The 1,071,703-nt window shown below is 43.1% G+C and overlaps 3 protein-coding genes, 4 long non-coding RNA genes, 1 other non-coding gene and 1 pseudogene across 26 annotated transcripts; 5 read left to right on the top strand and 4 right to left on the bottom strand.

The window, feature by feature from the left end:
• The first annotated feature begins 214,036 nt into the window (after positions 1 to 214,036).
• Positions 214,037 to 457,198, top strand: ASPH (aspartate beta-hydroxylase). Of its 7 annotated transcripts, none has more exons than XM_060287666.1 (26): positions 214,037 to 214,403; positions 248,486 to 248,635; positions 250,066 to 250,110; positions 251,777 to 251,845; positions 276,702 to 276,794; positions 279,680 to 279,754; positions 283,717 to 283,839; positions 287,455 to 287,487; positions 289,052 to 289,108; positions 289,598 to 289,648; positions 291,232 to 291,264; positions 295,810 to 295,848; positions 296,416 to 296,451; positions 303,748 to 303,792; positions 317,054 to 317,095; positions 355,955 to 356,040; positions 362,990 to 363,076; positions 370,612 to 370,762; positions 373,467 to 373,603; positions 376,119 to 376,217; positions 378,238 to 378,327; positions 383,162 to 383,299; positions 401,424 to 401,559; positions 407,604 to 407,695; positions 408,062 to 408,195; positions 457,168 to 457,198. In XM_060287666.1, exons 1-26 carry the CDS (start codon positions 214,289 to 214,291, stop codon positions 457,181 to 457,183), a joined length of 2,172 nt encoding a protein of 723 aa, XP_060143649.1. In that variant the 5' UTR covers positions 214,037 to 214,288; the 3' UTR covers positions 457,184 to 457,198. The 7 variants fall into 7 exon arrangements, with proteins under 7 accessions (XP_060143649.1, XP_060143646.1, XP_030715535.2 ...); XM_060287663.1 differs by lacking the exon at positions 457,168 to 457,198 and adding an exon at positions 420,161 to 423,083; XM_060287668.1 differs by lacking the exons at positions 214,037 to 214,403; positions 457,168 to 457,198 and adding exons at positions 214,718 to 214,862; positions 420,161 to 423,083.
• Positions 421,820 to 837,399, bottom strand: CLVS1 (clavesin 1). 5 transcript variants are annotated; one of them, XM_060287672.1, is made up of 12 exons: positions 837,079 to 837,226; positions 772,244 to 772,434; positions 753,180 to 753,293; positions 728,796 to 728,874; positions 727,903 to 727,975; positions 642,542 to 643,042; positions 638,417 to 638,510; positions 557,093 to 557,722; positions 502,975 to 503,149; positions 447,388 to 447,498; positions 442,752 to 442,987; positions 421,820 to 424,185 (listed from the first exon to the last, which is right to left on the bottom strand). In XM_060287672.1, exons 8-12 carry the CDS (start codon positions 557,545 to 557,547, stop codon positions 424,098 to 424,100), a joined length of 1,065 nt encoding a protein of 354 aa, XP_060143655.1. In that variant the 5' UTR covers positions 557,548 to 557,722; positions 638,417 to 638,510; positions 642,542 to 643,042; positions 727,903 to 727,975; positions 728,796 to 728,874; positions 753,180 to 753,293; positions 772,244 to 772,434; positions 837,079 to 837,226; the 3' UTR covers positions 421,820 to 424,097. The 5 variants fall into 5 exon arrangements, with proteins under 5 accessions (XP_060143655.1, XP_060143656.1, XP_060143657.1 ...); XM_060287675.1 differs by lacking the exons at positions 421,820 to 424,185; positions 442,752 to 442,987; positions 447,388 to 447,498; positions 502,975 to 503,149; positions 557,093 to 557,722 and adding exons at positions 621,426 to 622,854; positions 642,082 to 642,146 and having other exon boundaries at positions 837,079 to 837,399; XM_060287673.1 differs by lacking the exons at positions 642,542 to 643,042; positions 727,903 to 727,975; positions 728,796 to 728,874; ... (1 more) ...; positions 772,244 to 772,434; positions 837,079 to 837,226 and adding exons at positions 640,911 to 640,948; positions 642,082 to 642,146.
• Positions 474,321 to 599,205, top strand: LOC132593806 (uncharacterized). Its single transcript, XR_009559662.2, has 4 exons — positions 474,321 to 474,428; positions 476,755 to 476,874; positions 585,083 to 585,153; positions 595,361 to 599,205. It is a non-coding gene; the product is annotated as an uncharacterized lncRNA (long non-coding RNA).
• LOC115854989 (uncharacterized) lies at positions 585,213 to 610,160 on the bottom strand. 2 transcript variants are annotated; one of them, XR_009559661.1, is made up of 5 exons: positions 609,997 to 610,160; positions 599,068 to 599,171; positions 596,072 to 598,951; positions 595,459 to 595,563; positions 585,213 to 589,265 (listed from the first exon to the last, which is right to left on the bottom strand). It is a non-coding gene; the product is annotated as an uncharacterized lncRNA (long non-coding RNA). The 2 variants fall into 2 exon arrangements; XR_004040197.2 differs by having other exon boundaries at positions 596,072 to 599,171.
• On the top strand, positions 674,094 to 699,177 carry LOC115854903 (PC4 and SFRS1-interacting protein-like; annotated as a pseudogene).
• A 21,897-nt stretch (positions 837,400 to 859,296) lies between the features above and the next one.
• Positions 859,297 to 1,038,524, bottom strand: CHD7 (chromodomain helicase DNA binding protein 7). 7 transcript variants are annotated; one of them, XM_030859684.3, is made up of 38 exons: positions 1,038,222 to 1,038,523; positions 977,847 to 979,710; positions 940,376 to 940,806; positions 926,373 to 926,514; positions 921,184 to 921,321; positions 919,846 to 919,911; positions 913,774 to 913,829; positions 907,398 to 907,512; positions 904,093 to 904,176; positions 902,516 to 902,653; positions 902,312 to 902,433; positions 901,717 to 901,960; positions 900,286 to 900,462; positions 895,980 to 896,123; positions 894,516 to 894,771; positions 888,591 to 888,801; positions 887,739 to 887,934; positions 887,285 to 887,452; positions 886,893 to 887,072; positions 883,861 to 883,971; positions 883,569 to 883,774; positions 881,028 to 881,227; positions 880,693 to 880,852; positions 876,355 to 876,444; positions 875,785 to 875,888; positions 874,320 to 874,449; positions 873,790 to 873,862; positions 873,573 to 873,630; positions 872,655 to 872,883; positions 872,216 to 872,424; positions 871,472 to 872,137; positions 870,550 to 870,710; positions 868,158 to 868,385; positions 867,487 to 867,930; positions 864,241 to 864,462; positions 862,831 to 862,971; positions 862,508 to 862,612; positions 859,297 to 861,216 (listed from the first exon to the last, which is right to left on the bottom strand). In XM_030859684.3, exons 2-38 carry the CDS (start codon positions 979,536 to 979,538, stop codon positions 860,269 to 860,271), a joined length of 9,045 nt encoding a protein of 3,014 aa, XP_030715544.2. In that variant the 5' UTR covers positions 979,539 to 979,710; positions 1,038,222 to 1,038,523; the 3' UTR covers positions 859,297 to 860,268. The 7 variants fall into 7 exon arrangements, with proteins under 7 accessions (XP_030715544.2, XP_060143172.1, XP_030715541.2 ...); XM_060287189.2 differs by having other exon boundaries at positions 870,550 to 870,707; XM_030859681.2 differs by having other exon boundaries at positions 871,472 to 872,424; positions 1,038,222 to 1,038,524.
• On the top strand, positions 1,030,878 to 1,030,964 carry LOC115855086 (small nucleolar RNA SNORD35). Its single transcript, XR_004040275.1, has one exon. It is a non-coding gene; the product is annotated as a small nucleolar RNA SNORD35 (small nucleolar RNA).
• Positions 1,037,031 to 1,050,362, top strand: LOC132593731 (uncharacterized). Of its 2 annotated transcripts, XR_009559510.1 has the most exons (4): positions 1,037,031 to 1,037,298; positions 1,043,159 to 1,045,111; positions 1,045,824 to 1,046,138; positions 1,046,757 to 1,050,362. It is a non-coding gene; the product is annotated as an uncharacterized lncRNA (long non-coding RNA). The 2 variants fall into 2 exon arrangements; XR_009559509.1 differs by lacking the exon at positions 1,037,031 to 1,037,298 and having other exon boundaries at positions 1,040,958 to 1,045,111.
• A 14,031-nt stretch (positions 1,050,363 to 1,064,393) lies between these two features.
• LOC132593700 (uncharacterized) lies at positions 1,064,394 to 1,069,519 on the bottom strand. The gene is made up of 2 exons (XR_009559438.1): positions 1,069,378 to 1,069,519; positions 1,064,394 to 1,066,022 (listed from the first exon to the last, which is right to left on the bottom strand). It is a non-coding gene; the product is annotated as an uncharacterized lncRNA (long non-coding RNA).
• Between the last annotated feature and the right edge of the window lie 2,184 nt (positions 1,069,520 to 1,071,703).

The following is a 1,071,703-nucleotide window of genomic DNA, read 5'->3' as shown; positions in this document are numbered from 1 at the left end:
GCAGGAGCCTAGCTATGGGATGGTCCCGAGTTGCCTGGTACCTGGCCCTGGGATAATTGAGGCAGGGACTCATTGCCTCCTGGGGTGCAGGGGCCCACAGAGGAAGGCAGGCTCTGAGTCGAACAAACTTCCTGCAGCTCATACTTCAAGGACAAATGGTGGGAAAACGAACAGCCAAGTCCAAGGTCGCAGGTACCTTCTCCACCCTCGCATGGACCCCGAATACCAGGATTAGAATGGGACTGAAACCTATTGCAATCAATAATAATAATCATAAAAGGTGCGTCCCTATAATTCCATGGAACTACTTTCCATAAATTTTCACTTAATGGAATTGAACTGAAAGTGGTTCCAAGGCATTTATAGCATTCTTATTGTCATGTGGGGACACAGTGCAAGAAGCCCCCTTAAATATCAGATCTCAAGGTCAGGGAGAGGAGAAAGACCGCCTTTGTGTTCCCTCCAGTCCTGAAACGTGGCAGTGTGCTAAGTGGCCACACTGATGGAAGACAAGAAACAAAAATATAAAACAGCAGACACTGTCGCCAGGAAAAGCAGACAGAACATTCAATAGAACAAATAACAAATGTATCTAAATGAAAAGGAAAAAAAGTTCTTTTCACTTGCTATAAATAAATAGAATAGCCAGGAAAAGAAAAGTGTACACACAGTGGAAGACACTCTATAATGTGTAACATTATTCATGTATTTTCATCAGTGATACACTTCTATTTGACTCCGTATGTCAGACAATTGTTACCCAATTAAAAATAAGAGAGTGTATAAAAAGAAAGGTGAAAACAAATATTAGTAGAATGATCACACTGCTTTGGTGGAAGTAGAAGGGCCCCAATGATTGCTTTAAATCACCGTCTCAGACCTTATGAGAGGTTAAGCTTTGAAGCTCCCATTTCCTTTTCTACCTCATAAACTGATTTGAGGAATAATGAACTACTGTTTGTGAAGCACTTATATCTTTAAATAATGACTGTAATAGGAAGGCAGATGAGGGTCGAAGGAGGAAATATTCTTTTCAGAGCGGAACAGGTTTTATCCAGTGACATCATCTCTGAGACTCTGGCTGCTTAGGCTGGGACGCTATTCTGATACCTGGACCTCATCTCTTGAGAAGCAGCGAAGAGTTGTCCACCGTAACTGTCAGTCACTGTGTACTTGATCTCTCTATCAGATCAAAGCCACCACTCAGGTCTCTTTTGGGAGACAAAGTCAAGGGTCATTTGTGCAGCCTCACACCAAAAATTGAAAATTAGGTAACTCTATCACTCCACCTGGAAGAAGAAAACGCATGGGATTTAATTTGTAGCCATGGGATAGGATGTTGAAGAAATAAAACCTCTCTGGCTCCTTGGTTACCAGAAAGAAAAAACAGATAAAGTGCAACTCACTAATACAGGAGTGTCAGAGGTCTCAAAACCGCCAGGGTGTTTATATTTTCTTCAATGCTCTTAACGTTAAATTAGAAAAGATACTAAAGAGCATTGGAACTGATAGAGTATAGAAAGTGATATCAACAAAACTGCTCAGAAATAGAAGGAAGTCTTAGCTTTAAACGTCAAGTCCAAATTGATCTGTAGACAGAGAAAGACTCTCTCCTGGAAAACAAAATTGCAGCCCAATGCTCATCAATAGAGACAAAAGATGAGCCTGGCAAACTCATCACAGTGCCAGTGAGGCTGATAGACCACAGGCCAGAGACAAAGCTCTCTGTTAAAAGCGCAGTCTGAGGCTCTCTACTCAACCTGCCAACTGCAGCCAACATGAACATCTCTTAACAAGAAATGTGCAGGGGGTGGGAAAATGAAGGAGTGATTCACTGAATGAGACAGAAAGCTCCAGACCATTAAAGGCATTTCCTGAAACACCTGGAGTTAGTTATATGCCAAAGCCCAATGATGCAGCAAAAAAGTCTGCAACCAACTGCTCAGAAGAGATCAACATTCAGCAGACCTAAAATTTAGCTAACTATTTATTTAAAATCCTACACACCTGGGGCAGGGCAAGAGGGACTGGGCTGAGGCAAATGTCATTCATGAGAGAGATAATGAGTGCTGAAGAGATCGACCATCTCTTCCTGCCACACTCACACGCCCTTGCGGATGAAGCCTTGTTCAGAGGACTTGGCGTTTTGCATGGGATCTAGATGTGCTGGCTTAACACGCTTAGCTCTGACTGAGTCCGAGTCTGCTGGTCTGGACAAATTTACTCCAAGCTCTTGAGAGAATCTGGGCCAGAAATCATATATGCCCAAAGAGTCAACAGGATAGTGCCGCTGGAAGAGAAAAATCTTTGTGAGAACCGTGGAGATGCTTCGCTAATGCCTCTCATCAAGAGAACTTTCTGTGGAAGACTCACAGCCCCCAGCTGCTGCTTCCGAGCGCTCTCAGGTGCCCATGCTGAGGCCCCGCTTCCCCCTGCTGCCTCCCATCAATGACTGAGGATGGCGGGGCAGCTTGGGCTGAGTCTGCATGTGCCAGACGTGGGGCTCGTCTCACAAGCCACCCTGGCTTGGGGACTTCCTATCAGCTTGGTGAGCCCATCCCAGAACCGCACAGTGGTCTGAGGCTCCTTTTTCTCAGTCCTTCCTTTGCCCTCTGCTGTCACAGGAGCCACCACCCCTGCAGGGCAGTCTAAGTCTAAAGACTCCTTTCTCCTATTCCTATCCACTCCCTCTTTATCCTTCAGGGCACTTCCTCAGTAAATTGCCCGTGTGTCTAACCCTGCCTGGTCTGCATAGATTCCACTCATGGAAGAGACGAGAGTGATTTATCAAGATGTTTGTTTAGCATTAGAAAAGCACAGCATGGATTTCGTACAAGTCGTGTGAGATTTAAATGATTTTCTTTCTCAGTAGGGTTACTAAAGTGACACATGGGGGGAAGTACAGAAGACATTTGTATTTTCACAAGGCATCTGGCGATGGCTCACTTATGACTACATTTGGTCTACGAACGCCGTGCTATGACTGACCCTGACTGCACTCGTCCAGGACACTTCTGAGGGAGGGCTGTAAAGGATGCGGTGTGTGGGAGAGGTGCACTCGGGGAAGATGGAGAAGACCACGCAAAGACCCAGCAGGCTAACAGCTGCCACGCACTGGGATACTTCCAGAACATTTACAGTGCATTTATACACTTTTACAGTGTATAAAACAAAATGCATACTATGTATACAAACACAGAAAACCCAAATGTCATCCTTTTGATGAGCCCATGAAAGAGATGATTTCCTCTTGTTAAAGGATGAAGAGCATGGGAAGCTGGTTTAACTTGACAAAGAATGCACCGTTGGTTAAGAAACAGGAACTAAACCTGGACTGTCACCCTCAGGCCCGGTGCTAACCACAACCCCTGCCTCCTGTCTCTGGGGAAGGATTTCAAGTTCAGTGTGGCCAGACTTTGATATGCACTGTGATAAACACTATGGTGGGAGAGAAGGGTCCCCTCTAAACAATGCAAGGTCACAGTTTGCAAAGAAAAAACAAAAAACAAAAAAACCTTCTGGGCCTTTTTTAACATGCAACCAGCATCATCTGCAGGGCAGTAGGTGAAAGTGCAGGAGAGTGTGCTCTGGGTCTCTGGCTGCTCTCCAGGTACACATACAGATGCCTCTTTGATGGGGTGGAATCTGGGCAGAGTGGCTAACAGGACAAGGTTGGGCTTGGGGAGGGTGTGGGTTAGGTCAGGCGATGAGATTACTCCTTCGTAATGCCACATCGCAGCACACGTGTCACATGTTCCCTTCCCAGCAACTTGGCCCACTCCTGAATTGACTTTTAATTGTGGTGGACAGTTCCACTGAGGCTCAGCCTGCTTCTGTGCTGCCAGCACCCCGACGAATCAAACACCTGCGTCTTTTGCCATTATCTCGTGAGATCTTATCCAACTTAGCAGGCTCTCGTTTCAGCCTAGGCTTGTACGCAGCCTAGAGATACAGAAAGTTAGCAGCTCCATTAGGGAAAGGGAGCCATTGGCTAATTCTGGGAGCATTCTCTCTGCTCTGAGCAGTCATGGCAAAATTGAGCTACTGTTGATTACAGTAGCATCCTGGATAATGCATGCTTATACTGGCTTTTCACCTTTCCTTGTCTCAATAACCCTGCTTCCTCATTCCCCTATGATCACCTCTCAAAACATAGAGGTGCTCTAATCCTTGCCACAGGCTGTTCTGTCAGGGGAACTTGAGCCAAGACAGTTGGCATAAGAAGTGATTCTAGAAAGTACTCAGAATGAGATCCTAGAGCCGGGTCTATCACAGACCATCAGCCCATTTCTGACGATTAGAGGAGGGGGCACTAATCCCTGGCGTGTTTAGCAGCACAGTTACTGAGCCATCTGTGAGGTGACTGGGATGAGGGAGAGGAGAGAAAGGTAAGCCAGCACTGGGTCCTTCAGTCGCTCTAGCAAAGGAACAGCACGGGGCAGTGGTAAATATGGTGGTGATGGAGTGGGCTGGCTTTCCCTACCTGCCCGAGAAGGCTTGAGCAAAAAAGAGAATCGGGCTCAGCTTAGTCAGCTATCAACCCAGTGCAGGCAGCTGGCGACAGCCAAAAGGTCTCATGGCAACACTTAGATACCTCCTCCAGACATACAGTAAAATGTGCTAAACATGCAGCCCAGAATTAGCTTAAAAGGGTGAGAACTCAATGGAAACTGAATGTATCATCTGAAGAGGTATCCTCTGCTAAAATAAGGGCCACATTGGAAATAACGGCATCTTGAGGCCTGGGTTGGGGACTGTTCTATGTCTGCATCAAACCAAGGTACAAGTGGAATTGCCTCGCCCCCCCATCTCCTCCAGCAACACTCCTGCAGGATGTGTGCTGTACAGGTCGTATATCCCACAGAATTAGCAGTCCAGGGGAAAAAGAAACAGAAAACATTCCACCAAGGGACAGTTTACCCTGAAACTTATTGGGCATTTTAGACTCCTAGTTTCAGCACAGGAAGGCTTGTAGTTTTTAGCGTAATCCACTCTGCCATCAGGAGCTAAAGGGGGAATATGGCTGCGACCTGGGGACCCCCGGATGTTCTCTGGCACTTCTATGCCTGATGCTTACTGAACAGACAATTGGAACAAACACTGCCACAAAAAGGCAAGGCAATCAAGAATGCAGACCCCTCTGGAATGAAGGTCTGCGGCTCTGTACCAGGTGAGCAACGTAGTTCTACCAGAGTGCCGGATGCGGGTGAGCGATACGTAGAAGCCATGGATGCAGAGAGAAATGATAAATTCCAACTGTCGTCTGGATACCACTTGCAGCAGGGAGGACTGTAGCTTGTTCTACTAAACCTGCCTGTATAAAACTTTTTGATAGAAATTGTAGCCAGTTCCCACCTTGAAAATGTGGTGGCAGAGTGGACTTAGTGAGGGACATGACACAATCTGAAGAGTGCAGCAGGCTGGACTGTAACACATGCCACGTGGCTCATCTCAGTTTTAGCCTCGCCTGCAGTGTGGCACCTGAGCTCTGACTCACCTGGCTGTACCTCAGACACGCACAGCCTGGATCAGTGCATCATACTCCAGGGCTTTCTGAGATGCCAACAGAGCTCTTTTGACCAGCCACAGGCACAGCCTGAAGCCAATACCCTTGGCGGTGACCTTAAACCAATGGGTGATGAGTGTCAGTGGATAAAGACTGCAGCCTCCCGACTTTCGCAAGGACATTTCTGAGAAATGTTCTGTTCATTTCCCAGAGGTTCTGAACGAATCGCCCAATCGCCTTTAGCAGTGGCAACAATAAGGCACGCTTATGTTGGCTTTCCTCCTTCTGTGTCTTTCTGTCTCCCTCCCTTCCTTTCCTCTGCTTCTTGAGTTCATCTGTCAGACAAATTACCTGTCCTAAAACCCCCTTTCAAGCTCTACTTTTAGAGGAAACCAAACTAAAACACACAAAATGTCTCCAAAATCGTCACGTTTTCTGCTTTATGACAAATGTGTTCACTCCGGCTGGAGGTGTAGCTGCGCTGAATACTGGATAAGGAATATTTATTATTTAGAGCCCAACAGCAGTATGAGTCTGGGGTATGTGCCAGGTTTCAGATTTCTACTGCTTTGCAGAATCTTCACCTTAAAACTTGGAGATGCTGAAAACTCACAGTCCAGCCAGATGAGTTATTGCTACTGGAAGTTTTAAGTTGCTCAGATAACATATTTTTAGAGAAAATCTACCGCAGAGCAAAATTGGAGGCATTGGAGGGAACATACGTTACAAGCCCATCAGTTTTCACCTTTCAGATTCCCTTACGCACCCAGTTCAAGCTATCATTGATATTGCTTTGGGTCATTCCAAGTCGTCCCCAGCGAGCAGTCAGCTACTAGCTCCAACCACTCTCTAAGAAACATGTAGTTCAAGCGTAGTCTAAGAGCTTAGATCAATGAGTCATGAAGAAGCTAAACGGGGTGGCTCACCTTCAAGCTCCCAGACCCCGAGTGCATCCCTGAGCAACGCTGATGGATGCTCTCCAAGGCACAGCAGTTAAAATAATACTTAGCATTTAGTGGCTTCCAGTTGCAAATTATTTACTGAAATCTGGGATATTCCATCGCCATGCCTTTGAAAAATGTGATATTACACTCCTTATTCTAAATAGAGGAAAATAGGTTAAAAGTGACTTATTTAATAGTATAGTGGGCAAAAATTGTAATTCAGTAGTTCCTAAATTCAGAATTATCTCCTTTGGTTGTATAAGCTTGAAGAATTCAAACCAGACTGATATTCCATTTTTTTTTTTCTATTGTGCTATTTCCTACTGTGTTCCAGAAGCAAGTGATGTCAATAGCTCTTTGAATGGGAAGCTTAGGCTTCAAGCTCTTGAGAGTGAAGGATGTTTTGTTACACTCAACAGGCCATGGAGGTTCTGGAGAATTCAAAAACCATTGTTGAAGACAGTGAAAGAATATTTACTAACCCTTACTTATCTCAAATAGACGAAAGTGGAGGTGTGGAGTAGAAGGTGCGGATTGATACGACTTGTTGTTTGCCCACGAGTAATCCAAAGCTAGGGCGCCATTCCTTTACTCTGCTGAGTTGACTAGCTTTCCATTCAGAGTGCTCATTGCAGAATGTGAGCAAAAGGAATTCCTTTGTTCTATATTACAAAATTTCCTTTGCAAGATGACTAAAATTGTATGGTTGTTAGCATACGTGACACCATCTTGGGCCCCCAGAGTTCCTCCTGTCCTTATGCTGACCCTGCCCAGGACTGTACTGAATGGCAAATCACTTCTCTGTCTTCAGGGGCTTTGTAGGTAATGGACATTGTTTAATAATCATTAGGACCACATGGCCTCTATGCTCTGTTAGTCCCCAAACAATGAAGAGGACCGTAGTCCCAGTGCCCACAAGACTAGGTTCCCATTCATAAATCTTGACTTAGGAATGTACACCCTGTTTCCAAGCACGCACCCCCATACCGTAGGTTAACTCTAAACTTTATCCCAATGGCCCCTCAGCAGTGCAGCTGTGAATGCTTCTGAATGGTTGTCCACCAGATCCGATCCCACCCTATGAGTAACATACCCTATAATAAACTGATTCATCGATTATATACAGCTGCCCACCTCAGTTTTCAGTCTCAAGATAACTTCTCAGTTTGGTGGGTACTTTTCGTTCCCTCCATCCTCCAACAAAAATGAATATATTAATTAAATTATTTTCATTTATCTTTTCACATAATTTCTGAAATTCTGGGCATAGCTACATCCCAGGAAAAGTAACCGTTTTTTCAACAGAGACAAATCTAATGAGAACTGAAGAGTTTAGAAGGAAAGAATTACACTAATATAAATTATTATAATGTTCACAACTAAACACTGACATCTATATGCCATTTTCTTAAAAGTCTCTGGGATGCTTATTAAAAAGGCAGGTTTCTGGACCTCATCCAGGACCACCAAATCAGAGTGTTCTAGGGTAGAGTTCAGGTACGTAAACTTCCAAACAAACTCCACTCCCACTTTCCCCTGCACCACACATGACTGAGTCCTAGGAAGTTTGGAGAAGCAGAACCCTGCACACTGTACTCTGGATCTCCATGTTTGGAAAGCAGCAAGTTACATGAAGTCTGATTTATAAAAGCATACTCGCGTTGGGATTTTTCTCACATACCAACAAGTCCGCACATAGGTGCCTGCTGGCTTCATTCCAACAGTGCCGTGATGCCAGGGCCAGTGTCTGCAGACCCTCTGGGCCCCTTCCTCATAACTGTCCCCCAACACCAGGAACTACTGCTCAGCTCACACTTAAACCCGTGTTGTGGCCCCTCAGAGGCTGTAGCCTAGGGCACGCACACAGTCATCTGGGGATGACAGCTGTATTATCAGGGTTCTCTTTGAATGTCTCTATCTCTAATAAATCTGTGAAGCTGTCTGCCTCTCATTGTATCATCTGTAGCTTTTAGGCTGCGCTAATAGCTGACTAATCGCTCTATTGTTTTCAATAACAAACTGGAGCATAAATTTCTCCAAGGTCTGATATCCTTTGCAGGGATAGTTCTTGAAGTCAGTATCTGAGTTTTGTTCTGACCTCAGGAAGACTTTTTTTCTTTCTCTGGTAGTGTAGCCGGCCTTCAAGTTAGCCTGCTGTTTTCATGGAGCTACCCATCTCCTCTTAACAGCTTTCCATAAAAATCTCCATTGGTGTTGAAAGCAATCGCAGGCTTGAACACACCCGCATTCAGTTCTAAGTAAAGCCAGTGTGTGGGGCGAGGCGCCTCAGAGCTCTGACCCGCCTTTCTCTCTGAGCAAACTCTCCGAGCCACTCTTCTCCAGCTGGAGGTGCGGCAGTGACCCCCTTCTTTCTGAGTGACACTCCTGATTTATGACCAGGATGCTTGGCTGGGGGTGTCTCTCTCAGCTTTGAACCCCCAGGAATGAGTGATCCAGGGGGAAGGTGATTAGGACCTGCCATGCCTACAGTAGAGGTTCTGCCCTGTAAGTGGGGGCCAGGGGAGGAAGAGCCCTAACATCTTAGGCTCACTTGGAATTTAGCCTGTGCAACATGGAGCTGGGAGATAATTAGAAATCCTGGCAGCCTATGCCTCCCGGAAAGATACCATAGCCCTGGACTAGGGACTGTGAGGAAAGGGAGCTCTATTTTCTTACCACATCCTTCTGGGGAGTGGAACTTCCTTCTTGCAGAGTTGAGTGGGGAGGGAGGGAGCGGGTCATGGTCAAGTGATGCCAACTCTGTTCTAACCAACATTTAGTAGACTTTTTTTATTAAAAAAATTTCTTCATTTTTTTGTATAACCTTAGCACAGTTTCCAGAGACTTTACCTCTTTTTAAAATTAATATTTGCCAGTTATGGTTGTGTTGCTGGGGAACCAGTCTGTGGAGTTTCTTACACTACTGTTCTGGAAGTCATTCCTTTTCTTGATTTCTTTAGACCTGTTAACACATTACAGAATTGACGTCTCTAAATGTGATATCAGTTACAAGTATTTTATCCCAGTTTGTCATTTGCCTTTTTACATCACTTGGGGGTATACTGTTTTGGCATGGTATTTAGAAATAAAATTTTATGGATAAAGAAGATGTGATACACACACACACACACACACACACACACACACACACACACACACACACGATGGAATATTACCCAGCCATTAAAAAGAATGAAATAATGCCATTTGCAGCAACATGGATGGACCTAGAGATTATCATACTAACGAAGTAAATCAGAAAGAGAAAGATAAATACCATATGATATCACTTATATGTGGAATCTAAAATACAACACAAATGAACATATTTATGAAACAGAAACAGACTCACAGACATAGAGAACAGACTTGTGGTTGCCAAAGGGGAGAGGGAGTTGGCGAGGGAGGTATTGGGAGTTTAGGGTTAGCAAATGCAAACTATTACATATAGGAAGGATAAAAAACAAGTTCCTACTGTAGAGCACAGGGAACTTTATTCAATATCCTGTGATAAACTGTAATGGAAAAGAATATGAAAAAGTATATAAAAAGTATATATATATATATACTTCTAGTTTAATATAACATGATCGGAAAATATTACTTACATTATTCTTTTAAAATATTTATCCTATTTTTACATGTTGGAGTCTATGTATCTTTACCCTGTTAATTTTTCATTCCAATTACTTGTCTTAGCTTGCCAATATTTTGTTCAAATCTCTTATTACTGGTGGGATACTGTTTTTTAAGTTTATTTCGCATAGTTTTATAAAAGTAATTTCTAAGTTATTTTTTCATTTCTATTCACAAATGCTTTATATATTCACTGCAAAATTATGGCCTTATTTATTATAAACTACCATTATGCAACATTTCATACAATCTGAAACTACAGAGAAGAGTATAATTAACCCTCACATACCTATCACCTAAGTTTAATACTTCTCCAGTCAAGACCAGTTTTATCTGTATTTCTAACCACCCCCTTGCTTCCCTGCATTATTTTGAAGCAAATCATAAAATGAAACTGGAAAACTTCCTTTTTCTTTCTATGCTCTCAAATAGTTTAAGTACCGTTCAGATTATCAAATCTTTCAAAGTTTGTCAAAATTCCTCCTCAGAATCATCTGGATCAGGTGCTACTTTTGTAATCTACACCTTCTATCAGTATTTCTACTTTGGTAATTGTCCTGACCTCTACTGAGGTCAATTTTAGTGAACTGCAGTTTTCCTAGAAGATCATGCATTTCATCTAGTATTTCAAAGGTATTCAGACAGCTTTAGAAAACGTTGTTTCTTGTGATTTCAAATGCTTTCTCTATTTTATAGTTAATTCCCTTTTTAGTATCTCAATATTATAAACTTCTGCTCTTTAAAAAGCACTGCTAAGAGATTCAAAACACAAGCTTCAGAGTAGAAGAAACATTTGTAAGTAACATATATGACAAGGGAACTTTTTCCAAATATAAAATGTCAAAATAATAATAAAACAAGCAGTCCAGTAAAGGGGAAAAAAAAAAAGGACAGTAATTTTGGACAGGTCCACAAAGAAGATACGTGAATGGCAAATAAGCACATGAAAAGAGGCTCAACATCAATTAGTCATCAAGAATTGCAGATTTAAATCACAGTGAGATACCACTTTACAGATACTAGAATGGACAGACAAAAAAACAAAACAAAACAAAAATTAAAAACTCTGGTAAGGACTTGAAGCAAGCTAAGCTCAAATATTGCTCATATGAATGCAAAATGTCACAGTCACTTTGTAAAGTAAACCATCACTTACTATACGACCCAGAATCTCACTCCCAGGTGAGATTCACACAAAACCTGTACATAGGGCTTCCCTGGTGGTGCAGTGGTTGAGAGTCCGCCTGCCGATGCAAGGGACACGGGTTCGTGCCCCGGTCCGGGAAGATCCCACACGCCACAGAGCGGCTGGGCCCGTGAGCCATGGCCGCTGAGCCTGCGCGTCCGGAGCCTGTGCTCCGCAACGGGAGAGGCCACAACAGTGAGAGGCCCGCGTACCGCAAAAAAAACAAAAAAACCAAAAAAACACACCTGTACATAAAAGTTTATAGCCACTTATTCATAACCATCCCAAACTAGAACTACCCCTCATGTCCTTCAACAAGTGAGTGGATTTTATAAAAGGTGGTACATTAATACAATGAAATACTTCTCAGCAGTTCAAAACAAATGAACTACTGAGACACACAACAACATGGATGAATCCCAAAAAGACTTTGGTAAGCAACAGAAGCCAGACTTAAAAGGTTATATACTGTACGATTCCATTTGTATGATACTCTGGGAGAGATAAAACTATAAGAAAGGAGAGTGTTTCATTGGTGGCCAGGTTAGGAGACGGGAGAAGGGTTGACTGCATAGAGCTGAGTGAGGGCTCCTGGGGGGGTGATGGAATGGTTTGTATCTTGATTGTGATAGGAGTTGCACAAGTCTATGTAAGCACTTGTCAAGACTCATAACACCACACACCAAAAAGTGTATTCATTGTATGTAAATATAAAAAATAAAAATAAAGTGGGTAGGAAGCAGGAAGGAGTAAAGGTAAAAACAAGCACAAGGAAAAGAAAATAAACATGTTGGATGTCTTCTGTTTTTGCAACCAAATCATTCTAACACCTTCTTCAAGGCTCTCTGTGTGCCAGCAGGCTGACCTTTTTAGGCTACACCAACATGTCCCCTCACCATCAGTGTTTTGGTGGGTGTGGCCACATGGAGCCACCATCATGGGATCAGAGGCGGGAGGAAGCTGATGCTAGGGTACAGATACATCGATTCTCCTGGCTCCTTCCCTGTGGGGTCCTCCACCAATCCTCAGGACTCCTCTAGTCATCCTGTCAACGTGAATCTCCCCTTGCACTTTCCAGCATTTACTTTTTCCTCTGATCCCTTTTTATCTAGAAATAGCAATAATTCCCACTCATACTAGCTCTAGGGAATCATGCTATCTTTGGTGGTTTCCATCCCTCTTGTGCATAGTTTTGTTAGTATTCCTACATTAAAGTCTCTCACGTCATCCAGTGTTACTTTGCCATCCATTGCATGCAGAGACCCTAACGCAGTGACTAAAGACTCAGGAGAATGAGTCCAGCGTGTACTTGGACAGTGAGAAGGGCAGCTGGACTGGAATAAGAAGCCTGAATAAGTGAGAAATAAGATAGAAAACGTAGAGTGAGGCCATGATCAGCAAGGTCACAATATCTAAAACTAGGTTAATCTTAATTATATAGGGAAAAATGAAACCATTGGAAACTTTTGAACAGAAACTGATATTATTAAAATATTACATAATAAAGATTGACTGTAGTATGCTAGATGGATTGTAACGGGAAATGGACTTTTGATGAACAATTAAAAGAATGATATATGACATATAAGGTGAGCTACACAATAATCATGCAGTGGAAATGACAAGCATAGAAAAATAGATCTTGGAAATGAAGTAGATACAAGACAGGAAAGAATAAGATGAGCCAAAGATGACTTTGAAATTTGGAGTCTAGGTGACTGGAAGAAGGATGATGTTATTAAAATGTGACAGTTGGGGGGAGGGCAGAGTGATCTGTAAACAAAGATGGTGTTTGAAAGATAAGGAACTCACGCCCTCATATTACCATTTCAGGAATTAGCTCTGGGGTGGGCATGATTTCAGCTTTAAAAAATAATTTTTCTCCCTATGTTAAAGCCAAGTCTAAAGTTAATAATCCACCTTAAGACCAGCAGATGGTTCAATGTGCAGTATTCAAGGAGTTTGATTCCAGGGATCATTGAGAACAGAAGCTACAATCCCAGGATCAAGATAAAATAATAATTTCTGTGACTCGACTCAGTGTAACAGGTCAGACAGATTGGTTGTTGAAGTCAGGGGAATGTTACTTGCACTGGATATGGAAAATAGAGAAACCATCCAAACTGAAAGAAATACAGACAATGAGAGCTTTTCTAGCAGAAGCTGTACCACAAAGTGGTAAGGGCAATGGGAATCATTATACAAGACAATTAATTTACTCAGTAGTTTACAGAACAGACTAAGGCTAATCAGACTAAGGCTAAGGCTAGCCTGGGAAGGAGATGGCATCTAGATTCAAAGACCACAGAAGTATGTGGTGTCACTGCTCCAATTCTTGCCTCTACTTAGTAGTGATCTATATTTGGTGCAGTGTGTGGGAACCCAGCCATTGTGGGCGGACTACTGAATCTGACCTTTGGGGTACATGGTTTAATAGTAAGCTTAGGTTACTTTTGTAGTTATTAATATTCTTGCTGCAAATGTGTAATTTGGCTTGAGATTGGGGCAGAAGAGAAGATGCAGAGGGAGGAGTTTTTTGAACTCAGGTGAGTGAAAGGAAGCTGCAGAGGGAATATACCCCAAACTCAGACATGTGAGGATTCCTAGGTTTTTTCCTCTTTTTTGGTCTCATACAGACCCTACCACAATATTGGATTTAGAGAAGATGCTCACTAAATAAATGTTGAATTGAACAGGTTACTAACCCAGAATAAAGGCAGTCCTACATCAAAAGGAGAATACTATTGCTTGAAAAAGGCAAAAAGTTGTAAGACTCAGGGACCCCAGAAAGATGTTTAAGTTCTAAAAAATCTGATATGCTTTAGGAAGCATGAAGTGGGAGCCTCAAACATGTAAGGGCAAATAAGTGTCTTTTAGATAAGCGGAGCTTATACGACAAGACAATATATGTATAGCTCAATAACCACTGAAGGAATAAGAAAGGGTAGGCAAACTGAAGTTACTTCCCTGCAGTTTTCAAAGAAATCCCAGTGGCGATGAAGATTAGAGTTAGAAAAGACATATCAGAGAAGGCTCAGCAAATCAGTGATTTCTTTAAGTTGAAACTGAAACAAGTACAGTGCAGTAGATCTGTTCATACACATACCTCATAAGTTTCTTTTATCATAAAATATTAAGAGTAGATATTAAAGGAGGCATTTTAATGACTGACTTAAATTCCACCATCCACAATCACTTGTTAGTTTATTAGCAAATATATATACCTGTGATGCTGGATTTTTCGATTATAAAAGATATCACAGTTGTGATGTTGTGTCCTTAGGTTTTCTTCATTGTCTTTGTCCTGGAGGATTTAAGTAACAGTACATAGGGCAGTTTATTGGGGGTAACCCCCCCCAGAAAAATTAATAAAATAATACTCTACTCTTTAAAATATATTTACTAATATATCACAAATGAATGCATAAGTATTCCTAACAATAGGTTTTATTATTGATGTTTTAACTGTGGTGGAAAATATGAATTTGTCCAGAATACATGTTGTATACATGTTATTTGTTCTTAATTTTACTGATATAAGAACTGATGCCTAAGCCACTATGGAGGTTCCTTAAAAAACTAAAAATAGAGTTACCATATGACCCAGGAATTCCACTCTTGGGTATATATCCAGAAAAGAGAAAAACCCTAATTAGAAAAGATACATGCACCTCAATGTTCATAGCAGCACTATTTACAATAGCCAAGATATGGAAGCCACCTAGATGACCACTGACAGATGAATGGATAAAGAAGATGTGATATATCTACACAATGGAATATTACTCAGCCATAAAAAAGAATGAAATTCTGCCATTTGCAGCAACATGGATGGACCTAGATATTATCATACAAAGTGAAGGAAGTCAGACAAAGACAAATATCACTTATATGTGGAATCTAAAAACATGGTACAAGTGAACTGATTTACAAAATAAAAATAGATTCTGATTTACAAAATAGAAATAGATTTACAAAGACATTCCCCTTTGGTAAACTTATAGTTACCAAAGGGGAAAGGGGAGGAGGGATAAATTAGGAGTTTAAGATTAATAGATCAGACTACTATATAGAAAATAGGTAAGCAACAAGGATTTACTGTATAGCACAGGGCCCACAATGGAAAAGAGTCTGAAAAAGAACATATATATATATATATATATACACATATATATGTGTATATATATGTATATATATATAAGTGAATCACGTTGCTATACACCTGAAACTAACACAACATTGTAAATTAACTATACTTCAATTAGAAAAAAATTAAAAAAACTGATGCCTAGCTATAAAGAGAAGCTCCCAAAGTCACAGAACAAGGTAGTTTCCATACTACTGCAGGCAATAAACTCACCCAACAAATACTCAAACTCATTTTTGACAAAATATAGATCAAGAAATAATAGTTTTTATTTTTACCCCATCAATAAGAGTAAACAATTTAGCTATATTAATGTATTTATAAGCTCACTATAAAATGTAATGGAGCAACACCTCTCGGTATCAATATATTATAGCAGATAATAAGAGAAATTTTAAGTGGATGCATAGACAGGTATATATTCAGTTCTCTATATTTCACTAAATTATTCGTCACAAAAGCTTTAATAAGTGCTTCCCCCCAGAGATGGAATAAACAAGGAAACCTAACTGAAGGGGTATTTCTTTTAAAAAATAATATACATTATATTATTTAAAGTTTATTGATAAAAATCTGAATTTGTTCTTTTCTTTAGCCTTAGAGTAGAAATTCCCTTGGGAAATTTTCTCAGCTTTCCTCAGGGCTGGAAAACTTGGTTTTATATAGATTAATAACCTTAGAATCTTATCCTCAAAGAAATGTTTAATAGCCTGATGGATTGTGGTATAGCGCAAGTGATTTCTATGAAGTATTATCTTTTACTTGTTTTCAGCACAGCAAAAAGGGACTTCAGATAATTGTAGTCTCCCTTCCTCAATGCAGTTTCCATTACTCTCTGAGTTTATCATGAAGAATAATGATGTTTTGATTAAAAAAGGAGTATCATTGCTGCTGCAGTCGGACCTCACCAAGGACAGGACTGCACATCTTCCTCTTACTCTTTTCCCCATAAACATGACAGAGCAATGGTACGATACATCAGATTATGACAATTGTGCAAGGACTGCTATATGTCTTTCAGTTCCTCATGAAATATTCACAAAATGTTTCTAACCATTGCAATGCGTATACTCATTAATCTTCAGTTTCTCTCCTTTGTAAAAAGGTAGAAATATGCTAAAAGAGGCAAAGTCTATCAGCCTTTAGCCCATCAGCCCAGAGTTATTAACCCATTAGCATGACTCTAATACATAAGTAGAAAAGGCAACATAAAAATTTAATATATTCTATATTTCCTTCTCATACTTTTCCATCCTCACTATAACTCTGGTTCATTTTCTTATGCCTAAGCGGACTGATGTGCAATGGTCTTCCAGCCAGTTTGCCTGCTTCTCATGTCTTGCATTTCAATCTACTCTTCACGTGCTCCAGGTAGCACTTCAGGTCTGCAATCTGCTTTCTCACTGCCCAGGGTTCCAAGCCTTTTCGGTTGTTGACCGTCTCTACCCCACCATAGGGAATATCCTCTGCCCCCCATTCTGCTTTCGGTCTCCTTAGATTTTCAGGCCATCTGGGTTTGGCTTCTTTTGTCTTTCCCATTATTCTGGGCTTTATGTTGTTTATTGTCCAAATTATGTGATTGTGATTTGATGAGAGCCTTTCACTGATAAAACTTGATGAGTTTCCACTGGGTTCAAGCGAATTCATCTTGCAGAAATATTTATACGAATCTGTTTAAAAATACTGGGATTTCTCATCTCTCTTTCTTTAGTGTTTGATGGTATTTCTTTCACAGTATTCCAATGAGACAATTTCTGGTACTTTTAAAGGCTAGCATTTTATATATCTTTAATCACTTTAAGCATATAAAAGGCAATTTAACTATTCATAACATATTGTCAGAGTATTGCTGGGACACTGGAAACATTTCTGGGCAAAGTAAAGCCCATCGTTCCCTAAATTGATATTGATCTTCCTTTTAAGGTTATTAGTAATGTAAAGGGTTGTGAATATCTTCCATATGTGGGGTTCTACATAAAACCACGACAAGTTATGTAAGTGCTGACTTAGTCATACAGTCCTGTTGTTGAGTATCTACATTTGTAAATTGTCCATATATGACGGATCAGTCCTGCCCTTTGTGGAGAAAACAATGGGGTGATATAAATCCAAAGATATAATTTTGGTTCTGACTTTACATAAACTAAGGGTACAAAACCAAGTCTGAGCAGAAACTGGCTTTTCTACTCCCTTAACCCTTTTTTCTCATCAAGCATAATTTTGAAAGCCACATAGGCACATTCATTCAACAATGTAGAATCTGCTGTTGAAAGCTACTCTGTCCCAGAGTATATACCATGCTAGATGGTATCTGTACACAGCCGTTTTATTCAGACTCTTAGGACTAGATATGCTTCTGAATGAAGAATTTTTCAAGTTTTAGGAAAGTGAAACAGTTCATGTATCTTCTGTTACAAAATACTCCCAGGGGATCCCTAAATAGTATCCTATAATCAAACACATTAATGTGTCAGCAGTGAAAATCATGACTATTCACTTAGGAATAATGAAGTTTATAAAAGGTCTCACATCAAGGCAGACAAGGTTCTGCAGCCAAATGAGTTATAGAGACGATTTTTATCTTTTAGAGCTTTTTTGGATTTTAGAGTTGTAAAGGCTTGCGGACCTGTGGTGTTTAATGAAAACTAGAACATAGTTTCTGCCCTCAAGGAAGCCAACAAGTGTTAATATTTAGCTAGTTCGTACTCGTAGGCTTATACTGAAATTAAAATATTGAAAAGTTTTTTCCAGTTATTAAGTGGCCATTGTCCCAAGCCATTCGAGGACTCTTCCCTCCAACCCATCCATCTCCTGGACCTGGTACCTTCCTTGCACCTACCATAACCCAATAACTGAAGGGGTAACTCCACAGCCAGCCTCGGTGGTTGCTGGGTGCCTGAGCCACACCTCTTGCTCACAATTTTGAATACCATTCCTGAAATCACAGGATAGTGAATTTCTTCCAGGATTTTGGCAGAATGAGGAGAGGTTGGGGGAACTATGGAGGTCCACTTCCTTTCATTTTTAACTTTAATAGATCAGAGTTTAGGTAAGCAGAAAGCCAATGAAATTATCTGTGACCCTAAGTCTCTACTGCTCCAAGAAGGATAACAGTCCACAAGAGGGACAGCCAGGGAAGAGTGACCCTGGGAAAGAGTGTCCACCATGATCCCTTATCAGTGGCTTTTGTAGTTATATTCAATAGATTTACCTCAGATGTAGGAAATTCCATACACAATTTTTTTTTCAACAGATGTTAATTTTCAGCATGGCATAACTGAAAGAGAACATGACTTGATGAAAGACCTGTTGTTGAGAACTTTTCCTTTTTAGAAATAACATCCCTGAGCAAATTCCAACCTCACTAGCTTATATTTTTCACCTTAAAAACAAGTGTCATAATTCCTACTTGATGCCAGCCTGTCTGCGAAAACTGAGATGTCATATACTGCAAAACTAACACAAGACGTTATCATTTGTTTTTTATAAGATTAAAAATGACTCTTAGAGATTCCTTTTGTTATATATTTTCCATTGAATTTGATCAGCACTGACGGCTGGTACTTATAAATGAAATGCATTGATCTGTCACCACCCTATCCAGCTGGCCAGAGGCCAGTGACTTAAGCGGATACTAATTGGGACTTCCATTAAAAAATTGCTCCCTATTCTAATTTAGTATGACAGGCAGTAAAACACAGTAGTTAAGAGAGTGGGTTCTGGCATATGACTGCCTCATTTTAAATCCCAGCTCTGGTACTTACTAGCTGGAGCAAGTTTACTTAATCTCTTTATTCTTCAATTTCCTCACTGATAAAATAAGGATAGTAATTGTACCTATATCATAATACTGTTGTAATTATTAAAAGATTTAATGAATTCATAAGGCCTAGTACACTTCCTAGCAGAGATTAAGCTTCTCCAAGTATTAACCATTACTGGAAGGATGCTTGCCACCAGGGAGGGCCCTTGTCCCAAGCTGCTACTTCTCCGTTTCTGCCATGGTCTTAACTGTGCTGCTCAGTCTGCTGCCTTAGAAGCTGATATGCATTCGGTTTCTCCAGGGCCCTGCAATTAAGGCAGCTCAGCTTGTTATCAGGGCTTCCTTTTTGTTGTCACTGCCATTGCTGCTACTGCAGCTGTTCTTCTCTTTCTGCTTCTCCTTCCCTTTTTCCTCCTTCTCTTCCCCATTGTCCTACCCTCCTCCTCCTGAAATTCATCTGAATGCGTATCTGTTAGAACAAAAACGTATGTAATCTGTTATTATTTTGTGCTCTTCCAACTCTAAATTCTCATGCCTATATTCTCCCAGTTTGTCTTGGTAATACGGAAATAGCTTATCGCACAAGAAAGAAAGGTCTCCATTCTCTTGTTATCGCCTCTTCAGATTTTGACTTCTCCTTTTCAGACATTTCTGTTCTTATCCCCTCACGTGTCTTATACTGTGACTATTATACAACTTACTATAATCTCCACTACAATCTGAGGTATACTCCACCAAACAAATGTCTCCCTTCCCCCATTTCCCTACCTCCCACAAATTTAGTCATGTTTCTTAGTCTATGTCCCAGCTTGCCGACAAGCAGTCTTCAATTTGCTTTCCTATTTTCTAATGCCTATTTCGATATATACCATTTTGAAGAAATATTGTTAAGGCCACAATATTTAAATGGCCAAGCATGAACAATCTAAGTTTATGGAGTAAAGATACTGGTACTGTAATTTTTCACATGTTAGAGAAGGTTAAGCTGGTAAGACATTCCCTACAGAGGTTTTTCCTGTATCTATGTTTTAAGTCAAAACCTTTGATAATTAGCTGAATTTTAGGATAACACAAACTCAATAGCAATGTCAATTACCCTTGCTAACTTGACTTTGCCTTAGAAAGCTCGGCCTTTTTAACACCACTTCTTTGATGACCTGAAATTTGAGAGAAGAATAATGAAACATATAAAGAATAACAACTCAAGGTTTTTGTTTTCTTCTTCTTCTTTTCTTATTTGTCCTGTAGCTTTCAAGTAACAGTGGTTGCTTTTTCTTAGGCTGCCCAGCAAAGAGAGATCAGGATAAAAGCATACAAATATACGCTAACGTTGGGCTGACTTCACAATCATAAGGCAATGTGATGATGGTGGCAGAAACGAGTGTAAATCATCCAGGAGCCAAGAGATGCCACAGCTTCTGGAAGCTGGTAGAAGCGAGGGACTGATTCTCCCCTAGAGCCTGCAGAAGGCACTATCTCCAACGATTCCTTGAGTTTAGCCCAGTGAAACTGACTTGATCCTCTGACTTCCACAAATGCAGAAGAATAAATATGTGTTAAGCCATTAAGTTTGTGGTAATTTGTTATGGCAGCAATAGGAAACTAATACATATTTTGGTGCCAGAAGTGGGGTGCTGCTATAACAAATACTTAAAACATCATGAACTGGGGCTTCCCTGGTGGCGCAGTGGTTGAGAGTCCGCCTGCCGATGCAGGGGACGCGGGTTCGTGCCCCGGTCCAGGAGGATCCCACATGCCGCAGAGCGGCTGGGCCCGTGAGCCATGGCCGCTGAGCCTGCGCGTCCGGAGCCTGTGCTCCGCAACGGGAGAGGCCACAACAGTGAGAGGCCTGCGTACCGCAAAAAAAAAAAAAAAAAAAAAACCCCAAAAAAAACCATCATAAACAGAATCTTGAGCATGGGTGAAAGGAATATACTTGAAAGGAAGAGTGAAACCCTCCTCATTAGAGATCGATGATTCTATAACTCATCTGTAGAGATGCTTAAACATAGTACAGAGTAAGGCTTGGTGTCACTCTCCTTTAAGGTGGACAGCTGAACCAGCAAAAAGGATATTGAGAAGTGCTAATAATATGCGATATTCAGAAGATAAATGAGGCAAATGGTATTTGTGCTAGTCCAAAAACCAGACAAAATTTCAATATTCCTTTTATCCTACCTTTTTCACCTTCATTATCTAAAAATTTTCTATTTCTCCCTTCTGCCCCCTAAACTATGTATATGACCCTTTATCTCTACTTTTCTCAATCTCTATATATGTTGCATGATAACGACTTTTAAAATTTGTTTTGTTTTGTTTTGTTTTGCGGTACGCGGGCCTCTCACTGTTGTGGCCTCTCCCGTTGCGGAGCACAGGCTCCGGAAGCGCAGGCTCAGCGGCCATGGCTCATGGGCCCAGCCGCTCCACGGCATGTGGGACCTTCCCGGACCGGGGCACAAACCCGTATCCCCTGCATCGGCAGGCGGACTCTCAACCACTGCGCCACCAGGGAAGCCCCTTAGAATGTTTTGATAAATATTGATTGGAAAATATTTATTGAGTACCTACATTGTGCTCAACGGGCCTTACATCTCTTCTTAAAATGACTGAAATTGGGAACTTTCTCTAATTCACTCTTGATTCCATCAAAGGGTCTGAACCAGGGTGTTTTACTCATGCAGATGATAGGCAAATGTTTGCTGAATTAAAAATAAGTGAAGTTATTTTAATGTTAGCTTGCTCATGCTTGTATTTATTAATTGACAGAGATAACAGTTAAAAGTACTAAGCTTTTCTCATGAATTATATCACTTAATCTTCATGCAAATGTGTGATGTATATACCGTTATTTTTATTTTACTGTTGAAAAAACCTTAGCTTTAAAAAAGTTAAATAATTTACTCAAAGTTACACAAATAACAAGGACTCGGATCCATACTCAGCCAACTCCAGGAGCTTATTTTTTAACCACCATCTTCTCCAATCCATAAACCATGCTGCTTGTTCACATAAACTCCTGACCTTCCACCATCAGAACCTATCAGAAATGCCAAGGTCAAACATTAACCAAAAGAACCCAGAGGACAAGCCAAAAAAGGAAGGTCTTCACCTAGGAATACCCAAATTGTGTAATCACAGATAATACAGGGGTATTATGATTTTAAAAAAACCTCCTGAAAAGACAGTCTCTGTTGGTGATGTCCCCTTTTGTTCTCAAGACACCAACGCGCACAGGAACTTAGGCTCAACCTGTCATCATCTGCTCAGGCATAGTGTGTCTGCTGAGATCAGCTTGGAATGCCTGTCTGTGTATATAACCTATCACCCATAAAGCCTGACCACAATTTGTCTGACTTCTTGTCATGGTTCATCTTTTGCTTTCAATTTTGGCCATGGTGCTTAGACTACTCGAAAGTGTCCTGAAGGGCTTTGCCAACACTATTTGATGACGATCACCCAGCTTACTGAAGCACAAGCATTTTGTGGAGTTGGGGGCACTTGATTGAAAATCTCCTCTCCATCCCTGAGAAGTAATATTTTCAGTCTATTTTACTCAGACAACACTTTTTCAAATCAGAGTGAAAGTCTGTTTCCATAGCACAGGTAATTTATTCCAGTTACTTAAGACTGAACTCTGAATCCATGTGCCATTGGTAATTTAGGATGGATATAAGGAAGAATTTCCTGAGAGTCTTATGGGTTATTAAACACTGACATGTGCTACAGAAGAAAACTGAAGGACCCTCTTCCTTCAAAGGGCTTTAACAATGGAATCAATGAACATTATCCAGTGTGGGCTAGGGAGGACCCATACGAAAGCAAGGCTGTGGAATAGACGGCTTCTCAAGGTAATTTACAGGGCTGGCATTCTATGATTCATGCTTTAAAATAAATGATCTGTGTTGAGGAAAATTATATCTTATCAGTATGTAAAGAAAGCAAACATAAAATATTCTAGAGGGAATGATAAGCATTTATAGTGCACTAAACCAATACTGCTGCCTTACAAGATATTTACCAAGTTTGACTGATTGCAAACATGGCAGTGATACTATAATCTTGGGAGGGAAACCTACAGTTTTTAATGTAGCACTTAAAACTCATGCAGTGAGAATGCAGAAACTCTTTCAAAAATACATTTATTTACTGTCTACATTCAATAAACAGGAGAGAGGTTAGAAACCTTCCAAAATGCTGTCCCTGCATTCATATTATAAAAGAAACTAAAGATATAAATGGCTCTCAAAGATTGTACCATGCTATTTTTTTTAAAGTTACTCTTTTTAAAAAATAATTAATTTTTTGGCTGCATTGGGTCTTCATTGCTGTGTGCGGGCCTTCTCTACTTACGGTGAGCAGGGGCTACTCTTCGTTGTGGTGCACAGGCTTCTCATTACGGTGGCTTCTCTTGTTGCAGAGCATGGGCTCTAGGTGCATGGGCTTCAGTAGCTGTGCCCCGCGGGCTTTAGAGCGCAGGCTCACTAGTTGTGGCGCACGGGCTTAGTTGCTCCGCGGCATGTGGGATTTTCCCAGACCAAGGCTCAAACGCATGGCCCCTGCATTGGCAGGCTGATTCTTAACCACTGTGCCACCAGGGAAATCCCTGTACCATGCTATTTTTAAATGGCATATAACCTATTTATTTTTCTATACTCATAGATTATTTAGGCAGTTCTCCATTTAGCTTGGTTGTGCCGCAAATTTTCATGCTTTGAGAAATGAGAAGGCATTTTACTTTTTTTCTTTTTTTTAACATCTTTATTGGAGTATAATTGCTTTACAATGGTGTGTTAGTTTCTGCTTTATAACAAAGTGAATCAGTTATACATAACATATGTCCACACATCCCTTCCCTCTTGCATCTCCCTCCTTTCCACCCTCCCTATCCCACCCCTCTAGGTGGTCACAAAGCACCGAGCTGATCTCCCTGTGCTATGCGGCTGCTTCCCACTAGCTAGCTATTTTACGTTTGGTAGTGTATATATGTCCATGCCACTCTCTCACTTGGTCACAGCTTACCCTTCCCCCTCCCCATATCCTCAAGTCCATGCTCTAGTAGGTCTGTGTCTTTATTCCCGTCTCACCCCAAGGTACTTCATGACCTTCTTGTTTTTTTCTTAGATTCCATATATATTTGTTAGCATACGGTATTAGTTTTTCTCTTTCTGACTTATTTCACTCTGTATGATAAACTCTAGCTCCATCCACCTCACTGCAAGTAACTCAGTTTCATTTCTTTTTATGGCTGAGTAATATTCCATTGTATATATGTGCCACATCTTCTTTATCCATTCATCTGTCAATGAACATTTAGGTTGCTTCCATGTCCTGGCTATTGTAAACAGAGCTGCAATGAACATTTTGGTGCATGACTCTTTTTGAATTATGGTTTTCTCAGGGTATATGCCCAGTAGTGGGATTGCTAGGTCGTATGGAAGTTCTATTTTTAGTTTTTTAAGGAACCGTCATAATGTTCTCCATTGTGGCTGAACCAATTCACATTCCCACCACCAGTGCAAGAGGGTTCCCTTTTCTCCACACCCTCTCCAGCATTTATTGTTTCTAGATTTTTTGATGATGGCCATTCTGACTGGTGTGAGATGATATCTCATTGGAGTTTTGATTTGCATTTCTCTAATGATGAATGATGTTGAGCATTCTTTCATGTGTTTGTTGGCAGTCTGTGTATCTTCTTTGAAGAAATGTCTATTTAGGTCTTCTGCCCATTTTTGGATTGGGTTGTTTGCTTTTCTGATATTGAGCTGCATGAGCTGCTTGTAAATTCTGGAGATTAATCCTTTGTCAGTTGCTCCATTTGCAAATACTTTCTCCCATTCTGAGGGTTGTCTTTACGTCTTGTTTATGGTTTCCTTTGCTGTGCAAAAGCCTTTAAGTTTCATTAGGTCCCATTTGTTTATTTTTGTTTTTAGTTCCATTTCTGTAGGAGGTGAGTCAAAAGGACCTTGCTGTGATGTATGTCATAGAGTGTTCTGCCTATGTTTTCCTCTAAGAGTTTGATAATGTCCGGCCTTACATTTAGGTCTTTAATCCATTTTGAGTTTATTTTTGTGTATGGTGTTAGGGTGTGCTCTAATTTCATATTTTTACATGTACCTGTTCAGTTTTCTCAGCACCACATATTGAAGAGACTGTCTTTTCTCCATTGTATATTCTTGCCTCCTTTATCAAAGATAAGGTGACCATATGTGCGTGTTTATCTATGGGCTTTCTATCCTGTTCCATTGATCTATATTTCTGTTTTTGTGCCAGTACCATACTGTCTTGATTACTGTAGCTTTGTAGTATAGTCTGAAGTCAGGAAGCCTGATTCCTCCAGCTCTGTTTCTCTTTCTCAAGATTGCTTTGGCTATTCGGGGTCTTTTGTGTTTCCAAACAAATTGTGAACTTTTTTGTTCTAGTTCTGTGAAAAATGCCAGTGGTCGTTTGATAGGGATTGCACTGAATCTGTAGATTGCTTTGGGTAGTAGAGTCATTTTCACAATGTTGATTCTTCCAATCCAAGAACATGGTATATCTCTCCATCTATTTGTATCATCTTTAATTTCTTTCATCAGTGTCTTATAATTTTCTGCATACAGGTCTTTTGTCTCCTTAGGTGGGTGTATTCCTAGGTATTTTATTCTTTTTGTTGCAGTGGTAAATGGGAGTGTTTTCTTAATTTCACTTTCAGATTTTTCATCATTAGTGTATAGGAATGCAAGAGATTTCTGTGCATTAATTTTGTATCCTGCTACTTTACCAAATTCATTGATTAGCTCTAGTAGTTTTCTGGTTGCATCTTTAGGATTCTCTATGTATAGTAAGTATCATGTCATCTGCAAACAGCGACAGCTTTACTTTTTCTTTTCCAATATGGATTCCTTTTATTTCTTTTTCATCTCTGATTGCTGTGGCTAAAACTTCCAAAACTATGTTGAATAATAGTGGTGAGAGTGGGCAACCTTGTCTTTTTCCTGATCTTAGTGGAAATGGTTTCAGTTTTTCACCACTGAGGATGATGTTGGCTGTGGGTTTGTCATATATGGCCTCTATTATGTTGAGGGAAGTTCCCTCAATGCCTACTTTCTGGAACATTTTTATCATAAATGGGTGTTATGTTTTTATCATAAATGGGTGAATTTTGTCGAAAGCTTTCTCTACATCTATTGAGATGATCATATGGTTTTTATCCTTCAGTTTGTTAATATGGTGTATCACATTGATTGATTTGCGTATATTGAAGAATACTTGCATTCCTGGGATAAACCCCACTTGATCATGGTGTATGATCCTTTTAATGTGCTGTTGGATTCTGTTTGCTAGTATTTTGTTGAGGATTTTTGCATCTATGTTCATCAGTGATATTGGCCTGTAGTTTTCTTTCTTTGTGACATCTTTGTCTGGTTTTGGTATCAGGGTGATGGTGGCCTCATAGAATGAGTTTGGGACTGTTCCTCCCTCTGCTATATTTTGGAAGAGTTTGAGAAGGATAGGTATTAGCTCTTCTCTAAATGTTTGATAGAATTTGCCTGTGAAGCCATCTGGTCCTGGGCTTTGTTTGTTGGAAGATTTTTAATCACAGTTTCAATTTCAGTGCTCATGATTGGTCTGTTCATATTTTCTATTTCTTCCTGGTTCAGTCTCAGCAGGTTGTACATTTCTAAAAATTTGTCCATTTCTTCCAGGTTGTCCATTTTATTGGCATAGAGTTGCTTGTAGTAATCTCTCATGATCTTTTGTATTTCTGCAGGGTCTGTTGTTACTTCTCCTTTCTCATTTCTAATTCTATTGATTTGAGTCTTCTCCCTTTTTTTCTTGATGAGTCTGGCTAATGGTTTATCAATTTTGTTTATCTTCTCAAAGAACCAGCTTTTAGTTTTACTGATCTTTGCTATCATTTCCTTCATTTCTTTTTCATTTATTTCTGATCCGATCTTTACGATTTCTTTCCTTCTGCTAACTTTGGGGGTTTTTTGTTCTTCTTTCTCTAATTGCTTTAGGTGTAAGGTTAGGTTGTTTATTTGTGATGTTTCTTGTTTCTTAAGGTAGGATTGTATTGCTATAAACTTCCCTCTTAGAACTGCTTTTGCTGCATCCCATAGGTTTTGGGTCGTCGTGCTTTCATTGTCATTTGTTTCTAGGTATTTTTTTATTTCCTCTTTGATTTCTTCAGTGATCTCTTAGTTGTTAAGTAATGTATTGTTTAGCCTCCATGTGTTTGTATTTTTTACAGATTTTTTCCTGTAATTGATATCTAGTCTCAACAGCATTGTGGTCAGAAAAGATACTTGATACGATTTCAATTTTCTGATATTTACCAAGGCTTGATTTGTGACCCAAGATATGATCTATCCTGAAGAATGTTCCATGAGCACTTGAGAAGAATGTGTATTCTGTTGTTTTTGGATGGAATGTCCTATAAATATCAATTAAGTCCATCTTGTTTAATGTATCATTTAAAGCTTGTGTTTCCTTATTTATTTTCATTTTGGATGATCTGTCCATTGGTGAAAGTGGGGTGTTAAAGTCCCCTACTATGATTGTGTTACTGTCGATTTCCCCTTTTATGGCTGTTAGTATTTGCCTTATGCATTGAGGTGCTTCTATGTTGGGTCCATAAATATTTACAATTGTTATATCTTCTTCTTGGATCGATCCCTTGATCATTATATAGTGTCCTTCTTTGTCTCTTGAGAATGCATTTTTCTTGATCAACAACATTGATTTATTTATTTGCCTGTTTAGCTTCCAGAAGATATTTAGCCCAATGAATACTGGTAATGTTGCTTTAATCTTAATAAAAAATGAATGAATGGGAAATAGATGCTTTGCATTCCATTAATCATCTTGAATATTTGAACTGAAGGAGGCAGAAGGACATTTATGTAGAAATACTGCAAAGAATTTCTGGGCGTTTTCATAGGCTTTGGTACTTGGTATGACACTAAGTACCATTTGTAATTTCATTAACATTTTTTACTCTTTTTTATTTCCTGTGGATAAGTATATCATTATTACTAATTTTTCATTTCACTTTGATGGTATTCCTATTTCCATTTATTTATTAAGCAAATATGTATCAGGCACTGTGCTGGTTACTGGCATATAATAGCGATAGAAAAGATGAGGTTCTGGCTTCATGCGTTTTACAATTCACTAGAAGAGATACAGTGACAAGAAAAAGGAAGCCTAGTTACTTAGTATCAGAAAGTTTGGCAACACTTAAGAGCTGCAGGAATGTAGAAGATAAGCAATGTAGCTAAGTAATGAACTCATTGATTTAGCTAAGGGGATTTCCAGGCAGAATGCTGAAACGCTGACTATCCTCACTATGATAAAATAGTCTAGTATATTATAAAACATAAAAAGAGAAGTGGAAGTTGTTCAGTTTTTAATCAGAATTTAGAGAACATATAGAGTACCCAGGACAGTCTTTCTAGCCAGGAGAAGATTCTCAAAGTAAGAAATGGCCATAGGGCAAAAGTCAAATCCCAGACGGAAAGACTAGGTCTCTGAGAAAGACTGAAGTCAGGATGAGGCTGAAAGACTCCTTTCTTAATACTCCATAAAGATATAAGGGTGTGCCTTACAGATCCTCTTTGTTAAGAAATAGCATTTTTAAAAATTTTAAGAATTAAAAATTTTTTTTCCAAAACCTCACAGATTGCTGAAGGTGGTAAGTGGCTTTTGTCTAATGATGTGAAATATAAATCTGATGTATTAAACAACTACAAAACTTTAGGAGATATGTACTGGCTGAAAGACTGTTAATTAAAACATACAAAGACAGCACAAAATGAAAAAGAAGAAAACTTTGGTATTTGGTCTCCTAACAATTTATAGACAGGAAGTTGGCTGAGAAGACTACACAGCTGCAAACCTGGTACGTTTTTTATGGAAAAGGAACAGTGATTCAAATCCATGAAGGGTGCATCCAAATACCACTGAGAATGTGTTCCAGGAATTAGGACAGAGTGCTACCCAAGAAACCAGCAACATGTACCCGTCCAGTTGCAGAATTGTTATGAATCATTTATGTGCCTAGAATTTTCCCGCGTTTTGAAGACAGGTGTCTATTGTGGTTGCCCTAACCCTGTCTCGTATTGTATACTGAGTGTGTTGGTGTGCAGATTGCTTGTCTCTTTAGTTCACAGACCTTCAGATCAAAAGAAACAATACTCAGGGAACCGCTCTTGAGGAGCCTCAGCCAAGGCTGGTCCTGATATAAATTATAAGGTTCTGGACTTTGAGATGATGTTATAATGGGATGAGACTTTGGGCATCTTGCAAGAAGTGGATCTAGTTTGCATTTTGGAGAACCACAAATAAGGTTTTGGTTTGGGCTGCAGGAGAGATGGTAGCAGAGTCTTTGGCTTTTATCTCTTTGAGAGGTTGGATCTATTTCCCTTCCCACTGAATCTACACTGGACTGAGATTCCCTTGAGCATTATGGCATGAAGGAGTGGAATGACACTATGCCTGTCCCAGGCCTAGTGAGGACTGTAAACTTCTGCTTTGATCTCTTAAAGTTCTGAGCTGCCATTCAAAACTGATTTCTCAGGTAGAGATACCACATGGAGAAGACCTAAGGCTACATGGGCAAGGTGAGGAGCCCAGCTGAGGTCAGCTTTCCAGACATCCTCCTTCAACTGGCACAGGCATGTGAATGAAGCTATATGGACCTTCCAGAACATTTCAGCTGAATATCACTGTGAGATGCCACTCCATGTCAAATAGAGAAGAACTACCCAGCCAAGTCTGCCCAATCTCTGATCCATGAAACCATTAGTTCCTATGAAATGTTTTTTGTTTCAAGCTACTATATTCTGAAGTAGTTTTGCAGTACAGCCCCCAAGAAACTGAGTTAGGAAGAACTGAGAAGTCTGAGCGGAGGGTATACATTTACAACAGTGGAAGCAGCAACTGAATTAAAGATAGAAGCTTTGAGAATAAGGATAGACCTTTGGTGAGAGGGCTCAACGACCCCAAGGCAACAAGGAATATTTATAGATTTATAATCCACATAAACAAATGGATGACGACTTAGGTCTCAAGTGGACCATAGGAGTAATGAATATTGTTGCATATAAATTATGAGTGTATCCATCCTTTTAAGAACTTTGAAGTGGCCATGTTCCTGGATGAATTTGAGGGATGGACCAGGTGGGTCTTCGGAAGCTCAGATCCTAAAGGGTGACCTTTTCCCTGAGATTCAGACTTCTCTCAGAGGTTTTCTGACACTTGCTAAAAGTTCTTACTTAATTAATTATATCCATTCATTCAGCAGTATTTGTTATACTACCTTCCTGTGCAAGTTCCGTGCAAGGTTCTGTTAGGGATACAAAGAAGGAGATTCTGTCCTTGTGCTTGAGGGACTAAAAATAGGGTAAAAAGGATCAGACAAGGATTGAAATAACTCTAATGCAGCAAAGAAAGTAATGATTGCTAGCATAAGACAGGGTTGACTGACCAGAGAATTTGGGAACCTAGTCAAGGAGCTCCCTAAGTTTAAGAGGCAATATCTCAGTTCCTGAATAGACTAGGGTATTCTTGGATATTCAAGGGGACTAAATAATTCCAGCACTATTTCTGAAGCTGAAGGTGAGCCTCTAGTCTAAGAATCTAGAGTATATAATCTTAATATGAATCTCTGGACTCCAGGTAGACCTGGAGCCCTGGCAGATACCTGACCTTTTAAATTAGCATTAGCGGGTGGACAAGGTATGCTGGACTCAAGGGCTACAAGTATGAGTGCATGGCACTCAACCCTGTGCGACCAGTGGAAAGGAAAAGAGAACCCTATGTTCTGGAAAAAATCACATCTCAGCTAGGTTTTAGGTCTTAACTGTGCTGAAGCACTGCTGGGCTGGGAAAAAGTGGGGCAGGGAAAAATGTCCAGGTCAGACCTAGACTTGCAGGTGAGACGATAGATAGATGGAGGTAGATTTGAGGAGCCAGAGAAGCAAAGAAGTGCCTGTATAAAATGTCTTTTTGTTCTGCTTTTGGCTTCTATCCTAGATTCCCCTTTCCTTGTTGTATACTAGGGAATTTGTTGCCTGATGCAATTATAGCCATCTCTGTCTGAAATTTAAAAATTTTCTCCATTCACGTTTCTTTGAACTCATTAAAAAGATGCTCTGCCTCTTTTCTCTGGTGGCACTACTGCTCAGTTCCTGAAGAGGTTGGTCATGGAGCATCTCTCAACCCAGTGAGGACTATGCAGAGTGCTGTGGGAAATGGGGGTAAATTCTATAAGACAAGGTTCCTCAAGGAGCTTAAATAGAGTCAAGTAGATGAAACATTGGCATGTGTAACTCTAGTACAAAGCAGAATGTAAAAACATTCCACAAAAACAAAAACATTTTAATTTCCCTTGAAAAAAGACTGGTTGCTCTTTGGCCATGGTAACAAGTAACTCTCAGACCTGGTATTAAAAAATCCCAATTGATCAAAGATAACTTTGAATCAGTAGTCACACTTCTGGATGCCAGGCATTTTGGGACAGTCCCATACTCCTGAAAGTATCAGCAATAGCTACGCTCCAAGAACCAACTATTCACAGCTAGAGATTAATGCATCCCTAAAAGATTTTGCTTCTGTACATCATCACTCCTGAACCCCATGCTTCTCCAAATCCTATATGAGATCAGCAATTGCTTTATTCAGAGAGATTGCATCTTGCAAGCACAATTTTTCTTTGTCTAATAAACAACAAATTCACCTTTCTGTTTTAGATTTTGAGTGATGATTTTCTTCTTTGACATCCCTGGTAAAACTCAATCATTATCTTTGGTTGGTGTGTTTTCCCTGGAGTCACAGGCTATCAGAAACTGAGCATCCCATGGAAACAACCTTCCCAGTCTAGACTCACTAATCGTAAGTCTTTGATAATGCCATTACCAAGTATGGTGCTCTGATCTTGGGAAATAATTATGCCAGTCATCAGGATATAGATGGTACCACGGACAGAGCTTTCTTTGTAAAAGCAAGATCACAGACAATTTTGGCAGGAGGGCTATAAGTGATAGGGCATGCCGTCTCTCACTACGGAATGTCAGAGTCAAAATGGGGAAAGTATAAAATGTTTACCTGAGCCTGTGAGGTGGGTGATAATCTGCCACACTCCCACCTGCCATTAATTAGAATCAGGATAGCTAGACCTCTTACCTCTACTATATATTTTTTTCCTGTACAGCCAGAGAAGAAAGAGTCAAAATTCCTAACGAATGGGGATTCATGTTTTTAAAATCTAGGCATCTAAGGAAGGAAGAATATTAAAGAGGAAAGTTAAAAGATATGAACTATTGTAATTATAATGTTAACCACTGGGAAGTATAGTCCGGGAATCTTTCTAGTATAAAAATAACGGGAATTCCCTGGCAATCCAGTGGTTAGAACTCCGTGCTTAAGATCCCACATGTGGAGCAGCATGGCCAAAAACACTCAACCAACCAACCAACCAACCAAACAACAACAACAAAACCTACCTGTGCTCTAGAGATATCTGGAAAGAGAGAGTAGGGCTGGCCAAAAAGTTCGTTTGCGTTTTTCCGTAACATCTTATAGCAAAACCTAAATGAACTTTTTGGCCAGCCCAGCATGTGACTTGATAGACATCACCATGCACTGGATATGGCCGGCCTAATACAGATAAGATGTATCATGTTTAACCAATTCTCTAATCGGTTTAATTCGATCTCATGAGAACAAAACATTTTAATTTCCCTGGAAAAAGACTGATTGTTTTCTGGCCATAGTAACAAGTAACTCTCAGATCTGGTCTTAAGTTTCAGATCTGGAAAAGTCCTCCAGTTTCTAGATTCTATTTTATGTGGAGGTTCACGGCAAACTGAGAAGTCAGCTGAGAAGAATGACCATATACAGCTCTCACATTTGGGGAATGTGGATAATGAACAATGCAGGTAACTGTAAGGACCTATAATGCTGCAGGAGAGGGGGTTTGGAGGGGCAGTTACACTGTGAGGGAGAGTGGAAAATACCACCCTGTAATGAGGAAGGAGGCTGGGTGGAATTGACTGAAGGAAAAGTGTTCCCTTAGAGCGGGACCCAGAATCAGATGATAAAATGGTCAGTTATCCATGCTAGGTCACTGAGACCTGTGTCCTGCAACCTTTCCACTTAGCTTTGCAAAGACAGAAAAGTCTTGTAAGAAAATAGTTCTTTCTAAAGTCACCAGCATAACTATTAAGAAGTATACTTTTCTTTTAAGACAGCTGAGGGTTAAAGTAAAAGATGAGGCAAGAATTCTTCTTGCTCTGAAATATCAAAGTCATGTTGACTTTGGGGGGGATGCTTTTTGTCTGTTAGGTGATCCCACAAAGAAGAAACTGTCTTCATTCCGAAATTATATAAGGAAAATTCTTGGCCCTAGCCAACCTCTCCCTAATTGGCATATAGCAGTGTCAGAGAAATCCCCCAAATCTCATGAACACTTAGTGTTTGATGAAACTAACCCAGAAGGGAGGCACTTTCCTGGAATAGAACGATCAGCTGACTTCTCTCTTCTGTTAAAACTGTTGCACAACTTGTTGTATGACTCGTGATTGCACAAGCAAAGGCCATGGATTTTTATTACATATTTTGCTACAAAAAGGACTGCAAAGAGCCAAAAATCCATTGAAGACTGAATGAAGGAATAAAAGTGTTCAAACTAGGGTGGGAATTATTTAAATACCTGCTGCTAATATATTTTCTTTTTTTTAGCTTTTTAAAAAAATTTTATTAGAGTTTAGTTGATTTATAATGTTGTGTTAGTTTTTGCCGTACAGCAAAGTGAATCAGTTATACATATACGTATATCCACTCTTTTTTAGAAAAGAATCTAAAAAAGAGTATTGAGTAGAGTTCCCCGTGCTATACAGTAGGTCCTTTTTAGTTATCTATTTTGTATTTTCTACTAGTCAAATTAAGAAAAGCTAAAAATAAATTTAGCAAAAATAAATATGTGAAAGAAATTAAAGACAATAATAAAAATAAACAAGGTAAGAGAAATTTTAAAAATTCAGAAGAACCTAAAACTTGCTAAAATACACAATAAATAAAGTATAAAAAAACAAGAAACAAACCAAGACAATTTCAAGTGAGTAATTGAAAATATACATTAGAACATTTAACAAAAGTGCTGTTTAAAAGAAGACAACAATATAATTAGATAAAAATAATGCAAAATTAATATTATTCAAAAGACTAAAGAAGAAAAATAAATGGAACAAAGTTAAATGATGCAATAATAATATTCTAAGATTTAATACCATGACACAGTGGCATATGTCCTTATAACAGAAAGCCAGTTAACACAGCACAAAATACTTTACCTTTATATATGTGCAAAAAGCCTTTATTTTCTTATTTTTTTAATTAAGAGTTTCCATTTTTGGAAAGTGAAAATGATCCGATATAGAAATACAATTTTATTTAATTAAAATATTCATCACATTTATAATAATAAGATAACAGAAACACTTAGGTAAAGGTTTAAGTTGCCTCCAATATAGTCACAATGGCCAGCTCCTCCCACTGGATGGGTCCTACCCTCTACTGCTCATGCAAGGGTTTCTCTCCTACATTTTTCCTTCTGTATCTTGAATCGATAAATAATTCCTATCAATATTCAAACATACTTTAACATTTTTCATATCTTAAAATAGCCTTCAACCAGTAAAGCACTCATATCCAGACTGTGGAAACAATATCTACAAATCAATGAGGAAAAGGGAGCTAACCAAAGAGAAAAAAAATGTGCAAAAATGTGTGAACTTCTGTGATACAGAGTGAAGTCAGTCGGAAAGAGAAAAACAAATACCGTACGCTAACGCATATATATGGAATCTAAGAAAAAGAAAAAGTTCATGAAGAACCTAGGGGCAAGACGGGAATAAAGACACAGATCTACTAGAGAATGGCCTTGAGCATATGGGGAGGGGGAAGGGTGAGCTGGGACGCAGTGAGAGAGTGGCATGGACATATATACACTACCAAATGTAAAATAGATAGCTAGTGGGAAGCAGCCACCTAGCACAGGGAGATCAGCTCGGTGATGTGTGACCACCTAGAGGGGTGGGATAGGGAGGGTGGGAGGGAGACGCAAGAGGGAGGAGATATGGGGATACATGTATACGTATAGCTGATTCACTTTGTTATACAGCAGGAACTAACACACCTTTGTAAAGCAATTATACTCCAATAAAGATGTTGAAAAAAGAAAAGAATCAGCAGCCTCAGAAAGAGGGAGGGGATGTCTGCTTTGTTCTTAGTCCTTCACCTCCAAGCTCCATCTGTGAGGAGGCATCATTTTCTGTACACGAAGAGGCATCCTACTTATCTAGTCCTGAAAAGATGCCCTGGAGAAAACAAAACATTGATGTGGAATTTAAAGGGCAGTGGAAACATAAAAGGTCAATGGATCCACAGTCTAGCAGCCAGAGCTTGCTGACCCCTCCTCGTTGGCAGGGCGAGGAGACCCTTACAAAGCACACTGGGTCAGGGCACTGACAGGAAAACGGTCCTTCTTCCTTGAGCACAGTGATTTGTCTCAACCAAAGATCCTCACTTACGAAAAGCTTTCCTGCGCTCTGCACAGTGTCTTCACTTTTTTATCAAATCATTCTTCAGGTAAAAGCTGGCACATGGAGAATGTTTGATTCCGTTGGTTCTTTGAAAAAAGAATAGTTTCTTGAAGCACATGCTCTGTTAGTGGATACAAATGTCTTTAAGATTCACAGGCACCAGCTTACACTGGCTAAAATCAAAAGACAGTTGCTACTTTCCTGGCACGTAGGAGCTAAATGAATGAAAGTGATACGCACACACACACATACAGACACACACGAGCCTTTTTTTTTTTTTCTTTCTGCAGAGTAGAGGTTCTTTTCATGGAATGCAATTTATCTGTTTATATTTTCTTAGAGACCACTTCTACTTGTACAGCCCATGAAGCCCTAGCTAATATTTGCCGACCTTCTCTTTTGAGCTCTAACCACATCTTCATTCCCTTCCTTGCTCTACTTTGGATTACCCACATGAGGTGAAATAATTCACTAATTCTATGTAAAATCACATTGCATCTATTTCTGCACTTGTGTGTGAGACCAGTTGTGTTTAAGGTGCATCTATACTCAGTAAGTTAAACATAAAAAACTAGAACCTTAAAAATGTCAAAATGATGTTAAAGTCCGTTAAAACTAACTTTAAAGTGGATGCTATTAATTTCCCATCTTTGTGATTGCATTTGTTTGATTTTCAATGTTACTCTGGGTCTGTGGCAAATTGTTGCTTTTGTCAAAGTACCTGTAATTCCACAGGGGAGAAAAAGAAAAGGAGAAAGAAATCGGGAGAGTTAGGAAAATGTACATAACAATGGTATATTTAGGAAAAGATGATGTAGATTGCTAACTATTATGCACGTGCTTGTAAGATTTACTTTTGAAACACCTGTTAGATTTTGATTGTAATATTGGCATTGGAAACATTAGAAGCATACTTTTATTTCCTTAATTGATTAGTTTGTAGGGAATATCTCTTATTTAGTTTATTATATTTATTGTTGAAAAAGTGTGAATGAGTAATCTAACAATACATAATGGAAATTCAGAAGACATAACAAAAATCTAAATATCTTGGGTATCTATAATATCTGACATGGCTCATGACGGCATAGAAAACAGGACTATTCTTAGCCTGACCCCTAGTGTTAAGAGCAAATAAGTGTGGATTCCGACAATATTAAACAAAAGAATTTGTTTCAAAAGAAACACATACCCATAGTTTTTGTCATTATAAAACAGTTCATCCTTAGTGAGTAAATACCAAGCACAGAAGCATCAACCCAGAAGAAGTTCAGAGATCAACACCTTCATTTGATAGAAGAGAAAACCGAGCCTGACAATTTTTAGGATCACAGAATTAGTCTAAATCAGTTTATGCAGTTGCATTTCAATCTTTGCACCCACTCCACTGGCCATAAATCTATTTTACAACCATGGAAAAACAATCATTGGCTTTTAACCCCTGTCTTCCCTGCCTCCTGAGCCCTGCCATGACTAAGATGCAGGTACACTCACTCCTTGCCTGACTGGAAGTTGGTAGGCAAGTTCAAGTTAGTCCAAGGGCACAGCAGAAAAGGGCCAGAGAAAGAATTAATTCTTTATTAATCCAGTTCTGAGTTTAGAGTTGTATGACTTTTCTCCAGGCAACAGAGACAATCTTAGTAATTATCCACTTATTTACAAGACATTCCCAAATACAGCTCCTTAATTCACCCAACTCCCTCTTTTCTCTGGTAGGAAGAAATCTCTTCTTACAACAGAAGCCCTCTGAAGTTTTCATCCATGACTTCAGGTGATCATGTTCTTGGCAGACAAAGAAGAGGAGAATTGTGAATTGTGAAAATTGCTTATTTTCCTTAAGATCTGAACATCCAGCTCTTCTGATCTCCTTTGTGCTTTTATATACTGTATATACCCCCAAATCTGCATTTTTTTTAATTTATTAATTTTCCACTTCTTTGGATCCTGAATTCAGTCAAATTATAAAAGTTTCCCAATGGTGACTGGTTAGCTTTCAATGTTGGATAAGTCAACTTTGTTTCCTATATCCAAACTAATGAAGACATTTGCTTCCTAAACAAGGAGATTGTCACCAGGGTATTCTAAGATACTTTTGACAAGATGTAACCTATCAAGTTAATTTTTCAGCACAAGTCTGAGCAGCTAATGTTCTAGTTAACACTCAATTTCCTACCTTGGGAATATTTATAAGATGATTAAAGAAAGTCATGCTTAGAGGTTGCTTAATTATTATTGGTCTTAAAATGACACAATTCTCATTGTCTAAACTGTTAATTCTCGTCTCTAAGGGTACTGATGGAAACATTTGAATAAAAAAAGCATTTTGGGAGATATTGTTAAAATAAACTTGCAATAAAACTTTGCAAAATTTTTGATGGAGCAGTTGCCAATGATGAGTGCTGTGTATACATTTGAATGTTTGCAGTGTTTAGAAAGTTTGCCAAGATCAAAGAGGAAACATACATGATAAAGATAATATTTGAGTGAATACTAACTCTCCGATGTAAACAATGGTGATTAGAATCCCCCTGTCCCTGAATCAGCTTAACTGCTGTCCCTTTACCCACCCCTCCAGAGCTTCTTGATTCCTGTCTGATTTCCAAATATAGGGCCCAGCATCCTAACCATTCTATGAGCTCCTCCACTAGCATTCTGATAAATCTCCTTTGATTTTCAACATTGGTTTCTGTTGCTTGTATCCAAAATTAATCCAGGTTAGCAACATTACGGGTTAACAAGCAAAAGCTGAATTTAGTTCCAGGCAAAATAAGGCTGGTAGCAATGACAATTCCTATCCATAAACCCAGAGAGGAACGTAGCACTCTATGGAATGAAGTGGCTAGATTAGTTAATTGCACTGCCACTGTGCTCATCAAAATCAAATTCATATGAATATATATATGTATACACAAGATACCTCTGCTCATCCGAGATCTAATTCCTATCTGTATTATAGCAAGACTACTCTGGGAGATTCACTGCTTCTGCCATGAAAAATAAGAGCTATTGTAGACCCTAGGGTCACAAATGCCAGGCCAGAGCACTCTCTGAGGAAAACATGTTTATCATAAGCAGCAGCAGGACTGGTACAATAAACCCATTCGATTCACAATGTTACCAAGGTCAACTGAACATGAATTTCCTGGAAGAAAATCAAAAATCAAAATAAAAATTGAGTTCTGGGACAAAAGTCTGTCTTGGGCCACCGTAATAAATAGAGCTGGTCCTCTCTTGATTCCCAGGCCTGAAAGAGTTCACAGACAACATGCATAAAAGAAGGCAGGAGGGACATGGGGCTTCCCTGGTGGTGCAGTGGTTGAGAGTCTGCCTGCCGATGCAGGGGACACAGGTTTGTGCCCCGGTCCGGGAGGATCCCACATGCCGCGGAGCGGCTGGTCCCGTGAGCCATGGCCGCTGAGCCTATGTGTCCGGAGCCTGTGCTCCGCAACGGGAGAGACCACAACGGTGACAGGCCCGCGTACCGCAAAAAAAAAAAAAAAAAAAAAAAAAGGCGGCAGGAGGGACTTCAAAATGAACCTTGCAATGTATCCTTTATGTATACCCTGTGAAACTGGTCCTAACCATAATCAAATGGTCCTAAAGCGACTTACCAGGGTAATTCTTTAATGGAATGGAGATACCGAATCTTTCAAGGGTTATCAGGCACTGTCTCAGAGCTAATTCCTGGGAACTCAAAACACTGCTGATCTATTTTCAGTGTAGCTTTATTTTGAGGTGTAGACTTTCAGAGTTCTCGGCACTTGCCAGGCACCTTTATGGATCTTGAATTTCAACTTTTGTCCCAGCAGTCTGTGAACTGATTGAAGAATTTTTTTCAACCTCTTAGGCTTTCAGGATCTAGGAGGAAATTGTTCCCTCCTAAAAGCCAGAATTACCTCTTGGGAGTATTTTTGTTTTCTTAGATATCACTCCCTTAGTTCTCCATAGACTTGATAGCTCCTAAATACATTCAAAGGATTGAAAAAAACTCTTGTTCATCTTCTATAGTTTCCTCTTATGTGTGTGTTGTCCAAAAGACTCTTCTGCTTTACTGTAAAACAAAACTTCTCAGGTACTATGTTGGAGTGAAAATCTTCAAGAATTTTGAGAAAAGACGGAGAAGAGGTATTTTTTTCTCAATTTTGTTTGTAAAATATGAAGAATATGAAGCAAGGTGACTATAAAGAGAAATATTTAAGGAAACTGGAGTTTATCGGGTCCTTTCTTAACTTCAATTTAACATTTCTCATTCTTAATTTCCTGTGAAATTTTTAAGTGAATATAATAAGTTTGTTTTCCCCTAAACTATTATTTTTGTCCTATTTGCTATAATTTATATTCCCACACACACAAACTGGCTGTAATTCAGAAAGAAAATACAGCCTCTATTATAACTAAATAATTTTAATGTAAATAAGTGTGAAGAAAGCCCCACATCATTCAGGGACCTGACCGATTCATCTGTAGGAGAAGGAAACAGCAAATGGTGCTGTAAGAAACTGGTAAGAAAAAACTGGATAGTAACACTGGAATCTCAGTTCCCTGAACTTTGAAATGATTTAGCTTTTAATATTTTTCTCTTGTCCGGGATAGATCAGATGCCTCCAGGAATTTCTGATTAGTTATGTAGTTTTAATTTTCAGTGTGATGACCCTGTGCTACCCATGTCTTCTAAGCACTGGATTAGGAGTCAGATTTCTCTGTAATTAACTGTGATGCCGCTGAAAATATGTTGATCTTTTGGACCAAGAAACTCAGTATTTGAATGACAGTGATTTTCATGGGGTAAGCAGTGTTTTCCTGAGCTGTTAAAAAAACAATGCTTGAAAAAAATAAAAAATAAACAAACAAACAAAACAATGTTTGATATGTCACACTGTACTTTCTTTTGAAACAGGATAAAAGAATTTGGATGACAGATCCCAAAGAAACATTAATTCCATCAGTATTTGAAATATTAATCAGGATATCTCTATAGATTAAAAGATGTGTTCAGAATGCAAAGAAAATATTGGCAGTTGATACATAAGTTGTTTATATTTAATTTAGCTTTCCTCCCCTACTTAAACTTACAGAGAATTGAGAATATAAAGGCAAAAGAAGCAGAACACAGAAAAGTGGACTTTTATCATTCCTAACTGATCAGCTAAATATTTATATGAAGTTATCAAACAACTGATTCAGAATAGCGATTTCTAAAAACAGCTTTTCTAGAAACTGAGATTCTTTACAGCAAATTAATAATACAGAAAAACTACTTTAATACTACAGGTTTAGAATGTAATAATCTGGTGAGTCAGATATCTTTTATTGATTTTTATATTGCTATCTCGACTTTTAACTGCTTAAAAATCACTCAGAAGGTCCAGGGGACATAGTAATATCAGAAACTGGTATATCCATGCTTTTAATCATCTGTAAAGGTAAACTGGATTGAATTTGCACACTACTGTCTCTCGAAAGTTGTGTATTTGGGGATAAAATCCAACCTAAATAGTACCTTTTGTTTTGTATTGTAGAAAAACGAAAAATCACAGGTCATTAATGTAATAAACATAACTTATTTCCTCTAATTCGTAATTCTCTTCCAAATTATACTCAGTTTACATTCTATGTTTGAATTCTGCCAGCAAAGAAAGACCAGTAAAAATTATAATATTTTAAGCAATATATCCTATCACAGGAAACATGGAATTTCTGCAAAAAGGGAACCACAAGGAATTGTGAACTTCAGCAATGCAGTTACCTTGATGCCTCAGGCATATACACAGCAGTCAGGGCTTTATGTGCATCATTTTAAACATACAGATTAGTGTCCAATGTCACCCTGAGAAAAATCCTTCATAAGCGAAGTTCAAAACCTACTGTCCAGGGGTTTCCCTGGTGGCGCAGTGGTTGAGAGTCCGCCTGCCGATGCAGGGGACACGGGTTCACACCCTGGTCCGGGAGGATCCCACATGCCGCGCAGCAGCTGGGCGCGTGAGCCATGGCCGCTGAGCCTGTGCATCCAGAGCCTGTGATCCGCAACACGAGAGGCCACAACAGTGAAAGGCCTGTGTACCACAAAAAAAACAAAAACGAAACAAAACAAAAAAACCCTACTGTCTAATGCAGGGGTCCCCAACCCCCGGGCCATGGACCGCTACCAATCTGCGGCCTGTTAGGAACAGGGCCTCATAGCAGGAAGTGAGTGGCGGGCGAGCGAGACAAGCTTCGAGACAAGCTTCACCTGCCGCTCCCCATGGCTCCCATTACTGCCTGACCATCCCCCCTCCACCACCTCGCTCGCGTCCGTGGAAAAATTGTCTTCCATGAAACTGGTCCCTGGTGCCAAAAAGTTGGGACCGCTGGTCTAAAGAGATGTAGTCTCTACTGCAGGAGTGCTGATTCTCTAATGTGCTTCTCACTGCTAGGGAGATTGAAAGAGAGAATTCAGAAGACTTGCTTCAAGTACAGTTCCTACAGTAACCCTATTTCACATTCCTTCGTCAGCCGTTAAGTCCCCCCAAAGAACACCTTAACCACATGTTAATATTGTTCATGTAATACTGTTAAGTATTTTGTGAAAAAATGCTTGAAATATGGATAAATTCTATATTCTAAGTCTCAAAACACTATTGATTTAAAAGTTTTAGTTCATGAGATAAATAATCTGCATATTTTCTGGTCTAAAACTATGTTTAAAGTGATTAAAGCCATAATAATTTAGAAGCCAACAGAAACCTAAAAAAAAACCTCAAAAAAAAAGATTAAGAATTAAGATATCTGAGTTATAATTCTGACTTGTTCATTAACTTTTAGCAAGACATTATCCGAGATATTTAATCCTTTTCAGTCTCAATTTTCTCATTTGTAGAATGAAAAGGGTTGAACTTGAATATTTCTTAGGTCCCTTACACCTCTATTAATGAATTTAAGGAGAGACCATTGAAGGAATTCCCCATATTCTGGAGAATTAAGGCAGTATTGAGTAGTGTCACAGTATCTGGAGTGGACCAGGGCACTGGGTCATGCCTACTTATACCTTTGTCATCAGAAGTAAAAACTGGGCCTACTTGTTCGGTGGTAGGTGTCTTCAAAAGTCTCAGTTTCATCAAGGAGGGTGCAACCAAAGCACACATGCTCCAAGAGCACTTCCTGCTCCCCCAGCAGGAATCGAGTGGCACGCTGGGACTAACAGCATGATGCCCCTAGGGCTTTTACACTCTTGTCAGGGGTGAAGAGGGAGCCCCAGGACCACTCCTCTCCACTGCCCACACTCAGCGCTTCTACCACCACCTACTTTGAAACAACAGAAACTAACTTCGTTCTGCTTGATTCTTCTGTCTTCAGTCACCGTAAGAAGTTCCAGACCGAGGACATCAGTCACTCTCCAGTCTCTGATGGCCTCTTTTCTCTCCCCTTTTTTCCACCTCTAACTTCTGAAAAACTTCCTGTGCCCTCTGTACCTCACCTTCGATCATCAGCACATCTCCCTGCATTCTTAACCTCTTCTCTAAATGCTCCTTTCATGTTTTGTTTTTTTAAGGAATTTATTAAATTTATTTATTTTTGGCTGCGTTGGGTCTTTGTTGATGTGCACGAGCTTTCTCTAGTTGTGGCGAGCGGGGGCTACTCTTGGTTGCGGTGCGCGGGCTTCTCATTGCGGTGGCTTCTCTTGTTGCGGAGCACAGGCTCTAGGCGCGCGGGCTTCAGCAGTTGTGGCATGTGGGCTCTAGAGTGCAGGCTCAGTAGATGTGGTGCACGGGCTTAGTTGCTCCGCGGCATGTGGGATCTTCCCGGACCAGGGCTCGAACCCGTGTCCCCTGCATTAGCAGGCGGATTCTTAACCACGGCGCCACCAGGGAAGTCTGTCCTTTCATGTTCTTGATATAACAAAACCTGACTCTCTCCTGAGAACCTTATCTCCTCTCAACCCTCTCAAATGGTGGCTGCATTTCCTTCTACCTTGTATGTTGTGCTAGAGGGTGGGGCAGGAAGTTGAATTGCTCTTCTTACTTGTTATTTTCAAACTATTCTCCTTCCCTTCCTTCTAAAGACCTCTCAAGCTTTGAATTTCATAAATCAGATAATTATTTTTATAACTTTGTTTGTTTTCTTTTATTTATTTATTTGGTTGTACCAGGTCTTAGTTGCAACAGGCGTGCTCCTTAGCTGCGGCTCGCCAGCTCCTTAGTTGCGGCATGCATGTGGGATCTAGTTCCCCCACCAGGGAATGAACCCAGGCCCCCTGCATTGGGAGCACTGAGTTTCACCCACTGTACCACCAGAGAAGTCCTGGTTTGCTTTCTCATTTCCATTCATTTCTATTGATTCTAGACCCTAGCTCCCATCATGGACTTTCTCCTGTTTTAATTCTTGGCAATTTTGGGATACATGTATTAATCCTTCCCACACTCTGGCCTCTCAGTTACTTGATCTCCTTTCCACAATGACTTTATGTGTCTCCTCTTCTCAGGCACTCTCATGGTCACACCCAAGATCTCATCATTACCAGTAACAATACAACAAAATGGCAACCTCTGTTCAGATCCTAATCTGTGACACTAAATAAAAGGACAATCAGGTGCCCTGCTCAACAACAGACAGGGCTAATTGTCCTGAGACACTGAGGATTCAGACTGGCCCAAACTCCTCCCCCTGCTGAAACATAAAACATGGAGCTACTGGGCATCTCTTGTTCTTGATAGAAGGAACCAAACAAAGATGTGCATTAAGACTATTTGTACGATTTACACCTGTGCTGTTTTAACACTAAACTATAAAAGCCATAAATGTTCTAATACAATCTGCAAGCACTGAAAAAAAAAAAAGAAAAGAGAAAAAGGGTGACGGAAGGAGTAGAAGACTCCTATGTCACCAAAAATTAAAAAATAAATAAATAAAGCACACAAAATAATAGCTCTAAGTTAAATCCACTCATGGAAATAGTGATTTGAATTTACCCTTTGAAAGCAACTTAAATGAGATTGACCAGGTTAGTGTGTTCAGATTAGGGCTATGATTATCTAGGTTGTTCAAATTCAAATTTCAAATGCAAGTTATTGTCAAAATGCAAGGGATTTAGTTTACCCTAGCAAAAGAGTTCTATTTTCTAATTACAGGCTTAATGTTAAATTAGGTCCTATTTCTCTGTAGCAGCAAAGTAATCAGAGGAGAATCCCATGCCTCTATTAAACGTTTACATTAGAACTGCCTAATTATGCCAGGATTTGTTTGGGTAGCAGTGGCAGATGTTCTGAAAGGCTGAGGAAAACACAGTCACTGTTTCATAGGAGTTGGGCATCAACTTATGACCAACTTGACATCAGAGCAGGATATGTGAGTGTATGAAATCAAGAAATGTACTGGATGCTTCTCAATGTAACTCATTACAATAGATCATCTGAGCACCTGTAATGAAGGTATTTGTTGTCATCTGCCTCAGGAAAATATTGCAATAATTCACAAAAAGAAGCCCAGAAAACTTGAAGCATTTCAAAATTCAGTGTTGTAGAAACAGAAAGCTATTTAAATTATTGTAATCAGAAATTTAATGTTGAAAAAAAAATCCACATAGGCTACTTTTGTGCCAACTGGCCACACACTTCCTAAGCCCTTTTTATCTTCACTTATACATGATATCTGTAATGCTATGAGATTTTACTGGTATAAGCCCTGGTGGTTCACAGTTGAATAGAAGGCACTAAGTCAGTCACTGCCCTCAAGAAGAAGTGCAGCTGGCTCTATTTCCTCTATTTCATCTCATGATACAATGCTCGAAGGGCTAATCGTGGGTCAGAGAAGCCAAAGAGGAAAGAATCAGGACTGTGCAGGTGACCCGGTTCATGCACAAAGAAATAAGCTCTGGATCCAGGTTTACTCCATGTCTTCTCCTGCCCCCCTGCTTGAGGCCCAAGATTCCTCTATAATAAGCTCCTTTCTCAGGTGGGGACATTCCCTCAGGCTCTCTGAACTTCCTCTGCTCAGAATATGCTTGTTCTCATCCATTTTCCTAAGAGTTTGCTCAAACCTGGATCTTCCCTCTCTGTCTCTCTGACAAATTGGTTGGATGGTCTGCCTGATTTTCATTTGAAATTCTTCCCCATGAACCTACTCCCCATGAACCCCGGGTTCCACACAGTGCAGCTCACGGACCACTGACCCCCTCAACATGCCCCCACTTCCCATTGAATCTGGCCACATTCCCGGGGCGCACAGCACACAGGGCCCTGCATTCTCAGGAAGGGGGTTCAGATAATATTTATTTGTAGAAATATTTTAATGTGGGACATGTGGAGGCAAAAAGTTGGTCGTCAATAAGTCGTTAGTTGGACTAACAGTATGCAGCATTGCTTTGAGCAGAAAGTTCCTTTTCTTCTCTTAGCCCCATTAGGGTGTTTCCTACAATCTGCAGAATTCATTCTTAGCCTTTCCATCTGAAAGTACTCAGAGAGGACATCAAGGAAAATCCTTACCGTTGATTTGTGTTGTTGTTGTCTTAATTTATCATCCTATGAACGGCCTCCTGTGTTTGCTTGGTTCTGTCATCATCTTTATAATCAGAGAGCTCTTTGAGAGCTACACATGTTTTTCTGGATGGTATTTTTCTGCTCCCACTAATTTTCTAGATGGTATGGAATTAACAACCACTTCAAGTTCTTTTTAGCAAGAAGAACAGTTTTCTGTTTGGGATCTAAGTCCCAGAGTCACCACAATCAACTCCCTCAGGGCAGCTGTAGCTGAAGTGGATTCCTGCCTGGTCCATTTCACAACTCTCTCATCTACAGATGCACACTGAGCTGTGACACCTGTGGCCACTTGTTCATTCCACCTGCCCTTCTCTGGTCATCTGCATTCCCTCTGAGCCATGGGTTCTCTCCTGAATGTTCAATCATATAAGGAGATTTTAATGCAAGTTCTGACACCGCCCCCCACCGCCTCACATTTTCACGTGACCTCAGTGACTGACTGTTTCTCTACTAAAGGCTGAGATGCTTTCCTGGAGAAAATGAATGTGGCAACGATCTAACTTAACTGTCAAGAAACCACCCCTCCATGCCACTGACAGAGGAGAGACATGGAAGGGATGTGGCTTAATTTCCACTATGCACACGTATATCAGGCACTCTTAATTTTGTATTAATTTCCCATCCTTTTACCAATATATGCAATGATTCTCAGGAAGAAGCCAACAGACGTATTCAGTAAAGATGGCTTAAATATAAACATTATATTTTCCTGACTCTGGAATTCTGTTGTATTCTATGAAGACAGTATTTCTTATCAAGTTCTAAACAAGGGTCATGACTATAGATTAAACTGAGTTTTAGGAAGTATGGAAGAGAAAAATAAGAGAAGCAAGTTTCTCTCTGTTACGAGTTGAATGATGTCCCATAAAAAATGATACATTGACATCCTAACTCTCTTTACTTCAGCATGTGACCTTATTTGGAAATAGGATGATTGCAGATGTAATTAGGTAAGTTAACATGCAGTCATGCGGGAGCAGGGTGGGGCCCTAATCCCATATGACTGATGTTCTTATAAGACGATGGCCACGTGAAGACAGAGGCACAGGGAGAATGCCTTGTGATGATGAAGGAAGAGATTAGAGGGAGGCAGCTGCAAGCCAAGGAATGCCAAAGTTGACAGCAAACCACTAGATGCCAGGAAGAGGCAAGGAAGGATTCCCCTGTAGGTTTCAGAAAACAATTTGATGTCAGGCTTCTAGCCTCCAGAACTGTGACACAATTTCCCTTGTTTTAAATGAACCAGTTTGAAGTACTTGTTATGGCAGCACTGGGGAACTAATACACTTTCCTTCTGCCTAATTCCAAAGCTGGGCCACAGCAGATGCTGTAGCAATCTGTGGTCACTGATGCAGCCTCCCTGGACTGATCTCAGGGAGGCAGCGTTGGGGGACAGAGCACCACAGAAACTGCAGGAAATAGTCAGGAGTGTGACTGCCGCTAACACTGGAGCTCCCATCCCAGTATGGTGTTCAGGATTCGCTGAGAACCCAATGTCAGGGGAGAATAAAAGAGCAGCATTTTAGAGGCAGACAAATCTGGGTTCTAATCTGAGCTCTGCTGACTTCTGACTTCGGATTTTGGAAATGCTCCCTAATCATTCTGGTCTTTTGTGTCTTAAAGTTTGAGATGTAGTTAATAATGTCTGCCTTAAAAGGTTTCTATATGGTTTGGGAAATAAATATATATAAATTACCCAGAAATTGCTATTAGAGTGACCATAGAGAGTTCAAAATATTTATAATGCACAAAAGAAAATGTATCAATTAACGTTGACCGACAGCTTTGTTGAAATGATTTTCTCTAGGCCTCTATGCAGGGGACCTGGTTTCGTGGCCAGGGAGATTAGTCTCTGCTCTGTGCTAAAGCCACATACGAGGGTTGTGATTAACTCTAGAAGACTGAGAACCATTCCAGCCCTTTCTGGATTTTCCTATTTATAAAAGACTAGTGACAGTAACTACTGCCGCTGGGCGCAGACTGTGTGTCAGGCATTAGCGTAAGTTTTAAGTTCATTATCCTCTTTTGTTCTCATAACAAGCTCATGAAATATCATTATCCCAATTTTTAGATGACTGATTTGAAGCTGAGTTAGGTTAGGTTGCTCACGTACAGTCCAGTCGAAAGTGGTAGAGCCGTGATTCTAATCCAGTTCACTCTGGCTTTTAATTACTACATTAGTTGCTCTAAAATGTTTTTTAGCCAGAACATCCCTTTTTATCAAAATACTATCCATGCTCTTTTTATCAAAATGTTTCCCAATTTCATTTCTCATAATATTACCTAGATCCCTAATAAACAGAACAGACAAATCTAGCTGGTGAGGTGCAAGCCCAGAACTCCAGGGCCTACAGAAAATGAAAAGCACTCACTTTAGTGCAAAAGCTGCTTCTCAGAAACTTCTTTGAGAAGTATAAACTACCTGAGAAATATAAACAGGCTACATACCTGTGACATTTAACGTAAGGGAAACGGCAGCACTGCCCTGTCAGGGTGCCCAGTAGCCCGGACACTTCTCCCACTCTTGAGTTTAGACAGTTTAGACAAGATAATGGTGCCATTTCCAATGACAGCAGGCACCCTCTTCTCCCAGCTTCCACAGAAAAAGGCAACGGGGATCACTCATTATCCAACCTGATGAGCTAACAGCAAAGGGACTGGAAGAAGCAGAATGCAGAGGAGAGTTTTCAAAGCATTCTTTAAAAATGTTAGGCTCCGTTCTCTTAATCACGTCACTACACCCACATGCACTGAGAATTCCACAAATAATTTGAGGCAACGCAGACACTGCCCAGAAGGAGTTCCCCACCCAGGGCACCAATCAACAGATGGATTACTGCAGATTTCCAGTTGTCTGTACTAATGCACCCTATGCAGCAAAGTCCTTAGACTGATGTTACTTAGCAAGACCTACTTAGGTATTTCTCACTTTTTGTACAGTTTTTCTCCTCACTGTGTTGTTTCTTAGAAATCTATTTCATTTTCATTTTCATTTCACTTGATTTTCATTTTTTCACTCGATTTCATTTCATTTCACTTGATTTTCATTTTCACTTCTTTTACTCAACTTCAGCTTTGCTAACATTTGATGAAACGGCCTTTTTATCAACGTGGAATTTACTGATTATCCTTTGAGAATTGGAAGCAGCTACATTCAAGGCATCCAGTCCTCTGATTCTTGGTGAAGGCCAAGATGATCCAGTACTGTTCCTTCGGTGATTACATAAAGAGGTCCTTCTTTGACATCTGATAATTATAGCTGTTTCGGTGATTACTTTCTAGAACTGTGTTGGTACTTGTAGTCAAAACTCTGAACTTCCATCCTGAATGTCACTATTTGGCAGAGAATGTCAAATGATGTGAACAATTCACATGCACATTCACTTCATCTTTTTCTCTGTAATTGGTTTAATTTAAAGTGATATAAGTAGACCAGAGGTTAAAAAAAAACGTGCAAACGTGGCTGAGAATGTAACTAAGAAATGAGTCAAAATTATAATCCATATGAGACACAGCTTGGAACCCCTTCCTGGGATTCAGCTGTCCAAACATTGCTGATGCTGATAACAGCCACACGAAGCACAGTGAAGATGTGTTAAAGCTGGAGGAAACAGAGGGAAATATCCGCCAACTGTGCATAGTAAAAACGTCTGTGTTTTAACAGCTTTAGAGCTGCAGTTACTTGATTAATTTTAAACTTTTAACCTAAATCTCTTAAGAAATATCAGGAGTTGCTTAAATATCATTTTCATGTACCTTGAGTGGGAATTATTCCAAAATGTTCTGCTCTACTTATTTATAATCCACATCTGCTCTGTAAACAATCATGGCTGCTTTCTTGAAAAATAAGCACCAACATGGATTCTAAAGTAACTAAATGATTTTTTTATGAGAAAATGTTACAACATGATGCAAAATGGCAAGCCTGGTTAAAGTGTTCTTAGGCCTTTTTAATTATTCTTTTACCCATGTGGAAAATTTTTTTTTAACTCAGAAGGTTATTTTAATGAAATTTAAATATACTTGCTTTTTATGAAAAAAGAATTATTAAACCCAAATTCCCAATGATTAATTCAGAAAGAATATTAATATCTGAAAGTGTAACAGCTTTACTTCAGGTTTATACTATATTTTATATAGCTTTTTATGATATAAAAAATACTTCTAGGTTATAAAAATTAAAGATCCACATTATTTTTCAGGACTATACTTATTGTTTACGCCATCTGTATTCAATATTGAAAATGAGACATGGTATTTATATCATTTTATTTGTATTTACAACTATATTTCTATTATTGAATATTAGCATTCTCATACGATTCACCCTCATAGAATGGCCATCAGAATGACAAGAATAATCAGGAAAATTGCAGTATCAGGATGACAAAATTCCCCATGATGTAGGTCTTCTGTGGTGGATACACACCAATGTTTTAGATTTATGTTCATCTAAATATATTTCTGCATATATTATGCAGAAAACAATCTATTTGCTTTGGAAGCAGGTCAATTGACATCTTTCTCTACTCTCTTAACACCTCGAGCTTTTAATTTAACTTAAAAAATATGTTTCTTTTCTTCCAAGAAAACCTTTGATTCCAAAACATTTGCCAGTAAAGGAGTTTCTTAAAGCACCCAAATGGAAGCATTTGTTAATTAGTCATTTTAAATTTGCTACCTGATAACATTTACGCCTACATATGTTCTCTTATTGTTATGACCCTGAGATTATTTAAACCCTCTGTCAACCTTTTCTCCACGCACAGGTAGAGTCCACTGAGCAAACAGTAAGTGAGATATTCAATTATAAATGGATTGCTTTCTGCCTTTAGACCTTGGCATGCATTGGGCTTCAAAGTTTGATTCTGATTCCTGTGATAATACAGTTGTCCCTTGGAGACTGGTTCCAGGCCCAAAGTCAGGGGATGCTCAAGTCCCTTATATAAAATGGCATAGTATCTGCATATAACCTACAGACATCCTTCCATATATTTTAAATCATCTCTAGATTACTTATAATACCTAATACAATGTAAGTGCTATTTAAATAGTTGCTGAAGCATGGCAAATTCGAGTTTTGCTTTTTGCAACTTTCTGAAAAAAATTTTCTCTGAATATTTTCAATCCTCAGTTGGTTGAATTCACAGATGAGGAAACTGTGGGTTCAGAGGGCTGACTGTATCTCAGATTATTTTCTTGGCTGTGTTATTAAATGTTTAAATAGCACTCTGAGGACACTTCTCCAACCACTAGGAATATAAACAACTATACGATTATTATTTATTTATTTATTTATTGCGGTATACGGGCCTCTCACTGTTGTGGCCTCTCCCATTGCGGAGCACAGGCTCCGGACGCACAGGCTCAGCGGCCATGGCTCACGGGCCCAGCCGCTCCGCGGCACATGGGATCCTCCTAGACCGGGGCACGAACCCACGTCCCCTGCATCGGCAGGTGAACTCTCAACCACTGTGCCACCAGGGAAGCCCTATACGATTATTTTTGAAATATTTCCAGAGACTAGATATTTTGAGTGCATTTTAAGTATTCTTCCTTTTTGTTGGACACACAAAATTGTTCTCACTGGCTTTAGTTGAAATCTATGATTTTTTAAAGTACACAAATGAAAAGAAGTACTTTAAATTTAAACAGGCCTCTAGACAAGCTAATAAATGGCTGTAATTACTTCTATTTCCCAATGGGAAAGCAGGGTCCAGAAAACATACTGAGCAGGGAAATGTGGAACCTCTCATTCTGAACCCCAGTGCTTTCCTTCCTAACTTCTGCTTTCCCCAAGTATGTTCTATGCCTGGTAGCCTAGTCAATTCTTTTGGGAGGAGAAGTTGATTTTTGCTTTGGTTGCTTGTGCTACTGGTGTCATATCCAAAAAATTGTAGCCAAACCTATGTCGAGGAGCTTTTTCCTTATGTTTTCTTCTGGGAATTTTATGGTTTCAGGTCTTATGTTTAAGTCTTTAATTTATCTTGAATTAATTTTTGTAACTGGCCTAAGATAGGGATTGAATTTCATTCTTTTACATATGATTATCTAGTTTTCCCAACACCATTTATTGAAGAGACTTGCCTTTCCCCACTGAGTATTCTTGGCTCCCTTGTCACGTATTAATTCATGGTATATGTGAAGGTTTATTTTTAGACTTTCAGTTCTGTTCCATTGGACTATATGTCTGTTTTCATGCCACTAACATACTGTTTTGATTACTATAGCTTTGTAATATAATTTGATATAAAGAGGTGTGATATCTCCAGCTTTGTTCTTCTTTCTCAGAATTGCTTTGGCTATTTGGGGTCATCTGTGATTCCACACAAATTTTAAGGTAGCTTTTCTATTTCTGTGAAAAGTGCTGTTATAATTTTGACAGGGATTGCATTGAGTCTATAGATAGCTTTGTGTAGTATGGACATTTTCAAAGTTTAAGTTCTTCCAATCTTTGCACATGATCGTTTCATATATTTGTGTCTTCTTCAGTTTCTTTCATCAAAGTCTTATAGTTTTAATGTAGAGATCTTTCACCTCCTTGGTTAAATTTATTCCTAAGTATTTTATTGCTTTTTCTCCCAATTTTATTGAGATATAATTGACATAATAGTATTTCATTGTTTTTGATGCTATTGTAAATGGGATTTTAAAATTTCTTTTTCAGATCTTTTGTTGTTAGCGTATAGAAACACACTGATTTCTGTATGCAGGTATTATATCCTGCAACTTTACTGAATTTGTTTACTAGTTCTAATTTGTTTTCTAGTTTTTTTTGTGGAGTTTTTGGAATTTTCCCTATATATAAAATCATATCATATGCAAAAAGACAATTTTACTTCTATCTTTCTAATCTGGGTGCATTTTATTGCCTAACTGCTCCAGTAATTGTGTTCAGTACCTAGTATTGCTTTCAATAATATATTGTATAGGAGAGGTGAGAGTGGGTACCCTTGTCTCATTCCTGATCTTAGGGGAAAAACTTTCAACCTTTCACTGTTTAGTATAATGTTAGCTGTGGGCTTGTCATAATTGGCCTTTATTACATTGAGTTACATTCCTTTTATATAGCATTTGTTGAGAGTTTTTATCGTGAAAGTATGTTTAATTTTGTCAAACGCTTTTTTGCACCTATTGAGATGATTATGATTTTTATCTTTCATCCTATTACTGTGGTGTATCACTTTGATTGATTTGTGTATGTTGGACCATCCTTGCATCCCATGGATAAATCCCACTTGATTGTGGTGTATGATCCTTTCAAAGGGCTTTGAATTTTATTTGTTAATATCTTGTTGAGAAATTTTTCCTTTCTATTCATCAGGGATGCTAGCTTGTAGTTTTATTGCAGTGTCCTTATCTGGCTTTGGTATCAGGGTAATGCTGGAGTCATAAAATGGTGTCATTTTCAAATGACAAAATGAAATAATAATAATATGAATATATTTACATAGATGATAAATTGAAATCATGATCAAACCGTACTCACAATGATAACCCCAGGCTCAGATACTTTTCTCAGTGAATTCTATCAAATATTTAAGAAAGAAATAATCCAAACTGTGCTTAAAATTTATAAAGAAATGCAAATAACCTAGAATATTCTAAATAAATTTTTCTTTAGAAACAAAAATGGTGGAGGACCTACACTCTCAGATTTCAAGCCGACTATAAATACAAAATAAAGATAAAGTAAAAATACCAGCATACCAGAATAAAGATAAAGAATAAAGATAAAGAATAGATCAATGAAACATAATAGAGTTCTCAGAAATACACCCACACCTATACAGCTTGCCAATTTTCTATGACACCAAAACAATCTCATGAAGAAAGGAAAGAATTTTCAAAACAGGCTTTTTGAACAACTGGATGTACATTCAGAAAAGCAAATTATAAAGTATTTTTTACTGAAAATGGAAACACAACACTTCAAAATTTATGAGATGCAACTAAATAAGCACTTACAGAGGGAAATGTCACAGTAAAGTTTATATTAGAAAAAACTAGAACATTAAATCAATGATCTAAACTTTCATTTCAAATATCCTCATGAAAACCACCTGTGCAATCTTTTGGTCAAGAAGTTGAGACCAGTCATTCAGTTGGCGTGGAAGGCAGTGTCCCAGTGACCCAAGGTCCTCAGTGAGGGAGACGGCACCTGTCCACGTGGCCAAGAATGGGGGCTCCAGAGGCAGACTGATCTGGGTCTGCATCCTGGCTCTGCTGCATCAGCCCTGTCACCCTGGGCACATGAGCTCACCTCTCTAAGCTCCAAGTCTCTTGTCTATGCAACGGGGCAGCAATATAACCAAAATCCTAATGTGTATGTGAGTATTAAATACAATAAAATATGTGTTGATTTGCAATCTTGGGAGCTTCCCCAGGTGAAAGTCAAAACTGGTCACTGTACACGGAGGGCAAGGAGAAACAGAAGAAAGAGACAGAGAACTCCAGATTTGTAGGAGGCAGTTATAAGTAAGGGAACTTACATATGAGGCTTGTCTACGACAGGTGGCCGCAAGGTTAGTAATCTCCATCCTTACCCCGCAGAATCTTAAGAGTTTATAGAGCCGCCTTAATGAGTCAGTCACATACACTGTCCACATGATCTCACAAAGCATTGCTATCTCAAGGCTGTATCTGCTGGGATACTGAGGATGCCTGGAATTCCAGGTGAGCCTGAGCCAGTGAGGGCTGCTTTCTGAACTCAACTGAAAACGTTTTTTGTGAAGAAAAACTAAATTGCTCTACTTAAGGTTTCTGTGGCCTAGGTAAGTAGATAGTGGAAACAATTTCTTTTATAAAAATGAAAATCACTTTTCAAAAATATTCCCAAAGGCTACACTGTTCATTGGTATATTTAACTCATGCATCCTATTACTTAACAGAGAAAATTATAACCTGTTAGCACAGAATTCTGAAATGTTAATTCGTTTTCCCTACGTATTTTCCAAGAACTATGTAGAGTTTTTGTACTGGCTTAGTTCTAGAAAAAAAAATGTGATGTCTATTTGCTACAACAATTTTTCCAAATGGAATGCTAAAGTTTTTTCCTATGAGTTACTTTGGAACATTGAAAGTGACTTTTCAGAATAATAATTTTTATCTTTTTATCTTTGATATATAAAAGCTGTAACTTTTTAAACCTTCATACTATCTCCATCTTTAATAGTTGGAGATTTCCTTTGGAACCAGGGTTTATTTCATGATTTGGACATTTTATTTTCTTTTTCCAAGTAAATTTTTGTTCTTAAGACTTCTTCCCTGGCTATTCAAGTCCTAATGAGTATGGTAAATGATCACAAACAAGCCAAACTAGAAGACCAATTTTTTTTCCCCATATTTAACATATTATTATTTTATTCAGTCCCAACATCTTGGGATTGGAGTTCTCTTTAAAGATTTTTCGATGTGGACCATTGAAGAAGACTAATTTTTATTCACACCTAATCAGCTGCTCTTATCAAGCCCTCAATCTATATATTGCTCATAAAGTGTTATTCTAAGCACTTTACACTTTATTATGTATAACTTTCAAACAACTGCTACAGTTAAGTTGCCCTAACTTAAAATTAAGAACCCAGGACTCAGTGAACTTAAATAAATTTCTCAGTTATGTAGTCTCTGAATTGGGATTCAACCCAGTTCTGTCTGTACCTGAAGTACATAAGCTTTATCCGCCATATGACTATACTGGACTTAACATGGTCCAGTCACCTACTAGCAAAGAACTCTGTGGCCAAGTGAGAAGCCAGCTTCTCAGTTTTACTAACGGGCCACAGAAATTCCCTAAACCCACAAAGTATATGGCTCTTTGATAAAGCCAGAAAAAAGGCTTCCGTAGACCTTCTAAGACAAGCCTGAAGTGAACTGATTCCCTTAGATGCTGGTGGAAAAGCTGTGGCATGGCTGACCTGTCCTCTGAGAGGGTCCCAGCTGGGGGAAGAGGGCTTTCTCCCTGGAGAGTGTAAACACAAAGTCACGGAACCTGAAGCCAGTTGGGGCCACAGGGAAACAAAACCGCACTGTCACAACATGCCATGACATGACTGCCTTCATGCCTTAACTCCACTCATCAGAGAAACATGGCCCAGAGAATGCTTGACGCTCACAACTCTTAACAGCAAGGGTAAGATTGAACTGTCCTGTGAGAACGCATAAAAATAGAAACTAAAGATGGAAGTTTCGTCTATCTGAAACTAACTTTTGTCAGCTGGGTAGAAAATGAGAAAAGCAAGGCAATGGTTTCCTTACCCTTTCCAAGTTTACTCTCAAACAGCATCTTAATTTGGATAACCTCTGCCACACGCATGAGAAATCACACATTATTCACTTTAGGATACAAGAAGGGCTCAATGTTGGTGAAAAAGTAACCCATCCCTTGACTTAATATTTCATGAATAAACATTTTTATTAAGAGGTAAATTAGAAATGCCTTTCTATATCTGCATTCCTTGAATGGACACAGGGATGCATAACAGAAGAAAATTATTCAATGTCTTTGCTCTTCCAAAGAGCAAAATACCTTGCTTATTGAGTTGTTTCCTGATACCATTTCATAATTGCATGGAATCCAATTAAGTTTTCAGGCCCGTTGGGGATCACTTAAAGCAACACAAAAGTGCACTATCTTGGAGAATTAATGTTATTTTTCAAATGCTTTTTCTATGAATAAAATGGATATTCAGTTCCATCTAAGAGGAGCAATTGCCTTTATAACCCCTGTAGGGATAAACACCTAGGAGCAATAGTTATCTGCCCAGTTCCATATACCTTTTGCTTTTGGGAGCAGACAAGGAGGATCATTGCTGCCACCTCTAGGAAAGGCATTGAGAGCCCTGGCATCGTGATACTTTCCTGGAAAGTTATGGGGAGGCCATTTGGATGGATGTTCTTTACACTCTGACTGTTAAAGGTATATTAGCTGAAGATATTAGTAGACAAAGGGATCGTTCATTTACATAGTTCTTATGAAAGGAGTTAATTGAAATCACTAACTTGGTGATAGAAATAGGGATATAATCCAGGCTGTGAAATAAGAATCACAGAGAGAAGGCAAAATTAAGATGATACCTGGAATCGGAGAACAGGTGAAGATGAGAACAAAGCAATAAGCATAGGAAGGAGGAACTTCAATGTGAAGAAAATTTATCTGAACATAATGAAGGAGGAAGAGGAAACATTGACCATGGAGTAAAAGCAAAAGTTATGAAATCCTTTGGATAAGAAAGAAAAATACATGTGAAAGTAGGATTTCTAAAGAGACATGGAAAAATAATTTATAAAAAGAAAAACTACTAACTTTGAGGTACAATTCCCCATTTTAGTTCCCCTTTTCCCTTTATAAATGAAATTTTTAAAAATACAACAGGAGGGCTTCCCTGGTGGCGCAGTGGTTGAGAGTCCGCCTGCCGATGCAGGGGACGCGGGTTCGTGCCCCGATCCGCGAGAATCCCACATGCTGTGGAGCAGCTGCGCCCGTGAGCCATGGCCGCTGAGCCTGTGCGTCCGGAGCCTGTGCTCCGCAACGGGAGAGGCCACGGCAGTGAGAGGCCCGTGTACCGCCAAAAAAAAAAAAAAAAAAAAAAAAACAGGAATATTATTAAGGATCTAACATTTTACTACCAAATTAGAAAGAGCATCTAAAAATCTGAGATGTCACTACCTATGTGCATTTATACATATATATATATATATATATATATATATATATTTTTTTTTTTTTTGCGGTACGTGGGCCTCTCACTGCCGTGGCCTCTCCCGTTGCGGAGCACAGGCTCCGGACGCGCAGGCTCAGCGGCCATGGCTCACGGGCCCAGCCGCTCCGCGGCATGTGGGATCCTCCCAGACCGGGGCACGAACCCGTATGCCCTACATCGGCAGGCGGACTCTCAACCACTACGCCACCAGGGAAGCCCTATATTATTTTTTGCATGTACTTTGGGTGCTGAGACAAATCAGACTTCACAATTCATTATTTTTGTAAATCTCTTTATGAAACTCAACATCAATCCTGAGCAATACATAATATACTATATTATATACTATCATATACATTATAGCATAATAAATCCAATAAATCTTAAATAGGTATCATAGCTGTTGTCTTGTTAATATCCCCATGATATAACTCTTTAAACACAGCTTCAAATAAGTTATTTCTCATTCAATTATTTGGAGAAATAAATGAAGAAAATGCATAAGCATTTTGTTGAGTTTGGAATTTTGGAAAGTTTCACTTTATTTTCTTCTCTTTCAATATGACTGATTTATTTTTCACATCTGCTTAATCTAAAATCTAAACCTTACTTCAATGTTTAAAATTTGTTAAGTATATAGTCGCAGCAAAAGTTTTTTTATAAGCTATTAAAATCCTGACCTTATCATATGTTCAAGTTGAATCCTTGGAGAATGATATTTATATTTCCACATTCATTTGACAATGGAAGAACAGTTTGCATAAGAGCTTCATTAATGCAAAACAAACTTCTTAGTTTCACATTATTTTAATATTAATAATGATATGCCTTAAAGTGTCCATATTTCAGTAAATTTTAGTAAAATTGATAGGTGGAAGAAGATGTGAATGTATATTGTTCATGTACAAACAAATCATTCATGTTTTTACAGAAGCTAATCTTTGGGGAACCACAGGTATCCGTATGATAAAAATGACTTAAAAGGATACATATGCAAGGGGAAAAATGACAGTAAGCTTGATTTTGGAAGTACCAAATGTTGCCAGCTGAAGTGATGACATAATTAATTTTCAATATGAGATTTCATAGACAATTTGAAAAACTGCCCACTAGTCAGATTTAACAGCCAAATGATTTGCAGGGAAAAAAAAAAAAAGACAATTTTTCCCACGCTATTTTTTATGCAACAAAAAATATTTTGCATCTACTCTGTGTCCAGCTCTGTGCTAGATACAGAGATTACAAAGGTAAGTGAGATTCAGTTTCTGATTACAAAGAAATTACAGTTACAGGAACTCATGGACTAAGTTTAAACCACTTTCTAAAACATGCACAAATAATTTTTCCTAAATTTTGGTCTACAAATTAAAAATAAGAAGAAAATTATGTATAAATATTTTTGTGAAGGTGGTCATCCCAGATTGCACATTCCCCCCAAAATTCACATTGGGCCCTGAAATATTTTTCATAGACATCCAAATTACTGTTTAGCTTTGTGTTTTCTAAACAATCACAATGATCCTTCTGCTTCATGTGCCTAGAGCAACAGCACCTTACCCACAGTAGGACGTGTATCAATACTGTTAAACAAACGAAATACTTAATGACTACCGAATGCTGATATTTTAACATATTCCTCCTGAGACCTTGGGAAGTGATACAAAATAATTTCATTATGTAAATGTAAGGCAAATTAAAATTATCTCATATAAAAAGTAATTACTGAGAGCCCTGGCTGGTATGAATGGTCTGATTAAATCTGACCACTTTTCTTTCTGTGAAACATAATTTAGCAGATCTGCATATGAATAGAAGAGGAAAATTAAATCAATTTATTTAAAATGGAAAATTCTGGAAGAGTTCACAACTGAAATAATCTCACTAGTCAAAAAACATGTCTTCTGCAATTTGTGAAATATTTAATATATTGCAGGAGAGGGTGTCATTTGAACCAGGATTTGACTGGCACTGAGCCATTTTGTCATTCACCTGGCATGAGTCCTGAGTGTTGGATTATAAACATTCTCAGGAACATTCACCACCGACTCTCCTATGTACCCAAATTCTGATCTTCGTGCTTATGCAAATGTAGTTTAGTTGAAGCCTTGATAAACTCAGGTCCTGTGCTCTGATTACTGTGTAATATGGTACTATTATCTACTATTTTAAAAACCCTTCTAGAGCCCTCCAGTGCCCCATGATAAAGTCCACACTCACAATGTCTATATGGCCCTTGTGATCTGCCTTCCTATCCTCCAGCCTCAGCTCTGCTTCCTCTGTGCCTGTCTCCAGAACAGCCATGCAGCTCCTCTTTCAGTTCCTTCACGGCTCAGCCCCCCTCTTACCTCTGCGCCTCAGTGTTTCATAGTCCATTTACAAGGAAAGCTCTTCTCATTCTCCACCATCCTCCAAGAGCAGGATAACACATTCCTGCTCTTCTCTTTTTGTTGTTAGAACAACTCAGCAAAATGAAATTCTGGTTTATTGTTGGAAAACATTGTTTCACACATACATCAAACAGGACAAATAAATAAACAGCAACTTCATAGACAAGAAAAGGGAAAAAAAGAAACGTTTTATCTTTGGCCTTTTTAACCATCTCATACAAACCAACTGCTTATCGTACAGCTAAGTACATACACAAAAAAAGTTACTGGAATGCTCAGAGTAAGACTGCTTTTTGGTTGTTGTTTTTGCTTTTTTTACAAGTTTTTTTTCATCCTTTGAGATTATAATGAACATGGTCACACCACAAGTCAAGTCAGATGTAGGACTGAGAACGCTCCGAAGGCTGGTTTGGTCATCCGAGATCATTAAAAATGCCTGACCCCCCTAACAATTGTGTGCAAAAATATAAAATGCAAATTAAAAATACAAACAAAATTCCCTCTTCAAAGTACTTTAAGAAAAAAAAGCAGGGCCTTGGAAGTTGTGGTTCTCTTTTCCTCCCCTGTTGCAAGTTCGCGTTGTGGTTCTGGCTGGGTGGCAGGGACCGCGTGTCACCTGCGGGTGGCGCTGCCCGCATGGGCGGGCGGGCAGGCGGGACCCTCCTCGGAGGGGACCACGTTTAGATCCTGAGACGGGAAGTGGAGGATGACTAGGTCACGGTAGCCTCTAAGTTTAACTTTTCCTTTTTGCTGTCCAGTCCTCCTCATCGGTCTCCTGCTTCTTGGTGTCAACATCGTCATCCGCCTCATCGTCACGTCCATCCTCCTCCGCACCGTCACCCTCCCCCTGCCATCTACCTCGTTGTCGGCCTCCTGCTCCCCATGTCCCTCGCTAGCATTCCCACGAGCAGGTGCCTCTCCCCACTCTCCGCCTCCTCCACAACTTCCTTCTTAAGTCCTTAGTGGTGATTTCGGAGCCGGTGTCTGCGGCCGCATCTGACATGATGGGGCAGGCCGGTGATCCGACGCAGCGGGTTAAGAAGAAAGCAGGAGTGAAGTAAGTCAGAAAGAGAAAAACAAATGCCGTATGCTAACACATATATGTGGAATCTACAGAAAAAAAGGTCATGAAGAACCTAGGGGCAGGATGGGAATGAAGACACAGACTACTAGAGCATGGACTTGAGGATATGGGGAGTGGGGAGGGTAAGCTGTGACAAAACGAGAGAGAGGCATGGACATATATACACTACCAAACGTAAGGTAGATAGCTAGTGGGAAGCAGCCGCATAGCAGAGGGAGATCAGCTCGGTTCTTTGTGACCACCTAGAGGGGTGGGATAGGGAGGGTGGGAGGGAGACGCAAGAGGGAGGAGATATGGGAACATATGTATATGTGTAACTGATTCACTTTGTTATAAAGCAGAAACTAACACACCATTGTAAAGCAATTATACTCCAATAAAGATGTTTAAAAAAAAAAAAAGAAAGCAGGAGTTCGACGACGCTGGCGGTAAAGCTGCCGGCATCCGGCGGAGGTGACTGCGGCAGGCGGGTAGCCAGACGCGGGAACAATGCAAACACGGCTCTTCAGAGCAGCCAGTCCATTCCTGACCTTGGAGTGGCATCTTACACTTTACTTCCCTCAGGAGAAAATGACCTTATCCTAAGATTAGAGAATACATACTGTGTCTACCTTGTTGAATCCACAGCATTAAGCAAATTACTAGCCTTTAGATATCAATCATCCTTTCAATCATTCACTCATTATTCGATAAATATTTACTGATCATCTGATACATGGCAGGCATTGTTCTAGACATGAGGGATGCAATAGCAATGTAGGACCAAGTCCCTTCTTCCTGAGGCTCAGGTTCTTGTCATTAATATAGACAACTGAGACATGAAAACAGAAGAACATTTCAGAAAGTCATAAATACTATGAGGAAAATCAATCATGGGTCAGGGATAGGGTCTCTTGGAGAAAGTTTCATTTGAGCGGGGTCTTAAATTTTGAAAAAGAAAAGCCACATCAAACTCAGGAAAAAGAACATTCTAGTCAGAGGAAATGTAAGTGCAGAGCCCTGAGAGGGGATGAGCTTGGCATATTTGTGGGGAATGGAAAGAGCAGTGCCTGGAAAAGAGTGGAAAATGAAGGATCACGGGTAACAGGCACCTTAGACAGCCTCCAAGTCCTGTGGCACACCGCAGGTCCTGGTGTGCAGATTGGACTTGATTTTAAATCATAAAGGAAGCCACTGGAGGCTGTGGAGCAGAGGAGGGCCATGTTCTCACAGGCTTTAGAAAAATTACACTGCTGCTAATGAAATGTAGGAGGAACAAGAATGGAAGCAGACGTGATGATGGCTTGACCTAAGGTTTAGAGGAATAATTGGCAAGATTCAGGATCTAATTTGGGAAATAGAGTTTTGAAGCATCTGATAATTTAAATGCCGAAGGTAGAAGAAAGAGAGAAATCAGTTAAATACTTATTGAAATTAATCCTCTTATTTCATTTTAAGAATAATGCAGAAAGAAGAGTTTTAGAGCACATCATGTTTTTTCAACCTCAGCACTACTGATATTTTGACCTGGATAATTCTTTGCTGTGGGGAACTTTCCAGCACTTTGTAGGATGTTTAGCAACATTCCAGAAGACAGTAGCAACCCTTGATTTTGATAACCAACAAAGTCTCCAGACATTGCCAGCATGACGTGTGCATCTCTTCCCAGCTCTGTGTTCAGTGGCACCACATCTGAGGGTCGATATTGGGCATGGTGGGAATATTTACACCTAGGAAACTGACCATGACGACAGATAATTTTTTTTGAGAATCAGTTATTTACCAGCCCAGTACTAATTCCATGTCACTGTTTCTGTAGTCAACAGTACTGTAAAAGGATCAAACAGTACATCTGTCCACTATGATCCCAATACTTTATCTTGTCTTGTTCCATTTTCCTTGCCAGACTCCACTGCCCTTCACCAGCCTCAGGTAAATTAGGATATGTCCATTCATTTCAAGTCACATTTTCAAGTCCTCCATGATTTATGAGCTACCCAGTGTTAATACAGGTTAAAGTGCAAATATAAGTGCACTTATATTCATATTTAATATAATTAAACTCTGATTTAATTAAACTATTTCCTCAACTACTCTAAATATCCATCTTGTTGCCTTGCACATATGGTAATCTCCACCTTCAAACCATTGTTCTTACATGCTCTTCCTTACAGAACCCTTCACCCTCTCCTTTGTACTAAACACAGTTTTGCTCATGTTGAAGGCTCATTTCAAGTGTTTCCACTGAAGCCTTCCTATTTTTAAAATTCACAGTAATTCCTCTAGTCTAACAAATGAAGCATTAATAATTTATAGCACTACACAAGATGTCACTTGACTGAAAATTATGATGTACTAATTACTAATTGTTTTTACTTTATAAGCCTCATTTCCTCCATAAGATCGTGAGATCTTCAATCAATGGAGCCTGCTGGAGTATAACTAAAGAAAGTTTATCTTAATTATCACAGATGATAAAGAAAATGCCTTTTTGATGTCTTTTTTAGGAAAGATATAGTTATCCTTACTCTGTCCCTTAGTGCCTAAGACTTGAATGGGTACATACAAGGTATCCAATAAATACTTGTTGATTTGATATGGCAAATATGTAAATAACTTCATTGCTTATATTTTTATAACATAAAAGAATGATACCCTTCACTAAAGATTGCATTCGCCTGTAATATATAAAATGTGTATGTTATGTGAGTTCTTAGGAAGAAGAGCTCTGTATAACTTTTTAAAAAACATAACATTGAATTGATGCTAAATATTTTCCCTCCAATCTAGGAAATAAAGATATAAGTTGCTCAAGGCCGAATTTAAGCAGTGGTTCTCAAACTTTAGCAGAATCAGCATCTCCTAGAGAGGATGTTAAACATGAAACAAGCTGCTGAGCCTCAGGGTCCCACACTTTCCCAATGACAATCCTCAATTTCACATGAAAAACTTGACGAGACTATGAATCCATTCTATGTTGTAGTTCTGCAAACTTCACAACTAAAGCCTTTGTTAGTTTTTCAGAAAATTTTTTCTGATGGCTTCATAAGTAAGAGGTTCTTCTAGGGCCACTATAGAAGCTCTTTGTTCTCTGATCATGACTTGACTTGAGAGTTTACAGAATTGAGTTTGTAAGTGTTTTTGTAAGAACCCCAGTGCAGTCAGAAAAATCCATCCCATGCCAACACATGCTGGAAATGGCTTATATCAGCCAGCATGATGTGTGCATCTCTTCCCAGCTCTGTGTTCAGTGGCACCACATTTGAGGGTCGATATTGGGCATGGTGGGAATATTTACACCTAGGAAACTGACCGTGACGACAGATAATTTTTTTTCGGAATCAGTTATTAAACATTTCCAGCGCAGTACTAATTCCATGTCACTGTTGCTGTAGTCAACAGTACTGTAAAATTCAGTGCAGAAACCTCATGGTCCCCAAGACAATTTCTTGAGAAGGCACTTCATCAAAATCAACCAAAGGTGATTACTCATAATTCTGCAGTATCCTAGGACTAATTAGCATCTCATTTCCCATTGGCAAGGAGCCTGGGATTGTGTTCAAGCTCTGAGACATGAGCCAGCCAACTCCCAAATCCCGACTTTCAGGTACTATTTCCTGGGACGACTCCTGATAAAAACTTCTATGTCAGTCTATTGCCTACTCAGGAGACAAACTGCAGTAGTTATTTTAACAGAGAATTTAATACCAAGAATCGTTAATTTGTACAGAATTGTAAACTAGGTAACAATGCAAAAAAAAATCCACATTAAGGTATCATGGCAATATATTTTATATTAGGTATACTGTATACCTAAACCTATATATAGAGGAAATATCTACAGCATTATCATGGGGAAAGGTAAGCTGGGGGAGAAGTTGAGATTATTAACATTCAGAAGCTTGGAAAATGAGCTCCATCAAGCTGAAACGCAGACCCCAGAGAAGGGATTTGATTCTCTTTGGCTAGTTCTGGTGTTTTTGAGCTTGGAGGAGGGAACCTGTGTTCTAGTACCCTAATGACCGAGGACAGGATCATGTGGACTGATGCTGGTGTCCACGTCAGGATGTCTCAGGAGAACAGGAAAATAGGTAATACAACAATGGCATTGCAAACACATAGATAACTATGCCTGGGAGTTGATTCTAGGGTACTAGACAAAGGAGAATACAATATAACATGGGGTCAGACCAAAATGATTGATGTGCGTGCACTTACTAGAACTTTCGGATTTACTATGTTAGTGAGTGAATTTGAAAGCTTAGGTGATTATATGACTAAAACTTGGACTCAAGCATGGTCTACCTCTAAAGATGTTGAGATTCAAAACTTTCCTAGCAAAAATAGAGAGAAAGAAATGCAAAGGTTTAGACAATAGGAATATTAGAAACAAGAAACCTGTTTCTCCAAATGTTGGAAAAACTGAACACCGTAATCAAAGAACAGGCTTTGCATATGAGTAGAACTGAATCTTTAATATTTGCAGATTGAATTCTTACACAGTGAATAATTATAAAAGTGTCATCAACTCCCAGTGTGAATATCAATTTATAATTGGGTCCAAAGCTATGACTTCTATTTCCTAAATGAGTATTTTTCTATAAAAGTGTAATTTTAATAGCCAAGTTCCAGAATTTTATTTAATTTTGTCAAAATGAGTATTTTCTAACATTGCTCTGTTTTTCCCTGTAGAATGGGTATAACACCCGACTTTCAATTATCATATGCTGTATTCTTTACTTGGAAGGTGTCTCTGTCCCTCATCACTACTTCATCTAGCATCCTGTCATTCCCAGTTTTAATATCACTCCTTCAGCAAAGTCCTCCCATGTCACTTGAATTTATCCTTTATGGTTTTGACCACAATGGAAATTGATTAATGGTGATGAGTTCTTAATGTCTGTCCTCTTTTTAGTCTGGTTATGAGAGCAGTGGTCATTTTTGTACTGTTAATGGCATCCCCTCAGAAGATGCTCAATATATACCTGTAGAATGGATGCATGTATATCACATAAAGCACCTGACACAAGTAGACAGGCAATAAATGATAGTTAATGCTATATTCATCATTTGTATTTTTATATTATAATTTTTATAATTTACTGTGAAGTCTTTAATAAAAATATGCCATGGTGTTATCTTGTGAGTGACCTTTTTTTTTGTCCTACAGAGATTAGAGACTATAGCATAAAAATCAAAGGGCAAATTTTATCACTTCATTAGATGAATATGTTGGGTCTTATTTATCTGCAGAATTTTATAGATATGAAACTTTTCAGAATAGGAAGTTTTCCCTTTGTCCTGATGCTAGAAAAAAAATGCTGATATTCTCTTTAGTTTATACTCACAGTTAAATATTTTTTTAAACAATTCACTTTGACTGTGGGCCAAAGCATTAAAACATAGTGAATGATCCACTTAGCATGTTCAGACATACTCGCTGTCTATATGGCTAGCAAACCTACCACAGAGAGTCAGAGGTCATAACTCAAAGCATACAGGTAGCCAAGAATCATCTTTCCTCTAAACAGGAACTTTGCTACCAGCTCCCTGATCCCAGGCAGGCCATTGTCAATTTGTTTGTGCCTATGGAAACTCATCTGGTATCTACCTGGCCAGATCAGTATTTGCAAAAGGTGAGGTAATTCTTGTAGGGATAACTCCCTTAGAATCTTTGACTCCTACTCCAAAGGACTCATACAAAGGTGCCATGAAAGAAACTGATAGCCCATGACTTTGCTCTTTGGAAGAGTAAGGGCATTTGGGTAACACTGCCCCCATATACTCTGAGGCAGAGTTAATTTTCTGGAGCAAATAAAAGAGCTCCCAGAAGGTTTTCTCTCCATGGGTGCCTTTTCCTCTCTCTAAATTCGCCTGTGGATATGGCTATGCAGAATTTCTTTACTTAATAGCTAATGTGTAGTGAATGCATACACTGTGCTTTATTCTTATATAAAACTTAATGTTTACAGTTACCTTATAACGTAACTACTATATCCCCAATTTCCAAAATAGCTACTGTTATCCCCAATTTCTAAATGAGAAAACTGAGGCACAGCAAAGTTAAATAAATTATAACTCATATGTTCTGCAACTAGTAACTGATGAAACTGAGATTTAAATGAAGCTAGTCCAACCCAGAACGTCCACTCTTCACTGGTATGTAACATGGCTGGAGAAAAGAGTGGTGATGAGTGGGAATTTACCTTTCCTCTGATGTGTATATTTATATAAATAGAAAATATATGAATTTATTTGACTAGTCAAAGACATATGCCATGCTCTCACCATGCAGATCAAACAACAACAACAACAGAATGGCCTGAGATGAGGGATGCTCAGGGAGGACTTAATGAATGAGGTGAGCTTGAACAGTGAATGTGCTTACGAGGCAGAGGTGATGTGGTGCAGAGAGACTGACAAAGACCCGCCAAGTGGAGGAACAGTTGGGCAAAGGCATGAAGGTGTGAAGCAGCACGTGCTCCCACCGAACAGCCAGTGCCAGGACACTGACTGTGAATAGTTCTCTAGCTGTCGGCTTCACTTCTCTTCTTCAGGCGCACCTTCTGCTTCCCGTGCCTAGATTTTAAAGGCTGGGGCACAGGCATCATCCACCATGTGTCACTTTTTTTAATCAAAATTTCCCAGTGAGGGACAGATTACTCTAGACAAGTGACAAGTGTCTGTTGAATGAATAAACGGTTGCATTCAAGTGTAGGGATTGCCAGGTTAAATAAGAAAGAAGAAAAATGGGGAATTAAAAAGTCTGTTCTTGATCTGGTTTAGAGACAGCTAAAGAGACATTTCTACTTTGTTTAAATGTTTTCGTATTCCCGATTATAAAAATTTCTTCTAAATATGCTGACATTTTTATTCAATCAGCTAGAATGCTCACTAGAAATAAGATCATGAATTAATATAAATGCATCAAATAGTCCACTCCTGTAGTTAAATGCAGCTTGTACATAATTCAAAATAAAAATATTAATAAACACTTTTTTTCTGTGGCAACCATATTCTTTTCTATGTCTGGAGCTCGGGCCAAACTAATTTGTGCTGAATTTATTGAGACATAAAATTTACAGTAATCAATATTTTGTTTAAACACATAAGTGAAACACTCTTAATTTCATGTATGTAAGCTGATTGACAGACTTAAACAGAACAAATTAAAACAAGTGGCATCTTTGTGTTTGCTCTAATTCCAGCTTGTGTCTGAAAGCATTCTTGCTATAGTAATTGATTTTTTCATACTCAAAAATAACAGATTTTCAAAAATATTCTATTAACCTGAAAAGATTAAATTACTTTCTGCTGTCTTATTAGCAATCAGTGGTAATAAGGACTGTGAAAGTGCCTTAGAGAATGCTTAATTATCTTTTTTGAGATCCTCTGAGAACAAATGAAAGAGAGGCATATAAAAACAAAAGTTAATTAACTTGTCCTAAGGACTATACACATCCAATTAAAGTATAAATATTGTTAACTTACCATAGGTTGTTTATGATAGATAGTTTATGCAAGAATAAGAATAAGCAATAAAAAACATTTTAGAACCAGTTATCTTACTCAACCTGGTTCCCTTAAAAGGTATGTCTTCTAGTTTGATAATTTCTCTTTATTTTCCCCTTAAATTATTCCTCCTTAGAAGATGGCCAAAGGACCCAAAATAATCCACAGGAATGCACAGAAATGGTCTCTGACCTTGCAAAGGTGTTCAGGGAAAACAGAATCATTATGACAGTTATTTGCAAGTCTGAAGTCTTCACAACCTGCTGGGTATGTATCCCTCTAGACATTTTATTTCATTTCCCAACTCAGTCTTACCTTCTGGGTAGAAGAAGAACTCAGCCAAGGTCCTCTTCAATCATTTCGAGGTCCTTAAACAAGAAATTTGGGAGTATTTTAAAAAATTACCCATTACTATAGAATTATTTAGTGAACTACTACGTAAGATGAAAGGGTTGTCACCTAAAATACTCTCCATGACACTGATGTGAATTAAGGAAGGGCCTATACTTCAAAGTAACCTAGAAAAGACACCACACATTAGCAAACATTTTATGCCTTATTACAGTATATTTTGTCCTGTTGTCTCTGATCTTTTCATGGGGAATAGCCTAACTGAAGTGTACTGCATTTTTTAAATTACTTGCTTTTCCTAGACCATGGGATTTGAATATGGAGTTTATATCATCATCAAAGATTAGATTACATCTCAACATCAGCATGCAGCAATGATCTAAGAAATGGTGTATTGATGGCCCTTGATGTTGCTATCTAGAAGACTACACTGCATTCCAGACTTCCTCAGCACTCACATGCCCACCATGCTTTCATACTTCATCAGGGCTCAGTACTAACCACTACTCTAGGCCTCAAGTCTCATTTGATGACTTGGTCCATGTTGAACTGGGGAATTAAATCCCTCTCACTCAAAGACATGCAAGAGACCACTTACCACTCTTACAGCAGAGTGGTACAACGCCAAGTGGAATAATACTTAATTTACAATTCCATAGAACCTTTTATATTTGCAAGAGTTTAACAAATATTGTAGTCCTGATTTCTACATCTAGCTAGAAGGCAAAAAACACTCACAAGTTCTGATTGTAATAATGAGAACAAGCCGGAGAAGCTGTAAAATCACAGGAAGCCGTGTTGGAGGAACCAGTATCAGAATTTGCCTCCTGGCGTAAACAACCAGGAAAACAATTCGACACAATACATGAAACAGTTGACTGTACACAGGCAGTGCAGGGCTGTGATCCTTGGAAAATTAAAATTAACAAAGAAGCTTATGTGTTGCATCAAGATTCTTCATGGAGGCACCTTCAAAATCAGCTTATAAGAGCAGACCATGGAGATTCTGATGAATTAAGAGACAGACATCGCATTTTGATGAGGCCCTAGCAGCCAAAATTTTAAGGACAGAGTACTGGAGAGGAGGGAGACAAGAGTGAACTCAAGTGAACAAAAGCTTCAACCCATAACAGATCCATTTACAATAAGAGCTTAGATCAGGACTCACAGAGGAAGGGGTATCTCCTGTTCTGAAATTAACTACTACTGATTTCCTGACTACTACTTTATTTTATATAGAAGATTCAATATACAATAAGACATTATATGATGTGTGAAAATAAATCAAAATTCAGAAAACTATGACCAAAAAAAAGGAAAAAATTGTTACAAAGAATAGAAAGCACTGGTTTTAACAAGAAAGAACACTGAAATAACTACAGTATGTTAAAGAAACTAAGAAAAATATTGTACTAATAACAAAAAATTAATAAAAATTTCAGAAGAATTATCTAAAACATAATGGCCGAGAATTATGCAAGATGTTTAAGTTTTGTAGATTTATTGTACAACATACAGCTTATAGCTAATAATACTGTACTGTACACTTAAAAATTTGCTAAGAGGAGAGCTCTTATGTTAAGTGCTCCTATGACACCCAAAAAGAAATACTAAAAATACAAATCAACAAACAGAGCAGAAGGAAATTTTGCAACTGAAGGATAAGTTTGTGACTCATGATTGTGGTGATAGTTTAATGGGTGTATACCCATCTTCAAACTCATCAGGTTGTATACATTATTAAATATGTTCAACCTTTTTGATGTCAAAAACCCACAAATAAACAAAAATCAATTTTACTCTTACATACCAAACATAAAAAATGGTTCTTTATTTAAAAAACAATACTGTATAAACTGGTGCCAAAACATAATGTGGCACTTCTGTATTATTATAACAAAATATATGCAAGATGTGTATGCTCAAAAGTACAAAACATTTATAAAAGAATTCAAAAACTTAAATAATTGGAGAGATATTCCATGTTCATGAATTGGAAGACTCAATATTGTTAGGATGTCAATTTTCCACAATTTGATCTATATTCCTACCACAAACTCAGTAAAAATTCCCACAAAATTTTTGGAGATATTTTGAATCTAAAATTACGTGGAAAGGCAAAGAAACTAGAATAGCTGAGATAAATATGAAAAGCAAGAATAAAATTAGAGTACCTACACTACACAGTTTCAAAACTTACCATAAATCTACAGTAATCAAGATAGTGTGATACTGGCAAAAAAACAGACATGTAAATCAACGGAACAGAATGGAAAATCCCGAAACAGACCAACACAGATACTGACAAAGATGTAAAGACAATTCAATGAAGAAATTATAGTCATTTCAAAAAATGGTGCTGGAACCATTGGATATCCACGTGCAAAAGTATAAACATTGACATGTATCTCACACCTCGTACAAAAATTCACTCAAAATTGATCACAGACCTAAATGCAAAACATAAAACTACGAAATTTCTTGAAGATGGCATAGGAAAAACATCTGCCTGACTTGGAGTTTGGCAATGAGTTCTTGGATACAATAAAAGTTCTACCAATAAAAGAAAATATTGCTAAATTGCACTTTATCCAAATTAAGAACTTTTGCTTTTTGAAAGACATTGTTAAGAAATTTTTTAAAAAACAAGCCACAGAATAGGAGAAAATACATGTACATCACATGTCTGTGATGATGGATCTGTACATAGAATACATAAAGAACTCTTTAAAATTCAAAAATATTAAATGAATAAAGTACAAACTATATAAACAGACATGTCACTAAATAATTTAATACATTTATTAGTTAATATTAAATTTGTTAATAAACTAATCAAATAAGTTAATAAATACTCAACATCATTTACCATTAGGGAAATGCAAATTAAAACTTCAATGAAATATCATCATGGGCCTATGAGGACTGATAGAAGTAATAAGAAAATAAAAAACAGTGCAAACTACTGGGGAGGTTGTAAGGCAACAGGAACTCTCACTCATTGCTGGTGGGAATACAAAATAGTACAGCTCTTTTGGGAGACACTTTGATAGTTTCTGAAAAAAGTAAACATCGTCTTATCATATAATCTAACAATTCTACTCCTACATATTTACCCAAGTTAATTGAAAATTTCGGTTCACACAAAAGCCTGTACTCCAATATTTGTATAGCACCTTTATTTATAGTCAGCAAAAAAAAGGAAATAATCCTATTACTTCCTTCAGTAGGTGAATGGATAAACAAATTGTGGCATATCCATTCAATGGAACATTATTCAGCAATAAAAAGAAGTAGACTGCTGATTCATGCAACAATGTAGATTAATCTTAAATGCATTTTGCTAAGTGAAAAAAGTCAGGCCTAGAAGGCTACATGTTATATAATTCCATTTATATGATATTCTGGAAAAGGCAGAACTATAGGTATAGATAACAGATAGTTTCCAGGGTTGGAAATACATCATATTCCAACTATATAATGTTCTGGAAAAGGCAAAACCGTGGAGAATAAAAATATCAGTGGTTGTTAAGGGCTAGGAAGGAGGGAGAGATGAACAGGGGATTTTTTAGGGCAGTGAATCTATTCTGTAAGATACTTCTGTGGTGGGTACATGTCATATATTTGTAGAAATCCATAGAAAGTACAACACCAAGAGTGAACCCTAATGTAAAGTATGGACTCTGGGTGATAGTAATGTGTCAACGTAGGTTCATGGATGGAAACAAATGTACTATCGGGTGGAGGCTGATGATGGGAGAGGCTGTGCATGTGTGAGGCTGGGAGGACATGGGAACTCTGTACTTTCTGCTGAATTTTCTGTGAACCTAAAACTGCTCTAAAAAATACAGTCTATTTTCACACAAATTACATATATGTATACATATATACACTAGTTTGTTTATATGTGTATACATATTTACTTATGCTTATATTTGTATTAGTATATGCCTGTAAAAAGTCTATAACACCACACACCAAACTGTTAGCAACTGCTGTTCTGGTTGGCAGAGAGGGGTGGATAATCAAAGGGATCTTACAGTTTCCACCTTATGTATTTTATACTTCTATAATGAGGATAGATTTTGAATAAAACAATAAAGGCATCAACATTTTTTAAATAGATGAATAAAAACCAAGGCTAGAGGGACTTCCCTGGTGGCACGGTGGTTAAGCAGGGGACATGGGTTCATTTAATCCCATGGTCCGGGAAGATCCCACGTCATGAAGCAACTAAGCACGTGCACCACAACTACTGAAGCCCACGTGCCACAACTACTGAGCCCGGGTGCCACAACTACTGAAGCCTGCATGCCTAGAGCCCATGCTCCACAACAAGAGAAGCCACCGCAATAAGAAGCCACCGCAATGAGAAGCCCGCACACTGCAACAAAGAGTAGCCCCTGCTCGCCGCAGCTAGAGAAAGCCCGCGCGCAGCAATGAAGACCCAATGTGGCCAAAAATTTTAAAAAAAGACTCTATAAAAAACCAAGTCTAGATACTAAGCTTGCTTTACCCACAGTCCATTAAATACAGGCCTGATTTCCTGAACTACTGTTCCAGGCAACCTGCTATATTCCAATTGTGTCTGTGTTTGACTGGAAACATTCACAGGTAGGGAAGGTATAAAATATTTAAAGCTCATGGAGCACTTAGGACAGCCAGAATGATATGTTTCGCACAAACAGACCTACGCTATGGCTTTTAGGTCAGAACTGCCCATTTATGTTAGCTGTAGCTACAGCTTATATTCATTTGGTTGTATCATGAAAGTAACAATAAACTTTTACACATATTAAAGTTCCTTTTATTTCCTATCCTTCAGGTCATGTGCAAGTGATTTATAGTGGCAGATTATGTTCTCTGCAGGAGTAATTTTTTTTTTTTCCACACCCTTTAGCACCAGCTGCCTGGGTTTTCTTCCCCACCTTTCTTTTTCGATGGTAAGCTGTCTAGAGGTCCTGACTGCAGGAGTAATTTTTAAGTATTAAAAACACCTAAAAAGTACATTTCTATTGAAGTAGAAAATTTCCTTCACACTACCTCCCCACCTCCTAGCCCATTTAATTCTTGCTGATGCTGTGTCTTGCTGTGAGATCAGAGTGAACTAAACTTGTGTTGCTTCACATTTCTAATGAGCCACATCAAGGTTAATCAGTTTCTGCATGGACCACAAGTAAAATTATCATCACTATCCATACGGTCCTTGCATGCTGGGGCTGCCCCATGTCAATGATGCATTCACATGACTGGCTAAGTGCATCTGAAAAAGGAAATGAATGGGTATGAGTCTCTTAAAACAGGATCTCTGGGAGATCCAAGTTAATGTAATTTTTACTTCAATATTCTTTGAGTTTAGATTTCTGGTGAGTTTTTGTCTATGTGGTTTTTCATGTGGCAATTATATCCTACTTTGGGGATCTATATTTTTCAGTCCTTCGTTTACAGTTACATATCACCATCACCACTCTTCTGCCCCAGAGCCCCAGTACAATTTGGTAATTCGTAGAGAACGTCATGGTCTTTCAAGTCAAAAACTAAAGCTATAAAATGATATGAGGATAATGTAGTAATTTGTACCTTACAATTTTATTTACTCTGTAAAATCTCTTTCTTAATGAATCACAGAAACCAGGAAAGTTTCGTATTTTTATGCATTACTGTCCTCAGTTTGAAGAGAGTTCTTTTGTTGTTGTTACTGTGATTAATTTGACCCACTGATGGTTTTGGTGCTCATGGAAAGACCTAGATAGTTTTCACACCTTATGAAGAGTAATGCATAGATTAGGAGAAGCATGAGAAAAATGATGTGATAAAGACAAATTGTCTGGATAACTTCAATAAGTCACCAGAAGTGTCATTTAAAGTTAGGGACAAACTTAATCTGTATCCCAGGGCTCCATACTCCTCCCCACTACAATGACATACTTTAAAGACGTTTATTAATGTAAATTTACTTTTGAAAACTGATTAAGGATTTGAGAAACTTCTTGAGGTACCTAGATTCAACCAGAGGTATTTCAATCTAAGGATAAGAATTTCTGAAGATTTTTACTTTCATTTTTGGGTTTGACTTCCTTTGTTCTAAAATAGGGATATGCGAACTTTTTTTTTTTTTTGTAGAAAGCCAGAAAGTAAATATTTGAGGTTTTGTAGTGCTAAGATTTCTGTCTCAACCACTCACCCCTGCCACTGCAGTGCAAGAGCAGTCATAGACTATATATAAACTGACATGTGCGCCTGTGTGCCAATAAAACTTCACGGACCAAAAGAGAAAGCAGCCTGGATCGAGCCCACAGAATACCACTCTGTATCAATGTATTAATGCGTTCTTGATAAAGGACAGTTAAATCAAATTTGTGATAAACAGAACAAAAGTTTTATTTTTATGGACACTCATGGAAAATCATATAAATAGAAAATCTATTTGCAGATGGAAAAAAACTTATGTGCATTTTTTAAAAAACAGTCTTTGAAGTCATATAAAATTCAAACTGGCTGATACAGCACTGAAAGAAATAGGGTATTCTATAGCTTGTAATTAGAAACGATCTGCTCTGACACATGTACTTTATATACAAGTAGTTGGCATCTCAGGGAAATGCTGTACCCTGCACAGATTCTAATAGCTGTAGGTGCCAAGCTAAAATCCAAATATTATGTCCTCTGCTTTTGTCCTCTTCGTATATTACGTTACCATTTAAATATTAAACTAAAGCTTTATGGTATTTATAATATCTATAATTTCTGGCCTTTAAAGGTTAATATCCAGGAAAATGTAAATTAAATTGGAAGGTGTGCACAAGTGAATTACCAAAGCCTTTTGGGACTTAAGTAATGCTGGCACTTTCCCTTTCACATGTCTTTCCTCCAAGTACATGAAAAGTACTCTCTGAAGATTAAGTGTCATTATTAAAGAGGACTGTCATTGAAGGTTAAGTATAATGATTAAAGAGAAGTGATAAGCCTAAGGCAGGAAAGAATCATGCCTTTCGGGTAATGTTTGTGTCCAAAGGCAAGGTATACAGTAGAAAATCTAATCCTCTTGAATAAAGCAGGGCCAACTTCTTGATAAAAATATGAACGTCACAGAAATGAACGATTATAAAATAAGGAAAAGCCAGCTGAGGCGGTACTGGGGTTAGTGGCAACATTGGCTTCTCACAGTTTCATTTGGCAACACAGGAGTTTGATTTATGCAGCTGCTGGAAAGTGAGCAGAGAAAGGCCAGCCCTTGTCAATTTAGATGAAGCTGCGTTGCCTCTCACACAGGTCGAGGGGGTACTGTCAGCCCCACTCACAAGGGGCAGCCTGGAGCACGGAAAGAAATTCCACTCCTTCTACTATTTTCTGTGTCTCTCAATGAACTCTATGAACTCTAAGGGTGAAATCAGTGTCCCCAATACAGCAAATGTTTATTAAGTGTTCTTCGATTTTTATGTAAAATTTCCTGGGGAACCAGACCTAAGACAAAATGCTTAGTCCCTTTCCATGTAATTTCTAACATTATGGCAAATAGTATTTTCCATAAGGCTACAACGAGTTCCCCATCTCACAAGCTTTTCCTACAACGTGCCATTAACATTTTCCTCACCAGGCAGCGGGTCCTCGGTTCCTTCTCCCAGGATCTGGGTGGGCCTCTGACTGTGGCAGAAATGACACAAGTGACTCCCACGCTAGGTCATAAAAAGGATACAACTCTCCCCTCCCCAACCCTAATGCCTACATTACAGCCTCCTGGGCAGCCCTAAACTCCACTCTCTGTCCCATCAGCTCCACCATTTTTCTCAAGAGTTTTTATCCATCTACACTGGGATTTATATACAGCACTCCCAGGCAGAAAGCCAAGGCAGATGTTGCACTCACCTCATGGGTTTCCCTTCTCTCACAATTCATAGTCCTGTACTGCCTGCTGTCCAATGATGAGGTAAGTCTGATCCCAGTTACCTCGTCATGGCCAAAGTGGAAGTTGGCTTTCCTGCTGTATATACAAAATATTTTTATGTTGTATCCCCTGTTAAAAAGTAGAGCTCGTTTCCTTAATGTTGGTGAACTTATTGTTAAGTTAGCAATTACATTTTTATAGAAACTGACCAATTCATACCTCTACTTAATGTTACATCACTTATGTCTGTCAGGATTTCATGCATATCAGGATAAAGAGAAAAATAAATCCCTCCTTCTGAGGCTCAACTCATTTCTCTATTGAATGTAAAAGGGAAAGAAGTTGGGTTCAACTGACTCCATCCTTGGAAAGTTAGCTGGTCTTTGAGAGTCTCAGCCTCACCTATTATCAGAGGGCGATGCTTCAGGAAACCAGTGGCTCAACCCAGTCCTGGAGGCTGCACTGACTCTGGTTCTTCAGACTAGGCAGACTGTGATTTCATGAAACCCCAGGTGGAATTTTTCCCTTCCAGGCATAATTTCACTGATTCAACAAATATGTACTGACTACCTGCCGTGTACCAGGGATTCGGCATTGAAAAGCAGATTACATTTTTTTGGAGGGAGCCAAATAGTAAACGAATATATAATTGATTAAATATGTAATCTGTAAGGTAATCATAAATGCTATGTGGAGGAAATAACTCAAAGTAAGACAGTAGATTCCAAGATTGAGCATTCCAAAAAGCAGGAAGTAGCAATTGCCAGGCTAGAAAAGGCCAGTGCCCTTTCCTGATGCACAGCAACACTTGCACCATATTCTTATTGGTTCAAGCAATCACAGGCCTGCCCAGGTTCAAGGAGAAAGAGGAATAGATTCCACCTCTTGATGGGGAGTGGCCAGGCCACATGCAGAAGAGCACATGGGGTGAAGCCACCTTTGGAAAATGCACTCAACTACAGTTTACACGCCTAAATATACAAATTAATCATTGCCACATGGTAATAGAGATAAATTTGTGAATTATCTACCACAACACTACTGAACAGTGAAAATCAAAATTTGCATAAATATCTGAGGCAATCATTCTCATTTGAAAATGCAATGAGAATGTTTTAGCATACTGATTTCATCATTTAAAGGGAATTTTTGGCTTCTATTTTAATTTTTAAAATTACACTGTACCCATTTGAAAAACAAAAAATATAGTATATTCAAAGAGTTAAGTGAGAAATTATTACTCTACAGCTTTTATTTTTGAGAACAGTTGAGCTCAAATCAATAGTACTTAACATTCCAAATTTATAATACCTTATTAAATTGTCACTATCCCATCTATTGTTACACATTTAACATCATCATATTTATCTTATAATTGTATGTTACAAACATGTAATTAAAATAATTTAACCTCTCTATAAAGATGTAATTTAATAAATTGTCCTTGCAATTTAAATGCATGCTAATCAGCAAGAGATTACTTAAGTTTAATAAGAAAATTACCACCAAGAAATAGAGAATGAACAAACTTCTGGAGAAGGATAATTTCAGGGACTAATTACATTTTCAACAATAAATCATAAATGCATATTAATGTGAAGACTTATTCCTTTCCATTCAGATTTTAGATGTGGCCAGAATTGGTCCAATATGTGTCTTTAATCCTATCCATATTAATACTTCTTTTCTCATGTTCGATTATTTATTCAGAAATGCATTCCTTTTTCATTCTTTTGTGTATTCGACAAACATTCACTCCTGGTCATAATTCTATTATGAGTAGTGTATTAGGGTTCTCCAGAGAAACAGAACCAATAGAATATGGGTGTGTGTGTATATATTATTGGCTCATTGGATTATGGTGGTGAGAAGTCCACACCTAGAAGAGCCAATGGTAAAGTTTCAGTTCTAGTCCGAGTCCAAGGCAGGAGAAAATTAATGTCTCAGCTCAAAGACAGTTAGAGAGAGCCTAGTCCATTCTGGCCTTCAATGGATTGAATGAGGCCCAAACATGTTGGGAAGAAAATCTGCATTAGCAGTTCACTAATTCATATCTTGATCTCATCCAGAAACACCCTCACAAACACACCTAGAAATAATGTTTAGGCAAATATCTGGGCACCCTATAGCCAAGTCAAGTTGACACATAAAATTAACAAGTAGTTATGAGTGGAAGAGAAGGCAATTAATCAAAACCTGTTCCTGTCATTTGCTTTTAGTTTACTTTTTTCATAGTTGCTCCATTGTGTTTTTGTCAGGCAGAGATTGCCATCCCAGTATCTCTTTGCCATGCTACCAGTTGAAGATATCCACATCCCGTCAAAGGATTCTTTTTACACTTGCCTTTCCAGTTTTATATTTGATCTCAAAAGCAGCTGTGTGTTATTTGTGTTAACCCACTTAATCAACTGTAGACATATTTTTACATATGTCTACATATGTCGACTGTAGACACAGGTTTGATAATTGCTATCAAATGACTTATCAAACATCCTTATGTTTAAAACACAGTTAGTTGTCAGATACTATGCAAAAATCAGAGAGAAAAAGAGAGAGAGAGAGAGAGAGAGAGAGAGAGATCCTGTCCTTGTCCTGGAGAAATGAGATTAGGAAAAGATAAGAGACACAACCAAAGTAAGTTTATACCCAAAATATATAAGGAGCTCACATAACTCATTATCAAAAAAACAAAAAAATCCAACTAAAAAAATGGGCAGAGGACCTGAATAGGCATCTTTCCAAAGAAGATATACAGACAGGAAGAGGCACATGAAAGGTGCTCAATGTTGCTAATCATCAGGGAATGTAAATCAAAACCAGAATGAGATATCACCTCCCACCTGTTGGAATGACTATTGCCAAAATGACAAGAAATAACAAGTGTTGGCAAACATGTGAAGAAAAAGGGAGCCCTCGTGCACTATTGGGGAAAATGTAAATTGGTAGAGTCACTACAGAAAACAGTATGGAGGTGCCTCAAAAAAATTAAAAATAGAAATACCATATGATCCAGCAATTCCACTCCTGGGTATTACTGAAGAAAACACTAATTCAAAAAGATATATGCACTCCAATGTTCACAGTAGCCAAGATATGGAAGCATTATTCACAGTAGCCAAGATATGGAAGCACCCCAAGTGTCCATCAACAGGTGAATGGATAAGAAAATTTTAGTATATATACAATGGAATATTACTCAGCCACAAAGAAGAACGAAATTTTGCCACTTGTGACAACATGGATGGACCTGGAGGGTATTATGCTTAGTAAAGTAAGTCAGGCAAAGGAAGACAAATACTGTATATTTTCACTTGTATGTGGAATCTAAAAAATAAAGCAAATGATCACATATAACAAAGCAGAAAAGGACTCACGGATACAGAGAACAAACTAGTGGCTACCAGCAGGGGGAGGGGAAATTAAGTGAAGGGATTAAGTGGTACAAACTACTAGGTATAAAATAAATAAGTTACAAGAATGTAATATGGAACACAAGGAATACAGTCAATATTTTATAATAACTTTGTATGGAGTGTAATCTATAAAAATACAGAATGACTTATGTTGTACACTTAAAACCAATATAATATTGCACTTCGATTAATAAAAAAACTTGCTCCTAACCTTGAGCTGCTTACTGGCCAGTTTGCAAGGAAGTTATTTACCAAAATAGCAGTAATTCAAAGTTAAAAGGGAGATGATCATTTTAAAAGATGTCAGGTTATGTCACTTCACCACTTAAAACTCAACCATGGCTTCCCAACATATTTATATTAAAATCCAAATTCCTAGCCTTGGCCTGGACAACCTTCTGTAGCTCTCTGACTGTACCAACTTTCCTCGTCCTCTGCTACTGCCAGGGCAAAATTGTTCATTCCAAAAGATGTCAAACTCTCTCTTGCCTCAGGACCTTTGCCCTTGCTTTCTTCCCTCTGCCTGGAAGGCTGCCTCTTGCTCCTCCATCCCCGAGCCCCACTCAGGTCAGAGACATAGACAACACTTTCTCTGTACAACTTCCATATACATCTAGACGCCACATCACAAATAGATATTTTTTCACAGGAAAATAACTGAGGCAGCTATGACCAAGAATTTCACAGCAAGTAAATCAATTATGAATAAAATGTTTAGCAAGGATGTATCTACCATAAACCCCTATAAGCATTTAAATGTATAATGAAACAATACGAAGTTGCAACTCCTTGTTGAATCAATGTATTAATTAAGCACCTGATATAAAAATACATTTTTTCGGGCTTCCCTGGTGGCGCAGTGATTGAAAGTCCGCCTGCCGATGTAGGGGACACGGGTTCCTGCCCCAGTCCGGGAAGATCCCACATGCCGCGGAGCGGCTGGGCCCGTGAGCCATGGCCGCTGAGCCTGCACGTCCGGAGCCTGTGCTCCGCAACGGGACAGGCCACAGCAGTGAGAGGCCCACGTACCGCAAAAAAAAAAAATACATTTTCTCCATAATAAATCTGATCCAAATTCAAGTAGGAAGCTAAAATCAGCACTTAATGCTAATTGTCTTATTATTTTGTTGCTTCAGATTCACAAGAGTTTGGCAAAAATGATTTGGAATGTCCATCTCTCTCTAAAAAGCTGCTAATGATGGCTTCTACTTGTCTATTTTTCAGTAACTTTCTTGCATCAACAAAAGATAATGAAGTTCCTCAAATGTTGTGCTTCTTCCACTGAGAAGCATTTTTGAAAACAAAACTAACCCCAAAATTTCTTTTTTATACTTGCTTATATAGGTAACTAATTCAAAATCACAAGTACAGCTGCTTAGTGTTTGACTAGGGTCTTGACTTACTAATAATTAGTTATGTGACTTCAGGAAAATTGTTATTTTTTTCCACTGTTTTACACTAACATTTTTCTTACTGACATTTGAGATAGCTTCTAACAACAAAGTTAATTGAATAAGCATAGAAATAGAGATGAGATTCACAAAAAGAGCAGGGGAATATACTAACTGGGAGAAGTACGAGTGGACTCTGAGATTTTAGGGGGAAAGAGGTTTTGTTTGTTGAAGTCTTGTTTTTCTTGTGTAAACACAGAGTGGTAGATTTAGATCAGGAATGCAAGTGGTCCTTTCTTATATGCCAAACCCGACTGGTTGGACGAGGCTGCTGCAGAGTGATGAAGATCTTCCTGAGGGCACCTCATCTACGTGCTCACCAAGGCAGAATGCCCAGCTCACTCGGCGAGGTCTGCCAAAGTCGCAGCACTGGGAAGTAGCAGCAGTTGTGCCATGTATTGGTCCTTTCTGGACAAGATTATGGTTGTCAGTGACTCAAGCGTCTTCACTGTTTTTGCATAATTTCTCACTGTGCAGTGCCAACTCTTTGCAAATCATGAAAAAACTGTCTGATCTGTTGTGCATATTGATTGACAACACTGGTGTGAATTATTTTAGTAAATGTATTCCTCTCCTTCCCTCTTCTGGTATCTTGGAAATCCTGAGCATGATCCCTGACCCCATCCAGCTGAGTGTCCAGTAGGTGAGAAAAGAACCTTAATTGTATAAATTATTTAAACTACGCAATTGCTGTTGTGATGAGCTCTATCAAGCAAGAGTATAGCACAGAGTGAGGCAGACCTGGCCTGTGCCAGCAGGTCTGAGAATGACTGCTGTGCTCACACAGGTATTTGCTTCCCATGTGAGGTTTATCTGAATATCTATTCATTAACATACGTCAAGCTACCATTACCTTATCAGATCTCTGCTCTGTTGAAATACTGAGCAATATTGTTTTATTGAGTGTGTAGCATATGGGAACTGTTCTTGGAAATTTAAAAAAGTTTTTTGTTTTAAAGTGTATTTTTAAAACTGAGGTATAGTTGATTTAGTGTTGTGTTAATTACTGCTGTACAGCAAAGTGACCCAGTTATACACATATATACGTTCTTTTTTTATATCCTTTTCCATTATGGTTTATCACAGGATATTGTGTACAGTTCCCTGTGCTATATGTTAGGACCTTGTTGTTTATCCATTCCAAATGTAATAGTTTGCATCTACCAACCCCCAAAAGTTCTTTTATCTTTACTTTTCTTGGTAACGTCAATAACAAGAGCTGAATGAGGTCTGGCTAATATGTTAACCTATTAAAATGTCAAAATCCGGCACCCTTCAGCTGACTTAAACACAAGATCCAACACATAAACTACAGGATATGCATATATTCAGAAAGAGAAAATGGTGATAACACCAAGAGTGTTTCTGAATAAAGTTATTCAAATTTTATATTATCAAGGAAGTGATATTTTAAAAAGAGAATTTTAAGATATCATTTTATATACATCACCCTTTTGGTTTAAGTTTTCTTTTTCAACCCTAAATTCGGAACATCTTATCCATCTATTTTAGCTGCGAGGCAGTATTCCATTTAACTGATAAAACATTTTTCATTTATATTAACCCCACTGTGGGATGATTAGCTTGTTTACAAATTTTTCCACTCTTACAGACAGGACTGTGGTATAAATTTTTATACAGATATTATGCACAACTAATTTCTCTAGGGTGGACACCAAGGAAGAATCAGGAAAAAATATTGCAAAAGAATGGGCATGGTAGGGCACAAGTGACATAAATTTTTTAACACTAATTTTTTTATAGTTACAGTTTTTATTAAAGAAAGGCACAAAAGTTCACGGGAATAATTTATTCTCACTTCAGGAAGGTAGTTTCCTTTGGGGAATGAAGGTTAAAAGGGATGGAGGTCAGGTGTAGTTGTATCTTTACATTTTCTTCCTTAAAACTAAACAAAAACAAGAAAAAGTGATAACGTTGATTAGTCAAGGTGATAGTTATGTGTCTGTTTATTGTTTCCCATACTTTTCTCTATGCCTGAAATATTTCATAATCTACAAAATTATGAGCCATTATGAAATCATAAATGAGCCAGGGATGAGACACAAAGAAAATCAGAGCAGATCTGGCAAGAAACACAGTTCTAGGAAGCTGTGTCATGAGGTGGAACGCCGATGCAGTTGTGTTGGAGTTGCCTGACCTGGCTTTGAAGTTTTCTTGGGACACAGAGTCTTTATCTCAAATATACTCTCATGGGAGTTCAATGAAATAACATGTAAAGATCTTGGCACCACAATAAAATCTATGTTCCTCCTCAGCTAGAAAAGACAATAAAATTGCAGATGAGATGGACCTGTCCCAAGCCATTATCTGAAGCTCTCTCTCAGAAGATACTGTGGACAAAAAAATGTTGCCTGACATTTCAGTAAACAGAGAACGTGCCCACCATCAAGTTATCAGCCACTGCAGCCGCCCCAGACAGATGCAGTGCACCCTGAAGGGAATTCAGGATGGAGGGAAAAGGGATACTGGCCCTAGATAGTTAAGATGCATATCTAAGGAATAATTTCAATGAGCCCAGACGCTTACATCTTCCCACACACAGAAAAGCACTAAAAGTATTAACTTGAGATGTCTGTTTTTTGTGATTAGCAGTAATCTTTTGATGTCCCACTACTTTTTTGTTTGTTGGTTGGTTGCTTTTTTCAGCAGAAACTCCTAAGTAGCCTGGCGCCTCCCTTGCCTCTTTGGGACAGTTCCTCAGAGCTATCTAAGAGGCTGTCTCCCTAGCTATAGTTCTCAGTAAGGGCCCCGGATAAAACATAACTGGCAACTTTCAGTTTGTGCTTTTTTTTCAGTCAACAGTTTTACGGTTAATTTTGTGTGTCAACTTGGCTAGGCCACAATACTCAGATATTTGGTCAAACATACTCTATATATTTCTAAAGGTATTTTTAAGAGGAGATTGACATACAAACTAAAGCATGTTGTGGATAGACCTCATCCAGTCGGTTGAAGGCCCGAAAAAAGAAAAGATTGCTATCCCTTGAAAAATAAGGAATTCTGCCTACACCTGGGCTTCAGACCTGAACTGTAAAATTAACCCTTTCTTGGGTCTCCATCCTGCTGGACTTTCCTGCTGAAAATCCTGGACTTGCTAGCTTCTACAATTTCATAAGCCAATTCCTTAAAATAAATCTCTCTGTATGTCCTTTCTCTCTGTACGTCTCTATCTCTAAGGAAGGCCTATAGCCTAAAATTTATTCTTACTGCTACTTACACCTGCAAAGTGGTCAAATTTGAAGAATTTACTGAAAAAGCCTTCTTACTGTCTTTTGACAGTAAAATAAAGTTCATTATTTTAATATTTATACTGACAGTCAAGAGCTTCAATAGTTTTTGAACTTGGCAGGTGGATTTCTCTGATAATTTTCCCCCTACTTTCCTATGTATGCATTAAATGACCATGAAATAGGATATTCGGGTTTTTTCCAAGTTATTTTCATCCTTTACAGCTCAACTCAATTTTTGTCTCCTTTCTGACCCTTTCTGGACTTACCACTGTTTTTTTAAAATCCTCTGAAGTCCTCTGATGCATAGCATCTCTACTTGTCACTTGTCACCTCTTATTTTCAAGCAAGTTTAGTGTTATATCCTCAGGAGCCTTATCAGCATATTCTGGGACTAGAAATCATGTCTTCTTGTCTTCGGAACGTGATGTTTTATTTTCATGAATAAGGAAACAATCCTGTTGTTCCCAAACCCACCTTTCTCTGTAAAGTCAGAAGACCTTTTCTAAAAAACAGTGTCTTTAATATTTTCTTGGACTTTCCATCTAACCGTAGGTAGTCCAACTCAATTTTCCATAGAAAAATGTGACAAATTGGAATCGAAAATAAAATCATATTTTAGTTCTCTGTGTCGTCTAAGTGTCTTCTAGTCACACTGGGAGGCAGAGATACTAACTCTGAGTATGGCCACCTTCCAGAGAAGCCAGGTCAAGGCACAGTGATCAGAGGGAGAGCTGGTGTCCAGAGGGTTAGTGGGCCTGACATATTGGGTGAAGGATCGAAGTAAGAGAATCAACAGGAACTGTCCTGGTCAGGGAGGCCTCCTGCAACAGATGGGGAGGAGGGTATCAGGAACCAAGAACCTCAACTACATCAGCCACTGGTCAGGGTACAGTGTAGGCTGGAATTCAAGTCATAGCCCAAAAGTAGTAAGAGCAGAATAATCTAAAAAATGCTGGCTAAGAGGGTATTAACACCATAGCCCAGTCCTGGGATGTGACTCAAGCCAAAACATCAAGGAAACTATAATCTGTGGAGCCCACCTGAGCTACAAATATGGAGGCTGGTTGGCAGCGAAGTTGCTGGAGATGAAGCTGTTGATTTACTTTCTGCTGGTAATGCAGCACCAGTGACTGTGGGAGAGCAAGTGTGGAAAACAGGAAACAGAGCACATCCTTAAGGTTGATAGCAATGGAGCAGACAGAGGAGAGGGAAATAACAGCACTTTCCTCTCCTGTTCCCTCCCCGACAAACCACAGCATTGCTTGTCCGTTCAGGGGACTGCCTGTGTCAATAGTACCGTAAATCCTTGTTAATCTTCCCACCAACCGTGAACACTGCGTGTTGCCCTCAGCAACCTGCATGTTTGACTAGAGTTGGAGAAGCATTGCATTAATTCTTCTCTTCTGACCAGAATTTCATTTCCTTTTACTTGTTTATTAGACTAGCCATTCAGAAGTATGATGACAAGAACATGGAAATTTCATGACGTGCTGAAGATGCTACTGCCATCCACCTCCTAGGCCCATCATTCACATGGCATTGAGGTGTGGTGTCCTCTATTTTGGTACAATGCGTTTGCCCCGTGTAAACTCAGGTTGATTCAGACAGAAAATGTCAACAGATGGTGCAGTTTATTAAAGAGCTGCATAAAAGTGTGGTCAAGAGCAATAGCTCTGTGGTTCGAGTCCCTGCAGGTAAATCACGGTTATGTCAAGTGTCTTACTGAAGACCTCGGACAAATTGCTCAGACTCTCTGTGCCTCAGTTCGCTCAACTGTAATAAGACATACAAAGCTGAAAGAAGACTTCAGGGGAACAAAGCAGGTGATGTGTTTAGAAGTATGCCTGATACATGGTAAGCCCTCCATAAACATTTGTTATTATTATCATTGTAGGTTACAGTTATGAATTTGCCAATTAGATTTACCCTAGTATCAGCTTAAAGCATTCTGCTGCTCTGTTCCAGGATCAAATGAGAAGGCTTAACTTATTAGAGCCAGTACAATGATACTTATTTCGTATGAGTATTGGGCCCCTGAGAAATATATGTATGAAAACATACGGAAACATAAGAGAGTAACTTACTTTTTCTTTCAGATGGGATTTAGGCCAGAGAAGTCTGCACATCTGAAGACTTATGTGGTGGAAGTAGTGAATGACTCCTATATTTTTATTGTGCAAACACTGTTATGTGTGTTCACATTTTCATAGTAGGTGAATGTTTCTCTAGTAGCTCTACAAGGACATGAAATACTTCTCATTTCCCCCATTTTTTCTTTTTGGTAATTTATATGTTACTTTCCTCTCTTTGTCCCTGTCTTCTTTCACCTCTTTCAAAAATAATATACAGCTTTTTTCTGTCATTCTAAAGGGGTCATGGGGACTTTAAACTAAATTAATATAGCTATAAAGGAGAAAATGAGAGGCAAGGGAATACCCTGTGACTTTAGGATGGACAGATATGTGGTTTGACTGCAAATGTAGAGGCAGCTTTGATTGAGGTGAAACATGGGAAAGGTCCAAGAACAATCAGAGACAACTTACAGACCTCCTGGGCAGAGGGAAAAGTCAGTGGGAGAAGTGTGCCTTCAGAGAGGTGGGGAGGAAACAGCTGGCTAAAAAGTTAGAGTGTCCATCATGTGGGGAAATACACAGGAGCTGAGCTAAGCTCCTTGCCAGGGCTGGAATGAAGGCAACGATGCACAGAGATTTACACACTCACATCCACCCACCCAGGCATGCAGGCACACATGCACAAGAACACACACACTTTTTAAGTGTCCTCTGACAGGGACAGGGCCAACAGCACACCTATGCTCCCCTGGCAGTGAAAAAAATGTGAACTTGGTGAATGGGATAAATGATCTGTCTCTGTGCAGATCACCACAGGGGCAACTGAGGGAAGGAGCAGCAGAAGCTGTTGTTTTCAAGGTTCCCATGAGTCAGGCTCTGATGGATTTGCCCTGAGCCCTCTTTTTGCCCCATCGCGGCACGTACTGTGACTCTCCTGCTCATGACCTCTGAGGGTGAGGAAACTCAGCCTGGGTCCTGCTATCAGCACTTGGACTGATTCTTTGTTCGCTGTTGCTCAGATACTGGCTGTGAACCAAGGAAGCAATTTCCATGTGGATGGTAATTTAAGGCTATTGTTTTCACACTCCCAAAACTCTAGTATGTTGGGTATTAGAAACAGCATTACACACAGAGAGGGGTGTAGGCTTCACAGGTAACCATGAGAGCTGCAGAAGGGCATCTTGGAAGTGTTCTTGCAGGTTTCAGGAAGCACCACAGAGAAGCAGAAGGTGCTGGGAAGTTGGAGATGAGTGAATGCAATGCAGGAACTTAGTGGAGAAGAAAGAAGAATAGTTGTGACACCTGATATGGGGGGGGAAGTTATAAAACCAACTGTGGGTAATTCAAAAACTGGGGAATAAGAGAAATGGCTTATGGGAACTGGGGAAGGAGAATATCTCTCTAGTAAATCAGGGATTGAGCAACCACTAAAGAAAAGCTGTTTGTTTTAGTCATTGAACATGAATCCAATCTAGGGGGATGAACTAGCATTTATGAACTAAAAAGAAAAACACGATTCATTTTTATTTTAACAGAAAGGTCTAAAGAGGAACACTATAAAATACCAGTGGTATGCACTGCGCCACACTGACGGAATATGAACACTAACAAGAATAATTGGTAAAAGGCGGGAGTCTATGTTTCACTGTAGCTTATGTGTAATATAATATGACAAAAGATGGAGAATAATCTGGCTTTAGTGGATATAAAATATTATTATAGGGCTTTCCTGGCAGCGCAGTGGTTGGGAGTCCACCTGCAGATGCAGGGGACTCGTGTTCGTGCCCCGGTCCGGGAGGATCCTGCATGCTGCGGAGCGGCTGGGCCTGTGAGCCATGGCCGCTGGGCCTGCGCATCCGGAGCCTGTGCTCCGCAACGGGAGAGGCCACAGCAGTGAGAGGCCCACGTACCGCAAAAAAAAAAAAAAAAATATATATATATATATATATATATTATTATATCTGAGATTCTCTTGTGAACTGCAAGAGAAATTGCTGCACAGGAAACAAGATTTGGGAAGGAATAGCTTACAAAATGTGTGTACATGCTACGTCTTTTGGGGGAAAATTAAGCAAAAATGAACTCACGTTAGAGGTAGTAAGTGAAAGGGCAGTCTAAGACCAGAATAATAAATGATACTAATTTAAAAATTCATAGAATAAACATTTCTCCAAGGAAGGTATAAAAAGAGCAATAAACACACGGAAATATTCTCAGTGTCCTAAGTCTTCAGGGAAATATAAATCAAAATCACAATGAGATACTATTTGACACCCACTAGGATGGCTAGAATCAAATAGATAATACCAAGTGTTGGTGAGGATGTGGAAAATTGGAACCCTTGTACATTGCTGGTAGAATATAAAATGGTGCAGTCATTTAAGAAAAAAGTTTGGCCATTTTTCAAAAGAATAAACATAGTGTTACCATTTGATCCAATTATTCCATTCCTAGGTATGTACCCAAGAGAAATGAAAACACACGTCCACATGAAACCTTGTATACAAATATTTATAGAACAACACTATTCATTATAGTCAAAGGTAGAAACAACCCAACCGTTGTCACAAGTTTGGGGTGATGACAGAAACCTTAGAGAAAGGTGTTGGTAACAGTGGGAGAGAGGTCCCAATAATTAACTCTAAACCACAGTGTTTTCAAGTTTATATTTTAGGAGGTACTGGAAAACTGCATGGAGTCTATGGAAAGGATTTAATGTCAAATGGGTTAAGCTCTTGTGCTTCGCTTTTACCATAGGAGAGATAAATATTAGGTGTGTATATTAGTCTCAAATTTTTAAGGACTTCATATTGCACCAAAAATTTGGACTTTATTCTGAGACTAGGGAGCCAATATCTCAGGGAACAGACACAGTAATATATCATAAAGATGATCCTGGAAGCAGCATTTAGAATGGGCAGGAAAGAGATGGGAGTCAGTGAGGTCAGTATATGCCTTAGCTTTTGGCTTTCAGAATAAACTCAGGGTGAAGAAACCAAAACCTAAGCCTGGACGATGATCACTGGAAAGCAAGACAGGGAATGGGGTTTGAAATACATTTTGGAGGACAATCTGACAACTGATTAGTAACAAATCAATTTTGATGTATATGGAAAAGTTTTCTAAATTGAATGACCAGGTGATTATAATGCATTAATTGATTTATGAAATATAAGGAGGAATGAAGGGTTGAGGGCGGCAATAACCCCATATCTATGCTATTTAGCTAAAGTATGTGATTGCGTTTGGGACTCTCGCTACAGTGAGAGGTCAGAAATGGAGATCAAATTAGATTTGAGAACTTTCTGATGCATAACCAAAGCTATATGAAAGGAGTATGTCACACAAGTTGAGAGCAGAAGAGAAACAGAAAAGAGCTGAGGACAAAGTCGTAGGGACAAACGCTATTTAAGAGGCAAGATAAAGAAAACGAGTAAGCAAAGGAGGTTGAGAAAGCCAGACAGGTGGACAAGCAGGTGAGAGGTGCAGTGGAGGCTAGGGGAGGGGTCTCAGGAAATGGAGGTGGTGGACAGGGTCAAAAGGAAAGCAGGCTTCCCTAAGCTGGCACCTGGCTAATGATGCAGTCACGTAAGGAAGGTGAGTCATTGCACTCTTAACTCAGGGTCAAAATGTTTCTTAAACTACATTAAAAAAAACTCTTGTAGATAATTTAATGTAAAAATGATGCTCAAACAGTATATCAAATATTTGGAACAGGGTACCAGGGCCACCTGAAATATTTTCAAAGTAAACTCAGGAGCAAGTTTTACTTCTTCCACTACTAACCAGAATGGGGCATCTTGATGACTTTCATTAGATTTCTGACATGGTATCCCTGACCTATACTAGTGAGGAAAAGAAATATTCATTACAGCTTGACAGACGCACAAAGAGAAAGCTTCCCGGACCACATAAACGGAAGAGTGAGAGAGACGCTGTCCACCTTCACGGGCGATTCCGCGGCTCTTCCTGCCCCTGCTCCCCTTGCTGTCAAGGCTCGGAACACGGGGATGGGCCGCAACTCCATCCCACAGCCTTCCCTGAGGAAAGGCTGTGCACTGGAAGAGGGAAAGAACTGGAGGGAGCATTTACCCAGAGTTGGTAATTCTGAAAGTTATTCTGCTGTTATTTAGGTATCTGAGGGTGTGCAGTGATACTCTCTTAGATGATAGGACACGCTGGAAAAAGCCAGTCCCCTCGCACAGACCCAGACTGAGTCTCAGGAGCACTAACGTCTTCTGTTTCCTCTTCCAGTTGAACCACTAACCAGGATACTCCATTCCCCAGCCCTGCCACGTAAGAGAATTCTCTGTAATGAATTATAATAAGAGCCTAACTATTTAAAATGTCTTAAAAGGTAACAGTTATCTTCGTTACACTGAGGACCCACCTGCATTTCTGACAAGCACAGGGCATTGGGTGCTCTACTTGGGGCAGGGCTGTAGCATTTGATGAGCTTGAGATGGGAGAGTGGGATTTCTGATACACACATTTGGTTTCCAAGGTGACACAGGATGTGCTAAGGAATTGAAAAGGCCTAGGCGTTCTTTTTTAAACAGCACAAACTCAGAACTACGAGGGTCAGTCCAGGAAATAAAGGACAGTATTGGGTCACTTAGAGATGACAGGGTGGAGAAGGCTTGATGAGGTGTTGCACATTGAGGCAACATATCTGATGTACAGTTGTCCCATCCATTTCTTTAAGGGACATTTCTATAGGCAAATTCATCTTTTAAAAAATGTTTAAGATGGTATATACTTTCAGAGGATACAACAGTATTTTCTGTTTTGTGAAAAATAGTGTCGCAAATATGAAGAATCATGGGAAAATTTCCACATGGCTTAATGACTACATTATTACTTTAAGGTTTTGCTGTTAACCTCATTAAAGTTGACTTTTTCCCAAGAAGATGAGATATCTGCATTTTCAAAGGCGATGACAAACAAATACATTTATAACTCACTGACTGACAAAGAGCTAGCGAGATGTGGCTTATTCTATAGCTGTTAATGTGTATATCATTCTCAGTCTTATTATTACCATATGTCTCATAGAACAATCACTTTCTCTTGATACGTACAGCACATCACTCTCTATAAAAGTTGCACTTAACCCATATGTAGTTCTTGATCACCAACCATAGACTACCCATGAGAGTAGAACTGGGGGGTCAACCAGGAGAATGACAAAGTAACCTAATAGCAATAAATCTCTTAGGGTCTTGGTAACATTAAAAAATGTGAGAAATTAACTTTTGTAACTTATTACGTTTCTAGGAAGACAGCTGGCTCACTGAGGGATTTGTTGGTCCATTCCATTCTTAGCAATGTTTTATGATAATTTTCATTTGTTTTTGTGACAGAGCATTGTATCTTTAAATTGGGACTTTATAAAATTTAAAACATTTTAGCTGCACTAGAACACAATGATGTCATTATTTGGCAATAACCCATCCAGGCGTAAGTCCAAACTCTCCAGAGTCAGACATCATCTCTAAGTCATCCAAAAACGTCATCATGTACTGCTGTCTTTCTTTCATTAATATATAGAGAGCATCTACTGGTCAGAACACATACTTTTTGATGTGCTTTGAAGTTATACCTTTATTATTCCCTCTAATTCTATTCCATCCTTCACAGATAAGCTCAACTAACACCCACCCAGGAAAGAAGCCTTTCTAGATTCCCTCCAGCATTATTATTCTGTAGCACCTGCCTCTAATCTCCCATATCATGTATGGATGCCTTTATTACAACACTTGTTTATTGGTTTACATAATCGTCTGCTCCCCAGCACAGTAACCAGACATCAAGCTCTTTGAGAGTAGAGTTTCCTTATAATCCATCTTCATGTCCCCAGCGTCTGCGTGACTATGGCACATTAAGTCAATCATGAATATGCGAGTTAATGACTTAAGAATGCTATTTACTGGGAGTTCTGTTCTTTTTGAAATTTCATGGAGAGTCTTTGGGAGAAGTTCTTAGAACACAGACCTATCTTAACATGGAGGAAGTTGAGTAGATAAAAAGTGCATGAAGAGCGGCAAGGATTGCTAGTAGTAGCAATGCAAGAATATTGGGCTACCACGAGCAAAAGAGAATCTTTGTACAACTTGAGTTTTTAAAAGAAGTATATGTAAGGAAAGTTAGTCAAAGAGGGAGTATGGCCAGTAAAGCTAAGAACATTGGTCCTGGAGTCAACTGAATTCTTTGTTTAAACTGAGGCTTTTCCACTTAGCAGCAGAGTGAGGTTCTAACCTATGTCTCAGTTTCTTCTCCTGTAAAACTATCTGAGGGCTGTCTTAGTCCATTTGGGCTGCTGTAATAAGATATCACAGATTGGGCGGCTTATGAACAACACAAATTTATTTCTCACAGGTCTGGAGGCAGGAAGACTGAGACCAGGATGCTGTCATGGCTGGGTGATGACTCTCTTCCAGGCCACAGACTTCATGTATCCTCGTGGCAGAAAGGGCTAGGGAGCTCTTTGGGGTCACTTTTTTAAGAACACTAATCCCATTCATGAGGACTCCATCCTCACGACCAATCACTTCCCAAAGGCCCCACCTTCTAACACCATCACATTAGGTGTTAGGATTCCAGCATGTGAATTTGGTGGGGGAAGAGGGATAGAGGACAGAAACATTCAGACCATAGCAGGGGGTGGTTAATAAGGTAAATATCATACGAAATGCTTGTCCAAGTGCCTGGCACATGCTACAGGCTAAATTGTAGCTATTATTATTATTCCTTTTGTGTATAATTTTATTTTCCATCCTATTTGAATATATAAAACAATGTAAAGGTGAACATTTTAGCAATATTCATCAATCTGCAAGAGCATCAATCATTTTTCTAAAGATAAGTACCAAATAAAAATGATATTAAGTGGAATCCAAAACCAATTATTTGAAGCAGGACTTTTTTTTCCCTCGGGCATTGGTGAACAAAGAATATTTTATACTTATCTTTATGTTTGTTGAAATTAGCAATAATAGCACCAATCAACATACTCAGAGGAAGAAATAATCCAATGATAAAAAAGTCAATTAAGTAGCAATACATGTAGATGTTATCTTCAAAATTAGGTTGCGGGACTTCGCTGGTGGCGCAGTGGTTAAGAATCCACCTGCCAATGCAGGGGACACGGGTTCGAGCTCTGGTCGGGGAAGATCCCACATGCCGCGGAGCAACTAAGCCCGTGCGCCACAACTACTGAACCTGCGCTGTAGAGCCCGTGGTCCGCAACAAAAGAAGCCACCGCAATGAGAAGCCCACGCACCATGACAAAGAGTAGCCTCCTCTCGCAGCAACTAGAGAAAGCCCATGCACAGCAACGAAGATGCAACACAGCCAACAATAAATAAATAAGTAAAACAAAAACAAAATTCAGTTGCGTATCTACCTAAATGTTAAGTTAAAAAATAAGCAAGATAAGGCAGAGCACAGAGGTATTTTAGGGCAGTGAAAATACTCTGTATGATATTATAACAAAGAGTATATGTTATTATACATTTGTCCAAACCCATAGAATGCACAATGCTGAGTGAACCCTATGGTGAACTATGGACTTTGGGTGATCATGATGTGTCAATGTAGGTTTGTCTTTGGTAAAAAATGCAGCACTGTGGTGAGCGACGTCAATAAGGGGGATGTGCGCAGGGGTATATGGGAAATCTCTGTACCTCCCTTTCAATTTTGTTGTAGATCTAAACTTGCTTGAAAAAGTTGATTTTAAAAATAAAATAAATTAAAAAGTGAGAAAATAAGCAAACTATTTATACTGACTTTTTAAAACATAAGATTTAGAAAACAATTTATGACAAGAAAATATAACAGTGCTACTTGAGGCAATATTTCCTCTTTGTTCTTTGGTGAACAGATATCATTGCATTTATTTGAATTCTGAGGTTTATTGCATTGGTTTACTCATCGTTATGATAATCTTTCAAATGGGCCTATTGGGCCTTAACCATTGTATATAATCCTAGAAGGACTCCATTGTTCATGAAATAGTCAATTTGAAATGTATTTAATTTCTGTCTAGCATAAGCATTTGCTTTTACCATGTTAATTACCCAATTACTGCTTGTGTCCTGTACTTGAATTGCAAAAGTGATTTTGTGTGAACCTTAACAGTGGCTCTAGGATTATACTGTACTTACACCAATAGAATCAACTGCTGAATTCATAATAGTGATCCATCCATTAAATGTTGCCTGTAAAAATGGCGTGTATTTAATTCTTATGGAAATCTTATGCTTTGTGGCAAATAAAAATTAAAACTCAATCTGCTATTAAAAAAGAAAAGATTGAAAAGAGTAATAACAGAATTGAACACATCTGTCTTCTTTGTAGAGAAAGCAATGATGGAAAAACCCAGATGCAAACAGGATGAGATAAAGGGTTATGAATAGCTAACTGAAACTCCCTGAGAAGTTACAGTGAGAGGGATGTAATAGAAGATAACAAACATGAGCAACATTCCATAGTTTAGTCACGTGGTGCTGGGCCTAATCACTAGAGAAGAGACACTCATAAATGTTTATGAAATGACCCTAGAAGCTGGAGGAAGGCTCCGTCTGCCAACCAAGTCACAAGGCTGGTGTCATTGTCCAGGCATGGAAAGAGCAAGAGCTTGAAGGCAGGCAGGGCTGGCTAGGAATCCTGCTTTGGTGAATCACTATCAATACTATCCGTCTGTCGTTGCTAATTCTCAATATCTTTTTAAGTAAATTGAGGATAATAATATTTATCTTATGGGAGGCTGTGAGAACCAAAGGAGACAATGCATGTTTAGTGATTAACCTACACTAAGCACTCTCTAAACAAAGCTAGTGGTTAATCCCTTGGAACTGGGTATTCTCCACGCCCTATCCTTTTCCTCATGGTTTGTACTTCTTACAGGAAACTGTACAGATCACCAAGCTTCTTTAGCAGAGCTCAGCATTTTCATTTATTATCAGTCACATATTCCCTGTCTATTTTGTCACAAGAAAAGGAGATATGTTAAATGTCTGAGAATTTAAGAGGATTAACTTCTTCAAATTGGTAGGACAATGTATTATAAATCCATTGACCGGGCTTCCCTGGTGGTGCAGTGGTTGAGAATCCGCCTGCTGATGCAGGGGACACGGGTTCGTGCCCTGGTCCGGGAAGATCCCACATGCCGCGGAGCTGCTGGGCCCGTGAGCCATGGCCGCTGAGCCTGCGCATCCGGAGCCTGTGCTCCGCAACGGGTGAGGTCACAGCAGTGAGAGGCCCGCATACAGCAAAAATTAAACATAAAAAATAAATAAATATAAATCTATTGACCTAATCCCTGACCATGTAGACATCATCATTATTGCTTGTATCTTTCACCACTTTTCAGTTACTATATCCTACTAGCAAAGTGTTTTGAAAATAATGGAAGAAAGGGAGCCTTCCCTGCCTTTTTCTCTAAAACTAGCCACTTCAAATCTGAAAACTCTGCTGTTCTATATTCTTAGCAGGGTACATTGTGGGCTTACTTTCTTGGCATGTATTGAAATGTATTTATGATAATATTAGGAATACCATTAAAAAAACACCATCCTTTAACTTGAATGGCAGAGTTCTACTTAATTTATATAACTTGTGAAAAACACACTCATATTTTCAAATTGAGATTTGTGAAAAAATAATCACGTATATTAAAAAAAATCTAGGAAGAATCTAAGTAATTTTCAGGGTTTACTATTTTGTATACATAAAGTCTTGGCATAAAAATGTAATTTTTATTTAATTTAAAATTAAATTTATGAGGGTTAATGAAGAATGCTTTGTTTATATAAAGCTATAACTTGGGGACAAAGTAGAGTTTCCTCTTCCTATAGCAAACACTTAGTAGTTTTGTGACTACTGAGCATCTTTACTCCTGTCTTGTGCTAAAGCATCTCCATTGCCATTTTCCTTTTGAAGAATTATTTTTCGTAGAGACTGAAAAAGTAATGCAGTGTGGCGGGCGTGTCAGTTGAGCTGGCCTGCCTTTCACAAGCCTAGGCATGAACGTGAAGCCTAAAGCAAACCAACTGAACTCTGTCTCTTGTGATCTGGAAACATGAGTAAAATAACACTAATACAGGAAAAAGAAAACAATTGGAGCCAATTCATCTAACTGTCAGTACCCGGGTTCGGTAAATCCAGTGACTCAGTTATGCCACTAAAGACCCAGAATCTTTCTGATTTATCTCTGCTTTCACAGATTCATCTTTTTTAGCGTAGTCCTTCCTTGGTCTCAAGATGCCTGCTTTGCCCCAGGTCTCACAAGACATTGCGATTCTGTAGAATGGCAATTTGATCAGGGCTCAGCTGGACAGCTCACCTCTGTAGCAACGGTGCCAGCTAAGCTTGGTCATGTGGCGCAATAAATAAATACACACCAACTATAACTTTATTGCTCTAGATTTGCAAATATTCTGATTTTGCAAATCGCTGAAAATATCCTAAATACGATATTCGACCAATTTGTATTATGTCTTTTGAAGTTGTACTTCAAAAGAATACTTTTCAGTGACTTTTTTGTTAACAGTTTTGCAGGTAAGAGAAAAACATCTTTTCTCGTCTCCATTGCTCAGAAATCCCACACTCTATCTTATTTTATGTTTATCTCTGTACAGAATCCCCCCCAGCAAGAGTAGCTGTAACTAAAATTGTCTGCTTGATGCTGCACTGGGATTTTGCTTTTTCACTGGTGCCCACTTATGGGGATCTTCATTAAGTGTTTTTTGAATTAATAATTAAAAACAGATTAAATGAGGAAAGGCAATTACTACAATATGAGCACTAGACAGTGCTTACTATAAACAACAACAACGTGGACATGATTCCCACAAAAGTAAAGGATGTCTATAGCTGAGATTTAGAAAAATGAGCAACAGCAGAGTAAGAGCTACATTAAAAATACCGCTACCTTGGAATTCATAAGATTTGGTTCTGAGTTATGAGAGTCACTCAGGCACACGTTCCTGACAGTGAACAATTGACATTCTTGGCTGTATATTTTTGCTTGCTACAAAGTCATTCGGTCAACACTATCCCTGGTGAGAATACAAAGGCAGAAACTGTCTCTACTCTTGGTGTACAATATAGTAGGCAGTATATCAAATTTATAGACTCATAGGATTAAAAGGACCTAAATTTATTTTTCAGTCTAACGTATTCATTTTATAAATGAAAAGACTGAAGTATGCAAAGGTACTATTTTAACCCATACTATTTTAATAGCATGTTAACCACTTATTCTGTGTTGTCTTAAATTATTTACACACATTATCTTATTTAATGGACCCAACAATTCTACGAAATAAGAGCCCCAATTTAAGGATCAGGGAACCGAAATTCAGCAAAGTTATGTAACTTGTCCAAGGTCACACAGCTGTGCTTCTCATTAGCTATGGGACTGACCTCTGTTGACTCCCAGCTGAGTGCTCACTCCACAGCACCAGCGGCCAGTGCCTGGGCTTGTGAAACAGCCTAAGTGGGGAATCAACCCAGGTATTGGGCAGAGAAGTTTAGGTGGCTTTTATGTGCAGGGTGTGGTGTCTGATTATCATCACGCCCGATTCATCTAACAGCTTTTACAAGTATGCTTCCTGTTTACAAACGTAAACTTAAATGAAAAGGCCGAAAATCATGAAACTGTACCTGATGAAATAAACTATTGTAAGCTAGACCACTAAGTTCATTCTAATCAGAATGAAAAACAGCTGACATTCCTAATGTAGCATCACCAGATTGTCTAGGGAGGAAGCACGTGATATCATGGTTAGTAACTCCAATGATACCATTTTTTCTTTCTGTCCAAATGATGCTGAGAGCACAGCTTGCCCTTCTGAGGTCATGAGACACACACAGGGCTCCTGCAAAAGAGCCAGAACTGTGCAGGAAAGAATGCCAGCCGTTAGCTGTCATCCTACCCACGGATTCTGGTTAATACATTAAATATCTGCATTGAGTTCAGCAGGAAGCCTCTCTAGCGTTCCATGTTCAAAGCGAGGACAATTCATTAATTCACTGACGCATGCATTTATTCAATGTGTCATCATGATTGAGCTCATATGATTGGTAGGTTGAAATTATGGCAGGAAATATGGGAAGAGTTCTAAAGATCCCCTTTCAAAGAAGCAGAGTTAAAATACGCTGGATAATATAATCAGAGTAGATGAGACTAATTTGAGCTCCTCCTCTTTCTAGAGGTAGAAGCTTCATTTTTCTGTATCATTTTATGTAATTAGTTTCCTAGCCAGAAATGTTTTATGTTTGTTCAACAGTCTCTCGTGTACCTGCCTCTTTTCTCAGGAGAGTGTTTTCTAGAATCTTAGTAACTACAATGGAGTGGCCATGCTCTGCTTAATGGGCGTGAGCTTTAGAGAACAATGTTATTTCTGGACACTTAACAAGTTACACAATTAAGAAGGTACTGAAGTTCAAAGTCTTATTTTTAAAAAGTCATTTTTCTAATTATAACATAGCCATCTGATTTAGTAATCCAAGTAGTCTTTTCTTCTAATTTAGGGCATTAATTTATTCCTATTTCTTCCTGACCTTGAGATAATATAAAATGTGAAATGCTATTTGATTACCATCACAGAAAACTACTATATGTGTGTGTATGCGTGTGCACGTGTGTGTATATACCTAGATAAAATAAATACAGCATAACATGAAATATATGATACAGATAAGTAATCTGTATCTATACACACATACATACATGGCGGTTTGTCTGGGTTGTCAAATAGCCATTTCACATATTGAATTTTGCCACTTATAAGCTATCTATATGTACTATTCTATATAGAGTATACTATCTATATCTACTATGATATGTGATATATGTTATATTGTATATAGGTATGTGTTAATATATATAATCATCTTTTTAATTATTAATAAAATATAACAAGAAAGAAAAAAGTCACAATTTTTAAAGAATGAACAAATACACATAGGAATTCTGTTTTCAGTATATGCTAGAAGATTAGTAATCATGAAAAAGCTTATTATATATATTTTCTGTTTGAGAAATAAAGAGAACTGAAGCAATCATTTTAAAATTATTCTCAGTGGGATGCTTGGTACTTGGACAATTTCCATGAGTGTACTCTGAGTTTTCTTCTCAAGCACCTCATAGAGATTGCTGAGGTCTGTCTCCAAGTGGCCCGATTAGAATAGACTCTCACTATGGGAAAAATCTGTTCTGCTAATCCTAAACTTACTTCGTGCCTCCAAGACCCTGTGTAGTACTGGACCTGTTTCAATGGAGAGTCCTGTCTCCAGGAATTGTCTTTCTATTCTACTCTAAGAGAACTTTTCTAATTTGTAGAGGATTCTAAATATCTAGTCCAGGCCAAATGTCATTCCTATCAAAATATCTGAGAGATGCATTTGAATGTGAGCTAAAGTCTAGCTGTTCTCCACAGTAGACTTGGGACTTAATCCTTATGTCCTTGGACTTCTGTCCAGGTTCTCAGCCCACGTGGGCTTATTATCTACAAAAGGCTTAATATTAACCTTGCTAACTCTTTGGCACACACTTCTTGAAGCAGCTGGTTGTGTGATTAACATGATAAATGGCTAGTGCCTTTTACTTGGTGCAGTCAGTTCAAATTCTCTATTGTTTTTTGGTTACTTTTATTTAGTTTTTAGAATGGTGCCAGACACTAACTGTGCTACTTAACAAATACATATTGATGATGATTGTAACTATCATCACTATTAAGGGATGCTGGGCTGTCATTAGACTTGTGGATTCAACTGAATGAGAGTAACATTTAGCCAGGGTCATTTCCGGAATAATACAGGGAATACATGCCATAATACAGGACCGCTGGGTTTTGCCAAAGAGAGATAGTGAGTTACAGTCCTTCTTCTCAAGTATTGCAGTATTCTTTAAAAAATATTTTACTTCTGCAGCCTCTAGCTTCTGACCTCATCTTACACAGCTCCATTTTAAACACAATGTTTCTGTCATTTCATTCTTTTCTCCACAGACTTCCCCAATGAAATATAAACTTTGCAGCCTTGTATTCTCAGTTGCTCTGCTCTTGCCCCACCCCTTACTCTCCAACACACCCATGCACACACATGCGGTGTCAAAATGCTTCAACTTCGTTATATTCCTTCTCTTAAATATCTCATCAGTTTTCACAGTTAATCTATTCCTTATTACATACATGTGGAATCTGTCAGTTCCTGCCACGTAACAAATAACCTTGAAATTTCAGTAGGATACAACAATGAGCATTGGTGTTTCCCTCCTGAGGTAGTGGGTTGGCAGCAGGGACTGACCTTCAAGCTGCAGTCACTGGAGTGGGTCATTTCCACCTGGCTCTTATCCTGGCCCTGGGGCCATCAGGCCAGCTGACATATTTCTCTCATAAAAATGGCCAAAGTATAAGAGGACAAGCCCCACTGTGTGAGCTCATTTCAAGTTCCTGCTTATCACAACTGCAATCAACACATTGCCCAAAGAAAGTCACACGGCCACGCCAAAGTTGAAGAGATGGGAAAGTATTTTCTGATATTTATGGACAGAACTGCAAAGTTACACGGTAAAGGGTGGATACAGAGAGGGATGAAGAATGTGGTCCAAAACTCAATCTATCACTGTCATGAGACAATTCGTGTCTTTTCATGTTCCCAGCCTGTATTTTTTGTCCTCTGTCATCTCCTAGTACTTAGAGTTGCAGTTATAAACAAAAATGAGTTCAGAGAATATAACATGCAGAATGTGCATCCTGGATTTGACTCAGATGTGATCACAAGGGAGGAATTATGGTTTGCTACGCCTAAACTAATGATGCAGTAAAGGGGAAGGTGAGCACTGCAATAAATTTTGAGAAAAATCAAGAATGAACAGTAACCTAAATAAAAATCAGTTGTTCTTTTATGTTACTAATTAATACAAATGAACAAATGCCATGGGTTTTCTTTGAAAAACTAGATTATAATTGTGAGATTGTACAGAGTCAATCATTTCTGCTTTATCTTTCATTATCTCTAAATCACCCAGTGTTGTGTTGTAAATACAATATTAAAAACACCGAATTAGGGGCTTCCCTGGTGGCGCGGTGGTTGAGAGTCCGCCTGCCGATGCAGGGGACGTGGGTTCATGCCCCGGTCCGGGAGGATCCCGCGTGCCGCAGAGCGGCTGGGCCCGTGAGCCATGGCCGCTGAGCCTGCGGGTCCGGAGCCTGTGCTCCGCAACGGGAGAGGCCACAGCGGTGAGAGGTCCACGTACCAAAAAAAAAAAACAAAAACAAAAAAACCCACTGAATCCACTTAACACATATTAGAATGGCTAAATTTTATAAATCCTAAATATTCCAAAACTGGTGAGGATGCAGAGTAAATGGAACTCTCCTGCATTGCTGGTGGGAATACAAAAGTGGTCAGCCACTTTGGAAAACAGTTTGTGATTTCTTATGAAGTAAAACACGTACCATAAGAAACAGCAATCCCATTTCTAGGAATCCTTTGCATCTTTTGTCTAGGATGCAACGGTGTTTTCTTTTCCTTTGGGGCTTCTCTTTAGGGACGCCATGTTTGTTTTGCTATCTTTTACTTTCTTTTCAATTCTCCCCAAATTACTAGGCTTTCTATTTACTCACTTTTTTTTCTGTTCTCCTCATTTCTCATGATTTCAAAGATGCCGATTACAAAGCTATCCTTATAGATCTTCCAAAGTCAAACTATACTCTATTCTCTCTGTTCTCTCTGTCACTATGCAAAATGTGAGTTACTCTTGTGTGTATTACTTGCCATCAACTAGACAAAAGCCTGTGACCCTTACAGATAGTCTTCTTATGATCATGGTCCTTAATTCTTTTATCACCCTAATACATTTGCACTGATTTAAAAGGTAAAATATAGAGATTTCTGTAGCAAACATAAGCTATGGGTCTCCACTCATTGATATCCAAATAAGTGCTGTTATATGTGTGCATAATAGAATCCTCTGCTTGAGGAAACATCTTTAATATCTCCTCATGATATAAATATGCTAAATGGTGAGTTATGCCTGACATACATCATTTCTCACAGTGGATGCATTTCACATGCCAGGAAACTTAATTAGATGTGATGTTTAAGTAAAAGAGGGTTAACGTTGTTTCAATTTGCTGGGTTCGCTGTCGAGCTGCCACACAGTTCTGCCAGCAGCCCACCATGTCAGAGACCACAGCTAGAGCACAGGGGGTAGCACGTCTTCCCTCACTTCCTCTCTTTCTCCTGTTTTTGATGTCTTTCTCACCACTGCCTCCTTGCACTGTAATAAGTCTTCATTATAGTCAATAAAAAGGGAAAACAAAAACCAAAACAATCAATAACAATGAAAAAACCTCCTTTGGTTGTGCCTTGCCCCCAGTCCTTTTTCTATCTCTGTTCTTTGATCACTGCCAAAAATTACAAGTAAAAAGGCTTCAGTTACTTATCATCTTCGTCCCTCAATACTCTGAAGACCTATACTTCAGTTTAACAATCTATGATACCTAAATGATGCTGCTCTTCCAGAGTCTATGATGAATCCCCACTTGCAAAATCCACGTGCCTCTTCTAGACTTCACCCTCATGTAATTTTCTGCAGTACTTGACATTACTGATCACTGATTCCTCCTTGTTGGGCTCCCTCTTGGCTTCTTTTTAATCTCCTCATTCTCATTCTACTACTGGACAGCTTCTTCTTTGGTCTTTGGACTCAGACTAATCTGGCTTAAACTTCTGTCTTGGTCACTTATCCACTGTGTGCCTATGGAAAAGATACTTTAATGGTATATACAGTTATAATTTGGGGTAAAATACCCAACTTTACAGAGTTACTGTGAGGATTAAATATCTAACACACTGCCTGAAATATGGTGGACTCACTACCCGGGAGATGTTCTGTGTTATTATCTTCTCTTCAATGTCTCTTTCTCTTATTGGAACTCTATCCTTTAATAGCATCATTTCAACCCATAGCAATTTCTTCTCACTCTCTATCTTCATATCCCATTAGTGGCCAAGTCATGTTGATTTTGTTTTTCTTTTCACTTTTCCTTGCATCTATACCTAACTTTCTCTGTATAGGCTCTTATTATCTATAACTTAGATCATTGCAAAACTTTCCAATTGTTTTGCTGCGTTCAGTATCTTATTCCTCCAAATCATCCTTCATACTGCCATCTAAGTTGTTTTCCTAAGGAACAGCAATAATGCCTTTACATTTTCCCTCAGATTGCTTCAGTGGCTCCTAATTGCCTGGAGTATAATGAGAAAACTTCTTAACTAAGCATTCACAGTCCTTCTCAGTCTGATTTTTAGTTGCCTTTTCAGTTTTATCTCCTCCTACTACTCTTTATGAGTTCTTTGCTCTAGCCAGATTGAATAACTAACTGTTCTTCAAGGAAGCTCAATAAAGCATGCTCAATACATTTCCAATCTTTGCAAGGTCTCTCTTTCCTTAATAAATTCCAGTTAGACACAGCAGCTTCTGCCTCAGGCTTCATGTAGTATGTTGCTTGTATCTCTGTTAAGTGTTTTATTTCTTCCTTTCTCTCTTATATTGGTATTAGGTATGTGGGTGTCTTTCTTCACCACAAGTTGAGCCCATTAGAAGGAGAAATTACAATACAATAAAGCCAGTAAAATAGAAATGAAAGTAGAAAAACAGGACTGAAAAAAATAAAGCAGACCAATATTATAGCCCAAGACAACTGCTGTGATTATTACCAAACTGTGCTCTGAATTTCTGAGTACACTGAACTTCTGAATTCAATAATTCATTTCCCAAATATAATTTGAATGCCTTCCTTAAGTCTTGCACTGTGCTAAATTCTTGGGATAGAAATGCAAACTTCACAGGGAACTTTAAATGGCAAGTTACATATCTCAAATTTTCCAAGAAAAAGAGACAACATGCTTTGCAAGAAGCAAAGTTTCTTTTAGTACTAATGTTTGAGAAATGATTGGGATCTTATGAGGAAGTCATTGAAAAAATAATGAACAGGAGCCTCAACTATTCTCTCACAAAGACATAGAAGCGAATATCCATATGACTGTTAAAAAGCAATTTGTATCACTACATTATATGTAATATCCAAAAGTACTAGTGCCTCTGTTCATCAAAGTATTTTTGGTATTTTCATTAAACAGAGCCAAATTCATTGATAACAGCATCTTTGACACATTAGTTAAATTTGTTCTATGCATTTATTTTACATTTAGCAGTAAGTAATCCTTAACTGACAGTCCTTATTACTGGCATTTCCCAATTTATTGTGTAAATTGTGACTATAGCCACTAGTTAACTATTCAAATAAGCAAACTGTATGAAATAAATCTGCACCCACCTCTTGAAACAAATAAATCTTACTTTCCCTTAAGTTCATAAATAATTGCATGTGTATGTATGTGTGTGTGTATCTTTAATGTAGGTCCTGCAATTTTCTCTGACTTGCGATGTTAGTCTTTGGAATCAGAACACAGTAAGCTGATATGAGCTTGCAGGTTTCTCCCCTGCCTGTCTGTCAAGGTTCTGTTTCCTTCTCAGGGATTATTTCCACTCCCTTCACCACGCTTTCTAGTTTTCTGCATTTCCTCACCTAATACATAATGAACAATGGGTTGAAACCATCTATTCTATTTCTTCAACTGAAGCAAAGTGAAACAATAAAATAGTATCTACAGACAGTGGTTAGCTCTTAAACAACTGATTTTTTATTCTTATGGTAAGATGTTTTTAGTTGTGAACATGCTGCTTATGTGATCTGCCAAAAAAAGATGATTCTGCACTGTGTGAACAATTTTCCATTGTTTACCAACGCATAAGAGTGGTTAGAAGACACATTCCTACTACGAGTCTACCGGTTTCACTTTACAAAATTTTAACAACCTTGGATAGTGTGGATAAAAATCCAGATGCATGAAGATTTTTGATTTGAGTCTTGAATGTGATCAAAGCATAATACGCTTCTTCTAGGTTATGAGTTACTCACTGGGACTTATTTAAAACCCAGGCAAGCACCCTCTAGGTTTGGGAACACAGCAGGAATTCAATAAATGCTGAATTATCAGTAATAGAAGCATCTTTCACTCTTCTTTTCCCTAGTAATCTTTATATTCTTGCCAAGTCACGTAGAACTTAAAATCAGATAGAAATAATTGATGCTGATGATAACATGTGTCACTAGTCACAAAATGCCATCTCTGGAGGTGATGCTTACACTAAAACATCAGTTATTGTTCTACAGAATATAGCATACTAGATATTTTTCTGAATGAGAAATATGTATATATATATATACACACACATATATTTAATAGTATGGCTTATGTAATTGGCATATATAATGCATACATTATATTTATTTTTATATGTAATATATAATATTTGCATGGCATATCTTTTTTCACTCTTTCAATTACCTACGCTATTGAGTTTGCAATGAGTTTTTGTAAACGATGTATAGTCAGGTTGTGTTTTTCTCCACTCTTTCAATCTCAGTCTTTTTACAGGTGTACATCCATCAATCATATTTAAGATAATTACTGGGCTTCCCTGGTGGCGCAGTGGTTGAGAGTCCGCCTGTCGATGCAGGGGACACGGGTTCGTGCCCCGGTCCGGGAAGATCCCACATGCCGCGGAGCGGCTGCGCCCGTGAGCCATGGCCGCTGAGCCTGCGCGTCCGGAGCCATTGCTCCGCAATGGGAGAGGCCACAACAGTGAGAGGCCCGCGTACCACAAAAAAAATAAATAAATAAATAAAATAAAATAAATAAATAAACAAAAAAAGATAATTACTGATATGTCTAAATTTAAGTCTTCCATTTCATTATTTTTGTGTTGCTTTCTTCTTGTTCTTACTCCTGTTTCCTTTTTTTCTTTTTTGACTTCCTGTGAATTACTTGAAAATATTTTTAGGATTCTATTTTGATTTATTTACAATGTTTTGAGTGTGTCTCTTTTAAATTGGTTACACTGATATTATAGTATTATATGTGATATCACATCATACTAGTACCAATATTTTACCATTTACAGTTCAATGTGGAAACCTTATTTTCATTTAGGTCCCTTTACTGTCCTCACATTTAAATATAATTATGTAAATATAATTATCTTAATAACAGATGAAGTTAGAATTTTTGTTTCAATTATAAGATTTATAAAACTCATGAGTTAAAGGATAGTCTATTGTATGCACTCAATCTGCTCCTTCCACTGTTCTTCTACATTCCTTATGCTCCAAGATTCTTTCCTTTGGAAGATTCCTTCTGTTTTAATAATTTCTGTGGCCAGTATTGAGAGTAGGTCTGTAGTGACTAAACCTTAATTTTTCTTGGTCTGAGAAAGTCTTTATTACCCTTTCATTCCTTGAGGATAGTTTCCTGTGTATAGAATTCACTGTTGACTGTTTTTTTCTCAGTGATTGAAAAATACGTCACTTCCATCTGGCCTCCATGGTTTCATAAAAGAAATCCACTATCACTGAATCGTTTCATTGGCGTTCCCCTATGGGTAGTGTGCCATTTCACTCTGGCGACATTCAGGATTTTTTCTTTGTCTTTTGTTTTCAAAAGTTTAATTACACTGTCTCTTGGCATAGATTTCTTTGGGCTTATCCGTTTTGGGGATCACTCAATTTCTTGAATCTGTAGGTTTGTGTCTTTTGCCAAGTTTGGACGTTTTCAGTGATTATTTCTTTGAATACTCTTCCAGCCTCACCAGTTCACTTTTTCCTCTTTCATGGGATAGCGATAATAAGAATATTAGATCTTTAGTTAACATTAGGGGAGAGGGCTGGTTTTTAGGTGTGTGCTTTTCAGACTGAGTAAATTCTATTAATTCAATCTAAAATTCACTGGTTCTATCCTCTGTCATCTCCACTCTTCTAATGAGTCCACCCCACAAGTTTGTTTTGATTTCAGTTATTATATTTTTTAATTCTATAATTTCCATTTGGCTCTTTTCATGACTTTTATTTCTTTGCCAAGATTTTCCATTTTTCATTTCTTTCAAGAAAATTTGTAACTGATTGTTGAAGCATTTTGATGATGGTCTGCTTTAAAACTCATGTCAGACAATTCCAGCATATGGTTCCTCTAGGTGTTGGTGTCAGCTGTCTTTTCTCATTCAAATTTAATTTTCCTGATTCTTAGTATGATGTATGCTTTTCTGTTTTATCTTGGGCATTCTGTCTGTTATGCCAGGAGATTCAGAGTTTTATTTTAATCTTTTATTTTAGCTAGAAGTCACCGGTTTAGACTTTATATGTGGGTCTAGAACAACTTTTGTGGATTGCAGTTCCGATGGCAATTTAAATTTTCAAAGCTTTGTGATGTTACTTTGGCCTACTTGAATTATCTGGTGTTGCTGGGGATACTACTGGTCCTGCCGATACTGCCTCGTGGGACAGGAGGGGATTTTCTGGGCCAGACAGCCTAGTATCTCTCAGTGGGGTAGAGGAGTCTCCAGCCTCAGGCTTGGCCCACAGGAACCAAGAAGCTTCCCTGGTCTGAGCCCTTGTTGGGGTGAAATCCTCTTGACACTGTTGCCTGCCCCATTCCCATCTCTCTCCTTGGGGAGGGGAGTGGAGTACATTTCCTGATGCTTATTATTAACAGGGCTCCAATGGTCCCCCTTTCTGGTGATGCTGGGCTCTTGTGATGTTGTAGGAGAGACTTCTGCTCAACCTGACGTAAGAGTGAGCCTACCTGGACTGCCTTCTGTTGCTAGGCTGGAGTGCGAAAATGCTGTGCCTGGGTCATGTTTTTCTGATGGGTGGGCCATCATAAGATGCCCTACTGCTGCTTTCTTCCTTCAGTCCCATGATCCCAAACCAGTTCTTCCTCTTATCACCTTTCAGGGTCTCCTTTTTTTGTCTCTTGTACTCTTTCCAGTGTTTGTAGCTGTACTTACCAAGGAAGATCAAGAAGAAATAAGTCTATGCCACCTTGTTGGGTCAAGATGGTCCCATCAAGACCATATTATGTCAAAGTTGAATCAGGTAATCAGATAAGATTTTTGAAAAGGATGTCTTTATAATTCATTCAATTTATCGCTCAAAACCCTTGTACTGTTTACTGATAGTATGCAGAGTCTACATTAGGTTTTAAAAGAATGGGACTTTCTACACAATGATGAAGTTCCTACCCCTAGTTGGCCTGAAATCTTAATGATAAGGATAATTAAAACAAGAAACAAGTAAAGAAAACAAGTAAAAGGCAACTACAGGGAATAAATATATGTGTGTAAGATCGTTCTGTACATGACAAACCGTGTATGTAGGGAATAAAACTTTGATCAAAGACAATAGGAGATGGAATGGAATGGGAAGATTTAAGGAGGTTTGGCCATAACATTGAAATTAGAAGAAAGACATCCAGTGAGAGTTTTCGTAAGTACATTGTCGCTTATGCCTCAAGTTCTGCTTCACTTCACTAAGGTAACCTTGAGTATGTATCACACCATCTGTCCAGGAGAATGTTTCCATTCAGTGAGATCTGTGACCCTTATTCTTCTGGTCCTTTTATCTGTCACTTTGACTATTGCTGTGTTCCATATGCTCTCTTCCTTTATGGTCTATACTGTGTGTCCCTGACTGCACAAAAATAGTTGTGTGTTTGGTATTTTTGATCTATGGGCTCTTAGTGAAATGCAGCAATCGTTGCAGTTTCATACCGAAGCAGTTTAAGCATCCAAGGAACAGAGACATAATATAATCACCAGGTTGCCATGAGGCACAGGCCACAATTGCAAAGACATGTCATGTACCTTGACCTGGGTCTTCTAATTTGGGTTTATTTTATAGTAATTTCTTCCTTATTGTAATTTTCCTAAATATCATATTATCTATTTTTCCTCTATTACTAGCCTTTTCATATAGAGACATTTCGAGCCATATCATCTTGGGCGTTTTAGTCATTCGCTAACTAAATCAGTATTTATGGAGCAACTGCAATGGGGAAAGCAGTATGTTAGACACTGGAAATATGCACATAATTTATACATGGATTCTGCCTTCATTTGTCTTACTGTCTAACAATAGGAGTCAGGACATTTACATAAATGCCTTTGTTTTAAGTATGCAAAAGATTTACGAAGAAGAGATACAGATATTCAGAAAAGGAATAGATTCTTTTGGATTGGATGAAGGAAAAACTTCATAATGGGACTGACATTTAAAATAGGCGTTCTAATGTTGCTTTGAAATTAGACACTGAAGTTTAAGGAAAAGAACACTTTGGGCACACAAAACAGTATGAATAAAGGGAAAGATGGACTTACAATGGAGTTCGTAGAGGGAACAGTAAATAGATTACAAGATAGAAATACTTTTAGCTATAAGGAACAGGAAACCTTTCTAAACAGTGATTTAAACATAAGAATATTTATAGAATACTTATAGAGAGCCTTAAGACAGAACAGCTCAAGATAAGTTTCTTGATTCAGGCATATCCTGAAAGACCCAGACCATTTCCATCCTTCCATTCTTGCATCATTACCATGTTAGCCTTTATCCTTGAACTTCCCCCTTTATCTCATTTTTTAGAATTAAACTGCACGTCCACGTCTAGACCATGGGGAGGAAGGAGTAGAAATGACAAATGCCATTCTGATTCCTTCTCTGAAGGACTGTTGTTTCCCCAGAAAAAGACAGAGTTGGAAAAATAAAAGAGGCCATGGTGGTGGACAGGTAATCTGATAAGCAGCTGGCAGTGTCTGCCAGACTTCCTTTGGCTTCACTTTGGGTTTTCAATGTTTACAGGGATACACTGGGCGAAAACTTAGGAATTGTGCTTTGAGACCAATCCATATTGTTCAGTCCAGTGGTCACAGTTCAGCCCTCCACTCACCTGACCTCTTTTGACATTTGACCCTTTTAACTCTCCTTCCTTCTTAAGCTCTCGTGTCACCCCCTTTTCCCACTGTTTCCCTTCTTCCTCTTTAGTTGCTCCTTCTCAATGTACTTTGCTGCTGCTCTTCTGCTCCTCACAGAAATGTCAAGGTTCCTGGTTTCTCTCCCAGGTCCTTGCCTCTTCTCACTGTTCCAAATGAAATTCATATGCCATCTTATATGTGTTTGCTGCTATATTGCTTCTAAATCTCTAGCACAAGCCTCAAACTGTTCTTCCAGCTTTTATACTTAGTTTTTTTAAAGAGAGAGATTGTTAACTTTGTTTATTTATTTATTTGGCTGCGCCAGGTCTTAGTTGCCGCATGCGAGATCTTCATTGCGGCATGCGGGATCTTTTCGTTGCATCCTGCGAGCTCTTAGCTGCGGCATGTGGGATCTAGTTCCCCGACCAGGGATCAAATCTGGGCCCCCCTTGCTCGGAGTTCCAACTGCTGGACCACCAGGGTAGTCCCTGTATTTATTTTTGACTTTGGGGTCCCTCCAATCCGTTTTACACCTTCTGCTTTCACTCACATTGCCGCTACCTGGTATACTATGTTCCTTCGCATTTTTGTGTGGTAAATTAATTCTCATTCAGGCTATAGTTCAAGTGACATTCCTTTCAAGATGTTCTCTTGTATTCTCATGTTGATTCTCCTCCTCTGTGCTATCTGATACTTATTTTTTCGCTGTAGCCATTCTTTTAGAGACAACTTATCTTTCTCCCCAAGAGAAAAATAGGTAATTTATTGCAACCAATTGTATTCCAGATTTCTTTAACACTTCTACAAAATTACATTCTATCACATCAGCTCACATAGCATCAAACTTACCAGAGGAAGGAAACAACTATATTTACATTTAAAATGAATTATTTTTAGTGCACTTGTGGGTATAAGATGTGGTGTACATCCATTTGAACTTCTCTATTCTGTACTTTTAAGGTACTGTCTTTTCTCTATTAGACTTTAGCTAAAGGTACACATAGTTTGCTCCAGAGATTACTCAATTTATTTGTATAATGAGACTGGGTAGAGCCACGTTATCCAATTAAACTAATAACTTACATTCTATCCTGTCTCATAGATCCACCTGTATTAACAGATTAAGTTGTTTGCAGAGTACATCCATTAAAATACAAGCTCTTGAAGGGCGAGTATCTGTGTATCTTATATGCCTAGGCACCAAATAGGGATTTAATAAATTTTTAATTAATTAAAATGCTTAGTATTGATTGACTGGTAAATTTTAATTCACTGAGAACAATAACTTGAGTGATCTTTAATAGTGCACTAATATTTGTATTGAGTGTATTAAGGTAAAATAGAAACAGGAGGTCTGGCAGTATTAGTGATTATCATTTGTACTACTCTTATGCTAACATACTGATCAATTGTGTTGTTTATCGCTCTTTGCTAATTATTTATTGACCGTACTACCAGCCTTTGTTCTCACTTAACAAACTGCATGATGGTGCACTTTGTGTCTGAAATATTGTACATTGTCTGAGTCTTGTCCTCCTGCAAAACAGATGGCTAAGAAATCTCTCTACCTCTTTATGTCCCTTGAAACAACTAACCACAAAGAAGCACTCTGCTCTCCTTTACTCAGAGGTAACACCCATCTCCAACCCGCCTCGTGACTCCCGTAAGACTCATTGGCCAGCCTTCTTCACGATCACCTTGTTTAGTTGCCTCTGTAAGACCCCAAGTTTTCTCCTTCCTCCAGACATTCTACATTAAGAAATATATTTCCTAATGCAATAGCCTGAATAAAATTTTCCCCTTAATTGTGTAATACAGTCTGTCTTTCATGTGAGAGATGCCTTGGGATAGAAATACATGATTAGGATAAAATAAACAAGTAAAATTAAAATATTTACTACTATATTAACAGATAGAATTCTATTTTAAATTACACACACACACACACACACACACAATGCAGGTATTCGATAACATATCTTAGAGAGAAAAGTGAAATTCAGCAAGTTGTTGGGTTAAAATAATCTCTGTAATAGAATATTGTTTTCTGTGTTTTTACATAGTTCATTATTGCAATGAGGATGAATACAATAACAACCAGTTATTTAAATGTAGGGAAATACTTTAAACTGTTTGGGTAGTGTTTTCGTTTCCTAGTGCTGCTCTAACAAAGTATCGCAAAATTAGTGGTTAAAAACCCACAAATTTTCTATCTAACAGTTCTATACATCAGAAGTCCAAAATGGGTCTTACTGAACTAAAATCAAGGAGTCAGTAGGGGTGTATTTCTTAATCTGTCTTCTCGCCCTTTCCAGCTTCTAGGGGATGCCCCTCTCCTTGGCTTATGACCCCCTTCTGCCATTTTTAAAATCAGCAACACTGCAGCACTATTTACAGTAGCCAGGACATGGAAGCAACCTAAATGTCCATCAACAGAAGAATGGATAAAGAAGGTGTACATATGTACAATCGAGTATTACTCAGCCATAAAAAATAACAAAATAATGCCATTTACAGCAACATGGATGGACATAGAGATTGTCATACTGAGTGAAGTATGTCAGACAGAGAAAGACAAATATCATATATTACGGCTTATATGTAGAATCTTAAAAAATGGTACAAATGAACCTATTTACAAAAAATAAATTGAGTCACAGTTGTAGAAAACAACCTTATGGTTACCAAGGGGGAAGGCGGGGGATGGATAAATTGGGAGACTGGGACTGACATATACACACTACTATATATAAAATGGATAACTAATAAGAACCTACTGTATAGCACAGGGAACTCTATTCAATACTTTGTAATGACCTATACGGGAATAGAACCTAAAAAAGAGTGGATATATGTATATGTATAAGTGATTCATTTTGCTGTACAGTAGAAACTAACACAACATTGTAAATCAACTATACTCCAATTTTAAAAATTAATTTAAAAAAATAAAATAAAAACACTAATTCAAAAATAAAATAAAATAAAATCAGCAACAGTGAGTTGAGTTCTTATCATGTCACACGAGTCTGACCTCCTCCTCCACTTTCTTTTTTCACTTTAAAAGATCCCTGTGATTATACTGGGCCGAACTGTACAATCAAAGATAATATCTCCTTCTTAAGGTCAGCTCATGAACAACCTTAATTCCCCTTCATCATACATAACATATTCGCAGGGTGTAGAGATTAGCACTTGAACATCTTCAGGCAGCTATTATTCAGCCAACCACAGATAATATGTTCGTTTTACCCTAAGTAGAAATAAATTCTTCTGGCAGAAGCAGTCTTAGGAAAATTGTGCTGTAGATGAGGTTTCTCTGCTCGTGTCTGAGATCTTTTTCTTTCCTTTACCCAGGCTTGCTCCTGCCCCATCTATGCCTTTTGCCCAGCCACTATCTCTTTGCCCCATTATTCCTCTGCACAAACCTGCTCTCAGGAAAGGTTCTAATGAATTCAGTCCTAGGACAGGACTGAAGCCATTAGTCCAATTCATTACAGATCTTCATATTTTTATAGTTTAACAGATGCTAACATGTCTAATTTCAGAGGAAGCATTTTGCTGGTGGAGGTGCATTTCAGAACTGTGAGACTGTGCTGTGTACAAAGCCATCCAATCACAAGGACTGTGCTCCTGTTAAAGTTCCACTAGGAAAGACAGATTTCAATTTTGGAACTCAGTAACAGCATAAACAACTGACTGTCTTAGCTGCTTACCTTAATCTAGTCCCCAAATCTCCACGAGGCACAGAAAACAAAATAAAATAAAACAAAAACTCTTTAAAAATGCACAGGCAATGAAGTCACTCCTCCTCACATAGGTCTTCTTAAAATTAGGTCACCTAGAAAGAAGATAAAAATTATTAACCACAGAAATAAAAGAGAACATTATTATGGATCCTAAATATCAAAAGGATAATAAACGAGTACTATGAACTAAATGATATTTTATTAAATTCAACAACTTAAATGAAATACATTTTAGAAAGATACAAGTTTTCAAGCTCATTAATGAGGAAATAAAGAAATATGAGTAGCCAAATGTCTACTAAATAATGAATTCATAATTGTAAACAGTCCCATACAGAAAATTTCCAGACCAGAGAGGTTTCTTGGTGAACGTTCCCAAGAAAGAAGAAAGAATACCAATAATACATAAAACCTTTCAAAAAAAGTAGAAAAACTCTTTCCTACTCATTTTAAGAGTAGCATTATCCTGATATCAAAGCATTGAGGTATTACAAGAAAAAAACACAACAACTATAGACAGTATCTTTCAAGAATGTAGATGCAAAATTCCATAATGAAATGTTAGCAAATCGTATCTATTACTATTATAGATGATAATGATGCCGAAATGATGGATATCCACATGTAAAATAATGAAATTGGACCCTTATCTCACAACATATACAAAAATTAACTTAAAATTGATTAAATATCTAAATGCAATGGATAAAACTATAAAACTCTCAGAAGAAAGCAAAGGACTAAATCTGCATAACATCAGATTTAGCAATAGATTCTTAGACACGATGCTAAAGCATAAACAACAAAGAAAAAATAGACAAATTAGACTTCATCAAAATTTAAAACTTTTGTGCTTCAAAGGACATGATCCAACAAATGAAATGCCAACCAATAATAAAAAATACTTGCAAATCATTATATATCTAATGAGGAATTTATTTCTTGAATATATAAAGAACTCTTACAAATGCAAATCAAAATTACAATGAGGTATGACATCACAACCACTAAAATGGCTATAATCCAAAAGAGATAATTACAGATTTTGGTGAGGAGGTGGAGAAATCAGAACTGTCATACACTGTTGGTCAGAATATAAAATGGTGCAGCCATTTTGAAAAAGAGCCTGGCCATTTTTCAAATTGCAAACATGGAATTAAATATGATCCAGCAATTCCACTCCTAGCAATATACCTAGAGTAATGAAAACATATGTCCACACAAGAACTTGTGCATGAATATTTATAGCAGCATTATTATTCATGATAGCCAAAAGGTGGAATAATCCAAATGTCCATCAACTGATTAATGAATAAACAAAATGTGGTATATTAATATCATGGAACATTCTTTGCTTATATGGATGAATCCTGAAATCATCACGCTTGGTGAAAGAAGCCAGTCACAAAACATGAAAATTTTATAATTTATTTATATAAAATATTCAGAATAGGCAAATCTACAGAAACAAAAAGTAGATTAGTGGTTGCTTAGGTATGGAAAGATAGAAGGATAGGAGAGTAACAGCTAAAGTTTGCAGGTTTCTTTTTGAGATGATAGAAATGCATTGATGTGGTGATTGTTGCACACTTCTGTGACTATAAAAAGATTGACCTGTATACTTTAAAACAGATGATTTGTATGATATGTGAATTACATCTAAATAAAGCTGGTGACTGCATGCTTTCCCAGCTGCTGTCTGAGGATCCAGCTTATAATCAGCCTGCAATTTAAAGCTGACTGGGATCCTGCCTGGAGCCCAGAAGAGCCAGTGGGCACTTCCTCAACTGTCTCCCTCTTGCTTGCTCCAGCAATAAGACCAAGTCTCCAGCTTCTCCCTAGAAAGAGCTTGTCCACACATCTAGCACCCTAAGTATAATGGCTGCCAGCTGAGCAACTGTCACCGAGCTCTTGGTTCTGACAGGGCTCAGCACTGATGTGTCCCCTGAGACCACATGAAAAAAAAGGCAATTCTAGTTGGATGTAAAAGTGGTCCCAGCAACTATACCTGCTGGATCAGCACAGATTAAGTGGGCAGAAATACCCAGCACCTAGGTTTCTCCCTGATAGGGGCTAGACTGCTTAGCTAACCTCCTGACTTTGCCAGCTGTTACCTGAAGATTGGACTTTAAATTAGCCTGCACTGGGGAGCTGAAGGGGAAGGCAAGTATTAATCTTTCAGGAGCCAGAAGAGGCATATGGGCAATGTACCACTGGAACACCTATGGGTTCTGGCACACTCTCAATTATTGGGAGCCACTAAAAACAAAGATAGCTGCTTTCAAAACCACCAAGGTTTGAGGGGCAACCAGGAGTTTGGGCCATGCTGATTGACAAGGTTCATCTCATACAGGAGGCCAGTCTGTCAATACTGAGAGAGGTAACTCTTTGATCTAATGCAGATAAACCAACCCAAAGAGTCAAGGAATATGAATAAACATGGGGAGTATGTTCCAAATAAAAGAACAAGATAAATCTTCAGAAACTGACAATAATGAAGTGGAGATGTGATTTACCTGATAGAGAATTTAAAACAATGGTCATAAAGATGCTTGCTAAGGTCAGGGTAGCAAGGCATGAACAAAGTGAGAATACACCAGTCAGAATGGCCATCATCAAAAAATCTACAAACAATAAATGCTGGAGAGGGAGTGGACAAAAGGAAACACTCTTGCACTGTTGGTGGGAATGTAAATTGATACAGCCACTGTGGAGAACAGTATGGAGGTTCCTTAAAAAGCTAAAATAGAATTACCATATGACTCAGCAATCCCACTACTGGTCATATACCCAGAGAAAACCATAACTCAAAAAGACACATGCACCCCAATGTTCACTGCAGCACTATTTACAATAGTCAGGTCATGGAAGCAACCTAGATGCCCACTGACAGATGTATGGTTAAAGAAGATGTGGTACATATATACAATGGAATATTACTCAGCCATAAAAAGGAACAAAATTGGGTTATTTGTAGAGACATGGATGGACCTGGAGACTGTCATACAGAGTGAAGTAAGTCAGAAAAACAAATAGCACACATTAGCGTATATATGTGGAATCTAGAAAAATGGTACAGATGAACCTGTTTGCAAGGCAGAAATAGAGACACAGACGTAGAGAACAAATGTATGGACACCATGGGGGGAAAAGGGTGGGATTGATTGGGAGACTGGGATTGACATATAAACAGTAACTAATATGTATAAAATAGATAGCAAATAAAAACTTGCTGTATAGTACAGGGAACTCTACTTCACCTCGCCGTACAGTAGAAACTAACACAACATTATAAAACAACTACATCCCAATTAAAAAAAAAGTCCCAAGTAGAAATTATAGAGCTGAAAAATAAAATTAAAAATTCAATAGAGATATTCAACAGTAGACTAGAACAGCAGAAGAAAGGATCAGTGAACTTGAATACAGGCCAGTAGAAATCATCTAATCAGATGAGGAAAAAAGGAAGGAAGGAAGAAAGAAAGAAAAAAAAAGAAAGAAAGAAAGAAAGAGAAAGAAAGAAGAGAAAGAAAGAAAGAAAAACAGTGAAGATAGTTTAAGGGACTTATGGGACCCCATCGAATGGAACAATAAACATATTTTAGGTGTCGCAAAAAGAGAAGAGAAAGAGATAGGAACAGAAAGATTTTTCAGAGAAATAATGGCTGAAAACTTCCTTAACCTGGGGAAAGAAACAGCCATCAGATCCAGGAAATCCAAAAAGTATGAAGAAACCCACACCAAGACTGCTCTCTTCATTTATCTTATTGTTTTGTCTTTTATTATGCATGAATTATTTTAGGTGACCTTTTATTTTTGTTTTTATTTCAATTCACATCAAATGTATCTTTGAGGTATTTATGGAATAGATTTTTGGATGATAGATGAGAGAGAGAGAGAGATTTCCTCGGTAAAGAATACAGACCTCCTAATAGGTTTCATTATTTAGAGTCTTTTTCACTATGTACTTTTGGTCTAATATTCTAAAATGGAATGTTACCCACACATTTTCTAACAGAACAGGAAATTGTTCTTACTTGTTTGAAAATTTTACCTTGACTGTTTTGTCCTACATGACAGCTTTAAAATAATGTTGCTTTCAGACCTTAAAATAATGTTGTTTTCATACTGTATTACCTGTAACTGCCCTTCTGGGATCTATTTTTCTGAGCACAGCACTTGTGTTAGTACCTTCAGGCTACACATGTATCAAGAAGTAAATGGCTGCATTTTTAGTGCGCTGTTCATGGCAACTAATTAGGGTCAGAGATAAATAGGGAAATGGAAGGCTGCCCATTTATTTATATTACTCTGATCATTTTGCTTTTTGGCCATTTCTATGTATCTTTCAATATGTGGATGCAGGAGACTGTGACAAGTCACTTAATAATTAGGAGAGATACCCATGAAATGAATGTGGCTCTGCTGTGGTTGTCTTCAGGCACTTGCTCTTTTCTTTTCTCCTCCACAGCTTACTAAAGGTGCTTACTTAACCAAGAGAGATTCGGCTTCCTGGATAGACATTTCTTTTTGTCAGTGGAGATTAAAGCTAACCAATCCAAACAGCTGCCATGAATATCTGGTGATATCCTTCAGGTGCCATTTTTATTTCTAATCTGTTGCTTCTACTGTTATCAGTATAACTAATCATTGCCTTACTTTGTTGGAATTATTATTTCATCGGTGGAAATCTAGGAAGGGGGGGAAATGCCTGAAATATATCAGCTAGTATCCTAATATAGCAGGTGGCACTATAAAAAACTATAAAAATTATACAGATAAAGAATATAAAACTTATACATAATAATGATCCTGGTAGTCACTGAAATTCATGAAATTCAGTTGCATCATCGTAAATTATATATATGCATATTTTAGTACACCTTAAAATTACTTAACAATGTTATATATATAGCAAAAATGGACTAATACTGACAATACAGCCAAAACGCTCATGGCTCCGTAATTTGCATTTGACTATTCCAAAATAGTTTTTTACTTTTTAAGAGAAATTAGGACCTACTGAATAGAACACGGAACTCTACTCAACACTCTGGAATGCGCTATATAGGAAAAGAATCTTAAAAAAGAGTGGATATATGTATATGTAGAACTGATTCAATTTGCTGTACACCTGAAACTACACAATATTGTAAATCAACTACACTCCACAAATTTTTTTTTTAAAAAGAGAGAAAGCACCTTGTAAAGGTTAGGTCTCCACAAAATGTATTTCAAAGGGATTACTTTCCTCCAGTTTGAACCATAGTTTGAGGACATAGTAAGTAATAAGGAAGCTTTGTAGTTTTGTTTTTTTCACACGCACACACTGTATTTTATTTTTACAAGAGAGAAATAAACTGACACCAAGCATTGTAAATGGATGACCACAACAAAAGCAAAAAAGACTGCAATTACCAAACACGAAACACACTCACACTATGTCATAATACTGACATTCAGTCCGGTAATCCTCCACTGTAACAGGAAGCTTTGTTTTTAACAAGTGGTTAGCTCTCATCAAAACTGCCATTCTTTTGAGAAAAAAAGAAATGTATATTTGCGCACAGGGAGGTGATAACGTGCAATAATTTCCTCCACATAGCCTTAGCTCTGTTACTGTAAGCCTGAAATTGTTGTGCAGAAAGTATAATAAGCCAATCATTTTATCAAGCATGGTAGGAAATTTATATCATAAGTCTTCCCAGATTCTGCTAGTGTGGACAACTTACATATATATTTCTCCACATAGCTCTAACATCTATTTAACACTTGAAATCATAATCCTCACAAGATCCTCAGCACATCCTGAGAGAAGCTGCATAAAACTGTTTATGAATTTGGTAACAAACATCTATTAATATGGTGCCATAACATGAAACTGAACATTCAGACCTCACTAGCTGCTCCAGTTATTATGATCGGGAAATTTAGGGGCTTAAGCAACCATTTATTATGCTCACGAATTTGGCTGTAAGACATTCAGTCAGGGCCCTGTGGAGACGGCTCTCCTCTCTGCTCTGCGGTGTCTGGGGTCTCAGCTGGAAGACGCAAAGGCCTGGAAAACAGGGCTTCCGAAGGCTCACTTACACGTACATCTGCCAGCTGATGCAGGCTGCTGGCCGAGACCTTAGCTGGTGCTGTCAATCAGAACTCGTGTAAGTCCCCCTGTGTGGCCTGGTTTCTTCACAACATTGTGGTGGGCCCACGGGAAAACATCCGACGACCGGGAGGAGCCAGGTGGAAGTTATGTGACCAGCTGTGACCTAGCCTCTAGTTCCTGAATTCTGTCATTTTCTCCTTGTCGAGGCAGCCATAGCTCTAATTTCAAGGGGAGGGGAATCTGAAGCCACCTCTTGATGGGGGGCGGCAAGGTTCTGGAAAAAGATATGGGACAAGCAATACTCTGTGATCATTTTTGGAAACTGTAATCTGCCACTTTAACCATGAAAGAAATATCAAAATAGTGTGAGTGTACATAAATTAAACACTACTAGATTGTTGTGCGTTTTTTGTAAAACTTTCAGCCTCTTTAAGGGGCATATCTTTGATTTCCTTGACTTCCACTGGGCTCCTATTACTGGTAATTTTCTACATGTAATAGTCACTGCATGGGTTTGTTTAGAATAGTCAGAATAGTTCTTAACACATTGTGACTGGAAGTGTCTTAGATTTACCATGTCTTTTTATAAAAACACTGCTAAATTGTTACAGGACGATGAAAGGAGAAAATTGTTATTCACTTTGATATCTTCAGATTACTATTCTAGAACTCAAGTATTAAATTATATTGAGAAAGGACTGTCTGCAAGGAGGATAACAAGGGCTTGCAGACATTGAATAATTCACAGTGAGAACAAAACACAGAACGCCAAGCATATAATGGCACAGTTGATCTCACACCACATCTGAGTTCAAGGTTTGCCCAGGGAATTTAAAATGGAGTCTGGCCAGAATCAGAGGACAGATTTTGGCCATGCAAGAAGAAATGAACATGGTGATGATGAGAATGTAAATTATAAGTGTGAAAACCCTAAAAACCTATTTAAAATCTTCAAAATTCCTGTTTGAAGATTGAAAAGAACAATGTAATTCAAATTATAATTAATTTAGTAAATTACAAATATGTATATTGAATTTATTTTTGACACATCCAGAAAAAATTTCATCCTATACATTATTGGATATTTCTCCAAATCATTAAGTTAATTTGGGGAGAAAAAAAGAAAACACAAAAACTCTGTATTCTAACTCTTCCAAATATGATTGATATATTACCCTACTCTGGGCCAATATAAAGGCTGTGTACTAGAAACCACAATCTAATAAGTTATTTACCATACTTAATTTCATTTTCTATAAAGACAGTTTTTATAATCACTTGCGCAAAAAAATGTACAAAATAGCAAGCGCTATAGGTAAATGTAAATAAATTCTCAATGAACTATTTAACCATACGGTACTCAGTTTGGTTATGGAATTACTGAGTGTTCGCTCTTCTTTCTCTGGTTTCCTAAGGGGAAAGATTAGATGATTGGTTTTAGATCTTTCTTCTTTTCCAATATATGCATTTAATGCTATAAACTTCCTTCTAAGCACTGCTTTTCCTGTACCCCACAAATTTTGATATTTTAAAAAAAATTTTCGTGTGTTTAAAATGTTTAAATTTTTTCTTGAGACTCTGTCTCAACCTATGTGTTATTTAGAAGTGTGTTGTGTTCATTAAACGAGGAGGCCATTAGACCAAGGTGGCTCTTATGCCTTGGTAGCTACATAAGCCAAGGTGGCTCTTATGCCTTGGTAGCTACATAAGCCACAGTCAATGCACTAGGATCTGAGAAAATGAAACTTAAGAACAATCATAAACAGCCAACCAGGCTTTCCCAAATAAAGAAATGTCTTACGCTACAGCCAATCAAAATTTTCCTTGCTTTGCTTCCTTGTCTTCTCTATAAAAATCTCTCCTCTAGTTCTGTGGGTGGAGGGCTCCTAAAAACTTTGGGCTTGACACTGCCCAATTGGAATCAATGTATGCTCAAATAAACTCTTGGAAATTTTAATGTGCCTCAGTTTATCTTTTAAGAGTTGCTTAATTTCCAAATATTGGTGGGGGGTTGGTTAATCGCTACCTTTCTATTACTGATTTCTAGAGTAATTCCATTGTGGTTTAAAAATACACTAAGTATGATTTTTTGTTCATTTAAATTTGTTAAGTGTATTTCATGGTCCAGAATATGGACTATTTTGGTGAATGTTCTATGCAAGCTTGGGGAAAATGTATATTCTCCTACTACTGGACAGGGTATTCTAGAAATGTTCATTAGACCAAGTTGATTTGAGGATACTGTTCAGGTCATCTATATCTTTACACATTTTCAGCCTCTTAATATATCAATTACTGACAGGTGTTAAAATATCCAACAATAAAATATAATTGTGCATTTCTCCCTTCAGTTCTATCAGTTTTTGCCTTATGAATTTTGGTGTTCTTCTGTTGTTCGCATACACATTTAGCATTGTAATGTGTTCCTGGAGAATTTACCCCTTTGTCCTTATATAGTGGCCATCTTTAATCCCGATGATCTCCTTGTTTTGTTCTTTTTTTTTTTTTTTTTTTTTTTTTGCGGTACGCAGGCCTCTCACTGCTGTGGCCTCTCTCGTTGTGGAGCACAGGCTCCGACGCACAGGCTCAGCGGCCATGGCTTACGGGCCTAGCCGCTCCGCGGCATGTGGGATCTTCCCGAACCGGGGCACGAACCCGCGTGCCCTGCATCGGCAGGCGGACTCTCAACCACTGCGCCACCAGGGAAGCCCGATCTCCTTGTTTTGAAGTCTGCTTTGTCTGAAATTAATGCAGTTACTCCAGCTTTCTTTTGATTAGTATTACCATGGTATGTATTTCTCAATCCTTTCACATGAAACCTGTCTTTATATTTAAAATGAGTTTCTTTTAGAAAACATTGTTGGGTCTTATTATCCACTCTGAAAATCTTTGTCTTTTAATTGTTATTTAAACCATTCAGATTGAAAATAGTTGTTGATACAGCTAGATTAATAGCTACCATGTTTGTAACTGCTTTCTATTTATTGCATTTGTCTTTTTGTTATGTCTCCCTTTCTCTTCTTTTTAAATTTTTACTTTATATTGGAGTATAGTTGATTTACAATGTTGTATTAATTTCAGCAAAGTGATTCAGCTATACATATACCTATTCTTTTTCAAATTTTTTTCCCATTTAGGTTATTACAGAATATTGAGTAGAGTTTCCTGTGATATACAGTAGGTCCTTGTTGATTATCTATTTTAAATATAGTAGTGTGTATATATTAATCCCAAAATTGTGTTTTTCTTTTTTCTCCTTATTTACTGCCTTTCATTGTTTTAACTGATCATTTTTAATGATGCCATTTTATCTTCTGTTAGCATATCAACTGTATTTATTTTTAAAATATTTTATTGGTTTCCCTAGTTTAAAATATACATTTTTAATTAGTATAATTCCACCCTGAACTACAACTATACACCTTCACATTTCACTTAATAACAAAATCTTCCCAATTTCTCCTTCCTGTCCCTTGTGATACTGCTGATATTCATTTTACTTCTCCATATACGAATTACTTTGTTGTTATTATTGCTTTAAACAGTGAGATATTCTTACCTTCATGTATTTTTTCTCTTTATGTAAATCTTTCCTTTCTTTATGTAAATCCAGGTTTCTGACCTATATATTCCCCTCCTGCCTAAAGAAGTTTAGCATTTCTGGTGGGTCATATCTGTCACCAGTGATTTCCCTCAGTTTTTGTTTATCTGAGAAAGTATTTATCCTTCATTTTCCAAAGATAATTTTGCTGGCTACAGAATTCAAGTTTAGTGCTTTCTCCTTCAACACTTTAAACATTTCGTGTCTCTCTCCTTTTCTTCCATGTGTCCTGATGAGAAACATTTGTTTTCTATAGGAAACATCGTTTTCTTTTTTTTTTCCTTCTCTGGCTTCTTTCAAGATTTTGTCTTTAATTAATTTTCTGCAGTTTGAATGTGATATGAGTAGGTATTTGTGTGTTTGTGGGTCTGTGTGTGTATGCATTTTTATCCTATTGGTGTTCTCTGAGTTTCCTGGGTTTGTGATTTTCTGTCTGTCTTTAATTTGGGAAGTTCTTAGCCATCTTTATTTCAAATGTATCTTATGCTCTGTTCTCTTCTCCACTTATTCCAGTTACATTTATGCTATACCTTTCCAGTGTCCCACAGTTTCTGGATATTCTGTTCTTATTTTTGGTTGTGTTTTAGTTTTCCATTTTCTTTTCTCTTTGAATTTCATTGTAGGAAGTTTCTATTGACCTAGATTAATTCTTTTTCAGCTGTTTCAAGCTTCCTGATGAATTCATTGAAGGCATTCTTCATTTCTGTCACAGTGTTGCTTTTTCTAGCATTTCCTTTTGATTCCTTCTTTAAGTTTGCATCTTTCTGTCAACATTACACATCTGTTCTTGTATGCTACTTTTACTATTGTAGCCCTGAACACATTAACTACGCTATTTTAAATTATCTGTTTGCCAATGCCTGCATCTATGTCATATCTGAGTCTGATTCTGATGCTTGCTGCGTCTCTTTAGGGGGTACTTTTCTTGGCTGTTGCATGCCTTGTGTTTTGTTTGTTTTTTTTTTGGAAGCCAGACGTGGTGCTATCAGCTAATAGAAACTGAGGTAAATAAACCTCTCATTTGAAGATTTATATTAATCTGGCTAGCAGTTGAGCTGTGTTTAACACTTGTAGCTTATAGTTACCAAAGACTTCAAATTCCTTCAGTGTGCTTGTGTCTCCTCTCTCAACTTCAGGTCCGCTTTATAATTCATGTCTGAGAGCCTGTGTCTTGCAGCTCATTCGGCTGTAATCCACTGTTAATCTCCTGGAGAGCTAACGGTGTGATGGTAAGGTGGGAAGTGGGGGGGGGGGGGCTTGTACAGTTGTCCAACTGAGCCTCAGTCTTTCAGTGAGCCTGTGTCTCAGGACTGGGACCTCACAAAGTATCTGTCCAGTTGTATAGCTCCCACACCATGTCCCCCTATTGCCCACTCCCTTCTCTGATTTCCAGTTTGTTTTTGTGAAGCCCTGACCCCTGCTGACTATGTTTCCCCCCTCTGTTGAGATCTGAAGTCTAGAGAGGAGGAATCCTCTTCCCTAAGCAGGGATAAGGCTCTGGTGAAGTCCTTTTCCCCAGAGCAGGCTTTGTTACAGAGAAGACTGAGGGCATAGTTCACAGCGCTTCCTCTTCCCCACTCCCTACTCCCTGATGAAGCCCTAAGGGGACCATTCTCAGATCTTCACAGGAAAACCTGGTGGGGTTCCTGGGGGAAAAGTCCATGGAAGTGTGGGAGCCCACCGAAACTCTGGCACTGTGGAGTTTCCCTCTGTCATGCTGGTCCACGCTCAGCCTCCAACAGTTCATCAAAATCACCATTTAAGTGCTGCTGCCAGTTTATGGTGCCAGCATCTGCTGCTCCAGGCGGATCTCAGCTCTCTCTCTGGATGTGCCTGTCCCCCCAAATTTCAGGGGAGCAGTTTTCCCTGAAATCTCAGTTCTCTTATTGGTCCAATGAAAGTCTTAATATTCAGTTTGTTCAGCTTTTTCTGTTGTACTGTGAAAGCTTAACTGGGAATTTTTCTCAATGTATTTTTAACTATTTACATTATCCAACTTCTCCAAATCTCCAGAGTCAAGAGCCTAGGTCATCTCTACAGTTTTATGGTCCTTTAAAAATAAGTTACACTAGGAAAACCTCCACCTCAAAGACAAAATGAGTGACAGGATATCAAACTTAACCAATTTGGGAAATACTACACTTTTATAAAAAAATCAAAAACAAAAAGCAGAGAGAATGTAAATTAAATTTTGTGGCTATGATGAGCCTCTGAGAAGACTAAACTATTCACTGACACTGCTGAAAATGCATAGTTCTAATAAGGGATGGAGTATAAAATAACAAGAAATAATATAATAAAACAAATATAACATTCTTCATAATTTTAGATCACTTAAGTCATTCATTATCTTAACTGATAGAAAACTATCACTAGTTGCCTATATAATGAAAATTAAGGAAAGGAACTATTCGTGGGCTTTTCTGATAAAGTAAAATGAATGGGAAAACTATTGTTTTTGGTGCGTCATGACTTTTCCCCAAGGAAATCATCATTCTTATTCACTCAAGCTGTTTTATGATGAAGTTCTCTAGGGCATAGTTTCTTTATCTGAATCTAGAAAGTGGCTGGTTAGATCTCCATCTCGCACTAGCCAGTTAAGTTAAAGATAACCAATGCTCTCTAGTAATTAAGATATTCTCTAATATAAAAAGAGCCATTAATAAAAACCAATTAATGGGTCACAACAGATTTATAGGTTTGATTGGAAGGCTTTCCTTCATTATGGAAATCGGTCATTAATTTATTCATTCTCATCCTATTCATTAAAGTTTCATGGCATTTTTTTAGTTAATATTTTCACCATATGATCCACAGAAAGTATATTTTCTACTTTCATAAAAATGGATTGAGAAAATAACCTTTACTTACTTAAGTCTGAATATCTGTTTTTAGAACTAGCTTTCTGTCAGGACTCTGAAAGTGCTGTCACTGTCTCTAGTCCTGACAATTTATTAGTGTAATTTATTGTAATATTATGGGTGGCCTCGCAAAAAATTTGCATGTTATTTGTTACGAAATGAGAATACTTAGAAAACAGTAATGAAGTCAGCATTAAGGATAACGTTATATTTTCAGGCCAGCAAGACAATTTAAAAATTAATTTTACTGGCAGGTACTGAAAGTGGTAGAAACTACTGGACTCTGAAATTTGAAATATCTTAGTGGACCTTTAAAGACCATGGTTTTCTGAGTGTTCCTTGTCTTTCTTCCCAGAAGATTTAAACTTACTGACACTTTTGTTATTGACCTATTTTGTATATATGCCTTCCATCCCCACATTTTTCTTCTCTCTTTTAATGTTATTTTTGTCTTGTGTACAATCACCAGGAATGTTATTATCTAATTTGATCGGGAAGTATGTAGTCTCTCTACGGCAAGTTTATTATGCTGTTTATCATACTACTGGTATGAAAAAGTACACTTACAAATTATTATGACACACATTATTGTTAATGTAACAATCAAGATAATATTTTAAAGGAAATGCTGATTTAAATAGTAAATAATGACTTTGGAAATATGTAAACATAACAAAACTTCAAAACAACAGCCTTATGTTTTTGTTTTTCACGCTGAAGTGGGACTTGGCTTCCAGTGTATCTTCATGTACATTTTTAGATAAGTAACATCAGCATGAACACAACTCCAAATGATTAAGTGAAACATTGTTTTAAACATTCTTGTTGTAAAAGCAGAAAAGGGGTTGACTAAGCATGTTAATGCAACAACATACAGAGCAAATCGGTTTCACAGTTTGAATAAATCCTGAAAAGTATATATATCACAATGGATGGCATCTCTGCATGTCTAAGTGGAAGACTTATTTATAAATAACTGAATGTTTTATTGTGGTGATTCATATTTTGAATTCCTGATCAGATAGCAGACAGTCGCCCAGAGTCTGACCCTTATGTCACTGGTAAAGTCCATTAACAATTCCTGGGAAATAAAAACAGAACCTAATAAAATAAAGTCTAAGCTTTCCTTTTGTCTCCTTTGTGCTTAGTCTGGTTTCACTTGCTCATAGGGCGCCACATGCATGGCCCTGCACCTGGTGCTTAGGACCAGAGTTCCTAGTATGAAATGGCTGCACCCAACACCTCAACTAGGAGGACCACGTGCAAAGATGCTGCACCCAACACTTGGATCCGGAGTGCTGTGAGCAGCACATCTGTACTGGACCCGCAAGAACTCTGTCCCCCTCCCCACTGACAAGAGCCGTAGAAAGTAACCCTCACCCCAAAGGCCTTTTGGAGAGTGCTACCTACTAGGCTTCATTCTCACAGAAGGTCAGAAAAGGCTACCCCGGGAAAGGAAAGAAGCCATCTGCAGCCTTGCCCCTCCTCAAACGAGAAGACAGCTTAGGTGTTTCCTGGGGAGGGCCGGGTTTTGCCACATCTGGAGGCATAACTAAATAGTTAGACCTCCGTATGAGAAGTTGAAAGGAAAGGATGATAGTACTTTTGAATGGAATTCCGAATGCAAAGGAGCCGTTCGAGAATGAAAGAATTACTTCAGGCTCCTGCCCTTGCCCTCCCAGATTTGGCTAAACTCTTTGATCTTCACATTCATGAAAGAAGGGAAATCGCCCTTGGGTATTAGCTCAAAAACTAGGGCCCCTTACTGGGGCCGCTGCTTATTTCTCTAAATAATTAGATCAAACAGCTAGGGGGTGGCCTCCTTGCCTGTGGGCAGTAGCAGCTACCCCCCCCCAAAATAACCTGAAAAGTTAACATCTGGTCAGCCAGTCCCTACATGGACCCCACACAGGGTTTAGGCTTTAGTACATTCCAAGGGAAGAGAATGGTTATCCCCCGAAGGGCAGTTCAATTTCAGGCTATGCTTTTAAACAACACAATGGCTACTATAAAAACCTAATGCTAAAAAGCATGCTAAATCCTGCCACCCTGCTACACACAGAAACGGGGCCCCCGGAGCATGACTGTATAGAAACCATACACACCATCTATTCCAGTTGCCCAAACCTAGGAAGTGAGCCTCTCCCAAACACCGAAGAGGAAGGTTCACGGACAGAAGCAGTTTTATGAGACAGGGAAAAGGGCTGGTGGGATAAGCAGTAACCTCCCAGACCCAACTCACAGAAGCAAGAAGCTTCCCCCCAGGGACTTCTGCCCAGAAGTCCCAGCCGATAGCCCTCACCCGAGCCTTAGAGCTCAGGACAGGGAAGATCTTAAATGTTTACACAGACTCTGGTGTGCATACGCTGTCCTAGAGGTACACGCGGCTATCTGGAAGGAAAGAGGGATGCTTACTGCGGGGAACAAACACGCGAAGCACGGCTAAGCATATTGAAGCCCTTAGAAGCAGTGCAGCTTCCAGAAAAGGTGGCAGCAATTCACTGTAAAGGTCGCCAAAAGGGGGGTGCAGAGGTAATAAAGAGAAACAACAAAGGGGACGCAACCGCCAAAAGGGCCGGCCCTAGAACCAGTAACTTGGTAACCACCCCGCAAACCTTGCCGGCCAGAACCCTGCAATCATTCCCCAATCTATACAAAGGAAGCATGAGGCAGAGCCTGAAAACTGGGCTTCAACAGAGATTTAGGAAGCCATGGGTGACTAGTTAATGAACGTGGGCTATCCTTCTTTTCCCAAACTGCAGCTTGTCCAGCCATCAGGGAGGCTCATCAAGGAACTCACTGCGGAAGGGAAACCCTATGTAGTTGGTCAGTTGAGGTCACGGCAACTCCTGGCATGAAAAGTATAATCCGTTGGACAGTTGAGGGATGACGCTGCATCTGCACAATGAACCACCGCAACACCAGACCCTCCAGGGGTCCCCAGATAAGGTCCATTCAAACCAGAGGGACATATCCTGGGGAAGACTGGCAGACTGATTTCACTGTCATGCAGAGCAGTACACATTTTCTGGGTGGACAGAAGCATTTCCTGCTAGAACTGAAATGGCAGGTGAAGTGGCTAAGGCATTACTAAAAGACACAACCCCCAGGTTTGGGCTCCCAGGATCCCGAGAAAGCGATAATAGTCCAGCATTTGTGTCTCAAGTGGTAAGGGAGATAATGAGTGAGTGCCCCGGGCATAAAATGGAACTTGCACTCCGCCTGGAGACCCCAATCACTGGGGAAAGTAGAGAGGTCCAATCAGACCCTGAAATGGGCCTTAGCTGAGCTATGTCAGAAAACTCAAGACAACTGGATTAAGTTAGCTCTGAATGCCCTACGCTGCATGCGGTTACCCCAAGGGATAAGTTAAAGTGAAGTGCATTTGAACTCCTGTACGGTACGCCCACTCCCCAAGCCTGAGCACAGGGACATCTTAACCCCTTTGAGATGGAACAACTCAAGTCGCCCTCCAGGTAGGAGAAATCACGAAAGCCCTCACTGCATAGGGTAACCAGGTCTGCCCACACCCATCAACCCGGCCCTGAGCCCCTCCAGCCAGGAGACTGGGTGCACCTAACAACCTGGAAAACCCACAGCCCGCAGGCCCCGCTCCCTCCTAAGTGGGGCGGACCCCACCCAGTGATCCTACCCACCCGTTCCGCTCTGAAGTCGCGGGGCTCACTCCATGGGTGCTTCGCACTTGAGGGAAGAGGCGCCCCCACCCCGAGCCCCAACCTCCGGTGAGACAACTTGGGGCCAACAGCCCCCATGACTGCTCCCTCTGACCTGAAGCTTCTCTTCTGAAAAACAAGCAGAGTGTGAGCAGGGCACACTCAGACCACATCAGGGCACACTCGCCTACAGGCCGAAGACCTAGAGACCTGCATTTTTAGGAAAAGTTTGACACGTGACCACTATTGTCTTGTTGATATTTGGGCCACGCATCCTACATTGTCCCGGGTCCCTTGTCTCCAAAAGTTAAACAAGTAACTGGTGGTCGCTCAGAGAGATGAAGAGTCAGGGCCGAGCCCTGGTGACAACCAGACACCCCTAAAGGCGGCTGGGAGAAGTCCTGCACCTCCACTCAGGGTTCCAACAATGCCTGAAATCAGCAAGAAGCAGTCACAGAAGACGGACCTGCGCCCTCACTGCCCCTCAGGAATGAAGAGCAGGCCAAAAGGCATTGGAGCGACACGTCACCAGCCTAACCCATGAACAATTCCCAGGAAATAAAAACAGAAAGTGGGCAGTAAAATCAAGTCTAACCTTTTTCTTTCTCCTTTGTGCTTTGTCTACTTTCCCTTGCTCAGAGGGTGCCGCGTGCAGAGGCCTCACACCCGGCCCTTCAGACCAGAGTTCCTGGTGCAAAACGGTAGCCCCGACACCTCAGCTCCGCGGGCACCTGCAGAAGCGCTGAAGAAACACCACGATTCAAGATGGCGGCGGCCAGAGCAACTAAGCCCGCGAGGCACGGCTACTGAGCCTGCGCACGGAAAGCCCGCGAGGCACAGCTACTGAGCCTGCGCACGGAAAGCCCGTGAGCCACAGCTACTGAGCCTGCGCGCCTAGAGCCCGTGCTCCGCAGCAAGAGAAGCCACCGCAATGAGAAGCCAGCGCACCGCAATGAAGAGCAGCCCCCACTCGCCGCAACTAGAGAAAGCCGGTGCGCAGTAACGAAGACCCAACACAGCCAAAAATAAATAAATAAATTTATTTATTTATTAAAAAAAAGATGGCGGCAGGCCGTGTCCAGAGAGGCTGCACCCCATGAGAACTCCCCCCACCATGAGATTCTTATAAAGCAGCACCTCCCCAGCCTGGAGGAGGGGCAGCGGGACGCTCTAGAGCCGAGCTGGCATCTCTCCATTCTCTGATCAAAGAATAAAACTTTGCTTCAGAACAAAATTCGGTCTTGTTCTATTGGCCCAAACGCTACTGGGCAGAAGGAGCGACTCGGGAGGGTCAGTAATCCTTTCACAACTGTTATTGTCAGCCTATCCAGTTCAAATGTCAGCGAAGTACAAGCTTCTCATGACTCCTGCAGAAGCAGGGTTTGAGTGCCTTCCAGATATAAGAGCAGCTTGTGCTGAATTTTGATTTAAGTGATTTAAGTATTTTCTTGTACACAGTATAATTTGTCATTGTAACGAACCTAAACGGTATGATTAAATAAAAAGCCATATCTGTTTTAAATTTACTTCCAACTATAGTCTTCAAATGCATGCTGTTGCTTTAAGTCACTCTCGAAGATTTCTGAATACCTTATGGTTTAGATCTTAGAAAATCTGCCTTGACCAGCACAGATTCTTATAGAATAACTCTAACAAAAACTCCAGTGAGGCCCATTTTGTAAAAAAGGCGTTAATTCAGTTAAGCAGTAAGATATCCCCAGAGGATTTCCTCTAAAACCCTCAGAGGTGGTTTCTGTTTGTTCTACATTATAATCACTGTATAGTTAGAACCTGTCACCACATTTCCCATCAATGGATATATCTATGGACCATACAGTGCATTTCCTACACTAAGTTCAATACCTGTAAACTAAATTTCTCTTTTATAATGTGTTGTTATTTTATTAATTGCCCCAGTCTTCTATCATATGCATATTATAAAATAATTTGAACTTTACAAATAAAATCATTATGTACACTGTTTTCTGCTTATTTCAATCCATTTTGCATCTTGTAATTTGAATTTGCTTTATTTCCTTCTACGTAACCTAATTTGAGATAGATTGTAACTTAGACTAGAGAAGGTACATCCTGTGGAATTGGCAGCATGCAGCCTGTTTTTCTGCTAGGATTAAGTTCCTCATGGTCACTCCCATTTCCCTGAGATGTTGTCCCTCTTCCAGTCACTTCCTTTGTTGTATCAGACACCACAAACACAGGACCATTGGGCATAGCAGACACTTACTGAAGACTTGAGATAAAAGAGGGCAGGATAGCGCATTATGAATGAGAATTTGACCCAAACATTAGACATCATGATCTTTGACCTTGATCATGGGAATTTATCATTGGTCATTTTTTCCTCTGTCACCATTTTAGTTGCCCTCTTTCAGCATCTCTTTGATTTCATATTTATAATTGAACTGTACTGAACAGGTCTTTACAAATATAATTGGATAACTACACTAAAATATATTTTCTCTGCCATTTTTATGTCATACTACATTCTCCCTCCAATCAACATTTTGGAATAAACAATTTTTTAAATAAAATGCTTTATCTGTGTAATTAATTTGCTGCATAGTTTCAATTCAGGAGTATAAATATGAAATGATTATATTTTCTCCGATATCTCCTTTCCTAACTCTTCTGTGTTAGATTCCCTGTCTCAGTTTCTTAGTACATCATGCATATTCTGTACCAACTTTAGCCGTTAAAACTTGGTGGTTAAATACTTGTCTCATGTCTGCTCCCTGGCCAAGCAAACCACACTTGTGGCTTGTGGCTTGAGGGTTTCCTCGCCTACCCATACTTCCTCCCCCAGACTCTGCCAGCTGGGCAGGGGACAGGATGGAGCAGTGGGTGCTCATCTGAGCCAGACTGAAGTTGGAGGGAGCTTGGGAGGTGATCCTGCTAGCACTCAGGTTCTCTGGTGTCCCTGGGGCTCTTCTGATGTGATGGTCTCCAAATTTATGCACTTTGCTCACATGCATCAATAAAAACAACATTTCTTTCTTAATAAACCTATAATTATTTCAATCTATGACAGTTAGGTCACTGTTTGCAGAAGTTAAACCATTGAGAGTAGGCTATGGCTGCTAAACATCAAGTGAAGGCCGTGCTGTGCTCCAGAGAAAACCACTTTCCTAGTGTCCAGTGCAATGTGTTCCTGTGCCTTTCGAAAGGCAATTCATACAGGTGGAATTCTTGATGGAGCTTATATAAGGTCATTCTAAAAGAACAATGTGTAGAACAAATAGAACACCAGTAAATGCCTTTAAGATTGTGGATTCTCTTGCTGTGATGTTAATTCATGTATTTAATGGATACACTCCTACTCTTATAGTTGAGAAATTTCAATTAAAAGGAAAATCCAAATGAAGACTTTTAGGCGACATCTGCAATGTCTCATAAGATTACAAAAGGGAACATAATAAACATGTTGATTTGCATGCCACATTGTTTTTCTTAACACAAGGCTATTTATGCCTTCAAGTAGTTTGATACAATAGTAAAGAATACCACCACAAAATTAAATGATAACTGATGAACAGTTAGCCAAAGAGCCTTGTAGGAACAGAGCTTACAATACAAGAATGCAACTCTACTTTCTGAAATATTACAAAGGAAAAAGGAGAGTCACTGAATTGCTATACAAATTTGCCTCCGTAACTCATTTGACAAGAATCACTTATAGGCAGATCTAAAAAATTTCTCTTTGCACAGAGACAGTTTGCTATTGATACATGAGAAATTGTGGGTAAAGGCTTTAGAGTGGCCTTGACCAGGAGAGGCACCAGGGTACCTGTGTATTTGATTTGTGGTTTGACTGGTGTGGCAGTCTCAGAACACCCACAAGAGACTAGGTCTCTCACACTGAAGGAGAAAGGCTGAGAATGCAGGGGAAGCAGAATGATGAGGAAATCAAACCAATTATGTTGGGGAGGATGGAAAAAAGGATTGGCTGAAGCCTGAGCAGCCAGCTTGGACCATAAGGTAACCTGGAGCAGACAAGTCATTGGTTAGGATAACAGAACAGAAAGATAGCAGGAGAGCCTGGGACCTTCTGTCTCTGTGAAGCTGTGACATCGTATCCAGACTGACTCGCTATTGGATTTCTTGTATATGAGACAATGTCTTGTAAGCCATGGTTTTGGGGCTTTTCCGTGGTGCATTTCTATAGAATGGAAAGCATAGACAATTTAGTAAATAATAACGATAGAATGTGAAAGTGTTATAATAAGGGAATTCTCTTGGACTTCTGAGTACATAAAGCAGGAGTGTTAAAACCAAAGATGAGCAAAGGTCTCGCAGAGGAAAACATGATGAGTTTATAAGTTGCTGTGTTTAAGAACCAAGAGAGGGCTTCCCTGGTGGCACAGTGGTTAAGAATCCGCCTGCCAACACAGGGGACATGAGTTTGAGCCCTGGTCAGGCATGATCCCACATGCCGCGGAGCAACTAAGTCCGTGTGCCACAACTACTGAACCTGCGCTCTAGAGCCTGTGAGCCACAACTACTGAGCCCACGTGCCTAGAGCCCGTGCTCCGCAAGAAGAGAAGCCACCGCAATGAGAAGCCCACGCACATCCCCAGTCTCGGCAACTAGAGAAGGCCTGGGCGCAGCAACGAAGACCCAATGCAGGCAAAAATAAATAAATTTATTTTAAAAAAAGAACCAAGAGAATACAGCCTTAATAATCATAGTTAATGCTGATATTCACATATGAGGACAACGTTTATGACCAACCACATGTAGGAAAAGCAGTTTTTTCCTATCCCTTGTGATGGATTTGTGTTGATCTGTCCATCTCCATCCTCCACTCTTTTTCCAGATTCTTCTTTTACCTGTAGTTATACTTGTGACTGCATACGATCATGAATCAGAATGCGGATCACTGTCCTTCCAAGGTGGTCTTGAAGAGAAATGCTCTAAACAAAACTGCAGAGCTACAATGTTATAGACCAGAGCAACTGTGACATGCTTCTTGCGGGGGATCCTTCTAAGGTGCCCTGCAGTTAATCTTGTTGAGCAAATATAGATAAATGTGCTTCTCAAATATAAGACTCCTGTATAGCCCCTCTGTATTATTTAGCTTAGAGCCAGTATTGATCAAAAGCACGTTTCAAGGAAGGGTAAATATGCTTCTGGAAAAATCCCCTTAAAAAAGTATACTGCTAGAAAAAACAGTGTTAAGACGTCTTTTCAGAACAAAGTACTACATCCCTAAACTTATTTTAGGAACAAAATTCTATTTGAGCTATTTGAGCTAATCTAGCCTTGTTCCTAGAACAATGTGCAATGGTATAATAGCACAATTTCCTAATGGGCCATCTGATGTTTTAGGTTGTACATATAATTCATCATTTTATTTTTGCCCTATAATGATACAATTAATGGAGAACAAACTCCTCTGTGTTTGAAACATTAGGAGGCACTGTTAGTCTGAGAAAACAGCCTGCTCTACTTCCGAGCAGCATAGGACAGCAAAAGCCCTGAGGAGTGACTTGTGCTCAACATGAACTGAGATACTGAAACAGGAGGTGTAGTTATTTTCCCTGCTTATGGTTTTAATTTTACATTTGAAGACAATAGAAACAATCGGGTGGAAAATGTCACCTCCGTATAAAAGATAGAATTCCAGGTCCCTAAAATCAATGACTGTCAATCAGAACACAGACACTGGGTGATCTGATGAATAATTTAAGACTGATTTGTTAACTGGGCAGAACTGAAGTTAGCCGTGCAGGGAGACACATTGTCAATTGCCAGCAATTTACTACGTTTTTGAAAACCACAGGCAGCAATTTACAGAAAAGATTAGGCCAGTTACTGTATATGTGTGACATTTTCTTGATTTAAGCTGTCAATCTGGAAAGCTGTTCACTGACAACTGGCGTTGGAATGAGGTTATAACGTTTATGAAGAACTGCTTTTACCTGAGAATGTCTATATTTCTGCCCTGGGGGACTCCTGAATGCACACCTCCTGCAAATGAGCGCTGTCAGAGAGGGTGAGTCACCTGTTCTGGGACCATTAAGCACCTTCGCATCACTCAGTGCTCTAATGCACTTGTCCCCTAGAAAGCATGGTGATGGGTTTGTTTCTTAGAGCTGATACTGTTTCAAAGAAAACACTATTAATGCATTTTATTTAGCTTAAGCTATCTCAATAGATATAACTACTTTAATCCTGCACCAGAATTCTTATTTTTTTTTTAGTTGTTTTCAAAAGAATATGGTATGAGCAAAGTAGAAAATTACCCCCTGGACACCACAGTAATAATTGCTGCAGGTAAGATCCACTGATGTATGATAAAATTAATGGGCAAACCTTTAAGGACAAACAGGTTACCTGCATAGCCTCAAAGTGTCTACCCCCAAACATTTACTAATTACTTTGTAGGTTTTAACCTATGTCCACAAATTTCTTTATATTCCCCTCCACTCCAGGAGGTGAAAGTCAATTTTCCTTCCTATCAGTATGGACTGGATTTAATGACGTGCTTCCAAAGAACAGAACATGAAAAGGGGGAAATGGTAACTTTACAGTGGAGAAATCTTATCAGACAGAACCTTAACCAAATGACTCAGGTTAGTGTCACCAAAGACAAGCCATGTTGGTATAATGTACCTCCTGATATGATGTGATGAGCAGGGCACTTCACCTCTGTGATATCCTTCCCCCAAATTCATAATCCTAGTCTAATTACGAGGAAACATCAGAAAAACCCAAATGAAGGACATTCTACAAAATATCCAATGTTCTTCAAAAGTCTCTATGCCACATTCATAAAATATCAAGTAAAGATTAAAACAACTGTCCCAGATTGGAGGTGCAACTAAGTTAACTAAATAAAACTTGGTATCTTAGGTTGGATCCTGGAACCAAAAACATTTAAACAGGTATTAGTGGAAAAATTGGTTCAATACAAATAAAGTCTCTAGCTTTGTTAATAGAATTTTACCAATATTATTTTAGCTTGATAAAGGTATCATACTTATGAAAGTTGTTAACATCAGTAGAAACTGAGTGAAGGTATATGAGAATCCTCTGTAAAACCTTTGAAACTTGCTCTGTATCTAAAACTATTTCAGTACAAAAAGTGAAAAAAAAAATAAAAAGAAGAAAATGGTCAATGGACTTTATACGTGGCACTAAGTTCCCCAAAAGATAAGTCCTAACACTCAATGCCTCAGAATGTGACCTTATTGGAAATAGGATCCTTACATATGTGATCAGTTAAGATGGGGTTATAGTGAAGTAGGGTGGGGCCTTATTTAATGGGACTAGTGTCCTTTTAAGAAGGCACACAGACATACACACGCAAGGGACAGGGGGCAGAGATGAGAGTGCCGCAGTTTCAAGCCAAGGGACGTGAGGACTACTGACCTCCACAGGAAGCTAGGAAGCTGCAAGGAAGTTTCTTTTTCCTCACAGGTTTCAGCGGGAGCATAGCTCTGCAGACACCTTGATTTTGGACTTTCCAGCCTCCAGAATTGTGAGACTTTTTTATTGTTTTAAAGCATCCAGTTTGTGGTACTTTGTTTCATTAGGAAACTAATACAGCTGCAAACTAGAGTAAACTTCTGATCTCGTTTTTTATTAGCATGAACTATTTTGATCTGTTTCTTATTGATATTAAAGTTTTCCTTGAATTTTAAAGAAGCTACATTGCCAGTAGAAACTGTAAACTACAAGATGTCCTGAAGGTGCTGGCTACTCAAAGAGCATTTATGGGACAAAGATTTCATAATTCAAATGCAATTGGGAGTACAACCTGGTTTTGATCATTTCTCTGTGCTTTAGAATAAAATAAATTTAGTATACATTTCTAAATTTATTCTCAGGGTTTACATTAATTTATTAAATTCTTCAATATTTCCTAGGAAGTTTAAACCTTGTAAACCAGGGTGCTTATTATAATTCCTACGCTGAAATTGCATATGCCAATTCACATTTAAAATACAAGCTGAAGTTTTGTTTTCCATACGAGAAACAAGCCAACATGTCCTTCTTGTTTAGCAGCAAACTATATCTGAACATTGACACTTACAACTTCTGCTGTATTATACCTTTTATCATTCAACTCTGATACTTTGCTTCCATCCTTCTTTTCCTCTGAATTTTTTCTCCAACGGGAAAAGAAAGAAGACTGTTTAAAAATTACTTTTTTATCTTTGATCTCAATTTTCAGAGTTAAATGTAAAATGGTTAGATTTGATGGTAGAAGTTAAACACTGAAGTAATTTGTGAATAGAAATTATTATTCAGCAATTATCCTGAGACTAGTCAGGTTTTTTAATTTGTGATTGCAAAAGACAGTTATTTGTTTAAAACAAATCAGCAGAGTTGACATTACACTGTACAAGGTAAGTGGACAGACAAAACGAATATGAATGGACTGGGGATTTTTGGTCTACTTTTAAAATACTATTTTGAAGACTGACAAATTCAGCTCTAAACTACCTCAGCTGTCATTTTTATTTTGTCCTGTAAGGCTTATCATGACAGAATTCAGATTTTACATTACTGACATACTCTTACATTAGGTAAGAACTCACCATGATTTTGGAATGGCAATTGGCAATTTCATTCAATTTTTCCCTTTAACTTAATAATATAATACCAAGCATCTACAATGATAGCTAACAAAGCTTACATTTCCATTCCCTTAAGTTTTTTTAGTCCCTTACAATAGCAAATATATTCAAAATTATTACAAATAGAAAAGTTTTCTAAAATTCTGTATACATATCTTATTTTGGAGACTAACTGGTTAAATCATATACTTTTATTGTGTATACTTTCCTTAAAAATTTAGAGTAGCCATAATGTAAAAAAAAAAAAGTTATTTCAGAGGGGTAGTGTTGGCTTATTTAGAGACAACCTGAGCCTCTTCCATGCCTAATTTCTTAACCTTCCAAATCCTACTTACGCATCTCACTTTACCTGTGCCTACCTGTATGTTGAATCTGATTATGCTATGCTTTGGCAAAGGTTGGCTCACTGCCTCTGACCAGCTGCTCTGCCTCTGCAGGTAGATTCAATGTCCTATTGGTCTTTATAATCTTGGGACATATCAAGTGGTTGGCACAGAGAGGACATCTAATAAAGTCAGAATCCCATCTTAAAGTTATATGCCAAATGTATAACATGGTTATACAATCATGGGTATAGAAGCATAGAACACGAAAAAGACAAGCACAGTGTCATTCTTAGAACATATTGGAAAAGCTACTTATATTTCACGCCCAGGGGACTGAGGTTCTTCATCAGATGGTCTTTCAGATAATGCTCCTTTTCTCAGACGCAATACCCTTCATCTTAAAAACAAGCCATCATATAAAATTTTTAAATGTACATTTTAGAACATTTAGTCTTCACATTTTATATATATGTATGTTTGTGCACGTGTGTGTACAGTTTAATATATTATTAGCCTTTTTTTTCTAATGAAATTCCTATTACTGATGAACTTTTAGGAAACGTGTGTTCCCGCAAAATCCATTGTAAAGTGCTGAGCCAGGGCCTAAAATGACACCCAGCTTCCTTTTGAGTACACTAAAGTGAATTTTAAACTGCTTTATTCTTTTCAGTTCTGTAAGTCTGAAAATATATTCTATTAGATTGAAACAGAATTTGAAGAGGCAAGTACGCACGAATACAGTTTTGGTGCGAAATTCTTAATTAGGAAATAGGATTTAAATGGCCCGGAAGGATTACGACAGAGAGAATAAATTCACGCTCTTATTGGGATGTAAATTCTACTAAAATTTAATTAAAACACATCCTTGTCAGTTTCTTCCTATCCGAGGGGAAATGTTTCATTTCTTTCTCATCCTGCAGTGGGAGGCCCAGGACCTGAGGCAGAATGGCCCTCAGCCACAGGAGCAGAGCAGGGCAGCTCCTGAAGGATTCTTAGATGGTATGCACCAAGGCTGCAAAATGTAGGGTAGGAGCGCGGCTTGTGAGCCTTCCTCTCCTAATTTCAAATTCTCATTCTGCCACCTAATAGCTGGGTGTCTGAGCAAGTTACCTAACTTCCCTGAGCTTCAGTTTCTGCTTCCGTAAAAATTAGTTCAAACCTCACAGGATTACTGTGGGCACCGCTCTTCGAGGGATAAAGTTTATTATATAGCAAATCTTTGTTGTTCTTGTTTTACAATATTTGAGAAATTAAAAATAAAATCATTTCTGAGTATATACATTCCTACTCTTCCTATTCGCCATGTAATTGTCTCTTTGATTATTTATTCTTTGCTTCTATGACCACTTTCATTTCTCATCATTCCAGGGAAATGAATGCCCTAATCAACGCTAGACTTCTATTTTGAAAACCTCACATTTTTGGATGGGGGTTCCAAGTGTAAAAACATCGAATCTACAGCCATAGTCCTGACTTTTCTGTGAAGTCTCATATTTCTTGCAATGGGAAAAACAGCAATGCTTGAATTCCTTGTCATCAATGAAAATTAAGTGGCCACTTGCATCATCTCTAGCTTTGCTGTTTTCCATCTGCCCTCTGCCTTTGAACAATTCGAACCAGCCGTGAGTTCTTTGGGAACAGGGACTGCTGCTTTCATCTCTGTCCATACAACCTGAGCTCAGTGGTAGGGGTCAATAAATAGTTGTCAAATAAGAGAGTGAATGAATGATTGAAGAATGAAGAGTTTTTCTGGTCAAAAAGGGTAAAGAAGGGAAATAAAACTAATAATCAAAGGTATCACTAATTGTTTTCCTCTTTAGATAAAAATAAAATTGTTTGGGGCTGGGGAATTGTGATTGGGAATGCCAAGTTTTCAATTCTATTAATAATTAACTTATCTCTAGTACCCATTTCTCAATCTGTGACATAGCTATCCCCCAAATATTTTATATCATCACAAGGGTTTCTTGAGATGACCTCAAGAAATAGAAATATAGGGTTTACCTATTTCAAAAATTCCAGACTCAAATAAGTCAGCATCTAAAGGGACATAAGAATACACATGCTCATGCATTGACTCAAACACAAACACACATGAGCCACCATCTTACCCATCGTGATGCTATCCTTCCTTGCCAACCAGTACTAGAGTATTTTCCTGCCTATGAAAGATGAAATATGCAGTAGTTAAGATCAGCTTTTAAAATATAAATCGCTCAGAAATGTTGAAGTCATGTCCTTATAAGTTCTAAGAAAAAAATCTTAGCCTAAATAAAAAGTGCTCTCTTTAAGACCAAGTTTAAGTATATGTAGATCATGACTTCACAGTACACTCCACCCAGCTACTTTCTTTTCAAGTTCATGTAGAATATTCACTGAGAGATTCTATTCTGGACATTCAAAGAAGTCTCAGCAAGTTTAAGAAGGTAAAAGTCAGGGCTTCCCTGGTGGCGCAGTGGTTGAGAGTCCGCCTGCCGATGCAGGGGACATGGGTTCGTGCCCCGGTCCGGGAAGATCCCACATGCCACGAAGCGGCTGGGCCCGTGAGCCATGGCCGCTGAGCCTGCGTGTCCGGAACCTGTGCTCCGCAACGGGAGAGGCCATGACAGTGAGAGGCCCGCGTACCGCGAGAAAAAAAAAAAAAATCATGCCAAGTATGTTTTCTACACAAAAGAGAAATAAACTAGAAATCAGTAACAGAAGTTTATCTGAAAAATCCCAAGTATTTGGAAATTCAACAATATCCTAAATATTATGAGTCAAAGAAGAAATCAGAAGAGAAATAAATATTTTTAAATTAATGAAAATGAAAACACAACATACCACAATTTGTGAAAAGTAGGTAAAGCAATGCTCGAAGGAAATTGAGAGTATTCAGTGCCTATATTGGAATAGAAGAAGTACCTCAAGTCAATAGTCCACTTTAAGAAGCTAGAGGAAAAAAGAAGTCAATTATACCTAACATAAACAGAAGGAAAGAAATCATGAAGATAAGCATGACAATAATTATTCAGTAAAACGTAAGGATGTACCATTTTGCTGTAACTTTTACTGTGACTCTCAGTTTATATGACATGATATGTTACCTGTTGTCTGGGGATATTTTTTCTTCATGTTATTCTTTAGTGTCTTAAATTATTTGATCAATGAAGCAAAATTAAAAACACTTATTGGATAGTTGTGGTCCTTAATACATAAGGAAGATCTCTGTAAACTGAAAAGCACAATAAGATGTGAAGTGATTTTTTTTTTGGCTATCTGTAACAATAGCCTAAGGGTCACCACTAGTAATTGAAGTTCTGTGCATTACAAATTATTCAGAATTCTGCATTCTTTTTAATTATCAATAAATCAATATTTCCATATCAATGTGATGGACGTTATGGAATGAATGTTTGTGTCCCCCCAAAATTCGTACATTGAAGCCCTAACCCCCAGTGTAGCTATATTTGGACATGGGGGTCTCTAAAGAAGTGATTAAGATTAAATGAGGTTATATATATATATATATCTCCATTCTTTTTCAGATTCTTTTCCATGTAGGTTATCACAGAATATTGAGTAGAGTTCCCTGTGCTCTACAGTAAGTCCTTATTAGTTATCTATTTTATAGATAGTCGTGTGTATATGTTAATCCCAGTCTCCTAATTTATCACCTCCCCCCTGGCTGATTCACTTTGCTGTACATGCGAAACCAACACAACATTGTAAAGCAACTATACTCCAACAGAAATTTAAAAAAAAAACAAGATTAAATGAGGCCATAAGGATGGGGCACTAATTCAGAAGAGTCCTTATAAGAAGAAACAATGCAGAGCTCTCTCGCTCTCGCTCTCTCTCTCTCTCTCTCTCTGTGTGTGTGTGTGTGTGTGTGTGTGTGTGTGTGTCTCGCCAGGAAGAGCAGCCTTACCAGAAGCCGACCCTGCCAGAACCTTGATCTTAGACTTTCCAGCCTCCAGACTTTGAGAAAGTAAATTTCCATTGTTTTAAGCCACCCAGTGCATGATGTTTTGCTATGCCAAACCCAGCTAACTAGTAAAAATATTAACAACTAAGTTGAGTTTTTATAGTACACCATAGTTCTAAACATTTTGCTAAGACTCTTCTATTCTAGTGGGACTGGTGTGCAGTGTTTAATCATATTAGGTAAAAAGCATTAAAAAAATTCATCCCAAATCATCGTGGCCTGATTTGTGCAGGCACCAGGAGAAATCAAGTACAAGCAGCCAGGTTGAGGCCATGCTCACCAGCGATGGACCAGATGCCTGTAACATCTCTGTTCCCAAACGTCAAGGTCAGAGATCCTGAAGCTTCACTGGGCTAGAAAGCAAGGGAACCTGGGCCAGCAGCTATTGTCCCCTCCCCTCTCTTGTTCATCGAGGGTTGCCAGGTCCCCTCTCAGGACCACCAGGCATAGGTGTGCTGGTGGGGCAGGTCATGACCAGGCAGGTGGCCTGGTAGGAAGTTCCTGGTGGACGCAGGGAACCTTGTCATCTCAGGCTCATCAAATCCACCTGGCATCAGTTAGCGACCACAGTCAGGCCAACTATGCCTTTTAGCAATTACCCAAACTGCCGTTCCTCTTAGGTGGTTATCTTTCACTCAGTAGATATTTGCTGTGCAAGATGGCGCAGGAAATTAAATTTTGAACAATAAAGTCATCAAACTCAGACCCTCATGTAAAGGTTGTTCTCAGTCTGTCAGGTAATGGTCACGTACACCACAAGTATGATACACCACAGAGGGCGAGCAATGCTTTAGACAGACAGCACAGAGAGGGAAAGCCCAGTGTTTATCTCTTTCTCTGGACCTCTTTGAGGTAATGTCACAGCCACTCTCCTGCTCCCAGAGGCTGGGATAATTCAAGTGTTGAGATGAATTCACAACATGGATGGAGGTAATTAGGCTTTCGCTGTAGTCCGTTTGGTATCGGGTAACTCTGTTCAAGATGCTCAGAGCTGTGAGCCTCAACACTGACTGATGTGAAAAAGCCTCCTACCATCTTAAGAAAAGTGCTCAAATGAGCCCATTTTGTGGCTAATGCATTTCCCGTGTCTCTCAGGTCCCCCGTGCTGACTCAGTGACACTAATGGTAGCTTTTATCCCCTTTTCCACTGTACACCGTGGATTGCCTTGACAGGTGGTAACGCCGAGCACATTTTATTTTCCCTGTAGTTACATTCAGATGTACGTCTGGGCCTTGTTATTCTGGTTTTGTTTTTAAATGAGAGAGGAGACAATTTGTTTGACTTTTTTTCCTTTCGCCTTGAATAACAGCTTTATTTGCTTTAAAGTACCCACACACAAAAAGCACTTTTTCCTGCTGCTCAGGGGAAACTATACTCTGAGAAAGAATCCCATGCAAGAGAGGAGTTTCTCAGATATCCACATGGGGACAGAAGTAGGGAGTTTGCATTTATTAATTGCCTCTTTCATGTTAGCCTCAGTACTTACCACCCGGGCCCCTTGGTTCTTAATCTTCTGCCTACCAGACTTCGGGACTGGGTTCCTAAAACCTGCTGTAGAGCTTCTCCCCAACGGAAGGGCCCATAGTGCTTGCCTGGGTCTCCCTGACAGCTGCACTGGGTCTTTGATTTCCCTGACTCACTATACGCCAGCCTCCTCCTGTCCCATCACATTCTTGGCCATGGTCCCGCAAAGGCTGACCTGTCTATCCAAGCTATAAATTTTGCAAATAAAGCTGCATGATCTCATGCCCTTGAGTTGATTTTATCAGCAATACTGTAATTAAAAGTGGGGTCTAGCCGCTCATCGCTCAAAAGCCAATAAAGAGGCAAGGTTGGTGGAAAGGAAAGTTTGCTTTAATTTGGATGCCGGCAACCAGGGGAAGGGCGGACTCCTGTCCAAAGGCCAACTCCCCCCACTGCCAATCAGGGGGCAAGACAGAGGGAGGGGGCTCCATGCAGAAACAGCACAGGCAGCTCTGACAGTCATCTTGAAATCAGTCACGTGGTGGTCTGATCAGCGTCATCTTGATTGTTTTAGGTACAGTTAATCTTCAGTTCCAGGGTCGGTTTGTTTCCATTTCCTTGAGGCCAGTTCTCAGAATTGTGGCAGCTTGTGTCATGGCTACAGTTTGCTCATCACGTAGTTAACTTCTTCTACCCGGGGAGGGTTTCAATATCCATAAGACAGTTCACAGGATACGGCTCAGAATCTTATCTATAGCCCTTGAGGAGGAATTAAGGGTCCTTGACTTTGCTTAATGACTAAACTGTTATTATTTAGTCTTATTGGACTGTTTTCCTTTGCTTCTGCATTTTCTCACTTCTCTGATTAAACTTATTCTTTGGCTAAAGTTTTTCCGCAGACAAAAGGCAGGCGGAGGACATGGGGGGCAAGGACCACAGGGTCCTGCTCCGTTTCAATACCACCAGTGATTCAGTGAGCATGAGCTTGATATTTCAAGTAGAAAAACATGAGTCAAAGATTTGTTAGTGTCATAGGTCATGCATGTCCCATGGAAACAAGACACTGAGGCAGAGATCTGCTGCAGGAAGTTGACTGGGAAGTGCTTTCAGAATTAACACCCCTGAGGGATGAAGGAAGTAGAACTGATCAGACAGAATGTGTTGGATTTTTATTGCTGCCATAAGAAACTGACTTTAAAATAACTATTTTTTGTTTTTAAAATATAATATATAACATATAAATTATCTACTTAGGACCTCGGAAACAATTGTTGTTAGATAAATTGCAGCTATTATGATAGGACATACTGTGGTATAAGTCCAATTGTTTACTTGGCTCTTCTGCTAAACAACTGTAACTTACAGGACAAGATACTGTATGATCCATCATTTTATGCTTAGCTCCCAGAACAGTACCTGGCATGAAGCAGTCTGCTTAATGCTTGTTGATTGGGTAGTTTTTTGATCAAGTGGCTAACAGAATACATGAATGAATGATTTCATTTCCAGTCCTAATTCTTAACTTAGGTCTCCTCTTATAAGCCTTCTATGATATCTTCTCAATAGGACTCTCAAAACTTACCTGCCCACTACAAGTTCCTCATTCCAGCTGGACTGGTCTCCTCATTTCCTCCAATCTAAAAATATTGTAATTTAATCTCACTCCACACCTTCTTTCATGGCTTCCCTCCTTCCCTCCCCATCCAAATCCAACCCAGGTATCGAGATCCAGGTTGAGTCCCACCTACTCATGAAGACTTCCCAACTCACTGTTCTCGCCAGAAGTTTGTGTATTTTAAATTCTCATTTTCCTACCATCGGCAACACTCATTTTGCACTCTGATATAATAACTTGTGCTGTTTGTGTTTTATGTTGTTAATCATAATGCAATCAGTTGTTTCTAAGCTCTTTTAAGGCAAGAAGTACACCTCATACCCTCTTTCATCTGTTCTGAGTTTTTTCCCCCACATTTCAAAAACTCTGAAATCAGAATGCATTTTACAATCAATGGCAATTAAAATCATCTTAGGCTTAATTGCTGTGTGTTCTCGTAGAGAGTATTTGAGTTTGCTTCTGTCAGAAATTACTAATCTGAAACCACTTTAGATTAAACCTGTAGTGTATTTTCAGACCACGAAGATGCGTGAATACCAGCTTCACATTTTCAAGTGAGATCTGTTTTCCTCCCTTGCCCAGGGCTGAGACTGAGACATGTAACTTCCCCTGTCCTTTTCTGCCTGTCAGGCTCATTTTTTGTTTACTCTTATACCAAGTGTATAACCCTTGTCTCAACTTAATGCAGGATCTCCTACTACTCTTGGTACTCTTTTCCTTAATTGAAAATAAAATAATAATCCACATCACAAACAGTGGCACCTTATGGTGTGCTGACTTGGGCGACTGGGATTGACATGTCTACACTGATGTGTATAAAACTGATGACTAATAAGAACCTGCTGTATAAAAAAAACAAAAACAAACAAACAAAAAAGTGGCACCTTAGAGTCAATTCACTATCATAATATTTTCTCTGCCCCAAGTGCTTGACACAGTATTATTAGACGATAATATGTGTGTGCCAAATCGAATTCCAGTTACTCTGGACGCTCTTGTTCTTACTCCACAACCTACCTCTTTGTCAAATCCACTTCCTCTTGCTTATTTAACAACCCGGGTATGAGGTAATAAACCCGGGTTAGTGTAGAGTAGCACAGGTTACTTCTGCAGTCTTTGAAATCAGGCTGCTGGGTTGGCATCTTGGCCTTTTTTGCTTTCTAGCTCTTATACCTCAGACGTATAACTCAACCTCTTTAAACCTCAATTTGCTCATTTGCAAAAGTGGGGTTACTGTGGTATGGCCAAGGAAAGATGTGAGAATTAATTCAGAAAATCATGTGAAGCATTCAGCCTAGTTCCAGGGTCAATGGAACGTTGGTTGATTCTTAGTGTTAGTATATTTTTAGTCAAGTAAAACATAGAAGTCCTCCATGTATACCAACACAAATAATAATACACATTAAGATCTCACTGTGTCTCACTCAATCATCTGTGCCTCAGTTTCTGCTTCTGAGAGTAGGGATAACAGTAGTTCTGATCTGCTAGGGCTGTTGTGAGGATAACATGGGATAAAACATTGAAAACGCTCAGCATTCCGTGTGGCACGAGCTGTTGGTACCTCCATCGTGATCTCATTTCTTCCCCAACACAATTCTGTAAAATGGGTGCTATCGTTACCCCCAGCTGTAGACCAGGGTTGCAATAGCTTGTTCAAGTGCACACACTTACTGTTGTTTGAGCCAGGAGTCCAGGCCAGGCCTGCCTGACTACAGTCTAAAAAGTCTGAAGCTCCGTCACTTCCAGCTGCCAGTGGAAAGTAACTGTGACATGTGCCCTTTAAGCCATTTCTGCTCAGCACAGATTCTAATTGTATGAACTCTTTATCAAACATGAATATAAAAAGAGGAATTGAAAGTGATGTGGAGTCATCTTTCTAGCTTCGAAATGGTTGTGGTTAAAAATACGGTTGTGGGGTTTCCCTGGTGGCGCAGTAGTTGAGAGTCCGCCTGCCGATTGCAGGGGACAAGGGTTCGTGCCCCGGTCCGGGAAGATCCCACATGCCGCAGAGCGACTGGGCCCGTGAGCCATGGCCGCTGAGCCTGCGTGTCCGGAGCCTGTGCTCCGCAACGGGACAGGCCACAACAGTGAGAGGCCTGCGTACCGCAAAAATAAAAAATATATATATATGGTTGTGGTTTAAACTGAGAACATATGGATATGATTTAAGTGTGAATTTAGCAAGTTGAAGAAAATAAACAAGCAATAAAGGGGAAATTTTAAGCAGGACTTTTTGTATTTCTGAGCTTTTATAACAAGTGACCAGAAATATCTTCACTTTGTCATCTCTGAAGCCGTGTCAGTTGTGTACAATGCCAATTGTCTGCATTCCTCCATTTAAAAGTGTCTTTTTGTATATTAAGAGTCCTGAAAAAGCCTAGCAGCCCTTTTTCAGTGAATGGGTGCTTTTCCTGCATGATTAAATGGTCCCTTTATCTGCCTAGTATCTTCTAACCAGACCAGAGAAGAATAATTGCCTAGAAATTTCTTGTTCATCATGTCTTACCCTTAGGAATAATAATGGAGCATATTGGTAATTACCCTGTTAGAATTTATCAGGCAGTAGGAGGCATTAGTAGATAATTATCGAATTCTCTAATCTCCTGAAATTCAGCATCAGTACAAAGTCTTTAAAAATTCCCATATTTTATAATTATTAATCTTGAAGAATGTTATACCTTCTTACAGATAAATTGATATTTATATTTGAAGAATTAATGGCTTTGAATTTGCATACTATTCCCCATGTAATTATTTAGGAACTTGTAAATATAAGAATGCCCACTCACAGATAATTTGGGAAACTCATTTATCAAAGTTCTTATTAAACATCAAATAAAATTGTTCTAGTGTATGAAGGCACTAACCATTACTTCCTGAAATTACAGGTTTAGGATTTCTGCTTTCATTCACTCAATCATTAATTCACTTAACACATTTTGTTTGAGCACTTGGGATATGCTAGGCAGTGGGACATAGCAGTGAAAAAGACAGACAAAATTCCTACTCAAATGATGTCTACCTTCTGATGGAGGGACACAGCCATTCAACAAAACAATCAATGAGAAAATACAAGATAAACAATAAATGTTCTGCAGAGTTAAAACAGAGAGGGAACCAGATGGCAGCTATCACTTATTACACCCTTACTGACTTTTATTAACGATCATGAAGAACTAACACAGGTAAAGCATAAACTTCGTCCCCTAAAAGCTTATATTCTAGCAGCTTACTAGAGTATAAACAATTTATGAACAATTTAAGAATAATTTATGGGTGTAAGGTGTCCCATGAGACAATTGTGGATAAGGTTTAGAGAGGACAAATGTCAGAGAAATTGCTTCCAAAAATGAGAACAAGGAAAGGAAGCTTTATGGGAATAAAAGAGCCTTGCATGTGAATTTGAAGTACGTGTAGGATTCCATAGGTAGGTAATGATAAGACGATGAGAAGAGATTCAGTAAAATCAATGAGTGTGAGCCCAGTGACAGAAGAGAAGTGTTGAGAAGGGCAGGCAGGGCAGGCAGTCTTGTTGGATGGAGTGTAGGGAGTGACTGGAGATTGGGGGGGATGTGGCAGAACCACAGAGGAAATATCCTGAAATTTTATTTGCATTGTTCCACTTGACTAGATGGTCAGTATAAATTCCCTCTCCCAAGGTCAAATATTTCAAGTTTCAAATTGACTGATGGCTTCAATATACCCAACAATATTTAAGTGTCTAATCTAGAAAAGGCATCTTTCTTAATGCCTGAAATGTCTCTTATTTTCTTCTCAATTTCTTTATGATTTACCTGTGATATTGCTGTTATTTCTGTGACATTATAATAGACCACGTGTCAGTAATCTTTTTCTAAATGGTGAGATATAACTATAAATATTTGAGACTTCATAGGTCATATAGTCTCTGCCACAACTACTGGATTCTGTCCTAGTAGCATGAAAGAAGCCATAGACAGTACATAAATAAATCAGTGTAGCCATGTTCCAATAAAACTTTATTCATAAAAGTAGGCAGCTGGCCTGTCAATCTCTGAAACAGACTGGAAACTTGTGAAGGCAGAATCCATGTCTGTTCTCTTGCAGTGCAGTGATTTTATGCCATGGATACATTACAAATATTTGTAAATTGAAGAAAGTCACATAATACTTCACATCATCTTTTAAGAAACTTTTAGCAGTGTCTTCTGAACGCTTTCATTTAAACATAATAACCAGTCACCAAATGGCTGATTAAATGAGTACACTGTTGACCCAGCTCATTTATTAAAATCACCTAAGTAACTAGACCGACTATTTTGTAGCCCACTCATTTCTGACATGTTAACAGTAATTATTAGTGTAACTGCAAAGTAATTCAACTATTTATTCAAAAAATATTTTATAATTAGTTGACTCAAATGGTGTATGCTTTTGTTTTCCCATTCATTCAGACACGAGAAATTTGGAAAATAATTGAGTTTGTATTATCATATATCATAATATACAAATATTTGCTTAAATTTTATTTAATAAATGTGTCAAAATTCTGCTTAGTAATAGTGGTAATGGATGGGAGACTGGGGCCAGAACCATAGAAACTAAAGTGTAGCTTGAGAAAGCAGGGAGACATCAGAGAAGGAGACCTTCCTGAAAGGCATTTTGGGAGATCCCAGGATGGGGACCATACGTTCAGAAGCCATTCTGACCAACCAGGACTGGGCAAGGACATATATCAGATATGCTAATGTCCAGGCAGACTGTAGGAAAGAGATCAGAACCAGAAGCTAGCAGGCTCTTTTCTACATTTGGATCTTTTATCTCCCTCTTATGAGAAAAGCACAATAGCAACTATTGGCTTTAAAGAAGAAAGAAAAAGGGGGGAAAACAAGGATAAAAAAAATGACATGGTTTAGCATTTCAAAACTATGTCTGCCACTTCATCATGTGGCAAGAAAATAAATGTTCTAATGCAATTTCCTTTGCCCTCTTCTCTATGATACATCCCTGACAAATGGTTAGTCTGGGTCCATTATTTCAGTGATGTTTCCATCACTGCAGTTACCTGTGAGAGAATGGATTCTAGAACAGTCAGACTGCTCAGAAAGTTAGTCCTTGTATTGAGTCATCGTGACGTGACAGGAGGCATATGGACTTTAGGCTTAAATAAACAGAGATTGTTCAAATAAAGGCTCCTGTCTCTTGCCAACTCTGTGCCTTGCAGAGGAATAATGAGAAACTGGGGGCTGTTGATTAAAGATTAAAGAGTGACAGCCTGAAGTTCTCTTTGACAGCCTACAGAGGCTGTGATCCCCAACAGAGATAAGCAACAAGCAGATCTAACAGAATCTACTGCAGAGCTCCAGAGATACATGCTCTGTCATTTGGTAAAGGACCTTGCAGGGAATCGTGGGGTCCTGAAACATGGAATGAGGTCAACGGGTGACTCCTGAAAGCACCGCTCAAGCCTCAGAGTTTTCAGTCATGATCCACTCTTATCTACAGATTAACTTTAAATTAATTAATTAGATCCTTTAATTAACTGAAGAATCCCTATCAAACTCCCAGATGCTTTATGCAGAAATAGACAAACTGATCCTAAAATTCATACGGAAATGCTAGGGATCCAAAAGGATCTTGAAAAGAAAAACAAAGTTGGAGGACTTATACTTTTCAATTTCAAAACTTATTAAAAAGTCACAATAATAGAGACAACATAGTACTGGCATACAGATAGACATTCAGATCAAAAAAATAGAATTGAGAGTCCCGAAACAACTATATTCATGGCCAAGTGACTTCTGGCAAGGGTACCAAGACAATTCAGTGGGAGAAGAATAGCTTTTCAACAAAATCTGCTGTGACAAATGAATCTCCACATGCAGAAGAATGAAGCTGGGCTCTGTATTGATGTCCTAGCGTTGCCATGACAAATTACCACAAACACAGTGGCTTAAATAACAAAAAATTTATTATCTTATGGTTCTTTAAATTAGAAGTCAGGTGGACTTACTGTACAAAAATCAAGGTGCTGGCAGAGCTGCATTTCTTTCTAGAGGCTCTAGGAAAAATAAGTTTTCTTGGCTTTTCCAGCTGCTAGAGACCGCCCGCATCCCTTGGCTCCTGTACCCCTTTCCCCGTCTTCAAAGCCCATAATGTTGCATCACTTTCTCTATTTTTCTGTATTTCACACTTTCTTCTCTCTTTCCTCTTCTGCCTCCTTCTTCTATTTTTAAGGACCCTTGTGATTACATTGGGCCCACTTGGATAATCCAGTATAATCTCACTACTTTAAAGTCATCTGATTAGCAACCTTAACTCCATTTAAAACTTTAATTCCCTGAAACCTTTGCCATGTAAAATAACATATTCACAGGTTTCAGGGATTAGGTTGTAGGCATCCTTACAGTGGCTATCATTCTGTTTACCACAAGTATCTTCCTTATATCATACCAAAAGTTAAATCAAAATGGATGGTAGATTAAAACATAAGAGTTAAAACGATACAACTCTTAGAATAAAGCATAGGTGTGTATATTTATGATCTTAGGTTAGGTAACAGTTTCTTAGATATGACGGGAAAAACAAAAGTAACAGAAGAAAAAAATGAATTTTCACTACATAAAACTACAAACGTTTGTGGCACAAACAATGCTCTCAAACAATGAAAAAGTAACACACAGAATGGGAAAAAGTATTTTCAAATCGTGTACCTGGTAAGGGTTTTATTTCAGAATATATGAACTCTTACAACTCATAAGAAAAATGCAAGCAACCTAATTAAAAGATGGGTGAAGGAATTTAATAGACATTTTCTCAAATAAGATATACAAAGGTTCAATAAGCACATAAAAAGATGTCAAACCATTAGCCATCATGGAAATTCATATAGAAATCACAAGATACTGCCTCCGATTCTCTAAAATGGCTAAAATAAAAAAGACAGACAATAACAAGTGTTACCATGGTGGAGAAATTTGAACCCTTAAACATCGCTGCTGGAAATGTCAGATGGTTCAGCCACTACATGGCTTAGTAATTCTACTCCTAGATATATGTCCAAGCATAATAAAAACATATATCCATACAAAAACTTGTACATGAACACTCAAAGCAGCACTGCTTATAACAGCTGAAAACTGGAAACAAGCCAAATGTCCATGAGTGGATGAATGGATAAAGAAAATGTGGCGTATCCATGCAGTAAAATATTATTCAAAACTTAAAAAGCAAGGAAGTACTAACAATACCTACTATAACACGGATAAATCTTAAAATTATTAATGCTAAGTGAAAGAAGCCAGGTACAAAAGACTACATATTTTATGAGTTCATTTATAGGAAATGTCCAGAATAAGCAAGTCTATAGAGTCAGAAAGTAGATGAGTGCTTTTGTAGGGGGAAAGTGGGGAGGGAGAGCGACTGCTTGTGGATATGGGCTTTCCTTTGCGGGTCATGAAAATGTTCTAGAATTAGATTGTGGCGATGGTCGCACAACTCTGTGAATATAATGGAGTCTAGTGAGTTACATACTTTAAATGGGTGAACTTTATGCTGCGTGAGTTATGGTTACAATAAAGCTATTTAAAAGAAACCCCAAAGAACAAGTACATTAAAATTAAAAAGAAAATAATACAACAAGGGTTTTGGTAGTTGTTAGAAAGAAGTCTCTGGACATTCTTTAACATAACTGCCAATAATTCCAATAACATACATCCGGGAAGAAACTCATTGTATGTGTAGGAAACATATCTGATGAGAAAAACCTAAAAAAATGGAAAATGCTAGCATGAAATGTTACTTTAGTTTTCTAGTCGTTCCAAATAACATTCCTATTGATTACTGTTATTCTAATAACTAAGTAGCAATAAGTACGTATTAGTTAACAATCTTTGAGAAAATGGCTCTGTGGTATGATGTATGGATTAAGAATTCATAGAGTCTGTCGGAGGGAAAAGCCTGGTTCTATGACATACTACTTGCATAATTGTGGGTAAATCAATTTTACCTCACCTCAGTTTCCTCATCTGTGAAGTCGGTATAATAATAGTATGTACTTCATAGGTTTATTTTAAGAATTAAATGAGTAAACTATGTAAAATGTTTAAGAGAGAATCTGGCATATAGTCAGGTTTATGTAAGCAACTAACATTATTTTCTCATCAATTACCTTATTTTATTAGGGTAACAATGATTTTCTAACCAAAACATTAATTTCTGTCCTATATGACAAAGCTACTTTTAATGTTCAGTTGTCATGCTGAACATTCTCCCAATCACCCAACATTTAAGATATGATTTTTGAGGAAGTGGTGTTTTGACAGTGGATGAGAAATCACTGGAGTAGAGAGACCACGTCCTCAGTTTCTTAGAGATGAATGTCAGCACTACAGATGTACAGTTAGAAACCAAATGTTGCTTCCTTTTTAATTTCATGTGATTAATATTAAGAAATTATTTCAGCACGTAGAACGTAAAAGCTAACTGGAAAGGGCATTGCATCGTGACATAAAGTTGCCTTTGGACTCTTAAGAAGCAGATTGTGCAGAGTTTATGCACACCGACATTCAGCAGAGAGCCTGGAGGAGAAGCTTGGGGGGCAACCAACATGTTGCTTGAATTGTGTCTTGATGGACTCTAAACACCAATTTAATAAAACTTGTGAGCTGAAAGGGACATTAAATGCCAACTGCTCCAATCTCCATAGCTGATATTTAGAACAGTTGATATAAAGGGCAAGTGATCTGTACCATGTATTAGGCACTATATTTTCTACTGTCTCAATTTAAAATTATTGTTATCTCAAGAGTGCTCAAACCACAAGTTATTTCAAAGTGCTATATACAAGTGGGAAGAATGCTCTATATACATTAAAAGACATTTGAAAATTAGAACTTTAAAATATCCTCTTCTTAGCCACATTTTGAAATGGAATTTTAACAGTTTTCTGTAAGATTTTAAGAGAGAATTGAGCTTCTCTAAGCTATTGCCTTCCTTTCTGACCTAGCAGGAAGGAGGTGTGAACTGTGAGATCTGATCAGCACTCTACAGTTTTTCTTTTTTTGTTTTTGTGGTACGCGAGTCTCTCACTGTTGTGGCCTCTCCCGTTGCGGAGCACAGGCTCCGGACACGCAGGCTCAGCGGCCATGGCTCACGGGCCCAGCCGCTCCGCGGCATGTGGGATCCTCCCGGACCGGGGCACGAACCCGTGTCCCCTGCATCGGCAGGCGGACTCCCAACCACTGTGCCACCAGGGAAGCCCAGCACTATACAGTTTTTGCACCAGACAGCAGTGCATAGTTTGAGTAGCGCTGGTATAAACAAACACCTCAGCATTTTAGAATTCTCCCACCAAAGGAGAGAGAGAGCTGGGTATTTACCTGCAGCTCCGGAGGGTTACTGGTTATACAGAGACAAGGAGAATCTGGCGGTATTCGTTTCCTGGCACTTCCATTCTGCTGTGCTTATTCAGGGAGCCCAGTCCTCAGGGGCTCCTGAAAAAGTCCTCAGAAGCAGAAGGACAGAGCACACCAGAAGGATGGGATGGTGGGCTTTGAGGAACTTGGGCATCTGTTACACAACTTATTGCTGGGTGTGGGAACTCTCTGTGCCCGCATGCAGATCAAGAGAATTAATGACTCTGGAAACAGTGTTCAATGACAGATGGACAGTTGGGGGATAAATACTCAGCTCCTCACGACGTCACTGTGAGGCATGTTCGCCACCGGCCCCCTTGGGTGAGTGTGTTGCACATCCTCCTCCTAATCTGTCATGACGGTGATTCAGGCTAAAAGCACTGGATTTAGGGCTTCCCTGGTGGCGCAGTGGTTGAGAGTCCGCCTGCCGATGCAGGGGACACGGGTTCGTGCCCCGGTCTGGGAAGATCCCACATGCCGCGGAGTGGCTGGGCCCGTGAGCCATGGCCGCTGAGCCTGCGTGTCCGGAGCCTGTGCTCCGCAACGGGAGAGGCCACAACAGTGAGAGGCCCGCGTACCGCAAAAAAAAAAAAAAAAAAAAAGCACTGTATTTAAATGGTTGGTGAGCAAGAACTCTGAAAGGGCGTGACATAAACACTCTGCTTGCAACTCGAGTTGGACACGTGATCGTGATTTTAAAGGTTTACGTGTGCTGGACAAAGCGCTATAAAGTATCTTCCTTTCCTCCCGGGTTTACTTTTCAACCATAAACCCTAAATAAACAAACTACCTGTTCAGGGGGAAAAAAAGCCCTTAGCAAAATGCGTTACATTTGTGCGTTTTGTATTTAACATGTTTTCTTTATTAGTTAAACATGAAATGTACTACCTACACTTTCTACTTATAATTACATATCTTGCTAGATCTAGAATTAAAAGAAAAAAAATTCTAGATGCAAGAAAGTTTACCCTACCACGTAAACATCATCTAACATATTTGGTTTTTCTTTTTCTTTCTTTCTTTTTCTTTCTTTCTTTCTTTTTCTTTCTTTTCTTCTTTCTTTCTTTCCTTTCTTTTCCCTCCCTTCCTTCCTTCCTTCCTTTCTTTCTTTCTTTCTTGCTGGCTTGCTTGTCTCCTGGAAGGTTATAGTTCTCTCCTTGTTGCTATGGTTCAAGGTGTCCTGGTCACACGCACAAAACAGATCCCTAGTGCTATGGAAAGTTACAAAGACTTTGTTAGCCTAGCCGTACAAACCCAAAGCTTTATGGTGATATCAGTTAACATGAGTTTGAATTAGGAACTTCGTCTCCTTTGCAGCATGTTTAACCATGTTAAGATAGTAAGAGTAGTATCAGAATGCTAACATGAAGAAGAGTGAGTTAACGTTTTTCCGTCGTTGTTTCCAGTGCTTTTCAAGCAACAGTAATCTTCGTGGCCTAGGTTCCCTACAAAACAAAGCCTGAAACACAACTTCATACGCGAACATGTTTTGAGAGGACCTCAATCTCAGGGAAGCAGAGTTCACTGGAGTAAGCCCACGGAGGAAGGAGGGTGAACACAGAGGGCACAGTACTGAATGACAAGGCTTGGTGACAAGGGGATTGTTTACTCTTGTCCTCAGAGAGACTGTACGAAACTACGCCGTTTTCAAATTGTATTCAAGAGGATGTTAGAGGAATTATCCGCTTCTTCCATCTCCTATTGGTCGAGCTCTCCTGGGGAGCGGTAACTTCTCTGCACCTCCTGTCCAATCAGATCCTTCAGAGCCTCCAGCCTCCGCAGCGTCAGGGATGCTCCAGTGGAAGAGCCGAGAGATAAAGCACCGTCAGGGCTCTTTAGAGCGTGAGTGCCGCTGGGTTAGGAGAAGCTGCCCCAGAACACACCTGGGTCTGCAGGGCGATGGCTGCCCCAGTGACAAGGAGGCCACGCCCCTGACAGCAGGACTGGCCACTGCAGTGACCTCTCCGCCCAGAAAGCAAAGCTCATGCCTTAGTTCAGGGTGGCGCACCTACGGATTCGAGCATAGTATAGACTTATCTCCCAGTTATCTTCAAGCACACGCTTACAGCCATTGTCAAGTTCATCTGTAAGGCTCAGTGTATTATTATTGAGACCATGAAGAAATACATTAATTTATAATTTAGTAAAGAAATCAGTAACCCACTCCTGGAAATCAATCTGAAGAAATTCTATGGATCAACCCACTTTTAATATTATCTATATAAAAGCAGGGGAGACGTGTAAAGGTGTAAATGATTGACCATAAGGAATTAGTTAAATAAATGATGATACATCTCCTTGAGGGATTATTATCTCATATTACTTCATTTTTAAAAGGACGAATTATTTTTAAATATTGCAAAATGGAGAAAATACTAATGACATAATGTTAAGTTCGAAAAGCAGAATGCCACACTTTCAAATTGTGATTCAAAATTGTGTTGGTCAGGAGAGGCTAATCGCACAGCAGTAAAAAACAACCTAAACATCTCAATGGTTTGAGACAATAAAAGATTGTTTACTGTTCACAAGTACTCTGCTGCATGTTTGGGAGGTTCTCTTGGCCACTGTCCCATGTATTGCCCATCATTCTTGATCCCATCTTATTCTCCATCTTTGATGGAGTGGGGATGAATGACATCCTTCCCTGAACCACCAGGCTACCCAGTCATTAGAGTTCCTGACTGTTCTGTAAACGCAGGACTATTCTACTGTTTCTGATTCTACAATCAGAAATCATCAGATATGTCAAGGTCAAACATCAGACAAACCAGCATCTAGAGAACAAGCAAAAAGAAAGGAGGTCTTGCCCTGCAATGACTCACAGTAGTTCGGGGAGCCAGGCTCAGGCCGGGCTTGTCTGCTCAGGCACAGAGTGCCTGCTAAGATCGCCTTGGAATGCCTGTCTGTGTGCGTGACCCATCACCGTGACAGCACAACTACAACTTGTCTGACTCTGGGTCATAGTTCATCTTGTGCTGTCAGTTTCAGTCCTGGTGCTGGTATTACTCATGAGAGTCCAAAAGGGTTACATCTCCGATCATTTGATGACAACTGTCCAGCTTACTGCAGCACAAACACTTTGTGGAGTTGGGCACACTTGATTGAAAATCTCTTGCTCCTGCCCAGGAAGGCTATATTTTCAGTTTATTTCACATAGACTGCCCTTCTTCAGATCCTACGTGGATATCTGTTTTGCTTGAAAAGGTCATTTATTCCAGTTATTCAGGATTGCAACTAAAAATCTATGCACCATTGGTAATTTAATATGGATATAAGAAAAATTTTCTGAGAATCTTACGGATTATTAAACACTAAAATGGGCTTCTGAAGAAAATTGTAGGATATCTCCATGCCAAGTTCTTTGGTTCTCTGTGGAGCCAGGGGAACTGCTTCTCAAGGCGCTTCCCAGGCCTGCGATTTTATGATAGGGACCATAAAATCAATATGCTAAGTTGAGGAAAAATTACATCTTACCAGTTGTGAAGAAAAATCTGCAGTATTCTAGATTAGCATTTACCATGCACTAAGCAAGTGTTGCTTCCTTAGCAAAGAAAGAAATGTACCCAGGTTCTTTGATTGCAAAGATTGCAGAAATGCAGCACACTTGGAAAAAAGTTTAATACACGGAGCATTTAGTATAACATTAAATGTGGCAAAGATGGGGAAAGTCTTTCCTTAAAGGAAATCATAGTAAATTCCAAGTGTAATCCTAATTACATCCTTGGTTAACAGAAAAACTATAGTTAAAAAATCATTCAAGGGGGTAGAGTTAAAATACTATAAAAGAGCATGAATATATAAATAGACTGGCAAATATCATGGCATATGGTTTTTGAACATAATTAAATTATACTCAAAATAATTCAGTGATAGGGCAGAATGTCAAACTAATATAAAGGAATCAACAGCCTCTGATACAGAAATCATAACCCGTTAGAAGATATAATATTGGAAAAAGTCCCATTTCCAATAGCAAAATAAAGTATAACATACTTAGGAATAAACTGAACAAGAAACTTGCAAAACCTACGTAAGGCAAACTTTAAAACATCCCTAAAGTAGACAAAAGGAGACCTGAGCAAACAGAAAAGCATCATTTGCTCTTGAGATAGGATAACTTAATACATGGTTAAAATGTTATTTCTCCCTCAATTGATTTATAAAATTAAGGTGATCAAAAAATAAATACATAACAGGCATTTTTTGGAGCTACACAAGCCAATACCAAAGTTCATAATGAAAAATAAAATGCAAGGATAGCTATGATGGCACTGAAAAAGAAAAACTATGATGAAGTATATCCCACATGAAGACATACTTAGAAGCCCCTATAGTTAAAACAGTGTGGTCTTGGCCCCTGAATAAACTGAGGGACCAGTGGAATAGAACACAATCTGAAAACTGACCCAAGAACAAATGGAAAATTAATAAATGATAAAGTCTATCTCAAATCACAAGGGCAAAAAAGTTTTAAAAGCCATTTGAAAGAAGATAAAATCGGATTCTTAACTCACACTATATACAATAATAAATTCCAACTGATCTGAGTTATAGCAGTTGCCTGTGGGAAGAATCAAGGACAGAGCTTCCTGGGAGAGGGGATGGAGAGAACGAAGCGTGCAGACACGAAGCCACATGACTTTGCACGAGGTATTAGTAAGCCCACAAACACCAGCAAATAACCAAGAGCTCTAGGAAGATTGAGGCAACAGAACTGATCATGTGTTCTTCTTGGACTTTAGGTCAATGCCACATCTCTTGTACATCAGCCACATTTCAACCTTGACCCAGAGGTTTGCTTCGATGCACATGCCCTGTTGAGTTAGAAAGAGTGCCGAGGAATATGGTAAGTTCAGGAAAAGGAGATGTATTCTTCATTAGCACAGAAAGAAAATTCTAATTTTGGATAGATTGATGATAGGTAGCTAGGTAGGTAGGTAGTTAGCTAGCTAGATAATGGATGGATGGACGGATAGATAGACAAATACATAAATACATGCAGACATACACACCCACTCACAGAGACACACACAATCAACCACAACACCTTGCAAATATCTTCCAGTCTGTATTTACATGTTTCTGGCTTCTCTTCCACTTTTAGATGCCCCTTCATTTGTATTTAATACAATTTCATTTATATAAGCATTTACAATATAGGAGGATTACACCGTACAATATGACCCAGATCCTGCATTTTGGGATTCTTGGCTCACTTTGAAAGTTCAGTGATATTAGTGGTTCACCTGGGAGACTTAACATCTGGAAAGGAATTTCTTAAACATGTTTCACATTCACTGATGAAATGAAATAACGTCTGGTGATTATTTCAAAATAATCCAGGTGGTGTTATAAATGAAACAAGATTGGCCATGAGCTGGTAGCTGTTGGAACTGGGTGATAGGTACGTGGGACTTCATTTTCCTATTCTTTCTGCTTTAGTATTTGCTTGAGATTTTTAACAATAAAAACCTTTTTAATGAAAAGAAACATGTTTTATAAAATTGAAAAAAATGGTTGTCCCATCTTCCGCTTAGAGACCATCATGTACTGTGTTTTTATCCAAATGCTTCACGGGTTTATGAAGCTCTGGTAGTCCATGATCAAGAGGAAACGTTTCCTCTTGTTACAGAAAACACTCTATTTTTCTTTGATGACAGTGGGTACATTATCCACTTTGACCTCTGCACTGTAAGAGGTAGCACCCTGGTCTATGGGGCTTGGTCCAAACTCCACAGCTCAGTTTTATTTGAAAATTGCAGTTATAGACTATGTATATTCTCTGAGGAAATGAAGTGAATTTTACACGTTGATTGCAAAAGGGGAGCACACCTGTGACATGCTAAATGTGTACTTGGAATGATCTTTCCTGTGTCAAACCTCCTGACATGCTCTGAGAGGCAGAGACTCATCAGAATGTGTTCTTGCTGCTCTCATCATCAATGCCCAGAAGTGGTCCCCGGCTGGGCGTGGAGGGTCAAGCTGACGGTGACGCAGCTGAGCTGGCAGAGTTCTTCTGTGCTGGTCGGCTTTCCAAACACAGCCACCAATTCCCCCGAATGCACAATTAACCTTCCTTCCCTACTCCTGGCCCCACTGATGAAGAAAAGACTTCTCCTTATATTCACGCATCATCTTTTAAATATTTTAAAGAATTTCTATTGATGATGCAACTCTGCCCATTTTGAAAACATTATGATGAAACTGCATCTTCTTTTTAATAAAATGCTCATTGAGTAAGTTTTATCCTGTGTCTGAAAGCCTATTAGAAAAGCTTAAAAGGTAAATATCTTCATTGTGTTGCTATTGACAACAAGATAATTATTTTTAAAAAATTCTCCCAGTCTTCGAGTTGGTGGCAGTAATTCACTTGGAGGCCCACACTGGTTTTCCTGGCCTGTGAGAGTGATGGTTCCCACACTCTGCTCCCAGACTGTGCCCTTTAGAACACTTCTCACCACACTGTTGAAACAATAACAGTGTGTTTGTGCTAAATGACAAAAAAAAAGGACCCTGCCTGTAGGACCTAATGTCCAACCATCAGCTGTTCCCAGCTCCCTAATCCAATATTTCTGCTGTTAAATTTCCCACTTGATGCTAGAAATTTACAACTGAACAAGAATAACTTTTGCTCTGGTCTAGTGGAGTTTTTTCACAGTAAACAGGTCACTTTATTTTTCAAAATTGTGTGATATTCTCATTGATTTAAGTTAAACGAAGTCAAAAGACTTCACTAAAAAAACTCATATCTAAATATCCACAGTACATACAATTTGGCTGATGTTAGAATCTTTACACAAGGTAAGGCAATGGCAACAGAAGTTGGGACTCGACTGGAAAAAATACAGCTATTCTTTGTCTGACCCCTACTGTTTGCCACAAGTAAGTGTAGCGTCAGAAAATACCAAAGGGAAAATTTGACAGTTACTTTTAAAAAATGGTGTTTTGTTTCATTCAGAACAGGAATTTGAAAAGGGTTCCAGAATAATAATTCACCTTCACAAAACTATATACTAAGCACAGAAACATAAACATACAAGGAACCTTAGATATTTTCAAATTCAGCCTTTGCATCTGATAGACAGGAAATCTGAGAAAGACACTTTTCAGCGTCATGAGCACAGTTTGAATTGGTTTTCAGGGCCCCACTTCTTTCTCCCTCACTCCACTTGTCTCTAATCGGTTCTACAAGAGCAGAAAGATAATCTGTGGGTTTTCAAAGCTTCCCATCACCACCTAATCTGCACCTTGAACAGCATCACCATCATCCCCAGGACAAGCGATGACATACACAAGGACCACTCCCCTTCCCGAGAAACCAGTGCTGGCTCCTGCCTGAGGCCGTGAGGACAAACAGATGGTACTCAAGCAAAGTGAAAGACAGAGATGGGCACAGAATTCCATCTATCTTAGCCCAACCCTAGTGCACAATTTTCTGCTTTCCTTATGTTGAACTGAAGTAATCGCCTAGTAATGGTCCACTCCAACCGCGATTTATATGGCCCTCCTTTTTGAGGTAGAGCTTCTTACAATTCAACCAATTATGTTTTCTTTGCCATTTTCTCTGCTTGTGGATAATCTCTTCCTGTAGTTGGAAGGCTTCTAATGATTTGCATGGAATGTCACACTATGTGAAATTACCAACCAGTGGCTTATATTTAATTCTGTACATCTGCTTTCTTAACACATACTTTATTCAAATATTCCTCCTCTTCACGGGATGCTGAACTCAGCCTGTTCATAGATGTTTTCCCAAAGGTGTGTGTCTAGTTTTAGATCTTCAAATAACTCAACTTTGTTTCCAAATTAATAAGAATATTTGTCCTAATTAATTTCTCTAATTCTAAACCAGGAAATTGTCTCTCAGGTGTTTTAAGATACTTTCAACAAGACATGACCTTTCAGATTGGTAGTTTAGCACAAGTCTACATAGCTAGTGGCCCAATTACACTCAGTTCTTTCATTGGGAATATTGCTAAGTGGCTCAAAGAAGGTCACGTTTGAAGATAGGATAATTATTAATCTCTGCTCTCTTACGTCTGTACTAGCCTGAATATTTGGAATAGAAAAAGTCTTTTTAGAAATAATGGAAACTACTTTTACTAAAACCCTTCAAATACTTTGCAGGATATATGTACATTTAAGTTTGTTTGCTGTGTTTGGAAGTCTGTCAGGATCAAAAGCAGTAAATAGATGCTAGGAGTAATCATGTCTAAGAGGAGACCTACTTCTTGACCATACACCATACTGGACCCTGACATCTCCATCCCTGTCTCAGCACCACTGTCACCCCTCTTGCCCAGCCTTTCTGGGTTTCCTGATCTCAGCCTGTGGTCCAGTCCCACATCATTTGTATGAGCTCCTCCAATGGAATTCTGATACATCCCTCTTTTTGTTCAGAGATAATTCTATTGATTACATCCAAAAACCCTACCTGATACAGAAATTATTTTTGAAGAGTGAGTTGTAGACAACAGGTTCTCAAAGAAATAGGGGGAAATGTGGAACTAGTCATCTGTCTAAATATAAGGCAGAAGGCAGTGAAATTCCCAATAATAAACCCACAGGGGAATGTAGAACTTCCTGAAGTGGCTGCAAAAACTACAGTTTCCCCAAATCAAGTTCTTTTGAGAGAAAGGCTTTGGGTGCTGCTGACCTGAAGAGAGCATGAAAAATGTTACAACTTCAGACTGTCAAAAGTCAAGTAGCAGCCATTGAAGTAAAAGAAGCGAAGTGGGCGTGGGCATTCTAGTAAACAGCAGAGAGCCATATGGTAACCACCTGGGCTGAGCCCAGCAATACCGATGATGGTCAGCTGAGGATTTCCTGGAACCAACATACACATAAGCAGCCCAGAAGGGTCCTACTTCGTTTGTAGGACCATAATATATTGGTTTGTTAGTTTAAAGACTCTTTCTGCTCATTTAATAAGAAATTACCTGCTTTGTAATTATGGCAGAGAAAAAACTTATTCCTAGCCTTCCCTGAGTAACCAATCATTATTCCCATCTTGAATACAGAAGAGTTTTATTGCTAGTAATTAAATCATGAGTGCATCTGTACTATGAAGACTAGGAAGGAACTTTCATATTTATTCTGTGACTTTGTAGTTTAGATCAGTTTCATGTGTACATATGTCCATGCATGGTTACTCCTTCACCCAAAATATTTACGTATTGTATAACTTGCTAAAATCTTCTTTGAATGTTTTAAATTTTTAATTTAAAATTACTCTGAGAAACCCAAGCTTATTTCACCTTTGAACAATAACATAAATTCTAAAAGGAATCCAAAGTTTCTTGTGAAAGAATTTGGGGTCCTCTTAAAGAAATGGCTTCTGTGAAAATGAAAAAGGACTTTCCAAGCCAATGAGGCAATGAGTACAAAGTCCACCTTTATCATGTGAAGCAGCTTCCAACACCACAAGGTTCTGTCAACGAGCAGTGCAACACGGTGTATGGTGGGTTACCGGATTATGGTGTGGAACACAGTAAAAGAGATGTGTGTCCACAATACCTGATCTTGAAAAGGTCAGGGGAGAATTAGGTCTATTCTACAATTTCTTCACAGATCAAAAACGTATTTTCTAAAATCTGAACATATTTTCTAAAATTTATAACCAACTTTATTGAGATATAATTCACATTCAATAAAATGCACTCATAATACATGTACAATTCAGACAGTTTAGAAAAATGCCTATGTCTATTTATCAACAAGCATAAACAAGATATAAAACATTTCCAGCACCCCAGAAAGTTTCTTGTGACACTTTGCAGTCACTACCCTCCTATCCCAGGCCTCAGGAAAACACAGATCTGTTTTCTGTTACTAACAGATTGTATTTAAAATTAGAATTTAAATACTGAATGAGAAATAAGTAATCGTATACGGCCAGCTCTGTGAAGGACAGTGGACATTTGTTACCACTCATTTAAGAAACCAAGACTGATATCCTAAAATAACCTTCATAAACACGCCCATCTGAGTGAGTATGCACTGTATTAGTGTTACTACTCAAGGTGCCAGCCCACAGTGTTTGCTACCGCTCCATTTCAAAAGACATACAGGGGGGCTTCCCGGGTGGCGCAGTGGTTGAGAGTCCGCCTGCCGATACGGGGGACACGGGTTCGTGCCCCGGTCCGGGAAGATCCCACATGCCGCGGAGCGGCTGGTCCCGGGAGCCATGGCCACTGAGCCTGCGCGTCCGGAGCCTGTGCTCCGCGGCGGGAGAGGCCACAACAGTGAGAGGCCCGCGTACCGCAAAAAAAAAAAAAAGACATACAGGATTTACAAGTAGGGGCTTAGGAACTTTTATAGCAGTTTGAGACTGCCATGTCATCCAGCTACATGATCACTTTTCATAGAAGTTCCATTTTACTGTATTTTATAGAAGTATTGGTCAGCAGCAAATTTAAAAACAAAACAAAAGCTGGTACTTTACCACAATCAGAGAAGTACTCCTGAGGCTTCCAGTGGTTTGGTTTTCCTCCTTCTGTTCTTTGAGGAATGGCTTTTAGGCTTTTAAAAGATATGCACTGGGGCTTCCCTGGTGGCGCAGTGGTTGAGAGTCCGCCTGCCGATGCAGGGGACGCGGGTTCGTGCCCCGGTCCGGGAGAATCCCACATGCCGCGGAGCGGCTGGGCCCGTGAGCCATGGCCGCTGGGCCTGCGCGTCCGGAGCCTGTGCTTCGCAATGGGAGGGGCCACAGCGGTGAGAGGCCCGTGTACCCCCCCCCAAAAAAAAGATATGCACTGAGGGGGCCTCCCTGGTGGCGCGGTGGTTGAGAGTCCCCCTGCCTATGCAGGGGACACGGGTTCGTGCCCCGGTCCGGGAAGATTCCACACGCCGCGGTGCGGCTGGGCCCGTGAGCCATGGCCGCTGAGCATGCGCGTCCGGAGCCCGTGCTCCGCAATGGGAGAGGCCACAACAGCGAGAGGCCCGCGTACCGCAAAAAAAAAAAAAAAAAGATATGCACTGAATCTAACGATGGAAATATATGAGTATTTGTCAAGATTTTAAAAATATGTAAGTTGAGAAAGAAATCCTCAGTGACTCACCTAGAATTAAACCGAAACAAGCGTCCAAGCAAGGGAAAAGTCATTCATAAGGAAAAGCTGAGGAAATCACTGCTGCCCATTGGTTGATTTAAGCTAATGATGCAAGTAGCCATTACTTCAACTAATGGTAATGAATCTTCCGATGAGCAATTTAGTGAACATATCCCCAATGCTCCCATTCTGCAAAAGGCTCAGAGTTAAAAAAAAAAAAAAAAAAGGTATTTATTTTCTAAATTAATGGTGAAGAGATCATTGAGTAAAAGCAATATATAAGGATATTCTTTAGCGATAATAACTAATAACTTATTCTTAAAATTGCTAATATCTTGTGTCCTATAAAATGAGTTACTAGTACTAGTATTGGCAGACACATATAGCACATTTTATGTCAGGTACTGTTCTAAGTGTTTGACATATATTATTTCAATTAACCTTCATACCAACCCTATGAGGTCATCACTATTATCGCCATTTTGCAGATGAAGAAACTAATGAAGCAGATGAGTGACTTGCCCGTGTTACACAGCTACTTCATAGCCAAGCTGGGTTTTCAACCCAGGTAGGGTGGCTCCCAGAAGCCATTGAATGAGGCAGCTAGAAAAAGAGAAGTACATCCGTGTTCTAACTAAGGCATTTTCCCACAAATTTGTCATATCATTCAGTAACTTAAGGCATTGAGCATTAACTTCTTTTTCTTTCCTAGAAAATTTTCCTGGCGGCATTTGCTAATCATGCCGGGTTTATCTAATGTCATAATAATCAACTGAAAAATAATCAACTGAAAAACTAAAGAAAAAATAAATCACAAACCAATTGGCATTTTTAATGAGGTCAGACAACTATTTATTTTTCCTGCTTAAATAACCACCTATTTTGAGTGCTATCAAGCTGTAATGGCCTAAAGCCTGATCCAAAAAGAAATGCTAATATGAGGCTGCTGATACCATGCTTTCTTTCTGATGAAGCAAGGTGCCAGTCGTGGTTGAATTTCTTCTCTTATTTTATGTCTCTCTGGATCCAAGCACCACACACCCTCTTATACATTTAATATAAATGATGCTGCATTGTGGTCATACTACAGAAATCCTATGGAATTTTTAAGTCTGGAAGACTTTGAGGGAGAACATCTACAGAATTCAGATTTTTTCACGATATTTCCACTAAAATAGGATTGATTACTTCTGCCACTGATCTAAATGAGATGTTTAGCTTTTGATATTGTATATATTGGTGTGTTCATTTCCCATCAATTCAACAACTAGACTCAAAAACAGCATTCAAATATATCAGCACCAAAGAAACTATGTCTTCCCAGAGTCTTCCACAGTGACAAAGGCCTCTTATGAAAATTCCAGGTTAGATTCCCCTTAACGTTAAAGCAGTCGCTTGATAAAAAGAAAAGTATAAAACGTCACCTCACACTTTTCTGAGGTTGATTCACAGGCTAATGTGTAAGTTCTTTTCTATCCAACATGAATGTAATACAGATGCCAGTTTTGAATTAGAAAGAAAGTAAATTTGGGGATTAAAAAGGAAGATTATCTGAAAAATCCATTCATTTCACTTGAAGAGCATCATTAAACATGCATTATGTACTGTAATAAAAGTATATTGTTATTTTCCACACAAGGATTTTTCTATTTGAATAACGGCAAAGCATAAAATGTAAATTTCAAAACATTTACATCTGAAAGCACGATACATGTCCTTGGTAAAAGCAACAAGAGAATTTTTGTACAACAGATTAGTTCCATTAACATTTTAATTCTCTGACAGTTGAAGAGTCCCAATTTATCAGCTGAGATAGTCAAAGCTGGCCAGAAAGCAATTTCTTCCAAAAGGAGCAGAAATATCGCGTGAAAACAATGGATGCTAAAATATAAGAACTGACGTGGGACATGTCAGTAGTGGTTTGGAGTATCACATACACTCCTGTATATTTTAGCTTTGATTTTTTAAATATAGGAATGACAAAAACTGTGATTCTCTCATTGCAGTTACCACCAACGGTGAAAGCATTAAAATGTTTAGACCTTTCTTAAAGAGGCAATCATTCATCAGACATCCTTAAAGAAATTTTCTGTCCTCGAATTTGCCTCTGTGTATTTACTGAGTGATTACTATGTGTCAGCCACTGTACTAGCTTACTGTAGACAGAATGGTAAACAAGATATGGTGCCTGCCTCTCAAGACAAACAAGTAAAAGGCTAATATTTATATGATTTAATTATCTATACATACAAAGTTTGATTAAATGTGTCTATAAAAACAACAGCACATTATTTGAATAGCTTCTGTCTGGGAAAAAATCAAAAAATATTATTTTTTATTATAGAAAAATTATTTTTAAATCATAGTTTTAAAAAGTAAGATTAAAAAGAAGTGCTCCAAAAACTATAAAAGAAGTCTTGAGAATGAAATGTCTACGGTCTTTGAAAAGCTCTGACATATTCGTGGAAATCTAGAAAGCCACATGCATGTGTAAGTCTGTGGACATGTCGAGGAAAGACATGAGGAAACCCTAATACTTCCCCTCTGGCTGACCTTGAGATTATTTGAAAGCAGGAGCAAAAGCTAAGGCACAGTTGTAAACTGCCATTTAAGGCGTGCCTTAACACACATGCAGATTCCCTTGGCAAAGATAGGAAACAGTGATTCAAAGTATTTAAGGAAATTTCTGGCCAGTCCTTAGCTGACCAGTAAGTTAACCAAGCAGAGATTTCAGTGGTTCCATATGACAAAGGTTATGGATTTTACATAATTAGCTCGGAAAAGTCACTAAACAAAGAGCAACAACAAAAAGTGATGGTAAGGCTGGAGTCTAATTTCCGGAAAATACAATGTCCAGTGAATTTCAGCAATAAACTATCCTAATGCTTCAGGGATAAAGAGGAAGCTCCTGAAATCCTAAAATACATACTTTTCTACTCCCCAGCACCACACTATGCCTTGATTAGCCAAGGAACTAAACTCATTATGCCTTTTTTTCCTCCTTGACAGTTACAACTAGAAGCCTGAGACTCCAGCCATCCCTCATCCATCCCCCAGTGGTCCCCAATCCCTGAGAGACTCTGCACGGTTCCTTTTCTTTCTCCTTCTCTCACCTCTCTCCATCTCTAATTCCAGAAACCCTTCCACTGTGCCCTTCAGAACTCACCACCCACCATCAGCAAGATCCTCCGTATTTTCAGCCTTGTCCCTAAATGTTCCTTTCACCTTCTTTATAGAGCAAAAGCCTGGCTCTCCCCAAAGACACCACCTTCCCTGTAATCCTCTCAAGAAATGGCTCTTTTTCTCCCACCGTCCTTGTACAGTTCCACTAAAAGGCAGAGTAGATATCCTTCTTCTTCCTCCTTCCCACTCTTATTCTCCTTCCCTTTACTCCAAAACTTTCCGGCTTTGAAGATCATGTGATAAAAAGAATACTGCTTGTAAGTCCTCATGGATCCCCAGATCATTATCCTACATTTCTTGATGACTTTAGCTCACTTTAGCTCACTATCATTCTCCTGCAAGATTGAAATTCCCTTCTGAAAATTCTTGGAAATTGCGATTTATAGCAGCCTGATCTCTCAGTGTCTTTTTTTTTCTTAACTTTTAATTTTATCTTGGAGTAGAGTTGATTAACAATGTTGTGTTAGTTACAGGGGTACAACAAAGTGATTCAGTTATACATATACATGTATCTATTCTTTTTCAAATTCTTTTCCCATTTAGGTTGTTACATAATACTGAGCAGAGTTCCCTGTGCTCTACAGTAGGTCCTTGTTGGTTATCCATTTTATTATTTTTTTTTTTATTTTTTATTTTTTTGCGGTACGCGGGCCTCTCACTGTTGGGGCCCCTCCCGTTGCGGAGTACAGGCTCCAGACGCGCATGCTCAGCGGCCATGGTTCACGGGTCCAGCCGCTCCGCGGCATGTGGGATCTTCCCAGACCGGGGCGCGAACCCGTGTCCCCTGCATCGGCAGGCGGACTCTCAACCACTGCGCCACCAGGGAAGCCCTGGTTATCCATTTTAGATATAACCGTGCGTACACGTCACTCTCGGTGTCTTGATCTCTTCTCTACAATGATCTCGCCCACTCCCTGAACCTCAGCCTCTCCCTCCTGTGGTGCTGTCCCAGGTCTGTCATTACCAGTAGCTGTAGAACAGGACGGCAGCTCCCGCTCAGGCTCAGCCTGCAGCCCCACATATATGAGAAAAGAGCTTCCCTGGTCATCAACAAAAGCCCCGACAGCAATGCCTCGGAATAAATGACCAGGGACTTGGAGACACTTATCTGGCCAAACCTGCTTCTCCCACTTGAAAAATAAAAGATGAAGGGTCTTTTTGTTCTATACGGAGAGGCCCACATGAAGATGAACATCGGTGCCTGTTTGTATTTGTATCATCATTGCGCTCTTAAGTAAATGAAATACATCAACTGTAGAGCATCCACTCACATTCCCCACAGTGTCATTTAAATAAACCAACCAACCAATCTAAATAAATAAATAAGCCGGAAGGAGTGGGAGATCCCAGTGTAAACAAACAAAAAAATTGCAGTTCCCCCAATAAAGTCAACTCTGGCACCTGGTGATTTAGATTTACTTTTTGTAAACAGTCCACATGAGATGGACTTAGTGTGTTGCCCTAAGGTAGAGTTATGATTTTCTAGCTTAATTTAATTTCAGTTCTGAATATGTCATTATCAAAATGCAAGGGATTGAGTTTGCCCTAGCAGAAGAGCACTGTTCTCTAATTACAGGCTTAATGTTAAATTAGGTCCTATTTCTCTGCAGCAGCAAAGTAATCAGAGGAGAATCCCATGCCTCTGTTAAACATTTACATTAGAACTGCCTAATTATGCCAGGATTTGTTTGGGTAGCAGCGGCAGATGTTCTGAAAGTCTGTGGAAGACGCAGTTGCTGTTTCATAGGAAATGGGCACCCACTTAAGAGCATCCTGATACAATAGCAGGGTACATGAGTGTACATGTAGATGAAAAAAATGTACCAGGTTTTTTTCAATATGATTCAGTAAAGTGCATCATCTGAACACCTGTAAGGAAGCTATTTGTTCTCCATCTGCCTCAGGAAAATATTGCAAGGGTTACCGTGGAAGTCCACTAAACTTGGATATTTCCACAATTGAGTGTTATGGAGGAAGAAGTTGACGTAAATTTTTACAATCAGAGTTTTCATCTTATTTTTAGAAAGTAATAAACCCACTTGAATTTCCATAGTGCCAGCTGACAGTACATTTTCCAAGACTTCTTTATGCAACATAAGGCATGAGATTTGAGAGACAATGAGATGGTGCTTGTTTTAAGCCCTGGTGTTTTGTAGCTGAGTGGGTGGCACCCTGCCAGCCATCTCTGCCGAACAAAGGAGTGAACAGAGCTGGCTCTGTTTTCTGTTTTTCCTCCCATACTGGTGTACTTGGGCGGGGGGATGGTAAACTGTGGGCCAGACAAGTGACAGATGGCATGTGTGCCCCAATGAGACTTGCCAGTGCAGGAGGCTCTTCCTTCCCACCATGCTCAGGAGCTGCCATGGCTCCACATACAAGTAAGATTGCTCCAGGAAAGCTTGCTTGAATGGACAAGCTTGGCACTGACCCTGAGTCTGGCAAATGGCCTGAAGGACCCCGATTTGACTTACCATAGTTCTGGGTCATCACTGGACATTTCCTTTCTCTCGGAGGTATTCCAGAACAATAAAACTACTTCCCACTAGTGCCAAGAACTCCCAGCACGGACTTTTCCTTTCTCTGAAGTCAGATTATTCCTGGAAAAAGAAAAATTAAGTTTAAGAAAAGAATAAAGAAAAATTTAAGTTTAAGGGAAGAATAAAATTCTCCCTTACAGGCAGTTTTGGGAAAAATCCGATGATGTAATCCTGTTTCCCTTCCAACCTACTGTACCTTCCCATGTCACTGGCTTTCTACTGCCATCCTTCCTCTCAAGCTCTGTCCTGCTGTTGTTCTCCCCCATCCTACCCCACCCAGATCCTGTTTCTCTGATTTTATAGGTAAGAAAGAAAAAATTCCTTGAAGACAGTGGCTGATCGGTTCCCAGCAACTAGCACAATGCCAGAATGTAATAGATATGTAATAAATGCTTATTGGATAAGTTTAGAAAGTGCTATATGATATCAAGAAAATAAGGAGAAAGAATCAGGACTGTCTATGTAATATAACGTATGTCCCCCAAAGAAATAAGCCATATTAAAACAAAAGCTCCATGTATTAAATGTCCACCCTCCTCTTCAGTGTTTGTTGTTCTTCCCACTAAAAGATAGAGCCTGTTTCTCCACCCTCCTTGAATCTGGACTGACTTTGTAAGTGTCGTTGACCCATAGAACATAAGGTAAGGTACATCCTATCCATTACAAAACCTAGTCCTTAAAAGATTTTGCAGATTCTGCTCTTGTTCTCTCGGAAGCCTGAAGCCAGTGCATTCTGAAAGGGCTGGGTATAGCCTCCTGGGGGGTGAGAGGCCACGTGGAGGAGAGCCAAGTTGCTCTAGTCAACAGCCAACTGCCAGACGCGTGAGTGAGGCCAGCTTGAGTGAGGCCCCTGTCGAGCCATCCACAATCAGCAGAAGAACCACCCAGACTGCAAACTAGTAGGACCGTGAGAAATAATCAGTCATTGTTGCCTTGTTGGGGGTCAGCTGCCCAGCAAGAGATCCCTGAAACCCTCCGTGCTGTCCGGGTCATCAGTACCTCTCCTCCCACCGCAAGGGTCTGGAGCCTACGGTCCTCGGTAACAAGGCTGCAGCTACTTTCTTGAGTTCAGGGTACTCCTCAGGGTCCCCCAACCAGCCCCTGCTCAGAATCCGCTTGCTCTCATCCATTTTCCTAGGATCCTGTACCTTTGCCTCATACCAGGAGCTTCTCTCCTTATCTCGCTCTCTCCAACAAATAAATCTGTTGAATGGTCTGCTTGGTTTTCATTTGAAATTTTTCCTTGTGAACCTACGACTTGGGTCACCCCACCTGAGTTCCGTGGAAGACCCCAGAGCTCATTGAACCTGACCGGATTCCTGGGACACACAATGCCCAGGACTCAGCTTCTTCAGGGAGGGGGTTCTTCAGATCAATGCTTTAAGTTTTTTATATTTTAATATAAAATATTTCATATTTAATATTTTAAAGAAAAAAAGGCTATGGATAAATGTAACTCACATAATGAAATACTGATTATGAAACATTATCTTGAACACAAAACATTATCTTGAACAAAAACACAAAACCCTCTCTCCATGTTCCGTTAAGGCCTTTATTACTATTTGTATTAAGTTTTTGCCATTATATCAGCAGATGCTCACCGGTAACCTTCAGGAAGCTCTTTACCAACTGGTTTTGTTATCATTTATTATCCCGGGAGTAACCTTGTCTGTTTACTTGGTCTGTAGTGAATGCCCTTTGACCTGGGTCTAGAGTCTTCTTCTATGGTGACATTCGTCTCATGAATTCTCTAGATACTTTGACAATAATAGTAATTTCAAGTTACTTTTAGTGGGAACATTCATTATCTGGTTAGGGTCCCAGCTGAAAAGGACAACAAAACCCTTCCAAAATTCCAGAATTAGTGTGACCACTAACCCGCCCCATGGCTGCTGCTGCCACATAGGGCTGTCTTTCTGCTCCAGTCTTTCACGGTTGCAATCACTGCACCTGCATTCAGCTGCTGTGCCAGTGACAGTTCATCATGGCAGGTGGAAACTCATCATGGCAGGTGGCAGTGGAAACCACTCTTCCGCTCTTCCCTGGTCACCAGCTTTCTCTCCAGGCCATGGGCTCCCGCCTGAATGTTCACTTACAAACTGAGATCAGGAAATAGGCTCTGTTGTACGTAGCAGAGCAGCTCCCTCACTGCGATCTATTGAAAGTCAGCCCTCGACACAAGGGTTTGTAAAAAAATAAATAAATAAATAATAAAATTAAAAAAAAAATTTTTTTTTAATTTAAAAAATTTTAAAAATAAATAAATAAAAGAAAAGTAAAATAAAAAGAAGGAAATAGGCTCTGAACTGGGCAGTAGTCTTTCTATTTAGTCTTACCCATTGACTGCCACCCTCCAGAAGAGTTACAGAGGCTGAAAGCTTTCCTAGGAAAAATGAGTCACTCAGTGGCAATTATCTTCATATAGAGACATCATGCCTCTTTGTCAACAACAAGAGAAAGAGCCTGGCTCAGTGCCCACGCAATCTAAATGCACCTGGCAGAGCGCATATGCCCCCTCCCGTGTACTCTTTCTCAGGTAGACTCCCATCTCCACGTGACTCAGTTGTTCTTCTGGGGCTTTACCTTATTCCTTGGTCTGGAACATTTTTTTCTGCTGTTTCATTTTGTCTAAAATTCTATTTGCATTTTTATGTATGTGGAAGACGTGTTTTGGTGATTACTTTCTAGAACTGTGTTGGCACTGATAGTTCTCAGATTAGGGAAGCTGCAAACCCTCCATCCTGTACCCTGAATGACAGACTTTGGCAAATAGTGACAAATAAGGTAAGATCTAATAGTCCATATGCACACTTTTTATATTTTTTCTGTAGTCATTTATTAAGGTGAGCCAAACAAATTAGAGGTAAAAGATAAACAACTTTGCTGAGAAAGAAACGTAGAAGGAGTTTGCAGTTACTCTCAATGTGAGACACACTTTGCAAATTCCTTGTCGAGATTCAGTTGTTCAGACACTCCTGAAACCAGTAACAGCCAATATTCTGGATTCATTAAAGCTGGAAGATGTAGAGAGGAAACACGTGCATACATGAAGTGCACAAATTTTTAAATTCTACCTCTTCATCAATGTAGTACACGTCTAAGATAGGCCATATAACATATATCTGACCCAGTACTAGAGTATCTTATTTGACTTTGAAGCAACATCTCTTGGGAAATGTCAGAGCTTGTTTAAAAATCTTTTTCATGTACCCTGGCTGGGAATCCTTCCAAAATGCTCTGCTCATCTCTAATCCACACCTGTTCTGTAAACAACCGTGACTGTTCGCCTGGAAAATAAGCACCAACTTGGATGCTAAAGTAACCCCAAGGGATTTCTTCATCAGAAAGAGAAAATGAGAAGGAAAACATCAAGCCTATTAAAATATTAATAGAACTTTTATAAGATCATTTTACTTATGGAAAAGAAAAACACTGCTTTAGAGTAAGAGAACTGTTTTAGTGACAAATACATTTAGTTTAAAAAAAATCAATTTAACAGAATCCTAACGTAGGAATTCAGATGTAATTATTCCTATCAAAAAATCACTATAGGGACTTCCCTGGTGGTCCAGTGGTTAAGAATCCACCTTCCAAAGCAGGGAACATGGGTTCAATCCCTGGTCAGGGAACTAAGATCCCACGTGCTGCAGAGCAACTAAGCCCAGGTGCTGCCACTAGAGAGCCCATGCGCTGTGGAGCCCGTGGGCTGCAACTAAGACTCAATGTGGCCAAAAATAAATAAATAAATACTTAAAAAAAAAAATTGCTATACATTTCACTGAGGATTTTTGCCATAATTTAATAGTTGGGGCTCCTATCACATTTAAAATATTATTTAAGATATAAAATTGAAGGTAAAATGCAATTGCATGTACGTGAATTCGAGAAAGATTAAATCTGATCTATATTGCTGGCAAGCAGGTCAGTGGTTGTCTGGGCTGGGGAATGGGTATAGGGAATAACTGAGGAGGGGCCCAAGTGAAATTTCGGGGGTGATAAACGTGTTCTATATCTTGATTGCAGTGGTAGCTTCCTGAGTGCAAACATTTGTCAAAATTCACTGAATCATTCACTTAAAAGGGGTACATTTTATTGAATGTAAATTATGCTTCCATAAAGATGATCTCTACTCCAAAAAGACAAAAATAAAACAAAACAAAGGTATGCACAATATTCCATATATATATATTTTTTAAACGAAGATATATCTCTAACTTAATTTTGAGATGTAAAAACTTTAATATGTCCCCAAATTATCCATATTTATTGTTTTTATATCTTTTTCTGCCATGCTCCATTACCGACCTCTACTGAGCATTAAGTCGATTTTACAAGAAAACTTAGAAGTCTCATCTTAATAGGTTTCCTTTCTACTAGCTACTATTTCTTCACAAATATATATGCTTATTCAAACTATTGCATATAAGTAGTACATTTCTATTAAAATCCCTAGTAGAGCAGTCTGCAGGGTCAGGATAACCATATGTCCATTAGAGGTGCTCAGTGGACTTCAGACTTATTTGTCTTGGGGTGCAGTCTACTGAAGCCATTCTCATCTCAAGCTTTCACTTTTTTTTTATACTTTTGAAATACATCTCCTGTCTTCAAAAATACTGGATCTGTATTAGTTTCCTATTTCTGTTTTAACAAGTTACCACAAAGTTAGTGGCTGAAAACAAGACAAATTTATAATCTTATAGTTCTGGAGGTCAGAGGTCAGAAATGAATTTTACGGGGTTAAAATCCGCATGTTGGCAAAGCCATAATTTTTTGTGGTAGCTCTAGGGGAGAATCTGGATTTTTGCCTTCTCTGGCTTCTAGAGGCCCCCTAGCTTGTGGCCCCTTCTTGCATTTTCAAAGGGCATCACTCCAGGGAATTCCCTGGCGGTCCCGTGGTTAGGACTCTGCACTTTCACTGCTGGGGGCCTGGGTTCGATCCCTGGTCAGGGAACTAAGACCCCTACATATATATCCAAAATGATGGAGAATAGGTGTTCAAACAAAAACTTATATATTGTTCATAGCGGCACTACTTACAATAGCCAAAAGTTGGAAGCAACCAAAATGTCTATCAATGGATGAATAGATAAACAAAATGTGTATCCATACAATAGAATATTATTCAGTCATCAAAAGGAATGAAGTATTGATACATGCGATGGATGGCTGAACCTTGAAAACATTATGCTAAGTGAAAGAAGCTAGACGCAAAAGACCACATGTTGCATGTACATGTATTTGAAATATTCAGAATAAGCAAATCCAAGAAGACAGAAAGAAGCTTAGTGGTTGCCAGGGGCTTGAGGGACTGGGGATGGAGATTGACTGCTTAATGGGTAAACAATTTCCATTTGGGGCGACAAAAAATTCTGAAACTGGACAGTGGTGATAGTCTCACAACATTGTGAATGTACTTTATGCCACTGAACTATACATGTTAAAATCGTAAAAATGGTAAATTGTATGTTTTGTGTATTTTACCACAATTTGAAAACCTAAGTAGAAATGATTCCTGATTCATGTCTTTCAAAGTTTCTTTTTATACATATGACACACTTGTATCTCATTGTTCTTATACACTTAGACATCTTCAAACCCTAAGTCAATCTCTTCTCCACACCTAAGCAGAGTTTACTCAGCAGCCTGTAGATGGGATATTCAAGTATAAAATGGGCTGTTTTCAGCTTCTAGAAATTCACATGAAGAAGGTTTTAAGTCTGATTTCTGTAATAACACCCACATCATTTTCTTCTACCGTGAGTCATTAAATGATTAAATGATATTCTAACGAAACATCCCAAATCATCCCAAATGTTAATATCTGACTAATCGGCAATTTTTTTAAAGATTAAGAGAGACTGTGTATTTGGAGATTATTTTTAAAGAGTCTTCCTTTACTTAGACACAAGCAGCCGTTCTGAGCTGACCTTGGGAGAGAATTGCCAGTCCAACAATTTGCATATGTAATGTTTGCCACTGCACTTCCTTCAGGCGTAAAGCAGCTCCTTGAAAATCTGGTCTTTTATCTGCTAGCAAAGTTTATAGATTATAAAATTACCATTTTGCTTTTATTAAGATTGGATAAAAAGGGATTCTGTGTAAGATGTACTGCTGAAAAATAATGTTCGATCTTATGTTTATTATAACACAATCTGCGTAAACCCAGTTGGCCCAATAGACCTCTGAAGTATTTAACAAATAGTGTGATTATCTCCGTTTCACCAAGGAGACAGTACAGCCCAGGGGAAGCAGAGAAAGTCCAAATGTCCAGCTTCCAACACCAGGGCTTGAATTCAAAAGAACACTGCTTCCAACATGTATTCTGTGAACATCAGCCTCATCCGGTTTGTTTTTGTAAGTAAAAGTTTCCAGAATAAATTAAACTTAGAAAATACTGAACAGTTGAACCTGCTTTTGAAGCTTTGAAGCTTTAATATGTTCATATGAACATATTAAAGATCCTGAGAATTCCTGCCGTGGAGAAACTTTTAGATGTTGTTTAGCTTAGCACATGTTTGCTTCTAGATTTCATTATTCCATGTAATGCTGTTTGTATCCTACAGAAAACTCTTAATATAAGATACTCTAAAGGACTCATTAGAATTTCATGTACACACTGGTACTTATTTTTATCTTACCCTTGATAATTAGCCCATAGGTAGTAATATGGTCTAGGATATTGTAGAACCCTGAAGCTCATCTTTACACAGCCCCCAAATAATGTGCTATCTTCTGCCAATTATGATTATAAACAGGTGAATTACTTAATATTGAGTATAAGAATCATATTGCCATCATTAAATTCTACCACTACTTATACATTTATTGGAGAGAGCAGGTGTCCATAAAAGCAAGAAAAGGAACAAATGCCCATTCTTCACAGGATCCTCGTGGGTCATATGATAATGATTTGAAGAGCTACTGCCAGAAAGCACGTGCTGGGAGTCATGTTCACTGACCAGGAGTTCTGCTGGGGCATGGGGACAAGGGCAACTCCTACTCTGAGACTGACCTGCAGACACTCAAGGGAAATGGACGGCTCAGGGTATCAAGGGAGAAGAGCAGGTGGCTTAATCCTCTTCTGCAGCGATGGCTCAAATTTTCCCGTGTCTGTGAGATCAAGACCCTACCCTGGATAGAGCAGCATCTCCGTCACGCTGGCAGAGGCTGGCAGCAAAGGGAGAGGTCTGGAGGGCAGTGCATGCGAGGGAGTGTGTGACATAGAGCACACCTCTCACACTACTGGATGCTGACTCCCTATGCCTCTTAATTTGTCTAATTGAAATCTAAAAGTAATCGGTCATGGTAAAAAACAAACAGAAAAACAACGCACTAGACCATCTTTACCAAGGATCACCAACAAATCAACTTTACTGTTTCACAGCTGTCTGCACACAAGGAAGCGTGCATCTTTCTGACCTAACACTCAACAGTAGCAATTGGCTTCCTCCAAGGTTCACGCAGGTAGAGATGAGTATCGTAAGTAAACACAAGCATGTGGACACAGTTGGAATCACATTTAAATTGCATGGCAAACTGCTATGGACTACTAAACAGCAGCGCCAACCAAAATGAATTATTTTTTAAGACTTTTGAAATCATGTATTGATGATAATTTGTTTGTATTTAAAGTAGCCCCAAAAATAAGAAAAAGAAAAATACTAATGCGTGCAATAAAGTGAAATAAAATACCCATAGCTCCCAAAAGTTGCTTTAAGATATCCCAGGGTACCACAGTGAACTCACAGAGATTTTGCAGGATATTTTAAATGTTCAAGGGAAACAGCGCTACTCAAATCTGCCGGTCACCCTGCAAACTATTAGCTAGAGTTCGTTCATATTTTCGGTATTCGATTGTGCCACCTTTCTGTAGACCCTATCATATCTTTGCAAAGCTATGTTTTCTGCAGTTGCTATGACAAAAGGCAAGTGCCTCAACAAAAATCAACGTGGAACAGAAAATGAGGGTGGAGGTGTGCGAGCCGATTCCCAGCTAGTTGTGAACGCTTCTGACTGTGCAGTCACCAGCGAGAACAGGAACCCCTTCTTATCCATCTTTGCACAACGTCCAGCACGAATGCAATGCCTTGCATGAGGCAGGTCCTCCCTAACTGTTTGTGACATGTTACTGTTGGATAAATACAACAGAAAGCAGCACATCACTACAGAGCAAAGTACTTATTACATTGTGTATACAACAGTGGTGAATGTCTTTTTGGAAAGCAGAGCCCGCGCTAAGGAATCTGTGGTAAAACCCATTTTGTTCCTATGGGACGAAGCAAGAAAATCCACGTTATCTTTTCTGACCCATCAGAGATGCCCTTTAGGCCCCAAGGTTCCTCAAACAGCTAGAATAATGTGTGCAAAATAGTTTCATAAGTGAAGGAGGAAAGGCATCACTGAATCAACGTTAAGAATAGGATGGGGACTTCCCTGGTGGCAGAGTGGTTAGGAATCCGCCTGCCAATGCAGGGGACACTGGTTCGATCCCTGGTCACGGAAGATCCCACATGCCGAGGAGCAACTAAGCCCGTGCGCCACAACTACTGAGCCTGCGTGCCTAGAGCCCATGCTCTGCAACAAGAGAAGCCACTGCAATGAGAAGCCTGTGCACTGCAACAAAGAGTAGCCCCTGCTCGCTGCAACTAGAGAAAGCCCGCACGCAACAATGAAGACCCAATGCAGCCAAAAAAAAAAACAAAAAAAAAAAACCAAAGAATAGGATAAAGGAGTCACTAAATGTTCACATGTTCCAAATGTCCTGTGTCCCAGGAAAAAAGAGAGGTGGTGTGAGAGACAGGAAATGAGTAAATGAGAGTCACAGAGACCCCACTGTGAAAGGGGAAGGATAGGAGGGGAAGGGACATTGTTAAAAAGTAAAGCTGTGTGTGTGTGGCTTCAGTAACCACACCAGGGATGGTCTGGGAAGGAAGGGCTGACCGAGAGGAAAACAGCACCTGGGCTGAGACTTGCCGTGGTTCAGAAGGGGAAAGAACTGAACACAGCCCCATTCAGGATGGGAGGGCAGAAGAATCCGGCCATGCTGTCACCATATCGTTGTTCCCCAAATGTGCTAAAAAAAAAGACCACAGTAGGCACTGGAGGGGGTTTAGGCTAGTAGTGGAGGGATGTCTCTTTCATTGTAATGGCTATACACATATTTTTATGCATTTCCTTGTGTTCTAAACATATACCTAGCATCAAACACTTAGTATCACAACATTATTGCTGAGAAGAAGGAGGACAGAGGAAGCTACCTTGTTACCCACCAGACACACACCGCAGGGACCGCAGGCATGCCCCAGAGCTACTAAGTGCATGAGCTGGTGAAGACATTAGGTAAATGTTGGAGAAACACTGTTTACGATGGTTCCCCAAGAAACTGGCTCTGGCCTTTCTCAAATTTTGCAGGACCTTGTTATACAAATTCTTGTAATGTTGCAAAGCCTAACTTTGGGGGAAAAGAACTTGTTTGCTGGTGCATCTAGATAGGAGAGCAGTTGCTTTGAAACATGTGAAGAGAACAAGGTAAACATTTCATGCCCAGGCATGCACAGGTTAGAGCTCCCCAGATGTAAGAGGAAAGAAGAGTCCATAGGTGTGTGTAGTAGCAATATTCTGTATATTACGAATACCTAATGTGGCACAGGTCTAATAGGGAAAAAAACCTTTCTTTAATCATAAATTGTATCATTTTATGCCTGGTTGCTCCTTTTACCACAAGGAAGAAAAGAGTTTGCATTCATTAAAGTAAGTTTACCACTCTAAAGGAAGAATAATATTTTTATCATTTTCTTCCCTAAAGCAGGAGCTTCAGAAAAATTTTTAAAAGAGTAATATTTTCTGTTATTATTGCCCCACACTGATTTTTCGCAATTTTCAAAGTATTTCCTGTTTTTAGTGCTGTAATCCACTTATACTCTCCTCAGGGAAAAACATGATCAAGGAATATTTCTTGGTAAATGCTCTGAATTTATTCCAGCTTGTTTTGTAATAAAAAACATTCTGGAACATATTAGTTGGTAGAAATGAAGCAAAGATGGTAGAAACAAGCTTTTTTAACAAGACCTTATTTCACATGTAGAACATGCTGAAATGCTACTGAGATGGGAAATCAAAACAGAACTGAGTGTTAAGAATTATTGAGAAGAACACTGTGTGTGTGTGTGTGTGTGTGTGTGTGTGTGTGTGTGTGTGTGTGTGTGTTGGGGGGCTCCCTGTGCATCCTCCCTTGACCCCCATACTTCCCTATCAGAGCACTTATCATGCTTGATTAGAATTGCTCATCTGTCTGTCTCTCTCTTAGCTGCACACTCTAGAAAGGCAGGGAGGGAGTTTGTTTGCCTTCCTCATCACACATCCCCAGCACTTGATCACTTGTGAAGGGGAGGGAGGGGAGGGAGGGAGGGAGGGGAGGGAGAAAAAAAAAGAGTGGATGAAATGACAGCTAAGGTCATGTTCTAGAAATCCTGAATGTCAGGTTACAAAGTTAGAAGTTCAATAGATAATGCGGAGTCATTCAAAGTTTCTGAGCCGGAGGCTAGGAGGGGGGAATGGTTGAAATGCTCAAACCACAAGCAGAGGATGACTCATGGTGCAGAGGACGGATTGGGCAGAGTAAGGGAAGCAGGAGAACAGAGAAGTCCTCCAGAGGAAGACAGTGAGAGCCTGAATGGGTTTTACGGGAAAAGGAACAGAACTGGACCAGTGTTACCTGGCTTTGGGTTATCTGACCAGAGCAACCCAGAGGTGACACAACCTGGAAAATGCTGATGATTCAAGCCCAAATGAATAAAAAGGTGGTGACACTATTAGCAAACAAATAATAAGTGTGGAAGTAAACTAAGTTCTGACTGAAAGAATGATGACCTTCGGGGTGGGTCACATTCAAGGTAACTGGTAACTGTGGGTTATCCGGATAGAAAGGTTGGGTGTAAATGTGGAGGTGATGGCCTCAGGGGGAAGAGAAGCCTAAAGAAGCAGCCTTGGGAGGCAGCTGTAGAGAGCTCAGGGTGGAAGCCACAGAGAGCCTGGCGCTGGTGATGGCTAGTGATGTAGGGAAGGTGAAGGAAAGACCTGTTATTTGCGGGATGGGAAGGGGGGCAGACTTCATAAGAATCATTATCAACACACATAAAAGTAAAAAAAAATAAAAATTGTAAACCCACCAATTAAAAAATTCTTTGGAGTAGGTAGTATTTCCTACCTCAGTTTCACTCCCCTGGGTAAATAACACCGACATGCCTACTGGGTATCTTCTCCAGCCTTTTCCTTTGCTTATTCATATGGAGCCTAAGGCTCCCCTTGGGGTACACTCCCATCTCAAAAATCCATACCCTTTCAATTCATTCTCCAGCAACATTTAACAAATACTAGAGGGAAAATGGATTTCTGAACTCAGAAGCATACAAACCCATAGTTATGATTGCATAGAGGGAAATATATATGCACTGAATTTATTAGGACTGAAGTACCTTGTTAAAATGTAGTTTTTTAGGACTTCCCTGGTGGTGCAGTGGTTGAGAGTCCGCCTGCCGATGCAGGGGACACAGGTTCGTGTCCCGGTCCGGGAAGATCCCACATGCTGCGGAGCTTGCGCGTCCAGAGCCTGTGCTCCGCAACGGGAGAGGCCACAACAGTGAGAGGCCCGCGTACCGCAAAAAAAAAAAAAAAAAAAAGTAGCTTTTTAAAATCATGCACTCAAATATTCAAATGCCAGTTTTTAATGGAGGAAAGTAATTATAAGCATTACATTAATTATGCATTTAAATACTTCAGGTGGTTGATTTGATATGCAGTTTGGGTTACTTTACTTTCCTATAAATATTCAAAATAAAAAATAATTACCCTAGAAACCTATAAAAGCTTTTATGAATTTAGCCTGTCCAGTGCAGGTATAGAGTTATCAGTATCCAGTGAGGACACTTTGATCATTGGCGTAGACCCCACTCCAACAATCAGGAGAACTGACTAATAAGTCAGCTTTTTGAACCATATAGACAGAGAAGAACCATAAAGAACATTTTTGACTTATTCTGATCATCTCTAAATCTTTGTAGTCACAACGTAGCATCCATGTGAATAGTAAACTTCAAAAGAAAAGAGTATTTATTGATTCTGCAAGTAAGATGAGTGGCTAATGTCTGTCCTTCTGTTAGGATGTAAGTTCCATGAGGATGGTTTTATGTTGTCTTTTTTCCTATTGTGTCCCTAGACTTTAGTAGCATTATACAGAGTAGATGATCAATAGCAGTGGAAGGAAACAGGGATGGAAAGAGGTAGAAAGGGAGCGGGGGAGGGAGGGAAAAAGGGAAAGAGAGATGGAGGGAGGAAGCCTCCCCATTTGGACCAATTATGAAAAGCAGACCATGTCAGACTACATTCAGGTACATAAGGTACATTTCTTGTGTGTGTGTGTGTGTGTGCGTGTGTGTGTGTGTTAATTTTATTGAATTACAGTTGATTTACAATGTTGTGTTAGTTTCAGGTGTACAGCAATGTGATTCAGTTATACATATACATATATTCATTCTTTTCAGATTCTTTTCTCATGTAGGTTACCCCAGAATATTGAGTAGAGTTCCTGGTGCTATACAGTAGGTCCTTGGTGGTTACTCACCCTCTTCATATTTTCTTTTAAAGATGAGGAAGAAAGAAACTTCTCACTCCCTGGAAGCCTTCCTTCCTGGCCTGGCATCACCAGGGAGTTATGCTTGGTCTGCTCTTTGTAGGGTACCTTCCCAAAAATTATTTTCAAAATTATAAAGTCAGCCACTTCATATTTTTTAAGCATCTGACCAAGGATCTCATTTATTTTTCCACTCTACGATGAACAGACTATCTCAGTTATGAAGATATTTAAAATACTAAAATTTTCCTTAGCAGAGCAAAAGCTGGGTTAAATTTCATATCTACCATACTTATTTTAGGAAGATAAGAATGTTCCCATCTAGATATTATTGAAACTACCTTGGTGAAAACTTTCCTTAATAATCTGAGCCACTTTCCTATAAATGTTATTTTGAAAGATATATGGCCATTTACAAAGCACTTTTAAATATATCTTCCGAACAATCATGGGAGAAAATAGGAAATCCCATTCTACAGATTAGAAAATTGAGGCTGAGAAGTATTTAATAACATACTTAAAGTTACAGAGCTTGGAAGAGGAGGAACAGGTATATGAACTGTGATCTATCTGCTTCTTCCAATCAGCTAGCTGGCTCAGAGAAAAAAGAATTTTTTTCTATTATTCGTATTTAATTCGTAAACCAAGGCAAGCATCTTGCCACTAGCTCTCATTTTCTAATCTCTCACTAGGTTAATATAGAAAACACTAGCTCTGTAGGAATGGCCTAAATTCTCACAGGAGAGATTCCTCAATGTGTTTAAAAACTACATGAACCATCAATACTTGTGCTTCAATTACCTAAGCATCTAAAAAGTCTTTTCTGTGTGTTTCAGAATGCACAGCTGTCAAACTGCTCCATCCATTTTATTCGTCTTGAAATTAGCATTTGTGTATCTTTCCATTGCTGATGCCTCCTCGTGACCTTCTAGACTGAAGTTGCCTTCAGAAGAGACAAAATATAAATGGAAGTAGTAGTATTCAAAGGCAGGAAATGGCCAAAAGCAATCATTTGAAAACACACAACAAAAAGTAGCAGTTGATGATTCTTAGAAAGTCAACTCATTTCAAACATGAGGAACTTTTTTTCAAAATGACCAGGAGTAAGGCAACAAGTGCAGAGTGTTTGAATATCTTGAGGAAAAGGAATCTTTCTTAGTTATTCTTTCAAAGAATAACTTGGTCTTTGTGTAGTGTTAGGGATTTGGCCATTCTAATAGATGCATAGTAATATCTCATTGTTGTTTCAATTTGCATTTCCCTGATGACATATAATGTTGTGCCTCTTTTCATATGCTTATTTGTCATCTGTATATTTTCTTTGGTGAAGTGTCTGCTTTGGCCCATTTTTTAATGAGGTTGTTTGTGTTCTTATTGTTGAGGTTTAAGAGTTCTCTGCATGTTTCAGAAAACAATCTTTTATCAGATATGTATTTGCAAATATTTTTTCTGTCCTAATCTTCAATCTTTCAGCAGTGTCTTTTGAAGAGCAGAAGTTTTTAATTTTAATGAAGTCCAGCTTATCAATGATTTCTGTCATAGATTGTGCCTTTGATGTTGTATCTAAAAAGTCATCACTATACTCAAGGTCATCTAGATTTTTTTCCATAGAGCTGAGGGATAGCAGGATACACCACCCCAAAGCATGCTTCTTTAGTATATGGATTATTTTGAGCTAAAGGCCACTGAAAACTATTAGATGCAAGAAAAGTTCTAAAAATTGGGCGCAAGTTTTCCTTTTGTAAAGTAAATTTACATTTATAAGGAAAATTTCCGTTTGAGAAGCCTTCCTCTCCCTTACTAGGAGGAGGAGAACTCAACAATTCTTTTTTTTTTTTTTTTTTTTGATGAAGACACGAAAAGAGAAAAATCCATTTATTTCTTTGTGCCTTTTAATGGTATTGTCTGTGTCCATTCCAAGACTAAGACAAACCACACCAGGCCAAGCAAACATGGACGCAGAGTTATAATGCTCCTTTATGTGCTAAGTACACAGCAGTAATTTTATGTGGCCTTGAACTTTCATCAAATCTGTTTCCGGGTGCTGTCAATTCCACCTTTAAAAAGCACTACTGTACATCAGCAAAAATACGTGACTCAAAATATGTAACCAGATTGCTTAGTGGAACAAGAGATATCATTCCCTGAAAAGTATAGTAAAAAGTCACAGAAAATCATATGTGATATTTAAATAGCTTATTAATTGTTAAGTAAATAGAACATCTATCTTGGAACTTCATGTTAAATGAAGGTAAGGTTAACGTACCTTTGCCCACGCTCTTCACTAGAAGGAATCAAGAGCAGAATAACTGAGGCAGAAGAACGGATAAGTGACCTGGAAGGCAGAATGGTGGAATTCACTGCTGCAGAACAGAATAAAGAAAAAAGAATGAAAAGAAATGAAGACAGCCTAAGAGACCTCTGGGACAACATTAAACGCAACAACATTCTCTTTATAGGGGTCCCAGAAGGAGAAGAGAGAGAGAAAGGACCAGAGAAAATATTTGAAGAGATTATAGTCGAAAACTTCCCTAACATGGGAAGGGAAATAGCCACCCAAGTCCAGGAAACGCAGCGAGTCCCATACAGGATAAACCCAAGAAGAAACACGCCGAGACACATAGTAATCAAACTGGCAAAAATAAAAGATAAAGAAAAATTATTGAAAACAGCAAGGGAAAAATGAAAAATAACATACAAGGGAACTCCCATAAAGTTAACAGCTGATTTCGCAGCAGAACCTCTACAAGCCAGAAAGGAGTGGCATGATATACTCAGAGTGATGAAAGGGAAGAACCTACAACCAAGATTACTGTACCCAGCAAGGATCTCATTCAGATTCCATGGAGAAGTCAAAAGCTTCACAGACAAGCAAAAGCTAAGAGAATTCAGCACCACCAAACCAGCTCTACAACAAATGCTACAGGAACTGCTCTAAGGGGGAAACAATTCTTATCAATGGAAAAATGGTGCCTACTTAAATCTGCATAACAAACTTTGCTTAAACAACCCTTGTTTCCCATACTTTTCCTGGTCACCTTCCCAGAACCTATCCTGCCCAGATGCCCAAAATGCCTTTTCTTTTGTTTTGGTCTAACTGATATATAAATCCAAGTTCTAACCATCCCTTTGAGCTTCTCATATCTGGATATTCCTATGTGTAAACTCATGCAAATAAACTTCTGTTTTTTTCTTTTATTAATCTGTCTCTGGTCTTTCTCCTTTACAGGAACTCAGCTAGAGAAGCTTAGATGGATAGAAGAAAAGATTTTTTTCCTCCCCTGCAGGGTTTAATTTTGTGGACCTGCTTTCCAATGTACCCGGTGACCAAAAATGAATCACGCAACTTCACTGAAACTCTTCATTTTAAAATGGGGAATATTATTTATATGCATGTGAGACTAAATGAGGTGATGAACATGAGGAGTCTGGTACATTAAAAAGTAAGTACTTTAATATTTAAGGGTTTTAAAGGCACCAAGAATATCATTATGTAACCATGCAGGAACCAACCCTAAAGAGACTTAATACCAAACTCATTTCCACTTCACCCTGTTTTCTGTGTGGCATGAGAAAATGCTAGCTGAAGCTAACTTGGGACTTGCAAACAGGGACCCCGTCCTTAACAGCTGTGAGGCCTTGGGAAAGTAGAGTAATCTCTCATGCCTCAGTTTCCTTGTCTGTATGGGGTAAGCGGTAGTTTCTAGCACCTGGAATTGTGAGTAAAAAATGAATTAACACAGAAGAAGTCCTGGTACATAGCAAGGGGTCATGGAAGGTTAGTAAAAATTATTGTTGCTCTTGTTGTTTTTGTTTGCCAACTGCAGGCCTGGCTAAGCTGTAAGTACTAGAAGCTTCTGGTTGACCTCTCCTGCTGTTCACTTTCTGTCAGCCTTTCTGAATCTGTGTCTTTGCCTCAACTAGACATAATATGAGGCTCAAATGTGAGTGTGGGTGTATTTTGATTTGTACTTTATTTATGCATAAATAACAATTTATTGCACAATTTCTTGCTTCTGTTTCTGCAATGAGTTATAATTCCTTTCTGTTTCTCTCTACTCACTCACGTTCACTTGCCTTTCCTCATCCTTACTTCCCCACCCCTGCCAAAGTCAAACCAAACTTAGCTGAAATGGCTTTTTATTGTGAATTATCTGTGCTGGATCAATAGCTTTCAACGGAACAGAAGCGTTTCCTACCTCCTTGAAAGTTCACTTTGCTTTTGTTCCTATACTCATTGCATTGTTAAGAAAACAATCTCATTTTAAGATAAATTTACTTGCAGAGATATTCAAAACAGCCAAATTTGATTAGTTCTCAAAACCAACATCAATTTGGCATTTCCAGTCATGAAAACAAACAAACAATATTACCAATTCTGTAGTAGTTTATAGTCTTTAACTAAAAAAACAAACAAATAAAAAAACCCCAAAAAACAGACATCACAGACAATATAGAATTGTTAAAAGTGCAGGTCTGAACCCTGACCTGCTACTATTAGCTCTGTGACATTGAGCAAATCACTTGACATCTCTGAGCTTCAGTTACCCTAGCTATAAAGTGAGGATAATAATGGGTACCTTTAGTGCTGTCATGAAGATTAAATGCAGTAATTGCCTTGAAATGCTTACTACACAGGCTGGTCTTATGAAATACTAACAACTAATTTTAAGTCAAATGATTTTAACTTTCAATTGTCACTTCTAAATACATCTGAACTTTGGAATGTACCAAAGCTTTTCTAAAAATCTTTATGTAATTCCTCAGCTATTTGTACAACATAGGTAGTTTTGTTCTAAACTATTTCATGTGAAATAGTCTCTCTTGTTTGTGCACATGACCCATTTGATCTGGGAGCTGGTGTCTCCCTGAACTAGAGCAAGGATTTTGAGCCCTATTTTCATGCATGACCAGTAAGGGATGAAAGTAGCCTTTATTTTTCTTTCTGAAACTTAATACAAACTGACAGACCATAAGCAGCCGTTTCTGCCTCTGTGTCAGCTCCGAGGAGCACACCACACTTCCTGACCTCCCCCTGACCCCAGTTCTTTGCCATCCCTCTGGGCACAAAAGGAAATTCACTCCCCGGCTCACAACCCTTCAGTCTCTTTGCTTTCCCTCCTAGATCTGCTAAATAAAAAGTGGCAAACTTCCAGGTCCCTCTCAAAACATTGTATAGTACTTGCTTGTTAAAAAAAGAAAGAAAGAAAGAAAGAAAGGAAGGAAAGGAAGGAAGGAAGGAAGGAAGGAAGAAAGAAAGAAAGAAAGAAAGAAAGAAAGAAAGAAAGAAAGAAAGAAAGAAAGAAAGAAAGAAAAGAAAGAAAGAAAGAAAGAAAGAAAGAAAGAAAGAAAGAAAGAAAGAAAGAAAGAAAGGAGGCTACACACGCTTCCTGCCTCTGAGAAGTAGCTGTTAAGACCACCACAGGGTGCAGCATGAGGTACATATCTCCTGGAAAGGGGCAGCTGAGGATGACTCCAAATTTGGTTGGGGTGAGTGGATTCCTAAGATGCATCTAATTTTTCCATTGCATGTGGCTACTGACCTGATCATGTGGAAGAGAAACTTTCAGTTCAGTCTTAGATAAACTTCTTGGAAATTGTGTCAACTCGGGCAAATTTTACATGATAGGCAGTAGTGAAGATAGGACCTGCTTCTGATAATGTTTGTAAATATCCTCTGGGAACTTAACGAAAAGATTTATTTTTTCCAAAATTCAGAATATGAAAGACAATTAGATAAAAAGATGAATGTTGAATGTCTCCAAATCTGCTCTAAAATTTGCTCTTTGGTGTTAAATTGTATCTAGCATTTCCAGTGTAACTCTGAATTCCGTATGGAATTAAGCATAACCGATGTTTTGTGTGTGCAGAAGCCATATGCCCTACCTGAAAATTTCTAAAATCCAGTTATTCTTTCTTATTATTAGAAGAATAATTAGAGTAGGGTTGCCAGACTTAGCAAATAAAAATACAGAACTCTTGTATTCTGAAATTCAAATTTAATCAAGGGTCCTGTATTTTACACAGTGACCCTGAGTTAGAGAAAATTTTTAAAAATAAAAAATAAATTAAAAATAAAAATGGTAAGGATCACATAGACAGAGGCTGGGCAGGGGCTGGTATCAGATTCATTGACATCAAGAGATCAGCACACGAGGCAGGCACAGAGATACTGGACCCTGATTCTGCAGATCAGAGATACGCAAATAGAACCAAGAAACTCATTTTAATATAGACAATAAACCTTTATAAACAATAAAGATTTAATACCTATAATTAACAAAATGCTTAAAAATTTACAAGGACCTACCAATGATATATTAGAAAAATTGAAAAGTGTTATGAAATAAAGTTCCCCAAGTCCAAATGGCTTGAGTGAAATAAATGGGAAAATGCAGAAAAGTAATTGATACATTGTTATAACCCTCGCGATGACACTGCAAGGGCCCAACTAGAAAAGCGACAGCATTTTACTCCATTTTAAATGGCTTTCGGTGGATTATGAGGGTCCATACGCAGCCTGAGGCTGTTTGTGTCAAGATTATTTGAGAAGAACCAAGAAGGTATCCTGTTTCAAGCCCAGCTGATATAATGCAGTTCAATTCTAGCACTTAGCGCCTGGAATTAGTGCACACTCCACCAGGTAAAATCTCGGTCCTCCACGTGACTGTCCCACTTCAGACACCAGCCAGAATGTCAAGGGGTCCCCAAGCCACCTGATAGTACTGTAAATAGATCTCTAAAAACCATTGATATTTTTAGGATGTTAATTTTTTTAATTAATGGGCCCACTGGCTACAAATTCAGAGGTTCCTACAACCTCCATCAGTTTCAATTATTCACTAGATTGACTCGCAGAATTCAAGAAAGAGTTATACTTCTCATCACGTTTTTATTATAAAGGACACAACTCACAAACAGCCAAATAATGAATCACAAAGGTCTGGGAAGGTCCCAAATATGAAACTTTGTGCCTTCTTATGAAATCATGGTGTATCAGTTTCCCAGCGCATCCACGTGTTCACCGACTAGGAAGCTTCACTGAGCTTCAGGGTTCAGAGTTGTTACCGGGATTTCATTGATTGATTAAATCATTGGCCACACGACTGAACTCAATCTCCAGCCACCTTCCCTTCCCCAGGGGTCAGGCAGCTGGAAGTCCCAGCCCTCTCATCTGTACTTGGTCTTTTTGGTGACCAGCCCCCATCCTGAAGATACCTAGGGGCCGACCGTGAATTACCTCATTAGCATAAACTCAGGCATGATCCAAGGGCCTCGTGAATAACAAAGACCCTTCTACTACTTGAGAAATTCCAAAGGTTTTACAAGTTACATGCTAGGAAGTCCCGACAAAGACTGGATAAATTCTTTATTATACAGTAAAGGGTGAGCAATCAGAATAAGTGTTTGAAAAGGTAAAGTACTCTAGATAATTGTTTTTCAAAATTGAGGACCCATTCATGAGTAGAAAAAATGATTTACTCTACTGGGAACCAGTATTACTTTCAATAGAATATAGAATAAGATAGGATAGGATAGGATAAAAAATATTAAAACAGCGGTCCCGGGGCTTCCCTGGTGGCGCAGTGGTTGAGAATCTGCCTGCCAATGCAGGGGACACGGGTTTGAGCCCTGGTCCGGGAAGATCCCACATGCTGCGGAGCAACTGGGCCCGTTGCGCATCTAGAGCCTGTGCTCCGCAACAAAGGAGGCCGTGATAGTGAGAATCCCACACACCGCGATGAAGAGTGGCCCCCGCTCTCCGCAACTAGAGAAAGCCCTCGCACAGAAACAAAGGCCCAACACAGCCAAAAATAAGTATACATAAAAAAACTGCGGTCCCCAACATTTTTAGTATCAGAGACTGGTTTCCTGGAAGGCAATTTTTCCTTGGAAGGACGGGCAGTGCAGGAGGATGTTTCGGCCGTTAATGCGAGCGATGGGGCTTCGCTCGCCCTCCGCTCACCTCCTGCTGTGCAACCGGGTTCCCAACAGGCCACGGCCCAGCAGGGGTCTGCGGCCTGGGAGTTGGCGACCCCTGTATTAAAGTATATCATATATAGTAAGGAGAACTGTTATTTTCTGAAATTTTGCTTTAAATAGATATAGATATACAGCTAAATATAGATCGAGTCCATTAGACATATATACACAGACATGCACATACATGTACATTTATATAGACATAAAATGGATTTTTACTGTGGTTTAAGGTCAAAAATATTTAAGACCAGTGCCCCAGATGGACAGATAACATTTCCAGATATTTTTAAGGTGTCAGGTGAGTTGCAGCATCATTTTGCCCATGCTCTATTTTTAGTTTATCAGTTACTTTTAGGACTTCAATAAACATTTTATTTAGCATACAAGCTATTTGAAAATAACTCAGCCCATAGGATGATGAATTGCACTTATTTCTCTTGTTTAAAGCAAACACTTACTACACTATCTATGTTAATTTTTTTTTTTTTAAACTATCCAGTCACCTAGCTGAAAGTTGTAAATTTACCCTGCTCCACGGATATGTGGCCATTCAACCATCAGAATAAGAAAATTGCAGCCAGGAAGTCTTCGAAGAAAGGGTTCCTATTGAATTATGGTGCTGCTGTGAAATACATTTCCATACTTCCTGCATCAACTGAATCCCTTTCACAACTGCTTGGTCCATGGGAACATTACTTCATATACATAAATCTGAGGTTTTCTTTATGGCTGAGTATATGATCAATTTTTATGTTTTATGTTTACAGAGGAAATACACATACTCTTTTTTTTGAATATAGTTGATTTACAATGTTGTGTTAACTTCTGCTGTACAGCAAAGTGATTCAGTTTTATATATATACATATATTTCATATTCTTTTCCATTATGGTTTACCGTAGGATACTGAATTTAGTTCTCTGTGCTACACAGTAGGACCTTGCTGTTTATCCATTCCCTATATAGCATGTATTCTTGTTAGAAGCAGAACTCCGAAAAGTCTACTAGGTCCAACTTATTATTTCTGTTGTTTAGTTCTTCTGTTTACTTGCTTATTTTTGTCTGCTTGGCCTTCAACCATTAGGAGAGGTGAGTTGAAATCTCCCATTATGGTGGTGAATTTCTCAATGTCTTCCTACTGTTGTGTCAGTTTTTGCTTCACATATTTTGAAGGTCTTACTAGGTGTTTAATGGCTTGAACATGTTCTCATTATGCAACTACAGTCTTCATCTCTTTATCCTAATCTCTGTTAATATGAAGCAGCCACTCTCTTTTAGTTAGTATCTTCCGGACAGGTTTTTAACATCCTTTACCTTCAACCTTTGTATCCAATATGCCTAGGTGTGTCTTTTGCAAACAGCATCTGTCAATATTTGTTCTTTAACTGGCATGTTTATTTCATTTGCTTTTATGTAATAACTGACATATATTTCTATCTACCACTTTTATCTATTACTGCAGTTTGTCCCTCACTTTTTCTGTGCTTCATTTTAATCAGCCCCCAAAGACAAGAATTTTAGTGTTCTCACATCCCTCTGCCTATTCTGCCCCCAGCACTCATCAGGTTCATACCATGCACAACTTTGGTGGGTGGTCATAGCTATCTGTAAAGACGACAAGCAGCATCAAAATATTTGTTCATCTTTTCTTTACACTATTTCTTGCAACAGTATCTTCTAGATTTGTCTTTAAATACTTCACACAAAACTCTTCCCAGTGAGGAGTTTTGCACGGCAAGGTGTTCAAAGCCTTTACTTTACATGCCTGAGAATATTTATTTCATGCCCTCAGATTTAAATGACAGTTGCGTCAATATAACATTCATATGTTCTAAGTATTTTTTCCTCAATTCTTCAATGCTTTTAAAACACTACTCCACTCTCTATAGACATCTGATTTTTGTTCTTCTACAGTCTTCTCATTATATATGTGGGTTTTAGAATTTCCTTTGTCTTTGGTGGGATTAAATTTTACTATAAGCTGTAGATGTTTTTCCTTACCTCTTCTCTTTAGTATTCTATGTGTCTTTACAACCTAATGCCTATTTGTTTTTTTAAAATTAATTCTGCAAAATTTATTTATTATTTATAAATACATGAATAAAATAAAAATTTAAAAGGAATTTGTTCGTTTATTATTTCTTCAAATATTTCTTTAAATATTTCTTCCTCTCCATTTTTAATTTTTGTCTCTTTCTGGGACTCCTATTAGTTAGATATTCTACTTCTATCTTCCATATCCCATAACTTTTATTTTATAATATTTATTTCTTTGCTCTTTCATCTCTTCTGGGAGATTTTCCAAGTCTGGTGCTCCAATTCACTAATTCATTCCTTGGCTGTATCCATTCTGTTACTCTTCACACTGATGTGTGCTTTATTAAAAGTAAAATTGTGGAAACAGCAAATATTTCTGCTTGGTTCTCATTTTCTTTTCCTTATTGCTAATAATTTTCCTGATCTCATTTTTCGTGCTTATTAGGCTGCATTTAAATTCTTGGTCCGTCTGTTCTGAGAGTTCTACCTCTTACAGAAACTGTAACAGTATGTTTTTCTTTGAAATGCTCCTCCATAATCTTGTTATGTTGTTGAATGAGCTCTTGTTTGCCCTGAACCTATAGGGCAGTGCATCAGACAAGATCCCAGACAACGTGAACTTCGTGAGCTTGGAGGAGGAGGGTTTGGGCCCTGCATGGAGGGCCACAACCAGGAACCCACATCACCCAATCAGCCCTCCTGCCTCAAAACAACTCAGCTCAGCTTCTTCACCCTTACTAGCCCCACGCATTCCAGCCACTGCCAGTAGTTGGTGCCTGGGACCCTCTCTAGATGATCATTCCCCACCTGGTGGCTTTGGAGGGACAGAGGAGAGCGGGGAGAGCACTGCCCATAGTCAGTCCCCACTTGTTTTTCTCAATTCTTAAGCATGAGACATTCAAGCTGCCCTGATTTTCCTCCAAAAGACCCTTGAACCAGAGCTCTAGGTTTCTGCAGGTGGCCGGGCTGGCACTGTCTGGCCCAAGGCATAGCAAGAAGAACAAAAGCAGAATTCTACGGCGTCCTTCCTATTTTATCCTCACACCACATCAGCATCATCACTGTCTGCTACCGCTCACCCAGCCTCTCCCCACCACACACCACCCCAGTTTTGCCCCAACCTGTGGTCTCTTAGGTTTTTTTGTGGTGTTTTTCTTCCATCATTCCTCCAGGGTTGACCTCTTTTGGGGGATACAGGGAAATCAGCACTTTGTAGAAACCAGAAACTGACCACTCTAGTTCCTTAACACAGCCAAATGAAAGTGTACACATTCTTTTGTGCGCAAGCACAGTGTAACAACCCCCCCGGAGTTGTCTGGCCAGCAGAAGGGGGCAGGGAAAGTAGGGGAGAGAACCCCCAGTGATCCTCAGCCCAGGATACTCAGCAGGAGTTTTTGTTATAAGATTGGAAACTTCAAGGAGCCTTTTGAATGGGGGCGCTGAGAACATGTATTTGAAAAGAATCAGTGTTGGCCCAGTAGAATTTTAAGGGCCTACCATTGTGTTGAGACATTTAACTTTCTCTATGTAAATACTTACTGGGTATACTTCCTTATTTTAGGAGCATATAGAAAGGAAGAGCAAAGCAAATTTTTTTTTTTTTTTCTTATTAGGCAATGCAGATCTTCAGTAGGCATTTGGTTCCACAGGTCTGCAGCTTCTGGGATGCTTGGGTCACGCTTCAGTTTACCAAGGACAGTGGGAGCCATGGCAACAGATGACATTCATGAGAGAATGAGGGAAGAGAAGATGGAGGCTGGAACAGTAGAGGAAGCCACCACGAAAAGCAGATGGGGAGGAAGAACCCCTGAAAGAATTGGGGAGCAGTGAGAGGAAAAAGCAAAACCATGAGCAGGGGGGTTTGAGAAGCCAGGGAAATCAAGTGTTCCACAAAAAACAACCGCAGTGTCTAATACCCTGGTCAGGTCAAGTACAGCCAGGGATGAAGTGTGTCCTTGATTTTAGGAACAAGGAGTTTATGGAATTCAAAATGCTAGAAGCAGAAAGCAAAATTGAATTAGGGATGAACTGATAGTGAAGGAGAGAGCCGGTATGAGCAACTGTTCCAAGAAGTTTGGTTGTAAAGTGGAGGGTATGGGAGGAAATGAGAGACGTTCTCTATATTAAAGAACTGAGCATGTTCAAATGACTAAGACAATAGATCTCAACCATGGCCAGCAAGTAACGCCACCTGGGAAGCTTTGATGCATACCTGTGGCTAGACCCTGCCCACGGATGTTCTGATTTAATTAGTCTGAAGTGAGGCTGAGGCATCCGTTTTTTTGAAAGCAACCTAGGTGAGTTCAATGCAGCCATATTTGGAGCCACTGGTCTAAGGGAAGGACCCAAGTGAGAAGGAAAGAGTGAAAATATAAGTGAGAAAAAAGATGGGAATTCCCTAGTGGTCCAGTGGTTAGGACTTGGTGCTTTCAGTGCCGGGGCCCGGGGAACTAAGATCCCACAAGCCAAGAGGCGTGGCCAAAAAAAAAGAGCGAAGGAAAAATGATAACCACTGGAGTGAACGGGGCTCAGGCAGGGCAGAGGAGTTGGTCTTCAACAGGAGGGACATGTCTTCTGTTGGGGAAAGAGAAAGGGAGGAAAGATGGGTTCAGAAGTTGGCAAGGGCACGGCTGAGATCGGGAAGGGAGCCCAGGCGTTCCTATGTGTCAGGCTGCATTTTCTTTGTGAAGTAGGAAGACAAGCCATCTGCTGAGGGGTCTGGGGAGTAGTTGGAGAGGAGATTGAGGACAGAAGAGAAGGGTTGGAAAGGTCGCTACAGCAGGAGCCTGAAACAGAATTTCTGACCTTGCTGAGGACCCGTAGGAGGATGTGGGGGAAGCAGTCTATGCTCTTAGGTGACTTTCTCTGGCAGTGTTAAGACTCCAGGTTTTTTTAGACTGGCAAAGTGGACATTTATAGTTACATGGTTCATGATTGAGAGGCCAAGGGACACAAAGGAAAAAGTGCAGATAAAGGGAGTTATAGGTGTGGATCTTCCCCAGAATCTGGGGAAGATAGAAAAGGAATTGAAGAGACAAGAGGGCTGGTGGGAAGAAAGTAAAAAGTTCAATAGACTGGAAAGATCAATGAGATTGAAAAGGAAAATAGCAAGAGAAGCTGAGTCATGAAAGGGGAAGATAGCAATGTTGTCATCAGAGTAGATGTTGGAGTTTGAGTCTTCAGACGTGCACAGAGCTGGATGATGACCAGGTCTGGGTACCACCAAGCGTGTGTATGGCTGAGGCAATATAGGAGAAAAAGCACCAGAACTTTCCATTTTCCAGAACACCCACTTTCCCAAATATTTCAATTGTCTTACTTATAATTTATATCTATGGTTTATAATTATACTATAAATGGTATAAATAAATATACACTGTATATAATATATAAATATAGTTATATATTATAACTATAGTTTGCCCAGTATATTTTTGAAAACATAATAGGGAGGGAAAAAAGGAAAAAATGTATATACAGATAAAAAGGACTAGATGATCATAAACCAAAATGTTAACAGTGAATCATGGTTAATTTTTTTTCTTTTCTTTTGTCCAAAAGTCAAATATTTCTATAATTAGAAAAGGCAATACATTTTATATTTTATTTTATTTTATTTTTTTTGTGGTATGTGGGCCTCTCACTGTTGTGGCCTCTCCCGTTGCGGAGAACAGACCCCGGACACACAGGCTCAGCGGCCATGGCTCACGGGCCCAGCCGCTCCGCGGCACATGGGATCCTCCCGGACCAGGGCACGAACCCGTGTCCCCTGCATCGGCAGGCAGACTCTCAACCACTGCGCCACCAGGGAAGCCCCATTTTATATTTTAAAAGGAAATGGTTTACCCTAAACGAACTTTGGTCCTTCAAGATGTATTAGTCTGGAAAGGAAGTAATATTCTGAACTACGGAACATAGTGCCATGTATTGGTACAGAGAACCTAATGCAAAGAGTAACTGCAATGAGTCACTTTCTTTCCTGCGTGTTTTAACCTGTGAGATAGCCATCAGGCCTAATTATTTGGATTTATAAATATTTACTCTCAAGACAAGTTCCTTATGTTGATAATGTTGACTTAGTAAACGCAAGTTGACGTTGATATATAACAAGACTTCCTCTTTTGTAGGTTAGGTAATTCCACTGAAAGAACTTCAGGAAGGACAGCAAGAATAAAACGAGCAAAGAAGAGCTTCTCTGACTACCCAGTTTTAACCTACAACCCCTTCAACAAACACACACACATTTCCTGTTCCCCTTTCAACCTCACTTTCCTCCCTAGCACTTATCTGTGCCACAGGAGTGCGTGAAGTCTGATATACAACATACACACAAGTATTCGTGTATCTTTGGTATAGATTAATTCAGAAATTCTGATTTACCTGGTCTGTGGTAGGATGTGAGTGTTGCTATGTTTTGAGGGTCCCAAGGTGATTCTTCCCTGTAGCCAGGACTCCACATCATCAACTCAGTTAAATCGAAATGGAATTTTGGGAGGCTTACTTCCTTGTTCCACGACTACCAAGACGTTTTCTGGGCTGTTAACATTCCTGTCACTTTTGGTCCCAGCCACCTTGAATACCTGCTTGTTCAATTTCCTGATACACAAATTTTCAGTGTCTGCCTTTTTGTCTCTCCTTGAAGAAATTGAAGTGTACTAACCAAGTAAAAATGAAGAAAATAGATGCCTACGGTCCTTTGAAAAATGATTGAGTAAAGGGCAAATCACATCTCTTAGGTACTTCAAAAAGGTAAAATGAAAGAAATGCCTTTGATGGAAAAGTTACACCTGTAAGAACTTGTCAAGGGCTGCTTGAAAATGTTTAATGGTGCGCACAGGGACACAGCTGGCAAGGGTGCCATAATGAGATTGAACAGAAGCCCAGTAGCCACAGCTGGCAGAGGTCACAGAGGGCCGCTGTAAGGAAGTTCATCAGGGATTATGAAGCAGCAGCTGACAGGGCTACAGGTGAAACCAACTCAGATGACATGAACTTTACATAAAAAATCACTTTCTCAACCGGCATCATCTTTTTTTTTTTTTCAAGTTTTGCTTTTGAAATAATTATGGACTTATAGGAAATTGCAAAGATAATACAGAGAGGTCCCATGTACCTTTCACTCAGTTGCCCTGGATGGCTGCATCTTGTGTAACTACAGTCCAATATCGAACCCAGGAAACTGGCATTGGTACCAGGTGTGTGTACAGTTCTATGCCATTTTTATCATAGGTACACTTTCATGTACCATCACTACAATTGAGATATAGAAATATCCCACCATCTTCATTTCTCCGGGATAAATGCCCAGGAGTGTGGCTGCTAGGTCTTCCCAGTGGATTGATCTTTCTATCCTTATGGCCCTCTCCGTACCTGGTAATTCTCTTTGCTCTCAAGTCGGCTTTATCTGCTTTCTTCTGACTCATGTTTTCTTGATATATCTTTTTCCACTCTTTTACCTTTAGCCTATCTATATTGTTATGGTTGAACTGAATGTATTAGAGACAGCATATAATTGTGTCATTTTTTTAACACAAAGAAAAATTAATAGACTTTATCTTTTTAGAGGTTTTAGTTTGATGGGAAAATCTTACAATTCCCCTGTTATTAACATCCTGTTATTAACATCCTTGCAATTCCCCTGTTATTAACATCCTGCCTTAAATGTTCCAAATTGGAACATTTGTTACAATTGATAAACCAATATTGATACATTATTATTAACAAAAGTTCATCATTTACCTTAGGGGTCACTTTTGTGTTGTACATTCTATGGTTTTGACAAATACACGATGTCATGTCCCCCCCATTCCAGTGTCACGCGAGTAGTTTCACTGCCTGAAAAATCTCCTGTGCTCCACCTACTCATTCCTCCCCCCCCCACCCCAAATCCTCAACAAGCCCTGATCATTTTACTGTCTCTATCATTTTGCCTTTTCCAGGATGTCATATATTTGGAATCATACAGTATGTAGCCTTTTCAGATTGGCTTCCTCTACTTAGCAATATGCATTTAAGATTCCTCCATGTCTTTTTACAGTGTTAGTGGCTCATTTTTTAAACATTGAATAGTATTCCATTATATGACTATATCACAGTTTGTTTATTCATTCACATGTTGAAGCCGTTCACATGAATCACCCCAGCAGGATTATCCCAGTGTCCTGGGACTAATGCCCTGCATGCCATGTCCTGTACTTCCAAGGGGCAAGGAAGCCTCAGGCTGACCCAGGACAAGAAATGGGACTGGAATCTCTAACCAAGCCCACCAGGCTCTTCCACAGATGCTACCTCCTTTCTAGTGTCTGCTTATTCTAAATGACTATGAAAGGCAGGACACACATTATCCAGATACTCATTCATTTATTCCATAAATATTTATTGAGCACCTACTATGTGCCACATGTTGTAGGTGTTGGAGGGACAGCAGAAGTAAAGCAAGTTCTCTGCTCTCCTGGAGCTTATATTCCCATGTTGGGAGATAGATAATGAATAAATACACAAGAAGAAAGATACACACATATATAGTGTAATGTTATGGCAATGAATACCATGGAGAAAAGTAAAGCTGGACAAGAAAGTAGAGATTTTCAGGGTGAAAGGCCACAGATGTGTTGGGGAAGGGCTCTTTGTGGTGGTGACCTCTGAATAGAGACCTAAGAAAGAGAGGAGAGGGGCCTTATAGACCTGCAGGCAAGTGCAAAGGCCCTGGGGTAGGATCATGTTTGTCATTTTTAGAAAAGCCAACCAGAGTGGGTGAGCAGGGGAGGAGAGAAAGTCAGAGGGGAGGCCCAGAACTGGATCACGTGTGGCTTTAGAGGTCATGAACAGGATACTGATTTATTCTAAACCAGGTAGAAACCTCCTGAAGGCTTTTTGTTGTTTGCCTCGATCTGGCTTATACTTTCTGACAGTCACCCCGGAGGCTGCAGGGGGTACTTTCTGTGGAGGGTGGCTGCAGAAACTGGAACACCATCTACCAGGAGATGCTGGTAGTTTGGGAAGGACTAGCTGTGGTAGACTTGGTTGAGAAGGACTGTGATACGGAATCCATGTCCAATTTAGAGCCGGAAGAATTTGCCGATGAATTAAATGAGCAACGTGAGAAAATCAGGAGCACGCAGGTAGGTGCTGAGTTTAGAGCCTGGGCAATTGGATGACCATGGCGCCATTTTCTGAAATGACAGCACTGAGGGAGGAGCAGGTCTCCAATGAGAAATCAAGAAGCCCTGATGTAGCAGATGCTTGACCGTAACATTTTTCTGAGGTAAGTAGAGGACTTCCAGGAATCCTCCAAATTCATAAATACCACCATAACCTATGATTTTTCCCATAAAATACAGTAGAGTGGCCTCTTCCTTTTGGTCCCTTAAAGATCTCTCTCTTGCTTGAGAGCAGTTATGGCCGAGGCCAGAGAACTCTCTTGAAATGTCACAAATGCCCTTTTCTCATTGCTCCGTAAGACCACAAAGTGTACCCATTCAGGGGGTGACTGTTCCACACTAAAATTTGACATTGCACTCTAGTTTATCCAGAAATTTTAATTTTTAGCTAAGGATTTTTTAAGGCATTTCACTTCCATTATCAGCATTAGCAGTAGTTTCTTTTCTGGCCACTTTTCAAAATGAAATAGAATTGGTTTCACCTCACTAGGTGAAAATTGGTTTCTGAATATGAGATGATGACTCAGCATAAGAAAGCCAAGTCACAACAAGATTGCTAAGTGAGCTAGGAGCATCTCTCAGAAGCTAAGTAGATCATTCAGTAACATCAGCTTGCCTACACCTAATATATTCAACTGTATGAATCAGTCAAATTTGAAAGTCTTTCAAGTTACAAACGAGGTTTCCGTTTAAACCTCACAGATGATTAAAACCATGAATTTTAAATCCAAGAATGTTTAAGTTGATCACATCCAGTTTCTGCTAATTTGTTTTACATCCTGTATGCTATCCATGAAATTGTATGCTCTGAGACTTCTCCCCTTATGCCCTGTGGTAATGCAAACCTTCCCCTGCCTACTTTTATTTTGGTTGTTTTTGTTTTTTTTTGTGGTACACAGGCCTTTCACTGTTGTGGCCTCTCCCATTGCAGAGCACAGGCTCTGGACGCACAGGCTCAGTGGCCATGGTTCACGGGCCCAGCCGCTCCGCGGCATGTGGGATCTTCCCAGACCAGGGCACGAACCCGTGTCTCCTGCATCGGCAGCCGGACTCTCAACCACTGCGCCACCAGGGAAGCCCCCCTGCCTACTTTTAAGAATTTGTTAAGACCTCAATAAAGCTTTAGATATCCTAAAGAAAATACGTTTGAACGGAAACAGAAAGACTTTGGTTCAAGTTCTATCTCAACCATTTACAAGCTGTGTGACTTCTGGAAATTTGCTTAGCCTCTCTGAGCATGTTTCTCCATCTTTCAGTGGGGATAATGACACCTACTGTGTGAGGTTCTTGAAAATGGTCTAGAGTAAGTGCCTGTGGTGGTCATGGAGATGCACCATGCAGACTGCCCTTCAAGAGATGCAGCCGTGGGCTTCCCTGGTGGCGCAGTGGTTGAGAGTCCGCCTGCCGATGCAGGGGACACGGGTTCGTGCCCCGGTCCGGGAAGATCCCACATGCCGCGGAGTGGCTGGGCCCGTGAGCCATGGCCGCTGAGCCTGCGCGTCTGGAGCCTGTGCTCCGCAACGGGAGAGGCCACAACAGTGAGAGGCCTGCGTACCACAAAAAAAAAAAAAAAAAAAAAAAAAGAGATGCAGCCATGAGGAGGTCGGTGTGCCAGGGCTCTGGCTGCCACACCTTTGGGTTTGCTGTGGCATTTACATAGAGGCCATTCCTCCCAAGCCAAGACACGGCAGGGGTATTAGCGCTGTGCCATTTGACGTCTAAAGGTCAAAACTCTGCTGCGGATTCCCATTGGCCTGGCTGAGATTTTTCTGAGAGCTGCTCTGAACAACCTATGACTATTTCTACCCAGTCATCTTTCCTTTTCTGTCTCCACGCACAAGAGTCAGACTGCATCACAGGCTGAAGGAGCTCCCTGTCTCCACCTGCTCTCTAGCTCTTCATCCTTCACACGTGTTTCCCTCAATATACCTCTTGCATGTCTGATTGTGTCTTAGTGTCTGTCTCTCGTGGGACCCTAACTGACATGCAACCTTTAATGGAGACAAGTAGGACCTTGGACAGGGGTCCTGAGTGGTCCCGCATTTCTTCTCACCAGGACATAGACCACATGGCTGCTTCTCTGAAAGATTACTTGTGAACAGCTAGTTCAACATTAGCCATGCTTGAAAATTTCTGTTGCTTTACTGCTCTTAACTTATGACCTCCGAAGCACATATATCAACTTCCCAGCATGGTTTTGTCTGTTCTCTTCAGAACTCTTAACTCCACCTTTGTGTCAGGTCCATTATCACCCCACCCGACCCCATCCCATCGCTATTCCAGCTCCTTAAAATTTCCAAGCTCTTGGAAATACATATACAGATAACCTCAGGAACTGGCTCATAATCCCCCTATATTAACATTACCAAGGAAACAAGAACTCAACTGTGCAACTACCCAGACTGCCTCCAAGTTTGGGTCATAATCATTAGTGTAGCATGGAGGGCAAAGCTTGTACTCTAGAGCCAGACTGCCAGGGCGCAGATCTTGAACCTGCCACTTATTAGATATGTGGTCCTGACTATGAGAATGTGACTTTGAGTAATTGGTACCTCAATTCCTTTGTTTTGTAAAAATCAGGTAACAATCTCATAGTGAATGTTCTTTCCTCATTAATGTCTGCTATTATAGGTATAACCATAAAATGTTTTTCCAATAAACTAGGATGCTGTTATGAATTTGGTTTCTAAATATGGATTTTGTTTTAGAGAATAAAGTTAACGTTAAGGGATTGTGTTTCCTACATCTGTTCATTTACATAAGTTTTGCAGTATTAGTTAAGCCATATCACAGTGCATAGTGCCTGAACATAAGTAGTTCACTAACAACAAATTAGCCTTCATAGATTGTAATGGTTGGATGGTAGGAAAAAAGAATTAAAGAGAAAATGGAGAATAAATGGAAAGAAAGAAAGCTAGACAATAAAATAATATCCAGGACCAAGGAGTAAAGATGAGGTTTCAATGTAGCGGGATCTTTATTTCTCAGTTTGTGATGCAAAGTAGCAGAAAGAACAGTAGAAAGGATGTAAGGCAGTGTTTCTCAACATTTTCTAACAGCTTTACTGAAGTGTAAATATGTTAAAACCTGCATTTATTTAATATATATAATTTCATGAGTTTTGACTTACTATCCATGAAACCACCACAGTGAAGTCAACTTTTAAAAATAACGATTGTCCCCTACCCTGTGAGAAACCTTTTTAGATATTTTTCTGTAACCATCCCTCCACCCCATGAAAATTTAATGCCACAGATATGTGTTTATGTAGTATGGCCCTTTGGAGATGACCACTGTAATATCTAAAAATTTTTTGCCCCCAGGAACCAATTTCCCCCCCATTGGAGGCAACACTGCCCTTGCTGAGAAGGGATGCTGTAATGCGCCCTGAGTTCTAGTCCTGTGTTAACTGATTATTCAACCTTTGCAAATCACTCTCACTTTTTGAGACTCAATTTTCTCATTTGTAAAATGAAGAGGTTGAACAATATGCTCTTGAAGACACCTGCAGCCCTGGAGTCCTGACTTCTCTGTGGTTCGCATGGACCCCCGGTAGCTGACCCATCCTGCCCTCCCTGCCTGCTTGTCTACCCATCTTTTCAGGCAGAAGAAGAAGGCAGCACACTCTGTTGTGATTGTCAATGTGTGTGCCACTCTCCCTCCAAAACCACACAAGCTCCTTTAAGACCAAGTCCATGTGCATTTGGTATAGTAACTGGCAGGAACTGGGCACTCGGTTGACTCTGTAGAATGGGCTGCACAGTGTACGTACAGGTGGAAGTACATGAAATCGCCAACGTTAGACCTTTTTGACGTCAAAATACAGGCTAACTCAGGCACTAGGGAATTAAATGACCCCTGCTTTGTACTGTAGCTCCCAGGGTGGTAACTGGCATTTCAAGAGGTCAAGAAATGTTTAAACAAGGAAAGAAAGTCCACAGTGAGACAAAAGCACAGAAGTCATACTGTTACCGATTTTATATTTCTTCAAAAGTGCCTGGTAACATTTAGCTAGAGCAGATGATTTTCCCCTAGATCCAGCAGGTTAGTTAATGAGCTTGGCCAAAGTTGGGCATACAGGGATATTGCTATTGCAAAATTTTATGCTCTTCATCGTATATATCTGTCATAAAAAATGAAAAGGAAACAATTGCTTACATTTGTAAAGCAGTTTCTAGTTTCCAAGGGACTTTCTCATTAAGTATCTCATTGCAGGCTCCAGAAAAGTTTCATCTAGTGCAAAAGGCAGTCGAACTAAGTAAATCCACTGAACCAGTAATTGGATCCTTCCACTGTCAACCACATGTTTATCTTATGTAGATGTCTTAAGCATTATCTTCACAGACTAGTTGAGAGTGTTCACAGTTGCCATGGATACAAGATGCCATTTCGCATCCTCAGCCATCAACCCTGTGAATAGACTAAGAAAATGTAAGAAACCAGTTCTACTAGCAGCTCCCAAGGCTTAACATCATAGAAAGCAAGAGGTAAAAGGATCTTTATCTGTCCGTGCAGTTATTCTTAACCTTAGGTACATCAATCCCTAAAATTGACTAGAAAACTTTATGGCTATGAGAATGTTTCGGATGAAATTCCATAGCTTTCATCAGATGAGGAAGGTGGACAGGCTTCATGATGACAGCCTACCATTTACATATGAGATAATGGAGCCTGGAGAGGCCAAGGGAATTTCTTGGGGTTCCACAGCACTAGTTAGAGGCAGAACTGGACTTGTGGCACTCCTAATTAAATGTTCTTTTCCCTTGTCACTCAAATGTCTTCAGGAGCCATAAATTTTTGACTTCAGTCAGGGAAGAGATATACCTGTGTGTTTCGGAATTAGAATATGAAAGGGTCTTGCGCAAGCCTGTCTCCTTTATCCTAAGGTTCCAGCCTTTAATTGGGATGAGTCAGCATTTCCTTAATTACACAATCGCAGCGGTAAAGTATACAGAAAAGGAGTCATTTCACAAGGTGAAATTTGGTGGGTACACATAAATTTTGAACAGAACTGTTAATATTCTATGATTATAGATGAACACATTCAGTCCCCTTGGAAATGGTTAGGGCCGATGCCATTATTTAAGAATTAAGAAACTGGGAGCAAATCTCATTTGTAACGTGAACAGCCTTAATTCGTACAAAAAGCAGCAATGAAGATGGTGGAAAAGCTTATTCATGTAAATGTCAAGGACAAAATTTTAAAAGGCCACAATGCCAAAGTTACAAGTGAGAAGATAAGAAATGTTAGGAGAATTTGGGAAATAAGATTTCCCTTAGTTTTTGAATGTGGGAAGTTTCTCAAATTATCTGAAGAGTACTTTTAAAAATATATAGTTATCTCATCAATATCCTTAAAACTAGTCATTTAAGTAGTACTTTAAAAATATAGTTATCTTTTATAAGATAACTATATAGTTAACTATATAAGTTTATAACTATAAAATACAGTATAAACTATACCGTTTATAGCTATAAAAATATAACTATATTTTATAACTACATTTTTAAAAAATATAGTTATCTTATAAAAAATATACTTTTCTTAGTCTAAGGACAATCAATTAATTGGATGCCTAACTTATGTAAGAATAGGGAAACAGTTGCTGCTGTTTACAAAAGAATATCATTTTCTACCTCATCTGTCCTTGACCCATTATTCTAGCGCCTTCCTCCACGCAGATCTTCAGATGCCATATTTTGTCCTCCCGTCAAAATTAGCTTTCAAGAAAAAGGTCACAATACTAAAAGATAAAGCCCTGACAATATTGTCAATGTCTATATGGCAAACTGCCAAAATCTCAAAAACTGCAGGGAAATAAAACCCCTGAAGCACGTGTTACCCTATTAGCAAATGTCCAAATCTTTCCTGGCCTGTACAGTTCCGAAAATAGCAGGATGTGGATCTGAGGAACTGAAGCACCCGCTTCAAAATGAAGGACACGATGAGTGCGTTTGCTGCTCGCCAGGCAGACAACTAAGTTCCCCCAAGTGTCGTTGGAAGTCCAGCTCCCCATTCTTCCAAAGCCTGGAGGTCACCCAGGAGGGGACGGCGGAGAGAGGAAGGCCTTGGATGCCAAGATCCCCATCTCCAGGAGAGCGCGCTGGGGATGCAGAGGTGGGCTGGAGGCTCTGGCCTCGGGACTCTCGTGGCTCCGTCCCTGTTATCTTAGAAGAAAAGGACTGATAGTGGCTGTGGCCCAAAGATGGTGAAGACGTGAACCTTAGAGACCCTCTTTAGAGCACTTGTAACTGTAAGGGGCTCTTTGAGTGGGATGGGGAATTAAGCAAATGGTGGGGGAGGGACAGACACCGCGTGGGGAAACCATCCAACAGTCACCGTCACGGGACTGATTCCACAAAGGGTAGGGAAGATGCTACTTCCCTCTCCAGGTTCTGGTCCAGCTTTTGGCCGTCTAGGAGACAACTGAAAACTGTTCAGAGCAGCTGCAGAATTACGGCCTTGGGGGCCGGTAATCCTTTTGGAGCATGGAAGCTTAGAGAAGGTATCACAAAATGCTGTTCCATTAGCCCCCAATGACCCAACGGCCAGACTACTATGTGTAGGGCCCTGTGGTCCAGTGTAGAGCTGGGAACACAACCTGATTACAACCTGCTTATGGTGACGACTGAAAGAAACCCCCCTCCACTCCTGCTAGAATAACTGAAAAGAGGGATCCCTGGCCTGGAGTGAGGGCTTCTAAGTGGGGAGAGCAATGGGCCCCAGAGATGGATTGCATCAGTCGTGCTTCCTGGCACTGCTGACTGCTGCAAGGCTCCGTGCCCCCGACTCCCAGTAGAAAATATTTTTGGCCAGTCTCTGGCATCGTGCCTTATGTATTTGCAGAGCTGTTATTCTATAAGATCTGAGCCAGAGGCACGCCAGTTTTTTGCCAGTCATGCTGAATCTGCCATCCTTCCACCCTTCCACCTTGTATTTTTACTCAGAGTCCCAAGTGTGGGTCCAGGAAGAAGGGCTTTTGGTTGCTCTGTGGAGCAATAAATACATCTGCTTTATGTAGCTAGACTTGATGAAATTGGAGGACCCTAGAAACTAGTTTCAGGATACTTTTCTTTGAATAAGGGACCTGTTTCCAGCTCAAGAGAATGATTTTCATGAAAGACATAGAAATTATTATATTAGTTATACACACACACACACATGCTATTAGATCCTTCAGGCAAATATAGTTTAAGTAAAATTACCTTGCAGAGAAATTGAATCCTTGAGATTCTTCCACTTTCTTTTTCTTTTCTTCACTTCTCCAATGCTTTCTAAAGACTCCTAAATCACATTAATATTTCCTTTTATATACCGTAGAATTGCCATACGTATAATCAGTAGTTATTCTCTAATTATTTGATTTTTCTCCATGCTTAGTTTCTTTCTGGCATTAATTTTGAGATATAAGAAGACTCAATTAGTTCTATGAGTTCCCTAGACTAGGAAACTTAAGACCTAGCAACAGCTATTACTTAAACGCTATTTTTTACGAAGAGAATTTGGCACTAAGTACAACCAATCCTGATAGAAAATGTAAAGAATTGAAATGAAAAAAGGAACTATAAGTTTCTTAGCTAATATGTTTTCAGATTATTTTTCCATATTATAACACAGTATTTCCAATTCTAATCTATTTTTGACTAGATTTTAAAATTACTTCTTCTTATATGAATTCATTCTATGTATTTATGATACAGATACTAGCCAGGTTTATTTTTTCTCTAGTAATATAAAGTCAAGCTGTTTGATGAAAATGCCAGTTCCTTTACTTGTTGAGATACAACTCGTACGGGAATAATTGCTTTGGGAACCCTTTGAGTACAGAATGCTTTAAAAGTGTTCTTGTATTTACCGACATGGCCCTCATTGCAACATATTCTACTAATGTAAAATGAAAACACACAACTGAATCATCAGGATCAGTTGAAATTCACTTTTTCCACTAGAGAAGAATTTACTATGAAAAATAAAAACAGGGAAATACTCATTTTTAGTTTGCAATAATACAATTTCATTTAGGAAGACTGCTTATAAATGAGAGCCACTTTCTAGGAAGCAGGTAAAATGCGACTTTAAAACAGTGTTTTAGTAGGTATACACAAGTCTGGAAATACTTAATTTGGAAAGCATTTAACTGGAGGTTGCGAAGGGTCAACACGAGGGGAAAAAAAGCCAACTAGGACAAATCTTGTCCTCAGGTTCTCACTTGCAAATCCCAGTGGTAAAGCCAATGGAAAGTTTATGGAAATATCTGAAAGGCACATTTGGCCTAGTTCAAAAGCTCTCTTAAATTAGTATTTTAATACATTGTCCTAGTTAAGTCTTGTCTTTATGATCCTTTTAACATTGCTTCACCCAGGGTTCATTCATAGCTGACTCAGAAATCACAAAAATGAGGATAGGCTAACAAGAGACCTTTGACCTTTTGTTTACTTTCGGAGGTAACTTGACTTCCTAATCTTCTCCACCCCAATGCTGAGAAAAGGCCCTATGTAAAGAGATTCATGGATCCAAGGTAAGCTTTGCAGTTTTTTTTTTGTTTTTTTGTGGTACGTGGGCCTCTCACTGCCGTGGCCTCTCCCGTTGCAAAGCACAGGCTCAGCGGCCATGGCTCACGGGCCCAGCCGCTCTGCGGCATGTGGGATCTTCCCGGACCGGGGCACGAACCCGCGTACCCTGCATCGGCAGGCGGACTCCCAACCACTGCGCCACCAGGGAAGCCCAGCTTTGTGTTTTTTAATGCTCATAAAAAGGGAAGTAAAAACAGATGTAAAATGTATAATACTGGCACTTAGCTTGGGAGAGTTTAGTCCCTGAAACTAAATTGTGTGTAACTGACAGTATCTAATGTCATGAATATTGTCATAAGTTTTATTTTATAATACTGAGTATATAAATATCATTGTAACTGTTTCTTGCATTAGAAGGAGGAAGTGAGGAAACCTCTAACTTCCTGTTATCTGTATTTACAAAGCTTCTATTTTGTCCTTGTAAGATACACAGCTATGTATCTTCTCAATGGTACCAAATTTTGTTTCTGGAAATGCAGGAGCAAAACATCACCTCACAACATTGTGGAGTCAGTTACCAATGAAACTTGATTTCCTCAGAGAGGTAGACCTTGTTAAGTACCCACCATCAGGTTTTTTTCAGACCTATCTTTGCAGGTAGGACCAAAGCAGCTTCTGGGAGAAATCTGCTAAGAGAAGAAGGAGCCGGCGAGACATTCTCTGCTCAAAACTAAGCCTTGTCCTGGAAGGATAATTTGGACCATACACTCTGGAGCCAGATGGACCGAGTTCATATCCCTGCTCCATCATTTACGGGCTCTGTGATATCCTTACTTTATGTAACCTCTCTGGGCCTGAGTTACCTCATCCCTAAAAAAGGTACACAACGAAAGGGTTTTGTCAGAATTTGAGTTCAAATATCTTGAGCATTGTTTTCTCAACTTAGTTCTCATTATGATTTTATATTAAGTTCTTTCACTTAGATTTGTCTCTTAGCCCAACTCTCCCCTCCCATTGATAAGGGGGCCTGTAGGGGGAAAAGCTGTGTGAAGGCAGAAGGAGACGGTAAGCTAAAAGCTGAAAGAGCTGCTTTAGTAAAAACTCTGTGAGCTTCCCTGCCCCTGCTCTACCTTGGTAACTATCTAGCATTATTTCACAAAAAGGAGAGAGAGGCCTTCTCCTCATGATGCAACACAACCCTCGGTGGGCTTCTGTGAATCAGAAGAGGCGGATGGAGCCAGGGACCTGCCAATGCGGGGTGGCAGGGCTAGAGAAGAGGAATAAAAGCAGATGCTACTCTGCAACCATGTCTCTAGTTCCTCCGCCCTCTCGAGACACTCCCAGGCGGTGCTCGGAAACATGGTCAAGAATTGGGGCAAGGTGTTAAGCAGTTACCAGAAATGTATCAAATCACCAAGCATGTCTGGCTTCTCTGTTACGCACCAGGCATTGTGCTGGCAACTGGCGACACTAAAAGATGATGACGATGTCCCTGACCTCAAATCCCCGTCTGGCTCATCCAGGGACCCAGATATTTTAAAGACCATGTGTGGAATTCAGAAGCAGCTGAAGGCCCAGGAAATGTGCGACTGCACGGGGGACCCACGGTTGGCGGCCTCAAGGGAAGAGAAACGTAGACGGCAGCTCGGAGGAGAGAGATTTCAGACAGAGGGTGCCCTGCAGGGCAAGAAAATGAATTTTTGCTTTACATTTACATTTGCACCTCTTAACTAAGATCGTCTGAAAATGTTGATGGCACAAACGAAGTCAAGTCCTGCTTTAAAACCGAACAGATCAACTGCTTATGGCTTAAGCATGTAATTAGTCCTAACATCACCATTTCAGAAATGTCCTGACATTAATACTGACGAAATACAATTTTTTTCGCAAGAAGGGTGGGTTGCATCCGTTGGCGTCTGTGTGCACAGAGACGTGGGACATGAACAAAATTCCAGGAGAAAGGCCGGGAGGAGGTGGGCTCCGTCCAGACGTTGCACACGTGTCGCCAGTCCCGCCCCCGGCGCCCCGCCCCCGCGCCCCGCCCCATCCCGATCGTACAGGGTCCGCCAACGCTCGCGAGAGCCCTCTCGCCTTCCACGTCTGCCACGTTCCAAAGGACCGGGACAGACTGGAAAGTCGAAAGCAGCTCGCGCTCGCAGGCGGCTGCGTCGCGCCAGAACAGCCCTAAATCTGTAGGGGGTGGGGGAGCGCGGCCGGGTTCCGTCCCCCTCATAGGAGCCCTTGTGATTGGCTTCATGTCCCGTCACTCAGCTTTCCGCGGGCGGGGAGGGGGCGGGGCTCAGGCGAGAAGGGGCGAGGCCTCGTGCGGGAGAGCGGCGCGCTCTCGCGTCGGGAGGGCAGTCACCGGCTCGGCGCACGCGAGGGTCGGGCGCGCGCAGGTGGCACGCGGGCCAAAGTCCTTAGAGGCGCTGCGGGCGGTGCCGAGACACCCGCGCGGCTGCAGGAGCCGCAGCTCGCACCCGCTGCAGCGCCCGTCGCAGTCAGCGCGCCCCGCGCCGCCCGCGTCCCCCACGCCCTGAGGGAGACCCCCCACCCCTCGCCTGCTCCAGCGGTGCGCGCCATGGCCCCGCGCAAGAATGCCAAGGGCGGCGGCGGCAACAGCAGCAGCAGCAGCAGTTCCAGCAGCCCGAGCAGCTGCACCAGCGGCGGCAGCAGCAGCCCCGGGGCCCGGAAAGGTCAGAGGCGCTTCGGGGCCGGGGGCCGGGGCCGGCCCTGGGGATGGGGCCCGGGCGGCGGGCGCTGCGGGTCCACCGCACGAGATGCCGCGGAGCGTCTCCTCCATCCTCCGCGTCGTTCCTCATTTGGCCGCGGGGCGGAGGCCGCGCTCGGTGGGCCTGGCGGGCGGGTTGGAGGGGCCGGGCCGAGCGGGGTCCGCGGCCTCGGGTTGGTCACGCCGGGGAGCCCCTTCCCGGCCGATCCTTCACCTGCAGTGCGCAGCCGAGATGGAGATCTTTTGATCTACTCTTTCTTGGCTTGCCGTGTAATTGGTGATGGGAGTAAGAGAAACAATTTACCTTTGCCGTGCATATTTTGGGGAGTTTGGAAATGAGCCAAAGTCAGAGAAAATAAGTTCCTGCCAAACCAGCAGCTTTTAAGAGCAACTCAAAGGAGAATATTCTATGAGGGCTGCAGGGGTGAGTGTGTGGGAGTGATCTGAATGTTCTCGAAGATTATCTTAGATACTTTTGCTTTTATGTAGCTTTCTTATGGTGCGAATACTGGGCGAGCTTCTCTGTTTTTTCCCTTTGTCTTTTAAAAGAATCTATTGGATATTCACCTTTCTCTTCCATGTGCTTATCCAGGAAAGTGGGAGAACAGATGTTTTAAATCTGTTTCATCTCATATTTCAGTGGTTCTCGGTTTCTTTTATACGTCCTTTGACTCATATTTAGGATATTGAAACTGCAGTACACATGTGTATTGAATGTGAGCTGTAAACTTTCTTCTTTGAAATGATTTTAGATTCTTTGTTTCCTGAGGTCTACAAGTAATGTATTTATATGTATCAAGAAAGTAAATCAGAATACTATAGTCATACTTTTTTTTTTTTTTACGGTACGCGGGCCTCACTGTTGTGGCCTCTCTCGTTGTGGAGCACAGGCTCCAGACGCGCAGGCTCAGCGGCCATGGCTCACGGGCCCAGCCGCTCCGCGGCATGTGGGATCTTCCCGGACCGGGGCACGAACCCGTGTCCCCTGCATCGGCAGGCGGACTCTCAACCACTGCGCCACCAGGGAAGCCTTATAGTCATACTTTAAAGAACTGTTTTTTAAATGGCACTTACCACTATCCGACATTATTTATTTTCACGTGTATTGCCTTCCTGTCTCACCCACTCCTTGTTCACCCCTATTCCCAGCTCCTAGAGTGCGTCTGGCCCTTAATAGTTGTTCAATAAATTATTTGATTAGTGGATGAATAACTTTAAATGGTAGTGCAATTAAAATCATTGCATAAATTTACACTCTGAGAACTAATATTTGTAGAGAAAAAGTACAGTTTGAATTTCAAAACAGGCATGTTAATTTACCTTTGGCGTAAGTAAAAGTTTGTGTTCCTTTGCCACTTGCCCTTAAATGCCAGTCAGTTGACTTAAACAGGCAGATGGGTAGATAAACTGTCTCAGGCAGCTCTGGCTACCCTTTTTTTTTTGAGTTCAGTTATATTTTATTTTTAATTTTTATTTTTTTTGTGGTATGTGGGCTTCCCACTGTTGTGGCCTCTCCCGTTGTGGAGCACAGGCTCCGGAAGCGCAGGCTCAGCGGCCATGGCTCACGGGCCCAGCGGCTCCGCGGCACGTGGGATCTTCCCGGACAGGGGCACGAACCCGTGTCCCCTGCATAGGCAGGCGGACTCTCAACCACTGCGCCGCCAGGGAAGCCCTGGCTACCCTTTTTAAAGTTTCTAAATGAGAAGAGCCCATTGGGCAGCTTAAGCACCAAGCAGAGAAAGCTGATAAGACTTTAGTGTTAATTGTTTTCAAAAGTTTTCTGTAGCTGTTTACAAGGAAAGCACATCTTTGTTCCATTTTGTCCTTTGCAGTCGTGGGTAGAGTGGGTTAACTATCTGAAGCAGTTGCTTCATTATATGGCCTGTTGTTGGTGGGAATTAGTATTAGGAAGTTGTGTATTATATTCCCACCTCCAGTGGTTCAAGAACTAAACCAGTTTTAAAAGGTAGGTAATACATTTAGGAAATGTTAGGACCTAAATGAATATATTCCAGCTTTCATATTCAGGCATTTTAGAGCAAGTTCTGTCTGTATTTGAGGATCTACAGCCTTTTAAGTATTTTACACATCGATTCTATAATTGTTATGAAACAGACGTAGTGTATAAAAGAGAACATGTAAAAGAGAGAAATATCTGTATTACCAGAAAAATCCCCAAACAGAGAGTTGGTATTGGAGTGTTGCGTGTTACATAATGAGCATTCTTTTTCCGCAGCATTTTTTTGAGTAAATGGTGAGTTCTGACTGTGTGCCAGGCGGAAGGCACTGAAGATGGTGAGGATTCTCTCAGTTGTGAGCAGTTACACTGTAGTGTGAATCTTTTTATATTGGTTTCTTATAGTAGGGTGTACCGGAAAGATCGAGCCACTTCTCTTTCGTTGCTATGTTTATTGGGTCACTGATGTGTAGACATTGATGCCCAAGTCAATCCCATGTGCTGGGGAAATCATAGAAGCTGAAGAAATTTTAGCTGTGGTGTTACGGTGAGGCCCAGAAAGATTGTCTGGCTCATTAAAGGTTATGTACTTCTTGGAAACCGAACTAGTTAATGGGTGACCCAAGACTAAACCCAGGTTTTCTCTTATTCGATCATTATATTATAGTACTGGACTTTAGGTTCTCTAATTTTATAAGATATTATGGAAATCTTAAAGTAGATTATCTTTTAAGTTTCCTTCTGGCTCTCTGTGGCATAGTACACCTAGTTATTTAAGAAAAGTGTTCTTTTTGTCATAACACCGATTAACTTTTCTTTTACTAAAATTATGTGTGAAACAGTATATTTGAAAATCTTAGTTTGAGAAGTACATGGGCTCAAATAGTGTGTTTTTTGAGATGTTTTGCATTGAGAGTTTGAAGTTGATGATGACGTTGGTCACATTAAACATTATTATTTCTTAAATCTGTGCATGAAAGTACAGTGGAAAAAGGACCCAGTCCTTAGAAGCATGCATTTTAGGGAAAATGTGATTATCTGGACTTCTGTTTATCTTGGTGGTCATTTTTTTCAAAAGTGGTGCTTTGAAACTGTGACTTTGGGGATTTACATAACACTTGGATTTTTAAAGCAGGTGTCTGTTTTTTGTTTAACTCTTCAACTTAAATTGAGAACATTAAATATCTAGTTTTTTGCAGAGCTCAGTTTTACCTTTTCCAGTTTTATTCTTTAAAATATAAAACAAACATGAGTAAATTGGACATTTTACCTTTAACTTGCATATAAAATCTTGACTTGCACGGCCAGTTGAGGCCAAGGGAAACCTCTTTCAGATTTATTGATTTGAAAATCTTGGTTAAAAAGGATAATGAGACTTTATTTTGTAGTTACAGACACTGGTATGTATAATGTTTTTGTTTAGCTTTTCCCTTTGGAATATCAATCAGTCTTTCCCTGTAGCTTCTAACTTGCTACAGGAATGGAAACATCTGTTTATTTTGTCTAATAGTGTCGTGCTACTACATCATGCTTTACCAGTAGGTGTCACTGTAGAACAATTTTTCCTCTTTCAATTTGAAGCTTCAGGTTATGTAACACCAACTCGTTTTTAAAATTTAATCAGCCCTGTACATACTCAAACCCATTGATGGACATCTACTTAAAAAAATGCTCAGCCACTGCTGTTTAATTCTCTAAAAATCTCTAACAAAAGGTTTTGGATTTAGTAGTAAGAGTTGGCCGCTAGCAGTCTTATTTCTTTAGGCTTATTGTATTCAGAATTAAGTGCATTGATAGACTGTAAAATTTATACATTTGCAGATATTTGATGGGTGTTAATCACTTAGAATTCTTTTCCTTCCTTTTTACTTTCAGTATTTCTTAGACTACTTAGTAATTAACAGATACAATACATTGCTGATGGTGCCCTTGAATGAGGAGGCCTTAGTGAAATTCCTTCTTTAGCCGAAGAATGTCAGTTAGGGCCAGTTGCTTAATCCTCCACCAGTCATTCTAGAATGAAAACATAGGAGCGCCATAATTCTTCCACTGTAAGAACTGTGTGCTGTTTTGTGTTCAGATGAACAGCGTTTTGACCACCTGGCCAGATTGTGTGAAACCAAGGGCTAAAAAATGTTCTGAGGGAATTCTTGAACACAATTTTAACAACCTGTTTTTGGCTTAAGAAGTAAAAGGAGAGTTCCATACTTTAGCTTTGCTCTAAAATCGTGTGTCTCAGAGAGATTACTAGGAAATGAGAGGTTCTGATTTTCAGCAGATTACCAACAGGGTAAGTTGGATAAAGGGTCATGTGGGCTCTCCACTCTATTTTTAGTTAGTATTGGCAATTTAGCCCCTGCGTTCTCTGGTCCCAGTAGAATAAACCTTATTTTCTCCAGAAAGACAGTGCAGTGTAGTTTGGGAAAGTCTGATGACCTGGATTCGCATCCATTTAAGAATCATGTGGCAGGTCACTCAAAATTTCTAATCCTGGTCTCCAATGGAAAGAATTATTCAGAGCTGTGATAGCCCTAAAATCAATTTTACATGCCTTCCTGTTCCTCACATTTTTCATTAAAGTACCTCTAATGGTAAAGGTGAGTATAAAACTTTGGAGAATATATAAGGCTGTAGAGCGAAGCAGGCTACAGCATGCTTGAAACGTTATGATTTATTTAAAGAAATCATTTTCTGTTATATTGTGTAGCATCTGTTTAAGTGAAGTGGATGTTCTAGAGGTCATGTTTATACTGGGCTCTGAGTATCACTTGACACATTTCTGTCTACCTCTGGGGGTGTACGTATCCCATATGCACATCACCCTTCGAGTTGCTGATTTACCCTCTAACCCCTCCCAGATCTGTGCTATCTTCTGTTACTGGAGCTCAGATATATTTCAATCTTTTGATGCTACTCGTGCCTACTGTTTTAATATCATGAAAATATGCAACTTAGTTTGTGTCTTGGGTACTTCTGCATCTCCCACGTGGTTTGACTTCATTCTGTACTAAGATACAGAACATTTTAAAATTCACTTCCTTTAATAAATCTTGTATGTACATAGAACCCATCTGCAGTTTACCCAGATCTCTGGGGAAAGCCTCAGCCATCTGTCAGGAGACGTGAGTGTGCTCAGGCTGGCTCCTGTGTTTCCTGCCCCAGCGTCCCTGCCTGTTAGGATGTTCATTTCTTCCTGTCTTCATCTCTGTGTGCCGCTGTAGGGGCACCTATTCCAGAGGCGAGCGTTTTAGCCATTTCACTTCCTCCCGGTAGTGCTGGGAGTCAAGGGGGTATTTCCTCGTCAGTCGTTATTATTTTTTAATGAGGGTGCTTCAGGCATTTGGTCTGCATTTAATATTTGTTTTTCAGGGGTTGTCTTGCTTACCTCTGACTGATGTGGATATCTTTTAATGGCAAATCAGTGAGTGTAATTTAGTTCTCATCAGATTGATGACACCTGAGGACAGATTTGCTGTAGATAACCCATTAGACTCAAAGGAAATTTTGAGCTTACTTGGTGAATAAATCTTTTTTTTTTAACATCTTTATTGGAGTATAATTGCTTTACAATGTTGTGTTAGTTTCTGCTGTATTACACAGTGAATCAGCTATGTGTATACATATATCCCCATATCCCCTCCCTCTTGCGTCTCCCTCCCACCCTCCCTATCCCACCCCTCTAGGTGGTCACAAAGCACTGAGCTGATCTCCCTGTGCTATGCGGCTGCTTCCCACTAGCTATCTATTTTACATTTGGTCGTGTATATATGTCCATGCCACTCTCACTTCGTCCCAGCTTACCCTGCCCCCTCCCCGTGTCCTCAAGTCCATTCTCTACGGGTGCGTCTTTATTCCTGTCCTGCCCCTAGGTTCTTCAGAACCAATTTTTTTTTTTTTTAGATTCCATATATATGTGTTAGCATATGGTATTTGTCTTTCTCTTTCTGACTGACTTCACTCTGTATGACAGACTCTAGGTCCATCCATCCACCTCACTACAAATAACTCAATTTCGTTTCTTTTTATGGCTGAGTAATATTCCATTGTATATATGTGCCACATCTTCTTTATCCATTCATCTGTCGATGGACACTTAAGTTGCTTCCATGTCCTGGCTATTGTAAATAGAGCTGCAGTGAACATGGTGGTACATGACTCTTTTTGAATTATGGTTTTCTCAGGTATATGCCCAGTAGTGGGACTGCTGGGTCATATGGTAATTCTATTTTCAGTTTTTTAAGGAACCTCCATACTCTTCTCCATAGTGGCTGTGTCGATTTACGTTCCCACCAACAGTGCAAGAGGGTTCCCTTTTCTCCACACCCTCTCCAGCATTTTTACTTGGTGAATAAATCTTTAGAAAAGATATTTACATAAGATCTTTTGAAGGACTGGGGCTGTTCTTTGGCCCCCTGCGAGTTCCAGGTGGCTTGCCTAGTCGTTCTGGCTGTAGCATGGTCTCATGTGCCATAGAGGCTCTCTGTGCTCTAACGCAGGTGGGACTGGGGGTGGTGGGCGGGAGGGTGTCTGGTTAGAGTGGAAACCATTATTGCTGTACTTGGAGAGGTGCCAGCGTTTCTCTCCTGCATGTGTTCTTACAGATTTAACCCTGTGACTCATTCTGTACGGAAGCCAGCAAGCAACAGTCTTAATTTTGAGTAAGAAAATATGACTTGAGAAAATAATTTTATTCTGTCACCAGTATTGTATAGCTGCCATTTCTCATATCTTATATAGGTTTCACAGCCTTTGCTGTCCTTCCCTAGTGCAGACTCGGTGCTGTCTTGTTCTCTCCTGTCTCTAACTTCTGGTTCTTGTTTATTATATTGCTAATATACAGTTTCTGACACTATCTTTCACACTCTGTTTTAATTCAGTTTTCCTGAATGGATCTCCTGGAAAGTCTTTGATTGGTCTTAGGTTCACAGGTAAATTTTATTTAGAAGTTAATTTCTTTCCCTTACATGAAAATAAAAATCTGTGTTGTGAGTGTTGATTGAAAGAATACCTAACATTTAACTTTTCCATTCTTTGAATCAAATCAATTTGAATAAGATGGCTGTCACTTACTGAATTTTATAAAGTATTTATAAATTGTTTCATGCTTTATGCTTTTTGGTAGCGTGCCATCTCTCTAACTTTCAGAATACAAATATTTCTATGTGCTGCTCTTTAAAACTGTATCTATTTGAAATATTACATATTAAGACGTTTACAGAGATATAAAGAGCAATGCAGTGGTTACCACGTATCCACCATACAGATGAGGAGGTAAAATGTTACCAAATTCTTGGTTTCTCCTGTCCTGTGTTATCCCTTTCCAACCGCTCTTAAATATTTTGTGATAATCATTGTCATGCATTTCTTTGCAATATGTAATATATGTTGTATAATGTTATGTTGCATATTATATATTGTATATCCATTTGCATAAAATATATCTGCTGTTAAATGCCATATATACGAAAATTGCTTAGGAAGTATATTTATATCTCTATGTATAGAAACATAAATATATACATATATATACATACATACATATACACTTGTTTAGTACATGTTAAAAGTTTTATGAATAGGTTCATACTTGGCCCATTAATTCGACACTGTTTGAGATTGTACCAAACTGGCTCTTTGTTTTCATATATATAGTTCTTCACTGTATGAATGTGCTACTTTTTCTTGAGCCATTTTGGAGTCCAAGACCACTTTGTTTTCATTTTTCTTCTTTCAAAAACTGCTGCTCTGAACACTCTTAGAGTTATCCATCCTATAAATGTCTAAGTGTTTTTCTAGAGCAGCGGTCCCCAACCTTTTTGGGGACTGGTTTCATGGAAGACAGTTTTTCCACAGACACGGGGTGCGGGGGCAGGGGGATGGTTTCGGGATGATTCAAGCACATTACATTTATTGTGTACTTTATTTCTATCATTATTACATTGTAACATATAATGAAATAATTATGCAACTCACCATAATGCAGAGTCAGTGGGAGCCCTGAACTTGTTTTCCTGCAACTAGATGGTCCCATCTGGGGTGATGGGAGACAGTGACACCTGAAGTGTGTCGCTTGTGTCTAGTCTACTCCGCGATCTCGTTTTGGTCTCTGTCACTGCAGAAAACCCTGCTTCACGAAGATAGGACACTGGAAACGGAAGCAGGCTTTTCAGTGCTTACGTGGCAATCTCAGGATATTCCGTCTTGACTTTAATCCAGACGTATGGAGATTTGAAGTTGTCTCAAGCATACCTTTAAGGCCACCGTCATTTGTGATCTCAAGCAGTTGATCCTCTTCTAGCACGGAAGTCTGTTCACCTGGCTTATTCACAAAGGGGGTGCGGATCCATTCCTTCCCAGTTCGGGGGTCTTTTGTGGTTGGGAAGTAATGCTCAAAAGTCTTTTTTTTTTTTTTTTTTTTTTTTTTGCGGTACGCGGGCCTCTCACTGTTGTGGCCTCTCCCGTTGCGGGGCACAGGCTCCGGATGCGCAGGCTCAGCGGCCGTGGCTCACGGGCCCTGCCGCTCCGCGGCATGTGGGATCTTCCTGGACCAGGGCATGAACCCGTGTCCCCTGCATCGGCAGGTGGACTCCCAACCACTGCGCCACCAGGGAAGCCCTCAAAAGTCTTTTGAAAGCTGAGATAGGGGATCATACACCAGCTGGGAGAAAGAAGGCCCTGGCTCAGTCTCTTTCAAAATCTCTGCTAATATTTGAAACATGTCAAAAATCCCAACGTTCACTCATCGCCCCCATAATTCCAGTTTGGCTTTGAATGCAGCCACTTTATCTGCCGCCTTGAACACAGTTGTCATTCTCCCCTGAAGTGACAGATTGAGTTCGTTGAGCAGGTGGAATATGTCACACAAGTAAGCAAGTTTTGTGACCCATTCTGTGTCACTGAAATGTGCTGCCAGTGGTGACTGTTTTTCTAAAAGAAATCTCTGGAGGGGCTCTCGTAACTCCGAAACTCCGGCCAGGGATCTGCCTTTAGAAGCCATGTCACTTCTGTGTATAAGAGATGACGTGTGTGCTCTGCACCTATCTCCTCACGGAGCTGCGCAAACAGACGTGCAGTTAAGGGCACGTACTTTAATGGGCTTGATAATTTTAATCACATCCTGCAAACGTTGTTAAGTTCAGATGACATTTTTCAGCCTGCCATCATTTCTCTATGGATGACACAGTGCGTAGACTCACATTCAGAAGCTACTTCTTTGACCCGAGTAGTGAAACCAGAAAGCCGTCCAGTCATGGCAGCCGCCGTCTGTGCATATACCAACACAAAATGACCAATTCAGTTTTCCTGATATGAATGAATGAAATTTTTCATATGAATGAAAATTTCCTGTACCATTAATTGAAGTGTCTTCTTTCTACACTAATCTGCTGTATCACCTCTTGTGTGTAGATACCTGTGGCTCTGTTTTGTTCCTGGCATGTGGAATTGGGCAAGTCCTTCTGCCCTGTCTTTTTCATCATTATCCTGGATGTTTTTGGACATTTCCTTGCCTGTGTCCTTTTAGAATCTGCTCAAGTTAAGTGTCATGAAAAAATTTCAGGATTTTGACTGAGATTGTATTGAATTTATAGAACAGTTTGGGACAAATACACATTTATATAGAGTCTTCCTGTACATGAACACAGTGTAACTTCCTACTTATTTAAGTCTTACAATGAATTGTTATAATTTTATCCAAAAGTGATATGCCTCTTTTATTAGATTTAATCTAAGTACTTTATTACTTTGTGTTTTTTTAAACTAACATTTTATTAGGAAAAATTTAAAATATACACCAAAGCTAAAAGAATTGTATAATGATCCCATCCAGATTTTACAGTGGTTAACATTTCATATATTTGTTTTATATCATACTCATCAATTAATCTATTCTTTTATGCATTTCCAAGTAAGATGTAGACATCAGTATACCTCATTCCTAAACATGTATCCATGCCTGTTATTAGAGCTCAACATTTGTTATGGTCCCCTGCCCCCTTCCCCCACTGAGGTAATATTATCATACAGTAAATTGCACAAATCTTAGTGTATGATTTGAGGAGTCTTTATAAATGTAAACATCTGTGTAACCCAACCTCTGATGGAGAATATTTCCATGGTTCCAGGAAATTCTCTCAACCCTCTTCATTGCTACCACCTCAGCCCTCAGAGGCAACCATTGTGCTCACTTTTCTCACTGTAGATTGGTATTGTCTGTTCTAGAACTTCATTTTGTAAGTACTTTTTGTGTAAGCCTTCTTTTACTCAGCATATGTTGCTGGTATGAGTACCTTGTTCCTTTTCATTGCCAGGTAGTTCATTGTGTGACCATAGCACAATGTGTGATCCATTCTTTTATTGATGGACACTTGACCTTTCCCTAGTTTGGACTAATATGAAGAAAAGTCTATGAATATTGTACTCTTGGAGAAGTAGTTTTTCTTTTTTTTGGTGGACATATTTCTTCATTTCTCTTGAGCAGATACCCAGGAGAGGAATTAGTGGGTTACAGGGTAGGTGTATATTTAGTTTTATTTAAAAAATAGAAATAAAAACCTGCCAAAGTGTTTCCAGAGTGGTTATACAATTTAATTTAACTCTCACCAACACTGTGTGGGAATTTTAGTAGTTCTATATCTACCAGCATTTGGGATTGTCAGCCTTCTTAATTTTAGCCATTCTGGTGGGTGTTCAGTGGCTTCTCATTGTAGTTTAAAATTGTCTTTCCCTCGTGACTCTGATGTCATGTACTTTTTCTTGTGCTTATTGGCCATATACATTGTTAGCTTCCTTTGTGAAGTTTCTGTTTAGGTTTTTTTGACCATTTTTATTGCTTTTCTGTCCTTTTGTTATTGAGCTGGAATTTTTATATATTCTCGATAGAAGTTTTTTCAGGTATATATATTGCAAATATTTTTTCCAGTCTATAGCTTGCCTTTTCATTTTTTAAATAAAATATTTTGAAGAGCGAGTATTTTTAATGTTGATTTTTTTTTTTTTTATGGTTCTGTTTTCTGTATCTTGTCTAATAAGCTTTTCCTATTCCCAGGTCACAAAGCTATCCTCCCATATTTTCTTCTAGAAATTTTGTAGTTTTAGTTTTTGTGTTTAGGTCTATGATCCATCCCAAATCAATTTTGGATTCGTGTTTTGTTTTTCCCTAGGGTATCCCCTTGTTATGGTACCATGTGTCGAAAAGACTTGGCTTTCGTCAGTGGATTGGTTTTGGTGCCTTTGTCAAAAACCATATGACAATATAATTGTAGACCTATGTCTGCACTCTCTATTTTCTGGCACTTTCAGATTTATTTGATTATTTTATGGGTTTTAGCTACTCCGTCTATTTAGTTGTTAACCAGTAAATACACTTGGAGGCCTCGAGGGCTGACATAGATCTAAGATACAGTTACTGATGACCTCTGTGGTACTAGTCGATTTATGTGTGAAACAAAATTACCCTTTTGCTCTGTAAGGTTATGTAGAGTAGGACATTTTTAAGGTGAAATTAATGTATGTGAAGGTGCAAAGCTTATAAGCAACTTATATTTATTTTTTCTTCTAGAGGTAGTGCAGTATTTGTGTTAGTAAGTCAGTTGTTGGAATGGTTTTGTGCTCCATGAGACATTTGAGATGATGAATAAGGATAGAATGAGATTGAGTAAGACAGAGCGCTGCTCACCAGCTTAAGTAAGTACTGATTTGGAATAAATTATGTACATTCAAGACCTTCCGTCTCCCTGGCCCCTCAACAGTGCCCTGCAGGCTCTCCGCGGTTTCTTAGTTGATGTTTACCGGTGTTTTCAGCCCCAGCTATTTAAATCTTCAACTTTCTGAGCTCAGGACCTACTACTTTCCATTCAGTTCTGGCATGTGGCTTCCTCCCATTGTGCAGGGAAACCAGAGGACATCCTGAGGGGAGTACTCATCGCTTCAGTGGTGGGTGGGGTTGGCCTTTGAGTTGCATGGCATTGGGGGGGCAACTGATGTGAGGCTGATAAGGAGGCATGGTCTAGGACCCATGGTGGCTGCAAAAGCCAGACCAGTTGAGAATCTCAGCAAGCTATTGCTCTGATTTGGGCATGGAAGTACCCAGCAACTGAAGTAGGTCTTGAACGCGTAGTTCAGTAAAGCTCCTTTTCTTTCTTCAGACTGAGGCGCAAGCCCAGCGGGGTGGTGGGTGAGTGAAGGTGAGCCAGCACCACAATTAGGATTTAAAATCTTGGCAGTCACAGCTCTCCTGGACCTTCGGCCCCCACCCACCTAAGAGGGAGGCCAAGCCTATGGTCGGAGTCCTGGATCTCTCTCGAGGACCCTTAGTGGGCACCACTTTCTCAGAGACCTGAACCGTCACTTACCTTCTCCCTGAGAACTCTCCTCCACCCCCTCCCACAGCCTGGACCCCCTTCTTTAGTCTTTCTCATTACATGAAAAAGAAAACAGAAGACACAAAGATCTTGTACTCTCCCTCCTCTAACCAGCCAGATTCTGCAGGTGAGTAGTATGGCTCCTTGCCTTCTCTCCCTCAGGTCTTTCTGGAATCAGCAGAGACTAAGCCCAGATCCACTGGGCTCTTCTTGTTCCTTTTCTTTATCTGCTTCCTGAAGGATAATCTTCCTGAGGATTCTTTGCTGGGCACGGTTCTAATCCTGTGCCACACACTCTTCACTTAATAACAGTAGTGACAGAGGAAAAACAGCACCTGTTACTGACCGCTAACTATGTGTCAGACACTGTGTACTTCTTTATATGTCAGCACTGAATTCCCACAGTAATCCTCTAAATTCCCTTTTTGTAGATGAAGAAAGGGAAGCTTAGATCAGTTTGCCGAAGATCATGGAGCTTGTAAAAGTCGGAGCTGGAGTCAAGATCCCAATTCTGACTCCAAAGCTACTTCAGTTGAATGTTTTAGATCCCCGGTAGTTGTTGCTTCGATTACTCATAACTGCTCCTATTTCATCCTTCTGTCATTGTCACCTTCATTAATTGGAAGTTAGATCATGTCCCTTCCTTATTTGAAAACCTTGAGTAGTTCCCCCGGGTACTCAAGGTGTAGTTTAGATTTCTTAGCACCATCTGGGAGGCGCTTCATGGTCTTGCCTCTCTTACCCTCTCTAGCCATTCCCAGCCTCGCTCTCTTTATATTTATATTAATTAAGCCATATTTAGTCGCTCTCTGTCGTCTCTGCATGGGCACTTGCTGTTTCTTCCGTGACAGCTTCTCGCTTTCTCTTTCCCTATGTGGCTCCTGTACGTCCTTCAAGATGCAGCTCCTCCATCAGTTCTTCTTACTCTCCCTTCATCGTCTCCCCAGAGACTGGGTTTTGCAACCCACTTCCCCCTCCCCCAGCACGAGCTTCTGTAGCGCCCTCTGCAGTCAACTGTTTTAGCATCCTCATTGATTCACGGGTTCCTTCAGCAGATGAAAGTGTGACCCAATCATTGACAACAAACTATCAGACTGAACTGGACCCAAGTACTAGCGCCGCCACTCACTTTTAACCTTTAGTACGTCAACAAACCTCTCGAAGCACCTTTAAATAGTTCTCCATCTTTCAAATGGAGAAAGTAATACTCATATCACACTTACGAAGATTGGCTGCAAAGTGACACGTAGTAAGCGTTTCCTAACTACACTTATTCTATATGGGTGATACCACCACGACCAAAACAGCCATTTTCTTTTGTACCGTGATGATCTGTTTTCTTTCATTCTTGCTTGATTGTAAGGGCAGCTCTGTGTTAGGAACAGACATCAGATGCAAACTCCCGTAAAGAGTTTAGGAATTGATTTCATTTAAAAAGATGCGATGTGATCATACCGAATGTGGTAGGATCAGTGGCTCAAAATGTCCTCAGGGCACGCGCCCTCTCAGTGTAGGTGCCTGCCATCCTGAGGCTGGCCACTCCGGGATTCAGGATGGCAGCCGGCGGCCGTTGGGATTGCTTGCCTCCCTGTTCACGCTCAGCAGAAGAAGGGGGCTTTTTCTCTTTTGCTTAGAGCAGGGCTCCTTGGCTCAGTCCTACCTGTCTCACCATCGCTGGCTGCCGAGGGGTTGCCACAGTTGTTCTGATCAGGGGTCAGCATTGTGGTCACATGATCGTGTTATTACATTTTTCTTTTGATTTCTTTTCAACTGATTTAAGAAGTGAAAATCATTCTTAGCTCCTGGTTCATACAAAAATAGGAGGTGGGTCACAGTTTACTCACCCTGGTCTAGAGTAATTGTTAGGGTTGGGAGAGTTACTCCTAATGTTTGGTGAAGGTAAACACCATGTTTCGTTTTCTTTTTATCTCCAGGGCTTAAATGATTGGGTGTAGTAGGTGCTCAGTAAATATTAGAATGAACAAATACAGGGGAAAGTCTTACTTCCCTCTCATAGATCAAAAGGGCACTGAGAATATATAGGCTGTGTTTTTGTGCCTTCTACGCTGCCTTGAATGTAATAAGTGCTCCAAAATTATGTGTTGCGTAGGTGGATTTTATTTTTTAGGTTTATGGTATGGGCCATAAGACAGATCACAAAGTCCTCTTGATGTTTATAAGTGTTGGAGCTAAAGAAATAAAAATTATTAAGATGTGGAGAATTGTTTAAATCGATCAAGTCCTTGCTGGTAGTTTCAACATGGTGGTGCTTCGGCCAGTAGGAAGCATTCAGAGTTTGTACTTTCTGACTGGGAGGAGGGTTGGACCAAAGCAGGCATTTATTTGTTCTGAATTTTGTGAAATTAGAAAAGCTCTGCTTACTTTGCAAGATTTTGATTTCCCCTCACTTTATTCTTAAATATGGCTCATAGATAGACTAAAATTATTTATGTGAATACCAAAATACTGCTAAGTTTTTGTTCCCTTTATTTTTCGGTTTTGGCTTTTAAAATTCTTTTGTAAGAATGATCAATATTTCCTTCTTGACTTAAGATTAAAGTTTGTCAATTTTAATTAAAAAATAAAAAATATGAACAATGCTAACATTTATAAAGAAGATTGTCCCTCAAAATGCTATATATCTTTGAATTCAAGAGGATGGTTCTTCCCAAGTGATTATTTTCATCCACATTGTCCCATATACTCTTTTTTCTTTAACATCTTTATTGGCGTATAATTGCTTTACAGTGGTGTGCTAGTTTCTGCTTTAGAACAAAGTGAATCAGCTATACGTATATCCCCATATCTTCTCCGTCTTGCATCCATATACTTTTACCCTAATATAGTACTTACCAAAATGAATTTTTAATTTATTTTTATTTGTTTTTCTCCTCCACAGGACTGTAAGCTAAGTGGCCTCTCTTGTTCATTGCTATAGTGCAGGGCAGGGATTTCAAGAGTATTTGTTGAATGAATGCATATTCAGGTGCATGGAGAAAATTGTGGAAGCCTTTTAAAATTTACCATCCTGTGATTTTGATTACTTTGTGTCTTAAAATCTTTATACATTCGTTTATAAAGCTGAGAGAAGCTTATTCTGCTGATCCGAATTACATGTTGAGCAGAAATGTTCTATTTAGAACAAGACTTTTATCCGAGATGGTATTACAAATATTTAGCCACTGCTAGGGAAGGGACCCCAGTCAGGACAGCACCTGTAAAACATACCTGTGCTGTATAGCTGATTCACTTTGTTATAAAGCAGAAACTGTCACACCATTGTAAAGCAATTTTACTCCAATAAAGATGTTTTGTTTTTTTTTTTAAAAAAGCATACCTGTGCTTTCTGCCTGAACATTAGCTTCTCGGGAACTGGCGTAAAGCTTGGAGACTTCAGCCTTTTTAGCCGGTCAGATTTCATTGGGTCATACTCCTAGGAACTTTGGCAGCAGCCTAGCTGGGTTTTTCGGGAACACAGCCAAGAGACCAGTATTTGCAATAGTTTGCTGCAGTGCAGCCTGAGCGCAGGATGGCAAGTGGGGTGTATGGTGACTTTTCTTCCCGGTGACCTCAGCCAGAGAGGGAGGTTGTGAGTTTGTTGAAGCTGGAGCTGGGGCAGGGGTCAGGGAGGGAGGTTAGAGTAAAAATGAGTCAGTGAGAGCAGAGTTAGGGGGCACCTGAACAGAACAGGTGGTCACATTGACCATCACTTGGGTTTTGAACTGGGGCAGGATTGGGAGGAAAGGGACAGACTTGGGGTGTGGGGCAGGGCAGCTGAGTCGACGAAGCCGATGAGGTTCTAGCTGGACCTGCCCTGGCCATTCCTGTCCCTCACCCAGAGCCAGACTGTGGTCCGGTTTTGTTTTCAGAATGCTCCATGTATGTTATATTTGCTTTACCATCTAGATGGCCCCCAAAATATTTATATTTGCATTGTTTTTTTGTGGGAATACCATGTAAATTGTCCAGTGAAGTTAATGAGGTTTACTATGTCCCGGGTCCTGTGCTCCGTGGGAAGGGGAATACAGCAGTCAAATCTAACACCAGCCTCTGGGAAGGTCACTGTCCTACGGGCTGCAGAGCAGTAAATACTCCGGTGAACGAAGTGTGCATGGTTCAGGGAGTAGGGAAAGGAAGACTAAAATGCGAACCCGCTAAGGCTTTTCAGGACTCTCAAAACTACAGCCCCAGCTAACGTCTTCTGGGCAGTTAAACTCTGTGGAATTAGAAGAGGTGACAAAGACACTCGAGGGACAAATGGCCCATTTGTATTGAAGAAAGAAAAGTAGATTCAGGGCAACTCTAAACTGATGTCTCATGACAATCCTAGACAAATTCTAGGATTAAAAATTTTAGGGTGAGAGGGAGGGAGACACAAGAGGGAGGGGATATGGGGATATATGTATATGTCTAGCTGATTCACTTTGTTATAAAGCAGAAACCAACACACCATTGTAAAGCAGTTACACTCCAATAAAGATGTTTGAAAAAAGGAGCAAAACTTTTATTTTTCAGTGGATAGAAAGGACACTGCGGGTTTACTAAGTGTAGGTTCTCGCTGTGCATTCTGGTAAGCTTTCTGGACAGGTGATCGGGATACAATCTTGTAGTTTTTCCGGACTTCACCAAGGTGTTCAACACCATCTCTGAGAGTCCCCCTGGGCCTCGGATGGTAGAGCATCCGTCTCGTGACAGAGTGTGGATCCCAGCTGACTGCGGCACTGGACCCACAGAGCGCTGATTTCGTGGGTGGATGTCAGTTTTCAGAGTGTCCGGCCCAGCTAGTGTCTCTTAAAGTAGTGTGTGGCGCACAGGTGAGGGCGGCTAGTCCCGGGAGGGGGAGAGACACCACGCAGGCAACCTGGCTGGGAAGGCGGACTTTGACGTGGTTGCACACTTCTGCAAAATGAACTCCTTGCTGCGGATAAGCTGGGACAGGCTTGAAGCAGGAGGTGTCTTTTCCAGAAGGGCTAGTGTTTTGTTTTGCTGGGGTTGGGTTTTTTAATTACTCGCGGTCTCAGAGGGTGCTGCCCACCTGATGTGTCTGACAAGGAAGCCCCTTGCACACGGCGGCCAGGTGAGGGAGGGAACGTCCCGCCCTACACAGGGCGGGCTGCCTCCGGAATTGCAGGGCCTGCATATTGGGGGCGGGGGTGGAGGCAGCGGGGTGTGGGGAGCGCCTTTCCGATGAGGCCCTGGGCCGAGGGTGTCCTGTTAGCCCGGTGTGGGGAGGGGTGAGCACCCTGGGACGCTGGCCCCCATGGAGCCCTCCCCGCGCCCCCGTCAGCGCAGAGGAGTTAGGCTTGTACTCCCAGGTGAACGGGAGGCACAGCTCAGGGCATTCGGTGGAGATGTCCAGCCAGCAGATGGAGGTCTGTGGGCAGAACTTGCCTGGAGGAGACGGTTTCCCCTTTGGTTTGTCATAAGTTGGAGGCCAGAGGCAGAATCGGTGTCCTTTTCATTACTGCTGGGTTTAGGACTGACTCGATCCTTGATTTCTTATTTATTTATTTATTTTAAAATCAGTTTAATTTTGTTTTTATGTTTATCCCACCTTTTGTTTTGAAACTTTTAAACCTATTTAACAGCAAAAAGATTTGTACCTTGAAAGGCTCGTGTACTCGTCACCTGGATTAGCAGCTGCTGGCAATTGGTCACGTTTGCTGTTTGTGTATCTTCCTTCCTTCCTTCCTTCCTTCCTCCCTCCCTTCCTCCCTCCCTCGCTCCCTCCATCCCTCACTCCCTCCCTCCCTCCCTCCCTCCCTCCCTTCCTCCCTTCCTTCTTCTCTGTCTCTCTCTCTCTTTGGGACTTCTTTGAAGGTAACCTGTTAGTCATCATGACATTTTAACTGGCTTAACTACTACTTCTTTCCCCATATGCATCTCCTAAGGACACAGTAGGGTTCTCAAACCTAAGGAATGCAACACTGATGCGGTATTATCTAACTGCATTCCCTGTTGAGATTCCTCTAAGAGTCTCCAGAAGCATCCTTAAAACTTGAAGTTTTAAACTTTTTTACTTATCCAGATTCCAATCATGAATTAACCTGGGCGATTTTAGCATTTCAGATTTTTAACCCTTACTCTCTGGAGTACCTGATTCTTTTTAGGACTAGAATGAGCCTGGAAATCTGGATTTTCCCAACTTTTTAGGGTGAAAAAATTCAAACCTTCAAGACAGTTATGAGAAAATTCGTTTAGATTCACTAGTTGTTTTGATGCCTTTGCCTTTTCTGTTGGTCTCTCTAGACACACACACACCATTTTATTTATTTATTCATTTTTCTGCTGAACCACTTAATTAAATCATGATACTCTACCCCTGAATTCTTCAGCGCGTTTTTCCTAAGAGCAAGGATATGCTGCTATATAACCACAATGTAATTACCACACACAGAAAGTTTAACACTACTCACAGCACTGTTAACTAAAGTCCGTAGTCAAATCTTCCTAATTCACTCCAATGGTACCCTTTAAACAGCCACCTCCACCTTTGAATTGTTGGTCTCTCTTTTATTTAAAGATTTTTTTTTTATTATTAAAATAGATTTTCTCCCACAAAGTCTCGTGAGTAAACCAGATGCCTTTCCTCTAAGATATGTTGCTTTTTGTAATATTCTGTAGCTCTTACGAGGTACGGATAAGGTGAAAATCACAGTAAAGAGACACTTTTTGATTTCTTCCTTCACAACAGACCGGTAATTTAAATGCGCGAGTCATGGGAAGTTGGGGGAAAACATGCCGATAAAAACACAAGTACACTGGTTTTTGAAAGAAGAGGTTGAAGTCTTGGCAGGGCTGTTGGGTGGCAGAGGCGTTAGATTTATTCCATGCAGTCGAATTTGAGGGGAACATAACTAGCTGGGAGACTTTTTGTGACTCATGGGAGCTAATGAAAATAGTCCTTCAAGTAATCAAAGTTATCTTGCTTTTCCTCTGTGATGTCTGCCACTAACAGACATTGAGTTGACATCCTGGACTTTGATTTCATGACTGTCCTTTTCACTGGCACAGTGCTTGAGCCAGTGACATGGCTTCTGTGAATGGTTGTGTCGCAGGTCCAGTGATTGTGTAAAAGTGCTGAAGTAGACGTCACTTCAGGATGTAAAGCATGGAAACCCTGTCAAAGTTCAGCATTTTCCGATTTGGTGATATATTTAAAAAATATATAAAAGTAATACATTTTTATGACATTTCAAGAACAGGCAAACCTAACCTACGGTGGAAAAAAAGCAGAACAGTGGGGCTGTCCCTGCATTTGGGGTTGGTGTGGAATGTGGATGGTAAGGACCGTCAGAGCACTTAGGGGTGGCCTTAGTGTTCTGTGTCTTGATAGGGATTTGGGTTACACAGTATATATTTTTGTGAAAGCTAAGGGAACGTACACTTAAAATTAGGGCATTTCATTTTATGTACATCGTATGTAAAAATGATAAATGTTGGACTGTGGTTTACGATATAGAAGCTAAAGTACTTAGGGGACGTGTGTTAATGTCTATCATTTAGTTTGAAATGTATTAGACGTATAAAATGGATTACCGGATGGATATGGAGGGATGAATAGACATGCCATAAGCCAGATAATAAAACGTTAATTGTAGCATCTGAGTGATGCATACACGGATATCCTACGTCACATTCTTTCACCTTTGTTGTGTGTTGGAACTTTCTGTAATCAAATATCTTGAAACTAGTCATGCATTGTTTTTTGATCCTTTGAAATAGCCATTTCTGTGGGCTCCGTATGGTCAAGGGCTGGCAGTGTCTTACGGGTCAGCCCGCGTTTTGTGGCTGCTTTACTTAGCAGGCTTTGTCCGGCGGGGTACCGGCATGAAGCTTCATTTTCCTCCAGTCATTGTGGTTAGTCGGACTAGATTAATCTCTGGGTAGCAGAGGCTCTTGACCATCCCTGGGACAGATTCCTTAACACCCGAGTCACTCTCCATTTCTAAAAGCCTGTGTGCTTTAAATAAGATCTCGTTTTCAATGCAGAATTTCTCGTCTCCGTTGGCAGGAAGGCAGGAGGGCCTGCAGTGGGGAAGTGGTATTTGCGTCCTCTCCACGTGGTCTGCTTTGGGGCAGTGCCCTTCTTGCCTCTTCCAGGCTCTAGCTTGTCAGGGATGCTAGGGAAGGAAGAGGGAGAGAGGGAAAGGCCTCTGTCCCCTCGCTGGGCCCTATCGGAGTCTCCTGCTAGTTGATAAGATCACCTGGCCCCCATTGCCCACAAGTGGCAGGCGCCCAAACGCTTCCTCTGTGAGTTCTTTGGAAGGCCTGGTGGGACCTTCCCAGGGTATACGATGTCTTCCAGCCCTCCTGGGCATCCACTCCTGGCAGAACACTTCACCCTCTCTTGCTCTGGGAAGTCACATGCTTGGCAGTCAGCGCTTTGGGGCGCGATGCTGGCGAGATAGTACAAACCCCTGCTCTCCCTTGCTGCCCTCTTCAGGCCAGGGGAAGCTGACACCTTGCGGGGGTGCAGACTTCTTGGTAGCCGCTGCCTTTCCTCTGCAGCCATTCCTCCCTGGTTTTCCCTGCTCCTGATCAGCTCTGCTGCGGGCGGGCCAGTCCTCAGGGCTGCCATCACTTTAGACCAGCTGGCTACAAATTTGAAGGTCCTCACAGCCACCCTCAGGTTTGATAATTCCTGGGAATGACTCAGAATTCAGGAAAGTGCTCTGTTCATCACTGCAGTTGCATTACAGTGAAAGGATACAAATTAGAAGTAGCTAAAGGACGAGACTCAGGACAAAGTAGGAAGGTTCCGAACACAGAGCTCCCATCGTCCTCAGGGACATAAGTATTGCCTAATATGCACGGGGTATTGCCAACTAAGGGAGCTCATCCGAGCCTTTGGTACCCAGAGGTATTTACTGGGGCTCCATCACATGCTGCGAGCATGGCTGCCATTAAGCGATACAGCCACACAGCCTGTCCCAAAGCTTCATCGTAAATCACATTGTTAAGACTCTCTGGTGACCAAAGACCCCAAGCAAACAAATCACTCCTGTCAGGCAGGACATGCCAGGGACCTCCAAGCAGGCAAGGGCAAAAGCCAGAGCTCTCTTTGGCTGAAGTTTAATTCTTCACTATGCAATTCACAATTGCAGCTATTCTTGCTTTTTATTATTTTTTAAATCAGATTCATCATTATTAATTTATTTAGTAAAGCATTGTTGGCTGTCCCCAAAAAATGTAGTATGATGCATAATTGCATCAGCTTTGTGCCCTGCCCTGTAAGTTTTTAAGACCCATATGTTTTGTAATTTACGTGTGAATTTTCCCTATATTTTGTGCTAATGCTTTTATTTACTCCCTGTCTTCCCGCCCTATTTGCATCTATAGGGCACTTTGTTGTAAACGCTGAATTCTTTTGCCCTAGAAAGTGGGGACTGGTGGGAAGGATGGGGACTGGTGGGGAACCCATCTTTTGCTGTCTAGATGGGTTAAGGTGGAAGTGGGACGCAGCAGCAAATTGGTGGTGGTCACACATAATGGCTTTGTGACCTAGTCTCATTGCCTTGGAATTAGAGTTAAAAGGGTAGGCTAGGCTTTTCTGTTGTTTTTAGTTTTGAAAAAAAGAACTTTTTTTTTTGTTGTTGTTTTTTAACAACTTTTCACCTCACCACCTCAGTTTCTGAATGGACACCACAACTTACTTTTTTGTTTTTAAAAATACATTTTTCCACTCTAGGTTCAGCAGGAGACTCTCTGAATTTCAATACCGTGCTAATAGCCATCCACACAGATGAATGGTTGACTAGGTTGGGGGTGTTTTTTCCTGTGAGACTAAGTCTTCTTTCTTTATTAACTTCTCTCTAGAAGGAATAACGGAGTTTAAAGAACTCTCTCATTAGGCCTGGCGTGAGCTTTTGGAATTAACTCCCATTTCTATTATGTTTTTAGCATCTTACCGGTGGAGTTTTGGCCCATCACAGATTCATAAGGTGAGGTTGATGGACCCGTGTTCCGATTCAGGTGTTCCCTTCTGCAGTGAAGCAGAGGTGATACAGAGAGGCACAAGCTAGGGCAGTGGTTCCCCAGCTTGGGGCTCCAAAGAATAATAAAGATTCCAAAAAGTATCTGGAGGCTGATTTAGATAGCTGTTGCTAATATTTCTCTTTCCCTTATTTGTCCTGATACGAATGGAAATGGCTTTCTCAATTTTGTTTTACTAAATTCTAAAACCCAGGGCAGCCCCTTGTCACTCCTCCAGCCACTCATGCCTTTTCCACACAGGACCATTCAGGAGAGGTGTTAGGAGCGTCAGGTGTCTGGCTGTTGGACCTGATGAATGCGCTACAACATCTCCTTCGTGCTCAGGCCTTCTTATGTTCAAGCTGGGTGTCATTCACCCAAGATTGATCAATGAGGAATTTATCTGACACAGAGCAATGAAGACTTGGTCATGGACCGATTTGGGTTCATCACCAGTATTTGGGAGGCACTGGGCTTCTTTTTTGAAATATCTCATTCTTAATGATTTATAGGTCTTTTCCTCTTACGAATGAATTTTAGGATCATTAAATTCCTGGAGATGAGGAAACCTGAAGTGACTTGGCATTTGTTGGACCATTTTTTGTGTCCCTTTGCTCTCTTATTTCTGAAGTGTAGGCAGGAAGAGGTTTGATTACTCATATAATATCAAGGACTTGAGAAAGAATTTACCTACTTATTTAACAATTAGGTGCAGGGCAAATGTACATTAATGAACAAGGCAGGTTCAGTCCCTGGCTTCATGAAACTTGCATTCTGGAGTTAGAAAGAATTTAAGAAATTAATTATTGTAGTTGTCTAATTACCAATGAAAGAACACTCTGAAGAGTACATTCTACAATGAGAGTATATTAGAAAATGTTTCCATTTAAGCCAAGTGGGAGGAGATAGCTAGGCTGGGACCACAGTGCTGCTATCCCAGGAAGAGGGAATGGCGTGTGCAGAGAGCCTGAGACTGGAAAGAGCATGGTGAGTTTTTTGTGGCTGGAGTATAGACAGCTTGGGGAAAGGACACGAAACTAAAGCCGGAGTGATAGACTGGGGCCATGTTGAGTAGGGTCTTAAAGGCCACATTGTAGATTTTAATATTATCCTAAGAATACTGTAAAGCCATTGAGGGATTTTTAACAGGGTAGTGATACAATCAGATTTAAAAAATTATTCTGGCTGCTGTGTGGGGCACTAAAGGTCATGTTAAGGTATTGTAGTCGTCTAGGAAGTGATGCTAACTTGGATTTAGATGATTGTAGGAAAGAGGCAGAAATATGGGTCATTTGAGACAACTTCCCACTTTTTCATGGCATGGCGCATACAAAAAAAAGTTTTAAAAATATCATGCTGGGGTACATACAGGCAAGGGTGACCCAAGTACTGAGGAGAATTCAAATCTTGGCATAGTTGTAATCCATTGGCCTGATGTAGAAACTGATTTGGGAGATGGGGGTTTGGGAAACAGGAGAGAATAAAATCTAGGGTGAATCCCAGGGTTTTGGTTTAAGCCACTGGCTTGATGGAAGTGCTTATGAGATTTAGAACACTGGAGAGGAGGTGGGAAAGATGATGGGTCCAGTCTTGTATAAGTTGAGTTTGGGGTGTCCTTAAGTCACTCACATGGGGTATTGAGTAGACAGGTATGTGAGCTTGAAGGAGAGAAAAAATTAAGCTATCTAGAAGGTGGTAGCTAAAATAAGCTAGGGAAAGGCCATAGGACCAAGGCTTCTGGAATTTCCATGTTTAAAAGTCAACTAGAGGAGGGTGAGCTAGCAAAGGAGATTGGGAGCTAGAATTCCACAAAGGTCGAAGATGATTCTAGAGTAACGAAAGTCAAGGGAAGAGAATGTTTAAGAAGGAGGGAGAATTCTTCTGAGAGGACAAATTAGATGAGGACTGAAAATTTTCGATTCGCTTTAGTGACATGGATGTCATTGGTGTGACATTGGCGCCGCTATACTGGAGGCCCGGGCAGAAGCCAGATTGCAGCCTCCAGGTTCTAAGGGGTGAATAGGGGGTTGGAGAGTGAAAGCAGTGACATGATGGCCCTGCTGAGAATTTCACCTGTGACAGGGAGGTGGAAGGACAGGGGCTATAGCTGTGGGGCTGAGGGGAGATGCCGTAAAGGCAGGGAGCTGGTGGAATAGGACAGGGAAAAGATAGAGTATAAGGTGGCTGAGGAGGGAAGGGGCACGGAGGACCTAGGAGGGAAGCAGAGAATGAATGCACGCGAATTTCGGCTTGTAATGCTTGGTAGAGCACAGCCATTGCAGACAGCTTCCGGCTGATGGCTCTGTCTTCTCTGTGAGGTAAGAGCTATGGCATTTTCTTTTTTTTTTTGAGTTTGCAAAGATAGACTACTTTAGAGGCAGATAAGTTTGACGTAGTCATTGTGGAATAGCTGTGTTTGTCCGGGGAGCCAATGATGGCAGATTGTTACAGTGAAAAGGGTAGAGCAGCAGGGAGCTTAGTGAGGCTGGGAGTGATTTAAATAACGAATTATGGGCTCTTAAGGTGGATTTAGAAAGATGTGAAGGCAGGAGGGGAATGAAGAGGGGTGGGAAAAAAGGAGAAGCAAGAGACCTACAGGACCTAAGAAGAAATCGTTGAGTAAACAAGCTGGAACAACGGGAGAGTCGTGATCAGAGTGGTTGCTTACATATTCAATAGAACCTAAACCTTTGCCTGTAGAGGTAGTGTTCCTTCTACCTGGGAACAGCGGAGCTGGTGTGTTTGAGGAGATTTCACCCAATGTCTGCTGAGTTGCCTTTTGTTACTTCTGTGATACTGGCTGTTTAATATTGGGTTTAGAATGGTAAGACATGCTCATGTTTGCTTTGGAGACTATATATAGATGAGAGGGTTTTAGTTTTTGTTTTAAAGAACTGTATTTTCGCTATCTCATGGTATCCTGCAGTCCTCATGATGCACCCGAACAAGCAGAGCTTTCTTAGCAGGATCTGTTAGGACGGTTGTGCTAGGAGAGCTGCAGAGATATTTCAGCAAGAACGAAGATGTGATTAGGAGGGTGAGTTAGGTTGGGTTTGTGGTAAGGTCCATGGTGAGAATGTAAGGACTAGTGTGGATATAGAACGGAAGGGAACAAGGTCACTGGATGGATAAAGAAATGACGGAAAGAGAACCTGACATGCTGGCCACACAGCTGGACATGAAATCCCATGGTTATGGCTGGAATTGAGGTGAAGAAGGTTTCACTGAGAGGAGAGGTCACCGCACACGGGTGATGACAGTGATGGGGCAGGTGGAGGGTAGTATAATTGGACAGCATGGACCTTGGGGGAACAGGGTTCTGTTGTTTTTTTCTTTTTTAGGTGGTAAGGAATGATGGTCTGGAACTTGGTAAAAGCAAGAGCTCCTTTCCCCTGCTCCAGACCCTGAGAATTAGGGATGGCTAGTGCAGGCAGTAGTGCAGTGATTCTCTTTCTGTGTGGTCCCTAGACCAGCAGCATCAGATTACCCGGGAGCTTATTGGAAATACACATTCTCAGGCCCCTCTGCAGACCTACAGAATCAAAATCTCTGGGGGTGGACTCAGCATCTGTTTTGACCAGTCCTCCAGGTGACTCTAAAGTTTGAGCAGCACTTTTGATTGGGTGCTTGGGGGAGTGGAGGGAGTCATCACTGTCACCTCATGAGAACTCTGATGGGTTTTCACCTGGTCAGTTTGGGAGGCAGGGAGAACGCTGGACTCCGTGGACATAGATCTTGACTCTTGTGGTCTCCAGTTGTGTCAGGTTGAGAGTAGTAGAGCACATTGCAGAAGTTTGGTCTTTGCTTGGACCTTAGGAGTTTGCTATTAGTGTCAGCAGCTACTACAAGGAATAGTTAATACTACTGTAGTTCTCTTTGCTAGGGTTTTAAAAATATGATTGCAATATGCAAATTTTAGTTAAAAGCCTTTATAAACATTTCCCATCATAAAAATGAATTGTTATTATAAGAAATAGTTACTTGCAAATCAGGATTTCTTTTTCCTTAAGCACTGTGATGGATTAAATGTTATTTCAGAGAGATTCATTCATCCTAATCACCCTATCCAGAATAACAGGTATGCCATTATTGCAAAATGGAGGAGGGAAGAGATTTGATTGAAATAACTGTAAAATTGTTGCAAAAAACAAAGGAGTAGGTTAACTCTAGGATGTGTGAATATGTGTGATAAAGATTTGTGGAGGAGTAGTAATTGCAGCTGTGTGGAAGGCGCCTCAGTGGTGAGGCATACCCGTACTTAGTAGCTGTAATTCTTGTCTCAGTTCAGTGTTTGGCCCCAGACCCAGAATTTAGGGTGCAGCTGGCCTTGTACAGGCCCATAAAGGGAAAGAGGAAACCCTAGCAGCCCCTGCAGTCTTGGTGGCAGGCTAGGATCATGAAAAGAGCTGTGAATTGGAGATGAGGAGACTTATGCACGAGTCCAGATGGATTCAATCAAAATGTGTTGCGTGCATGACTTCAGCAAATATTTGCACACCCCATTTGTGCCAAGACACTTTTTTTTTTTTCGCGGTACGCGGGCCTCTCACTGTTGTGGCCTCTCGCGTTGCGGAGCACAGGCTCCGGACGCGCAGGCTCAGCGGCCATGGCTCACGGGCCCAGCCGCTCCGCGGCATGTGGGATCTTCCCGGACCGGGGCACGAACCCGTGTCCCCTGCATCGGCAGGCGGACTCTCAACCACTGCACCACCAGGGAAGTTCCCAAGACACTTTTTATAGGCAACGAAGTCGAGGCCCAGAAGTTTGATGACTTCCTTAAAATCAAAGGTAATGAAGCAGCTGGAATTGAATTCAGGTCTCCTAAGTCTGAAGCCGGCTACCCGCCGTGTAAGTGTGGTGGCTTGGTTTCCAGTGCTCTCAAGAAGGGCCTCTTGTCACTTTCCCTCTCCCTCTGAAAACAACAAAAGAAGCTTCTGAAATATTTGTCTAGTAAACTTGTGTGCTGGTCGGTCATCTATCTTAAACCCCTGTCAACAGATGATTCATTACTCAACCTTGTAGCAGGCACCGACTTCAGTGGGACAGATCCTTGAGGAAAGGAATGGCTCTTGGTCAGAACACCTAAGACCCTGGTCAGTTCTGATTAGTTGTCCCAGTTGCCCTGTTCACTCTGTCCCAGCTCTGAGCCATCAGATACTGGTATCTTAGGTTGCTGACTCCTTTTCAGAACATTTAACTGTTTCATTTGCATGTGAAGCATTGTTTGACTGAAAAAATGAAGACTCACAAAGAACTTTGAAAGGTTGCTGCCTCACTCTGGAGACAATTTGTGCTAGATTGATTTAGTGGAACTGATCAGAGCTCTGATGAATTCTGTGAGCTGCCAATCTTAAATCAGTAAATAAATTGGGCTGGTTTTATTTCCCCAGAGAGAATATTTGGAGAGGGGACTGGAGGCAAGATGAAGAAAATCAGAATACGGTTGTACAATGGCTTTCCAGTTCCCTGAGATAGTGTTTCCTAGGTGATACTCTTACTGATGAAGAGTTCCTTCTTTCCCTGTCTCCTCACTCCATGCTTCCTTCACAGCTCTCTCTCTCTCTCTCCTTCTCTAGGGAAACATTTTTGTTTTTTGGGGGCCATGCCACTCGGCTTGCGGGATCTTAGTTCCCTGACCAGGCATCAAACCCGGGCCCCCGCACAAAGTCCTAACCACGGAATTCCCTAGGGAAAAAGTTTTTGATTGTTGCTTTAGTTTTGCTGTTGAGGGAATTAGTCTTGGGATGGTAATGCCTGTGAACCAGAATTCTAGAGCATTAATCCATTTCTTACCATTTAGGGTTCTGTTTCATTCAAACAAACTATGTAATGGACTTTTCATATAGGCATTGGATTAGATTCCGAAGGGTCAATTCAAGCCGTTGCAGGGCTGGGGCCCACATTTTATAGCAAGACTTGTTTCAGTTTTGAATGATTTGGTACTTGCTAAAACCATTCAAGACTGAATCCCAAAACACCCAAACTGGCAGTGCATTTGTTCCTTTTTTTCTTTCAGCATGCCTGATATTTTTTAGGATTTGGAATTGGCGGATAGGACCAACCCAGAAAGGAATCCCAGCAGTCGGACTGTTAGCAGAGAGAGTATTTCAGCCTGAGTGATTAGCAGTATTTGGCCATGAGGAAAAGGCCTCTAAAAATAACTGGTGAGCAGAGTTTGCAGTCAGGTCCAATTTCAGTTCTAGAGGCCTTGCCCAAGGAGCTGTTGGCCAGTCCACAGCTCTAGTAACGAAGGGCCTGTGGTGTGCCTGATACCTGCTCATAGGGCTTTGGTTTTTTTCCTTCCATATATATTATTAATGGATTGAAGAAATCAAAATGGCAGAAGGTAAAGGTATATTTTTATTGTTTGGGTTAAAAGTGACTTGGGATCTAGCCGACGATTTTTAGCTTGGTTTTCAGTTGTGTGCTGTTCAAATATTTTTGGCTAAGTGCTTTGACTGCATCTTCTACGTTTTCTATTTTGAACTTCTGGAGACCTCGATGTTTCAAAATAGTTTAATTTTTCATGGACTAATCTGTCTGTAATATGAATATTAAGTTTTAGTGTCTTAACTTAGAATATCTTTTATTGTATCGTACTACCAGAGACCACATTTTACAAACTTCAGAAAAATAAACATGTTGTCTGTCTTGGTCTTAGACATTAATTACAGTGAACGTAAAGAATTGTGTGCATTCAGATCTCATGTAAAATTATAGGAAATTTAAGGGCTTTATACGTCCCTTCTTGTATTAACGAGCACACTTAGTTGGCTCAAGCAGAGACTTACCATATGTGGAAATGGACCTAATTTTTGTGAAGCAGGCAATAAATGCAAAGAAAAGACATTGGGATTTTTTTTTTTGTTTTTCAAATCAAATCATTAACCTTCAAGTGTTCTTTAATGATGTGTTGGTTTACATTTTTGTATGTGTTTGTTTTTGCTTTTCTTTGTAAGTTAAGATTGTCTTTTCATTTAATTGAAGGCAAGCTATATTGGCTCATTATATTGAAAATGTATTTAAGAAAAATAAAATAGACATATTCAAGACTGCTTCCAGCTCTCAGCTGCCCGAGCAGCGGCTGGAAGGATTCTATTATTAGTATAGAGAGTATGAGTATCTCTGCTTTGAACACTGTTTTAAATAAATGGTTAGAATGGCTTCCTTGACTTTTCTGATAAAGTGGCCCATGGAGCCCTGAAGAAGAATAGGAGATATCTAGCGGACTTTCAGTTCTCTTAGAAGGCATTTCTCCTCTTCTTCATGGATTGCTTAACGTACATAGTGAGGCAAAGTCAGCTGTTACTTCTGACCCACTTTTAACAGTTCATGGCTCCTAAAGGGGGACATTTTGTAATGTAGAAAAATAACCAGTTTGATGAATTGCTTTTATGTTAACTTTAAATGAGTAGAATTTGTGTATAAATATGAAATCACCAGCATAATGCTTACCAAATCTCATCAATGGTTATTTGTAATTCACTTAGTTGTACTTCCAGTTAAGTAACTGACTTGTGCTCAGATGCTGGGGGTGCATCTTCTATTTTCCCTTTTCTAACCAAATAAATAAAATTTCCGATTGTCCCTAGCCCAGGCTTCATTTTGGGGAGACTAATTCCGTTGATCACCATGGTAATTTTCTGTGTTCGGTAGTGTGTGAGAGCATTTTCTGATTTGATGGGTCAATGTGGAAAAAAAATGAATCACATAGTTCTTGCCATATTCTTAACCCTCATTAAAAAAAAATCTTTTTTATTAATCCCTGGGACTATATAGGTTGACTGTGGAGCCAGAAATGAAATGAAAATTCTTAGATTTATTCTGATTTTAGAAAAGAGGGACAACTACTAGATGTTCTTCCAGAATATGTTTGGAACACAGTACTGGTTTCAGGTGTGCTTGGGGAGTTTTAAACTCTCTCGAAGGGTTTATCTTACTCTGCTTTTTTCAGTTTAGTTGGACAGAAACTGATCTGCCCTTTGGGACTAGGTACACCATATTTACAAAGTGACATACCAAGAGTGTGCTATTTAGTGTCAATTAAAAAGTTTCCCCTAGAAAAGATGTCTCAAGAAAGACTCCTTTCTATAATTTACTGTTTTGTTCCTTTATGGAATTGGTAAATATTAACAGTAAAAAGATTAATACAACTGGAGTAACACCTCATGTATTTGACATTATAAAGGGATGGATAAAATAATGCTAATTATTTCATGTTCTAGCTAAATAACATTTACTCTTTTTTTTTTTGACGTTTACCTTTTAAGCGATAAATCCATTTAATAAAAAAATACTTTAAATGAAAATCTTTCCAGAATTTATTGTACATTTCTTGCATTCTTAAACAGTTTTAAAACAATAGTGTAATGACAGAATGAATATGGTATCATGATTACCTTGTACTAAAGATTACTTTAATAGTTAAGGACTGTAAGTTTAATAGTTAAGGACTAGTCAGGGTTGCCAGTGAGCATCAATCGGAAATGGCCTCCTGCCACTCTTCAGGTTCTTGTGTCTACTCGTGCTGTATTCAGACATTTTATAGGCCTGCCCTCCATCAGCACTTGTTGCTTTAACTCCTTTGGGGGAGGCTGTCTCTAAGGTCTCTTCTTTAGTTTTGTGCAGTGAGTTAGGAAACTTGATTGAAGTTGTTAGCATCATGTCTAAAATAAATGGGAATAGATTCTAGGTAAAGGTGTATTCTTTACTGTCTTTGGTTTTCTCTCTCTTTACCCTCCTAATCCCTTCTCTCTGTTTTGGTATATGCATTTATATAATTTTTTTTAAAACTCATTTCCACTTTTTACTTGTATTTGGTGTTGCAGGTCAATAACTTAGACGAGTATTACGAATCAACTTGGATAAATGATACTTTCCTTTTGAGAATCTCAGGAATTTTCCCCCTCTGTTTCTGTTTTAAGAAAGAGATAGAAATGGAGAAAGAATTGGACTTGGAATTCAAATGATTATTTTGTTTTACTAGCTATTTCTTTATAAGCTTATTTCAAATAGCATCGTCTGAGGTGTACTTTTATTGAGGTACACATTTTGAAAACTTAATTATTGAGTAAAAAACTGAGTCATGTCTGGCACATATGTGCTGAATAAATACATTAAATGAATGAATAAAATGTTGAACTATATTTATTTGGCCTTATTATTTTCTAGTTAATCAGGAACAGTACAAGAGACTGGTAATCAGTTACAAAATGTCCAAGAGGAGATAAGACAAGAACCCAGATTTCCTGCCATTTTAGCACTTATTTTAAATAAAAAGTTTAAGTTTGATTCTTAGGTAATAAGTAGCCAAGGGAGGAACATCCTTAGTCACTATTATAGTTCCATATTTAGAAGGCATTATTCTTTTTTTTTTTTTTTTTGCGGTACGCGGGCCTCTCACTCCTGTGGCCTCTCCCGTTGCGGAGCACAGGTTCCGGACGCGCAGGCTCAGCGGCCATGGCTCACGGGCCCAGCCGCTCCGCGGCACGTGGGATCTTCCCGGACCGGGGCGCAAACCCGCGTACCCTGCATACAGTCTTAAACAATGTCTTCATGTTTGTAGAAGTTCAGTAAATTAAACATACAACACTGTTACTGAATCTGTGGCGCTCCCCTTCCCACAGAAGCTATTTCTTTTCTTTTTAAAAATTATAGTGGTGCTTTATTTTATATTGTTCTTCGTATAACTTCTATCCTTAAGACACATAAAATTTTGGAAATCATCATTTTCCCTCACCAGCACTGCAGACAGTTTTCACCCAGTCTCCACTCCGGTGACTATGTTCAGATAATAAAACAGTGGAGCCTATTTTAAGTGGATTTAATAAGTAACATTGTGATCTGTGCCCAGCAGGTATTTTTTTAAATGTGTAAGTTATGTTTTTATATAGCCAGCTTTTAGGAGACTTTTAATAGATCACGTGAGGAAAAAGAAAAAGAAAAGAAACGGATCAGGTGGCCGGATCTTATTTGGTAAAGCATACTTTTGTAAGTTCACCATGTGATTATTCATAAATCTGGCCCTTATTGATGGGTCTGTTAATATTTAAAGAACACTAGAAAAGGAAATTGACTTTTTCTTTAAGAAGGAATTTTGTTTTATTTTAGTTCACCAATTTATATACTTAAATATAGGTATATAAGTAAATATGTGTATGTTTGAGTGTGTATATCCACAAACATAACGTACACACTCTAAGACTGATTCAGTTTTTATGACCCCTTTTGAAAAGTTGATCTAGTGGTTGGTTTAAAAAACATGTATATCTTTTTAACAAGAAGAATTGATAGTATGTTCTTGATTTAAGCCACTGGAAAATTACTACCAGTATTCCCTAATTAGAACTGGATTTAGGAATCAGGAAGCAGGTTTTAGATGAGAGCTAGTGAGGTATCTGAAATCATGTAATTTGGCCCATTCATATGGAGCAAGGAATTCAGGACCATAGAAGTCAGGGCTTATTCCTGGCTCGACCCACCTTATACTGGTGGCTTTGGGTGAACCATTTCATCATTTTTCTATAAAACAGAGATGATTATTCCCGTCTTTACCCCCAGTGTTGTAGTGGACACTTGGAAATATTTGGGGGTGTTTTTGTTTGTCATAATTGCTGGGAGCTACTTACCTGTGGGACCAGAGGAAACCAGAAATGCCAGCTGCCCTGCAGTTTGAGGAACAGTCGCACAGGATGAAGAATTGTCCTGTTTAAACCCAGAAACATCCTCTTGAGAAACACTGACAGGACCCTTGTGAGAATCGCATGCACGTAGAGGAGGTAATGTGCTCCACCAGCGGAAGATAGCATCCTACTTTCCTACTTGCTTGATAAATTTTTCCTTTTCCCAAAGGGCATGTTGAGATATGACATATTCTTCTAATTTATTTATTAATATTTAATATTTATCATATTCCTTTTTAAGAGAAATTTGAGTTTTATGGTCCTTTTAAGGACAGTGTTGACCATTTTCTCTTAATATTACTTGGCTGTCATTATTTTTGTTTATTTTTGGCCGTACGAGTATTTCCAGAAGAGTATAAAGTATATTAAACATATCAAATGTGATATATGACACTTCTGGTGGACAGCACTTTACAAAACTGTGTCCTACGTCGAGACCAATTATGAAAACCTTTCCCTTTTTCCCTGGGTCCCAATGGATCTTGTGGAGGTGGACTGAATTGCACTGTTTGGCTTCTCTTCTTCCCTGACCTCTGTTTCCTATAAATAGTTTCCTTCCTTTATCTCTGTGTCTCTGGCTAAGAATATGAAGCGTTTTGCGGGGAGCTTCTTCTATGGCAGTTACAGTTTTCAAGATTCTACAGAAACTAAATGCGACAGGAAAAATAAAGGCTTTGGCTACATTTATGATCTCTTTAAGTTGTTGATATGCTCTGAACTTTGAAGGAGGTTATATTTAGGTCGTTTAGATAAAGAACTTGGAAGGAATACACATATCAATTTTTATTTTAAAAAAATCGCTAGCCCATTAGTAGTTTATTTCTCTCGTTACTTAGAAGTTAGGGTCATACATATGTGGTATTGAGGCTAAGCATAGTCTTTTCCATTTTTAAAATCTTTATTTTGTGTAACATGATTTAAGAATTTAAGTGAAAACTATTGATAGTTTTGAAGTGATTTACCACTGGAAGTACTCACAAATTCCTGGAGAAATATTTCAGTGAAAAGAGGTTCAATAAAGTGTTTTCTTCTTATATAATGACATTGTCTGTCTGTTTTATTTTTTTAACAGAGACAAAGCATGGAGGACACAAGAATGGGAGGAAAGGAGGACTTTCTGGAAGTTCGTTTTTCACGTGGTTTATGGTCATTGCATTGCTCGGAGTCTGGACATCGGTAGCTGTGGTCTGGTTTGATCTTGTTGATTACGAGGAAGTGCTGGGTAAGGATTTTCATATTGTTTCTTATTGGTACTGTCAATTCTGTAGCCTCTCAGTGGTTCTCAGTAGGGAAGGAACAAAAGGGGATGTTATCAGGGTTACCTCGCTGTGGTACTTTCAACTTCTTTGAACATGATCTGTCATAGAAAAAAATAGGCTTTATATTGTCTATATATCACACCAAAAAGTTTTAACAGTACGTACTCTCACGACATGCAGTACTCTATAATTTCTATTCTATTTTGTTGTATTATGAATTTTTAAAATACTTGTCAGGAGCCACTGAATTTATTTAAGGACCCATGAATGGATCATAAACACAATTTGCAAGACCCTGCCTTGAAGAGAGCATTTCCAAGCACACGCCTCTGTGTCCTTGTTGGAACTGTTGTGTGTGGATGTGAGTGTGTGTGTGCGTGCATGTGCATGTGTAGGTGTGGCCTGTAGGATGTTCTGAGGAAATTGCTGTGTTATTTCTGATAGTTGTCTTCCTTTCCTCTCCATTTCCTTTTCTCTCCCCATAATCACTGCAGTTTTTCACGGTTTTTTACGTTCATGATTCTTTATAATTTTTGGAGTCATACTTTTTTTTTTGTTTCACCTGACCAAGTCTCTTTTTGTAATTGAGATAAAATTCAATATTGTAAATGTGTAAAAATGTACAGTTCACTGTTTTTTAACATATAATTTTGTGCTGTCATCATTATTAATTTCAGAATATTTCCATCCCCCTCTCCTTCTTGTCTCCTGGCAAGCACTAATACACTTGGTGTATTTGCCTATTCCGGACATTTCACATAAATGGAATCATACAATACATGGCCCTTCGTGTCTGTTGTTTTGCACTTAGTGTGATGTTTTCAGGGTTTGGTATTTACTCCATTTTATGGATGAATTATGTTCCATCGTGTGGATTCACCACATTTTGCTCATCCATTCATCATGGATGGACATAGGGGTTATTTCCACTTTTGGGCTGTTGTGAGTAAATGGCCTTCCTTTCTAATAATCCAGTGAAAGATGTGGACCTTTTCACTGAAAAAAATGCATACTTTTCTCCGTATGTACAGTCTCACAGGGAAAATCCCCTCCCTTCCATAGACCGTTCTGCACTTTTGCTTTACTTATTAGTTTATAGCCAGCCATCTTTCCGGGGGGAAAGGCAAAGAATAACAAAACACACATGTAATCTGCCTTTTGTTAAAGCTTTTTACTTTTATTATTGTACTTCGAGGAAAGTGCCTCCGAGTAGATTGGTAAGAGTGATAGAGGAAGAATTTTAGTTTGGAGATGAACTTCTGAGTAGGTCTGTGCTTTTGTTAACTTATGTTGATGATGTTGCGAAGCAAAGTCTATCAGACAAAAGAAGAGATTTAGAAGATGTGTACATGTAAGCTCAAGTAACAATTTTCGTGTTTTTGTATGCATGCAGCCAAAGCAAAGGACTTCCGTTATAACTTATCAGAGGTACTTCAAGGTAGGCTATTGGAGATGCCTTTTAAGTCTACTTGTGTTAGTCTCTAAAACCTCATCCTTGGGCTACTATTTTAGTTATCACCTGCATCAGAGAATGTAAGTGGTAGGACCAATTTTCCCTCTTAAATTTGTGAGAAAGTATAGTATTTTCTGTCTTTTTATTGTTATTTGAACTCTGTGCTATACGTAGCCTCAACTGCAGACCAGCGCTTTTCACTTATATTTTCTTAGCTATAGAAATGATAACTTCCTTATGTCTACATTATCATTGTTATTGTCACTTTCAACGTGTATGTGCTTTGTCATTCAGACTTCTACATAGCAGGTTAACAATATTTTCCTAAGTGGAACAGGGCTCTGGGAGGGTCTAGGTTGGTCATAGCAACTCTACTCCCAAAGATCTTCCTGCTGTTGTGCAATGTTTTAACTTCTTTTTTTTTTTTTTTTTTAACATCTTTATTGGAGTTAACTTAGTTTTTATTTTAAAATGGTGGCAGTAAGGAGGGAAAGTGGCGGGGGATGGTGGTGGTGGGATGAACTGGGAGATCGGAATTGACATATATACACTAACATGTATAAAATAGATAACTAATAAGAACCTGCTGTATAAAAAAATAAATAAAATTCTAAAATTCAAAAAAAATAAGTAAAAATAAAAGCATTGCTTAAACAAACAAAAATGGTGGCAGTGCTGCCAACTGGTGTTTTAGTACTGATGCTGTATTTGTAAATGTGGTTTAAATATTGCTATTTAAAATATTGTTGTTTAAAATGTTAAATTAATAAGTCTCTTCACAGCCATTGTCCAATGATGAATTATAAACTGTGTTGATTTTAGGATGTTTTTAGGGAACTGAATGTATTTGACTTATATTTGAAATGCTGAATAGTGCTCTGAGATGATAAAGTTAAAATACACAGTTACTGTTCTTGAAGGAGGAAGTCTGCTAGTATTGTCTTCTCAGCTTGTCTGTTCTAAGCCTTATTTTTTTTCTTAGTAGTAGGTGGCCAGTGCTAATTACATTTTTAAGTAGGATAAGTGTAAGTTTTCCTTTGTAGTTTCAAAAAGCCAGTTTTACATACTTTATTTCCAGAAGTCTGTTTTTAAAGGTTGATTCATGATGCTTCTGTCATAAATCATTATTATGAAACGTAAAATTAATCATCCTCTTATTTTTAGTCCTTATACTCGATGTTATATATGGTCTTTATTTGAGGCTCAGTGGGTGTTCTTTTGTTTTGAGTATTAATGGTGTGAGGAACTTCTATACTTTAGAAACATTAAATTTCATGTAACTGTTAGAAATGGATCTGTATTATTCCTTATGTATGTTGAAAATTTTACCTAAAATATTTTTAGCAGTAAAGTTAAAAAAAACTACTCTGAAATGATTAAATCTCAGGGTATTGTTAAGCCCTTAAAGAAAATATTATCTGAGTTATATTTCTTAGATTTGTTAGGTGAATATTTCCTCAATCTCTAAGTGAACTGCCTTCATTTTTAAGTGAGATTATCATTAGCACGGCTTTTAAGGATGAAAGGAGCAAAGAGTTGCATTGATTGGTTGCATTAATGGCCGATATGCAGGACTGTAAGAAATAGTAACACCTTATTAAATTTGTTTTTCCTTTTGTTCCCATATCCGTCTTTCCTTCCCCTCTTATAGGAAAACTGGGAATCTATGATGCTGATGGTGATGGAGATTTTGATGTAGATGATGCCAAAGTTTTATTAGGCAAGTACACATTTTTTTTTTTTAATTAGTGGTGCTAAAATGTTGGAAGCAAAATAATATCAGGTTGGCCAAATGAACCTTTTGGCCAACCCAATATTTTAGCTTTAGTAATGTTTGTGTCAGTCATTTCCATTTTATGAAAGATATTTTCCCACTTAAATCATTTATTTCATTCTTGTTGGGATGTTGAATGGCTTAATTATTTTTCTATAAACTCTCACATTTCAATTTACTGTTACAAATGGATAAGTGTATAGCTCCTGCACAGATATAAGTAATATAATTTCATATGTGTTTTTAGATTTAAAGCACTTTATATTCTGAACATAACATTTGAACATGTAGATAATGTCCTAGTCTGCTTTCACATATGGTAATGGTGACCATTCTTTAGCATCATTTGACATAATTCAATGTCCATTTGAAAATGTAAATTTCTGAAGGCTTACATAAATTCATTCTGAAATAAAATAGTGGTAGTAAACATCTTATAATGTCCTATGACTATTTGAAAGGTAACATTAAAATATAAACTAGTAGTCTTTGGCCAGGTTTCTTGATTTTTTTTAAGTCTTGGACCCTTCTCTTTTATCACCAGAATTACCCGTCTTTATCATTGAGTTTTTTTATAATAGATAAAGATGTGATATTCCTTCATTTAATTTTAAAATAGTCTCATACTAGAAAGGATGGTGCTAATTTTAATATGCAAATTTTATATAATCTGGCCTGGTGAGATATTATTTCTGCTTGTTAAACAGCATCCTTTCCTTTGTTGTAGTATGTAGTGTAATATGCATTAAAACATTTCATACTAAAGTCTTTAGAAAAATAACAAATATGGCAAGGTTTACATACTAAGCTTAATAGAATAATGGCACAGATTCTTCCTAGACACACAATTTTGTGTATATTTTATGGATATGAAAAAAATGGGAGATACATCTGTATTGAAGGGTAATAAAACATCTTAATTTTGACATTGTTTTCTTGTTACTGCTCAGTGAGAACTATATTTGCTACTTAACAGTGAAAGCTTCCTATACCCATGGAATTTCTTTTCCTGTCTTAACCGTAGTAGAATTTTCTATACAATTTTGACATTATATATCTAAATTTGGGTTTCTATAAATATGGTAAATTCTCAGAAGACTATAATCCTAGGCCTGCGTAAGAAAGAAGATTACATAGACCTTATTTCAGAATGATGCTAATTTGCATGCCTATAAGTGGTTTGTTACTTCATTTTGTTACTTTTCTTTAAATGACAGATTCTGAATAGCAAAGCTTTTTATTTAAAAATAACTTCATGTGAGCCGTTGCCTCATTTTTAGAAATAATATTACTTATCTACTGTATTTGTTGATTTTTTTAAGGGGGCAGGTGCTTAAAATCAGCTATCTTGGTCTGTCAGGAAATGTCAACTATTAAAAATTAAAACATGTTATTTCTTCTACAGCACACATTGATTTCTATTGCAAACTTACATTAATAACTTGATTTTTAGTATTTTAGATTTCAAAAATGTATTCCCCTTAATATTTTTAAGCAACCGTTAAGAGTTTAATTAATTATAATTTAGAACATTACCATTTGTGGGTAGCCACATATGTGGTATGGGCAAATGGTAACTTGTTCCTTTTGCAAGAATCATATACTTGGAGACAGAACTCAGTTGGTGAATCTGAGTGTTCATTTGGTCATTTGACTATTAAATGCGCAAAGGCTAAGATAAACTATTTTACTGTATGTACAAATTCGCAGTTGGCTTGTGGCTTTGGTAAAGATGAAAGAAACTAATGTAAGCTGTTTGTCCTCTGACCTTATTCTGTAGTGTTTGAATTCTCTGCATGAAATACAACCTTGATGGGAATTGAATTTTATGACTAAGGTTCTTTTCTACTTTGTGAGGTTATTGTAGCCTAGTTGTGCCTCTATTACTGGTGGATGGTTGCAAGAACCAGGTGAAATTCTGGCCTTGCTGGGCTCTGTATGTTCAGGGAGAGATTACGGGGGAGCAGATTCAGTGAGTGTGTACCCTAAAAGGAGCCAGATCTCTGGGGTACGTTCTCATTGGAGAAGCAGTTCAAGGTTAATGGCCTTGAATTAAGGCAGAGGGAATCCCTGGGGAGGGATGAAAGTAGAAAGTCAGAGATTGGGTGAGAGCTTGGCATGGCAGGTGTGGTAATAGTTATGCTGAACTTCCATAGGTTTGGATTTCTCTCATTAGTATTTCTTTCTGGAGTCTTAAATTTGCATATATCTAAATTTGATCAATTTGAGGAAATGTACACGTTCATGTTTACATTTCCTTTACATTTCAAAGTTTGCTTTTCTTATGAACTATAAAGAGAATGAAATATGGGAGTAAATCAAGATCAATAGGCATCATTAAGTTTATTACTTCTGGCCACGGCCCTGACAGTATACTTTGAAAATATTCTAAGCCTGGTCTTGTTTACATTCCTTCCTACTTTTGTGGCCCAATTATCTAAACTAAAATGTCTTTGATTTTGGTTTGGATGATCGAAAGCTACATTGTCTCATAATGTATTCTTTGAAAACTTGTTTCCCAAATAAATCCATAGGAAAGAGGACTAAATTCTGAGTAGCATTTTCTTAGAGTCACACCACCTGTGGATTCCATAGTTATCCTTTTCCACCTAGCTGCCACCAGCTATGGCCAGAGAACAAAAGGGAAGGCAGTCCCTGGAGCCTTGACAAGCATTTGTGGACTTGACAGATGCCTGAGTGAGCAGTAGGGAAGGGAGGGCTGGATCTTGCCCAAAGGCAGGCACATGTTGCTCTTTGGTTCAGGCCTTTTCTTAGAGGATAAGGAATTATAAACCCAGAACATATTTTCTTTTTCTCTTTGGACTAGTACTTTTGTCTTAAGAACCACAGAAACGTTGCATAGTTGGGGAATCAGTTTTGCCCAGATACTTTTGCATATTCGTTGCATCCTTCATCCTGTCATGCTGAAGGGTGGTAAAGTTTTGTATTTTATATTCAATACTTGGAAGTACTTGTATCGGAAAATGGAGAAAAAGAAAAATGTTTATTCTAAGTATACAGCCGTAGAGTGTTTGGACAAGGAGAAGAAATAGTGTTATTCCCACAGGGGCTTGGGGGGGAATACAGATCTCTGTTCACAGCACTTGTCAACTGTTCAGTTCAGTGAAGAAACATGCTGGGTTGGTCAGAAAATAATTTAAATACCGACTGAAGTTTGTGGGGTTCCCCCCCCCCATGCATGAAGAATGGCGCAGTGTAGTTCTTCTATGGACTAATGTGGGGAAAATTCACTATCATCTTTAACATTAAACTAGTCGTCGTATTATTATCCCTTACTGCCGATCTTGATTGCTGGTAGTTATGCTGTGTGGACAAATTCTGTGTTGTCAGAGCCAGAAATACCAGATTAGGTGGTTATAATCCGAACAGCTCTAAAATCGCAGATGTGCACATTTCTCACAGCCTGTCTTTTTCTTTTTTTTCTCCTCAAAATTATGGAACTTACTGTATAGAACTTGACAGTTCTACTGGTGGACTTCGATACCTCCTGGACCCAAGAGACCAGTCTTACCCAAAGCCAGTTCTTCACAGGAAAAAAACAAATGATAAAAACGATATATACACTGCTTTCTTTCCATATGGGGGCCTGGGATCTTTGCAGTAGAAGCTAATTCCGTGAGCTGATAGGGAGAGAACTCTGGAATGTTCCTGTTGCAGGTGACTGGCCTTGATCACATCTCATATTGGTAGGCTGAGCGAATTGTTATTAATAGCTGACTCTTATTATTGGTCAGAATGACAGGACCACAAGTCAGTAACCAGAGCATTGTAGAGCTAACAGTTTCTAGTTTTAAAATTTAAGTTGTTTATCTGGTATAATTTGAGCACGTTGGTGCCCATCTGTGGAGGCTGAACAGTTACCCTGCTAGTCATATCAATTCCAGAGTTTCCTAAACTAACTGCAGCTCCTAAAGGGAAGAGTTTGAGGAAATGAACATTTCTGTTTTCAGTGAATATTTATTGATATATGTAAGTGTTTGTATAATCAACTCTCGATAATATCTGGGTGCTACATGGGCAAATGTGGGGCTTGTCGGAAGTGTCTTTTTTTATCCTCATACGACTTTCACTCACTTTTCCCGTTGAAGTTGGTCAGTCTGTTTTGGCTGATACAATCTTGTGGTTTTTTTGGCTCTCAATTCTCTGATGAGAGAAAGGCAAACCCGGTTAGGGGCTGGTAGGAAGGGTGAGGATTGGTCAAATTGCTTTTCCTTTAGTCCATATGATTGAGAGTTGATTGTAAGGTGTGCATCTTAACCGATTTCTTTATTTTCCAAAATACCTTTTCTGTAAACTTCCTTGACCATGATGCACATCCTTTTTGAGATCACTCTTCCTCAACTTCTTTTTTCCACCTAACTGCTCTCCTTATTTTCTCTTTCTCTCTTCCTTTATTCTTATGTAGGCCTGACCAAAGATGGCAGTAATGAAAATATTGATTCTCTTGAGGAAGTCCTTAATATTTTAGCAGAGGAAAGTTCAGATTGGTTTTATGGTTTCCTCTCATTTCTCTATGATATAATGACTCCTTTTGAAATGCTAGAAGAAGAAGAAGAAGAAAGCGAGACCACAGATGGCGTTGATGGTACGTCACAGAATGAAGGGGTTCAGGGAAAGACTTGCGTCATCTTGGATTTACATAACCAGTAACTTTGATGCAGGGACTGAAGTCACTGGCTTGTGAACCCCCGAAGCAAAATCTCCTTTTTCTTTCTTTCCTTTGCTCATCCAGGGCTTAACATGCAGTGGGGCAGCTGCGATCGGACAATACAAGGCAACTGTGTCATCTTTTCCCCAGTACAGCGCCTAGCTGGTCCCTTGCTTGGCTTTCCCACTTGAGGAAAGCGGTACCCCCTCATTCTCCTACTGGTCCACAAAGTGCATTGAGAATGATGTTCTTGGTAGTATAATTGGTTTCTGTATCGTTTTGTTTCAACTCATGTACTCGCTGAACTAAATTCAGAAACTTAATAGCACATTGTTTTGTGATTAACCCTTGCTGCTTGTCCTTCTAACACGCTATTCATTAAGATGATTATAGTGGAATTAATTATAAAAATATTTCTAGCATGATACATAAATTCAGTGCTTCTCTGTTGTTCTTTAACATGACTGATGTGTAAAACGATGGTCCTTTAAAAGGCTGATTTTTTTCTTTAATTGTAATTTGTTTAGGTTGATTTGTCAGACAGGTTGATACAAATTTCAGTGTAAAATTCTGTATTAATGGTGCTTTTAAAATAATTTGAAAATAACCTCATATTTTTGCCTTAGGGTAGTTCAGTTACTGTATTCAGATAGTAGTGTGTCTGAATCTTTCTGTCTGTGAAAGCAAAATTTATTTGAAATTTCATTTCCAAATAGACATCCAGAGAAAGTAATTTGTATTTTTTTTAAAGGAGGCATATTACACAGGAAGGAAAATGTCAGTATGTTATCTTAAATAATGTTGTACATATTAAAATTATTCATCCTAAATAACGGTCTTTTTCCATTTTTTCCTGTATTACCTTATTAATTGACCATCAACGTTGGCTTAGGTATATATGGTATATTAGGTATATATGGTTTTTATATTTGTAAATTAAATTTATTACAGTGGTAATTCTTTTTAGGAGAATCAATTTTTGCTGTTAGAAAACCTTAAAAACACCTTTGAATCAATTCATTTAAAATGAACTGCAAAAACAATGATAGCAAAAACAATTGTATTAGACAAATGTAACATGCATTTCTTAAAATGAGATTTCATTCATTTCCCACCTCAAACAGAGCTCTTATAGCTTAAGAGTGATAAGATCCAAGACCTTTGATTTCTTTTACCCTTTTTGGGAGTGGTGTTTCATGTTTTTACATCTCATTGAGCCTCTGTGAAACTTAGCCTAGCTTTGGTTCTTTATAGAGCTTAAAATTGGAAAATATTTGCATTTTTTAACATTTTATTTAACTATGATAATTTCTGCTTTTCAAATATTTATTCTTATTTTTTCCCATTTAATCAAGTTGCTTTCAGAAAGTAGATTATTCACCCATTTTTTCGGAAGGGAATATGACAAATTTAGTTTCTGTTTTAGAGCTCGCTCTTGCAGGCTTATCAAAATGAGAGCCTGAAAGTAAAAGTCTCGAATCAGAGCCCTGGAAGCACATCAACTTCCCCCTTGACTCAGCATTTACGTGTGTCGGGAAAACTGTCCAATTTGCTAATCTTAGTTTAAAAAAGCATTATTCAGTAGCTACTTTTGGAAATAGATACACGTGTTGTACATTGGACAGTGATCTCCTAACGCTTAAATAACTATTATAACCCTAGTTTGTCTTTTCCTGATTATTCAGGGACTGTGTTTCATTCTGTTAATGTTTCTGACAGCCCAAAGCTTCTGATTTTGGAATGTTAATATTTTGGAACAAATGAGTATGATTTAATAATGTTCTTTCTGAAAGCTTATGCAGTCTTTGCCTGTATTTATCATGTCTTGCACTTTGAATTTGAGTACTGTGACATATCAGAGCTCATTAGGTTTAAATTCAAAAGCAGTCTGAGGTCTCACTCAGAGAAATTCTCTTACACAAATGTCTGAGATTTGTTTTTTAAGGCAGTCTTGTTTCTTCATGCTTCATTGTTACTAACCCTAGAAGATGTTTGATCAGTTTATGAGAAGTAAATAATTAAATTTGTGTATTAAAAATGTTTGGAATCATTAATTTCTCATCAGGCTCTGCTTTTTTGTCATGCTACTAATGCACATTTTATGTACAGAAATTAATTATGCTGTATTCTTGTAAGTGAAAAATAAGGATGTGAGATTATAATTTGCCATTTCTTTGGTATCCCTTCTGATCAGCCCTTTTGAAAAGCCTCTGATGAAGGTAAAATCCAGGTAGCTGGTGAACCCCTGACTTCTGTGACTGCCTTCAACTTGTGCCTAATAAGGCTTGCTTTGGTGAGAAAATAAAATTATTTGCAAAACTGGTATAGAGTACTTTGAAGCTGAACAAAGTTGCTTTGCTTACATTTTGTTTATTATGTATGTTACAATTCTTAATCTTCTGAGGCTTTATTGTGTAATTTTCTGTTCGATCATAGAAATATTTTCCTAGCTTGTGTCTTTTAAGCTTAGAAACTTAGTTAAAAATGTAATCTGTACGTTTGAATGTTTATTTATGGTGAATTTTACATTGTACTGTATTTACTCTGCATTTCCACTTTGGAACAACCAAAGGCACTTTGAGGAATGTGCTCTGAGTTCAGATGCCCTTGTCTCCTCCGAGCTGCCCTTCCTCAGAGGAAAGTGCCGTTTGTCCAACTGAAAAGGCGCCGGGTTCTCTGGAATTTGGTACCAAAACAAGGAAGTGGCACTCAGGGGACTTGTTTTCTGCACTTTAGTTTCTTTCAGCTCTTATTTCCCCTGGGATGTGAGGGGTGACGTGTAAGTCAGTTGGAGAGGTGTCTTCTGGGTGCTGATCTTATTAAATCCCTGAGGCCCAGCTGCCGGCTCACTGCGTCATGCAGATGCCTTGGACTTAATGTGCTGGGTGATATCCTGCTTTTTCACCTTTTTCACTTGATTCTTTATTCTAGAAATTACCTCCCTGTCTTATAGAGCTGTATCCAGGCGTGTAAGAAAAACTGTTTTCTCTGCTTGAATTCTGGTTTGTTTTCATTTACAGTTAGCTAGACGGGGCAAAATGTTTCCTCGTGTGGCCTGATGTTTATAACTTTGGAGTATTAGTAAAGGCAGATAGAAGCATAGACAGTTATGAACTTGAACATCTGGAGTTATACCTTTGGGGGCTTGATACTCAGCAACCCTTTCGAAATCAGATTCTGGTCTATAAAACAAGTAAAACGTTTTCCGTGTTTTGAGCTGTGGAAATGTCTTTGATCACCATGCATATTTGGAGCACTTTTATAAAATCCAGTGACGCAGACTTTATTATCACAAGTCGATAGATGGAACACTGTGCTGAATTCTCTGCCTGTTATTTGTTGCCATAACTCTGTAATACACAGGAGTAGATATTAACTAAATTGTGAACTGTCTGAAGTTGGGAGTCAGGTTAGGCTGCGTTTGAATCCCTCTTCAAAGCTGAGCCCAACATAGGGTATTTATTAAATATTTGCTGGGGTTAGTCCCGGTGAGTGAGAACGTCAGGAGTTACCCATTGCATAATAAAACGCTGATTATTTTTTTAAACAGCTTAAATAAGTGAAAAAAATTATTGGATGTATTTTGTTTTCCAAGAGAAATGACACTTTGAAGTTCAGACAATAAACTGACCTGTGCTAGCTGAGGTCTTTGCATGATCTCTCTGCTGTCTCATTCGTAGTTGTGTCTGGATTTTATCTTTATTCAAGCTCTCAGTCTCTGGATGTAATCCCTTCTTAAACTTTTAGTCTTTCAGTCCTCTGATGTTCTGATCTTCCCTCATCCCAGAGGGTTGGAAGGTTTGTAGCTTCCTTTTTTCAAAAACGTCTGTGATAATATTGTTACGCCATCTATTTAAAAATAAAAAGGAAAATGGTGTAGCGTCTTGACTTGCGTTTTGCCAAGACTAGACTTATGTTCTAGAGCAAGTCTGCCTAGCTTGCAGAATCTTCTTTTAGGCGTTCAGGGCCTCATGTCTAGTCAATGTTGAAATAAATTATGATGCTTCGTACAGGGCAGCAGGCAGCTTCGAAACTGAGGCTCAGAGTGACTCATTGGTCTCACCAGGGATGGTGGGAGTGACTGGGATGACCTAAGTATGACATGATACTCAGCTGACCAATTCTGTGACCGACTTCCTGAAAGCCTGCAGCAGCTATAGTACTTGGATTTCTGTAATGGAGCCAGTCTCCTAAAATTGTGGTGAAACCGCAGGTCCAACCGTGATGCAGCGTTTTAATTACACACAGAACATTTCACTTTGAAAATGTGTGTGGGATAGTGGCCCTGAGGCAGTTGCCAAAATAATGTCAGTTACCTTAGGCAGCACCCTCAGGCTCTAAGGAGGTATATAAGACCTGCTTTTTCCAAATTTCTGTATAAGGATTACCAAATAGTCAACTTAGCTATTAACAGTAATCACCTTAAAACCATCAGAATAAACGCACAGGGCAAAAAAGAAGTAAACAACATGGTGATTACTTTTTTTTTTTTTTTTTGCCATTCTCTTTGACCGTAGCCACATCCTAATGGCTTGGGTTCCATTATCATTTCTCTACTCTGCACAGCATTTCTTTACTCTGAGAAGTGTTTTGAATGGTTCTTTCCTCTCTCATTGGTCATTTTTTTAGCAGCTGACCTTTGCCCTGTGTCTGCACCTCCTGCTTCTGGCCTCCTCCTTTCTCTCCCGCTGACTCAGTTTCTCTACCCTTAGACATGCCTTTGTTTCCTAGCCCTTAAAACATAGGAATGCAGATCAAATTCTTCAAACTCTTATTCCTTTTCTGCCCACTGAGAATCTTGGGAAACCCCATAGATGATCAGTTTTCTTCTAAGGAGGGAAGAGAGGCGGTGATGAGCAGCCCTGGGGTTTTGCTCACCCTTCTTTCTACCTGTTTTCTCATTGTAACATGACCGCCTCTTATACTCCTTGTAAAACTCTATATGGACATTTACTAATAAACAGAATTCAGTAGTGTCCTCATCCTAACCCTTTGTTCATTCCTTCCTTTCTACAACCGCTACTTTGACTTTTAGAATCCTGCATTTTCTATTCATTCATTCATTCATTCATTCCCTGCGTTTTCTTGACTCTCCCCTCTTTTTTTTGTTACTTACAGCCTCCTGTATTACCTTCTGTTTTCCAAGTGCTGTGCTTTCTTTCATGTTTATACTCTTTCCTTCAGAGACTGAATATGATGATTGTTGTTTAAATTATTAGTTCAGTCTTTGTCATGTCAAAAATATTGAAAAATGATTGAATATATTCTTTAAGTTCAGAAAAGACAGCTTAGGTTGATACTTTGGCATTTTATATAGTACAGTGGCACATTGTTAATTTGTATCACTTTAGGGATTTATACCCAAACTGGAAAAGTTTTAAATCAAGTACTTATTATATTTTCATGTTTCTGATCAGCTAATCTGATGTTGATCTAATATGTTGGCTTATTTATGTTAACTCTAGCCTTTTCATCAATATAGCTCTTTTGACTATATCATAATAATGGAGGGGTAGGGGGATAGTCCGATTCCCACCATTCTGCTTTTTAAGGGAAAATCCAGGCCTCCCCAGTCAAGAACATGCAGGAATCAGGAGGGGACATTAGCACCATTAAAATTGTATTTTGATGCGTTACGCTAATTTCTTTTGCACATTGGATAATACCCATGTATTTAAAAGTTGTCATTGCAAGAATAAGTTTGACATTTTACCTAAATAAACTTCCTTGGGGAGTGGTCCAAGATAGCGTTCGGTATTACACGGTGGTATGCTGTTTTTGCTAGAGTTTAAGAAAGAACTGGGCTTTGTCTGTGAAAATAGTTGTTAGACACACACACTGGTTTTGGTTATGTATGCATGTCAAGTAACTGGATAGATACAGACAGCCACATGGAACAGTTAATTCACGTTTCTGTTTTTAATGTAGTCATTGGTAAGGTACGCTAACACTTTTTTTCCAGAATGACAATGATGATATCTCAACCAAAATAAGTTGCCATTCTCAAATGAACTGTCTCATATGATGGAAACAACTTGCCATGAACAGAGACAGGGGAGGAGATTTAGGAGTGGAGGGTGATTCAAACAACAGAACAGGAGTAAAAAAATCTCATACTGGCAGTGGGAGTGTGATTATGGTTTTGAGAAACATACCGAGGGGGTTCCACAGTTTCCAGCAGGAATATGTGTGAAAGGGCTGAGGGGCTTTCTTGGGACACTTCAGACCTTAGTTGTAGGGTGACAGGTTGTACATGGTGCTGCCTCCACAGGGGATGAGCAGAAATCACCCTACCTCCTACCCTGGTGTCCCCAGGAAATGGATTGGCAACCTGGAATGCCACTTTGGGAAGTTTGCTGATACGTGAGTGTAAAATAACATTTATGTGACCAGGAGATAGAATTGGGAACATCAGTTGGTTGGCATGCTAAGTACAGGCTGGCTGGAAAAAGTGTACGGCGAGGTATGTGGTACTGATATTTGTTAGAAGGTTAAAAATAAACACATCAGAACTTCCATTTGCCTAGAGAAGAAATAGAAAGCCTTTGCAGAGTTTTTAGATGAAGAGTAAAAAAGTTAGTATATACCTCCATAATGGTATAATTCTTATTTACGTAATTTTTTATAAAGAAAGTTTGAAACTATGGGAGAAAAGCCATGATTAATTCAAACAGTAAAGAGTAAAATTCTATCAAAATATGCTATCCTTTTTTTGAGTGGCAGTGATAATTGAGTAGGGAAATAAGGTCCCCAGGTCCTTTCACCCCTGGTGCTTGTAATTGACCGTCTGTGTCCAAGCAGAAGTCCACTGACATCCAGGTACCACTGAGAGGGAAATGCCATTTCCTGTGGTAATTAGACATTTCTAAAGCCATCAATTCTTTCAGACCTAAGGCAGGTTGTGAAGTTGATTAAATCAATGATGTTTTTAAAATGCATTTTTCGGTTATAGGTAGTGAAAGTAAGGTTCTAAAATGACGTATGAATGATAGATATTTGTATGTTGCAGGAGTGTATTTTTTTAATGGTGAATTTAAGTAAATTTGTTTAATAGTTGCATCAATTTAAACTATTTTTTAGATACTTATTTTTTAATTACCTTAATATTTTCTGTTTGTAACATATTTTCATCTTGTAAACACCAACAGAAGGACCTGGTGGGGTAGCCAAGAGAAAAACCAAGGCTAAAGGTATTTTCTCTTTTTCAAATTAGCCTTGAGTGAATCAAGTTTAATGCTTGAAAATGCATGACAGTTTATAGATAATGTTTTGTAGATGCAGCTACTAATGCTAAACATTATTGCTTTTTGGTTTGGGTGCACCTTTGGTTGTAAGTAGTTTTATCAAGGTTTCATTAAAGAGTTTTCTGCCTCGGGCCTATAATTTTAAGTAATTTCCTTTTTCAGATTATCAAAACCTCGGAACAGTCTTTAAACTACACATTAAATTTACAGTATATACATCCTATCTACCTTCTAAAACTTTTCTTTAGTCTAAATTTTTGAGGTACTGTCGGAAATAAAGATGAGTTCATCAATGATTGATTTCCTTTTTCCAAAAGCTCTGATGATGCTGTCTTAGAGCACAATAAAAGCTAGTGGGACCACACTTGTAGTTTTCAGTAAAATGAAAACTTAGATTTCATTATGCCGGTATAGAATTTGCTGTGTTTGATATTTTGACTCATTAAAAATTATTACACCTGTCAACCATTCTGTATAGGCTAACAGCTTATTATTGCAGCCTTATTTTATATTCCTTTGGTTTTTCTCGTTTACTGTAAAGATTTCTGTACTTTAGGGAGAGGGGCATGGGGAAAGTGCATGCTTTTCTTCATAAACTTGTAATACTCTTTTGTGTTCAAGTGCTTGGCACATTGTATGTAGTTGGATTTTGGTGAAACATTAACAGGTGAGACTTTTACTATGTGATTTACAGGGTTTTGTGATTTGTATTTCAACTTTAAGATTAGGAACTTTTAATGTTTTAACTTTGATATCCCGCCTGAATAATTCCCAGGAAGAAAACCAGAATTTTTACCATTTTATTCTTATGTAAGTAATTATGAAATAAATGGCCAATAAAGTATAATTTGACTCCTTGATCTAGAGAGGCAAATTCAACATTAAAGATTTAATATTTTAAAAACTGTGTGCAAAGTAACACGTGCCAGCATTGCACCAGCCTTCTGCTCTTGCAGTGTTACTTATCTATGTTACTCTGAACGGCGTTGGGAAAGAATGAGGACTTTGAGGATGGTTGATGATTTATGAATTCTATTCTGTATTTTTACAAGGTTTTAATAAAATTGTCAGGAAGAATCGAATAACATTTTGTACTCTGAGTTTTACATGATTCTGATGGGCAGAAACATCTTCCACGTTTTATTATATTAAAGAAATCTTTCTCTTTTTTGTTTCTGCTTAAATGCTACATTATACAGTAAACACCTTGCTTCTCGTATGATTTCTTAATGAGGAATCAAGGAGGTGAAATTCAAAGCTTTTGCTAGCAGCACTGTTCAACTTTATGTAAAGCAGGTTGAAAGCAGCACCTCACGTGAGATTTGGGATCACCTGTATATTCCGTTTAATTGTTCTCTCTTCTGTGAGCATGGACAGCATAGATGTTGGCTTGGAGTGGCTCTACGTAAAATAACGGGAAATATACTTAAAGGAATACTGATTTCATAATGTTGAATAGAAGCAGAGAAGAAGTTCTCCTTGTCATCTTAGACACTGTAGATAACAAACTTAAAATTTTGTACTCATGGAAATTGTGTTTTTCTAAACTAAGAAAATTAAATGGTATTTAACTTTTCATTTGTGCGTTATATTTGTTTCCAAGGAATGCAAGCACAGATATTTTAAGGACATACTTTTTTTGTTAGAGCTAAAGACTTTTAAATTATCTTTGTACAAATACTTGCAAGCTATGGAAAATTTGTTCCTTTAATTATGTCAGTGTTCCTTTAATTATGTTGTCATAGCTGTGACATGTGAGTTGTTAACGCTCTGTGTAAAGTGCTGCCTTTATGGCTGGACTCATTTTATTAATATTGCATGTTAACCTTGTTCTGAGGCAAATCATACTATATTGCCAGCTGGGAAAGTGATGGCAAGTTTCTAGCATTTCTTTTATAGCTGATACTTCATAGAGGTTTGCAGCTGTTTTTAGCCAATTTAAAACTAGTGGATGAAAGTCACTTTTTGAATGATCATTTCATGTGTGTGGGGAGATAGAAAAAAAGACAATACTTTTGCACTAAGTTGCTGTCTATGAATTAAGAGATGACTTTCAATAAACATTTTTCCCTTTAATTGGAAAACCGGAAAGTTAAAGAACTCACTAAAGAAGAGCTCAAGAAGGAAAAAGAGAAGCTTGAGTCAAGGAGGGAAAGTAAGCATGAAGAGAGGAAAAGGGGCAAGAAAGAAAAGGAGGATGACCGGAAGGAGAAGAAAATTGCGGATTCAGTTGTCTCCAGGAAAGAGTCTCCTAGGGTTAAAAAGGACAAAGACAAGGAGAAAGCGGGACTAGGTAAAGGTACTAAAGCCAAGGAAAATAGGAAAAAATCAACGAATATCAAGGATTCTTCTGGTAAAGTGGCACCCAAAGACAAAGATGATAGAAAAGCAGGGAGAAGTTCTGCCAAACAGGCACACTTAGCAAAGGGGAGCAACGAGAAGAGAAAGAACTGAAGCTGCAGCAGCATCCCAGGAAGTGGTAACATTCTTCATCGTGATTTGCTGCTGAAGGGCATAGAAAACTTGGTATTGCTCTGGTTGGGGAAGATGTGTCATTTAGCCATTGACTATATTTATTGGTGCTCAACCAAGTAAATTCTTTGAAATTGAGGTACCCGTCTCATGCTTCGAAATTTAAAAGATGAAGCTTTAAAACAATATGTAATAAAAATATGATGTAATAACGTCTGTTTTTATTAACTTATTGATCGTGTATCAGGTAAATGTATATGTGTAATATGAATTGTAATGATTTATTAATACAGAGTATTTTCACTGGAGTTCAGCAAGAATATGAAAATTTTAAATAGTATTTATATGCAACGTGATTTGTAAGTTTCAGGAATGATAAATACTCAGGTAGGTAGGAGTAACGTTACCACCTTCTCTGTTAGCTGTTGTCTTTCTTCCCTCCTTCGCCTTCCTGCTTTCCTGCTTCCCATTCTTCTTCAACTACCCTTTTCCTTCTCCACTTCCTTTCTCCATCCCCTTTTCCTTCCCCCAGCTCTTCCCAGGGCATCCCCTCGGGCTCTTGTGAGGTTGCCTGTGAGTCTCCGTCCCCAGGCCCAGCCAGCACCATCCCCCTCCCCCCGCCCCCCCTCAGGGGGCTGCTCCTTCCTCAGGCTCTTCCCCATTCAACTCCTTTTCATCTCTCCTCCTGGTCTTTTACCACCTGCTTTACCTCCTTTTTCACCCCCCTGTGCTGCCTCACTCCTCACCCTGCCTCACCCGCTCCAACCATCCCTCCCCCACCTTCTCCTGTTGCCCAGTACTTAGTGTTCACTGTGTTCTGAGAATTCTAGAAACAGTCCTGGATAAAAGAGAATTTTATGTAGAAGAACAATTTTAGAATGCTTATTTATGACATCTTTACAGACTCAGAATAGTTATAGAAAGGCTTTAATTGTTTCAAATTAGGATATACTTTCATTTTATATCACAATTTTTCAGTTATATTGGTGGAATGGCATATATTTTTCATATTTGATTGTATTGTACTTGTTTACCGTTGCTAAGGAGTTGCAAATTTGAGATCAAAATTGAGTTCAGAAAACATTTAATAAAATGAAATTTCTATAAGAAATATATTTCTACAAATGGTCTGTGCTGTTCTACATGAAGTCTTAATTCTGTAACCGTGACTGCTGGTGAAATTCAGTTACTGAATTTGAGAAGAATAACCTGATTTGTTGTAACTGCATCGTAAGTGCTGCCACAAAATTTTTTTTTTATTTTTAAAATAATTCTTCACCTTTTTCTTTGAAGAGCCTTTAAAAACAGAGATTTTGGCCTAATTAAAGATATTTGAAATGAGAAGTGAGTGAGTGTTAAGTGCAAATTTTCTAAAAGTATTTGTGTTTTTTGGTTTTTTAATATGCTGGCACCTTTTACTGCTTAAAATCAAGCACCTGTACATTTAGTTGACAAAAATTCCAACAGACATAATAAAATTATCCAGCAAGGGGGCAGGCCTAGAGAATATCTAGTCTAATATCTCTAATCCAATCCTATCATTCTGTTGTTTAAAAACTGAGTCCCCAAGAAATTGTCACATGGGTTAACTTGGGGCTTCCTATGTTGATCAGTCCGGATTTTATTATTTTTATAGTTTGATTATAGGAGCACAGTAAACCACAGTGAATTTTATGGCTCATTTGGTGGCAAATACAGGGGCACTGGCTTGAGGTGAGTAGATCCCAAGTACAGACCTGTAATCAGCTGTTTCCTCCTAGCTCTCTTCTCAGATCTTGACCCTGCTGATTTCTACTTGACTTTATCCTATATGGAGGTGCTACACTTGATGAGGAAGGTGGCCCTCCGGGGGCCCCAGACACATTTTTCTAGCTTAGCCATCCTTGTATGAAGATGCAGTTTTCTGGGCTGGCCCTGGGAGATTCTGGCTGTCCTGGTTAGGCCTGGAAGCATCTGTGACCATTCCTGTAGTTGGGGGACAAACTGGCTCCTGTGCACAAAGCTTTGGGTGTGGGTTGAGGGATTCCCTCTCAAACCACATGAAATGCTTCCTGCAGGAAGGAGTTTCTGGGAGAAGAAGAGGGAGACTCTGAGAACTGGATAGAACGAGAAGCAAAACTATATCCACCGACCACATAAAATTACAATCTTTAAAAAATATATACGGATGTTAGGTCTTGCTAAGATAAATAGATTGAGTTTTTAAATTTATGTATCAAATTTTAAGTGTTAATTTCTGTACAGATGACTTTTTTTTCCTCCATTTTAGAGAAGGGCAGCAAATTATAATGACCTTTACTGAGGGCATTCTGATAATTTTTACCTTGGTTTTTGAAGGACAGTCAATGGCTGTGGGGCATAAAGTACATAAATGCTAAATTCTAAGAAATTAGTGAAAAAAATTTAGACTAACCCTAATCAGCATAAGCATATAAGCATTATCTGTTGCTATTTAATAAAGCACCTGGAAATATTTTAGTTCTATCATTGAGTTTCCCTTTGAATAACAACTCAAGAATTGAATTGAAACTTCTGTCCTAAAATATTAAAAATATTTCAAGAGCTCTTGAGAACTGGGAATTGGCTTACTTTCTTTTTTTTCTTTCCTTCCATTTTCTTCAGTAAATAAAGGTTTCAACTGAATTTTATTGAAAATTGAGGTGACACTTTACTCAGATGCAGTTTTTTACTGTTCACCTAAAAAACTTAGTGGAAATATGCTTTTGGTCATGATTAATGGGTTAAAATTATGCTTGCTTTCGCAGTTTTACTTACTTTTTTATTCAGTATGTAGTTATTTCTATATTCTGCTGCTTCATATTTTTATGTAAGGATAATTAAAACCAGAAAGGTCACCTTTTTGAAATGTCAACTAAAAACAGGGACAAAAATTATATAACTTGAAGTAGTTGGGAGTCAGAAAAAGTCCTGAAAAGTGAAAATTAAATACTGAGTATAAATGTATTTTGTTATATCACTAACATTACTTAAGCTACACTAAGAGATGATGCATACAATTCTAAAAAATGACATTCTTGGCATAATTTTCCTTTGTATGGTAACATTTCCCATGTGAGTAGCAGTCATCGTAAAGACGGTCAGTTTTACAAAAATATTTGAGAGCTTATCAGTTTTTCCAGGAATCTATTATCCTATAGTGTTCAGAATACTTTCTTTGGAAGAACTTTATAATCATTGATATTTTTCCTTCAGTTGTGATGTGTAATTTCTGTGTTTTCATTGGTTAATGGCTTTGTGTGTGAATTTCAGTTATTTCTAACATTGCTTGTAATCAACTATTTGCAATCTTATTTTTTTCAAGATTTTCAGTTTTACTTTATGGATGATTTGCATTGTGCATAGGCGGTCCCACAGCATTTCAAAATGAGGGAGAGACTGGTAAAGAAATTGACATAAATCTGTTAGCATGAAAGTTTGAATTAATCCCGGGGAATTAATTCTGCCAGAGATTGGCTCATAGAGAGTATTTTGTAGTGTTATGGCCTGTGTAGCCATCCAACTTTGTAACTTCAGAGGTTCTCATAATGATTACTTGGGTAGTAGGGACTCCCTGTATATACTTCCATTAGAAAACAAAGAAAGATAGCAAACAAGTATGATTTTAAATGTTAACGGTTTGGGAATTCCCTGGCGGTCCGGTGGTTAGGACTCTGTGCTTCAGTGCAGGGGGCACAGGTTCCATCCGTGGATGGGGAAGTGAGGTCCCACATGCTGCACGGCCAAAGGAAACAAAATTTTTTTAGTGATTTAAGTTAACTATAAATGTCATTTTCCATGAAATGGGTCTGCTGATTTAGTCTGTGTCTCCAGACTTTTATTCCTTTCTCCTGTGTCTTCCACTGTTCCTTCTGTTAATGCCCATTGGTAACAATTCTCCAAATCGGTTACTCAGTTCACCATAAAATGCATCTTGGAAATGCTGTTTTTCTCTCCTTTCCCTCGAGGTGATTGTGCGTGAGTGGCTGGTACGTTGTTAGCACTCGTGCTTCCCTTTCTTTTGTCAGAATAATGGTAATAATTCTACCAAGTTGTTTCAGTCAGTTGTTAAAAGTTTGGAAGCACTGTGGCTATGATTCCCATTCCTTTTATCAACGGATTGTGAGACAAATAGTTAAGTTCTTTATTCTTTGTAACTAACGTATCATTGTAAAATGGGTGTACTGGGTCCTACTTTGTTTTACTGAGATCATTGAACGGGCAAATAAAAGTAATTCTAAATGTGACATATGTATAAAACTGCAAGAATGCTTAGTTATTAAAGGATACTGCTACAACATGGAAGCACAAGATGTGAAATGTAAAGCCTAGAGAAAAGTTATGAAGAAGTAAAGTGTAGTCTTAAGTATATGGTATAATTGAGAAATTTCATACCCAGTCTAAGTGTGAAAAACTTATTTATAAGTTTGCTTTGTACCCACAACACGTTTTTCCGTAGAAGCGATTTTATGGTCTTCAGAGGTTTTTCCATCCAGTCCACAAAAACCTATTCAATTCCTAATTTCCAGTTCTGCAAGTCTCGGTGTAACTACGTTTCTATGGAAAAAGCATTCATCATTCTTCCTCAGGATATTAGGAACATGTTTAGATTTACTTCTAAGTATTTTCCAGAATTCTTTTGGTTACATGTGTGAATCCATTCCACTTAGCTTACGTGGACCAAAAACATTGATTGGCTCACATGACCGTAAAGCCCAGGGGTAGTTGTGCTTTTTGTCTTTTGGTTATGCTAGCTCTGGGTGCTCAGACAGTGGTCTGGACCTCTCTCTCCATCTTTGGGCTCTCTCAGGAGGTGGCCTTCCTTCTCAGGCAGCCTGGAGTCCCCCGTGTTCATATTTATTCCTAATTCTTACAGAATGGGGGATGGGGTAACCAAGCTGTGACTGCAAGACCAAGGGCATGCGAGTGCCACCCTTAAAACTGGGATGATGGAGAACCAGTCCCTCAACGAAATCAGTGCTCTTTTACCGGGAGAAGGGGGGCTGGGTGCGGGGCAGGCCACACGGTGAATATTTATATCCTGTATTTCATCTGCACCAAAGGCAGGCACTTCTGGAACTGTTTTCCCCTTCTCTCCTCCTCACCCGATGCCTCCTGCTGCCGCCCAGATATGAAGGGTTGAACGGGATGAGCCTGAATGGGTAGCTCAGAGTTAGAGCCCTGGGAATAGAGAGAACTCATCCCAACCCTTGGACAACAATAACTTTAGGCAGTTAGAGGAATGTAAGAGAATATGCCATTTGATAAATACTGCCATTTAGTTATCAGGTGAGTTAGGTTTATTTTGTTAAACTCTTTACATTTTCCCCTGGTTCTGTCTAAAGAGAAAGTGTTCGTTCTTAGGAAACTGAAGGGTGAGTATTATATAGCAGACCCAGAAGGCTTATTCTCATGCAAATCTTGTTCGGGGTACTTGGAAAAAATCCTCAGTAACAATCTTTAGTGTCAGGGCCTACCTTCTCCATTTGCCTGAGGATAAAACCACATGAACTAGATGTTTATTACTGGTTTGGGATGTCATTTTTACGTAGAAATCAATTTCTGCAAAAGCTTCCATTTTCTAAGCCCTACAGAGCAGAAAATCATCTATTTTTCTTTGTTCTCATTTCATACCTCATTTGATTTCACTTCATGTATGTATTTATCACTGTTTATTAGCATCTCTACATCGTAGAGGTCTGTCACTTCTTCCTTGCCTCAAATATTTCTTCTCTAAGATTAGAAGAAGGCATATACTTAAAGTTTCTGTGTTGTTTTTGATAATGAAATAAAGACCCACATGCTGTGTCATCTCTATTTCCCATTTATTGGTTCGTTGAAGAAATATTCAGAGTGTCTGCAGTGTATTGGGGGCTGTTCTAGGCCCTGCAGATACAGTCTCTACAATGAAATGCTCTGAGATAAACAGGAGATGGAGAAAAAATAAACTGGACTATTGTCTGTCCTGCCCACTTCCCCTCTGCGTACAACACGCTCCCACTGTGGTGGGCTGCCTTCTGCCTCTCTTGCAGTATCCAGCTAAGTCATCACATCTGTCCTCACGTTCTCTGATCCTCCCAGGTGGTTGGATTGTGTGCCTTGCAATTATCATGCTCTTCACTTTGCTTCTTTCTGGGACTTTGTTATTAGACTATGATTTATGTCCAGTACCTATCATAGTAACTGACATTAACAGGCATTCAATGGATATTTATTGAATGGTTAACATACGAAGTAGATAATTAAAATATATTTCAGGTCTGTATACACTGTTAGTAATATTAGAAAGGTGAAAAATGTTTAAAAAAATTTTGTTAAGGAAAAACCCGGAAGCTTTTTCATTAATTGTTTTAACCACCTTGTAAGTTGCCTTAAGCTTTGTTCATGTTGTTGTGAGTATGTGTGCAAGGCAGGCGGGAGGGAGAGGTAGATTTGTTTCTTTAGAAGAAATAAAGGAAAACATTAACTGATGGGGAAGATGTGTATTTTCTGGGTTTAAATTACCTCATTTAATTCTTAAAAGCCTTCTAATGAGTTACTATTTTATCCGCTTTCCATACTTGTGGAGACCAAAGTTGTAGCAGTGGTAATGTGTTCAAGATGGGATTCAAATGGATTCAAAGGCAGCGCTCTTGGCTGCTGTTCCTAAGCTCCTACACATGGTCTCCTGTTGTGAGATGTTAAACCGAGTCCACTCCAACCCCATCTTTGTGGAGTCCCTCCATTGGTCCTGAAACCAGGCTCTTAGGAATCTTTCTGGCAGTGTTTAATTCTTTTGAGATTTATGTCATCCTCTTCCTGAAGCCTGTCTGTCCACCTTGGGTCACGTGAAAATGATTTGAATCTGGAATGGCTCTTACCGTGTGTCAGGGAAGCTCTTATAGTTCCTGGCAGTAGGGCTGCTCTTGGGATACCTGCCAGGATTGTACCTGCTGATTATACAAGCCAAGAACAACAGCAAGGATTAGCATGGCCAGTTAGTACGGGTGCCTTTGTGGTTTATTGATTTCCCAGAATGGGAAGAAAATCCACTTATTCTTTCCCATTATGGTCAGGTGTAGTTGGGTAGTAGTGAATGAAGTAAGCTGATACTAGGCTACAGTAATTGTATCAGGTAATTAAATTTGCTATGAATGGTTGATTTTAAGTGCTCACTTCATTTACTTTTTATAACTTACTCCATTTTTTAATTACAATTGGAAGAAAATTTATACATTTATTAAATGTAAACATTTAAAAAAAATTTTCCTAATTTGTCTCATGTGCTCAAAGAGCTGAAAACAAGGTGTGTTTTAAGGGAACTAGTTGGTTTTCCAAATCATGCAGGAGCTGTCGTGGTTGACGTGCAACGTTCGTTCAACCCTAGATAATTACTGTCAAACAGTTGTGGTCATCCTGCTGCTCTTGCCAGTTTAGGAATGGAAGTGGGTTCTGGTTCTGACTGTTAAAACTGAAAGGGAAGAATGGTGAGAAGTTCCAGGAAGGATTTCCTCAAGCCTAAGAGAAGCAGAACAAGAGGTGGTCCTTTGCTTCTGGACATCATCTTGTCTGAAAGAGGAGCTTGCAGCTGGGAGAGCCCGGATTGCCACCCTGAAGATGAAGCCAGGGCTGAGAGCCAGCCCACCTGCTGTTAAGTAATAAACTTCCTTCTTGCTCAAGCCAGTGTGAGTCGGTGTTTTGTTGTTTGCAGCCACATCAGCATCAGAACCGATACATTCATTTCATAACCTGATTTTGAAGATTCATTTCAGAGCTGTATCCTTGCCATGTGTACCTCATAATAAATCCAATTTGAAAACCTTTCATTTGCCTTATTTTATTTATTTTTCTTGTTTAATTTTTGTTTACTTTTTGCCTAAAATCTTGTATGAGACATGGATTTACCACTATTTTCTGGGGAATACTTCATGGATTCATGGATTAAAATGGACTTGGGTAACAGAAAAAATTTTGGAAACATCACAGTAAAAGCTTCCACATGGGTTATCAAAACAATAAGAATTATTCTAAAATGTGTTTTTGTTAAATATTAGGAAGTTTATAAGGGTCTGGGGAAAGAGATGTGTTAATGCGATCTTCAGCTTCTTTGAAGTTTACAAAATATTTTTGCACTGATTTCACCTCTGGAAAATAGCTGTGACCAGGTATTAGTACATTTACAATTCAGCTGCTGCTTTGGACAGAAAAGAAAGCTACTCAATATTTTCTCTTGTTATGCGCTTCTGCTTTCTCCCGTTGTTTTTCACGTTTTACAATGTCAATTTTAGAGACAAATAGCTCCCAGCTGATTTAGAGAAAGCTGTTTATTAGGGGCATCGTGGGTCTGAATATTGATGTACTAGTTGTTTTCAAGCACTTTTAGGATCAAAATTTTTTTCAAATGAAACTTTTCTCAGAATCCAGTAAGAACGGGATTTTCAGGCAGCTTAAATCTTTATTGTTTGATGGGGGAATATTTAACTGCTTATTGAACCCATGGAGCACAGTTTTGAAAGCCTGCTACAGATGGGATTCGTGAAGAATGACCCTGTAATTTTTCATCCAAACTGAGATGCTTTTGAGAGTGAAGTCATTTTACCAGGACAAAAGACAAACCAGACCGTCCGGGTAAATTAGGCTTGTGGTACTGAAATGGTGGATGCTGCTAGAGCACAAATAGGCATCTCGTTGGTAAATAGTAGCAGGGAAATTGATGTGAGTCCGCCTTGCCTCCTCTACAGCCCTAAGCCTCGCTGGTGCAGCTATAGCCTTGGCCCTGCAGAGAGTCTGCAGCCCTTTAAAGAGCAGAGCAGTCACACACGGGGTGTGCTCAGCCCTTTTGCAGCAGTTTGTTGAGCACCTGCTATGTACCAGGTGTTTTCTGAGATGCTGAGAGTGCAAAGATAAATGACTTGATTCTGAAGACTCAAAGTTTAGCCTGTTCATTCAGCAGAACTTGGCCGTAAGTCCATACCTGTTCCAGTAATAGTTAAGAGACGTAAGCATGGCTTATTTAAGTGGAAAAGGTCATGGGAATTTTCAGCCCTGAATTTGGAATTTGAAATGAGATGTTTTAATAAACCTTCATCCCTTACCCCCGTGCCCTGAAAGTGAACTACAGTTAGGGTCTGTGCCTATTTGTGTATGCTTTCTCAGGAATCTATAGTTAGGAGTAGAACACGACTCTATGTATTGGTGTTTGTTTTCTAACGTTAGGTTTTTTGGCTAGGTCGTATCAGAAATAAGTAACTAGAGGAAATATAAATGATGAGGTGGGATCCTGTGAATCTGTTTCAGTGTCTTTTTAGGATTTGGGAGGGGATGGTGGGAGGGTGTTTTTGTCAGTGGGAGAAAAATGAAGAGATATAGAAAAGCGAACAATAAGGGAAAATATAAAGAACCAAAACAGAAGAGTAAGTGACACTGAAATGAGGATTTTCCAGACTGCAATAGCATATCTCCAATGAGTTGTATAAAGCTGCTTAAGATTAGAAAAGACCTCTCAGTTCTCTCCTGACCTTTTCATTCCAGCTATTGACATGCAGAACACATGCTCTTTAGTAGCTACTCTTGGTACAAGATTCTCGGTGGGGTAGCAAAGAGCCCAGGGTTTGGTAAATGGAATTGTCAGGCTCATGACAGTCTAATTTAGTTTTCTAAATAGCTGTATTTAATTGAGGATGTACTTTAATGTGCTACATATAAAATATCAAAGAACTAGCAGTATAATAGATTTTAGACCAGCATTGACTTTAAAAATCATCTTTCATATTAATTTACCCCGATGTCTTATTTTCCTTAAGACAAAAAAGGAAAAACATAACTTTTTCCGTATTTTTTTATGGAATAATACTGCTCATAAATGTTACCTTTAGAAGATTGTACATAGTGACTTATGTATTATTTCCTCTCATATTTAACTATAGTTTTCAAGAAGAATAATTAATTATATATAAATCAAAATATGGAGTACATGCAAATAACAGTAGAAGGTTCCAGAGTCTCTTAATTGTCTTATTGCTGAATTCGGAGTCCAAGAGTTAGAAGCTAATTAGTCACTTACGAACAGGAGAGGAGACTGAACTCATACTGAATTGGCAAGTTCAGATACGGCTTTTTATTTTACTTTGCCTATTGTTTTAGTGCCTATATTTTAGAGATTTGTGAATATTCACACAATGATTTATTATTATTTTTTAAATGAAAAGTTCATTTAGGCAAAGAGATGTTAAAGGCCCAGGTGAAGTTAGAGAACAAACTATTTTCCTACTTCAGTTTTTAAGCATATCAACATTTTCCTGTAATATAAAGTCTTGGAAACTTTGAATTACTGGCAGTATTGATGAAGTGTTTGGAAACATTATTTTACTTGGTTTAACATGTCAAAATTTTTTTAAAAAAGAAAGAAAACCTTAAGTTAACTTTGTGAATAAAAATGCAGGCTTTAAAGAAAGATCTGCTCCAAAGCCAACAGTCCCACCAGAAGAGGCCGAGCCGTACCCTTGGCTGGAGGATCAGGTCCTGGAGGGGCCAGGTAAGCTCTCCTCTAATTCTGACTGCTTGCACCTCAGCTGCCAGGTATCCCAGGTAGCAGTGTCCACAGTCATGTTATACCCATCATTTTGTTTCACAATGTTTGCAGAATAATGAAATGCTTTCTCTGTCTTCTGAAATTTTATAGTGAACTCTGTTCTTTTCTAGAAAAAGTTTATACAGGATCGTTTTAATTTTTGAGCTCAAGAATCCAAGGCACAGAGGAGGTTTCTCCTTGTCTGAACATAGTTAGAAACATTGTGAACTAAATGCTCTGTTTCTTGATTCCAAGTCCAGGACTACTGTGCCATATTACATTGAAAGAAAAATTACACATGTACCGTTGCACTAGTTTTGTCACATTATTTAATAGAGGAGGTCTACGGTGTTTCCAGTCTTTTTAATATGAGTCTCCTGTCTGCAACAAAAGGCTTCCCAGGCCTCCGTGTGATCCTCTGTGCAGCCTGTTTTACATCTGCATGAATTCATAGCTCATTTCAAGTATTTCCCCAGTCACTCAAGGGCCTGTGACCCATAGGATGAAGACTCCTGAAGTCTCTTAATAAATTGGTAAATGAAATTTGGTTCCATTACTATCATTTCCTATTCGTGCTTTGAGTTTTGTTGCAAAGTACTGTTTAATTTCTGTACATTTTTCATTTACCCAGTAGTTCTCAAAAATTTGGTTTCATCTTGCCACCTATTGGAAGTGTTAGGTATGACATTGCATATTTACTGGCAACTTTATTACTGAGTCCAGGTGGTATCAATACTTGGGCTGACTTTATCACTAGGTACTGGTGAATACTGTTTGATTTACCTTCCTTCCTTTTAATAAAAATCAATATGTTGCTCTTATTTTTTGTTATTGCTCAAATAATCCCAGGAGAATTTCCTGTCTCTCTCCCATTCCTGTAGAATTGCGGTAATCATACCATGGCTTCAGAGCAAGAGTGATTTTTTCTTTTTTCTTTTTTTAAGGTTTATAATTTGAATGTATATTTGGATTTAGCACCTCAGTTTTACTTTGTGCTAGATTAATCTATAATTTTAAAAAATCTTAGTTTTCAAAGCTGGTACTTACTCCGAAATGTACTATTTGCTTTCTCTCCTCCTTGTTTTATTCTTTGTTCATATTACTCTTTGCATATTACTGATAACTTGTCCTCCTAAGTCCTTCAGTTATCACCTCATATCCTTTTCAACTTCTTGGTGATATTTGATTTAGTTTAAATGTTGCCTTCTCAACCTTCCTCTTACCTAGGCCTTTACCTTCTGTCTTCTCTGACTACCCACCTATTCTATAAACAGAGGTACATATCTTTCATTAAAACACAATGAAATAACCACCCCTTTGATCCCCACAGTTCTCTCCATCTGCCTTCCAGTCTCTCTCCTTGTACTGGCTACACTTTTGAAAGAAGAATTTGCAGTTGCTTTTTTGCCTTATTTACACTTAGTCTTTAACTCACTGCAGGCTGGGTGGTTTTTTGTTTTTTTTTTTTTTGCCTTTACTCAACTTCCCCAGGGGAAAGGAGGGCATCAGAGACTCGTGGAAAGATTACACAGCATGGCGCAGTCACCAAGTTCTAAGCCGGTGCTGGTAGCAGATGATTTTAGAGAGGCGTGTGAAGGCTAGATTGTGGAGGTCTTGCATTTCCTTCTGGGGCTTCAAGGAACTTAGATTTTCATCTGTTCAGGGAGAGGAAGCCATTAAAGGGTTTAAGCAGAGGAACAGAGTGCCAATCTCTACTTCTCTTTACTCACATTATATTTTCTGTTGCTGTCAGCAGTTGTAAAACTGGGAACTCTGCTAGGAAGCTATCGTGGGCATTGTGTGAGGGAAGAACAGAGATTGGGAAGGTCTCCTGTAATTCTGTGAGAATATGTATAAAAGTAGTTTGTGAAATATCAACATCTATAAAAATAGAAGGCACTCTGTGCTTTAGAAATGGTTTTGTAGTATAATTAGCATAGTAGAGTCTTACACTTTTTTCAGTCTGAAGTTCAGATTAACTTATTCTGTTTTTGTCACTGAAGATTAGTTTGTCAGTATAACTGATGTCGTTGGCATTATCTCATTTGATGGCATTCATGATACTAAGTCTGGTGCTACTTCTGTTTAGTGAACATAGATGACGTCTGTTAGACGGAAAATTTATAATAGTGTCAATGTAATTATAGCTTCTTGTTTGTCGTATGATATTGCAATAAGCCTGATAATCCGATAAGCACCACAGTGTAGTCGCAATGTCATTACTAACGTTGTTCACGTCTGTAATTTACATTATGACAGATGTGACTGTCAGATGAGGTTCTCCAATGCTGAGAGGATTGTCTTGTAAGGTCTTCTACTCACGCTTCCTGACACCTTCTGGGAGCAGGCAACCAACCATCCCAGCCCTCATACCAGCCAGGGAGCCCTTTCTCCTGACTATTGGGAAAGACAGTGGTTGACCATGTACTTTAATTTTATTGACCTCTTCCTCCACATTTTATCTTTATTTCCCAGTACTTCCTTTTCTGAAAGCTTTGCCCTTCCCATTTGCTTTTTCTATCGTTAGTGTGAATTTTGTTAACTAGAAACTGAGATAATTTTGCTCTGAGTGAGGTTTTTTTTTTAAAGAGAAATCTGAACCCGAGTTAGTTTCCTATGTTTTAAAATCTTATGAAGTTGTTTAGCGTTTATATCTGCTGTCAAAATAAACCCAACTTTAAATATCTACCCTATTTGCCAACTTAAAAAACGGGCTAAGCTGATAGGAAAAGGGTACACAGTTGATTAGTCCAATATATTCATTTTAATGTGTATATGGGGAGGCCATATCTCATGTTCTACATTAATGTCTAGATTTTTTCTACTTAGTTATGTTTTAATTATTTTAGGGCTTCCGAATATTGAGGATGAAGTACAAGAACAAGTTCAGTCACTTCTTGATGAAACGGTATACGCAGAACATGGTATGAATTAAAATCTGTGTTTCATGCATTACTAAAATAATGGTTAATTACCTTAAATGTCTTGGACATTATTTTGAACTTTAAATAATAGTTAAGTGGGCTTTTAAAAAAGCTACTGGAGGACAAGGATTTCTAAAATAACACTACACTCATTTTATTTTACCCCATTTTATTGTTAAGAGAATAAGCAAACAGAGACCAGTGATACATCAAGAACACATACCTCAGCAGCCGGGAGGAGGGGATAGAACAGAACCAAGCGAGCTGTAATGGGCTCTCCTGGAGCTGTCTTCAGCCCTCAAATTATACTGAATGCTTGGGTGGCCGCCACAGCAAAAAAGGGGAAACTTTAAGTTATGTGGGTCACATTACTAGAGAAGAAGTAAACATGCTATTTACTTAAAGAATCTAAAAAGTTTCTTATGTTAAGTTCTGTACAGAGAATATTAAATGATACTATAGAAACCAGTGTTTTTAAGATTTTATAAGACTGTTTCTTGAAGCATCTGTTGATAAAAGCACAGAATCTAACCCCAAAATGTAACAAGGATTTTGAAGAGGGCAGAACACGTGGTGTCCTGATACTTCCGGTGGTTTGGTGTGAGCTGAAGGTAGTCCTAGAGGAAAACAATAATGTTTCTTAAAAACAGACAGAATTCCCTATCATTTAACTTGGGCTTTTGCAGGCCAGCTAAAGTATCTTACTCAGTCTTAGGTATTTGGGGGTTAAATGTAAAGCATCCCATCCAGCTCCATCTGTGCTCCTTTGGGGAGACCAGCTTTGGCTGCGTTGTAGGTTTTTGCCCTGGGCTGCTAGGAGTCTAGGAGCCTGTGTCCTTTTATTACCAGTTTCTTCTCAGCTAGAAAAGCTACTTCACCTGAGCGTATCTGCCTGTATAAGCAAACGCAGGCTTTCCCTTCCTATATCTTTTTTTTATTTTTTATTTTAACCTAACACAAGGATGATGCAATCTCAATACATGATTGATTTCAATATGTTGAGGTAGGTGCTGTGATGGTGAAACACGTGATGCTATGTGGGGTTAGCAGAGGCTTCCTGGGGAAAATGACATACTGATTTAGGAGCTGGAGAATGGTGTAGTGCTTTGCCAGGCAAATGCTATGAGTAAAGAGTAATGTTTAAGCAAAGGGCATGGCATGTGTGAAAGTCCAGAGGTCAAAAGGGTCTGAAGTGAGGTGGAGGGATGAAGGGAAGGGTGTTTTTACTTGATTCTAAGAGGAGTTGGAACCATTGGAGGGTGGGAAGGAGTGTTGTGTATTCTGTCAGTGTGAAAAATAAGGTGAAGGAGATGTCAGCAGGGAGATCAGATGGGAGGTGGTACCCGTGACCCAAGTGAGTCGAGATGGTTGGTCAAACTAAATTTCACCAAAGGTTCCCAAGGTAGGGGAAGAAGGAAGTGAAGGATGTGGTAGACATTTAGGTGGGTGGGTGCAGGATGCCAGACAGGAGAGAGGAAGCCAGGCTAGCATTGGATTGTGTTCCTTGGACCTCTTCTTTATCAAGACTTTCTCCTTAGAAAATCACAGGCCATGACTTTAAATATTATTTAAATATTAAATATTGCTTCTGAATATGTATCTACGGCCCTCACACCCATCTAAGCTCCTGGACTGTCTAACTGCATATTCTTATCTCCATTTGTATGTTTTATCTCAGACTTAAAATGTTCCTAAAACTGAATTCGTGATTCCTTTCCATCTCACAGCTCGCCTGCTCACCTGCAACAATGTTTTACTCTTATTCTAGTCTTCAGTTAATGGTCTCCCTATCCACTTAGTTGCTTAAGCTAGCATCCTGGGAGTTTTCCTTGATTTCTCTCTCCTCTTTTCCCCTCATATGTAATCCATCAGCCAATCCCTTCAGCTTTGCCTCCAAAACGTATTTTGACTTCTGCCATGTGTCAGCTACCACCATCCCCTCTTCCCATCCACTTGGGCCCCTGTTTCCATCTTTGCTCCTCTGCACCCCCTGTTTGATGTGGCCGAGCCCACTGTGCCTTGTCTGGGCCTGGTCTCTCTCCCCTTGGTCACTTTTCTCTAGCTCACCTGGCCTTCCCTTTTTTCTTGGTCATTGCCAGACCTGTCCCTACCGTGGGGCCCTTAACTTGCTCTCCCTTCTGTTAGTGTGTGCGTGTGTGTGTTCCAGTCTTCACATCTTATCAGACCAAACTTGGCCTCCCTGACACCATCTCTGGAGTAGACTCTCTGTCCCTGTTATTCTGTATCTCACTGTCAGGTTTGGGTCCTGCAGTTGCATTTATAAGCTGTGTGGCTTTAGTCAAGTTCTTCAAGCCTCTCATACTTCAAAGTGGGATAATTGCTATCTCATAGGGTTGGTGCAGCAGCTGCAGGAAGGCATGGCAGTGCCTCCGGTGAGGTCCAGCAAACTCTCAGGAGACTGTTTTCCTCACGGCAGGCTGTCCCTGGGCCGTGGAGACTCACAGACAGTGTACGGTGCTCAGTTGATCTCCCTATGAGAGCAGGGGCTTCCGTTGAGTAGATGGCTGAAAGAGCTCAGTCCCACTCACATAAAAACTGTAAAATTAGACTGAGTAAATGAGAGTAAGGGAAAAGGAACATGGCAAGAAGAAAAGAAGAAAAAGAGTTGTACGGTTAGTGACAGGAAGAATTGGTGATTGGTTTGCTGAGAAGCAGAAAATCTCAAATGAGGAGAAACAAGATAGCAGGCTGTGATGAGAAGACAGAAGACAAAAAGTATCGACAGAAAAGGGCCTAATAGTCCAGCAACACCTGAGAACATCACTGGGCCACACCAGAAGTAAAGTGACCAAGGACTCTGTCCTGCAGTGTGTGTGTGGGGTAGCTCCGTAGCAGTAGAAGTAGTAGTATTGTTATTACTGGGATGATGATGGTAAAAATATTAACGACAGCAGAAGCAGCACAGCAACAATAAAACCTAAATACTTATTATGGGCCAGGCTTTTTTCTAAGTGTTTCAGTCCTCACAACAATGCTGTGAGTAGGTACTCTTATTGTTTCTTTTTTATGGAAGAGAAATCTTAGGCACAGAGTCATTAAGTAACTCTCCCAGGGTCACACAGCTGGTCTAGGGACAGACCTGGATCTGGAGTCAGATATTCCAGATCGCACACTCCTAGAGCAATACTGCACTGCACACCTGAGTCTAGTTCCCTTGAGTTCTCTCGTTTAAGGGCTACATCCAGAGCATCCTCTGCTCGAGGCCATGGCAAGTTACTACTGGGAGAACGTCTTACACCGTGATGACAAGCTAACCCATGTGGCAGTGGAGTCATGCAGCATGTCCAACGTCTACACAAGAGAAGCAGAATGGTTCAGTGTATCGTGAAAGTCTCAGAAGAGAAAATGAGCATCTTAGCATAACTTAAAGGCTAAACATAGGAACCTTTAGAAGCAAAGTATAATGCAGCTGAACTAATGCGGATGACGGGGCATACGGTTTAGCTGGTGGCCTGATGTTCTTTGTAATAGAATATTTGCAGAGAGTTACTTAAGATTGTTACGTGGAATTTTACGTCAGTTCTCAGTGGAAGGTTGCAAGGTGACCTTTCCTCTGACCTAGTGATAACTGAAGAGGCAAATATAGTAAGAATTCTGAATTCATTTATTCACTTATTAAATACGTATTGAGAACTTCCTATGGCTAGTCATGGCCCCAGGGGCTGGGCATACTTAGTCACCAAAATATGTGAGGTCCCTGTCCTTGGTGAGTTTATGTTCTAGTGAGAGAAGACCTGTTACCCCCTCGGGTACACTAGCCCTTGGCCAGAGAGAGGACAGAGTTTCAGCATGTGCAGTGGCCCAGAAAAGGGGCGGGGCATGCCAAGCAGCTGAAGTGGGTATGTGGCAGCCTTTCAGTTGGGGTGTCTGTGTCTGTGTGGGCTGCTGCCTGGGGCCCTTGCTATAGGCCTGTGTCACTTTGTTCATTATCATTGTTCAAGGAGAGGACCTACACCAAGAACAGGATGGAGCAGCAGGAGAACTACAGCCCGAAGACGGTATCTTTGCAGAAAGTGATACAGATGACAGATACCAACCTGTGGGGACTGGAGCAGTGCATGAAGGTAGAACACAATTTTTTGGTTTCAGAATAAAACACAATAGGTAATTTGTAATTACGATTATTGAAGTTTTCTTAAACACCTTTAAAACCAATATTTAGCTTTTATCTAAAGTTTTTTTTTTTTAAGTTGAAAACTTCAGTTAAAATCAGTCTTTTCCCTAAAATAAATAGATATCCCAATTTTTTAACTCAAAGTACGTTAGGGGAAATTCTAAGGATACATGCATTTCTTATAGGATGTAAGTGAAATCCTTCAGCACATTTACTTCCACTGTACTCTCCTTCCTAGAGTACCATTTGTTGTAAGAAATTCAAACGACTGATGAAATACTGACCTTGATAATCTATCACAGGCTCTTGTTCTAAAATAAACTCTATTACTACAGTGGGTAGAATACAGTTCATAGCCTAGGCATTGGCAAACTTTTTCTGTAAACGGCCGGCCGGTCAATATCTTAGGCTTTGCGGACCATGCAACCTCTGTCCCAACTACTCATCTCTGCTACCACGGTGCAAAAGCAGCCCTGGACGATGCCTAATTGGATAAGTGTAGCCGTGTTCCAGTAAAATTTTAATTAGAAAGTCAGGAGGCAGGCCCAATGTAGACTACATATGGACCACAGTTTGCTGACATCTGTGTATAACGATATTTTAAATTAAATGCTGGTTATTTAAATATCAGTTGAGTAGTTTACTTTGTATTATTTGCAATAGGCAAGTCAGAATTATTGCTATTCACTACTGACATATAGAAAAATTTTTATTCGTATACTTATTGCTCTGCTCTGCTTTAATGTGAGGCTACCATGATTATTTGGAGCCCTGCTGAGTTAAGTCCACATGCTTTGTTCTTGTGGTATCTATTCTCTGTACTCTTTTCTTAAAGTAGTCCTTTAAAACCTTAGTGGTTTTAAGCCACAAGTTTTGTACTCTGACTGATTTTTGTCATTTTATTTACAATATATAAATGATATCATTTTATACTTAAAATGAGTGCTAAGGGAACCTTGTTTATTTAAGAGGGATGTTGTATTTCTAAAGAGTGATACAGGAAAACAAGCCTATGCTGAAACCAGGGGGAGTGGTTCGTGGCACCAACACAAAGTGAACAGTTACATGACGCACCCCGCTGTGTAGTAATCGTCAGAGTCTGTAGGACCCATGTAACAACACAGCACCACCGGCCGCCGAGGGTCTAGACTGGAGGTGCCTGGTAGGGTTCAAGGGTTAGCTCAGCCTAAGTTGAGTTCAGAGAGCCGGACAGAATGGTAAGAAACAGGCGGTAGATCGGATCCGCAGCGCTAGTCAAGGTAGGAAGGTCTGGAGCCATAGGGTCGTGGATTCAGAGAGACAACCTCTGATGAACATGATCCACTAAGATGGGCTGGTATCCCACCACACCACTTCAGATCCTGGCTGCATTTTAGTATCCCCCGGGGAGCTTTTAAAAGAATTCCGGTGACCCACCCTGATCAAAGTGAATCAGAGTGTTTGGGGTACGGGGCCCCCAAAATGGACGATTATAAAAGCTCTCCAGGGGATACATAATTGCTGCCAGTGTTGAGCCCAGGTATGGTTCAGCTGTTTCCTGTCTCCTGGGCCTCCCCTCACTTCCTGCTCTGCTGTGTCTGCACGGGTTAAGGCTTGTGCTCAGAGCCAGCGGGAATCAGGCAGAACACACAGGACTCGTCCCGGCCACGTAAGAATTGAGAGGTCAGGTAGCCTCAGAAGATGCAGTTGGTAAATGGTCGCAAGGACTATTTTAAAGCATAAACATTATGGAAATGTTAAGTATGTCTACTTCTCACAATATCTAATATATTGGGGAACTACTTGAGAAGCAAACAGCTCCTAATTTATGAATGAATGTATTTCCAAAAGCTTATATTGATGCCTGTTGTTGAGAAAATGCACTTTTCCATAGAAATAACGTTAAAAGAGATGGTTTGGTTTCCATACGAACCTACAGAATTATATATAATGCATAATTTGGGGGAGAAAATGTAAGTTCAAAATGCTTTTGAACTTGTGTTTGATTCCAGTTCGATTGTGCATTGAAAATAGGCATTTACAGGGCTTCCCTGGTGGCGCAGTGGTTGAGAGTCCGCCTGCCGATGCAGGGGATGTGGGTTCGTGCCCCGGTCTGGGAGGATCCCACATGCCGTGGAGCGGCTGGGCCCGTGAGCCATGGCCGCCAAGCCTGTGCGTCTGGAGCCTGTGCTCCGCAACGGGAGAGGCCACAACAGTGAGAGGCCCGCGTACCGCAAAAAAAAAAAAAAAAAAAGAAAAGAAAATAGGCATTTACAGACTAGGTTTTGAACTTTATAGACCTTTAGTTGTCATGCATATCATGATTTCTATGGGAAAAACTTTTCTAAGTTCTGAGTACGAATGCTGATGAAATGATTTCCACAATTCCCTGGAATCTCTTGCTGTTTCCCATCTTCAGCCAGGATAGCTCAGGAAGATTGACAGTTGCTCAGAATTTTGGTGTCCTAGATGCTGCTTACACAAAAAATTTCAGTTAAGACCCTCAAAGAATCTGAAACATAAGGCATTTGATATTTTTGAGGCTAGGAGTTATAGACTGGGAGTAGGAAGAAACACTTCTAAAAAGTTCATAAACTGAAGAAACCTTATTTTCTGACCTAATTTTTAATTGGGACATAGATTCAGTTTGAACATAAAAGTTGCTTGTTAAAAGTCTTCAGAAATTAGGACTTCCCTGGTGGTGCAGTGGTTAAGAATCCGCCTGCCAGTGCAGGGGACATGGGTTCGAGCCCTGGTCCGGGAGGATCCGGCGTGCCGTGAAGCAACTAAGCCTGTGTGCCGCAACTACTGAGGCTGCGCTCTAGAGCCCACGAGCACAACTACTGAGCCCACGAGCCACAACTACTGAAACCTGCATGCCTAGAGCCCGTGCTCCGCAACAAGAGAAGCCACCGCAATGAGTAGCCTGCTCACCGCCAGCGAAGAGTAGCCCCTGCTCGCCGCAACTGGGGGAAGCCCGCGTGCAGCAACAAAGATCCAATGCAGCCAAAAAATAAATTAAAAAAAAAAAGTCTTCAGAAGTTAAAAATATTTACACTCCATGTGGCTGTTAAATAACAAGGGTCACATGAGTGGCAGCACTTTGCCATCAGCGGTATGCGGGTGAAGGTATCAACCCATTTACCTTTTAGCTCCCCAAACGTATAAAGGCTCTGGGTTCTTCCTTTGTGTTCTCATGTGGAGACAGTGTGCTTTTGCACTAGAAAATGGCAGGAGTGTCTAGAAAATAGAACAGCACAGTGGAATGTGATGGGGACATAGCTTTGTCACCACGGTGTTACTCTGTCTAAATTTTTCTCCCTCTTTATCCCACATTGTAGTATTTGTCAACCTCGTGGGGTTGTTAAGTGGATCGTATAAGAGAATGTGTGAGACGTTTCTAAGCGTAGTTCTAGTGAAAGATAAAGTGTTTAGCAGACATTTAATTGATATTTTCATGTTTTATTTTAATAGTTATTTGCTTTCAAAATAAAATCAATGATAAACATTCAGAATATACATATACAATATATAAACATACCATTTTATGAAAGTAACAATATTTATTTAATGTTATTTTTTTCAGTAACTGAAGATAGCTACCATGTAGAAGAGACAGGTGAGATTTTAATTTAATACTATTATTTTTTGCTTAGAATGAGTCTTTTCCTATAAAAGAGCATCATGAGAAAGAGATAACATTATTAATTTTAATATATTTTATATCAAATATCACCATACATAGTTAATTATTATATAATACATATTATATCACAGGTTTATATGTGTGTGTGTATGTATGTATGTGCATATACACACACACACACACACACACACACACACATATATATATATGAATATAGTTTTTGTGCTTTTGAAAGTCTACTTCCTGAGGATAAATTCCCAGTAGTGGGATTATTAGGTCAAAAGATAATGTGGGAGTTTGGGATTAGCGGATGCAAACTAGTATATATAGGATGGATAAAGAACAAGGTCCTACTGTAGAGCACAGGGAACTATATTCAATATCCTGTGATAAACCATAGTGGAAAAGAATATGAAAAAGAACGTATATATGTATAGCTGAATCACTTTGCTGTACAGCAGAAATTAACACAACATTGTAAACCAGCTATACGTCAATAAAAATAAATAAATAAATAAAATAGGAAAAAAATAGAAAGGTAAGAGAACAAAAGATACACTACTCTATACAAAGTAGTAACTAATAAGATCCTACTGTATAGCACAGGGAACTCTACTCAATACTCTGTAATGACCTATATGGGGAAAGAATCTAAAAAAAAGAGTGGACATATGTATATATATAACTGATTCACTTTGCTGTACAGCAGAAACTAACACAACATTGTATTGGGTTGGCCAAAAAGTTCGTTTGGGTTTTTTCATAAGATGTTACGGAAGAACCTGAACTATAAATCAACTCTACTCCAATAAAAATTAATTAAAAAAAAGAAAAAAAAGATACTGTATAATTGCATGTTTTGTAGTCTTAAATTAGCAAGTGAGTGAATGGTCAAAATTGTGTATTGTCACATGTCACGTGTCCCCAGAAGGTATGACCACACTGGAGATGGACACACCATCTTCCCATAAGCCTGTGTTGTTGGCCGGTTTTTCTTCCAGTGTTGGAATAGATCCCTCTTTCTGTGCTTAAGGACCACAGGATATTGTTGGCTGGCATTTAGGACCTATATTATTTCAACAATAGGCACCTGTAAACACTAGAATTACATTGCAGTCTGGGGGTACTCAGGTGTTGAGTCCAAGTTACGGACTGGGGATGTGTGTCCTCGCTCAGGCTCACTCAGGCTAGTGCCTGCTGGGTGCCTGGGAGGAGGGTTCCCCCGCACTGCTCTCTCTGTGTCTCTGCCTCACTTTTTGTTTTGTGAATATAGTTGAATTTGCATAAGCTAAATGAGAATATAGCTCCACGATTTTGTGGTTCAATTACACTGATGATGGAGACTTTCTTATTTACCTTTGTATTTGGCATTTAGCACAGTTAGTACCTGTTTGTTTCATGAATGAACGTAAGTTTGAGCATCATTTTGATTTGATTTCTCTCTTTACTAGAAATTGTGCTTGTCTTGTTTTAACTATCAAGTGTAATCCTTTTCTGAGACATATTTGTAATTTCCTAATTGTTTCCTAATTTATAGCTTCACCAGCCTACAGTCAGGATATGGAAGACATAATATATGAACAGGAAAATCCAGGTTCGTGATATATGTTTCTGTTTGAGGCAGTGGCCATGGTCATTTTCAACCAAGGTTAATGATCACTCTGATACAACATAGAAATCTCTTTATAATACTCAGCCATTTTTGGCTGCCCATATATTATATACATTTCTGAATATAGTTTAATATTACATGAAGAAATGGGGGAAAAGGGGATGTGTTTTTCAGACCACTGTTGGGATTTTGATCTTTGTAGAGAGGATACTGGAAAGAATATTTGGAAATGAATGAGGCAGTATGATTTAGTGGAGCCAAACTGGGTACAAACCCTGCTCCTTCCTATCTTTGTGACTGGAGAGAAAATTATGGAATGTTATTCAGCTTAAATTTTATTAAATAATGATAATACTGTCTATCTTACACATTTGTGAGGTTTAGAATTAATTTGTAAATATTTTAGAATAGTGTCTAGCAGTGTGTTTGGTTTGTTCAGGTTTGTCAAAAATGTATGTTTTTTCTTTTTAGATTCCAGTGAACCAGTGGTAGATGATGCTGGAAGAATGTATCAACAAGCAGGTATGGACGTTTTCATTAGCTATTAAACATACTTCCAGCTCTATGGCTGCAATGCTCTGTTAACCTGGTGACTTTTCTTTTGATGGGTGAAAGGCATAATTTTAACACCTAATACAAGACTTTCTGCTTTGCAACAAAATTAGATTATTCAAAGAATATCAGTTTTCATATTTCATCTCATCTACCACCACCTCACAACAGAAGAGGATATTAATTCCTAATGTTTCTTTTGAATGTCTTGCTTTATGCCAATCTGAGGAATTTTTTTTGTTTTTGACAACAATGCCTCAGTTTTATTTTATTTTATTTTATTTTTTAACGACTTTATGGGAGTGTAATTCCTTTACAGTGCTGTGTTAGGTTCTGCTTTATAACAAAGTGAATCAGCTATACATATACATATATCCCCATATCCCCTCCCTCTTCTGTCTCTCTCCCACCCTCCCTATCCCACCCCTCTAGGTGGTCACAAAGCACCGAGCTGATCTCCCTGTGCTATGCGGCTGCTTCCCACTAGCTATCTATTTTATATTTGGTAGTGTATATATGTCCATGCCACTCTCTCACTTTGTCCCAGCTTACCCTTCCCCCTCCCCATGTCCTCAAGTCCATTCTCTATGTCTGTATTCCTGTCCTGCCCATAGGTTCTTCAGAACCTTTTTTTTTTTTAGGTTCCATATATATGTGTTAGCATATGGTATTTGTTTTTCTCTTTCTGACTTACTTCACTCTGTTTGACAGTCTCTAGGTCCATCCACCTCACTACAAATAACTCAATTTCGTTTCTTTTTATGGCTGAGTAATATTGCATTGTATATATATGACACATCTTCTTTATCCTTTCATCTGTCAATGGACACTTAGGTTGCTTCCATGTCCTGGCTATTGTAAATAGAGCTGCAATGAACATTGTGGTACATTACTCTTTTTGAATTATGGTTCTCTCAGGGTATATGCCCAGTAGTGGGATTGCTGGGTCGTATGGTAGTTCTATTTTTAGTTTTTTAAGGAACCTCCATACTGTTCTCCGTAGTGGCTGTATCAATTTACATTCCCACCAACAGTGCAAGACGGTTCCCTTTTCTCCACACCCTCTCCAGCATTTACTGTTTGTAGACTTTTTTTTTTGCGGTATGCAGCCCTCTCACTGTTGTGGCCTCTCCCGTTGCGGAGTAGAGGCTCCGGACGCGCAGGCTCAGTGGCCATGGCTCACGGGCCCAGCCGCTCCACGGCATGTGGGATCTTCCCAGACCGGGGCACGAACCCGTGTCCCCTGCATCAGCAGGCGGACTCTCAACCACTGCGCCACCAGGGAAGCCCTACTCCGCCATCTTGAAGGTCCCGCTGCCAATCTGAGGAAATTTTATGAAAATAATTTACCTGCCCTTTCCTCTTGTTTTTTGGCCAGAGGCATTTCTCACTGATTGTGCAAACATTAATATTTAAAGGAACAGAATTCTGTATTTGAGATTAAGTTGTGTTTTTTAGCTAAGCAATTACACAGAATGACTCAAGTAATATTGTAATAAGCAATACTTATTAAACAACTGATACTTATTTTGGTTTTACTCTCTTTTTTGCAGATGACATCACCTACCAAGAGTATGATGAGCAAGGTCTGAAAATGCTTCTTGACCTTAAGTTACCTGCTTGTTTTAAAATCTACTCAGAGTTTGTGAAGTATGGAGAGTAGTATTTTAGCTATAAATATTATACCATAACTTAAAAGATCCAAATGAATGGGTAATTCTCAAAGAGTTTACTTGGGGAGATTGTCTACCTATTCCAGTGGTTCTGCCATTGCCTAAATTGTTTCTTAAATTCTTTGCAAGGTGCCTTAGGAAGTGGTTACAAATTATTCAAGAAAACACATCTCATTACTTTATAATCATAGCTCTCTTTTAATGAAAAATAAGTCCCATGCTTGAAAGACTACTTTAGTCAGAGTTTAACTACTCTAGCTGCTTCTGCAGATTAACTTTAGTTAAATGAAGATGACTGATCTGCCAGCATGGAGAAAGGTGGAGCAGAACTTCATTCCGGGCTTTCTTCAGCATAAAGAAAACAGTTCTGGCATCAGATTCTGATTTAGACAGTTATAGCTCCTCTTGTTGCCCCAGCACTTCTCATGCTGTTTTATTAAACTCCGTGAAGTAGATTATGTTTTCACTACTTCCCAGATGAAAGAAGTAGGGTTCAGAGAATGTAAGTAATTTTGCATAAGTCCACATGACTAAGAAATGATAAAATACCAATGGTGGATCGTTTTTATTCTTATATCTTCAAAGATGACTCTGTAGAAGGAAAGAAGCCCTTTGGGTATAACTGTCTGTGACACAAGAAGGATGAACCAATGTGTAGTGCTTGAGTCAGATATGGAGGACTTCCTACGCGCTGGATGGTTTTAGCGCTTGACATTCAGTTACGAATAATATAGAGTCTCTACTTCCAAAACATTTGTGGTCTCATGTCAGTTGGTGAATCTCAAGTGAAGAAAATTAGGAAGGGCTGCATGTAGATCTAAGATGCTGAGTTATTAATCATGTGATTTTAAAATTTTAGACCCTACCAAGAGCACCATCCACAGTGGCTGTTCCTAATGGGATATGAAGGATCCCATTGGAAGAATCCTGCAGTCTGTCTCTAGGGACTAATATATTTTTTTTATAACTTGGCCACTACAATTGAATTTAGATTTTTTTTTTTCAATTTTGAATTTGAAGGAGAAGATAGGAATTTGGAATTTAGAAGTTGCACGTAGATGTGGGATTTGAGATAGTTTTCTAATTTCTGCCAGTCACTGTGGTGCTTTTCTAAATATGCTGGAAAGAACATGTTTGGAATGCAAGTTGCAGACTAGATCTAGAGAATTTTAAAATCAAATTTGCAAGAAGTGTAAATTAGATAAAATGCTAAAAAAGATGTTGTGAAAGTAAAGATATTTTCATAGGAAGAATGTCATAATAAATATAATTTAAAATGTTAACAGGGTAAAAATATGACCTGAGGGGTCATCAGGTTTTGATGAGATACTTTGAATTACCTTGTTATAGAACATAAACTTTTTCAAATCAAATAGATCTAAGAGAACAAAGGATTCTTCATTATGTGCTGAAAAGATACCATTGTGCAGTTCAGGAACCCAGATAGGGAAACCAAGTGACCAAATATATATGTATTATACACACACACACACAGACACACAGACACACACACACACACATATAAAGCTGTAAGTCGGGTGAAAAGAAAACCGTTTTTCAGTCGGAGAACAGAATATATTCTGTATTAAACGTTCCAAATTCTAGGACCTGGAAAACATAAAGCTTGTTAAGGCTGTAGAGGGAACCAGCTTTCCACATAAAAAATGTCCTGGAAAGCATTAAGCCTACATTGGAAACACCTGGCAAATGACAGTGCAGTCTTAACCATCTAATTGATTTGTTTATTCATACACTACATATACTACATATGTATCATGTAGCCTGTGTCCAAAATGTAGGACACTGGGGCAGTTCCAGTGAAGAACACACATGGCTCATATTCTCATGGACTGTGTATTTTAGCAGCGGGGTAGAAATTATACCAATCATTTTAGTTTAGTATTCAGTTACAATTACATTAAGTACTGGTAAGAATGAGCATAGTGTACAACAAGAGTATAAAGTGGCCCTACCTAGTTTGTGGACCAGGGAAGGCTGAAGTATGAGCTGAAGAGTAGAACAATTGACAAGGCCAGGGGAAAGGATGCTGGAACGTAGAATGAAGCTGCTGATGGGAAGATGTGTCTGGAGTGCTGAGCATAAGAGAGACTGGGGCTGAGATTGTGAGATGGTCTGGGTCCAGAGGTCAAGGGCGTTCATCTCCACCTTGGAACACTGTTCTAGGGCAGTGCATTTTGTAAGGATTGATCTGTCTAAAACGTAGCAAATAGATTGGAGAGACAAGAGTAGATGTGGGGAGGGAATTGCTTGGTGGTACAATGGTTAGGATTCCACACTTCCACTGCAGGGAAGCTAAGAATTACACAAGCTGTGCCACGTGGCTTAAAAAAAAAAAAAAAAAAAAATTGTAGATGTGGGGAGACCAGTTAGGTTACTGCAGTTATCCAAACTTGATGTTCACTGAGTCACATCTCTGCCAAACGAGGCATCAGAGGAGATGAGTTTTAAGAAAGGGGTGTTCAGCCCACCCAAGTGAGCACTGAAGACCTGCCTTGGATCTCGGGCTATGGAGGCCTCACCGGTAACCTTGGCAAGAACTGTTTGCAGTGGACAGAAGTTGGACAGAGATGATAGTGGTTTAAACCAGGGTGGTGGCAGTGAAGGTGAATGGAAGTGGACAAAGGGGAGAAGTAGAAGATAAAGTTGGTGGGGATGGATGTGCAAGTGTAGCTGGGGAGAGAGAGCAAGGTGTCGGGAAGCACATCCACTGTTGTGCTTATGCACCCGGTGGATGGGGTGCTTTTTCCTCAAACGGTGAGACTGGAAAACAGGCTTGGGGCCAGAAGGTCACGAGTACAATCGATACACCCTGATAGTGCCTGTTGAGCCATCCAAGGGGAGATACCAAGTTAGCCGATGGATGGTGTTTGGATCTCAGAAGTCTATTCGTAGTTGAGTTTGAGAATCATCAGAATGTGCATTGTGATTGAAGCCAAAGGCTGAGATCATTTAAGGAGAGAGGAGAGAGCAGGAATAGAGGAGGATCTATGGCTGGACTTTGACAAAAAGCAACATTTAATGCCTGGTAAGAAAAAGGTGATGTGATGAAGGTTGAGAAGGAGAAAGGAAAGACTCAAAGGAGAGTATGGTCACATTGGAGTCCAAGGACAAGGAGCTGCTAGGAGACCTGATACAGTAAAGGCAGGAAGTGTCCATTGGGTTAAATGAGTGCTCGTGGGAGGTCTTAGGGGAGCATTTTCAGGGATGTTATCAGGGCCGGAAGACAGACTGGAGTGGGTTGAGGAGAGGAAGTGAGGAGACAGCATGTGCAAATGACTCTGAAGAAATTAGATTGTGAAATGGAGGAAGGAGAGGACAGGGAGAACCTATGATGGAGAAGAATCTGAAAAAGAATACACACACACACGTATAACTGAATCACTTTGCTATCCATCTGAAACACTGTAAATCAACTATACTTCAATAAAAAATAAAGGACATAATAAATAAATGAATAAAATTAAAGTAACAACAAAAAGAAGAGACTTGTTGGTTTGTTTTTCAGTTGATAGACTTGAGCGTATTAAATGCAGGCACCGTTCAGGGTGACAGTGGGCAAGCATTCACTGCTCCTTTGTCTTCCAAATGCCACCAAAAGGATAGAAAATGATCTGTTAAAAATTATACCTTGCTCTACCCGAGCACTAGTAATAATATCTGAAACACAGTAGATGTTCAAATTTTTTTCTTTATTAAATGAACAAGGAGAATATATTTGTAACCATGCTAGAAAAAAAACACAGTTTGCTCTTAGGGTAGCAGAAATTTTCAGGCATTTTGGAAGATGGAAAAATAGGGATCAGGTTGACTAGGAAAGCAGTGAACCAGCCAGGCATGAGGGGAGACGGCAGCCGAGACAAGGGCCTCCTTTGCAGCGGAGCAGAGAGAGATGAGCCTGGACCGTGGTTAAAGTAGTGGATTAAGACCTGCCGCAGAACCCTCTCTCTCTCAGGGACTGGAGGCAGGCCATTTGCCCCAGGTGAAAGATCCGAGCATTGCTCCCTAAGCAAAGTAGAGAATCTGCCTGGTAAAAACTTGGACCCAGAGTGAAAAGCGGGTTGAGCCACGGGTAACTCGGAGCCTCCACTACAGTCACGAAGCAAATAAGAAAATGAAATTCAGTGTCACCCTGGGGTAAACAAATTACTGGATCCAGGTAAACAGTGACTGGGGAGGAACTTTAATTTTCCCCATTTTACAAGAAGGAGGCATATATAATTGCTCCTCTGGCTAAAAGTGGCTGCCCTGCAATTTGAATACCAGGCCTGTTTTACTCCAGACCAAACTCTTCCTGGCTCTACTCTGTAACCTGCCGCTTCCCAGTGACTGAGACCCAGAGGTTCAAAGATAAATTAGACATTGAACCATACCGCAAATGTTGTGTTTTAATGGGAGTGACACAGTGCTCAAGGATTATTTTTTCTGTGTACTTTGCAGCGTTTGAGCCATCGGAAAATGAAGGGACAGAAAATTCAGGTAAGGTATTTGTCTAAACAGATGTTTCCTGCAAGTCAGCTCCCCTTGTATTTGTGAAAATGAATATAGCTTGTGGAACAAAGGCTCCATAGCACAGGGAGATCAACTCAATGCTTGGGGACCACCTAGAGGGGTGGGATAGGGAATGTGGGAGGGAGGCTCACGAGGGAGGGGATATGGGGATATATGTATACATATAACTGATTCACTTTGTTATACAGCAGAAACTAACACAACATTGTAAAGCATTTATACTCCAAAAAAGATGTGAAATAAAAAGATAGATTTAGTCAGAAATACAAGACATTCTCAAGTCACCAAGGAAGTCATTGGATCATGTTGATATGTTTATTCCCTGTTTGTGGTGTAAGTTTTATGTCAGCAGGGATAATGCCAGCCGATTGATGTATTCTTTGAATATAATTTAGAAATTAAAGTTGATATTCTAGTGAGTGTCTCTATAAGAAGCCCCAATCTAAAAAGAGCCAAATTTAGGTCTGAGTGGAAATGTTCATTTAAGGACCTAGTGAAGATGAGTTAATGTAAGACATGTTTGCTTTTTTTTAGATAATGCTGTAGATGACTCAAACACAATTTTAGAAGGTAAGTTAATTTTATAGACATGATTTCACTTTTTATATTAAAATGATGTTCATTTCTTCAACAAGCACTTATTACACCTCACTATTTGCTGTCTTTACAGTGCTCAGGGGCTAGGAGGGCAAGAGTGCATAACAGAGTTGGAATTCTGTTTTCACTGCAGCTGGAACTCTAGTGGCCAAAGAGATGATGAAGTCATTAAAGATTATGAGAAGTGCAGTGATGGAGATAAAACCAGGATCGTGTAGTAGAAAGTAACTTGTTAGGGTGAGGAGGGCCACCCTAAATAGGAGGAGGTGGTCTTGTGAGAAGGAGTTATCCCTAGGCAGAGGGGGGTTGAAATGGTAGGAGTGTAAATTGATACAGCCACTATGGAAAACAGTATGGAGGTTCCTTAAAAAACTAAAAATAGAACTACCGTATGACCCAGCAGTCCCACTACTGGGCATATACCCTGAGAAAACCATAATTCAAAAAGAGACATGAACCACAGTGTTCACAATTGCGTCCTTTACATTGTTACTCAGCTGGTAAAACCTTTTTTTGAACCTGAAGGATTTGTTTCAGAAAAATAAAACCTGTTACATATGTTACATAGTCGTGCTTCGACACGACTTAGATTTCTGAAGTTCATAACAGTTTGCAAAGCTCGTTCCCATATACTGTTTCCATTGTTTCTCACCATAGGCACTGAAGAGGAACCTGGGCAAATAGCATTGTACTTACTTTACAAATGAAGGGCTGAGAGCCTGAGGTGAGGTCAGGTGGCTGCCCGGGTTCCAGCTAGAGTGGCCGGGCTGGTCTTCAATCCAGCATTGGGGCCGGCAGTTGACCCTGGAGTCTGTGTGCTCACAAGGAACATGTCATGGGGAATTTTGCTCATGAGATTAATCTTAGAATTCATTTATGATCCACTGATTGTCAGTTTTCAGATTAAATGTTACTGCTTCTGAGCTTGGTTAGACAAAGTACAGTCAACTGAATTGGAGAAGATGGGGAGGGGGAAGGGGAGAGGAGGAGAGGGGATGCTAGAACTTCCCTCATTGTCCACTTTGCTGCTGGGAGAGACCCCAGCACAGGAGCTGTGGGCCGCTCTGTCTAAGCTGATCATCCTTGGAGCAGGCTGGATGGCACTCAGGTTTTCTCCCACCTCCTATTACTCAGTTCTCTATGGAAAATATAACTGAGTCTGTTTTTTTATTCAATTAGAATTAGAAAATGGAAACTCAGAATCCCTAGAAAGAACTTCATCCAACCCAACCCACATATATTGTTTTATGTAAAAGAACTAACCTCACAATATGCAACTTGGCTTTGCCTTTTTTTGTATTAGAAATACAGTTTTTGTGAAACCATTTCCTCTAAGATCAGGAATAAGACAAGGTTGTCTACTCTCACCGCTATTATTCAACATAGTTTTGGAAGTTTTAGCCACAGCAATCAGAGAAGAAAAAGAAATAAAAGGAATCCAAATGGGAAAATAACAAGTAAAGCTGTCACTGTTTGCAGATGACATGATACCATACATAGAGAATCTAAAGATGCTACCAGAAAATGACTAGAGCTAATCAGTTAGTTTGGTAAGGTAGCAGGATACAGAATTAATGCACAGAAATCTCTTGCATTCCTATACACTAATGGTGAAAAATCTGAAAGAGAGATTAAGGAAACACTCCCATTTTCCATTGCAACAAAAAGAATAAAATACTTAGGAATAAACCTACCTAAGGAGACAAAAGACCTATATGCAGAAAACTATAAGACACTGATGAAAGAAATTAAAGATGATACAAACAGATGGAGAGATATACCATGTTCATGGATTGGAATAATCAACATTGTGAAAATGACTATACTACCCAAAGCAATCTACAGATTCAATGCAATCCCTATCAAACTACCAATGGCATTTTTCAGAGAACTAGAACAAAAAACTTCACAATTTGTATGGAAACACAAAAGACACCGAATAGCCAAAGCAATCTTGAGAAAGAAAAACAGAGCTGGAGGAATCAGGTTCCCTAACTTCAGACTATACTACAAAGCTATAGTAATCAAGACAGTATGGTTCTGGCACAAAAACAGAAATATAGGTCAGTGAAACAGGATAGAAAGCCCGGAGATAAACCCACGCACATATGGTCACCTTATGATTGATAAAGGAGGCAAGAATATACAGTGGAGAAAAGACAGCCTGTTCAGTAAGTGGTGCTGGGAAAACTGGACAGCTACATGTAAAAGAATGAAATTAGGGCTTCCCTGGTGGCGCAGTGGTTGAGAGTCCGCCTGCCGATGCAGGGGACACGGGTTCGTGCTCTGGTCCAGGAAGATCCCACATGCCGTGGAGTGGCTGGGCCTGTGAGCCATGGCTGCTGAGCCTGCATGTCCAGAGCCTGTGCTCCGCAACAGGAGAGGCCACAACAGTGAGAGGCCTGCGTACCACAAAAAAAAAAAAAAAAAAGAATGAAATTAAAACACTCCCTAACACCATACCCAAAAATAAACTCAAAATGGATTAAAGACCTAAATGTAAGGCCAGACACTATAAAACTCTTAGAGGAAAATATAGGCAGAATACTCTGACATAAATCACAGCAAGATCCTTTTTGACCCACCTCCTAGAGAAATGGAACTAAAAACAAAAATAAACAAATGGGACCAAATGAAACTTAAATGCTTTTGCACAGCAAACAAGACGAAAAGACAACCCTCTGAATGGGAGAAAATATTTGCAAATGAAGCAACTGACAAAGGATTAATCCCCCAAATATATAAGCAGCTCATGCAGCTCAATATCAAAAAAACAAACAACCCAATCCAAAAATGGGTAGAAGACCTAAACAGATATTTCTCCAAAGAAAATATACAGATTGCCAACAAACACATGAAAGGATGCTCAACATCACTAATCATTAGAGAAATGCAAATCAAAACTACAATGAGATATCACCTCACACCAGTCAGAATGGCTATCATCAAAAAATCTACAAACAATAGGGCTTCCCTGGTGGCGCAGTGGTTGAGAGTCCGCCTGCTGATGCAGGGGACACGGGTTCGTGCCCCGGTCCGGGAAGATCCCACATGCCGTGGAGTGGCTGGGCCCGTGAGCCATGGCCACTGAGCCTGCGCGTCTGGAGCCTGTGCTCCACAACGGGAGAGGCCACAACAGTGAGAGGCCCGCGTACCGCAAAAAAAAAAAAAAAATCTACAAACAATAAATGCTGGAGAGGGTGTGGAGAAAAGGGATCCCTCTTGCACTGTTGGTGGGAATGTAAATTGATACATCCACTATGGAGAACACTATGGAGGTTCCTTAAAAAACTAAGTAGGACTACCATACGACTCAGCAATCCTACTACTGGGCATATACCCTGAGAAAACCATAATTCAAAAAGAGTCATGTACCACAATGTTCACTGCAGCTCTATTTGCAATAGCCAGGACATGGAAGCAACCTAAGTGTCCATCGACAGATGAATGGATAAAGAAGATGTGGCACATATATACAATGGAATATTACTCAGCCATAAAAAGAAACGAAACTGAGTTATTTGTAGTGAGGTGGATGGACCTAGAGTCTGTCATACGAAGTGAAGTAAGTCAGAAAGAGCAAAACAAATATCGTATGCTAACACATATTTATGGAATCTAAAAAAAAAAAGGTTCTGAAGAACCTATGGGCAGGACAGGAATACAGACATAGAGAATGGACTTGAGGACATGGGGAGGGGGAAGGGTAAGCTGGGACAAAGAGTGGCATGGACATATATACACTACCAAATGTAAAATAGATAGCTAGTGGGAAGCAGCCGCATAGCACAGGGAGATCAGCTCGGTGCTTTGTGACCACCTAGAGGGGTGAGCTAGGGAGGGTGGGAGGGAGACGCAAGAGGGAGGAGATATGGGGATGTATGTATATGTATAGATGATTCACTTTGTTTTAAAGCAGGAACTAACACACCGTTGTAAAGAAATTATACTCCAATAAAAACGTTAAAAGCATTAGGGATGAACTGAAAAAAAAAATACAGTTTTTTCCTAACCTTTTGATCAGCCAGTAGAGGGCGTAACAGAGGCTGCTCAGGGAATTCCTTCTGCTGGGCAGTGGGGCTCTGGATTGTGCGCCTCTGGCCCAGCCCGCAGCTTCTATGTTCCTGCGGCACTTGAGTGCACAGCGAGAGGAGACTTGTCATCGTCACTCGCCCACCAAACTTCTCTTCCCTTGTCTTCCCCCATCTTGGCTGGTTGCATCAATAAGTCCTCGGGTTCCCAAACCAGAAATGTGGGTGTTGTGTCCTCTCCTCGTCTCTCTATAGCTAATCCCAAGTCCTGTTGAATAGTCTCCTTAAACATTTCTCAAATTTATTCTTTCCTCTGAAGCTCTGGTAATCTAGTTCAGCCCCTCATCAACTTCCTGGACAATGGCTGTAGCCTGCTAGCTAGTCTTCTTAACTCCACGCTTGTCGCCTTCAAATCCATCTTTCACAGTGTCGCTAGGATGAGCTCTTCAGAAGTACACATCTGGCTATGTCAGTCCTGTGCTTAAACCCTTCTGTGTCAGTAAGGTTACTTTCTGCTGCAGGTAACAGAAAACTGAATTTGAATTGGCTTAAGCAGTAAAGAGATGGGACAGATCATTTGGGGCCTTGGAGGACCTAGTAAGGAATTTGGATTTTTTTCTGAGTACAGTCAGAATCTATGGAAATACTCGTGAGATATGACATAATCTGATTTATGTTTTGAAAGATTACTTGTACTCTTAGAGAATGGATTGGATGGAGCGAGAAGGGAAGCAGGGGCCACCCTGTTAGGAAATTATTGAGTCCTAATCCAGAGAAGGGATCATGGTGGCCTGGAGGAAGACCATGAAGTGGAAATGGAGGGGCAAGTTTTAAACTTGAAATGTATTTTAGAATTACAGCTGATGGAACTTCCTGATGGTGGTGAAGTAAAGAGGAATAAAGGGGCCTTTGGTTTGCTTTGAATAACTGTTGGATGTTAGGGCTGTTTACTGAGAAGAAATGATTTTCTTTCCTGGTTTAGGGAAGAAAATCAAAGATTCCATATTAGGTATTTTATGTTCAGGAATTATGTGAGATGCCCAGGTGGAGGTGTCAAGTAGGGAGTCGGATATGCCAATCTGAGCTCGATGGGTGAGATGCCCAGGTGGAGACGTCAAGTAGGGAGTCGGATATGCCAATCTGAGCCCGATGGGTGAGATGCCCAGGTGGAGGCGTCAAGTAGGGAGTCGGATATGCCAATCTGAGCCAGATGGGTGAGATACCCAGGTGGAGGCGTCAAGTAGGGAGTTGGATATGCCAGTCTGAGCTTGATGGGTGAGATGCCCAGGTGGAGGCGTCAAGTAGGGAGTCGGATATGCCAATCTGAGCCCGATGGGTGAGATGCCCAGGTGGAGGCGTCAAGTAGGGAGTTGGATATGCCAATCTGAGCTAGATGGGTGAGATGCCCAGGTGGAGGCGTCAAGTAGGGAGTCGGATATGCCAATCTGAGCCCGATGGGTGAGATGCCCAGGTGGAGGCGTCAAGCAGGGAGTCGGATATGCCAATCTGAGCTCGATGGGTGAGATCTGAGATGGATGTGAATGCTTGGAGCCATCCCCATGGAGATGGCGCCAATTCCATGGAAATAGATCATTTTGGAGGTGAGTGCAGAGGGAGTAGACCAGCAGTTCCAGAACTGAGCTCTAAGGAATCCCAACATTGTGACGTTTGAGGGAGCATGCATAGCCAGTGAGAAAACCAGCAGGGAAGGATGGGAAAGAGCAGAAGGAAGGGAGAGTATGTTCTGTGCTACTGCCACTGGAATTTCAGGACTTGCAAAGCATCGATCGCATTTGGCAATGTGGAGAATGTCGGTGATCTCAGCAAAAGCTATTTGAGTAGATTGATGGGGGTCAAAGCCATACTGAAGTGGGTTTACAAAGTCCTGGAGTAAGACAAAGTAGGCTCTATCAATAGGCAATACTTTCAGGTTGTGCTAATATAACGAATTATTTCTTTTAAAAAATCTTGTTATATCATTACCAAAATACATTTCAGATAAGTTTGTTAAATGTACATTTTCTCAGAACAAATTTGGATGAAAATTTATCACAGTAATAATGTCTCTCAGTATAACATCAGGGATGAAAATAACAACGGATGTGGTTAATACTTTACGATGCATACAAGTTTTTCAAATATACCTAAAATGACAAAAGTAAAAGAAGTTCTGAGAAAAATATTGGTCAAGTTGGTAAAGTGCTAACATGTCTCTAGATTATTAAGAACCAAATAAATAGGCAAACCGTGAACAAGCCAGTCACAACACCGAAAGCTAGTGAACATTCATGGTGCTGCCACTAGGAGAAGGAACTCTTCCAGAAGCTTAACAGGGGTCAGGGAGAATATGTGTGATAGTTTTCTGTTTCCTTTTTACTTTTATCTAAAATATTTCCAACTGTTTTGAGCATGTATCATTCTTAAAATTAGAAGCAAAGTAATGCAAGAAGAAAAATGATTAAAATAGCTGCATAAATATTTTGAGTTTTAGAAAATGCTAATAAAAATTCCTCCTTTTGACCAAAGCCTGTTAAAAATCTTGAGCAAAGGGAAAGCAGATACAATCTTACCTCTCGATTACGGTAATGTTACAGGGGTTGGTAGGGATGAAGATGTAAATATGTGATGTAATTTTATAGAGTGAATCAAGTCAGTATATCATTATACTGTTGAGTGGGGAGGCTTACAGTTTCTTTAGTTGTAAGTAGGTTGAAGTAGCCAAGGAAAAAGACTAGATGTTAACCTTCATATCCACATTTCTGGCTAGTTTTAGAATATGTTAACCTTGAGTATTATTTTTCAAAAACAAGTTTATTAAAGATAGTGATATATTTTTAAGATTCGGTTTCAATTTGACTTTTTGTGCCATTAAGAAGAAATGAGATGCTTTAAATGTCTTTCTTCAGCTTTCTTGTCAAGTCTGATGCAAAATTGTGGTGAAAACTTAGGTTTTAGTTCATATCTCCTTTGCCAGACTGAGTTTTGAGGTCAGTCAGTTAATGTTTTAAAGCCTGTAGTTCAGGACAGTTGAGAAATATACAACATTTTACAAAGTTATAGCTAATTTTTCTGTGTTGGGATGGTGGAAAAACCTAATGTTTTATGATCATTGCAGTTGAACACCCAAAAAAGTCTGTAAAAATGGTCACTGTAACTTAAAGATCAGTGGTCTGTATTTTAAATACTGGTCAGCAATCTGTAATTCAGTGTTTTATGATTTATGATTTATTTATTTTAGAGGTGCACGTGCCCCATGCGGAGGAACAGCGAGAAGTACCACCAGGTATGGATTTTGTCATATGTATCGCTTTTTCCTTTTTTGTTTAAAAGATGCTGCTGATACACTAGTTGGAATAATTCTATGAAGAGTAGAATTCCTGAGAGAGGAGGATTAATTATACCTAAATTTAAAAAGAAACTGTTCCGTGTTTTCGTCAGTTGAGCCAAAGTAATGGGAAATAGACATCAGACTGAGTCTAGTACATATTTGTTGAGCTAGACTTTGAGGAGTACTCATGATCAAAGTACTGTATGATTGTTGCCATTATAGATGGTGCTAGTAGTGGAAGTTAGGTAGGCTTCCATTATAGATGGTGCTAGTAGTGGAAGTTAGGCTTTTTTTTTTTTCCTTTTGTTCTGATTGACAGGCTATCTGATGGAGGATGTGGAATCAGACTTGCCTTCAGATAAAAGATTAATAGTGTTTAAATTAGTGACATTGGCCCTCCTCCTCCCCCGTCTTCCCCGAGAGCACCCTTGTGCCCTGCGTGACCCAGGCAGTCCTTCCTGCCAGCCCACTGTGTTACACCCTCTGCTTTTTCCTCCCTTCCCCCGTATGTCCCTTTCATCATCAGTGAGTTTAAACTCATCATCAATGAGTTCAACCAAGGCCTGTGCTTTCAGATGCGTTTCAGAGATGGTATTAACCATACCTGCAGTCGGAAATTAACATAGAAACCTCTTGCTTTCAAAGTGGGAAAAAAATGTTTCATTAGGAGAGGATTTTCCAACACCTCTTTCCCAAATGTATTTCTTCTTGTCTCTCTGTTTTATTTCCATTTGTTTTCTTTCTGTGTCCTTTATTAGTTCAATTTTTACTCACGTTTTTCACATGATGCTTAATGTGAATTTTGTAGCAATGATGTACATTCGTATTACTGATTTTGGTAGAAATAATTGTGCCTTCCAAAATCTAGTGAAATATTAAATTTCAAGAGGAAAACAACCTTTTCTAATCAGAGTGTTTTTAGTTACACCACAGCTCATATTTGCTTATTTAATAGTTGGGATGTTGTAGATTTTGATAGTTGTGGCGTGTTGTACATTTAAAATATATACGAATACTAAAGGAGCTGCATTGTTGGTATTGTGATATGAGTGAGAAAAGAAATCCATGGAGAAGTTGATCTTTTACAAGATGACTGCTGGGCATATGAGTGTATTTTGTGTTTAGGAAAGATGCACAGAGCAGGGAAGGTCGATGTTTCTGCCCTGCTTCTGTACTTTCCTCTTCGTTGTTGAGCAATGCTTCACAGAGTGCCTCGTTTCTAACCTGAGGATGCAGGGCAGGTTACTGAATTTGCATTTTGATTACTGTCCATTCCTCTCAAGAAAATTGTTTTCTAAGTATTCCTAAAAATAACGAGTTTCTGCAACACTGACTTTTTTCTAGTTATAGTTGATATTTTTTAATATTTACCTGACTTGAATGAAGGTAGGAAACGTAATAATATTTTCTGACCAAAAAGTTCTGTGCTTCTACTTTGGTGTCTTATAAATGAAGTCCAAGAATTTCCTTGGAACATAAATACAAAATACTAAGTGGTTGGGGGGCTGGAATAAGGTGCCTTTTTTGATGAGATGTGTAACAGCTGAAGTAAATGAAAATGAAGATTGGGTTCATATTCATGTTTCCTGACACACAATGAGCTCCCAGTAAACGGTGGCCGTGGCTCTTGTTGTTTAGTAATTAATTAGCCTGATCTCTGAGCTGGATCAAGAGAAGCTAAATTCTGAGAGACCTGATCAAGGAGTTGTAACCTGTCAGTTGTAATGCATTTGTCTTACATTCTGGTGTCATAAAAATTTGAGTGATGCACTGCACGGCTGCAGTTTGACCTTTACCAAAGAGGATGTGAGGTGGAGGGTCAGCAATAATTATTTGTAATGATTGCACTGGGTTTGCTTATCTCCTATTCTTAGTCTTACTTTATATTACATTTTTTAAATTATTCAGTCTTACAAAAGAATAATATTCATACATCGGTCTCTATTTTGTACAATAAGGTGACTGCTTTTGCAACAGTGTTGAATTATGTGATGCAGGAACGGAGGAAACAATCGTGGGACCCATTTCCTTACTACCTTTCAATCTTTAAAATTCCTTATTCAGTGGAAAATGCAAACTGAGGCCCTCTGCAAAATGCTGGGTATCGGTTTTTCCTGGCCCTCGGAATCTAACTGATGATTACTTTGCCTTCCCCGATCTTTCTACGACTAGGTTATACAATCTTAATATTGCGTATTAAAGTTCATAGTAACATACTTATCGCTGTGATAATCCCATCCTGTGGGTGTACAGCTGGGGATAGCAACCAATATGGCGTCATTAACTTCTCAGAGTGGTACACAGGGCAGCACCCAGAGGAGGGGGAACTAACCCGACTTTGGGGCCCGGAGTGTAAGCGTGAGGCAAGGCCTCCCACGTGTGGTCGTGCTGGAGCGGAGCCTTGAGGAGCTGCTGGAAGTGAAGGAGCTGGCATGTCGGGGGTGGGCACGGCAAGTGCGTGCAGCACAAAGTCCAAGGTGGTGTGCCAGGTACAGGTGTAAGTAGACAGTGTGGACGGGCAGGCGGCGCTTCTCGGAGGATCCCGTAAACGATGTTTGCGAATTTGAACGTGGGCCTGAAAGTGCAGGGAAGCAGCAGAAAAATTCCAAGCCGGGGAGTCGTGTGATCAGATCCAGATTTGAACAGAGGAGGTCCTGTGAGGAGGTGGAGACCAGTCAGGGGGCAGATGTGTTCATCTAAGCAGAAGTGGTGGGACCTGGAACTGGTGGCAGGGACACAGAGCAGGGACGGATTTCACGGACCCTGGCGGTGGAGGTAATTTGGTGGGAGAGGGGCTGGTTGAGGGGGAAGAGTCGAGCTTGATTCCTGTGCTTCTGGCTTGAATGGATGAATGATGGAACCTTAATGGAGATACAGAAGGCGGGAGGAACAGAGGGTAGCAGAGACCACTGGCCTGAATTTGGAGACGCTGGGTTTGCAACTTGGTGGACTACTTCTGAGTGGAGACTTCTTCAAATACGTAGGGGCATAATTTGAGTCATTCAGAACTGTAACTGAGCTTTTACGTTGTTTGCCTTGTTATTCTTTGAATAAGTTCCCATGGTCTCCAGGATTTTTGATTGCACAGGTTACAGAAGTGCTTATTCCTCACAATCCAGCTAACAGTTAAATTCTAAGAGAACCTAAGGTCAAACCCATCTTTTAAAACTCTTTCTGTTGAGGTGTAATTTACACACAGGGAGGTGCTCACATGTTGAGGGTACAGTTTGATGGACTTGTACGTGTGATACATTCTTGTACCCACTACGCAGAGTTCTTCCAGCCCCTGGAGGTCTCTCCCTCTCCCCTCCCCCAGTAACGCGCCCACAAATGGTAACTACTGTTCTGACCCGTGTCATCATAGATTGATCTGCCCGTCTTTGAATTTGATTGAATAGAACCGCAAGTAAACACACACACATATATATACACTTTTCTTGTGACTGGTTTCTGTTGCTCATCATTATGACTGTGAGTTTCATCCAGTTTGATATTTATAGTTATTGGTTTTATCACTGCTATTTACTGTAATATTCCATTTAAAACTTCCATTCTGTGTTTATGGCTGCAGGGACTATTTCTAGTTTGGGGCTGTTATGAAGAAAGCGGCTGTGAATATTCTTATACATGTCTTTTGGTAGACAAACATTCATTTCTGTTGGATGTACAAAAGTATACATATAATTTCCAGTTCCTTCTCGTTAGCACCAAATAATTCTGCTTACATAAAAATTTCTGGTTACACACACACGTATGCACACATGTAGACAGATACATAGGGAAGGAAGGGAGGGAGGGAGGGAGGGAGGAAGGAAGGATCGCAATGCAGCTTTAGAAATTATATCGGAATTTGGCTGGGCCTTTATGTGCACAAACGCCTTTTTTACTCTAACTGTAACATAGATCCAGTGCTGTGGTAGTAAAATAAATCAGACACTAGAGTTCGGAATAAGAAAATATTTGTTGAAAGTTGGACAGGAATGAATTTTACTTCTTTTAAAATAGTGTATACTTTTTTTTACCAACCACTTATATCTTCAATAACATTAAAATTGATATAAGATTATTAAAGTAATATATTTTAACTGCAACTTCAGTATCCTCTTGCCCCTTGAAAATCCTTCCTATATTTGTGTTTCAAATGCCATACTGGATTTTCCCCCCCTCTATTGCATTTCTTTTTAATACAGTGAAAACATTGATGGGAGAAATTTAATTTAATTTGTATTTCGCAAAAGACTGACATTTTTAAATTCAGTTGTAATTCTCAGATGCTCTAGAGAACCTCTAATTTTCATTAGCTTTGCAATGAAAGCAGTAGGAACTACGTTCATAGTAGTAGGGGCCCCAGGGACTACTCTAGGTAGTGAATCATTCTGTTACCCTGTTGCTGTTAAAAACAACAACAATACAAAAAAAAAAAGCATTTACTTCTGTTGGTGGGTTTTTTAAAAGTAGAGTAAAAATGAAGCAGTTTCGCAGTCTATGTCTAGTTGGTCCTTTAATTTAGATTTCCCCTTATCTTTGCAGATACTTAAAGCTTCAGAAAGGCTGCCCCTACCACCACAGGAGGACCAGTTTACCCATACGCTGCAAAAGATGGCTGGGATAGATCTTGTGAAGTAATTTCTGAGCAGACCAAGATCTTTGGGAATGAACACTAAAGATGTTTTGAATGAACCATAGTCCACTGGCATTTTAGTGTATTTTTTTTTAGAAACAAAAATCACATGTGATGTTACATTCCTGCATGTCCTTTTCTGATAGCCTTAGTGGATCCATTGGATTTCTTTTCTTTTTCCTTTTGTGACACAGCTTTTAGTCTTACCTGCATTTATGTGTTTTTCAGACAATAGTTAATAATCGTATTGATGATGTAGCAGCAATTGTCATGGCAGGATTTTAATATCTCTTATCCGTAATTAACACTAACTGTGTTGGGCTGACTTAAATACACTGTGTGAAACATGATTTAAAACCACTAAGAGTGTCTTAAAGACACTGATGGGGTCATTATTAGCTGTGAAGATTTGCGTTGTATATATCTGCAGCAATACCTTTATAAAAAATTGCTACATTAGCTTCGAGTATTCAGGGTAAAGCTCAACATTTGAGATTCCTGTAGCTTTTAGCTTGTTAATTAGAAAAATTTTAAATTTCAATAAAAGTTTAAATTATCACGGTTAATTTATTTTTCAAAATAAGGGGGGAACATTATTGTTAGGACGCAGGGGAAAGGAATGGCCTGTTATATCATGCAAAAATGCTTTTCCACACCTCGGAGTGATTGTAGAATAGCTGTAGTCCCGTGAGTATCTGTGTAAATTTTAGGAAGTCTCTTATCAATTACTGGTGCATAACGTAAAGGTTGTTCTGCCTTTGGCTGGTTAAGTAACGCCCGTACAACGCCGAAGCCTGCTCCGTGTATAAAAGTCCACAGGGCCTCTGGCTGGGTGATGTAGGCTGTGTGAAAAGTGCTCACCAGCCAGAGGCCCGCTGCTGTTTGACAGTGTGTGAGCCCTTTCCTTTCCACGCTGAAGCATTTCTTCTGTTTTTAGTGTGAGTCATTTGTGGCTCAGAAATAGCCGCCGTGATGAAAATACTCATTTGTTAGAAAAAAAAAGGTAGCTACACCCTCATTTTGAAAGGACCCTGAGCTATAAAAAACAAACTCTAAGAAGTGGTTTCATTTGTGTGTCCGGGGAGCTCTTGATCATGTTCACATTGTTTTAAGATAAAGTGGCATTTTTTTCTGCTTTTAGGGTCAAAATCAAAGAGATTTTATATTTTTCTCATTAGAGGTCATCGGTACAATGTAGTAAGTTATGCTGAACCGTAGTGTAGTGAAACCCAAAGTAATATGTTAGTAAAGAAGCAATAATTTTCTAAAGCTGTGATCTGGGTAATACAGAGTTGCTACTCAGAATCTCCTGAAGCTCTTACTCCGTATTGTGAATTATAGAAGACTACTTTTTATAAAGCCATATTTTTTTAGGGAAACTTAGGAGTGACATAGAACTGATAACTGCGTAGAATAAATTTTGCTGGATTTTTGTATATAATCATCTCTAGAACTCTGGACATTGAAGATTCATTATGCTGTGGTCAACTTCAAATACTTTCTAATTCCAAATATCTCAACGAATGAGCCTTGTCTTTACAGATATATGCCAAGCTGGGCAGCATCAGTGGATTTTCTAAAAATAATGTAATCATCTTCTGTTGAATGTTATTTGAGTGCAATAAAATGCAGAATTCATCTCTACATTGTCCTTATTTTGAAGTATATTATTTTTTGTTTTGTTACATAACAAAATTGGTTCATTTTATACTTACTAGTATTTTAGAATATTATAGCATTTTTGATGACTAAAATCACAAAGGCGTACCTTCAACCTCTTTCTTAACCTATTTCTTGTAGGTAATGTTTATTTATTTTGTTTAACATTTACTATTATGCTACATTTTTGGGAGCAGAATGAAAATGAAATAGCCCCTGCATCCATCCTGTGTAGGTTTTTGTCCGGCACCTAGAAGTTCGGATAATTCCCTGGTGCGGCCACTCCCCTCCCCTGTACCCTCTGATCCTCTGTTGACCATCACACGGTGGGGATATTAACTTCAGCCTGGTTGAGAGGACCAAGGAGCAGCTGGAAGGGCAGCATAGGATACAGAAGGTTCTCTTCTGATCTTCATTCTGTGGGCAGAAAAGGAAAACTAGACACATAGGGACGAAGCTTCTGGGGTTCTAGAAAGTGTTGTTTTCTCTTCCAATATGCCCAGAAGAAACTCTTAGAAAAAGACTTTCAGGCTAAGCAGACCACTTTTCCTGACTGCACTTACTCTGCTAAGTGCTGAGTTAGGGAGTCGAGTTTTCCCAGCACATGGGTGTTACTACCCTGCTCGCAGACAGGGAGACTGAGGGTCAGAGAGGCTGAAATGCCTGCTGGCTGAGGTCATTCATGGCCTAGAGTCTAGAGTGCTCAGGTGGAGGGCACCAGGTGGAGGGCGGAAGCCATTGGAGGGCGGCCACAAGCTGGTGGAGGGCAGTTAGGTAACTAAGGAGTAATAGTCCAGGTGATGTTGTGATAAGACCTGACCTGGGGAAGCGCTATTGGGGAGAGAGGACGGGGGACCATATGACTTAGTGAAGACTGGGTCAGGGAGAAGCGGAGCCCCAGGTCTGGGTCTTGGGGGGTGAACAGATGCCAGTGTGACAAGGAACTCGGGAGGACACACAGGCCTGGATGGAGATTAGCTTTGCCAACAAGAACTGGCCAGTAGGCAGATTAGCGCAGTAGCTGGAATATGATTGCGTTCAGAATAATTGAATATGCAAAAGTGATTTTTTTTTAATGGTTGTATGACAGTTTTTAAAAGATTAAGATCCTGTTCTTTTTAGTAAGATTTTCCTTTTAACATTAAATAGTGCTGAAAAAGAAGAAGTAGGCGGGAGCCCAGAGCGAGGCGCACAGCGGAGGAGTTGGGATCCGGCGCAAAAGTTTCCTCCTAACTGCAGCCCCGCGCGCCACCGCCAGGGCCGGGGCCGGGGCCCTAAACCTCGGCGTCCCCGGCCCCCCGCCACCTGGGGGGTCGCCCTCCCCGCTGCCGCCTCCTCTCCGATTCCCGCCTGCCCGGGGCCAAGGGGCTCTGCTGCAAGCCCCCGGCCCGGAGGGCGCCCCGGGGTCTCTGTGCCCGCCCGCGCCCGCCGGCCCAGACACCTGTTCGGCCCAGCCCGGCCCGGTCGCCGGGGGCCAGGATGAAAGTGACCGTGCGCCTCGGCAGGACCGGCACCGTGGTGCCCTGCAAGGAGGGCCAGATGCGTGTCCGGAAGCTCACGCAGCAGGCGCTGCAGCGGTACCTGAAGACCCGGGAGAAGGGAAAAAGGAATCGGAAGCTCTGAGAACACTGCGCTTTACTCTCCCACATGGCAGCCATCAGTTGGAGCTGAGGACACCTCTTTAGAAGGAATCATCGTGCTGTAGTCTCCATCACCACCTTTCCCAGCAGATGAGTGTGCCCCCAATACAGCTTCCTTGTGTGCTGGCGCCTCAGGGTTCTGACCTTTCTTTCAATCGGATCTCATCCATTCCATGGCTTCAGCTACCCTCAAGCACACACCTATCTAGCCTTGAACTTGCTAGAACTCAATATCCACCAGCCTGTGGCCTTCACCTCCTTGATGTCCCATATACAGTTCGAGCCCAGCCTGTTCTCTGTACATCTGCTCGTCCCCATTCTCCTGTAGCCTGTTTCTCCATTTCTGATGCCACCATTCACCTGGTTATCTAATCCAGAAACCTGGAAATCCTTCATTCCTTGATGACCTCTCATCCTCCATATTCTACCACTTGTCTAGTTGGTCAGAAAGTTCCTTTGATGCTTCCACGCGCTCTTTGATCTGCTTCCTCTTTTCTGCGCCAGACCTTGCGTTTCTCATTCCTACCATGGGGAACTGCAGCAGACCAGTTAACTGGCCTTTCTGCCTTTTCTAGCTCCCAACTCTTCCAGACTGTTCTCCATTGAGGACTTTACAGCTGCAAACATGTCTGGAGTATTGCTGGGAGTATTTGAATGGCTCTACATTGCTTTTAGGTGAAAACCCACTTTGCTTACCGGTCCAGTACCTTCTCTATTCCACTGTACCCTTTAAATTGGTACATGCAATGTAGTATTCTGTCACATTTTCCCCCACCCCAGGTAAATCCTGCTTATCTTTTGGGATGAGTCTCCAGTTGCCTCTTCTCTAGGAATTCCCTCCCTCCCTTCCCCCCTCACCATCACTTAGGGGCCTCATTCTCGTGTTCCTAGAGCTCCCTGTGCTGTGCTTTCATTTTGAAAACTACATTTACATTATACTGTCTATTGGTCATGGTCTAGTAACTTAACAGACAGACCCCGAAGGACAGTGGTTTATCCCAGCAAAGGGTTCTCTTTCCAGGTGGGAGGTGTGGGCTCTGACCCATACAACCACCTGTCCACCATTCCTTTTGGCTTTGGAGTTTTCTGCAGATCCCCTGCACTGTGCTAACTGATGAACAAAGAGAGTGTGGAGGATGCCACAGGAGACGTAGGGCCTGGCCTGGAAGTGGCAGACATCACTTTTGTGTCAGCATTCTACTGGTGAGACTGGCCATGTGCCCCGTCTAGATGCAGTGGCCTGGGGAAGTAGTCCACTTGGACATAGGAGAGCGACTAGCTGGGCTCTGCCACATGGTGCAGTCATTTTGTCTCTCTTACTCTACTGTGGGCTATTCAAGAACAAAGAATGAGTCATTTATTTTCCTATCCCCATTTTTTAACACAGTATCTGATATATAGTATGTATACCAGAAATGCTCATTAAGTTATATCAAAGTCCACATCGTTTTCTTTCATAAAAATGAAAATGACCTTGTATTCAACACAATGTTTTGTAAGTTTGAAATCTTCATATGTGGTATAGTTTTAAAAAGAAAGTCTAAATGCAACTTTTCTCGATTATCTTCAGTTACCTCATCACATCCACACGTGCTGTAGGCAGTAGTTTAGCGATCCGTTATATCTGCCACACTGATTGTCTTTAATAACAGCTTCAAATTCTGACACGTTGACTCGCTTTGTAGATTTCTGAGAACTGAGCTCTGCAGTTGTGGATCGTCAGCAAAGGAACGTCATAATGTTTTTGTTCCATGCAGATTTGTGCCGTGCTGTCCCATATATTTGAACAATGTTTGATTTTCAGCATTTTATTCATTCATTTCATGTTGATTTTAAAAATGATTCTGGACTGTCAAAAGAAAAAGGAAAAGTAACGTTAGTACAGTTAGAGAATGTGTAACATCGTTTTCTTTTCGTGTATGTATTTAAACACTAAATTCGAGTTACCGGTGAGATTGTAATTTTCTGGGTTGGACTGAGTGTAGAGTTCCCTTTTATGTATGGACTGCCCACTGTTGGAATATACAGAGCATGACTAACGTAGTATTGTTGTAGAGTGTGGCCTTCTGAATCCGTCTTAATTGTTCTGCAACCCTTGGCAAGATTCCTTAGCCTCTCTAAGCCAGTTGCCTGATCTACAGAATTAAAATTACCTTTCAGAGCTGATCGAGTTAAATGGGATCATCTGCATTAAGTGTTTAGAACAATGCCTGGCAGACAGTTAAATTTTAATAAATCATTTTCCTTTTTGGCGCATCGAGGGCCATTTGAGGTCTCCCAGGGAAGCCTATGTACAAAGAGTAAAGTAAAGCAAAGTTACGCTTTATTCTACTGTGCAGAATGCTAGTGAGGTAAGCTGGATCTCTTAGAAAACTTTACCTAAGCTAAATTTAAGCACTGCAAACCCGAGAAGCTAAAATTCCCTGCTCTGTGTATTTTCCACACCCAAACACGAGTCTCGGATCTCAGCATGCTGATGTGAGGTAGGGCAGAAGAGGACACAACCCACAGCTTTCGCCCCGGGGCCGGAATGATTGGGCTAGGCCTTCTTAGGGCAGCCTCTCGCCCGCCCTAGGTATTACATTGCAGGAGATACAAACACGGTGGCCCTGATTCCTGGGAGCGCACCTGGCCAGGGCCCTCCCACACCTATTTAAAAGGTGACCAGTGCAATCCACTCCTCCTTCCTTGGTTTCCCCCCTGGGGCAGGAAGATTTGTGGAGAGCCCTAAACTTTTCTTCATGACCAGCACCTACCCGTCTTCTCTAGTCAACTTAGAAACTTTCATTTTACGCGTGATTTTTAAAATTACACTAGCCATGTGTCAGGTAACAGATTACTGGAAGGTGTGGAGACGCCCAGCCCTCCTGCAGGCATTGCTGGTACCGCAGAGAGAGAGCTCTTTGGAGATGGAGACTTTTGATGCTTTTCTTCTATCCTGTATCCCTGATGCCTACAAGAGTGCAGCTTAGTAACCGATGTACTGCCTGGACTGATAAGGACGGTATATATGAATAAGATCAGAAATTCTAGAAAGTTCAGTAGTGATCTAGAAGTCTTTTATTTATTTATTTTGCGGTACGCGGGCCTCTCACCGTCGCGGCCTCTCCTGTTGCGGAGCACAGGCTCCAGGACGCGCAGTCCCAGTGGCCATGGCTCACGGGCCCAGCCGCTCCGCGGCATGTGGGATCTTCCCGGACCGGGGCACGAACCTGCGTCCCCTGCATCGGCAGGCGGACTCCCAACCACTGCGCCACCAGGGAAGCCCTAGAAGTCTTTTTTATTTTATATCCTCATACCTCCTGAAGCACTGGCTAGTGTGTATACAGCCATCGTTATAAAACCCACTCTTTGCAAAAGTCAAGACCTGCACTTCTCTTTGCCTTCGTTTCCCTTGCAACAAAAGTAGAGGCTGGCACAGGAGAAAGAGCGTGTTTTGGGATTGTGTGCACCGCTGACCTTGATGACTTGGGCCCTCTACTTTCTCAGCTTCCGCTTCCTCCTCTGCACGAAGAAGGAGATAAGACCTTCTGCGGAGGGTGTCGGGAGACAAGAGACGTGCCTTGTGCTTGGCACCAAGCTGGCACACTTTTAGTCAGTTTGCTTCCTCTCACCTGGGGTCTCAAAGGAGAAAGACACTCAATGGATAAAAATCCCCCTTGCATCAGGAGCCTGCCTCAGATTTACTTCTCGCCTCCAGAAAATGAAATGGTTTATATGAATGAATGTGGGAAACTGGGGATGAAAAAATCCAATGATCATGACTGCAACCCTGAACGCACCCTGCATGGCACCCGCACCCTCTCACATCTACTCTGGGGAAAGGATGGAATCTATGACTTTTTAAAAATTAATTAATTTATTTTTGGCTGCGTTGGGTCTTCGTTGCTGCGCATGGGCTTTCTCTAGTTGCGGCGAGCGGGGGCTACTCTTTGTTGCAGTGCGCAGGCTTCTCATTGCGGTGGCTTCTCTTGTTGTGGAGTACGGACTCTAGGCACGCGGGCTTCAGTAGTTGTGGCACGCGGGCTCAGTGGTTGTGGCTTGCGGGCTCTAGAGCGCAGGCTCGGTAGTTGTGGCGCACGGGCTTAGTTGCTCCGTGGCATGTGGGATCTTCCCAAACAAGGGCTCGAACCTGTGTCCCCTGCGTTGGCAGGTGGATTCTTAACCGCTGCGCCACCAGGGAAGTCCCTGGAATCTATGATTTTTTTAATCAATCTCCCAAACTCTGCCCCATCCCCACTGGAACTCACGCATACACATCATTCCTAGGAATTTTCAAAGGCTAGATAAGTACCTACTGGGACAGAAATTAACTGGTCTACCTTGAAAATTAACTAGATCCTAATCTGTACTAAACCAAAGGCCAGATAGGAGGTTGTAAATGCAGAGATGAACTTGTTTACACAGTCAGGTCATGTGCTGTTGTTCCCTGTCTGTGGTGGGTGTTCTTCGGCCTGTCCAGGCTCTTGGTGGGTTTTGCTGTGCTCGGCAGCCCCATCCGTTGGTGGAGAGACACTAGCTGTGATGAACTTAGTGAGAGGCTGATACAGCCTCTCCTCAGCAGGTGAGCTGTAGCACACCTGGGCTCAGTGTGGGCATCCCCACTGGGTCACCTGTGGATGTATGAAGTGCTTGAGGAGTGAGGCTAGTGTCCTCAGTAGGGTGGCATGCTGCATTCCTTGAAAGCACACAGTGCCTATGATAAAGTAGTATATGGCTTTAGGAGGCAATAAAAATAGTGGACAGGCCTTGAGGAGGGCTTCTCCTGACCCAGTTTGCACCCACAGGGGCACTTACTGTTGGTGGAGATGACCCTCCACCCCTTATAGACCAGGAACATTCAGCCTGGTGCCCAATACCTACTTACTGCTCGGCGACTTTTATAAGTTATTCAGATTCTTAATATTTTATAACAAATTGCATGTGTAAAGAATTCAGGATTTAGGAAAATTGAATGGTTTGCCCAGAAATATTTTTCTGTTTTTTTAAATTGAAGTGTAATTAATTTACAATGTCGTGTTAGTTTCAGGTGTACAACAAAGTGCTTCAGTCATATATATATATAATTTTTCAGATTCTTTTCCATTGTAGGTTATTACAAGATATTGAATATAATTCCCTGTGCTGTGCAGTAGGTTCTTGTTGTTTATCTGTTTTATATACAGGAGTGTGTATCTCTTAATCCCAGAAATATTGTTCTTAAATGATATTTATTTGAATTCATTTAAAGATAGTCCTGTAATTTGAGATATTGAATCATGACTCTCACAGTACTTATTTTGCTTTGTCTTTTCAGAAACAAATAAGAAAACAGATGATCCAGAAAAAAAAGAAAAAGGTGAGATTATCAAATCAACGTTTCAAGTATACATAGGGAAGAGTTACTGAATCAATACTATCCATGAATAACATGATTTTATTTTATATCACTAGTTAAAATAAATTGCCAGTGAGTTTATTATTTCAATGATTTTATCAACAGACATTAATATTCTCCATAAACATTAAAAGCTAAGGCTCTGGAGAGAGATTGGCTTCTAATCCTGGTTTTGTCATTCACTGTACATGCATCTTGAGAATTACTTAGCCTCTGTGCCACAGTTTCCTCTTCTGTGATATGGGAATAATAATAATAGTACCAACTTCCAGGAACTGTTTCCACAATAGTAATTAAGTGAAAATATATGTAAAGTTCTTAAAGCAGTGCCTAGCACAGGGAAAGCACTTAGGAAACGTTAATTATTATTGTCACCTTTGTTGACAAAGGTGCTAAGTGGAGAGATCCAAGGTAGAGAGATCCAAAGATTATTAGAACGTGTTCTTTTTTCAAGGAACTCTGAATTGTTGGAAAGAAAGGCATGCAAACAGTTACATCCATAGAAAACGTCATCTCTGCCTTCTGAGAACTTATGACAGAGGCATTTTAATAAATTTAAGAATGGTGTAGCATTTTAATTCAACTCTCACAAAGGTCATTAGAGTGAGGAGCTATTAAATTTATAGTTAAATTTATAAATATTATATGGATGATCATAGAATAGTGTTTATACTTTTAGAGTCAATTGAATGATAAAATCGTCAATGATTAAACATTATTGGAGTTTCAGGAATGGCTTTAATTTGTGGTGATAACAGAAGTGTTTACGCTTAAAAGGTACAGTTCAAGTAAGGTCCGAGATCTTACTTACTCAGTATGTAAATACTGCTTGAGTAGATGGAGTTCCTGGCCTGTGGCCATTATTTTATAGCCCTTAGGCTGGGAACCAAGCGTTTAGCTCATGCATTTTTTTTTCTGACTAGTTGTTTTTAATTTTATATTAAAGTGATATACAGGTCTAATTTTTAAAGTGTGACTTATAAAGAAAAATAATATTCTTCTACCCTACTACTCCCTATCCATTTTTAGTTGTTTCTTCTAGTACTTCCCTATGCATTTCTTTTGTTTTAATTGAAATACAGTTGATTTACAATGTTGTGTTAATTTCTGCTGTACAGCAAAGTGATTCAGTTATACATTTATATATATTGTTTTTTTAAATATTCTTTTCCATTATGGTTTATCATAGGATATTGAATATAGTTTTCTGTGCTATACAGTAGGACTTTGTTGTTTATTCATTCCATATATAATAGCTTAAATCTGCTAACCCCAACCTACCAATTCATCCCTCCCCCACCCCCCTTTCCCTTGGCAACCACAAGTCTGTTCTTTATGTCCGTGAGTCTGTTTCTGTTTCATAGATAGGTTCATTTGGGTCATATTTTAGATTCCACATTTAAGTGCTATCATATGGTATTGGTCTTTCTCTTTCTGACTTCACTTAGTATGATAGTCTCTAGGTGCATCCATGTTGCTGCAAATGGCATTATTTCACTCTTTTGTATGGCTGAGTAGTATTCCATTGTATATATGTACTACTCCATTGTACATAGTAGTACATCTTTATCCTTATATCTGTCAATGGACATTTAAGTTGTTTACACCTATGCATTTCTAAATAACTTCTGAATTCCGCAGTTTTCTCCTCCATGTTGGAAACCGTTGGCTGGCTTTTATATATAGATGACTGGGATTTCACCTGCTCATCTACTCACACAAGCTCTCCATGCTGCCTTACCTCCCCCATCTTCCACTAAATTCATGACTTACTCTGTTGGGTAGTGATGAGTACTAAGGAGAAAAGACAAAGCAGAGAGGAGGGTATCAGCAGCTTTTGATAGAACTGATCACTTCCTGTCCTCCGGAACACTTCCTTCCCTTGGCCTGCAAGATGCCACGGTCTTCTGACTTTCCTCCTCTCTCTACTGTTTGCTTTTTCCCAGCCCCTTGGGGTGGTTGCTCCTTTTCGCCCTGACCCTCAAGCATTGGAGGCTCCAGAATCAGTCCTCAGAGTGTTTCTCCATCTACACACACTCCCTTGATGATCCCATCAAATCTCATGGCTTTAAATATGTCTTTATGCCAAAGACTACTGCTTTAACTGCAGGCTGGGCCTCTTCCCTGAACTCTAGACAGGTATGTCCAGCTGTCTACCTGATGGCTACCTGGTGCCCTCAGTTGGGTATCAAATAATCGCAACAAACTTAAAAAGTATAAAACGGAACTCCTGACCTTCCCCTGAAAATACACTCCTCCTACAAATCTCCTCTTTCCTGCCTCCCTGTCATTCCATCACCAAACCCCGTCCTCTCTTCCGAATGGATCCTGAATCCAGCTACTTCCTGCCACCTTCTCCCGTCTGCCACCTGGGTCCCAGCTGCCACCATCTCTTGCCTGATTATTTCACTTGCCTCCTAGCTGGCCTTGCTTTGTCTCTATAATCTTTCTCAATTCAGTAGCCACAGTGACCGTTTTCAAACCTAAGTCGTATCATGTTGCTCACATGCCTCCAGCCTCTTCACATCTTCCGCAGGGTAAAACCGAAGTCCTTTCCAGTGGTTTACAGCCCTCACGCATCGGGTTCTCACTCTCAGAAGGTCTCTGAGGAGGTTAATGATGTGCTCAAGGCCGCTGTGGGAAGACTTGGCTAAGAGCACTCCAAGCAGAGAACAGTCTGTGCAAAGGTCCTGAGGCGGGAGCGAAGGCCTGAGAAGCTGGAGCACCCCTAACAAGCTGAGAGTGTGTGCAGGGCAGTTGGAGAGAAAGTCAGGGGCCAGACCATGGCAGAGTCAGGATTGGTTTCTCTGTGCAGTGGGGCGCCACGCCCAGCCCATGCAAGTGCCTGTGCAGAGCAGAGCCTTTCCACTTCACACTCTGACTGCTTGGCTTCTGGGAGGCTCACTCCAGCACCTACTTGCAGAGATAGAGACGGGAGGCTGGGTTGTGGAGGTCACTTATTGCCGACGTAAACAGGGACAAACCCTGCTCCAGACGCTGTGCACAGCGTTCCTGTGACCTCAGGCTGCTCACTCTGCAGGGCTCCGTTTCCTCCCTGGGGCTGTGTGTCCCTCTGCACTGCCCGGTTCCCTCTGGTACCCTTTGCACAGCTTTACCCTCCCGGGGTTCTGAGCCTAAAGCGATCTTTCCAGTGGCCTGGGAGGTGGGCTCCCTTGGCTATTTCTTCACGGAACCTGTGGAGAGAATCCGCAGCAGCTGCACCTGACCGGCTTCTCACTCCATCATGTAGAACTTATATTAATACCTATATCAGTACCAACCGAGGGATGTTGGCAACTGAAGTCTTTTATTGATTGTGACATCCAAGAAGAGTCTTAGGATTAAAAGACATAATGAATCAATGTTACCCCAGATTTACTGAAAATCCTATTTGAGCAAATTGTCAGCTTTGGGAATTCCATCCGTTTTTTACTCAGATAGATTCATACAGTGCTGTTAACTGGAAGTGCAGAGGGAAGGGGAAATATTCCATTTCTGGAATATGTGGTGAAAACATTGAATGTTTTAATAGCCAGACATTAATTTCATAATAATAGACATGGAGATTTTTTAAAATAGTAATTGTAAATTTGTCTCAGGATGAACCATTAGGTTGTCTAATTTTCTACCGCGTTACCTCCCTCAAGTTCTTTATCAAAGAACCACGGATGAGAGGGGGAAGATATTATTTTTACTTAGAATTAATAATTATATGATCCTTTTCTTTTAGAGAATCAGGTTTAGTATATTTTGATAGAGTCATAGGTGTGGAATAGGGCTAATTCCAAAACAGGCCCTCTTTGGAGGTGCCAGCTTCTTAAATTGAATCAGTTTATTTACATCTGTTTTAGCTAAAATTGCTATATCAGTTTCTCCCCACTGGATGTCATCTTTTCCCACACATTCCATATTCCACAGCCACAGAATGGGATCGTGAGTAACAAAGTCATGCAACACAAAAATGGCTTATGAAATGTCCAGTTCAAACAGTTATTTTTATTCATCCATTTATTCAGAACATATTGAGTACCTGCTATGTGCCAGGCCCTGTTTTAGGCACTGGGGCTAAAACATTCAATAAAAACAAAGTCTCAGTTCTCGTGGTACTTATAACTTATATTTTAGTGTATGTGTATGTAGGGAAGTATATAATTTTAAAAAAATAGAATATAATATGCAGTGATAAGTATGAAAAGGAATATAAAAGAGGAAAAGAGTACAGAGAATGACAGTGGGCTGGGGTGTTGCTCTGTTGATGGGCCTCTTGGACAGTGACATTTGGAGATGCAAGATGCAAGGGCGTGAGCTCTGCAGCCACCTGGGAGAAGTGAGTTCCAAGGGTGGAATATGAATATGAAAAACATATTCATAGTCCCTCGGGGAGGTGTGCTTAGCACGTGTGAGGATTAGTGGGGAGGCTAGTGTGGCAGGTGAGGAATATGAAGGGAGAGAGAGAGGAGGGGGTGAGATCAGAGGGGTTATAGGGTCCAAATCACATAAAACTTTGAAGAAGGGCTTTGAATATGATCTCAAGTGAGATGGGAAGCCATTGGGAGATTCTGAGAGGAAGATTGATATGATCTGCTTTATGTTTCAAAAGGCTCATTCTGGATGTAGGGATGCAAAATTGGAAGCAGGGAGGCCACTTAGAAGATGCTTGCGGTGGTCTGGGCATGAGATGGTGACACCTGGGATTAGGATGTGGGGTAGATGTGGCGAGCAGTGGTTAGATTCTGCATATATTCCCATGTGAGGTCTGTAGGATTTGCTAATGGTTAGGATATGGGGTATGAGAGAAAGGAGTCAAACGTGACTTCTTAAAAAGCTGTGCGTTAACAAATTCATTGAACGTTAAAAGTATGCAGTGTGTTACTGATTTAATACATGTCAAATGTCAGTTATTAGAACAGGATTTGTGAGCCTTTAAAGAAATTTGAGGAGCAACAGAATATACCCATGCCTGCAAAAAGGGAATGTGCTTTTGCATGTGTTTGTATGTCTGTGTGTGTGTGTGTGTGTGTGTGTGTGTGTGTGTGTGTGTTGTGTTAGATAAAATTGCTTCTGGATCAGGGTCTTTTCCAGAAATTCTCCTTTGATTTAGACTAATATTTAATGTCCCACTATATTATTCATTACAATTAAGGATATGCTTACTCACTAAATTTTGTGAACGTCTTTAAGAAGGCATTTAAAGATTTCCTGGTTACTATTTGTGTTCTTTTAAAAGTAATAGTGCCTCAGCAAAACACCAGATGGCACTAGAAAACAAGTCACATTTACACTAACAAATGACGTTTTTTATGCAACTTAGAGAAAAGTCTGGGATGGCTATATTACTGCCCTTAAATCAGCTTAATGCAACCAGTGCCTCATGTGGATATTTCTGAGTTTTCTGTGATCATAAGGAAAATAGAGAGAGAGCCAACAAGGGCAATAATCAAGCCTAATTAAGAAGTTTTCATGTTTTTAAAATATCAATATGTCTGTCTCCATGAAGATTTTCCTGGGATTCTTACAACTGTATATAACGTATTTGAGCAAAAATGGAGAACATTGCCCTGAGGATTAAAAACCAGACTCCTTACAGCAGCACCTGAAGCGTCTCAGGGTCTGGCTCCTGCTTATGTCTTTCCTCTGTTCAAAATGCGCTTCCTTGACTCCCCACTTCACAGTCACAAACTCCTGTTCCTCAGAACTGAGCTTAGCGATGACCTCTGCCAGGAAGCCTTCCCTGACTACACCCCCATCTCCTACCCGAGGCTAGAAGATGTACTTCTCCTCTCTGTTCCCAAGAAACCTCGTGTTTCAGATTTTTGACATGTATTTTGAGTTTTCCCCTTAATTTTTACACACACACACAAAAAACTTCTTAAGGGTGGGAACCATGACCTCCTCCACCCTTGTATTAGTCAAGGTTCTCCAGAGAAAGAACCAATAGTGTGTGTGTGTTTGTGTGTGTGTGTTTAGAGAGAAACACAGACACAGGTGTATTTTAGGGAACTGGCTCATAACATTGTATAGGCAGCAAGTCTAAAATCTGCAGGGCAGGCAGGCAGGCAAACTGGAGACCCAGAAGAGAGTTGATGTTATAGCTCAAGGACAAAGACATTCTGGAGGCAGAATCCCCTCTTTCTTGGAGGTGGGAGGGGTGTCAGTCTTTTTCTTTGGGTCTCCAACTGATTGGATGAGGCCCACTGACATTATGGAGAAAAATCTGCTTTACTCGAAGTCGACTGATTGAAATGTTAGTCTCATCTAAAAAGTACCTTCTCATCTAAAAAAATACCTTCACGGCAACATCCAGATAAGTTCAGGCTATGGGTACCATAGCCTGGTTAATTTGATGCATCAGATTAACCATTACATCTCTCCAGTGGCAATTAACCATTACATAGTAGGAGCTGAATAAAATAGTTGTCGTACGAAAAAATGTGGTTAATTCCATTTCCTTTGATTGCCTCTTCATCTGATGGTGATAATATGAGATGCAAATAGCCTAAATGGTGGGAAGGGAGAATTATAAACAGAATATCCAAGTATGAATGAACTTTGTGTCTACAATGTACTATGTCTCAAGTTATTTTCACATAGTTTCTCATGTAATCCTTATCAAAAAGATCTTGTGAATTAAGTATTTTTTAGCCATTATTTCAAGTATTTTTTTTCCTTCTTTCTCTCTTCACTACTTCTGGTGTTCCAGTTAGTTACACGTTGGACTGCATGATACTGTCCCACAGGTTTTGAACCTGCGTTCATTTTTTTCCTTTGTATTGCATAATTTCTATTGCTCTATCTTTAAGTTCAGTGATTCTTTCTTTTGCCATTTCAAATCTGCTGTTGAGTCCATCTAGTTAAAATTTCATTCCAGCTACTGTCCTTTTCAGCTCTAGATTTCCAATGCTTCTTTTTTGTAGTTTCCATTTCACTGTCAAGATTTTGTATCTGTTCACTCATGAAAACCTTGTTTTTCCTGTAATCCTTTGTCTTCAGTTATAATCACTGATTTGAAGTGTTTTTCTGCTAACCCTGGTATTGGGCACACTCAAAGGCAGTCGCTATTGCCTCCTTTTTTGTATCCTGATTGAGTCAGGAGAGTCCTTTTCCTTTGCATGTCTAGTAATTTTTGGTCAAAAGCTGGATTGTGTATGTTATATGTTGTAGCATCTCTGGAATTTGTTTTGCTTCCTCTGGGAGTTGTTGGTGTCTTGTACACAGTTAATTTGCTTGGGCTCAAACGGAAAAAATCTGTCTCCCCTGCAGTAGGAAGCAGCGACTGCCTCTGCTCAGGGTTTTTGGCTTCTAACCGCTGTTTTTAAGTCTAGCCCTCTGGGGGGTGGCGGTCGAGGCGCCCTGTGCCTGCATAATTTACTGGTCTGCTGAAGATTTGGGCAGGATTCATACTCAGATCTCGGGGCTTGCTTCTGAGATTTCCCTTTGCATGTGGGATTCCCCGTCTAAGTTTCCGGTTGCTTTGCCAGCGCTACCTTCTGCGCAAGTTATATCTCAAGCCAGGAGGACATCTATTTTCTGCTACTCAAACTGCGTGTGTATTGAGAAATGTATTCAGGCAAGACACAACAAACTTACAGATTTCACCAGAAGCAGTTATGTTTTCTGAAGATCGATTTCTGCCATAGTTTTTGCTGCCATGAAGTCTCCCGATGATTCCTGCCTCCTAGCAGTCATGCCTCTCTGTAGTCCTCTCTTCACTGAATAGGGCGAACCTGTGTGACCCAGAGGGTATTGCAGAAATGACAGAGTGTGACTTCCAAGGCTAGGTCATGACAGACATTGCAGCTTCTCCCTTGCTTTCCTTTGGATACTTGCTCTGGGGGAAACCAGTAGCCATGTTATGAGAACACACAAGCAGCCCTTTAGGCAGGTCTGTGGAGGAGGAGGAACTTGTGTAAGATAAATGTTTATGGTGGTTGTAAGCTACTAAGTTTGGGGGTAGTTTGTTTTGCAGTCATGTATAACGAATGCATCTTCTTCGAGTTTCTGCTTGCTTTTTCACCAGCCTCCCTGGGGTTACCCATGAAGATGGAAAGTTAACCATCAGCCAGGGATTTGGGCAGAGTTTACTCTCAGGATCTCAGTCCTTCTGTGGCTCTCCTGCTTCCAACATTTCTCCTTTAAATTTCTATCTGCTCTGTCGCTCTGAATGCCGCCATCCACGCCCTTCGGTGAGGAAGGACACTGCCCATGCAAGAAAACCACAAACTCATCATTCTTACCCAATGTAGAAACAATCTTTCAAGAATAAACTCTTCTATTTTTAAGTTTCTCCCTGTCTTTAGTCATGTTCTAGTGCCTTCAAATAATTGTTTTAATGTTTCAGCGATATTTCATTGATTTAATGAGTGAAATATAGAATACTAACACTCTGAATATTGAAGAAGCTGGATATCTCCAACCCATTCTGGATTCCCTGACTGTGAACTGCCTCTTCGTATTTTAGTTAAAAAAATTTTTCTTGTTGATTTTCAGTGGTTTCATGTGTATTACTGATATTAACCCCTTGTTGGATTTTTGTATTACCAAAATATTTTCCCAATTAGTTTTTAATCTATTAACTTCATGTACCATGCCTTACAGGTACATAATGGTTGGGATAAATGAGTGTATGAATGAATACGCGAGAGAATGGTGTTCTCTGGTCTGTTTTGGTACTTTGAACAGGTCTAACAATATCACCGTGCTTTCATATACTTTGCCATTATAAAATAATAAAGTATGTACAAAAACATTGGACAACCTTGATTCAGATGATTTTGTTTCTGGGAGCTTGGGAAGAGTGAGGCAAAGAATAAATGCTTCCAGCAAAGAATTTATTCATTATCTTATTGAGATAAGCACTGTAGTTTCTGACTGTGGAGACACCTGTCATCAAGCTTCAATTATTTGGTCTCTTAGGGTCCTTTTCATTGACGTACATGGGCATGACCAAGTCATCACTGCCTTGAACTCAGTTCCTGCACCGTCAGTGTATGTAGGTCTTCTGTCTTTTAGCTGTCGATTGGAGGTGCTTTGGTTCATTGTCTTTAGCAGTCCCTAAAACACTGTAAGTTTTTCATTATTAGTACCACAACCCATTTAGATGTAGCGTAGGCTGGTGGTTCAGTTCAGGCCACACCACTATGGCTTCAGAATTTTCCCTTAATGTAGAAGAGCAATGTAGCAATAACACACTCAAGCCGACTCAGGGCAAAGCTTTGAAAAAACAATCTCCCTTCCACCCTTGCAGCTGTGAAAAGACATTATGAGATAACTGCTGTTAGAGATTTATTATAGTCATTACATTCAACAGCTACAGTAGTCTTAGTGGTTCCTAAAATATACCAGCAGTTATTGTCTGATTACTTCTCCAGATAAGTTAATTATAGGAGATTTCTGACTCTTATACAAGTCTGATTTAGAGAGAAGTTTAATTACAGCAATTTTAGTGATTTCAATAAGCTCAGCATATATTACCAGTCTCAGCGAGTGAAGCAGAGGTTTTTAGCTGTGTTGAAATACACATTTGCTTTGTTTTTATTTTTCATTTCATGATTTTTAACTGTATTGTAGTACGAGTGATAATTCAGGCACCTGTTTCCACTAGAGTGGCTCTTCCGTCAAATACACCACAGGACAATAATGGCAAATTCTTTGTTATCATTAAAATCCCATTCTAATGTTTCCCATTGAACACTCAACATTTTACAATGCTCATTTCTGTAATGATTGTGACAACGTGAGCAGGGAAGAAAAATAGGTTTCTTAAGGAAAAAACTCCGATATTAGTGTGTTTTACAATTATCATTAGGATCTAAATTTTCTTTTAACTGATGGGAAATGAGACGCTGCATCAGAATAATCCATTTTTTGTGTATTAACACATTGTCTGTTTGTATACCGAAGCATATTAAGGAGTGACATATTAGCTACATATGCCCAAGCTAGCTTAAAATTAAGCTTTCAAAAAATGTGCCGTAAAAAGACAGTGCTGTTGGTAGTTGAACAGATTCATTTACTTAAACAAGACTTCAAGTTGGAGAGTGCCTTAGTTTGAAAAAGATATTACTGAGAATTATCTCAGTCTGATTACAGAGTCCTTCCTCCCAGCATTTTTCATTCTTCTGATATAATGGTGAATTGTACTGACATTTACAGCAGTAATTCTTGCCATATGTTTATATTTTTCATTAAAAAATCAAATATGTGTTGACAACAGAAAGTATTAGTAATAGTGAAAATAAATCACATCCTTTCTGTTTCAGTTTGGGGGATTTGATTACGTTCTGCCTGGGAAGCTGGTCTATTTATCCCTAACACCGTGTCAGTCATGCTTTTCTCCTTTGCTAGAATGTTCTTTCTACTTTATCTCCTTAGATCCTACAGCCCTTTGCTGTTATTGAGGCTGCTTAGCAGTGGCACAGAGCAGCATGGGAGTGGCTGGAGCCTAAGGTCAGACAGACACTCAGGAAAGTCAGGCACGAGCAGCAGGTGGTGTCGGAAGGCCATCCAGTAGGCAACAGGCAGATATATCTTAGGAATGGGGAGAAGCCACTAACTCTCACAGGGATTCGGGAAAAGACCACAAGAAAGGCTGGGAGTGGGAAGATGTTTGCTGACAAAGTATTTTCACATAGAAGAGGAGCACTGAAATTCTCCAGAGGCCCTGGCGTAGGGTAGAGCCCACCGCCAGCCCTGCCATGGACTCTTAGGTCCAGGGTGATGGCAGCAGGGCACGGGGTTGGTGCAGGGACATCAGCGACACTCAAGGTTTATCAGCTGCCTTAATGCTTTGATTTAACCCCCCGCTGGCCTCCTCGCCCTCCATCCAGAACATTGGAAGCTGGTATATGGATAATGAACTGCTACTGAAACCAGGGAGGCACCTAAACACAACTGGCTTCCGTGTAGGCACCGGTGTGTAATGCAGCATTTCTCAGCCCCGCCTCCATGTTAGAGTCACATGTGGGAGTTTTCAGAAGTGCCCCGGGTCCCACTCCCAGAGACTGTGGTTTCCTGGCTCTGGAGCTCAGTCATTATAATGAGCAGACAGGTTGAGAAGTACTAGGTAAGGCATGCTGATGACCTGGTCAGCTTGGTCTGTGCACCAGGATCCTCTTAACTAGAACTTTTTCATTGGGTCCACTTGGTTCCGATACCATTCCTTGATAATATTTGAATCCAATTTGAAGGGACTCTTTAATAAAATATAAAGACAACAAAAGGATTATCTGAGAGGAGCTGAACCTATACTATGGAAAGAACTATCGTTAAGTTTATTAAACAGCTCTCCTAAAGATAAATATACGAGCCACAAATGGTAAGCGACCCCTGCCCCAGCGGCGCAGGTCTGAGAACCGGCTACTTCCTCATTGTGGCGTTGGTAGGATGCTGAGCTGGGCAGGGTGTCTGTGTCTGAATTTGGTTCTGGACCCTTTTCCTCTTTTGCGGCTCATGTTCTGTCTCATCTGCAAACCCTCTTCTCACCTCACATGGGCCCATTCCTTTGCTAAACCTTGCAAATTTAAATCGGGACTAAGAGAAAAATGTTAACGAATTCTCAGTCTCCATCTACCCGCACTCAAACTTCAGGTATTAAAGAACAATGACGCTTTCCCAAGTCTAGCTTCTTCTGTTACCACTAGTTACTATCGCACTGATGTCAGCAAATGTTGGAAGCAACTTCAGCCCTTCCAACGCTACAGAGATGCCACCTGGGAAGACACTGACTGCCTCTCTGGCCTTTGACTAGGAGAGACCCACTTCCAGGCAGACTGTGCTCAAGCCCTCTGGCCCTACTGTCCTCTTTCTCCACCCTCCTGCAGCAGCCAGGGGCAGAAACTGCTCTCTTTGGGATTTTTGCTGTTTTACTAATTTAACCCTCATCATGTATAGGTTATAAAACATCTGGGGACCTAGGACATATCATTGATTGAAGATATGTTCCTGTATGGGATGAAAATGTTTGGGGAAAAATATAAACGTAATAATAGAGAGCAAATATATTGCACTATTTTGTCTCATGCTTTGCCCTCTCCTGATGGGGCCCAGCTGTGCTTTACACACAGAAGCTGCTCGGCATTGTGGTTCACTGCCGTGGATGCCTTCTTGGATGGCCAGGGAGAACTTTTTATAAACTCTTTTCTGTTAAAGTCGTAAAAAAAATCACTGAGGTAGTTAAAGGAATCCATTTCATACATCCTCCAAATTGTTCACTACTAGAAATATTAATCATTTAAGGCAAATGTGCAGCAACTTATATTGTAAATTCTAAACTTATTTCAAATCATAAGTACATTTGTCCATTTGATTATGGTAGAATCAGAGAAGACTGATTTTGCCTTTGAGTTAATTCTTAAGAAGTCAGCTCATGTGGATGAAGGGAGTAAGGGTAGGAATTGCATATATCCTAATACATTTCTTTTACCGGAGATTCACTTGTGTTGGGTGAAGGTATAGTCCCGGTTCACCCCTATGTGTGTTGACTTCTTAAAGAACGAGCGTGGGAACTGAGTCAAGGGACAGCAGCTTCTAGTTAAGAGGGACGATTCATTAAATTAACCAGTGTTTCAGCTTTGTTTGTTTGCCATGCTCTGTGGAGTGCCCTGAAAACAGAGCAAATAAAATAAAGCAAACGATATAAGGAGGCAGAGGTTATGAGCAAAACGCGGTGGGAGCACCAAGGAGGGAATAACTCACTACTGGGGGTGGGAGGGTAGGTGGAAAGAACGGACGTCTTCATAGAGGGTGACATTTGGGCTGGTCCTCAGTTAGCGAACAAGGGTTGTATCCGTGCAGGTCTCTTTGCATAGACCTGAGAATTCAGATACCTAATTTTTTTGTTGTTATTGTTTTGTTTTTTTGTTTTGCGGTACGCGGGCCTCTCACTGCCGTGGCCTCTCCTGTTGCGGAGCACAGGCTCCGGACGCGCAGGCTCAGTGGCCATGGCTCACGGGCCCAGCCGCTCCGCGGGATGTGGGATCTTCCCGGACCGGGGCACGAACCCGTGTCCCCTGCATCGGCAGGCGGACTCTCAACCACTGCGCCACCAGGGAAGCTCCCTAAGTATTTTTAATGACAGGGATGATGGGTTAAGAAAAACAACTCCTACGTGTTTCTGCATACAGCCAGCTCATCTTAACTCCAAGAGCAGTGCTACTGGGTATCACAGGAATGCTGTCTATGAAACAATTGACATTGATTAGAGTCCCATTTTGAAACTCTTGACAACTACCACTTTGGGGGAAAATTATAATTCTTTTTTTTTTTTAATATCCAGTGATTTTTAAAGTACTTTGCTTTGTTTCTTCAATAACACTGATGGTACCTTTTGTTTGTTCCTTTCCTAGTTCACCAAATAGATTAAATTAGAGCCTATTTCTAGAACTATTTATGTATTATTTATCTGGAGCCTTCAGGGTCAGTTAGCTACCATGATTATATAATATCAACTCTGCTCAAGGTGGAAGTAGCATTAATTGCAAATTATAGCTTCTGCATAAAACTAATGAACTTGGGTGAGCTTTTTATTTTGTTGCCTTGTCACTTTGATTCATACTGCATCTTGCTTTTTAACTGCTTCCATGAACCCCATGTGCTTTCCTTCTGCCTCGGGTGTTAAAGCTTTATTAACACTGCTTTGGAAAACAGCTAACTTAAAAAGCTAAATGCTTAAGTGATTTATTATAAAACTCAATCGTGCCATTAATTGCTGGGGTAAAATAATGTATTCAGCAAGGAAGCAAGTTCCTGCTTCTCCCATGTGTCTGCTTGATTATGCTATTGGTAGCTCACTCTTTAATTAAACGTGTCCAAAGATAGGATCAGCTAAAGTGTGTACTGTATAAATAGTTTTCATTCCCAGTTTGCAAGTTTAAAACCCTGGTAAAAAGAGTTTACCATCTGTTAAAACCCAAACATGCAGTGTGCCGTTGCATAAAAATAAGCTACACGTTATTCATAAAAAGAATCACAACATAGATCCTATCTTTCAGGCTGACAGTCATCTGTCATGTTTTAGAATGTCACCACCTTCTAAGTGACAGCATGCTGAGTAGTGCATTCTGTTAAAAAAACATGATCATCTAGAAACACAGTGAAATTAGTAGATTCATTTTTATTCAAGTGAAGATAGATTTGGATCTAAGTTTTACTGGTGAGAAATTACAGCTTTTTTCTTTGATATTGGCAAATGAAATTATTTCTAAGAGTTTTATTTTCAAATCTTCTTTTCCCTAAAATTTAACCATTTCATTTAGGCAGGAAATTGGCTCTCTCCCTGCATTGCCATTCCCTCAGCCCTGTGACAGCTTCTCCTCAGACTCTTACAATCACTTCCACTTTTTTTTTTTTAACGAAGTATAGTTGAGTTACAATGTTGTGTTAGTTTCAGGTGTACAACACAGTGATTCAGTTTCATATATATATATATATTCTTTTTTAGATTATTCTTCCATATAGGTTATTACAAACTATTGAATATAGTTCCCTGTGCTATACAGTAGGTCTTTGAGGTTATCTGTTTTATATATAGTAGTGTGTATCTGTTAATCCCACACTCCTAATTTATCCTGACCCCCCTTTCTCCTTTGGTAACCATAAGTTTGTTTTCTACGTCTGTGGGTCTATTTCTGTTTTGTAAATAAGTTCATTTGTATCTTTTTTTTTTTTTAGATTCCACCTATAAGTGCTATCATATGATATTTGTCTTTCTCTCTCTGGCTTACTTCACATAGTATGGTAATCTATGTCCCTCCATGTTGCTGCAAATGGCCTTATTTCATTCTTTCTTGTGGCTGAGTAATATTCCATTGTGTGTGTGTGTGTGTGTGTGTGTGTGTGTGTGTGTGTGTGTGTACCACATCTTCTTTATCCATTCATCCATCCATGGACACTTAGGTTGCTTCCATGTCTTGGCTATTGTGAATAGTGCTGCTACGAACATTGTATTGCATGTATCTTTTCCAGTTGTGGTTTTTTCTGGATATATACCTAGGAGTGAGGTTGCAGGATCATATGGTAGCCCTGTTTTTAGCTTAGGAACCTCCATACTGTTCTCCATAGTGGCTACACCAATTTACATTCCCACTAACAGCATACGAGGGTTCCCTTCTCTCCACAATCACTTCTTCTTATACTCTTTACCTTTCCACTTATATGTATTCACGACAAGAGAAACTTCCTAAAATGCAGGTTATTTATGATCATTCATTAAAACCATCAGTAACCATTGCCTGTGGAACAGAGTCTGAATTCCTCAGACGACTGTTTAAGAAACTCCATAATCTGACTCTGAGCCTTCTGTGAAGCCTTGATCATCACTATTCCTCACCCAGAGCCCTGTGAAATTCCACCAGACTTCCCACAGATCCCTGAACTGTCCTCTTTCAGGTTTCCACCTCCATATTTTCCTCTTTCTGTGGAAGACTTTTCTCCGCTTCTGTCTCATCCCAAGTTAGATCTGTGCTTCAAGACTCAGCTAAACACCAAATTCTTCCTTAATTCTTACCTTATTGTTCCTATTAGAAGTAATACCTTGCTTCTTTGTGTTCCCAAAGTATTTTATAATTCTTACTTTGCCTAATAATTTTCAAGATTCTATTCTAGTCATTAATTTACCTTTTTTTTTTTTTTTTTTACTTTCTAATGTCAATTATTTGAGAATAGAGATTTTTTTCTTAGTCTTTTCAAGCTGCTGTAACAAAAATACCATAAACTGTGTGGCTTAACAGAAATTTATTTCTCGTAGTCCTGGAGGCTGGGGAGTCCAGGGTCAAAGCACCTGCAGATTTGGTATCTGGTAAGAAGTCTGGTTTGTGGATGGCAGATTTTTGCTGTGTCCTGACTTGATAGAAAGGACTAGGGAACTCTGTGGAGTCTTTTTTTACAAAGCACTAACCCCATTCGTGAATGAGGCCTTCATGACCCAATCACCTCCAAAGCGCCCCACCTCCTAACACCATTACCTGGGCGGTTAGGATTTCAACATATGAGTTTTAGGGGGACAAAAACATTCAGTCTATGGCAGGATTATATACAGTTCATTTTTGTATCCTCTTCATTAGCCAGCATAATACCTTGTGAGGTACTTCATAAATGTTTGTCAAGATAGTTTGAAGGAGGAGTAAGACCTTCAAGATGGCGGAGGAGTAAGACACGGAGATCACCTTCCTCTCCACAAATATATCAGAAATACACCTACATGTGGAACAGCTCCTACAGAACACCCACTGAACGCTGGTGGAAGACCTCAGACCTCCCAAAAGGCAAGAAACTCCCCACGTACCTGGGTAGGGCAAGAGAAAAAAGAAAAAACAGAGACGAAAGGATAGGGACAGGACCTGCACCAGTGGGAGGGAGCCGTGAAGGAGGAAAGGTTTCCACACACTAGGAAGCCCCTTTGCAGGCGGAGACTGTGGGTGGCGGAGGCGGAAAGCTTCAGAGCCATGGAGGAGAGCACAGCCACAGAGGTGCGGAGGGCAAAGCAGAGAGATTCCCATATAGAGGATGGGATGCTAAGGCCGCTGCTGCCGCCACCAAGAAACCTGTGTGCAAGCACAAGTCACTGTCCACACCTCCCCTCCCAGGAGCCTGTGCAGCCCGCCACTGCCAGGGTCCTGTGATCCAGGGACAATTTCCCCAGGAGAACGCACGGCGCGCCTCAGGCTGGTGCAATGTCACGCTGGTCTCTGCCCCCACAGGCTTGCCCCACATCCGTACCCCTCCCACCCCCCGGCCTGAGTGAACCAGAGCCCCCAAAGTAGCTGCTCCTTTAACCCCGTCCTGTCTGAGCGAAGAACAGACGCCCTTAGGAGACCTACACGCAGAGATGGGTCCAAATCCAAAGCTGAACCCTGGGAGCTGTGTGAACAAAGAAGAGAAAGGGAAATCTCCCCCAGCAGCCTCAGGAGCAGCGGATTAAATCTCCATAATCAACTTGATGTACCTGCATCTGTGGAATACATGAATAGACAATGAAGCATCCCAAATTGAGGCAGTGCACTTTGTGTGATTTTGTTTGTACAACTTTGCTTTTACCATTTGTCCTACGGTTCTGTCTGTCCATTTTTTTTTTTTTTAAGTATGGTTTTTAGCACCTATTACCATTTGTAGATTTGTTTCTTGGTTTCATTGCTCTCTTTTTTCTTTCTTTTTTTATTACTTTTTAATATTTTTATTTTTAATATTTTTTTAATTTTTAAATTTTAAATTTTTTAATAAATTATTATTTTTTCTTTTTTTCTTTTTTTCTCCCTTTTCTTCTGAGCTGTGTGACTGACGGGGGCTTGGTGCTCTGACTGAGTGTCAGGCCTGTGCCTCTGAGGTGGGAGAACCCAGTTCAGGACATTGGTCCACCGGAGACCTCCCGGCTCCAGGTACTATCAAATGGTGAAAGCTATCCCAGAGATCTCTATATCAACATTAAGACTCAGCTCCACTCAACGACCAGCAAGCTACAGTGCTGGACACCCCATGCCAAACAACTAGCAAGAGAGGAACACAACCCCACCCATTAGCAGAGATGCTGCCTAAAATCATAATAAGGTCACGGACACCCCAAAACACACCACTGGACACAGTCCTACCCACCAGAAACACAAAATCCAGCCTTATCCACTAGAACACAGGCACCAGTCCCCTCCACCAGGAAGCCTACACAACCCCCAAACCAACCTTACCCACTGGGGGCAGACACCAAAAACAACGGGAACTATGAACCTGCAGCGTGAGAAAAGGAGACCCCAAATGCAGTAAGTTAAGCAAAATGAGAAGAGAGAGAAATACACAGCAGATGAAGGAGCAAATTAAAAACCTACCAGACCAAACAAGTGAAGAGGAAATAGGCAGTCTACCGGAAAAAGAATTCAGAGTAATGATAGTAAAGATGATCCAAAATCTTGGAAATAGAATGAAGAAAATACAAGAAATGTTTAACAAGGACTTAGAAGAACTAAAGACCAAACAAACAATGATGAACAACACAATAAATGAAATTAAAAATTCTCTAGAAGAAATCAATAGCAGAATAACTGAGGCAGAAGAATGGATAAGTGACCTGGAAGATAAAATAGTGGAAATAACTACTGCAGAGCAGAATAAAGAAAAAAGAATGAAAAGAACTGAGGATAGCCTCAAAGACCTCTGGGACAACATTAAATGTACCAACATTCGAATTATAGGGGTCCCAGAAGAAGAAGAGAAAAAGAAAGGACTGAGAAAATACTTGAAGAGATTATAGTTGAAAACTTCCCTAATATGGGAAAGGAAATAGTCAATCAAGTCCAGGAATCACAGAGAGTCCCATACAGGATAAATCCAAGGAGAAACACACCAAGACACATATTAATCAAGCTACCAAAAATTAAATACAAAGAAACAATATTAAAAGCAACAAGGGAAAAACAACAAAAAACATACAAGGGAATCCCCATAAGGTTAACAGCTGATCTTCCAGCAAAAACTCTGCAAGCCAGAAGGGAATGGCAGGACATATTTAAAGTGATGAAAGGGAAAAACGTACAACCAAGATTACTCTACCCAGCAAGGATCTCATTCAGGTTTGATGGAGAAATTAAAACCTTTACAAACAAGCAAAAGCTAAGAGAGTTCAGCACCACCAAACCAGCTTTACAACAAATGCTAAAGGAACTTCTCTAGGCAGCAAACACAAGAGAAGGAAAAGACCTACAATAACAAACCCAAAACAATTAAAAAGGTAATAGGAACATACATATCGATAATTACCTTAAATGTAAATGGATTAAATGCTCCAACCCAAAGACATAGACTGGCTGACTGGATACAAAAACAAGACCAATATATATGCTGTCTACAGGAGACCCACTTCAAACCTAGGGATACATCCAGACTGAAAGTGAGGGGATGGAAAAAGATACTCCATGCAAATGGAAATCAAAAGAAAGCTGGAGTAGCATTTCTCATATCAGACAAAATAGACTTTAAAATAAAGACTATTACAAGAGACAAAGAAGGACTCTACATAATGATCAAGGGATCGATCCAAGAAGAAGATATAGCAATTGTAAATATTTATGCACCCAACATAGGACCACCTCAATACATAAGGCAAATGCTAACAGCCATACAAGGGGAAATCGACACAATAATAGTAAGGGACTGTAACACCCCACTTTCACCAATGGACAGATCATCCAAAATGAAAATAAATAAGGAAACACAAGCTTAAAATGACACATTCAACAAGATGGATTTGATTGATATTTATAGGACATTACATCCAAAAACAACAGAATAGACTATCTTCTCAAGTGCTCATGGAACATTACCAGGATAAATCATATCTTGGGTCACAAATCAAACCTTGGTAAATTTAAGAAAATTGAAATTGTATCAAGTATCTTTTCCAAACACAGCGCTATGAGACTAGATATCAATTACAGGGAAAAAATCCGTGAAAAATACAAACACATGGAGGCTAAACAATACACTACTAAATAACCACGAGATCACTGAAGAAATCAAAGAGGAAATCAAAAAATATCTAGAAACAAATGACAATGAAAACACAACGACCCAAAACCTATGTGATGCAGCAAAAGCAGTTCTAAGAGGGAAGTTTATAGCAATACAATCCTACCTCAAGAAACCAGAAGCATCTCAAATAAACAACCTAACCTTACACCTAAAGCAATTAGAGAAAGAAGAACAAAAAACCCCAAGGTTAGCAGAAGGAAAGAAATCATAAAGATCAGATCAGAAATAAATGGAAAAGAAATGAAGAAAACAATAGCAAAGATCAGTAAAACTAAAAGCTAGTTCTTTGAGAAGATAAACAAAGTTGATAAACCATTAGCCAGAGTCATCAAGAAAGAAAGAGAGAAGACTCAGTAGAGTTAGAAATGAAAAAAGAGAAGTAACAACTGACACTGCAGGATCATGAGAGGTTACTACAAGCAACTATATGCCAATAAAATGGACAACCTGGAAGAAATGGACAAATTCTTAGGAATGCAAAACCTTCTGAGACTGAACCAGGAAGAAATAGAAAATATATAAACAGACCAATCACAAGCACTGAAATTGAGACCGTGATTAAAAATTTTCCAACAAACAAAAGCCCAGGACCAGATGACCTCAAGGTGAATTCTATCAAACATTTAGAGTAGAGCTAACAACCATCCTTCTCAAGCTGTTCCAAAGTATAGCAGAGGGAGGAACACTCCCAAACTCATTCTACGAGGCCACCATCACCCTGATACCAAAACCAGACAAGGATGTCACAAAGAAAGAAAACTACAGGCCAATATCACTGATGAACATAGATGCAAAAATCCTCAACAAAATACTAGCAAACAGAATCCAACAGCACATTAAAAGGATCATACACCATGATCAAGTGGGGTTTATCCCAGAAATGCAAGTATTCTTCAATATACGCAAATCTATCAATGTGATAAACCATATTAACAAATTGAAGGAGAAAAACGATATGATCATCTCAATAGATGCAGGGAAAGCTTTTGACAAAATTCAACACCCATTTATGATAAAAACCCTCCAGAAAGTAGGCATAGAGGGAACTTTCCTCAACATAATAAAGGCCATATATGAGAAGCCCACAGCCAACATCATTCTCAATGGTGAAAAACTGAAACCATTTCCTCTAAGATCAGGAACAAGACAAGGTTGCCCACTCTCACCACTATTATTCAACATAGTTTTGGAAGCTTTAGCCACAGCAATCAGAGAAGAAAAAGAAATAAAAGGAATCCAAATTGGAAAAGAAGAGGTAAAGCTGTCACTGTTTGCAGGTGACATGATACTATACATAGAGAATCCTAAAGATGCTACCAGAAAACGACCTAGAGCTAATCCATGAGTTTGGTACAGTAGCAGGATACAAAATTAATGCACAGAAATCTCTTGCATTCCTATACACTAATGATGAAAAATCTGAAAGAGAAACTAAGGAAACACTCTCATTTACTATTGCAAAGAAAAGAATAAAATACCTAGGAATAAGCCTACCTAAGGAGACAAAAGACCTGTATGCAGAAAACTATAAGACACTGATGAAAGAAAATAAAGATGATACAAACAGATGGAGAGATACACCACATTCTTGGATTGGAATAATCAACATTATGAAAATGACTCTACTACCCAAAGCAATCTACAGATTCAATGCAATCCTTATCAAGCTACCAATGGCATTTTTCACAGAACTAGAACGAAAAATTTCACAATTTGTATGGAAACACAAAAGACCCTGAATAGGCAAAGCAGTCTTGAGAAAGAAAAATGGAGCTGGAGGAATCAGGCTCCCAGACTTCAGACTATACTACAAAGCTACAGTAATCAAGACAGTTTGGTACTGGCACAAAAACAGAAATATGGATCAATGGAACAGGATAGAAAGCCCAGAGATAAACCCATGCACATATGGTCACCTTATCATTGGTAAAGGAGGCAAGAATAAACAATGGAGAAAAGATAGCCTCTTGAATAAGTGGTGCTGGGAAAACTGGACAGCTACATGTAAAAGAATGCCTTAGCACCATACACAAAAATAAACTCAAAATGGATTAAAGACCTAAATGTAAGACCAGACACTATAAAACTCTCAGAGGAAAACATGGGCAGAACAGTCTATGACATACATCACAGCAAGATCCTTTGTGACCCACCTGCTAGAGAAATGGAAATAAAAACAAAAATAAACAAGTGGGACCTAATGAAACTTATAAGCTTTTGCACAGCAAAGGAAACCATAAAAAAGATGAAAAGCCAACCTTCAGAATGGGAGAAAATATTTGCAAATGAAGCAACTGAGAAAGGATTAATCACCAAAATTTACAAGCAGCTCATGCAGCTCAATATCAGAAAAGCAAACAACCCAATCCAAAAATGGGCAGAAGACCTAAATAGACATTTCTCCAAAGAAGATATACAGATTGCCAACAAATACATGAAAGGATGCTCAACATCACTAATCATTAGAGAAATGCAAATGAAAACTACAATGAGGTATCACCTCACACCAGTCAGAATGGCCATCATGAAAAAATCAAACAATAAATGCTGGAGAGGGTGTGGAGAAAAGGGAACACTCTCGCACTGTTGGTGGGAATGTGAATTGATACAGCCACTATTGAGAACAGTATGGAGGTTCCTTAAAAAACTAAAAATAGAACTATCATATGACCCAGCAATGCCACTACTGGGCATATACCCTGAGAAAACCATAATTCAAAATGAGTCATGTACCACGATGTTTATTGCAGCTCTACTTACAATAGCCAGGACATGGAAGCAACCTAAGTGTCTATCGACATATGAATGGATAAAGAAGATGTGACACATATATACAATAGAATATTGTTACCAAATGATTTACATACCTAATGTAAAATAGATAGCTAGTGGGAAGCAGCTGCATAGCACAGGGAGATCAGCTCGGTGCTTTGTGACCACTTACAGGGGTGAGATAGCGAGGGTGGGAGGGAGACGCAAGAGGTAGGAGATATGGGGATATATGTATATGTATAGCTGATTCACTTTGTTGTAAAGCAGAAACTAAGACACCATTGTAAAGCAATTATACTCCAATAAAGATGTTAAAAAAAAAGAACATATATATATGGATATATATATATGAGTCACTTTGCAGTACACCTGAAACTAATAAAACATTGTAAATCAACTCTACTTGAATAAAAAGTTTTGGGAAAAAAAAGAATCCACAATAACCAAATAAATAACCAAATAAATTCAGTGGAGAAATATAGGTCAGAGCAGATTTTCAGATTCAAGTATTCCATGAGAATTTGCTGCAAAGATTATTCCTTTCCCACTGAATTGCCTTTGCACCTCCATTGAAAATGTTCTTATACATATGGCTCTATTTCTGAACTCTATTCAGTCCCATTGATCTGTTTATCTCTCTATATATCAATACCACATTGTCTTGATTCATCTCGTTTTATAGGAAATCTTGAAATCATAGAATTTGAAACTTCTTTTTCAGTTGTTTTGGTTATAGTAGAGATTATTTGTATTTCCATATGAATTTTAGAATTAGTTTGTTAATTTCTACCAAATAAAAAACGTGCTGAGGTTTTGACTGAGATTGTATAAAATCTATATCTTTACTTGTGGTGAACTGAGGTCTTTACAATGTTGAGGCTTCTGGTCTCTGAATTTGGTGTGTCTCACTATTTAAGGGCTTTTAAAATTTCTCTCGGCGTTGTTTTATAGTTTTTCATGTACAGATCTTTCACATCTTTTGTCAGATTTAGTCCTAAGTATATTATATTTTTGGATGCAAATGTAAGTGGTATTAGTTTATAATTTCAATTTCTTCTTGTTTTTTACTGGTATGTAGGAAGAAAATTGATTTTTCTATACTGATCTCCTATCCTGATGCCTTCCTAAACTGACTTACATATTCCATTAGTTTTCTTCAGGTTCTATCAGATGTTGTACAAAGTATTTAAGTACCTCTAAATAAGGACAGTTTTACTTCTTTGTTTTCAATCAGGATGCTTTTTCTCTCTTTTCCTTGCCTGATTCAGTGGGTAGAACCTCTGGTAGAATTTCAAACAGAACTTATGAGAGTAGAGATCTTTGTCTTGTTCCTGATCTTTGGGGGAAAAAAATCAGCCTTTCACCATTAAGTATGATGTCAGCTGTAAATTTTTCATAGATACTCTTTATAAGATTGAGAAAGTTTCCTTCTATTTCTATGTTACTGGGTTTTAGATTCAGTCGAAGACTGTTTCTGTGCCTAATAATATGATCATATGGTTCTTCATTTTTATTGTATTAATATTATAAATTACATTGATTGATTTTCAGATATTAAACCGACTGTGTACATTCCTGAGATAAATCTCATGATGCATTATCCTTTGTATATATTGTTGGATTTACTTTGCTAAAACTATGTTTGGAATTTTTTACGTCTATGTTCATGAAGCAAATCAGTTTGTAGTTTTCATCTCATGTAATGTCTTTGCCTGGTTTTGGTTTCATAGTAATGCTGATTTTATAGAATGAGTTGGGTAGCAATCCCTCTTCTCTGAGAATTAATGTATTATGTATTATTTCTTCTTCAAATGTTTGGTGGAATTCACCCGTGAAATGAGTGGGCCTGGAGTTTTCTTTGTGCTAAAGTTTTTAATTACAAATCCAATTTCTTTAATTGATGTAGGATATTCAAGTTATTTATTTCTTCTTGAGTAACCTTTAGTAGTTTGTGTCTTTCAAGACTTGTGTCTATTTCATCTAATTTGTTGAATTCATGGACACATAATATTGTTCATAATATTCTCTTATTGTCCTTTTTTTTTTCTCATTATCCTTTTAATAATTGTAGGATCTGTAGTGGCATCACCTGACTTATTCCTGATATTGGTTATTTATGTCTTCTCTCTCTTTTTCCTGATCTGTCTGGCTGGAGTTTTGTCAGTTTATTTATCTCTTCTCAAAGTCAGCTTTAATATTATTGATTTTATTATTTTTTTGCTTTCTAAGCTATTGATATTTTCTCTGACCTTTATTGTTTCCTTTCTTCTACTGCTTTAGGTTTAATTTGCTCTTCTTTTTTTTTTAGTTTTTTAAGTTGGAAGCTTGGAAAATATTCTGTGTGCCCTAGTAAAGATGTGTATTTTGCTGTCGTTGGGGAAAGTGTTCTAGAAATATCAGTTCGGTCAACTTAGTTTATACTTTGATTCACATCTTCTTTATCCTTGCTGATATTCTCTCTCCTTTTTTAATCAGTTGTTGAGTGAGCAATATCAAAATCTCTGATGGATTTGTAGATTTTTCTGTTCTCTTTATAGCTCTGTCAGTTTTTGATTCATGCATTTGGAAGCTCAGTTACTAGATGCATAAACATCTAGATTATTATGTTCTCCTAATGAATTCACTCCTGTATCCTTATGAAATGACCTTTGTCACATCTCTTCGTTGTTCCTTTTTTTTTTTCCTTTGTCTCTCTTCTTCTGGAGTAATAGAATAATTTTTATGATTCCATTTTGTCTCCTTTGTTGAGTTATTAACTATAACTCTTTGTTTTGTTACTTTAGTGATTGTTTTAGAGTTTATGGAATACATCCTTAACTCATTACAATCTACCTTCAAGTAATATTATACTACTTCACATACACTATATAGAACCTTATGATAATATACTTCCTTCTCAAGGAAGGGGAGGCTCAGAGAGTAACGACAGAACGTGAAGTGAGGAAATGGGCTGCTATGCTAAGTCTACGTTCTTAGCCAGTGGGCCCTGCCTCTCTCTCAGAGCAAAGCTCTTCTCCTGTTGACTTAGCACAGGATAGAGAGGAAAGAATTCACAAAAATTGTGGAGCATCTCTGAACGTCCAAAGAATTTTCCCTAGAGAGGCTAAAGAGGAAGTTTTGTAGACCAAGAGTCCTTGTTTAATCTCCATGAGTACCTCCCACGGACTTGTTCACCAAACATCATTTCAACAGACTGTAGACGTACAACGCCAACATTTTCTCATTATTTAAAAACCAGCTTTCACATATGGGGTTTGAAATTTGCCTGTTTAGTGTTTATATTTTTCTTCACTCACAATATTCTGACCTGTGAAAAAAAGAATACTAAGTGGTCAAGGTGATCTTTTTAAAAAAAGCTCTTAATATCATAGAAACTATGCTTTTTGTTTAACTTTGTGTTACTCTGGAAAGAGTCTAGTATTAATTTAAAAAAAGCTTAAATGACTTGCAAAAAAACTGCTTTCTTCTCCCCTTAGAATTTGTGCTATCGTTGTCAGACGTTTTAATTTTACATATTCTCTAAAGCTTACACAACATGGTTATTGTTTTTGTTTAAACAATTATTTTATTTGAAATAATTATCTTTTAAAGACTTAAATAATAAGGAAGAAAACTATGTTAACCCATGCAGTTACCATTTCCAGTCCTTTCATTTTTGTGTGTGTAGATCTGTATTTCCCGCTATTTTTATTTTCCTTCTGCCTGAAGGATGTCATTTAACGTATCTTGCAGTGCAAGCCAGTTGGTGATGAATTCTTACAGCTTTTGTATATTTTTGTTTTGAGAGACATTTTTGGTGGGTATAGAATTCTCAGTTGACTTTTTTTTCTGTCCATACTTTAAAAATATTGCTTCACTCTCTTCTTCTCCCTTTCATTTTTTTCTGTTAAGAAATCTGTTATTCATATTTTTGTTCCCCTGTATGTAACATGTCTATTCTGTCTACATTTAGAGTTCTCTTTTTATCACTGGTTTTGAAAAATTTGATCTCTGTCTCTCAGGGATCACTGCCCTTCATTATCTGATGTAAGTGCCTTGCAGGCCATTGTTTCATGTATGATATGGAAGTATTTAGAAATTTGATTTTGTTTCGAAAGTATGCTCTCAACCTTAGTATTTGAAAATAACATCTCTTTCTTTGTGTTATTTCCACTACATATATTTCAGAAAGGCAATGGCTTTATTTTTCAATATGTTGAATTATAGGTTTATGTCTCTGTTATTGATCCATATTCACATTTGTCTGTAATTAAAACCTGGCCATTTAAACATGTATTTTCTACTTATTAAAATATCAGAAATCGTTTGTCACTTTATCATCCTGCTATTGCCAGAGTAAACACAACTCTCTCTCATTCTCCAGAGATCCAGATCTTTACAGTTGGGTTGCTTGTTGAAAGTTTGTGGTCATCTTATCATGTCCACCGTACTCCTACAAATCCAAATTAATACATTCTGTAATAGCAGGTTTTCACTTCTGTCACACAGGGAGAAACTCCAGAGGCACTCTTGGGGTTTCTGTCATTGCAATGATCAAATTGTATTGAAAGATATCCACTTGGGTTTGGCGAAATCCTTGATGTTGTCTAAAAGAATGTGAGCCAGATGTAATTTCTGTCTTAAAAGATGTAATCATCAAAACCAGTATCAGTGCTGACAAACACCAATCAGATGTGTACATCCTTGTTGACATCTGAACAATCAAGTAAAAATCAAGGTAGTGTTAGAAACTTAAGCTTACAGATACCTACATTATTCATGTGTGTAACATATATTAATCTTCAGATATATCTGAGATGTTGCAGAGCAGAGTTACCTATACTTACTTTTTTTTAGTAGAGTGTCTTGTTGCTTCCTAACCCTAACCCTAACCCTAACCCACCCCCTTCATGATTCTTATCTGATGGCGCTTGGGATTGTCTGTGTTGTTTCAGGTTCCCCTGGTGATACTGATGTGTGGACAGGCTTGAGAATTATTGTGTTATTTGACATTACTGGGAAATCAATATTTCACGGAAACAGATATTTAAACATGACTTTAAAGATCCTTAAGCACCACTTAAACAAAATTAACAAAAGTTGGTAGCTGCTTTTCTAAAATACTTTTTATGCTCCTCTGCCTTTTTAAATTGTATGCCGCACACAGTTTAACTTTCTTTCATGATTAGAGACTGTCGTGCCCATTTTAATGAACATCAGTTATTGTGCAGAGATACCTTTTGGGGCTGTTGAAATACGTTAGCACTGTTTACCTGTACACAATTTGACCCATATTGGAATGCTATTTGAGCTGGGTTCATTTCTGATGTCTTTCTTACTTCAGTCTGTTGGCTTTTACATCCTGCTACTGAGTGTATATCTGATTCAAGCAACCCTCACTTCTTTCTGATATACTTATAATAAGGTAAAGGTGCTAGCCTCTAGAACCAGAAGATCAAGATTGTTAGAATTGTGTCTAAAATAAAATTTGGGGAAGGTGGCTATTCTCTCATGGAACAGTGAACATGGAGATGAAATTCTTAATGTCTGAATTAGCTGTTGGTAAGCCTGTGGACTGCCTTGGCACTGAAGGGGTTTCTGTTATGTATAGAAAACACATCACTTAGCATCTCTGAAATTTCTAACTTAACATATGGGGTCACATCTGTTAAAGGATTATTACTCTAGAAGGGGAGTGATGTATAATTTATTAAAATAACCCTATGGGGAGACAGCAGACTACATTTAATAAACCGGAATACTTGCTGGATCCATTGACTGCTCCCAGCTGAATCCCACATTATTTCAACAGAGGGGGCAGAGGAAAACAATTGCCCTTTATATAATGTTTACTGTGTTGTATTAGTTAGTGTCTCTCAGCAGAAAAACATTTATGTTAACTGTGGTTTAAGCTTTGAATATTGAGCTCCTGCTGGCATGTACTTGATATTTGACTCAGGAGAACAAAAGTCCGTTACTCCTTAGATGTAGGAGGAAAGGAAGGGTCCGCCTTTCTTCTTCCCTCCAGTCATCAGTAAAGGCTGGCAAGTAAGACGGTCTCCCCTGAGTTGTCAAGATTTACCTCTTCTCCCCTTACTATATACCTGCAAGGTGGATATATCACATTAGAGGAAGTGGGCTCAGAAGGGACTCTTTTTGGATCAAACACATTAATTTTCCTTTTTCACAGTGATAACAAAGACTCCTGCCAGAAGCACTTCTGTAGCTGTCTGCCGATTGGGTTTCCCAACAGCCAATAACATGACCCACTATCGATATGAAAGCAGATTTATTTCAGACCCTCGTGTGAAGCACAGCAATAGAATACCTTGCACAATTCCCACTTGTAAATGAAAGAGAAAAGAACTGAGAGCTCCCACCAACATCCCTGCCTGTGCCTTGGAGGAGCATTGGTAGATCTGGGCTTGCTTTCCCTGTACCCAGCAGGAGGAATTTCATCAAAAGCCCTAGTACTGGATTCTTGAAGTCTTGAATATTTCACTCTGTTGTTTCCTTCTTTTTTGTTATTTGCCTTAATTTATAGATTTCCTCACTGCCAGACAAATTTAGCATGGAGGTTTTTTTTCTTCCACTGAAATCTATCACTGATTTTAAAAAGAAAAGCAAAATTAACTTCCAATTGTAACATAGAAAGACTAAAATATGTAATGGGGTCTGTCGTGGTTTAACTGCTATTTAACATGAATAATATTGAAATTAGCATTACATGATTATTTCAAAGCTTCAGGCCGTATCTCAGATATAGAGCACGTTTTTCTTCAATGACTTATTTTGGTCTTACTCTTCCTTCCCTTAAATCATTTTGCTCTTTAGATTATTTTTTATCCAATTCCACCTTTGGATACCTATAACAAAAAGCAACCCTTCATGTTTTATGTGGTCCTGCTTGAAAACACAGTAGGGTTTAGAAGCAAAGGGAGTACAATGTTGACCCAGGAAATACAAACGGGTTGTAGGAATGGTTTGGCAAAGTTATTAGTTGTCCAAAATCTCTGCCAGAGAAATGTTTGACCGTAGAGCAAATCTGGTATCTTAAAAAAATTAGTTCCTCAAACGTTTACTAATAAGGTAGTATCTCCCATTTAATTAAAGAGCAGAATTTTAAAGGAAATGAAAGGAAATGAAAATAAGGTATTATAGACGGAAGTCATGATTAATATTTATATGATATTTTATGTTTATGTTCCTTTATGGTTGGTACGTAGGGGTCAGATGTTATTCCTGTTTCATGGAAGTGAGACTAAGCAAGTCACCTAAGAAAGGCAGAAGTGAGGCTCACACCCTGGCCTCCAGACTCCATACCCTGTGACCTTCCTGCTAAGCCAGGTGTCTCTGTAATGTGTACACGCTGGATCTTTGAGACACAGAATGAAGGGAAATCACTGTGATTATTTAACTGCCTTTATCCTCTGAGACAAGTAGTACAAAGTTCAGCTACTTCCTTACACAACATAATACTTATACTGATCCTTAATTCCACGCTGTCATCACTCTCCAAACATGCAGGAACACCCTGGTGTCTGAACTTTTGGGCCAGATGCCGGGTATACAACAAAATGTTGTCAAAAGCATAGACACTGGAGTCAAGACAACCCCCAGCTCCAGTCTTGGCTCCTACTGTTGACAATTTGTGCAGCCTGGGTGAGTTGCACATGTCTAGCAGGGTAAGTGATCAATGAATGTCAACTATTATTATCAGCAAATAATTTGACAAGGCACTAAGCAAGACTCAGAACATAAAAAGCAAGCTGCTTAGTGTAGTTTTTATGTTCTACTAAAATCAGCTGAACTTTGCAGTCCAAGAACTTACTGGTTAGTTGTGTCTAATATTCTGCCACTGTGTTCTGAATTCTAAATATATGGAAAAACTAGAATGGAATAAGAAATATCGGTGTTCTCTATAAAATCTTTAGTGGGGATTGTCTCGCACTTACCTTGTGTCTTTCTCTTACCTTCCTCCTCCCTCCCCTCTTTTGTTGTCTGTTGACACTTTTTGGACTAGACCTTCTTTATAAAGCATGCTATTCTCATTCTCAATTCATTCTCTATCTTGGATGTTTACAATTTTCCGATTGTTTTTTAAATAACTGATACACCTAAGTTACAAATTGACATGGATATCCCCTTCTGGAATATCTTTTTTTTTAATTGAGTTATAATCAACATATTACTTTCAGGTGTACAACATTATGATTTGATATTTTTTATACATTATGAAATGATCACCACAATAAGTTCAGTTACCATCTGTCACCATACAAAGTTGTTGCAATATTATTGACTATATTCCCTATGTGACATTCCATCCCTGTTACTTATTTATTTTACAGGTGGAAGTTTGTCCTCTTAATCCTCTTCCCCTTTTTCAGCCACCCCCTAACTCCCTCCCCTCTGGCGACCACCAGTTTGTTCTCTGTATCTGTGAGTCTGTTTCTGTCTTATTTTGTTTGTTCGTTCGTTTTGTTTTTCAGATCCACATATAAGTGAAATCACACAGTATTTGCCCTTCTGTGTCTGACTTATTTCACTTAGCATAACACCCTCTAGGTCCATCCATGTTGTAGCACATGGCAAGATTTCATGGAATATTCTGATTCATTCGTGCTTGCATGTGTTTATGTACATTCAGAAACATTTATTGAAGACTTTTCATGGCACAGACCATGTGCTGTGCTGGAAATAAATTATGAGGAAGACACAGTTCTTTCCTCACAAAAATTAACAATCCAGCAGTATGGTGGGTGGCGTGGGGAAGAGAGTGTACATCATATATAACCACATGGCCAACTTAAACACGGCCTGAAACTTTGCTATTTCTAGAAACAAAGTGTTGTATGAGCACAGAGGAGAAAGTTTTGTTGTTGTTGTTTTTTCACGAGGATGTCTTTAGATGACTTGCTAGAGGAAATAGCATTTAAACTAGACCTTGAAGGTTGAAAGAGAGTATTCTTTGGTAGAAATAGAGGGAAGGGTTTTCCAAGCTCCCACACCCAACCACCACCAAAAAAAAAAACACCATGAGAAAAATCACGGAAGTGTCACAAGTTCATGCGAAATTTGAGAGTCTGTGTAAAGGAAATGTAACTGCTTTGCAGGTAAGTAGCAGGAGGTGAAGATAGAGTGGCTAGGAGACAGTTTGTCAAAGGCAGTAAAGCTGCTTCCAGGAAACAACTATGAAAGGCTTACTTCAAGATGTATGTATTTTTCTTGACTAAATACAACGTTTCAGATAGGTTTTGAGTTGGTGGGAGAAGTTCTCATTTTCTCTCTCTCTTCCTCCCAGTAAAGTTAATTTAAGGTCCTTAATCAGCTTACAGTGTTGTATCAAAAGCAGATGGCAGCCCCGGGCAGAGCGGCTGGTTTGTCCCTCAGCGTGGGAATCTTGAATCCCGCCTCTGGCTGGGGTGCGGGGCTACAGCTGTCCACTCTTGGTCTTGCATGTTTTCAAAAGCCCCATTCTTGCTGTGCCACCTCTTACAGTTGGGGTGTACATCCTCTCTCTACAAAACTAAAACTCCCTGAACGTGCATTTCAGGCCTCTTCTGGCTCTTAAAGCAGGTTCAGTGTCACTAAGGCCACGTACCCATATGTGGGGAGAAAGCAAGTCAGTGGCCGGGGTCCCTGAGCAATGCCTCCACCACTGTGAGCTTTCCAAAATTCTGGAAAGCCCGGATTCCCATAATAAGAATATATATATTGCACCAAACCATTGTATCCAAGCAGGAGGAGATTTTTAGAAAAATAAAGAAAAATAACTAATGGTGAAAAATACAATGTCCCAAACTTGGGATTGATTTACAAAATAAATACTCTTTCCTCTGCTGGGAATGCTGCTTCTATCTGGGTCTATACTTAGGTCCTCGATTTCCCCAGAAAGCTTTCCCTCCCCCTTCCCAAAAAGATTAGCAGCACTCCTGGTCGCCCTTATAATTACCCTCATTCCTCTAAGCATTCATTATCCATTTACAGCTTTCTCCCCAGTGAGACAATAGCCTCCTTGAGGAATGTTCTGTTGAATCCCCAGCACTTAGCACAATCCTTGAAACATGGTGGCTTTTTAGCAAGTAGTTGAATTGAATGAATGAATGAACCAGTGAAAAATGTGGGTCTCAGTCCAAAGCCTGGGGCCCCCTCCACTGCTTAGAGTCACACACAGAAGAGCAGCAATGGTTTCCTATACTTCAAGAGTAGTCAAATTTAAAAAAAAAAAAAATTAAAAGTAGGGTGCTTGGAGGGTGGAATGAATGATAAGAAAGAGACAGGAGCAGAAAAGGTAGCTGGGATATTAAATAAGGAGAGAATTTTTCTTCCTTTTTTCTTATATTTGCAGGGAGGAGCTTCTTAAGCATAGTTGAATTTGAGTAAGTTCAAATTACCTCCTGATAGGTTCATGGCTGGCAGCGGAGAGCTCAAAATCAGATTTAATTTTATTTTTGAAAGAACGATGTTTTTATGCCCAAATGCTTCTCTTACTGATATACCTATCATAAGAGTCTTCATTGATTTTATTTTTTGTTGTTTGTTTTTTTGGCCATGCTGCTCGGCTTGTGGGATCTTAGTTCCCCAACCAGGGATCGAGACCTGGCCCTCTGCAGTGAGAGCTCGGAGTCCTAACCACTGGACCTCCAGGGAATTCCCGAGAGTCTTCATTGAGAATCATGTGACTTGTCTCTTCCTTAATAACTTTCTTGTCAAGTCAGGTATTGAGGTGTAATTTACATATGGTAAAATCCACCTTTTGTGGTGTGTAGTTTTGACATATGCGTTGACATCTAGTTACAATTTCTCCACCACAATTAAAATCTAGGACTTTGTATCTCAAAATTCTCTCATGCCCTTTGGAGTCAACCCCTTTTCCCACCTCCAGCCTCTGAAACCACTAATCTGTTTTCTTCCCCAACAGTTTATCCTTTTCTAAAATGCTGTGTAAAGGGAATCATCCAGTTAGTAGCTTTGTGAACTTGGCCTCTTCCACCGAACGTGATGCACTTGGGAGGGATCCACATTGTTGCACGTATTCTTATCGTGGCTGAGTAGCATTGCGTTGTACGGCTCTGCCATAAACTGTCTATCCACCAGGTGATGGACGTTTGGGTTTTGTCTACCTGTGGCTGTTACAGTGCTTCAGTGAATGCGTGCATATGAGTCACTGTGTGGACATGTGTCATCATTTCTCTTGGGCCGAGAGCCAAGAGCAGGATTACTGGGATGGCATGCAGAGGAGTTTAGTGTTTATTTTATGTGCTTGGGGGATCCATGGCGATGGGGTAACAGGGACAGATTGTGTTTCAGGAAGATCCGGAGGACAATGTAGAGAGAGAACAGACTGGAAGCAGGGAGACAGGTCCGGAAAGTTGCTTTTCTGTCTACCTTATGGCAGACCTTGCACCTTGCGTCACTTATCATCAGAGCGTGTCAGGGACATAGAGAGATGCAAAGATCCTGTGTCTGTTTTCATTGGTGGTCAGCTTCTCCTCATGTACCATAGGATGAAAACATCTTCTTCCGTTGACCAAGTGGAGAGCAAAGGGAGTCAACATTTAATTTTTATATAATCTGCATGTGTATTGTTAGTCTTTTTTCATGCCTTTAATTATTCTTTTATTTCCCTTCTTTTCCATTTCATTTGCTCTTAATGTTTCAACCACGGCAAGGGAAGTCAGGATTTGAAATGCAACGGGTCACTTTTTTTTCTTTCTTTGTGGTTTTGGAAAAGGACACAATACTTGTAATGGCAGTGACCAAAAAGAAAAGTTCAAAGTTTTATAAAACATAAACATCTGGTTCCTAAACCACTTTTAAAAATCCAAATTCAACAAAATTAACAACCCATGGCGATACTCCTAGGTCTACTTTGAAGGATTATTAACATGATTTAAATCAACTGAAAATTAAAAGTGCAGGATTTGTTCAGAGAACCATTTGTAGAAGAAGAAACTAAGGCCCAAAGAGCCTGAGAGAGTTTGCTCCATCCTGTCACAAGCCCTGAGACCCCACTCCTGGTTCTGCAGTAAGAACACATGTTTCCCCAGAACAAGAAGGAACAGAGCTCTGTTTTTTTACAGTTGGAAAAATTGCCTTAGGCTTTTTATACACTTAAAAATAAAAATAGTCATGACAGGAATAAACTTGAATTTCAAAGAGAGGAGCAATATTAACAACTATTAAATAGGAAGGTTTGTGAAAAGAAATTTTATGGGACAAAGTAATTTCTCTTGGTAATGAGTGCTTTGAGATTTTTAATATCCTATTTTTCGTGATGATACTGAAATATGTTGACACTGAGTACAGTATGGCTATTTAACAAACATATTTTAATGTTAAATGTGTATTTTGGATGTCCTAAGCTGCCAATAGCTTTTTTTCCCCCCCTGTAAATAAACCTCATGTTAACTTTGACAGTGGAACATGGGAGACGCGCTTGGGAAAAGTCCTGATGCCAGCAGTAACCCTCTGCTCAGGTGCTTGCCAGGCTTTCCTGGTCCTGCTGTCGTCCTGCTGACAGACACTTCTGCAAAACCAAAGCGAGCAATTGCGAGACATGAGTCAGTGCTGGGTGACACGACACTAACTTCCACCATTTATAAATCCCCATCTCAGTCGAATGTCGGTTCATTTCCCGTGTCCTCAGCATGTAAGCTAACACGTCATAGCATGCCGTCGAATGTGCCCACTAGTCACTATTTTTTCAGTCTCTGCTTTAGACATATTTTTCAACAATAGGGGGTCTTGGGGCTTGGGGGGAGGAGAAGAGAAAAGTGGAATAAATAAAAGAGAATACCAATTTTTAAAAATTTATAAGGAATGATATATGTACCACATCTTCTTTATCATTCCTCTGTCAGTGGACATTTAGGTTGCTTCCATGTCCTGGCTGTTGTAAATAGTGCTGCAAAGAACATTGGGGTGCATGTATCTTTTCAAATTATGGTTTTCTCCAGGTATATGCCTAGGAGTTATATACGATGGAATATTACTCAGCCATAAAAAAGAACAAAATTATTCCATTTGCAGCAAATGGATGGAACTAGAGATTGTCGTACTGAGTGAAGCAAGTCAGACGCAGAAAGACAAATATCATATGGTATCACTTATATGTGGAATCTAAAACTAGGGTACAAATGAACTTATTTACAAAATAGAAGTAGAGTCACAGATGTAGAAAACAAACTTATGGTTACCAAGGGGGAAGGGGTGAAGGGATAAATTGGGAGATTGGGATTGACACATACACACTGCTATATATAAAATAGATATCTAATAAGAACCTACTGTTTGGCACAGGGAACTCTACTCAATACTCTGTAATGGCCTATGTGGGAAAAGAATCTAAAAAAAGAGTGGATATATGTATCACCAATTCACTTTGCTCTACACCTGAAACTAACACAACATTGTAAATCAACTCTACTCCAATAAACATTGAAACTATATTATATACAAGGAATGAAATGAAAAAAGTGATCAAACTGTCAGCTTTATTACTGATAAAAGTCAAATTGAAGAATGGGACTTAAATGAGCAGGAATAATAGGTTTCATAATCTTGAACCCGAGAATTGGACATACCCGCCCACTCCAGGCTGTGGAGAGCAGCCCTAGTTCCGCCATGTGGGTGGGGACCCCTCCCTGCAGGATGTGGCGTCTGCTCAGCGCATTAGTGGTACACGTCCTGGGGGAAGGGAAGGGGTGGGACTGAGCTACACAAGCTTGTTGCTTCCCCCTAACTCAGTGATCAGATGAGTCACACCCCCTCCCCTGTGGGGAGAGGCAGGAGGCTAAGATACTTAGGAAACTTCCCTGTTTTGGGAAACCATTCAGGTGGGAAATGTAGATGGGAGAGGGGAGGTGTCGGAGGACGGACGGAACAAAAAGTGCCCACTGAACTGAGAAGGCATCTTGAGACCGAACAACGAGGCAGGAAGCCCCGTGTAACCAGTAGATCAACTTATTACAGGGTAACTTACTCACAGGGTGGGACTGGGCAGAAAATGATCTGGAAGCATTCGCAGAGGCTATGGCCACTGGGACAATTTGATAGTTAACCTGGGGTATGGGGTGCTTGGAAATACGGCGTGTATTCCTAAGTCAAGATTTATGAGTGGGTAACTAGTCTTGTGGGCGCCCGGAATACGCCAGCAAAGGTCTTCATCATTGTTCGGAGACTAAAAGAGCATAGAGGCCACCTGGTCCTAATGATGATGAAACAATATCTCTTAACTCTAAAGCCCCTGACAACAGAGAAGTGATTCACTGCACAGTACAGTCCTGGGTAGTGTCAATGGAAGGACAGGAGGAACTGTCAGGCCCAAGATGGCATCAGCCATGCTAACGGCCATAGGGGAGGTGTCAAGGGACTGACCCCTTTGAAACCTCAGTGGCCACATCTGTGAAGTTAAGTTCCCCATGTCCAAGAGGTTGAGGGAATAAAAGGAGATATGGCCTGGAGACCGGCACACAGTGAGTGCTAAAAAAAATAGTAGCGATTACTTTCAGTCTTCGGATAATTCCTCATGTTCCTTCTTCTTTATTCTGGTCACAGACCGACCAGGTTTGTTATTTGGAAACAGATGAATACAGCGCCATCCTCTGAAATAGGGCAAATCCGAGACAGAACAGATTTGTGAGCAGTAGCAAATTTCACTTTGGATCTGAGCTTGAAGCCTCTGTGTAGGCACTTGGATTTATGATTTTTGTATTTCAGGAGAAAAGTAACTAGTTAACATGGAGCTCAGTTTGGAAATTAAACCGTGGAAGCCCTTTAGAGGCTGAAGACTGACCCTGATGAGCACAGCATGCTGGGGGGACAGGAGGAAAACCAGGAGAGCGGGCAACACAGGAGTCAAGGCGAGGGACCCTTTCAGGAAGGAGGGAGGAGTCCGCCGTGTCCGGTGCTGCAGGGGGGCCAGGTTGGATGGGAGAAAAAGGAACAGGGGGACTTGCAGAGATGGCCACACGCATTATTAGCTCTCAGATACAGAGCACTTACTGTATGTTGATCACTGTGCTAGTTGCCCACATGCAATATTATTTAATTCTCAAGAACGCTACCCCATGTTATAGATTAGGGAAGTGAGAGTCGGAAAAGTCTACCACCAGCTTGACTTAGGTCACAGATCTGGGACAGAACAGGCCCCTACCATCTGACTCTTAACCACTGAGGCTCCTTCCTTGTGGACGACTCCCTTTTGCCTCCGTGGTGGGTTAGGACAAAGCACTGTGGGTGGGAAGGGAGCCACGAGGGAGGGGAGGGGGGAGAGGATGGCGAGTGGGGGTGGGGAGGCTGAGGTTCGTCCTGGTTGGTTGGTTTGCTGGCTTTAGGATGGTGGAGACCTCAGCGCTATGAAACGTGCACAGGGGCTCAGAGGAAAGCCAGAGTGAGGAGGCCTACGGAGGCAGCAGAGTGCGGGCCTGTGGGGCAGGGCGGGGAGTGACCTTAGGAGGGAGAACCCCTCCTCCTGCACCTGGGGACAGAGCACAAGGAACTGAATGTGTTGGTTTAATGTCAGAGCATTAAGGAAGTTCTCCTCTGACTGTTCTCATTTCTCTCTACCTGGAACATCCGGCTTACCCTTCAGGGTCACACCTGGTCATGCTCTGAGCCCTGAGACAGGATTATCTGCTCTGGGTCCACCCCGAAGGCCCCAACCCTCCCCTGCTGGTCATGACTTCAGGCTGAGTCAGCAGGAGGAAATTCAGGTTGCATCAAAGACATGGTGCCACTCTGCAGGGACTTATGATTTGAAAAGGAACCAAGATAAGTACGCAAAAGTCCCATATATTAGGGGGAAGAACCACAGAAAAAAAAAAAGTCATATATGTGGTGCTGAGGATTTGAGTCGTGTGATAGAGAAAACAGAGCACTTCTGTGAGTGATACGTGGAGTGGGTGTGGTTTTCAGCTGGTGTTGAAGGAGGGGCGTATTTTCATCTGACAAGGAATAAGCCATTTTCCTTGGAGAAAGTAGCCTCAGAAATGGCAGGAAGCTTATTTGGGGAGCGAGGGGTGGTCCCGTCTGGCTAAAGTATGGAATATGCTGGAATTCAGGTCCAGGATGCAATGGAAGGGCCTTGAGTCCTAGACTAAGAAATCCTGCTCCCTTGAGAGTAATTTCCTACTTTTATCTGATCGGGAAACACTGTGGGTGTGTTCAGAGACAGTTGTAAGCAGCCTTTTGGGTTTAGCCAAGGAGTTGATCCTAAGAGTTTAGAAATCATACCTACCATTTTCATTCCAGAAATTAGGTCACTATCCTGAGAGTTTCAGGATACCAGAATGCACCCAGTCTCCCAAGAACACCTTCGAGCATCTGAGAAAAAGGGCCCTGACCGTCTCCCTGTGGTTTGGCAGTTACGGACTGGGTCATCCTGGGGCTTGGGAGAGCCGTGTGGGGAGCTGAGCCAGGACTGTACCTGGTTCTCCAGTTATAGGCTCAGGACCAATGCTAGGTTTCTTACTACTTTCGTAAATCACTATTGTCAAGAACTATTTCTAGACAAAAACTTAAAATAAAAATTTAAAACCTCTTTTTCTCTTACAGTGAAGAAAAAGAAGCCTAAACTATTAAATAAATTTGATAAGACTATTAAAGCTGAACTCGATGCTGCAGAGAAACTCCGTAAACGGGTAGGTGGTTGTTTTGCTTTTCGCAGGAACATGCGATGGTTTCTTTGTTAAATAAACTCAGCCATTACTCTTGATTTGTTTTTAAAAAAAAACTGTAAGAGAAACAACCTTTGAATAGAGTGGATTTTCCCCAGGCACGTCAGCATTCCATGTGAAGTGAATCAAATGAAAAGAAAAAACGGCAGCTGTAATGGCCACAGAGAAATAGAACTTTACCGTCAGGCCAGCCGACTTGGGTGTCAGCCCCTCCCATCACTGTCTACTTTGGTGGCTTTGGGCAGCTCACTTAGTCATTCTGAGCCTCCGTTTCCTTATTTTAAAAAATGAGACTAATACGTGCTCTTCCTACTTCCTACTTGGTCTTTTCCAATGAGATAAGAGATTAAAAAAGAAGCATCAGTACTGCAAGTACCATACAAGTAGGGGTTTTCATTTTAAAGCAACGCGATGCAAAAAGAAAACATAGGTTAGTCCAATGCTCTTAGGATAGTTACTGTTAAGGTGAAATGATGTTAGATTTAAGATTCTTCTCACTTGGGGTTAACCTCACGCACCTCCAGTTTCCAGGGTGACTGAAGTTTTGCCTTGTCATCAGTTAATTTGAAATATTATTTGCGTGTGTTTCTGGATATTACAGTTTTTGGAAAGCCAGTTAACCCTAGATTGAAGTTATCTGTTCTCTTAACTCCATCATACTCATGTAATGATTGGGCCAAATATTTATTATAATGTATCTAATGACACCTTCGCTGAATCATCTGCAGGCACACCTCATTTTATTGTCCTTCACTTTATCGTGCTTCACGGATATTGCGGTCTTTACAAATGGAGGGTTTGTGGCAGCCCTGTATCAAGCAAGTCTACTGGTGCCATTTTTCCAACAGCATTTGCGCGCTTCGGGTCTCCCTGTCACATTTTGGTAATTTTCGAAATAATTTCAAGCCCTCCACCGGCAAAAAGATTAGGACTCGCTGAAGGCTCAGATGATGATTAGCATTTTTTAGCAATAAAGTATTTTTCAATAAGGTATGTGCATTGGTTTTCTAAACGTAACGCTATTGCACACTTAATAGGCTACAATATAATGTAAACATAACTTTTATATGCACTGAAAACCAGAACATTCATGTGGCTCACTCTACTGTGGTATTCGCTTTATCGTGGTGGTCTGGACCCAAACTTGCAAGATCTCTGAGGTCTGCCTGTAGTTGTTTCTCATGAAAATTTCTTCCTCTACTCTGTACTTGAATTTATACTTGCATTTTAAACTAATACTCATTAGTTTTCCTGTAATGTGGCTTTTAATCAGTAGACGTTAGCTGAAAAAAAAAAAAAAGGAATAAGGGGACTGTCATAGGTAAGCGACAACAATAAAAACACCCGAGTTAGGCACTGAAGTGGGACGAGAATGTGCTTCCCCCCATATTTACTGGAAAAGTCCCAACAAGCATGGCGACGTCTGTAACTAGCATTAGGCACGGTTCCCAAACCAAAACCTGGCTCACCCTGGTCAGCAGCTGATACAAAGGTAGTAACTCCAAAGAATATTGCAGCGAAGTCTGTTCACTAAATTAACATCGAGTGATTTCTGTGTCTGTCTTGTTTGACTTTATAAAATGCAGCCACTACTCTTTGATGAAAATTTGCATTTCTTAATAGAAACGAAGCAGGAATCTTCTTTTTCTGTCACCTTGTTTGGCATTCTCCACTTTCTCTGTGCTACATGCCCTTGATGAAAATGGATGCCTATTTCACAGGTGACTTTAGGGATAAAGAACAAACGAACAGCTTTCGAGAAGGATTTGTATGTAATTATAATGAAGAGTAGAGAAGGGCTCAGTTATCAAGGGGCAGATAAGTCAGTGAAGCATAAAAATGCTGGAACGATCCATGGGGTGTTCTCCAGTTCTCGCTTATCTGGAGAAATTTTGCTGCTTCCTTCAAGGAGCACCGTGGGTCTATAACAGGGTAGATAAAGGAGGAAGAAGGGCCCACAGAGGCAATTCTTGCTTCTGAAACAGCAGGGAGCCATGTTATTGACTGAGTCATCAGCGTAATTAAATTTTTTAGGGTTGCTTTTATAGCTGGTAGTTTCAAATAATGCAGCCGACTATACTGGGATTGCTACGGCCATAAGGCAGCAAGGGTCAGAGGAGGCCTGGTCTCAGGCCACACCCATGTTTCAGAAACTATGTGACATGAAAGTACGAGGTCACTTTAGTTTTCCTGCAAAAATGCATGGATCATATTTTAATCATCAATTTTTTTTTTATTTTTATTCTTTGCGATACGTGGGCCTCTCCCGTTGCGGAGCACAGGCTCCGGACACGCAGGCCCAGAGGCCATGGCTCACGGGCCCAGCCGCTCCACGGCATGTGAGATCTTCCCAGACCGGGGCATGAACCTGTGTCCCCTGCATCAGCAGACGGACTCTCTACCACTGCGCCACCAGGGAAGCCCAATCATCAATTTTTTAAAATAATACTTATTGCTTAAAACTCCTCCTTATGCCCCAGAAGAAGGATTTGAAATGATACACTGAAATATTTGTTCATTTGTTGGAATTAGTTTTTATTATTGTATTATAAGTGGAGAAAAAGAGAGAAAGAAGGGAAAACTTTATGAAGTCAGAGTAAGTGCGACACACGAAAGTTCACACCACAGGCTTTAAACGGGGCTGGGAAAGAAGTAAACTGCGGGCAGAGCAAGGAAGGGGTGTAGATCACACTGTCAGACGGATAGTAGTCCTCAGAATAGCTGTTCTGCACCAAGTCCAGAGAGGAACCTTATGCCATAGATCTTCATAAAGGGCCTAGTGATGGATGGCACGGTCTCCTCCCTAATGTCTCGCCCGCGGGTTCTCCGTGACCTCCATGGGGTGTGTGTTAATGTCCTTCAGCGCACCCGCTGACCTCATGCCAGAACAGGGGCTGGGGGTGGTGGGGGCTGAGGCAAGTGCATGTCTCTCCAGTGAACTGCCTTGGTCCTAGGATAAAATGTAAGCTGTGTTGAAGAACAGATGATTTGCAGGCAGTTCTTCTGAGCACTCTATCCTGGGTTGAGTTTTTTAAAAAGAATTGTGTAATAGTATCTGGAGCTATATTCTCCAGCAAGAACCTGGGGAAGGGAAAGTTTTTTCAGACTAAAAGCAAACACATTAACTTTGCCGGACAGCTGAGGTGAGGGCAGGGCTGATGGTCCCTTAGGAAAGGCATAGAGCATGTGTGTTAAGGGATCCAAAGGGTGCCTAGGACAGAGGCAATGTATTCCATCATTTTTATAACCTTGATGGCCAACTAAGGGAGTGTTAAGCTGGAAAAAATACTTTCGCAGAGTTGTTATGAATATTGTTAATCCTATGGTTTAAATCTGGAAATGGTGCATTTAGCATGATTTTCACAGAAATAGCCTCAATATTTGCGATTTAAGTTGTGTAAGTCATGTGATAGGCGAAAAATAATCCCTCCAAAGATATTCTGTGTCCTAATCCCTGGAACCTGTACCTGTTACCGTGTTTGGAGAAAGGGTCTTTGCAGATATGATTAAGTTAAGGGTCTTGAGATGGGGGATTATCCTGGGTTATCCAGTTGGGCCCAAAATTCAATCACATGTTTCCATATAAGAGAGAGGCAGAGGGAAATCTGATACAGACGAAACAGGAGAAGGCAACGTGAAGACAAAGTGGAGATCGGGGTGATGTCAGGAAATGCTGTCGCAGATTCTCCCCTAGAGCCTCTGGAGAAAGAACGGCCCTGCCCACATCTCGATTTCAGCCCCAGTGAAACTGATTTTGGACTCCTGCTCTCCGGAACCATGTGCGAATGAATTTCTGTTCTCTTAAGCCACAGAGTTCGTGGTCATTTGTTACAGCAGCCTCAGGAAACTCATACAGGTTAGTTAGAAGAAAGTCACACGGAGAAGGATATTTAACTTGAATTCTTCATCCCTTACAATCAATCATGGAAGAAATAAAACGGTGGTTTTAGAAACTGTTATCCAAAATATACAAAAAACTCATAAAATTCAATGATAAGAAAAACAACCCAATTTAAAAATGGGCCAAAGACCTTAAAGGACAGCTCACCCAAGAAGATATTCAGGTGACAGATAAGCATATGAAAAGATGCTCCACCTCCTATGTTATGAAATGCAATTTAAAACAAAATGGATATCACCACACACCTATCAGAAAGCCCAGAATCTGGAACACTGACGCCACCACATGCTGGTGAGCGTGTGGCGCTTCGGAATCTCTCACTCACCGCTGGTGGGAGGCACAGTAGTACAGCCGCTTCGGAAGACAGTTTGGTGGGTTTCTTACAAAACTAAGCATGCTCGTAGCATACAGTCTAGAAACCTTGCTCCTTGGTATTTATCCAAAGGAGTTGAAAACTTACGTTCTCACAAAAACCTGCACACGGATGTTCATAGCAGCTTTCATAATTGCCAAAACCTGAAAGCAACCAAGATGTCCTTCAGTAAATGAATGGATGGATAAACCGGGGTACATCTAGACAATGAAATCTGATTCAGCACCAAACAGAAATGATCTCTCAAGCCATGAAAAGATAGGGAGGAAGCTTAAATTCATATTACTAAGTGAAAGAAGCCAATCTGAATAGGCTACATACTGTATGATTCCAACTATATGACTTTCTGGAAAATGCAAAACTATGGAGACAGTGGATACGTGTCATTATACATTTGTCCAAACCCACAGAAAGTACAACACCAAGAGTGAACCCTAACGTAAACTAGGGGCTTTGGGTGATTTCAGCGTGGCATTGTAGGTTCATCAGTCATAACAAATGTACCACTGTGCTGAGCGATGTTGATTATGGGGGGAGGCCGTGCACGTGTAGGGGTAGGAGGTATGTGAGAAATCTCTATACTTTCCTCTCGATTTTGCTGCAAACCTAAAACTGCTCTCAAAAAATAAAGCCTTTAGAAGGGTTAATATCGTGAGAGACACAGCATATTTTAAATAGCGACACAACGATTTCTGACAACAAATATAACTTAGAGAATATGTTCCTGACTTGATTTATCTCAGCCTTCAAGTCCTCATTCTCTTTGCATTAACCTGTCCATCAGATGAGAGACTTACCTGGGGCATGCTTTATTGTCTCATGTGGGCTCCCACATCCTCCCCACGCTACGATAGTAATAATCATAATAGCTACCATTTTTCATTGCTTTCCATGCGCTCTGCAGCGGCTATAAGCATTTTATATATGTTATCAGATTTGACCTTCACAGCCGCCCAACAAAGTGATCAGGTACCCTCATTGTACCCGTGTCACAGATGAGGCATATAAGGCAAAGTCGTAAGTAAGTTGCCAGGAGTCACACGCCTCCTAAGTGGTGGAGCCCAGGGTCTAGCCAGTCACTCCGGCTCTGGAACCTGCACTCATGACCACTCCTCTGTGCATATACTGTCTCCCAGACCCTCAGCGCCGCTGATGGGCATGTAACAGGGAATAAGAAACCTCCTTCTTCCATGATTTTAAGGAACTTTAAAATATGGATATTGCCTGGCTCTATTTAGTCAAGTTGTGGAGAAGTAGGTATCAGTAATGATCAGGTAGTGATGTATGGTTTGCTGAGCCCAGCCACGTTTGAGGCGTAAACTCTGTTGCTGTGAAAACTCACTCAGTGAGGGTGACAACGTACAAACCACGGTGAGCTTGCATTTAAGCACGGAATGAATGGGTTTACAGATTGATAGGCAGCTGAAGTGGTGGTAAAGTTCAACTCAGAAAATCCATCTCCATCGCACGGTTCCAATATTCTGACCTGCTGCCTTCCATTAGACACCAGGGGATGTGTGTTCCTCCTTGTGGATGGACTGCGAAGGGGAGAGGGTGCCTCACCCCCATGCCAAGACCCTCAGCAAGCTTACCTGTTACACATCCCCCATTTCCGCTTGCACAGTGGTGGTCAGAGACCTACCGCAGGTGCTTGGACCAGCTTCTTAAGGGCCCGCGTGGGCTTTGGGGGGAGGGGGCGTCACATGACAAGGAAGCAGTGGGGTGCCCCAGCAACCCAGTGAGCCGCATCAACCCTCATGTTCAACGGGTGACAACGTTGGCGGCCAAGTGGCCCTGTCATCCTGCGTGCTTATTCCCTGCCGACAGTGCCCTTCTCATTGCAGACCCCAGGCATTCTAGCTGCTAGCAGTATGCTTCCCCCAACTGAAATCCTAAACTTTTTTAAGAGTGCGTGTGGGAACTGTACATATAGAGACAAAATGCAATTTCTTTGTTTTTCTTTTCTTTTTTTTTTTTTTTTTGCGGTACGCGGGCCTCTCGCTGTTGTGGCCTCTCCCGTTGCGGAGCACATGCTCCGGACGCACGGGCTCAGCGGCCATGGCTCATGGGCCCAGCCGCTCTGCAGCATGTGGGATCTTCCCGGACCAGGGCACGAACCCACGTCCCCTGCATCGGCAGGCGGACTCTCAACCACTGCGCCACCAGGGAAGCCCTGTTTTTCTTTTTTAAATTTTTATTGGAGTAGAGTTGATTTACAATGGTGTGTTAGTTTCAGGTGCACAGCGAAGTGAATCAGCTATACATATACATGTATCCACTCTTTTCTTTTCAGGTTCTTTTCCCATGGAGGCTATTACAGAGTATTGAGTAGAGTTCCCTGTGCTATACAGCAGGTTCTTATTAGTTATCTATCTTATATATAGTAGTGTGTGCAATTTCTAGTACATCATTTGCCAGGTGTCTGCCTTTTAAAAAATAAAGTGTATTTATGTTCATTTCTAGTTTTCTGTTTGTCATAATGCAGTTAATTATTTAGAATCTTAGGATAAAATTGTCTTAAACTCAGAAAGGAGTCCAGGAAATTTTGACAAAATTACTTGGTGAATATTAAATGACTATATTGAATAACATTATGCATTTGAATTTATTGTATGTATATAATTGCCTCTTCCTAACAGGGAAAAATTGAGGAAGCAGTGCATGCGTTTGAAGAACTGGTTCAGAAGTACCCTCAGAGTCCAGGAGCGCGATACGGGAAAGCAAAGGTATGCTGAAACCTTGCTACTTAGGACACTGTTTTGATGTCCTTATGCTCTGTATAATTGGATTTTCAAACCCAGTGTTTGCATTTTATTTTTCCTTTCTAACTTGTATAGAGAATCAATTTCTCATGCATATACATAAATTCAAGCAAGAAATACAGTTTTAAATAAGACAATTAATTATTGCTATTTTGTATCATGAATTTAGTAACATTTTTTGCTCCCCCTCCATCTGGCTTCTCTCCGGTTTTGAAAAGAAAATAAAGAATAACACTTTAGTCACTGATTTCCCATCATCCTCATTTTGTTCCATTTAGACCCACCACCTAGTTTTTACTTCAGGCTCCTTAGAGGTTTAAGAACCTCATTTTATCACTAGAGGTTGCAAAGTGTGCTTAGAAAAGACTTTTAAAATATAAAGTGGGATGGACTTTGTTCTCTGTGTAGTGTCTGTCAGCTGACTCATTTCTTACCCCTTACTTTCTCCCCAGCGCCTTCCCCACCTTCTCCTTTCTTTCTTTTTTTTTTAGTTAATTAATTTATTTACTTTTGGCTGCATTGGGTGTTCGTTGGGTTGCGCGGGCTTCTCATTGCAGTGGCTTCTCTTGTTGTGGAGCACGGGCTCTAGGCTCGAGGGCTTTAGTAGTAGTGGCTCTCGGGCTCTAGAGCGCAGGCTCAGTAGTTGTGGTGCACGGGCTTAGTTGCTCCGTGGCATGTGGGATCTTCCCGGACCAGGGCTCGAACCTGTGTCCCCCGCATTAGCAGGCGGATTCTCAACCACTACCTTCTCCTTTCTCATTGGACTTTCTCCATCCTCCAGCTCCTCAATTCATGAAGCTTTTCCACGTCCTTCTGTAGCTGGGAAACCCTCTGTGGGCCACATTCTGTTTTAGGTCCTGGGATTTATCATGAAGAACACTCTCGAGGTCTGTGTCCTTGTGGAGCTTATATTCCAATGGAAGATATTTTTAAAGTTTCTTACTCAAGTTTTTTGTAGTGAAAGGCCGCTCTGCGGTAGGCCTATTGTAGGCATCGCAGGCACAGCCATCAGCAAAGCACATGGTGTTTTCATTGTAATGGAGAAGACAGTGCATGAGACATAGAAGAAAGTCTCTTGCTTGCTACTGGATACTTTGTCAGGAGACAAAAATAAAGAAGAGCACAGCCACAGGATGTGTGAGGGGGGTGAAATTTTGGATAGGGTGGAAGGAAAATATCTCACCGAGGAGGTGATGTTTGAGCAAACCCCTGAAAGTCTTTATAAATAAATATGTATTTAAAGAATATTAGAAGGGTTAAAAACAAATGTATGAGAATATCTTACATGATAATACCTGCTCTAGAGAAAAGAAGGTCATGGAATAAAGAACATGTTATTATGATATTTTGTTTGTAGGTGGTGTGATTGAGAGTGACACAGCAACACTTATGATAATAAGGTGATCAGCAAAGGCCTCCCTAGGGAGGTGACAAGTGGCTGAAACATGTCAAGGTCAAGGAAGGAGCTGTCCAGGCAGAGGGAAGAAGGGGGGGCAAAGGCCGTGATGCAGGGAATCAGCCTTGGCTTGACTGGAAGGACAGGAGCAGGGGCGTGCTGAGGGAGGTGACACGGGCAGGCGGGACCAGGGCCCCTCAGGTTGTATTCTCTGTGCACTGGGGGCCCTTGGAGGTTTTGTGCGTGGGTGTGCCCGTCTGGTTCTTTTTTTGTTTGTTTTTGTTTTTTGCGGTACGTGGGCCTCTCACTGTTGTGGCCTCTCCCGTTGCGGAGCACAGGCTCCGGACGCGCAGGCTCAGCGGCCATGGCTCACGGGCCCAGCTGCTCCGCGGCATGTGGGATCTTCTGGGACCGGGGCACGAACCCGTGTCCCCTGCATCGGCAGGCGGACTCTCAACCACTGTGCCACCAGGGAAGCCCTGGTTGTTTTTTTTAATAACGATCACTTTGGTTGCTTGGTGGAGAATGGATTCTGGTGGCACAAGTAGAAGCCAGAAGAATAGGAGACCATTGCAGGTGCCCTCGAGAAGCGCTGGCTCAGACTGTGGTCGTGGCCATGGAGACGGAGCAGTGGACAAGGGCAGAGCTGAGAGGTCTTGATGATGGATTAGATGTAAGGGTCAGAGAGAAGACTGGAGGGTGACTTCAGATTTTCCGCTCCATGCGGCTTGCTGGGTTCCAGACCAAGGATGGAAACCAGGCCCCCTGCAGTGGAAGTGCGGAGTCCTAACCACTGGACTGCCAGGGAATTCCCAACTTCAGGGTTTTTGGTTAAGCCATCTAAGGAAAGGATAGTGCCAGGTGGAGGAACAGGTTTGGGGTGGTACAAAATCAAGCATTCGCATTTGGTCCTGTGAAGTTTGTGATGCCTATTAGAGACGCAAGTGCACCTGTCAAATAGACGGTCGGAGATATGTAGTCTGGAACTCTGGGTAAAATCCAGGGCTGATGTACAAATGTCAGGCAGTAAAGCTCCTCCAGCCCTGCCTGGGGGGATGAGACTGTCAGCCCTGCTGGGAAATGGCAGATGCAGAGCTGCAGAAATTTTCCAGACCCAGGAGAAGCTGACAACACCCCTTTGGAGGGGGCAATGCCGTCACTTGTGGGTCACACTCACATGGAAACTAACGCATCTGGAGATAAAACGAGTGTGCTTTGCTCTGAACTAAAGGTGGCAACCACTTGAAATCCAGATGCTTAAATTCTTCCTATCTCCCCCTTAAAAACTTATTAATTAAATTTGTATTAATTCAGTTTTAATAAATTAAATTTGTGAAAATTTAATGCAAAGAAGCTCCTTTTATCCATGGTGCAATACAGACTAGGTTTAGCAGACAGCAACTGTATCATTTCTATAAATTAATTTGGTCAGTAATCCTCCAAAATTGCTAAATTGTATTGCTATTAAGCAAGAGAGAATATATTTATTACCAAAAGATGGTGCCTATTCAAATAAGTGATGTGCTTTGCCACTAGTCCCGGCAGTTATTTGATTATGGAAAAGCATATTAACTCAAAAGAATAATGATTGGGCCAAATGCTCATCATGGCAAAAACGGTTCATGCTTTAGAATTTTTCTTTGTATGTGATGTTAATTGCAGGTACCAAGGTCTAAATAAATGCATTACTTTTTACACGCGGCACTTGCTATATTTATACCCTTATTTACGGTCAGAATTTGAGATTTATGCCTCAGCAATATTTTTTATCTCTAAACTATTATGCTACAAGGTGTTATCAATATTAATGCAAAATTTAAGCGTGGTAAATTAAATTCTAATAGAATAATTTAAAAGAAAGCTTAAATTTGTAGGAGTTTTAAAAATAAAAGTTCAACAGAAGACGGATTTTGTAAGGAGGAGTACGTGATGACTTTTTCGTTCTTTGTTAGCAGATTAAACAATTACTTTGGAACATCCCAACAAGTTTTTCAAATTCAGCAACATTAAGTTAAATAGAAACTACAGTATCTGTCATTTCTAAAGTAGCACTGGGGCTTCCCTGGGGGCGCAGAGGTTGCGAGCCCGCCTGCCAGTGCGGGGCACACGGGTCGGAGCCCTGGTCCGGGAAGATCCCACAAGCCGCGGAGCAGCTAGGTCTGTGTGCAACAACTACTGAGCCTGCACTCTAGAGCCCGTGAGCCACAACTACTGAAGCCCGCATGCCCTAGAGCCCGTGCTCCGCAACAAGAGAAGCCACGGCAATGAGAAGCCCGTGCACCGCAACAAGAGAAGCCACCGCAATGAGAAGCCCGCGCACCGCAACCAAGAGTAGCCCCCGCTCGCCGCAAGCAGAGAAAGCCCGCGCGCAGCAACGAAGACCCAACGCAGCCAATAAATAAATAAATAATAAAATACATGAAAAAAAAAGTAGCACTGATAGTGTCTTATTCTTTGGATTACTGTGAAAACCAATTTTGACCAAGTTCCTTGAACATCAGACACAAAATTATGAGCTCAATTCACTTTATGATCTTACAAAAACCATTAGTGCCTCTCAGGCAGAAAATGCCACATCTCAGGCATCTTCAGGCATCTTCCTGCCACAAATAGGAAGGTTGGATGGGGAATTCATTTGAATCAACAAACGTCTTTCTGATGTTAATGTCCTGTAGCAAATGCTCAGTTTCAGGGCAAATCCTTTATCTACAGATGCTAAACTAATCAATATCAATCAATTTTGATACTCAAAGCAAAGCCTATATCAGTTTTGTTTAAGAGACTTTGAAGAAATGTACTATTTTAACACTCATGTTAAAATTCCATTTCCGGAAGTTCTAAAATGTTTATACTTCATTAAAGTGAAGAACCTTGAAGATGGAGGAGGGAAAGGAACAAGGCATGTAGTTGTATCATCTGTCTCTCATTTCAGATTGAGTTTAGTTAAGATATTTATTCCCCTCTATATAGAGAATGATGTCTCGGTCGACATTTGCCCTTGAACTAACCTTGAAGAGACCCTCCAGTTCCAGGATCTGTTTGGTAGCGTGAAGAGGCTACCAAATGAAGAAGGTGAACAAGGTGGTCTCAGAAGGGCTCTCTCAGCTCTAGGACTCTGGCATTCTATGACATCATCTATGAACGATCATGTTTGGGAGAGTTAACTCACCATAGCCAAACTCACAAGAAACTGATGCTTAAACAGAAAAGCCAGCGTATGAATGTATAGAAGGCCATGCAGTCAGGATGACCAATACAGGATATTGACATTGGACTTTCTCTCCTGGTAGATAAGTCTACTCTGGAGACCATTTGCAGATATGAACAGATTGTTGTATATTCTGAAGCTTTTTTTTTCCCCCCCGTCAAGCACAGGTGAATTGCCCTTTTCTAATCTAGAGATTTTCATCCTGTCAATTTTCCTTTATCATAAAACTGTCCACTGTCCGTCACCACTGATTCAATTCCTGCCCTTATCATCTTGGGAAACTTACCCTTATCAGTAAATATTAACAGGTTCTTTCTTTGATGTGATATTTTATGAAAAGCTTCCCACAGGTATCTTACTTTATCAATTTGTGCTGATTCTTGCTAGTTTTTCATTTTGGGGTGGAGGAGGGATGTATCATTTCCTTACTGTGTCCTCAAGCTGTGGAGTTAGACTTTGTTTGGTTTCTGCAGGCATCTACATACTGCCTACAGCACACACTTTGTTTTAACAAGGTAAACATGTTAAATAGGATATTCTGAGAAAAAATTACACATGCTACTTTTAGCATCTATATCGTTTTTTTCTCAAATGGTATGCTTCAAACTGTAGTCTACTAAATCTGATGAGATTTTTTTTTTTTTGTAAGGTTCTTTTTTTTTTTTTTTTGCTGTACGCGGGCCTCTCACTGTTGTGGCCTCTCCCGTTGTGGAGCACAGGCTCTGGACGCACAGGCTCAGCGGCCATGGCTCACGGGCCCAGCCGTTCCGCGGCATGTGGGATCCTCCCGGACCGGGGCATGAACCCGTGTCCCCTGCATCGGCAGGCGGACTCTCAACCACCGCGCCACCAGGGAAGCCCCCTCTGATGAGATTTTGATGACCATTTTACAGTTCGCCCCTCTCTTCCTACCTCTAATGTTTCAGTCCCTGTTCTTGTGGCTGTTAGCATGGATGAACTGCTCTGGTCCCTTTCCCATCCCCTCTCACCTGCTGAAGGACATCATTCTAATTTTTGTGTCCCCTGCATCATCAGATTTCCGCCCTCTACAGGGTCTTCTGCATCAGCTTAGAAACATGGTGTAATATTTCCCATTGTTAAAAAACACTCCCTTGTCTCCACATTACCCTCCAGTTACTGGCCCATTTTTCTGCTCCCCTTTACGCCAAAACTCCTTGAAAGAGGTGTGTTCACCTCCTTCCCTCCTGTTTTCTCTTGAGCCTCTCAGCTGTGGGTCCCCAGCAGCCCCATGGAAATGCTCTTGCTGGGACCCTCAGAGGCATCACATTGTCCCCAATCCAGAGTGATCTAGTTTCAGTTCTCATCTTGTTCAACCTGACAGACACTTCTGATACAATTGATCACTCCCTCTCGATACCTTTTGTCACTTGGCCTCCAGAATACCACTTTTTAAATTGTTATTTTCTTCTCTCTTGCTTCCGTCCTTTTTGCTGGTCCTATCCTGGTCCTTTCTGACCTCTGATGACCTTGAAATCTTGCAGCACTTTAGAGTTCTGTTCTTGGACCTCTTCTTTGCTCTGTCTACACTCACAGCTGCATCTAGCTTCTTCGCTCTAAGTACCCTCTCTATCCTCGATGATTCCCCAGCGTTTCTCTCACTCTGACCTCTCTCCTGAACCCCAGACACATGTAGGCACCTTTCTATCCATATCTCCACTTGGGTACCTAATAGACATTGAAGCTTAAATTTGTCCAAAACTGAACTCCTGATCCCATATTCCTACAAACCTGCTTCTTTCTGCTCTAGCTTCCCATTCTCAGGAATGACAGTTCCAACTGGTCACTGCTCAAGCCAAAAATGTTGAATTCATCCTCGACTTCTCTCTCCCTTTCTCTTATACTCTACATTCAGACCATCTGCAAGTCTGTTGGCTTTGACTTTCAAAATGTACCTGTAATCCGACCACCTCTTACCACCTCATTACTGCTACCCTAGTCCAAGTTGCCATCACCCCTTGTCTTGATTCCTGCCAGAATGTCCTAACTGGGATCTCCACTCTTCCCTTTACCCACCTCTGTCTATTCTTCACATCACTGCCAGTGTCCTTTCAACTCATACAGGAGATCACGTCAAAAACCGTCAGTGTCTTCCCTTCTCAGGTAGAGGTAGTGTAGTAGGATTGGCAGTGGCTTGCTAGGCTCTTCATTACCCGGTGCCCCACCCCCCATCAGTCTCCTCCTAGCTCCCCTTCAACGTACCAGCCTTTCCTCTATTCCTCACTTCTGCCTCAGGGCCCTTGCTCTTGCTGTCCTCTCTGCCTGGAATGTTCTTCTCCCAGGTATTTTCGTGCCTCACTACTTTCATGTCATCTCTGATCATCCCGATTAAACTAGCATCCTTCCTGCCACCCCACTCTCAGTACACAGAAGCCTACATTATTTTTATCCACAGCACTTACGGCCACAAGACACATGATACTTTTATTTGTATCTTGACTTTCCCTTCTAGAACGAAGCAAAATGAGAAAAGGGCTTTGTCTGTTTTGTTCAATTTGTCTGCCACCTGTCTAGAACAGAATATAGTTGTTGAAGGAATGAATGAACACAGGAATAACCTAGTGAAAGAACAGGAACTGTGGACTGGAGTTCTGTCTATTAATGATGTATAACAGGATATAAATTCCATCAGCCCTCACATATATTAGTCTTGCTTTTATGATACCCTTTCTCATCTGTAGCTTAGTAGCTAATTTTTCTTCATATTATTAAAATAACATGCTATGTTGCTTTCCTTTATTTTTTTAATCCTTGACAAAAAGAAAATTTGAATTTGTCTTGAATTACTTTTAAAGCATGTCCCAAAGTCGACTTTTCATAACTATTTTGAGCAACTGCAAATACAGCTTGTCCTGGGACATTTCTCCCTCCCTCTAGTGTGAAGATGATTTGGCTGAGAAAAGGAGGAGCAATGAGGTTCTGCGCAGGGCCATCCAAACCTACCAAGAGGTGGCCAGCCTGCCTGACGTCCCCGCAGACCTGGTGAAGCTGAGCTTGAGGCGGCGGTCAGACAGACAGCAATTTCTAGGTGAAATGGAGTAAGAATCAGTTCAGTGGCAATCAATGGCGTGCTTTTATCTGGAAAGACCTGCAGGCTGTGTATACTTTTAGAAGAGTTTAGTTACATGGAAGGAAACCTGAGTTTTATAACTAATTTCAGGCAACTTCTCTGATTGTGTCAGACTGAAAGAGTAATCCTTCTTAATTACAAAGATGCACATGGTACTTTGCCGCTTACCCATCCCCCCCACACACACTTTAAGGAGGAGGCAAATGGAATTCTGAGAGGTTGGATACGTTGCCTAAGGGATCATAGCTAATAAATTAAAAGGTCTGCAGTCAAAAACTTCCTATCATGCCAAATTCTTCTTTTCTCTCTTAACGATAACCGACTGATTCATGGTGGCTGAAATCATCAGTGCAACAGTTTTTATGGAGGAATGTTAGGAGTTCTAAGCACTCTAAAAATTTTACCTGTAAGTTTTGACTCTATACTAAAGAAAATGATAGAAAAAAAATTTTTTTAATCACTAAGTAAATTTGCAAATGCTTTGAAAAGAGCAGCATAAAGCATCCTTTCTAACTGACCCAGGATCCCAGTGCCAAAGGCAAGGGAGACTCCCTGTACCCTAACTTCATTATAACCAGGCCAGTGATTGGTTCTCTCTCACCTAAAACGCCATCGGTAAGCCAGGAGGGAAGAATCTAAGCTATGTATAACCCCTAAGGTGGGTTCTCTGCTGGCTGGATAAGTTATGTAGACAAATTATCTCGATTACACTAGGAAGTGCTCATAAAAGTAATATCCAAAGTCAACTGAACTTTATATCAAGGATAAGAATTAAAGGTAGTTGTGTTGCTTTGGTAGATAAGTAAAATCTGTGACAGGAGTAGAACCTAAGCGATGATTGGAAACTAGAAGGAATGGTCTTATTCTAGAAGAATGGACTTATATTCATAAGGGCCAGTCCTGGGGAAGGAAAACATACAGCACACATACAGGATGGAAAAGGCAAGGCTGGGGCTGCATGGAGGCGCTCGCCGTGGGCGCAAAATCAGTGTCACTGAGTTGTCCTCTCTCCTAGGGCTCTGACATGGCTTGCTTAGCACTGCGGATTTTTTACAGTAATTTTAATTTTTTTTTAAATGTATAAAATATGCATCTTGATGACTGAATTTTTGGTGCCCTCTTCAACTTTGCCTCTCTTGCCTCACCCTATTCCTGGCCCAGAGGAAAGACAGCCCACCAGTAGACTTAACCTTCTTTGGAAACAGTCCTTCGGTATTGGAATATAGTCTTTCCTCCGAATGAGAATGAGGCAAGTTCACTAGAGGAGGGACTCGTGTGCAGACTAGGTGGTGAAGTCCCTTGCGATTCAAAGTGGGAGAAGATTTGGAGATTGGACGCCAGTCCCCACACTCCCCTCTTCCTGGTTGGCAAAGTCAGTATTCATTGCAGTGGTGCAGGAAGGCTTCCTGGAGGAGGTGGCGTTTAGCTGACCTTTGAAGTTGGGCTACCATTTGAGAGGGCAGTCTTCTCAGGAGAGGAGAACTTTCAAAACAAAGTCATGGAAGCAGATGCAAACTATTACATATAGGATGGATAAACAACAATGTCCTACTGTATAGCACAGGCAGCTATATTCAGTATCCTGTGATAAACCATAATGGAAAGAATATTAAAAAAAAAAAAGTGGAAGGGGCGGGGAGGACATGGCAGCAGGACGGACTCTCACCTGGGCCTTTGTCCTTTGTTGTTTATCTATTTTATATAGAGTGGTGTGTATATGTTAACCCCAAACTCCTAGTTTATCTCCTGCCCCTTCCCCTTTGGTAACCATAAATTTGTGGTTCAACAGGGGAAGTTTAAAAGCATCAGAAAAGTGAGCCCAAGTGGGGCAGGTGGGGGAGGAGGGGTACACCATCCCAGACTGGTGAGGAACGGGGAGCAGCCCGTGGGGTGAGTTGGTGGTGGTTTATGCCGAACAGTTTTTCTATTACTGGAGCGTCCAAATGCATTCGCTTATCGATGGTCCTACCATGTCTTGTCTGCTTTTCAGTTTGTGGTCAACAAAGCCCTTTAGGTAATTAACTTTGTCACGTGGCCTCTCATTTTGCACATTCTCCCTTATACAATTTGTCTTTCCAACTGTGGTGAGGAGTGATGACAGTTGGCTCCTGAAATCTTCAATGTGCATCCAACGGCCTTAAAAACAACTTGAAGCTGGGTTTTCATGACTCGTGTGTGCATAGGCCCCTGTCGTCCACCAGAGGGTCCCCTAATACTGGATGATGTCTCCTTTGCTCCAGGACTAGGTCATTACTGAGAGAAGAGGACAGCATAGTACTCTTATTTGCCTGTCCTGTAGTCATAATTTTAATTATAATAAATCAAAAATATCCCAGTAAACATTTTTCAATAAGGAACTGGTAACTAAAACTTTCTTAAGAGGGAATTTGACATAAAAGGGGAAATGTTGACAAATTTAGAAAATAGGAGTGTCTTCAAAGGATTTATAATCAGCATTATATTCAGTATCTATTTATGGGAGTGACTGATGCCTCTGCAGCTGCAGGGTGAAATTCTAATAGGTACTTAGCCATCAGTATATAGAATCAGATTTAAGCTGGTCCTCAGGCTCTGTTGAGTAGTCTCTTATGATTTGTAGTCTCAATACAGAGGTGTACAGAATCTGCTTTTATTTCTATTTTTTTTTCTTTCCACCAATCAGGTCACATGAGGGGTTCCCTGCTCACTCTGCAGAAATTAGTTCAACTATTTCCTGATGACACTTCCTTAAAGAATGACCTTGGAGTGGGGTACCTCTTGATAGGAGATAATGATAGTGCCAAGAAGGTTTATGAAGAGGTAAGCAAGCAGCAATTTGCTACTAACAATTAATCAAATTATTTTGAACATGAGGTTCTTATGTTATTTGTAAATTGCGTTTAATACACCTAATCACTCAATCTCTTTAAGTTAAATCAAATTTGTCTCATTATAGTTGACATATCCTAAATTTTTTTATCTCCTTTTTTTCCCACTTCATCAGAAGATTTTAAATTTTAGTTAACACTTGGTACATCAAAACCTTCAACCTATAATTGTGATTTTTTTTTTTTTTTTTTTTGCGGTACACGGGCCTCTCACTGTTGTGGCCTCTCCCGTTGCGGAGCAGAGGCTCCGGATGCGCAGGCTCAGCGGCCACGGCTCACGGGCCCAGCCGCTCCACGGCATGTGGGATCTTCCCAGACCGGGGCACGAACCCGTGTCCCCTGTATCGGCAGGCGGACTCTCAACCACTGTGCCACCAGGGAAGCCCACTTGTGATCTTTTTAAAACTTATATATTGATATTTATCAGTCCACAAGCAGCCTTTCTAAAAGTGTTCTTTATGATAGGAAAAGGAACTGAAAAACTTATGAGCTTAAACTCATGAACTTAAAAACACATAATCTTGTACGTTTTTTACTAAAAGACCAAACTAGAGAGAGATTACAGAATGCAAGCCTTTTGAGCACATGGAATAAATGACGCACCTTTCAGAGGGCACTGACTACCTGATCTTCTGGCAAGGATACCTTTAAAAGGATGTCTGCCTTATCATGGATGCTCTAATGAATAACTGCTAAGTCGCAAGTGACTATGTAATCTAGAGAACTATGACTCCTTCAAGCAATGAGGGGCGTCGTTTGGTACAAGTTAAACAGGATACCAAATGAACTTTGAAGCTGGACCAAGTTAATGCATCTGTAAAAGAAAGATGGACACGTTGACTCGTTATTCTTTACTTTAGGCCTCGGGATCAGTGGTTTTCAGGCTGGTGCACTTTGCATCAAAATGCAGATGTCCCTACTCAGTAGAGACGATATGAGTCCTTCTGTTTTTAAAATGCTGTCAGGTGTAGTGATTTCATACTCAGTCTCGAGACTGGGTCCACCCACAAAGTGGTGCTTTCCTCCTTTTATTGCCGTTGGTCCCATAATTGGGGATCACTGGATTTGAGTGAAATCTGAGTGAAATCGAACCCCTTTGGGTTTTGCATAGAGGAGGGATAAAATCTGACTTAGGATTTAGTGTGTCCTTTCAGGACCCACGTGGAGAATGGGTTACAGGAGAGTGGGGCTGGGGTTCAGAGGATCGGCAGTTAGGAGGCTCCTGTAAGAAGGTAGCAGAGAGAGGCTAGACTTGGACCAGGATGGCAGCGGTGGAGGAGGTGACAAGGAGTTTGATTCTGAATATATTGTGATGGTATCATTGGCTGGATTTGCTAGTGGATGAGGTACAGGCGCAGATGCAAGCTGGAAAACACTAAAATATTGGCAGGGTGCACTGTGGACTCACCAAGAGTATGGGGTCCCTGCCCAGCACACTTACTCCTTCTGTGTAAAAGATCCCATGACTCCCTTTTCCTACTCAGGCTCAAGGAGGAAGAGAAGCTGTAGGATAGTCATCTTTTCTCTACATGCGTTCAGCTCAAACCTTCTTCACCCTTCACTCTTGGTCTAAAGCAGCTTCCCAAGTTGAATGTTGTTTTGGTTTCTCACTGCTCATATTTACTTTAGAGGCATTTTGCATAATTTATCTTTAATCATAGTAAATGCATACGATAATAAACCATGATCTGATTGATATTAAATATTTACCTGGCTTTTATCACAGAATATTGGATTTGGTCACCACTTTATCCTCAGTCCTTAAAATAGTTTGGGTGTTCAAGAAATTTATGATGGATCGTGATATATTTTCAATGCAAATCTAAATTTTCTCGTAATTAAGGCAATGTATAAAGCATGTACATAAAGAAATGTATAATAACCATTTGGAGTTGACTTCAAGTGAAGGTAATTTAAAGCAGTTTTTTTTTTTTTTTTTTTTGGCGGTACGCGGGCCTCTCACCGTTGAGGCCTCTCCCGTTGTGGAGCACAGGCTCAGCGGCCATGGCTCACGGGCCCAGCCACTCCACGGCATGTGGGATCTTCCCGGACCGGGGCACGAACCTGTGTCCCCTGCATCGGCAGGCAGACTCCCAACCACTGTGCCACCAGGGAAGCCCCCTAAAGGAGTTTTTCCTGATCACTACAAAAATACTGAAGTCATGAAATTGACAGAGGTTTTGCTGATTTGCATTGTTAAAGCGATGCTTTAATGGTCATTGCCTTTTCATTCATTTCTTCATTCTTGGAGAACATTTTGAGTTGAGGGGAATTGGGGCCATTTAAGCCTAAGATATTGCAATGAGACAAAACACTATAGCATTTTAAGCTATAACATCATAATCCAGTCCAAGTACTGTACAGCAAAGCTAATTAAAATTTGTTTTGATGGTCATTTGTAGAATTCATAGTCCATCACAATAGCTTTTTGTTTTCTTTGAGTTTAGGTTCTGAATGTGACGCCTGATGACGGTTTTGCTAAAGTGCATTATGGCTTTATTCTGAAGGCACAGAACAAGATCGCTGAGAGCATCCCCTATCTAAAGGTAACTCCCTCCATTTTCCTCTTCTGATCCCTTTGAGTCAATTGGACACCCTTGATTATGTATTGTAGATTGATTGGCATGCACTGCTGACTCTTGTCAATGCTGAAATGTACACCCTTGGACCATGACATTCACAGACAGTGTGGACCTTCAGCATAGTCAAGAGTATCAGAGGTAGAAGTACCAACTATGTGAGCAGAGATTATTTGGAAAAACTTTTATGAAGAAATTCCTAAAACTGCAGTTGTTATTAGTTGATAAAATATTTTAAAATATGGACAATGTGTTAACTGTTACTTTTACAATTTAATTATACATTGAAATGACTTTGAACAGGGCTTATGGAAACCTTTACAAAGCAAGGTAACAAATGCAGACTGAATAGGTCAAATCCCCAAGAGCCTGATAGCCTTAAAGACTCAGATTAAAATATGCTATCATTTTTTTCTCACATAAAAATTGAAGTTCACCAGAATCACATTTCGTCTGGCTCAGGGGTCTCCAACAGAACTTACTGCCACAAAGGAAATGGTCTTTATTTGTATCCTCTAATATGGTAGCCACTAGCCGCACGTGACTGTTGAGCATCTAAAATGTGGCTGGTGTGACTGAGGAGCTGAATTTTTTATTTTAATTGTAATTTAAATAGTAACACTAGCTACTAGCTACCATATCAGCCAGGTAGCTGATTGACTACTTGTGAACTTTAAGTAGTACTTTTGTGATCCACCTTTGTGATCTCTTTCTTTCACATGACTTTGATCCGAGATCCCAAATAGCAACCCACTGATTGCAAGTAGCTTGCATGTTCTATTTGGCCAGCATAATTCTCTTAAAAACAATTTTAATTGCTTGCCTTAGTTGAAAATCTGAACATTTTATATAATCATGCAGATTTCTGGTGTCTCTGGAAAGTTCACATGTGGCCCACATCTCAGCACAGGAGCTGAGCAATGGTGTCCCCTTGAGGTGGGCATGCACCCCTTAGTCTGTCTTGGCTGTCACTGGGCCTCTGCAACCTGCCTGTTCCCTACCATAACCCTGTGGGCATGTGGGTTTTTCTGATTTAAAGTGTTCCCCTTAGATTTCCTTTCATATAATAAGGACCTAACAGTACTCTCCTGGCTCAGAGGTGAGGAAGTGGAGGGCAGGGTTGGTTAGTTAATGAGCAAAGGGGTGTTTATTTGAGTGTCAGTCAGTCAGGAGCCGAGATCACAGCTCTCCTCTCATGAGTGATGCTTCTGTTCTGTGCTATTTTCCAACATTATGCAAATAAAATTTCTTCTGAGTAAAAGATAACGGGCTCCTTGTGAAGAGGCCTCAAAGATGCAGTTTTTTAGACATTTAAATACGTTGTATCCTCATCCTTCTTTTACTTTTCTAAATTCACTCTCTTGCTTTAATATTTTCTCTTTCTGATTTTTACATAAATTTAAATTTCAGTTCTTTTGTGGACAGTGGGGATGGAAATCAGCTGAGTGTTTTAGGATAGGAGGTGTTTAATAAAATTAAAGATTTCAACTGGCTTTAACGCTGTTGTATGTTCTGTCAAAGATTTCATTGAAAAGTGAGGACACATTTGTTTTGAGTGGAAAAAAAATATCTTTTGCAGTTGGGTCTCTATCATTTCAAACATCTATGAGCAACTAACCATTTTGGTTCAGGGATAAAAAAGCCTCTAGATGACATATGGTCAGATTTGGAGAGCAAAATAAGTGTGATAGAAACTTGGACAAAGAAATCCTTTGAGATATTGAAATACGATTGCTCCTGCGGACACAGTTCACAAAGTGTCATACTGATTTTGTGGGGTATTCCACTGTTAATTGATGATGAATATATTGTTAAGTTGAAATTTATCACCTCCTTTTGGCTTTGCATTGTAAATGTTGACCAGTAACCTAATTGCCAAACTTTAATATTGAGGTGATTTTCTGATTCTTAGAAAACATTAAGTAAATCAATGAATTAAATCTGGTATTTAATTCTTTCATAAATACTGACACTGTCCTTTCTACAGGAAGGAATAGAATCTGGGGATCCTGGCACTGATGATGGGCGATTTTATTTCCACCTGGGGGATGCCATGCAAAGAGTTGGAAACAAAGAGGTAATGCATTCGTGAACTTTTTGTTCTCTTTAACAGAAGATAGAGGAAGGGGAAAGTATTTCTATGAGAGAGTTACAATTGAAAAAAATGTGTTAAGCGTAAACTTTTGAAGGTGGTGATTTAAACTTTTTGTAACAACCTAACAATTCTTACTAAATCCTATAAAGAATTTTGGGGATTTGACTTTTATAATTTCTTTCAAGGAAGTATCTGAATAATCATGAGTAGCCTGTAAATTAGTGTGCCTGTGTGTATGTCTGTGTGTGTATCTATAGAGATAGATATTGCCTTGAAAAAATATTTTTAAAATTATGAAATGAAGAGATGTGTTTGAAATATTGAAAATATTTTTGAGATAATTTTACAGTTTGCCTAGATTTATTTTTATTTTATTTTGGAATTTAAAAAGTAGTTATTTTTAGAATGAAGTCTTTATTCAACTGATTCCTAAGCACAGTGAACCCAGTAGTTAATTGTGTAATTTACCTTCCAAAATATTTAATGCCAAGTTGAAGATGAATACCTATAGCTATAATAATGACTGCTATTGACACAGAAAATATAGTAGCTAAAGCAAATCACATGTTTTCTTTGTGATTATTCCTTTTTTTCTGAGTACAGTGTCAGCTTCTTTAAACATAACATTTGGTCATTAATCATGACATCATACAATGTAAATTCCCAAACTCTCACCATCCACTGTGGTTCACACAACATTGCTGGGCTGTCCTTCACCATCGCATGGCTCTAGGCTGGGCTGTCCTTAGAGTCGGGGATCAAAGGCTGTAGTGAGTCCTTGGCTTTTTGTAACCATGTATTCCATATATGTAATAAAGTGACATCTAAGGATAACATAGCTTCGGGTTTCTAAAATTAATAAGAACATGGGGCCATTTGGACAATTGAGGGTTCATTGGAGCAAGGGGTTTTGTGATGGGGTAATTGCCGGCTAGTGACAGGAACCAATTTCGGGTAACAGAAATTTGGATAATTGACACTGTTTTCTTTATACATTTCTGTGTATCTATACCTTTCCCCCTCTGACCTACCAGTCAATCAACTGGAATAGAATGAGAAATGAGAGGCAAAGAGAAAGAAGGGAGAAGAAATTGCTGATTAGTACTCACTTTTGTGCTCCTTCATTCTTTTAAGATGTAAATGCCTGATACCTCCTTCGAATGAGAGTGACAAGAAAGATTTTGCTACAGTGTCTGACACTTGATAAGTGTTCATATGTGATGGCTCTAAATGTAATTGTCACTAATTAATTTACCTTTTAACATCTCATGGTCCAGGACAAAGGCAGATAAAAGAAGTCTGTGATTTATTCTCACATCTTAGATGAAAACAGCCCTTACTTCAAGGGCAAAGAATTCACTACTACACATCGTTAGGGGCTTGGGATTTGAACCTATGGGATTGTTCTATCAGCTTAATTATCATTAAGACGCAAAGAACAGCACAGTTCTTGAATTTAAATGCTCACAAAGATTCATCCTTATAGGAGAGACAAGCCTATAGAAATCCCACGTTAGCATATTCTCCATATTAGATGTTGAGTCTGAGTGGACTCTCGCACTCTGAGTTTTCATACCGGGAAGCAACCCTCCTTCATGCTCTTAAGCTCTGCTCCAGGCATGAAAAGAGAAGCAAACCCACAGCCTCTGTGCTGCAGAAGCTGACAATAAAGTTGTTTTGACTTTTCTCACGGGATCATTTCGTATGGGCAGGAAGTGGGAGAAAGACCAATCGTGATACTCTCGTAGCAATTCAGCCTCAGCTTTTCCCAGAATTTCTGTAACTCCCAAATCCACATTTGAGCTCCCGTCTCCTACTCAGAGTCCACAATCTACTGCCTGCCTAGTTTCTCCACACGATGCCGCAGATGACAACTCACTTGTTCTCCTCTAAAGGACGTTTCCTCCTGGGTTCTGGCTCTCGTTGGATGGTGTTGCCAGCTCCCAGGATCCAGACTTGAGTCAGCTTAGCTCCGCCCTTTCCTGTGACAAGCCCCCTCCTCACTCCAGTCCGGCCAGGCCAGTCAGCTTCTTCGGAGGTCTGGCGTCCATCTCATCTTCCCTCTTGCTTGGCCGGTGTTCTCATTCCAGCCTTTGTTACCGTCCACCTCTGTGATGGCTGCAAGAACCTGGCTGTCATTTCCTGATTTAGTCTTACTTTCTTCCAGGCATCTTGGGCTCAAGAACCCCATGGTGCAAAATAGAAATAAAGCCCTCTTCCCAAACGATGGCATTCATGGTTCTCCCAGGCCAGTGGAACCACCTGTTCTCATCACAAGTGTGTGTCCCATGTCCCACTGTGCACCACGCCCCAGGCAGAACAGGCTCTGGCTGGGGTCACGTACCACGGGCCCCAAACGTGGCCTGGGCTTTTCTGAGTTAGACTCTCTTGACATACTATTTCTATGTAGTTATGTAGTGAGTGTGTGTGTGTGTGTGTGTGTGTGTGTGTGTGTGTGTGTGTAAACTATACCTGGCATTAATTTGAAGTATAGTAGACATTGATATAGACCATATTTAACAAGGTGCCCAGCTATGCTTTCTGTCTATTTTAGTATTCCTGTAAAGAGGACATTTTCAGAGGATTCTAACAACTTGATCATGGATTTTCTAGCAACTTTTATTGTGAGGTAGTCTAGATGTTTAAAAAAAAAAAAAAGCAGTCTGGCTGAATTCATTGGGTCCCCTATATAATTGAAGGTATCGTTGAAGATGATTTTTTTTTATTTCGAATATATCATTTCACAGTTTTGTTTCTGTAAAAGTTAAATGGCAGAGGGTGTAAAACCAAGGGCCCTGTTTGATGCACTTTGAGTGTCAGAAAAGCTCTTATGGGCAGTTAAACATGTCCCCGTAAGCAAAGTCTCTTGCCCAGACATTCAGCCTGGTGAGTGTTAAGGCCAAGACTTGAAATCTAAGACTTGTAACTCCTGAACTAGAGTTATAAGTTTTTCTATAATATGTATATTAATATAATATGATAATAATATAATATATTTTCCTATAAGAATTTTTCTCACTACTCTAACAATATGCCCAGTCCTTAAAATGAATTGCTGATGATTAAAAATCTAATTGACTGTAAGAGTTTCCAAAAATCATCTGTTGTAATTAATAATGTTGTTTAACACTGAAGATTATAGGGAACAAGACCCTAAATTTAAATTGGACAAAAATAACTGAAATAGTCAATTTAATTTCAAAGGTAAAATGCTATATTTTTTGAAATGAATGAACCGTGAGCCGTTTTTAAAGAAATTACTTTATGGTTACCACTTACATGTATTTCAAGGAAAACATATAAGTGATTAGTATATACATTCTTAATTTGAGATATTATTGAGAAAGATAATTAAGTAAGAAGATCCCTTGTGATAGTTTTTTTTTTTTTTTTTAATGATACAAAGATAGAAGGAAAGAGGAATAAATTGCCAATAAATTGCCCTGGGTGATAATTCAACATATTTAGTCTTTTTAAATCTCAGATCGAGCATTTGTAAAGTGGAGCTATTTGGGGTTATTGGAAAGATCAAATGAAATTACGCATGCACAAGCTAGTAGTAAGCTGAAAAGTGTTACTGAAAATAGGAGTGGTTCTGCTATCACACTTGATTTTTCTAACGAAGGATATTTTTTGACTTATGAATTTTAAGAGACTTAAAAGTTACTATTTCTTACATCTAAAGTAAGATGGGGTTTTATGAAGATATTCTTCTATCTTCTTACTCTGCCTGATATTAACTGCCTGTTTTCATTGATCAAAATATGTATTTGGAATCACTCTTCAAAAGTAATCATTAGATCAGAATTAAAATAATGGAGGCGATACCATTAGGCACTCTCCTAGAACCGTCTTCCCGTCTAAAGACAATGGGGTGAGCACGGTGCAGGAGGCATGTGGGGAGGGCTCCTGGGAGAGGATGTGGTTCGGGCGTCCTTTGAAGGGTACGTGTGGAGCTGCAGACTGCAGCCAGCTGTCCCTGAAAAGGCTAGTTAGTCTTCTTGGAGGCAAGTTGTATCATGTTACAGCTAGCCTGCAACCGCAAATGTTATCCCTTATGGCAGGAAGAAAAAATACTAGGAACACAAATTCCCTTCTAAAAAAATCTGACATGGGCTATCACTCTATTTACTGCTAACTCAGAATAATATTTTCTTTCGGTCTGCTTCTTTAATGGAGGATTTATACTTCGTTACTTCTTCATGTGGACGTGAGAAGACTGTTCATGTTGCTGTCCGGGAATTCCCTGGTGGTTCAGTGGTTAGGACTCCCCGCTTCCACTGCAGGGGGCACGGGTTCAATCCCTGGTCAGGGAACTAAGATCCAGCATGCCACCAGGCGTGGCCAAAAAACAAAACAAGGAAGTCGCTGTCCTTCTTAACATCCCAATTCAGTAAATGCAGATATCTGTGAAGAAATGATGAAAATCATACTCCTTTCCTTTGAAAGGAAACACAGACTTTAAGAAATGAAAGCTAAAATATAAACATAGTCCCCTTTTGTGTCTTAAATGATTTATCCACTCAACAAAGTCCTAGATTCTGCTGGACACTCCGGGGAGACCAGTGAGTGCAGTGGAGTCCTGTGTTCAGAGAGCTTTCAGCCTAGGAGTGAAAATAAAAAACACACATTTATTTAAAATAATAGGTCATAATCAGAGACCCAATCAAATAACAGTATTTTTGCCAGTGTAACAGATTTGGGCACCTGACTAGCAAGCTCTTTATTTAAAAGTCAGACCTTGTTTTTAGGGACTTTAATTGTAAAATTAGTAAAACTGCTTCGTTTTGAGTTCAGTCTTTCTGAACTCTTCCAGGCATATAAGTGGTACGAGCTTGGGCACCAGAGGGGCCACTTTGCATCTGTGTGGCAGCGCTCACTCTACAACGTTCATGGACTGAAAGCCCAGCCGTGGTGGACCCCCAAGGAAACGGGCTACACGGAATTAGTGAAGGTGAGTGTTAACTTTGTCGAGTCCTTGTCTGTCTCGTCCTCTAAATTCAAAGACAGCTTCTCATGGAAAGGAATGTCAGGGAGGAGACAGATTTTCTTTCCAGTGGCATTTGCAGAAAATACAAAAGGGATCTTCATCCCATCAGACAAGAGTTTAGGTGAGATGGTGAAGAAAGAAATTTGTTGAAGAACAGATCTCAAATCTTTTGGCTTTAGGACCCCTTTGCACTCTTAAAACTTACTGAGCACCCCAAGGAGTTTTGTGTGTGTGTGCTGGGGGATTATATGTATAAATATAATTTTTAGAAATTAAAACTGAAAGGAAATTTAATCTTTATATGACTTCTATGAAAATAAAATAATAACTCCATTACATGTTAACATCAATAAGTTTAAAAAATACATTTTCAAAGCAAAAAAAGTGAAGTAAGAAGATGGGAATTGTCGTGTAGTTTTACAAATCTCTTTGGTGTGTGGCCTAGTGGAAGACAGGAGGGTTCTCACCACTCTTTCACCCGTAAGTCCAGAAGCGTCCTGAGTGCGGGAGCTCCTGTCCTCATGGAACTGGGGTACACAGCCTCCTGGCCTGTGGACAAGCGCACCCACCCAAAAGCACATCAGATCTTGTGGTTCAAGAGATTTATAGAGCTTAATCTGCAACACCCATGTCCATTCCCAGTGGTGGGTGGGCTGGAAGTTCCAGCCTTCTAATCACCTGGTCTTTCTGGTGACCAGCCCCATCCGGAGGCTCTCTGGGGCCCCATGCTAAGTCGTTCTATTAGCATAAATTCAGGTGTGCTCAAAAGGGGTCCTTATGAATGACAAAAGTCACTCCAGTTATTCAGGAAATTTCATGGGTTTCGGGAGGTTTATGCCGGGAACTGGAAACAAAGACCAGATATATGTCTTATATTATCCGAAGCCACCCTCTGGGTTTTGAGCGCAGATCCCTTCTAACAAAAGAATCCTAACTGTTAACAGATGTGGGCACATTACTAGATCTCATTCAGTCATTAATAATAATGAGTCCAGTCCATTCTCACATTATATGAAAGTACCTCCCAGGGCGAGGCCCCTCAGGTTGGCAGGCCGCCGTTAGATCTCGTAAGTTCCAGAAGTAGGAGTGGTCTTGGCAACATATGGCTTTACCCTTTCAGACATCTGGTGTAGCTGAGCTAAGAGACAGTATCTTGCCCTGAGCCTCTTCGAGGTGTTAATGTAATACTGGATTTCCCTCATTACATACCCTACTTATTCATCCTCTTACCTTCAGCTGTATTTCTCCTTTTCTTCATTTATACCCTAACTTTTCCATCCTTGGAAAGGACATTAAGTTTGGCCACTGTGCTGGTCTGGATTGCAGGCAGCTGTACTAGTATAGCAAATACCTCCTCTCAGTTCACTCTCGTTCAGGTGGGGTAGGGTTACCCAGGGGCAAAACTCGTGGGCTGTTTGTCCCACCAGGCAGTATAGCTACATTCACTCATCGGAGAGAGGTGAGAAGGGAAAAGCAAGAGTGACAAAATACTGATAATTTTGGAATCTAGGTGATGGATATATAGAGGTTTCTTATACTCTTTTCTCTACCTTTAAGTATATGTTTTACATTTTTCATAATTTTTTTGTTAAAGAACATCTTGTTCTTTAAGACTTATAAGACTTCACTGATCAATTTGGTTTACTGGGGAAAAGAAATTTTCAATGAGGTTTCAATAGACGTATATTAAGTGAGTCTTCCTAGACCATGTTTATTCTGTATTTTATTATAAGATCAGAATACAAAAATAAATTGTATTTCTTTACACTAGCAAAAAAAAAAAACAAACCCACTCCCAAAATGAAATTAAGAAAACAATTCCATTTGCAGTAGCTTCAAAAAAGAATATAAGATACTGTATTAGCTTGATATACCTTCAGTAGCAAAGTATCACAAACTAATTGTCTCACAGTTCTGGAGGCTATAATTCCAAGATCAAGGTGTCAGCTGGGTTGCTTCCTTCCAGGGGCGCTAAGAGAATCTGTTCCATTCCTCTCTCCTAGCTTCTGGTGGTTTTCTGGCAACCTTTGGAGTTGTGTGACTTATAAATTTCTGCCATCATCTTCACATGGCATTGTCCCTGTTTGTGTATCTGTCTCTGAATTTTCCCTTTTTATAAAGGACACCCTTCGTAAAAGACACCAGTCATATTGGATTAGGGCCCACCCTAATGTCTTAATTTTAACTTTATTACATCTGTGAAGACCCTATCTCCAAAACGGGTCACATCCTGAGGTACTGGGGGAGTAAGATTCAACATGTAAATTTGGGGGTCATCATCCAACTCTTAAAAGATACTTAAGAATAAATCTTACAGAGAAGTGCAAGACGTACACTGAAAACTATGAAATTGTATTGGAGGAAATTTCAAACCTCTAAAGAAATGGAAACACATTCCATGTTTATGGACCAGAAAACTTGATATTAAGATAGCAATATTTCCCAAGTTGATCTAAACTTTCAACACAATCCCTATCAGAATTCCACATGGCTTTTTTTTCTTTTATGGAAATTGACAAACGGATCCTAAAATGCGTATGAAAACACAAGGGACCACGAATAGCCAAAACAATTTTGAGAAAGAACAAAGAGAACTTAGACTTGCCAGTTTCAAAACTTACTACATACAAATTAAAGTAATCAAGACAGTGTGATAGTTCCATAAGGATAGACATATAGATCAGTGGAATAAGAATTGAAAGTACAGAAATAAACCCTTACATCTATGATTAATTGATTTTTGACAAAGGTGCCAAGACAATGCAAAGGGGAAAGAACTGTCTTTTTCACAGGTGGTCCTGGGACAATTGGATATCTAAATGCAAAAAATAAAGCTACCTCATACTATGTATAAAAACAAACTCAAAATGGATATAGACCTAAATGTAAGAGATAAAACTATAAAACTTGTAGAAGAAACCATAGAAGTGTTCATAACATTATTGAGTTAGGCAATGGTTTTCTTGGGTATGACACTGAAAGTACAAGTGACAAAAGACAAAATAAATTAGATTTCATCGAAACTTAAAACTTTTGTGCTTCAAAGGACATGATCAATAAAGTGAAAGTAAAATCCATAGAATGAGAGGTAATATTTGCAAGTCATATATCTAACATATATATATATGATATAATAAGAACTCTGAATATAATAAGAACTCTGATAACTCAATATAGAGACAGATAACTCAGTTAAAAAATGGGGAAAGATTTGAACACTTATTCAAAGAAGATAATGAATGGCTGAGAAGCCTATGTAAAGGTGATCGATGACATTTGTCATTAGGGAAATGCAAATCAAAACCACAATATGATAGCATTAACCCTCACTGGGATGGCTGCAACAAGAAAGATGAACATTAACAAGTGGTAGCAAGTATGTGGAGAGAGAGACTGGAACCCTGGAACTTTGCTGGTGGGGAGGCAGAGGGGTGCAGCCACTTTGGAAAACGATTTGGCGGTTCCTCAAAATGTTAAACACAGAGTTAAGGCCCAGCAATTCTTCTCCTAGGGGTATCCCCAAGAGAAATGCAAACATATGTTCATACAAAAATGCGTCCCTGAATGTTCTTAGTAGCATTTCATAATAGAAAAAAAGTGGCCAATCACCCAAAGGTCCATCTAAATGATGAATGAAAGAATAAACAAAATGTAGTGTATTACACAATGGCAATAAAAAGGGAAGACGTGCCAAGGCCCATGGTACAGCATGAAGGAACCACGTGTTCCATGATTCTATCTGTATGAACTGTCCGGGAGGCAAATCAACAGAGAGAGGAAGGGGTGAGAGCCAGGGACTGAGGGAGGGCCTGAGGCTGAGCAACTGCTCATGAGTAAGGAGTTACTTTTTGATGTGATGAAAATGTTCTAAAATTAAATAGTGTCGATGGCTCACAGGTCTGTGAATGCACTAAAAACCACTGAATTGTAAAAAGTTAATTGAGTGAATTTTATGGTATGTGAGTTATGTCTCAATAAATCTGTTAAAAATTGGGAAACTGTGATATATATGTTGTGGTTCAAGTATGTTGAAAACTAAACAGGTTTCTGGGGGTTGATGAAGAACACCTAACTTAACCATCAGTGAGGCAGTACAGTGAGGCAGGTTAGAGCATCTGCTCCATAGCCATATTGCGCGGTTTTGTTGGTTTGTCTGTTTCGTTTGGTTTTTCACTAAAGTATAATTGATTTACAATATTATGTTAGTTTCAGGTATATAACATCATGATTCAGTATTTTTACAGTTTGTACTCCATTAGAAGTTATTACAAGATAATGGCTATAATTCCCTGTGCTATAGAGTATATCCTTGTTACTTATCTGTTTTATACATAGTGGTTTGTATCTCTTAATCCCATACCCCTATCTTGCCCCTCCTCCTTCCCCTCTCCCCCCTCCAGTAACCACTAGTTTGTTTTCTGTATCTGTGAGTCTGTTTCTGTTTTGTTATATTCATTTGTTTGCTTTATTTTTTATATTCCACATGTAAGTGATAACAGAGTATTTGTCTTTCTCTGTCTGACTTATTTCACTATGCATAATACTCTCTAGGTCCATGCACGCTGCTGCAGATGCAGAATTTCATTCTTTTTTATGGCTGAGTAATATTCCATTCTCTCTATATATACACCACATCCTCTTTATCCATTCGGCCGTGGATGGCAGTACCGTGAAGCAGTTTAGAGCACTGGCTCTGTAGCCACACTGCCTGGTTTTGAATTTTTGGTCTCATTTTTTACTAGCCATGTGACATTGAGCAACACTTCTTCATGCTTCTGTTTCATTATCTGCAAAGTGCCTGTGGCAGTAGTGCTTGTTCCATGGCTGTTTATTTAATAAGTAGGTAGGAAGTGCTCAATAGACATTAGTTATTGTTATCATTTATAATTTTAATTTATGTGTTACCTTGTTTTCATAGGAAAGTATTTTCTAGTTTCTAAAAAATTAGTCGGAAAGCACATTTTGAAATTTTATGTATTATTGAAATAATAACATAACAGCCATCGTGTATGAAATGCCTATTTGTAATCATTGTGCTGAGCACTTTGGTATATAATACTTCTCATCTTTACAACAACTCTTCAAGATAGGTGTCACTGTACCCACTTACGTTTGAGTAAGTAAGGATTAGAGAAACTAAGAGATTTGCCCAAGGCCCTATATTTAATAGGTGAGGGCTGGGATTGGAACTGAGGCCTTCTTATGCTCAAGTCCGTGCCCTCACTGGTACCTCACTACGCCCTCAAAGCTACTGAGGTCTGCTCTTACGTCTCATGTTATTCTCCTTCTAGCCAATTAAATCTTTATTTCAGGGGGCTTCCCTGGTGGCGCAGTGGTTGAGAGTCCGCCTGCCGATGGAGGGGACACGGGTTCGTGCCCTGGTCAGGGAAGATCCCACATGCCGCGGAGCGGCTGGGCCCGTGAGCCATGGCCGCTGAGCCTGCGCGTCCGGAGCCTGTGCTCCGCAACGGGAGAGGCCGCAACAGTGAGAGGCCCATGTACCGCAAAAAAAAAAAAAGATTATTAAAATCTTTTTTTCAAAATTCTGTTTCTCTGGGCTTGATTTCAGCCCTGCCTGTTTTAAGCTCTGCTTCATCTAAGAAGAAAAAACCAAGTCCTGGGCATTAATCCCAGGGTCCCCAGCAGCATAGAATCTCAGAGTGTGTGACAGCTGTGGGTTGTGATTGTAAAGTTAGCTTTACTTTACTAACTACCTTGATTTGCAGTAATGTTAATATTGTATATGTTATGACTTAAAGTAATTTCGCGTGACCACTCACCAGTCGTGAGTATGACGAGGCAGAACTTTCTGTGTGAGGAACCCAGGGCCCGGAACCATTTAGCTGACACACACTTGCATATCAAGATTTTTTTCCATTTTCAAATTACAGATTTGACTGTTGTGGATCAAGGATCATCACCCAGGCATTCATACTGTAAGGTGGGAACCTTCTAGATGGGGTAGCTGCCATGTTTGGCCAAAATCCTTTTAGAATACTTACCCAGATCTGGCCCTTACGTAATGATTAACTGCCAGGCATAGCACATTTTCATTTAAATTATTTTCATTGTATGTTCCAGTGAGCTGTAGAGTGCAATTTTCTCGAAGGCACGGGACAGTGTTCAGTAAAATGTTATCATCTGTGTTTTTCCATTTTGTTGAATTGTCATTGTTTCCCCGTATTGTGTAGCTTGCAATTTGGCAATTCCGTGCACTGGGGGTGTTAAGAGGCTGTGCAACTTGATGAAAAAAATTTAGAGAAAAATATCCCAGTAGAGTTTTCTCTTTTAGGCATATGTTCATTAAAATTGAGTACTTTTTTTGCCCAAATAACAAATATGAAAACCCTAAGTGTTTTGGGGGTATTTAACGTAGAAATTGAAACAAAAATAGATTAATGTCTTTGCTAGGTTATAAATAGAAAAGGGAAAAGAAATCTCTTCCAGTGAGAGGAAAGCCATCATAGTTAAGAAGTTTGCTCTTCTTCTTTTTGAGATTAGCTTTTTGATCCAAATTATTCCATGGCTAATTTAGATGTAAACATGCATGCCTTGAAACCGCTGTAGTAACATGGAGAGCACAACAGCCAATAGCAACTGAAAACCATAGTTCAAAATAACCCTTTTCTATTTTTTCCCTGCTACTTAACTCTGCATTCATCACTGGGAAAAAGGGAAACCCTTGCATGCTTTTTCTGAGGTTTTCACAGCATTTGCTCTGATAGAAGCATATAGCATCGCTGATAAGTTTTCCCTCCTCATACGGTAGTTTTATTACAGTTGGAGAAGTGCCCAGTAAAACTTGCCAGTGTTGTGACACAGTGCGTAAGAATGATTGATTGAATGATACTCTTCCTGGCATTTTCTCTCAGGCTCTGGCTTTTATTAAGTAAGAAACCCGTTGTGTATGAATAATGCCACCTGGACAAAAATAGGACTTATACAGGAGTGAATTCGTGGTTCAGCATTCGTATCTGTGTGATTAAATATTTGAATATTTTCGCTGAACTGCTTTTGAAATGAATTGGATTGAGACAGAAGCAAAAATGTCAGACTTACAGTGGAATTAAGCTATAAAGTAAGAGGATTATCAATTTTATAGAAAAGTAAGTATCATCCTATAAAGAAGTGCTGAAAGCAGTTTCTTAAGATTAACGTAATAGTTTAATCCTATTTTTCTAAATCAGACTTTCGACTTTTGGATTCCAATGATATTTTCACTAAAAATGACAACAAGAGTCCAGAGAATTTACAGAATTCGATGGTTATGTGATTTAAAAGTGAACTTCAGAAGCAGGTTAGTTTTGCTCTCTGCTCTGACACCTTAAGGAAGTCATTTCATCCACCTGGGCCTCGGTTTCTTTCTCTCCAAATGCAAAATAATTGCCTCAGTTCCTCCTCTCCTACAAGGTGCAAAAACAGAACAAAACACAACAAAACACCACCATCATGGATGTTCCCGTGTGTGTTTAAGTGTGAGCCCTTAATAAGAGCTGACACTCTGCTACGGTTATAGGAGGGTCTAAGATGCCAGTTATAGCAACATATCAAAAGGGTGAAATATTAGAAATTCTTTGAATTATTTCAAACTCAAAGGTCATTTTCTTTCTCAAAGCAAAATTGATGAGTTTTCAATATTTGTCAGTTTTTTCAAAAATGCCTAAAAATTGCCTTTATCTCTGGTCCACCTCGGGAGCTTGCAGTACAGCGTTTGACTTACAGACCCGGGCACTACACTGCAAGCTGCATCTGTAGGTTAGTACGCCATTTGCCGTTCCAAAATTTTTGATCAAGCGGTGTTACCAAAAGCGGGATCCGGCTACTTACCGCTCAAGAGCTGGCATGCGGGGATGGGGGTGGGGAGAGGGCGAGGTGTGTGGAGGCAGCGGACTCCTGTCCAAAGGACAGCCAGGGGGCAGGGAGGGGCTGCGCGCAGAAACAGCACAGGCAGCTCTGACAGTCATCTTGAAATTGGTCACGTGGTGGTCTGACAAGCATCATCTTGATTGGTTTAAGTACAGTTACTCTTCAGTTCCGGGTCGGTTTGTTCCCATTTCCTTGAGGCCAGTTCTCGTAATTGTGGCAGCTCATGTCATGGCTGCAGTCTGCTCATCGTGTAGTTAATTTCTTCCACCCGGTGAGGGTTTCAGTATCTACAAGACAGCTCACAGGATAGGGCTCAGAATATTATCTGTAGCCCTTGAGGAGGAATTAAAGGTCCATGACTTTGCTTCCTGACTAAACTGTTATTGTTTTGTCCTGTTTGACTGCTTTTCTTTGCTTCCGCATTTTCTCACTTCTCTGATTAAACGTACTCTTTGGCTAAAGTTTTTCCACAGACAAAAGGCAGGCGGAGGACATGGTGGGCAAGGACCACAGGGTCCTGCTCTGTTTCAGTAGGTCATGATCTGTATCTTAATATACATACGCACCGATGGATGCATGCGCACATACACAGTATAGATAACTTGCTTATCTGTTTATCAAGTGGTTTATTATATATATAAACAAAGTCTCTGTCAGACTTGCAGCCCCTTGAGATTAGGGGCTTTGGGGTTTTTACTCCCTCCTGACCTAGCCCGCTGCACCGTTCCCCGTGGGTAGAGCAGGGAAGGAACGACAGAACTTTATTTCCCCTTTTACCTTCCTCTGACTGAGAATGTTGGCTGGCATCCCCGCCAGTCTGGGCTAGAGTACAGGAATGTGGGTCTCCTTTGCACTCTTGTGTCCTTGAAGCCCTCAGGCTGGCTGCTTCTCCTGGCAATCTGGGCTATCTTTTTGCCTTTCTCCTAGGAGAAGAAACCCCTTTTTTCCCACTCTTTAGAAAGAGCAAAATTCAGTCCTCCAAGACTCTTCTCTTGCCCTGTGCCACGTACTTTATGCTATCCTTTCCGTTCAGTAAGGATACGAGAGACTGTATATACTAAGCGGCAATGGCCAGACCATTTCTAAAAATAGAACCTTGACCTACAATCTGCAGCAGCCTGCCAGGGAAACGAACCCCTTTTCTACAATAATTAAACCAGGAAGCCAGCCTACTGTAGATCAGACTGGCAGGAGGCCAGATTACTATCTCCAGTGGCAATCCAGAAAGCTAAACAATCACTTCTATCACATTCTGCCCCAAATGGCCAGGACTTGATTGATAACTGACAGCTTTCCTAGTTTTTGTCCCCGCTTCCAACTTGGGACCCACCAGAGAAAGTCAAATATGCTCCGCTCACCAATCACCAGAACACCCAGCTTCTAGTCAGCCTGCCTACAGCTTCCCCAGGCCAACAGCCTCCAATCAGGGCACCCCTGAATCCTTCTCTTCTTTCACTAGAAAGTTTTCCCACGTCTCTGCCAAAACACTGATGATCGTGGCAGACTCCCTTGCTTGTCTGAATAAATAGCCTTTGCTTTTCTCATTTGGTTGGTCCTTATTTATTTCCACGATAAGAAATGTCAGATGTTTTCCTTTATTTTTATATTCAAACTTGAAAAACAGGAGGTCTGATTAAAATGCACTAGGGGGCTTCCCTGGTGGCATGGTGGTTGAGAGTCCGCCTGCCGATGCAGGGGACACGGGTTCGTGCCCCGGTCCGGGAGGATCCCACATGCCGCGGGGCGGCTGGGCCCGTGAGCCATGGCCGCTGAGCCTGCGCATCTGGAGCCTGTGCTCCGCAACAGGAGAGGCCACAGCAGTGAGAGGCCCGCGTACCGCAAAAAAAAAATGCACTAGGACCAGCAAGAGATTGCTCCTTCAATGCTACTAATTTCCCTAGAGATTTTATTAAGATCAGCTTGCTGTGAGAGCATCGCACGCGCTGTGGTGTTTGCTTGGATTTCATCACTTCAGCTCGGTGCTCAGGAGGACGCCCCTCTACCTGGTATATTCCTTCTAAGGCAGGGGACACTGCCACCCGTGTCTTCTCATCACAGTGTAAAGTATAGGCATGTTTTAGCGAAGATTTAAGTAAACTGACTTTAAAAAATCAGATCTGTAATTCCTAAAATAATTAACTAGAGCCAGCATGTTCTTAGATAATGAGGTAAAAATGGTATACATTTTAGTAACGCACCACTATTATCAACGCGTTCTAACTCCAACTGAATGCGTAAACTTGGCCTGGAATAGTCTGCGACCACATGCCTTCTCTTAATTTAGAGTCAGAACCTTTCAAAGTACACGCACATCTCTGGGACTCTCAGTTGCCAATGTCTATATTTTCTCAATTCCCTTTTTTCTTAACAGCTAGTCATACACAGTTACTTATCTACTCTTGCTTATGTTAACCTGAGCTCTGTGAATTCTTGTGTTATGGTTTGTTCACGTGTTAAAAGTGTAACTCTTCCTGACTTTTCCCATGACTATGCTTTATTTTGCTGCTATAGACTTACTTGATTCCTGATCCCTTCCCATCTGCTATTTGCTTTCTTAGCTGGATCTAGTTCTAACCTGAACCTGCATTAGTGTGACAAGTTACTTGTGTCCCCTCAAGAATTATATATTGAATTCCTCATCCCGTTAGTACCTCTGAATATGACTGTACTTGGAGATAGGGCCTTTAAAGAGGTAAAGTTAAAATGAGGTCATTAGGGTGGGCCCTAATCTAATGTGACTAGTGTCCTTATAAGAAAAGGAAATTTGGGGCTTCCCTGGTGGCACAGTGGATGAGAGTCCGCCTGCCGATGCAGGGGACACGGGTTCGTGCCCCGGTCCGGGAAGATCCCACATGCCGTGGAGCCGCTGGGCCCGTGAGCCATGGCCGCTGAGCCTGCGCGTCCGGAGCCTGTGCTCCGCAACGGGAGAGGCCGCAACAGTGAGAGGCCTGCATACCGCAAAAAAAAAAAAAAAAGTAAAAAAAAATCAACAAAGAAGATCTTAAAATTCTCATCATTATCATCATAGCTCTATCCATATATAACACAGTTACTTTTAGCACATTTAATCTTCTTATAGACTCCTGAGGGAAGTAGTAGTATTTTATGCTCTTTATAAGTGAGGACTCTAAGGCACAGGGTGGTTAAGTAATTTGCCTGATAGCACACAGCTAATAAGTGGCACAGTCAGATTTTCAAACCAGGCAGCCTGGCTCCCATGTTTTACACCCCTAACCACTACACTGTATTGACTTTTATAAAGCTTCTAGAGGGGAAAAGAAAAAAAAAATCCAAAAGGCATCAGATTTCCCAACAGCAGCACTAAATGTTATATAACGCAATGGATCGATGCTTTCAAAAGTCTATGTAGAAATTATTTACTACCTAGAATTCTGTACATAGTCAAGCCTTCAATCAAGTGTAAGAACAGCTTCAGATAAGTCAGAAAGACAAAGACCAATACCATGTGATATCACTTATATGCAGAATCTGTAAAACAACACAAATGAACATATATACGAAACAGAAAGAGACTCAGAAAACAGACTTGCGGTTGCCAAGGGGGAGGGGGTATAGGGGAGGGATGGGTCGGGAGTTTGGGATTAAGAGATGCAAACTATTATATATAGGATGGATAAACAACAAGGTCCTACTGTAGAGCACAGGGAAATGTATTCAATATCTTGCGGTAAACCACAAAGGAAAAGAATATGAAAAAGTATATATATATATATATATATACACACACGTATAACTGAATCACTTTGCTGTACAGAAGAAATTAATACAACATTGTAAATACTTCAATAAATTTTTTTTTTTAAGAATAGCTTCAGACATTTTTAGAAATTCAGTTTTACCTGTGGTGTGTCCTTTCTCAAGCACACAGATAATCCTTTATCCAGATTAGAATCCAATAATTAGGGAGCCTCATACTGGGCAGAGGTCAGGAGAAGCTCCCTGATGACAGTTGTCCGGCAAAAGCCCAGACACCGACCAGTTCAGAGCAGAGCGAGGCAGGTGGCTCCTGGAGGGCTATCTTCGGAGAAAGAGAGAAAGAAAGTAATAGCTTACATGATGTTTTTGGCAAAGCGTAGAACAGTATAAGAGGTTTTACAGCACCCTTGCAGGGCTATAAAGAAGAAACAGTGATAAGGCCATTACAGAATTAAGCCAAAGCAAAGGAGGCAGAATCTATAAATGCTGCATGTGACATGAAGAGTAATTGTTACAACTCAGTAAAACCCAGATGTGAGTTTACCCAGATGTATGAAAGGTTTGTGACATGAGCTGAACTGCTAGATGGAGACGAGGGAAAAGAAGACATCAAATCGTTAACTTGTTCCCTTCCCTGACAGAAAATGAGAGATCAAGTCTAGAATTAATAAATCAAGAGATAGCAAAATATAAACAGATTACTTAGATAGAAGCAGGCAGATATGAGAAAACAATATTTAAAGGGATTAGTTGGGAGTTGGACTCTGGGGAAAACTTGAGTAAGGTACTGCTGCTTCCATTGTAAGACTTGTAGTAATATTTGACTTTTAAAAAAATGTGTGTGTCTTAATTGAATGAAGGGAAATAGTTAAGAATTAGTCTGCTCCTCTAAAAGCTTTCCGCAAGAAATCAGTGTTAGGAGAAGCCTTTAAAAATAGGACTTAATCTGATGTGGAAGAGAAAAGTGAGCCAGCCGTCCAAGCGGGGTGAGCAGAATATCTGGGAAAGGAGGAAATGGCCCCGAACTGGAGGGAGGGTGTGGGTTAAGGAGAGCTGGCGCACAGTTTGGGATTGATGAGGCTTGAAACCGGGAAGTCCATCTCTAGATGACTGAGCGCCAAATACAGCTGAGGTGTAACTGAGAGGCGAGTGCTGACGACGGGTTTACGAGGCCATGAGGCACTGTGAAAACAAGCGAATCTCTGTTTTCTAAAGCCTGTGTAGCCAGAAGAGGAAACGTGAATCAGAAGCTGTTGTCTTCTGGGCAACCAACTCAAATACTAACCCTATGAGTTTCTCTTTTCAGTTTCATGAAATGAATGAATTTAGGGTCAAGGAAGTAATAGGTCAGATGAAACCTTTAAAAATGTAGGCATGGCCCGGTCTGTGTAAGCCTTGAAGTTCCTGTTGGAATTTCCTAAAAAGCGGAATTTTTTGCCGAGTCAGACAACTAATAATGTTACTGTAGAGAAAGTGCATTTCTTCTTTCCTCCTCCTTCTTCCTCCTCCTACCCCTCCCCCCCGTCCCCCCTCCCTTTCTCTCTCTCTCACGAGCACACACGTAATTAGGTTTGGTCTTTAATCCCCTGTAACCATGTGAATGTTTCACAGTGCAGTTCATTGGTTTGTGCTTGAAAATGCCATTTCCGGGTCCCATTCCAGGTTTCTCCCTGATGCCCGTAAAAGAGACCCTGCCACGTCTTTCCAAAGCTGAAAAACACCCCCAAGCAGAATCCTTACTTTAGTAGAAAAAATGTTTCTGTTGAACACGTAGGGGATCGTGATGGTTGTGACCTTTGTGTTTTTCATCATGTCACCAGGTAGAACGGGTGTGATCTGGTTAGCCCAGTTTTCCCCAGCTGTCAGCGTGCGCCCCCTTTGAGACACACCCAGTTCCCAGCCAGGGACACCTTGTTCCACCAGTATGTGTCCAGTGTGTGCCCTGTAAGTCACAGGAGACGGGGACCCACGGCCGCTCTGCTGCCCCAGAGGGGCGCAGGGCCCCGAGCCCACCGCAGCCTGACACCCTCCTCCCACAGGTGCCCTGGGGATAATCAGGGGGCACCGCAGAGCCGGTTCTGGTGCTAGATGGTGAGACCTTAGGCTCAGTCACCGGCCCAAGGTGACTGAGGGTGCTCTGTCATCCCTAAAGTGGAAAAGTCTCCACTGCACTCACAGTACAGACACTTCCAGTTGTCAAATTCCACGACAAACTACTGAACTCTAAAGAGGAAATGCTGAGTGGCTGTTTCATGATGAAAATAAATGTCCGTGCAGGGTCTGCTCAGCACTGAGCGTACTGAGCAGGTCGGTGGCACTGCCGCAAGAGTGTTTCCAGCTTGGGACTGACCGGGAGACCCTGCATCTGGTTGCTCCTTTCAGCCAGACTGTCCTCCAGCACCCCTGCGGCACGTATAACAGGGGCAAACAAGAAAGTTTTTTTAAAAAGTCATCACTATTCCCGGAAAAGTACCTCTGCAGCGACACTTCCCTGGGGGGACCCTGGGGAGAGGGGTGCGGAAGGGGGCAGGAACGACATTTCACTTGTAAAAGACAGCCTGCCCTTAAAGAAAATTTAAACATTTTATTTAGTGATGCAGTCACTTGAACATTTTCCCTAGGGCTCTGGGCCCTATTTTAGGAACAAAAGATCAGCTCTTTCCAAAGATGCCCCTAAAATCAGCTTTGAAAAGAAATGAAAGAAGCCACTAAAGTACTGGGAGGGCAGAGGGTGAGAGCCTGCCTGCCATATCAGGCACTGATAACCTCATTTGAGAAGTAATTTCAAGTGTTAGAGAGGTGATTCTCCCCTGTCTTTGTGGCAGTTTAACATGAATTAGACAGATTTATCTAACAACTTGAATAAGTTACAGTAGCTGCGGGGAGCGTTGGCAGTTTAGGTACATTTGGGGAGATGCATCTGGGGTGCATTCTCTTTCCATGATCTTGGGATTCTTGAGAAAACCGTGGTCTTCTCTCACTCTGGGGACCTGCCTAAGTGAGGGGTTTTGAGTATCTCTTAATTGCAATGCAGTCTTTGACTTACTATTTATGAATTACCTTCTTGGGATGAAATAATATTGAAATTGTTGCCAAACCAGATTCGTTTACCAGGTTCGCAGCAGCAAAGAAAGGATTTATTCACAGGCAGCCAAGGGAGGAGACGGGAGAACCAGTCTCAGATCTGCCTCCCTGAAGGCAAGGAGCTTGAGATATTTATGGGATAAAGAAGTAGGGTGATCTTAGGGGTGGGGAAAGGTGATTGGATGTAGGGAAAAGGTGAGGTAATCAGTGGTCTGCCCAAGGTGTTTCTGAGTTACACGCTTCTTCATGGAATGTATGTGTAAAAACGGAGGGACTTCCCTGGTGGTCCAGTGGTTAAGACTCCATGCTCCCGATGCAGAGGGCACAGGTTCGATCCCTGGTCGGGGAACTAAGATCCCACATGCTGCATGGCATGGCCTAGAAAAAAAATTTTTTTAATAAAACAAAATAAATAGATAAAATAAAATAACAGTGGAGGCACTTAGCATGATCTGAGTGTGCAGGTTTTGGTCCTCGACATCAAACAGTCATTCATCAGACACCTATACAGGCCCAGTTTTAGGGTCAGTGGTCCCAACCAGCCTTAGCCAGCTGGAGCTTGAACTAGACACAGCTGACTCCAAGTGCCTAGAAAACAACTCAGGCAAATGTCTTATTGTTTAGGCTAACATGAAGCTTGGAGGGTATGCAATTTGCAAGAAAATAATTAAGGCGAGCGTGGGTAGTAAAGTAGGCTGCAAGCAGATATATAGCAAACTATAAGACAAACTCAAGAATTTCTGTTAGTCACCACGTTTCTGTTAACCCAATGGGGCACAGTTTCAGGGTGGTTTTTTTAACTCTATGGGGCATGGTTTCAAGATTATTTGTGGACAGATGATCCACACTAGCAGAGAGCATGGTGATGGTAACAGCAGCTCCAGATTTTGACACAAATCAGTGGGTGGGTTTCATAGCAATATAAAATCAATTGGTGCAGCTACTGTGAAAGACAATATGGAGGGTCCTCAACAAGTGAAAAATAGAACTACCAAGTGACCCAGTAATCCCATTACTGGGTCTATATCCAGAGAAATGCAAATGTAATTCAAAGTAAAATACTTTGAGATATCTGCACTTTTGCGTTCATTGTACCCTTATCCACAATAACCAAGATATAGAAACAACCTAAGTGTCCATCAATGGATGAGTGGATAAGGAAGATGTAAGACACACACACACACACACACACACGCACGCACGCACGCACGCACAATGGAACACTATTCAGCCACAAGAAAAGAAGTCCTGCCATTTGTGACTTGGACGGACCTTGAGGGCACCAAGTGAGATAAGCCAGACACAGGAAGACAAATACTGTGTGGTATTACTTACAATGTGGAATCTCAATTTAAAAAAAAAAGTAAGACTCATAGAAACAGAGAGTGGAAAAGTGGCTGGCAGGAGCTGGAGGCGAAGGAAGTAGGGAGAGGTTTGGGTAAAGGGTACAGACTTCCAGCTATACGATGGATAAGGTCTAAGGACCTGATGTATGACATTGAGACCGTAGTTGACAGCACCGTATTGTAAATTGAAATTTGCTAAGGGAATAGAAGTCAAATATTCTCACTCCCAAAATATCAAATAAATAAATATATGAGGCGATAAATGTGTTAATTAATCAGGTGGGGGGATTCCTTTCACAATGTATATGTATATCAAATTACCACGATCTACATTTTAAATATCTTACAATTTTATATGTTAATTAAGCCTCAAAGCTGAATTTTTTTAAAAAAGAAATGTCAATAGACTCAAAGTAACAAGGGGGAAAAAAAAGCAGTATAAAATCAGTATCTAATCTTAAAACCTACCGCTTGCCCTAGAATATTGGAATATACCTAATGTGGTCACACAGTGTCACAAGCGTTCCCGGGGTTTGGCTGAAGTTGGTACCATGTCTTCACACAAATCTCTGAGTGTATCTGTCTTTGGTGGAGTCCTCTGCTTGTGCCGTCTTCCTGGCTCCTTCTTGGTTTTCCTACGTTGAATTGTTAATTCATAAAGCACGTGTTGGTAAAAACACTTTACACCTTCTCTTGTGCTTTGCCCCACCTGTAATTGGTCATCCAGCCTTCTCTTGAATACTTCAAAAGATAGAGACCCCTGTTTTATTTTATTTTGTTTTATTATTATTTTTTTGCGGTACGCGGGCTTCTCACTGCTGTGGCCTCTCCCGTTGCGGAGCACAGGCTCCGGACGCGCAGGCTCAGCGGCCATGGCTCGCGGGCCCATCCGCTCCGCGGCATGTGGGATCTTCCCGGACCGGGGCACGAACCACGTCCCCTGCATCGGCAGGCGGACTGTCAACCACCGCGCCACCAGGGAAGCCCGAGACCCCTGTTTTATAAGGCAACTCGGTCCATTTTCAGAGCACGCTAATTGTTGCTTCCATCTTTTGTATGTGTTTGTAACTCATCAGCTTTACTTCCTTGCTCTTGAGCCCCGATTCTCGTTGAAATCATCTGTTGTGTTCTTCGCTATCCGGGTACCCGTAGACTCCACGACCACATCCACTTCCCATGCAACGTAGAAACGTTTGAAATTACGAATGTTTCAAAATCCTGGTTTCTCTGTGTAACCTAGCCTCTTTCATGCCGCTTTCATTCTTTTCTCCTGATAGTACTTCCCCCTAGGCTGCCACTCCGGATGCTTGCCCTGGCCTGCTGTCCCCCATGGCACCCACCCCTCTGCCATCTCCACTGCTCATCAGTATCGCTGTGCAGTGAGGGCTCCCAGGAGGAGAGCCTGTCCTCCTCCTCCCATGGGATCTACCCTCACCAGCCAGGCACTTACTGACAGAGCCTAAGGCACCCTCAAAGTGAGAAGTCAAAGAAATGTTTTTGTTTGGCTGAATTCTAAACACGAGGACATTTATTGGCTTTGTTTTGCTACTAATTTTATAACACATCACATGCTCCAATGGACACTTTCCCAATGTTCTTGAAAGTTTAATTAATATTTACCACGTTGAATGGCATCTTTATGAGGACCTCTGTTGGAGGTGGAATTAAGTCTGTGATTTGTATTCCAGTTTGGACGCTGGAGTGTCATGTGGGCTGTACGGCAGGGTCCTAATGTAATGATGCTCAACAAGATTAGTCCTCTCGGTTGGTTAGGGTCTGTGAAAAAACGACCTTTAGGCAGACGTGAAAACAAATGTTAGACGGAACTGCTCTCGGCGGTTCCTGGGAATTACTGAAACGTTTATGCTGCGAAGGCACTTGGTTCTGAAAACTAATTATTAGGTGGGTTTTTTTACACCCTTGACAAGAGGTCCTAGAGGAAATTGAAATAAGTAATCTAGATGAGAGGGAACATTTCATTACTTATTAATCAGACAAACAAAAAGCTGAACGTCACTATAAAGTGTTTAACCAGGCATATTTTCAGTCCAGTAAAACCAGAATCTTCCCTCTAGTCCTTAGAAAGAAACTGGAAGTTAATCCGAGATGAAGGCCTTGCAGTGATGGATAGAGCCCAGGGCCTGTTTCTGCCTGAAGATGAGAACCTGAGGGAAAAGGGTGACTGGAGCCAGTTTACACTGTGGCAGCAAGGTGAGCGTGCTACTTCCAGATCATTCTCTGCAACCTGATGGGAAGGGGGGGCTTCTGCCGATACCTCCCAGAGCTAGGGTTCCCTGACTTAAAGGAAACTACCTGGGAAACCCAGATTATGAAAATCTATTTGTTGCTTCTTGAAACTATGTAGGAACACTCATCTGTGTGTGTGTGTGTGTGTGTGTGTGTGCATGTAAATATATGGGTGTGTATATGCATGTGTGTATTTGGATAAATATATATATATATGTTGTATTTTGATTTTCCTGGTCTTTCCTGTTAAATGATATGTTACAAAGAGTAACCCTACTGTACAGACGTAACTGAAGAGCCCACCGTGTGCTCATCGACGCCTTAGAAAGGAGCTTTCCTGAGCCTCTTTTGCTCCTGTACCTTGGAGACGATGTTGTGCAAAATATCACCGCGGTGAGAGCCGTTAGGGGTGATGACAAACCAGAGTGACAAGTCAATAATAACTAGTGTCTGAGCTCATCAAGAATAGGAAGAGGGCTTCCCTGGTGGCGCAGTGGTTGAGAGTCCGCTTGCCGATGCAGGAGACGCGGGTTTGTGCCCCGGTCTGGGAAGATCCCACATGCCGCAGAGCAACTGGGCCCGTGAGCCATGGCCGCTGAGCCTGCGCGTCCGGAGCCTGTGCTCCGCAACGGGAGAGGCCACAACAGTGAGAGGCCCGCATACCGCAAAAAAAAAAAAAAGAATAGGAAGAGGTTCACAGTCAACCTAATATTCCTTGAGCTGAACCCAGGCCCAGGTACACAGACAGGGCCTCAATCTGTGTGTGTCCAATGAGTTAATATATCAATCTGTCCTCAAAATGAGGAGCACTGAATTTTATCTTTAAAGCTCTCTCCAATTCTCTTCTGGAAAATTCAAGTTAACCTGGGTTAACGGTAGCTGAACAAAAGTAAATCTATTTTGAAGACTAAACAGCATGTGTCACACATCTTTAGCTGCAGAAAATAAATTGAGAGGATGATAAGCAGTTGGTTTATATCATGGGACGAATAGCACTGTTGTTTATGTCGGTATGCTTTCAGAATACTAAGATTTACACGTCAGAGAAAGAAGAACGACTTCAGTAATATTTTCAGGGAAATGTCCAACAGAAGAGACATCACATGATTTCAAGTGACTGTGTCAGCTTTTTGCCAGCAAGATTTTTTTAAGTAGAGCTGTGATAAGGTCAATATGTGAACAACGTGCTAATTTTGTCTATTGGCATCTCACTAAATGAGTCAATTCTGTTGGCCGTAAGCATTCACCAGTTCATCTGATGGCTCCGTTCCATCAACATCCTCATGCTTCATGGCTTCCTACACTAAGTCTTCAGAATAGTATGCATCCTGGCAGTAATTTCCGGAAACCATAGTCTCTGCTAAAAGCACATGCTTTAATAAGGTTGAAATATGCAAAGCATTATGGGGCATAGAAAAGTGTTAAGAAAGGAAATAAATAATGGAGACAGTTTCATTGGGGGCAACATTTTGACTTTTAAGGTTTTTGTGTATTTAAAAAATTTTTTTAATGGTAGCACAGTACATATAACTTAAAATTTACCACCTTACCTGTTTTCAAGTGTACATTCAGTGGGGTCATGTATATTCATATTTTCATGCAACCAATCTCTAGAACTGAGTTTCATCTTGCAAAACTCAAACTCTGTACCCATTAACAACACTCCCCACTGCCCTCCCCCAGCCCTTGGCAACCACCGTTGCACCTTCTGTTTCTATGAATTTACTACTTCAGACACTTCATAGAAGTGGAATCATACAATATTTGTTAACTTATACATTTTCATATATTTTGATTATACCTGATTTTCCATGAATTAGAATAATTTCTTAAAATATTATTTACTTCCTTGAGCTTTGTTAAATTCTTCTTCCCACTGAATGGAATTTGCATGTTCCTTTTTCTCCCCTCTCTCCTTAAGTTTGACAAAGTGATCTAGTATGTTCTTTAAAAACCTCAAATTATATCTCACCTTATTTTGATTTTTTTCTAATTCCTGCTTTTATATTTTTCTTCCTCCTCATGTTCTTTTTGTTGTTTATTTTATCCGTTTTTTCTAAACTTTTCAATCAGAACTTCTTAGTAAGTTTATTTTCATTCTTTCATCTTCATTAATAAAAGCATTTAAGGCTATGGACTGATCTCTAGATTTAGCTTTGGATACTTTCCTTAAGCTATAATTTATATTTTCACTTGTATTATTCCCCCCAGAAACGACTTCATTTTTATCTCAATTTCCATTTCGATTCAAAATAATTTAGAAGTGTGTGTCTGTGTTTTATAAGTATCTGTTTTCCAATCAGTTGCAGTCAATTAAATAGAAATTAATTTCTGGTTTTATTTTATGATCATAAAATAATACAACTCCCATAGTTGCTCTTTCAAGAAGTTTTATTAAGGTTCTTGGTGGTCTTTTGTTTGTGGTTCCAGGCTTCTGTGAGAAACCCAGTAACTGTTTTCTGGAAACAAATTTCACAGTTTAAAGAATTTTGAAGGCAGCTAGTATTGTAGCTTGCATAGAAGCAGGGTGGCACCCCTGAAGGCAGATGCCCTGTTGGCCTGGAGACAGAGGGGAGGGAATCCTGCAGCAGGAGGGGTCAGGAAGGTGAGGGGAGGGAGATGGCGGGGTCGTTTCTTAGCCACACTGAGAGCTCAGATTCAGACAGGAGGCCCATGAGGATCTGACTTGTGAAGACTTAGAGGTTGTCTAGCCTAGTTAGGCAAGGATGCTCCTGGAATCTTGAAGGCCTTGAAGCTATGGCTGCAAGCTTCATTTCTATCCATATGTAAGTGGGAATCATGGAAGTTCTCTAAGTAACCCAACCATTTCTGAAGTATATTTATTCCTTTTTAAATGATCAACGTTTTTGAGTTGGAGGAAAAAAAAAAGACCGAATCAACAAATATACATAACTAATTTTTCCCCACAGATGTTTTCAAATTGCTGTATGAATGTTACAGAACATCTGTTTTGCTCATTTATTGTTTCAACGATGAACGCTAAAACATAGTGTTAACAAGTATGCCACACATGCACAGTCACGCTTTCTTCCAGAGCCCATGGGAGATGGTGCTAACCCATCCCAGTAGCCTTTCTGGATGAGCTCAAGCTGAACCTCTGAATCCTGCTCAACACAGTGTTCTAGGTAGCCACTGTCGACTGATCAGAGTTGTCATGCAAGATGAACCTATTGTCATCCCAGCAGTAAAGCCTTGAAACTTCAGAGAGATACAACCCAGAACCTTTAAAGATCTCACCTCCATGATATCCCTCATAAAGTGTATTCTTCACATGTAGATGAAATATTCAGTTGGTTCTTTCAGATTTGCATCAGCAGTTAGATCTCTTTCTGGGGCTGTTTTTCCCAAAGAAACAAAGTTTATCACTTCTTGAAAGTTACTTTAAACTGTGTGAGAAATAATAAATTACAAACAAAACCACACTGAGTTCAGCTGCTGGGCAGTTTTCTCCTCTGCAGAATGGTTTGTTCTGCACAGTTATGTTCAAATCCAAGACGTGACATAGTGAAAATCATGCTTTAAAGCATAGCCTTTGGAGACCGAGGATCCCGAGTTGGGGTCCTGGCTGCACCACTTGTTAGTGTGTGATGTGGGCTTGTTCCTGACTCTCTGAGCCTCAGATTCCTCAGCTGAAAAATGACGATGAAAATAGTGCCTCGACCGCCTGCCGATGCAGAGGACAGGGATTCGTGCCCCGGTCTGGGAAGATCCCAGATGCCGCGGAGCGGCTGGGACCGTGAGCCATGGCCGCTGAGCCTGCGCGTCCGGAGCCTTTGCTCCGCAACGGGAGAGGCCACAGCAGTGAGAGGCCCGCGTACCGCAAAAAAAAAAAAGAAAAAAAGAAAAGAAAATAGTGCCTCGAGTATGGGGTTGTTACCAGGATCAGTGAGCAAAGGTCTGACATACAGAAAAATGATAACGATTCTAGTTTTTATTACATAATAAGCATACATTATGTAACAGTAATGGAGACATCCTTAGGTCGCCGTTAAGAACATGGACTCTGGGTCCAGTTGGACTGGAATTCCCGCTCTGCCACTTACCGTGTGACCTCTCCGTGCCTCGCTTCCTCTTCTATAAAATACGATTCTAATAGTGTCCCCCTCCCTGGTGTGTAGGCATCAGGTGAGTGGTCCCTGGCCCGTGCTGAGCACCATGGAAGTGTAGTTGCGTTCCTAAACCCTCCCAATCACGTGTGAATAGTTAAAACTACCAACGGCAATCCACGAATGATAAGATTCCCCTACAGAGAATCTGTGTTTACAGACTAGAAAAGATTTATGTGGCTAAATGGCTAGAGATGTTCTCTAATTCACTCCTCACCAAGTGGCAATCCTAGTGACCCAATCTGTTAGGTTCCCCATTTATTAGCTCTCATTCGGGTAAGACACACGTGTTCTCCAAGTGACACGTGCTCAGCCCTCACCACCGTGCCCGTGGGAAATCCAGACACCTCTAGCCGCTCCTCAAGGCCCCAGGCCTCACCTAGCTGCTGCCTGAACACACAGAACCCACAACTGGTACTACCGCTAAGTCATCCCCAGATCCTGCATTTGGGACGGCATGGGAAGCTAGGGCTTGAACATTCTTTATGATGTCGTATACAAGAATCTATTGGTGCAAACTGACATTATCATTAAACTCATATTCAATTAGTAACTAAAAACAGCAACTACCATTTTCCTCAAGAGACAGATTACTTAGGAAAAACAAATATAGAAGTATTTTTCTAAAATATCGAGGTCCATTTGATTGAGGACGCTGCCGGTAAGATACATGCCTTGTTAACTCTCATTTTATTCTCAGTATATAATTATCTTAGGACACAACTAACATTAATTAAATAAAGTTGAACTCAGCTTAGATGTATCAGTACCTTGTAGGAATCCTGAATAGGGAATTACAATGTCTCTACCTTTTAAAAAAAACCCATTGTTTTCCTCGTCCGTGAGAGCAAATGATGCTGTACCTTCCTAAGCACATCTTTCTTAAGAAACAGTGATTTTGTCGATGGTGAAGGAATTTGCCTAGTCCAGCGTGCTTTAGACTATGTCCCAAAATCTGTGTTCTTGACCAGGCCCTCAGAGAAACCCTCATCTCTCAGAGACCTCTCCCCTCGTCACTGAAATCCTATTCTTATCAGCGTATAAAGGATGACCTGTACATTGGAAAATACATTAAATTTCAATGAAAACTGATGTGTGGGTTAGTAGAATATAGTCCTAGAAAATGCACTTTTAGGTCAGAAGTGTAACATAAGCCATTTTCCTTCCTTGGGGGCTGGGGGGTGGATGAGTTTCCTGTGGCTGCTATAACAATGACCATAAATGTCGTGGCTTAAGATAACTCAGATGTTTTACGTTTACAGTTCTGGTTCTCACAGCTAAAGTCAAAGTGTCATCAAGGCTGCATTCATTTTAGAGGCCGCCCACATTCCTTGGCTGTGGTCCCCTTCCATCTTTGGAGCCCGCAGTAGCCACTCAAGTCTTTCTCATTCTGTAGCACTCTGGCACTGACTCCCTCTTCTACATTTAGACCCTGTGATTACACTGGGCCCATCCAGTTCATCTACGATAATCTCCTTCTTTAAAGGTCAGCTGATTAGTAATCTCCACGTCACCTGCAACCTTAATTTTCCCTTGCCACGTAACATAACCTATTCACGAGTTCCTGGGCTTAGGATGTGGTCTTCTTTAGGAGGGAGCCATTGTTCTGCCTGCCACAGGGGGAAAAATACGTATTCGACACACGCCTTGCCCGTTAGACATCCTTAGTCAAATACGGTAGTCCAAGGCTGGGTGCAGAGCTCTGGTCCTTGCTGTGCCCGTCAGTGTTTGTTGGAACAGGACACTGTCTTCTTGTGTTTACTCGGCCTTCTCATTCTTACAGTAAGGAGGACAATATAGATTGTGTGTGGTCAAAACGGGATGAGTTAAAGCTTTACTGTGATTTGTTTCTAACAGTGGTTTTATCATTTATTGTTCTAGGAAGGAAAAATGAAAATGCCTGTAAAGGAGCTCGTAAAACCTGTGCTTTACTAGATAAATTCCCCGAGACGACAGGATGCCGAAGAGGACAGGTACCAAGAATGTTTTCTGTGCTGGGAGGAGCACAGTCAGTTATTAGGGGAATAAATGGGAATGCTCATGTTTACAAAGAAACGGTTATTTCCTTTGACCCACTGAATGCCTCTTTTTTCACTTGCTTTTTAATAAAACATAATGTCATGCCCTCGACGGCAGCACTGAGGGTGGAAAATGTTCAGCGTTTATAGCTTTGTGGAAAATGGGAGTCCTTACTTTTAGTTCCTTCACAAAGAAATAAGACGAGGATATAAATTGAGTACTGCAGAGGCACTAATCTGAATTGACAGTAACTTTGTACTTTTAGCAGTTCTCCCACACCTTGGTAAATGGATGAACAGGGTGGTACGTTTTCTGTGCAGATCAAATATTCCGTCATGCACCCGGGAACCCACGTGTGGCCGCACACGGGACCCACGAACTGCAGGCTCCGAATGCACCTGGGCTTGGTGATCCCCAAGGAAGGCTGCAGGATCCGGTGTGCCAACGAGACCAAGTATGTTTCCTCCCATCCCTTTCTCTCTTACTCGTCACCTCTGAGGATGGATGTTCGTTACGACAAAGCTAGGCTCGGTTGGATTGTTTCTCTTCCTTTGTCACTGAAGTAGACTGGAGTGGGTGGTATTAATCCAGCTTCTTAGTCGGTGTCCCACCTCTGCGCTTTCCGTGGGTCTGGAGATACTCCCCAGTTCTAGGGCTGCCCTCCTTAATCACTTCTCCCCAGAGCATTCTTGTCTGATTGATGAACCTTCTTGCTTCTCTTTCTAGATGGACAGACTTGCATTCAGTCAGCTAACTTGTCCTAACCCTACACATATTACACATTGTGTTTATTGCTTTACACCTTGAACTATGCATCAGTACAAAGAGTCTTCTTGCTGAAGAAGACACCCTGTGATATTTATATGTCTTGCTCTAGAGGACACAGCATGGTGCAGCGGACGTGGCTGCCTTTTCAGATCCCAGTTGTGCCAACTAATCCTGTGTCACCTTGGCCAGTCACTTAATCCCCTGCAGCCTCAGCCTGCTTACTTATAAAATCGGCAGCGTTGCTATCTGCTTTGCAGGGTTGTTGTCCAGATTAAACGAAATAATGCCTACAAGGCACTTAGCCCGGGTACCGGCCTGAGAAGGGACATGGTGAATGTCAGGGCAACTTCTTTTGATGCCTTTGTCTGTCCTGGTCCTATTACTCTGTTCCCCTGGAATGCCCGCCTTTTCACCCATCCAAAATTAACCTATTACTAAGATCCAATTTTGTTCCTAAAAAGGAACCTCTCCTTTGACTTCTTAGAGTATTTACAGGGTATATTCTCAGTGATTCTGCTTTTTATTTCCATTGCTTTTTATTAATTGGTATATATTGGTCTAATCTCTGGGACTGAGCTGTAAGTGCCTGGAGGGCAGAAACCAAGTTGTCTTCTCACACGTGTATCACGGCCCTTGGTGGAGGTCTGCTGGAGGGGTGTGCAGGAGGGTACTGGTTGTTCGTTTGGTTATTGGCAGACACCTGCCTGCCCCGGGCCTGGCGCAGCAGCCCACCGTGCCGTGAGGGATTCTGAGACGACTCACATGGGGGTCTTCCCCCACCAGAGGTGTCCAGTCAGGGAGAAAACACAGCTCAAAGGTCGTGAGTCATAAGAGAGGCTCAGGCAAGGATGCTGCAGGTGGTCGGTGGGCAGGCAGCTCATTTGCGCCGAGAATTGGGAAACCTGACAGTGGTGGCTTTTAAAGACAGGAAGGATTTGCACATTAAAAGCTGGAAGAGAGGGGCACTCGAGGCTGAACAAACGGCATCAGCATAGGCACGGAAGCCAAAAATTACGAGCCACGTGTGAGGAATATTGAGTGCTTTCAGCAACCAAGAGTGTGGATACTGTTAAGAGGTAAACGGACCTTTAAATTCTGGTAAATTTTTCCAGAATTTATTTGAACACATATGATTCGAATCAGGTAGCACCAAACCAAAGGTGGTTAGGAGCGCTCTACCGGCACGCGCTGGGGGCCAGGTTTTCATAGAGGAGCTGCTGAAGCAAAGCAAGGAGATGATTTGACTGGTTATGGTGTAAGCGGTTGCCTCGTTTGGGAAAGGCTGCTGGCTAATTGCGATTGGTCGTTCTTAAGTTTCACTTTCTCAGATTCCAATGAATTGACTCCGGGGTAGGTTTTGCTTTGCTACGAGGCTACCAAGGCATTAGAACACCTCCATCTAATGGCCTCCTTGTTTCGTTCCTTTAACATATGGAATGAGGTTGGAAAGTGAGAGAGTGGATTAGAAGCTAAATCATGGAAGGCTTTGAATACAAACTAGTGGGATCAGATCTCTTTTAGCAAGGCGTTCTGGAAACCCTGGGTGTGTCCGATGGGGCGTTTGGGAAGAACAGTTAACAGACTGCCTCAGTAGCCCACCCCAGAAGGGCAGGGATTGGGATCCTGGAAAGAAAGGGAGAGTAAAGAACAGAGGCAGGAGATGTGATGAAGATTGACTCAAGTGAATCTCGAGTGTGTGGGGCAAGGGAGGGGTGTCCGTGATGATGCGACAGTTTCCATTTTGGTCAGTAGGGGGGTGTTGATGCTTTAGCAAATGCTGAGAGCTTGGGAGGCATGAGGCAGGTTAGGGGAACAGATCATGAGTCCGGTCTTCATATTATTTGTTTAAGTTGCTGTTGGAACACAGGAGTGAAAATATCCAGGAGTCTGCTGGATAGTGAGGTCTGGAGCTCAGGGGAGAAGTCAAGTCTAGACATAAAGGTTTTAGAAGCAGGCTTATTGGGAGGCTCTAGAGGAAGCGTGAGAGTCCCATGGCCACATCGACATTTCGGAGGCAGAAAAAGGAAAGAGAGCCAAGAAGGAGCTGGGGCAGCAGAGGGCAGAGCTGGAAGAGCCAGGAGGGGGAATCAGAGATGGCCAGACCGGGCGAAGTTTCTTCCAAGATGCAATGGAGCTCACCAAGCCTTGCTGAGCTCCGTTCGGGTCTACAGGGTCTCTCTGCCAAAGGGGAGAGGGGCAGGGGACCCAGGGAAAACAGAGAGGAGGTGGGAGTGTGCTGGGGAAGGCAGAGTTTGACGAGGTCAACTCCTTGGAGGTCAAATAAGAATCACAGGGGCCGTGAAGACGGAGAGGAGCTTCAGACCTAATTTAAGTATACCAACTTAGGGTCTTAAACTGAAGCTGGGAATGTGATTAGGGGAGCTGTCAGCACCCACCAGAAGTAGGGAAGGGCTGTAAGCCCAGCCCCACAGCTCACTTGTAGGGTGATCTTGAATAAGAACATTGACTGGGCAGCCCCTTCATTCCCACTGGGCTAAAAGCCAGCCTCCTTCAGGTGGCAGTAAGTAGCTGCTGATAACAATACTTTGCAGATGGTATAGTTTACAAATTCACAGTGATTATTAAAAAGCACTTGCCGACACCCCGGCTCTCATGGGCTAGGGCGGCGGTTTTGCGGAGGATGGATTGTTTCACGCTGTCTCGTCCCCAGGGAGCTTTGAAGCATCGGTGCCCTTCCTCTCCCTCCTCAATGCTGGTCAGCCTCCTTCTCCACGTCCCTTCTATGGTACTTGTTTTATGTTGCATTACATTCTCATCCTTCATAATCCTTAACTCCAGGGTGGCCGGGTCAGGCTAAGTATTTCATTACAAAAAGAGTGTTTTTCATGAGAGAAATGGGTCAATGAAATTAAAGCACTGTGCAATGCTTCTAGTGAACATAGCTAGAGAGCTGAATAGTAGAGTCAGTTTATAAACTCTGAGGACAGAACGTGAAATCTGTATGTAATATGAAATCATACGTAATATGAAATCTGGGAAGTTTCACACTTATTATGGAAGCACTATTAGTGTGGAAACAGAAGCACACGTACCAGGACATCAGGCTTCCTTGTTATGGGCAAGTGGAAGCAATTTTTCAGAGCTTCTCAACTTTTGAAGGAATAGCAATTTGTGCCTTGTAGTTCTCAGGTATTAATCATCACACTGCGATTCCTGCTAGCGGGCGTGCGTGTTGGTTAAAGAGTCCATCACTGCAGATCATAGCACAGCTCTTTCTATCTGAAGATGGGCTTGAAGGTATGCAGCTGTCTATCTCAATAAGTAAAATGATCATTTAAAATGAATAAATGCTTTCCGGTGACAAAACTGATGCATGCCCCTGCTACATAATTTGTGAAACACAGAGAAGCACGACAAAGAAAGTAAATATTATTTTTGATTTCGGTACTCAGAGATATTGCTCAGACGCTTCTCAGGGCCTGTATAATGTATATTCATGATGAGGAAGCTCCTAGTGATAATATGCATCGTGCTTGCTATGTGTCAAGCACGGTCCGAAGCCCTCTGCATACCTTCACAGCAACCCCACGTAACTGGGAGTATTAAAGTCTCTACTTTTCAGCTGAGGAGACTGAAAAGGCTGAGTAACTTCCCCAAGGTCACTCAGCTTAGCAAGTGTCGATATTTGTATCAGGGTCCTAGGGCTGCCGTAACGGATGACTTAAAACAACAGAAGTTTCTTCTCTCACCATTTTGGAGGCCAGAAGTCCGAAGTCAAGGTATGGTCAGGGTTGGGTCCTTCTGGAGGCTCTGAGGGGCAGTCCCTGTCCCCTGACTCTCTCCTGGCTTCCGGTGGCTGCGGGCTCTCCTTGCTGCGTCCTGGCTCGTAGGCGCATCACTGCCATCTCTGCCCCTGTCATCATGTCACCTTCTCCCTCCGTCTTCTGCCCTTGTCTTCTTTTCCAAAGGCGCTTACTGAGGACCTCCCTGGCGGTCCAGTGGTTGAGACTCCGCACTTCCAATGCTGGGGACACGAGTTCCATCCCTGGTCGGGGAACTAAGATCCTACATGCTGGGGGCATGGCCAAAAAAATAAGCAAATAAATAATTAAAGGCGCTTACTGGATTTGGGGCCCAACCTAACCCGGAATGATCTCAAGCCCTTTAACTTAATTACAACTGCAAAGACCCTTTTTTCCAAATCAGGTTATATCCACAGCTTCCAGGGGGACATACTTCTGGGGGTGAGGGCCACCATTCAGCCCACTACAGTGTTGGAACCAAGGTTCCATGCCAGACAGTTTGGCTTGAAAGTTTGTGCTTCTGGCCTCAATGCCATAGACCCACTTATATATAGGTTTGGGGGATTTTTGAGTTTTGTTCACAAGATTAGGATCATGCTATACTTATAAGGTGACCACTTTGAATGCCGGTTTTTGTTTCCAGACATCAGGGTAACAAGTAGAGAAGGCTGCTGGGGAGTCTCCATCTCTGGGGGTTTGTTCGTGTCCCCCTCGACAGGCCATGCTTTGCAGTCAGTAAAATGAGCTCATTAGCGATCTTGAGTCAGAGCTGAATGAACTTGAGTCAGTGGATAAACAGGCCCCCGCTGGCAAGTGGGAATAATTGTTATCCTCACAGAGTGGCCAAGGTGTGTGAGCTTTGGGTGATCCCAGAGACAAATCCTTTCTTCTGAGTCTCCACGAGGGCTTCTGGTTCATGCCGGAACCATACCAAGGGAAAGAAGGGTGACCGTGCAGCTCTCCTGGAGACCCGGCCTCATTGCCTGTGAATCGCTGACCTGAAACGTTGCACAGGACCTTTATGTAGCCAGAAAATCATGTGTTGGCATGAGTGTCAGCAACAGACTGAAGAAATGAATGGGCAATAAGTCATTTAATTCCTCTTTATGTGGTTGTGGAAATAATGACCTTTTCCCACACACCTCGAGTATTCTAGAATATATTTTTTCATGACTCTTTCAAGTTTCCTATTAGGAAGATTGTGTAGAAGGCATGCTAAAATATTAACAGTCAAAGAGAGACCGTTGTTTTTAATCCACCGTGAATTGTTCATAGACGTTATGTGTTATGTTTTCATAAAGTGTCCAAGAAGATAGTTTAAATTTTTTCTCATCATGTTATAGAAGCTGTAAATTAACAAATCATTTGGAACCAAATATTTTTGCCTCTTCTTCCTTTTTTGGGGAGAGGGAGGTTGTTTTTTGGTTTTTTTACTCGTTTCCCTGAAGTCATAGATCTTCTGTTTCACAAAATATACCCATCTTCCATTCAAATTGTAATGTGACCTTTCCACATTACTTTATCCACCATTCAAGCCTGTCCATCTGGGACTGTAGGACCAAAAATGTCACTTTTAACTGGATGGGATGCTTCCCTTAAGGTTTGTTGTTAAATAGTGACGTTTCACGCTCTTTCTTCTTTTTCTTAAGCAATTTGGAGAATTAAAAACACCAATAAAGTTCCTTTACCCCTGTCCTGGTTAGCATGGGGTGTCTATGGCTATCCATACACACAGATGAATATCTGTGTCTCGACAGGGAAACAGCACTTCCCACATTGAAAACAGATTTTGTCCAAACATTTGTTCATTGAACTGATGGTTGAGAATTTGGAAAGTTGAGATCCATTTTGCTATGGCAGTAATAAATGATGTGGAGGTTCCTGGGCCAGCCCTTAAAAGCCTCCTAACTCATGGTCTCTGTTAATAGGGCTGTAGCACCAGTGGCTATTGGTTTTTTTAACTTTTTATTTTATATTGGAGAATAGTTGGTTAACAATGTTGTATTAGTTTCAGGTGTGCAGCAAAGCGATTCAGTTATACATATACATGTATCTATTCTTTATAATAATGTTTCTATGGGAAAACAGATCCTGAGTTTTCACTTCAGATTTTAACATCCTGTATCTTCATGAAAGTAAATTAAGAGCACCAAAGTCTCCTGACCTGGGTTCAAATCCTGGCTTCCCCTCTTATGAAGTGTAACTTTAGACAACTTGCATGGCCTCACTAAGCCTCAATTTCCTCATCTGTAAAATGGGAAGAATAAAAGTATGTCTTGGTGTAGTTTTGAGAATTAAAGTGATCCGTATAAATACATTCAGAACTGTATTTACAGAGTGTGATGTGGTAACCATGCTCAGTATTTTTGAGCTTTTATTGTGCTCGTCTCTGATTGCTGCAGAAATGGGGACTTCTGCCCCTTACCTCCCAGGGCGTGAGACCAAGCACTCCTGTACTGTCGGAGGTGGTCCTTGGAACCTGCAGTGCGCACTCTGGCGGGGATGAGGGTGGGTGCTCTAAGGAGACAGGAAGGAGGGGGAAACGGGAAGTCGAGGGTGTGCAGGGCCAGGGCTGGTGAAGGAATGGATCAGATGCAGAGGGGGGCTATGATGTGATAGGCCTGGGGCTGGGAGGGATGCTGAGGCAGGGGGGCACAGCAGGGCACAGCGGATGGCCACCCCCTCCATTTCCCCTTGTGCCGCCACCCTGGAGAGGGGCCAGAGGCATCCCAGCTCTGTGGCCTCGGGAGGTTTCCTCTCCTCTTCCCTTTCTTTGTCCTCCCCTTTTGGCTTTCTTCGCGATGTTACAGAGCCCTCTGCTACTGGGTAACCGAGGACCACGAGGGGGAAGTCAAAAGCTGTTACAGAGGCAGCGCAGGGGCTGCACAGCGGAGCCGAAGCCCCAGGCCCACTTGGAGGGGAGAGAATCCCCGCGGCAGCCTGGCTGGAACGAGCCCCCCCAGGAGGGGTGGAGAGAGATACTAGGGTGCATATATACAGAACCTGTTGGGGAAAGAGCTTCTTTGTAATTTAGCCATCTTTTGTTGAAATTACTATTTTGACATCCAACAAAATAGCAAATACCATACCCATTTCTCAGATGACAGTTTGTGAAATGTATCCTGTAAAATGCAATATGAAGACTAAAGTCCCAGCCAACAGCTTGGCTCAGAGAATTAAGAGAATTTCCGAGCTGAAAGAAGCCTTGGAGACCCTCCTGTCCTCCTCCATCATTGCACAGATGGGGAAACTGAGGCCCACAGGTGACATGCTTATCACAGCCACATGGCTAGTTAGCAGTGGTCAGAACAAGAACACAGGTGTCCTAGCTTCCAGAAAAATGCTTTATCCTGATAGATAGATGATAGATAGATAGATAGATAGATAGATAGATAGACAGACAAAGAAGGTATGTGCATGTGTATTTCTGTATTAGGAGGAGAGAAAAAAGAGGAAGTGGCAATAATGCAGTTTTAATTTCAATTCCAGGATGTGCCAGGCTTTCCAGTGCAGTCAGAAACTGAGGGATTTCAATGGATCAGAATTGATAAGAGCTGCGTTAAAGCAGCCTGATTCCTGAGCCCTCTGACCCTTTTCTGTACTCCAGTCAGCCTGTTTAAATTCCTTTCAGGCCACCTCAGCATAGCAGCTATAGGTGCTGAGAATGTTTCCTACAACCGCTATCTTGAGCTAGAGGTCCGGCTGTAATGAAGCAAGCCTAGTGCCTTTCTGCTTCTTCCACAGAATCACGGTGTCACCGCAGGCATCCGAACTGGCTTGCATGTGATTCCTTTGCTGAAAAATTAGAACCGCGTCATTTGTCTACCTCAGAACCTTTTAGCAAAGATCACTGAGATATAATCTATAAAGTTTTTAGGTGGAAAACTCTATAAGCACGTAGTGTCATTATTTAGCATTATTAATGGTGATGGTAATTCTATGGCAAAATTATAGTTATTAGGTTTATGCTGCCACCATTATACCATTATCATTAATTATAATAATCTGAGAAATTGAGGAATTACACAACGTTGGTTTATCTTGTGACCAGATATTCTTCTATCTTTTGGCAAACCAGGGAGAGACGTTCTTCTCGCAACAGTAAGAAATGCTAAAATTAAGCTGAGGTAGCCATCTGGGTATGGGCTGCAGCTCCCCACTGCTATCCTGCCTTTCTGGACCCGCAGAGGAAGGCTGGGTGAACGCCTCCAGGAGGACTTCTTTCCAAGGCTGCTCTGAAAATCTTTTCTCCAGAGGGTCCTTTTCTTGTCATAATCTCAGCATAACTTAAATGTATGTGGTGGAGATTTGCTCTCAAAGCGAGTGGCCTGAAAACTATTTTCTTTGCATTGCAATGAGTGTCTTTGTTTTTCACTCAGAAGAGGTGCAAGACCTTTGACATCTTTGAGCTCTGACTCTTTTTGTTCTGGAAATCCTTCATCCTTTCCCAGACAGGTGACACATCTCTTGTTGAACGCAAGTCACTTTAGTCTGCATGTCACTTGGACGGAGTTTTATTGTCCTTCCCAATTAGGGCTGCACTTTTAGTCATTCTAGCTCTCATAAGTGATTGAAAGACATCATTTTTTACCTATTCAGAAGGTATCTACATTTAAGAATCTACAATAAGTGATTGAGTATCTTTACTGTTTTCTGGGAGAGTGTCTGAAAGAAAATAGAAAGGCAAGTATAAATCTAATAGAATTTTATGGCCCTAATGGAATCCAGCCCCTTGGAATACCTCCCAGATTTCACGTTTAAAAAATGGTTTAATCAGTGGTTTACACTAGTCCATATTTGACCCAAAATATCTGCAAAGCCACAACCCAGTGCTAGCTTAAGTTCCACCTTTACAGGCACTGGTATGCCATGAATGAACCAGCGCTAAAAGCTTTTCCCAATTTATAAGGAATTTAAGTTAATGAATGGAATGCTTAAGGTTTTTCTCACATCCAGCATTCCTAAATCTTGGGCTTTCTTACACTTACCGTAATCTAGTGAAAAATGTCATTTTGTGCAAACTTAGAATGTTCAATTTAGTTGTCTTAATTACTTCCAGTACTTTAAGTAGGTTCTAGACTCTCTACCACTCAGAAAACGTTGAGAATCACTTGTCATTGCCGCACCAAGCGTTACGTCACAGATTCTCTTAGGGAGTTTTGATATTGCACCCCCTGGGAAGTTTTCAGTCTTCTCAAATAGAGGGAGATTACTCATAGAGAGTGATGCCAAAGTAATTTTGAATTTTCTGTATGAATTTGACTACTCTAGGTGCTGCATATAAGTGGAATCATACAGTATTTGTCCTTGCATGAGTGGCTAATTTCACTTAGCATGATGGCCTAAAGGTTCATCCATGTTGTAGCATTGTCAGAATTTCCTTCTAAGGCTGAGGAATATTCCATTGTATGTATAGACCACATTTGTTTATCCATTCATCTGTCAGTGGACACTGGTGTTGCTTCCACCTTTTGGCTACTGTGAGGAATGCTGCTGTGAACATGGATGTACTGTTGTTTTCTTTTGCATGCCCTTCCCCCCTTGTCTTCTGCCTGTATTGTAGGCTTGTCACTGACATTGCTTAGTCCCACCGATAACAAGGCCGAGGAAATGACCACCAAACTGTATAAGCTAGGGATCATTTTGCTTCTTTTTTCTTGTCATTTTTTTCATTTCTTAACTTTGCTTTTCTTTTCAAATTTGACTTTGCATGGTAATGAATACATAGTCAGTCATTTGCCCCTGAGTCTATATATTTTTGTCCTTCGTTACACTTGGATGGGACTCCAGTAGACCCTGACCCTTCAGAGGAATTGGATCAAAGAGCCAAGCAACTCATTTATTGAGTGCAAGACTTTAGGGTAGGTGGGACCTCCCCTGCGGTCCAGTGGTTAGGACTGTGTGCTTCCACTAATGGGGTTGTGGGCCCCATCCCTGGTCAGGGAGCTAAGGTCCCACAGGCTGTGCGGCATGGCCAAAAAATAAAAATAAACAATAAACTCGCAATTGCACAACATTGTGAATCGACTGTACTTCAGTTAAAACAAAGACATCAGGGTAGGTGTGTGAGGCAGCGCAGGAGTTGGGGCTGGGGAGAGAATGGGTAACAGAACAGAGGATTGGTTCCCAACTTCAAGGAGCTTTTAACTTGCAGATATTTGTTACTTTAAATTATTTGGAAATTTTAGTGTCAGATTCATTAATATGTCTCAGACAAATTTGTCTCCCACTTCACTGCCTTCCAACTCAGGACATTTGGCAATGACTGGAGACTTTTTTTTTTTTTTTTTTTGGCTGCATTGGGTCTTCGTTGCTGTGCGCGGGCTTTCTCTAGTTGTGGCAAGCAAGGGCTACTCTTCGTTGAGGTGTGTGAGCTTCTCATTGCAGTGGCTTCTCTTGTTGTGGAGCACAGGCTCCCGGTGCGCAGGCTTCAGTAGTTGTGGCACGTGGGCTCAGTAGTTGTGGCTTGCGGGCTCAGTAGTTGTGGCTTGTGGGCTCAGCAGTTGTAGCTTGTGGGCTCTAGAGCACAGGCTCAGTAGTTGTGGCACACAGGCTCAGTAGTTGTGGCACACAGGCTTAGTTGCTCCGCGGCACGTGAGATCTTCCCAGACCAGGGCTGGAACCCGTGTCCCCTGCATTGGCAGGCGGATTCCTAACCACTGCGACACCAGGGAAGCCCAGGAGACATTTTTGATTGTCACAGTTTGTAAGGGCGTGCTACTAGTATCTAGCGGAGACCAGAGGTGCTGCTAAACGTCTCACAGAGCACAGGACAGCCCCCGCCCCCTGCCAAAACAAAGAATTACCTGGCAAAAATGTCAGTATTGCCAAGGTTGAGAAAGCTTGCCGTATGTAACATTAGATAATATTAGATAATATTATCTAATTTAATATTGATTAATCACCAGGTAATGAACATAAAAAGACAAATCATTTCCCTAAGGAAAACTTCTTTATGATAATGCAATAAGTTGAAATCAAGCTAGCATTTTCCTCCTATAATTTTAATTATTTGCTAATCCAGGAAGTAAGATTTTAAATACTTGAGAGGAATTTTGATATCTAGAAAAAATTTCCTAGTAAAAACTTCATTTCAGAAACATAACTTAGCATTTGCCATATTGACAATTAATACCTATTCGAAAAAGAAGAAAACATTAGCAGAAATAATAAACTTCCCTTGGGTTTGAAAGGCATTGTATGACTGCGCCCTGCATTTTACTCTCTCGGCTGTCTTATTTAGACTAACACCGTATTTAGATCTTAGCTCCTCTACAGGTATCTTGTGAAGTAGTGCTGTCAGCCCTAAAGGATGTTTTGCAGCATTCATTTCAAATATTCCATGGATAACCCACTTGCACAGCGTATAACATTAGGAGTATAAACAATCTGCCCTTCCATAAAATGGAACTTTAACAAATGGAATGGGTTGAAAAGAGAATCATTTGGAGATGCACAGACACCATGCCTATGGGACATCAAAATGCCTGAGACCCAGTCACTGTCTGTACTTCCACACCAATCTCTGAAATGCCAGGGAGGATACCATGGAGCCATTGACTGGGAGGCCACCTTGGGAATGAGCCACTGGGGCACACTTTTGAGTGCTCGCCCGACTAAACAAGCCTTGCCTAGGTTTGTACCAAGAATAAGTTTACCCTTATCACCAGTCTCCTGCCTTTTGTATACCTTCAGTGCTGAGCGTGAAAGCTGATGTTCATGGTAAGCATCCTGAAATTCTTTCTTAATCACCGAGGAAAGAACACATCCTGTGTTTCACTTACCTGGTCCTATTGCAAAGGTTATCATGAGAGAGCCTTCCTGAACACAGACGTGGATTGATCCTCAGGCATCTGAATCACAAGCTTCCATGCTTTTCTGTTCCAGGACATGGGAAGAAGGCAAGGTGCTCATCTTTGATGACTCCTTTGAGCATGAGGTGTGGCAGGATGCCACGTCTTTCCGGCTGATCTTCATCGTGGATGTGTGGCACCCTGAGCTGACACCCCATCAGAGACGCAGCCTTCCTGCGATTTAGCATTTTGGGCAGGCTCAGGACACGCTGGAGAGAGGCTGCCTCTCTGGTTCAGTCACCTTGGATGTGGGCATAGACGTTCAAACACCACAGCCCTTAATTCCCTGGATTTGCAGCCTGAAAAATTCTAAACCTCCTCCGAGGGTTGGATGACACTAAAGGGAATATATGCCTTGCTGCAATTCTTTTAGAAAATACCTGCGGTATTTCATCCATGACAGCCCCCATCTGATGCCTGTATTCCAGGTGAACCCATGATAGCTTCTACCTTGCCGGCCAAAGATATTTTTTCCACTTAGAATAGGCGAAATCAGTGTAAATGAGAGTATATGTAGAAACTGTAAATGGATTGCTTTAGTTTTTAATTTTTCTATGCAATTATATTTTTCTAGGGAAGCAGGATGATTTTGTCATCACACACCGCTACTTTTTTGTTGAGTTTAATGGCAAGCTGTATAAACGCTTTAGTTCTGCTTAATCGTAACTTTCCTGATGAACTCAGACGTCCCTCTTTTAATTATTTTTAGTAAAAGGCACTCATATGAAAAAACGATTCTATTTTCCTAATACAAAGGAGAAAGACATAATTATGCCAATGTCTTCATGAACCGTACTGCTCCCTACCCATTGCGTCTCTTTGCTTTTTTGTCACCATTGAGAGCTCATGTCTTAATTTCTCTCCTCGCTATGTGAATGGTGGAGATACTGTCAAAATGGTATTTATTTCTAAGAGGAACTTTTTACACTGAAGAAGTACTTGGAGTCATTTTGTAATGAGTTATAACAATGATGCATGTAAATTTTTTTAATGTCAAGCACTAGGCATTAGAAAACAAAAAGTAAAATTTCTCCAAGTGAAAATTTTCTCTTGGGATCAGGTAGATAGGGGGCTGCTAGGACACCTGGCTCCTGGTCTCTTTGCGTCTATGAAACAGGGCTGGAATCCAGAGTGTTTTCTGTTGGGGATCCTTGTGAGTGATGAGGCCGTTGAAAGGACTCCCATCAAAATTTTGTAAAACTATGAAGGATGGCAGAGTGGAAGACCAAGAATATGCCAGGATCTCTGTCCTGCGTGTAGGATGTAAAAATCGCTTTCCTCTTTGAAATTGTTTGGAAGACTCTGACATCTCCCTGGCTTGAGAAACTTCTGCCATTTGAGCTTCACTTTGAGATGGCAATCATTATTGATAGTTCGGCTTTAAAATTTCCTACTGCATAGAAAGAACAGTTGCCTACTCGTTCCGAAGATGACCACGTCATTAATTTAGAGGAATATTGATGCATTAAATTTTGTGTTTTTTAAATCAAAGCTAACTAGAAATGTTAGCTATAAGAATGTAATGATATTCATGCACTGAATTTTAAGCCAATATGAACAAAAATGCTGGAGAAATGACACATAGGTTACCAGATTTCATTCGCAGGTAGAAAAAACACTTGTGCTTTCTTTTCCATTGAAGGACAAAGAAAGATGCTTCCTTTATCTTATTTAGAAAACATTCTTTAATATTGAAATGAACCCCCTTTGCTTGTCTTTAAGGACTTCAGCTTCCAGTCAGAGTTTGTAAAATATTTGTCCTCTTTCCTTCTGTTTTGCCAATGTTGAAAAATCTCACTAAAATAGATGAAGAAGCATGTGAGGAAAAATGTCCAAATTAATTACCGAAATCCAGAAGAAAAAGCAAACTCTTGAAAAATAAAAAAGCATTTGTGTCCTTCAGTATTTATTGAACAGAAGAAATGACTGACAAAGAACAATACAATCTAGTGTTCATGTGGTAACATTCATGTCACTTACTGAATTTGGTTCTTGTATGTATATTGCATACACATAAAGAAATTCAAAGTGTAAGTTGTCACTGTTGAACCATCATCTTTGATTCATTTAATGAAATCATGGAATAGAGTCAAAACTAGCTCTTAACTTAGTAATTATAGTATGGTATTTAAAATCGGGTCACTACAGGAGGATTCTAAATATTGCCGATTGGAAAGCCAGAGCTATTACTGCTGCAGAATGTTGGCAATAATAGACTCCAGTAGCATTTGAAATACTGGATCCCACAACTATTTTATAAACTCAAGTAATAAAATGGGTTTTCCAATTCGCTTTAATTCTTCATCTTTCTTCCCTATGTTGTGGTATATAAGAAAAGTGTTTCAGTCATTGCATTGGTAGAATTATTTCAGTGTTATTTTTTTGTTATTTGAAATGTCTACACAAAATGAATTGGTTTTATTTATACTGTGATGCAATTGGTTAAGAAATATTTTAAATTCTCTTTCAATTTTATTTCAAGGGTGGAATACAAAAATCACTTCTGTTATTATTTTCTACCAGTAGAAAAAAATTATAACACTAGATCCATTAAGAAAGAGACGTAATACATGATTAAGATTAGTATCTATTGAGGGTGATTATGGCCAGTTGAATCACCTCTTTCCTTTGAATTTTTTAGCCAACAAATTAACCCTCCCAAGTACTTAACGTGTAAAATCATATTTTACTGCTCATTATCAACTAAAATATTTTTTGTTTGACATTGAGCACCAACTGGTCATACTAATGAAGGCCCATGTCATGCAGATGGCTGGGAGAATAAGAGATAGCTAAGAACATACACCTGGTTTCGGGAAACATGGCACAAGTAAGGATATCATATCTTATGATAATCTGCTTATTTTTTATCTGATTTCCTTTGAATGGATAGCTGGGGACTCCATTTCTAAGGATAATAAACAAAGAAATAAAGTGATCTTTGGCATTTCATCCTGCATTCCTGGTCTTCTCTTATTTTCAGTTCTTTCATATTTCACCATCCTTAAGGGTCTTCCTCCATGATTGATACCTACCCTCTCAGCAACAGCCAGGCCCTTTCTGCACACCTTTAACTGGTTGCAAGGGGAGGTGAGGGGACGTGGGGAGCGGTGTGATACTTTTGTAGCACTTTTCTTTTCTGTAGTGACCCAAGTGAGGCAACTTGAATGGATTCATTAATCAGTGACATGTATTTTCAATGAGACCCCCCCCACCCTCTAGAGACACACATCCCCTGTGGGAAGTCACATTGCTAAGATGAAATAGAGATCTTTCCGTTTGTGTCTTTGTTTAAAATTAGCTCATGATAATCAGCTGGTGGCCTGATCAAAGATGTGATATCAAAATCATTTTTGCAGGATATCAAAAAAAAAAACAACAACAAGCTCTGCAAACAGCCAGACCTACGAGAACGTGCCCTTAGGCTGAACAATTTGAAATTTGATGCTGGTGATGAGGTCAAAGAAAGTATTTCAATATAGGAATGGAAATCACTGGAGATACTATTGTCCTGGGGCTTTGCACTACATTAAACTTGACAGTTGTGTCTGCACAGTTTAATTCTTATGTATCTACTTGGAAATGCACTTAATCTTAAATTGCAAAAACTGGACAGAGTCTCTGCAAAGCCTCAGAAAGATCCTTATCCTAATGAAGTGTGTGCGTCAGATTTAGTTTTTCTCTTTTCAATTCACTTAATACTATAAATATGGGATGGGGGGAATCTTGTTTCCATAACTGCCTTGCTTCATCCTCTAATTCCCTCATTGAAAAAAAAAAGCATCTCTCAAGTCTTTGTTCAACTTTGGCTGCTTAGACCAATGGCTGGTGAGAGTCATTACTGGGTGGCAGGAGAGGAGGCCCTTGTGTCGAGCCGAACGCACGCATTGTGGGGTCAGTTGCACATGTGCTTCCTGGTGGCTGCTACCACTGAGGGCTGGCGATGTCCGGAGCACAGGGTGGCTCAGGGTTCAGTCCAGAGCCAGGAGTGGCTGAGTGTTCTCATTCTCTCCCTTGTCCTCATGTTTCAGGGTCCCAGCTTCTACCACAGACTGAGATCTAATAACAGGGGAAGGAAAAAGATATGATTACAAATAAGTCATGGTGTCAGCCATTTTGGAATCTTGTAAGGCATTCAGACTTTATGTCCCCCTTATTAACCAAGACACTCAAAATAGCTATATAACTTCTCCCCCCTTTTGTATCTCTGTGTTCCTTGCTTTTGTGTCTTCTACACCACATTTTGAGGGAGCGAGGCATCTTGGAATCTTCTTTGCAGGAATCTCTTCTTTTGGTAAAATGAACACGTGTTCTAGCCACAACTCTGCCCCCCGTCTAAACATTCTGTGGATCTTGAGATGTATAAAGTCTCCTAAATTTTGTTAGATTTTTAATGTTTCAAAGTATTTCTGAGAGCCTTTGTTTCTCAAGGTCATAGGAAGCTATCATGTATGATGTTAAGACCATGAGATTTGGAATCAGATGGTCGATGTATTCTTGACCCCTTACTGACAGGAGTCTTGGGGGAGTTTTCAGAACCCTGGACCTTTATTGCCTCACCTGTAAAGCAGAGCTGTTACCTACCTTCCAGCGTTGTTGAGAAAGACTAAAACTAATACTATACCTAAAGCACTTGACATGTACTTGTAGTCAAAATTTATGGGGCACTGTGTTATCACCATTATTGCAACAATGGCATTGATCTTAGTCTCTGGTGTGTCCTTTTATACTAGAGTAATAACAATTTCCTGTGTTTATAACATGATTGAAACTGAAATTAGTTTCTAGCTTTATAGAGAGAAGATGATAAGAGCTATGCACACAGTAGACATTCAATAAACGTTCACATACTAAAAAAAAAAAAAGCCATTCAAAACATTAAGAAAATGGTTGAATTGGGTTGTTCAAATAAGCAAGATTTACATATATGTGCAGTAAATGGTTAACTCAGTAGGCCTGAGTTGCCCAAACCCTCCACATTCCAAAAGTCTTCAGGACTGTCCCTTGACTGGTTCTTCTGAACCCTGGGAGGATCCTGACTGATAAAGTGTCTTCGTTTGCCTGAGCTTTGGGTCACACCCTGTCAGTTGGACTTCTTGTTGGGGAAGGTGGAGGAGTTGAAGACCGAGTGGCTAAGGTCAGTCACACATGCTCTGCATGCCTATGTGACGGACCCCCCCCACCCCAATAAAACCCAGAACCCTGGGCATCAAGGCATGGGTGGGTGGTTGGTGACACTGTGCATGTGTTGTCACTCGTCATTGCTGAGAGAATTGAGCTCTCTCTGTGTGACTGCACGGGAGGCAAACTGGAAGCTTGCAAGTGGTCCAGTGTACCTGAACTCCACCCACTGCACCTTCTTCCTTTGCTGATTTTTATCTGTATCCTTGTGCTATAAGAAACCTTAACTGTGAGTGTAACTACATTTCCGGGTCCTGTGAGTCCCTCTAGCCAACTATCAAATCTGGGGATCCCAAACACAGTATATAATAACACTAATATTTGCTGTCTGTGCACCTGGTGTAGTTGTAACTTCTTTACATGCATGAAGTTACTTCATTTTCATACCCCTAAGGAGTGATGCTATTATTGCTTCCATCTGGGGAGTGGGAAAAACTAAGGGACCAAAAAAATCAAGTAACATAGGAAAGGCTGCACAAATAGAGAATAGAGAACAGGACAGGTATATCACCCTCACAATGTTCCTGGGTCTACCTCACACTGCAGATTTTTAGCTACTCTAAATGTCAATCCCGCCAAACAGTCCAACGTTAGGTACCAAGTCTAACCTTTGAAAATGAAATGGATTCGTTTGCTCCTGGGACAGGGCAGAGAAGCCCCAGGTAGTGTAGTTCAGCTCTTTTACACATTGCCTACGTATTTCTGTCTTTGCTTTTACATAAGGCCTGGGTGGGTGTGTGTGTGTGTGTGTGTGTGTGTGTGTGTGTGTGTGTGTGTGTGTGTGTGTGTGTGTGTGTGTGTGTGTGTGTGTGTGTGTGTGTGTGTGTGTGTGCGCGCGCGCGCGCGCGCACACATACACGTGGGGGGGGTAATTGATTTATATAAGAAAAAGAAAAGCTGAAAACCCAGAAGGCATGAAAACAAACTGAAAAACAGAGAAGTAGAACTGCCCACACAGGCCACTCCATGCAGCACCTTGGACAGCTGCCTAACTGCTTTGCCCTTCAGGCCCTGGTGAAGATGAAGGATATTCAAGGCCGGTCCTTTATTACTGAAGTGTATTCTTCTACTTTCATGCCAGTTGGCTTTGTTTTACAACATGGCAAGAGAATCACAGCCACAGAGTTAGAAGGGACCTTGGCGACCCACTAGATTAACCCACTAGGACATATTCAGTCAGGAGCCACGCAGCCTCTTGCTGAATACATCTGACTTAAGAAATCTACTCCTCCATGCTCGTAGAGGAGGAGCTCTGCTAGGAAGTTCTTTCTTACACTGAACTAGAACCTGTCTTTTTGCAATTTCTCTATACTGCTTCTGGTTTCGTCTGCTGGAGCCACCAGAGTATGTGTAATCCATCTGGTCCACGTAACAGCCCTTTAAGTATTTCTCTAGTGCTCTCCAGCCCTCTCTCTGCCCGCACTAAAACTAACCAAACTCTTCTTGAGCCAAGGTTTCTAAAATTACCACTCTCCTGCATCTCTTCATCAACTGGTTGCCCTCAGGACGTCACCTCAAAAGGGAATGAAATTATCGCTTCCTCTCTTCTTCTTTTTTTGTATGCTTCTGTTGAAGCATAGAAAATGCACCTAGAATTGCCTTAACCTTTCTGGCACTCACGTAATAAAGCCGAGGGAAATATTAGCTATATTTACACATGCTGCTGTTAAGTCGATTCTCCCCCATCTTGAAAGTGCGTGGTTGAGTATTTCATCTTTTTTAATTTGGCTTATATTACCACTGTATCTCTATCCTTTTGGATCTAGAAATTTGTTATCCATCCAAATGATTGTCTGTGATTTTCACGAGTATTGGATTTGTTTCCAGACTTTCCCTTCCCCTATTTTGGGAGCCACTATGGGGGAAAAAAATCAACAGATTCTCAAATATTGAACTTTCAATCAACAATCACTTATTTCCACTCACTCATGGTAAGAAATGCTTGTGAATGTCCTCTGCTATATGCCAGGGACTGTGAGAAAATGTTCAGAACCCCTCATTCCTTAGTGGAAATATTGCTTCAGTTACCCAGTCATAAACGCACAGATAGGTATGGGATTACTGTGATAGGCACCCTGAGAACAGGGCATTTGGGGGAGGGGAGACATTAGCTCTAGAAGGAAAGGAAGGAAGGAAAAAGCTATCATTCACCCAGTGACATCATTCACAGTCCTTATTCAGGTGACTCTTCCCTCCACTTGGCATCAGATTTGGATCTATTTGGGATTTTTTAATACCCATACTGACAGCAGGGACACAGAATGCTAGTTTTGTTATCTCAGCCAATAGACTGTTTGTCTTGGGTGAGTGGTGAGTAACAATTGAACAGTTCTGAGGCACCGACCATGAGGGACCAAACATAACATTTTTTCCCCTTGTTTGCTTTTTTCCTGATGAGAAGGAGACCATAGCCTCTTTACTTCCGGCATGACATGATGCCATTTACCTGGTCACACAATGAACATTTGATATAAGGAACACACTCATCATGAAGTGTTTGAAATTCACTGGAAAAACAGAAAGCATATGTTGCCGTTTTCAAAATCTAGTATAAATAAAGCCAAGAGAAACACCTTTCTTAAATCTTGCCCTCAGTCCATTTAGCTGAGTCACAGTACTCTCTGGGAAGACCGATCCACTGCTCACTGATAGAAATGTCTCCACCACTTGTAAACAGAGAGCTCAGGAATTGTGCATTAACTGGAGGACCCCTTGCCTTGCGACTTTGTTGCCCAGATCACGCTCAGTGGTAATCCCTCCATGTGGTGGATTTGCCTTCTCCCAAGAAGATTAACACTTCTGCTAGAATAAACATTTCAGACTTTTCCCTTGGGTCCTCTTTCCAACACTGAAAGCCAGCTTAACCCCAAGGGCAAGCAGAGGAGTTATTTGAGCTATCTCAACCATCATTATCTCAGTGCTATAGCAGACTACCCTCACAAAGGCTTCATTCTTGCCTTCATAGCCACATTTTGTTTTCCTGCTATTATATCTCCTCTCTCTCTCTCTCTCTCCCCCTCTCTCTCTCTCTCTCTCTCCCCCCCCCCCCGCCCCCATTCTCTCTACCTTTCTTCTTTCTACCTTCCCCTTTTCCTCTCCAAAATTTGGAACTTTCTCCACTGCATGTCATCAGACATCTATAGCCATGGTTTAATTTTTACTGATTCCAAAGGCAATTAAATTCCAAAAAGAACAAGATAAAGATGGAAAATGTTCACCATGAGCTAGTCCATTCTGCACAGACTTGCAGTTGAACTAAGAGCTCTGTTCTCAGTCAGAGGCTTATTTGCAGAACTTCACTTAGCTACCTTATCTCAACAGCTGTCACCACATATTCTTCTTACTAATGAACTGCCATGGCCTGGCTTGGGCTTTGTGGACCCCAAATAAGGGCACAGGAGCTCCGCCCTTCAACCCCAGACATTCACCTAGAGTCACTGAAGGCCAGGGCTCTAAGGAACCTCAGAGGCAATTTAGTCAAACCCTCATTCATCTCAGGTCCTCCCCGTTTCTCTTCCAGGGACCAACCTCGTCACTTCATCAGGAAGTATTCCATACTTCTGGTTTTTTTTCTTAAAGTTAGCGATGGGCTTGGTTTTGTGGAATAGTGCAGAACTGCCTAATATCTTAGTGAACCTGTATAAGAACTTCTAAACAGAAAGAGTGGGGGCTTTTTTAAAGATATTTTTAAAGATGCCTCTAAGTAATTCTGTTTAACCCCTGTTTCTCCCCTGTACGTTCAGTTATCAAGGCAGTTCCCTCAGGAGCTCCTGCCTGGGCTTGAATGATGGCTCCACTGCTGGCTTTGTGAGCTTGGGCAAATTCGACCCCCTCATGTGTAAAGTGGAAATAGTATAGTGCCCACAACCTGGGACATGGGGGTGATGAGAATTAGATGAGTTACAGCAAGTCAGGTGTCTAGCCCAGCGTCAGCTTGTGACGTGCTCCTACATTTCTAGCCCTTGTTATTCTTCCGCATTTGCCGATAAGAAAGTTAAGGCCTGGCATATTTAGTTCATTGACACATTGGGTCACGAAGCGTGAATTCAACTCCAAGTTCCCATAGCCTCATGATTAAACTTACAAGAGAAAATTGTGTGTCCTGCTTGATGTGTCGGGTAACCTGACACTAAGTGCAACTAAGATTTGAGAATGGATCCAGGCTCATATTTTAGAATTTCAAAATAAGTGATGCGACTATTCCACATGAAAGCTAACCTGATTATTTTACTTTACATCCTATAATTTTCAGAAGTAACACAGAAGTTCCCATCTGATTAACAATTATTTATGTAGCTTTCAGCACATCTGTTTGTTGTTGTTTTCCACTATGTAAAGCAATATGAGGTTTCCTTCTACTATAATGCCTTTGATAATGTCCTTGATAAGGAGTCGTAAGTTATAGTTGTAACACATGTATTCTTCTGTCCAGCTACCAAACTCTTCAGTATTAGAATCATACTTTCAGGCAACACGAAACAGTTAATATTTACTGAACTAGTAAATAAATCACGAATCATAAATCAACAAAGCACTTTAACAAAAGGTAAACCTAAGTATTTTTCATGTCAGCAAAGCTTTTCCCTATCAAAGTAAAGAAATAAAAAGTCAACCTCCCTCTACTTTGACAATATAGTTAGCCACAACTTACTGAAATATAAAGAAACCAGTCCAAGAAAAAGAAATATTCTATTGCTTTTTAAGTGAACTATTTTTAGAGTGAGCCAAACATTCAACTCAGGTCTTGCCTATGTGCAGTATAACTCAAATTTAAATATATAACGTATTTCTATTTAACCATGATGGGTACTGATCTTATAGCAAGGAGGACAGAGCCAGGAGAAAAGGCACTTTCAGAAAGGATGAAATTGGGCTCACGTGTACATAGGACTAGAGCAGCTGTGTCCAACACAGAGCCCTAACCACATGTGGCCATTGAGGACTTGAAACTGGGCCGGTCTGAGTTGAGATGGACTGTAAAGATAATGTATACATGGGATTTCAAAGACAGTGGGGGAAAAAAAGAATGTAAAATATCTCACTAATACTTTAAAAATTATATTGAAATAATAATTTTGTACACATTGGGTTAAAACATATTGAAATTAATTTCACGTGTTTCTCTTTACTTTTGTAACGTGGCTACAAGACAACTTAAAATTCCATGTACGGCTCACATTATATTTCCGTTGGACAGCCATGTTATTTAAGACCTCATTCCCTCCATCACACTTGTAGCTGAGCCAGAGTAATATACTAATCCTCATTTAGAAATTCATAGTCATCCCAAAGGACCACAGCAACAACATTATGATCTGTCATTGCCAGTATTCACTGTGCTGAGTTATTTTCCATGTGTTAACTCATTTAACCCTCACATTGACACACACAAAGCCCGAGGTGACATGAGAGCTGCTTTCTGAGTATCGCTGTCGTTGCTTGAATTCTAAACAGAAAGAAACTTCATCAGTCTAGATTCCGTTAATTTGTTATCCTTTAGATGAGAGTGAACACATACCATTATTTTACCTCTAAATGAATAAATCATATGAAAAGATTTTAGGAAGAAATTTAACCTACTTGAAGGGAAAGAAATAAGTCCTTTCTGAACATATAGCAAAATTAATATTAACTTTGTGTGACCACTACAGATGTGTTTTGCCGTTCATTGTAAGGGTCCTTGGAGAGCTGAGCTGATGAAAGAGAACTAGACTGGGAGTTCAGTGCCTCTTCTCATCACCCCGTCACCAACTTGCTGTCACGAACTAGGGCTCTATGGAACACCTCACTTGGCTTCTATGATCCCACATTTTTCAACTGTAAAATGATCTCAGACAAAGTGCTATTTTTAACCCCAAGATTTCATGAAGTCTACGAGACTGGGTTAAATCACCCATTAGTTCTTGAAAATAATTAGACGTCGTTTTTCAAATTTCTACAATTCAGACTTTAAGCTAATTTGCTCAGATAGTCTAAGTTCCTCTCTATCTCAGCATTTGTCTTTACCTCCTTCTAGAAAACCATAACAATACTAAAAATGACAAAATTTAGCCAGACCTGGAAAGCCTTTCCTGAAGTCTGTGTATGCCCAATACATGTAGATTTCATGAGTCAAAAAGATTTACCTTTTAAAAATATTTTTATTTCCGTAAGCTTCTAAATATTGAATTCAGAGCTGCCAGGTGCTACTTAATAACGATTTTCCTGTGTCATTGTAAAGCGTTTTAGTTTATTTAAAGGAACTTCTTGCTACATGTCCACAGGTCACAGTTTCCTGCTGCAGAGTAGCTCCCGTCTGCTCTGGAGCCAGCAAGGGTTTTCCAGTGTGCAGAAAAATTCCAGCTGACACCCAGCAAATCTTGCTTGTCACATCTGAAATCAGTTTCAGAATGTTTTGGAAAGGAAGATTTCAACACACACTTTAATCGGATATTTTTAGAATTATCACCTACAGGAGAGTTTCCCATCCCCAAGGCTGGTTATTATAATTACTGTCATCATCTCATCGTGGCCATCAACAATAACAACCACACCATTTATTGAGTACTTATTTCATGCCAGGTTCTGCACTAATTATTTAGCCTGCATTATCTTTATTTAAACCTCACAATAATTTTCTGAGGTGAGTATTGGTTGATTTACAATGTTGTGTTAGTTTCAGGTGTACAGCACAGTGATTCAGTATATATATATATATATATATATTCTTTTTCAGATTCTTTTCCCTTATAGGTTACTACAAAATATCGAGCTTAGCTTCCTGTGCTATACAGTAGGCCCTTGTTGGTTATCTATTTTATATATAGTAGTGTGTATATGTTAATCCCAGCCTCTTAATTTATCCCAACCCCCGGTCCTTTCCCCTTTGGTAACCATAAGTTTGTTTTCCATGTCTGTGAGTCTGTTTCTGTTTTGTAAATAAATCCATTTGTATCATATTTTACATTCCACATATAAGTGATACCATATGATATTTGTCTGTCTCTGTCTGACTTACTTCACTTAGTGTGATAATCTCTAGGTCCATCCATGTTGCTGCAAATTACGTTATTTCATTCTTTTTTATGGCTGAGTAGTATTCCATTGTGTATATATACTACATCTTCTTTATCCATTCATCTGTTGATGGACATTTAGGCTGCTTCAGGTCTTAGCTATTGTAAATAGTGCTTCTTTGAACATTGGGGTGCATGTATCTTTTCAAATTAGAGTTTTCTCCAGATATATGCACAGAAGTGGGACTGCTGGATCATATGGTAACTCTATTTTTAGTTTCTTAAGGAACCTCCATACTGTTTATGGTATAGCCATAGTGGCTCCAGCAACTTACATTCCCACCAACAGTGTAGGAAGGTTCCCTTTTCTCCACTGAGGTGAGTGTTGTTAATTCTGCTTTGCAGATCAGGAAACTGAGCCTTGGAAAAGTTAATTAATTTGCTCAAGTTTCCACAGTTAGTTGTGGAACTAGAATCTGAACCCATGTGACTCTATAACCCACATTCTTAAACACTATGCTATACTGTACAAGAAATACCTACAACTTGGTAAGAAACCAAAGGATACTAACATATATCCAGAACTGTTAATATTCAAGTTCTCAGAGAAGCATTTCTTCTATTGGCATCGACGAAGCCAGTGGTGAACAAAATCATCTATTATGTATTAAAACTTTATTTTAGGCACAGTGATGAAATCAGAAAAGAAAATAGCAGAACTTCATTCAGGAAAAAAAAGTGTTCTGATAATTACATGTTGTACAATCGTATCTTCATCTATAATGACCAGCAAAGAATTTAATAACAAACACTTCAAGATCCTTTCTTTGAAATGTACAGCATTCACCCAGATGCCTGGGAACAGCTCTGCAGAACTGGAATCAGTCAACATGGAGGGTCCGTTAGGATGGAGAAAGGGAGCAGATAAGATTATCTGAGAACAGAGCTCAGCTGCCAGAAGACAAATCAGACCAGGAACTTGGAGACGAGGAGGAAGGAATGGAAGGAAAGACCAGGAAAGGCCACGGCGGAAACTGGCAGCTGCAGCTGGATGTTCCGCTTCATTTATTTGCAAAATGGTTTATTGCTCTTTATGAAACAATGCATTCCTGTCATGTTAACTCACGGTTTTTCACCGGTACAATGAGGACAGGATATTACCACATTCTCTAGAGGGCTATGAGAGAGAAAAGATACAATAAAGTTCTTGGAGCTCTTTCAAGGAGAAATTATTTCAGTTGGAAAGACATCATTTTACCAACACTTCTCTGAATATGATCTCTGAGTATGAACAGCTGATAGTCTTTCTGGTAACAGAGGCAGCCCTCGCCTGCCGTCTTGAAGAAAACCAAAGAAAAGAATGCAAATTTAGAAAATAGATGATGTAGAGAAGAGGATTGTTTAATTATAAAAATATTCTTAATGTTACCGAGCAATTTCCCAAAGCATTCCTTTAAGCAGAGTCGCCCTAGTGCCCCTGAGGATGAGAGTGTTCAAGGTCATAATTAGCGTGTGTTGTGTTCCTTCAGAGGAACCCCAGGCAGCAGAGTGAGGTCTGCAGATGTCTTAGGACCAGTCTGTAGCTGAACCAGATGACTGCCCTTGCCATGAGCTCACATTCTGTGTGTGTGCAGGTTTCCAAAATGTTGAGAAACAGAATGCATTGCTATAGATAACTCCGATGTGGATTCAGGTGTCCTGAGCGCTCAGAGGATGGTTCAGATAATACATTTTCAACCTGCAGATATTTCTGGAGAGTTTTTTAATACTACCGATCCTATCTTAAAATAGCAACACAGCAAACGGCTACAGGTGCTGGTACCACCTGCTTTGAACGCACTCATCTTTCATTAGAATTAGACGGGCACGAAGAGCCGCCAGGCACTTTCAGAGCATCCCTAATTTTTCCAAATTCTTCTTCTCCCTGTGAAATGGATGGTGCACAGCCTCCGTGGAGTTCCTTTGCTAGAACTAGAATATGGTGTTCCGAAGCAGGTAGAGAAATGCCAGAGGCTGCCACCAGCTGAGACCATGAGGATGACTCATTCCACCTGAGTTTGAAAAGGATGGCTAGGGTTCTCGATAAAAACTACCTTCTGTAAGTCTGTTTTTGAGTCAGATGACTTAAATGGATCTAAATGACAGGACGTTAATGGACCTTCTTTGATAGTACTACATTAGCCTGAATATCAATTTTCTTCCTGTAAGCTGTAGCTTCCCCACTCAGAATGGGGTTTGGGGACAGCACAGTACATGAAAGTGTGACAGAGTAAGTTGCTTTTCAACTGTGTCTTAAAGACAGGGTACAATCCGGGCTGGCGGGAACGGGAACAGACATCCAAGACAGCTGCAGTGCTTTGCGCAAAGGCAAATGCCCCGAAGAGGTGCTCTGTAAGCCCTCGTGGAAGGAAGGAAAGGGAAGGAAGAAAGGAGGGAGGGAGGAAGGAATACGCAAAAGTGTGAGAACAGATGTGATAAAGGAGACAGAGCATTGGGCTTGGAATGAAGAGAACTGAATTTACAATATCTTGCCACCTACCAGCCCTGTGATCTGGGCTGAATCATTTAACCTCCGTGGGCTTCAGCTACTTGATCTATAGCATGGGGATAAGAAACTGTCTATTTTTATTAATTTTAATCTATTAAAATTCTCTATTTTTAATCATATCTATTTTTAAAAAATTCTCAAAACCTGAAAGGCTCAGTTTTTCAACAACCCTTGGAATAAGTCCAGGAACATCTGTGTCCAGTCTGGCTTGTGGGGAAATATTCCAGTCTAGGGCCTTGCCACTTAAAGTGTGGTCCCCAGAGTAGCAGCACCCATACCACCTGGGAGCTGGTGAGAAATGCAGATTCTCAGGCCCACCCCAGACCCACTGAATCAGAATCTGCATCTTAACAAGATCCCGGTGCTTTGGACGCACATGAGAATTTTCAAAGCATTGCTCTGGAGCTGTCACTACCTGGCTAAATCATTGTGGGGCAGTAAGGAACCTTCCCATCCCAGGTTCGCCTAGAAGGAAATCTGCTTTCATCTACCTCAAGAAGAGCTGTAAGGATTTGTCAGGCGTGGCTCATTCAAACCAGATTCCCGCTTCTGTTCACTCATTGATGCAATATCTTAAAGAGTCAGAAGAGCTCATGAAATGCCAAATTTATTACTGGGGAAGAGCTCTCGGTTTAGGAAAATCTACCTTCAAATCTGGGAAATATTTCAAGGGGCAGGAAAACATTCTGGAAATTCAAAGCTGAGCAATCCTGCTTTCCCACTTCGCATTTTGTCCTTGTTCATGTCACACAATAAATTTTTTCAAAAGTTTTGAGCATGTCGGTGCTTTGTGACCACCTAGAGGGGTGGGATAGGGAGGGTGGGAGGGAGACGCAAGAGGGAGGAGATATGGGGATATATGTATACGTATAGCTGATTCACTTTGCTATAAAGCAGAAACTAACACACTATTGTAAAGCAATTCCACTTCAATAAAGATGTTAAAACAAAAAAGTTTTGAGTATGTACTATATGCTAAATAAGGAAGGGAAAGTATCTCTGCCTTCAAGGTATTCACATGGAAGAGATTTAGATTAATATAAAAACACCTGTCACTCTGGCAGCTCTGTATACTCTCATTCCAGAGAGTTGCCCAGACTCAGTGTCAACAGCTCACACACAGGTTGGAAACACCCTTGGAAAGTCAGGATTGTGCTGTCTCCAAGCTGGGCATCACTGTAAGTGCTGGACCACGGGACTGATGCAGTCAGAGAAGCCTTGTTCACAGACAATGAGCATGGAAGATGGAAGCAAACGAGAAACTTCCGGAAAGTGAGAAGTGCTGGGAAGCAAATGAATCAGGGCACTGTGACAGAGAGGGCCTGGGGAAAGGGGGTCTTGTTCCTTTAGTGAGGATGCTTCTCCAAGATGAACGACTACTGTGATTCAATTTGGATCACAGTTTTATACTTTGGTTCCAACTAAACTTTTCAAAATAGCACAAAAGTCAGATTTTAGAGTAATGCATCTAGACCTGTGTTCAGTGAGTAGAACCAACAAGATTGGGGAGGAGGTTATGTGTTCAGTTTTGGACACGGTTAGTGTGAGGGCTTGTGTGGCATCCAGTGAGAGTAGTCACGTAGGCAGCTGCTTATACGGTTCTAAAGCTCAGAGGAGAATTCTAGAATGAACATAAGTTAGGGGCTCCAAGGCATAAAGGGATGCAAGCCACGGGAACAGAGGAGAGCTCCAGAGTGAACATCAGAGTGGTAGGAGGTGAACCAGAAGTGGCTTCCTTGAAGCCAAGGGGGTAGAGTGAGAGTTTCAGGAAGGATGGGGTAGTCTGCTCTACTGACCTTCTCCCCACTCAGTTCCTCCTCCAAGTTCCCTATCTTGGGAAGCAGAAATGTTCTCCAGCAAGTTACCCAAGCCAGAGACCTCCAGTCATTCCTGAAATCTTTTCCCTCTGTTCCCCATAATGACTTTATCATCAGGTCATGTTGATTCGACCCACTAAATATCGTTGAGTCCACCTTCTGTCTGCTTCCACTCACACAGCCCCGGTCCAACTACCGCCATGTCTTGCCTGTACTATTGCGGGAGCCCCAGACAGTCTCCGTGCATGTACCATCCCTCACTCCAGTTCATACTTTTCACAAAAGGCTGGGTGAGCCTTTTCATAAATTCATATTTTCATGTCACTCCCCTGCTTAAAACCTTTCCATGACTCTCCTTTGCTCTTGAGATAAAGGTCAACATCCTTCTCAAGACCTATGTGGTCTTGCATCCCCCCCCCCACCTCTTCTCGTCTTACTTTCTGCTCTCCAGCCTCTCTGGGCTTTTCTGTTCTTGTTTTTGTTTTAATTCTGTATTTCATTGAATCTAAGATGTCATCATTTGTAAGACAGGTCCTGATTTCAGAGATTTTTAATTTAAAAAAATACATCTTATAATTGGTAAAACACAGTCGTCCCAGGAACCACCCTGCTCCTTCCAAATGCAGGGTGATTGCTCCAATTCCACGCTTCTCCTTTCACCTGGGAACCTTTTTCTCAACCCTCAAGTCTCAGTTTATGCGTCACTTCCTCAGCGAAGCCCTGTCTGACCAGCACCCCTCCCAGACCAGATTAGGACCCCCAAGATGCACCTCATGGTACATTGTCATTGTCAAAGCACTTGTCCTGGTGAGAATAAACCAGCTGTTTGTACAGTGATGTGTTTAAAGTCTGTCTCCCTTCATAGGCTGTGGACTCAGAGAGCAGGGGCAGGGTCTGCCCTTCCAACCACTCTATCCTCAGCAGCTAACACTTCACTTCATCATCACAGCACAATAAGGCAGATCTAATAGTTTTTCCCTTTGCAGAGAGGAAACCAAGGTCACAGAGAGATAGCTACTCAGGTCCCATGGCTCCTGATCTGAACCCACAGAATCCGGCATAGATCCTGGTCTCCTAATGACTCTATCTTGTACTGCGTCTTGGTGTCTAGTAGGTCCTCAATACATATTTGCTGAATGAATAAATGAACAACATTTTCAAAAAGATAAGTATTATAAAAGTTAATTGTTAATGAAAATTCAGTAACTAGGAGAAATAATCAGACTAAGGAGTTAGTTATAGATACCCTTAGAGACAATTTCAAATTCTGATCAAACATTGATTACAAATAAGACGATGATACTGTCTTACTCCATTATGCGTGGTTGACTATTAACCTCATCACTCTACAGAGTCCTCTGTTCCTGACAGCATTTCCTGTCATACAGTTCCTTCCTTCCTTCTTTCCTATTTCCCTTCTCCTTTTTGCTCCCTGCCTCTCTCCTTGCCCTCTTTCTTCCTTCTTCAGAAAATGTGCATTGAGCATCTATTATATACTGGGGTATTTGTGAGGCACGGGGTACATACTGGTGAATAAAACAGCACAGCCCCTGCCCTGAGAGGGTATATCATCTATAGAAGGGAGATTGAATACATAAGCCAACAGATATGTGATTATGGGAGTGTGATCCCTATTAAGAAGAAAACAGGGACTTCGCTGGTGGTCTGGTGGCTAAGGTTCTGCACTCCCAATGCAGGGGGCCTGGGTTCAATCCCTGGTCAGGGAACTAGATCCCACACGCTCCAACTAAGAGCCCACATGCCGCAACTAAAGATCCCACATGCCGCAACTAAGACCTGGCGCAGCCAGATAAATAAATATTAAAAAAAATTTTTTAATGAAAACAGTGCTTAGTGACAGAGGAGAGCAGAATGGGAAGGGAGGGGTCTTTGGGATGGGGAGGGTGAAGAACTCCCTCCAGGGCTGTGGGTAGAGAAGCCAGCCCTGATGAAAGTGTGGGCCACGAGCCAGGGGAGAACATCTCGGAGCAGGGAGGCCCTGGAGGCGGTGGACAGAAGCCAATGTGGCAGGGGCCTGTGATAAAGGGGAGCAGCCTTCATCCAATGCAGGGAACCAGTGGGAAGTCTGTAGAGGATGTGGGGCAAAGGGGTGGCATCATTATGATTTTTAAAGATTACACTTAAGATTCCATGGATAATAAGTTAGATTAGAGGGACAGAGAGGAAGGAATAACACTAATAAAGACCAATAAGGATAGAACTGCTATCCAAGCCCAAGAGGGCAGGCTTACACCAGGATGGGTTGGTGAGTGGAAAATCAGTGCTCCTATGAAGCCTAGACCTTCTTGGCAGACAGAGAGGAGGAGAGGCAGGGGGTCTGTGTCGCTAATTCCCCCCACCCTGACTTTGCCTTCTGTGTCCAGCACCCACTATGCATGACCGTCCTGGGTGCAGGGCTCCAAGGGTACAAAATTCCTGCCCTCTGCACACATTAAGGCAAAGAAGAGGGAGATGGCCAGTGCAAGGCTGACGCCTAACCCGGAATTCAAGGCATCTCCCTTCAGGCCACCACACCTGATCACTGCCTGCTTCTCTCTTAGGGAGTTGGGAATTTCCAGCATTAGTGAGAAACTGCCACTGGGAAAGAAGTTAAAACTCTAAAAAACTGGAAATCCTTACGAACCATGCTGGAGAAGGAAAGCTACTACTTAGCATCCTGTTCCTCTGTAGGACGTCCTGGGTACTGTCTCCCCCTGCTGCCATCTGACTCTGACAGCGACCCCTGAGGTTATATCCACTTTAGAGTTGAGGCAGCCAACACTCCACGTGTGCCTAACATCACATAACTAGAAAAATCAGTGGAAGGAAGTGACCGGAACCCACATCTAGTCCCATAAGGGGAGACTGGGGGGGATAAAAAGGCAAGTGAGAAGAAGAGAACTGTAAACACTGCCTCAAAGTCTCAAAGCGGAAGCAAGCGGGGGTGGTTAGGATGTGGTGACATGTGCCTGGAGCCCCTGAGGCCCGTCTTGAAGAGCAGTGGAGCAGAGGGAAGCCGGGCCAGCGGGGCTGACTGCCGTCATCACAGGGACACAGGCAGCTGCATCCCAAATGGGGCCCTGAAGGAGTTTCCTATGAGATGCTGAAAGCTCAACAATGCTCACTTATGGCCTTGACGTGAGAACTCGAACACTGCAGTTTGGATAATTTAAGCCCAGATAGGATCTACGGCAGGTTTGCCTAAACCTGAAAAGGAGCTGAAATTCTCTATGCAAGCAGCGCATTGTTTTTATGATTGACACTTCCAAGAGATTTTTATCACATATCATGTCAAATATTTGTTTTCATCCATACGATCACTAAAACTTATACGAGACACCCACTGCTAGCTAGATGTTGGGTACACACAGCATCAGCGTTATTGGAATCAGGCAAAATGTTTGTCTACCAACAGCAATATGTTCACAAGAAATAAGCTTTCTTTGCTTTTCTTGCCTAGACTACATCTCCCTTTCCAAGTAATTGCATCTGACTATGAGTCTTCAGCAAACAGGAGTCTTTTTCGGAACAGACACTGTGAGTAGCCAAACACTTTGCACTTGAAACTACACCCAGTCACACCCACGTCTGTTCATTTTCCTCTAATTCAACCCTACTTCCTGGCTTTGCCAGGAGCTTAGAACTCTTTATCTCATAATCTGTCATGTCATTCGTTAAAAAAGAGGAGAACGTGGCATCCCCCCACCATATTTTATCTGGCCTCATTCATGTCCTTACGGACTGAATTCATCGTAGATTTTCTTCCATTCTAGTGTTGCATGGCTCTATAGGATGCATTTGCAAGGAGATGCACCACCACCCCCATTTCTGCCCCAGCAAAGAAAGTTGTGTAAAAGCAGGACGTCACCTCAGCCGGAGGCACAAGTAACGGCACCCACGCAACACTTCAGTATCCAATAACCGACATGAAACACCAGGCATGTGTGGCGCACCCGTGAGGTCCTTGCTTCTAGAAGTGACGGTATGTCAGGCATGAGCTGCCTGAAGAGGAGTGACACCCCGAAAGTACGAAGTTCAATCCTGTTTGAGCTATAAACCAGTCACAAGACAACTTACAGGGCAGCAGGGACTGTGGGGCATTCATTAAGAAATGACGCATTATGTAATTTTACTGAACGTAACCTCCATATGGAACATCTGTTCCCGGGCCACACAGTAAAATGGGCCCTTTTTTGCCCCGACTGCTTAGAAGACAAGGGTCCTCCTGTTTCCACACCGCCACCCCTCATTCTTTTCGTATGGGTTGTATTTCATGATGATGTACTACTTCTGCCGGAAATGAGCGGTTATCCAGCAAACGCGTGCATTCACCCTATAAGACGAGGAGTACATGCTGAAAGGTCACCAAGGTCACGGCCAATTCTATTGACAGCTGAAAACAGTTCAAACGACTTTTTTTTTTTTTAACCACCCAGGCAGGACCCAAAAGGGAACAACATGGCCAAAAATTTCCTTCTGGCTCAGAAATCTGAACTCGATCCAAGCATTCCCTCACCCTCTCCCCACTCCCTCCAAAAAAGCGGATGGCTCACAATGTCTTTTGACATCGTCCTACTTCTTCCATGTGGGATCGAGGAGAGGACTTTAGGGAACATAGGGACGAAGGCGTTTTGTCAAAGGGATCAAAAGCAGCCCTTCCACTGTGTAGCTGGACAAGACCCCAAAGCACTGGCCCCTCTGATCGCCCGGTATACAGGCTGGGTGATGTGGACCATTTCCCTGGAAGCTGGGGCCACTCCTTCCTGGCATGAGTGAAGGTGCAGCTCAGGTCTTTAAGGCCTCTTCCTCTACAAACAAGTTTCTGGATTCCTAATAAGTTCTAAAGGTTTAATAAATGAATGAAAACAGGAGTTATTGCATATACTCAGCCAAACTCTATCTATGATCAGGCTGCATCAAAGCCCCCCAAATTACTGGAAGTGACAAAACTTGCCAGTTTTGACTGACGCATGGTGTTATCTCTAGCTAAAAAAATCATCCTGGGAACAAACATCTTTACATGTAAATACACACTGAAGGCAGCACAATCATTGCCGTGTCGTGCCAACTTAGAAAGTCGGTATAGAATTTATATCTAAAATGTTACATGTGTGCTCTTCTACGTGGGTGCTGCAATATTGCCACTTTTTGCGTTGAGGTGCTTTGCACACACTGGTCTTTTGATTCCATGAGGTGCAGGGGCCTGTGATCTCAGCACAGAGGAGCTCTCCCTAAATACCTGTCGAATGGATAAGGCCAGGCTTCTACACCACTCTGTGTATCTTCAAAGTCACTTTGGCTCTGCTTTTCCTCAAAGTGACTCTGTCTGATTTGGTGGCTGGTGCGCCTGCATCACAGGCTGGGTTTAGCTGTGAGGCCCCATTCAGCTCACTCACTGTACAAGGAAAAAGAAAATGTGCCTTTCTGCCTATGGTAATTTCTGGCCTTTTGAGAAGGAACCACGGCTCCACCATCATCAGGCTAGGAGTTCCTCTTCCAGAGCTGAGACACGAATGTTTGTTTGGAAAATTAATGAGCTGAATGAGACTGGAATCCCAGATAGTACATTAAAAACATCATCATCATCATCATCCCTTTCCTTGAATAGCAGGGATGCCAGATTGAGCCCAGATCAAAATGCAGATGTATCTGAGCGCACTGCGAGGGGACCTCCAGGAAACAAAGGATGAAAATTGTGAGTGTAAATGCTCAATAAATGGTTCCAAATGCATCGATGATAGAAACGTTTTCTAGCAGATTGCTTTTTCATTCAGTGGATCTCAAAGGTCCCACATTTCATTCTGTGTGAGTTAACAGATTCCGTAGAGACTAGGGCTGTAATCATGACATGAATGAGGTCCCAGCCTTTTACTGTTTCTATCATACAATGGGAACAACTGTATTTCTGGGCCAGCCAACCCCCATTTACTTTCAGTTCTGGTGAAATCAGCTGAGAATGTATTGCAGTTTATTTTATTCAAGTTCTGTGCCCATAAAGGTCTTCAATTACTTAACCCACAATAGGCCCAAATCCAAAATGCCTCTGGACCTCTAACTGGGAGGCTCTGCTAACCCAGGCCTTACCTTTTCATGGGCTTGGGTGAGCACTCTCTCTCCAGATTGGAGGATGTGTGCTTCACGTGCATTGCGTTATAGGAGGTGTGAGTGTAGTCATTTTCATCGCTGTAGTCAGGGCCGAGTAACGTCCGGGCCCAGGTTCCCATGTCATAAGGAGGAAGGGTTCCTCCAAATTCAGACGGCAAAAATTCAGGGTGTATTAGCTGGTGGAGGCTGTTTAAGTTGTTTCCATGCAGGAAAATCTGGAAAGAAAAAATAATTAGCAAGGAAAACATCCAAAACTTATGACCAAGCATTTAATCGAATACACAATCTAGCAGTGACAAAGTGGATGCGCTGCTGGTGATCACGGGGTTTAAAGAGGCGTTCAATTTTGTGTCTGTAGCTTAGTCTGCATAAAATGTTAATTTATTGCTCAGAAAAGGGCCTGAATTAATAGTCCTTAAAAATGAAGTTCATGAACAAATTGGGTATTACTTGGCCATGGCCCAAATTTACATGCACGACGTCATCTCTTAATTATCCCTGCTGATGAAAAGAGTAGGGATGCAGCCCATCCGAAACCATCGAGTCATGCTTCACACACAGCTCCACATTGCTGTGTTCTCCCCCGGCGTACCCTCTGAACCCTCCTCAACCCTCCCCATCCTTCCCAAGCCTACACCCAGTGGCAACTTCTTTCTCAGTCTGTCCCCGTGGCACCTGCCCACTCTGGTTCTCCCCTCTTCCCTAAATTAACTCTTCATTGTGTGATGACTTCTGGTTTTTTCTGATTTGTTCATTTATGTCTTGCTTCCCCATAGCAAGAAAAGAATGCTCAGGAAAAGGGACAGTGTCGTCTTTCTCTTTTAACACTCTCCTAGCTCCCAGGGTGGTGTGGGCACAAGGAAAAAGCTCAGTGAATTCTTAGTCAGTGGAACTGAAAACTGGGACCTGAGAATTTGCCGTGAGATATTTTTGCAACGATTTTCTATTTTTGTCTGGATTTGCCAATACCCTCAACAAACAAGTTTGCATCTTCTAAGCATATGATAGATGGTGATGGAAATTAGTCAAGCAGGGGAGAAAACACCCCCAAATAACAACATTTTCAAACAGATCTATAAAGTGGATAAGCCACAAGTTGATGATTACCATTGCCTGCGATGTAGGAATTGACTCCTGAAAGTGTATCTAAAGGGCATCTGTATAATGACATCGGTTCCCACACTTCTTCAAGTTGCAGGCTTAATGCGCGTAAATTGTACTCAAGTATAGGGCCATCAATTACACACACACACACCCACCCGTACTTAACCATGATGAAGTGTAAATGTGATTTTTAAAATACACGTAGTATAATAATATGCCATATAAGTATTATATTATGCTATGTACCACATACTACAGGCATCCCTTGTTTATTGTGCTTTACTGCACTTCACGGATATCATGCTTTTTATAAATCGAAGGTTTGTGGCAACCCTACGTCAGGCACATGGCATCAAGTCCATTGGTGCCATTTTTCTAACAGCGTTTGCTCTCCTCGTGTCTCTGGGTCACATTTTGATAATTCTCTCAATAGTTCAAACTTTTTCATTATTATTATATTTGTCATGGTGATCTGTGATCAGTGATCCTCGATGTAACTATTACACTTTTTTTGTTGTTTTGTATTTTTAATTAAGGTATGAACTTTTTTTAATCAAAATTTTACTTTTAAAATTTAATAATTATTAACATTTATAACATATTTACGTTGTTTTGGACAATTGTGCATTAATAGCATTTTTATGATTACCCAACTTGAAAGAAAAATTTTTGATACTTAAAGCATTAGGGTCATGGGTAATCAAAGAATAATTTAAATTTATATACATATTTTTGTTGCAAAGAAATGTAACAGGGTGACCGATAAAATGCTTTTCAGTATAAAAAAAATGTTATATGAGGCTATGATTCGGTGGGGGAAGTATAATGGAAACACAAGTTCAAGGAGAACAAAAAGGACATGTAAAGTTTCTGACTGTTAATGAGGAATTTGTTTAATAGTTTTTTTAACATCTTTATTGGAGTATAATTGCTTTACAATGGTGTGTTAGTTTCTGCTTTACAACAAAGTGAATCAGCTATACATATACATATATCCCCATATCTCCTCCCTCTTGCATCTCCCTCCCACCCTCCCTATCCCACCCCTCTAGGTGGTCACAAAGCACCGAGCTGATCTCCCTGTGCTATGCAGCTGCTTCCCACTAGCTAGCTATTTTACGTTTGGTAGTGTATATATGTCCATGACACTCTCTCACTTCGTCCCAGCTTACCCTTCCCCCTCCCTGTGTCCTCAAGTCCATTCTCTATGTCTGCGTCTTTATTCCTGTCCTGCCCCTAGGTCCTTCAGAACCTTTTTTTTTTTTTTTAGATTCCATATATATGTGTTAGCATATGGTATTTGTTTTTCTGTTTCTGACTTACTTCACTCTGAATGACAGTCTCTAGGTCCATCCACCTCACTACAAATAACTCAATTTCGTTTCTTTTTATGGCTGAGTAATATTCCATTGTATATATATGCCACATCTTCTTTATCCATTCATCCAATGATGGACACTTAGGTTGTTTCCATCTCCAGGCTATTGTATATAGAGCTGCAGTGAACATTTTGGTACATGACTCTTTTTGAATTATGGTTTTCTCAGGGTATATGCCCAGTGGTGGGATCGCTGGGTCATATGGTAGTTCTATTTGTAGTTCTTTAAGGAACCTCCATACTGTTCTCCATAGTGGCTGTATCAATTTACATTCCCACCAATGGTGCAAGAGGTAAGGTATGAACATTTTTTTAGACATAATGCTACTGCACACTTAATAGAATACTTTATCACAATACTCGCCTTTTTGCGGTGGTCTGGAACCGAACCCGCGATATCTCCGTGGTGTGCCTGTTTATTATAATGTACTGTATAAGTACATAATAAATACTTGCTACTTTGTTCTGTTGTACTGATTTTAACTTGTGATGTAATGACATCATTTAAAGAGGAAGGGGACAAGAAGCTAAGTGTTAAAATTCTTCACAAGAATACTGTAGCACTTCAGAAAACAATGTACATTTTCTGACACTGGATTGTTGGCTATGACTGAATTTTAACAAGAATTTTTTGGAAGAAATTCACATATTCTGGCTTTTGCAAAATGTCTCACTGGAGGAATTGTAGTATTTGAAGCATGGAAAAGCTGGAGCAAAATACTGGCCCTGGTACCCACCCATGCAACGCTTCCAGTTCTTAGAGGAAAAGGAGCGCTGTTGAAACTGGCCCTCTCTCCGGGGGTCCTGTGGGGTGGAGGAATTCAGCAGGTAGGAGGTGGAATCCCCACCTGTCAGATTCTGTTCTGCACCCAGAGCTTCAGAAACCCCCTTCAATGGCATAGCACAAATGTCGATTGCTTTGTGGGAGGAATTCCCACTGGATCCTTCTTAAGTAGAAAATAAAGCCAGTGGAAAGCATGAAGCCACACTGGGAACAGTCTAGGGCACTTCTCTGCCCTTATCACTGTCGTGAACCCCAGACAGATTGCAGAATGTTCCAGAATGCCTCTGCCTCTTGGGGCTGGTGAATTCTAGTTCCCAGTTCCACACTCATTTGGGGACAGCGGAATTACCCCGTATCCCATACCCTACTGCCGTGTTTCCTAAGGATCTGGAAGCATCTGAGGTCTAGGAGTTAGGAAACCTGCAGAGTGTGTATGGGAGGGTGTCCCTCACATCGTCATTCCCCCCCGAATACTCAGAGCTCTTCCCCAGCACGGGGTCCCTGGGGCATAGAGGCCTATGTAAGGCACTGTAAGACTGACCCTGGTTCCTTTAAGAGGTGATGTCCCTGAGCCAGGTGATAGCTGAAATCGGAAAGCTTACAAGAAAAGAGAGCTAAATGGAAAAGAGAAATTGGTGTCATAGAGTCTCTGCTACATGAATGGCTTTATGCTGTCTGTCTCATTAAATTACTCCAACCACTCTGTGATGTGGGTGTTAGTTTTTCCATTTTACAAATGAAGAAACTGAGATTCCGAGTGGTTAAAAAATGTTCGGTTTCTCAGCTAATCAGAATGCCATGAAAAAATACCCAGCTCTGGTGGAAGAGGCTGGCTTCCCAAATGTCATCAGCTGATGCAGTCAAGATTTTAAAAGCCTTCTTCCTACGAGCTCTATTATTTCCAAAGAAGAATGCTTTCCCAATCTCAAAGGTGACGGAGCTGGCAGCTATGACCCAAGAGCCATGGGGAAAAATACGAATCATCAGTATTCTTCTTGCAATAATATATTCACAGGACAAAATGCTAGCTCTTAAAATATTCCACGAACAGGAAGCTGCTTGACTCCATATTTCCCACAAGCATTTACAGTAAAAGGGGCATCTGGTATTTGCATGCCTTCCATGTTTCCTTTGGTTTGTCACCCGGACTGTAAAATAACTCAGTTACTCAATTACTGATTAAATCCAGGCCATTTGCGAACTCCAGCTGAGCTCAAATGCTCAGGGACTACAGAAAAGCAGGGGAAAAAAACAATGAAAAATACAGAGAGAGGGAGAGAGAGAGAGGGAGAGAACAGGCTTCGTAACTGTGCCTCTGAATCCCCCCTTTGGGTTTTTGTTTTCATTACCCGTTTCCTGGTCTTGTCTTTAAGGAATGGCTTGATGAGCGTATACAGGGCATGAATGTACCAGGGCTGGTTGACAAAATGGACTCCTCCGAAGCGGGCAGGAAAGCTGTCCTGGGTGGAAAGAAAGAAACGCACACCAATGAGCGCACATCACAGGTTAGAGGGGAGCAGCCTGCTTCTTCTCTCAGACTGAAGCACCAGCTAGCGGAGGGAGAGACAGGAAACACGCTTACTTCCCAGCTGTTAAGGTCTTCTCTGTTCCCCTTGCCTCCCTCTTCCCCCAAGGCTCCACAACTGAGAAATCCTACATCAGGCCTGTCTTTTCCAAGTCACAATTATATGACCTCCGACATGACACCAGAGCGTTTGCAGCCCAGATAGTGAAGGAGCTGGGATTCTTCGTAGTGTCAGGGCACCAAGGCTTCAGTTCCCATGAGCCCTACAAGATGGCTGTCTTTACCCTTTACCCTCATTCTCTGCTCTCCGGCTCCAGCCCTCTCCACTGGGTGATCATGACAATAACTCAACTTTCTGGGTGATTGAAGCTGTGTAGGGAGGGGTTGGAAAAGGATTTCAAAGGCTCTTCAGAGATGGGGCTCTCTGAAATCCTCCAAAGTCTGACAGCATCCAACATCTGTGGCTCCTTTTCACAGATTTCAGAACTGACTCCTTACTTCAACCTGGGATCCACACAGTAGGTCCCAGGGACAGACATTTGCTCATTGATGGGCTAGTTGATTCCCCTAATTGAGGTCCTCCTTTTCTGCAGATGAACACATTTTGTAAATATCAGGAAATAAGAGCATTTAAAAAAACGCATTCAATTTTAGAATCCAGCTCAGGGCATAAGCTTACACTTTAGAAGCCGAGAAGCTGCTCTGCATGCTAATTAGATCCACAGAACAAGGGACCTTGACCATAAAACCTGAACTAGTCCCACAGCACCAGGTCCTGAGTTCCTGATATAGAGCTTCCAAAGATTGCATTCGTGTGGTTAATGGCATTAAAAAAGAAGGAACATCTAATGCAATTCGAATTGCCAAGTGCGCTGGCAATCAATTTCATTGCAACAAACATCTTTGTAGAATGTTAGCAAGATGGGATGAAAGCAGAAGGAGCCTCGTTATCTGAGCTAACAGTTCAGGCCACTAGCTGCTCCTTGCGGTGTATGAAATGCCCTGCCTGGGTCTTTTTTAGTCACAAAGAATGAGGGTTATTAACTTTTATCAGAACCCTTTGAGTCTATAGGCTCCATGGGCACCTTCTACATTGAGACCTAGTTTCCAGTGTAAGTACATGGACCTGTGCTTAAAGGTCAACCTTTAAAAAGTTTAACAATAATTTTGCCTCTATCTAGACATCTTACAGAGTACAAAGGAATTAAATATTTTGAAGGGTAAACTAGACAATTTCAGTAAAAGGTCTTTGTTCTGAGGGGTATGTATTTTTTCTTTTGTTTATTCTATTTTTAAAAAAACTTAAACCACCAAGTAAGGTTGGAGAGACCATTTATACCAATTTGCACATTTGTCATAATCTCTCACTATTCCAAATGTAAATTTAGAAAAGTAGAAGTTCTTAATAAGGTTTTCTTTTCTCTTTCAGGTACAGTTTGGGATCTAAAAATTCTTTGGTTTCTTAAAAAGCAAGACCTTTCCCAGAAGGTTTTCCTTTGCAGTGAGCACTAAGCAATAACCTCAGTCTTTTAGGGCCTTTTGAACTTGTTATCCAGAACTAAAAATAACTATAATTCATTGTCTTACATGCTAAACATGGGTTCTGGAGCTGTAGAAGGAGAAAAAGAGCAAAGAGTTTATCTGTAAACCAGGGCTTTACTATCCTTTTCTTTTCTTTTTTTTTTTTTTTTTTACATCTTTATTGGAGTATAATTGCTTTACAATGGTGTGTTGGTTTCTGCTTTATAGCAATGTGAATCAGTTATACATATACATATCTTCCCATATCTCTTCCCTCTTGCGTCTCCCTCCCTCCCACCCTCCCTATCCCTCCCCTCCAGGCGGTCACAGAGCACCGAGCTGATCTCCCTGTGCTATGCGGCTGCTTCCCACTAGCTATCTACCTTACGTTTGGTACTGTATATATATGTCCATGCCTCTCTCTCGTTTTGTCACAGCTTACCCTTCCCCCTCCCCATATCCTCAAGTCCATTCTCTAGTAGGTCTGTGTCTTTATTCCCATCTTACCCCTAGGTTCTTCATGACATTTTTTTTCTTAAATTCCATATATATGTGTTAGCATACAGTATTTGTCTTTCTCTTTCTGACTTACTTCACTCTGTATGACAGACTCTAGGTCTATCCACCTCACTACAAATAGCTCAATTTCGTTTATTTTATGGCTGAGTAATATTCCATTGTATATATGTGCCACATCTTCTTTATCCATTCATCCGATGATGGACACTTAGGTTGCTTTCATCTCCTGACTATTGTAAATAGAGCTGCAATGAACATTTTTCAATAGGACCAGTAAGAGGGTTTTTATTTCTATTGAGAGTCTATTATATAATATATTTCTAGGTTGGTCAAGTGGAAGAAAACTCTGTAAATACTACTGCAAAGGCACTAGGTAAAATCTCAAAGAAAACATTAACCTTTACGAAATATCTAGAGACTCCTAATTTTTGTCTGTGGAATCTCAGTCCTCAAAGACAGCAGCACTGTCTTCGATTTGTGTCAGAAGAGATTGAAAGAAAACAGGGCTGAGACCCATCAGTTGTCTGTGGGTTGGCCCTGGCTTGGAGTCTGCCATCTTGAAGGCATGGGATCTTATTGATCTCATTCAGGTCGGCAGACGAATATGTGCAGATAAACACATGTAACAAGGCTCTCCTGTGTAATAAGGGCAGTGTGCAAATGGTATGGTTATCCTCGAATGAGCCTGACGGCATTATTAATTATTGTGTGTGTGTGTGTGTGTGTGTGTGTGTGTGTGTGTGTGTGTGTATTGTGCAAAGGGAAGGATGAGGGAAGGGAAAATTAGAAAACAGAGGGCTCTTTTAAGCAATGCCCATCATTCTTGGTCGTTTTGCCTGATCTCATGAGCAAACCACAGATAAATGGGAAGTTGTCTGTCACGCAAATGTCTCCCAGGACGCCAAAGGAGTCCACCACCCTCACGAAGGTGCATTTCTTAGGGGCTGGAGCAGACCTGTCTCAAGATGGTAAACCTTGATTCCATGACAGTGTGACATTTTGTTTTTCAGAGTTCTTGGTGACTACAGAGTCTGCTCCAAAAACATACCCCAGGTTCAAGAACGTGGCATTAATTTCTGTGTATTTCATGCATTTATCAATAAAGATATAATTTTGAATTATAAACATATTCAAATCATTAAAATCATCTTTTCCCTAGTTTATTTTAAATTAATTTATTTCCTTATTACAAAAAATATACCCATTCTAGAAGAGTACAAAATTGATTTAAAAAATTATTTGAAAAATTAGAACATACAAAAAGATAAGAAAGAAGAAAAGAAAAAACACCTACCATCCTACTGCGAAAGACTATGTTACTTACTATGTTCTATGATTCAGGACAGGCTGTGTTATGTTATAGTCACACACAACCCCAGCTTTTTATCATTTAGAACTGGAAAGATTTCCTTCTCGTTCACACAGAATATCCTTGCAGGGTTGGCGGGAGCCGGGCTTGACTTGTTCTTGGCCAGGGATGCAGCCTCCCCGTCTGGAACAGGGCAGCCACAGCGGAGGGAAACAGCGTGGGGAATCGCACCTTAGCTCTTCAGGTTGGCTGCCAGAAGTGACATGCTTCACCTGTCACATTTTACAGGCCAAACACGTGGCTGACTTCTAGGGTGTCAGGAAGTATAATTCTACCATGTGGCTAGTAAAGAAAAGACCAGAAGTGCTGGTGAACAGCACTAATGATTACCCAAGCTCTCCTTTCCTTCTTCCCTTCCCTTCATTTCCGGTATTCCCTCCTTTTCTTCCTTCTTTGCTTTCTAAAGGGGATCATGTTTTTACATTGGACAACTGATGGCCTGCTTGATACTCGTGGAATAATATCAAATAATACAAGGTAGAGTTTACAGAGGAGAGGGGAAGACAGAAAATTGCCTTTGTGTAATGACTGGTTTACTGTCTTTAATTCCTCACTGAACAATCAGTTCAGACCTTGCACCTCTTTTTTTTTTTTTTTCCAGTACGCAGGCCTCTCACTGTTGTGGCCTTTCCCGTTGCGGAGCACAGGCTCCAGACGCGCAGGCCCAGCGGCCATGGCTCACGGGCCCAGCCGCTCCGCGGCATGTGGGATCTTCCCGGACCGGGGCACGAACCCGTGTCCCCTGCATCGGCAGGTGGACTCTCAACCACTGCACCACCAGGGAAGCCCCAGACCTTGCACCTCTTCAATTCAGCACATACTTATGAGTGTCGACTACAGGAAAAACACTGGATTATATTCTTTGAAGCACTTGGCAGAAATGGCCATCGCCACGGCCTTCTGGTACTTTGACTCCTTCTCCCTCCTTCTCTCCCTGAGCTCTACTCATGCCCTCGGCTGCTGAGGTCAGGTTTGTGTTCCTTGGTGTCCTTTTTTAAAATTTACAGTCATGCTTCTCTAATATTTTTCTTTGGAATAGTGGTGACACAAGAGGTAGCTTGGAGTGCTAACATCGCTATAATCAATCCTTCCTCTAAACCCCAAGTCACTCAAATACATGTTCTCACTAGATAATCTACAAGCATATCTTCCAAACTAACTAATATTCTAACTCCACATTCAAAGAGTGCTACCTCTAAATCCCTCCTAAATGGAATACTGGCTCAATGATTGACCAGGAAATCTGAAGCTAGGATCCCCTCTTTGCTCTCTGAATATTCAGAGAAGGTTATTCTCACCCATCTGCCTCATTTTCCTACACCAGATAAAAATCAGAGCATTCAAGGGTTACTAAAATAAGGATCTGATACCCGAGAGTGTAGGAAGTAGGGTGGAGATACGGGGATATACGTATATGTATAGCTGATTCACTTTGTTATAAAGCAGAAACTAACGCACCATTGTAAAGCAATTATACTCCAATAAAGATGTTTGAAAAAAAATGAATGAAGGAGGAGCCAGTGACCAAGAGAGTGGTGGGGTGATAAGAAATAGGTCTGAACATGTGGGGAAAAAATTTTTTTTAAGAAATTGGGAAAGCCAGTTGAGTGGGATAAATCAACTAGGAAAGAGAAGGAGATAGAGGAGGTTCTACTGTACATTCTATTGTTCAGAAATGTAACTGTGGAATGAGTATTGGAGATGGGACTTTACTGTGGAAAATAAGAGGGTGAACCAGAGTCACAGCATCATGGATGTGGCATGACTCTTTCAGAGCCATGCAAGGTACCTGGGCTTAGGACTGAGGTTAATTAAAGAATCAAGATCAGCTCCCTAGAAGGAATTCCCAGGGAGAGGATAACTGTTAACGCCCTGCGAGACTGATAAATGGGTAACAAGAGAGAGCCTTGTGGTGATGAAGGTGTTCTGTAACTTGACTCCACTGATGTCAATATTCTGGTCGTGCTAGTGCTCTGTAGTTTTGCAAGATGCTACCAGTGGAGGAAGCTGAATAGAGGTTGTACAGACTCGCTCTGTATTTTCTCCTACAACTGCGTGTGAGTCTACAATTATCTCAAAATAAAATCAAGGAATATGATTACTGTGAATATTTCAAAACTCCCCAGTAGGAGTAGCCATTTTTCTAAGTATAGTAGAAGCTTTTCCAAGGCTAATCTTTTCTGCCATATGTGAAGTGTTAAACAAAGAATGCCAAGGTAAAGGGTAAGGCACAAGATACACTGCAGGACACTCTCAGGGGCTCTCCTCTCTTTTCTTTGGGCGTCTGGAGCAGCACTAAGTGATTCGTGCAGTCCATTAGAAAAATCCTTCATTTCTAAATGGGCACTACGTTTGCACTTCATTTTCACACCGCACGATTCAAGCGTCACTCAGCTGCCTTTTCTTGTGTTTGATCAAGATTTAGGAGCAACACGGTACAGCCGAAACTATTTCCTCTCTCTTTCCTTGACAATCAGTTACAGATGTTACTGGTGGCAGTTGGCCGAGTTTCCTGCTGGATAATAAAGCACTTACTAGCGATATTCACTAAGTTTCTAATGCCTGCAGGCAAACATACTTCCAACAGGGTTCAAGACACACCTGACCTCAAAATCACATTGCCTGGCAAGGCTTGGGGAGCTCTGCTCAGTCTGGCTGTCTCTAACTCCCATCCTTCCTCTCTTCTTCTACTGCACTTATGTGGAAACCAGAGCAGGACCACTCAAATTCACAGATACTATGCCCTCTGCCCATCTATTAAGATTCCTCGGAAAACCAAAGGCAAAGAAGGAAAGAGGGAGAGGATGAGGACATGAGCTGTGTTTTAGACCGTCTGCTTCTTCCCCGTGGTGACTCTGAGTGTCTTTCAGGACCTTGGCTGAAGGCCTCCATTCATTCACCCAACTGCATGTATGTAGGTCTGAAGGCAACACGAGGACACAAGCATGAAGTTGGGATTTGGTTCATGTCCTACTAATGACACCCATTTCCCACATCAAAGCAGACAGATAAAAACATTTTCAGCAGCATAAATGGGCTTCCCTGATGCAAGAGAGCCTTCTAAAAATGCTATATTTCATGGTGATGGGTTTCTGTTACACCATGTGGTACTCATTAGTGTGAAAGTCACATATCCACCTATTGGCAAGGAAATGGAGAGCTCATGCAGTAACAGCGACACACCAGATGCTTTACGTAGCAAGTCAGTAGCAAGCATGAGAGAGAAGAGCATGCGTATTCGGACGCCGCTGGGAGATAGCTCCAGCTGATTACGGGCTATGGACTTTCTTTGAATATGTGCTCCTAGAAAGCATCATTGATTTCTGAGATGCTGTACCAACCCAGTGTTCTCTTGAGGGTAGGAAGGACTGGGGCTTTTTATGCAGGTTCAGATCAGGGCATGCTAAAGGATGAAATTTTTTTTTATCTGCAGATCCTAGAACTGTTATAATGCTTTGGCAATTTTCCTAAACAGAGTAAGCAAAACCGGCCTTCTGTCAAACCAGTTCAGACGAGCAGATCAAACTCAGAATCTTCCCTGGCTACAACCTAAACAAGATTCCTTGATGATATTTTTCATATTCCATTCTGGTCAACAGTTCACCCTGCAGTTACTGAGCTCAGCATATGAGTGAAATGCAGGGGTGCAGGGATACAGGATGTGCACTTCTGTGTCCCATCCGTTCATTGTCCGGTGGGAGAGACAGGGACACTGCGATGCTTCGTCTGAGAGAAAGACACAGACCAGAGTTTAGCCTGTGTGGTTTATGGTAGTTTCTTAGAGCAGAGCTAATAAACAGCATAGATAACCGGAGGTGAAGGTCAGGGAAAGCTGAACGTGCTGCAGAGGCCAAATAAGAAAGCCTTCTATAAAAGAGCTATCCAAAGATTTGGTGATTAATAAATATACGTGACTATGTTGGAGAGTCTTCAAGCGTTTGTCACCAGGAGACCCTACATTTTTCTTAGCCCCACTGTTTTCTAAGAATGAGCTTACAGATAATCTCTATTTAAAAAATTTTTTAAAGAAATTAAAAGGAAGGAAAGAAGGCAGGGAGGGAGGGAGGAAGGACGGAAGGGAAAGAGATCAAAAACCATCTATCTCATGGTGCGTGCCTGCCAAATTTTTGCCGAGACAACAGAAAATGTGACTGTAAGCTTAAAGAGTATCTTGATTACCCTGATATCTGCCTCACACCTGGTAGGAAAGTCTACAGAGCAAGAAAACCAACTGTTTCTTGTTTTGTTTTGCTTTTACTTCCTACTTAACAGAGCGCCAAAGAGGAGAACTGCATTCTTCCTGGACTCTGGCAATCTCATTGCTGGCCAGGCAAGGTGACCAAGGAGGTGACTGTCCTCAAGGAGGTGACCGCTGTTGGGAGGAGAGAAGGGGTAAACTGCAAATCCATCCAGCCTGGTCACTCTGAGTCAGCAGAGCTGAGCTCAAGCAAAGAAAATTTAATTTGCCAGAAAAATCCCTCCTGCTTCTCTAACCACAGTAACCTATAAAAGGGCTTCTAGTTGACTATGAAGTACACAATACTTCATCTTCAGGTTTCCCTCAGGGGCCTTATGTGGTAAATAGATGATCGTTGCTCATTATTTAAAAGCCAATTAGTGGAGAAATCCAGATTGGTTGAATCACTGATTTGCACGGGCAATCAATGCCGGAAGATACGATGTGCCTCACCCTTTAGGCCTTACAGTCACAAAACCATGGTGTGTCTTAGAGAAAGAAGCGCGGTCAAAGGAACACAGAGGTCACTGGAAGCAAACCTTCTGGCAAATGTTAAAGTTTTAACCACGAAAATATCTTTGGTCTGTAACTACGCTCATAATAAGTAAGTGTAGTAAGATGTTAAAGTCTTAATAGATATAATTTAAGAGAAAACATTGAAGTCAGTAAAGGTAATTTAATAGTTAAGAATTGGGCACTTAGTATCTACCAGGAATTTTTACATATGTTATATCATACCCATGACAATCTTATGTAGGTATAATACATGTGTTATAGTGTCTATAATATCCCAATTTTACAGATGAGGAAACATAATCTTACTTAGACTAGTTAAAAACTTGCTCAAGTTCACACATCAAGTAAGAGACTGAATGAAGTTGAATCCAGACCTGTCAGTTCTTATAGTCGAAGCTCTTATCTCCTACTGTAGGTTCATACAAACTATATACGTCACAAAATTTGGATTGTCGACCATCTTCATGAGGGTTTTAAGGGTGCATATGCTCACTAATTGAGATAAAACAATAAACATTTCAAAGCATAAATCTCAAATCCAAGTTAGAATTTCTTAATCTTGCTTTAGCTGCGAGCGTTTTAGATGACATTTACAAGAGGACTGTCCTCATGGTTTGAAAGTGCTGTCATTTAAAGAGTTTCAGTTGCTATTAGAACAGAATGAACAAGTGTTCCTAATGAGCATGCTGGAAGTTTTAAAGGTCAACTTGAATTTCTCCATACTGGCCCTGCTTTATGAGGGAACATTGTACTTTTATAGCATAGATAGAATCATTTTAACATGGCCTCATTCTGTACAAGATTTGAGTCAGCTGAAAATTTTCTTGTATTTGAGCACAATTTATTTTCCAATTACTAGATATACATCACTTCTCCATATCAAAAACTAGGAGTGGGGCTTCCCTGGTGGCGCAGTGGTTGAGAGTCCGCCTGCTGATGCAGGGGACACGGGTTCGTGCCCCGGTCCAGGAAGATCCCACATGCCGCGGAGCGGCTGGGCCCGTGAGCCATGGCCGCTAAGCCTGCACGTCCGGAGCCTGTGCTCTGCAACGGGAGAGGCCACAGCAGTGAGAGGCCCGCGTACCACAAAAAAAAAAAAGAAAAAAAAAAAGCTAGGAGTAACCCATCTCCAAAACAGCAGGGAGGATTCTATTAAGACAAAGCCATGAAATTCACTTGTGGTACTGCCCCTTCCTCCTAGCAGTGGAGTTGGTGGAGCTCACCTGTACCCTGGTCTTCTCCCCTGTCTGGGAACCTGGCTAAACTACACTTCCCAGCCCCCAGGTTACAAGATGAGGCATACGACCAAGTTCTGGAGAGCGGAACGTAGGCAGAAGTAAGACTGTAGGTAGAAGTAAGATTCACCACTTCTATACGCAAACAAAATAGATGTGAATCTCCCATGCTTTTTTTTTCTCTCTTCCGCATGGCTGGAAATGAAGAACTCTGATGCCCTAGAAGATGGGGGAGCCCCAGAATGCAAGGAGCCCCAGCCTATGAGCCACTTGCTGGAGGAGAGATCCGTGCTTAGTGGAGCTGCCTACCAAGGACAGCAGGTAAGAAGTAAATGTTCATTCTCTTAGTAAAACCAAACTCAGCATAGCTTATCCAGCCCTGATGAGCTCGGCCACTACCACGACGGGTCGGGACATCTGGGCTGCCGAAATGACTTGGGAGTTATCAGCCTGTAGATGATGTTCGCATCCACGTGCTTTGTGAGTGAAGCTAGAGCAGAGATGAAATCTCAGGACTGAGCCCTCCGCTTCGCCACGTTTAAAGGCACAAATGTGAGAAGAATCCAGGACAGATATCTGAAGGGTGGCCAGTCAGGCAGGAAAGAGGACAGTGTCCTGGAGGCTGAGTGAAGGGAGCATTTTCAGACTATCTCAGTATTTTCACAGTTGACGGAGCGTTCGATGGTGTTGAATAAAACAATAGGCTGAATAAAATGCCGGCTGAGAGCTGTCCCTTGAGTGTGGCAATAGGAAGGTCCTGCCTTCAAGGAACTTACCCTCTATTTGGGAGGGAGAGAGAGATAATAAACAAAAGATAGAGGGGAAAAAAAGCTAGAAGGTGCCACGTAGGAAGATAAATAGGGAAGAAGGCTAGCGAATGTTGAGAAAGGGACCTGAATTTTAAAACGTTGATCAGGGAAGGCCTCACTGAGAAAGTCACCTCCGAGTAAAGGTGATGTGGGAAGCCAGCCATGTGGCTGCCTGGGGCTAGTATTTCAGGCAAAGGAAACAGGAGCAAAAAGCCCGTGGTGGGAGCATCCTCACCACCCCCACAGAAAGGGATCATTAAACTAGCATTTCCCAAAATAGGTACTGCAAAATATTATTCTGCAGGGTCTCTTCGTACAAAAAGAGGATTCCAAGTGAAACGCCGCATTCTTGGCCTTCTCTTAGGAAGTTAAAGAACATGTTGGTCTGTTTAATTAAAGCCTTTGAAAAAGTCTGGTAGCAAAGGAACCAATTGAACTTTGTTTAACCTTTTGTTTCCTATGCGTTTTACAACATAAGATCCATTTGGGGGAGGTTATCTATTAACCAAAACTAATATTCTAGAAAATCCACGAGGGAAAATATTGGACTTCCTCACCTCTCTGTGTAAGTCAGAAAACAATGTACTTCAGGTACTTGGATCGGTCAGGCTTGAGTAGGCAGTGTGACAGTTTGAATATTGTCAGATACCATTTTAAAGAAAGCTACTATGAAAGTCATATAGTTACAGGGAGCAAACATGTGATTTCAAGATATTACTTTATCTCTTTTTAAAGTTTGAACTGTGCTTTAGTCACTTGAAAATCTGTATTAGTCATATTTCACCCAGCTTACCCGTGATCTTTAGAAAGAGACGCCCTGCAACTTCTTGCAGGAACAAAGAACAGAACTGGCTCTCCTCCTGAGACATCCGTCTATATTTCCATCCCAATTACTTGATCTCAGGTCTGGGGAAAGAACCACGCCACCCATTAGAGTTTAAATGGTACCTATGTTCGTCTGAGATTAGGATAGAGCAGAATCTTGCCTTTAAACAGGACCACGTTAAGCACTGATTTGGTGTCACCTTGAGAGCAGGGCACCAACGGTAGCAGAGCCCGTGGAGACGGCTGACAGGTCATTATGACCTGGGATCCCAGAGAAGAGCCAGGCTGGACCTGAATAGAGCCCAAGTTTCCTTTCACTTAGGCAGAGAATACACTGCTTCTTACTGCCTAGATAGGGTTGCTGCTTTCCTGGATGAAAAAAACAAAAAAACACCCTGAACGTGGAGGGCAAATAACTGATCTTGGGGAATTTTTTTCCCTTTCTTTGAAAAATTACCTCATTACTTCTTCTTTAAGCTCATGTGTCTGCCATGTGGAATGGGGCCTAGTTTGTCTTATAACCACTTACTGCACAACCCAAAGGAAATTCTCCCTAAATCCCAACACGAGTACCCAAATGGTGCCATGAACTTTAATGTTTGACTTAAGCATCTTGGATCTCATGCATTCATATATTTATGATTTATAAATGCATCTGCAAAAGAGTGTTGGCACTTATGTAGACGGTTTTATACACTTATTTATATGTTGCAGTGGCCTAAGTGCTATTTTAAGGGTACAACTTAAAAATCCTAATCAGTTGGGCTTCCCTGGTGGCGCAGTGGTTGAGAGTCCGCCTGCCGATGCAGGGGACGCGGGTTCGTGCCCTGGTCCGGGAAGATCCCACGAGTCGCGGAGCGGCTGGGCCCGCGAGCCATGGCCGCTGAGCCTGCGCGTCCGGAGCCTGTGCTCCGCAGCGGGAGAGGCCACGACAGTGAGAGGACTGCATACCAAAAAAAAAAAAAAAAAATCTCAATCAGTTCTCTAATAAATATTGACCATTATAAATATTTGAGTGATTTTTATCATGGACACAGCAGCTTACAGGGACAGTTCTTTTAAAACTGATAGAAACGATCCCAGAGGGAGTAACAGCTCACCAGCAGGACGTGTTAGATTCTAAATTCTACTGCTTGTGCTTTTAACTCAGCTATGAGGATCTTCAGGAATTTAAGGGCCAAATGAGAGAAGATTATTCCCGATAAAATTAGATATTTTCTACCTCCATCATTATAAAATACCTTGGGGAAAATGGCTTTCCAGTTTTTTATTAGTAACACAAATTCTTATAAGTACTTTATATTTTATACCAGCAAAACCACTAATTTATTGAAAATTACATCATTAAGGTATTCCATTTCAGATTAGAGCTTCCAGAATTACCTATTATCTTCAAGAAAATTCTTTTAATGCTATCAAACACACGCACATATCTGCAGGATAACATCTTCAGGGATTATCTGATCGTCAGGGAGTGTCTCAATCAGCTCCATGGGGAAGAATGTGTCTTTTTGTATCCACACAGTATTCAGATTTGCTCTCCTAGCCACATCCCCTCTGTGGACTTCGACTTAAGAAATGGGAATCCTCTACTTGCAGGAAAAGATTCTAGGGATCTTACTCAGGATACTATAATGTTTCCTCCTTTGTACTTAATTTTAGTTAACATTTTATCCACTAACTCTAGCTCTGTAATGGACTCTTAACTCAGGATAAAAATTCTTATTTTGCTCTCTCTCCCCTTACACACACACACATGTACACACACACCACAGACCCCAGTGCATAATTGGTCTATGTCTATCTTTCGGCTTTTCTCTTCCGTGTTTATAATTGAGGGCTCCCAAATTTAGGATTAAATGAATTCAAATTTACAACAACAGCAAAAAATTCCAACGTCAGCCTTGTCAGCAAGCTGTGACTTATGTGGGCGTCACCTCAGGGGTGAGAGCAGATCCCCACCCCCTTCTACAAGCTGCAGATCCATCATTAAAGAATCAGGCCTCTGCCATAGAGCCGATCTCCTGGTAAAATAAGGACGCCACTGTCAGGGTAACACATCAGTTATTTTCCTCCCATTATTGCCCGGGAGCAGATCTGGAGCTGTTTCGGATGCGAGGTTTGTGTGCGTCTGTGCGCTGAGGGTGCTGATGGGGGCGGAGCGGAGGATGTGAGTGTCGGTGGCAGAGGAGAACTGTAGGGCCGAGAAGGAAGCCTGCAGAGGAAGGTGGAAGAGCGCCAGCTCTCCCTGCCTCAGCACCAGCTCTGTTCCTCCAGTGGCGTCACCGAAAGGCCCCTATTCATCGACACCTTTGAGTACCCAACACTGTGTTTCAGGGGCAGCACGGTGGATGCAAACTCACCTTCAGTGAGCTCTGATTCCAAAGCTACAGGCAGTACAACCTTGGGCAAGTTGCTTCATCTCTCTGGGCCTAGTTTGCTGCTGGTAAAACTCTGCGGGCGATTGTGAGGCTTCTCTGAATCAGAGTGTGTCATCCGCCATGTCCGGCAACCGGCATAGGCCCTGCATGTCCCCTCTCGTGGCAGTAGGTGTGGGCATGCCCAGGTGACCTGGCTGCTTCTGCATGCCAAGTCTGTCTTTCCGTTGCATCCTTATTTTCCCCAGCTTTGTCAGTGATATCTCAGGGGGATTGTGTGTGTCCTGGGCCTGTTTACCCCAGGGTAGGTCCATCACTCACCCTCCCCTCCCTGAGCTAGAGTGCAGGGTTTCTGCCCCTGCACCCAGGCCACCCTCCCAGGTTCCTTTTCAGCCAACGGGGAACTCGGAGGTGGGTGGGATGGGGGAGAAACCAGGGTATTTCCCCCACATGGTTCCAGCTTGGGTGGCCTCTCCTCCAGGCTCCTGTTCCCTTGGGACAGGTCTGTGTGGGTTCCGCCGCTGGGTCCCAGGAACGCTTTGTCTTTCAGCCTCAGGTAGGTCTCTGCTTCCGGTTCCTGCTAATCTCCAGTTTGCCCCATCATCCCTGTTTGTCTTCTCAGATTGGTGTACCCAATTCCCTGTGTTAAATTAAGTTACCTCTGTTTAAAATACTTATTGTTTTCCTGGCTGGACCCTGACTGACACACGGATGCTGTGTTATGACGTTACTGAATTTTTGCCTCTGGGTTGGAGACTCACACTGTGGAATTTCAAAGCAATGGACTTGAACCCTCACAGGGCCAACTTAGCTTGAGGAGCCTGGTGAATTCAGCTCTACACATCAGCACAGAAGACACGTGTGTGATCCGTCCAGGTAGGACCTCTGTTTACCCCTGGCCACAGATTGTGTTGAAACAGGGAGCTGAAACTCCTGTAGGAAGGACCGAAGAGAATTTTGAAGACCAGAGAACCCCTTCCTGAGACGAGCAATTCGTATTCTGCATTTGGGGAGGGGGCAAGACGTCCCATCAAGTTTAGGTTAAGTGTCATAAACAACGTCTGGGAACTTGCTGCTGTTTATGTCACAACATCAAGTGACGTGTCCCCAAATGGAGAGGACAACTCTTTACCAGCCCTATTAGATTCTCTGCATTTCTTAATCTTATTTCACTGGTAACAGGGACGAAATCACTACTGGAGTATTCATAACCTTCACCCATATAAACCCTCTTTACCGCTCTCCCCACCTCCATCCACTTCTAGGAAGGAAGGATGCTCTTGCTAAGTGGGTTGGTTCCAGGCTCTTTTCTGCAGTGCAGACTTAGGATAATGAGTGAAAGAGAGGGAGTCAAGGAAGCCAGAGAGGCTGAGTCTGGCACTGAGAAAAAAGCCAAGGGGCAGATGCCTACAAAGTAGGTGCCCATCGAGTGAGGGGAGAGACTTGGGGACCGGGGTGAGGGGCTGCAGAGAAGCAAGGAGTACAAGAAGATGGGCAGACGAAGAAAGGTGCTTTCGTGAAGTGTTGTTGTTGAACGTAAGTTACATCTCCTTTAAAGCTCTTTAAAACATGCAGATAAAAATCTGATGTACTGTAAAATGAGTTTTAGTGGTTGCATTATACTTTTCAAACATGTTTTACTTCTATACCAGACGATATGGGTACCTAAAGTTTATTCGGTTTACACGTTGTCGGCTGTGCGCAATTAACCCTTTCAGTGATACTGTCTTGTTCTCTCATTGTTTCAGATGTGTGTGTGCTGTCTTTTTGGCTAGTCAGAGAGCTGCTAACAACTGCCTTTTAAATTATTTATTCACGTGACAAAAATTAATTTGAGAGCCTGCTGTGTGCCAGGCTCTGTGTAAAACTCCACTCTGCCCATGAGGTGCTCACAGCCCAGGGAGGGAGACAGAAAACACAGCCCGCGTTGTACCATGGGGTAAATGCAACGATGGACATGAGGATACAGGGGAGCACAGAGGAGGGATGCTGCTTTCAAACACCTGGCCCAGAGCCAGGCACATAGCAGATGCTCAGACACAAGGCACATCCAGTGGAAGAGGGTGCTGGGCTGGACACCAAATGCAGGGACATAGCCATACCAGTTGTCAGGGGCCCAGCTCTCCACTTAACTATTATAAAATGGGAGTCAGTAGAAACAGTGGCTCAACCCACAGCTTTCTACCTGACAGCTAAACCAATTCCATGATTCGTCACGTATTAACAGCATCAGGACGCAGTGGTGGTGCAGAACAGGGACACACTGGTCTCTATTCTCAAGGCAACCTCATTCTCTTTAGGAAGATAAGACAGACACGGAACACAATTAGCAAACATACAAGGAAGCAATAAAATCATGAGCTAGAAGTGGCTAGGTATTGTGGGAATTGACTGTCAGGTAAGCCTTTCCTACATCAAAGAATTCATGCAACAGAAATTAATGCCCATAAGAATGTTTTGAGTATGTTAAGGTGGCACTACGGACCCCCAGGAAGAGGGCGTGTGTGTCGGGATGATGAGTGTAGGAAATGATGGATTGGTGTTCATGGGCTATACCCTGGTTGGTTTCCCACTGAAATAGAATAGAATCGAGGCAAAGTGTGAGATGGAAGCAAGTCAAAACTCTTCACTTATATCCTGTGGTCTCCTGTTTGGAGCCAGGTTCTAACTCTAAATAAACTTGTGAAAATGTATTCACAGCTGTATAGGGCCAGAGATACCAAATGATGGTGCTCTACCAGCTTAAAACTCTAGCTTCATGCAAAATGGAGTTGTATCAGATCTTTCATCCGTCAAGCACAGAAAAGAGAGCTAGTCTGTGTACTCTGAGTTTATCTCAGAGAAGAACCATATCTCACACGCAGAACTGTCAACTCTCTTCCCTCTTTTACACCCCAGACAGTATTCAATAAATATGTATAGAACAAATGAATAAGAGAAACCACCACACCAAAAAAGTCCACTGTCTATTCTAATCACAAAAACATTCAACTCAGCCTTTAAGGTGACTTTTCCAATTGAAATGAAGCCACATGGGGTTTGGGGGCAGGGGTACTGAGTAGTGAGTGCCATTAGGTACAGAGTTTCTATGTAGGGTGATGAAAATGTTCTCAAATTAAACAGTGGTGATGGTTGGACAGCTCTGTGAATAAACTACAACTCACTGAATTGGGCACTTAAAAGGGGTTAATTTTGTGGTACGTGAATTATATTTCAATACAGCTGGGTTTTTTAATCATAGTTGAGATTCAGTCTTGATGAAATACTTTATAACTCGAGAATCCAAATACAGCTCATTGTGCATAGTGTAATCAATTAGTTTTATTCTTGAACATAAGGAGACTTATAATCCAATGAAAATTATGACCTTATGAGAGAGAAAAAATTATTCTGATGAAATATGAAAGCACTTTAAACTGAAGACCAGCATGTAAATGAGCAGGAACTTATTAGCTGAGAGCTGCAAATATTCTGTGTATCAGAGAATGGGTAGTTGGGTTATTGGTTCATTTGGTCTCTCATCCAATGAACATTTTTAAAGAAAACTGAGTAGCAGTATTCTTCTAGGATTCTGAAGAGCTGTCTCATCACTGGCTGAATCAGTGAGCAACAGAAAGGTTTGAAATTCTCTAATACCTTGTGTATACACTACATCCCGGGCTGTATAGATCTGTTTCCTCTACAGCAAGACCTGGGGCTCTCTCAGACGAAAATTGGAAGAGAGTTACACAGCTGTAACAGAACTGTGTTCATCTTGACCACAAATCCTGATGCAAACAGAAAAATGGACGTTCTTTCCTAGCTATAGTGACTTTCCTCTAACATTTATGGCCCAGAACTACCATCAGTTCTCTATCTACCTGGCATCCAGTGTAAGCTTCAACGAACTATAGCTGATAGGCAGTCCAGTGCCTCTAGACACACGTGGTTATTGAACAATTGAAATGTGTCTTATCCAAGTTGGGATGTGGTGTCAGTACAAAATACCCACCAAATTTTGAAGACTTAGTACTAAAAATCTAAACCATCTCTTTAATAGATTAAAATTTGTATTTTATGTTGAAATCACACTCTTTTGGATATATTGGGTGAAATAAAAATATATCACCCCCTCCCAATGTAGCTTTCTCTTCCCTGAGGATGAACAGCAAAGAACTCAGTTAAAGAAAGGTCAGCCTTGTGTAGGCAACAGAGAATATAATGAAAAGGGGTGAAGAGAGAGGCATGGCCAGTCTCTGCTCACTAACTTGTTATAACTGCTGTCATAACTGGGGGGAAATTATAAGAATGAGGTTTGAGGTGTTCATCTAAACCCTTCAGTCCTTCTGAAATGTTAACACCATTTTATAACCAAGACTTCTTTCTGGAAGGGGAATCCCAGCTGACCACAGGCAGACTGTGTAGCTGGGCATTAAGAGCTAGGTCTCACACATAGGTTAATGTAACCGCTGCTGCTATGTACAGGCTCAACTGGACATTTGAGGCATTGAACCAGCTGCACAAGGATGATCAAAAACTACTGGAGCCCCTTGGCAAGATGTCAGTAGTCATTTTTAAACGATATTCTTAATATACACGTGGATAAGGAGCTCATAGCAAGTGCATTTCCACTGCATAAAATGTAGGGATTTAATCTTCAGGATACATTCCCTGTGCATTTCCTTTATGTGAACAGTTCCCATTGAAAAAGAAAACACACGAATCTTCCAGAGTAACTCATATGTGCTTCCAGCTCTTTGCCATCAATAATCTAACAAGACCCACCGTGTCTGGGTGGAGGTGTTAGAGACACAGTGATAAAGTGACTTTGTAGCCTCCCTTGAGAGAGACACAGTTTGTTAGGGGAAGGATCCGAGAAAACAAATAACTGCAGCAATTTTATACATATTGTCTAATACTTGTGGTATTTGACTATTCGTGGATGTGACATGTGGCTTTTTTGACATGTGGCTTTTTGTAAGTAATTAAAGGCAAATCTATGTAACCTACTGCCCGATTAACAAAGCTTCTAGTGCTGCGGGAGAACAAATGAATTATCTGCTAAGTATCTTACTTTAGAGGTTAGTCCAAGCCACTTTGGTGTCTATATATTCGTGTCTATGGTTATTTGCTGCTGGTGATATAGAATGAACAAATGAGGAGGGAGTGTTTTGTGAGGTACTCTATGCCCAACGCAGCCATTGGTCAGGGTGTGTGTGCTTTGCCCACAGCCCTTGGTGCCCTGGAGTCTTGGCTCTGCAGGAAGAGTAAAACCTTCGTGAAGTCCCCGTGTTCACTGAGAGGCACTCAGGTAGATAATAATGGCAGACAGTTTAGGAAAACAGATTAATTATTACGTCTGACAACTTTGGGGAAAAAAACAGGAGCTCATTTACAAATTTGCTAATTAGTCCTCTCCATTGTGATACAGAATTCATCAGGTATATCTGTGTATAATGCAGGATGGCTTTATGTGGTGTGTGTGTGTGTGTCTGTGTGTCTATGTGTCTGAGTATAGACAGAGATGGTCTGTGTTCTGGAGTCTCGCGTAATAATCTTATAAATCATTGCTGAATGTTCCCAAGTCTCTGCAGGTTACTCCTGATTTGTAAATGAGATGCCTTTGCTACATACAGAAAATCAATGTTGTCATATTTGCAAATTAACCATTCTAATCCTTTGGTATTGCTCAAATTACACTTCCGTCTTAGTTCAGTCCACTCTCCTGAGAGACGCTTTGGTCAAACATGGTTTCCTCTTAGGTAGTGGAAAGGGAACATTGCTGGTAATATTTGAAAAACGTAGTTGTTTAGTCAGCACATGTATTTGGATGCCTCTACTAGCTGTTAGGTAATAATTCTATCAAGAGGCAAGAGGACAAGGGGGCACAGATGAAATCTCCCTGAATAGTGTTTTCAGAGAACTTATATAAGAAAATCGTTCTTTAAAAAAAAGAAAAAATATTCAATTAATCTGAATCAGGCTAAGAAAATGGCTGTTACTCGTTGTATCATTAAATATTAGGTTTTGCTTGTGTGTATGTGTTTGGTGGCCAATAAACAGACTTCACAGTACACTTAGAACCTTTATAAAATCCATGTGGGCAGTACACATATGCCCGTCTTGTAGAACGTGGAGCACAGTAAATTTTCCCGTTTAATAATTGAACATTTATATTTTGATATATATTTGGTTAGATTTAGGACACATTCCCCTTACTGAAAAACGTTTTTAAGCACAATTATATAACGCCACACAGATTGCATTTTGGAAGATACTTATAATTAGGTGAGAAAGGAAAGCCTGTGTCCCTTGCAGGGAGAAATCCCTATAGAATATTATCTATGCTGGTCCTGCCCTAGAAAAGATGTAAAAGTCATGATGAGTTTGTTTTGAGTAAGCTAATTAGCATCATTAGTTTAACGTGTTCTGCGAATTAGAAAAATTTCTAAATGGCCTGACTTGAAGAATATCTTAATTTTTAGTACTACTACATAATAAAGAGCTGTAACTCGGCACAAGTTAACAGCAGTTTGACACTTACTTATATGAGTCTTGGGGTGACACTAGTTAATAGAGGAATAAGCGCCTGGCCCTGATGCCACAGCCTAGGAGAGGAGGTAGCAGGGAGGGGACCCGTGGGAGGTGGTCTCATCTGCAGGGCGGGGCCGGTGGAGGAGGGACCACACAATGCAGGGCACATTTTGCTCATTCTGGTAATGCTTTGAGATGCACTTTTTTTTTGTTAACATCTTTATTGGAGTATAATTGCTTTACAATGGCGTGTTAGTTTCTGCTGTATAACAAAGTGAATCAGCTATACATATACATACATCCCCATATCTCCTCCCTCTTGCGTCTCCCTCCCACCCTCCCTAGCTCACCCCTCTAGGTGGTCACAAAGCACGGAGCTGATCTCCCTGTGCTGTGCAGCTGCTTCCCACTAGCTAGCTATTTTACGTTTGGTAGTGTATATATGTCCATGCTACTCTCACTTTTTCACAGCTTCCCCTTCCCATTCCCCGTGTCCTCAAGTCCATTCTCTAGTAGGTCTGTGTCTTTATTCCTGTCTTACCCCTAGGTTCTTCATGACCTTTTTTTTTCCCCCTTAGATTCCATATATATGTGTTAGCATACGGTATTTGTCTTTCTGTTCCTGACTTACTTCACTCTGTATGACAGACTCTAGGTCCATCCACCTACTACAAATAACTCAATTTTGTTTCTTTTTATGGCTGAGTAATATTCCATTGTATATATGTGCCGCATCTTCTTTATCCATTCATCTGTTGATGGACAGTTAGATTGCTTCCATGTCCTGGCTATTGTAAATAGAGCTGCAATGAACATTTTGGTACATGACTCTTTTTGAATTATGGTTTTCTCAGGGTATATGCCCAGTAGTGGGATTGCTGGGTCATATGGTAGTTCTATTTGTAGTTTTTTAAGGAACCTCCATACTGTTCTCCATAGTGGCTGTACCAATTCACATTCCCACCAGCAGTGCAAGAGTGTTCCCTTTTCTCCACACCCTCTCCAGCATTTACTGTTTCTAGATTAACGTAAGAAGGTAAAAGAGAAGCCTGATTTCCAGCAGCTTTGGAGTTCCCTTGGCTGGTGAAACAATTACAGGTCCCCGGAGGCCACCAGCCTTCAATGAGTCAGCCAATTTTTTTCCATTGCTTATTCAGAGGCATCCTCAGATCTCTTAGAGAAAATTCCCTATTTTCCCTCATTATTTCCTTCCATATTTTCACGAAAACACTTCTTAAAGAAATGGTCCCATTTGTAGTCTCGTTTGTGCCTTCATTTGTTCCTTTTTAAATTCATTAGTCTATTCATCAATTCTTCCTACATTGTCATCCCACTCTTATTGGTCAGTCACCTGCAGGGTGCCTCGTGCTGGGGGCAGCCATGGATCAGGTAGTCCTGGGGCCCCTCTTCCCCAGCCTTGGGGCCTCATACTGCTTCCACTGAGGCACTTTCCGCCGAGGCTGGACAGGTGGGACAACTGTGGATTCTGTGCAGCAAAATTACTGACTGCATTTGTGTTTAGTAAACTCACCTATTCTTTCACTCAGTTAACCTCTCATTGGTGTTAGAAAGAGGAAGCTGAGTGGCGACTACAGTTTACCAAGCTCTTTTAGGAATCTGATTTCATTTGCTTCTGAAAACAATGTATAGAGTAGGAAAAAAGCTTGTTGCAGAATAATGCATATATCATAAATTTTAATACAAAAAATTCCTCTTTATTTATTTATGTTCGTATGAGCAAGGAGAAAGAGGTGGAAGGGTGTACATTGGGGCTGCGTGTTTTGCCTGTATCAGGAGGGAGGGCATGAGGGGGAAAGGGAGAAAATCAGCTTTGCCTTCATACCGTTTTGTTAGCACTTGTTTCGTTATGTAAACTAAGCATGCAGTACTTCTGTAGTTTGGGAGATATCAGGTAAAAATTTTACACTTAAAAAAACACAAAAATAATCCTATGAAGTTGAGATTAGCAATACCTCATTTTTATGGGAGAAGAAATTGAATGTGGGGAAAGCAAGGGTTTTCCTCAAGTGATAAGGCCAGAAACAGAGCCAGGCTCCATTCCAAACCTTCTGGTTGAGAGGACAGTGAGATTTCTGTCCCAAGCAGCTGTTTCCTTTCCATAGAACAAACACATCACAACTTGTTAGGATTGCGGGCAGTGTACCGAAGCAAAGTAAAACTCTCTGTACTGAGGGATAAGACGTTTTGACTGAAAGGATAAACAGAAGGCCAGTTGGTTCTGGATGTGATGTCGGACTCCACGTTGAATACGCCAAGCTCTTCATAACTTCTTTTACTTTGCTTCTACCAAGTCCAGAGACCCTCTAAGAGCTCCCAGCTGTCATCAAATGTCTCTCAGGGCAGAGTAGCCAGTCTCTGGCACAAGGAAGTAGGTTAAGGGATTGACCAGGCTTTTTTGTACTTGTCGGGGTCTAGCTCAGGGGTCTCCAAACTTTTTGATAATGTATACTTATGTATAAATTGAATGCGTGAATAAAATCTACGAAGTTAGAAAATAGAAATTTTTCTTCCCATACATCAGTGGATCATCTTTTTTTTTTTAACATCTTTATTGGAGTGTAATTGCTTTACAATGGTGTGTTGGTTTCTGCTTTATAACAAAGTGAATCAGCTATACATATATCCCCATATCTCCTCCCTCTTGCGTCTCCCTCCCACCCTCCCTATCCCACCCCTCTAGGTGGTCACAAAGCACCGAACTGATCTCCCTGTGCTATGCAGCTGCTTCCCACTAGCTATCTGTTTTACATTTGGTAGTGTATATATGTCCATGCCACTCTCTCACTGCGTCCCAGCTTACCCTTCCCCCTCCCCGTGTCCTCAAGTCCATTCTCTACGTCCGTGTCTTTATTCCTGTCCTGCCCCAAGGTTCTTCAGAACCCTTTTTTTTTTTTACATTCCGTATATATGTGTTAGCATACGGTATTTGTTTTTCTCTTTCTGACTTACTTCACTCTGTATGACAGACTCTAGGTCCATCCATCTCACTACAAATAACTCAATTTTGTTTCTTTTTATGGCTGAGCAGGTGGATCATCTTGTGCTCCATCTTGGGGCTGCTAGTCTGTCCCCTTCTTAACGACAATTCGTGTGCTTCATCACTTTGAGGATGAAGATTGGTGGCCACTTGTTGGAAACGCTTTGCTTATCTGGAGAGCAAACAGCATGGACCGTGTACTGGCAGCCACGGACGGCTTTGTGAGAGCTGAGTCCTCCAGTTCCTGGAATTCTGTAGCTCTGCTGGCGTTCCAGCAGCTCTGCCTTCCTGTGCACAGGGGTCCAGACATTCCTGATGAGCAACTGATCATTCTGATGACTTTGAATAGAGGTCTACACAGTGGAATGACTTAGCCATCACCATTTGAAAGACAATTAAGAATCTCCTAGGAGGGACTTCCCTGGTGGCGCAGGGGTTAGGAATCCGCCTGCCAATGCAGGGAACACGGTTTGATCCCTGGTCCGGGAAGCTCCCACATGCCGCGGAGCAAATAAGCCCGTGGGGTATAGAAAATAAGTTAAACCTCATGCCTGGTAAGCAGGCCAATTGTCCCTGGCTGGGAGAACTAAAGCAGAGGCAGGTGCTGTGAGGGGGAGCCGCATTTGACCCCTCGTCCGACTGGCGTGCAGGAAGCTGCCTGTTTTCCTGCACAGACAGGCTCAGTTTAATCAGATCAACTCTCAGCACCTTAATGATGGTGTTGCTTTCTTTTCCTCCGTAGCTTCTTTCTCCCACAGCTTTTCTCAATTGACTGTGGGCTGGTGACAGCGATGGTAAAGGTAGGAGCTGGTTCCATACATCGATCTGGAAACCTCAGACACCATCCACCGCCCCAACCAAGGAGGAGGCCATTGCTCCATCTCTCGAAAAACAATTCTGAGACCTGGAAGTTCACAATAACATCTTTGTTTGTTAAAGATGTCTCATTCTTGAAACTAACAGTAAATCAACTATACTTAAATTAAAAAAAAAGTCTCATTCTGTTCTCCATTTCATGTCATAAAAATATCCCAGGAGAAAAGAAAAAGAATGGAAAATATGAAAAATAAGTTTTCTGATAAATTCCAGATGAAGCTTGAGTACCCTGTTTTTCTTCATTGCCTTTTTTTTTTTTTTTTTTTTTTCCGGTACGCGGGCCTCTCACTGTTGTGGCCTCTCCCGTTGCGGAGCACAGGCTCCGGACGCGCAGGCTCAGCGGCCACGGCTCATGGGCCCAGCCGCTCCGTGGCTTGTGGGATCTTCCTGGACCGGGGCACGAACCCGTGTCCCCTGCATCGACAGGCGGACTCTCAACCACTGCGCCACCAAGGAAGCCCCTTCATTGCCTTTTATAACCTATTTATTGTTTAAAGTCCCCTGCAGATCCCATTTCAGTCACGGGGCCTTTTTTGCCTAATTGCATGAACTCCCAGGTTAGGCATTTCTTTCTCAGAACTCCATAGCATCTTGGGCACACCCTTATTTTCATACTTCTCACTCTTCTTTGTATCAGTTTATATATCTATCATTCCTACAAAACTGCGAGCCACCTTGGGGCAGAAACGCAGATGTATTTCTTTTTCTTCCCTGCACTCTCTCATTTTACATTATGTTATATTATTATTATTTTCTGGTGGCCTAGCACAGAATGCTCGGTGTTTGCTGATTGACTAGGTCCCCCCAGGGTTAAGTTACTAATCAGTTATTCAAAATTAGAAATTAATTTTCCAGTAAGTTCCATGTTCAGAATGGCAGTTACATTACTGGCATCATTAATCACTCCCTCAAAGTATGTATTTGTGATCAAGGAGACATATTAGCTATGAGTAGCCAAAAGCAATTCTATTGCAATATTAATGGGGTACAGTTGACCCTTGAACAACGCGAGGGTTAGGGGCGTCAACCTTCCACGCAGTAGAAAATCTGGTATAATTTGTAGTTCGCCCTCCATATCCGAGGTTCCTCCAGATGGGCAGTTCCGAATTCGGGGGTTCAACCAACTCCAGTCCTGTAGCAGTTTAGTATTTACTATTGAAAAAAAGCCGAGAATAAGTGGTCCCTTGTAATTCAAACCTGTGCTGTTCAAGGGTTAACTGTATATCCTTTGCATTTTGTGACTGTTGCTGTAGCATGTAATTTGCCCCACAAAATAAATCTGACCAGGAGTTTCAAACCGATCTCAAAGGGGTTGAGAAGTCGACCCTGGGCTGAGCCAGCCTGCTTATGGTTAAGTGACACGCCACACTGCCAGACTTGCAGTACCCCGAATTCAAGGGCCACAGCAAAATGACAAAATTGTTTGTCATAGCCTTGAAGTATCACGGCCTTATTTACACACAAACTAAACCAAAATATTAATTCCAAAAATACACAAAAACTTCTGAATGTAAATTAGAAGGGCAAAAACCAAAGAGGAAGTAATAGGTATCTGTTATTAGTGGGGAATAAAAAAAGGTACAATTAAAGGAGAATAAAGAGTTGCAATTTAGAGACTATATATAATTCTGACAGAAAGGTCTAGAAAAGCCTAGGGAAATTTCAAACTTCCTAAACTAGGTCTTAACTCCTTCAATGACATTCAAGGCCCTCTGAACAATAACTCAAACCCAGGTCTGAGCCTTAGTTCTGCACCCCCTTTTGTGTGGCCCGGTCTTGGCCACACTGGCCCCAGGGTTCCTCGCGCAAAGGGTTCGGCTGGCCCCGGAGCCACGCAGCCTGGCGGTGCTGGAGGAATTGGGACACCACTATCCCTGAGGACACTTGGGCTTTGCACAAGTAAGTTCCACTCATCATGATACCACGATCACCTCCCAGCACCATCCCCACCAGTAATTGATTCTTACAACCCCGGGCAGATGCCAGCTCAGGGCTTCCGTGAAAATTCCTCCTGATTCACCAAGTCCCCGTCAGTCCTCCTTATCACAAAATCTCCACTGAGACCCCCAGCACGGTCGTTTGCTTTTCTAAATCTTCACAGTATTTCCACGGCTTTCATGGCACGTCTCATAGTATGTGTGTGCTTTTTAAATACGATTTTAAAATTAGAAATAATTTGAGACATGTGTTTTGTCTTAATTACTGGTTTACCTATGCCCATCCCCACCAAACCATCACTTTCTCTGAGGGTAGCACTTTGTCTTTCCCTGCTTGTACCCCCAGGACCCAGTGTGGTATGAGCCACAGAGAACGCCGTGTCCCCTTTGCTAACAAGGGTGGGAGCGGGTGATGCACAGTGAGGGCCCTTCGGGGGCTGAGCCTTCCTGGACGCACAGCTGCTTCCTTCGGGGCCCACAATGTTGGCTGAGGTGCACGGAAACACGTGGCTCTGTTTTTCTTGGATAAGGACAGAGCCCGGACAGAGCTGCGCTCAGCCCTGGGGTCAGGCAGGCTTCTTCTCATTCCTCCCCCCAAAGGGCTATCATTCTGAGCAAAGTGGGAAAGACTTGGAAGAGAAAGGGAGAGTGGATGAGAGCGAGTGAGAACGAGGACACTGAAGGAGTGATGAGTGAGAGCGAGTGCGCGAGGGGGTGAGTCTGTGAAGGGGTGAGTGTGTGAGTGCGTGTGAGTGTGTGAAGGCGGTGCTAGTGTGTGAGGGGCAGCGTGTGAGTGTATGACGGGGTGTCCGTGCGAGGGGGAGAACGAGTGTGCGAGGGAGTGTGAGAGGGGTGTGAAGTGTGTGAGGGTGTGAAGGGATGTGTGAGAGGAGTGTGAGTGTGTGTGTATGTGCGCGCGCGCGTGCTCGCGCGCGCGAGGGGCGGCCCCTGGGCGGCAGAGCGGCGGGAGGGCGCGGGGGGTGGGCCCCGGGGGCACCGCCTTCCCACCCGGACCGCGCCTGCGCCCCGCCCTCCTCGGCCCCGCCCCCTGCGCGCGCGGGACGCGGGCGCTGCTCCCTCCGTGGCTTCCGGCGAAAAGCGGCCCCCGAGGCCCTGGAGCTGACCCCGACCGGTGAGAACTGTTAAGTGTGCTTCTTTGAGGTTCGACCTCTCTGTCTCCGTCTGTGTCTCTGTCTCTGACTCCCCGGCTCCGGAAGGGCGGAGAGGCGGCCCGTTCCCTCCTGTCTCTGCGGGTGTCAGGTCTGGACACGGCGGTCATTGGGTGGCGCTGCTCTGGGATTCCAAGTCCAGCAAGCTCTGGAGCCTGAAAAGCACTTTTTTTTCCAATTCATTTTCTTTTCTCTTCCTCCGCCCCGCCCCCGTTTTCCTTTCTGCCTGACCCGCTTGATGTATGTCTCTATCTCCAAAATATATTCTTGGAAGCCTACATTTCTCTAATCCATCTATAAAAAGTTAATGATTATCTGCTCCCCAGAACAACTTTTAGGATCTAGATCCAACAGCCTGGAGGGCAGGTGTAAGTCCTCGCACATCTGAAAGCTTTCAAAATCACTGCATTTACCATCTTACAAATAAAAGCACAGAGAACGGAGGAGAAAACAGTTCTTTGTGCCCACAAACAGCAGCTTTAAGGGTAAATCTGATGGGGAGAGGTGGCGCAGGTGTGCAGAGTAGAAGCAGAGTGAAGGAGGCTGCTCTCAGGGGGGCCACGTGGCTTCTGAACCAAGAAATCACGTGGCTTCTGAACCAAGAAATCATACAGTCAGCTTCGGAGAATCAGATCTATTTCTTTTCATAGCCGATACATTTATATTGAGTAGAATTTCTCAAAGGAGCTAAATCTACTGGATAGTAAAACATTTTTAAGTCTCAGTAGTTAAAACGGTGTGGTATTTATGCATGAAAAGACCCAAGTATATATGGCGTATGATGAAGTGGCAAGTATAATCAGAAGGGTGGAAATAAATGTGTCCATAAATTGTGTTGGAACCAGACAGCCTTCTAGGAAAACAACAGCAGAAACCCACACTGTGCAGTAGGATAAGCTGCAAAAATGTAAATGCAAAATAAGCCATGAAATTTTAGGAGAAAATCCAGAAACCACACAAAACTGATAAACACTATAATTTTAAAAATGCTCTTATCTAGCAAAACCAAAAACAAAGCAAAAAATCCTGCAAGTAAAATCAAAAGATAACTGAAAGAAAACTATGGGAAATATTTGCAATTCATATGACAAAGAGCTAATCTCCCTAATGTAAATTGATAAAACCAACAACATAATAGAGGAAATGGGAAAAGGCTATGAACAGAAAATTAACTGGAAAGGAAAGACAAATTCCACTTAAACATATGAAAAGATGCTCCACCTCAGTCATAGAGAAAGCAAATTAATATTTCACTGAGACAACATTTTTCATTCTGTGAGTCTGTCAAAAATCCAAAAGGTTGAAAATACATTCTGGCCTTGGCAAGGCCTTGGATAATAGGTGTTCTCATAATGACTGATGATAGTGGATAGTGTAGTGCATGCCCCATGGAGGGATATTTCTGAATATTTACCCAAATTACAAGTGGATAATTTTTAATTTATACAAAACTCCTACTTCTGGGAATTTATCTTGCAGATATAATTGTACATGTGCAGAATACTGTATGTACAAACTTGTTCCTTGCTGCATTGGTTGTAATAGCAAGATTGGAATTAAACCAAATATCCACTAATAAAGAACTGTGTTTAGCAAACTGTGGTACATCCATATACTAGAATACTCCGAACATGTAAAAAGCAAATAAAAAGAAAGTTTTCTTTGTGCTGATATGGAAAGATGTCCTTTCTGTGAAATGATATGTTGAAATCCTCAAGACATATTGTTTAAATAATAAGGCAAGATGGGTAATACTGTATAGAGTATGGAATATTTGAATAAAAAGGGGAAAATAAGAATATATACTTCTATTTCTGTTACACAAAAAACAAAGACACAAGGACCTAAGAAAAGAAGTTACCCTTGTGGAAATGAAGGATAGGAATGAAGTAGAAACATTTGATGAATACCCCTTTATATTGTTTGATTTATATGCAATGTGAATGGATTGCCTATTCAAAACATATATATTATGTGTCAGTCATATTGAAATATGTCTGATTTTGATAGTATCACTGAAACAGTCCTCTTAATGAAAACCAAAACAAAACTTAAAACTGCTTCTTACAAATTACTCTGTCTCCTCTTTTGTTTTCTGTTCCAGTTAGGGCTTTTAAGCCTGACATGTTTCTTCCTTTGACTTGGAGAAGAAGATAAATAACTGTGCTGATGAGTGGCCTGAGGATTTGAGGTGTTCTGTCAACAATATGGAGACCGCCGTTTCCCAATAACTCTGGATATCTGTCTCTGAGGCATCAGCTTTTCTTAATGCACTGTTTTCCTCTATAGGTCACTGCTCTCAACCTGCTAACGACACCCAAGTAGATCTACAGCAGTCATGTTTCAGCCCAAGAGTGACTGAAGTACAGGCAGTGTCTCTCATTGAGATGAATAGCACCAGGATCCCAGGTATTTGCACTTACGTGCCTGAGCTGCTTTTCCTCAGTTATAAACAGTGGTTTATATATAGTTTGATTTTATAACGCTTCCATGCAAACTATAACAATTCCTCAATGCATCTATGTAGATAAAGAAAGTCTGTGACGTGCTGTAGGCGTACGAAACCCTGACAGTGTCCTGGCCTGGTGGGTCGATTTCTAGGTCTAGAGATGAGAGTCAGGTTCTGACATGGCATGGGGCGCACCTGGAGGAGGCGAGGTGCGGAGTTGCAGGAAGGAGAAAGCTTCCACTTGCCTGTCTTCCCAATCCGATTTTTTTAAACTCTCCTAAAGGCCTTTGCACTTGCTGTGTCCTCTGCCTAGAAATTGCTGTCCCAGATCTTTGAATGACTTTCTTCTCTGTGTCATTTAGGTGCAAAGCTCCCCAGCCCTCCCGCGCCAACCATTATTCTATCGCGTCCTCTGGTTTTACCTTCTTGATAGCACTAATCACTGTCTGAAATGGTCTTTTTTACTCGTTTACTTTTTTATCATTTATTAACCCTCTTCTCCCCACGACCCAATAGACTGCAGATTCCAGAAGAGGAGGGGCCTGATCTGTCTTGCCCTCCCACATATTCTTGTGCTTAGAATAGGGTCTGACACATAATGAGACCTCCATAAATATTTGGTGAATGAATAAATGAAGGATTAGAGTCCACGTCTAATTGGGTTTTGTACATAAAACCTAGCAGATGAAATTAGCAAATTCTTATTCAGTGAATGAATAAATTCAAGTAAACTCTTCTTAGACGTGGGCATGACCTTTTAAAACACTCAATCGGGCAAAGAAAATACTCTAGGTTGACCCTTACTTGTTCAGTCATCACTGTTTTTTATCACACTTAGGACAATTACTGATATCTCAGAAATTCTGATTTAAAAAACCAGCTTTCTTCTATAATTTTAGTATTGGTTAAGAAGGCCCAAAGTGCACTAAAAAGCTTATTTAACTTAAAAGGCTTATTTGACTTTCAGAAGAGTTATTTGTTATATACATAATTTTTCTTGAGAATCAATGGAACTTGTGCTGAACTGAATTTAGTTTTCCTCCAATAACTGATTTAAAAATCAGTTGCACAGAATTCTCTGTCATGGACAATACAATATTTCTTTAGGTGCTTTATTCCAATTTCAAATGCCATTTTTATCAGTGTGAAGATAGATTTTTAAATTGTATAAACAACTAGAGTTAATTGATGTGTTGGTTTAGTAAATCCTAACCACAAGGCTACATTTATAATATTAATAGTCCTGGAGACATACCTAGTTACATTTAAAAATACAAATAATATCTGTGCTTTTTAATGAGGTTTAAATCCTTTTTTTGAAAAAGTATTTTCCTTCTGCAACATATGTCCTTTTCTAATGAGCTAAAATTACAGATAGTGAGCCAGGTTTTGGAAAGGAACACAAACATGTATTGGGTGTCTAGACATAGTTATGGGTATTCTTCATATGTTGGGGACCAATTAAATGTTCTCTGGAGTTTTCTGCGAACCACTGAGCCTTTGAGGCACAACTTTTGTGGGCTGTTTTGTGTGATGCAGTGTACATTGTGACGCGGAACCTTGGGAAACCAAATCCTTTTGATCTGGGTCCAGGATAAATCTTATTTTATTAAATTTATCACAAGTAATAATGATGTTCAATATACTGTAAAATCCTTGAAACTACAGAATCTTGTCTTTTGGAGAATTTTTGATTAAGATGATCTTATCTGGAGAGAATTATATGTCAAACTGCATGTAATCAGTCAGTTAATTAGGAGCTATCTTAGGTTCTCTTCCATTCTGAGGATTATATGTTAACTCTTTTAGCCTTTAATTTTATTTTAATGAACACATGCCTAAAAATCACATTTCAGATCAAAGGAGCTGAAACACAACTGATGACTAGTCTCTGTGTAGTGAATTACTGAAAAAAAGCGTTTTCTTGGAGCACAGAGAAGGGAAAGTAATGGGCCATGCACGTATTTTTTTATCATTATTTTCTTCTCTAAACTCATGGATCTGTTGTAACATATTGTTTTAGAAGATGGTTTGGAGTTCACGTGAGCAATGTATTCCATGGTTGAGATAGCTGAGTTGGGAGAAGTAACAGAAATTGCAGAGAAATTACTCTTTCCCCTCAGACACACAGAGCTATGAGTTAAAATTTGGACTCTTTATCTTACCTGTAAAGAGGACATAGGAGCTTTAATTCCATAGAGGGTTAGCCTGATAAAATGGACTTCCATACCTTACAGAGGGAAATGCCAATTGGTGGATCATGTCTGAAAGGCAATTTCTAATATGTACCAGGCACCTTAAAATACTTACAGCCTTTGACCCAAGAATTTCAAGGATTTGTAGACAGCAGCAGTTCTTAAATTATGGTCTGCCATGCTGCAGGGATCCTTGAGACCCTTTTAGGGGGACCACAAGGTCAAAATTATTTTCATAATCGTGTTAAGATTATTTGCCTCTTTCACTGTGTTGCTGTTTGCACCAATGATGCAACAGGAATCAAGAAAGTGGCACCAAATTGTACTAGAACTCATGGTCTTCCACATTGCCAGCCCCAGGAGAAAAATGTGTGTCAGTTCCACTTAAGGGTATCCTTGGTAAAGTAGGAAAAACCAGTAACTTTATGAAGTCTCGACCCTTGAATACAAATGGTTTTAATGTTCCGTGTGAGGAATGGGCAGTACAGGTGGAGTACTTCTGCTGGGCACTGAGGCATAATGGTTGTCTTGAAGAAATGCCATGTGTCGTCGTCTGATTTGTGAACTGGCTTCTTTTTACATGGAACACGCTTTTTGGGTGAAAGAACAACTGAAAGGCAAACCACGGGTATTCAGATTTGGGGCTTCAGCAGACACTTTCTCCTAAATGAACAGAGCAATCCTGTCATTTCAAGGATAACAAGTGATAGTATTTTTAAGTCAGAAGAGTCAGGGCTAGAAGCAGGGCTAGGACAGTAATTAACACGGTAATATTTTTAGATGAATTAGTGCTTCTGTTCCCTGCGCCTGGAGAGTTCTTTGTGACATTCCAGCATACCCAGTTGGTGGCTCAAGCAGCAGCCATTTCCCCTTAGCGCGTGTTGAGCAGAGCCGCGATTGGGTCCTGGTGGCCAACCCCTAGATCGTGGTAACTGGCTGGTTTAAGGCACACATCATAGTGCATCCTACTCTTTTCGCCAGGGCTGGAGATTGAACTTGACATTGAATCTCCTGCCCTGCAAAAGATAACTGTCCGGGTCTCTTTTGGGCAGGCTGAGCCCAGGGCCCTTCTGACAGGTCTCTGAAGGGATGAGTACCAGATGCCAAAGTTCTCGTTATCAGGTACAGTTAGCGCGTTAGTTCTTTCATCCTTATAAGGTATGCAAGTAGCGTAGACAAATGCCCTTACTGCAAATCCACCACCGTTTCCCTCTCTTTAATTAATTCATAACAACCTGACCTGTGTTCTTTGCTTCAAGTTTCCAGTTGATAGTTGCTGTTTTGAAAAATCCTGTTTTCTGAAATCTTTCTCGTCTGCTGCCTCTTACAAGGTAGTCTAATTGTAATGGGCCTTTCACCTATTCAATAAAGACAAGGATTTCTCTTTTAATTAAAATCTCCCCTAGGCATTGAAATGAAAATATGATAAGGAGGTGTCTGTATCAAATACAATTCACTCTTTGAAAAAACATTAAAATTCCACTAATGAATCATTGCGGTAGATAAAAATCAACATATAAGGTCTTTGCTCTCAAGGAACTACAATCTAGGGAGGCCAAGAGAAAAGTAAACAGACTCTTAGGATACCCTGGGACGGTGCTGAGATGGAAATGTGAACACTGGTTGGGGAGGGAACCCGAAGCTGATCAGTGGGCCAGGGCTGATTTTCTAGACAAGGAGCCTAGTCTTCAAGGCGCCCCCAAATCTGGTCCATGTTTATGCTCCAGTGTTTCCAGTAAGAACTCCTCACCCCAGGCAGGGCTCTGCTTACTCTCACAAACTCACCATGCTTTTTCCTGTTCCAAGGATCTTGCTTAGATATTTCCTATGTCTGGAATTCTCTTCCTACTCTCTCTGTAGCCATTTTTTTCCTATTGTGCGATGCCCGTTTCACCCGCTGAAGCCTTCTGGATCACACCAGCCTCCTTTCGAGAGGCAGTGTTTGTCATTTCCTCGGGAAGCCTCATATGGGTGCCCTTCCTACACGTTCCCATAGAATCCTCTGCTCATCTCTGCTTTGGTACTTACATATCCAGCTGCCAACATGAATCTCCACTTGGAAGGTTTCAAGCTTCCAGTGTACAAAACTGAACTTCTGAGCTCCCCGATCGGATTCACCTGAAGGCGTTGCCCTCCCCTCCATTCTCCTAGGTGTTAGCCCTCACCAAAACCCTGAATTCATCTTCGAATCCTCTCTGTTTCAAAACTCATACATCCAATTCTGGTGGCTCTAACTTAAAATATATCCAGAGTCTGGTTATCTTCCCACCACCTCTGTTGTTTTCACTCTGGTCTCAGCCACTAGAATAACCTCAAGCCTAAATGTTGCCAATCATGTCCCAACCTGTTTCCCTGCATGTGCTCTTGTGTTGTCAGTCTATTCTTCACAAGCAGCCAGAGTGATCTGTTTAAATATTTGATTGCATCACTCTTCTGCTCAAAGACCTCCAGTTGTTCCTCATTTACTAAGACTAGTCCTTCCAAGGCCCATAGGGCACCCAGCCTCCCTGACCTCATCTCCTACAGCTGCTCTTAGTCACTTAACCTCAGAACTAGAGCTTTTTTGCTGTTCTGTGAATACCGCAGGCACTCCCACCTCAGGGCGCTGGCTTGCCCGCTCCCTCTGCCTGGAGCATCCTTCCCTCAGTAGCTGTATGGTTAACAGCCTCACCTCCTTCAAGTCTTAGCTCCAGTGTCACCTTCTTGATGAGGCCAATCACAAGGGCTCTAAATTGCACCCCATCTCATCTATGCCCCAGCAGTCTCAATCACTCTAATCTGTTTTCTCCATAGTATTTATTTTTTTATCATACTATATAATTTATCTATCCACTTATTGTCCTCCTCTCCCAACTAGAATGTTTGCTCTATCTGGGCGGAGAGTTTGGTCTTTTTAATTCATTGCTGTATCATGAGCACCCCTAGGATAGTATCTGTGATGGTATTTGCTGAATGAATAAATGTAAGTTATATGTTAATTTGCATTACTTCCTCACTAGACTATAAATTCCTTGAACACACAGATTCTGAATTATTCAACGTTATATATTCAACATCCAACCCAGTACCTAGCATACTGCTAGTGCACAATCAATAATCGTGAGTGAACGAGTCTCTCTCCACTGAAATGCTGTTGTCTGCACTACCCATCTTGACATTTAATTATTGACTGCTCTAATGTCTCACTGAATCTTGTGTGTGAGCGTTCACCATTTGGTGAAAACTGCTTTTATTACAGTCAGAGGCTACAGCTCTTACTTCTTTTGTGCATGAACATGGTAGATTGATATATTGATATAGTCTACTGTATTTTTTGAGTTGAATTGAATGTATAATAACTAGTGGTGGATATTGTTGTCGAGCAGTGGGAGAAATGGGGCATCAGCATCCCTAGGAAGGTGTTTCCTAGAGACCATTGTTTCCAGTAATTGAGACAAGGTCTGTAAACTCAACACTTTTGGTTTTTTTGCTTGACTTGTCTATTTATTTGCCATCCATATTTTCCTGCATTTATATTCCATGGTCCCTGGAACAACTCCATTTACCTTTAAGGTCTCTTGCTTTTTATGGCTGCTAAGAACTTTAGGACTGTGTGAGTCTTTTTATTCATTTATGTATGCTCAGTATTAAAAAGTGACATAAATCTCAACATCCATCCATTCATCTGTCCATCAAATTACTGAGTGAGTTCCAGGCACTGAGGATGAAAGATGGTTAAGATATGGCCCCTGACTATAAGAAATTTATCCTCCTTGGAGAGGCAGAAACTTAAATCAACAATGCAGAATAGTATGTGAACTCTAGCATAGGAATATGTGCAGTGTGTTGTAAGAATATAGAGGAAGGCACCTAAACCAGATCTCGTTAATTGATATGTTTTTGAAATTAGTGGCACTTGAGCTGTGTCTTGAAGTATAATTAGGAACTAAAGAGTAGGGATAAGGCAGAAGATAAAACAAAGAGACATGAGGTAACATGGAATGTTAGGAACTACATACAGTTTACAATAGGTAGAGCTCAACATTTTGGAGATGAGGTTGGAAAAAGAGGTGCAGAGGGAGTATCCAGAGATGTGGCTGGAGAAGTAAGCAGGGGAAGCTCCAGGAGGATCTGCAGTCACAGGCTGTGGAGCATGAACTTGATCTGATAGGAAATAGGGATCTACTGAAGGATTTTAAAAGGAGATGGTTATTGACTGACCAAACTAGGAATAGAAATTTCCTCAACCTGATACAGGGCATCTACAAAACATGCAACTAACTTTATACCTAATGGTGAAAGACTGAATGCTTTTCCCATAAGACCAGGAGCAAGACAAGGATGTCTATTCTTACCACCTCTAGTCGATATTGTACTAGAGATTGTAGCCAGAGCAATTAATCAAGAAAGAAGTCATCAGATGGGAAAAACAGTAAAACTATCTGTTTTCAGTTGACATGATCTAGTATATAAATAATCCTAAGGAATCCAGTTTTAAAAACTACTAGAACTAATAAATGAGTTCAGCAAGGTTGTAAGATACAAGATTAATGTACAAAAATTAATTATATTTCAATATACTAGCAATGAAAAATTAATTTCATTTAAAATATTATCAAAAAGAATAAAATACCTAGAGATAAATTTAACAAAAGAAGTACAAGGCTTGTATAACAAAAACTATAAAATATTTTTGCAAGAACCTAAATATCTAGGTAAATGGGAAGATATCTCATGTTAATCTGAGATGTTAATATGATGACATATGTTAATATGATGACAGAATATGTCAATATGTTAATATGATGACAGAATTCCCCAAACAGGTCTACAGATTCAGTTCAGTCCCTATCAAAATCCCAGTTCCATTTTTTTTTTCCCCAAAAATTGACAAGCAGATCCTGAAATTCATGTGAAAATGCAAGGGACCTAAGATAGCCTAAACAATCTTGAAAAAGAAGAATAAAGTTGGATGACTCACATTTCACAATTTAAAACTTATTTCAAAGCTACAATAATCAAGACAACATTATACCAGCATAGTATAGATATATGGATCAGTGGAGTAAAATTAAGGGCCCAGAAAGAAATCTATATGTTAATGGTCAATTGATTTCAAACAGGGAAGCAATACCATTTAATGGGGAAAGAGTAGTCTTCAACAAATGATGCTGGAACAAGTGGATATCTTCATGCAAAAGATTGAAGTTGGACCCCTACCTCACACTATACACAAAAATTAACTCAAAGTGAATCACAGACACCCCCAAAAAAATATAGGAGTGAATTTTCATGACCTTGGATTACACAAGTTTTTTGGTTTTTTTTTTTGCTACGATACAAAAAGTACCCACAAGAAAAGAAAAGAAAAAAGACAAATCGGACTTTATCAAAATTTAAACTTTCATGCTTCATAGGATTCTATCAATAAAGTGAAAACACAACTTACTGAATGGGAAAAAAGTATTTGCAAATGATATATCAGATAAGGGAATTGTATCCAGAATATATATGTGTGTTACAAGTCAATAATAATACGACAAATTACCCAATAAAAAATTGGCAAAGGATTTGAATAGACAGTTCTGCAAAAGGGTATACAAATGGCCAATAAGCACAAGAAAAGATCCTCAGTATCAATAGTCATTACGGAAATGCAAAGCAAAACCACAATGAGATACTGCTTCACACCAATGAATATGGATATAACTAAAAAAAAGACATTAGCTAGGGTTGGCAAGGAGTGGAGAAATTGGGACTGTCATACATTGCTGGGAGGAATATAAATGATACAGCCACTTTGGAAAAAATGTGTACATGAATGTTCATAGCAAGATGATTCATAATCATCAAAAGTGGGAAGAGCTCAAATGGCCAGCAACTGATAAATGAAAAAAAAAATGGGGTAGCCATGCAATGGAATATTATTCAGCAATAAAAAGGAATGAAGTACTGATAGATACTACAGCGTGGATAAGTCTTGAAAACATTATGTGAAGTGAAAGAAGCCAGTCACAAAGGATCACATAGTATATGATTCCATTCATATAAAGCATCCAGAATTGGCAGATCTATCCAGACAGAATGTAGATTAGTAGTTACCTACAGCTCTGGAGCGAGTGGAGGAAGTGATTAATGAGGAGTGACTGCTAATGGGTATGGGATTCTGGGGGAGGGGGTAATAAAAATGTTCTAAAATTAGATTGTGGTGATGATTACACAACTCTGTGAATATACTAAAACCCATTAAATGTACCCTTTAAATGAGTGAATTATATGGTATGTGAGTTATATCTCAGTAAAAGGTGAAAAGGAAAAACACCAAAATGTGAATTGTGGTTCTCTCTGGTTGATTTTTATTTTCTTCTTCATGTTTTTGAAATTTTCCAATAAGCTCAAGTAAATTTTTATTTTTTCAACTTATCATGAAAAATATTTATTTAAATTAAGACAAAAGGAAATGGTGTATATTACAAGACAGATTTGACTTTTAGGAAGACAATATGGAACCTTTAGAAGAATCAAAGCAAGCCTAGAACAAAGCAGGAAGAACAATTTTAAAAAATGTTCTGTCTTTTGGGAGAGAACTGATGAGGTTCCAAACTGAAGTGGCAGCTCTGGAGATGGAAAGAAGATGGAAATGTGAAAACTATTGAGATAAAATCATTTGGAATTGGAATTGGGAATCAATTTTTATATATATGTATATATGTATACAACACACACACACACATATATACACATACGCATACTATATATATGTATATCAACTAGATAGATAGATAGATAGATATACACTAATTCAAAATGATATATTTACCCCGATGTCCATTACAGTACTATTTACAGTAGCCAAGATACGGAAATAACCCAAGTGTCCATCAACGAATAAATGGATAAATTGTGGTGTATATATATATATATATGTATATATATATAAAATTGATTCCATATATATACATACACACACACACACACTACAATGGAATATTATTCAGCCATAAAAAGAGGGAAATCTTTTCATCTGCAGCAGCATGGATAAACCTCGAGGGCGTTATGCTAAGTGAAACAAGTCAGACAGAAAAAGGCGAATCCTGTATCTGTATGTTCTCTCTTATATGTGGAATCTAAAAAAAAAAAAAAAAAAAAGCAAAAAATAACGTATGCTATAGTAGTGATTCTCAAAAAGGAGCATATCAGCAATGTCAGCATTATCTGTGAACTTGGTAGAAATGCAGATTCTCAGACCTTACTACCCCAGGCCTATGGAAATCAGAAACTCTGTAGAGGGGTTCAGTATTTTTTTTAAACTTTCCTGTAGATTCTGAAGCATGCTAAATATTGAGACCTACTGATCAATACCATTCCCAAGTTCTCTTTTAGATCTAAAATTCAGTGGTCTAGAAGAAACCATGTTTTTAGGGGAAGAAACGTTCATCAGGAATTAGAAAATCTGGGGCTTCCCTGGGGGCGCAGTGGTTGGGGATCCACCTGCCGATGCAGGGGACACAGGTTCCTGCCCCAGTGCGGAAGGATCCCACATGCCACGGAGCGGCTGGGCCCATGAGCCATGGCCGCTGAGCCTGCGTGTCCGGAACCTGTGCTCCGCAAGGGGAGAGGCCACAGCAGTGAGAGGCCTGCGTACCGCAAAAAAAAAAAAAAAAAAAAAAAAGAATTAGAAAATCTGGAGAAAATCTTCACAGAGGAAGTAAGGTTTGGTCTAGCAACGTGACATCATACTAATCATAAAAGATGGAGAGGATTGTTAAGAGGTAAAAGGGTAGGGGGATTGGCAACATTACAAGCTGAGGTACCAGGGGGAATGGGAATGGAGAGAGGGGAACTTTATAATTCATCTGTGATCAGGGAGGAAATTAGGCAAGTGGTGCAGGAAAGGGGGGGTAGTTTTGGGCAGCACTGGTAAATAAACTTGGATGAGCAGAGTAGAGCCACTAATGGTTGCTCTTAAATATTGAATATTAGTTTATGCTCATAGTTGGTTATTTTCTCTATGTGTCTATTATACTTTGAATTATTATATTTAGCTAACTTTCTTATGGAAGGTGTTGTAATTAAGACACTCAATTTTTTACAAATATAAAGAAATGTGAGTATCTATAGGAAAAAGAAAACACAAGAATAATCAAGAAATAGAACTTTGTACCAAAGTACTCAACAATACTGTGCTCTGACCAGAGAAAAATATTTCAGAGTGTTCTCAGGCTTTATGTCTGTCTTAACTTCTGAGTCAGGTCTTCTCTTCTCTAGATCTCTTTCAAAACTGAGTTCCCCCTTCCAAAGTCTGAAAACCACTTTAACGTTGCCCTGTCCTCTTCTTTTTCTAAGAATATCTTAATTAAAACCTCATTCAGTTAATGGAACAAGTTATTCATAATTTCTTCCAAATCCTTAATGAGTCTCTGGATTAAGGCATCAGGGATTACTCCTCTCAATTAATGACATTTCAGCTGAGCTGGCATTAGCTTAACCATTTAATTTTTTTCACATTGTTAATACTCTCCATCAAACATCTTGAAATTCCTAAACTCCACTCTAGTATTATTGAAGCAGGAGAAATCATGTTTATGACTGCATTTTTAGAGTTCCTTAGCGGTGAAAGATATTTTTCAAAGTCTTCAGTGCAGCTTTTGTGCGCAACAACAATCGCCCTGTGTCTGGCCAACACCCCTCATTTTTCATTTTCTCCTATGGAATGGAAGGAACACCAAGCTAATATCTGTCCCGTCAGCTGGTCCCTCCACCTATGCCTACCTGGAATTCTGGCGCGTGAAAAGTTGAATAAATGGTTGTTGAATTAAAGTGAATCTCCTCTTCCAGCCTTTGCCAATTCATGTTACCCATACTTATCAAAAACTAGCTCAAACTTTTCACAGAAAGTATTAAAGGATAACTGGCTCTGCCATCACTCTCCTTAATGTTTCCTCATCACTGATTTATCCATCTGCTAAAATGCATTTCAGGAGGCATTCTTCAATAGCTGGGATTAAGACAAATCAAAATACCGAGAAAAAAATTAAGTTAAATCCCTTCCTCCACACCTTTTCAAATGTAAATTCTGATAGATAAAAATGTTAAATTAAAAAAAAATCTAAGTCTAGAAGGAAATATGAATTTTATATAACGTTTGGGAAAGAAAAGACTCTAAGCCCTAGCAAAGGCCACTTAACAGACTTGATCGTATAAACGTCTTAAACTGCTTTAAACAAGAACAGCAAAAATAAACATTAGTCATTGTAGATGCAAATTATGGAAAAATGTTTGTGACGTGAGAAAATGTTAATTTCCTTAGGTAATAGAAATCTCTTACAAAATTAGAAATAAAGCAATTTAAAAACCTCAGCTGAAAAATGGTTGAAGTACATTAACAAGTGATACACAAAACAGCTAATAAAGAATGTCTAATAAACATATGGGAAAATGTTCCACCTCAGTAGTAGTCAAAGTGATCAAAGCAAATTAAAACAAAAAGGGGCCGTGTGGTGGAGGCATAGTGGGGAGGTTACAAATAGATCAAGACTTATTTTTAATACCCAGTGCTGATTTTGGTTCAGGAGCAGACCCTTTCATATAATGCTGATGAACATGAAAAACAAAAAACAAAAAAACCTTCTGTAGAGCATCTTCAAGATTCATTTCACCTCTAGAAATTAATCCTAAGGCAGTAGTTCATGTGGCCAAAAATTTAGTAAAAGGACATTCATGTCAGGAATTTACATAATACTGAAAAAATTGAGAACAATCTAAACATTCAGCAATTGGGAATTGGTTAATACATTATCATATAACTAAACAGTGGAATACTATGCAGTCGTTATAAATGATGGCTGAGGTAAAATAGCTAGAATACTGTTCACTGTGTACTATAAAGTGAGAAGACCAGATGCCCAGGTTTAAAAGGTCTATTTCTGTATAGGGTTGTGTGTAATTTGCATTTTCTTATTTTTATTTACCAGTATCACCAATATTTTTTAAAGATTTTTTTATACAGAACATGAATAATGAACCCCCAAGAGTGGGGTTTGGGAGTGGAAGCTGAGTTTAGGGAATGTTACAGATTTCAACAGCTGGAGGTGCTGAGGGCATTTATTGTTCTTCCATTTCAGGGAATCTATTAGACAGACTTTTAAAGAGCTCCAGCCATGGGAATTCCCTGCTGGGCCAGTGGTTAAGACTCGGCGTTTCCACTGCAGGGGGCATGGGTTCAATCCCCGGTCAGGGAACTAAGATCCCATGTGCCACATGACGTGGCCAAAAAAAATAAAATATAAAGAGCTCCGTCTTGGCAATGTGGAAGCTATTTTCACTATATAACAGAACTTCTCTGAAGTCCAAATAATAATTTCTGGGATTCCTATGTGATACAAGTGACTAAGGATTTGTCTCTTAAACTGTAAAATTTTCTATATCACATTATTACTGTTTTAGATGAAAATCTCTCTACTGTTTACACATTTCCATGGTGTCTTCAGTAATGCTTATTGAATGTGACTAAGGCTTTTTTTGATAGCTCAGGATCATGGCTGTGTACATCATATCTGCTCCATGGTATACAATGGTCTCAGGTACATTAAGCTCTATGCGAAACGACCTCAATTATAGTGCTCTCTAGTTTCAATAGTAAAATTTTAATCTTATTTGTGTTTCTTCCATGGCTGACAGCTGTTATTTCTTGATATAGTCTATACGGCAATGTGAATTAGCCCCTCAACCAAATTCTTTTACAGACTTCTAACATGTGGTAAGTTTGGAAACTACATGGCCAAATTAAGAAAATAAACGGGCTCTAAAGGAAAGTTAGAGAGATTCTCTTAATGTAGCTATTTTGTGACACTTATTTGATGCTGCATATTCTGTATTCTATGGGATACAATTGTCATATAGTTAAATTCCACAAGGACAATGTGCTACTGCATTTCTTAGCCTTGGTATTTTCCAAGAATAATCTTATTTATTAAATTCCAAACATAGACATTAATAGTTTAGATCTTTGATGAAAAAAGTACAAGCAGATAGTACACCAAGTGTTGTGATGCCACGAAAGAATGATTGACTCGGGAACACCTGGACACCGGGGGCAGGTAAATCAAACTGTACTCTAGCAGAACGAATCTACCGTGTGGGAAGTCAGGGTAGTAGCTACCTTTGGGAGTCAGCTACTGGGAGGGGGAAGGAGAGGCCTCTGGGTAACTGGCAGTATTCTTTTTCTTAATCTGCATCTGGTTACTTAAATGTTTTCATTTTCTGAAAACTCACTTGGCTGCACACTTACAGCTTGGGTAGTTCTCTGGATGTATATTAACATATCAACAAAAAGTTTATTGGGACTTCCCTGGTGGTGCAGTGGTTAAGAATCCGCCTGCCAATGCAGGGGACATGGGTTCGATCCCTGGTCCAGGAAGATCCCACATGCCTAGGAGCAACTAAGCCCGTGCGCCACAACTACTGAGCCTGTGCTCTAGAGCCCACAAGCCACAACTGCTGAGCCTGTGCGCCACCGCTACTGAAGTCCACACGCCTAGAACCCATGCTCTGCAACAAGAGAAGCCACCGCAATGAGAAGCCCATGCACTGCAACGAAGAGTAGCCCCTGCTCGCCGCAACTGGAGAAAGCCCGCGTGCAGCAATGAAGACCCAACACAGCCAAAAATAAATTAAATAAATTTATTTAAAAAAAATGTTTATTCTAAGTATAAAAACAAACTACTACACTTTGAAAAATTATCTTAGGGCTAAAAAGATATGTGGCAGCCTTGACATTCACCATCCACAGTGAAAGGAACCATCACCAATCAGTGCCAGCATTCTTTTTTGCCTGAGCTGCATTCGGATTGTTTAGGTTTGGTGTGGGAGGGCAAGCCTATTTTCCGTCCCTGACATAAGCACTAAGGCTATATCCATGAAGGTAAAGTTATAGATTTGTAGCACTGGGTGGTTAAAAGGGTTGTAAGAATTATCTAGTCCAGTGTTGTCAAGAGTTGTCCCTGGACCAGCACATCACATCACCTGGCGACTTTTTGGAAATGCTAATTCTCACTCACCTACCCGAACACGCCCTCACCCTGTGCCAACCTACTGAATCAGACACTCCAGGGTTGGGACCCTGTAATCAGAACTTGAACAAACACTCCAGTGATTTTGGTGCGTGATGAAGTTTGAGAACCACTGCCCTCATCCAATCCCCATTGGGTTTTGCTGATGAATAATCTTAGGTCTATAGGTGTGATGCCATTTTCCCAAGGTTACCCATGGAATTACAGTTGCCAAACAAATAAAACTCGACTTCCTGATTCCTAGTTGCTACATTGGATAGCAAGTAGAGGATTGCAAGAAAACTTCCCTCTGATTTCTACCTTACGTTTCTAAGTGAAAATTTCTGTCATTTCCCACCATCTTTGGGGGGGGCACCCCTCCAACATTCTTAGTCTCTGTGGTTTGGGTTTAGCATCTTGGGTGGGCTCATAATCTCATCTGTCCAGAGCACCCTCTGTCCCCTCGCTCCTATGAAGAATGTGAAAAAACCTGTCTGAAAATGAAGTCCGTACAGAGATCTCATCTTTGGTGTGCTGAGGAATGTCATCCTGGAACTAAACAATTCACAGAGGTCAATTCTTTGTCAGGACTGATCTTCCACAGCTGCGTGAAGGCCCTTAATATATTCCTCTGCTGAAAACTCTTGTCCAGTGGAAAAGTAAGGCGGCATACTCCTTCCAGAACCATCTTCCTGGTCCCTCTCCTCAGTCCACCCACCCCCTGGGTCTGTGGGACATTCTTCTTGATAGAGTTATCTCCGTTTCTCCACCGCCCTCCTCAAACCGGAGCTTTCTAGATGCCATTCCCACGGCTACACTGAAATAGTTTCCCTCCTTGAAGGCCCATCCTTTTAGTTTCTTTTTTTTTTTTTGCGGTGCGCGGGCCCCTCACTGTTGTGGCCTCTCCCGTTGCAGAGCGCAGGCTCAGCGGCCATGGCTCACGGGCCCAGCCGCTCCACGGCATGTGGGATCCTTCCGCACCGGGGCACGAACCCGTGTCCTCTGCATCGGCAGGCGGACTCCCAACCACTGCGCCACCAGAGAAGCCCTGTCCTTTTAGTTTCTTGAATGAGCTCGTCCTGCTTGTCAACCTGCCCCTTCTCTTTCATGGGCTCCTTCTCGTCTAACTTGGTCATTTTTGTTGCTCTTCACTTGGGTTCTTTTTCTCAGTCACTGGCTTCACTCCATAGTTTTTCTCCAAATGATCTTTCCTATGATTTCAAATACCACCAACTCTATAGATCCAGCCCAGACCTCTTCCCTCAGCTTATACTTAACGTAAACAGTTAAATACCCCATGGCATCTTAAGCTCAACATGTCCAACACTCATTCTCTTCCCACACCTGCGCACTCCCGTCTGCACCATCTCGTGGGTCGGCACCACCTCCGCCCTTCACCGGAGCTGCACACCCAGCTACATCCTCAACTCCTGCGCTTCCGCTTTCCATTCTCAAGCATCCAGCCACCAAGCACTGCTTTGCTTTACTTCCTATGTCCTTATTGAATCCTTTTATCACTCCTAATTTCGCCTTTGGTTGTTTCTTACTTGAATGATTGCAGTTGTCTTCCATTCGGTTCCCCTGCCTTTGAATCTTCCCTGCTCATACCTACCAAACTGATCCCGGATGAAATACCAATCTGCGGTGTCATCCTGCTTCAGTATGTTCAGTGGCCCCCAACGTCTGCAGAAAGAGACCAAGCTCCTTAGCATGACACAGGGGCATACAAGCTGCTTGCCTGGCCCTTCCTTGTGCACGCCAGGATTATGAAATTAATTCTGCTTCTCTCTCTTAGTGAGTGATGTCTTGCCCATAATATCTCCTCTACTTGAAATTTCTCCCACCCTGCCTTCATGTAGCTATTCCACAGTCATCTGCTAAGAATCAGCAGAGGTGTGGCCTCACCCAGGAGGCCATTCCTAACTCCTCCTGCCTGGATTGGGATTTTATTAACCCGGTACATATGACCCTTCCTGCACATGCAACATTGTTTTCATCATTTGTTTATAGATCTGCCTCTACTCTGAATGATGACTTGTTGAGAGCAGGGACTGTATCTGTTTACTTTTGTGGCTGACTCAAAGTCAAGTCTTAGTAACTGTTTCTTGAATGGATGAATCCGAGCACTGGCTAGGTCTGTAATGCATGAGAGTCCAGAAAAACCAGTTATCAAAAATATGCCAGAGATAGACCTATATAATTGGAACTGTTTTCAATGGGCCATCCTGTCTGCCATCTGGATCACCAGAGTGTCATTACCTCTAATCGTCTTCCTGAGTTTAATTGATATTTAACAAGGTAGAGCATTAAAAGGGATATTTTATTCCTCTCATATTTCTATAATAACATATTGCACTACTGCAAACTCAGAATTACAGCTTTGTGGCCTGAGAAAGTTGTTTAGAGAGAAAGTGTTCTTCAGGCACCCCTGGAGTGTTCAGAATGAATTAAGAACCTTCTTGGCAAAATATATACAAATATCCTTTTCCTTCAATCTGTTTGTATCTAATATTCTTTAATATATGAAAACTGTAAGCATCAAAGACTGTAAATGTTACTGCTTAAAAGAGTCCTCCAGGATGAAAGAGGTGAATTTTGACCCCATTAATCCCTCAGCTACAAAGGCTTTGGGAGTGGACTCTGGTGATAATTAAAAGGATCACAACACATAAACAGAAAGAAAAAACACCTCAAGTGCCACAGTCTGAACGAGTAACACCAAGCTGGACCCAAGTCATTAACTGAGGTGAGAAGGTAGCTCCCTTGTTGGGGGTCAGTGAACAGGCTGGTGAGGTCAAACTTTAGCGCTGAGGCAATGGAGACCAATTTCATTCAAATTCGTGAATTAGAGACACAGGAGCCCACAGATAAGGGCTGGCCTCTTTATTATTTCAATAGCATTCTGCCTTTCAGTGAGCACTGACTATGGCCTGGGCACTTTTCATTCACTATTTAATTTCTACCATAAACCTGTGAGATAGAACTGTTTTGACACCACATTTTTACAGACAACAAAACCAGAACTGAAAGAGTTAAATGACTTGACTGAGGTCTTAAAGTGGCAGAGCCAGGACTGAAGCCCAACTAGTTGGACTCTGCTCTCACCTACACCAAGGCGTGGTTGTACCGGCAGCAGTAGCATCACCTGGGAAGGTTTTTGAAGGGTCAACTCATGGGCTCTTCTCCAGATCTACAGAATCAGAAGCTGGGAGTGGGGTCCCGCCGTGTGTGTTGTAGCAAGTCCTCTGGGGAGTCTGTGTACTTACAGTTGCGATCCATCGCTTTATACCGCAATACCATCTATTAGAGCAGTGCTCTCCAACTGTAATGTGAGTACACATCACCTGGAGAACTTGAAATGCAGATTGATTCAGTAGGTTTGGGGTAGGGCCTGAGAGTCTGCATTTCTAACCAGCTCCTGGTGATGTTGAGATTGCTGTTTTGTGGACTACACTGCATAATAAAACCCTAGAATGTAGCTTCAGGAAGCCAGGTTGCTTTGTTCTCTGCTGTCATCTGGTTTAGAAGAATACCAGGCTCACCTTTTCTTTTGAATGAATACACCGCAAGTCAGTATGTCTGCATGTCTGAGTCATAGACTGTTGATTTGGTGTGAATCTACTTGTAACTCGAAATGCATCTGCCCAACCAGCCTTTACAAATTTCTAATCACACTGGTCATTCATTTACCCTCAGGAACTGTCAGGTTTCCCGGTGACTTGACGGACGTTTTACTGTTCTAGTCTTTCAAGTGAATAGAGCACTTTGGATTCCCCAAGGGCAAGTGAACATATTGTATGTTTTGGAAAAGAGATGGAAAATCAGAATGTGGGAAGGAGTGGGATGTGGAAAGGAGGCTAGAGAGAACGAATGAAGGTTGGAAACAGTTTAATGAAAGGGACGCCCAGGAGATGGATGATTCCCAGCTGCCTGAGCCTCTGAGCCTTGCCCGCAATCCCCTCCCACCTTTGGGTTAAGAGTTGGAAAAGCAATGAACCTCCTTCCACACTAGACTGGCTCAAAGCTGTTGGGAGAGTTTAAATCAAAGTAGATATAAATATTATAAAACCATTTTTAACAAAAATGACAACAAAAGTCACACAGTAAACCTTCAACTGGAACAAAGAGTTAATGAACTGATAAAGTGTCTGATTGGCTGGAAGAAAATGACATAAGCACAGAAATGAGAAAAAAACAAAAAGCGTGCTTCCTAGATCTCCTCTGGTGAGTGAAAAGTAAGCTTCTCTAAACCCTTAACAAACATCTGGGTCCTTAGGGAATCAGATATTTTGTAAATAGCCTATGGGACAAAAGGCTATAGCTCTTCCTAAGTGACACACTTCGGCACAGTAAATTCTTGAAGTATCTGGGTTGGCTGAACGTTGATAAACGCTGTGTGCAGATCGGAATGGTTGGGTGGCAGTGATTCACAAGAAATAAGTCCAAAAATTGATTTTGGAAACGGTGCAAAACTCAAGAACAGGAGTTCAGCAGGCTGCTTATCCTGCCAGAATTCACCAGCAGAATTGAGAATAATGCTTTGCTCTATTAAAATGGTGGCATAAATATTACTTCTTTGATTCAAATGTAAACAAGTTGTAATGAATAGCTATAACAGCTCTTTTAGACATTATTGACCACATTTAAGAAATGAAACAGCAGAGTGAGAGAAAGTGACTTCTAGGCATTCTCAAAATTAGTATTTTTAACTCGAGTTTTTTGAACTAATATTCACAGAATATTTATGTATCTGGGACAACTTAATATTCTAAACAATGACATACCCCATTGTCCTAAAGGAGGAATATATACTATATACACTATTAGAATTTCATGACTGGCTGATGCAAGGTAATTTTTGATGTAAAAACATCTGATTACCCCTTAAAGAGCAGTCTTGTACATGATTATTATTATTATAACTCATTAATTCAGCCTGTGAAATACATAACCAAAGTTCTATGCACATGCCATTTTTTAATTTTTTTGCGGTACACGGGCCTCTCACTGCTGTGGCCTCTCCCGTTGCGGAGCACAGGCTCCGGACGTGCAGGCTCAGCGGCCATGGCTCACGGGCCCAGCCGCTCCGCGGCATGTGGGATCTTCCCGGACTGGGGCACGAACCCGTGCCCCTGCATCGACAGGCTGACTCTCAACCACTGCGCCACCAGGGAAGCCCTTAAAAGATTTTTATTGAAGTATAGTTGACTTACAGTATTATATTAGTTTTAGGTATATAACATAGTGATTAGATATTTTTATGAATTATACACCATATGAAGTTATTGTAAAATATCAACTATATTACCTTGCTGTATATAATATCCCTGCATCTTGTTTTTATAACTGGTAGGTTGTATGTCTTAATCCCCTTCACCTATTTTACCCCTCCCTGACCCTCTTCCCTCAGGTAACCACTAGTTTGTTCTCTATATCTGTAAGTCTGTTTCTGTTTTATGTTTGTTCATTTGCTTCGTTTTTCAGATTGCACATATAAGTGAAAACATACAGTCTTTCTCTGTCTTCATTTCCCTAAGTGTAATACCTTCCAGGTCCATCTGTGTTGTCGAAATGGCAAGATTTCATTCTTTTTTATGGCTGAGCAATATTCGATTGTGTATATTTACCATGTCTTCTTTATCCATTCATCTGTTGATGGGCACTTAGGTTGCTTCCATATCATGGCTCTTGTAAATAATGCTGTTATGAACATTGAGGTACATGTGTCTTTTCAAATTAGTGTTTTCGTTCTCTTCAGATAAATACCCAGGAATGGAATTGCTGGATCATGTGGTAGTTCTACTTTAAATTTTTTGAAGAACCTCCATACTGTTTTCCATAGTACCAATTTACATTCCCACAAGCAGTGTACTTTTCTCCACATCCTTGCTAACATTTGTTATTTCTTCTCTTTTCAATGATAGCCATTCTGACAGTGTCACGTGATACCTCCTTGTGGTTTTGACTTGCATTTCCTTGATGATGGACAGTGTTGGGCATCTTTTCATGTGCCTGTTGGCCATCTCTGTGTCTTCTTTGGAAAAGTACCTATTTAGGTCCTCTACCAATTTTTTAATTGGATTTTTTTTATGTTGAGTTATATACATTCTTTATATATTTTGGATATTAACCCCTTATTGGACATAGCATTTGCAAATATTTTCTCCTATTCAGTAAGTTGCTTTTTTGTTTTATTAATGGTTTTCTTTGCTGTGCAAAAGCTTTTTAGTTTGATGTGCTCGCATTTGTTTATTTATGCGTTTGTTGCTCATGTCTGAGGAGATAATCCATAAAAATATTGCGGAGATCAATGTCAAAGAGCATAATGCCTATGTTTTCTTCAAGGATTTTTATAGGTTTTAGTCTTACATTTAAGTCTTTAATCCATTCTGAGTTTATTTTTGTATATGGTGTGAGAAAATGTTCTAGTTTTACTCTTTTACATATAGCTGTCCAGTTTTCCCAACCTCACTTATTGAAGAAACCATCTTTTCCCATTGTATATTCTTGTCTCCCTTGTCATAGATCAATTGACCATATGTGCATGGATTTATTTCTGGGCTCTTTATTTTGTTCATTTGATATCAGTATCTCTTTTCATGCCAGTACCATACTCTTTTGATTACTGTAGCTTTGTAGTATAGTTTGAACTCAGGGAGCATATACTTCCAGCTTTGTTCTTTCTCAAGATTGCTTAGGCTATTCAGAACCTTTTGTGATTCTATACAAATTTTAGGGTCATTTTTTGTTCTGTAAAAAATGCCATAAATATTTTGATTAGGATTGCATTGAATCTGCACATTGCTTTGGGTAGTATGAATATTTTAACAACATTAATTCTTCCAATCCATGAGCCTGGAATATCTTTCCTTTTATTCACATCTTCTTCAATTTCTTTCCTTAATGTTTTGTAGTTTTCAGCATACAGGTCTTTCACCTCCTTGGTTAAATTTATTTCTAGGTATTTTATTTTTTAAAAATTTGATTGTATTCTTGCTTTCTCTTTCTAATAGCTCATTATTAGTGTATAGATATGCAACAGACTTCTGTATATTAATTCTGTATCCTGTAAATCTACAGAACTTATTTATTTGTTCTAATAGTTTTTTGGTGGAGTCTTTTGGGTTTTCTATATATAGTATCATGTGATCTGCAAATAGTGACGGTTTTACTTCCTTCCAATTTGGATGCCTTTTATTGCTTTTCCTTGTCTAATTGCTCTGGCTAGGGCTTCCAAAACTTTTGTTAAATAGAAGTGGTGAGAGTTGGCATGCTTGTCTTGTTTCTGATCTTAGAGAAAAAGCTTCCAGCTTTTCATTGTCAAGTATAATGTTAGCTGTGGGTTTGTCATAAATGCCCTTTATTATGTTGAGGTGTGTTCCCTCTATAGCAGCTTTGTTGAGAGTTTTTATCATGAATGCATGATGAATTTTGTCACATGCTTTTTCTGCATCTGTTAAGATGATCACATAATTTTATCCTTTGTCTTGTTAATGTGGTGTATCACATTGATTGATTTGCAGATATTGAACCATCCTTGCACCCACTTGATCAGGATGTATGATCCTTTTAATGTGTTGTCGAATTCAATTTGCCAATATTTTTGTTGAGGATTTTTGCATCTATGTTTATCAGGGATATTGGCCTCTGATTTTCTTTCTTTTTAGTGTCTTTGTCTGGTTTTGGTAATGCTGGCCTTGTAGAATCAGTTTGGAGGTGTTCCCTCCTCTTCAACTTCCTGGGATAGTTTGAGGAGGATAGGTATTAACTCTTCTTTAAATATTTGGTAGAATTCCCCTGTGAAGCTGTCTGGTCCTGGACTTTTGCTTGTTGGGAGTTTTCTGATCACTGATTCAATTTCATTACTAGTAATCAGTCTGTTCAGTTTTCCATTTCTTCCTGATTCTGTCTTGAAAGATTTTATCTTTCTAGGTATTTAATCATTTCTTCTAGACTGTTCAATTTGTTGGTGTATAACTGTTCATAGCATTCTCTTATGATTGTTTGTATTTCTGTAATATCTGTTGTAATTTCTCCTCTTTCATTTCTAATTTTACTTTTTGGTCCCTCTCTGTTTTTCTTTATGAGTCTGGTTAAGGGTTTATCAATTTTCTTTATCTTTTAAAAAAAAACAGCCTTTAGTTTCATTGGTTTTTTAAATTCTTTTTGGTCTCTTTTTCATTTATTTCTGCTCTAATTTTTATTATTTCCTTCCTTCTACTAACTTATAATTGCCATTTAAAGCATTAAAATACAACTGGTAGACCCAAACAGAAGACTGTCACCAAGCTGCTAGCCCAGTGCCCATCACCTCTGTATTACATGGGATCAACTCCACTTGGGGATAATTGGGACTGTATATAACCAAGAAGAAAAGCAGTTAAACATCCAGTTTCAAAATAAAGGAAACTTCTCGACGTGACATTACAGGGTATTAAACGTCTTTTGCTTATTGTGGTAGATATTCTGATATGCTGCCAGGCCCCCTTTAGGACTGAGTACTTATTTCCCAGCTGCTTGAGGTGCTACCAGGAGAAAATTCTCAGATAATAGCTCCAGCCTCTGGAACCCCAGGCTGAAGAGAGCTGCTTTGCCCAAACTCACAACCACTTCTCAGGACAGCCTGCGCCCAGTTACTGAACAATGTGGGAATATAAAGGTCCAGTCCCTTGGCTCCAGTCAGGGACAACTCTGAAGGGTCATCTCAGTTTCAGAACACCTGAAGCTTTCATTGGAAATGATTGAATCCCAGCTTAACTTCTCCTGCTGCCAACCATTCTTCGTAGCTTCCCTTCTGCGGGTGCTGACCCCAAGAGCATTCCCTAATGAGTCTCCTGCATGTTAATCTCTGTGTCAGAATCTGCTCCTCAGAGAACCCAACCTGGAACAATTAGTAATTGAGGGTCTCACTGAACAACTTTCTTTGTAGAGAACTAAGAACAGAGGTAATAGAGCTAAAACTTAGGGTTTTGAAACTAGGTTGTGATGCAGGTGAAGGACTGAACAAAAATGATTCTAAATTCTCACAACCTGAACACCCCACCCGCTTCTCCTGCACGAGGTATTGTACTATCTGTGTGTGTTGAGGGGGTTGCCATATTTCAGGGCCCCAGATTCTCTAGGAGTTGATCAGCAGGTAATCCTAGATAACGTCTATGAACAGCTGAAACCCCAAACCAGATGGCCTAGCACAAAAGTAGTCTGATTAGTACCCCCGTGCCAGGTTACTTTCTCACATCTACCCCACAAAAGGCAGGACAGCAGAGAAAGCAAGTTCCCTTCACTGGAACATAGGGTCTCCCTCCCCTGCAACCTCCTGCATGTCTACAGGACACTCGAACCTCTTTGGGCCTCTCTGATGGTGCAGAGGAAAAAAGAACAGCAGTGACTTCTCATCTCTCACTGACCCTTTCCTTTTCTCCAGTAAAGTCCATGGCCTTTACCCATGCCAGTGGTGTTATGAAATTTGTCTTGAACTTTCATGGCTGACAAGTGGAGACCTGTATGGGATCTTCCTTGTACCACAGTGTGACCACAAAGACATGAATTCTGCTAGTATCAGTTAGGACTTTTTTGAAATGCCATAAGCAGTTAATGGTTACACTGTGGATGGAAGCAATCCCTGCAGTGATATAAGGTCCCTGGGAGAGCTGGTAGAGAGGTGACCGTGGTGTCTGAATTCCCGCAACACCTGAAAGAGGATAGCCTGGAGCGAGAAGTTGCCAGTGGCTGGCCAGAGCTGACCACCCACTGTAGGGCAAGAACCAAGCCAACAAGCTCGTTAGGACAGGGAGCCCATATCCCAGACAGAGGAGCTGCATCCAAGCTCAGCTTCCCCTGGCAGGAGGGTCTGCACCTTTTTAAGAGTTCTTAGGTCTTCAGGGTCTGGGCAGGCAGAATTCACAGAAAAAGCTGCATCCCAGTCCAGACAGCCTGACGGGCCTGATGCTTTCCCACAGTCAAGGGAGTTTACCTTGTTTAGCAACAGAGAGGTCCAGGCCATTGCTCTGTGAGATGCTGGGAGGAAGTACTTTTTCTCCACTCTGACCCTGACCCCATGCATCTCCCCTTCGCCCAGTAGAGGCTATTCTTTAACCAGAGCTATAGGACGTTGTGGAGTTCAACCCGGACCCTGGTACATGAGGAGAGAAGGCCCAGATATGACTCGCTTTGCCCCACAAAAGGTCATCTAGTATTTCTTGTAAAAATATATTACAAACTTATGTACAGCTTTATGTTTTAAAACACATTCACATGCATTAACTCAGTAAGACCCACATTAGCCTAGAGAAGTTGGCAGGGGACATGTTATATAATCCACACATTTCCAGAAATAAAAATTGGAACACAGGGTTGGAATAAGTACATTTTTCTTCCTGATTTATGAAAAATCTTATAAATACATAGAATTTGAATCACAGCTACTTACACATGTAATGAATTATCTCTTTTTAGAAAGATAAAATTATATGAAGCTTGTACTACACCACAGAAAATCCTGGAAATATGGCCAGCATAATTATAGGGAATGAAATAAACCTTGCAGCTTACTTTAAATCTCCCTTTGATAAAAGCTTTAAGGAGAGAAAGATCAGATGTTCAGAGGCTTAGATGAGAGGACGCTGAAGAAAAAGAGAGCTAAGAGAAAGTGATTGACAGTAAAGGACAAACAAGTCTATGATGGAGATTTTTTTTAAGGCAAGGCAGGATACTCTGTAGTCTAGAAATGCAAAAGCAAATTTAAAAATGTGCCCCCGATACACTGTGTGATGTAACTCCCCAGGATAATGTGGCATTCTTGGAACAGTGTGTACTTGTTCCTCTTCTGAAATAGGAAACCCTTTCAACAAAATAAGTTCCATTCAATAAACATGAGTTTATCAGAGGCCCTGTAAGTGCTGCATATTTGCTGGGAGCCAAATGTGAATCAGCCACAGTTTACGAAACAGGCCCATCGATTACTCATCACACTAGAGTACGACGGGTGATGGAAATGGGTTTCCCAGTCTTGTACTTTGAAGAGCTTGAGTAGTGGCTGCTTGATCTGAGAATTAACAAATAGTTGGTGATCTATGTAGCTGCGTGTAACTGCCGTCTGTTGGGAGTCAGTCTTCCTACGAAATGAAGAATGGATTTGAGTTTTATCTATGCTGATTCTGAATCTTCCTGAACAATGATAATGCGTCACCAGGAAGCTAAGCAGCGTTGCTTAGCTCTGAGTTTGCTACTTTTCATGGAATCACCGGTCCTTAAAAGTAGAAGGGACCCCAGGAACTGACTACCCTAACCTCTACACAGCACAAAAACCCCTTCCCCAAAGTCCTGACAACTGGTCATACAAACAGGAAGTAGAGTTCCATATGCTTCCTTTGCACTGAAATGATTCACTTTAGTACAAACACCTCAGCACGTTGCCTTCAGAGAAGTGAGGACCCACCGGGTATATTTTCATGTGCAAAGATGCTTCCAGAAACCCTGGAAAGCTTCCATGCCACTGCAATATAAGGGCACACTCATAAAGTAGATGTTTTCTAGTTTTAATTTGTGTGAACTCTCACATGGATTTGGCTAAACATCTCCAAGCTTTATTCATAATAGCAGCGGTAGGTAATTTGTGCCCGTGGTAACAGTAGTTTAGAGTTGTTAATGAAAATGGAAGCTAATTTTTTTTAAAAAATCATCTCAACTCAGGCTGGGGTAAAAATACAGAGTATTCACAGGTGGATTCTATCAAAGTTTTCTTTTTCCATTCTCAAAGGCAAACATTACTTGGGTTGCAATAAGAAAAGAGCACACAATCGCATACTATCTCATATGGTGCATTCATTGAACATACCTGCAACCCTTCAATGGCCAGTTTGAGGATTGATGGTGTCAGTTTGGAGGCTTGTTTGAAGGAAAAATTACTCCAGTCTATAATTAAAATGAAACCATTTATCTGGAGCTCCGGATCTTCAATAAGGACTTCCAATGACAGCAGGATGGCCCGGAGGATGTCTGTGAAGGAGTTCCTGCAGCCAAAGCAGAAAGGAGAGGCTGTGCGTGAATATTAGCAGGTGATAGGACTTTGTGTGTGAAGCACTGGCTGCCTGTCCTCTGCTCCGTGAGCCCAGCCTGCAGCGTAACACCAGTGTCCTGTACCCAAAGTGACAGAAAATACATTTGCTAAACTTCACAGGAACAATGCTTTGAGAATCACAGGATGGAACCTCCCTTTGATCTGACTGCACCAGAACCCCAAACTTTACAAGATGTCTCTCTTTTGTGTTTCCTTGGGTCTCTGGTCTCTTGCTTCCACCACAGACCTGATTGCATTTCATTGAAATGCATCCCTTACTTGTCTCTCCCTCCTGGGCCATAATCATAGTTGCGGCCCCAGTATCTAGCTACTTAAGGAATATTGCTGAAAAAATGAGGTAAGGCCTTCATCAGAGGCACTTGTTTTGATTAAACCTCTTGTTCTTTTTGTATCATTAAAATCTTGCTCAAAGTGTAAAAACAACTGTGCAATTGCTGCTATTTTTTAGCCTCAATTCATGAATAGAGAAAAATAAAGAAGAATGGCTTATTTTCATTGAAGGTTTGCAGAGTGTGATTCAGGAAGGAAATCGCTTGGAGTACAACAGTAACTATGACAACAGGTAGACCTGAATACAAACTAGAGTGACGGTTCTCTAGTGTTGTATGTGTTCTTCCACATCATATGTTCCCAGTCACCAGTTGATTTTTGTTTTAAATAATTTTCAGACACGAAGAAATGATGGCATATTTTGCTAATTCTCCCAGCAAATTATTTGAGCTAAAAATTTAAGATCTTAAAGGATCTCTAAATTCTGTGGATGTCAAGTGATGGCAAAATCTGTTACTTCCTTCAGGCTGTCATTACAATCAGAAGCTGTATCATCTTGAGAAACCAGATGAAATGAACAGATTGCTGAGCATTTCAATCTGATTCAAATTATAACCAAATCTAATGATTCTAGATTTTGGAAATCAGAAAATATGTGATTAAATATGGGATTAACAGATACAAATTACTATACATAAAATAGATTCACATCAAGGATTTACTGTACAGCACAAAGAATTATACTCAATATCTTGTAATAACCTATAATGGAATATAATCTGCAAAAAATCCTAAAACTGTATCACTGTGCTGTACTACCGAAACTAACACAATATTGTAAATCATCTGTACTTCATTAAAACAAAAACAAAACAAACAAAAAACCAGTAAGAATTTACTGAGTGGCTGTTATAAACTCAGAGCTCTGTTTAATACTTGAAGTTATAGAATAGTATGTCATATTTCTACTTTCAAAGAGCCCTTAATTTAGTTGAGGTGGGGTAGCAGATTAGCAAAATGAGTTGAAAGGGTTTGATAAAATGAGTAATTAGGAAGAGCTTACAGAGGAATGAAAGCTTGGGCTGAGCCTTGAAGGGTAAATAGAATTTTGGATAAGTGGGAAAAAGAGTAAGACATTTCAGGAAAGAGGAGTGACACGTGAAAAATACAGATATTAGCCCATTCTGTTTCTGTACAGTTCTTCTTACTCAAAAGGTCTTCCTTATATCAAGCAAAACTTTTCCTCCCCGAAATCCACCCACTGAGTATAGTTCTGCTACAAAGAAGAGAACCTCAGGTCTTCCTATACCACACACTAAATTATCTAAACATGGTGGACATGACGCCCTATATAATCTCTAGATTAATATATATATATATTAGTAACTTTAACCGTGTCTCATAGGAAGTGGTTTTTAATAATGTTCTCATCATTTTCTTTTACATATATTCTCTTCTAAATTTTAGAGATGTCAAATTCCTATTAATGTAGGGTAAGTTTTCACTAGGGCTTTGAGTTTTGTTTTTGGATTCATGGCAAATAGGATCTAAAGACCCAAGTCTTTTCTAGAGATACAGCTTTGTATTGGGAAGAAACATTGATCTAAGTGGAGCGTGAGACCAAAGATTGTGAGCTTAGGCAGTTCCAAAGGAAAATATGGAAATGCCCAATGGTAAACTATAAATGACATTAGGGAATTAGAGAGTCTGATCCTGGGTAAGCTTTCTTAGCAAGAATACACACATGGAGAGAATCAGGAAACTCAGAAAAGCTAAGCCTTATGTAAAGCTTACATACAGTTCTGAGGTTGAACGAAGAAAGGTTAAGGAAATAAAAAGTGAGAGAGGGCTTCCCTGGTGGCGCAGTGGTTGAGAGTCCGCCTGCCGATGCAGGGGACACGGGTTCGTGCCCCGGTCCGGGAAGATCCCACATGCCACGGAGCGGCTGGGCCGGTGAGCCATGGCCGCTGAGCCTGTGCGTCCGGAGCCTGTGCTCCGCAATGGGAGAGGCCACAGCAGTGAGAGGCCCGCTTATAGAAAAAAAAAAAAAAAAAGTGAGAGAATCATGATAGTAATGTGTTTTCTAAAAAGGGGGTTAGTGTTTCAAGAAGGATATGATAGATTGCATTACTGACCCCAATTCTTCACTTATCTCAGCATCCACACACTAGCTATGTGTTGACCTCATTGATGAGAGTGTATTTCTTGCCCTTTGGCCATGTGACTTGCTTTAACTGATGGTATGTGACTGAAATGACAGTGTACCAATTTGGGGCCTAGCTCTTAGAGACCTCAGATGTTACTTGTTCTCTTGCTTTCTGCCGTTGCCATGGAAAAACATATGCCACAGCTAGACTGCTAGACTGAAGAGAAGAATGACTCCCCAGCCAGCCAGCCAGCTAGCAGATCTTTGAAAGGAGCAGAGCCACCCAGCTGACCCCAGCCTAGATGAACACTAGCTGCCCCACAGATGTGTGAGCAACAGTAAATCATTGCTTTTCTAAGCCATTGAGTTTGGGGATGGTTTGTTGTAAATTAATAGCTACCCAATACCATAAGGTCGTTAACCAAGTCAGACGCAACAGAAAGATGAAGGAGAATAAGGAAGGAGAAAGGGCTATTGTATTTGACAACAAGTAGATCTTTGGAGAATTTTGAGATAGCCCTTTTCGTTGAACAGTGAAGACAGACATCATTGATTATGAAGATCTTTAGCAAATCGCTTAATTGCTACCACATTTTACTCCTCTGTAAATGAGAGATAGCACCTCTTCCATCACATATCCACTTGGATTCACTCCCAAGAAAGAAACATTGACTCTTGGAAACTTGAAAACTATTTTATACGTTTTCAAGACCAGAACCTTACTGACGGATAGGCATTTGCAATGAATGAAGTATTATACTTACGGGGTGATCCCAGGAGAAAAGTAAAATAATTTTGGAATTCACTATAGTTTCCAAATGTTTGAACACTTCACTTTTCTAGAAGAACTAGAAAGTTGGGCAGCAAAAAGTTGAATGGGACGGGTCTCAAGTCATGAGGGTTACCCCTGTTGAGGGGTGTGACCGCCCCCTATATCTTAGCTGATCATTAGCTTGAACTCCTTACTTCCTGACTTCCTCAAATGGATTTCCTCTTTCTTATTTATGATATCTTTGAGTTGTGAAATCCTCTCAGCTTTTTATAATTTGACATACCAAATACTTTATATAGTTACTCCACCCTCATGGAGGTGGAACGTAGCTTCTCACTCCTTAAGTGTGGGCTGAGCATAGTGACTTTTCTTTTCAAAGATCTTGTACAGTGTGGAAAGGGAGGGAGAAAGAGTAACTTTACGAGAGAAACCAGACAAACACTTCCTCAGCCAGGTGACTAGGGTCGACATCAACAGAGATAAATCATGTTGACAGTAGTTCCCCTTGATATGATGATGAAAATCATACTTTACCTCTGTAATCTTCCTCCCCCAAAACCATAACCCCAGATTAGTCAAGGGGGAAACATTAGGCACATTCTAATTGAGAAACATTCTACAAAATACCTGACCGGTACTCTTCAAGATTGTCAAGTTCATAAAAAACCAAGGAAAGCCTGAGAAACCATCACAGCCTAGATGAGCCTAAGGAGACATGAAGACTAAATGTAATGGGATATTTTGGATGGGATCCTGGGACAGAAGAAAGATATTAGGTAAAAACCAAAGAAATCTGCATAAAGCATAGGTTTTAGTGAATAATAATGTATCGTATTGGTTCATTAGTTGTAATAAATATACTATACTAATGTAAGATATTAATAATAAAGAAAACCCAATGCAGGGGATAGAGCAACCTTCTGTACTATCTTCACAATAATTCTGTAAATCTACAATTGTTCTAGGTAAAAAGTTAATTTTTTTAAACTGCTTACTGGAGTTCGTAATCTGCCATGGTAAGTTTCCATGAATCTCTTCCAGAATTTCCAGAATTTACTCATTCTACCAACTCATTTAGACTTACAGCACGGTTTAACTCTAATAAACCGGGGCGGGGGGGGGGGAATTATTTTCTGTATTGCCTACAATCGCAATTCTCTCAGTGTCACGGAGCACTTATCTCAAAATGAACTAACAGGTGACAAGTGGATATTCAGATTTTTTCAGTCTTCTTCTATAATTTGCAAGGCATTTACATAGTCAGCTATGGATTAGATCAGTTTTAGTTTGATAATTAAAAGCTCAAATGTGAAAATGTGCGGAAGCTCTGTGAATGGCAAATTGCCAGTGACATGTAAAGAACTTTTCTCAAAAAGGGATAATTTTGTATTAATTAGGACTTATTAAGGGTTTAGAGGTGGAGGTTCATCATTATATTATGAGCAATTAGAGATTATGAAAATGGATGCATTTGTAGTTCTACTGTTGTTTTTATGAATTGAGCACCCAACATTGCCACCCGAGGCTTTAAAGTCTAAGTCCACAGCGTAATACAAATGAGATGCAAAATAGTGTTTTATCTATAAGAAGATATTTAAGTTTCAAGAAGTGACTCCTTTGTGCTTTGAATTTTTAGTGGAGATTTTAGAACCTAGATCCCAGGGCTAGACGCATATAAGAAAAAAGAGACTACCTGTGATCAGATAACCACTTAAAGATATAATGTGGTTGTCAGTGACACTATTTCTCAGAAAAAGTGGTGGGAAGCCTCTTAGTTAATTCTGAAATCACAGTGCCTATTTCTGTGCTAATTCTTCTGCATATAACAGCAAGAAGTCTGTTAATATTAGTAGTTAAAGCTCTTTTGGCCAGTTCTTGAAACCTCTTCACTTTACAATCAATATCATTGTGTTTATGACTGTTGCTTGGAGATTTTTAGGGTCCTCCTTAAACCACAAACTAGTTGTGCAGATGGTTTGCCACCAATATCTATTTGCAGCAGGTGCAGAAACATTGCATCTGAGTATGTTTCTTTATCTCTTCATCCCATTTGAAGTTTCTTTCAAAGTGAATTACTAAAATAACCACAGCATGACTTTCACAGTTCCTACTTAGCCCCTTTTCTGATAACGTTGCCTAAACCAACATGGAGAGGAATATGTGCTCCCTCTGCAACTCTTCTGATGCATTTTGGCCTCTAGATATGGCAAGAACCCTCTGAGTAAAGTGGCAAAAGAGTCTATACTCAAGGGCTTGACATCCTGGCTCTGCCACTCAACAAGCATGCAACTCTATGTAGAAGACTGAAGTCCAACGTGGGGTGATTTCCTGTTTCTCCATGTAGGGGGCTGTTGCGTGGTTATGCAGAATTACATGTGCGAAGAGCTTGGTGAATTGGAAAGTTCATCCCAATAGGATAGGAGGCAGTATCTGTACTTGCATGGAATATAGAGATACCCCTCTTGGTTACACTGCTTTCATGCTGGTGATGGCAGCAGGACAATAGGAAATGTGCAAAACTCCATTGTGTTCTGTCCAGATGAACCTATTTTCTCCTCTTCTAGGGCTGAGGGTCTTTGATAAGTGGTTTGGCATGGGAATTCGGGTGATATATTTTCCTAAATGGGTTCTAATAATTTGTATGTGAAGCAGGTTTCAGCTGGATGGTGTCTGTGTATCATTATGCATCTAGGCAAACAAATCTATATTTCTCAATGAGGTAATCAAGAAAAAGTAAAATAAATAATTGTGTTCAGATAATATTAGGTCAAGGAAGATGCTAACCAAAATGTTTAACTTTGCTGTGGTAGAATTAACATTTGCAAGACCTTAATCTTAAATGTATCACCCTGAATGTTAGCTGGAAAGTCAATCAGTTAATTACTTGTCTTAGCAGGGATGGTCTCCCAGAGAACAGAAGCCTGGGATTTAACTCTGCCTCATATGGTTTGATGAAGCTCATATGATTAAGAGGAGTAAGAAAGAAAAGGAAGGAGAAAGCAGGGAAGAAAGGAAGGAGGAAGAGAAAAAGAGAGAAGAAAGAGAGAGAGAGAGGAAGGAAGGAAGGAAAGAAAGAAAAGAAAGAAAGAGAAAGAAAGGAAAGAAAGAAGGAAAGGAAAAGGAAAAGAAAGAGAGAAAGAAAGGAAAGAAAGAAGGAAAGGAAAAGGAAAAGAAAGAAAGAAAGAGAAGGAAAGGAAGGAAGGAGGAAAGAAAGAAAGGAAGAAAAAAGGGGAAACGGAGGGAGGAGGAAGGGCGGGAGGGAGCCCCAACTCACCTCCAACTCAAGCATTTGCTTATGGAGGACAGAACATAAAGGGTAATGTTCTTGTCTAAGAACAGGGCCCGGCTTTTGAACTAGTATAGAGAAAATAGTGATGTAAATGGTGAAAACAGCGTTCTCTCACTCAAGTAAAGTATGAAGATAAGAGACTGTTTCTTTAGACCAATCCTGACAGGCCCATCCATCTCAGGATATAGACACAAGAATGCAGAGTATTCATATCCACCAGTAAAAAGGAAACTGAAACGAAAGTTTTCAAATTCCAATTTGCCAGGGTTTCTCCTTGTTTGTGTTTCTGTGGTGAGCAAGTGTATAAATCATCTGTGTGTGTGTGTGTGTGTGTGTGTGTACACAAACAATGAATTCATCTTTTAGGGTTGCCTCCATTCGGGCTTTTTTAATTTTAAATGAGAAGCTGGTTTGAATAAATAAAAACAATATTTTATTACGTTTGGTCCAAGTGCTTCTAAATTCTCCCAAGAATTGAAGAGAATGAAATGAACATCAAATGCTTCTATCTGCTCACTTAAACAGTTAATGAAATTTATCATCACTCAATGATTTATTTTAAAAGTTTTGAAGTACCTTAAACCGGATAAGGAATCAGGAAGGCATTTATTCAAAGATATGACAAAATTTTACTTTGTGGAAGACACATAAGATAAAAGGATATTTTTTACTCTTCTGCTAGTAGATGGAAACCAGTAGAAGACATTAAAAAATACATACATGGGAGGCAGTGAAGCACAGTCATTAAAAGCATAGGGTTTGGAGTTAGCAGACTGATTCAAATCTCAGCTGTTCTGTGTAAGCTTAGCGAGTGAGTTTTATCTCTCTGTGGTTTAGTTTCCTCATCTGTAGAAAGAGGATCCTAGCACCTACCTCCCTGGTAATGATAACATGAGCTAATATACACAAAGTCATAGAGCAACTGACTTGTTCTATCCATGGAATGAGTTGATGGTCATGTTGGTTTTCATTATTACATAAGTGAACGTGGTATCAGGTGGAAAGTGATAGGAATCGCAGAGTGTTTGGGAGTTATAAGGCAAGGTCACCCATGGCTGGGAGGTTTCAGAACATCTTCAGTTGGGCTGTGAAGAACGGGAAGGTTTGGATGCTGTACGTAGAAGGAAAAGGGCAGAAGGAGCACATAAACAGTAAGTTCTGAGAGTGTAGAGACTATTGTATTGGGAGCGATGGCAAGTTTGCCAGTGCCATTGGGGCAAGTGTAAAGGAATAGAAAGAAGGTTAGAATTGTGATCCGTCTTCATCCTGCTTGCTGGGAGAACTACTGGCTGTTTATGCAGAGTAAGGGAGCAACAGCAATTACGCTGTAGGAAGATTTGAACTGGGAACAGAGATTATGTGGATTGGAGTTAGGAGACTGAAGACACAGAGTCCAGTTAAGAGGAGGCCATTGCGATATAGTGAGAGCTGAATGGGGATGGAAAGAGAGGAAGGTCAGAGGTACTATTAAGGACAGAAGGAACTCTGCTGGGTAGGAGGTGAGTTAGAGGTGCTATAGTTGTATCTAGTTCTTACACGGTAAGGATCAGCACCCAGGACAGCAACGCACAATATTAATATTAGTTATTAATATGACTTGACTTCGGGGCTGTCAAGGGGGTGCCTAGAAGTGCCTGGTTGTGCGGGGTCTGCATTCCTGCCACTCAAGTGATGAAATATCACCCTAAGTAGAAGCCATGTCTGCAGAAGAGAATGTTTCCTGTTCTCTTTGCAAGAAGGGACCACTTGTCTCTCTAACCTAGACTGTGAGCTCCATCAGGGGTGGAAGTGTGTGGTGTTTGTCTTTGAATCCCTGTCAATCACCAGTACCTGTACACAGTAGATGCTGAATAAATGATTCTTAGTAAATGAATGAAGGCAAACATGTTAAACCAACCTGTTGGAAGCTTTGAAACACTGAAAATAGACAAAACCCACTCTGGGAGCAGCACTGGGTACATTTTCTTCCTCTTCAATGTCTCTTACGCTCATTGATAGGAGCAGTGATGGCAGATGTAGGTCCTTAAGCCCTTTTCCCATTGTGGCTCATATTTATAAAATAATATGCTACTAAGTACCATGTGTACAAGAATTGCAAAGAAAACCAGGCTTTAAGGTTAATTTGGGGGACTTACCTGGTGGTGCAGTGGTTAAGAATCAGCCTGCCAATGCAGGGGACACAGGTTCTACCCCTGGTCCGGGAACATCCCACATGCTGAGGAGCAGCTAAGCCCGTGTGCCACAACTACTGAGCCTGCGCTCTAGAGACCGCGAGCTACAACTACTGAGCCCGTGAGCCACGACTACTGAGCCCGCGTGCCTAGAGCCCACGCTCCACAAGGGAAGCCACCGCAACGAGAAGCCCGCGCGCCGCAACAAAGAGTAGCTACCACTCACCGCAACTAGAGAAAGCCCGCGCGCGGCGACGAAGGCCCAATGCAGCCAAAACTAAATACATAAAATAAATAAACTTATTTTAAAAAAAGGATTAATTTTGGTTTAGGAGAGGGCCGTGGCTGTATTCACGTAAGGTTAGTGTGGGCGGTAAGAAGATTACAATCTAGAACAGTTAATAATACATGCTAGATGGATGTCTGCAGATAGGAAGGCTAGTATACCACGAGATTCTCAGCTCACTGGGAAAGAACTGGTCCCAAAACACCACTTTCAGACAGCCGAAATACAGGCAAGGAAGAGGTTTATTTCATTAGCCCTCTAGATGGGGATTGGGCCAGGGCCCATAGGAGCAGCAGCCATGGAAGAAAAAACACCCCAGTGGGAGTCAGCTCTGGGCAGTCCATCCATTACTAATGACTATGACAAACGAGTTTCATGCTTTTCTATTCTGGTAACTCTTGGGCTGAGGAGCTTCAGAAAAGTAAAAACTAGGAAGAGTCTCAAGAATGCAAAGAAAGCACTTAAGACTAGACGTGGAGCTATGATTATATCAGCCTAACGGGGGTCACGAACAGCAAGATCTCCTCTGACATGGGGGAATGAATATGAATGGCCACATCACTCTTACTTACAATGGAATTCAATTGATATTTATAGATCTTGCGTGGAGTTCATGGTAGTGTACTAGCCACTGCTTGAAATGGAATATTCTTTCCTCTAAGTCTGTCTGGCTCTTATAGCCATAAAATCACTTTCAGGATAAGACATTGGACAATAAGGTGAGGAGGCATTTTAGGAAAACATACATCCCATGGTACTACACTGCTTTGAATGATTTTGCCCTCCTGAGGTCCTTCCCTCTGAGTGATATGCTGCAATCACTCTTGCAATCAAGATTCCTTTCTGAAATCACAAACTGTGTGCAAGACAGTTTGAACTAAATAGTGCATTAGCAAAACAACTCTATAGATGTTACCTTGCATGGAAGGCATACCTGTGACTTGAGTTGGAAGTATGCAGCATCTCATAATTCTAATTAATTCATAAAATTGCCCATCTCCAATGAAAACTCCAAACCTCTGTACTTAACGAAGAGATCGGTGTATTCTGGCAGGATAACAAGATCTTAAAACCAAGAGAAGTCCCAAGGTTCTAAAATTAGTTGCCTGTAACTAGGAGTCTCAACCCTGAAAAATATGGGTAGTCCACATCAGAAGCTTCAATAGAGACTGATTGAATTCAGAGAGTCTGCAATCTGACTGAAGTTTTCAAAGTTGGTTTATCCTTTCCCCTTTTGAAAATTCTAGCCTTCTAATCATAAGCTACTTAAACAGCAGCAGGCAATCAAAGGTATGCAGGATTAAAAGGAGAGAGCCACAAGGAAATCATTACATAATGGAAAGAAAAGGCTTATTTTCGTAGATAATATATTCAGGAGAGCTTTATAATCTACTCTGATAGAAATGCAACTTGGTGGCTGGTTTCCAGATAGGCATCCTCTATCTGGCTATCACCCTTGAGCTGTTTCATCTTCCTCAAGACACCTCAAGGTTATTGGATTCTCAGAGAGAGAAAGATACAAGGCTCCCATGACCATCACAGCTGTCAGGCTCAGGAAGCCCCACACCACTGTTTATACCATCTCTGAGCTTTGGCACCACTGAGGCTAGTCTGACAGTAGGACTTTTTGGTCTTGATCAACTCCTGTGATGCTTGTGATAGTTCACAAATTGCAATAATGACAAACAGTTTGATCGTCCTTCTGAAACTAAGATAAATATATTTCATGCCCAGAAGGAACAAGCCTTTTGCAAACCCCACGTACTTTTCTTCCAGAAAAATCCCTTTTGGAGGTTTCAGAAGACAGGTGGGACCTTGAGTGCTCTGCCTATAATAGTTACCTGGCGGGACCAGACATGTCAGAATAGAGATGTGGGAATTTCTAGAATTCTCCTAGAAGAAGTTCCACATGCACATTCCCTGGGCCCCAACCCAGCCCAATTCAGGTGGTGGGTTATGGAGATGAAAGAGTAGCAGTGCCCTCTCCCTGCACCCTCTTCCCAAACCAGTGGCCTGGAAGCTCCCATGAACTCACTTACGGACCCCCAGTCAAAACACAAGCTCATATTTTTACCCTGCTTATTTGGGGAATCAGAATCAAAACAAAAGGTAACTCTTGAAACATTCATTAAAAAATAAACATAGGCTCTACATAGTTCATTTAACAACAACAACAAAACCAACGCAGGGTTTGGTTGACTTCTGCTAGCTGAGGGAGTGTGCTTAGAGGGTTAATTTTGCCCCTTAAGGTAACTTTCCTTATGGAAGGTCAGATGCCTCTGTAGGGAATCATTTTATGGAGGTGGTTAAAGACAACATTGGTTTCCTTTACTTAACTACATCACAGATTATCACTTGGCAATTCTCTAAGCAATTAGAGCCAGTGGTTATTATTTATTGCTGCCACTTAACAGTAGCTGCACTGCAGGAGATACTGTAAAACATCAACATACATTTATCTTCAACATAAGTCCAAAATATCCTACTCTGAATGGCAGAACAGAATTTGGAAAATGTATTACATGTGTATAGAGACACGATTTATGTATTTTAAATATATTTCTCACACAAAGAGAAAATACAACATTTTAGGACTTGGAATTTTGCTGTAGGAGGATTTCATTGCCTATATTTATCCTAACAAAATCTCAGAGATTGTAAAGGACGACTTAGAAAGATCAGTAGTTTAATTTCCAAAGAGGAAAAAATTTAAATGCTCAGGCTCTGGAAAGTTTTATCTCAAAATTTCCCTCTTGCTTTGATTCTCATCTGCTACAAAGTGGTGGGTTATTACCCATTCCTCTTCTATTAGTCAAGGCACAAGGAGGGTATTTCTAGTTCTGGCTCGTAAGAACATTCCCAGAGGAAAGAGCTGGAATCTTCTGTCTCTTTCACCCACATTCAGGAATATGGGATGGTACTTACCCACCCACTTAGTTCTCTGGACTCTGGGGAAGCTTGAGGGAGGGAGAATGGATTAAGACGAGGTTGGTTCTTCCAGAATGGATTTACAATTCAAATAGAGTGAAGCAACAGAGAGCTACAAGGAATCTTGTAGGTGATTTTCAGCAGAAGGTAGGATCACTCCCTCCCCAGTTTGGGGGACATCTGGTTATGCATATGGGAGGGAGTCATTGCTGGTTTTTACAATATTTGGAGAACGCTGCCAGCATTTATTGAGCAGAGGCCATTGACGCTAAATATCCTGCAATGTGCAGTACAGGCCCCATCCCCAATGCCAGTAACTTCCTTGTCTTGCATGGCGACGTTCAGATCCAGAGATGCTCAGTGAAACCTCATGAGCAGTTGGTTGCACAGTCATAACAGGGTTCCTGACTCCTGCGTCTAGTTTGCCTGTCACAGCTCTGAGACTCACAGAACAAAGGAAGAAACACTGGCTCAGATGGGAGGCTGAGCGGTGCGTGGAATCAGGAATTCCTGGTGCTTCTCTCTTGCACTTTCTTCCTCTGCGCCTGGACTACTCTCTCCCTCCTCCTCACCAGGCTCTTTCTCACTCTTTAAGCCTTGAGTCAGATGCTACTTTGTTAGGGACACTTTCCTGCCACAGGAAGTGGCGGAGTGTTGACAAAAAGCCCCACCTTGACCGAACTTTAGTCAGGCTCCTCTGAGTGTTTTCTTCATCCAGGCCTCCTCCTTGGTCCACATCCTTGGCCTGCAGAGCCCAGTTTTCCCAAAAAGTCCTGCTAAGCCAGGATTTGAGAATATTGACAATATTGAGAAATTTGAGAATATTGAGCTCTCCCCACCTTTCATATCTTAAACCAAGTTTCTCCCCGCCACCCCCATCCTTGGCACCTAACCAAATTCCTCTTAGGAATTGTCCGTCCACTCCCTCTCCCTGCCCATCAGCCATAAATCTCCACTTGTCCCTTGTCAAACACTCTCTCCTATTACAATAGTCTTGACCCCTATATGCCTGTATATACGCAGCATAGGCCGACCTCACGTTATTGAGCTGAGCTTTGTTGCACTTCGTGGACACGGCGTTTTTTACAAATCGAAGGTTTGTGGCAACCCTGTATCAAGCACGTCTATCAGTGCCGTTTTTCCAACAGCACTTGCTCACTTCGTATCTCTGTGTCTTCTGGTAATTCTCACAATGTTTCAAGCGCTTTCATTATTACTCTATTTGTTATGATGATCTGTGATCAGTGACCTGTAATGTTACTATTTCCATTGTTTTAGGGCACCACAAGTCGCACCCATATAATAACTTAATGGATAAAAGTCTGTGTTCTGACTGCTCCGCTGAGTGGCTCTTCCACTGTCTGTCTGTCTCCCTCTCCTCGGGCCTCCCTGTTCCTTGAGACACAACGATATTGAAATTAGGTCAGTAACCAATAACCAAACAATGGCTTCTAAGTGCTCAAGTAAGAGTCGTATGTCTCCCACTTTAAATCAAAAGCTAGATATAATTAAGCTTAGTGAGGAAGGCATGTTGAAAGCCAAGACAGGCCAAAAACTAGGCCTGTTACACCAGTTAGCTAAGTTGCCAATGCAAAGGAAATGTTCTTGGAGAAAATTAAAAGTGCTACTCTAGTGAACATATGAATGATTAAAAAAAAAAAAAAGTGAGGGGCTTCCCTGGTGGCGCAGTGGTTGAGAGTCCACCTGCCGATGCGGGGGACACGGGTTCGTGCCCCGGTCCAGGAAGATCCCACATGCCGCGGAGCGGCTGGGCCCGTGAGCCATGGCCGCTGAGCCTGCGCGTCCGGAGCCTGTGCTCCGCAACGGGAGAGGCCACAACAGTGAGAGGCCCGCGTATCGCCAAAAAAAAAAAAAAAAAAAGTGAAACAGCCTAATGGCTGATATGGAGAAACTTTTAGGGGTCTGGTTAGAAGGTCAGACCAGCCACAACATTCCCTTAAGCCAAAGCCGAAGCCAGAGCAAGGCCTCAGCTTTCTTCAATTCTGTGAAGGCTGAGCGAGGTGAGAAAACTGCAGAAGAAAAGTTTGAAGCCAGCAGAAGCTGGTTTATGAGGTTTAAGGAAAGAAGCCATGTCCTTACCATCAAAGTGCAAGGTGAAGCAGCAAATGCTGGTGTAGAAGTTGCAGCAAGTTATCCAGGTCTAGCCCAGATAATTAATAATCTTTATAATAATATAATGATGGATACCTTTCATTATATATTTGTCCAAACCCATAGAATGTACAACACCAAGAATGAACCATAATGTTAACTATGGACTTTGGGTGATTATGATGTGTCAGTGTAGGTTCATCAGTTGTGACAAACGTACCATTCTGATGAGAGATGCTGATGACTGGGAGGCTACATGTATGGGAGCAGGGGGTATATGGGAAATCTCTGTACTTTCCTCTCCATTAGACTGTGACTCTAAAACTACTCTTAAAAAGAAACAAATAAAAATGGACATTTTATTAAGAGCAACTACAAAAGAAAATGACTCATACGTTCTTCTGTTTGTTAGGATGGACACTAAAATCCACATGCCCAGTGTACCCTAAGCGCATAGCTTTTAGATCTCTTCCGTTGCATTGTTCTTCCTGCATGACTCGGGCAGCCTCTCTCCTGGGATACTCAGATCTTGAGAGGGGAGACGGGTTTTCAGTTCTCTGCTCCTGAAGCTGGGCTTTGAGGGCAAACACACCTGTCAGCATAAATCTTCATAATCATGTTCAGCTTTATATCCTGGAAGGGGAATGATGGTGTCATGCCTGGAATTCTGATCAAATTTGGGACTTATCCTTGGATAAGACACACTGGTTGGGCAGCTCAGAGCAATAGGAGCAAATTGGCTAAAACTTGGCCTGACAGCCTTCAGAAAAGGGTACAGAGGAAAGTCAAATACGGCTGAATCTTGGTAACAGAAAGGCTAAAGAGGCTTGCACATGGTATACGATATAATGGTATATTGATTTGACTTGCTAGAAATGACTAGCTTCAGAAGGGAAGTAGGTGATGGGCGAACAAAGAACATTCTTCAAATATTTGAAGAACACTTTCTCTCCTTCCTTCTCTCTTTGTTGGATCCAGAAGAAGAGAGAAATTTCTTAAATTACTGTTTGAAAGATTCATGTTGAAAGAAAAAATGTGCTGGCAATAAGGATTGTTCATGGTGTGAATGGATTATTGAGAGATTTAGAATCAACTTCTCTGCTGACCTTAAGATATACAGAATTTTAGAACTGTTCCAAAGCCTTCATCTTTATACATGAGAAAAGAACGAGGCTCAGAAGACACAGCTAACAAATATCAGTGCCCAGATTTGAATGTCAGTGTTCGAATATCACAGCAGGAAGGCACCTGAAAGACCATGCCATCCCCACGTGGCCAGCGGGGTTTGTTTTCCACCAACTTTTTACTAAGAAAATGTCCTGGCAAACAAAAAAGTAGAAAGAATACCACAGTTATACACCCATCATTTGATTCAACAATTGTCAACATGTGGCATAGTTGCTTTATCTATCATATGCGTATGTATGCGTATGTGTGTGGACAGCTAAAAGCAAGTGGAAAGTCCCATACGTCAATTTTTTTAAATGATTTCCTCGTTACTTGTCCTGTAGAATGTCCTACACTTTTGTTTTCTCGTTATGCCGTTTAATTTGTTCTTTTTAAACTGGAAAGAGGTCCACAGGCTTGGTGAGATTCTGGTTAGATATTCCTGGAGAGACTATTTTGTAGGATGATGTGCCAATAGGCTTGAATTCATTGCTGATTCTGACCTACTGATGGGTGCCGCAAGTGCTCTTATTGAGAAAGAGTCAAACACTACATGGAAGCTCAGCAGAAACTGGTGCCAAGATGGACTTATTGGTATTGAGGGGGTGGGAACAACTTTATATTTATGAAGAAGAGGGAGGAAGTGAATATTTTTTCAGTTGAGATAACTGCAGACTCACATGCCGTTTTAGTCATTTGTGTGTGTCTGTATATGTGCATTTAGTTCTGTGCAGTTTTATCAGACATATAGGTTGGTGCGTTCATCATCCCAGTCAAGATGCTGAACAGACCCATCACAGCAAGGGCCCTACATGCTGCCCTTATCATTCCTCCCTAAACCGTGGCAACCATTAAACTTGTCCTTTGTTTCTAAAATTTAGTCACTTCAAAAGTATTATAATAAATGGAACATTATGGTATATAACCTTTGGGGACTATCTTTTTTCATTCAGCATAATTACCTGGAGTTTCATCCAAGTGGCTGCATTTATAGCTTATTCCTTTTATTTCTGAGTAATATTCAATGGTATAGATTTGCCACCGTTTGTTAAACCTTTTGAAGGATATCTGAGCTGATTCTAGTTTTTGGCTATTACAGATAAAGCTGCTCTAAGCATTTGTGTATATGCTTTTATGTGAATATCAGTTTTATTTCTCTGAGACTAATGCCCGTGAGTCTAATTTCTGGGTTGTATGGTAATTGCGTGCATAGTTTTTTTTTTTTTAACGTCTTTATTGGGGTATAATTGCTTTACAATGGTGTGTTCGTTTCTGCTTTATAACAAGGTGAATCAGTTAACCATATACATATGTTCCCATATCTCTTCCCTCTCGCGTCTCCCTCCCTCCCACCCTCCCTATCCCACCCCTCCAGGTGGTCACAAAGCACCGAGCATAGTTTTTTACAAAGAACTGTCAAACTGTTTTCCAGAAATGCTCTGCTGTTTTAGGTTCCCACTAGCAATATTGATGAGTCAGTTTCTCTTCATTCTTCCCAGTATTTGATGTTGTCACTGTTTTTATTTTAGCCATTCTGATAGGTGTGTAGTGTTAGCTCCTATCTCTTATTTAGTGGCTAAGAACTTCCAATACTATATTAAATAAAAGTGGTGAGAGTGGACATTGTTGCCTTATTTCCTATCTTAGGGGGACAGCATTCAGTCTTTTACCCTTAAGTATAATGTTAGCTGTAGGTTTTCTGTAGATGCTCTTTACCAAGTTGAAGTAATTCCCCTTTATTCCTAAACTGCTGAGTTTTCGTTAGACTAAAATAATCATAAATGAGTACTGAATTTTGTCAAAGCTTTTTCTGTGTCAGTTGATATAATAGTAGGATTTTTCTTCTTCACCTTGTTGATGTGGTGAATTGTGCTGATTGAATTTTGATTGTTGAACTAGCCTTGTATATTTGGAATAAATCCTGCTTAGTCATTGTGTATAATTCTATATATCATGGGATTCAGTTTGATAAATTTTTTGATGATTTTTGATTCTAAATTCATGAAAGGTATTAATCTATAGTTTTCCTTTTCTCTACTGTCTTGGTCTGGTTTTTTTTTAATTAATTTATTTATATTTATATGTATTTTGGGGGGCACTGGGTCTTCACTGCTGCGCGGGCTTTCTCTAGTTGCGGCAAGCGGGGGCTAATCTTCGTTGTGGTGCGCGGGCTTCTCATTGTGGTGGCTTCTCTTGATGCGGAGCACAGGCTCCAGGCGCGCGGGCTTCAGTAGTTGCAGCACACGGGCTCAGTAGTTGTGGCTTGCAGGCTCTAGAGTGCAGGCTCAGTAGTTGTGGCGCACATGCTTAGTTGCTCTGCGGCATGTGGGATCTTCCCAGACCAGGGATAGAACCCGTGTCCCCTGCATTGGCAGGCGGATTCTTAACCGCTGTGCCACCAGGGAAGTCCTTGATCTGGTTTTGCATCAGGGTAATATTGGCGTCATAAAATGAATTGGGAAATGGTTCCTCCTTTTCTTTTTTCTGGAAGAGATTATGTAAACTTGGTGTTAATTATTCTTTAAATGTTAGGTAAAATTCTCCAGTGGAACCATCTGGACCTGGAGGACTCTTTTTCAGGAGAATTTTAATTACGAATTCAACTACTTTAAAGGTTATGGGGCTATTCAGATTATCTGTTTCATATTGATTGAGTTGTGTTACTTTGTAGTTTTGGAGGAATTGCTCCATTTTTTCTGAGTTGTTGAATTTATGAGAATAAAGTTGTTCACGGTAGTCCTTTATTTCCTTTTTTAAGGCTGTAGGATCTGTAGTGATATCACCATTTCATTCCTGATATTGATGATTTGTGTCTTCTCTTTTTAAAATTTTTGTCAGTCTTGCTAGAGGTTTATAATTTTTATTGATTTTTTTGGAAGAGGCAACGTTTTGCATTGATTTTCTCTTTATTTTCCTACTTTCAAGTTCAAGGATTTCCATTCTTTATTATTACCTTTTTCTGACTGCTTTGGGTTTAGTTCATTCTTCTCTGTTCTAGTTTCTTAAGGCTGAGATTTAGGTTTATGATTTGAGCTCTTTCCTCATGTCTAATAGCAGCATCTCATGCTATAAGTTAACCCTCTCAGCACTGTTTTCTCTGCATTCCACATAGGTGGATGCGTTGTCTTTTCATTTTCATTTAATTGTATATACTTCTAAAAATTTCCTTTCAGACTTCCTCTTTGACCCATAGGTTATTTAGAAGTGTGCTGTTTAATTTCCATGCTTTTGAAGATTTTCTAGTTGTCTTTCTGTTTTTGTCTTATTTCAGCAGTGGGAAAATGCCATGCTTCTTCCTTCTGCTGCCATGGTCAGGTGAAAAATCCACTGTCACTTGAATTAGTGTCCCTGTATATGTAATGGGTCTCTGGCTACTTTCAAGATTTTTTCTTTGTCTTTAGTTTACAAATATTTTATAATGATGTGTCTTAATTTGTTTTATTCTGTTTGAAATTCATTTATCTTATTGGATCTGTAGGTTTGTATTTTCCACCAAATTTAGGAAGTTTTCAGTCATCGTTCTCCAAGTACTCTTTCAGACCACTCTCTTTTCTCCCTCTGGAACTCCAGTCATACAAATATATGATTTTATGATATTGTCCCCCAGATCCCTGAGTCTCTGTTCAGTTTTTTTCAGTCTATCTTCTATCTGTTGAGATTGGCTAAATTCTATTTATCTGTCCTCAAGTTCACTGACTCTATCCTTTTTCTCCATTCTACTATTGAGACTATCCAGCAAAGTTTTTAAATTTTCTTTTATCATATTTTTCAGTTCCATAATTTCCACTTGGTTCTTTTTTATAACTTCTATTCTTTTGCTGAGACTTTCTATTTTTTCATGATGCACAGCTCACCTTATGTCACTGGAGAGAGTATTGTTAGATCCCAGGGGGAGGAATGAGGCCACCTGGGCTGCCTTCTGTTGCTAAGTTGGATGCCAGGAAACATTGACCCTGGGTCACTTTCTTCCATGGGTAAGGATGTAAGATAACCCAGGGCTATGCTATTTTCCAGTCCTGGGGTCTTAAACCAGTTTACCTTCTCCTTGCCACCTTCCAGCAAGGTTGTCTTGTTGTCTTCCGTGCTATTTCCAGGGATTATAGCTATGGTTAGTGTAGAGGAGCAAAGAGAAGCCCATCTATATCATTTTGTCTGGAAGAGAAGTCAGAAGAGACTGGTTTTTAAGGCTTTTTCTTCCCAGAGCAGTGGTTCTTAATCTGAAGTTATGTTTGGTGCCTTTGTATGCATCTGTCTTTCTCTGTAACCCGGAGTTTTCTTTTGTGTATCAAAGGAAAACACAGTGAAAAGTGTCAGGCCTTGCTCTCAGAGTGGCATCGTTTCCAGACACACTAGCTCTGCCCAGATGATGGGTTTCCATGAAAGGGCTCAGCCTGGCTCTTGGCCACTCCTGCCTCCCCTACTCAGGAAAACCAGAGCCTCAGCGCTGAGTATTTGTCAGAACCTCATGGTTAGGTAGCCCCTAAAATAGAAGCTCTACGAGGGTAGCATCTCCATGCATTTTGCTCACTGCTGTATCCTCAGAGCCTAGAGCAGTGCCTGGCATCAAGAAGTCATTCCGTAAACATCTGTGTGAGCAACACTTGGACTGGAGCTAAAGCAGCCTGAGAACACCCCACAGCCCCAGAACCTCCTTCTGAGCCCAGGGTAGCTCACTTACAGCCCTGTATGGGGGAGGGAGATTGTTCGATATGGGGTGAAGGCCTCACGGAGAAGACCCTATTTGATTTAGGCCTTCCTGGGATGCCCTGACAATGTGGGATTCCTTGGAGGAGTCCAGACCTGAGCAAGTACAGAGGAAGGACGAGGTTCAGCATATACCCCATAACGTGACTTACTAGGACAAGCCATGGTGCCAGTTACATCTTTCTGGGACAGATGAGGACATGCATTTATTCCCTACCAACTTCCTCATGCATCCCAAACTTTTCTAGACATCTCCATCAGCCCACCACGGCAGCCCACCAGGCAAGCAGCACACCATCTCTGTTCAGCTGCACAAGCAGAGAGAAGTGAGGAAGCCTTCATAAGAAAAGGCCAGATGCCCCTGTAACTCTGCTACCATCACAGCCATGTGGGTGACTGGGAATCACACAGTTAACTAAAGGCTTCCCCGCAGCTTCATTTCCTTTGCTAAACATGGTAATTGCTTTGCTCATTTTTGCTTTACCTTTGATTTCAATTCATATAAACAAAAACATCATGATATGAGGGGGAGGAGAAGAATATGCATTTTCTAAGCTGTCTGGGGGTTGACGATTGTTTGAATGTGTGCGTACTTTAAACAAGATGGTAGATTACACCATTAGCTTATCTTCAGAGTAATAAAGACTTTAGGAACCAAAAGTCTTCTAATGGTTCATTGAAATGGTTCCCTCTTGCAATGCATTATCGCCGTGCTTTACAATAAGGAGAAAAGTATGTTCCAGTACAACATCAGATAATGCCACGGACACAGGCTTGCAAGAGAAATAGCTCACTTGGGAAATAGAAGAAGCGAAGGAAACACACCGAGTGCAAGGTGCTAACTAGAACTCTGGTAAATGCAGTGAGCAATGACCCACGTGGGACCCCCGATTGTCTTCCATGGTCAAAAACACTGAGGAAGAGGGTGAGTAGAGAGGAGCCACAGTTTATGTGTTTTAGTTCATTGAATACCCTCACAGACTTATTAACCTATGCAGCAGGCAAAATTAAACCTTTCTTACATTTCTTGCATGGCAAAGAGACCAGGTGCCTCAATGATACAGTTCAGGGATTATTTGGATGGGGCTTAAAAAACACAGGCAGTGGGCTTCCCTGGTGGCGCAGTGGTTGAGGGTCCACCTGCCGATGCAGGGGACGCGGGTTCATGCCCTGGTCTGGGAAGATCCCACATGCCACGGAGTGGCTGGGCCCGTGAGCCATGGCCGCTGAGCCTGCGTGTCCGGAGCCTGTGCTCTGCAACAGGAGAGGCCACAACAGTGAGAGACCCGCGTACCTCAAAAAAAAAAAAAAAAAAACCTGCAGGCAGTGTAGTGCACACCTGTGTTGTGTTTGGAAAGTGCTAGAAGGCCAGGAAGTGCTTGATGTAACTACCCAGACTGATCCTTCACCACCTGGTGATTCCTGCCCTGTGAAACGTTAATGTATGGAGGCTAATTCTGTATTCATATTTTTTTCTCTTTGGAATTTTCAAACGAGAAACATTTGGGAGTTTGGAATCAAGTACACCAGAATTGCAAATCATTTCAAATTGTTTTTTTACTGACTCCAAGTGGCAGATCAAGAAGGTTCTGAGCACTCAGATGGGGGATCAAACAGAAAGAACAAAAAACTTCCTGGCGTGTGTTCTGAACCATACGACAACCCATTCCGTCTTTGTATTCCTTCCTATCTCAGGCACTATCCCAGACACAGGTTCACATGCAGAAATCTGAGACGCATCCTTGACCCCAGCCTTCTCCCCTTCCTCTCACTAATTCCCAGGCAGTCACAGAACCCTGTTGATTTCACGTCCTAGTAACTTGGCAGTCTGTCCAGGTCACCTTATCTCCACCACCACCTTGCTCCTCCAGTCACCCTCATCTCTGCAGGAAGTAGCCTTGGGACTGGCCTCTGCTGCTTTCACTCTTACCACCCTCTAATCCATTCTCAGCCCAACGGGCAGAGGAAATGTTTTAAGAGACAAACCTTATTCTACCGATCCTTTCCTTCAAACTCAACGGCCGCCTCCTGCTGTGTCTCAGGATGACCTGCCGGCCTCCGCGTGGCTTTGTCTCAGCCCTGCTCCACGTCAGTGCGTGTAAGTTGGGGCTCATTCTTGGTGCTGCTGCAGCCCCCTTTTGTGACCTGTGCCCCCTTGGAATTAGTTGTGCAGCAACGCCAAGGGTGCGTACATTTAACAAGAGAAGAAAGCACAATTATAGGAGTGAGTACCACTCTCCACCCAAGCTGTAAGCCTCCCGCTGACTGGCCTTCTTAAGTTCCCTGAATATACTATGCCTTTTACCACCTGAGGACATCTGCACAGACTCCGCTGTTGATATGGGATGCTAACCTTGGCCCTTTCAGATCTCCTCTCAAATCTCTGCCCCAGAGCAGATCAGGGGCCCTTGCTTTCCATTCCTTAGAATCCCGTTCTTCTCTCCTGAACAACTATCACACTTGTGCTTAAAAAATTACATGGGGCATTATTCGTGTGATAAACTGTCTCACAGCCGTTTCTACCATTAGAGCAGAAGCCCCGTGAGCACAGGACTTCCATCTGTCACGCTCATAACACTGTGGCTTGCTCGGGGCAGGAACTCAGGGTCTGTCACATGAATAAATTACCTGGGAGAAATACCTGCTTCCCGGTTTACAAGGAAACCTCAGGGGAGCAAAATCTTGAAGGTTTGCTAGTGAGAAAGCGATGATAAATGGACATTAATTGTATGCTGCCTTTTTTCTAATTAGAGGCATATAAAAGGTTATCATTGGTGTTTGGTAGGAGCCCTGTTATATCTTGGTGAGCACAGGCATACTGACACAGGCTTTAAGGGCCTCTGAAAGGCTCCCATCCTTGACTTTTCTCTGTTTTGTTTGCTCATCTGTGTCCTCTACATGTCCATGCGGAGACTGCTTATGGCAGTGGTTTCAGCCCTGGCTTCACCGCTGCGGAGTTTTTCCAAAATACTGATGGCCTTGCCGCATGCCCAGAGATTCTGATATAATCATCTGGGGGCAGGTCCCAGGTAGCCTGAGTTAAGAAGCACAGACTGAGTTCCATTCCATACTTAACTTCCATAAGTTATTCCATAACTTCGGCAAAATGCCCTATGCAGGTACATTGGAAGTTCTTTCATTTTTAAATAAATGTTCCTTAAGATTTGATGGACACAATTTTACCCTAAGCCATTGGACCAGTGTGCTTTTTTATGAAGTGTATCACCACAGAGTTAAGTGTGCTCTCTCTTCATTGTCTAAAATAACCAAGAATGGATATGGGTTTAGGGCAGTGGAGTCAGTCACTCTTGAGCTAATTTGAGCTGAGTTTCCTGAAATACCTGCCCTACAGCCCAAGCTCAGGACCCTCCCCAGCCCTGCCCCCGGTGACCCTGCCAGTCTCTATATCCAAATTCTCCAGCACCTGCTGTCACCATCCACAGCCCTCCCCAGCTCAGGAACAAGGCTCTTCACTCACTTTTCTTCTTCTCTACCTCTTCCTTTCCTTCTATCTCTCTTCTTTTCCTCCTTTTCCCATTTTCTACTTCCATTCTGTTTTAGTCAAGCCTGGGCCTTTGAAAGACCTGTTCTTTTCCTGTAACAGCTGAAAAATATCTGCAGATGCCATCAAGCCAGACACACACCCAGAAGCAGCTAACAGGGAAGAGAGAAAAAAGCTGGCACAATATTCTAGAGGACATCCAGTCCTCCAAATGTAATGAAGAGTTTCCTTCTCACCCAGGACTATACACGTTGCTTCTGAACCCTGAGCACCCCTTGCTTTTAGAAAAGGGTGTCCCACATGCTGTGTGATCTTTCTGAGCGACCCTCAGCCTGTGAAAGCATCTAGTATGGGGCACTCATATGAGGGTCGTGAACAATGCAATGTCAGCCTAGTCCTTGCTTTGAGAATAAAAATTAAAATGCAAATGGGATTTTATAAGTAATTTTCATAAAGGTAATTGTCAGTAATGGAAAAAATACAATTACAAGAACACGGTAACGAGAAGCAAAGTTGAACTTGCTTCATCTTGGCTCTCATGGATGTGTTGGCAGGTGCATTGCTCTTCTGTAGCAATGTACTCTTTAATATAGGTTAATAAAGGGATTTGTTTTTATTAAAAACCTTCAGTATGATAGTTTAGAAAACTACCACTGAAGAGATGCTACACAGCAGCAGATGAGCTGCTCTGAGCCAACAAAACACACATTTGCCTTTGGTAGCAGTGGATCACACGGATGTAATTTTCCATATCCGTTCCATATGGTACTTTTTCGCTCTCTCTGGGATAGCACTTTTTCTTAGGTAGTTCAGACCCCAAACGGTATGCCTTTTGCAAAACCTCAATGTAATAAGCAAGAGGAAAAAATGAATACTTACCAAAGAAGTATGTCTTATAGCTAAAAAGTCAAGGCAAATATTGGAACCAAGGAAAAAATGAGAGCTGGTTCCTTCAACAAGGGGAAGAGTGTCTCAGATCCTATTGGCTATTCATTCATTTATGGAGCACCCATGTCTATGGCCCGATGCTCAATTCTAGAACAGCTGAGATAGAAGGTCAGCTTGCACATACTCCAGTCTGTACTGCAAGATGCCAGAACTGGGGGCAGGGGGTTGAGCAGATCGCTCTGGGGTCATAGAGGAGACAGAGGTGATCCGGCAGAGCTAGGCAGCTCCATTTCCTGGAGATGGAGTCTAATCCTACTGCAATGTGCCGAGCACCGTGCCCCATCTGGTCCTCCTGAATTAAAGAGAGATCAATCTTGCACTGTATTCGGGATGGTCCACTTGTGGCCATAGTGGTGAAGGGTGGGAGCTCTGGAGCCAGACAGTAGGGTATGAATGTTGCATCTGAACTTACCAGCTTGACTTGGCCAAGTTTGTTACTGTTTATTAATTTCTTTGTGACTCAAGTTCCTTGTCTGTATAATCAAAATGAGAGTGCCAAATTCATAGGATTTTGGTGACAGAATTAACTTTGAAAAGATGTGCAAAATATCACTCATTTGTTTAGCAAAGGGTAACTGAATTCTGTGTGCCTTGCAGTGTGCCAGATGCAGGGGCAACAGAAGTGAGGGCAGCACAGCTTTGGTTTCCAAGCTTTTACCATTCAGGGAGAGACCAAGAAGAAAACCAAGCAGTAGATCTCGCGTGAGAAATGCAGTGGTGAACAGGATGCCAAGCAAGGCAGACAGGTAGCTCAGGGAGCTTTGTGTAGGGTGGGAATTGGCAACACATGCCGACATCAAACTTCACTGGCCAAGTCACAGAGGAGCTAAGACCTCTCTCCCTGCTGAGTCCAAGGCAGAGCCCTCTCCTCTCGGCAGGGCTCTGCTCTGCTCTCTTTTCTCTCTCCTCCCACCAGCCCAGTGATGCAATTAGAAGGGCCCTGAGCTCCCCTCTGGATGGGGAGGAGAGTTCTTCCCCCTCTGCAAGGGGCACAGTGGAGCCAGGATGAGACGTGGGTATGAGGGGGAGGGTGCTCATAAGGGGAGTCCGCTGGACGCTCCAAGGAGAGACGAGCAGGTGCAGCCCAGTTCACACTGGAGCGAACAGAGAGATCTGGGGCAAACCACCACCTGGCACTATCCCTGCAAACACCTCTCAGGAATCTGGGGTTTTCGGAGTTGGGTAACTGAAGGTTAGAAATTCTATCACTTTCCGCTGGAAAGCCAACTAACACATTTTCATGACTCTTTGAATCCGCCATTCTTCAGATGCTAAGCATTAAAAGCCCTCCAGGAAACGGCAGTGAGTTCAGCATCCATTCATACCGTGCTGTCTGAGTATGAATGAGGAAACAGCAGCTGTTTTCACTCAGGAGTGTTCACACCCAAGTCTTCTTCAAATGCCCTTCAAAGCCATCAGTTAGATTCTGGTAGCTTTATCCCAACCTGCTGGTACAACCTTGGCTTTCGCCTCCAGCCTTAAAAGGTGGAGCATACTGCCAGACTGTCCCCCGTGTATACGTTTTTGTCTGAAACACAATTCTCAACCCCAGGGGAACGTTCATCTGACTGACGCTCAACACAAATCCTCCCGGGTTGTAATTCACGGAGGCACGCGGCGCCTGGAGAGCTGGCCGCCCAGCGATACCAGATGGTGGGTGCGGGATTGATGAGGGACCCTCCTGAGAGATGCTGGAGGATACAGGCATGGGTGGGAGTTCCCAGCCTGCGGGCCAGGCCTATGATTTGGGACATGCATATTCACGAAGGCCCCAAAAGAGACCAGACAGCCAGCTGTGAACACATTGTATGTACGGAAAATGGCCCCCAGAGCACAAAGAGAGCGGGGCAGCGGGCCAGAGGGCCCTCCATTCATTTGTGGGCTTTAACACAGGTCTATTATCTTTAACAGCTTCACGCTTCCATCCAGTTTTAGTCCCAGCACAGTTTGCAGACCCCTTTCCCTCTAAACAGAATGATGGGCTTCTCAACGTGTGGAATAGAATTCATTCTGCTGTAGTGACTAGAATGAAAAACGCCAACACCATCAACAAGCCGAAGAGGAAATGTTTTCTACTGTTTACCCGCTAGGCCTAACTTATTCTTCTCAGTGCACTTTAAAGGTGTGTGTTTGTATCCACAATACCTTTAAGAGAAGGCCAGTATCTTCAGCGCCTCTCTCCTGCCTGTGATGTGTGCGCTGAGCTGACAGAACGGACACCTGGTTACAAAGCAGAACAAAGCAAAACCCAGGACCTACGAAGTGTCTTCCCATCCCCAAAACTGCCAACCTGAAAATATTCTACCCCAGAGTTTAAAAATTATTGAAACTATTAAAAAAGAGAGATTATTCAGAAACAAAATTTCTATTTGCTTTCAACAATACGATATTAAAATTCATCCAATTAGAAATGTACCCAGCACTTCCAGAAAATTAGGAGAGTTCCTATTCTTTATTCCTCCCTCCCTCCCTCTCTCTTTCTTTCCTTTCTTTCTTTCTTTCTTTCTTTCTTTCTTTCTTTCTTTCTTTCTTTCCTTCTCCCTTTCTTCCTTCCTTCCTTTCTTTCTCTCTTTCTTTCTTCCCCCTTCCCCCCTTCCTTCCCCCCTTCCTCCCTCCCTTCCTTCCTTCCTTCCTTGTATTCCTCACTGATCCTATCCGAGGGGCTGTACCTCTCCTTTCAGACAGCATCCATCTGTGCCCTGAACCTGGCCTCTGACCCCTTAAAGAGTCAGAGTCCCTTTATCCACCACACTTGGTGTGCCTGCTGGGTGAGTTCCCTCCAGGGAAAGGCATGCCATCCCAGGATGCTTGGATATCTGATCCCCTAAAGGCTCTACTCTGTGCTTGGGGCAAAAGAGAAAAAAATCTGCCTTTGCTGCAGTCTCTTTTTCAAAAAGAGTAAAGCAGAAGTTTGACACGTTTTAGAATGTGACGTTTGATGCTGAGAGACAACCAAAGCCTTACATTGTAAAATAAACTCTAGATAATTTATACGTGTTACCTAGGTTTTTACTGCATATTTACAAATAGACTCCTACTCTGAAGAAAACTGGCTTAACAATTTCAGTGAGGAATACAAGCGGGTGGGCTGGGGCTTCTCCACGCCTGCTGGACCCTCTTTCCCACTCTGAGCTGTCAGCTTGGGTCGGGGACCCAGAGCCAGACCCAGAGCTGCTTCCAGCAGTTGCTAGGACACCACTCAAGCTTCCCTTCAGAGTATAAAGTCTCACCATACATTCATCCTTGAGAATTTCCGGGCTTTAATCCAACTTGAGACTCACATTTCCGTCTGTGAGTGATAGACTTCTGTTTTGTTATTATTTGATCTCCTAAGGAGGAGAAGAATCTCTCATCAGCCAGAAAAGACGACTTTTCCTAGTCCACTTGGACATAAGCGATATTTCCTGGTTCAGGGCTGATGCCCTTCTCTCCACCTGGATAGATCCTGGTCATTCACTAAGATCCCGCGTAGCCATCGCTGTCTGCCCCTCCCCCTCCCCACACGTGAGGTGCCTCGCCTTTGCATTGCCATGGCAACCAACATACTTATTTATGACAGACAGCACTTACTACACTTTATGGAATTACTTTACTCAGGTATCCCCTTCATTAGCCACTTAATTTTTCAGGGGTAGCCATCTTGCTTATTTATATTGACGATGTTGAAATTTATCCAATTTCTGTGATCCTGGGAAACAGCAGAGGTTACGCAATCTCCCCACCCTTTGTGCTCCAGGAAAAAAGCACTGACTGCAAAGAAGCACCCTGCCCGCATGACTTAGATCAGACTCACACAGACGCTCCCTCCTTTGTTGACCTGTGACACGCACAGACTCCCCAGCTCCCCATTCATTGCCTCATAAATGATTAGCTGAACTGCCGGTCCCCACTGATCAAAGGAGCAGAATGCTTGTTAACCAAATTTGGTTAAGATTCTCTCCTTTCCCTGGACCCTGAAGGTTGGTTCCTCCTCACCTGGTCTCAGGATAATACATTCTCTGATTTCCTCTCCATCTGGCCATCCTTTCATCCCATTTCCCACATCCAGATCTTTCTAGCCTTGTTTATTCCTCCCCAGAAAACTCTGTCTGCTTAACCCGTGAGATACTCGCAGATCTTATGTTCAGAGTGGTCTCCCTATTGCTTTTTTTTATTATTATTATTAAAGTGTGGTTTTTTTTTTTAACTTTTTATTTTGTATTGGAGTATAGTTGGTTAACAATGTTGTGATAGTTTTGGGTGCAGAGTGGTCTCCCTTCCCCTGCTACAATAGGGGGACCCAAGGGAACTTAGGATGTTTCTACACTGCGCGTCATCTGTGTGCAGAAGTTCCTTCTGCAGGTTCTTGCCGTCCGTCCCAGTTCCTCTTGCTACCTTCTCCCATGGCTTCCACATGCTGGGCAGGGTGGCTGCATGGTGTACATTGTGATCTGTTGGGGGTTTTTTTTTCTGTTTAAAAAAATTTTTTTAACTAAAAAGCAACTCATTGAGTTACCTTGCAGTGGGTTGTGTCTAAATCTTTTTTTAGACTGGCTTCAGCGTTGTGCAGTTTAAAACAAGTAACTTAAATAACTTAAACTTATTTAAATCCTGAATTGTAAAAAAAATTATTTCCTCCCTTTGCAGTAATCTTTTCTGAGTGAAGTCTCTCTTTACTAAGTCCAGATTTGTTTTTTATTTGACCATATATTTATTCTCACACAGTAAGCACTTGGTAAACTTTTTAAGCTGTTGTTGCTTTTGGAAGTTTTGAAACTTAAGGTCTCTGATGAATAATTAATCGTAAGGTTTCCTTTCTGTTTTATTTTTCTTGCAAGCTCCAGTTAGTCAAGTACTGTTAAGTCAGTACCTTTGGAATCTCTACAGGACTCTGTCAAGTATCACAACTAGATGATTGGCCTTTAATTTCTAAAGGAGTTTTCCGATTATAATTACTTCCTACTATGATGCTTTACCTGTTTGTCACTGGATATGCACCTTATTAAACTTTCAAACTTTGCCATATCTTTCTTCTTGCCCTAATTCAAAGGGTATTTCAAAACTTTTTTGCTTCCTAAGCAGTGTAATAAAAAACATAATCAGTAAATGCATATAAAAATGCATGGACTGGGAGCTTCCCTGGTGGCGCAGTGGTTGAGAGTCCACCTGCCAATGCAGGGGACACGGGTTCGTGCCCCGGTCCGGGAAGATCCCACATGCCGCGGAGCGGCTGGGCCCGTGAGCCATGGCCGCTGAGCCTGCGCGTCCGGAGCCTCTGCTCTGCAATGGGAGAGGCCGCAACAGTGAGAGGCCCGCGTACCGCAAAAAAAAAAAAAAAAAATGCATGGACTAAAAAACTCTTAGGTATTTTAAATGTTAACATTGTAATATCCTTGCAGGAAAGTATAAAGAAAATATATGAACAAAATGAAAGAAACCTCTTACAGCTTCCAGTTAAACATGGCAGATTGAGCATATGATTTTATTTCCTCTCCACTTAAGACCTTATTTACATAAGAGTAAAAGAATTTTTTAACAATGAGTAAACCTTGGGAACAAAGAGAACATATGGAGAGATGATGGCAGATGAGAGATATTATCAAATTTTGGAAGCTGGGAAGCAGATGGACAAGTGGCTGCTGACGTAACAGACCAGAGGAAGGAAGCCAGCGAGAAGCAAGTCGATTTTGCACCATGAGCTCCTGGAAATGCTCAGGAGATAGTCTCCTCTGAAGGATGGGGCAGGTGGCTCAAACCAGGGGAGTTCGTGGAACGTGTTTAAAGGAGCAGTTAGATACTAGATCCCACTCAGGAAAAGGACAGTTTACCCTCCGGAAGTTGGAACAGAGAGGCTCCCGGATGCTATGTGCAGCTGGGGCTGGGCCACGGGCCAAGCAGGGGGTTCACTGAAAGTCTGTTTCTGAAACTGCAGAAGCACTTGTCCTCCGTCCCCACACTCAGCTCCCAGAGAGCTGGCACCGCCCGCACCCCTGATCAGGAGATTGGGAGGACTTCTCTCTGGGGATGCTGAACCGGGCAGGAAAAAAGACCTACAGATACTGACAATTGGGAGGCCTCCATGGAAAAAGCCAGCTGACTACCTTGTCATGCCACCGTGGAGCTCACGGGGCCCTCCCATGCAGGCTGAACTTCCCAACAGGTGTTCAGTGCCTCCACTCTTAAAAATGACTTAGCCAAGGATCAAGGACAAGTGAGGAAACAAATTAACTTAGAGAAGGTGAGCATATGCAAGAAGGAGGACTATAATTAATATTATCGGAGAGATGAAAATATTGCATCTGTGGGGGAAAAGAGTAAGATATTGTTAACAACACAACCAAGAGTACTCTTAGCAAGGAAAGGTGTGATATCATGTGTGAAAAATGCAGAGAAGGGTAAGAAAGTCACATCAATAAAGTCTTAAAAAGATAAAACAACAAAAAACAAATTTAGAAAGTGGAAGAAAAGAGTAAAAAAGTTAGAAGTTAACTCCTGTAAATCAACCATTCACATAACAGGAGTTACAAAAATAAAAATTAGAGAAAAAGGAGAAGGGGATTTAACAATTAAAAGTGATAATAAAATAAGAAAGTTTCCCTGGACTTAAGCACATGGATTTTCATATTGAAGGGCTCATGGAATGTTCAACTGAGTAAATGAAAAAGACCCAGCCCCTTCCTTTACCATGAGGGGTTTTGCACACACGTGTGGATGCTACACACCTGCGCCTCCATCAGCCCTTGGCCTTGGAGTGTGCACACAGTGAGAACATCTGCCTTTGCAAGGAGGACCTGAAAGGGCACGTGGGACCATCTGGGCAGGGAATTCTGGAGTCCAGGGGTTCAGAAGCCACATTTAGGAGGGCAGAGGGGCACAGCGTCCAGGTGGACATGTCCCTGTCCCCTTGGCTCCCTTGGCCAGGGGATCCCATGACATAGAGGGGCAAGGATGGAGGAAAGCCAGAGTCTAAGGCTCATGGCCAAGGGCAAAGGGCAGTGCTGGATGCACAGAACATCAAGTAATCTCTTATAAAAGCAATTACTAACCTAAGGGATAACAAAATGTTGTATAAGGAAGGAAATGTCATCATAGTTTTTAAAAACATTTTTTAAATGTTTTTTAATGTTTTTAAATGTTTAATGTTTTTAAAAAACATTAAAATATAATCATTTTTTAATGTGGTCAGCTATGAATATGATTTATATAGTTATAAAAATATAAACACTAAGTACTGATTTAGTCCCAAATTGTGTTTTCACGATTTTAAGAAGTTGGGAAGAGGGGAAAATGATGTGCAAGTTGGGGTTAAACTCTCTTAGCAGAATCACTAAATTCTCTTAGCAGAATCACTAAATAGTAACTTAAACCAAAATGATAAACAAATAGCAATTTATGCATGTCACTTCAAAATTTGCAAGTAAATACTAGAAGATACAGTCAAAATGATTGAAAACATTTGCCTCTGTACAAGGGAGTTAGAGATAGAGATAATGAGAAGTAAGGAGATGCTGTCTACTGTTCAGAAGCTATTATAATTTGGCTTTTGATAAAATCACAATTAAATTGAAAAAGAAGATTACATTATTACTTTTATAAAATCAAAATTAAATTAAAAAAGAAGATAATTAGAAGGAAATACTGGGGGAAAATGAATGAGAAAAAAATGAAGAGAAAATATAGAAACATCAAAAGGGAGGAACCCAAAATTTTTTAGAATAGAAAAAAATAAAAGGAAAAGAATGTACAGGTCCAACTTGCAGACATAATATTGAAAATTCCATTTTAGACACAGTGCACTATTCTGCAAAGATTTCATGGATTTGTCATTCACTTATTTTATTGCCTTAGCTTATTCCTCATAATATGCCTCTGAGTTAGCAAATGTTCATGGTAAATAGAGTGCAGGGTGAGGAGGGAGGGGAGTTAATAACCAACGACAAGTCTTTGTTACCTGAAGAATTACCTCCCGCTGAGAGACAGCCACATAAGTGGGAAAACATGAAAACACAAATGATAGACCCATAGAAATCCATCTAAGTGAGATTAGAAATGAACTCGCACGCTGGAGGACTCCTGAGGCTTCAGGGAATCTGCAGTCTGAAAGATGCTTTATGGAAGTAATGGATTTGTCTGATGAATGAAGGAAGAAAAGACAGTTCTTGCATGGAGATAAAGAAGGTGATTTTTAGAAAAGAGTAAGATTGGCCAGGACAAGGTTGAAGGGACAGGACAGCCTGCCCACCTGACCTGGCTCTAACTTGCCCACGATAACCCTGACCAGCCTGTGTGTCCAAGTCGACCCTCACCTTCCAATTCAAGCCCCATCTCCACATAAGCCACAAATGGGCCCTATTAGGAAAGACAACAATAATTTCTCTCCTCCTCACTGCTAGCTGAGGTCCTGTACCCTCATTTGGGGCACTTTTAAGATTTTCTGCCAGGTGTCCCGATCCAACTATTCCCTGGATTAGAAGGCCACCCAGAAAGAGCGTGGCCTTTGACACTGAATTTGAGTTAGAATTCCTGCTTCATCTACTTACTACGGCAGCGGTACTGGGCAAGTTCACAGAACTCCCGGAGCCTGTTTGCCCACCTGCAAACTGGGCGTAATGAATGTGTAATTAGAAATGTCTTTGGAAGAATGGAGATAATGTATGTAAAGTACCTGTCAAAGAGCAGGTGTGCAAAGCATGGTGGCTGCTGTTATTATTACCGAGATTATGGTTATTTACATAAGTATTCTTTTCTCAGTTAAACAACACGTATCTTGAGAACAGCGACTTGTCTTTTTCCCTTCTTAGAATCATAGTGCCAGGCACATGGTGGATATTACTGTATCTGTGTAGATTAAGATAGGGTTGGCACCGTGTGTGTTTAGAGGAGAATCCTATACTACTAATAAAAGATGATGGCTGAGGGGAGGCCACTGAATCTAATCCTGACCCAGGAGCAGGGAAGAACACTTAGGTGGAGGTGATCTGACTATGTTGTCACACCCCTTTAATATGAGGAAGAGAAAAAAATGGGCAGAAGACCTAAATAGACATTTCTCCAGAAAAGGCATACAGATGGCCAAGAGGGACATGAAAAGATGCTCAACTTCACTAATTACTAGAGAAACGCAAATCAAAGCTAAAATGAGGTATCACCTCACACCTGTCAGAATGGCCATCATCAAAAATTTACAAACAATAAATGCTGGAGAGGGAGTGGAAAAAAGGGAACCTTCCTACACTGTTGGTGGGAATGTAAATTGGTGCAGCCTCTATGGAGAACAGTATGGAGGTTCCTTCAAAAACTAAAAATAGAGCTACCACGTGATCCTGCAATCCCACTCCTGGGCATATATCCAGAGAAAAACATGGTTTGAAAGGATACATGCACCCCAGTGTTCATTGCAGCACTGTTTACAACAGCCAAGACATGGAAGCAACCTAAATGTCCATCAACAGATGAATGGATAAAGAAGATGTGGTACATATATACAACGGAATATTACTCAGCCATTAAAAAAATAAAATAATGCCATTTGCAGCAACATGGGTGGACCAGGAGATTATCATCCTAAGTGAAGGCAGTCAGACAGAGAAAGGCAAATATCATATGATATCACTTACATGCGAAATCTAAAAAACATTATACAAATGAACTTATTTACAAAACAGAAACAGACCCACAGACTTAGAGAATGAACTTATGGTTACCAGGAGGGAAGCCGGGGGGAGATAGACTGGGAGTTTGGGATTGACATGTACACACTGCTATATTTAAAATAGATAACCAACAAAGAACCACTGTACAGCACAGGGAACTCTGCTCAATATTCTGTAATAACCTAAAGGGGAAAAGGGTTTGAAAAAGAATAGATACATGTACATGTACAACTGCATCACTTTGCTGTACACCTGAAACTAACACAACATTGTTAATCAACTATGTTCCTGTATAAAATAAATTTTTTTTAAAAATGAGGAAGAGAAAAATGCCTTCACAAGTATCTGAAAAATATTTCTTTCCAGTGTGCACACAGGAATAAAATCATACAGAAAGTTGAAACTTTTTAAGTCATAGTTGGAATTGGAACTACAAGTTCGATGTGCTTTAATTCAGTTTAAATCTTGAGGAACAACTAAATGCAATGCTCTGAGAAAGTAGGTAATACAGAGTTTTAACTTTAAAGAGATAAAATATTTATATTACAAATAATTCTAAAAGTGATTGGAAATTTTCTGTTCTATCCATTAATAAGCAGAAACGTAAAACAAGGCTCAGATATTAGACAGTAGAGCATTGTCATGGCAACAGAAACACTGTGCTGTTAGTACATACATGTTTATGCTCAACTTTTACCATATTTTAAATTGCCGGGATTTAAAGTTCCTTTGATTATTTCAAGATGCAATTTATTGCAATATATAGAAACAATGCTTCTTCGTCCTGCCCCACCCCCCTTTTTTTAACTAAAGAGAAAAAATTGGATTTCTTCCTTGAAGGGCTCTCTTTGAATTTCTCATGCTCTCTCCATCTAATAGTTTCCTCTACACAGACATATATGGTGGCATATATTCATGTGTGTGAATTGTTCTTGCCTCCGGAACAAAGAGAGCTCCTTTAGCTCACTTTTTTATGATAGCCTGACTATTGTATTCATGAGAGTTGTCAAATCGAAAATCCAAAAATCCGTTAACTGAACTGAACATGCTCTTAGGGATTTCAAGTATTAAAAGATAAAAATCAGCATTTTTATGGCCACATTTATTATGTGGAGTGCAATCCTTCTAAATCATCGGGGGGGAAAAATGCCTTTGAAAGTATCTGAATGCCAAGTCTATTTTAAAAAGAACATCAGATTTGGAATTACTAATCTAAATTCTTCTTCCTCCTTCACTTCAACAAATATCTATTATAGCGCTTATTTATGTTAGATGATATGCTTGTTGCTGCAAAGAATATAAAAATTAACAGGACCTGGCTTCTGTGGTACATTATTCAATGGTCACAAAGACCTCCCATCTCAGGAGACAGCTCCATTTGTAACGTGACTGGGCTGCACCCCTCAACCAGAAATAAGAGTCTCTTTCCGTACCTCTTCAAACCAGGCTGGTCACATGACTTGCTTTGACAAATAGAATGTGGAGAAGTAACATGTAAGTTCCAGGGTCTAGGTCTCAAGAGACCTTGTAACTTTTGCCCTTTCTCTCTTGGAACCCTGTAACCACTATAGAAGCCCAAGATGAAAGACTGCTTGGAGACAGAGGCCCAGCTTTCCAGCTGTTACAACTGAACCCAATTCACAGCTGACCCTACAGCTGATGCAGGCATGTAAGTGAACCCAGGCAAAACCAGCAAAGAACTACACAGTCAAGCCACAGGATCATGAGAAATAATATATCGTTGTTTTAAGACACTAAATTTTGGTACAGTTTGCTATGCATAATAGACAGTAGATCCAGATTGATACTGGGAAATGGAGTTGTGCTGTACCAAAAGCTTAAAACATGTGGCACTGGTTTTAGTTCTGGGTTGCAGGTGAAGGCTGAAAGGCAGTGAAACTGTTGATAGCAAAGGCTGGAAGAGCAGTGAGGAAACTGCTATTAGAGACTGGAGAAAGCCAGTTTGTGTTATCGGTGATGGAACATTTGCAAGACCGTTTTCTGGGGTAACGTAGAGCACAGAAAATGTACCGAAAGAACTTGTGACTATGGCAAAAAGTTGAAAGTGTCAACTGGCACTTTTTGGTCATGTATGATAAATTATGTCAAAGGAGAGATGAACTAAAGAAGGAACTCTTCAGTATGAAAGACCCAGGATTTGTTGAGTTGGAAAATAAAATTATTTCCTATTCTCAGTCTCTCCCGCTAGCAAACAATTCTCAGTGTAAGAAATGACTTCAAAATAGAGACCAAATCAAGGCTGTGCCTGTTGGTACTTTGCTAAACCTCACAAAGATTTAAAATGGCGCCCAATAAACACTTTCAGCTAGACACTTTCTGCCTGCTATCGTTGGGCATGACATGGAATGGGGCTTTCATGTAAGTCCATGGTAAGGGTAGGAGGAGACAGAGGCTCTGTTTACAGATGATATGATACTATATATATTAAAGACTCCACCAAAAACCTGTTAGAACTAATAAACGAATTCAGTAAATTTGCAGGATGCAAACTCCATATACAAAAATCAATTGCATTTCTATACACTAACAATGAACTATCAGAAAGAAATTAAGAAAACAATCCCATTTACAGTAGCAGCAAAAACAAACAAACACAGGAATAAATTTAACTAAGGAGGTGAAATATTTGTGCACTGGAATATAAAAGATGAAAGAAATTGAAGAAGATGCAAATAAATGGAAAGATATTCTGTTCATGGATTAATGTTTTTAAAATGTCCACACTACCAAAGCACTACCCAATCTACAGATTCAATGCAATCTCTAACAAAATTCCAATGGCATTTTTCACAGAACAAGAACAAACAATCCTACAGTTTGTAAGGAACCACAAAAGACCCCGAATAGCCAAAGAGATCATAAGTGAAAAGAACAAAACCGGAGGCATCACACTTCCTGGTTTCAAACTAATATTACAGAGCTATCATAATCAAGACAGTATGGTTTTGGCATAAAACAGACACCAGAGAGAAAAAAACAGATACCTATGAAGAAACATCAGATTGACAATACACTTTTTTAAGGCAACCAAAATGCAATTAATTAATATCTTCAAAGTGTTTAGGGAAAACAATATTTAATCTAGATCCATATACCCAGTTAAAATATTATTTAAGAGTAAAGAAGAAATTACATTTTCATACGTACAGAGGTGGCTAAGAGAGTTTACTAGCCACAGCTACTCACTTCAGCAAGAAGGAAATAAATTCACAAAGAGGAGTCATGTGCAAGATTCAACAATGAGGGCTTCCCTGGTGGTGCAGTGGTTAAGAATCCGCCTGCTAATGCAGGGGACACGAGTTCGAGACCCGGTCCAGGAAGATCCCACAGGCCACAGAGCAACTAAGCTGGTGTGCCACAACTACTGAGACTGCACTTTAGAGCCCATGAGCCACAACTACTGATCCTGGGTGCCACAACTACTGAAGCCCGCGAGCCCTAGAGCCCGTGCTCCACAACAAGAGAAGCCACCACAATGAGAAGCCCGCGCACCTCAACGAAGAATAGCCCCCGCTCGCCGCAACTAGAGAAAGCCCACGTGCAGCAACCAAGACCCAACGCAGCCAAAAATAAATTAATTAATTTTTAAAAAAAAGATTCAACAATGAGCAAAGAAATTGGTAAAACACCTTGGAAAATTTGAACAGGCATTAATTGTCAAGTGATAACAACAACAATAACAATAACTCTGGGTTTGAATACATGGTAGGACTAAAACAATAGATAGCAGTGATTTTAAATACGGGGAAGTTCAGAGAGAAGTTAGAGCTTTCTTTTTTCTTTATCCTGGATAAGAATAGAGAGATCGACCTCGAACTTTTTAGCAAAATCTGCTGGTAAAGCATCCATATTAAAATTTGGAGAATAACATGTAAAATAATAGAAGTAGATAACTTTCAAACCCAAAGGGTGGAAGTGGGGAAAAGGAAGAAACAATAAAACTTGATCAGACCAACAGAAAGCAGTGCTTTGATGACAGTATGCATAACAACACGTTGCATTGTACAGCAAGGAGAGAGGAGAGCTCTCATAGGCTGCTGGGGGGAATAGAGACTGGAACCTTATTTCTGGAAAGCAATTTAACTATATATGTACAAGAGCCATATGAGTTTTCATTGCTCACTAATTCAACTTCTTGGAATTTATCCTAAGGGGGGAAAACCAAAGATGTAGAGAAATATTTATATAGAAAGATGTTCATTATGCCATTATTTATACTGGTCAAAAATTGAAAATAGCCTAATGCTCAGCATTAATTGAGTTTTAAACTATCCACTCATAATTTTGTGCTTAATACGTGCTTAGTAAACTAATAAAATAACCATGATATAATTTTAACTGAAAAAAAACACAGATTAATAAACTAGTGGTCACCAGTGGGGAGAAGGAAGGCGGGAGGGACAAGATAGGGGTAGGGGATTAAGAGATACGAAATACTATGTATAAAATAGATAAGCAAAAAAGGACACATTGTACAGCACAGGGAAATATAGCCATTATTTTGTAATAACTTTAAATGGAGTATAATCTATAAAAATATTGAATCACTATGCTGTACACCCGAAACCAATATAGTATTATAAATTAACTATACTTCAATTAAAGAAATTTACTGAATTGAAAAAAGCAAATCAACAAAAAATAGTTGACACTTATTGAGTGCTAAGTATGGGTCAGTCATTTTTCTGAGCCTTTATTTGTATGAACTATTTTCATTCTCATTACAACTCTTTAAGGTTGATACTGTTACTCTCCTCATTTTATGGGTGATTAAATTGAGACCCAGAGTGTTTAAGTGATTCGTCCAGGCTCAGGCAGCTAGTATGTGGTGGAGCTCTGACTCACATTCAGGCAGTCCAGCCACAGCTCTTGAGCTCTATATCATAGTGCTACCCTGCTATCCAGTATAAGCCTGATTGTGTGTGTGTGTGTGTGTGTGTCTATGTGTGCAAAATATACTTCAATTCTCAGTGTAAAAAGTGGTTATAGCTCAGTGGGGGGATTGTGGATGATTTCCAATGTCCTAATACTTTATTGACATGATTATCATCAGTGCTTACTCTTTTATTTTCCAGTTATATATATACATATGCATATATATATATATGTGTGTGTGTGTGTGTGTGTATAACTTTTTCAGATCCTATTCCGTCATAGGTTATTGCAAGATATTGAATATAGTTCCCTGTGCTCTGCGGTGGATCCTTGGTGTTTGTCTGTTTCACGTGTAACAGTAATGCTTCCTCTTACAGCCACATGGCCCTCCATGTTTAGGATAGAGCGACAGGCCCATTTGGCAGCCCTTCCGTAATACTATCCAAGTAGGGTCTTTGCTCCCCAGGGCATCGCAGAACTGTATGCACAGGGAAATCAGTAAATCGAATGTGGGGTTCTTAAACAACTTTTGGCTGTGAGCCTCTTGAGAATCTGATGGAAGCTGGGTACCTTCTATACCAAATGCACATGGGTCTAAAATGTCAGGAGATTTACAGATTCCCAGTGGCCAAATGTAGACCAAAAGTCTCTGCCCTCAGGTAAAATGAGCCAGGTCAATGTGCCTCACTTACCCAGCAGCTGCAATTACTTAGACACTGTGGAAAACAAGGAAGAAGGCATCTCCCACGTTTCTCCCCGGCTAAGGTGTCTATGAGCTCATGATGCTTTGCCAGTGTCCGTGTTCCTGTCCCCATCCCTGGGTGAACAGACCAAAGCAGTATAAATTTAAATCTATACATATAAAAATTATATTTTGGTCATGGTGGTGGGGTCAGGGTCATATGACACATGAGAAGGGGGTGGCAGCTCAAGTGAGGAGACCAAAGGGAGTGGGCCCAGGGACAGTGCTCTTTGGATCCCCACTGCCTTAGAGTAGGTGTTCAGGAAAGACACAGGGTGTAGTAAAAGATAAACAGAGAGCTAAGCTACTTTATGTTGCCCAGTATATTCTTGATGAGAGACAAAAGCTTGCATTTAATAGCTAGAAAAATCTAAACATAAAAATATAAAGGGTAGTCACCACTTTGGTAAAAACAGGTTTAGTCCAAGTGTAAATGAAAACATAGGTCCTTTTCTGTTAGGCTGGGCAAATGGTATAGAGAAGAAAGACACACAGGTCAGAGGGGGGTGTAGTATGTGAATCCAAGATGGGAAAAACCTTGGAAGAAAAACTGCCCAGGTTTTCCATTTTGCCCAGCTCCAGATAGAATCTGCATCAGAAGGTGATTTGTGCCCTGCCTGCTGGTGCGTTAGGCAGAACTGTATTTCTGAGCGTACAGATGAGATGCCATAAAAGTCATGCACTGCTGCAGCTCATTTACATTATTTCTTGGGATTCCCTATAGATCTTCACCCAAAGCATACAATTCAACACGCTCAGTTTTCTGGCTTCCTAATCCACAGAAAATTAGGAGAAAGGGTTTTGAAGCAAGCCCACTAACGATAGCCAATTAATAGCTAAGAGGAGAAAGGGGTACTAAAGACAAAACAAAACAAACAAAAGAATTAGAAAGTGCACATAGCGTGGCAGTCTGGGCCATGTAGCATGGGAACAAAGCCCATATGTTCCAAGAATCCTCATCACGATAGTTATTTCACAGCCCAGGGCATGGTAACTTATATTTACTGTTGTCAACATTTGTCATTTTATTTATTTATTTATTTATTTTTTGTGGTACGCGGGCCTCTCACTGTTGTGGCCTCTCCCGTTGCGGAGCACAGGCTCCGGACGCGCAGGCTCAGCGGGCATGGCTCACGGGCCCAGCCGCTCCGCGGCATGTGGGATCCTCCCGGACCGGGGCACGAACCCGTGTCCGCTGCATCGGCAGGCGGACTCTCAACCACTGCGCCACCAGGGAAGCCCCTCATTTAAAAAAAGTATTACCCTATATTTGACAAGGGTAGGCAGTACATAATGCATTCTAAGGTGGTTTTTGTAAAAAAACACAACTGTATAAAATAACATTTTAAAATTGGCTTCTAAAAAGCAACCCTCAACTATCTGAAGATTTAACTTCTCTGGATGGGATACCCTCTTCCCTTACGAAGCCGTAAGGTAAATGAGGCATTGCAGTATTATTCTGGGGGGTTTCACAGATCAAATATCAAACGGAAATACTCTAGCTGTGGTGGTGTGATCTACTAATCAGTATGCGTGCTATAAAATTATATGATGGATTAGCTCATCAGAAACTCATGAGGAAACGCGCGAGCGACATCAGCCACACAAACCTGTCAGGCTGAGGAGGGTCCAGAGTAGAAATAAGACGCCGCTCGCAAAGAATGAGGCGGGGAGTCGGGTTTCCGCTCCCTGAGCTCTGCAGGGAAGGAAGCACCCTGAACAATGGGCGCTTCTATAACACGAAACCTTCTCTCAACTCGGTCTTATGCACAATGACACGCACGGAATACAGAATGTAAGAACTGAGAGAAAACCATGCAAGTCGTCTACTTCCACATCCTTATTAGGTGAGGAAATCGGCACCTGAGCTCATCGCACAGCGGATGGAGCCACGACAGACCCCGCAGTAGTGACTCCCGTCCCACGTCCTGGCTGCTCCTGCTGCTTCTAGGACATTCTCTGTCCCCCTTATGTCATGCTGAGGATCACTAGGCAGGCGGTAGACAGAGCATCCTCATCTCTTCCTCCTCCATTCTCAAGTTCAACTGCACACAACTCTGGTCCCCTTAACAAGAATATTGTCATTGGGAAGAGTCTACAAAGAGCTTCTCCCCTCTGGACTTTCCATTGTTCCAAACTTCTCCCCGGCAGTCAAGAGGGAGCGCTACTCCGTACCTGTGGATACCAAGGAGAAAAAGACACAGCCTCCTGCCTCCAGAAGCTTCCTGAAGCATGGAGAAGTGTGCAGCAAAGAAGATGCGTGTGACAGGCATTCAGGGAAGAACAAAGGAAGAGATCAGTGCTGCCCCAGCCGTGGACAAAGCTTCTTAGTGTGGAGAAGAGCTTTGAAAGAGGAGTAGGGCTTGATCTGGCCTCAAGCATAAAGCCCAGGTTCCTTGTGGCAAGCAGGGCCTTTCATTCCTGGCGTCTGCTTACCTCCTGAGCCACATCTCTCTCCACGTGAGCCCTTATAGTCTATGCTCAATGGGACCAACTGAGGCTCTTCCAACAAGGCTAGCTCTCTCTTCCCTGGATCCCTGCACTCTGTGGTCTTTTTGCCTCAAACGGCCCCCCCTCACATTCCTCCCCTCTACCTGCTCAGTCTTCCCTCTCCTTCAAGTCAGATAATGGCTTCGGGAAAATGTCTCTGAGGCCCCAGCTTCCCAGTGGGTTAGATGCCTCTTGTCTGTGCTCCTGTAGGGCCCATGCTCACCTCATCATGGAAACGAAAACTAAATAGTAGGCACTAGGTAAGCAAAGGTGGGAAAGAGCTTCCATGAGTGAGGAGGGGGGAAGGGGGAGAGGAGGCTTACTCAGGTGGAAGATGTCCTTTGGATAAGGAAAGTAATGCCAGATGCTTAAGGTTTTCTATGGCAAAATGTGTGGCAAAGAGACTGAATCCGTTTTGTTAGGGAGCCCGTAAGGATTCCCGAGCAGGGAATTTGTAATAAATTGTGAGCAATCAGAGATTAGGTGACACAATCCCCAGAAGCAGAGCCCAAACATAACCGGGTATCATGAAGAAGGAGAGAGAGAAATACTCAGAATCAAACCACCAACCAGTCTTGTGATTTTGTCCAGATTAAACACCCTCTATTTAAAATGCAGATAATTCTCCTTCATAAATTGTTGGGAGGATTAAATTAACAACGTGGCACAGGAGATGCCCATTGCCTGGGAAGCATTACTAATATTAGCACACTCTTAGCCGGGAAGACACTGGGTGTTACTTGCGGGAGTGCCAGATTTGAAATTAGATTCGGAGACACTCAGCAGGGAGTATTAGAGATGGGGAAGAAACAGAGGCAAAGAGAAGAGAAAAATGATGAGAAACGAAAAGAGAATTTGCAAAGAAAAAACAACACATCACTTTAAAACCCTCACAACAAAATTTCCCTTCTCTTTATTTTCCTGTCTGATGCTGTTTCTCAGTATAGTGGCAATAACTTCTGCTGCGTTATAGGACTCACAATAAATGGCTTCTGAGCTTGATTTACAACCTCGGCGAAGTGCAGGCATTTAATCATCCCCAGCAGCTATTTAAGGTTCCGTATATCACCGTTCAGGAGCGATTATCTAGGAACCATATAAGGGCAGGAGAGCTGGGCGCTGGTGCTAGGACTGAGGTTCAGGGCTCAGGCACTGGGGGGTTTCCTTGGAAGCTCTACAGTGTGCTTCTTGTAAAGGGATCAAAAGATGCTTCCCGGCTGATGGAGAACTGGGGAAAGCAGCGAACTGCCCAGAAGAGCTTCAGATCATACGAGAAAAGGCCCCATAGCTCGCAATGCACTCGTTTGGGAAGTCAGCTACGCCCTTGAGAAAACCTCGCAGTGAACGCAGCACACAGACAGCACCGTGATTAAAAACGCCCTTTCTCCGTGCCCTCTTCTACTACCGCTGGCCTTTTAAAGAGCAGACCCAGGCTGTGCCCCCACCGGAGCAGCATTTTGAGTCGAGTAAGTGAGCAAAGTTCTGGGTCGGCCGCTTTATCCAGGCCACGCTCCAGGCAGGAGGAATTTATTCTTAGACCCTCAAATTTCCAGGCATCAGAGGAGACTTCCTTATCTACAAAGTAATGAGTGTCATGTCTTTTAAACTCCTGGGTGTGTAAGTGAGAATTTGCACGGAGCAGGTGGCCTGGAAAGATATGCTGTCAATGAAAGCTTGCTCTCCTGGTTCCCCTCCTGCTGCAAACCTGCCCGGCCTTTGTAACAATGTTACAGGAGCCGTGTGACATCTGACAGCTCCCTGAGGGGCAGCCACCCAGGTAGGCCGGAGCGTGCACTGCTGTGTTATCTCAGAGCAGAGACCCCACTGCTCTGCCTTCCATTCAGTGCACACGGGAGACACGTCTAACGGGCATGCTTTCAAGGACCTGAGCTCAATCGAAGGGGATGTTGACAGTGGGCCGGAAGCAGCTGAGCCCCGGACTAAGCAGAATTAGAGTGTGAGTGCTGAAGAATGTCTGACAAGGAGTTCTTACGGAGGAAGAAGGGGATTTGAAAGAAATATTTGAGGAACTATTTGACTAACCCACGTGGCGAGCCGTACACTCATCCAGCAGGTTGAGGAGGCAGAGTAAACTCTTCTAGCTTCATTTCCGCGTCAATCACCAGCTTTGTAGAAGCACGTAACAGAGATGTGGTCCATCTTATAAGGTGTTTAAACCGAATGAGAAATTGTATCTTGGGCATTTTACATTAGATCGACGTGGGAAAACCACCTGAATGATGGAAGAAAGGACATGGCTGTCTGTGTCAGACCCCTTCCTACTTAGCACCTCATTTAACCCTCACAGCTCTACCAAGGACACACGATTATTACCAGACAGTGAGGAAACCGAAGGTTAGAGGAGTTACGTATCTCGCCAAGGTCACAGAGCTGGTAAGCTGTGGAGCTGGGGTTCTGTTTGCCAACTGAAAGCTGACTCATCTTAGTGGAAGGAACAGGTAGGCAAAGATGACGTTTTCGATCACTATCTTAGATCACACTCGTACTAGGACCACTTTCTGTGACATATTCCAAGCAGTATCCAGATTCCTTTGTTGGGCTGGGGTTTTTAAAAAGTCAAAGTTGTTTTTGTTGTTACTCTTATTATGGCCAAATAATTAGGGTTGAGATTGGACAGGATCTTCAACATTTGATTCGCCAGGTTTCTATGAGATTGGAGGACGTGGCAACAGGATTTCCCTGTTAAGCTATGAGAGCCTTTTCAAGTCTTTGGGACCTTGAGTGACCAAGAGAGGCTTGCTCAGTCATACCTTGCTGAGAGCCCTCCAGAGTGTCTGATCGAATGGCCCCCAAGTTTGGCAAATGCGTTCTAGTGGTGAGCTATACAGAACGGTATTTGAACTATGGAGTTAGGTCTGAGATCCAGCTCATTTTAGCCATTTACCAGCTGTGTGACCTTGGATGGGTCACCTAACCTCTCTGAGTCTCAATCTCATCACCTGCAAAATAAGGATATGAATAGTGACTACCTAAGAGCATTACTGCCTGCCGCAAGGAAGCACTCAACACTGTCTGACCTTGTGGTTGTAATATTCTCCTTCTCCTTCTCCTTTCAACTTTGCCCATTGCCAAGGTCACAACAATTGGAAAACTAATCACTCCCAGAACGATGCTGGGAATGTTTCTGTAGGAAGAACAGAGAGCTAGACCTTTTCCTGAACCTGCCTCGATAGGGCCTGGGACTGGGGAGGAGGGTTGCCTCATGGCCCTGGTGAGAAGCACTAAGTCCACCTGACTTGCCTCCCCCTTGGCTACCCAACATTCAGCACTGACATTTTGGAAATCTGGCCCCTCGTTCACAAATTCTTATACTTAGGACAGTAAAACTGAATGAGGTGTAGACCCCCCGCTGCTTGTAAAAAGCTCTTTTATTTTCTTAGATTCCATATATATGTGTTAGCATACGGTATTTGTCTTTCTGACTTCCTTCACTCTGTATGACAGACTCTAGGTCCATCCACCTCACTACAGATAACTCAGTTTCGTGGCATAGCACAGGGAGATCAGCTTGGTGCTTTGTGACCACCTAGAGGGGTGGGATAGGGAGGGTGAGAGGGAGGGAGACGCAAGAGGGAAGGGATATGGGGACATATGTGTATGTATAACTGATTCACTTTGTTATAAAGCAGAAACTAACACACCATTGTAAAGCAATTATACTCCAATAAAGTTGTTAAAAAAAAAAAAAGCTCTTTTATGCTCTTCCAAAAGCTAAAGGTGAACCTCCGTCAAGTGGCTTATTTATAGTCTGAAGACTTACATCCCACCCACTAGCTCAGGGTTTTACTCAGAAGAGAAAACCCACTTAATGCACATCTCCCACCACCGTGCTGTCGAGACGCAGGCCACGCCAGCCCTTTGGAGGCTGCCACAGCTCAGCAATAACCGGTGATGTCTGAAGGAGCTGGATCGCCAGCATATCCTTTAGCTCCATCACGTCTGGCATGAGGCGATGAGGAGAAGCTGAACGCCTGTCCAGAAAAAAAGTGAGTGGAAAAGCGCCCGTTCCCTGAGAGCAGATAGATCCTCGGTTGATTTCTTCGTTGCAAAGTAAACATGGCAGTGTCCTTGCTTTCAGAATTGTGACAGCAGGAAGGTCAAGTACCCTAGTATCATTCATCTTCCTGTCGTTTCACAGCTGGAGGGACTGGGGGGGGGGGGGGCGGGGGGCTTGTGTGAGATGCCATTCTGGGATGCGGAGCTCCTTTGGACCTTCAGGAACTCGCCCAGAGCTGGCCAACTCTAACTGTTCAGCGCGTCTCTGGAGTGCATGGAGGAACGCATGAACCTTGGATTCATCCCGCTAAACAACAGCAAGTCTTATAGTAGATAATTACACTATAAAGTGGTAACAGTACTTGTTTCCATACACTGAACCTTAACGGTGTGTCAAAGACTCCGCCAAGGGCTTCCCTAGTGGCGCAGTGGTTGAGAGTCCGCCTGCCGATGCAGGGGACGCGGTTTCGTGCCCCGGTCCGGGAAGATCCCACATGCCGCGGAGCGGCTGGGCCCGTGAGCCATGGCCGCTGAGCCTGCGCGTCCGGAGCCTGTGCTCCGCAACGGGAGAGGCCACAACAGTGAGGGGCCCGCGTACCGCAAAAAAAAAAAAGGCTCCGCCAAGTGCTTTGCCTGTATTATCTCGGCTCCTCACAGCAACCTTAGCTAGGGTTACTGCCAGGTCCCATTTGAGAAAGCCGGAAACTTAAAGAGCTACATCACCCAGAGTCACATAGCTCACAAGTGGTAAAGCTGGGATTGAACCATACTCTTAATCACTGGTCCCTAACGTGTGGACCCAATTCTCGTAAGTACCATCTCATGAGGAGTCAAAAAACTGCACACGGGCCCTAGTATTTTCTGCAGCCTGAATACATTACAGGCCCAGCTCTTACGTATACTGTTATTTTTCAAGTGTTACTAATGCTACTGCATTTCATAAAATACTGATCACATAGTTAAAAAAAGACTAGCATGTCTTGTCTATTGTTCAGCACCCCACCCATCTTCTTATTTGCTCAAACTGAAGTGATGGGTCCCTCTCCACTCCCTTTCTTCCCACTCTTATTAGGGACTAGACGGGCCCTCCCCATTGAGCCTCCAGATTCATCTCAACTTCCGGTGCACCCAACTTGCAATGCTCATCCTTCACTGTCTGAGCCCCCTGGGAACTCTCGAGGAATGGCTTTCTTGTTTACACCGAGACACCCTGGGCTTCTTGGCTAGGAGAGGGGGCTGAAAAGAGGCTGTGAAAAATCTTGCATTTGGACCCCAGGGCTGCTTTGCCACTTAGCAACACACCAGTGATTCAGACTTTGATTGTAAGAAGCTCTGGAAGCTTTGAGTTCAGGGTAGGAATGAGACCATAGGTAGGGTTTCATGGGAAGGCATAGTCTTTCTATTGACAGACAAGAGAAGCATTTCATCTCTTTTATAGATTACCTACACACATAACATAGATCCTTGCAGGACTATGGTAGGAATTATAAATTATATGTATCAAACACTTGGCACAAAGGCAATTAACAAAGGGTGTTATTGACATTGATGTTAGGACGTTTTTAGACACGCCCCATCAGGGGTTCTCACAGTGGGTTCTAGCTCCCCTAAGGGTTTTGGAAATATGAAGGTGGTCGTTCAGGTGATGACGGCACCTGGGACAGGGGATGCTAGACATTCCCAATGCTGGACACAGCCCTGCACATTAAGAACTAAGCAGCTTCAAATGCCAGTTGTGCTTCTTTTGAGAATCTCTGCTCTTAAGTCTTAGATCCTCTCCACTGTGGTCGTCTTCATCTACACCCTTGTCTACCACCAGGAAATCCACTTCCAGCCTTTCAGAAGCTCCGTGGATATTTTGAAATATCTAATCACTGAGGAGCTAAGCAGTCAGCTCCAAGTGTCTTTGCAATGAGCTTGGAATTGGAAGCCTTGAGTCTAAGTTTTTCCATTGATGAGTCATAATGCTCCGTGTTTAGAAAGTATCCTCTCCTCCCCAAACCTCTTCTTTGTTATTTGTAACTTAGTGATACTGAAACTCCTCAAATGGTTATGAGCATCACATCAGAAAGTGTACATGGAAATGCTTGGGAACCATAAGGTCCTAACAGCTGTATAGAGTATGGATGTACAGAATTATACACTGTAATATAACTGACTAGGAACCAACTTAAGGCTCTTCCCTGGAGAAATCTGATTGGCCTGAGCAATGCTGTGCTGAGCCATATTGGAATGCAAAGCACAAGGAAAACTCAATAATTCTTATCCTGCCTTCTTGAAAATTTGGATATTCTGTTCGTCAGGAAGTTTTGTTTGCGTTAATTTTAATTCTAAAAAATATTTTATGACAATGTTATTTACTTTGATTAATGAAGTGTTTCGGTGCCCCCTTCAATTTTGCATCCCAAGCAAATGCACCAACCCCTCACCCTTGTCCCAGCCCTGGGGCTGAAGCCATGGCTCAGGCTCCCTGATCTTCAATCCAGATGGTTGTGCTTCAGTGCAAATTTTTTGTCCCTGGTTCTGTATCTTGGGGAAAGAGAGCCTACAGGATTCATTGCCTTCTTATAATAACTCTGTATACTCGAAGGTAGTAATCAAGCTGTCCATCAGCTGCCTTTTCTCTCTGCTGAATTACCCTAACGTGGCTCTTCCTTAGAACGCCTCAGCCTCCTCAAAGAACCAACTTTGCAACTAATTTTCCACCTGGCTGCTGATTTTTCTTTTTTTCTTGCGGTACACGGGCCTCTCACTGTTGTGGCCTCTCCCGCTGCGGAGCAGAGGCTCCGGACGCGCAGGCTCAGCAGCCATGGCTCACGGGCCCAGCCGCTCCGCGGCATGTGGGATCTTCCCGGACCGGGGCACGAACCCGCGTCCCCTGCATTGGCAGGCGGACTCTCAACCACTGCGCCACCGGGGAAGCCCTGGCTGCTGATTTTTGAGCTTTCAGTTGTGGGAAACAAACAATACACTGACAAAAGAATGTCCAGTGTAATTTTATATATTTTGATTTACAATGCATTTCCAATTGTTTTGTCCCCCATTAAAGTACTTGGGGACCAGCTGGTCTGCACATGGCACCAACAGATACTATTGGAGTCTATTGTGGGGCTTGTATTACCTGGACTGCTCCCCGCCAATGCTTTTCTGATATCCTGAGACTACAGTAAACATAACAGGTAGGGACACTAAGACCAGGTGACTTCTTAGAGCCTGCCAGCCACAGCTGAGCTACCATGGAGGACTTTGGAGCATGGTGGCTTGGGGTCTTAGCTGTATTGTCTATACTTTTCAGGAGGAGGCAAGTTAGTAATGGCATCAAATTCTGCTGCCCTTAGAAACAACATCTTGTGACCTGATATCCTAGATACTTGCCTGCTTTGAGGTTTTTTCTTACGAAAGAGCTGCCGTTTACTGACTAGAGCTAATCTGTGATCATGGTCATCCCCACTTCACAGGTGAGAAGCTGAGGATAATAAGAATTTAAGCAACTTGCTCAGGATCACATAGCTGGTTAGGAGGCGGCTGGAATTTGAAGCTGGCCATCTGTCTTCAGAGTTTGTGCATTTAATCACTAGCCTATTCTGCCCCTTGGACACCAGCAACTAGAGTACTTGGGGTTAATCCTTGCAACAGCTCCACATGCCAGGTACTAGATCCATTTCCATTTGATAATATTGAGGCTCCAGAAAGTAAAATAACCTGACCCATTTTTAGCTCTTTTGTTAACTGAGCAAAATCCAGAAAAAAATAGACGAGTTCTTCTGTGCTCACGTTTTCCCCTTGGTGGGAAGGGCATTCCTGGGCAGATCAGGCTGTGTGGCCCCGTGCAAGTATGCAACTCATAAAGAAACAAGAAATAGATGTCTTTTTTATCAGATCTTAGGGGACAAGTTGGGAATTCTTGCCAACATTGTTATGAATCTAGGTGAAAAAGATCAAAAGGCTCATTGAACAAGAGTGCTTCCTTAGGTCTCCGTTACACACCAGGCTGCTGAGCTGAAATGCACACTCTGCTGACCCTGGAGGTGCCAGCCACACTGTATGAATGAGTAGATGGGCGCTGACTTAATCTAACTCGTTTCGGTTCAGCCCGGCAGCCTCAGGAAAGACAGAAGTCGGCTGAGGAGGCCAGCTTGTGCTCGGAGGCTCCTGTGCTCTGTGGGCACACCTAGCCCTGCACACGCCCCTGGAGGGTAGCACTTTTCATCACTCACTGTTCTGGGCTCTTACTCAGGCTGTCTGGGTCTAGATGAATGAGATTTACATCGTTTTAATAAATATTAATAACCATTTTAATCTCAGTAAACCTTTTATTATAAGGCGTTCAAATCACTTTCCAGTCATCTCGGGCTCCCCACGAGAGTCAAGTAATCATTCTGCAAAGCTGTGCTAACTCTTCAGCCCTTCAAGGTTCCATTAGGCTAGGTCTGTGTGACAGGGAACACTTCTGGGGAGAAAGCTAACAACTGCTGAGGATGGGCAAGGGGCAGCTCACACTCGTCGGCCCACTTCTGTTCTCAAATATTGTACGCCTGTCTCTATTTTTACCTTATTTACCATCTGTGCTCTATTATATTTGTAGTGGGAGGTTTAATAGTGTTTGTGATAATACTAGAAGCTAACATTGATTGTTTACCATGGGCCAAGCAATGTGCTGTGTACCTTAAATGCCTTGTTTCATTCAGTCCTCCCAACTACATTATTAAACAACCATCAAGAGGCTGCTTGTCCCAGGTCATAGAACCACTAAATCACATGACAGTATCCAGGTTCAAATTGAGGTTTGTTTGCTTCTAATCATCTTTGGCTATCAGTAAGATAGCCCTGTCGTTCACCTTCTTGTTAAAGCCAAAGTGGTTTGGAACAAATAGTATTCTACAATCTGAAACAAACTGCCTCAAGTAGACCCAGCTTTGGGAGGGGTAGGAGGGGTGGAAGAAAGAGACTGTGTGTGTGTGTGTGTGTGTGTGTGTGTGTGAGAGAGAGAGAGAAGAAAGGATTACTTCAAAGAACCTAGTGAATCAGGAGCCTATAAAGTGAATTTTAAAATCCCTCTCCATCCGTAGGATCAGGCTGAATGAGCTTCACATTCATGAGCCGTTAGAGCTAGAAGATACCTCAGGGATTACCTAGTTCAAGCCTTTTATTTTACACCTGAGGAAACTGAGGAACAGAAACGTGAAGTAACTCTTTCAAGGTTATCTTAATCATAAAGATTTGAATTATTCCCTTAAAGGCTTGTTTCTTCTTGCTTCTTAACACATTCTGAGGTACATACAGACCAAAGACTGATACAAAACAAGGTATTTCCTGATGGTTTATCTCCTCGTGTGTAAATCATCGCTTACTGGTGTTCTGTGCATCTTCCGTCTTAGCAGAGACAAGTTCTCCAACACGTTCAACTAAGCACAGATGACCTCAGCATGATCATTCTCCAGAATCATCACATTTTTCTGTTTCGAAATCCACAATGTTCATGTGCCCTTTTCAAGAGGACAGCTGCTCCCTCTAGTTTAAGACTCATGTCCTGTGTTGATGGTTTACGTCTCAAAAGGAATTCTCCTGTGGTAGATGGGAGTTAGCTGTCTATGTGTTTGCACCATAACTGGACAGTGGGTGGCCCAAGGGGTTGTTTGCTGGAGGGACCTTGTATTTTCGTCGTGTTCATCATGTCCTTGTGCCTACGCACAAGCCCTGGCACAGAGTCTACACTTGTCACATGTTTGTTGAGTGGATGGTATATGCGAGAATGTAAAGACCTGGAAATCTTTCTCATCAGTAGAGCACTGTAACAAGAGGCTCATCCTTAATGCTTATGGAATAACAGAACAGAGACATAGCAGGGCAGCCCAGGCCTAGGTGCAGACCTGAACAATCTCTAGACTGATAGTGTTAAACATTCAAATACCTTTTCAGGGTTAGATTGCTCTATTCCAGTTTATCAGCCAGAAAACAGCCAGTGGTCCCTAAGGTTTCCCATACGAATCATCATTTTTAGGAGGAGGAACAGTCATATGAGGCACTAAAGGGGCGCCCTAGAAATTCCTTTTAATTATATTTGGGGGAGGGGCTCTTTGGTATATTTTTAAAGTTAAACGTATGTTTCCCCAAATACCATAATTTCAATATGATCCCCCTGTGAGAGCTCAAGCCACAGGTGAAGTTTTGGAGATTAATTCATGCATTTTTTTGCATTCAACATTTATTGCCTATTGGACCATGTGCCCAAGAGATAAACATGAAAAAGTCACAGTCTCCTGCTCTTAAGGAACCTGCAGTCTTGGGAGGAGGAATAAGAAAGAACACACAAGCAAACACACAATTACAGTAAAGCTAGGTTAAGATAACTTGCTCTCAAGTCAACCCCACTCTGTATTTCACTAGTTGTGTGACACTGAATGAGTTACTTAACTTCTCAAGACCTTGTGTCATCAAATGTAAAACAGGGATCATAGGAACACCCATCATGCAAAGTTCTTGAGTGGATTAAATGAGATAATATATGTACATATAAATGCTTAGCAGAGTATGTGGTATGTTTTCAAAAATATTAACTAAAATAACAGTGGTTCTTATACTCCAACTGTAACTACTTTAACGGAAATATGTGAGCAGAGGAAGGCACCTCACTGAAACAGGTTGGGATGGAAGGTAGGTAAAGACTACCTTCCCGAAGAACCATAGAGATAGGTGTGAGTCAGTAGGCAGGTTATGTCCAAGATGGTTGGACTTGGCATAAGAAATGGTTGATCCCTCCCTTAAGTAGCTGGTGGGGCAAGTCCAGAGGCTTGGAGGCATGTTGAAACCTCAGCTATTTAAGACAAGGCTTACACTTCGCACCAGAGAGCATGAAAAAGGGCAGAGGGTGAAGAAGAGCAGGAGATGCAGAAGTTGGATCATACAGAGCTTTACTTGGAAGACCTTGCAGATCGCTGAAGAATTTTAATGAGAGGAGCGACGTCATGGAATTTTGGAAGGGTTACTCTGATTATGGTAAAGACTGCAATGGCTCGGAGGAGACTAGACCAGAGGCAGGGACTCCAGTCAGGAGGCTGTCTCAGTGATGCAGGTGAGAAAATAATGAGAAATTACACTAGGGCAGTAGCCATGGGGGCAAAGAGAGTGAAGAGATTTGAGGTGGTTTTAAGAAGAAAGGGGTAGCACTTGGCAATTAATTGGATGTGAGCAGCAAGGGCAAAGGAGCGGTCCAGGAAGACACCCAGATTTCTGGCTCGAGAGACTGGAGGGATGGAAGAGCGGGGAGAGCGGGAAAGATGCTGCACTCCGTTGGGACGTGTTGAGTTTATGGTTCTTTATAGGACTTTGCGGGAGGAATGGCCGGCAGGCATTTGGATGGGAAGGTCTGGCACGCAGAAGAAAGGTCGGATATTAAAGTCATGGAGAGGATCCAAGAAATTAGTTCATGTGTTAAAAACACTTGACTTAAAGCCATCTACTGAATCCATTTTTGTTGTTGTTGTTGAAGATGAGAACCCTAAAGACAGAATATATGGTTCTCCTAGAAGACCAGATTTCAATTTCATTAAAACAAATGACCCACTTTGATGAATAGAGGTCTCTTACAATTCTAAAACTGTGATTCTTTTGTTCCAAAACATTGCTGTGGATCTGTAATCACCTATTGATGACAGTAAAAGACCTGTGGCCTTAAAATTCTCTTTGTGGACGTGTAGAATATATACTTTTAAATAAGAGCCCGTTGTCTGTAAAGGCATACAGCCCCAAACATGCAGTGACAATGCTTATGAAAAAGAAAAAACAGACACTATCTACATTTACCTACTCTGATCCCAATTGGCTGCAAACAGCAGAAGAATCTTCCTGCCATAGTGATCGCGGTTTTCCAGCACTCCAGGGAAGCCATCGATGAGGGCCCTCTTAATGCCAGGATCATCAGCCTTGAAGTTTTTGAACATGTCCAGGTTTAGCTGGCGGTACTGGAAGTACTGGGCCAGGAGTCTAAAGGCATCTGCTTGGTGAAACTTCCTGGCTCGGAGGAATCTCAGGATGAAGGCATCATCTGTGCGTAAAAATCCAATGTCAGGCCTGGTGATGATCATGTCCCTGACTTGCTGAATATCCTGGTGTAAAACGTCTGGGTTTTCATTCAGTTCTAGGCGAGCTTTCTCTATAGTCTCTGGGCTGAGTCCAGCCTGTAAATGGGTCATCTTGGCCAAATCTCCTTTCCAAGCGCTTAATTTCTGATATTCGGGAAGAAAAGAGACTGGTCCCATTCACGTGATGGTCTGCTGAAATTGTGGCCCATTCAACAGTTTTTTTTTACTACCAAGCTGCCACTGAAACAGACAAATAGAGGGTCTTCTTTCTGTTCCTGGAAAGCAGTAGGACATCCAGGTCCTATGTGGTGGCGGCCATCCCAAAGAGAAGCAAAAGCGAGGCCATTGCTTACTGCAAAACAAATGCACACAAGAGAAACAAACAGAGATGATACAAAGAAAGTCTGGGTAAGTTAACTGGAACTCAGAAAAGCAGTATATTATGCTGCAGATCTGATTAGAAGAATAAAGGGTATATTTTCTTTAAAAGAGGATACTTGGCCTAATTTTATTATTGACAACTTCAGTGTGTAATATGCAAGTATTTGCAATACGTTTAGGAAGTTTTTAGTTACATTGACTAGGTAACATGATAGCGTATGGTCAGATTAGTAATAGATTGCGTTTTTATGAATCACCCAAGAAGAGAGAAAAATCCTCCTCTGTTACCGCCTGCTTTATGGGGCCATTCACAGGCCTCCTATCCAGAGACGTTATGGCCTCCCATTAGCTTCTTTTCTCAGTTTCTTTCACAGAAATACGCCCTCCCCACCTGTTTTAAAGGCAGCCATTTGCAGCTTAACAATAAAAAGGGACTTTTAAAAGTCACCCTATTTTCACCCCACAGTACCTAATTACTCAAAACTAAACTCAGTAAACTGGAGCAGGGAGGAAAGGACAGGCTTATGGCTGGAAGCTTGACCTTCAGTCATCAAATTCAACAGCAGTGAGAAAGGGTCTCATGTGCGGACATTTACAAGTGGTTTTACTATTCTACTAAAGACAAAGGGACTTGAGGACTTCCCTGGTGGCGCAGTGGTTAAGAATCCGCCTGGCCAATGCAGGGGACACGGGTTTGAGCCCTGGCCCGGGAAGATCCCACATGCCGTGGAGCAACTAAGCCCGTGCGCCACAACTACTGGGCCCGCATGCCACAACTACTGAAGCCCGTGTGCCTAGAGCCTGTGCTCCACAACAAGAAAAGCCGCAACAATGAGAAGCCCATGCACCACACAAAGACCCAACACAGCCAAAAATATAAATAAATAATAAATAAATTTATTTTTTTAAAAACAAAAGGCAAGGGGACTTGAAACTCTTGGTTATCTCCCTACCTAACCCAATATCCATATGGACTTAAAAGTCATTTTTTCGTATAACTTTTCTGTTGTCCTGAGATATTATTTTACTCATGATAATGATTGTTTTTTGTTTGTTTGTTTTGTTTTTCCCTTGGTGAAATGAATTTATTTATTTATTTTTAATTTATTTTTTATTGAAGTATGGTTGAATTATAATGTAGTGGTAATTACTACTGTACAGCAAAGTGACTCCATCATACATATATACATAGTCTTTTTCATATTCTTTTCCATTATGGTGTATCACAGGATACTGAATATAGTTCCCTGTGCTCTACAGTAAGACCTTGTTGTGTTTCCATGCTATATATACTAGTTTGCATCTGCTAATCCCACACTCCCAATCCAACCCTCGCCCACCCACCTCCCCCTTGGCGACCACCAGTTTATTCTCTATGTCTCTGATTCTCTTTGTTTCACAGCTAGGTTCATTTGTGTCATATTTTAGATTCCACATATAAGTGATATCAGATGGTATTTGTCTTTCTCTTTCTGACTTGCAATCCCAATCCTGGGCATATATCCAGATAAAACTATAATTCAAAAAGATACATGCACCCCTATGTTCATAGCAGCACTATTCACAATAGCCAAGACATGGAAACAACCTAAATGTCCATTGACAAATGAATGGATAAAGAAGATGTGGCACATATATACAATGGAATATTACTCAGCCATAGAAAACAATGAAATAATGCCATTTGCAGCAACATGGATGCAACTAGAGATTATCATACTAAATGATTGAGTGTTTTAATCCCCTTGGATTTTTCTACCTAAATGGTATACAGACAAATGCTCATATTATTTGCGTCTTTAATATAAGTGTTTAAGCTCTCTCAGACATTGGTTTGGTCTAACTTAGAAGTTCTAAAAATCAGAACATATTAGGTTTAAAAAAGCTTGCAGGCATGCATTTTTTTCCTAGCTTTCCTAGATCAAACAGTATATGCAATAAGAGGCAGAATATTTACTTCCAACCTAATTATTAATGCCATATCGTACAAAATAATTTTAAAGACAAAAATGATTCTTTTACTTAATTTAGGACTAGCAGTAATTTCTTCAGGGAGACAATCACCTCACACATTTCTGCTTTATATTGCCTTTGTGATATGGAGGAGATGAAGGTCAGTTCAGGTAACTAGTATTCATTTTCAAGAATGAATATAGAATAGTAAAAATTTTTATTTACAAAATGCTGGTCTTGTAAACTAATTTGTAAGAAAGTAGCACTTAGCTCTGTAATGTGTGAAAATAAGAAGTATAACGGAGTCTTGATTCTCACTGATTCTTAAGGACTTAGAATAGTAAAGGAAAACAGTGCTATGCACTAGTCCCAGGATTGGAAGAATCTTTAAAATCCTTCTAGTTCGACATCCATCTGATTTTAAAATTCCCTCTCTATTAGCCTCACCACACCGCTTCAAAAGTCATCTCTACACCCATTGCAGTCTGCCTTTGATTGCTCTCACCAACCAATGACCAGGATGATCGTATAATTTATTATCCAAATTTAGGCACCAGGGGTCACTAATAACAATAATGCTCAACAACAGGCATAAATGGGGACATTTGCAAGCAAACCCAGACAGATGATCATTCTACTAGTGAATGACCTTTCTGCTGCTACCTCCAATAGACACATTTTGGTAACCTGTTATGGGCAACCCCATCAGCAGTTGATATTGATGGCTTCATCCTTCTTAAAACTCTCCCATTTTCCCTCTCTTTTCTGTGATTCCATATACCCTATTTCTCTCCTAACCTCTATCCATTCCTGCTCCATCTTCTTCTGTGCTCACCACGTCCATATGCTATTTTCCAGGATCCAACCGTGACTTAACCACCTGCATGTGGATAACTTCAGTCCATAGCTGTCTCCTGGTCTTCAGGCTTACTTACACATCCCAGTTGCTCACTGATCACCCCCACTTAGATGTCCCCTAGACGCCACAAACGCAGTATGTTCAAAACTGAACTAATCGTAGTTCCTCATCCTGAATCTGCTCATCCACCTCCGTCTCCTACTGACTGACATCATCTCTGTATAGTTTCCCACGCTAGAAGCCTGGGAGTCAACTATTATTCCACCTTCTCCCTTACCGCCCACATCCAGGCAATCACTTCCGTAATATTTCTTAAATCTTCCCTGTTCTTTCCATCCATTTTCACTGTCTTTGTTTAGACCGCGTCTCCACTCATCTGTTTAGTTCTGCAGCATTCTCCCTATGGTACCCTTGCGACCAACCTTGACCTTTTCTTGTCCATTCTCTGTACTACAATTGAAATCTGCTCATGTCACTGCTTGATTGACAGTGATCAATAGCTTCCAGTTGTCCTAGGATGAAATATAAAACTCTGTGACATGGTTTCCAAGACTCTTCATCATCTGGTCCCTATCTGTCTCTCCAGATTCACCCTCCAGCCATGCAGCCACACCGAGACACCTGTAGTTTCTTCTCTCTTCTCTGGGCCTTGGCAAAAGATGCTCCCTCTGTCTAGAAAAACCACTGATTAACTCCTCTTTCCCCTTTAGGAGTCATCTTGGAGATCATTTTCTCCACGAACCCTCCCTCACCTTCAGAGGTCACAGGTAGCCCTCCAGCCCTGACCACACCACATTTTATTGCCATGTTCCTCTCTCCCCTCTCACTCTGAACTCCTTGCACAGAATCTCATTAATTACCTGGATCTTACTCATCTGCATATCGCCAGTACAGTGCCTGGCACACAGAGGGTCCGTGCCATGAGCAGAGCCACTCTGTTGTGTTCACTGCCTATTCTCAGTGCCTGGAACTGTGCCTACACTGAGTAGGTGTCATATATCTACGTACATACAGAACCAATTAATAAAGTAGGCAAAATGTTGCTTTAACGAGTAAGTGGTTTCGCCTTCTGTTTGGGTACCTCTAGGACTGTTTTCCTTAAATGAGGGTGTGGCAGCCGCCTTTCAATTTCCTTCCTCATCTACAAAGTATTTTTTTTCCTAGAAGAAGTTAGCCTAGGCACACTGTACTTCAGATCATTGCCTCTTTGAAGCATGCTGGGTGATATTCATGGTTCCAGCCACGGCACAGTGCGCTCAGAGCACAAGGCATAGCAAAGGCTCATCCCTGGCAGAATATTTAAAGCTGCTGGGAGCGAGTTACTTATCTTGCAGTTCAGGGAACTCAACAATGTTTCCAAGATAAATTACTGTGAGTTCAAGGGGAGAGTTGAGGTTGCATTTTTCATGGCCCACTTCCACACATAGTTATGCCTCCAATCTACAATCTCTGAAATAAATTTGTTTCAGTCTATATCTTTGTTCTGTGCTCAGCATACAGTGGAAGCTGCTGGGGAGAATACCCAAGCCAGGGTCACTGGGTTTCATACTTAGGATGAAATAGACATTTTCCATTAAAGGCAAATCCTTCATTTCAGAAGTCTGAATAGACTGCTACTAAAAATAACAGCTTCAATTGATGAGATTTAAGGCACTAAAAATGCTATGCTATACAAGAATGTTCTCCAGATGTAGCATTTTCAACTGTAATTTTTTTTGTTCACGTGAAGGATTTGGTTCTCATTCAACTTTTCTGAATTGGTCAAACAAGTATAAAGGATACATTGGACTAGGTATCACCTGAAGAAGTAGGAGCGGTTTCTGTCCTGGTGGTAATAAGAATTGCTTCAATTTGTTATTTATTATAACTGTGTTTATTATGTCCCAGGCACTTGCATACTCTCTTTTTTATATAGTATATTATTTAATCCTTAGAACACCTATATGAGATGAGTATATTATTGTCCCCATTTTTCAGCTGAGGAAACAGGCACAGGAGATGGTAAATGACTTTCCCTAGGTTACACAGTTACCAAGAGTCAGAAATGGGTTTAAGCCTAAGTAATATTTCTGCTGTCCCATGTTCTTTATGACTGTGCTATTCCATCCTTATATGTAGCAGAGAGGTTCTAGTATTTACCACTTAAGACGTATGTGACCTTCAGCAAGTTACCATCCCTGCCAGAACCTCACTCTCCTTCCCTAAAATTCCTTCCAAATTCACTATTCTGTAAGCCTAAATGTGCCTAAGGGGTCAACAGACATTTTTAGGTGGCCTAACGCCATACCTTACAAATGTCCAGTTACCATCTCGTCCTCATATTTCATCAGCGGATGACTGGAACTATTTAAAATCTACCTATATATGACTCTTCCGGCTATCATGGATTTTTGCTCTGCCTTTACGTATTTTCCTGTGGCTAAAATGACAAATCCGAGGCCCTGCCATTCTACTTGAAGGACTGATATCTCGGCATGACTAGTAGAGCTCCAGGCATAGCCTGGGCATTGAAGTGTGCTTGATAACCCAAAGGGGCACTTTAGGCAGGCTCCTAGGAGCCCCGGAAACTCTCTCTTCCACTGCTGGTTGGGTCCGAAATGATTATTTATTTAGAGATTGTTTCAAATACATGAAGAGTAACTCACTACACTCTCTGGGGAGCCCAGGGTAGAAGCTTACCTCCATTCCTAATCCATGCTTTTTCTAACGAACTAGAAATTTAGGTAGTGGTATTTTTGTGTGAGGGGGAGGAAAGGAGAGTCTCCACATCATGATATTTGAAATCATGGCATCCACAGATTCCAGATTCATACTTCATCTCAAATTTACATTAGAAAAAATACGTATTTGTGTATTTCCTCATACGGAATTCAGTCTTAAGAAAGTGTATTTGCACACACACACTTATAAACACATACCCTAGTCTTTATGAACCAAGGGGTCTAGGTGGAAAAATCATTTCAGAAAGTATAATAATTCAAATGAAATCTATTTTGGTTATTTTATAATCTATTATTCTCATTTATTTCATTATCCTTAGAAACACACATTAAATATAGGATAACAATCAGAATAATAATAACCACGTCTTATCTACAAATATGTACATATGTGTATCATTATTTCAAAGCATTTTACATCAATTATCTTTTTTCATCATTACAATGATTCTGCAATAGGTAGAATAAAGATAATTCCCTGGGAGATGCTGAGAATCATGTGAAATAATGTAAGTTAAAGTGCTTTGAAAATGAAAAGCTCCAGTTTACATTTACTGTAATATTCTTGTTGATATCATACTTCTGTTGTCTCCAGGTAGATAAAAGGATGTTGAAGCCTAGAACAGCTAAGCACCAGGCATTAAGTCAGATAATGAGCTAGTGTTAAAAGTGAGGGAAAAAGCAGACAAGTATTTGTGACTACTTGTTACGTGCCTCGGGCTTTGGTATTATATAGTCTAATCTCCACACCAACCTTTAAAGCTAGGTTATTACTTATTAGATAAAAGGATAAATCTGAGATTTAGATAGATTAAGTATAGGTGGAAGAGCAAAGATTCATACCCAAACCTGCCTGACTCAAAGCCTGTGTTTTATCCATTGCCCTACCTTGCCTCTCAGAATAGGTGCTTTCTCTTTACCAGCCTGGGTATCAGTGCTCTCAGACTCACTCACACAGCAAGCACAGACCTACACCCCATCAATCCTAAGGAAGAACATTAAGGGATGTAAAATTGGCCAAATTTGGGAGGAAAGAGTATATTGTTGTCATGACCAGAAAGATGAAATCTATAAATCCTAAATATTGTTTGAAACATAAGAACATCAATAACTAATGAACAATACCTCAAATATTTATTGCTTCTGAATGTTCTTGATAATACAAAGAACAATTTTAAATACACATCAATTTAAATTAATACAGATACAAAATGAGAGACTATACCTATATTTGTTTCATGGGTTTCTTTTATAAGAAAAAGATGAAGAATGAGTCTCAGTGATAAAACTTTCCACATGAAAGTCTAATCAACTACCTCAGCCATCAGTGTGAAAGATGCGTTTCAAAATTTTAAATGTATATTGAATTAGGTTAACCCTTACGGCTCTTCACCTTTCTAAAATCTCACTTCTAATTTTTTAACTGAATATGTATTTCCCCCTAGGAGTGCTGAAAGGGACTTTTACACTGAATGAAATAAAAATAGATGCTGCTGATAGATCAAAACTAAAATCAAAAGTCACAGTGAGCAAAAATCTTTTTCTAAGTACAGTTCTATTTGAAATCTTTCCTGAAAGATGATAGGCTCCCTTACTGCCAGTGGAGCCTATATTTAAATCTCAGAGGTCGGTTGATTACAATATTCTATGATGCTGACCAGAAAGGAATCTTATTTCCAAGTGATGAATTTGAGATTGACCATTAGGGTTTGTAGGACTTCTCTGCATAAGTACTGGCAAGGGAACATAAGCCTTGTGAGTAACAAATAGAACTCCAATCCATTGACTTTCTATCAAACATTAGCCAACTTGCAGATATGAGCTATCTACACCCGGGGCAGGGAGAGTAGTCTAGAAGGATAAAGGGGAGACCTTTAATCATCTGAAAGTGTAGTGAGGCCAGAATTTAGCCCCTGGCTCATGGTCAACTTTCTGTTGCCTTTAGCTCAGTAGTAGCCCAGGGCTCGCCCTTGCCACATAAACATTCATTGTATAGACTCCCTTGGCTCCCTTTAAAATAGCAACTAAAGGGCTTCCCTGGTGGCGCAGTGGTTGAGAGTCCGCCTGCCGATGCAGGGGACACGGGTTCGTGCCCCGGTCTGGGAAGATCCCACGTGGCGCGGAGCGGCTGGGCCCGTGAGCCATGGCCGCTGAGCCTGCGCGTCCGGAGCCTGTGCTCCGCAACAGGAAAGACCACAACACTGAGAGGCCCACGTACTGCAAAAAAAAAAAAAAAAAAAAAAAAAAAAAAAAAAAAAGAAGGCATGTGTTCCTTGCCGTTACTTCTCAAAGTATATGGTCCACGCTGAGCACCATCCGCAGCTCCTGGAGCTTGTTGGGATCTCAGATGTCAGGACCCACCCAGACATGCTGAATGGTTAGCAGAATCCCCGGTCAATTTGGATGCCCATTAATGTTTGAGAAGCGCTGACCTAAAGGATTGATAATCAAAGGGGTTGAGAAGGTAGGTTAATTACCCCTGAATTCAGAGCTCACTCTGTCTGCAGACAGCAGTGCTACTTTGTCCAAGAGGAGAGTAAAAGCACTCCCAGTGTGCTTTTGGAGCACTGACACTTCCTTTTGGAGTACTGACACTCATAAAAGATCACCTCATTAATTGTTCTCAAACATGCTGGCATGCTCTATATACCAACCAAAAGCAATGAAGGAAGGAAGGAGGAAGGAGGCAAGTGAAAGCAAGAGAAAGGGAGAGAGAAAAGGAAAGAGAGACAAATCTTACATGTTTAGTTTGATTTATTTTGTCCACACATAAGACTAGATGTCTTTTATTTATAGAGCCTGGGATTGGAGTTCCCAAGTGCCATTTCCAGGCCCACGGATTCTCTTATTCCCTCCAAAACTACAAACTAGTGAACACTGAGTACACTATGTACTTGACACACATACAGGTGTGGAACTTTACGTAAGACATTTGAGCAATAACACAGGCTGAACTGACGTGATGTTATTCTAAGGAGAGTAGATGGAGAGAGGGCTGAACGATACCTACAAATTGGAGATGTGGCTAAAAGTGTCCAGAAGACAAGATTGGATCATCTCAGACACATATGGGGAAAACCCTACTGGCTCAGCAGTCAGGAAGAAGAAAGCTCACAGAGAATTTAGCCCCCCGCATAGAAACTTTCATGTGATAGCAGGTCTGTAAAGGGGGAGAATAGGGTTACCCAGCCAGAGACAAGATGATAAGGGGCTGTGGGAATCAGCAGAAATAGTGGAGAATAATGAACTTATTAACTGAATAAATGAAAGCTTTTTTATGGAGAGGAGAGTGACCAGTTGATTTCTGCATCCATGAAGAATCAAGCCAAAGAAGATAAACCTTCCATTAAGCTAAGAAAAACTTGGATTGAAAAATAACCACAGTTTTCTCTAGAGAGATGTACACTTGGGGCTGACAGTGGAGGCTACAGTCTTAGAGTAATACTGCGGCTCTTCTCCTGAAATTTAGTCCAGTAAATAAACAACTGGATAAAATGAACAATAATCAAAACAATAAAAATTTGGGAGAAAGATGTAATGGGGAAAAGATCCCTCTTAGCTTAAGGGGCATTTCTGGACTGATTGCATGCGGCCAAATTTCATACTTTGTGTACCCATTCTGCTGTGTTACGTCCTCTGGGTCACCATTTAACGGGAAAGCAGAGAAGATCCAAGTCAGCCTGGATCCATTTACTAAGGATGCCTCTGCTGGGGAAATGTGTAAAATCGTGAATAGGCTTCTCAGGGTTACTAAGGTGTCCCTTTGTGAAACCTGCAGAAGTGAAAAGACACCACCAATTCTGGAGTTCTAGATTCCCCCATTTGGGAATGAATGACCTTCCAGCTTGATACTCCATGATTCTAAATGATGCACCTCTCTGGGAACATGTCTACAAAAATGTTATGATGCCACTCTGCTGGAAAGCGTGTTTTCTGTTCACCTTTAAATCCATCATAAAAATGAGAAAGTTCTGTTACTGAAAATATGAAAAAAGCAAAATATCCCTTAATAAAAAAAAACAAAAGGGGAAGCCAGGATAGTGGCACTTTAGAAAAATTAATGAGCTCAGTATAATATCTTAGTCAAAGAAAAGCATTGCGTCTGAGACAGGTGCCTGTAAATCTCATGGAAGCAGCATTGTTTTGAAATTTCCCCAGCCACAGGAAATCGTATGAGGCACAGGAAGACGTAGCATTGAAGGCACTACATTCCTGGCCTGAGTTTCTAGTTCAAGCAGCTAGAACTGGCAGTATGTACATTTTTAAAAATTGTCTGGGCTGAACCGTTCTTTGCAGACAGATAAGGGAGTTTTAAGAATCTGGTTGCCTGGGGACTTGAGAAGTCCAGTTTACTGTGGATATTACCAATCTAAGGACAATATATAGATAACCAGATTTCCTTCCTCTCTAAAATCCATTTCACCAGGTATTTTCACTAGTTTTCTTGCTTTGAATTCAAAAGTGAGTGAATTTTAGATGCAGATAGAATTAATTCATAGCAGTAAATAACTTTTGACAAAATGCTGCTATTCCTCATTCAAGAAGAGTATTTGATGTGAATTTTTCCTCAAAACTTCTTCCAGCAGTTCCTTGTTTGTGACTATTTTTTTTTTTGACAATGCCTCTGATAATAAGCAAGCTGATTTAGACAAAACTTGCTTCTTTTTCTTTTTAAAGAGGCAGAATAAATGTACAACGGGGATTTTTTAATCAACCTTTTCTGTGCTTTGGTTTAAACTTGGTTGTTACATGTGACTGACATTATTCCCATATGAAATTATAATCCATCTCATTTTTAATAAAGATGTTGATTTTATGAAAAACAATTTGCTAAAAACTCCAGCATTTTGCTGTCTGGTAACAATTGATTAAATGAGTACCCACGAAAAGGTTTTTATTTATGACAGGCTCGGGCACTTATTTTCTGAGGTTTGTTAGCTCTTATAAACAGATGATCCTGGCTAAATCAAAGGGGTGCTATGACTTGTGTTTGTACCCTCAAGATATTTGAAGACCCTAACTTCCTTTCAGCTGAGATAGAAAATCTTAGCACTCTAAAAGCAGAACCTGGTAGAACACAGTTACATAAAATGCCTTTTCCATTTTTCCCCCCTCTATTACCCTTTACTATTATAGGAAAATGGTGTTATCGCCTGATTACTGAGAAAGCACACAGAAATCTCGCCTTCCAAATCCGAGTCAGTCCTTGACTAGGATGAACAAAGCCAGGCCATCTGCTCTGAATATCATTACTACTTTGGCCATTTGGGCAAGGGATCTATCTTCTCTGCTTCAAAGAGAGGTTTTAGATTGGAAAATTGAAATTAAATAAGTAGACAGGAAGAGACATTTGGACAAATAACACTTTCCAAAGAGAGCCCTATTTGTTAGGTTCTTATCGTCATGATCATTTTAATTTTCATTCTGGACACAGAGTTAACCTTTGGGGTCTCCATTTTACAAAACATTTCAGTAAAAAACTTAATTCCAGAGTTTCTGCAATAAACACTTAGGAAGGAAAACCAGCATGTGGGTGAATATGAGTCATCAGTCACCCCCCCTCCGCCGCTTCCTGGTGATTCTCCACTGGAAAACCAGAAACATGGATTGAGTTTATACAGCTATTTCACCGGAATAATACTATACCGCAGGCCATGTTAATTTCCTGAACTAAACAGTCCCTAATCTGCTGAAAGGCAGCTGGCTAACTGCTGGTGTCTGGCAAGTGCCCCATCTGTCCCCCTGCCCAGGGTCTCTCTCTACTGTCTTCACTTTCCCGTTCTCTCAAGCAGGCGTCTCTCTTTGTTTTCAGGGGTGTAGTCCACCTGAACTTTCCTTTCTATGCCTGAAAACTTGGGCTCTTTTCCGCTATCCTGCGGACCTGCGGCTTTGTCTAAGTGACAAGGCACAGTTGTGTTGACTGTAGTTACGACGCTGGTGATGGTGGAGATCATGACGGTGATGGTGGAGATGGGGGGCTGATGGTGTAAGGAGCGCAGGCTGAGCGGGCGCCGGGGGGGAGGATGAACCACGGAGGCGGTGGAGAGTGGGGTGCGAGAGGGATGGAGTGAGCAGGGATTGCAGATGGGAGCTGTCCACGCACCGAAGTGCTGAAACGCCGCAGCCATGGCATCACAAGAGCGGAGAAAGGCGGGGAGGCGCTGCAAATATAGAAGGGAGAAAAAAGGCAACAAATACCTTCACACAGCCGCCCAGCCTTGCTTTGGGAATGTGTTTCTGCAGGTGTCCTCGTTGCTGAGCTGAGTGGGTGAGATCCCCTATTCTGGCAGGTTCGGGCTCAGATTTCTCTAGAAAGCTGTGAATGAGAGCCCTGGCTCTTAGGGGCTGTGATTTTGGTAGGAGGCGTGTGCGCCCGAGACTCTGTCCTTCTATATGGAGCCTGGCTTTCCCCTGGGTCCTAAATGCCTCCGCAACGTTGGGTTTCCTCGGTTCCGTCAAGACAATACTAAGAATTATTGTAATTTTGTAACATCTGGGACAAAAAGTATTTACTTACCATTACCCCCCGACAGACACATTTTAAAAAGAAAACCTTTTAAACAGATTATTGCAAGCGCTGAAACAAGACTCGTGTGTGTGTGTGTGTGTGTGTGTGTGTGTGTGTGTGTGTGTGTGTAAATTTAACAGATGAGAAAGTATTACAAAGCTATAGGGGAAAGGATGGGATTATTTCATTAACAAATGGTGGTAAGAAAATGAACGATTTGGAAAAGGCTCAAATTAAAGCCCCATCGTACCAAATTAATTCCACCTAGATTAAAGAGCTAAATAAGAAAGTAAAATAAAATTTAGAAAAACAACTAGAAGAACATAAGAAATATGGTTACTGATTTCAGCATAGGGAAGGCTTTCTAAGCACCAGAGGGATAGAAGCAATCATAAAGAAAAAAGGGCAATAAGTGTGAGTGCATAAGAATACTTCTGAATGTAAAAGTGTCGTTAACAATGTAAATATCAATGACCACTTGGAAAAAATTGCAACAAATATATGATTCATACATAGAATATCTCATATATCAAAAGAAATACACTATCAGCCCAAGGGGAGAAAAAAAGGACAAGCACATGACAAAGAATTCACTAAAGAAAGGTGAATGCGTTATAAACCTATTTTTTTTTAATCAACCTCTCCTGTAAAGAGATATGTAATTTAAAATAGTGGATTTTGGCTGAGGGTTTAAATCTACTTAATATCTCATGTTGTTGAGATAACGGTGAGGAAGTGTAACCTTTCTATAAATCTATTTTGCAACATACATTGAGTCATAATATACATACATTTAGACCCAATAATTCCACTTTATGCACCTTATCCTGGGGATATAATCAAATATGCAGATAAGGATTTAATGTACATAAATTTAATTTATAGGACCATAGAAACTGTCAAAAATAATGAAAGAATCACATTTTTTTATATAGCCTATAATATTTGCAGCTATTAAAAACATATTTTTGAAGACTACTATAGACAAAGAAACATGCTCACAAAATGCTAAGTGAAGAAAAAGCAAGATAGCAGATACAGTACCCCCATTATAAAGTTTTCACATTTACTAATAAAAAAAGAAACATTAAATATTTTAATGCAGTCTTTTTATCATATATTTCACACAGCCTTTACAATTGTCAGAATTCTTCCAACGCTGACATAGCATTATGTGTTTATTTACTTATCTGTATATTATCTCTCCAATAGAATGTAAGCGCCACGTGGTAGAAAATTTGTCTCTTCTGTTCAGGACTGCTTCCCAATCACCTAGAAGAATGCCTGAATGTCATAGAAGTTCAATAAATATTTGAGAAATAGAAAAATGAATGAATGAATGACATAACCCCCCACATACCGATATTTTTTAAAACATTTTATAAAGCTATGAATTTCATATAAAAAGTTATCCAAAAAGGTATAGTACACCAAAACGACGTGAGGTTGCCACTGAGTTTCGATCACATATCAGCTTCAAGGGACATCTTCAAAAGTATAACTAATCATGGACGTGACTTGCAAAGTAGCACTAAATGGGAACTTTTTAGGAGAGAAAAGTTTTCTCTAATAATTTGCAGTCTAATACTGTTCACTTCTTCTTGATCATGACCCCTTTAAAAGCTTTGTAGACTTCCCTTTCTTCTCAGATGTTAATGTTAATTATTCTGCTTCTCTTCCTCCTTTCATCAATTTTATAACCACTAATAGAAATATAAACCAAGACCAAGACATAAGTGTTTCATTAGCCTATGATATAAGAAGACTTTTTCAAAGTTTCAAATGAATTTGGCTACCTTTGCTCAGCCTCTGTTCTCTTTCAGTCTTTTTTTCCACTGTCCATTGTGACTTTTGAATGACATCAGTGATAATCTAGCCAAGTTGTATTTGTAGAAACAAAAATCATATATGTGTGTGTGTGGTGTGTGTACTCTCCTTCCCGAGAAATCTTTATAGAAGAAAACTCTCCCCACTTGTATGAGGCTGAGACATAAACCCAGAGTGTTCCTGCCTGATGGAGTGATAGGACCTACAGAGATGGGCAGAGTAACCACGAAAGCTACTGGCTGCCAGTATATAGTCTTATATTCTGAAAGTTTTAAAAAACAGTTTTAAAATTTACTTGCACTGATCAGAGTGAAAAAAAATAGTTGTTTTTTAAAAAACCTCACTTTTATTTATGATTAGAACAGGTATATTCACTATATTACAAGATTTACTTCTTCCCAAAGTGCCAGTGAAAGTATACCATTTCACTTTGTATTTAAGGATATTATCCTTGTATTGTTTATCATAATACCATTCTACACTGCTTAAAATTTCTGTGTAAGAAGAACTGCCCTTTACCGAGTAGATGTGTCTTCACTGTGTTGGATCTTTTTGTTTCCAGGATCCAGATTATCTTTGCTCAGAGCCTTTGCTTGATAACTGTTAGCCAGAGGCTTCTGTGATGGGTTTCTTTTCTCTCCTCACCCTGATTGATGTTGTTCTGATACTTGGCACGCTCTGCTTACCCTCCATTTCAGCTTCTTGTATTTCTCAGCTGCCTACATACTTGTTTGCAGGGTTCCTCCATATCTCATTTGTGTATAAGCAGCTAATGCCAAGGGTTCAAGTGTAGTCTGCTCATCTGCTCACAAGCATCTTTCCTGGTCCCTGACCTCGTGCCTGACATTCCTAAGTTAGTTAACTCATTTCTGTACTGCCTTAAAGGACCCTGTTAATGTTGGATTTGCTGTGGTCTAGGTTCGGTTAATGGGAAGGTGCTTTCTGTGGTTGGCTAGTGACCGATGAACGTTGTATCCAGGTGGGAGTGCACTAAAGTCTTAAGAGTCCAGGCAGATGGGATAATACCCAGAGAAATCTTGATATTTATAAGAGGGATGTTAGGATGATATTACAATGGTAAAATAGCACATTTCTAGACAATTGGATGTTTAAGGACTGGGCAATGTATAAAGACTAAGGTCAAATTGCAAAAGTAAAAATATTTTACTTAGCCATAAGGATAATTCATTCTCCTTATGTATGTTTTGCAATGTACCTCTCAATTTATTTATTTATTTATTTTTATAAATTTATTTATTTATTTATGGCTGCACTGGGTCTTCGTTGCAGCACACGGGTTTTCTCTAGTTGCGGCGAGCAGGGGCTACTCTTCGTTTTGGTGCGCGGGCATCTCATTGCGGTGGCTTCTCTTGTTGCAGAGCACGGGCTCTAGGCACACGGGCTTCAGTAGTTGTGGCTCGAAGGCTCTAGAGCGCAGGCTCAGTAGTTGTGGTGCACTGGCTTCGTTGCTCCGCGGCATGTAGGATCTTCCCAGACCAGGGCTCGAACCCATGTCTCCTGCATTGGCAGGTGGATACTTAACCACTGCGCCACCAGGGAAGCCCTCAATTTATTATTATAAGAGATTGTCACTGATATTTTTACTATCTAATATGCATGCCCATGTTGAAGTTTTAGAGTTTGTATTAGTCTGGATAGGCTAGGTAATGCTGAAAGAACAAATTAACTCTACACTGCCAGTGGCTTCCCACAGCAGTGTCTTCTTCCTTGTTTATACTTATTTGGGGGCTGGGGGGAAGAGGAGCTGTGTTCCATCTAGTCACCTAAGGGCCAGGTGAGGAATTGGCACAGCAGGGAAGAACAATGCATGGAGAACTTAGACCTGCTTGAAAGTAACACACATCTTTTCTGCTCACAGCCCATTGGCCAGAACAAGTCACGTGGCCCTGCCTATATAAAAGGGAGCTGGGAAATGTGTACAAGCACAGGGATATTTGATGAGCAGTCAATATTTATACAACAGTCTACCCTTGTGGTTACCAAAAATGTCTTAACACACATAGAACATACTCAACCCATCTCCAAAGATTAATTTATTCACTACATCTAGCTCCAAGTTTCAGATCTCTAGGTTTTAAGGAGTTGTCTTATCCAGATGTGATCCTCTGTCCTAAAGATGTATTAAAATGCAAATAATTTGCAACCCATCTGCCAACATACCCAACATGTAACAGTAAGAGAGGGACAGGGTAACCACAGCAAACACTCCCGTTTAGAAGGGGAAGGATGGGAGGATACCTGGCAGTCACTGAGCCCAGTAATTCTGAAATCACACTGAAGGGGTGCGGCCAAGACCTCCTACACTGGGGGTTAGAGGGTTTTTTTGATTAGAGTCTTACTCTGGTCTCTGGGAAAAGCTTCTTATTCCTTTGTTCTCTGTGACGCCTGGCACCACATCTGAAAGATTGCTGTTTTTTCCATTATACACCTTGGCCGCATCCAAAATGGGAATTACAGAATATGCCCTTAGTTGAAATTGAATTTCCAATTTTAGTTTCAGTTTCTATTTCACTTGGGTCGCAGCAAACATCCAGTTCTTTGAGTAGCAGTATGCGCTCAAGAAACCACACGACCACATAGTTAAACATTTATAAATTCCAGCCTTTATTTCCTCCAAAGTCTAAATGAGTAAGCAAGCTAAAAAGGTGGTACAGTGGTTTACAAACTGTGTCTCTGAATTGGTCAGTTTTTCTCTGTCTTGGCCACTACCAGATATCTTCTGCTTGTTGTCATTTCAAGGGTTCTTGGAGAGATTCAGGGAACCAATGTCACAGGTTGCTCCATCACTGCTGTGGCAGGTTGGGTGTATCTTCCAACTGGGACCTGGACGGTATCGATATACCTCACATTCCATTGATTCAAGGTTACAACATTCAGTGTTGCATCCTTAAACTGGAGTGTTCATAGATCATTGTATTCTAATCTGTCCTGAGCAAGGTGACCATATGCTCATCAAAGTATCCCATTTCCTTTGGAGTGACGTGGGAAAACTTAAGATCAAATTAAGTTCACATCTAGTCAATTTTGCATGTAAGGCAGGTGTGAGCAAGTGGTTACAAACAAGATGAGGCATCCTTTACAGTATTTTGGAAGATATATACTTCAATCTCCTTAGGGGATACAGTTTTTCAGACCATTACCTTCCATAGGGGTATGAGGGGGGCACACAAGTTATTTCAGTTCTCTAAGGCTCATGAATTTTTTATTCCAAGTTCATAGGTTTTTTGAAAGTATCATTCTCTGAATACTTTAGAGGTGCATTGTCTGTCTGGCTTAATCGGTTTCATATTATAATATCCACAGTATAGTTCTTTGGAGACATAGACTTCAGAGCTGCTATATTTATTTGCTTTTTTACTCCCTCAATACATTTTTTACCTCTCAGTATATTTGAGCCTCTCTGGAGTAGTAAGTGGTAAAGCCAGATCCTTTATCTGATCTTTTTCGGGAAAAAGTCTAAACCATTGAGAGGTTTTAAGTAATCACGAAGTAACATCCTTAATCTTATTCTTGCCAAAAATATCTGTTTTAATGGACTTTTCCTCAAGTTCTTTCTTAATTTTAACTCTTTCTTTGGGAGTAAAAATCAATCAGCTATTCCAACATGGTAAAGTGTTGGATTTCTAGAAGTCTCTATTTCCTTGTATTTCTACTTATAAAACCAGTCATCCTTTTCTTTCTCTCTTTACTATCTTGTAAAACACAACAAATAATAACCAAGACATTCTACCACACTTTGTTTTTCACTCACTTTCCCCTAGAAATTTGAGTTCTTTAAATATGCAAACTTACTAAGTTATTGCAGGTGACAGTTTTGCCAAATGTTTTACCACGGCATAACACGGACTATGTTCCTTACCTTTGATATCAGACTCCTAACCACATATTGCCAACCATTAAGTCAACACTACACAATTTATTTTTTAATACAGCACTTCACTTCCAGGAGATGGTAGGCTATGCTTCAGTGGTAAGTAAATCCAAAGATCTCAGAGTCTTCACACAACAAAAGCTTATTTCTCATGCTGGAGGCTCAGGGCTGGTTGACAGGCAGACGGGATGCAGGGGAGATTGAAGGGCTCTGCTCCTCAAAGTCAGACTTAGGGAAGTCCCATCATCTGGAAAGCCAGCATGACAGGAAGAACGAGTCCATGAGAATTCACACTTACTCTTCCTGCTCTGACCTAGAAGTGACATGTATCATTTCTACTCATAGCCCATGGACCAGAATAAGTTGTCTGCTCCTACTTGAATGCATGGAGCTGGGAACACGGGAGAGAGTAGTTGATGTGCAGTAGGATTTAATAGGGAAGTGCAAACCTAAGCTCATGTCCATGCTTGAGAGACTAAAAACAAAGACCTAACAAGGCACCATTATACTCTGATACTCATCGGAGGGAATCATCACGCAGGATCAAACAGTAGGAAGTGCTCGAGGTTGGACATTCTTGACAGAAAGAGTAAAGTCATTCAACCTGTAGAGAATGTCTACTATGTTTCAAACAAGGAAGCATAACCACTGCTATCAGAATTATTACTTTCTATGACTGGAAAACAAAAGAACTCAGTAATCAACATCAGTGTGATTGAAGAAAGAGCATGAGATTTGGAGTTCAAAGGCTTTGGTTCAAGTCTCTGCTTCTTACTAGCTGTGGGATCTCAGGCGAATTACTATAGTAAACACAGGTTTTCTGTCTGGACTATATACCTTTGTAGAAACTCCTCTTCCCCCACTATCTGAAATTCCTGTCCAGACCATGACGTGGGCGGACACGTGACAATTTGATTAATTGTTGCTGTAGAGTGCCACAATGGGTAAACAAAGTAGGAGGAAATGAAGCCCGTGAGAGTTTGAAAACCTCTGGAGAGTATATCATTTTGTGGCGTCGCTGGCAGCAGATCTCCTGCCCCCGCCCCCCCGCCCCTCTTCCCGTTCGCCCTCAACAATGTTTTAGATCCTCTTCATCCTTCCAAGCCCGTCTCTTCCACAAAGCTTCGCCGGAGACCGGGCTCCCTCCATTGCCGCGCGCTGGGTGGACGGGGCCATGACTCTGGTTGTAGTCCTTTTAAGTACTGGGAAGACTCAGAGAAGAAAGGTCTAACCTGAGAGGCAATATCTTGAGACCATTTATTGTCTTCCAGAGGGAAAGGAGCTCAAGCAGGAAAGTCACAGTTTGGTGACTTCAGACTGTCTCAGGACTGTCTGCTCCTTGGGGTCAAAATGGATGTCGAATTCATCTTTGTTTCCCAAGGCACCTGGCACAGGCAGAAGTCATCCAGAGAGTCATGAGGACACTCAGGCAGCCTCTGGAGAGGCCCGTGTGGGAAGAAACTGAGGCCTCCCATGAGCTACAAGCACCACCTTCCCAGCCTGTGACTGCACCACCTTGGAAGCAGATCTTCCAGCTCCAGTCACTTCTGATGACTGTGGCCCTGGTGACATCTCGGCCGTAGCCTCATGGGACGCCCTGGGCCAGAATCACCCGGCTGAGCAGTTCCCAGATTAATGAACTGCACAAACAATATCATGATGGTTATGGAGTTTCTGGTGCATAAGAATGGCCTGGGGACTTTCCTGGTGGCACAGTGGTTAAGAATCAGCCTGCCGGTGTAGGGGACACGGGTTCGAGCCCTGGTCCAGGAAGATCCCACATGCCTTGGAGCAACTAAGCCCGTGCGCCACAAGTACTGAGCCTGCGCTCTAGAGCCCGCGAGCCACAACTACTGAAGCCTACATGCCTAGAGCCCATGCTCCGCAACAAGAGAAGTCACCGCAATGAGAAGCCCGCACACCTCAATGAAGAGTAGCCCCCACTCGCCACAACTAGAGAAAGCCCGTATGCAGCAACGAAGACCCAACACAGCCAAAAATATAAATTAATTAATTAATTTAAAAAAAAAAAGAATGGCCTGGAATAGAGTGGCATCTATATTAATGCTTTCTGCAGATGCTTGCATCCATGTCATCAGAGCCTCCTTGCCTTCATGGGGCTCCGGTTGTAATATATGTTGTCCACGTTGCCACAAAGCAGCCTAAAGCTTCCCATGACTTTACACCAGCATATGAGGCTGAGAATGTTTGGAAATGTGCCCAGGGTGCCAGCTATGACAGCAGAGTAGAAAGAGGATCCCTGGATTTCACAGGCGGACGCACCAGACTTGCTGCTGCGCCCTTTTCTCAAGCTTACCACTGCGTGTGGACTGCGTTTGAATCCTTTTCTGAGGATGACACTGCCAATCCCGTGTGCACTACAGATGCGGGAATCGTATTCAAGGACTGTTAGTTGGACTGTGTTTTATGTTGGTTTCACTGACCATATCCCATCAGACGATGGTGCCAATTTTAAAGCAGAAAGTACCCTGCTGTAGGGAACTTCACATGACGTTCCATGGACCACTCACTCCCTGAGTCACACCGGGGAGTTAGTCAGGTGTCACTGAAAGATGGCTTGGATTCGCAAAGAAAAAGCGTAAAAAGCAATGGAGAGTCGATGCTCAGCTTCTAGTGGAGGTCATGGTTCAGTCTGTCAGGCTGGGCTGTAAGGTGGCATTTCCCCAGCAAGTACCTCTCATTTAAGTAGAATGTTTAATTATGAGATTGAGGAAAGGAGGAGGAGATCCAGATTCAGAATTCAGAAGGAAATGACTACTGGGCTGGTAACTCCTTCTGTATTAGTCAGGGTTCTCCAGAGAAACATTACCAATAGTTATACACGTATACACACACATACATACTTACATCTGTATCTGTATCTATATATCTATCTCTGTCTCTATCTCTATACGTATACTTCGCGGCCTTTGGCTGAGCAGGAGTGGGGGCAATGCACGTCCACACCCCTCCTACTTCACCACTGCCGGAGCCCTTGACCTCAGTCCCTGACAATGGCACTCTTTGTCCGGGGTGTGTAACCAACTGCTGCTCTGGGGATGGAAATGTCACGCTTGTGCATGTTTTCTGTGTGTGTCTGCATGTTGAAATTGGGCAAATAAATGCTCACTCCAAACTAGTGGTGTATTTCTCGAAGTTTTATACTATTTTTGTGATACTTAAGTATTTGCTGTAATTCTAAATAAAAATTTATATTTAAGAAAAAAAAGAAAACCTATGGCAAGAGAGTCCTGTGGGTCGCATTTCCTGTCCCAAGGTTTTGATTCCCAAAACTCTTCCCTCAACTGTTTGAGACACATGAACTAGCCCATCAAGTTCATTTGAATGGAATTTGAATTTTCATCTTTGCTATTAAGTAGTTCTGGTTAATCCTACTGATTTCTTTGAAAGAGTTTGAGGAGACCTTACTACTCAGACCATAATTTCTCTATGAAACCTGGTCCTATGAGAAATGTCTGCTTCCCTGAAAATTGGCCCCCGTAGTGAATGCCCAACCTTAGGAGGAGAAAATAAGAAGTACTAGTGAGTTTAACTGGCATTACCCATACTAGGATTTGCCTATGAGACTTCTTACCATTTAGCCAGATTACTTTGGGGAATCCCAAACTTCTCCACACACGTCTCCTCTTTGTTAGGGCAAAAATAAGCAGCTGAGTATTAGAAATTACACAGCTTAATCCCCACCAAACCTCTGCAAAATGTAAGTGTCTTTTAGAGAGAGGTTATTCATTGTGTCATAATAACTATGAGTTAGTGTCTTTCACATTGCAAGGAATAGATCCACACTTCATTTACTTCATCAGGTGGGAGCTTATTATAAGTATACACAGTTTATAATAATAATAATAATAGCTAAAATTTATTAAGCTTTTACTATATATAAGCAATACAGTAAGGAGTTTACAAGCAATATGTCACTGAATCCTCATAGCAATCCCATGACGGGGGTACTTTATTGCCCTCTTTTTACCAGGGAAACTGAGTCACAGAGAGTTTAAGTACATGGTTGAATTATTTGGGCAGCTGGGGGCATAATCCATGTCTGTTCCCAAGCCCAATGCTCTTAACCACTCTTCTATGGTACTATGTGAATCCCACAAGAATTGGGGGATGGGGCCTCTTGGAGAACTAAAAAGTGTCATATCTCAGCGTCGCCCTTGTGGTCTCTTAGGCGGCTTCTCTCTTGGCTTCTCCATCCACTCCCTCTGCTTCTACCAGTTGCTTCTTTCTCTCTTCTCCTTTTTATCTCATGACTTCTGCTACTTACACTTTATGCCTACTGAGATTTTCTCTGTGTGTTGCATTCAAGCTTTCATAGAACCACAATCTGACTGGCTTATTTAGTCATTATCAATTGAGGAGTGTCCTCTCAGGTAAAACTCTTTCATAGGCAGCATGATAAGCTGTCTCATTGCTAGCCGCCTTTTGCTCAGGACCAGCCCTGTTCTAATTGGTTGTGGCCAGGGTGATAGCGGGGTGACATAATTGTAATGGAACACACATAGATACTCTTCTCAAAGGAGAACATGAAAGGTGTTCAGAACTTCATGGCTTATTAGTTATTTGTTGCTACACGTTCGTGTACATCTTTGCAAGTTTTAATAACTAAAAAATAGGCAAACCAGTCACTTATTTGGCAAGTTTCTCAGGGTTTGAGATGTAGGATCAGTATGTTTTTAGGAGTGGAATACCATAAATGTCTGGAGTCAGGAGAGCAGATGGGAATTACAGGGGATCAGCGGATGCCTTGGAGAGACAGGATGCAGCAAGAGGACCTTGAATATCCAGTGGGATGGGGCTGGAAGTATGGCAGACACGCAGAAAGGGATGAACCAGTAAATGGAAGGACACCCTTGCATTAGTCTGCTGGGGCTAATAACAGGGTATCCCAGACTGGGTAGCTTAAACAACAGACATTCATTGTCCCACAGTTCTGGAGGCTGGAAGTCTGAGATCAAGATGTCTGCAGGGTTGGTTTCTGGTGAGGCCTCTCTCCTTGGCTGCAGACAACTGCCTTCTCGCTACTTCCATGCACATTTGTAGTCTCTTTCTCTTCTTATAAGGACCCCAGTCCTACCAGATTAGAACCCTATCCTTATGACCTCATTTAACACTATCTCCATGAAGGCTCTATCTTCAGTACAATCATAGGCGGGTAGAGCTTCAACATATGAATTTAGGGGGAGATACAGTTCGGTTGGTAACACCCCCAAACTCTTCCCCTTTCCCTTTGGGTCATGACCAACCCTGCACTCACCCTACTCATTCTTACACAGTCCAACAATTCATGCCTTATTTCAGGAGTGAAGGAAGAACCACATTTCTTTGATGTTTTCTAGAAATTTTTTGTAACGATGCTGTTTATTCTGCTCAAGAGAAAGAAACTGTTTAGAATAAATGGACAAATCCAAGTCTCTGGGTTTAGTCTGGGGAGCCTTTCTAGTTGTCTCCAAGACTGAAAAGCACATGCATGTCTCAAGCGAGGTTTAATGAAAGAAGACTGAAATGTACATGTGCATGTTGGTCATAAATAACTGCTTATGAGGCAAGAGTATTTTAAAGTATGTGATAAAAATTACTCCAGAACCTCTATTTTTGGAACTCTTATATTTGCAAATAAGGGGCTTTGTTGCCATTAGTGAAGGTGCAGGGAAATTCATCCCTCGTGTCTTTAAGAAATACCTTTTAAAGTATTTTTACTTTAAAATATGTGATATCCATTAATGCAGATATTTAGTGATCTTACTATGTTCATTTATTTTTGTTTCTATTTCAATATAAAACATTTTAATATAAAACTCATGATAAAATAGCTCTTCAATACCAAAAGTCAACAATATGATTTTTTTAATTGGATTCAGCAGAAACTGGATATCATTTTGAATTCCAAAAGAAAAATTCTAATACAAGGGATAAACTTAAGCAAGTGTGTATTTAATTGGGTTCGTTATTTATTTAGCATATTGAAACTATCCATTTAATTTAAAAATTAATCCTTTTGCCCCATGCTTTGAATAAGATGATTAATAATATGTACAGAAAATATTTAAGTATGTTGACTTCTTATCCTATTTAAAATAAGATATTTAAAATTCACTTTTGTCTTCTATTCATGTAATTTTATGCCTTCATGACAAATACTATCATGCTAGATGAGGCTTCATTTCTTCTAATAAAAATTAAGCAATTTCAAAGTTATTAGTATTATTTCTGAAATTCACAGTAACCTTACCAAAAATTTTATTGAGACTCAGAAAGTGGGTTAAGTATCTACTGGGTTCTAAACTCACTGTGTTTAACATATATATTATAGACACATATCATAAATAAATAATCAGCCAACCAAACATTCAACTTACATATGTATATCTTATTGGACTGATATTTCAAATTTATATCCTTGTGATACAGTTACAGTTTACATCCTTCCAGTTCCTCAAGGGTTTCAGTGGATATCTTAGAGTTATGGTTTGGGAAATTAGTGCTACAAATCGGCTCTAAATGGATTCCAGCCACTGTGAGTTCCCCTTTCTGCAAAATTGGAATAGCTGCGGAATGATTTCTGCAGATCTTTTCAGCAACCACAAGAGTTTGGTTTCTAAATTTGCAAGTCATTCTTTGGGAAGACCATAAGGAAAAAGAGAACTGGTCCTTGAGAATAGGAAAGAAGCAAAGGGAAAGGTAGAAAGGAGCAGAGTTTTTGCATGAAGACTTGGGAGAAATGAGGAAACTAAGGCACATCTGGGCCAAAAGCTGGAGGTGGGCTGCAGAAGAGGAGATGGCTTTGAATAAGAAGTCCTGTGGGCAGAGCTGTGTTGTAAGAAGGAAGGAGATTGGGGTTAGGAAACACAATTCAGGTTTTTTAAGCCCCACTTTTCTTCATCCCAAATGTAACCTATATGACCTGCATCACAAATTCTAAATGTAATAGGGTCACCAGTCTCCTATGTTACTTAAATATGTCTCCCCAAACCTTGCCAGCAGGAAGTCCCCGCTTCCCCCAGGTTAACCCAGTCCGAAGGGATGGTGCTGGCCCCGGCCCACCCCACCCCAAGAGTTACGGTGCAGTTTGATTGGCTGCCCGGGCGTGTTTCTCACAGCCATATTCTATCTCTGGGAACCAGTTCCTACACCAGTGGTGCAAGTCCTGTCAGGGAGGGTGCCTGACCATCACTGTGGCCTCTGTCCCAAGCAGGGCTGCCTGTGCTCCACTGCGCAGCACCGGCCTGACCCACAGGCCCCAGGAGCATGGGATTAGGCTGGAGACAAGCACCCTTGTGGTCCAGGGAAGAGGCACCTTTAGCGATTCCAAGATGATCTCCTCTTCTGAGGGAGACCCTCTAAGTCATTCCAAGGGGCCCAGTCCTAAGCTTGTGGGAGTTGGAGGAGGGAAGTTGCCTTCAGTAATTTCAAGGCTCCTGCATATATGTATATGCGTGTATATGCATAGATACATAGGTAGATAGATAGATAGAGATAGATATAAATATGTACATATGTAAAATCTCTGATGACATCCAGCACCACATATAACCAAAGGAGTCTGTGGTACTAACACTACCAGAGAACTTGGAAAGTTGTGTCCAACACTTCTAGGTTATAAAAGCAGAGACATTTTGAACATCTGCTTTGAAGACAGGACATACAAAAAAAATGTTCACAAAAAGAAGACAAATTTACAAGGACCTTTTTGAAATCGTAGTGGAGGTTGAGCCTAAATGTCTTCTAGGAACCCAAGACTGGGTTAGTGCAACAGTCCACGTGATTGCTATTTAGTAAGTGTACAATGACACAGTCTTTGCTTACTGGGTTGTCTTTATTGGTTTGTTCAGTGGACATAAGAAGATTCATGAGAGACGAGGCCATTTGTTTTTGCACACCACTGTGTCGATCAATAAATACTTGTTGGATAAATGAGTTTACCTAAGACCTTGTAAATTCCCTCTAATTCCCCGTAAGAGCTTGATTCCCGCCACATGGAGCTGTTGTGAAGAACAAATGAAGCAATATATGTAAAGCACATAGCAGGAGCTAACATTTATGGGAGCTGAAAGTGGGAATCAAATAAAAGAAGAGGCATCCCCCCACCCATAGATCACCCCCTTGTACATACACCCTGGGCTGGGTTCTGTATCATGAGGGGCCTCATGGACACATATGTGGGTATCCCACACAGCAAAGCTCGTCCAGCCTCACCCCGCGACCAACAGCACGGGCATGCTCAGGAAGGAGGACCTTTGGAGCAGGTCCACACAAGCCCCAGGTGCAGCTTTGGGGCCATTTGGGCAGGGGATTCTTTCATTCCGGGTACTTGGGACATGGGGGGGGGTGCAGACTCTGGGTGGACATGTCCCTGGGCACCAATGAGCATTTCATCCCACGGGGATGCTATGCACATGACCATGGCAAAAGCTCCCATTACCCAGATCTATGGGCAATGTTGGTGCTTCTAGAACACACCTGGTACATAGTAAATGCTCTATCAGTGGGGAGAAGGAGGGAGAGAGATGGAGAGCAAGAGATTGAGTGAGAGACAGAGAAAGAGAAAGTCAGAGAGACAGAGGGACTCCTGAGCCAGCAAGACCAGACTTCAATCAGATTGAAGAGACTGACAGATACAAAGTAAAAATATGGGTAATGAGCAGTTTAGTCTGTTATGGTGGAATTAAAAAAGGATAATCTACAAGACAAATCAGTATGGCCACAGATCACTCAAGCATCAAAGAGGTGGCAACGGTAAGGAACAAGACACCAGAGGAAGGGGACAACCTGGTAGGGGATAGAGAAAACACCAGAGGTCAGTGGGAGCCACTCAGCCCCCTGATATGCTTGGGTCATGGGTCTAAGCCGGCTTCCCTTCCCCTGAGGGCACCATTCCCTCCATAAGGTGGCCTCCCCGATTCTTGCAGCTCAACCATTGCGTCTCTTTTCTGTGTTTCAATGTATTAACTAAAACGTGGAGTTTTAAGAAAGCAGGCTCCTGGGCTTCCCTGGTGGCGCAGTGGTTGAGAGTCCGCCCGCCGATGCAGGGGACACGGGTTCGTGCCCCGGTCCGGGAAGATCCCACGTGCCGCGGAGCGGCTGGGCCCGTGAGCCATGGTCGCTGAGCCTGCGCGTCCGGAGCCTGTGCTCCGCAACGGAAGAGGCCACAGCAGTGAGAGGCCCGCGTACCGCAAAAAAAAAAAAAAAAGCAGGCTCCTTCACAGACAGTTATTATCTGGTGTGGTTTTTGCTCATTCGTTTTTTTTCTTTTTGTTTTAATAATATCACATATACTGTGTTAGGTGCCAGGAGTACAAAACTGATTAAGGCATAATTCCTTGTCCTTGAGGTGCGAAGAGGCAGATGAGGGAGCTGAATATGTGAGCAAACGGTTATAGTGCATAGAGCTGGATAGAGACAGGAAAAAATGCTGTAGAGCACGGGGATGGCTTAGAACTAAGAGTCTAGTTTAATCAAAATCTAAAAGCAAAAGAGAATATTGCCAGAAAGACAACTTTACTGGTGCATAAATGCAAGAGTTTTTCAAGCAATCTTTCTCACTCATATAGATCTCCTGCTGGGACTGTTTGGGATGACCCCTCAGAAGACAAAAAAGGAGTAAACAAAAAAGAAGAGAAAGGTATTTTTTAATACATTTTAAAATTTTTATTGAAATATAGTTGATTAGGGTTTGTTATAATGTGATAGTTTCAGATGTACAGCAAAGTGGTTCAATCATACACATATGTGTAAATATATATATATATATTCTTTACACTGACTTCCATTATAGGTTATTACAAGATGCTGAGTATCGTCCCCTGTGCTATACAGTAGATCCTTGTTGGTTTTCTATTTTATATATAGTAGTGCGCGTGTATTTTAATCTCAAACTCCTAATTTATCCCTCCCTCCACCTTTCCCCTTTGGTAACCATAAGTTTGTTTTCTGTCTGTGAGTCTCTTTCTGTTTTGTAAATAAGTTCATTTGTATCATTTTTTTAGATTCCACATATAAGGGATATCATATGATATTTGTCTTTCTCTGTTTGGCTTACTTCACTTGGTATGATACTCTCTAGGTCCATCCATGTTGCTGCAGTGTATTTTAATTACCAATCTGAACCTCGCCCTTCATTCTGTGGTCACCTGCCCTAATTGTTAATGGCTTATTCTAAATGTCTTAGAAAACCACCAGAAGCATTGTTCTCCTAACGAATGTTTAGCTCTGAGTCAGAAAGTGCAAGGAGCCCAGAATTCCCCAAACTAAACCTTTCTCTGTTCCCTTTTATGTTCCTATTATGTAATCGTGGAGCTTGCTTACTGCATTAATGGCATGACTGGTTAAGAAGCACAGTTGCCTCTTTCACCTACCCCAATGGTCTTTTTGAAATGAAGACGTACTGACATAAGGAAATCTTGCATGAGTGATATGATAGCAATAGAAAATAATTTCTGAGCATGCCGTAAGATTTTACTAATGTATGTTAGTTTACTGGGTTGTTCTTTTGAAGGATCAATGGCATTTTAAAGGCAAGCACCTTCTACAAATTTATTTGGCAATTTTGACTCTTTGCTTACAGAAAGAAATGCCATAACTTAATCACCTTTCACAGGCTGTTCCCTTCATTTTGCAAAATAAGCAATAAACCCTGTGTGTGTGTGTGTGTGTGTGTGTGTGTGTGTGTGTAGGGGAGGGTGTTGAGTATAAGACACAAAACCCAGCTTTCTCCTTCAGCTTGGTTAAATTACTCCACCTCCTGAACTAAGCTTCCTTTTCATAACTCCTTCTTCTAAACTACTTTTGTGATTTCATTCATAGATTTTTAGTTGGTTCTGACTTTAATCTCAGACTAATATAACCAAGGCTGAAGTACAAAGGATTCTAGACGGACAGTCAGGATGTGGGTGAGGTAACCCGCGTATGAAACACACTGCTCATCGGTTACCTTGAACAAATCACTCACCTCCACAGTTTTCTCATTTCCTTACTGTGAAAACTGGGTCACAGACTGAAATGCCTTGAGGTGCCAGGCGGGTAATACAAATGCGTGAATGGGTTCAGGGGTCGGGCAGTGTTGATGGTGGGAAGTGTGGTGGACAGATCAGCTTGCCTTTCCTAAAAGCATTCAAAACCAAAGTTAAAGAAACAAAAACAATCTGTAGGCCAGACGAAGTTTGGAGTTCTGCTGTTTGCAATCTCTGAGTTAGATAATAATTCTCTCCCTCTCCGGTTTTCGTAGGTCTGTAGTCTTTGTTTCTTTGGCTTGAAGTCAAGATCTCTCAGCATCAGATTCTCCCCAGATTACAAATTGGGCACCTTTGGAAACTTCATTAATTCTTTTCATCACCAGAGAGCCCTTCCATAAATTAACTTATTCGTTGCACTCTTTATGTATTACTCATTGATTGCAGTCTTGAAGCTGCCTGACAACCTTATTCGTACTTGGAGAATTGAACAGGGTCTATAATATGAATTTTGAAGACATAAGACACTACAAGTGTGAATCAATTGAAGAAAGTAGCACCAAATTTTAAGTTTATCTGGAGAAAAAGGAGGTGTTTTAAGCTAGTTTTAAGCCATCCAAACTTAAAAATAATCAGTGATTGTGTCCTCCTTTGCCATGATGTATCTTCAAAATGGAGATAAATTCTTAGGGCTTGAAAATCGGTAGCAGTGGGATGAATGAGGAAGGTAGCAATTTCCCTGCTTCAATGAAAACATTTCAGATTCGCTACATGTTAAAAGACACCCGGAAACAAACTGTAATGAGCTCAGTAATCAGAATTTGGTTAAGATGGAGGAGGAGAAGAAAGCAAGAAGAGAAAAGCTTAAAGGAATTAAGTATGTCCTGGGTGAAGTGATTCACTGGGTAGAGAAATGGCATTATCAATAACTGTCAAGAAGATTTAAACTCTGGGAAATAGAGCCAATTTCAGCTGGAATAAAGGAACACATCAGTAATGTAAGGAAAATAAATTCAAAGAATGTTTAAACTAATCCAAGCAAATGGCAACAAAATAAAAATAGATTCTTTAAAACAGTGTTGAAAGAAGAGCTCTTATGCCATTTTTTTAATCACCCATTGGCTGTTAGTGCAACGCCAAGCATGATGAGGGTACTCAACAAATTACCTGATTGCCTGACATGTGAAATGTTTAAAATAAACCGAATGTTGCTTTTAAAATTTTTTATCTGGAATAATTAGCCATTTCTAATTCTTACAAGTTCAGAATGACTCTCTTATCACCAGAACAGCTGGTGTCAGCATTTTTTATTGTGCTGAGTAACCACCAGGGCCCATGAATGGCAGAGTCTCTTTCCATGATCAACCCACCAATAAAGAGTTAATTGACACCCTTTTCCATGCCCAGTCCTGAGATAGAGTCCTTAAGAGCACTGAGCAGAATTTTCTTAAATAAATTAACTCAAAATTGACAATACAGTTATGATAAAATGAATAGTTTATGGGTCTTGAAACGTAATCATACCAACTTGCAAAGCTCGTTTGTTATGCATGTAAGAAGGCAATAAACCCAAATTAGCTATGTACCTCAGTCATGACTATCATTTAATATATTTGCAATTAAGAAGGATGCTTAGGTTAGTCACGAGAAGAGGAAAAAATAAACTGGTGTGGAAAGTTTGGTTTTTTTAAATCATAGCTGTTTAAACAGTATATGGAAAATATAGGAGTTGCTCTATCTTTCAAAGCTGAAGATAATTTTTCCCATAAAATTATTGTCAGACTGAGACTAAGCACGGGTGATCTAAAGCAAAGAAAAATGTAAAAATAATGGAAGATTGTGTGTGTGTGTTGGGGTGGCAGTATTTAGGACTTAGTGAGTATTTTATTTTACTGTTTTGTTTCTGTTGGTTTTAATTTTTAAATGTAACCAAGAATACGACACAAAGTTGATACAAAAGTTATAAGATGCTAAATATCTGCTTGAAAAGTGGGAAATTTTATTTACAATAATAGCCCTGGATTACATGGGTAGTTCGCCTCCTGCAGATACAAAGACAAACCCATCCTTATTCAGCATCTTTATTCAGCATCTCATCTTTATCCAGCATCCCAGTCCGGGTGGTACACAATGCAGGCTAGAGTGGAGAATGAGGGAACTAAACTCTGGAACGACCAGGGCAGGCATTTTCTCTGCAAGTGAAGAAGAATGAAAGAAGTGGCTGGGTAAATGGCAATTCCATTTCTACCATCAGCCACCTACTCTTGGCCTGAATGCCTTGTCTGTGTGCTTCATAGCAGTTGGTGGTGGGAGGGGGTATTAAGCAATGAGCATTAGATTTGTTGCAGGAAGGGAGACCCCTTCCAGGGCCCAAGAGTGGGCTCTTAACACTCAAAAATGAATTGTCTGAGGAGACACACGTACTGACAAAGCAAAAGACTTTACTAGGAAGGGGCGCCTGGGCGGAGATCGTGGGGTAAGGGAACCCAGGAGAACTGCTCTGGCACGTGGCTCACAGTCTCAGGTTTTATGGTAATGGGGTTAGTTTCCGGGTTGTCTCTGGCCAGTCATCTTGCTTGTTGCCCATATCTGGTCTGACTCAGCATCCTTCCGGGTGGCATGCGCCTCTCTCAGCCAAGATGGATTCCAGCAAGAAGGATTCTGGGAGGTTGGCAGGATATGTTATGGGCTGGCATCTCCTCCCTCCTTTCCGCCCCTCTCGAATTCTCCCGGTTAGTTTTCGGTGGTAGCACCGTGCAAGCACCGTGTTCCTTATCGGGACCTCCTGTTGTGAGACAGCCCAGGCAAGTGGTTACCATCGTGCCTGGCCAAGGCGGGCAGTTTTGGTCAGCGGTTCCCTAACGGATCCACCGTGCACAGGGCTGCCATACAGAAGCTGCAGTATTTTGACTAGAATCCCAAATGACACTCTATTTTTATTCCATAATAGATATCCATTAAGCACTTATGATGGGCCAGGCGCCTTTCAGACACCAGAAACTGTCAAATAAAAAAAACAATTCCAGATTTATTTAAGAGAGACTATTCAGAAAGATTGTTGCAAGGGAGGAAAAGAATTATTGCAGTAGGAGAAGAGGAATATTACAATAGAAAGGAAGCTGTGGCCATAAGATCTGTGAATACCTCAACGGTTAAACAAGGGTTTTTCTTTTACAGGGAGGAGTGAAAAGGCTAGAAAGAATCTGTGTGGGAGAGTGGGGTGAGTGGGAGAGTGGGGTGAAGGAGTGGTCTGATCAGACAGTAGATCAGAGAACAGTTTACCCTGCAGCCAACGTATTCTCACCCGCCTGCTGGCTCAGGCTGAGGGTGGGCCACAGTTCAGTGGTCTCGGGGAAGGAGAGAATATTAACCAAAGTTTGGTTAATAAATATTTCGATCCAATTGCTCAGTAGAGACAAGCAGTTCAGCTAGTCATTTAGAAGGCAAAGAATAGAAACTTGGAAGGTCTGTGTCTGGCCTTGTTATAGGTAAACAGGGGGCATCCATGAACTAAGTCATTTTGGGGAAGGATGGTTCTTTTTTCTTTTAACATCTTTTTTGGAGTATAATTTCTTTACAATGGCGTGTTAGTTTCTGTTTTATAACAAAGTGAATCAGCTATACGTACACATGTATCTCCATATCCCCTCCCTCTTGCGTCTGTCTCCCACTCTCCCTATTCCACCCCTCTGGGTGGTCACAAAGCACCGAGCTGATCTCCCTGTGCTATGCGGCTGCTTCCCACTAGCTACCGGTTTTACGTTTGGTAGTGTATATATGTCCATGCCACTCTCTCACTTCGTCCCAGCTTATCCTTCCCCCTGCCCGTGTCCTCAAGTCCATTCTCTACATCTGCGTCTTTATTCCTGTCCTGCCCCTAGGTTCTTCAGAACCATTGTTTGTTTGGTTGGGTTTTTTTAGATTCCATATATATGTGTTAGCGTACCGTATTTGCTTTTCTCTTTCTGACTTACTTCACTCTGTATGACAGACTCTAGGTCCATCCACCTCACTACAAATAACTCAATTTCATTTCTTTTAAAGGCTGAGTAATATTCCATTGTATATATGTGCCACATCTTCTTTATCCATTCATCTGTCGATGGATAAAGGTTGACAGGTTGCTTAGATTGCTTCCCTGTCCTGGCTATTGTAAATAGAGCTGCAATCAACATTGTGGTACATGACTCTTTTTGAATTATGGTTTTCTCAGGGTATACGCCCAGTAGTGGCATTGCTGGGTCGTATGGTAGTTCTATTTTTCGTTTTTTAGGGAACCTCCATACTGTTCTCCATAGTGGCTGTATCAATTTACATTCCCACCAACAGTGCAAGGGGGGGGTTCCTTTTTCTCCACACCCTCTCCAGCATTTTTTGCTTGTAGATTTTTTCATGATGGCCATTCTGACTGGTGTGAGTGATACCTCACTGTAGTTTTGATTTGCATTTCTCTAATGATTAGTGATGTTGAGCATTCTTTCATGTGTTTGTTGGCAGTCTGTATATCTTCTCTGGAGACACGTCAATTTAGGTCTTCTGCCCATTTTGGGATTGGGTTGTTTGTTTTTTTTGATATTGAGCTGCAGGAGCTGCTTGTATATTTTGGAGATTAATCCTTTGTCAGTTGCTTCATTTGCAAATATTTTCTCCCATTCTGAGGGCTGTCTTTTGGTCTTGTTTATGATTTCCTTTGCTGTGCAAAAGCTATTAAGTTTCATTAGGTCCCATTTGTTTCTTTTTGTTTTTATTTCCGTTTCTCTAGGACGTGGGTCACAAAGGATCTTGCTGTGATTTATGTCAGAGAGTGTTCTGCCTATGTTTTCCTCTAAGATTTTCATAGTGTCTGCCCTTACATTTAGGTCTTTAATCCATTTTGAGTTTATTTTTGTATATGGTGTTAGGGCTTGTTCTAATTTCATTCTTTTACATGTAGCTGTCCAGTTTTCCCAGCACCCTTTACTGAAGAGGCTGTCTTTTCTCCATTGTATATTCTTGCCTCCTTTGTCAAAGATAAGGTGACCATATGTGCGTGGGTTTATCTCTGGGCTTTCTATCCTGTTCCATTGATCTATCTTTCTGTTTTTGTGCCAGTACCACACTGTCCTGATTACTGTAGCTTAGTAGTATAGTCTGAAGTCTGGGAGCCTGATTCCTCCAGCTCCATTTTTCTTCCTCAAGATTCCTTTGGCTATTTGGGGTCTTTCTGTTTCCATAAAAATTGTGAATTTTTTGTTCTAATTCTGTGAAAAATGCCATTGGTAGTTTGATAAGGATTGCAATGAATCTGCAGATTGCTTTGGGTAGTATAGTCATTTTCACAATGTTGATTCTTCCAATCAAGAACATGGTATATCTCTGTTTGTATCATCTTTAATTTCTTTCATCAGTGTCTTAAGAGTTTTCTGCATACAGGTCTTTTGTCTCCTTAGGTAGGTTTATTCTTAGGTATTTTATTTCTTTTGTTGCAATGGTAAATGGGAGTGTTTCCTTAATTCCTTTTACAGATTTTTCATCATTAGCATATAGGAATGCAAGAGATTTCTGTGCATTAATTTTGTATCTTGCTACTTTACCAAATTCATTGATTAGCTCTAGTAGTTTTCTGATGGCATCTTTAGGATTCCCTATGTATAGTATCATGTCATCTGCAAACGATGACAGTTTTACTTTTTTCTTTTCCGATTTGGATTCCTTTTATTTCTTTTTCTTCTGTGATTGCTGTGGCTACAACTTCCAAAACTATGTTGAATAATAGCGGTGAGAGTGGGCAACCTTGTCTTGTTCCTGATCTTAGTGGAAATGGTTTCAGTTTTTCACCATTGAGAATGATGTTGGCTGTGGGTTTGTCATATATGGCCTTTATTATGTTGAGGTAAGTTCCCTCTATGCCTACTTTCTGGAGAGTTTTTTCAAAAATGGGTGTTGAATTTTGTCAAAAGCTTTTTCTGCATCTATTGAGATTATCATACGGTTTTTATCCTTCAATTTGTTAATATGGTGTATCACATTGATTGATTTGCATATATTGAAGAATCCTTCCATTCCTGGGATAAACCCCACTTGATCATGGTGTATGATGAAGGATGGTTCTTTGCAAGCAAATCATTTCTCAAATACAAAGGATGGGGGGATTTCTTAGACTTTACTGTTTTCCAGGCTCTCAAGCATCAGGTAAAGTTTAGCACTGTCAGATGGCAACAAAGTAGACAAAGTGGGTCCTCGCAGTCAAGGACCTGAGATTCCATGGGATGAAATGAACAGGGACCTCTAGGCCTGTCCATTAATATGGTCGTTTCAGATCCTGCTAAGCCTATGAAGAAAAGAGGAGGATATGACGATGGTGGGCAGTGACTGGTAGAGGAGGCCTCTGATGGTGGAGACAAGAGAAGGTCTCCTAGAAGACATGCCATTTGAGCTGAGAATTAAGTGATGCAAATGCGCCATCATGGCAGCTAGACCATCCTGAATGAGGTAGGAAACAGGAATGAGATTGGAAAGGAAAGCAGGACTAGAACAGGTGGGACTTGCAGGTAAGGAGCCTAGACTCTGGTTGCTCTGCCGAGGATGGACAGAGCAGAGGGAGAGCAAAGACAGGGAGGCGAGTAGGAAGGGCCCGGGAATTCTGCAGAGCTGGAATGATGGTCTGGACTGGGGTTGTGGTACTGGGATAGTGAAAAGTCATCCAGTCCAAGGTATGCTTTGGAAGTAAAGCTAATGAAATTTAGATAAGGCATGAGGAAATGATAACAACAGCAAACCCTTCCATAGAACCTACAACGCTCTAGGCACCGTTGTGAGTGCTTGATGTGTACTAACACATATTTTATCTTCACCAAAAAACATGAAGAGATAGGTACTGTATGGTTCCCATTTTCAGATAAGGAAACTGAGGCACAGAACGATAAGGTAATTTATCCAAAGTCACAGAGCTGATAAGCGGCAGAGCTGAGATTTGAACCCTGGTAGGCTCCAGGGCAGAGTCTAGCATGCATGATTCCTGTAATTTTGATCTGAGCTATTGGTCCTGCCATTGGTTGAAATATTTAAGGCTCGGTGGGAAGTGGACTTGAAGAGGAGATCAATGGCTCAGTACAGGCCATGTTAATTTTCTAGTACCTGTTAGATAACCAAGTGACAGTATTGAAAATTTAACTGGGTATATGTTTGGAGCTCGGGGAAAGTTTCAATTTGGAGCTGTAACTTCCAGCATCTTCAGCATACAGATGGCATTCAACACCACAGGGTTAAATGAGATCACCTCAGGGTTTGGGGGTGGGAGAGGAGAAAAAGCCAAGATCTGCACCCTGGGCAGGTCAGAGGTGTAGAAGCTACACCACTGGCTTTGAGCCTCTATTTGAGTTTTCCTGATTTCGGCATGAGGATATCTGTTCTGATGCCTCCTTCTCATACTCTTGCAGCTTGAAAAGAAACTTTGAAGTAAGCTGAAAGTTAATTTGCAATTTATTTGGGGCGGACTATCTCTCTGTGTGTAGAAAATCTCATTCTTGATCACTATGAGAATGACCGCTCGCTCAAGCTAAGATACCGCTTTGTTAACGTGTAGGAGACCTACTAGCACTGGAGCCCTAGACTGTTTGTTTGTTTGAAATATAAAAGACCGAGTTGCAGTTTACTAAATGGTTTCCTATCTCCCATCCTCTTTGACCTTCACACACACCCCAGGAGGTAAGCAGGCCACTGATGATGATGACCCTTAGCTGGTGAGCGTCTGATGTTTGAGAGACGAAATTACTTGCTTAGGGCTATACTGTTGAGTAGCAGAACTGGGATTCAGACCCACATCATGTGCTACCAAATCCTTTGCCCCCTTCAGCGGCACCAAGCCTGCTCAGCACGGCCAGTGTGCTTCACTACATTTGCAACTCCCATTCATTCTGTCAAAAGACAAAGGTAGAAACGCAAACATTTAACTTCATCTCTCCTCCTAGCCAAAATGTCCAAGTGTTGCTAATATTGAATCCCAGGACATCATGGGTTATAGATAAGAGCCCATAAAAGGAGTCCGACAGGAACTGGGCAGACGGCCAACACTTGCAGAGGGCGATCGGCCCAGTCGGGCTTCATTACTTTGTTAAACATGAATTCTCCAAGCATGCAGCACACCCATTTTCATATGTAAATATAAAACTACGTGTAAAAGTCAACTAAAAATAATCTGTGGGTTTTTTTAAACCATAATTGTGTATTTGCGATATTACAAATAATTGAGAGTTGATAGTCAAAGAAAAGCATGTAGGTAGAAAACAACAATATGTAAAACCCATCCCCTGTCCTCTGTGTGCTGGTGAAATGGGCAGGGACTTTTAGCAGAAATCTTAAGCAAATTATAGCAAATATCAGTTGGTTTTTAGTACCTGTGCCAGCCAAGCTGACTCTTTAACAAAGGATTCTTCTGGGTCATTTTTCACCTGTCAAGATTTCCGGGGAGGTGTCTCTCTCTTGTCCCCCCCCCTTTCAAATGCCAGCTGATTCAGTCACTAGAACGTTCATTTACCTTCCTGCTTTGAGACAGTACAGCACAGCAGGTTTAACTAAATTGCCAATAAGACCATCTTAAATTACTGGTACCTCCACCTCCACCCCTTGCAGCACCTCCAGCGGGAACAGGTGTGACGGGCTTTCAGAGCAACAAGTGTTCTTTGCTACCGTTGCTCTGAACCCTCTGGCAGACACTAGTCAGGAAAGGACAAGTCAAGGACAAGGAACCGGAGGGTGAGAGTACCCGGAACACTGACCACCCTGTCACCCGACACTGCCTGCAGCCTGGGAGGCCGAAAATCATATACGAGGGGGAACTTGTCTGAACGCGGCATGGGCTCTGGTTGGCAGAGGAAGGCCACCTGATCTCTATCTTTCCAGATGCTGATGTCAAAGACAAGTTCAGCAGATGTGCTGTCACTGACATGATGCCATCCTCTGACCTCAAAACAAAGAAAAAAATCCCTCTGAATTCTCACCAGACGTGCCTGTGAACCCGTACAGCTGATGGGTGAGTACTATCTTCCTGGACAGTCAAGCAGCATCCTACGACATGCTTTAAAAACGCAAGGCAGTGAGAACCGCTGTCAAAAGGTGAAAGAAAGAGAAGAAGCAGTGATTAGACACAACAAGAGAGCATCCCTTGTCTGAAAAATGTGAACTGTGGCATCCTCCCTTTCGCCAGGGCTTTCTGTCTCTCTGGATTGGTGCAGTGGACAAGGACTGTGCAGAGACCTCTCCTGAACCCCAACCTGGCCCCAAACTATATCCTTTCTACTCTCCTCGTTCAGTTTATTTATAATTCTTCTGAAATTAACTTTATTACTCAAGGGATAGTTAGCCTGTATGGGATTCTAAAACAGTACGGCTTAGCCACTGCCTCACAACCTCTTTCACATCAGCACACTCAGAACAAATGACAGTATTTGGAAAACACAGCAAGGGAAATGGATGAGGCTGGCCAAGGGTCCCTGGGCCACGCCCTGGGAAGCAGTATCTGAGCACACATCACTTGGAAGCACTGACTTAGATCAGGGAGCTCAAGCCACAGGTACTTGATTCTTGTAGGACAGGAAAACATGCAAGACTCACTTTTATGATATTATCAGGGCGCCAGCATGTAGATTCTGGGGTCCAGTACTTCCATCCTAGAGCTACTGAATCCAAATTCAAGTAGGCGGGGAGATCTGGGGATCTGAATTTATGCAAGCTCCTCGTGTCGTCTTCATGCGGGTTAAGGCTGCAAACCTCTGTGTTTGGTGTCTCCATTCTCATCACCCTTACTTCCTCCCCAGCATCCCTTACTTCTCTCCCGTATCCACTTCCTGGCTGGGGTGTTTCCTCTGGGAAGCTAGCACTTCCACATTAAGATAGTAGAAGAGAGAAGAAAGAAAAAAGACTCAGCAGAACTAAACGCAGAACTTGGGTGCTCAGAGGCTGTCGGTACGTTTGAGCTGGACCAGAGAAGGACCCCTCACTTTCCACACAAGACCCGAGGGCCCTGAAGATCAGAACTCCCACCCCTCCCCCAGCTCTTATTAACCAACAGCTTCACCAGAGGGGTAAAGAAAGAAATGACGCATCCCTGGCATGGCGAAGTGGGAAGGAGAGAGAGGGGTAAAAATACTTCTTCCCACTCAGCTGGTGTATGGGAAGAAGAGGCCCGGAGAGCAGCTGCTTGCTGGAAGCTAAAGGAAGAGGCAGAACGCGGTCTGGTTCCTTCCTTTGGACAGTGCGTTGGCTTTTTCACCTAATAGTCAGACTTGTTTACAGGCACGTGGGCTCTCAGATGTCCCTGACCTTTCAGACGTTACAGACACAGCCCAGGGCGCCACGGTTAATCTAAGGAAGCAATTCTAAGCACTTTCCTAACTCTCTGGCTATTCATAGCCTTTATAAAAGGCAGGGGTTGGACACCCTAATAAGTAAGGTCTAGCACCTAAGTGCACAGATAACGATTAAAAACAGGGATCTGCCGCCCCAGTTTAGCTGGGCGAGGGGGCAGGGGAGAGGTGCCAGTCACGCTGACAGCACGAGGAGGAGGAGAAAGCAGAAAAGGGGGCTCGATCGTGTGCTCTGGGCAGAGACCACATTCGTGTGAAGGGAGGGATCAGGTGGGCGTAGAGTTACTGCAGAGCTGCACCTCGGCCACCCCGCCAAGGCGACGATACCGCAGCCCCTCCTGTAAGCTTGGTGCTGCAGCTGGGGAGCTGGGGCCAGAGCACCCCTGCATGCAGCGATGCAGCGCCGTGCCGACGGCTGCAGCCCGGGCTGCCTGCGGCACCGGCACCGGCCTGCTCACATCTGCTGTTCACCGTCAACACCCGTGCAGCTGCGCACGGTGCCGAGTGCTCTCTGGAGCCCCGTGAGTGTATGTTCACAAAGGCTAAGCTAGAAGACGACTTTGAATGCACAGGCGATGCTTCCTGAGGCAGGCTATTGGAATCTCTCTCCTCGGGATGGCTATGACCACATGCTGCCTGCACTGTCTCACTCTTCTGTTACCACATCTCTGGTTTTGCCCTCAGCACCTCGGCTGCCGTTTCTGTCAAGTTTAACCCAACCCCACCCAGGACTGCACGTGATAACTGCCTTCCACCAATGTTCCCATCAAGGAAGACACCACGATAGTGATTCCTTCCTATAGAGAATTATCTTTGCACTTCAGGGTTACCCGATCTGCTGTGTTTTGGGGACTTCCAGTATGCCAAGGTCAGGAACCCCTCTGATGTTGTGATTTATACAGTATATACCAGCCAATGTGCTTTAGTGCTATGATTGCCATAAAATAGTCCCTCTGTGGGTGATGCTACCTCTCATGTGCGCGGTTTCGCCCAAATGGAAAACCTACCTAGGAAAGACAGTTTGACTTTCCAGGTATTTAAGCAATAGTTAAATTGGTATTGTATTTCATTCTTAAAATTGAAAATGAAGTTTTCATTTTCAGTGCACTCCGAAGTTAGTTATTCACTAATGATATGCTGCAGTTTTTAAGCAGAGATGATATATTAAATCACTTTATGAATGATTTTTTTAAACACAGACGTTGACTAATATGCTGTACAGTAAGTCCCCTACATACGAACCTTCAAGTTGTGAACTTTCAAAGATGCGACCGTGCATTCCCTCACCATCAGGCGTGAGTGAAATTAAACCTCGCCCTCCGTCTGCTATTGCTGATGACCCTTCAGCTCTACCGTCTCCCGCCTCCTCTCCCTCCCCCAGTCAGTAACTCTTCTTGCCTGTTCACTCGATGCCAGCCCCTGTGTGCCAGCTGTTGTACTGTACTACTGTACTTTTCAAGGTACTACACTGTAAGATTAAAAATGTTTATTTTTTGTTTGTTTTTATGTATTATTTATGTGAAAAGTATTATAAACCTATTACAGTACAGTACTATATAGCCAATTGTGTTAGTTGGCTACCTAGGCTAACTTTGTTGGACTTAACGAACGAATTGGACAAACCCACTCTCGGAACCGAACTCACACGTATGTAGGGGACTTACTGTAAATAGTCTGGCTGTAGAATTCTTGACTGCGCCTGGCTTAGGAATCTTTAATATGCAATTTTTCAGACATTGGAAGTTTTTAAATGTTTTGTACCTGCTGCGCCCCAGAGTTAGGGACTCTGCATTGCTCTCCTACTCTAGGTTTACACTAGAGCTTTGGCATGTGTCAAATGAAACCAAAGTTCGGCATTGCTTTTCTTCAAAACATTCTATTGTGCAGAATAAACTCTTACGGGAACAAGAATGTTAATTATGTAATAATTTCACTAGACAAGCAAAGAGCAATTCTAATCTAAGTAATGTCTCCTTATACCTCCCTTTTATGACATAAACACAGTGGCGATTTTGAATGCACTTACCAAGGATGTTCTCTATGGTTTAGGTGAAAGCCATTCAGCTGCTCCAGGCAAGGACAGCAGTAAGTAACAGCTGTGTCTGTGCTGGCGTCGCGGGTATAATGCCTGGGTCACAGGGGTGAGAACTGATTCTGCTGGGCTTGTGCTTCATGGGATGCTTCTGTCTCTTGGTGCCCACCCCTTCCCCGGGCCACCTTTGTTAAGTATGATTTGGCTCAAACCTGATTCAAAGTGGTCCTCCTGGTGTGTACGCACTTGTTCAATAATATGAGACAACATTTTCTTCTCCTCTCCTTGCCAGGTGCATGACACTGCTTTGGACTTTCTAGGATGTAGGAGAAAAGAAATCTTTTAAAATATAAAATAATCAGTTCTTTGGAAAACTGAGTTGGGCTGTGTTCTTGCTGAATGTTCTTATGTTGACTACTCAAATACCAAGATTTTTTTTCTTTGCATTTGGTTAATTAAAAATCTGCAAATTCACTTCTCTTTTCCTAGCTTTACTGAGGTAAAATTGACATGTAAAATTATAAGATAGTTAAAGTGTACCGATTCGATAATTAGATATACGTGTATATTGTGAAAGGATTCCCCCATTAATTAACACACCCATCACCTCACATATTTACCCCCCCTTTTTTATTTTTGGTGAGAACATCTAAGTTCTACTCTCTTAGCAAATTTCATTCACACAGTACAGTGTTATCAACTGTGGTCACCACATTATATGCTATGTCCTCAGACTTTATTCATCTTATAACGGAAAGATTTTTACTCTTTACAGACCTCTCGCTATTTTCCCCAACCTCAGCCCCTGGCATCCACTTTTCAAAGCTCTGCTTCTATAAGTTTGACTATTTTTTTTTCTTTTAGATTCCACAAATAAGTGATGCCACTCCATCGTTCTCTGTCTGGCTTATTTCACTTAGCATAATGCCCTCCAGTTTCACCATGTTGCTGCAAATGATAGGATTTCCTTCCCTTTTAAAGGCTGAATATTATTCCATTGTCTATATATATATATATATATATATATATATATATATATATACACATTTTCTTGATCCATTCATCCATCGGTTGGCAGACATTTGGTTGTTTCCCTACCTCGGCTATTTAATGCTGCAATGAAAATGGGGGTATAGCTATCTCTTCAAGATAATGGTTTCATTTCCTTTAGATACCCAGAAGTGGACTTGCTGGATCATACGGTAGTTCTATGTTTAACTTTTTGAGGCACCTCCATATTGTTTTCCATATTGGCTGCACCAGTTTACATTCCCACCAACAGTGTAGGAAGGGTCCCTTTCCTCCACATCTTCACCAGCAAGTCTACTTCTTTTTTAAAAAAATTATTGGAATAGAGCTGATTTACAATGTCGTGTTAGATTCAGGTGTACGGCAAAGTGAATCAGTTATACATATACATACGTCCACTCTTTTTTAGATTCTTTAGAGTCTTTCCCATATAGGTCATTCCAGAGTACTGAGTAGAGTTCTCTGTGCTATAAGTAGGTACTTACTAGTTATCTATTTCTTGTTCATTGTTAAATTCACTGTAAATGAAGGCTTTTACAATTAAAATGAGATTTGTTTCCATCTAAAGAAAGAGGCAAGAGTGCCTGCAAAACTGAAACATGGCCCGTGCGAGCAGAGCAGAGTGACAGGACTGGCTGGCTCGCCCAGAAATTCTGCCCCTTGCTTTTCTTCATGCCCTTATTTCCTCCCATCTGGTCTTTTCTCCTGTCCTTGGCTTTCTCGGTAAAAGTCATCATCATCCTCATCACCACCATCACCATCACCACTGACAACCATAAATACATATTTAATAAAATAACATATTTAATAAAATAGCAATGAATAGCGAGTCTCCTCCAGAAGAGAAACAGAACACGTGAACACATAGTAATTCAGGTTAGTATGAGCCAGTAAGTGGCACACAAGCATATCTATTTTCTAAATTCCAGTCTCCCAGCCCTTTAAGTTGCTGAAAAATACTCAGTAAGCACTCTTGGAACACGGGTACAAATCTTACTGGGTTTGTAGCCTGCGACCTGCACTGGTGGGTACAAAATCCACTCGCTTCAACTTTGTGAGCAGACAGGAGCGTTTCCAAAGGTAATTCAATTAGAGGACAGAAAATTGAAAGCATCCAAGACGATTTCCCTAACCTCTTCAAGTATGCTTGAGTAATATGTAATTTAAGCACTTCTCGTCGTGAGTTAAAACATATTTAACACTTATAAAATCTTAAAAGTCAAGATTTAAAATGTGTGGCTTTGCTGAACATACATCAAATTTATAGGCATTGAAGGCCTGCCTGCCATCAATTAATGGTGGCAAAACAGCTAAAGATGTTTTATCAGTATCTGTTTGCTAAAAGGAAAAATCTGTCTACTCAATTAGCACAGACACAGAAAATGAAAGTGATGTTGCTAATGCCTTTGTTGGAGTTATCCCTACAATCTGGGTTTTGTTTAAATCAAATAGTATGCTGTAATCAATTTTAGCCCATTTTAAAATGCATGTGTTATGATCAATCAAAACCATTTTTTTTTTTTTTTTTTTTTTTGTGGTACGCGGGCCTCTCACTGTTGCAGCGTCTCCCGTTGCGGAGCACGGGCTCCAGACACGCAGGCTCAGCGGCCATGGCTCACGGGCCCAGCCGCTCCATGGCACGTGGGATCTTCCCGGACCGGGACACGAACCCATGTCCCCTGCATCAGCAGGCGGACTCTCAACCACTGCGCCACCAGGGAAGCCCTCAAAACCATTTTTAGTGCTATTTCAGGAAAGAAAATAATTCTGAACATCAGAGAAATTTTTTTATTGGCACCAGAAGCATCACCTCGAACGCATATGATGTAGGACCTAAAGCTCTTATAAAATTATATATCCTGGGAGTGCCATGGTGGCCTAGTGGTTAGGATTCCCGGCTTTCACTGCCGGGGCCCGGGTTCAATCCCTGGTTGGGGAACTGAGCTCCTGCAAGTTGCACGGCCAAGAAAAAAAAACCTTATATTTCCAATTAGGAAATCAATAACCATAACACATAAGTAGTTAAGTTGATCTTGGTCTGAAACTTGCCTTCTTCAATTCACTTAGAAGCCCTGTATGTCATGAGAGGGCTCTAGTGATTTATTTTGTCAAAATGACCTGAAATCATCTCCTTCACTAACACCACCTCACAGATTTAATAAGCAAAATGCATAAAAACCACAATCAGTGACAATGGTCAGAACAGAGTTAACTTGTGCTAGTAATTTACTATTTGATTCCTATATAGAGTAGGTCAGTTTTAAAAATAATATTTTAAAATAGTGTATGATTCCACTGACATGAGGTACTAGACAAATTCATAGAGACAGAAAGTAGAATGGTGGTTAGCAGGGGCTGGGGGCAGGGTAAATGGCGAGGTTTTGTTTTACGAGTATAGTTTCAGTTCAGGGTGATCAACAGTTCTGGAGATGGATGGTGGTGATAGTTGTATAACAATGTGAATGTATTTAACACCATAGAGCTGTACGCTCAAAAATGGTTAAAACTGTAAATGTTGTTATGTATGTTTTACCACAATAAAAAATAAAACTAAAAAATTCACATTTTAGCTACCTTATTCTCAAAGCAATAATAAGTAACTGGTGTGAAAGGAAGTTGAACGATGTATTCCTTAAGTGAAAGACGGTACTTAGATTTCCAAAGTATGTATCTCCCTTCTATTCAGCAGGGTCTATTTTCTTATAGCAAGGTCAACTTTCAGAGTTTTTTAAAAATTATGAACACTTCAGTGGCAAATCTTTCTGTTATTTTTGACAGATAGTATACAAGGTGCTTCCTTAGAGATTTATTTGACCTCTACTCCTGCTCTGTTGTCTTACTTGAAAAGATGCCCCTGAAACCAAACATCATACCATTCCACGCCTAAGAGAAGACAGGTGGAGATCTACCTGTAGAATGTAAATGATTGTAAGGAGAAGCTTATAAAGGAGCTAGAATAGCACTGATCAAGACCTGAAATTATATTGTACCTCTGTTTGTTATTTTCTATCGCCTTCACTGCTCCACACACACAAACAAGAATTTGACTTCTGTACGTACTGAGGTTTTGTCTGTAAAGCTCCCTACTACACCCTAAGCACCTTGTGTGGTTCCTGGAACATATTAACTGATTGATAACCATTTGCTTAAAGAATGAATAAATGGAGAAAATTGATGAGGAGTCTGGGAATTTGAAGGTACCAGAATCCTGTCAAAAGATCATATTTCTAGTAATTTTTTGGCACACTGCTAATTTAGTTGCGCAATCTCAGGCACGTCCCCCAACTCTCTGGGAACCTGTATCCTTGTTTACGGAAGGAAATCCAAGTTTCTTCCAGCTGCACTATTCTGTGATCTCATCCTGTCTTCCCTAAGGCCCTAGAAAGGGAAGCATCATATCATAGAAGTTGAATTCCCAGAATGGTACAACTCCTCCCTAAAAGAAAAAAAAAAAAACTACAAAAATTCGTAGCAAATATTTATTAGATAATGTAAATGTCAAGACAAGGGTACTAAAAATGGTAAATGATCACTTTACCATAGTCAGGCCAAGGCCCTAAATCAGAAATGAACTTGGCCTGTTAAAGAAACAGGAAAAAGGTCGATGTGAGTTGAATAAAGTTTGGGGCGGGGGGTGGGATGGAGGTCAGACAGGAGGAAAGCAGGGGCCTGATCCTACACGTGTAGGAGTCTGGTTTTATTCTAACACGGGTGTGAAGTCATTTAAGCAGAAAGGAGCACGCTAGACCCTGTCCATCTTTATCTCATCTCTGCTTTTCAGTGTTGGCTGGTCTAGTTTTCCCCTGCTAAAACTGCGTTGCTTCCTAGGGAAAAGCCCTGTCACTGGCCAGAGGGCCTTGGCTCTGTAACTCGATGGCTAGTGATGTAGGCATGTCACTTAACCACTGCAAGTCTCGGTGCCTTCACTTTCTAGACAAGGAGATAATAAGGGCATCCGTTTTGCAGGATTGATTTGCATGTGAAATTAAATCTTCCATGAAAGCTTGGATGAGGAGTGACACAGAGGAGGTACTTTCACAATTAGCTTTAGTATCATAAAAGCTGTATCTTAAAACAGCCGTCCCCAACCTTTTTGGCACCAAGGACCGGTTTCGTGGAAGACATTTTTTTCACGGATGGGGGTGGGGTGGGGGGAGATGGCCTAGGTGGTAATGCAGGCGATGGGGAGCAATGGGGAGCAATGGGGAGCGGCAGCTGAAGCTTCATTCACTCGCCAGCCGCTCACCTCCTGCTGTGAGACCTGGTTCCTAACAGGCTGTGGATCTGGGGGTTGGGGACCCCTGTCTTAAAAGACTGAAAAATACATGTATTAGAACGTAACTGATCTCTGGATAAGGCCTGTTTTTCTAAACACACTAACAATAAAGGAAATATATGCAAATTCCACAGGTGATTTTAACAAAATTTAGAAATATTTTAGGGCTGATATATCCAGTTGTCTACATTTTACGCTCTACAATCCCAGGGAACAACGAGCAACAGTACATCCTTATTAAATGATCACATTAAAATAAAATCTAAAATAAGCTGGGTTTAAAAATGAAACAAATATAGTAGCCAATACCATGCTATTTAAAAAGTTCTAGGGAATTCCCTGGCGATACAGTGGTTAGGGCTTGGCGATTTCACTGGGGGGCCCTGGTTCAGTCCCTGGTTGGGCAGCTAAGATCCCACAGGCCTCTCGGTGCACCCAAATTTTAAAAAAAAGAAGAGTTCTTAAAATAAAAAGGACAAATTTTCCAGCTGTCAAAATGGCAAAGGTAAAATGCTGAAGAAATTGCAGTGAGATGGAGACCCTGTCAGTGTCTGGCAGTGTGAAGTGTGAATTGGCTTGCTCCTTCCAAAAAGAAATCTGGCCGAATGTATTAAGACCACTAAAATATGGGTATCCTTAAACATGAGACTTCTGTCCTTAAACATGTCCCTTCTAAGAACATCGGAGTTTACCGTACAGAAAGAATCATACTTACCCACCAAGACTGATGTATAAAAATATAAAGCAGGGTGAAAAATAAGAAACTGCTTGAACAGCCACAACAGCAGATGGATTCAATAAATCATGCTATCTTCATTTGCAATAATATTCTTTAAAAATACCTAATTGGGCTTCCCTGGTGGCACAGTCGTTGAGAATCTGCCTGCCAATGCAGGGGACACGGCTTCGAGCCCCGGTCTGGGAAGATCCCACATGCCGCGGAGCAACTGGGCCCATGAGCCACAACTACTGAGCCTGCGCGTCTGGAGCCCGTGCTCCGCAACGGGAGAGGCCGCGATAGTGAGAGGCCCGCACACCGCGATGAAGAGTGGCCCCCGCTCGCCGCAACTAGAGAAAGCCCTCGCACAGAAACGAACACCCAACGCAGACAAAAAAATAAATAAATAAATAGCGTTCCCTTTAAAAAAAAAGCTAATTGCGTGAGAAATTACACACAATTTAATATTAAGTAAAACAAAGATTTTTTTTTAAACTATGTGCAGCGTGACTCCAGTTGAGAGGCTGAGTGTCAGGAAGCACACAGGAGCACATGATGGTGGGTGGCCCACCACTGCACCGAGAAACAGAGAAAACCCACCTACCCAGAGAACTGGCTGGAACACAGCTGCGGGGAGAACCAAAGCAGAGCCTTTCTGGGTTACCCCCAGCTCGAGTCTGCTGCTGGGGCCCGGCAACAGCTGTCACCTCTGCTCTAGGAGCCAAGCTATAGCCTCTTAATGAAGCATCTCTTTGTGGGGAAAAGAGAAGGAAGGAAAGAAAGAAGAAAAAGAGAGGAAAGGAGGGACACAAATGTTCACGGTAGGGCCTTTCTGAGCGTTAGAATTACAGGAAACTGTTGATTCCCTTTTTTTATATCCACGGCACAGTCTCGGATGATCTCATAGCTTCTTCATTACACCCGCTCAGATCTCTAGGCCCCCCTGCTCGGTCAGGAAGTCGTGTGGGACGGGATAGGAAGAACCCTACAAGTTAGGATCTGTCAGATCAAACCAGTCATTAAAGTGCCTCTTTAACTCATCCAGTCTCTGCCCGAATGACCCAGGTAAACACTCAGCGCTTCGGACTCCAACTCCCAGGACTGCCTGCCATCAGGTCCCATCATCTATCCTGATGCTCCCGGAAGGTCAGCCGCATAGCCTCTGGGCCTCACCTGTCTTTGAGTCCATCTGCCTTTGGAGAGGGGAAGGACCTGGTTCTGCCTTTTGTCTCGAGTCGGGATGTCTCTGAGTGTTGAGCTGCTTAGGTGTGACCGCGGGTCTCGCTCCCCTTTGGGCCCTCCAGCAGCTTCTCAGTTTTCTAAAGGATCCCATCAAACCACCGCCCCCTGGACAGGCTGCTCCACCATGGTCTGTCCGAAGGTTCCCAGAGTTTTGTCAAAGCTGGGAGAGGAGTCACTTTACCTCTCTAGACCTCAGCACCCTCAGCTCTTAAATTACTAATTGAACAAGTTTGAAAAAATGGCCCCCGGGGCCATTTTGGTGTCCAGCTCAGTGCCATCAAGATTTTCAGAACAGAGGAGAACTTCCGTCTCCATGGGCCGCCTTGCTCTTCCACGCTCCCTACTGGCATTTCCAAACAACCTCCTAAAAATGGACTGCATCGTTCTGGCCGGGGGCTTGCTGCCTAGGCCAGCTCTGACTTTAATCTGATAGAACCCTCTTACGTCTGGCACAGAGCCTGGGCTAACTAAAAATATTCCCTTTTGCCTTACTGATCATTTGGCCCATGGATATATTTCTCTTAGGGACTTCATATAAAGGAATGATTACTTGAAGGCAGGATCTGAGAGTTTCTGGGTCCTCTGGCCACATTAATAACATTTACTTATACTGTGTTCCTTAATTAATGGTTCTCCACCCACCAGTGTGGAGAGAACAGTGTCGAGGAGGCAGGTTTCGGCTCCGCTGACCCCTCACAGGCTAAGTGAGGGCTCATCCGTTTGAGCTGATATCCCCCCTCTGCCCCCTGCACAAGCTGTGTGACCCCAGGGAAGTAACTCAGCCTCTCTTGGCCACCATTTCCTCATTTGTAAAATGAGGTCAGTGAACTAGATGATCTCTACCATCCTTTCTGTTTAGAAGCCTGTAATCCTTCTCGTTTTTGTAAGTGAAGCCCAGCTGGATCTAGGCCCTGGGGAGCTATTAAGGAACAGAGCAGGTGCTGAACGCTGAGAGAAGAGATGGGATTTCACGAAAAGAAAAAGCCGTCCGCCAAGGAACAATGCCAGGGCTGCATTTGTGAAATTTTACTCTCGACTCCAGAGGTCTGTGCTTGGTTGGATTTCTGGGTCCCAGAGGGATGTCTGAGCAAGTGGCAGGGGCGGGGGACATCGCGCCCCCGCAGGCCACATCTCAGAAGGAGGTCCTCTACCCGCTCTCACTCGGGAATCCCTAATTGCCTGCTGTCGCCATGTCGACTGCCTCCCTGTAAACACTCCTCAGGCAGACTTCGCGGCTCTCTCTCACCCTTTCTCCCTCAGGCTTGAGGACGGTCCCTTCCCCGCTCTCGTGCCCTTGGCCGACGTGCTGTTCTCTCCCTGCCCTTGGCCCTGGCGGCACATTGCCTCATGTCAACCCTGCGTCAGCACAGCCGAGATGAACGGAGGGGAGCTTGGCTCAGGTACCGGGACTTATGCCACAGCCAACTCATTCCCGACCGGTTTTGCTTCCTCACCGACCATGGAAAGTGGTCCAGGAGCCTCACAGAAGATCCTGACAGCAATAGCACGTCTCAGCAGATCGGACCCCAGCCTCTGATTTCACCGGTCGGAAACCTGACTGCTGGGAGTGCCAGGCCCCGCTGACCGCGTGCCAGAGGGCACATCGCCATGTTGACTGTAAACAAGGAAGGAAAGTCTCCAAAGATCCTGGCCCCAATGGTCTCCATTCCTAGCCACAAGAAGTGGTTGGTACATTCTGTTTCAGCTTCAGGACACAGAATGTGCCAGAGAACAAGGCAGTCCTATATTAACCTTCAAGTCAAATCACCTGATATTTGTGGGTTCCGACATCCTTACAAATGCAGGCTGTCTCTGGACACCGCTGGTGGAGACCAGCCTGGGAAGAGGAATTGTGCGTAGACAAACCAAAAACTCTCCTTTCCCCCCACGCTCCTCCTCTCTACTTTCTAGAAAATCTTGCCCTCAAAATTTATAATTGCTTCTTTTCATTGAAAGACATGTTCAGAAGCTTTGAGAAAATAAAATGGTGAGTTTTGCTAAATTTGAATAAAACAAAACAAAAACTACAAAGTGTGTCCACTCAAGTTCCATTTTCTTGAGCTTTAATCATAGTTACTGATAATAACACAGAACTAGGTAAATGCATCTGTGATTTGAAATTCTTGCCTCTTGAGACCATTAAAAAAGAAGGCAGAGGGCATTTCAATGCAGCTCTGCTGGGCTTCTGTTGGGATCCTCTATCTGTGGGTCGTTTCTCTGTTCAGTTTGGGGGCTGCCACAGATCCTCCAGCAACTGGAACATTTTTGTGTTCTGCTCATGTGCTTGGATTTTAACCTTTGAAACCTTTACTCTGCAATCTAAACAGTAATTGCTTACAGGACAGTCGAGTCATTGAGATGCTCTTTCCACAAATTCTTTTAGTGCTTCCCTCTACCCAGCTCCTTAGACTTGCTATTTAAGTGGCTACCAGATCCATCTATGAGCTGCAATTAGATTGGTCATTTTAAAAACAACACTCAGCTTACTCCATTTAGGGTAACAATGATTATTCTGAAGTGACCTAGAATGGCGTGTCCCATGCAGAGAAAACCACCTGCTCCTTAGAGATCTAGGGTGGAAGAGAACCACAGCAGCTATTCTATCGGCTCTGATTTTTTTTTTTAAAGACCTAACTATAAAAACTAGCAAAAATTGCACCATTGATGCTGAAGCCTGTGAGCTCTGAACACCCCCGTTTTCCTGCCGAGACCCACGTCTGCTAAGCTGGTAAAGACTTGGGCAGTATCACAAGCGTTAGAAGTTTACATCCAAGGCCAGAGACCAGGGACTGACCCCTGGCTTGTCCTTGTCCACCCGTGTGATCTGGGGCAAGTTATGTATACTTCTAAGCTTCAGCTTTCTCATCTGAAGAAACTGAGGAGAATCAAAGTATCCAATCACGCAGGGTGGTTGTGAGGATTAAAAGAGATGGTGTGTATAAAGTGACAGAAACTCTTAATGTATACGCCCCATCTTGTTCGACTCCCCCTGGCTTAGGGGGACTGGAGATACATTTCTACTTGTCCACAACTTGAGAACAGGGTCATGTGTCTACACGCTGCCTACCCTGAACTCCTAGCCCCAAATCTAGCATATAAAAAGCCCCTGCAAATATAAACAATTATTATTCATCAGAAATGTGTTGAGGATACCACTTCCCACCTGATTCTCATTGATTTCTGTTTGTGAAGGTTATGCCTATGGCCCCGAGGGCTCAGACACTGCCTTGCTATTCTGGGGAAGAGTGAAAGGCTGTTCTCTCCACTGCGGGAGCGGAGGCAGCCTACAGTGAGCAGTTAGTATGGCCTGTCATTGACGCGAAAGAGTTCTTCCTAAAATGCCAGGATCCCCGAACTCCACCCACGCACTCCCATCCTGTGTGGGCCTGCCAGGGAGGCACACTCTCCCTCCTGCTGGAGCAGCTGAATGAGAGCAAAGCTCCAATGTGCTTTGGGCCCCCGCCTGCCTGGACTCAGATAAAAGGCATGTCCATGCTCTGTCGATACAGGCGGGCCCAGCAGGGATAATTCACCTCTTCCTTTGGAGTAATTATCTACAGTTACTTATGCACAGACCTAGGGACCCCGAGCCACGCTGACACTCCAGCAGCAAGGGCAGGACAAAGGATGACAGGGCTCGTCAGACCAGGCCCTGTCCCTCCAGCCAACCAGGGACAGGATCCAGCCACCCTGCTTCCCCACTCCCTGGCTGAGAGAGACTTCTGCACTAGGGTCAATAATTCCCTGGTGCCGGGGGCCTGAGGTGAGATCCTGGACTAAGAAGCAAGCCGTCAGCTCTGCTATCCATCCAACTGCTACCCCTTTCCTCTCCCCTTCCTGAGGTGGGTACGCAGGGAAGAAAAGAGTATCACTTACCCCCAGTGCAAGACTCACACTTCCAACCATTTCCTCGCTCTCTCTTTGGGGGAATCTTCTCAAAAAGAAAGGGAGAGAAAGTCTCCAAGAAAACCCTACCAAGCACTGGGTGTGCAGAGAGAAGGGGCTGGCATCTCGTTCTGCGAGTGGATGTCAGCCATGCGTAGCCCTGGGCAACAGACTGCTCCACTGGCCACGGCCACGCAAAGACCGGAGTGAGGGCGGGGCCAGGGTGGAGGGGGGATGGGCGTGTTTTACCCAGGTTGAATGGACCCCGTGGATGAAGCAGGTCCTTTCCCCAGCCAAGGGGACAGGCTGCCAGGAGAGGAGACCCCGGCTATGAGAGATTGGGGGTCCTCAGCCGGGACAGGCAGCGCTGGTGGCAGGCTTGGAAGAGGTCTGGTTCTGGGAGAAGGGAAAGGGATCAGCATTAAGCCAGAACTGAGTCTGAAGTTTTAAACTAGACGATACCAACCTAGATTTTTAAATAACTGAAAGTTGTAAAAAGCTATGGGTTCTTCCTGAGACTTCATGAAGAAATGAGAAATGGTTGATGGAGAACGGCCGACAGAAACGATGGGGAGAAAAATAAGAAAATAAGTCCTTTCCATGTCTGTCCTCCACAAAATCTCATACATGTAAATGACAGATATCTAGCAGTCCTGAATACCTCACAATGCAAACGGATTCATAATATGTAGACACTCCGTAAATTCTCATTTAGCCTTTTGAAGTATAAAATGACAAACTCTAGCATAATTTGTCTGGTAGATACACTAATATCTCCTACTTCCTAATTTTTTCACTTAGCAGAAAGAGAGAAACATGTCCATAATTCCCTCTTTAGTGATTTCCTTATAAAGGTTCAAACCTTTATATGTTCAAATGACTGCTAAGTTGTTTGATTAATTAATATTAGTTGATTAATAAGCAATGGTTTATTAATCAAAGATATTAAACAATTACTATCTTCTTCAGACATGCTAGAAAATAACCAACGTATTTTACCCTCTGTTAAAGCTTTATGGGGTTATATAATTTTTATATATTATTTTACTTTCCAAAGATTCTAGGAAGCCAAGACTAAAAGTGAAAAGAATCCGCAAAATTAAGCAAAGAGCTAAAGACATGATCAAATGTGGTTTATTTTAATGCAACCTCTCAATAAATAATATAATTCATGCTGTTATGCTTTGCTCAAGAGGCCCTACTTATCATAGGGGGAGATGTGAAAATATGGCCAGGTAGTTGCCATGGTAACTGCTATGTTTTTGATGTTGGGTCAGAAAGTCCAGGGGTAAGGATCGCCCAAGATTGCTATTGGGGTTTGGGGAGGCTCTCACTAAGGAAGTTTCTAGATCCATGGATATTCACACAGTAAAGAGACTACAGACTACATCGTGGTGGCGTCCAAAAACCAAGCCAACACTGCAGATCTGGGTTGCAGCTCCCAGTTAGTAGACTTTCTATGGGGAATGAACCTTTCAAATGAAGGAAGCTAGTCTGGGAAAACGTGAGGGTTAAATAAGACTTCTTTCTGACCCAAGCTTCTCATTCTTAAAAGGTCCAAAAGCTTTCCGTATCCACAAGAGCCCCAGATGTGGCTGACCCTAATAGACAGACCTCTTCCATATAGATGCCTGGAGGTCCCCGATGCAAACTATACTTTTAAAATGATCCTAAGACTTTTCTCAGGGCTCCTTCTTTGGTTGCTCCGTCGACCACAAGGGTCGGGAAGCATCTAACTACGGCAGCAAAAGACATACAGGAGGTCGCTATGACTGCCTCTCCCATATCTGCCCTCGCACACACCCATCCCTGTGTTGAATGAAGTGGCCCTGCCCTCATTTCTAGGTATGGGTCCCTACTGGTCTAAGCCAGGTTCTCAAACCTTAGTGTGCACAAGCGTCGGCACCTAGAGAGCTTGTGCAAACAGTGTGCATTCCCAGTTTCGGATTCAGTTGTCTGGACTGGGGCCTGAGAATCTGTATTTCCAGCGAGTTTTCAGGCGACCTGGATGCTCCCCGGTTTCCTGTCACTTGCCTCCACTGCACTTTAAATAGTACAACAGGTGAATTCAAAAAGCGTTCGCTACACTCAAGAAATGAAAACCCTCTGTGTGCCAAGGGGGTAGGGGAGTTACGGGGGTCGATTTACTTTAGAGCAGTGGGTCTCAGCATTGACCACCTGGGGCTCTCTAAAAAAAAGAAAAAAACGGAGACCCAGCCCCTACTCTCAAGAGATGCTAATTTCATTGTTCTGGGGAGGCCTGGGCATCAGTATTTTTCAAACTCCCCCAGAGATTCTAATGCCCTTTTTAGTGGAAGCAAGGGACCCAGTGGACTCTAACAGGGGACTTGGTCCAGCTGGCCCTATGGATTCAGATAGCTTTTAGGGAAGATAGCTTTTCCGGGTCCTGGATCTCCAGGTAAACGGCATTGTCCAGTTTTGCGTACTAAGCCACGTGGCTAATTCTGCTCAACCCAAGTGGAAGGTCTGAGTAGATGAACAGGAAAAAGAGAAGGTGAACAAAAATAGCAAATTACAAAGTACACAATTAAGATTAAATAGTAGTGATGATATCTGCCTTACAGTACACTTTGAACTTGGATACTTATAGCTAATACTTAAGCAATACTTACTGTATTCCAGAGACTATCCTATGCTTTAACTATTACCTAAAGGATTCCTCCTAATAACTTCTAAGGAGGATGCTGTCTTTCTCATGATCCTTTTCCAGATGAGATTATTGAAGCTCAGAGAGGTTAGTCACAGGCCCAAGGCCACACAGCCAGGGAGTGGAGAGCTGGGATCTAGACCTAGGTGGTCTGTGTGATCAACCACTGTGCTACACGCTGCCCACCTGCTACTATTGACGTTTGGAATACTTAACTTATTCACCCAGAAAAGCAAAGCAGAAACTGGCTACACAGTAGTTCCTGTCCGGGGTTAGCACACAGCCTTTGAGAACTTCATCTGTCACTGGCCCCCCCTTTAGTTTATTCCTGTTACAGAGCTTCCCAGATCTTAGAGAAAAATGCCCTTTTCGGATGGCCCAGCATTCTCCTTGCTGATGTAAACATCAGATAAGAGGACCCACGTGAAGGCTGTTAGAAACGTGCCTGGTACCACACAAATGCTCCGCCGCTCAGCTGTGCCCTGAATCCCGGGTTTTGCTTCAAGGGGCATGGTGTCACGGGGGCTTCATTTCAGACTCTAGTGGCTTAAATCCCACCGTTCTGCCTTGGGCAAGCTCCTTTGTCTCTGAGCCTCTGTTTCTCTACCTAGAAAGTGAACTAACAATGGAATTCAGTAATTAGAGTTATTATGGGGAATAAACGAGAACACAGGTGGGTGCTCAGCATGAGGTAAGAGCCAGCATGGGGAGTGTAAACCTCACCACAGGACGCATGCTGTTCCTTCTCTGGTTTACAGTCGACCTTGAACAAACATGGGCTTGAACTGGGCTGGTCTTCTTATATGCAGAATTTTTTTCCATAGTAAATACCGGACTATACCATCCTAGGTTGGTTGAATCCGCAGATGCAGAAGCGCAGATACAGGGACTGATTCTGGGACTTGAGCATCCGCGGATTTTGGTAACCATGGCGGGTCCTAGAACCAATCCCCTGTGGGTACCAAGGGATGACTGTATTTCTGTTGACAATGTCTTGCAAAGGAAAAAGATACTTAATAAATGTTTTTGAATAAATTAATGAGTGAGTGGATAAGACAAACCACTTAACTGTTGGTTTTAACTCACTCATTGAAATTCAGGGAAACCAGAAACAGCTGTTTCTCAGAAAAGTCACTTCCCTTTGGAACTAAACACAGAATCCCACAGACCTCAATCTGTCAGGGTACCAGTTTTTTATCTTCCCACCACTTCTGGTATTCGATTTCTGTGTATTTTCTTTCCAAACAGGAAACACCTCTTCAAACAGGATTTCTCTGTCTTGATCCTTCCTGTCTCATTAGTCTAGTCACTGTCTTAGCACAGGTTGGACAACAGCCTTGGTTGGCCAAGCATTTCACAGTTTTAGTACCAACAGTCCTGTGTTCAAGAAAACCTCTCTCACATCACCCTCCTTGGCACCCAGATATCTCTGAACTGTAAAAGCTTAACATTTGGGTACCACGCATTGTAATATAAAATGTCTCAAAATAACTCATTCCTCTGCATCTGACCTTTGTCAACGAACAACATATGCCTTCCCTCTCAGTGTCTTGTTTTGGATACGATCACGACGGGAAAAAGGTAAACACGAGAATGAATGTGTCATATTTATGGAAAATAAATACTAATTTTTTGGCAAAAGCCAAAACAGGAATTAATATAAAAGAATGACTCATATCCCTTCAAGGTATTTAAGTTAGATTATTTAAACAGAAGGAAATGTGAGAAAACGCTTAGAATGAAGCAAAGAGCATCAAGTTCTCATGAAAATGTAATGGTGTGGTTTCAGCTCAGGGTACATCAAAGGTTTGCTGGAAATGCGATTATACACTTTGCCAGAATCAGATTTTACAGCTGTGGGCCTGATGAGAAAGATTGTAAGATCGCTCACACAAGAAAGGAATAGCAGTTCTCACTGAATCCTTAAAGGGCTAGTTCCTCACAGCCAGGTGGACTTCACTGTTAATGAGAATTCATTCAATATGGCACTGGTCTATGACAGAATCCTGTTTTATAAGGCAATCTGCCTGGATGTTCATCTATTAGTACACAGCTCCGGACACACAGGGATGTCATGGGCCTACTGGTAACACTTCGTTTTGTAGTATGCCTTTCAACTACTATCAGAACTTATTTATTAGAACCAGGTGTTGCTGTAATATAGAACTGCTCCTGAAAGGCTAAATTTAACATGGGAGCTGAGCAAGGAAAAACAAGTTTTCATAATATGACAGGTGTTCTTCATGTACGGTAGTCACCCCCTCATCCGCAGGCAGTACATTCCAAGACTCCAGGGGATGCCTGAAACCGTGGATGGTACCAAACCCTAAATATACCATGTTGTTCCCTACAGATAATACCTATGATAAAGTTTAGTTTATAAAGTAGGCAGAGTGAGAGAATATGCAAACTTCCAGCATCACTACTCTTGCACTTCGGGGCCAATGTTAAGTAAAATAAGGGTTACGTGAACACAAGCACTGCCACACCGCGTCAGTCAATCTTACTGGCTACTAAGTGCCTAAAGGAGAGGAATCGCTGGGCAAAGCAATGATTCACGTCCCAGGCGGAACTGAGCGAGATTTCATCACGCTACTCAGGACAGCGCACAATTTAAAACTTATAAATTGTTTATTTCTGGTATTTTCCACGCAATATTTTTAGGCCGTGGATGACCCAAAGTAACTGAAACCATGGAAAGCAAAACCACAGATAAGGGGGGACTCCTGTAATTCTAGAAGTCCAGATCATCAGAAAGGAACCCTCACTATGGAGAACAGTATGAAGGCTCCTTTAAAAACTAAAAAATAGAGCTGCCATAGGAGCCAGCAACCCCAGTCCTGGACATACACCCAGAGAGAGCCATAATCTGAAAGGCCGCGTGCACCCTGCTGTTCACTGCAGCACTATTTACAATAGCCAGGACGTGGAAGCAACCTAAATGTCCATCGACAGAGGAATGGATAAGGAAGCTGTGGTACATATAGACAATGGAATATTACTCAGCCATAAAAAGGAACAAAATAATGCCATTTGCAGCAACATGGATGCAGCTAGAGATTGTCATACAGAGTGAAGTAAGTCAGAAAGAGAAAGAAAAATATATACTATCACTCATATGTAGAATCTAGAAAAATGGTGAACTTATTTGCAAAGCAGAAATGGATGCAGAAAACAAACTTATGGCTACCAAGGTGGGGAAGGGAGGGTGGGATGAACTGGGAGATTGGGATTGACATATATACACTACTATATACAAAATAGATAACTAATGAGAACCTGCTGTATAGCACAGGGAACTCTACTCAACGCTCTGTGGTGACCTAAATGGGAAGGAAATCTAAAAAAGAGTGGATATATGTATATGTATAACTGATTCAGTTTGCTGTGCAGCAGAAACTAACTCAACATTATAAAGCAACTATACTCCAATAAAAATTAATCAAAAAAAAAAAAAGACAACGAGCTCTCATTCATTCTAAATACTTTCCAAAGAGAAACGCATTACCTCAGCTGTGCCATCTTTAGACCGCAGTACCTTCTGATGTCCTCACTAGACGGACGTTAATCCTCATTTTCTGACACCAGACCAACGATTGCAAATAGAACCAGTTACCTTCCCCCCATATCCCCACCTATTTGAGCCTCTTCCCTCCCCAGGCCCAGCGTTTAAATGAGAAGGCGCCACAGTATGGCCTGCATGATCGCCAGTGAAGAGGAGATGATTTTGATCTAAAAAGTCCACATGAGGAACACTCCAAAATTATTCTTCACTCTAAATTTTACTGATTTTAAGGGCAAACTGAGTTCTGCCTCAAATCCTGTTACAAGAAGACATCAAGATGCATGCGAAAGTGGAGAACTTGGTATTTCTTCACCCATTCACTCTGATCAGGTTAAAACAACACCAGCTATGAACAAAAATAAAGTGCTGCATGTGAAAACTGTCTTCCAGTTTTAAGGGCCAAGGCTCAAGTTGAAAAACTTCAATGATCTTAAGGGTATGGACATTTTGTTTTCATTTTAAAAATAAAACATTTTGAGTGTCTTATATGTTCCAAGTCAAGAATGTAGTCACTCTTCAAAAACACAACTTCTGGGCTTCCCTGGTGGCGCAGTGGTTGAGAGTCCGCCCGCCGATGCAGGGGACACGGGTTCGTGCCCCGGTCCGGGAAGATCCCACATGCCGCAAAGCGGCTGGGCCCGTGAGCCATGGCCGCTGAGCCTGCGCGTCCGGAGCCTGTGCTCTGCAACAGGAGAGGCCACAACAGTGAGAGGCCCTCGTACCGGAAAAAAAAAAAAAAAACAACTTCTAATAATACCGTTGAACAATAAATTGTGGGCTGATTTTCCTTTTAAAAGTAACATCTATTCTTCACTAATTGATTTAGCCATCTTGAAAAGAGCCACAGGTTTTTAAAAAACTATTTGACCAGTTTTTTCATTTCTGGAACATATTAATCTTACTTCAGTAAGCATCTCTGCTCCAGTGCAACACTTGTGAGGCCAAAACAAACCTAGAGATTATCTGCACTGTAGTCAACGTTAGTAGTTATCACCCATGTATCTCAAATGGGAAATTCATGATTCTCCTTATTAAAAGGCTTACAGGAAATGTCTTGAGAACTAAGCAAAGATGGCCTTTTAGGGATAGTATTAGAAACCCAATTGGTTACACCATCTCTCATGGTATAATTGGAAATAGTGGACATGACATTTTCCTGTGCATTACATTTAGCAATTGCTACCCAGGAGGAAGCACTACCAGGACAGGCAAATGCATCCTGGGGATTAATGATAGCCCAGGGGTTGCCAAGGGACTGAGTTGATGACAAAATTCCATTAATTCCAACTAGTCATTTTGCCCTAGGATGTGCTGTCCAGATAAGTAGCTCTGACTATTTGTAGCGCGTGCAAATAGCCTGAAATACACACACTGACTTACAAAATTCATTCCCCTCCAGCCAAAATAGGATTTTTTTTTTCTTCTGATTCAGGTTTCATCCTAGTGGTTCAATACCTGTAAAACTGTAAAGGGAACTGTGATATGAGTTTAGAAGAATCCCTTCAGAGTTGAAACTGCCTTACCAGGATTTGAGAATCCAGTGGAAACATCTCGCTCTCAAATCCCAACATGTTCAGCACATGGGAACGAGAGTGCCAAAGATTTCACTTACCAATAACAATGTGTGATATTTTTTAACTCGTTTCTCAGGATTTGACAAGTATAAATGATGGTCGATCCTAGTTCATAACTACTGGGCATGAAGGTTTCATGTTTTTTAAGCTTCTGTTTTCAAAACTATAAAATTACTCTGGTAAAACACAAATATGTATTTCTCCCAAAGTTATAGATGAGAATTCATGGTGCATTTACAGAGGATTAGAAAGCAAATGCCCTGCAGTCTGGTTAAGGACCATCTCCTCCCATCTCCCCGTGCCCTGACCCCGTCCTGTGACCCCACTGAACATGAATTAACCACATCGAGAGAGGTGCTCTGTTTACTTGTTCATCTCTCCCACCTACAAAGACTGTGAGCTCCTGAGCTCAGCCGCTGTCTCTTGTTTGTTTGTATACCATCTAGTGCCTGGGCAAGTAATAGGTGCTTAATTAAAGCACTGAACCACGAGGCTAATATAGTCAACCATATTCTAACAGAGAAGCTAAATGGTGACTTGAGGCATAATTTTGATCCAAAATGCAGTACTCGCAGCATTTATACTTTAGAAGAGGAAACGTACTTGAGCATTTCTCACAGGCTACTTCCTTCCACCATTTGGTGTTACTTTTCTCCCTTCAACACCAAATAGTCTGCACTATTGATACTGTGTATAAAATAGATAACTCATGAGAACCTACTGCAGAGCACAGGGAACTCTACTCGATGCTCCGTGGTGACCCAAATGAGAAGGAAATCCAAAAAAGAGGGGAGATATGTATAGGTATAGCTGATTCACTTTGCTGTACAGTAGAAACTAACACAATATTGTAAAGCAACTCTACTCCAATAAAATTTTTTTTAAAAAAATCCACCAGTCTGTTAGGAAATATAAAGGGGGGCAAATGGCATTGTGGCCCCCTTCATTTGGCCCCTGCCGTGACTTTCTTGTGATTCGTGGGGCATACATACTTTGGTGAACTAGAAACATCTGAAACCCCAACTCTCCAATCTGTAAATATGAGGGACTTTCTGCAAATCAAGATCAAATCCACCTACACTGATGAGATGCTATTTAACACAACTCTTGGAAAAGGGATAGAAAATGGTAGAAAAGCCTCAGAAAAGGTAATGAAAAGCTCTAGAGGAGCTGAGATTTCAAGAACTTGAGATCAATTAGGATAGTATTTGAGAAAAGAGAAGGTGGGAAAATCTAGATCCAGACAAGCGATGAGCAGACATTTTTGCGTGATGGACAATTAAGGAAGGTTAAAGATGCTTAAATCTGTGCTTTTGTTTTGAGTTAAAGCATATTTAGAATAGCCTGGAGGTGGAAGGTACATGTTTCTAAAGGTTGTGTCCTGACATCATAGAAGAATGCCAATGAGAACCTTGCCCTAATGTCACAGGACCTGGATGCTAGAATGCCAGCACCCAAGCCAGGGCCTATGTCAGGGCAGAGGCTGGCTGCTTTGTGCACGTCCCAGTGGAGACAGAAAACTGGATTCAAATCCTCATTACGTCTACAACATTTGTCAAACTCCCTTGGGTAAAATACTATTTCTGAACGTCCATCTTGTAATCCTGTTTTGAGGGGTGATAAAATCAATCTGGTTTCCCCATCTTGATCCCCACAAATCAGCCTCTTTTCTCTATTTAAGCACATTAATGTTAGAGTGTTTGTGGCCCAGAGCCCAGCTCCTAAGGCAGCATCGCTGTCTTTGTGGGGAAGCTGTAAGGCGGATGCTAGCACGGTCTGCTCAATTCCATCCTCCAAACAGACCAGAGGGTGGAAAGGCCAGGCAGGTATATTTAGAGAGCAGAGTGGCTTCCAGCGCACGTTTGTGGCCAGCGAGGCAAAGGCTCTTGGGGGGATCTTCCAAGCTAGTCCTAAGGATTCTAGACTCGCAATCATATTCCCTTGACACCCAGTTTTTGTCATGTGACCATGAGATCCTAATGAATTGAAACAGTAAGGAGCCAGTGCTAACATTTAATCTACAGCCCTGTGAGACAAGCCAGTACACCCTCCAGTTAGGGGTGCTCTCCATTAGCAGGACTCGAAATTCAGCGTGATGGTAAAGGACTACCAAGCCCCAGGGCAGGCCTACCAAGGGGAAAGTAAAGGCCAAGGGGATATGTTCTATGTCCCCCAAATCCTCCTGTGCTGGAATCTGATTCACAAACTCGGACTGAGTGTCCACTACCCAGTTTACATGTTCACGCACCTGGGAAGGACCCAAGAAGTGGAGTGAACAGGGGGTGGAATGACGCCGAGGCAGGAGGAGAGCGCGATCTGTTGACCCCAGGTCAGCTCCCTGGGTAGAAACAGCACTCACATTCCTCTCCCCAGTGGCACAGCCATGGGAGCTAGTTCCTTCCCCAGGTCAGCCTCGATTTCCCTTGACCAAGTCATAACTGTCATTCTGAAGGCGTGTACAATTTTTTAAAGTTGGAGGACAACTGAGCTCTCTCATTGTCAATTGAATTCCACCTCTCTTAGCAGTGACTTGGAAACTTTTAAGCAAGTGAGTAGGATGGCACTCAGAAACACACACGCACACAAGCACTTTCAATTTCAATGCTATGAGTTCAGCATCATTGGGAAAAAGGGGGGGATATGAGGTTTCCAAGCCTCTTCTGGCTAGGATCCTGCAGGTAAATGAAAAGCCAAGTGATTCTTCTCCATAATCATAGTTTTTTTAAAAAAAGACCTTGACTAAACTTTACCTTTGATCATTGGTAAACAAGCTAGCTCATGCGGCTGGCCCAATATAATGAGTTTTAACTCATAGACTGTCAAGTTCAGGTGCACAGTGTGACTTTGGTACAATTTTTCACCTCTTCAACTGTTTTTTAATTTTTTTTTTTTTTTGTCTTTGTTGGGTCTTCATTGCTGCACGCGGGCTTTCTCTAGTTGCGGCGAGTAGGGGCTGCTCTTCGTTGCAGTGTGCGGGCTTCTCACTGCGGTGGCTTCTCTCTTTGCCGAGCTCGGGCTCTAGGCGCGCGGGCCTCAGTAGTTGCAGCACGCAGGCTTGGTAGTTGTGGCTAGCGGGCTCTAGAGCACAGGCTCAGTAGTTGTGGCACACGGGCTTAGTTGCTCCGCGGCACGTGGGATCCTCCCGGACCAGGGGATCGAACTCGTGTCCCCTGTATTGGCAGGCGGGTTCCCAACCACTGCGCCACCGGGGAAGTCCCTCAGCTGTTTTTAATGTCTGTTCCCCCGATCTGTGTGCCACACAGCCTTGCTACAGCAAAAGTTTTGATGCTACTATTTGTATATAGCCAATTTAAAGCAACTGCTAGGCTATTTAATGCAGTCTAAAAACGAACTTCTAATCTTTAAGGTTTTTTTTTTAAACTATATCCTTTGAATACCTGACTTCTGTACCCAAACCGTATCCCATTTCTCCATCTCATCTTGGACCACAAAGCTTCAGGAGGTAAGAGATGGGGCACATTTCTTAGGAAAAAAAAAAAAAGCTTGCAAAAGCTGAATATTTACTTTATGTCACACAATAGGAAACACGGTCAAAACATTTCCAGTGTGAAAACGGCTCTGTGGGCCCAGAAACTCAATTTTACAGCATTCACAAGGAAAAGAAGGATTCAAAGACTGAACCATCATAAACATACTTGTCAAACTGCTGCATTAACCAGAAAGCTGGTCAACTAATTCACAGTGGGCGATAGAGCTGAGAAGTGGGCTGGGATTCTCATGAGGTCCGGTTAGTGAATTCTTTCCCCATTATCATAGTTGCAAGGGAGGGCAGATTATAGCCAGAAAGTTACTCCAGGAGTTGGAAATCAGGGTGCAAAGAGTTGGACGGATATATTAGTTTTCCAACTCTGCCGTAACAAAATGCCACAGACTAGTTGGCTTCAATAACAGGAATTTATCTTCTCACAGTTCTGGAGGCTAGAAGTCCAAGATCACGGTGTCAGCAGAGTTGGTTTCTTCTGAGGCCTTTCTCCTTAGCTTGTGGGTGGCCGTATCCCCCCTGTGTCCTCACATGGTTTTCCCTCTATATGTCTGTGTCCAAATCGCCTCTTCTTAAAGGACACCAGTTAGACTGGAATAGGGTCTACCCATACAACTTCATTGTACCTTAACTACCTCTTTAAAGACCTTGTCTCCAATTACAGTTCCATTCTGAGGTCCTGGGAGTTAGGGCTTCACCACATGAATTTTGGAGGGACACAATTCAACCCCTACCAGTGGATGACTTCAAGGCTAGTTTACCAACATTTTCATAGCTTGGTACATCCATCCTCATTGCAAGGTGAGCCCACCGTGAGGATGTGCCGTTGTGGGGTCTCTTCAGGGTACTCTGCCTGGCAGCACTGGAAACACCAGTTCTTGGCCCGTGGGATCCCCATTCGAGTTCAGTGATGACAGTCCCACCAGTGTTGCAATTTTCCTTCAGAGTATCTTTCAAGCGATTAGATCTAACCTTCCTGGGTTGCATTTTTATTTCAATCTCGCCTCTCTCGACTGGCAGCTTCCTTGGATTTGGGCTGTTCCCTAACTCCTGAGTCACACATTTCTTATGTATGACTTATTCTCTTATTCTTTTCCACAAATGGCCAAACCCATTCACCTAGTGGGTTTCATTAGTTTAACTCACGGAAAGCAACCGTATCTCAAAATTCTTCATTATACATTTCGGTTGCCACTAAGCCATTGATTAAAGAATTAGAATATAGTCATAAAGCGTTCTTGTAAAGATGTTGTTGATTTAACACTATAAGCTTCCCACTTTGTTTTAAACACATTAGTGACATCACACACACACACTTAATTTGAATAACTTGAGTGCAGTTAAAAACAGAAGAAACGATACATAGATCAGAAATGGGCACAGCTATAAATGAAACTAAAACTGCAGACTGGTTCTGGGTCAAAGTGCCCACTGGCTTGAGAACCGGATATGCCATAAACCCAGCTTCACCATGAGGGTCCAGCCAATAGTTTAAGAGCTGCTTCTGGACAGGGAATCTCAGGAGACCAGATGGACGCAACTTTAGGGCCACCAGACAAGGAAGGAAAAACAGAGGAAAAACTTTGAAAGTAACCTATTTTGACGCAACTGCAAACCATCATTTCAAACCACATGAGAAAAATTAAACACTAAGAAAGATAACCAACAAACCAGCTTCCACCCAACTAGAGAGATAGTATAGTGCAGACCTGTCATTCTCAAGTTTGATACACATCACAATCACCAGGACATAGTGTTAAAAATATAGATCACAGATCCCCAAAGGTGCCAGGACAGGCGCAGAGTTGCCAGATACGATGCAGGTCAATGAAAATCTCTTAGCATAGGTATGTCTCAAATATCGCATGGGACACACTCATACTAAAAATAGTTATTCATTGTTTATCTAAAATTCAGATTTAACTGGTAATCTGAAAAATGACCAGCCAGAAGAAAACTGGGTTTTGCTTTTTGGCTTTTACTAACTGACAAATAACCCTGCTCCCAACAAAATGGAATACTTAATAGACCAATCTGAAATGACTTTAACATAAGTATGTTTTAGGACCTCAAAGAGATAAAGGAAGAAATAACACTCATTTAATCAAACCATAAAAGTATGAAAAAAAAACTGAGCAGATTAGCCAATTGCCCCCTGGAAATAATAATATATGTTGACATGGAAATTAACTTTTACAAAGTTAACAAACTGGATAAACCTATGACAGGGCACAGTTAAAGGAAGAAAGGATGTGATATGAAGTAATTTGCCTAGAACCCTGTACAGAGAGAGATATGAAGCTAAAAAGCACGCATGAGAGTTTAAGAGACATACAGGAGGGTGCAGAAGCTTCCTCATGCTTCTAACAGGAACTCTGTTCAGAAGACTGGATGGGAGGGCAGAGGGGTGAATGAAATGGGTAATGGCTCAGAGCTGTCCACAGCAGAGTGTGTACAGAAGGCCTCAGAGGGTGAGTAAAACAAACAAAAGCCACAAGGAGAATCCATATGGTAAAATGCAGAATACTAAGAATAAAGGTAAAAACTTTCAAAGCCACAGGAGAGAAAAAAGTCACAGAGTGACACAAAGGGACCATTAATGATGGTAGACGTTTCATTGGGGCCAGATGTGCTAGAAGGTCAGGGTGAGATGTTTAAACAGGATCGTGTACCACCCACAAACCACTGTGAAAGATCTGCAGAGGCGTTGGCATCACCTGAGACTTGGATGTAACATAATCACAGAAGCCATCTCCCATCACCTTGGTCACAGAAGCAAGTTACAGGTCACCCCATACACGCACACTCAAAAGCAGAGGTTATTCAAGGCCATGAGTCATTGGGAATCCTCTTAGAATTCGGTCTATGACACTGACCTTCAAATCATCTATCCAATTGCCTCCCAAATATCTTTATCTTAGACAACACAGGTACCGACAAAATATGTCCAAAAGTAGATAATCTTTTCCTCAACGCTTGCCCTTCCTCCTCTCTTGCAAAGCTCAGTTAACGTTAACCCAGTCACTCAGGTCCAAAAACATGGCAGTCACCGTTCACTCCTCATTCCTTCTCACCACTCCCACTCAGACAGCCGGAAGTGGGACCCATCTCCCTCTTCCATCTCCACTGCCTCGGCCTTAGTCAGGCAGTGGTCTTCCTGTCCCTAGACGACTGCACTTGAAGCCAGTCTTGAAGCCGTTAAGCAGGTCCTCACGCTTATGGCTTGCCCACCCGAAGCCACATGATAGCCAATGTTCTATCATAGTTGAGTCTATCTTCTTTTGCAGCTTTTTTAAAGGGCTATAGAAATGTGACAATAAGTATTTTCTATGAGGATGGGATAAAACTTTCTAAGCTTGAGGCAGTTAGGCTGGGCAGTCAAGACAGCAACCTCCATACCCAGAGAACAAGCTTAGCCTCACAGCTGGCTGCTGGGCTCCAAGGCCAGCCCTGGATACTGAGGGGCCCCTCGAGCCTGGTCCACACAACTGTCATTCATTCTATTCATTGTGTGTCTCCCTTAGAGTTACCAGGTTGAAAACATGGTCAGTGCCTGTAGAAACGGATGCTGTTACCATAGTGACGGAGAAGTTTATTAAGATAACCCCCCATTTAGGAGAACTGGCATAGGGTCTTTTTTTTTAAACATCTTTATTGGAGTAGAACTGCTTTGCAATGGTGTGTTAGATTCTGCTTCATAACAAAGTGAATCAGCTATATATATACATACATCCCCATATCTCCTCCCTCTTGCGTCGCCCTGCCACCTCCCTAGCCCACCCCTCTAGGTGGTCACAAAGCACCCAGCTGATCTCCCTGTGCTATGCGGCTGCTTCCCACTAGCTATCTATTTTATATTTGGTAGTGCATATATGTCCATGGCCACTCTCTCACTTCGTCCCAGCTTACCCTTCCCCCTCCCCATGTCCTCAAGTCCATTCTCTACGTCTGCGTCTTTATTCCTGGTCTGCCCCTAGGTTCATCAGTACCATTTACTTTTTTTAGATTCCATATATATGTGTTAGCATACGGTATTTGTTTTCCTCTTTCTGACTTCACTGTGTATGACAGATTCTAGGTCCACCCAACTCACTACAAACAATTCAATTTCATTTCTTTTTATGGCTGATTGATATAGGGTCTTGCACCACCCTACCTATCTTGTAAGCTGGATAATCTTACAAGAATCACTCAGCCTCGTCCACCCTATTTTTAATGGGACCATACACCTGCCCACAGCTGTCTCTTAGAAATCAAAGAGGATTTGTGAGAAAATCTCTCCAATCCCTTTAGAAAAGGGTGAGCAGTCAATTTGCTAAATTATTTTTCATATCTGGTAGATATGTTCTGATAACTTTTACATTTTGTTGATTTTCCTGTTCAAACACTACAAAAATACCCTTAGTCATTGATGTGAAAAATGTGGGCTAATTTCTGAAACGATTGCAGCTCTTGCCAGGAAAGAGTAAGATGTAATACTGTTCTGATGTATCTCATATTTTGTCAGAACCCTTTCTTCAGAATTAATGACCTGGATGCCTTGCTCCAAAATATATGAAAGATAGGCTCTTTACAGAATTCTGCCGCACAGTTGAAACTAAATCAGCATGTGTGTCTGGAAAAAATCCATCATTTTGTGAAGCCAGTAAATATCCCTCCTTAGCAAATGTACTGGTAATGGATCACAAAGTCACTTGATCTATCTGTATGCAACAAACTATCTGAAGGCATTGCTAATTTCTGAGCTCTCATTTATAGTTTTGTTGAAGGACCGAGAACCCAGATGAAAGGTTACAGGGACGAATCTGAGTTTCCTGTGGACCTGAGCCCACCGCTCTCCCCCGGCTTCCATCCACCTGCGATAACCAGGGTGTGTCCCCTCCCACCGCCAGCGTGTGCTCGCCTAACTCCCTGAGCAATGTCAGCATCTTTCCAAGGCCCTCCAGTGGCAGAAAGCTGGAACCGCAAGACCAGGTAGACAGGCTGCCTGGAAAGCCAAGGGGCTGAGTGATTTGTCTCCACCCGCCCTCCCTGTGAACAGAGTTAGAGCTGAGAATCATGATTGATAAACATAACTAACCTTTTCCCTCACACATTCTATGTGGATAAAAATGGTGTCGAACTATGAGCCAAGTACTTCACAATCACTTCCTCCTCACCAAAACCCAATATACAGTTGGGAAACGGAGGCTGAGTCGGCAGGTCAATCACTGGAGGTCGTACAACTGGCCAGTGACAGAGCCAGACTGTGAGCTCAGGTCTCTCTGTCTTTTTCAGTAGCTTTCAGACCTGAGTGTATATCAGAATCCCTGAGAGTCTTTTAGAGCCTGGTACCAGAGCCCTGGGAGCCCCGTGGTCTGTATTTTAATGCTATCTCCTGGCAAATGTGATGTGCGTGCAACTTGAGGCCAGCTCTGAATCACACCACCTCCCGACAGTCTATCAGGAGAGCAAAGCAGGACTCTTCCACCTGAGATGTCAGCTGCTTTGGGGATGGAGCATGAGACAGCATGGGTCTCACAGCTCCCAGAAGTTGCTCAACAAATAATATATGACGGATATATATAACCCAATCAGTCTGCTGTACACCTAAAACAGACACACATTGTAAATCAACTATACCTCAATTTTAAAACTATGAGGTAGTTAGAGTAATCGAATTCATAGAGACAGAGGCAGAACGTACACAGAATACATACAGAAGGTATATAGAATGTATACAGAATATATAAAGTATACAGAAGGTACACAGAATATATACAGAAGGTATACAGAATATACAGACTATATAGAGAAGGTATACAGAAGGTATACAGAATGTATACAGAAGGTATACAGAATATATACAGAAAGTATACAGAATGTATACAGAAGGTATATGGAATGTATACTGAATATATACAGAAGGTATACAGAATGTATACAGAAGATATACAGAAGGTATACAGAAGGTATACAGAAGATATACAGAAGATATACAGAAGATATACAGAATATATACAGAATGTATACAGAAAGTATACAGATATACAGAATATATACAGAATGTATACAGAATATATACAGAAGGTATATGCAGAATATATACAGAAGGTATACAGAAGGTATACAGAATATATACAGTATACAGAAGGTATACAGAATATATACAGAATGTATACAGACTATATAGAGAAGGTATACAGAAGGTATACAGAATGTATACAGAAGGTATACAGAATATATACAGAAAGTATACAGAATGTATACAGAAGGTATATGGAATGTATACTGAATATATACAGAAGGTATACAGAATGTATACAGAAGATATACAGAAGGTATACAGAAGGTATACAGAATATATACAGAAGGTATACAGAAGATATACAGAAGGTATACAGAATATATACAGAAGATATACAGAAGATATACAGAATATATACAGAATGTATACAGATATACAGAATATATACAGAATGTATACAGAATATATACAGAAGGTATACAGAATATATACAGAAATATACAGTATACAGAATATATACAGAAGGTATACAGAATATATACAGAAGGTATACAGAATGTATACAGAATATATAAAGTATACAGAAGGTACACAGAATATATACAGAAGGTAGACAGAATATATACAGAATGTATACAGACTATATAGAGAAGGTATACAGAAGGTATACAGAATATATACAGAAGATATACAGAAGGTATACAGTATACAGAAGATATATACAGAATATATACAGAATGTATGCAGAAAGTATACAGATATACAGAATATATACAGAACGTATACAGAATATATACAGAAGGTATATACAGAAGGTATACAGAATATATACAGAATGTATACAGAATATATACAGAAGGTATACAGAATATATACTAAATGTATACAGAATGTATACAGAAGGTGTACAGAATATATACAGAAGGTATACAGAATATATACAGAAAGTATACAAAATGTATAGAGAAGGTATACAGAATATATACAGAAGGTATATACAAGGGAATACTACTCAGCCATAAAAAAGAATGAATTAATGCCATGTGCAGCAACATGGATAGACCTGGAGATTGTCATACTGGGTGAAGTAAGTCAGACAGAGAAAGACAAATATCATATGATATCACTTATACGTGGAACCTAAAAACATGGTACTAATGAACCATTTACAAAACAAATAGAGTCAGAGATGTAGGAAACAAACTTACATTTACCAAGGAGGAACGGGGGCAAGGATAAATTGGGAGATTGGGATTAACATATACGCACTACTATATATAAAATAGATAACTAATAAGAACCTGCTATATAGCACAGGGAACTCCACTCAATACTCTACAATGACCTACATGGGAACAGAATCTTAAAAAGAGTGCATATATGTATATGTATGGCTGATTCACTTTGCTGTACAGCAGAAACTAGCACAGCATTGTAAATCAACTATACTCCAATAATTTTTTTTTAAATAAAGATTATGGTAACCAGGGACTGGGGGAGAGGAGAATGCAAAATTATGGCTTAATGAGTACAGAGTTTCGGTTGGGGAGGATGAAAAAGTTCTGAATTTGGATGGTGGTGATGGTTGCACAAAAACGTGAATGTACTTAATGCCACAGAACCGAATGCTTAAAAATAGTTAAAATAAGAAATTGTATGTTATGTATATTTAACTACAATTTTTTTAATGTTTTAATTTTTTAAAAAAGCATTATCCTCATTAAGCTTAAGTAATTTCCTCGTGATGTATGAATTCATGAAACTTGGCAGATTTTCTGGTTCTTTCAACCAAATGAACAATTCTATCTACCTCCAAAATTTCTTTCCTAAGCAGTTATTCTTTATGGAAAGTTCAACCATTTCCTCTGGCTTAGCAGTTACTGAAACAGATACATCCTTAAATTGTAGTTTACAAACTTGACATCCATAAGCTACTCCCATTTTGCTTTTGTTTGGTTTGGTTTTGGATTTTTTAGTGGCGAAGAACTCTTGAAGAAAACAAATAAAATACGCTAAGTCCATTAGGTCATCTATTCATGGGATAACTTGGCCTCATGGAAGCTTAATGAAGCTGGATTCCCACATACAGTGGAAACTGCTTTAATAGACAAGTAGCTAAACAAAGTGACATGTGGTACTTCACATTTGTTTTGTTATATGACATTGATTCTTTTCTTTTTTTTTTTTTTTTTTTTGCGGTACGCGGGCTTCTCACTGTTGTGGCCTCTCCCGTTGCAGAACACAGGCTCCGGATGCGCAGGCTCAGCGGCCCAGCCGCTCCGTGGCATGTGAGATCTTCCTGGACCGGGGCACGAACCCGCGTCCCCTGCATTGGCAGGCAGACCCCCAACCACTGCGCCACCAGGGAAGCCCTGATTTTAGATATTTTTAATGGCTTACTGACATACTATTGATACTGATTTTAGAGACACTGCAATTAATTCTTGTCATCAATATGCGTTTCTTAAAATTTAAGGTTAAAATCCACTGCAATTAATTCTTGTCATCAATATGCATTTCTTAAAATTCAAGGTTGAACGACTCTGAATCCAAGAATCGTTCGAGTAGGGCCTTCCCAGCCTCCTCTGAAGCCCAATCTGTGCTCTGCTTCTGCAGGAGACTTTCAGTTCCTTCCAGAACCAGTCAGGCCAGAGAAGAAATGGAAACACACCAGCCTCAGCTCCACGGACAGTGAACAGTGAGATAAAAAGTCCAGCCTGGGGAAGTGTCAGTCACTTACGGTGTCAGCAAGAAACCTAAGTCTAGGCGGAAAGGAGCTATAAATAATTCTGAGGGCCTCCCAAGAATTCTTGGAGAATGTTCAGGAAAATCAAGCTGCTTCCAATTGCTCTGAATTCCTTTTCCGAGTGTAGACAATGGTTCAATGTCGGCTTACTCTTCCCCTCTGGGCTCTGTTCAGGACACAGCCCACTTTTCTTTCTGTTGCTCATGTGACAAAGCCCCAGAGGACTGTCACACCAGCCATTCTTTCTCCTCCTGGCCATCAGTTAAATGCACGAAGCCTTGACTTCCTCTTATGGACTCAGATCCATGCCTTGTCTTACAGCGTTTTGCATTCTCAGCAAGCTTTTTCATTTCTGATAAATGATTGGGTGCCTGGAGAGGAGCTGTCCCTGTGGAAAGACTAGGTAGCTCAGGAGGCTGAGGAAATGAAAGTGCTTTTCTCTGATTCAAATCCCATTTGGTTAGTGGAGACAAGAGGCTATTGTCTCAAAGCCATTCACCAGCAGAGAAGGAGCAAATCTCCCCCATACCCGGGAGTCTTTGCAAAAGTCACTCCCCTGGACTTGCTGTGAACTGAATATTGTGTCCCTCCAAAATTCTTACTCTGAAGCCTCATCCCCTTAATGTGACTGTAATTTGAAGATAGAGCCTTTGGAAGTAATGAAGGTTAAGTGAGGGCATAAGAGTACGGCTCTGATCTAATAAGATTAGTGTTCTCATAAGAAAAGGAAGAGACACCAGAACTCGCTTGCTTGAGCTCTCGCTCTCTCTCGCTCGCTCTCTCTCTCTCTCTCTCTCTCTCAACCAATTCAGCCTGTATCTTGATCTTGGACTTCTGCCTCCAGAGCTGTGAGACAGGAATGTCTGCTGTTTGAGTGCTGTGTCCATGGCGTGTTGTCATGGCAGCCCGAGCAGACTCAGACAGGCATGAGCCATTTCCGCAAGCTCGCCCAGCCTTGTCTCCTTGGGCCTGCATTTGCACCCCAGCCTTTCTCCTGCCTGCCCCGGGACTAGCAGGTGACCCAGGAAGAAGCGTTTAAGGTACTAAGGTATGTAAGGTAGGTTCAGGTGGGGAAGAAGGCCCCTCCAGAAGAACACACATTCGAGAAGTATTTACTGAGCATCTCCTAGGCCCGGGACTCGGCCCAGTGAAGGCATTTGTAAGCACAGGCTGAGAGCACAAAGGAAGCAATTTTACTAGTAGCCAGTCGGGTCCAGATGCTACTGCAGCGTATTTCTTTATGATTCCTACCCTCATCTTCCAACCTTTCAGAAGCCATGGCAGATAGGCCAATGAGGTCTTTCTCTTGACCCCTTTCTTTCCTACCCTCACCCACCCTCTGACCTAGACTCATTTTGCTGCCGCCCCTTTAGGTTAGACCTGTGAGGGGAGCTCTGCTCTCAGAGCCCAGGCCGTCCAGCCCCTCATTATGCACTGCTCTGTCTTCTGCAGGAAGCACTTGCCAGACAAACAAAGCTCTCTTTTGCAACCCATGACCAATTGGCCGTGGCTTTAACTTTTTTTCCAGTTTCATCGAGCTATAGTTGACATACATCACTGGATAGGTTTAAGGCATTCAGCCTAACGGTTTGACTTACATATATTGTGAAATGTTTATCACAATAAATTTTGTTTGCCTCCATCATCTCATATAGATACAATGAAAAGAAAAACCAAAATAAGAAAAAATATATTTTTTTCTTTGTAATGAGAACTCTTAGGGTCTAGTCTTCTAATAACCTTCCTATACATCACCCTGCAGAGTTAACTATAGTCATCATGTGGTACTTTATATCCTTGGTACTTATTTATCTTCTAACTGAACGTTTGTACCTTTGGACCACCTTCCCCTGATAACTTTCGTTTTTAAATTGAGGTTTAATTTATGCACAGTGAAATGCCCAGATCTTAAGTGTACTGTCCACTCAGTCTTAACGAATGTGCATCAAAACACAGAACATTGATGTTGCCCCCAAAAAAAGTCTGTCTGCCCTTCTGCACTCAATTCTCGCTCCCTGGAGGTAATCACTGATCAGATTTCCATCACCATAACATAGTTTGCTTTACTTAGAATTTTATATAAGTAGAATCATACGTTTAGGTTTTGGCTGGTGAGGTCTGGCTTCTTTCACTAGGAAAATGTTTTTGAGGTGCATCTATCTTGCTGCGTATACCACTAGTTTGTTCCTTTTGCTTTGAGGTACCTTTTGCTTAGATGTACCACAGTTTGCTTATCCACTCTATTGATGGGCAAGCAGGATACTTCTAGTTTGGGGCTGTTATACAGAAAGCTGCTATAAACATGCTTGCACATGTTGTTTTCGTCTCTCTTGGATAAATATTTAGGTCATAGGGTAGTTGTAAGTTTAACTTTTAAAACACTGTTGAACAGGATGTACCACTTTAGGCTCCTGCTAGCAATATACGAAAGCTCTGCTTGCGGCATGTTATCTCTCATTTTATCCGTTCTAGGGGGTGTGCAGCAGTATCTCGTGATTTTCACTTGCGTTCCTGAAGGATCGTGTGTGCTTTTTCATGTGCTTACTGCCATTTCATTATCATCTTTTGTGCAATACTTAAGTCTTTGTCCAGTTTTTATTTGGTTGTCTCTTTTATTAATGAGTTGCAGGAGTTCTTGATATACTGGATACAAGTCATCTGTCATATGTATGTGTTGTGCATTATTTTTCCCTGTCTCTGAATTGCCTATCAATTTTCTTGATGGTGTTTTTTAATCCACAGGAATTTTTAATTTTGATAGTCTAATTTATTAATGTTGATCCTTTTATGGTCTGTGGTTTTTATGTCCTCTCTAGAAAATATATACCCACCTCAAGGTTGTAAAGATATGTCTGTGTTTTATTCTAGTAGGTTTATCATTTTTGCTTTCTCACGTAGATCTGTGATCCAGCTTCAGTTGATTTTTGTGCGTGGTGTGAGATGGAACAAGGTTCTTTATTTTTCCAAACAGATGCACAGCTATCCCAGCACTGCCAGTTGAAGAGATTTTCTTTTCTCCATTAAATGGCTTTGGTGCCCAGGTTAAAAATCATTTGAATGCTTTTATGTGGACTTACCATTACTTTAATATGTTTATGTGAAAAAGAGCCCCTTCCTACCAGGAGGAAGGGAAGGGCACAGAGAAATTGATTCTCATCTGTACAAGGACTATACCAGGTCTGCTGTGAACCCTCTGGAGCAGGAGCTGCCCTGTCCTCGAACAGAAGAAACCAACAGTGAATGAAACCCAGGAGCCTTCAAGCTGGGGAGGTGATTGGCACAAACCAGGGGCCATTTCTACCTGAGGCCTGATTCTCACGTTAGCTTCTCAAGCTCTCTGATGATGAGAGAGAGAGGGAAAATCAATCAAAAGAGCTGTTGGCATTTGCAAAGGACAGAGTCCCAGTTTGTTGTTTTCCATCCCCACTGAAAGAGGAATGGTCCCAGGTTCTTCATGAAGCTCTGCCGTGTGGGGCTTCTTGATCCAAAACACAGTCATTTACTCTCATTTCTAGAAAACTGCATGGAAACCTCCTCAGTGCTAGGGCACTGAGCAGATATATTTAGAGTTTTACGGCTGCTCTAAATCAGAATTAAGGAGTAAGTAGCCTGACCAATTTGCACTTTCCTATTTCCTCCTCATAAATTCTAAAGTGATTCTTATCATAGGGAAGCTGACATTTTAAGAATAGTAATTCTTTTACATCCATGGCAGATAGGTCTCTTTGAAGTTTTGGTGGAAAGCCTTCCTTCCAGCTATGGTTGTCAAAGTCACAGTGTAGGGGCCTTGTAAGTATATTGAGTGCTTGGAGACGGGCAGGAAAGGAATTTGCTGGGCACTGACTGTGCCGTGCACTGTGCTAAGCTCTTCAGAGGCAGCACCTCCTTTAATGATCACAACCACGGTACCAGGGAGGTTTCATCATTATTTTCTTCTAGATAACGAAGCAGAGACGCAGCGAGATTCTACCACTTGCTTGTGGACACAGAGCTAATTGATCCTGAGTTTGAACAGAGGACTGTCAAGCTTCAGTGCCTGTCCCTAACCACGATGTAGGCTACCTTCCTCTGTGTTGCTTTGGGTTCATTTATTTTATTTTTTGCCAGATCAAGCTATGTGTTAAAACTACCCGCCCCCCCCAAAGTGATACGGTGCCCTCATACGCTTTGGCAGCTAACATTTCTCAGGCCAGAATGATGACATGGTTGTTTCTGATTTTTCAGTTGGAATGTTTGGCAAAGAAACGCTATTTCCTCTGTTGAATCTGATGGTGTTGTTGAATACAGCCTCTTTCATTTCAGCTTCATTCAGAACAGACAAAAATCAATTTCTGCTTACGTAAAAAATAAAGTAACGTGCTCCACCGGGGGGGAAGAAAAAGATCTCAGGTTCCGTGTTATTATTCTGAACAACGACAAAAGCAGGGATGGAGCTGAGCCTCTTGTCATTGCTGTTTGGGGTTTCCTTTTTTGCTTTCTTTGTGGAGAAGAAAAAAATTCTGATTTGCAGACTTTTTTTTTCCAGCTGCCCAGATAGTCACTCTTAAAAGCCTAGGGATCTAGCTTAAAATGCCTTGTAAAGCATCTTGAAAGGACTAGGTTTTTTTTTGTTTTTTGCACATCTGAACTCCATCTAACCATACTGGTGCAATTTTACCTGGAAATGCCCCCAGGACACCGGGTTCAGGAGCCCGCCAGGTGGCCGACATTCATCCTTTCCCTCAGTATCCTGGAAGCACCCGGAAACCCAGGACAAGCCGGACCCACGATGTTTTAGGGACAGCTGCATGCAGACGCGAGGCAGGGGTCCCGTGGGCAGCACCCTCCTCCTCCCTGAACCCCGAGGCCGCCACCCTCCTCCAGGAGCGACCCGTCCCCCTCAAGGCTCCCCCCCCCCCGCCCGGAGGCACAAACCTCCTCTCCCGTTTACTTTATCCTCGTTATTGGAGGACTTTATTTTTATGTCTACCTTGCCAGACGCAGAGAACAAACCACAACAGCGCTTCCGATTGTCTCCACACACGCTGCCCCTGGAGCAAACCCCACCCGCAGCCACCGTCTGCGAGACTGCTCCTTTCATCCGCGTGCAAACGTTTCCAACAGGCCTCTGAAAGGCAGCCACTTGCCCAGCCACGCGACTGCTTTCCCGCAAACACTGGGATTTCAGATTTTAACTGCAGCCCCTTGATTGGACATCAAAAGTCCATAAGTGGGCTTCCCTGGTGGCGCAGTGGTTGAGAGTCCGCCTGCCGATGCAGGGGACACGGGTTCGTGCCCCGGTCCGGGAGGATCCCACATGCTGCGGAGCGGCTGGGCCCGTGAGCCATGGCCGCTGAGCCTGCGCGTCCAGAGCCTGTGCTCTGCAACGGGAGAGGCCACAGCAGTGAGAGGCCCGCGTACCGCAAAAAAAAAAAAAAGTCCATAAGTGAGCGTTTGAAATGGCATTTCTAAAACGCAAATCTACCCATTTCAAGCACTTCCGCAGGGTTGTCCGAGAACTGCACTGGTTTTGTTAGGCAGCAAGTTAGCCATGAGCAACGAGAGGTGGTCCCCTCGGCGGAATGTCCAACAGCCACCTAATCCCGCCAAGCTATTTTGCCAACCCCGCCCCAAACACGACCCCATCAGTCCTCCAAAATGGTCAGGGCACCGAAACAACCACCACCACCCCACCTCCGCCGGCTGACTGGAGGGACGGGCCTCACTCTGGCACATGCGCACATCTCAAGCTATCACGTCCTTAGATAACCTTTGGGCTCATTAAATGTTCATAAATATTCTATGAATACATACATCTAATTATAACAGACTGCATTATGGGAAGAACATGCACAGCAGAGCCTCTTGTTATATAACCTGCAGCTGTCAATTAAGACTATCAATCAACGACCTCCTGGATTACCCAAAAACCTTGCCTAAAAAGCTCTACACCCCAGTCCTTGGGGGCCATGGCCTTCCTTGGCCTGGCCCACCTCTCTTTTGAGGTGTTCTCTCTGTTCTCTCCTTAACTTCAGTAAACTCTCTTGCAACGGGTAAGACCTCAGATTCTTCTTTGCGTCCTTACCAAGAACCAAGGCCCATGGGAGAAGGGGTCTCCAGACTCTCTTTTGCTAACAGTGTTCACCAATTTTTGAAAATTCGCTGGCACCACCCCTAGGAAAACACTCTGGTGGGTAGCATTCGTTATTCTTCACTTTCATAGTCACCTTTTTCAGATACTTACAGAGAATCTGAGCTTCGCAGCAGCCAAGAAGAAGAAGAAATAGAAGAGGAAAGACAGTGGGGGGGACATTCAGTGAAATCTCGCCCCTACCCCACGCGGGTCCACAAGGCACAGGGAGGGGCAGCTGAACACTCCCCTCCCCTCCCCTCCCCCGGCCTCCTCTGCAAGCGCCTGGTCTCATCCTTTCAACTTTAATAAACCAGGACCTCAAGGATTTCAGATCTGAAGATCTGCAAGGAAGGGGCTTGCATCCAAGTGGATCACCCTTCCCGGGGGAGAAAAATGCAAGAACTGGAAGGTACTCCTTCCAGGAAATATTTGTGAACCACTTGATATGTGCCTGGCCCTGTGAGAGGTCACGTGACAGGCCCCCCTCGTGCCCTGCTCCCCACCATCCCCTCACACTTTCCCATCTTTCCACAGGAACCACAGCCCTCTTTGAGGCCAAAATCTCTCACTTTAAGAAGCCCTCGGGGGTTCTAGAAAGAGCAACAACTTCAAAATCAGACTGATCTTGACTTCAGTAAAAGCTCTGCCTCTCTGTAGCTGTGGGTGCTTGAAAGAGCAACTTAACTCCACTACACCTCAGTTTTCTCATCAGTAAAATGGGGAGAATATCTACTTCATAGGATTATCATGAGAATTAACAAGATAACATAGCAAAGAACATAGCCCAGGGTCCAAAGCCAGTAAATGTTCAGTAAATATTAGTTTCCTCATTCTGGCCCCTTTCCATTTTCTGGTTTATTCCAAAATCCTCTGAACAGCACCAGACTTGAAAACCTACCTTCCTAATTCACCCAAGCTGCTGTACTAACACCGCAGAAGCCCAGCTCTTCTCTTCACCTCGACATCGACTTCCTGTTACATGCACGTAGGTACAAGAGTTTGTGTTCCTCTAACCCTGGCAGCCAGTGTACTAGTCAGGATTTTTTCATTGCAAGAGACAGAAATCTAATTTTTCAAACATGGTCTGGAAGTGCATTGATTCCCACCACCGAGAACTTATGTCCTGGCTTATCCAGGGCCCTGTAATGCCACCCAGCTCTCTCTGGCTCCATTTCTCATTCTGCTTTCCTTTGTGGAGCAGCCTCCTCTCCTGCTGCAGATGGCTTGTCTGATGGGTGGGAAAGATGGCTTTCTGCGGCCCCGGAATCTCATCCTCCCAGGGTATCGACCTCCATGAAAAGAGGATGCATCACCCACAGTGCCTGCACACCAACTCCAGGGATTTGCCCAACTGGCCCTGTGAGAGTTACACCTTTGTACAACTGAGGGGACAGGCAGATCACAGTGGCTGGGGCTTCTGGTGGAACCTCAGGGCAAGAGAGGGTCGTCATGACATTCTGGAGGGCACATGCCCGCTGCAGCCAAGGATCCTGGGCCCAGCGACCCAGGGCCCTACCCCTGGAGCATCAGACGAAGCCCGGCCCGACTGGGGTCTGTAATGGGAGTCAGGGGCGGGCTCCCCACCTGAACCTCCCTTGGGGGTAGGGGTAGAATCCAAACCAGGCTTTCTATGTAATCCATAGAAACTTCGGGTCACAGAATGGGACAAGGCAGGTTTCCCCAGCATCTGGCCTCAGGAGATCAAGCTTAGAAAAGTGTGAAAAGGAACAGCAGAGCTACCCAGGGCCACTCGAGCACCTGGTCGAATGCAGGAAGTACTAAGCGCCATGACCTTGACCCTCTGTGTGGCTCCGAGCTTTGTCTTGCTGGACCAGAAATGAAGAAGAGTGAAACTGGAACATTTTCTGGCAGCTAAGTCAAGTCTTTCAAGGGTTCCCATCACACTGACAAAGCACTTCCGGCCTTACATTTATCTGCTCCCAGGACACACACACACACACACACACACACGCCAGGTGCTGTGGTGAGGACAGTTACAGGGAAGTGTCTGCAGAGAGAACAAGAGCGTTGTTTGGCCTTTACTAGATGCCTTTTATCTGGGCATCACAGGAATACTTTTGAAATATTTAATTAGGTCACAACATGTCTGTAAGGAAGGTATTATTATTCACCTTCCCCAACTGAAAAAACTGAAACAGAAAGTTCAAAGCATTCCCAGGAAGTGGGATTTCCAGTAGCGTGACGGTCACAGATTCTGAACGTGGCCACCAACTCACCTCTTCTCCTCTCCTGCGGCCATCAGTGCGCCTTAGCAGCCGGAGGTCTAAATCCACATGGTTTAAGCTGATAAGTCCACACAACGCTGGATTCCTAAAGAGGAGGAGAAATTTTAAATATAAAAAATATTTTTAGCTTAATCTCACCCGCTTGTAGAGGTCATTGAATCCATTTCTCACTCTAGTCCTGGCCTGCAATGTTTTCTTTGAATATATCAAGGCACAGGGAACCATCCCCAGAAAACACTGGTTCCAAGACCAGACACCAGCAATTGTTGGAACATCCCATGTCTTATTAAGTTAGAATTAGTCTCTTCCTAACTCTATGCACTACGTCTATTTTTGCCCATTGGAATCCATTCATGTTTTCTTCCTTCCTTTCTATCTTCCAGCTATTACTGATTAAGAATCTACTCTGTGCTGTTTAAATTGGCTTGAGCACCAGGACACAGCATTGAAGAGGAGGGAAGGGCCCTTGCGTCACGTGGATTATAGTTTGATGGATAAAGAGAAAAAAAAAAAAGAAAACAAATGAACAAAAATTTCAACTCGTGCTAAGCCTTATAGAGGAAATGAAACAGGATGATGAGATAGTGTGGGCCCGGGAGGAGGGGCTTTCTGTGAGGGGTTATGAAGGGCTAAGGCGACATATGACCTGCAACGTGACTGTTCCTGGAATCACACAGCGTATTTCCAGCCCTCTTGCCTCGGCCTCTGCTCATATTTGAAGACAGATACCATGACACTCACGCATGCATGTGTAGGCACATGTAGGCACGCAGACACAGCTGTCTTCTTTCCTCTTGGTTAAACATCGATATTCCTCTATCATTTCAAACGTACAAATCTGTCCATCAGTGTTGCTCTTAAAATATAGCGTTCAAAACTGGAGAGTCCACTTTAAATTTGGTCTGACAGATACAGGAGGGGTGGGTCCATGCACTCACTCTCTTGTTCTGGACTCCATCCTACCATTAACTAGACTTCTGTGCTTCCAGACATTGGGGTGCCAAAGTCGCCATCGGCTTTGACAACCTGTATTCATTAGTCCTCCCATCAAGCCCTCAGCCAACTAAGTACAGGAAGTCTAGCACATGCGCTGTTGCCGAGTGTCATCACTAGTATCCTGTCACTTTGTCATTTTGGGTGGGGAGGGGTAGTCAAGAGGAGGACCTGGGTCTCACCCTTTTTTTGTTAAAGCCATTTTGCTACCTGATTAATATTTTCTTTTTTTTTTTTTTTTTTGTGGTATGCGGGCCTCTCACCATTGTGGCCTCTCCCGTTGCGGACCACAGGCTCCGGACGCGCAGGCTCAGCGGCCACGGCTCACGGGTCCAGCCGCTCCGCGGCATGTGGGATCTTCCCAGACCGGGGCACGAACCCGTGTCCCCTGCATCGGCAGGCGGACTCTCAACCACTGCGCCACCAGGGAAGCCCGATATTTTCTTTTTTTTTAGTGCAGATATTGTCATTAGGATTTTAACTGTCCTACATTTCACTCTCAGATTTGATAAGCATGACACCAACATTCAGATCCAACTCATGATATAAACATCTCCCAGGAGGGGACAGGGAAGGACTGTGGACAGTCAAGCAGTATCAACCCAACTAAAATATAATGAGCCAGTCCACAGAAAAGAGAAATATGCAAGACACCTGCTGAAATCCGAATACACTTATACATTCATTCAAGACCCAGTGAACAAAGAAAGAAGGTCATTGTGGTATTAAACCGGTGCTGAGTCTTGAATTTGAATTCTCGAAAACTCTCCTTTTGAAACTCTGTTCTAAATACGTGTTCTAGAATCTTGCTGTTCTACATATGGGCTCACCAGTTTAGGGAACACATATGTTTATTTTCCCCTTGAAAATTCCAACTTTAATCCCTGGATCATGTTCCAGGATCCCCCAGAGGTTGCTGACGGTGCTGCTGCAGTGGAAAATGAAGGGTTTTTCTCAATGTCCTGAGATGCAATCCATTTGGGGCCAGAGACTTAGAAACTTAGAACCCATAACAGCCTCACTTTTACAATCATTGATCTAATGCTGGGTTCCTTTTATGGTCATCAGTTCCCCCATTTCCAGTAAGATTCTCATCCCTAAAAAAAATTGAGGTAGAAAAAAGGAATTGAACACTTCTCCATTTATTGCTTTTCGTGTATCGTTTTCCTTGTTCATACCTTTTATTTGAGAATATAGAGAAGTTCCCCAAGAGTAAAGCAGAAAGTGATAGAAAGGAAACCTATATAAGAAATAAATGAAAGACAAATACCGCACAATGGCACTCATATGCGGAATATTAAAAAAAAAGTGAACCAAACCAAATGAAGACAAACACATAGACACAGAGAACAGAGTAGTGGTTGCCAGAGGGGAAGGGGCAGGGGGGTGGGCGAAATGGGTAAAGGGGGTCAACTGTATGGTGATGGATGGAAACTAAATTTTTGGTGGGTATACAGAAATAGACATATAATGTTGTACACATGAAACTTACATCATGTTATAAGCCGATGTTACTGCAATTTTAAAAATCTTTAAAAAAGAAAAAAATGAGATTTTACACCTATCTTTTTAGGATATTTTGAAAATTAAATTTCTAAATTCATATGTGCCTGGTCTAAGCACTATGGTAAGAAATTTCTTTAAGCTTCAGATGACATTCTCTTTCACACCCAAGGTTTTTATAATTACAAAGTATTCCCTCTTCGATCTGAAATAATTCCACAGCAACAATATCCACTGTTGCTTCTTTTAACTTCCTAGAAATAGAACTGTCGCCAAAACAAGTGGAAAATCTATCGGCAGCTCTGTTTTCACTGAGTGAGGGGTCCAGCCGAAGTCCGGTTATTTCCAGCCCTCGCTTGTGATTCGCTCTTTCCCCTAAGCCTGTCTTGGGGTTTGTATCGGGAACACGTGATTCACTTCCTGCCTCAGGCTGGGGAGGGGGGAGGATTCCACACGGACAAGCAATGCCCCTTCTCCTTTAAGCTTGACTGAGAAACCCTCCATCTTGTGAAGGGGACATTCTCAAAAGGAGGAAGTCCTGTTTCAGTCACCTTTTTGCAAGGGCTGCTGATCTTATGATCAATCCCATCACCAGGAAAGGAACTCAAATATGGGTTGCGCCTACCTAATTAAGTATGTCCCCCAAACAATATATAAAGTATGCTTTTAACTCGGGGCTTTATAAAGACCCTACAGTCATGTTGATGATATATATATATATATATATATATAGTCAAAATACTGGTTAATACACCAGTATTCAACAAATAGATAAATACAGAAATAAAATATTAGAAATATGTATCATATATATGCTATTTTCTGAATGCTGCGATTGTTCTTAAGTGAGTTGAAATATCACTGAGGTCATAGAGTAAAGTTCCACTTGTCTCCATGTTTAGATGAGGTTATTTGAAGAAAAGAAGGAGACCGAAAAGAGGAAGCAGAGGAGTAAGGGGAGGGCTGATATTTCGGAGGACCTACTATGCTGCAGGTGTTTTTGACACCTCGTTGTACTTTATGTACATGTGCACACACGACAAAACAACTCTTATTATTACCCCATTTTACATCTGAGAAAACGGGAGCTCTGATGAGCTCAAATAAGTGAAATGATAAAATTAGTAAAAGGCAGAAAATGGACACAGAATGAGTCTCACCCTTCTGGCCAAATAGGGGAGGATTCAGGGTCACTTTCAGCCTCGTAGGTGTGCCCAGGAATCTGCTGCAGCACAGTCACAAGCAGGGGTGAAGAATGGCAAGTCAATGGAGATGATGAAGGACAAAGAAACTGCTAAACGTTTCTCCCTGCTAATCAACGGAATCAGTATGAGAGGAGACACCTGTCGCCAATGGAAAGATCAAGGCTGCCTGTCTCCCCTCACTTTCTGCTTCTCTCCCTTCATCAGGCTGTGACGCTTTGCTGCCTTCTAGAGCACAGCCTCTGGAAATGTGCCTGCATCCTCAGGCTCCTTAATGCAGCCGCCTGCCTTCCCGCCCGCCCGGGTCCCGGGTCCGCTGCCCCTTGTCCGCCGCTGGCAGCGGCCCCAGAGAGGGTGCTTGGCGCTGGGGAGAGGGGCTGGGGGCCCGCGGCCGACGTTCACCGGCTCCTGCACCAACCTTAAGCGGGAAGAGTGTGTCACCAGATGATAAAATGCTAAACGACAACTCATTTTCATTCTGCGGAACAGATTTGTTGAATATTTCATTCCTGTCACCAGCTCCTTTTCGGGGCACCGTCACGCGGCTGGAAGGGCTCCCGGTGAATTGCTTGAAAGCTTGGCGCCTGCAGCGAGCGTGGGTCCTGACGCTCGGCTTCCTGGCGTGGCCCCCGGGCGCCGGCGCCGTTGGTGTCTCAACGCTGCCCTCTGCTGGGCGGAGGCCCGCAGCCACCGAGCGGCTGAACGGAGAGGGGTCACCTACGCGGGAAGGGAGCCGGCGCCAAGGGGTGTGTAGCTGTACACAAGGGGGCACAGCAGAAATCCACCGCCTTCGAGGGCATCGGACCTCACCGGATGGATGCTCAGCTGCTCTTTCTTTCCGCCGCGTGGCCGCTGCCACCCGCTCCCAGGCTGTCAGTACACAGATGAAGAAAGCCACTGTCGCCGAGGACTTTCCTGCCTGAAAGAGATTTGCTTGTGGAACGAAGATACGTGTGAGTTGGGGGCGTGGGGGAGGGTTGCTACTAGGAAAGAGCGAAAAAACACCTGGGGCGTATATACAAGATTTCCAGATTCAGGGTCCAGTGATAAACCACACATTCACCCCAGCTGGGAACCACCATCCCCCGCAAGGAGCACTCCCTGAGGGGACCCAGCCCCGCCCGCCTGGCCGGCTGCTGTCCCCGCCCTTCAGGCTGCGTTCCTGGCACTATTCCCTGTCAGACACCCCAACTTGCCCCTCCCCCGCCAGCTCTCTCCTCCCCAAGTCCATCCTCCACTCAACCCAAGGAAATCTACATTAAATGACTGAATTAACATAAAGCTCTTCATACAGTGCTAGGCATGGGGTAAGCACTGAAGAAATTTTAGCTAGAAATTTGGTTATCTCTGATCAGCCACTTCCTGCCCAGTGAATGCTTCAAGGGGCTCCCTAGGTACGTCAGCGGGCCTCTGCCCAGCTCTCTGCTTCCTCTTCAAGCATCTTCTCAAGCTTCACAAACCAGCGATGGAACCCCTGGGGCTCTCCCGTGCACACCCTGTGTCTGATCTCTGCCAGTGGTAGTGCTAATCCCTTTACCTACTAGACCCTCTCCTGGCCCCTTCATCTCTTTATTTATCCAGACTCAAGCCTTCCTGAAGGCCTCTTCTCCTTCAGGAGTTTCCTAAGTGTCTGCTTAGGAGTCTGTCTGCCCTCTGTGTATGAGCTTCTTGAATTCCAGGACTCTCTGAGTCATCTTTCCATCCCGTACAGCCTGCACAGTACCTGGAGACACTTGAGACTCACCAGATGTTCACTGCATGAGTGAATGAATGAAGGCAGGAAAGAATGCACACAGCAGAGGGGTCCCAGAAGCACCTACCCGCCCCATCCATCTCCTTGTGCCTGCCAACTCAGAGCCTTATGACTTAATCTGCTCCTGTGGTGGTTGGGAAGGACACCGCGTCACCTCCTGGGAGCCTTTGGCCAGTCCAGTTCACCTGGACCTTCAACTTTTTAAATTAGATGATGCTGGCCACTCCAAGCCTAGCTACCTGTGAAAAGGGAAGTGATTTTTGGAGGAGAGGAGAGAGAGGTTCTGGAGACTTGGGAACTTGGCAGAGGACAGGTCTGGCAGGAGTACAAGAATTGAGACCCAGGAGAGAGCTATTAGGACACTAGGCGCACAAGGAAAGAAGAGAGTGTGGGAGCTCCGCAGAGGGGCTTAGAGGAGAGGAAAATTGCCTGAGTCCCTTGTACGTGCCAAGTGCCGTTCACATCACTGCTGAACCCCATGCCAACCATAGAAGATCACGCTCCCCATTTTCTCAATGGGAAATTGAGGCTCAGATAGATTTGCTTCCATACCTGAGGTCACACAGCAACTGAGTGACAGCCCTAAGATTCAGAGCTGGGCTCCATGACTTTAAGCCTATATTTTCGCATTACGTTAACGTTTGCTCTGCTTTGAGAAGAAAGGCCAAAGCACCTGGCACAAGCAGGAACTAACCTCCCACCTCTGAGTGAAGTGGTCTAGCCCGTCTAAAGATCATTCTCCTCTCCATCTTGGGAGTACCGGTGGATTTCTCCACCTCTGAAACAGGCCCCCTTGAATATTAAGGGTCACCTATAATTCAGACCCCTTCATAGCTCCCAGTCTGGGCAAGTCCTAGGTCTGATGGGGAACAGTAATTGAAGAGTCTCATTTCCCATCTTATATAGGCGAGGTCCACTTTCATATACCCCACGTTACTAGGAAATATGAGATGCTACTTCATTCATCACGTTCCGTCCCTGTGTCACACTTCCTTAGGCATCAGTAGGATTAAATAGCCGTGATTAAAGAGATCTAATCGACTATTACAGTCTTTAGAGAAGAAACCCAAGCTCACAAATCTCTGTACTTTGGTGTTTCAGGGAAACCCAGACTTGTGTCTCAACTTTATTTCACAAAATGGTGCTGCAGTGAACCAGGAGCTTAGAGCTAAGAATCTGAGCCACGTTTTTACTGAGTCCAAGTTCGCTCTGCTCGCCCGCCACACGACAGGCCAATCAATTGGAAACGAGGTGCTGAGGCAAGGAAGATGACTGTATTCGGAAAGCCGGCAGACCGAGAAGATGGCGGACTAAAGTCTCAAGACAACCATCTTATCGGGGTTTGGATGCCAGTTTCTTTTATAGCACAGAGAGGGGGAGGAGATGAGGAAGTAAAGTAAAAACCGTAAGTTTTGCAAATATCGCCCAGAATGGCCAGCCTCGGGGAGGGGATGTGTTAATTTCTTCTTTCTTGCAGCCATCCACAGGTGGACAGGGTTTTCCTGAACAAAGGCACTTTGGTTTAGCTTTCAGGCAGAGGGGCAGGGTGCCCCGAGGCAGGCCATTATGTAGAGACAGTATCCTTTTCCTGAACAAAAGCAGCAGAAAGCAAAGGTTAAAGTGAAAGAAACAGATCCAACATATAATCAGATTTGGCCCTTCCCTGTTAGAATGTCAGCAGGGGAAATCAAATCTCAAGTCTTCGACATCAACATCCACTGAATTCCACACGCATCCCACATGACCCTCCGGTGATACCATACCTGGCAAGAGTCAGAAATAGCAGCCTGAGAGCAGTGGTTCTCAAACTTCGGTGTCCATCACAATCACTTGGCGGGTCATTAAAATGCAGACAACTGTGCCTCAGAATCCCTGGGGTTTCTGATTCAGTAGGACTGGGGAAATCAAGAATTTTGGTTTCTAACCAATTGCCAAGTGATGCGGATGCTGTTGGTGTGGAGCTCGTACTTGGAGTACCGCTGCCCCCGAGCAGTTGTAGCCAGAGTCAGCGGGAGAGCCCAGAAGAGTAAGGACCGGCACTGGAGCGCCCCCTGAGCAACCCCAGTGGCTTCATCCTTAACTTACAGTGGTCCCCAAGGCATGTAACCTCTAGTAGAGTTACTTTTCTGTTGTGAAATGCATTTTTTTTTTTTTTTTTTTTTTTTTTGCGGTACGCGGGCCTCTCACTGTTGTGGCCTCTCCCGTTGAGGAGCACAGGCTCTAGACGCGCAGGCTCAGCGGCCATGGCTCACGGGCCCAGCCGCTCTGCAGCATGTGGGATCCTCCCAGACCGGGCCACGAACCCGCGTCCCCTGCATCGGCAGGCGGACTCTCAACCACTGCGCCACCAGGGAAGCCCGTGAAATGCATTTTTACGCCTCTACTCACCGACTCTGCACGTGCAAAAAACTCCAGAGGCCTCTAGGTGTGTTAGGGCTCGTTTGGTTTAAGTGACAGACAGCCTGGCTCCAGTTGAAATAAACACAAATACATTGCAAAATAAAAACAAATATATTGGTTCCAAAAGCGAGAAGTCTAAACCTGGCTTGATCGGGGCTCGAATGATGTCACCAGGACCAATTTCTCTGTCTCAGCCCCTCCTTTCTCGTGCTCTGTCTCCTCTCTCCCTTTCTCTTTCGCATAGTCTCCGTTACCATGAGTCCTTTTCACCGGGGTCTAAAGAAGGCTACTGAGGCTAAAGACCTGGCAAATTCTTACATTAAGATCTTTCCCAGGATTCCCAGCCAAAATCGCATTCCTGTGATCGCTTCTCATGGACACAAATTGAATCAAGCCCTCGCGCCGAACTGAACGGGAAAATGGCAATTCACGTTAGGCTGACATGGCGTACTCCACTCTTGACCCCCAGACAGATCGCAGGCGTTTGGAAGGTTCAGGTGCATGGACTATGGGCCTCCCCAGGCCATCAGGCAACACTGCCACTGCTAACTGCCAAATCTAATGGGCACTCTTCCATCTGAATCTTCAAGGGAGCATTTGCCTCCCTCCTTGGACCACTTTTCTCCTGGCTTTCTTGATTACATACTTTCCTTGCCCTCCTTCAACTTCACTCTGCCTTTCAGGATCTTCTTGTGCCACTTAAATCCAGGTGTACATCAAGGATTTTTCCTTAGGGCTCTTTTTGTTTTATGTACTTTCCAGGATGCCACTTTCCAGGATGCCATGCTCTTGCTTCTAAATACCACCCCAAGGCAGTTGATTCCCAAATGTATATCTCCATTCATGGAATATGGCAGAATAATGGTCCTCCAAAGATGTCTACATCCTAACTTCCATAACCTGTGGCCGTGTTACGTCACATGGCAAAGGGGGATTACAGTTGCTAATCAGCTGACCTTGAGATAGGAAGGATATCCTGGATTATCCAGTGGACCCAATGTCCTATAAGTAAAAGAGTGAGACAGAAGAGTCAGTGCCAGACTGGTGTGACAAAGACTCCACTGTGGTTGCTGCTTTGAAGATGGAGAAGGGGCCACAAGCCAAGGAATTTGGGCAACCACTAAAAGTGGGAAAAGCAAGAAAATGTGTTGTCATGTGTGTTACCTAGGACCCCAGAAAAGCCCTGACAACACCTTGATTTTAGCCTAGTGAGACCTGTTTTGGAATTCTGACCTCCAGAACTGGAAGCGCATAAAGTTGTATCATTTTAAGCCATGAAGTTTGTGCCAATTAGTTATGGTAGCAATAGGAAACTAACACAGATTTTAGTCTATTGATTCTCAGATAGATATCTCCATCCCAGATACTTTACATGGCAAAGATGTTTTGAAGCCAGCATATGTGGCAAAATTGCATCTAACTAAAAATACCCTTGAGAATTCCTTAAATCATTCACAAAATATACAAGGATTTTTCTATACATGCATGTACAGTAACATATGTGTACAAACGCATACTGAGTTTGGCTTGTGCTTAGTGGTATGTTACTAAAGCAATGTGTCTTTAGTCCCTAGAGCAGGGATCATCACACTTCATCTGTAAAAAGCAAAATAGTAAAAATCTTTGGGAGCAAAACTGTCTCTTGCTTAACTTTGCTAGTATATCGCTAAAGTGGCCATAGATAACTCACCAACCAAAAAAAGTGTTGCTGCAGTCCCCTAAAAGTTTATTTATAAACCCTGAAATTTGAATTTCATATAATTTTCACATGTCATGAAATATTCTTTCTAAAAAAAATTTTTAGCCACGCAGCTTGTGGAATCTTAGTTCCCTGACCCTGGCTTGACCCCGGGCCCTTGGCAGCGAGAGCGTGTTGTCTTAATCACTGGACGGCCAGGGAATTCCTAGAACCATTAAACCCCTGCCCCAGAATCACCATCAGGCCGACCCTCACACTCTGAAAGGCCCCTGGCTCCACTGAGAAAACGGATGGATAATGCCTGCACCGGCTGCTTCCCACTGGGCATATGCTCGTGAGCAGAGTGGCGCAAACAACACTTTTTAAACTAGTGTCTCCTCTCCCTGGACCTCCCTATCTCTGTATCTATGGGCTGGGTGCAGTTGGATTTGCATACACTACATATGCTAATGACGTGTACCCAGCTGCCTGCTGGACGCTGCCCCTGAACACCCCATAAACACCTCACGGGCACCGTGTCCAAAGCTAAGCTCCACTGAACTCATTATCTCTACTTTTTCTCCCTGCCCCACACACTTGACCACTCAACCAGAAACAAGCCCCTTCTAGACACCTCTCCCGGCTTGTCAGCACCACGATGCACCTGGTCGCCCAATTCAGGCCTCGAGAACATCATTCTCCCCTTCTCTCCCTCATATTCTGCAGCTGGCCGTGAGAGCCTGTGGTGTCCACCCTTGCCACCCAACAGCGCCCTTGAACTGTCCCCCTAGCCGGTGCCTTCCCCAGCCTCCATCCCTAGGACTCTGCATCACAAAGGCCTCCTAAACCTGGGCTAGCAAACTCCAGTCTCGCCCCTTGCAATCCTTCCAACGTATTTTGCCAGAGTGACCTCCCAACTCTTTAGCAGAGTCACTCCGTGACTCCCGGACCCAAAGCCCTCCAAGATGTTGCTTCACTGCAGGGTGAAAGGTCCCCATGACCTGCCCCCTGCCTGACTGTCTACATCCTGCTGCCCCCCCCCCCCCCCGCCGCGCTGATTACGAGTCACAAAGAACGACTTGCAACATCAAGAAACATGCTGTTCTGTGCTGTCACGCCTCTGCACGTGCCGTCTCTTCTTCCTGGATTCATGCCCCTTTGTCCACATGGCTGATCTATACTCACTCAGCACCCATGTGCTGGGGAGAGTTCCTTAGCGCTGCCTCCTGTGCAGAACTGATGTGATTCCTCTCCATTCCACCTCTGTATCTTTTTACATCTGTCTCTCTGGCATGTATTTAACTCCATCGAAATTATTTGCTTTCCGGTCTGCCTTCCCCATAGGCTACTAGGTCTTCGAGGGCGCTATCTCTTGGTGTCTCCGGGACCAAGCACAGCACCTGGCCCTCAGTTGATGCTTCACGTGCATAAAAGCTCTAACCTCCAAGCTGACACGAGACCCACCCACGGTGCAGTAGAAGGACACTGGTTCTCGCAGGACTTGCATGCTGGCAGTTATCACTCTTCCAATTCAGAATCTCACTGATTTCCATAAAAAGAGCCACGCTGCTCAGGCCTTTCTGAAAGGGAAGAGTGTCCTGGGTGAGGCCCACCCCACAAAAGCTGCATCTCGTGCTTGGCTAAATGGCAACAGGAGGGTCATGCATCCCCCGTGGAAGATGAAACCACGTGCCCTGAGTCACGCTGCGCTAATGACGTGCTGCGTGCACCCTAAGCCACCCCCTTCAGCATCATGGGAGTCGGGCATCGAGTCCCAGCAGGGACACTGGAGGCCCCATCACAGGAGCGAACCCCACCCCGCTCCCAGGGCATCGGAGGCGTCCAGTTGGCTGAGCAGCCGCTAGCCTGGGGGTAACAGCCCTGGATCAGCCCTGGGAGTCTCGCTACTAAGTACGCCCATGGACAGCTCGATCCCGTGAGAAAAACTGACAAGTAGGCGGGGCTCTGCCACACAGAAGGGCAGGTGCTACAAGATGCAGTGTCTCTGATGGAAGGAAGGACACCGACAAGGGTTCTCTCTTCTCTTTTGTGAAAACTGGGGCAACTGCTTCTTGGGGGCAGGGATCCACCTGCGCCAAAAGCCAGCCCCGTCCCACCAGCCTCAGCCCCCCTCACATAACTGAGGCGCCCTCAGCTGGTGCGTCTCCAGCTTCCAGAGCTTTCCGGGAACACCTTTCTGGGCCTGGCCAGAGTGTCTTTGGTTCCAGGCTCTCTCTCCTGACCTGCCCACAACACCAGCGTCACTTTTCATCACCACCAGCAGCCGATCCCAGCCCAGCTGCCCAGATCCCTCCCAAAGGGCTCCCAGGCCAGAAGACTGGGCCAATTTAGGGCTGGTTTCTCACACCGTGGTTTCACTTACCGCAAAGAAGGACACACGAAATCTCCCCACGAGTGAAAGAATCACAGGGTCATAAGGACGAAAGCACTTTGAAGCTCTAGCCTGACCCTTGCCCGATGCAGGTGCCTACCGGGATTCAGCAGCAAGCACAGTTCTTTCTTTCTTTCTTTTCTTTTTTTTTACATCTTTATTGGAGTGTAATTGCTCCACAGTGGTGTGTTAGTTTCTGCTTTATAACAAAGTGAATCAGTTACACATATACATATGTTCCCATATCCCCTCCCTTTTTCGTCTCCCTCCCTCCCACCCTCCCTCCCTATGCCACCCCTGCAGGTGGTCACAAAGCACCGAGCTGATCTCCCTGTGCTATGCGGCTGCTTCCCACTAGCTATCTACCTTACGTTTGGTAGTGTGTATATGTCCATGCCTCTCTCTCGCTTTGTCACAGCTCACCCTTCCCCCTCCCTGTGTCCTCAAGTCCATTCTCTAGTAGGTCTGTGTCTTTATTCCTGTCTTGAATCACTCTCCCTTCTGCTACCAGAGGGAACCTCCTAAAATGCAAACACACTCAGGTGAAAAAGCTCTGGTGTCAAATGGTATGTGCACAACGTTGCTGTGATAATACCTCAGCGCAGAGCCACAGATGGAAATTACCTCCCCAGAGAAAAACACTGGGTCATCGGAGGGGGACATAGAGTGGGGAGTAGTCATCGCGGGGACCCCTGCCTGGGGATTAGGCGCGTGACCCTTGTGTAGAACAATCCCCAGGTATGCAGGTGGGCACACCCAGGGCTAACCTAGAAGTAGAGAAGGGTTCAGAACATTCAGGCCTGAAACAAGCCCTGAGCCAGAACTCCTTCTAACCTCACGAATAGTGAAATTATTATGATTTGATGCACCCGGAATTTTGGAACCATCTTAGGCCTCTGCCCTGGCATCAATTTTGCAGAGAAAGGTAGAGGCCCAGGGTGATCACCAAGGAGCCCCATGGCAACTGGCTTCTAGGCTTCTGAGAGAATCCCAATGTTCCTTCCATCAGCAGTGAAGTCAGGGAGGGGGGGCCTGCAGCCTGTACATTTCAAACCCTTGCCCTGGAGCCTCTTAAAACTCTTCAGAAAATGTTGTCTTCCTCTGCCTTCCTTCACCCCATCAGGCATTACTGTGAATATATGTAACTACCTTTTAATGAGATCCTGTGTACAAATAAAACAAAGAAAAACAAATGCGATACTAATTATAATTTAGAAACATGTTTCCCCACCCAGGATGCCACGTTATTATTCATTCTGTTGGCTTCTGATCTATTTGGCGTAAGAGTTTTTTTGATTGATGACAGATATGTGAACTAACGCATTATATATTCATCCATTCACTGCAACTCTTTATTCACTGTCCACAGGACGCTCGGCATGAATTGGGCCAACGGGATGTACACAAAGGCGCCGTACTGTTCATGATATCTTATGGAATGTCCTGATCTACAGTGGAGCTTTGCAATATACATGTGCTTTCACACTCTTTAAACGAATTGTTCAATCAGGATCATTTAAAAAAAGCATGTGTTTAGATTCACACCAAAGAATATGTTAACATTGTCTTAGAGAGGTGTGCTGCTTTGAAAATATGTCTGCAAGTGGTTTGACAGTCCTGCCACCGAGAGGTAGCCGTCTGTATGCCCTCCCTTTGAACCCGGCCCGAACGTAGTCACTGGCTGACCAACGAGTTTGGCAGTCATGGTGCTACAGGACTTCTGAGACTGTGCCATAAAAGCAAGGTGGTTTTTACCTGGTTTCTGGAACATTCACACGGAAGCCCTAAGTCTCTGCTGGGAAGTTCTACCACGGAGAGGATGCCATTCTATGAGGCCCAAGCTGGCCTGCGTAGAAGGACGCCACAGGAGGCCTCAAGACGACATGGGGAGAGAGAGAGGTGTATGCCGGCACAAGCCTCTCTCTCCAGCCTCCTACTGTTTCAGCTCCAGCTACTGGCTGACGGGACCGTTCGGTAGACCCAGAGGCAGGTCAGCCTGGAGGAGTCTTCCTGAATCCCTGACCCTTAGAAACCGTGATTGATTATAAAATGATTACTGTTGAAAGACACCATTAATCCTGGGACTGGCTTCTTACCCAGCAACAGACAAGTGATACAGGAGGAAAGGGAAGGTTTTCAATATGCATTTCCACTGCGCTCGTTAGGAGCGGTCCAGAAAGTATTTCCTATTAACTTCAACAAGACAAACCACCTCTCTCTTCTTATATTTGACCAGTTATGTCTCTGAGTCGTTAATGTTTCACGTGCCCTTAAGTAACATTGGGCTTCTCTATTCATACTTGACTCTAAAAAGATTATTCCTAGATAGCGACCCCAACTTGCTTACATTTTAAAAGGAGACAGAGTTAAAGGAAAACGCAGTAACCACAGGTTTAGCCACAGTGTAAATGTCAGAATCCCTGCAGTGGCAGGACACAGAACCAGACACAGTTTTTCCTCCACTTAATAGCTGTGTCACAGGTGCTCAAATCAAAGTCCTCTAATTGCTACACAACTAAAATGGCCAAATTTCATTCATCCACAGGCAAAGCTTCCACTGTGCCTCTTCTTTTCTGAAACAGATAATGAATGTGAAATTGTCTGGTCACCAGCAACCATGAGTTACTATCTCTGTTCCATTTAGCTACAAAAAATTCCATCTCTCTCTGTGGCTTGCCTGGGGCCTACCTTGCAACAAATGAATCAGCTGAGGGTTAGCATTCTAACAAAACTGGATGGGCTTCAGAATCTCGATCTTCCTGGTGTAGAAACAGGACTCACTGAACATTACCCTGGAGAAGGCTGAACAGTATCTAAGGCAACAAAAACAGAATCAGTCACTAATCAGTCAGGAATCACCCAAACAACTTAGAAAAACTAACAGGGGCGCAGTGGAACTGCTCTGTCCTAAGAGCAAGCAAAGAAACAGTAGGACTGTGAGCTTATTATCTATTCCTCCAACAAATTGGGACAAGGTCAACTCTTGATGGTAAAGAAATGGATCTTCTGGGAATTCCCTGGCAGTCCAGTGGTTAGGACTCCACACTCTCCCTGCTGAGGGTCCACGTTCAATCCCTGGTCAGGGAACTAAGATCCCACAAGCTGTGCGCTCAAAAACAACAAAGAAAAAAACGGGTCTCCTAAGTGGGTTGATATGAGAAGTAGCTATTCAGCAACGTGCTTTTTTGGGGTTTGGGCTGGAGAGTGAGAAGGAAGGTACAGACGGCAGAAAGCCGAAGTGTATTCACATGTCAGTGAAGCTATTGAAAGTCGAGGCCGATGGAAACACTGGGACAGGTTGAGAAGCCCCAGAGTGGAGACAAAAGAGCACAGATGGAGGCCACGCTTGGTGGCTGCCCTGGCACGAATCCTCTGCCTCTTTCTCCTCTGGGTTCGGGATTTCATACCATGTTACATAACACACCAAATCAGGGCTTCCTATTGCAGGAGCCTGCGACCGTTAAGAAGATGGAACAATAGTTAGAAAAAAAGAATCTAGAGGAAGGAACCCTACAGATGGAGGAAAAGAGTCCAGGAAAAAAAAAGCAGATGATAAAGACAACCAAACACCCAATTCTGTGGCTAGTTCTGACTGTGAGGGATCATGAAGGAATTTCTTTGAAAGCATCTAACAGATCAAGAAGAGTAAAATTGAACCCACGTGCCTGTGGAGTCATTCAGGCCTTACCCCCTCAGGTGCCTAAATGAGTTCCGAGAGGAAGTTAGATCACAATAATTCTTTCAGGACTGCGTGTATCTGTGCACAGATCAGGTGTCACTACTAAGAAATAGCTTTAGATCTAGGTGGTCATATACAGCAAGAACTCAAAAAATCAGATATTTGATTATACTGATCCCAAAAAGCTTGTTTAAAAAAAATAATAAAATCAGTCAACTGAACATTCCACAGCAGCTGGTTAATGAGTTTTCAAAATAACTTTTTTTCCCCACTGTTGTTGCTTCCTAGATCTTCTATGTGTATTTAAAACCATCTCCCATTGGGATGGTCCTCTAATAGTGACGGTTGTGTTTATGACAAAGAATGGTTAACAGTGTCTATTTCACATGGTTTGTGGAACAGACTGTGCATCTCGAAAAAGAATGAGGGAAGGGGATTCTTTTTTGACTTCACAAGGATGCTGTTCGATACTGAATATCCAATTGGAATGCACAATGAAAGAAAAGTATATAATCTTAAAGTGTAGTTTATCTCAAAGATTAATCAATTTGGCTTAAAATACTCAGTGTGCTATCAAGGGTAGATATAATATTCTATGAGCTCATTAGGCATATTCCAGTTAAAAATCAAAACTATAAAAAAATCATTGTATGTTTCCTCCACTTTATAGATACTTTTTTTTATCCCAGAACACATACATCTGAGGCTTAATTATAAACTGAATCAATATTAAAAATAAATAAATAAATAAAAGACAACTCTTGTTGCTTAAGTTTTTGTCTGCAACCCTCTATTTTTTTTTTTTTTTTTTTTTTTTGTGGTACGCGGGCCTCTCACTGTTGTGGCCTCTCCCGTTGCGGAGCACAGGCTCCGGACGCGCAGGCTCAGCGGCCATGGCTCACGGGCCCAGCCGCTCCGCGGCATGTGGGACCTTCCCGGACCAGGGCACAAACCTGTGTCCCCTGCATCGGCAGGCGGACTCTCAACCACTGCGCCACCAGGGAAGCCCCTGCAACCCTCTTTTTGGAGGTTCTTTTGGCAAGCTCCTCCCCCATTCCTGTGGGCCTGTACAGGGGTGAAATCACCATGCTCATTTCAAGCCCCCCAGCAGGCCCACTTGGACCTGCCCGCAGGAGGGGAAGAGATCCCAGGCCCACACGGAACCATACCCCCAGGGCCCAGTGATTGGTTCAGGATGTACATGTGACCTAAGTGTAGAGTCCTCTGTGCCACCTCTTGGCTTCAGAAGGAAAGACTCCCCTTTCCGTTTGGGGATCGTGAATGGTAGGAAGGTCAACTCAAGACTTTCCAGCAATGTAAAGAAAAGTATGAATCAGGAAGAGAGTAAACCTGACATACAAACAAAAAACAGGAAAAAGCTGCTCTGAAAAATGAGAGGAAGAGAGAAAGTGACGACAGTGTTGTTTAAACCCTTGGATCCAGCTGTGCAAAAGTGAGAAATTTTCCCTAGACCTCAACTAAATCAGTCAGGGCTTCTGGTTCCTGCAGGGCAAAAACCCCTGATTAATACAACTTAGGTGGTTATTTTAATATTTCTTTAAAGCTGTCAGTTCCACTGGATACAAAAATTATATATTTTATGTACATCAGAATACACAAAACTTGGATGTACAAAATATTCCAATTTTGTAAAATAATAATGTAAGAAATAATTCTAGTTATGACAATAGCAAACAGTTTTGCCCACTTATTATGTGTACATATATGTATAAAGAGAAAGAGAGACGTGAGACCATGGTACAGGGCCAGCTAGCCTGGCAGGACAGACCTCCACAAAGTTCATGGTGGGGCTCTGAGGAAGCCTCGAGACCTTAGTGATTTCCATTCCTTTGGGTACTTATCATCCATTTCCAAACCTTCCACAATAAACTATATTACATTTGGAATCAGACCAAAAAAAAAAAAATGTCCTTGAAAAAGACTCTACTCCATTTATCAAACCAGCAAGGCTATTTCTCATTAATTGTTGTTTTAATATTAATTAAGAACATTTATGTAATGTTGAAAAATCAAACTAAAATATATTATCTGTCATAGTTTTTCATTGCGTGTGTCTCAGAGCTGTGTCTTCTTATTAATCTCCCTGGGATATTTGCATATCGCTTTTTAAAATTCCCTCCCAGAAAACCTTCCTGGTACTAAGTAGGACATTGTTCTGACCCTGGAAAAAAAAACAACAATGGACTTCTTTAGATTAGAAAATCCCTTTGGACTGAATTTAAACAATAGTTGAAAGTTTGTTGCCTGTTTGTTTATTTTAACTCTCCCAAGAATGATTCCATGTGCCTCTATCATGTGTTCTTTTAATCTCGTGTTTTAAAGGAAGAAAAAAAAAATCACTCATGTCTTTTTCAGTCAGTTTGAACTAAGTGAGAAAAGAAATAAGATCTGGAAGAGACAAACCAAAATGAGGAACTGAATTTACGTAATTGTTTTAGTTTTAGTTTTAGTTTTGAGTAACCCCTTCTGGGTAAAACCTGACTCCCCTAGGCCGGCTGTGCTGTGGCATAACCTGTCCCCCATCCAGCCCTCACCCCCTCCCGGGACACTGTCGCACTTGTGGATGCAGTTGCCACCATGGGGGAGATAGACCCACTCTGTGTTTGCAGCACCAAAGCCGAGAAAGGGGAAGACAGCAAGGGTTAGCGTTTAAAGGCAGACTCCGGGGTTCATTGCCTGGAGGAGAATCTTGAAGTTGTCATGCTGATTGCATGACCTTGTCAAGTTGCTAATCTCTGTGGGCCTCCGTTTCCTCTTCAGTTGAGAGATAATTATAGGAACCGGCAAAGAGGTGTGTGGAGAGAGATGAAAAGTGCCTGCAACACCCGGGTCCGGGACATACGGGTAGTAAGTGCTAGGTGATTGTTTGCTATTACTATTAGCCGAGGACTTTCCCAGACATTCACTCTCCTCTGTCTCTGATGTCCCCTGCTCCTCTCGTCCCCAAGGAGAACCGATCACCACCACCTCCCACCCTCACTTGGTGTAGGGACACTTCCAAGAGCTCAGGGCACGCATGACATGAACATGTGCGTCTCTGCACCACAGCGTAACTCACGAGGTTAATAATAGTAAGCCTGTATCTTATTGTCCTTGTGTGTCTGACACCCAACATCTAGTGGCCATTCCCTGAATTTAAAGGAATGAGTGGATGAATTCTAACATGAAGAACTGGAGGCTCAGCCGTCCTAAGCGGCTTCCTCGAGATCACAGGCCGCTGAGTGCCCGTCTGGTGCTTTCATTAAAGGGTCTGCAGGACCCACAGTGACACGCTGCAGTTTCATGTCCTAGAAAACTAGACAAGCTTGACTAGAAAGGGGACAAGATAAAGGGGCTGTTAAAAATAACGAGTTTGGATCAAACATATGACAATAACATGCTCCCTTTATAAGAAATGAAGGCCTTGTCCAGACACGCACACACCACCTTTAAAACAAAGCGACCCACTCCAGTGCTGTCAAACACGTGATGACTGGGAATGATTCATCTCCTTCCAGGGATCAGTCACTAACCATGGAATCTCATATGAAGTACTGGCCTGTTTTTTTAAGACCTCCTAAATCTTGTCCTTTGGTTATGTATTCGTTGCTTTCATTCAAATCGTTGTTTTAAAACCCACTCAGTGATGGTGAATTTTGGAGGGTTTTTCGTCTGCAAAGGTTTTAACCTGAAAATATAACCACCGAGGAACATTGATCCTCTGAAACACACGGGTATTTTACTAAAGTGACTTTTTAACAATTGATTGTCATCCTTTTTTTTTTTTTTTTTTTTTTTGCGGTATGCGGGCCTCTCACTGTTGTGGCCTCTCCCGTTGTGGAGCACAGGCTCCGGACGCGCAGGCTCAGCGGCCATGGCTCACGGGCCCAGGCGCTCCGCGGCACGCGGGATCCTCCCGGACCGGGGCACGAACCCGTGTCCCCTGCATCGGCAGGCGGACTCCCAACCACTGCGCCACCAGGGAAGCCCCCCTCTCTTACTTTTCTCTGTTCCAAATCTTTGGAAAGAGTGAGGCCGCTAGCATCTTATTTCTAATCTTTTATAGAAATACACATGTAGTATTGACCTGCAAGGCTTTAATTGGCTAGTTATTTCAAGGCTTTAAGGAAAGACTTCTCTCTCTGCCTATTCAAATTATTTCAAAGTTTTAAAAATGGAAAGCTTTGCAATTATTTGATCAACATAGCTGAGCTCTGATATAAAATCTTACAAAGATAGCACTGAAAAAGAGAAAATGATTGAACAATTCTTAACTACGATAGAAATGCATGAAATTCTACATTAAGCATTAGCAAATTTAATCAAACTTATATTATCGAGATTAATACACCATGATCAAGTAGGTTTTATTCTAAGGATTCAGGAATGGTCAGAGGAAAAAAACATATGAACCTCTTTATGTGTGTGCACGAGTGCGTGTGTGTGTGTGTGTGTGTGTTTAGCATGGAGAACGTTACACCAGAATAATAACGGTGCTCACATAGGTGGTGGGCTTATAGATTCTGTTTTTTTCTTCCTTTTTCTTCTCTGTAAAGCCATTTGAAATATAATGAGGAAAAGATCTTATTCATAATAGCAAAAACAAAAACAAAAATGCCTAGGTGAGATTTAGCAAGAAATCTGCAGGACTCATTTAAAAAACCTTCCTGAGATTACTAAGAGAAGACTCTACTAATTAGAGAGATTTTATGGCAAAAATAAATGCCAAGTCTCTGCAAAATAATCTATAAATTCAGTATAATTTCAATAGAAATTTCAAGGAAATATTTTGAAACCTATAAAAATGATTTTTGGACTTATTTGATAGAATGAATATGTGACAGCCTATAGTTTTAAAAAAGACAACAGAAAAGAAGGAAGACTCATTTTCCCATATACTAAAACATGTTCTAAAGCCACAGTAATTAAAAAGTGTACTAACAGCAAAGAACTCGGCAGAAAGATTTACAGAACAGAGTAGACCCGAAATGAGCCCATATATAAACAAATAGGTTATAACAGTAACATTCAAATCAACATGGAAGGGATCAATAAATATAGCTAGAACTTGTTAACTAAAAGGAATTTCAATTGAATTAAAGTTTAAATGTGAAAGATGAAACCACAAATGGACCCTGCTTGTGTTTCTTTTCCACTCCCAATTCTTTCATGCTACATTCGAAGGATAATACACATCCAACACATCTATCTTCACCAAAAGTAAATTCCAAGAAGATAAAATACTGAGCCACCATCCTTCTCTTGGGAAAAGTGACAGTGCCTTTTGGGGAAAGAAGAGCATCTTGTTTCTGTGATGAACCGTCATTACGTAGAGAATTTTAATAACCTGACAAATATTATGATCTTTCTGTTCACGGGTTTTCTAGTTTTTCGCACAGCAAAAGCTGAATATTAATATCTGAATATGTTCTCTTAAGCATCATTGCATTTTCTTCAGAAAAAATCCTGCTTATTTTTATACATCTTCACAGTTTTTAATTATAGGAAGGGGAAAACGTCCACATTCATGGATAGCTGTCTTAGATTTATTTTCCACCTAAGACAGGGCTTGAGACAAGGATTCTTGGGAAATTAAGAAACAGTTCTCCAGAGGGGACAGAGGGAGGGAGCAGGGGAAAGAAGATGCAGGACGGGGTCTCTTCTGGAGCCTGGCTGCAAACTGCACTGAGGGGTCCCTCCCTTGAGAAAGGGGGGCTGGTCTTTTGTGCCCACTGCCAGTCAGTCAGAGCCACAGGCTGCTCCCCTTTCAGGGAGAGGGGATGGCGGAGCCTTAATTTCCCAGGTGAGGCGGCTCTGTTCACCCGAAGGGGCAACTGGAGAGCCTTCAGCAGCCAATGTGAAATTCCACCTTAACTGGGCGCCCTGTTTTTAGTTGCTTAATTTGGCAACCCTAGGGGGGGCCCAACACCACGTCCCCCCAGTAGCACATAGGTACCAGCTCTTTTATGGAAATTACTTCCTTTAGACTTTAAGAGTAGTAGTATTTTCCTTATAGTGTGAATGAGGAAAGTTACAGAAATCACTGGAAGAAGCAGAATGTGGACCCAGTATGACTCCCCAGCCTGAGGACATCAGCCTCCACCAGCCACTCAAAGGGACCCCCTGCAGTCACTCTTCCCCCCCTCACACCAGGTCCTCGGGACAGCGCTTAGCCAAGGTGGGGAGAAACCCCAAGGAGAAAACTGCTTAGTGAATCCTAAAATAGATGGGAAAAATCCCTGCTCACCCCCTTCGCTCCAACCAGGCATCTTGCTAAGGAAAATGCTCTCTGCTCTCACAGGAAAGGCTGTTCCCCTGCTCAAGGCAACGTGGCTCAGAACCGAGAGAGATGAGCAAACTAGAATACAGAGCTGGAAACGCCCGCAGGCCTCTTAATCAACAGGGCTGCCTGGCCCACCAAAGAAAACAGAGCCTTCTGAACAGTGAGCTCCAGACTCGGGGCTGAGCTTTGCAACAACAGGCAGGACGTGTACAGCCGAGAGGGTTGTAAGCGGAAAGGAAAAACAAAGTCAGGGGAAAATACAACCCCTGGATTAGGACTCACTGTATTTAGCCTGGTTGGGTCTTAGAAGATTTCTTGGAAGTTCTAATAGTCTGACCCAGGCTCACACATGTACGTATAATAATAGGTGTCCCTTTCATCCTTTCTTCCAAATGTTCTTAGGGATGCACATATTATCTGAGTATGAGTATATACAGAGAAAGAGATATACACACAGAGAAAGAGACAGACACAGAGAAAGTGTGAGAAATTGGAATAGACTAAACTAGAGATCCACTCAGAGCTTTTGGACACCAGAATTACAGATCAACTACGTAGTCAACAATGACCCATGAATGGCACAGAAAAGTACCAAGCAAGTGTCACTCCTTTTGATATAAAGGAGAAATGTAGCCATTAGTGTATGTTTATAAGTAACATTGCAGATTTTTATTACACTTAATATAAGACCCAAAAGAGCAGAAATTCCTGTCTGTTTTGTTCTCTGATGAATCCCAAGTGCTGGAGCAGAGCCTAGTATAGAACAAGTACTCAATAAACATTGATTGAATGAATTACACTTCAGCTTATAAATAACCAGAGAACATAGAAACATGTCGGTTCACAATTCCACCCAATCCAAAGGAAAAGGCGATCTCTTGAACTCTGGAAATTGCAAAGAATGGTGGAAATCTTTCCAAAGCATCTCCAACGACATTTCAGTTCAATCCAGACAACACGTTTCTGTGCTAATTGATGTCTCGCTGAGCAGAGGGAGATGCAGATGAAGATGCTGCAATAGTCGACTTCACAGGGGACCATCCGCGGCTCCCGGTTGGTCCTCACAGGTGGAGAATCTCAGTACACTGGGTTCCGCAGAGCAAAGGAAGGCTTCTGTCCTGAATTCTGACTGATCTTTAGATAATTTCTCACTCTCTCTAATGTGCAGACCAGCCCTTACGGTTTCAAATTGTCCACCTAGTTTTTATGTTCTGCTTCCTCAGTTAGGGTAACAAGGACGTAGGTGATCAAAATGTCCAAAATCCATTAGGATAATCAAATGGGGGAGTGAGGGAGGGTGGCGTTCGGCCAGCTTCCGTCCATCCTTCTGAGACGGCCTTCTCAAAGATTCGGGACTGTCACTGCCTGGGCCCTCCGTCAGGCACGCTGTCACATGCAATCATGAAGCTGTGTCCATTTTCTCATTCATTCATTCATTCCATCAGCACTGAGTACCTGGCCCTCCGCTTACCTCTAGGCATCCAGAGATAAGAAGCCTGGTCTTGTCTTCTCAATGTCACGGTACATCCCTTAAAGCTGACTTGGGGGCTTCCCTTGTGGCGCAGTGGTTGAGAGTCCGCCTGCCGATGCAGGGGGCATGGGTTCGTGCCCCGGTCCGGGAGGATCCCACATGCCGCGGAGCGGCTGGGCCCGTGAGCCATGGCCGCTGAGCCTGCGCGTCCGGAGCCTGTGCTCCGCAACGGGAGAGGCGACAACAGTGAGAGGCCCGCGTACCGCAAAAAAAAAAAAAAAAGCTGACTTGGGCTGATTCTTATCTATGAACTTCACAGTACCTGGGAGTGTACCCAGTAAGATTTCAATAGCTGTGTCTCCTCTGGGTGCCGGGAACAAAATCAGGCATCTCCACAAGGCCAAGTGCCTCCAAGCAGCCCGTCCAGGCAGGCAGCCTGCATCTGGGCTGCTTGTCAACGTGCCAGGGGCTGCGACGCCCCAGCACCATCTGCCGCCAAGAGGCCAGCAGCTCGTTCCGCGGGGCCTGGAGCAGGCCCGGGCTCGCGCTCCTTTTCTTAACCTCTAATCCTCCCACCATCATTGTGTGTCTCCCCTACGCCCAGTCTGGTTGAAGAGCCTGTTCCAAGCATTGTTTTTCTGTTTGGCTCCCCAAACGTCTTTAGCCTTCACTCTAAATCTTTTTTATTTTTTTAGGAATTTTGGATTTTTTTTTTTATACAGCAAGTTCTTATTAGTTATCTACTTTATACATATTAGTGTATACATGTCAATCCCAATCTCCCAATTCATACCACCACCACCACCACCACCCCCCCCCCGCTTTCCCCCCTTGGGTCCATACGTTTGTTTCTATTTCATTTATTTCTGCTCTGATCTTTATGATTTCTTTCCTTCTACTAACTTTGTGTTTTGTTTGTTCCTCTTTTTCTAGTTCCTTTAGGTGTAAGGTTAGATTGTTTATTTGAGACGTTTCTTGTTTCTTGTGGTAGGCTTGTATTGCTATAAACTTCCCTCTTAGAACTGCTTTTGCTGCATGCCATAGGTTTTGGATCATTGTGTTTTCGTTGTAATTTGTCTCTAGGTATTTTTTGATTTCCTCTTTGATTTCTTCAGTGATCTCTTGGTTATTTAGTAACATATTGTTTAGCCTCCATGTGTTTGTGTTTTTTATGTTTTTTTCCCTGTAATTGATTTCTAATCTCATAGCGTTGTGATCAGAAAAGATGCTTGATATGATTTCAATTTTCTTAAATTTACCGAGACTTGATTTGTGACCCAAGATGTGATCTATCCTGGAGAATGTTCCATGTGCACTTGAGAAGAAAGTGTAATCTGCTGTTTTTGGATGGAATGTCCTATAAATATCAATTAAATCTATCTGGTCTATTGTGTCATTTAAAGCTTCTGTTTCCTTATTAATTTTCTGTCTGGATGATCTGTCCATTGGTGTAAGTGAGGTGTTAAAGTTCCCCACTGTTATTGTGTTACTGTCGATTTCCTCATTTATAGCTGTTAGCAGTTGCCTTATGTACTGAGGTGCTCCTATGTTGGGTGCATATATATTTATAATTGTTATATCTTCCTCTTGGATTGATCCCTTGATCATTATGTAGTGTCCTTCCTTGTCCTTGTCCCATTCTTTATTTAAAGTCTATTTTATCTGATATGAGTATTGCTATTGCAGCTTTCTTTTGATTTCCATTTGCCTGGAATATCTTTTTCCATCCCCTCACTTTCAGTCTGTATGTGACCCTAGGTCTGAAGTGGGTCTCTTGTAGACAGCATATATATGGATCTTGTTTTTGTATCCATTCAGGAGCCTGTGTCTTTTGGGTGGAGCATTTAATCCATTCATGTTTAAGGTAATTATCAATATGTGTGTTCCTAATACCTTTTTTTTTTTTTTTTTTTGCAGTACGCAGGCCTCTCACTGCTGTGGCCTCTCCCGTCGCAGAGCACAGGCTCCGGACGCACAGGCTCAGCGGCCATGGCTCATGGGCCCAGCTGCTCCGTGGCATGTGGGATCCTCCCGGACTGGGGCACGAACCCGTGCCCCCTGCATCAGCAGGCGGACTCTCAACCACTGCGCCACCAGGGAAGCCCCCTAATACCACTTTCTTAATTGTTATGGTTTTGTTTTTGTAGGTCCTTTTCTTCTCTTGTATTTCCCACTTAGAGAAGTTCCCTTAGCATTTGTTGTAAAGCTGATTTGGTGGTGCTGAATTCTCTTAGCTTTTGCTTGTCTGTAAAGCTTTTGATTTCTCCATCGAATCTGAATGAGATCCTTGCTGGGTTGAGTAATCTTGGTTGTAGTTTCTTCTCTTTCATTACTTTCAATATATTGTGCCACTCCCTTCTGCCTTGTAGAGTTTCTGCTGAGAAATCAGCTGTTAACCTTATGGGAGTTCCCCTTGCATGTTATTTGTCATTTTTCTCTTGTTTCTTTCAATAATTTCTCTTTGTCTTTAATTTTTGCCAATTCGATTACTATGTGTCTCGGCGTGTTTCTCCTTGGGTTTATCCTGTATGGGACTCTCTGCGCTTCCTGGACTTGGGTGGCTATTTCCTTTCCCACGTTAGGGAAGTTTTCGATTATAATCTCTTCAAATATTTTCTCAGGTCCTTTCTCTCTCTCTTCTCCTTCCAGGACCCCTATAATGCAAAGGTTGTTGTGTTTAATGTTGTCCCAGAGGTCTTTGGCTGTCTTCATTTCTTTTCATTCTTTTTTCTTTATTCTGTTTCACGGCAGTGAATTCCACCATTCTGTCTTCCAGGTCACTTACCCGTTCTTCTGCCTCAGTTATTCTGCTATTGATTCCTTCTATTGTGTTTTTCATTTCAGTTATTGTATTGTTCATATCTGTTTGTTTGTTCTTTAATTCTTCTAGGTGTTCTTTAATTCTTCTAGGTCTTTTTTAAACATTTCTTGCGTCTTCTCGATCTTTGCCTCCATTCTTTTTCTGAGGTCCTGGGTCATCTTCACTATCATTATTCTGAATTCTTTTTCTGGAAGGTTGCCTATCTCCACTTCATTCAGTTGTTTTTCTCAGGTTTTACCTTGTTCCTTTATCTGGTACAAAGTCCTCTGCCTTTTCATCTTGTCTGTCTTTCTGTGAATGTGGTGCATTTTGTCTACTTTTCCTTCCACAGGCTGCAGAATTGTAGCTCTTCTTGCTTCTGCTGTCTGCCCTCTGGTGGATGAGGCTATCTAAGAGGCTTGTGCAAGCTTCCTGACGGGAGGGACTGGTGGTGAGTAGAGCTGGGTGTTGCTCTGGTGGGCAGAGCTCAGTAAAATTTTAATCCCCTTGTCTGCTGGTGGGTGGGGCTGGGTTCCCTCCCTGTTGGTTGTTTGGCCTGAGATGACCCAGCACTGGTGCTTACCAGGCTCTTTGGTGGGGCCAATGGCAGACTCTGGGAGGGCTCACAGGAAGGAGTACTTCCCAGAACTTCCACTGCCAGTGTCCTTGTCCTCTAGTTGAGGCGAGCGGGGGCTACCCTTCGTTGTGGTGCGTGGGCTTCTCATTGTGGTGGCTTCTCTTGTTGCGGAGCACGGGCTCTAGGCACGCGGGCCTCAGTAGTTGTGGCTCGTGGGCTCTACAGTGCAGGCTCAGTAGTTGTGGCACACGGGCTTAGTTGCTCCATGGCATGTGGGATCTTCCTGGACCAGGGCTCGAACCCATGTCCCCTGCGTTGGCAGGCGGATTCTTAACCACTGAGCCACCAGGGAAGCCCTCCTCATTGGAGTTTTAAGTCAGGCAGGTATCAGATACGTTCTCTGTCATAAGAAGTTCTCTCTGGTAGTTACGAAAAATGAAATGAATGAGGAAGAACCTGGGGTCAGAGAAATCAGTTGAGAAGCTATTAGATTTCAAAGATAGAAGCTTTATGCAAAATTGCGTGTGTGTGTGTGTGTGTGTGTGTGTGTGTGTGTAAGGTATGCACAAAAGCTCTCTATGTACATCTAATTGATTAAAGTTTGTTTTTCAAATTCCTTTTATTGTTTTTTCTTCCTATAAATACTGATGAAAGCTACCTTAAGAAAATTTGTATTTAAAAATGTCTCTTAAAATAAATTTAAACATTCTGATCCAATTCTTGGGTTTTCTTCAAAAAACACATATGCTTTTGATTTGACCAAAAAAAAAACAAACTGAAAAAATCTGTATTATATAGAATAAACCAAGTTTCCAAATGATGATTTGAATGTGTTTCATATTCTTACAGGTCACTACAGCTAATAACAATAAGATGTAGCAATAGACCGCTTTTGTAACTTGGGTGAGTTTTTCTTCTACTCCATCCAAATCACTGGAGTCAAGGACTGCATGAATTTCTCTTGGATTTCCCGTCACTGCCAACCACAACAATAGAGATAGCCGTACTTTCTCTATACCTTTCAAGCACATTAATTTTAATCTGCTGAAACAACTGTTTAACCTCCCATTCACCTCAAGAGCTCTGAAGTTGACCAAATGATGAATCCAGCCTGACTCCTGGTTTATATGGACCAAGGTTCTTCCTTCTGCTGCCTGTAACTCAAGTTTTCATTATCTATAGCAAGAAGTTTTTAGAAAAGCAGAAATTTTGCAAGGCTGAGTTTGTGCTTCAAAGAGCAATGGGCTCAATTTGCTTACTTTCATGCCTTCTGAAATCCCAGTGTCTAGTAGATTGTTAATCACTTTCCGAATACATGAAACACGCAGAGGAAAAAAAAAACAGATTTTATGATCTATGTTGGCTATCTATTGTATTGTGCCCCCGAATACCAAAAAGCCAAAAGACTTAGTTGGAGTTTTGTTAGGCTTCTAGAAGAGGGGTCCGGTGGAGGGACGATATAATAGCATCTATTCTCCACTCATAAATTCCCACCCATCCAGGAGAGAATAGAGCCCTAACGTTTGCATTCTTTAAGCCAGCCCTTGCCTAAAGTTCACCCCTTCCTGAAATTCAACTCAACTGTTCAGCACATGTCGACCCTGCAGTAATGAATTGGCAGAAGCCTAATTCTTATGATGATTAATGGAGCGCCTCGGAGGCAGCCTATTATTTCATCCAAAGTTAAAACAGTGACTCATCATTAATCACTGTAAGAAATGGGCCAGTGATTCATAATTCTAAGCCAGCCCGTTTCCTTAAGGATCCCGTTTGCCTTTTGTTATTCCAGAAGTGGCACCGTTCACAGCCTTGTGCTGCCTACATTCTGATGTGCACATTTTCTGATTAATTCTCTTTAAAATCTCACATACTCCAAGGATATTTCCTTCTAACCCCAAAGCCTCTGAAAAAGCATACTCCTTTCAGATACCAATCTTTTTCTGGATCCAGCTGCCTTCAGATTATCCAAGTTAAAACAAGCACCCGCAACCCAGAGACTGAATGAATTAATCACAAGTCAATAATCCTCATGGTTACCTTTGGTCCTTGGCAAAGAACCACATTTGGAGTAGGGCCATTGGGTTGAAATGCACTCCCCTTGGCTATTTCTTCATTGTTATCCCTCACCTACAACCAGATGGTCACCAGTGGGCAAGGAAGAGCAGCAACACAACCGAGGCTTACCCTTCCATTCCTGGCTCAAAGTCACTGACAAGGACAGAATCACCGCTTTCTACACAGAGACCTGCATTGCATCATTTGCCATTTTGACGCTATTTTCCCTAAAACTGCCCATCCTGCATTTGCTTTACACAAAGAAAATGAAAGCCTCTACTAAGCTGGAGCACCACTGCCTGCCTTTCCTGCTGGTGATCAGGCAGTACACAAAAAACAACAGCATCACTGCTGGCGCGACTGCCTACACAGAGCTCAGAGAGGAAAACTTCAGCCCCAGAGCCAACTCTTTTTTTCTGTCCTTTTCCTTCTCCTCCTCCTTCATTACCTCCTTCCTGTTTCTCTCCCTTCACTCACTTCTCCTTTTCCCTCTCATTTTCCCCTTTTCCTATTTTCCTAAGATATTTCTTCCCTAGGGACCTAGTAGTAAATCCCAGATGACAGCTCAGCCCAGTAATGGCATTTAGGAATAAAGAGCTTTGGAGAGGCACGGAGCTTGTCACTATGATCCATGATATTCTCTCCAGAAGTTATAATTTCTAACCAAGTCAATTAGGCAAGAATCTTAAATAACAGGCATACAGATTGGAAAGGAGAAAGTAAAACTAACTCTATTTGCAGATGACATGATCTGATGTATAGAAAATCCCAAGGAACCCACTAAAAAACTACTAGAACTAATAAACAAGTTCAGTGAGGTTGCAGGATACAAGAAAAATATACAAAAATCAATTGTATTTTGATACAGTGGCAATGAGAAAAATAGAAAAGAAATTAAGAAAACAGTTCTGTTTATAATAGCATCGACAAAAAAATACTTAGAAATAAATTTAACAAAATAAGTGTAAAACTAATACTCTGAAACCTATAAGATATTGTTGACAGAAGTTAAAGAAGAACTAACTAAATGGAAAAGCATCTCATGTTCATGGTTTGGAATACTTAAGGCTGTTGTTAAAATGACAATACTCCCCAAACTGATCTACAGATTTGAAGTAATCTCTATCAAAACCCCAGCTGACTTCTTGGCAGAAATTGACAAGAATGGGATAAAAAAATTGAACCCACAGAATGAGATAAAATTTTTGAAAATAATATATCAGATAAGGGATTTGTATTGAAAAAATATACATAAGAATTATTACAACTCACTAATAAAAAGGTAACCCAGTTGTTTAAAAGTTGGCAAAGGATCCAGATAGACATTTTTCCAAAGAAGATATGCAAATGGCTAATAAGCACATAAAAAGACTATGAACAGTATTAGCCATCAGGGAAATGCAAATCAAAACCACAGTGAGATTCCACTTTACATGCACTAGGATGGCAAGAATCAAAAAGTGTTGGTGAAGATATGTAGAAATTGGAAGCCTCATACTCTACATGCAAAATGGTGCAGCCACTTCGGAAAACAATCTGGCAGTTCCTCAAATGTTTAAACATACGGTCATGCTACCGTGTGACCCAGCAATTCCACTCCTTAGGTATATGATGAAGAGACATGAAAACATATGTGCGTACAAATATTTGTACACAAATGTTCACAGAAGTATCATTCATAATAGCCAAAACATGGAAACAACTCACATGGTTATCAACTGACAAATGGACAAACAAAATGTGATATATACGTACAATAAAATATTATTCCACAATAAAAAGAAATGAAGTACAGATACAGGCGACAACATGGATGAACCTTGAAAACATTATGCTAAGTGAAAGAATCCAGTCAAAAAGGACCATGTATCTATATTAAATGTTCAAAATAGGCAAATCACAGGGTTTAGTTTGGTGGTTCCCTAAGGCTGGAGGAGGGGGTAGCATATGGGAGATTGGGAGTGATGGCTAAGGAACATAAGGTTTCCTTTGGGGGTGGTGAAAATGTTCTAAGATTGATCGTCATAATGGACGCACAACTCTGTGAATACACTAAAAGCCATTGATCGTACACTTAAATGGGTGAATTGTATATTATATGAATTACAATTTTCTGTTTCTGAAAAAAAAAAGAAAAAAAAACAATTTAAAAGAAATAAGTCATGGCTTGAAATGTAAAGCTTTTGTGGAAAAGTCAAAGTAAATTCTCCAAAATACTAAAAAATTTTAGGATACTATTTGAAGTTCTGGTGTAATTTCTAGTGCTGGAACTTACTCACGAATTTAGACCAGTCATTTGCTTAACTTGTATCATTTTTGCCTATGCCATAAAATAGTGGCTAATAAAATAGCAATTAATGAAATAGCGATGGACAATTCAACAGATCGGTCCCTCACAATGCATTGTGAGTCCTGATCATTGTCAATGGTAGTCACTGTCGTGGTCCTTAGGTCCTTGTCCTGCTTAATGAAACTATTCAAAAGTCTATCAATCATTCCAGTTAAATTCTGTCACTCTAAGGAAACACTTCAGAAGAGACCCCTTCGGTCAGGAATGAAATAGACTTGTCCTTTGTCATCCGCACACCTGCAGTGGAATTCAAGGTGACTAAGAACTTCGGAGAGTAAAAGGGGGTAGCAGAGGGCGACTCCCGTGTTTCAGGCTTAGCTTTCCTGTTGCCCTGAGCAAAACTGGAGGCTCATGAATAATTAATAGCATTCAATCCACCAAAGTACTGTGTTTTCAAAAACACAACATTTATCATCTCTTTTAAAATGTCCTTTTACTCACGGTGAAAAAAGCCTGCTGTATGTCCCTTAATACACACTTTCCTGTTCTTCCTTAGGCAGCTGCGGACGTGGATGCCTGGTAAACACAACACTTCCCACCCTCCCCTGTAGCTAGGTGTGGTCACATGACCAAGTTCTGGGAAATGGGAGAGAAGCAGGAGTGGGGTATGCAGTTTGCAAAACCTTTCCTTCAAGGGTGGCCTGCACCTTTTCCTCACCTACTCGCTCCCTGGTGGCAGGGGAATGGACATATGGCTTCTCCACCAGCACCCACTTAAACCACTTAACACTTGATCTTGGTCAAAACTTGGATTTGTGGAGACACTACCACCGTCCACTGACAGCTTGTTCTCTCCTTCCAGATGCAGTGGAGGGTTATGATTCCTCACCCCTTGACATCTGGCTTGGCCATGTGATTTGCCTTGACTGTGAAATGTCACTAAAAGTGATATTTATCATTGTGAGTTTAAAACAATTAAGTAATTGCCTGTGTGTAAGTCTCCAGGGTGATCTGCCAGCCACTGCGATCAGGTAAACCCATTCCGATACATAAGTGCAGCACTAAAAGAATGTTATTTGTTAAAAATGGTCTCATTTGTTACTGCAGCACAGCCTAGCCTAATCCAAATGAAACAAGAAAACTGGAGCCAAATACAGGTGATGTGATCATAGAAAACACGAGGATGTTTTTAATGCGTTTCCTGGACTAGAAAAGTTATACCCCAAGCAATGTCTATATTCATTAAAAACACAATCTTTGGAGTTTGAGGGAAAAAACCCCACAAAAACTACAAAAACAAAAACAAAACCTGGTCTCGGCAATGGGAGCTTTGCAAGGTGGAGGGATGAGAGAGCGGGACTGGGGGGTCGGGATGCCGTTCCTGGAGAATCTGCTGCCAGCCTTTGACATGAGAGGGGACAAACTGTGTTTCTTGTTTAAGCCACTTCTGCTTGGAGTGTTCAGTCCCTGGCAACCAAACCTAAACCCACCCGTTAGACCTGCCTGCCCAAGAGTCTCTGGATGCTCTGTTCTCCAAAATCAAAGCCCACCCCTCCTAGTCTGGAAGTGAGGTCTGACGGTACAGCTTGAAGTAAAGGGCTCCAGTGGTGGCTGGGCGTGTTGGCACCATGAGGGGTAGGGGGCACTGCCGGCGTCACAGTCAATGAGCATGAAAGCTCTGCCCCACCTGTCTATGCTTGGGTCCCATCTCTCCTGCCTCCTCACCAAATGGCCTGTGTTTGGTCCACTCAATATGCCCCCACCTATCCCCACCGCAATCATTTTCGTTTTATTTCCTCTGCCTAAAATCTCTCCTATGCCTCTCACTAAATATCAGAGGTTCTCATCCTAGCCCCAACTTAGTTTCCATCTCCCCCATAAGTATCCTTAATTCTAGCATTTCAACGTTCACCCTCTTTTCTCTGGATTTCTACTGTGCATATTGTCTGAGTCCTCAAGTGGGACTAACTAGACATCGCATTCTATTGCTACTTGTCTCTAACATATCTCCTGTTTCCTCAAACAGACTGTAATTTGCCTGAGGTCAAGAATCATTTCTAGTGTCTTTGCTTCCCCAGGAGTCCAGGAGTGTGGCTTGTGTATATCAGGAATTCAGTGACCACTTGCTGCTGCTGTAAATGATGCTGTCACTCCTAATCACAGACCTTCAGCAAATGGATAACCCTGGAAAGTTTAGCTCCGTTGCTGCCCTCAGCAAACTCTTCATCCTTCAGACACATCCTCTTTATGGTCAAGAAACGCCTCTTGGGGCTTCCCTGGTGGCGCAGTGGTTGAGAGTCCGCCTGCCGATGCAGGGGACGCGGGTTCGTGCCCCGGTCCGGGAAGATCCCACACGCCGCGGAGCGGCTGGGCCCATGAGCCATGGCCGCTGAGCCTGCGCGTCCGGAGCCTGTGCTCCGCAACGGGAGAGGCCACAACAGTGAGAGGCCCGCGTACTGGGGGGGAAAAAAAAAAAGAAAGAAACGCCTCTTGGAAGATTTCTCTGAGCCATTCAAGCTAATTTTCCTTAGTCGGACTTTGTAAATGTCTCTACAATTACTTACTATTTTATATAATAATTATCTGTTGCTTGTTTATCTTTGCTCCTTGACTGCAACTCCTGCAATATGAGCATTATGTCTTATTCATCTTAGAACCGCTTGCACCCAGACGACAACTGGCGTACAACAGATACGCGATGAATGTTTGTTGAATAAATAAATAAACCATAAATAAAGACAATGGCCCAAGAAGGCTCATGGTTTCCCACTGAATCTGCTGCTCTGCCTTTCAAGCCAGTCTCTGGAGCCCTTTGACCCCAGGTTCCAGGCTTTCAGTGGCTCTCTTGACATTAACTAGCACCTTTGGTGCCCACCCAGATCACACGGTGGCCCCCTCTTCTGGCTCCACTGAAACTACAATGAAGTCCACGTGAAACCAGCCTGCCTTCAAGTGACACCAAGGAGAAAAGGTTGTCTGTCACACTCAAAAGACAGATGTCAGTTTCAAACTGAATCTTAACTCTTGTGAAGTTCAAGTTTCATTTCTGCTTGGCCAAATGGCATTTCCTGATTCTATGTAAGAAAAGTTTAAGGGTCTATATTAGAAGACTTGGAGGACTTTGGGGCTCTATCTAAGTGATACCCAATTTTATTTTGGTGATTAATGTACACATCTCTTTTCCTTAAGGAGCACAGATTTTACATTTCAAGGAAAAAAATATTCTGGCTTTGTTTTTGGCAAGATGTTCGGTGTGTTGCTCCACACTGATATTCAAAAGCAGGTAGAGACAATTCCCAAGATCCAGCTGTTATTGGCTTTTGCTCCTGAGAAGAGGCAGACTGGGGTTGGAACACTACATGGCTCTGACTCCTGCGACCTTGGGGAAGTTACTGAAATCCTCTGTGCCTCCGTGGCCCTGTCTGGAACATGGGCTAATCACCTTGCCTCCGATCCACCTCCCCGGAGGGTTGCAAGTATTAATGAGTTAATGATGTTTGGAGAGCATGTGAGCTTTGGATGAAAGATACAGAAGAACAAAGTAGGAGGGTTATTATGCATAATGAAAAGCTCCAGCAGAAACGCTGGTCTGAGTTGACCCCCAATACCACAATAACCACAACTCAGACATACCATAGGACCAGTACTCAAATACAAATCGTTTTTAAATTTTAAAACTTAAAAGGGGACTTTAATCTGATTGCATGATTATACCAAACTAGCTTGTCTCACGAGCAGGGGGCTCATCATGACCGTGGGTAAATGCCTGATTCCATTCCTACCCCGAGGCGTTGGTTATTGCCCCGACTGTGCACTACCGCCCACCAAGAGGGCAACTCTCACCCCCACACTGTGAGCTCTTTTAAGACTCTTTTTGAAGAACTCTTAGGGGTAGATCAGGGAGATCCACTGCTCCCAAACCATCCTCCCACGTGGTCATGGATTCTCGAAGTTCCTTTAAGAAGAAGACAAAACCCTTTGCAAATTAGAGAGGAAACTTAAAATACAACTACTGCCGGTAGTAGAGGAGAGCACTTAGCCTGTGAATTACGTCCACCGGATGACATAAACGATAGCAGACCCCACCCTCCACCTAGCGCAGGTTTCCACAGAGAAGAGAGAACAAATGACCTTGAGTTCAGGCATGAAGATGAGTTTCTCCGAAATATAGGGGCTGGGTGCAAAAGGAGAGACTCGGATGCCTGAGACAGTCACAGCCTCCCTTCCAGCTTCACCCAGAGCACAGACTGCACACAGAGGACCCTCTCATCTTCCTCCAGAGCACGGCCTCCTCTCACACCACCCAGGGAAACGCACAAGCCACGTGCGCTAGAAACCCTGGGCCGGGAAATAGCAACCAGCGCCGTCCTTGCTAGTTTCTGAGCGTGAAAAGGCAGCGTACTGTGAGAGCTCGTCAAACATCACCCCGCTCACACTTCTCCCAAATGGCCACCTAGCGGTCTCGGAGCGCTCCAGCTGCGCAAAGTGCTCTCTTTGCTGGTCAAGTTGATGTCTGAGTTGGACAGAATAGAAAGCAGGGTTTGCAGAGTGGAGGTGATGCTGTCCATCAGCTTCACAGGGGTTTGCCGCGGATGCTCAAGTACAGCAATCCAGGCAGGACCAGCGACGAGCAGGCACAGCCAGAGGAGCAGGTGGTCGGGGGGCGGGCGGAGGGCGTAGGGATCAAGGCTCTGAAGGCAGGTCTTCAGCCTGAAGGATAAGCCCAGGGAGCTGGGATGACGTCTTCATACGTGCGAAGAGAGAAAATCCGCCCTCTCTGTGGCGTTCCAAAGCACGGGACCAGGCTCAAGAGGCGAACACAGTTTAATCCAATAGAAGGACATGCTTTCTAATAGCACTGACCCGAGATGGAGTTAGCTGGCCACTGGCCACTGACCACTTCCTGAACTCAAGCAAAGGCTACTGCATTTATTTTTGAATAAATCTTTTTTTAAGAGATCTATTTGTCTATTTATTTATTTGGCCGCAGCATGTGGGATATCAGTTCCCCCACCAGGGGTTGAACCCATGCCCCCTGAAGTGGAAGCGCAGAGTCTTAACCACTGGACCGCCAGGGAAGTCCCAACCATGATTTAAGTCTTTTTAAATGACATTTTACAGTGAAAAGCATTATTGAGTCACTTCTGATATAAGAGGGGGAAAAAATAAAGAAAAATTTGAAATGGCTGCCTTACCGGTTCAGACACTGTGTCGAACAAATCCTTCTCTCAAGGCTCCTCTTTCAATATTTATATCCTCTTTATTATAAATGTGTTACAGAATTTGAAGATTCATTATAAAGAAGAATTTTTTCTACAGAATATGAGGTTTCGCTTTGTATTCTAAAAGAAAATTTAAAAGATTCTGATCTCTTGAATGACACTGGGAAGTGGGTAGAAGAAAAAGTCATATAGATTAATGGCTGAGGATGGGCGACTGTGGCTGCGCACGTCCCCGCTCTGTCCTGTAGGTGGCAGCATCTGTTTACAGCTGTCGCATTTACCTTCAATGGCAGCTGGAGGGCAACTGGGTTGAGCGAGTTTGAGTCCGGCTGCTTCAATTTCCAGAACATCCAGCATAATCAATTAAAATTTTAATATCATTAGGTAACTGCCTTTACTGAAGGAAAGAAAGAAAGAAGCATAGAAGTACGCTCTGCCTGACAGAAAGGGAAGCAGCGTATTGATTCTATGCAAGGTCATAGCTCAAGCCACCACTGTCACATTTTTTTACCTGGACCACGTATTGAATCCTTTATTTTTCCTCTGCTCAAATCTACATGAATGCAACAAAAACTGTTGTTTACTGTTCTCTTGTCCTTCCCACGTAGATTTCAGAAAGAAACCAGTGAAGAAGTAGCCTACACTAACCCAGTGAAAATTCAGAAAGGCCGTGAACTGTCTACAGCTGAAACCAGGGAAGTGGGCTAGCGTTGCTTTTTATAAAAATAAATAAATAAAGTATACAATTATATTTTAAAGTTATATTTTTAAATATTATACATATTTTAAATATATATATGGAATGGAATAAACTTCTTGAAGTATTAAAAATGAAAAGCCAGATGTGCCTTGCTTGAAACACCAAACATTCCGCTCCCTGTGCCTGGGGTCTCTGTGTTGATATATTACTGCAAAGCCCCAGAGTAAGCCAGAGAGCATGGGGAGAGCAGGTCTCCGACTGCCATTATGGTCAGTCTTTTGGAAAACTCAAAATACTCTGTTGTGTAAGATCCTCTAGGGCAAACATTTCCAACCAGTAGATCAGGATCAACCAGTAGGGTCACCTAGCTCCTCAGGGGGGTGGCCAGGTCAGGGCTGTCCACACCCCGCCTGCTCATCCCATTTTTATCCCAGGCTTCCTGTTGGGAAAAAGACACCACGCAGGCCCACACCTCAGAGGCCTCCCCTGGGGAGACTCCCCCCAACCCCTCAGCCCTCCCCCATGCCCAGGCTCTCGATCCTTTGGGAAAATAAAAAGTGTTCCACTTCTGGAGAGGCCGCCCGCCCCTGCTCTGGAGTCAGAAAGCCCCACTCTTTGGGGAATTTCCAAACCTTATTGTTTGTTTGATTTCCTGAAACCTGTCTTCTGCCCCTAAAAACCAAAAGCTGTTTTGCATAGTTGTTTCTTTCCCTTTAATTAAAGAAAAATTGAGTAAGTGTTGTTTTGAAATTTTCACGGCTCACTTAGACATAACTGGACACCAGGGCAGCACAGAGTCAGATTTGGGAGAGACGACTTCCAAAATTTGGTAAGTACGTTATAAATAGGAACAGAGAGACATAGCTAGTATTTTAAAACATGTCCTTCCAGAATATTAACTAATGCTTAAATGTATTACTTGGAACTTATAGAAAAATTATGAGGTTTACACTGAAAATGTGGGTTCTGTAGTCAGGTTTGCCCCGTGTATAGCCTTGGGAAAGTTACTGTATTGCTTTGCTAAGGCTGCCATAACAAAATACCACAGGCTGGGGGATTAAAACGACAGAAATCTACTTCCTCATGGTTCTGGAGGCGGGAAGTCTGAGATCAAGGTGTCAGCAGGGTTGTCTTCTTCTGAGGCCTCTCTCTTTTGCTTGCAGTTGGCCGCCCTCACCCTGCGTCCTCACATGGTCCTCCCTCTGTGTCTGTGTCTAATCTCCTCTTCTTATAAAGACACCAGTCATGTTGGATTAAGGTCCACCCTAATTCACTCCCCTCTCCCACTTCTGACACAGATATCTCAGAGCAGAAGATTGCTGGACCCACAGGAAATTCCAGCAGAGGAGGATCTATTTAAAATTCTGAATTCTCGGCTTCCCTGGTGACACAGTGGTTAAGAATCTGCCTGACAATGCAGGGGACACGGGTTCGAGCCCTGGTCCGGGAAGCTCCCAAATGCCGTGGAGCAACTAAGCCCATGCGCCACAACTACTGAGCCTGCACTCTAGAGCCCGCGAGCCACAACTACTGAGCCCACGCGCCACAACTACTGAAGCCCAAGCGCCTAGAGCCCGTGCTCTGCAACAAGAGAAGCTACCACGATGAGAAGCCCGCGCACCACAACGAAGAGGAGCCCTGCTCACCGCAACTAGAGAAAAGCCCACGCGCAGCAACGAAGACCCAAACGCAGCCAAAAATAAATAAATAAATAAATTTATTTTTAAAAAAGTTCTGACTCTAGAATTCAAACCAAACATGGGTTCAGAAGGAAAACAAGAAAAGAAAGATGCATTTTCCTTCCCTCAAAGAAGTGTCTGGCCGTGCACAGAGTGGGTGGCCAAGCAGAGAAGAAGCGATGGCCAAATGGCCGGCACCCCATGCTCCCAGGCACACCGACTGGGATGGAGTTTCACAAGCAGAGCTCTCCTGGCAGAGACAAAAGCTGGCCTGTCTGTCCCTCCTTCTCCAGGGAAAACGCACGGCCATTCACCCAGTCACCCCAGTGGCTGTGACACCTGATGCTGGCATAGCAGCCAGCTGCTGAAACAGCATTGCTAAGGTAGCCCGAGAAAACCAAACCATGGCAGATAAACGCGGTGATTTCTTGCTGGAGGGGAAAGGGCCCCAAGAAAAGAGCAACCAAGCAAGCGTGTTCCAGAAAGAAAGGGAAACAGGGATAGGCCAGGTGCCTCACTATTTCTTCCTTCACCTTCTCCCTGGTGCGTGCTTTTAATTTGCGACACGCGGTACTAAAGAGACTGTCCATAGATTTAGCATTGACGTTTCCTTCATGCAGTAATCCTTTGAATCCCATTTGCTGTAGATTTCTGCAGAGTGACATAAAAAAGACTTGTTTTGAAATTAGTGAGCACATTATAACGAGCTATTTTTTTCCAGTATTTGGGGCAACTTGAATAAGCTAACTCACCCAAACTCACCTCGCTCGGCCTGTGCCCAGGAAGAATTCTACAGGAATAGAGGCTGGATTACAAATCATCGCACTATCCATTGTTATGAAAAACGCCAACGGACACTGGCTCTAATCACATGATTTTTCCCACACAAACAACTCAGACCCTCACCCGACTTAAGGAAAGGATTTGTATGGGGTCAGTATGGCGACTTCAATAGGATTAGCCTTTTTTCCATCACACTGGTGCGCTGCAGAAAGTTGTGTATAGTTGTCACATACACAGTAAAGTATAAACAGAAGAACGATATACTCTCTTGCTCCTAATAAAAAGGTTTCTGAGATTCCACATTAAAAAAAAAAAAAAAGAAAAGGAAAGGAAAAACGAGAAGTTGGACGTCCAGTACAAGATGCTTACTTGGGGAAAACTTCCCATTTTGCAGGGAGGAGACAAGGGATTTCTTTCTCCCCGCCTCACACTGTGAGGGATGTGTCTTGCCCACGCCTCTCCATCCACGATCATAGTTCGTGCGGTGGTCCAGCTCCCACCGTATCGCCCTGGCTGCCAGCCCCAGTAATACCCCTTGGGGAAAGCAAAATAATGGCTTCCAAAGATGTTCATGTCCCAATTTCCCCCAATTGTGACTATGTTACAGCAGAAGGCCAAGAGGAATTAAGGTTGTCAGTCAGCTGATCTCAAATAGGGAAATTATCCTGGATTGTCTAGGTGGACCCAGTGTAATCACAAGGGTCCTTAAATGTGGAAGAGGCGGCAGAAAAGTGATGTTTGAGTGAGGTGATGGGAGAAGGACCAACCTGCCATTGCTGGCTTTGAAGATGGAGGGTGGGACTCAGTATCCAAGGAATGTGGGCAGCCTCCAGGAAACAGGTTCTCCTCCAGAGCCTCCAGGAAGGCCCTGGTGACACCTTGATTTTAGCCCACGGAGACCCACTGTGGACCTCTGAATTACAGAACTGCAAGGCAATAAATCTGTGTCATCATAGCCATTTAGCGTCGGGGAATTTGTTACAGGAGCAGCAGCAGAAACTATCCACCACGCCTGCCCCTTGGCCTCTGGAACTAAGGCAGGGGTAGCCGCCTACTCTTGCAGACCAGTGGGTCTCCCCACTGCCCTTGACTAGATCTCAGATCTTTCATCACATGCGTAACCCACACATCCGGTTTCCTGACTGGTCTGTGACTGATATAGGTACCATCAGAGCAAACTGGTACTTAGTCAAAAAAGCTCAAATGCTAAGAGAAAAAATGCCACCTAATAAGCTAGCTGTCTAAAGAGAATCTTCAAACTTCTCCATCTGCAAATCTTTTCCAGTGAAAGAATCTGCGTCCAGACATTAAATGTAAATGGATTAAATGTTGTATGCGTGCATCTCTGATCAGTCAAAAGAAGCAAGTACACGTGGGAACAAAGACCTCAGTCTAAAGAATGTTCTTCCTAAAATCGAAAGCACATTCATTTTACTTCAATGTTTTGCCAGATCTGCCCAAACCTGTCCGAAATAACCAGTACCATCAAAAACACCCCGCGAGCTTTAACCATGGCATTTTCCCCTATTAGGATTTCATAAGAATATCAATAATGTGATCTTGCTTTCATTTTGGCAAAAATAATGTTATACGTTATTGTTAGTTTCTTTCCTAAGAGGCCTTAGGTCTTCTAGAGAGAGGATTTTAAAAACGGAATTAGTTCAGATATTTAGTAAAAGCGGAAGTATTGTACCCCAGGTAGTAGCTGCTAAATTATAGAACTTTTGTTTTATGAAAGACTTAATAATTTAGTTGCTTCTTTGTAGTGCATTTAAAGATGTGGTTTTGTTTGAGAAAAAGAAAATTCACCAATTATAATGAAATAAATAGTCCTCCTAGGAAACATGTCCCCTCCCTCACTCCTTTTCATACAACTGCTCTTGCTAACATTCTTGCATTTACAAGAGCACTGAAGGACCCTGCCCCAACAGAGAGTGTATTAGTTTCCTACTGCGGCTCCATAACAAATTCCCACAAACTTCATGCCTTAAAACAACACACATGTATTACTTTCAGTTCTGGAGGTCAGAAGAGTAAAATGAGTCTCATGGGGTCTAAATCAAGGTGTCAGCAGAAGCTGGTTATTTCCGGAGACTCCAGAGGAGAATCTGTTCCTTCCCTCTTTTACCTTCTAGAGGTGTTACTGACCAGAGTTCTTGACCTCCTTAATCAACAGAAATTGATCAGAGGCCAGACAAGAAATTCAGGCAAGGCTTTACTGGGGCTCCTGCTGCAGCAGCGGGGAGCGAGAACAAGCAGCACATTCCCCTGCTCACTCGCTCTCTCCCCGAGGCAGTGGCAAGCTGGTTCCTTATATAGGGGCAAGTCCAGGGTCAGCCGGAGGGGGGCTTAGGTGGTTTGCTCACCCCTTTGGTGGTGTTGTGTGCAGCAGGTGTGAGCAGTACCCGGCTTTTGCTCCAGGCTCTTCTTTTTGTATCTTGTTGCCCATAATTTGCCCCTACTGTGCACGTACACGGTTATTTTTAGTCCCTTATAGTTTCTTTGTATTCTACTGCTGGAGGAGACATTTGTCCAGGTGCAAGCACTGCAGCAAAGGGTCCCAGGTCCCAGGTCCTAGCCTGTCTCAGAGGCTGCTGACATTCCTTGGCTAACGGCCACATCCAATCCAATCTGCTTCACGTGGCCTTTTCCTCTGTCTCTGACGCCTCCTACATCGCTCTTATAAGGATGTTTGTGATTATCAGGCCCACTTGGATAATCTAGGATAATCTCCCATGTCAAGATCCTTAAGCAAATCACATCTGCAAAGGTGCTTTTGCCAGGTAGAGTAACAGTCACAGGTTTTGGGGATGAGGGCCTGAACATATTCAGGGGGTCATTACTCAGGCTTTCACAGTCCACCCTCTGGCCCCCAAAGATTCACACGCATCCCACATGCAAACTGCATTAACCCCATCCCAAGGTTCCCAAAGGTCTTAACCCATCACAGTTTCAAGTCCAAAATCGCATCCAAGTCTCAGCAGCTCCCAAATCTCATCTAGGAAATACAAATCAGGTACAGGTGAGTCTCTGCATATAATCCATCCTAAAGCAGAAGTTCTCTCTTCCTGCGGACTAGTGAAATTAGAAAATGAGTTACATGTTCCAAAAAAACAATGATGGGACATGCACAGGATAAGTTATAGGTATGCCATTCAAAAAGGGTGAAAATGAAAGGAGAAAGGGAGAATGTGGGTCTCAACCAGTATGCAAAGAGGTAAACTCCATTACATTTTGGGACCCGGGAATGAGTCTCTGTGGCTCAGCCCACAGCTTCACCCTCGAAGCCATTCTTTTCCTTCTTTCCTCCCTCCCTCCCTCCCTCCCTCCCTTATATTTATTTATGTATGCAGTGCTGGGTCTTAGTTGCAGCAGGCGGGATCTAGTTCCCCGACCAGGGATCGAACCCGGGGCCCCTGCATTGGGAGTGCGGAGTCTTACCCACTAGACCACCAGGGAAGTCCCTCATCCTTTTTCTTGAAGGGTACTGCATGTTTGCAGCTGAGTACTTTTATCAGCCTGTCTCCTACCTGTGGAATTTGGGGAGCCCACCAGCCTTATTTTATTTCATCTTCTTTCTGTCCCTTTCCATCCAAGTGTCAGTGTTTCTGCTGGAATGACATTCTCAAAAACCTATGGGCCATTATTCAGCCTGCCACAGATTGCTCAGACAGGATAATTAATACAGGGAGGAAAACGTGACTTCTGAAGGATGCGTTTGGCTACCTACGTTATAAAGCACCACATACACAGAATGCAATCATTCACCGCTCTTACATGTGGATTTAAGGTACGTCAGGTCTTTAAGTCTCAAGTTATACACTAGAACACGATATTATCTGAAAGACCTTTCAACTGTGATATATCTCCTTACAGGAAAAGTCAGAATGAGTGCTAAAAAGTAAAAACTGGACTGTCCAGACGATGCTCATGACTAATAAATAGAGAATAATTTTAAAAGGAAGGAGGTGCTCAGATTACAGCAGGAGGTATTAGGGACACCTTCCTCATAGGACCCCAAAGGAGCATCAGGAAGGTTTACGAAGCTGTGGAATCTGCTTCCTGGAAAATTTTTAACAATTTCTTTTGAAATGAATGGCATCAAGGACTTTCTTTCCTGAGTTAGGCCCCCACTGCTGGCAAGGTGGACACTGAAAAAGTGGCAATCAACTACTTTGGAAAACAGTTTGGTAAAAATTAAAAAGTGATACCATACAGCCCAGCAATCCCACTCCTACGTATATATCCTAAGTGAACGCTTGCAAATGGGCCCCTTTAAACGTGTTTAAGACAGTGTAGTATATAATGGCAAAAATGCCAATAAGCCACGCATCTCTCGACAGGAGAATCGATAAATACGTTGTTATGTATTCACACCATGGACTACCGTACAGCAGCGAACGTGAAGAAATTATAGCTACGTGCTTCAGTGTGGATGAAGCTTAGTAGCTTAGCAGCAGGTGAAATAAGTAAGTCATAGAAAAATACATACATATAGTTCGATACCATTTAGTAAAGTTCAAATCAAGCAACACATTATAGAATACTCACATATGAAACAATTGTAAGGAAAAGAAAGTCATGAAAATAAACCAAATATCAGGGTATTGATCAACTGGTAGCAGAGTGAAGGATGGACTGGGGGTGGGGCAGCAGGGGTCTACAGGGAACTTCAGGATTTGAGGCATGTTCTATTTCTTGGGTCAAATGGTGGGTTCACGAGGGTTCATTTTATTATGCAGATGAATAATTTCAACATATTGCATAGTTTTAGAGTATAAACCAGACTCAAGATAAAACTAAAAAATTCTCCCAACGTCATTTATTTATTTATTTATTTTTGGCTGCGTTGGGTCTTTGTTGCTGTGCGTGGGCTTTCTCTAGTTGCGGTGAGCAGGGGCTACTCTTCGTTGCGGTGCACGGGCTTCTCACTGCGGTGGCTTCTCTTGTTGCAGAGCACAGGCTCTAGAGTGCAAGCTTCAGTAGTTGTGGCACGCGGGCTCAGTAGTTGTGGCTCGTGGGCTCTAGAGCACAGGCTCAGTAGTTGTGGCTCACGGGCCTAGTTGCTCTGCGGCATGTGGGATCCTCCCAGACCAGGGCCCGAACCCGTGTCCCCCACATCAGCAGGCGGACTCCCAACTACTGCGCCACCAGGGAAGCCCCATACAGAGGTTTTTTTTTATCACTAGCCTTCCTTTTGGTTCTTAGAGTTTCCATCTCCCAGTTTATATTATCCATCTCTTCTTGCACGTTGTCCACTTTTTGAATTAGAGCCCTTAGCCTATTAATCATAGTTGTTTTAAATTCCCAGTCTGATAATTCCAGTATCTCTGCCATATCTGAGACTGGTTCTGATGCTTTCTCTCTCCTCAAACTTTGCTTCGTGTCTTTTGGTATGTCTTGTAATTTTTTGCTGAAAGCTGGGTATGATGTACTGGGTGAAAGGAACCCGGTACTGATTCCCATGGAGGTTTCTGCTCTGGTACCTCTACTCCAATAAACTGTGATTCTCTGTATCTGCCTATCTGTATCTCTAATTTGGGGGGCAGTGGTTTGCCCTGTGACCTCGGTCTCTGATGAATCTAGTTAAGAGTTGTTGCTTTTCAGTTTCTGAAGTCTTTCTCTTGCTGTGAAGATGGGAGTAATGACTTCCAAACTTTTTACAAGCCAGCCTGAAAGCTGGAAGTCCTCCCTTTTGTTTATACCAACAACAAGACACTCTCATCTCTGCAGACCAAGATACAATTTACTCTATTTGCCTCACGTAGGCTCTTCCCACTAATTCCAGGCTCTTGTCAAGCACACAGAGGAGAAATCCTCCATCAACCTCGGAATTCGCCAGAGATGGGGCCGTCCTCACACCCTCCAGCCTGGCATGCCTGCTGGCTTCTGCAAGCCTTGGCTCAGGAGACGAAGCCTGGACACACTCAGGTTGCCATCTTTCCAGAACTCTCTTCAATCCACCTGTACCCGATTTGCTGCCAAACCAAATGTAGATTCTGCCTCTTCTCTTTCTTTCCCTGTTGCCACCGGCCTGGCCCGGGTCCCCACTCCTTCTGTTCTCTCTTCTTCACAGGGCATTCTACCAGCTTCCACCCTGCAGGTCTCTTCCCAAACCATCCCAGCTCAGTCCCCACTATCAGTGAAGCATGACTTGGATCATTTCACTGCCTCCTCAGGAACTGTCAGTGTCTTCCCAGTGCTTTCTGGATTAAATACAACATGCCTCGTCCTGACATTTAGGACCAATCTACATTTCTAATCTTAACTCTTACTGATCTCCTACAGACAACCTACTTCCAGCCAAACTAAAATTATAGCATTTTCCCAACACCTGGGCATTTCCTATTCTGTGCCTTGGCCTTATTTCAATTCTGCCACCTAAAATGCTTTCTCAGTTTGCTAAATTCTTACCCATTCTTCCCAAACCACCTCCTTTATAAAAGGACCAAACACACACACCACAACTTCACAACAAATAGCTAGCTCTTGCCGCACTTTCTCTCTCCTTTGTGAATCTCCAGGCCACTTTCACTTTCAGCATTTAACACTCGCTTTTATTAGAGTGTGATTGTCCTTCGGGCGCCTGTCTTTTCTATGATATTTCTAGTTTTCTGAGGACAGAGTCCATGCCATACTCATCTCCATATTCCCCCATAATATCTAACACAATGCTTTGCAGACAGTACACGCTCAACAAACATATCTTTAAATGAAACCATGTTATTTTAGGAAGGCAATCCGTGGTTTTCAGCTCATTCGTTATGGTTCTGATGTATTGGATAAAATAGATGATACGATATCCCTGATAGTCACAAGGGGAAGAAGGACTGGGAACCAGAGGAATCCCAAATGGTAGAACTCAGAAATGTTCATCCACCTCTTAATTCCTCCTTCATTGCGTCTCTGTCCATAGCTACGTGTTGACCAACTCCCCACGGATTAACTACATTTTCTATCTTTACTTAACTTTTTCTCTTACTTAATGATCATTTCATTCAAAGGAACAAAGTTTTGAATCACTTCATGAACGTTACTGTATGTGTGTTGGGAGCAGGTAACCAGGAGGGATACTGGCAGCCAATGAGCCTGGCAATTTGCATTGTTGGGTTTTTTTATCTCCCCAAAATGACAAATGACTATAAACTATAGACCTTATGCTGTTTTTCTTAGAGACGGTGATCACCACAACTGTTAAATCCTTATTGCTAAGAAACTACTAGACTAAGAAGAATATTCAAATCATCTACCACTTGCCATTGATAAAATGTAGTGCCAGCAATAAACAGCCCCAGGTCTGGAATATTACACCCTTGCTGTTCCCGCCACCCCACTGGAAATCACATAGCTACAGTGATAGTCAACATTAACACTCTCAGTCACTAGAGTAAGATAAACTTTTTCTACTGACTCTATTTTTATTTTGGTAAAATACACATAACATGAAATTCACAATTAGTGACACTTAGTATATTCACATTGTCGTGCAACCATCACTACTATCTGGTACCAGATACACTGACTTTTTTTTTCTTTTCCTAATGGCTTTTTGCTAAAATAAATTAGAACTATCTTCTATAACGTAAGCACTATTCATTTTGCAGAATTGGATATTTTCAATCTCTTAGACTCACCAGCTTTTGTCAACGGGACAAATAAACAGCCCAAAAGAAAGAATCACTGCTGGGTCCCTTTGTTGGTCTGTGTAGAGGTATTCTGAAAGTCATAGGTAATTGATATCCATTTGCCTTGCAAGGACCAGGCAGCAACGTGGTTTCTAGCCCCTGGCGGTATGTTTCTGGAACTATAACAAACCTGGATGAAACACAGGAGACCCAAGACCTTGGCACGTTTTCACCTAAGCCAAGTCACACCATTAAACCTCAGTTAGGAAATATCAATAACTTGGGGAAGGTGGATTGCAGTTTAGCGTATTACCAGCTGTCAGCACCTCAGGAACTAAATTGAACAGCCAGGGAATTGAGATATGAAAAGTAAAGAAAGCAATCATATGGGTCTCCTTTAATATCATCTGTGGCATGACCACCCCCTGCCAGCCTCACGCCACTGCCCCTCCCCAGCTGAAACAAACATAAACAGTAAAACAAGTTTCATTTTATTTTTAAAGAAATAGGGACAGAGCGATTATAAAATTCCAGAAATATAAAAGTTGATGTCTCAAAGACCGCTACTCTTTCTATGCTTATATTTTCTAATATAAACCAGATGTTTTGAGTTTTTCCAAATAACTTCTTTCAGAGAAATAATGCTTTAGTCTTTGGCATGTTTTTGATCTTAGGTCAATTATTCTTACCTACTTTTTCCTCAGCCTTCACAGATGTTGTTTTCATACAATTCTAAACGTAAATATCCCCTAACTGGGCTAATTTGCATTTGCAGCTGTTCATCTCAACATTTAATGTTTATCATATAATAAGGTATTGGTTTTGGAAAAATTGGAATGTAATGAGAAAAATGCATTTACAGGCCTATCTCAGAGATATTGCAGGTTCAGTTCCAGACCACCACAATAAAGCAAATATGGCAAGAAAGTGAGTCTCATGAATCTGTTGGTTTCCAGTGCATATAAAAGTTACGTTTACATTACCCTATGGTCTACTAAGTGCAATAACATTATGTCTAAAAAAGATAATGGACGTACTTTAGTTTAAAAATACTTTATTGCTAAAAAACGCTAACCATTACCTGAGCCTTCAGAGATCTGTAGTAATAACATCCAAGATCACTGATCACCATCACAAACATAATGAAAAGGTTTGAAATATTTTGCGAATTATCAAAATGTGACACAGACACGTAGTAAGCAAACACCCTTGGAAAACGGGCACCTATAGACTTGTCCTACTCAAGGCTGCCACAAACATTCAACTTGTAAAAAGGCAGTAGCTGCAAAGTGCAATAAAGCGAGGTGTACCTGTAGACAACTCTTTTGACCTAATGATATCCAGTTCTTTAGGAAACATTTGGGGGAACTAGCCCAATAGGGTTAGCAAACTAAGATAGAAGGAATGGCCCAATATACATAAAAATGCCTGAGGTCTCTACCATGGGGGGTTTTGTCGACCAACATCAAAAAAGAAGGAAGGAAAATTCTTGAATTCAAAAAGTGTCCTTGAATTTGTTAGATTTATTGTTAGAGTGAAAAATGCAACCAGTTTCAGAATGAATTAGATTCAATCTTTCTGAGGTTTCACTGACGGGTTGCATGCATTTCAGGCTCGTAGAAAGCCCAGCCAGTAACACAAATCAAAATGGCCATAAAAACAGATATAAGCTGAAACTAGAAACTTCCACTCTCTGACCAAGACACTGCCTCTCACCATGGCCTGGTCCCCTGCCCTGAGCCGACTGCCAGAGGCGGCAGATAAACACACAAACACACACCCAGGTGTCCTAATCCAAATCAGGCCAGGTTAGCGAAAAAAATTCATCACTTGGGCCTCATGACACAGCACAAGGGAGCAACTGTGGTGTGTGTGCCTTGGTCCCCCAGACAGTTAACATAAGCCACACTGCAGAATGCAAAACAAATACACCTCCCTCCTTCCTGCAGCACGCAGCTTCTTTTATCAGCTGCCTGGTGCGCCCCTTAGACAGGCAGCCCCATCGGGTAGACTGGGCACGATGCTGTCTGGGATCCATCCCGGGAAAGCCCGGATGGGGGTTCTATGGAAAACTTCAGATCAGCACTCCCCTCGGCTCCCCCGACCCGAGCCCAGCACTGCTTGTTAAGACAATAGGACAGCGAGGGCGGTCTGATCCCGAGTCTAAGGCAGCTCAGTCTAGCGCAAGGACACAAAGGCTGCTGAAGGAGGGGCCCAGTGTCTGCGCTGGCCACTGCCTGGCAACGCCAGCCGCGCAGACTCCTAGCCACCCGCCACCCGCCACCCCGGGCCTCGTCACGTGGCTCCGGCGTGGTCTGGGGTCCACTGAGGCCGCCGGTGCTCTGCCCGCTGCTGCACGGGAGCGAGGACGTGCACACTGCTCGCCCCAGAGCGGAGCGTTTCCTCTCATTCCCCTCCCCTTCCCGCGCCGATTTCAAACCCCGGTTTGCTGGCAAAAAGCTTTGCGAGTGTTTAATTTTGGAGGGCCTGCTGGCTTTCGGGAGCTCAGGAATAGCTGAATGCTATTCATTCTGGGGAAAGTAGATTATCTGGTTTCTAGGCTAAGACCTGGCCCGAGGCCAGTAACACGTTTTGGTAAATATTTCAAGGACCAAATGTAAAGTATAAAACAGGAGCCCTAGCCGCAGAACAGCAGTAGCACTCCTGGGGAGACATAGTAATGGCCTGGCTGGATGAGGGTGTAAGAGAGGGAATGCACTGTTGCCAGAAGATGAAAAATGGGCCTAAATCTTAGTGCAGGGCCTCTGGCCTTCTTCCAGCGGGACGGTTAGACCTGGTATCAGGGCTGGTACGGCAGGAGTCGCTGAGATGACGCATTCTGCTGACAGAGCCACCCAAACAGCTGGCGAGCTGCCCTGCTCCGCCCGTCTCGTGCGCTCACCGCGACCGGGACGCATCCGGCACGTTCATCATCTTCTCCGGGGCGTGAATGGATGCTTAGCAGGCAGATAATTCCGCAGGCATATATGTGTGTATTATCATGCAGATACGACAATTATTTCGTAATAGAAATGGAACCTGGGCCGTCTCTGCCTGACTTTTGATCCTGCCAGCGCTGCAGAAAAAAACGCTCGCTGATATGTTCCATAGTCAGGAAATGGAAGCACAGAAGGAGAGCGAGATTACAGGCCACTCTGTGCATTCGCTAACACGTGCTGTGATTTTAGCCCTTTCTTGTGGATATCTCATTTCACAGGGAAGGGGAAAAGGCAAATGGGAGACAAAGAGGCCGCCACCCAGCATGCACGCATTTTCCATCCCAGTGTGTAACTAGAAAATAGAACAGAGTCATATAAATAAGGCAAAGCGTATCAACAGACCAGTTGCTGTAAAATGGCGCAAAAAAAAAAAAAAAAAGAGAGAGAGAGAGAGGTGGAGGAAGAGAGAGAGAACAAATAAATGAAAGAAATGTGTAAAACTGACTTTTCCTTATGATAACTTTCTTTTGAGTCAGATCAGCATTACCCCACTTTGTTTCATTTCATGTTGAGTATATAGATAGATAGATGTCCATAGAGAGAAATGATTTTCTACGATAGATATTAAACTCAGTTAGGGCCAGACACGGTACTATTCCTTGTTTAATTCCATAGCCTCAAACTCTTGGTAGAAAATCTAATATTAAACTTTTTTCTTATCTAATTTGGCAGGAATTGGAAGATTTAGGGAAAGCAGGAAGTTAAATAGGATATGAGATCAGGTTTAACCAAGCTTGAATTGACTGAGCTGTAAAAAGAGGGAGGGGAAGGAAGCATTGCTGTCCAAGCCACTGAGTCCGCCATACTCCATTTGTAATCAAGGCGGCAATGGTTAGTCAGTGGCCCAGGACACCCCGGGTGTTTTCTGAGAAGAGCATGTGTGAAGAGGGGAGCAAGGATATTTGAGGGAAACTAGTACCCAACCAATCACTGATATTTATGGGCCATCATAAATTAGGTGTTTATAACTTGGGAGATACTTTTGTTTGCATCACACTTAGAGGAGTTTCAATCATAGTTTAAGGTTAGAAAGATGTGACCCATGCAAACGTTCTTTCATTTTAATTTGGATCTATTTCCTGCATCTAAGGAACGTGATGGTCCTGTTCGCTCAGCTCCCCCTCTTTCAGCCTCTACAGGGGTCACACCTTGCCAACACTGGAGGGTGCTTATGCATCTCGATCCAGATAAACTTAGGGGTGCTTGACTGATCTGTCATAATTCTTTCAAACTGTTGGTCCTGTTTTGGATCAATTCATTGCCCTTTCAGCTGTAGAGAAAGGAACACCCTCCGGGGAGAATGATCTGCACACACCTCTTTCATTTGCCTGGGGCTGCTATGTGAAAACAGCCACCTGCCGCCGTCTGGCATCAATCCATCAATCCATGCCCTGCTGCTTGAGCAGCTGGTGGTGCCTCCCATTCCTTAAGTACTTGAGAATCCTTCCCCACGAGCTGGGCCATTGATTAAGTGCTTACTTTGGAAGAGGTGTAAGTAAGGACTACAGCGTGATCATAGAAACCACGTATGCCCACTTGAACAAGAGGGAAAAAGACATAGAAGAGCATTTTTAAAGGGAGGATGTGATTTTCTGTTTCAAAAGTTGCCCCCCCCGCCCCGCCCCTGATTCTCGTAGATCAAACAGCCCGATAGGAACTCTCTTTGTTGAGCCAAGCTGGGAATAATAGTTCCTTTGTCTGAACACCCAGTATTTATTCATTTAACACTTGGTAAATGCCTACTAAGTGCCAGGCACTTTAAATGCATATTTGTTTTTACAAACAAACCTACAAGGCAACTATTATTATCCACCCCACCTCCACTACCACCACAAATATAATAAATATAAAAATCAGATGAAAGGAATGCAACTCAGAGGAAATGCTAAAAACCAATATAAAATTATCAATAAAAAAGATAGCCAAATACCAAAATATAATATTATTAATATATTATCAAATATTATATTATCAATATAATATTATCAATAAAACATATTATTAATATAATATTATCAGTTAAAAATGATAGCCAAATACCAAAAATATATAGACTTCCATAAAGGAAAACCTTATCATTTCACTTTGTAGTTTATTATTCCTTTTCACTAAGCTTGATTTTCCTAGAGGTTTCAGAGATTTGACCTAAAGACGATAGCTTAACAGTTCTCTTTGGAAGATAAAATGTTTATTAGCAAACATATACTTATAGTGCATGGTATTATTTTATTTTATGCTAAGATGTGAGCTGAGAAATGTGATTTTATTTATTGCAGGGGCACCATATTCAAAACCCCTTTGGTGCTATATATGGGAAGCAATGGATGGACCATGGTCCCATTAGCTGTGTTTAAATCTCCATTCTAAACTTTAATACTCTAAATCAAGTTTTTGCTAATGTAACTTGCCACAATTTTGGATGTGTCTTTCTGGGTTTTTCTCCTTTTTTAAGTGAATTAGATAACCTGACTACATTAAGTACAGTTTATTTTATATGTATGTTTATAAGAGCACCTACCATACCAAATATTCAGTCAACGTGGGTCATTAAAATATGTAACCTTGGCAAATTAAAACATAATCATTAAAACATCTTAAACCAAAAGAAATAGTAGAGGCACTTGAGAAACTATCAAAGAAATACTTTATATTTAGTATTTTCCATTAGGGACATAGGTCTGGAATTCATCCCCACAGTTGAGAGTTGCAGTCATGGGAGTGGGTAAGATTACCAAAGAAGAAATTCATGAAGGAGGGAGGCAGTCCTTAAAGGATAGAATCTTAATGGAAATATCTCCAGCTGGGCGTTGAGGGCAGTGGGCAAAACTGAGGAAACCAAAGAACAAGGCAGGGAAGTAGGGGGTGATTGGGGGTGTGCAGTCAGTGGAACAGCGGGTGGGGGGCATCTTTCACTCTGGGCTTTGGAGTTTTGGAGACTGGAGAGAAGCCAGTGTCATTACTGGCACCTGAGTGAGCCCAACACCTGGACACCTGGACAACTCCCCTGACGGGTGTACATGTCCTCATAGGGGCTCTCTTTCAACAGGCTGAAAGAGGACATAATATTGGCATGATGGTTTTTCCATGAAGTTAAACACAAACACTGACACTGTAGAACGGGAGAGGCCACAACAGTGAGAGGCCCACGTACTGCAAAAAAAAAAAAAAAAAAAAAAAGAAGGATTTTAGAAGAATCAAGTTATAATTCTTCTTGGATCAATACCTACATCCTAGTAAGCAAACCTCAACAATGATCAGCTAAAGCTCTCAAAGACCTAGCGAATGAAACTAAAATGATAAGGGTAACATGCATAAGGAATGCACACAAAATATGCCAGGGGGTAAAGCCACCTACAGAAAACTCAGAGAGCTAGGACAGGGAGGCTCTGCTCAGAACCCCACGGACACGGCCCTCAAGGGTCAGGCCGAGCAAGAGGCATCCACGGAGGAAAAAGGAACCACGCCAGCGCTGTGAGGGAAACGGGGAGCGTGCAGGGAAGTCTGAAAACAAGCAGGGTGGACGCTGTCAAAAGCCGGATGTAAAGACTGAACAAAGATCAGTGGCAGCGAGGAGGTCCCAGTGACCCTGCTGTTCTAGGGGTGCTGGGAGCAGAGCCAGGGAGCGGCGGGGATGACGTGGAGGTGCGTGAGAGGCGCTTGAGCCAAAGCCTGGTGACTGAGTCAAGAAGTCCGCTGTAAGGTGCAGCCGGAGAGCTGTGTTACTATTAATAACTACTCATGTATGCAAATGACTTACTTTCAAAGGGAGGGAGGGAAGGAAGGGAAAAGTAGAGAGGCTTTAATATCACCCTTAGTTACTCATATCCTGATACGATTCCTGGAAATAGTGAGGCGCAGATGAGTTGGAGCTAGTGCGCTGGGAATTGCCTGTGACCCTGCATTTTAAAAGATTCCATGTGACCGCGCTGCAGAAGAGGCAAAATGGAAATGCAGGGCAGGTTAGGAGGCCGCTGCAGGAATCCAGGAAGGCGGTGAGAGCGCAGCCTCTTCACAGGCAGAGGGGGCATCACCGTGGAAATGGACCTAAAGATTGGAGAGCCTCCTGGGACGGGAAGGGATGAGAGATGAACCCAGAAGGGCGGGGGTAGGACACGGACCCTGGGAGAGGCTTACACGGCTGGGAGGAAGCCACCTTACCTTTGCCGGCTGGAGAGCAGGCTGGGAGGACGGACGTGGGTGTAGGTAAATTGTAGGTAGAGGGTGGGAAGTTACCAGAAAGCACGCGTATGCCCTCAATTTTCTCAATGACTCACGAGGTGAAGTTGTCTGCTGAGAGCAGGGGGCGTAGGAACTGAGAGGGAGTCTGTCTTGAGAGGAGCGCTGAGGTCTATAAATAGTCTTCTAACTAATGAGACTGCGGAGGGAGACCGTGGGTCTCTCTGGGCGCACTGGAGGCCTCATGGTGACCTCTTACTGGGGACCACAAACCCAGCTCTGCGCCCACTGCTGCGTGTGTCAGACGTGCAGTTAACATACCCAGCTCGTGGAGCTTTGCAGCCGCAGGGTCTCGGCCATATTTAAACAGCACTGAGGCTGGAAGAAGCTATTGATTCCAAAGTGGCAGCTTTTTTAAAAAATGGATTATTGGCAATTTTTTGCTTGTGCTTTCAAAACATATGGCTTGATGCTAACTGAAACAGTGTGGCCTTCGGAAAGTTTCTTAACCTCTCTGTGCTTCCTTTGCCTCTTTCGGAAAAAGTAAACAACCTAATTAATCCTCATAGGATTCTTGTGACAATTCAATAAAATGATAAATGTAAAACACTGAAAAAAGTTTCCGTTTATAAAAATTAAAGTGCTCAATAAATGATAGTTATTTTTGTCAAAAAATATGACTTGTACATATATATCCATACCTTGAATGTATATATATTTATATGTTCAGTGAAAGTATACATATACAATGTGTTGTAGCATTAATATATGTGTGTATATGTATGTAGGTATGCACATATATGTGTATTATATATGTATGTATGCATGTATAGACACACATATATATAATTATAGCAACCATTTATTCAATATGCATTTGTCGAGCACATTCTACGTGCCAAGAATGACGCTAGATTCCGAAGAGACAATACTGAACAAAAATAGATGAAGCATCTGCCATTATGGGGTGAACAGTCTGATGGTTACGACAAGAAGAGGGTCAAACTGATGTAAAATGACAACGTGCTCAGGGCTGTAAAGAGCTCTACCGAGTGCAGTGAAAAGGTAAATCAGCACAGGTCAGGTGGTTCCGCCCCACCTGAGGTCACAGGCTGACGCGTCCTCGTCCTTCTCCCCGACTACATTACGATTCCTTCGAAAGCTGTGGATCGCTGCCTACTCCTCTCTGTTTACGGCACCTGACTCCTGACCCCCGTGCACACAGCAGGTGCTCAATGTGTGTCTGCTGGCTAACCTGATGCCATGGGGTGTTCACCAGCAGTGTTAGTCGTGACAGCCACGTGGGGCACCCACTGCCTTTCTTTATAAGAAACCGCAGAGGGACATCTTGGTGGTAACGGAACATCGCCGTTGACTGGCTGATTTGGCAGGAACGGCTCACCCCAGACACTGCGTGAACTCTCAGCCCAAAATGCAGCGTCATTGATGCTTTTCCTTTTAAAAAAGCACAAAGCGCAGTGTTCTCTGTGCTAACATACATCGAGGACCTATATGTTTATTTCTTCTTGTTTTTCAGCGCAACTTCCATTGATCCAGCAGGTCGTCGGGAAAATGGGGGAATGATTGTTCAATGGGTACAGAGTTTCCCTCTGGGATAATGAAAATTTTCTAGAAATGGATAGTGGAGATGGTTGTACAATGTTGTGAATGTACTTAATGCCACTGAATTATACAATTAAAATGGTAAGTTTTGTTATGTTGATTTTACACAATAAAAAATCCCCCCTCAAAAAAAAAGATTTAAGCTTGGGAATTTAGAAAATAGAAAACAAAAACAAAAAAAAACTAGGTATGAATAACTGTCACCTCTTCCTTAAAGTCCTTCAACAGTTCCCCATTCTCTCCTGACCAAATCCCAACCAGGCCCTTCATGGACTGGGTCCCGCTTGGCAACTCCTATGTCTGTCCTTCCTGAACCCCAGGCTCCACCCAGGCCAGATAGCTTGTGTTTCCCCCATCATGCATCTGTGTTTTGCCTGCATGGGTTCTGATCTCTGGGATGCTCTTCTCATCCCCCACCTTCTAGCTGGAAAGGTGCACCTCAGCTTAGCCTCCTCAAGGGAACTTTTCCCAACACCCATTTCAAATCTTGCAGCCCCGGCCAGAGAAATGACTGCTTTCTCTCTCTCTCTCTCTCCCACTTTCCCTTGTGTAGCTCATTATCACAGCAAACACAACATTAAATGCACTTGTTTATTTATAGGTCTGTCTTCCTGTACCCTACCTTGGTGGCAGCAGGGGCAAAATCTTTGTTTTATTTGCATACTATGGTTTTAAAATCTTTGGCTCCAACGGGGTGACCTTGGGCAAGATATTTAACCTCTTCTAGATCTGTTTCACCTTCCATACAATTTGAATAATAATAATAGTCTCTATGTCATACAGTAGTTATGAAGCATAAATGAAATAATGCATGTGACGTGCTTAGAGAGGGCCCGATGCACAATCAACAATGAAGTATTTGAAGAAAGGAGGTTCATAACCAATAACAATTGTTCAGTGGCTAAAAGGATGAATATTTAACGCTGAGAGTTGACAAGAAGAATGAATAACCTAATTCCAGATGTTTATTTAGAAAGACGAATGAGGAAGCTGAATGACTAGAAGAAAGAGCATTATAGGAGAACATCTTTTGCTGTGTGTATCATAATATAGTCAACATACTTCCAACAACCTCCCACGTTTCTGCCATAAACTCTTCCACTCCCTCCAGAACCAGGCTGATCAGGCTACAGAGGTCTTTATAACTAAAATATCAGAGTCGGAACGAGGGGAAGATGGCGGAAGAGTAAGACGCGGAGATCACCTTCCTCCCCACAGATACACTAAAATATCAGAGTCTTCTTAGAAAACAAAAACTCAATGAAACCGATAAGAAAGGCTCATTGCCACAGTCTTCAATACCGAACCAGTGGAGGCTCTTCATGCTTTAAAGAATATAAGGCAGTCCTGATGTGGACGTTGAGGAATTTTTGAGTGTTGTCTATACTGACCCACTTGCATCAGAATTTTGGCAAACTAGCCTGACTCCTGGAATTTAAACCAGTAAGTGACCTTTTCTCCAATCAGCTTGGCTTTGGGTGTAAATTCTTATTTTATTTTATTTATTTTTTATTTTTTTGCGGTATGCGGGCCTCTCACTGTTGTTCCTCTCCCGTTGCGGAGCACAGGCTCCGGATGCGCAGGCTCAGTGGCCATGGCTCACGGGCCCAGCCACTCCGCGGCATGTGGGATCTTCCCGGACCGGGGCACGAACCCGCGTCCCCTGCATCGGCAGGCGGACTCTCAACCACTGCGCCAACAGGGAAGCCCGTAAATTCTTATTTTACGTAAGCAGATGCTGGCTATTTTCAAGGTATGGAGCTGGCTCATGCGGTGGACACAAAACATTATGTGACGCTATGCACCGTTTCTTCTAAGGCAACACACACTGCAGGGAACAGTGCCGGAGTCTTCCAGGTGACTGTACCCGATTTCCACGCAGTCCCATTAAAGCGGACTCCACACGGAACCCCAGGAGTGGAGCTCGTGACCAAGGCCTAAGTCATCAGCTATCTCACTTCCCCATCCTTTGATCTTCGTGGATCATATGTGACCTAGTCAACGAAATGCAATGACATTTTCACTGCACCTTCTGGGGAAGAGACTCTCACTCATAACCTTTGACCTAAGACGTAAGAGAATGAGTGGGTTAGCAGGGACCTTTCTGGTACCCACAAAACCCAAGGCTAAAGTCAACGCAGTGGAAGGCAGAACAAAGGTTTAAAAGCTGGCAGGTGCCAATGGTGAGCCTGAGCCCTGAATTGAGTCCTGTCTGTAGGTAGCATCCCCTTTCAGCTTTTGAGTCAATAAATTCCCTTTTGGACTAAGCCAGTTTGGGTTGGGCTTTTCTGTAACCGCAACTAAATAATCCCAACTGGCCTTCATCAAAGCCACTCTTCCCAAACGGGAGCTCCACACTCTGATTCCATCCAAGAGATAACTGGTGTCTCTAGAGAACCCACATGTGAATAGAATCAGGGCATATTCAAGAGGGTAAGTGTCTGGGTAAGAAAATCTCTCCTTTGGGGATACCTGTGGTTCACATTTCTGTGTGGGCCAAGAAACTCCTATAAATTTCACCTGTTGACACATTTTCTTTGCGGGCACTTTGCTACTTCAGGGGGAGGAGCCGGAAACAGAGGTGGAGAAGGGAAAGCATGAGGCAAAATGCGAATTATTGTGCAGGAAGCAATATAGCAGATGGCCTTTTCGCAGAGGGCTGGCGTGTGGGTACATGCGGTGTGAATTCACGGTGGAGGAACTAATCAGGCAGTGTTATCTGATCTGGAACAACAAGAAAAAGAAAGGGTCTCTTTCATTTTCCCCTGCTTTGGTATGTCTGAAAGCCCTTATCAGTGTGATAGGGCCTGGAATCACCCAACCAGAAAACCTTGACGGGATTGTGCTAAAGTGGGGACCTGGGATCTGGGTTGTTTTCCAAGGACCAACCGTCATTTCATTTTCAGAATGAATCTGGATTTTTGTTCTGTGAAAACAGGGCAGGTTCTGGATTGAAAACAAAAGTCAGACGTGCTGATGCTTGAATGTAAAGAACTACGGAGTTTCATAAGTTCTTCTGAGTAATAGAGGCTCGTCTCCAGCCTGGGGCCGAGGAGGCAGCGGGAGCAGACCCAGAGTCTGTGAGGTTATTTCTCCCGTGAAAAGCAAAAGCCCGAAGCAGGACTCTGAATAATCTAAGTGCAGAGCTGCTCCCATGGAAGGCGACAGAGCTTTCAGGAGGGGCCCTGGCTTCTGGGTACCAGGACGGGTTTCAAACTTGCCTCCATCCCCCACTGTCTCCATGGTGACAGAGAAGTTAGTTATCCTCTCTGAATGTATTTCCTCATCTGTAAACATCAGTTACGTTCTTGAGAGAAGTAAGTGGTTGAATTACATCAAGAGTGTATGGCCCATCGCAAGAACCCAAATAAATGGCAACGACATGATTTCAGTTACTCTGGGGAGACTTGGATCAAATACAGGGCTGCAGGTACTGAGACAGGAATACCTTCTTCTCATTTGTCAGGCAGAGGGGGCAAAGTTCAGTTTCTTCTTAATGTGATTTTCTGCAGAATATCAAGAGAAAAACACCAATTTGCCACCAAATTTCTGCATTTTTCTGGCTTCTTCGAAGCTCAGCAAAATCTTGTCCCTAAACCGCTGAACAGCTCTATAATTCCAGACTGGCTAGAGACAAAACCAAGTCAAAAGACTTTCATTGGACCATCAGTTTCTCAAGTATTCCCAAGTATAAGAATTGGGTTTTATTCCTCTTTTTAGGCCAGATACATAGCACGGCACCTTACGGGTTGCTCAAGAAATTTTTATTCTCTTATCTAAGAAAATGAATTCATTCTCAGACCAGCCAACCTAAACTTCTGTTGGAATGTGCTCAAAGAAGCTAGGAAGGATGGAAGGAAGGAAGGGAGGGAGGGAGGGGGGAAGGCAGGAAGGAAGGGAGACTCTCTTGGTGTATTAGTTAGGGTAAGAGCTAAGCTGCTAAGGGCTAATAAAGAAACCCCAAATTCCAGTGGTTTAAAAGCAGATAGGGAGCGGCGCAGTGACGGCGGCGGCAGTGTCGGCGGTGGTTGCTATTCGGAGCCGTTGAGACGCCTCTGCGGCAGCTGGTGGCACAGGTGGCTCGCGTGGACGTGGGCAGAGGCGGCTGGCCCGCCACCGCAGCCCCAGCGCCCACGGCCCCGGCAGGTAGATGAAGTTCCTGATGGAGCTGCAAAACCACCCACAAACAAACTCCCCATTTTCTTTTTTGGAACTCATGAGACTGCTCTTTTAGGCCCAAAGGACATATTTCCTTACTCAGAAAATAAGGAAAAGTACGGCAAACCAAATAAGCGAAAAGGCTTTAATGAAGGTTTATGGGAGATAGATAACAATCCGCAAGTGAAATTTTCAAGTCAACAGGCATCAACTAAACAATCAAATGCGTCATCTGATGTTGAAGTTGAAGAAAAAGAAACTAGTGTTTCAAAGGAAGATACTGACCATGAAGAAAAAGCCAGCAACGAGGATGTGACTAAAGCAGTTCACATAACCACTCCAAAAGCTGCCAGAAGAGGGAGAAAGAGAAAGGAAGAAAAACAAGTAGAAACCGAGGAGGCAGGCGTAGTGACTACAGCAACAGCATCTGTTAATCTAAAAGTGAGTCCTGAAAGAGGATGACCTGCCGCTACAGAAGTCAAGATTCCAAAACCAAGAGGCAGACCCAAAATGGTAAAACAGCCCTGTCCTTCGGAGAGTGATGGTACCTGAAGAAGACAAAGTAAGAAAAAGGGGCAAGAGGAAAAACAACCTAAAAAGCAGCTTAAAAAGGATGAGGAGGGCCAGAAGGAAGAAGATAACCAAGAAAAGAGCCAGATAAAAAAAAAGGGGGAAAAAGAAGTTGAATCAAAAAGGAAAAATTGGAAGAAAAAAAAAAAAAGGAAAAATTGGGCTTCCCTGGTGGTGCAGTGGTTGAGAGTCCACCTGCCGATGCAGGGGACACGGGTTCGTGCCCCAGTCCGGGAAGATCCCACATGCCGCGGAGCGGCTGGGCCCGTGAGCCATGGCCGCTGAGCCTGCGCGTCCGGAGCCTGTGCTCTGCGGCGGGAGAGGCCACAGCAGTGAGAAGCCCGCGTACAGCAAAAAAAAAAAAAAAAAAAAAAAGGAAAAATTTAGCTAAAACAGGGCTTACATCAACCTCTGATTCTGAAGAGAAAGGAGATGATCAAGAAGGTGAAAAGAAGAGAAAAGGTGGAAGAAACTTTCCGACTGCACATAGAAGGAATATGCTGAAAGGCCAACATGAGAAAGAAGCAGCAGATAGAAAATGCAAGCAAGCGGAACAAATGGAAACTGAGCAGCAAACAACATGTAATCTACAGTAATAAAAAATATAGCGCATTTGGGGCTCAAAGCATTAATCCAGTTACTGAAAAGAGAATACAAGTGGAGCAAACAAGAGAGGAAGATCTTGAGACAGACTCATTGGACTGAATTTCCCCCTCCCCGCCTTGATGGAAGAATGTTCCAGATTCTAAATTGAGGACTTCGTTAATGGCATTATTACTGTGTTGTGACTGTTAAAAAACATTTCCTGTAAGATACACACTACATACTAAGGTCAGCCATCATTCCTGTTAAAAGTTTTTTACCAAGCTTAAAATGAAGCTTTGTGTTTGAAAGTTATAATAAGCTCAGATGAAGATGGTGGTTGTACATTATTTCATTTAGAAAATGTAAAAATTCATTTTGTTTTGAAGCTAGGTGTTAAACTGGAGTAGCTACTATACCCCCAGAGAATGGGGCAGTTGTGCCCTTCCCCTTGACATTCCTTTGTTGTTCAGTTCTTTAGAAGATTAATAATTGTTTTTTAATCCTGAGAGATTAAACAGTAGACTTGTTAAGGAAACAAAAATGAAACTGTAACCAAAATTTTAAAATAGAGTGTTTTAAAAATAAATAAATATTTTAAAAAAGCAGATAGAAGTTCATTTCTCGGGACTTCCCTGGTGGTGCAGTGCTTAAGAATCCGCCTGTCAATGCAGGGGACATGGGTTTGATCCCTGGTCTGGGAAGATCCCACATGCCGAGGAGCAACTAAGCCCGTGCGCCACAACTACGGAGCCTGCGCTCTAGAGCCCACGAGCCACAACTTCTGAGCCCACGTGCCACAACTACTGAAGCCCGGGTGCCTGGAGCCTGTGCTCTGCAGCAAGAGAAGCCACCACAATGAGAAGCCTGCATACCGCAACGAAGCGTAGCCCCAGCTCACCGCAACTAGAGAAAGCCTGTGCACAGCAACGAAGACCCAATGCAGCCAAAACTAAATAAATAAAAATTAAAAAAAAAAAAGAAGTTCATTTCTCCACCATGCAACAGTGCAAAGGTGAGTGATCCTGCTGCACCAGGTCATTCTGATCCCCAGGGCACTGTTCTCACCAGCGTGATCAAAGCTGATCATAAAAAAGAGTCCAGAGAAGCACACACATTATTTTAAGGACTGAACCCAGAAGTAGCACACTTCACTTCTACTCACATTCCACAAGTGGCAACTCAGTCACGTGGCCACACCCAGCCACAAGAGAGGCTGCAGAATGCATGCACATCCATGTTAAAGAGGATTAAAGACAAGTTGCATGATACCTGCAGGGCACGTATCTGATAAACGTCTTGCATCATGAATATATAAAGACTCTCAACACAATAATTAGAAAACCAACAACTCAAAGACAGTGAACAAAATATCTGAAAAGACACTAAAGAATATGGACAGATGGCAAATAAGCACATGAAAACGTGCTCAACATCATTAGTCATTAGGGACATGCAAGATACCACAACACATCTGTTAGAATGCCTAAAATTGCAAAAATAGATGTTATCGATTATCAGTGAAGATACGGAGGAACTAGAACTCTCATACATGGCTAGTATATGACTCTAAAATGGTACAAGCAAGTGAAAACAGTTTGCCATTTTCTTAGAAAGTTAGATGTATACCTACTGTATGACCCATCCTTTCTATCCCTAGATATTTAGCCAACAAAAAAGAAAGTGTATGTCCATACACAGACTCACACATGAATATTCACTGCAGCCTTATTTGTAATATCCCAAACCTGGAAACAACCAAATGTCCAGCGAAAGTTGAGTGAATAAACAAATTGTATAATACCTGTCTGATGAAATACTGCTTACCAATAAAAGTGAATGAACTCTTGAAATACACAAACAGCGTGGAGGAACCTCAAAATAATTTCACTGAGTGAAAGAAGGCAGACTAAAAAGAGTGTATACTATATGATTCCATTTATATATAATTCTAGAAAATGCAAATTAATATATTGTAACAAAAAGCAGATTAGCGGTTACCTGGGGAAAAGGGGATAAGGCAGAGAGGGACAGAGATGGGGGAATTGCAAAGGGATACAAGGAAACTTTTTGGAGTCATAGATATATTCTCTGTCTTGATTGTGGTGATGTTTTCATGGCTGTAGACATATGCCAAAATTAGTGACTTGTACACTTTTAGGATTTGCAGTTTAATGTATGTTAATTCTACCTCAATTTTAAAAGTATGTGCCTTTTTTAATGGATAATGACGAGAACAGAACTTGGTGGTCAATCGGAAGTATCCTCCACATCTAGTTTCTTTTCGTCACGTCACTATCAAGTTCTGGGATATTCTGGACCACAAGAAGGGAGACTATGGGAGGAAGATTTCTGTTGGGAAATAAGACTCAGAAGATTTATCTACAGCTCTTGTCCCTGCCTCGAGCTCACGCGCTTCTCAAGCATCGACCAAGCTTCCTTCTCTGGTCTTGATTCTCTGCAGTGAACACATCCCATCCTGCACAATTCCATGAAACTCTCCCACCCACTACCAGTCCACAGTGCCAACTGCCAGAGACTTTGCACCCCAGCCTCAGCCCGCCTGCCAGACCACACCTTTCACTGTAACCTGCTGGCCCCAGGCCCCACTCCAGTTCAGCCCACTGGACAAAGTTCTAGCCAGGTGGATGCTGACCTGGCCAATGGGGTGATTTTTCTTTCCCTGACACTTTCAACAAAGTGAGAAAAGTGACTGTATCTGCACCCCATTGAAGCTCACCTAAAACCTTTCCCCAGAATTCCAGTTAGCATCAATGGGACTTTTTCTCTCAATACTCTTCCAAAAGATGTCTTCAAGTCTAACCCCTTTTGCAGCCACCATGCTCCTTCCCAACTGCACAGCACATTCGTTTTGGTAACACTTTGGAATCGTCCCAGGTGGAAGGCTGAGATATATAAAGGCATCATAAAAGAATTCTAGAGGGCTTGGGCAGGATTATTCTAAGAATTTTATCCATCCACTTCAAGCAATTTCTTCTGTTGATCTTTAGGATTACTATGGAAACAGCCAAGGCTTTTGCTGATTTATCCCAGAATATCATCCTTGTGGGAGCATAGTGGGGAGGTATCAGGGAGGCAAAGGTTTTTTTTCCTCTGACTGGCTCAAAGTGGGATACCGGAGCTAAGTAAGAAATAAGCCTACGTAAGAATGAGAAGATTTAAGGATTATAATTGATTCTCATAAACTTAGTTGGGGAGGAGCAGGGTTGCAGGGGGAGTGATTTCCATCTTCCTCCATCATGTACTCAGGCCTTACATGAGAAACACAGCATACCACCCACCCTCCCTTTAGAGGTGAGATTTTTCTTGGAGGGGTGTGTGTGCGTGTGTGTGTGTGAAGGATGCTAGCATGAGCAGGGCTAGATCAACGGAAATGGTGCGAGCTGGAGTAAATAGCTGCTGATGAATCAAGGAGATACGTGAGAGAAGAGACGGAGCATAGAAAATGCCAGAGGTTGACCAAGTTGAATTTCACTGGGACAATGAGATCGCGGCGGTCCTGTTGACCGAAGGCCTTCCCTCTTGGGTTCTTGGAGCAGAATTATCCAAAACAAACTGCAGGAGAGCCTTTCTCCAGCCAGAATTCTTGATAGGCAGTCATGTGGGGGTAATTGCGCCTTTGTCTGGCTCCTACTCCCTCCTCGCCCTCAGACCCTCTGATTTCTGCCTGAATGGAAAGAACTCTTGCTGCGATTAGGTCTTGGGGAGGCGTGGAGGGCGGGGAAGGAGAGGCGCTCCACCGTCCTGACAAAGGCCCTGGTGGTTTACCTCTCCCCACGTGAGACAGGCAGGAAGGAAGCTGGTGGTGATGGGCTGTCCAGGACGGCAGGCACTGCGGTAGGTGATTTCTCCTTCAATATATGCCATAACCCTTACAGCGTCCCATGAGATGGGAACTATTAACCCCATCTTCACAGAATAAAGGACAGAGGAAAATAATTTACAGAATAATTTAACCTAGGAGGTTAAATAAGTTGCCCAAACTTCACAGCTACTACGTGATGGGCTGGAGAACTTTTCCCACACCTGCCCGAAGGTGGGAGTTGACTAACCTGCGGGGGTCAAGAAGCTGGGGGTCTGGGCAAGGCTTGACGTCCTGAAACAGGTACTCAGTGCTAAATGATACCCAGATCTCACAGACAGAGGTAGAGACAGAGAGAGTGAGAGAGAGATCTCTATCCTGTTTGCCTCAGGCCATGTTGACGCAGAGCCTCTAATTTTCAGACGATTTCTAAAAAGAACAAGGTCAGGTAGACTGCTTTTGCTATAGACCCTCTCCTTTTTGGCTGTTTTTTTTTTCCCCCTATGTTATTACAGACCGAGATTTTAAGATGTTAAATTCCAATCTAGAAGGCTATGAGATAAGCGAAACTCAGTAGCAAACCAAGGCAATTAATTTACTGCCCTCTCTTGAGGCCCACCCTAGCAAGTATCCCACATCCTTTGGAGGGACAGTCTGACCACTGCCAGGGTCAAAAACCTCTTGACTGAGGCCACAGAAGGCCCACACCGTCATTACATGTTCAGGCTGGCACACAGCTAAACTGCACCCCCCAGCCTCTTCGCAGGGTGATGTGGCCATGGTCCAGCATCTGTCCTGATCTGGTCAGGTGAAAATGAGCAGAATTGATCCACCCCAATCCCGGGTCTGGATCACAAATCACCTGTGACCCTCCACGGGCTTTTCTCTTCCAGCCACTGGAATGATCGGACTCTGGGAACTGTCTTGAGAGCCACACACTGAACCTGGTGGAGTCACAGAGGAGAGGAGCTGCTGCTTCCAGTCACATCGTGGAGGAGAGCTGCCCGATCGGAAGTGTCAGCCTCAGACCGTCCTGAGATCAGGACACAGACTTGCGGCACGTAAGGCAGCTACCGTGCGGGGACTTTTCTGTTACAGCAGCTCGCACTTCCGAAGGCCGGGTCTGCTCACCTTCCCAGGATCAAGATGGGAACCTAAAAGCACCAGACCTGGGAGAATAAAAACCACTCTTCCAGAAAAAAAAAAAAAGACCTATGGACTTCCGGACCTCAGGACTTTCCTCTCCTGCACTTCATGTCCCAACTACAGGAAGTGGGGAAAGACTTTCTGGAAAACCTTGTCTTTATCTGGTTTAGAAAGCGGCATCCAATTACGGCACCAAGAATATATATACCTTATTGGAGGGTAAAGTCTTAAAGTAAAACATTCTTTTTCAGACCAATTGTGGGAGAAGGTCAAAGGAAATTAGCGATCAGGGTGAATGACAGGGTATTTAGGTAGTTTTATTGCAGAAAATAAACAGTAGGCTGAAAGTCCGCAGCCTCCAGAAATCCTCAAAAACCTGCTTGTGTGAATCCAGACGATTTGCGTGGACCTGGCAACCACTGTTTGAGCGCAGTACGACGGTTTAAAGTGCTTGAGGTTGTTTGAGACAGTTTTTCTCTTAAACACTTTAAATTCACCCTTCCTGCAAATGTGTTTAGTCTGGTAACGTGCACTATCTGAGCAACAAGTAGATTTCATTTCAGCATCTGTCAAATGCTACAGCTTCCAAATGGGTGGCACTACGTATAATGAGGTTTGTTGAGTCGGTCTCCTTCATATTCCACGATGGGAGTAAAGTATACTATTGGAAGGAAGGCTCAACATCGTTAGATGACGAAAGGGTTGGTGTGAAACATAAGTCTTCTCCAAGGACATAAGAAATCCTGAAACAGGAGCAAGCAAGGAGGCAGTGATTTTAGATGCACAGGACTTAGACCAAGACCTTGGGTGCAAAGATGTCGCAGGGCTCTCCGAAGTCCTGCCTTCAGCCTAGGTAACCAGGGATTATCACTGGAACATCGTTTACCTGGTCAGGGTGCAGAGGAGAAGATCAGGGCTCTCCCAGGGCTGACTCATGCATCTGCCCTTGCAGGGAAGAGCAATGAGACGGACTGAACAACCCATCTGCACCAAGACCTGGAAGAAGGGTAAAAACACGGAGAAGATGCACTGGATCTTCAGAGCTGAAAGCCAGCACCCATGGATTACACTCTGCTCCCGGTGCCTTTAAGACGCTACAATGTGTGTGCGGCTGGCCCTTTAAAAACAGTTCCAAGCCAGAGAAACCTCAGCCAGCAGAACTAGTTTGTTTTAGCAACTGCTTCCCGTGCCCTGGTCTCCCATTACTTCATCTGCATTCCCCAGATGCTGGCCCTGTCCGCCCCCAGGCCGGTGGCAGTTCCCCTTGTGGCTTTCGTAATCTCCCAGGGAACTCCCAGTACCAGTACGAGCCCTGTGCCCCGCAGGACGCCACCTCCTGGGTCACAGGTGGAACCCGATGCCCTCACCCAGCTTCTCTGGTTGCAACCCTACCTGCCCCAGATTTCAGACCTGCGTCAGAGGCTGCCACACGAAGAGGGGGGAGGTGACCTTGTCTGGTCCTGCCCAGCCCAGCCTCCACCATGCAATTCCAGGCAGCTGAGAGTCCTGAATCCAGGGGTTGCCCAGGAAGGCTTCATTCAGAGGCCTGCCCCGCGAGGACTGTCTGTGTCTTTGCCCAGGGGCTCAGAGACCCATCTGGTCGGCCTCTGCCTGGCCAGGGGCTCTGCAGCACACCCTCCCTCACACTGTCTCCCACCACCAAGGAGTGGGCGTCAGAGAAATCCCCTTGGATGCAAGGGACAGAGGCCGATTCCAGTGAGCTTAAAACAGGGGATACTGGCTGGGAAGTGACACTGAGTCCAAGGATGCAGCGGGCTTCAGGCAGAGCTGCATCCAGAGCTGGTCCAGATGCTCTTGTCAGGACCTGTCTCTCTCCATCTCAGAAGCAGGGAGTCCACCCGACAGGCAGGACGTCTGCTAGAGGTCGGGACTTGCACTGCAATGCTTAGCAACCCCAGGGGAAGGGCCCGTCTGTCCTGACAGCTCCAGGAGGAAATGGCCAGAGAGCGGTCCAACCGGCCAGCCTGGGCCGTGTGCTCCACTCTGCACTGGTCACCGAGGCCAGAGGAAGGGATCCCCGTGGTCGGCCAGACCTGGGTCCACAAGCCCCCCCTGAGGCTAAGGTAGGGGCCGGAGCCACAGCTGAAGTGTATTGACAGGTTTTCTTCACACAGAATCGGGCTCAACAGTGGCCTCCCCTTTGCTGGCAGCAGCCATCATCTGTAGGCCTTATCTTCATTGTCACGGACCACCCAAAACACCGGCCTGCTCACCCCATGGTCCCAGTCTCCCCCTTAACGGGCCTTTCTCAGCGCCCTGGCCTCCTCATGCTGGAGGCCCCCAAGCTTAGGCCTTGACCTCTCTCCTGTCTCGTCCGCACCTCCCCCACCCCCAATGGTAACCTTGTTCTGCCTGTGAACTCCAAAGCCATCTCTGTGCCACGGGCACCAAGTTTCTCTCTGGAGAGCTGTCCTCTCATGGGCTCCAGACTTCATTCTTCCACTGTGGTGACCGACAGGCATCTGGAGAACACCCAGCCCATTGCCCACTCCAGCCCTCCAGCCCTCTCCTTGCCCCCCATTCTCACTGTCCTTCAGGCCAAAAATCCCACCCCACATCTTTGTCTCCACTCTTTCGGTCCCACACCACGTGCAGGCTGTTCGACCGCTGTCTGAGCTCCGTTTCTCACCTCGTCTGCCTTGGCCAGTCTGGGCCGAGTCATGTCACGTCTCACCAGTATGGTCACAGCCCCTCACCTGGGCGCCGTCTCCCCCTTGGTCCTCTTTGGCATCCTCTCGTCTCAGCCATCAGAATGAACCCGTGAAGGTAGTCAGATGATGACTTCCTCGGGTCAGCACCCGAAGCGGCACTCAACTCACTCAGAGTAAAACTCGTACAGCTGTCTGCAGAGCCCCTCACCCCACCCTCCCCATCTCCTTTCTGATACGCTCTGCCGCCCTACCTTGTCCCTCACTCACACCAGCTCCCTTACCGGTCTTCTGGCTCACTGAGCACAACTGTGCCTCAGGGCCTTTGCACCTGCCTTCTCCCCTCTGTGCACGGAAAGTGTCTCATCTGTGTGCTACATGTGATCAGGCCACCGAGAACCAGGGCGTTTCTCCTGCCTCCCAGGCCCCTCTGTGGGACCAGCAAACTGTGTCCAAGTCCAATCAGTGGCGATGTTTAATGTCCCTTTTCTGCCCAGAGCAGTCACCGCGCCTTAGAGAATGCATTATGTTGGGAGAAATGATCCTGCCACATGGAGCCCTTGGAGGCTGGGGGATGGGATGGGAGATGCAGGCAAAGCACAAGAATGCATCTCCCTCAGACTCCACGGATGTAGATGAAGTCAGCAATTTCCTCCAATGAGCAAAATATGCATTTTCAAATAAAGAAGAATTTGGATGCAAAAGGGGGTCGTTATAGAAACACACAAGGAAAGGAGGAGAGCGTGAACACAGTAAAAAATAAAATAGAATCAAAAACAAGAATGGGAGTTTCTAAGGTTGGAAATCACCCACAGCGCTGTAAGGAACAGCCGAAAGCAGACGGCAAAGAGTTAAGTCTGGGGCTTCCCTAGTGGCGCGGTGGTTGAGAGTCCGCCTGCCGATGCAGGAGACGCGGGTTCGTGCCCCAGTCCGGGAAGATCCCACATGCCGCGGAGCGGCTAGGCCCGTGAGCCATGGCCGCTGAGCCTGCGCGTCCGGAGCCTGTGCTCCGCAACGGGAGAGGCCACAACAGTGAGAGGCCCGCGTACCGCAAAAAAAAAAAAAAGTTAAGTCTGGCCTTAGCTAACAGCACCCACTGGTAAGTCCAGGGCTCGTTCAGTGTTACTGTGTTAAAGATAATAGCAGACTTCTTACAACAGAGAGCTCCACATACATTAGTGCCCACACAGTGTCACCTGTCTGTGAATTCAGCAGAAGTTGCTCACAGAAGAATACAGTATTGCCATTGTCACAGCTTAGAACTACACGTTCAGTAACAGAAACGGTATCTCTAGCGCCTCTATGCAATACTCAGTCCCAAAAAAGGCTCATTGTGGAATGTGGTCCCAGAGCCAGTAACGGCAGTCATTATGACCATGTGCATTAATATCAAAGGATCTGTAATTATTTTTACATTTTTCCTGGTGCCATCAGTGATTCTCTAAATGGTGCACCTCTTTTGGTGTAATCATGGGCCCTTAGAGCCTCTGACCATATGCAAAATTTATTGCAGGCTGTTGCAGAAGAGTTGCCTAGTAGAATGTTTGTTAGCTACCATTTTGTTTCAAATTGAACCTCAAATTGTAGTCCAGGTGATTTTGCTATCATTTAGCAATATTTAGCCAAAATCAAATCAATCAAGTGCTTCAGAATTTATAATTGGAACGAACGTAGTGAAGGCACCATCTCTCCTCTTCTCTATATTGGGTTAGGATGGTTTGAGCTAGCCACCAAAACTGGAGGAAAAGAGAGAAATTGATATACCCAAGAAAACTCAGTGGGAAAAAAAGATGACTTTGCCAGATGTGTGTTCGTTGCTGTAGAAATTCATAATCTTACCCACATCCAGTTCTCCCCTCCACTTATAGGTGGGCCATGTCCCAAGTTCTAGCCTATACATGACAATGGAAGTATGATGGTTATTTCTGGGCTGAGTTATAGAAGAGTCTGTGATACCTTGTACCCTTTCTCTTCCCTTTCTGCAATGTTCTTGTGAAAATTCAGCAAGCTGTATATTTCAATGTGCTTTTATCCTTCCATTAAAAAACATAAAAATAGGGCTTCCCTGGTGGCGCAGTGGTTGAGAGTCCGCCTGCCGATGCAGGGGACGCGGGTTCGTGCCCCGATCCGGGAGGATCCCACGTGCCACGGAGCGGCTGGGCCCGTGAGCCATGGTCACTGAGCCTGTGCGTCCGGAGCCTGTGCTCCGCAGCAGGAGAGGCCACAACAGTGAGGGGCCTGCATACAGCAAAAAAAAAAAAAAAATATATATATATATATATATATAATATACATACAATGGAATATTATTCAGCCATTAAAAAGAATCAAATAATGCCATTTGCAGCAACATGGATGGACCTAGAGATTGTCATATTAAGTGAAGTAAGTCAGACAAAGACAAATACCATATGATATCACTTATCTGTGGAATCTAAAGCAATGATACAGATGAACTTATTTATAAAACAGAGAGAGGCTCACAGACATAGGAAACAAACTTATGGTTACCAAAGGGGATAGCTGGGGTCGGGGGGGAGGATAGATAAATTAGGAGTTTGGGATTAAAATATACCCACTACTCTATATAAAATAGGTAAACAACAGGGGCCTACTGTGTAGCATAGAGAACTATACTCAATATCTTGTAATAACCTATAATGGAATAGAATCTGAAAAAGTATATATATATATATATATCTCTCTCACTGAATCACTTCGTTGTATACTTGAAATGAACACAACACTGTAAATTAATTATACTGAATACTTCAATTTAAAATTTAAAAAATTTTTAAAGTAAAAATAAGAGGTGGTCTTGAATAAATTTTGCCCTTCAGTTCTAAAAATTCTGCCATTAGCAGCTCCACTCACCAGGGTTCTTATTTTTGTTCATGGGATAATGAACAGAATGCCTTCTCCCTAGGCCCAAGGACCAAAGGAGGGAGAATATCAGAGCCTTGGTCAGAGATCCAGGTGTTCAGGGTTCGTTGAGGGAGGGCCTTATGGGAAAAACTGGTGAGGGGAGGGAGGGAGTCAAGCACGGCAGGGAGAGAGAAGAGCTGAGTAAGGCTGTTGTCTTGGAAGAAGTCCAGCTCTGCCTGACCCATGGTGGGGGGTGGAAGGAGCCCCAGGGCAGGGACAGAACTGCAGAGTTACTCCCCCGACCGTGATGCAGATGATCCCGCCTTGTGTACCCTTTTATCAGTCAGCCATTGCCTATGGGCCCCCCAACCCGGAGGGCAGTGAAAGTTTTCTTGACAAGGCTGTTCCCGTCAGCGGAGGGAAACGATTTGGAGAAGCATCCACCTCTGGGAACCAAGATATCTAAAACTGTGTGGACGGAAAACACAAATTACCCAAGTCAGTCATGATGCTGGAAATGATGGTGAAGAAAGCCACAACTGCTTCCCGGAGCCAGGTTTTGGCCTCTCATCCTAAGAAATCAACTGCATCCTGAAACAATGCCTCATCCACACGGAGTGTGACCTTCATGCGGTCACACTCTAGGTGTGACCCAGATGCTCTGTTAAAAGGCTCTTCCACTATTGTGTCATGTTAGCAACTTCTGAATGGTGGGGTAGAGGGTCGAATGAATGATCTCACGGTCATGCACCCACTGCCACACCTCCTTTGCCACAGAGCGAGCCTTTGGTCTAAGGAGATGTTGTGTGTGATCCTGGGTCATGGACTCTCGGTAAGCCCTCGCATAGTCTAATGACCAACGTCCTGTGGGCAGAAAAGACCAACCCATGTCCAGAATGTGCATCAATCCCAGTGAGTGTGAATCATGGCTCCGTCCAGAATGGGAGGGAACCTTTGTGACAGGCTTACCACAAGCGCCATTCTGGTCTGCTCAAGGGGCTCGGCTTTGCTTAGCTAAGAGATCTGACTTCCAGCAGCACAGTTGCTAAATTAGCCTTGGTGAGAGGAAGCCCATGCTTTGGGGCCCATGTAGAGCCTCCTTCTCTGCCTTCATGCTTAGTGCGTTCATGAGCCCGTTGCTCACACACTGGGGAAGCCAAGGGTGGAGGTTAACATCAGCTAGCCAAGTCATCCTATCTGTTTAGCTGTTGAGCACTTCTTACTGCAGTGGCTCTTGGCATGTGAAGTGGCCAAGGCTCAACCTCTCTCCTGAAAGTTGTTTATGAATGAATAGGAGAGATGAATATGAGAGAGAATTCTCAGTTCATATGAGGGAGATCAAAAGCAAAACAGGGATTCAAGCTGGTTGGAATTTTGACTAGAGGAAGTCAAATCCTCCGGAAATCTTAATTCACAAACAGAGAGTACCCATCTAAACAACTTTTTTCTCATATGATTCAAGCCAATCTGGGAAGTACAAGGAATTCAAACCCTGAGAGATTAAGTCATCTAATTCAACCATTATCCATTGGAAACACCACCATCGACTGAGTCCTGAGAAAAGTAACCACCATCCTGTACTGAAGGAACTTGCAAGCCTTTGGGGATGAACTTGGATGCAGTGGGCCAGAAATGAACCACAGAAGTCTCAACGGCCTCATTTTGCAGTGTTTCTCAAATTGCAGGTTTCAACCCAAAATTGTATCTCTTGTAGGAAGAATAAGTATTGTTTTGTGAAGTTGTGTTACTTTGGATGAAGCAAAATGTATTTCTTACTGTGGTCAAAAAAACTGGAAAAGACTGCGTTGAACATACAAAAGAATAGAATACTTCAACAAACAAATCAAGCCAGCCTCCAACCAAGGGGCACCGAGTTAGCATGACATCAAGAGAAAAGCGAATGACCAAAACAGAAGTGTTTCCGAGACTGATATAGCTACAGATGTTTCTGTACCCTAAGGGGTCACAGTAATGAAAAATAACACAGGTAACAGCAATAACAACAAAAAGAGCTTAATGCTTTTAAACGTTCTTTGATCGTGACACTCTCTCAGGGTCATCTAAGAGAGACAGGTGTTTGTGCATGTCCAGAGTCACTTCACATCACAAAAGGACCACCTCCAACACCACTCATACATGCTGAGCACTCACTTCTCCATAAAGTGGGTCTGAGGAAGTGGCTTTGATACACAGGCCTGAGCGGGGGAGCGACACACCAACCACAAGGGCAGGGGAGGCTGACGTGGACTTGAGATGCTTGCCAATGCTGCTTAAAGGACTGATCAGCACCAATCCTTACGTTGGCCACCAAGAAATCCAGGATTTCTTCTGTCGCAATCCATTCCACAACAGTAACTCTCCTGATCTGAGAATTCCCCCACTATAGGTCAACAAAAGTATAAAATGAACAGGAAAAAATGGATAGTTTTTCAAAGCACTTTTCATCCGGGAAGGGCTCTATAGGAGTCATGCTTCACACTTTCCTTCCCAAAGGGTCCTGAGAGCCTCACCCTGCTTATCACTGCCTCCCATATGGGAAGCAAAGATCCTTGGTAGGGACTCCCGGGGGCCCCAAGGCCTCAAACAGGGCTGGGATGTGTGCAGCCTGGAGAATAAGGATAGTCATGCTTCTATCTACCACTGAGATGCTGCAGTTCCAAAGTCTCAAGCATGTCAATAGCCATAGTTTTATGCTTGGTTCATAAACCACAACTGAGCTGCTGGAATGTCAGGAACTTGAGTCACACTGGACAACTGGAAACACAGCCAGAACCGATTGCAAACGGGGAGCTGGAAAATCAGTTGAGGAGTTTCGCCCAGAACTTGCCTGCACCGTGTCCTCACCCAGGAGTCTCTTCCCTCCCACTCTGTGCTGGTCTGGCTGCTTCTCATCCTCAGACTGCAACACAAACGTCACCTTGTTGGAAAGCCCCTCCCTGACCACCCACCTGAGCCAGGTCACCCATCAACGCGCTCTCAGTGCCTCACTTCCTTCCCAGAGCTGATCACAAAGAATAATTATATGCTGACCGGTATGTTCATATGTTTAACACCTGCCTCCTCAGGTTACCAGAGGCTCTACAACAGCCTGTGGGGTTCACCCTGGACACCCAATACGCGGCCCCCGGCACCCAGCACTCCAAGATAGTGAATGTTTGTTGAAAGAGCAAATGAGTTCCCTTTATGAAATTGAAATTTCATTACCTGTTATTTACCATTAAGCAGTTGGTTTGCTATCAAGTTTAGAAGAGATAATCACTAGTATCAAAATATTAAGTGTTTAACGTACACTCGTGTTCCTAGTAGCAATGTTCGCAATAGCCAAAAGATGGAAGCAACCCAAGTGTCTGTCGACAGATGACAAGTATGGTCTATACGTACAGTGGAAAATTATTCAACCATGAAAGGGAACGACATGTTGGCACAGGCTGCACCATGAAGGAATCTTAAAGACAGTATGTTAAGTGAAATAATCCAATCACAAAAGGACAAAGACCGTGTAATTCTACTTAGTATGAGGCACCTGGAGTAGCCACATTCATAGAGACAGAAAGTAAAATGGTTACCAGGGGCTGGGGGCAGGGAGGAATGAGGATTTAATGTTTAACTGGTACAGAGTCACACTTTGGGAAAGGTGAAAAAGTTCTGGAGATGGATGGTAATTATGGTTACACAAAAAACTATATGGTTGCATGCAGTTAATGCCAGCAAATTGCACATTTTAAAATGGTTACTCTTAGAGGAAAACATAGGCAGAACATTCTATGACATAAATCACAGCAAGATCCTTTCTGACCCACATCCTAGAGAAATGGAAATTAAAACAAAAATAAACAAATGGGATCTAATGAAACTTAACAGCTTTTGCACAGCAAAGGAAACCATAAACAAGACCAAAAGACAACCCTCAGAATGGGAGAAAACATTTGCAAACATAGCAACTGACAAAGGATTAATCTCCAAAATATACAAGCAGCTCATGCAGCTCAATATCAAAAAAACAAACAACCCAATCCAAAAATGGGCAGAAGAGCTAAATAGACATTTCTCCAAAGAAGATACACAGATTGCCAACAAACACATGAAAGAATGCTCAACATCATTAATCATTAGGGAAATGCAAATCAATACTACAATGAGATATTATCTCACACCGGTCAGAATGGCCATCATCAAAAAATCTAGAAACAATAAATGCTGGAGAGGGTGTGGAGAAAAGGGAACATTCTTGTACTGCTGGTGGGAAGGTAAATTGATACAGCCACTATGGAAAACAGTATGGAGGTTCCTTAAAAAACTACAAATAGAACTACCATACGACCCAGCAATCCCACTACGGGGCATATACCCTAAGAAAACCATAATTCAAAAAGAGTCATATACCAAAATGTTCATTGCAGCTCTATTTACAATAGCCAGGACATGGAAGCAACCTAAGTGTCCATCGACAGATGAATGGATAAAGAAGATGTTGCACATATATACAATGGAATATTACTCAGCCATAAAAAGAAATGAAATTGAGTTATTTGTAGTGAGGTGGATGGACCTAGAGTCTGTCATACAGAGTGAAGTAAGTCAGAAAGAGAAAACCAAATACCACATGCTAACACATATATATGGAATCTAAGAAAAAAAAAAGTCATGAAGAACCTAGGGGTAAGACGGGAATAAAGACACAGACCTACTAGAGAATGGACTTGAGGATATGGGGAGGGGGAAGGGTGAACTGTGACAGGGCGAGAGAGAAGCATGGACATATATACACTACCAAACGTAAGGTAGATAGCTAGTGGGAAGCAGCCGCATAGCACAGGGAGATCAGCTGGGTGCTTTGTGACCACCTAGAGGGGTGGGATAGGGAGGGTGGGAGGGAGGGAGACGCAAGAGGGAAGAGACATGGGAACATATGTATATGTATAACTGATTCACTTTGTTATAAAGCAGAAACTAACACACCATTGCAAAGCAGTTATACTCCAATAAAGATGTTAAAAAATAAAAATAAAAACTAAAAAACTAAAAATAGAAATGGTTATGATGGTAAACTTTATGAGTATTATAAAAAAGAAAAAAATTTAAATATTTTTAAATATTAAGTGTTTATTACTACTCAGATGCATGTTTTTGGTGTTATGGCAGTATAGGGCATATTTCGTATAAATGTTAAAAATACTGAAAATGTCGGCCCTCTATTAATGCAAGTTTTGTATTCTGGCTGTGATTCTAGTGGGGCTTTCATCCCCCCCCTTTTCTACCTGGAGAGGCCCAGTGTCAAGCTCAGTGTCGGACACACGGCGGGAGCTTAGAAATACTCATTGTACGGCTGCTGGAGGTCCGATAGGATGCAAGGGTGAACAGACAAGTGGGGAGACGAATAAAAGGATGTCCATGATAAAAGAAGTTGTTCAAAAGTATGTTATAGAAACTAGAATTCATATCCTAGATTTTGGTAGTTGTGACACCTATGTCCTCAAATCACTTCATTCCCTTTTCTAATGAAAGGTATATAAATGATAGATATTTTTAAATAATCAAATTTGAGGGGAATCTTAAAAAAGAAAGGCAGAATTTGAAATTGTATGACACTCTTTCTGAAAGAAGAGTTTCATTCCCAAAGATTCAAAAAAAATTATAATCCTTATTTTAACATTTACAAGTTAGCCTTTTTTTTTTATTTTTTTTGCTGTACGCGGGCCTTTCACCGCTGCGGCCTCTCCCGTTGCGGAGCACAGGCTCCGGACGCGCAGGCCCAGCGGCCATGGCTCACGGGCCCAGCCGCTCCGCGGCACGTGGGACCCTCCCGGACCGGGGCACAAACCCGCGCCCCCCGCATCGGCAGGCGGACTTCCAACCACTGCACCACCAGGGAAGCCCAGCCATTTTTTACCAGCCACATTTTACAGGAAAGATCATTGGAGCAGAGAGAGATAAGGACCCTGCTTAAGAGCACGTGACAAGAAAGTGACAGAGCCGGGGTACAAGCCAGAGCCCGTCTCGTGAACCAAAAGTTCTACCAGCTCTTCCTCTTAAAGAAAGAAAGATAGGAAGGAAGGGGGACGGGAGGGAGGGAGAAGGGACAGGAAAGGAAAGACCTCTTAGTTCAGCTTCTTAAAATTTAAAAGCCAAGTCATAATCAACTACCTGGTCTAATTTAATGCTCACATTTTAATACAAACACCTCAGAGTGGGGCTTCTGTGAACCCCAAGCCCACCTCCAGTCCAAGTCTGAGTCTTGCCAAACGAAGTCTCTTGTTTCCCAGGATGGTGGCCCCTGCAGCTGCCCTGAGAGCCTGGCCAGGGATCCTACGACATCCAGCGCCTCGCTCACTCTTCCTGTAACAGGGGATAACTTCCCTTAAGACACTCCACAGTTTCCGGGAGGCTGCATTGTTCTCAAATTCCCATTTTGGAGTTCCAAAAGACCTCATTTCCTCTGGCCGTCCTTTCCCCTTCCCAGGCAAGCAGGGGAACAACGTAAGCCCTTCCATCCTCCTTTGCTCTGGTTCACCGGCTCCTGAGGGACCTTACGAAATACACTGAAAGTGGTTAATCACCGATATCCTCCGTGAAGACGCTTTACCGCCACAGGAGCACAACCTCGGCGTGCTGTGGAAGGAGCAGAGGCGGGGCGGGAATGAGGGGGAATCACAGAGGGAGGAGCCTTACGAAGAAAGTCCGAGAAAGTCCGTGATACTGGGTCTAGATGATACCAACCTACCCGCTAAAAATTTTATCAGGTGCACTCAAAAGTGTCATTGGGGCTTCCCCGGCGGCGCAGTGGTTGAGAGTCCGCCTGCCGATGCAGGGGACGCGGGTTCGTGCCCCGGTCCGGGAAGATTCCACATGCCGCGGAGCGGCTGGGCCCGTGAGCCATAGCCGCTGAGCCTGCGCGTCGGGAGCGTGTGCTCCGCAACGGCAGAGGCCACAACAGTGAGAGGCCCGCGCACCGCAAAAAAAAAAAAAAAAAAAAATGTGTCATTGAATTAGAATTTATTCTAATAAATGTTTTTATGATTGATGTCAAGTTAAATCAGGTTATACCTAAAGACAATATTTATAAACAGTAATTTAAAAAAAAAGAAAAGAATTTGAGGGAGGGGATGGTCTGTGTTTACTAGTACTCTTCTTGAGAAGTCATTTATCATCATTGCTGGGGTTTCTGCCTGGTCTTTATCCTTTAAACAAGTCTGAGGAGGGCTTCCTGTGCCTTAGGGAAATGATATCTGAGTTAGTCTGGGCAGACACCTGCATCTCCTAGAGATTACACTGAACAGACCTTCCTTTTTCCCCTCTCAGAATTCTGGCCAGCCCCTGACAATGCAGACCAGTTCTCGGTAATAGTAAGAGAGGTCGGACCCCGGGGCCGGTCACAGGGCCCAGGCCATTGCACGCCTATTCTTCAGGATCCAAGTGTTGGCAATCTCTCTCCCAGCGGTGAGGCTGAGAAATCGTAAAACTACTCTTGGGTGTCTTGCCCTTATTTGATCAGTTGACTTTGTAAAGAATAAAAAAACAAAACAAAAAACATAGAACTTCCGACTGGAAAATGCAAACAAAAGAAGGAAATGACGGAGACACTATGATTTTTGAGCTCTCAAGAAAAGTGCAGCTTCGGTGAAGAAGGAATTTCAGACTTTCCCCTCCCCCACCCACTTCATCATCCTAGTGAGGTCAGGGTAGGAAACGTGCTGATCTCCTCAAAAGAAAAGACTAAAGACCAAGAATTTCAGGGGTTTTGTTTGTTTGTTTGCTTTTTCGCTTGATACTATTTGCTTGCTAATTTTTTTAAAATATACATTTTCACAAAAAGCTGTATGTACCCCCATGTGCACTGCAGCATTATCTACAATAGCCAAGATATGGAAGCAAACTAAGTATTCATCAATAGATGAAAGGGTAAAAAGGATGTGCTATATATACAACGGAATATTATTCAGCCATTAAAAATGACATCTGGGGCTTTCCTGGTGGCGCAGTGGCTGAGAGTCCGCCTGCCGATGCAGGGGACATGGGTTTGTGTCCCGGTCCGGGAAGATCCCACATGCCACGGAGCGGCTGGGCCCGTGAGCCATGGCTGCTGAGCCTGCGCGTCCGCAGCCTGTGCTCCGCAATGGGAGAGGCCACAACAGTGAGAGGCCCGCGTACCGCAAAAAAAAAAAAATGACATCTTGACACTTGCGACTACATGGATGGACTTTGAGGGCATTATGTTGAGTGAAATAAGTCAGACAGAGAAAGACAAATACTGTATAATCTCACTTGTATGTGGAATCTTCAAACACACACCCAGGCTCATAGATACAAAGAACAGATAGTGGTTTCCAGAGGTGGGCGGTAGAGGCTGGGTGAAACAGGGAAAGGCAGCCAAAGGTACAAACTTCCAATGATAAAATAAATTAGTCATGGGGATATACGGTACAGCTAATGACTATAGTTAATAATATTGTACTGTATATTTGAAAGTTGCTAAGAGAGTGGCTCTTAAAAGATTTCATCACGAGAAAAAATATTGTGTAACTACATATGGTGACAGAGGTTAACTAGACTTATGGTGATCATTTTGCAATATATAAAAATACTGAATCATTACATTGTTCACCTGAAACTAATATAATGTTTTATGTTGATTATACTTTAATAAAAAAAGAAAATAGGGCTTCCCTGGTGGCATAGTGGTTGAGAGTCTGCCTGCCGATGCAGGGGACACGGGTTCGTGCCCCGGTCCGGGAAGATCCCACATGCCGCGGAGTGGCTGGCCCGTGAGCCATGGCCGCTGAGCCTGCGCGTCCGGAGCCTGTGCTCCGCAACGGGAGAGGCCACAACAGTGGAGGCCCGCGTACCTCGTGGTAAAAACAAAAGAAAATAAGCCATTGTTCAACTCTGAAAAAAATACGTATGTACATTTTCAAATAATATGCTCAGTGCTCATCTTTAACTTCCAGACTCCTTTTCCGACGAAGCGCCTCTAAACTGAAAGCATTAGGTCCAATCACTAGTCTGCAAAAGTAGACTGTCTATTGTCTAAAACATCTGGAAATTCAGGGCAAGTTGTGTACTTATTGTACGTTTATCAGACGTATCCTGAGTTTGGGGACCTCCTATATTTACCTCTCTTTTTCCAAGACCTCTGCTTCTTTTTTTGCAAACACTGTACTGGGTTCCTTCAGGAATCATTAACACAACTTCCCCAGAGAACAATCGTGGGTAGAATAAAGTCGCACTGAAAGTTTTACTCAGAGTTACACCTGTCTGGCAACAATGTTGATGAAGCAGCTCCCAAGATGACATAAGAGGGAGCGATGGTCAGAGAATCGGTAAAACTTCTTAACCAACGACTCTCGGGCATCCCGACTGTGGGAAGGTCATTCCTGGTTTCTCAGCTCTGAGTCAAGGACTGTTGGCTTCTGACCCTTGAGCTGTGGGCCCGAGGTGAAACCTGATGTGACCCTGGCTCTAACCTCTGCACTTGAACTTGGGGATGACGGAGAGGGCCTGGTGGAGCTGACCTGCCAGAGGAGCAGGTGAAGGGCTGCGTCGCCAACCTCTTGAGCCGCCCGAGGCTCTGAGACCGTGGTGTGCGCAGGGTCTTGCTGTTTACTCCTGACTTTAAACTTCAGTCCATCTTGCTCACCAACAGAAAGGCCGGTGGTTCTATGGCTGGGTTCCTCTGTCAAGGTCGGTCCAGGCCGACTTGCAGCAGAAAAGCTGACTCTCTTTCACCAGCCTAAGGCAGCTCCTTGCTGAGCAGCAGCGGGGGTTACACTGTGCAGCAGGGGTCTCCTCTGAGCTCTCCGGCCGGAAAACCCTCAAGCTGTTCAGATCACGGCCGGTGGAGAAAGTCCCCGGGGGTGACTGACACCCTGGAGACAGGGATGTCCCTCCCAAATTAGGGAGAAAGGACAGGAGCTCTTTCTGTTGCACGTGACAGACAGCAGTAGAATCACCATCCTCTTCCGCGGTGCTGGAGTCCCCGCTGCCCACCCTATGCGATTCCCCTCCCCCCCCCCCCGGGCGGGGTGTGCTTCCCTCGTCTCCTCGCTGGGCTCAGCCATGCCACTAGCTCTGGGCGATGCCGTGACAGCAGACGTCATGCAGGCAGAGGTTTGGGGAGTGGCGGCTCTCTTGCAATTCTGCCATCATCAGGAGGACGGGCCAGGGCTGGTCTACTGTCCCAGGAGGAGGACAGGAGACACTCCGGCCGGAAGCCTTTCCGCCTGGAGCCCAGACCCTCAGACTTGTAAGGCCTGATAAAGGGTTGCTGTTTCAAGCAGCTGCGTTTGGAGAAACTTTGTTCGATAGTATTTCGAGGCCGCAGTTAAGGAATACGTCCTGTCAGGTTTCCCCACTGGGGCCTGTATTGACTACTGCACCGCAGTTTTGCTTAAGGATAGAAGAGGCCTCAGAGCCAGAGGCACTGGGAGAAGGAAAAGTAGGCTTTCCCTTATTCTCAGCCCTTCCTCAGGGGTCCCCCTTCCTAGACCTCACGTAAATGGAGGAGGGGCTTCTGCAGAGGGTAACCATCCTCCAGCTCCCTTCATTCAGTTTTTCTTTACGGCCCAAAGGCCTGCAATCTTGGAGGGGGGGGTGCCTGGACCCCCCAAGAACTAATTGGTCATTGACATCTGTTGACGGTCATCAGCGCTCGGCCAGCACCGTCTTACTGTCGGGCTGCAGCACACGTGTTACCCACAGAGGGTGACAGGAAGTGCTTCAGAAAGAGATTCTGACACACGGCGGTGGTGGAAGGCGAGATAGCAAAGCCCTAGAGAGGCAGCAGCCCCTGTCCGTGTTCTGGCTTCCACTTGGTCTGAGAAAAGAGAGCGCCGGTAGGTGCTTGAATGATGAAGACCACGGGGGCAGGAATGTTTTAACACATGCCCCAGCTCCCTGCCTGTTCTGTCACCCTGATGTCCTTCCCGCCCCCCAGGTCATGGTCTCACCTCTTGGGAGGGAAGAAGGTCTTACCGACAGCAGAGTATGTCACCCTCGATGCTACACGTGCTCCCTAGGCCCAGGCTCTGCGTTCTGGGCCAACTCTTTCTGGCTGGCTGCACACCTGCTCCCCACACCCCAATCTGAACACACGACGCCTCTGAACCTCCGTGAAGATCAAATATCTTTGTCTGAAGACTAAAACCTCCCACCAGTGCATTCGCCCCCTTATTTTATTTTATTTTGTTTCCTTGAATCCTTCTATGCAAATCCAGAAGACCTTCAGTCTTCTGTCTTCTCGGTCATCACATCTGAATTTTGTATCTTTTCCCTCATTTCTTCCTTTCCTTTAGAACAGACGCCGATTCGTGTTTTCTTGCTTTAGCTCCTCCTGAAACCCCCACCTGTCCCACAAAGGGTTTCATCAGCAAAAGCCGCTAATCACCTTGGACCTGTTCTGCACTGAATTATTGATGCCACTCACGCTGCTAGACGTCAAGTTCCTCCATAGCCAGGAACTTTGTCACTCGTTTGGTTCATTTCCTCTGCTGTGCAGTCCTGTGTTCGTTTACTACTCCAAACCCAGAATAATGAGGGAGTAACGGTGTGAAACCCAGAGGCGGAAACTGGGGATTTTTCTTTAAAGGCACAGAGAGAATCTGGGGCCTTTTGAATTATGCTGGTGCCTCTTCGCTCTGAAAGAACCACAGAATTGGCCCTTTCAGCATCTGGCTTGGGATGAACCTGACGTGGAGACGGATGCAGGAGGGGAATCCAGAAGGTGGGTGAGTAGCCCCCGGGTGAGGAAGACGGCACCAGAAGCCCGTGCTAAGGGCCCAGCAAACGCCAAGTGTTTGTCCCGATGACCGGGAGCCTTGCCGGGCAGCAGGTCCAGAGAAGCAAAGAGGGTGCACATCTTCCATCCTCTTCCTGCGACCCTGCGGCCCACGGCCCACCCTCCCCGGGCCTTCGGTCTTCCCCTGAGGGCCGCCATTCCATACAGTTCTGTTCTCCTTGAAGAAACTTTCTGTCCTTCCTCTCACCAAAATTCCTTTCTATGCACTCTGGTAGCTACAGTTTACTGGGTTGTTCAGAACTTGACAGACTTGGAGCAAACATATTCCGGACCTTTAAATAAAGGATCTCGTTTAATCTTCGCAGCAACCCCACAACGAAGCAGGCGTTATTAGCTTCTTCCTCTTACAAAGGAAGAAGCAGAAGCCCTAAGGGTTCGTAACTTGCCCGGAGTTACAAACCCAGCTGAGATCTGGACCCAGCAGCTTGACCCCCAAACTGGCCTCTCCCTACTGCTCGGCACCTCTCCTTCATGGCGGCCAACCTGGCCGAAGTCTTCAGGCGGGTGCAGCTCAGGGATGTGAGGACGTTAGGGGGTGAAGGAGCCGTCCTTCTAGGGAGGGGCTTCCCCAGCACCTTGGAAAGCCTGGCGCCTGGCACACAGTTTGTGCTCAATGAATACTGGACAAACAAAGGGGCGTCTTGTCGACAGCCACCTTCTCCATCCCTGGGCAGAATCCTGCCCCAAGGTTGCTTCGTCGAGGTCTTCCAGAGGAGCCCAGGCCTTGGCCCAGCATCTCCCAGCGGCTACATCTGTGGGAGGATAAGTGTGAGTGTGTAAAGAGCTCTTAACTGTGCAAACACGTAGGACCTTCACTTCTCCAAAACTAAACTTCACTCCCTCTGAAGCTCCTCCTTCCCACTGATGTTGGAAAATGTAGCCTTGCTAGTTCATGATGATTCAGTCAATTCGAGATTTCTTTTCAGTCCCTTTCAGGTAAATGCTTAGTCAATTCATAGCTTGCTGCCCGTGCCTTGTCACTTCCTTCTTCCCCAAGATGATCTAAGTTCTGGGGAGAGGAACATTTCTACTCTAAGGCCGAAACTATTTCTGAATGAAGTGTTTGGAGGAGACTACGGCCCTGTTAGCAGTAAATCCTGAACGGAGGCAGACCCGCGGGTCTCGTGAGATCGGCACAGGGCTGCCCAGGCAGGCCCAGGCCACCTGCCACCAAGCGGGCAGCCCACGGGGGCATCCAGGGGCCAGGCTGAGCCAGAGCTTCACTGAGCTCTCCAGTGGTTTCTGTGATTATGGCAAAGAGACCTTAGAGGCAAACACACGTTCCAACGCAGGGGAGCGGCGTCGGAGTGTCCTCTGTCCCAGGAAACTGTCGTGGACCTTAACATGGCTCGTAGGAGTTGGACAGTGAGACTGGCTGAGCCGCATGGGAACTAAAATCACCCTGGACCTTCTGTCCTGTTTTACACCCTATGTTAGTTAAGGGAAAGAATAAGTACCAACATTTCTGTGGCTTAACACAATCAAAATGTATTTCTCACCCAGGTAACAGCCCAACACAAGGGCTCCCTGTGGGCTGGGTGGGTTCATCTCATGATTCCACTATCTCCTGACAGACGAGGGGAAAGAGAGTGGTAAAGTCGTCCCTGATTCTTCAAAACCTCAGCCCAGAAGTGACAGGTTTCACTTCCACTCACGTTCCAGTGGCTGCTCTCCCTGCCCCGCCTCCCTCCCTCTGTGCTCCCTCCACCGTTGACCCAGTTTCCTGGGAGCTGCAGGGGCCTCACAGTAAACCAGACACTCAGGGGGAGACCACACCCTCACCGGCGCCAGGTGGGGGACTCAAACGCTGGTGGCAAATAAAGCCGGGTTAAAGTCCCAACTCATCTCTAACATGCGAGGTTACCTCGAGCCAGTTACTTCACTTGGGGATCAAGCGACACGTAAAGTGTTCAGCACACCCCTTGGCTCACGTGAAGCGCTTAATAGGTGTGAGCGATCGTATTTGCTGTCGTCTCCTGGTCAGACTGCAGAGGCCAGAGCCAGGTCCCCAGACCCGGTGACATCTGCTCATGGCCACTGGAACCATCTGCATGGCACGCATCCGGACTGGGGAGCGGGGTGCGCCCCCTGTCCCTTCTGCACCCTCCTTGGAGTCCACACATCTGGAGGAGGAGTTGAAGCAGAAGCGGAGGCAGGAAGGAAGGGCCAGGGCAGGGATGCATGTGGGTGTAACAGAGGAGAGGGGCCGGACAGAGGGAGGGAGAGCCAGGGGCAGCATGTGAGGGCTGGCGGGGAGTCCGAATGAGGAGTGGGGGCAGCAGGGAGCACCCGAGAGGGATACGGGCCCTCGGTGTCTCCCAGCCCATCGCCTGACCACTTCTCAGAGAACGGCTGTGGGTCTTGGAAATTACCCTTGTCTACGCTAGGTTCCAGGTCATGGTTCTCCCAGGTACTCATCTCAGAAACACACTGTTATTCACCACGTGGGTTGAGCTCTGTCCCCCCAAGAAGATAGGTTGACGTCCTAACTCCTGGCAGAGGTGGAAGTGACCTTAATGGAAAATAGAGTCTTTCCACATGTAAGTTAAGATGAAGCCATGGTGGAGTCAGGTGGGCCCTTAATCCACTGTGACAGACGTCCTTATAAGAAGAGACACAGGGACAGGCACACACAGAGGGGGAAAAGCCACGTGACACGACAGAGGAAGAAGGAGGACAGCCAGGTGACCACAGCAGCAGAGACTGGAGTGCTGCCCTGTAATCCAAGGAACACCGAGGGCTGATGGTCACTGCTAGCCGCTGGCGGTGCGGGGATGAAGAGAATCCCCCTCTGTGCCCCCAAGCAGGAGCTAACCCTGCTGACAGCCACCAGAGCTGGTGGAGGATAAAGTCCTGTTGTTTTTGTTTTTGTTTCTGTTTGCGGTACGCGGGCCTCTCACTGTTGTGGCCTCTCCTGTTGCGGAGCACAGGCTCCGGACACGCAGGCTCAGCGGCCATGGCTCACGGGCCCAGCCGCTCCGCGGCATGTGGGATCCTCCCGGACCGGGGCACGAACCCGCGTCCCCTGCATCGGCAGGCGGACTCTCAACCACTGCACCACCAGGGAAGCCCGTGAAATGCATTTCCTGGAGGGAAGACCCTCCAGGTCTCTGAGCCTCAGCGTGAGTCCACGCAGAGGGGAAGGATGCTACAGGAGCCCCCTGAAGGCCGGAGCAAGCTGCGGGATGCAACAAGCTTAGGCAGCAGGAAGGGAGGATCAGAAAGACCAACCAAAGAACGGAGCCCTCAGTTCCGGAATCTTCGAAAGTTCTCTGTTAAACAGGACTTAGTGATTTGCTTCAGCTCATCATCATTTCTTTGGTAACAGTTTACTTAGGAGATTCCTTGAGCATCCAGCAGCCTTAGAAGAGCAAGGGACCACGACCCAAGGCTCTCAGCATATCTGGCCCAGCAGAGGCAAAGTGGCCAGCAGAGAAATCTGGAACCCGGGAAACTCACGTTGAAATGCCGGGGAACCTCCAGAATTGGGCTTGACACGACCTAACGCCTCAGAGTGGCCGGGAATTGCTACCTTCAGTACCCTAACGCCTGGACTCCTAAATGCCGTGTCGTCACTAGTTACTGGGTGTGGACTGTGATTACCCCACTTGGAACAAATTCATTTGGTATGAATTTGGAGTGTCATGTGTACAGGACTTTCACAAGAATAACTGTATGATTCAGCATTAATTAAACTATCCTTCAAGTGAAATGTTAACATCAAGTCGTATTTCTTGGATCCCTAAGCCACTGGCAGAGCCTTTATTGTAACTATGATTATTTATGAATTGTGCGAGTTATTCTCAAATACATGCGTTCACAGACTTCTCCCAACACCCGGCTCCCCTATCTATACATCTGCTCGTGCCAAACAGATTTGTCCAATCAATACCTCCACGTGTTAATCTTTAAAGATGTCACCTTGGGGTGCTTCCCTGGTGGCGCCGTGGTTAAGAATCCACCTGCCAATGCAGGGGACACGGGTTCGAGCCCTGGTCCGGGAAGATCCCACATGCCACGGAGCAGCTAAGCCCCGTGCGTCACAACTACTGAGCCTGCGCTCTAGAACCCACGAGCCACAACTACTGAAGCCTGCCTGCCACAACTGCTGAAGCCTGCCTGCCACAACTACTGAAGCCCATGCACCTAGAGCCCGTGCTCCGCAACAACGGAAGCCATCGCCATGAGAAGCCCGCGCACCGCAACGAAGAGCCAACGCAGCCAAAAAAAAAATTGTTTTTAAAGGTGTCATCTTGTGCTCGCAGCTTAGCCCATCAATACTTTTCTATTTTACCCCGAAAATATTCTCTTAATTGCTTATCACAGAATGGTTGATTCACCGCTAACCAAGATCGTGTTTTAGAACGTGAACGTTAGAATCAGGTGACTTCGAGGGGAACGATATTGTAAGTCAGATGACTTCATATGAGTATATTTAGTGTATCACCTCAAACATGCTGATGCCAAGTGAAAAATGGACAACCATGCAGATATTTGTCATATTCCAACCAGACCCTGGATATTCTAAACACACAGCCCATCAGTTTTCTGGTGCAAATGGGAACGCGCAGAGAGGCAAACACAACAACACTAGAGAAAATATTCAGGAAAGAAACGCAAAATGGTAAATCATGGTGGTGCTGACACTTTTTGAACTTGACCTTAAAGATCTCAACAGCAAAAGAGAGTTATTTTTAAGTGGGTCAAACTATAAATTTATGTGGTGATACGGACCCAAAGCAAAGGTGACACACATATAGAATTTTGAGTTAGACACTCATTTTACCTATTTTATTCATTCCGCTCCAACTTTTGACATTTGATGAGCCCCGCTTAGTATTCAATTTCCAAACCCCTAGAGCAGATGCCTAATGTCTACTGAATCCTTTTTAATTCCATAGTTTGTGTGTGTGCGTGTGTGTGTAAAACACAACGTAAGGCAGGGAAGGGAATAGTTTTTTGTAAAGTACAAGATCCATATTAACGCACAGCCTTGTTGGCTTTTATTGGGAGACAGTGTGAGTCTCCTTGAAACATTGTCTCGCCCGTGGGCGTGACGGTGTGATGGATATGATCACGGTCATTTCCTTCCTGCATTCCTTGCCCTATTGGACCAGGCATGGGATGGTGGTAATCTTACAAAAACTCCCCAAGATTTGTTTATTACTGGAGGTTTATTTAAGGCTGTCACCATCACCTGTATCCATTAGTAACCTCACAGGTTCTTAAAGGGACACTAGTAACAATACTCGATTTAAAAAAAAAGACTCTCCTGAATTTTAGTAAAAGCCCACTTGAAAGGTGTTTCTTTGCTCCACTTGTCCACTACCTTCCCATCCCTTTTAAGAACCATTTTGAGTTGTATCCACTTTTCCACAAAAAAATACTTCAGGACGTCTTTAACAAGTCAATGTTATGTAGTGAGGTGCACTAAAGAAAATAAAAATAAAAACGCTCTACACTCCTTTTTTTTTTTTTTGTCTGCACCATGGGGCATGCGGGACCTTAGTTCCCCGACCAGGGATCAAACCCTCGCCCCCTGCAGTGGAAGCGCAGAGTCTTAACCGCCGGACCGCCAGGGATGTCCAAAAATGCTCTACACTCGAGTGAAATTGAATTCTCATGATCTGACTTGGTTTTGAAATGTTTATTTACTAACATGAAAAGAAAAACCAAATCCAGCCTAAAGTTGTAGTTGTTTCCTCATATCTACTGACACTAACCCGAATTCAACACGTGTACCGAGTGGTGGCTGTGCTCGTCGTGTTCTACAGATACCAAGACAAGTTAGCTTCTGGAAGGTTACTACAAACCCCGTATAGGATAAACTCAACGCCCACGGCGTCCAGCAAAGAACTAAGCCTCTGACCAACTACTCCCTGGGAAAAACAGCTGCATCGATGAAAAACTGAAAAGATGAACCAGGCAAGTCCCTAAGGAGTATTTATGGAAGAGGCCTCACCTTTCAGAGCACCAGCAAAAGCTCTCACCTGAGCCTTCTGTCTGGACACCACACACGGGCACATCAGGACAGTCAGCCATTTGTATACGCTGGTCCTGCATCTGCAAATTCAACCAACGGTAGATGGAAAGTATTCAAAAAAAATTCCAGAAAATTCCAAAAAGCCAAACTTGAATTTGCCGTGCTGTCAACTATTTACATAGCATTTACACTGTATTAGGTATTACAAGTAACCTAGCGATGATTTAACGTATACGGGAGGGTGTGCGCGGGTTATATTTGAACACTACGCCGTTTTATATAAGGGATTTGGGCATCCTCAGATTCTGGCATCCATGAGGGGTCCTGGAATCAATCCCCCTCGGATACCGAGGGACCACGGTACCTTAGCATGCAGTTTGCGGGTCCATAGAGCTTAACTCTGTTCAAAATCATATTAAGGGTCTGCAAAAAAGGTGCATAAAGCACTATGTTTTGAAGTGCCTGATCTGTCAGCGTGAAAAATTTTTTTGTGTCCAGATGTGTGAAGCGAAATAGAAGACAGCTACACCCACTAGTAACCACACTGTGCACACGACAGTAATGCCGCACAGACTTCAGTGCTACGTATGCTTTACCCAGGATTCAGCGGTTAGGTCAGGGCCAGGCTGGAGACCTCCTGAGGCTTCGTTTAGTGAGCTGTCAACCCCCCTCCACACACACACGCGCACACACACACACACTCCCCACCACCACCATCACCACCACCACCATCACCACCACCACCACCGCCGCCGCCACCGCCGCCGCCGCCGCCACCACCACCGCCACCACCATCACACACCAATTTCCCCGCAGGGAAGATAAGCCTCCCACTCTTCGAAATAAGAGAAGTCGTTTTGGAATACCAGAATATACCGACAGCTGCATTAACTTTCTCACCTTCTGTGTGAGTTTGCAAGGGTTGCCGTCACGAAGAATCATAGACTAGGAAACAGCAGAAATGTATCGTCTCACAGTTCTGGAGGTGAGAAATATGAGATCAAGGTGTCAGCAGAATTAGTTCCTTCTGGGGGCCCTGAGAGAAGCGCCTTTCCCCTTGGTGTGTAAATGGCCATCTTCTGTGTCCTCACGTGGTCTTCCCTCTGTGTGTGTCTGTGTCCTAATCTTCCCTTCTTATAAGGACACCAGCCATATTGGATGAGGGCCCGCCCTAATGACCTCATTTAACTTGATTACCTCTGTACAGACGCTGTCTCCAAATAAGGCCACATATTGAGGTACTAGGGGGTTAGAATTTCAACACGTGAATTTGGAGGGGACACAATTCAGCCCATACCTCTTTCCTACAGGGAATCTGGTGTCAGATAGCACAACCTTTAGACACTTTGTTTCTGGTTTTCTCCATAAAAGAATAAGCCAAACAGATTAAAGACTGAGTTTGGGGGAGCTAATTCATACCCGTGTTTCTTTGCCAACTCCTTTATATTCAGTAGAGGAAAAAACCCATGAAACAAATTATTATATTAGACAGGAGCTAGAAAGCCATAATGCTAAGGCAGGTAGACCAGGATGCAAGAGGGTGACTCCAGGCCACGGCACACGGACTGCGTGCTGGCTGGTTGGAGAAGCCTTGGGGAACTTGCACGAAAGCAGGACCGTGACATAACTGTCCCCAAATGGATCCTCCTGGTAATACTACCAACACAACGTGAAGTGCACGGTCAAGACACTTAGAAGAGTTTGCCTTCAGTCATCAGATGAAGCAAAGGTGATTCCACCTTGAACGTTAACGACCCGACCAAAGAGTCTTTGATTTTTCTTCTGAGTAGCAAGGAGGGAGGCTCTCAGGCCCTGCGTCCTTTAAGAATGGGATTTTCTGCATTAAATGCAAGCTCAGTAACAAACCCATCTAGCACCGTTCCGTCTGCTTTTCTTGAACCAAATGAAGGCTGTTACTTAGTTTTGACGCTTGCCTGGAAAATAAAGTGGTCGCACAATCTCCAGAGATCTGTAACTTCACACGTGCAGAAGAACTATAAATTATGTGCTTTTGTTCCCAACCCGGCAACTGCTTCCTTACACTTCTTTCCTGTACAAACATCTGAAGAAAATGCTTGGAAACTGTGGGGAATGGTGCTGTAGGGAGAGAGGCTTCCTTTTAAGGAGAGGGAAGGAGAGTTCCTTTGGAGGATGAGAAAAACATTCTCTGAACTGTGGGGCTTGGTGAGGTGAACTTAACTTTTCAGAGGCGGTTCTAGCATCTCATTTGAATTGATTAATAACAGTGAAAATCTCCCTGAGAAAGCACAAAATAGACCATCCCAAACTCAGCAAAAAAAAGCCCAGAACACCATCTGTTGCTGTGTTGAACCATTTGACTGGGAAAGGAGGTGGCTGACAAATTAGAAGGCTCGCACATAAATACCTACTCTGAGTCCTCTGCTTGGGACCCTCGTTGGGACATGTGGATTACTATGTTCTTAAAACACTGTGAAAGCACGTGAGTGGCACATTTACGGAACTTTAGTGAAGCAACGTAGATTAAAAGGTGTCAGAGAAGTTTGAAGTAAGGAACATGTTAACGCTGCTTTGAAGGGATTTCCCTCCTAAAACACATAGAATTATCACTGGATGGTTGTTTATTTGCTAAACGGGATGACTACATTGAACACAGTTTAAACCAACCTCTACAACAATGGATGGTTTGCAGTTGCCCTGACCACGCCAGAATTCGACTCTGTCTTAGAGTGTTGAAGGGAAAAAATTTCCCTGGGAATAAAATACTTTTTAAAACATCGCACATGGCAAGATTCAGCGTTGTCTTTATCTGGGAAATCATGCTCTTGGCATATCGGCAGTCACCGTCTCTGCGCATCAATGTTCTCTTTAAACAGTGTCGTGCAAGAGCAGAGACTGGCGTTTGGTAATGAAGGAATGGCTTCCCAGATCAGCCGGGTAAACAGCAGTTTGATTAGATCATCTGGCCTTTAATAAAGAAGAATGGGAGCAGCAGAGCTGCTAGCAGACCAAACCGTGCTGGCTTTGCAGCGGGAACAGAAAACCCTCCTCCGGCCTCGACAGCAAATCTCCCTGGGTTGTCCCCGCGACTTCAAGTTGACCCACAACGGCAAAGCCCAAGGGAGCAGTTAACACACTCGCTGAGAGCTCGGTCCTGCCTAGGATGTTTACAGTGACGAGTGCGAAGCGGCCACACCGGCCTTCGGCGCCGCTCCCGGAGCTCCGGAGACGGCGGTCGTGCCCGAACCGGCCGGTAGATGGCGCACCGAGCCACCGACACAGCCTACTCGGCTTGGGCCGGCGAAACGAGCAAGGATTTTGATTCATCAAAAACATAAATTCTACTTGATGAACAATAATAATAAAGGAAATTGACTACTGGGCACCATAGAGATGAATTTTTAAAGCCCCGAAATCAAGTAATTTGAGATTATTTAATTTAATTTACTAAATTTGAATAACTGCAGTGTGATGATGCATGGCAGGGCATTTAGGTTTTATAGCTTCTAAATGCTCCTCTTTAGGGCGATTGCTCAGTTGCATGGTCGCCAGAGAACTCTGTCCCCATCTCCAAGCCCTGTAAACAAATCGAGGAAAGAATAATTACACGTTGGGAAAAAGGCAGGGGGAAATGTATGGAGGGGAGAGAGAGCCCAGTAACAAAATCTCCCCCTTTTTCGGGCAATACACCACCTCAGAAGTACTCCGAGGCCAGTGTTGGAGACCTTCTCAATATAAGCACAGCAGCTGAGCCTAAGCTAAGGGCTTTCTAGGCGCTTCTCGAAGTAGGATCCTCATCTCTTAATAAAACAAATAAGATCGACAACAATATTTACATTCACGTCTAAATTTTTTTAAGTTGGTGAATATGCATCTTTAATAGCTTCTAAACCCACAAATGAGGACACCGTAAAACTCAGAGATTCTGTTCATCTTTTGATCCACGAACACTTTCTGCAAGCAGACGCAAACAAGTCCTTTGGTAAAAGTTCAGCCCCCGCCTTCCCCTCCGTGTAGCTCCAACGCACACGTTCTGTGCGCACAAACACGCATGTGTGTCTGCGTGCACATACACACGTATCGGTTCAGATATCTCCGAGTGTGATAAATAAATAAATAAATAAAGGCAACTTAAAAAATCACACAATATATACATATCTCCTGGTGTGTACACATGCATGGGGGGATACACACGCTGTCTGTGTACCCCTCTCCTCTATTGTTTTCAGCATAACTGAGTTTGGCACCAGCGCTTTAGCACTTTGGAAGGGCCTTCATTAGCACTGGGACAGTGTCCAAAAAGGATCCAGAAAAATCAACACATGGCTGCTCTTGTTCTCACGATAAATGACAGCTTTGGTGGAAAACAACAACAGTCAAGAAGCAAAACAAAAATCAAAAAGCAACAAGAGTAGCGATGGCATGAATAGAGGAAGTCAGACATCACTAAACTCAGAGTTTTTAAATTCAAATTTATTTATTTATTCCATTTTTACAACTCTCTTCCTTTGCCACTAACCCTCTGGGTACTTTCGCACCATTAAAAATACAAATAGTGCAAGTATATTCAAGACCCTAATGGACAAAAAACACAACAATCATGGGGCTTACGTCTCTTTATAGACACAAACATGCTTATTATATTCTTTAAAATGTGAAACAGGTAAGGGGCACGTTTATGTAACTTTACTGTTATGGTGTGGCATGAGCTGCCCATAAACTATAGCAGCCCCCAATTGAAGGCTGTCCCTTGAGCTTTGCATACCAATAATCCACAATTCTTTGGAACTGGGGTTCTGAAGAGATGAGCCTTTCTTGGAAACTAGAATCTCCCTAATTACCTGAAAGTCTTGTCTCAAAACCATTAATGGGAACTTTTGGGTAGCTCAGATGCCATGAGACTGTGAAAAGAATGCAGTAATTTCTAAACTAGTCAAAAACCCAGTACCATTCAATATGTGTGTGTGTGTCCTCACACCATACCTTAATAGGCTGATGATAAATCACACTTTGAAGGAAAGCAGTAACCAAACAAACTACAGAAGACTTTGATTCAAAGGGTTAATTCTTCTGCTCTTCAGCTGTCAAAACAATAGTGGAAAATTGAAGTGTGCATGGCCCTTTAAGGCTCTAGGCTCTGCTCCGGAGACCAGGCAGCAAGGGAGAAAACCCCATTGGGTGTTAAGAAAAGAGAAGTTATTGTGCTATTCATTCCTCTTTGCTTTCTCTTTCCTTTGCCTTCTCTTTCCTCAGTTTCTCAGTTAGATTTTGTGAGTTGTTTGTCATGGGAGGGTCTTGAAATTGTTCAAGGAAAAGGGAAAAAGGAACAGGGAAGCAGTAAAACAATTAAAAAAGAAAAAGAAGGGAGGAAGTACATGGGATTTGTAGGCATGTGTTTTCTCCCTTCTCTTCTTTTTTCTTTTTAAATTGTTTCACTGCTTTCCCCTTCCTTTTTCCCTTTTCCTTGAAAACTTTCGAGACCTTCCTTGCTTCAGGACAGGAAAAGGATGAGTGCAGGGTGGGCTAGAACCGCCTTTATGGGGAGCCCTGCAGGATGCTGGTGGCGAAGATCCAAAGGAGAAGGCTGGACGTGAGTAGGTAGCAAGAGAAGCCTCTGAAAGAAACAAATCTTAAGCTTTAAGACATCCTGGAAGAACAGCTCTGGAGTAATTCAGAATCAGGAACAGCCTGAGAGCGTAATCACAGCAGAGAGGAAGCAGTGCGTCTCCAAATTAACTCATTGCTGCCACAAATATTAATTAAGCGCCTCTCATGTGACAGGTACCCATTAAGCACTAGGCATGTGAACGTAAACTAGCTGCTTCTTCTCAATGCCTTTCTTACGTGGAACACGGCCACCATCTTGTCTGAATTCACACTCAGTCAGTGCACAAAATCCTCTAACTCAGGAGGCAGAGGTGAAAACCCTTGTGAGTCTGTGGACCAAGAGGAAATTGAGTCCATCTCTCCTGATCACGGCACGCTGAACGAGCACCCTCTCAGGAGCTCAGCGGTTATTCCAAACTATAGCTTAAGTATCTGTGGACAACATTTCATCCTTAGAAATGGCTCCATTTCACCCCGTTGCTGATCATCATTATGAATAAACTCATGCTGGACAGACTGTCTCACTCTCCAAGAAGGACCAGAAAGCCGACTGACAGGTCTCCAACAGGAGAGATTCCAAGTAGAATGGAGGCTACTTCTCAACAGCCTGTTCAATAACTCCACAATATGAGGACAGAAACAACCTGGAGTTTGGCAGGCAGACCAATGTCAACACTCTCTATATTTACTTATTTATTGGCAGTTTGGAAGGCAGCCACAATTTATGGTCCTTCATTCCCAAATCGAGGGGGTGATGCTTCCTGCCAACAACATTTCCACACCACCTGACCGGTCTCTCTCTGCACAAGCCAGGAGGGGAATGGGTCCAGGACAGTCGTTGTTAGCCGCCATGTTTGTAACATATTTAATGCTGCCCATACTCCCAAAGATGCCCACTGGAGGAGAGAGCGGGCTGCAAGCTCTCCGACGTGGCTTAGCTCTCGCGAAAGGAAGGTTTGGAAGGGCAGAACCTGACCGTCCACACCCAGCCAGCCACACAGCCGCAGTGTAGTCAAGCCCACACTGGCATTCTGTTTGGAAGGAGCAACTGGAGGGTTATGCGAGGACCACGGAGACGGTTCCAGAGAGTTTCATGTCCATGTGGGTGAGGATATGTTTGGGAAATCTGAGAAACAGCCAAGGACATGAAGATTTGTTTGAATGGAGCAAAGAGGGAAAGGTAGAATGGGGTTGTGGGACCTGTAACCGGCTTCAGAATGATACTGGGAGAGTGAGCCTGTCCTTGAGAGAAAGCAGTGGTTCTCAACCTCTGGCACAGCTAGAACAAGAGAAATTTGGGGCATTTGAGAGCTGGACAGGTCCTTAGCAATTATCTAGTCTGAACTCTTCACTTGACAGACGATGAAGTTTATTTTTTAGGGCAAGATTCTGGACTAGAAGTAGGTCCCCTCGGTCTAAATGGAGGGCTGGATTCTCACAATTGGCTGACAACAGCACCCAAAGGATCGCTTCAGACGTTATTAGAAGCACAGACACATCACCAAAGGCACTCCAGCCACAGGTTAAATTCTAGATCAAGGTAAGCAAGTGTGTTCAGTCAGGAGCACAGCACACCCCTTGCCAGACGTTGAGAGACCTCCTGAAATCCTTATGATGGGATCAGACCACACTGCTTCAGAAAGCAAAGGGACTGTGGGAAGGGGGTACAGGCCAAGTTCGACCTGTCCAAGCACAGGAGAATGTGGTTTTATGAAAGTGCTGGAGTCAGCCTAGTTATAAAATCCAGAGAGCCTTCTAGACAAGCAGCTCAATGGCCACTCTCCAGTTGCTCCCTTGAGCTGATAGGCAATTTCATGGGAAGCAGGTTGTGGACACACCGTGTAAGTTACTAAAGCTCGGTGGACCTCCCCCACGGCTGCAGCGTGAAATTTCCCGTTTGCTCCACAACCTCCAAATTCAAAGCAAAATTGCCACCAGCTGTGCTTTCAACTTTCTCTGTTGCAAGTGAAGAGCAAAGCATCTTTGAGGATAACGTAAGTGGAGAAAAATTTAGGGAACCCCTTCTGCACCAAGAGTTCGTCAAGCCTGACTCAAGTCAAAGCCAACCCCAGCACTTGAAGAGAAGTCATCTGTTCTCAAAGATGGCATCCTGCCTAGCCCAATAGGTGAAGTAATGAGCCTGGACTGGAAGTCGAAGAAGACCAGAGGTCTTATCTTTCTGATAAGAAAATGCACACTCAAGATTTAAGTGGGTCCACAGGAGAAATATGACCAGAACCGTTTCAGCAGTTTAAACATTCATCATTGTTGCAGAAATGAGTTGTGTTATATTTTCAGTACCCGAAACACCTTGCTCTCCTTTTCACCCTGTATCTTTGCACACACCATTCCCTCTGCCATTCCCCAACCCGTGTTCCATCTCCACTTGGCCAACTCCTGCTCATCCTTCAAAACCCAACACAAATATCTTCTCAAGTGAAATCTCCTATTACTTCCTTAGTGGAATTAGGGACTACCCTCCTCTGTGATTCCAGGTATAAAATATTACATTTTATACATCTGATCACAGTATTAACATTGATCACATTAAACTGCAAGAAACAGTAAGGAGGAGAGAAAATAACAAGAGCTTTGGTGTCAGAGATAAGAGACTGTATCTCCCAACTCCTCCATTTACAAACTGTGTCCTTGAGCAAATTATCTAATCTTCCTCATCCTTCCTGCAATTCCATCTACAAAATGGGGCCAATAATGCCTGCTTTAGAGTATTCTTGTGAAGATCACATGGGATTGGCAAATAAAGCCCCTAGTGCTAGGTCTGACTCATAGCCAGTGCTCGACAAATTAGTCCCCGCCCCTTTCTCCTCCCTCCAAAGGCAAAAGCACGCTTTTCATCATTGTGTCCTCAATATTGAATTGAACACACTAAGGATTTAATACATGAAATCAGGCAATGAATATGATAACTAAGGGCAAACAGGGGCCAGTTTTTAATCACAGAATGCCAGGCCTAGAGAGGGCCCTAAACCCATGGCATTTGACCAGATGATTATCATGGAGGAAGTTCAGAGACGGAAAGCCGCAGGGCCCTTCTCTCGTGCTTGCAGACCAGGACTCTCCCACTTTCTCCCCACCAGCACATACTTACTGCTTTTCAGGGTTGCAGACCAGAGCCTGAGCGGGCCTCTCTGGGGGTGCATTTTAGCCGGCCTTTCTGCCCATGGACTTGGAGACCAGTACGAGTCTCGTGGCTGCTTTAGTAGGAATCCTGTCCAGCTCTTAGTGGTTAAGTTCAATTTCTCATCATCCACACAAATAAAGCTTCATTCAAATTGGAGATGATAGATGGTTAACAGGCATGAGAAAACGTGTTGTGCTACACTCAGAAAGGATGCAAAAACACATTGCCTTCTGGAGAGGCAGGGAAATGGCGGCAACAGAACGCACCCGGCTTCTTGCACCTTCGTGTCTGGCTAGACGGTTTTACGGCATTTAGCAGCACCGTGCGAAGGCACCCACGGCATCCCATAAGTCTCACAAAACAGCGTTTTCATGTGCTAATGGCAACGGAATCAGAAACACATGGACTTAATTTCCTCCAAGATACCCAGGGGTATCAAAATCAATGCAGGAAAGCCATTTGGCTAACTACACTGGGGGCTTTTCTGAGCCCAGAAATGGTGAGAAATTGTGGGAGATGGCTGCTGAGCCCAGAAATCCCACCAGGCTCAGCCCTCCCCGAGCACAGCCCTGGCCTAATGTGATGTGAAGCCCCGGCTGTGCTTTTGGAGAGAGGCAGGTGCTTGCCGTGTGGTACCTTCACGGCCGCCATCTCCGCAGAGTTCCTGCTTTCTGCTGTCCATTCATTCGCTCAGCTGCTCCCACCACAGAGCCGTCAGGGAGATCTCACTTTGGCAGCAGATCGGGATCCCTGCCTGAAAGTTGATAGAGGTTGAGCTATTTGCAGAAATAATACTTTCCAGACGTACTAAACAGTATCCCTCCTTCCAGATGGAGTGGCATTAGCGTTGCTTCCAGCCATTTCCTCACCTTCTGGTGTACTTGTCAGCTCTCGCATATGCATCACAAGCCTTCCATATTCTGGGGAATCTCGGAAAACTGCTCAAACCCTCAGCTTCTCACCACTTGCCTGCACAAATGCGTGCGTGCGCGCACACACACACACGCACGCGCACACACACACACACACACACACACAGAGTCTCCACTGTTCTGTATGCACATACAGTTTTCTTCCTCCACGTCTTGGGAGTCAACTTAGATTTTCCAAGAGTGCTAATCACTAACTGTGATCGTTTAGCAGCTCGGGGAATTAACAGGCTTGAATACGTGGGACACCAAAGAATTCCCTTGGCGTGGTGGTGAGTTCCACCATCCGCAGTCACCGATGACTTTGCTACTCACATTGTCCTTTGGTGGCCTCTGGTTTTCAACGTCAGAAAGAGCCCTTGGTGAAGAGGCTACTCCCTGGCCCCAAATCAACCTCCTGAGAGACAAATGAGGCCACTTTGCGTTCGTGGCCCATACATAAGACACTTTGGGTTGCAGGACCCCATAGTATTACATCCATGTGCTGCTATTCCTCATTGAGAAATTGCCCGGCTCGCCATATTGTGTGTGAACTCTGGATGGCTGAAACATGCCCAGGCTAGAAATCAGGTCCTTCTCCCAGGTCCTGTGTTAAGGTCCTTCCCAGTTCTCAGGACTACTGAAGTTACTTACATGCACTCAAGTCTGCAGACTAAAGTGGTTGATGGAGCACTGGGCCACATGGTGAAAGTCCAGTATGGCAGCTGTGCTCATTTGTCTACCAGTAAGTGTCCCTGTTGGTTTGCCATCCTGCCTCCCTTTCTAATTCCCTCCTGAAGCTGAGCTTCCCTTGTCAGGGGGAGGGGGAGGGGGAGGAGAAGGGAGGGGAGGGGAGGGGAGGGGGAGGGGAGGGGAGGGGAGGGGAGGGGACAGGGGAGGGGAGGGGGGAGGGGAGGGGAGGGGAGAGGGGAGGGGAGGGGAGGGGGAGGGGAGGGGAGGGGAGGGGAGGGGGAGGGGGAGGGGAGGGGAGGGGGGAGGGGAGGGGAGGGGGGAGGGGAGGGGGGAGGGGAGGGGGGAGGGGAGGGGAGGGGAGGGGGAGGGGAAGGGGAGGGGAGGGGAGGGGAGGGGGAGGGGAGGGGGAGGGGAGGGGAGGGGAGGAGAGGGGGAGGGGAGGGGGAGGGGAGGGGAGGGGAGGGGAGGGGGAGGGGAGGGGAAGGGAGGGGGAGGGGGAGGGGATATTACACACACACACACACACAGAACCCCTTGCCCTCCTCACTCTCATTTCTCAGTTTGGCTGGGTTTTGTCCCTGAGTGGGATATGCTCTCCCCAAAATCTGAGATCTGTCCTGTTTCTGCCTCACATCCTGGGGTGGATGCAGGAGTGGGGCTGGCTTCTCAGAAGAGCCTGACGTTGGAGACACTCAGCACTACCAGAGTCTGTGAAAGTCAGGCTGAGCAGCCGAGGCCGATTACTAAACACAATGAAGACAAGTTAAAACGAGAAAGCCGTTTAAAAAATATAGACCAGTGGATATAATGGATACCTTCCTCTTCAACTCGGCTCTTCAACTGTTACTCAGATCAGTAGCTCCTGTGTGACCCTGGGCAAGTTTCTTAACCCTTCTGTGCCTCAGAGGCCCCACCTGTAAAGTCAGGCTAACACCAGTAAATACCTCATAGGTTTGTTACGTGGATCGAATGAGATAAGGCATGTAAGTGCTGAGAACAAGCGTGAATACGCTAAGCAGTCTCTAAGTGCAGGCTGGTAAACAAACCGTGAATTTTCTTTTTGCCTCCAGGAAAGCTTACTTCCTATTACCTTCCACGCTTTTAGGGACTAAAAAGTCCTTGGCTCTTGACCCAGCAATTGTTACCAGAAGACATGATATTTGTAACACTTCTGGCTCATTATGGTCACTGAGATGCTCTCATCCTTTTGCTGTGTGAGGTGAGTCACTGATGGTCACATCTTGCTCCACGCGGGACCCTCACTGGTGAGCTACTTTTTCTTCTGGAAAGGCACTGTCCTCATCATCTCAGGGAAGATCTCACACATTCGAACATAATTTCTTGTTTTATTTTTAGTATTCTACTATTTGTGTTTTTATTTTATTTTTTTATTGATGTACAGTTGATTTACAACGTTGTGCTAGTTTCTGGTATACAGCAAAGTGTGCTGGTGTACAGCAAAGAATATATATATATTCTTTTTCAGATTCTTTTCCATTATAGATTATCACAAGATATTGAATACCATTCCCTGGGCTATACAGTAGGTCCTTGTTGTTTTTCTGTTTTATATATAGTAGTGTGTATCTGTTAATCCCAAATTCCCGACTTATTCCTCCCCCCCTTTCCCCTTTGGTGACCATAAGTTTGTTTTCCATGTCTGTGAGTCTGTTTCTGTTTTGTAAGTAAGTTCATTTGTATCATATTTTAGATCCCACACGTGATATCGTATGGTATTTGCCTTTCTCTATCTGACTTGCTTCACTTAGTATGATAATCTCCAGGTCCATCCGTGTTGCTGCAAATGGTATTATTTCACTTTTTATGGCTGAGTAATATTCCACTGTATATATGTGCCACATCTTCTTTATCCATTCATCTGTTGACGGACATTTAGGTTGCTTCCATGTCTTGGCTCTTGTAAATAGTCAAGCCTAATTTCTTGATCCCTACATCTTTTGATCTTGCTAGAGTGACAGAGATAAGCTCATTTTGCAATTGGTGTACCCAACTGTGCTATGTCCTTCCAATCAGGAAAGGAGAGAGCTTAGCAATCAAATAATTGCTTCATCTGATCACCTGTGTATCTTCCACCTTGATCAAGTCTTCATGGGCTTTGAACCTTTCTACCCAAAGCTGGGCAGATTTGCCATGTTTCTTAAAATCCCCAAACTTTTTTCCTTGATGGTTCAAAACAAAAGCAACAGCAAAAAGCCGTTTTTTTAAAAAATAAGTTACAGCAATCTTTTTAACATTTCAAAATGCATCTTATTGCTTCATTGATGGATACAAATCAACTGTTCCACATCCATCTTCTTGATGTGCACACTCTTTAATTTCTGGAAGTCCCAAAGAGCAAAATATCCCCCTTCCCAATTCTTTCTGCTACTGCTGTTGGTAACGGAAAATGAAATATATTAGTTACCACCCATCAACCCAGGCTTCTAATTACATTGTGAGACCTGCTCATTAAAGCAGGTATGGGGTGCAGAGCAAGAAAGGAGGTGTTTCCATTTAGCCCATGATGGGAGTAACAAGTGTGCTCAGCCTGACACACCAGCTCCACGAGGGGAATACCTTAAACAATCCCATCCACACCGATTTACTTCAACCAGGTGATATTTTAATGAGCCAACCCCAGTGCTCCCTGGATGACATGATGCCTCATGTCACACCATGAGAGGGGCACACCACCTTTAAAAGAAAAAAGATCACTAAAAAAGCCAGAGCGTTGACACTTGCAGATGAGTTGAATTCCCTTTGTCCTGTGGACATGCACGATGCTCGAGAGCCCCAAGTGCGAGGAGTTGATTTCTGCTGTCATCAGACCTGACCCGCACTCCCCTAGGAGCCCGCGGCCTGTCTGCTGCAATGACAGGAGAGAGAGCCAGGCTGTGACTTGGGGTCCTCAGCTGTGCAGCACCGCAGGCCACATCCAGCCCTGACGAGGGCAGCTGGATCGCATGAATTTTTAAAGTAAAACAACGGATTGGGGGGGGGAGGGGCAGGGGGCATCTCTCCCCACCCCACCCCCTTGTGAAATCCCCACAGAAGAAAAGCACGGACCCAGCATGTTGATTTTGGCAGAGGTACACACAGTCCCTCTGTTCGGAAGAGGAGCTGACACGTGCAGATTTGCAGAGAAGCCATTCCAAAAGGTTAATTAAATATTACCATTGTTTTCTGAGCTATTAATGCATATTCTTTTATTTCTTCATGTGAAAGCCTTCTCCCTACACAAAATCAGAGTTTGGAGTTGCTTCCCAAACCCTTCCCCTTTTTGAAGCCTGGAAAGAGGATGACCGAGGGACCCAGAGAGAGAGAGAGAGAGAGAGAGAGAGAGAGAGAGAGAGAGAGGAGATGCAGAATGCAGTTTGGAGCTGAGCAAGGAGGGGCTGTTGTCTGAAATGAAGTCCCTGAAACACACTCCCAGCTGCAGCTGCGGATTGGAATCGTGTGGTTCAAGGAAGGTTCTAGAAAGGGGCCAGGAAGGAACCTCTGCTCTTTCCACCTGTATTTATTGGCTGATGTAACTGGCCACTGGAGCTGAGGAATTGCCAGCCTACGGCCTTCGGTGATTCCGGGGAGGCTCAGGCTGGGATGAGTGAGGCCTGAGGCAGGAACACGGCCCACCCTGCACTGCCTGTCTGTCCCCTACCTCCTCCAAGCCACGCTGCTTTCTCCCTGCCCAGGGTGGGGGCGTCCTGAGGTCGGCAGGACAAGACCCTCGATGCAAATGGGAGAGGGATTCCAAGACAGACGGCGAGGGAAAAGAAGACGGAGGTCAGGGAGAGGCCGAGGTTCCTCCCCGGCAGGGAGTGCCACCTCTGGGACCGCAGTTGCCAAGAGCCCTGAGCCGCGAGGAGCGCAGCAGTCTGCGGGCAACCTCTCCAGACGACACGTCTTCCAGAGCAAGCGGGACATGTTTGGTTTGCAAAGTCAAGATGCCTCCCTGGATGTGGGATGCGGCAGTGAACCTACAGCGTAATGAATGAAAAACAAAGGACAGCGTGAAGACAGGTGGTGACTTGCCGGATTGGGGGGTGTGCTGGCGTGGATGGGAAGAGGCAGCACAGGCGGTGCCAAGTCGGGCCGCGCAGTCCTGCCCAGGACACCGACCCCGAAGCTCTGCCCTCCCCACCCACCCCTGTACCTGCCCTGCATCTGCGGAGGGCTGGCACCCCACGGTGCTTCCACATGCAGACTTTGCCGCCCGAAGACCTGGGGTCAAAGCCCACTGCCGGCACTCTGGCCGGGCTTCCTTAATGTTTCTCATTTCCTAATGGCTTCGCTTTTAAACACAAATGGCTATGCTGTGGGGTTGTTAAAATGAAAAGAAAAAGTACGCGAGGTGCCCGATATATAGTAAGTGCTCTCGCAAAGGAAGGGAAGCGAGGGAGAGTCAGCGCAAGCTAGCCGCGGGGAGTGGAGGAGAGCATGGGGGAGGGGGCCTGGATACCTCGCCCTGTGGGAGCATCTGTTAACAGGCCACCCTGGAGCATCCTGGGTCCAGCTTCCCTGGATGAGCTCATGCCTGTCTCTGATGGTCCTGACAGGATTCTCATGCTGGTGCGGTCACCTTGACACACTAGCTACCCACATCTAGGGCTGAGCCCCTGCATGCGCGTGAGGCTTGGTGGTGACCTGTCTGGGATGGAAAGTGCCAAAGCTAAGTGTGTGTCCGCACAGGCCACAGCTGGAGAAGCAGAAAGGGCAAGCGCACACGCGTCCTTGTGAGCAGGTTGTAAGTGCTGAGATGTGCCCTCCGGGGAGAAGTGCTGGGTCTCCTGTAAGGTTGGTGTCCCGGGGACAGGGATGGCAGGAAAATGATGTCCCAGATTCAGGGACCTTGGGCTGAATTCATTACAACCAGGTGTGCATTGGCACCATAAGGAAATGTCAGGGGGCGTTAAAGAAGCCCCCCTACACACACACAGACCCTGCTCTTCATGTGGCTTACACCACATCATGGGGACCAGAGACCGAGAGGGTTAACAGTGACAGCGAATGACAGAGCACAGTGCTAGTGAGAAGGGGTGCGGTCGGCAGTCAGAGTCACGGGAGGGAGCTGGCAGAAAGGCCAGCCGCACAGAGAGACAGCCGGTCGAGGTAGGGTGGGTGTGGCAGACACCCACTGGGTTGTCTAGGGAACACCACACCCCACCACTGGCAAGTGGGCAGCAGCGAGAACATGCCCACTGGACACTGGTAACCGACGTGAGGGTAGACAGAGCCCCAGCTCCCTGGCTCTGAGCTGACTGTTCCAGAAGCAGACTCCTGACTAGAGTTGCCAAACTCGGCAAATAAAGATACAGGATGTCCTGTTAAACTTGTATCTTAGATAATCAATTAATAACTCTGTAGTATAAGTATAGCCCATGCAACTTTGGGGAGATACTTATAACTAAAAAATAATGAGCTGTTTCTCTGAAACTCTCATCTGCTTGGACATCCTCTACTTTATCTGGCATATCCCTCCTCCTGACCCAAACTGGGCCCTCGAGAGTGCTTTCCGCAGGATGCAATGAAAAGAGAACAGAGTCTCCCTCTTTCCAGGGGCTAAAAGTTCAAGATGTTGTCTGACACATGAAGAAGGCCAACCAACCAAGGGAGAGAATGAGACGAGGACAGAAGTCAGAAGTCAGCAAGAGGCAGAGACAAAGGGAACAAGATGCTGACGGCATCCGAGGCCAAGTTCACGCCTCTTCCCTGCCTTCCCCGCAGGGGGTTATTCTGCTTTCTACTTGCCGATCCCTACTCCCTGCCCACCCTGCCCTAGCCCCCAGCTCCTGTGGACAGAGGAGAAGGCAGAGGCATTGTAATTCATCAGCTCAATGGTAATAAATACAAGCAAATGTACCTTTCGCACAAGAAGGCCAGAGTTACTATGTTATATGGTACATGGTCAAAGCCACATTACAAGAAGAAATACCATTTCTTATATAGACCAGACTGGGTGTTCTTCAAAAGGAAATTAATCGTCAGGATGGTGAATTGTGTTTGATTTGCAAATTTAAGGAGAATACAGCCAGTGTTGAAACATACACCTTCTCCCCAGTCAGTCCACAGAGCCAGAAGTCCCCCTGCGAACAAAGCTCACGGACACCTAAGTACCTAAAATTTGAATGACAAATTATTTACCACGAATAATAGGCCCTGGGTTCATATCCTACAAACCAGTAAGAAAAACACTGTCAGCACCTCCCCCCCAAAAATGGGCAAGGGGATATTTGCAAAAGAAATATAAATTTCTAATAAACATATGAAAAATGTTTAATCTCATTAATAAGCGAACAAATATAGACACAAACATTGAAATGGCCTTTTTAGACTGTTAAATTGGCAAATTAAGAAAAGCAGTTCCAGGGGCTTCCCTGGTGGCGCAGTGGTTAAGAATCCGCCTGCCAATGCAGGGGACGCGGGTTCATTCCCTGGTCCGGGAAGATCCCACGTGCTGCGGAGCAACCAGGCCCGTGAGCCACAACTACTGAGCCTGCGCTCTAGAGCCCACGAGCCACAGCTACTGAGCCCACGCACCGCAACTGCTGAAGCCCACGCGCCTGGAGCCTGTGCTCCGCAGCAGGAGAGGCTGCTGCAGTGAGAGGCCCGTGCACTGCAACGAAGAGTAGCCCCCGCTCACCGCAACTGGAGAAAGCCCACATGCAGCAACAAAGGCCCAACTCAGCCAAAAATAAATAAATAAAATTTATTAAAAAAAAAAAGAAAGAAAAGCAGTTCTGGACTCACAGATTTAAAGAACAAATTTACAGTTACCGGGGGGAAGGATGGGGGGAGGGCCAGACTGGGAGTTTGGGATTGACATGTACACACTGCTATATCTAAAATAGATAACCAACAAGGACCTACTATAGGGCACAGGGAACTCTGCTCAATACTCAATAACCTAAATGAGAAAAGAATTTGAAAAAGAATAGATACATGTACATGTATAATGGAATCACTTTGCTGTACACCTGAAACTAACACAACATTGTTAATCAACTCTATTTCAATATAAAAGAAAAATTTAAAAAGAAAGGTAGTTCTACTGAATGCAGCCCAGGGTACAATGGTGTGAGCATTCTTTTGCATGAATCTTGTGTCCCTAATATGCAAAGAACTTCTGCAAAATAATAAATGACAAAGAACCCAGGAGAAAAATGGGCAAAGGGATTGAACAGGCAATTCACAGAAGAGTTACAAGTGGTCAAGATAGATGAGAGAGATTTCAGTCTAGATGGTGATTTTGATTTAGGATAGAACTCATCCTCATGATCAGAGAAGGTCAGGATTAAACACGACACCAGCTCTTGGCCTATGATGTCATAAGTACTGATAACTTCTACTCCTCGGCAGGACATTGGGAAAGAGCCAGTCTCACACACTATTGGTAGGCGTCAACATTCCTACAGCATTTTTAAGGGATAATTCCATAGTATCTATTTAAAGCGCCCTAAAATCTCTGACGGCTCTATGTTCCTTCCTTGAAGATATTGCTTATTCTCCTCCTTGTAAAAGGAAATTCCCAATGCTTAGTGTCTCAGGAAATAAGAATTATTCCGTGGGCGCCCCCCCCAAACACATTTTTTAAATTTTCAAACAATGGAGTTATTTTCCCTGGGTTCTGACCCATTTTCTCTCTATTCCGGGCATTCTTTGATGAATCATGTCTCATTCTTTAACATTCCATTAAGAATGAGGCGACCTATGTGGGCACAGTATTATTCTTAAAAAACAAAGCATAAATGCCCGAGCAATGTAACAAAGTAATTACGTTTTCAGCAAAGATGGGGAAACAGTGATTGTGTTGAGTGGGTGAGGATCTCCTACACGCTGAGAATCTAAGCAGCTCTGCTAAGTCCTCCTTTTCCGTCTTTGGAATTTTTCCCACTGCCCCTTCAGCTAAGCATCTTCCCTCCTTCAAGATTTCCTTCGTTCAGGGCAGGAGTCCCTGAGCCTGGAATCCTGCCCTGTCCCATCTCGTCAAGCTGTCTCCTGAAATCATTCTACCAGCTCCTGAGACCTCCCTTCCTCCACAAACCGCCCCCAGCTGAGAGCAGAGTGACTCTCCTCCAGCTGCCCACCTGTTTGGAGCCACGGCGGCTCCCTCTCTCCCCCTCCCGTTGTCTGGACTGAACAGCAGCGGGCTCTACGGCGTCCTGTCCGCTAAATGGCTGCAGCATCCTCCACGTCCTTTTCTATGCCCGTCTGCATCCAGAGAAGCCGGAGCCCGAGTTTATCAACATGCTTTGCTTAGATCAGCAACTCGGGACGCTGTGGAGCGACATTTGTGTTCTCTGAGATCACCTTGCAGGGCATCACCAAGGACCAGAGTCCTGTGGCTCGGCACACTAGGCTTGCATTTATGGTCAAGTTGAGACTTCTCGAACCTCTCTGTGCCTGTCTCAGTGTCCCTGGGATACAGTAATGACTTAAACTGGCAAGTAATGACTTAAACTGGCTGACTTAAACTGGCAAGATCTGAAAATCAAACGAATGATAGTGACTTCAGTGAAACGGAGGTCTGGCTTTCCTTTAAATGGTTAAAACACCACTAACAAGTGGATCTAAATATTCAGATCTACCCTCCTGCAACTGTATTTTCCTCTTCTGTGATTCAGCGTCGCTGTAATTGAACTGAATTCCACAAGACTAGAAATCTGGTATCTAGGACTATAAAACACCTTCAGTTGGTAAAATATTTAGGAAGTTTTCTTTTAAGTCCTTTTTCAGATTTTGTCTCTCTCCACCGTTAAAATGAATTTCACACCCATTTTCCCCCTTTTACCTTTGGGAAAGATGCTTGCTTTTACAGCCTCCTCTTAATGTCAAAACAAAAGATCTCTTATACTTCTTAGAATCTTGAGATCCTTTTCTGGTAAAGAGGAAAACAAATGTGCTCTAATTAAGGCAATCGGGGAAGTATTGGGTCACTGCAGACCACAGCTAACCCTCTCTAACTTCCATGAACTGGTAGCTCAAATATTAATAGACAACATGAAACAAGAAAATGCCAGGAATCACACAATTTTTCACTCATTTACCCTTAATTTTTTCCTGAAGTGTTGTGTGCATTTTTGTAAGCCACAGTTTGAATGATGTACAGTTTAGGGTGAGATACAAAGAGAGAAGTTTACAAGATCATATAAAATTATATTCTGGAGTCAACAGTGCTACCGTAGAGCAGAGGATTTTTCTTCCTTTCCCGTCCTCTGTCAGGAAACAAGAGAAACAGAACAAGATCAGGGTCTAAATCTCGGTTCATGTGAGTAATGTTTTATTTCACGTAGGCACTGACAAAAAGACCCCAAGGAGGACAAACAATAATAGATAATAAATTATAGATGCTAGAAAATTGAAGGACATTATGCTTCAGCATTTCTGCCTTCTAATCAACCAGGAGGGATGAGATGTCCTTCTTCATCTGTCTGCTTACAGACCGTTTGTTCATTCACACCCACTGTGTCGTGGGTCACCTGCACAGGACCTCAGCAGACAGACTGTAAAAGCAGGTGAGCGGCCGCTGACTGCTGAACCCCTGCCTCCCTCCCCCTCCGGCCATCTGATTTGGTCCAAGGGCATCCTTGAGAGCGCAGAGAGATGAGGAATGATGCTCCTCTCGGTGGCAAGAAGGGGCCGTGAAGGCTCACAGGTCCCAGCCTCTGCAGAACCTTTGTCGGCATCGAGGTCTCCATCCGCGCCTCCCTCCCACACCAAGCATACAATCCCTTCCCCAAATCCAGAAGATCAGCAGTAATTGATTTGGCTTCTGGCCCGTCCCCTTCTGGGGCAAAAGCAACAGTACAGTTCACTAGCTCTTTCTGATGTCTCCCTGCCCTCCTTTAAAGAGAACCCTCGTGTCTGATTAAAATCGGTCATGCGCCAGTCCTGGAGTGAAGAGGTGCTATTTATTTCCGTCAAGTTCTGCTTGGAAGGTTTGAGGCTTCCTCCTACCGGACATTTTACTAGTAAACAGAAAAGTTACCCATACTGTCATGCTCGCCCTGACCTGCAAGCTAGTGAACAATAAATCTTAATTACAGTTAAATGCCAAATCTGCAAAGAATGAGGCAGCGCCAGTCAGCTGTGAATCGGCCTGCGCGCCTCGGCCGGGGTGCAGCTGCAGGAATACATAAATTAGTTCGTGATTTGTTTGTGCCAGAACCATCAGTTGAGGCTGGTTCTTAAAAGCATTTCCAGTATCAGTGGACACTCAGGCATTCATCCTATCGCCATGTCAAATACAGGTGGCCTCTGGGAAGTTTTATCTTAAAGGACCTTCAGCATTATGCTTGGGTTAATAAGAAAGCGCTGTTTCTAAATATCTCGGCAGTTTTCCAAAATAGCGCTCAGTCTCCTGACATCTGCTCCATCCATACTTGTTACCTTTGGATTTGTTCGGGGAGCCGCTGAATAACCTTTTTGTTAGCAATCTCTTTTTTGCACCGTGCAGGGCTACTGGAGTGCAGGCAGGCATCCATGCAGGGGCCTTTTTTTTTTTTTTCCTGCTGCTGCAAAGCTCATGAGCTCCTTGCTATTCAAGCGTTTGCTTGTCATCATGTTAAATAAAGCCACCCTGGTGTCCCCTCGCCTGGGTCCTCTTGACATATTGGCACCTATATGCAAGAATTAGAAAGATGATTGCCCACATAACTCTGTTCAATGGCTTCAGGCTGTTCTATCAATTTTGAGACTGACAGGAGGTCGGAGATGGAACGGAAGAAAGAATGGAGTTTGGGCTGCTCCGTGCTTGGTCCCATGAATCAATCTGCAATCTACTCATATTATTCTAGACGCAGATCCTGTTCTCATTGGGAGTCAATCATCTGCTAGATGCCCCTACCGGCAGGTTCCCAATAATAAGGTAGGCTCTGGTTCCCCCGAGCCTCTGAAATCAGCAGAGGGTGGTGGCAGGCCCGGGGTGCGATGCTATTTCACTAAAGAGGAGGTGGATACGTAAGTGGGTAAAAGGGAAGCAGAAAAACCCTTTCCCGACAGAGGTGGCGGGAAGAGAGTTGCAGAGTAGGCAGCTTTCTGTTGCATTTTTAAGAAAAGTGTAAGAGGGTGCATTATTCCGTGCTTAGATGGAGACGTCAATTTCACTTGGGATTCCCCGCGCGGAGAGGCAGCCCCTTCCTGCCCTAGGCCGCCTGCTCCCCCAGCATCCCGGCGGCCCCGCCGCCTCTCCGGGCTCTTCCCGGCTCTTGCAGGGCCCCATCCTGTCACCAGCGGTCCTGCTTCCTGTTTGTGTTGCCGCTTTGTTGCTTCCTGGCGGCCATCCGGAGCCGCCCTTCTGCTGCGCCTCCGCCCCGGGACTGGCTCTCTTCCCAGCTCTCTCTTGTGCTAGCAAATCTGTCTCCCTCCGTCTCGGTCTAAACCCCACGTTTTTAAAGGACCCGTCCTGGTGCTGGAGTCCTTGCCGCCAAGTCCCGCGGGGTGAGGGCCGGCCTCTCCCACGTGCTCTGATCCTCTGCAGACCTTTATCCGAAGAGCTGGTTCAAAGCATTTTTGCATTTGCTACCTCACCTGCCCTTTTGCATTCTTTTGAGGAGGGGCCAAGGGTTGTTTCCCGTTTGTATTGATTGAGAAAGAGGCCCAGAGAGACTGAGGGTTGACTTGGTCCTGAGGAAGAGTGGGGTGATTAGCAATCTGCTCACCCGGGCTGCAGGCTGCGAGCCTGACAGCATGCACCCTGGTCCAGTTTGTACTGCAGGCCAAGCCTTTCCAGGCCTCCTGGCATTTTAATCTCCCGTAGGCGTCATTAGCTTTATTTTAAACCTTGGAAACAAGGTTCACAGAAGCTATCATCTTGCCCAGGGTCACACAGCTGGCAGCACACTGCCTGACTCAAATCTTCCCTCTGCAGGTCCCACTGCGCTTCCCCCAATGACACCCGAGTCTCCTCCAGGGCTCTGCCCAAATGCCACCCCACAGATGAATCTTCTTTACGTTGTTCAGTTCCAAATAGAACTCTCTGTCCCTTCACCCATCTTTATTTATCTTTGGAGCATTTATCACTACCCAATAAGTATTATATACCAATACCCAATAATTATTATATATATATAAAATAAGTATTTTATTTTTTTATTATTAAAAAAATATTTTTTTTCTTGTCTAATTGTTGCTAGCATGTGTTAGGAAGTTTGACTATTTTGATCCCTGCTGTATCCTCCCGGTCATTGGCAGGCATTTAATAAATATCTGTGGAAGGAAGGAAAGAAGGAAGAGAGGGAGGGAGGGAGGGAGGGAGGAGGGGGGAGGGAGGAAGGGGGTGCAAGGCTTTCAAGCTCGAAGCTAAATCAGTCATAATGTTTGGCCAGGTTGCCAGAAATGTCAGGCAACAATCCCATCTACATATGGAGAACTCGGGCATGAGGTGGACATGTTCAGGATTCTACCATAAAACACTGGTCGATCTAGGACTAGACCATCAAATTCTGGACTAACAGACTAAGCTATCGTCAGTTATCCTAGCAGTGGCTTCCTGCCCCCTGGGAATCCTGTCCGGGAGCTGTTTTATTACGCTTCTCCAAGTTTTCCTCCTGCACACTGCAAAACTCTTGCCTAGACGTCGCTAATCCAACCACCAACACTCCATCGCTCCTGGGATGCAGAAGGTGGCAGGCCTGTTGAGCTGACCCCTATGCCTTCCAGACAGTACATATAGAACTTACTGCCTTCCTGCTGGCCACTCCCCAGATCCATACATTTTTTTAAGTCAAAGACTGTAATTCCGGTGTTTGCCTGGATCATGGAAGTAAGCCCTTCCGGTGTTTAAAATCCCTCACGCTCAGAGGATCCAAGAGGAAGTGTTTGGACCAGGACCCCCTAGAGTCCTGGTCCACTAGAAGCCCCCCTAGAAGTCCCACACGTGAAACAGAGTCCCTTCAGAAACCCCCTCTCTTTTTTTGTCCTTTAAGTGTTTTCCTCTGAGCTGCAGAGAACCCGCCAGGGACGGAAGACAGCATATTTGCAAGTCCCTTCCTGGCCTCTGCCTCTGCGCCCAGGAAAGAGACATCTACCAAAGTCAAATGTGGGGCAGCAGATCTGATGTGCTAGACCAGACCAAGGTCAAAATCCAGCTGCTCTCCCTGCTTTTCTTTTCTTTTTTCCACGTATGGTCCTTTTAGCCAGTCAACTTAACAGAGATGAACCCCAAAAGAAAATTGACTCTAAATGGAAAGCTTTCACTCTTCCCTAATCCTGGTGGCCCACAAGGAGGCAACTTGAGAAAGCTTTGGTGCAGCTGATGGAGTGTAGGGGGCTGGAAAGTGTGTGAGGCCGCTTCTACTTCAATTTCAAGGAGATGAGCATCTCGGATTAGACTAGAACACAGGTCACAGGGGATTCATTGGAGGCACCGATGTGCTTTGAAGGATAAAAAGGAAGGAGAAATAACCGTTGACAGAATCACAGTTCAGAAAATCAGGGAAGACTTCATGGAAGAAGTGACTTCTGAAATAAATCCGGAAGGAGCAACAGGATCTTAATAGGCAAAGACGGTGTGAAGGGAAAATGCCCTGGATGAAGGGGGTGACAAAGGCCCTGCAGTAGAGAACAGGAAATGTGAAAGGTGGGGACAGAGGCTGGATGAGTTTGGCTGGAGTATGAGGTCCATGCCCAGGAATTGCAGAAGATAAGGCTGCAAAGGAATTAGGGGGTAGAATACCAGTCAAAAGAGTTTGCACTTAATATGAAAGACAAAGGGGAGTGAATGGTCCAGCCCTACGGTGGGATGGTACTCTGCAATGAGAATGAGATTTTAAAAATTCGATTCAAATTTAACTAGTGTAAAGTCAACTCTAAAACCTGATGTTCTATTCAGTTATTGGCAATCTTTAAGGTATGTTTGGACAACTTGGTTTGTGAATCTTCTCTTAGAAATGTAATCTTACGAAAGCTAAACGCAAGATGAAGTATAACTGCTAAAATTTAACTTTAAAATTGAGACGGGCTGTAACTATGCAACACACACTGGATTTGAAGCTCAGTACAAACATAGGATATAAAACATCTTATTCCTTATTCTGATGTGGATCATACTTTGTAACGATAATATCTTGGATTTCTTGGGTTACGTTAAAATGTTATGAAAAATGAAGACCAAAAAAAGGCAAGGAGGAGCCATTGAAGGTCTTTGAGCTGGGCTGCTACCTGATCAAAGATGCATTAAAATAATAACAATTAATAAGAAGAAGGACTTTGAGGATGTGTGTGAGGCAGGTTGCAAGGAGAGTCTAGAGACAAGAAAATCCACGGAGAGGTTCTCTAACGGCTACCGCAGACAAAGCCTGAGTCAAAGGCTCAGAGATACATACTTTACTCTCCAAACATGGCTCCCTGTTCTCAGGGATGTTCCCGCTGGGCTAACTAAGCCTTACTCCCCCAGTACTTCACAGTCAGGAGAGTTCTGGGCTCTATTGGGAGGGGTCAGTTACTGTGAAGAGTCACCCCGAAGGGTCCTGGACCGACCCTGACCCCTGGTTTGACTTGGAGGCAACCTGAGAAACTTTGTTATTGCATCTCGGGCTGGAATTTACCATTGGAAATGCAGCCTTTATCACTGGCATAAGGAGAACTGTTTTGCATTTGATGACATTTTCGAAATGGTGTGAAAAAACCTTGACATTTTTATTAGAAAATCTATAAAGCCCAAACAAATGGTTTCATGCTGCTCTGCCTCATTCTTCATATGTTCATTGGCAATCCATCATCCCTCCCACCCCCCTTGAACCCAGCAGCGGCAACGTCTTGCCTGGGAATAAAAGGGCCTCTCAGAGAAGCCGTTTCAACCTCGCTTGTCCTGTGCCTCTCAACTTTTACCCCTTAAATCAACTACAGTCATCCCATTTTCACTGGCCCCCTTCCTGGAAGGCTAAACAGTGCTGTCACCTCCTTCCAGAGCCTCTTCCTGTACCTCTCATGACACTGAATTACAGAAGCTTGACCCACCTCCTCTTGAGTTGTACATGGGACTCTCCTTCTCTGGACTCTCTTACACGTGATTCATCTTCCAGTTTGGACCAAATAATTGGATTCAGAGCAAATCAGTGAAGGCTTTCTCTCCTGAAAAAAAAAATACGTCCCTTTCTTAGATTACCATTTTGGATAAAGATCTCAGCTACCCTAAATTTCAACTAAGGTAGCCTGCATCATTCTGCCTCACTGTCTACTGTACCCCACCCGAGATGACTTCATCTGTCTGCCCATCGGTGTGCGACCTCCTGCCTCTGCCTTTAGGCTTCCTAAGACCAAGTGTTGTTTGACTTTCTCTCGCCGTCTCCACCGTGGGGGTTCTCCCCTGCTCCCCCTGCTCCGGGCTCTGTCTCTCACTCACTGGGCTGACACTGAGCTCTTAAGCACGGGTATCGCTGCTCATCCATTGGACCCCATCACTCTTTCTGCATCTTCAAGTGAGTCTGGTGTCTCTGCCAACACCATCACCATCTGGTTCTTTCTTAATTCTCCACCTGGCTCCCTCCTGCTTCCTTTGATTAATCAGCTTCTATGTTCTGTTTTGTACTCCCCTGTGTCTTTCTTTCTTTAACCAAATTTGTTGAACCAACCAATGGTTGGCCAAGGAGGGTGTTAGCATGAGTTTTGTCTTACAAGGTCTTCATGTTTTCATTTAATTCTCACACCATCTTTATGAAGGAGAGAGGACGGAGGTTATCGGCTCTACTTTCAAGAGGGTAAAATGGAGGCTCAGAGAGGGTAAATCCCTTTCCTAAGGCTCCCCAGCTCATAAAGGGCAGAGGTGAGACCCAGGTCTTCCGCCCCCAAATCACAACGCCTCTCTGCAGAACCCCACGTTCTCACTTCCTCGTTGCCGCTCTCCTGCACTCTCATTTCTGATTTCGGGCCTCTCCCACCTCTCATCCGTTCTCTGCTTAGCTCGGCTTCACCCACGTGGCTTCCTCTCCTCTTCGTCCTCTGCCCCAGGTTCCTCTTGCACAGTAACTGCCGGCCAACAGCCTCACACACTGAGCTGAAATGGACAGGTCAGCCAGAGGTCCCGGCTCATCCCAGAGCCCACAAGCTACAAGCTACAAGCTACAAGCTTGGCTACAAGCTCTTTAGAGCAGGATCTTGCTCTGAAATGCTGCCACTGGCTGTCCCCCACCTGCTCTCCACCCTCCCGCTGTCCTGTCACCTCCATCTCACAAACACCCATCAAACCCCAGGATACTGGCCGCTGGATGGCAGGACTGTCCCCTGTGTTCCCAATCACCTTAGGCTGTAGCACCTTGGGGGCTCATCTGTGTTTTTTTCACGCTTATTGTGATTTGTAGGACACTCTGGGAGCAAACAGATACCAGGGTGAGGGCTGACAGGAAAGGAAGACCCAGATGGCAGATTCTCCGGCCACACAAGGGACTGACTACCTGTGCGAGCTTCACTGCCTGACAGTCAACAAACCTGTACTTCAGGTAAAGGGAAAGTCTGTCCAAAAAAAAAAAAAGTCTGCTTTGTTGTGGGTTTTTTCTTTTCACGCCAAGACTTCTGGGGTCATGTTTACTGACTCCCCTCCAAGACCAGGATCAGACCCAGACAGAAATGCAGGGACAGTAAATAGAATTCCTGCGACACCTCAAGCCTGGCAGGAGTTCTTTTTGTCCCTTGATCCATCTCCTGTGCCACTCAGAGTGACAGCAGCCAGACCAGGCAGGCCCGAAAAGCCACAGAGAAGAAGTGACGCCCCCTCCCCGTCCTACACCCCAGGGGCCAGCGCCACGAGGGCAAGCTCTCACATCACGTGGCACTTCGGTTGGGTATCCTGGTATTGCACTGCAGCTACGGAATCAAAGTCAAATAAGCTCACCGAACAAGGCTGAGGGTGTTCCAGCTTGAAGTTGACACCAGGATGGGTGGGAAGCAGGTAGGGAGTGGGTGGGGACCAGCCAGCCAGCCCTCCCGGCGTGACACAGCACCTCTCCGCCTGTCCTCTCAAATCCTTGCCAACTAAGGCCTCAGCACGGCCAGCAAAAGAGACCAGCCCCCTTCCCCCTCCTGCCTTTTGTCCTCCCTGACAGAGCACTCAACTAGGAGTCCACTATATCAGCGGTCCCCAACCGTTTTGGCACCAGGGACCGGTTTTGTGTAAGGCAATTTTTCAACAGACGGCGGGGTTGGGCAGGGGAATGGTGCAGGCGATGGGGAGCAATGGGGAGCAATGGGGAGCAGCAGAGGAAGCTTCGCTCGTAGCCTGCCACTCACCTCCCGCTGTGCTGGCCCGTTCCTAACAGCCATGCACAAGTACTGGTCCGAGGCCCAGGGGTCGGGGACCCCTGCACTATATGGATTCTTTCTTACTGGAAACGATGCAAAAGCACAAATGCTCATCGCCTCAGCTTGTTTTTTGGTTTGGGTTTGGGCTTGGGTTTTTGGCCAAGCTGCGCGGCTTGTGGGATCTTAGTTCCCTGATCAGGGACCGAACCCGAGCCCTTGGCAGTGAAAGCACCGAGTCCTAACCACTGGACCACCAGGGAATTCCCTATCAGCTTGTTTTAAAAAGAAGATCATGCCTTCCTTCCACCGCCTTCCCAACCTTCCCGCCATCCTACACACACACACACACATACACACACACACACACACACACTCACCCAGCAACACCTGAGGGTTGGTAAGAATCCTGAGAGTGCTGTGAGCTCCTTTCCATGAACTCTGCATAAATATTAGAACATCTTTTGACCATGACCACCTGGCTATTTAAAGTGATCCTATACTATTTAAAAGAAAAAAATCTTAGGCTCTTTTCAGCTGAAGAAGAGAGAGCTTGGTAGCAGCCTGAGTAAGGTGACAGCCTCCCCTTTCCTTCGTGGCACAGTTTACACAGAAGGAAGAGAGCGGCTGGGCCAGGCAAGGCACGACAGGAACCTGGTCCCTCCCCAGCTCGGATGGAGACTAGAAAAACTTGGGATCTGCCACCCTCCTCCCCATCTGATTTTATTTAATACACGTACACTGTATAAGCATGTATGTGTATATATATTTATTTAAATATATAAATACATCAAATGTATACATGTGTGCATACATTTATATGCTACACAGATTGTTTGCTTGCTGTGAGCCCATGCTCTAGACACTGAGAGTGTACTACTGCACTGTCGGTCTGTATTTCAGGCAAGGATGTCCCACGATTGTTTCTAGATGTTAACTGCAGTGGCTCCCAGGATTCCCAGCATGTCTGTCTGCTCCCTGAAAGCTCTTTGAGGGCTTCTCGTCATTACAGTTCCCTGAGTTTTCACTCTTTCCTGGCAAGCCATCTGACCTCTCTGCGCTGCAGCTGTGGTCACCGTCCGCCAACTCCATCCATCAAGAGTATTCAAAATTGCAACCAGAAATTTTGTTTCCCCAAAATCTAGAATTAAAATTTTCTTTCCTTCAAACCTCCATTTAGGTTTCATGCTTCATTTTTTTCCCCCTCAAATTCATTATTTATGCTCTTGGAATAGACAGGGCTGTGCACGAGAGAGAAAATGTCTACCTTTATTTCGTCATTTGGCCCCGTTAGCTGAGGCCGCTCCCCTCCATGGTTGCCCCTTGAACACTTACAATTGCCGTTAAACAGAAGAGCAGAGGACGGCAGAACGAAGGGGCCTTCGAGAGTCAAAGGTTGCAGACAAACAGCCCATGGGCTTGAAAGCCTCTGCCTGCTTCTCCTCAGAAGAAGCGGGGGTGCCAACCGGCAGGCCTTGCCCACAGCCATGAACCCTGGCCGGAGGGACATTTTGAGTGACCGAGAACCACCAGAGCACCACTCAGAGGAATCCATAACTGGTGATGGCATTTGCAGGATGCAGGAACGTGGGACCAGGAAGAGAGAAAAGCGAGAGGAAAGGCCCAGAGCCAGAGCTGCTGCTGCTCTGACCTGGGACAGAGGCGGGGACAGAGACAGAATTTTCAAAAGACCTTTTCACTTTTCTCATCTTCGGAACCAAGTAGCTCTCTCTCCCTTCTTCTTTATATTTTCAGTGGTTGTTACTGGTGCTCTTTACTTCCTTTTGTGTTAATTGAAGAAACACCGAAAGGCTATTTTGTGAAGATATCGCAAGCAACCCCATCGGCTCAGGACAGATTTTCCTTCGTTCTTAAGATGACAATTGTGAACCTGTGCTCCAGTGACACGGGGCATGTGACCAGTAAGACAACAGTTGGACGATGTCCTGAAACCCCTAACAATATGTGGTCGGAGGAGACTCACCGAGTCCATTTTTTTTTTTTTTTTTTTTAAGTATGCGGGCCTCTCACTGTTGTGGCCTCTCCCATTGCGGAGCACAGGCTCCGGACGTGCAGGCTCAGCGGCCATGGCTCACGGGCCCAGCCGCTCCGCGGCATGTGGGATCTTCCCAGACCGGGGCACGAACCTGTGTCCCCTGCATCGGCAGGCGGACTCTCAACCACTGCGCCACCAGGGAAGCCCAACCAAGTCCATTTTTGATTCAGCAGCGTCGCAGTCAAAAAGTTCTCAGCTCTGCCCTCATTTGCCCCTTGTCAGTGGTGGTACAGCAGGCGTGGGATGTGAGGGAGCTGGGCGGGAAACAGAAGGAAACAAAGTGATTGCCAGTTCAGCCCAGTCAGAGCTGCAGTGATACCCGCTCATGGACCATAGGTTATCCCAGCGAAATACGGGGCAGCAACACGCAGCAACACATTTTTTTCTTTTTTATATTGAAACATAGTTGCTGTACAATATTATATGTTACAGGTGCACAATATAGTGATTCACAATTTTTAAAGATTATACTCCATTCATAGTTATTATAAAATATTGGCTATATTCCTCGTGTTGTACAATATATCCTTGTAGCTTATTTTATACCTAATAGTTTGCACCTCTTAATCCCCACCCCTATCTTGCCCCTCCCCCTTCCCTCTCCCCACTGGTAACCCTGAGTATGTTCTCTATATCTATGAGTCTGCTTCTTTTTTGTTACACTCACTGGTTTGTTGTATTTTTTAGATTCCACATATACGTAATATCATACAGTATGTGTCTTTCTCTGTCTTATTTCACTTAGCATAACGCCCTCCAAGTCCGTCCATGTTGCTGCAGATGGCAAAATTTTGTTCTTTTTTATGGCTGAGTACTATTCCATTATATATGTATATAAATGCCACATCTTCTTTATCCATTTGTCTGTTGATGGACGCTTAGGTTGCTTCCGTATCTTGGCAATTGTAAATAATGCTGTCATGAACATTGGGGTCTATGTATCTTTTCAAATTAGTGTTTTTGTTATTTTCAGATATATCCAGGAGTGGAATTGCTGGGTCATATGGTAGTTCCATTTTTCGTTTTTTCATTTTCTGAGAAACCTCTATACTATTTTCCACAGTAGCTGCACCAATTTACAGTCCCACCAGCAGTGCACAAGGTTCCCTTTACTCCACATCCCTGCCAACATTTGTTATTTGTGTTCTTTTTGACGACATCCATTCTGAAAATGTCAACAAATTGAACCAGCACTGATCAAGTGCCTGCTTTATCCAAGTTTTAATATACAGGTTTTCATTTAGCTTTCTGTTATGGGCTGAACTGTGCCCCCCACCCCCCAAAAATTCATGTGTTGAAGTCCTAACCCCCAGTTCCTCAAAATGGGACTCTATTTGGAGACTGGGTCATTAAAGAGGTAGTTAAGGTAAAATAAGGTTGTAGATCCTAATCCAATCTGACTGGTGTCCTTATAAGAAGAAGAGATCAGGGTACAGATCAAGGAACGACTATGTTTAGACACAGGGAGAAGACGGCCACCCACGAGCCAGGGAGAGAGGCCTCAGGAGAAACCAACCCTGCAGACACCTTGATCTCGGACCTCCAGCCTTCAGAACTGTGAGAGAACAGGTTTCTGTTGTTTCCGCCCCCAATCTGTGGTATTCTGCAGCCCGAGCAGATGAGGGCACCTTCTCAACAGCCTGTACACTCAGAACAGAAGCGAGGATATAAAAGCTCAGTGATAGAAAGTAACTTGCTCAGAATCAGAATTGTGAGGGGGAAAAGCAGGCATGAAAAGGCATCCTCTGTCCTCAACTCAGGAGCCTTGAACAGACAGTGCAGTTTCCACCTCCTGAAGACAGGAGAGGCACTGGGCAAGAACGTCCCGTCCTACGGAGTGAACCCAGGGATTAAACCCATAACTGCCCACCCTGGGCAGCTCTAGAGAAATCATTGACGTGGAGGTCCATGAGGGGCTGCAGTGAGGCTGGCCTGTCTCCTGCCGCTCAGAGGAGTGAAGCCCTGAGCAGCTTCATGGGCAGGTCCCTCCCCAGGGCTCCACATGTGTCACACCAGGTGATCCCCACTGCGTCCCATGAGCTCGGGACTTCCATTTTTCCCCATAGCTTTCCTCTCTCGGGTGCCCTCCATTACATTGATTCAAAGAAGACCTCTGCTTCAGAAAGTATTCTTTGGGTCACTTCTTGTGGTGCTGTTTTATGCCACTCCTAGTCTGCTCCTTCTAGCACTTTCTCTCCATCTTCCTTTCTCACAGAAATGCTATCTTCTCTTGCACGCTACATATCATACACATGCAAGCTGACCGTGTCTTTATTTTCTACAACTGTGGCCCCTGAAATTATTCTATATTCAACCCCCACTAGACGGGAGGCTTGGAAATAGGTGATGGAACACAGGAGACAATGAGACTAGTTGGCTCTCGTAGAGTTTACAGGTGAGTATCAAAGATGAAAGCAGACAATTACTTACAAATTAGACGCATTTCCTTACCAAAATAGAGACATAAGGGACTAAAGCAAGTTACCGAATGAGCTGCCCGAGAATGTGGCATCTCAGGGAAACCTGAATGGTCAGGGCTTGGTGAGGCCAGGCGGGAGCGAGGATAAACCAGGCAGAACAAAGAGGTCGTTGGCTTTTCGCATCAGAGCAGGCGTGGCCGAGCTGGGAGCCTGCACAATCGTGTGATGGGCATGAATGAGGTGAGAGGATGCAGAAGCCACATTGTGCCCATCCTGAGAAGCCACCACAAGGACTATGCACTATATACCAAGGATAATAGGACCACACAAAGTTTTCTTTGTTTGTTTAACTTTTTTTTTTCTTCTTCTTCTTCTTTGGCCACGCTGTGCAGCTTGAAGGATCTTAGTTCCCCGGTCAGGGATTGAACCCAGACCTCGGCAGTGAAAGCACCGAGTCCTGAGCACTGGACCACCAGGGAATTCCCAAAGGGTTTTTTTTGTTTGTTTGTTTTTTGTGTGTGGTACGCGGGCCTCTCACTGTTGTGGCCTCTCCCGTTGCGGAGCACAGGCTCCGGACGCGCAGGCTCAGCGGCCATGGCTCACGGGCCCAGCCGCTTCGTGGCATGTGGGATCTTCCCGGACTGGGGCACGAACCTGCGTCCCCTGCATCGGCAGGCGGACTCTCAACACTGCGCCACCAGGGAAGCACCCCCAAAAAAGGGTTTTTAATAGAGGAAAAATTTGGTCTGATATGGAGGAGGAGCTGAGAGCTTATTTTACTTTTTATTTAAAATTTTTGATACGCAATCATACCTTCACATGTTTTCAAACACCAGAAAGCTTGAGAAGGTGTTCAGTAAAAGCTCCTCCCTTGTCCCTCATTTGCTTCTCTCCTAAATGGTATCGATTTTTTATAGTCTCTTATGTGTCCTTCCCGACTTTTTCTATACTCACTCATAATCAAATAAAACTAGCAATTCTTATTTTTCTCCTTACATATTCAAAAAGTAGGGCTTCCCTGGTGGCACAGTGGTTGAGAGTCCGCCTACCGATGCAGGGGACACGGGTTCGTGCCCCGGTCCGGGAGGATCCCACATGCCGTGGAGCGGCTGCGCCCGTGGGCCATGGCCGCTGAGCCTGCGTGTCCAGAGCCTGTGCTCCGCAACAGGAGAGGCCACAACAGTGAGAGGCTCGCGTACCGCAAAAAAAATAAAAAAGAAGTAGCATACCATGCGCTGTGTTCTGTACCTTGAATTTTTCTGTGATAGCTCTTGACTGTTTTGCATATTGTCGATTTAGCTCTTAGTGTTAGTATGAGTATGAGTACGAGTGTTAATATTAGTATTAGTATCAGTTATCTTTTCACAAATGTAAGTTTCTCCTCTCTGACCAGATGGTACTGAGAGGCAGAAGCTGAGTCTTATTCAATTTTGTATGAGGTAGGCGTTCGTTAAAAAAAATCTGTTGAATTGAAGTAGGTGAAGAAAGAGTATCTTTGTCAAATAAATCAGTTACTATTGAAAAAAACAAAAGCTTCATCTGGCCTATTCACTTGAAATTTTACTTTTACTTAGGCTACTTTCCCAAGAGTCACAAAGGTAGACAGAATACATGATGAACCCACTTCGCCATGCCCCAGCTTCAACAGTTACCAATATTTTGACGAGCTTGATTCTCATCTATGCACACCACCCATCCACTCTGGGGAAGGAGAGGGCTGAAGTATTTTAAAACAAAGACATCGTGTCACTTCCTCTGTAAATACCCGAGAATTCACCTCTAACCGATAGAGCCTTCGCTTTGCGAACAGAAGGGTGTGCAGGCAAAATTAAGAGTAGCTCTTCAGCTAATGTCCACGCCGTGGTCAGATTTCCCTGATTTTCTCCAGAAGGTCTGTATACACTTGGCTTGTTGAAATCAGGAGTCACGCTCAGCCCACAGATAATACTTGGTCACTGTGTTGACAATTCTTACACCTCTTTGATTCCATCACAACCCCCTCTCTTCCCTCTTCTCTCTCTTGCATGCCATTGATTTGTTAGAGAAACCAGGTCATCTGTCCTGCTCAGTGCCCCACATTCTGCATTTGTCTGATTGCTTCTTTGCGGTCATATAACTTATTTTCTGTCCCCCATATTTTCCTGGAAACTGGCAAGATTTGTGTTTGGAAAATGTAATCCAAGTTGCTGTGAGGAGAACTGATGGGAGGTGGGAGAGTGGACAGTGAAAGGCCACGCTGTCCCCCAGGCAGGAGAGAAGGGTTCCCTACATGACAGCGGTGGCACATAGCTCCAGGGGTGTGAGGACAGAGAAGTGGGATGATTCAAGAAAAACTTAGGAGATATGCTCAACCAGACTGCTGGCTAATCGGGAAGGAGGATGCTTCTCGATGCTCTGTGAAGAATCTGGGTCTCCCCATGAGACAAATGGAAAAGTCTGCTTCCCCTGGAAACATTTACATGTTTTCTGACAATCTCCTCACAATAATCATTTATGACAAATTTTAAGGGCATGCAAAGTTGTAGTATTATTGTTGGTATTAAATTTTATTGCTGTGGCTTTAAAATGTAAACAAAAATAATTCCTTAAGTAGCTGGAAATTGTAATGATACTCTTGGGAATAGATTTTATTGTTATGGATACTGTAAAGCACAAAGATAATAAATTTAAATTGTGGTATTAGTATTGGGAATATATTTTACTGCTCTGGCTAGAACACAAAGAAGCAGGACCCCTAACTTTCTTCTCCCCAGCAACAGGTTTATATGAAATGACGCTGGATCTGGTGTGTAGGGAGGATCAAAGGTCACCAGCATCACAGATCACGTGACAAGGTGATAAACCTGGGCTGATGGGAGAAGGTAGAGAGAGGCTTGTCTCTTACAGGTGGCCAGGGAGCTGGAGAGACACAGGCCCAGTGTCTCTGAGTAGGAGGTGCAGGTGGTCACATGGCCTGCGGGAGGGTCATCTGGGAGGAACTGCTGCAAATCCACCCCCACTGAGATGTCTTTGCATTCCACCCGCTAGCACATGCACTGCTTCACCTGCTCCCGATTTGAGTCTAGTTTTGAAAACAAGCTCTACAGACCATTTGGGTTTGGCTATTGTATGGTCTTTCACGTCATGAACACTGCCCGCGGCTCCCTCCATATCCATCTCAGTGGAGGGACCCCCATGCTCCTGGGCAGAAGCAGCCTAGAAGCTGCTGACTCTCCTCTCTCTCTCACCACGGCACATCATCAGCCACTAGCCCGGCTGATTCTGCCTCCCCAAGTATCTTTCACATCAGTTGCTGTCTCTCTACCCCATCTCAGGCTGCCATCATTTCTCACAGCGTCTTTACTGTTTCGGATCCCACACCTTGCAGCCCATCCTCCACGCTCATCATCATAATAACCACTTCTATTGAGCAGCAGTAATGTGCCGGGGACCGTGCTCAGCACCTTATATCCGCATCTCATCTGACCCTCACGACTTCCCGATGGTGGAGGGACATCTCTTTTTCATAAATGAGGAAACTCGGTTCAGAGGTTAAACATTAAAAGACATAATAGACAACGAAAATCACCAGGCATAAGCAGAAAATAAACATTAGTTTTTTGTTTTAAACATCTTTATTGGAGTATAATTGCTTTACAATGGTGTGTTAGTTTCTGCTTTATAACAAAGTGAATCAGCTATACATATACATATATCCCCATATCCCCTCCCTCTTGCGTCTCCCTCCCACCCTCCCTATCCCATCCCTCTATGTGGTCACAAAGCACCGAGCTGATCTCCCTGTGCTATGCGGCTGCTTCCCACTAGCTATCTATTTTACATTTGGTAGTGTGTATATGTCCATGCCACTCTCTCACTTCGTCCCAGCTTACCCCTCCCCCTCCCCGTGTCCTCAAGTCCATTCTCTACGTCTGCAACTTTATTCCTGGTCTGCCCCTAGGTTCATCAGTACCATTTATTTTTTTTTAGATTCCATATATATGTGTTAGCATATGGTATTTGTTTTTCTCTTTCTGACTTACTTCACTCTGTACGACAGACTCTAGGTCCATTCACTTCACTACAAATAACCCAATTTCGTTTCTTTTTATGCCTGAGTAATATTCCATTGTATATATGTGCCACATCTTCTTTATCCATTCATCTGTCAATGGATACTCAGTTGCTTCCATGTCCTGGCTATTGTAAATAGTGCTGCAGTGAGCATTGCAGTTCATGACTCTTTTTTGAATTATGGTTTTCTCAGGGTATATGCCCAGTAGTGGGATTGCTGGGTCATATGGTAGTTCTATTTTTAGTTTTTGTGTGTGTGTGTGTGGTACGCGGGCCTCTCACTGCTGTGGCCTCTCCCGTCGCGGAGCACAGGCTCCGGACGCGCAGGCTCAGCGGCCATGGCTCACGGGCCCAGCCGCTCCGCGGCATGTGGGATCTTCCCGGACCGGGGCACAAACCCGTGTCCCCTGCATCGGCAGGCGAACTCTCAACCGCTGCGCCACCAGGGAAGCCCTATTTTTAGTTTTTTAAGGAACCTCCATACTGTTCTCCATAGTGGCTGTATCAATTTACATTCCCACCAACAGTGCAAGGGGGTTCCCTTTTCTCCACACCCTCTCCAGCATTTACTGTTTATAGATTTTTTGATGATGGCCATTCTGACCAGTGTGAGGCTTAGGTCCTTTTTTATTCTTTAATACTCCTATTGTCATTTCTTCCTTCCTCCCTTCCTTCCTTCTTTCCTTCCTTCCTTCTTCCCTCCCTCCTTCCTTCCCTCCCTTCCTTCAACAAATAAACCCCTTGGAATTAAACACAACAGCACTGCCAATTTCTCCAGACTCATCCATCATCACAACCCTAAGTAAGGGTAGCACTCATTAACAAAGTAACGTGTAGTTCTTGGAATGCCATTTGCTCGCATCTAGAATGTAATCCCTTTCCCTTTCATTATCTCAAGTCCTATTATCCTTCCAGATTTGTTTTAGACATCATCACCAGGAAGGCTACTTTTTTTTTTTTTTAATTGGAGTGTAGTTGCTTTACAATGTTGCGTTAGTTTCTGCTGCACAGCAAAGTGAATCAGCTATACGTATACATATAGCCCCTCTTTTTTGGATTTCCTTCCCATTTAGGAGGAAGTCTACTTTTAAACTATGCATTTCCAAACACCATGAGCACACGCGTGTACACACACGGCTGGATCTCTGGCTTCCTCCTGGCTCCTACTGTACCCTGGGCATCTCCCTAACTTGGTGTTTATCGTACTACATCGTAACCATCCCCCTGGTCTTGGAAGCACTTCTGGACTGTAACCGGCCTGAGGGCAGGGACTGTGTCCTTTGTGTGTAAGCTCCCAGAATCTGCTGCCTGAATCCCAGTTCACAGTGAGCGCTCAGCGACAGCTTGCTGAGTGAATACACAAGTAAACAAAAAGGATAAAATACAATGACTTCAACAGTGATTATTAGAACAATGAGACATAAGCCTCTTCAATCTCAAAGAAATTTCAGGTCATGCTTTATTTAGTTTGAGGAATTATATTTATATACTACATTTCAAATTCAATCCGCAGTTACTCACCTGTTCTCAAACACCCAGCAACACGCTACCTATAAACTCAAGGCAGACCAAAATTAATGGAGGATAAGCAGTCCTTTTCAGTGGCCTTCAGCGAGTGCATGGAAAAGATCACCATAGCAACCACACAAATAAATATTGGGAGTAATGTTTACCGTGTCACAGCAAACTTGGAACGCTACAATCAGTTAAAGAAATTAGGTTTAGTAAGTTTGAATGCTCTCAAATGCCGGAATCAGCCCAACTTCTGTGAGCTTCTTGTTTGGGAGAAAACTCCTAAATTCTCAAGTTACACGAAGCTCTGTGCTTTGCATTTGGTCGCCATTGAGGTCAGAAACTTGCAGAGTCAGAGTATGGAATCTGAGCATATGGAAAGTCCAAGAAGCCGACAGGAACCAAGCCTCTGACCAGCGCAGCTTCCTGCCTCCATTTCTGTTTCCATAGAAATGAGCATTGGCTCAGCAAAAATAAGTTCAAGATTCTTCCACTTTGTTTTCCTTTCTTCTTCCTTTGAGATAACCCCTCAAAGTTTTGCTAATTAGAGAAAATGGGCTTGTGGATGAAATTTGAAATGTCTGAGAAGTTAAATATCCTCCTAGTAGCAAGAGCGTGCCTCTACTCTGTCTCACATAGGCCTGCTCCAGTGACAGTTACCCGCCCCCATCTGGGGAGGTGCTCACAACCTCTGGATCTACAATCATCTTTCCGGTCACTTCCAGCAGTTGGATAACCTTTATGACTGAACACGTTGCTGGGGATTCACGATGGTCCCTATCAAACTGAGATGAATGCATTCCCTAATGTCTGTTTTTATTACATTAGCCTGGGAAGATGAAATCAAAAGGACTACGTTCAACAAAAATGCCCTGTGTCGACAGTTCAATACTCTTTCTACAGGCCCTGGAGATTGCCCTGATTGTGTGCTGGATAAAGGCTAAACGTGCAGCTACCTGTTAGTCTGACAAGGCTGTTCTCAAGCCAGCAGGTTGCTTAGGCTTCTTCTTCTTCTTTTTTTTTTTTTTTTTCACAGCAGCCCTCTAATTCCAACAAACCTACTGGATTAACAAAAACCTGAAAGTAAGATAGCACAAAATGCTATCCCTGCAGGAGCTACTCTTCTACTTTGCAAACTACAATTACACCAGTTCAACCTAAATGGCCCCGAACATTATTTCATTAATTCAAGCCATTTCAGAACTGGTAAATATTCCCTCTTCTTGGATTTTCTGTTATTATTCGTTCTCAGCAGAGAATCACGAAGCAGGCAGAGGCCACAACGGAGAACGGCGCCAACGGCACAGTCAAGATGACAGGAAGTGAGGGGCTGGCACAGGAACGGGAGTGAGAGTTGACAAAGTCGATTCGGATAGAAAAAGAGAGAAAACGAACAGGGGGAAAGAGAGAGAGAGATCAAAGAGAGGCATATCAAGGAGGAACTCTCCAGGTGGGTAGATGGAGCTGAACGGGCTGGTCCAGGGCCTGCGGCTGGCGTGGGACAGTCATCTAGGAAACCGGGTCCAGCCCCGCTGAGCCCCACGGCCGCCGGGCATGTGCAGAACCTGAGCCGGCTTTCAAGACCCGCGTGCAAGACACCTTAGGGTCTGAGAGTCAAATCCTTTAAAGAGACTTCTTCCTGTGACAGAATCCTTGGACCAATACAGATGCAAGTGTTAGTTAATTTACAAGAGAAAAAAAAAAATGTCTTAACATTCTTAGTTGGTCCAAGATCTTCGTTCAGTAAAAGAGCCTTCCGAGCTGGGAAAGAGGATTTGGGGGAAGATCGTGGAGTTGGGCGCAGACAAACGACTTGTGTATTCTCAGCAGCTGTGTGCTGGGCAGGAAAGGAGGAGGACAGGGAAACAATATATCTCACTCGTGGATTCATTTCCATGGCAGCTGACGGTTAAGAGGAGGGATTTTGAAAAGAGAAGGACCTTGATTCCAATAGCAGCTTTGCTACTTACTAGATGTGATGGGGGGTAAGTTATTGAACTTCTACAAGCTACCATTTCCCCATCTATAAGAAGGAAATCCAAATAGCACCTACGTGAGAGAGTTTCTGTGAGAACTAAAGGTGCGGATAAGAGCTTAGGAAATTGCTGGGTACCTCTTTGACCTCAAAGGAAGGTTAGATAGTATTATTTGAAGCATAATAACATATGAGAGGAATAGAACTAGATCTTAGGAGTCTATGAGAGTGAGGGAAAGGGGTTAAAGCCAATCTGAGGGTTTTAATTCTCATTAGCAAAACTGGGACATGAAGCTTCACGTTGGTGTGTAGCATCTTTCTAAGATCAGGTACTAGAAAAGGAAAGATATTCTAGGAAGAGGGAGGAGTCCACCTGCACCATCTGCACCATCAGTCCCTTCCTGCTGGTGAAGATGGCCGTTTGCACCTGTGAGGGAGAGAGGGAGGGAGGGAGGGAGGCACCCAGGAAGTGCTGGGAAGGGAAGGGGTCACAATGGAGGTGGGACTGAAACCAGTGGAGGTGGGGAAAGGATTGGCAGGGATGCAGGTCAAGCTGGAAGTTCTCCTTTCGGAACAACAAACATCTCCTGGAAAATGTCAGGTGCTAATCTCGGGGACAGCTCTGCCGGGAAGAAGGGCACCTGCCCACACGTCCTACGGGCAGACGTTTGGGGGAGCAGGGGGTCTTCCGTCATTGTTCGAGCTGAGCTGAATGGCCAGCTGGAGCTCTTGGGCGTTGTGCTAGCCTGGATTTCACACTGTTTGCACAATTACAGAACAACAGACAACAGAAAAGGTGCCAATTCTCTCTTCAAAGGCACATGAACACCCCTCGCTCCCGAGGCTGGTTGCAGCATGCAGACACCGCTGATTCCCGCATCCTTCCCCCTTTGGTGCCTCATTCAGGGCCCAGAGCCCTCCCAAGGGGCATCCCCACACCCCCCTCTTTTGGATGGAGAAAGAGCTCCTTGCTGATGAGCATCAGGACCCAGGCTCACACTGGCAGCAGAGGCTTTTGCTGCCCTATTTGCCCTCCTGGCTGCTGGGGAGGGAAGCCAGCTGCATCCCGAAAACAGTTCCACTCAGCAAACAATGCAGTGCCCCGACGAGTCATAATGAGGTCTGGTTCAAGTGCTGGCACGCACACAAAATATTAATTAAAATAACGTGCATGATAAATAATATTGGAATCCAAAGCATAGGACTCCTGGAAAGTCACAGTTGGCAATTACTTGAGCGCCTGCTAACACATACTCAGAATTCCAGGGTTGCTTCCATGACAAAATCAGTCTTGGGGAGGTGACCTTGAGAGGTCGCCTTGTGTGGCATCCTCCTGTTCATAAACTGAACAATGTCTAAGCAACCCCGGAAGAAGAGTATCCATCCTGATTTTCAGGTGCTAAGGAAAGAAATTCCTCGAGAACTCAATAATTTAATTTCATAATAAATACTGGAGTACCAGCTAGGCTGAGGCTCTCTCTGCTTAGCACTGGGGATAAGGGGATGAGGGACGGGAGGGATCCATGGTTCTGGTTTTCAAGAAGTAACTGGTTATTGGCAGATAGGAAGTCCTTCTATATGCCTCACCTAAATCTTTCATGCTGCTGTTAAAAACCCATTGCCACCTGTTTAATCCTTGACTGAGGACCCCACAGGATTCCAGTTCAAATGCTTCTAGAGCCTTTCTTAGCTACCAGGGACTTGGGGAGAGGGGTGACAACACGTAAGTGTCCCTGGTCCTTCTGCACTACTGAGGTTTCCCACCAGCTCCAACAAGTAAAGCAATTGTGCACCATCTAATTTATCTAGACCCTTAAAAATGATTACCAAATGTATGGCCCCGGTTAGTACAGAAACCTAACTGGGAGAGGAAAAGACCCCATTATCTTAATTCCAAAAGCATTTTCTGTTTGTGGCTCAGGCAACATTTCAGCATCTCATTAAACGTGTTTAATTTCATTCCCTCAACAGTGACCCACATACCACACCAGTGACCACAACGTCGGTGCCCCAGCCCCTAAATTCTATTAGTGTTCAGAAAGCCTCCTGCTTGCAACATAATGTTCAATCAGTGCAGAGAAATTAATTAAATTAAAATTATTTTTATTGTGATTTAATTAGCTCGATTTAATTACTTTGTTCACTGACTGAGCATTCTGTTGTTACAGGCAGATCCTCGCTTTCATTCGTGGCATGAATGTTCCCACAGAATTACACATTTTCTCTGTTCAGCCATTGGAGCAGGCCGGGGGAGTCTGCCAGAAACCCACGATTTATCACAATCAACATCATCACAAATTATAGGAAGCATCCAGCAATATAACTTCTAAATAAGTGTCTGAAAGCAGGTCACAGCGCCAGCCTCGGCTGTTAATCCATCATATTTCATAGTCGACCCGACAGCTTGTCCAATTAGCCACGCCTGCTGCCTCTCTGGGCGCCCGAGTGAGGGGTCCAGCTCCTGCACAGGCTGGCACCCCTAAAAAGGCCTGGCCGGCCCTCCTTGGCCTCCCCAGGCCCCAACTCCACACTCACTGTGGCTGTTCAGGCTGCCCTTCCTGCTTCTTCTCCCTCTGAGCCTGAGCTTCACCGTCTGAAATTCAGTATTTCCTCTGATTGCAAAAGTAGGCAACAAACCACAGTGCCTAGCGATCCTGGGACTGAGTCACCAGAGCGCACCAGACACTTCCATGATTACATTACAGCTACTGTCGGTACCTTGGAACCCCTTACTTTCCTCACCACTTCAAAACAGCAGTGGGTATTCGACCCCCCAGTAGATCACACGTGAACTCAACCTTTCTCCCCCGCAGGCCGGTCCACGATGCCGTGTGTGATTCAAGCTGGACCACAGTGGCCGTCACAGTGGTGTTTTACAGAAATGAGATCAGCTCTAGCTTGGCTATATTTGAAATGTGTCATCTTGATTACTGTGCTCAAAGCTGTGCAAAGTTGTTTTCTTATGTTCTAACAACAGTGTGTCAATATATTTGGCTTTCTGCACCGTCTTACGTGTTTTATTTTATGATCTAAATCCATTCTCCTGAGAAGGGATTTTATACGCTCTGCTAGACTGCTCTAACAACAGAGGCCTAAGCTTTTTTTTTTTTTTTTTTTTGGTCTCTGTGTTAGTTTCCTGTGGCTACTGTAACAAATTACAACTTTGGTGGCTTCAAACAACAGAAATTTATTGTCCTGTAGTTCTGGAGACTAGAAGTTCAACCTCAGTCTCACTGGGCAGAAATCAAGTGTCCTGGGGCCATGCCCGCTCCAGAGGCTCCAGTGGAGAATCCTTGCCTTGCCTCTTCCAGCTTCTAGGGGCCACTAGCATTCTTTTGCTTGTGGCTGCATCACTGCAATCTTTGCCTCCATATTCACGTCGCTTTCTCCTCTTCTGTGTGTGCGATCTCCCTCTGCCTCTCTCTTATAAGTACAGTTTTGATGGCATTGAGGGCCCAACTGGATAATCCTGGAAACTCTCCCCATCTCAAGTTCTTTAACTGAGTCACATCTTCAAAGGCTCTTTTTCCAAATAAGGTAACATTTACAGGTTCCAGGGATTAGGTCCTGATATTTTGGGGGCCACAATTCAGTCTGCTATCGTCCCTACGCTTAATTCTTTATTGACCATACAATTCTGTCCTTGAGGAAGGGACATAAAATGATTTCAAAAATGTGACAAAATTGGTAGCAAGTTAAAATAGCTGTCCATGCAAAGCCCACTGCAATAATTAGATAAGAGTTCATGTGATGGTTAAAGAGACAGCAAGACTTTTTAAAAAAATTAAGTGTTTACCATGGCCCAGGAGAAGAAACAGGCCTGTTTCCTCACCTCCAGATGAAGAAAGTACAAGCTTTGCAAGCCTTGCTACTAGAACGTGTGTGGTTCCTGGGCCCTGAGATCGCACGGGGCCCAGGTTGGCAGTTCTGCTTTTCCCTCCTCCACCTTGTCCTGCCCAGAGGGGGCTGTATTTGTGTGCTCTGCAAAGTGCTGAATGAGGAACTTATGCCACTGACCAGAAGTGAAAAAGGGCAGGGACTGTGTGTTTTACAATTAAATAGAACAAGAGGAAGGAAGTGTTAACTTTGACGTGAGCTGTTCAGGCTACCGATGAGAACAAAATCCCTGCAGTCAGGTGCGCCAGCCCAGAGTTTATCCAAAAGGAGTTCTAGAGCCGCCTCTTCTGAACATCATGAAAATGGTGCCTGGCAGATCCAGCAGCAGCCTGATCCCCTTCTCTGTCTCCCTGCCCCAGTTATGCCTCTTTAACTCATGTGATTTCATTCACAAAACCTGACCTCTCCAAGTGCCGGTTTCTTCAACCGGGCCTGATGTCCTACGTGGGCTCCTTAAAGGCAGGACTCACTCTTCATTCCCTGTGTGAAGCTTTGAGCACATGGCCTGGCACACAGAGGACCCTCAATCAATATCCACTTATCTGGGGCTTCCCTGGTGGCGCAGTGGTTGAGAATCTGCCTGCCAGTGCAGGGGACATGGGTTCGAGCCCTGGTCTGGGAAGGTCCCACATGCCGCGGAGCAACTAGGCCCGTGAGCCACACTACTGAGCCTGTGCGTCTGGAGCTTGTGCTCCGCAACAAGAGAGGCCCGTGCACGGCGATGAAGAATGGCCCCCGCTCGCCGCAACTAGAGAAAGCCCTCACACAGAAATGAAGACCCAACACAGCCAAAAATAAATAAATAAAATTTTTTAAAAAATGATTTACATTTAAAATATATATATATCCACTTATCTGAACCGGATGTCTGTCTTACCTGACTCACAGTCTCAAAGTCATGCCGGGCGCGCTGCCTCTGAGGATAATTCCAAAACTCTGCACAGACAGACAGCATCAGTATTGCTGCAGATGTCGTTGTTCTTGCACTGACTGACTTTGCAAGGTCCCTTCCAGCCACATGACACTTTCATCCCTCTTAAATTTAGCCTCACAGAATGAGCATCTGTCCTGGAAATGAGAAAAGAGGTCTCTGTTATACCCGTGCTCTTCAATTCAGAGGGCATGCGCTGTCAGTGGGAGACTGTGCACAGACCCTGGTGCCCATAGGCAGGCTGGAGAGACCTTTGAATTATCTAGTTCAACACCCTCCCTTTACAGCTAAGAAAGCTGACAGCTGTCCAATGTCACAAGGCTGGCTGGCAGCAAAGAACCCAGGGAGCTAGGACCCCTGCTACTGTCTTCTGGCCTGGTGTTTTCTCCACGCTATTACACTCCTTCTTTGACCCAAGGTCTTAGCTTGGCCTGGTAGAACTGGCCCAGCACACTACCTCACAGCTAAGTGCTCCAAACTATCAAAGGGTTGAGTATGTTACCGATTCCTCTCACACAGCCTGGGTTGTAAGAACCCATAAATAAAAACCACTGCAAGGTACTCAGAAAGTGTAGAATGTTTTGGTAGGACTCGATTTTGTAGTATATCATTTTGATTCCCTCTTCTTGTCTTCTCTGTGTTTTTGTTTTTCTTTAGTTATTTTCTTGGTGGTTACCTGGGGGGTTACAATTAACATCTTAAATTTATAACAACCTGGTTCGAATAATACCAACTTATTTTCCATAGTATCAAACATTCCACACCTATACGTCTCCATCTCTCCCCCTTTATATTGTTATTGTCACAGATTATATCTTTGCACATTGTGTGCCCGTTAACATAGACTTATAATCATTGTTGTATGAATTTTCCTATTAAATCATATGGGAAAAAGAGAGAAGTTACAAATCATTACCAAAGTGCAGTATTATGCACTTTTAAATCCAGATACTAGATTTTATATTTAACTATGTAGCTATCTTTACCAATGTTCCTTATTTTTTCTTATGGGTGAGATTTACAGTCTACTAGCCTTTCATCTGAGCCTAAAGGACTCCTTTTAACATTTATTTTACAGCAAGTCTATTGCTAATGAACTCCCTTGGCTTTTGTTTATCTGGAAATGTCTTAATTTCTCCTTCAGTCTTGAAAGATAGTTTTGCCAGATACAGAATTCTTGACATTTTTTTTTCCTTCAGGCCTTTAAATATGTTATCCCATTGCCTTTGGCCTCTATGCTTTTCGAAGAGAAACCAGCTGTTAATCTTATTGAGGATCCCTTGAACATCGTGAGTTACTTCTCTCTTGCTGCTTTCAAAATCCTCTCTTTGTGAGTTTTGACAGTTTGACCATAATGTGTCTTGGTGTGAATCTCTTTGAGTTTATCCTGCATGGAGTTCATTGAGATTCTTGGACATGTATATTCATGTACTTCCAGATTTGGGAAGTTTCTGGCCATTACTTATTCAAAATATTTTTCTTCCCCTTTCTCACTCTCTCCCCCTTCCTCTCTCTCTCCCACTTCTAGGACTCCTATAATGTGTACGTGAGTATGTTTGATGATATCCCTCACATCCCTCATGCTCTTGTTCATTTTTTTCACTCCTTTTTCTTTCTGTTCTTCAGACTGGATAATTCCAGTTGTCTTATCTTCGATTTATTGCCTGCTCAGATCTGACATTTAACCCCTCTAGTAAGTTTTTCATTTTGGTTATTATACTTTTCACCTCCGGAATTTTTTGGTTCCTTTTTATAATTTCTCTCTCTTTGCTGGTATTCTCATACCAACAATGCTCATGTATTGTTTTCTTGATTTCCTTTAGTTCTTTGCCCATGGTTTCTTTTAGCCCACAGATTTAACATCTCCGTCTAATAATTCCAATGTCTGGAATTCCTCAGGACTGATTTCTGTCAAACTCTTTTTTTCTTGTGAATGGGTCATGTTTTCCTGTTTCCTTGTATATTTTGTATTTTTGTTATTATTGTTGAGAACTGGATATTCTGAGAAGTGTGTTAACTCAACTCTAGAGATCTAGTTCTCCCACACCTCAGGGATTGCTGAATCTTGCTTGTTGAACTTTTCCAAACTATTTTAGCAACAGGTGTGTTCCTTGCTTTGTGTGGTCCCTCATGTTTCTGTTATCTCTGCAGCCAGATTTCCTTAAATGTCTGCCTCCCAGAAGAGCTGCAGGGGAGAAAAAAAAAATGGGTCCTGTCTCTTTAAATCCCCTCAAAAGCCGCTTCAACACGTGGAAGGGCTGACAGTTCCTGCCAGCTCAGTCACTGTTTTGGTGGATGGGTAGATTCCTGGAGATTTCTACTCTGCTTTCTCCCCATGAAGTCACCCAGTAGTGACTGACTGATTCTTATTTAGAAAAAAGAGAAAATAATTATTAATTTAAAATTCAAAGTACACGTTTTTTCCAAACATGAAAAAACATTTCATAAAATGTGGGTCTTAACTTTCTCATGGTCTCTCAGAAGAGATTAAACAACCCAGTGATTTTTATCTGCCATCTTTAAGTCACATACATTCTAAAACTCACTTTAGGAGGCAGGCACGTATAAAACACGCTGGAAACATGATCTGAAAAAAAACTTAGACCTAGAAGAGTCTAGCAGGAGGGTCAGAATTGAGAGACCAAAGTGATGTTGCTAAATGAGGTACATCTTCCAGAGCATGAAGAAAGCTTGTTCTCAGGATCAAGGAAAGTTTAATCAAGAGAAATATTGACTCTGAGCCCAAAAAAGTCCCTGACCTCCCTGTACTTATTGTATGCACTCTTAGCTCTTAGTCACCTGGTGTCTTGTGGCATCCCCATCTTGCGGTCCTATTTGGTCACTTAACTTGCATACCATTTAACTTCCACTGGGATAGGTGTCCTTTACTTCAGCATAATTAGATCTCTTTTGAGAACAAGAATAATTTCTTAAACATTATGATTAAGCTGAAGAAGGAGAAGAAGGAGAGGGGTATAATAAAGGGTGTATTCCTTTCCTCGGGCTGCTATAACAAATTACCACAAACTTGGTGGCTCAAAACAAAAACATTTGTTCTCTCACAGTTCTGGAGACCAGAAGTCCAAAGTCAAGGTGTCATTAGAACTGTGCTCCCTCCAAATCCTCCAAATCCCTCCTCACCCTTTCTAGCTTCTGGCGGCTCCAGGCCCTTAACCTGTGGGGTCTGTACTAATCCTGGGCAATTAGTGTCAGAATTGAACTGAATTGTTGAACACCCAGTTTTGGTGTTTAGAATTAGAGAATTTGTTGGTGTCAGAGAAAATACCCCACTAGGGTTAGGATTTGGATATATATTTTAGGGGTGCATAGTTCAACTCACTACGAAGAGGAAGGGAAAGAAGAAGCAGGATCCTTGTTTTCTCACAAAATCTAATAGTACTGAGCACATATTAATTAAATCTATGAATGTGTTATTTATGGAATCAACCTAAGAAGGCAAAGTACAGAGGTTAATGGATCTTCCTGCTAGGGATCTCTTTTGCCTTTAGTAAAACATGAGGTCTTTGTACAAACTTTATAAAAAAGATTGCAAGATTTTTTTCAGGACTTGCACCACCTGCTCACCAATCCTGAGTTTACACTGCAGGAAATATGAATCACAGGAAATATGAGGATAGGCAGGAAATATGAATTACATTTAATGAGAGTGAAATCTGTGAGTTGATCACTGGAATTGTCACTGCCCTTAGAGCTAAGGAAGCATGCAATGATCTGAGGCCCAGATTAAGGCCCCTTTGGACCCCCTTCCTGGATTGTCCCCTGCAGTTTCTCACCATGAAAAAATAACTGATTAAATTCATGCCAAGGTCAGGTAGCCAACAAAAGGCATATCATTATTCTCAATCTTATGATTTTTACTTTCTTTCATGTCATTTCTCTCCCTTTTCTAACATGACATTTTCTCTCTTTCTTTCCTTTTAAAAAAAAATAATAATAACAAACATTTGCTTTCACATGCAATTTCTCTTGCATCAATGCCACAAGGTAGGTGTCATTACTGCTCTTTTATAAAGAATGAAATGAGGCCCCAAAGAGGTAACGTGAGGTTACACAGACATTCAGTTGTGGAGCCGGCAATCAGCACTAAATCCCACTGTTTTTCCTCAGCTCTATCGTGTCTTCCTTTCTGCTATTTCCTTTTCTATTTCTATTTCCTTTTCTTCCTTTTTCCTTATTCCAAAGGCACTCACAGACCTAGGACATGCACCCACCCATTATTTTAAGAGCGATTGTTCTCAGCACTCTCAGTACCAAAACTACCCAGGGAGCTTTTATGAAAGCTGATGACTGACCCCATCCCAGGCCAATCAAATCATAACTTCTGGAGGTGTGGCCTGGACACCAGCATTTTGTCAAAGCCCTCCCCACCCCTGCCAGGTGATCTTAAAGTGCAGGGTTGAGAATAACATCTCAATGTATCAAGAGACAGACAAGATCTCTTCTTAACCCTAGAAAAGAAAATATTCACTCTTTCAAGCATAATCCAATCTTTGGAGCGCATCTCTGCAAACCTGGTTGACGAAAACCAAGAACAAACTGACCAATAAGACTTGCAGATGGCAATTTGAGCCAACATGCTTAATGCCCCCTCCCTTCCTAAATCCCACTAAAAGATCACAGAATTATGCTAAGCAGGGAGAAAAGTGTAAGACATTAATGTAAAATAAAGAAGAATGGGGCTTCCCTGGTGGGGCAGTGGTTAGGACTCCGCCTGCCAGTGCAGGGGACACGGGTTTGAGCCCTGGTCCGGGAAGATCCCACATGCCGTGGAGCAACTAAGTCCATGCACCACAACTACTGAGCCTGCGTGCCACAACTACTGAAGCCCGCGCACCTAGAGCCCATGCTACGCAACAAGAGAAGCCACTGCAATGAGAAGCCCGGGCACTGCAACGAAGAGCAGCCCCCGCTCGCTGCAACTAGAGAAAACTCATGCACAGAAACGAAGATCCAACGCAGCCAAAAATAAATAAATAAAATTAATTAATTAATTTTAAAAAAAGAAGAAGAAGAATGGTATCAAGGGGCTAGAAACTTTGAAGAAGTTGGCATGATTTGGTGCAGGTGAAAATGTCGCACCAAATACTGACAAGCCCTATTCAACACTGACAAAGAAAAGCCAGGTGGGAAGCAAGTGGATAAAATTCCCCCTCAAAGACCTGGGAAATTCTCAAACTTGATCTGGAAGCAGATGGGACTGTGGGACAGTTGGTGGGCAGAAAATGAGAGCAGTTTGGCAACAACACCAGTGCCTGACACGGAACTGCTGGCCGCCCAGGAGGCACCTGGGGAAGGAGGGACCCTCATCCACACCTCCAACACAAGAAGCTTCAAAGAAGCTGTTTGAAAAAGCAGTGACTTCCTGAGGCAAAGATGCCTTCTCAGTAGTTTGCTACCAACTTTTCCCAGCTGAATAGGTTCCCCAAGCAAGGAAAATAAAACTACCAAATAAATTTAAAATTCCCCCTTTGGGACTAAGAGAAAAAGAACCAGTACAATTGCTGACAAAACCATTTCAAATCTCCAAAATGAATAAATATAGATCTCCTTCCAAAGGGAAAAACAAATCAAAAAAATAGAATACAATAAAAATCACGGAGCATATGAAAAGAGAAAGAAGACATTTTTGAAGACTCAGAGCAAATGTTTATCTATGAAATAAACTTATTCCAAAGCAGGGGATAAGTTTAACACAATCTTTCATTTATATTTTCAACAATGTTGGAAGGACATTATGGAGAATAGCTATAAAGAGGAAACAATTGATAAATATTCCTATCAGTGAAAATCATGCTCACTAGAATTTTTCTTTCTTAAAAAAATTATTTATTTATTTTTGGCTGTGTTGGATCTTCATTGCTGCGTGCGGACTTTCTCTAGCTGCGGCCAGCGGGGGCTACACTTCGTTGCGGTGTGCGGGCTTTTCACTGCAGTGGCCTCTCTTGTTGTGCAGCATGGGCTCTAGGTGCACGGACTTCAGTAGTTGTGGCATGCAGGCTCAGTAGTTGTGGCACGCATGCTCAGTAGTTGTGGCACACAGGCTTCGTTGCTCCGTGGTATGTGGGATCTTCCTGGACCAGGGATTGAACCCATGTCCCCTGCATTGTCAGGCGGATTCTTAACCACTGCGCCACCAGGGAAGTCCCAAATTTTTCTTTTTTAATCAGCTTCAAGCTGGGTAGTTGTGAATTTTCCAAAGATGGCAAATCTCCCAACTCCCATATTCATTTGCAATGTGGACTTCTTCTTCCAGGAGGAGGAGTCTATTTCTTCACATCCTTGAAGCGGTCACGGGTGGCAGACAGACTAAAACTTCCGAGCGGTAGAATGTGTGGGAAGCGATGCTGTGCCAGCGCTGGGCACAGCTCCCCACTGGCCTAGCAGCTTTTGCTTCTTGCCAGTTGGAAGTCATCAGTCATGTAAAAGGTACGACCGCCCTGAGACCACCACACTGTGAAAAGCCCGAGCCACAGAAAGGCCCTGGAGAGTGAGATACCATGGTGGCGGGGCAGGGCCGCCATGCCACAGGAGTAGAAGCCAGCGTGTAAGTGGACCCTCCATCCACGCTGCGCCAGCCGAGGCCGCGTGACCAGAGACACACCACCCAGCCGAGCTACTCCTCACCCTAAGTACCGCGAGCAAAATAAAATGGTTATTCCAAGCCACAAAGTTTTGAGGTAGTCGTGAAACGGCAACAGATAACAGGCAGAGGCAGCCAAGAGCAGCCCGCAGTGCCTTACAGAAACAGGTGGGTTTTGGAAAATAAAAAGACACGAACGTTAGAGGACTCAAACAGACCCACAATCATCTGTTTATCCAAATAACAAAGAGTTCCGGAGAGAAAGAACAGAGAAAATGGAGAGGAGGAAATCACCCATGAAGTAACTCAAGAGAATTTCCCCATATTGAAGGGCATGACCCCCACCAAGTCACGTTACCATGAGACATCACAGCAGGAGTGAGAAAAAGAAGATTCTGCAAGGAGAGAGAGAGAGGATTGAAAGAGAGATTGAGAGAAATGTCACGCACAAATGATAAGAAATTGAATGACTTAGAATTTCTCAAAAGCAACACAGAGAGCTAAAAGACAACGGTGCAATGCCTTCTAAAATGATCTCCATACTGGACTCATCTACCCAGACAAACTATGAGTCAAAGGTGTGTGTAGAAGGAAGACATTTTCAGACATATGAAAAATTAACCTCCTCCTACAGTTTTTCTTAGGAAACTGTGGGAGAGTGTGTTCCATAAAACAAAGGAATGAACCAAGGAGGAAGAAGATATGAGGTGCAGGGCTCGGCTTCAACACAGTAGAACAATAAAGGGACTTCCCAGGCCGTTAGTGAAGGGGGACCTCCGAATGACAGTAGCCACTCGGCACAAGAGCTAGTCAGAGGACTCCCGGACAGACTCCCCCAGAAGAGTAAGACACAGGATGTCCTTTGTGAATGCTTATCTCAAGAGACATCTAAAACACTGGCATAGAATCAGGGATTGACAAATGCATGGAAAACCAAATAAATAAACAAACAAAACAATTACAATTCAGAGCAGCACCCTCAAGAGTCCCATATGTAATTTTACATTTTTTAGCAAAATCATATTAAAAAAAGAAAGAGCTGAAATTAATTTCAATAGTATATTTTATTTAATCCAATTTATCCAAAACCTTATTTCAACATAAAATCAATATAAAATGATTGAGATTTTTTTAAACATCTTTATTGGGGTATAATTGCTTTACAATGGTGTGTTAGTTTCTGCTTTATAACAAAGTGAATCAGTTATACATATACATATGTTCCCATATCTCTTCCCTCTTGCGTCTCCCTCCCTCCCACCCTCCCTATCCCACCCCTCCAGGCAGTCACAAAGCACCGAGCTGATCTCCCTGTGCTATGCGGTTGCTTCCCACTAGCTATCTACCTTACGTTTGGTAGTGTATATATGTCCATGCCTCTCTCTCGCTTTGTCACAGCTCACCCTTCCCCCTCCCCATATCCTCAAGTCCGTTCTCCAGTAGGTCTGTGTCTTTATTCCTGTCTTACCCCTAGGTTCTTCATGACATTTTTTTTCTTAAATTCCATATATATGTGTTAGCATACGGTATTTGTCCTTCTCTATTGAGATTTTTATATTCTTTTTCATATTAAATCTTTGAGGTCCAGTATGTATTTTGCATTTATAGCTCATCTCAGTTTGCACACTGAAATTTCTCAGAAATACTTGATTTTGGCTGTATTTAGTTTTCATTAAATCTGCAGTTGAAAAAGTGATTCACATACCCAAAGTGCTCCATACATACTTAATTTTTTTCCAAAAGCCATCCGTTTTCAATTTAGATGTAAACGAATTAATAATTAAATAATTATTATTATTACTATTATAACATTTTAATAATATTAAAAATTAATTCCTTGGTCACAGTAGCCACATTTCAAGCACTCAAAAGTTCCATGTGGCTAGTTGCTATTGTATTGGAGAGTTAAATCCAGAGTGATCAAAAAGTTACGTGGAAAAGGAAGAATCATTGTAGTTACGACATGGCTCAGCTTTGAGTAACATCCTCTGAATATTCATTTAATCAGAATCATAATATGAACTCCACTGGGAAGGTGGGGATGGGAAATGTTCATCGTGTCAAAGGGGGAAGAGGAAAGAAAGCTAAATCTCAAATGCCTGAAACTGAAAAATTAAGAAGCAGCAATATAATCCTACTGAATAGAAACACAGAAATAGATACAGAAGGACTCTCTCACCCTAGCTCCAAGTAACTGCCCCTGAGTAACGAGAAATGGAGCGGGAAGGGGCTTGGGACTCCTGGGGTCTTGTGTTTTGTGTTTTTTCTAACCAACCTCAGGGGACTGGCTGACTCTTTCAACTCATGCATATATGATTTTGATTTTTAAAAAGATCTTGAAAAATGATCTTGGGAAGGTGTGCGGAGTGAGAATTTTCTACGTGATGCTGCCAGTGTAGGACTGTCACTTTAAAATGTGCCCCTTTCTCATTGCTTTATGGAAGGAGAAAGCAGGGGAGGCAGCCCCTAGTATAGGAGGAAAATAAAGTGAAAGGGAGCTCAGGGGTGGCAGATGTATCCTCCTGGCCAAATCCCAAATCGCACTCTTACTCAAGTGCCCACGCCTAGAGCAGGCTCTTAAGAGGTTACACAGAACAGCAGAGTTTTCAGGGGGTGAGTGCCGCCCAGGCCACAGGGGAGGCGTGCACTTTCTCCACATCTCAAACCTGCCCATCTGCGAGGCCTGGCAGCTCCAAGGGCAGCGCCAAGACCACCTCCCCTCCTCCAAGCCAAGCCCACCATCCTTCATGGCCCAGGACGGAGCTTCTTTCCACATTAACTTTTCCTGACTTCTACTGTCCTCACCAACAATCTTTTTCTGTTTTTTTTTCCTATCTCATGCAACTCATGTGGTATGTCTCACAGAGTTTGGGCCTTAATTATAAACTGTTTTGAATTGTACACTGTTAATTCCAAGCTGCATGAAAAGAACAAGGACAATCCCATATACTTCTGCAGGCCCCTCGGTACTCAGCATATAGTATCGGTTTAAAGAGTGTTTGATGATTGATTGTTGAGGATATTATATATGCATTCATGCATTTCTACAGTAGCTCTTATCACAGAAACGATGGTATTAGATAGGTAGGTGGATGGATGAGAGAGAGAGAATTTTTATGCATAGGAACCAGGTACAGGGTTCAGTTCATTGTTTCTTCATTTCATGGCACATTATTATAATTAGTCAATATAAAACCCCCTCCCTTCTTTAATTTTATTTCGATTTTTTCCCTGTATCCTTGACCCCATGACCTGTTTCCCTCCTCTCTCCCCACCCGATAGACACCCATCTAAAGTGTTAGGAATTTGCCCTTGGAAACATACGTATCTTAAAGATAGAGTGTTGTTAGTGTGTGTATGCTTTTCCTAACTCTATTAAAATGATATCTTGCTAAAGATCCCATTCTACATCTTCCTTTCCCATTCAACACTCTTTCTAAGGAACTATGTTTATCTGTTGCTTCATTGCTGCACGGTGTTTACCACTTCTGCTACATCTCACCTATCCATTCCCCAACTTATGGAGACTTATGTCACCTCCAGCTCCCTGGGACCCGAAGTAATGCTATGAGGAGTACCCTTACCCCTGTGCGTTTCCATATGGATGTACGCAACAGTTTCTCTGGCGTACGTTGGGATGGCCATGGCATGGCATATAAAATATATAATATACAATTTTTTAATTGCTGTCCAGAATGGCTACACCCACCTCACTTCTACCAGTTGTAGATGAGAACTCACTGCTGTGTAACACAGAAAGAGCTGTCAGACACAGTGGGACAGCTGAGCACCTCAGGAGGTAAGTCTCACAGTGACTCTCAGCATCTCCACGAAAAGGAGAGGACAGAAAGACGGAGGCTGCTCTGGTGGGTCTTTTCCCGGGCCACAGGGCTTTAATGTAGGGTCGAGGATGAGCTCTGGGAGACCTCTGCTTCCCTGATCTCCCCATTCCGTGCTGCTGACTCACCTGTGCTCCTTAGGGGTCAACTTATTTCAGACAGTGCTTTTGATTCGTAGCTCAAAAGGTTCTGTAACCCACGGTTTCTTAAAGGGTAAACACACACACACACAATTAACTAGAAGGACTAGGGCTCTGAAGTTGACGGCTCCTCCCTACCAGCCTGGGGACTGGTGAACCCCTGTGCCAGGTGTGGCTGAGCGAAATGGACTCTGTCTTTTCCCACCGGCGCCCTTGTGTTTCATCTCCCACTGTCTGCAGGGTCCCAGCGGCGTGGAGTCCTTTTGTTTACCCTCGTCCTGCCTTACACCTGGGGCTCCCTAATCGCGGCCCCTCTGAGACCTCTTCAGCCGTCATCTCCCCTCCACAAGTGTGCCCTGCGCCCCCCACGTGCCCGCACTTGAGCTTGAAGATCAGACACGCCAGGCGTCACTTCCCCACTTGGCCTCAGCTGCTGCATCCAGAGAGCTGGGCGGCAGGACAGCAGATCAGACGTGGAGACGGAGAAAGACCAAGCACCCAAGAAAGGGCAGACAGCCCTCTCCCGCCTGGGCCCCCGCACCCCTGCGCGTGCCCCTCAGCTTCCTTCCCCTGATTCCCACCATCTGGGATCCACCTAGGAACTGACAAAACTCCTGTTGGTCACATCTGGTTTAAGAGAAAGAAACGAGGAGTTAGGAGACCTCAACTAACAGGCAGCACTTGGCACGCACAACAGAAGCAGCTGCTGCTTACAGCCTGTTTTAGGGTGGCCTCGAGCTGGACCTCACACTTCCTGTCCCTGGCTCTCCCCTGGGGGGCATTGTTTTACACGGGGCATTTGCAAACCTCACAGTCCTGCAGCTCAAAAAAAAAAAAATCCATGAATCTCATGAAGCCATGAAACTATAACGAACTCTCTTCCTGGGAAAATGTCCCAGACTCGGTCCTGATTGGTCTCTTATTGTAACGCAGGTCCCTACAGCTCCTAACTCCCCACTTTCTCCTGCCCAGTAAAAATGCTACCCCAGGAAGCCCTTTCCTGCATAACAGCCAACGAGGTTTGAAACACTTCGGATTTCTTAACTGGGAAAAATACCAGCAAGAATTCAGGGTGTCAGTTCAAGACCAATATCACACTGCCTAGGAGGCAAGTAGCCAGGGCCTTCCCAGCCCCTCCTGCTTGGCGTTGTTATCTGTGCGTCTCTGCTGACCCCAGGGCCTCTCCTCCCTGGTCTCATCCCCATAGAAACAAGCCAGGAGCTGGCGGGCGCGGAGAAGGCGCTGCGCACCATCTGACTCCGCCAGCGCCCTCCCAATACCCGCTTCTGAGCTCGCTCCGCTGGGCAAGGGGGTGCCTAATTACCTCCCTTCTGTTTTCTCCTTCCTCTCCTCTCTGGTCCTCTCCCCTCCCCACTCCCTCAGAGGACAGCCTTTCCAAGAAATAACACACGCTCACACCTGGCGCGGAGCGATAGGGAGGCTACCATGGAGACCGGGCTCCCATTCCCACCCCGGTGGCGGCTCCTGGGAATAAGCAACTATCTCTAGAATGCTACAAACTCCAGATGTGCCCCGCCGAGTGCCTGGAGACCCGGCTTCCTTGTTTCATTATGCCTATTTTTTTTTTCCCACAAGTTTCATATATGCATATCGAGCCTTCAGAAGGGGGAAAAAATGGGAAATGGTAATCTTCCTTTTAATATGCTCTCACATGCCAGCCCGGAACAGCTGTGCACACACCACACGTTGGACTGGACGTGAAATATAGCCCAGGACCATTTTTTAAAGCAGTCATTCCCAGGGCTTACAAAACACATTTACTTGGAGGGAGGTCACACAGTCTTCCCTCTGCATAAAAAGGTGGCTTTGAAATAGGTACAGCCATCTGGAGACAGGCTCCTCTGCCATTGATATGTAAAATGCACACAGGACACCATCTTGCTGAGACCGGGCAGAAGACGCAGAGACACACACGGGCCGTAACTGTTTAAATATACAGCCTCCGGTTCTCCGTGGTGCTTACCTTGCTCTGAAAACCCATTTGCCAGCAGCCTCGGTGACTCTGGACAGGCTGGGGGTGGGAAAGGGTGCAGTTTGCTTGCTGGGGCATTCATCTGTGTGGAGGGGGAGTGTTGTGGAATCCAGATTTGGGGGGAATGATTTGCACAATGATTTGGAGCCAGGGTGGCTCCAAGCTTGCTAATAAGGAAGAATACGTCAAGTGCCTGACTGCAAGTAAATAGCAAACACCCCATCAAAACTATGACCTCTGCTCCTTTGATCATTACAGCCAAGGGTTTGCTCCACCCCGGAAGACTTAGATCTCACCTTTAATAACTGGTTTGGTCAGGCATTTAAAGAAAACGTGCAATGGCTCCTATATGGCTAGCTGATCTCCATGTAATGGGGTGGGGGCAATGGCTCTGTATGTTTATTGACATTTACTCTTTAAAATGAGTAAACCGCTCCCCTTGGCAAGACCTTCATTGTGCAGACCTCATCCAAACAAATTCTTGACCTCTGAAGCTATTGAACTTTTGTGTAGTTTCTTCCATTTTTACTTCCTAGGCTTGTTTTTTAATCTGTTTTATTTTATTTTTTTAATATACACATGATATGGATAACATAAATCAGCTGCCTTAAAATTTAGAGTGCCAACCCAAAGCCGGACACTCTCGCAAAAGCAAGCCCAGAAAGGATGCAGAGCTCTGGGTAACCCAAAGGGTTAAGCTGTGAAATGCACAAATAGCAGAGCTCCTGTTACCGAGCTAGCAGGAGAGGGAGGTGACTGGAGGAAGCTCACTCTAGGTCAGCCTGTCCTTTACATTGTGAAGAGCTTGAAAGGGGCTAATAAACCCAGCAGCCTATGGCAAAGGTAATTTATTTTATATTCTTAGTCATCACATGCAATATTTTTTGGAGGGGGAGAGCAAATATAATTCAAAGAAAGCGATAAACAATAAAAAAAAAAAACCACATTATCTAGTGATGCTTCCACCCGTAAGTCAAGAGAACTCGGCCCTTCTCTGCTTTTGTGGTGTATTTCTCATCCTGTTTGTGCCTCAACTTCTTCAAAACGCTTCAGGGCTGGGGTCTGGGAGGAGGCGGAGTGGTGGTGGCTCTGCCTGGCCTGAGGTCAGGGTCCTTCCTGGGGTGGAGGAGGGGAGATGCAAATCCCCTGAGGGGAGCAGCTCCCAGGGTGGGCGTGGACACTTCTGCACAGGCACTTCCCAGCCCTACCCGCTGGAAGCCACGTCCACTTGATTTAGGAATCGGCTCCTGGATGGGAGGGATTACTGAGTGGACAGCTCTCCAGCTGATTTCCTGAGCTTCTCCTGGGCTCCGAGGGAGAGGCTGGGCCGTCCTGCTCCTGTCTCGCATTGGCCACATTTTATGTGCATGAGGTCACTGGGCTGCAGATGAGGTAACTAGGCAGCCGCCCGAGAGCTGGGAGAGGTTACCACGTGACCATTCACGTAAACACAGCGAGGTCCCCGCGGGGCCCACGACAGCTGGCTCTGCTGCTGGCTGCCCTGCCAAGCGGTGGGAGCTGCCGGACTCATGGAGCTTGTCAGAGCTCTTAAAGGAGCCAAATCGCTGCCTGAGCTTGTGTCACACCCGCCTTGAACACCGGTCCCCCAGCCTCAGGGCAGAGCAGCATCCTCGAGGGAGGAGCGCTGGCTGGTCCTGCGACACGTGTGCATGGTGGGGGCGCTGGATGAATAATACTGCCTCTTAAAAGAGGACACCCAAGGCAAAGAGGCACAGGGGTCTGAGGGGGCGTGGTCTCTGCAAGCCCAGCTCTAAACCTCTCTGCCCTCGGCCAGGAGAGGTGGCCCCAGCATTTGGGCACCTCCTAATCATCTCAAAGTTAGAAACGTGGCTGGAAAACAAGTATTTTTGTAAAAGCCAATAAAGAAATACATTTTTAAGCTCTTCTATGGAAGGACAGAATGCACTTCCAGACGTGGAGCTCTGCTGCTTAGGTGTTTCAGGGCCCCTTGACTCTCAAGGTCAGAAAGTTCTTTCCAAGGTCAAGTCAGATGCACTAAATTCCGCATCTACCCCAGTTCTGCATTTATTCCTTTTTTACGGAGCCCGACCGTGTACCGAGCTCTCCACTGAACCCTGGGAGTGTTGTAGGACCAAAGGTTTGGTCTCCACACGGACGAAGCTCCCACGCCGGCAGACAATTCCTGCTATTACACTAGCGGTATCCACGAGTGATGGCAATAAAGAGGAATGCGTGCAGGGAGGGGAAATGTGGGGTGCAGGAAAACAGAGGGCACGTCACGGAAGACCTCCCTGAGAGCCTCACTGAGCTGGGGCCAGACCTGTGAGTCCCAATAAAATTCACGGTGGCAGCCAAGATGCACTGTGGGACCGGTCACACATCTTACAACAACCTGGGAGGTAAATTCACTGTGATGCCCATCTTGCAGATGCTCACACAGCTTAAGAGAAGTTAAGTAACTTGCCCAAGGAAGTGGTAGAATCAGGATTTGAACCAAGGGGTGGGACCCCAGAGCCTGCACTGCATAATCGCTCTACGCCAGACAGTCACTGGGACACCAGGACAGGAAGAGCCTCAGAGCCAAGCGTGAGGTTGGTGCCCTGCCAGCAGCACAAGCAGCTGGGCTCACAGGAAGGGTGGGAAGACCCTGGGAGAAGAGAGCTAGGTGATGGAGAGAACATTCTGGAAAGAAAAAGCAGCAAATGTATAGGCCCGTGTGTGTGTGTGTGTGTGTGTGTGCGCGCGCGCGCACGCGCACACATGCGCACATACGTGAAAGAGAGAGAGGGACTTTGCAAGCCATACTAAAGAATCTGAACTTTTTCCTAAGGGCCATGGGAAGTCATTGAAAGACTATAGGCAGATTAATGAGATGATCAGATCTGTTTGTTTGAAATGCTGCCCTGGCCGCAGTGTGGAATATGGATTGGACAGCAGTGAAGGGCGTGTTGGGATAATCCAAGTGAGAAATGATGGCCAGGTCTGAGAGGGAGCCGTGGGCGTAGAAGGGAGGTGACTTCTGCACAGGAAGCAGAATCAGCAGAGCTTGGTAACTGACCGGCCACGGGGAGGTGTGTGCGTGCCAGGGAAGGATGGAGGAAGGGGGGGAGGATGTCTTCTGATGGAGCTGCAGGTTGTGGAGGAAGATCAGGTTTAGAGGTGCTCACTAGGCATGTAGACACACAGATTGCAAGCTCAGGACCAAGATCTCGTCTGAAGATACAGAGCGAGGAGCCGTCGATACGCACACAGCAACTGAACCTGGGGAGCTGGCGAGCGTGGCCGAGATGTTACTGACACCCCATTTCTTTACCTTGGCTTTTTTGGGTTCTTGTAGAAAGGCCCATCCTCCCCCACTGGAATAGAAGCTACATGAGGGCAGGGACATTTTATTGTCTTGTTCTCCACTTGTTCCACAGTACGTGGCATTTGAAATGTAGGCAATGTTCCATAAATATTGTGGAATAAAAGAACTGAAGGATAACCCTTTCTAATATAAGGTTCTAAAAATAATACAGGCAGGCAGTTTTTAAAGTTTTAAAGCACACAAAATAATTTTAAATTTAAATTCTCCTTCCACCCTCACCCCTCAAACGTGCTATGTTAAGACCAGGAAATGAGCGTACGGAGAGTCCATCATGACCCCAGCTTTGGTCAGCTGCCATGCACCCTCCTACAGCATCAAGGTTTATATTTACCTTCTGTCTTTAACTATGTTTGGGTCCTTCTTGCTTTGTCAATTTAGGTTAACTCTAAATTTCAAAACAACATCAATTATACTACTGTTACTGTAAAAATATCACCCACTGCAGCATTGAGTGATGTGACGGTGCTCGTAGAAAAGTCAGTGCAGCCATTGGACTGTCTGTCACTCAGCTCACACTGCCCAGAGGAGTGTGTGCCCCACGTCAAGATCAAAGGCAGATGTGGAGAAAGGGAACTGCCGTGCACTGTTGGTGGGAATGTAAATTGGTGCAGACACTGTGGAAAACAGTATGGAGGTGCCTCAAAAAGGTGCCTCAAACAGAACTACTCTATGATCCAACAATTTCACTACTGAGCGTTTACCTGAAGAAAACGAAAACACTAATTCAAAAAGATATCTGCACCCCATGTTCATTGCAGGATTATTTACAATAGCCAAGATATGGAAGCAACTTGTCTATCAATAGATGAATAAAGAAAATTATATATATATATACACATATATGATACATATCTTTCTCACAATTTCTATTATCTTTCTTTTTTCGGATTCACGGAAGACACAGGCACCCGTCTTATCAGGAAAATCTTCCAGGTTCTTAATCACATAATGTGTGTAATGTAAGTACCTATCGTATTAAAGGCCTTCTTTATTGGGCCCTCTGCTGTCCTATACTCATTTGGATCAACTGCTTTCTAAGACTGCCGCACAGCTGTCATCCGGGATTCTTTTTCATTATGCTCCTGGGTTTGTTCCACTGTTTCTCAGATTCCCATTTTTCTCTTGGAGACTTTTTTGTCTCAGTCTTGTATTACTCTGTCTCAGCCACACTAGCACTCTCTCTGACTGCCGAAAATACCAGAAAGTTCCTATTTTACAGTCTCTGCCCGGGCTCTTGCTCTGTGTTTAATGCTCCCTCCCCTACCTCAGATCCTTACAAAACTCGGTCCTTTATCTGATTTAAGTCAGCTTCAAATGTTGCCCTCCTCACCGAGTATCCCTCTGCTACCATACCGTCAAAAAAATAAACAGACAAAAACAACCTCCCAGTCACTCGCTAGTAAAACAACTTCTTTTATTTTCAACATAGCACTCTCATTTCCTGATATTTTCTAGTTTTATTCACTGACTTATTTTCTTTTCTTCCCCATTAAAATGTCGGGCCCAAGAGAGCAGGAGTTTTTTCTGTCTTTTCTACCTGTAAACCCTAGCCCCTAGAGCAGTGAGAGAAGTGTAGGAGAAGCCCAGGAAACAGGCTGAAAGAGATTTCAGAAGGCCACATTCATACTGAACACCCAAATTTCTTCTACTCTATCCTCTGACACGACAGAAGAGGGGTCAGGCTCTTAGGATATCTCTTCTGAAATCTTGCTAACCTGTGACGAAAAGCTCTCATATGGAAGAGGAGCTATAAATTGGTACAACAAGATGCTAAAGGACTGAGGGAGATGCTTAAGGAAAAATAGATGATTGTCCTTTAGCTAATTTACCAGGCTTTGCCTAATTGAAATGGTATGTAAGCTAAAAGAGAGAGAGAACTTGTTAAGTTCTGCCATTAGAAATACAGAAGACTGGATACTTCAAATATTCTTTCACTGTGAAGCACAGAGACTGCAATATTAAATGAGTTGATTAATAAGGGAAATGCCCAGAAACATAAAGTGAGATAAAACAAAACAAAATAAGCCATGAGCAAAAAAGTAAGAAAACTCAGGAGCCGGGGCTGCTCAGGAAACAAATGCCAATGCCAGGATTCTACAGCAGGGATTAACAAACCATAGCACATGGGCCAACCACCTGTTTTTGTAAATAAATTTTACTGGCAGATGGCCATGCCCATTCATTTATGTATCGCCCATGGCTGCTTCTGTGCTACAACAGCAGAGCTGAGTAGTTGCAGCAGAGACTATATGGCCTGCAAGCTTTTAAAATATTTACTCTGATCCTTTAAGAAAGCCCTTAATGGTTGTTCAGGGAAATGGGGTCTTTGGACCTATACAAAGTTGGGAGAGGAACCCAAGAGTCATTGAAGCTTGAACCTTCAAAGGGGCTTACTCTCCAGGAAAAGGGTGGGCTAGAAAAACACACCTGCTGGCAAAACAAGTCAGACGTAAATCTTTCTGTTTTCACCACAACAATGTTATTAATAAAAGTGATAATAATAAAGATTTTAAAATAATAATGATGATCTCCCTTGGGGATTTGTAACTATGAACCTGCTTCATATGAACCTCACATTCAAATTTTTGCTACCCACCTAAATTTGAAAACCCCAAACAAAAAAATAAAGTGGTCCCAGTTTGACAACACTTGGCAGAAAGAAATGCAAATCCTCTCCAACGCAAAGCCTTCCTAACTCAGTCACATGAGGATTCCCACAGTTTAAGTCTGATTACATATAAGTTTTTGAAAAGAGAAAAAATTTACCAAACCACAAGGTAACTACCATCATAAGTGAGAATCGACAGAAATAACACACATGATTTAAACTCCCAAGAACTTCAATATTAGAATTATCAGATATAGGACATAAAAATAACTACACATGAAATGTTAAAAGAAATGAAAGATAGAAAAATGAACAAGTTTTGAAAAGGGTACCACCAAAGTGACCAAACAGATCTGACAAAGAACCAAATAGAACTTATGGAAATAAAAATAGAACTATACATAATTAAAATTATACATATATTACATATAATAATTATAATGAGATAGATACATTCATACATATATGTGTATGGGTGTGTTTGTATACACTAATGAATAGGTGAAACAACAAAATAAACATGGATGAAGAGAAGATTAGTGAACTGAAGACAGATATGAAGGAATCATTCAGAATGCAGCACAAAAAAACAAAAAAGAAACAGAAAGAGAAAGGGAGGAATAAATGAGAAGTTTTAATATACAGCCAAACAGAGTTACACAAAAGAGAACAGAAAGAATGAAAGAGAGAGAGACCCTGTTTGAAGAACTAATAGCTAAGAAAATGCCAGAACTAATGAAAGACATGGATCTGCAGAGACAGGAAGCATAATATATCCCAGGGAGAGTAAAAATTCTTTAAATTATCACACACGTTTGGCACATCCTGTGAAACTGTAAAACAGCAAAGCCAAAGAGAAAATCTTGAAAACAACAAGAAAGGAAAAACAGATCACCTAACAAAGAATGACCGTGGTCTGACAGCAAACTTCCAGCAGAAACAATGAAGCCAGAAGACAGTGGAACCACATCTCCAGAGGCTGAAAGAAAATAACTGTCAATCTAGAATTGTGTTCTCAGAAATATTATCTTTCAAAAATGATATGAAAATAAAACCATTTTGGCAAAACAAAATCTGAGACACTTTACCATTAATAGATTCTTATCAAAGAAACTTCTAAAGGATGAACATCTAAAAGAACAAAATGTTCCTAAAAGGATGCTCTGGAACAGAACAAGAAATTCTGAGCTGAATTGCAGTGCACGGTGCCTGTCACAGGAGTGCTCAGTAAATGTCATTTCTTGATTTCCCTTTTCCCCAGAGGTTGTGCTTGGAAACTACCACCAACACTGAGACCTGATCTTAGTAGAAATGGGGGTGTTGAGGAAAGTAGAGAGGATTTTGAGGCAAGAGAAGAAAGGGAGACAAGAAAGCTGGCAAAAACAGCAACACTTTGTGGGAGTTAGAAGGAATGTCTAATAGATGTTTTATTATGTTTTTGCAGTGTGGGATGGATTGTGAATTCTTCTTCCTGTATTCCCACAATATCTTCAGTAAAGTATACATTTCTCTCAAGTGCTTTGTGGAGCCAAATTTACTTCTCAAGATAGGAGTAAGAGTCCTTCAAATGAAAAGTTAGGGCAGCACCCTAACCAAATCCAGCCTACTTCCTGATTTTTACATTTTTTAATGATTGAAGGAAAAAAAGAAAGAAAGAAAGGAAAACATTTCGTGACAAGTGAAAACTAGATGAAACTCAAATTTCAGTATCCATACAATTTTATTGGCACACAGCCATGCTTGTTCATTTACATCTAGTCTACGGCTTCTTCTGTCCCATCATGGCAGAGCTCAGTGGTTGCAACAGAGATAACAGCGTAAGGGGCTGAGTACAGTGCAAGGAAAGTGGCTGGGACTGTTACTTCAGAGGAAATAATGCCTGTGTAGCAACAAGGGTCCCCCACACACCCACTTGATACATGTGCCTCACCTCCTCCTGTAGCTTTAGCTCCTTTTTCCTTTTGCCCAAAATATTTGTCATCAGATTCTTTACAGAAAGTGTTTGCCAACTCCTGGCCTAATTGATAGTATTAACATATTTAAAGAAAAAATGTAATAATCAGAAAGGTCAGTGGGTGTTTCAAAGGAAAAAAGTCAAGAAAATGAAAGCCAGATGTTCCCAGGCAAGTACTAACTTGTGAGGTTAGCCTGACAAAGGCCCTGGGTTAGCAGACCTGGTAGGGCCTGTTGCAAAACGATGCACTGAGCTAAAATTGTGTATCAACAGCTGCTATAACACCACTTGTCAAGCAAGGCTATGTGCCAGGCATTGTGCTTCGCACCTCATATACATTATTAACGTAATACTCAGAACAAGACTATGAGTGTGGTGGGTGTTATTTCTACTTTAGTGGTAGAAAAAATATGAAGTGCAGAGAGAGGAAGTGGCTTTCCCAAGGCTATGTAGTAAGTAAGTGGATGAGTTGGAATCTTGGACCATCTGACTCCAAAGCCCCTAAACACTAACCTATACAGTTATTAATATTCTAATATTATACCCACTAAGAAACTGTCAATTTGGTCACTACTGCCTCTGCAGCATCTAGCCCAAAGCCTAGAGCATCTTAGGTAATTAGAAATCGTTTGTTGAACAGATAAAAGACTCTATGCTCACCCAGCAAGGTTTTTTATTATAGTCTGGCTTCCTAGGAAGTTGCCTGCATGGAAAAACTACATCAAATTGAGAACTCAAGACTCCTGCCTCTTGCCAGCTCACTCTACGTCTATCAAGTCAAATAAAAATGGAGTTAACATATACAAGAGTCATTTATGAAACTGGTTAGTGGAAGTCAATCACTGATCTACCCTTGCGTGATAACAGAATCAAGATTTTTAGCCTGCAAAGCTGTGGGGACCAAGCCTCGTTCACACATCAGCACCTGTCGACCTTCAGGGCCCCACCTGATGACAGCCTGTGTCACTGTGCATTGCTGTGAGCCCACAGCAGTCAGACTAAGAAACAAAAGACCCAAGTGCCAAGGCCACCTCGCCAGTAGGAGCAAAGCTGGGATTCAAAACCAGTTCTTTCCTGTTCTAGACCCAGTACTGTTTCCTTCTGCCATACCTTCTCTTTTGTATGACAAAATGTCTACAATCTTCCACTTTCTTTAGTGACTCAAGAAATCCATATCCATTTTAGGAAAAAATTAACATAACAAATTAGAAAAAAATTTCACATAATCCCTCCCCCAGAAATTATCTATTAATATTCTAGGTTATATTTTTCCAGATTTTTTCTTGGGCATGCATGTTTTAACCAAAAACACAATTATACTGTTTTATAATCTGCTTTGGCCTCTAATAGAGTGTGAATATTTATGACACCCTACATACACATATAATCTTTTTTTTTTTTTTTTTTTTTTGGCGGTACGCGGGCCTCTCACTGCTGTGGCCTCTCCTGTTGTGGAGCACAGGCTCCGGACGCGCAGGCTCAGCAGCCATGGCTCACGGGCCCAGCCGCTCCGCGGCACGTGGGATCCTCCCGGACCGGGGCACGAACCCGTGTCCCCTGCATCAGCAGGCGGACTCTCAACCACTGCGCCACCAGGAAAGCCCACATATAATCATTTTTAATGTCATGTTTTATTGTATTGATATGCTATAATTTATTTAACCAAAATCTTACTGTTGGACAACCGAGCTTGTCCTGGTTTCTAATTTATAATCTAATGTGTCTATCTTATTCTCAGTAAGCAATTCCCCCCAGCTCCAATCCTAGTCGTCACTTGATCAATGTCTCAGAAGCTAATATTAAATTTATAATGTTATAGCAATGATCATCACGGCTCTTTGCTCCATCTTTGAGCTCAAAATCAATGCAAAGTAGACACAGTTGTTCAACATGGCAACTTTATTACAAGAAGACTGTAGTGGACCACAGTTTAGATATGGCCACTATTGGCTCTTCCTAATGGAACACCACATCTGGACCAAAAGACAGCCCAAACCACTGCCTTGTCGTACCCTCTGAGTTACATCAAGCACACAGCAAGCAGCAGACCCAGCTTCGCAGCTCCTGGAACCCATAATATTTGTGAGCTGGCAAATCTCTGAGAGAGGAGAAGGGCTAAGATGCCATACTCGCTTCTCACAACCTCAACAATCAGACCCAAACACGCCCTCACCCGGACTGAGGAAGGGCAGAGGAAGCACGAGGAAGAGGCCGGGAGGGTCGCTCCAGCAGAAGGAGCCCCGCACTTGATGACACACCTACACCTCTCCAGCTGCTGCTGCGGCTTCTTCGTCTTTTCTCCTCCTCCCCCCAGATCTGAGTCGGGATGGCTCCCCACGGCTTCCCCATGTATCACATGCCTGTCGGAAGGCCACTGCCACAAAGCTACACGTTCGCTTTGGCCACGGCCACAGGCTCAGTGTGGCTGCCACCAGCCCCGCTGACTCAGCCCTGGTCAGGGTGGCCGGTCTGCAGAAGGGACTTGTTCTGCCTCGACGTGAGTCATTCTGAGTAATAACAGGAGCTGACAAACTCCGCAAGAACCTCTTTCTTCTCTCCTTGCCTCTGTCCCTTCCAGGCGGACACCAAAAGGTCCTGGCCACCTTTGGCGCTCCCAGGGCTGCAGCTCCTATGGCCACCTGCTCCCCACAGGAGGCTGCAAATCTGCCCACCCCGAATCTGTACTCCAGCTGCCCTGCCTTCCTGAGCCCGCACGGTCAGCAGGTGAGCATCCTAGCTCTGCCTGTGGGCTGTGTGACCTTGGAAGAGGCACCTGGCTTCTCTGGACCATAGCGCCCTCCTCTACAGAATGAGGACCACAGGCCCGGGTAGAAATGTGAAGCTGGCGTGGCAGCAGGCACCCCACAACAGGCTGCCCCGCTCCCCACCCCCCAGCACCTCTGCTCTTCTCTGCCTGTTTGCATCTCCCCCCCGGCCCCCCAACTTTCCCCACATCTGTCCTGTAAGTTCAGCTTCCCCAGGAACTCTTTCCTGCCTCCAGGCTTGCTCGGGTGCCCTCCCTGTGCCCATGGCCTCCCCTGCCCTGCCTCTTTCATACCCTTTCCTCAGGGCTTGGAGATTAATCCGGGTCACCTGTCGGCAGTCCATAGGTTTTTCAGGGCGGGAAGCTTGATCCTTTGTTCCCCATTTCCTAGCCCATTGGCTGACTCTAATGCAAGGTAAGGGGAAGGGGACAGGAGAGCCGTTCAAATCGCAGCATCCCAGCTTCTGGAAATCTATGCAATGTCTCCCTTTTCGTGTTTATAACTCTCCAAACACAAAATCTTAGACTGAACGCTGCCCTCTAAGGGCCCTGGGACACAAACCACGGCCACTCAGTGGGCAGCTTCGTGGGTGCTGCTCTGCTGGTGCTGGGTCAGCGGCTCCCAGCCTGGGATCACAGAGAAGCTGGTGCCAGGTGCCTGCCCTGCAGCCCCAGGCCACGTGTGCACACAATCGTACCTCTCCAGTACAAACAGCCCTGGAAGACAACACCAGTTTGTTCCAAAGAGAGAGGAATTCTGAGCAGTGGCTCTTTCCTGGATGATGGAGTACTCTTTACACTGGAAACATGGACGGTCTGAACAGATTTATTCAAAAACAGCTTTTCCCCTTGTTTCAGACTAAGGAGGGGGTTCCACGTCACCTGTGACGGGTTTGTGACAGTGATACTGGAAACATGGAGGCTTCCAAAGATATTTCTGTGCTGCTCCCCACGGGGTACGCAAATTCCAGCATAAAACCCAGAAATGAGAGGACACAGAAGAATGCCAAGTATATGCAGAGTTTTCTGGAAGACTTGGGCATAATTTCTACCTCTGATCAGTCTCATTGTGCAGACGATTTTGCATGTAACAGAGACATTTTTTTTTTTTTTTTAGCTTGAATCAGGCTAAGGAGAAAAACACTGCAGGCTTTTATAAGGGAAAGTGTCTCCCCAAGGAAATAATTGAAGGCCCCAATTGCTCAACTCTTTCAAAAGAGACTGTACAAAGTTCTCCTGAAAATACTGTGGGGAATAATTCTGTGTCAGCTGGGGAATTGGCTCGATGATCTAATAGGTCTTTGCCCTTGCTCTAATTTCTATGATTCATGTGTGACTTATTTAATTGTTATCATCTATTGCAGATATATAAAAGAATGCTTTTATTCTAAAAAAAAAAAATCTAAATTCAAATCATCTTTAATATCACACCAAGTTCTTACTCCCATCAGCCTTCAGAACATTGACATATTAACTTTTTGACCTGTCTTGAACCTTCCCGCTACCTCCCAGGATACAAAAAGTACCTCTGCAGCGCTGCTGGGTGTACTGGGGAGCCCTCACCCCACAGTGCATTGAAAACAAGCTTGGGAGAACTAAGGGTTAAGTGAAGTCCCCTAGGAATTCCAATCTGTTGCAGGCAGCTCATTCAGAGGCTGCCTGGGGCCTAGGTGTAACCACAGCTAGGCAAACAATGCCTAACTGCCTTATCCTCAGCAGCACTTAGCATTTATTATGGTCAGAAAACCACCTGTTACTTGGGAGAGATTCAAAAGAAGTATGGGCCATAATTAAAGCAAAAATGAATAAAAACATATTGCGAATCACTATCCAACCCCCAGGCAGATGTGTGATTTAACCGTGGGCTTGATCTATGCTATTAATCTGGAATTAAAAATAACAGACAACAAAACACAGACCCAACCAAGGCCCTGCCCTGCCCTGGGGTTTTGTTTCTTTCCAAGGCCGTGACAGTTGTGGTTAGTAACCCACTGCCAGCAGAGATGGCTGCAAACCTGAATGGTGTCTGGCAGCTGGCAGCCAATCAGAATCAAACGCACCCCTGCACCAACGTGACTACCCATAAATGAAGTTGAAGGAGCGAGTAGGGTTTCCATCCTCCCACACTGCCGGAGGCTCTCTTACGGAGGCCTTTTAACCCTGCCCAAGCCAACAGCTCTTTTACCCTAGGAGAATCACACCTGACCACCTGGGTCCCGCCAGGAGATACTTCAGGCATCTCACTGGGGAACATCTGAAAACACACTTCTCCGACCGACCGTCAGCAGGATTGCAGTCAAACACAGAACATCGCATGGGAGGGTCAGTGGCGGGGGGGGGGGGGGGGGGGGGGGCGGGGGGCAGCTTCTACTTGCAGGTTCTGTTTGGCGGCTCCTGGTTTGTTTTTAAGGCTCTGATTCCACCTCTTTAAGCTCCTGTGAAATCTTCTGGTAGAACCAGGCTCTAGAGGGGGTGAAGGAAAGGGCAGAGGGGGTGTGAGGTGAAGGAGAGAGGGGCAAAGCAATTTTGTGGCACCCGGGTGTTCCTAATTTTGTATAAAACATTACTCTTAAAAGACTTCAGAACTCAGTTGACATCCAAGCAAATGTGTGAAAAGTAGGAAAAGACAAGCTAGCGTTCATTTCAAAAGTTGAAAGCATCGCTTTGATTTGCAATGATCTTTAATCTACCTCTTTTACCACAAAGAAACACTGCAAAGAAAGGAGCCCCAAATGTCACGAAATGAAGTCTGCCGATGTTCTGTTGGCATATATTTTAATTCTTGAACAATTACCCTGCCATATACGTTTATTCTTGAATGTTATATACTGACACATTAAATTTTGGAGTTGAAAGAGAAAATGACACACGTAAGTACACCCAAATACAGAGCCGACTTTACAGTGTAGTCTACTAATCTGCGTGAGTGTGTGCGTGTGTGTGTGTGCGCGCGCACTACAGCAGGTCTGTGAAAAGTTAAAAGAATGGCTTGTTTATTGAAGTTGACTTCGAATCACCCTCAAGGACTTTGAATACACATGTTCATGCCCTGAAAAAGTTTTGGGTTAGTCTTTTCTGGGATATGCTATCGTCTATATTTAGGATGTAATCTCTAAACTAGCAAAAATAAGGGGTGCTGATGTGAATTTGTACTTGAGGGTGGCCTTTATGCGGCTGCAATCATATTGCGGCCCTTAGATGGCTCCTCCGTTGCCTTTCAAATTAATTACACACTGTCATTAATTCAAACCTGCCCAAATACGGCCCCAAACGTCTTTTCTGGATTCACCTGCATTACTCTACAAAATCCACGGCGGCCACAGATGCCTCCTGGGAGCGCCACAAAGCTCGCTTCCATCTCTTTACCGCTCTGTCTCTGCTCACCCTATTTCCTCCTCTGGAAATGCCCTTCCCAACCGATTCTAGTTGAAAACTCATGCCAAGGATCGTTTCCTGGATACCTTGACTATGTCGCAGTCATCACTGTATCCCCAGCACCCAATGACTTGGCAAGGGGTAAAGACTCCATAGGCATTGAATGAACGGATTTCACAGCCTTTTCAAAAATTGGTGTTTTAATTAAGCTTTTTCCTATCCCTTTGCCTACTGGACCCCAGAGTTCGGTGTTGGAATTCTCTCGTGGGACTTCCTATACTGTATCTGGTATCACAGTCATTTGCCTGCCCCTCGTCCCCCGGCCCCTCCCTCCAGTCCCTCCATGGTGGCCTCCATGTCTTGCTGACTATCTGCTGAAGTATTCATCCACATGCCTTCCATGGGCCTCATACTCACTCAGTGTTTAACAACAATAATAATATCTAACTCTGCAACAGTGCAGAAAATTGTTCAAAGCACTTTCACATTTATTGTCTCATTTTATCCCTGCAATAAGGATACAAAATAGGAAGGACCATCATTTGAAAGATAATAATGGGTAATACTTATTGAGAGCTTACTTCAGGCCAGGCATGTTAAATACATGACTTTGTTGAACCCTCACAACCCCATGAGGACAGCCCTATTTTTGTCCTCATTTTACAGAGGAAGAGCCTGTGGCCTATGTTGGCTCAGTAAAGGCCAAGGGCACCCAGCTGGGAAGTGGCAGAGCTGGGGCTGGTCTGGCTCCAGAGTCCAGGCACGTCGTCACTAGCCCCACCTGAAGCTTAGAGAGGTCGTCAGGATAACTCAGAGCTACAAATGTCTCAGTTCTCCCACTACACCCTACTGCCCCTTCTCTCCTCTGGAAAGGACTCTGGCGACAAAAAAAAAAAAAAGAACTGAACATAGTTTGAAAGCTGAATCTGATTAGCAGGATAGTGGTTAAAAGCACTGATTCTGGAACCAGAAATCCTGGGTTCAAAGTCCAGCTCCACCACTTCCCAGGAGTGTGGCGTTGGGCAAGCTGGTTATCTCCCCTGTGTCTTCTATCTCCATCTGTACAATGGGGCAGCGAAAGCATCACCCCTAAAGGGTGTTGTGAGGATTAAGTTAGTTAATACATGAAGAACAGGAGGAATGGCGCCCTGCCCCTCTCGGTGGGGCTCTGAAGCCAATGGATGGTTCCAAACGGCTTCGCTTGGCTTCCAGGATCTCTGTGTGCTAGAACCACTTCTAAACCTTCAAAAGAATGACTTCCCTCCACACAGAACAGGCCCTCACATCGTAAGCCCGTATAATGGCGTGGTGGGCACTCTAGCATCTCCGCAGCCTCGTGTGCGTACGAGAGAGCCAACCGGGGCTGGAAGTGAAGCCTCCTGCCAGGGAGACAGTCTCCTGGTCTAATCTGCCCCCAGCCACCGCTCTGTGAGAATCCAGTCCATTAGGAAGAAACTAATGGCCATGCAGATGCTCACTTTGCCCTGGCTTCACACATGCGCCTCCAGATGGGCCTGACACTCTACACCATCCTGGTTTCCATTTGTGCGCACTTAACCCAACTAAAAGGCCCCCAGCGGTGCCGCCTGCACACACTCCCAAGCCTTCTTAGCCACCCAGCTCTCTACCTCCAGCTCTCTGCTTCTCTTTTTCCTTGTTTCCTTCTATTTCTCTGTCTCTCTGAGCTTCTCTCTCTCCACCTCTCTTTCCCTGTTTGAGTTTTGCTTCTGCTTTCTCTTTCTCTCTCCCTCTCTCTCTCCCTCTCTCTCTCTCTCTCTCTCTCACTCACACACACACACCCCCCATGACATGCTAACTGGGCTCCCAGGAGAGTCTGCCTCACCCATACAGGCAGAAGTGAACAGAGATGGTGAGAAAGGACGCACTTCACACCTGTCAATTAAGCTCAATCGCCTATTGTGTGAAAATAGCCCGGTGCCCAGGAACAGGAGCCTGGCTGGCTCAGGCCCAGCCTCGGCTGCCCCTCCGAAGTGGGCCCGGGGAACAAATGCTCCTCGTGTTCTCCGTGGGTGAGAGCACCTCCTGGAGTGTCCCAGGAGCAGGCGTGGGCCCCTCCACAGCGTGGATGCAGGGGCCAGTTCCCAGTGAGTTCACAGGACTGTATGTACTGCAGTTGGTCAGCTCTTTTTACAAAATTCCAATTACATAGCTAAAGGACAATAATCACATAAGGAGGAAACAGGTGACATCCCGGCACTCACGTCACCGGAGCACGTCAGCGGCAAGGAAATGTCTTGGGGCTGGACTGGCCGTAATAGGAAAGAAATATGACCCAAAACAAAGGTGCCTCTATTAATATATTACTTGTGATTTAAAATGGTCTGCCAACTGGAACAGAGCCCATCGCGAGGGAAAGCTGGGTGTCACCATGAGGGAAGGTGGGAATATTTTTAAGGGTAAGCTGAGATCCAAGTCTTCATCTATCATTTGATGCCCTTGACAATTATTTGAGGGCTCACAGTGTTGAAAGCATGGTACCAGCTTTCAGAGGTTGTCCCCCAGCCTCATGGAGCTTACAGTTCAGGGGAGAATAAGGACAAGTGATCAAGAAGCACCCACGTTGTGTGTGGAGTGTCGCGGACACGGGAGTCCAGGGTATGAACATGGAAAGTAAGCGGGGGCCGGGGAGGGACCAGAGTTGAGCAGGAAAGGCCTCCCAAAGGACATGGCACAGAAGCTGAGTCCTGCCGCATGAGTAGAGTTAACGGCAGAGGGAAGGATGAAGGGTTCCAGGTGAAAGGGACAGACAGCGCCAAGGTCAGAAGGGAGAGAATCTGGAGAGGGGGGGACGCCAGATGACAACGGGTCTGATGGGCCCGTTCAGGAGTCTGGGTCTCATCCTCAGGTCAATGGGAAGTTATTAAAGGGTTTTAAGTGGGGTGCAATGTGACCAGAACTGCACTTCGGACTCATTGCTCTGACTCCGGTGGAAAGAGAAGAACCTTGGCAGCAGGAGACAGCTGTAGTGAGACACCGGAGGGCATGAAGGAATCAAGTGGCGTTTAGGAGGCAGATCAATAGGGCTTGACGGCTGATTGAGAGGCTGTTAGGAGAAGGGGTCAAGGAGGACCTCTCGGCCTGTGGTGTGAAGAGTGGCACCCTTTCCTACCTCTGGGAAGATGGAGGAAGCGCAGGGTGGTCAGGAGATGATGTGTCGGTGTGGCCATGCTGATGATGCTTATGAAACGTCTGGCGCTCAGACCCTACGGTGACCCACGATCCAACTCCTGGAGTTCATGCCCTTGGGTGACCCCTTCCCCTTGAGTGTGGGCAGGACCTGTGACTTCCTTCCAGCCAACAGACTATGGCAAAGGGGATGGGACATCACTGCTGTGACTACATTACGTTACGTTACAGAAGACTCTCGCTCGGCCATCCGGAACTAGAGACTGTCCTGCGGGCTTGACGCAATGAGCCGCCATGTTGGGAAAGCCCAGGTGCTGAAGAAAGGCTGTAGACACTGAGGCTGGGGGCCCCCATGGAAAGTGATTCTGCCAACACCTGAGTGAGCCTGGAACCAGATTCTTCCCTCAGCTAAGCCTCCAGATGAGATCACAGCCCAACCAACACTTTGATTTCAGCCTTGTAAGACCCTGAGTAAAGGACCCAGTTAAGCCGTGCCTGGACTCCTGGCCCATGAAAACCACGAGATGATGAATGTGTGTCAGTTGAAGGCACTAATCGGAAAATAACACCGTGTCTAACTGGAGACAGCGAACAAGCACTTGATGTTTGGATCTGGACCACGAGACCGAGGTCAAGCCTGGAGATACACAGTTGGCAATTGTTAACGTATAGGTAGTAGCCAAAGCCATGGGAGAGTGTGCAGTGACAAGGAGAAAGTCCAGGACAGAAACTTGAGGCTCCACCAATGCAGATGATAAGCAGATGAGCAGGGGTCTCAAAGGGTTCTGAGAAAGGGTGCCCAGCACGGCAGGAGAAAAACTAAGAATACGGCCGTATGAATCGCAGCTAACATTTATGAAGAACTTACCACGTGCCGGGTACTGTTCTAAGTGGATGGCAAGTATTAATCCATTTAATTCTTACAACCCTGTATGAGGCATTATCACGTTAGTACCCTTATATTACAGATGAGGCAACTGAGGTACAGACAGAAGAAGGAGCTTGCCCAAGGTCACACTGCAGAACAAGGGTTCTAACTCAGGTGGCTGCCCCCAGAGACCATGTTCTCTGCCCTCCTTCTTACGCCAAATTGACTCTTCCTGTTCTGAGGAACAGAAACTGAACGCAAACTGACTTAACCATGGGATTTACCAGTTCACCGTAACTAAAACGATGAGGGGTAGAACGTGGGACATATTTGAGGCACACCTGAGGGGACAGAGGCAATGTCATCACTTCTCTCTCTCTCTCTCTCCCCCTCCTCCCTTCCGCCCCTTCCTTTCTCTCTCTGTCTCTCAGTGCAGCTTCCCCTGTGTTGGCTTTATTCTCAGACACGCTCTACTGACTCCATGGCAAAGAGAGCTCCAGGCAGATCCTGACTGATGTTAATCTCCACAGAACAGTTTTTCTGCCATCACTTGCCAAGCCTGAACCAATTACAGGGTCCAGGGCGATGAGTTCCCCCTCCAAATTTAGAATCAATTGAGAGATGAATGCAAGAGCCAGACAAATAGAATAACATGTCAGATTTAAAGCTGGGGAGTTGGGGGGACAGTGGCATGGGGAGGATAGAGACATGACTTAGGTGTTTGGCAAAAAATGGGCTTTTCTAATATTGCACCTAAGAAAAAAGTTACCACCAGGCGTGGGCAAAACTGGACCAGTGGGAGATGTCCCAGCAGGGGCAGAGCCTGGGACCACAGCCTGTGCAGCCAGGCCGGCCACGCACATCATCGCGCACCTTCTCTCGGGCATAGGAGAGAAGGGAGCTGAATCTCGCAGGCCCTCTCCCAAACTCACCTGTTAGATAATTCACCTCTCCACCCACCTGTCCATCTCTCCGTCCAGCAGGGAATAATGGAAAAGGAAAAAGAAATTCAAGCACAGACCTATCAGAACGGCTAAAATTTAGAAACCTGACAAAACCAAGTGCTGATGAGGACATAGAGCAACTGGAAGAATCGTCCATTACCGATGAGAGTGCAGAATAGTACAGCCACATTGGAAGACTGTTTCTTGTGCAGCTAAATGAACTTTTACCACATGACCCAGCAATCCCACTCCCAAATATTTAGCCAAGAGAAAGGAAAAGGTACGTCCACATGAAGATCTGTACATGAATGTTTATAGAAGTTTTACTCATAGTCACCAGAAACTTGAGACCATCCAAATGTCCCATCAACTGGTGAATGATTGCACAAACTCTAGTATATGCACAATGGATACTATTCAGCAATTAAAAAGACCATGCCACTGATAACACACAACAAGGTGGAAAAATCTCACAGGCATTGCACTAAGTGAAAGAAGCGAGTAGTATTTCATCTACGTGATGTTCTGAAAATGGCAAAATTATAGGAACAAAATAAGATCACTTGTTGCCAGGTGCAGGGGGTGGAGGGAGGGATTAAATACAGAGGGGGATAAGGGAACTTTCTGGGGTGATGGAAGTATTCAATACCTTGTTAATGATAGTGATTACATGACTAGATACGTTTTTGTTTTTTTTTTTAATTTCTCGAACTGTGTGTGTAAAAAGAGTGACTACTACTGCATGTAAATTAAACTCCAACAAACCTAACCTAAAACAGAACAAGAATAAACAACAAAAAACAGGGGTGTTACGCTAGTTCTCAAATTTTAACGTGTGTCAGAATCGTTTGGAGAGATTATAAAACACAGATTGCCGCGTCCCACCCAGAGTTTCTGATTCAGTGAGTCTGGGGTGGGGAATGAGAACCTGCATTCTTAACATGTTCCCAAGGGATGCTGATACCCCTGGTCCAGGGGCCACACTTCAGGAACCGCTACTTGTGAAAACCCCTCCACGTGGAAACAAGGGGCAGGAGACAAGGCTTCACTCCTAACCAGCTGTTTGAGCAGCTCGGGGCAGGTGGTGGGGTCGCTGAGGGAGACCAGCCTTTCCACAGACAGCCCCACGGGAAGACAGGGGATCTTCCAAGAGGAAAAGAGGGGGTTCTTTTTCCAAAGGTGGAGGATCAGAAGGTAAGTAGCCCCAAAACAAAGTCTACTTTGGAGATGTACCAAAGAAGCCAAAGGAAGCATTTCTACAAAAAAGGAGTGGGAAGCGCTGTCAGATGCTCAGATGGGTCAAGGGGGTAAGAACTAAGGGGATCCTACCAGATTTCGCAGCACGGAGGCCACTGTGACCTTGGGCAGACCTCCTGTAAACGGGTGCTGGTGGTGGAGCCGGAATGCAGAGGGATGGTGAGGCCAGGTGGGACCATGCAGTGAGTGGGGAGCCATAGGGACCTGTGGGGTGGGGAGGGGAGGGGAGGGAGCAAGGGGCCAGAGCATCACACTTCTTTCTTCCCACGGGAGATACTTAAGTGAGGAAAGGAGTCCGTGAATGACGAGAAGCTGAAAGTAAAGGTGGAAGAGAATGGTCATGGAGTGAAGTCCTTAAGGAGGCAGGCCAGGGAGGGACCCCGAGCGCACAGGGGACAAGTGGCTGCGGAGAAGCACGAGCAGACGGGCACCAGCAAGGAAGACGGTGCAGATGTAGGGATGTTTGTGAGTTCCGTGGAGGGAAACTGAGCGTCTTCCCATCTGATGGCTTCAATTTGCTCTGAGGAGGAGACAACGTCAGTCAAGGGAGGCCCTAAAGCACTGGGTTGAGAATTCAGTCTCCAAAGTCAGAGTTCAAACCTGCTGCATAACACTGGGCGGAGGACTCCAGGGCTTGACCAACATCTATAAAACGGGGATAGTGATGGGACCTTCCTCAAGGTAAAGGTGCCTAGAACTGGGCCCGAAATGTAGCAAATGCTCAGCGAGCGTTTGCTTCGTGTGAGTGAGGGTCTCGAGGAATGAAGTAGAGACTTAACCGTAGACCTGCTAAGAGGTCACAGCTGTTAAAGTTTAGCTTCTACCAAAGAAGTAAAACCCTGGTGAACCCAGTGGGCTGCGGGTCCAGGCGATCTGCAGAACGTCATCCGCGACCTTGCTCAACCTCTAACAGACGTTCCACCTTGTTTGTAAAACTCTGAGAGCCAGTGTGCACACGGGAGAGCGATTCAGAAGTCCTGGGTTCTGCTGCGGCCGCAGCCACGCCCAGCTGTGGGAACGTGAGCGTTTCGGAGGCGAGGCCACTGTTGAGGTCATCTCTGAAGTTCCATCAAGACCCAACAAGTTGGTGTTTCAGAGGCTCAGAAGTGAGTCACTCGCCTACAGTTGGCACCTTCAGACGGATCCATCGTGTAAGAAACCCAGGGGGAGGGAGGGGAAGGGAGCTGGACCTGGTTAACCTGTGGAGTCCAAGGTGACTCTTCTCCCCACCCAGACCACCGGCCACTAGCCGCGGCCACAGGTCAAGGACACTGCTTCCATCTCATACAATGGAAAAAGGGAGAGCATTTTCCCCCCAAAGCATTCCTTCTCCCACTCTGTGTGCCAGAGCTGAGCCTGCATTTCCAACGACGTTTTTTCTCCTGGAATTCCTTGAGCATGCTCCAGGTGTGAGTCCCAAATTAATCACAGGAAAAGCAGAACGACTCCAGTCCCTTTGTTCCTCTTCCAAAAGGAAGAGGTTTTTCTGAGCTTCTGGTTTGTGTTTTTTCTTCCTTTTTTTCCTCTATGACCTTTTACTTCGGGACTCACCGAACGGCAGTTACCATATTTCATCAGTCCTATGATGCACATTTCCCTCACATTCAACATCTGGGAAATGGAGATGCAGTTTACAGTCCACGGCACCTTAGTTTTGTGTAGTAGTTAAATTGCCCATCTGACAATCAGTGTCTTTGTTTGCATGAACTATGGAAATTGTTCTTCATTGAGTGCCTCAGCGCTGGGACTTTACGTAAATGTTTTCCACGGGTCTAACCACAGCCCTGAACGCTCGATGTGATGCCCCATATTATGAGGGAACTCGAGGAGCAGCCAGATTCAGTGACCTGCTTGAGGTCACCCGGTGCATAAATAGCAGAGCGGGCTGATGCCAAGTCACCCTGCTTCCTGGAATATGCGAGCTGGATCAGAATCGTCAACCAACCACAGCCATGAACAGTGCAGGGGAGATGAACAAGGTTCACAGGAGGATTTCAGCTTACACTATACTGTAATGTATGGACATATCAAGAGAGCCATGTACACAGAAATTTAGAACCAGCCGTGGCAAGAAGCAACCAGAGGACTGTTATCTTCCCTGGGTCTCTCAGTCTTGTAAACACGGTCACAGTGACGATGACATCTACCACTCATCAAGAAGCTGCCCATCACTGGGTCTGTGCCAAGCATTTTACCATGTCGTCTTATTTATTTTCTCACAACAGCCCCCAAAAGTAGATAGCATTGTCCTCATTAGAAACTGTTGCTTAGAGTGCTTAAGTTACTCACCCAACATTACAGATCTAGCAAGTATCAGAACTGGAATTCAACTCTGCCTGGTTGGCCCTGGGGAGCACAGAACCCCTGGGCCATTCAGCCCCATGGTCAAAGGAAGTAGACAGGATGACCTCTGAGGTCCTGTCCCTAAGAGGCAGTGGTCCTGCTTTTACAAATATGTACACAATGGCACGATGCTTAGTGATTTGGGGTTGACGGTTCCTCCGGAAGTTAAACAGAGAATGACCATGTCATCCAGCAAATCCACTGCGTATAAACCCAAAAGGACTGAAAGAAGGGACTCAGACGTTTTACAGTCATGTTAGCAGCATTATCCACAATAGCCAGAAAGACGGAGGCAAGCCAAATACCCACCAACAGAGAAGTGCTTAAACAAAACGTGATATACGTGTGTGTATAATATATACAAAGGAACATTTTTCAGCCTTAAAAAGGAATGTCGTTTGAATATATGCTACAACATGAACGAATCTTGGACACTCTGCTAAGTGAAATAAGCCAGACAAATACCGTATGATTCCATGTATATGAGGTACCTAGAACAGGCACGTTCACAAATCCAGAAAACAGAATCGAGATTAGCTCGGGCTGGAGGGAAGGGAGGGTGGGGAGTGACTGTTTACCGGGCACAGACCTTCTGTTTGGGATGATGGGGAAGTCCTGGTGATGCGTTGTGCAGCCGGTTGCCCGACACTGTGAATGTACTTAATGCCCCTGAACTGTGCACTTTAAAATGGTAGGTTTTATGCGGTGTAAACTCTATCACCATTTTTTCAAATCACCAAGGAAATGTATTGGTGACTAAGCATGCTACCCCAAATAGAGCAGGAAAACTCTTGAGACCTGTGTTCAGAGAGAAGGGACGAACCTCGTTCCCACAGCGTGTCAGGAGCAGCAGCGAGGGCGAGAGGGGAAAGGGGCACGCCTGGGAGGGGAAGATGCACAGGCAGAGGATGTGGGTTCTGCCAGGCGACGCCGGGCGCACACACACCCAGAGCATCCCGGAGCAGATGGCGAGTGCTGCCACGCCAGCAAGGAACAGCGAGGGATCTCACGTCACTGAGAAATAAACCATCCTCCTCCGGTCACACGCCCGCCTTCTCACATATCAGACAATACTGTATCCTTCCTGGAACCTGTAAATGACATCCGTGCATCCTAATTTTCACTGCAAGAAGGAAGCAGTCGACTTACGAAGTCGCTTCTCGGCCTTCAGGGGACGTGGGAGGGATCTAAAGTGTTTCCTCACATCAGATCCCCAGGGTCTGGATTACAGAGTGCTGCGCAGCCCCTGATAAATGTGCTCTGACGCGTGCTTCCTGCCAGGGGGCCGGCGGACAGGCTTTCCCGGGGGCTCCGAGAAGCTCTGTCCCCCGCAGCGAGGCTGAGGCCCCGCTCCCGGTCTCTCTGGACGCGCGCCTGCCTCCTGTTGAAACAAGCTGCACCCCGATGGGATGCTTGCACGCTGTTCTTACAGAGAAGGGAATCGAGTCCCCCGTTGAGAAGAATCTGGAAGGACTCTAGGGCTCACCCGTCTGGGCTCCTATTTGCGTGGGTGTCGTGGGCGGAGACGAGGAGGCCGATGAGACCCGGCCTGTCTCATCTGGGGAGCGCGGGTGCCGAGGAAGAGCCGGCACTGGTTTCAAGATTTATCAGAAACACAAACAAAGGAAAGTATTCTCTGAAAACGTACCAAAGCCCCAACTCAGGGTCAGAGGCTCATTTAATACCTCCAGTCCACTTCCGTGGGCCTGCGGAAATCTCAGAACCGCCCAGCTACCTCGGTGCAAAGCTTTACCTGCGCGCGGGCCTTTGGACCGTGCGCGCTGGGAAGTTGGCAGCGGCTCCCTCTCTGTGCCCAAGCTTCCTTGCTCCAAACAGGAGACATTGAAATAGGTGCTTTCCAAGGGTGATATATGTGCCACGTCGCCACTCATTTTGCATTTATAATTTTTAATGAGAAAGGTAATATATAACAACAATAAAATTTATGAAATGGAGACAAAGTTAATTACCTCTAATCCTATTGTTCTAACAAAGGTCGCTTAGTTTTATAGTTAAGTGTTTTAAGTCTTGCAGCATAACTGGTTCTGGAAAACACTAAAATGTTTTAGCTGTTTTTTCAGGACAAAAAATCTTATTAGTACATTTGATTTTTTTTTTCATGGTTAAGCCCTTATACTTTCTAAACTCCAAGGCCCTGTTCTGTGTCATGATGACTCTTGTGTCCTCCACAAGTCATATGCTGAAGTACTAATTCCCAATACCTCAGAAAACTGAGTATATTTGAGGAAGAGTTTTTAAAAGAGGTAATTACGTTTTTTTAAAATTACTTTATATTGGAGTATAGTTGCTTTACAATATTGTGTTAGTTTCTGCTGTACAGCAAAGTGAATCAGCTATACCTATATATATATATCCCCTCTTTTTTGGATTTCCTTCCCATTGAGGTCACCACAGAGCACTGAGTGGAGTCCCCTGTGCTATACAGTAGGTTCTCATTAGTTATCTATTTTATACACAGTAGTGTATATATGTCAATTCCCAAAGAGGTAATTAAGTTTTAAATGAGGTCATTAGGTTGGGATCTAATGGTGGGTGACTTTATAAGAAGAGGCGATTTGGACAGACACGCACAGAGGGAAGACCGGATGAGGACACAGGGAGAAGACGGCCATCTGCAGACAAAGGAGGGAGCCCTCAGAAGGAACCAACACTGCAGACATCTTGATCTCAAACTTCCAGCCTCCAGAACTGTGAGAAAATAAATGTCTGCTGTTTAAGCCCCCGAGACTGTGGTGATTTGTTCTAGCAGCCCTAACAAAGCAATACAATGAGATATGACTCTTTCTTGGTAAACTACTGATCACACTAAATGGTCACTGACCACAAGGTCCACATAATAATACCCAGGAAAACACACACACACACACACACACACACACACACACACACACACACACACACTATTTTAATAGCTACAGGTCTGTTACATTGTAACATGAGTGTGTTTTGCAACAATTTGTTTTGTTTTGATCCTGGAGCAGAACAGGGTCTTGCAAAGTAACCACATCCTCTCCCCCAGCTGCTTCTCCCTTCCTGCCAGCCAGCTCCACTCACATAGGTGCTTTGAGAGTGAGCCCAGCACAAGGGGTTGGGTGGGAGATCTCCCTCTATCCTGGCCTGCCTCTCCAGTCCTTTCCGAGAAGGTCTGGTGAACAGTCTGTTCATTCTGCCAAAAGGGAGACGAGAGACAGCCCCCATACGCCGCGTGCCCGCAGTGCCTTCCGAGTGGCTGTGAGCGGAAAGCCTTCTCCCGGGCTCAGACCCCCGATCAAACCTCCAGTGACTCACCAGCGGCAGGGAGAGCAGCTCCCTTGGCCTGTGCGGCCGGCTTCCCAGCAGCACTACTGTTTGCTTTGGGGTGGAAAGCTTCAGCTTCTCCTGTCCAGACCTGATCGTGGCAATGGCAGCCACACAGAGACCCGTTTACGTTGTCACCAGTACCGCTATAAACAACACCACCAAAGAGAACAGAGAGGGTTGGGCTGTTTTTCTTCAGGGGAGCAGGCCGCATGGCCCTGCAATTTTGAGTCGGTGTAACTGGGAACCACCAAGAGTTGAATCGGTAAACACTCCACCCTCTCCTCATTCCTGCAACATTCTAAAGAGACAGTGAAGGTCAAAAGGGACACAGTTATCTCTGCACCCAACTGCATGAGTTTCTGAAAACAGCTGCAGCCCAGCACCCGGATGACCTCAAGGGGTAGGAAGAGTGAATAAACGTTAGACATCGAGGTGCAGAAAAGCACCTATTATGCACAGAAGAGGACGGGGGCCCGCACATCCCTGAGAATGTCTCGTCTATCAAGCGACCAGGAACGGCACCAAGAAATTGCTAAAAGGCACAGCAGCCTGAAGGAGCATCAGTACCGACGCTGCAGTTACAACCTAGGTTCAGCTTTTGCCTCAACCAGACGGTTCATCTTCTTTCTCATGGGGAACTCTCCCATGACTACTGTCACCTCCACTCCTTAAAGATCAGCCTCTGCATTATCACTTCCTTTGCGTTGTCACCGAGGCCACGAAAGCTAAGGGAGAGAGTGACACCCGTGTGGCCCTGCCCTTGGGTGCTTCCTCCAGCCTCCCCAGGGATGTCATTTTTTGCAGGGATGTCATTTTTTGAAGGGACTAGCCAGGCTTCCCACAGAGGCGCCGCTCTGGGCCAGCGCTGCCCTAAGGAAGTAGCTAACAGGGGAGACGGTCACCAAAGCCATCAAAGGGGCTCTAACCTTGGACTTGTTCAGAGTAGGTTTTAAGGACCGCAATTTTAGGAGAAGGCATTGACCGGACAAAGGCAAGGGCTCTGTCTCTGTGGGCAACGCGTTCCACACACATCACCCCACCTACTCCTCACGAGTCTGTGAAATATTTATGCCCCCATTCTGCAGATGACCCGCCTTCCTTCAGGCCTCGGTTTATGCCAGCTTCTCAGTGAAGCCTTTCCTGGCCACGCTCCCTGAAATACCAACACCAGCCCCTCCTGGAACATTTCTGGTGCCTCTTCCTGCTTTGCTTTTTCACCGTACGACTTTATCACTCTCTAACATGCTAGTTTACTTACGTCTCCTATTTAATGTCGGTCTCCCCGACTCATATATAATTTCTATATAATCATGTATTATAAAAGCTCCATTAGGGCAGGACCATGTCTGTTCTGTTCACAGCTGTATCCCCAGCACGCAGCACAGCACTCAGCACACAGTGCAGGCTCATTCATGTCTATTCAATGAATGAATGAATGAATAAGGCAACTGAAGTTCCGAAGTTGAACCCAGCAATACAAGCTATTAAAAGGCAGAACCAGTACTGGATCTCAAATCCTGCCCCAGCACCAGGCCTCCCTTCCTGGGAGAACGGCTAAAACTGCTACATCAGCTGCGGTCTGGGAGATGGACGACCAGACAAAACGAGGCACAATAGGACCCAAAGGGGAGCAAACACATGCTGTTCGCATTTTCTTTGAGAAAGGCTAGAAAACCAAAGGCAAGTTGAAGGACCCGGGAGACAACAGAAAAGTGACAGCTGATTCCAGGCGGGCAAAAGAAGAAAAACATAGGAAGATAAGGCAAAATGAAAACAGAAACAGAGCTTGGGGTGGAGAAGCCTCCTCCATCCCTGGGGCTTTCTTTAGCAGCAGATGGAGAAAGGAAAAATTCATACAGCCTCCTGGAGAGTCAGGAGAAGAGAAAAAGAAAGAACAACCAACATGTAAGAGAGTGAACTTTGCAAACAGCTTAAGGAAGCCCTCAGGGCTGCGATCCGGTAGGAGCGATGGGGTAGGACTGCCAGGTGTTGGGGGTGAGAAAGTCGTGGTGGGGGAGGAGGGATCCTAAATTGGGGGGTTCTCTCAGAGTGGCCTAGAGGGGGTCGAGAAGCTTCACAATGAGAATGAGCCAGGTGGAACATAAGGGGGAGCTCAGCACCTCTGAACAAAACCAATCTGCACAGCCCGACTGTACAGGACCCACCAATGAAGGGAGGTTACACTGGGCTTCGATGATGGACATTTCCAGAAACTTCAGGCTAGAATCTCCCCCTGTCCAACACCAGTGATTATAAGAAGCGGCAGACATAGTGGCTTCCCTTGGGGATGAGCCCAGGATTCTTAAGGGAGGAGGCAACGGATTCAAAATATCATCGTGGGGCTTCCCTGGTGGCGCAGTGGTTGAGAGTCCGCCTGCCGATGCAGGGGACACGGGTTCGTGCCCAGGTCCGGGAAGATCCCCCATGCCACGGAGCGGCTGGGCCCGTGAGCCATGTCCGCTGAGCCTGCGCATCCGGAGCCTGTGCGCCGCAACGGGAGAGGCCACGGCAGCGAGAGGCCCACGTACCGCAAAAAAAAAAAAAAAAAAAAAAAAAACATCATCGTGGCCCTGCACTGTTATGGGTACCACCTCAACCCCCTGAGGTTCAGAGCCTGGTCCTGGGGGAAGGTGCCTTGTTAGGAAAACACCTAACAAGGGTAAATGATGGGCAGGGGAGCACATGAGGACAGACGGGATAATGACCCGAAACTGAGAGCTGGGGACCAGGTGACACCCCAGACCAGGCCAGCTTGCTGGAAAAATCCAGCAGCCTTCCAGGAACCTGACAACTTTTGCTGGCAAGGAACTCCTGAAGGGTGGTCTCAGAACCAAGATGCAGGCATGGGTTTTACAGAGAGGCCCTGGAGTAGGCCCCAGGGCGAAATGACAAGAAGGGAGGTTGAACTTCCTGGAATCACAGAAAGGCTTTTCCAAGTACCTCTCAGAGTGTTTACTACTCTTGGCTGGAGTAACTACCGAATTAAAAATCATCCATATGGGTGAAATGACATGATGTCTGGGATTTGCTTTAAAAAGTCTCCAGGGTACTTCCCTAGCGTTCCTGTGGTTAAGACTCCGCACTCCCGATGCAGGGGGCACGGGTTCGATCCCTGGTTGGGGAACTAAGCTCCCGCATGCCACATGGCACAGCCAAAAAATAAATGAAATGAAATAAAATAATAAAATAAAATAAAAGTCTCCAGCCCCCTGAAGATGGGGAAGGTAATGGAAGAAACCTGATGGGCAAAATGTTACACAGTTTACATATTGAAGCTGGGTGAGGGTTACAAGGGAGTTTACTATACCAGTGGCTCTCATAGCGCCCTTTGGAGACCAGCAGCAGAATCACCAGGAAACTTGCAAATTCTCAGGCGGCTGCAGGAGACCTCAGATCTACTAAATAAAAACCTCTGGGGGTGGGCCCAGCATTCTGGAGTTTTCACCAAACCTCCCAAGGCTGCTGCTCCCGTGATGCTTGCTGATGCTTGCTCAAATTTGAGACCCGCTGCGTTATACTATTTTCTTTCTCCCTCAGTGTTTGTGCAATTATTTCCATAATAAAGGCTTTAAAAAAAAAACCCAACCCTATGGGCATTTTTGTTGTTGAGTTGTTTATTTCTTACATCACTTGTCTTCAATTGCCATTTCACTATTGTTTTGATCTTTTCCTGGAGCCAGAACTAAAAGCCAGGAAGCAGATGCGACTACCCCTCTCTCCCGCCCCTCCCTCCGCAGTTTGCAAATGTAAACTTCCTGTAAGAGACGCCCAGGCCGGGTACACAGCACTCACACCTGAAGAACTGGGTCTCCAAAGGGGCCCAGGAACAGCCCTCACCCCAGCCCCCCGCAGCGGGGCGAGATGCCGGGCGAGGAGACGCCTTCCAGGGGTCACCCTACAGGAGTCCGGGGCCCAGAGAAACTGCCACCCGCTGATCCTGGGGGTCAGCCGGAGCTCCCAAGAAACGTTCCCCTGGCCTGCCTCTCAAAACTGCAGCCCCTTGATCTCCGTTCTCCCTTTAGGAAGTTCTTTAGAAAGAAGACCGAGAAGGGAGTGGCGGAAGCCGGGGCCGGGTCACGGGGCCGCCCCCTGCAGCATCATCCTCTCCTCCCTCCTGTTTCTGCTGCTGGGAGCACGGGCGAGGCCGGGGAGGCCTGAGTGGCCGCGGGAGGGAAAGGGTTAACAGGCCGGGGCCACCTTCCCCTCCTGGCCAGCCGGCCCCCCTCCCCCCCACGTGCTGTAAAACAATCCCAGGGTTTCCTCTTTAAGCTGTTAGCCTCAGGGGCCATTATGGGAAAGAAAGGTAGCCGGGCTCTTTTATCTGCAAGAATCCATTAAGCTTGGCCTCGGTGCCGCGGGCCGCTGTTTACGGGCAGCTTCACTAGGGCACCCTAGGGGGACCTCTCCCCAGCCAGGACGCAGGCGCACCTGTACCCCATCTCACCGCCACCACCCCTCCCCCGCCAGGAACTGGAACTCGGGAGGCGGGGAGTGGAGAGCAAGAAGCCCCCAGACCAAACCACAGTTCCGAGCAGTGGAGCTCCCGGTTCACACCTTCCTGTACGCCGGGGGAGGGGGCACACGTGCGACGGCGAGATGGGAATTGAGCCCCTCGCGGTCTTCGACTCTCCACGCAAGTCTGCGCGCCGCCCCTCGGGTGCTGAACGCGGGCGGGAAGGCGGGCGCGGCAAGATGCGCACGTGTGCCCGTCGGTCCGCGTGTCGGTCGGTCGCCGCAACCCGCGGAGCGTGTGCTCCCGGCCCCATCCCCCAGCCCGGGCGCTCAGACGGCCACCGCTCCCCGCTACACCCGCGCCACCGCCCGCGGTGGAAGGTGGCGCTTCGGGCTGCAAAAGTGTTTCCACTGCGGGCCTAGCAGTCACCCCTTTACCTCTCTTAAGGAAGCTGTGGCGCAAAACGCCGGCTGGAGAGCCCTGGAGAGGACACTAGAGGTTTCCGGTGTCTCATCAGAGCGCAGTCTAACACCGATTAATTATATCTTCCCCCGAGAATCATTTGCCCAAATGCCCACTTTGTGCCGGCCTCCCAATCAAAACGAGGGAAGAAACTTCGACAGGCCCGAGGCATAGGACCAGAGAAAGTTGGCTTTGAATTCTGGTCTTGGGGGCAGAGGCAGGGGGAGAGGAGGGGGGGCTACCAGGGCCCTGGGAAGGTCCAGTGTGATACTTTCTTGGAGCTTCGCGGGCGAGGGATATTCCCTTTTTCAAATTGCCAACAATGCAGATTGTTAAGAGGAGCAAAGGTGGCAGGGAAAGCAACAAAACAAAACTCTTTCAATTCTCTGTTGTGTCCAGCTAGAGACAGAATATCAAGTCTGTGCGTCTCCTTCTTGAAATCTCTGTGCAGTGACCTTCTTTGGATCTTCCCCTGCTCTTTCCCCATGAATATAAATATTTTCTCCACTTGCCATATGTTACCCACGCACTTCCACAGACCCCACTGCCACTGCCCCGCTGGGCTCCTTGCAAAAAGAGTCTGCCTGCCGCTCAACCGGGAGGGCAGGGGGAGGAGGGGGCAGTGTTGTTCAAGGGACAATGTCACTTTCCTCTTCGTCAAGATTCTTTGTCAATTGCTGGGGAAATAATTGACCTCAAGCTACTTCAGTCACAACCAATAGAAAAATGGAATGGTGATGTGTCCAGCTGTTAAGGGGAGGCACGCATGCAGGCTGGGAAACAAAGGTGGCTGGGAACAGAGCTGACATGAAAAATATGTAATGCTTCATGTTGGAATTCCTGGGAAACAGTGGACTTTCACTTAAAAAAACAACAACCCTAGTATTCTGTTCATTTGCCACATCTTCTAGTTTGTGGTCCTTAATTTATGCCTTTGGATAGCTTAAAAGGAGAATCCCAACCCAGAAGAGCCCTTTAATACAGCTGCCATCTTTTCAGTTCTCTGACCCTTTCCTTAACTTGCACACTGGTACTTTTTTCCAACACCCTCCACTCCATCAGCAGCCAGAATGACACAGTTCTGTCGGACTCAGGGGCCCAGGGAATGATTTGAGAGTTCAGTGAGTATTGTTTGGGGGTTTTTGTTTGCAGGCAGTGGGAGAAAGAGGCAAGAGAATGCTAGGCAGGGGACACCAGGAGAAGTGAGAAGAGCCCCCAGAGAGGCCACCAAGAAGAAATTCACAACTTGCCTTTGCTTCGTTCCCTGGGACAGATGATGGTTACAAGCAGTTTGTTAAAACAAATCTCCTATTTCAAACCACAAGATGTCCCATCTACGAAGCCAATCCTGTCCCAGGTTGGACCAATCGGGAACAAATCAGTAAGGACATTTGATGCCAGCGGTGCGGTAACAAGCAAGCACGATATCGAACAGCAGCTCAAATAGGCCTCCAGCACAAGCTCTGAGCGCAGACTGTGTGGTTGACTTACAAAGAGGAGAAAAGAAGCCTTTGGAGGAAAAAAATTCAGATGCTACAAAAGCAGCCCAAGAGCTTTGGTGGTTGAAATCTTCTCCTCTCCTGTGTGACTAAGCCCACGTAGCAGACGTGTGAGTGTGGATGAAAAGCCATCACACAGAAGAACTAAGATCCCTGCCCTCTCCAGGCTTACAACTGAAACACAAAGGGCGGGGTGTCATATCAACATGGCACAAACTCCTGTCACCAGGGGGGAAGAGGTCGCCAGAGCCCACGCATGAATTTCTCGACAGCCTGCTTCTTCTCCATGGAGTCGCAGGGAGTGCGGGTATGTGTACAAGTCATCTTGAAAAGAAAGCACAGGCCGTGCACAGAAAGTGCCTCATGGTAGAGGTAAGGCTGGTAAAACTCCATGCAGACGTCCAGTAACGTATACTTAGCGTCACTGTAGAACATTCCCCAATTGCAGGATGCGGTATTCTCAAATGGAATTTTTGAAATTTGTGTGTCTGCTCTCAGATGACCTCAGGTAAACAGGTTGATGGGCATATTTTCAAATTTCTCCAACCAGTAACTACACTTTACTTTTCTCAGAATTACTGACTCTAATAACCGGTGGGGTGGTATTGAAGCAAAAAACCTGTGGAAGGAATTCTCTGGTTTCCGTCATTGTTTGAAGCTGCTGACTGCCATTTCATCTGAAACTAGAGAGATGTTTTTCACATACCATCCTTGAAGAGAGATGGGTCTGGACTGGTTTTATTCTAGCTGGATCTGGAACGTTCATTCTAGAATCCAACAATTGTCCAACATGAAATATTCTAATGGTGCCTATTAAGCATTACCCCCTGCCAAGTTCATCTAATGGTTCAAAACAGAATCCTTTAGGTTGGCTGTCTAGTAATGGATTCTCCCTGGTGACCCAGGTGGGAAACCAAGAGTGGGGTGAAATTGGTGGCCACAGTAGTTAGTAAGGCTAATTGACTCTTGTGAGGATGAAACCTCTGGCCTGGCCTCATTAGCCCTGCTTTAAATCTAACATCTCAGAGTACAGTTGAATGGACATAGCTCTTGCCTGGAGTATATTTGTAACTTGGTAGAAATAAATATGGTTCCAACTAAACACTGCCCCATCTGCGACCTGTTCTGGGCCAAACAGAGGAAATCAGAGTGAGACGCCAATCAGGATTCACACACACTCACGTTGCTGTCACTGCCTGCACCAAGGATGGTCACCTGACCCAAAGCCACCATGCCATTAACTTCTTAGTGCCAATCAGATCCTCTCTTCTCAAGAATCTGAATAGAAGAGATGTATAAATTACGGTAAAGTGTAACGATAATAAGCTTTTCAGCTCAGATGCTGGCCTGTGGGGCAAGAGCTCCATCAAGAGCACAGATGTGGAGGACGGAGGCCTCTCAGATGAGTGGAGAAGGCTGGTCCGCCAGTGGGAAGCGAGGCAGAGACGAAGGCGCCAGTGGCCACGCCGCCCTGTGCTGCCCAGAAGAGCTGTGCCCATCCTCACAGCTGTCCCGTGAGAAACGCGCCCCAGGAAGCTCGTTGTATGCTAACAGTTCCACGTTTTATTTGAGCTAGCTTGACTAAATTTCTTTCCTTACAACCAAAAGGTCTCAGACTACAACAGAAATAAACACACAAATTATCCAAGTGATTGTCTCAACTTGCCAGCGAGGACCAGTGTCCCCAGTCTCAGGTCCCTGTGGATGTCTCTCAGGAATCTCAAACCCAGCATGCACACAAGCAAACACATCCACTTCCCGCCTGCATTTCCCCATGTGTTCCCAGACCCTCCCAGTTGTTCAAGTAGAAACCTAGGCGTTAGCTCGACCTTCCCCTCTCCTTTGCCTCCTGTATTCACCCTGCTACCAGTCCTCTCAAATATCGCTCAGATCCACCCATTTCTCTGCCCCTCCACTGCCCTGCCCTAGTCCAGGCTCCATCGCCTGCTGGTATCTGCAGCAATGTCCTATACCCATACGTCTAATGCTGAAGTCTGATTGTTGCGCGCGGTCGCGTGCATGCTCACACACACACACACACACACACACACACACGAGCATTTAAAACACTCTCGTGGCTTTCCTTTCCCTTGTAGGGTAAAATCAAAACTCCTGAGCTCAGCCTACGATGCCCTGGCCATGCACCCTCTCCTGTCCTGCCTCTCAGCATCCCGCCCACGCTCTGCCCAGGCTGAACCTCTTTCAGTTCCTCAAAAATGCTGTGCTTCTCTGCCTGAGGGACTTTCGTGCACCCCGTTCCCCTTTGCACAGAACTCTTCCTCTACCTGGCTGACTCCGACTCTCCTGTGGCGTCTCAGCTTAGACTCCGTGTCCTCCACAAAGCCTCATTTGACTCTAAACTCAAGGCGAAGGAACCCCAATATGTGGTCCTGAGACCTTCTGACCACTCTGACCACTTACCAACCTTCTTGGTCGTTCCTCATTTGCATTATCTGTCTCCCCTGCTTGACTGTAAGCTCCATGCAGGTGTATCCCCAATGCTGAACCCAGAGTGCACGCTTAGGAAGGACTGGAGGAATGAATGGATTAGGTTCATAACAACATATTGTTAGATATTTTAGTGAACCAGCCCTTCTACTCATTTTTGTTACAGCTTACACCTTTTAAGGATCTGATACAAGTCCTGAAAGGGAAGGTGCAAGATGAGGCCAGAGAAGAACATTAATAATAATGATTACTGTTACGAGCATTAACGCACCTGAAATTTCTCCTCCCTTGTTGCACTAGGCTGTAGATTATAGTCTCATTCCTCTGATTACAATTTGACTGTCTTTGCCCTTATGGTGAGTCCTTACCCAGGACTCTCTTGGATCTTCATGCAAATCAACCTCACAGCCCTCTCCAGAAGTCTCTCCTCCTAACATCAAACTTACGGTGGACATAAACCAAAACATCTCCCCTACACGTGTGCAGGAGCATATCATTTGGATGAGGAAACTGAGTCCTCGCACAGAGACGGCTGATGTAACAGATCAGGCTGTTCTTTCTCTCCCACAGGCTGCCTTGGGGACCAAACAGTCTATGGAAGGATAGATCAGACAGGAGAGCTTGGAGGCTGGGGGCAGGGAGGTAGCAACCAAAACATCACAGACACGACGCGCTCAGAGCTAGATGTGTGTGGTGGTCTTGGAAAGGAAATAAGAGAGATTATCAGGTGGAGTCACTGTGGATGAAGATGCCTCAGACCCAGAGCCTCAGAGAAGTAGACAGCAGCCGGGAGGAAGGGTGTTCAGGAGAAGGTGGAACCAGCATGGTTCCCAGGGTGGAGTCATACATCCCGAGGCTGGGAGAGGATTTCTGTCGGAGAGGGAAGGTGGTCACTTGGGTTTTAGGTAGATTGGGTTTATGATGCCACAAGCAGTCCAAGTGGAACTTGGAGTCACAGGAAGTCATCTGCAGAGAGGGCTGGGGATGCCAATTCGGAGGTGACCAGTGTAGAGTCGGTAGTTGCAGGATGGATGCGGGAGATTCAACAGTGTGAGACAAATACAGGACCAGCAGGTACTCCCCAGGTGACATCAAGACGACCACGGGAGACTGGGAGAAGGACTTCAAGGAGCCAGAGCAGGCCGAGATCAGAGGCATCCCAAACGTAGTGCGAGGCGACAAAGCCAAGGGAGGAGAGGCTTTAAGGAGTTGTTTGCGACCTTCAGCGCTCGTCATGTATCTGAGCCCCGGCCACGGGCCAGGCATGTTCCAAGGAGGTCTTCACCGATGGGCTCGTTTAACTCTTGCAGCAGCTCTCTGGGCGGGGTGCAATCATGATCCTCATTTTACAAGTGAGCTGAGATGCCGGGCAATCACACAACTCATCGAGGTCAGGTGGACAGAAAAAGGCAGAGGTAAGATTCAAACCCATCGTCATGGAACTCAGAGCTGGATCTTGAAAGAGGAAGGGAAATAGGGAACAGAGGACATGCCGGTGTTCTGTGACGCTAAGTCACTTGACAGAACAAAACAGAAGTCTCTATTGTGCATGGGCATTGAAGCTGAAAGAGACAGAAGTCTAGACACTCTTCTGATTAAGTGAGGCCAGGACAGGGAGGGAATCAGAGAGGTCTGAGAAGGGGCCACAGCCCTGAGACAGTGGCCGGCGTCTGCTGGGCTGGCTGCTGCCTCTCCCCCTCCCCTACTGGAAATGCAGCCCCAGGGTTGCCAGGATGGGTGCTTTCCAGTGGCCACGGAGCCAGTGAGGGCAGAGACGGGGAACAGCTCATCCACTTGCCAGAGCCCTAGTGGCAAAAGGCCCTACAACCCAGGAGCGAGGTGGAGGCCCTGAGAGGGACTTGCCTGAGGCCCGCGGCTGGGGGTGAGGGAGGGAGGTGACCATAAAAAAAGAAAAAGTCAATTGTAGGAGCCTCCGAGTTTGCTTACAAGTGAATTGAGAGCCCTAGGAGTGAGGCAGAGGGGCTGTCCTGCCTCATTCCTCAGCTGGGGGCTTCCTGCTGCCTCACTTAATATTCTTTTATCTCTTCCTCTCCTCCACATTCCACCCAAGAACTGGAAAAGCCTTGCCCACCATTCAGAAATCTAAATTTAGGAATCAGAAAAGCAGGAAAGGAAGGAAAGAGATGGGCCCTTTTTCCAGGGAACTCAGAGGTGACTTGATGCTTTCATGGGAGAAAAGAACCAAATCTGCCCTTGGCTGCTGGGACAGACCTGTGAGTGAGGAGGGACACCCCAGGCCTCTGGAAGAAGTGGGAAGCAGACCTGGGGGGCTGGATGGCAGGCACCTGAGACAGGAGGCCCACACCCAGGTCTGAGGGGGCTGCTTCTGGCGGCACGAGTCTCTCCCAAGGGGAAACACTGGTCCTGGTTCACGGGTCACGGGTCTCTCCCCTCAGAACTGCGTAACCCAAGCCCGTCCCCACCAGTTGGCCAACTCCTCAAGATGTACCCTCTGACACCTCCCCCCCCCCCACTGCAGACAATGGATTTTTGCTCTGCAACAGCTGTGTCTTCTGCTTTCAATCAATATTGCCGGCTTTCAAGGCAAAGCAAAGAAGATTCGCAGGTAAAGAGGCATCGTCTGAGCTCAGCAGGCCTGCTGGTTTGCCTGTGGAAGTGACTCAGGGCAGACACCGGTTACAGGCAGGCTGCAGGTCAGGACAGCGCCCCCTGGAGTTGTGCACGCGGCAAGTGAAGGAACCCTGGGCCTCCGCGCCCCCCACCCCCTGCTTCTCCCCAGCCCTGTGACCTGCGCCTTCCCTGTGTCTGCGACTGAAGCAGCTCCTGCCAGACTTCCTGCATCTCTCTGCCTGGACTGTTTCTCCCAAGTGGCACCATGGCTGCCTCCCTTTTGTGTCTTGATCTCAGCTCAAATATCGGCTCCTCAGAGAGGCCGTCTCTCTGTCCGGTGGTATTATTTTCAAAGCTCTCATCCCTAGCCAGAAGTCATTTAAAAATTTACCTGTTAGCTCTCGCTCCCCCATAGGATGTAAGTTCCGCGAGAGCACGGCCTCGGCCTGCCTTGCCCTTCCGTATCCTCAGCACCTAGGAAAGCACCTGGCTGGGATCAAGGCTGCTCAGTGAAAGGATATCAAACTGAATTCATTTAACTGAAGCTTCCACCCACAACAAGTGGCCAAATGTTACAAATGATTTGTTTCTAAGCAATTACAACTTAGCTACAAATAATTATTTTTGCCCATCCCTCAAAAGGATGGTCCATCTTCTCCCTCCTCCTTTGCCTCTTTCATCTCATCAGATACTACATTCGGAATGTCGGGAACATCTGTAAACTCCCCTTGGTTAAAGGGAACCTATGACTTTAAAAAAGACAGTCATCACTGAAGTTGGTATGAAACGGCGCTGTAAAAGGAAAATCTCCCAAGGAGATAAAGGGCATCAGGAGTAGGGCGGCGCCTTTTTATGAAGAGTTCCTAGGTGGTGCTGGGCCAGCTGCTCCACCCCGGTAAAATAGGGCAGCAGGGAAACCTGCCTGTGGCCTGGTTTAACCCTTCCCTGGCCCTCAGCTCACTAAGATGCTGCGGAAGATCAAAAGAATTCGAGCACTACTCGCTGACTGGAAGAAAAGAGCAAACGGAAAAAAAAAGACTGATTCCAACGTTGCTCCCCAGCCCCAAGCTTTCTTCTCCCAAAGAGCCTTCTGTTCGGAGAAATTAAAGGACTCTGATAGCAGATCACAAGTTCAGGACAGAAAAGCTTCACTATGCAGCCAGAGACTGTATTGTGGGTAACCAGACATCGGACACTGTTTTTTGCTTATGAACTTTTGGAGACCATTCGAATAAAAGACTGTTTGTTCCTGGACACTCACCAAGCCTTTAGGAGGAGGGGGCATTTTTGTTTTGCATTTTCCCTTTGTAAAAAAAAAAAAAGAGCGAGAGAGAGGAGAGACAGAGACAGAGAGACACTTGCTCTATTTACTTTTCAGATGGAAGAACCTAGACTAATTTGTTTACTGTTGTCGGGGATTTGTGTTTACAAGTTCCTATGCCGTTGTGGTAAAAAGAAATGCTATTTTTAAAAAGCAAAACCCCACACAAGCCTCCATATGCAGGGCTTTTCTTCCTCTTCCTGTCTCCCCACCTTCATCTGACAGGTGGTCAGGAACCTATAAGGCAAGTCAGCACTCAGGAGCTAACTCGGAGGCACTTTTCTCTCCCTGCCTCCCTTCACAGAAGGCCATACCGGACCTGGAAAGCACTCTCTCGTCAAAGTTCAGTGAAATTCTACTTGCCCTAAAAGTCACACCCCAGATCTGCTGCTTTTCAGAAAACCCAACTCCTGGCCTGTAGGAGGAACCTACACCCTAGGTTTCAATTCCCCATCCCTTGCAGTCTTCATCCTCCTTGTATCCACGGACCGTTTCTGCAATCAAGCTAGCAAGACGTGGACTGATGTCCTTTTAAAAGAGGGTGTGCCGTAACTGGGTCACTCACTGTGTGTGACTAATCGTGGTTGCCTGGAACCACAGTGACTGTGGCTTCAACCTGACTTGGTTGTTCGTAAACCGCAAAATGACCCAGCCATCTGCAGGCTCTGGAGCTTACAGCTCTTCCTAGGCCCGTTCCTTCCTCAGCCGCGGAAGGGATGGGAGCAGCCCTGGGCTTGGGGCCTCTGGGCATGTGCAGCAATCCAGACGGGTGGATCTGACCTGCTCAGACTTCCTCTCACTCAAGTCTTTGCAGGCTCCAGCCTCAGCAAAAGCACTGGCAACAGCTGCTCTCTGGTCCCAAGTCCACTTTAGCCACACTGAGTCCAAATGAGGAAAAGAAGGGACCCAGAATAAATTTCTTTTCAAGAAAGAAAAAAGACTTCTCCCAACTTAGTTTGGGGTCCTTTGTTGTCCCTATCTTTTACTCATTTGTTGCACTTAAAATGTGATAAAATCCATACATCTTTCCCCAATCACTACAGCAATTTAAGGAGTTTTCAGGACAGAAGCATCCTTTGCCAAAGGCTCCCCCAATGTATCCTAAGTTAGGAGCACCTGAGGTTGCTTTGCGGTAATTCTGGCCCCCCGCAGGGTCAGGGATCAGTCTGGTCCGGGTGCAGGGAGGGAGCAATTAACCCCTTCCCTTCCTGCCACCCCACATCATTTTTTGCAGGCCTGCAGTGCTAAAAAAAAAAAAAAAATCAGGGCGAAAAGGTATAGTTATAAATGAGGAAAATGATTGGTGGTAGGGGAGGGAAAGCATCTGTTCTCACTGCCTCTCAGCACAAACGCCTCACCCCACCTCTCTGGAAATAAGGTTTTTTCCTACATAGTTGGGGTAGGAGTAGTCGAAGGTCCGCGGTGGACTCAGCCGTCTTCTTCAGCCCCGCCCCCTTACCTGCGTTCCTCTCACCCCCTCTGAGCAATCCCTCAGGGAGACACTCACTTTTTGCTTTCTTATCACATTAAGTCTGTAAGGTAACTACTGTCTTGGGGAGAGGAAGGGGGAGGCATTTTCTCGGAAAGGACGGACGGAAGCAACAAATGGGAAAGAAAACAGGCAACGCTTGTGAAACCCCAAACCGGATTGGTAAGAGCAACATCATAAATTATGGATCCCTCGAGCCGCCTCAGGCCTGTCACCGCGCGGTCCGTCTCCAGGGACCCGCCGGGCGCGGGCGACACCGTGGTCCGGGCGCGCGGGTCGCCGGGGCCTGCGATGCCCCTCGGGGCCCTGGGGGGAAGGAGCCCCCCGAGCCGGCCGAGGCCAGGCTCGCCTTTGTTCGCCGGGACCCCCGGAGCGCGGGCCGGGCCGGGGGACCGCAGGGGCGCACGGGGCAGGTGCGGGGCCGGGAGGGCGGCGTCACGCGCGGGACGCCCATCTGGCCCGGCCTTCCTCCAGCGCCCGCGGCGGCGGGGGTAGAAGTCAAGGTCAGCGGCGGCGGGGCCTCGGTGGGCGCAGAGCCCCGGCCCCTGGGCCCGCGCCGCGCCCAGCGCCCCGCCGCCAGGCCGCGTGCGCCCCTGCTCGCCCTTCGGCCTTCCTGCGGGGCAGCTGTGCCGTGACCCCGGCAGCCTCCGGGCTGGCGGGATTAAAGGAGCCTCCGCCCTGCGTAGGAACTGCGAGCCGGGTCCCCCAACCCTCACCAACCCCACCTATTGTTTTGTTTTTGTTTTGTTTTTTGGCAGCATTTCAACCACTCTTCATAAGGTGGGCAAGCCCATCCCCCGGTTCACATTTAAATTTGTTTGTGTGCCAAATCGGCCTGCTGTTACAGCCTTTCAGCACTGCAACCCGCACCGCAGACACAGTGAATGAGGAGATTAAAGTCACCGAAAAACGACTCATCCTGCAGATGTTGCCTGCGGAAGGCTGCTCTATTGACGAATGTGTAAAGGGGCTTTGTGTGTGTGTGTGTGAGAGAGAGAGAGAGTGAGAGAGAGAGAGAAGGAGGGAGGGAGGGAGGGAGGGAGAGAGAAGCCTCACATTTGTTCTTCGGTAATTTGTCTTCAGTAAGTTTTTTTTTTTGATGATGATGATGAAAGGTCAACCATGAGACTCAAAACTAAGCAACCTTCTCTAGCAAGCCCTACTCCCAGAAATGAACGGCAGAGTTGGGGCTCTCCTGGGGCAGAGAAAAGGGAACTCCAGATCAAGCCGAGTCGGGTGTGAGTTAGGCCCTGGAGAAAATTGTGCGGAGAGGAAACGTGGGGGACGGCTTCCTGGATTTCTGCTGCAGGAAGAAACCACCAGTGGGAGGGAGGGCAGCGAGGGGAAGGGCGAAAGAGGGGCGGGGGAGGGGAGAGGGCTGGGAGGAGGGACCGGGCCTCCTTAAGGCCGCGCGAGGAGGGCGGGGTGGACGGGGGAAGGTCGGGCTGCCTTTGTTTGGCTCGGGCCGGCAGGGGCTGGGCCCGGGGGAACTCGCCTGAGAGCGCCCAGGCGGTCAGCTGCCCGTTGAGGTACCAGCTGGCACCTGTGCCTGAGAATGCCGCGTGCGTTCGCAGCATCGTTATTGAGCATTAGAGCACCGCAAAGGTAATCATTAACAGTTAGAACAAGGGAGCACGGGGGACTGGAAACCCCAGACCCCTCGGCTTATGAAACTCCCAGTTTACACGTGTAATTTCCAGCAGGGTTTGGAGGCCACCACCTCTCGCAAAGCTGCCAGTCTGTGACTCTAGATTCGACAGCTGGGACCAGTTCCCCGGGGGCTTCTTTCCAGCTCTCCTCCTAGCTCAAAGGTCAAATTAGGGTCAGAGATAAAATGTCAAAGGTCATCACTCAAATGTTCTGATAACCGAAGCAGTTCCACCTGGAATGCCAGAACTATCCTTTTTACCTGGAATTAAATAGGTCAAATAAGGGGGAGTGGGCACTTTGGTCTTCAAATAACAAGAATCACCTCGACGGCTAATTGCTGAGCTCTTTTCCTGTGTCAGACACTCTGGAAGCACTTATCACCACCACTTGACAGATGAGAAGACTGAGGCTTAGAGAAGCCCTGGGGGGTACACGGAGTTACTCAGCGCCCAGCAGTCCTGTCGCACTGCCGGGAAGGGGAGGAGATGGCAGTAGGAGCTAAAAGCCCACCAGACAGCAGGCAGAATGAGAACGTATATTCTGATTTTCTGTAGCCATCAAAGACCCTTTCTCAAAGCTTGAGCTCTAGCACAGAAATGCTCGTTCTCCAAAGACGTCCTCTCCAAACATGTCCTGGTTCGGGTCAGAAGTAAACCTCACAGAAGTTAATGTTAGGGTTTCTGGAAAACCAACTGTTTTCAAGGAGTGTCTTCTTTTATAGGTTGGTATAGTAATTTAATTAGTGAAAAATGTTTTACAAACTTCCTTCTTAAAAAGTTTGCCTTCGGGCTTCCCTGGTGGCGCAGTGGTGGAGAATCTGCCTGCCAATGCAGGGGACGCGGGTTCGAGCCCTGGTCTGGGAAGATCCCACATGCCGCGGAGCAACTAGGCCCGTGAGCCACAAGTACTGAGCCTGCGCGTCTGGAGCCTGTGCTCCGCAACAAGAGAGGCCACGATAGTGAGAGGCCCGCGCACTGTGATGAAGAGTGGCCCCCACTCGCCGCAACTGGAGAAAGCCCTCGCACAGAAACAAAGACCCAACGCAGCCAAAAATAAAATATAAATTAATTAATTAATTAAAAAAAAAAAGAGTAGCTCCTGCTCGCCACAACTAGAGGAAGCCTGCACGCAGCGGCGAAGACCCAACGCAGCCAAAATAAAATATAAATTTATAAAAAACAAAAGTTTGCCCTCAACACATGCAACTCATTATATGGACAACAGTAAACTGTTTAGGGATCAAAATCGGCTTTACGTTCGAGACCCAGCTAGGCTAGTAAACTCACCGCCCAACTCCTGACCTAACTTTTTTTGACGTTGTGGTGACTGAAATCAGAGAAGACATTTCGTTTTGGGTGCACATGTTGAATTATAGCATCAGATTATGATGCCGAACTGAAGCATTATTACTATTAATACTGCTAGTCATGAATAACAGCAATCATGTAAACTGGGCAGTTATGTGTCAACTATTGCACCAACTGCTAAACATTCATTATCTCATTTAATCCTTACAGAGAAAACCCTGACTTCCACTCCCTTCCCAGCCTCCACTCCACACGGCAGTAGCAAGAGAGCTCTTTGTAAAATGTAAATGAGGTCAAGTGCCGCTCTTGAGTGAAGTCTTCCAATGGCCTCCCAAAGTGCTCAGGAACTGAGCTCCAACTGCTTCCCTTGGCCCACAAGCCGGCACCACCTGGACCCGCCTGTTGCCTATTTCCCCTCGCAGCCCACAGCACTGTTCTCCAACCAAGAGTCCAGTGTTCCGTTTCTTCAGCCTTCAAAGACTCTTGCACCTCAGGGCCTTTGCACATGCTTCTCCTTCTGCCTGAAATATCCAGCCTTTGCCTGGCTGATTTTGTTCATTCTTCAATTTAAATGCCTCCACCTCATGGAGACCTTCCTTCAAACCAATCAAATCACCCTATTTTCCTTCATAACACTTAACATCATGTAAAATTGCTTATTTTTTGTTTGCTTACTTGTTCATTTCCCTCCCTGAGCAACAAAAGCCAGAAGGACAGGGACGCACATTCAGTGTTGCTCTCTGATGCATCCTCCACACCTGGTGTTTTGGGGACGTGCAGTGGTATTTGTTAAATTAATCAACAGAGAAGCACTCTCACAGGAGGATACTATTATTACCCTCACTTTATAAATGAAGAAACTGAGGCACAGGGGTGTTGAATAACTTGCCAGAAGTCCTACAGCTGAAATAGGGCAATGACTGTTTCAGGTCGCTAGCTTTGACTGAAGCCAAAAACAAAATGACAAACACACGTGATCATGAAGAAATGTTAAGACCAAACTGGATTCTATGGGAAAGGGACTCTGAACAATTTGAATTTACAGAAGGGTGCTATTTCCAAATACATCATCAAAGATGAATACATCATCTTGCACACTTATTCCAGCCATACAGGTTAACATTAAGTATTCTGTGGCTTCAGATGCAATGTTTCCTACTATTTCTGACTTTTTTTTAAGGTTTCAAAGTATTTGAGGATTCAGACTATGTCTCTTCAAATAGCATGGGCTGACGGGCATTCCATCCAGTCATTTCTGCTCTTACCTAAGGAAACCAGCAGAACGTGGTTTTATTTCACAATAGTAGGAGCCAGATGTAGCCACAAACCCAGTGACCTATTCTTCTAGTACAGTCGGCCCTCCCTATGTACGGGTTCTGCGTCCTCAGGTTCAACCAACCTCAAATCAAAAATATTAGGGGAGAAAAAGAATTCCAGAAAGTCCCCAAAAGCAAAACTTGAATTTGTTCCATGCAGGAAACTATTTACATAGCATTTACATTGTATTAGATATTATAACTAATCTAGAGATGATTTAAAGTTTAAAGGAGGATGTGCATGTGTGTGTGCCATTTTATATAAAGGACTTGAAGATCTGCAGATACCCTGTGATCAATCCCCCTTGGATACCGAGGGACAACTGTACTTCTAAATCTTTGCATAAATCAGAAGAAGCCCTCACCCGAGAGAAAGGCAAAATTCAAAAAGAGGAGGGGCTGACTTATCCCTAAATTGCTGGAGTGCCTTTACACTTAAGGATTTGCTGTTTCTCCAGACAGTAAGCAAACAGCTTTTCTGTAGTGAGGAAAATGTCCTTAGTCTTTTTGTTGCTTTCACAGCTGGGATAAACCTGCAAGTCCTACTGAGGAAGTGCGGCCGGGTTCCAGCAAAGCCCCGTAGCTGCACATGCAGTAGCTTCCCTTCAGAGAACTGAAGTTTTCTGTTTCCTCCGGCAGGAACCATAGATGCTCCATAGGAAAATACAGGAATTCGATTCACATGGAACAAAACACAAGCCCAGGGGAGGGAGAGATTTTCCTGAAATATATGAATTTCCCTGGTTTCACATGACACTGTGTATGGTTTATAATTCACGTACCACAGGAGGCTGAAAATTGTCATTTCCTGGCCCCTCCAATGGTGGTTTTCCAGTGAGGAGAGCGTTCTGACTAACCAGTGCTGTTTTTTTTTTACTTTGAGTCTTCATGTTTGTGAAAGAAAGCCGACCTGTACTTGCAGGGGGAGGGGATGAGAAGGTGGGATGCAGAGAAACAACCTAGAGTTGGTCTTATTATCAATCATCTCTGCCTGTTGTCAGAGTTTTAACAAGAAAAACCTACCCACACAGACCGGCATTGATGTGCATTTCGGCACGTTACTTAGAGCATAAGTGAGACATCATCTAACTTTCTATCAGATGGGGTTTTTAAATATAAATATTCAGACCAAATTGAGATTTTTAGGAGCATTTTGTAACATCCAAACCTGATCGTGAAAACACAGGCGAGAGAGATTATATGCACTCTTTTTGTGTCTTTTAGTACACAATTTTGGTTTCACTGGTTCACTTTGTGTGTGTGTGTGTGCGTGTGCGCGTGTGTGCGTGTGTGTGTTGAGGGGGGAGTTTTCGAACCTTGAGCTTCTGTGTAACGTGCATTTGCTGTTATACTTAAACGACGCTGAAGTTAGCTGAGGCAGGCAGAGTGAACCTTCCGTTTGCTCTGGTTTCATCAGTGATTTCTCTTGTGTGTTGGACGTGAAAATTGTCTTTTCATGAAAGCAACATCGGGGCTCATTCAGCCCTTCAGGAAGGCCTTCTGTGACATGGGGAACCTTGGTGTATGAGGTATGATCAGCTGTCTGTAGAAATGACAGGCTCTCAGGGGTAGCCAGTGAATGTGCGGCTTGCAGAAAATTAAGAGGCCCGGTGTCACGGAGGGACGAACCCACATTCTCAGGAAGGTAACATCGAGTCACCAAAGAAGACCTTGGGCCCATCACAGTGAGGGAATGAAGGGACCCAGTCTCAACTTGAAATGATCAGCACGGGGATTTTTAGATCCAGAAATTGTCACTGTCTCCCCAGAATTGTCGGGGGGAAGGGGGAAGAGGATGACTTGACCGATGAGTAATACTATGCACTCTGGGACAGACTCCTGACCCCAGAGATGGAGGCAAGAAGGACAGACGTCGGCGGCCTCGTGTTGTAGGTATTCTTGACCATGTGGTTGGTAGATTTTGCATCACATATGAATTAGCTGGACTTAGGGCTGACATGTCAGTTTCCTGTGGGTTTTGGTTAAGCGAGAAGCAGTTCCAAGCCAACCACTCCAGGTGACCTAACTAATCATTTCTTGACCTGAGAAGCCTGAGACCAGACTGGGGACTTCGCCAGGCAGTGCCCCCTGGGAACCCAGCCTCCCAGCCAGCTAGCCCCGCATCCAGCAACTCCCTAATGGTGGCAAAACCCCAGGGCCAGGAGAAACCCTGAGAGGGAAAGTGCCCCATCTCTTCACAACACCTCAGCCCACAGCTGCAATCCCGACATTTGATACTTTTCACACGATTCACAACTATTAATCAAAAAGCAGTTATTTTTCAACAGTCTTGAAAATAGACACCCCAAAGTCAGAGTTTCTAGGGATTTTCCCTCCGGGAATAAATGTGTGAAGAAGAATCTTCCTGAATGGACATAACTATTTCTAGTGAGGCAAGAAGGCTGGAATATGTTCCTAGAAAATGAGAAGGAATCATGCTTACAGTTATGAGGTACGCTCAACTCAGAAGGTAAGGCCTCTCAGGAAGCAGAAGAGTGAATGAATGAATAAATGAATGAATATGGTGCCACTCAGTGAGGAAATGAGGGGTAATGCAGTCTCACTGTTTTCTGGGGGAAACACTTACTTGTTCACAGGGCCTTTTTTTTTTTTTTTCCACTGCTGGAGGAAAGCCACACATGATGTGTTTCTGCGGAGCAGCCTAGAGACAATTAAGCTAGGTTTCCAGAGAACATCCTGGCCCCGTATGTAGTGGGTCCGTGCTGGCCTCAAAGCCTTCCTCATCAGCCTCAGGTTACTCAGGTGGTCCTTCAATTTACTTGAAGGCGTTAGAGGAATAATGTAAAAATCGAGAAGAATTGAGCTCATAACGTGATAAGTAACACAATTCTGCGAGCCTATTAGAGGGGAAAATTGAAAAGGTTGCAGCCAATTATTAATAAGACAGGTGAACATGAGCTGTCTGGGGATGTGCTTGGACCACAGGAAACAGATTACCGGTGTGAACATGCTCGGAGCGGTCACCTAGCAGCCCTGAGGAGGGATCCAGCCAGGAGAGGAGGTGTTTTGATCGTCCACAGGAATTTTAAAAAAAAAAGTGAGCCAACATAAAATCAAGATTCTTTTCCTACACGTAGTAGAATCTGCACTTTTACCTTCTTTATCTCACACACTTACAAACAAAATTCTTCATTTTTTAGTTTGAGGATGCTAACCTGGGTCGGAAAGAGCAGGATACAGTGATTAATCTCATCTAAACCACCAAAAAAAATTGCTTTTGGGAAAATGAAACCACCATACTTCCTTGAAGAGGGCCGGGACTCTTATAAGACAGGCAGGAGCCCAGGGCACAAAATTTAAGAAGGCACTTATGTCCGGCAAGTGCATGCAAGTGCAGGGCTGGCGGCTGAGAGGGAGAGGGAGGGCCTCCTTAAACCGGGGGCTTGTGCCTCCCTCTGGCTCTGGCCCACTAGGAATTACAGTGGGGTGGAAGGAAGAGAGAACGGTAGAAAGCATGAAGGCTCTTTTACTAAAATAAAATCAGAGAAGTACTGGGCTTCCCATTTCTATTATATTGTAGAACTCAAACTGTAAAACTCTAAACTCTAATCCCCCCGACTCCGTCACCTCATCTAAGAACACGCTTTTAGAAGCTTTGCTCAGGACGGCAACTCTGGTTTAATAAGGTGGTTTCTTGCTGCTTTTGAAACCTGTCCACCAAGCTCTGCGCTCCCTGTACATGTGGAATAGCTGAGCGATGTCTTTTTTAACCTTTATTTTCCTAGAAACATCACCTTTTAGCCCCTCTCAACCCCTTTCACCTTTTCTTATCAAACCCATTTTCCTTTAGTCATTGAGGTGCTAGGTTTCCAGTTTCCATTTAGTCACATATACTCTAGTGGAATCACCTAGGGTTTCCAAAAAAAAAAAAAAAACACTCTCTCTACAAAGATCTTTCTTTCAGCCAATGTCGTTTCAGGTTTGTACAGCGTATACTAGAAATAATGGTGGGAGAAAATACTGAACGTAATCTCTAGACCACAAAGATTGCTGATCGCTGTGCCGAGAAAAAAGCCAGACTGGGGCTTCCCTGGTGGTGCAGTGGTTGAGAGTCTGCCTGCCGATGCAGGGGACACGGGTTCGTGCCCCGGGCTGGGAGGATCCCACATTAAAAAAAAAAAAAAAAAAAAAAGCCAGACTGTAGCTTCTCCATGGGTCCCTTGATCTGCAACACAGCACAGCTCCATCATCCTGGCTGATTACTCCAGGGAAAGGGGTCTGACCTGACAGAAACGAGCTATAGGCTGGTTGGTGGCTGTGAGGTGTCCTGACATGACCACACTGCTTCATACAGACGCTCTGGACCAGATGCTTACAAACCCAAGCAGGTACCTTTCAGGGAACTGCAGTGTGAGCTGTTAAAGGAGACGCAGCTACAGAGGAGTGAGAAGGGATGGAAAGGGAATCAGAGAAGGACGTAAGCAGGAGGCATGAAGGCGGGAAAGCTGGAAGGCTGCAAGGCCATGAGTCATGGGAGTCCGGGAGGCAGAGGGGAGGAGGGGGAGGGAGGCCAGCGGTAGTGACAGCAGAGGCGCACAGGAGGCGCTGGCCTGGGCTGTGCTTGCAGCGAGCATCCCTTGTCCTTTCTTCACGCGGCAGGGGCATGACCATCCCTGGGGCACCTCCCCAACCCCCGTTCCGGGGCTTTGTTTTCAGGGCGCGGACGCACCCCAGCCCCAGCTCCAGCTCCAGCTCCAGGACTGGCCAGTCAGAGCATCCCATTCACCTGGCTGCAGGGACTGGTGTGAGAATGGGCCTGTGACCCAAACCAGGTGAGCGAAGCCAACGGAACTGGCTTCCAGAAGTATTACTGAAGCTGCAAAGAGAAGTTCTTTTTGCTGCGGTTGTGAAGCTAACCTTGCCCCGAGCCACCATAAGGAGGATGTCGGCCCCAATGCGAAGTCAGCCCAGAGAAAGGCAGACCCAAGGGGTCGAGGGGGAAAGCCTGGGCCATGAAGGTGAGGCCTACCTCTCTCTGACACAGAAGGAGGCACCGTGATGGGGCCAGGCGCTTGCTTCAGGGGACAGTGGCATAGCTGGGCCAGCTTGGAAGGACCAGCCCTCATTCTCTCTAGTGTGTACCATATAAACCTAACACCATACTTGCTGAAAGAAAGCAGCTCAGAACACAGTGGCTTCTTAGCCGGTGATAGTTATCATTACCAGGACATGACACACGCTTATCAGCCAGTGGGACCCCATCTCTGACTCTCAGGGCAAAGTCACAAATTTTCAAAAGGACCCTTGAAAGTCCCTTACGAAGCTGCCACATTGGAGAGAATTTCTCCAAGGTCCAATACGTCCAGATTCTCCTCACTTCTGGACAGATCATTGCTTCCTCAGTGTTTACATGTGAGCACTTGTGGAGAATCCATCTCTTTAAATGCCAGAGTGACAGAGATCAGGCCACAAAGGCATGTGGCAGCTGAGGCCCCCTAGGAGAAGGACAGACTTCTGACGCCCATCTCAGCCTGCGAGGGGTGTAGCTCATTGAGTGGACAGACAACACTGCCTGCACTGTCATACTGTTATTCTGCACTCCCCACACCACCGTGGAAGTTCTCAGAATGGTCTCCCTTGATGATCAGGTGGAAGCTTCGGCCTTCACAATCCAAAAGCAAAGTTGTAAGAAATGGGCCTCTCAAAACCCCCAAATTCACACCAGAAAAAAAAAACAAAAAACATCTGGAATATCTCCACACCAGACTCTGTCACACACAAACTTGTTGAGAAGACGTTACTTATCTTTGCAATTTCATGTTTCCACTTGAGGGTGGTTTTCCCAATGTTTGCCCCAACAGGGGACTTAAACTGTGTTGGTCATTTTAGGACAAAGAGACACCCTTGACAAGGAGACTCTCACATACATCTTCTGCATTTTCTGCTGAATTACCCAATTTATTGTGGTTTGCCATCTTCTGCCTTTTCTTAAGGCTTGAGATTCAAGAAATCCTCTACTCATCTTTGGAAAGTAAACTGGTTATGAAAGTAGCTCTGGTAATATTCATTACAGTTTTAAATGACTCTTCTTTTTTCCATTTCATCATAGTCAAAATTAATTTTGTGGCTCAGGTACATGAAGAGATTTAAAGCGATGTTTATAAAATGAATTAGGCTCTCCCTCATGTTATTTAGAGTCCTCCATTGTGTAGATATTCAAACTGTAACGGAGAAGCAATTCATGAGGGAGCTCTCTGGTGTCCCTGATTCTGGATCCCAGAAAAGTCACATAGATCCCTGTGGTCTCCACCTTTGTCAGCAGTAAGATGAGGCTGTTGGAACAGACAAGCTCTAAGGTCTCTTCTAGCTATGAAATTCCATGATTTAGCAATTTACCAATTGTAAAACTGTTCATTCAGCTAGTCCTTATTTCAGTATGTCTTCAGGGTTCCGGTAGTTGATTACACACATACAAACACATCTTTAAAATTATATCTCTTTGCCTGTATTGAGCCATATCATGATCAACCGAAAAAAAAGACTTAAGCTAGTTCGTTACTAGAGCTGCCCCATCCAACACGGGAGCCATTAGTCGCCGTGGCTGTCTACCTGGAAACGAGTTCCTCCATTACATGAGCCACATTTCAAGTGTTCCATGGCCACATGTGTATAGGACAGCACAGATATAGAACATTTCCACCATCACTGAAATTTCTTTTGGACCAGAGCTGTCATTAGAAGGAAAATTGTTTCTAAATAAGAGACTAGGGACTTTCCTGGTGGCCCAGTGGTTAAGAATCCGCCTGACCATGCAGGGGACATAGGTTCGAGCCCTGGTCCAGGAAGATCCCACGTGCCGCAGAGCAACTAAGCCCCTGTGCCACAACTACTGAGCCTGCGCTCTAGAGCCCGCGAGCCACAACTACTGAGCCTGAGTGCCACAACTACTGAAGCCCCTGCACCTAGAGCCTGTGCTCCGCAACAAGAGAAGCCACCGCACTGAGAAGCCCGCGCACCGCAACAAAGAGTAGCCCCTGCTCGCCGCAACTAGAGAAAGCCGGCGTGCAGCAACGAAGACCCAGTGCAGCCAAAAACAAATTAATAAATTTATTTAAAAAAAAATAATAAGACACTAGCTTGGGTGCCCAAGACTGGTTACTATTTTCCAAGGAGTATTCTTCCTCTTAATCCCAGATTGATAAATCATGACCTCCAATGCCAGTCCCATAAACCAAGTCATTTTTTGGCAGAATTTAAGGCATCTCAAATGTCTGCTTAAAAATACCTTCCCCATGAGTTTGTCATGGGGTTTCCCCACCCACTCTTGCCCACTTCTCCCTCCCTCCCACCCCTGCCAACTTCCTCTTCTCTCTGCTGATCCCTGGCGTCTAGTAACCCTGATGTAATAACTCAGGGAAACAGCAACTAAAGAGGAGAAAACAGAGAATTTTCCCTCCATTCAAACATGCCATTGATTACAGGGCATAATATTGTTTGTTTTTTGGTTTTAACTTTTGACGTTGAGATGATTTTAGATGGCCTACAGGTGAGTTGCCAAAATAACAGAGAGCTCCTGTACGCTCCTCATACAGCTTCCTCATGTTAACACCTTACATAATCATAATACAATGATCAAAACTGAGAAACCAATGTCAGTGTAATTCTACTAGCTAAATTGCAGATTTTATTTGGATTTCACCAGTTTTTTCACTGATGCCTTTTTCTGTTCAGCGACCCAGTCCAGCATCCCATGCTGCATTTATTTGTCACATCTCCTTACCTCCTCCGATTGGTGGCAGTTCCTCAGTCTTTTCTTGTCCTCCACGACCTTGACATTTTTGAAGAGTGCTGGTCGGTTATTTTGTAGAATGGTCCTCAATCTGGCTCTGCCTGATGTTTCCTCATGACTAGACTGAGGTCCCGCATCACTGGGAAGGAATCTTCAGAGGTAACGTATCCTCCGTGGTGCCTCATATCAGGAGGTACAGACTGCTCTCTGGCACAGGGACAATTGTAGCGAGTGACATTCCTGAGAAAGCAGATCCAACAGTGCTGGTTCTTCTGTCTCATGACTGTGCCCAGTGGTGTCAGGGGTGGGAGCCATGACAGATGGTACTAGGAGATGAGAGCCACAGGGTTTTCATTTGATAGATCCTGTGATGTAATCTGGTGGTGTTATGCCTTCTCTCACCCCGCTAGATTCTCTGGGATTCCCAATATCTTTTTTAATGAGTTTCTTTTCTGCTTAAATCAACCCCAGTAAGTTTCTGCTGCTTACCTCTAAGAATGCTCACGGATGGAGAAATTGGAACCAGAGGTGGTTATAGGAAACAGACCTCGAGGTAATGAGGGAAATCTGGGATTGGTTATCAGACCGAGTTGGGGCAGATAGCAGAAAAAAAGTTCAGGTAAGAATCTGATTCTGTCAGGTCCAATGCATGGTGGCAAAATGGTTATTCGTGACCTGTGGTCCTCCGAATTAAGTGCCCATTCAGGGCAGGCTTCAGGGGGACAGGTGACTCCTGCCAACAATGGTACAAAGGCCACAAGGAAATAAAGATCTAAGGGTGGAGCTCAAATATGTAAACTCTTGGCACAAAGCATAGTCAGAAAAACATGGGACTTGTATGACAGTTAAGATGAACTCATTTCTTGCAGATAAGCCTGAGGGAGACAACAGCGAGACTCAAAGCTGGGTCCTGAAGGCCGAAGAACTCCGTTGCCAGTTGAATTCACAGCCTTAGTAGGTATTTTATGCAAAATTTAGGGCATTGATCAGGAAAGAGTAAAAGTCTGGGAGTTGAAATGGGGATCTGGGGAGGATCCACTGGAATCCTCTGGCCCCCCGTGAACCTTCCACAAAGATCCACACCAAGGAGATACGTGCATATTTGTAGATCAAACTGAATTTAGTTGATAGAGGAGAGTCTGGGTTCACTGAGTTAGCTCAGGCAGCTGGGAACAGTTTCAGTTATTTATTTGTTTAGTCAACTGAAGTCTGACTCATCGAGAGTCCCTGCTGAATGAGACGGCGATACCCAAAATTAGTTGATGTAGTTGAAAAAATCAATCCAAAGACTTCAAGTTTGGAGGGACAGGACTGTTACAAGCAGATTTATCGTAAGTGAATAAGTGGAATATATTCCCCCAAATGTGCCGTGTCTCCAAAGAAGGCCCCAAGAAAACACTCCCTTTGTCAAAGCAATGAGAAACGCGTGGGTTAAGTGAAGGCCAGTGTATTCGTATGGCACTAGGGTTGCCATTTTCTATAGGCTGGGCTGCTGGTGGTCTTAGAAAACACCCACTTCTGGAGACCCGGAACACCACTCTAGTCCTCCAGTCAGAGAGGGAGATTTGGGAGAGTGACCTTTGACCAAAGTCCTCTCCCAGGAGATTCAGTCAAATTTTATCCTACCCCCCACCCCGCTCCCCGCCCCCGTCCCCCACCCCACCCTTTACTAAGTGTGTCATCTCAACAATTCATAGAATCCTCACTTTGGCTCTCTCTTAGAAAAGGAGCAAAGGCTACTATGGTCAATGAATTGGATGGAAATCCCTGAAGCATACTGACTGCCCTGGTAAACAGTAAATCCCAAACTATGCTTTATCTCTGGGAGAATTGCAGAGATAAGTTCTTTCACCAAAGATGTAGGGGGTTGTAAAGTACATACATCAGCCAGAGTCAGTTTCTGTTGCTTCTGACTGAGCATGATCATGGGTAAAGGAAATGGAACCAGAAGTGGTTACAGACCTCAGGGCGATGCTGCAGATAGACAGGTTTTGGAGAATGAATGACAGTGGATTATCATAAGGTTAATAAAGTGGTTGTTCTAATTGCCACTACTCTTCCAGAAGTGGTCTCTCTCTACTGAAATAAGTCAACAGAGCCTCTGGTACTTTCTATGCGGGTAATAATCAACAAAAACAAAAACAAAAACACAATGCTTTTTTCTCTACTTCAATAGGTAGAGAACATCTGAGGTTTTGTTTTGCCTGGTCGGCCAGCAGTACACTTCACCACCAGGCTCCAAGGCTCTGTGCCAAAGGGCCACTGAGATCATCTCTCTTTCCCCTTCTGCATCACACTGGTCTACTCAGCCAGGCTCCACCTCGTCTCACGGCAGAGGCCTCCAGGTTTGAGAAGCAGAGCCACAGTCGTTTGGCAGGAATGATTTTTCTTCTGAGAAATAGGCATTGCTACTGGACTCTGACGGGTGTTGAAAAATCTCAGCCTAGAACCACCAGGTAAACCTGAAAGGCACATCACGAAGTGGGTTTTATCTCATCCTCCTGGCCATAAATTCAGGCATTCCCAGACGCACCCATCATTCAGGCTGAACAGATCCTGAAGGCACAAGGAAACTGTATGAGCAGATGACTCACGCTCCCGGTCTGAACCCTCCTCCTGTATTATGACCCTTCCCTCAACCTGCACCTGGGCCTCCTGGAGAATTCTCCTCACTATATGCTGCTGTCAGCCAGAGAGAGAGTGCTGAAGAGTTACACCTGACTCAGGGGTGGCCTTGAAGGATGGCTAAGAAATCTTCCCAGTCACTATAACTTTGACTTTTTTTCATCCTCTGTCTCACCTGGAAGGAGACTGGAGCTGAGCAGTCTATACAGGCAGTGGTTAACTGTTTAGCCATATGGTAAGGAAATGGGAAAGAGTAAAATTTAAGAGCTGGTGACCAGGTTAGGGAAAGAATATGGACTGGCCTCTAAGAACAGGCACAGAGAGTGCCATGTAAGTACTCACCAGAAGTCCCTTGCGATGGAGGAGGCTTTCTTTACTAAGGTGGATGTGATGACCTATTTTATCAGTCAACATCTGGGCTCACTCGATAGGTTCATGAAGTAAGTGGCCATGAAGGGCGCCAGCGAAGCTAAGCAAGGGCTCAAAAACACGGGCATGTCCTCACCTGGCTGAGTACCCAGCTTGTCAGCAGCAGTGACTAACCCTGAGTGTCAATACGGTACCATCCCCAGGAGGAGCAGCCAGCTTCCTGGTGGCTGGTTAATTACGCTGGATCTTTTCCATAACTAAAGAGGTAGCAATTCATCCTTACTGGAATAAACACTGATTCTGGATTTGGAGTGCATCTGCCTTTCTTCCTACCATGCTTCTTCCTCCATGACCTGCACAGTCTTATGGGGGTCTTATTTTTTATTTATTTATTATTATTTTTTTTGTGTGGTACGCGGGCCTCTCACTGTTGTGGCCTCTCCCGTCGCGGAGCACAGGCTCTGGACGCGCAGGCTCAGCGCCCATGGCTCACGGGCCCAGCTGCTCCGCGGCATGTGGGATCCTCCCGGACCGGGGCACAAACCCGTGTCCCCTGCATCGGCAGGCGGACTCTCAACCACTGCACCACCAGGGAAGCCCTGGATGTCTTATTAATGATGGTATCTTATTAATGATTAATGATGGTATCTCACATTCACACACAATTACGTCTCGCCAAAGCACTTACTTCTGAGGGAAAGAAGACAGACAATGGGCTGGTGTCCATGAGACTCACTGATTTTACCCTGTAGCCCATTTCTCAGAAGCAGATGCCCTTATAGAACAGCAGAATAACCTACTAAAGACTTAGTTCTAGTGACAGGAAAAGTAGAAAAAAGAAATCTTGCCCTTAAATTGAACCAAATGATCTTGCCATTACACGACCATTTTTGACCTACAAAAATGGTGCGTTTAGGCCATTCAACCTAATGATTTAGGGTACACAGAATGTGTTGAGCCAGCAATCAACACGTGGTGCTTCCACCTGTGAATACGGTGGATTGTGGGAATGGTATGACCTCATGATCACTTGGAACCATTCTGTTTTCTGATCCCACAGCACTGGGCTTTGTTTAGAGGTCTTAATAAACAAGGAGAGCATGCTTCCTCCAGGTGGTTCCACTGTACTTGAAGCTGAGACTCACACCTGGACATTTTATGACCCTCCTCCATTGGATGAAGAGACAAAAAAAAAAAAAGTGTGTGTGTGTGTGTGTGTGTGTGGTGATGGGGGTATTAGGGATTGGGGCTGAAGTAATTAATCTGTTTATAAAGAGGAAATGGAGTTACTGCTCCACAGTGGGACAGAGGGGGCAATGGATAGGCTCCAGGAAGCTCCCTGGAGAGCCTCTGGATGCAGTGTTCTTGGAACCTGGAGTCATGCGTTTTGATAAGTTTTCTCTTCCTACTTAAACGAGCCAAAATCGGTTGCTGTGAGCTGTAACTAAGAACTCTGCCACGCTGGGCTGGACCTCAGGTCCATAGCTGTAAAGTGGAGGTAATGCCCACTGTAGGGTAATGGTTAAGCACACAGACTTATGATTCCTTAATTCAAGTCCTTGCTCTGCCACTTTCCAGTTGTGGCATCTTAGGCAAGTTACATGACGTTACTGTCCTGTTTTCTCATCTATAAAATAGAAATGACGGGCTTCCCTGGTGGCGCAGTGGTTGTGAGTCCGCCTGCCGATGCAGGGGACGCGGGTTTGTGCCCCGGTCCGCGAAGATCCCACATGCCGCGGGGCGGCTGGGCCCGTGAGCCACGGCCGCTGAGCCTGCGCGTCCGGAGCCTGTGCTCCGCAACGGGAGAGGCCACAACACTGAGAGGCCCGCGTATCGCAAAAAAAAAAAAAAAAAAGAAAGAAATGACAATTAAAGCACCTGTATCTTAGGGCTTTTGTAGGGATTAAATGAGATAATTTGCATAAAATGCATATAGCAAGGAGTCATGATGTTAACTATCATTATCTGTGTCTATTATTGATATGAATCTTAAAGAAAATTACCTAAAATTATAGAGTATTAGTTATTATTTAGGATATATCCGCCCTTTCCTTCTCCCTCTGTGTTGTTCGCGGTAACCACTTGTATAAGGTATAAGGTGGACCATTTTGGGCGCTGCTGGAAGGAGTCCTGGGGTGAGAGTTCGTGCACCTGGGTGTAGATACCCGCCTCTCGCTGTGGGGACTGGAGACAGTTTCCTCATCTGTAACTTGAGAGGCTTGGGCTTGATTTCCTCCAGTTGGATCCAGCTCGGACAAGCTCAGGATGTTAGGGGAAGGGTCACAGGCTACACTTCTCCTGGAACTCCTGTCTCTGGGGTATGTCTCGCAATGGAGTGTTAGATAGGTGTTGCATAAAATAGAAATTCATTCACGTTCCAATTTTTCCCAGCACCGGACCTAATGACAAGTTCCCCTCAAATATTTCAGTCAAAGGAATCAGAACTTTCAAATGAGCTAAGACATAACAAATACTTAGAACAACTTTGGGACAACCATGCAAGTATAAACCACGATACCACACACTCCTAGATGTGTGGAGTGTAAAAAAATGTTCCAAGTTATTTGTTCCCCGTAAAAAAATAGAATGTGAAATTGACTCGGAAAAACTGACCCAACCTTTATAGAACAGGTTAGATTTGAGTAGTCTACTGACTATATTAAACAAAAAACTTGAAAAGCAAGGAAAAGATTTAGTAATCCCCAGAAGGTTGAAAGAGGGATAATTAATGGGGATGGGATGTCATTAACGGTGTTTCATCTTTAGTTCTGAAAGGTTTCTGAATTTTAGTCTTCTCGTTTTATTTCTTAACTAAATTTTAAAGTGTTTACTAAACAAAGAATCCTAAAGAGAAAGGCCAGCAGGCAGCCTATATTTAATAATGTTGAGTAATTACGTCTCTGTAAATGACAGCTCTTCCATTCTTGTGTTGCTCACAGGTACACTGAAATGACAGCAGGAGAGTGGTCGTTAAGTATACTTCAAATGTTATTAGACTAAATAAGAAAAGGAGAGATGTGCAAGAGGACTCCCTGATTTAGGCAAGGAAGCTTTCATAGGATTCTGGAGGGAAATGTTTTTTAGAGTGATAAGTTGGCATTGTTTGCAGATAATAGGATCACCCACCTGGGGCGGTGGTGCTGAACGAATCAACAACCAGCCGTTAGAACTAACCAAGAGCTTCGCCAGGTTTAGTCAGTGCGATCAACCTACTAAATAGCGGAAACCAACCAACTAGAAATTTTAATGAGAAATAAAATAAAATCCTTCATTCATAATAGCAACAAAATCTATGAAGTGTCTAAGAATCCTGAAGTCTTTTGTGGAGAAAACTAAATTTGAGGAGGAACATAGAAGATGACCTGAAAAACAACAGGGAAACGGTCCGCGCTCTTCGATGATTTAATAGTTTGTGTCAATGTCTCTAAAATTAACCCATGATTGCAATGCAATCATGATCATGACTAGAAATTGAATTTTTGAGGAACTTAAACTTATATTAACATGTATATGGAAAAATAAAACATCTAAATCCATCCTGAAAGTAATAGAGAGAGGATTTTCCACACTAGATAATAAAGTATATTACAAAGCCACAGGGGGGGAAGATGTGATATTGGTACAAGAACAAAGAGGCTAATGGAATATTACACGCACGCACACACACACACACACACACACACACACGAAGTTAATATATGATCATGGTGGCACTATAAACCAATGGAGAGAGTACAGAATTTTTAGTAGCTGGTAATGGGGAAACTGGTTCACTCTAAGGAGAAACGTACCACTGCACTCTTACATAATAGCACTTACAAAGATGACATCCGGATAGATAAAATTCTCAATGTGAAAAGTAAAACTACCAAGTCAAGAAAGCCTAGGATAAGATCTTTCTGATATAGGTTTGGAGACTGACTTTCTAAGTAAAATTAAATTCACCAGAAAAAAAGGCAATCCCAATAGAAAAATAGGCAAAGAAGCTAAACAGGCAATTTACAAAATGAAACCAAAAACGCTAATAAACATGAAGAGATGCTCAAACTCATTCGTAAATAGAGAAATGAAAATAAAACCACAGGACATAAATTTACATCTGGCAACAGTTAGAAAGATAGACAATGGCACAGGCTGGGGCGGATGTGGAGGTAGGGCAACCTTGGTTCTGGGCTGGTGGAGGGTAGACTGGTGCAGCACTTTTGGGGAGCAGCCCATCACTGCTCAGGCACAGTGAGTGCAGGCACGCATCGGTGACCCTGCAACCTCATTTCTGAGTGCACATCGTAAGGAGGTTTGCATGGAAGTCCATACGAAGACATGAATGCAGATGCTCTCTGCAGCACTCTCTGGAGTGATGGAGAGTAGGGGCCAACCTGGTGTCCGTCACCGGGAGAGTGTGTACCTACAATGCGGTGGATGCACGTGGCACGTGGAGGCTGCATGATGCTCCCAGAGGTGTCCCTGTCCCAATCCCTGGAACCTGTGACTATTACTTTGCAGATGTGATGAAGTTAAGGATCTCGAGGTGAGGAGATTATTCTGGGTTATCTGGGTGGGCCTGATGTGATCACAACATCCTTGTAAGAGGAAGGCAGGAGGGTCAGAATGAGAGAGAAAGATGCGAGGACAAAGCAGAGGCTGGAGTGATGCACTCTGAAGACAGAGGAAGGACCACAGCCAAAGGATACAAGCAGCCATTAGAATCTGAAAAAAAGGCAGCGAAATAGGCTCCAGAAGGGACCAGGGTGGCCAACGCCTTGACCTTAGCCCAGTGAATCTGACTTCAGACTTATGACCTCCAGAACCGTAAGAGAATACTTTGGGGATGTTATAAGCCTTTAGGTGTGTGTAACTTGTTACAGCTGTCATAGGAAACTAATACTCTTGCTGAAATTAAGCAAGAGTTAGAAGCAATGCAGTAACTATACACATAGGAACATAAATTAAGCTTAAATTTTCAATGTTAAGAGAAAAGGGTTTTTAAAAAATATCATGTTCATGGATTGGAAAATTCAATACCGTTTAGATGCCTTTCTGCTCAGATTGGTAGGTAGACTCAATGCAACCCTAATCAAATTCCCAGCAGGCTTTTTTTTTTTTTCCTAAAAATTGACAAGTGAATACTAAAATTGATATGGAAATACAAAGGAACTAGAATAGCTAAAACAACTTTGAAAAAGAAGAATTAAGTTGGAGGACTTAGATTACTTGACTTCAAGAATTATTATAGAGCTACAGTAATCAAGACAGTGTGGTTTGGGCATCAAGATAGACAAACAAATTAATGGGACAGAATATAGGGTCCATATACAACCCCAAAAGCATGAGCCAGAAGGGAAACAAATTGATACACTGAACTTCGTCCAAACTAAACATTTCTGCTCTTCCAAAGGCTCTATTAAGAGAATGAAAAAAAACCACAGACCAGGAGAACATATTCACAAATTATACAAGTGTATCCAGATTATAAAAATAACTTTCAAAACTCAATAATAAGAAAACAAACAACCTTCTCCACAAACGGGCAGAAGATGTGAACAGACACCGCTGCAAAGGAAATACACAGATGGCAAATAAGCACATAAATGGTCCTTAATATCATTAGTCACTAGGGAAATGCAAATTAAAACCATCACGATACACTACTATGCACCTATTAGAATGTCTAAAATCAAGAGGACTGTCTACACCAAGTGTTGGCAAAGTGTGTGGAGGAACTGGAACACTTCTGGCTGGAAAATGAAACACTGCGACTGCTCTGGAAAGAAGTTTGGCAGCTATAAAAAGTTAAACTTATACCTACCACGTAATCCAGGTGCTCCATTTCTATGCATTTATCCAAAAGTAACAGAAGTGTCTCTCTATTAAAAAACTCATAGCAGCTTTACTTGTAACAGCCAGAAATTGGAAAAAACCAAAGTGTCCATCAGCAGGTGACTAGGTACATAGATTGATACATCCATATAATGGAATACTACTTACGCTACCACAGGAAGAAATGAACTATTGATGCACACAACACGAATGAATCTCAAAAACAGTCATGCTGGGCTTCCCTGGTGGCGCAGTGGTTGAGAGTCCGCCTGCCGATGCAGGGGATACGGGTTCGTGCCCCGGTCCGGGAAGATCCCACATGCCGCGGAGCGGCTGGGCCCGTGAGCCATGGCCGCTGAGCCTGCGCGTCCTGAGCCTGTGCTCCGCAACGGGAGAGGCCACAGCAGTGAGAGGCCCGCGTACCGCAAAAACACACAAAAACAGTCATGCTTTGCAAAAGAGGGCAGACACAAAAAAAAGAGTACACACCATAGAATCCCATTTATAGAAAATTCTAGAAAATGCAAGCTAATCTATAGTGATAGAAAGCAGATCAGTGGTTGCCTGGAGATGACGGGTGGGAAGGGGCAGGAATAGAGGGGTTACAAAGAAACAAGAGGGAACCTGAGGGATGCTGGACCTGTCGTTATCTGGATTTTGGTGATGGTTTCACAGGTGTCCAAACTTATCTCAACATGTTCAGTATAACGTCTGCCAATGATATCTCAATAAAGCTGTTAATAAATAAGATAAACTCACAAGATTAAAAAGTAGAATGAGATACACAAACTACCATTTACATAATTAAATATATGTGTGCACGCAAAACAACACACATTTTGAAAAACATATAAGCAAAACTAAAGCATGTATCTGTGATAAACACATTAGAAAGTGTCTCCTAGGTGAGTGGGAGCTGAGAGACCAGAACTGGGGTAAAAGAGAATAAAAAAAGAAATGAAAGAAGAGAGAGACTTTTATAGACCAATGACGATTAATGAGGAACACAATGAACTCAACCCTCTGCAGAAAAAAATTTTTTCTCATTATTTATTATAAAAAAAAAGTTTCCTAGGAGAAGATAAATTTTTGTCTCAATTCAAAATGGGAATATTTTTGAGATTTTTATGAAACGGATGCAAGAACTTTGTCTCCAAAGGGAGACAAGTCACATTTTAGTGCTTCTGGATATGGACTTGTGGCTGGTACGTGTCACATCTCTGAAAATCCTGCTAGAAATCCTGCCAGCAGCAAAATGCTGCCATTCCAAAGGGCGTAATTACCTTGATGTTTACAAAACTCCATCATACCCTTTTCGTGGGCCCATTGCACAGATGTTTAAGTACCTTCAAGCTGTGTTTTCCTATGTACAGCTAATAACGCCTAGTGGTCATTTCCCTTTAAATAAGGCCAACAGTAACCAGAAGATACACTTGGCAGAAAGGGTTCCCTATGTAAAACATCATTTATTTTTAGTTTATTGCAGAGAAATGAGGTAGGGGGAGGGTGGTTAGAAAAGAATTAAAAGTGTGTGCTTCCTTATAACATGCTATCTCCACTAACTGAACTTCTAACCTGACATAAATACATTGCACACTGTAACCTGTTTCGCCTTATTATTAACCTTGAGCGTGGCAACCTATAAATCATCCCCGAAACAGCTGGCGCTCAGCATTGCCCCAAAGGTACATGATTACGATCGTTTTATATACGTCTTGGTATGCAGACATGAAAAATTCATTGAAGAGGTTGGTATTGTAAGACTCATTGTAATGAATTTTCTCAAAAACATAGATCATGCTTAAAATAGGTGTCTGCTTATTATAATGCAGCCATTTATATCTTCTTGAATTACCTTGTCCATAGCTCAGCCATTTTCTTAAAGTCAAACACGATGATACCGAAACAGATTTACTGCAGTCACTTTGCACTGCTTCAAAGTAGAAGTTTTTTCCCCCCTCCTTTCTATGTTAATGCCTACAGAATCCAAGGGTACAGATTTTTTTTTAAGGGAATCATTTGGAAGGTCATTCCTTAAAGGCACCCCATTTACTTCGGTTTCTCAACCATGAACACACAGAGTATAGAAACCCCCCAAATTGTTATGCTTCTCTCAACTCGCTAAGCTTTTTCACTGCTCCTGCAGAACGGTTCATATCAACATTTATTAGAATAATAAAACGTTAGTGCTGAAAGAGTCCTCAAGTGTGGCCCGGGCCTTCACCGTGTAGATGAAGTATCCCCAGGGGGCGGTGACCTCCTCAAGGTCACACATCTGGGAAGGAGGAGGTTCCAGACCTGGAGCCAAGTGTCAGGTTTGCAATAGTAACAAAATAATCACTCAGATAGTACGTCTAGGTACAGGTTCAGTGCTAAGTGCTGGACACATGGCAAACGGCTGGATCCTTCCGGCAGGCTTGTGAAGTGGGCACTACCACCACCACCACCACCACCACCATCACATTTAAGCAAACAGCCCCAGCGAGGTAGAGCAGCTTGCCCTGGGCATGGACTTGTAATTGGCTGAGTAAGACTCAAGCAGACTCACTCCAACCCAAGTCCGTATTCCTCGCCACTGCTTTTTACCTCTCTGTGATGGTTTCTTATTTTTTCCTTTTCTCATGTGTCTGGCCAGACTTGTAACCTGTTACTATATGAATTCATAAAGCACACAGGGTGTCAGTTTGCTGGGGCCGCTGTAACAAAGTACCACGAATGGCGTGGCCGAAACAACAAATTTACTCTCTCACTGTTCTAGAGGCCAGAAGACCAAGATCAAGACGTCCGCAGTGTTGGTTCCTTCTGAGGCCTCTCTCCCTGGCTTGTGGACGGTCGTCTTCTCTCCGTGTCTTCACATGGTCTTCCCTTGGTCTGTGTCCTGATCTCCCCTTTCTATAGGGATACCAGCCACACTGGATTAGGGCCAACTGATAGGACCTTATTTTATCTTAATTACCTCTTGAAAGACCCTGTCTCCAAATACAATCACATGCTGAATCACTGGCGGGGGAGGGGGGGCGGTCAGGGCTTCAGCGTATCAACTGTGTGGCGGGAACTCAAGTCAGCCTATAGCACAGCATGCCTTTTCCCAGTGGAAAACACCTGATTTAAAACAAATAGGCCTAGGGCTTCCCTGGTGGTGCAGTGGTTAAGAGTCCGCCTGCCAATGCAGGGAACACGGGTTCGAGCCCTGGTCCAGGAAGATCCCACACGCCGTGAAGTAACTAAGCCCATGTGCCACAACTACTGAGCCCGCATGCCACAACTATTGAGCCTGCCCTCTAGAGCCCATGAGCCACAACTACTGAGCCCACGTGCCACAACTACTGAAGCCCGCGTGCCTAGAGCCCGTGCTCCGCAACAAGATAAGCCAGCGCAATGAGAAGCCCGCACTCCGCAACAGAGTAGCCCCCGCTCGCCACAACTAGAGAAAGCCTGCGCGCAGCAACGAAGACGCAACGCAGCCAAAAATAAACAAATTTATAAAAAAATAAATAAAACAGGGGCTTCCCTGGTGGCGCAGTGGTTGAGAATCTGCCTGCTAATGCAGGGGACACGGGTTCGAGCCCTGGTCCAGGAGGATCCCACGTGCCGCGGAGCAGCTGGGCCCGTGAGCCACAACTACTGAGCCTGCGCGTCTGGAGCCTGTGCTCTGCAACAAGAGAGGCCGCGATAGTGAGAGACCCGCGCACCGCGATGAAGAGTGGCCCCCACTTGCCACAAATAGAGAAAGCCCTCGCACAGAAACAAAGACCCAACACAGCAAAAATAAATTAATTAATTAATAAACTCCTACCCCCAACAACAACAACAAAAAAAAACAAAAAGAAAAAAACAAAAAAAACCAAATAGGCCTAATTCTTGTAGGTATATACATCTTCATTCGTTACCAGGTATGAGCTGTTAAAACCAGAGAAACCTTTTGTCTCTGTGTCCTTTTAAGCCAAGCTCCAGAAAAGAAGAGCTGGTTCTGGCAGAGGACTTGTTTGCTTGCATTTCAGCCCCTCCTGGGAGCAGGACCTGACCTCACGGTCCATCTGTATCCAGCACAGCCTGAGCTGCCGCACTGCCTACTGCTGTGTCCAGCAGAGCCGCTGCTGTGTGGAGCCAGGCGTCATGACTGAGTCGCGTGACAGCAGACAATGTGGTGGGCTTCGCAGATAAGAAGGCAGAAATCCAGCCTCCCCCAAAGGCAAGCAACGCACACACAGAGGCATCTTCCTTCTCAACTCACATTCTCCTTCATAAGGATGGAAAGTGGAGGGCAACTCTCTCGGTCCTGTTTTGTTTTCTTCTGATTTGATTTTTATATGGAAGGGTGAGTAGGCGCCCGAGTACAGGTCCTGGGTGTTGTCTGCCATCTGGCAAGCAAGGCACATGGGTGCCCAGGAACCCGGGGTAGCCTGGCAGGCATGCCATTCCGGCCCTGGGGCCGGCTTCCAGAAGCCAGAGAGGGAGGAAAGGACTCGTTTCTATCCTCTAGCTTTGTACGAGGACCGTGCGGCCAGGCCCAGACATATATTTGATTGCCCTGAATTTCTATCTATCAGCCTCGATCCTAATGAATGAGGGAAATAATTCATTCTACTCAAAACAAACACACACACTCATACAAGAATGGAGCAGATACAATGGGACAACCTTCCCTGTGGTACCACCGTCACGCAGGGTCCGTGTGCACAATGGTTGACATTGTGAACGTGTTTATCTTGCGCCCATTCTACTCATTGTTCTATATGCATTATCTCATCCAGTCTTCAAAACAGGCCTATATGGTGGGTGCTCTTTCCATCCCGACTTGGTGCAGTTGAAAAGGGGGGCAGTCATGACCGCTGGCTGCTACACAATGGAGAGAGGCATCCTCTATCCAGGAGACGCGTGGAGGACGCTCAGTTTAACTGTGAACTGGGTTTTCCTCTTCAGGGACTGGTCTTTCATCGGTTCTCCATTTCTAAGTGGCATTAAAAGCAATTCCCAGTCAACGCAAACTTCATTTTCTGGTTCTCTTTCTCACCACCCTCTCAAAGAGGGAGTCAGATGCTTTGAAAACCAGATGAAACTTAGGGACACTCTTTCCAGAAAAACGCACACACACAATTGTGCATCCAACTCCAGGATATCTGAGGCCACCTTCACGTCCCTCCCACAAAGCCCACCCACAGGCCCAAGTTAAAAGTCCTTGTTTTAAAGCACAATTTTCCCCAAAGCAGGCAATTATAGATTTCAATTTATTGAAATAATTGAAATTTCAATTTATTCAAATAATTTTCCAATAACCATCCATTATTGTATCCTAAAATCAATTTAGAGGGGCGTGAACATTTGTTTTTTTAATGGAATAGGATACAACAGAGAAGAGTGCATTAGAGGAAGTTAGGATATGTTATACTGTATGAAGTTTTGAAAAAAATTCATATCCAAATGTGAATATGTACCAGGTCCCAGTGCCACTCGTATTTCTCTCTGGTGTTTGAGAGCCAGCGCCCTGGAAGCCTTGCCGCCGCCCAGACTCCCTCCTCCAGGCTCTGCATTGCTCTTGCCCGCCAGCGTTTTCAGGACGGGCATCAGCCTCATTTCTGTGGGACCTTCCTTGCAGAGCCGTCACCCCAGCCCCTCCCTCAGTGCTTTGCAACTGCACCTCCTACACTGCTTGGCTAACTCGATAGATGAGGATGGTTTCATTTACTTTTGTTAAGCCTTTTTTTTACTGGAGTATAACCGCTTTACAATGCTGTGTTAGTTTCAGGATGATTTTAAAGTCATCCTTTCCCGCGTCAATTCAGTGCCAGGCGCTAAGGACTTTGCACAGTCACAATTTCTAATCTTCCCACAACACTACGAGGAAGGCATGTTTGGTGTTATTTTTATTTTTATTCCAAGTTTACAAATGACAGCGGTGAGGCTCAGAGGAGAACGGAACTCTGGCCGTGCAGGGCTGCCCCGCTGTGCATAGTGGAGTTGCCTGCCGGCTGTCATAACGTGGTAGAAGGATCTCTGGGTTTACAGTCCAAACACCTGCCTGCATGCTACTCCGGGATGGCTGAGCCTTAACATATTCCATCTCTAAACTCGCAACTAACTTGCGGTTTCAAAGTTCTATCAGCTGAGATAACGCCTGCATTCGTGCTCTGAAATCTCGAAATCGCAGGCAGGTATATACTATTTACACGCACTGCGTCAGCAACACGCGAAGGGCCCAGAGAGCAAGGAGCCTGACTACGCCCTTTGTCCCGCGTCGCCCCCCCGGCACACCCTCTAGCTGCACATTAAATATTTGCCAACTTATGGCGGCTGCTTAAGAACAAGAATGATGCCTATTATTCCCTCTCTGTGTCCTTCGTACACAGAAAGACTCCATGACGTTTGTCCTTGAGAGAAGAGGAGGCTTCTTGTAGGAAGCCCGGAGCACAGAATGGCTGCCTGAATCCACCAAGCAAGGGTGTCCAGGTCCAGGAGGAAATCGGCTGTGGGCACGGGCCGCGGGGATCCTGTCCTCGGCCCCGCCGCCGTCATTGTCAGATCACCGCTGGTGCACCAACAAGAAAAGAGGCATCACGACCACGTTCACGCAGGAGGGGCTGACGTGTGAGCCGTGAAACTGACATTTCTAAACTTTTTTTGGGGGGGTGGTGGTGGCAATGATTCAGAAGCCCAGATGGCCTCGCCTTCGAGTTAATCGAGATCAGTTCAAGCTGCTGGTGCTCTGGAAATGAGGCTGTCAGGTGCAGGGAGCTAAAATTACCTGGAGCCGAGGACAACCCATCGTTGTCCCCCCCTCCTCCAGGATCTGTGGGCTCAGGCCCTCCTGAAGTATTCAATACATTTACACACAGCTGACAATCAACTGGCCAGGATATTGTGTACCTGGAATGGCTATTAAAACCGTAAGTCTGCCTAAACCCTCCAGTTATGGTGGATTTCTGTGTTTCCTTGAGGGCAGGGAGAGGCACCAGACTCCCGTCGCCCATGAGGATACATGTGCCACGTCAGCAGCATTTTAGACAACGGGAGCGCTGTGACCAGTTCTCCCTTTTCCCTGTGCTTTAATGCTATATACCACCTGCAAGGTAAAATCATGTGCTGTCTGATGCACACGGACGTACACAGAGAAATAAGTTCAAGCATGTTGGGAACGTGTGGACTGGAGATGAGTTTTTGGCCATTTAGTCATTTGAGCTCCAAATACAAGGAGGAACGCCAGATGATTTGCAAAACTGCTTTTCTTCCTGCGTCTATTTTCCACCTTGGTCGCCCAGTCCCCTCTCACCTTTCACAGGTCAGAGCTGTAGTGCTCCCAAACCTCATTAAAAAGAACAACAGGGGCTTCCCTGGTGGTGCAGTGGTTGAGAATCTGCCTGCCAATGCAGGGGGCACGGGTTCGAACTCTGGTCCGGGAAGATCCCACATGCCGCGGAGCAACTAGGCCTGTGAACCACAACTACTGAGCCTGTGAGACACAACTACTGAGCCTGCACTTCTGGAGCCTGTGTTCCGCAACAAGAGAGGCCACGATAGTGAGAGGCCCGCGCACCGCGATGAAGAGTGGCCCCCGCTCACCACAACTGGAGAAAGCCCTCGCACAGAAACGAAGACCCAACACAGCCAAAAATAAAACAACAACAACATAAACACAAAAGCTTTTGTTTCTCTGACATTACAAACGGTATTTGGGTTTTCGCTGTGACTGTCCCCCACAGGAGGGTTTTAATGGTAATAAACATTTGATACCCGAGAATCTCCTAGCAATGGACAGCTTTCTGGTTGAAACGTAAAGGGACACTTTCAGCTTTAATTGCATCCTGCCCTCCCCCCGGCAGGCTGTCCTGATGGCCAATGGTGTTTTTTTTCTCAAGAGCCGTCTGGAGGCTGAGGGGCAGAGCTGAGCCCCTTGTCCTTGAGTTGCCATTGCTGTGTTACTCTCTCTGTTTCCTCTCAGAACACACAAGCTCTGCACAAGATGAGGCTCGAAAGAAAAGGGGGTTCGGGGTTTGTTTGTAACTTTACGTTTTGGAGAGTGAGGGGGAAAGGGAGAATTTTAAACGGTTTCATGTAACCCTTCAGGCCACTGAGTCAGTCCGGCGGCTCCCCAGAGCAGGCCAGGCTGAGGCAGCAGAAACCCAGCGGCTGAGAAGCAGGCCAGCTTCGTCCAGCAAGAACAATGCCTCCGCAGTCAGACACGGTGGCTGCTCTCATTTTCAAGGGACACTTACAATCAGATGGAAAGGATCCCAGAGGCGCCTCGCAGGGCTTCCAGCCTCGTGAGAGAACAGGAGCTCTGCAGCTACAGATATGCAAATCCGTCCTGAGAGCCACAACTGCCCAGAAAAGCTCTGTAGGGGTGGAGGCTGCCAAGGCCGTGTCCCATCCCTGCAGGGACTTCAAGTCCCAGACTTAGCTGGGGCTGCCTGCTAGGGCCATTCAGATACGCGATTCACTATCCAAAAATTCTAAGGAATAAGCTTCAAGAATGTGCAAAGACATTTAGACTGTCAGTTGCGCAGGTTCTATCATAAAATCAGCGTGGATGTAAATAAAGCAAGCTCGTAACTGTATACACAGTTGATGACTGAAAGTTGAACATCTTTCAGTCATCCTGTCCTGGGGTACTTTGGTCTTGCAGCATGAGAGACTGCAACCTTCTGGCTTGTTCTCCAGATCAAGCTGTTATTAGGAGAGTGTGTAGCTTATTCTACTTTAGGTTGGGAGTTTTTGTTTAAGCTCACGGACCTGAATTAACAAGAATGGCAGGTTTATACTTCACACAGACAGCCCACTGCTGGACACGGCTTACACTGGAGGAGTCTAAATACTAGTTGTCGCCACCACACCTGTCTCAGCACTCAGACTTGGGCAAGAGATCCTGCCTCACCAGGTAAACGGCTGGTGGCAAGAACTCTGAGCTAACTCGCCAGGCTGTGCTGTGGGTTAACTCACAAGTGCCTATTACCAAACACAAATGCTGAATTCTAAAGTGTTAAGAGCCTCCTGACTCCCAAGGAAACATGGTGAAACATGTTGAACAGGATGAATTTTCCGTTCCAAGACGTGATGTGTGCTCCCCAAACTATTAAATTTACAGCCCGCTTAGGTTTCAGTCACCCAGCCTACATCCAAGTTGAAGTCGCGTTAACTGCAGCTGACAATTAGGAGATGGTTTGGGGTTGCAAAGGATGTGAAGCTACTGCAGTACCTGGCTTGAGTCACGGAAAAGAATCAGGTTCCTCTCATTTGTAATTTTGAAATCCATCAAAATTCCTGTAATTTTCAGATCAAAATGCAGAGGCGGGCAACGGACAATGGAGGAAACCACCCAGAGTAGAGTCTTAAGTGATTCCTAAACAATATTTTGACTTAGTGTTTCTCTTTATTATACCTTAGAAATAAATCTATTATGCTGTCCTTCAGCTGTAACTCAGATTCACCATGACAGATTTATCTTGGAGCCCAGTAGAGACCTCGCAAGTGAGAAAGGTTCACAGGAAGAAACATACTGGGAGACAGCCCGACACTTAAATAACATGTCTGTATTGTGTTTGGAGATGGGTTCTGCCATCTTTGTTCAATCGACGAAAATTTCAACCAGTTTAGGAGCTACACAAATGATAAGAGTCAACCGTTCTGGAGCTAAAGATGTCAGATGAAAAAATATTTGAAATTTTAATTGTCATTACCCTATTCTTCAATTTCATTTAAATTACATGGTAAACATTCATCAAGGAGATGCAAATTAAACATCAACTCTACATTGGTAGATCCAAAATAAGATCTACAGACCAACAGGCCCATCAGGACGGTGGACCTACGTTGCCAACACACATACACAGGGAGTTTTTTAGTTTTGGTCTACAGCATTAGGGAAGTTCAGCAAAAACCTTAGACATAGAAATGATTTATATAGCTCAAACTACTTTGAAAATCACCATTCTAACTCCTACAAGAAAAAAAATCTCCAAATTAGGTGAGTCTCCCAACAAAAAATTCAAGGATGAAATACTTTCACTGAAGGAGCCTTACGTTAGATTAAATATTCCGGATGGTAATTTACACATCTATTTTGCCAAATGTAGTTTACTTTACTATAAAATGTCTATAAAACGATGGTAAATCTTACCTGTGCTAAGAAAATACATAAAATTGCTCATTAGAGAGCCAAGTTGAATGAATAAGGTATATTCTAACTTTTAAGTGCTTGTTAGTAGAGGTCATTTACATTGTTTTGCTTCCTAATTTAAATTTACTGATGGCTCTGGAGGCGCACTGATGTTCACTGCACATGCATCACTTCAACGATGCACACACCTTCTTACCTCCGCTACCTGTTAGAAATAATTGCTGAAAACTCTTCCCAAAGATAATTAACAAATAATTTTCATTGAACTGAAAAGGTAACTTTGTAACAGGGCATGGATGGAAAGATTTCTGTTCCTAGCACCTTTTCTATTAACACTAATCATGGAATTAAAAAAAAAAAGTGTATGTTCTTCATCTGTTGGTTTTACCTTTGGGCTAATCCTGAAAAGTTAATTCAAATTATTCACTTAATGTAAATTGGAGGCTCTATTTCTTCAAAACATAGCCCAAATCCATTTACTGCCTTCCATCTCCATTGCTACCTACTGCCTTGATCCAAGGCTGCTGCAACAGTCTCCTAAATGGGGCTCCTGGTTCCTCCTTACAAGTCATTTTTTTCACATTGCAGCCATAGTGATTATTTTTTTAGAAACATGAATATGATATCACTTCTCTGCATAAAACCTTCCAAGGAACTTCCTATGGCACTTAGGAAAGAAATCCAAATCCTCCACCAGCACCGGTTTGGTCCCTAGCCCCCAAATCTTGTAGGCAAACAGGCTCCCTGCCCCTGCTTCCTCCAAGCTCACTGTCAACACAGGACCTTTGCACTGGCTCTTCCATTTGCCTGGAACATTCTCCAACCAGCTCTGTCTGGCCACTGCTTCTCATCACTCAGGTGTAAGCAGAGTTGTCCCCTCCACAGACCTGAGCACCCCATCACCTTATTTAATAGTATTCCTCCATCTACAAAAATTGTATTTGTATCTGTGTATCACCTGTCTCTTCCTATTAGCATATAAGCCCAATGACAGCAAGGCCCTAGTCTATTTTTGGTTTTCGCTATATTCTTGCCACTAAAACAGTACCTAGCACATAGCACCCAGTAAATGTTTGTTGATGAATGTTAATCACCCCAGTGCAGTGATTTAAGTGCCTAGGGTTGAAATACCCCAGAAGTTAGATCAATCTGAGTTGAAATACCAGGTTTGCTATTTGCTAGCTCTGAGGCTTAAGTTAATCTTTTCCAAAGACTTGACTTCTTCATAAAATAGAAACATTCATGGGGCAAGATAAATCCAAATTTAAATGAGGTAACTGGGACTCAAGTTTGCCTGGTCAGAGATCACACTCTTCTTCCAGGTTCTGCTTCATATAGACTGCCTCTTAATCCCCAATCTTAGATTTAAGGTCTCTTACAGAGGGGTAAGGGAGGGGGGAAACGTAAAAATACAAAAGCCCTAGACACTTCAAATCATCACTAAATAACTATTTTATTTCAGAGACCAGAGTGCAGTATTTCAAGAAACTGTAAGGAAGCTCTAATGTTAGACTGCCTGGGTTCGGGTTCAGATCCAGCTCCTGTACTTACTGCTAGCCAGTTACTTAAAGTCTCCAAGTCTCTGTTTCCTCCTGGAAAGCAGCACTTCCCTCACAGAAGAGAAGTGACGGTGAAACAGAAACGCCATGGAAAGCACTGAGCACCTCAGTGCTTAATTTATACAAGCACGTGACGAACACCGGTTATGAAGAATCAGACTGAATTTAAAATATTTCTTACTTAGGCAAATTCGAGATCTCACGTCGAGAATTAATTCCATTAGGAAAAAAAAAAACCAAACAAACGCATTTTTTGCGTTTGGAAACTTGCATGACTTCAAGGCCACCTTCACAGGTAAATCCCAGATGACTCAGGGCCAGCTGCTGACCTACCTATCATGTCAGGGTTCCTTCTGGCCACAAGCAATTGATGCCTCTGCTTTGAAGATCGTCATTGTTCTCAGCATCTTCCTTTAACAGGGACAGAGTCACATCGTGTGCTCTATTTACAGAGTGTCATAGGAAAACTTCCAACGCTATAAAGAATTTCAGAAGAAGCCCCTTTAAGACTCACTTTATGAAACATATTCTCCCTACCTAAGGTCCTGTTTTAAGGCTTAAAAAGTCTTTCAGTTATTTAAATATTTAAGTTCTTTATACTTTGTGGAAGTCTAGTCTTATTTTCCACGTTTGAAGAATTCTGCTCCCGAAGCTATTCTTTTAAAAAAATTCTTTTTAAATTTAATTTTATTATTGTTTTTATTGAAGTATAGTTGATTTACAAAAGGCACTTTCCTGCCCGCGCACTACCCAGGCGCTCTTCAAGAAAGAGTCACGGTGACGTGACAGGTGAAGCCACCACGGGGCGTCTAAGGTGGAGGCTTCACGGAGTTCTTTTTCCAGAATCATCATGGGTATATTTTCATCTTGCGATGCTAATTCACGGAACCTCGTTAACTAAAAGGGACTCGGACAGCCTGTCTCGTGCCACGTCGTGCGGGGGACGGGCTGGGCGCGTCCCGGGGGCGGTACGCAGGGAGCCACCACAGACCACCCTCACCCTCTCTTCCCCTCCTTTTTAACTGCAGGGACACGGCACTTTATGTTTGGTCAGGTGACATTACAAGGTGAAAACAGAGCATCTCAAATTCTAGCTTACCTTGAACATCAGAGGTCATGAAGGAGTGCCCGAACCAGCGGCTCCCAGCCCGTGCGTGCGCGTAGCTGCACGTGCGCGTACCTGCATTGCGTGCGTGCGTGCGCGTACCTGCATTGCGTGCGTGCGTGCGCGTCGTTCTACGTGGGGCTCCGTGACGCTGGCACCGAGCCCGGGCCCTCAGGACACCAGAGTGCCTTCGCGTCCCTTGCTGACACCACGGCATTGTGTTTTTCTACCCATTAACCGAGGATAAATGACCCAGATATTGTGCCTATTAAAGCCTCATTTTTCTTTTGACCCTTTGTTCCTCGGTGTACCACATTATCAGACGCTGCACACGTTTTTTAAGTAGTCTCGGCCTTGGGTGACCTTTTGAGGGAGTAATGGGAGGTTTCTGCGTGTGGTTCTGTTGAGATATCTGGAGTGGAATTATGTCAAGGTAATGTGAGGTTTTTCTTCCAGTCTAGGCGGAAGACAATCAGTTGAGCGTATTACCAACAGCTAATCTGGTATAGGAGGATGTATCAAGAAACTGTACAAAGGCCAGAATGCTGTATTTGCATCTATTGCGAATACAAAAAATAGAGTGAAACCAGTTCCCCTACGCTACTACATTCTATACTTACATCTCTGCATATCATGGGTCACTTTTATTAAAAGCATCATTACTACAGTTGGCAGCAATTTACATTTTATCTTACATGATAGCAGTTTTCAAAGGAAAAAAAATAAAAGGACATCACAACAAAGAAAAACAATACATTTACAAAGTCATGTCTGTAAACTTCAAGGCTAGTTTAGAGCTGAGGTAATGCTGTTTTAGCTTGTGGCTAAAGTAACGAAGTCCTTTAATTTAAAAAAGGTACCTGATTCTCTCTTCTCTCACTCTTTATTTATTCATCTATTTATTTTGTTTATACCAGTGCATTACAAGACCACGAGACAATGGAACTGCAGTTCTGTCTGGCAAGAACCCTCCCAGTAGGTTAATTTCCAAAGGGACCCTTCACATTCAACAGCTGCCTTATTATTGCTGCGCCTCGGGACAGAGACGTTCACACTAAGGTGGAGATTGTCAGAGTGTGTGGATGTGTGTGATGCGCAAGTGCGGGAACCCCCGTGTAGTCAAAAAGGGAAACAAATGAGCAAGGATGATATGTATGGTAAATTTCATCTTGACCTTCACAGCAAAAAAATTAAAATTAAAAAATTAAATATATAACTTCATACTTCCTTTGAGCAGCACTTCCTTTCATTCGTGCCACTTGGTTACAAATTGCTCTTTATTATAATACCAATGGTACCAAAGGAAAAGAAAAAAAAAAAAAAAGCAGAGCATTATGTAAGTTTCCTTAAAAAGACACGATCATCTCTCAAATTTCATCTCTCCTAGGGATAATAAATAATGCACTGCACAATACTTAATGACCAAGATACCTTCTGACACACCTGTATAACATGACTTGGACTTTTTTTTTCTTTTGCTACACTATGTTACAGAACAGCTTATAAAACTAGGTATGAACATTAACTGTGAGTGTAAACAGTAGGACTACCACTTGTCAAAAGTTTTAAACACTTTAACTGAAAACTGGTACTGGTTATCCATCATTTTCATTGTTTTCTATTTCGTCCCCCCCGTCGAGTGAGTCTAGCTCTTCGCCCTGTGCTATCTCGTCTTCTAAGACTGAGGACTCCGCCGTCTTGTCCAGGCTCTCCTCGGCGTCGCTGCCCTCGAGGGTCTCCTCTTCCTGAAAGGTGCCCCCCTCAGCCTTGTCGGGAGCCTTGTCGTCGCCGGAGCCCACGGCGTTCTGCAGTCCCGCCAAGGCGGGGAAGCCCGGCAGCGTCAATCCCCCCAGTCCCGGAGGTAGAAACATGGACGGGTAGAAGAGGCCCGGGGCCATGGTGGACAGGAGGAAGGGGTTGAAGGCGAGCGGGTTGGAGGGCAGGCCGGCCGGGGCAGTAGCAGCACCAACAGATCCATTCGCAGAGTCCGGGCCCGGAACGGCGTCTGTGCTTTTCTCCGAGTCCTTGTTCTCGTCCTCGTTCTCGTTGCCCTTCTCCTCCGCTTTGCACGCGCCGTCTTCCGGCTCCGCGGGGCCGGCCGCGGCCGCGGTGTTGCCGGCGGCGGCAGCTGCGGCTGCGGCGGCGGCGGCGGACAGCGGGGTGTTGAGCAGCCCGCCCAGCCCGAACATGCTGGGCAGGCCGGCCACGCCCGGCAGCACCAGGGGCAGCACGGCGGCCGGGTTCTTGGTGTCTCCTCCGGCGGCGGCGGCAGCGGCTGTGGCCGTGGCCAGGCCCGGAGGGAAGCCCATGAGGCCAGCCAGCTGCAGAGACTGGAGGTTCTGGAGGCTCTGCAGGCTCGTCAGGTCCATCCCAGCGAACAGGCTGTTCACCAGCAGGGGGTTGATGCCCGACGTGGAGGCCACGGCGGCGGCGGCGGCGCGGGCGATTTCACTTTTGGGCCTCCGTCCCCGCCGGCTCGCCCCTTCTCCCCGCACCACGGGTCCGGTGAGAAGACGGTCAAACATCGACTCAGGAACGAAACCCTGAAAGGAAGGGAGAGGCAAACAGGGGCTATCAAACGCTTCGGAAGAAAACCTCATTTCCACGCGGGCCTCTGTGATGGACTGAACACTGACATTCGTAATGGAAATACACATGCAATTATTTCCATTCTAGAAGCTCAAGGATCAGACCTCGGAAAGCAGAACTTCTCTTTTTTAGCATTACACAGCTCACCGAATTATGCTGAATTGCAGAAAAAAATGTTAAAGGATACTCTATCGGTGAGGTAAGTGTCAAGATATCTGCATCCATAGCTAACTCGAGAAATAGCACATCAGAAGGAAGTGGAAAACGATGGAAAATTTAATTAAAGTTATATTTTAGTATCTACCCTGGAGAAACAAAAACTCATGTTCACACAAAAACCTGTACATGAATGTTTATAGCAGTTCTACTCATAATTGTCAAAGTCTGAAAATAGCCCAGATGTCCTTCCATGGGTGATGGGTAACCACATCCAGGGGTACATCCACACACAGGAGCCTGATCAGCAGCAAAACCTGTGACACATGTAACCACTTGGATGAATCTCAGTATGATGAGTGAAGGAAGCCGTCTCAAAAAGGGTACGTGATTTATGCTTCTGTTTAGGTGACATCCTCAAAAAGACAAAACCTCTAGGGATGGAGAACAGATCAGCGAGCGGTTGCCCTGGGCTAGGGGTGGGGACAGAGAATAATACAAAGGAATTTGGGCGAGTCACAGAACTGTCTGTATTCTGATTATGGTGGCCGGTCAAGAAACCATCCATGTGTGAAGACTGATAGAACTGTATACCAAAAGAAAAATAAATAGACAAAAAAAAAAAAAATCAAGACGTTTAAACACGTTAATTTAAAAAAGAAACAGTGAAATTAATGCTTAGGCAGAACTGCTGTATTTTTTCATTTGTTTATTTTAAAATCAGAAATCACAGTTAATCTTAAGGATCTCAACCACCATAAATTCCATTCCACAGATGCTGTTAGCCACGTTTACCTGGGGCATTCCTCCCTGGAGCAAGTCTGCCTCTAAGACTGTGAATGTATATTTCTACACAATCCCTTTAAATCAGAGCTGTCAAATTAATCCACCTTGGTGGATTAATGACATATTGATACAAGGAATGATGATGTATTAATGATGTATGAAAATGATGCATTATGTCAACTCTTTTAAGCCAAGAATAAGTTATCATTGAATAATTAATGGCCCACAGAAAATAAAGAAAAATTCAGGAAAACAGTTTTGTACAGATACCTTTCTGGACAGAAAGGCGGAGTCTGTACTTACAGACTGCTTGACTATATCGGTCCAGTCTGGGGCAACTGCAAACTCGGGGTTTTCTTCCAGCCACCGGGGTAGATCCTTCATGGGAGGCGCCATAGCTCCACCCATCTAGGGAGAGGCGTTTGGAAAATGATTTAGAAACAGACAAAGTCTTCCCTCTCCCCCTCCCATCTGTATATCTACACATATACATACACAGATCATATAAATACACATGTATTCTGGAAGAAACATAATTCTTTTCCCCTATAAAAGATGTCAGAATAAAACACTTCTTTCTGGGAGAAGAAATCACATAGAGATCAATTCCCCTTCCCAATGTTTACCTTCTTCCCATTTCGTTTATTGACAACAGGCACCCTTTCTTCTCCTGTCAAAGTGTTTATATCCAATTTATTAGGGTTTCGACATCTGTGTCGTTTCTGTTTCGGTTTCTGAAATGAGGAAAACAGCACATCTGCATTCTTCTGCAAAAAAACAAAAACAAAAAACATATTTAGTAAAATTCTACTTAGTACTTATTCTTTCCTATATAAATGACAAACAGAACAGTCAAGCCATTTTCAATTACTATGGAAGTTTCAAGAATCATTTTAATTATTAGAAACCATAGTTTCCTTTGAAAGGAAAGACTATTCTCTTTTTCCTTTACTTAAGGAACAAACTTAGAAGCGGAGAACATGCTTTTCCTTTTATCTCTCAATAACCTGCTTAAAATCTTTTCTTCAAATGTTTAACCAAGTCATGGTATTTGAAAAGGAAACTTTCTCTGGTACCTTTGCTGATCTCTACTCAGAGACTTGAGTGGATACAGAGGTGATCTCACATCTACGACATGCGACTGTACATGAGGAGAAACAACCCAAGGGATAAAAGAGCCTTTGCAGGAGGGTGCATTCTGAGTGGCAGGAACTCAACAAGATAAAATGTAAACTCCTACGCTTAAGTTTTCAAAAATTCAGGGCTTCCCTGGTGGCGCAGTGGCTGAGGGTCCGCCTGCCGATGCAGGGGACACGGGTTCGTGCCCCGGTCCGGGAAGATCCCACATGCCGCGGAGCGGCTGGGCCCGTGAGCCATGGCCGCTGAGCCTGCGCGTCCGGAGCCTGTGCTCCGCAACGGGAGAGACCACAGCAGTGAGAGGCCCGCGTACCGCAAAAAAAAAAAAAAAATTCAATCACGTAAGTTATAGGACGTAAGACATCTGCACAACTAGCTCGCAAGCAGTTTAAGTGACAAATCATCTGGAGATCCTGTCTCATGTTTAATAAACGGCATGAGTGTTAGTTGTTTAAGAAAGAAGCTAAAAAGTCTTGGGCTGTGTTAGCGGCTCAGATCTCTGCAGTAACAGCTTCCTAATATTCTGTGCTGGGCAGACCCAGTCCAGAGACCAATTAGAGCACGTTGGGGAGTGTCTTCCCAATAACGAGTCACCCCTGGAAACCACGCCATGTGAAGAGTAACAGAAAAAAACCCACATCTCTTTGGTGGGAGAAGGAAAAGGCAAGGAAATGCACACTAGGCATCTTCAAATCAGTACAAGGCTGCCCTTCACGTACAACAGACCTGAAGCTAGTTTCTCTAATGTAGAATATACAATGACAAAAGCTGGGAAACGTCCGAGATGACGAGACAGTCAAGTGAAAGGCAGAGGGACCAGGGACTTCTCCGTCGCACGGGAGAAGGAAATGGACTGACTGAGCAAGAATCCTCCCAACCCTACACTCTGTGATACTCACTGGTACGTAACTTGGCATATCAACAGTGTAAGCGGGATGCAGCTTCAGCCATTCGACTAAGTCCTTATTTTTAGGAGCTTCTTCCCCCACCAGCCGAGTCCCATCTTCGAGATTTATAACAGGGATCCGCGTGTCTGGGTCCAGCTGTCCAGGAGAAGGAATGTTTCTTGTAGGTGGGGTCTCTATATCTTCTTCAAAAGCTTTGGTCACCTCAGCATCCTCCTGCAGAAAGTTGACAGTGGTCGGAATTCTCACATGAAGAGAGAGATCCTGACAACATCCTAGCCCGAGGAGACGCCAGCCTAGCATAATGGATCTCTGATCATAAAGGGAAAAAAGTTACTTGAAACAACGGCAGTTTGGGAACAGCTATTAAATGAGGAGATGTGTATCATTCTTCACACTGTAGCATTAGTAATGGGGTAGAAAATTCACAGTCCATCACCGCTCCGTGTCTGAGATCTTAAGCAAGCCGCTAGGAGCATGACACAGGCAGCGGAGCCTGAGCCCGATATGTATGAAAGGCAGCCTCTCAGTCTCTTTTGGGGATCCCTGGATAGCATCATTAAAGAAATTATAATTAAAGGAATGTTCCCAAAGCCAGTTTATACCTAGCTTTGTGGCACTCTGTGATCAGCACACTTTTGTCAGTAGTACAATAGTTCATATTAGGCGTGTGTGGCAACACTGGAAAGATCAGTGCTAACTGGAGCTGAGTTAGAGTTGAGACTCTACCATCGCCCAGCCACTGGTCCTCAAACTCCGTTATTTCAACCTGCAGACATCTTCAGTGAGGCCCATCTGTCCATCCCTACTGTTCCCGCTTTGGTTCAGGTCGCCATCACTGACCACCTGTATCACTGCATTACTCCTAAACGGTCCACCTGATTCTAGTTCCACCCTTCTTTAATCCAACCTCCACTCTGCTCAAAAATCATGTTACATCACTCCCCTGTTTAAGCTATTTTGATAAGTGAACCCGCATCACCTTCAGGATAAAATCCAAGTTCTTTAGCATAGCAATCACAGCCCTCCGTGATTTGCAGCCTACCTTGTCGCCAAGGTCATCTCTGCCAAAGCTGCCTCCTCACCAAATTCCCTGGCCGGTAACTTTCAGTTCACCAGACACGACAGGCTCTCTCTGGCCTCAGTCCCTTTGCACATGCTCTCCCCGCCCCCTCTTTTCAAATGACTTACCCCCATACAACCTTCAAACTTTCACCAAGGTATGACCAACTCCAGGGAAACTTCCCCATCTGTTTCTCTCCACATCCACCTCCTCCAGTCCCATTCTTCCTTTGGGTTTTCAAAGTACCCCAGGGACTTCTCACAACAGTGATATGTTGTTATTTATCTGTCACCCATCTTATACACTGAGTTCTCTGGTGCAAGCACCCGTCGGGCCTTTATTCTTCGCATCCCCACGCCTGGCACAGGGCGGGGTTGGCTCTCACAACTTACTTACTTTTCACGGCTGCACAGTGGTCTCCAGTCTGAATGCTAACACAACACAAGATTTTGGGATCTGTCTTGTTCCACACAAGTAACCTTGCCGACCTCTATACCTCTTCACTACTCAGTTTATTTACAGACCAATCAGCATTCTCCTTGAATTTTATGTGCACGCACATAACCCTCTATAATACCAAATGAGGAATCCCCAAATTCCAACAGTTAAGAGTTAAAAAAAAAAAAAAAATTAAAATACATTCTCTTAAGATCTGTTAGGAGTTTTGAGCCACACTGCTAAGGGAAAAAACCAAATTCCTAGGGACAGCTTAAAATATGTGAATGAATAAAGTCAGCCGTAAGTTTAATATAGGGTGTATAACTACAATGGGAAGGAGCACTTGGTCGCGCTGACTGTTAATCCCTGACGCTGGGTCCACAGACAAACGTGAGATTCAAATTGAAAGACAGTAAATGAAGCCGCCCGTGTGCGAGCTGTAGAAACTCCCCGATTTGTTGATGTCTGTTCAGTGAACAAAACCTATCAAAGCATCAGGGTGGTTCCCAGCAGGAAGCTAATGGCTGGCGATGCCACTTTGGGGACCACACACCTAGAAATGGCGTTTTAACTTAGGTAAAAAACAATCACAGCTGATCCACTGTGAGGTGTATTTTTCAAGATTCTAGAAGTAGTCAGATGATCAACAAAAATGACCATTACTACCACTGGTACATTTGTAATGAGTTTTGAAAATTACCTTTTAACTACCCAGATGCTTCTGGTTTAATCAGACCCCACTAGGGGGCAAGTTTCAGTGAAGGCTATTTTGTCACTTCGAGACTCTAACTTGACCACGCCTTCCCTACTCTTTTACTAAGTTTCCTCTAAATTCAAGAAATAAAAAATGGGGAAATAATAATAGGAATGAAATAAGGAAAAACATATTGAAACAAACGTCTCCCCTCGGTGTTTCCCAAACTGTGTCCCGCCGCCCAGGGGATGGGCTGGCCGCCGGCATCCCATCTCCTTGGGCAGGAGCTCCAGCACCTCTGTGCTGATTCGGGTTTCAAATCCAAAGGCTTAGAGTACCTTGTACCAATTTCAGTGCTTTAAAAAGACTTCGTGTAATCGGGTTCTCTGGGGTAAAACCTCATCGTTAGTTGGGCGGCACTTTTTTAGGTGAGTGGTTGAAGCGCATTAAGGAGGAGAGTTATTTTGATTACACTGCACTCATTTCCTTTGAATTGAAGAAGAAAATGACAAAACCCACTGACACACATATTTCTTGCAAACCTAAACTAGCACAGGTCTCAATTCAGTTGAGATTTTTTAAATATCTGCTTCTGGAGGCAAGAGAATTTGCAATCACTAGCTTTGCACGCGAACAAAAATCTTAAGTCTGAAACTGAACGAATCTAATAAACGCCAGGCCCCAAACAGATGGATACTTTTAACAGCAGAAGCTTTTTCCACCTCGAGGGTTCAGAGCTAACGATTACAGGCTCAGAAGAACGTGTTTTTGTTTTGGGCTAGTCTTCCGAGAGTGATCAATATATTAGGATCTTGGGCAGAATAAATCCTCAAGCTACCCGTGGTTCAGGCCGAGTGATCTGCGTCAACGCTCAACACAGCTTTCCGGCTCAGAACCACGACTCTGTCCATCGCGACTGCTTCTTTAGCGGAAGGGGCCGGCTTTCGCGCCGCGTCACCGAGGGGCGCGTGCCCCGGAGTGGGCAGCAGAGCCGGGACCCGGGCCGCCGGCGCGGGCACGCGGGGGGAGCCAGCCCTGGACTTACTGCACTCAATGACGTCCGTTTGTGGCTCATGAACAGCAGGTCGAGGCCCTCCACGTTTTTCCTCCTTCCCCGCCTCCTCTTCATGGGAGGCTCTCCGTCCACGAGGGAGCCGTTGAGCAGATGCCTGGCGGGCGTGCGGGACAGGCCTGCCTGGAGCAGCTCCATTTGAGTCTTAAAGGCATCAGACATGGGCGCCGAGACATTAGGCAAGATAAACTTTGAAGTAAGAGATGAAAAATTTGAGGTAGAGCTTGCTGCCTCTCTCGAGGCCTTTGATAAATCGACAACTTTCTCCTGTCCGTTTTCCGAGACCACCTGATTCCCCCGCAGCTGGGCAACCATCTCCATGAGGTTTCGCCGCTTAGCAGCTCTTTCGGCCTCGATTTCGATCTTCCTCCTCCTCCTCCTCCTCTGGCGAGGGACGGAGAGGTTGAGGGCGTCTTCCTGTTGAGAAATCCCGACACAAGAGTGAGCCAAAACTGCACCTGCTGCAGGGCCGGCTCGCGGAAAGCGGGAACGGGAAGCTTAAGGAATTAAACATCCGGGGCTGCTGAACGGAGCTGAGGAAACAGCCGCCTCCTTAGCTCTCAGCAGGACCAGTGAACACGAGCTTCCAAACGGAGTCAAGGGAGCTTATCTTTAAGCGGCACCAGCAAAGCGCTCTAACTGACCTTGGACAACTGAGGGGAAGCGGTGAGGTCCTCGCTGCCGCTGATGCTCGCCTGGCCCACCATGGAGAGCTCGGCCAGGCTCCTCTTCTGCAGGGGACTGTCAGCAGTGGGGGGCGTGTAGCCGGGGATGAGGCCCTGGAAATCAAACACCTGGCGCCTATTTACCGGCCATTTGCCTTTCAACACTGCTTCACAGATGTTGTCTAATCGGTTTATCATTACTCGATCCTGGAGGGGGAAGAGAAGTCACACGAAACTGTAACAAAGACCTGGTGAAAATTACGGGATAAATACATCCACTGAGACGCTGAAGAGCAGAAAAGGCTTAAAAGCAGACGGGCGAGCGAAAAGCAAAAGTAAACAAAAAGCAAACAAGCGTGGAAATAAACCAAACCCACCAGAACCACTTTACTCTGGTGTGAGGCCTGAAGGTGACCGCAACACATAAGACTCAGCATTTTTCAATTACGCACAATGAATCACACAAACGAGAGAATGTTACATAACCACCACCTCTAAAATGTCCCCATGTTTTACGAGTAACTGTTGTGTAGGCTAAAGATTGTTGGTGCACGTCAGCAGGTGACAATGGAAGCCTGCAGTCAGCTTCTCGACGCTCTGGCGCTTCAGTCCCCAGGCTGGACTGCAGCCTGTCCCAGGAAGTGGGACATCATTAGCGTCACTATTAATAAAGTTCAGCATTACGAATGGGCACCAACCTAGGAACACCTAATGAGCGTCAATTTGCATCTCCCACCTATTATCACTTCAAGTTTCATTGAAGCGTGTCCTTTAAAAATGTCTAATTACAGCTCTCAGACCCAGTTTCCATAGATTAAAAGCCTGCCACTATAGACCTTTCGGCTTACCTGGGAAGCTGCCTTCTCAACTCAATAAGGCAGACTAGCAAAACACGGGAAATAAGGGAGCATACAGAGGAAAAAAGAAATGTCTCCGATAGTACACTCTTCAGTTAAAAATTTCACATTGTTTCTTCCACAGTTAATACTATGGGAGAGCAGCCTGGGGAGGAGTCGAAGGAAGCCTTTTCTGTGTTGTTTGTTTAAACCAGACAGCCCTGTTATGGTGATTAGGATGATTATCTCTCCACCCTGAGAAACAGACCCAAATTACATAGGGATTTATTATGAAATTATGCCAGTTAGCCAAAAAAGTAATTTCTACTTTGCTTTTGGGTTACAGATAACTACATTTGGAATTATCTCATAACGTATTCGAGCAAATGGGTCAACGCCCACCCTCTCCCCAGTTCAGAAGATTACAGGGTTCCAAATGTATGAAGTTGTCTTAAATCTGAAAGTTCTGCTTCAGGATTTAAAAACCACCCAAAACACACAGTTTTAAAGTACACACAGGTTCCATCGGGCATTGTTGTTGGGATTACAAAATGGTACAATGGCCATGGAAATCAGAACAGAGGTTCCCCCCCAAATTAAAAATAGAACCATCACATGATCCAGCAATACCACTTACGGGTATGTTTCCAAAAGAAATGAAAGCAGGGTCTCAAAGAGACATTAGTCCATTCACATTTACACTAGCACCATAATAAGCCAAGAGGACGAAGGTACCCAAAGGTCCCAATGATGGATGAATGGATGAAGAAAATGTGGTATATACACACGACAGAATGTTATTCAGCCTTAAAGCAGAAGGAAATCCTGTTACATGCTTTGACACAGATGGACCTTGAGGACGTTACACTAAGTGAAATAAACCAGTCATAAAAGAACTAGTACTGTATGATTCCACTTATATGAGGTATCTAAGCTAAAGTAGTCAAGTTCACAGAAACAGAAAGTAGAATAGTAGTTGTCTAGGGGCAGTGGGGCAGGGGAGTTGATCTACGGGGAAGGAGTTTCAGTCCTGCAAGATAAAAAAAGTCCTGGGGGTCTCTTTTACAACAACCTGAAAATATTTAACTCTACCCAACTGCACACTTAAAAACAGTCAAGATTGTAAATTTCTTGGTATGTGTTTTTTACCACAATAAAAAATTCTTTTTAAAAAAGGTTCACACATTTTATTTTGTCAGATGGGTGAGTCTTTTGAAACAATAATCCATAGACGGCACTAGACAAATAATCTAAAACACCGCGAGGAAGCAAAGATCCTTATGAACAGTTCTTTTTTCTTATTCGCTTTGCTTCCTGGCACCTTTCCTATCCTATTAAAAAAGTTATTCCACAGAATTTTTTCTTTGGGCTTTCCCAGATCATTCTTTTAAAAACACAAGAAAAATCTACAATCTTCATACACTGTGTCAGAGTTTACCTTAAAATTAGTTGAAAAATCAAGCTAGAATGATTTCCTCCACCCTATTCTTTTTTGGTCACCAAAACAACAACAACAACAACAAAACTCCACCGACCTTAGGCCAAAACGAGAAGGCAAACGTTCTTTCATGAAGGAGCTGAGCTACGGACGGATCTCCATCCTCCATGTAGAATCCGTCTCGGGTCTCATCCCTAGCAGTGCTCATGGAAGCATTGCTCTCTTCATCAAAATTCTTCCCTCTCGAGACAGTTCCTGCTGAGAAATGAGTTAATGTGCATCGCTCACAACCAGCATATTGCTGAAAAGGGAGTGTAGAAAAGACATGATTTAATATCTGAATGCTGATGAGCTCCATTTTATCGAGTACCTACTGCGGCTACAATGGTATCAGGCACGTTACAAGTCTTGTCGCTTAAAGCTTGCAAGGGCCCTTTCACGTAGATGGTGTCATTCCTGTTTTACAGATGAGGAAGTAGAGGCTTAGGGACGTTACGTCTCACTAGTCGTCAGGCATCCTGCGAACAAGTCTCACAGGCGGCTGAATCGACAGCCAAGCCTCTGACCCAGCAGAGCCTCTGTTCCTCCACCAGGAAAAGGATTAATGCGTTGGCCACAGTTCCGAGCCGCAGCTCCGGCAGAAAAGTACAACGCGGCGCTTCATTTTTCCTTCGTGGCAGGTACGGCAACCTACCTGGGACTTAGGAAGAGAACTGGTTCTTCCCAGATTCTACTCCCACCCTTTACTTCGGAATGAAAAATAAAGCATCATTTGTTTTAAAATTGTTAGTGTCTGTAAAACCCTCCTCCTGGGAAGTTAAGTCGTTCGAAATAGCATGCTTACACATCGTATCAGAGCAAAACATACATCTAGGCATAACCTGACACTATTCCTTCACAGAAAGAAATGTACGCTCATTACCTTTAAAACGACCGGAAAAAAAAAAGAGCACCGGTCACATGACAGGAAGACACCTGCGGGGATGGGGTCAGGAGAGGCCTGAAGGGCCAGGAGTTACCTTCGGGCTGGGAAGACTCTTCCGACTTGTCATCGTCCTCCAGCTTTTCCTCTTCGTCCTCCTCGGAACCCTTTTCTGAAATGGACTTGGGCCCCATGTCCGCACCGACCTCCGCCCCTCTCGGATCGCTCTTCCCAGCGCCGGGTTCGGCCTCGGCCTCGCGGTCCTGCTTCCGGTCCTTCCCGCCGCCCTCGGCCTCCTCCTCCTCTGCCTCGGCCTCCCCCGCCTCCCCGGCCTTGGCCTCCGCCCCTCCCGCCTTCTCCTCCTGGCCCGGGGCGGCGGTGGGGGCGGCGGTGGCGGCGGCGGCGGGCGTCTGGCCAAAGCCCAGGGCCAGCGCGCTCAGGGCCGGGGCGCCGGCCGCCCCTCGGGTCTGGGCGAAGGTTTTGTGCGCGTCCAGGAAGGAGAGCTCGGGGTCGTTGAGGATGTGGTAGTCCGTGCGGCTGACCCCGTGCTTGGCGGCGCCCACCAGCAGGTCCCGGTCGTGCCTGCCGCACTCCCACCACTCGGGCAGGTCCAGGCTGGGCTGGCAGAGCCGGAGCCGCTCGGCCAGCTGCGGGTGGCGCAGCACCTGCTCGCGGATCTTCCGCAGCAGCTCGATGCGGTACAGGGTGCGCGAGGCGCGCTCCTCCGTGATGGGCTCGATCGCCGAGGGCAGGTCGGGCGGCTCTGCGGCAGGGGGAGCGCGTGTCACCCGAGGGCGCCCGCCCCTCCCACGCCCCGCTGTTCCGTGCCCGGCGAACCTACCGCCATCTGGCTTGGCGGGCACGCGACACACCCGCCGGCACATGGCCACGAAGCAGCTGAAGTACTTCTCCAGACTCTCATCGGACTTCTTGTCAAGCCTGGCAAAGGCTCGGAATTGGTTCCAGTCGAACTGCTGTTTCGCCGGGTCAAAAATAACCCCAAACGTGGACACCACGCGGTAAAAGTCCGCCTCTTCCCGTCTCGTCCACCTGTCAGAAAGGAGACGTTAGCCGGACTTGGGCTGCGTAAAAAGGCTTCACGTTTATTACTGCTTTTCCTCGTTTGCCCTGAACTTAATTCACAGGGCTTGTCTCTTTCTGCGGGGGTGGGGGGGCGCTTTGACGGCGGTTATCTTGCCTGCGATGTCTGCCTCCCGCGGGTGCAGAAGAACAGAGGAGAGGGCAAGGTACCAGGCGCTGGTAAACCCTCGGAAACTCACTTCTGCCGTTTCTCCGATATTATAGCCTCCCTTTCAGCTTCCAGGGCCCGCACTTCCTCCCGGGGCCGCCGTCTCCGCCGGTCGGTCTTCATCAGGGCCTCCTGCCTCATCTGCTGCCTTTTATAGCTGCGCTGATAGGCGGTAATGAGCCTGCGCAGACGGGTGGTCAGGGTCGAGGTATTGGGCCAGTACAGCTGGCCTAACTCAGCGCTGCCCTCGCTGTGCTTGCCTGGGGAATCGAAGAGAAGATGTCTGAATGTGCAGCCATAACCTCGCCATACACAGAGGTTTCCCAGCAAAACGAGATGACTCGCTAACAGTCAAATGGCAGCACGGGAAGGGCATCGTAGTGCTCTCGCTTTTAAAATATAAGTAAGTTGTGATGTTAGTGTGGAACTTGTAAACCATTTCTTTCTCAGCTCCTTAGGGGGAAAAAACCAAGGTCATACGTCAATCCTCCATAAAGAAACATACTTTGTGCCACAGACTACGTGATAAGGGTGCTCTCCTGTAATGTGATAATCTTGAACGTAAAAAACAATCACATGATTGTTAGCCAATGATCTTACATTAGGAAAAAAGGGTAGTAGTGTCTCAATAAGCTGGCAGATACTTAACAAATGCCCTGTTTTTAAGAGCTGTGTTTCTAAAGATGCTTAAAAGTTTTCACCACCTGATTTGAAACATAAATATGTAAATTATCTTAATCCAAAAAATAGTTATTTTATCAAAGCAATTCAACAGAATGAAAAACCGAGAATAAACAGGCATTAGAATTCTTCACAAAAGAGGTGAGTCAGCGTAGATGAAGCGGCACTTGAAGACGCCGCCGTGGTGAAGCGGCAGCAGTCCAGCCGCAAGGCAAGGCCTGCACCCCACTCTTCAGCCCTGCTCCCCCCAGCTTTCAGGGAGTCCTACCTGGGCCGCGTATTTCCATGGGTTCTTCCTTATCTTCTGGAGGAGAATTTGCAAATTCCTCAAAAGCAAAGCGAGAAAGAGAAATTATTTTAATTTGGGGTTTTATTTTGCTTTTATCTTTTAAAGAAAAGGCCGTTATCTATAAAGTTTAACAAGTCTTATATGAGCATACAATATTTTACTGGTGCCGTAAAAGTCAATGTACTCAAGTTCTTACATCTATTTCATCCTTGAACGGCGTTCTGGTTGGTTTATATTCTGGGTCTTCATCTTCTCTATCAAATTCTCCCCTATATAAAATTTATAAAAATGTTTAAATCACACTGGTTAGCAAGAGACTGAAGGGAGCCTGGGAAAGAGTAACAACCCGCCTGATGCTACTTTGAATTCTGCGTCTGACATCCAAAGCGACTCTGTCGGTATTCAAAGCGTGCAGCCATGAGGGGTAGGGTGTGTGTGTGTGCGTGCGTGCGTGCGCGTGTGTGTGTGTGTGTGTGTGCGCGCGCGCGTGCGCGCGCGTTGGGGGGCGGGGGGTTGTCATCATTTGGAAAAGACAAGTTGCAGATTATCTAGATCATATATTGTGTTTAAATAGTCATTATGATATATAAACAGACTACACTGGTAAACATCACTTAAGTCCAAATCAGATGCAATGTAATGCACAGTGCCGTGTAAGAACTGAACCCTGCCAGTAGATGTGACACTGACATAAAGTTTATTAAAATTTTAAAATGTCCTTCTTACCCATCACCGCCATCTGCTAGCATGTCTGTTCCTCTCTGCTCGGCAGCGATGGCCTTGGCATCGGGCATACCAACTCGTTCCAGGAAGCACAGCGCGGGGTCAGCTCGCATGGAATTGTACTTCTCGTACCCTGTGCCGTCCCACCGGCCCACAGAGGACACACACGGAAACAACGAAGGCCCGTCACTCACAGAATCACGAGCACGGCCACCCCACCCGTGGCTCTCGACTGAGATGATCATTGTATGTTGGCTTTAAACGAACCAGGCTGCAGTAGCCTGTTCCACGGAACCCTTATCCCCGGGCAGATTTGGAGGGGGAGGAGGGGGCCAGGTGACATTTCAGGGATGTTATCAGAACGACTGCAAATACTAACGGAAAAACGGGTTCAGAATAACTGCAAGGTGCCTGGGAAGGTGTCTGACCCGACCGTCCCCAGGATCTCATTTTGCTTGGCATTAAAAGGCTTCGTAATGTTCTTCTGTGACCTCTGCAGGGGTCCACCCCACCTTCCCCGGGAACGGCTTCAGTCCTGCAGGAACGTGCACCGCCGGCTGAAACATCCCTGTCTACGTCAGGCCAGCGAACCTGTCTTATTAGGTTTAGGATGATGCGTGTCAGTAAGATGACACTGTTCCCTCTATGGTTTTCAGACTGCAATTTGCTTTCTGACTGCCCAAGTTGACTAGATGGAAGATGGCAGATCCCAGCAGTGCACTGCGGGAAGATGATTTTTAGGCTGAGCTCACAGAACACGGCTGTGGTACAGAGGCAGAACAGCACAATTCAATTAGGATGTGTACCACCACACCCCGCTCCTAACTGCTCTAGAGCCGCAAGCCAAACTGTAATCATGAAAGGTTTTATAAGCCATCATTCTCCCCTTTAGTCAGGCTGGGCTGCTGAGAATACCTCCACGACCTCCAGAGACTCGGGATTATAATCAGGAATCGTTCACTGTATATATCATGCCAGTTCTGCATCCCCAGCCTTTCAAAGTTAACAAGGCTGCATCCCACTCAGGGGAGCCACGAGTTCTCGGCACTGACATTTGTGAAATATTGCTTGGAACAAAGCCCAGGAGGCACTTGTACAGATTAATAGCAGAGGTTAAGCCCACCGTCCACTTTGACACGGGCTGGCAGAGCCCGCAAGGGGAGCCAGGCTGGAAGCAAAGTTTAGGGACAGCTATAGGACAACTTGGCTATTATTAAAACAAATATGGCTTGGGTTTTATTTACAGCCAAGAAAGAAATGTTTTCTTCTCAAATACTCAACAAACATTCAAAAACAGCATCTGATATTTACAGTTCATATTAGATTTTTAGTACAGGAAATGGTAGACGCCAAGAGTCCTCTGGAACTATCCTCATTAATATTATGACTTTGGAAAGAGAATGCAAAGAGCTCTAAATAAAGACAAAGCCACACGGTCAAGATGTGGTCCAACAGAGACGCCCCTTACCGTGCTTGAACACTCCAATCAGGAGGGACTTATCAGCTTCCTTATCCCACCAATCTGTGGGGACTTCCGCGTGGAAAGGCTCAGGTATCCACACATCAGCTTCACTACAAAGACAACCGTTTACGTGATATTTAAAACAAATCCCAGTATTAAAAAAGAACGCCAAGGGACGAACGCAACCCGCGCCCCCTTCCCACAAGCACCTGAGCATCGTGAGGTGGGGCTGGGGGCGGCGTGAGCAAAGGTTAAAAGAAAGGGCAGAAGTCGGCCACGTACGTCCTAGCAGGACCAGAGGTGAACTTTACCACGCAGGGCCCCATTTTTTAAAGGTCAGCTCGGAACACCGGTCGTTTAGTTCACACCTTTTCGTACATCCACACATACATACGAACAGGCTTTTCCCGATTCTCATCACGTCCCCAGGCTGGTAGGGCAAACAACTGCTCTTGAGATGCAAAAAGGGAGAGGCGCCACTGACGGCTGACGGAGGTTCGAGGCGCGCCCCGCGCTCTGTTCTGACCGCCCGGCTCATCGCCGAGGGGAACGGGGCGAACGTGGGCTCACACCAACCTTGAGTCGGCGCCCTCTAGGATCTTCTCCGCCTGGTCTCCTATCACTTCTTGTCTCAGGTAGTACAGCATGCGGACACGCAGCAGGACCCTGGAGAGGAAGACGGGGGCGGGGGCGGGGGGGGGGAGAAGTTCTTAACTTCGGGACTGTTTGCCAACAGCGGCTCCTGGCAGCTGCTGCTGTTCATCCATCATCCTGCCAAGGCTGATTAGCCATGCTGTATGGTAGGCTTGAAGCGTGACAGATGGTGGCACATAATCACCTCTGTGTGGTGCTTTCTGCTAGCTTCCAGCAGGCCTGCCTGGCAACCGCTCCCCCTGCACAGAGAGGGCCAGAGCTCAGCCCGGCCCGGGCACACTTCGTGGAGTCTACCTAGTGCAGCTTGTGAAGTTTAGACACGTAGCCCACCGCTGCCTCTGAAGTATCGAAGCGAGTTTGTAAACAACGGAGCAGATGGCTTTCAGTAACTGTTCTGCTTCATTATCTCGTAAAACTTCCTCAGCTGCTGCCTTAATACCATTTTTGGAAGCACATCAGAAGTTGTAGGAATAAACGAGATATAAAATCTGGTTTTACTACCTTACCATAAACCCTCAATATGGAACGTCAGGTTTTTCAGATTATACAACTTTGCTTCTGAGAAAGGAAGATGGTGGTGGCAGTGGATCCTTACGTTTCCCCCTTAAGGAACAGTAACCGGTTTTTATTCCTTCTAGCTTATATTACCTGGAAGCCTAAGTTATAGCTTAACAAGTAATAATAAAACATCACAAAGGAGATTAAAATGTGTCCAGTTCACTGAAGTTTCTAGTCATCTTCAAGGAATCAGTTTTTAAAAACTCATGGAATTCTAGGAACCAGATTTTTGATCTCACTTGGATTTCCTCAATGGCGTACACCTAATTCTTTCAATAATGCCCCCCTGGTAAGTCCCCAAGGCCTGTCTACTCCAAGTCTAGCATCTCCTGCTGGACAGCCCCACTGTGCACTCAGGACTCATATCTGAAGACTACCTCCTTGGCCATGAGTAGGTAACACCAAGTGCTACTCCCCTAGCTGGATAATCCCATCATACACTTGCAGAACACTTTACAACCCATGTATCACACTGACTAACACTAGCTCATTTGATCCTTACAATAACTCTATGACAAAGTGGAGCAAGTCACAATTTCCATTTTCACAAACATGAAAACTGAGGCCAACAGAGGACAAGTGACATATCCAAGGTCACAGGGTCACCTTGAGCATGGACCACTCAGAATTAGGCCTTCTGACTCCATCACTTCTTAATGTCTCTAGGGACGTGGCACTTGTCATTGAAAATATCAAAATAACAACTAGGGGCAGCTTCACCACGACAGGCCACTCCCAATCACACACAGATACCCCGTGACCCGCCTTCCTCTCCACCAACAGGCTGCTCCTGGCCAACCTGGGTTCTCAGCGGGCAAAGCGTGAGGCTGTAAATACCTGAATGCACTCCAAAGTAAGCGGCCTTTCTGGATAATTCGTTTTTATTTTTTAAGATTTCTTTCTTTTGATAAGATTAAACATTGGCTGTGCCGTACTGAACCAGCAGAAGAGAAGTGACAGTGCAGGCCCCATGGCTGCACAAGAAGGAACTGCACACCACGTCTCCTTACAGAGGATGCCTGGCAAGGGGACGCCCTCCACCTTTAGCTGGATCCTCTTTTATTCACCAAAACTCGGTGCGGCAGCAGTGATCCTGACGGTTTCTCTCCCTTCGGTAGAAGACAAAGTTTTCTACCTCGTGAGGAATTTTGGTTTTGTGGAGACTTTTACGAATGAACTGTGAATGTCACCTTTCTTCTAGAGGAAAAAATTCAAACCAATGCACTGGCAAGCTGAGTGGCCTGGCAGGGTAACGGGGTGATGGGAGGTGGCCTCTGACCCTAAGGAGCTTGCACGTGGTGAGTCAGACAGACAGGACTCCTAACAAGTCCCCAGACCTCATTCTCATTTCAGCGGCTATCCCACTGGTGCCCGTTTTCTGGACCAGCATCAAGGCCGGGAGCACGTGTGCACTGAACTGTCCTACCCCCTTTTCGTCTCCTTCAACTTGAGACAGATCCTGTCTTTGTCTCTTGAAACTTTTTTTTTTTTTTTTGCAGTACGCGGGCCTCTCACTGCTGTGGCCTCTCCCGTTGCGGAGCACAGGCTCCAGATGCACAGGCTCAGCGGCCATGGTTCACGGGCCCAGCCGCTCCACGGCATGTGGGATCTTCCCGGACCGGGGCACGAACCCGTGTGCCCTGCATCGGCAGGCGGACTCTCAACCACTGCGCCAGCAGGGAAGCCCTGTCTCTTGAAACTTTTGAAGAGGACTGGCCAGCTGTTTTCCAGGAGGTCCCTCAATTTGGGTCTCATTTTCTCTCTGACTGCTCATCCCAGAGAGGAGATGGAAGAGGCACTGCCGATTCTTCTCCTGAGACCCAGGGGAAGATGTGAAGAACACTAGTTACATCTCACGTACTAACTGGGCCGCGTACCCTGCAGAAGTCTGTTACTGACATCAAAGTGGGGAATTAAAAACCGCCACCATGACACTGGGGTCCGGGAAGAGGAGCCGTTGTTCCCACACTAAACCCCTTCACTTACAGTTTGTCTGAATCCAGAGTTCGGAAGGTTATGGACCTCAAGTTCACATAAACCACAAAGAAACAGAAGTTTTCTAATAGCTCTAGGCAGGGCAGGACTTTAGGGAGAACCATTATGCTATGGCAGTAACAGCAGTTTCTGAGGTGCCAAAAGGGTTTGAGGTAATGGTTTTGAAGACTCAGAAGGGAAAAATTTTGTCGGTCAAAATCCAGCAATGATGATCAAAGCGAGTCCCTGAAGGCACCACTGCATTTAAAAAGGGACGAGAACCACAAGTCAGTGCGACCCAGGAGTAGCAGATGTTCTCCAGGAATTATTTCACTGAGGTTTTCGACAACCCTGAGGGGAGGCAGGGTTCCGAGATGGGCAGGGCTGCTCGGAAGCAAAGGTGCTCGCTGCCCCTTAACTAGCCGAGGGACCTTAAGCACCCGAAACTTGGTCTCCTTGCCAGGTAAATGGGGATGAAAGAGCACGACTTATCTTAGACAACTCAAAACACATAATCCCTAGGAAGCGCTTGGCGTGCTGCCAGTATTAGGTGCTCAGACTTTTGCTGCTATGATGTCTAAGAGAGATAGACATTTATTTAAGCTCTATTTGACGAATACAGAAAGTGGGTCTTTGAGAGGTCAAGGAGCTTGCCCCAGGTCGCCCAAAGCCAGGAAGGGGAGAGCTGTGCGGCGGTAGCGCTGCCTGAGCCCGGATACCGCACATGCACGCTCAGGGGACGGAAGGAATCAACACATGTGGACGCTGGTGTAATGTGTCGGCAGCTCACAGAGCTCCAAGCGAGGAAAGGAATTCAGACCTAGTATCCTTCAATTATATATAATCAGGTTCTGGAAGTAAAGATAAGGAATGTGATTCTAAGCTCAGAGGTAAGAAGAAAGGACCCAGTAACTGAGGCATCATGAAGCAAAAAAATACCATGTGAGCTCCGCCGTTGCTCGACTGAAAGCAGTCAGTTGAAGGCGGGATCATATGAAGTTAACCATAATCCTCTAATACACGTCGGTGAAAACTCAGTTATTCACAACGTCCACAGCAGCATCATTCACAACAGTCAAAAGGTATCAGCCAACCCAAGTGCCCACTGATGGATGGATGGGTGGATGAACAAATGTGGTCTATATGTACAACGGAATACGGCTCAGCCATAAAAAGGAACGAAAATCTGGCACAAGCTACAACACGGATGAACCCTGAAAACACTGGGCTAAGTAAAATAAACCAGATACGGCAAGGCAAATATTATACGATTCCACTTATGAGGTACCTAGAATAGGCAAATTCACAGAGACAGAAGGTAGAATGGTGTGGTTGCCAGGGGCTTCAGGGGGGAGAAATCATTTAATAGGTACAGAGTTCGTATTAAGGTCAACAAAAAGATTTTGGGTACAGACAGTGGTGATGAGGACACAGCAATCTGAGTATGATCATTCCCAGTGAGTTGTTCACTTGCAAATAGTTAAAATAGTAAAACTGTGTCATGCATCTTTTACCACCCAAAAAAACAAAAAAAAAACTCAGTTGCCTGAAGGCAGGCTGCCACGTGACTTGGCATCACGTTTCAAGAAAAACAGTAAGGTTGTACCAACACAGTAAATATGATATAATAGCCTCACTGATATATATCTAGTATATACATCTACTTAAACACATGCATGTTTAAGAAGCAGGGTCGCCAGCTCCCCACGACCGCCCTCCCTGACGTACTTGTTGCAGTGGTGCTTCAGGTGCTTCTTGTAGCTGTCCTCCTGGAACAGGGCATCTGGGTTGCAGCCGGCCAGCCAGTCAGCGTCCTGCACCACTGGATGCGAGCTCTGGGCTTTCACCTTTTTGCCCTTCCGCCCCCTGGGCACCGGGGCTGATAAACCTACAAGCAGAGTAGTCATGATAACCATAGCAACAGAAGCTCTCCACGACCCCGGTTATGGCGTCAGGGTCAGGAATCTCCGTGCAAGGCAGGGACACACGGGGTCTGGGACACGTCTCGAGCGTCCCCGACAGCTCCCTGGGACCCCACCGCACAAGGCGCGACGCCGACCCACCGGAATGGTTGACCAGGGCTCGCGTCTGGCCATCGGCCGTGGGCGTGATCAGATCCCAGATGAAGCTCTTGATGTTCTCGTCCCCCCGGTAGTGGTTGAGGCAGTACACGAGGATAGTCCTGCAGATGGTTTCCACGTCCTGCTCGCTGAGCGGACGCTTGTAGCGGCCATGGGAAAGGATGTCTGTCCAGCGCCCCCAGCTGCAAAGCAAACATTCACATGCAGACGGTGCCTCTGGGTTTAGACGTGCGGCTTTGGTTTCATGGTCAGGTGGCAGTGTTAGGAGAGCCTGGGTCAAAACTAGCGACATATGACATCAGGTTATCGTGAGGCAATCCAGGGTGCCGTTACCACCCGGCCGCATGTTCACTGCGCCGCCGGGCAGGGGCTGACACAGCCCTTCCCAGCTGAGACCTGGAAACCCCCCGCTCCACTTCACGTGGGCATGGTTCGTACTTTCCGAAGCTGACCCACCGTTTGAGACGGAAGGTGACGGGAATGACTACCCCCAAATCAGGGATGCACGCGGCTAAAGGTGCAGCTGCATCTATTCACCTCCAAGGGACGCCCTGATAATTAATGAGAGGCCATGAAAGGTCTCCCTTTGAGACAGGGGTGCTAGGTACCAAGTATAAGAGCGCTCCTAGGTCCTTGTGTGAAACGGGGGGAGAGAGGACCGTGGACAGACCTACGCGTGCAGTGCACAGGCTGACGCTGCGTGAGCGTGCCCTCCCCGGGTTCCAGGCGCTCAGGGCAGGAACCAGCCTCCACGCGAGGGGCACAGTTCGCCCCGCGGCCCCGCCTCTGCCCCGCCTGGTCCTCCCAGCTTCAGAGAAGTTTCCCCAGTTCCTCAAATCGCCTTCGGACACACGGCTCTTTCTGCTGGGAACTGTCTCCTCCTCCCTGCCCGACGACGTCCCACCCTCCCTCTTACCCCAGCTAATTCATGATATCCATTCACGCACCTCCTTTGATTCCCCACCCCCCACAGTGGGCAGACAGCCCCAAGCTGCATCTTAGAGAGGACGTGCCTCTGCCCCACTGGCATGTGAGCACCTGTGCAGCTTTACCAGTTTACTGCCCTTTCTGCTGGTTCACCTGCCTGCCCACCTGCCCCCGGGGTGGGGGGGGGGGGCGCCGTAACCACCTGCTCACGGCCCTGTCCTAGCAGTGCCCTGCGGGTGGTAGGTGTCCAACACACCTGATGCCCACGGGAGGCGGGAAGGGCGTTACTGAAAGACAGATGTCCTGAGCATACTGCTCAGCTTCAGCAGTTATTCATGTTCCGTCTCTAAAGTGAGCAGCAACGTTCTCAACTTTGATCATTAGGGTGAAACATGGAAGCAGGGGAAGCAGCAAAGGGCTCGGCAGCTAGGGGTGGCCAGGAAAGAATGCCCGGCTTGCAGAGATGACGATGAGAGGTGACCCAGCTGCCGAGACACAGGACCGGCTGCAGCGGAACCTCCTTCACTGCATAAGCAGCCACTGACCCAGCGCTCGCCGTGCCTACGGGCCCCGCACTCTGCCCCGAGGACACGAAGAGGGAGCCCTGGTCCTCGCGGAGCCCTTCACCAGGGCTCCAGCAGGAGAGGCTATCACCTGACATGCCGAGTGTGACAGCAAGTGCGGGGAGACCCTCTGGGGCAGGTGCTGAGGTGGTGCCTGCTCAGAGGTCAAGGGCAGGAGATGGTGGGCGGGCAGGGCTGCATGTGGAAACAGAGGGAGCAGCGCACACGGCAGGAGAAGACGCCTCTGTCCCAACAGCAGCCCGGGGTGCCCGCGGAAAGGACCCACGAGACAGACAAGGGCCAGGTAGGAGCCCTGTCTGCCACGTTGGCAGGATGTTTGTGTTTCTTCTGAAACTAATGATGAGCCATCGGAAGAAAAAAAATCACAGAGCAGATGTCGCCAGATCTATAGAAATACCGTTTTGGCGGCAGCTTTTTCACTTGAGCGGCATTCGCCGGCAGTCCCGCCACGTGCCAGAGCAGGCGTATTTACGAATCCAGATGCACGCCGAGCATCTGCCTTTCAGAGCCCTGTGTGGGCGCCACAGGGTCAGACATGGGTCAGATGTGGATCTTGTGGTCCAGGAGGAGAAACACGACCCATTCAGAGAGTTGAAATGACCGCCATTTATGTTGCAGATGACTTGGAAGAGCTATACAAGTTGAGACGATTGCCTTTAACAAGTTTTTATAATGGAAAAATAATGAAAGATTACCATAGTGGTAAACTTTATGTGAAGGTACACTAGGAAAAGAGGTTGTTATTCTGAGACTTTGCTCTGAGTTATTAATGATTAGCAAGTCAATGTGGATGTGACACAATTCCTTAAGGGGCAAACCCCCTTCGAATCCGTGAGGATCTGCACGGCTTTCAGCTCTTTAACCAAGAGGCCCCAGGCCTGCCCGGGTTGCGTCAAAGGCATTTGCTACGGGGAGTCACAGAAATCCAAACACAAATAGGGTTTTCCTCCGCCACCTGGAATTCTAACTATTTTTCGAATGAAAGTCCATCTCTCACATGAGCCTGACTCACCCGTAGACAAGCAGGTTCTTCTCTACTCGGAAGCACTCGCTCCTGGCATAGCCCTGGGACCTGTCCTGCGGCCGCCGTGGCTTCGTGCTGGGCTTCTCTTCAGAATCGCTCTCCAGGTCTGAAAATTCCATCAGCTCATCCTCCTTCACTGCACTGTACAGCCTGGTTTGCTTCCTCACTCTTGGAGTGTCAATAACCAGGTTGTTCTGAAAGAGAGCAGATACATTGGAAACTTCTGAAAAAGCAACCCCTGGGGGAGATCAGGCAGACTGTGAAGGGGCCTCTCACTCACCCTCCCATTTAAGGCATCGATATCCAATTCCGCCTTCTTAGCCCACTTTTGCCAGAAATTTGGATCATCCAAGGAAATATCTGTCCTGTTTCCAGATGCAACAAAACTGGCCTAAAAGGGAAAAACGCATGCATTACTTTGAGATGCTTTTCTCAGTGGCAAAATGCAAAGCAGTTTTCACATATTCATTCACTCGAACATGGACCCATCCTTCTACCGTGAACCAGAGGCTGTGGCCCATGGGACTGGGATGAAGGACTGTCCCTCAGGCAGCTCACTGTCCAGGGGTTGATAAAAGATGATAAAATAAAAGATGACAGCACAGCATAGTAAATGACAGGCAACAAAGGTACGTACAGGTGTAGCCGATATACAGAGAGGAGCCCTAACCAGGCTCAGGTTGGGTGAGGGTACAGGGAGGGCACTGCTGGGAGGAGAGAACAGGCCCTCCAGAATACGGTGCCTGGACCAGAGTGTTAAAAGCCCACAGAACAGGAAAGCATGTGGAAACGTTCAGGGCGGGGCATGTGCAAAGGCACAGAGAAGAAAGGTGATCACGTCATACGGCTGGGGATTTGGGCGGTCAGGGGAGTGTAGCCCAAGGTCAAGCTGGTGAGGAGGCAGAAGCCGGGTCAAGCAGGGCCTTGCATGTCCTGTTAACAGAGTCTGAACTCCATCCTGAGGTAGTGGGGAACTCTTTGAAGATGGGAATAATCTCAAGAGGTATGCGACCATATCCAAAGTCACCTGCCAGAGGGACCACAGCGGTGTCCTGGAGCAGGGAGGGCAGAACAAAGAGGACAGGCTGCGGCCATAGTTTAGGGAGGAACAGTGAAGACCGGCAGAAATGAAGAAAAGGATACAGTCTAGAAGGCAGTCTTTAAGAGGTAAAATTAAAGGAGTTGGAATCTGAGTGGATGTGAAGCCTGAAGGACGAGGAAGCCAGGAAAACCTCAGCACCCAACCCTGGCATCTGAAAGGTGTGGCTCAGGTGAAAAAACAGGGGCGTGTGTGTGTGTGTACATGCATACGCGTGCAAACAGAGGGTGGAGGGACAGGGATGATTAATCTGCTTTGGTACCTACTGAATCTGAGGTGCCTGTGAGGATGGAGGAAAGAACCTGAAAAGAGGCTGAAAGATGTGAGCGAGAAGGTGTTGGGTCACAGAGCCCAGAGGAGGAGAGCCTTTCAAGACTGGAGTAGCTGGGACAACTGAAGTAGCTGAAGTAACTGGATATCTACAGGCAAAAGGAGGGAGCTGGACCTCTGTCTCACATCACACACAAAAATTCACTCAACAGGGATCAGAGACATAAAGTTAAGAGTGAAAACTATAAAACTCTTAGAAGAAAACACAGGAGCAAATCTCTGTGACTTAAGGTTAAACAATGAACCAAAAGCACAAACAATAAAAGAGAAAATGGGTGGGCTTCTTAAAATTAAACACCATTAGGAAAAGACTAGGGGAAATATTTGCAAATTGTATTATCTGATGAGAAACTTTTATCTGGAATTCTTAAAGTTCAATAAAAAAGACAACTCCCTCAAAAGAGTTCAGAGTTGTTCAAAAGATTTGAATAGACATTTCTCCAAAGATTTTATATATATATATATATATATATATATATATCTCCAATAAGACGACGAACAGATGCTAAACAGTAGCAGAGAAACGCAGATCGGACCAGAGTGGGCTACCACTTCACACCCAGTAACAGGACGGTAGTCAAAAAGTCAGCCAACGAAAAGCGCTGGTGAGGATGCAGAGAGATTCGAACCCTAAACACTGCTAGTAGGAAGGGAAAATGGCACAGTCACTTTAGAGAACAGTCTGGCAGTTCCTCAAAGGATTAAACACAGAGTTAACATACGACTCAGTAATGCCATTCCCGGTATATATGCGAGAGAAATGAAAACATATGTCCACAAAAAACTTGTTCACAGATGTCTGTAACAACAGTATTCATAATAACCAGAGAACGGAAACAATCCAAATTTCATTATCGGCTAGTGAATGGATCAACAGTCAATGTCCATTATCAAGTGGTAAACGAGGTATAACCATAGAATGGGATATTGTTCAGCAACAAAAAGGAATGTCTGACGCGTGCTGCAACACGGATGAACCTCAAAGACATGCTGAGTGAGCGAGGCCAGGCACAGAAGACCACACGTTGTATGATTCCACGTATATGAAACGTCCGGAGTAGGCAAACCTCGAGAGACAGAAAGCAGTTGAAGGGTTGCCAGGACTCCGAGGGGGAGGGGACGGGAGGCGGGGTGGGGGGACTGTTACTGGGGTGATGGAGACGTTCTAAACTTAGATGTGGGGATACTTGTACGAGTCTGTGAATACGGGAAATGCACTCAACGGTACACTTAAAGTAGGGGAATTTTGCGGTAAGTAAATTCCATTTCAATAGAGTTGTTGTTAAAAATGAAAGTGTGGCACTGGGCCTGGGTGTGGATGGGGGAAGCCTCAGAAGGGGTCCTGGGCGGAGGGGATGGAGTGGAGAGGTGAGCGAGGGGTGGAAGCTGGCAGGTGGGAAATTAGCAGAAAGGGAGGCAGGGGAGAGAGCTGCGTGGATAACGCGTGCGTGGCTCTTCGCTGCGAAAGAAGAGCTGCGGGCTTGTAGCCAGAGCGGAAAGCAGACGGGGTCTTCTTCAGATAGGGGTGAGCTGACTGGTCTGAAGGCTGCCAGGGGTCAGGATCACAGGAAAGCGGGGAGAGGGTGACGGAGCAGAGGCTCAAGAAGCAGAGAGGGCGGGGCCGGAACACAGGTAAAGGACGAGCCTGGCGAGGCGGGAAGCGGGGCCGGGACAAGGTGAGGGTGACCCCGAGGCCCGGTACAGAGAAGAGAACCCAAAACACAACGAGTGCTTCGTGCATCGGGGGCCCCATCGAGCGGGAGTTAATCACTAATCTCGTGACGTGCAACATAAAGCAGACATCACGTGTGCTTCCCGGGAGCGCGTGACACAAACTCCGTGCCGCTGCCGCAGAACACCCGCCGCTCGGGATCGATCCGCACCTTAGCAAACGTGGAACCCTTTCCCTCAGACTCGATGGTGATGGTGTGGGTTCGCCGGAGGAGAATCTGGTCGATATCTTCTTCGCAGAATTTAGACCCTTCGTCCTCCTCATCCATGAGGGCACCATAGGCCCCTTTCCGGAGAAGATCCTCTATTTCTTTCTTGGAAAGCTGCTGTACCTGTTTTAGAGAAATATTTTTAGAATTGTCTGTAGACTGAACAAATGATTCACCTTTCTCAAAGAGGGTAAACCCTAATGACAAGAAAGGAAAGTGTGACAAGATATGCTTAAAATATCGAGGCCAAAAGATAATCAGATGCCGGAAAATTTCTCAGTATAAGCTAAATAATGGAGCGAGAGTGAATGCACGGTGTGGGCAGCGTGCTTTACCCCGTTGGGAGCGTTTTCTCTTCCGCTCATGGACTGCAGGACAGCTTTATCCAGACCGAGCTTCAAGCTAGCTTTGTCGAACATCTCCCTCTCGTAAGAATTCCTTGTAATCAGCCTGTAGATTTTCACAGATTTGCTCTGTCCTATTCTGTGACATCTAGCCTGAGCCTGGAAGAAAAAGGAAATGAATGGCTACCAAAGAAAGAAAAGATTCGACTGTCAGTTATAAGAGCATCTGTTCCAATAAACAGGGGTGCAGTTTAACAGAAGAGGGTTAACACACTAAGAAATTACTGTCACATTATTAATAAATTGATTACTAGTTGGTTCATTTGCCCCAATCACGGGACACTGCCTGAGCGACTACACGATTTTAATTTATTGGTCTGACACAGCAGAATGACTTTCAAAAGTGGGAGAGGGAGGCATCGGGGAGATTTTCTTGCATGTTTACCTGGAGATCATTTTGGGGATTCCAGTCGGAATCAAAGATGATGCAGGTATCAGCAGCAGTAAGATTAATGCCTAAACCTCCTGCCCTTGTACACAGGAGGAAAACAAACCTATCAGAGTCAGGTTTGGAGAACCTGTCGATAGCTGCCTGGCGGAGGTTCCCTCTGACCCGGCCGTCAATCCTTTCGTACGGGTACCTAGAAAATGTCAGTGTTAACAAGGAGGCCTGACGAACGCCCAAAATACGCTTTTCCTTTTTTGGTGTTTCAAAGCAAGTACTATAATATGGGATATATATTAACAGGATGGCATTATTTATCAGAAATAATTTCAGAGCAAATAGGTGTTGTTGTAGTTTTTCATACAACTGGTCGAATGCCCCAAAGATTAAAGTTCCTGCTGCTTCCTCTCCAGTGTCTGAAAAGGGCTGACACCTCCAACAGTGAAACAACAAACAATTTCAATTTTCGGTAAGAACTATTCTCGCCTAGCCAAAGGAAAGAAGTGGAAAGCAGAACTGCCCACAAAAGCACGTGTCGCATGGAATAGCCGTCATGCCCATCTACAGCTTTCAAAAAGAGGTGTGACACATGTCCCCTACTCCATCCCCTTTACTATAAACGCCACTTCAAGGGACTTCCCTGGCGGTCCAGTGGTTAAGACGCCGAGCTTCCACTGCAGGGGGCACGGGTTTGATCCCTGGTCAGGGGGCTAAGATCCCGCATGCCGTGCCGTGTAGTCAAAAAAATTATATATAAAAAAAAAACAACTCCCCCCCGACGCCACTTGGAGGCAAAGCGCGTGGAGCCCCGTCTTCTGACCCCAGCTCGCCAGCCCGGTGCGCGGCCCTCACCGTCTCTGAATGAGGTAGTCTTCCAGGATGTCCAGGCAGCGCACCATCTGGGAGAAGATGAGCACCCTGTGGCCGCCGGCCTTCAGCTTCGGCAGCAGCTTGTCAATCAGCACGAGCTTCCCAGCAGCCTGGATCATCGCCTGGAGCTGAAAATCTGGAGAGTCGGCATTGTGTGTTTCTTTAAACTCTTCCAAAATCTTCTCTTCAGCACCTGCAGAGATTGGAGAGCATAATGGGAACGCTGTAATACTCTGTTACGGTATGGAATACTGTTTTTAGTAGTAGGAACGGTGAACCTGCTTTCGAAACCCACTGCAAACTGTAAGGGCCGGGAGGCCGCACGCGTGTTTATGAACACACATCCGTCCACGGGCTCCAAGGAGGGTCTACACAGAACCGTGGAAGTACAGAAGGGATCAAAGTTTTAAGCGCAGCACATTTAGGCGTTTGTGGGGGGGAAAAAAACCCCACATTTTCCAACAAACAAATGTTTGCTGTCTGTAGAAACTGAATTTCAACAACAGACTGTCACGCCAGAAGTGGCAGAAACAAGCCAAGGGCCAGATACCTACAGAAAACCTGGAACCTAAAATGCTAAAGAAAGGAAGCACTGTTTACTAGCTGAATATAAACACAAATAACAGAATCTGTTCTGAAACGAAGAGACAAGGGAACAGGGTTCTAACAGTTACGGTGCAAGGGCAGACGTCTGTGTATCCAACTGCACATTAGTACAGCCAAAAGGGCTGCGACAACAGGAAGCCCATTTTCCAGGGTCATTTTAGGGATTTCTCAGGGTGCCTGAGCATATCTTTACTGCGGTCTCTGCAGCTCCCTCCACGTTCATTCTCAACTGGTGAGTTCCTAAGGTACAAAAATTCTACCCTGAATTATCCAAAGCTTTAAAAAAACAAAAACTGACCTCTGTTTCATGAAAGACTTCTATACCTAACCCTCTTTTTCTCATCGCCCCACAAGAGACCTCTGCTTTGCTCCAAGACCTGGCTGCATCAGAGAGAAGCCTGGAGAGAGAGGCACCTTCCCAGGGATGGAAGCCCTTCCACCTCCTCCCCTGACCCCAGACGTGCTGGCTCAGGGAGCAGCAGGCTGAGCTGCCTGCAGCCGCTTAGGTGGCTTAACTAGAATTAGGCGGCAGGGGTTCGGCCGCGCTGGCCGGCGGGGGGGTCAATCAGGGCCGGCAGCTGTGCTCAGCCAGCCCCTCTCCCCTGGGGACAGAGGGGTGGTCACCTATCCTTTGGAAAATACAAACAAAACCATCTAATGGGATTTGTCCTCAGCCTTAAACCGTACCAGGAACTTTAAACTACTCTTCTTACCACTGGTTTTAAACGTGAACGAACTATGCACAGGATGGGGATACGGGACCCTCACAGGGTGTAAAGGTCACGTGAGCTGGGCCACCAGAGCCGTGAGGACAGAACGGTGGCACACAGCAGTGGGTGGGGCAGAAGTGCCCTCCATTCCCGTTTTCAGGGCACTTGGGCAAGTTAAGTCATGACACGGTCACACACTGAAACACAGCTTGTTCATTATTAATCAACAAAGGATCTTACTGAGACCAGATTAAAGTCACTAATGCCTGGACCGGGCACTGAGGGCCGCGCAAAGTGCATCGCTACTTCTCAGGAAGGGCCTGGCAGAAAATGCCGGCTGGGTCCAAACTGCTGTCTCTCCCTCCCCCTTCCACACGAATAAAACGCTAATGTTCAGGATGTTAATCTAAGTGAAACAAATAGCAAAGGTTTTACTAGGAAAAGGTAAAAACCAAAATGCTGCTTAAGAGAATCGGCAGGAATATTCTTGAATAAAGAATCTTCTTAAATAAATACTCTTGTGTAAAGTTGAATAATGTTTTTCAAGGCAAGAAATTTAGAAATCTAGGTTCTGGATTCAGGACAAGAAGGCCCTCAGGAGACAGGAGAAACAGATTTACATCCATATATTACATTAGGTCTTTTCAAAAAGTTTTTTCTTGTTGGATAATATACTAAAAGCTCTGCAAGTCAGAAATAGATTTCACTCATAATATCTGGGCAGTTATTTTTTGCTCATATTAGGATTACAGTCCATAATCAAAATACAGCATTTTAGCTTAAGCTAATGGTCGGTGAATAGCTTTTAAAAATGAAACAATCGTTTTGACAAAATAAACATGTTTGAGTTATTTTAGTAAAAAATTTGAAAATGTAAGTTCAGTCTAATTAGTAAATTTAATTTTTTCATTTTAAATTTATTTATATGACAAAAATAACTTTCCTGTTTTTTCAATATTACCAATGATTTCTCATGTCATCAAAAGTAGCCAGAATTAAAATACACTTTTTCTTATCTGACAGAAGTTCCTCCTGAATTAATCAATTCAGCTCTTTGCTGTGAATTTAGGTTCTTAGAGTGGCAGCCAGTGGACACTAAGAACACTTCATTTAGAAGTATCGTATCAGCAGACATATTTCCTATGTGGTTCCTGTTGCACTGTATGATGCCCAGAAGAGCTGAAGACAAGAGGGCAGGGAAGGAGCTGGGGAGGAAGGCAGCACCTCCCTTCTGAGTCATTACAAGGCCGAATTTGCAAGTTCACCAGTTAAAGATTTACCTTGATGCTAGATTTGTAAATATCAAATCAGAAAATTAACTGGAAATAGGTTATGATAAGCCCAAATACACCGTTGGCACTGCCCTAAAGTCCTGCATTTACATTTAAAAGTGTGTGTGTGTGTGTGTGTGTGTGTGTGTGTCAGAGATAACTTGAAGAAGTGTGGAAGTCTGTTTCCTTAAACAGATGGTCACTGTGAGGGCAGGAGCTGCAATGTCACCTGGCCATATTAGCCGCAAACAAACAAGAAATTCTTTTCTTTTTAAATTTTACTTATTTATTTAATTTATTTATTTATGGGTCTTCATTGCTGCGTGCTGGCTTTCTCTAGCAGCAGCGAGCAGGGGCTACTCTCGTTGCGGTGCGCGGGCTTCTCATTGCGGTGGCTTCTCTTGTTGCGGAGCACGGGCTCTAGGCGCGCGGGCTTCAGTAGTTGTGGCTCGCGGGCTCAGTAGTTGTGGCCCACGGGCTTAGTTGCTCCGTGGCATGTGGGATCTTCCCGAACCAGGGCTCGAACCCGTGTCCCCTGCATTGGCAGGCGGATTCTTAACCACTGAGCCACCAGGGAAGCCCAAGAAACTATTTTCTTTTGCAGATTACCATTTTCTCTCTGAAATTCATTCCATCACGTGAGCTCAGTCTTGTCTTCTTTCTGCCCACGGCTCTCCACCGTCCTTGCCCCACCACCAACAGAGGATGCGTAAGTCGCCCTGAAACATCGGGGCCCCTACCAAGTCTTCAACATCATTTTCACTCTCACATACGGCAACATACAGTTACCTGCTCAACTTTTAGCAAGAAAAACAACTAGCAACACTTACCAAGCGTTTATTATGGTCGCCTAACACTGTTCGATGCTCTTAAAAGTCTCAGTACATATTAGAAACATTTCTCATTTATGTACAGTTTGTGTTCTACAATCACTTCTAATGTTTTTTCCGCTTTGCTGATGTTATCGCTCTCAACCTACACAAACAGTTGCTTCTCTTGTCCACGATCACAGAAATGTTGTGCTTTGTTGAACTGAACTTTCATTTGACCGGGGCTGCTTTGCTCTTTCACAACCAACCCAAATGTCAGTTTAATTTTCAAAACTGAAAGCCTCCTGTAACTGCTCGATAAATGAGCGTGGAGCTGGCATTGGGTCAGTACTTCTGTCCTTCCTTCTCCAGGTTGTGGATGAGAACAGACAGTCCTGGCCCTGGGTCAACCTCTAAAACACAACCTTTACATAGGTCATCTGGGCAGCTGTAGCACCCGGTGCGTCCATGTGTGTATTTTTTTTTACTATCATTTCCCAACACGAAGGCATGTAAGGATGCCTGCTTAACAGATACCTTGTAACTTGCTGTCAGGACAGAAAAGCTGACCTCGAGGTGTGACCGATCAGAACAACAGCCATGGATCCACACCTGGGAAGTCCTCAGGACCTCTGCCAACAGGGAGTGACACAGGATGACCCCGGAGAGCCGTCAGCCAGGGAGGGGACCTCTGGGCCGTGGTTTGGGGTGGGCTGCCCCCTTCAGAGTGCTCAAGGCACGTGATTAGCATGTAAACCAACAAGGTAAACTGATGGGACTAGGGCGGATTTCTACCAGCCACTGGGGAGACATTCCTTTCCCACGCGTCCTGCTACAGCATTTCAGCTTTTGTTAGTGCCTTTTCTTTCCCCTTGGAAGCTACCGTGCCTCATTTTTTTATTTTTTATTTTTACAGACATTAAATGAAAACGTGTGTGTGTGTCTCTCTCACGTGCGTGTGTCCATGCACCAGAGTTTTACTCATACCATCAACCACGTTCAGCCCCAACTCCATCTCCCCAGCTCAGAACCAGGCTGGTGACACTCGCCACAGTGGCCTCACAGGCTCTTAAACACATGGCAATTAGCAGGCTGGCAGCATTAAAGAGGCAATGATCACACGTGATACTCTCTTTAAAGACCAAGCTACGAGCGCAAAGTTTGAACAAGACATCCACTGATGTCACACCACAGCCACGACCTCGTGTGCTGCGTCGAGACAGTCCCAGGTGGGGACTACTCTGTCGTTTAGTAACTGCAACTTCTGGACGTGAGGTGGTCGGTACGTGTGTAGCTACGCAACGGGGAGAGACGAGGAACTCTTTAATTTAGCTGTGCTTGAACCTCATGGAGTGTGATAATGACAAACCTGGCTTTGTTCCTTCTCCCCTGGGAAGGAACCTAACTGAATTGCTGGCCAATTACAATTGCACACAAGCACCCTGATTTAGCTGGCCATCACTTTTCTTTAACCCATATTAACTCCGGCCTGGACTACAGCAGTCGCCTCCTAGCGGGGCTCTCTGCTTGTATGTCTTTCCCTTCTCCCGTCCATTTCATACCGTGTTGCCAGATCAATCCTGAATCACATCTCTAATCATTTCCAAGCTTCACCCAAATTCCACGAGCTAGCATCTGGGCTTCCCACAAGGTCCCACTGTGTCTAAGGTTCACTGTCCCACCGTTTCTTACGCGTCCTTTATACTTTGGGCAGGTTCTCTTGCCTCCTTCTCTTTGTTCATGTGATTACATCAGCCTAAATGCCCTTTCTTTTTCTAACCCTGACTGGCAAAATCCTTGTCTCAATGCCATCGCTTTCTAACAGCTTTCCTAATCTCAATCCCTCACCAACTGAAGGTTCTTGTATTCCCCAGAGTATCTTACACATCATAGGCATGAAAGCTTTGTTCCTCTAATGATTTTTAGAAGGGTACGATACAGGTTTTTACTCATATCAGTTCATAACACTATCAATTTAGTTAAGAAAACAGGAAGACCATGAAGCATCCGTCAGCACCAGGAACCAACTATTATCAACACTCGAGATAACCTCTCACTCTTAGAGAAAGGATGCTAGAGGCCTCAAGACTGCAAGAACTTTTCTCCCATCAAAGTCTTGAGACAGCTGACAGCTGCCTCTCACCCCAAAGCTGCTCTTTAACTTCTCTGACCTAAACACACACACATACAGAGCAGGGAAACCTCAATCAGGGGCTAATTTCTCTTTAACTGTTACCATGTTTGATGACTTCTAGCCACCAAGCAGCAACACCTCCCTTCAAGGGGTGAGATGCAGACACAGGAAAGGTGAGGGGAGGTCCTGCCTCAGGGATCGGCGGGGACAACAGATCTGCACCCTCGGCTACAGAGAAGGAGGCTTTGTGAAGAATAGGAAGATGATGAAGCCCACACTGGGATGATTATGAACCGTAACATCATCAGTCTGGAGGGAGAAAAGGATTTCTGGGGTTTGGACAATTACTGAAACAAGGTGCCAGGCGGGCAGCTTACCGTTAATAAGGTAGGGATGATTGCAGCACTTCCGTAATTCCATCATAGTGTTTAAAAGGTTGGGTACGTTAGCTTGACCACCACCTTTGGAAAGAAACGTAAAATTCTTCTCAAGGATGGCTCGGTAATATTTCTTCTGAATGTTTGTTAGCTCGACTTCGATGATCGTTTCTTCCTTGGGGGCCAAGTTCTTTTCCACGTCCTCTTTGAGACGTCTCAACATCATTGGCTTTAGAATAGCCTGGAGTTTTTGCACCTAAAAAAGGACCTCAAGTAAATACCGGTATCATGACTTGCTTGCATGGTATAATATATACTAACATGAAAAACCACGATTCTCGTATTTATTCACCATTCATTTTCATTTGTCAAAGCCCAGGAAGGGTATGGAAGCACTGATCTTACATTACAGATGTCATAACAGAAGCGCATAAAGGCTGCGTGGCCAATTTCCGATGGGCTACTTCGCTTGCCCAGGAGTCCTGAACAGCCAGAAGGCTTGAACGGTACAACACAGCAGAAAAGAACCCCACTTATTCTGTTAGTTTTCCCTTCTGTGTGTCTTAAGCCTTTGTGATGATGAGGAAGGAAGAGACAATGTCATGGGAGTGCCACACTTCAATTCTCCTCCTTTCTAGAAAGAGCTGATAGAAAGCGTGAGGAAGCCAAGGAGCTGTCCGGTCCCTGCACCAATGAGCGTGCAGGGACGTCCCTCTCTGTTCTTTTCTGTTGACTGGCAATAGGATACTGCACACCCGACAGCTCTTATTTTAAGAAAAGCAAAACAAAACAAAACAGACTCCACTTTGAACTAAGCTAAGAGGTTTTAGACAGTAAGTTAGGGGAGGGGGCACATGAAGACCAAGATTTCAAGCGTATCTCCGTGTTTATCTCAAATACAGCCTAATAACCAACACCAACATAACTCTCACGATGTATGAAATAACCGACCACTTTTCATATGCAATACCGTATTTATTTCTCACAGAAATCCTGCAAGGTAGTTAGGACCCATGTTTCTAAATGAACATATGCAGACTCAAGAAAAGTAAGCAATGTGACCGAGTAAGAAATAAGACTAGAACCTCAGAACTCCAGGAGGGAAACGGCTCGACAAATTTCAGCAGCTTCTGACACGACACCCAAAAGCATACATGGCAAAACCACCAAACTCAATAGCACAGCGGCTGAAAAGTACATGAACAGTTATGGAACCTCTCTATGCATCTCGACAGCCCTTCCGGAGGGCAAAGGGACAAACAAACCAATCAGAACACCACCTTAACGAAAACTCAGAATGTCCAAGGAAAGGGGGTGTAAAGCTCACCGGTCTACTGAGGTTGGCTGGGGGCGGGGGGAATGGATGTAATTTACATTTTTAAATGGTTGAATCTTAACGCTCTGCCCTTTCGGGGGTTAATCTTCAATGACGTGACTGAGATACAAAGGAGGCTTGGTGAGTACCTGTTCTTCGGTTTTCAGATCACCGAATTCTTGCATAAAGGTGGTTTCCGAAGGGAATCGACCTGGTTCCAGGAAGTGAAGCAAGCTGAAGAGCTCTTCCACGGTGTTCTGGAGCGGGGTCCCTGTCAGCAGCACTTTGTGTTCCTACAGGGGTGCGAGGAGAGCAACTGAGCAAATCGTAACAGAGCGCATCTCTTAACACCAGAGCCTCTCTCGACACAGGCATTTTCCGACTTCCACTCAGGAACGCTGAAATCCAGCACCCACCCTGCGTAAAATACAGGAGTTAGAGCCGAAGGCGGAGACGCGAGAAATGTGGTCTCTGCTTCAGACAAGACTCCCGGACCCCGTAACCGTGTCTTGCCATTTTGTTTTTTCCTGGGATTTTTAGGTCCCAGGAAACATTCTGGTGCTGCGGCTTCGCAGGTCCCCTACATCTCGAGGCTTCTCTCCCCACCAAAGTTTAAGCCTTTTCCTCAAATCCCTAGGCTCAGACAAAGCTCGCATGCTTCTCTCTGCTCTCCACACCGACAGGGCTCTCCCCTCCCCGTCTACTTCCTGCATGACTCACTTCAGAGACAAAAGAAGGTCTTCCACAGGCAACAGCACATGAAAAACTATTTTTTTCTGCAAACATTTCAAACTAGCAAAGAGGTCAGCTTGGTTTTAAATACCACAATCACTTTTTTGTTTGTTTTTTTTTAAATAGATGCTATTTCTAACTTTGTCTCCTTGAACCAAGGTACGTATTTCTTTAAGGCAATTCTTCCTGTTTACGAGCTCTTTCTCCAGCTTTCCTTATGCATTTGTACCCTTGTCCTCATACTTCCACATATCCGACATGGTGACCAGTCTTAACGACGGTGAATTTATTAATCTGAAGGGCCTTATTATTTTCTACTTTGGCCATCTGGTACACAGTCCAGTTACTAAAGCTATTTCAAAAAGTGGCTACACCTTCTAGGAGGTTCAAAAGCAATATTCTGACTCAACTGGAAGTCCGATGAGGCCTGGTTGCCGAGCGGAGAGTATGTGCTCAGTAAACCCTGGATGGTGATACACCTAAGGGCATGCTCTTTTTCTCAGTACCTACCGTGTCTTATCTGTCAATGGAGTACTTTGAAAGCGAGGTGAAGCAGTTCAATTTGCTTTTATTCTTCCTTTGCTCCCTTTTGAATAAGGGGTCTCTGATTCAGGAAGATACACAGACCATCATCATCTTCCAACTCATTAAATTCATAAAGAGTAAGAAGCTTGCAAATCAATTCAGGATTTTCTAACGTATAACCATACCGGTGAGTAACCTGGGCCATGGTCCCTGACATATTCAAGTCCAAAATTACTTCATCCAAGAATTATTTAAAATATTGTCATAGATTCAGGAAAAGAGTTATTGCTGTGGGAGAGCTGTGTGGGTACTAAAGACTGTCTCCTGGTTTTTTTTATATCCTTTGTGACCAAGTGAAATGCTGAGCTGCTAACCAAATATCAGTACTTCAGAAAAAGCCTTTTAAGTTATTAATTTCAAAATTAACTTATTTGGGGGGGGGGAAAGAACTTTTTTATGCTGCTTCCCCTCAAGGGCTGTTTAAAACCAGTTTCACTGAATGATTACACATATGACCCTTTGGTAAGGCTGCATGGGTAGCAAAAAAAAACCAGGTTTCCCTTTGAAAGTAACTATTATGTAACATACAATTAATATACAGGGGTCACAGAATGTCACGTGAGAGACGGGCTACCAAGCTTATCATCTCCAAGTTCAACTATGTCAGCAGCTAGGCTTTTGGCTTGAAAACGTTACCATTCTTTTTAGCTCTGATGGAGTGGCGTCCATTTGATTTCATTTCAGCAGAGTCTTTAATTTGTGTGAGGCCTCCTGACAATGAAAGATGAGATAACAGAATCCACGAAGAACTACTGCCACCTCCAGAGAGTCCCCTCCTTGTCAAGAAGGGACAAGGAGATGGCCCTGCTCCCGGGGCTCCCGTGGAGGACAGTGGGGACCGTAAATGCCCCTCATCCCAGCATCTTCACAAGAATTTCCTTTGCGATGGGAGAGCTGAAAACATTCACTGGTCCTCCCTTTCTCAGAACGCACTTAAAGACAACCCGAATCACCTCCATCATAACTGCGTCTAGTGCAGGTAACAGTAGTTCCCTGTGACCTGCTCCACAGCTGGATATAGTTATTATTTGCTATTTGCACCATGCCTTATTCTAGAAAAGATGAACAAAAAGTGGCCAGTGTATAAGTTCTCATGATGGATATTTTAAGTAAGGACTTAAAGACCAGGCAATGAGCTCTTCAGAACTGGACAAATATAATTATATTCTAACTCTGAACAATAATAATGTGTTCCATCTAGAAAACAATTCTTGTGAAAGTAAAGATTCTTGATCATCAGAAAAAAGAATGATTTTGTTCATCTGTTAATCAGAGCTTCCCATGGTGAGACATGAATGAGTTACAGGTACGCCAAGTCCTTGGGGCAGCCGGCACGGCTGTGACAGTCAGGACCCCAGGGCCGGTCACCTGCAGTAGTGGCCAGCCTTCTCAGCTTACCCCAGTATGATATACAAATATCATTTTCTATATGTGCCATTATGTGAAAATGGTTAGAGAACACTGCAATATGTAACAGAAAAAGTATCTGGGTAGCAAATTCTAATCCATCAATGAAGTGTTACTATAAACAACAGAAAATCCTTTGAAATCTCCCAGCGACAATTAGGTTGTTTGATGTTGACAGTTAAACGAACTGTGCTCACCAATGAAGGGCTGTTTTGCCGTTAAGAATCTACTACCTGGGAGCACAGACACTAATAACAGAAAACAACTGAAATAAACTGAGATGACTATCTAAGCCTTCAGGAGACGGTGCCGTAACTGTGTCTTATATGGACCGCTGTGAAGATGGGTCCCTACTCAGAAGACGCAGTTAGATATTTCATGAGAATCAATGTTCACCTGAACATTAATAGGTTTACTTCAATGTAAGACTAAAATATCACCTAGAGAGACCAAATACAGCCACAGAGTTTCTCTTTTCCACATGCATAGTTATTCATGTCTTCAAGACTGTTCACCATTTACAAGTGTTCTAATTCGTTCTGTGGACTGAACACCAAATAATACAAAACTGCTCTGAGAAAGGTCTTAAGGATGGGAAATCCCATCCTAAATAAGATAATTCAGTCAGACCTTTTCCTTTAAACAAAACTAGATTTTTGTTTGTTGTTAATTAAAAGAATAGCTGGCTAATCCAATCCCCTTAATTTAGGAATAAAAGAAGCTGCTTCAAAGAACCAGCTGCAACAGAAAGCATTTAAGTGTTCTTTTCGGTGGTACCAGTCTTCAGTAAGAAATTTACAGGCCGCGAACATACAGCATATTCCTTCCCATCTCAAACTCTCGATTAACAAGAGATCAAATTAATCTACAGAAGTCAACACTAAAGGGATTTAAAAAATCTTTCTGTATTTTTGAAAAGCCCATCAAAACATCCAAGACATGCTAAATAACAATATCTTTGCTTCTTAAATGTACATTAAAAATAAAAACAAGTGATCAAAACCCACCTTGTAAACTACAGAGAGAAAAGAAACCTGAGGATGACTGAGTCATGTAGTAATTTCTGCTAGAAAATCATACAGCAGTGTGGAAAGGAAAATCAGTCAAATTCCACCACTTCTACAATATGTTCTCCTATGATATGCCTACTGAAAAAAAATCTAGAAAAATCTAATCAGGAAGCCCTGACTATCCCTTAGGAAGCTGGAAGAGCATGGGATAGACATGTCTACAATTCCAGATCAAACGCAAGGTCTTGCAATGCCCCAAACTTCTAAGTGTCTGCGTGAACTGAACCAATTCCAGATATCCGTTCAACTTACTGAGAACTTGCACCTACAAGTCCTCCTGGCCCCTGGACGCCAAAACCTACGAGCCCTGGAATATAACTGGATGATCATCACGGAGCTAACATTTGGCCCAACAGCTTATGAAATGGCAGTATTTACAAACACAAAAGGGAAAAGCAAATACTGGAAACTCATTTCAGTGAAAAATACCATGACTATCCTCTGCTGTGATACAACCGTGCAAAGACACCAGCCAACAGCGTGAGAATCAGGAAGACGGCAGCGACTTTTAAGTCACTGGAAGCACAGGAGCATACATCACAGCGTTTGACTGGTTTTGCAAACACCCTTCAAAGGTATCATTCAGATTCAGAGCAACGGGAATACTGAGTCAGTGACAATTCTATCCAGGGTCAAGGGAATCGCCAACATGACCACTGACCAAGTCCATCAGCTTGAGTCCCTCCAACAGCTTGCAGTTCCGATTCTTCAGCCTGTGGGCTTCATCAATGACCACGCAGCGCCAGGGAATATTCCGCAGCTCAGGACAATCGGTCAGAATCATCTCAAACGTAGTGATGATGGCATGAAACTTATAGGACCCCTTTATCACTCGACCCTACAAGAACAACTCTGGATTATTACTTAGCATTAAAGGTTACATTAATAACTTTAAGGATGAATAAACAGCAGTAAAATATATGTATTGATCCCCTTGGGGACATCTTTATTCTAGGTAACACTTATACTTTGTTTTCAAGATGTTTTGGAGATTTTAAGCTCTTGTGGTACAACAGAGTTTTAAAACCTTACCTTTTTCAAGGAAGTCTGAAAATTGTTAGTAAAATTTCCAACCCAATTTCCTTACAGATCACACGCAGTGAAGAGTCACTAGGTGTGCCCATTCTAGTTACATCCTACAGACTCCAAAAGGTGAAAGGCCAAAGAGATTATGTACGAAGACAACTTTTTTAAACCTCTTTTACTTTTTAAAACTTTTTATTTATGTATCTAAACTTCTGTAACTTTTTTTTACTTTTTAACGTGCTAACTTTTTTTTTTTTTTTTTACTTTTTACTTTTAACGTGCTAACACGAAAAGAACACTCAACTCAGGACAGAACTTATAACAATTTCCCAAATCTAAAGATCAACACGAAAATAGATTTTAGGTTTTTTCTCCTTTAAGTATTTAATTGTAGGGCAGATTTTACACTCAAGCTAAACAGACACAGACAACAAAACCCTGCCCTATTTCCAGCTATAGGACTTCCATTTACTACCTATTGCTTAAAACTATTTTCACATATACTATTTATTCTTCCTTCTTTGTCATTTATAATGCTTCACTGTCAATATCATAGGATAATTGCAGACAGGTAACTAAAATTAGTTAAAAATCATAGCAGTTGCTACTAAGAGCCAAAGTATAAATTCTCCCCTTTGGGTATATTTCATTCAATGTACCAGTTAATACCACATACCTAGTATTTTTCACTTCTAGCAACAATAAATAACACAATATTCTTTCCATTCACATTAAAAAACTCCATTTTCTGTTTCGCTTTCTTCTAGGGCTTGCAAAATAAACCAAACTAGCATATCAACACATTAAATGATGCTTAGCAGTCATCCAAGGTAAAACGAAATTTCATTCATTCTAATAATTAGAATGACCAAGGCTATAAAAATAAAGAGCTGCAAGCAAAAGATGTGGAATTATAAGACAAACACAAATTGGGTAAGGAATCTAAAGCAAAATTCTCTTATCTGCAAAATCTAGACCTCCCCCTGCCAAAGGTCTGAGACCATTTCAACATCCAACGCCTTAAAATGTCTATAAGCCTAAGGACCGCCCGCCTGTGATGCTTTACCTGGGGATCTTTGAAGTACATTTCATACAACTGAATGGTCCGACGACTAGCTTGACTCCCATGATACACAACCACGTTCAACTCTGTCCAGGTCCGGAATTCCCTTTCCCAGTTGGGGATTGTGGACAATGGGGCAATTACTAAAAAAGGGCCATGGATTCCTTTCAAATATATCTCATAGAGAAATGTAATGGACTGGATAGTTTTTCCCAAACCCATTTCATCTGCTAAAATGCAGTTTCGCCTTTGGGAGGGAAATAAAACAAGGAAACTTTGGTAAGTATACATACAAGACAGTGCTTTCATACTCATAAATGCATGCCTTAGATGTTCCCTTACATACAACAAAATACAGTTTCAAACAAAATGCTCTAAGACATAAAAATTATTGCTACACACTTCTAGCAATCTCTATATTAATATGTGTTAAGTAAACAAATATTAAGCATACTTCCAGTGTTTGCTTTTTTTTTAAAATAATTTCTATTAGCGAGTTAAAATGTTAAGCTATATTTGATCAATACTTTAGATAACGACAAAAGAGCTACTGTAGGCTTTTTTTTTTTTAAGTGAAAAAACCCCACATTTTACGTACATGTTGTACCAATTGAAAAGTAGCCAGTTTACTCCCTCCAACTGGTATTCCCTGAGTTTGTTATTGTTTTTATACTCCCTGGAACTCTCCGATTTCTTCCAGTCATCAGCAGGAGGTCGCTCCTGTTTCAAATATAGTAAAAGTCCCATTAGTGGTTTCTCAGAGACCGCATACGTTAAAGCCACCGCCACTCGCCCTCCTTACCACGCGCTCTGTTTCCGGCTCCCGGGACAGCAGCTTCTCAAACTCTTCGATCTTGGCTTGGTCTATGTCCTGCCTCAGCTCCCACGTGCTGTCTTCATAAGGCAGTGAGCACCACTTCACCAGGTAGTGAGTCACGGGCTGGGCGGGGTTTAAACACAGCACAGTTGGGTTCATGCTCTACTGCACTTACCGACAGACACTACCCCAGACACAGTGAGATGGAGCTGGGAGAAGTTTTAGAGCTATGACCACTGAACGAGGAGTCCTTAGTTACAGAGTCTCAAGGCTAAACCGGAAGTAATATTACTGAATGTTATCAGAACAAACTGACTTTTATCTAAGCCACTGGTAAGTCATGTTCAAAAGCCAAAAAAGTACACAGACACAGCTAGCAAATAACAAAGCCGAATCTGAGCCTTGCTCTTATCTGTGCAAATCATCGGGCGTCTGATTCAGACTTACGCGGTAACCCATCTTGGTGTGTTTACATATTTGCCTAACTGGCTACTTTCTTAAGGAATGAGAAACAGACTTCAATTTATTAGGATTTCTGCCTTCTTGTTAAAGAGATACTATTTGCACGCTATCACTTTAAAATAATGTGTTTGAGCTCTAGAAAGACTGCAGAGCAAAACAGTTTGGATAACGCAGATCAATAGGACTTCCTTTGTCTTTCTTCTTGAAAATATTTTGGTTTGTTGATCTTCATCTCAGGACCAAGGTACACTGACCTGGTTGTGATGTTACAGACATTTGCTGTACTAGGTAAATATACGATGGGGAAAAAAAATTTTTTTTTAAAGTACAACTTAGCAAAACTAGAAAGGTAAACATCATGTCACAGACACGATCTCTGAAACATCGTGGACCTCGTGATACAGAGTTTGGAGTAAAATGGGAGTTCACTGCAGACTCACTAGACAAGCAAGATACAAACCTTTACAAAGTTTAATTTACAGGAAGAAGCTAGGAATGACATACCTCATGGCGGGTGGGCATAGACTTACTAAGACACAATGCTCAGAAGTCACTAGACTTGTCTTTACTCTTATGCCCTACCGACTGTCCTTAACAGCCTCGTAGGGTTCTGCAAAGCAACCTGGGCATGCCTAGACTGGGATCTCATAAAGAGAAAGATTTTATAGTATCTTCTGTGCACCACATTAAATGAGGTCCGTCAGCTTCACTAAGGACGTCCAATGTTAAATATCTCTGCACTGCATTCTGCTATAAGAGCACTCTTAGTTTATAAGGGAGATTCATGCTACGTGATAGATTTATACCAAAATACATTGAATCCTTTATTGATCGTATCTGGAACCGTGCAAAAAGTCTATTTGCTTCACACTGAAAATTGATTTCTTTTAAAAAGCTCTCAGACTAAACAAAACAACACATTTACAGTGATTAAGTCCTAAAACTAATAGTAAGTCAATAAATTTCAGTTAAGTTTAGAGCAAGTGTGTCATAACCCAAGGCCCCGACCAGAACCAGATCTAGGAGTCCACCATCATTCTCCATAAGCACACATAAGCTCTCTGAGTCACTGGCTTCTAATACAAATGATCTTCTGTTACCTCTCCCCGGTCATCTGTGCTACGTGCAAAGTCCATTATCCGGTCAACCTCCACGTAATCTGGATTAAAAAGCTCATCTTCAATCTACACCAAAGGAAAAAAAGTTAGAATGTTTATTTAACTCCTCAGAGTAGACACTATTTCACTCTTCATCAGGCAATAATATTTTGGGTCACGGCAATACACAATTTATATTCGGCAAGTTCTATCATATTAATGGAAATGCTACAATTTAGCAAAATCACTCCCCATGAGGAAATCAGACTTCTCAGACTTTGTTAACTGGGTCTTTTAATTACTGTGTGAAACCTTTTCACCGTGAGAAAATGTTTAAGAATATTTTAAATGAAGTGTGAAATTATAATTCACTAATGAGCAATCCAAAAGGCTTGTGGCACACAATGCATTTGACATTCTTGAAACCACAGCTTGCAGTGAAGACTCAGAGCCATGCACAGTAAGTGCTGTTGGAGTCTCATAACTACTGGAGTCGTCTGATGCCTCAGAGCATCATTTGCAGAATGTTATTCAAAAGCTAAAAACGCTGAGACCAGTGAATTCCATATTTTGGTGTGAACAGAGCTTATGATGGCTGGTCGTCTTTGCCAATCAGTATTAGTATCTCATTTGAACACAGTCTTGGCGTTCATCTAAGTGTTCTAATGATTTATTTGTACTGAACATAGAGCATTTGGCTAAAACTCTTAAGGATAAAGAAATGAGGCTGAAAAAATTGGGTTCTTTAGCCAATATATTAACGATCTTTACAAAACTAAAGTAAGGCTGCGTGCCTGCAAAGTTATCTCATGTAAAAGAACAGAACGCGGCTCAAAAGGAAGTTATAGACTAAGCCACACTCAGAGTCAGACAAGTTAGAAAAGACACATTATTATGTGTTTCTAGAGATTAATTTATCAGTAATATAACTTCATTCAAATGCTTGGCAAAGACATATTACAAGCCACTTAGATACTCTTTGTATCCCCTGAGTTGCAGGTTGAAGGGCCGTTTGGTCACAGTTGGCTTGAGGATAACAAACATTCCCTGGGCCCCTGGGCCCACTTACAGCACCCAGTCTGGATGCTTTGAACTGTGAATTATAAAACAAAAGCCAGAAATACCAGAATGTGTTTCAACTGCCTCAGGCCTTTACACAGAGTTCACGACAAAGGCAAAAAAACCTTTGAAATGTTCCGTTAATTTAAAATGTTCATATATCAAATGCACTGGCTTTGTCAAAGCTTCTAGACGTAGGTACACAAGATCTATGTATTATTCATATAAAGCATAAGCACTAGAACTTCCCATAAACTAGGCTCTTCTGATAAAAGCTCTAAGACAACTTGCTCTTAAACAGAATCTTTCATTACTGACATAAAATCCTTAACTTGACTCCTAAACACGTTTATCCTTCAAGCGAGCCATCTATGCCACCATGCGTGTGACATAATGTCAAGTTCTGATCATCTTTTTGAGTAGAGATTTTAGTTGCAGTGACTTAAAAGGAAGCCTAAGGTGAAACAGAGAATGCAAAGGTGGTCATAACTAAAAATCCCAAAGAAGCAGAACCCTGGGGTACCTGAAGCCAGGACCATCTACGGGACATGACAAACAGTGTGTGTGGTGAGCAGGGGGTGGGGGTCGGGGGGTGCGTGTGTGTACGTAAGAAAGAAAGAGGGGAAGAGAATTGGTATCCTTCTCTGTTAACCTTCAGATCACCTCTTCAGACTCAAGTTTATGCTACTTCCATTCAGGACAAAACTTGAGATCTCTAGTTGCCAAGTTACCAGCAAGCTAATGTATTTCAGCCTTGGTACAGGTGATTCCCAGAGACAGACTCAAAAAGGTAGACTACACACCTCGGGCCGGGCCCACGTCCCTGAAGGGCATCCGACTCCAAGAAGCACAAATAAATTTAATGAGCAGAACCATGATTTAAGGAGCAGGGTGGGGGTAACCACTGTACTCTTTCCTTTTCCTAACACGGATGCACAAAAACATCAGTAGAACGTACAGTGTCTCTTTCTAGGAGGAAGCTAAGGATTTCAACTTGCCCAATATCACGAACATTTAACTTTAGTTTCATTAAGGGGCATGAAAAACAGAACTTCCTAGTATTTTCTCAGAACCTGTCCTTTCAAAGAAAGAATCACCTACATATTCCCCAGGACACGAGGGAGTGAGTCCCATCCAAGCACCTGCACCCCTTGGTGCTGACCACTGCAGGCAAGGAGGCTGGTGCTCGGTGACACGGGCACATCTGTCTAGCGGAATCCCCTCCGCCTCATTTCCCATCCAGTGCATATCTTACAATACTGCCTTTGGGGGCGTGGAAATCAGACTCCAGGAGAACCCAGACCTGTCACCTGAGGGTATAAGGATTGACTCTATGACATAAAACTACGGAACTTTCGTCCGTCCCCTGTTCCCCCATCTCCAACAAGGGGTCGGTGTGTGTGAAGTTGGTCGTGAAGCAGGTATTATTTTCCATCAAATTTCACACTTCTTTACAGTTTGCATTCTGTTAATTCCCTTATGGAGAGGAAAACTAATAAATCAGCCAATTTAGTCTTTCAATGTGAAGGTTTCTCTTTTATCTGCTTCAGGCTGTAAAGTGAAAGCAAATTGGTGGTCGCAAGCCCAGGGACCCCAGGAAGCGCTCTGTGAGAGCATTTTGTCCATGTAATTGACTACACTGGAGGGGAACCCGGCACTTCGTAAAACATGCAGGACTTCTTCCCTGCCCTAGGTATGGGTACCTTCTCATCATGATTGATAACCTAGGATAAAGGGGGGCAGGCAAAGGTATCAGAATATTATATCAACTCCTGTACCACAGCGCGTAATCTGTGAAAAGGAGTTCTGTGAAAACTCTCTGTAATTAGGCACTGACTTGAATAGAAGAAATTTGTCACACACCTCCCCCAACAGAAAGAAACTTTTATATCCTAGAACTTATACTTAATACTCACTGTAGCGTTTTTACCCTGCTAAAATCTTAATAGGACTTTAGTCTACTTACTTTTTTCACTGTCTACTAACTGTATTTTCATTACAAGATTTAATCGTACCATCATATTTCCACATAATATCATAAGGACCAGTATCTTCTAGAACTAAGCAACAGGAAGAATGAGAAATTTCCTGTTTACAAATTATTTTAGCAATAACCAGTTACCGATATGCAAGTAACAGCACCAAATGAGGCAAACTAGTTTTTCTTAATAATATACTGACCTAAAATTCAAAATTCAGAACATTTTAAAAAGGTAAATACTTTAGAAAATTAACCAGGTTTTCCATACCTCTGAAAGGAATTTGTTCTGGCCCTGCTTTGCCTTAAATCGTTTAATCTTTTGCTGAATTCTCTTATCTTTTTCCAGATCTTCTACAGATGCCCATTGACAATGAAGATAAGAGCTAAAAGAACAAAATAATATCCTTGAAACAGGTAGAAGGTAATTAATCTTTTATTATACATGTTCATTATCATTCCCCCCCCCAAAATGAACTAAACAGATAATTAACATAATAACCTGTTTAATTACTCACAGAGGTTGCCAAGCCACGTTCAATATAACTACTAATGTTTGAGAATAAGAAAAGAAAATCAATAATAATGCCTAAAATTTGCCTTCTGTCCTGCGCCTGCAGTTCTCTTACCCACTTCCCATTAAAAAAAAAAAAAGAAAAGAAAAGAAAAGGAAATGACCTAGTAACAAGCTGTTTTCATAAGTGAATGGATTACACTTCAATACAAAACAATTAGCACTACAGGGTGGCCTTAATTATGAATTTGTTTTGAGCCTTTTATCATTAATTGAGAAATAAAAGGTTTTTGTCAAGGTAAAAGAATTCAAATTTAAAAGAGCAAAGGTAAACCTAACTCCCTCCTTCTACAGCTGCTGGGCAGCAAAGGGCCACCACCAGCTCCGGAACTCCCTTGTCCCCAACCAGCTCCTGGTCAGTTCCAGTCTCCCAGCTCTGAGAGGACTGATGCCCCTTGGGGTCCCTTGTGAATCTTTCACTCCCTACTGTCTACCCTCTTCCTTGCACTGGCTAGTCTCCTCCCGTTCAGACCTGCCACAGGCCTGTGCTGAGCATTTGCTGTGTCTTCTCTGACCTGAACTTGAATACTCCCCACCCTTCCTTGTCCATCCCCAAGACTCACTGGTATATAGTTACTGTTTTATGGTACCTCTGACATTCTTTCGTTTGGTATTTCTATATTCTTCTGTACTATCATCCTCTCTCTGCCACCCCCCCACCCCCCTCCATGGCCTCGACTGTCTCTTGTTTCTCTTTCTGGTGATGACATTAAAAAGAAATGAGGTGCTTTCACAATCAAGGTACCACTACTCTTAGAAATTATGCAGCCACTATAAAATCTCTCAAAAAATAATTAACGATATGGAAAAGGCTTCTGACATTAAATATCACATCATTTGTATTTATGTAACGTCTAATATGCATTTTCATAGGTAGGATTGATTTAGTCCTTCTACAATTGACCAAGGGAGATAAGGACTTTAAAATACATATACCTTGTACAGATATGAATTGACAGAAACCCTGCGCACAGAGGGAGAGAGAGAGAGAGAGAAAACAGACTAGACGAAAATGCATCAAAATGTTAGTAATGATCATTGTGGGTGGTAAGATTGCAAGTATTCTATCTTCTACTTTCAACTTGTAATTTCCAAATTTTCAATAAATAATTTGCAATACTGCTATAACCGAAACCAAATATTATAAAAATCACCTAGTCTAGTCTCCTAATTATTGGACAGAAAAAGGCATGTGTGCAGTCAGCACCCTTGTCTCGGCTGAGGTGAACCTGCCGTAAAGCACTGCCAGGGTGACCACAAGGGAGACACAGGCACTTGAGCAGCTGGGTCCAGCCCTGCTCTCCCTCTTGGAAACTGGGCTGAAACTTTCTGGCAGTGACTCTGCTTTAACTCAATGGAGAAAAACCACAGGCTTTTTGCTCTAGGATCAGAAATAAGGCAAGGGTGCCCATATCTCCACTACTATTCAATATCATATTCCAGGCATTAGCCAATGCTATTACATGAGAGAAGACAACAAGAGGAGTGATAATTGGAAAACAAGAAGTAAAACTATCTTTATTTGCAGATGCCATGACTGCATAACTGGAAAACCCTAGAGAATCAATTAGGAAACTAATTCAAATAATAAAATAAAATAATTCCGTTATGCAGCAGGATATAAAATTAACAGACAGAAGTCAAATGTCTCCATTCACACAAATAACAGCCACTTAGAGGAAATCGCATTAGGGAAAAACCTCTTTTACGGTATCAACAAAGACAAAATCCTTAGTAATATATTTAACAAGAAGTGTGTGCAACTTGCATGAGGAAGCATTTAAAACCCTCCTGAAAGATACGAAAATCAAGTTGAACCAACTGGAAAGACATCCTTGTTTTTAGATAGCGTGACTCAACATCATAAATCATAAATTTGTGATTTAACACAATGTAAATATAAACAACCATTTTAATGGAGTTAGACAAGTGAATGCTAGATTTCTATATAAAAATAGACACGCAAAACATCCAGGAAAACACTAAAAAGGAAACATCTTAGGAGAAACTAGATAAATCAGATATTAAAATACACTATAAATCCTCTACAAGTAAAACAGTGTGCTACAGACTCGTGAAGAGACAGAGCAAAAGATTAGAATAAGTAACAGATATGGATACAATAAATATGTATCTTCAGTTCACGATCAAGATTGCATCTCAAATCACCCGGGCAAAGATGGGCTTTTTAATAATGGTGCTGGAACAACAATATTTGGAAAACAATAAAAAAATTAGAGTCATGCTTTACCCCATATACAAGAGTAAACACCAGTGGATCAAGCACCTAATAAACAGAGAAAATGAAACCATTCAAGTACTAGAGGAAAACATGGCAAATTCCTCTTTAACCAGGGGGTGGGAAAAGGCTTTCTAACTATGATTCAAAAGTCAGATCCTATAAAAGGAAAGATTAATAAATCTCAATATACAAAACACTTTTTAAAACTTACAATGCTATAACCAACAATAAATAAAGCCAAATGACAACGGAAACTGGGAAAAGATAGCTGCAACATATAACGCAGATTAAGGACTAATATCCCACATATATAAAGAACTGTTAAAAACGGAGGGAAGCACAATAGAAAAATGGGCAAGAGATAGGAACACATAATTGACAGAACAAGATACAAAAGTGGTCGTTACATTTATGAAAAGATGTTCTAAATCACTCACAATAAAAGAAAATGCTAATTAAAACCACACTGAAATACGACTTCCCACAAAAACTAAAAATAACAAGAAACAGAACAACAAAAAAACACACCACACTACACTGGAAAGGCTGTGGGGAAACAGGTGCTCTCCTACATTGCTGGTAGGAATGCAAACTGACACAACACTTCTGGAAGGGAATTCTGCAATGTCTAACAGAACTACATTTATGTATGCCTTTTGATCTAGCAATCCCTATTCTAAAAATTCACCCTGAAGCTATGCCTCCAACAATTCGCAAATACACAGGCATGAGAATATATATTGCAGCATTATCTGTAACTGTGAAATATGAGAAGCCATTTACATGCCGGCATACCCAGGAGACTGGCTGGATAAGTTATGACACAGCCCTGCAAAGGAGTACTAGGCAGTCGTAACAAAGAATGAGGAAGACGCTATGAACTGATGTTGAATAACTTAGCATACGTAGCATTGTGAAAACAGCAAAGTGCAAATGTGTACTGATGCTATTCCTTTGTGTTTAAGGAAGAAGGGGAAATAGTAGTATCTATCTGCACATTCATGCCAAAACTTACAGGAAGGATAAATCTGGGATTAATGAAAAGGTAAGTTAGGAATGAGGTGGAAAGGAAGGGAGGACGGCGTCTCTTCTTTGGGCATCATTTTGCGTACAGTTCTGACTACTGAACCGTGTTAATATTTCATGAACTTGGAAAAAAGCAAAAAGAAAAAGAAAAGAAAATCAACAAGGATGGGGGTGGGGGCGGCCTACAATGGAATCCAAACACAGAAACTAATGAACCAAACTGAGTAGCAAATAACATTGCACTGAAGGGGGTCGGGGAGGAGAACTAACCTGAGGAAATACTGGAAAAAGCATTTAGCCTCTACAACATCAGGCTAAAGACAGAAGAACTCCTAACAAATACTGAGTGAACGCTAGTTAGCAGGCTTCTTTTTCACAGAAATATGGTCTAGTAATTCTGAAAGCACTTCCTATACACCCTAGGGTTAACAAATAAGAAAATATATTATGGAAAACAGGAGCCAGGTTTCTCATAGTCGAAAGAATGGAGTTATTAATACTGGAAGGGGAAAGAACAGAATGAACCCCGTGGTACTGAAATAAATTGGAAGTATCACTATAAAGGCACTGGTTTTCCTTGTTGGTAGGGAGGTAGGCAGACAGACGTGCATGTGTGTATATATAACAAACATATATGTGTGTGGAACATATGTAGGTATATATGTCATACATACATACATATCATATATACACATGCACGTGCATGCCCTTCCTAGCCCCATCCACTGAGAGGTCTGGAAGCAATGACCCCTCCAGCAGCAATGAGCACACCTAGTACCCAAATCTTGGTTTCTAAATGCCCTTCTCCAGTAAAAAACAACCAAGGCTCCTTAGAGAAACGATCGGTTCCAGGACTTAAATAGGAAGTTGCAAATGGGTTAGGAACATCCTCTGGTGCCAGAAAGTAAGGAAGAGCTCGAAGAAGGATGGGGACAAGACAAAAGGAAGGGAGGAGACAGCCTGCAGGGGCTCCCACCAGCCAGATCTGGGATAATGTGAGCCAAGTAAGTAACGGTAGGACGGTAAGGAACTATGACGCACTGAATGAAAGAAGACTCCGCAAGTCCACACAGCTATAAATAAGCAGACAGGTAAGAAGGTAAAGCTCTTCCTAACAGCAGAAGCCCGACCAGTAAATTCAGGAGGAACAGTGGAATTGTTAAATCACCACTTAGCGACTGTCATGCGTAATAGTCTCAAAGCATCTTTCCACAAGATACTTTTTAATTATAAGAAGAAAACCAGGAATTCTTTGCACTGTTTTTGCAATTTTTCTGTAAATCTCAAATCATGTCAAAATGAAAGGTTAAGAAAAACTTTTAATTTTATGGAAACGTTAACTTCCCTTAGATCTCGATAACATCAGAGAGGAAAGCTACTTCTGAGCACTGCTTTGCCTCATCTCACGGGACCGATGGCAGACAGGTGGCTCGCCTACCCTGGCTGGCGGCAGTGGCACCTGGGCAGGGAGCCCGGGCCCAGCTCTGGGGCTGTGCACAGGCGACTTGAGATGGTTCCCACAGACCGAGCGCCTCACCTCCCACAGCCACACGCTGACCGGGACGGGTGCCTGTCTCGTGGTGCCACTTCCTGGCAATCGATACTTAAACTTCTGTGCTTTGAGTGTGATTTGATCAACCGGCCAGAGAACTCTCTGACTCTCCGGCTTACTTCGTTTTCTCCTCCTTATCTGGTCTTTCCACTCTCCTTATAAGACGATCTGAAACCATGCCATGTGCATAACTTGCACATGTGTAAACTCATCGTGCTCTGAGTACAGAACCATGACAGCATCTAATGTTTGCTGAGCATTTTTCATTTCACTGCATTCTTACAATAACACTGGTAAGAGACTCCTTCATCTTTTTACCTGGTAAAAGGTTTTGCCCGCAAACGTCAGAAATGCATCCGTTAATTAACACAGTGCCAACTGCAACGGGGGGAATGACAGAAACCACGAGGCCTGATGCTTTTATTTTCGAGGGTAGGGTAAATTTTCTTAAACTGTTCTGACAGCTCCCCAAAGCCTCTCTTTAACCCTAGAATTTATTAATATGGTACTTGAGTTCCTTGCCTCAAAAAGCTTAAAGTACATTTAAAAAGTTTACAGTACATTTAACTTTTATGTTATCAATAAATATTTTTGTCCTTGTTCTGTGATTGTTATTTGTCCTCCCCAGCAGGATGACTATTGATGCTTCCAACGAGGTTGCCTCGTCAGAGCGTGCCTGGCCCTAGTATCCAGCTTCCATCTACAATCACGGTGGTTTCTCATGCAGCTTTCTTAAGAGTTGTGCAATTCAAATTCACTAACAAAAATCAGAAATGGAAACGGAGCAACAAAATCATAGCTCACTGCATTTCAGAACATGAGTGATGTCACGATTTCCTAGAGCCTCTGCCTGAGAGCAGAGTTCTCATCTCGGGTGCCAAGCGTCCCAGTGAAATATGAAGGCAGGGAGCCCCACGGAGCAAAATTCATTCTCAGAGTCAGGCAGGTATTATACTACTTTGCTCACTTTTCCGTTATCGTATGAGCTTTCATCCCCTCTAAAAAGAACTTCTTGGTTATACACAAAAGCTAGTCAGCCTGTACACCAATTACACATTTTGCAGAAAAATAAAGTTCATAAACTATCAAAGATGGAAAAGTTAGTGGGCAACGGCCTATGGCACTGAATAAACCACACCAGAATTTCCCCGGTGCCAATTTTTTTTTAAAAAAACTTCCTGATTACCTTTTAAAATTTGGTACATTGAAAATACATTCCTCCATGGAAAAAAAAGAAATCACAATGTACTTACAAGTTTTTGTATTTCACGTAGAACTCCTCAACTTCTACCTCTTCTCCAGATTCCTTCTGCAACAGAGGAAAATTTCAGGCATGCACTTGAAACCATCTACTAGAATGTTCCAAAGTCATGATTTACTCCCGTGTGGGCACAAACAGACATCGCGGAAGCGGCACAGGGCGCTCGCTCCTGGAAGGATGAGCATGTGGTGAGCTGCTGGGAGGCCAGAGGGATGAGGGCGGACCATGCGCACTACCCGATGGGCTCCGGCTCCTCAGACGTGCATGGCTTTAGCTCGTCCCTAACCACATGCAGCTTCATTCACAACAGCCTGACCCCAAATGTGGCTTTCTGCCAAACCCACAGTGCTAAGTAGACGTCAAGTGCACCATTTTCTCAGGCAGCAGCCAATTAGCCACTGCTCTCCTGAATGCCATATGGATTATTTTTGGCCGCCTCATGGCAACTTTACATGGTGGGTTTTGTAATGTTTTAAAATATTTCAAAGACATTTATTCCTCCATATAGTTAATAACGCTAAACAAGAAACCATCTAAAACTAAACCTTGTTCCGAGGCTGTAATTTCAGTGTATCACTATTCACAGTTTCAGTTTGACTCAACGGTACAATTAAAATCTCTCAGACAAGATGTCACATACACATAGCAAGCCAAATAAAATTAACACTCCAACTACGACACCGAGGTGAGGTTAAAATCGTGACCCATCAGCAAGTCAAGGGTGCAGCGGCGAGATTATCTCGAACGTCTCCCCTGGTCCTGCCTATTGTAATGTCTGCAGAAGATACTGCACATATAATATTTTAAGCATCTCTTTCAATATTTTTTTTCCTCTTGGTTGTAGGCTGTTAAACAAGTTGTAATATGTAATGTTCTTTTGGAACATTTGATCAGATAAATCAGGGATGTAAAAAAATCAACACCACTTACAGATGTCTAGAGATTGCTTTTACACTCTTACAAGAGCACCTGCCTTGAGGGTCACATTTGGCTGCTAAACTGCCTCAGAGGTGCCGCAAAGAAAATTAAGGCAAGTCAGAACACAGCAGAGGGCGAACAAAGGAGCAGAGACTTCTCACTGGGTGACAGCCTGGCACCAGATCTGCTCAAAGAGCCTAGGATCAGCCTCCATCCCCAATCTTCGACCTACTGTCAAAGACTGTGAGCTTAAAACTTTTCTTCAAAACTCTCCCACGTATCAGTTAAACCTAAATTTTAAGCAGTTTTTCCATCTGCTTAGAGATCACCAGTAAGAAGACAGGATATTCAGGAGAGGGGTCGAAACCCATTAATATCTGATCCTGCCCTCATGGATCTATAAACGGTCATCACCCTAAAGCAGCTTCTTAAATCCACGTGTTCAGAAAATCATCTGTATCCCCAGATTTTCTTTTTTTAAATTATTTTTTATTGGAGTATAGTTGCTTTACAGTGTTGTGGCATGTCCCAGACTTTCAGGTGTCCAAGCTGAAAAGAAATGTTTGCTGGGTACCCTCAAGAGCAGGGATATAAATCTGCAATCACTGTAGAGGTAAATTCTGGTCGATTCAAGCAACAATCCATCCCGAACTCGCCTGACATTTTTCTAGCCCTTAACATTACCCCGTCCCACTCCCACATTTCAGCAACCATTTCAAGACACATTATCTTTGCACAGAACTGGAGATCACAGTAGAAAGGCAGAGATAAGACTGTGGTCAGCCGAGGAGAATGGGGAACCAGGGTGAGCCTAGATCTCGCGATGCTTCTCATAGCATATCAGGAAATTCAAACCTCGAGTGGAATTCAAACGTCTGGTCTACTGGTTTTGCTTTTTTGATGTTAACTATATTTCTTTCAGTTCTGAAAGAGTTTTTCAAAATTACTTACCTTTGGGGTAGTAAAAAGACACGCTTTATCCTTTCTATGTTCTGTTATCTCCTGATTTCCTTCTTCCGGATCTTTCCTCCCGTACTGTCCCCTTTCCATCTCGTTCTAAGTGGCCTCACTGTCTGTAACTTCTAAGTGGGCCTCAAAGCACACAGATCAACTCTTGAACAAAGGGGCAGTTTTCATTCTGTCTCGATTCTGCTCCAGAAAGTTCCGACTCTTAACGCCATCAGCTGTCTGCCCCTGACTCTCGTGAACACCCATTTTCTCATCACGATCAGCTACGCCTCTGGGGGTGTGCTGTGGAGATCTCAACAAGAGAGTCTCAGGCTGTCTGGGAGGAGGTGATCAGGTTCTGAGACCTCATTTAGTAGCACCTGGAGCTTGTAGAGAACTGTCCCAGGACCTATTTCTCTTGGACGTCCCAAATTAGAACCCTGTGCTTTGTTTAACTGACCACACACACTGGATCAGCTTCTTGCTCCCAGAGCTGTAAGTAGAGAGCTGTAATAGAGCTGTTTTGCCCTTCATTTCATAATATTATCACGCTGGCCTCTTCTGCTTTACTTAGGGCAAAACAATTAACAAAAGTGTGTGCATTCCTAAGCTCTCAGGAGCATCATTTTAATTACGCACTAAACGGCAGTCGGTTTGACCAGACTCTCTTGACAGTTGAAAACAGCCCCAGCCTCTACCTCCCATGCCCCAGTGTTCCGAAGCCTTTCCATAATGGGCATATCCGATGCATAACTGAGTCAAGGCACTATTTCACACACCACTCAAATTTATTTCTAGGACAGTTACCGTTAAATTTGAGAGTCCTCTAAAGTAATTTTATGTGCTCGATAGACTAGTTTTGAGAAATGTGTGTATCTTTTCATTCATTAGACTCCTAAAGCAGTCTGTCAAAATCCTTACTATTCACATGAAATTGAAAGTTCCAAACATATTGAACCATACTTGTTCCACTGTTCACTTGAAACAGAAACCTTGACCAGGCACTAAATCAACTCTTCTGGTCACCTGGATTCTAAAACAGCCGTTCAGCAAATGATAATCCTGTTGGCCTGAAAGAATGAATGACCCTTCCCAAGCATCCTATTACTAAATTAAGCAGTCACACTGGGGAAACAAAGCTAAACTGTAGTGTGAAAAGGCAGAAATTTTGTTAAACAATGCACAAAAGAATGAGAAAGCGCCTTGATAAAGGTAACAATAAAGCAAAGGTATGAATCCATTCCTACTTCTGGCCCAACCTGCTGTATATTCTACCAGAGATGCCAAATCATACTTCATTTAGGAAGAAAATAGGACATAATAATACAGAATCCACTTTCAAAACTATTTTTGACCTTCTGGTACAAAAAGGATTTGAACTGTTTTCCCCCAAAGACAGATGGCTCAAAGCAGAAGGGGCTACATGATGACCAAATGTGGAAAAGAAAATTAACCTTTATACAATACAAAAGTCCATTCTTAAATCTACCTCGAAATTCAAATACAAGTACCACCTATGTCCCTTGCACTGGGTCTCACGCACACTCATTTGGGTTTAGAACAACATAAGTGCCTGAGCCATCCCTATGTAACGCGCGGTGCGGAGTTAGGGAGGTTCTGCCGGATGAGTTCTGTGAGTTTGCACGACTCCACCGTTAACGGCTGATGCTTCTCAGGCTACAGTGATGAGGTCAGCTGATCGCAAAACCCGTTAACTGTCCCCACTATGTGCCGGCACCATGCTGGGGAGGCTCTGAGCCCTTAACCAGTTTCCACAGTGCTGCCAGTGGGAGACAAAGGCACCTTCTCACAGCCATGTCTTCCATTATTCATGGTAATAGGAAACAGACCAGCAGGCATAGCTAGAATCCGGGGGAAAATCTCAAATTTCCTTTTGCTTCTATCTGCTACACTTTCCTCCAATATTACTGAAGCTGATAACTAAAGTAACTATTTGGAGAACATGAGCAGTTTAAAAGTTAGCACCTGCTAATGTTTACAACCTTCTAATGGTTTTCTATGGCCCTTTATGAAATGCCACTAATCTACAAGCGACTCAATGGGCTCCATACCTCTTTCTTATTTTAAATCATACCTCAAGGCATATCTCTCCTTCCAGAGGAAATTTCCCATTAATTTTCTCCATCCTAAAAGTCACCTACTCAACAAATACTCTACCCTCAAGTACAGTTACAGTGATTTTTAATCTCCTGTGTTAAGATAAACCTGGTCATCTGTAAGTGGCAGCAATACCTACTCCTCAACTGTGGGCACCTATCTTTAAAGGGTTGGAAAGAAAAAACAAAAAATGCCCTCCGGTGGGCAAAACAGAAAGAAAAAGTGATGCCCTACATCATGCGTAGTCTAAGCAGCTCTGAATAACAGAGCTAATTATAATTTGCAACCCCCAAACCTGCTGGGTATGCCTGCTGAAGCACTATCGGTTGAATGAAAATTATTATAACCCATCCAAACCACGTGCTATTTATTCAAACAAGCCACTTCAATTCGCTGAAGGGGATTATTCTTTAAAGTACACCAAGCATTCAAATTTTGCCATATACCTACAATTCACAAGTTAACAGTTCTAGAGTCATTAGAAGGACAAAAATGCAACCTTTCCAATTAGTTAAATAGTGCTCATTTCTGCTTGAACGGGTGGGAAATTTGGTTGAGATTTTATGTTCATCAGAGAGGAAATCCTCAGGTTCAAAGAGCTACCAGATAGACACCCCATACACTCCCACTACCTACACTCATTATGAAAATATCTTGACATGTTGTTCTTGATTATTTTTGTTTGAACCAGAGTTTTATCTTCTGATAAAAATCTGTACTTTGAATAACACAATACAAAAGCAGAGAGTACTGGAGCAAAGGTAAAGAGCAGTTTACGGCTGGTGCAATACCATTTTCAAGGATCTCTAGATAGTACCTGAATAGTCAACGTTTCCTGTTTGATAAACCCAGAAGCTCACTTTAAATCTCATAATTCCTACATTCCTCATCTCTCTCCCTGGAAATTACACTTTGTATACACTTTACATCTTTAAAAAAAAAAAAGCTTATTTTACATGTCAAAACAATGAGGTTGTCTTCCACACACCTTGAAAGCAATAAAAAGTAACAACTCTGCCTTTGACAATGATTCAAGCTAGAAGACAGACACCGATGTCTAAAGGAGACCATTTTCTAGAGACACCAAACACGGTTTGCTGGAATATGTAAATGCATCTGGATGCCTATGTGCTTCTTCAAAGTAAAGTGTTTTCTCAAACTGGGCAAGAAGGGTGGGATGAAATGGGGAGTCTCCATCAGTAAAAGAAGATGCAGTGTTCCTGGAATTTGTTGTCACGGCGTGTATCTGCCCCTCAGTGACATGGGCACCAGGCTAGTGACAGGTACTTAGGGCTTACCTTCGCGGATCAGCATGAATTCCGAATAATTTGGAAGGATAAGTCACATTATCCTCAAAAATTACACTGTAAATAGTTCTGTATTTCACTTCTGCACTAACAAAAGAATACTAATATTTCAATTGCATATGAAAAGTATGAGAAAACATCTACTTGCTAACATGATAAAGAGATCTTCCGGGGGGTGGGGGGCTGGGGTAGGGACCTCCCTAAGAGAGATGAGAGATAGATTCATGGTCATGGTTTTTCGGAAATAATATTTATGAAAAAGGCAGCCTACAACTCTAGGAGTCCTAATGTATTTCTTTTGAGACGTTTGAGTTCTCGCCTACTCTAAATGGGGTAATAAAGCACTGATTGTTTGCTACATTTTAATTTCATTTTGGGCTGAACATCCCAAAGATTGATATTGGACTAATAAATCAGACAGGATTAGAAACATCACCAGAAGTTTCATTTTCAACAGTGAAATTTTTTTTTTTTTTTTTTTTTTTTTTGTGGTACACGGGCCTCTCACTATTGTGGCCTCTCCCGTTGCAGAGCACAGGCTCCGGACGCGCAGGCTCAGTGGCCATGGCTCACGGGCCCAGCCGCTCCACGGCATGTGGGATCTTCCCAGACCGGGGCACGAACCCGGGTCCCCTGCATCGGCAGGTGGACTCTCAACCACTGCACCACCAGGGAAGCCCAACAGTGAAATTTTTAAAGGAAATTATAAAGCAAAAAATAATTTAAGAGTCACACACACACCACAGGTTTTGATAGCTCTACACGGTGCTTACCTGTTTTTTTACTGAACGACTACTCATAATTTTTTCTACCACTGGACCGTCTGCATCAACAGATTCCTAAAACATAAAGTGGAATGAATGAATCCAAACAGAAAGTATTTCATTCTAAGCTGTAAAAGCAAGAAATCATTCCCTTTTGCACCTCCTTCCATACCCTTTAAGTTCATACCCTTTAAATCACTGGGTACGATCACCAGTGGGGAATATGACTGAAAAGAACAAAAATCTCCCTTGCAGAAAGGCAAAAGGAAGAGCTGTGTTTATTACTTCACGATTATGTGGTTTAATTGTGTGGACTAGCATGGGTCCCTAAAGCCAAGGAGCGTTCAGAAATTCCAGCTGCTAAGAGAAAATGATCTCTGCGTGACAGCAGAAACATAACTTTTCCTCGTCTGGACCCATGGGGTTAATATACTCATCATTCTGTTATTGTAGGCAGCTTTTTATCTATGGAGGTCACATAAAACGCTATATAACAACAGAGCGCAAATTACCAAATAAAATACAAAACTGTATTTAATATATTTTTCAATGGGTTACCAGTTTGTTAACTAAAGCACAGTAACAGTAAGAAGAGGGCTTTTGTGTGTGGGGGGGGAAGATCTTCACAATAATCAATCCTCCATTACTACCCATACTTTATGCAAACTCTTTTATCCATCACTTACATGGCACAGAGAATAAAGTAGGCCCTGCTGGGTACTACAAGGCAATAATTTCATAAAGGGGCTCTTACAGTGCCAAGCAGCAGGAGACAAGCTTGAGTGGTGTATTAAAGTCCCAGAAGCTACGGCACTGAACTCTCGGAGGTAAATTCAGCCTCCTTGCATCCTAGGTCTGCCTCATCCTCAACAAAGACCATTAATTCTCCAAAATTGTGTCAAATTACGTATCACAGGCTTGTACAAAAATAAATCCCAGTGAACGGGGCTTTTTAAAAGACACTCCTAAAGGACTAATTTCCCATAGCGTGTTCACCAACACGAGACGAATGTTCCCAGCTCAAAGTCCGACGCTTCTACTGAACTTCTCAGATTCCAGCTATAAAATTTCCAGCCCATCTTCTGATTTTTTTTTTTTTTTTTGTGGTACGTGGGCCTCTCACTGTGGTGGCCTCTCCCGTTGCGGAGCACAGGCTCCGGACGGACGCGCAGGCTCAGCGGCCATGGCTCACGGGCCCAGCCGCTCCGCGGCATGTGGGATCTTCCCGGACCGGGGCACGAACCCACGTCCCCTGTATCGGCAGGCGGACTCTCAACCACTGCGCCACCAGGGAAGCCCTCCAGCCCATCTTTTGAAATGCACACGAGAACTGCACAGGCCACTCACCTGCGGCTCCGACTGCGAGGTTGTGGAGGGCGAGTCTCTCCCAGCAGCGTCTGCGTCATCGGCCTCCTCGTCGGAGATCTTGAACTCCAAGTCCTCGGTGTACCGCTTTCTCTTCACCTGCCTGCTGGACCGTCTCTTCTAAAACGAAAACCCAACAGCCTGGGTTTAGAAAGCTGCTGCTCTCCCCCTTCTCAGAATGGCACGGTACATTTATAAAGTAATAATAATCGTAAAGAAAAGCTGGTGACTTTAACCCTGCAAATCACAGAAGATATCACAGTGGCAACAAATATAATGGAAATGGGGGCAATCTGAAACCAGGCGCCTCGGCCAGCGATGGCCCTGCCACTCCCGGGTACGTGACCTTTAACTGGGACATGGAAGTAACGATACATCTTCCTCCTCGTTCAGCCGGTAAGTTGCTCAAACGTGAAGGCAATACTGAAGCTGGGTGATGGATATATAGGGGTTCGTTATACCATTCTAGTTTTGTATGTTTTCAAAATTTCCCCCACAAGAAAAAGTCAAAGAAAGTGAAGGCATGAGAAGATAATTTGTGAATAATAAAGTTCTAGATAACTATTGTTACAGTAGTATCCAAGGTTCTAAAACTATCTCAGAGACCCAGTTAAATAGAAAGTTTGTATTTTCATCTTGGTCCTGAAAGAAAGAGTCTGAACATTTTTAAAGAGCTGAAGGATTGAATGGCAGAATTTATAATGAGTGACTAGGAAAAGGAATTAAAAAATTTTTTTTTACTGCACTGATGAAAATGTGAAGGACTGTTACTAGCTAGTATTAATAGGATTATTGGCAAAATGGGCCCTCTCCCACCCAGTGGTCAAAATAGAACGCAGTACACCTTTGCAGGACAGTGTGGTCAAAACGTAAAACACGCCCATCCCCCTTCCCAGCAAGCGCACGTCTAGTAAGCTACATGACGCATCTGGGTAACATCTAGCAGATAAATGGTTAAGTAAAAAGAAAAGCAAGTCAAGTAACAATAGCTAGCTTATAGTTCTAAGATTACAAAAAAACCTTGTGTATCTATTTGTATGCGTGGGCGATAAATATATAAACTCCTCCAGAGAAACATACTGTAAATCCTGTTTACTTCCCTACACTCAGTGAATATTTGCTAAAAAATGAATGTATACGGGTATGTTTTCAATAACAGAAAAAAATCTGAAAAGACACAACAAACTGTAATAGCTATTAATTCTGGAGAGTGAAATGAATGGAGCAGAAAAAAGGATTCTGTACTTTTTGTTCAAAACAATTCTAGATGGCTTGACCTTTTTGATATAGAAATAGTTTTGTCAGTTAATTAAAAACAGACAGAAATAACCTTCTCATTAACATGTGTATGTGATGACATCTCAGATAACTCTAAAATGACACGTGTAAATTTTAAAACCCTGTTCAATTACAACTCATGGGTGAGTTGGCAAAGCACATGGAAGAAATAAAAAGAATACTGAGAAAAGTAACACTGATACTAACTGTTCTCTAAGAATTATGAAATAAACTCTTCTGAAGAGCCTTTCGAATTTTAAAGGTGGGATAGTAAGGCAGAGAGAGGCAAATCACCCTGCCGTGCAGACCTCAGGAGGGACGGGCATGGGACCTGCGGGGCACAAGTCAGGACCAACAAGCCCCCGTGCCATGTCTCAAAGAATGGGAACCACTCAATTTTACTGTATTAAGTTTGTGTTCGCCCTGCTCTCAAAGGGGATGTGAGACAGCTCACATTACGACTGTGTATAACAGGACCGTCAGACGGGTCATTCGAGGCTGTGAACTCAGCCCTACAGCCAGGGCTGCAGAGGCACGATGTACCCCTCTGCCGGGAGGTATCTGGGAGCTGGGTGGGGACATCTTATTAACAGACTTCCTAGCGGCTCAGACGAGAGGGAGCGGTGATGTGGGCCAAAGGCTCCACCTCTGACCCTTCTCTCCTCTCCAGCCCCGCACAGAATAACCAGTTCCACGTGGAGGTGACACCCAGGCCAGAGGGGGTCCTACCACCGTCCATCTTGCCCCACGTCACCAGGGGCAGTTTGACCTCGGGGGTCCAGGAGCTGAGTGCCCACGTTAGAATGAGGCCAGGCTCTCACTGCGTGACCCTGGACGAGTTCCTTTAGGGACCTCAGCTTCCTGGTCTGTAGACTAGGGGTAATGATAGTAGCTGCCTCATCAGTATACTGTGAAGATCTCCTACGAGAATTCATTGAAAGCACTTAAAACAGCGCACTTAAAGGGACATGTTAATGCCAAACGCAATTAGTAGGATTACAGTCATCAGTAACTAGCTCCACCTTTCCAAGGGAAAATCAGAAAGCAATGAGGCTCCGAAGCCGGGCTACGTCATGTGGCTTCCCTCCTCTTTTCCCAAAGCTGATCTGGAATAGCTCCGCCTCTTCTGCTTACTTCAGCATTGCCTGCTTCTGGCTGTCAGTTTCTTTAAGATATAAAAGCCTATTATCAGGAACAACATTTTAATTTGGTGAAATTTAGTATAGTATCTGTATTTCTTTTGATATATCAATTTAGCTAAATGGAAATGGATGAATCTACAGTTTCACCTTTCCGTCATTACTGTAAGGAGAATGGGCTACTAATGACACAACTGTGATGTTTCATCAGGTTTCCATGGTTGGGGCCACACTGCCCTAGTATTCTTGCAGCACAAGTAACTATACATCCTTGGACAGAGTCTAAGCTTGGACAGAGTCTAAGACAAACCTACTTTACACTAAATCCCACTCTGATATTAAAGAAATGTTCCAGTACAATAAAAACAGAGACTTCTGTTTATTTTTCTAATAGAAATGTGCATATTGGTGAATATAATGTTTATAACGGAAGTTTCCCCTCATATCAACTTTGTGTTATAAATCTATGCAACAGTGATAGGGTTAGTAATAGTGGATACAAGGTCACTTCATAAGAGTAAAAGAAACCCCAAAACACAATTAGAACTCAACCTTCTGAAAGTTTTAAATGTTACATGGCTTCTCTGCCTTCTAAATAATAATTGATCTTAAGTTCATTTCTTTTGGATATCAAGGTTCCTTTCCCAATTTCCAAACATAAAATAAAATTATTTATCACATGATAGGCTTTTTATGGTCTGTTAAAACTATTGTTATTTGAAACATTTGGGGGAATCAAAATAAAATATAAGAACTGCATTTAAACCAACTGCATTGAAAGCTCAAAACTTTTGAATTAACACTACAATAACAGGTCAACTTGTTAAACTTGGATTGTTTTAGAAAAGTTTCATATAGTTAAAACAGGTATGCTGAAGAACAAATTTAAATGTGTTACCACAATCTCACTGTTGTAGTACTTTGTGACACAAACTTTTCAGTTTGTTAAAAGAAAAAGAAAAAAAAAAGACATGGCATTTAGTAACGTTTAAACAAGTTGATCATAAAACTCGAGAACTTTAAGCCCTTTACGCGTGTGCTACAGGAAGAAATACAACAAACAAGCAGTCAGCGTCACTTCCTGTGTTGCTGTGATACAGAAGAGACACTGAGAAACATGGACCTGTGTGTTTACTGATATTAGCTGTCTGACCCGTGACAGTTCAGCACCAGCCAATTAGAAAGGATGCCCGGATGTCCATTTGCATTGATTAGCATTTTCCTGTAACTGAAATGCAGAAGGAAAAAGAAACACCACTAGTATTTCATAAAGTCCATTTGAGTCTGTGTTAATGCAAACAGACTTGTAAAAAACAGCAGTGTTTGTGAAAGAACAACAGAATTTTCTTGACTTGTGTGACAGTCTTCTTAGTATTGTCCAAATACTACTGCACAAAGGTCTTAGTTTAAGCAAAAGCAATTCAGGGGAAAAAAAAAAACACCTGTGGGCATAAGGAATAAATTCAAAATAATTAAAAATACTTTAGTTTAAAACCCCCTAAACAATTTTTTAAAAGATAGCTACTTACCTTCCCAATATCTTTTCACTGATATGGAAAGTTAGAGGAAATTACAAGATTAACTCTAACTGCCAGAGTTTATCACTATGTTAGTTATAGAACCAAACCAAACTGAAACACATTCATTTACACACACACACACACACACACACACACACACACACACACACTCACTCACTCACTCTCTCTCTCTCTCTCTCTCTCTCCCCCCCCCGCCCTTTCAGGTCCTCTAAGGTTACGTCGGTCTGTGAAGTTACAGATATCAGGGAGTTCTAGTTAAACCCACACACACAAAATCTATCTGGAATTCTTTAGCACAGAGCTGTATATTGCAAGTACTTTGTTTCTAACTTTTAAGCAAATCAGTAGGTACAGGGAGAAGTACTGAGAGTGCACCAAACCATTAGAAAAGGTCAAACCCGCTTCCAGGGGCTGCTTGCTTTTCTAGCAGGATCCTCAGTAACTGCTCCTTGGTAACTTAGATGTCATTCACAGAAGCCACATTCCCAGCCATCCCAGAGGACCAAGCTGGCATGCTTCCAGGGAACGTAACAAGGAAATAATGTTTAACGGTCACGTGTAGGAGTCCCTTACTTACTGTCCAATCAGCAAAGGCAGTGTACTTTACGCACAAGAACCTAAATTCCTGATGTTTATTTCAGGGCCAGTTTTTTTTGACTGATTCCTATAAAAGTCTCCGAAAGCCAGGAGACTCTAACACTGGAAAATTGTGTGGGGCTGCTGTCCAGAAAGTCACTAACTTGTTCAGAAACTTTAGGGTTACACAAATGCATCTCGACTCTGACCGTCAGACGTCAGAGACCTGAAGATGAGCTACAGATTACACTGGGACTTTCTGTTCTGCAAAATAAAAGAACTGACAAGGAACCAAACTTAGCAGAAAATCAGAAATGTGGGTGAAGCTTTAAATGAACCAACATATTAAGACTATGTTAACACTAACATAAACATCAAAAGATACATGTACAGAAATAAATGAAGAGTCTCAGTTTTATTTATCACAGAGTCAAAGATGGCAAAACCAAGAAGTCAGGAGTTTAATTCTGGGTTGGCCCCCCCAGCTCTCATCACTAGGGATATAATGTTCCAGGCGACAATAAAGCCATCTCTACGGCAGCTCTATAACAAAGCCAGGGAGGTTCAGTGCACTCGATATGCAGCTAAAGTTACCCACGCTAAACAACCACAGCTCGGGATCAGAATAATGTATTACCTGAACACCTGGGTCCTCGTCTTCTTCAGGAGGAGGAGATGATGGGGGTGTTTTGTCTAAGTCTGAATTCTCAGAACCTTCTGTTTTTCCCTTGTTGGCCTTTTTCTTCAAAGCACTTGCTTCTGAATCAGGTTTCTTATTACTAGAATTCAAAGTGGATCACTTAGTGTTCACTTTTTAACAAGGTTTTTCGTACGCCCCACGCCTTATAGTTCCCACATCAATATCCCTGAAGTATCGATAACAATTGATAAATCAATGCACGTGGGCCATCGAGAGTTAAATAGTACTCTCAATTAAGTTTTTACAGCAAAACCCCATACTGATGACCTTCAGCAGATATCTGACCTAATGAAAAGCTGCATGCAAAAACTCCTAAAACCACACAGAATACATCTGTTCATCTAGACAATGCACGATCCCTGCCAATACACCAAGCCATAATGAAAAACTGGATTAAGAAATCATTTTGCTATCAACTTTTTAAGGTACCAGAAAATGGTTTTTAAAACTGTCAAGGAAAACTAGAACATAATGATCATTTCTTCTGTGTCTCTTGCAGATAGTTTTAAATACTCCTGTTTAAGTCCTTTTCTTGACTAGTACTACTAGGTGTCCTCTTTTATAACATTCAGATACATTTTTATCCAATTTATAACCTTTTAAAACATAACAAGATATATAGCAATTCCTCTTCTACATAAATTTATTTAACGCTGTATCCTTAAGTAAAAATCAGCTTTATTTTGGTGCTAGACTTATTTTTTTTTGAGGTAGTCACGATGGCCTTTTTTTCAAAAGCTGGGTCTCCAAAATACAGAAATATAGCAAAGTGACCCCAGCAATTCAAGTGCGCGTTCCATAGTATATTTCCATCAAATGTTAATAGGATTTGAATGTTACATAAGTCAAAAGACAAGAATGAACTGTAAGAAAAGATTTTTTTAATTTAAGTTTACTATCACCTTTAGAACCTTTATTTGCCACCCTTTTAGAATGCACACTTGGTGCTGCCTTCCATACCAATTTCCAAAACCCAGCCCCAAGGGTTTTCTAATATTGATTATTACCATTTACTATCCAACATTTCAAATAATCCAACCTCAGTAATAATTATTTTTACTATTTCAAGAAAGCCTAAAATTCTAATAAATTTTGAAAAGATACATTTCGAAAAGCTTTGAAAAGTTTATAAATTCCTAGAAAAGTATGCTGTCAGAATGCACTAAACAGTATTTTTTTTCAATCCCAACAACTACAAAAGGAAAAGAGGCCAAGATACCAATATGCTTTTATTTAAGTAAAGCATGTCATGTAAAATGTTTCAAAAGTACTTAGTATAATTACAACCTAAAAGGCATTTTTGTAATGAATAAATACAATATTTGATAAACTAGTCATTTTCAAATACTCAGAGCTTGTTTTTATTTTGTTCTGTTAATATCTGAGCCTAGTAAACGGCCACATAAGGAAAAAACTTACGACAATTCAGATTACAGCAAAGCAGCAGTTAGGTTTAAAGAGTTCTTTTTAATTTACAAAAAAATAAATAAATAAATAAAAGGAGTGTCCTAAAAACTTCAAGCCCCCAAAAGATCCACGGAAAGCATAATATTTTTTAAATTAAAAAAAAAAAATCCATACAACAGTTCTTCATCCAACTGTCCTAGTGTTTACGCTACACATGGACAGAAGTCTCCCCTACTATGAGGCTCCATTTCCAGCATTTATTTCCGCTCTAACTGCCACAAATTATACAATACTACAGCTGAACGCTGGGCCCCTTTCCTTTCATCTGCACGCCAAGAGCAATCAGATTACCCTGGTAACCAGCGGTCACATGACCAGCACCTGCTCTTTTGGCTGGATGCCACTGACTAAAGCCATCTGCTTCCCTCAATCAGCTTTCAAACATTCTCAACACCTGCGCTGCAGTGTTTTGTGGTTTCTTTTATCAAATCAGTGCAAAACTGCTTCCAAAACTTTACATATTTCTCAAATTTGTTTAAATCAGAGGTAGGCCTGTCATGGAGCTGAACCACTGCCAGGTAAAGAAAGCTGGCAGCAGGTCCTTCCCCAGTGCCCTCTCCACGCCACAGTGAAGGACGCAATTTGATTTAGTGGGGTTCCTGCACCAGGGGTAAACTGTCCTACGGGAGAAAAAGGCTTACTGCCTCGGAGCCCGCCAGAGCCCAGGTCTGAGGAGACGTCAATCTGCTGGAGGAGAGAGGTGCTAATGATGTTCCGTCTGTCCCAAGGATGCACTCTGTGGAACCTCCAAGAACATGCAAAGTCAGACAGGACCTCTCCAAATGCCCGGACAAAATGCCTGTAGCCAAGGGAAGCAACCACCCCAGTTCTGATGACTGGAGGATTTCTAAACTCAGTGGACCTTGAGCTATTCATGCTGCCCCGAGACATCTAAGCATTTCCTTGCTAACATCTTCTCGTGACATCAACGTACAAATCAAAAACATACCAAGCGGTCAAAAAAGCTACAAAGTCTTCAATGTTCACCCCAAGACATTACAATCACAGACAAGATGAAGTTATTTACATCAGATTGCCTTTGCCACTATTTTGCAATAAGCTCATTTGGATTTTCAACTGTTATATTAAAACTGCTTTGCCCCAAAAGAGCTAAAGACAGAATTTTTTTTTTTTTAAGCCAACGAGGAGCACTGATTTCAGACAGCCCTCAGTTCAAGTTCCAACTCTGTCATTTATAACCTGTCTGTCTGTGACTCTGGATACGTCATTTCTTTTCCCTGAGTCTCAGTTTTCTCATCCATAAAATGAGGTGAGTAATTACATTTTGCTCCAAGATTCGACCTTTCCAAGCACCTGGCACACTCGACCGGGAGCTGTTCTCTGACTGCGGCTCAGACCCACGGGCGGAATCAACTGCGGAGACTTAGGGACGGGACCCTCTGCGTCGTGACCACATCACCTAGGCCACGTGAAGAGAAGGAACAGCCTTTATCAACAGTCTCAACACCCGCCCAGAGGCCACTCGCCTCTATACTCCTGGCCTCTGCTTTAGTTCAGACGCGTATCATGTCCCACTCCGACCGTGACAACGGCCTCCCTGCCTCGTCCCCGTCACCAGCCAGGGGCAGGGCCACCCGCCATCAGACTGCTGGCGAGAGGACACGTATCCCACGGCCACAGCCGCGACCCAAATCTGTAAGGTTCAAGGCTGGTCTTTCGCAATGTCTGAGCCAAAACACGGCCGTACACATTCCTCTCCCCAGCTAGAATCTGGGAAGCCTGAACGCACGAAGAGGGCAGCTCTTCCGGTTGGGGAGAAGGAAGCGGTACTTATTCACAAGGACCACCCCTCAACCCGACACTACGAGGTCCGGGACGAGGCCACGGGCTGCCTGGCGCGAATCCAGAACCTCAGGGCGCCGCCAACAGCTGCAGGGCTGGCCCCGGCCCGACGCCCCGCCAGCCAGGACGGCCAGAAGAGCCAGCTGTGCGGGGTCCAGCCCCGACTGGCCGTGGCCCGGAGAAGCCCCGGCTGCCTCCACGCGCCCCCTGGGCCGGCCCTGCCCGCCGCGTCCCCGAGCTCTGTGGCTCAGTCCTGACGCCCGAACATGCCCTGCGAACCCAGCTCCAGGCACCAGCAGAGCGTCCCCGCTCACACACAGACCCGACCGAATCATTCCGCCCAAAGCCGCAGCCCCACGTGTACTGACGTCTGAGATTCTCGGTGCGCGGTTTTTAATCATCGGCAACATGAACTTTATTTTTCTACTTTTCCCACACCCCAAACTCTCCACCCTCCACCCTGCAGATATACAGGACCGCTCCCAGAAGCGTACGCGCATCTCTCCTCCCTCCACTGCCCCTCGCGCACTCATCTGCAAGGCTCAGCTGGACACCACTCAGTCAGAGAACCATTTTCTGGCCACCAAAGTCTGGATTAGTAAGATCTCACACTCTCTGCATGCCACGTGATGTACCCCCACACAAGGGATGTTTAAAACACACAGTACTGGGTGGTAACATTACTGCAATGCAGTAGAACCAAAGCGCCAGCTGTGTGTGTGTATATGTCTTTCTCCAACTATCCTGTTAGCTCAAGAAGGAAATGTGTCTTATTTATCTGTGTTCCTTGTACCTGGTCAGGTGGGCTACTTATAAGCTTCAGCTGACCAATTAAACAGTACAAGTAACCGTGAAATCAACAAACACACACACAGCCCTGACCACGTGCAGCTACAGCGCTCTTCTCCTTAACTCATTTATGAAAACCCCACGCAGATTCTATCTTGACGAAGCTCAGTAAAATGGGGCTAAACTACTACCAAAGTAGAGTGAAACCTAGCAAGTTTTCAAACCCCGTACATCTGTATACCTCCCCTCCGGACTCACAGAGTTCTTTCATTTCTTGACCCTTATCGCCCACCATTACTGGTGAGGCCAAGATGCAGGGCCACCCCCTCGTGAAGCTAGGCAGGCCGTTGTACTCTTGGAAAGGGTTATATCTTTCTGGGGATGCTGCTGGCCACCGTAGGGCCACCATCCCTCCACCAGCTTTACTTACATGTCACATTTCACCATGAGAGGGAGGTCCCAGTGGCGGGCAGCGGGATATCCGCAGGGTCCATGGCTAAGTGACACTTAGGTCACCCTGCCAGACCGAGCTCTAAAGTTCTGTGGTTGCCTCCCCCAACCCCAAGTGATCAAAACCTACACCACCCTGATGAAAACTCCAAGAAACAACTGCTGGGTTCAGAGAGGAGGAATCCACATGGAGGGAGTCATCCCTCTGGAAGGACATATTCAGTGTATGGCTCTAAGAGTCCACAACGATGGGCCCAGTGACAGTACCTGAAGTGGGGCTGGACACATAAATCCAAGCTAAGATAGAGCATGTAAATAATGAAGTCTTTTCGGTGAGAAACGAGTACAGGTTTTTTAAACACGACTTTATGCAAAGGGCTAGAACTTCCTGGAAAGCCAGCTAGCTGCCCTGATTTATTACAGAGCGCAGGGAAACATGGGTAAGCACCAGCCTAAGGGTCTAAGTCCTCGAAGGAAAGACGGTTTGAAAAGGAACCGTATCGTGGAGCCAAACATAACGAGAGGAGTGGAGTCAGCGGGTGAAGCTGTGTGGACAGTGGCGGGGTTGGGCGGAGCGGGGGCAGCGAGGATTCTCCACCACACAGACCCTCGAGACAGCACACGTCAGTGACGGGCCCCCTCACACCGGGGAAAATCAACCTGGAGGCGCGTGAAGATCAAACAGGTCCGTTTTCAGGAAATCAAGCCGACGTGTCACACGACCATCTTTCAGAAGAGCAGAGAGTATTGAAACATATCCTTATACTTTACATACATAAAGGCCTTTTAATAAAAAACTGAATGTCATGGATGAGAAGTGAGGGATGCCTCTGGCACAGGAAGTGTATGGCTTGTCGTGATTCAGAAAGATCACGTATGATAAAATACATGAGCCGCTAGGGTCGAGGTCTCAAGGCTGGTAGGAGAAAAGCGTCTGGCCTCTCAACTTCAGATTTTCCTCTAAGTTTTTAAACAAGGAAAAAGAAAATTAAAAGATAAAGAGGCAAACTAAAAAAGCGACAAGATCAAGGACTAAAAGTTTAAAAGGATCAATGAAGGCAATATAAAATGTGATACATCATGGAGTAAAATAACCCAACAAAATAAAATAAAAATGTTACAAGTCCTAAGACCAAAGTTTTATTTAACAGCTAAACTGGGATGTGATAAAATGCAGGTGACAGAATAAACTAATGAAATAAGAGTCAAGACAAATTCTGCACGACAGACAAGAAACGCAGAAGTCAACACCACCTTCACACGAAGGCCCTTGGAGCTCCCTAGGCCAAGGGCCCAGCAGCGGTCAGCAGACGGTCCGAATGCCTGAGACTCCCTACAAGGCCACGCAAGGCAGAGAGCATCTGGGCAGGATCGGGGGACAGGAGCCCCCGTCCGCCCAGGCAGTCAGCCCTCGGGTGCTGAGCCGGCCCCCGACTCCTAACTGCCACCCGCAAATTCTTCACCCTACGCTTCTGCTTGAGAAAGAGAAAGGAGAGCTGAGAAGTGGAGGAGAGAGGGGGTTAGGGGAGGGGGCTCTATTTTACTTCTGAACAACAAGCTGCAAAGACAAATTATCAATCGAGTTTTTAAGTTCTCTGCCTCGAAGACAAATAATTTCAATTGTTACCTTAGGTAGCTCTTACACGATCAAGTACTCCTGAAGTACATTAATTGTGCTAAATTTCTAGGAAGGGAATAGCAAAGTTAGGAAAGATACAGAAACCCAGCTTGCTTTCATTTAAAATGTGTATTTCAAACTCAACAGGCCTCGCCTTCACATCTTACAATCAAACTGTGCAAGGATAAGGAAACAGGGACAAAGAGGTTACACACTCGGCCCAGGAAGCAGTCGTCCCAGGACTGGGCCAGAACCTGCCCGGCTCCAGAGCCCCTGTCTCCGTCCTGAGACCGGCCTGAAGGTCTCACCTCCTCGTGGAGACGTACTATGCGTCCAGCACTGGCCTGGCGTTTTGGGGGACCCTCCAGGCCTTGGAAACCTTCCCTGGTGAACGCCTCTGTTACTCCAGCTCATCCCTGGGTGGCCTTCCAATAACATCAGAACCCTGTCCTGAGGAAAGCTCCAGTTGACCATTTTATAAAGAAGAATATTTTTAAAAAATGAAAGAGAAAGTACAGTAGAAAGTTCTCCTGAAAGAGCTAAACGCATTTTTAATGTTGAATATACTGTAGATGGGGGGAAAAAAAAATCACAAAGTCACGAATTATCATTGAAAATCTAAAGGTTATTGAGTTTTATGGACTGAATGAAGACCCACCAGAAGTAAGATGGAAGCAAAGTCTGGTGAGCTGATGTGTTATCCGATCCCAGAAGCTCAACAAACATCAACATTTAGCCCCCCAGCTCTGCAGCACCACCTGGCACTGCAACACGGCAGAAAGGATCGGGCAAATCAGACATCACACGACCTGCGCAGAAAGCATGCCTTTCAGTGCCCTTTTACTATGGGATATTCTTCCAAGGGCCAATACTTGGCTGTCTGTGCCAAGTCCTAAGACGCCAGCCTTACTCACGCCCAGCGTTCCCACGACCCAGGACGGGGAGAGTGAGGACAGCGTTAGCAGCCAGAAGCCCACTTCCTGGATTCATAAGTATCCTCTCTGATCCGCCAAGGTGGCTATGACAACCGGTGAGACGTGCAGCCCACCCTCGGTTTAATCAGGTGAGGTATGAGGTATGTAGGTGGAGAATTAGGCAGAGCAAATGGCAAGGCCTACGAGGAGAAAACCTCACCACCTACCGCAACAGAAGCAGCATGAAGTTACATCATTCCTACAGGAATCGGGCTACACATAAAATTAGTAATCTAATGGAAGTTCAAGGGTGCTGCCTTTCTAAAATTAAGAGAGAAAGAAAGAACAGTGTCTTTTTTCTTTCTTTCGCCACAGCACTCGGCTTGTGGGATCTTAGTTCCCCGACTAGGGATCGAACCCGCGCCCCCTGCAGTGGAAGCGCGGAGTCTTAACCGCTGGACCGCCAGGGAAGTCCCACAGTGTCTTTTTTCTTAATTCGAACGCTCCAGCGCCCTGTTTAACATTTTAGAGCTCAGTCACACGGACTTCCACGGAAAGGTGGGTGAAGCAAAGGCCGGCCTCTCCCGTGACTGATGCTCTCACAGTGGCTTTGCATCCAACACCCCACAGGGAGCTCTGTCTGGGCAGAAGACAACTAGCAAAAAGATCTTTATGTACCACGTGACAAGTTTTGCATCCGCACAGAACTTCATACTTTTCAAAAGCACATTCATATTCACAGACATTTTTAACGATAATTTAAAAAATCAGCCTGTGACGCCTTCTGCTCTTTATCTTCCGACTCTGACACCCCCAACACATCTCCTACGGCAACACGTGCGACACCCTAAAATTCCACTTAAGAAGACTTCAAAGGAAGGTGTCTCCAGAAAAATGCCCCTTTAACATCCTCCTGCTGCCCAGGGCCTCCTCACCTCTCACCTCTCCTCCGACGGGTGCAGTGGGACCTACCTCACCTCTCCCACACAACCACAAGGCCAGCAGGCCACCGCTCTGAAGTCCACTGCAGCTCCCTGGACGGGCAGGAACAAATTCCCACCAGGCCCACTGTGGCCCGTTCCTGCATCCGGCACAGAGCATGAGTCAGCAGAACTTGCTGTTCAGGGTCAGTGACGTTGGGCATCCGTCCCCGCCAGGGAGCGTAAAGGGAATCACGGGCTATCAGAGACGGAAGGGTCTGAACTGAAGGCGGCTGACAGCTCCCTCACTGCTCATCCTGATTTAAGACAAATCAGATAGAGGAAGGGTCACAAGGTGGCCTGTCACTGGCCTTTTACATGTACAAGGAAGTCTCTGAGATGGTTATCCTTCCTTTCTCGAAGGAAAGGAATCCCCACGGGGATTAAGAAGACCTCACGGCCCGGCGCCTTTGTCAAAGAGAAGGCAATCTTAGGAAGGGGAAGGGGGCACCTGGTTGCACCCCTGGCCCGGAGCTTGGACGTAGTGACCAGGAGCGGACAGGGCAGGCCGGTGGGCAGACGCCTGATGCTCACGGACACGTCTTCCTTGTTCCTCGCCAACACCTAAAGGGCTCAAAAGTCCTTTGTAACCACATGCCAAAGAAACCTACACTCTCTTCTGCTGGTACAGTATCCAAAATACCTAATTCGGTCTGTTCAACTATCCAATGTCTTGGGTCAAAGCTAAGTCACGGCACGTGAATAAAAGAAAGAACAAGAAAATAGAAGAAGAAAAGCTGCTGGTTTCGTTTACTTTATTACCTGATGGGGAGATACCTGACTATCTAGGTTTTCTGTACTCATTAGCAAAACAAGTTTAACGGTTTGCTTTTGTGTCCAAGAAATTTTACATATATAAGAGCACATTAGAAAATATGTATTAGTTACTTAAAAGACACCACTATTGGGCTTGCTGGCTGAATAAAAATATTTCTCAGGTAAATGCTGCTACTCTTTTAGATCATGATTGAGAAAACAATATCTGAAAAGTTAACTAAGTTCCTCAGAAGAAAGTAGCAACATAAATATTAAGGACAGCGTGGTATGCAAAGAATACACTTAACGTGTTTGGGGTACTTTATATGTCTTTTGAAGTAAGAGTGGTGTTTCACAGTTTAAAAAATATATATCTTCACTCTTAATTGAGAAGTAGCATTTTAGCTTCCTATTAACTTTAATACTGGGGGTGGAGAGGGGGGGGCAAGGACCAGATGAGTTCCTAGAAACTGCATTAGAAGCAAATCTCCACGGCTTCATTTAAATGAAGCTTCAGTAGTCAAGTCACAACCTTTGGCTAAGTTCCCTTCTCTATGTACATTCAAAGAATCTTTATATAGCTAAATGGACCACTAAATCCTCCAAGAGTCATTCAAAGGAAGCACTTCCTCCAAATTCTCTCTCATTTCACAAGGCCCAAGCATACACAACAGAAAACGCATTGAAGAGAAGACCACGAGTCCTCATACTTCAGCTCCGTGAATCCTTCCATATGCAAAATGGCATCCTCTCCAGGCCACAACTGTCTTAGCCTTTATTTTCAATATTAACCGTCAATATTTAAAAGCTATAAAGACACCTGGGGAAAGCACTAGACAGGTAGAAAAATATATATTTAATGTAAAATGGGAAGAGGGGAAGAAAGATATGGTCCTAATTAGAAAAGAGGCATGTGGTCCATTTTTTCCACCAAGATTTTAAATGTCTCTTTTTGGGGACTTCCCTGGTGGTGCAGTGGTTAAGAATCTGCCTGCCAACGCAAGGGACACGGGTTCGAGCCCTGGTCCAGGAAGATCCCACATGGCCGCGGAGCAGCTAAACCCGTGCGCCACAACTACTGAGCCTGCGCTCTAGAGCCCGCGAGCCACAACTACTGAGCCCGCATGCCACAACTACTGAGTCTGCACTCTAGAGCCCGCGTGCCACAACTACGGAAGCCCACGAGCCACAACTACTGAGCCCACGCACCGCAACTACTGAAGCCCGTGAGCCTAGAGCCCGTGCTCCGCAACAAGAGAAGCCAACACAATGAGAAGCCTGAGCACCGCAACGAAGAGTAGCCCCTGCTCGCCACAACTAGAGAAAGCCCACGCGCAGCAACCAAGACCCAAGGCAGCCAAAAACAAACAAACAAACAAACAAATAAATAAATGTCTCTTTCTGAAATGCTGACACCTTTTTCTGTTTCACTACCATTCTATATAACAGCTTCTGGGCAGATTCTTTTAGGTTCTCCTGCAGAGGCAAGACAGACCCAATTATATCTTGGTTGCCAAAAGGGCCAGTGTGCTGGGAATGGCCACAAATTCAAGCCTCAGTGGCTTGCAGGGATGACAGGTAGTGAGAAGGACACGGTGAAGGCACACAAAGAAACTCAGCCCCACCAATGACGGCCACCTTTCTCATGTCATTTATGACAGTATGTGAATGACGCAAAACCAGCTCTCTCCTGTGTGGACATCATGCAGACCCCCAGCGGGTCACTGCCGTCACCAGCCGCTCAAAGGGCAGCACGTTTGTTAGGAGAATCTCACCAGTGATAAGGCATAGAGGGCCAAACAAGAAAGATGTGAGTAGTTCTACAGTAAATGTTTCCTTCCATTTCTGTTTATCCCCTCTGCTTCAGCCCTCTGTAGGAGAATTATTTTCTGTATAAACAAATTCATCAAGTCAACTTATTCAAGGATGGAAATCACTGGTATCACATAACGTTTTGCAAAACAGAATTGCCACTGCAGCATTCCAGCGCCTAAAGCAACCTGCTCCGGCAATTCAGCCCCAGCACTGACATAACCCAAACCTCCTATTACCTTCATGACTGCATATTCAATTTACATAATTATTCTGCTATGCTATTCAGAATTTACATGTAGCTGTGTGCAATCTACTTATCCTTGCTTCAGGGATGCTTTTTCCTTCCAGACTTAGAGGAACAACGAGACCACAACTTGAGATACTCCATTCCCCTGACCACCTGAAACACTGTAGCTCAACACAATAATGGGTTGGCTGGTTAATTCAATGACAATCTCTATTCAGTTACCATATTCTTGGACAGCCACCCCCATCTGAACATTAACGACAGGAAAACCTCTCAGGCATCGTCCTCACCCCACTTCATCCTAAATCAGCAAGTGGCCCTCCAAGGGCAAGTCGCCAGGGCCAGCAGAGGTGCTGCAAATGCTCTCAGTGGCCCTCCTGGACGCACCCCCTTCCCATTTGCACTTCTCCAAGCTCTAAAGAAGGGTTCCCCTCAATTACTTTCATACCACTTGGGGAAAAATGACTGTCACCTACAGCAGCCATCAACTGAAACTACTAGTCAAAAGCAAAAATAAAGAGAAAAAAAGTAATAGACGGGCTTCCTTGGTGGCGCAGTGGTTGCGAGTCCGCCTGCCGACGCAGGGGACACGGGTTCAAGCCCTGGTCCAGGAAGATCCCACATGCCGCGGAGCAACTGAGCCCGTGCGCCACAACTACTGAGCCTGTGCTCCAGAGCCCATAAGCCACAACTACTGAAGCCCGCGTGCCACAACCAGTGAAGCCCGCGCGCCTAGAGCCCGTGCTCTGCAGCAAGAGAAGCCACCGCAATGAGAGGCCGGCACACCACAACGAAGAGTAGCCCCCGCTCGCCGCAACTAGAGAAAAGCCCATGCGCAGCAACGAAGACCCAACGCAGCCAAAAATTAAAAAGTAAATAAATTTATAAAAAAAGAAAAGAAAAAAATAAAGATAGGGTCAGTCTGAGGTAGACTGAGAGCTTGAAAGAATATATTTGGAAATTTACAACAAGTATCCAAGATACAGTGGGGTTTTTTATATCAATTTTTACCATTTGGTAATAAATTCAAAAACTTAAGATAAAAACTTAAGACAGATGTATTTTGAGGCTACAGTTAGTTTTGGTGATGTATGTTCTGAGTTCCAGAAACCTTCTTTAGAACACACACTCTTACATTGTAAGTTTGTTTTAAAAAAAATACATTCTTTTAAGATTTTGCTTTGATTTCTTTCTCCTTAGGAGAAATAAAGCACGTGCTTCCTCCTACTAAAAGCGCAATACTCAGACTTAAGCAACTATGTATTTTTTAAAACCCCCTCATAAATCAGACTGAAAGTCTAACTGTCCTCTGGCCTCACATCCCTAAGACTTAACACAGTACCTACAAACAGTAAGTCCTTAATAAAGTATTGCTTAAGTAAATGAAAAGAGAATTTATAATAAATTCTGAGGTTAGAGGAGTGTTCATAGGGAGAAAAACATAATGGGCTTCCCTGGTGGCGCAGTGGTTGAGAGTCCGCCTGCCGATGCAGGGGACGCGGGTTCGTGCCCCGGTCCGGGAAGATCCCACATGCCGTGGAGCGGCTGGGCCCGTGAGCCATGGCCGCTGAGCCTGCGCGTCCGGAGCCTGTGCTCCGCAACGGGAGAGGCCACAACAGTGAGAGGCCCACATACCGCAAAAAAATAAATAAATAAATAAATAAAAATAAAAAACATAATGGCTTTCAATTAAGAGACCACATACTGAGGCATCAAAGGACACTATAAGTGAATGCAAATATTAAGTTACCTATAAGACTGAGTTACTGAATATACGGTGGTCCCTCAGTACCTGCAAGGAATCGGTTCTAGGACCCCGGCGGATACCCAAATCTGCAGATGCTCAAGGCCTTTGTGGAGGGCCAACTGTAATTCAGTTATCTGGGTACCATAAAAAGTACTGGTGACAAAAGTTTTGTTAATGTCTATGATTCAAACTTGCAGAACACTACAGAATAATGTATTGGGTTGTTTAGATATTTTTAGCAGGAAGCTGAAAATCCAAGTTTGTTCTCTCACTTTGCGGCATCTTTCTAGTTACAGAAACCACCCTTCTTTGTGTACCTGCTCCTGACACACAAGCAAGCTCACAAGCCCAGGGCTGCCAGGCCGGCGAGCTCGCAAAGCCCACGTGGAGCATGTCAGTCTCGGGGTGGAACGCCACGCGCCCTGCACAAGCGGGCATTCGCTCGTGGCGGGAAGCGGTGGAGCGTGTTTTCTCCTGCGTCCGCAAACAGGTTCAGAGTAACCAAGTCTGACCATACTTCCATCTGGAAACTATATTTTCTAACATGAGCCACATTCTGAAAAACAGATTCAGATGTTTGGAACTGGTTCAGAACAGTTGTAAGAAATGTTCGGTACAAATGAAAAAAATTAGTCTTCAATGTCTTCTCCTCTCAGCTTTTCTTACTGAATAAATATGCCTCCTGGGGGGTCAGAGAGCTGGTGGGGAAGTACCAGAGGGGAAGCACGATGTGGAGGTGGCTATTTCCTAGGACCTAAAACTCATGCTACTCTCCAGTGCATATCTAATGGGTAACTGCTATTTGATTTCTCCCACGTTGCCCACTAGGATTCCAACGCTGCCCCTGGAAGGCTTCCTCCGCCTGCCAAGTGGAGAGAATGCATTCTCCCGTTTCAACTTCTGGGAAGCAGGACTGAAAAGCCTAGCGAAATGCAGTGACTCGCCTTGCCTTCTATAATCCTTCTTACCCAGTTTGGCACTGTCGCTGAAAATGAGGCTGGTGGTCTAAGCTCACAAATGATTCTGCTGGTAACTTGGTTCTGTTTGTTAAATGACAGGCTTTCACAAAACTACAAGAAAGTGATTTTAAAATAATAAACAGTTTTTATCCAGTAACGTTTCTAAAGAATCTACCAACCAAATCAACAGTTCATAATAACTGAGTCCTAAATCTCAGAACACATACACACCTCAACTTTTCAGTTCGGGTACGAGAAAAAGCAGCTCAGCCATGAGGACACGTGTCAGAGCGTCCCGCGCCCACCCCGTGTCCCCACCCCCGTTCCACAGGCTGTGACTGCTGTGCTCGTGTCTCTACTGTGTTTGGTGGTGGTGGTTTCTGCCCATGGCCTACCTTGACTTTTTGCTGGATTTGGGTTTTGGCGTGGCAGTTTTTGCTTTCTTTTCCTTTGGCTCTTTGGGAATCTTAGGGGCTTTCGGGGTCTTGGGTTCCTTGGGCTCTTTCTTCTCCTTGGGTTCTTTCGGTTCCTTGGGATCTTTTTTTGCCTTCGGCCTTTTCTTTTTCTTTTTCTCTTCTTGGGACCCATCCAGTGAGTTCCTGTTTAGTTCTTGGTTATCAACCCCACCAGGGAAGTCATCTTTACCGAAACTTTTACTGGGATCCTCTGCAACAATGTGGTTGTTTTTCTTTTTCTTCTTCTTCTGCTGCGGCTGCTGTTCTACGGACAGCAGGTAATCATCACTGTTCACTAGCTGAGCGTTCGGTCCACTAACCTGAGTCATATCCGGCACTGGTTTCTCTAGAAAGGGCTCCGATGGAGAATGCTAAGAGACACAAATAGGAATTGAAGTTAGTTTATCGTTCTTCGTAGTGAAGAAAGGAACTGAAAGTTAGGTGGCTGATGCTTCTGAAACTTACACTCAAGGTAGCAAACTTAACCAACTACCCATTTGTGTAAACCTATCATTTTCTCTCATCCAGAAAAAAAATAGGTTTCTTCAACAGGAAAGCTTTTAAATAAATAAAGAGGGCAATTTAGTAATACAGTAAAAACTTCTGTTCAGGTGGAAGAAAATTTCTCATTCAGCTGAAGACACTTTCCATGTTCTCAGCACCCATGTAGGAAATGGTGAAGAACAGAAAGAGCAGCAAAAGCTAAGACACACAGATGGAATTCAAGTGGAATTTTCCCCATGCAGGAACGGGAGCTCCAATTAAAGATACATAATCAAGTCACTTTTAAAAAGAACAAGTGTACTGGGCGTTGTAAGAATCAGATACCATGAAAGTTTGAAATCCGAGTGTAAACACATAAATCTTACACAGTACAGGTCATTTCTGATTTAAATGACATTCAAATGTCAAATTAAAAGCACATATACAAGCTTAACGACTCTGGGTTGGTTAGATTTCTCATACTGATAGAAGATGCAGACAATGTTTTTCTTAAGTTATTAAAGCTTTACATTTCCAAATCTCACTGAGAGCGAGAGCGAGAGAGAGCGAGAGCGAGAGAGAGCGAGCGAGAGAGAGCGAGCGAGAGAGCGAGCGAGAGAGCGAGCGAGAGCGAGCGAGAGAGCGAGCGAGAGCGAGCGAGAGCGAGGGAGAGCGAGAGAGCGAGAGCGAGCGAGAGCGAGCGAGAGCGAGAGAGCGAGAGAGAGCGAGCGAGAGCGCCCCACATAGTCAATTTGACATGCCTTGCAGGAGATTTTCAGCATCCACTAAGACCATATCCAGAAATGGTCTTAAATATGGTGGAGAATACCAACACCTGGGATGGGACGCTGAGTGGTCATGATACAAATCAGGGCAGGGGTAGGGGACCATCTGTCTCCACTGTAAACTATGACATCTAATGAGCCTTTACATTTCAACGCAATACTTGAAAATGTTGTATCTGCCTTTTTCATATGCTTCTCCAGACACGAAATAGTAACTGTAATATAAACAGCAACAGCCACGAGCGTGTACGCAACAGCCTCACCATGTGCTGGGCATGTGCTCAGTAAGCACTTTACGCCCGGACCCCATCCGATCCCCACGCCAGCCCGGAGAGCTCCATGGAGACACAGACTTGCTAAGATGAAGAACGCACCCAAGGAGTTACGGATGCAAGTGACAGAACTGAGAACTGGGCCCCTCACACGTGACCCCCAAAAGAGGAGCCACAGGAAAGCCCAGGCCCAGGTCTGCTGAGGCGCCCAGGAGTTGCTACTCACCACCCACAAAGGGATACAAATCAGATTCCGGTACAACTCACATCCACTGAGAATCTACTTCATGTTATACACTAAGCAAGGTGCTTGCAGGAGTTTGTGCACCCGAACCTCACACCAAAATGTGATAATTTACCCCCATTTTTCAGAAAAGAAGTAAAATTTGAGAAGACCACGTGGCTACTCAAGGCCACAGCATGGGGGACAGAGGTGACATCTGAATCTAGGTTTCCTAAATCCAGTGCTCTTCTGACTCTGTCCGGCTCCTAAAACCTCACACACGGGCGTCCTCCTAGGAAAGGTGCCGCAGGCTTCACTTTATTTCCAAAGTGCTCAGTGACCCAAAGAAACGTTTAAAAAAAGAAATCACTGCCAGAAAAGAAACTGGTTTTCCTGTTCCCAATAAAACCTACTATGGTTACTGAAGAAACCTACATTCAGTTCTCCATCTGCACCAGTGTGAGGGAATGAGCCCAGAACCGTGAGCTGAGAGAGAAAATTCTAGCCCGGGCCCTGCCATGAGCTTTGTAATCTGGGGGAAATCATTTCACTTCTTCTTCATCTGCAGAATGAAGCGTTTGGTTTAGATGATTTCCAAAGTCTCTTCCAAAATCCTACGGTATGAGAAAATCTTAAAATACACATTGTCCTTTCTTGGTCAGAGCTGAGAGAGAAAGATGCTGAAGGAGAGTAAGGACAGACAGGAGGGGAGAGAAGCCAGGGCAGAGGAGTGAGAATGAACACATGGATGCAGTGTCCATCCAGGGGTAACACAACCGACCAGATCCTGAAAAAAGCCACTCACCTGCCCCCAGTTTTTCCCTCACAAACACGCTTAACAAACATCAACCAAGGAGCTCTCCAAATTATACTCGCTGAGAAATAATGGGATCCGATTTAGCGGTTTTACTATACCTAGGTTACTGAAGCAGAATTAATTGTTACATATTATTTCCTAATGTAAGGAAAAAGCCAATTCTTTTCATAAGAGACACAGAGGTCAAATTTATTTGGGACAAGCTATTTCTCAGGAGATGGAAGAAAAAACATTTTCCTGGAAAGGGAAGGAAAGAGGAAAGTCTACCAGTAAACAATGCTTACAGCTTAGAACGGGGAATTAATTCCAGGTATGTGTACCTTTCCTTCTTTTGTTTTAATTTTTGAATTTTATTTTATTTTTTTATACAGCAGGTTCTCAGTAGTTATCTATTTTTTATACATCAGTGTATACATGTCAATCCCAATCTCCCAATTCATCCCACCGCCACCACCACCACCACCCGCCATTTTCCCCCCTTGGTGTCCATACGTTTGTTCTCTACATCTGTGTCTCTACTTCTGCCCTGCAAACCAGTTCATCTGTACCATTTTCCTGCATGTGTACCTTTCTTTAATCTGCATGGCATTAACTCCGGTAACCAAATGCCAGCCTCTGATGAGAGATACCTGGTCCACATTTGTGAATCAGAAAAAGCGTGTAACACTTGATACCCGACGACTGAAAATTTATCTGCACGTGAGCACACAAATCATTCTGGATGCCCCTTTCAGTAATACATGAAGCCATAAATTAGTATCCCTTAAAAATTTAATCTTCCATAAGAAGGAAAAAAATGTAAAGACCAAATACAAAAAAGATAGTAGTCCTGTTTGATACGCGGCAGAATTATGTTTTGGTACTGTTTGAAATAGGGTGGAAAGGTGCTCGGAAATATTATAGTGTTTACCAGGCCCACATCTCCTTAAATCTTTTAGAGAAAAGCTGTTTTTGTAAACATTTAACAAAGAACAGATGGCCTGCCTTAATCATGTGGGGAAAAAACCTGGAGCTCACAGTAATACCCTGACAAAGTCTCCCAGGCCCGCCGTTCCCCTCCCAACGCCCCGCGCATGGTACAGTCTTCTCTAATGCTATTTAATTTTACAGCGGACATTTTCCCATCAATTCCCACTGCCTGACAGGTAATCAATGCCATTAACATCTGATATCACCATATAGGGCATTCCTCAAACCTCTCATTTACTAGGGCAAAAGCAGAGAATGTTAGATACCAAAGGTATTTTGAAATACACCCTTTAGAACTTCCTGCTTGACATATTTGCTATCATAATTCCATATGCCTTTTGGAGCATTATGGAATATACAAGGACTACACGTGGACTTCTGAAACTGAAACAGAATGACGGACAGTTGAACAATAAGTTAAAACGATCCAAGGTGCGTGTTGTCCAAAAAATTACCATAAACTAAAGATAGTCGTTTTTAGCCTTAACTTCACTTTTCGTAACATATAAATTAGACAAACACATAAACAAGTTCCCTCACATAAAACAGCAGAGTAGACAGGATGTAGATTTAACCAAAGGAGAGGGGCCGGGGAGGCGAGGCCAACCCCTCCGTTACCTTTAAGCAAACATGACCCAAAACGCTCAGGAGCCTTCGTCAGAACAACATAAATACAATGTGTGAGAAGACACTTTTCATCCATCTCCACTGTGTTTTCCCTCCAACATTACCCAGCATTTTCTGACTTTAAAGGCTATCTTATTTAACCATATTTTGTCTTAATTATAGTCTTGAAGCCTCAACGTGCTTTCAGCGTCAAGCACCATGAATGAGCAAACAGTGTGCAATGTCTCCAGTATGGACAATCTCTGCAAAGCCGCACCATTCTGTAACATAGGACGTCTCTGGGCAAACATTCTACTTACTGGGTGACACGAACACGTCTAAAATCAAAACACTACTTTATAATAAGGAGAAGATACTACCAACTGGAGGAGAGTAACATGGCCCTTCCAGGAGACACGCCCGCCCCGCCCCACAAATCAGGCCGAAGGGAGACAGGCACTTGCGAGCTCAGAGAAACGCAGGTTCTGGGGGAGACGCGGCAGGCCAACTACGACCCACGTGACAACGAGTACAATCTTAAAACGCTACACTAGGATTTAAGTGGCTTGTAAAAATACAAATATTAAGTAGTCATTTAAGACTGAAAAGTACAATTCAGTTTTTGGGTTTTTTTTTTTTTTTAAATCGCTTTGGAGACACATTCCTACTACCGGCCTTCTTCACTTCTATTTACTCTTCCAGTATCCCACAGGTTCTCAGTCCCTCCGCACTCTTCTCAAAAGGAATTCCAATATGAGCCCTGAAGCTCAATCTCGAGCCAAAGGAGTGAACCAGGTTCAAAAGATCATTCGGCCAATGTTCAGCAAGTCCCACTGAGATTTTCACATCCTTTTCTTGTCAGTGACACTGATAAAAAGAAGAGCGCTCGGTAATACTCGGTGCCCAATTCATTTATTCATCCAACAGACAGCTGAGGACGTAACAGTAAACCAAGCAGCCCTGGTACCTGCCGGGGGAGAACAGAGCGCCTAACCCAGGCTGATGCCAAGGAGGGTTCTTGGGAAAAAGGCAGCCAGGCTGGGACTGAAGGGGAGACACATGCTGGCCAGGGGCTCCTTCCCCAAGGGACCAGCCCAAGCAACAGACCATGTCCAGGATGGGGTGACAGAAGGCACAAAAATGCATCACAAGCGGCTTTTAAAACCTTCTTTGTGGGGAGGAGATCAAGAAGAACAGATATTAGTTTGAATGGTCAACTGAAATAACTTTTAACTTTGATTCTTTGATACAAAATAATACGTACAGAAATAATCTTAAGAAAAGAATCAAGGATTAGAATATTTTCTGCTTGACTAAATTTGGTATCAGAGACAGGCCCTCAAGTTCAAGCCTTTCATCTATCAGTTAGTTTTATTCAGCTCGTTTTTAAAGACAATTTCTAGGGAAAAAAATATTGAGTGAATACTTTTACGGACACAGACACAAAGATGAACAACATCACGCCTGTTGGTCATATGACTTGAGAAGGCAGAAAGTATAGAACAACATTTTCTAAGTTTAGGATTTTAAGACGCGTTCCAAGAAAAGAAGACTCGGGTCACGGGAGTGTTGAGAATTCTGGGTTAAACAAAGTTAAGCATTTTTCTTTACTGTAAAGCTCTCCAAGCCCTTACTACGCTCTGAGGGGGAACAGGACACAGTGTGCCATACAGGAAAAAGACATTCTTTCTCCAAGAATATCCTGAATAAAAATGCTCTTCAAAATACACTCTGGGGCTTCCCTGGTGGCGCAGTGGCTGAGAGTCCGGCTGCCGATGCAGGGGACGCGGGTTCGTGCCCAGGTCCGGGAAGATCCCACGTGCCGTGGAGCGGCTGGGCCCGTGAGCCATGGCCGCTGAGCCTGCGCGTCCGGAGCCTGTGCTCCACAACGGGAGAGGCCCGTGTACCGCAAAAAAAAAAAAAAAAAAAAATACACTCTGGATTACACTGATACAGTTAATCCGTCACCTCCGTGGCAGGGATATGAGAGTGTGAGAGAGAACGAGAGAGACGGCACACGCCGGTCTCAAAGCAGTGGTTATCAAATGGTTCAAAACATAGTATATGACTCTACGAATAAATACAATTTTATATAAAGGCACTGAAACAGCTCACTCAATTATGCTCAGATGTAGGAATAAAACAGGAATATTAGGATAATCATATAATCTTCTGACTTGTACAGTTTCCATTATAATATATATGCAGTGAAGATAATTACTAAGTTAAATAAAATGAACTTTGAAATATAATAACTTATCTTAGTGGGTCCCTCAGAAGAATCATTAAATTTTAGAATTAAAAAAAAATTTTTAATTACTGTGAAGTATCTCGTCTAAAAATCATCTGAAGGCATTTTTGAACCTTTGGTTTTCTGCTTACATTCTGTCCTTAGAACAGATCTGCCATATGCACAGCATCTTCAACAGCTACAAATTAACGTGAGCCACTGTGACGGCATCTACGTTATAAATGCATTTTGAATCACTGGAGTCCAAAATAATGAGAATACTGAACCAACTGGTCACGTTAAATTTAATGTTAAATGGCTTCCCATCACATATTGAATACTGACCGCCTTCCAGTCTTCAGGGTGGAACTACGCCACAGGAAGGGTCCCATGGCCTCTGTAACGTGTGACACACCATGCTGAGGTGTTTCTATGGTCAGCTGGACCAGAACAGCCCAGCGGTGAGGCTCCAGCAATGCAAACCTCCTTCCTAAGTGTCTGAGAAGCTCTAAGTGGCGTGGACTCCCCCTCAGTGGAGGAGAAGAGGGCGTCTGGCCGCCGCCCCTCACTCTCGCCGCCGCCCACTGTGTCTGTGCCACCAGGCTCAGGAGGTGCTGGCCCAAGGGTGCGGCTCTGTGGCCACCATTCCAGTTGGGTAACAGGTCAATTCTACTTCTCAGAAAAAGCACCAGGCCAAGTAACAGGCTTGCACTTAAAAACCATGCAGTGAAATAACGTTTGTCTGCCACACACACACACACACACACACACACACACACACACACACCCCAAGGGCACAGAATTGAAGTGATGTTAAAGTTCTGAAATTTGTTTTCCGTTTTTGTCTTTTTGATGTCTCTCCACAAGGGCCTGGGAAAAGTAGCTTAATTGTTTGGACAAGAGTTGAATGTCGTTTTAACATGTGTTAGTTTTCCAGAAAGTGTATGCGAGTCATCAGACCAAGCCCCTGACCTTGAGAATCTCCCATCCCACAGTACTTTTAATAGAAGGAAGGGAAACGCCGAGGGGCCGAGAGGAGCATCACTCCACTGGGCAGGGGAGAAACAAAAACCAGCACAAACTCGACACAATTCAAAGCCACTCGCTGGAACGATGAGTAAGTTCCTAGGCCTCCTGGACCGCACACAGGGGAGCAGGCCCTGCAGGCAGCAGGGCCACCCACCCATTCTCCTCCAACAGCAGCCCCCCAAGAAGAAACAGGGCCTGCAGCTGTGGCATCATGGTGCCTCTGACTTACAATAAGCAAACCAAAACTCTGAGCCCGCTAGGGGAATCCGAGACAGTCATACTTTCACCCTCTTGCTCTGAATGTCTTGGTTCCTAAAGGCGGTAAATCATCAAGTGTTGTCTTTTACCAGACACTGCCTGCTAGAAGTAAAAACAGAAAAGATAAACGTATGTGCTCAGGGTCCTCAGCAGAGTCAACGGTATTGTCTCTCCCGTCCCTCATTTTTTCTTCCTTCACCACGGTGCATATGGTGCCCTACCCTTAATAGGCTCCACTCCCCAAAGAGCAGGGAATGAGGGTCTAGAGAACCAATCCCAGTTCGCGGGCGTTTCTCTTCCTTATTTCAAGTTCTCTCTAAGGTCCATACTGTCCTCAAAGGAGTGTCTGGAGGCTGGACTTTAGCAGCAGATACCCAGAGGTGAAGCCACCCAGCTTACCAGGGATAAAACTCGGCAAAAACACAAGACAGCAGGGCTTCTGGGCTGGTCGACGTGTTTTAACATAAATAAATCCTATTCAAGGCACTAAGGACAAAGACCAAATTTACGTACTAAAAATCATTTCAATTCAATCTTTTTTTTTTTAAACCGTACACTTCCATTGTTTTTAGCTATCACTGATGTACCTAAATTGTAAGTTTGATCCTCAAGTCAGAAAGGTGAACTGTATGGAGTTTGGCTCTGGAGAAGCAATTTATTCCAAGTTTGCACTGGCCTAAAAAAGGTCAACGTTAAAGGTAACTTACTATAAAGCAGAAACTAACACACCATTGTAAAGCAATTATACGCCAATAAAGATATTAAAAATAAATAAAAATAAAGGTAACTTACGATGCTATTCCTATGAATTTAAAAAGTCAAACCTCAACAGACTGAAAGGAAAATGTGCCTTTTTACCTAACATTGAACAATCCCAAGGGTTTGTGTAGAAATGGGAATAGAACAATCTTTCAGGGGAAAAAAAAATCCATTTATAAAGAGCTTGGTGATAAAGCTAATTTACACTCGGCAAGTTCTCCAGGATTCAGAGCCTTGGAGTATAGCAAATCTAGTTGGCAATAAATGCTTAATGATGGACTACTTTGGTCCTATAAAAAAAACTCATTCACATCTTGTAGGAGGCCGAATTCTAAGGTGACCCCATGACCTCCGCATCCTGGCTGTGGAGGCACCTGTGCTGCAAGCCAGCAGAACATGGCAAAGCTGAGAGGGTCTCGCAGGTGTGGTTAAGGGGCCCAAGTCAGTTCGTTCTGAGTTACTCAAAGGGGAGATTACCGTCGGTGGGCCTGACTTAATCAGGGGGCTTGTGAAGAGGGTGTGGGCCCCCCTTGAGGGCCAGACACTCCCTGTTGCCTGCTAGGAGGCAGCCCCCATGGTCAGGAGCCAAGGGCAGCCTCCAGGGGTCAAGGGCAGCCCCAGGCAACAGGCAGCGCAAGCTGAGTCCCCAAGTCTCACAGCCGCCCGGGATGAATTCTGCCCACAACCTCAGTGGACCTGGAAGCTGATCGCTGCCCAGCCAGGGCTCCAGATGTGAACGCAGTCCTGACACCTGACTGTAGCCTGGAGAGACCCCAAGCGGAGGGGCCAGCTAAGCTGCGCTCAGATCCTGACTCCCGGATGTGAGGGATAAGAAGACAATGTTGTTTCAAGCCACGAAATCTGCTGCAATTCGTTATGCAGCAATAAACAGTGCATACCTTAAAATCCGCTGCCACTCAAAAAGGCATTTTTTCCGGTCTTTTTTTTCCACCCAGGATCCCCCTTCCATGCTAGACATGTCTCTGTCCGCAGGAGGACGGACAGCACAGCAGGACTTCCTTATCCCTTTGCGATGCTGCTCTGCTGAGGGTCACACTGAGCCCTTCTGTGCCAGGCACTGTTCCAGGCTCACAAAGAGGTTACGCATTTGTCCAAAGTCACAAAAAGCTGGTTGTAAGAGTCAGGACTCAACCCAGGCCACCTGTCTGCAGAGCCCACATCTCAGCTGTCACACGGCTCACCCATTCCTGCCGCAGTGTCTTCAAAGAGGAGGAAGACGTGATGACACTGAGAGCTGGGTGCAAGGCAACAGCTGGACAGAGGTGGGACCCTCTCCGACAGGAAGAACCCGGATGACATAAAGGGTGTAGCTGTTACAGGCAGGCTGGAGCCTGACACTGTGAGACAGTTAACTAGCATTGAAACCATCGCAGGCAGAAGATTTTAAAAGAAAATCACTTCCTTCCAGTAAAAAAGAAAGAAAGGAAGGAAGGGAGGAAGGAAGGAAGGAAGGGACAAAGAAGAAAAGGAAAAGAAACTGCGCTACAAGCGACATCAAAGGTCCCTGATAATGTATTTTAACAGAAAATTTATTGCACCTTAGAAACAGTCAGTTTAACACTTAAAGGGGATTGTGTCCCCATGACTCCTTCCAGCTGGAATTACACATGAAACAGAAGATACCAAAGCAATTAAGTATTTTATAAACACTGCTGAGGGGTCAAAAAGAGGGAGGTTCATTCACTGACTAATAATGCAGTAATAAACAAACAGCAATGTTATGCAACTGAGAAAATTATTATAATTGAATCTACACAGCTGGGCAAGAATAGAAGCCTGGTTATGTATATCAGCTCACAAATGCTTTGTGTGGGTAGGTTTTAGTTTTAGAACTGGTTCAGATTTGAGACCCTTTAACAGTCAGATTTTTTTTCTCTCAACCGAATACAATTCCACAATTACAACTGCAGAAGAGAAAACTTAATGAACTGCCCCACCAATTATTTGCTATTATTTGTACTACGGAGGAATAAGTGTGTACAGAGCGGTGAGGAGGTGAAACTTCCTTGCGATGCACTCATTTCAGATCTCTTCCAGAGACATTTTATCTTGTTTGTGCACGGTGATATGAATAATGAATGACCATGACTGGGGCACATACTGGAGGGAAAGCCCAGAACAAAGTTGCTTTTCACATTTTAACATTCAGCTCCCACTGTGTTCTTGGAGTTTCCTTCCCACCTTGATATTTTCCCCTTTGCAGAAGATAGGCAGAGAAACACCGCCAATTACCACATTTAAGTTTACACAGATGTGCCTAACAGGCACCAAAGAGTGACTAGTATATTTCCCTTGAATTGCTGAAGTTGCAGCATTAGAATCAGAGAAACATCATTATTCTCTGGGGTTCAAGAACGAGCTTGGTAAAAAGCCACCGTCCTTCCATCAATTAAATGTAGTTAAAATACAAACCAAAACAAGTTTCTTTTCATATGATATTCTAGCTGGATATTATCCTTCTTACTCCATGAATTCTCTTCTTAATTAAGTGACTAAATCCGAACAAATTTGTGATCTATGTCAAGTTCCCGTCTGCCTAAAACCTAACTTCAAACACGAAAGGATGATTAGCTAACCATCAGGGCAGAAGTACCCATGTATCTTCGACAGGCACACATTTTACATCAATGATATCTATTTTTATGAGATAAAAGTACTAAAGCTTTAATGGTGGCAATTAAAACAGCCAAGAGTTTGAGTAGCTCGATGGCTGAGTCACAGACCTTTTACCTATAATGGGATCCATTATATCCCTGAGCTCAGTCTGAGGGAGTAGAGGAGGAACAGATTTTTAAATATGGTGATAAAACAGCAGTGCCCTCTGAACTAAGCTGTTTCAGTTTAAACCGCTGCGTGACTTACCCCGCGCCTAATGTCACCCTCCATTCAAGTAGCCTTCTTCGTGGTCCTCAGATACCTGTGTCTATCTGAAACTATTTGAACAATTTGAAGACGCTGTTATGTAATGATGTATATTTTGAGTAATCTGTTTCTATTTTAACTTATTTATATTTAAAATTCATCACTTTTTTTGAAAATGTGTAACTTCAGATGACTTCTGACAAAATATCACTTATGCCTAAAATAATAAATATTTGTATTTTTTGTTTGTTTTTGGTTTTGTTTTTTGCGGTACGCGGGCCTCTCACTGGTGTGGCCTCTCCCATTGCGGAGCACAGGCTCCTGACGCGCAGGCTTAGTGGCCACGGCTCAGGGTCCCAGCCGCTCCGCGGCATGTGGGATCCTCCCGGACCGGGCACGAACCCGCGTCCCCTGCATCGGCAGGCGGACTCTCAACCACTGCGCCACCAGGGAAGCCCAAATATTTGTATTTTGATATTCCCTTTTAAAATGTAATTTAGGGGGATGAATAAGAATGTATTTATTCACAATGAGATGGTGTGTTTGAGCCATATTTACGTATGGACATCAGCAAACAAAGGAGCGGAGGTTTTCAATGGCGGTTTAACATTGTTATTCAAAAGTATTAGGATGATCAACTCTCCAGTTGCAAAATTTAATAATCATCTAACATCCAGTCCAACATTAAACACTTCTCTAATTCAGGAACCCCAAAGGTTTTCTCTTTTGCTTCTATTACAGCAAATCAGAACTAGAAACAGAAATTATCTTGGGGACAATCTCACAACTGTTTCTATCTGTTACCATCCCGACCCCAGGAAGAGCTGACAAACAGGAAGCAACATGCAGAAAGGATTTACCTCCAACCAGGAAGGACCCAGCCAACAGGAATGAGGCCAGCCACGGAGCGGCCTTGGCCCAGGGCGCCTGACGGCAGTCGAGGTCTCTCGCGGCTGCAGTGGGTCTGCACCCACACCCAGCACGCCAGCGTCAGCCGGGCACTCACCTGGGCACGTTCCTCTGTGTGCTGGCAGCTCTTTTTTTTTTTTTTGCGGTACGCAGGCCTCTCACTGTTGTGGCCTCTCCTGTTGCGGAGCACAGGTTCCGGACGCGCAGGCTCAGCAGCCATGGCCCACGGGCCCAGCCACTCCGCGGCATGTGGGATCTTCCCAGACCGGGGCACGAACCCATGTCCCCTGCATCGGCAGGCGGACTCTCAACCCCTGCGCCACCAGGGAAGCCCCTGGCAGCTCTTGTGATGTAAGTCAGCTGAAGGAAGAACAGGAGGATGGACTAGAGCATTCGCTATTATGTCTGGCTTTGGGGATTTTCTCTGGGGGGCTTTAACAATCAAGTGTGAAGACACTCTTCTCAGGATGCCTCAACTTCCTGTCTGAAAGATGAAGAAGTGGATGAGCTGATCTGTAAAGCCTTCTAACTCTAAGACTCTACAGTTGGATATTCTCTACTGCTAAGATCTGGCTTCAGGGCTTCCCTGGTGGCGCAGTGGTTAAGAATCCGTCTGCCGATGCCGGGGACACGGGTTCGAGCCCTGGTCTGGGAAGATCCCACATGCCGCGGAGCAACTAAGCCTGTGCACCACAACTACTGAGCCTGTGCTCTAGAGCCTGCGAGCCACAACTACTGAGCCCCCTGCGAGCCTCAACTACTGAAGCCCGCATGCCTAGACCCCGTGCTCCGCAACAAGAGAAGCCACTGCAATGAGAAGCCCGCGCACCACAACGAAGAGTAGCCCCCCGCTCGCCGCAACTAGAGAAAGCCCGCGCGCAGCAACGAAGACCCAACACAGCCAAAAATAGATAGATAGATAGATCTGGCTTCAGCCCTGCTTAAATAACCGGCCCACACGTCCAAAAAGGAATGAGCATTTGTGAAGTGAAACGGGAAGTGAAGATAATTTCAGAGGGAACTATTAAGGAAGTTTCTTAAACACAAAAAAATAAATAAAACTGATTTGAAAAGCTACAAAAGAAAGCCCAAATTAAATGAGATACACCAGAATTAGAAATATAAATGAAATCTTAAAATATACAATTTACTTTTCCCATTTATAAAAAGGAGAACTTTTATAACTGCATTGCAATAATCCATAATCTCATTTCATCGATACCTAACCTCTACAAGGTTTTCTCCCAGTACGTTTAGTCTCTGCTCAATACAATGTGTCACAATATTTATTAAACATCGCAGCACGCGCCAAATACGACTACTTAGGTATAAAAATCCGTTCATGTTTGTGAACCCCTGAAGTCATGGATCCACACCACATAAACCATGGGGAGGTGACAGGGAAGGGGAAGGACAAAGGTGGGGCAGGAGGGACAGGAAGCAGCGTCGCTCACAGGAGCCCCGGGGCCCCGAGAAGGCGCACACGAGGGCCACTGCACAGGGACCGTCTCCCAGCCCTGAAAGGTGTGCTGAGACTTTTGGAGCGAGGCACGGTTGACTTCAGGCAGGCAGGCAGGCACAGGGAATTCCTGGGGACCCCAAATTCCTCACGACACAGCTCAGTGTGGGCCGCAGCAGCACAGATGCCCATCACCCGGGGGCCACGCAACACCAGCCCCGCAGCCGTGCGCGGGCTCCCCACGGGACAGCCTGGTAGCAACAGGCTTTAAGAACGGTCATTTACAGAAGTCGGCCTCGGGATGATGTAAATAGTGACAGCCTCCAAAGGTACCTCATTTCTCTCCACCTTCGACCCCCTCCGCCCCTCGTTCGGATTCTCAGCGACCAACGGGGCCTTTCTTGAGCCCACATCCTCCTGCAGCCGGTCACCTGTCTCTGCACTCCTTTAGAACAGAATCCTCCACAGAGTGAGCCTTTGCTGCCTTCCTCCCGGTCGACAGAGTTCACACTCACACTCCACCAGGGCGGCCGGCCCTCCCCCTTGTGGGGACCCCAGGCCCCTCCCTCCCTCGCTGCTCCTGGCCCCTCCGTCCGCAGGAGCTGACACAGCCCTGCCCGTTCCGACCTCAACCTCTCTGCTACATCCCCTGAGGTGCTCTGCGCCTTCACATTTGGATCTCAGATCTACGCTTCCTCCCTCCGGGGGTGCCACTGCTCTAAATACAGCCCACCCACGGCTGATGGCTCCCAGGGTCCCTCCCCGAGCCCAGACCCCTCCCCTGAGCTCCATGCTTCCCTATGCGACTGTCTACCTGACAGGGCAACCTGCACGCCCCAAGAGGCATCTCACACTTAATGAATTCCAAACCAAACTCTTGATTTCTCTACCAAACTCCAGCCCCATGAACTGTCACTCCGCCAGCAGCAGTAGGCAGATGCGTGGAGTCACCCCCACTCTCCACTTGGTCTCACCTAACGCGTTCAATCCACTATGGCAGTCCTGTTGGCTCCGCCTTCAGCAGACAGGAAACGGCCTCTGATGCCCTCTCCACACACCGGGAGGCCTGCCTGGACCGCTGCCGCAGCCTCGATAACCGACCCCGGATTCCCAGGTCTGCCCTCGGCCCCAGTCTGTGTGCTACGCAGGCCGAGTGATCCTTCAAACATGTAAATCAGATCATGTCACACCTCTATTCAAAACCTCTAGTACCTTCTCATTTCATTCACGGTAAAATCAAAAGTCCTGAGCCTGCACATCCGGAGCCTGTGCTCCGCAACGGGAGAGGCCACAACAGTGAGAGGCCCGCGTACTGCAAAAAAAAAAAAAAAAAAAGTCCTCAGCATGGCCTACAAGGCCTCAAATGACATGGACTCTGGCCACCTCCCTAACCTCATCTCCTACAATCCCCCCCCAGCCCCACCCTGGCCTCAAACTACAGATGTGTATGTAAAATTGCATAAATGCACTGACTTCCTTCTCCCTGAATATATTTTTAATAAACAGCATTATCCTACCAAAAACAAAAAATTGAGGCCTTCCACTCCAACTGTTTTGACCACTTGCTTATTGTCAAACAACGAAGGCCAAAAGCCCTTCCACCTCAGGACCTTTGCACAGGCTGTCTCTGTCCTCAGAGCTCTTCACCCAAGTTTCTCCATGGCTACCTCCCTTGCTTCCGTCAAAAGGGCCGGGGCAGCAACAGATTAACGCAATTTTAACAAAATGTTAACTGGTGATTTCAGGTAAAGGATAAACAAGTATTCATTGCGTTAATCCTTGAAGTTTTCTGTAGATTCAAAATTTTTCAAAACTCAAACTTGGAGGGGGAAAACCTCCTTGCTTCCACATAATCACTCCCTCTTGTACCTTGTTTCTGACCATTCTTCCCTCATCTGCCCTTTCCTGACCCTCCTCCTTCCTCTGTGGTTTCCCCCAGGTCTGGGCGTCCCCAGGACTCCAGTCTCCACGTGACACAGTCCAGCAGGCCCGGATGCTCAGCGCGCTGAGCCTGGATGTTGCCCCAGCACCACAGGGTCAGCCGAAAACCAGAATCACTCTCCTCTGCCAACAGCCTTGCCCTCCCACCTTGGTTAAAGTCACCATGATTCCCGGTCACCCACTCTTGTTTCCCCCTCACCCTCACTGGCCACAGCCCACCGGTGGCTAAGACCTGCCTCTCCTCCGGCCCCATTCTCCTCTCCGTGCCCATCCTTCTCCCACTAGGCTCGCCTTCTTCACTGGACTACCTGAATCATAGCGGAGACCATTCTAAAATGCAAAGCGCCTCTGCTGCTTTTCTTTGCACCATTTGTCGGTGATTCCCCATCAATTACATCTAAAACAGAGCTGCTGGGGATGGCTGGTCAGGGCCCTCCCCCCGCCCCCTCCCAGCCCTGGGTCCACCTCTCCCCACCACACACACTGCCCCCCCCAGGCCAACAGCTGCGGTCACACCCAGGTACTCTGCTCTTTCCCAGCTTGTGCCTGTGGACAAGTCACTCCCCGGCCTGGAATGCCTGTTGCTACTCTCTCCTCCCAGTCAAATCCTACTCCATCCTCAAAACTCAACCCAGACGTAACCTCTTCCTGAGGCCTTCCCTGATCCCTCCAGGTAGAGTCAAACAGCCTCACCAGGCTAGTAACACCACAGCACTTGGCTCTTTACCATTAGATCCTTCTAGACCCCGGGACTATAAGCCTCTGAAAGACTGTTTTCGCAGGTACAGGTGACCCTTGAACAAGGACTTTTTTCCAACAGCAAATGCGATGACACTACAGTCGAGGCTGGCTGAACCTGCAGGTGCAGGACTGTGGATACAGATGAACCATGGACACCTGGAGGACCAACTGTAACTCATACTCCGATTTTCGACCGTGCAGAGTTGTTCAAGGGTCAACTGCATACAGGAGCATATAGATACAAGAATATGTGTCTGTCTGTCTTCTCTCTCTCCAACACCTGAAGCAAGAGCTGATACATACCGTAGGCCTAGTATTTACCGACTGAATATCAAACCCTCCCCAAGTCTCCTCCAAACGTTAAAACAGACGTCACACCTCCAGCCTGTCCTGATCACGTGCACACCCTTTGGGAGCTCCTTGCATCCTTGCAGCAGCTGTACCCCCAAGGTGCCCAGAAGGGTGCCTTAAGCCGTTGTAGAACTAATAAATGCATACGTAAGTGGGCACACATTTTACTGACCGGTCCAAGGCAATGTTGAAACATTTGCTGTCCACTGAAAGAACCATATTCTGCCTTTTGTCTGCACGAACTTCTTCATTATTCCTCTTTCCCTGACTCACGTATCACCTTTCTTCCTGGCCCTGCAAATAGCTAAGTTGTGTATCTACTCCCATACAAGTCTGCACTTCTCTCTTTTCATTGCAGTTACATCACTGTTTAACTGGAATTTTTTCAAGGGGAGAATAGCTTCTTTTATATATCTCCACGACCTCACATAGCGACTGGCACGTTATAAATGCTCAAAACTGCCGACCGATGAATAAATGGAGAATGAACGGATGGGTGGACAGATGGGTGAGGTTCTCACCTCATCTTTAAATATCCTTAAATAAGGCCTGACAGGCACCAAACGTTGTCCCTCTGCTATGAACTGATTACCATCCCTTATCTCATTCCCAACAAAAGCGCTCCTGGGGAAGACATCTAGGAAGAGTTTTCAGAATCTGACCTCCAAAAATAAAAAGGTACAGACATTTTCCTGCAGTTGCCCAACTACAATGATCATATATTTTTATCTAAGATGGCTTTTAATTTCCCTGTATGTAAATTTTTTTTTTTTTTTTTTTTTTGTGGTACGCGGGCCTCTCACTGTTGTGGCCTCTCCCGTTGCGGAGCACAGGCTCCGGACGCGCAGGCTCAGCGGCCATGGCTAACCGGCCCAGCCGCTCCGTGGCACGTGGGATCCTCCCGGACCGGGGCACGAACCCGTGTCCCCTGCATCGGCAGGCGGACTCCCAACCACTGCGCCACCAGGGAAGCCCCGCTTGCTTCTCTTTTTTGCTCTGACCACAGCCCATCTCTCGAGAGGGTGGGGGGAAGATCATCTGTCTTCCGCTGAAGCCCAAGAAGAGAGGCCTGGAGCCTGCTGGAGGGATGGATGGCCCAGGGGTCTGCGCTGGGTTTAAGGAGCTCTAGTCCCAGTTCCCAGGCCCCAAGGTCATAAAGACCCTAGACTAGGCTCCGTCACCATGAAGCCCGATGACCTACGTGGACCTCCAACTCCAGAACCTCACTCACCATCTTACCTCCTGCCCCTCTACTGCTGAAACAAACACCCAAAGACCTTGTGCTCTTTTTGCTGATGTCTTCCACCTACCTGTGAGGCCACCACTCACCTGGTTAAGCAAGCGAGCAACGTGGTGGCCCGATTCTCCCTCCCCGACACACTGCCGCTGTCTTCGTTCCAGACCCAATACCTCCCGCCCACCTTTTCCCAAGGCCTGTGACGTCCAAGGCGGCGGCCACCAGACACGCGTGGCCTCAGGGCACTGGAAATGTGGCAGGCCTGACCTAAGAGGGGCTCCAAGTGTAAATCACAGCAGAGCTCAAAGAATTAGGGGAAAACGTGTGAACTATCCCGTGAATATTTTTGTATTAGATACTGTTTGTTGAAAGGATATTCAATTATTATATGCTGAAACCATACTTTGGATATAGTACATTACATTAAATGTATCCAAATGAACTCCACTGCTTCTTTTTGCTTTTTGAATGTGACAACGAGGCGATTTTACTCCACACCTGGGGCTCACATCCGGTTCCCAGGGGACAGCGCTGCCCAGGGCAGCCCTCAGTTTCTTTGCCGGCCTCCCCCTGTCGTCTGTCTTCCCCGCCCACCCTCCCCAGAGTCCTCCAGGCGGCTGCCCCGTGACCCTCCGATCTGGCTGCCTTCCACCAGCAGGGGCAACTCAGCCCAGAAGGCACCTCCTCCAGCAGGGGGGGGTCCCTCAATACCATTCTCCCCACACCCCCTTCCCCCCTACAGGGCCTCCTCTCTCCCAGGCTCTGCCGTGCGGTGTCGCACATGGGACGTGCCCTGCACTGGGAATATGACACAGAAGGTGATGGACAGGAGCCCTCACCTAACTTAGAACACAGCGGGGGGCGACAGAGAAAATACCCTGTCAAATACTCTAGCAAAAATAGAGTCACAGGAGTAGTTATGATATAATAATGAGGCATTAACAGCAGTAGTCACTTACAGACAGCAGACCATGTGCCGGGCACAATTCTAAGCAAACCACGTGTATGATCCCGCTTAATCCTCCTAACGACAGTATCAGACAGGTACTAGTATGATTCCTACTGTAGAGATGAGAAAACTGAGGCCCAGAGAAGCTATGCAGTTCGCCCGAGGTCACACAGCTCGTAAGTGATGGAACCAGGACACTGCTCTTCCACGCTGCGCCCACTCCCAAGATGAGTGATCGCACAGGTGCTATGGACACAGAGGGGCAGCCCGGACCCCACAACAGGTGGGGTGAGAAAAGACATTACAGAGCAAGTGATCTCTACACTACAGGCGAATGTTCTGAACCATAAGTTCTGGGGTGACAAGGTCTGGAGGAACTAGAATCAGTTCACTGTGTCTGAGGGGGAGAGCAAGGGCAGCAGGTAGAGGAAGACAGGGCTTTGCTCATCTGTGGTTGCAGAAGGGGCTTTGCTAAAGAGCCTGCAGGGTCTGTGAAGCCATGAGACAGGCCGACCCAGAAGCCTGGCGAAGGACAAACCAAAAACCGGGGAGGTGGGCCCCTCGCATGGCTCCCTGATGTGAGAGAAGGGGGCCCTGCAGCGCTCACTCCCTGTCCGATGCGCCAGCCAGAACCTCCCGTCTTGACCAGTGGGAAACCCAGTCCTCGTGAGGAATTCTAGTGGCCCTGCCTAAGGGCTTCTGAAGATTGTACTAATTTTATCCGACGGAGACATACACCTAGACGTTAAGGAAATTTCTGATTACAAGGTTATGGAGTAGAAATGTTACAAAACCACCAGCTTAAGCATTTCCCCAAAGCAGCCAACAGGGATTCAAAGTAACCCCCAAAGCACATCTTCCTGAAGCATCAGAATTTTTGCTTAAGGGCTTGGGGTGAAGGGGGAGTTAAATGATCAAATAGTTAAGCAAACATGACACATCTGAGTGGACTGCAAACTTCACTTTCATTGTAAAGATGAAACGTGAGATTTAGAAGAAATGCTTATCTTGTCGGTCAATTCAAGCAACACCACAAGGACACCCCCTAGCCCCCAACACACACACACACACACACACACACACACACACACACACACACACACACACACACACACACACACACACACACACACACACGGGTTCATTCTTTTTTTTATTTTAGTGACAGCACATGGTAGGAAAGTGGGACAAGCAATACGCAAAGATTCCTACTGGCACCTGGGAAGTACAGTGATTTTGTTTTTCAAGTGGACATCCTCCCATAAATATCTTCATAAACGTTAAGACTGGTTATTTTTTACAGTGTAAAGCTGGCACCGGCTGGAGGAAGGTGAGCAGCGACTGAATGTCAGGTGAGTCGCGACTGAATGTCAGGTGAGTCCTGGTTCTGATGCTGCTCTCAGCACCACCTCCCTGCGAGTCATCTATCGTCAGCTCCTCTGCGGCGCTCCATCGATCTCCGCCTATTTATCATGGCAAGCGTTGAACTAAAATTTTTACGTACCTTCTCTCTTAAGATGACAAGTCTGGGAAGTTTACAAGGGCCTCTCCTATTCACCTTTGTACCTCAGGAGCCAACGCAGCCTGGTACGTGGTAGCTGCCAAGTGCTGTTACAACCGTCTCTAGGTGAACCGCTACCTCAAATGCAGAATTCTGCTAAAATTTAACAACTAAAAAAAAGAGTGATGTTGGCGAGAAGTATATAAGGATAATGACAAGGGTTGACCTTTCAGACTGAAAACTGGTAAGATTCAGTCCTCGTCTCACTGGACCTCACAGTGAAGAGCATTTGACACCATGCGTGGCTCCCTCCTGGCAACCCTCTCCCCGCCTGGAATCCAGGACGTGCACCTGGCGGTGGTCCCTCCTTCTCATTGTACCTTCCCGGATCCCCTGCTCTAGTCTAGAGTATTAACAATGGGCTGCACAAGAGCCCTAGCCTCACTCTTCTCTTCTAACCATCTGCTCTAAATGACCTCGTCGAGGCCTGGCAGCATATACCACCTATGCAATGGTAACTCTTAAACTCCTCCCCAAATTTCCATATCCGACTACCTATCTGAAACCTCCACTGGAGTCTAGAAGCATCTCCAAATTAACATGTCCAAACCAAAGCCATCTCCAGACCTCCCGACTGCTCGAGTCAAAACCTCGAGGGCTCTCTCTCTCTCAAACCCCATTTCCAATGTGTCAGCAAAACTGTCACTTTCTACTACCAGCCCCTAGTCCAGGCCACCGCTGCATCCTGCCCCATCAACAGTCCCCTTGTGGGACCACATATGCCCTCCTATCTAGTCCTCATAGAGCAGAGTGAGCCTGCTAAAATACACAACACATGGTGCCACTCTCATGCTCAAAACCCTGCGATAGCTTTCCATATCACTCACAGTAAAATTCAAACTCCTTACCATAGCCCACAACACCCTACCTGATCTGGCCCCCTTTCACTCTCCTAACCGAAGCGCCTATCACTCCCTCACTCTCTCCCTCCCTCCACTCCAAACACACTGGTCTCTCTGTGCCCCTCAAACATCCCAAGCACATTCTTGCCTCAGGGCCTTTGCACAGGCTATACCCTCTTCCGCCAGATGTTTACAAGACTTGCTCCCTTTACTTTATTCAGGTTTTCTGCTCAGTGTCAGCTCCCAAGGAGAAGTCTCCTCAGCAGCAAAGAGTTTAAGTAAGAAATATCAAAAGGGGGCAGTGCCAGGGGGCAAATGCCTGTTTAGTGGTGACGGTCATGCAGACCGACACAATTTAACGTATTTGTTTGAACTGAAAAATAAAATTTTTTAAGTTTTTTTGTTTCAAAATTCTTTTAGGGGACCAAAAAACACTGAATACCTCTGCTCTATCGATTATGACTCTAGAATTGTGCTGTTGGATACCGGAGTCACCAGCCACATGTGGCATTTAAATTGCTTAAAATTAAATAAAATTTAAAATTTAGTTGCTCAGTCTCACCAGCCACAGTTCAAATGTTCATAACCACACGTGGCTACAGGCTACCGGAATGGACAGTGCAGAAGACACTTCCATCCTCCAGAAAATTCACAAGGCAGAGCCGCTCTGGGGTCTTGATCAACTGCCTAATAAAGGACTGACTTTGTTTCTAGAGGAAATCCTGGATTTTACCCACAAGCATTTTTACGGCCCCAAATGCCAACAGCAGGTGAGAGATTTCCATCTACGTGACAATGCCTACTGGGAACCCAACTTTCAAAACGGAATGTTCACCCGATAACCCGATAATCTAGTTTCCAAAGAACAGGGCTCTGGCTCTCCACCAGTAATATACAAAATTAGTATTTTAGACTCTTTTTTTTTAATTGAGTGGAGATTCACAGATATAAAATTAACCATTTTAAAGTGAATAATTCAGTGGCATTAAATATACTCACAATAATTTAGACTCTTGATGACCTAAAGAACTGTCAAATTATCTTCTGTCAAGAGCCTATCCATGACCTAATTAATAGACCAGAAGTCTCGGGGAGATTGCCTACGACGTGCAACCCGCCACCTCGGACGTCCTCAGCCCACAGACTTCACCGAGCAGGCTCTCTGGGATACATCACCTGGGCCAGGTCAAGGCAGCCCTCACAGGACAGCTTTCGCCTCGTAGCCCTGAGTGCTACACTCCCTCGGACAGTATCATCCAGGGTCAAGGAAGGAACTAGCAGATGAAAAACAAACAAAAAACCCCAAACTATTTCTACATGTGTTGTAAAACTACTCTTGTCAAGAAAAGTATTTGTGATGCCTGTCGACACCTCCTACATATAAAATACACCAAGCACAATTTCTCTTAGGATTTCATGCCAAGAAAAAAAAAATATCTCTGAGGGGGGGAAAAAAGTTTCCTTCTTTCTGATGAAGAGAAAGATACATCCTCCCTGCTTCCCTCTGCAAACTCACCAGGGCACTCAGCCCAGCAGCCAGGGCCGCAATTAGCATTTCCTCGCTCTCCATTTCAGAACCTGATTTCCTGTTTCTATTTCACTCACACACACACGCACGCATGCACACGCACACTTTTGTCAAAATGTCTCAAATCCTTTTTGGAAAAATATCAGCTAAGGACTATAACCTAAATTTCTATTAATTCCATTTACCCTCTGCCACTAAATCATACATTAGAAAATTTGGGAACAACAATATCAATCTTAATATAGGACTAATTCACCCTAAAATAACATCTTATAACAACTAAAGTTTCTCTGCTTGTCTTTAATGCCAAATGAAGGCCAAGCACCTTCTGATCGAGAGATCCACACAGGTACCCACGCCGACCTGGAGATGTGCAAAGTACAGCCTGGGAGGCCAATGGGCAGGAAACGGTTGGCACCCACTGAAGAAAGCGTTTTGAAATTTTTTCTTCCAGGAATGAGGAGACCGAATTTAATATCAAATTGTGAAAAATCTTTTTCGAGGAGAAAAAAATTGATTTTATCACCTGTAATAACAGCTTTTCAACTTACGAAACCGAGTACTATCCAACGTTTTATATGAAGTATTTGTGACCGGGATGACTTTGGGAAAGAAATTTAAACAACGACTTTCTGAAAGATCACTTATATTTTCAAACAAGACACTCTCTTCACATTACTAAAGAGAGTGCGCTGTGTTAAGCGACAACTGGCTGGTACCCAGCAAAGATTTACTCCAGAAATAATGAGGTGAACTGTGTTGGCATTACCACGTGTGGATCAGTCACTATATCCTCTCTACCACGTGTGGATGATTCACTATATCCTCTCACTATCTAGCAGGGCCCATGCGGTTAAGAGGTGAGAGAATAACGGTAGAAATACAAAGCTTACACTGGCTACGCACTCAACAAAACACTGTCTTTTTCTAGGTCTACTCGTTACATCTTATATTCCTGTGATTTAAATAATTTGTCTTATTTGGTTATACACACTGAGCTGTCCAACATGCATGTCACTAGCCACATATGGCTATTTAAACTTAAATTAACTACAATTAAATTAAATTAAAATTTCAATTCCTCAGTCTCACTCGCCTCATTTCAGATGCTCAGGAGCCCCATGTGGCTGGTGGCTTCCATACCAGACAGAGCAAACAAGGACCATGCTCACCATCACAGCAAGTTCACAGACAGCACTAGGCTATACATCTCCTACAAGCACGTTACTGTGTGACATCCAAAAACATGGCAAACTTTCTTTAAAAAAATAATTTGGAAAACACTAGATACTTTCTGACAAACTTCAGTACACAGCTAAGTATATTTAGAGGCGTTTTTTTCCCCCTAAACATTGAATTAAATGAAAGTATATGACAGGCCTGGATTGCAGCCACTCTCTAGTATTTCCATAATGTGAAGGGAGCGCTTCATTTTACACACAGATTGTAGACTGCGGTTCAAAAAAGTAGTATGTACAAACCCCACACGTGGTATTTGAGAAACACATTATATCTGGACATTAGACAACAAGAGGTTTTCCACTTACTTCTTTCTGATCTCGCTTTTCAACCAATATTGTTATAAAACGCAAAAACCCACGGTACATAAAGTTTGAAGAGGATAAGCCAACGGGCCCCGTCCCTCATCTGCAAACAGGAGCAAAGACGCAACTGTGACCTTTCCTACAGAACAACACTCGGGCTCCAGCCTCTGCCAGCTCTAAAGCGCCAGAGCTCCAAGCAGCAAACTTCAAAGAGGGGCAACAGTGTTACGAGTTGCATAAAAATCGTTTCCAAAGCTGTAGACCTCACATACTCAAAAATGTCAATCACCTCTTCTTTGGCAATGGTTTTAAAATTTAGCTACTAAATCCAACTACAACAAACTATTTTCTTTTTTGACTGTCTCACTTTAAAACATGAAGTCACTTTTTAAAGAAAAAAAAAAAAAAAGATTAGGAAAGGAAACAATAAAGTGGTATGACCCTCACACACCAAGTGAGCTCAGAACTGCGGGCAGTGCTACTTCCCCAGGAACCCGCTCACCAAACAAATCCAACACTGCAGTTTCAGCTCAAGGTGTGTGAGAACCCACGGTGAAGACACAGCAAGATGCCAGCCAGGACGACCGGATGAAGTGGATCGCTGCATTTGTGGTTAACAGCTGTAACTTTAGATTTATATTTAACCAAGTCAAGACTGACTATATATAGGTGTAAACAGAGTTCGTGGGTTAACCTCTTGGATGCTGGAGGGAACGCCAGCCAACTTCCCTCGCAATACAAAACAGGATGCTGGCTTCACCCCTGCAACCTCAAGTTGCTAAACGCTGAAGAGATGGTTTTCGCCTTGGTCAAAATTGGGAAGAAATTAAACACTGAGAAAGAAATTAGTATTTTATCTATAGTATCCCATTTCCTAGAGATTCAATTAAAAAGAAATACAGCAGCATGATAGCAATTTTTGCCCCCCCCTTAAAACTATTATGAATTTGTGTTTGCCCAATGGAGAATCTGATACATCGGTTTTTAGGGCGCTGAGATAATGATGTTCTATTTTACACAACAAGGGCAAGTTTTTCTATTTTATGATGAAGAGTAGAAAAGGGGAGAAAAATTCCAAGAGCTCATTTCAACAACCACATTTACAAAAGTTATAATAAAACAGTTAAGACTCCCTGAGGACCCACTGAGTGTCCTGCACTGTGCTAAAACTTCACAGCCAAACTTCACCTCCTTTAATCCTTGTAAGAATCTTGTGCAATTGGTACAATTATTATCCTCAGCAAACTAAGGTTTAGGGACGTATCCAATTTTTTTACCAAGTCAAAATTTTTGCCAAGCAAAACACTGGAAGAGCGAGACTCCAATGCAGTTCCTGTGCCCTAAAAACCCATGGTCTCCACGGCTCTGCACACGCCCGTGTCCCCTCAGCTACCTCCTGCCAGCAGGGACACACAGAGCCCAGTGAGGCCACTGGACCCAAGAGCAGGCGTGAGGCGTCTAAACTATGAGGAGAGAAACTCTAAATGAAACAAGTAAATGGACACCTCTTCCCATTCCCTTATTCTTGGAACTATATTTATATTTAATATGAATTATTATGCTAGCATCTAACACAGTACAGCATTGAAAGGATTTCCACTCAAGTCTGCAACGAGGGAAACATTAAAACCGATCTTATAATCCGGCTCATTTTTACTCTATAGGTGACTAGTTTCTTCCTTTTTTTTTCCCTTCACCAATGACACCCTAGCTTAGAGACCTTACTTATATGAAAATATTGATTTTTTAACTTCCTTGCAAAAACTAAAGCTGTGAGCTTGAAACTCGGCTCTAAGGACTAGACCTTTTCCAAAATCAGACCCTGGAATATTTCCTGCCTTAAGCTAAGTCTTCTACCATCGTTTCAAAGTAAGAGGGACGCCTGGCTGAGTCAGAAGTTGAGTGATTGAAGGCACTGAGCACACGAGCCACTGTGGCCTCTGACCCCAGCGTGAAGGATGGGGATGCTCCGTTAACATCCCCAGAGTTTGGGGGACGACGGTTAAAGTGAAAAGGATATCAGATATTCAGAGAACTGTAAAAATAAAATACTACCTAACTTTTCACCAAATCATCAACTTTTTCCCTGAAGAACTCTCACTTATCTCCTTTAATCCATGGTGTGCCTCCAAGTGTTTCATCAGCTTTCCTTTGTGAAAATGTCCTTGCAGTGTTAGAGCCGCCAGAAGCGGAGTTAGCTTAGTAGTGAGTGGGCCGAGTTAAAGCAACGCTAGCGCATCACGCTAGGTCACTGCCCCAGTGCCACGGCGTTCCATGGCTACTCACAGATCCCCTGGAGATTTACAGCTGCAACTCCAGAGAAGGGAGAGTAACAGCGAAATGTCAAGGTTAACATAAATTCTCCATAAGTCCCCACTGTCTATTTCTAGCCACTTCCATGGTGGTATTAAAGTTCGACCATCGCTTCATGCTGACATTTTGAGGTATTTCCAACATTAACAGTGAAAACAAACACATCACAACTCTGAATAATCCCACAATTGTATATGATGTTTTTCTAAGTTAAAGAGAATGTTCAGACTATAAGAGTCTATCTAGAGGCATAACCTAAAAATTGAACCCTAATTTCAAGTATTACCATATTCAGTAAGAACTCTAAGTCTAGGACTTCCCTGGTGGCACAGTGGCTAAGACTCCACACTCCCAATACAGGGGGCCTGGGTTCAATCCCTGGTCAGGGAACTAGGTCTCACATGCATGCCGCAACTAAGAGTTCACATGCCACAACTAAGGAGCCCGCCTGCTGCAATTAAGATCCGTTGCAACCAAATAAATAAGTAAAATAAAATAAATATTAAAAAAAAGAGAACTTTAAGTCTATATACTGCTCCTTCGTTTATTTTATTTTATTTATTTATATAGCAGGTTCTTATTAGTCATCTACTTTATACATATTAGTGTACATATGTCAATCCCAATCTCCCAATTCATCCCACCACCACCCTGCCCCCCCGGCTCTCCCGCCTTAGTGTCCAGATGTTTGTTCTCTACATCTGTGTCTCTATTGCTGCCCTGCAAACCAGTTCATCTGTACCATTTGTCTGGATTCCACATATATGCGTTAATATACGATATTTGTTTTTCTCTTTCTGAGTTACTTCACTCTGTACAACAGTCTTTAGATCCAACCACATCTCTACAAATGACACAATTTCGTTCCTTTTTACGGCTGAGTAATATTCCATTGTATATATGTACCACACCTTCTTTACCCATTCGTCTGTCGATGGGCATTTAGGTTGCTTCCATGACCTGGCTATTGTAAATAGTGTTGCAATGAACATTAGGGTGCATGTGTCTTTTTGAATTATGGTTTTCTCTGGGTATATGCCCAGTAGTGGGACTGCTGGGTCAGATGGTAATTCTATTTTTCGTTTTTTAAGTAACCTCCATACTGTTCTCCATAGTGGCTGTATCAATTTACATTCCCACCAACAGTGCAAGAGGGTTCCCATGTCCCTTCATTTAAAAGTACATCCAGAAATATAACTTTATTAAAGTTTTGGAAAAAGGATGATCTGAAAGTCCTTGCCTATGCACTAGCATCTCAGGGAAATCCACCCTGAGATGCTCCTGACCCCCTACGATAAACAAGAGGCAGGGACTTCACAGCCCACCAAAGGGCGAGGGTGGGATTCCTATGCTAAGGCTGCACACCTGTCCAGCCAGCCCATGACAAGGCAGGAGAGCACAAGTTAACATCATTGGAGAAACTCTTAACCAGGTTTTTCCAACATCACCACTTGCACTGCCTTCGACATTCTCCAACTCTACGCCCACAGCCAAAGCAAACAAACAAAGCAAAAATGCTCTTGAGATTAAGACCTCTTTACTTACAACTTAAAACAACTGTTTTTACTTTCACCCAGTTAGCGTTCAAGTCTAAGAATTCTCCTGAGATCTGTGGTACAGAATTATCTGGAGTTAAACTAAACACAGAAGGCAGCAGAGAACAGACCAGAAACGCTATAAAGCAGATGAGAAATACCACGCTCTTCACGAATGGGCATCAAAATGGCGTGTTTCCTTCAAATAACTTCCTGGGTGCTGATTTTGATTCAATCATTAAATGAAGAATTAAGGAAATCCCACCCAGTCTTCCCAGACCATCGCTCTCATCATTCAATCCAGACCAGGACACAAGCAAGCAGAATCACAAGCGCCTCTGTATCTATGTTGACTTTTTAAAATGGTGCCAATTTCTTGGCCTTTTCCCAACTTCGTTTAAGTTCTCCACTAGTACCCTGACCCAGTGCCATGGCCCAGCCCCTAGAAGGTCTATGTTTTTTACACTAAGTGAAGAAAAATTGAAACCTCACTTGTGGTGACACATCATCACCTATGAAGGTTTTGCAAGGCAAAAGCACAAGTAGGGCTTCCCTGGTGGCGCAGTGATTGAGAGTCCGCCTGCCGATGCAGGGGACACGGGTTCGTGCCCCGGTCCGGGAAGATCCCACATGCCGCGGAGCGGCTGGGCCCGTGAGCCATGGCCGCTGAGCCTGCGCGTCCGGAGCCTGTGCTCCGCAACGGGAGAGGCCACAACGGTGAGAGGCCTGCGTACTGCAAAAAAAAGAAAAAAAAAAGCACAAGTAGAAGTTTGCTACTGACTTCCTTCGCTGATAAAGAGCTGTATTCAGTAACAAAGGAAGAATGAAGGCCATCTCCCCGTGGTTACTTAGAGATTATCTACAGACTGACAGCTGTAACTACAGAGAATGGAGACTACTATTAGATAGCAAGATTAAGATAAATTCTCCAAGTTAGGTCCAGTGATGCTTTTCCCTTAACTGTCCCCCTGAGCCTTTTCCCAATTCTCCTCTCCCGGCCAATTATCGCTCTGCAGTGCCAGAGACTGCCTTTCTGAACAACTGATAAAACGAAGAAGAAAAGGCAGCAGAGAATAAACAGGTGAAAGGAAAAAGAGTGGAGGGGGCCGGCAGGGGCACGTGGCAGTGCATGTGTAAGTGAAAATGAAGGCTTTCTCCCTCATCCTTGGAGGACCAGTCTCATAAAGAAACAAGCATCAGAGACAGAGGGGCAAAGAAAGGTTGAGCTGGTGTGTGTGGGTGTGTGTGTGTGTGTGTGTGTGTGTGTGTGTGTGTGTGTGTGTGTGAATAACTACTAAAAGTATCCAAAAACCACTAGAAACTAAATGGCTATAATCCACCTTTCTGAGAAAAATGTTATTTTTTTCCCCACAAGAAAATAGAAAGACAGCCTTCTTTGAAATCTAAACAAATGAAATTTCACTTTGATAATCTATCTTTTCAGGAACTGATACTGATACTACACACACACACACACACACACACACACACACCTCCAACAATACATGTATTGTTCATATATTAAAAAATGCTACTAAGTTTCCAACCTTACAATGAGGGTGCTAACACCTGTGCTGGAGGTTGACTGTTGTCATTAAACAATTTTAAATTTATTTATATGTGCATTAGTCTTGCTTACACTCTGACTTGTTTTCCAAAAGAATGAGAAGCAACGGCTATGGAAAGAGTATAGCTCTGCACTGTCCAATATGGCAGCCACCAGCCGCATGGGGCTACTGGCTTGCCTTATGCAGATACAAATGCAGAAGGGCTCTGCCTGTAAGTACACACCGGATCTCAAACAGCTGTGTAAAATGTCTTTTTATTCTGATTATGTGGTGGAATATCCTGGATATATTTGGTTAATTAAATATACGATACTAATGCGTGGTTTCTTTTTTTTTTAATGTGGCTACTAGAAAATTTAAAGTAACACATGTGCCTTGCATTCACTGCTCCCATTACATTTCAGTTGGACAGCACTGGTCTACAACATAGTAGGTAAACAAAGAAATGAAGGTCAGGTCATACCTAAATAACAAAATTCCCTGTCCATCTCAGTGAAGGCCTTGACCTCCTCCCCAGCTTCCAGCACACCGCCAATCTCTGTCCTTAACACAGTGCACAGCACATAATAGGCACTCGATAAATGTTTCTTTAATGGAGCTGAATGAAGGCAAACAAGTTACAAGATTAAAAAGCAGTATCTAAAAGTGGCTTCTTAAAAGTTAAGAAAACCCACTGGCTACTTGGGACACCTAGCAGATGGTTAACATGCAGGCTTTGAAAGTAAATTTAAAGACGAACTTCTTATTACCTACATTTTTTGACAGTCACAGGAAGCAATACCCTTTTACAAAATAAAAGCCACTAAGACGCAAGGCTAACATTTAGTATTCGGCTCATTTCATGCTTTCAGACTGTGGGGTGAAAGGACAGATGGAGTAGACTGCTTTTCTTTGCTCTAAGTCTACACTTGGCGTTTTCCATTTTAACCCACCGAAACGCTGCCCTCTGGATAAACCAGCTATGCTCGAGGGACATGCCGGGCAGTGCTCACTGAGCGGTAATACATACGAACAGAGGTGGTCAGAAGAGGCATCTTCAGTCTTCGTGAACAACAGGAGGCTCTGGGAGCGCCTCATGGACCAGGGAAGTCGAGAGCAATCGGGGAGGGGCAGGCGGCCTTAACCCACGATGTCCTGAAGGCCGGCACGTGGGAGAGCAGGGCTCCCCCTAACAGTGCTGCAGGGCAGCTGCTCCAAGCAGGTCTAACCATGGGTGCCTGTCCCTGAACGTGGGCACACTCACCACAGCCCCTGGGAGCCACTTAGGTCCAAACTGGGTTTTCTTCAGAGATGATCCGTTTCCCCATCTCCACCAGACGTCTTTAGGGGTGTGAAAGTATAAGTCTGTCCGGAGTAGTATTCAGAGAGATACGATTCAAAAGGCCCTGTCCTCTACTTCTGAGCACAGTTTGCATAAATGAGGCATAAGATGCGTGCCTATTTTTTCCATAAAAATGTATTTAGTAGTTGCAGTTACTCTGCTCGTGTCTGCAATTCTGTATTTACCGGGTGAACCGAGAGGATTTCTCTGCTTGAGATTTACCGGGAAAAAGTTTCCCAGAAAGGCTATTTTTTAACGATATTCGTAACACATCACGGAAAGACGGAGGACTGGAGAAGCTGCACCACTGATTCTTCTGGATCTGTTTTATTTTAATCTCCAGGGGAAAATTAGGACACAGAAATTACTATCCACCACCTCAGTCTTAGTGGTCCTTTGAAAATGCTTTCTGCTCTGTCCTGCTTCACCATGACTGTATTTCAGGACCAAATTAATGAGGGGAGCACACATAAATACACCCAACATACACTTAATCCAAGGACACAATATTGCAGATCCTAAAAATCCCACCAGGATCTGCCCGTCTGTGAGCGTAATCTGTGAACCTACCTACACCTGTGTAGGCCTAAAAGCAGGATGAGTTATTCAGAAACTCAGAAACTCCCTTGGAACCTCGAAGGACAACCCACGTAACCAGTCTTCCTTAGACAAGCTCTTCAAACAAACAAAACGACGTGCTGAGCTCTCCTTCCAGGTGGTCCTTGCTGGCATCCACCTGGCTCCGTTCTCTGCTCGCTTCCTGCTGCTGAGGACAGTGCCGGCTCCCGCCACGTCCTCCCAGTGCACCCGTGGACCCGGGGCCTGGTAGGAGCGTCCTGCAGAGGGGTCCCCCAGGCCCCGGCCCCACATGCCAGGGACACAGGCGCACTCTCTTCACCCTCACGGTTGCCAAGCCTTAAACTCTCTCCTCCTCCACCCTTGTGTGTCCTCCTCTCAGCTCAACTGATGCTCCACAGCTCAGCAGAGCTGTCGCCTGCCCCGGCACGCCCGCCCACGCTGGACCAGGCGCTGCCCCCAAGCACGCGAGCTCACCTCCGTGTTGCGCCTTCCAGGGGCTTCCTGCACCACCTCTGCCCCGACCGGCCCTTCCTCTCTCCCAGGGAGCAGAAGGTGAAGCCTCAAGGTCTGCTAACTGCTCCCAGAAGCCAAGGGAAGGAAGTGCAACAATTCTGACTGTACTTAACACTGGAACAAGTGCTTGAGATTATTTCCTAAACTCTGTGACAAGCAACTGTAAACATCTGCCCGATGATAACGGATCATTTGTGAGTGCCCACCGCGTGTCTGTCACCATGTTAAATTCTGAGAGACGTCATTGCTAATCTCTCTATAGCTCTAACCAGGAAGGTGTATCGTCCCTCATTTTGGAGAGAAGGCAGCCAGGGCCCTGAGGTTAAGGAACCTGCCCGAGGTCGTGGGGTGAGAAATCAGCTGCTGATTCTCGGCTCAGGAACTGCAGGCTCCGAGACCTACGCTCCTGCCCCCACACCGGTGGCTCTCAGGGTGCGGGACCTGCGAGGTCAGGACCGTTTTTCATAAGGACCCTGAGATGTTCTCCGCCTCTCACTCGCCTTCTCTCCAGGCGTGCACGGGCTTGGCCAGAGGCTCCTGCAGACTGCACGCAGAAGTGGCTATTAGAATCCAACACTTCGGAAAACGTAAAACAACGCCGTTAATGTTCTGTTGTCTTAGAAAACAGCTGCTTTTTGGTTAAAAATGTGATGTATGTTAACGCATAACGGTTTATTATTTTTACTGATTTTAAAAATGAGTAACAAGTATTTCAAACTGTCCTCAGTTTAAATTTCTAAGACAACAAATACCAACACATAAAGTCCACATAAACAAAGGATCTTTGGAGTCACCAGTAATTTTTAGGAGCATAAAAGGGTCTGAGATGCAAAGAAAGACAAACGCTGTATGACTCCACTTACATGTGGGACCTGGAAAAGCAAAACAAGTGAACAAACATAACTAAACAGAAACAGGGTCACAGATACAGAAAACAAACAGGTGTCTGCTGGAGGGGAGGGGGTTGAGGGGAAGAGAAATAGGTGAGGGAGGTTAAGAGGTACAAACTTTCAGTTACAAGACAAATGAGTCACAGGTGTGAAATGGACAGTGTGGGGAACAGAGTCCACAATTATGTAATATCTTTGTATGGTGACGTATCGTAACTAGACTCACTGTGGTGACCAGTTTAAAAGGTACAGAAATATCGAAGCACTGTGCTGTGTAACAGGAACTAACACAGTGTTGTAGGTCCATTATACTTCAAATACAAACAAAAAATTCACAGAAAAAGAGATGAGATCTGTGATTACCAGAGGCAGGGGCTGGCGGAGGGCGAACTGGAGGAAGGTGGTCGAAGGGTACAGACTTCCAGTTGTAAGGTAAGTAAGTACCAGGGGTGGAGCATGCAGCGTCGTAAGGATAACGAACACTGCTGTATGCTACAGACAGAAGCTGTTAAGAGAGGAGATCCTAAAAGTTCTCATCACAAGAGATGTTTTTTTCTATTTCTTTCTTTTTGCGCTTAGATGATGGGTGTCCACTAAAGTTACTGTGACAATCACTTCATGATGTAGGTAAATCAAATCATTATGCTGTGGCCCTTATACACTTTATACAGGGCTATACGTCGACTGTATCTCAGTAAAACTGGAAGAAAAAATTAAAATATAATAAATTATTTAATGATGGATGGATGGATAGATAGATAGAAAAACAGGTCTGAGAATGAAAAGGAGAACCACTATCCTAATCGGCTGTTGACACAGAAGCTAGGTTTTCTCCTTCCTTGTAAATTTTTATCAAATCATCAGGCTCGTCTGGAGCTTCCATTAAAGACTGTGTCCAGACAATGAACATGTGGCCTGATGAACTCTGGCCTCGGTTCTAATATTTTTCTTTGCTGACTCTTTAATATAAAGTTAAACTTATCTTCAAAGATACTTTAACATGCGATAGAATTTAGAAAATATCTGTTCGCTACCCATGAAACATCTAAAAAGCATAACTTCTATTTTTTTTCAAAGTAATAACTCAAGATAAAAAAGTCAACAAGCGGGCTTCCCTGGTGGCGCAGTGGTTGAGAGTCTGCCTGCCGATGCAGGGGATACGGGTTCATGCCCCAGTCCGGGAAGATCCCACGTGCCGCGGAGTGGCTGGGCCCCTGAGCCATGGCCGCTGAGCCTGCGCTCCGCAACGGGAGAGGCCACAACAGTGAGAGGCCCACGTACCGCAAAAAAAAAAAAAAAAACCAAAACCAAAAGAGTCAATAAGCCTCTCTGAATGTGATAATTCAGCAAATTACATCAATATTTCAACTTAATCTGGTGATTTCCCTGCTGCACAGCATGGTTTCAAACCACCATCCGGTCATACATGAAATGCAAAATAATTTTAGTAGTTCTAAAGCAAAACAATAATAATAGATTATTTGCTAGAGTAGCACGTGAGTCAGTCCCAGGGAGAGCGAGGCGTTTAGGATTCTGTAACAGCATTTTGAACCTACCTCATTATCCTCACCACACCCAGCAACACGGGCAAAAAGGCGGGTAATATTTCCACAAGTCAAATTTCATGTGTCACAACTAAGGCTATATTTCATAATATGCAACCTGTTCCTTAAAAATAAAAGTAATTTTACATTGTATTTAGTACATCTGAAATGACATAAATTATAAAGTAAGGTTCGCATTGCAGGAGATCAGAAACTAAAACCTAGAGGAGAATTCACACTTAAGTATGCACCACCGGCTAGAGATCACACTCACTTGATGTGAGTATATTACCCTAATTAATCTCAACCCCTTTTGAGATGGGTACTATTTTTCCTGTTGTACTGATGACGAATCTGAGGTTCAGAGAGGTCAAGCTGCCTGAAGCCACCAAGCTAGTAAGCAGCAGACCTGGACTTCAAACACTTTGCTGATTTCAAAGTCTGTGCTCTTCTCAAGACTTTATACCTCCCTAGTATGATGTGCAGAACTGAGTGCTTCAAAAGCTGAAGCGGATGCAAAGGTGAGCAGAAATAAGAAAGCAAATACCGTGAGAAACGTTTAAAACATGCAACTGAACTTATAAAGATACCTCAAGTGTACTTGTTTGCACCCCTTAAACCGTTCCAAGTGTGCCTGCGATGGCACGCTCGAGAAAATGGAGCTGGAGAAAAAGGGAAATACACTTGGTGTCCCCCAGCGCTCAAGGACCCAGAGTCCGCCTACTCACACTCGTCCTCTGAAACACCCGTTGAGAAATCTGTGCTCTTAAAACTAAGAAACGCTGGAGGAGACCAACGATTCCCAACCAAGGATGGGATTATAGTCACAGGGGGTCTCCTTCAAACTGTGCTTGTCCTCCAGGGAGGAGAGAAGATGCTGGGACCAGCAGAAGTCTGAGGACCACTGCTCTGAAAAGATCCCATGTTTAGTAAGAAACTCCCAAGGAGCAAGAAAAGAATAATCCCTGGAAACTAAGTCATGTTCATTTCTGCCCTAGGAGCCATCCAGGTGGGCCGAGGCCCCAGCAGCTGGTAAGACGCCCTTTCTCATCCCCTTCCACGCTGTCCACAGTCTCAGGAGCCCGCTCCCATCACTGCAGATGAGGCTCCCCAGGAGGGAAGCGGCTCTCTCCTGGGCAGCGCAGGCCCGGTGGCTGAGGCCCACGTGGTCCCCGCTGACCTCGGGGCTCCTCCTGAGAATCTCCAAGTCTGCCGGACCTGTGAGGGCAGCCTTCCCGAAACCCCAACGAGTCCTGTGTCCTGAGGTCCCCAGGAGACTTTCCTGGCCTCCACTTCCCCAGTCCCACCAGGCCTGAAGCTTCTGATCTCCAATCTAAATGCCTCTCCACCCAGGATGCCCCAGAGGGCTTTGTTTCCTGACCCGACCCTTTTACTTGCACATAGTTTCATTCCCTTCTGTTCCCATTCCCCAATCCCTGGTCCCCGGACCAAACTGTCCTCACAGGCCTGGACCACAGGCTCACAGTTCATCTTCTGGTTCCCTGGCTATCCCCGCGCACTGTCTAGTTTGATATCACTGGCTCCCCAATGAAGTCCAAATCCTTTACAACAGAAGATCAGACCTCTACCACCTGGCCCTGCCCTGCAGCGAATTCATCGTCCCGTGCCCCCTCTAAGGAACCATCCCCTAACCTGAAATGCCATCCTCGGTTCACATCCCTGGCTACGTCCTAGCCAGATTCCAAGTACCCCAGGTGCTGCCTCTCTCTGAACACCTGTCACATAACCCTGCATGGTCTTTTACTATACTTTATACTTTCCCGTATTGGTCATGTTTCCCCAAGTCGATTACAGGTTCATTAGGAACAAGCATTGTGCCTTACAGCTCTAAAGATCACACTGTGCCATCCACGTACAGGGCTGCAATCGTAGTGGAAGATCAGTGCATATTTCTGAATAGCACTCTGAATAATCTAGACAGACATTATTTTTCCTAGAGCTAGAGCACAAACGCCAACATTTATAATGGAAAGATGTGTACGGGAGTACTAGAGCTTAAAACCTAAATCTGTCTGCTTATAAATTCTGTCGGATAAAATCCCAGCATACGAAAAGGAATACTTCTGCTTTTAGTACTAGGTATCCAGATCTCTCAGAGACCGCTTTGTGTGGCCTATCATTTACTGTGATTTTCTACAGTGTGCAAGTTAACACTAACATTCAACAACTGGTCCAATAAGTATTACAGAAGAACATATTTTGTAGCTTCCCAAGGGAAAAATAATAATTTTCTAAAAGAGGTGGGAGGGACCATCACAAAAATATAAAACGTTGCTGGAAACCAAGTTTCTGTGTGTTTTTAAATCAGAGAGAGAGAAAGAGAGAGCGGGAGGGAGGGAGAGAGCGAGCACAGCATAGAAGAATAAAGGGAAGGAAAAAACAGTTTAGATCCAATGTCCGTCTCACTGCTGGCAGTGAGAACAGAGCTCCTTGCAGGCAGGACCCAGGCTTAGTTTTCTACGCACCCTCAGCTCCAGCACAACCCCTGGGACGGGAGGAGTCACGACGTTTTGAAAACATGAATAAATACACAAGCCAACAGTGAGAGAGTAAAAAAAATAAATAAAGTGAGAGAGAGAGAGAGAGAGAGAGAGAAACAGAAAACAAGTGAGATGCTGGGCAGCTTACACGGCAGAACTCAAGGACCTCGGGACGAAGCAACGTCTGGTGAGGCTGAGAGGGAGCCCTGCGCGTCAGGCTCCTCGCGCCTGCGCCCCACGCGGCAGAGCGGGCAGGGCCACGCCCCCTTACCTGCGGCACAGGCACTTTCTGCGGGGCGCTCTGGGGCGAGGGGTGGAGCTGTGCCCAAGGCTGGTGGTGCGAGGGCGGGGGCGAAGCCTGGTGGTGCAGGCCCGGATGGGGCTGCAGCGGAGGGCAGCTTGGCAACTGCTGGAAGGCCGGCGGCTGCCCGGGGTGCTGCTGGCCAGGGAGCAGCCGGTCCTGGATCGCCTGCGGGTCTGTGAGGCCGACGCCGGGACAACCGTTGGCTCTCAGGTGCCCAGCCAGCTCCCTCGGCGCCGGGGACATGCCCATAAACGGACGGGACGGTTGCATGTTCCTGGGGCCCATGTTCCTCTGTCCGATCCCCATGGCGCCAGGGGGCTGGTGAGATGGCTGCGGGTGAGGCATATTTGGGTAACTGCCGACTTCCATCGGGATCCCGGCACTTCCGGGCCGGACTTGCGGAGGAGGGGTGCCCGCCGGGTTACTCATTGCTTTCATGGGTGACATGGGAGGCGGAGAGGCGTAAGTTCCCTGAGGCTGCGAAGGGTGCATAGTTTGCGTGTTCATTTGGTTAAGGGAGCCGCTGGGGTGGATAGGCTGCTGGTGCATGAGTCCTTGGCCACTGTTCGATGGGAATCCTACAGCGTTGGGGTATCTTGGGACGGACTGGTTCATTGGAGTATTATTTGTAAGGCCTAGATTCTGATTCATCCCTGTATTGTTAACTAATCCCTGATTTAGGTTACTGTAAGGATAGCGAGAATACTGCCCTGAGTTGTTTATAGTAGGTGAGGGGACGGTCTGGCTCCGAGAACTAAAGGTGAGGGTCTGCGGCCTCACGGCCCCTTGCGGGGGAGGGTTGGGGGAGAACCGGGGGCTGTGGGCTACGGGCTCCCCGTGGAGAGCGGCGGGGGGATGGTGGTGGAAGGGCTGCACCGCGTGGCGCAGGCTCGGCGCCACCCCGGGGCTCTGCGGGGGCACGTGCGACAGGTGGCCGGGGCCGGCGATGAAGGGGCTTCCCTGACCGAGGCCCTCCTGGCCCGGGGGAAACTGGCCCATCCTCGGCTGCGGCTGCCCGTGCTGCTGCATGGAGAAGTCCCCGCGCGCCAGGTAGCCGCCCAGCTGCTGCAGATGCGGGGGGTGACCCTGCGCGGGGGGCCCCGACGGGGCCGCCTGGGGCTGTGGCGGTGGCGGCTGGTAGGGGGCTCGGATCTGGTCCGGCACCTGCACGGCCCGGGGAGCCCACATGGAGCCGCCGTCCACGAAAGACTGCCCCCCATGCCGCTCGTTCGGCAGGCCGGGGTAGACACCCATCTGGCCGCCGCCGCCGCCGCCGCTGCCACCGCCGCCGCCGCCACCACCGCCGCCAGCCCCGTGGGGGACCTGGGGGACGGGCGGGGTGTGGTACTGCGAGTGGGGAGACGCCAGTCCGTTCCCAGGGGCATTGCTCATCATTCTGTTCGGCTGGTCCATCAGATGCATCTTTTGCTGCTCGTACTGATTATAGTGATCGAAGTGGGTCAACTTGGTTTGATTCTGATTCGCGGAGGGATGGTGGAGGGACGGCTGTAAGGAGGCAAAGCCTTGGTCTATCGGCATCTGTTGACCCATGGGATTCACGGGATTTTCAGGGTAACCACATTCTCCCAGGCTTTCGAGGCCTTCGCTGAAAATATTCCCGTCCTCGCCGAAAAGACTCATCATTCCTGGATCCGCCATCTTCTCCCAACACACGGCTCCTCCAGACCAGCGCTCAGGAGCTTGTCTGTGCTTCACTTCACTGAGGGTTTGTCCTCAGAGCCTATAATCCTTGACTAATCTTCTTCATGTCACTCCATATTTCTCTAATTCTCTTGGACCCTGCAGTGTCAGGCAAATCTGGATAGAGGTCCTAGAAAGGGAGCGGGAGGTGGGGAAGAGGGAGGAAGAAAACAAAGAATTAGGAACAAATGATAAAAACTGCCGGCATTGTACGCATGTGAATTTGGTCTCCATCGACAATACTGATCTAGCCCCCTCACTGAGCTGTATTTTATAAATCTAGTTCACTTTAAGAGAAACTCATTAGCTTCTACCAGAAGCATTATTATGATCGGTTACTTAGAAAGCAAGCAAAACACTAACCTTAACCTTAAATTAATCCATTCACTCCACTTCCTCACGTTCCATTCTTGGATGGAACAGAACAAAAGAACACAACATGAAGCGGCAGCAGCTGCCACAGCAGGCCAGCAGATGTATGAATGTCGCCAAGCAGCCCATCTGCTGCACGAAAGCCCTGGAAATGCTCTGGTTACCAACAGCCCGCCCTTAACCTTATTCCCCTGAGCGGTGTAATCAGATGAGCAGCCAGAGCACCGAGGGCTGTGAAAAGCTCAACTTAGTTAAATTGACTAGAGGATTATACAAATACCAAAATCAGTCATTTCGTACAAATTGGATATTTACGGCCCACATACAACCAACTACAGAACGGCAAACAGAGGCGTCGAAGGAGAAAGCGGCGGAGGCAAGGATGCTGGCAGGCACGCTGGCGAATGGAGCGGTAACTCATCATTTCCTTACGTCCGTCTGACGGCAGGAACACGCCAGGCTTTCGTTCTCCAGCAACACACGCCCGCCCCCCCTCCCCCCTGCCAGAGCAAGTCCCATCACGGGTCCCTCATCCACCCGAGGGCCCTGGGCTCTGGGGATGGACCAGGAGCCATGCGACCACGCGGACAAACTCTAGCTGGACGGACAGTTTCTAGACGATGACCATTCTCATCAGCAGAGACAGAAACACCTCCCCCAAACTGGTCAAAACTGAAACTTTTAACAGAATGAAGTTCAAAATGTCCATGCAGCCCTCACCCTCGCCTTGACCTCTTCTGGGACAAGGCAGACCGGAGCAGGTAGGCGGAAAGGTGGGCAGGCCTGCCCGTAGGCATCCCCTGTTTACAGCACACCGTGTAGACTAACTACTGCTCTGCGCTTTATGCAAACACTTGCTAACAGCTCTGTGTCAGATGAAAATAACCAACTTAAAGAATGTTTCCACAATCAAGACAGGGAAGTGTTTTTGTTGAATGCTAATTAAATCAACGACCTAATAAAGAACTAATTCACATAGGAAAAATGTCCAAAATCTTAAACATCTCTGGAATTTAACTCATTTTTTTTCCTCTTTCATAAGCACTTGAAGCATTGTGTGATACTGCCCAACTTGAAAAAAACAGTATCTTGTTGAAGAATTTCAAAAGGGATATTACAAACAGGCCCCGCCATAAATCCTACTGACACACGTCCACAGGAGCACGGGAATGGGGACGGCTGGGGCGGGACTGGGGACGGCTGGGGCGGGACTGGGGACGGCTGGGGTAGGAGTGGGGTGGAGGCAGCCAGCCCCACCAGAACCCACGCCCCCATTAAGGGGAGAACTCTGCCTCCGGGAAATGTATGTAAACAACATTCCTGCTCGCTGTCAGAACCACAGACAGCACACCTGAGAGGGTCTCCAGGTCAGCAGTACTCAGGCGACAGCTGTCAGCCAAAGCCAAAGGTCTCCTCACTCTGCCGCTAAGTGCCGTGAATTTTCTGATCTACTTTCTCCAGAAACAGAGGTCAGGCGGGTGGAAGTAAGGTGAGCATGAAAGCCATTTTATTTACAGACATGCTGCTTTAAAACCCAAACCAAAGAGAAGTCGAAATCTCCAGTGCCAAATGAAACAAATATTTATAAATTGAATTTACTCCTAAAAAGCCTACGCGGTCAGTCCTCATTTATTCAAGGCTCCTTCTAGCTTTCAAGGAAATAAATACGGGAATGGACTTGATAAGAACTTAAAACCAGCCGTGCAGACTAACCACTTACCAAAATAACCTTTCAAATTAGCTGAAGGAAGGTAACGTCTAGTTGCCTGTCCTGGGTGGCCTTTACAGGATAATGGTGGCTTCATCCTCCAGGGCCCAGCATGTGTCACGGGGAGGAACTGCTACGGACTGGATGTGTTCCCAGCCAGCTCCAGAGGGAAAGGAGCCCGGGGGAGGAGATGGCTCGGTCCACTGCCTGGAGGGGCAGCATGGAGTTGGCACTCACTTTATAAGGCTGAGCAGAAAGGGAAAAAGAACTTGACTACAGGCCCAGGGGAGGGGCAAAACAGAGCACTCACTGCAAGTAATCCTACCCGACACTTGGGTCTCCAGTTCCCGGCTCCTTCCACCAAGAGGCCATTTCCCAGCAGCAGGAAAAATGGCAGCATTACCTGGTACAGCAAACGTGTCACCCACCACAGCTGCGACCACAGTCACGTGAAGTCCGGGCAGAGAAGTCCAAAAACTATGGCTTTAGTGTGTCACCGGTCACCACTTACGCCTGCTGGGGCAGCCACCACGGCCTTCCTGCCCCTTTTCTGACCTCAAGACTCTGGCTGGCGACTATGCTAGGAATCCATCTGGTAGCTGGATTTCATATTTCTGATCTGAGCTAATCTAATTAATTTATTTTTGTCTTTTTTAATTTGATCAAGACCATTTGAATGCCCACTTTCCCAAGTCACAGCTGCAACATTTAATTTTGTTCCTATCAAAGATATTCATTTAAAATTCCTTTTTGGAGTTTGCCCCCTTGTCTACATTCACTATCTACATTTTCTGTGTCTAAATCAGCACTGTCCAATGAGCCATCAAATCAAAGCCATATTTGTCTAAAATTTTCTAGTAGTCACGTTTAAAAAGTAGCCCCAAAGAGAGTGAAATTAATTTTCATTATTTTTATTTAACCAATAAAACCAATTTATTGGTTAAATTTTATTTAACCAATAAAACCAATTTATTTATTGGTTTTATTTAAATAAAACCAATATATGCAAGTAATTACATATTACTTCAACATGTAATCGATAGAGATGAGACAGTTTACATTTTTTGGTACTGAGTCTTTGAAACCCGGCAGTTCACACTTACAGTATATCAATTCCAACTGGCCACATTTCAAGTCAAGAAGGTGCACATGGGCGCAATGGCTACTATACTGGACGGCACAGGTATAGATTATTAAAAAGAAGAGGCAGAAATGCAAGTTATCAGTGTTACCAAATAATTCTCATCATTATCACTTGGGAAATAAATATTCAAGTTGTATTTACATTTGATTTGGCTTTAAATGAAAATCACGTTAAATCTCAAATAGCATTTATGTATTCAAAATATATTTACTGAGCCTCTACTATGAGCCAGGCACTGATCACAGCTGCCAGAGATCTATCAGTGAACAAAAACAAAGTTCCCTTTTTTCCTCATGGAGGTTACAGTCATCTGTAAATGATGAAACTTTTAATTAAAAATTAAGATTCATGGGTTATGGTATAAAAGGTTACGATACCGTTTTACAAAATATTTCTTGGTAATTCATGACAAGTGCTGTGTGTGTGATATTATATACTAAACAGTATAGACACCTATAACGAGGACATAATACATGCTTCTGCTCAGCACCCTACTGGCAAGTCTCTTCTGAGTTCAGAAGGTGCTTGGGGGCGTGTTTAGGGGTGAAGAGAGGCACCATGAGACACCCCAGCTCACAGCATCGTGGACACCATGGAGACTCACTGTGAAACCAATGATGAAAATTTAGAGCCGGCCAACACTTTGGAGACCTCCTAATCCAAGCCCCTCTTCATTGTACAGATGAAGAAACCCTTTTATATACGAGAGCAGTAAACATCTCCAACAAAATATTTTAATGACGAACAACTCCCAGAGACGAAAGAGAAATGTATAGATGAAATGGCAACTCACCAGTGAAGCCTAGACGGGGTCCTATGAAAGGCCTACACGGGGTCCTATTTATTCAGAGATAAGTCACTAGAACAATTGCTGAAACCACCAAACAGAAGAGACTTTCCTTTTAAGAAAATTTTTACTTATACTATCGATAACTTTAAGGAAGCAAGCACATATTAGCACCACATTGAGGCGACTGGTTAATATTTTGGGAAATAAGAAGGATGCAAAGTAGGCAGCCCCCAAAAGTAAACAGCACCCAGAAAACTGCGGACAGAAGCAGGGGGTGTACAACAAACCAAGGTGAAAGAAATAAGTCATGCAAAAATACATATTAAGATTTTGAAGTGAAGTTCTGACTTCCCAAAGGTTACATAAACAATGCGTAACTACTGTGCTCTGCTTAAAGTAGGACGGCATTTGTGTAGCCCAGTTTTAATTTGGTATCACAGTGACCTGAAAAGCTAGAAAGGAGATGGGTGAACACAGGACACCTTTCATTTCGTGGGCAAAATACTTCCTACAGCTCAACCACTTTGTATTCGGTTGTGGAAGTAGAATGCCATCCAGGTGCTGTCCATTTTTTCAAAAGTATCCAACACATGGGGCAAGTAAAAGGGAGCTGCCCTGCAGACGCTAAGACCACCTTAGTGTTCCGTAGCTCGATCTGCATTGTCCTCTTTACTCGTCTCTCCTCCACCTCCCAAGAGCCTAAGGTTTGTGACATTACTTGATCAGGGTTCTCGGGACCGGGTGGAGCCTGTGCCAGCATTTCCAAGGGAGTGTGGAGCAGCGGGAAAACACACCTCCCACCCTCAGCGCAGCCCGGGAGATGCCTCTAGACCCTCACAGCTACAAATCACATCGCGAGGGGGAAGGACCCACGGCTGAGAGGGGAATGGACAGAAGAGAAACGGCTCCACGTGGCTGGGCTTCTCCTCACCCTGAGAGTCCTTCCAGCTCGATCACGAGGCCTATGGATGGTACTCCCCACACAGGGCCCCTAGCAGCCCCCGAAGGGGGCGGGGCGTCTGCCCAGGCATTGACCCCACGGACAGCGACCCAGAGAGAGAGGCGGGAAGCGCCTCCAAGTTACCAGCATCAGTTCATCACCAGTCAGTTCCAGGTTTGCCACACGGACCAAATGATGCCCCTCCCGGACCCCCCCAGCCCGGGCTAGGCTACATTTTCTTCCTCGCTCATGTGTCGGGGCTGTGGCTGTGCTGTCCCACACGGCAGCCTCTGGCCACGTGTTGCTGTTTAAATTAAAACTAAATAAAATTTTAACTTCGGTTGCTCTGTTGAACAAGTTGCATTTCAAGTGCTCAGCACACCCGTGTAGCTGGTGGCTGTGGTGCACGTGTGGACAGTGCACCGGTGGAACCCTTCCATCAGGGCAGAAAATTCTACGGACAGCACTGCTACCGATTTCTTCCTAGAGCTAACGTTCTTAGGTGAAGACCATATTAAATAGTAGCAATTCTCTTTGATGAAAAATTTTTTCTCCTGCGCAGGGATTAGTGTTCTTTCAAAGGTCCATACCTAGCCCTTGTGATGAAATTTATAGTATTCTTTCCATACATCATATTTCATGTTATTAACTATACTTTCAACCTATAAAATTTCTCCTTTCTGTAATGTCTCCCAGCATATATTTCTATTTCTTTTTTCTTTTTGTTTCGTTTTGTTTTGTTTTTTTGGAATCAAGCCATTTTATTGAGGGGCTTCGGGGGAGGGTCGAAAGGCTGGGAGGACAATGAGATTCGACGTCCTTCTCCCGGCCGGCCGGGACCTCCCCAGCTTCAAAGTTGCTGAAAAGGCTCTATTCCTTTCTTTTTCTTTTTTTTTTTTTTTTTTTTTGCGGTACGCGGGCCTCTCACTGCTGTGGCCTCTCCTGTTGCGGAGGACAGGCTCCGGACGCGCAGGCTCAGCGGCCACGGCTCACGGGCCCAGCTGCTCCGTGGCATGTGGGATCCTCCCTGACCAGGGCACGAACCTGTGTCCGCTGCATCGGCGGGCGGACTCTCAACCACTGCACCACCTGGGAAGCCCTCTATTTCTTAATAAATAATTTTTATTATGTTAGGAATGATTCTCAACTACACAAAATTCAGACACTTAGGAATAATTTGAGAATCCTTTTCACTTATAGTTGCCATATTACCATTGCTCTTTAATGAAGTATTTGCAAGCTTAATTTTAACACAAAAAAATCTACACAGCAATAGTGAGGCCACTACTCTTTTTAGTGGCTTCGTGCATTATTTTCATTCTTTTTACTGGAAGAAAAGGATGTGAAGTCTTTCAGAAGGTCTATGTTAGTCCCAAGCACCACATGAAAAATAAAACCAAAAAAAGGAAATAAGAAATGCATTTACAGTTAGCTTCGATTTATATCACTAGGTAGCCTCCAATTTTGCTGGTGTTAGTTGAACAGATATATCTTTCGTTGTGTAAAGCAATGCTGTGCTTTCCGCCAGCATTCCCCATGGCAGTTAAGCTCCCTCCACCCACCCCTTCCACCCAGCCAGATGATGGAAAACCACCCTCAATCTTTCTCAGCATTCATTCACTTAAAAAATATGTAATGAGGGCCAACCCTGCATAAAGCATTTAATAGACACTGGGTATACAGAGTTGAATGAACAGACGTGGCCCCTGTTCCATGCAGCTTGCTGTTCTAATAAAGCCGTGAGGATGTCCTGCATTTCAGTCCACTGACCAACCTGTGGATTCTCCTCCCAAGTATCTCACAAGTCTTCATCCTCCTCCAGTTCATAGTCTCTGATGTAATCAGGCGTCATGGTTTCGTGAAGGACAGAACTTTAAAGGCTGACTGGTTCTCCTGAATCCGGTCTCAACACGCTCGCACAGCTGACTGAATGATCTTGTAAGACACAAAATGTGTCCCCTCTCCTTAAAGCAGTTCCCTAGCTCCCAGGATGGAGCCCCAAAGCTCCAGCAGGTCTCAAGGCACTTTGTATTCAGAGACCCGTCAGCCTCTCCATTCTCTACGCCCCAGTTTCCTTCCCTCTGCCCCTGAAGCCTTCACGAGCACCCAGGCTGGGTCCGTCAAGGCACGGGAAGTTTCCTGTGCATCACCCACTCACCTCCTCACACCTTCCTCACCCCCACGCCGTGCTGTGCGGTCTGACCTCCCACTCGTGGGCTCGGTTCCTTTGTTACCACTCATCCCAGGAAGCAGCCTGACCCTCAGCCCTCCCTGTTATTCCCACCACGCTGGGGGCAGGAGCTACACAAGCACCAAGCACACCTTGTTCTTGTTTCTTTCCCTGCCTCTCTCCCTGCAGACCGCAGCCTTGCCATTTGAAGGAGGGTCCTGGAAGCACTGGCACTCCCCGGGAGCTGGTGAGAGATGCAGGGTCCTGGGCCCAACCCAACCTCCCGCCCCGGAGTCTGCGTGTTATTAACAAGGCGCCCCGGTGATGCCCGCACACGTGCAAGTGTAGCAAAGTCCTGCTGGCAGACTCAGCTCCTCTGGAACTACAGCTGGGATTCCCCTCAATTAACGTGAGAAGGAATAATCAATAACAGGTCCCAAAGAATTACAAAGCAAGTAAAACAAAGGTATGTCATCTTACATTTAAGGAAAGGGAGTCTTGGCATTCCTGACCCACAAAGAAACAATACTGACCTCATCCAAAGAATTAGGAATAACCCTTAGTGACAAGTTTTAACTTGTCAAAGAGAGGACATCTGAAAGTGGTTTAATTTCAAAGATTCATCTGTCCCTCTGCTTGACAATCATTTTTGCAAGACAAAAAAAAAATGCAGTTAATATTAATATCTAATGCTATGTTACATAACACCCTATTTCACAGGTCTCTTGCAGAAATACTTCAGTTATTTCTACACAACTTTGAGGAGTCTGGATATTCTGAGCTGCCTTTCAGATAAAGATGGGTTTTTTGCCTACGTAAGAGTCCTGGGGCTAGTATGTTTTCTTTCAAGGCAACTAATGAAATGGGACTCAGCTAACAGTTTATACTAAGCGCACTGCCTCTGCACTTTTTTTTTTTTCCCTAAATTGGTCGAAAGGCGTATGCTGTCCTATACATAAGTTGTGCCGCTAAAGCACCGGCATCAATGTCCTCAGAGAACAACCTTTACACCCTGCAATTCAACACTGAAATATCACTCCTTGAAATTAACTCCTTGTAAGACTAATAAGCCCAGTGAGAAGACAGCTGACCTGCTCATCCCACCACAGACACCAGGAGAAGATCTGGGGCAACCTTCCTTCCACATGCAGCTCAGCGTGGCCCAGCAGGAGGCCAGTACACATTCCAGGAACACTTAAAATAAGCAACAGTATATGGCAGAAGAGGGATGAGGAAAATCATCTGTATTCAGAGCCATTCATACCATATCCATGTAAGTAAACATCTATGTCAAATATGTGTATCTCTCCCTTATCTTTTTAATGCTTCCCTAATTAATTTTATTGTAGGTGAAGGGGAAAGCAAATGAAGAGAGACAGGTCCAGAAGTAAGAAAATGGAAATTCTTTGTGTAATTTGTTTGGGACTGGGAAAAATTCAACTTTGGAAATGTACTTCAACCCACTTGACAGGGAGGTGTATAGTGCAGACTAAGGGGAGAGTAATACAAATTTTACACAGTGTGGTGATCACTAGTGTATCTTGCTTAACATTGTAAAACATCCTGGGATAGTTTAGACAAAACCTGGCTGGTCTATAAAGGTAAATGACACCACATGTTTACTAACCCACTAAAAAAAAAAGTCATTTGAAAATATATTTTCCCACTCACTCTAGATCTATTTCAAGCTACTGGTTTGACACACACATGCACGCACACACAGGCAGGCACACACATCTGGGTGAGGCCTAGCCTACAAGGAGTGAGCATACGATAGGAGGAGGGATGGAAGGTGCAGCCCGGGACCACCGCCCCATCCTGAGATGCCCTGGGTGATCCCGAGCTCCTAGGCAGCGACCCTGAATCACTGGAGGACGCCAAGGGCAACATGCTGAGGGGGTGAAGACACCGTGAGCAGCCAACTGCTCCTGTAAGAACCACGCTTTCTGTACACTTACTGTGGTTGTCACTGATTAACTAGCTCATCTGGCAGTTGCCTACATTCTTTTGCATTTTAAAAGGTTCTGGAAAGCTGAAAGGGGGATCTTGCCTCATAGTCTTGGGAGAGTTTAAAACTGTACCCCAATTCTGCTTGGTTGAAATGAAGGGAGAGAGAGTGTGGTTAAACAGTCTCCTCTGATACACACACCTCCAATGTTCTTTTCCTTCGGGGGGCGGGGTGGGAACCCCTTCGGCAACACCACAGCTGAAAATTATCTATTTTCCCTGCGAGAGCAGAGCGCATGTGATGACAAGGGAGCCTTATCCATCACGAATAAACCCGAGCTCAGAGCCAGGCCAGTGTCACAGGACACCGAGGGCAGAGGTCACATGGCAACCTGGAGGGTGTTCTAAGATGCCATATTTCATGCAAAAGAGAAATACACAGGAATTATATAAATCCAAACTTCCATCAGGGAAGTGAGCAATATAAAAGTCAAACAGGGGACTTCCCTGGCGGTCCAGTGGTTAGGACTCCGTGCTTCCAATGCAGGGGACGCAGGTTCCATCCCTGGTGGGGAAACTAAGATCTGCACGGCGCGGCCAGAAAAAAAGAAAAAAGGGAAACAGAACTGTTAAGGAGGGTCGAGGACACCTTTGGAAGAGTATTAGAGAAACTATTTTGGAAAACTGACCATGGTCTCAAAAAGCTCAATCTATAGACAAAAAAATGGAAGAAAACAAATTTCACTTACTCTGTGACTACGGTATTAAATTACTCTTTCAAGAAATTATATTTGAGAAAGGAAATGGAATTAAGGCTGGAATATACAGTAAACAGTTTGCATTCATTATTTCATAATCATTCTGACATAAAACAAAGTTGGAAACTCTTTTCCATACGTACACTTATGAATGCAAGCTGCTTCTACAACGCCACCATAATCAAAACTATGTGACAGTCAAAACCATTATCAAAAACTATTACAATAAAATAACTAGTATTAAAACTATCCATTTCATGCAACTAAATAAGCCTGATATCTCTTAGCTACATTAAATGTCTTCATGCATATTTGCATATAATAAAAGACAAAAGATTTATCCATAAACTATGTGTATATTTTTCTGCATCCATAGCAAAGGCTCAACCCTAACCGGGCCCCTTTCCTCGTTGCCCCGAAATCTTCTGAGCCTTTCCCCCAATGCGCTGTGTGCCGTGGGGAAAAGTAACTTTATGAAATATCTTTTATATTTTTCTAAGGAAACTAATTCATAACCTAAATCTGCTTCCAAAAAAGCTACAGTACAGTCTGTAACACATTCTTTTATGTAACATACGTACATATACGTAACGCATATCTGACTGCATCACCAAACTCTTCTGCATCACTGAAAGCCTCCTGTAATGACCTGCCTCACATACTCCCCCTAAAAATTACTCGACTAGCCATCTTCCATCTCTCCACGGTTGCTGTGCCATTTTTAAAGTTTTATTTATTTATGGCTGCGCTGGGTCTTCCCCGCTGCGTGCGGGCTTTCTCTAGTTGAGGAGAGTGGGGGCTACTCTTCTTTGTGGTGCGCGGGCTTCTCACCGCGGTGGCCTCTCCCGTTGTGGAGCACGGGCTCCAGGCGCACGGGCTTAGTTGCTCCGTGGCATGCGGGATCTTCCCGGACCAGGGCTTGAACCCATGTCCCCCTGCACTGGCAGGCGGATTCTTAACCACTGCGCCACTAGGGAAGTCCTGCTGTGCCGTTTAAAAGGAGAACTGCATGCTGGTGACAATCTTCTAGCTTTACAACTCCTTGTTTGTGTAATGACCTGCTCCAGCCTTCAGACTAAACTTTCCAGAGCAACGTGACCTGGTGCACTTCCCATCAACAGGGTCCAAAGGACCCGGCAATCTCTTCTCCCCACTTTATGTTCTACCTATCCTCTGGTGTACCCAAGAAAGGAATGCATTAAATGCTATTTATTGCTTATTGCAGTTGTACACCTTTCCTCCAAAAAGTCCAAAGTTCCCTATACACTGCTTTCTCACCTATTTTAAGCTCCATCAATAATTGCTAACCATCCAATTTCAAGTACCATTAAAAACTATAATGTTATCTGGCACTCAAAAAGAAAACGTTTGAAATAAATTTTGATTATAAATTTCACCTGGCCCCTTTGATCCGCAGCTTCTATTTTAAAATTTCCGATGTAAATCTAGTATTTAAAAAGTAACCACGTGGGGCTTCCCTCGTGGCACAGTGGTTAAGAACCTGCCTGACAATGCAGGGGACACGGGTTCGATCCCTGGTCCAGGAAGATCCCACATGCCGCGGAGCAACTAAGCCCGTGCGCCACAACTACTGAGCCTGAGCTCTAGAGCCCGTGAGCCACAACTACTGAGCCCGCGAGCCACAACTACTGAAGCCCGCACACCTAGAGCCCGTGCTTCACAACAAGAGAAGCCACTGCAACGAGAAGCCTGCGCACAGCAACGAAGACCCAACGCAGCCAAAAATAAATAATAAATAAATAATAATAATAAATTTTTAAAAAGTAACCATGTGAACATGTTGAAAATACCTGCTTCTTGATAAATCATTTTTAGTAAAATCATTTTTCTGCATTATAATATTGGTTGTGTGTTCATACAAATGCTTTGAGTTCTTGAGTTTGTTTTCTGTGAATTTCTTCTGACCCCTCCAACACTATCAGCTATTGTGTTGCCCTTGGGGAAGTGTTTCGGTGGAGATAAGCACGGCAAGCCAAGCATAACACAGGCGCCCTCCCCAACAGTCCCTGTGTTGTCCAGTACAGGATCCAGGAGCCCCGTGTGGCTATTTAAATTTAAATTAACTACAACTACAAAACATTTAAAATCCAGTTCCTCTGTCACACCAGCCACGTTCAAGCGCTCAACAGCCACTCGGGTGGCTACGGAACGGGACACAGCAAACACACAGCTCAGCTGACTTGTCATCATGACAAGAAATTCACAGGCAGCGCTGGTCTAGAAGACTCTGCCTAAGCTGAGACCTCAAGGGCAAACAGGAGATTGGCAAGTAGAGGGTCTGGGCAAGAGGGAGGTAGAGAGGCCTGAAAAGTCCATTTCCGAGGTGTAAGGATCTTAAGCAGAGGCCAGATCGTGAAGGGCCTCATAATTCATTCTGAATTCATGCAGAAGTCAGTCTAAAGTTTTTCAGCGATGCTGTTTAGAAAGACGTACATCTTATTTTTTAAACTGAAGTATGATTTATAATATTGTGTTAGCTTCAGATGTACAGCAAAGTAATTCAGTTATATGAATATACATATATTCTTTTTCAGATTCTTTTCCCTTATAAGTTATTACAAGATATTGAGTATAGTTCCCTCTGTTATAAAGTAGGCCCTTACTGTTTACCTATTTTACATATAGTAGTGTGTATCTATATTAATCTCATACTCCTAACTTATCCCTCCCCCACCCCCTTTCCCCTTTGGTAACTATAAGTTTGTTTCCTGTGTCTGTCAGTCTGTTTCTTAAATAGATTCATTTGTATTATTTTTTAGATTCCACATATAAATGATATCATATTAATATCTCTGTCTGACTTCACTTAGTATGATAATTTCTAGGTCCACCCATGTTACTGCAAATGGCATTGTTTCATTCTTTTTTATGGTTGAGTTATGGAATGAGTTATGGAATGAGTTATGGTTGAGTTATGGTTGAGTTATGGAAAAAATATTTTCCATTGGGGGTGTGTGTGTGTGTGTGTGTGTGTGTGTGTGTGTGTGTGTGTGGTATGTACACACCACATCTTCTTTATCCATTCAGAAAGATGTACATTTTAGACAAAATCTCCCTTACTAAAATATGGATCACAGATTGGGAGGGGGGAAATATTACAAGACTAGGGCCAGGAAGACCAGTTTGAAGGCTCTTAAAGGAATTCAGTAAGAGATGATGGTGCAGAAAAGAAGGGGATGGAGATACTGGAGACAGGACACCAGCCATCTGACTCGGTTTCTGATTGGATGCTGGAGGGTGAAGAAGCATCTAGGAGGACAGGACTCTGGCTTGGGTAACTGAGCAGATGGCAATACCGTGCACTGAAACATAGGGAACAGAAGAGGAGGAGAATTCACACGGGGGGAAGGGGGAGGTGCAGAGAAAGTCCGCGAGGAGCTACCCAGTTAGCAGCACAATGTAAGAGCGAAGAGCACTCCAGGGAGAGAGCAGAGCTGAAGACGCAACTATTCAAGTCACTACAGACAGAAGCAGGGCAAAGTCTAGGAGCAGATGAGATCACCCAGAGAGCACGGTCAGACATATCCTAAACGGACAAGAGAAGAAAACAAGGACAGAATCCTGCAGAATACCAACACTTACAGAGCAAACAGCAGAGTCAGCCAGTAAGACAGAAACAAACACCACAAAGAGGCTGTGAGGAAGAAGCGATCAAAAAGTTCAAATGCTTAAAAAAAAAAAAAAAAAAAAAAAAGTTCAAATGCTATAGAGAAAGAAGTGTCCATCAGACTCCACCAGTAGGAGATTAGTAACTGTTAAGAGGGGTTTCTATAAAGTAGTGGTGGCAGAAGCTGAAGTGCTCAGTTATGGTGATGATAGGTGGGGAGAAACAGTACAGAAGGCTCCCGACTGTGGACCGAGAAGGGGAAGGGCCGGGAGTCGTGGGCGTGGACAGATCAAGGACTAGTATTGTTCTCCCCAGCGTGAGAGAAACTGGGTTGTGTTCCCGCACAGGCCGGGTAACCCTGGGCAGGTTCTTTAGCCTCTGTGTGCCTCAATATAATATGGGGATGGTAAGAGTATGTATTTCACGGGTTATTAGAATTAAGCGCGTTAATATTTGTAAAGCACTTAGAACAGTGCCTGCCACTTAGTAAAACATACAAACACTAACAGAAGGAGAGCACGGAGAGCAAGAGTCTGAGAAGTGGCGCAAAGAAGGGGAAGAACCAGCGCACGCATCTCTGAAGAGGGGAGATGAGTGAGAGCCACAGCACAGGACACGAGACCCTCTTGCACTGGGACAGTAAGGGGGGCGGGTGCAGAGGCTAAGTGGTAATCAAGAGAACGTGGTCTCATCCCCATGGCTTCAACTGGCTTGAATTCAGAGGGAGGCGCTGGTTGCGAGGTGCGAATTTTAAAGAAAGAAATGGAAGAAGACACAAATAAATGGGAAGATATTCCATGCTCATGGGTTGGAAGAATTAATATTCTTAAAATGTCCATCCTACCCAAAGCAATCTACAAATCTACAATCCTTGTCAAAACGCCAATGGCATTTTTCAAAGAAACAAGCGATCCTAAAATTTGTATGGAACCCACAGAAGACTCCGAGAAATCGGCTGAACCAAGTGGCAGAGTCAAAGGGCACTATGAACCCAAGGTCTGAGACCAACTGTGAATGACGTCCTGCTCTAGAACTTCCTTTTCTCAACTGTAAAGTACAGATAATACCACCAACCTCTAATTCATGAAGACGAGAGTGTATACATAAAGCGCCTGACACAGCGCTTGGCACACACGTAGTACACAATGCAGATGATCTCTTTCTCCTTCAACATGAGAAATTTAGATACACAAAGTATGTCGACCAGGCTGTGTGGCCTTGACCCAGTTACTTAGCCTCTCAGTTCCTGGTTTCTCACCTGTAGGGTGCGGAGCTGGAAAGGTAGCTGAACAAAATGGCAAACATCCCTCCACTAGAAGACCGTAACCTAAGTAGCTGTGCAATTAGACTTATGCAAAGTATAGCTGTCATCTTCTGAAACTCACACTTTTTTTTTTTTTTTTTTTGCCGTACGCGGGCCTCTCACTACTGTGGCATCTCCCGTTGCGGAGCGCAGGCTCAGCGGCCATGGCTCACGGGCCCAGCTGCTCCGCGGTATGTGGGATCTTCCCGGACCGGGGCACGAACCCGTGTTCCCTGCGGACTCTCAACCACTGCGCCACCAGGGAAGCCCTGAAACTCACACTTTTAATGGTAGGAAAATAATCAAAATTTCAAGAAGCACAGATAATTGATGAAAAGTGATTATAAAGATAAATTACACACACATATACGTATCATGTAAATAATTCAGTGAAGCTTCAGTTTTAAATGTAAAATTGCTCGGACCCACTAGTATTTCTAAAGCAACTGTTGCTCCCTACACACAAATTAGCACCTGGTTTACACAGCAAGACTATGAAGCCATCACTTCTCAGAACACGTTCACTTGTCATAGGAAATCCCTCGGCCTCAGCCCACCTGGGGAAAGAGAGGTCAGGGCCACAGGGTACCTGCTGGTACCACCTCTAGGACAAAGGCCTCGGACATCTCCCAGGTCCTTTCCTGAATGTCTGGAGCCCAGGCAGCCACCTGAAGCGAATTTCCCAGAAGAGGGAAACCTCACGCTTCCTTTCCGCAGCAGAACTGGCAGCACACTCTCCCCGCCGAGCACCAACAGTGGACGCTCTTGGCCACACAACTGCGATTCCTCCATTAACTTAACAACATTAGTGTACAGAACACAGCTATATACCAGGCACCCTAGAAAGCTCTGAAGTAAGAGCTGGGTGCTGGATATATTCTTTCCATTTCCCATTTATTTGCTGAACAAACTTAAGTGCGAAGTAACTTCTTTAACTTCCTTTTCCACTAACAAAGCAGGTTACTGTCAACTGTCATCTTCAGGGATGCTGTGAGGATGACTTAACTACTTCAAATTCCTACCGAAAATATGCTTAGTAAGATAGAAAATATATAAAAATGTTTATTCTCCACTTCGATTAGTCTCGAAGGTCTAGGTTGGGACGCTTCTTCCCTGAGAAGCCTTGACAATGCACATGGGAAGACTCTCTCATCAAGAAGCCACAAGAGATTTCACCTTCAAACCATCCTTGACCTCGGCTTCCACTATTTCTTTAGAACATCTTCTTCCCTAACAACCCACGATCAGGGTGTTTCCCCGCGTCTGGAGTCCAGAGCAGGGCACCTCTGCCAGACGGGTCCCTGCCTGGACCCCTCACCCCGAGGAGCTGGGGGACCCCGGCCACGGCCCCCAGAGCCCCAGGCTCTTGTCATGGTGCACATCTCACTGTGGCCAGGATGAGCAGGTGCACAGACGTGCTGGTGGGAAGAGTAAGAAAACTAAGAGCTCTTCCCAACAAGTAATCCACAAAGACTGGACTTTCTAGTTCTTGATACGGGAAGGCACACTGCAAACACCCAAATGTTCTATTTGCGGATCCGGCCACCTGTTTCTATACTCACCCCCAGGCTTACCTGCCCTTTGGTTTTCTGTGTCTAACCACCCTGGGCAGCTTAAGGGTTTAGATCAGCATTTTCTCATCCTTTAACTTTTAGCGGCCGCTGTCAAACATTAAGTTTACAAATGTTAGAAGTTTATAAAGGGCTTCCCTGGTGGCGCAGCGGTTGAGAGTTCGCCTGCCGATGCAGGGGACACGGGTTCGTGCCCCGGTCCGGGAAGATCCCACATGCCGTGGAGCGGCTAGGCCCGTGAGCCATGGCCGCTGAGCCTGCGCGTCCGGAGCCTGTGCTCCGCAACGGGAGAGGCCACCGTAGTGAGAGGCCCGCGTACCGCAAAAAAAAAAAAAAAAACAGTTTATAATATCACCGCCTCTCATCAAAGATGAATGATGCCCAATCGTGACATCTCTTCAACACTTCAGAAAAGCCTGTAACCGTCTTGGAGACAGAAATGAAGAAGAAACATCAGGGCCAGGGAGGGAGGCAGAAGAGCAGCACCGAGAAATTTGGGGAAAACCAGCTCGATCTGGATCTGGCTCTGACACTCTCTCTACCTCAGGCAAATTAAAGCAGGTCTGTGGACCTCAGCTTCCTCAACCACGAAAATATGAAAGTAAGTGTTCCATCACCTCCCCCAAAGGGATACTTAGACATGATCTCATTTCACTGTCGCAAGTGGCTATTCACAAACCACACCCGGCAGGCAGACAGTAACACTAGCTGCCCTCCCCACATCTGCACCGACCTTAACCTGCCACCTTTTGAGGCAGACGCAGGGCTGTCAGGAAGGGACAGGATGGCTGCAGACAAGTCCCCTGCAGGGCACCCTCCCAGATTACAGGGGAATCCTACTTTCATGCCTCGGGAACCTGGGAACCCCAGAACGGGAGCACTAAAAGACCAAAGCTCTAATCCGATCACTTGACCTTACACAGAGGCGCTGAGGAGACACGTGCTTTGTTCAAGGTCACCCAGCTAGTCAGGGACAGAGCCAAGGCTCATGCTCGGTCCCCAAGACTGGGGCCAGTGCTACTGTAATAAACATCCTACACTGCGGAAGAGCGTGCCCCCTGTTCTCAGACTAGACAACTGTATTTATGCATCATCGGGAAAATGTTAACAGACAGTGGAGGCAATACGGTTTTAAAACAGGACACCCAAACACGATCTATGGAGTGAGCTCTAGTCATAACTTGAAGCCGTTCCAAATAAGGCGGCATTCTAAAACGTCCTGACGTGGTATTCTGTCTCCAAGGTCACTACGCTGAAGCAACATTCATTTGCATAATGTCTGGTGTATTAAGTCAACTGTATTATGAGGAATTTTTTCTTTTAACCAGCAGAGTATACTTGCGTCCCCAAAATGCCTCTGAGAAGCCTTTATACACACAGACACCTGCTCTCTACACCACCATTCCTGTACCCCTGCATCCTTCTAGATGGTGGTGCATGTCAGAAACCATCCAATTCAAGGCAGATACAGAAATAGGTTGTACGACTGAGTTGCAACCTTTTTTCAAAGAGCACCACTTCGACTTGGGGGGGGAAGAAAACTGAAAAACTATAGTTATTCAGACATGAGCACTTGGCAGGCATTTTCCTCAAAAGTGAACAAAATAAGTCTGTCACTTCAAGGAAAACAATTGACAGTTTTGTTGCCAATGACAGAATTTGAGTTTTCAAAGCAAAAATCAGAATTTTGGAAAATCTCTATCCATCATCACGAACTTGACAGCTTCCCAATACCTAAAGACTTTTCTGATTAGATGGGTGGTGATATTAACAAATGTGATATTTTTTAATATTGTATAATGAAATGTGTCAACATTTCTGTAATTCACTGAAGCAATATTTTCCAAATTACCAACACATGATGTTACAAAACCATGCACAGATAAAAAACCCATGCAAAGTGCAAAACACACCAACGAATTTTAATGAAACCAAATACAAAAATTTCACTCATAGGATTTCAGAGTCCACATTGCAACTAACCTTTAGGAAACTACCCCTTATGGTTTTAGTGTAATATCAAATTATCTGAAAAGGCTCTTCAAATACTCCTCCCTTTTCAATTACAAATCTGCATGCCAGATTTTCTTCATGTTCTTCAACCAAAACAACATATTACAACAGATGGAATGTACAGCAGCTATCAGAATCTGTCTTCTCTTGAACCAGACACTGAAGAGGTTTACAAAAATATAAAGTAATGGGGGGAGGGGCAATATACGGGTAGGGGATTAAGAGGTACAAACTATTAGGTATAAAATAAGCTACAAGGATATATTGTACACTTAGCCATAAAAAAGAATGAAATAATGCCACTTGCAGAAACATGGATGGACCTAGAGATTATCACACTAAGTGAAGTAAGCCAGACAGAGAAAGATAAATATCACATGGTATTGCTTAAAAGTGGAATCGAAAAGAAAAGAAAAAAACAGAAAACAGAGAAACAAACTTATGGTTACCAAGGCGGAAAAGGGGGTGGGGGAAGGGATAAATTAGGAGGTTGCATGCAATTAACATATACACAGTATTACATATGAAATAAACAACAAGGACCTACTGTATAGCACAGGAATTATACTCAATATTTTGTAATAACCTATAAAGGAAGAGAATCTGAAGAAGTGTGTGTGTGTGTATATATATATATATATATATATATAAAAAACTGAATCACCGTGCTGTACACCTGAAACTAACATACTAACACAATACTGTAAATCACTGCACTTCAATTAAAAATAAATAAAATAAAATAGAGGATATTTTTTATAAAAGGATATATTGTACAACATGGGGAATAGAGCCAGTATTTTATAATAACTATAAATGGAATATAACCTTTAAAAATTGTGAATCACTATATTATACATCTGTAACATACAATATTGTACTGCAATTAAAAATTTTTTTTAATAAATATAAAGTAACGTCCTTCATTCTCACTAAATTTTTGTTTGGGAAAATAATTATCTTTCATAAAAATTATGTTGTTTATATTAGTATGTAATGGGCTTAATGTTATTTGAAATTAACTAAATAAGATGTTTAAACAGTTTACATTTCAAATACAGTAAATCTCAATAGATATAACCCACATCAGCAACAGCTCTTTGGGGTTCTCGATAAGAGTATAAAGTGGCCGTGAGATCACAAAATTTGAGAACCACAGCTCCAAATGATTCAGAGCCTCATCACTGGTCAACAACATTGCTGAAAATGCAATACACCTACCATTAATTATACTCACACTTAAAACGTGTATACCGTAAAACATTTTAAACGTGGCAAAACAAAAAACGAAACCAAAAAAAAGACCTTTCAAACACAATACCTGGCCATGAAAAGCAAGTCTTACCCGTGGAGAACTAGAAACTTGGTAATTTCCGACGCCACAATCACCAAAAGAGACACAGCCACCCTTGACAGGGGAGAAGGTGACACTCCCCAGGCCGCCTGGCTAAGATGCTCGGCTTTCAAGAGAAGCTGGGTGAGGGATGCAGACAAGAGAAGAAGGTAAAGAGAATGTCCCCGCAGCCAGCAAGTCAAATAACCGGGGAAGTGTCCAGGGCGGAAAAGCAACAGGGCGCGTTCCCTTTGCTTTGAGTTTACTAGCAAAACTCTCCGGCCTCCATCCCTTCGTTCTTCTCTTCCTCAAGGATGTGACACATCCGCTCCCGCCACTTCGTCTGAAGGGTAGGAAGACCCAAAGCTTTTATTTTATGTATGTATCGTAGCTTCCATAACCCTATGAGATGAACAATATAAACATTATCCCCATGTCACAAATGATGGAACTGGGTTTAAAAAGACTTCCATAGATGGGTGGGTGCACCAGCATCCCGACCCCAAGTCTCCTGGGCTCTTGTCTGAAGCCCTTCCACACACTGCTTAGTGGTTCTCAAGTGTGGTCCTACACGAGAAGCATCAACGCCACTGGGAACTTGTTAGCAACTTGACTTCTCAGACCAATCCAAGCCTATTAAATTCGAAATTCTTGGGGTGAGCCCAGCAATCTGTGTTTCACAAGCCCTCCAGGTGCTTTTGATGTTTGAAGCGATGGCCTACGAACAATGATACCCTAGGCAGACACCCATCTGTCAGGACAACTATCTCAGTTGCTGGAGCTTCCACAGGCTGGGGGGCTTAAACTACGGGACTTCATGTCTCACAGCTCTGGAGGCTAGATGTCCAAGCTCAAGGAATTGGCAAGGTAGGTTTCATCCTGGGGCCTCTGCCCTTGGTGTGTACATGGCATCACTGCATTGTGTCCCACATGACCTCTTTGTGCCAAAGAGGGGAGAGAATTCTTTCTCTTCCTCTTATAAGGCCATCGATCCTACTCGGTGAAGGCCCCACCCATGTGACCTCATCTAACCTGAACTGCCTCCATTAAGGCCTATCTCCAAACAGTCACGTTGGGATTGGGACTTCAGCGCATGGATTTGGGGGGACACGGTCCAGTGCATAACCAACTTCAGAAGGAATGCTTGGGCCCCATGCCAAGGCTGGCACTGCTGGTCCAGGAGCTCACCTGCAGAGCCCGAGAGATGCCAGGGCAAGGAGAAAGGGGTTCACTTGGAAGAGCAGCACCCGTCAAGGCAATTCCAGCCCTGATGAGGGCCCAGAGCAGCTGAGCAACTCAGGGGCTCCCACAGGAGGGGAGGAGGGAGGGAAAGCCACCTCCCACACTGGTGCCTCATGCTGGCGGTGGCATTCACTCAGCTGCCAGGCTCCAGATGCCCTCACTCATGTAATCCTTGTCACCCCTGTTACAGGAATGGAAATGGAGGATTTAAAGGTTAAGTAGCCCGCCAACGAGCCGCTGCTGGTCGCACCAGCAGTGAGAGGCAGATTCCCAAGGCTGCTCTCAGAGCCAGCGGTCCTAACCTCTACTCTCTCCTAGAAGGGAGAAAAGGGCACAGGCTCACGTGGGATCTTCAACCAGAGAGCGATTCCAGGTGCCAGAGGCCACAAAGCACTTGACGCAGGGGACGGAAGCTAAGGAAACACGGAAGACCGTAACACACATGGAAAACACCCGACTTCACGGACAATGAAAGAAGGGCACCTACCAAATTGGCAAAGGACAATGACGTCCCAAGTTGGCAAGTGCAGAAAAAATGGGCAACCCCACACCACGGAAAGGACGGTGAACTCAGAGGACAGGCACCCTACAAGATGGACACAGCCTGGGACCCCAGGACACCCCTTCCTAGGAACGTGCTCTAAATAGGGTGCATGCAGATGGACAAGAAGGGCGCATCTTCACAGCAGCACTGATTTCAACAGGGAAACGTGGGAAATGACCTAAATGCCCATTAAAGGAGGATGGGCAAATGAAGTGACACGGCATAGGATGTCACTGTCTGAGCTATTTGAAAAGATGAAGTACAGCGCCATGTATAGATATGAAAAAATCAGCCACAGTATTATGAAAAAAGGGAGTTGCCATATGTACAGTATGTTTGCACCGTGACAACCTTTCTCCCGCTAAAAACCTAGAGGAATAATTTGTATTCCAGAGTTTATCGGGATGGGGGCTTTCATCTTCTACTTTATACATGTTTTATGGGGTGAATCTTTGGGAATGAGCATCCTTACAATTAGGCAGATGTTAGAAAAATAATTTATTACAATTTATTTTTTCCTATGTCATGCTGATCTAGCTTCCATCCAAGTTGCGCTAACTGGTAACCCTGGCTGCGTTATTCAATCTCACAAAGCCCCGGCTTCCTCACCAGTCAGCAGGAACAGTGCTGGGGACGTGGGGCGCCTGTAGGTCTGCTCTCAATGTACCCCCTGCTTCCCTTCATTGCGCTCACACCTTGGGCGTGGTGGCGAGGGTCTGTGGGCTGGGAGCCCCCAGACGGCGGGCCTGTGTGCCCTGTTCACCTCTGTTATGCCAGGGCCCCCGAGTGCCTAGTACAAAAAGTTGACCAAGTGATAATTCGTGAACAAGATGACCTAGAGCTAGCATACTGAATCAATGCTAACCATATAAGAATGTGTCAGTCCAAGGCTGAAATACATTTCACTCTCAAGGGAATCTTGGAAAAAGGGGCTTATGAATCTTTGAAACGCCACACACACTCCAAACATTCTAAAGGTATAAAACTGATTCACCTATCTAAATGTCTTAACAATTGTGGAAGTTTAAAATGAAAGATGTCCAAATTTTTCCACATTCCTGTTGGAAGCTTAAAAAATATTTTCAGGGCTTCCCCGGTGGCGCAGTGGTTGAGAGTCTGCCTGCCAGTGCAGGGGACATGGGTTCGAGCCCTGGTCTGGGGGGATCCCACGTGCCGCGGAGCAACTGGGCCCGTGAGCCACAACTACTGAGCCTGCGCGTCTGGAGCCTGTGCTCAGCAACAGGGGGAGGCCGCGATAGTGAGAGGCCCGCGCACTGCGATGAAGGGTGGCCCCGCTTGCCACAACTGGAGAAAGCCCTCGCACAGAAACGAGGACCCAACACAGCCATAAATAAAAAATTTAAAAAAATATATTTTCAGGGTACTCATCTGAAATCATAACTCAGATGTATTTGAATCAAAAAGGAAGTCTGTCGGGGCTTCCCTGCTGGCGCAGTGGTTGAGAGTCCACCTACCAATGCAGGGGACGCAGGTTCGTGCCCCGGTCCGGGAAGATCCCACATGCCACAGAGCGGCTGGGCCTGTGGCCGCTGAGCCATGGCTGCTGAGCCTGCGCGTCCGGAGCCTGTGCTCTGCAATAGGAGAGGCCACAACAGTGAGAGGCCCATATACCGCAAAAAAAAAAGGAAGTCTGTCATCTCCAAAGCTTCTTACCCCTTGGGTGACAAATTCTTTCCCAAATACAAAGAGTGCATTTCTCAAGTGATGGTCCAGAACGTGAGACGTTATCCATGAACCTATGATCAGACTTTCATGAGTCAACCCTTCCAGCTAGTTAATTTACACTTTTCAGGCCCTCCCGCCCACCCATCCCCTGCACGGCTAAGGTTTAACTGTGTAACCAGTCGAGTGGCAGCGTGACCAGGAGCAAAGTGCAGACACTGCGGCCACTTACTGTACGACTACCAAGGCCTCATCCATGTCAAGACCTCAGTCACTCTCTCTCTAGATAAACAAAACGTACGGTGAAATAACAAATGCAAAATTATTTGGAGCTCTTGGAGAAGAAGTTCTACACGAAGGCTTCAATTGCCAAGTCCAGTAACTAACCAAAATGTTTCTATTACAACCAACAAGTAACAACTAAATGGAAACACCACAGTGACCCACTTTCCTTCATTTTCCAGCAGACAATCACTGTAATTCTAATTGGCAATAAATTAAGGTTATGCATGGAATTCTAATAACCTCCTTTTCAAGACGGAAGACACCCCCTTCACCAAATGATCAAACCAGACACCAGCAGTAAATGGGACGGAGAGACATCATGTCCCCCGACACAATGCCCTGAAGACAGACACACCATCACCCGTGTGCTACTCTGACCAAAACAGGCTTAACCTAAGTCTAAGCAGGAGGGGGAAAGTCTAATTTGCTCATTAGGCTGCTAGGTGGACCACTGCAAGGAGAAGAGGTGCCTCATTTCTGAACGCCACCACAGTATAACAATAGCTGCTACCTTCCATGAAGTTCCAACTGCTGTGCAGGCCAAAAACATGTACCACAGAGAAGCACACTGACGATCTCTTTCCCTCCGGTGATGAACTTCCGTGGACTCTGACGCAGAACTGTTTCCAGAGCACCTGCCACAGGTGGAAGGCTGCTCCAGGCACTGGGGAGGCGGCAGTAAACCTCACAGGCAGCAACTCCCTCCTTCGTGGAGCTAAACTGCCGTCTAGTGAGGACAGAGTCAGGACGTAAATTATCAGTACAATAAGTAAAAGGTAAAATGAGAGAAAAACCACAGCACGGAAGGAAGACAGGCAATTTGGAGGGAGGGGTAAGATTTCAAAGTGGAGGTGGGGAAGCTTCTCAGGAAGAGGACTCTGGAAGTCTGGGACCAAGGGTCTGGAGGGTGCTGGGCAGAGGGCGCAGGACCGAGGAAACAGTCTGAAGGCAGCGGGCAGATGCAGAGACCAGTCAGGGAGCCACTGCAGGAGCTCCAGCAGGAAAAATGGCCACGTGGGCAGACGGCACAGGTACAGACAGAAGGTGTCGGACCCTGCCCGTAGTCTGAAGGTGGGGCCAACAGCCTCCGAGGACGAATGTGATGCAGCGTGAGTTGGTGGGCGGGGCAAGTCAAAGAGCATCCCAAGCTTCCACGTCAGACGGCCGTGTGATGGAGGCTCCGGAGGCCAGGCGGATGTGGGGAAGCACCGCCTCCTAGAGCATCCCATCGCACGCCGCGGCACGCACAGTCCCGTGAAGCAGGCTGTGAAGGTGGGGTTCCCACCCTTTACAAATGCAGGGAAGGAGCCTGAACCAGCAAGTGTTCTGTCTACAGTAGTGTTGGAAACAAAACGAAACAGGAGCCTGGATCCCCTTCCCAAGTGTAGGGTTTTTTTCCACTATCTCGTGTGGCTTTTTTTGGTTTTCCGTTTATTTTTTCAAGGCAGAGTACTACGGAAAATGGAGAAGCCTTGTTCTAAGGTGTTTCCAAAGCTGGCTTCGACCACGAGCTGCCTCACCTGAACTCACCTGCAGCTGGTGGTCGGGAAGCTCCCTTTACCAAGCAGAAGCCCGATACACGCAGGCCATCTGTATGCAGAATCCCTCACTCAGGGGAGCCTGAGCGATTCTACAAGGGATCCGCACAGCTAGAAGGAGAGCAAGGGCCCATCCGGCCCCAGAGCTCCAGAGCGGAGCCTCGGGCTGTCCGCTGCTCTCCCTGATCTCCCTTGAGAGGCAGATCGTGTCCATGTTGCTGTTTCGTAACATCACCTGTAAAACCCTCATGTCCTTCCCCAGTCACATTTCTCACTGATCCCAGGAGACATGCGTTCAGCTATCCTGTAAACTCAAAAAACAAATGTTTTAGACAGAATATTTCTCTTTCTGACTCTCTTGTGGCTGCCAGAAGAATGTCCTTCCTCTTCCCTGTGTCACCTGCACCCTCGACACCCCACCACGGCCCTTGCCGGCCTGTCAAGTCCATCTGTCCATTCGCTCATCCACTCGGTGAGCACATCTCTGATGAGAATTAAGGCGTTCTAGGCCCTGGTATTTCCATCTCCCCGTAGGTAATTACAGCGGGATGGAGGCTAGGAAAGGGGCCCTAAGCAGGGCTACAGCCGGAGAGGGTCTCCCAGAGTGATGACCATGACCGGAAGCGAAGGAGGGGCAGAACCGGTAGGTGAGGGAGGACGGGTGGGCAGGGCCCGCAGAGGGCGTGGAGGCAGAGAGTCCCGGAGGGGCTAGGGGCGAGAAAACCTTAAAAATCACCAGGGCTTCCCTGGTGGTGCAGTGGTTGAGAGTCCGCCTGCCGATGCAGGGGACACGCGTTCGTGCCCTGGTCCGGGAAGATCCCACATGCCGCGGAGCAGCTGGGCCCATGAGCCATGGCCACTGAGCCTGCGCGTCCGGAGCCTGTGCTCCGCAACGGGAGAGGCCCGCGTACCGCAAAAAAATTAAAACAAAAAAATAAATCACACCAGAACCCCTGGCCTGTGTGAAGGCAGTGAGAAGGCAACAGAGGGTATTAAGCAGAGAAGTGACAAGACCGGGCTTTTCGGGGGAAAGGTCACTTTGAGCGCAGTGTGAGGCTTCCTCCTGATTTCTTCTCCTAGAATCTCTGCTGGTTTAACCCATACAGCAACCGCTCCAGAAAAGGTCCTCATCAGCTGTGCCCACCTCCCCCAAAGCCTCTGGCTTCCAAACGGTCTTGACATCCACACCGCATAGAGAACGTCACCTTTGTAAATAACAATGTTTTGCTCCTGTCGTTCTCACTTCAGAACTGTGATCACTTCTGAAATCAGACGAAACCTACTGATCCTAACGGTGGCACAAATGCCCGTCACCCACTACATTCTAGCAAAAGAAAAAAAAGTGCTTGCAAACTGCTCCTCAAATGAAGCACTGCCTTTAAATTAAAATGGGAAAGACTTCCTTAAAACGTTCACACAAGCACCTACAGCAATTTAATTCAGAAAGAAGTCTTTCCTTTCGGTGATACATATTGAGAAATATTTTTAAATAAAATAAATATGCTGCCTGGTACCTCCTTCTAAATAATACAGAACACGCGGGAAGCTGGTGAGTGTGAATGAAATAAGACTGGCCGTGAGTTAACGAACCTGGTAAAAGGTCCGTGACGACCGACACTGGTCTTCTGTCTACTTTCCTGTGCTAGAAAGGTTTTACTCTTTGGGTATCTGAAGCATCTCAAAGTACTCAGACTTCATAAAAATTCCTCTTCTTTTGTTCTTTTACTTTTCCCTATAGAAGATGAGGCTGTGGGCTTCCCTGGTGGTGCAGTGGTTGAGAGTCCACCTGCCGATGCAAGGGACACGGGTTCGTGCCCTGGTCCGGGAGGATCCCACATGCCGCGAAGCGGCTGGGCCCGTGAGCCATGGCCGCTGAGCCTGCGCGTCCGGAGCCTGTGCTCCGCAACGGGAGAGGCCACAACAGTGAGAGGCCCACATACCACGAAAAAAAAAACCCAAAAAACAAAACAAACAAAAAAAAGATGAGGCTGCTTAGACTGACACTGAACACAACCCTCAGAGGTTAAGCTGTAGTGATGCAGCAACAAACGTCTCAAAAAAGAAAACTGTGATTTTAGAGCAAGTTGCTCAATGATGCATTTGAAATTACTTTCTAGAAACAGTCCTGCCTAAACATCTTCCTTCCACCAAAACTAGTTTAGTCAAACAATTCTACTTAGCACTGACAGACCAGTAAAACTGGAGTCGATATGTACTAACAGGTATTTCTGCATCTCCAAACAACCTCCTTACATTCACAATATACGTTCTACTTCATTTGTTAACTCCCAACCCCATATATGAAACACGTTCAGTAAATGTGACGTGCCAAGTTACAGAATCGTTGACTTTCAAGGTTGCAAAGGACGCTGAAGGTCCTCTAGTCGCCCAGCCATTTGATGTTTTTGTCTCCAGATTAACGTGCGTACGTAACCTGTTAGGATTCAGTGGGTCATCTGATGCTGCGTGCTACGTTGCAGTACATACAGTAGGAAATGGGAAGGCCCTACCTAATATCACCCTAAATAACTGTCACTTTAGTAAATAACACTAATATCTCCATGTCATGTCGGAGCTTCTATCGTAGACAATCACAGGCTGCAACGAAATTTTATGTGCGACACTTTCCGAAAAGCAAACTTCACCGTTTTGCACTGAGTCGCCGGTGCTTCCCCACAGTTCGCTCAACATTTAAAGTCAAAGTCATCAAATAACGAAAGATTTCATTACCACCCTGTACTGACAGAGACCAATATTAATTATTATTTGAATTAACCTCTGAGCCATGGTTTTCATCAGTACTCAGAAAAGACAGGGACAATTTCTAATTACATGCCACCCTCATTATAGGCCACCAGGCCGCAAAGCTGTATCTGATGAGGCTGCCACACTTTGCCTTGAAACTGCTTTGGACTCCATTATTACCTTCTCATCTCAAAATGGAATTTGAGGGCTTCCCTGGTGGCGCAGTGGTTCAGAGTCCGCCTGCCGATGCAGGGGACACGGGTTCGTGCCCCGGTCCGGGAAGATCCCACATGCCGCGGAGAGGCTGGGCCCGTGAGCCATGGCCGCTGAGCCTGCGCGTCCGGAGCCTGTGCTCCGCAACGGGAGAGGCCACAATAGTGAGAGGCCCCCGTACCGCAAAAAAAAAAAAAAAAAAATGGAATTTGAAATGTAATTCAGCAACCTTCAGAGATGCTCTCCCCAGGTGTTACCACTTTTTCCGTTAGAAATGGGATGTGGGACTGCATGCCAGTCTATGAGTAAAAGTCCTAAATGCAAGTAAATGGCATTCGCTTTTACACTTTTCCATAAAGCTGGGAAGCGGTGCCTTCTCACAGCTCCACGTGGAAAAGACTTTGGGGTCTAGGAAGTGGAGGAGAACTGAAGGGAACACTGCGATATCACACCGATCACTTCCCCCAGATGTTAACTGGCTCTACTTGATTTTGTGTGAAAATAACCTGATACAACAAGGAAAAGAATCCAACAAGAGAGAAGAATAAACATGGAAAAATGACTTTTATTTCTCTCTCCCACTGCCGACCCTGATCTCATTCTCCAAAGATGATCATCTTAACGGTTTCTTATGCATCCTTTCCTGCCTATGTGAGAGCACGGAGATGTGTCTGCACACACCACGTATTTTTCCAACCTTTTCCTAGGCAGGAATCTAGGAGGTAAACATCCGAGCCATTGTCAACATCCAGCTGCAGCCACTCCTGAGTGAAGTTCTGGTGCCGCCCCTTCCAACCACGCTGCTCTTTGGGTACACGTTTCATTCTAGTCTCAGAAAAATGCACCGTTTTTAAATCCTTAAAGTGTCAGGTTAATGATCCATGACACAAATATTCACATCTAAAACACCTGAAGATTAAGGACTCAGGTAGGGCATGATATAATTCCTAAAACAATGTCAAGAGGAGGAGAGGACAGATAAAAACGTCTCTGTGTTCTCAGCCAAAGGAGACACCGAGTTTCTTCTGAATCTTGATTAGAATTCGATTTTAAATTTGACAAACTCGACTGTACGTTAGAATGGTAATTTACCAACGTTAGCACAGTCGGTCCAGTAAAGAAAGACAAGATGTCATCTCCCACAAGGCAGAGAGAAAGCTGAACGGCGCGTACCCAGTGCCAGGGACTCACCCCTGGACCATCCACACGGCAGTCGTGGCATCTGTTCTCCATCGGGGCACTGCTTCCAGGGTGAGTACTGTTCTGTTACTGAAAAGAATACTGCTCCTGGGAGTAACATCATCAGTGAGATAAAGACAAAAATTTTTTAAACTAAAAAGCCTACATAAGAATCATAATGAATTAAGAACCTATGTATTTTGATATCTAAAATTTCTTTCATATTTTGAAAGACCATAAGAGAACCTTTCAGGGACTTCCCTGGCAGTCCAGTGGTTACGACTCCGCACTTCCAATGCAAGGGGCGCGGGTTCGAACCCTGGCTGGGGAACTAAGATCCCACATGCCACGCAGCATGGCCAAAAGATAGTAAGAAGAAGAGAACTTTTCATGTAAACAAGATGTAAAGAAGAAACTGGTATTTGGAGAATTCTTTCCCCAAAACTAAGAGTGAATTTTTGTAATCACTTCAAGAACAACTTGCATGAACATTACTAAGGGAATTAAAACCTGAGATTTTAAAAGAGTCTCCAAAACTATTCCTACCAACCTCCCTATGTGTGAAATCTCCAGTCTTAAACACCCCACTGCTAATAACAAATTTAAAGTATTTGAATTTATACAAATTATTACAAGACACTTTTAAACTCCTCTGTAAGAGAATCCCTGTCTTTAAATGTCAATTTTTATTATCCTTGTTATTAGAGGTAAGAATTGTAACTAAAGTTTCCTTTCACCCTTAAATATAGTTTCAATTTCCATTTAGAAACGAAACCATGTATGGGTGTGAGAGACAGTGGTCCTGGGAATAAAAAGTAAACAAGAAATTCCTGAGGAACCCTAACAGGACACAGTGTGATCTGGAACTCTAAGAACTTAGTTACAAAGTAACTTTTACCGAAGAGTTTTTATTTATTTTTCAATTAAATTCAAAACCTGTAAACCTACTCCTGTAGGCTGATTGCTGGCTGCTATGCGGATACAAAAATAAGATGAATGAGTGCCCGAGATTTTTACATTTTTTATTTACCTTCCTCACCTTTCTCTAACTTCACGCTGATTTCTAGTCAAGCAGACATAGGATTCCACCCCCCACCCACCCAAGGGAATCCACCATTTCATCAAGTTCAACAAAATATCGCAAGCTATACAAAAGTGCCTTCGTTACATCTTAGGGAATGTACAATGTAACTACCTATTTTAGAAATCAGATCTAACCCTTAAATAGGCATAATCAGGAAAATACTAATTAAAAAAAAATTAAAATAGCCCCAGACTGCCTTCAAAGAACTTATCATGTAAAAGAAGAAAACAGGAGTGTAGATACTTCAGGGCAATGTCATCTTAGAAATTCTGCAAAAGCAGCGTGCTGCAGGCAGAGCCCAGCACCAAGGAGAAGCGGTGATCCTCCCGGGGAAGGACCAGACAGCGAGGACTCCACGGGGACCATGGGGACATGCGAGCGACAGCAGGACGAGATGGTGCCGCATCTCACCTGTGTGCTTACTGACTGAATCGTCCGTCTACAAGGCGACATGTGCGCCACACAACTGAAAACGGTATGAGGTAAGGCAGTTGTATTCCGCTGCTGAGAATTAGAAATGGCTTTACAGAAGATGTAGTATTTGAGACAGAATCTGAAGACAAATAGGATTTTGACGGGCGAGGGTGGGTTTGAATGGACGCAGCGCAAGCAAGAGCAGAGGCACGGAGGGCAGGAGCGGCTGTGTGCTCAGGGACCATGAGCGATCCAGGTCAGCCTGATTACGGGAGACGTTTAAAGAAGAGTAGATACTATGGCTACAAAGTTAGGCTGGCATTAAGAATCAAAGACCTGAGTGCCAGGAGGAGGCGGTCAGTTTGGTTTTCAAGGGGAAAACACAAAGACGGGGGGTGCACAAGTGTGAGATGAGCAGGCAAGGGCATTCTAGACACTTCTGGAACATGCACAAGCAGAGAATTCAAGCCAGAAGTCTCTGCAACAGTCCAGCACACACGGAAATGTGGGCAGGACCTGAGAGGCTATGTCGGGGAGGTACCATCGACAAAAGTACAAATTTTGACGATGTTCTGAGTGTGGAGGGTTACAAGGAGAGGGAAAGTGTGAGTGGAAGAGCATGAAGTGGAGACGGCATCCCCTGGGGACGTGGAGAAGGGCTGGGGGGTGGCACGGAGGCTGCATGTGACTTGGAACACCTAATGCCCCAAGCACAGCTCTGATATCTCCACCCTCGTGTGGAAGCCTCCGAGGGGCTCCACACCAACTATGAAATAAACCCAGGCTCATCCAAAAAGCCCCCCTGAAGCTAATCTTCATACTTCCTGTAACTCACCCACACCACAGTCTTCCCATTTCCTAAATACAAAGCTTTGTTTTGCCTGCCCCTCTCCCCTCGGCCACTCTTCAGATCCTGCACGAAAGCTAATGCCTCCGGGACTCTCCCCGACACCTTAACTGGCCAAATACTGCAACCGTTTAAGATTTTAATGGTAAACAATGTCAAAAAGAACTTCCCTCTTCTTAATGTATGAAAATTAACTTTCAGCGTGTTCACTTCTTTAATGACAAAGTATCTTAACTGACAGATTTAAGACATCTTAAATCAGCAAATCATAGCTAAATTACTATACTTCTGTCCTCATAATTTGAAGACAAATGTGTTACTCTCTAATTTATCTTTTTATATGTTACAACTCTAATTCTTCCTTTTTATTATGGTTCTTCAACAATGAGAACAAGATCCTCCATTAACAAGGCCAGTTAACATGTGATTACATAACAAGTGGTCCAGGATCACCCTTTGTTCTTTCATCACCTACACTGCTCAGACAAGGTTTCAGCATATTGTTTAAATTATTTCTATTTAACTATATGCGAAATTCTAGTCAAGCACAAAAATATTCCCTGGTCTCATAAAATTCACTATTTTATCAAGTGTTTAAAAATATAACGTACTATATATAAGTGCCAACTACCTCATTAGTGTCACCAACTTAAGCAATTCATAATGGCTCAACTACCTAATCCAAATTCAAATTTTAATCATTTTAAATAATTCTGCACAGACGTAATTAGAAAACAAATAAAATATTAATCAGAAAACTTGCTACATCACCCAACAGCAATCAGATGGAATGAGCATAATAATCACCACAGCATAAAGAAGTCTGTGGGTTTGTATTAGACACTCCCGTGCTGTTTGGAACTGCAGAGCTGAGGTCCACTAAAAACTGTAATACATCCTTTCAGAATGCCCATGGTGGTGAGGCACTTGACTGTTGCGGAGTCATGAGGACTGAAATCAAGTATGTGGCATCCACCTATACTATATGTGTGTCTCTGGGTAAATCCTAAGTTTCTTCATCTATAAAAGGTCACAAGGATTACAGTGCCAATGTGTGTTAAGGTGCCCAGTAAGCAATAAAACACGGTGTGAATGTAAGTCACTTCATTACATAATGTTGATCGATGCACAGGGGTTGATGTAAAGAACCACATGGCTTTTCTCCATCTGTTTTCTCCTCTACATATGTCACCATTATCTTCGTACTTCATATCTAAATCTCAAAGAATGGGTGGGGTATATTTCTCTAAAGCCCATGGATCAAACCATTAGCAAGAATCCTGCCATTTTCACTCCGTGAGGTTCATTTACAGATACCTCAGCATAAATTAAGTTGGTAACACTCAGGCACTCAGGAATAATGCAGTATGGCTCATGTTGACAGCATTTCATATTTTTGCAAACTTGATAAAATAGTGAGTCGTCTTTCACGTATAATTTCATGCATAAGCCCAAGTGACAAGTCTAAATTTTCAATGAGTCCAATTTTTCAATGAAGCCCAACAACTCAGTAACTATCAGTCTAGTGCTATGAAGGAAACAAATAAACATGTTTATACATAAATACCTCTTTGTCCCCAGTGAATTCTTGCTCTGGTTGGATGGGCAAGGCATAAATAGGTAACCTCACTTCCTACTTTGCAGGGAGAACAGGCGCCTCTCCTCACACCCGCACCCCCCCCCCAACCTCCATCCACTGCTCCTGCCCTCCTGTCGTCACAGCACAGATGTGCCCACCCGAGGTCGGGCTGGTCTTCCAGATCTGGGCTGAGTCCCTTCCCCTGCTCTCAGGAATCTTACTCCATCAGTTGCCCTTTGCTCTCCCATGGAGAGTCCTATATAATCTGTTTCTCAATTGGATCTTTCCCACCTGTTAGTCTCTGCCATTTGATTAAAAAGAGAGAGAGAGAGAGAGAGAGAGAGAGAAAGAGAGAGAGAGAGAAAGAGAGAGAGAGAGAGAGAGAGAGAGACAAACCTCACCTGGTTTAGAGGGGAGGGGAGGGGAGGAAGAGCTGGGGAGCCTGCAGCTGGGTGTCTGGCAGGGCCTGCTACAGTCAGGTGTGTGACGGTCCGACATTTCACTACCCCAGGGCTGCGGGAAGCAAGTGGGTGTGAAGATCCAGCCGGGACTCCACCAGCCCTGCCTCATGCCCTAGAGAAAGGGCATCTCGTTAGCCTCACAGGCAGCCTGTGTGCCTGGGTGGCCCCACGGACATCAGTCACCCAGCTGGCCATGCAGGCGAACCAGAAGCCCAGGCGTCACCCAGGACACCTTCCCCTGATGGCTCCCATACCTGATCTACCATCAAACCGTACCTGTGAAGCCATCCTCAGCCCCGTCCACCTTCTGTCCACACCCACGTCCACCACACTACGTGGAATCACCACTTCCTCTCACTGACTAGGCAGTGCTCTCCCCACCACCTCCAGCCCCCTCCAACTACACACACAACACAGAGCAACTGTTCCCCTTGTTCCTGGGGTTCAGACCAAGCTCTCCTGAGTGCAGCCACTCAGCCTGCAGGCAGGAGGACCCCAGCTCAAGCTTACCTTCTCCAGGCAAGCCAGTCTCTCTGCATCTGAGTCGAATGCCCATCACCCACTCCACGGCACCACATGCTGCTCCTTTTTTTTTTTTTTTTAACAATTGTTACAGTTGCACTTGTACATGTTTGTGTGACTGCTTAATACCCATCCATCCCACTGGCTGCGGGCACCTGGTACAGTTTTGCCCACCTCTGCATCCCCAACGCTCAGCACAGAGCCCAACCCACAAACAGCATAGCTACTCTTTTGGATCCGTAAATAAAACGTGAAACAACTAATTCTATGGCCAATACCTTAGGGAGGGTGAGATAAGATATATGGATCAAGCACATGAACACTGAGGAAACTCAACCAAGGGAGAAACTTTCCTGTGAGTGGTTTAGTTAAGTTTTAAAAAGCACAGGGGGGGCTTCCCTGGCGGCGCAGTGGTTGAGAGTCCGCCTGCTGATGCAGGGGACGCGGGTTCGTGCCCCGGTCCGCGAAGATCCCACATGCCGCGGAGCGGCTGGGCCCGTGAGCCATGGCCGCTGAGCCTGCGCGTCTGGAGCCTGTGCTCCGCAACGGGAGAGGCCACGACAATGAGAGGCCTGCGTACCGTAAAAAAAAAAAAAAAAAAAGCACAGGAGACCTATACTGTTGGTGGGAATGTAAAGTGGTGCAGCCACTGTGGAAAACAGTATGGAGGTTCCTCAGAAAACTAAAAATAGAATTACCACGTGATCCAACAATCCCACTCCTGGGCATATATCTAGACAAAACTCTAATTCAAAAACATACAGGCACCCCTATATTCATAGCAGCACTATTCACAACAGCCAAGACATGGAAACAACCTAAATGTCCATCGACAGATGAACAGATAAAGAAGATGTGGCACATATATACAATGGAATATTACTCAGCCACAAAAAGAAATAATGCCATTTGCAGCAACATGGATGCAACTAGAGATGATCATACTAAGTGAGGTAAGTCAGAAAGAGAAAGACAAAAAATTAACAGTGAAACAGGCTGGGGGCAGTAACTGACATTTTAGTAAGTGCTCACTGCGGACCGAGCCCTGGGCTTGGTGCTTTACACACACACACACACACACACACACACACACACACACACACACACTCCCCACAACTACCCCTGAAGTAGTACCTGCCCATATCTTGTAGATGAGGAAAGTGGTATTAAAGCAATCAAGTAACTCTCCAAACCACAAAACTGGTAAGTGGGGGAGCTGGTTTTCCCTTTATTTTGTCCAGCCTCCAAAACCCAACATTGCAAAGGAGAAAGCACAGGCCTCCTGCTCCACCGACCCTGCACAGAGACCGATACCAGGGGCTGAAGGATTTGCACAAGAGGCAGAAACAGCTATGCAGCAGGGTAAACGTCCTCTACAGAGAAATCAAACAAGCCACAGTGGTGATGGGTGCCCCCACCCAAAAAAGAGTGGCAGAGAAGCATGTAAAAATCCCCAGGAAGGTTAAAAATATCTTCTAAGTTCACATACAGCTGTTACCTAACAAAATACCTTTCAAATGGGCAGAGTTTGTTTTTTTTCCCTCACCAAACCCACCTTTCCTAATAAAATTCTCTCTTTAAAAACTGTAATTACTTGGGACTTCCCTGGTGGCAGAGTGGTTAACAATCTGCCTGGCCAATGCAGGGGACACGGGTTCGAGCCCTGGTCCGGGAAGATCCCATATGCCGCGGAGCAACTAAGCCAGTGGGCCACAACTACTGAGCCTGCGCTCTAGAGCCTGCGAGCCACAACTACGAAGCCCGCGAGCCACAACTACTGAAGCCCGCGCACCTTAGAGCCCACGCTCCGCTACAAGAGAAGCCACTGCAATGAAGAGTAGCCCCCGCTCACCGCAACTAGAGAAAGCCTGCGCGCAGCAACAAAGACCCAACGCAGACAAAAAAAAAAAAAAAATTGTAATTACCTGATAAAAAGTTGTTCCAAGAGAGCATCATATTAAGAAACACTCCCATTATATAGTATAGACATCTATGCAAGAAAGAACCATGATACAATCAGACCGTCCAAGCTATGTGGAGAAACCACAATATCACCTTTGGGTGAGAAACACCCTCTTGTTTACAACTAGTAAACCCCATCCAATCCCAAACACACGGCCAAGTTTACCAGAAATGGGGAGGAAGGAAAAAGAACCTACTTCACCTTAAGGGACTTACACTTCTTTGGGGAAATAAAGATGCTGAGAATGGAATGTAAGACCTTCTGCAGATGAAACCCATGACTGAAAGTCCGGGTCTGTGGCCGTGATCTTGTCCATCACGATGACCCTTTACTAGCACTTTATCACAGAGCACTCAGGACCAGACACTTTACAAGGGCTGTCCCACAACAAGACGGGGACTCACCCGCTGCCGCTGCTGCTTATATACATGTGTGCACCACAACTCTGCATCTGGCCCGAGGTCTGCTGACCTGGCCGAGCTGCAGCCGCCTTCCTGTCCCATCACGTGGGACACCCTGAACCACTTTGGGGTGACGTCTGCGTGCATGTGTGTGCTCTTCCCATCCGGTTATTTTCCGGCCCGAAGAGACATTATTCACAGACCTCACCCAGCTCAAAATTCACATGGACACACTGTTCCAACCCGTGAGCTCAGCCCACGGCTTCTGGAAGGTCCTGCCTCCCAGGAGGCACTGACAGGCCTGCCGCCCCGGGACCTGCTTGGCACTGGGTGCTGGCCCCCTGCGGACCCGAGCTGGCAGAGGTCAAGGCACCTTCCCAGGGCCACGTGGCACGGCGAGGCCTCTAAGTGAGAACCGGGTTCTGACGCCAGGACCCACCCACGCTCCTGACTGAGGTGACGCCACCTGCGATGGTCACCAGCAGCAGGGCTGGAGGCTGCACCGCCCCTGTCTGGAGACCGTCAGGTTGGGCTAAGCAGGACCTCGTCACTAGCCCCGGAGCCAGCACGTGTTTACGTCTCTACAACTATTCCGCCACCCGACGTGGCATCATCTCATCATGTGAGGTCACGCACAGTAACCTCCTAACTCTGCGGTCCCGATTCCTTGGGTTTCATCTTGCCTTCGTCCATATGGGCTGAGATACACACGATCATTGGTTTCTGTCAGGTCAGGACCCTGTCTCAGGGGAGCATCCAATGAAAAGGTCCATGGACCTCCTACAGCATGGCCAGGGGCTGCAGTAACTGCCGTAGGTGGTAAGCTTCTAGAAACGTCCTAGACACAATCGTGAAGGTGAAAGCTCCAGTGTGGTTGGAAAGAGCCCAAGGCCAGCAATCACCAAACATCAATTCAGTCTTTAGTTCTACTCGTAATCATATTCCGAACTTGGCTGTTTGGAATCTAAAATATTTCCATAGAAACAAGCTCTGGCTATGAAACAATAACAACAATAAACGGGGGCGGGGGGGGGAACCAGTTCATCTAACCCATGACGCGGCTGAGAGCAGAATATGAGGGACAACCCTAGAAGTCGGTGGCACATGGGGTTGAAGAGGAGGTGAAAAGTTAATTCAACTATAAGCTCCTTCAAGTCCTGCCCTCTGCTTATTCTAGCTTTCTATGCCCCCCTGCCTCCACCCCATCCAACAGTAGAGGGAGGGCGCTCAGCAAGGAAGCAGAGAAACTGGGCCATACTTCACAGCAATGGGGGATACGCAGGGCCAGCTCCGGCAGAACAGGTTATCGTAGGCTTTAAACAAAAAAAAAAGAAAGAAGGGTCTTCCCTGGTGGCGCAGTGGTTGAGAGTCCGCCTGCCGATGCAGGGGACACGGGTTTGTGCCCCGGTCTGGGAAGATCCCACATGCCGCAGAGCGGCGGGGCCCGTGAGCCATGGTCGCTGAGCCTGCGCGTCCGGAGCCCGTGCTCCGCAACGGGAGAGGCCACAGCAGTGAGAGGCCCGCGTACCGCCAATAAATAAATAAATAAATAACATGATAAAACATAAAACAGGACCTATCACATAGCCCTGGCTCACTCTGGGTGACTAGCAACAGAACAGTTAAATATCAACATTTGGCCACTTTGAAATCATCTCAGTTCTTCTTGGTCATATAATTCTTTGGTGACATTAAAGTATCAGTTCATATCACCTAAGATAGAAGAAGCTATGGGATAAGACAGAGACGCCCCTGTCCTGTTGCACGAAGCAGAGCTCCCACACCTCACGATAACACAAGTGCACACTGCCACATTAAAACCACTCCTTACTCAACCACAAGACACGGGGGAAATCCAGAAAACCCTAACCAAGGTATCATAGCAAAATGCTCTACAGGGAGTCACCACAATCACACTCTCAGTCTTTTCTTAATAACTAATTGCTCTCAAGTTGCCTGATGCGCACTGCAGTGCCAAGAAAGGCGTTATCTACCATCTTCATCTGAAACCTCTACAGTCACACTAATAGACACCAAGGCTCTCCAATCTTTACATCTCTCACTTTCACATTCTCTTTACTGAGAAACAAAGCAAGCCGTGACACTGTGAATAGCTGCTCATTCTAATGAATGGCTGGTGCATGACAGACACTGAAGAAGGTACTATTATTAGCCCCACTTCGTAAATGAGGAAACTGAGGCTGGGGATTAATTAACTTGCCCAAGGTGCCAAAGGTAGTTAAGTGTTGGAAGCTAGCTTTAAACCCAGGCCGTCTGACTCCAGAGCTGTTTGCTGGCGTTCACCTCTTCACCATGCTACCTATCTGATCTCCAACTAGACATACAGAGAATCTTTACTTTGCTATCATTTCATTGGAAATTTCTCTTCCTTACGGCTGGTGGGGGAGGAAATCTCTGACATCATTACATTAGGTCCACATTTGGGTCTATATTCTTTCCATCCTGGCTTCACACTATCTGCTGCAAAATCCTCTCAAACTATCCTAGATACAAAACAAAAACAAAAACAAAGAAAGCAAGCAAAGGGCCCTTTCCTTGCTTTGTATCACTGAATAATTAGATTTTTAAACTTATAAACAAAAAACATTCATTCTGCATTTGTACAACGTGGGCACCAGCCTAGCACTAAGCTCAGAATCTATACCCAAATACTCGATTGTCAAGTCAGGCTTTTAATGGTTAGCAGTACGTTTCTTGTTTTATTGTGAGTTTTAATAGATTTTGGCATCACCCTTGTGGAATAGTCTTGGTGACACTGCTTTATGGTACCCAATGTGTTGACAGCAGTCTGGCAGATTAACGCTATAAAAGGTGGCCCACTGTCTGCTTACATTAGGTCCAGTAGCCAAGCAGGTTCATGCTGAAATGCCTGATTCATAAGCCCATCCAGGCTGTGCTCTACGCGCCGTTCACAATGGAGGCAGCAAGGTGTGCACGGGACGGCACCAGGTGTGATTAAAGTGACAGGCAGCTGTGAAATCTTTTTGCTAAAGATTAGAGGCTTAAGTTCCAATTTCAGATGCAGTCAGGTGATTTTCCTTTTTGTTCAGTAAACGAAACTGAAAAACACGAGTGACTGCCAACTGAAGGTTTTCTAATTTTTCACTCGTTACTGTATTTCACTGAATCTAAGACATACTTTTTTTTTCACATTCCCATAGGTCAGAAATAGGATCTATCTTACAACTGACACCATCTTAGATGTGTATGAAATACAATAATAAAATGAAGTTGCATGTATTCTGGATTCTATGGTTTAAGTTTTATATTACCATCAACCCATGTATTCATAATTAATTTAGGAGATGATGTTAAGATTTGTCTCTATTTTTCCTTTTCTTATCCTCCTCTGTTTGCCATAGAAGATACAATAAAGGATGTTTGAGATATATGAAAGGTCACATAACTTCAAGGAGACAAAAGCTTTGAAGCTATTTTATTATAAGTGCAAAGCTGTTACCCTCCTATGAAGAAAATAGAGCCTGAAAGCTTCTCCAGGCTGCATGCGACCCAAATGGTTTCTTCTGTGAGAAAGACACAATTCCAAGGTGGAAGGGCTCCAGATGCTCAAGTCTTCCCACCAGCGTAAGTCGACTCGCTCCAAGACACAATAAGCCTTTAAACTCAAGCTCAAAACTCTCAAGGGGTTGGTTTCTCCTCCACCTCCCCAGTATCAAAATCATGCTCCCATATTTAAACAATTAGGTGAGATGCACTAGCACTGAAATCTGAGTGCTAAATGTTTAGTAAATACTAACCAAATTCAGATCTCATCTATACAAGTTTTTAAAAAGATGATTCTTGTTTTCTTTGATTTCAGAAAACTTAAGATAAAAAAAGAAGGCAGGGGTCTCCTAAATTCAACTTACTGCAGAACAAAATTTCTGTGAGATAGAAAAAATAAGCCAAATACTGCTCAGTGATCTAGAAAAAGGGAAAACCCTAAGAGGCAAACATTGGGGTATTCATTTCAGAAATGTAACTAGTTGAGATTATAAAGATTTCCCTGTTGGACTTCCCTGGTGGCGCAGTGGTTGAGAGTCGCCTGCCGATGCAGGGGACACGGGTTCGTGTCCGGGTCCGGGAAGATCCCACATGCCGCGGAGCGGCTGGGCCCGTGAGCCATGGCCACTGGGCCTGCGCGTCCGGAGCCTGTGCTCCGCAACGGGAGAGGCCACAACAGCGAGAGGCCCGCGTACCGCAAAAAAAAAAAAAAAAAAAGATTTCTCTGTCTATACCACAAAACACTGAAAACCTGTCAGGAGTTCTTTTTTCCATATCTGGTATAAGATAGCTTCTTGGGGTGGTGATGGTTGTTTTCCTTGATTATGAAAGTACCTTTCAGTATAAAATTTAGAAAATACTTAAGGATATAAAGATTAGAATAAAAATAACCCACAATCCAAATAACTAACATTTATGGAGGCTAACAATGCAGCGAGCACCGTGCGAGGTGTTTCAGAAGCGTCGCTGCGTTAATCCCAACAGGCCTAGGAGCTGAGCACTGTTACCATCCCCCCGCCACAGCTGAAGAAACGGAGTCTCAGATAAGTTTAAAAATTTGCCTGTGGGACTTCCCTGGTGGCGCATTGGCTGTGAGTCTGCCTGCCAATGCAGGGGACACAGGTTCAATCCCTGTTCCAGGAAGATCCCACATGCCGCAGAGCAGCTAAGCCCGTGCGCCACAACTGCTGAGCCTGCGCTCCGGAGCCCGCAAGCCACAACTACTGAGCCCACGTGCTACAACTACTGAAGCCCACGCACCTAGAGCCCGTGCTCCGCAACAAAAGAAGAGACCGCAATGAGAAGCCCGCTCACCGCAACTAGAGAAAGCCCATGCGCAGCAACGAAGACCCAACGCAGCCAAAAATAAATTAAAAAAAAAAAAAAAACTTGCCTGTGGTCATAGAGCTACTAAGTCAGTTGTCCAAAGTCACACAGCCAGTAAGTAGTTGGGCAGGGATTCAAACCAGACCTGTGTAACTCCGGAATCAGAGCTTTTAACTAAGTGAAACTGTCAATCCCTGAAACTACTCATTTTTAAAATTGATGTATTTTCCCTAGCCTTTTCCTAGGCTTGTGATTTAATTTGTATAAAATTGGGACCACAGTTAATATATTCTTTTGTGCTCTACTCGTTGAGGCTTTATGTTGTTCAAAAGCGTGATGTGTAACGCCTGCATCATACTCTTAACATATGAACACAGCACACATTCAACCATTCTCAGTTTCTCACTGTCAGAAAAAAATGCTGTGACCTCTTATTCATAACAGCTGACTGGATTTCAGATTCTTCCTTAGGATGGATGACTGATATGACTGGAATGGCCATTCATAAAGGTCTGGACACATATAATCTCCAAATACTTTCCAAAATGTTTGTACTTGCTGAACCTTAGTCTGAACCTCAGACGGCAGTGATCGTGCAAGTCTCACCATATTCCGTCAGTATCAAAACTGTTTTTTAAATTTTTGCTAATGTGATTAGGAGGAAAAGTATCTCGTTTTAATTTGCATTTTGTTATTACTCCATAATTTGGAAATTTTCATGTTTTTGGCAATTAAATTTTCTTCCTATGCATGACCTGCTTATATCCTCTACTGCTTTTCTACTGGGCTGCAGCTGTTTCTCTACTGTATTTGTTGATGTGTCTTTTTAATAGATCCACACGCACACGTTAGAGCAGGTGAAGCATAAAAGGCGAGACGGTTCGTCCTAACGTCAGAACACACGCTCAGAAGGAAGCTCAACTATGGTGAACGGAATAACTTCCGTGTGTAATAACTGTGTAGCCTCTTAACAAACTCCCCAGCTACCATCGTGCTGTTTTGATTCTGAAAGAGCAACAGGAACAATCCCGCAGAATTCGTTCGTGTTATTCTATGCCCACGTTGTAAGGACATTTAAAAAAATAAAGTCAGACTACATGTGAAAACAGTTCCAAAATCATTTTTTTATAAGACACTGACTTTACTTAAAAAAAAAATTTACTATTTCGCTATTTTTTGGCTCGCAGGTTGCACAGCTTCGTGAGTGATGTAGCTTTATTCTGGAAGCTTTCTAAAGTGACCTTTTATCTTTTCACACATCTCACCCTCCTCAAACGTTTCCTATTTGGGGATCTAATCTAAGTTCAAATCATCAAACCTTGGCTCTCCTGAAAAGAGGCTGCGAAGCCATTCTCAGCTCCGAGCCGGCCCCTGGAAGGAACGGGACTCACCCCGCTCCCCATCCCCGCCCCGGATCTCCCCCTCTTCCCAGGTCTCCCCTGCTCCTCAACTCCCCTGGCCCTGGTGCAGCCCCACGGCGGCTGCCTACGCTATTTCAACAGCCTCTGACTTTTTGCCTCTAGTCCCTCTTCAAGCGCAATCCCCCACGCGTTGCCAGACTAACCTTTCAACTCCATTTCCAACACTTAACGCAAGTCAGGATCTCACCGGGTCTGAACTTCCAACTTCGCCACGGCCTATCCCCAACCCCGTCTGTCCAGCCAGCCCCTGCCCTTCTGCTCCCAGCCACCTCTGACCCTCCTGGGCCCAGGAACGGGGCTCCTTGCAGTCCCAGGAGGCCGGGAGGAGGGCAGGTGTATGGCAGGGCGCCCCTCTCCCTGGGGCCACGGGCCCCGCCCCTGCGGCTTGGTCTGGGCACCCTGGCCTCACAGTATCTCTGTGTTTTCTGCTCATGTCATTTCTCAGTCCCTCCAACCTATCAAAGGGCACAGGTCACACCTGCTGATTCCCTCCTCCACTACCAAGTCCCTGCCCGCAGCGCCACCCCTTTCCGGCACCTGACTACATGCCGCGCTGTCCGGTTCCACCTCGTCACAGGTGTGCTACCCTGCAGTTCCCGGCCACGGTGAGCATGTTTAGTATCTCCCACAGAACTCAAGCACCCCTTCACAGACGTTAAAGTCACAAGAATATTCTTAAGATCTGCACACTCCTAATTCTTATCTATCTCCTCAAAGAGTCCATACGAGAACAGCTTTCACCAGACACATCCATGTTTCCAAAACCCAAAAAGACTTCACGATAAACCTCACCCAGAAATCACCATTTACCCTTTAGAGGTGGAAATCTGAAAACACTGTTGAATTTTCCCTGCTCCTTACTAGCCACACCTTTGCACTCATGAAGTCCTTCCTACAGCCGACTTGGGTGCGGCCCTTATGTAAGAGCTCACTCCGCCGTGACCTTGGAGGCCCGTTTCTGAGGCCCCCGCCTGAGCAGCCACCGCGGAAGGCAGCCGTCTGCCCTGATGCCACTGCCACCACATGGTTCTCTGGTGCGAAGGGCACCTGCTCCGGCACAGTCCCTCAGGCCACGCTCGCCGCAGCAAGCGACTTCCCCCAAGAGGACTTCAGCTGCTAGTTGAACAGCTTTCCCTCCGACACCAGATTATCACACGGACATTACTGTGCTAACCTGCATACCCCTGGACCGATGACCCACAGGGCATCTTAAGCACCTAATCAGGACACCTCGACCAGGAATAAAGCAAGGCCTTCCGACCGGACGCCGGGGACACGACACGGGCTGAGGCCTGAGGAGGGACTCTCACCTCCTCTCCCCACACACATTCTGAACCAGCTGGGGGACAGCCAGGCAGGGCTGGAGCCTGTCACTGGGGAGGCCAGGGAGGGGCCAGGCCGCAGGCACAGGGCAACCCCGCCCCGCCTGAGACAGAGCCTCGCTTTAAACCTGTCAGCCCGGCTACACCCGGAGGCGTGGAGCAGGATGCCTCTGCGGGAGCCTGGGTGCTTCCAGACCCGCAGTCGGGGCGGCAGGGCGCCCAAGGAGGACGCCGGGAGCGGCGAGGGAGGGCGGGGGTCTCCTCCAACCAGCGCAGGCAGGCGACGGTGATGACAGCCAGGGCTCAGCAGGCCGGGGACTATGTTCTAACGGGCGGGCGGGGGTCTCAAGGGTGCAGCGCAGTGGAAGGTGCCCCCCTGAACTCAGAGGAGCCTGCAGTGGGCCAGCAAAGGCCAGGACGCGGGGCGGCACGGAGCACGCCGTTCGGACTCAGATGCTCAGATGCGGGGCTGGGCTTCAGGCAGGAAAAGGGGGGCCGGGGGGTGTTGAAAAGACTTCCGTTTCAGACAGGTGGGGAACATTAAGAACAGACGTCTGGGGGCGATACTGGAAATAAAAATACAGTCTTAGGAGTTAACCACCTGGAAACAGGAGCTGGAGCTGTGAGTCTGAACTGGGCCCTAGAGAAGCCGAGACGGGCACTCTGGGTGCAGGACGCAGGCTGTATTCAGGGGGCAGCAGAGGAATGAGGACCCCGGGGAGCAGGCCCAGGACGCGGACGGCACCTCCCAGCCACGGTCCAGGCCGGGGAGACGACAGGGCAAGAGGCCGGCACAGCCAGTGAGGAACGAATCGGAAAGGAAGGGAGACGGAGACCTGAGGACAGAGCCCGGATGCCGCTTCCCATCACCTTCCGCAGAACACCCGGCTCTCACGGAGAAGGACGCCGCCGAGTCCACCCACCAAACTCCCTGCCACTCTCGCTTTACTTGTCTGACCTGCCCTTGGAGACAACACCGCTTGGAACGGGTGCCCCTAACAGTTACTGCTGCCTATTAAAGCCACTAACACTTCTTTTTTAGTATTATTATTTTTTAATTTAATTTTTTTTTTGGCCACATCATGCAGCATCCGGGAGTCTTAGTTCCCCGGCCAGGAATTGAACCCGCATGCCCTGCACTGGAAGCCTGGAGTCTTAACCACAGGATCGCCAGGGAAGTCCCCTAAATCCACTCACTTTTCATACCACATAGACTAGAACCGCACATAAGACAAGTTTTTCATTATTCTGTGGCAGAAATGAAAATAAAATTTAACAAATACAACCCATGCTGCTCTCTGACCTGTTTACCGCCACCTTTGAAGTGGACTATACTTCCAAGCTCAACCATGTGTCCATCTTTACCTTTTATATAACTGGTATCTCAAACAGCAACTACATTTCATTCATTTACGTGTAAGAGAATAACATTACTTGCGAAATTCCAAAATATATTGTAAAAATATATGTTACCATTTTTCTGAACTGTTTTGTATTTCCATGGTACGTTCACTGTATAAATAACATACTGGTCTAAACGTGTGGCCTTTTAGAATGTATCAGAAGCACCTAGATAAAAATTCAGACTCTAGATGGTCCACAGAGATTTTTTTCTTTTGAATTTTATTCTATTTATTTTTTTATACAGCAGGTTCTTATCACAGAGATTTTAATTCAGGAAAAAAACTGGCGTAGGGAATCTGCATTTGTTTGTTTGGCCGCGCTGCGAGGCTTGTGGGATCTCGGTTCCCCGACCGGGGATTGAAGCTGTGGCCTTGGCAGTGAGAGCACCAAGTTCTAATCACTGGACCCCCAGGGAAATCCCAGAATATGCATTTTTAACAAGCACCTCAGGTGACTGTGTTCATTCTAAGGCCCCAATAAATATCTATTTTATTAGTTATTCTAATTTTACCAGATGGACTTTTTAAATAATTATATAAGATCCTCAAAGTCACGTAAACAGACCCGTTTTACAGGTGCCTTGGAGAAAACAGATGAAAAAGCTACATCATCCAGCTCACCATTCTACTCTTCCTTAAAGACCAATCGATGCATTATTTCTGCGAAACCACCTTGTACCTCTGAATCCTGGATGGGTGGAAGGGCGGGGAGCGGAGACAATTGCTGAAAAGCTACAGGACAGAGGCAGAGGCCAGGCTCGCAGCAGCTGCTCCCTCTTCCCCCAGAAACCACTACATACTGTTAGCTTTTCTGCCCAGGAATGAAGGACCAGCATTTTCTATGCAACTATCTCAAAACAGTGCGAAAAGGGAAAGCTGGGGTTCCTTTCACAAAATAGAATATTGGAAGAGACAAACACAAGAAAATTTAATAAGGATATAAATTAATGCTGTAATGCTTTGAATAAAAAGACCCGTTTTCTTACCTCTAGCCTGGAGCTGGCAGGCAAAGCAAATCAGATCACTTACTAAATTCAACAGCTGGCTCAAGCAGTCTGTTTTAGAAGAGGTGCAGGTAATCGAGTCGTTTTCAGGTTTGCCAAGTGAAGATATTACTATTCTGAATGTTGTTATTATGGTGGTGGTGATCCATAAAGGATAATGCTGACGATGTGGGCATTTCTTTTTCTTTAAAATTTATTTATTTATTTATGGCTGCATTGGGTCTTCGTTGCTGTGTGCGGGCTTTCTCTAGTTGCGGCAAGCAGGGGCTACTATTCTTTGCGATGCACAGGCTTCTCATTGCGGTGGCTTCTCTTGTTGCAGAGCACAGCTCTAGGCACATGGGCTTCAGTAGTTGTGGCACATGGGCTCAGTAGTTGTGGCTCACGGGCTCTAGAGCGCAGACTCAGTAGTTGTAGTGCACAGGCTTAGTTGCTCCACGGCATGTGGGATCTTCCAGGACCAGGGCTCGAACCTGTGTCCCCTGCACTGACAGGTGGATTCTTAACCACTGCGCCACCAGGGAAGTCCTTATGTGGGCATTTCTTCAAGTTCTGAAGAGCCTGAGCTACAACAAGCGACTGACAGTCGGTCCCCTATGTCACCAATCCACCAGCAAAGCTGGGCTTTCATGCAGATCCTCGGGCAGTACATCACCTTTCGTTCACACCAAGACAAACACCACGTTTCCCAGGTACTCCACGGTGACACTGCCTGCCTGCCCGCAATTCAGGTACAGCCGTGTCACCACCCATGGGCTGAACCATGTGGGAAATTACCTGATTGCGTCATTTTATTGCATCCCTACTAAGTATGTGACAGCACATGAGACAGGGTTCTCTTTATCTTGCTTGACCCCAGCAGCTAAACGAAACGGCTCTCAACAGCCCACAGCAGCCACGAAGTTCCCTATAAACTTGAACTTTGCTTCAAACACCAGCCTAGATTTTTATTTTTTGTTTTTTAATGAGAGGGGAAAATGGAAAACTTAAAATGCCAATTCTGGTGATAAACCTAGCTCTCTGAAACTTAACACAATCAGAAAAAAGTTAAAATTTCAAGTGCACCAGAAATAGCAAAACTTCAAGTTTTAACAAGAGATTTACTGTACTTAAGCTGGACAACTATCCGTTCAGTTGTGAAGGAATAAAACCCATAAACATATACAGAATCTAGATATGTCACCATAGAATAGTTCTAAGACGCAAAGGAGTATTAGGATTTGGGATACTATCGTTTTTTTGTTTTTTTGTTTTTAAATCCCCTGAAAAAGGAACACACATTCACCCCGTAACATATGAGCCTACCTACTGCTTTATACATCTGAATCTGAGACCTACTGACACCAGGCAGCGTGCAGCTGCAGGGGACGGCCCGTCGTCCTGCATGTGAGCAGAAGCGGTGTGCAAGTACTTCCTTGAGTCTGGCTGTTGACTAGGTTAAGTATTTACCAAGAGCGAGTGCTACGGCTGGGAGCTTAGGGAACATCCTGTCTTCTTTCCTGAGCAACTCAAGTCCTCTGCAGTGAGACAAAGGTGCTCCATGAACTAATACACCTTGGATAAACCCCGGGAAGAAACTCTGAGGACAGCCAATTCTGTAGCAAGTGGAATACTCTGATGTTGGCCACGTCTTGGACTGATAAAAACAGGGTAGAACACTAGTAAGTCTTACAATAAGTGAGTGTCTTTTCGGTAGAAAGTGTTTGCAATCGATAAGGTATGACTTGTGAGGAAAAGAAGCCTCCCTGACGCTAATGCGTTCACGGGCAGCTCTGGGCCGTTCAACGTCACTCCCAGAGGTGGGCCTTGAAAGCACAGGTGTGTAAGCCTTGAGACAGATGCTTCTAAGGCCAAGGTCATTCTGATGGGAGCCTCCAAGGCAACTTCTGCAGAGAGGTTAATGCTACATGGTCTTAAATAAGCTTGTCCTGATTTGAGTCCCAACTCCACCATTAATAGCCGTATTCTTGGGCAAATTTATTAAACAATCTCTAAAACTCCATTTCCTCACCTACATAATGGCAATTGTTGCTCCTACCTCAGCGATTTGATTAATCCTACTTTGGTAGTCAGTGACCAACAGTCCACGTAAGTAAACAGGTTAGCAAAATGCAAACTCAAATAAAGCCTATGCTCCGCACGTGGTAGCTACTGAGATCAAGCCCTTAGAGTCACTGTTATTCAAGAAATGGGTTCGAGGGCTTCCCTGGCGGCGCAGTGGTTGAGAGTCCGCCTGCCGATGCAGGGGACACGGGTTCGTGCCCCGGTCCGGGAAGATCCCACATGCCACTGAGCGGCTGTGCCCGTGAGCCGTGGCCACTGAGTCTGCGCGTCTGGAGCCTGTGCTCCGCAATGGGAGAGGCCACAACAGTGAGAGGTCCGCATACCACAGAAAAAAAAAAAAAGAAATGGGTTCGAGCCCTGTTCCGGGAAGATCCCACATGCCGCGGACCCGCAAGCCACAACTACTGAGCCCGCGTGCTACGACTACTGAAGCCCGCGCACCACAATAACGAGTATCCCCCGCTCGCTGCAACTAGAGAAAGCCCGTGCAGCAACGAAGACCCAACGCAGCCAAAAGTAAAATTAAATAAATAAATTATTAAAAAAATTAAAAAAAAAAAAGGCAGCAGCAGCTTCTCCAATTTTTCAACCTTGCAGTAAGGACGGAAGAATACGGGGAACTTCCACAGGCTCATGTCTGTCAACTGTTTCTACTCTGTCCCATTTCATTTTCCCTTTAGAGTCTCTTTTCAGTGAAAATAAAATAGGATAAAACAAAACAAAAGCTGTCTTCGTTCCATCTCTCCCACTGTCATGCCAATCTGGAGAGCAGCGGGATTCCAAGGAAGCTGCCCCACAGCCTCACCTTTGCAGAGGCAGGGAACCTTTTCGCTTTCTCCTTGCTACTCCTATCCCAGATCCCACCCCAAATCTACCCATTTTAGATAGCTTCTTGTCCGTTCCTTAAGCAAGGCACAGAATTTGGGGGAAAAGGACCGGCCCCGACGTTCAGAGACTTGAGGACCTAGAGTTACAGATTTTGAGAACACCGTGTACCTCTCCAGTCTATACTGGAAGGTTCTAACGCTCCAGAACGGATGGAAGATGCCCACCACTGTTTACCCAGGCTAACATCTCCCACCGGCTACGGAGAACTGCAGGTTTGGGGAAAACAGGACTGACGGGTTCCCTGGTAAGACAGCCACAGCTCAGCCAGCAGACGGGTAGCTCTGTAGCCAGAAAGCAACTGCTCCTTCAGATGTGCCATTTCTAGTGTCTGGAGTATCCGAGCCGCCTCTGCGTAGTCAATGAGAGGACTAGGTGAATAACATCCAGTTCTGTGCCTGGATACAGGCACACACCCATGTTAATTCTGATGTCGACTTCTGAGGAAAGGTGAAAACCGTGCAGCCAGGATCCACTGCAGGCCTCTCATGCTTGGCCAGTCATGATTTAGGATCCGGGGACTTTTTAAATTAAAACCAAGACACATGGTTTGATAAGTTCAATGACTACCAGTTAGCTAGTAACTACTCAATAAATATGCCTTACGCTATACCAAGTGCTTTAGGTGGGATACCTCATGCAATCTTCTGCCGTTAGTAACCCCGGCTGGTTGAGAGTATTATTGTTCCTATTTTTCTGATTCACTAGCTGATCCTTCTGACACCACAACTCTCGGCCACCACGGAATAAAACCTCCACAAGAACAACTGCTCTCCTCATCTCCGTGGGAGAGGAAGGGCATTAGGGTGAAAGGCATGGAACCCAATTGTCTTAGGGGTCAAGATATACCAAGATGTATGCGCCCCATGAGTACAGTAGGCACAAAAAGAGAAAGTGTGGACAGAAGAGCCCAGCTTTCCTACTATGTCACCACATGGGAACATTACTACCCTTAAATTTTAGACGTATCCAAATAATCCCTCAAAACCACTAGAAGTGAGAGTAAACCTTTCAGATGTAGCATGCCCCTACAGCTAACGTAAGCGCCTGAAAAATCTGCAAAGCCACACAATCATGCCCACCCTGAGGAAGTCAGGGAGGGCCCTGGTGGACTCGATCAAGTCACAAGGACACCAAAAAGGCCTATGAGGACCAATGTCAAACAGAGCACCTTTGAAATAGAGCCCCAACCAAAGACAGAGAGCCCCAGGAAGGTTCTCCCTGCACACGAAGATCAATGTCTGACCTATAACAAAAATAAACGGGTAGGGCTTCCCTGGTGGCGCAGTGATTAAGAATCTGCCTGCCAATGCAGGGGACACGGGTTCGAGCCCTGGTCCGGGAAGATCCCACAGGCTGTGGAGCAACTAAGTCCACGCGCCACAACGACTGAGCCCGTGCTCTAGAGCCCCCGAGCCACAACTACTGAGCCCGCGAACCACAATTACTGAAGCCCGCGCGCCTAGAGCCCGTGCTCCGCAACAAGAGAAGCCACCGCAACGAGAAGCCCGCACACCGCAACGAAGAGTAGCCCCCACTCGCCGCAGCTAGAGAAAGCCTGCACATAGCAATGAAGACCCAACGCAGCCAAAAATAAATAAACTTTTTTTAAAAATTTAAAAATAAGGGCTTCCCTGGTGGCAAAGTGGTTGGGAGTCCGCCTGCCAATGCCTGCCAATGCCTGCCAATGCAGGGGACGCAGGTTCGTGCCCAGGTCCGGGAAGATCCCACATATCGCAGAGCGGGTGGGCCCGTGAGCCATGGCCGCTGAGCCTGTGCGTCCGGAGCCTGTGCTCTGCAACGGGAGAGGCCACAACAGTGAGAGGCCCGCGTACCGCAAAAAACAAAAACAAAAAAAAAAAAAATTAAAAATAAATAAATGGGTAACATCGTTACTATACAAACTGGCAGAAACAAAGATACAAAAAACAAAATAAACAAACAAAAAAACTGTTTCAAGATAAATGTTCAGCAGATGATGGCTTTTTCTCACGATGGTCTGCGGATGCCACTGTGGGCAGTGCCGATAAAGCCAATGGCTCAGCTGATGCCAGGAGGAGCAGAGAGCCCTGCCAGGGGTGGCTGTGTCTCTTGAGCGCAGGCTTGCTGAAAAGTTGTATGGCTGGACTGGGATCCTCTAGGACGGGATGTCAATGCCCCTCCCCTAGTCACCCTGGCCTCGTTTTCTTACAGCTTCGTTTCTCCCTCTACCCCACCCCCAGTTTGCCTACGTAGGGCGCCTGGCTCATGAGGTTAGCGGAAGTACCAGGCAGTAACGGCTACACTGGAGGAGAAGAGAAAGGAGAAGGCCAAGATCCACTACCCGAAAAAGCAGCAGCTCATGAGGCTACGGAAGCAGGCCGAAAAGAACATAGACAAGAAAACTGACAAATTCACAGAGGTCCTCAAGACCCATGGATTCTTAGTCTGAGCCCAATAAAATTGACCATTTATTCTTAAAAAAACAAAAAAAAAAAACCAAAAAAACAAAAGATAAATGTTCAGGGTTTTCATACTTTTTCTCATATAATATTAAAGTCAGCAACTTGGAAGCTTTTCTGGATTTATCAATTAGCATCTCTCACTTGCGACCAATCGCGCTCTATCATCCACTTTTTATAATAATTGAACAAAGTGACTGTTAAGATATATTAAGGTAGTTTATACATAGTTCCTCCCCCAGAACAGGTAAGTGTTCTGACTGAGGACAGTATTTCCCTCCACAATTACCTAAGTAATGTATTCATTTCTACCACACCCATGTTTGGCCACAACCGGCTCCTAAAATGCGACCAGTTTCCTCCATGGGGAGCACCAGCTATCTTCCGGGAGTCCAAGGACCTCGTCCCAATACATAACTAGCAACAGAAAGCGGCACCAGGAAGACAACCATGACAAGGACAAAATGTGGCAAAGTCTGCTCACCGGAGGGTCCTCTTCCTTGTATGAGCAAGCAAACTCCTATTAAGCAAGTAAGAAAGTACCATATATCAAGGTAGATAACAAAGTTTCCCTCTTCTCTCCCCTTCCACTGACACCACCAGCAATCCTTGGTGGGCTCGCCATACACCGACATCTTTGGGGGGAAGCTGGCAGACTATTCTGGGAAGTTTTAGAATGCCGCTAGCAATGGAAAGAAGGCTGAAGCAACAGTTTCACGGTCTGCTATCGGCCACCTCAGTCACATGCTTCAAGAGCTCGTGAACTTCCTCCTCAGACCAGGTCCTGATCAGGTGCTCCCTACCTCGAGAGCAGCAACCCCAGCCAGCCGGCCATGCAGCGAATACACTAGAAACCTACGCTCCCTGACACCTTCCTCTCCCTGAGAACAAATCTGTCTTCAAATACAAGTCATTGGGCCTCCTAAATATCTCTCCAACCTGTCCACTTCTCCATCTCCACGACCACCAGTCTAGCCCAAACCACTGGTCCTTCCCACCCCGTGGACCACAGCAATAGCGGGCAGGACGAGGTTCCCAGCCTATTCTCTCTCCTCTGCCCCACCCACCAATTCAGTCTTCAAAACACAAGCCTGCTCATGTCAAGCCCGGCTTAACACTCACCAGTGGCTCTGCTGCTTTTTTTTTAAATCCCAAATTCCATATCCTGTTAGCCCCGCCCAAGCTGGCCTGTGCCCGCCTCTTGCGTGTCATCTAGCTGCTCTCCGTGGGCCTCAGACACGCTGCCTCCCTCCAGGTGGGCTAGCACTGCCCCTTTCTCCTTACCATCGCTTGGACGGCAGCGCTGAAGCCGCTCCTAACAGGTGACTGTCCTTCCTCCCAGTCCGCCGCCCAGCACCTATGACGTTGCGGTGGCTCTATTTTTCGCGTGGGTCTTTTATGTCTTCTCCTGGCACCACTGTATTCCTAACTCAGGCATAGCGCAGCGCCTTTGAGGTAGCAGGTACCCAATAGACACTTGAGCCGATGAACAAGAAAACAGGTGAAACAGGAAAACTGATCACAGCCCAGTCACTAGCCACTAGAGCCAAGCCTGGCACCTACAGCAGTGGTGTAAGGTCAAAAGGACCACTGAAGAAAGTGTCTTTGATGCCACATGGCCACAAACAAACAAGCTCAGGGACCAATCGGCCTCTTACTGCCAAGTAATGCTTCTTCATTACTATTCTACCTTATTTTTATTTTTAAAAAGATAGTTTTTACTTTTCAAAATAAAAACAAAACAAAAACCTCCAAAAATATTTCCCTGAGAAAACAATTATGTTTGCAGTCACCTAACATTAGTTAAAGGTACTGGAACCTAGTTACGGTAATGAATACGTGCTTCTATAATGAAAACAATAATCAAGTCTCAGAATAATTTTCTCTGCATTTCTCTAGATGGATAATCATACCTCCCCGCTCCCCGCCTCCCCAAAAAAACCTCCAAACCACCACACAGAGGCAAATACAATGCCGTTGGCTTAAGAACACCCTTAAGAGCTATGTGAGCATAGGCTATAGGATGCTTAAGCCAAAAGGTGCTTTTGAGTCAGAACATAAGAGGAAGAGCTAGTCTCTTCCCGAAGCAGCTCAGTCATCCAACAAAGACCAACCCGGCACTCCCCTGCATGAGCACCCAGCTAGGCACCAGGAAGACAACCATGACCAAGGCAGCTCTGCCGGCAGTAACTGGGTGGCCAGCCAGAGACGGCTCCTTTAATTAATCCTCTGGGCTTTAGTTCCTCAATCTGTAAAATGAGAAAGTTCAACTAGCTCTCCAAGGTCCTCATGCTCTAAATATCCAAAGATTTACTAATGACTGTAAGATGAATTTCTACTTGACAATATCATTATGATTTCCTGTTTCTATTTATTATTTTTATCACACAGGTGTGGTTTCATTTAAGAATTTTAATATATTGATAAAAGTAAAATATAAAAGAACGGTACTAATGTTTTTAATTACCATCCCAGCTCTTAACTACCACCATAATCAGCTATGGGCTTTTGCCATAAGTGCAACTGAGTAATACCCAAATTAAAATAAATCATTACATCTTCATATTTTTTGTAGAAAAACAGAAAAGTGATAGAAATAGAAAAGTGATCATTTACTCCCAATTTCTTTCATATTTTTACATCATCCATCATCTTTGAATGTCAAAGTTTTCTTTAAAAAAAAAAAAAAAAACTAGGACAGAATAATAAAGATCTCCAGAGAAAAAGGAAAATTTTATCTCCCAAACTGATAAAGCTATAATGGCTTTAGAAACCTGATAAGATATAACAATACAAAATTCTGAATTTCTAAAAGGGCATAAAAAGAATACTCTTTTAAAGATATACAAAAGTGTCCGAGTGAATGAACAAGACAATTAAAGAGTCACACAGCGCCATCATGTTCCCGACATCATCTCACCATCATCACCCCAGATGCTCCTTCCCCATCTACCTTAGTGAATTTAGCTCTGTGACCTGCATCTATCTAAGTGCTGGTTTGTTTCCATCTAGAAAGCATCTGAATACTGGAAGCAAATCACTTGATTACAAAGCTGAAATTTTAAGGGTCATTTTTTTGCAGCCACACATTTTGCTCAGCCCTGACTAAGCATTTTTATTCTTGCAATGCCTTATTTATAGTAGATGTCTATAAGACGGCCATGGCGACTACTATCAAACCTGAAAGGCCATGTACGGATAATAAAAGATGGACAATAACACATCCAAAGCTGATCTTAAAAGTTAAAATATGAGTACTTGGTTACCTATAGAACGCGCTCTCCTAGTAGATGGTAAACTCTGTGAGGGAAAGCACCGCCTCTTATTTGTCGTTTTACACACCGAAAGCTTGCCAGTGATTGCTGAATCAAAAGTTACCAAATGGATGGTGACACTTCCTCAAGCACAGGGAATAAAATGCTCTTCGGCTAGGTTTGAAATAACTACTCTAAACTCGGCACTGAGATTGCTCTTACGGGTTACACGGCATGTACGTAGAAGCACTCCGACTGTATTTTCTCATAGACGAAAATATTCTTTTACTTTTGACCTTTCTGCCTAAAAACTATACAATAGGTAATACATTACTGACTGCATCTGTATGAAGAAAAAATTGTCACATTTCTTTGATACAGTTTTATAAAGGTACTCCCCATGGTATTCATTTTAACTCAATAAAAGTAAGACGCTCATGAAAAAAGTTTTGGAAATAGTCCTATAAGTCGAACTGATTAACAACTAAACCAAGTACAGGAGAATCTATGAAAGTACTGCTTCAAAATTAAGTTACTAGACCTGCTATTTTAAACTCAACTTAGGTATTCTCAACTTGGGGAAAAAAAACAAAAGTGCTATTTTTTTTCCTCAAAAGAGGAAAATAATGTTTGAGTTTTTAACCATCACCGTCACCTATAAATGACCTACATTTCTCTATCCTGACTTTCAAAATTAAGACATAGAAAAGGAAGCAATTTTTTTAATTGACGTAAAAATAATTTCATTGATTAAACCAATATAATTAGAGTTTGGAATTCACATACCAGTCCCTTTATTATAATTATTCATTTCTTATCAAGAAACTCATTTGAATCCTGAAAAACCTAGAACAGAATTCGTCAAGCTTCAATTTACTGGCTTGCACAGAGGGAGGAAAAAAAATAGAAAATATCAACAGACTATAAACAATAAAATCCATAGTGCTAGAAAACAATTCTTGAGTGTTATGGTGATGAAATTCACCTGTTACAAGCCTCACAAAAATCCATAATGTCCCTTTAGCTGGTTACCAAAAGGGCGGGGGGGGGGGATGTCATAATTTCACTATTTGGCAAAACAAGAAAACTTAGTTTCTAAAATTTGCTGCAAGTCAGCTTTCCACTTCCAAATTCTGTTTACCTTGTAACTTTTTTCCACAGAACAGATTTTTCAGGGAAAACAAACTTTCTGTGAACAAATCTGGAAGACATAAAATGTCTCCCACTTACTATCACCTAGAAAGGCAAACCCAGTCCTGCTCCGTGCCCCAAGCATCTAGCTTTCAGCCTCTTTATTATCATTGTCAATGAATGGGCCCCAGTCAAATGAAAGCTGCCATTTTAGGGTAAAGACTGGAGGGCTTCTGTTGTGCAACAGCAAGACAAAAACACTCCGCGACAGATGTACTCTGGGGGCTGGGAGGCGGATTCAACTTCGCAGAATCACTGCTCAAGTTATTTCTGAAATAAGAAATTACCTACTACTTACACATTGCTACAATCTAAACGGAATTATAACTGGGATAAATCAGGTTCCCATGCTGCTAAGATCACAGTCACTACGATTTTTTTTTTTTTTTTTTTTTTTTTTGGCCATCGTTAGACTAGATCTGTGAGGAAATAAGGATAAGTTTTGTGTGGTTTGTTGTTGTTGTTTTCTATTTGATTATTACCTTTAGTGAGTACTCCCACCTCCCCTTATCGGGAGACAAATGGGGGGAAAACACACTCAACCTCTTTGAAAGGTACTGCCCACTGCAAAGACAGCTTTAATGAGAATTTTCAGAAAATAAAAATCAGGGCCTTCACATAATCCTTTAGAAATAAGTTAAAATATTTAATGCAGCCCAAAAATCAAGCCCAGAGAATGGACATATTTCAAGATAAGTTCTTTAAATCGATGGCTAGATAATATACAATGGGAAACTAAAAAGTATACTTAGCAAGTGGAGAGCTGGATAGTGTATCTAATTCTAGCAATTCAAAAGGAAACTCTCCATGTGGGTTGCTACTTTTCTTTTGTCCATTGTCTGTTTGGAAGAGGAGGAAAAAAACTAGTTTAAAAACGAGGCGTGAACAGTCCCTAAAAGTGACCTCCAGGAAAACCGGCCGCCGGGTAGCAGAAGCACTCCCCGCGCGTCCGCTCGACGGGGGCGCTCACAAAGCCGGCGGGCGGGCGGGCGGCCGCGAGTTCGGGGTGCGCTCCCACGGCGCGGGGCTCCTCGAGGCACAGCCATCCGGAGAAAGGCGGCTCGGTAATGATGGCTGCTCGGGGCCGGCGGCTCCTTCCCCGGAGCCTCCCGACCCCCCGCCCCCCCGCGCCCGGGATCCGCCGCCCTCCCCCGCCCCCCGGCCGCGTTCGCCCCGCGCCGACGCGACCGCCCCGCACCGCAGCCCTCCGGGTGCCCGCGCCCCCGCACCCCCGGTGCCAACCAAACAAACAACGCGTCCCCCACCGCCCTCCTTCCTCTGCCCGCTGACCGCCTGGCCTCCAGCCACCTCGGCCGTTCACGCCCCGAACGGCGGATCTCGGCGGGGGCAGAGCGCACCCGGGCCACCCCGGGGGCCACCTGGTGACACCCCCCCTCGGCGTTGACCCCCGGAGGACTCGGGGATGGGGGAGCTGAGCTGCCTCCGGGGGCTTAAAGTCGCTATTATGCAGCCGCCGCCGCCGTTGGCCCGGCCAGCTCGGCAAGGTGGGGTTCCCTCCGCGCCGCGCCTCCCCGCGCTCGCCCCGACCCTGCTCCCTTTCTTCTCCTCCTCGCGCACTTGGGAGCCGCCGGGGAGCCCCGGGAGCCCCCGGCTCCGGGCTCGCAACTCCGCGCCCGCGGCCGGCACGGGCCGGGCTCGGGACGCCCCCCGCGCCGCGTGTTCGCGCCGCCCCCGCCCCACGCGGCGCCCCGCGCACTTTCCTCGCCGCCGACCCACCTCGCCCGGTGGCCGTCCCCGCGCGGGCCGGCGCCGCCGCGCCAGGAGGGACGCACTTTGTTCGCGCCGGTGCGGCCGCCGCTCCCGGCGAGCGCGGCGTGGTCGGTCCGGGGCGGGGGGCGGGGGCTGGAGGCGGGGGTCGCCGCCGTCCCCGAGCCGCCGCCTCCGCTGCTCAGCCGCCCCGCGCCCGCGCGCCCATCGCCCACTCGCACTGGAGTTGCAGCCCAACTTTTCCTCCTTCCTTTTTCTTTCGAATGGAGCCGGCAACTCGTGCTCGGCGCCGGCGGGAGGAAACGCGCTCGCGCTCCCCCGCGCGCAGACACGCTCCCTCCTGTCCCCCGTCCCCCCCCCACGCCGGCAGCACAACAAAAAGCCATTTACATGCGAGGAAGTGACCCTCGGCCGGACCGCGCGCCGCCGCCGCCTCCGGCCCAGCGGACGCAGGCAAAAGTTGGGTCGCCGGGCGGCGCTCCGGGCGCGGGTTCGGGCCCCGCGGGCGGCGACGCCGGCGACACGGCCCGGGCGGCGCTGCGCTCCAGCGCCGGCCCCGGCCCCCGCCCGCTCTAGCCCCTCGCCCCGCACACGCCCAACTCCTCGCTCCCAACTCCTCGCGCGGCCCCGGCCCCGGCCCGGAGCGATTTCCTGCCGCCGCCGCCCCTCCTGGGGGCGCCCGGCGAACTCTCGCGCTTACCGGGTCGGGCGGGCGGGAGGGCTTCTCCGCTGCCCTGTGCCGAGGGGGAAACAAAACGCAGAGCGGGCTCCGGAGTTGGCTCGGCGGCCGCGGCCAGGGGGTTGAGTCCTCGGGCGCGGAGTTGGCCGGGGGCGAACGCGGCTCTGGCGAGTTTCAGGGTCTCCGGGTCCCCGGGTCGCCTCCTCAGCGGCGCTCCTTTGTGTAATTGCACTCGATTCAAGTTTAATCCGATAGTTCCCGAGCACGAGCGCGTCCGCACTACCACGGCTCAACCCCCGCGCCGCCGCCGCCGCCGCCGCCGCCGCCGCCGCCGCCGCCGCCGCCGTCGCCGCCGCCGCCGCCGCCGCCGCCGCCGCGGCCCCAGCACGCCAGCGCCTGCGCGCGCCCGACACGCCTGCGCGCGCCCGAGGCCGCGGGGCCGCGCGCGCCCGCCGCCGGCTCCCTCCTCGCCGCGCCCGCGCCCGCGCGCCGCCACCTGACGTCAGGCGCGCCTGGCATAATTTATGCAAGAATTCGGCCCGGGTGTGGAGGCCGAGGGAGAGGCCGAGAGAAAGGGGGCGGCGCGGGGCTGCGGGGCCGCGGGCCGCGAGGGCGGGCGGGGCGCCACTTCCCGTCCCCGGGCGGGCGCCGGCGCTGCGGGCGGCTCTCCCCGCGGGCCGGTGCGCGGCCGCCGCGCCGCCTTCCCGACCCGGCTCGCTGGAGCGCTCGGCCGCCGCGCGGCAGCGCCCGGGACGCGGGCTGGAGACGGTGCCACGTTTCCCCAAGCGGCATCTTCCCGGGGTCCGGGTGCGCCGCCCGCGGGCAGGAAGCGGCGGCCCGGCCGGCGGCGGTCCTCCCGGCCGCGGCGAGGGGCTTCCGAGGCTGCGCGGACGGACGGCCCCGGCTCGAGGGGTTGGGACGTCCTTTCTGCAATTATCCGTCAACTTGGAACGATTTTCCCACCTGAAATTATTTAGAATGGGCACGTTCCATTTCAGATAGATTTCTCCTGCCTCTCCACGTTGCTTGTCTTAACCTCCTCGTTGACAGGACCGCCGGACCCACCACTAAATCAAAAAGTTTAACTAGATGGCGTTGATTTTGTTGAATTTGTTGCCATGCCAAAAAAGGGAGAGGGAGCGCGATGGTTATGAAACAAAGAAATAGGTTGTGTGACCATTTTTAAACATGTCAGGACTAGAGTGTTTTAATCATTCTTTGGCCAAAATGGCACTTTTGTATGATCTCCTAGCCTCAATTACCCAAGCCTCTTATTCTATTTCCCTTCTCGGTACAAAATTAATATGAAACCTGGAGAAATTTCTCTTTTACCAATTTTCCTTTTAGGAACTGGATCTAACAAACATTTATCAAGCACCTTTTATGTGTAGATACCAAGCAGTTATAATTCTTTTAAACCGTCAACTGTTGTACACTTTAAGGTGATTTTATTAGGTAAAAGATTACGTTTATTTTTAAATCAAGGAAGGAACGTAGATCAACCAAACATAGACCTATAATAGATACAGAGGAAAGCGAATTGCTCTTATTGGACTCCAAAATAAACTCAGAAAATTGCAAAACTATGCAAAATATAATTTCTCCTCATTCAGCGCCTGTAGTGCTAAGACTATCACGATACTTCTAGTTGAACCAAAGATTAATCAAAACTATTTTGTTATATTACTACTACAACTCTTCAATACCTAAGTTTGATTATCCTCGACTTAATCACTAAAACATTTATTTCCTAACATGAGCAATGATTTTCTAAATATTTGTTACATTTTACTGTCATTGATTGAAATGCCGTGGTTTGGGCTTTCTTTCATCATATATTTGAATGGTCTTTTGAAAGAGGTAAATGTTTCATTCAAGGGATTTACAAATAAACAGCAGAAAGAAGGTTGACACTACAGAAAATTCTGACGTTAAGAAAACAGGAAACACTAAAATCAACTTCTACCTTTTTTATAGTCCATTTCATAAACCAAGAATCAGAATTCCGAGGTTAGGTTTACATTTCCATTAAGTTTATGTGTCTCAGTGAAAGCACGTTGGGGATGCTTTGGGGTGTGCTGGGTGCATAGGGGTTAAAGACAGGACACATGTCTGCAAAGAAATCACTAGCAACAGATCATATTAGAGCCCATAAAAGTGGCATAAAAGGGATTATCTCTATCCTTTACAATATACCCCGCTCATTGTCAGATGTGCATATATTTCAAGTCAATTTACGAGCTTAAAAAAAAAAATGACATCTACATAAAGTGAAAATATATTAGTTAACCTTTAATTAACAAATAGTATTGAGTCTGAGGAGGTCCCCCTGTGCCCTTGTCTGTTTAACTAGAAAGTGAGGACACCTCCCTTTGAAACATATGAGAAATGGTAAAATAGTACAGCCAAAGCTCAAGGTGGAAACCAACAGCCCTGCAGCCCCTCCCTGGTTTAATCTCCCTCCTCGTCCCATCACGGGTCCGACAGGATGGAGGAGTCTCTAAGCTTTCAAAAGTGGTAACGGTGCAGAGCTAGAGGGGCCTTGGAAAGCGGAAGGCCTCAGGGGCAAACTCCTAGGCGGCTCTGGCCTGCTGGAGTCATAACTCCCCTCCCCCTGCCCCTCCCCCCTCCCTACCCTTTAGCCTCGAATGTTTTCTCTCCATTTGCTTCACTATTGAAGTTTTCCCATTGAGAATAATTTGAATTCACAAGCTTTCCCTTTGAGTATGCAAATTCCTTAGGGAGAGATAAGGGACTCCTGGTCATTCACAGATGAGTGTAAATTAGTTCAATGGGTTGTTTTTCTCCCAACACGTAGCTGGGACTAACAAATTTAGAGATTTATTCATTCATTCAACATTGAGTGTCTAAGAAGTTCCAGGCCTTGTTCTAGGTGCTGGAGATACAGTAATGAACAAAACAGAACAATGTTTCTGCCCTCTTGGAGTGTACAGCCTAATCAGTTGGTAGTTTTGATTTAGTGCTGAGAGAAAATGGTAACTTTGGAGTCTGAGCCCTTGGGGAATAGGACAGGCTTGAGTTCATTGTAGCCAGAGGGCAGTGGAAACGTACAAGGGGCCTGGAGGTGGGCCTAGAAGTGGGTGCCCCCAGAAAGCTGTTGAGAAAAATTCCAGAGACAACTTGGCCTGTTACAAAAAAGGTTTTCTAGGCCCCATGAAATGAATGAAAACAGTTTCCTCTAAGAACTCAGACTAACGCTAACTGACCTGTAATTTGGCTGCATTACTGCTTAGACAAATAAATATTTGTCTCTGTTTGGAAACATAGTCATAATGTATCAACCTCTAATACCCAAACTTCAGAACACCCTCAGTTTAAAACTATCTGCTTTTCCCTATCTGCTCTTCCAAATCATTAAAATCAGCTTACACAAATCAATTACACTAATTCCAGTGTTGAGGACTTACTTGATGCATTTTTGGAACTCATCTTTTGAAACTGTGTTCAGAACCAATTTGCAAGTCATAGAAAATAACTCTCTTTAGTGCCCAATTTCTTTTTTTCCACTAAAAACTATATTATTCTACTTTATCGTTTACCAAATTTGTGTCCAAATGATTTTGGCAAGCTCCAGACAGTATATTTTGCCTTTAAATGATGAAGATGGACTGTCATTGAAAATATATAGAATTTAAATAGTATACATGATAGCTATTCACAAAGTTTTAAAAATTTGACTTGTAATAAATTCTGAGTAAAGTATTTTTAATCCATAAAATTAAGAAAAAGAAAGAAAAGATAGAGAAAAATAAAACTATAGTTATTCAGAGGGCTATAAATGCTGAAGAAAGCACCAAAAAGAGAAATCTGAAAAGCATTTCCTGCATCACTGGAAGGACAGCATAACCTTCCTGGGTGATGTTTTCATGGGGGAAAGAATCTGGCTGGATATGGAAGTTCAGCCTCCATATTCCACTGGTAATGGACCCGGTTGCTACTGCCTTTGCAGGCAACTGTCCAGACTGGAAAGGTGAAGATATCAGGTGAAAAGAAAGTCACTAGGGCTACGATCAGGCCACTGCTGGCTCCCAAAGACAGCATGGTTAGCTAAGTTTTAGCAAACATTGATTGAATGCCTACTATATGGCTAACTCTCTCTTAGCCTCGGAGGACACAGTTAGCTCCCTGTTCACACGGAGCTCGTGCTTGGTGGCAGCATAAAGAAGGGAGTGATTCTTGCTGCCGGGACAGCAGAGCAGCCTTCCTAGAAGAAGGGAGGCTTGAGGATTTCCTCAGAACAAAGAGAGCAGGACAGATGACCATGAGGTCCAGTTGTTTCAAAGCCTAGTGAGCACGGGTCATTGCAAGTGGTTCCATACTGAGTGGAACACGGAGGGCGGTTCCTGCTCAGTCTTCTCTGACTGACCCCCCAGGGTGGGTTGGCTGTCCTCTCGTTCACCCATCTCCATCAATACTGGTTTACATTAAATTATAATTCATTCCTGGGACTTCCCTGCCAGTAATTAAGACTCCGTGCTTCAAATGCAGGGGGCGTGGGTTTGATCCCTGGTCGGGGAACTATGATCCCACATGCTGCGCAGCACGGCCTAAATAAATAAATCATTCATTCATTCATTCCTGTCTTGTCTTCTCACTGGGTTGTGAGCTACTTGGGGGCAATGGCTATACCTTGTCCTTTGGCATCCCCAGGTGGCCCAGAGCCCTCGCACAAGTGGCAGGGTGGGGAGGTAGTAGATGAGACTGGAGAAGTAGACAGGGCCAAGGAGACGTCTTGACTGCGCCCCAAAGGTGCTGGGGGCTCATTGAAGAGTTCAGCAAGAGAGTCACACATCAGATCCTTACTTTGAAAGATCTCTGTGATGGGGCAGACTGTGGGAAACGAGAAGCAGGGAGAGAAGAGAGGAGACACTCATGAGGCAAGAGAAGGGGAGAAATAAAAGAAATTACCCACATCTTGTATTCTTATTATTTTTCAGACTCAAGACATTCCAGGCAAAGCAGCGCTGCACGACCACTTCGCCCTGTGGTGGAGGAAGGGGCGCTCTGTCTGGAAGGAGCACTGTTGGGGGCCATGGGGGCAGTGGTTCCAACATGACCCTGCCGCCCACCTGGAACGAAGCATTTGCTTCTTCTCCCCTCAGTTACTGGCTCCAACTTCCGTGACTTACCACCAGACTCATCCTAAGTCATGTCGAGCAACACCTAAACTCTCTCATCTCTATTTCTAGACTGACAAATGGAATTCATGGTGCTAACTTAGACAATTATAAGATATTTTTACAAAACATTAAAAGTGGGGAAATACAGTGTTTTATTCATTCAATAGTTATTGAGCACTTGCTGTGCATCACACACTGTGCTGGGTGCTATGAAAATAAAAATAAAGCCACCCCTGCCCTGGAGGAGCTCTCTGAATCTATTAGGGGTGACAAACATTTAAGCCTGTCAGTACAATTAAAATGTGTACAATCGTGGTACTATTGGGTACCTGGTTGCTCAGAAGAAGAGGCGCCTCATTTTGCTTCTGCCCAGAGAGGCAGGGGAGGCTTCACAGAGGATATGACATTTAATCTGAGTCTTCAAGGACTCTGCAGATGGCAGGGGTGGGGAGGTACACCAGGCAGGAAAACTGTCTGAGACATCCATGGGGCAGATGGCTAGTGTCGGCGCTGCAAGTAATTTGGCTCGGAGCACAGCGTACACAGGGAAAGGGCGGAAAATGAGAATGGAAATAAAAGTAGGGCCAGGTCAGAAAGGGTTTAGTAGCATATTAAGAAATCTTTCCCTTATTCCGTAGGTGATTGTCAGCAGGAAAATGATCAGGACAAATATGGATGTCCTGGCCAAATCTCAGAGCAGGGAGGCAATGAGTAGACGTTGGTGATAGTCAAAGTATAACGTGATGAGGCCCTTGACCAGGGCAGCATTCAAGGTGATGGAGATAAAGCAATAAATGTGAGAGACATTTAGGTGACATACTTGATAAGATTTGGTGAATGACTGATTGTCGATGAGTGGATGAAAGGGAGGAGATGAAGATTCACTTCTAAGTTCCCTCCTTGAGTGACTGGTAAGTACATGCATCATTATCCAAGGTAAGGAATAAGCGGAACGTAGTTTGTGGAAGAACGACACAGTGCTTTGGTGTGTGAATTAGAGGTGCTCTGTGGAATATTTAAACGGGGATGTCCATTAAGTAAGAGATGGGAACTTAGAAGATTGATCTGGTTTAGAAATGTAGGTGTAAGAATTACGAGGTATGAATGGTACTTAAATCCATTGGAATGGATGTTTGGGAAAATATGCAACATTGGAGGAAAGCAGGATGACAACAGGAATCTTTAAAATACCAGGTTTTCTCGGTTGTTTATCATTGTATATCAAACCACCCCAGACCTTAGTGGCTTAAAACAAAAAGGTATTATTTATGTGATGGGTTATCTGGAGTTGGGCTCAGCTGGAAAAACCTGGGGTAGTTGACATTCTCTCTCTCTCTCTCTCTCTCTATCTCTCTCTCCCTCTCTTCACTTGGTCTTTCATCTTTTTTCTTTTTTTTCTTTCATCTTAGTCATCCAGAAAACAAGGAAGTTCCTGAGGAGTGTTCCAAGAAGGCAAACCCCACTACACAAGCCTTATCGAGCCTCTGCTGACTTCATGTTTGCTGACGTTCCACTGGCCGAAGCGAGTCACATGGTGCAGCCCAGGCTCAACGCCAAGGGAGCCCAGTGGAGTGATTCACTGGGACCATTACTTATCCATGTAAAACACATGTTACAAGATGGGCAGAAAAAATATTTAAGGGGGACATCAAAAGAGAAGCCATTGGAGAAAACATATGAAGATTTGTCTGAAAGAAAGAGTAAGACATCAAGGAAGCAGAGTTTCTAGAAGGGAAGGGGCAATAGTGCCAATTGTCACAGAGAGAACAGGTAGGGAAGGAATAAAAAGTGTTCATGGGGCTTGGTCTTTGTTAACCTTTCCAGTTTCAAGCGTTGAGGGTAAAAGCTGAATCGCAGAGGGAAGAGAAAGTGAATGGGCATTGAGGAAGTGAAGGCAGAAGATGTGGATTCCAGACTCTTTTCTCAGAAGGTTGGTTATGAAATGAAGAAAAGATGGGGTAGGGCTTCCCTGGTGGCGCAGTGGTTGAGAGTCCACCAGCCGATGCAGGGGACGCGGGTTCGTGCCCCGGTCTGGGAAGATCCCACATGCCGCGGAGCGGCTGGGCCCGTGAGCCATGGCCGCTGAGCCTGCACATCCGGAGACTGTGTTCCACAGCGGGAGAGGCCACAACAGTGAGGGGCCTGTGTACCGCAAAAAAAAAAAAAAAAAGATGGGGTAGTATCTAGAGGAGAACTCACATTAAAGAGAGAGTAATAGTTTTTTTGTTTGTTTGTTTTCTTTAAAGATCAGGGTGATACGCATTACTTTAGAGTAAGAGACAGGAGCTGGGATAGGACAGTAAGGGCTACGGGGAGGAACAAGCGTCCAGCTGACGGTTGATGGGAAGAGCAACACCTGTTTTTTTTTAATCAAAGAAAGGCTGGTGAAAATGGCAATAAGTTTGTAGGTTGGGGTAGAGAGAGATGACAGAAAGTTAAGCAAATGCATTTATAATAGCTTCTGTTTTTCTTCTTAATTCAGTGGTTAATCATCTACTGAAATTGAAATGCTCATGAATGGCCAAGAGATCTGAGGCAAGGGTTTAACTTTTGGAACAGTCTCCACGGGGAAGAAAGAAGCTGTGAAAAGAAAGTAAAAGAACCCTCCCTGAGTCCTGAGAGTCCTTGAGTCCTGAGCTGAGACTGCAGAGGCACCAACTTGTTACGCAACTTTCTTACGTGATGTTCCACCCTGGGGAAAAGGAGTATGAATGGAGAATTTCGAGGTTCACTAGTCGTTGTTGTCTGTGGAGACACAGACCCAGGCCACATAACGAGCAGGGTTCCCAGGGACCAGGTAAGATCAGCTTGCATTATTCCCTGGAGTCATGAAGTAGCCACAGTCACGGGTCCTTTGTTTAAATATGGGACATGAGCTGTATATGATTATATTATAATATGATATGCAGAGATTTCTGGCCATCTCAAATCCTCTTTGGGGAAATAAATATGTTAACAAAAACAAAGAAATAACTAAGTATGTCTCTTCTTCCCTTTATTCCCTTAAGTCCCTGGGTGGCTGGTTGGCTCATGTGGTTGGATTCCAGTGTTAACCAGGCCAAGGCCTTGGGTTCTGTTTCTGTTATGGTGATCTCAGCAGTGTCAGTGTCATACAGGGGGACATAATATTATCATTGCAAGTTCTTGGACAATTCTAGGCTGAACTATGTCAAACTCAGAGTTGTGCTTTGATATGTAAAATGAGAACAGGTCATAATTTAAGGTTACCTAATTCCATAACCCATGTGTCAGACCTCATGATACTCCCACATTTAACTCTGGTTTAGGTATTTGCCAAAAACTATTGCTAGCATGTGGTACTCCAGCCCTTTTCCTCCTTGGTCAGAATATTCACAGTAGAAAAAATATTAGATTTGGGTTTTGCAGATCATGCACATATAACCCTCTTTTACAGATGAGGAATCTGAGGCTTGAGAGGTTGCCCTGCTGTGAATGACAAAGGTGGGATCCAAACCCAGGTCTTCTCAACCCCAAAGAGAAATCCAACAACTGCGAAAAGATGCCTTGCCTTTGTCATGATCTGCTGCGAACTGAACTCCTTTACATCCAATTGTGTACACTCTCCTCTGCTCTAAAGGGAGAAAAGTCACATTTGACAGACAAGTCTGCACCCTGATTTTTACAAGATCTTCTTTAGGCTGCAGCTCTGGATAAGACGGACTTGAGAATGATGCAACCAATTATGACGAATGCCTTCTCCTGGGTGGAAACACAAGCTACTCTCTGCTCACTGCTCCACAGAGAAATACGGTAGTCATGTGAACCCGCCCATCCAGTACAGCCCTCAGATTCGTGAGAGGTTGGTTCAGGACCAGCACCTAGTACAGTGCCTGACACAGAGGAGGCACGTGACAACTGTTTACGGAATGAGTGTTGCATTTAAGGTACTAGGATGGCCGGATACAGAAAGGCAGGAATCATTAAAAAAAAAAAAAAATTCTGTGTACTTGAATCTGAAAGGAGAAACATTCTTAATTTTATCTTAATTTGTAATTTAACAGAGTTAACTTCCTCCAAAGTAATTACTTGTTAATATGTTTCTAATGTGACGGAGTTGCTGTACTGGGGCTTTTCATTTAGAAAGCTAGCAAGACTCTATGTTAACCGTCTCCTAAGTGCCCCTCTCAGCAGTTTCTCTGGATGTCATTCCACATACTGACTTCAGTTCCCAGGCAGAGCTTCCTGGGATCGAAATGGCAGGAGCTGAGTGGACCCAAGGCTGCACACCACCCACCGGGTCCCTGTCCTCCCAGGGCTGTTGTAGGGCCCTCACAAGCCACTGCCCTTGAGTCACTCCTGAGTCACCTGGGTTGAAAGTCACAGAAGTATGGCTACATGTGTTTCACCAACAGTCTACTTCTTTTTTTTTTTTTTTTTTTGCAGTACGCGGGCCTCTCACTGTTGTGGCCTCTTCCGTTGCGGAGCACAGGCTCCGGACGCGCAGGCTCAGCGGCCGTGGCTCACGGGCCCAGCCGCTCCGCGGCATGTGGGATCTTCCCGGACCGGGGCACGAACCCGTGTCCCCTGCAACGGCAGGCGGACTCTCAACCACTACGCCACCAGGGAAGCCCCAGCCTACTTCTTTATTGCCTCTCTCAGGAAAAGAAAATGTAATATTAGCAGACCTCTCTCACCAAGGGTCAGATAGTCCACGTGAGCTCAGAGCGGGTACAGATCAAGGCACCGGAACAAAAATGACTACGTTGGGGAAGCAATACCACGTTCTACAATAATATACATTTCCCTTGCCTCATATCTTTTATAAATAGTGGTAAAATATATATCATATCATTTGAACCAGTTTTAAGTGTGCAAGCCAGGGGCATTAAGTACATTCACAATGTTATGCAGCTATCAGCTCCATCCATCTCTAGAACCTTTTCATCACCCCAAACAGAAACTCTGTCCCCACTAAACATTAACTCCCCATTCTCCCCTTCCTGGTAACTTCCATTCCACCCTCTGTCCCCATCAACTGGCCAAGTCCAGGTGCCTCATGTAAGTGGACTTATATCTGTCCTTTTGTGTCTGGCTTACTTCACTTAGCACAATGTTTGCAAAGTTCATCCATGTTGTAGCTTGTGTTAGAATTTCCTTGCTTTTTAAGACTGAATAACATTGCATTGTATATATAGACACACTTTTTTAAATTTTTATTTTATTTTTTTATACAGCAGGTTCTTATTAGTTGTCTATTTTATACATATTAGTGTATACATGTCAATCCCAATCTCCCAATTCATCCCACCACTGCCGCCCCCGCCCTGCCATTCCCCCCTTGGTGTCCATACGTTTGTTCTCTACATCTGTGTCTCTATTTCTGCCCTGCAAACCGGTTCATCTGTACCATCTTTCTAGGTTCCATATATATGCGTTAATATACGATATTTGTTTTTCTCTTTCTGACTTGCTTCACTCCGCATGACAGTCTCTAGATTCATCCACATCTCTACAAATGACCCAACTGCGTTCCTTTTTATGGCTGAGTAATATTCCATTGTATATATGTGCCACATCTTCTTTATCCATTCACCTGTCAATGGGCATCTAGGTTGCTTCCATGACCTGGCTATTGTAAACAGTGCTGCAGTGAACATTGGGGTGCATGTTAGACACACTTTCTTTATCCTTTCCTCTGTCGACGGAAACTTGGACTGTTTCCACCTTGTAGCTGTTATGCATAACGCATCTACGAAGATGGGCGTAGCCTCATCTTTTTTTAAGACAAAGACCCCTCCAGCGGAGGTCCTGGCACTTTGTAACTCCTCCTTGCCTGAGAGCGCTTCAAGCCAGTTCCTTCACCCACTGCCTGGTGAAGGCCTCACCCGCCATGAGCAGAACAGAGACTGGCTCCCAAGTGCACTGCCGCGCTCTCTCCTTGGGGTGCTTCTCTTGGTCCTGCAGATTCCCTGCTCCTGACTCTGGACGTGGGGCCTTGGCAGGATCCAGTGCCTCCCTGGAAGCCCCGCCACAGGCTCAGGCCCCCTCAGCCCCATCTTCATCAGCTGAGACCTAGTATATGTCAAGGTCAAGCCTAAACCATGGCAAATGCCAGTGAAAGATGGATGTGGTTTGAGTGGCCAGTGCTATAAGACTTTCCCAAGTTACTCCTTAAACATTTGTATAAAGTAGAATTACTTTCTGCTTGACTATTTACTGATAAAAGTTGACAATCAGTTATTTATTAAGCTTTTCCTGTGTGGAAGGTACCATACTCTGGATCTGTGGAGGACTATACTAATGTGGTCATGTCCCTTCCATTGCCCTCCGAAAGAGTACATTTAATCAGAGAGGTATGGGCCATGATGGCGTAACTAATCAAATAAATTAGGGTTTATCTTTACTATAGAAGCTGCACAGGTATTAGAAAGAATGAGGTAGATATGTATGTACTGATGTGCTATAATCTCCAAGCTATATTGTTGTATGAAAAAAAAAAGTCTAGGGACCTCCCTGGCCGTCCAGTGGTTAAGACTCTGCACTTCCACTGCAGGGGCCGAGGGTTCGATCCCTGGTCAGGGAACTAAGATCCCTCAAGCCATGTGGCGTCACCAGAATGAAAGAGTCTAGATGCAGAAGAGTGTATACGGTATGTTCACAGCCGCAGAAAAAAGCACAGAAGGATTTATAAGTGCACACATATATACATATATGTACCTATATGTGTGCATATATGTACATTCATGTGTGTGTTTATAAATTCATAGGTGTGTCTGGAATGATACACAAAGGACTAGCAATAGCCGTTGTCTCTGAGGCAACTGTGGATGGCAAATACCTTTTTCCTGTGCAACTGTCTTGTACTGTTTGAATTTTCCACTGTGTGCACAAGTTGCCTTCAAATTTTAAAAAAATGTTTATAAAACTAACAATAAAAGAGAGTGCATGGGAAGTAGTAAATGAGTAGTGTACAAACAACACGAAAGGCTCTCAGAGGAAGGAAAGCTTGCTCTAGGCTGCAGCAGTCAGGACGGTTCATGGGGGAGGAGAGGACATTTGAACTGAGCTATCTGGGGTGGGTGGGCTTTGGGGAGAGGGGGATGCTGGTGGGACAGTAGGATGGGGCAGCATTCCAATCAGAAGGCACAGAATAAGCAAACTTGGAGTCGTATGAGGTAAATCAATTGACCTTTGCCTGGGTGGAGGAATGTAGTAGCATTTTATTTACTTAAGGTACACACGGACTCATCTCAAAATGCATTTTAAGAAGCTTATAAGATAATTAACAGCACAAAATTATTAAAGTAGAAATAGAATCTGAACTCAAGACCTCGGAGAAAATATAAAATTCCTAACCAAAAAAATTAACCGGTTATTAAGCTTTGCAACTGTACAATATCTGAGCCTCCTGATGGCCAGGGTAAAAAGTGAAAGTATAAATCCATAGCTTTTCCTATGGATAGAAGGATGTCATACCAGCTCTCTGAAAACCAGTTCTTTCTGCCGAATTTTACAAGAAAGTGTCACATGGGAATTCTCATGGAAGGTAGTAAGTTGTGTCCCCTGGCAGAAGCCGTGTCAGCAGGGTCATGTTCAAGAGCGTCTTGGTTGAAAGTCACCCAGGATGCAGAGGGTCACTGACTTACCTCACAAAGTTCTTGGAAGGGTGGATAGATACCATGTCTACTAGAGAATTTTCCCTGAATGTTCCCTCTCCCAGCTGGGAGTTCTTTGTGTTGTTGGGTGTTTGTGTGTTTGGCTTGTAATTAGAGCCAGAGGGCGGGTTTACATGAGGGCAGAGCGTAAGTGGCTGGCAATCTGTATTACTGGTTGACGGCCAGGCACATGTTTTGGGACCAGACAAACGCAAGTGTGAACACCCTACCAGGAAAGCCGAAAAAGCTTGCCTTCCCCCGAGGGCCATAGGTGTCCCTTGAGACAAATCCAGGATTATCCTCAGAAAGAAGCTTTGCCTTATTCCACTGCTTGAGTCATTGTTTGTTTGACTCTCCAATATTCAACACTAAAAGAAGATGTCAGGTATGACCTTGGTCCAGTGGCAGTTTACAAAGCGGAACTGGGGAAAAGAGAGACCAGTGGGGGGAGGGTATTGCAATATGTTTAAAGCCTTTATGAGGGCAATGGGTGTGAGAATCAAGGGGCAAGGATGCTAACACTCTATAGAGAGAGAACTGGAGGGTCTTTGTGACTGAATATGGAAGCCAAGGGAAAGTGGAGGGCGGCCCTGAGACTAGGAGCCAAGCCATTTAAAAGGACAATAGAAATGGCCGAAACAGAGACCGCGTCGAGAGGCAAAGCCTGTGCGGGAGAAGATAAATTTGTTTTTAGATGTGCTGATTTTGAGATGATGGCCAAATACCAGTTAGCTGGAGATAAAGGGATGAAGCTGGACACAGACTTGGAAGCCATCTAGATAAATGAGATTCCTGATGGAGCTATATCATTTCCCCTTTGAAATCATCTTGCCAAAAAAATGGATTTGAATCAGCTCACACCTCTAGATCTGACTACAGTTTACTGGAAATTTGGGTGGGCGGAGGGGACCAACGTGATAAACAACCCCAAGGGCATGTGATCAGCAAAATCCAGAATGTGGATTTTGAGCACCAATGAGCTGGTGTTTTCTACAAATAAACTTCGGGGGCGAGGTGGTGCAGCGGAATAAAAAAGGGGAATCAAATGATTAAGGGGGATTTAAAGAGTACAATGTGTGGACCTTGTTTGGATCCTGATCTGAACAAAGCAACTCTTTAAAACATTTATGAGACAACTGAGGAAATATGACCTGATTGGATATTCGCTGATGTTAAGGGATTCTTTTTCATTTTTAGACATATTAATGTTTTTGTGGTTAAGGCTTTTTTTAAAGGGTCCTTATATTAAAAAAATATATACTGGAATCTTTACAGATGAACTGATATGATTCTGAGATTTGCTTCAAAATAATCCAGTGGTGGGGCATGAGGAATGGCAGGGTACAGATGAAACAAGCATGGCTGTACGTGGATGACTGTTGGACTTGGGTGATGGTGCCTGGGGGCAGGGGAGGGGGTCACTACACAGTTCTCTCTACCTCTCTGTGTGTTTAACCGTTCCATAATAAAGAAGTTAAGAATAAATGAATAAAAGAGAGTGTTCACTCCATGAAAGAACACTGCTTTGTAAAAGTAAATGTCTATAGACAGGGAGCAGGTAGTCCAGAACAGAAAGTCCTAGGAAAGTCTCATATTTAAGGTGAAATCAGGAAATGAGGAACAAGAGGTGGAATAGAAGCAGTGTGCTGTCCCGGTTTGGAATTCAGCAAATGGTTTGAGTTTAGCTCTAACTCTTACTAGCTTTGTCATCATGAGCACATTGTTGACCTCTGAACACCGACAAGCCTCGGTTTCCTTATCTGTAAAGTGGGGATAATAATTGCATCTCCCTCACAGAGTCAGTACTCTGTGGGTTAAAGGAAATGATGTATATAAGGCACATTACCTTCTGCCTGACGCAAAATAAGTGCTCATGAAACATTAGCTGTGAGCACTGATGTTTTATTGCTTATCAGAGTGGTCATAAAAAGGTAAGAAAAGAACCAGAGTATGTAGTGTGATGGGAGGCAAGAGGAAATTTTGATGGAAGGACAATGACCTTAGTGTCGTGTTCTAATCCAGGAATATGGTGCCTTCATCGGATGAGGTAATTTGGAGGTCACTGGTGACCACAGAGCTGTGGTGTGTGCCACCCGGTGACAAGGAATCGAGTTAGGAGCGGTGATGAAACACCAGGAGCAGTGGATACTGTGTATTTCCTTATTCGGCGATGAAAGAAAGGAAAGGGATAGAGCAACAAAGACAAAAGCGCCCTTCCTCAAAGTATAGGAGCTCTCGCAAGTCTGCAGGAGGAGAGGAAGAAGCCTACGGGGAGGGAGGATGGAGAATGCTGAGCCTGGAGCAGTGGCCTCAGCTGCAGAGAAGAGAAGGAGGGCCAGCCCTGCCATGACTAGAGATTCAGGGTAGGTGATTTACAGTGAGTTAGGTTTGGAGGATAAAAACAGGACAAAGCCGTGAGAGCAATCAGGGTTTCCGAGGACACTGGAAGGGACTGGGAGGGAGGAAAAATAAGGGAAGGAAAAAAGATCAGATGGAGAAGGGAGAAGGTTGGAATGAGAATGAAAGAGAGACTAGGTGAGTGAAGGGCTTGCCATGTGGGCTGGTGTCTGAGGCTACAAGGCTGGTTACAAGCAAGAGCAGGTTTGTAGTGCAGACGGGTCCCCTGCAAGCAACATCTGCAGCCTGTCCAGTGGCAGAGATCGTGGCCACTGATGACACCACCTCTTGGGCGATTGGAGCAGGGCGTCTACAGTGGCCCGTGGAGGAGCAGAGACCTCCAGCTTCCCGGGGTGGAACTGCAGGTGCTCAAGGATGGGAAGGGCTAGGAACATGCCCCAGAGAGCCTAGCCAGGGAGAAATAGGACAAAGCCAAGCTGGCCCATGAGACTCAGGGGCTAGACAAGATGTGTTAAAACATGACATCCTGGGCTTCCCTGGTGGCGTAGTGGTTGAGAGTCCGCCTGCCGTTGCAGGGGACACGGGTTCGTGCCCCGGTCCGGGAAGATCCCACATGCCGCGGAGCGGCTGGGCCCGTGCGCCATGGCCGCTGAGCCTGCGCGTCCGGAGCCTGTGCTCTGCAACGGGAGAGGCCATAAGAGTGAGAGGCCTGCGTACCGCAAAAAAACAAAAACAAAAACAAAACATGACATCCTGCCTTTGTTCCTACTGAGCCCTTTCTCTACTGACACCCCTCACCTCCACCCGCTCTCCCCCCACCTCTGAACCTCATCCTAAGGACACAGTGATAGCACTTGTTTCTTTCATTGCCTGGTAATAGGAGAAAACCTGGAAATTTAGGGGTTTGCTTAATGGGAAAACCCCTGAGTCTAAATGTCATGGCTGGGGACTTCCCTGGCAGTCCAGTGGTTAAGAATCCGCCTTCCAAAGCAGGGGACACAGGTTCGATCCCTGGTTGAGGAACTAAGATCCCACATGCCGCGGGGCAACTAAGTCCTGCATTGGAAGGCGGATTCTTTACCACTGGACCACCAGGGAAGTCCCTGGCCGAACCTAATTCTAATTGGTATACCAAGTATTAAGATGAACTAGTCTTTGGTTAAAAAAAAAGATAACATAAAAGGTAATGACAATATGTATGAGAATAAAATTATAGAAATAAAATTATAAGCCAAATTATCATGTTAGAACAAACCTATAACAATGTGTTCTTAAAAGTATATTCGGCGACTTATTCAACAATTGTATTGTGTTGGGCCCTGTGTCAGACTGGGAGGATGCCATTATGAAGATGTCACGGTCCCTGCCCTCATGAATCTCACATCTGGGGAAGCTGTAACACAAGTATGATGGGAGGAAGAAGCAGAGAGGGCTGTGGGCACACACGCTTCTCCTGCAGCACGAGGGAGGCGCCAGCACCTGCTTTCTCAGAGATGAGGTCCAGCTGAGCCCTGAGGAATGCGTAGGAGTTTGTTAGACAAAGAAGAGGGAAGGAACAGCATGCCAGGCAGTGGGATCTGCTGGTGCGGACACTTGCAGCAGAGGGAGCATAGCACTTTTGCAGGGCTGCCAAAAGAGCGGTTACAAAGGAGGTTTGTTCCTGCAGAACTAGGCTGGGACATGAGCAAACAGGGCCCCATAACATGCATTAGCAGAGGCCTCGAGTGAAATGGAATGAGACTTAGAGAGAGGGCAGTTTTACGGAGTGTAAGAGGAAGTCACCAACAGACTTGCAGGGAAGCCCTGATGGACTTTACTTTGGGCTCGACTGGGGTTGCAGACCGTCAGCCGATGTGCACCGGTCCCAGTGCACACAAGTGTGGACACCCCCCAAGAGGCGGACTGGGTGCTTGGGGAGAGAGAGGCTGACGGGTGGGGTCTCCATGAGGTCACGGGAAAGGATGGAGGCTGTGGATACAGGCTACACATGGAAGCACCTGAGAAGCAGGGTGGCTGCAAGCAACGTCCTCAGTGGACGCGGGAGAGCCAGACTCAAGTCTGGAGTGATGGCTCCGCAGGGTGGCGGAGGCCACAGCTCAGGGTTCTGCTTGGGAAGAGCTGTGGCAACGCCGATACCAGGTCAGGTCCAGGAGAGACCTGTACATTGAGGAAGAGTGAGCAGCTTTCCCTGGAGAGGGATACCTAGGGGGTCTTGTCATGCGGGCAAAGACTGAGGCTGGGTCAAAACTCAAACAGCCACACAGAAAAGTCAGGTGCAAGGCACCAGGCAGACCAAACAAACAGGTTCTCAGCCACTTTCCCAATGCACACATCCAGATTTGTTTGTTTAAAATTTTTTTGTGGTAAAATATACACAAGATAAAACATATGATTCTAACCATTTTTAAGTGTACAGTTGAGTGACATTAATTACATTCACAGTGCTGTGCAACGATCACCACTGTCCATCTCCAGAACTTTTTCATCACCTTGAACTAAAACTCCGTACCCATTAAGCAGTAACTCCTCTCCCTCTCCACCCCTGGTAACCTCTGTTCTACGTTCTGCCTCTAGGAATTTGACTGCGTATTTCATGAAAGTGGGATCATACAGTATTTGTTCTTTAGAGCCTGGCTTATTTCGCTCAGCATAACGTCTTCAAGTGGTAGCATGGGTCAGAATTTCCTTCCGTTTTAAGGCTGAATAATATTCCATTGTATGTAGAGACCACGTTTTGTTCATCCATTCACCCATGGACATTTGGGTTGTTTACACCTTTTGGGAGCTGCCATGTTTTTTTACCACCAGTGACAGAAGGTTAATTACAATAAAAAGAGTTGGGAGAGAAGTGAGCAGGGAGAGGGAGAAACCCAGAGCAGAATCGGAACGTAATCTACTCTCTCCTTTTTACACATGTGGAAATTGAAGTCTGTAGCAGGTCTGAATGGCTCAAAGTCACAAAGAACTCAGGTCTTCTGACCTTCAGGCTGCTTTTTCTTCTAGTGTCACGTTTACCGTGAAGCTAGTGTGAATCTAGCTGAATCCCACGACAGTCAAGGACCATGGGTAGCACCAGATGCAGAGATCTGGAAGCCTAAGAACAGAAGCTGGAACCCCAAGGCACCATGTCACACCTGCACAGAAATGGAGCTGGAGGCACAGCCCCGGGCAAAACTATCAACGTGCTTTTGGGTCCCCTCTCTATGGGTCATCCATCCTTCCTTTCTACCTGGGCTGTTCACGTGCTCTCATGTGCCCATCTTGTTCCCTTTCTTGGTCTCAGCAGGATAAGAACCATCTCTGCTGAGCAGGTAACAGATTAGTTAGGTGTTAGCTTCTAGTGCCAGCTACACCCCTCGCAGGGAGATTTCTATTTTAACGGGCAAGTTTAGAAAATGGACGATGTTAGGACCCAAGAGAATGAGGATAGAAGGGCAGAGGATGAGAGTGTTGTATTCAGGCAGGAGTCACCTCCTCTGCTTGCTGGTGGGGTTGGTTAGAGGCAGTGGGAAGTTGCCCATCCAGCCTCCTTCCCGGGCAAAGAGTGTAGGCTCACTCACAAACGTCTAGGTCTTTGTTTCTTTTCTTTCTCAGAATTCTTCCTTGAGAGAAAATGCACTTTGTATTTATTTTACCATCCATATTGTGTACACTATAGCTTTCTGCACGTAAGTTCTCAGTCAAACCAGGGGAGGATGATTCACCGCTGGCCAAATATTTCAAACTTGGGTGAAGGAGTCAAGGATAATAGAAGTGCTTCTTTTGCCACTTTGCTACTTTATCCTCCGGATTTATCATGCGTCAATAATAACAAACAAATACTGTCATCAAAGAATATCTTCCTTTTTTAGCCTTTGACAGTGAGCACTGAATAAGATATACTTCATTAAATATTTGCCTTATTTTTCTTTATCCATTCTTTTTTTTTTTTTTTGCGGTACGCGGGCCTCTCACTGTTGTGGCCTCTCCCGTTGCGGAGCACCAGCTCCGGATGCGCAGGCTCAGCGGCCACGGCTCACGGGCCCAGCTGCTCCGCGGCATGTGGGATCTTCCTGGACCCGGGCACGAACCCGCGTCCCCTGCATCGGCAGGCGGACTCTCAACCACTGCGCCACCAGGGAAGCCCCTCTTTATCCGTTCTTATCAGTTTCACACACATATCACCTTGCCCTTGCATTCTACACAGAGCATAACAAAATGTAGACTGTACCAGAATGCTCTGTACCCTTACTACAATGATTATTTTTATATACAGTGCCCCAATTGTCTCTAATACCAGCTATTAGCCATGAACAAATGCAAGGATGTATGAACCCTCCTTAGGGAGTCAGAGTTTATGAAAAAGCAATTTATTTCCTTCTTAGATTTATATATATATATATATATATATATACATAAAATACAATTTTACGATTTCCATGAAAACTAAATGTCTCCAATTCCAAAGCAGAATGTGTAGGACAGTACCAGTAACTACGACTTATCCAGTGTTTCAAGGCTGGCAGGATGCATTATCCACACTTGATCCTCACATATGCAGTGGTCAAGATGATAAATAGTTGCCTGATTTATAAATGTGGAAAGTAGGTCTCAGACATAACTTGCAGAAGGTATAAAGCTATCTGACTTAGACCTGAGTCTTTTAATTCCAAATCCCACCCTCTTTCCACTCTGCTGGTCATCACTATCTGCATATCTCGACTAGCCGATGGTTTATTTTCAATACGCAATTAACTTGAAATCTCTGCCAAAACCAACAGATGTAGCAATTGGCAATCTTAGATCTCATCTTCAAGGTGTGTTTCTCTCAAGTGGTCACCTAATCAGGTTTGACATGCTTAAATAAGGCAGAAATGTATGTCATTGCACATATGCTCTTTTTATTTTATTTTTTTTACTTCTTTTTAGGCTGCGCAGCTTGTGGGATCCTAGTTCCCTGTCCAGGGATCGAACCTGCGCCCTCTGCAATGAAAGCACGGAGTCCTAACCACTGGGATGCCATGGAATTCCTGATATGCTCTTAAATTAGCTTTTTTTTTTTTTTTTTTTTTTTTCGGTACGCAGGCCTCTCACTGTTGTGGCCTCTCCCGTTGCGGAGTACAGGCTCCGGACGCGCAGGCTCAGCGGCCATGGCTCAAGGGCCCAGCCGCTCCGCGGCATGTGGGATCTTCCCGGACCTGGTCACGAACCCGTGTCCCCTGCATCGGCAGGCGGACTCTCAACACTGCGCCACCAGGGAAGCCCAAAAGTAGCTATTTTTAAACAAAAATAGAGCTACCACATGACCCTGCAATCCCACTGCTGGGCATATATCTGGAGAACAACATGGTCTGAAAGGATACATGCACCCCAATGTTCATTACAGCACTGTTTACAATAGCCAAGACGTGGAAGCAACCTAAATGTCCATCGACAGAGGAATGGATAAAGAAGATGTGGTACATAGGTTCTGAAGAAACTAGGGTCAAGACAGGAAAGATGCAGATGTAGAGAATGGACTTGAGGACATGGGGAGGGGGAAGGGTAAGCTGGGACGAAGTGAGAGAGTGGCATGGACATATATACACTACCAAATGTAAAATAGCTAGCTAGTGGGAAGCAGCCACATAGCACAGGGAGATCAGCTCGGTGCTTTGTGACCACCTAGAGGGGTGGGATAGGGATGGTGGGAGGGAGACGCAAGAGGGAGGAGATATGGGGATATATGTGTATGTATAGCTGATTCACTATGTTATAAAGCAGAAACTAACACACCATTGTAAAGCAATTATACTCCAATAAAGATGTTAAAAAAAACGATGTGTTACATATATACAGTGGAATATTATTTAGCCATAAAAAAGAATGAAATAATGCCATTTACAGCAACATGAATGGACCTAGAGATTGTCATACTGAACGAAGTAAGTCAGACAGACAGAGAGGGATATCGTATGGTATTGCCTGAATCTAAAAAGAAATGACACAAATGAACACATTTATGGGGCAGAAACGGACTCACATACTTGGAGAATGATCTTGTGGTTGTGGAGTGGAGGAAGGGTGGAGGGAAGGGATAGTTGGGGAGTTTGGGATTGGCATGTACACACAGCTATATTTAGAAAGGATGACCAATGGGGACCTACTGCATAGTACAGGGAACTCTGCTCAATGTTATGTGGCAGCCTGGTTGGGAACAGAGTCTGGGGGAGAATGGATACATGTATATGTATGGCTGAGTCACTTTGCTGTGCACCTGAAACTATCACAACGTTGTGAATCGGCTATACTGCAATATAAAATAAAAAGTTTTTTTAAAAATTAGCTATTAAAAAATTGTTTCACTATAAACAGTTTTTTAAAAATCCTTTACCACTCTATGGTTTGGAAATAAGATTTTTTAAAAGGTTTAAAAACTAAAAAAAACACAATTAGCTAAAATGTAGGTAAAACGTACTTATAGGATTTTTACCAAATCACAGTATCTAAAATGTTTTCTAAACTCAAAATTATCCAAGCCTACATACACAAGAGAGAAGCCATTTCTCCCACATTTCTTTTTCCCTTATCATTTGTTTATAATAATCACTTGGCATGTCCTGTAAACAGATATGGTATATGCTGAGAGAATACTTCTCTGTAGAAATAGTAAATAATTATAATGCATATTTTTCTCCTTTAAATACTTTAAATACATTACTTGCTTTTACTTTTATATAATCTCATTTTTTTGCTTATTTCACTAAACAAACTTACCCTCCCTTTTTTAAAAAAAATTTTTATTTCTTACTAAATTCCACTCCCTTCCACCAAAGTGTAAAAAAGTCAACAGACTAGTTGTACAGTAATGAGAAAACCAACAAGGATCCCCTTCAGAGTAAGGCTGAAGGGAAACAATTTGTAGTAGTTAAGATTTATTCCCCCATCCTCCCTCCAAATATTATATCTCTCAACAAAGAATTCTTGTTTAACTTTATTGGAAAATGTTTAGCAGGGTGGTGTTTAGAAATACTACAGATCTAAATGTGCATGCGTTAGCATTGTGATCTCCAAGTGAACACAAGGAAAATGAGAATTTCAATTTGTTACACAGACATCTCATGTAAGCAAAAGAAAAATATTAAGTGTATCAGGAGTTGTTTGTTAAAGTCAGTTTCAGAGCAATTTCTTAACATACGGATAATGCTATCCTAAAAATTAATAATAATAATAAACAAGGAACCAGAACTCTCAGCTTAATACTCTTTCCTCCCATGCCTTCCCTCAGTCACTACTGGGGCATTACTTTCAGCTCAGTTTTAAAGATTCAGAGTCTGACCTTAAAAGGAACCCATTTAACCCACTTCTGCCCATTTGCATTGAACAGCAGCCACTGGTCCAGAGTTTCATTTCACAAACCACACACACTATTTCTGCTACAAGAGATTTATAGTTAATTGTGACAAAAACATCACACTGGTTTAAGTAAAATTTATTGGTTTTTAAAAACGTTACTCATAGAGAAACCTGTAACTAAGAAGAGGAATTCAAAACTGAAAAATACAGCAACGTAAAATGAATCTATCAGCAGACACCTAAGGCTACCGGCTCCCTGTGCCCATCATTGTGTATTCTAAAAGGGCTCTGACCAGTATAGCCTAGGAGCTGGGAACAATGTTGAGCAGGATGCAGCCCCTGCTTTGAAGGGCAGGACAAGTGACTGCGCTGTATGGCTATGGTTTGCTGCAGAGGTAGGGGTGCGATGGGTGCCCCTAATTCTCACTTTGGGGAAGGTGAGGGAAAGGAAGGAAGCCACCTCTCAGGAAAGCAGGAGAGCGGGGAGGACTGCGGAAGCCGGAGAGGACTGGGCACGTTGAGAGAACGGGAAGCAGTTCAGGTAGGCTGGAACTGGGGACGGGTGGGAGGAGTGGCCGGTGGTCAAAGATCCAGCAGGGGACAGGATTAGGAGGGCCTTATAAAGAGAATTTAAGGAGATAGGACTTCATCCCCAAGGCGACAAACACCCCCTACAAGAGTGTAAACGCGGGTAACACGATCCGATTTACTTTGCAATAAAGTGTCTCTCTGGTTGCAATATCGAGACTGGGGTAGGGCAAAACCCGAGACTGAGAGACGAGTGATCAGGTAACTAACGGTAATCCAGGTGGGAGACGTCGGTGCTGCACGGAAGAAGCCAGAGCATGGCAGGAGCGACAAACAGGAGACCAGAAGCACGGAAGTAAGACGGACCCTGGGGCTTAATGACTGGAGGCCGGGGTGAGGGGTGAGGACCAAGCTGTCGTGATGCAGTTGCTGAGATGGGAAACACGGGAAGTTTGGAGGGGAGGTGTGGAGCTCCGTTTAGGACACACAGATGATGAGATTTCTGTGGCACCCACGTCAACTATGCCTGGACCTCAGGATGGGGTCGGCTGGAAGCAGGACGACGCTCTGCGAGTGGACGAGACCATCCAGAGGAAAAGGTGGCCCAGAACGGCTGCCCGGGGAATCCCTCCCGTGCGACCGGACAATGCTTATGTTCTTTTTCCTCACATATACATCGAATCACAAAACACGCTGCGCGATTAGTCAGAGGAGTTCATGGCTTTCATTTTGCAGGTGAGGAAAATGAGGCTTCGGGGTACGGGTTTGTTCACGTTCACATACACCCCCTACTCTACCCTAAAAATTAACTCAGTGTATCTGATGGCTGAAACATATATTCTTCCCCAAATGTTCGGTAGAAGAGATCACAGAAATGAAATTAGTTTTAAAATGCCTTTTGTTCCTTTTCTCCCCCCAACTCCCACGATAAAATATTGTGATCAACTTTCGGTTTTAATAAATATTACCAGATATTAAAAATATGTAACCACATTTCTTTAGAAAAACTCGTACAGAGGAGAATCTTAGAGCCTATCTCACCAGCAAGTACACAACTTCTTTTAGTTCTCTGGGCTGCATAAATAAGCCTTGACAGATCCTGGCTTTATGCTCACTAACTCGGCACGTCCATCCCCGGTTTTCCAATCTCCGGGACGTGCCCACTCGCCCCCTCCCCTCCCCTCCCCCCTCCGGCCTCACCACCTGCTCCCGGCGCCGCCCCCCTCCTCCCGCCCGCCCGCGCCGGTTCTCACGCGCGGCCCGCGCCCCTCCCTGCCGCTCCCGCCCTTTCACTTCCGCGGAGCTTCAGAGTCGGAGCCGGTGGCCTCCGCGCCCGGCTTCCCAACCGCTCCACACTCCCGCTTCCCCCGCCCGCCTCCCGGCACCGCACCCCCCACGAAGTTCTGCCTCCCGCGCCGCCCCCCGCGAGGACTTCAGAGGCGGTCCCGGGCCGGCCGACGCTGATTGGTTGCCTCCTGGGCGCCCCGCCCCCCGTGCACGCGCAGGAGGTGGGGCGGGCCCAACGTGGGCGCGCGCGCGCGCGCGGCGCGGCCCCGAGAGCGAAGCGTCCGTGACCCGCGTGCCGGGCCCAGGCGTCCGGGGCCAGGCGACAGCGAGGTGGGGGCGGGCGGCGGCAGGGCGCTCCGGGGCTGGGGTGCTCACGTGGCGCCGAAAGCCCCCGCAGGCCCCGGCAGCGCCCCCCCAGCCGCGGCCAGCCGGGCGTCCCGCAGGGGCTGGGAGCTGCCCAAGGGGCCGTCGTTGTCGCCAGCCCGGTAGCCCGGATGTCGCTGCCCCCCGCGGCGGGGCCGCCGACGCGCTCCTCGGCCCGGGAGGAGGCTCGTCTTAAAGGGACAGCGCCGCGTTCGAGCCAGAGGGGGCAGCGCGCCCTGCCCTCCGTGCCCGACCCCTGCCCCGGGGGACGCTGCGGCGCCTGCCGCCCCGGGCCCCCTGTTCCGGGCGGGGCGCAGTGGGAGCGCGGCGCCCTGCCCCGGGATGGCCGCAGAGAGCCGCCCGGAGGCCAGGTTTTCCTGCGGCCCGAGCGTGGCCGGTGGCGCCGCGCGGGGCCGGAAGGCGCCGGCCTGTGATTGGCCGAGGCCCCCGTGAATGCAGGACATTGTCTGGTCGCGGCCGTCTCTGTCTCTGCCCGCCGCCCTTCCACCGAGCAAGATGGGTGCGCAGCGAGGTCCCGGGGCGGCCCGGTCCCTCCGGCCCTTAGTCCCTGCAGCGGTGGGAACCCGGAGTGGGAAAACCTAACTTTCACGAGATCATGGCATCCGAGAATGGAACCGAGGTGCTGTTTCAAAATACAAAGCCATCTCCACTAAGAAATAAAATCATTTGTGTTTGACATAAAGATTTCCTTTAAGATAAAAAATGCTAAGGTAATTGAAAAGCGCCAACAGTTATAAAAACGGCTGTTTTGTCTTCAAGATTTCTTTAATTAGGATCTATGATAATTCCTCTGAATATCCTTTATAAAAATTTAAACAATATGTATATCATATATACATACATGTATATAGGAAACAACCTTGTTCTAGAAGTGCAGCTTCTCTAGGTCTTAGTGTCCTTACGCTGGACTAGTCGCTTTCCAAGTTTGCTTCCATTGTAAAAATAACTGAGTCTGATTCTAGGCGTAAAGTTCTGATACATCCTATGTACTGGATCATATCTCAAGGCCTTGGAATAGATGAGACCTTTTAAAGAACCCTTGAGGAGAGTCCTCCTAAGATTGTCTTTGAAAATATGTGGGAGTTATTTAAGTGAAGTTATAGTCCTTTAGTAATTTTGGCAAAAAGGAAAATGAGCAGTAGAGAAATGTACGGAGATCAATCAGTTATTAGTCAATGTGAAAAGCAAGGTTTTCTTTCATTCTAAAGAAGTTTTCTAGGTAATGGAATATTATAATAAGGAATAACCATCTTTCCTATTTTGTTCCCAGTATCAAAGGCGTAGGAAGGTGGCAAAGGAGAGAAGACACACATGAAATAAGAGATACAGAAATGGAAAATGTTTGGAGAGTTTTGAATAAAATTTAGTCGGTATTTGTTTTTAAAAAACTGAATAGGAAAAATTATTGTAGAGTTAAAAGCACACGCGTTGATATAGATAATATTTTGTAGGTTCAGTTTTGTGCTCTCTTCAAAATTAAAAAAAAAAAATCAGTGCTTTCATTTAACTGAGCAATCAACAAGAATTAGAGACTTGGAAATGACAAACAAATGAAGGAAGGAAAGTATCCAGAAAAGAAGATAAATTTAATGGACATGATTCATTGCAAGAGACATGACCTCATTGCTTAATAGAGGGATTTCCACTAAACCAGATTTGATGTTACAGAAATTTGTTTTACAGACTTTCCTCAAAATTATACTAATTTGATATTGCCCCCCACCTTTATTTGTTATGGAAAGGGAAGAAATACAAGGAAAAAATTTAAACATTGTTGCAGCTTCCTCAAATGACAATTGTTGCAGGCTCCCTCACCCTTACCCATCGTAATAAAGGAATGAAAAAGAAATCACCAGCATAGATTCTAGCTGTCTCCAGAAATGAAACATGAATAGTTGTGTGGATGTCTGTGAGAGAAGCAAATTTAGTTTTGATTATTTAAGCTTCTAGTATTTAAATTGTTGATTTTCCTAATTAAACAGATTTTTACTTAAAAGTTATTAAAATTTAGAGGTTAAGCTGAGTGAAATAAAAATAAATTGTTTACAATAAACACAAGCAGCAGGTAATATGATACAGTCTACAAGGCATGCAATGTCTTACCAAATAAGTTTAAGACTTTTCCAGAAAGTTTTTTCCTTAAGATTTTTGCTTTGGTATTTGATGTATAACTATAAGTTAGTCTGTATAGAGTGATAATATTTATGGAACACTTGGTATATGCCAAACCCTGTTCTAAGTGTCTTCTTTGATCTTCACAAAAATGTTGGGGGCAGGTACAAGCATCCCCATTTTAAAGATTTGGAAACTGAAGCTCTAGAGGTCAGGTAGCTTGCCCAAGGTCAGACAGTTGGTGGGTGTAGAGCTGGGACTTGGGCCTAAAATCATGTCTGAATCTGCTCAAAGCAGCTGGCTCTGTGTTTTCAGTCACTCACGAGGCCGACTTATTACTTCTATGGATATGATTATTCATTTTTATCAGTTCTTTTTGACAGTTAGGCTTTAAATATTTTTGCATGAGCACTGTCATTCATTTATGTTTCAGGTGACCATGTAGATACAAGATTGCCACCTGTATTTATTTTGCTACAGAAAGTGAAGCATCCCTATCATTTTTAAAGAGAAACACCCCCTCAGATTTGCATCTCCTGTTCTCTTTCAAACAGACATGTACATGGACAGTAGCCCATGCGCCAGTGCCCTCACCCTCTGCTTTTCTGTCTTTTGTCTTTTTCTTCTTTCTGGCGTATTGCTTCTCAGGACGCCCATAATACCTATTGGCCGTGTTAGCTGCATCTAATTGGTGTCAGTCCCAGAGCAGGCATTGGCGTCATTCAGTTAGTGTCTGAATGCTTACAAATCAGCCAGTCCTTCACAAGACCAAGAAGGGAGGATGAATCAAGAATGCAAGACAGGAATTTGGGGGGCTCAGTAGCATAAAGCTGTGGCAAAGGGCTGTGCCGTTAAGATTTTTTTTTTTTTGCCTTTTTTCCTTCAGTCTGTATCTTTAGCTGAGAAGTGGCACATCCTTAATGACAACCAAGGGTACAGGGTCACTGTCCCCCACATTTACCTTGCTCTGTCTAGGCACTGGTCCCAGAGTTAGCGGCCATTATAGTCTTCATCTGTAGCTCTGCCCAAGGCAGGGGGGAGGGCAGTCTGTCTCAGTCCCTGTGTTCGCTTGTTCCAAGTGCCTGTATCAGGAGGTTAAGAAATTAGAAATAAAATCATTCTGAAGGGGATCACTTGTGACTCATTAATCCATGTGATTTCTGATGCTCATTCTCCCTGGAAATTGAGTTGGCTAAGTCTGTTTAACTTCTGTGATGAGGGATCAGCGTTCAGATTTGAGGTTCTGGGGGCTGAGAGGGATGAAAGGATTGTGTTCAGCTGTCCTCCACTCCCCACCCCGCACCCACCGCAGCACTCCTGGCTCTTTGTCCGTGGTCAGCAGGCCTCCGTCTGCAGTGAAACCCTGGCAGGGAGGCGCACAGAGCAGCGTGGAGGGTGGCACAGCACCTGGTAAACCCGACCCGCCCAAGCCCGCTGCCACCAGGGGGTGACGGGCACGACCAGCATCAGTGTCTCAACAGCCCAGGTGCCCAGAAGGGCAGGGGAGACACCTCTGCAGACCCCACAGAGAGAGCCATCTGGCCTCTTATTCCTCAGTGGCTGTCTTTTCACTGATTTTTTTTTTAAACAAAGTCCATAATTAAGCTCTTACCGTCTGATATTTCTCAAATCCAAGTATTAAGACACCTTACAAATGTGTAAAAATGTGTTAAATCGAGTAACAAACACCCACTCTCATTTCCCTTGGTATTAGTATTCTTAGCACTCAACAGGTGGCCACTGTCTCTTCCTGGGCTCCAGCACACAGCCGGATTCTGGAAATGCCATCCTCTCTCTGTACCCCTGAGCCTCGGTGGGGATGCTGGTCCCCAGATGCCTTCCTTTGCCGATTGCTTTCAGTCTGCCCACACTTCTTCCCGTTGCGGAGCACAGGCTCCGGACGCGCAGGCTCAGCGGCCATGGCTCACGGGCCCAGCCGGTCCGCGGCATGTGGGATCTTCCCGGACCGGGGCACGAACCCGTGTCCCCTGCATCGGCAGGCGGACTCTCAACCACTGCGCCACCAGGGAAGGCCTGCCCACACTTCTTAAAAGTCTTTTCAAAAAGCCTGACTGAACGTGTGTATCTCCTTCCCCCTTCTGGTCCTGCCTGCCTCTCATCGTCAGGATCTGACCCTGGCCCTCTCCTCCAGCGCAGCCTGCGGCCTGGCCCTTCTGCATCCTCTCTGTCTCTCACAGCAAACTCCTCCTCCCCACACACCTGGACCCTCGAGTCCGCTGCTCTTTCTGTCCCGAACACACTGTGAAGACGCCCTGGGCCCCTTGCGTGTGGGCTGCGTCTGCTGTTCGCTGATCACATCGTTTTTGAATTGCTGCCTTGCCTTTCCAAGACTGGAGGTTCCCCGAGGTCAGAGACCACATCTTAATCACCTGTGCATCTTGGTGCTTCGCACAGCACGGAACACATGGATAACATCATGAAACCATCGCTAAATCAGAGCTGAAAAGGTTTTGTCTCCTCTATTGATTTTCTCCCGAGATCAGCTTTCTAGCTTTTCAAATTTTAATCAATTCAAAATTGAAGTGTCATTCGTTTCAATCTTGTCAGTATGTACGTAGATAAACGTATATCTTATAATTAGTAGTCACACGATAGCATGTTCTTACCACACTGTATACAACAGTTATGCTCTCAAAAATTGAGTAAATTAATATTTCTAATTCAGGTGTTTAAAATTTAAGGTCATTTGATTTCTTTACTAGTGGCGAGGCTTTTTTTTCCCCTCCTTTTTGTAGAGCAAATAGTCATACTCTAGGTTATTTATTTTGGAAATATTACTTCCTGTACATCAGATTTACCTTAAGAAAAGCAATTGTATGTTGTACCCTACTACATTACAAGTAGATTTAACTGAGAAGTGTCATTTTTCTGTCTTTTGCCCGTAAATATAAAAGTAAAGACAACGATGCAACAGTCGTATTTTTCCTCAAGGCCACGCACTGTCTGTGTGTTTTCGGCGGTTGGAGAAGGTGGAGGGGTGCACAAGCTCCTCTGTCCCTCCCTGTGTTTTCCAGCTCTAGCAGAGACGTTTTCTGTAATTGGTTTTCCACATTTGCCAAGAGTCTGTTTCCTCTTAACATTCAACATGTTTAACAGAAGTCTTGTAATAGTTCCAAAAACAATAAAACCAGTCTGGAGCATAAAAATGATACACATACAAAACACACTGGTTTTTTGTTGTTGTTCTTGTGGCTTTGTTAAGTTCTTTCTAATAATTTTTAGTGTCAAATCATGTGGTAGAAGTAAAAAAGGTTTTCTTCACAGTAATAGAAACCCCCTAAAGAAATGCAATCAGAGAGCTGTCAGCACAGAGGCCGTCCGGGGACAGTGGTTCCCTCTCAGTGTCCTGCACGTCGCAGTAGTGATGAAGTGCGGGTTACGATTCAATTTAATGCTGTGTCCTCAGAAGGAACAAAAGCTTATTTGAGGTACAGCCTTCTGATGTATCGGTAAGGCTGTTCTTAATCTGTGAAAGTCCGTTTCTCACATTGTCAAATGTTAACATAAAAAAGCAACACTAGCGTATATTTTATCCCACCCACATCACTCCTAAGAAGAGGGCTAACACGTCCCAACGATCAATTTCTCTGCTTTAACAATTAGATGTTTGACAAGCGAAAAAAAAATGGAGACTTTTTTTCAATTATTACTTAATTTAAATATTACAGTTACTAGTTTTATTGTTGTTCAAGCAGCTTTAAGTGTTCAGGGCATCAGGACTTAGGAAGAGCTTTGAAATCCCAGAGAGGAATCAGAGGCACTGACAAGCTGGAAACTGTGGAGCTGATAACAAAATCTCCACGATCTCGTGCAAGGCATTTTAACCGTTTCTTCATTAGTAAACTGGAATCCAAAAGATAAGTCCTTGGCAATAAAAATAAATAACCCTGGAGAAGGGACGTCACCGCAGGAGCGAGCAACACAGAGCTGGCAAGGTTCTATCTCCTGATCCAACCCATGATTGGGAGGCCTGTTCTGGACATTTCCCCAGTCCGGCCCTGGCTGTCCACTAAAGGAGCCGGCAGTTTTCCACCGCACCCCGATGGGGCGTTAACTAAAGCTTTGGTGCTCCAAGCATGTTGGGTGACCATAGACCACGCTGGAAATGCAGAGGCTCAGGCTGCACCCCGAACCTGCATCTGAACGGGGTCCGCGGGTTCCCGCCAACACCACCCCAGCTGAAGACCAAGCAAGAGTGTCCAGAGCTGGTGAACTGGGAACCCCCTCGGATACTGTGGGTGTCATGTGAGCATCTGTTTCCCGGAAGTGGGAAATTTGGGGGGGAACAAAAAAGGAGTATTTAACCTCACGGAGCTCGACCAATACATGGAGTTCAAATTATATTATCACCTGCGAGGTAAAAAAACAAAACAAAAAACTGGTGGGCGCGCTCGTCACCCAGTGGAGAAGGCTTACCTTTCAAATCAAAGAAATGGGAGAAGGCACCCATTGCTCAGGGCTGCTGGAACAAGGAACCACGGCCTGCGCGACCCGCGGGCCTCGCTTCTCTCCGGAAGTAGAAATGCCGGCAGGCGGGGCCGCTCCTCCCCGACGCTGGGCGCGTGCGCGCGGCCTGGGCCAGCCTCGCGGATGCCCGGCGGTCCTTGGCTCGCGGCCGCAGCGCCCCCATCTCCGCCGCGGGTGACACGTGGCCTCTCCTGGGTGTCTGCCTCTTCACAGGGTGTGTTTTCTTCTTCTGGAAAAACCAGTCGTGTAGGATTAAGCCCCCTCTTTCCCAACTCCTCTGTGATGTCATCTGCAAAGATGTTATTTCCAAATAAGGTCACGCTCTGCCAGCCTCCAGGATGCGAAGGTGAGGAAGACCTCTTCTGGAGGGGGAGAGGGCAGAGCAGCGTGAAAGCCTCAAAGGGTGTCTTTCCAACTTCAATTCAGGACACCCCCAGCCCCATTTCGAGTCCGTGGCCCTGTAACAAGCCCCAACCGACAGCCTCACTTGCAACCCAGCGCCACGGGCTCCAGGACGCTGGCGGAAGGCCCCATCCTCCCATCCCGCATCGCCCCCGCCCGGCGCGGCCCCAAGGGCGCTGTAGACGGATGCGGGAAGTGTGAGATGGAGACAGCGGAAGAGCCTCTTGCTGGGGAAAGCAATTAGGAGTTTGTCACTAGAGTACAGTGACAGTGACAAGGTCCCTTAACAGTGTCACGACGCACATTTTTATTGTTGTGAGGTCCATACACCAACCTCAGGCATTTCAAACTAGAGGCGGTAAACTCATCAAATGTTCGAGCGCCAAGCACGCACAAGACCCTGTACTCAGCGCTGCGGAATTTGGGTGGTTGGCTATTAGAAACAAACAAACATCAAATTAAATAAATCTAGGAAATTAATCCAAGGTTGCAATTAAAATTTTTTTATTTTGCCAATTATGGGCATTTTTTTAAAAATTGCCATCATAAAAGTAAGGACTTCAATTACTTTATTTAAAATGTGTATTTATTTTGAATAGTAATATCAAAATGTACGAAGGATGACAGGGAAAAGTAAATGTCCCTCCCACAGGGACAACCACGATTTCTTGAGAAAAGACATTTTAACACCAAAGAAGTAGGAAGGACATAATCTTGGAAAAAAGGAGCTTTTTCCAAAAAAGGAACAGTTTGAAAAAAATATATATACATATTTTTTTTTCCTTTCTTTATTCATCCATTTATTTTTTACAAGTATTTTTTACACTCCTTTTATGAATGCGGCATTGTTTTTCGTGCAGGAGACACACATCAGAGAACAAAAGAGTGAAAGTAGCGTTCCCTGCCCTCTTGGACTCTACGTTTTGACGAAAACTGAATCTGAAATTGGGACAGAGGAATCCAGGTGGATGAAGCTGAAGGAAGAGGATGCCACCGTGGCCGAGAGCCACCCGTTATCCTGCAGGCACACGAGGCCCAAAGGTGGCGTGAGTTTAGAAGCAGCCCACCTGCCTTGCCCAGGACCTGTCAGAGGTCGGGACACGAGGGCCAGTTTCATGTGTGGCTCTGAACAGACTCGAGAAACAGAGTCTGACAATAGAATTTGGTTCAGGGGTGAGTAAAAGTGCAGGAGGTGGGTGTCAAGGTGGGTGTTGGAGGGATATTATGGGCAGAGAGGAGAGTGATTTTTAATTTTTTGATGGGGTTTCTGCTCATGCAAAGAAACCAGCCAAGTCTGCATGCTACCTTCTTCCTTCTTCAAGTGTCCGGGCGTGCCTCTAACCCAGGGAGCGGTTCAGCTGTGGCAGATTACTGGGCTCTGCCTGTGGCTCTCCCATCAGGAGATCTGGTGGGAAGCATAAACCTCAACCTTTACACTTTTTTTTTTTTTTGCAGTACACGGGCCTCTCACTGTTGTGGCCTTTCCTGTTGCGGAGCACAGGCTCCGGACGCGCACGCTCAGCGGCCATGGCCCACGGGCCCAGCTGCTCCGCGGCACGTGGGATCCTCCTGGACCGGGGCACGAACCCGTATCCCCTGCATCGGCAGGCGGACTCTCAACCACTGCGCCAGCAGGGAAGCCCCAGCATAACATTTTTATCTTAAAATATTATGCTGCGTGCAATTTCTTTCTTGACGTGAGTTTGTCACTATTTGACGTCACGACACAAAGCTAGAAATAAAATTTCCCCTCTTTAAACTCCATCAACATTTAATGACCAAGTAAAGCTTTAATCCTGGATGTTACTAAGCATTTTTATTTTTTGGTAGGCAAAAATTGGCATCTCTTTGTTTCAACTTATATTTTACTCAT

Source organism: Globicephala melas, chromosome 17 (assembly GCF_963455315.2).
Source record: "Globicephala melas chromosome 17, mGloMel1.2, whole genome shotgun sequence".
Classification (NCBI taxonomy): Eukaryota; Metazoa; Chordata; class Mammalia; order Artiodactyla; family Delphinidae; genus Globicephala; species Globicephala melas.
This window is presented reverse-complemented; position numbering and strand designations above follow the sequence as displayed.

What these genes read in the sequence shown, in the direction of transcription:
- CHD7 (XM_030859681.2), bottom strand. Translation starts at nt 979,538, where the DNA reads ATGGCGGATCCAGGAATGATGAGTCTTTTCGGCGAGGACGGGAATATT. An exon ending in AGCCGGAAACAGAGCGCGTG is followed by an intron (nt 902,434 to 902,515) that starts GTAAGGAGGGCG and finishes TATTTGAAACAG; the next exon opens with GAGCGACCTCCTGCTGATGA. An exon ending in CTGAAGCACCACTGCAACAA is followed by an intron (nt 876,445 to 880,692) that starts GTACGTCAGGGA and finishes CTTCCTCTCCAG; the next exon opens with GGTCCTGCTGCGTGTCCGCA.
- ASPH (XM_060287663.1), top strand. Translation starts at nt 214,289, where the DNA reads ATGGCCCCGCGCAAGAATGCCAAGGGCGGCGGCGGCAACAGCAGCAGC. An exon ending in GACTGGAGCAGTGCATGAAG is followed by an intron (nt 283,840 to 287,454) that starts GTAGAACACAAT and finishes TATTTTTTTCAG; the next exon opens with TAACTGAAGATAGCTACCAT. An exon ending in ACAGCGAGAAGTACCACCAG is followed by an intron (nt 303,793 to 317,053) that starts GTATGGATTTTG and finishes TTGTCTTTTCAG; the next exon opens with AAACAAATAAGAAAACAGAT.
- CLVS1 (XM_060287672.1), bottom strand. Translation starts at nt 557,547, where the DNA reads ATGGGACCAGTCTCTTTTCTTCCCGAATATCAGAAATTAAGCGCTTGG. An exon ending in AAGACAAGACCAGGAAACGG is followed by an intron (nt 442,988 to 447,387) that starts GTAATGAAAACA and finishes TTTTCTTTCCAG; the next exon opens with ATTTTCCTGCATGGAAACAA. An exon ending in TCACCCAAGCCCATGAAAAG is followed by an intron (nt 424,186 to 442,751) that starts GTAAGGCCTGGG and finishes CCCTGTTATTAG; the next exon opens with ATCTCAGTCTGTGGTAGAAG.